Source organism: Amphichorda felina (genome assembly GCF_050947745.1).
Source record: "Amphichorda felina strain 45539 chromosome Unknown scaffold_6, whole genome shotgun sequence".
Lineage (NCBI taxonomy): Eukaryota > Fungi > Ascomycota > Sordariomycetes > Hypocreales > Bionectriaceae > Amphichorda > Amphichorda felina.
In genome coordinates, this window is record NW_028145044.1 from 1,735,015 (window position 1) to 2,812,202 (window position 1,077,188).

The window sequence follows — 1,077,188 nt, forward strand, 5'->3', positions numbered from 1 at the left end:
TCACCAGGAAGACCCCCAAGATACAAACAATGCATGTTTCGTATAACCTGTTAAAAACCAAACTCTGTCGTTTGACTCCCGGTATTATGAATGCCGTTGCAATTTTTGCAACTCGTGCTACTCTTACAAAGCATCAATTCCTGGCTGATTCTTTGCACATCTCTCATCGATGATAAAAACCTCCCAACCTCGCCAACACCCTCATTCTGGTGTCTCAAAAGTCCCGAAACACGCCTACCATGTCGTCCAACCGCATCACCTGGCCTAGCAGTTTCTCCACCACCTCCAAGTGCTGATTGTACTTGTTGTAGTGCTCCGCTGTCATGACCTCCTCCTCTTTTCCTTGTACGTCTTTTCGCTCCACAAAGGATAAGATATTCTTCTCCTTATGCCTCTGGACTTCAAGAGTCTGTAGGCATCGCACCATGGTCTTGTATAGGTCGTCTAGAAGCTGCGCCTCCGCCCGATCCCCATCAAAGTACCAGAAGAACATGGTGCGATTGGCTAGGCGGCTGCTGTCTTTGGGGACTTCCTGTATGTCCACCACCCCTGCCATCTGCATCGCGAGCATCTTCTCCTGCACCTCTGACTTCTTCATGAGTGCCGCCGTGTGGAGCATCTTCTCGTCAAGTTTCCCCTTCTCTCGTAGAATTCGCGTGAGTCGAAGGCCATGACGGTCAAACGCTTGCTCAATGAAGGCATCCAACTCGATATCTCTAAGTCTGTGCATGAGCTGCTTGAAATCCACTGTCCACTGGCCGCGACCTTGCGTGCCACAATGGCGAATGAACTGGTGTTTGCTCTCTTTGAGGAGTAGCAAGTGCTGCCGCATCTGGTCTAATCGACTGAGTGGGGGTGCTGCTTCTTCCTTAAATTTCACCTTTGTTTGCCGACCGCCGTTCGCCTTCAACGATGAGGCAGACCTTTGTTGGCCAATATCGTCTTCCTCGTCGCTGTCATCGTCATCCTCCTCCTCATCGGAGTCATCGTCGTCAATTGAGCCCATGGGCCTTGCTGGACGTGGGACTGGCTCATCTATGTCCGAATTATCTGACTCATCATCTGACTGCGGCGGAGCTGCGCGCAGTTTCTCGGCGCTGGAAACATTGAGCTTATCCTTAGAAACTTTGCCGATTCCGATGGAAACATTGACCGAGTCATCGAGATGATCCAGGATGTCCAATGTAGTCACAGTGAGTTGCGGGTCTGGAGTATCGTCTTCAACCAAGGAATCTGGTCGGCATTTCGCGAACTCCACTGTCAGGAGGCTTAGCAATGTGTGGTAAATCTCGCCGGTGACCTCTCCTAGAGCATCTGCGGCCACTTCTGCCAATTTTCGGTTTCGCAGCTCAACCAAGCACCTTTCGTGATTGACTCTGACAATAATGTTGGGCTAGACAATTGTTAGGGAATAATGCTGAAGAACACAAGAGCGAAGAGTCTTACGCTGAGTTGGGGAACGGACTCGTCTTCAAAATCCCCATTGGCGGCCCGCCCGTTATAAAGTTTTCGCCTCTTGGCTGAAGAGCCTCGGGTCTGGTCGAGTTGTCTCTTTAGACCTTTGCCCTGTTCCCGGTACGCACGCCATCTATTCAGAATCTGCTCGTGTTGTTCAGTTTTGGTTTTGGTGGATTTTTCTCCTGGAGCTGTCTTGGTAACGTCGTGTTTGATTTCATGAAAGACGTCGACTGGGTTCCGAAATGATTCTGGTCGGACAGTCTCGATGACGTCTGCCTGAATTAGGCGGCCGAGAGCAACTAGGAGGTCATTGGTAGATGATATCCGGGCGCCATTATGGGATCCATTTGTGTTTCCGTTGGCGTGATGGTTCCTTGAAGCAAAGGCCTGGCTGAGATCATGTATGCGAGCATGGCCTAGCTGTAGCAGAGTTTGGACAAGCTCGCGTTCGGAGGGGCCAAACTGTCTATCAATGGCCTCGAGTATTTTTCCCGATCTAACAAGGCTGTAGCAAGCATCGGGGTTCGCGTCGTACGTTGTGATTTTTGTGTCGGGATCGGTGCGGGTGTATAATAAGTTCTGCTGAAAAAGAACAGCCAATCCGTTGCGGAGTTGTCGAGGATTCAGAGATGTATGCTGGCCCAATTGCGGGACGGTCGATCGCCCTTTGGTGAGCAACGCAATAAGGATTCGCTACGAAGGGCTTAGCACTATTGACGAAGAGCACAGTGTAGCTGGCGGGCAACGCTTGAAAGGGAACGACATACCGACGGGAGTTCGCCATGAAGATCGTTGACTAGGAGAGCACAAAGCTCGGCGGCATGTTTGGTCTGGCACAGTGGTAGTCAGCACCTGGAGTCAAGTGGGATGATTGCTGGAACCGACTCACAACAAGCATTGCTCTGCTCCTAGAGATCCTCTCACTATCTCTAGAGCTGTCACAATTACTACCTAGGAGGCATTGATGTCTGTCGCGGCGCTTCCACACGTCTGAATGCGGGGGCCGAAATAAGCGAGTAGCGGGGTTGGGTGAGTGTCTGTCGTTGAAGTGCGCAGGTGGTGGTGTCGCAACAATTTTTCGTCGCAGTGGTGGTGTAAGTGAAGCTTCCTTAACAGGTGGGGTGGACGGAGCCACTGGCAGTGATCGGAATAAGCAGCTGTACCTTGTAGGTGCCTTTAATCGAGACGAACGGGCGGATAGGCTATGCGAGAGACCTCTGTGGTACTTCGGCATTGGAGCGAGTTATCACGTGATTCTCATGCCTGGATCTTCCCTCTCCGGGGGCCCGAAAATTAGACGGGAGCTTTTCGACGAGGCACTTCTTCTGGGACCAATTCTGCCATCACGACGGCCAAAGGACTGTCAATTCCCTTCGACATCACGCTCGACAATGATCTCGAGATCATCTCTCGCGAGGCACGCGCAGCAGGCCGCCCGTCGGTCGTGGGGCGCCCAGTCGCTGCAGCAGCGGTCGTTTGCCGCCGCCGCTTCGACTGGAGCTTTTGAGACCTCGGATATTTCTGGGCTCAAGGTCGCCTCGCGCGACGCCCACGGCCCGACCACTAAGCTCGCCATCGTTGCCAAGGCCGGTACGAGATACCAGCCGCTGCCTGGTCTGACCGTTGGTCTGGAGGAGTTCGCGTTCAAGGTGAGGATAGTCGATATGGCATGCGAACGCTTTGAGCTAATTTGCCCCGGAAGAACACCCAGCGACGCTCTGCTCTCCGAATCACCCGCGAGTCCGAGCTTCTCGGCGGTCAATTGGGTGCCTCGCACACTCGTGAAGCCCTCGTGCTCGAGGCTAGCTTCCTCCGCGATGACCTCCCCTACTTTGCCGAGCTCCTGGCCGAGGTCGTGTCGATGACCAAGTACACGAGTAAGACCACTTCAACTATGGCTGGCTGACTTGGTTTTATGTTGACCCAAACATAGCGCACGAGTTCCACGAGGAGGTTGAGCGCGTCCTCCGCCTTAAGCAGGCCGCTTTCTACGCCGATGTTCCCGCTGTCGCCCTCGACAACGCCCACTCCGTTGCGTTCCACACCGGCCTTGGCGCTTCCGTCTACCCTACGCCTTCCACCCCCTACAAGAAGTACCTGAACGAGGAGTACATTGCCAGCTTTTCCGATGCCGTCTACGCGAAGCCCAACCTGGCTGTCGTCGCCGATGGTGCTGCCCCCGAGAGCCTCTCCAAGTGGGTCGGCCAGTTCTTCAAGGATGTCCAAGCCGAGTCTCAGTCCGGCCAGAAGTTCGAGTCGCAGGCTTCCAAGTACCACGGTGGTGAGCAGCGCGCGAGCCACACCGGAGGCAACGCCATGGTCATTGCCTTCCCCGGCTCCTCCTACACCGCCCCCAAGCCTGAGATTGCCGTGCTGGCCGCGCTCCTCGGTGGCCAGTCTACCATCAAGTGGGCTCCCGGATACAGCCTGCTCTCCAAGGCCACTGCGGATATCACTGGCCTCTCCATCTCGACCTCGAACCTGGCTTACTCTGACGCTGGTCTCCTGACTATCCAGCTCTCCGGCCCTGCCGCTGCCGTCCGCCAGGGTGCTGAGGCGACCGTCAAGGCCCTGGAGAGCATTGCCAACGGCTCTGTTAGCAAGGAGGATGTGTCCAAGGCCATTGCCAACGCCAAGTTCAATGCTCTGGACGAGACCCAGCTGCGTGAGCCTACGCTGCACCTCGTCGGATCCGGTATCGTCAACGCTGGCAAGGCGTTCGAGCCGGCCAGCCTGGTGCAGGGCATCGAGTCTGTGACTGCTGAGAAGGTGAAGGCTGTAAGTGGAACCCGATCTGACCGACCTGAAGGACAAGTCGCTGATACACTTCACAGGCTGCCAAGACTCTGCTGGAGGGTAAGGCCTCGGTTTCGTCCGTGGGTGACCTCTTCCTGCTGCCTTACGCTGAGCAGATCGGTCTTCGGGTATAGATGGAGAGTCGATGGGCGCAATCGCTTGTACCAACAGTCAAAGTCTAGATGGGGAGCTTCTCTGGGTTCTTCATTTGTGAATATCTGTAGAAGAATTCCTTTGTTCACCATCTGTCTCTTTCGTTGTAGGGTTGTAACATGTTGACACTTGTATTGATGTGCTTGTTTATGCTGGTTATTGACATGTTGTCTAAGGTATTACTGAGTATCGAACTGCGATCCGGGCACGCCTGTGTTGATGCGGGTATGATGTGGTACGGGAACGAGTACCTACTTTGGTACGAGATGACAGCCTCAGCGCCACCGCAGCCACTGACTGGAGTTTTGAGTTCAGTAACTACTAGTGATGCACCGTGACATGCAGAGAGCAAGCACCAGTGCCGTCATTCCCCCGTCGTTTGCCGCAGGTGCAGACATTGGACTGCAAGATAAGGTACCTGAAACAAAGACGTACCTCGAGTGACGATTGCACCTGCAGAGAGCAGCTTTCCACGGTGATTTGGCTGTTGAGTTGGATGGTGTCTCGCCTCTGGACCCTCTTGGGCGCTGTGCTTCCCCAATCTTGCAGAGGTTGTTGCAGGGCTTCCAGGTTCCAGCCACCCACCCGTCGAGCTCGTCGCCTCTTTTTTTTTCCGGGTCCCGGGGACTAGCCCTGCGGCGGCTGCGGCACCACGGGTTCTACTGTTGGTTTGCTGTTGCTCTATCGTTGCTCTCTAGACTATAGTACCTCAGCACACCTCAGCACCCGCACCAGACCACTTTCTCGCTAGCTCCCCGCAGGCGCCCAACCTAGAGCAGGTCAACCGACAGGGTTCGCCGACATCGAGGTAGGGGGGAAAACAAAGCCTCACAACCACATCTCCCGTCCACACTTCACCACATGCGACACACATTTGGAGGCGTCCTCGTTGCTCTGTTCCTCTTCCCTTCGTCCCCCATCTCCCCTCTCCTAAGGACCTCACCCGTCTCCATGCACCCTCTGCCCATTGCGAGGCAATCGTGACGGAAACAAGCTGCGCTTGGTTCTTCTTTTGGGTTTATCGTCTCTCGCTTCTTCTCTCTATCCTCCCACAGGTACGTCCATCGACCTCAGCCCTCGACCATCCGTCCAGCATCCTTTGCCTACCCCGGGAGCTTTCGCGCCATCGAGCTAAGTAGATGCCGGGGACGACAAGCTCCTGCGCTCACTTCAATCGACTATACCTCTTGCCCGACGCTCCTGCTGATCCCCCGTTGTCTCGGGCAGGACGAGATCCTTTTTTCGAGCCTCCGCATCCCTCAGACCAGCCCGAATCGGTGTTCATTCTCAAGTGACACACTGACTCCATCGATTATTTCTAGGAGGTTCGTTCCAACTCATTCACTTCCCTTCCCACCTGTCCCGAGCGTGGTATCGCTTTGAATCACGGGCATGATGCACAAGCTCCTGCCACACCCCCCACAGATCTCCGGAATTCAGCAATTTTGCCAACGTTACACACAAAACCTTCTTTCCTCGCCCTGCCAACCTCGATTTTACTTTCGAAGTCGTTATTCCACTGTTGCTTATTTATTCTGGCCACCACTAACAAGTATAGACACAGCCGATCGTCTCCCGTTTCTCCTCGATAGGCATTCCCACAGCTTTCGAAAACGCTCCTCTCGTGCGACACAGCAGCGCAGAATTCTGACACCGCTTTTTCTCGTATGGTAGAATCCATAAGGACTTCCGGCATATCGTTCGAGAAACAGCACACAAATCAGCATCTCTCAGAATGCCTGCGGGAAAGAAGGACGGCGCAGCTGGCGCTGGAAGTGCAGCAAGGGGCCAAAACGGTGAGCACTTCTCGCCGACTGTTTCTGATCTCTTCGCTGACTTTTCACGTCTTCCAGGTAATCGATCTGCATTCCGAACCGATGCAGCGATATCAAGCAGCCGATTCGGAAACGAAAGAGTCCTCCAGCCTTGGGTGCCCGATACGAATAACGCATTCGACGCCAGCTTGGAGAAGTCAGCGAACAGTGCGCCATGGGACCAATTTGCTGAGAATGAAAGACTTTTTGGGTTGAAGACGGACTACGATGAAAACATGTACACTACGACTATTGACAAGAGCCACCCGCAACACCGGGAGAGGATCGTCGCAGCGGATAAGAAGGCACGCGAGATTGAGCGCAGCGCAGCGGCCACAAGCCACGTTGCCGAGGAACGTATGATGGACTACGTCGCTGGTGGCGAAAACGACGGCGATAATGAAGAAGACAAGTGAGTTCACACATCCCCAGCATCTTTCTTGCCCCGCACTAACAATAATCTACAGATACAGTGGCGTCCGTCGACAGGACTTTCCTCCTCTAGGTGGCCGGGACAACAAATACACTCCACCGGCAAAGAGACCCCCGACAGGCCATTCCACAGTGAAGGGCGCACCCGTTGATCCTGCCATCATCTCGTCCCAGATCAAGGTTCCCGGCAAGAAGCAACCGACACCGGCGCCTGAGGAAGGCAATGGCCAGCCCTCTGAGTCTATCAGGAACGGAGCACCCCCCAAGGCGGATGTTTCCAAACCTACACAAGGCCCCGGTGATGGCCAAGCTGGCGATACCACAGCAGCTCTGGCACCTGTAAGGGCCGATACTAAGTCCGCCGACAAGGCTACTACTTCCGGGCGCAGCTCAGCTTCAAATAGCCGAAATCTTTCGCCCCAGGTCAAAGATGGCACTCCCAGCGCTACCTCAACCGTGGAGCGTGATGTTTTGAATTCGTTCAAATCTTTTGCTAGCCAGCAGCGGGAGACGGCCCAGAAAGTCCGCACTAGTAAGGCGAAGGCAGACAAGGAGGTTAAGTTGACCGAGCTGAAGAAATTTGCCAATAGCTTTAAGCTGTCAACGCCTGTCCCCGGGGATTTGGTTTCCATCATCGCCAAAGATCCAGCCAAGCAAAAGGAGATTCAGGCCAAAGCCATCAAGAACGCCGAGGAAGTTGCAAAGTCCAAAGCGGCGGAAGCCGCCGTCAAAGATAAGTCCAACCCGGCCAAGGAGACAACACAGACAAAGTCGGGAGAGCAGAGCTCAGCCAAGAATACGGGAGACAACCGCGCACCTCGGGGACCCAATGCCCAGATGTCTTCTCAAGGTGCAGCCCAGAACCGGCATGCTGGCCACCGACAACAGTACCCCCCGCAGCCACATCGCCCCTACGGTAACAATCGTGGTGGGCCACAGCATATGCCTCCTCCCCAACCGGCTGCTGGCACTCTTGCTTACCGGATCCGTGCTGCCGAGCAGCAGAGGTGGTCCCAGCCCCCGGTCGCTCACCAGCACGGTCCTAACCCGGAAATTCGTGCTCCTCCAACTGGACCGGCGAACAATGTCGACCCCAACTTCAGTCGTCGTCCCAGTGGTGTACCTGCGCATATGGGTGCTAACAAGTTGAACCCGAACAGCCACGAGTTCCGGCCCAGTCCGTTCGCCGCGGCTTTCAACCCTAGTAGTCACCCAAGCGCTAATTCTAGCCCGCGCTCTGCAGTCAATCATGTCTCTGAGGCGGCTGGAGGGGGCCAGTTGATTCGCCGCAAGACAAAAGCTGTTGATATCAAGAAATGCAACATTCTCAGTAAAATAAAGGAAGCGACTCCTCCCCAAGGGCGTAACTGGGACGACAACGGTGGCCTGCGTCCATCATACGACACCCTGCCTACGTGGCGACAGCTGAAGGACGACGAGAAACCTGACTCGACCATGCACCTGACCTACAAGGAGTACTTTGAACGCCAGCCCTTCCCGAGCTCAACACTGGCAACGCCTAATCCTCCAAACGCGGCACCCCAGATGCCTCACCAACACCAACTTCCTTTCCATCTTCAGCATGGAGGCCCCAATATGGGACCGCGGCAGTCACCACACATGTCTCATATGCAGATGCACAACCCCCAGCACGGCCCAGGGCCGCACCAGCCGTATGGACACGACGATCATAGGATGGTACACTCGAACTCGGCACAGTCGTATGCCTCACCTCGACTTGGCCAGGCGGCCATGGCGTACCCAGGCATGAACTCTCCAGCGCAGGTCCCCTATAATCAACCCGTCTTCATGGGCCCAGGCAACCCGCAGATGGGCCAGTTCAGAGGCTATTCTGGTAACGCGCAGTATATGCCACCCCAACAAGGTCAGATGGGAAGTCCCATGATGATGCAGCCTCAGTTCATGCCCGGACCGCAAGGCATGGTCGGCGGCCCGCAAATGATGTATCCGGGGAGCCACCCCCAGTTCATGCCACCTGGAGGCCCCCCGCAGCCGGGTCCGGGAGCAAGTGGCTACCCCAGCCCCGGACGGCCAGTCGCGCCCATGATGGCTCATCAAGGTTCCCAGCAGGGACAGATGTACGCCATGAGCCCGGGCGTCCAGTACAGCCAGCCGACGTACGGTCATGGGCAGCAACAGCCCGGCGGACCAAGTCAGTAAAGCCTTGTCTGATGGTGGTCACCAACCAATGGCTGACTCGGTAGCAGTGTCACACCCGCGCGGGTATCACGGCAACCACCACGGGCCCCAGCAGTTGGGGACCAGCCCTCAGCAGGTGCACCAGCACGCGGCTCACCACCAACAGCGGGGTGGGAGCAACGCCTACGGCCGGAATCAGAGCGCTCAAGGCCTACAGCGACAGGCTTCGCAGAGTAGCCATGCAACTCAGCCAGCCACTGGCCAGAACCGACAACCCGAGGGTTCCGATGAAGCTAAGTGAGAGGCATGGCCTGTGAGTCCGGGATCAAATACTCTCACAGAACGCTGCATTTGTCTTGGCGGAGCCCACAGGCTGCGACACGATTTTAGTTTTGCTCCGCCGCTCCGGCATGGCCAAGGACCGACCGGCCGCGGAGCTGCGAGGTAGCATATAGTTGATATTTGGAGCATCAGTATGCATCACGATCATAGATGGGAGACATGTGCCCGCTCGACAGCTACACTGGCGAGGCCAGGTGATGCAGAAGCTCCATGCTGGGACTTATTGTTATCGCAGGTGGAACGTTATGCCAGAAGAAAAGGTGACATTTGTCTTCTTGGCCGAATGATTTACGCACAGAAGCGGAGGGGGATCATCGTACTGGGTGTTCGATCGAGATGTTTGTTGTGCAGAGGTCCTTGGCGCGGTCGAATTGGTGTAGCGCGATGGACGGCAAGCCCTGGGAATCTCCTGGAGCCGATGCCATGTGCCGAGCGGTGACCAGACTCGGGCAGCTTTAGGCCTGGTGACGGGAGAGAGCATGGGGTGGTGGTGGATGTGTATCCGTAGCTAATGATATCATTAGCGAATTGTTGACTAGTTGGCATGCGAACAGAAGAGATTAGCTCTCATGGTGGTGTCCTTGGCGTGATACTGTGAATGTGGGGTGAGGCGAATGATAACGAGGCCTCTGGGATGGTTGGATGGGAGGGGGAGAGCTTGCAACTTGGAGTTTCGAGGCTGGAGCTAGGACGGAGACTGGGGATGGGGGAGGTTACGTTACGTTAGTTCAAGTTTGGATGCGCGCGCGCTGCCATGTGGACTTGTGGAGGGAGGTTCTAACTCCTGAGGCATGGCATAGGTACTCCCTCTTATTACCGTCTTACGTACATGGTAGTACATACCTACACCCGTCCCTGCCTAATGCCCGTCTTTTGTTACCGTAGAATTATTGGCATTTACCGAACCGTCGAATGGACAAGGGGGTCCTGTATGGGGTTCTCATTGCCCGGCATCGGATACGGGTGAATATTGGCATATGCAGGTGCATCTGGGAACTTGGGGAAGAGCCGGTGCCGGGTGGAGCTGGGGTGCTGCCTTGGCCAAGCACGTATACGTAAAATGCGATATTGCTGGTAGGCACCGAGGATACTAGTGCCGAACGGATAGCGATCTAACCTCTTGGACCGAGTTTCAAGCTTCTCGAAGAGGAAGGCCTGTACGGTTTGGGGCGCCAAGCAGGGGACGTGACGGGAGGGGAATGCAACCTGAGAGACAACTTCACCTACATACTAAGTAGGCTAGTACTAGTACATAGTAGTAGTAATAGCCTAGGGAAGAGCAACTTAGCTCTGGACTGAGAGAAAATTGAGAATCCTCCCCTAGGCTGGGGACCAGTTTACCAGGGCTGGCGGACAAAAATTAATAGCAGACACCGAGAGAGAGGCTAAGACCGGGCAGCATGTGCCGTTTTACAATGGATGGGAGCTGGTGCCGGCGCTTGATGGATAGACGTGGCCAGTCGTAGTACATGGCGCAAGGTGCAGGTGTCAAGGGGGAATATGAGTGGCAGACGGGGCCCTCGTGCAGCTACTGGTAAGAGGACCGCTACTGTGAATAGAATACAGACAAACCACCTGAGGTCTGTGGCGGCAAAGGAGAGCATGTGCGGCGGTGAGGGTGGGTGGGATAGGTGGGATAGGGGAGGGCAAAGGTGTTTCGAAACTTGCTTTTGGGAGGGAGGAGTCGGAGGATGAATCACAGTGGTTGCTGGTGCAGGATCGGTATGGAATCAGGGGACCTGGGAAGGATTTAGGCAGTGCGGGCTAATCGAGACAGCCGAATAGTGATGTCCATACCTGTACGGAGTAAATGCAAGTATGTACCGGTAGGGAACTGTACCGGTAACTTGGAATGTACGTACCTTGATTAAGTGGTCAGGTATTCGTACTATGCTACTACCAGTGAGTTATCATGCGTACGCATTACGTATTGACGTTGGCGTCGAGTCGGTCATTGTTTCACCTTGTCGTGAGAATGTAGCGTTGTTGTCGGAGAATTGGAGTTTCGAGGATGCGTTACTAATGGGCAATAGTATCCGTACTGGCCTGGTACTTCGTAGTAGTATGAGGAGAAAACTGGGCATTTCAGCCTTGCAGCCTACGAGTAGTCGTACCTGACATTGACATTTGACAGCACTGAACTGGCAGGTGACGATCAACATGGGTGCGCAACGGAGGAATAGGATGCAGCGGATGTGACGCCGAGGGGCCACCAGCCAACCTACAGCCAAGGCGCAAAGCTGATGAAGACCCTCGAGCCGATAAAGACGATGATCCGACACATGGAGGCGACTCCTACCGGAGCACGGCATGAGATGACGAGCATGAGGCGCATGGCGAGTGCTAGTATAAACTAAAAATCTAGAATGCGATCGTGCGCATCCAACGTGATCCATGGGCAAGTCTATCAGACGATGGGTGACGACGGGCCGTGGGGATGGGTTTGTGCTGTCTCGGAACTGGAGGATGGAATAGGATGGATCTGGGTGCCCACCTTCCGCATGTGGCATTCTTCATCAGGACACAGGCAGGCGCGTGGCCATGAGGAGGAACGAGACGTGTAGAAGCCATGAGCGTGATGGAATGTTGTGGAAGGCGTGTCAGTGCCCGGTTACGCGGATGTGTTTCACCGAGACTTGGCTTGGAACAATCGAAGACAACGGTGGGATCATGGATGATGGTTCAATGATTGATACCAGTAACTGTTCCAATTTTGTCTTTGTAGCCTTCTTGTTGTTGGAGCAAGCGTTTCACGGCTCCAGGCGCCTGACGATATGATTGGTCCCCAGTGCACGGCTCTGCTCCTGCCAGTGCTACGTTTTAGGTACGTACCTACCGTCCTCGTCTCCATCCAGCATCAGAGAGATCCGCCGTATTCCAGCACAAGCGCCGATGCTCCGCTCTGGAGGCCCTGGCGACCCATGGGCGCCTGCTCCGGGATTTTGACTCGGGGGTGAGTCGGTGGCTGTAGATGGCCGTGGACGATCGCAGCCCTTTCCCGCTGCAGAGGTGCGGCCAGAAGCCGCGACACCCACCCCCGTTTGACGTCGTTTCGTCCCTCTAGCCATGTGGGGGGAGAGACCATCACCGGGGGACCATCACCGGGGGACCGGGGGACTAAGTCACCAGAGCATCGGCGTCTCCAACCAGGGTCCAACGGTCCAACCACCAGTCTACAAGGCTACAACGTAGCATGTGTCTGTGTGGCCCCGTCAACCCATGGTCTTCGACACCATCGGCCGACTGGGCCTCATGGCTCCTGCTCCTAGTCTGCCGTCCCATCAATCTTCAAGCATGGCAAGTCAACCGCCTCCTGCATGAATGGCTGCATCGATCGAGAAGCCAAGCGCGTGTATCATGCTACCCTCTACTATCATAGTTGCCTGATACGTACCCTTGGTCTCCATTGGCCTCCATTGGCCTCTGTTGGCCTCTGTTGGCCTCCGTTGACCATCCATCCACGATGAATATATAAGGAATGCCAGTGACCTCCTCTTCGTCTCCTGTCTCCTGTACTCCCTACCTCACTCTCCAGCCCGGTGCTAGAATTCCAACTACCAGCCTTCACTGCTATCTTTGTTCTGCGAACAAGATTTCACGTTCCCTCTGAACAACCCAGCCATTCACGGAGTAGAACTCTGGTACAACTGCCTGACAACTGTTGCCAGCTGGCAGCAGACGTCTCCCTTCCACTCGCACTGCTCGCACTGGCAAATCACTGACACAAAAACGCTCTTTTCTAGATAAAAAGGCCCCTTTCGATCCTTTCAAACTTGCAACCTGCAACCTTCTTCCTTCTTCTCAAACCAAACGTCCAACACCAAATCTCCAGGAAACCCCAACAACCTCAACTCAACATGAAGACCGTCGCCACTCTCTCCGCTGTCCTTGGCCTTGCCGGCCTCAGCGCTGCCCACATGGAGATCAGCCAGCCTCCTCCTCTGCGCTCCAAGTTCAACGACTTCACCACCGATGTCGACTACTCCATGACCAGCCCCCTCTCCCAGGATGGCAGCAACTTCCCTTGCAAGGGCTACCACTCTCTCCTGGGCACTGATCAGGGCAAGTCTGTCACCACCTATACCCCTGGCCAGTCCTACCAGATGACCATCACCGGCGGCACCATCCACGCTGGCGGCAGCTGCCAGATCTCCCTTTCCTTCGACCAGGGATCTAGCTGGACCGTCATCCACTCCTACATTGGCGACTGCCCTGCCGCTACTGGCGACACCAACTACGACTTCACCGTCCCCAACGACACCCCTGCCGGTGACGCTCTGTTCGCCTGGACCTGGTTCAACAACCTCGGTAACCGCGAGATGTACATGAACTGTGCTTCAGTCACCATTGGTAGCTCCGTCCAGCAGACCAAGCGTGCTCCCAGCGACCCCTTTTCCAGCCGCCCTGACATGTTCGTCGCCAACGTTGGCAACGGCTGCACCACCACGGAGACCAAGGACGTTGAGTTCCCCAACCCCGGCCCTGATGTCACCCGCAATGCCGGCGATGGCGAGACTGCTCCTCCCGTGGGCAGCTGCGCCGCGGGCAAGAAGCTGTCAGTACTTCCCGATCCTCTTTCTCCTTCGTCGTATTCCGTTTCTTCTTCTTCGTCATCTCAGTCTCCCGTTTCTTCTCCTTCTCCTTCGTCTCCCGAGTCTTCCGATTCTAAGACCACGCCAACAGTGTCCGCTCCAACGAGCCTCGCCTCGCCAACTCGCAGGCCCGGCGGCGTCTTCATAACCGTGACAACGACCGCCACTACACCGGCGCCAACTAACGGCGCCATGACCAAGGGCGAGGCCTGTGGCGCGGAAGGTGAGTGGAACTGCGTGGGCGGTTCTCAGTTCCAACGATGCGCCTCTGGCGTGTGGTCGGAGTTGATGGACGTCCACACAGGCACCACCTGCACCCCTGGCCGGAGCAGCAACCTGCTCATCGCCCGCGAGAAGTCCCCTGGCAAGAACTGGCGCGCCTAGGTCCTCCGCGGCTCGAATACCTGGATCGGAAAAAAAGGGAAACGAACTGGCAAACTTTTGGGACTTGGGAAGGTGTTTTGGTTCATTGCTTTCTTTTTTCAGGGGACTCTCTCACTGTTCGAGTACATACTTGATTTCTTGAGAGAGAAAACGCACATTGCCCCCTTTTGCTCACAGGTGGGGAAAGGGCTTAAACGCATGATCTGGAGTTGGGATTGACAATGGGCTACTCACTGATTTCAGTGGTAGCTAGTCTCAGACAGATGGGGATGGAAATCCAGATCGATGGGAGAAAAACTGTGCCTCTTCGAAAGTGAAGTGAAATGAATGTGTGATTCCAATAATGAAACGTGCCATGGAATGGATGGGATGAATATGAATGGCTGTAGGCCGAAACTTTTTTTTGTCTTAGATAGAAACTGCCAAGTAAAGTGCGAGAAAATAGCGGAAAAAGCGTGCCACCATTTCCAAACAATTCGACACAAAGCGACAATGTCCTTGTTGGAGTCACGCCTTTCATTCGGTTGAAAAGGAGGCACCGTTTCGGTCTTCCCGATTCGAGGCGCGGTGGTGTGGCTGATTGGTGACGAAAATACAGTGCGAGAACGTCATCTGAACTACAATCGCCATGAATTTTCCCATGTATGACAAGGCCGACACTGTACACCCAACGAGTGCGTGACGGCCACCCATCCACCCACATTGTTTTAGTAGCACCATCCAAGTTTCCGTGCCAATTCCATCCCGTCAGGTGCCAGATGGGAGCAGTAGCTGACTAAAGGGAATGATGGAACGTGGTCATAAAGCAGAAAAACAGGACCCTAACGCAGCTGACCGCTTGCGGCGAGCGAAGACACGAGTGCCCAACAGTGTGGGCCACTGGGTGGTCTGGGCATTCGAGTGTCTGCGCCAGCCAGCTGTGCCAGTGCCGGGCGCAGTGGTGGCTGACAGTCTGACCGCCCAACATTTTCGTACTGTACTCGTACTTACTTACTTGCCTATCAAGGCACAAACGGCACCATCAGTTTTGGTGGCCTCCGTATTGTAGTCCTCTCAGGTGCTCCGAGAAAGGTCCCGGCCGCTGGTGGGTGCTTATTATAGCCGGTCGGGCTATTCCCAAGTACGGTGCATCTGCCCCTATCTGCCGACTGGCAACAGGCCTGAGGTCGGCCCATTGAGTACCTGCACCAAGAGATAGGCCAGTGGCGCGGCCGACCACGACCCTCCCCCCCAATACCACCTCCAGCGCTCCGTAGTCCGTACATTCCACCCCTTCCTCTTCCTCTTTCCTCCCTCTCTTCTTTTGTCCCATCTCTAGGTCTCTCATCCTTCAATTCCAACCCCCGACAGACCAGAGACAGCCTCCCTCCCACCGCCATCCACCATGGCAGGTCCGACGTCTCCCAGCGCCAGCGGTCCCACGTTTGCCCCGCCAACCCTCCCCGCAGGCTGGATCGCGCAATGGGACGGCTCGAGCAAGAAGTACTACTACGTCCAGCTGTCCACGGGCGTTTCCCAGTGGGACACTCCCACCGAGGCCGTCCAGACGGGCAACACGCCCTTTCATGCGACCGAGCACCCGTACGGCACTCCGGGCCAGCCCCAGCCCGAGGTCATCACCCACGAGGACGGCTCCCAGACGATGCGCTTCCCCGACGGCACCATGGAGCCCATCCTGACGGATGGCATGAGGGGCGGCGACGGTCCCAATGGCGAGAGGGGCCTTGGTGTAAGCAGATTTCCCACTGATGTTTTGTGATGCTCGAACCCAATGGACTGACTCGTGTGTCGCATACAGAGCATGGCCATGAACGCGCTCCTAGGCGGTGGCAAGCAGAGCGGCGGCCATAATAGCAGCAGCGGCAGCCACGGGTCGAACCCGCTCGGAGATCTCGCTAGCCAGTTCCTGGGAGGAGGACACGGCGGCGGCAGCGGCGGCTCGCACGGCAGCGGAGGCAAGCCCTCGGGCGCAGGGAAGCTCGTCGGCCAGCTGGCGTCCAACCTCTTCTCGCCGTCCAGCAAGCCTTCACCTCCGCAGAACTACCACAGCGGAAACACATCCGGACAGTCATCGCAACACCAGGGCGGCCTTGCCGGCGCCGTCATGGGAGGCGTGGCTAACATGTTTGGCGGCAAGCCGGGACATGGCGACGTAAGTCCGAGCGCTCTCGTCGTGGCCCCTGATTACCATTACTAACCATGACATGATACTTCCAGGCTCAAAATTATGGCTACCACAATTCGGGTTCCAACGGAGGCTATTCCGGCCAGGCTCCCACCTACCAACCCCCAGGATCCGCGGGCAGTTCTGGCCCTCCTGTCGGAGCTGCGCCATCGTATCACTCCACGCCACCGAACCAGCACCAGCCGCAACACAACGCCCAATCATACCATCCTCCTCCCCCGAGCGGCGGCTCTCCGCATGGGCACTATCCTCCGACCCAGGCTCAACCGTCTCACGGCCAGTCCTACGGTAACTACTCCCACAGTCCTCAGCCGCCAGCACCCGGTGGCCACGGTGGCGCCTCATACTCGCAGCACCCGGGTTATGCGGAGCTCCCTAGTGCGCACAGCCCTCAATATGCGCCTCCCCCTGGCCCTCCCCCTGGCACCTACGGAGGCCCCGGCGGCCACGGTCACGGTCATGGTCACGGCGGTCACGGCGGTCACGGAGGTCCCGGCGGCGCCTATCCCGGTAGCTACCAGGGACAGCCAGCGTACGGTGGCCAGTCGCCCTACGGCCAGCAACAACAGCCGCATGGGTACGGTGCACCTTACTGAAATTCCTGCCCATCGTCGTTGAGAAGCGTTCTTTTGGTCATAAATCGGTACTCGGCCGCGCAGAGACAATGTTTTCCTCACTCAATCTCGCTAGACCTGCTTCGCATAACAGGGCTGTCGAGGATGGAAGTGGGAGAAGTTGGATGCACCTCTAGTGTAACCCCCAGCTTGTGGCACCTATACACCTTTTTCTCAAGACCCATGCGGGGTTTACGAAGATGCATGATTAATGATATTCCGAGTATAGCAGAATCTCATCCATTGTAAATAGTAGAGTTGTTTCTGCAGGAACATGGAAATGTCGTTTTTGTTTTTGTCAACCCATTCTGGTGGCGGGCTATTGGTGTTTCTTTCCCGAGTCCTGGGACCTTGCGATGGACCCGAGGTAGGACGCCGTCCAACGAGCCACGAACCAGGTACACATGGCGACAACCACGATGTATCCCACCGTCGGTACAAGGGATCGCGGTAGGACATTATAGATGAAAGGGTCAAGGATGAGATCAACCAAGACCGGCGGCGGGTCCACCATGAGTCCGGCATTGTCGGTGAAGTAGTCCGCTGCCGCCAGTACGCGGAGAAGCAGGGCCGAGGAAGACCTCTCACCCGTCTCATCGGACACGGCTTGATGGATCCGCGGTTCCTGGTCCTCGGAAGAGCTGGAGCTCGGCCGACGAGAAGAAGCATACTCTGCGAGGGACTGGATGAGGTCCGGGGTCTCCCAGACGGTAGCGAGCTCAAAGACGTCTAGATCGAAGCTAGTTGGCTCCTTGATTTGTGATTTAATATAAGTAGACTGCGAGACATTGGGGAGCAGTGAGAAACACATACAGTAGCTGCCCAGCAGACGCGAACCTCATATCGCTGGCTTTCGGTGAGGTTGTCCAGGAGAAGCCATGTTGCATGTCCAGAGGCGAGCTGATCCGGGGTGTCTGAGGGGAACACGCGATCTAGCTCGGTGCGGATGGAGTGGTTGCCTGGAGTGAGGGAAAGGAGGTTGAGGTCAGGAAGCGTGGGCTTGTGGGTGGGAATGTTGATGAGGGCTGGGCCGAGGAAGATGGCCTTTTCGACGTTGGCGGCGACGAGGTGGACAGTGGAGAGGAGGGCAGATAGGGCCCCGAGACGGATAGAGAATCTCATCATGACGGCTATTATTCTTCACAGGCTGGGCATGGAGTGAGGTTGGCTGTGGTGGATCACCAGACACGACGCTGATGCTTGTTGGACGTGCATGGGGCCGGGTGTGGCAGGCGGAGCTTTGGGCGCGTCGGCGGCATGGATGCCCTGGGAGGGACCCTTGGACCTTGTCGCCTTGGTGACGGCATCGTGTAGAGACATGTAGCAGTTCACCGCAAACTGAGTAATACGACTACGGATACAAACGGGCCGTGTCTCTCTGGTTTCATTCATGGCCTACGAGTACCTGCGTGTAGAATCACAGGCGGCATTTCTTCGCAGATGCATCTTCTGCCACAGCGGTTCGTGATGTGACGAATTGTCCAGCGCATCACGCGTCCAAGAGATACCGGTCCCCATAATACCTGCGGTGCAGCGGTGGCCATTTGGCAGTCATTTGGCACCAGATGCCAGCCAGGAAGCCTGACAGCCTACCAGCGGTGAAGGCAGCAGGAACCAGCAGACGCGCTTACCACTTCAAGCCACGCCCTCGAAATCAACAAATCCCAGGTCGGCAAGCCCCCCTGTCTCCCAAATTTCCCCCACCTATTTTCTTCCAACCCGCCCAACGACCTTGACGCTCTTCCTTTCTTTTGCTCTCCTCTTTCGACCTCATTTCACTAACCTCGCAAAAAGTCGCCGTCTCCATCGTCGACCTCTCCTCTACCGCTCTTGCTGCCACCCAGGGTTTCGCTCCTGTTGCCGCAGCCACTCGTCCTCTCGCGCCTCCGCACACCGTTCGAACCTAAAAGCTTGCACACACATCCACCATGCGTGAGGTTATCAGCATCAACGGTGAGTGTGGCTTGCTCGGGGCCTGTCGGCACACCGCCACCGAGCCTACCGAACTTTATATCTATCCGGATACTGATCTGAACGAATATAGTCGGCCAGGCTGGCTGCCAGATTGCCAACTCTTGCTGGGAGGTGAGCTTCGGAAATATTCTATCCGCCTCTGGACTATTTGTAGCTAACATCCCCACCTTAGCTCTACTGCCTCGAGCACGGTATCCAGGTAAACACCGACACGACTCGCCAACCACGACGCCCCGAATCGGTTAGCTAACACTTTGCCAAACAGCCCGATGGTTACCTCACTGAGGAGCGCAAGGCTCAGGACCCCGACCAGGGCTTCAGCACTTTCTTCTCCGAGACTGGTACGGCTATATCGTCCCCCCCCTGGATACCATGATAACATTTCCCCTCCTAACGCTTCTGCGATACAGGTCAGGGCAAGTACGTTCCCCGTGCCATCTACTGCGATCTCGAACCCAATGTCGTCGATGAGGTCCGCACCGGTACCTACCGCAACCTGTTCCACCCCGAGATGATGATCACCGGCAAGGAGGATGCCTCCAACAACTATGCTCGTGGTCACTACACCGTCGGCAAGGAGCTGATCGAGGGTGTCCTCGACAAGATTCGCCGCGTTGCCGACAACTGCATTGGCCTCCAGGGCTTCCTCGTTTTCCACTCTTTCGGTGGCGGTACTGGCTCTGGTTTCGGCGCCCTCCTGATGGAGCGTCTGTCCGTCGACTACGGCAAGAAGAGCAAGCTCGAATTCTGCGTCTACCCCGCCCCCCAGACTGCCACCTCCGTTGTCGAGCCCTACAACTCCATCCTCACCACCCACACCACCCTTGAGCACTCTGACTGCTCTTTCATGGTCGACAACGAGGCTATCTACGACATCTGCCGTCGCAACCTCGGCCTCGAGCGTCCCAACTACGAGAACCTGAACCGCCTCATTGCCCAGGGTAAGAAAGAAAGACATTATGGATAGACCCAAGGCCACGTATGCTGACCAAATATGCAGTCGTCTCGTCCATCACCGCCTCTCTGCGCTTCGATGGATCGCTCAACGTCGATCTCAACGAGTTCCAGACTAACCTGGTCCCTTACCCCCGTATCCACTTCCCTCTGGTTGCCTACTCGCCCGTCATCTCGGCCGCCAAGGCCGCCCACGAGGCCAACTCGGTCATGGAGATGACCATGTCCTGCTTCGAGCCCAACAACCAGATGGTCAAGTGCGACCCCCGCCACGGCAAGTACATGGCCACCTGCCTGCTGTACCGTGGTGACGTTGTCCCCCGCGACGCCCACAATGCCGTTGCCACCCTCAAGACCAAGCGCACCATCCAGTTCGTCGACTGGTGCCCTACGGGCTTTAAGCTTGGTATCTGCTACCAGGCTCCTGAGAACGTTCCTAACGGTGATCTTGCCAAGGTGGACCGTGCTGTGTAAGTTCCTAAATACTCCCATGATCATTTATAATATCTAACGCACGAAACAGCTGCATGCTTTCCAACACGACCGCCATTGCTGAGGCCTGGTCCTCTCTGTCGGCGAAGTTCGATCTCATGCACTCCAAGCGTGCTTTCGTTCACTGGTACGTTGGTGAGGGTATGGAGGAGGGCGAGTTCTCCGAGGCCCGCGAGGATCTCGCTGCCCTCGAGCGCGACTACGAGGAGGTTGCTGCCGACTCGCTGGGTGATGAGGAGCTTGAGGAGGAGTACTAGACGGAGAGTGCGAGGTGTTTATGGCGAGCCTTGGACTCTTGATGTCCAAGTGCGAATTCTACTGTAGCCTGCTCCCATACCCAAAATGAAGCGGGTGTACGTATCTTCTTTACAACGTCTTTAGCCAACGCGCTTTTAATGTCGGAAATAAAATTCCCATAGATGAGATGCCCAAAAGTTAGCAATTTCCATACGTACTCGAAGCCGAGGTTAGACATGCCTTCCAAGACTTTTGGGTGATGCCGACTCCGGATTTTGGTGGGTGTGGTCGGAACAAAGGCCGATGGTAGGCGATCGGCATTGGATCGTCACCACCCACGAACCATCCACATCCGTCAATACCTCCTCACCCCAGCTTCTAAACTTTCCCATTGCAACATCCGACCCATCGCGGACTCACCCGGAACACGGGAAATCAACAACCCACACCATGACGCTCCTTCGCACAGCGCTCTGCAGGGGTTGCAGACGGGCTCCGTTGCGCATGCAGCGAGGCTTTGCGACCGCCAGCAGCCAGCAGGTTTCGGACAACAGGGTCAAGCTGGTCGAGGTCGGACCTCGTGACGGCCTGCAGAACGAGAAGATGACGATCCCGCTCAAGACCAAGATTGAACTGATTGAGAGGTTGGCCAAGACGGGACTCTCGACCATTGAGGCTGGTTCGTTTGTCGCACCCAAGTGGGTTCCGCAGGTGAGCTTCCATCAAGATGGCCCGTCAAGATGCGGGCATGCGGGAGAGGCAGTAAGCTAATTTAGTTTCTACTACGCAGATGGCGAACTCGAGCGAGATTCTAGAGCACATCCTACAGCAAAAGATACAGTCGCCCGTTCCGGTATCCTACTCGTTCCTGGCCCCCAACACCAAGGGTCTGCAGGATGCAGCCTCGATCCTAAAGCAGAACCCCAACGCCTTCTCGACCCAGCTCGAGCCCGCGATAGGATCCGAGGCCATCACGAAGCCCGAGATTGAGGTGGCCGTCTTTGCGGCCGCGACGGAGAGCTTCTCGCAGAAGAACCTCAACTGCGACATCCAGACATCGCTCGAGCGCTTCAAAGCCGTCATCCAGGATGCCAAGGGCATGGGGCTGAAGGTGCGGGCCTACATCTCGGTGGTTCTGGGCTGCCCCTTTGAAGGGTTCAACGTCGACCCGCACAAGGTAGCCGAGATGGCGGCGGACCTGCTCGAGTCCGGGGCGGACGAGATCTCGCTGGGCGACACGACGGGCATGGGCACAGCGCCACGGACGAGCATGCTGCTCAAGAGCCTGGTGGCGGCGGGCATCCGGACCGAGGACATTGCCATGCACTTCCACGACACATACGGGCAGGCGCTGGTCAACACAGCCGTGTCACTCGAGCACGGGGTGCGGACGTTTGACAGCAGCGTGGGCGGGCTGGGCGGGTGCCCCTACAGCCCCGGAGCGACGGGCAACGTGGCGACGGAGAACATGGTCTACTTCATGGAGACGCTGGGAATGGACACGGGCGTGGACCTGGATGCCATGGCGGACATTGGGGCGTGGATCACGGCGGAGCTGGGGCGAGCTAACGATAGCACGGTGGGCAAGGCCGTGCTGGGTGCGAGGGCGAGGGAGAACGCCGAGGCGGCCAAGCAGACCTGATAGGGTGCATCTGTAGAAGCAAATCTAATTACTCACAACATTGCTACAGCTTGACACAGATACCGCCGTGCAGAAATTCCAGTTGTGCGTAACCTGAAGCTGTGCGGATTTCCTTGCTGCTGTGGCTCGGTCATGTGATGTGGACGTCACCAGGCCAGAGGTACGACTCCTGGTGAGCAGGCTCCACCGCTGTGGACAGCCAACCTGGAACCCAGCCAGCCCAGCCAGTCCAGTCACAGAAGGTGAGGCAAGCTCAACCTCCTCCCCCAATCCAACCTCATTCGGCCCCCCCAGATTCGAGGCCATTGTCGCTCTGCCTCTCCGTCCTCCCTCCGCCTCCCCTTCCACCCTCCCTCTAACCCAGAGCGGCCCCGACCCAAGGACCTGCTCTTCATTTCCCCGATATCCCTCCCGCTCCTCTTCCCGCACCGACGCACTACCTCTGCCCGCCATGGGGGACCCGCGCGAGTCGTCATACTCCATCGTGCCGAGGGTTCGGTACAACACCGTTGGCGGTATCAACGGTCCTCTAGTCATTCTTGAAAATGTATGTCGCTTGTCATCAATATGTCGCGCCGGGGTGATTCGAGGGGATGCTGACGCTAGATGCTCCCTTCCAGGTCAAACACCCCAAGTTCAATGAGATCGTGACGCTCACGCTGCCCGATGGCACGGAGCGCTCTGGCCAGGTCTTGGAAGCTCGAGGTACGAACGATATGGCACCGAATATGTTGCACTACTTCGTGGGACGTTTTTGCTGACCTGTGCTCACTCCGCAGGTGACCGCGCCGTTGTCCAGGTACTGTTCTGAGCGAATACGACGAGGCCCGACGATTTATTGACTCTTCGCTGCGCAGGTTTTCGAGGGAACCTCTGGTATCGATGTGAAGAAGGTAAGGCGCCTGGGCGGTCATACACGGCGGTGGCTCTGGGGAACGGTGCTGAGACAGGATACAGACCAAGGTCGAGTTCACAGGCGAGAGCTTGAAGATTGGTGTGTCTGAGGACATGCTTGGACGTATCTTCGATGGATCCGGCCGTGCCATCGACAAGGGCCCCAAGGTTCTGCCCGAGGACTACCTCGATATCAACGGATCGCCCATCAACCCCTATTCGCGTGTAAGTTTTAAGCTGGTCTACCACAGGCGCGCCGATAGCGGCTAACATGGGCCACAGGAATACCCCGAGGAGATGATCTCGACCGGTATCTCTGCCATTGACACGATGAACTCGATCGCCCGAGGCCAAAAGATTCCCATCTTCTCCGCTGCCGGTCTGCCGCACAATGAGATTGCCGCCCAGATTTGCCGACAGGCTAGTCTTGTCCAGAAGAACGGTATCACCAACAAGGGTACCCACGACGGCCACGAGGAGAACTTCTCCATTGTCTTTGGTGCCATGGGTGTCAACCTGGAGACTGCTCGCTTCTTCACCCGCGACTTCGAGGAGAACGGCAGCTTGGAGCGGACCACCCTGTTCCTCAACCTGGCCAATGACCCTACGTGAGTAGCCCCTGTCCGTCTCCAGTGACGTCTATAAGACTGACGTGGTACACAGCATCGAGCGTATCATTACTCCCCGTCTCGCCCTCACGACCGCCGAGTACTACGCCTACCAGCTGGAGAAGCACGTCCTGGTCATTCTTACTGACCTGTCTGCGTACTGTGACGCCCTGCGTGAGGTGTCGGCTGCGCGAGAAGAAGTGCCCGGTCGCCGTGGTTTCCCCGGTTACATGTACACGGATTTGTCGACCATCTACGAGCGAGCTGGTCGTGTGACGGGCCGCAATGGCTCCATCACTCAGATTCCCATCTTGACCATGCCCAACAACGATATCACCCACCCCATTCCCGATCTGACGGGTTACATTACCGAGGGCCAGATCTTTGTCGATCAGCCCATGCACAACCGTGGTATCTACCCTCCGATCAACGTGCTTCCCTCGCTGTCCCGTCTGATGAAGTCGGCCATTGGCGAGGGCATGACGCGCCGGGATCACGGCGATGTTTCGAACCAGCTGTACGCCAAGTACGCTATCGGCCGTGACGCGGCGGCCATGAAGGCGGTCGTCGGTGAGGAAGCTCTGTCGTCTGAGGACAAGCTGTCGCTGGAGTTCCTGGACAAGTTTGAGCGCCAGTTCATCTCACAGGGTGCCTACGAGTCTCGAACCATCTACGAGTCGCTGGACCTGGCGTGGAGCCTGCTCCGCATCTACCCCAAGGAGCTCCTCAACCGCATCCCCGCCAAGGTGCTCAACGAGTACTACCAGCGGGCCCAGAAGGATGCCAAGTCGAAGGGCAAGCAGAAGGCAGATGTGGATGCGACCAGCAAGCAGCAGACGGAGGAGAACCTCATCGATGCGTGAGGTGGTGCAAGAGGAGGAGTTCCGGAGCCAGCGTGGGTGGAGCGGTCGACAAGTGTCGGCTACAGTATAATAGACGAGCGCACAGGGCCTGGAGGGGTTTGGAAGCATGGCGGACTACAGAGTGCCAAATCAATCAGATCTGTCAAAGCATTATGTGTTGTTGTATAGGGGGGCGAGGGAAAGTTGCGCGTTGTCTATTAGCATGAGATGCCTTTATTGCTACTATCCGTTCCTCAATTAGCCACGGACCTGCACATACTGTACGTAAAATGCAATCCAAGTGTTTCTTCCCAACTGGAGGGTACGTATGGGGGTTGTGATGTCAGCCGAGCATGAGGGGTTGGGGTAAGGCAGTGGTGGTGTGCTCGGTGACATGCAGTGGTGCATGCCCCCCATGCCGTGATCACACGCCCGCAGCAGAGCCATTCCTTAAACATCGGTAGAGGACGGTATTTTTTTGCCGTGCTGTTTGATTGTTGGCCGTTAGGCATTGGGGCCTGGGCAGCTTTCGGCCCTTTTCCTTATACGTAGTATTATTCCTGCCCACGAGCAGAGGATGATGCTCAACGTCGAGGTTCAATGGCCTACCCTGGGTTTATCAAGGACGGCTCATTTCTCATCACAGACGGTTAAAGGAGTTACTATCGGCGAGGGACGATAACTGAGGCGGCCAACGGTCAGAAGGGACTGACTAATATTGGGTGAGACAAGTCTCCAACTCGATGTACGCCTTTTTGGGGGGGGGGGGGTTCTAATCGACAATACACCGAGCTGGTGGAGGAGAAGGGCCACGGATGCGAGGATGCGAATGGAGATGATGGGGGGGGGGGCCACGAGATGGGATGGGATGGGATGGGATGGACCCTAAAACCCCGCACTGGACAAGCCGAGCAGTATTGCACAATGTACCATTGCCGGTAAAAACCATCCAAGGCTCCAGGATATGTTCGATGGGTGCTGAGCGGGATGGCATGGGCTAATTGAGGTGGGATGCGCACCAATGCGGGCTCGAGTTGCGGGATGATAGGTAGATGATTGATGAATGGATGAATGGCCTGGTCTTTCCCACCTCATCGTTATTAGTAGATCTGCATGTCGCGAGAGCTCGGACTGGCCTGGGACAAGGAAGCTATTTATTTTGTTTATTCTTGCAGCCGTCCAGTCTGTGGGGTGTTAGCTGAGAAAGATTGGCATCTTGGGCGACGGGACTTCAGCGGCATTGATGCCAGTCATGCCGTGACGGAGGCTCGGAGCTTCAACCAACATGTTTCTCCACGCGGGGAAAAACGAGGCGCAAATCGAAATCGCCGCAATTGGGGCGGCTTGGGGCGGGTGCAGCGATCCGGCCTTAGCGCCCTCGCTGCTCTAGTACGAGTACTCCGTACGCTCTTGGGCTCTGCTCTACAGAGTACTGTGCATGCAATTGTAGACAGTAGGTCAGTCATCAGCAATCCTTCCACCATCCGTCATCAAGCGGCGCTTAAAGCGGCGCCTTGTCGAGCTTCGGGATCTTTTGTGCCATCATCTTTGCGGTATGACCACCGATGGCCGAGCGAAGTGGTGGATCACGGACCATGGGTGTCTCGTCAGACGCACCAGTCGCCATCATCGTGCCCTTGTTTCTTCCTGACCACTGACCACGGTGACCACCCCCCCCCCCCCCTTCTTGATTGATGGGATATGTGCCATGTAACCGTCCCGTGGACGAGGGGCTGGGTGACGCGATGGAGGATTCCATGACGGCTGACGGCTGGAAGCGATGCTAGGTATGGTACATATACTAGACGCTCTCCCCCGCGCCCTCTCCCACGGCCTCTCCCCTCTACGTGACTCGTCGTCCATTGCGCGCCTCTAGCACTCAATTGCTGTCTCACCACCACCAGAAGGGAACCCCCTCACCTCCAGCAATGCAGCTCAAGAACCAGTTCGTGGGCCTGCTGGTCGCCATGGCCCTCCCTGGGCTCGGCGCCGCAAGCAAGGACAGCCACAGAGAGTCCAAGCCGCACCCCGACAAGGACGGCAAGTACTGGATATCGAGCAAGGGCCTCAAGGCTGGCTTCGTGCCCTACGGCGCCTCCATCTCGGACCTGTACGTCAAGGACAAGTACGGCATCCGCCGCGACGTCGTCGCCGGCTGGGACAACGCCACCTACTACACCCTCGACAAGCAGCATCCCAACTACGGCGATGTCCCCGGGCGCTACGCCAACCGCATCAAGAACAGCACCTTTGAGATCGACGGCCACACATACCACATCACCCCCAACGAGCACCCCACCGAGGACCACCCGGACGGCATCAACACCCTGCACGGCGGCAAGGACGGCTGGGGCTGGCGCAACTTCACCGTCGAGGCCCACACCAAGTCCAGCATCACCTTCAAGCTCATCGACCCGGACGGCAAGGAGGGGTTCCCCGGCGAGGTCATCTCGTACATCACCTACACCCTCGACGGCATGGACTGGGACATCAGCATGGTCGCCATCCCCACCACCAAGAAGACGCCCATCATGCTCAGCAGCCACACCTACTGGAACCTCGACGGCTTCGCCAACAACGAGACCCAGTCCGCCCTCAACCACACCCTGCACATGCCCTACGGCGGCCAGCGCGTCGGCGTCGACAACATCCTCATCCCCACCGGCGAGATCCTCGCCAACAAGAAGGGCTCCGTCAACGACTTCTGGAGCAAGCCCAAGCAGCTGGGCGCCTCCTTCGGCGACGACGAGATCCACGACAACTGCGGGCTCAACTGCACCGGCTACGACAACTGCTGGACCGTCAACCGCCAGCAGCTGGGCACCTTTGACTGGCGCACCCACAGCCCCGTGGCGTCCCTGTCGTCGGACTGGTCCGGCATCAACGTCGACGTCTACACCGACCAGGACGCCTTCCAGGTCTACTCGTGCAACGGCCAGGACGGCACCCTGACGCTCAAGAGGTCGCAGGGCCTGCACGACAACGACGACTTCCCCCGCACCATCCCCCAGTACGGCTGCGTCGTCCTCGAGGTCCAGGACTACATTGACGGCATCAACAACCCGTCGTGGATGCGCGGGTCCAAGCAGATCTTTGGGCCTGGCGATGACCCGTACGTGCTGCGCGCGCGGTACCACTTCAGCGTGGACGAGGAGTAGGAGGGCGGTGATCGGTTGCTGGCGGTATTAATATTGGATTAGTTAGTGGGGGTTGGGCGACGTCGTTAATACAATGTCAAGTTTGCGTCCAGATCTCTCAGCATTGAAGGAAAGAAAATAATAGCAGTGATGAGTTGAAGTCGAAACGTTGGAAGTCGAAGAGGGTGGGGCCCCGCTAGAAAAAGGTGGATATTTTCTTTGCGGCATGAAGAATGAACCGACTCCAAGGCGTTGATCCCACTTCATCCCGCTTCATCCCACTCAACCGAACCTTCTTCACCTTTGGGCTTCAACCATAACGCGCATCTTCCACCACCGTAAGCCCAACTTCCTGAGAGCTTCTGGGCGCAAGAGGGCTCTTATAGAAAAAATTGCCATCCTTTCACCTTTAGTATCTCCCTGTAAGTCGGTTCAGTTTAGTCGTCGCATTCCACAACCAGTGATCGCCAACTCATACCCCACCATTCAACTTCTAACCCACTGCTTCTAGACGTTGGATATCACGCCCAGAGATTCCCAGTATGGAGGAGGACCGCGCCCAGACTGACCTGGGCATCGCGGCGGATATCGAGGAGGCTCAGAATTACGAGGCTGCGCAGCGTCAACCCGAGCCGGCGCAGGCTGAGCCCGCCCGGGAAAATGTCGTCAAACAGCCCAAGAAGAGATTTGTAGGCCGGAGAGCAGCCACAGAAGCCGCAGCATCCAAGAGCGCAAGCTTAGGAGGCGAATCTGGTGCCGTCCAAGGTGAGAATCTCCCTCACTCTAGTAGGTAACTGCCCACTTGCGCTGACTCTCATGCTAGCCGCGAAGCCTCGTCGGCCACCTCGCCTCCTGAACCAGGTCCCCAAGGAGATCACTGAGGATCCCAACCTCAAGGCGGCCATTTCTCTGCTGCCTGCCAACTACAGCTTTGAGATCCCCAAGACTATCCACCGCATTCGCACCTTGGGCGCCAAAAAGGTCGCCCTCCAGATGCCCGAGGGCCTGCTCCTCTTCGCCACCACCATCTCCGACATCCTCGTCCAGTTCTGCCCGGGCATCGAGACCTTGATCATGGGTGACGTTACGTACGGCGCCTGCTGCATTGACGATTACACCGCCCGCGCTCTCGGCTGCGACCTGCTCGTCCACTACGCCCACAGCTGCCTCATCCCCGTGGATGTCACCAAGATCAAGACCCTCTACGTCTTTGTCGACATCAGCATCGACACATCTCACCTCCTCGCGTCGCTGGAGCGCAACTTTGCCACCGGAAAGACCATTGCCGTCGTCGGCACCATCCAGTTCAACGCCACCATTCACGGCGTCCGGACCACCCTCGAGAAGGCCGGCTTCCGCGTCCTTGTTCCCCAGATCGCGCCCCTGAGCAAGGGCGAGATCCTCGGCTGCACATCCCCACGTCTCCGTGACGACGACGCCGTCGACCTGATCCTCTACCTCGGCGACGGCCGCTTCCACCTCGAGAGCATCATGATCCACAACCCCGCCATCCCTGCCTACCGCTACGACCCTTACTCCCGGAAGCTCACCCGCGAGACCTACGGCCACGACGAGATGCAGAACCTCCGCCGCACCGCCATCGCCACGGCCAAGGGCGCGCGCAAGTGGGGGCTCATCCTCGGCTCCCTGGGCCGCCAGGGCAACCCGCACACCATGGCCCTCATCGAGCGGCGCCTGCGCGAGCGCGGCATCCCCTTTGTCAACCTGCTCCTCAGCGAGATCTTCCCGGGGAAGCTGGCCCTGATGAGCGACGTCGAGTGCTGGGTCCAGGTCGCCTGCCCGCGCCTGAGCATCGACTGGGGCTATGCGTTCCCGCGGCCCCTGCTGACGCCGTACGAGGCCCTCGTTGCGCTGGAGGTCAAGGATGACTGGGGCAAGGACTCGTACCCCATGGACTACTACGGAAAGGAGGGGTTGGGACGGACGAGACCTATCGATGTCGGGAGTTCAGGGTGATGGCAGCATGGATTAAATAAATAAATAAACAATGCTTCCCGTCGCAATGGCATTCATCACGTGCCATATTATTCTTTGGACATTGAAGACAGCCAAGTGGCTGCAACTTGCATGGGGGAGGCGACGAACCTCTGTAATGACTCACATCTAGGTCCTGCCCAATCCCGTAGTACATAAGCCAAGACCGGGACCTCAAGATACATCTCGACATGGACTTGATTAGTACTACGAGTATACCAACACTGTGTTTATTGATCCGCAGAAAATCAAGCCAAACTCTAGCTAGAGTCTGCCAGGGCCACACCACGCCAACCCTAGAAACCAGCTTATCAGCAGACTGCTAGACAATGGATCTTGCCACGCCCTTCGTCGCCACTGCCTCGCTATCGGAGGCCAGGCTAGCAGGCCAGGGGCTCGAGTTCGCCGTGTTCAAAGCAACATCCCCCACCCACGGCCCCGTCGCCCTGAGGGTCCCCAAGAAGAAGGTGTACCACAATGTCAACGACCCCAGCACTGACGCCAGGGACCTTATCCGCCAGGAGCTGCGCATCTACGAGCTCCTCCGTGACAGCCCTGTCCCTGTCCCGAGGCCGTTTGGGTACCTTGAGGTCGATGGGTACCCGGCCATGCTGTGCGAGTTTGTCGGCGACGACGGAACAGAGGCGTCTCCCGCCGAGCTTGGGCGTGTGGCGGCGCTGATTCATAGTATACCCCTGCCTCCCGGGTGGGATACCGGGCTCGTGGCCCATGAGAGGGAGGCCGATGCTCTCACGGCCCTGGTGGAAAGGATGGAGCGGCGATTCCGGGAGTTGGCGAGGGAGGAGCCCAGCGCGGATAGCTGGATCCCCGGACGCGACGGCCTGGCACCCATTGCGGATGGGCTGAGAAGACTGCCTTCGGTGCTGTGTCACATGGACCTCCGCAATGTCAACCTCCGGCATGGGGGAGGGTGCATAGCGGCAGTCATCGACTGGTCTAATGCCATGGTCGGCCCTTCAGTGATTGACATATTTCGGATCCTGGAGTATGGGGAGCATGGCGATGTGTTCCTCCAGGCTTATACGCAGATTTTGAGACTCCCACCAGTTAGCCGCCGGGAAGAGACGTTTCTTAGGCTCGACGCCGCCCTGATGCTCGCGCTGGTCTTCATCTCCGAGGCACCAGATCCGGAGAGGAGGGTAGCGACCGTGAAGCGGGTGGAGGAGCTTTCTCGGGCCTTGCGTGGCTCCAGCTGACACCGGGGGTAGGCCGAGTAATGGGGATAGAATGGAAGGAGTATTCTCAAGCTGGTGCATGAGCGGTGCCCACAGGTTCCGGTCGGCCAGAAAACATCAACTTGTACTTGATGATCTCAACAACCTCCAGATCCCCACTCTCCTCGCTGTCTTCACCTTGCGCGACGCTCCCCTGTACCGTGCCCTTCCGACGGACCACAGCCATGGCCTTGGGGAGCTTCTTGACCTCGCCGTTTAGACGCTGGTGCTGCCCAATGTACATGTGGACACGCTTCATCCAAGCCGAGCCCACGGCGTCCGGGTTGTATTCGGGAAATTCGATCCTTCCGAAACTGAAATTGCTCAGCAGCTCGCCCTCGGAGTCGGTGGGCAGGTTGATGACGCCCTGGAGCTCGAGCAGGGCGAGTCCTGATGGCGTGTGGCAGAGCTGGGGGAGAGGGTTGGGAGCTGGCGCATCCGTTTTAGCGGGAGGGTACAATTTGACTGACGCCATCTTCGTTTAATGAATATTATAGGATCTTTTGGGATATATGAGATGGGAAGAGATGAATCATTCAGAGCGGTTGTTGATATCCGTGCTTTATGGTGTTAAGTGGACTGACTGCCTTGAGGAGTGACGCGACTTGGGGCTGCTGTGGCGGTGCGCGTTCACTGTGGCTGGTGATATCGATAAAAAAAAACTGGAAGTTAAACCAGAGGCGGGAAATTCTTCCACCGCTTCCTAACGGCTGCAGCTCCTGATTGGCCGCAGCACTCCCACCTGTCGCTGACCAGCCCTAGTGGCACACACTTTCTCCATTTCGCCCAAATTTTAGAACCTCCATCCCCATCTCCAATCCGTCTTCAACACGCGCCAGGTCAAGTCAACTTGCACCATCACAAACTGGCAAGATGAAGGTACGCTCGGCTCTACCGATCGATCTCGAAGGCTTCAATAGCTGGTGCGATGGGCAATGCTTTTTTTTGCTCGCATCGGCCTGTTATCGCTCCCGCCCTTCGAATCAGATCAGCCGCCTATCAAACATGTCGAAAACACAATGATGGCTGACAATTCTCACAGTTGAACATTTCCTACCCTGCCAATGGCAGCCAGAAGCTCTTCGACATTGAGGATGCGCACAAGCTCGCCATCTTCATGGAGAAGCGCGTACGTCAACCCCCCCGATCCACGCCGACCGCGAAAACTGCCAGCCAGGCGAACCGGAGGAGAATCATTGAAGGCTAACGTGTTTTTCGCATCTATAGATGGGCCAGGAGGTTGCTGGCGACTCCGTCGGCGATGAGTTCAAGGGCTACATCTTCCGCATCACCGGTGGCAACGACAAGCAGGGTTTCCCCATGAAGCAGGGTGTCCTGGCCCCCGGCCGTGTCCGCCTCCTGCTGTCCGACGGCCACTCCTGCTACCGCCCCCGCCGCACCGGCGAGCGCAAGCGCAAGTCCGTCCACGGCTGCATCGTCGATGGCGACATGTCCGTCCTGGCTCTGTCCATCGTCAAGAAGGGCGAGGAGGACATCCCCGGCCTGACCGACGTCGTTCACCCCAAGCGCCTCGGCCCCAAGCGTGCGACCAAGATCCGCAGGTTCTTCGGCCTCACCAAGGATGACGATGTATGTCTTACCCCGCTGCCATACTCGATCATCGCCTGCTCGGAGCTGCGGCTGTCCGGGTAGAGTGTGAGAGGGACCCTGTTCTCCCCCACCCCTCGAAACGCCATTTTGAGGGAGGGTGAGAGCGGGGAGGCGACCACCCTATAAAATGAACAACAGAGTTTCGGAAGACTAATCCACGGACGATGAAAATAGGTTCGCAAGTACGTCATCCGCCGCGAGATCCAGCCCAAGGGCGAGGGCAAGAAGCCTTACACCAAGGCCCCCAAGATCCAGCGCCTGGTCACCCCCCAGCGTCTCCAGCACAAGCGCCACCGTGCCGCCCTCAAGCGGCGCCAAGCCGAGAAGGTCAAGGACGAGGCCGTAAGTACTTCCCATATTCTCTCCCCTTAGTCGCCACGGCGGCGAGCTCAAAAGACATTTTGGCGACTAACGCTTGCCAACAGAACGAGTATGCCCAGATCCTGGCCAAGCGTGTCGCCGAGGCCAAGGCCTCCAAGGCCGATGCCCGCCAGCGTCGTGCCAGCTCCATGCGCAAGTAGAGTCCTGGCGTTATAATGAAAATGAAAATTGGGCAACTTGGGGCAAAATTCCATACCCACGTCTCTGTGGTTTGCATGCGTTGGGAGTGAGGGTCTCCCGGGCTCGGTTTGAGCTCTTCATGGCTGGCTGTATTAGAGGCACTTCGGGGAAATCAAATATGTTCTTCATGAGTCATTGCTACTGCCGAATTGAACTATACACCAACTGTGTGAACCCACCCATATCGATTCTCGCCCACTTGGCATCTGAGAAGTCACAAGGCTCGTTCGTAGAGAATTTTGGTGTAGTCTGTGTGTGTGACTCCGATCTTACAGTTGCTTACCTTGAATGGCGTTGGAATGCAGTTGATGCCTGATATACCCTGCTTCAAAGTCACACAAACGTGCTACAGTTCGATGAATCGCGTACAACCGCTAGTGTTCCCTTCTATGTGCGGCTATTACGACTATGCTACATGATGTTTTCCTGCGCCGAGAGATGCCCACCATCTGGACCTGTTGGCATGAGAGACCTGCACTTCTCTCATAGCCGGTCCATGAAAGGTTCATGGCAACGACTGCCCAGTACCAGATGACCTGGCTCATTAGAATCGTACACCCAAACCGATGCGCCCAAAACCAAATCCTCCCAACCCGTCGTCCATCACACGTTACCACCGAACTTAACAGTTTGCACAAGCAAAATCTACGCGAAACCGAAGTATTCGCTTCCCGCCGTAATGGCCTTAAAAAGCTGTGAACGCAGAGAATCGTAGCTCTCATACTCGGGGAGGTCAAGCTCTGTGAGGGTTGTGTTAGTCAAGAATGCCCTGGTACTACTATTGTGCCATGTAGGGGGTTCCACGTACGGTTGAAGCATGTGTGAGAAGTTGGCAGGCGGTCCTTGTTGCCATAGTCCCGGTGAATGTTAAATCGGTTCACGCCGTTCATGCCCTCCAGCTCCTTGAAACCATTGAGGGGCACCTTGCTTGTGCCCGTGACGAACTGGAGCAGCTTGGCGCGTTCCTCCTTGTCGAATGACCTGACGGCGCGCCAGAACCACTGGATTTGCGGAGATGATGGGTTGTAGTTGTGATACTCCGTGTTGCTCTTCCAGTCATCAATGTCAATTTCAGGGAGACCAGAGATGAGCAATTCGAGCTCCTGCTCGTTGAATATGGCGATTAGCTCGGCGGGAATGATATCGTGAAAGCCTGTGGAGGGGAGTTAGTCTACAGCTAAGAAGTTGAAGCATAAGGAAGACCTACCATTTAGGAAATGCTCCATCTGGTCTTTGACAGAGGACAGCAACTTGTGCTCCACAACGAGGCGGACATACTCGTGCTTGTTATCATCAGTCACGGGGACGTCTCGTCCGTTGGGAATAAGGTCGACAACGTTCGTGACGCCAAACTCGTCGTCCTCAACCGAGAATGTCTCCGTGATGATATCGGTGATGTCATTTTCCAGCATCCAGCAGAGAGACTTGTAGTAGTCTGGGTCGAAGGACTCCATGTCCTTGACCGACACAGACTTGCCCAGGATACGCTTGTAGACTGCGCGGCTGAAGAAGCAGTCCAACACCCTGCCTTCGTAGAGTGCCTTTCCAATGATGCGACCAATGAACTTGAAGAACATCAGATGCTCGTCATTGATACCGCTGAGCTTGTTGGGGTGGAACGTGGTCCGGTCAGACGAAACAGGGATGAAGAGTGCATAGTTTGCATCAAACATTTGCCGCGCGAGGACCTGGAACCACTCGCGCGTGACACCGCCAGCATCGACACCCTCTTCTCCGTGGAAGCGGATGTTGAGCTTGCCAAACTTCATTTCGTCGCCAGTCTTGAAGTAGAGCGACCTGAATGAATCGTGGAAGACTTGATCTCGGCGAACCGACAAGTGGAGGGCTGGGTACGAGGGCCTTCCGTGGTTGGGCTGACCGGTCCTCGAATGCACACTGCGGTTGAAGTAGTTCCGCTTGTTGTCGAACTCAAGCACCTTGGGGTTCTTGACCAGTAGAGAGAATGTTCCTGACATGAGCTTTGGGTTGTGCCTGACCAGCTCATTGAGGATACGGCGATGGTCCTCTGTGAATGCGAAGAAGAGGCTGGCCGTTCGCGACTCGGGGGGTGGGCTCGCCATAACCATATCTTTGCCACCCTGCGACTGGTTGTCTGTTGTAGTGTTTTTGCAAACCACCATGAGTGATTCAATGAGCGGGAGTAGAATCGTAGCCACGTTAAGCATATTCTCTCGCTCGTGGATCGCTGTCAGGCAGCTGCCCAGCTTCTCCCACATGGCCGAGAAGGTAGAGTTGTGGTACAGCGACGCCAGCAGGTCCTGCTTCTCATCCTCCGTCTTTCCGGCCTCTGGAGTCTTGCTCTGCTTCTTCTTACCATCGAACAGGTGGTCAAGAGCAGTGAGAACGCGAAGTAGCTTGTTCTGCTCAGAAGCGCCGGGAGAGAACTTAGCCAAGGCAAGGCCTTGGATCTCAGTGCCAGACGTAGCCTTTTCAATATGCGGCAACAGATCATCCAGATCGGCCACAATATTCTTGCTGAGAAGACGTGCCTGGTTAACAAGCTCTTGACCAAAGACTGCCTTCGCACCGGGGACTGTCGACAGATTCTTGATTGTCGAGATGGTGTTCTGGAACGTCTTTGAGCTGCACTCCCTTGCCACGAAGATTCGGACCACTAGGGTGAGGTTGTGCGGCGGGATAATCGGAGGCTGTAGTGGCCGAGCCTTCTTCTGAGACGCATCCGCATCGGCCTCATTCTTCTTCGAACTCTCATTGTCTGGCTGTGCGGCTTCGGAAGGGCCCGTCTCGGCCTGCTGGCCGGATGTCTCCTCCTCTGTGGGCTTTGGCTGCTCGACAGACTCCTCGTTTTCCTTGGAAGCTGCTTCCTTCTCTTGCTCAGCGTCTTTGCGACGGCGCTCTAGGGCTTGAAGTGGCAGCGTGACGCGATTCAATAGATCCGCGAGATGAGTCATGACCACGGAACTCTCCATGACCAACTCGCGATCGAAGAGGGTCAGGAGTGAGTTGATGGCGAACTTGTGAGCTCTCGAGTCTTTCTCCTTGCCTTTGCCCTTGCGGCTCAAAGCCCTCTTTAGAGTTGAACCGACGGTTTCGTGCTCTGTCAAGAAGAGCCACGGAATATGAGGATTCTTGACGCACAGGTCGACAAGAAGGTCGAGACACTGCTGAACAACCAGCAGAGGCGACGTCTCCGAGTTTGTCTGCGTCGTAGCGGTGGCATTCAGCGTTGTCCAAGTCCTCTTGAGACTCTGCGGCGTCCTTTGATCCACCTCCCGGTCCTTCTCCTTGTGCTTTCGGGCTTTGAGTGACAGTTGGCTAAAGCTGCGGTCCACGGCATTCATGTCCGTGCTGCCCTCCTGCAGAATTTGCAGGATGGTGCTTACGACTTCAAGCCTGTTTTGGCGGTTCTCGCAGATATCGGTAAACACGCTGAAGAGATAGTTGCGGATAGACCCTTGCTGCGAAATGAACATGAGCCGCACTAAGGTCGCAACTCCCGCCTTGTCCAACATTTGAACGACGGTCCGGCGCTGCATCTTATTCTCGCCTGACACTGGAGGAGGTGGGGGCGCCCCTGGTCTGCCGATTGTCACGCCAGGGCGTCTGGCTGTTGGGCGAGGGACGCTGTTGTCACGTCGGAGGCGTCGGGCCTGCTCCGCCATGTCCGGAGGAAGCTGGTCCATGATTTCGTCGCCCTGCTCCAAGAGCACCTGCTCGCGAAGTTCGGGAGGAAACGTAAGGAGAATACTAGCCGTGTCCATATCGCCTGCGATGCCATCCCTTGCCCCGGCAGAGACTGCGACTCTTGCATTAGTAGTGTCGCGCCGTCGCTGCTCCTGGGCCTCTTGCTGCTCTATTTCTCGGCGTAGCGACGGGGGCAGTGCCTCAAGGAATTCTTGGAAGGCCGCTGGGGACTCTCCAGTAGAGGCTTCCTCCCGGGCTTGTGATCGGCGCGCTGAGATGGTCTGAGCAATGACTTCCTCTCTGAATTCCTCGGGGAGGGCAGCAAGATACTCTGGGTCGATACCCAAGTCGGTGACGTCGTACTCCTGGCTTCCAATCATAGCCATGACTCTGGGCTGATTGGGATCGGGAGCACTGCCGGCCTCAGCGGAGGCCTCGGTAGAAGTCTGACCTGCCGCAGCTGGTTCAGTTGCCTCAACGCCTTCCATGGCTTCGTTGTCGGCGGCCTGCGTTGGTTGTCTCGAGTCTGCTTGGGCAGCGCTGGTAGCGGCAGCTTCCATGGCAGCTCGCTCGGCGGCTTCTCGCGCCTCCGCCTCCTGTTTCTCCCTGGCTTCCTTTTCTTGAAGCTCTTTTGCAATCTTCTCTTGGCGTTCTTTCTCTTCTCTTTCCTGGCGCTCCGCCTCAAGTTTCCTCATCCGCTCAGCCTCCTCTGCAACGATCTTTCTCTCCCGATCCATGGCAGCTGGCGTCAGCTTGGCGTGGATGATTTGTGTCAGCTTCAGAGACTCCGTGGGGACATTAATGCCAAATATCATTTTGGCCTCTTCGTCATAGCGCTCCATTGTGGCCTGGGAGGTGAAGGACACAGCCTGTTGTGGTTCCTGCGCCCCTGCGTCGCGCCGCGGATCGTGTCGCGCCCGAGATGCCAAGTAATCCCGAGCGTCTCTGGGACCTCCAGGTCCAGCAATGTGAAGTTGAAAAGCGTGACCCTCACGGCCCATAGCAGGCAAAATATCCATGAGCTCGCCAAGAAGCCCCATAGGGCCTTCCAGGCCGCGACGCCCACCTCCAGCCAGGAGGCCATCAGGGATCCTAAGTCCGACGGACGGAGGATGACCAGCTCGTGGCTGGTTGTCTTGTCTCTGATCGTGGCGACGCAAGAGAGGGTTGATTCCATCTTCAGCTGTCGGTTGATTTCCTGAGGGTCGCTGGTGACGAGAGAAGTAACTACGGAAATCGACTGGTAATAAGAGGTTAGACCACGGTTCACTCCTTTTATTTGATCATGACTTACTGGGAATCGGAACCGGCTCACCGCCTGCGGGAACGAAAAACCCTGGAGCTGTGTCAGGGTCGGGGCTACGATGATCCATTCTGGCCAGGGTACGTCGTCGTTGATGATGGTTATCAAGAAGAACCAGACGGTTCCTTTCCGCGTCGGTGTTAATTCCGTCCCAGCCAAGATTGCCCGGCATGGGGGGAGGCTGGTCGTCGACTTAGAGTGATGGTTAGCATGCAAAGCAACAAAGGAAGGACTCCGCGGGCACTAGGAGACTTACGGGGATAGTCGTCGTCGTAAAGATACTCTTGGTCTTCCATATCCTCTTCGTCCTCTTCTTCTTCTATGCCATGTCAGCTCTCGAGATAATAAGTCGGGGAATACATTAAGGTAAAACAGACCTTCATCGAGGTCATCGTCAGGATAGTGTTCGTCCATCATATCGGGATCATACTCGTCGCCCTCCATAAGAGCCCGAGCCATGTTACTCAGCAGACCCCCAGGTGGTGGCAACCCGTGCATATGTGCTTCCTCTGCATCTTGTGCTTCAGCTTCGTAGTCGAGAGCATCCGCCTCCAATTCTTCATCGTCCGCTTCATCGCTATCGCTCTCCCACTCTGGATTTCCATCGTCGTCGATCGGCTCACCGTCCTCATTCACGATCTCAACACGGTCCTCGACGTCTTCCATATCGTCGGAATCAAGGTCGTCCTCATCTTCTTCGTCCTCATCCTCGCTGTCGTCTTCATCATCGTCATCATCGTCGTCGTCCATGATGACCTCGACCATGCCGGGTTCACCGGGAAGGCCTTCAATCTCGCCCATTTCGCTGTCCTCACTGATGTTGTCTTGCTCGTCATCAGACATCTCTTCCTCGTCGTAGTCCATCTCGTCATCATACTCGTCACCGTAGATGTCTTCAGCGTCATCATCTTCCTCGTCGGACTCATCACCGTGGCTACCGCCGCCGGGCTCTAGCATCCCTAGTGACGAGTTGCGATAAAGATCTGGCGTTTCCTCCCTGTCATCTTCGAGTTCAGAGAGCGACGAGGTCGAACCAAGATCGTCATCTACCACATCCATCGGGGTGGAGGGCAACAGATTAGAGTGGCTGAGCTCCTTGGCCGTATCAGTCAAGATGCGAAGTACACGGAGGATGTACTTGATCGCACGCTTCACGCCAGGGTAATTCAGGTTGATCTCGGCGATAGATGTTGTGAGTTTCTCAATGACGCCTTTCTCGTACATCATGCGGCGCAGCTGGGCCTGGGAGCGAGCCTGGATGTTATCAGAGCTTCGAGTGTGAGTGCCATGATCTCTATCCCTCTCGCCTACCATGTGATTCATAAGTTCCGCTAGACTTTGCATCCGGGAGTATCGTGTCTCGAGAGGGTCGTCCGACGTCGGAGCCCTCTCGTATGCTTTGAGCACAGTGTCTAGGACAAACTTGCGAACGAATTGTAGATCAGAATCATCATCGTAGGCGAACTTGGGCATGGCGCGGTCGATGGGTTTCTCCTTTGTCTTGGACACGAGGGCAACGAGGACCTTCTGGGTGTGCGCAGACGTTGCGGCTCTCTTTTTGGCCGCAATGTTGTCAGTTGTTCCACTGAGGTTGCCCTGACAGAGAAGATCGTAAATGAGATAATTGAGCACGCTCGAGCGAGGCTTGACAGGCGTGTTCGACGACAAGGGAGGAGCACTGCGCTTGAAATTTATGAATTCCACCTTGGTTCGGGTGTAGCTCCGCAGCAGCTCCGTCAAGCAATTGAGTAGGAAGCATCGATAAACAAAGATAGGATGCTCCTCGGGCTTGAAGATAGGCTTCTGAGGTTTCTTATCTTTGCCCTCTGTATCTGCAGGCTCACTGGACGGCGACTCTTTACCCAGGTCTTTCGAGGCAGCATCAGCATTGGAGTCGCGGTTGGAGGGAACGGGCTCCTTGTCATCAACTTCGCGATAGTTCACGAGCTCTGAAAGCAAGAAATGAACGACTCCATCGGGATTCTCAACCAGGGGTCTCTTTGTATCTTGCTGAGGCTTGGAGGCGTCGGTCATATCCTTGTCAACAGGCTCTGTGGATTGTTTGACGTCTGGGGATTCAGAGGAGGTGGCCTCGATCTTTGCATCCTGGGCCGTCGCGTCTCTGTTGTCATTTCTGAGAGTAACAAATGGGGGCCTTGTGTGTTCTCCAGAGGTAGGGCTCCATCTTGGGATCTCAAGCACCTCATTAGTGGCCTCAACAAAGGGCCCGGGGGCACGGAGTACCAGCGGCGCCATGTGTCGCAGGTAGGTTGCAAGATCGGGGTGTGCACGGTTCGCACGTGTGATATTCATGAACTCAGACTTGATCTCGGCGCGCATCACTTGCCTCAGGACTTCTTCGTCTTCAACAATGTGACGCAGAATTGTGAGGATATGTGCCGTCATTTTGCTCTGTTTGAGTCGCTCGGAGCCAGAGCCTGCGAGCTGCTTTGCCATAAGGAACAAGCGTTGGAGGTTTTTCTTGTCCCCAACCCGCTTGGCCAGTGTTCGATTTCTGGTCAGAATCACAAGGATTCTGAGAACTGATGTCGCAAGCATTTCCTCCTTGCCGATACGAGTAAGCAGATCGAGGACGGAATCAAGAAGACGTCCCCGTTGGATATCATCGACCAAGGGCGTTGGTTTTTCGATAATGGGCTGTGCAACATCCTCATCCAACGACTTGGGCGCTTTCCACTGGGCAGCAACGGGCCGTTCATCCTGGCGCAGTAGAATTTCCAATACCAACAGGATGTACGGGACCCACGGAGGCAGGTCTTCTGCAGTGGTTGGCGATGGTACCTTCACGAATGAAATGTACTCTTCGACATGTTCCCGGAGTGTATCCAGATTCTGCTGGAAGAAGCCCTGGTCCTGGAGCAGGAGAGCAAGGAGATGAGAGTAGGTGGCAATGCACCGGCCGTTCTGCTTCTTGTCGTCCTCTTCGAAGGTGAGTGAGAAAAGTGCGGAGGTCAGGGTCTTGCAGACCTCTACTTGCATCTCTTTGTTCTGTTGGCGGATCACCATGGCATTGATGAAATCCGAAACTTCAATTGCGGTATCGGGGTGTGTGCGAATGACATCCAAGCATCGATCGATGAGGTCCTTCCTGAGATCCTCACGCTGCTTGTCAAGATCTGCTCTTGTGGCTACGAACTGGTGCACCTGTGGTGGTGGGGCTGCTGTAGCGTCTTCCCCGGCGTTGGCGGTTGTAGATGGTGCTCCGTTGTCATTCGCCGCACGGGCATGGCTGTTCTCGTCTGCAGGTTGAGAAAGATCAATAAGATCGCCCAGGTTCCCTCCGGATAGTGCTTCAGAGTCGTCCAACGACATTCGATCTTCATCAAACGATCCTGTACCGTTGGAGGGGGTTCGGCGAGTCTGAGCGACTGGGGGGGCGGAGCTGGCACTGGTATCTGCTTCCTCGGGAGGAACGGGGTTCCTGGCACCAGCGATACCTTGTTGGTGAGCCTGGCAGTAATCACGCGCAGCATTGGAGTTTCCATTGGCCCTAAAGACTGCCTCATGGACCAAGTCACTGTCAAACCTGTCAATGAGTTCGGTTATGGAGTTGCGAGCGGAAGACCAGTTGAACCGAACGTCATTGTATCTCAAAAGGCAAAATGGCTCCTGAGTCGAGTTAGCCCGGCCCCATATGATTGAAGACGAAGTGGGTAGCGGAGAGCTTACTTTGTCTTTTGGCGTCGACTGTGGTTCATGCTCAGCCAACGAGATCAACTTCATAATGTCGATAAGGCGCTTAGCTGTCTGGTCGGGTATCTTCTCTACAATGGAAGAAGTCCACAGCTTTGTAACAGCAGGCAAGACCAGAGCTCGAACTTCTACAACGAATTGAGTGTAGATACTGGGAACCGTAATAGATCTATCCGTGTTGCGCTGGAGGTTGACGACGCCGTTGGCCTCGGTGATGTACTTGCCGTTGACTAGGATGTGGTACAAGTCGAGGACTTTCTTGAGGCCGAAAGCGGCGACCTTGGGTCTCGAGGACTCTGCTGCAGTGTCATTCCCTTGCTCGACACACCGAGCAAAGATTCCGAGCATGGAGTTCAAAACATCCAAGCCCCCTTCCTCTTTGAACGCCATGAGAACAGGCATGATGAGTTGGACTGAAGAGCGGTCCGAATGTCTAGGATGAGCTATACAAAGTGAGTATGGAAAGCAACATGATTGGGGGTAAGAAGGTAGCCTACAGTTTTCAACCAGCATCTCGTGAATCGTGTGAAGCATGATGATCCAGTAGTGGAAATCCTTGGACGAGGGTTCGGGAGCTGCGACAGATGGCCGCAAATGATTGAGAACAGCATCAGCAAGGGCTTTGGCGAGCTCGATTTGGCGGGGTCTCGGGTATGAATCCCCTTGAGTGGATGGCTCCCTTTTAGGGAGCAGAGCTTTGCCCACAGCCTGGAACAAGGGGAAAGTTGTGGGTATCATGGGATGAAGGAGATTGCGGAAGACCTCATAGTTCCGGAAACGAGGGCTAGATTGCTCCTGGGCTGGAATAGAAGAGCCTTTGGCATCCTCGGTATTGGCAGGGTCATCCGCGCTCGATTCGCCCAAGACGTCGGGCAGTGGAGTTCTACTTGTTTCGGGATCGCCAACTGCCCCCTGTGGTGAGTCTTCGAGCGGAGAGTTGCGCCTCCCAGACCAGTTTTGTGGCACCATTGTCAGTTGACCCGCCTCTTCAGCTAGAACACCTCGCAGGAGTGGGCCGATGGACTTGATCAGTCGGAGGAAGAGGTCATATACGTTAATGGGGTAGAATGTTTGAGTGTTTGGTCGCGAGCTGAGGAAACATTCAGACAGGATTTTAATCAGGGTCTGCGAGTTGAGGAGTGCCTTCATCATGTTGGTCCCGCTGGCTATGACACGCGAAGCCTCCTCGTCATCGCGAGCAACAGACAGATCAGACGCCAAGAACGGAGCAAAGTAGGGCGGCAGCGGCTCCGACTTGGCAGCAATGGGCTGGAGGATATCGATAGCAGCCTGCGCACGGTTCAAAAGCGAGGGCAATCCACGAACGGGGGAAAATTCCACCAAAGTTGCGATGACCTGGCCCAGAACCCTAGAGGCCAGCGAGTCTCCAAAGTTGGCCGCAAGGCTGGGAGACTCGCATATATCGAGCAGAATCTCCATGCCGCCCTTTTTGACAAAGCTTTCCTTGAGGACATTGTTGGACATGTACGCCGAGAGGAAGGTCGACATTGTGAAAATGTAGGGAGTGAATGAGTTGTCGGGCGAATCCTTCTTCGCCCCGTCGAGCTTGAGGGGGTCAACATTCTGAGGTTGTGCTGCCCCGGTCATATCAACATCAGCGTCCTCTGTAGACGCTCCCGCGCCAGGGTTTTCAGATAACTCTATTGCTTCGCCAAAACTCCCATCAGGCAAGACGGGAACTGACTTCCCCTCTTTGTCTGTCACAAAGAGCTTCACTCCCCACCCAGCAGAGCGCGACTTCTCAATGCCGAGGTATCGAACACGGGCAACCATGTCAATGACGGAATTAGAAATTGCAGTCCTGAGAGCAGGATGGTGACGGGCTAGCTCATCAAAGCTGCCTCCCACATGGCCGGCAAGATCACTATCGAGCTCCATACACTTCACGTGTTCAGGACTTTCGAAGATCTCGAGGAACCGGTCAAAGGCGCGAGAAGAGACCACCAGTTTCATCCCGGTGTTGTTCAGCGAGATTGAATTAAGGACTTGAGGGACGACATTGATGGCTTCCGAGGATGACAAAATTCCAGTTGCCAGTGGTCCGCGGTTAGACTGTTGAAGGTCCTCCTCGGGTGGAGGGTGAGGTCGGTCATCGTCATCAATATCCGCCATGATGGCTGATGAACCTGGAGAATCGGCCTCTTCATCATCGTTCGCGTGTTCCCTGTGGCCCCCCATGGCCTCGGTATCTACGGGATGCCCGGTGATGGTCTCCAAATAAGTCTTGATCATGCCCGACTCCATAATGACGGTGAAGCTGGTAGGGTCGTTATTGATGAAATCGCTCAGAATTGTGACGCTGTTGGTCCAGTCTACCGAACCAAAGCTCTGCTTGTCGGCCATCACTTCTCGCAGACTGGCTAGCAGATCGGACTTATCAGCCAAATTGCGCAAAAGCCTGTCGGTGTTGGCACCGTAAGTATAGGCGTTAGCCATGATATGATGAATAAATTTCAGCAGCCATCGAAGAGTCTGTTGCTGGTAATAAGGAATCTTGTAGTCAACAGCGCTAGACCGGTAGTCTTCCGTCGTCCCGAGACCAGCGTTCATCAGGTCTTGGGCCCTTCGAACAGTGTCCACAACGAGATCTGCAATGGAGTCCAGCCCGTTGGCATTGAAGAAGGCTGTGAAAGCGTTATGGTAGGTCCAGATGAGCCCGTCCAGGAAGCCGACAACCATGGAGTGGCGGCGCTGGGCAGTCTTGGTGCGAATCTTGAGCATGTCCACCAAAACTTCCATGAGACCAGCTGATACCATCTCAGGCCCAGCCCGCGTGTGCATGGAGAGATACAGAGTCAGCGAGAACAGGCTGTCGCGCCACTCGTCCTCCATGGTAACCTTGTCCCCCTCTTCGGCATCACCCTCTCTCTTCATGCCCGCCACTGCCTTCCGAATGACATACAGAAGGACCCCGTGACTTACGTTAGCATTCAGCGCTGAGAGCACGTCTTGACACCTGGCGTGGAAATTTGCCACGGCTTCGAGAAGAGTCAGAGCTATGGTTTGCAACCAGATAGGCACCTCTGTCATGCCCTCAGTGGACGGGCGGATAAGCTCCGCGAGCTGGTACACAAGCTGGAACCGGCGCGTTTCATCAACATCCTGTCGAAGAACTTTTTCGACAAAGTTTATTTCGTTGTGGATGTAAGCCAGGTTGGTGATAGCTAGCAGGCGCACCGCCAAAGCGTTTTGGCGGGCCTCCTTGGGGCCCACCAGCGCTTTGGCAACCCTCACACGGTTGAACGCTTCGTACTTTGATGCGGAGGGCATGTCGGCCGGGCATCTTGAGACGAGATCCTGGATGGAAGCCGTGGCCACAACTGATTGTGGCAGCTCAAACAATCTATGCCCAGATGAAATATGCTCCTCTCCAAGCCCCGGGGTCTTAGGACCGAGTGGAGATGAGTCCTCGCCGATGTTGATATGGCGAGGCCTTGGCGTTGTTTGGCTCTGCGCGCTCACAGTGTGGCTACGACGCAAGGGGGTGGGCGTGGATGGTTGTGAAGGGCGTCCGGTGTCTGCCCGAGAAGTGTGATCGATCACATGTTCTTCTGGGTAGTACGTGACCTTAACATCTCCCCAGCCCGCCCAGCGAGAGTTATCGGACAAAGCAACGGAGACGAGGTCATTTGCATGAAGAACCGAGGCGCCCTTGGCACCGCCATGCTGTGCTTTGTCCTTGCCTTTCGACGAAGATGCCGGGTTCGTGGACGGAATAGGCTCACCAAGCCCAACAATGGGTGTCTTGGCGAATGGAGAGGCCAGCTGCTGGACACGCTCAAGGTCGATGTTGTAGTGGTTCGCAAGGAGGCTGGGGCTGAGCTGGCGGGATGCACTACCTAACCGTCTGACCGAGGCTTGGTATCTCTGCGCAAGCTCCGAGCTCACCTCCAAGGTGGCGATGAGTACGGTCCAGGAGGTGGAGTTGAGCAAATTGTTGAGGTGGCCACTGCTGGCATATATGCTTCTATTTCCACAATGCTCCAAGAGCATGTTGGTGAACCTCAGCACCGCCTCGATCAGAAGCTTATCACCCTCGGGATGGATCTGGAAATCCGCTGGCAACTTCTCACGCCAGCTGCTTTCTCCGCCGAGCTGGGAGTCCCCGCTGTGGTCCAAGAGAAGCTCGCGACCAAAGTCACGGCCTTGCGGTCCTTTGTCAAGCGCATACACTTCGCAGAATTTCTCCAGAATAGCGTCGAAGCGATTCAACAGAGGTATCCAGTGGTACAGATCTCCTCGGCCGAAAGGCCATCGCGACGGAAACTCGGCAAGGTGGTCGGGTAAGAGGGGCAGAGCGGTCGTGCAGGCGGACTCTACGTAGCCCTTGAGCCAAGGAGACTGTGCCAGCAAGGTTAGAAGGGATCCGGAAACATGATGGGGTGTTTACTCACCAAAGTCTCCTTATGCTTCGCCTGCATCGTCTTGGTGATCTTGCCCATATTGGCAGCCGGGGCGGCAACGCCGCAAGATCAGATGCAAGCTCCCCCTCCACTGCTATCGAGCTATCCGCCGGGGCGACAATGTTGCTCGCGAAAGGGTGGAGTGTCCAGGACTGGACAGCTCCGCGTTCCCAGAACGAGAGTTTATTGCAGAGGTGAGTTGTGACGGCGGGGCCTGGTGTTAGATGAGGTCGTAACCACAGTGGTTGCTGGAAAAAAGTGGCGATCCGATGGCGGCGAGGCGCTCCGTTCGTCAGCAGCCCTGTGGCTGCAGCTCGCTCGCGGGGGTGAGAGGCGAGTCTTGCAGCAGAGAATCGTCGAGAGACGGCCGCGCGGCTGGATGAATGGTTCTGCGGGGATGGGAAAGAGCTCCGAGCGAGCTTGGGTCAGCAGTCCGAAGGCGTGTGCAGGTCGCCCTTGGATCAACAGGCCCAGCGTAGGATGGAACAGGTCTTTCGGTCTTTGGATGTTTCGATGGGGACAATATTACGGCCAGGCTACCAGCCAGTCTCGAGTAGGAAGAGCGGTGTTGCAGTAGAAGAGAAATTCACAGACGTGGATAAAGTACGCAAAAAAGTTGTTGGGTCGAGGGTTTGAAAAGAAGACGGGACAAGCGCTTTGGCACTGCGGTGCATGTTGAAATCGTCAGGTTGACAAGCGGGTAGGTGGGCCTTTGCGTAATAGAGGTGTGTGCTTGTCCCACTAGCAGTAGCTGGTCCGTGCACCGCAGCCTCAAGTCTCTTCCAGGTGCCCGCCAGATGGCTGCTGGACTTCTGGAAGCCTGACCTGAGGCTTGGGCCTAGAGGTGACCAGTCCACTGACCTCACCTGCTCAAACCCCCGGCGCTGACTTCACCTCACTCCTCACATCTGTCGCTCCTGCTGGCATTCACTGCCAGCCTGACAGGAACCTGGAACCTTCCAGGTTCGGTTCCATTCGATCTGCGAGGATGCCCCCGCCTCGCCCCCGCCACCTGCCACCTGGTGCCTTCCACTGCCTACTACATACTAACTAGTTACTACTAGTAGGCGGTCGGAGCTTTTCATCAGCACCAGACAAGTTAACAGCCCCTCAACGACAAGGACGGGAGTCGTGACAGGCTCCTCAGGGCCCAGGCACTATACGTCCTAGTAGATGCCCACCGGCCGCAATTAAGACGGACCGGGCAAGCCCCCCCTTTTTTTATTCTTCCGTTCTCGACGGCAATCCTACTTGCGCCATGAGTGTCCTGGTTTTGCTCAAAAGGCGTAGCTCTAGTCAATCTTTTCGAGTTGTGACACGTACCTGGCAGAGCTTCACCATGTTTAGGTACGAAACACGACATGACTAGGGGCACTTGAGTCTATGCTTTAAGTGTTCTAACACGATCTACGAATACTACTACTATTAGCAGTAGTTGTCTCAGGCACTGCTACTGGGTAACTGCTGGGTACTAGTACTCTTTACAGATCTATTCGTATACGTACTCCAGGATGTCTTCATCAGCGGCTTGAATCTAAGTTTAAGCATCTGACGTCGAGTCACCCATGCGCATTGGTACGGCACCTCCAAGCTGGTTGATAGGTTTCGGGTCATCAAACATCGCACACCCAGCGCAGTCACACATTACGTCGTGCTTCCTCGGAGGGAAGCCGAGTCCGGGCTCAGAACGGCCTCTTGATCCCTTCTGCTCCACGTTATGCATGGGATCTCCATGGCGTGTGCATGTGCAAACATTACTCGATAAGCGGTATTCGTATAATCGTACACCTGTATTAATGTGTCTCCTACGGAGTGTGATTACGTGGTTGGAGGACAGCTCCAGGGCCCGATAAGCTCCAGCGCAGGATACAAAGAGAGTCATCAGAGTACTGTGATTAACCTAAAAATTACTAGGTATTTTATAGGCTAAGATGGCTGAGATCGCCGAAAGTACTACGTAGCACCAAAGAGCAAGGCTTGGGAGCTCTTGCAAATGAACCTCATCCATCCAACCCACCTCAGAGTCCCAGATGGTGGATCTTGTTGTTGCTACGTACTCGTACGGATAGAGGCAGGGTCACTGAGAGCCACCCCAATTCAGGGGCTGAGACAGGACCTGCCCCCTAGAGCCGGAAAATCTCACCGTGTACTTGCACCACCAGGATCAGGACGTCCGTTTTGAGTTATCAAGGGCAGTACGGATTAGTTGACAACCAGAGCGCCACTGCCCTCACCTCGGAGTCAAGCGCTGTTTTGGTTGAGTCAATCAGGTGCTGCCTCCGTTCTGAAACGGCCTTGTTTCTGGCTGTTGCGAACAACCAGTGAACCACGGCGGGACTCCCTTGACCAACCAACCACCTTGACATTCAACCTGCATTCGCATCCGCATCCGCTACGAACCTGACCCCCCTACCGACCCTGTCTCTCGTTATCCTGCCGGATTCCTTGATTTCTTGGACCCGACGACTACTACTCACCATCCCCAACTCACACTCCACCAACCCTGAACTCTTTTCCAACATTAGGTAGATGGCTGTCAATTGAGGAGCCAGTCTCCCTAAAGCCTCCTCAAGCCACTGCGCTTGACACGTGCAATCCACCAAGTCCAACATGTCCCAGCAGGACGAAGTGGCCTCCCCGAGCCCTCAGGGCAAAAGGAGGTCCCTGTCAGCCTCTGACTCTGGCCGGGACACGGTACGTCAAATCCACCTATTCGTTGCGCCCTACAGTGTGGTGCGCCGTCGCACGGCGTGCTGCACAAGGGATTGGATGGCGCAGGGTGCTAATTAAACAGCCTGCCGACAACGACACGTTCGAAGATGCCGTCGATAGTTCCGTCCGATCTCTCACCAAAAGATCCGTCTCCGCGTCGAAACCCGTTCCATCTGGAGAGGCTGCTAGCGACGACGGCAGTGTCCAGCAGAAGGTGGACGAAAATAAAGGGGCAACGTCGGTAGAGACCGACGAGGTCGATGACCTCAAGGACGCAAACGACGACGCAACCGAACACGAGGACAAGCCAAAGACTCTACGCAAATCTTCGTCTCATTCCAGGGGGATCTCGAGCACTTCCAATCTTGACAACGTTAATTTGGACGACGAAGCTCCGCCAGCCGAAGGTACCTTAGTCCCCCGCCAACCTGCATGAACGAGTTGAACGTGTTCCAATCAACTGACGCCCTTCAAGAACCTAAGAGTCCCGTGGAAAAGGAACCCCCGAGCAAGACAATATCTCTGAGCAGCATAACCAGCGCCCTGCCGTCGATGCCATGGTCACCTTCTGCTGAATCCCCGTCTCGAAGTCCATTCCCTCCCGTTACCACCGTCGCGCCACCACCACCACCTCCTCCTCCCACGACGTCATCAACGGCTACCCCCGCCCCAACTCGGAAACTTACAGGCCCCTTCTCGTGGCTTTCTCGAAACTCCTTTAGCAAAGAAAAGGAAGTGCCGACAACGCAACCGTCCCCGCGTAGGAATACGGCGAGCTCCATTGCAACATTGACAAGTAATCCGGAGATGATGTTGAGCAGACTCGAAGAAGAGACGGATGGAGACGGGCATGGATCAGGCGGAGCCATGAGGAATACTCTGAAAGACAGGTTCAAGCTATTACGCATGCGTGAAGAAGCTGGCATCACATCGCCCCCAGGCGAGGAGTCCCAAGGCGACGGGGATGGCGCAAAAGCCAGGGAAGAATCCTTGGGAGAAGTACCTCCCCCCTCAACTGTACCGCAACCGGACGAGAGTCTGGCTCCTGGAACGGTATCGGGAGTGAATGCTGGCCCATCAGCCATGCCGGAGACCGAGGTCGATTGGGACCTCTGGCAGTCTGTGGTGTACGAAGGCCCAGCAGCCGTGGCCCGCACGAGCCCTGAGGAGCTCAACAGAGCCATTGCTACTGGAATTCCAAGCGCCATCCGAGGAGTCATCTGGCAGGTCTTGGCGCAAAGCAAGAACGATGACCTGGAGCTAGCGTACAAGAGCTTGGCTGCACGAGGTACAGAGAAGGACAAGGCGAGAAATAGCAACAGTACAACTAGCTCTGCTAGCAACGGCAACCTCAGTGTTTACAGCGGCGATGCTGTAAACTCGTCATCGTCGTCAGTTCACTCCGAGCACTCCGCAGGCAATGGCCAGACATCCCCCCAAAACGAAAAGAGCGTGGAGGCTGCTATGAAGACGCAAGCCGCCTCCGCGGCCGAACGAAAGAAAAGGGAGAAGGAGGACGCTGCCGCACTGCAAAAGTTGGAGAAAACCATTCGACGGGATCTTGGTGCCCGAACGAGCTTCTCCAAGTACGCAGCTGCAGCGGGACTCCAAGAGGGTCTGTTCAACGTTTGCAAGGCCTACGCTCTCTACGATGAGGGTGTCGGGTATGCACAGGGCATGAATTTCCTTGTCATGCCATTTCTGTTCAATGTGAGTCCCACAGCACGGAGGTCTCGATGAGGATGCTGACCTCGTTTTCTAGATGCCGGAGCAGGAGGCGTTTTGCTTGCTCGCGCGCTTGATGAATCACTATGGCCTGCGTGACCTCTTTATTCAGGATATGCCAGGTTTGCACATGCACTTGTACCAATTTGAGCGTTTGTTAGAAGATTTCGAGCCTGCTCTGTACTGTCACCTTCATCGCCGAGGAATTTCTCCGCATCTCTACGCCACACAGTGGTTCCTCACGCTTTTTGCATACCGTTTTCCTCTTCAACTGGTGCTTCGCATATACGACCTCATCCTGTCTGAGGGTCTCCCCGCCATTCTCCGCTTTGGAATTGCGTTGATGCAGAAGAACGCCACCACTCTCCTGGGGCTCTCTGATATGCAGCAACTGTCGGTATATCTCAAGGACAAGCTCTTTGATGTCTATATCGACAAGGATCCCAGCCAAGGGAGCATTCTGGAGAGTGGCTTCTTTGGGTCCTCCAGCTCCAGCATGGAAAAAGAGGTATACAGGGCCGACCAGCTAATCCGGGATGCCTGCGAGGTGAAGATCTCCCCGGAGACGCTGAAAGCCTATGCTGCCGAATGGGAGGAGAAGACAAAGTCCGAAAAGCAACGTGAGACTGAACTCTTTGAACTGAGGGCAACTAATCAGCACCTAGCCATCAAGGTGCGGCGACTGGAGGAGAGGGTTGAGGTCTGCGATCGCGAGCAAGCCGCTCTTGCCACGGAGCTCGTCCATACCAAGGTCGAGAACCAGGAGGTCAAGGACGAGAACGAGAGTCTCAAGGGACAAGTTCGCGAGCTGAAGGTGGTGATCGAGAAGCAGCCCCAAGAAATTGAGGAGAAGTGGAATCTCGAGCGGGACGACTTGATGAAGCGCAACCAAAAGGTCCACGAAGAGAACCAGGAACTGGAGAAGACCCTGCAAGACTTGGAGGAGCAACTCGTGCAGACCAAGATGCGTTACGCCGAGGTGAGATTTCCCCGACGTAGCCCCCCATTCCATTTATCGCATTGCCTTCCCCGGCCGGTATTACAAAGACATAAGACTGACTCTGTTCCAGATCAATTCGCAACATGAGACTCTCAACCGCAAGTGGTCCGACCTAAAGCGACAGTTTGCTTAGCTCACCCGACTCCTCTTGGCTCCCTATGATCCTCGGAGAGAATCCTTAACCCTTTCATGTATATAGAAACATCAACCTTGAAACTTCCTGCTCTGTTCAAATCTTAACGAGGCACACAGCACGTTGTTTAGTGGTGGTGGAATAGGGATTTGGCATAGGAACGTGTGCAGAACACTTATGGCTGTACGATTTGAGATTACAGAGACGTCACGGAATGAGCACAGAAAGGAACTGTTCGATTAGGCACTGCTTCATATTCAAGCGAGCGGTGTTGGGTACATAGCTCTAGGTTCAAAATGGTGGTCTTGAGCACTGCACACCATAGTTAAAGGTAGTAGTAGTAGTGAACCAGCAAGGACCTGTTAGGGAATCTGAATCTTCACAGGCAGCCTTTGCTTATTACTTAAAACCGATCACTTACCTCGATGGGATAAGTCTACCTGTTAGAGTGCATTTTGGACACGGATATGTGGGATATGGCCCGTGTCCTATCAACTCTAGACAGCGCTACCATGACATTCAAACGGAGATACAGGTTTGTCATGGAACAAACTATGAGAAGCCTTCATTGCGAGTAAAATTTTGATTTCCCTATGGATCCGTTCCGATGCCTTCGTCAAGTTCTTCATGGCTCAAAATGCCAAACCAATCGAGAAATCCTTGAACACCAATACCGAAGGGACCAGCCGTTACCGCGCTCAAAAGCAGCCACTCTACTTGTGGAGCTTGCGCTGGTAGAAGGCGAGCTCCTCACCCTCCAGGATGTAACCGTCGCAGCGGCCGGACTGGCCGGGGCGGCTGGAGACGACGGCGAACAGGCGGCCGGCCTCGAACTGCTTCTCGACGGCGCTCTCGACCTTGCCCTGCTTGGCGAAGCGGGCAGCCTGCTTCTTCTCAACGGACTTGCTCTTCTGCTCCTCCTCAGCCTCCTTGCCCTCCTTGGCGGCCTGGGCGCGCTGGCGTCTGCGGCCGATGGCCTGGCCGTAGTGGGCCTCGTACCATTGGCGGAAGGGGGCGGCGTCGATCTGGATAACGGCGGACTTGGTCAGGGTGTTGGTACGGACGAGCTCGTTGTTGGACGGGTGGTAGGCGACGCCGATGATGCGCGTCTTGCGGGTGCAGCCCTCGGATCCCCAAGCGAAGTTACCGGAGTCGAGACGCAGGGCACGGTACTTGTGGTTGCCGCCGCGGGTGCGGACGGTGTGGATGCGCTTGGCGCCAATACGGGTGTTGGCACCCTGGCGACCGGCTTCGAAAGCGCGCTTCTTCCCTGTTGACAGAGGTCAGAACGCATGGTCACTCTCAAGATTTGGAGATCCCATACGGGCTTTCGAGGTATTACGCACGGTAGTAGGAGCGCTTGGCACCGGAAGCGGAGCGCTTGTGGCGGGAGTCACGAGAGATACCCATGATTGCGAGTTCTGTGTGTTGTCCGAACGCAAGAGGTTAGCACAGGATCTTTGAGATCTTGCTGAGGGCGGTGTTGATGGGAGGCGCCCTCACGGTGACCGCGTCTGGACAGGAGTGTGGGTTGCAGTTGTTTGGGAATTGGGGAATCCGATCAAAGCAATCGAATAGCAACGATGCTTCTCGCTTGGTAACTTACCTGATGAATGTGCTGCTCACCAGGGCAATCGAATTGTCGGATGTGGGAGGAGTGAACTTTTTGGCTGAACGAAGGTGGAGGTCGAATTGGTACGAAAATTGTGGTTGTGGGCTGCGGGTTTCGCTAGCCCGGAGTACGTACCTCCTCAGGGCTTCCGGTCATGCGGGTCAAGTTTTTCCGCTCTTGTCACGTGTTGCAGATCGCGACACTTGAGCTTGCTGACAGGGGTGGGTGGGGCATGGAACGCGAGCCCAACGACCCGAAATTGTATCCGTACATGTACAAAATAAGGATGATCAAAGCGGCAGAAACTCCAGTTTTCCACTACGGATACGGAGTACGGATACATATTAAGGTATCAAACAGATCGCCCCGTTCTCTCGAAGTCACGCTCTAGGAAGTCGATGGCTTGGTGTAAAAGAGCTGGGGCCGCCGCTTTATGCCATGCTTTTGCCTTAAAGTGTGTATTGCCGAAAGATTTAAATCATCGTAACCCTCGCTGTGGAGTTGACTGAGAATCGAGGAATTCGAGAAGCTATTGGTAAAGAAAAGCGCATGTACCCGTTTGACCAGGTCGTCTGAGAAATCACGCTGGCGGGAACGGGTATTGAAGCCCTAAGCAGTGAGATGTGACTGCAATGTACCCTTGCTGATCGGGGCTGGAAGGCGCGCATTGACTGCAGATAAGATACCAGATATCTGCGTGCCACTAGAGTACAGGTCGCTGATCATCTCGTACATCTCATAGTTGAGTTGTTGGTGTTGATGGCGTCTAAGGCCCCAGGTAAGAAGCTGCTTGCGAAGGGTACGGTCGCTTATGCGCCGTAGTCCTTGGGCCTCGCGGGACGTATTGAGGGATGTGAGAATTCCGGAATGAGATACTCCGGCCTCGAATTGATCAGAAATTCCCTCTTTGAAGGGCTCGAGATCAATTTTTGATCGCATTATAGCAATTGAACTTGGGAGGTCTATTTAAGGTAGTAATAAAGAAATGCCACAGACAGCCATTGGTGGTGCGACTCGGAGTTTGTGCCGTTTTGATCACGTGCTCTTATATGTACAGTGCTTACCTGTATGTACTCCGTACTACCGTACTCGCAACGATACAACAAATGGCTGGACACACATATATTAATGCCTTTTTCATAACTTCGACCGTGGCATAGAGTTTATTCCACGCCACTTGGATTTCTCTAGAAATGCCTACCGGGTCAGTGTGGTGAATTGTTCATTCAAGGTACTTCCTGGGTTCCAGGGAAACCTGCAGTGGCTCTCACGAAGCATCCATGATTGATTGACCTTTTGATTGGCCTTTGTTTGCCCCTAATAACCCGTCGTACTCTCACACGCTCTCTTCCTCTCCCTCCTCGTAGTCCACACTACCTATGCTCGTACCATCTCCACCTTAAACCGTTGTTCCTTCTCATACATCTCACTCTGAATCTGAATCCACCACGTCGATGTCGTTCAGCAAGTTCTGCAATGGCTCGTGAAGCTCCTGCATTTCGAGCTCTGGCTGCGTGCCGAGCTCTGGCTCGGGTTCCTCCGAGACGGGTCGTATGAAGCGACATACGTGCTTGACTGCTTTGCTCTCCCCACTGATAGATTCGTCAGCCTTGAGCTCCCTACGGTCGTCTCGCCGGATAACTCCGCTCTCCACTAACAACAACATATTCATACGGGGCAGGGGTAAGTACCGTCCAAATCGAGCTGCCCGCTTGTCTCCCTCCTCCTTCAGCTCCAACAGCGACGGCCATTCAGCCAGCAGCCCAGCCCTGCGAGCAGAGAGGATCTCGTTGAAGCAACTGTCGGCGGCAAACACGATGGAGAATCTATCCCGTGGCGTCTTCCCGCCAAACAGCTCCGGCTTGCGTCGCAGCCCGCCGCCGCCAGCGCTCCCCTGACCCTCCCCAGCCGCCGGCTCCTCCGTCTTGCGCCGCTTCAGCTGCTCGACCCTCCTGCGAAGATACCTGCTGAGCTTCCTAGAGCTGCGCTCAGCCTGCTGGACGCGAAACGCCGCCAGCTCGGCAGGCGTCTGCGGCACAAAGGGCGACTTGTCGGCGCCCATGTGGCGCAGCGAGTGCGTAAGCTTCTGAAACGCCGCGCGCTCCTTGGCCTCCTGGCTGACCCATCTCTTGGACTGGGACCACGACCCGGATGGAGGGTCGGGGGACTTGTGCCCGTGGGACGATGACGATGCCTGGGAGGGGGCCTGGGTGGCTGTGTTGGTCTGCCGCCGCTGCGACGCGGGTCCCTTGGGGGCGTTTGGCGGGGGCTCGTTGTCCGGCCCGTATGGTTTGCGCAGGCCGTTGGCGAATTCAGTCGATTGGGGCTCCAGTGCCGTGTCCTGATTGTCGTGTGGACGTTGCCGTTTCACGGACATGACATTCTGGCCATCCTCGCTGGTGTTTTCTGGGAACACGGATGTTAGAGCTGAGTTGTCGGACGTCGACCCAGCCTCATGGCTAGCATCGGGCGCACCTTCGGACTCGTCATTCTGGCTTCTTTGCCTGTTTCTAGTAGCAGTCGTGCCCACGATTTGATACCTCGACCTGCCCCGCTGGGGGATTCCGGATGGGGCGCGAAAGCGTTCGTCTACTGGTTCATCAGGTTCTGGCGGTTGATCAGGGCGGACGTCAAGGGCCGTACCATCTTCCCGGTGGCTCGTGCTGGCCACAGATCTATTCCGCGAGTGGGTCGCCAAATAGTGTGGTCTAGTGTTGCTGTTCTCCCTCGAGTGCCACCTGTCTGCTCTGGCTCCCCCTTCACGCCGGATCGTTCGTCGTGAACAAGGGCGCGAGTAGCCCAGTCGATCTGCCGCGGGCCCTGTTGGCACACCGGGGATTGGCAGGGCTGGCGATGGGTATGGCGATCCAAACGGCGGCCCAAATGGTGATCCATATGCCGCTTCAAATGGCATCCAGGCGGCTGGATGTTCGCCATAGGCATAGGGGCCCTGATATGGCAGTGGCTGCGGCGGCATGAAATCCGGCACGTTGAGTTGGTTCGGCACAGGTGGGGGAGTCGGCACAGTCATCATCTCGGGATACGGGACAATGGGACGAAACGGGCCAGACGTGCCGTGGGAACTTCCAGGTAGGCTTCCGTATTCGAACATCCTGGGATCTTGGTAGTGCATCCCGTGTGCCATCTGTGGAGGCCACTGGTAGGCGAGATGAAGAGGGTTCTGCATAAGTCCGTCGTTGGCCGCAAAGGGGATAAGATTGGGGTTTATGAAGGGATTCGGGAAAATCCGACACAGGTACTGCCACATGCCGTAGACGTCGTGTGCAAGATGGCCAATGTCACCTTGAGCACTAGGCAGTCTGGGTGAACAGTAAGTTACGAAGATCCAGAGAGAGTGCCCTGCTTGCTTCACTGTACCTGTGGTCTTCTCTCTCGTACAAATGCTCAGGATGCGGGCCGAGGGTCATCTCGTTCGAGGAACTATCATACCCGTTCGAAACTCGTGTGGTTGGGTTCTGCGGCCTTGCCGCAGGAGACCCTTCAGACCCTTCAGACCCTTCAGACCCTTCAGACCCTTCAGACCCTTCATCTGACCCCTCCCCCTCGTCTGAATCGCCCACCATTCTGGGGCGATGGTCTACGCTGTAGCCAGTTGTAGGTCTGGGGAGGCCATAAGGCCCCCTGGGAGGGCTTGGGACATGCTGGTCCACGTCGGGACGGGGCACTTCTGGGCTTTGTCTGTCGTTAGCAGCCGACTGGGGCAGCGACACCTTGAGTTTCTTGGCATAGGTCGGCTTGGGGGTGAAGGTGGCGGCACAAGGGTTCATCGTGGGTGATTTTACCTCCGTCATGGCGGCGTCGGGAGAGCACGAGCGGCTCGACGATGGCGACGGGCTCGGAGGGGACGAAGGACTTAGCAAATGGGTCATGAACTGGCCTAGTAGGGGGCTCGATGAGGTCGAGGCCGTAGTCTGGAGATGCTCCTGTGGTGGAACTTGGTGGCTCACCTGCGAAGGTGAAGTTGATGCTCCATTTGAAGGGTCGGTTAGCGAGGATGGAGGCCGTGAATCAGCGATCTTTTGTTCGGATGGCTCAGATTGTTCAGAGGCCATTCTTGCAAGTTATATTGTTCTCCGGGCTGAGTATAGCAAAATGCCCCCCCGTGGGTGGCCCAGGTCGAGCGGGAGAGTTGGTCAAACGGAAGGCTGGAGATGGGATGAGGAGGTCAGTCAGCATTTTGATCTTGGGCGCAGCGAGCAGGAATAAATTTGCAGAGGTCATTACACGCGGCAATTGTACGATTGATTCTTTTGTATCGGAAACGTCTGGCACGTGGCGACCAGGTGGCCGTGGCGGAGTTGCGGGCAGTGAGGGTATCGTGGACTCGTGGTATCATGAGGTGGGAAAGGCAACATTTTGGAGTCGCGACACGAGGTGAGAGAAAATTCTTTAAGCGATAATGGATCAGTGAATAGAAGGACTGTTTGCTCTGGCAACTGGTAGGCAGCTGTTGAAATAGTTAGAACGATAGAGGCGGAAGACTTGGGAGGCATACGAAGAGAACTTTACACAGAGCCGGTATAAGTGATATCCATGGCAGATCCGCCTCCGGAGCACCGGGGGGCCGACCACGTGGATCAACCCCGAGCGCCGGCCTATACAACAGCAGTTTCGGTACTCTCCCGGTCAAGGATGAAGTCCTCCTCCCAAGTAGTTAGGAGGCAGCGAGCCCATGGTTTCAACTAGAGGAGCTCTATCACGAGTATGTGCATATTTATACGATGTATATACTCCGTGCTCAGGTAGGTCGTGCGTGTACTTGGTATGCCGGCACTTGGAAGCACTATAGCTAGCCAATCACAGGGCTGCACGAGGGGTCACCTGGAGGGGCCTCGACCGCCTTCAAGGCAGCGGAGTGATATTAATTGCCGTGAAGGATATTGTTGATATTGATTGCCGTGGAGGATATTGCTGCTGTATGGTTGCTACGCAGTCAGTTCCGAGGCGCCACCAACACTCGTGCAGTCAGGTACCTGAGTGTAAGTACCTGAGCTGGTGGAGTCTTGTCCGGGAGTACGGAGTACGGAGTACAGTGAGTGAGACCTCGGATGCATGGAGGTTCCAACAGAACAGCAGAATACATACTACATATCCTTATTTTTTGGATTAAATACGCAATACAGTTGTATCGTGCAGTAGCATCTCTTGCAATTCGCCAATGCTGCCTTCTCGCAGTGGCCTCGTGGTCGTCCCTCGGTGGCCAACGTCGAGTGTCTTCAGTCCTACTGCTCCACTGCTCTACTGCCTGTCGACTTGTCAGTCAAGGACCTGGTGACCACCGCGCCAATTGGCCAGAGTCGCGCAGGGTCCTCGCTCTCGATTTTGGAGCTCCCTCAACACTTTGACTGCTTCAAACTCCCACTTCTCCCCGTCACCACCACCCTCACTCTCGCTGCCTCACCACCTCCCAGGTGCCGCACAATCGCCATGGCCGCCCTCAAAACCCTCAAGCTGGTCAACCGGTGTATGCACGCCCCTTGTTCCATCTTTCCCATCGCCAATGGAGCCCCACTGACCTGCCACAGCGCCCAAGAAACCCCTTAAGAACCTACCCGCCTCCATCGAGCTCGACCCCGATACCACCGTCGAGGGCGTCAAGATCCTCATCGCCAAGGCTGTTCGCATCAGCGACCACAACCGCATCGGCCTCTTTGACCCCTCCACCAAGAAAACCCTCAAGAACCGCAAGGCCCGCATCGCCGATGAGGAGTCTATAGTCTCTACCGGCGAGATCCTCGTCAAGGACCTCGGTATGTCTTTTCTACTACCACCGATGGTCAATATCACCAGACAAAAAGAAAACTGACACCATCGCAGGCGTCCAGATCGGCTGGAGGACCGTCTTCGTCATCGAGTACTTCGGCCCCATGCTCATCCACGCCGCCGTCGTCGCCGCCCGCCCCTACCTCTACAAGGGCAGCCCTTCTCCCTACGACCTGTCGCCGACCCAGTGGCTCACCTTCGGCATGATCCAGCTGCACTTCCTCAAGCGCGAGATCGAGACCCTCTTCGTCCACAAGTTCTCCGCCAACACCATGCCCTTCTTCAACGTCTTCAAGAACAGCTTCTTCTACTGGGCCATCTCGGGTCTGCTGTGCGCCTACTTCATCTACAGCCCCACCTCGCTCGCCGCCTCGGCCGACCAGCCCATCATTGACGCCGTGGGCGCCGCCATCTACCTGTTTGGCGAGACGGGCAACGCCCTCGTCCACCGCTACCTGTCCTCCCTGCGCTCCGCCGGCGGCACCGAGCGCAAGATCCCCGTCGGCTACGGCTTCGGCCTCGTCACCTGCCCCAACTACATGTTCGAGGTCCTGTCCTGGGTCGGGGTCATCGTCGCCAGCCGCGACTGGACCGTCGCCGCTTTCATCACCATGGGCATCGTCCAGATGTACGACTGGGCCAAGGGCAAGGAGCGCGCCTACCGCAAGGAGTTTGGCGACCGCTACAAGAAGAAGCGCTACACCATGCTCCCCGGTATCTTCTAAGCTACCTAGGGACATGGCATGGGCCAAAGCGCATCAGAATTCATAAAAAGAGGGAGGTGGGAAGGTCAGATAAAGAGAGAAAATCGGTGCAACGTTGGGAAGCAACACACAGCCCAATGCAACAAGGGACAGCGATGAGCGGGATAAGACTAATGAACTAGAAAGGTTAATAGTACCTAATACAAGAACCCGAATTATTATCATGATCCGATCTTCGTTTACTCGTTTGCTCGTTTGCTCGTTTAGACCCCTCATGACGAGGTCGATACAGAGGCCGTCTCTGACCCCTTGGCCATGCCTGTCCCTGTGCTCGACTCGGGCTCGTTCAAGCTGCGGCTCGTATCCGACCACGCCGTGTGGACGCCCCCATCCGCGTCCAGTGCCATCATGCCGACAGCATTTACCTTATCCTGTCCATCCGTATCGTCCCGTCCTCCTCTTTTACCGGCCATGTCATCACCATCATCATCCTCCTCCACCCCCTCCTCCCCCCTCCCACAATCACTACAGCTACAACTCCCACTACTCCCCCCATCATCATCATCATCATCATCGCTACCCCCATTCGCCAACCTCACCGTCTCCTCCAGCACCAAGAACTGCCTCTCCAGCACCTCAGCCCAGTTCTGCACGTTGCCCAGCTCCTTGAGCCGCCTGGCGGCGCCGTCGGCCTCGCGGCCCAGCCTCTCCCTCTCGCGCCGCAGCGCCCCCGTCGCCGCCACCACGTCGCGCTCCTGGCGGTCCAGCGCCCGCGCGTTGTCGTGCAGCACCGCCGCGCGCGACTGCAGCTCGCGGTCCACCATGTTGCCCATCGAGGCGACGATGGCAGCGCGCGCCTCGGCGACGTGGCGCTGCGTCTCGGCCGAGGGGAGCGTCGGGTGGATGTGGTAGTGGTGTTGGTGGCTACTATTGCTGTTGTTGTGGTGGTTGGATGTGGAGGAGGGGGGCGAGGGGTGGGCGTTGGTGGTGGTTGTGGTGGGCGAGCAGATAGATGGCGGTGGGGAGGAGGGTGGGCGTGCCGAGGTGGATGTGGAAGACATGGTTGGTTCTGGTAGTATATTTTCAAGTCAAGGGTTCAATTAAGATTCGTCTACCAGCAAAAGATGTGCAAGAAGAAAAGCGATAGTCGGGAAAACAAGTTGTTGTCTAGAGGCCAAGTTGCCTCCAGAGGCATGTTCGCCATCGCGAGATGTTGTGCAGATGATCAAGCCAAGGGTGGGTGGGGTGCATATGCTAACCCCGACTCGCAGAAAAAGGTTGGGTGAAACCGCATAACTCTAAGCAAGGGGTTCGATGCGACATGGTAGCACTATAGCATTAGAAGGCCGACCCGTGCGGCTCCCTTGTGCTGGTCATCGATCAGCTATAGGTAGGGAGACAGTATATAGGGTAGTCATGGGCGATAAACTCGGGAGGAGATGATGTCCACGGATGCTGCCTACGAGTCAATATTGTCCTGTACGACGTACATACTCGCACGGGTAGCTTGACGCGCGGGGTTGTAGTGCAAACCAATCATGCAGAAAAGTGGATCCAACGAAAGATATTGGGTGTTCGTGTGAAGTACACTTATAGTAATGACCTTTACTCCGTACCTTGTGGATAATCCTAACGAGCTACGCAGAGATCTCAAATACCCAAAAACCTGCTCTCACCGAGCCATCAACACATAGCAGATGATAACGTGGAAATATATTATGCTTCCAATAGCACCCGCCCTCACACCGTCTTCAGCTCATGAACGAATCCACTTTTATACCATGTATGAATACCTGATCCATTAACCAAAGTCCGTTCCCCATGCCTCGACCCCCACTACCAACTTATATCCGTTGACCAATACGATAATGACTCCAGAATTCCAACGCCCATGCTATGCGAGAAAAAGTAGTTACACATACCTTGACATAATCTTCCCATCTTGTTTTGTCCTTGTTCAAGAGTCATCGGCAGCGTTGGGGTACCAGCCGCGTGGTATTCTATACAACACGGGCGGTCGTCGTGTCCCGCGCCGCCGTGCTCAGATCCAAGTAGACAAGGGCGTCGCCTCCAGCTAGAAGGCGCTTCTCCCTCCGTTGTTTCGTGGTTTGCCGGGTCCCATGCCAGCATTGGGACTCGTGTTGGACGATGGTCCGTTTCCACCCTCTGACGATAGTGATGAGATGGACGAGAAGGAGCTGAGGTTGGAGTGGCCCTTGCGTGGCATGCCGGGCCTGGACATGGATATTCCCGGATTCGCCATCAGAGCATCGGCCCTGTCAAAGACGTTGCCCTGGAACGCCGCTGCAAATGACGTGTTCTGTGGAGTCTTTGGCACCGTGGCCTGCATGGCCGGTCCCAATGCTGCGCTTTGCGGAGTGATGGATACCTGAGTCGGCGACATGGGATAGGAGCCGTTGGGCCGGTGTCCGTTTGCCCCGGACTCGGGGGGGCAGAAAAGGTGGTTCCAAGGCGACTGCGTAATCGCTGCGCTTGTTTGCTTCATGCTCTGTTGGATGGGCTTCAAACGCATCCTCGTGTCCAGCGGTAGTGGGAGGTTGTTGATGGCTGACCTGATCTTCTGCGCCATCTCGGCCCACGATGCGATGAAGTTGCTGCACAGGTTCCAGAAACCCTGTGATCTGGCACCGGGCTCCTTGAGCTTGATCATTGACAATTTGGACCTTATCCTTTCCGTCTGGTTGATCGTGTTGCTGCACATGCCAATCAGATTCTTCCACTCCCGAAGCAGACCACTCGGTGCACCCTTCTGTATCGCGTTTCTCAGCCCTCCCGTCAATTGGACCTGGAAATTGGGCAACGTGCGCAGCACAATATCGACAGATCTTTGGAGAGACAGGTAGATCCGGTCGAAACATGCGTCGTCCTCCGAGGTATCGGATCGAACATCGCGACTGACGACCGACGCAAATGATTCGCCTGATCGTGGCGTCCCCGACGCCATCATACCTGACTGCCCGGCGCCATTCGTGAAAGAGTCGGAGACTGGCATGTGCGTCGCCACCCTGAGATTCGCTGGGTTGTGCGTGAGAGTCCCATTGCGACTTCTCGTTCGGCCTGTCCTTTGTATTGCGGGAGGAGTGGCTAAATGTTCTCTCATCAGAGGCCTGATGGTATACCCTCCAGCGAGTGACGACGCGTCAGACGGCCGCCTGTGATGAGCATCGTTAGCGGCCACAGATGACATTGTGACACGTAGCTCCATGATACTGTTGTAGATCAACATTAGGAGTGTGCGAATATATCGTGGGTCCCCGTTATCGACAAAGGTATCAATGTTATCGGCGAGAAGCGTGCAGACATGACCGTACGCGCTTACCAGAGTTTGGCAAGCTCGGTGAACATTTTCGTTGTCACGCGATGACTGCTCGTCGTCTTTGGCGAGAGCCATGTCGTGCTTCTGGAGTTCTCGCTCAAGCTCCTCAACATGAGAGTTTGTGTTGTAGAAAACGATCTCCAAGCTCGATCTCTTTGCAGATCCAGTCAGGCTCATGAGCATCTGAATCATAGGATGGATCTGAAAGACCGAATACAGTATTCCCTTGGCGGCCTCAATGATGGGGTCGTACACTTGGGACTCGCGACGGCGCTCGGGCAGAATAGACAGCCGTCGGACATAGACGGGCCGCGGAGGATACTGTTCTGTAGGCGTTCCCGGCTCTGGTGGACCCATGGGCGCACCTTGCATTGCAGAACCATGGCTCAAGCCCCGATAATGGCTGAGACGATTGCTTGCTTCAGCCTCATCCAATGTGCCCAAATCGGAACCCTTCTTCGAGACGACCCCCATACGCCGACTTCGACTTTCCGCACGTTCTGAGCGCACAATGGTCTCGGAATTGCTGCGATGTCGCTCGTTGGCATTGCCCAGCGTCAGTGGCATGACGCCTGGACGTCTGACGGTCGTGCTCTGTTGCGAGAGCCCCCTGTAGTGCGATCGCTGGGGAATTGGAGGTGCGCGGCCCAAGCTCGGGGTTCGAAAGTCTGGGAGTTCGGTCCCACTGACCTTGATGGGGAACCGCCCACTCACTCTTCGCTTGAGAGGAGGCCGGGGGGTTTCTGTTGTTTCGCTAGACTCATAACCGGCCTGGGCCTCTGCTTCGAATCGACCGGTGAGGCTGACCTGCTTCAGATATTTCTTTATTTGTGCGGTCACTGCCACTTCATTGACCTCGGTGTCTCTCGAGGAAGTTTCGTTCGGCGGGCTCGAAACCTGGGGTCGTATGATATCCTTCGATGGGAAGACAAGAGGGTTGCCCTCGAATTTAAGCACCTGCAACGATCCCATATCGGCCAGACATAGGGGAAGCTCTCGGATATTATTTTTCCGAACAGAAAGGACCTTTAGTGAGGTCAATCTTGCAATATCCGGAGGTAGAACCTGAAGTTGATTTCGACCAAGGTCCAGGATCTCGAGAGACTTCAGATCACAGAGCTTTTTCTCGGATATTAGACACACTATTCGAATATATGTTGGTTCGCCAACTCACCGGCATTGGAAACTCGGATATCTGGTTGGCTCGAATGTTGAGGTATCGCAGCGAAGTGCATTCCGAGAAGCGGGCGGGCAGCGAGGCTATTTGGTTGTGCGACAGGGCCAAGCTAGATACGTCGCATATCTGTCAGCACCAATATCTCGGTGTACATCGGAGTGAAGGTGGTCCGGGTCTTGCTCACCGCTCCAGCTCATTCTTGAGAATATCCACAACCTCATCCGGGATAACCTCGATATTTTTCCGACTCAGGTCGACCGTTACGCCAGGCTTTAGGCTCGCGCCCACGGCGCCTGCTTCGGCTACCTGATTCTCGCTTTCTAGCGCATTCCGCATGGCATCTCGCGCCAGAGAGATGACTTGAGAAGGCGGCAGCCCATTCGAGGTAGACAGATTGGAGCTCGAGGCAGCTTTGCGTAAAGTTGGGATAGAGGGGGTTGACGTCGGGCCGTTGGAAGTGGCGGCGGAGTTGGGGACGGGGCGCCGCCCCGACATGATATTTTCAGACTTGCTCCTTGTCGTCGGCGGCGCGGAGGCGGTTGGTAATCGGTCGGGTAGATCCATGGTCGGAAGCCGGGATGGCGGGTAGACCAAGGTCGACGTATGAACCATTTAGGCGGGAATGGAGAGCCTGGACGATGGCCTCTTCCCCGTGGTTGAGGTTGAAATTCAGGCGGGCACCCACGCGGTGTAGTGATGTGCGCCTGCTGCAGTCGTGATGCTGGTTCGGGCTAGGAGAACTGGTTGGACGGTCCGCGGGCGTACATGGTGATCGGAGAGCAGCGGTGCCGCGGAGAGGGTTGAAATCGAATCTTGTACGCGGCCGCGATGTGATGAGAACCAGTCGACAATACTATTGCGCGCTTGGTCGAGCCGTTCGGTCGAGTCGTTCGGTCGTACGGACTGGGCGGCAAGGTACGGGGCTGATGAAGCTTGTTTGGTGATAGCTCTGCCAAGCCAAGGCGCGTGGGCTTGTGCAGTGAAACTCCGTCCGTCCAAGACGGCACAAGCTTCGCCAAGTCGGAAGGGCAAAAGGAAACGGGTGAGATGTCGTGGACTCAATCGCTCGAGGCACGGCTGTTGGACATGAGTCGCGGAACCGAGATGGAGACCTGACAAAAGAGGATCCTCAAGATGTTCCTGCCGCTCTGCGGCCCAACCCCCCTCAAACGCTAGTGGCATGCGCCCGGGCCACCAAGAAAAGGGGATCTACAGTAAGTGTTCCAATAGTGGCACTGTACGGATCTCCACCGCCGGGTCTCTTCTCCCGCAGGAAAACGCGAAACGCACAGTGCTGGAAAGCCTATTACCGGAGGTCTGGGATGGCAGGGCGCGTCGTGCTGGGGTTCCAAAGAGGACGTTTACAGTGTACACGACTCCACCAATGGCCCCAAGTTCCTACTATGTAATAAGTCGGGAACGAGTCAACGACACACGACACCATCAATCTAAGACTTCAAGTGCATCTCTCAACGCGACGGTCTCAGGTGACCCTACAGCCCAATCACGACCCGGTTGTCCTTGGGAACGATGAGTTCGTGGCCAGCAGTGCTCGAAGCCGTCCGTTGTTGGCTATTTCGATGAAGAACTTGGAATCAAAATGCCACCAACTCTGCAGCGGAAAAGTTCCTGCACTGACATTGGCTTCACGCTTCGCAGACAGTTCCACAAGGAGAGCTTCAGGTGAGTGAGCCCTCATTCGGGCATTTCAAACTCCTGCTGATCCGAACAGACCGTTTCAGCGCGAAATCATTGAAGCAGCTCTTGAAGGCCACGATGTATATGTGCAGGCTGCCACGTCCTTTGGCAAAAGCCTGTGCTTCCAGCTACCGGCTGTCATCGATTCCGGCAGTGAGTATTCCAACGTGTGCCCGCTGAACCCGCTGACCGTGTACTATTCAGTCACTGTTGTTGTCTCGCCTTTGTTGAGTTTGATGGTAGGGTCCAGCATGCAGTTCTCACACTCATTTCCCACTGACCATGTGACAGATCAACCAAGTACACGCCCTGAGAGCCGCTGGTATCGATGCACGCTCCCTCAACAGCAACACCCCTCTTCCCGAAAGGGACCACATCCAGCGAGATCTGGAGACGGGGCATCCCCGGACTCGGCTCTTGTATGTCACCCCCGAGCTGTGCTCCGGTCAGCGTTTTCGGGATCGTCTCAAGCTTGTCCATCAGCAAAGGGAGCTGGCTAGGATTGCCATTGACGAGGCCCATTGTATATCAGAATGGGGCCATGACTTCCGCAAGGACTTTAAGCGCCTGTCATGGTTCCGAGAGACTTTCCCCGATACTCCCATCATGTGCCTGACGGCGACTGCCAACCTCAAGGTCCGGCAAGACATCCTGAGCATCCTTGGGCTGGATGCCGAGTCGGAGCGGACCAAGACGTTCCTCATGAGCCCACAACGACACAACCTTCACCTGGAAATCAGATACACCAAGGATGAGGATGACAACCGCCTATCCGACTTTTTGCGCTGGATCCGAAGCGTCTACAACCGTCGGCGGGTGGATGCACGAAAAGCCGAGCTCGACCAGGTCGGCGAGCGCCCCGAGAATGTGCCCGGCATCATTTACACCACCTCACGCGACGAGTGCGAGTCTCTCTCGGCCGCCCTGCGTGACGAGGGCGTCGGAGCCCGCCCGTTCCACGCAAAACTGCCCAAGGAGGTCAAGGAAGAGACGCTGTCCAAGTGGATAGACAACGAGCTGGGATATGACATCATTGTAGCCACGACTGCATTTGGCATGGGCATTGACAAGGACAATGTCCGCTTCGTGGTGCACTGGCGGCTGCCCAAGTCGTTTGAGGGATACTACCAGGAGGCGGGGCGTGCAGGGCGCGACGGGAACGCCAGCTACTGCTTTCTCTACTACAGCCGCGAAGACCTGGAGCGCAACACGCGGATGATCAGAAGCGACTCCAGGGACAGCGCCAACATGGAGGCGCGCCTACGCAGCCTCCAGGCGCTCGCACTGTACTGCGAGAACGTCGAGCAGTGCCGACACGCGGTCATCTGCAAATACTTTGGGGAGACGGCGACGCCGGACTGCGATTACGCGTGCGACTGGCACAAGGACGCGGATGAGCTTGAGGCAAGGTTCATGAGAGGGCTTGCAAGCACCGAGTTTGTGAGCACACAGGCGATGCAGGGGACCTACGATGTGTCGTATGATGTGTCGTATGATGATTGACGAGAAAACGGGAGTAACCCACTGCGTAGGCGTTTGTATTTTTATTGCACCAAGATTCTGTATGATTACTAGTTCCTGGTGGATGTAAGTGACCCGTCATCATCCTTGTTGGGCGACGGCTGCGATGGGATGCCAACCAGCATGATGCCCCATGAATGAATACTTACCGGGGAATTTTGTAAGAATGGAGCGAATACCAAGGCAGTAGTAATATTATGAATAACAAGTCTCGAATAAGTCTGGGGCAGCCACTGCCGAGGTCAGCCTACGATCTAGGTACGAATACGTGAGAGGTCCCCAGCTTTCGAGGCGCCAAAAGCAAATGTGGAGGAGCTTCCGAGCTGCATATCCAAACTCCTCGGCAATTGGCACATCTCTCTCTCTCTCGCCCCATCATCTCTCCACCACTCACAACAACCAAGGCAATACCAGGTATCATTTAAACCACCTCAATCGCAATTAAAAGCCTGGATTCTCGCCCTACCTCCAGCATTCTACCAACCTTCCCGTGGATCTCGCCTTCGTCCTCAATTCCATCTAGGCGACGACTCGTCTCCAGCAAATTCTCATCCGCAACCACCCATTCAGCCACAACCCACTCCCACCCTCTTCCTGCCGCCGTCTCCCCCCGTGAGACTCAGAACCAGCAACGGCCTCAATGGACGCCGCCACCGTCACCGAGTTCACCCCGCCCGAGGGCTTCGGGGCCGCCCTCTTCTCGTCTGTCCTCTTCTTCTTCCTCTGCCGCGCCAGCCTCCCCTGGGTCGTGCCCGGCAGCTGGGGGTGGGCGGCCGCCTCGGCGCTGTTCCCCGGCGGGGCCGAGTGGTACCGGTACGTCGTGGGGGCCATCTTCTGGCCCACGGTGCTCATCCATACGGCCGAGGCTGTCATCTTCGAGCGCGTGCGCCTGCGGAGGTACAGCGTGCCGCGCGGGTCCAGGGTCTGGTGGCTGTGGCTCGCGAGCTGCTGGGTCGAGGGCGTCACCAGCTTCAAGAGGATCGACCGCCTGGCTAAGCGCGGCCAGGCCAGCAAGAAGAAATGAAGAAGGGGGGGGAGGTGGGGTGAGGCGTCGCTGTGTGTTTCTGCGGTTCAGACAAGAGTTCCACCAAGCATTCATGTTTGCTGGTGGGAGCTGTCAGCAGTCATAGGTAGTAAACGGAGGTGTAATACCACTACGCAGTTTTGAACTGTGATTTAGAGCAAAGTTACTCGTGTCTTTCCGTGCCACTGGTGAAGAGGTTGTTGCATACTATAAGAGCCAGTGGTTGGGAAGGAAAGCGAGATATCAAACAACTACCAGTAGAGGTATAGTATAATAGCTACGTATATAGGGAGGATATAAAAATAGTGAGGGGTACAATAGTCACTTATTATATATCATAATATACACACGGATATATATACAAATATGCATAGAATATATGTATTATGATGATGGGGCCATGATCTTTCTGCTGACCAGCTTGAGGAGATGCTCGCATAATATGATGAGAATGTCAACATCAGCATACCAGACGTCGTAGATATTAATAGTGCGAGGAAGGCATTGGGTTTAGGACTTTATTTTGGTTTCTTAATAGACTCCCAATAAACAATCGATATCTCAATATCTGAGTGGTTTCACTCATCCCAGAACTCCGGGTATCATTGCAGAAAAGCAGGCCCATAACAAACAACCAGCTGAGCTCCCCCCCCTTTCTAAACCCCCCACGAATCCGTCAATTCCTCACAGAAATGACCCCAATGTCCATCCCCGCCTCCGCATCGTCCGGCCGGCGGCTCCCCCACTCCATCAACCCCTCCCAGTCCTGCGCACGAACCTTGGCCTCCAGGCTCAAGTAGTGCTTCCCGCAGCAGCCAAGGGCAAGGTGCGAGAGGGCTTTGCAGAGGCCCACAGTGTACCGCTCCCCCGCAGCCGCGTACTCCCTCCGGTATTCGCGGAGGCGCTGCAGAGACCTCGGTACGGGCCACCAGACGAGCTCCGGCGCCGGGGACGTGGTGGCGCCAGAAGTGCCGGGGCCACCAGTGAGGGCCACCTCGGGCCTCTCTGCCAGCTGCTCAAGCACTTTGTCCTTGCCCTCTCGCATCAACTTGCGGAGGTCCTCGACGACGAGCCGCGTGGCCTGCCTCGGGACGTGAACCCTGTCCTCCCTCACCTCGCGGCAGATGCTCAGGGCCACCGAGATGCAGAAGCGGCGGGACCTCTCGAAGCCCCTCCTCATCCCCTGGAGGACCTCCATCTGGTTGGCCGTGGTCCGCCCGTCCGCCTTGGACCTCTCGCACTCGGTGCCCCTGCGGAGGCAGCGCCGGCAAGGACCGCTTCCCTCGCGGTGGCACTTGACGTGGACCCTCTTGCAGGCGTCGCACGAGTCGAGGACGCAGATCCTCTTCTTGGCCTCCTGGGGTTCGCGGGTCGGAGACCGGCAAGGGGGCACAGCAAGGCCGCTAGAAGGCTTGGGGTCAGAACCGTGGGGGGCTCCAGGGGGCCAGGGGGGGGAAGGGTTGACAAACCTAGGGGCAAACCCGTCGGAGGCTTCTAGGCCGAAAAGGTGGGAAGGCACTGTAATGAACTGGGTGGAATCCTGAGCCCACCCCGCCATGGGACTGGCCCCGTCCCAGTTGACACCAGTCCCGAGGTCGAGAGGTGCGTTCTGGTCCCCCAAGGTCGAGAGATTGGGGTGGGGGATACCAGAGGGGACAGGGTCAGAGAAGAACCCAGAAGAGAACTCAATGGGTTCAGAGAGACCGAAGAGGAACTCAAAACTGGGTTCGGGAAACCCAAAGGCGGGGGGTTCAGAGGGGAGAAACCGGGGAATTTGGGCCGCAGACGCCGATGTCTGCTGGCCAGAGAGAGCTTGTGTAAACCCGGCCGAAGAAGAATAATTCGGCAGGATTTCTTCGTCACCCAAGGCCGGGGACGCGAAGTGATTCCCACTGCTCCATGTGAGGTTTCGGAGCAGAGATGGGGAGTCAAAGTCCCCCGAGTTGTTGTTGCTGTCGATGTCCTCCATTGTGCTCGGGGGTCCCATAGGCTCCATCAGGTCTGTGTTGCCAACGTATGAATGGCTCGAGGAAGTAAGCTAAGTGTGTGTGTCCTCTTTCAAAACAGACTGGTGGTGCTGACCTGGGGAAAAAAGACTGGGCAGGACCTGGAGAAAAGGACCCTTTATATAACAGGAATTGTCGGGACATAGACTTCTAGGGCTGAAAATCATCGATCCTATGTGCACTATTCATACCTTGATGTCCTCACTTACATGGAAATACAGATAACAAATCATTTTGGGAACTACAATATGTCAGGGTGGCTGCGATAGACTCGTAGTTCCCTAGCAACCGTATCTGCCACACGGGCTAGCTTGTGGAAGGCGCCCGCTCTGTAGCTCCAGAACCAAAGCTTTCTGGTAAGGCAAAAGGGTCATCAATATCAAAAGGCCAATTATGTTCGCGGCTACAGTGTAATATAATGGAATTTTCCAACGTGGCGTTGCGAAGTTCCGCTAAGAAGGCAGTCCATATGTCATATTAGGGGGGGCTGGGAGTACCATGACACTCCAATCTCACAGCCGCTATTTTGGAAAAAAATGAAAAGAATATTGGGCTCGGATGTTTATATAGATGTCTAGATATCCTCTGCCAAAAATGAGCCCCGAATTCACCTGTCTTGGTGTTTTCTAGGGTTGGCTTCTCATCCATCGCTGTGTTTCGTGCCACTACCAGAACCCATATTCAGGGGACGGCGGGACGACCCCCTCCCCCTTTTCCTGCACCGCCTTCTTTCCTCCAAACTCTACTCAAAAGTATATTTTGTGCCCCTTTTGAAAAACCGTTGAAACGAGCCAAACAATTATTCATTGTTTGTCTACGTACCCCTGGTTGCCCGGGCGATGCCAGGAAACTAGTCCATATTCACATATCATGATTACACGACCAGCCTATATGCCTGGACATGCTTCTGAGCGTCACATTTGTTGGGACACACCCTTCACGCCCCAGAAAAGTGACAGAAAGGAATCGAAGGAACCTGGCATACGGCACATTCGTCGCATCCTTGTTGGTCAAAAAAAAATTTAGAGTACTATGAAGCGGCCAGATGAGGAGCGTCTTGCCTCCCCTAGCTTCAAACAGGCAAAACTCAGCCGTTGACGTCGACGTGAGTCGTCGTCGTCGTTTTGATTCGGATGCCAGAATTATCCACCTCGTCAGAGTCCCGCTGCCCCGAGATCTGGGTCTGTACCTCCCCTTGTATCTTGTCCCCTAGCTGTAGGCCCAGCTCGATCTGACTCTCATTCTCGCCCCCGTCCTCGTCCCTGTCCTTGGACCCAAAGATGTTGACACTCCGCCGCTGCCGTGAGCCCCCCGTCATGCCCCTGGCCCCGCTGGACGACATTGCTGACCTCTCCATCACGTAACCGCCCCGTGTCGTCCGGGGCGCCCCACGCGTAAAGGTAGACATAATTCTCGGTACCTCGCTGACGAGAAGAACTCTGATGGCAGGAAGACACGCGACGATAATGGAAACGGTAACTTCGAGCGCCGACCAGATGAAGGCGTCGGTAAAGTCCCACGACGGGTTGGTCGTGTGACCAAAGTTGATGATGAACCGTAAGCGCACACACGACGTCGCGAGGATGAATATGCCCAGGCTGAACATGATGATGATGCCCGCCTTGGCCCTGGTATTGATGTTGAGCCCGAACAGCCACGGCAGGGGCAGCAGCAGGATGATCACGTCCTGCACGACGCTAAAGGACGCGGCCGTGTACGCCAGCATGTTGAGGTTGACGCAGTGGTAGTCGCCCCCCTGGCCCAGCCATGCCTCCCACGCGTAGCGGATGGGGATGCACTGGAACACCTGGACAAAGACGAAGATGATGCCCGGGATGACGACGAGGGCCATGGCGGCGTACGCGCACCAGCGGAAGCGCTGGTGGGGGAATATTCGAAGGTAGAAGGAGAGCACCGACACTTTGGTCAGGCAGAGGACTGTGAAGTACAAGGTCTCTGCTACGTAGAAGAGCTGATGCTTCTGTTAGCCTTGTCGGTACCAGACTAGGTAGGGTCGAGAAAGGTTAGCACTGCATGAGGACACTGACCTTGAGACCATAAGTAACCACATCCGGGTCGACTGTGAATGTATCGACACCAAACGAAGTCATCCCCGCTGTGACCACTTTAGCAGCTCCCCTCACGAACCCAGGCTAACAGAGGGGGGACCTACTGTACTGTCCCAGGACGATGAAGACGGTGAAGAGCAGGCCGCACACCACCATCATCCAGTCGTCGGGGGCGAGGCCCTCGGACGTCGTCGCTCGCGAATACGTACGGAGCCAGGGGAAGAAGAAGGCGGGGATCTCGATGCAGAGGGGGATCAGGAGGTCACGTCGTCGGGACCGGCGTGGTCGTTGGCAGGCATCGGCCTCGATCCGGGCAACCTCTGCTCTCCGCATTAGCCCTGGGAGCCAGAACAATCAGTCCCTCGACTGGACCAGAAGCACGAACCTAGCGCCTCCAACACGGGGCATTTGTCTATTATGCATGACTGGGCATTTTTGTACAATGCTTTGTCGGAGCAGATACACGCGGCATCGGCGCCGCAGGAGGAGTCTCCTATGGCAGACGAGATGCACGCGGTCTGGATGGAAGACGGTCAGCACGATCGACTCTCTCTCTCTCTCCTGTTCGAACTTGGATATGTGGGGAGGCAGAACCAGGAACGTACTCCGCAAGAGGGAAGCTCTGAAATAACGTCAAAGAGGTCGCCCCTGCTGCCAGCAGTGAGCGACAGAACCACAGCCAGCCACCACACCAGCTCCCCGCTTGGTCTCATGAGGCCGGCGCGCTTCTGTGGCACGAAACAAGTCGAGCGACGACGAGCATTGGGCGCTCTCGAGTCCAAAGCCGAAGATCAACTGGCAGAGGCGACCCAGCTCCCAAGCCGCTTGATGGGCCCGGCAAATAATATGTATGAAAGGGCCAAGGCATTGGAAGTGCTGGGGCCCAGGGGGATGGGAAAGCTGGGGGGAAGCACAAACCACACGAGGCTTAGCGGCCTGGCCCTGGCACTGGGGCATGCCCGTCGCTTAATGCAGAAGTTCACAACCCCCATATTATCGCCGAGTTTGAATCAACCCCTGCGCAATCACATTCACCCCTCGGTCTGCCTCTGGGTCTCACCACCCGCCAATTCCCGTTGCTTCTGATGGCTAGCTCTCCCCACAATGTCTCACCTAATTCGAGGCTAGTACTCCGTATCCATCGTGAAGCTTGACGAGCCGTATAAGCGCGCAATCTGGGAGAAATTGTCAACTGGCTATGAATACTCCGTACAGATTACTATACGAAGTATTACACAGTGATAGGACGCTCAGAACACCATGCCGCTCTGCTTGCCAGTCTGGCCAAGTGGCCCGGACAATGGAAAGTGTCAAACCCAAGGTTACCCACCAGCCCGATGAGTTCATCTTGTGAATGCTTGTGATAACGGCATCCAGCAATCATTGGCCCGCGCCCTGCAGGGCCTGCAGGAGAACGGCGTGCGCCGCCCAGGAACCCAGGACCATGCAGCCAACGGGCGCGCTGCTCAGCGCTCCAGGGCTTCCACGGGCAGCAGGCCCAATTCGTGTGCGATTGACGACGATCGTCGAGCCAAGTGAAGCTTATGGCGCCACGTCTTCTTCCATCCCAAGGTTCAGAGCGCCAAACACACCCGCCTGGGACTCCTGGTCATATAATATTGAATGGGCAGCCGAAAAGAAAGAACACAACTCCCCTTGCCCACGTGAGGTGACATCGGCTGGCATGGGAGCCCCGGTCGTGCCTCTGCTTCTGGGCGGATATTAATACATCTGCCGACACAATCATATCGGCCGTCATGGTCAGCATGCCGAACTGCAAGAGACTTCAGGCTGCCCAGGTCCCAGGCCCCAGGAGTCGAAGATTCGGGGAAAATACTGAGACACTAGTGCGCACCCACCAGCACCCAAGCCGGTATTACGAGGTACGCGGGATGCATAAGGATCGCCAACCACGTCGACTTATCCTCGGCTCCCTGCTCGCACTGGTGTGGTTGAATTGCGAGTTGCCACCAAGACCATTTAATGGTAGTGCACAAGGGCCCAAACTCCCGTCGAGCTTCATGACTCGCGAGTCGCTTTCCTCAGCGACGACTGCTCGATTCGCACGACACAGTCTCAGTAGTACATGTGGGCAGCTTGACCCGTTTTCGGAAACTTTCACATGTAGGATATGGCCGATTTTGAGAACCAACGGCTCCGTGGGGGTCCCGAGATTCCGGAGGCAACGCACCCGCTAGGCCGGTCCGGTGGTGAACCGAGGTGTAGAATCCGTAGGAGCGACTCCATATCCCGTAAAAATATCGTGCGAAGCATTATAAAGACGAGCCTCACCTCCCGAATTCGTCCTTCAAACAACGTTCAAGTCTTTGACTTTCCAATGTTCCAGGTCTTCGCGACGACCTGTAGAGCGTGCAAGCATAAATGAGCCGAGCTAACATGATCGAGGAAGTTTCCACGACCGCGTCAGATTGAGGCTCCCGTTTAAACGGTTGAACCCGTTCGAAGGCGTTTCGAGAAACCCTATTGCTATTACCTTGGCCAGCCAGTCCACTTTCAGAATCTTGTTCGACGCGGCCCGCAACGTCTGCCACCACGTTCGACTTCTTACTGCTCTCGACACAAGAGAGGCGCGAGATGACGACACACCTGCAGCCATACTCGCCGTGGAAGGTAATATGCAGAGTCATTCTCAGGCTGCCGGTCTGGTCAAAGATCGGCCCCTCATCCTCATCTGGATGTGTCACTGCGAGGTTTGTAAGCCGTCCCTCTACCCCATACTGGGGCTGCGACGTCGGAGCTCCGAGCTGCTTCCTGGAGTATTGCAACCATTCGTTTTCCCAGCAAATGCTGCGTGAATCGACTGTTCCTCGCAACCGATTGGCGAGGAAAACTCCTCGAGATGCAGGCCGCAAATGTGCCCGAGTCCTGATAGAGCGATCGTGGGCAGCGGGGAGGCTCGAAGAGGGCTGGAATTGACACTGGAGGAACCATACAAGTTGTTACCTTCCTACATAGTAACACGCTGCGAGTTGGTTGTGGTGTGCAAACGCCGGCTGGAGCGACATCGGGCACGCAAAAGGCTGATGACTCAGCAAGGTCGAGTTTCACGACCTCGTAACTCCGCTCGGTCTTTAGCCTCATTCAGGATTTGACTCAAACTCTTCACCTAGGGATTTTTATCTGATCTGATTGATAAAGGCGTTTCCATGAGCTGTCCTTATGAGCTCATGAGCCATTGCTGCATACTCGGCATCTACCGATCTTTTATGCCGCTCCCCCTATCCCCCTTTCTCATATCCCGTTACTCTTGCGCTGCCCGATGAGCAGCGCCAATCATTCGTAACTCCGAGGGTCCCATCACCGACCATCATGACCGATCGAAGTGAGACTCCGGAATCCGATGGCGGGAATGGCGCCCACAGCCACAACGGCGACGAGCCCAACCAGCCAGCCCGCAAGAGACAGCGCGTGCGCCTCAGTTGCCTCGAGTGCCGCCGGCGCAAGCTATCCTGTGACCGCGGCTTCCCCTGCGAGCGCTGCATCAAGAGCGGCACCCCCGACCGCTGCAGCTATGAGGCTCGGAACGGCGAGGTCGTCAACGCCTCATCCGGCGTCCCGCCCCCGTTCGCCCAGCTCGACGCCCGGAGGTTCGGCATTGGCGAGTCCCTCTCCCCCCGGGACTCGGACGTCATCCGCCAAGACCATGATCGCATCCGCAAGCTCGAGCTCGAGCTCTCCCAGCTCAAGACCCTGCTGCAGCGCTCCGGTGGCGTGTCCTCTCTGGATGGGAGCACCCTGGCGCCCACCAGTTCACCGGGCACCCAGAAGGATGAGGTCAACGACTCCGAGGCCCCGCCCCGCCCGGAGGTCCAGGAGTGCATCGAGGCCAGCAACAACATGTCTGGCGAGCACGGCGAGCTGCGCTTCTTCCGCGGAAAGAACTTTCGTACCCGCTACTTTGGCCCGCACAATGCCAGCATGGCCTTTGTCGAGCTGACGGGCCTCTGCCCCTTCATGCGCGAGACGGCGGATGAGTGGCTGCGACCCGTCATTGTCCACGACCGCAAGGACCGCAAGCGCCGGCGGGAGGAGCGTGACCACCTCTTCGAGCAGCCAGACGCCGAGCTCGAGGCCCTGCTGCCCCCGCGCGAGGAGGTTGACGCCCTGGTGTCTGTCTACCTCGACCAGTTCGAGCAGGTCCACCGCATCGTGCACATTCCCACATTCAAGAAGGAGTACGCTCACTTCTGGGACACCGGGGGCAACCATCGTCACGCGGCCTTCACCGCACTTGTCCTCGCCATGATGGCCGTTGCCAGCTGCGTCCATACCCACCAGGACCTCAAGTTCATCGGCATGATGTCTAATGCGCGCCACTGGGCCGAGAAGTGGATCTGGGCCATCGACAGCTGGCAGTCCAAGCAGAGCCAGAAGCATCGCAGACTCATCCACTACCAGGTGGCCTGTCTCCTCTACCTGGGAAAGAGGGTCAACACCATCAAGAAGAAGCGCTTCTGGACCAGCTCAGGAGCGCTGATCCAGGACGGCATCGCCGTCGGCCTCCACCGCGAGCCGAGCCACATGGGCGGTAAGATTGATGTGTACAATCAGGAGATGCGGCGGAGGATATGGGCGACGGTCCAAGAGTTCGACATGCAGGCGTCGTTCGATCACGGCCTGCCCACCCTCCTCAGCCAGCTCCACTACGACACCAACCCACCGCACAACCTAGACGACGAAGACTTTGACGACACCACGACTGTTCTGCCTCCCTCCAAGCCTGCCAGTGAATACACATTCTCCTCCTTCCAGCACCTCGCGCGGCAGAGCTTGCCGCTACGCCTCGAGCTCAGCAGGCTGCTGACGGGCCCAACTTCGGAGATTGACTATGACCAGGTCATCCGGTACACCAATGACCTTACCCAGGAGATTGACTCGCTACCTTCGTGGGATATGAATGTCGAGAATACCAAGGGCAAGAAGAACCCCCTCACTGCCTATACGCTGCTGCACGTCCAGCTCCGCCAGTACATCATCCCCCTGCACCAGCCGTACCTGAAGCTGCGCAAGCAGAACTCCAAGTACCAGTACTCGGAGATCATCTACTACAACGCGGCGAGGGACATTGTGCTGCTCCACGACAAGCTGTACGATCAGGGCATCAGGGCGCTCAACTTTCTCCGCGAGGACGCCTTGACCACTGCCATCAACTTGTGCAGTGTAACCATGCTGCAGCCCCGCGGCTCGACCAACATGATCATGATCAACTCGCACCACACGGTCAAGCTCATTGAGAAGTGCATCGCCATGAAGGAGGACCGGCTGCTGCGGTGCGGAAACAACGAGCCGTGGGGGTACTCCATCATGTGCGCCGCCCTGGGCCTATTGGAGGCGCACCTAGGCACCAAGACGACCGAGGCGGCCAAGTCGACGTCGGCGGAGAGGTTTGTCAACCTGCACTACAAGCTGCTTGCGAACCAGGAGCAGCCCTCGTCGTCCGAGCTGCCTGCGTCCACCCCAGTGGGCCCCATGGGGCCTCCCGCCCTGCAAATACCCGGGCAGACCCCTGGGCCGCCCGTAGACGTGCCCGACAGGGCAAAGGTATTGCGCCAGAGTGTCCCTCCTCGACCAAGCACCGCTAATACGGGCGTTCAGTCCATCACACCGTTTACCTTTACGCCGCAGATAGGCCCCGCGCCGTTAGACCCGTCGACGGCCCCGTGGCTGCTGCCAAGCGACCAGACGCAGCCCTTCAACCTCGACCCGAGCCTCGAGCTCCTGGGTCTCAATCTTAATGAGCTCTGGGGCGAGTCGTGGGAGCTGGGTTGAGGCTTCTAGGATGTGATTCTGACAATGTGGAACGACAAGATGGGTTGCCGAATTTACGGGGTCGGCCTGTACGAGTATGATTGATGATGATACCAAGCGATGCCAATTTAAAGACATAATTAGAATCAGTTTCTTTTTTCCCAACAGACACCACTCTGATGAATCAGGCTATTAGTAGCTTTGCCGTGCAAGAAGAAACTTGCTATGGAGCCGGCCGAGCTCACGGGCCACCCGGAGTCACGGCAACGCGACGTGCTCGAAACCCACCCACCTAGGGCAAACAGACGCAAACCCTCGGGGACGCCGCAGGGAAAAGATAATTAATAAACTATTTGCTTCCCTGTTTACCGAGTAAAAAACAGCATAAGCAACATAGCTCAGTGGTAGAGCGACGGGCTCATAACCCGTAGGTCCCTGGATCGAAACTAGGTGTTGCTATCAGGGCCGCTCCATTTCTCGGATTCTTTTTTTTTCCTTTAGGGGGTTCCTTCTATAGAGGAGTAGTACTTGAGCAAAGTCTACGAGGATTTTCTCCTGCGTCACCTTCTTCTTTTTTTTTTCTTCTTCGCGTGTACCATATAGAACAATGGAAAGTCGTTTAGTGGTACTAGAGTCTCCTTGATTCATCGTAGGCATGATATGCGAGGCTGAGGAGAATGAGATGCACCGCAAGCTGCCCACAAAATGCTAGATCTGTGGAATCAAGTCCAGTCTACCTGATAGCCTCAAGAGACATGTTCGTGGTTCGCGTCAGGTACGCAAGGTCCCCAGGACAACCATATACGCCGGGAAGGAAGCCGGCTAAGCACACCGAGGTATTATCTATAGAAGAGCTAGCCGCACCATCGCCAAAAGCGCCAGATATGCCGCCAAAAAAGCCATTTAAGCCCCATAGTACGCAACTAGTAACGCTTGGACAAATATGGAGTCGCAGAGGATGGACTGAGCGAGTACAGATGACGGCATCCTCTAGATGGCGTTCGGTTTGTCCATTATTTGCCGGTGTGTTATTTGAGTGCTTATTGATGTTTACGCCCGGGATATATTAGTAATAATCAATATGGCTTCAAATGGGTTAAGATGAGTTATAGTGCTGGTTTTATGCGGGGAGACGGACGGCGAAGTATATAAAGTCGATCACATCGTCGGGAGGAATAATCATCTCATGGGGCTCCAGGGTAGGTCACTCTACACAAGCTCATTTCCATTTTGGGAAGTGCCTGCCTGGTGTACCCGCTCGAAATTGTCAGTGCACCCTCACTGTCACAACTTTCCAGACTTGTCATTGGTGTCATGGTTCCACGAACTACATCAACGTCGACTTCAGTTGAACACCCTCGATGTGCCTGTTCCCGAACACCTCTCGCTTGGCCATCTCCCACTTATCGCACGCCAACGCATCGGCGTAATCCTGCGGCCATCAGTGCGCCGGTGACCAGTTCGGATGCCGCAGGCACGTCGTGCAGCGTCACCACCCAATGAGCAACGGCCCTCCCGGCGATGGCTTATCCCTTTTGCGTCCTTGGATGGGATATGACGATATTCCCCACGTTTGCCGTCTTGCGCAATTGCGCAGAACCTTCCCCATAGCTTGACCGGGCGTCCCGCGAATGCGTCTCCAGCATCTGCGAGTGCCCCCGGCGCAACCCAGCGGGGTCCTTGAGGTATCCATGGCCTCCATCTACGAACTTGCGGGGGGATACAATGGTTCGCGTTAATAGTTCGCATCGGCAGCGGGCGCCTCAAGCTTCTTGGATTGGACCATGTCTCTGATGCAAGGCATCTGGGTGTGGGAGGAGAGCTGTCGCGCATTCGCGCATTCGCCCGATCATCACCCCTCCCCTGACCCCGACTGTTTAACTTGACGTGTATAAATCCGACTCGTTCCCCTTCTCAGCCCTATCAGGCTTTCTGGGCCTCAATGCATCCCCCACTGACATCAAAGAGATGTCCATTTGTGGACCAGACAGCACTGTCTCCTTTCTAGCGTTCTGATACAAAGCCATTTCATGACAACACTCCGCTGAGAATGCAGTAGCGCCTGCTTCCGAGAATGCCATCTTTGGTAGACAGGGTTCATTGGCAATCATCGATACAGAAAAAAACTGCTCTCAAAAGAGGAATCGTGTATACGAAAACGAAACCCTGGATTCAGCGCTTGCTATCCTCCACTCACTATCCCACCACCCGTCTGGGCTACCAGGAAACGGAGATGCCTGGAGGAGCCCGAAAATCACGAGCAAAGCCACCTTATGAGCCCGAAAAAGTCAAGTCCCAGCCATCTCGTGGCTCATCTAAGGTGTGTGTGTGTATATCCGAGCGGCCTGGCGGGTCTTGCTAACCGAGCCTCTAGACACCTACTACCAGCAACCATAAGAACAGAACAGCTACTTCGACCATTGACGAACCAGGTGACCACCAAAGGGGCACCTCGTCATCCAGGTAGGCTGGAGTGTATTTTCGACACCTTCTGTTTCAATTTGACTAACACGCTTCATCTAGCTGTGCGAAGTCACCCACCACTAATCGCCAGCCCCAGGTTAAGAACCAGCGCGGTTCCGCCCTCACTTTGCCTTCTATAAGGGGGAGCCAAAAAGGCGAGACAGGTACCTCTAGCCAATCCAAGAGGACTCTAAGCAGTGGTTCGTCAAGATACTTGAACCAGCACGTGAGGGAACTTTTGCTAGAGCGCAAGAAGGAAATCGTCGACAGGTTGATGGCTCAGATCGAGGAGTACATTGACCAGAAGCTGGAAATCCTGGAAGAGCCATGTGATGGGGAGGGTTGTTCCTCTGAACAACCCTCCCCATCACATGGCTCTTCGAGTGGTAAGACGGGAAATTCTTCTAAGCGTCAGTCCATTGGGAAGAAGAGGCAGATTCAGAGGGACGACAATGATGGGAATAAGAGCGAAGACGACGATGATAGCCGGCGAAATAGGAACAACAAGCGCCCCAAGATGGCACCTGACGAAAACCCGGAACGGAAATATGCCTGCCCCTACTACAAGTTTAATCCCAAGAGGTTCGAAGATTCGAAGACTTGCTCTGGTCCGGGGTGGGGTGATATTCACCGACTCAAGTATGAGGTAATTTCCACGAGACTGTGAAGATCCAGGGGCTAATGGTTTTTTCTTCTTTTCTTTCAGGGAGCATCTTAAGCGGACTCATCTCTTGCCGGAGTTCCATTGCCACCGCTGTTTACAATCCTTCAAGAAGCAGACCGAATTAGTTCAGCACCTACGTGCGGCCAATCCTTGCGCTATCGAGGATGCTGTGTCTTCTTCGCGGGACTTTGCTGACGGGTTCAACAACGAGCAGAAGGAAAAGCTGGAGAAACGCACCAGGAATAAGCCAGGGCATGAAAGATGGGTTGAGTGGTATTGCATCCTATTTGACGTGGAGCCCAGCTCTACCTATATCCCCTCGCCATGTGAGTCTCCACGAACCTTTCGCCCGAGTACTAGCCAGCTCATATAATTTCGTGGTAGTCCGCCGTGATCCCGACTCGGGTAACTGGCGCGAGGGCCACACGGACCATTGCCTATATGCTGAATACATTGATCATCTGCGCCAGGTGGTACTTCCTCTGTACCGCCAGCAACTCGAGATCGAGGTGGAAAAATTTCTAAATGGATGCGAGAATCCAATCGGGTTGAATTTCCTCAACCAGTTGCCTGCCATCGCCACATCTGTCTTCCAAAATATCTCCCCCCCTCCACCTGGCTTTATTGGGGGGCACACAACCGGGGGAACTGGCAACACGAAAACGGCAATCCCTTACGCGTTTGACCCTGCGCAGCTTCTCGACGGCCTTGAATCTCAATTCCAACCAGCGGACGCGTTCGACTTCAACAGTCTGAACAACGGGCCTTGTTTCGAGGACTCATCCTATACATCTGGCTTGTCTGATGGATTTGATGCAACGGATGGATCTTCCAACACATCTGCTGACGAGTCTTCCGCCAAGGGACAAACTTTAACAGGGCAACAGCCCCTGAGGCTACCGGAGCAGTTCTCGCAGGTCCCTTTCGATCCGAATTATTATTCGTACGGACTTCTGGGCGCCGGCGGATACGATTATCAGCCATAGTAACCTGTACTCCTCTTTCTTTTCCCGCCTCTCTCGATAGTTTCACTCGTTTAATATGTATTTTTGGCCGTTTGTACTGAGATTTTGAAGGAGCTGTCGCTATCGTGGAGGCCAGTCTCGTGGAACCAGTTTCTCCTGTTATGTGATACGGAAACACGCGGGTATCATTTGAGAAACTGGTTTTTCTTTTGCGTCAATATACCGCTATTTGTGTTGACAATTGAGTCTGATTTATCCGCTCCATGTTACGTGGTCCAAGCAACTCCATCTTGATACTAACCCCAGATGTCCCGTGTTGGCACAATTTCCATCCCGCCCGAGATGGGGAATAAACTGGGGAATAAGCAAGCTGGTTGGTGAAAACACACCTCCTCCGTCATGGTGTCGCCAATGGGAAAGCATATTCATTCGTGGTGGTGTGGCGCGGTCTCACGACGATGGAGGGGTGACCGGCCTCCTGCATGTTCTAGCCTCGCGATGATTGCTTGCTCACTGTTGTTTGAGGGTGAAGTGAGGATTATATAGCCGGCTGATACCTTCATGTGCCTTCTCACTTCTTCCTCCCACTTCTTCCTTGCATCACCTCATCGGAAGTGACCTTCTCTCGCGTTGTCGTGATCCCCCGACGTTGGCCGCCCATCTGCATCACCAAGCGATTGAATTGCACCCTGAAGAGTTGACGCAATGTTTGGACCGGGCATCTTCTATCTTCTTGTGAGACACCATGTGCCTGTGGGCGCTACGAGTATCTAACTCCCCTCTTCACAGGTCAGCGTCGTGCTGTTCGCCGTCGCCGTGTGAGTTGGCATGACTATGAGCCTAGTAGACTTGGCAGAACCTGTGCTAAACCTTACGCAGAGTCGTCCACTTCAACAGCCTCTCGCTCTCCCTCCCCATCTCCCCAGCCATCTCCATCCTCGTCGCCATCCTCCCCATAGCTGGCTTTCTCAACGCCTACATCCACCCTAGCACCCTCTACACCTCCCACCACCAGCCTCCATCACCCTCCTCCTCCTCCTCCCCCTCCCCCAGCGCCCGCCTCCTCCAGCTGGCGCCCTTCGTCCTGCAGACCCTCCAGGCTCTCATCACCGCCATCCTCGCCACGCTCCTCCTGGAGCGCACCGTGCCCTCGCCCAGCCAGTCGTGCATCCTCGAGGGCCGCTGGGCCGAAAGCTACCGCACCCACGACGCCGACGCCATCCGCACCGTCCAGGACGCCCTCTCCTGCTGCGGGCTCAACTCGCTCCGCGACCGCGCCTACCCCTTCCAGCGCGACGGCGCCCCGAGCACGTGCGCTGAGACGTACGGGCGCGATGCCGCGTGCCGGGATCCGTGGGCGAGGGCGATGCGGACGAATGCCGGGGTGGATCTTGGTGTCGTCCTTGCCGTTGGGCTTCTCCAGGTATGCCCGGTCTTTTATACTATTATATTATAGTGCCCCCAACAGAGGGGTGGGGTTTGAACTAACTGGGAAATCTTCAGATCCTCGGTCTCTTGATGATGAGGGAGGGAAAGAATTGGTGGACGGCGTGGAGGGTGGGTAGGTGGGCGCAGGCCATGGGCGAGCGGGGAAGCCGCCGTCCGCTGTTGACGGGTCTGGAGGAGGTGGATGAAGAGCAGGCAGATGCCACGGCGAGATCGAATGACGAGAGGGGCCGGCAGGGATATGGAAGCACGGGTCACGAGGGGGATGGGCCAAGGGTCGAGCCATCCACTATCCATGAGCGGAATGCCTGGGACGAGCACTGACGCAAAGGTGGGTTGGGAAAATGAAAAAAGGTGAGAAAGAAGAATATCAGGGCCTTGATATTAGGGGACTGTCGCGGCCAGCCATGGTTTGTATTGTTGAGATAGGTATCACCTCTTCCTCGTATCCAGGGCTTCTTGCCCAAGCTTTTCCAGGGCCTCCTCATATCCCTGAAGCCTCTCCTCGCCAATCTCCTCGATCCTTGTCCTCCCGACCTTCTGCGCTCGCCGGATGCCCGCTCCCTTGGCAATCTTGCCCCAGAACCAGCCACTCTCGTCGTCGCCGACCAGCGTCCAGGCGCAGCCTGACCGTCCCGCACGGGCTGTACGTCCGACACGATGGACATAGCCCGCCACGCTCGGTGGAAGATCGTAGTTGATGACGTGGTCGAGGTTGGGGATGTCGATACCTCGTGCGACGAGATCGGAGGCGATGAGGAGGCGGACAGGGGATGATGGGGTCGCGAATGCGCGGAGGGTCTTGCGGCGAACATTGGTGGGCGTGGTCGAGGTGAGGGTGCTGATGTGCGGCGATAGTGACTTGTCCAGGAGGGTGAGAAGTCTGGACAGGCGGAGGGCAGACTCGTTGGACTTGGTGAAGATGAGGGAGATGGGTAGAGTTGACTTTGGTGGCGTCGTCTTGTCTGCTTTAGACTCAGACTCGGACTCTGAGCTTGTGTCCGAATCCGAGCTAGTATCAGAGCCAGAATCAGAGCTAGTATCAGAGCTGGTATCAGAGCTTGTGTCCGAGGTATCAGATTCCACCGTCTCGTCCTTGGTAGGCGCAGGGGGCTGGGGCGCGGCGCTTGAACTCTTCATGTGCCCGTCCTTGAGAAGATCCAGCAGATATAGGGGCTTGAGGTTGGTGTTGTGAACACGCACGGCAAACTCCTCCAGCAGACCAGGCAGGGAGTGCTCGGCCACCTGAGCGACGCCATCGCTCTCCAGGACGATCAGCTGTGGTCTCCGTAGGGCCAGCTGGCTCAGCAGGCTTAGGTCGCGAGTCAAGGTGGCACTCAGCACTACCTTGCGGACGCCTTCTAGGTCCATGTCGGGGAACTCTCTTGCGGTGAACTTGCGCGTCTGGAACTTTTGCAGGACTACATCGAGCCAGCCCTGGAAGCTCTGCGCGAGGAGCTTGTCGGCCTCATCGACGACAAGCCAGCGGACATAGTCCAGGTCGAAGCCTGGCGTCTGTTCGATGTGCTCTACTAGACGACCAGGGGTACAGATCAACACATCGACCTTGGAGGAGAAGTCGTTGACCTGGCCATCCCATTCCCCGAGTCTGGGATCAGAGTCCTGGGAGCTAGGGTCAAGTAACGAGTCAATATCGGAAGACCCGGTGGCCTTTTCTCGCTGGGCACGCCTTTGATCCCGGATTCGCTGGTATGCTTCAGGGTCATATCGGCTTTCCCGTTCAATGAGGCCTTCCTGCTCTGAACGTAGCGTTTGGCTACCGATGGCCACACCGACCCGGACCCTCTTCCTCTCTCCACCTTCATATGCCTTGGCGCAAAGCTCGAACACTTCTTGCGCTTGCCTGACAAGTTCTCGCGTAGGCAGCACGACCAGGGCTCTCAGCCTGGTGACGAGGCCCTGACTGATATCTCTTACAATCGGGAGTGCGTAGGCGAGTGTTTTACCGGAACCAGTAGCAGCAGAGATGAGCAGGTCCCCGGGGCGCTGTTTGCTGGTAGGCAGAAGCAGGGGAAGGGCAGCCGTTTGCACAGCAAAGGCATCCGGAAAGCCCTTCTCCTCGAGCACGCGCGCTGCCTTGGGAAGAAGGCCTAGATCTGAGAAAGGCGTCCGCGTATCCTGGGACACACGTATCGGCGCGGCGAGCCAGGGAGGCAGAGTCTCATATGTGGGATTGGGAATCTCGGCAGTCACTAATTCTGGCTGCGGAAGCGGCCCCAGGTCATGGACCTCCTGTGGCTCGGCTTCAGGCTCAGGCCCAGCTCCAGCGGCATCTGCTGCGACCTTACCCGCCAGCTTCAGTGACTTTGCCTTCCGGTCCAGGACCATCTTGTGTCGTTTCTCCTTTTCGTCTGCGGAACCCTCTTCATCTGCGGCATCGGCCTTTTTTGTCTTCTCCTTTTTCTTCTTCTTCTCCACCTTTGCCACAGGTTCTTGCACAGCTTCCTGCGTCGAAGCTTCTTGCGGCCCATCAGCATCTGTCATGGCAACATCGACATCGACATCGACATCGGCATCGGCATCGGCATCGCCTTCGGATTCGGGGTCCTCGACGTCTGGGGTGGCCTTCCGCTTCTTTTCCTTCTTCTCTTTGCGTTCCTTTTTCGACTTGGATTTACCTTCTTCTGGTTCGTCGTCTCGGCTTTTCTTGACCTTCTTTTCTTTCTTGTCCTTGCTCTTCTTCACCTCTGATCCCTCACCCTTTGCAAGGTCTGTCCCATCCACTGAGTCTGAGCGGTTCGACTTCTTGGACTTCTTGGACTTCCTGACCTCGGGCTCGGGCTCGGGCTCGGGCGACTGGTGCGGCTCGTCGTCGACATGGCGCTTTCGTTTGGAGCTGGGGGGGCTTGGCTCGTCGTCAAAGTACTGGACGGAATTGGTGCTAATCGGGTTCGCCGCTGGCTTGGAGCCGGGTATGTAGCGAGAGTAGCGGAAGCCGGTGCTGCCGACAGCTTGGGGAGTGGCTGTTGGTGCGGGCGCTGGCGGAGGCGACGACTCTGCCCGTGAAGGCGTAGAGGCGTCGGGCTCTGTGCCCGAGGGGATGTACCTCGAATACATGGGGGCCCCCATGTGCGTCAATTGATCAATTGACAGAATGGGGATCGAGGTATCGGGGCCGTTGGCGGGATGGAGGAGCTGGGACCTGGGACTCGATAGTCCGTCCAAAAAATTGGGCGGTGGAAGGTCTTGCTGGGATTCTGCCACATGCCACCGCTAAATTTATCGCAGCGCCTCCCCCCTCTAACCCCGAACTCCGTACCTGCACTACGCCATATCCGTACAGCACCTATCATTATTACCCATTACTCTCCCTACTGGTAATACTCGTAATACTGCATAGCAGTAGGTGTCACGTACCGAGGGGCAGTTGATGAGACGGCCAACATTCAACAACCTCCACCAAGGGCTGACGTCCCGACATAACCTCCTCACGAGGCACGCGGCAGGGGACGGATCGACCCAAGCCATGCCATCGCCATTCTGTCGCACACCACCGTCCAATTCGCTGTTCAGAGCTGCATCTCGCCATGGAGCCCACCAACGCCCCGATGCCACGCCAAACCTACAACATCGCCATGGTCAGCGACTTCTTCTTCCCACAGCCCGGCGGCGTCGAATCCCACATCTACCAGCTCTCCAGCAAGCTCATCGACCGCGGCCACAAGGTCATCATCATCACCCACGCCCACGATGACCGCAAGGGCGTCCGCTACCTCACCAACGGCCTCAAGGTCTACCACGTCCCCTTCTTCGTCGTCTACCGCCACACCACCTTCCCCACCATCTTCTCCTTCTTCCCCACCTTCAGGAACATCATCCTTCGCGAGCGCATCGAGATTGTCCACGGCCACGGGAGCTTGAGCAACTTGTGCCACGAGGCCATCCTCCATGCGCGATCCATGGGGCTGAGGACCGTCTTCACCGACCACTCTCTCTTTGGATTCGCCGACGCTGCCAGTATCCTCACCAACAAGCTCCTCAAGTTCATCCTGAGCGATGTTGATCATAGCATCTGCGTGAGCCATACCTGGTGAGTCTTGGCTCGTCCTCCCTTCCGACCCGGCGCAAGAAGTAGCTGACACACACCCCCAGCAAGGAGAACACTGTGCTGCGTGCTTCGCTCGACCCTCTGATGGTCTCCGTCATCCCCAATGCCATCGTCGCAGAGTCATTTCGCCCCCGCGGGTACCAACCGACCCCCAAATCCGGCCCCGGCGGCTTCGTTCCCGAACGTCCTCTCGCTCGCCTCGGCCCGCGCGACATGATCACCATTGTCGTCATCTCGCGCCTCTTCTACAACAAGGGCACCGACCTCCTCACGGCTGCCATCCCCCGAATCCTCGAGAACCACCCTCACACGCGCTTTATCATTGCTGGATCCGGCCCCAAGGCTATCGACCTAGAGCAGATGATCGAGACTAACGTCCTCCAGGACCGAGTCGAAATGCTGGGCCCCATCCGCCATGAAGAGGTCCGCGACGTCATGACCCGCGGCCACATCTACCTCCACCCCTCCCTCACCGAGGCCTTTGGCACCGTCATTGTCGAGGCTGCCAGCTGCGGCTTGTACGTCGTCTGCACCCAGGTGGGCGGCATCCCCGAGGTCCTCCCCTCGCACATGACCACTTTTGCCAAGCCCGAGGAGGACGACCTGGTCGCTGCTACTGGTAGGGCCATTACCACCATGCGTGCCGGCGGCCTCCGCACCGAGCGCTTCCACGACCAGGTCCGCCACATGTACTCGTGGGCAAACGTCGCGCTGCGCACCGAGCGCGTCTACGACGGCATCACGGGGTCCATCCCCGCCGAGGACTTCTACGGCTTCGACACGGGCGGGTACAACGGTAGCCGCCGTCGCGATTTTGCCCTCGTCGACCGCCTCAAGCGCTACTACGGCTGCGGCATATGGGCCGGCAAGCTCTTTTGCCTGTGCGTCGTCATCGACTACCTCTTCTTCCTCTTCCTCGAGTGGTGGTTCCCCCGCGACAGTATCGACATTTGCCCCGACTGGCCGAGAAAGGCACCCCCGAAGGTTGAGGCCCCCAGCGGGTCCAAGAGCAACCGTTCAAGCACATAACACGGTGAGGTAAAGGAGTGATGGGTAATAATGGATGGATGGATGGAGATGCGGCATACCTATAGCGTTGATAACATTATTTACGGGACACAGCGGCAAGGCGTTTTATGATTTATTTTTTTTCCTTTTTCGGGTGAACATTCCTATACATCTCCAGGGCTTGCACAGCGATGTCACACAAAAGATAGACCATGGGTACAATTAATGCATTACAATGCCGTAAGCAGAAAGCTTTCGTAAACGAGCCCCGCGTAATCTCAAGTGTCAACGCCGCCACACGCCTTGCCTCCGCTCCGAACGGGCCAAATCCTTGCGCCGTCCCGTGATGTTGCCCTCCTAGGTTCTCATGGTTGTCCGTCGTCGCTTGGCCGTCCCAGATGTGACCTCGCCGTCGGCCGCCAGCTCATCCTCCTCCTCGGCCGTGTCGTCGGCTGGAGTCGCCACGCTGGCGGGTCTGGGTGTCGAGAGCGGTGGCGGGCCTGTGCGCTCCTTCTCGGCGCTGCGCAGGTCGCTGAGGAGCTTCTCCACCTCGAGGTACATGCTCTGTGTGTTTCTCACTACCCCATTCTCGTCCATGCGGTACCCAAACACCTCTTCCTCATCCTCCTGCCCGCGCCTGAGGAAGCGCTGCCCGACGCCCCGGTCGGGGTCTGGGTTGTACATGATGGCGTTGCAGAACATGTGGACGAGCTCGCGCTCGAGCTGGGCGCTGTTGATGATGCCCTTGGGTGGCGTCAGGTCCTCTGATATGGGCAGCCAGAGGCTCGTGGTGCCGGGGTCTCCGCCTGGGAGGCTGTTGGCTGCTTGGACGGCAGCCTTGTTGCCTTGCTTGATGGCGGAGCGTATCGAGGTAATGTCCTGGGGCTGCAGCACAATTTGGCGGTAGTTGGGCGCATCCCTCTCGCGGACTGCCGTCGCGAACATGTTCCCATCCCGATGGGACGAGATCTGATCAAGGGCTGATGAAGAGACCTTGGTGAAACCTCTGGTCCACAAAACCTGGGTTGGTGGCCCAGGTGGCTCGGGTGGTGTCTCCTGACGCTTCCGCTTGAGAATCCTGGATACACCACCCGGCGTGGTTATACTCCCTCGACCATGAATGCTCTCATCAGCCGTCGTGTCACCAACTTCCTCATGATACCGAGGCGTACCGTCCTCATCCTTGATCTTGGTTATAGTATCGGGATGATCCAGCGACAGCTCGTCTGCCCCGGAGGCAACCGACTCGCTACGTCTCCGGTGCTCTCCCATGGGCGTGCCACTGGCATCTCGAAGCTTCTTCATTCGCTCTCGCTTCCTCCTCATGGGCCGCGGGGTAGCCTGATCCTGCAGCTTGAGGGGAGTGGGCAGGGTTGTAGGTCGCGGTAGGGTGGCCGGGCGCTGTGGGGGGCTAACCGGTTCATACGCCGGACTTGCAGGCTCGTCATTGAGCGGACCCGGCGTTGAGGGTGTAGATTGGGGTGCCCATTTCGTGCCAAACCCGCGAACCAGCGACACGGGGCTAAGCTGGATGGGGGTTGCCGGTGCCGTCGCCACTGTGCTGGTACGCCTGGCGGTTGGTGTTCCCGCAGCCGCATGCCGGATCATATGCTCGGGTATAGCTGGCCGGGGAGCTTGGGCACCGTAAGGCGACGTAAATGGTTTATCCTTCTGCGCAGCATGTGGTGCTGGCGAGGCGGACGGCGACATGCGCGATCCTTGCGCTTGTGGCACATGGCCATGGGGCCATCTCTGGGGCGGCGCTGCGAAGCCTCCGGTCCCTGTTGGAGGAGTGGGTGATGCTGAAGCAATAGGCCTCGGCTGCTGAGCTGCATGAGGCTGCTGGGGTTGGATAGGACGGTGAGGAGGAGGAACCGGGGTCTTCGACTGCGGCCGGGGTTGTGGTGATGGCGCTGTGCCTGTTGGCCGTGGAGGACCAGGCTGAATCTGAGGCACCGCATTCCCGGCATTCTGAGGAGGCACCAAGACGGGCTTCGCTTGGGAGGGTGGCGGTGGAGATGCTTGTTGCGAGGCTGTGACCTGCCCCTGTTGATAATATTGGTTTTGTTGATGCTGCTGCTGCTGCCACTGCTGCTGGTTCTGAGCGTATTGTTGTGGAGTGACAGCCTTCGGCGGTGCTGGCGATTGGGCCTGTCGAGCTGGGGGTTGCACCGTCCCAGGAGGTTGGTATGGCTTCTCCCACTTCAAGGTGCCTTGGGCCTGTGCCGCTGCGGTCTGAGGAGCAGCACCCTCCTTGGGTTTCGCAACTTCAGGACGTGGTGAGATAGGCACGTTGGGAGCTGGAGGGGGCGCTTGCAAGACCCGTGGAGGATGCTGGTTGACACCTTGGGGAGCCTGCAGAACGGAGCCTGTCCCATTCGCACCTTGATTAGGATGAGTTGGTCGGACAGCAGGAGTCCCCGCTGGAAGGTGACTGGGCGGCGCAATGGTCGAAGCCGGGGGTTTCGGGGGGACAACTGGTGTATTCGGTACCGGGCCCCGTTTGACGCCAGCAGGAGTCGCGCTTGTCGTGGCGGGAGACGTGCTCATCCCAGCTGTAGATGGCGGTGTCGCCTTGACTTCCCTCGGGGCAAGCGCAGGTTGCTGCTGCGGTTGTTGTTGTTGTTGTTGTCCATTCTGGTTCGCCGCCGCCAGCCTCTTCAACCTCTCCGACTCATTCTTCTCCAGAACTCGAAGGTCCATCTGGATCTTATCATACTGCTCCTCATCATCGCGGATCTGCTTGACCTTGTGGGCCTTGTAGCGCTCCCAAAGGCGACTGATAATCAAGGGAACCTTGTCTACATTCTCGGCCAGGTCCTTCAACGTCGGCAGCGGCACGCCGTCCAGCTTCCTCTTCCTAGAACCCGGCCCATCGCCCGGGCCATCACCCCACAGCTCCTGCTGAAGTATGCGAAAGAATAAGTTCTGCAGGGGGTCGGGCTTTAGTCGCGCCGCGTCGAAGGTCTCGTCGCCCTTGATGAATGCATTGTTGGTGAGACGCTCGGAGATGCGGGCCCAGGCGGCGTTGTCGACGCCCTCTTTGAGGACCGTTTCGAACAGTAGCAGCGACTCAAGGTGCGTATAGGCGGCCGGGTGATTCATACCCCTGCTTGTTGCACCTCGCCAACGATCGAGGTGCCCGCCACGTGTCGCAACAAGGTGAATCGGCGCCACGGTCTGCGAATGCGGAGGTTAGCTCGTCATCAAGGGACCCATCAAAAGCCGCGACCGTGGCATCGTCGTTCAGAGACGTAGCCAAAACACGTACAGGCAATTTGGCCCAGGCACCCCGACTCGCGAAAGGGTGACTTTGGCGCCTCTCATCGGTTCAGAGGACGTTTGCGGCCTTGACGGCAGTTGCGTTCGTTCGCCGACTGTGATGATGTTTTCGCATAAGTCACGTGATGTAGTTACATGGAGGTCGATGTCGCTCGGTGTGGTGTGCAAGAAATAAAAGTGGAATGAAAGAGGAAGGAAGGTTCCGCAACTCTCAAAAATCATCCCGCTTCGGTCGCAAGCCACAGCAATCAATGAGCCTTTCCATCACGTGATACCCCTGAGGACGACAATCGAACAATGGCGACACCTAACTACATAATTCATAGGAACATAGGCGTGATTAATACGGCAGATGCCGCCTAATGAAAAGCATACGATTACGAGCACGAGCACTCTGTGTATGGTAGCTCCAGATTGGTGATGCATTAGAGGCAATCAAAATATCCAAGATCCGGCTGAAAAGATGGCACCACCTGTGCCACACCCAAACTCCGGTCCTATTGGTATCATTCCCGGTGTCGCTTGTGCAGCATTCTTCTTTCCTAAGCCCCTGGCTTTATACCCTGAATGTTGCCGAAACCTGCAACCCAAATAACGTACCCTTGACGCCTTACTACCCCGGCCCAGGTAGCGTTTCCAATAGTGCAAGAACTGCAAAACTCAAGGCGACGAAGATTCAGAATCGCCGCCTACACTCCCATTTCTATCCTCAACTGGACTGCTCTGCCCATGCTCCTTGGGCTGATAGTTGAGCCTCATCTTCTCGTCCAGCAACGTGACGAGTCTCTCCGAGTACTGGTCTAGGAGCCCGCTCAGCACGGTCTCATTCATAGCTTTGCTCCTGATAGCCCTGTCTCCCAGGGCGGCTGCTGTCAGACGAAGCTCCTGATCTAACTCTGTCAGGACTTCTGGGCTCAGTGGTTCCGCAGAGACGAGCTTCTTCCTGTACGCCCGCAGTGTGCGACAAGTTTGTTCTGTGGACATATTCAATGTCCCAAATGCGCTCCGAAGGCTCGAAGAAGATGTCTTCTTGCGAGGGACAGGGCCGACGCCGGGGAGCGATGGCCGCCGTGTCACTTTCGACCTAGGGCTTGACGGAGGGCTGTACGGTCTGTCCGCAGACGGACGTCGCGAAGGCGTGTTCTCAGCAATGGCACTTGGACTTGAATGCATGTTGCCAGTCGGAGTCTTGATAGTCACGGCGCCGAGGTTCATGCGGGACGTTCGACGTCGTAGCGTGCGCGGCGGTGATGTCTGACGGCCCGCGGACGGGGACGGACGCTGAAACTCGGCTAGTTCAGCTTTGGAGAGGACCTTCCGCAGAGTTGGCCGGCCTGTCGTGGCATCCTTGACGGGCGACGGATCCCTACTCATCGACTTGGGTGACTGATCGTTCAAGTCAAGCGTCCATATCATGACCGTGGCGTCTGATCCAACACTGGCAACCTTCCTGGTGCCATCGTCGTCGTCAATCAAGCAAACACCGTTTATAGACTCCGTATGCCCCCACTCGCGATCTAAGAATGCGCCAGAGTTGGCGTCATAAATTCTGATTGACTTGTCTGTGTTCGAGGTTCCAAGTAAAAAGTCCATATCCTTAGGCGGCCATTGCCCATGTGATAAGGAGTCTAGCACTGCGGATTCAGTGCCTCCCTCATCCATGCACTTGAAGATGGATACTTGGCGACCTGTGGTAATGTCAAATTGGCAGACGGAACGGTCCAAGAAGGACACGAACACTGTCTGGCTGTCCTGTCCCATAGTCATTGACGTGGGGGAGGCTTTTAGGGTGATTACTCTCGAGGAGACAGCCGCGAGCACATCAGGCTCGTCCTCTTTGGTGAGAATGTCATGCACCTGTAACGTGCGGTCCATGGAACAGGTGAGAACCTTGTCGTTGGAGGGGATTAACACCTGAACGACCTTGGAGTTGAAGTCGATGGTCTGGAAATGCTCGATGTCCCCATACGAGTTTCGGTGGAATAGTTGTGCCGTGCGGTCCCGACCGCAGCAGGCCATGAGAAGCTTGGTGTCGTCCTCATATATGCTAATGCATAGGCAGTCGGCCGAGTGCGCCTTCGTGTCGAGCAAGCACTCGCTTGTGGCCATGTCAGTAACTCTGAGGACACCCTGACGATCTGCTGTCATCAGCAGCTTTCCGTATTTGGAAACACGAGCGCATGTCATCTGGTTCAGCAACCCCATCTCGGCATCCTGTTCCGATGTGTCCACGGGGATGTGAATAAGTGATTTGACGCAACCCTCCAAGTCCCAGAATGCAACAATGCCGGAGCCGGACCAAGTAACAAAGGCGGCGTCCATGCGGTTTGGCTTCTGAAGCGGCTGAATTCCAACAATGGCTTCGCCGTGGCCTGGAAGGGTTATGTGGGAACCGGCCTCTGCCTTGTCACCAGGCAGGCGTGCCAGGTTCCAGATGTCGATTGAGTGGTTCGAGTCGATTGTCACGAGCTTCTGCGTCAGGAAGCCCATTGCAATGACCCCTTGTGATGTCATGGTTGTGCTTAGAACGCTTGATTCCTTGCCGTCTATGATGCCGTCGACCTCCAAGGTCGCGAAGTGGCCCTCCTTGCCGCCCACATACGCAACCTTGCCCCAAATGACAATAGAAGTAATAGAAAATCCCAGGTTGAGGACCTTAACCAGTTTCATCTGCCTGTCATCATCGTCAAATATGCACACATCGCCGGCCTCGGTGCAAATCAAGAGTTTCTTGCCGTCGACGCCGGCGCAAGTAAATGTGGCTTCGAGCAGGTTGCCTAGCAACACGTTCCGTCCAGGCAATGTCTTCTGAGACGCGGGCGTCAAACTCACGGACTCGCTGAGGAACTTGGACTTTGTAGGAGATGTAGCGGCACCTTCTTCAACCTTCCACATCTTGACGTGCCGCACGCCTAAGGTGATGAGTGAGTTGCCCAGCCATACCATGTCCCTGACGTAAGATGTGCAGCGGTTCTGTTGGAAGAGCCTGGCGGCGCCGGTTCGGGGGTCAATCTTCCAGACATACAGAAAGCCATCATTTGCGGAGCCTAGAGAGGCTAGATATCTCGAGTCTGGTGACCAGGCGACGGACCTGACACCGAATGCGTGCTCGCTTATAGACACCAGAGGGGTGTCGGAGGAGGCGTCCTGTAGGTTGAAGATGAGGACGCGTGGGTTGTACCCGGTCTCACCCACGGCCAGGTATTTGCCGCTGCGGCTCAAAGACAAGCAGGTGGCTGCTTTGATGCGCTCGCGACTGCTCCAGGTTTTGGACCCTGGGGACTCGGACCATTCTGAGCCACTGGCATAGGGCGAGTCTCGTGGGGCGACACGGCCTCGGCTGTCGTTTGCCTTGGGTGTCCCAGTCGGTGTTGAGGGCGCATTCTGAGAAGTAGTGGCGGGGTAAATGGCGTGGGCGGTAGGCCGTGCTCGATAGAAGCGTTGCGAGTAGTTCTCTCCATCAACATCGACCACCACCACAGCGCCACCAGCAATATAGGCAAACGAATCGTTGACAGTATGAAATCCCGAAGGACAGGAGCACGTCGTTCCGATTACTCTCTTGAGAGACAGCCGCGACTCATGTACGGCTCGGTGGCGTGTATTTGACCTCGAGGGTCGGGATAGAAACGGGGAATTGGACGGCGTCAACCTCAGGCGGTTGTTTGAAGGAGTTGCCATCTCAGCGCCATTGGCTCATATAGAAAGCTTCGGAAGAGTTGAAATAAATAGAGAGAGAGAGTCGGATATCATAAAGACGAAGGAGAAATGAAAGGATTGTCGGTCGAGGACTCGAACGTGGTTGTGACGCGGAAAGTGGAAATATGTCTAATTAGGTATGTTGTATAAGCCGAGGGCGGAAGTTTATCAAGTGCTATACGTGTTAGAACAGGGTGACAGCTAGAGCAAAGACAACTCACAGTGACTGAAGAAGCAAAAGAAAAGGCATCGCTTCCACGAGAGGCGATTGGGCAGGCGCGGAAAGAGTGCGTGAGGTCTGCGGAGATGTGAATGACGAGGCAGAAATCAGACGAGCTATCGAAGTCAGCTGTGCAACGAGGTCAAGAGGTTGCAGGGGGTTCCTGCTTTGTTTTTGCGAATGGCGGCGGTGCTCCTGTTCGTTGTCCGGGGGGCCGGGTGTTGGGGGCGCCTGTGAATGGTCAGGTGCGGGGGCCATCACCTAGAGTGGGGCTTCCACTACGCGCTAAAGCAGGTGGGCAATCATGACCGGGGGGTTCTTTGCGTCTGCGTCGGCAGGCACTTGGATGATTTTGCCTCCCGTTACTCGTAGCTTCCTCAGCTTGACTATGAATGTGGAAGTCATAAGTAGGTACTTCGTACTCACAATCTAAAAATACTCCTATCAGTAACCAAAGAATAGCAATACTATTAGGTGAGTTAGTATGCAGGATGACCACTTGAGATTGAGCCATCAATATTCCGAGTTGCCTCAAGTATGATGTGCTCTGTATCGACTCCAGTGGTCTTGGAAACCCGCTGCCACGTCCAGCCACGCTACGAGTATTAGATCCCAGCTCACCGATGTAAGTCTAGGGCTGTTGCGACATTCGTCCTGACTCTCCAACTTGAGCTGAGTCGCATCACCTTCGGGCCAACGGAGACATGCAATACTGGAAATGTCTTTGGGAACGCAATGAGCATAGAGATGAATTTCCCAGCTTCTCCTCCCATACCAAACTCCCCCATCTCTCGGGCACGGTAATATTCCTACGGAGTACATAGTATTACTTTCTCCGTGCGAAGAGAAATCCCAACGTGTCTCACGCACGTCCCTCCACCTCAAATCCGGCCTTAGATATCCCATTCATGATTCGGCAAGTCGGCGGCCGGCCGGCCTCGCGGCCACCCCAGCTAGCGCCCTGACCACCTGCTGGGTAAATGAAGATGCGCCTCGCACCCCGGCCCCGTCACACATACCCCCCACCCGGAGCGGGCAGCTGAAGGCCATTGGGGGGTACCTCTTTCGGCGCAGTTGTCATGCCTGGCGACGGCTGTACCTCGCTATCAAAGACTAGGGCTTCCGTGGGTTCCAGTCCCTAAGTTCAACTTTCGCGGAGCAGGCCAGCCAACCGCGTTATCTTCAGGGGTGACTGTCACGATGACAAGCAAATGCACCTTCTCTGTCACGTCTCAGATGGGCTTGGATGAACTTGTTACATGGTGTTACTCTCTATCTTCTCCTTCTGGTCTCCTCTCAGTGGCTAACTGGGGTGATCCAAGAATACCCCGGTGAGGTCGCCCCTACCATGGAGGAGTGTCTCCTATCACGAATTTGTAATGGTATCGGCATATATTAATGTCTATCATCCTCTACCAAGTTCGTGATATTGGAAATGCCCGCCCCTATATATCCAGCCACCAAACAACTCACCATTCCCCTTTATGCCGCCAACCCCTCAACAGACGCCTCATCACGCTCAAGCCGCTCAAGACCTGATCCAACGGCCCCGTATACCCGCAGAGGTACCATCACATCAAAGCTCTCACACGCTAGGTTCTCCACGGCCGCGAGCACCAGCCCGCCCCTCTCGTCCTGAGAGATTTGCTCGAGAAGCGGATGCGCAACCGGCAGCGCATCTTCGTCTGCGTCCGGGTTGGTCCCGCGTGAGGGCACCACAAACTCGACCCGAATCTTCCACTCCAAGCTGACGCCGCTCGTGACAAACTCAGGGGTGGCAGTTATGGGGATGGTGGGCGTGAAGACCACTCGGCGCGAGAATAGCGTCGTATCCGACGACGTGGCATACACCTTCCGTGTTACTCGGTGGATGCTCGACTCGGAACGGACAGCAAGCGATGGGTCCACCTTCTCGGATGTTTCCAAAGTAGTATGCACAGCGTAGCAGGGAATGTCGGCGTCTGTCAAGTCAATAGCCATGGTGACAACCTCCCCCAGTCTGTATGAAGGTCGCGTGAGCATTACCACGCCGACTCGTAGCCCATTGCGAGCAATTTCGAAACGATTCGGACTCTGCTGGCCCTCGCTGGCCATATTACTCCTCATGATGGCAAAGTGAATCGCATCTTTCGATGTTGTATGCGCAGCCTCCTCCGCTATAGAGGGGCGGCGCGAGATTCCTTCTGCGGTCGGTGAGAGCAAACTGCCTTCTGTTCCGTCCCTAGGACGGGTGACAAGCTCATCCACATAACCGAGAAACTCGTTTAGGGTTGCTGGGGCTCTTGAAGGCGCCTTGCTCTTGTGAGTCCTGGCATTCTTGTTGTTGTTGTGACTTTTGACCTGAGCCTCATCCCTGAGCAGAATGTAGGGGTTCATCAAGTCGTGACCGAGAATCTCTCCAACACTGTTGACGCTTCCAAGGACCCTGAACGGGGTCTCTACCGATCGAACCTGTTGTTCCTTGGCGCCACCCGCCCTCTGCGTGCCGATGACCAGGCTGTAAGAGATCTTGACCGCTTTTCCCTTGTGAGTCGGTGGTAGGCCTTTGGGGAGCTTGAAGGTATACTCGAAAGTACGGCTCTGGCCTGGTGCCAGATGTAGGTCGACAAAGAGAATCGACTGGGGTGTGTTCAGCAGCGGGATTGATTTTGAGTTTGTCGCCCCTCGCATCTCCCTAATGGTGCTCAGCTCCCCCCCTCCTAGAAAGTCACCCAGGGAATTGCTAATACTCCCCCAGCCGAAGCCGCCAAGCAAGCCACTCTCTCGCCGCTTTGTATGATCTAAGCCAACGACTCCTCCTCCGCGACCACCCACAACAGCCTTCTTCTTAACCATTTCAAAGGGACCGAGACTGACAAGCGAGCCATCTAGAGTGAAGGAGCCTTGTATTTGAGCGTAACCCATCATTAGCGCCTCCGGAGATCGCGACTGTTGCGGTAGGCTCGAATTTCGACGAAGATGAGGGGGCCTTGTGTGACCTCGCGCCGGTTGAGTCACGTACTCGGATGCCAGCGTCTCCGAAGAGTGATTGCTCATTGAGTAAAACTCTGCGCTGCTTCTGGGAGTTCCACCAACCATGCTCGTGCTCGACAGGATCCTAGCCGCAGGCAGTGGTCGTTCCCCAGCCGATGAACCTCTGTTGAAATCCGCCGGCCCGGATTTGGGACTCAGAAAACCTTCCGCCGGCGCCTTATTCGAGCTGGAGGTCTCCGAGGAGGGGGGGGGAGCGGCTGGGAATCGAAAGTCGGGAATGGGATTCGAAGACGTTCGCGACGACCTGCGCGGCACGGCTGGGTTCGTAGGACCCCGGCTGTCGTTGCCATTGCGCGCTCTTCCAAACCTGTCAGGTGGGTATGAGGCATTGTAGAGCGGCGAACCTTGATGTCTGTTCGAAAAGCTGCCTAACAGATAGTTAGCTTGTGCAATAACCCCCGTAGGAGTTGAAAAAGTATGTGTGATTCGTACCGGATTGAGGACCTGCAGCTGGCGATGGCTGACCCCGAGGCAGTATCTGCAAACTCGTAGCGCGATTATGACCACGTGCTGGCCTTTGGGGTCTGGAGGGATTGGAGGAGTTCTCGTTCCGGAGAGCTTGGTCATCGATGGTGCTTGCGGAGCCGATGGACACAATAGAGAGTGAGCGTTTATGCGCGTGACCCGGACGGCTGTCCGACGCACTGCCACTTATAGGCCATTGTATGGATCCTGAGCGGCTGTGCGATCCTGAGGACGGTACACTCAGCGATAGAGCCGAGCGACGATGGCCCCTCCCCGTGGTCGTCAGAGGGGGGTGTGTGAGGCCACTGCTGGCCTTGGCGCGAGAATGCAAGGGCAAGGTCAGGCGATGGCGGTCGGACTGAGATTGCTGCTGAGGTTGCTGTTTCTGCCTCTGCTGATCGTGTGTCGAGGCGACATTCTTGAAGGTGATGGTGCACTTGACCTCCTCGCCTGCGAAGACGGTCTGCTCGTGCCAATGGACAAAGACGCGGATGTTGCTAGGGACCTCGGTCGGCGCCATGATCAAGGGAGCGGGCCCTCAGCGCGATTCAGCGGTGCGGAGGCGGCGCTGAGGGAGGTTGTTGTGCATCTCCAGAGGTGGGTGATGAAGGCGACGATGGGGAGGAGGCGCTGTGAGTGATGGGGATGGGGACGAGGATGGGGAGAGCTGGAGACGCACAGGTATGTAACGTCATTTAGCCCCCGAGGTCAGCGGAAAGGAGATGGCGCGGCGGTGCAGCGGGTGCAGGCGCAGCTGCTGGCCAGCCTGGCACCCGTCGACGAGTTACATCCAACTGGGGCTCAAGCTGCCTATCGCTGCAGGTACCGCAAGTGGTGGGCGCACCCGCCACAGCGAGGTGGACCGTGGCCACAGGCGGGAGCGACCCACGCTGTCGATCAGGGGACCTTGGGACCTTCCAGGCTGGACTCCACATTACATAGTACGTACCTAGGTAGTATACTATATAGTACGGATAATACTAGTACTACCAAGTCGTTAACTCAACCACCACCACAGCCAGCATGTTCATATTCAGGACCATCGCAACCAGCCTCATTAAAATGGCCAACAGCCCGGAACGAAACTTGGAAAGTATGTGTTCTGGGCCTGTAGCTTGTCGAGGCCTCCCGCTTCTCCACTATCAGAATTGCCATGGCGGCTATCCTAACCATCGAGGCGAGGACGAAGGACAAATCTCTGACGGCTGCTAGCGGGGGAATGTCTCTCTGGGCGCACCTAATTCCCACTTCTTTGCATATAATACATAAATTGGTAACAGGTAGCTTCTCCCGCTCATGTAAAAGTGTCCAAGACCCTAGCGACGCCTCGAAACAGAGGCAGTCAGCGTTGGTCAGGCGCTCGCGCCACGACAGGACGAATCCTTAGAAGTTCCTATGAACCGTGCTCAAAAATGGGTTATTCAGAACGGAATCATGGTACTCCTAGATGTGGTCACGTACCCTATCGATGTGCGACATGGCAAAAGACCAACACCCGCAGGGATGACGGTGCCAATCGCTGTCTTCCATATACCCAACTGGCCTCCTAGCCATGCCGCTCCGTCTATCACCCCAGAATTCAGAATTCTGTATCAACCTGGCGACGAGCTTTTTGCCCATCTTATCTAGGTAATTGAATAAGTGAAGGTAAACAAGGTGACCCAGCCTAACCCAACCCAACCGATGCCCACCACGAATGCCGCGCAATTCACAAGCTCAATGACTTCAAACAAGGCTTAGATACGCAAAGTTATTGGCGCTGGATGAAATTGTTTGTACCGGAACGGCAACAAGCCCTGGTCAATTTCTTTGAGAGATTCCCGGCCCTACTAAAGCTCGTCGCTGACCCCGAAGTGTTTTTTTGGCGAACACACGGAGGCTGCCTAGGCCCTCTCCAACGTCCCGGGCGGCAAGATGTTTCTCACTAGTGGACAAGAATCTGGAAAATTCAGGTACTGCTGCTAGATCGCTCGCGCCGTGGTTACCGTGCAGTTAACTGCCCAATATGAGGCATCCCCTAGTTCTAACTCAGCAACAACTGGACCACATCTCATCTCAGATCGTGCAGGTATGAATGACGGCTAAGTATCTAAGACGAATATCTAGCAGGTACTCCTTCGATAAGCTAACCTCAAGACGACCCGTAATAATAACATAGATAAATATTTTACTCTCTCTTACAATTATACTATTAGGCCCGGCAGCACTATCGATCCTAACGAACGCTGGTAGAACCTTTACCCGGAAAGTGCCTCGGCTGACTAGATTGTCAAGACCCCTAACCCCGCCTCGACCCTGGATTTCAACTAACACCGAGGACTTGACTATTACTGGGTAAGGTCAACCCGATCATCAGGAAGATCAGAATAAATAACAGCTATTTATAAGGTTAACCAGAACAGAGACCATCCATAAGATTCAATAGCATAACGGCTATCCATAAGGCTACTAGAATAAAGACCATCAATAATATATCTAATTATTACACTGACGAGAAGAAGAGAATATAATATCTGAATATACAGGGTCAAGTAATCTATACACACGTCTATACACGCGTCTATATATACCTCGTATAAATAACGATCTCCACAACGCTATGATAACTATTTCTATCAAAGATACAATGAGACTAGTTGTATTTATTGAACTAATAAGTCAGACTCCGGATGGAGGGCTAAAGATATCGCGAGCGTGGTTGAGTCTGGCCCATTGGAGAGGTCCTTGATGCTAGCTTGAGAAGTACGATCGAGTCAGCGGTACCACTAGTTGTCGCGAGATTCGTAACTTTTTCCCTGGCGCCCTGGCTTAATCGATGTTAGTTCATAGTTCATAGTAAGGTTTGGGGTATTTTATCATAGAGTTCGATATAATATAGTGAGGTTTGGAATACTATAAGGTCATCGCGGAGCACGACTTACTGGAGTAGATCGAGAAATACAGGTGCTGACAGAGAGTAGGAAGCCAAAAACCAGCTAAGAAATAGATATAAAAATTGATATTAATGAAAGATATAACCACCGGATTACTCCTCTATCTCTAGAAAGAATGTCTAGAAAGGCTTGCTGGTGTCGAGCGAGGTTGGGTGAGGTGGAGGAGAAAGAATGAATACTAGTAATCCATAAAATCCAGAGGGATAGTTTCGACATTCCCCTAGAGTTGTCGCATGAATTGTTAACACTCTGAGTCAATGGTAAAGAATGACTTGGCATGTTGTCTACCTCGCCTTCTTTCGGAAGACGTCCTCCAAGCTCAATCAACTCGGTGGCCTCGACCCCCTTCAGAGAGGTGCCGAGGTTCTGACCCTTGGAAACCTTGTCACGAATCATTTCATGACCTTTCGGGTCAGCCCGGGGCTCTTCGCTTGTTACGGCATTCCGGGCACGGCTTCCTGCAAGATGGGCATAGTAAATTGCCGGTGAAGAGACACCGGAGTTGTCGATCGCGTGTAGGAATAGCATTGGTGTGCCTCTGTGACGTCGGCCTTTGCCTTCTTATGATCCTTGCGCTTCGCTTCGCGGACGCATAGTCTGACGTCGGATAGGCCAGGTTTCTTCTTGCTTATATCTACCGCCGATCCGTACACGTCTCAGATGGCAGAAATAGAAGCCCCAGTGTACTGCATCTTGTCGAGCTTGTCTTTGCGCTCGACACCGTATTTATCATTTTATTCTATCTTTGAGCCCGCAATAAGATCGCAGAAGACCGCTGTAGGCAAAGTATCAGTAATATTTTTCGTAAACCATAGTCTGGAAAGACTTACTCTTGCACCAGCGTTGGCCTTTCTTATCCGTAGCCTATTTCTGGGCGAAGTCAATATGACCAGCCACGAACTTAGAATTCTCCTAAAGTTCATCTATCCTGAATTTGTCAGAGTTCTAAAGCTCGCATTAGCTTTTATCTTACTTCTTCCTGAGAACAGGATCCTTGTCCGCAAATTTGTTGATGAGTTTTTGTGGTAATCAGAAGCGTGTTTGATAGAAGATGGTATGGAGCTTACGGAGAGGTTTAACAGGGTGCGGGGCTTCTAGACATTCGCGTTGCTTATAAACCTCTGTTTGGCTATAGGCTGGCAGAATTTCTTGACGACGTCTGGCAAGCTAGATCCTGCGCCGAAGTGGTAATCCAGCGGGAGGTCCATCCGACTCTTGTTGAGACCCACCAAGTATAGTATGCGGTTTGACGGAAGAAACTCCACCAAATGCTGCTTAGTGTCATCAAGAGGTGCTTTATCTGGATTTATGGATCCCCATTTGTGTTTCTTAGGCCTTTGGGTCTCAGGCTGCGGCTGTGGATTATGAACACGTCAATTTGACGGAACCAGAAGATCTCAGGCATACTTACGACTACACTAAGCTGGTACGAGGCAGCAGCAAATCCTTTGGCTTTTGGCTGTTTGGAAGCGGTAGCTGCTGGTTCTTCAGCAGACGCGACAATGCTATTAGATCCATTGCTGTAACATGGGCCAGTATCCCTAGAGTTTCTATCATCTGGGTTCGGATACTGTAACCCAAGCGCTAGATCTATACGATATAAGTGGTTGATGAACTCTGCGGAATGTAGTAGGGATGAACGAGCTTGCCTGTGACCAGAGAGGCCGATATGGTGTTCACAAACCTGCACGCTTGAGGCTGTGGAAATTAGGGCAGCTGGCTTGTGAACGCCATAGAGAGAGGCAAGCTGAAATGATGCGTGCATATAACGAGCGGCAGCGCTAAACTGGAGGTAAGCTGGAAAAGATCGGGTGCGTGGCAGAGATGGAGATGAAAAAGAGAGGGGGGGGGGAGTCTGCTAAGAGATAGACTATCCTGGGAATGGTAATGGCTTGCGGCCATAGTGACTCTAACAGGAAGAGGTCAGAAGCCACTGCTGCTGGAGTATGAAGTTTGAAGGAAGAAAGGAGGTGTATCCGTACAGTCGCATAATATGCAAACGTTGAAAGATTGCTCAATTCCCCATTTCAACGGTGCACAGTATATAAATACAAGTCGCAAATAATTATACTTATGTAGTTTTTATATAAAATAACGCTACTATCTTACTAGGAGGCCTGCTATTCACAACAGCCATCTCTGATTACGAGGCCTACTCTTGACTGCAATAACTGGCTTTGACTACGAAGGCTATTTTTGATTCCTTTGACTATGGTCTCTGCTTTCGATCCCTTTAACTACAAGGCCTATACTAGCCTAGCTACAAGGATAAAAATTGAAGATATAATTATAAATAACCTAAAGGTATTATACTAAGTATATTGTTATTATATAAAAGTCATATTATAATTAAATATCGTTTATATATATAACGCCGTGTGAACTACGGAAGGTTGAAATGGGGAATTGAGCAATTTTAATAGTTGCCTAATGTGCGGCCGTACCCATCTACGACATGCATTCCGAATGGCCTCATCCAGTCATACATAGCTTACCGCTTAGCTCAATAACTTGTGTTTCGAACTCGGTATCGGTATGGTTTTCGCGTAATATTCAACAAGGCAGCTCCATTATCTTAAAAGATGGCACCTCCCAGACGAATTGCCACGGACTTGTTCTGTGTATAGTTGGCCAACGCAGCCTCGCCCAACTCGCGACCAATGCCAGACTCCTTGTAACCACCAAACCTGTCATAATGTTAGCGGATACGAGCTTCATCCTATATTTTAATCGTTACTCACGGCAGAGCGGCATCCAAGAGATTGTAACTGTTGACCCAGACTGTGCCAGCTTTGAGGTTGTTGCTGACGCGGATCGCGGTGTTGAGATCCGTGGTGTGGACGGCGGCGGCAAGACCGTAGGTGGTGTCGTGGGACATCTTGATGACCTCCTCCTCGTCCTTGAACTTGGAAATAGCGCAGACGGGGCCGAAAATCTCCTCCTTCATAATCTTCATGTCCGGGTGGACGTTGCTGAAGACGGTGGGCTGGATGAAGTAGCCCTTGTCGCCGTGGCGCTCGCCACCAACCTCGACAGTGGCACCCTCCTCCTTGCCGCTCTTGATGTAGCCCATAATGCGGTCGTACTGCAGCTGGCTGATCTGGGGGCCCTGGAAAGTCTCGGGGTGGAACGGGTCGCCGACCTTGTTGGCCAGGGAGCGCTTCTTGAAGGCCTCGAGGAACTTGTCGTAGATGCCCTCCTGGACATAGATGCGGGTACCGGCGCAGCAGCACTGGCCGTGGTTGTAGTAGATGCCAAAGTTGACCCAGGAGATGGCCTGCTCGATGTCGGCATCGTTGAAGACGATGTTAGGGGACTTGCCGCCCAGCTCGAGGGTGACCTTCTTGAGGTTGGAATCGGCGGCGGCCTTCATGATGGTGCGGCCGACGACGGTGGAGCCAGTGAAGGCGACCTTGTCAATGTCCATGTGAGAGGCAATGGCAGCGCCGGCAGTGCGGCCGAAGCCAGAGAGGACGTTGAAGACACCGGGGGGGAAGCCGGCCTCCTTGACGAACTGAGCAAAGACGAGGGCGGACAGCGGGGTCTGCTCGGCCGTCTTCATGACAATGGTGTTACCGGTGGCCAGAGCCGGGCCAATCTTCCAGGCGAGCATGAGCATGGGGAAGTTCCAGGGGATGATCTGGCCGCAGACACCGAGCTGAGGAGGATGGTCAGCAATGAGTTTTTCAGACTTGGGTTTTATGAAGTGGCCAACTTACGGGCTCGGGACGGGTGTAGTGGAACATGTCAGGGGCAATGTCGATGGTCTTGCCCTCGATCTTGTCGGCCCAGCCACCGTAGTAGCGGATGCACTTGACGACGGCGCCAAGGTCGCCCTTGGCCATGGAGATGGACTTGCCATTGTCGAGGGACTCGATGGCGGCGAGAAGGTCGAGATTCTTCTCGACAATGTCGCCGAGCTTGAAGAGAAGCTTGGCGCGGTCGTGAGGAGAGACCTTCTTGCTCCAGTCGCCTTCAAAGGCGGCGCGGGCGGCAGCGACGGCGACGTCTACATCCTTGTCGGTGGCCTCGCAGACGGAGGTGATGACATCCTCGGTGGTGGGGTTGATGGTGTCAAACTTCTTCTTCTCGACACCCTCGACAAACTCATTGTTAATGAAGCTGACGGGGGGAAAATATCAGTGAAAATTCCACTAGGTGGTTAAGGCCCCCGGTGAGAATCATATGAATGAGATTTGCCCGGCGACGGGCGCTAGGGAGGAGGGGTGGAAGCGGTGGTCTGAACTTAAAGACTTACAGGCCAATGGGCTGCTTGTAGGTGCCCGTGAGGGGCGTGTGGATGTCGACGGTCAGGCTCATGATGGCTGTCTTTATGGTATATGGTGAGATAGAGAGGATGGTGAGGAGGGGGGATGGGAGCAGAGAGAGGAGGAGGCGCGCACTGCGTTGCCGGGTGGAGGGCGGAAGCTTTTAAGAGCGGGACATGGCGATGAGCACCAGAGCAGTCATTGTCGAGCCGTTCTTCTCTGCCATGAGCGGGGTCCGATCGCCTCTGGTGGTGGTCTGCTGGTGGTGGTCTGCTGGAGCTGGTGGCCTACGGTATGGGTCGGAGCCGACGCCATCATGGATGATGCCCCGCTCGCGCAAGGTTGACAGCCCCAGCGGCCATGACACACGATCCGCGTCCCTGGACTAATACCTACGTATGGCAATAATAGTAATTATTATGAGTATGTAATACCAGTAATCGTAACAAGCCGTGTGGGCGGCCCCATTGTGGCTACATGCCCCCCTCGTGGGCCGCGAGTTGCGTGTCTCACCTACCTGTCGCAAGCCGTTGCCCTGGTATGCACGTAGTATAGGGGTACTCGTACCTACTTACTCGTACTACCTATAGGCTACAGAAGACAAGCGGGCCAGCAGCGGGTTTCAGCAAACCAACTCGGCACATGGCCATGAGTGATAGATGCTGTGTGCTGTCAGGGCCCATGGGATTCTACTTGCTCGTGTTCGTACCCCCAGGCAGCTCCAGAGAATCACCACTGTTGCGCAACGATTACATAGGTAGTACGCCAACGCAGCCATGACAGAGAGGGGTTGGGGGCTGTTGGAGGGGTCCGTTTGGAGGGGTCTCTTTGGAGCTGCTGGAGGGAGGGGTCTGTCGTCTAGTGCTCTAGTCGTCCCCTCAGCGGCTCCCGTGGCCCTCGACGGGTCGAGGCTAGTAGGTTAGCACTAAGCAGCCTGAAAAAGCTGCACTTTGTGCAGAGTGCGCTCTGCAGCCGCCACTGTTAGGGCGAGGAGGCTGCACCTCTGCCGCTTGGAGCTCCCCGCAATATGGTGGCCAATCACAGCGACGCTCCTCTCCGAGGCCCTAGGCTCGTTGGCTCGTTTTGGGTCGTTCTGGACGCTTTCTGCGACAGCCTGCGGCAGTCTGTAGCGACAACTGGTGCTAGCTGGTGCTGACTGGTGCCAGCTGGGAGGGCTGCTGGAACACGCTGGAACCCTGGAGCAAATGTCCATCCAACTCGCGGCAGGTGCCGGTCCACCGGGTGGGCACCGGCTTCCCGCTATCTTCTACATAGTAGGAATCTGCAACTTCTGCAACTCCGCAACTCCGAATTCGCCCATCCCTATCCCCCACCCGTTCTGCTCTCGCCTCAAACACACCGAGGCTTGTGGCCACTGCATCCCCACCCTCTCTGGCTGGCGTGTTTACGCTACCTCGCCAACGAGATGACGTTTGGCGCTGGCCGCCAGGACGGGACATCTGTCGCATCTGCCCACATCTGCCCACATCCGGATACTACTGATCCAGCCTCCAGCTCCAGCTCGCCGCGATCAGAGATCTCATCCGATACCGTTGGCTTGGCACACCGCCGGACGTTGCAACGAGATACGAATGCTACTCTCCATACCTAGTCCGTAAGGAGTGCATTCGTGTAGTACTATGTAAGAACCCCGTCACGGCCCGGCCGGATCATGCCCCGATGCTCCCGCTGCGGTTTGATCACCGACAATAAGCACTCAATCCAGCCAACAGCCCGACGGCTTTTCTCCGCTTCCTTCGGCGCAATCCATCGCGAGGGCTCCCCCACCCGCCAGTTACCCGGAAACCAATACTAGGAGGTCTCCTAAGGTGAGGCCGAACCTCTCATCGACAGCGACGGCGTTGAGCCTTGGGAAATATTATGCCCTGCAGCTGACCTGCTTGGTGCTGCTAGCGGTCGTCCTAGCTCAGCCTCCATGGGAGCTTCCGTTTGCCCATGGGGCGTGCCACGCGACTCGGACATGGGGAAGCTTGTTAATAATGTACGTAAGTCGGGGCGCCACTGGGACCAAGCTGTATGAGCTCCAATCCTCCGTCTTGCCGGCCCAAAGTCAAACTTCAAAACTCTACGGACTTTGTTCGGGAAATGCATGCAAGGGGCATCTCCCTGACGCAAAAGGATCTTCAGCCTCCATGGCGCGGTTCCATGAGTGGTCGAGAATCCTCGCTAAGGATGATGGAAGCCGAGATGGGCAAATATCCGCATGCCCGTGTGTCGTGATGGGCTCGTTTCAGCCGTCGGCTCCGATCCGACTGTGCCCTGGCCTGCTCATCAGCCGCACCCGGAGCTTCAATCCAACCTCATCCTGAGGGTTTGGACTCATATTTTTTACATGAAGCAATGTTCCTTCTTGCGCCATCGTGCCATCTCTCTCGCTGCCGTGATGCGGCCAATGACAGGTCCACACATCATGGCATGGGAAACAGCCCGCCTGCACACGGTGGGAGCAATGTGCAAGACTCTTTGTCATCCAGTTGCCTCACTTTTGACGAGGCTGATATACAAATATATCAGTTAGCACTCACAAACATAGGAATGGCCTGTCCTTGGCATCTCACTTGGAACATCTTCCAGGTACTCCAACATAGACCCTCTGTCAATCACCGCTAGCAACCTGACCGTTTTACATGGTGCGAGACGAACAATTAAAACGAGAAATGCCTTAAGACATGCACCAAGTGAGGTGTAGGCCTTTCTCAACGCCCTGGGCGATACCTAGACGGCCGTGCTTAACATTGACTCATTCCTCAAGGACACCGACACGGCCCAAGATCTCAGGTATCATCTTGACAGAGGCGGTTTAAGAGCTATATGTGAATTTTGGCATCGTTTTATGGCGAGTTCCATCTTGTTTCGGGCTCCGGGAGAAACGAGGCTGGTCCCCCTGCAGATCTAATTCGGACTTGAAGAGTGTAACACTCGGCGTGAACGGACTTCGGCACCCCGATTCGTTTTTCCTGGAACAGCTTCAGGGGCTCAAGAACGACATCTGTGATCTAAAAAGTCAACAGAGTCCTGCTTTTGTATTAGGATGCATCAAATGGGCCATAGAGCCGCTCTAGCGCTCTGCTTCCTCAAGATTTTCTTAATGGTGGGTTTGTAGGCGACGAGGTATCCAGAGCAGTTTTGACGCACGAGTCGTCCAACAGCAACAGGGATAACCTCATCCCGACACCCATCGCGATCAACTTATATCACAACTACGCTAAGCATCATTGATAGACCTGCGCCTGTGCCTGTCACACCGAATCCCGCGCAACTCTCCAGGGGCTGCTGGGGCTGCTTGTGAAATACAAAGGCCTGCCTGCCGCTCATGAACCGATGTTGTTCCAACCAATCCTACCAAAGACGGTCCAATGGGGGAGTAACCTTGACCTCCTATTTCGCTCATTGTGCAGAGGATGATATCTCTCTGTGTGCACACAAGCCCCATGTTTGAGCTCCAAGTCAACCTGAGGTTCCTGAATTTCGCGTCCCCCCTGGCATCCATCCACTACTTTGTCGACTTTGGCACTCCAGAGCAGCTCCGCTTCCTGTCAGACCATGGAATAGCATTGCCCTTCATATCCATGCGAATACGGGCGTCACACCTCCCCTTGCAAGTGTTTTCCAAGTCAGTGCTGAGTGTATGTGAGACTAAGACCTTCTCCAAGTTTTTCACAAGCCCAAAACAGCACAGCGGCATTTCAATAACCCCTTAACTAGGGAACTTGTCTAGCTTCGAAGGACCATTTGGATGGTATTCTCATACTCTATTTCTGTGGGAAAGTCTGTCTCGATGCTGAATTTTGCAGGTCAGCAAGTGCTCTCCTCTGGAACGGAATCTTGGCTGGGGGAATCACTGACAACGACCGATTGATAGCTTATGGCGTATACAAATACAGATGACCGTCTGATTAAATGGCGGCAGTTTGCTGACTTGCACAAGAGTGTGCTACAGATCCATCACGTAACCCCGAAGAAGATTCTAAACCTTAGATCCTCTCATAGTCATATCGACGACACCGACAGTTTGGGCCCACTTGAGCGAGAATCAGGGCCGCACGGCACTCGCACTCGCATGCACCAGCCAGTCCGACGCTGAGTCGGAGAATGTCGCCCTGCTGCTGAAACCATACCAGCCCTACCGCCCCAGATCGGACGGGGAAGACAGCCGTGATCCATGCTATTACCAATAGCAAGGCCTTTGCGATAAGAATGATTGCCGAGTGCCGGGTGGACTTCAACGCGCGGGATAAGGACGGCTGCACGGCCCTATCCTGGTCTATCACTACAGCCACCACAACGCAGCCGCGTTCCTGCTGAGGTGCAAGGCCAATCCCGCGATTCTAGATGTCCATTTCCGGGGCATCTTGCATATTGCGGCACGGCATCGGATGCACGGATGTGCTGTATTCTCATGGACACGGACCCGCGGAACATTGACGTGGATACGGCATGCCGTGGACAGCGACGGCCGGACAGCCAGGGATGTTTTTCTATCCGAAACCTTTCATGGCAGAGAGCGGACATGGGGGTAACCACACTATTCTTCTACTCGATGGGAAAAGAGAGCTAATGTTGATATGATACAACCTAGATGTAGGAAGTACACGACTGGCTCGACTCTTTTCGTTGTCGGGAAGAGGAAAGTGCGGGGGAATTGGAAGATACAGCATAATGTCTAGACATGGTATACGTAGAGTATCTAGATCAGCTACAGCCATCCATCAGACCCAAAACAAAGATCGGCTAGCTATAAGACCATGTATGACAAAGCTATCCATAAAGCACGAATGATATATTCACCAATGGAGCTATCGAGTAAAATAAATAAGGGAAAACAATAAGGGAAAATGCATATACCATAGGACACACATCCGGGGGGGTTCAGGCTGGGGGACAGTGCTATAAGGAGAATGCCTGGGACACCCACAGCCTTCCGCCCCAACACACTAGATAGCCTCTGTAGGCAGGATACAGATCCTGCCTTACATACTTACGAGGCCGACCCCTGTTTTTTGGAGATAACGGAAGGTGCCAGACAGGCTCTCGACAGAGCATAGATTCCTTCCTGAGTAGCCGAAATCTTTTAGGCAGGTGGAAAAGATCTCAATACCCTTTAGAGACCATGTCTATCCTTTTTAATCGTCTCCAAAAACGGGGTCGCCCGCTTAAGTACTTACACACAAACCTACACATATACATACATCTGTCCACATATATTCGTTCTACATTGATCATCCACCTTATTATAGAAAGGAATAGATGGAAAGTATTGACTGTCAATCAGTGACTTATTAATTTAATAGATGCAGAAACATACTGGTCTCATTGTATCTTTGATAGAAATAGTTATCATAGCGTTTGTGGAGATCATATACGAGACTTATATATAGACGGGTGTCTAGACGTGTGTATGATGTCAACGAACAGGTTGTCACATGACACAGATCAGTTCATCCTTACCTTGACTTCTCCCGTCAACGATAAGACATCGCATAACGCTTCACATTTGCTGCTAACATAGATGCACTGCCTCGCAGTTGGCCCCTGGATTTTGTCTCTTTTTCACATTTCCCGCTTCACAGTTGTTGTGTAATACCTATTATACGTGTATTCATCATGAGATTGTGACTCAGAAGAACCTCGATCCTATTATCCAGGCCCAGCGGCTCGTGGATCGCGGAGCCGCGTGCGTCACTCCCACGCCCCCTCTAGGCTGAATCGGCATCAGCCTGGAGGAACTCACCACTTCTATTCACCTCACTTTACGGCACCATTCCTAACGTAACCATAGAGACGCACACAAAACCAGACGCCCTTTGGCACACAGGTACAGAATCCATCACCATTTGGACATTGCTATGGCTATGGAACCTTGGATGACACACCTTCCCATGACTTCAGTAAGTTATTGCAGCTATCCAGGTAAAGATTCCAATCTAACCCTCCCCAGCCCGTTCCGGCACCGTCTCCAATCACCTGCTCATCCCCAGCGGAAGCCGGAGTTCAACATTTAGCGCATGGAACAACCTATAGTTAGAACCTCTAATTGCGTTCAACAGGAGCCGCTACAGGACCGAAACTAATCCTCGACACCTACCGGCATGGTAGGTAACGTCAGTTCCCGGTACACATTCCAGTCTCTCCAGAACCAGCCTGGAACCCGAGGACATCTTTCAACAAGACGTTCCTCATCATCTACGGCAGTTTTACCAACGCCGAAATAAACCCTCCCCAGGACTGATCTGATGCTTTTGCTTCGGGCCCCTGGACGAGGTTCAGACTGCTTCGCCAAGTGCGGGCCCCCGCGGTTTTATTCATCTCAACTTTATCATCACTAACCCCTACCAAGCGCACGCACAAAGTCCCCATGTTCCCACCATCTACGACATTTTCAAGAACGCCGGAACCACTCCCTAGGACCGCCCCGAAACTTTTGCCTAGATCTCTGGACTAGGAGGTGTCCGACTTGTGCGAATATCAAACCTTGATCCATTTCAATATCGTTGTCACTGTCTACTGCACGTACGCAAAAACAAAACAAAAAACTCCCTCGCACTGCTCGCAGCCGTCAGGCCCGTCAACAACCGTCGATGTACACCAACACGCGCCCAGACTGACAAGCTTCGCTCACTTGATCATTGATTTCTCACTTGGTTCTGACAACCGCGTTCCCCCTCTCTCTACACCTTTTGCTCGACTACAACACCTACCTTTTCCCACAACACAACAAGCACTGTTCGCGCTCTTAATACACTGTTCACAGCACCTGTCATATTTTCAAGCACTCCTCCATCCAAAATTAACCTCCCTCATGCCTAACTTTGCCGACCCCAAAGACTGGGCTCCCGTCCGTCTCAAGCTCACGCCCTTCCTCCACAGCCTTGGTCCATTCGGCGATGCCAACTATGAACCCTACAAAAGGGTTATCCTTGCCAATACTGGGATCTAACGGGTAACAGATCCGGATTTCGAGACAATCCAGGTGACTGATGATGCAAGACCACTCAGACCTTACCCAGCCACCTTTGGCTTCGTAGACAACATGCATCACACCATTTCTCTGATGGCCCCCTATTAATGAGTTCCTTTATGAGGAGCACAAGGCGAATTACCGTCAAGGGCCACATTCAACGTATTCCATCATCTCCGTGCCAGGTCACAGGTGGACCAAAGATGGAAATGACTACAGCATCGCCCCGGATGGACAGGCACTCTCCTACCTAGTCATCATTCCAATTAGTCTCCTCCGCCCGCAACCCGGCAAGCCAGCCCTCGTCAAGTTCCACGTTGAGATGAATCTTTACAATCCGCTGGAACACATCAGCCTCAGTCACGATCAAGTCGATGACCTGGCTCTGAGAATCTCTGATTGCCTGAACATGGCCGAATGTCTCGCCCAAAACGCCCTCGGTGCCCACCAGGTACATGTTCGCAAGATGAAAGCTAAGCACGGACATTACCAGGATGACACTAACGAAGGCAAGCCTATAACGAGTATCCCCATGGTTCTTATGGCAGCAAGCTCCACGATTTGTCAATCTCCCCCGAGAAAACGATGAATCCGACGATGCCGAGGAGTTTGAAGACATCAGTGACGATGAGCTTCCCGGAGAAGAGTCTAGTATGGGCGCTTCGTTCGAGATGCCGGACCTGACAGATGACGGCGGCACTAGCAACGCTGCCGACTGTCTATTTGGAGAGGGCCCGTCATCGCCTACCGACCTGGCACTCGGCGCATCATCACCAGGGGCGCAGGTTCGAGATGTCGCTGCCGGTGATGATACCCAGCCGACAGATCTAGCTCTCAGCTTCCTCGGTATCAACTTCGACCAAGAGTCACATATCAACGCCGCCGATAACCAGGATCCAGACATCCCCACACCCAACCCTTGTAGTGATAGTATCGTGAGACGAAGGAGGCATACGAGGAAGAGCGTGGGAATCAGGAAGTAGGAAGAAATCTAGTTACAGAAGTGGGCGGAAAGATGAGGTCTGTCAGATGGCTACCTCATGCATCCACCTCGCAACAGTTAATATCTAACGCATCAACCCCGATTGTCATAAGAGTCCAGCCTATCAATCCTGACTTATTATATCCTATCATATGTACTAGTACTTGGTGAGTGTGCTGCTGTTCTGAGTGAAGCTACTCGGGCGGTGATACGTAGGGCTAGCCAGTCCCAGACCTACATCACATAACGATCGCGATGGGGGAAGTGATGGAAGCCTTCAACAGCAATACGCTCTTTGTTCTCTATATATTACAAAAACGCATCAAGCGTACAACTGATAGGTTCCTGGATCACTATCCTTCATCATCAATCATGCGGGTTTGCCCCCATTTTGTTCCGCGCAGGTGGCAACTAACAAGGGTCTCGTGGACAAAGGCGACGAGGGCGCCCTCTGGTCGATGAGGATGCCGCCAAACTCAGTAGGTAGCAAACCATATTCCAGACTGCCGGGCAAAGCACGGCACATTCCAGTTTGGCGTTGAAACTAGATATGCGAGCCTGAGCGGTTACGTTGCGACCATCGCCCGACTAAGACGAGGAAACAGCGCGACGGCTATAGGGAGACACGCGAAGGCCCACTGCAAGTACCTAGGCGCAAGATGCTGCACCCAGAGCTGCGCGAGACCAGATATGAGAATTCATATTGTCTACCAGTCATAACAAAGATGGCACGGGTGAGCGCGACCAAAACGCGTGTGTGGCCCCGAGCGGCCATGGTATTGTTAGCAGTATTATACTGCGAGACGGCGAGTCCATAGTATCATCTCGGATGCAGGATCTTGAGCACTTTGGTGCACCATTCGACAAGTCATCACCTCGCCCCCCTCCCAGCAAGCGAAGCCGCCTGCGCCATCTGTGCGTTTCGCGCCTGATCTCGCTTCTGGTCCCATTGCCTCCCTGACTGCCCTGCTCGAGCATCCCGCTCCGCCCTCTTCTCCTCCTTGAGCGTCCGCGCCTTGGCCCGCGGGTCGATGACGACCAGCTCCTCCTCTGCCTTCTTTCGGTTCCTGAGATCCTTGCCCAGCTTGTCCGCCGCGAAGGATAGCGAGTGTGACATCCACCCCTCGTCGTCGCTCTCATCCTTCTCCTGCTTGTCCCACGTCGTGCAGCTCTGGCAGTCGGCAATAAAGTGTAGATCGCAGAGCTCGGCCTCCTCGCCGGCACCGCCCTTGGTCCCGTCTTCTCCGTCTTCTGGAATGGCCTCACCCTCGGCCGGCTTTTCTGGCGGGGCCTTCTCTAATCTTGATTGGAAAGCCTTTAGCATCCGGAGGGTCTTAGGATCCTCGCTCGCAGTAGTCCCAGGGCGTCGTTTGCGAGCTCCCTTGATAGACGTCTCCGGTATCATGGAGTCTAATACCGACTTCTTTTCCTCCTTGACGGGGCGCTCGTCGTGGACGCCGCGCCGCATGGACGCTTTCAGAGCGGCGATCTCTTCGTTTGCCTTTTCCAGGGCACTCTTCTGAGGAACAGGCTCTGGCGACGGTGATGGGGAGAATTCCGCAACCTTTTTCCGACTCGGGGGTATCTTTTCGGACGCAGGCTCGCGACGTGGTGTCTCCTCCGAGCTCTGTCTCTCCTCGTCTGGCGCAGGTCGTTTTGGCGATTCGCGTCGCTTCTTTGGCTTTGGCTTTGGCTTTGGCTCCTCCTCTTGTTCGTCCCTCGGTTCCTCCTCTGCGATGATGCGGGTGTCAAACTTGGCCTTCTTGAGCACCGGTACGTCCTCGTCGCCCTCTTCATCCCCAAAGCTCAGCAGCTGCTTCCCGCCTTTCCGCTTCTTCTTCTTGTCCTTCTCCGCGGGGGCTTTCTTCTGCACCTGCGGTGCGACCCTCGATCTCTTCTGCATGTCCTCAAACGGGTTGACTAGTACTTCAACCTTCTGGATCTTGACCGGGTACAGAGGGCGATCCGTGCCCTCGGCGACCTCCGACTCGCCTATCTTGGCCAGGTTGTAGATGGTGTCGCCCGCGACCCTCCCAAACATGGTGTTCTTGCCATTGAGTTCGTCGGCCTTGTCTAGCGTGAAGAAGAACTGGCTGCCGTTAGTGTCGGGGCGGCCGTCGTTGGCCATGCCCAGCAGGCCACGGCGGTTGAACTTGAGGCGCGAGTGGAACTCGTCCTTGAAATTAACGCCGTGGGGTCCCGCATTCTTGCCATGACGGAGATCCATGGGCCAAGGGTCGAGGTCACCGCTGAAGGCGCCACCGTCGTAGATGGACTCGCCGCCATTGCCCGTGCCTGTGGGGTCGCCGCCCTGAAGGATGAAGCCCGGGACGAGGCGGTGGAAGATGGTGTCGTCGTAGTAGCCATCGAGGGCCAGCTGCAGGAAGTTACGACAGGCCAGGGGCGTCTGTTTGGCGAAGAGCTCGACCGAGATCTCGCCCAGCGTTGTGTGGAGGATGGCCGACGCCGTGGGCTGCGGCTCGAGGTTGTAGATGGCCGACATGGCAGCGCCACAGGACCCCAGGGGGCTCTAGCTTTAGATTGTCGCAGTGCCTTGGAGATGCGACGTAACTTTTGGGAGAAGAGGGGACGTTTGCAGGGGTTTGGTTCGTTGATAGCTGGTGTAGTTGCAGAGGTGTGTCGACGCGAAGCTTGCTCTCCCAAAGTCCTCACACCTCTTATCGATAAGCATCGGTGCAACCACCACTTGGTGTCTCCTATTTCGTGCTCAGAACCCATTAACAGATCTTCGACAACATCGCACTTATGAAACGGATTGAACTACTGCCACACAAGAATTTCATTGAAAATTGATGGGCCTTAGTTACTGTATTTTTTTTTCAATTCTCAAAGATGCCTGTCTGTCCTATCGAGTGCGAGTGACACCACAGTGTTCCTACGTCGACCGTCCCCCAAAGCTCGTTACCCGATCCCCTTGCGACTCCTATCCGGACGAAATCACTACCTCTACTCAGTTTTTAAAGTTGCTCCATTTTTTCCCCTCTTCTTGTCTCGAGAACCCATCGATAGCATCGCCTCCCTAGCCGCTGGCAGAACATGGCCATCCCGACATACCTAGTCGCCGCGTATCTAACGCTACTCAGGTGGCACGTACGGATTTGGGTCGATCACAGGTTGGTATATGTACCGGTGCTCGTGGAAATGAATCTCGCGCGTGCGGTGAGGCTCATGGATGGTGTGGACGTGAGGCTTCGATTCCTCTTGAATAACGGGTGGGCGTGAGTGGATCGTGTAGTCCCAGTCCGCCCGGGACCAGCTATAGGGATTCGAGGGCCGCCTTGAACCCGAAGTGCTTGATGCTTGCTGACTCTGGTCATCTTCGATGGCCTCTTCGCTGACAACCTCGGGGTCATCCAGGTCGTCCTCCATGTCGTCCAGAGAGTCGCCTCGAAGCCATGCCGCGGGGGAAAGCCAAAGCGGAGGTGACGCCTCAGAATTGGATGGCCGCGGGCAGAGCTTTGCGCTCAATGGACGAACAGCTGGATGCTGCCCTGCAGAATCCTGGGAGGAGCCGCTGGAGGGACTCGGCGACCCTGTTGTGGACTGAGCAGCGGGCGTATCAACCGTCTGTGGCTCCAATGGGGGGCTCTCGACACGGCTTCTCCTCCTGGAGAGCCGATCCGACCACTTGGAGATGTCTTCTCTGAGCTTTTGGAACGACATGGTTGATTTTGAACTAGACTCGTGGTTGACTGGAGTTTTGGGGGACTGCACACTCATGCCCTGGGGATCATCACCACCTCCCAAGTCATCCTGATAACTGCCTCAACCTCGATGGACCTAGCTCACTTCAGAGAACATGGCCTGAATCACGCAAGACCTTTGATTCAATCGAATGGACGTCATCGTGCAATTAAGGTTGACCGGTGCGAGCTCGTCGATCTGGAGAAGAACCATGGTACCCACAGCGGCTTCAGGATCAACCGTGGAGAAAAGTTCCGGCAGGTCCTTCTGATTTCCCACAATGAAAAAGACTTGCGCCATGACGCATTACATGAAGAGACAGACTGAGCTGATTGCCCGGTGATCGGATTTTGTAAGGATTTTGCAAAGTCTGAGCATGATCATGGACACTGGGCTTGTATTTGCCACCAACCCAACTAGTCGAAGCGTATTCCTATACCGACTCTCCGCCTCGCTTGATGGATCATAGACAATTTTCTAAGCAGGTATAGCTTCACAGATACGGCCGGGAATATTAGTTGAGTTCGCTCCTTGTATCATTTCCATTCCAGCGCATACCCACCATGGAAGCTATCGACCGTTGCTGGCTCGACAGTTGAGCGTCGGATGCGACGGATGTGATGGGGATGACACTTGTGACAGTCAAATGATGTCTGAAAGACGGGAGGAAACGATTGCACCGTTTGGGGCTTGAGTCCCCTGGGTTATATATGGGTTACGGCGGGCTGCCATCGCGCGAGCGTCAGTCAAGCCTTGATGCCATACCGAGGACGTTCCAAAGCAACCTCCAGTACTATTAGCATCAAGATTCAAAACTGCCCATTATGCAGAAGGCCAAGAACGCAGCTGCCAACTTCCTTTCCAAGGATGGCAAGCACAACACCGTTGTCGACCAAGATGTCAGGCAGCCCGTGACCGAGGAGCACATCCGACCTCATCAGCATGAGATCCTCACCACGGCCGTTGACAGGGAGGTCCACCAGGATCACCACCAGACACGGGTCCAGCCCATCAACACCCACGAGACGCTGTGAGTTTCTATAAAATCATGACCCCATGAGTAGAGACTGACAACACCTGGTAGCCCCGAGAAGACGTCGCACGTCACCGGTCCCACCCAGCACACCGAGTACCATCACGGCAACGAGGCCGACACGCGCGCCAAGCTTAACCAGGATGCTGCCGCCTTCAAGAGCTCCTCGATCACCCATGAGACGACGCACTCGAGCGAGACAGCCCCCACTATCTCGGGCGAGCACTACCACCACCACGTCCATGAGCACATCCAGCCCGTTGTCCACAAGGAGACGGTCGACCCAACCGTCGTCCACAAGACCAACCCCATCCACGAGACGCACCACGCCGCGGCCATACACCACGAGACTACCATCCTGCCCGCCCAGTCCATGGGCGAGTTCACCGCCAACAATGGCGGCTCGCTCCACGGCAAGAGCACCACCACCCTGCGTGAGTTTGAGGGCTGCCCCGGCCCCTACGACAAGGATACCAACCTCCCCTCCACGGCTCTGCACCCGGACTCGACCAAGTTCAAGTCGGCGGCCACCTCGAGCCATGGCAGCAGCAGTGTTGGCGCGGGCAGGACTGGAAGCATGGGCCATGCAGAGAACGTCCACGGCGGTGGCCAAGCCGTGGGGGGCGGCAACTACACCTACGGTGGTAATGCCAGGATGACCGAGTCGGCCGCCACCGGAGCAGGTGGCGCCTCCTCGCTCAGAGCCGCCGATGCTGCTGACTCCGTGGTATGTTCCCAAATTCCCCCCTAAGCACCCCTTTGTACTTTGCTCCAAGCTAATGGACATGGCAGCCCCGTTCTGAGGCAGCAGGTCTCGAGCACACCGGCACTGAATCTCGCGCGCGCACCATGATGGACAAGTTGAATCCGCTCAAGGAGTCCGAGAAGACTGCTTCGCGCTAAGGGGGGTATCGGGTCTCATGGTATGTGATTGTACAGTAGTTTGTCAAAATATCACTTAGTTTATATACCACCCGTGCATCAAGACTTGTTGTAGGGGGGTAGTAGTTCTCATGCAACGAGAGTAAAAGGATGACATGAGCCGAATGAGACGTGGCACGTGGATGGATTTTAAGGTATTTTCTACTAATGCTTCTGAGATACCGCCAAAATAACTGCATCAATAATGTCATAATAATCATACTACTATTAGTATAATAAATAGTCTCGTCATATTCTGCTCTTGATGGAGGAGAGGTCCTTCTGTGATCGCCCGTGGGATCATGTGTCTGCGCCTGCAAGTTGTTCCAATCTAGTTGGGGTTCGCCAAGAGATTCCAAGTCCGCATGCCAGTCTCCCCCCGAGAGCTATTTGTTGATAAAGTCGCAGTTAATGTTCTAGTCCGCGATGACTTTGATACGTGTAGGTCTAATAAGAGTCTCGGAAGTTCAGATCGACTTCCCGTTGGATCCGAGTGGTGGCTAGCATAGGACCCTCTAGGGTTCCTAGTTACCATGGTCTGATGGACCAAGTCTATGGAGAGAGGACAGGAGGCTGAGACGGACGCGTTGGCTGCCATGAGCAGGAACAGCGGCAGCGGGGGCATAGTCCTTGAGATCGATGGAGCCAGGCATGACGGAGGTAATGAGACCGGGCGCCCACTAAGATGATAGGTGGTCACTGATGCTTGCGAAGCCATCTAGGTTAGTGGTCATATCTGTCGTAGAGGAGGTGGTGGCTGGGGCCAGGTTGTCCATGGTTCAGACGACTAATCTGAGCCCGAGTCTGGCATTACATACATCCCGATCTTCCACTCCCCCTTTTTGCTGCCTGTTAGCCCTAGGTATAATGCATAGATCTCTATTCACTTGTCCCACTCTATGCCTGCTAAGGATAAGAGCCTGTGAGGGGCTCCTGATGCTGCGACCGGACTTCATAGGCAACAATGTTGTACTGGTGCGTTGATGCGCTTGGGAACGAGGGGAAGGGACCAGTGGGGGGGGGGGTTCGGAAAGCGTGACTCAGAAGCAACTCAAGTTGCATCCATAGTGCCTAACAGAGCGGTCACTCAGTCCCTAAGAGTTTCTATCATCCAGCAGTGCTAGTAAGTACTATAAATACTACACATAAATGTGTGTGTAAGATACTTGTACTGGATGGCTAGGTGACGACGGTACGTACGTATATCTCACCTCATCGTACGAATATTAGCTATTGAGGAAGTAAGTCCGGCTGGACTTGTGAGTGAGGTCTTTTCTAGCCAATTGGCTACTTGGGCACGTGTTTTATTTTCCTTTTTTTTTCTACCTTTGTTACTAGCGTTGCGCTGATGTTGGCCGCCGAAATTTGTTCTTCAATGCCTGTGATTTGCTGTGCCGATGGCTCGTTTTCCATGTTTGGTCAGGCGGGTGAGGGGATGTCACGAGATTCATGCACAGCGTTGCCAACGGTGCAGGGTGTGTCGTGCCTAGCATATGAGAGAGACGCCGGTGCCGACATATATATATATGCTGCTTGTCTAGCAGCGGGTGGTGGACAGCTCAGAAGGAAAGAAAAAGTAATGAATTTCTAACCTTGGTTCATCGTGTCTTGCATAAATAAGATCTGAAGCACCTCATTCCAACCAACTTCTGCAGGACGGACTCCGCATCATCACGTGCTTTTCCATCTGGCTCTTATCGCGTTCCCTATTCGCAAGTAATATTGCTCTATGTGCTCCGCAAGGCATGTTCAGTCAGAAAGAGATTAGCGCACAGTGACATGAGTGACATGGCTCAGCCCAGTTGTTGGCAGGCTGGCAGCCACTCCACCAGCCCACCCAAGGTGACCTGCCTTCGGCTGCCATCGCGATGTCATGATGCTTTGCTGCTTTCTTCAGACTTGTCCGTTTGAACATAGAATACCTCTACTAGTATCTTTGTCGAACTGCTTGAATTGCGCTCGTTTTATTGCTACATCTTTGTTCTCACCGGCACGTTTGACCATTAGACGAGACGACAGGCAGGGTGCGCCACAAAGCCCAACATAGAAACACAGAAGCCCATCACCAATCCATCGCAAAGGAAAAAAAAAAAAGGCACTGCGACGCTCCCTTTTCGTTGAACGAGACACAACGCGCAGGGCGCGTGACGACGCAGGACGCTGCGCCTACTGCGTTTCTACATAGTAACAAAGCGCGCCTTTGGCCCATCATTTGCGGCCCAGCAGGCAGATTGATGACCGTGGCGTGGCTCGCAACTTGCATGAGCCGTTGCCTTTTTCTGGCCCGAAAGCTTAATATTTCTCCATCAACAGGCCAATCTATCCTCTTCCCTCCACGACCCTACCCTCTTCGATCCTCGACGAATTGGCTTGCGACGACCCTAGGTTTTTGACGCGACATAGACGACGCGATTGGCGACGGGCGACTACCACGGAAATCCGCTAATAGCCATTCGGGCTGTGCATTTTGCTGGTTGCTGGCTACCTGTTGGCTGACAGAAGGCTGGGAGGAAGTCCACGCCTGGACGAAAGTGCTCTTTGCCGGGCTCCCAAGCACCTCGACGTGCCCACGGCCTGCTCCCCATCGCGGCGCCCCAGTTGCGACGATTGTCTACTCCTCCTCCATCACCCCGAGGACGCGAGAACCCCCTCATGTCGACCCCCAATCCCAGGAAGCGGGCAGCGCCGGGCTCAGCACCCTTGGTTCCAATGCAGCAGCCGATCCCACAACCATACACAGCACCCAACCTCGGAGGGGATCAGATGGTGCGATGGAATGGCGGTGACGGCGTTGGAGGCTACGTCGACCCCTCTGCTAATCCCGGAAACCCGTTCGAGCTCATCCAGAGCCAGTCGCAATACCCTCAGAATCTCGCTACCTCGCCCAACTCGCTCACTCGGAGACCAATAAACCGCGCGCTAATACCGACCAACTCCAACTTTGACTCGTCATGGGGCTTCATGGGCGACGGGACGGCACTGGTCCCCCAGCACCCCGACGAGAACGGGCCCCAAGATGACAATATCGAAGAGCTGGAGGAGAGGGCGCAGAAGGCTAAGAGAGAAGCTCAGGGAAAGCGCAAACAGATACCCCCGTTTGTCCAGAAACTCAGCAGGTAAGCTGATCCGGCTCATCCTGCCAGCCCAGCCAGCCCAGCCAGGGCTCATTGTCGCATCAACTAACAACGCTAGTTTTCTTGAGGAGGGCAAGAACGAAGACTTGATTCGCTGGTCGGAGAAAGGAGACTCATTCATAGTGCTGGATGAAGACGAGTTCGCCAAGACCCTAATCCCGGAGCTCTTCAAGCACAACAACTACGCTTCTTTTGTGCGGCAACTCAACATGTACGGCTTCCACAAGCGCGTGGGCCTTTCCGACAATTCGATGAGGGCTAGCGAACGTAAAAACAAGAGCCCTAGCGAGTACTCGAACCCATACTTTCGAAGAGGCCACCCCAATCTACTATGGCTCATCAACAAACCAAGGAGCGGTGGTAGCAGCGGCAAAGGAAAGGAGCAGCAAAGCAAAAGCACGGAGGAAGCTGAGCACGACGAGGCTGGCCACGACGAGGCACATAGCCACGCACAGGGGACGCCTGGTGCGCATGCTCCAAAAAGCCTACCCGCAGCAGGGGAAGGCTCCATGCAAAGGAAAGACGTGGCGGTCATTCGAGACGAGCTCAAGCAGGTCCGGGAGCAGCAGCGGTTGATATCACGGACCATCGCTCAGCTACAACAGAACAACCGCGACCTCTACAACCAGGCCTTAATGTTCCAAAATCAGCACGACCGCCACCAAAACTCGATCAATGCGATCCTGCACTTTCTTGCGAATCTGTTCAGGAAATCTCTTGAGGAGCAGGGCAACAGCCAGAGCGTGGGGGATATCCTGTCTAGCATGCTGGCGAACCAGGGACAGCCGACTCACCAAGGAAACGTTGTAGATCTCGGAGACTTCTTCCAGAACAACAGCGACCCTACCTCGTCGCTAGGGGCTACCCCTCACCGTAAGACGCGTGGACTGCTTCCGCCAATCCCTGATCAGGGGAGCACCCCTAGTAGGTCTACGAGATCACCGTCTATGGGTCGGGGTCAGTATCACCCTGCTAGCCACCAGAACCGCGAGATGGGCCAAGTCACAGAACTCTTCGATGGGGGGTCGAACGCCGACACTCCGCCCAACCTTCGCCAAGAGCTGGAAAACAACCCGCAGGAGCAAATGATGCGTATCATCAACGACCACAACGCAACCAACTCGTCTGGGATGGATCTCCCCGAAGCTGCCGAGTTCGTCGCAAACGCGCCAAACAACCTGAACCAGGAACAGCGAAACCAACTCGCCAACTTCATGCGCCGGCAGTCGTCAACCCCCACGGCCCCAGGACGAACCTCCGCTACACCCAACCCGCCACCCACAAGCACCAGCCCCGCGTCAACATCACAAAGCAAACCCGCTATACCGCCATCCGCGGGGCCTGCGGGCGCTGTGGGCACTGCGGGCATTCCGGGGGCTGCTGGAGACAACAACGCTGCTCCATCTCTGTCGCCTATCATGCGCTCACCGGCTATGCCACCGTTGTCCATGAATCAGATCAGCACCAACGAGAGCGAACTCGCGCGGCTCCAGGAGCTACAGCAGCAACAAGACGCCAGGATCAACGAGCTCAGTGATATGCTTGGCCCGCTTAGCCCATCTGGCCGCATACCCGGCATCGACGAAACTGGAGGCGACGCCTACTTTGACCCCCAAAATGTTGATATCGACCAATACTTTGATCCCAACGCATTTCTCGACGATAGCACCTTTGGAGCAACAAACAACGATTTTAACGTCAATTTTGACGCTCCTGAAAATGTATTCGACACTGGCCAAGGGCCCGTCGGAAACAAGACGGTTAATGATAGCACGCCTAGTCCTGCGGGGACAGAGGAAATTCAGCGCGATGATTTTTTGACGGATGGGAGTCCCGGTCAGAGTAAAAGGCGTCGTATGGGTTGAGATATAAATCCTTGATCAAGGGATTCTAGGGGCAGGGAAAGAGAACAGCAGGCTTGTCGCGGAAATCTGGGGTTGATTACGGGCACGATCTGGCGCTTGGGGCTCTCGAATTCATTCGTCCATGTGAAACGCAAAATGGCGAAAAACGAATATACTCGTCTATTCCCTCGCAAAGTCTTCAAAACGTCAACTGTAAACTAGGCATGAGATGCTTTATGTGACTAGTGTGTATGTGGCCTGGCGCTGTGTCTCCTTCCAACATGTTCTGTTCCTGTCTTCTTATGCGGTACCAAACTTGTATATCAGGTGCCCTTGTTCATCGCCCGCGGCCAAAAAAGTGTGTTCAGCCGAAGAACCTTGTTAACCTCGTGAGAACACACAATGAATGCATCACTGACGAATAAGTTACCCACATAGTCATGAACAGCCTCTAGGTAGGAACACGACTGTTCAACAGAACACCTGCTGGGTCGCAGACGGGACTGTACCAGAGAACAGCTGATCATTCACGGTTTATTTATTTGAACATCCACTACCGCTGATCACAGGTCGCTGGATCAAATGCCTATTTCTATTCCATCACTGCTAAGCTTGGTCTTCCATATCTCGCCGCGCGGGCGGTAGACCTTGCCCTCACGATTTTTCTTCTGTCTAACCAGGCACCTCTAGCCCATCTTCTCTTGTAAAAACCATCACAATGGAGCTCCCACCTCGACACGGAGTGCTGCCCGATGTTGTCATGAGAATCAACATCCCCAAAGTAAAGAGATCAGCCAACCGCCAGGAGTACCGAATCATCTTCCGCGACGAGGCCATGCTCGGTCAGGCCACCGCATCTCTCGAATCTGCGACGGATGCAAGCTCCGATGACACTCCTCCCAGCGAGAGCCCCTCCAACGATCGTAGAAAATGTGGTGAGTCGGGTTGGCTCTGCCCTCCCCAGGACGCCGGGTCATATAACACCGTGGAGGCACAGGTCAGTCGGCACCGGCAGGAGACCCTCGACATACTCGAGGGCCTCCGACCGTACGCCAAATACTTTGACTGGCAGGGTGCCATCCACGAGCCCTACTTCAACCTCAGGGCTATCATGGACGCCAGCACAAGCAAGCCTAAGCCCAGGCCAACAAGGTTGGGGCTGGTATACCACGAGCAGCCCGAGGGCGGCTCGCCGGCCTTCTCGTGGGAGCACCTGCACCGCGTCATCGTGGAACAGCTATCGGAGGACGACCGGGCGCACTTCCCCGCGTGGCAGGAGGGCACGGTCGCGACACTATTGTTCATGGGCCCCGAGGACGACGCCGGGGTACAGCGGGTGATGAACTCGTTCGCGCTGGACGAGCACACTGTGTTCCAGTTCCGCATGCTGATGCTCGACGTGGCGGTGCGGGGGCGGCGGGACGTGCTCTGGCTGTCGCACCCGGGGGAGATGCTCCCGCTGGGGCTCAGGAACGGCGAGGCGATTGAGATGCGCTGGGGCGAGGGCATGATCTGACCGAGCTGGCAATTTGGCGAGGCCGAGTGTCCTGGAAAGGACAGAAGCGCGAATGTCGGCCTCACATGTAGTGGCGCTAGGGCCGGAATAAAACTGTCTGTGTCCCTTGATTCTTTGTTCGCCTTTTTCATGTCGTTTTAATAGTGAGGCTGTGCCGTTGTGAGACTGTTCATTCCGCGAGGGGATTCGCGTGTATCGTGACGCTCTCGATGCGGAAGGACTCCTTAGGGCGGTTCTTCTTGTCGACCTCGACAGCCTCCATCTTGGCCAGGGTAGCGAGGCCTTCGTCGCCAATGACCTTGCCGAAGACGGTGTTGAGCCCGTCGAGGTGCGGAGCTTTGTCAAAGGTGATGAAGAACTGGGAGCCGTTGGTGCCAGGCCCCTTGTTAGCCATGGAAACCATGCCCCGTGCAGCATGGCGGAGGGCCGGGCGGATCTCGTCGTCGAAGGTGCCTCCCCAGATGGAGTGGCCGCCCTTGGGGTTCTCGGGGGTCGGCTTGGCGGGCGCGCCAGTCTGGGCCATGAAGCCGGGGATGAGGCGGTGGAAGGGCGAGGCGTCATAGTAGCCCGAGGCGCAGAGGGCGAGGAAGTTCTGCGGTGGATTTGTTAGCATGGGGGGGAGCATTGGATGGCATGGGGGAGGTTGGACATGCCTCTGCGGCCTTGGGGACGCTCTCGCAAAAGACTTCGATCTTGATGTCGCCAAGCGAGGTGTGGAGAGTGACAGACATGGTGGCGGTAGTACCTGGGAGGTAGGTGGTGCTATTGCGGTTGCTCCAGGATTTTTTGGGAGGTCGACAAGGACAGAATTGGTCAGCTTAAGAGGCCTGGAGGTGGTGGAGCATGGAGGTGCACCGTTGTGGATTGCAGATCGGGGTCCAAGCTCCGACTCCAGTGCCAAGTGCCTCTAAAGACTGCAAGTCACTATTATTACCGACAGTGCTCCATAACTGTAGGTACGAGTACGAATATTATTATCATCGTCAAGCTCGGGAACAGGAGATCTGGTCTCCAGGGAGTAGACTTGTCTGTCCGATTTAGGACTTGGCATTTTAGAGATTTGGGGCTCAGTGACAAACGACGCTTTTCAGACATCGTATTTCTCGTATGGTATTCGTAATGTGGACTTATTCGTAGGAGTTGTCGCTAAGAACTGCGCGGATGCTATTACATGATGTTACTACGGAGTACAATGTCAGTAATTGACGGAAAGTCTTGACGGATCTAGGTGTGGAATCAATTCAGCTGAACGCTGCAACTAGACATTTGGGCAGTATGATGTTTCAGCCCGCCATTTCTCTCTCGGGCGCATGGGGAAATCAGCAAAAGCGCAGGTATAATTACTCACATATTCATATGAAAAGGGCATTTCAGCCACACAGTGATCGTCATTTTCCCATCCCCGTCGCCGGGGAGAATGATGCTGTTGATGCTAGTGTCTCCTTAACGTATCATCCGTCCAAAGACTGAGAATCCTCTTAGGTCGTGACGGTGTCGATACATAATACCTCTGAGTACACTTGTTTCGTTTCGTTTCGTGACAAGAACTTTGGGACATTCGCCTGCATCAGGCTTCGGCACCCTTCAGCTGGGAGGGGTCTGATGCGATGTGCGGTGTCTGACAGGGCTGAATCATCTCCTCACTGGGGTAGGGGGCCGTAGGGCACGTTTACATAGTAGTACCAAGTATAATCAGCCTCGTCGTGGGGTCGGGCGATTGTTCAAATGCTGACAAGACCTCTCCGCTCGCTGCCAATGCACCTCTGATCAACCCACCAGGCCGAGATCACTGTCGCCATCACCAGTTCCCACCAACGTCGCTATAGCCTATTACTGTTTGGCTCTGCAACTGCGCGAGACGCCACGAGACGCCAGGTGGTTAGGGCTTCCCCCGTGGCCAAAGTCCCATCCTCTTTAAGTGGGAGGACTTGCTGGGAGAGTCTCCTCGTTACGGGCGCTGGCTCAAGGGTAGCGCAATTGGACAGTCCTCAACTGCTCTGCACCAGAGCCCATCTCCAGTTTATCGGTAGCAGCCTACTCAAGCAACAATTGTCCTTCCAAGACCCGAATTGGCGACGTGGACGTTGAAGACATCTTGGTAGGACTAGACCGAGCCACCAAGAATCCGCCACGCGACGCCTTCAACCGCCTCCACTGCCGTTGCCTGTTGCCCGCTGCAGCCTACAGTGGCCGAGACAGCAAACAGCATCGGCGCCAACCAAACGCACCACCACCCACCCACACCACGCTAGGTGCTTGGTGGTCAGCATCGCATTGCCTACAGGGCTATCAGAGTACGGAGTACTTATGCCCAGCACCGTAAAGTCGGCGGCTCAGCCCTGAAGACGGGGACCTACGTCAAGCTGCCTCGCCGAGAATCCTCCCCCATTGGCCTCCACAGCTCCAGGCCTCGAACGGCTCCCAACCGTCCCCCGACCGACTCAGCCAACCTCCATCCCGGCTGCGGCTCTTCACTGTCTTCCGCCAGGCCTGTAATGCCGCCGCCGCCGCCGCGCTATCCCGAGCTCGACGACCATCGCGTGCTGCTCAACCAACACTGCTACCCCGCCTGCCACCGCCCAACAGCTCTCGCGACGCCCACGACGATTACGACGACCACGACGACTACGGCGACCACGGGCCCACGCCCACCGATACATGAACAGCTCTCCCTTCACGCCCTATACTGCGCAGCGCAACTCAGTGTCCCCGTGGCGGCGGTCCCGCTCCCTACCCGGCCAAGGCCAAGGCCTCACCAACACCCCCTAGCTGCCCGGACGGGCCGGCGACGACACCATAATGGCCTCCATGGCCGCAGCCAACGTGAGGGTCTCGGGCCCTCCGAATAGTAGCTTCCTCGTAGGCTATCCTGGCATATCTGCGACTCTGGTACGGCCCTCTGCCCGCGTCTAATTGCCCTGTTTGTGTTACCATGAACCTGGTTTGGAAATGTGCTGACCTATCGAACGTTCTATCTACAGCCGCGCATCGAAGGGAAAGTCGAGATTCGGCCCAGAGCCGGTTACTCCATGCCAGTCCCAGTGTCCCTCGTGAGGATATGTCTCCAGCGACGCGAAACCATACACCCCGACGCCGACAATCTCGCCAAGCGCCACCTAGGTACGCCGAGGAGGGAAACCGCCGATGTTGTGGGCAAGGAGGTGCTGTTATTCCGATGCGCTACGGGCAAGGAGGCGGAGAACGTGATTTCCATGGACCTCCCCTTCGTTCTCTTCATCCCGTTCGGCAGGGGAGGCGAGGAGATGAACAGGCGGATACCACCGGCCTCGCTCCAGCTGCCCAACCGGACGGCCGAGACCTACTATGAACTGGTCGTGACTGTGCAGCAGGGCCACAGCAACCAGTTCAAGTACAATTTCCCCATGCCCCTGCAGCGCTACGATACTCTCTCGACATTTGGCATGTACAACAAGCCCGAGGCCAGATTCGCGAGCAACGATAATTTTGTCCGCCTGGGCATCAACCTACCACGGTGGAGCTACGGGCCTAGTGATCCCATCACCGTCTACATCAAGATCTCCCCCAACCCCGACTGGCCGGGCAAATCCAAGCGGATCACCATTGATAAAATCACCCTCTTAATAGAGGAGGAGATCACGTACAATCCAGAAGGAGACGAACCGACCAAGAAGGTCAACAAGCTATCCAAGCAGGTCCAGCAGGTCAAGACCAGGCTGCCAGAGGCCGGCTACGCCACCAACATGGGGTTATGTTTTCCCTCCAAGGACCTCAGGGATCCAGATGGCATCGTCAAAAGGGGAAAGTCAGCTTTTCCCATGTACGAAGTTCAGTCCTTTACCACCACTTCTACTCTCTACAAGATTGAGTTCTACCTCAACATTAAGGCATGTCAATGAGCTCCTGTAAAATGATTCCCAAACACTAACATTCTTGCCCCAGGTCAATATCAGTGGCGCTCGTGATGTGAGTATACGACAGCCGATCGTCATATGCCCCTTGGACCAGCAGGCCTGCAAAGAGGAAATGGATGCCATTGAGCAATCTGCCAAGGATGCATCCCACGTCGACCCGAGCAACCCCATGCTCCCCGCACACTCCATCATATTAGCAAGCGACCGCGACTCATTACGGGCTTTGGGACTCTGCATGGTCGGTGGACAGAAGAAGCCACTCATCGAATGAAGTCGCGGGAGGCCAGCATTACTTGAATGGAGCCATCTGCATTAGACTCGGGTGATGAGTTCTGGCAACCAACACCAGCGGCGTCGTGGATGGCGCCACGTGGCCTATGTCCCCGTCGGTTGACTGACAACATTAGACATGTGGACAACGGGATAAGGCTCTCACGTCATGAAAGCCATGAGTGCGAATGCTGCACCCCCGGAATGCAGCGTCTCTTCCGGAGACTTCAGGTCTGCCTTGGCAGAAGCGTTCACGGTGATCAAGGTGATAGGCGGCTCGGGACACCTGTACGAGGTATGAATGAGGCAAGGCGTTTCCGGTGATACCTGTGTTGGAATGACCTTTGAGGAAGCATTGTTCAGATGGCAGGTGCAACGGATTCGGATATGATTTTGGCGTAGAAATCAGCGGCATGGCGTCTCGCGGTTTAACGAGTTGATTTTATGATATCAAGCCATCTGGATTCTGTTGTGGTATGTAGCACGGTAGCAAGCAACCAGCCATAAACTCCGCGGTCACTGAAGACCGGATGGACAAACGAATCATCATAACAGAACAAGAAAAGAAGAGTGAGTAGACCTACTCGTACAGTGATAAATAATCAGTATTCTTAGGTAAATTTGATTCAAAGAGGAAAAAACAAAACCAAAAAGAAAAGTGATTAAAAAAAAAGAACACTGGGAGCTGCAGGGATCGAACCTGCGCGTGCGATGCACATTGCGGATGACAGAAGTACCGATCGAAGCTGATCAGCGAGCCTAAACACAACGCCTTAACCACTCGGCCAAACTCCCTCGGGAAAGCGTCGGAAGTTTGCTTCGCTTATGCAACCTATACTACCATGCTACCTCTAACTATTCCAATTGGCTCACCAACAACACACTCGACAATAAGGCTGTGGAGCCTTACTGGTTCTTTTTTCGTACTCTTCATCTCCAAACACTCAACTACTAGCAATACCTAGAGCATCTAGCTCGGCTACTGCGCTACATTCGAGATAGCCAACAATTACAAGTCCGCCAACACTAGGCAAGGAATCTACAGTCATCGAAGCTTTACCTGCTTCGCGACCCCGCCATCATGGCCTTCGACGACGACGACAGTCCCCTCACCACCCACACCGTCGGCCCCTCGGGCGCGGCCGGCGTGGGTAACAACGACGACGCTCCGACTATGGAGGAGGCGCTCGAGGACGAGATGCCCGACTTCAAGCTGTTTGGCGCGCTGACGGGAGGGAAGAAGGCCCCGTCGGCCAAGACGATCCGGCGCGGCGAGAAGGACTTTGAGGAGCACGGGACGCGGGCCCAGGACAGCGCGCTCGAGTCGAGCAGGCAGGCTATGGAGGAGGTACTCAGCCACACGAGGGCGCACCGTAAGGATGTGTGGGTGCGGGCGTGGTATTTTCCCGATCACTGGGCTGGCGAAAAGGAGACGACGGCCGACAGCGGCGAGGATGATCTGAAGCTGCGGGAGCGGGTCGTGGTCGTGGAGCACGAGAAGGGCAGCTGGATGAAGGATATTGGAAGAGTAATCCCCCTGGCGAAGGATTCGGCCAGGGTGGCCAGACTGTGGCTGCTGCCGGAGGAGGCGCTGTATCTCGTCGAGAGGGGCACTCTTGATCTGTGGTGGCCAGACAGACCATTGGACGAGCTGCTGCCTCCGACCACCCCCCTGGAGCGCGGCGATGGGTTCGGGCCCGATGACTACGACGTCGGTATACCGCTGAGTCTGGAAGCGGCGTACGCAATGCTCATCGGGAATGAGGGGGAGAGAGGCAAGATCACGCTGCCCAAGTATCAGGTATACACACATCTCAAGAGGAGCGGACTCCGGATTCTACGAGCGCCAGCAGCCCCCTCCATCCCCAAGGCACCGGCTACGATGCTATGGCAATGGCTCTTCTCATTCATCCGGGCCCATCACGAGCCTAAGGTTGCCAACGCCTGGGGCCCCCTCGTCCAGCCAGGCCTCTACCGGGCATACCGACCCATCTACCAGCGTCTTGCCATCATTCCCCGCCACACCCCCACCGAGAACCCCCCCGCCACGACACCCGAACCCGAGGACCCCTACCGCGTCTTCTATCACGTGTGGAAGGCGAGCGGCGGGTCATTCTCCAAGAAGTCCCCGCCCCCGCCGGACTTCCGCATCGCCGTGGCTGACACGGAAGACACGTTCGTCCCGGACCTGCAGCAGCTCGACGCGCTGCTCCTGTCGTCGGCGCCGTACGACCCGCCGTCGCGGCGGCCCGAGTGGCAGGCGCCGGGCAGGATGTACCAGCGGCTCAAGCACGGGCACCGCAGCATCCTAGTTGCGGTGGTGGACCGCGGGCTGGTCAACTTTATGAGGTTCGGGGAGGGTGCATTCGGGGAGGAGAAGCTGTTCGAGAGGTTCGATGGCGGTATGAGGGGCGGGAAGAAAGGGGGCAGGGGAGGCGGCGGTGGACGGGGGAGAGGAGGTGGGAGGGGTCGAGGACGAGGCCGGGGGAGGAGGTGAGGATGCTACATACGACCCGATGCTGGACATCTCAGGTGTCTAGGTCGCTCTGGAGGCCGCTGTTTTGTGTCCAGACTATGGAATCCTTTCGGATTGGGGCAAAGCCTCCCGGAAACATGCACATGGGGAGTCGCGTGTCAGATGGGGCTCAGCGGGTAGCCACAGGACCGATCGGGAGCTACACTTAGGAGAGGATGTTTACTTCACAGGTTTGACCCCTTGACACCACCACACACAAACAATGGGTGCAAACATGCCCGCAAGCAGTAGATTATGACAGAGGGCTGCAGCCAGTTTCTGGTTCTGGGATTGGATTATTTTGTGAACACTGAACAAGGTCAGCGCGATGAGGAGGACGCTGTGATTTTGGCTGCTGTTAGACTAGCCTGAATGAGTACTACATCCACAAATACCAACATCTCTAGGAGCTCGATCGATACATAACCCCCAACCAACACCGATCATGCTATCGGGGCTGAGCAATTGAATATGGATCCCGTTTGCCACGCCATTCATAGACGTGTTGTTGACCCGCCTGCCGTGTGCAACAGCGCATCTCGCGGTGGCTGATGCGAAGATACTATTTGTATTCCGGTTGAAAAGAACTTAGAGTGTGCCAGGTGCTGTCATCATGATTCGCGACGAAACTGAATTCATGTCGGCCATTGACAGTTGTCCCCACGCAAATGGGCTCTTTCTTTCTTTTTCCGGGGGAGCTTGCCTGTCGGGAACTACTATGTTTCGAGTTGAATGATGCGACGCCGTCATGTACATAGTGCATAGTGCTTGAACCAGACCTGCCTTAGTTCTAGTTACGAAGGTGTTAATGGCGCTCGCTAAGGCAAAGAAGAGGGTCTTGTTGAAATGATTTCGATTTCCGTCAGTAAGTACTAATCGTTCTGGCAGGCTTAGCGATCAGGGTTTTATATTACTTCACCACGTGTTGTTGTGGCTCGCTAAACTTCCCGTCCAGGCCAAAAGATTTGAGAAAAAAAGAAAACTTAATTTTAGTCTACTGGCCACCGGCGTATCCTACGATAGCTACTGTTGGGAATTGGCACCTAATAACGGATGAGTGTGTGATCAGCCAGTGTGAGGGAACTAGTTGCAGACATGTCTCAGTAGGGTATGTACGGGTACAACCGCATCGCTCATGTGGGCGCACCAATGGATACCAATGAAGGATGGAACTCCTGAACTGCGATCCTGTACTACTGTAATATACGTAAGTGGACAATGAATTGCAGACTGGGCATACCAAAGTCTTTATCAGGTCATATTAATCTAGGTAATCAAATACCTGGGCTGGCGCCTTGGCATATCGGCGGCCCGAGGATACGGAACCACCAACAGAACTCGAAGAATCAACCCAGTTGTGGCTGATGGTTCGTTTCAAGGTTCCTAGCAATTGGGGAAGTCCGTAATTGCATGTAGTATAATACGAGTAAGTGCCTACGGATAGAAGGCGCAGTGTCCAAGTCCACAGGGGATTGTCCGTTGTACTCGGCGTATACTTGGAATTGCTGTGCGCGATAACACGATCAATAAATTCGGCAGAGTTCCGAGTTGTTGGCCAACATGAAAACTTTGTCTTGTTTTGCATTTTGGGGTGTGTGCCATGCTGGTTAATGATGAATTTAACCGAGGGAGCGAGCGACAACTCCTTCTTAATCGACGGAGCCCAAAGTTCCCATGCTTGAAGGGGGCCGATTGGATGCGATCTGCTGCCTATTGCGGTAGCTGGTCATAGCCGATCATAGTGCGCAGTGGTGTTGCCTGTACGGAGCAAAATACTCTACACCTCTCTGTCGGTGACTCAGTGGTGACAGCCTGGCGCTGGGAGACACGTCAAATGGGCCCTATCTCCGTCTTCCATTCACCTCGTCTTGCTGGCTTTGAAGCTGATGCGAACTCGACCCGCCGCTGGTTCCCAAGTCTTGCAACCAGGCAATGGGGACGAGTTGGGTACAGTCCTGAGTTACTGAGAAATGTGGAACTATGGAAGGGGTTGGTGACTGGGTGATGGACCATAAATGTGGATCCCAACTTGGCAACAACCGGCCATAATCAATCACGACCGCTAGATAATAAAATACCGTCCCCCGTGTTGTCATGCTGTTAAAATTTACGTATGCCGTTACTTGATCAGCACCCTTCGCTGGGCACGTTGGGTCATGGGCAGAGTTGCGCCACTTGCCAAGTCGCCCAAAACTCAACTAAGTCCACAATCCACATCCCGCCCACCCCAATCTCCTACCTATATTATTAGTCTCTCCTCTTTCTTCAACTCTTGACAAGCATTCCTTTTTCAACCCAACTCCCAGCGCGGCCCTGCCCTTGCGTCCATCAAACAGCAATCAATCCTCTTCCAACCGGCCTTGCCCCCCTCCTCCCCTGCTGCGCGGTAGCTTGTACTGGGTGCTGCACTATCGGCGCGAGTTAATAATACCACGCAACCCTAGTCGCGTCTGGCGTTTTTTCCTTGGGCGCTTTCCGGTTCCATCCTTCAAAGACACGAGCTTCTCAAGTAAAACAGGGGGTTCCTGCAATTCTGGAATTAAGCCGTCGCCCCCCAGAAATCTCATCCCTCCCTCTCTCTCTCGCGCGCGCTTTATTACTCTTCCTCAACCCCCGTCGCTTACATTGCTGCGAACGGGTGATCTCGCGCGCGTCCCTCGGTAAGCACCAATCTCATCTGTCCGTAACTACTTCAACTTCGCCACCAAGCCGTCTTGTCTCTTAGCCCCAGGTGCGCGTCTGTGATTCACGGTCCAGTTCACGGCCAGCGATTCATGTCGACTGGCAGTGACCGAGGTGCTAAGTGCTAAAAGACGCTACTGGACCTGCCTGGACCTACCTGGACCTAGACCCGTAGGCACCTTCCATACCTCACGGCGGCGCCTTCCAGTCGCTCAAGACACGCGCAACTCTGGGCCCCTCAATTTCAACACACGCCATTTGTCCCTTCCAACCTGCCAACCCTTCCAGGTTCTCAAACCTTTTGCAACCTTAACCGCGCTTTCATCTCTCTCCCCCTTCCAACCTCACATTCTCTCCCTTCCACGTTGCATTATTCTATCTATCTATCCATCCATCCGTCGCTTTCGCTTTCGCTTTCATCGCAACCAGATCGCGCACGGCTTTTGTTGCTTCTGTATCTTTTATGCTATCGTTTGCTTACTTTTCGAGTCTCTACCAATCAGTCCCAGGGATTTTCAGCTCTTTTAAATGATGCCACACTCAACTGACGAGCCTAATGAAGGCTCTGGCGGCAACCCCAAGCCAGCAACTGGCGACTCCGAGGGTTTAGTCAAGGACCACTCCAAGGGCGAGACTACCGAGGATGACCCCAATCCTACGCTTTACAAACCTAATGAGTTGTGCAGCCTTTTTTCATGTCTTATCTCGCGGGCATGAGCTAACCCCCAGTCTTAGAAAACAAGACGAGGCCTCTGACAAGGCCGATCAGAACGGATCCGGCAACAACGAAGTTGACGCGGAGAGCGAGCTCAGCGAGGCTAGCATGCCTAACTCGCCACTGAACCTTGGTGACGAGATTGTCGTAAGCGATCGTGTTGGCGCCGATCAACCGGGCTCTCCCCAGGACCAAGAGGCTACCGAGGACGAGGACGAAACCATGCCTGACACCTCCCCTGAGGAACCTGTGGCTTCACCCTATCCAAAGCGCAAGCGTGCCGCCACGGGGCCGCGGGCCGCCGAAGAGGACCGTGGTGACTCTATCGAGACCAAGGCCGAGACCAATGGTCAGGTTAACGGTAGACCCAAGTCACATTCCGGTCGGCCACCTCGCGCAAACATCACCGGCGGCAAAGGCGTCATTCTCGGCCACTGGAGAGATTCGCCCGTCCCCGAGGAGGACCGCAAACATGCTGTCATTGGCTTCATTGACGTCAGAGATCGCCTTCGCACCCGCATCCAAGGCACCAATCTCCTTGGTGAGAATGTCTCCAACATATGGCCACTACCTCCGAGGACTGGCGCGAGCTGGGTTACCTTTGAGGGTATCTACTTTCTCCCCCATCTCGTCGGGCTCGACCAACTTCAAGTCAAGGAGTATGTGAGGCTTCGCCTGGGCGCTATTGAGGAGACCGTGGAGGCTCGCGACGAGGCGGAGAGGAAGGCCGTGGAAGATGCCGTTAGGATAGTCAGGGAGTCTGCTCTGGCCGCTGACAACTATCCCGTCAACAACCCTCAGCCACACATCGCGTACGGCGCCGATGTCCCCGAGGTTGTCAAGCGTCGACGCACAAGTGGCGGATACGCGCCTGGTGGCGCTGGTTCCAACAGAGACTCCAGCCACGACCGAGCCACAATCGACCCTCTCCCAGGAACGAGGCCTACGAGGATTCTTCTGGGATGCTGGAATAAGTCTGATGCTCCTCGGCGCGAAGATCGCCATGCCGTGTACGGAATTCTTGGCGCAAATGACATGTTTAGGGTCAAGCTTGTTCGCGAAACCCGTACTGGTGCATACATGGACGGAAACTTTCCCCAAGGCGCCGGGGCGCTCTGGATAGCTTATGAAGAGGTTGAATTTGACAGCCATCTCAAGAACCTGACCAGGGGAGAAATCAAAGAATACTGTCGTGTTCGCCAATATCAGATGGACCAGGGAGAGAGACCTGAAGACCGCATTGCCAACGAGACAAAGGCTGTCTATGAGGCGCAGAGGCGTGCCACCGGGGCTGGTACGCCCGTGGCGAGGACGGCCAGCTTCAGCACTAGCTACATGCCCACACAGACTGAAGAGCCGCAAGGCCTCGAACAGCCGAGCCCCAGGACAGGCTATGGGGGCCAAGAGCTCCGTACTTCCCGACGTGTTGAGGCCATGGCCAGGCACCAGCAGCAGCAACAGCAGCAGCAGCAGCAACAACAGCAGTTGCAGCAGCATCAACAAGAACGTACAGAACAGCTGAACGGACGTCACGACGCCGCCGGCGCCGATCAGAACAGCCTCGGTGCTCTTCAAAGGACCAGTGCCCTCGCTCAACGAGAGATCGCACGCGTCGAAGCCGCACAAGGCCGTGCGGATCTACATGCCACGCACAGAGAGCGAGCTGCGGCTGCTGCTGTCCAGGCTACGAATAGAGCTGCTGCTACCGCTGCAGCGTCCACCCCGTCGGTGAGGGCCAACGGCGGGTCGCGATTCCATGCTTCAGATGATGTACGGCGCCTGAACGATGTTTGGGCACGTCAAGAGTCGATGCGAGCTAGGGCTGGTGGTGAGGACGCCAAAATCTACGACGGCATCAAGTACGAACGGAAGTCGAATGGCCCCTTTATGGGCAAGTTGGTGTCGCATGGCAACATCATTAACATTGATGGGGAGGACTATGTCGAATACCGCGTGCTTACCAGGCCTTCTTTCTTCTGATAAGCCTGCCGCCACTTGCCTTTCTGCTCACCATATGTTTGCCTGGCTATCATTATATGTCAGATACCGCCAGTCCATCCGAGGTCGAGCCAAGCACAGGTGTTGTTCCAGTGTATTTGTACGGCCACAGAGGAGCTCAAGGGTGCATTGACGATAATGCAGTCCCGTCTCATCCGTCTTTTGTTTCCGCCGCGCCTGTCCGGTTATGATTTTCAGAAACTTGGGCCAGATTTCAATGGCCGACTACGAAGTTCTACGATGTGTGGATAGATGGCCTTCAAGTGGTCCGACTTGAAGAAGGTTGGCCCGTCCACTGAAATGTTTCTCATTTTCCCTTCTTTCTTACTGTATCGGCAATCCGGAATAATGTTGCTCAAAGAGTCTCGGGGGAGAGACTAGCGGTAGCCCTTGGTTATGGTGGTCGGCTGCCAGAAGATACCGCTGCTCAGCCGCAGCGCTTGGGATGAAAGAAGGTACCAAGGCGAATATTGGCTCCAAAAGCAGACATGGAGGGTTTGGGAATTCGGTGTTTCGGGAATTAGGGTGGCTTATATACCCAGAGTCGATTAATTGTGACCTTTGATCGTAATATGTAACTCTTCCTTGTGCCTACAACGTGATTTCTATCATCGAGATGGGGCCTTTCCATGTAAAGCTTTTTTAAGTCCTATTCAACCAACCCGTATTTCAAATCATCTCATCATGTACCTTGTATGTGCGACGCTATAACTCCTTGGCTTTATCATCCTCCTTGGCCTGCTCGTCCTGCTCATACCCCTCCACCTTCATATCCTTCAGCCCGAGCTCCTCCTCCTCCTCATCTGTCCGCTCGTACATCTCCCGCTGGATCTTAGGGTCCGGCGCAGGCGGGTCAACGAGCGGCTGAACGTAGCTGCTGGCGAGCGGGTCGGTGAGGATGACGGTGAAGGGCCTCTCGCCGTTCACGGCAGCGTCCAGGCCAGTAAAGAAGGTGTCCCACTGGGAGCGCTGCTCGGGGGCAAGGGAGTCGCCGCCCTGACCAGTCTCGAAGATCTGGGAGCGGAGGTCGTCGCGGACCTGGGTGAGGAGGCCCTCGACGGTGGTGAAGCGCCCTCCCAGGGTACCGGGGTTGACCTCGAGGGCAAGCTCCGGGCAGCTGAGGGCGCAGGACTCGCTCTTGAGGATGTCGCGAGCAAGGTCGGTCTCGTCGTCGACGCGGAGGGTGATCTTCTCGCCCTTTTCGGGGATCTCACCGCCCGTCTTGACGTCGTTGGAGCGGTAGCCGCAGTCGTGGCAGACGGTGGACATGAGGACAACCTGCTTGAAGTGGGGGATGTCAACCATCTTCATGTGCGTGGTGCAGTGGTGCATGCAGCCGGGGCAGGTAGCCGGGAAGTCGTAGACCTCGTTGGGGACGATGTCGCCGTCGGCCGTCAGAGGCATGTTCATGGCAGCAGCCTCAGCACTAGCACCGCCAGCGCTGTCGCTAATGCCGAGGGCAGCGTTCTGCTCAGGGGTGCGCAGGTACTCGCGCTTCTCCCACTTGCCCACACCATCCTTGAGGTCGGGCGCAATGAACGAGTTGCCAGCCGGGTCATCGACGAATAGGCGGAAGGGGAACGCATCGCCCAGAAGCATGGAGCGCCCCTTGGCGATGATCTCGGCGACCTTGGGGAAGATTTCGGGGGCCTGCTCCTTACGAGCCTCCTGGCCTAGCTCCAGATCGTCGATGACGGTGGACAGAAGACCCTCAACATTTGTCAGCTGGCCACGGCCGGCCGGGATCTCGAGGTCGAGCTCGATGAACTTGACGGTGGCGGTGTCGGACTTGACAACTTGACGCTGGAAGTCGTCAAGAGTGGTGAGTCGTAATTCGTAGTGGGTGCCCTTGGGCTGGATGGTCCCAGCGGCCTGTATCTCGTTGTTCTGAGTGTTGCAGTGGTCGCAGTGGAAGGACATGATGACTATTTCGCGGAAGTAGGGGATCGAGGTGAGAAGCAGTCGGGTGACGCCCTGTCAACCAAATGAGAGTTAGGAGTCATATTTCTCACATAAACATCGAATCCAAATGGCGGTGATCACTCACATTCTTGCCACAGTTCATGCAGAGCGACTCGACCTCCTCGACGGGAGGTCGCTCGTCCTCGTCGTCTTTGGCAGCATCGTCATTTTGCGGGGATGAGAAGTTCTTGACCTTGTCGCCGATGGTCTGGAAGAACTCCTGGGGGTCCTGCTTCTGCGTGACTTGCGCCTTCTGGTCGTCGGTAGACATTTCGCGATTCTGGCAATTCCTCTGCAATTCTCGCTGCGGCCAACTTGAGAATAAATTGACTTTTGTTCAGTCGAATATGGCAATGCGACGTGTGGTGCTGGTGTGAGCGAGTTCGATGGAGGGGTCTGGGAAATTTTTGGAGGGGTACCCAAAGCTCCAGTTATTATGTCATTCCCGAACTCGGTTCTAGACCGTTGCAGCTAGGCGCTTCCAAATGGTGCTGGAAGCATCTCCAACGCCGCTCCTAGAGGCCAACACGAGGGAAGAAAAATGGCCTTCATTTCTTCATGAAGTCGGCGAGGCTCAGTGGGTTAGCTTTTTGCTGCTGTTGTCCCGCGAGCAGCGCCTGTAGCCCAGCCTTGCGATTCTTTGCACGCTTCTTGCTGCTTGCATTGGTCGAGGCCTTCGGCGCGGTCGTAACCTCAGCACCTTTGGCAGAGCTCGAGCTCCGAATCATACCCACAGCTTTTGCCTTGGCTGCGCCGGCCTTGCGACGGGAAGCTGGTGCCGGTGGAGTGAGGCCGACCCTAGTCGGTCGGTCACAGCGGCTGCATCGGATGACTTTTGTAAAGGTTTTGGCGGATTGAGCCTTTGGTCGCTGGGTCCGAGTCCGAGTCTGCTTCGTGCTGCGTCTGGCTCTCCGGGCTTCGAGGTTAAGCTCACTCTCAATTCCAGGAATCATGATGTGTCCGCAGGCGCCGCAGACATGCTGTCGCTGGGTATCGGACATTGCCATGTCGTGATGGAACATCAGATGGCTGCGCTGGGTCATGAGATGAGCCGCCGTCTCAGGGGCTGCTATCCTCATGAGATGCGCCGCGTCGGTGAGGTACTCCAGCGTCGTTGAAATGCTGTTTGATGCCATACTTTCGAAAGGTTCGTTGATTAAGACCCGAGATGTCAAGTTACGGGCTCTGCATGTTGTCTTGTTGGGAGTGAAGTTCGATGGGATGAGAGTCTTTCATGTGGGGCGCAAGAAGTCGATTGGCGGTCAACGTGTTTTTGCTCCTACTGGTACAATCGAGTACCTTGCTTACCCTGCACAAGCCCAACACTCCTTCTTGTCAAGAACTCATAGCTCATTCAATAAATAAGGACTACATCGACCACCTTTCTCACGCATCACTTTTCCTCACGCGCGCTTAATCTCCCAAGTCATTTCTTTAATGCTCACCTCCTCTCCAGCCTTCTCGTCATAGTCGTACCATTCGCCGTCTGTTAGGTCGATAGCAGTGAACTTGCTCCCAGACTCGATACCGTCCGCAAGCCAGTCGCCCTAATCCAGTGAGCATGTATAGTTGGGGTCCTCTTTTAGACTTCGTACCTCGGGCTTGAATTCGGTGAACTCGAGTCCACGGCAGTCAAACTCAATCAGCTTCTGTGCCTTAGGCGGCTCCCCCTGTTGGTAAGGCTTGGGTGCCTCCTTGATCGAAGCAGAAGATTCCCGCTGCAGCATTTCTTAGCCTGGGGCCTCCAAGACGGACACAAAGATCATCTGCTCACCTTGCAGTTCTTGCATTTCCATACAAAGTTGGCCTCTCCCCGGCTTCCGCTCATATCGTTCATCTCCTGGTTCGGATGGTGTTAGATAATCGATCATCCCATGCAAAAATGGGGGATCTCGCGCACAAAGCGGTTCACGCCAACATAGTTTGCGTGTGTCTCCCGGCACGAGGTGCACTGGACCTTGAACATGTACCAGAATGGGTTGGCCTCAGAGTCGTCAGGTCTCAGGTTGGTCACACTGTTGATTCTATCAGCATATTTGCCTGGCTCTGTGGTAGGAGGTTCATTACCCATCCAGCTCTGCCGTGAGTAGCAGAGTGAACATTTTGAATAGGCTTAAACGAGTGCTCCAAGACTTGATTATTCCACTCCCGCAGACGGTGGTTCTTCACACTAGTTTTCTCACAAAGACGAGATGTAAGAGTGAGGGAATGAATGGAGGGGGAGGGGCACCACGTGATCTCGGAAGTTTTTATCAACGGGCAACTAGAACCCTTCTTATCATAATACTTCCTCGACACTGCCTAATTAGCACCTTCAAATTGGCCATTATTACTGCAACCTGAATGGGGTTGCTGGAACGATTAGACTAGCTCGGTACCTATGTGTGGGCATATGACTGCAAAGAGAGCCCCCTCTTATTATTCGTAATATATTCTTTTTATCTCAGGGTCTACCGCTCCGTAGCTGCAGCTTCTATACAGATAGACCACGACGTCTTTTTAAAATGCCATAACCGCCCTTAAACAGCGGATGGTTTCAATTATTTAAGTTAACACTGGTGAAACTAGTAATTATATTTCAAATGGTCGTGAGGCCGACGTTGTCAGTGAAAGTCTATTCATGCTCACGTGACAGCTTGGCACGGAGGACCTCGGATGAATGCCAAAAGCCTCAGCTCAGACCACAATTTCCAAACGGCCTATCCATCGACCTCAATTGGCGCCTCCACCACGACCCCGACCAGAGACCATGTGCGACAAGCTCGCCGGGCCGCAGCTTCATGAAATCATTATGGTCTAAGGCCGGCCTGGCCCATCGTTGCGGCTGCAGGTCTTGCAGCACCGTCATGAATGGAGCTGGTCGGCGGGTGACAGCTCCTCGCCGGAAGCCGACCTTTGCCGAAATCTTCACTGCCGCCTATAGTTCCGTGTTTGCCTCCGCCGCCATTGTCGATGCCGTACGGAAAGATGAGCGAAGGAAGGACCTGGACCTCCAATTGGAGGATGCCCGGCGAGACTTGGCCAAGCTCCGCGAGCAGAATGGCTCGGACGACTTAAGCCCCGAGAGCCTTGAATCGGGCCTCTCGAACCTCAGTGAGACACAGATGGACGAATTATGGCGGAGTTTGAAAAATATCTACAAGGGCCGACCACATTTCAAGGAGATTCACAAACCAGCTACTCTTAAAGCATCGGAGCTACGAGAGAAACTACAATTAGAACACTATGGCTGCGCTGATGAAGCGTCGATGGCGCGGTTGCGACAGACGAACCTCGAACGACTGGAGAAAGCTATGATACTGGAGGAAACGGAGCTGTCGATATCCCGACGAGATCCGAAGGGGCAGGCGCAGATGCGGCGCCTCAGCGACAGCATCCTCGCCCTCGTGGAGCAGATGATGTCACGAGCCGAAACCTCACCGAACGAATCTCGACCGTGTCCTTCATTTGACGAAGCGGCTAAGCTGATGGACACGGGCTTTCCACGTTACACCTACAGGATAATCAACCCACGGAGGGCACGAGATAATACGAATATGCTCAACAGTGCTAATCGATGCGCGATTCACGACCCAGAGCTGGGGCTGAAGGAGAAGGTGGGCAGAGTATGCTACAATCTGCTTATATCGGCATATCCTCCCGACATGCACACACTCAACACCCTGATTGCGGCCTTTGACAAGCATCGGGGATACCGACATTTTTCGGAGGCGGTCGTATCTACATTCTTTTACAACAGCCGATTACTGCCAACTCCGTCTACATATGTCGCGATCTTACACCACTACAAGGTCACAGGAAATCACGGCAGGTTTCTGCGTGCCATTGCCTGCATTGCGGGGCTGGACCAGAAGACGGGCGCCAAGTATAGGCGTAGAGACATCGGGGAGTTTGAGGACAACGTGCGGCTTCAGGACTGGGCGACCGATACCAAGAGGCGAACGCTTGGCGGAGATTATGTGTGGGAGCACGCACCGTTGAATCGTCTCATTGTCGAGGAGATTCTCAGTGGGCTTCTCCGGTTCCACATGTTTGACCATGCGATGGCCTTCTTCTCGTCATGCATGCGAGCTGGCGTCCACATCACCTCGAGGGTCGTCAAGCAGGTTCTGGACGAATGCCTTGTTGCCCTGGATTGGAAAGCAGCGGTGCAACTGGTGCGGGATTTCAGCAAGGGTTGGGGGATGTGGTCGTTCATGCTGATGTCGCGTGATGACAACACTGTTGCCTACCTGATAGACCGTGTTTACTCATTACTGGACATGATTGGACTGGGAATATCAGGAGAATCCCTATCGGATCAAGGACTGTCGAGTTTGGGCATCTCACGCCAAGAACTGGCCACCTTTGTTGGAGAGGTCTCGATGACCAACTTGACATTGCCAGCTGCTCTCGTGGTGTCCCAAGAAAGGGGCGATGTCGGCGCGCCCGGAGCCTCAAAGAGCCGATTACTACAGATGGAGAGCCTTGATAAGGAGCTGACCCGGGTCCGGAAAACGGTCAAGTCTCAGGAAAGCAGGTTACTCAAACCAGACCTACCACTCGAGTTCCGGACATCAATGGCTATGCACATCTGCGGCACGGCAATCGAGGCTGCTCAGCGCTTGGGGGAAGAGGTCTCGTATGCCTTGAGGGTCAGCCGACGTGTTCTAGTTGAGGCGAAGGAGGAGGAGAAAAAGGCTGCTGGCACTGTTGATACCCAGACTCAAGACACCAAGAAGCAACGCCGTCCAATGCCAGCGCGGGCCGTTGCGGAGGCGCCTAAACAAGAGAGGCCTCTGCGGATACGACGGCAGTATGATGACTTTTGGGGAGACTTTGCGGCGAGACGGACGACAATGGCTGGGTTGCAGGAGCACCGAACCTGATAGAGAGGCTTCGGACGGTGCCGTGTACTCTTACTCACGTGTGCTCTCACTTACGTGTACCATGCACTCTATTTATCATGCGAATACCAAGATCTTTAAAGACCTACCCTATGGGGGGAGGAAAGAGGGAAGACGTGGGAGGCGATGTGTCATGCCAACCACAGGGAACATTTGAATGGGTTGCTGTCGGTGAGGCCTGCAGCTGCAGTGCATGGCTGGTGATGTGGTGTTGCCCACAAATTTTGTTCAGCGTGCTGTGGTTGGTTGGTAGGATGGGGGATGTTGGTGTTGAGCCTCCTTCCTGTACCATCCTGTTAGTGTCTGCTGAGCCTCCGGCACCGGCTGGACCGGCTGGTAGGTGCCTAGTAAGGTAGGAACATTACGTAGGCGGTACGAGTACGTGTATCGGGATGTATTCGTACATGTGAGGTTTCATCCAGGGCAACTACCGGTGGCCCCCACCACTGCGAGCCAGTAGTGGGCACGGTAAAGTACTGCTACTAGCAGGTACGGAGTACGGATACTAACCTGACGTATTACCACCGGGAATTATCTGAACCGGGCGCTGATGTCACACTTTCGCGATTGTTCTCACCATATGGTGGCTGCACTGCAGGCGCGACGGGGCATATCTCGAGGCACCAGAGTGCCATACATCTGCACATTGCACGGAAATGCCACTTTCTAGGTAGTATCCAGCTTCCCTCCAAGCCATTAATTTCCCCCATGTGATGCATGCCCATGAATCTGCGCTGTCTACGGACGGCAGCCAGCGAACCTCGAAACCTCAAAGGCCCACGTGGCGTGAGCACGCGAATCAGATGGGATTAGAGTTGGACGGGTGAGCTGTGAGCAGAAGTTGCGGGCGCATTCCTCCAGAATCTTCAGAACTCCCAGAGTCATCACGTCTCTTCGCACCGCAAATCGCAAATCCACACCCACGTTCCCCTGCCGCGAACACACCGTCTCCATAGGTCATCTGACTGGCTAGTGGGCCAACCGCATCCCCGACTGCCCATCATCAATGCCCCATTCTGGTTGACTGGCAGACTCCCGACTGGGCTGACGGGGTTTTGCGCAAGCTGCCTACGGCTCTACATACCTGCCACCGGCATCACCAGACTCGACGCTTCTTGGCTTCTTCATCCCTTTTCTGCCCTGGTCCCCTTCAATCGTTCAATCCCAGCTACACTTGATTCCTGATTTGTCTAGACACGCCGCCACGTCAGTTTTCGCAATGGACCAGCTCTCTGGCTGATCTGTTCTCGACGTGCAAAGCGAGCGTTCACCGGCTCCTCTTGGCGGCATCCCCCTATCACACCTCCTTCGCTACGCTAAGGACCTAATTTCTTGAGATAACACTGCCGATACACCGCCCTCCGATATTCGGTTGCTCTGCCGAGTGTCGACAACCTGGGAGCATCATGAAGTTTGGCCGCACGTAAGTTGGGTTTCCCCCTTTACGAACAGGCCCCCGTCATGCCTGGCCCTGTGTCTCTGGCTTTGCCGCTGATTATATCCCCAATCGCGTAGTCTCCCACGCAACCAGGTGCCCGAGTGGGCAGCCTCATACATCAATTACAAGGGCCTTAAGAAGCTCGTAAAGTCGGCTTCTCAAAAAGTCAAGACTGGCGAGCAGGTGGATCCAGCAGGTGGGCGGACCCTGTCTCTTCTCGTCGAGTGACACCTCGGAGAGGACCCGTCTCCCTAACATGTATCTTCCCTTTTCTTCCAGAGTTCTTCTTCGCCCTAGACCGCAACCTCGAGGTTGTCGACGCCTTTTACAACAAGAAGTTCGCCGACTCCTGCCGACGCCTCCATGTCCTTAAGAACCGCTACGGTCGCGTCCCCGACGTGATCGGGACCCTTGACCAGGATGAGATTGAGGAGCTCATGGGCGCCCTGCTCGATCTAAGGACGCAGCTGCGCAACCTGCAGTGGTTCGGTGAGATCAACCGTCGTGGTTTTGTCAAGATCACCAAGAAGCTCGACAAGAAAGTCCCCCAGATTACCACACAGCACCGATACATCTCTACCAAGGTTGATCCCAAACCTTTTGCCAAGGATGGGCACATCAGTAGACTGCTTGCAGACATCAACCGGTGGCTGTCGGTCCTGGGCGATGCGCAGAATGTTGATGACTCGAAATCTGACCGGTCCATCCGCTCGCTGGGACGAGTATCATCCACAGCCATGGTTATCCTGCCACAAGCTCAGCTTGATGCCCTGGACCAGGCCGTTCGCAACGACAATGTTGAGTCGCTCAAGGATGGTCTGGAAGAAGCCAACGTCAATGCCGAGGTAGGGATACAGGTTCTCCTGCTCAATCTGCTTCAGCGGTCTATATCGGCGCGCTCCAGAAACTGCATCGCGTACCTCTTGGATCATATCAAAGACCTCGAAGAGCCTGACGATATTAACGGCCGTAATTGTATCCATCGCCTTGTTATCCACATTGGTCGCACCAAGTCAGCACCCTCAGACCAAAACTCGAATACCTACCCCGTCCCGGCCGGGACTCAGTTCAACAGACACATCCAGCCGGCCGTGTCAATAGTGCCAACAAAGACACTGAATAGAGACGAGAGTAACATCCTCACCAAGGATGACGAGGCCGTCCAGATTCTCATCTATCTCCTGGACACTCTGAAACCGGAGCAACGTTCGGCGCTCAAGAGCCGTGACTCGTTTGGACGATTGCCCCTCCATTACGCTGCGCAATTTGGTTTTGTTGTCGTTTGCCAGATTGTCATGGCCAAGATGCAGGAGTGGGAACAGTTTGACGCCAAGGACGGGATCGACGCCCCTGAGTGGCAGGACAATGATGGTCAGGCGCCTCTGCATCTTGCTGTCATCGGCGGCCATCCTCTCACGACGCAGGCGCTCCTCCAGGGGGAGAACTGGAGACCCAGCAGCGAATCCAAGGCTGAGATTCGCAAGACAGTCCAGCAGTCGGGGGCAGTCCTGGCCCTCGCAACCAAGGCCAACTACACAATCATCGTAGAGATGCTTGTCAAGGCCGGTGTCGACATCAACTGGAGAGACGAGATGGGCGAAACTGCCCTGCACGTCGCTGCTAGATTCGGCCATGATGAGTGTGCTGGAGTGATCTTGAGAGGAAGCGAGATGGCAAAGGCAGATTTAAATCTTGTGGAGAATGCCTATGCTTGGACCCCTCTTCATGTTGCTTCGGTTGACGGTCATCTGTCCGTCGTTAAGCTGTTGATTGCTTCGGGCGCTGATGCCTCGCAGCCGGACTCATCTGGCTGGACCGCCAAGGAGCACGCCGCCCTTAGAGGACACATGGACATTGCGAAGTTTCTGGCGCCTCACACAAAGGAGGGGGAGATAGTCGCGAAGGCTGCTGTGTCGCCTCAACTAACTCCCCGTGAGAACAGCTCCCTTGACGAGCGCAAGTCCAATGGTAACGGAAACGTTCATCGGCAAGCTGAGCCAGTCAAGACGTTTGGTCATCGTTACCTCACCAACGAGAGCTTGGTTCACGTCAGTTTAGGGTCGATAGACGCGAGGAAACGCATAGAAGCCGTGAACTTGGATCGAGTTCCCCTCACAGAAGCACACAACACACAACTCGACACGGCACTGTCGGTGGTGGTGTCTGCCGGTGGAGCTGACGGCGAGCCCACGATTGTTGACCTCCCCGTTCACGATAATGTCTCTACAGAGCCGATTGTATTTACGACCAGGGACGCAACAAAAGTCAAGCTCTTCTTCGACATTGTTCCTACGTACTCTGGTAACGAGAAACATAAGATTGGCCGCGCCGTCGCCCTTCTTTCGTCCATTAAACCTAACCTGGGGAGTGGCCGAGTCAATCTCCAAGGCGACGTCTGCGTACCCATCATGTCGAGCCAGCTTGATGTCATTGGCACCGTCAACTTCAACTTCCTTGTCATCACCCCCTTCTATCATCCCAACATGGAGGTCACCTCGAGACAGACGTACTGGAAGAAGCTCTCGTCAACAATGCTCATCGGACACCGAGGTCTCGGCAAGAATATCACGTCTAATCGATCCCTACAACTCGGAGAGAATACCTTACCGTCCTTCATCGCAGCGGCCAATCTCGGAGCTCATTACGTGGAATTTGACGTGCAACTGACCAAGGATCACGTCCCCGTCGTGTACCATGACTTCCTGGTCAGCGAGACAGGCATCGATGCCCCTGTCCACACCCTGACGCTGGAGCAGTTCTTGCACATCAACCCCGACAGCACCCGTCACCACTCCCAGACGAACGGTTCAGGCAAAGCAACGCGAAAGGAAGGCGGGCGCCGGAATCGTAGTAGCAGCTTCGCCCCCGTCCGGTCGCAATCTATGGGAACTGCCGGTTCGGGAAGCTCGGATGAATTGGACGAGCGCATGAAGCACACGAGGGATTTCAAAGAGAAGGGCTTCAAGGCAAACTCGAGGGGCAAGTTCATCCAGGCGCCATTTGCAACACTGGAGGATCTGTTCCGAAAGCTTCCCGAGAAGATTGGTTTCAATATCGAGATGAAGTACCCTATGCTTCACGAGAGCGAGGAGCATGAGATGGACACGTACGCCGTGGAGGTCAATTCCTTCTGTGATACAGTCCTGTCTAAGGTCTATGATCTTGCAGGAGAACGGCACATCATCTTCAGCTCCTTCAACCCAGACATCTGCCTGTGTCTCAGCTATAAGCAGCCCTCTATTCCTATCCTGTTCCTGACCGATGCGGGGTGCGCCCCTGTGGGTGATATTCGGGCGTCGTCGTTGCAGGAGGCCATTCGCTTTGCAAGTCGATGGAATTTGCTAGGTATAGTCTCGGCGGCAGACGCGTTAATTAACAGCCCCCGGCTGGTCAGGGTTGTCAAGGAGAACGGGCTGGTATGCGTGAGCTATGGAACGTCCAACAACGATCCCCTCTTGGTCCAGGTAAGTGATCACACAGCTTCACCAAAAAATGACAGGGGAGGGGGGGCTAACAGGCGCACAGCGGCAAGTCAAAGAGGGGATCGACGCTGTCATCGTTGACAGTGTCCTTGCTATCAGAAAGGGATTAACGACAGGGGAGGAAGCAGGGGACACACCCAAACTGGGGGCCCAGCTCGGCTTGGGTGCGGACATGAAGCTAGACTCAGAAGTCAAGCTAGAAACCGGATCTGAGTAGCGGCTTATGGCTGCCGGCAGTGTGCTGCTAGACTCGGATCATCATAGACATCGGCATTACTAGATATTGGAGAGCTTGCGAAGATACCCTTGCTGGTCTCCTGTGCGACTCGGAGTGCTCAACCATCTCGCACGCACGTTCCTTCCATGGCCGGGGTGGTTATGATGTGCTGGGAACGTATACATAACTAGATAGCATCATTAATCAAATCCGAGGCTGGCATAACGAGACAGTCGGCGCAGACTGTAAGAGTCACGGGGAAACTGCAGTCGATGCCTTTCCATGCCTTGTGGTTCAGCTTCCCCCCCTCCTCCTCTCCCTCCTCCCCCCTCCTCTTGTCGTCAATGGGCCACCACTGGAGTTGCTGACCCCCAACCGTGTCCCGAAGCTCGTGGAATTGTCTCTCTATCTCGCGGAGCTACCCACCGGTTCTTCTGGCTCTCTGTCTGAGACAGACAGCCGTCACACGGGCGCCACGGGTGGCGAAGGAACCATTCATGTTTGGTTGAAGTCATTCGCCTGCCCTACCTCCCCCCTTTCCCCAGTGTGTCACTGTCCTCGGCGACCAAAGAGGACGGGTTGGTGTCACGTTTCTCAGCGGCCCTGCGGGTGAAGCCAGCCCTGGAAAGGTGGCGCGAGATGGCCACGCACCTCCAGCTGTGCTTCTGGCGCTCCCGAAAATGAATGCTTGAGAGGGGAGTCCGGGAGGGGTCTCCCTTGCTCTTGGGCCGTCAGCACTGCCTTAGCGACGGCGCCGGATGGTTTTGGCCGCTAGTATCCTCCTTGGGACCCGTCGATGGCAGAGAAAGACGTGGTCGCCAAGGAGAATTTCCCCGATTCAGGTAAGACAGACAACCCACCACCTAAGTACTACTCCGTACGTACGTACCTTGGAGGGTACTGGCTACTAGTACTCGTACGAGTAAAGAATTGTCCCGGGACGGACGGCTTGTTAGCGGGTTGTGTCTGAGCCGACCGGACCGGGAGCGTCCCGGAGCTGCGGTCGAGATTAGCGGCGAATTAGAAGCCGTTGGGCCGTTGGCGGTACATATGGAGATCGAAGGTCGAAGACATCTTGGATTGTTGGTCGCCGAACGCCCAACGGGTAGAACTTAGCTGCATAGTTGTTCGTAGTACTAGTATTATGCTGTGTCACCAACGCCAATTCCGGATCGGAGCCGATCGTAGCCCCTCTGTTGTCTGATAGACTGATGTCGTATCCTAGGCGAAGATCCATCGGAATGCTCCCCTCCCAATCTCGTTGGTGGCCGATTGGTCTCTGTATGATCCACCAAGCCGGGGCCTGGGGATGGGGAAGTTGGAACCACACTGTGTCACTGTCAAGATCTAGCGGGCCATCGGCTCCTGCGTGTGCACTCGTACGTCCGCGGGACCCCTGGTGCTGGCTGTTGCCTGCCCTGAAAGCTGGAGAATGGAGATTGGTGTGTTGCTGCGTGCATTGCCGCATGCATGGCGCTTGTGCGACGTGGCGCATATGCTGAATGCGAGATGTGAGATGTGACGCGAGGTTTCTCAAATCTGGGTGTTCAAGAAAAACTAATAGACCCTACGCCCGTAGGAGTGGTAGTACATGGCTCCATGGTCATGGAAGCACCTACGAGTACGGATACTCCTACTCGTATGTATCCATAGGATTAGTATTAATATCGTACTAGGAGGCTAGGAGAGGCACTAGCCTCTATCCGTAGGTATGGGGGGTGTTGGAGTGGGGCTGTATTTTCTCCCTCGTACTTCGTGCTTCGTACATAGTAAGTACTCGTAGGAGGGAGTCGTAATAGCCCCCAACCTCCTCGCCTCATCCAGGTTTACCTCGTGTCATACCTCCTAGCTTGAAGGTAAAGATAGGGAAAAGCAACGAGGATTCGGATTCCCATTTCCAAAACAGACCGTCCACATGTTGCTTTCCATTCCACCGGGAGCAGAACTTCGACGGCTGTGGGCCTGACGCTCGGTTCAATCGATTGTCCATCCATCTAACACTGACCCGATCAGGGACGCAGAGAAACTGTGCTACTCCGTCTTGGGAACACTATTTCAGGGCTGGGTTCCTCGACTGAACTGCCGAAGAGGGGTGCCTCGGAGCTTTGGCATCATGCTTCTGTCTGCCCTTGAGTTTACTGCCGCCATTCCCGCATCCGCCGCCATTGAAGGTTCTGGACCGCCCCTCTAGCTCCGGTGGCTGGCGCACATCAGATCAGATCTTGTCTGTCCCCGAACGGAGCTCTGTCCGGAGGCTGTTTGCGGAGCAGATTCGCGTTAAGTACGGCAGATCTACCATACTAGTAGTGCCAGTCGTGATACCGACTCAACTACCTCGTACTACTCGTAGTTCCCGTAGATCGTCGTTAGTGGAGCCTGTTCGCCGAGCACGGCTACCACGATGTTGCAGCGCGGGCCGTTCTAGCCGTTCTGACCGTTAAAAAGGGCGAGAGGCAAAGAGGCAATAATCGTCGAAAAAGCTCTTATCCCCCTCTATTCATCAGTGATCGGTGCTGTTGCTGTTGCATGGTGGCTATGACACGCGTCAAAACCAGATCGCTGTCAGACGGTCGCATGGTTTAGTATTCATCTATCGTACGGATACACAGTGACAAAACTGTTCTAGTGACCTGTCACATGTCGCCCGCAATATGGGATTACTGTCTTTCCTTCTTAGTCATCTCTCAGGTCGGCATATATATGAGGGTGTCCACTGCGAATCTCGCATGATCGGATCCGTACGGGAGACGCACGAGTACGAAGTACGTATGTTCCCAGTCACTTGGGGAGAAGCCCGGCCCGCCCGGATTCCCCAGCGTGCCATGCCATACCATGTCATTGCCGTGGAAGCTTGGCTTGAGTAAAGCCCGTAGCATCATGCACATTTAACAGTACGAAGTGCTCGTACGTAGTATGCCCAAGGCCCTTGCCCCCGACTGCAATACTTGTCTTCGGTTCTTGGGTTGACACACCGGCAGTCTCAGTATGCGCTGGGGTTCGCCTACTGAGATACGCTCGTGTCAGCAATTCGCGCCATGTACGAGTACGAGTACATCGTCAGCATCAGCCCCCGGTCCATTACGGACGGAGATACGGGGACATACGAAGGTTGCAGCCAAAAGTCTTATTGCATTTGGCACCTAACCAACTAACAGCCTTGCACATAAGAAACCAGTTTAAAATTGATAGTAGGTCAGGTACCACATGGAATAAGACTTTTGGGCGCAACCTTCGTACATAAGTAAGATCGAGTGTTGCTGTGCATGGCATGGCTGCACAGGCGATGCTCAGGTTGGCTGAAGTGGGCTCCTCGACTCCGTAGATCAGAGTCAATGTCCCCTGTCCACATTAGGCCGATCTGGTCGATCTGGTCGATCGAGTCCAAGTGCAGCATCTGGATAAACCAAATCGAGGTCATTTGTTCCAACCGTTGTAGTAGAGTTAATCTGCTGCGACTTGGCACTGGAAACCGCTCTTGTCACTGTGGTGAGCGTGCCGCTATCATTCTGCCCCACCCCACCTAAGACAGGCGTTGACAACGTGTGAAGGAAAAATTATTCTACTCCCTTGTTGTCTTGCAACCGCATTTCCCATCCTTGAAGTTACGCCATGTCCTCTGACCACTCTGAGGCTTGTCGAACGACGACTGCGGTAAGTGACGCCGGAAACGAGTCACTATTGGCTCCGATTCTGTCGTCCAGTACCGCCGAAAAGGATTTCCCCGCTGAAAGGCCCGTGTGACAGCACAGGCAAGCTGGCAAGCATCGGAAAGGGCCGAGATCTGATGGATACAGATCTCAGCACAAAAAAAAGACTGCCGGGGTCCATAATCTATCATGTGTGCCCTGGCAAGTATTGCCACCTTGTCTCAGACCACTCTCGGCAATCTTTGGCCAAACCAGGCCAGGAGAGGCACAGTAGAATGGTATTAGAGTGCTTTGCGCCGACCTCTTGCCTTGTCTAGAACGACAGAAAATAGTACGATGGCTGTGTAATGGATGCTCGCCGACTGCTTGATTGTCAGGCCCCGGGGAATCGCTGGCTGGTACGAGTACGAATATGGGTCCCACAATTCATACAGAAGGCAACCGATGGGCTGGGCACACCACTTCCACCTTGGTTGCCTGCCATATCTGCATGTCGACGTGTCCATGTCATGTGTTGAGCCTCAGCCGATGAGGTACATCAAAACTGACACAGGGCGAGCTCAATAATGCGTAATGACAGGCCGAAGTATCACGGAGAGCTCTTCTGAGGCCGTCTTCCACCGCGGTGAAAAACATGACCGGAGGGCAAACTCTGCTGTGTTCGGATAGTTCTCGGGGTTACGAAGATGGCATTACCCAACGGCTCCATGTAACTACTGCCAGCCTGGTTTCACAGACTCCGCGAAGTTTAGACCGTGTGTCAGGTGGGTGCCGATCAACGGTTGAGACCAGAGAAAGGGCATGAGAAGCGATGAGCTAGACCTTGAGCAGAAATCCTGCGAACTTTCATCACTGTTGTGACAGAAATACCCTTTGGAAGGGGTTTCGTGGGTCCATGTACGAATACAGGTAGCTAGCCATGTACCCATGGCAGTTCATAGTTGGCGATGCTGTCGGGCCGAGCCGTAGGATCCTTGCGCACGAGTTGCAAAGATCCAGTATTTGTACGTTGTGGTGCGTTTCGTACTCGTACGCTAAGATAATTACTAACGGAAATTGTAAAATTAGACGGCGCAAGAGTTTTAAACGGCTGTCGCAGGCTGGGCCACTTGGGAAAGGGTTTGATCAAAAGCTCGCCCCTGGATGCCGAGCCTATGCTGCCTCCGACTTCGACTGCGGGCCTGCGAAAGTTGAGGCCGATAACGACCGGCCTCTTACAAGGCAAAGCAATTATTGCGTGAGTACGGATAGAACGTATATTAATACGAACAGTCTCCTCGGTTGCTTTCCGTCCCCATCCTAGGGATGGGTGGTGGTGATAGATAGTGAGCTGGGAAGGGTGCTAGTGCGGGGAGTATTAGCAAAAGCAAAAGTGTTGCGCGGTACCCACGTGATACAAACCCACACGTATACACATGTTCGGATAGATTGTTTCTGATCAGTGTGTTCATCTCCATCTCGTATTAGAGAAGATCCTTTGGCAAATGCGGCAGCGAAAAGTGGTGACAAGTAGCTAATTAAGAAGCCCCGGGCCGTAGAGATGCTCGCAAATTCGTAATGAGATTGTCGGCTTGCTGAAGTCGAAAAATGCAAAAACTTTTCATTTACTTGCCCGTTCAAAGCTGCGAAGCCCTCGGCACTTGTTACTACTATGTAATGTAAGTATGTGCTTCGCACCTGGTGGGCAGTGGTTTGGTAATACCGTACCTAGTATGTAACCCACGTTGAGCTAATAGGTAGGCGCACAATACGCGGGGCAAGTGTCCCAGATAAATCGTCCTTCCCGAGGGTGCCGTGACATAATGCGTCTCAATGTTCACGAATTGGGTACAGCCGAATTGTCAGGGATGCCTGCTAGTTGAGTCTGTAGAGATGGCGGGGGCGGAAGGTAAAGAATGATTCACGTGGATGCTGTGAAGCATCCACGTGAATCGATAAATAAGATCAGGGTACCAAGGTAATGTGTACTCGTAGACTGGTTGGGTGGCACCCTAGAAAAGTGCCGATGGTGGAGAGGAATATTGGAGGTCTCTCCAGCCTGAGTTGATTGAGTTGAGGCTGACAGCGATCGGCGTGTTGAGGTGTTGTTCTCAGTTAGGTAACCGTAATCAGGCAAGTCGAATGCTTGGAGAAGGTGCAGCGGGGAGTTTAGGCAGCCGCCGACGATTACCACGTTGAGACAGGTGGCTGTGGCCAGCAATAATACAATGAGAGCTGGAAAGCACGTACTTACTGTCACCTGACTCGCCTCAATCTCAGACCCCTGTAAGTACAGTAATAGTTTGATCGCAACTTCTTCGTCTCACCCATGGCAACCATTGTCATTCGCCTATCGCCAATCGCCAACGTCACCTATAACTTTCAATCTGGATTTGCTGGCGTGCTCTTTTCCCTTATTGAGTCATTGCCTCTTTGGAGAATGCATGCCCACTTCTTTACCCCATTCCGTCCATTTCCTGCGTCAACCTTGCCAACCTTGACAACCATGCCAAACCTTGCCAACTTGTCTTGCTCGGCCCTCCCCCAACCATCCCGGCCTGCAGGAGCCTGCAGCAAGTCCTGCACGCGCCCAACCTTGTTCAAGCCCCCGTTGGCAGTGTCCCATCTCCCAGGCACTGTGTTACCTCTTGTGTGGATGGGCTCAGGTGAAGACATCCCCGTCGGAGAATACTCTGGCCAATGCCATGTTCTTGAGTTTCCCCCACAGGCGCCCCCTTTGGGCCTGGTGCAGCACAGCGTGTCGTTATCCTCCAGCTTCACACCTTGGGCCCCAGCACTACACCTCGAGCTCGAGAGATACGTACTCCGTACAGAGTATCCGCACGATCACTCGTAGTGCTTGCTTTCCAATCGTCTGGCTGATGCTATCCGTGCGCTTCTGCGGCTCTGTTGTGCCGTATGCCGGGATTCTCCCCGCTGCCGGGCCCAGTAGTTCCCCAGACTGGTTCCCGTCATCCCAGAATTGTTTAGCAATGGCCAGGGCAACCTAGCCTGTCAACGACTCTGGCGTTCGCCGAACTACGTCGGCTGGGGCGTGTCTTATTTATTCCAGCAGACATCTGGCTCATCTGGCATATGAGTTGGATACTTTCGTACAATGGCTCTTTCTCTACCTACTAAACGGGCAAGTGTCTCGTTGTTCGTCCTCCATCCCCACTCTCGCCCGTTCCTCTGTGTTTCTCCTTACCACAGCCGTCACATCCATGATCTACCATTGACCTCCCTGCATCAGATCGAGAACCGGTTCTACTAGTATATATCCCTCCCTCTTCTGTGGGACCCTGGGACCCTGGAACCTCTCAGATGTCTCCCTTGCCTGCATCATATGTGGGGAGTCAAGACTGGACCTTTGGCTTATCATACTCCCTTTGTCCTCGCCAATAACTAGCTGAAATCATCCGAGACGTGCTACTTGTCGTATTGGAGTCTTCTCTAGGGTCATGGTGTGAAAACAATCTTGGTCTGCACCCTCTTTTGATTTATATATTCCTTCGCCTCGTCTAGCTCGGTTGTTTTTCGAAGAGCTGGCTCCAGAGGACCGACAAGCCTACTTCCACCTTTCGGTTCCGGTTCCACACGTTACCATCTCGCACCTCTTAACAAAACATTATAACCATATAAGTGCCATGGAGTCCTTAGAGTCCGTCGACAATGAGTCACACCCTCGCCCTTTCCGATGCGACTGGACCTCTTGTACCAAGGTGAGATAGGACGCTCAGTATGACAGATGTGGGCTAATGGCGTTGTATAGAGCTTCAATCGAAAATCAGATTTGCAGAGGCACTACCGAATCCACACCAACGAGCGGCCGTATGAATGCCAATTTCCACAATGCGGCAAGAGTTTCATACAGCAGAGTGCTTTGACAGTGCACAATCGGACTCATACCGGCGAGAAGCCTCATGTCTGCAGGCAAGCGGGATGTGGAAGGTGTTTCTCAGATGTAGGAGGCTCGCATATTTCATCTCATCCCCATTCTAACAATCCCACAGTCTTCCAGCCTAGCCCGGCACCGTCGAATGCACACGGGAAAGCGGCCCTACAAATGCACCCAGAATGGCTGCCTGAAGAGGTTGGTTGTATTCCCAGTGAAGAGAGATAGCATCATTACTGACACTTATATTCAGCTTCTGCCGGAAGACGACCATGGTCAAACATCAAAGGCGGACTCATCGGCACGAGTTCTGCTCGGAGGACATTGTGGAAGCCTGCGACACGGAGTCGGATATTGTCGACTCCCCCCACACGCCTCGTGTCCAAGCTGGTGTTGCATGGCCCCTTCAAGGTGTCTCGCCCTGTGGAGGACTGGGAAGCATGCACTCAGCGGATATTGTGCAGAATCAAGACGAGTACTCCATCCCACACGGATACCAACGACGCCCATCCATGCCACCAGCGAACGTGGTTCCCCTTGATATGGCACCAGTGGGCCAGACCCCGGGAGTGCAAGGACCCCAGGACGTTCCCGGCATAACCCGGATACCAATGTATGTATCAGAGCAAGGAAACCCAGGTATCGTGGACATGGAACCTGATACGATCCCGCGAGGTTATTACACCAGCCGCCAACCAGAAGGCGGACTCCGAGTTGATGTTTCGTGCTCGGTACAGGAAATGCACATTGGCGACCAGCAGAGCCCGGGAAATCTGTCTGCAAAATCATATCAAAGCTCTTGCTTCAACGATGACGCGCTTTCTGCACAAACAACCAGCTCAGCGACGTCTTCATTTTGCGATGCTGCGTCTGCGGATGAGTACCAGCCTCTTGTGCAGTACACACAGCAAATTTCGCACCAGATCGATCCAACTCAAAGGTGGATGTGTTTTCCATCACAGGAACCTGCACATCCGGATGTCATATCCCATATCCATGAAGAATCACCAGACCTGAGGACGAGGGGCTGGGCCGATTATCAACCTCCCGTAGAGGTCTCTACTATTGGACACATGCCAATCTTCAATTCTGGCCTTTATGGACTCTACCTTGAACCGAAGCTCGACTACGAGGATATATCGATGCAGCTACCCAGCGCTAGGCTCGAAAGCCTCTAGAACGCTTTGCATCGCATACTGCTCTCACTAGCGAAACTCGCCTTGTTTCCGGATATCTACTCGAATGGTGACTCAACAACATATTTGAACGAAATGTAATTATCTCGAACGAAAAAAAGAGGGACGGCTTATTTGTTTATGAAAAAAAAGACCACTTTTGCCAGCGCTGGAAGATGGAGGGAGATACCCTCGCGGTCAACAGGGTGGGGCCACAACTGTTCCTGTCTGATCTGAGCTGGAGCAGCATCGACCCTGGTCACGCGGCCTCGATGATCCTATTGCAAATTTGGGCGGCATTTTGTGCTTTGCGTTGAAAAGATGCTGGAACCCCCCAGGGTGTTTTGGAGCTCATCTGGTGTCAAAGGGGCTTTGGTGGTGGTGATGGTTATGATGAGTTTTTATGTTTGACGAATACGAAATAATGAGCGTGATATATGATCTCAAAATTTTTATCATTCTCTAGAAAATTGACTGATTTGGAGCTGAAATTGAGCTGTGCTATGGGCGATGAAGTTATTGTGTGAAACAAGCAAGAATAAGGTATATTACGCGCCAACTCGGTGTTGAAGCTTCCATGTGTTTCTGGAACTGGCGGTTGTGTCGGCGATGTCGGCGCTTCGGCAGAACCCGGGAGCGGACTATTGTTGAGCCGTGATGACTAACGCCTGGACGGTCGAAAACATGAGAACCTGGAAGCCACCAGCCTCGTAGTGGGCGACGTCTGGGACTGGTTGCTGTCGAACGACTCGAGCAAGTGGCAACTTTACTCCGTACTCCGCGGTCGATTAGAACCACTGGCGTCTATGGGCTCTACGCTTTCCCGCACGATGACCTAGCCGCGGTTGTAGCCTTCTTTCACCCCGTCAGGAGAATCAACCAACATCAATTGCGCTCGGTTCCTTCACCGTGCGCGCGTTGTCACACTCTCGTGACATCAGTGTTTCGACCGCCCGCTTTTCTTCAGAAGTTAATCATTTTATTTACGCTCTTTTTCGGTTCCACTGTTTTGGGGGGAAGGTAGAGCTGTGGAGTCCAGGATGGCTTCGAAGGGGCTCAGGCTACCGGTGAGTATCCAAAGCCACGCAACCGTTGCAACCAGTTTACCATCTCTGGGACCTTTGGCTGACTTGAGCATCAGATCATGGCGGCGCCGCAAATGAGCCGCCTCGGCCTAATGGCAGCAAGGCCGATCCTTGCACGGCCTTTTCTTCAGTCGACCTCTTCTACGACGACCCAATTGCTACGACCCATCGCGCACTCGATGCCTACACCCATGGGCTATCTACGGTTGATGTCGAGCGCATCGCAGTACACTGGTACCCAGCCTGCGACGCCCGGTCAGAGGGCGTACGGCACGGTCAACGGCGTTGCGCGCAACCAGCTCGCCAACAGTGAAGCCCACGCCAACCGGGACCCGGGAAACGCCAACTTGCAGAACGCCTTTTACAACCTTTTGCTGCGCGCCAATATGCCTGGCATCGTCGTCTCCCGGCACCAGTCCGGCCGCTTCGGCTCCAACGCAACCACTGAGGATATCTACAACAGAGCTCTTCATGCTGTCAATGGAGGCGGGGGCGTGACGAGCACTTTTGCGCCTGGCAACCACCACTCTGTACTTGACTCTGCTATTGGCAACGCGGTTGGCCATAACATGGGCTCTGCAGATGCCTCCAGGGGCATCAAGGGCAAGCCCATGTACGTGGTGCTCGAGGAGTCGACCGCCTCTCTTGTCTTCCGCTGGTTCAAGTTCGTGGCCTCGTTTATCGTCTTCACCTGGCTGTGTTTCTCGGCTGTCACCATTCTTATCGAGGTCATGTCCTCTTTCCGTCGACCCCAGACCGCCAAGAACGACTCCGAAGTTACCTCTGAGAAGCAGACTGCTCGTTTCAGCGATGTGCACGGCTGCAGTGAGGCCAAGGACGAGCTCGAGGAGGTTGTCGAGTTCCTGCGCCACCCGGAGAAGTTCTCTGACCTCGGCGCCAAGCTCCCCAAGGGTGTTCTCCTCGTGGGACCGCCGGGTACCGGAAAGACACTCCTAGCTCGCGCTGTTGCAGGCGAGGCTGGTGTTCCCTTCTTCTACATGTCCGGCAGTGAGTTCGACGAGATCTTTGTCGGTGTCGGAGCCAAGCGTGTCCGAGACCTCTTCAGCAACGCCAAGGCCAAATCACCAGCTATTATATTCATCGACGAGCTTGATGCTATTGGTGGAAAACGTAACCCTAGGGACCAGGCACATGCCAAGCAGACGCTCAACCAGCTCCTGACCGAGCTTGATGGGTTCGATCAGGATGCCAGGATTGTTGTGATTGCGGCCACCAATACACCCAATATGCTCGACAAGGCCCTGACCCGACCCGGACGATTCGACCGACATGTTAACGTAGACCTTCCCGATGTGCGTGGCCGCATCGACATCCTGAAGCACCACGCCAAGAAGATCAAGCTGGCCCCCGATGTTAACCTCGAAGCTATCGCCGCTCGGTCTCCGGGACGCTCCGGTGCGGAGCTCGAGAACATGCTGAACGTCGCGGCCCTGAAAGCTAGTAGAGCTAGGGCTGCTATGGTCTCCAGGCAAGATATGGATTGGGCTTTCGACAGAGTCACGATGGGTTCCGAGAAGAAGTCGATGGTCATCACGGAGAAGGAGAAGGAGATGACTGCCTATCACGAGGCTGGCCACGCCCTGGTTCAGCTGTTCGACAAGGAGAGCCCCTCGAGCCTTTACAAGGTCACCATCCTCCCGAAGGGCCCCTCGCTGGGCCATACGGCGTTCGTGCCCCAAATGGACAAGTACTCGCACACTGCGGCGGAGTACATGTCCAACATCAGGGTGGCACTGGGCGGCAAGATGGCCGAAGAGCTGCAATACGGCGACGACAAGGTGACGACCGGTGTCTCAGCGGTGAGTCATAGTCCAGATATTGAAACTTTTGATGACATGTGCTAATTCTACCTAGGACTTGGAGAATGCCACTGACCTTTGCTTCGCAATGGTGGCCAAGTTTGGCATGTCAGCCGCCCTGGGACCCGTTGAGTATGGTAAGCGGTACGAGCACCTTAGCTCAGACACGAGATCCAAGATCGAGACGGAAGTGCGGACGACGCTGAAGAAATCCTACCAAGACGTCAAGCAGCTGCTCACGGACAAGCGCAAAGAGCTGGATCGCCTAGCTCAAGCGCTTGTCAAGTACGAGACGCTGGACAAGTCGGAGGTGGAGAAGGTGATTCGCGGCGAGTCGCTTCCCGGTCGAACCGTCGTCCCGTCCGGGCCCATGTTGATGCCCATTCCCGCCGACGCCCCAGAGCCACCACTGGGCGGTGTTCCTCAACCTCAGCCTCCGGAGGAGGCCCCGGCGCCTCCGCCCGTCACTGCTGGTAGCGCTTCCGGTGGCCTGAGCAGCTAAGCTCGAGGAGTAGTACGTTTTTTATGTCCCGTCCAGCCTGGTGGCCACTCGGACAGGATGTGTTCCTTGCTTGGCTCCTTGTGAGTCACTTAAGTATTTTCAGGCATCTCGCTTTAGGGACTTGCGAGGTACGAGGTGACGAAAACAGCATAACTACACTGCTCAAGAAGTGGGGCAGCTATACAGACCAAGCGAGATTCCACGGTAGGGTGAAGTTGCCTACCGTTGAAGCCCAGACAGGGTATAGAGAGGGATGAACACGGGAACGGCGCGTTTGTCGGAGTAGCAGAGACGGACGGATTGCATTTTTGCATTACTGCAAAGGGAGGGGAGATGGGCAAGGGAAGCGTGTACATGAAAAAGAGAAACCCCTACGGTAGCATACTCACTCTTCTGTTAATTTTACCACATATCAACTACTCGGGGCCTGTCGGTATTGCGCTACCGATGTTGGTGAGGTCCAACCCAGAGGGGACCCCTGGCCTTTACAAAGCATACTCGATCCAACAGCCAAGGTGACCATTACAAACCCTGGACGGGCTGCGATTGCGCCATTAAGATCCGTCGTGAATGTGGGGACGATGAGCCTCCGCAATCGCAAGGAGGAGGAAGAGGGGAATCCAGCAGTGACCCTCAGCAGCAGCAGTTGACGTCAAATGCGGGACGATTAGGCGATTATTATCTATTGTTGTTCAAACAAGAGTCACTATTATCTTCCAGGACGTACTCAGCAGCCCACATCTAGAAATCTTCATCCCAAACAGATAATACCTAACTCGGTACTCACCATAATTCACAATGACTAAAGTACTCCTTACTGGTGAGCCCCTCGCTGCCCCTCAATTTGACACCCATTCTAACCGTGATCACAGGTGGCTCAGGCTTCATCGCCGGTGAGTGAGAATCAACCAACACGAACCCCTTTCCCCGCCTGAGCGCCAGCTGACCTGGACACCAGCTCACTGTCTTGAGCAGCTCCTTGAGCAAGGCCACTCTGTCGTCACCACAGTCCGGTCCGAGGACAAGGCGCAGAAGATCCGCGACACGTACAAGGACCAGGCCGACCGCCTCGAGGTGGTCGTCATCCCAGACATCGCCAAGGAGGACGCCTTTGACGAGGTGGTCAAGGCGTCTGGGCTCGAGACAGTCCTTCACACAGCCAGCCCCTTCCACTTCAAGTGGACTGAACCTGAGACGGAGCTTATCACGCCCGCCGTGGTGGGAACGACAGGCATCCTGCGCGCCATCAAGCGCTCTGCCCCCGCCGTCCGCCGTGTCGTCATCACCTCGTCCTTCGCCTCCATCCTCGACGAGTCCAAGCTGCTCGACCCGGCCCACACCTTCACCGAGGCCTCCTGGAACCCCAGCACCCGCGCCGACATCCACAACTCCCCCGCCACGGCCTACCGCGTTAGCAAGAAGCTCGCCGAGCGCTCCGCCTGGGACTTTGTGCGCGACGAGGCCCCCGGCTTCGACCTGGTCACCGTGTGCCCGCCTCTCGTGCTGGGCCCCGTGGCGCATCACCTCCCCTCGCTGGACGCCATCAACGAGTCCAACGCCCGCGTCGTCAGCCTCCTCCGCGGCGAGTGGAAGGCTGGCATCCCCAGCCAGGGCCCCGTGGCCATCTGGGTCGACGTGCGGGACGTGGCGCGGGCGCACGTGCGCGCCATGCAGGACCCCGGGCTGGGCGGCAGGAGGCTGTTCACGACCCCCGGGTACTTCTCCAACCGCGAGATCGCCGACGTGGTGCGCGCAAACTTCCCCGAGTACGCAGACAGGCTGCCGGGGCCGGAGGTCCAGGGAGGCGAGAGGCCCCAGCCGGACAAGACGTTCAGGTGGGACGTGAGTGCGACGGACAAGCTGCTGGGGCTGGACTGGATTCCGTTCGACAAGAGCATAACGGATCTGGTGACTTCGCTCAAGGCTCATGGCATCTGAGACCTTGGAATGGGCGTATATTTGTGATATGGGGGATCAATACCCTTATGGTATTATATGAGAGACCCTCAGTCAAGTCAATCGCATGTTTTGATTCTCCTCACGCTGTTTGATGGTATATAAACTTTATACGCCATAGTAATCCACTCGACACCAATCATGTGGTTGACTCTGGCCTGTGACCAGGAAGGCAGCATTGCCGTTCCTAAACCTCCCTTACTCTGGATGACCCCAAGACACCAAGATAGCCTGCTATTTCGGTTTTACGTTCCCAATCACCATCTCCATGCTGGCCATGCCATCAGTACCGCCCCCCTAGTCTCTCTAGATCCTCTTCCTGCATCACCGGACTCTGTAAACCCCGCTTATGTGCCGTCACCGGCGCGACTCCTCCTCCCCAGCTATCCCAACTGCTACGCGCCTCGAGGCCGTACCGCTTCGTCATCTCGCACAAGTCACGCGCTTCCTGTTCCAGAACAACGCCATCCGCCGGATTGTGCGTCACCACCCCGATGGCCACACCAATGTCGCCGTGGCGGATCGAGGACGCGGCCGTGGATGGCTGAGTCGTCGGTCCACTGGGAGGAGGTGTCCAAGGCAAAGCCCGTGTAGGCGGCGGGCCCGGGCTGGGAATGACTTGAGCGAGGTCGCGCAGTGATGGGTATTTCGGGGGTGTGGCTGCTATACGCTCAGTGCTACTCATAGCCGCGGCGGAGAAGGGGGACGCTGTCGTTATTATCGTTGTCATCGTTGGGTTGCTGGAGACGCTCCTTAGACTCCCCTCTGCGGTGGCCATCGATCCAAGCGGCGATACGGGCGGGAAGACTCCAGCACCGTAGGCTCTAGGATTCCTCTCGTGCCGAGGGACAAGCTTGCTTATCGTAGGTGCAAAGACAGGAGACGCTGGGAAGCCATGCCCTACCCGGGGCTGCGGCTGACCGGCGGATGATGGGCGACTGCTGACCCCGACATCAAGCATCTTGCGCTCCTTGAGCGGCGGCGGCGGTGTTAGAGGCGCGCCATCTGGCCCCGTGCGTGAGATTGTGGGAGAGACGAGAGGTGTAGGAGACTCGCTTCGAGGCGGTGGCGGAGCGTCGCGCTTGATCAGCTGGCGGAGATCTGACCGTCTACTTGGAGACTTGGATCTGTATCTGTAGATGCAGAAGACAGCTAGGGATAGGAGTAGGGCGCCCACCACGGAAGACAGTGCCACTGTCACTTTGACTCCGATGGAAAGCTCCCCTGAATAGCCTGACTGGTCATCGTTCGACTTGTTAGGGTTGAGGCTCTCTTCGAGGGATGGATCACGAAGAGAGGATTGCGCCAATGTCTCCATGGAAGTAGAATCTGAAGTGGTTGGAGTGGGACTGCTTTCTAGACTCTGGCTCTGTGACGTGGTCCGACTTGGTGCCTTCTTCTGACATCGCGATTCGTCACTTGACAATGTAGTAGAGCTGCAGCTGAATGTTCGCTTTGGAGGTCCCGGGTCACCAATGGAGTTGTATCCAATGCTGTGAAACTATGAGCGGATGCCTTGACTTAGTTGGATGGGACAATGACATACTTCTGACAAGCGTTGATGACCCAGTTGACATTGGCTACTGTCGTGTTAACCTTTTTATCCTCACACAAGACAAGGCCTGGGAAAGTAACGTACGATCCTGGCCTTCTCTTTCCAGGTTGTTGACGCCGCAAAGCTGAGAGTCGCAGCAGTAGAGGACCCAAAAGGCCTCCTCCTGATCGTCCGTGGCGCTGTTGTTTGAGAGGCGCTCACACACGCGCTGGAATGTCTCTTCCTGGGACATCAGTGTCTTCAAGAAGTTCTGACGACACTCGGAAACGCACGCGGGCACGTCCGACACATCTGTCGCGAGGAACCCCCATGACCGGTCGCTGCAAAGGTCATCCTCCATCGAGATGGGCTTGTTGGGGGATGATGGCGCTGATTTAGAACTCAAAAGTGGAGAGTAGGTGTAGGATGATGGCGCTATGAAGAGCTAATGAGAGGATAGGTAGGCGAAAGAGTAAATATGATTTGTCTAAGTATAGTGGGAGAAAGGCGAGTCTATCAGTGGTTAAGGCGGTAAACAGACAGCTGCCAGCTGTAGGTGGGAGGCTTCCCCTGTCTGCCAGCTGATGAGACTGCTTGACAGATCGGGGCCCTATACGATCTTCTTGGCCGCCTAACCCAGATGGACACGCAACCATTGGTGGTTGTCAGAGTATAGGTGCGGCCACGATGAAGAAGGCCAGGACTCGGGTCAATTCCCGTTACACGGCTCTGCAGGACCCCGTTTGTTACGAGAACGCCCGTGGTCGCCTGGTCGTCCCGTAACGTGTCCGCCGAGCAAACTCGGGAGAGAGGTTTGTCTTGACGTTGACTGAGTAGTCGTTTGCATGCGGGTGTTGCGGAAGCCTTGGCCCTCTTGTCCAGCACCCCATGTCGTCTAAGCCCAAGTACTCACTTCCCTCGTACCGCTTCCTACCGTTGGCAAGTCCATACCTGCTCATTGCTCATTGTTGGCTTCGATAGACGCCCCCAGGCACTGAACCCGCCATCCAATCGCTGAACCGTAGCACGGCATAAGAGGGAAAGATACACGTGTGTACACAGCCGGAGAGGGCTGAAAGATAGCCCAGCCTGTAGTTGTTGCGCAACATGGCACTATATCAGCGCACGCGTTGGGCGCATATTCATTTTCATACCGCTTGGTACAGAGTGTCATGGTTCCACCTTGATGGCCCACACCCAATGATCTCGGCGAGTTTGCGACGTTTGCGTGAATGGGGTGGGACGATTGTTGGACTCGAAATCTGGATGTACTTGAGATTCAGAGATATCCCGTTTGCCGTCTCCGCATAGCCGTCGGCACTGTTATGTATCATTTATGAGCTCTCAGACGGTGATCATCTTATCCGTTTGTTCGACGTCCTCTTTTGGGAAGCACACATTTTTCTCCTACCAAGTGCGGTGGGGGGTTTGCTTGGAGTTTGAGCAACTGGCAATCAACAACGGATGGTTGCACAAAATTGATTCCCACAACGCACTATTCGGAAGCCACTCGTCGTGACGCGGCGAGAGATCGACGCCCACTCTGCGCGCGAGAATCTCCATCTCGAGAGCTGGGCCATGGCCTATGGCTTCTCTAGCGGCTAGGATGCCGGCCAGCCCATCTCGAGTCCAGAGAGAGGCGGTAAGCCAAGTTGCCAAGGCAGTGCGCACTACCCTAACCCCGGACGCGGGTACCCGAAGCTCCCTCGCGAGGAAACTCCCCCGAGCCTAGAAAGTCATCATGGGTGCGTCATGGTAGATAGCTTCCAGTTCTTGGATGGGAGACCTGTACAGGAGACTTTATGGCTGACCACGGTGCCACCAGTAAAGCGGAGAGAAGACAGCCTCTTCGTATTCTCGATGCAGAGGAGGTCGGTTGAGTCCATGGTAAATCAACACCACGTGAGCTCTAAATATAGAAGCGGCTCTGTTGAAGAATCCAGGGGTTCACGTGGCGTGAATCCAGGGACAATTGAGTGGTGCGGCCATCGCTCACTCTGTCATTGCTGCCTTAGTGATGTGGTGATGCGAAGTTGTTGATGGCCCTCGGCCCATTTGGAGAACGAAATAATAGGGACGAGAGTTGTTAAGAGGGTACTTTATTCGGCGCACATTTAGTACGGGGAAGCGGGTACCTTGGCGGGTCTAGCTGCCTCGGCATCTCCAGTCCCCAGGAGCTCCCCACGTCCTTCCCCAAGTGAACCTAGTCGTCCCAACTTACCTCAATGCTTTCAACTGATGATTCTCATGATTGAATGACTGCAACTAGCCTATTTGATTCTTATTTGAGCTAGATTTTTGTTAGATTATCTCAGCATGTCGGACCAAGCGCAGCGCCGCATCTCGGCCATCGGCCAGCAACTCAAGTCGGATCTACCCCCCATCACGAGGGTGGCAGCGGGCTCTAGCTCTCTGCGGGCCAAGGGCAAGGTCGTCATCATCACAGGCAAGGCTCTCCTCATTCCATTGTCTTTGAAGCTCAAACGGCGCTAATTTGCCCCAGGCGCCAACTCGCCGCTGGGTATCGGGCGCGCCACGGCTCATCAGTACGCCGAATCTGGCGCCAAGGCCATCTACGTCTGCGACTTTGACAGCTCTCATCTAGAAACGCACAAGAAGGAAATCACCGCCGCATACCCCGGGGTTGATGTCCACGCATGGAAGTTTGACGCTGCCGACGAGGCCAAGGTCAAGGCCGTCGTCGATGATGCCCTCGAGCGCTACGGTCGCCTCGATGTCTTCTTTGCCAACGCGGGCATCACCGGCATGCCAACTCCCTTCACTGAAGTCACTGGCGAAGATTTCATGGAAACAATGAGAATCAACTCTCTCAGGTAGCCCTATGCCCTTCCACCATCGGAGCTGTTTGCTGTGCCGTGCTGTGCTGACCCGACCCAGCGTCTTCCTGGCGGCTAAGCACGCCGCCCCAGCCATGCAGAAGACATCCTCCTCCAAGCCCACGCCCAACGGCTCCATCATTGGCACCGCCTCCGTCGCCGGTCTGCGCTCCAACGCCGGCCCCAGCGCCTACTCGGCCTCCAAGGCCGCCGTCATCTCTCTCGCCCAGACCATCGCCTACCAGCTCGCGGGCACCGGCGTCCGTATCAATGCTATCTGTCCGGGCCTCATCGAGACGGGCATGACGGCACCAGTCTTTGAGATTGCTAGGGCCCGCGGCACCCAGAAGAAGATTGGCCAGCTCAATCCTCTGAAGCGCGGCGCCCACGCCGATGAGGTCGCCCGTGTGGCATTGTTCCTAGGTACCGACGAGGCCAGCTATGTGAATGGCCAGGCCTGGAGTGTGGATGGTGGTCTGAGCGCGGGACATCCCTTTGTTCCCGGCAAGCTCAGCTGAAGAACCTTGCTGCGATCTTGTACTCATCATACTTCTTGCATCTGTACTTAACATTGGGTATCTATTTCCATGGCACTTCCTCCTGCGCTTCTCTCGGCTATCCTGGCCAGTACTTCTGCCTTCCAGGCCTTGAAATCTGCCACCCGTGCCTCGCTTAGATAGTCGTACTTGTCCTGGAACATGGTGTCCGCCCGCCGAACCCGTATGGGCTCTACCTGGTCTGCATCATCGTCCCCCGGTACATCCGCCTTGTCCCAGTCAGCCGATTTCATGACATCGTCCACTCCCGTGTACCAGTCGCCTAGCCACGAGCGCTGCTCGATCGTAGCTACTGCATTATTGAAGTCCCTAGGTTTTATATCGGCCCAGGACTCCCATGAATGCTCATTGTCTGTGGCCGTGACCGTGATGGTCTTGCGTGCCTGCGTTAGTAGTGAGATGATCTCCCTCCGCTGCTGCAGCGAGGGCTCGCGCACAGCTATCTCTGGCCCTTTCGCGACGGCTCTGGCGCGGGCACATGTCCACCAGAAGATGGCTGCCAGCAGCGCTGTGTAGTTCTCGACGACCCACCGGTCATCCGTCTGTTTCCCCCCGGGCATGGTGATGGCATCCATGCCGGCGACTAGTGTAGAGGCGAGTTTCGGCTGGTCCGTCTCGGAGCAGAGATACCGAATGACAGGCTTGACCCACGGCCGCAGTCCTATCCCCAACACGGCGGCACGTCGTCTGCCTGTTGATCTCGCGGGTGTGCCTGCATCGCCCTTCGACGGCGTCCGGAAAAGGGAGAGGCTCTGTTCCTTGGTCGGGGTTCCTCGGGAGGGTAGGGGTCGTTGCTCGGATGGGGCATCGCCCAAGGCTTTGGAGTTGGGTGTCCGTACGCGGGCGGGCCTCGATCGCGCAGGTGTGGATGATTGGGGGAGGACGTGGTCAAGGTGCGTGTAGAGGCGCTTGTATATCCGCGGCGGTATGGGCGGCCGGGCCTGTATCGGCGGGAGATCGAGGGTGATTTTCAGCCTGCGGTTGCTTAACGTCAGCTATTGCCTCCCTAGACACTGCAGGTGAGAGGACCTACCTGTCGCACGCGAGGTTTGCGCAGGCATAGAGACGAGCAATCTCCTCTTCGGCCTTGAGGGTGCTCGCCTTCAGTCGAGACTGTGCGTGGAGCGAGCTGGCGAGCCCCACGAGAGACGGCGGTAGATCGGAGCCATAACTTGGCATCAGCGAGAGCAGAGCTTGCTCAATCTGTCGGTTCATCTTGTGGGTTGAGATCCGGCGATGGTGATGCACGTGGTGGACTGGTGGGCGAACTGGCGATTCCACTGAGAGACGCGACGGACGCGTTCAATGGGGGTTCAGAGGGTACTAGACAAATCCGACCATCTCCCCCAGGTTTAATCTGAGACACCTAACAAATTGAGCCGTTCGCAGTCTCGGCTTTCTTTTCCCTAGACGACTCTTTCTACATATGATGTTTTCGGCGTTATTGGGGGGAAAGGGTCTAGATGGAGGGATGTTGCTGGAACTCTCTGTCTCGTATCAGTAGGTTGCGTTGCAGGGCCCATACAGGCGCGAAGTAAGAATACCTTAGGCAGGGTCGGAGGTCGGCAGGGATCAGCTCCCAGAAGCTACCCCCAATTCGCCGCCTGGCCCCTGACGACATGTCGTCGATCCGTCGTCTGGCGCCTGCCACGTTCCCATCCTCCGATCCGCTCGTCTGAAGAAAAGACACAGTTACAAACAAGCCTGTACAACATCAATCGCTGTCGTTGCACTATAACTCTAATATTGTTCTAATTACTGTATTATGCGCCCCGAAACTCTAATCGGCGCCGCCATCGTCGGCCTCGCAGCCGCCCACGGCGATCACGGCCAAACCGACGGCGCCCCCGACGTAGGCGAGAATGCCGACTGGATGACGAAGCACATGGCCGGTAAGCCCTCGAATTCTCCCCCCAGCTTGGCGTCTATCTTGCCTAATCAGCCCCCAAGAGGAACACCATGCGGATACCTGGGACGCCGGTGGCTTCTTCGCGCTCCACGACTACAACAGCGACGGCAAGTGGCAGGGCGACGAGCTGCTCCGCACGTACGGCCTGATGGATGAGTCGAACAAGAACCTTCCCCGGCGGCGGCGCGATGAGATCCTCGAACAGCTTCTCAAGCTACTCGACACAGACGGCGACGGCGCCGTCAGCCGTCAAGAGTGGATGGACTTCATGGCCTCGGGCAAGAGGCTGCCCGACATGGGCACGGGGCCCGGCCACCACGGTGACGACGAGTACGAGTACGAGATCCACCACTGGGAGAAGTACCATGGCGAGGACACCAAGCTCGAGGACCTAACACACCCCGAGGACATTGAGCACTTCCGCAAGCACGAGGAGATGGAGAAGGCCCAGGAGCGTCTGGAGGAGATGGAGAAGCAGTCGGTCATCGAGGCCAACATACCGGCCAAGTTCCGGAGGCAACAATAATTAGAAATAGAGACAGTAACGACTTTAGGACATCGGATATAGAGACTTGGGACATGGAATGATGGGATCAGCGCTATGTGTTATTAGGCCGTGTACTATGAACGTCAAAGACGCAGTGCCAGACACCCGGGGCAAATGTTTTGACCTGCTCGATGTGCGTGGCCTTGGGTATCCGCGTATCGCGGTCGGCTGCTGCCCAGTCTTCGAGCCTGCTCTGCAGAGACTGCCGCCTGCTCTCCATATCGTCGACGCCTACATTCTCGTGCAGATGCAGCCAAGATTCGGCGCTCTCGCCCGTCATGTCCCACGCCATCCTCCACGTTGGCTCGCTCGTCGGGAGGAATCCGCAATTCACATGCTCGATATTCCTCGCCATCCCGAGCGACGTCTGTAGCTTCTCCACGCGGCCCAGAGCCCGCTGGTTGTCCTCGAGAAAGACGACAATCTGCTCTCCTCCAGCCATGATCTCCTCCACTGGCTGCGCAAGCTCGTCCCCCTTGACTACCTTGATACTCCATCGGTTCGCTCTCGCACCCCGCCGTAGGCCCTCGACGCTCCAGGGGTTGATCTCCCAGCAGAGGACCCTGAACCCCAGCGCAGCGTATGAGAAGACGAAGTACCCGATGCCGGCATACAGGTCCACAGCCCAGCGATCCCCATCATTGTCACTGCTGCTGCTGCCGCTCTGGAAGCCCAGCAGCCTCGCCTTCTCCTTGACATTGCCGCGGCTGAACATGGTCCAGCGCGGCGCCCAAGTCTGCATAATACCATTCTGCTTTGTCGACACCCACAAGGCTCGTTCAAAATCTTGTGATCCGGCCTCATCGCCTTCTGTCTGGGAAGGCCCGAAGTCACCGTACAGCATCCGCAGGCCACTGGGGCTCCTAAGGACGTTCTCCTTCTCCTCTCCCTCTCTATGGAGGGGAATACCCTCGGTGATGGCAAGGTGAGTCAACATAGATCCTGAATTCCTTGATAGCTGGTCTAAGATAAGGGACCAGAGAGACGAGCAGGCATCGTCGCCGAGGGTCGGTAGCAAGGTTGCCCACGGTGGTTGGGTGAAGCTGCCGGCGGGGAGGAGTGCCATGGGCTCGTAGATGGTGAAGCGCTTGGGCGCTTTGCTCAGGAGGTCATCGCGCCATGAGTCGCCCTCAGCCTCCTGTCCCGCTGGGGGAACGGAAGCGATCCAGGTGGTGATGGCGGAGAGGATGGGGTTTTGCTGCCGTTGCTTCGGCATGCTAGAATTGGCACGAGGCGTTGAATGACTGCAAGGGTACGGCAGGTCGATACACGTACGTCACATTCGCTGCTTGAGTCTCGATATGACCGGTCAGATAAAGCAGTATTAATCTAGTTTATACGTTCATGGTCTTTTTGTTGTTGATGGTCGAATGTTTGACCGTGGTCCCACATTCGCCCGTCACATTTCTCCCCCTCAGTCGCCAAAAACGCAAGTCAATTGTACTATCCGCATTACCCAAGCTACCCAAACCGTCATCCCATTGTACGTCTCAAGACATCACGGGGTATCTATACCCTATACTAGTCTACAATCAGAACCCATTCCAGAACCATGCATGACATATACGTCGTTCATCACAAGAAGTAGTCGCTAGGCCCTCTCCTGCTCGCCGGCAAGTGCCTCTGGTCGTCAGGCACGGCCGAGAAGATGCTGAACTTGGGGCTTAGGTCCTTGTCTACAGACATGATGGATGCGACGTTGCCGCATCGGTAACAGTAGTTAGGTGCGGACCAAACGGTCACGACCGAGTTTTCTGGGAAGTGATACTATGGATCGTCAGCATTGTGCTAGGCTACGCTTGTCGGCGGGGCAGGAGGACGGCTTACCTTATATCCCTCGTTGACCAGTTGATGCGCTCGTGCAATCAGTTTGAGGCCATTCACGTGGTTGAATTCCGTCGCCACCTTGTCACCAAAGAGCCATCCGGCGCCACGGGGGCTGATAGCCCACGTTTCGACATCCTCTGGGTCTGACCAGACCAGATCGCAGAAGGCGCCCTCGTGGGGGATCTCCTGCGCACGCGCCACCACGCGGATCTGGTCAATGGTCCTGATCTCGGGGCTCAGGCCCCCGTGGACGCACAGGACCTCGCCGTCGACTATCGCCGCCAGGACGAGGAAGTCAAAGACGTGGCAGCAGGCCTTCCACACCGACGCGTTGCCGTACTTTTGCTGGCATTCCTCGTAGAAGCCGTATACTTGCGTGATCTGCCGGGACTCGTGGTTGCCTCGCACGAGGACAATTCGATCGGGGTATCTACACAAGAGTCAGTCGCTGCCGTAGTAGAGGTGTTTCCAGGTGCGGGGTGTTGTCCTACTTGGCCTTGAGGCACATGAGGAGCGTAAACGTCTCCAAGCTAAAGTATCCTCGGTCGACAAAGTCGCCCAGGAAGACGAAGCGGGTGTCGGCGCTCTGGGAGGAGGTCACGACGGCTGAGTCGGCGGACGGAGGGCGGGGGGCGTCGGCGTCATCATCGACGACCTCGGCACGGGCACTGTCGGTCGAGGAGCGCAGCTTCTTGCGCAGCTTGGGGTTGGTGATCTCGGTCGGGGGCTCAATGTCTTCCGAGGTGATGACGGTGGTGGAAGTCTTGGGCGCCTGGACGTTGGTGTCACCGGGCATGCCACCCGAGACGCGGAACAGCTCGAGCAGGTCGTAGAACTGGCCGTGGATGTCGCCGCAGACTGTGACGGGAGTGCAGACGGGCTGGATGTTGGACTCTGGAGGCGCGTGGTCAGCCTGGGGTCTTTGGAGGCTCCTTGGGCAGCGGCGCGGGCGGGTGGGCGGCGCTCCTCACCTTCCATCAGGATCTCCTTGACCTTCTCGCACAACTCCTTCATGACCCGCTCGGGCAGGTATTTGCACTGCTTTGCCTCCTCGAGCCACTCATCGAGGCCGGAATTGGGCCCCAGGTTGGCAGGGCCCGGTCGAGGTACGGGTGTGGTCATGTTAAGGCATCCCTTGCCTGACCAAGGTGATGAGGCCGGAACTCGAAACAAAGGTATTGGTAAGTGGGATCAGGTCGACACCTACCTACGTCGGAGGCCGATTGCTGGGTCATCAGTGGTCAGTGGTCACTGGTCAGTCAGTGTGTTGTGACGCCCCCATGGCGGGGCTCCCAGTAGTGAGTGATAGTGGGCCATATATACTGGAAGCACCAAACAGATCCCCTGGCCGCCCGTTGTGCCCAGGCTGTACGAGTACAACGTACGTACTATATCAAATCAACCTATGCATCATCTTCAGCACCAACCTCTGGTTTGATGGGAACGACTATTGTCACAATACCAGTACGGCGAAACTGACTTTTATTGATCGCTATTCTTTTCTTCGTGTGCTTTGCGCGACGCAACGCCCAACCCCCAATGTTGGCCACGTGATCCCCTTTGTGGACAGTGTGGTCTCCCTGTGTACCTACTACCGTCGTCACAGTATCTTTTTGGTGGGGCATCATCGAGAACCACCAACGCATCTTGAACTTTCACCCATCCGTACCATCAACACTCGCGTCATCAATAGAGGCCCAGCTCCCACGATCCAGCGGCGCCTTCGAGGCCTTTTCAGATATGTCAGGCCCAACCCCTCAAGCGCCGCCTAGGAGGGGACACCATGGGCGACCTCGATCCGCCAACGAATCTGCCAGGGTGAGTGCTTGGCTGTCCAGGCCAACCTGACTTTTATGCTCTGCGCTCACATCAATAGGGCAAGGGATTGGAGAATGCCGCCAATAAAATTGCTAAGGACAAGGGAAGCGAAACGACCGGGAAGGTGACTTGAATCCAGTGCCCATTATTCTCATCTTTACCAGACTAACCAGAGATCAGAGTGAGACCACCAAGCCGGCCAGGACCAAACCTCAGAACGAGGGCGAGAAGCTGGTCGTGCGGAGGCTTCCGCCTGCAATGACTGAGGAAGAATTCATTTCTATCCTTGGGCCTGAGTGGGAGGTCTCCAAAGGCAAGGTCGACTGGTTCAGTTATGCCCCGGGGAAGGTCTCGAAAGAGTGCGTAGGACCCATGCAAACTCGGGAGTTTGATGACAACTAACGACGCTACCAAGCCTCTCCAAGCCTTCTCGGCCCAGCCGGGCATACATTCACGTCATGAGAAAGGATGACATCATGCCACTTAGCGAGGTTGTTCGTTCCAAAACTTGGGAGGACGCCAAGGGCACCTTCACCAGCCCGTCGCTGATTGGGCCCCCTGCCGTCGAGTTTTGTTGCTACAAGAAGGTCCCCAGCAACAAGCGACGGACTGACACCCGACAGGGTACCATTGATCAAGACCCAGAATTCATGGCCTTCCTGGAGAGTCTAGCCAACCCGACACAGCCCAAGGATATCGAGGCCGAAGACGAGGATGCAGACAAGGCAGAATCCAAGGTCACGACAACACCCCTAGTCGAGTTTCTTAAGGAGAAGAAGGCCAACAAGGGCAAGGATAGCTCATCTAAGAAATCTGCCAGGAACGCCCAATCAGATGGCAAGGGGAAGGGAGGCTCCAAGGAAGACGAGTCCACTAAGAAGAAAGGCAAGGCTTCCAAAGACGACAAGAGCGATAAGCCCAAAGAGACGGTCAAGATACTCACCAAGAAGGCCGCAACGGAGCAAGCCGCCGAAGCCGCCAAGAACGCCGCGAGCCAGATCAGCGCCGCCAACAATGCCGACGCTCCTAAGAGCCGCCGCGCGGGTATCGCAGCAGCAGCTCGCATTCTACAGCGTGATCTCGGCCTCAGCCCTGGGAGTGCTCACAGGAGAGCCCGCCAAGACGCTGCAAAGGCCGATTCCGAATCCAAGAGCGACGGAAAGGCCACGACTGGCAAAGATGCAACCCCTGCTGGGAACGGCGGGAGCTCCACCGGGGGTGGTGAACGACCAGCCTCGCCCGCTCCTTCAGATGCCGGATCACAAGCACCCAAAGCCAAAACACAGTCAGGTCGCCGGAATCGAGGCGGGAAAAACGCTGAAAAGGCAAAGGCCACTGAGGCAACATCGACTCAGCCCGCTGCTCCTCCCAATCCTCCAGTGATTCTCAAGAAGAAGCCCGAGGGCGAGAACGGTCAGTCTGCGGCGGTGCCAGAGCCTGCAAACAGTGAGCAGGCCAAGCCCGCACAAAACGGACCCAAAGCCTCTGGCAACAAGTCACAAGGGCAGAAGAAGACGGTACAAGCCAGTCCAGACGCCACCCGGGCTTTTGTCAAGCATGTCAATGCTTCCCAGGGGGCTAATGAAGCTACCCTGAAAGAGGCCTTGGAATCTTTCGGTGCTGTAACGACGGTGGAGATTGACAAGCGTAAGGGCTTCGCCTATGTTGATTTTGCAGAGCATGGCGGCCTCGTCAAGGCCATTGCCGCCAGTCCCGTGACTGTTGGCCAGAGCTCCGTCCAGATCTTGGAGCGCAAGGACAAGAAGCCTGCGGGTCAGGCGGCGGCAGCAGGTGGCTCTGGCGCGGCTAACACTTCGGAGAAGAGTGAGAAGAGCTCCGGCCGGGGTAGAAGAGGACGCGGTGGAGGAGGTGGTAAGAATACTGGCAATGACAAGTCCCAGCCTGCGGCGCCATCGACCAACAACAACGGCGCAGGTGGCGGTTGAGGTAGCGAGCTGAGAGGCAAATATGTCTTCAAGTTAACAACCAATGCGAAACAGCGATAAGAGCACCAGGGCATCAGTTTCTGCCCCCAGAGTTGTCCAAAGCTGAAGCTTGGTATACCCGCCCGCCACCAGCCACAAGGCAGCAGCGTCGCTTTCTAGATGGTCTCGGCAGCCCCGACGCAAGGAGAGATTGACCGCGTCGTGCCAGTCGAGTTTGGACGATACAGGCACGTTGTTTATTTTCTATAGTAATAACAGTATGGATCACGCTCATCTTAATCTCAACCTGTGGCTAACCGCCGGATGCCTGCAAGCATTTAGGTGTCGTCGCCGTCTTGGTGAGAATCATCAGGAGGCCCCCAGGATCGTGTCACTTCTACGAAGCGACCAGTTTGTCGCTTGAGTCATATGATTGCAAATCACAAACACTATGCCAGCAGGTGGGATCAACGTGAGAAATATCATCCTGGAATCATTGCTGAACCATGACGGTCGTGTAAAAGTCTATATAAATCCAAATATTCCGTCACCCATCAATCGTAAGATTCCATAAGCCATCCAAAATTCTACAAAACGCCAACTGAGGCCAGAATAGCATATAAAAAGACGGCCAATCCAAAACCAAGTGCTAGGGTATCCTTCTCAGCAGCCACTCTCCTCGCCCAAGCGCGAGTGTCCACGAGGAACATGCGCTGTCCAATATCGCGCCTCGCACTGCGTAGGCCCGGCAAGCCGTCCATGCTGTAGATGTTGTTCCGGCGTTGGTATTCGATCACCTTGTTCTCTTCGACCTTGCCGCTGGCCCACTTGTCAAGTGTCGGGCGCGTCTCAAAGACGGCCAGCTCGTTGAGCTTGTCGCCGTCGGCATCGTTGCCCATACGTAGGACATCCTCAACTGCAAGGGGCGCATCCTCGTCCGGTGCATATATGCCCTTCTTGACGCGAGGAACAGCAAAGCCACAGCTTGTCTGGACTTGCCAGATGTCACACAAAATAACAGCACGAGCACCGTCAAACGCCTCACGCTTGCCTTTGGCAATGCGACGGGTCAGATCCGGAAACTGGGGATGATCCCATTCAACGACGCTTGAGTTGCAAAAGAGTCGCATGATGCGGGGCGTATCGCCAAAACTCATAAACATGAGGCACAGGCGACCATTCTCATAGGCGTGGGCAATCGTCTCACAACCAGAACCGGTGCGGTCGATGTAGGCGCATTGGTTAGGTCCCAAGACGGCAAAGTGCGAATCTGCAAGGCCCTTGGGAGAGACATTGATGTGTCGGCCGTGGGTGGCTGCCGATCCGGTGAAGAAGACGGGTTGACGCTGAGCCCACTCAGCTAGATTGGCGGGAAGGGAGGGGTGAAGCTTCATGATAATGAACCGGGGGTGGTAACGGGACTGGGTCACAGCGTTGAGGCTGGATAATCCTTGCGCTGAGCAAATGCAAGAGCCCTAAAGGGAAAAAAAAAAAGAAATCTAATCGATTGCTGGCGGAGACGACACGATCGGTGGATGGTGGCGCCTTTTAAGCGGAGGGCGGTGGTGCGGAGTTAACAGTATTGGAAGGCCGATCTTGTATGCGGCGGATTACCCCGACATGAAGTCGAGGTTGCAGATACGGTCAAAAGGTGGTCGACCCCGCCGGCCTGCAGAGTGATATCGGGGGGCACACAAGACGACTCATACACCATCTGCCGCTGCCTGCAGCTAAGACGAACTCAAGCGTAGCAGGCAGTCAAGATGGTAATACACGGGTGTAAAACTAATGTGGCGGATCCGGTAGAGATCGTCTCGCAAGGTGTGTCTACCGCGGGATAGGGTACGGACGGTAGTTGCCATCTTCATGGTCTTCATCGTAGACGGCACTGCTCCCGCTGCTATAGACACCAGACGGACTGAGAGGATTTGGATTTGAACGTGGGACGTTGGGGGCGGCGTAACCTCCATACTGGGCCCCATGCGGTGGTGACAATGGTGCTGTGCGGCCGGAGGACCCGCTGGGGTACTGGGTCCGGTTATGTGGGTTCGCCGAAGCGGATCTCCCGCCGGGGCCCCATCCCTCAATGAAGCTGCTCCGGCGGTTCGAAGGGGGCGGCCGGCGGTCTTCAAAGCGCTTGGATAAACGTTCCTTCTCAGCCTTTTGCTCTCTCTTCTCACGCTTCTCACGCTCGCGATCCCCGTCACGGGTACGACCGCGGTCGTCCCTCTTGGCCGAGGAACGAGCTTCTTTAGAGCGGTCCGTCACCGACGTGTTGGGGCTGCTACCGGAGCTGGAGTTGATCTCATCGTAGGCTTCTAGGAGATCGTTGTACTTGGCCTCCAAAGCCTGGTAGCTCTGTATCCATTTTTCATTGAGGGCATTCTGCTGCTGGTATTTCTTCTTGTAGCTGTCCCTGTCTTCCGTGACGGACTGCAGCTGCGATCTAAGGGTAAGGACATTGTTGGCACTCTCAGCGGCACGCCTCTTGTGGTGCTCGCATGCCGTCTCGAGGCGGTCTTTTTCGCTGACGACCTTGTTGAGCTCCGTTTGGGCCGTGGTAATGGCATCACGGAGAGCCTGCTCAGGGTCCTGGGCTGCCGAGAGGCTGTCAGTTGCCGTCGTGGGGGCTACCAAGGGGCCACGAGGTGACAAACCAGGCTCGGCCCTCCGGCCAGAGTTCGGCAGAGGCTTCTGATGCGAGGGCATGAGTGGACAATGGCTTTGTGATCTGTGTATGAGGGGTTGGTGTTGATTCGGCAGCCAGCCGTAGGAACGGATGCGTTGGTGCCCAACGACGTAGTAGCAGCGTGCAAGAGGACAGATGTAGAAGGGGGGCTGCAGAGGACAACAGATGATTGAAAATGTATCCAATGAACCAAGACGAGGCTCGGATAGGAGATGCAAATGCAAGGCGGAAGAAGAAAATCGAACGTGAGGCGATGAGTGGGCAAGGAAAGTAGGGTCCCGGTGTATATATATGTGATCCAGTAGTCAGAATGTGTGGCAGCCGAGTTAGGCAGAGGTGGTGGTGGCAGTGGTGGTGACTCTCACACCCTCTTCACACCCTCGGTAGCCTAACCACCTATCAACTCGAGGAGCGAATTTCACCACTCCAGGGCTAAAATGAAGAAGAAAAAGTTTGCTCGAGCGAAACGATGAGCGCGGAATCGTGCTACGCATGAGTGAAATTCTAGTGGGCGAGGATTGGTGCCCAGCTGAGTGTGAAATTAATATGGATTTTTTATCTCTCCCAAACACAAAAAGGGAGCCCCAAGAGAGAAAAAAGACGAGGGCACAGACAGGCCACCCCGGACGGAGAAGCTCGAATGGACGGAACCGGGAGGACGGGACGGGAAAAGGCGAGAGTGGAGGAACTAGCAGGGGCCAGCGGGCAAAATGGAAACAGAGAAAGACTTCCAGGTACGGAGACATACGGGCATCGTTGTCGAAAGTGAGAACAAAACTCCGTGGTAGTGGTGGGATTGGTTCAGTGGGATTCAGAAGGGCTCACCCGTCGTGGCGGTAAGCGCTGGTACTTCGGAAGTCGAAAAGCCCACGCGTCCACGCGCCATGGAATGCGATGGAATGCTAAGAGGGCGTTAGGAAATGCGCATTGCGGCAATTCGTTGACGGTAGGAAGATCAATGACAGATGTCAACTTCCAGTCAAGAAGAATTTTGGAAATAGGCAGGGGTCGTGTGTTGGTGAGACTTAGTCGCCACGGGACGACAAGGAAGCCCTTGCCCCGTTGGGCGCCGAGGTGAAAGACGCAGTTGCGCAGAAATGAATCTGGCATCCATGGATCAATTTCAGGGCTCCGTGCACCCTGCGAGGGAGGAGCATGCCAGTTGCCAGACACGGAATGATGTCAAGTTTGGAGGTCGTGCGGTACGAGTACTCGCCCCGAGTCGTAGTACTTTCCCAAGACGCAACCGTGAACCGTGAGGTCCTTGGTACAAATGGTGCTTGCCAACTGGATGCATAACAACAACTCACTGGTACGCAGCGGCGCATTCTCATCATCAAGTGCTTCAACAAACCACATCTTAGAAGCACATGGAAGCAGGATGTCATGACTGTGAAAGGACAAAGTCGAAAAAGGCGGCTGCGACCCCGGTTTCTCCTCTTGTTGCTGGACGTCATTGGTTGGGCCGAGGCGGTGCAGATATGCCTTGCAGGAGCGACGGCAAGAGCAGCCTTCTAGGGCCGCGGCTGCCTGTTACAGTGCCTATCGCCGTCCGATCTGGGCTGTCTGTGCCTCTGTGGCGCCTTCCATGTGCCTTTGTCTTATTGTCTCGAGGGAGGAGCGAAGATGGGTCTTGAGCGTGAGTCATGGCCTCGTCTCATCCCAGCAACTCCCGCTCCTCCTCTCACCTCCTCAAGTCCTTCGTTGCCCAAGTTGTAACTTAGCTCCTGCGAACAGATGGGACGTGGTATTAGCTCAGGTCCTTCGTTTTTGCGCAATCCCCCTTGTGCGCATTACGTATTATTCCCCCAAGTCCTATGTTGCGCACCACCCCCTCCTATGCGCGTCCTATCCAACGCAGTCCGCAACACCCCCACTACCCAACTGGTGACCTGCACGCTGCAAGTTCCCGTGGCCCAGGTTGGGGCCGTCTGTAGGCTCGTTGTCAAACATCCAAGGTCCGCCAACCGTCTGCTTACTAGTAGTTTACACGTTTCTATAGGGCTGATGTGGGCAGGGGCGGCATCGGTCCAACGGCACCGAGTCGCCTTCGATCCCCATCTTGAAGCACGCAGGTGCGCAAGTGCGCAGGTAGCCAAGCCGGCTCGTCCAACTGTAACCCCAGTAAAAGATCCATTTTGTCCCACATTGTCGATTTAACCTCTTCGGCAGCGTCTGATGCCTAGGTAATCCAAAGGAATGGTTCGCCTGTGGCCGCCTTGTCTGCCTGGTGGTCCAGTCCATCTGGAGATCGCCACTCCCCCACGGGCTGATGACACCAAGTTCCCAGGTAAGCCTTTTCTCGTATCCTCACCGGTAGTCGAGGATACATCCCTCTGATTGTCTCTGAGGAGAAACGGCTGGTACCCCGGAATAACTTGGGCAGTGGGTGGCGGCGATTGGTTCTTAGGGATGTGAAGCTAGGTTGCATGTTGGTTGACGTGGATTCGAGACCGGAACTGGGGACTTGGTCACTTGTTCCAGCTTGCCAGTTATCGATGGCGAGAGAAACGGCTAGAACTCTGCTCGGCACAATTGTGCTTGGGGTTCTATTCGTGGTGACGGAGCTCGTCTCATTATCCAACCACAGCCATTCCTTCCACCGGTCTCCAGCCGCCGGCTGCCCAAGGTATTCGCCATCTCATGGCGGCCACCATCACATTCCGGAAAGGGAAGAAAGACCGTGTGTCTGCTTTGGCTACTTTTCTCCCCACTGCCTCCAGCGCAAGGCTGCGGCTGCTGCGCAGCTGAAATACTTTGCCACGACTTCGAAGTGGCTGAGTTAGGTATTCGTAGCCTTGTCAGATTCACCGTGGCTGTGCGATCCCGCCATGGAAACCCGATGATAGCAGTACACCTGGTGTTGCAATGCCGGTCAACTTCACGTAATACAACTAGTTTAGTCACGAGATTGCCCAATCTCTGATGCCACAAATGGAGATGGGAGGATTCGAATAGTCTATTCGCGAAGGAAGCTAAGCATATGGCCCACACAGACTGACGCTCTGGTAACTTAAAGAGGCTCGGCTCCCAGCTAACGTATCCTACTATCCGAAAGATATATAGTTATATAGTCTCCTCGCGGCCCTAGCTGCACGGACTATTGTGAATGAAGTCTATAAGCGTTAGCGTAGCCGTTCCTATTCCTCAAGACAACATGGGACTTACAGAAATTAAATGACAGGGGTATCAAAATGAAGTCGCCAGTGCACCATCGTCGCTAACATAATGCTGTTGTACAAAGAATCCATGAGACTCACAAGTCAACAGATGTTGCTTGTGCCAGCGGTCGAGAATAAGACCATCCGGGAGAGAACGTAATATAGGAGAGATCACCCCACCATAATCCCCCGCCTCTTCAAAATCTCCTCGTAGGCTCTCATCCTCTCAGTCCGGATGTCCAGCGTGTCCAGTGCCTCGCAGAGCCGGCATTTGACGTTCTCAAACCTAGCCTTCCAGTACTGCGCCTCCTCCTTGAAGTGCGCAAGCTCATGGGCGAGGTCCGCCACCCGCCGGTTGTAGCTCTGGTCGAGCTGCTTCGACAGGGCGCGGATCCGCTGCCGCAGGTCGCAGTTCTCGTCCTTGACCTCCTTGTTCTCCTTCTCCAGCTTGTCGGCCTTGCACTGGAGCTTGTCCATGTCGGCGTGGTGCTTGGCCGCCTGCTCCGCCGCGTTGTCGATGGAGCGGCGCAGGCTCTGGTTGTCGGCGTAGAGGATGTTGTTCTGGGCCTGGAGGTCGGGGATCACGCAGTGCTCGAGGCGGTGCACCTCGGCCTGGGCGGCCGAGAGGTTGTCCCTGAGAGACTTGTTCTCGTCGGCGAGGGCCCTGTTCTGCTCGTCCAGGATGCGCTCCCGCTCCTTGAGGATGTTCCACTCCTCGACGCTCACCTTGTAGTAATCCCGGCGAGGCTCCTCATCGTGACAGTGCCGGTGGTGGTGGTGGTGGTCGAAGAGGTGGTGGTGATGATCGTGCGAGTGTCCATGGGAGCGGGAGCGCTTGAGCTTGACAAACTTCTGCTTCCCGGACGAGGTCGTTTCGATGACATATTTTGGGGACATCTCTTTGACCTCGGTGGCCTCTGCCGAATGTCGAGAGTGAGAGCTGACTTGAGCACCCACCTTGGCGGTGGTGCTAGGTTTTGTTGTATTGTATTGTGGTTTCCACTGCTAGGTGAATGGACTCTGACGTCGAGCAAACGAGGTGACAAGCAAGGGATGAAACTAATAGAGAAGGGAAAGAGAAGCAAACTAGCTTGATCAAACCACGGGGGCAAGAGAGTTCATGTACCAAGTTACCAGGTAATTTTAGAAAGAGTGGCTTCTGGATGAGTGACAGTCACCTTACGCATGGAGTCTCGAGGACAGCAAGAGTCGCAGGTGACCAAAAGGGAATAACTCAGGCGGTATACCGGGTTCTTGACCTAAGCCATCGTTTCAATATGGGGACCAAACGTGGTTTTTAAGACACAGTCCCCAGGCACTCGCCGGGGGAGTGACCTCTCGAAAGAAGCCCACCAGCAACCACATGGAGGTTTAAGTCGATAGAGATTAGGCACGAGGGGTCTGCCATATGGCCGCAAAGTCCCGAAGGACGAGAAAAAATTGAGTATGAGACCGTGGCTGAGAGGCCTCAAGGCTTGCATATTCAAAGAGTAGGTGGTGGGAAGAACTAAAAGGGTGGTCATGGAGGCAGGGGGGGTCAGCAATCGCCATCATGTTTGCCTTTGACTCCTCTAAGAGCCTGAGCAGTAGTCAGTCGGTGGTGTATCTGGGTTCGGTCTATGGTGCACGAGGCTGAAGGGCATGTCCACATGTCTCAAAAGGTCACGCCCTCCCAGGGTCGACTCGAGGCAGAAGGCTGTTGTTGAATGACCGTCCACCTCAAGCGCCATCAGTAGCAACAGGTTCGAACCATGATGAAAAGATGACCGTGATCTTGACTGGTGGTTCGTGCGGCAAGCTTCCAGGAACGCAGCGGCTAGAGCGGCTGGAGACGGGCGGCTTGCATAGGAAGGGCAGTTGTTTGAGGCGGGTACTAGATGCGTTCGTCGGGCTGCAAGAGATGCTTGCTGATGCAGGGACGGGAACAAAGTGTATGGTTTGCATTGGTGTCAGTTGACGTCGAGGCAAGCGTGCTTTATGCACACTGTGCTATCCCGTACACCTTAGCAGATGATCGCGCTCATTCCGCCCACAGAAGATGCACCTAAGCGCTTTTCGGTACCCCTCACAGTGCTCTAGGAACAGTGTGGTCACCCCACCTGTCCGTGTGCTCTCCATCTTGAGCCCCAAGCTCAGCCACAGCGATACCATCACCGTTTCACCACCACCCACCACTTTCAACTTGCACTTTGGCAAGGCTGGCAAGGCTGGCAAGGCAGCGCAGCATCTCGCCACCAGTCTGCCCCATCATCAGGACATAGTACCCGTATTGCTCCGTCAAAGTGCAACCCCCAGGCCTCGACTGCCCAGACGCGGCGGCTATCTCCAGCCCATCTCCAGCCCTGCCTCGTTGCCGCCACGGAACCTAGAATCCAACCCTACAGCTCTTATCGTTGCCGCTCATTCCCAGAGTCGGCTTCAGACTTTGCTGCCCTCCCCCAAGTCAAGTTGAAGCCACGTTATCGACCCTGACCCAAGATGGTGGCTGCGGCCCGAGGCGTCTCTCTTTAACACAAACCGACACCAGGCGACAGCTTTTGTCCACTCACTCTGCCTTCATTCTCTCAGAGGGGACGACAAGGAAGGGCCCCTGAGGCGTAATAGTGTAACACAAAGCGAACCACTGCCCCCGTTTGACTCATGCCTCAATGATGTGAGCTGAACACCCACGGTCGGTGAACGAATTTCGCATCACAGCCACCCCCCATCTAGCTCCAGCATGTTTGAGGATCTTTTATTCAACTCTTTGCTATCAGCAAGTCTTGGTACCTAGCTACCATCATGCCGGTAGGCAATTATTAGCTAGTAGCTAGTACCTGTCGGCCGGGGCTCCATACCTAGTAGTAGTACGGATAGTCATCCCGATAATTGTGCCCATCTCGCGGAGGCGCACCAAGCCCCCCATGATTCCTCCCGCGATTCCCCCGGCGATTCCCCTGGTGATTCCCCCGATGATGCGCCCGACGATGCTCCCGGCGCTCTTCCCACCAAAACTCCCTCTCTCTGCCATGGTATTCCCTCTCCCTCTGGTGGCTGTCTCTCTCCCTCTGCTGGTTGTTTCTCTCCCTCTGCTGGTTGTTTCTCTCCGCCTGCAGGTTCCCTCTCTCTTTCAGGTTGTGTTCCCTCTCCTTCTCGAAATACTCCATCATCCATCTAGGTTCCCTCTCCCCCGCCTGGATCCATACTTCTCTCATCTGCGGCTCCCCGTCTCTCTGTTGACTCACCACCAGACCCCCCGCCTCCCTCTCCCTTGGTTGCTGATAAACCCTCTGCTGATTCTCCCTCCCCCCTAGAGGGTGCCTCAAACAGTACATCATATCCCTCTCGGACCTGTCCACCCGTCCTCCGCACCCTTCATACCGGCATATCGGATGCTCCGTGCAGAACCGTGAGCTCGGCGCCGTCCGGCCCCGGCAACCATCCCAGGCACAGGTGTGCCTCTCGCAGAACTGATGCTCATCGCCAGGCCCAGGGGGCAGGAGGCGACGACCCGCAGCTGCCGCCGCCGCCGCGTCGCCCCGGGGACGCGAGCAGTTGGGCTCGTGGCACTTGTGGCCGTAGCAGTACAGGAACTCCCGGAGCCGCTGCTCCACGCACGGCCTGTTCAAGCAGAGGTGGTCCACGCAGCACCTCGCTCCCGGCGCTATCCTTTTCCCGCAGGCGCCTTGCCCGTCGTTGACTGTGCAGACCCCAATGTAATCTGGGGGACAAAAAGTAGTTAGCGAAAATAAACCCCCTGAGATGTAAAGAAGTGGCAGCCAGCGTGAGTGACATACGATCCTCGCAAGTCAGATACGTCGCCCCATTCGACGTGAACCGCGTGTTGGGGCACCCGGGCTCCGAGCACCCCTGATGCGTCGGGCACAGCCGGTTCGCCTCCGCCTCGTTTGGACAGTCCCTGTAGATACACCTGTGGAGCGCGCAGTACTCGCTGCCGTCCATCCGCGGCAGGTGGCATCTGCCCTGCTTGCACTCGTGCTCCTTGCACAGGTGCTGGCCGGCGACCCTGCGGCGCGCGCACGCCCTCTCCTCGCACCTGTGCTCGAAGCAGAACCGGCAGCCTCCCTCCCGGGTCATCCTCTCACGCCCGCAGTCCTCGGCGTCGCAGCAGTGGTCGCTGCAGAAGGGCGCCACGGTGCCTCCCTCACGTATGTGGCAGGGGCGCGCGCAGGGCTGGACGCGGCACTGCTGGTGCCTTTCGCAGAGGCGCTGGCCGTCGCGGCCGGGGACGTGGGAGAAGCAGCCGTCGTGCTCGCAGGTGTGAGTGCGGCAGTAGGGGCCATCTCCCTTGACTTCGCCGCAGGGGTTGACTCGGCAGCGATGGTCCTGGCAGAAGGGGGAGGGATGGCCGTCGAGGTGTGAGCGCTGGTTGGGGCAGTCCCCGGCAGAACACGAATCTGATCCCCCGTCAGTTTTGTACCTTCAGAGAGAGTCCTTGTATCTTCATGTAAAGAGGAAACATACGAATCTCTGCGCAGAAGTTGTACCGGTTCGGGTTATTATTCTTGACTCGCTGCGTACATCTTGTGCCGCCTTCCACAGCAGCACATCTCAGATCTGCCAGCCATCATCCGTCTTGTCAGCATCACCTTTCCTCCGCCCCAGGCCAGTCTCAAGGACTCACGTTGATTGCAATACCTATCATTCCCAGGCGGCTTTGCGACCCGGCACATAGTCCCACTCTCCACCATGTGGCAGTGGTGGTACTCGCAGAACAGCGACTTGACCCTCACGCCGCCCACCACGTCGCTCGTGGGCCGGTTGGGGCAGTGAATGCCGTTGCCGCTGCATCTTTCGTGTCGTCTTGGGTTGCTGCTAGCAGATGCCTGGGGCGTTTTGATTCGGAAAGGGATCCTGCCAGTGACAGTTAGGTGCCCGTCCATGATGCCTCGGATCAGGCAAATGCCAGGCCCCCCACACAGTCTGCTCAAGTTAGTAGCGTTGGCGGGTTGAAGTGTCGTTCGAGGCAGCTCTCGAACCGTGTCAGCCTGGAAGACTATAGATAGGATTCGTTATATATGGCTGCTAAAAGAAGCCTCGCTCGTCCCGGTCCAGAGTTACCTCACGGGCCAGTCTGCCTCGCCCGCCAGCGCAGCGGCGGTGTACAAGACGACGCCACTCGCTCATAGCCAAAGATATAGGTGATATGAGCCTGGACGCGTACAACTTCATGTGAATGATCCGATGACCCACGGTGGATCCACGGGCACGGGAAGAAGCAGCTTCTTTGCATCTGTCTGCGTCTGACGAACCGAGAGTGGCGCCAATGGGCTTGTGAGACCAAATGTGTGGCCCAATCAGTCAGTCAAGTAAGGTAGATGAGTGTCATGAGAAATAGGTCGGGGGAAATAATCTTGTGCTCATTGCTTCTTTATCGTTAAAAACCCACGGTTGGTTTTTTTTTTACAGTCCCGCTTCACCAGACTCCTGAATTATTTTGATTGCCGTGAAACCCAACAAGTTCGCCTATAGCCGTGGTATCATGTCGTTCCAACTCCCAACCACCCACCCACCAGTTGTTTGCTCCCTCTGCCCGTTTCGTGCCGCGTGCGCTAGAATCCACAAAATTCTAAAGCCAAAAGAGGGATAGAAAAGGTTTTATGTGCTGGCCAAGCCGACAGGGTGTATCGAGGACCTCATAGGCCAACACTTTAGGCGAAGCACAGCTACTGTTACACGTAGGAATTACAGTGCCACCTAGGAGGATGTTGCCTGAGCGACGGCAGCCTGCAGATCCCGGATCAATGCCGCCTCGGTCTCGTTGTCGAGCTCTAGTGTTGGCTCCGGGGGGGTTATCCTATCTGGCTGGGGAGTCGTATCAGCAGCCGGGGGCGGCACTGGCGGTGGTGCAGGCGAGTGGGTGACTTGAGGCCCTGACGCTGGCGACTGGGACGTGTGTTGCACTTGTTGGTGCTGATAGTGGGTATGGACGGAGGAGGGGGCCCCGGTAGCGGGAGACTGATGGCCAGAGTTGGTCATAGATGTCGGTGTAGAGGAGCCTGGGGTCTGCTGGACCGGTGCCGCTTGGTGCTGCTGGTGCTGGTGCTGGTGCTGTTGTTGTTGATGCTGCTGCGGTTGATTCTGCTGCTGCTGCTGCTGCTGCTGCTGCTGCTGCTGCTGCTGCGGCTGTGGCGGTGGCGGAGGCGGCGGCGATGCTTGCGTCGGTGTCTGCTGGTGCGTCACAGATTGCGCCTGTTGGTTTACAGGTTGTTGGGGACTGTGTGTCAACGGATGCTGATGACCATTCTGGTGTATCGCCTGCTGGGCACCGTACTGCCCCGTTGTCTGTCCTGCTGGCTGCGCCGGCCGCTGCGGTTGCGGCTGCGGCTGTGGCCTCGGCATCTGAGGAGGGAACTGGTTCTGTGGTCTCGGCGGAGGATGGGGCATGGACTGGAGGTGTTGCTGGCCCGGCGCCTGCCCCTGCGGCCTGGCTTGCGATGTCGGGGTGGACGGCGTGGTGCTAGCCGTGGTCGTCGATACCGAAGCCTGTCCAGGGGCGCGGTGCTGCCCAGCGGCCGCTGCTTGCGCAGCCGCCTGGGCTGGTGTCACCACTCCCGGAGCGACAGCACCACCCTGGGCTCTATTCTGCTGCGTGTGCTGCAAGCCGCTGCCAGTCAACGCCATGATCCCCTGGAGTTTGGAATGGTCGTCCTCCGAGCTCAGCCTCGCTCGCTCCTCGGCCTCCTTCCTCGCAGCCTGCGTGGGGGCGCGGGTCTTCAGCTCTCCGGTCACTGAGTTGAGGTAGAAGGGCATCTCCGAGTTGGTCTTGAGGAAGAACAGCTTGAGGTTGCGAGCCTTGTCCTTGAGCTGCACCTGCGTCCGGTCCTTGAGCACATCGGATATCGTGCCGTTATGTCCAAACAGGCTGAGGATCTGACTCCAGTGGGGCCCCTTTACCATGTCCAGCCCAGTCATCAGGGCCTTCTCTTCCTCCTGAGACCAAGGGCGCCTTGTGGAATGCAAGCCTTCTCTCCTGGTGTGGGCAGTTTGCCTAGACAGAGCAGCTTGCCGGGCTTTCTCATATAGCATGGCACTGGAGCAGCTTTGGTTGGGCGGCAGCGTCTGGCCGGGCGCCGGCGGTGGCGGCAGGTGCTCCTGCTCTTGCGTGGCCTGCGGAAATGTGTAGTAGGAATTCTGTGGGGGGTGCTGGATGTTGTGGTGCGTGTAGTGAGGTTGGGCAGCCATGCTCTCCGCTGAGTCCTCGTTAGCTCGCCACGGGTTGATCCGGCGCACGAAGAGGCACTTACTGGTGCTGGTAGGGACCGTGGGCTGGTAAGGAGTGGGTGACAGTCCCTGCAAGGTTGTCTTGACGTAGTTGTTGGTGCTCTCGGCAACCAGGGCTTCCAGCTCCTTGTAATCCGTGATGAAGCCGTTCGTCTTGGTGACTTCTTCTGGTACTGTGGTCCCATTGACAGCCTCCGTGGCCGTATGCTCGCCGTTCTGGATGGGCGGTGGCTGCAGTTGCTCGTCTTCCAAGCCTGCGAGGGCGCTCTCAACAAGGCCAGACGCCGTCTTTTCGAAGAAGGACGAGAGGTCGTCCATATCCATAGCGTCCATGCCGTTGTCTGCTGACACGGACTCTACAGAATGAGAACTCGAATGATCTATTGTAGGCATGGTGAAGCCCAGCCTTTCTCCAAGCTCGGTTGCAGTGGAGAGTTGGTTCTTGGAGTACTGGCCCAGGCTTCTCAGCAGATCATCGGCCGGGTACTTTTCTGTTTGTGGATACTCTGGTCAGCACATGGATATCTCTTGCAAGATTGGCAATCCACCCACCTAGAAAGACCGTGTCTGGCCCCAGTCCTCGCAGTTCGTCCATTCGCGATTGTAGACAGTCAGTGACTGTCTGTTCGGAGCCAATAATTTGGTTCGCAATGTTGTTGTCGTGCAGCTTCTGCGCAACATCCGTCATGAATATGCCGTTGAGCTCCTCTTCGGGCAGTTTCTTATCCTCTCTCGCCTGCAGAGCCTGGATGGCTTTATGCGTCCGGAGCCCAACCCACAGATCGCAGATCCACCTAGGCAGGCCAAGGATCTCGTCCCGGAACACAGCCGGCAGGTGTAGCTCGGCGTCGCGTATCGATTCCGGCCCGCCTTCTAGCAGCCACGAGCCCAGCTGGGCCAGATTGGCGAATTGCACAATGGTGCCGGCTTTGTGCGGGTCGAACTCGTCGGCCAGGATGATGGGGCCGTCCGAGTAGAGGTCCCGGACGGCGTGGAACGACTTTTGCAGCTGCTGGAACCTGCGTCTCTGTTCAGAGTCGGGGTCCCGCATCTTTGCTATTAGATCGTCGAAGGGATGGTGAGCGAGGATCAAGAGCATGGATATGGCCTAGTCTGCGAGTCAGCAACATCTTGGTTCCCTTGTTTGAGAAGGCGGGGCACAACGGACAATGGTTGCCAGCGCATCGATGTTCGAGTTGCGCACGAACTTGGTAGGGTCGGTCATGAAGCCGACGGGGGCTGTTTGGACATCTTGGGCTGGGGCACCGTCGGTGGCTCCCGGTTCTGTTGTCGGGACTGTGTGCGCGCCCTCGGGCTCCTGGCTGAATTGGCCGATGATGTCGTTGATGTTGGAGAGGGCATTCTGGACGAGCAGGGACATTTCATCGTCATAGCCATCATCGGGGGGTGCACTCTCGGTCTTGAGGCGCTTCGCCTCGGGGGTCTCGATGGTCACCTCGGCGCTCTCGAGGGGCCTCTTGGAAGCCGTGTCGGTGATCATGGAGAAGTCGAAGCCATCGAGGGGATTCGGCTCCCTCTTGATGCCTTCCAAGGGAAGTCAGCGAGGATCCCTGTGTAGTTCTGCATGCTGCTGGGTTCATGGCGTTGTGTTGAGCCAGGGAGCGCCGCATTGTTGGACGGCGGGGAGAATGCGGACTCGGAGGCTGGGGGACTTTGGGGACGAACCTGTGGGAGAAATGGCAGCGCTTGCCTCAGCTGGCGCTGCCTCAGCCATGTTTGCAATCGCGCCGAGCGAGGGAGGAGGAGTGGCATCTGGGAGCGCGGTCTATGGCAGGGGGCGGGCTGTCGTGGGCGTCGTGGGAGTCGTTGTAACAGATGTAGTTGTGGCCGTTATCATCGCCAATCGATTGAATGCGGGACGATTGGCGACGCTCCCCGGCAGAAATTTTGCCGAGCCAGCCTCCGCCAACGCCGAATCGTGGTGAAAGACTCCGGGGATCGGCGGTCGGGGACTGTCCACGAACAAAGATCTGGCTGTCTCTGGATCGAGTACTGTTAGTTCTGGCTCGATCAGCAATGAGGGATTCAATTGATGGCAGGCGACGTCGTGGCCAGCGACCGGCAACTGCGATGTGGGCGCGGCGTCGAGAAAATTTTTGTGGGTTCCGGTATCGATACAGCTATCAGACGACACCCAAGTACCAACTTAGTATTACTAGTACTCCCAAGCCACTTACTACTACTACACTGGCATCAGATATCTGGTCTTATCTGATCATAGTATCCCCATCTCACCATTCCCGCCGTCAACAAAGTTCATGCCTAAGTAGGTAGGCGGCCCCAAACTTGCTCAAGGTGCTACTAGCGATTGAGTACCCGGCTTCCAGGCTCCAGCCCCCAGCAGCCACCCCTCAGAGCCAAACACCTTGAGCTACAACCTGAATCAGAACCGCAAAGCACAGGGCCAGCAGCATGATTCCATAGCGTTCCTGACCAGAGTAGTCATCTCCACCGTCTTTATTACCTGTATCATCACGATTATGACCTCCTGGAACTCCTCTAGTCGGCATCACCGTCTCAGCAACGTCGTCCTCAACCACTGTACTAGTAGTAGCAGCAGCAGCAAGCCGGGAGGGCGCTGTCATGGTCTCATCCAGGGCCGGCAGCCTCACATCGCCATCGACCTGCCACCAGCCTCCCTCCGTCGACGTCGGACAGGCACGCGTCGACACGTGGCCCTCCGGGTCGTATTCGCCCCTGCTGACGCCCGTCGGCCGCGCATCCGCCCACCTCGTCTTGAGGTTGCCAAAGTCCGGGCTGACGGGCGTCGGCGTGCCCCTGCGCGTCCAGTTGTCAAACACGGACTCGTCGCTGCGGCCCGGGTCCCCCACGGGCGGGCCGTACGACACGATGCCGTAGCCGTTCTGCTCCTGGATCCACTCGTACACGATGGCGCCGCTCCAGTCGCTCGCCATGTCCTCGCCAAAGACGGCCTCCTGGTCCCCCCACAGCCGCGGGCCGGGGACGTTGCACCCCGTTTCGGTAAGGAAGATGGGCACGGGGAAGTCCTTGGCGTGCTCCTGCAGCTGGCGGTATGATGACTGCTCGTAGGTGCTGGGGTCGCACCACGAGTACGAGTTGAGCCCGAAGAAGTCGACCGTCTCGGACGAGTTGCCCCCGCACGTCAGGTAGTCCTGGAGCATGGGCCGCAGCTCCTTGATGTCGGCGGCTGAGTAGCCGATGGGGATCTTGCGGTAGCCCTTGCTGTCGCGGTACGCCTTCATGTCGCGCACCGCGGCCTTGATGAAGGGTGCGCCCGTCGAGTCTTCCTTTTTGGCAATGTTTTCGTTTCCGACGAAGAAGGCGAGCACGTTGCCGTACTTTTCAAAGGCGTCCATGACCTGGGCAAATCTGTCGTGCTGTCGTGTGCTCCAACACTGGTTTGACTGCGGAATGTCAGTCGATGCCGAGAAAGGGGCAGTTATATTAGAGCGCTCACAGGGGTAATGTAGGTGTCAAACGTATCGAGGTCGATGAGGAGATAGATTCCAGCGTCCGCAAAAGTTTCCATGCAACCATCGTGGTCCGCATCGGCATCGACATGATAGACGCGCAGAGCATTAGCCCCGAGCTCCTTCATCAGCTTGACATCGCGCCGGCACTGCTCCGTATCGACGAGGGGATCATCGGGTCGGAGCTGGTAAGAAACACCTATTCGGACCATCAGTGAAGTCTTTTGTCCCGAAATTTTGATTCAGTTTACCTTTGATGAAGAATTGGGAGCCGTCCTTGTTGAAAAACTTGTTTCCCGCCACTTCGATAGGATCAACGGCTGCCCCTCGAGTAACGAGGGAGCATAGAAGCGCCCCGAGAGCAAGCCGAGTCATCCTTGGCAGTTTTGAGACGGTTTTTGACAAACGAGTGTCTGAGGGAAACAACGAAGGGTATCTTTTGATGACTTCAAAGTTCAATTTCATGTCCTAGGAGCGATGTCTCTCGCCCTGACAACGACGATGGACTACTAAGTGAGTGATTGGCAAGACAGAGACAACTGAACGGTGTCTGATGCACACTTGACGAAAACCAGATGGACAATCAAACTCAGAAACGAATGAACCAACAGTGACTCGGGGTCTGCGTCGGTCAAACAATATGGAGCGCGCAATGCTTGCCTCCGGTGATCAAACATGAGGCTGGTCGCACAGCATCACCATCTCACAGGATCGCCGCCAATGCCCAAATAATTGTCTGCTACTCCATCTCGTGCTACAGACGTTATGCCAGATTCCGGTTACACTTGCGGAAGCCAATGGCCTACCGCCCATCGTGGGATGGTAGTGTAAGTGCCGGCCTGGGGCCATCAAAGACGTAGGCGCAGCCAGCATACATAGCCAGCGTTAGCTTCAGCATTCAATACCTTCACGGAGTCCCTATAGCATGGCATTATACACTAGTACTAGTAGTATCTCCTAGTTAGCAACACCTATTTTCTCTACGAGTCCAAAATACCACCCGATCTGCCTCGTCCCGATCCCGCTACTGCAAGCCTCCCGCCGCCTCGGGAGCGAGTGACAAGTGACGTGTTGATCGAGGTCGTTCCGGAATGTAGGACGAGGCATGCCAGCAACAAATATACATCCCGAGTGAAGGGCTCATGTTTTGTTGATGCCACCCCCGCCGGTCGTTGTGGCTGCCCCTGTCCCAAGCTGCTCCATATAACCTCGTCCAAGTATATCACAGCCAGGGGAGCAGAACAACAGAAGCATACTCCGTAACTGACCAGAAATAATCATATAGTATGCACATACCCAATTGTGCACAAGTTGCCCCTCTCAAGTCAAGGCTTCCTCCTCGCACGCACAGACACTCCCTCCGGCACGCCATAACCCCGACCCATGACACAACAACAATCCTCCTTGTTTGGTCCAGCTCGACCCGAGCCAACCGGTCCACCTATCCCGTCAGACATCAGAGCAATATATTCATATGCAGAAGACTGGCGCAGGATTTCCATGTGTCATAAAAAAAAGTTTCCCTCAGGTCCATTCCCATTACGCAATTGTCCCCGACTCATTGGCGCCTCAGGTCATACAGGCAAACGATATAAGGAAGTGCCGGGGCGATATGCCCATACCTGGTATTCCACCCTTAGGCTTGGGTATATATATAGGTAGTCAGTTGCCGCCCTCCAATAACCCAAATGTCAGCATTTGAAAAGCTTTCGTTCCTCATTCCTCGTGTCACGCCCCCGTTGATGATTTGGATAATAATAAAAAAGTTCACAAAACCCCGGAACAGATCCAAGGTGGTATAGCATGCCAAAAACTTCGCCGGCTAAAGAATCCCACAGACAGACATGGCCGAAAAGTATCCAACAAAATCCCCGACGTGGCTAACAACCCCCCTTGCCCACGCCCCAACACACCATGCTCCCTCGTCAGCCGCCGTGGGCACTCGGTGTCTAAGAAGATAACAACAGGAAGTCCCCCCTTCGCTCGCACACGCCCACGCAAACGCACATCATGGCGCCCCAGCGTAGAGCGATGGTTGCGTGCTAGGCGGGCCCATGTAAGACGGATTACGCACCCACCCGTTGGGCGAGCGGATGGGCTGGGGCGCCGCCGCCGCCGACGACGACGACGACCCTCGCGTCGCCACGTACGCCGTGTCGGCGTCGCGCTCGCTGCTCCCCGTGGTGGTGCTGCCGCTGTTGCGGCTGTTCCGGCTGTTGCGGCTGTCCTGGGAGTAGCCGCTGCTGCTGGTGGTGCGGCGGTGCAGCAGGGGCGGCGTAGGGGGCATGTCGGGGTCGGCAAGGTTGTAGGACTGGGTCGTCGCGTACATGGCCGGGTGCTGCATGGCGTTGTTGTAGGGCTGTGGGGGGTGATAGTCGTGGATGCGCATCTGGGCGAGGTTCTGCGACAGGTGGTGATCGACGGCGGCGTAGCGGTTCACGCAGTGCGGTTCGAGGATGCCGCACTTGTCCCTGAGGATCTGGTACATGCGGCGCTGAACCTCGGCGGCCGGCGGGCGCTCGAACGGGCTGGCGGCCAGCATCTCAGTCACGACGTGGAGCATCGGGGTGAAGCCGCGGAAGACGTTGCCGCCGTCCACTCTGCCCCCGTCCGTCTCCGACACCTTCCTTGCGGCGTCCTTGGCCAGGCTGGACATCCACTCCTCGACCTGGCCCAGGTTCTTGTGAAACGACGTGTCCAGGACGGCGCCGCCCCTCCCGCCCTTCTTGAGCTTGGCGGAGCGGAAGCTTGCGAACTTGCTGGCCGAGCGCTTCAGCAGGAACGACAGCAGCTCCAGTATGATGCAGCCGAGGGAGAATATGTCGGCCAGCTGGGAGGGATTCGGGACGGGGGAGGCGGGGTTCTGGCCTCCTGGGCTGCCGTATGCCTGGGCTGCGGCGAAGCCATTGTTCTCGGGGGATGCCGACAGCGAGGCGAGCACGGCTTTCCGGGTGGGCGGGCTGCCCGGGCCAGTCGGGCGAAACCACTGCTCAGGGGCGGCATAGTCGTACCACTCGCGGTCGAATGACGACTTGTCGGCGCGGGCGGACGCCGCGTTGGGGCTCAGCCTGGTGGGGTCGACGAAAAAGATGCTGTTCTGGCTGGTGAAGAGGATGGCAGAAGGTTTGATGTAGCAGTGGGATCGGTTCTTGCTGTGCAGGAAGCACATGGTGTCGACGAGGCAGAGTATCCAGTCCATGACGAGTTCCCTGCGCTCCTTCTTAGGCAGAGACTTGAAGGACGACGGCGGCGTGGCCAGGAACGACTTGAGGTTGAAGTCGCTGACGGGGGTGAGGAGGATGAATCCGTGGCCCTGGTGAGTATACGACGCCCAGTACGAGACCATGTGGTCGTTCTGCACGTTCTTGATGGCGTTTACCATCTCCAAGAACTGTTGGGGAGGGAGAGAGCCGGATGAGTTGCCGAGGGGGTACCTCCGGCGGGTGAATGTCCTGTTGGGGATGTTGGGAAGGCGGATCTTGTCGACATGGTTGCTCTTGGAGGGCAGAGGAGGCCCACGGTCGACGACATCGAGGGGGACCTGGTCCGAATCGTTGTACGTACGGTGCTCCCCGCGGTCGATGGTCTTGACGAGGTACTGGAACTGGCGCCCGTGGAATTTGCGGTCGACACGGTCGTCCCTCGCAGCCGTCAACTGCAGGCGCTCCACATCGTCGAGGGATAGGGGCAGCTCGGCGTCGTCCCAGCCGGCGTCGATGATGGCGAATATCCGGTCCGGGAGGCCAATGTCGACGAGGATGAGGAATATGCGCTTGGCCCCTTCCTGGATGCTCTCCCAGTAGGTCCTCTCGGTCAGGTCCTCGGAGGTGAAGGCGACGGGGCGGTCCAGCCGCAGGGCCTCTTCAGGGGAGAGGTGCTTGACGACAAACTGGCGGGTGACAGTAGCGTCTATGCGATGCGAAACCCACCATGGTCCCATGACTACCGGCTCAAGTTGGACGCATCTCCCGCTCACGCGTTGCTGTGATATTCCGCCGGTGGGGGAGGCGAGTAGTGAAGGGTTTCCGAGGCAGAGGTCGTGAAAAATTCCTACGCAGTCTGGTCTCACTCACACGGCGTGAGGCGAGGTCATGCCAGAACTCTTATTAAAGTACCTTGAAGTGAAGGTTGGAGGGCACGGGTGAAGCTCAGTGGTCCGGGTGCGGCAGGGACAGACAGACTCGGGGAGGAAGATGAATCTCAGAGGGATTCCGATGATGGAGAAGAGAAGAGGAGCAACAGGCTCTTCATGACGCAGAAGACGTATACGTACAAGGAGAGTAGACGGCAAGAGGATGATGGGAGCAATCGAGGATTGGACGCCTAGCCATGATCTTATCTGGGAAATTTCGAGCTCGGCGGCGGGCTCGAACGGCGTGGAGGGGTCATTGATTGGCAGGGGGGCAGCACAACGGGCGCTGACGAGGTGCTAAGCCGGCTACCGGCCAGCGGACGTCGCAGCCACAAGCCTCTAAGGGTGCGCTGACTGTGCTGGACTGCACTGGAACTGCACTGAAAGTCACACTAAGAACCACCCGTGGACACTGAGAGCCACACTGGGAGTCACAGTCACACTGGAGACGCCAACCCCTCAGTGCCCACCCCTCAGTGCCCACCTGTAGGCTGACCGTCTGCAGCCGTACTATCCCACCGTCACATCCCCAGACCGTCGGGTCCGAGCCGGGCCCTGGCCTTGATCGGTGGGATGCGCCCGCAGGGGAAGACGGCCTGGCAGGTCTGCCTGCCCGTACTCTGGGGATCCCTGCACTTGGAACAGGAGCCTCCAGGTGCTGATACTGGTAAGTAGGCACGACGTAGGCCATCGCAATTGGCACTGCAACGCATACATACATGCACATGCTGTAGGTGCCATGCAGTGGACGTGGGATGCTCGGCCGCCATCGAACACGGACGGTGTCGTCGGGGCTGCGTCGCCTGCGGGCGCCAGAGGTGGGGTTTCGTCATGGCTTGCCAGCTTGGTGAAGCCACCATGAGAAGTTCCACACACGCATTGCCTGGCCTGGAGAGGCAGCAAGCGGCTTGGGCCGGCTAGACGGATATAAGTGATATGCTGCTAGTAGTAGTGGTGGTGGTGCCTCTCTCTCCCTACGCCAGAACGGCCGCTGGGACATCAGGCCCAAAAGTTCCGACGTCTGAGTTCTGACTGCTGACCGCCGGGCGCCCGCATACCGAACGCTTCGATGAATCGGCGACCCAGGGACCTGCACCCCAAATGCCTAGCTTGTGCTGCTACTAGTACTATATGTATTACTGTTGCTGCAGCATGGCTGGTCCTGCAGCACCTCCACTGCCACCTGGCGGCTACAGCAGCTTACATGGATACTATGGCCGGGTAGCAGCCGCTAGCCCAACCACTGGATATACATCCCCCTTTGGTCGTCGCCCAATCCTGATGCTGCCTGCCATCAGCACGCATTAGGCGCGTCCAATGTACGTATCCAGAGACATCGCTGAGCTTAAAACGACAACTTGCCAGGGCCGTCACCCAGCATCCTCACGATGGGAGCTGCCAGTCCGAGCATCCCATTTCCCCCCGCGCCCACGGCACGAATTTTACTATGCAGGGAATTCTAGCACCCCACCCATAGACGCGGTGCGAGACGCCGCGAGAAGTGGCAGGGGGACCACGAGATGCTTCTCGGGACGGTGCAGAACGGCCGTTGACGGTCATCGAGCGCCCGCACAGCTGCACGGCGCCCACGGTCCAGCGCCCAGGGCGCGACATTAGATCCAACGGCCTGTCATATTGACTCGGCCGACAGCCGCCAACAACCTCGTTTTTCCTGCCTTCGCTTGCAAGCAAAACGATACCAATACGGCTCATGATTGATTCGGTTACACGGCCCAGGCTTACTGGTCTTCCACGGTGAGCATGTCAACTTCCAGCTTGTCAATTTGCAAGAAAGGGTCCGGGTTGAAGGCCCCCCCCCCCCCCCAAAAACCCCCCGCGTGCCAGCCCCTACAGGGAGCAGATACACCCCTGGAGATGCTTCCGAGCCCCGCTTCCAAGGTTCTTCCCGGATCCCCACCATCGGCCGTTTCCACGGCTTGCTCTCCTACCTCTATGAGTTGACATACATTTGCTTGCTAAGCTGCAATTCTAGGCCTTGCGAGTTCCCGCCTTGCCACTTTGCCGGTCTCTCGGGTTCTCGGACTCTGGCATACGAGCCGTACCTCAACTAGTTTCGCACCAATAATAGTACTACTGTCGGTTCATACGTAGGTAGGTAGGTAGTAGGAAGATCCTCCCACGTTAATACCTACCCTAGGCATGCTTCAGATTGAGACGACAGAAACTAGGAGTTGATCTGGCATCCATGAGTTTGCTTTATTTTACAATGCTGACTTCCAGGGGAACTTTTGGTCACAGACTGTGATTAAATCAGTGTGTTCGAACTTCTATCTAGAGAAGTCGTGTGCCGTCAACTTGTACGGGTCTTGCTTGTGGATTGTTAACATCCACCTGCATGATTGTAAACCTGTTTCATACCAATTTGTTATGTCGAGGCTATCAAGACAGATATCGTGGGTAACTCATCAGATTCATCTCTAGTTTCGAGCGCTTGAATTATTATCGGCGGTATACTCACGCCTGGCCTTGGTGACCTCTACCACCCCCGTTGATATCTTGTCTAGTCACTCCAACAACGCATCTCCAGAGCCCAGTTGGCAATACCGGCACCTCAGGGTCCAGCGTAGCTGCTCCGCTCTATCTATTAGGTATACCACAGAGAGGCGCCAGCACCGTCTATGTCTCGACATGCTTCTCGTCCCTCCCCCCATCCCTCGTCCCGTCCCGCCCCCGAAACGTCCTCATCCCCCTATCCACACCGGCCAGCTTGCGCGCAACGACCTGCACACCAGCCGGCAGCACATTGTACCAGTCCACCCACCGCGCGTACAGCGGCATGCCCAGCATCCCGCCGCCGCCGCCGTCAATGGCCGCCACCACCTCCTTGACCACGTCCACCGGCTCCACCAGCGGCGCCACGAAGCTGCTGGGCGTGCGCACCCCCCGGAACAGCGGCGTCGTCAGCTGGCCCGGCGTCACCAGCACCGTCCGGATGGCCCCCCCGGCGTCGCCCGCGCCCCGCAGCTCCGCCGCCAGCGACTTGTGCAGTGCCGTGATGCCCGCCTTGGCTGCCGCGTAGTCGCTGAGCTGTGCTGCCCCGAGGTGCCCGATGACGGACGAGACGTTGACGATGGTGCCGCCGCGGCCGCCCCGGATCATGGCTGGGAGAAAGGTCTTGATGCAGTAGAAGGGCGCCATCAGGTTGGTCCGCAGGCTCTTGTCCAGTTCATCCATGGACATGTCCAGTAGGGACTTGCCAGTGACAATGGCGGCATTGTTGACAAGTATGGTGGGTGTGCCGAGCTGTAGTCCATATTAGCATTGGTGAATTGCCCTCCACAGGCCCTCGTGGGGACGCTGGGACAAACTCACGTCTCTCTCAATCTCCTTGGCGACCCTGGCAAGCTGCTCCTTGTCGCCAACATCGCACCTGTAGTAGGTCACGCCCCTCGCCTCGCCATCCTCCATCTCGGCCACATCCAGCACCGCCACCGACGCTCCCCTCATGCCATACACCTCGGCCAGCAGCAGGCCCACGCCCCCGGCACCGCCCGTCACGACAATGACCTCCTCGCCCAGATCGACCTCGCGCGGCAGGCCGTAGGCGACGCGGCGGTTGACGGCGGCGGCGACCCAGGCCAGCGACACGAGACCCGCCCAGGCGAAGGCGGCCACCATGGGCGGGGCCTCCCACTTGACCGTCCGGGCGCGCAGGCATAGTGGGATCAGCCAGCTAATGAAGGGGTGCAGGAGCGTCACGTTGAGGACCTTGAGGATGAGGTCGACCGAGAGAGGCGCGAACCACGGGTCGTCCCTGTCTCTTGGACTGGGCATGATGGCGTGAGGTGAGCTGAGATGAGGTGGCTCACAGTCAGGGCAGGTATGTTTCTGGACACTACTATTATGGACATGTGGAGTTTTTGAGAATCAAATATTGTAGGACTAGGAGAGGAGAGCGGAGAAAGTATTCAGCTTCAGATGGATTTCAGACTTGGCATGTGTTGTGAGTCGTGGCTGCTGATGCTCGGCGGCTAGAAGCTCCAAACAAATCCTTGACGTTATAGACCCCTGTCAACTGTAACGGCGCCCCGAGACTGTGGGCCTCCTGTTACAACGCTCCCCCCAAGTCTCAAGCCATTGCTGGGTCTCAGATGTGTGCCAGCCGTCTCATTAATACTAGTCTATTATCCGTACATAGTATGGATAGCGATTCGCGAAAGCAACGGACGTCTTGCTCTCTTCGATTTCGACTTGTCACCGGCATCACTAATAGACATCGGCACCCGTCTTAGCCCTCTGTCAATATCCCGAATGATGTATAAATTAAGTAGTATGCTAGAGTTGTGTTGTATGCCGTATGTGATCCCATGCAATGCCCTGTGTACAGTAGTATGTACATCGATAGTACAGTGTGTAGTTCTACAAGACCTTGGTGCCGCCGCCCCGGCCCCCCAGGGTCGCCCGGTACTTCTCGCGCTCCTCCTCCTCCCACTCGCGCTGCTTCTCGATGGCGTACTTCCTGCGCACGTGGTACTCGGGCTCGCGGTTGATGCCCTCCTCGCGCCACTTCTTGGGCGGCTTGACGCCTAGCGCGGCCTTGCGCTCCCACACGCTGCGCCCGCGACGGTGCCAGCGCTCCTGCCGGTCCTCTTCCTCCTCGGTGGACGGCTGCCACTTGCTCTTGAGGATGCGCCGGATGTGCTCTGGCGACACCTCAAACTTCTGCGACAGCGTCGCGCTGTTGTACACGTCCGGGAACTGCGCGTTGAGCGCCCGGATCCCCACCAGCGCGTCCGGCGACAGGCGCTTCCGCGGCATCCACCGGTGCGGGAACTTCTTCTGCAGAATCTCCTTGTAAGCCCGCCAGTCTTCCTTCTTCTTAGGCAGTTCGCCGTCGTCGTGGGTTCTGTGGGCATCGTCTCTGGCTGGCTTGTCTTGTCCGCTCTTCCAATTTTTCTTCTCGAAGGGCCTCGAGTCGGTTCGGTCTCGCGACGATTTCCAACTCGGAGACCCGGACTGTCCTCGAGTGTGGTCGGATTTGTTACCATACCCACGGAAGTGTGACCCATCTCCTTTGCTCCATGACTTTGACTTGTTGAAGCTTCCTCTCCGTGGTCCGGCTGGGAACGTTCCGTCGCCTCCGTCACTTGGGCTGGGTGCCGCATCGCTTGGGGCACTTGTCGAATCTATAGACAATCCCTCGGGGGCATCGCCCCGGGGAGAAGCGGGCGGTGCTACTGCATCTTGCTGATTCAACTGCCTCGACCGGTGGAGTGGTCTGGCTTGTCGTGCCGCGACCAGGTGCTGTGAGGCTGCCCAGAAGGTCGGGGACGGTGCTTCGAGGCGGTGGACCTGGGCGAGGCCTCTGATAAAGGCCCTCACGGGAGCCAGGCGACAGGAGCAACTCATTTGTCTAGGGCCAGACCGGCCAAGAAGTGATGGTCGGGGAATCGGGATGTCAACGGCGGTTTGCTTGGGGAAAAATCGGCGCCCCTACCAGAATCCTCCAGGGCACTTGGCGTCCTCGCGCCACAAGGGGGAGCCACAGTGGCGGGGCGTATCCGTATCCGTCTTCGTGCCCGTGCTCGTTTTTTTCGTTCACGGCAGTGGAGAAACGTAGATCCGCTGCCAGTGTCCCACTCTTATCCTCCTGACTCCTGACACTTGACTGCCGACCCCCTGACAATTCCCCACACAACTCACCCCAGATTTCGCCAAAAACAGACCCAACGACATCACCAGACATACCTATTACCTTACCCTCGGCTGCGTTGTGGGAGGGCGACTCCTCTTTCGAATCCCCCTCATTGTGGTGTCATCGACCAGTCTGCCCGGCGCGGACCCCCTCAGTATCGATCCCTTCTTTTTTTAACATGTGCGCCATCCGCCATTCCCGTCCCCCCCCCGGCAGCTGAAATCACGGAGACTCGGAGAGACTTGTGCTTGTTATGTCCGTCCCCGACGTCCCGTTCAGTTGTACCACGCAACATCAACGACGACAAGAGAGTCGATGACACGTCCAGCTTCGCAGTTACATAGCCATCCCCAGATGGGTCATGGGCATGTCTCATTCGCGTCTGCTCGGTGCTCGACGGAGAGGCTTCCTTTGGGTAAACATGTCTCGATGTTGCCAAGATGGAACCAGCTCATGAAAGAGCAAGAGAACGTCATTGATTTTTTTGCTAAGACTTTGTGATATTCTTGCTGGCACTGCCTCGTACAATTTTGAGGCCGTCACATCCGGATGCTGGGGAGTATGATCCTCCAGAAGCGCGAGTGCGCTTAGGAGTTGCAATTATTCTGGTAGAACCTGGTTCTAGCTCCTTGGATACCATGGCGAACTGGTTGATCGATTTGCCCTGGATTGCCTACGTCGTGGACTGGGGGTGACTGGTTCGGAGCGCCAAGTCGACCGAGGACCCTCGGCTTCGCTGCCTGACGCCGTTGCACTCTAACTTAGATTAGTGAACTACCAGGCTACACCTCATTTTTCGCATCGCTCGAGCCGCCCGACTAGCAGACAGATGCATTGCCTATCAAACTATGAGGTCCGTCTAGTTATGTGGTCCTCCGTGGCGAGTTGGTGGTGGGTTGGTGGGATCCTGACGAGGTGGTTTCCGCCTGCAGTAGCCTTTGGGCGATACAATCCTGAAAGGGAAACCAGATCGCCGGGCTTATGCCTCGCCCTCGCAGCACCACTGCGAACCGTGGCCCTCAAACTCGGGTTCAGGCGTCATCTCTAGTCAGTCTTTCATGATCCGAGGCCGGTCTTTCGTCCCGTTGTATACTACATTAATATGTTTCAAGTTGCCAACTGGTCTCTGGGCTTGTCAGACTCATCTTTATATATATGACAAGTACTCTTGTACTGCTTTTCTGTCTTATTCCCAAGTGAAGCGACCGCGAGTTCTCTAGTTCACTTGCAGTTTGTTATTATTTGATTACACGCTTTTCAACATGGTGAAATACAACCAAGAGCCGGGCACGCCGGGCCATGTCTGGGGGTACGACTTCATGTGGACGAACATGCATCCCAAGGTCGAGGATGTCCAGACGCTGCTCTACACATACGACGACCTCGCCGTCGACGCCCTGAACCGTATCGACTCCATCTCGCCCCCGGGCCCCAAGGACGGGAGAAGGTGCCCCATGAGCCAGCGAGACCTGTACGCCCTCCTGAAGGAACACGCTTCATCGGACGAGGTGCTGGGGAAGCTTTGGAAACAGGTCACCGATATCCCCGACTGGGTGGACTGGGAGCAGATCGAGAGGGGTCAGAAGGTTGTCTACCAGTACCATGGCCAGATGCTGCTCGGGGTGAGTTCCCCCTCCGAACAAATACACAAGCCGACACCGATACACCTAGTCTAACAACTCATGACAGCTCATGTTCAACTCCCTCCTAGGCGGCATGGCAGCATGGAGGGTATGCGAGACCCTCGCCCGCACGGGCGGCTTCGGCGTCCAGGTCACGCGCCGCCGCCTGCTCGAGACGCTGCAGCACTTCCTCGAGGTGATGGAGGACGTCGACTCGCTCAAGCCCGGAGGCAAGGGCTTCGTCTCGTCGGTGCGCGTGCGCCTCCTCCACGCGACGGTCCGGCGGCGCATCATGGACCTGGCCAAGCAGCGCCCGGACTACTACAACACCAAGGAGTGGGGGGTGCCCATCAACGACCTGCACCAGATCGGCACCATCGACGCCTACTCGACGGCCCTCGTCTACATATCGCTACCACGCCAGGGCATCTATCTGACGGAGCAGCAGGCGACCGACTACCTGGCGCTGTGGCGCTGGGTCGGGTACATCATGGGCACGCCCGTGGACTGGATGGCGTCGCCCGCCCAGGCCAAGGTTATGATGGAGTCGGTCGTCATGTCCGAGATGGAGCCCTCGCGCTGCTCCCAGATCATCGCCAACAACATCCTCACCGCCGAGACCAGCTCCCCGCCCATGTACGCCTCGCGGCCCATGCTGGCCGCCTGGGCCTACCGCCTCAACGGCGACGAGCTGGCCGCTGGGCTCGCTATCGACAAGCCTAACGCCTTCTACCGCGCCCTGGCCTGGCTGCAGGGCCTGCTCCTCATCTTCATCAGCACCGCCTACCCCTGGATGCCCACAGCCCTGCAGAAGAGGAATAACAGGGTATGTCTTTGCATCTCCTCGTCCCCTTTCCCCTTATGGCGTGAAATGTGTTCAGTACCAGCTAACAACAACGTGTCCCCCCTCTCCCAGAAATTCATGGAGTACGGTTACGAGATGGTCACGAGCCAGAAGCTGGGCGGCCTCGGCCACTCGGCCAAGTTCGAGTTCCAGTACACGCCAGGCTTCGGCAAGACGACTGAGATGGGTGCCTTCAGCTCGGGCTCGTGGCAGCGCGTCGTCCTGGCTGGTGTGGGCATCGTCCTCAGCGCGCTGGCCATCGCCTTTGTCTCCGACATGTTCTACCCATGGCGGGAGCTGGTGGTGCAGCGCATGGCCATGGTGATCCCTGCGGAGCAGTTGTTGGGCAAGTTGCTGTGATGGTGATTATGTCCTTTGATACTTTCTCCCCCTTTCTCCTCCATTTTTTTTTTCATGTTTTGGATGTTAAGATTGCAATCTGAGGATACCATGACCAAGCACAGATATTAGAAGATGTCAGATGTTCATGACCTTTATGATCCTTTCGTTGAGCAGCTCAGATACAGAGCTGCAAAATAAACAAGACTATTGTACAAAGAGAGACGTCGCCCAGGGCGTCAATCATCTACTTTTTTTTAAGGGTCCTATACAAATGGCAGTAGGACGTATGCACCTGTAGTAAACCCCCAACTCGTTTCCCAACTCCTTTGATGCTAGTATGGAAATGCAAATAAAACCAGCACCTGTCTCCTAGAAGCAAGCAAAATGCGCTATCGAATTAACCTTTCCAAGACACGTCTAACGGAGACGTGTTGTCTCAATTCCCCGTTTGCCAACGCCAGCAACGCAGAGAGAAGAAAAACACCGGAGCCAGAAAGAATGGCTAGAACTTAACAGCCGCGCATCACGCATCGTTCATCAGCTCGACGGGCGGCCGGGAGGTATGCGCCAGGATGGGCTTCGAGGTGTCGATGGGGCTCATCTCTTCGGGCTCGTCGGTCATGTCCTCGACGACGACGGCGGGCATGTTGGGGCTCTTGTCGTCGGGCTGGTAGATGAGGGTGGAGCTGCGGCTGCGTGTGCGGCCACGGGCCCCCTCGCCACCGGGCGCGGCGGCCGTGGGGGACACGGGGGAGTCGAGGATGGCCGGGTCGGGCTTGTGGTTGAGCTTGGCGAGGGCGGCGGCGAGGTCGTCGGCGTGGACGAGCTTGTTGGGGGCGTCCTCGAGGCGCATCTCCCAGCCGTGGGGCGGGCTCGGGGGCGGGGAGATGAAGAAGAGCTTGCCGGCGTCGGGGAGGGCGAGATGCTCGTCGCGGGGGCGGACGGGTGTATGCTGGCCAAAGTAGATCTTGACTTGCTCGCCGAGGATGGCCTCGCCGTCCCAGATCTTGCGGACGAGGATGGCGCTGTCCTCGTCGAAGAAGGAGACGACGATGCGACGGAAGGACTTGAGGGGCGCAAATGCGTGGATGAAGGCGGATGCGGAGATGAGGTTGCGGATGGTGGCGAGATTATCCGGGGTGAAGATTTGTGTGTTGTTTAGGTTTGTGAAGAGGAGGGTGTTGGAGGGCGGCGTCGGCTGGGAGAGAGGAGGGAGGTTGGAGAGGTCGAGGGTGAGGTTGGATTTGCGCGAGGCCGAGGAGGAGGAGCGAGACGGTCTCGGTGACGGTTCCATTGTGGCGGCTGTGACTGGGGGGATATGGGATATGGGGATTGTGTGTCTTAGGACGATCGGCGGCGGCGTGGGGGACGTCGACGATGGTGATATGCGACCGTAGGTTGAGGTTCAGAGAGTCGCGTCCGATAGATGTAGAATGAAGATGTAGTTGCCCTGGATCTTTGAGGGTAGCACAGAGTTTTGACAGTATGTGGGTTTGTTGGAGGTCAAGTGAGGACGGTTGCAGAAGGTCAGAGGGTGGTAGAGGTGATGTCCTTTATCATCCATCCGGAGGGGGGGGGGAACAGTCTCCATCACAGGTGGAGCACGGAGCCATGGCTGGCGGCCCAGTGGGGGCCTGGGTGAGGTGGCTGGTGCGTGCAGCGGTGCACTGGGCCAGCTAGTGGACAGAAGGTCTCCAGGGGGGTGAGTAAAGGGGTCTTCTGGCGGCTCTAGCCGCTTCAAGCAGGGGCTGTGCAGTGCAGCCTCTGTGCCAGTGGTGCTTCGTACAACTGTTAGTCGGCGTTCTGTTGCGGGCTCTCCAGCACCCAGCTCCCTGCGCCCAGTTTTACCAGCCCTGGAGCCCTCCAGCTAGAAGTGGCCGGACATCGCCACCCACCACCTAACTAGGTATTACGAGTATTACGCACAGGGCCAGCTGTCGGCATTGGCGAACCTGGTGGAAGAGACCAGACGCAGCCGGCCAGGCCGTCCATTCGACCAAGCGCTGTTTCTAGTTGGCATGCGCAGGGCCTATCGTGGCATACTAGCTACATACCTAGGTATGTAAAAATCTCTTCCGTGGCTATGCATACCAAGTATTTTGTTGAGGCCAGCTTATTGTTAATACCATCTCGGACTAAAGCACCGTAGACGGCACGGTATACGACAGAGCTGGGGGCCCATCGACGCAGGGCATGATCATCGCCATCAAACGCTGCTGGCCAAGCCTCTTGACGCACAATGCCCGTGAGGTTTGTCTCGGGCTACGCTCGATCGATTCCTGCCTTCAGAATCTGCCATTCCACCACCCAAGCCTCATGGATTGTGTGTCCCATGCTACGCCAGCGGCTTGGTCCCGGGCGCAGCAGGCGGATGATTGCTCGTGGGGCCAACTATTTACTGTAGGTACTACCTGGTAATACTAGTAGTAGGTACAGCTGTATAGGTGTCCATCATCTTCCAGCCCATCGTCAAGGTTTGAACCGTTGCGCGTCTCCAGAGTCATGTGCCAATCCCATCCGAGTCATCAAACTATTGTCTACGTCGTACGTACTCATACGTAGTAGGCTGAGCCACTGGCCAGACCAGAACAAGCCGCAATCTACGGTATCGTAACTAGGTGCCAGCAACAAAGCCGCCCTGACAGAGCCCTGGCAGAGCCTCCCGAGGACCCCTGGCGGCGATTGCGTCAATTCAGTGAGGGCTGCCCTGTTTCCGCACATCGAGCATCATCGAGCCATTCATCTCCCTGGAATCCTTCGGCCCATCGCTCACCCGCGCGACAACAAGCCCGCGACACCTAGCCAGTCGTATTATTCGCTCCTTCTGCTCGTCTTCAGACTGTTGGTCCCTGGGGACCTGACCACCTGATCTGCAACACGCACATGCAGCCGCCGCCGTCATTGTCCCGCTCCTAGCGACGACTCTATTCGCTGTTGCAGCGACTCCGTGACTTGAAAGGATTCCACTCTATCGATAGCCTGTATGTACTTTATCTTCGGACCCATTGCAGTATGGCGGGTGACAGCGTCAAATGGTCACCGCCTAGACGCTATGACAGGACCACGAGTGTCTTTGACGATCCCTTTGTTGTAGATATTACTTGTGTGGGATTGCAGTTTCTGGGATCTGTAGCTCGCCTATTTCCCTCCCACTAGCCACGAAGCCATACGAGTTACTCTCATCTTATGCTCCTGGTAGCTGTTAATTGTCTTATCCATTCTGGCACTACTTTGCTTCCCCAGTCCCCCACTCTCGGGCTTGGCATTGGTGTGTGGAGGCGAACCCTCAGTGGCTGTGTAAATATCACGTTGAACCTTCTCCAAGCAACAGTGGCATCATCGGTTGCCTCCTTCTCCTCCTCGTCCTTCCCAGGGGTGCGTGCTTGATTCATGTCCCTGGTTTGGCAACATGGCCTCGCTTGTCGAACAAGGAACCACTGCAACCATGGTGCGATTTGCCATGGGCCAAGTTTTGCGGACTCAAACCTGTCTTCACGTCCAACAAGTGCCACGATACATGTAGGTTAGCCTTAACACTGATAGCCTTGAATATGTTGACACCAAGGCGAGACACATCGCCACAAAATATATGCATTAGATATCACTCTAAACTCCGTGCTCCCGTCTCCCCAAGCCTCTTCATTGGTACAGGTGATGGTACATGTTATATAGGTATGTGGGTGGGTGTGGAAAGGTGCCGCACCGGAAGCTTCCAAAACAGCTCGGTCCGCATGGAGCAGCCCATTCAACGTGATCATCGCTGCGAGTGCCCAACTACATCTATGATGGTCCGTCCGGACATCTCGGACTCCGTGAGGCAGTGCTGGAAGCTCAACCCCTCCTTCAGAGCTGCCGAAACCCTTCACCCCAACGGGTCACTCACCGCAGCTCGACCCCGAGCTCCTTGGTCACCGACGACCTCACATCCTCGTGGAGCTGATTGGCCTCGGCGCTCGTCATGGTGCGGTCCCAGCTGCGGTACACGATGCGGTAGGCCCTGCTCTCGCGGCCCGTCTTGGGGTGCGTGAAGGAGTCGAACATCTTGACCTCCTCCACCGTGTCGCCGCCGATGCCACGCACAATCTCCATGAAGTCGTTCTCATGGAAGGTCCGGTCCTTGGGCAGCCAGAACGACAGGTCGCGTGGCGAGGGCGGGTACTTGGAGAAAGGCACGAAGCGGCTCAGCGTGTCCAGGTTGTCTGAGACGCCCGTGAACTGGGACAGGAACCGCTCGTCCTGGGACCAGAAGAGCCGGATATCGGGGATCTTGAAGAGCAGCATGGCAATACGGTCGATGCCGATGCCGAAAGCCCACCCCAGCTTGTTGGGCACCCCCGCGTTGATGTACAGATCCTGCTTGACCACGCCACATCCGAGGACCTCGAGCCAGTCTCCAGCGTAGTACACCTCGAGCTCCCAGGAGGGGCTGGTGAAGGGGAAGTAGGCCTCCACCCAGCGCATCTGCAGCGGCTCGTCCACAAAGTCAGGGTCGGCCTTGAGAGCGGCCGCCTTAGCCCTCGAGAAGATGTCCACCACCATGGCCTCCAGCGACCTCTTCAGATGCAGACCAATGGCCTCGGACTCGGCCGCAGAGTGGTGAGTCTCCTGCAGGGGGTTCCTCTCGGGGTGGAAGGAAGGGTTGGGGTCGTCGACCTTGACCCCGTGCTTAGGAAGGCTCTCGATGTCTCTCAGTACTGCCGCTGCCACGTCTCCGTTGGGGACCTTGGTGCGGTCCCATGATCGCGCGCCCTCCATCTGATGGAAGACAGGGTAGTGGCTGCTGTCAATGGCATCTCTGCGGTAGACATCGGCCGCGACGGTGTACCCCTCGCTCGCGTCTGCTCGGAAGGTGTCGGCCTGGTGGGCACTCGTGTGCGTCCGCAGAAGCGTGGTCTCATTGATGTAGTAGGTGTCGGAGCGAGCTCGGCCGGGGTGGTCTAGAGGGAAGCCTAGGGAGTCGAAGTTTTGGCTAGTCGTGACGACAGGGCTGAAGTCGTTATGAGACTTGTACGTCGGGCCGGGAAAGCTGGCCTCGATGATCTGGCGGGTGATGGAGACGGGGTGGTCTTTCTGGAGGTGTAACCGCCTCGAGGCCGCATTGAGGACGTTGGAGGGAACGTTGAACCACTTGCTGTCGGTACTGTAGGTTGATCCTTGTACTGTCACCGAGGACGGGGTCCCAGCCGGGTCTTTGGGGGCTGTTTGGGGAGCTGCTTGGGGAGCTGCTTGGGCTGCTGTGTGACATTGAAGTTAGGAACCGACTCCCACCAGCCGTCCTGGAAGTTCAGATGCAACCAACCTGATGAAAATGCCCGTACTGCGTACAGCAGCCGCAGCCGCAGGCAGCTCTGGGACATGCGGGGAGCTCCCCTCATCCCCCCAATCCCCCTCGTCAAGCCCAGCAGACTCCTCATGGCCCCAGATTGGACCCTCATGATGAACCAGGCGAATATGCGGGGCAATGGCGGTTCATATCATCGGATTGCCGAAGGAAAGAGGTGTGCCAATGGCCTGCGCAGCCCCTTCGGCGGCGGGAGAGGTCGCTTGTTCGGTGATTCTCGGTAGGGCCGTGATGGAGGTTGCAAGAAAAAAAGGGCGAGGCTCCATTCTGGAGTCCGCGGACGGAGACGCGAATCGGCGACTGGGGTGTGAGGCCGAAAGTACTGGGGCAGCTGCGGGTGACACCCCATGACGCCCCCACCCCCTGCCGAACAATGGGCGACAAAATTCCTTGAATTCCCTTCGCTCCGATTGCTCCTCCGAGATTCTTCGTCTTCACCACGGCTCTTATTAAGTACGAGTATCCAACAACCCCCAGCAAGCTTGGCCGTCCAGGACCCCAAGCCTTGCATGGAGCGTCAGTGTTTTCAACTCGACTCCAGGTAGCCCGGCAAGATGAGTGCGCCGGACGCCTCGCCCAAGGCCGCTGTCAACGCCGCCTCCAACGCCGCCGTCATGGCCGACAAGAAGGATGACAGGCATAAGAAGAGCCACATCCGCTATCCCTTCTGGTTTGGCGGCAGCGCGAGCAGCATGGCCGCCTGCGTCACCCACCCTCTCGATCTTGGTATGTTTGTCATGTCTCGGGTCCATTGGCCCTTGCTTCACTGGTACCTTATGCTAACGCGGCTCTAGTCAAGGTATGATGCCCATGAGAACCGAGCGAGAAGCTACCATACCGAGCGAGCCCCCATATCTGACACGGAAACTCCATCTAGGTCCGATTACAAACGCGCACCGGCGATGCACCCAAGAACATGAGCGGCACCTTTGTGCGCATCCTCAAGTCCGACGGCGTCCTGGGCCTGTACAGCGGCCTGTCGGCGTCGCTGCTGCGCCAGCTGACCTACTCGACCGTGCGCTTCGGCATCTACGAGGAGATGAAGTCGCGCTCCAGCAGCGAGGACCCGTCGCTTCCCAAACTCATCGCTATGGCTACAAGCTCGGGCTTCATCGGCGGCATCGCGGGCAACTTTGCCGACGTCCTCAACGTGCGCATGCAGCACGACGCCTCGCTGCCCCCCGACCAGCGCCGCAACTACCGCCACGCTGTCGACGGCATGGTTCGCATGGCCCGTGAGGAGGGCCTCACGAGCTGGTTCCGAGGCTGGCTGCCCAACAGCAGCCGCGCCGCCGTCATGACGGCCAGTCAGCTGGCCAGCTACGACGTCTTCAAGCGCGCTCTGCTCGACTACACGCCCCTCGAGGACAACCTGACGACGCACTTCTCCGCCTCCTTCCTGGCCGGCCTGGTCGCTGCCACGGTCACCAGCCCCATCGACGTCATCAAGACCCGCGTCATGTCGTCGAGCCACAACCACGGCGTGATGCACACCATTGGCGACATCTACCGCGCCGAGGGCATCGGCTGGATGTTCAAGGGCTGGGTCCCTAGCTTCCTGCGCCTTGGACCGTGAGTAATCCCTCTGTCCCTCTGCTGGGCCCCTCTCCCTTTTATGCAAACCCCCGGCTGACTTCCCTTAGACACACGATATGCACCTTTGTCTTCTTGGAGATGCACCGCAACACATATAGAAAGATCAAGGACCTATAGAGCGATCACGGCATGCAGCGTGGGCATGTATCTGAATAATTGCATCCGGCGTTTGGGATTTTTATACCGCTATAGATTGGATTCTGCGCAGATAGGACGGACGCCCAGGGCATATGACAGTGAACTTAGAAGCTAACAGCTGGATTGTGAAGGGGGGGAAAATAGACGCGTATTACACGATTATTTATAGTCTTTGCGCCAGATCCCATTGGATCCATCTCCGTGCTATGCTTTTCTTGTTAATATACACAGTAGATTGTGAAAGACCAGAGAGTCATGAAAGAGCACGGGATCTGGATTGCGCCACCAAACCAACAACGCCAACTTTCTCATTGCCACGATGACTGCCCGTAAGACGTCCCATATGGCGGCACACCTCCACCGTACGCCGTCTGCCCGCCCTGTCCGTACGCTGTCATACCGCCACCGTAGGCTGTGTTATTACCACCATAGGGCGTCGTGTAGCCCTGGTCCTGCCAGGGTGTGGTCCCACCGTCGATATTCATGTCTGGGCTGCGGGGGCCGTCAAACTCGGCCTCGTCGCCGCCGTACTTTCGGGGATCGAGCCCCTTGAGAAGCGCACCAATCTTCTCCTGCAGGGTGCGGATGCCCTGCTGGACGATCTGGTCCGGCTCCATGCTCCCCGAGGTCTCAACCTCGAAGTAGAATCGGCTGGGCTTGGCATCGTAATCGAACGGCTCTCCTTCCTGCGGGGGGTCCTCCCACTCGGCGTACTTGCTCTTCGGCCTAGATAACCCGTCAGCAACACACACACACGCGGATGGAATACTCGCCCCGCCAGCTACAACTCACCATTCCTTGTCCGGGTCTGTGTCGTTCTCGTACCACATGTCGGTGTGGTGCAGCTTGTTGTGCGGGTCGTACTCAAAGCCCACGGCCGACGTGGGCATCCACTTGGCATGCTCCTTCGCGATGCCCTTCTTGGCGATACACGTGAGTCGCAGCTCCTGGTCCCTCCTCAGCTTGGCAATCAGGCAGCCCAGGCCGTCCGGGTCGGTGATGACGGGTTTGCCCACGGAGCTAGAGTGGCGGCCGTCCGTCACCAGGTCGCTCGCGTACACCTTCATGATCTCGTCGGACTGGCACTTGGCGTTGAGGGTCAGGGTGACGCTGCACTGCTCGCAGTACTGCTCGCAGTCGCAGTCGCGCGAGTAGTTGAGGTCGGCGACGTTCTTGGAGTCGAGGGGGATGAGGCCCAGGCGATGGGCGATGAACTCGTCGGCCAGCACCGACGTGTTGACCTCGATCTCGACCAGATCGATGGCGATGGTGGGCACCTCGGCTTGGATGACGCGGCGTATCGAGTTGGCGAAGGAGAGGTTCGTCCTCGAGAGCTCGAAGTCGACGTGTGTCTGGTCGGCCGCGGAGATCTTGACCTGGGGCTGCTCCGAGTCCCCGTCCATGGCCATCGGGTCATAGTCCATGCCGTCCATGCTGGCGACGCGCAAACGTTGCGCCGCTCACAAGGGTGTAGCTGTCGACGGGCACTATGCGCGGGTAGTATTGCCGTTTACTCTCGGTTTTCGGGCTGGGGGCGCAGTTTGTGGAATGGGAAGTGGTCACGGGAGGTTGGTGGGGGAGGCGGTTGATGTTGAGCAAGAAGAATGCAGCTCTCCAAACTTCAGAAATCGCCCTTGCGCTACGGTGCTGCGCGTGCCATTGTCGTTGCATTGCATTGGTGCACTTGGCGGATCATTACTAACCCCGGAAGCGGAAGGCTTATCGGCACAGACCCTCAACCGCCGATAAGCAAAAAAATTCCCCGCCATCAAGGTCCCAACACCAAAAGCTTCGCTCCCAGAACGAAGTCTAATTCTCACAAACTTGCCAAGGGTTTTCCGGCTGCATTTCTTGCCTCGGGAGTCTCGAACTATTGGCGCAAACATGAAGATCAAGGCGCTCACCCGCTCGGTGTCTGAGCACCAACCTCCGGGCTCGAATGCTTCGAAGCAGCCCCGGAACCTCGACTCAGCACTGCACCCTTTCGAAAGAGCACGAGAATACCAGAGAGCCCTCACTGCGGTCAAGCTGGAGCGCATGCACGCAGCCCCCTTTGTTGGACAGCTGGGACGTGGTCATGTCGACGGTGTCTACTCGCTAGCCAAGGACCCCAACTCCCTGGAGCGCGTCGCGAGCGGCAGCGGTGACGGTGTGGTCAAGGTCTGGGACGTCGCCCAGAAGGACGAGATCTGGCATACCACAGCGCACGAGAACATTGTCAAGGGGATGGAGTGGACGAGGGACCAGAAACTCCTGACGTGCGCGGCCGACAGGACCATCAAGCTGTTCGACCCCTACAACACACGCAGCGAGGCGAGGCCCATCTCGTCGTGGCTGGGATCCAACGCCTTTACCAGCCTGTCGCACCACCGCTCCAAGAACGCATTCGCCGCCGCCTCCAACGTCGTCGCCATCTACGACCTCGAGAGGCACTCGGCGGCTCCTGAGGTGCTCAAGTGGCCCACGGCCGTCGATGCCATCACCAACGTGGCCTTCAACTACGTCGAGACATCGGTTCTGGCGTCGTGCTCCAGCGACCGCTCCCTCGTCATGTACGACCTCCGCACGTCCACGCCCGTCACCAAGACGGTCCTCACCTTTGCCAGCAACCGCATCGCCTGGTCGCCCATGGAAGCCTTCAATTTTGCCTGCGCGTCCGAGGACCACAACATCTACCTCTTTGACATGCGCAAGATGGACCGCGCCCTCAACGTGCTCAAGGACCACGTCGCCGCCGTCATGGATGTCGAGTACTCGCCCACGGGCGAGGAGCTCGTGTCGGCCTCGTGGGACCGCACCGTGCGCCTGTGGGACCGCAACTACGGCCACTCGCGCGACATCTACCACACCAAGCGCATGCAGCGCGTCATGGCCGCCCGCTGGACCCCGGACGCCAAGTACATACTGTCGGGCTCCGACGACGGCAACATCCGCATCTGGCGCGCCAACGCCAACGCCCGCGAGGGCATCAAGTCGGCCCGCCAGCGCCAGGCCCTCGAGTACAACGAGACGCTCACCCAGCGCTACGCCCACATGCCCGAGATTCGCCGCATCAAGCGCCACAGGCACATCCCCAAGGTCCTCAAGAAGGCCGCCGAGATCAAGGGCCAGGAGATCAAGTCCATCAAGCGCCGCGAGGAGAACGAGCGGAGACACTCCAAGAAGCAGTTCGAGCGCCGGAAGCCCGAGCGCGAGAAGATGGTGCTGGCCAGGGAGAAGTAGATGGTCTGACTGGAGGGATAATCTTGGGGCCCCGTGTGTTTTCGCATGGCGTGGCGTTTGGTACATTGTCTGGGCTTTTAAAAGGTCTTGGGAGATATATGGGAGTCAGTATTTTTCTGACCTATTCACTGTATAAAGAACTTCTTGCGTTTGATGAACCTAAAACGAATCAATTGCGGAGTGACACTACGTAGTAACACGTTTCAATACGCGGGACTTGACAGGCTGCATCAGATGCTGGATCAACCTGTGTTCCAGTACCAATTAAGCAACCTTTCTATCGACTACTAGACATTATTATTGTAATCGAGCACCCTAACGCCATTGAGACCCTCTGACTGAGCCTAGAAGGGTCCTTGTGTCTTTCGGTAGACATAACATAAAACGCCGTCATGCCCACCTTTTAATACCCCTTTTTTCCAGCAAAAGCAAAAAAAAAAAAATCACACATTGATTCGAGTCCTGTTCCCATGGTATCAAGCCGAACTCTAACTTAAACTCCATAAACACCCATCGTGCTACATCATAAAGTCGTCGTAGTCGCAAAAATCAAGGAAGAAAGCAAGCGCCGAGTTGAGTGAGTGGCGTGATTCTGGTGGCCGTAACATCGCCCATCGTTTAGATGCTGCCACGGGTAGCCTTCTGTGGCTTGTAATGGGGCAGCTCATCAAACCAACCCGCCGCCTCGTTGTATCGGTAAGCATGGAACTCGATACCGTACGGTTTTGGTTCGATGGCGTAGAGCATTCCCAGAGGGACGTCCATATCTGTGATGTCCTCACGGGTAAGGTCCATGAAGTAGGCCATAAGGACACGGCACACAGAGCGATGTCCAATGATGAGGACGTGGTCAGTGATGCGCTCAATCTCTCGCACCATATCTCGGAGCCGGCTGATAACCTGGAGGTAACCCTCACCACCAACGCCCGGGTAGATATAGTTGAGTTTGTCCTGAGCTCTCTTCTTGTACTCCTCTGGGTAGTTCTTGGCAATTTCTTCGTAGGTCATGCCCTCAAATTGCCCGGCATTGAGCTCGTTGAGCATCTCCCAGTTCTTGACGTCGTAGTCATCGTCGGCGTCAAAGTACTCGGCTGTCTCGACGCTTCGCTGGAGCATCGAGGTCCACACACAAAAATTCTTCTCATCCAGTTCTCGGTTGGACTCGGGGTATGGCGGCGTATTATCACCTGGGAGAGGCGGGAAAGAGGCCTTGGACGCCTTGTCCTTCTGCTCAATAAGCCATTCCTGGCGTTTTTGAGTGATGAACTTGTAGAGCGCTAGGCCATAGCAGTGACCTCGCTCAGTCAGGGGAGAATCGCCACCAAGCTTTCCCAGTTCGTTGTCAACGCTCTGGCCATGCCTCGTAATCCAAATTTGTCGGGGCGAGAGATTGAAGCTAGCAAGATAAGTGCTAATGCCACCGCTGAGGAAGCCTTTGAGCCGGTTCTGAACCAACTTTCGGCCCACATCAATCATCTTGCAACTGTTAGCGGGAACCGGAAAGGGCAGGGGTGGAGAGAAAAACCTACCTGGATGTACTGCAGGTCGTGTTCCTCTTCGTACTCGCCCAGGGGCTGGTAAGCGCTCGCATACGCAGCGACACGTGCCTTAAAATCTTCCAGAGACTTCTTAGGGTCTTTGTTCCGATAATCTGGGCCAGACAACTTTAGGCGCATGTTCGCCTCGAGAAGGTCGGGGTCTCGGCAAATGCTCTCGATGAAAAGGATGCCTAGCTTGGGCTCCCTCTGCTTGATATGATCGACAATACGCTGACGCCGCTTGATGGTGCTGTTGGTGGCATCGAGGATGCCGACAGCACCACCACCGTCTAAGAGGTAATCCAGGAGTTCATCCAGGGTTTCCATGGCCACCTGCTCCCGCACGGCAGACGCCTTCTCGTTATTAGGGTCGAAGAACTTGGCTGACTGGTCATTCTCATCATCGACTCCCTTGACCTCGTCATCCTTTTTCTTAGCTTCATCAAGGTCCAAGGACGGGGGGTCGAGATAGCTGGTGGAGCCGTTCGGGTGCGGGACGCCATTCAGGAGAATGGCAGCCGCTTCGACGGGCGGATCAAGATGAGCAGGCTCAGGGGCCAGCCTAGGATGCACTGTGGCTTTATTTCCAGTAGCAATTCGTCTCCGATTTCCCACATTGAAAATTCGAGATTGGTGTTGCTGCCATGACAGGTATCGCTGGAGCTTCTTGGTGATGTAAGACTTGCCCCTAGCAGGCAGGCCAACCATGACAATGACTAGCTTGGCGGCGACATCTCGTTCGGGTATCCTTCCGTCCGGTGAGGCCTTCGATCTGGTCATGCCAGGAATGTTGAGAGTGGTCGCATGTGGTCGCACCCGAGGGGTCTGGGAGCCAGAGTTCTGCCGCACAGGGGGACTGGCCTGGCGTGTCAGTGGCCGCAAACATTAAACAAAACAAACAACAAAGCTGCGGATGCTCACATTCGAGGAGAACTTGGCGCAGTCGAGTTAACACTCCGCGGAGGCGGCGTGTCAGTCAGGTCTTTCATGGCGCGCATCGCGGGGGCAATAGGCGATGGGCCCGCCTGGTGCTGGGGGTGGGATGTGTTCAAGACATCTCGCGCCGGCGGAGGGAGAACGGCCAAGTGGTCATGGTCGGACTCGACGGAGGGATGTCGTAGAGAGGCAGGTGGGGACTGCGACGGATCTTGACCGAGATGGCCGCTCATGACAAGCTTGGCGAGGGCGGACTGCTTGGTTTGTCGTCGGCTGAGGGCTGGTTGAGAAAAGTGTCAGACAGGGTCAGCCTGGGTGGGCAGGGAGAATATGCGGAATCGGCGGCACAGACGGTGTTGAATCTGTGAAAAGGAAGAAGAGAACAGGGGGCCGAAGCAGACAAATAAATAATAGAAGAAAGTTTTCAATTGTGAATGAACAACAGAAAACAAAGTAAGAAGAGAGTTGGAGTATGTTTGGATCTTCGGAGGGCGTAAACTCACCTTGTGGAAGGTCGATGGGGACCGCAGAAGGCATCTTATTTCGTACCTCCGTACTGGGCGCCAGGTGGATGGGCCAGGTGGGATGGGCCAAGTGGATGGGCCAAGGCAGGTACGTACAAGGTGTATGATGAGGTCAAGCGCACTGCGCAGCGCCCCCTTGCCGGTTGGGGTATCCGTGGTACTTGGGGCAGTACTCCGTAGGTAAGGTAGTACCTGCGCTCCCTGGGGGTACCTGGCGGTTGGGTGGGATGCAGTGGCTGGGCCAAGTACCGGGACGGGGCCACGGGCTGCCGTGCCGTGGGTCGTTGCAGGGGACCTGGACCCTCGCCCTCAACAACTTGAACTCAAATCAGAGCCAGCCAAGCCAGAGTCACGTTGTCGCTCAGGGTATGTGCATGCGCTGATGAGGCGCTGATGGCGCTGAGGCGGCTGATGGCGCTGGTAGGGCGCTCGCTTGCTGCCGGGGGCCAAGACCCTGGACCCAAATCCAATGCGACCCAATGCACAATGCGGCGATTCGCAAGGGTCCAAAGCCTCCAACAGGGCACCAAGGGCGGTGCACCCACTGTCGCGTCACCTTTTGAAGAGCTGTCTCCAATTCGAGCCTCGAGAGGCCACAACGTTGGCCACGGATTGGAGACTTGTTGGAGTCGTCCAAGCCTCACCAAGGTCGTCGTCTCACGCTTGTTTGCCGAAACGTGGCGCCACTCCGAAGCTTGGTTCCGGCAGCCTCACTCGATTCACTCGCGCCTGGTTGAGTGTCTTAAACTCTTTGGGCGCCTTGCGTGCCTGTGAGTGCCTTGATGCTATGTCATTGTTAGAGAGCCAACACGTAATTGTCATCAACGGCAACCTTCCTACCTGTGCGACCACCAATACTGTTAACTCTCGAAGATGGATGTGTTCTGGGGAGAGTTTCCTGCCCTCAGACAAAAGCAGAATAATAAGCCAGGTAAGTCGTCGGTGGTGGAGGTGACAACGTCGAACTTCGGGGTGCGACCGAGGTGCGTCTGAAGCGGTGGTGATTGCCCGAAGAACCCGAGTTTGGTGTAAGTGCTAGTCTGACTGGTAAACGGGTTTCCGATGGGATGGAGACCTTGAGACTCAATATTGGGAATCTCAAGAGGACGTAGTAAAGTACAGAGTACAGAGTACAGAGTAGTGATGGAGAAACAGCTTATTAGATCTAGGGTTCTCGGAGGAGCGCCAATATATCCATAAGCAAGCCTCCGTACCCCCCAAACTGGATACATAGCCTGGGGGCTTGGGGCCGTGATTCATGGTGCTGGCTCCCAAGCTGTCTACCATTCCATTTCCAGGTGTGATGGGCACTCCGGGTGGGTAGCCAGCCGTCCAAGCTCCCACCCAGTCTCACTAGAAAAACCGCAGTGCGTGAGGAGAGATGCACATGGGGGAGCCGCCACAGGCGCGGGATGCACATGGGGGTGTCCGTTCTCTCAAGATGTCATTTCCAGCCCGGGGCGCCCAGGTCTTTTTGTTCAACAAAGCATTTGCTATCCAGCTTGCCCATGGGGATCCCTTCTGCAATATTAGCACAGCATCGTTGCCACAGCATCTTCCCAAACTGTCGCCACGGCGGGTCCACGCCTCCATGTTTCTGACGGGGGGACTCATAAAGGCGCCGGCAACGGCGGTTGAACTTTGGCCACCAGGCTCCAGCCCACCCACGAGTGCTCCACTACTCAATGCGCGAGAGCGATGCGCCGTAAATCCTCCGTCCGTCCCCTCATTTGCGGGGGCTTGGACGCCGTGTGGTCACTGTGGTGGCCAGTGAGAGAGTTCGATTGACAACTCCAGTTGAGTAAACTTTTTTGTACGAGTATGTATTATGTGCGCACTTCGTACTTCGTACTGTCTCTTGTCATGGCAGCCTCCGTACTCCGTAGTCCGGAGCGGAACTCACCATCCAGCAGCCTTTTGAGGGTGTCGCCCAGAAATGTGACAAAGAGCTCTGACAGGAGCTTACTACTAGTACCTAGTGTCCGTACTTACCTACCTACTGGTAGGTATGCACCAAACTTACTTTCTTGCCACTTCCCAACGACCAGGCCTACTATGTAATTCACTTGTCCAAGATGACGCACCATCAGCTGCTGCAAATCCCCCTCCACCATATCGTATAGTGGGGCCCCTTGGATATTCTCTGTTGTATTCTGATTCCACAGCCTCTCCGCCATATATCTCCCCGTCGCCGGCGTCGTCCCTGTCGTTCTTCCCATACCACACAACTTGACCCCCCGGAAATGCCGCCTCCTCTAGTTTGAATCGCCAAGGGCGCCAATGGAACTCCATCCCCTTATCCCCTTGGCCTGCGCGCACGCACCTTGCATCCAAAGCTGCCGGAAGACAGCCACGACCATCTTTAGAACCTGTTCCTGTAGCGCCGCCTCGCGATCCCTTCCCGTGAATGCCGCCTCAAAGTCGCTGCGCGTGCGATCCGTCAGCCCCGTCAAATCCTCCTGCTGCGCGAGCGGAACATATCCTGATCGAATTATCCCCTGAACTCAGCTGGATAATTCCGCCACGCCTCTAGCGCCTTCCGCTGCAGCTCGCTCATGCTCTGGAAGTCGCATTCGTAGGGACCAATCTCCGCCCAGATGCCGACGCCTTTCAACCGAGATCGCGGGAGATCCTTGGCGCACGCCAATGTGCACCCCGTGCAGCCGCTCGTACCGATGATGTAGTAGCCTGGCAGTTGCAGGTGCTCGGCGAGCGCCTGGATGTCACCCGGGTAGTCGAAGCGTCCTAGGAGTCTTACAGTATAGAGAGGCTCACGCCGGCGCGGTTGGGGCCGATCCATCGGACGTGGAGCTCTGACGCGGCGCAGGTCTCCGGGATGGCCGTGAATGTCTATGACTAGAGTGCTAGTAGCAGGACCAGAGGTGTGATAACTTAGTGTTTGACCAGAGGGTAGAGTAATGGTCTACCCGATCGCCTACGACGATGATGCAGGTGTGCTTAGCCTTCTTGTGTGCTTTGGCAGTCTCAGGAAGCTCTTGTGACTGAGGAATATAGCCTTGGCCCCAGGTACGCCATGGCAAGCGCAAGGCAGAGCGGCGCATCTTCAATTGTAGACTTCGCACAATCATTTCCGATTCGGTGTAAATAATAATATCCATACGTGCGTACATGCTCGTAAGTTTGCCTCCCTTCTGGGGGGCCGCTCATCCTCTTATCTCGGATATCTGCCGGGATTTAGATGCTTACAACATAATTCCCTTTAACTACTAGGTGCGAGTACTGGCATAGTAGTCATATTGATTGCCATTGCGATTGGTCTCGAAGTTTCAGCTGTCCTACGGAGTACATACCTGTAGGTGCCTTCATGCTGGTTACATGCTATAAATAGAGGGTTCGGACGAGACTACGAGCCTCTAGCAGGAAACCAGCCTATGACCCAACCGCCACTATAGTCTTTCATTGCATCCCGAATGTTCGACTTCCTCGCTTCGCAAAATAGGGGCGAAATTCACCCGAGCATTGTTTGTCTCTTTGACGTTTATCTGCCAGTCATTGAGACTGCAACAAGATGCAACAAATTATACTAACGTATTTTCGAAGAGGGTGGGAGTTACTTAAGTATATATTTAGTACGAGTACTAGTACTCCTAGAGGTACTTTATTACCCTGTGTACGCCAAGAAACAGGATCTTAGAGAGGGAAGAATGGGGAATAACAAAGAACACCTTTTTTTTTGGCTTTGGGGAGTTGTTTTAGAACACTATGATAATAATAATACTAATAACAAATATTGGAATAGAATAAAACCCCCGCTGGTAACTACCACTCGTACGTCGCTTCCCGCGGGAAGCCAGTTTCAACTCGGATGTCGTGCTCCCGTCTGGGAGTAGAATTGGAGGAGAGGGGCCCGTAACCCTTGAAAATCGGCGACGTAACCGCCGATATCGCCCTCTAGTTCCAGTCATCCACGACCCCCAGAATGGAATCCAATTCTCTACGCATGGTATTAGCGAGGTACGTAGTATTGAGTACCTGGGTTGCCATGAATCTCATGATGGTGCTTCTTGGCCACCCCAAATCCGGATGGACCGGGCTAGCGGCCTGGCATTAGCTAGCTGCTGGCCTCCTTCCCACCGAGACATCGTCATCGTCCAGATCTACCAACGTGCATCTCCCCAGCTTGAGGTAGTTTAATACTGCATAGGCTGTCTACGGAATAGCCTCTCCGCCACGACTCGCCTTAGTCCGTCTCCCCACGTCATACGTGATGTATTCGTCCACACGCCTCATTCCATTCAGCCCACCCGCTTTGATTGGCAACGACCCCGAGGCCTGTTTCAGTTCCACCTTGGTAAGCGCACCTTTTCTTTTCCACAAGACGGAAGCACGAATGAGACGATGCTCCACCCCCATACGACAGTCCAACACGGGAGCATTTGTTGGGCTGCAGTGAGCCGCAACCCTTCAGCCAATGTTTTGACAATGCATCTACGAACGGATACGGAGTACGAAGTACGTACGCGTACTCCGTACTATACACGGAATCTTGTCATTATGCCTGCCCATGGGTTGTTCACCAGGCACCTATACTAGTAGATTTCTTACCTTGGGACTCCCCAAATACTCTGTTCAATACAACATTGAATATGCTACACAACATGGGATATTACCATACCGTAAGCACGTGGGTGATATTACCACCGCTATTCGTGCTCGTACAACTAGGCAACCCCCACGGCTCAAGAAGTGGTAGGGTTACAGTGCATCCTCAACATTGAAGCTTGCCTGCGCGGGCTTCGAGAATGTCTCAAGGTGTACGAAAGAAATGTGCTCTAATCCCCCTTGTCTCAACTCTGTTTTATCAATCAGTGTTCCGCGTCTATGTACACGTCATGGCGCAGATGCCCCTCCAGAGCGCGTGTACCGAAGCTCGGGAGTCAAAGGCCGGACGGAGTGCGATCTGGCATGATGGAGGGTCTTCTCCAGCTTCCACTGTCTAGGTTAGGTTGTCATTAAGGTACGTCTGCACGTACTACGTACATGTACAGGAAAGAAAGGTCTAAGCGTCGTGGCGCCACAGGGCTGCGCCACACCTGGATCGCTCACAATTTCAGCCTCGCCCCTGCGCGACTCATCAACCACGAATAAAATTGTATCTTCCATGAGAGGCTGCCAAACACTGTTGTGGTCAAACACCGCTTGTAGGCTTGAAGCCAAAATACATTGAAATCCGAGGGCAGAAAAAAGGCTTACTTTTCAAGACTGGTTACTTTTCCCGCCAACTCTTAGCGATAACGAAAGTCAACACAAGTTTGTATCTTGTGCGGCTTGCGATCTTTCAAGTAGGAGACGACAAATCAGCATTGCCCTCATCGACGACAGTGTATGGTTTGACAAGCCGAGCAACTTCGACACCCTATTAGAACCCGGACTTTGAGTCGCCGGCAAGAAGTCTGCGCCCACTTCTTCACCTTCACTCATCTCCCCACAATTGGGCTTCCATCTCCATATCGCTAGTTGGCAAACTTGGAAGGACGGATCGGGCCACGGGTTCAAGATTAGGAGGAGCATCGTCGCTTCCGTCCCAGTCAAAGCGAGGTATAGGGTACCCTGAGTACGTGTCGGTGCGACTTCTACCGTCCTAAGAGCCCGGGCCTTCGACCTTCCGTGTGCTACGCGGAACTTGGAAGTGAAAGGTTGCTGAGCAGGACCCGGGTGAATCTTCCTTCCCTCTCCCTTCAAAGACAAGAGGGATAGGAAAGACCAAGTAGGAAGCCACGACTTCCAGGAATGGGCCTTGGCCACCTAGTTGGCCGTCCTTCCTCATCCTGTCCCATCTTCACCTGCCTCCTCGACCTAACGATACCTTCTCCGTGCTTGTCGACCTGGAACGCCGGCTAAAACCTTGCGTCACCTTCACCCCTCTTCTTCTTCCTTTTCCATCCTCTCGACGCCGCCAACATTTTGGAGCTCGACCCATCAATCATCAGAAACTCCCCGCAGTCCCGCCTTGACATATCTACGACCCCTCCGGTTCCGTCGAGACCAAGCGAAGCGGTCGTATTCCATCGGCATCCAAAGGCAGATTGAGCTTCGTTGACACAGACTACCGACCTAAGAAACGAAACCTGTTGTTTCATCAAAAGTCACTTTAGGTGCTTATTCTTTGGGACTGAGTTTTCCCACCATGTCTGCCGATAAGGAGAACCAGGATCCCATCCTCCATGCCCAGGTCAATGCAGAGACTAAACCAGAGCTCAAGACTGCGGAGGAAGTTTCTTCACCCCTCGGTGAGATCGATGAAGCACCTCGTGAACCCCCAAAGGACCCACGATTGCGACGTCGTGTTCTGTCTAATCCGCTGATCGACGATCTCAATCCTGATCACCTCAAGAAGGGTGTTTTGATCCCTCTGAAGACGACGCAGGAGGTTCGGCAAGACCATACCATTGTGCAGGCTCTCATTACGAGGGCGCCGACTCGGTGCGCTAATGAAGTACTCACGTAAGTCTTTTCCCATTTACTTCATGGCTAGTGGGCTCCCATAAATCTAACCATCGTCATTAGGGCACTGCGCAATCTGCATGGCGAGAGTAATGCTAACAATCTTACTCATCTACGACGATGCGCAAAGCCGACGGATATTCCCGCTCATCTAAAGACACAGTTCATGAACGACAGCGCCTCTGGACGCCAGATCCATACTGCAAAGTCGAGCTGGATCTATATCATCATTGGAGAGGTCAAAGAGTTTACTAGAGAGGAACTTGTTGAGGCCCTATCCCCCATCGAGGGACTGGAGCCAGAGCTCTTTTTTGCTACGATACCAATCCCCTTGCTTGCCCCGACATCGCAAATCCAGGCAGCCATGTGGACGTCCCAATTTTGGCCAACTGTCTATCGAAAGAACAACCCCTTAGGCCCCCATCCTAGCGTCGTGGCGCGCGGCAACGACGAGATCAAGGATTCCGCGTCCTTGTGGATGGCACTTGCCTACCGTGTCGCTCAACAGGGCAGAGAAGCTGGAATTGGCGAGGCAATCGGGTGCGTCATCGTTCAGAGAGACGATAACGGATCATCGCTGGTGGCTCTGGCTGCCGACGCTCGCTGGCACCAGGAGCCCAACGGCATTGGTGGCCCGACCCTCCCCCTGACGCATTGCGTGCTGCGTGCTATGAGCATGGTAGCCCAGAAGCTCGTGCGGCATGAGCGGAGGTCAAATGGGCTGCCTATTAATACGCCAAATCTGGAGTACGACGCGTTCCAGGACCAGCCACTGATTGATCTGGAGAGGGAATGCTTTAAGCAGGACCACCCGAATAAGGACGGATATCTTTGTCATGCTCTGGAAATGTACGTGACACATGAGCCGTGCGTGGAGTGCTCGATGGGATTGCTTCATTCCAGGATGGGCAAGGTGGTATATGCAAAACACATGCCATGTACCGGGGGCTTGAGCTCAGATGATCGTCCAGATGGAGGTGGACGAGGGTTGGGGCTCTTCTGGAGGCGGGAGCTCAACTGGAGCTTGCTGGCTTGGGAATGGGAAAGCGATAGCTTGCCCGACTTGCCTCCACTTGGACCAACTACTCATGTTTAGGATTACCACCTCCTAGGTCCGTATAAGTCTCGATGGCTCGACACGCTGATGTCCCACACAATTCCATCAACGGCCGCCCTCTCCACAGCATGGCGATTAAACGGGGATCCGTTGCTCGCCAAAGAGTCCATGCCCTCGAGTTTCCGGGCACGGCGGATAGTGTTTAGTTGTACCCTACTCGATTATTCGTATCACCAATTGGGCATTGATACGCTGGCGAGTAGAGGGGCCAGGTACATGGTGTCTCGAAGGTTGACCCCTTCAAGCAGTTTTCGACTGCTACTGTATGATTAGCCGCAGGTAGCACGCCAAGTAGACATCTACTTTCGCAATGAAAAGAAAAATGTGCAAGTTTCCAAAAATTTGGCCATAAAAATGACGCTACTACGTAGGTCACTGCCGAAATGTCCGTGATGGTGGGGGTGAGGGACCTGGTGGAGTTGACGTTCGTGAGAACACCCACCCTGGAAAGCTTCATATCGAGTTTGATGAAGGTGGAGCCATAACTCAAACTCGGGATGGTCTAGTTGGTCATGGCGTCGGGCTGTAAGTGTCCTTGCAAAAGGAGCGGAATACCTGAAAGTCACCGGTTCGACTCCGGTTCCTGAGAACGTCCTTCTGAGGACTTCACTTTTTGCCTTCCTGGCCTCCGTATCGGTAGTTTTGACACTCGACGAGGCATCGAGGGCAGGCATGCATAGTCACCGGGCTAACACCGGTCCTGTTTTGCCAGCTGGACAGGCGGCTCCAACCTGCATAAAACTAACTAGGTACTCCATCTGTGCTCTCGCCATGATTTAACGCAGAGCTCAGGCGAATTTGGAATTGCATATTAATATATCGCTCTCCAGACTGCTAAGTAACCGTAAGTAGGGATACGTAGGTTGTGGCCAAAAATCATGTTCCATTCGATACCTGGCGCACTGACAGCCACATACACACAAGCCACAACAATGAAACTGTTAGTGAACCAGGTACCAAATAGACCAGGACTTTTGGCCGCAACCTTGGTAGAGAATATTGTACATAATAGTAGCCCCCAACGGCTGTCTTGTAGGGAAGAATGGAGCATGCCAAGCAACTTGAAGGGGACTTGAATCAAAGCTAGTCGGTTCTAAAGTTACATACAGGCTGAGTGCTACTACTAATAGAAATAGGAGAGTAAGGGTAAGGGTTCTTGACTTCTTGGGAACAAAGCTTAGACCAGCTCGCGCAATTGAAACAAGGGGAGCTGAATGGGAAAATGGAGTTGTCTCGGGGAAATTCAACGGGGATGGTAACAAGGCCTGTCGGCGGGGAGTGGCATGTCCCCGCTTGAGCACCCCAAAGGCTCGTAGCACCGCGCTCAACTACCCGCCCACTAAACAATGGACAAAATATCACCAACGCTGCTCTGCGCTTTTCACTGAACGGAGAAAGACACCGGGTCCCCTTTGAGAATCGTTCGTGGCCCGCCAACCCGCCATGAGAAACCTCTGACTACTTCACCTTCGCCGCATCTCGCATCTAGCGCCAGCGCCTGGCCCCTACCACGTACGCGAACAAAGCTCTCTGACGCAGGCCCAGCTCACAAAGGCGAAGAAGTCCCTGGCTGCCGCGCCCATCCAGGCGCGTAAATATGTACCGGCCGCTGCCGACAATCTGACGACGCTCTTCGGCTTCCTTACTGCCGCGGATACCACACTACCCGACACGATGACCAACGACAGGAAGCGCTCGGCTGCGGCCATGCAGAGCGCCTCCACTGGCGGCTCCGCTGGCACCCCCTCGTCCTCGACAACCTCCAAGAAGCGCAAAATAGACGGCGTACAGAAGTTCTACGCTGTCAAAGCGGGCAGGGTCCCTGGCGTGTACCTGACGTATGCCGAGTGCCAGGCCCAGACTGCCGGCTTCAAAGGTGCCATTTGTAGGTGACCCACCGTGTGCGATGGGAAGGGGTGGGGGAGGAAGGGAGATACGTGAGCTAACGAGAGAAATAATCGCAGTCAAGAGCTTTACGTCAAAGGAGGATGCCGCTGCCTTCGCGGCGGGCAAGGCTGTCCAGGCCGCAGCTGACGAGCCGGCCAAGTTCTACGCAGTGGCCGTGGGCAATCCGACGGGTATCTACAACGACTGGTCCGATGCGAGCGAGGCCATAAAGGGCGTCAAGGGCCCCAAATACAAGCGGTTTGGCTCGCGCGCCGAAGCGGTCGCGTACATCAAGGAGTTTGGCAACAGGGAGGCCATAGAGGCGCTGGGCGAGAAGGCAGACGACGGCGACGCGAAGAAGAAGAAGGACAGTAAGAAGGAAAGGGATAAAGATAAGGCAGCTGCTCTCGACGCCGAAGACGGCGGCATCCTTAAGATCTACACGGACGGAAGCAGCCGCGCCAACGGGCAGCTCGGGGCCAGGGCCGGCTTCGGCGTCTTCTTCGGACAGGGCGACCCGCGCAACGTATCGGAGCCACTACGGGGAGAGCCGCAGACGAACCAGCGCGCGGAGCTGACGGCGATACAACGCGCGCTCGAGGTCGCGCCGGCGGAGCAGGATGTGCAGATCATCACCGACAGCCAGTACTCGATCAACTGCGTGACCAAGTGGGCGGTTGGCTGGCGTCGCAACGGGTGGACGACGGCGGGGGGCGAGCCGGTCAAGAACCGCGACCTGGTGCAGGCGGTTCTAGACCGCATGGAGGAGAAGCGCAAGGCGGGAGGCAAGACGGTGTTCAAGTGGGTGAAGGGCCATGCGGCCGATGCCGGGAACGTAGCAGCGGACCTGCTAGCTGTCAAGGGTGCAAGCATGGGTTAACATATCTCTTGCTGCCATCCCCATTTCCTGGATTGGAGTTTCATTGATCATAATATGTAGGTAGTGTTTTCTCTCACAGCCTGTACGTGAGCAACGGTGTTTAGGTAGCATGGTCTAGCGTCTCGATGATGATGTGTGGTATAGGAATCTGGAAAGGTACGGAATCACAGTGGCCTCTGGCTTTTCTCTTGGGATGCGCTTGATCAACCTTGCCTCTCCTGGTAAATGCGAGCTGGGGCATACATTATTCTTATCGACGGGAACTAAACCCCCTATGAAATTACAATGGCATCTGACCTTCCCCTCGGGACCCGTTTGATCACCCATGGTCTCTCTGAGCGAATACGAGCTGGGATATGACGTCGCTTCCATCGAAGGAACCTCAAAGGGTTAAGACTCCAAGGCTACCGCTGCGATGGTCATGGGGCATTATATAAGATAAGTAAACACTCAAGATCATCGGAGTGTCCCGCAAATCAAGGGGCCATTGATCTCCATTCGTCCAAAACACAAACCTCGAGGGTCATGATCAGGCAGACCCGAGCCAGTCGCGAGAGCATGCGTAGGAGGTGTTTTTCCTAACCGTGTTCCCCCTACCTATGGATTACAGCAGCGGCGTAGCAGCCTCCAGGAGTCGGGAACCCTGATGTCTCTCTGCCTTGAATGCCTCGTTTTCCCCAATTTTTAGCTTTAGAGGTGGTATTAGATCTTCGCTCATGTGGCTTATTGGTGGCTCTCGAGGTTAGGCCAGACTTGCTGGAATATCCCGCGTGAACAAAATAAGCAAAATAAGCAAGATACTACTACTACGAGTATTAGCCAAAAACTCTTTATCAACGACGAAGCTCCGTGTGGCCTGCGCCCATAGATCTTGTTCCTAATGGGCGGTAACTGATTGGCCGAGGCTGACAATCAAAACACCCTTAAAAGGTGATACAGAGATGAGTGGGAGGCGCATTTATTACAACACTAATTGACTTTCTACGTTTGGGCTATTGTGCCATGATGCACACCATCAGGGACACTTAAGTCGGGGTGGTTGTACGCATCGATCATGCTGTGGGACTTGGGGGAGGGAGTGGGTAAGGAGAGTGCCACCTAAAGCTGACGAGTTGGCAAATGTCGCCAGGGTGTCCCAACTTGCAAGTGAAGGGTAATCGACAATTGACCAAGGCGATGGAGTGCGGGTGGTATATTCGTAGATGATGAAGTCATGCCCAAGACATTGACTTGTGGTGGGTGGACAGGATGGGTTCAATCGGGGATTTTCAATCTGTCGCGCAGTATTCGGTGTTCTCGCCCGCCGAGTTGATGGAGCAATGGAGGCTTGATCTAGGGCCCGCCGAGAACGGCCGTCGGAGATTTTAGGATTGAAGGAGAGTGAGTGGAATCTGGGATGAGTGGAAGCTGGACGAGATGGCCTGGGATTGATCCAGGATAAAACGTCGCAGATTTGCGAGCGTACGAATATGGCGCAAATATGATGGCGTCGGTGGCATAGACAGTGAGGGGGCTGGACCGCAAGCATTCGGCTTGGACGGATAACGGAGGCCTGGCGGGTTGATTGGACAGGCTAGATGTTAATGTTGGTGGTATGGTGGCATGGCTCTTTCTGTTTCCTGATGGTGATGGACAGACAAGGTGAACAGATCGTCGTCTGCCAGACTCCCACGCTGTCAGGGACCTCGGCGGTGTGGATCACACAGCATGAAGGGTCCAGGGGCCTGTACTCGGCGCTCCGTGCTCTGCACTGTCTGGACTCTGCAGTACGCAGATTTGGATACCATAAGTGGTTTAGCACAGTGTGAGGCGGCTGTCGTGGGTTAGGTATAGTGAAGGTAGGCACGGAGCGACTCCCCTCGGGACCTCCGCCGGGTCAGCCCTGACTCCCTGAGCCGCCTCTTGGCCGCTGGCTGGTTGGGCCAGTTGGCTGAGAGCCTGAGGCCCTGAGAGCCAGCTTAAGAGTGGCTCTAAAAAGCCCAACCCCCCGCCGGGGGCCCGCCCCTTCCCAGGTTCATCCGCCCGCATACATTGGAAGCGAAAAGAAGGAGGCCGCGCCAGCGCTGCACCACTTGCAGCCCCAGTGACTGCACCAGTGTATTAGTACTACTACCAGTTTCTGAGGTGCAGAACTACAAACCGCAGAACCGCAGACCTGCAGATGCACCAATCGTCCAATGGTGGGCCCTGGTTGTTCAAATCTCTGCCACCCCCCTGCCACTAAGCAAAGTTCGACTCAGGCTTCGTCGACGGTGCAAGCCACAGCCCCGGCCAATGATCTGCCATTTATCTTGTCTTGGCTTGACCGACAGATAAATCAACCCAGTGGAGGCCCTCCGGACACCTCCACTCCGTTCTCCATGCCCAGTTGTCCACGCACGCTCGCCAACAGCCTCAATTGCACTTGCGTCCTCCAGTGTCGCTGCCTGCCCTCATCGGCCAGAGTGCGCGTACTACGACCAGAGCGCCAGATTGCCCTTCCCCGAGTTTCCAGGCCAACCTAGGACCTATCGGCACCTAGACACAGAGTTGCTCCTGTCGCTGCGACCCCGACCCGACCTTGGCCTCATCGCGTGCTTTGGTTTTCGCTTCTTCGACGCAGCCTGACGACTTGGCTTCCACCACGCCGACAAAACCCCACCCAACACAATAGAGCATGATCTTCGAGTCATCGGGCTTAGCAGTACTGCATTTTGTTTAAGCTTTCTGACGCAGCGCGACGACCGTCTACAGCCTCATCACGCTTATCTTTCTCCGACCGCCACGCGAAGCATATCTCCGGAGGCTACGACGACCATTACCCTACGGGCCCCTGGCCCCTCAAGTGCCAGAGTCGATTCCGAGGACCAAATTTCTTGCTCGCCCACCGTAATATGTCGCCGGCTGCAGATAGTGGCTCCCCAGGCCCCTTCATCGCCGGAGCGGAGGACCCAGTGGCAACTAGTGAGCTCCAGGACTCGCCCGACGACCCCTTTGGCTCTGAAAGGCTCTATGATTTCTCGACGAGCAGTCCCGACACCCTGCAACGGTTAGACGCAAAGCGCAAAGCCGACACCCAGAAGCTATTCTCCGATACACATCTAGAGCTCTCTACCTCGCCTAACGGCTCCTACCACGAGTATTCGGACGACTCCGCGGAATCCTTAAAGCTATCATCGAACCGTGACATGCAAACTCCCAACGAAACCTCGCCTAGCGATATCGCGATGGACTCTGTCTTCGAATCCAGCATAACCTATGAAGATATCTTCGATGCGGAAGCGCCATTCTCCGTCATGGACGAAGAAAACGAACCGAGCCGGCCTCAACCCAACGGGCTGTTTGACGACGACGGCTTCATGGACCCCGCATCGACTTTCGACCAGCAATTCATGCCTCCTCAACCCCCTTCGTCCGCCATGGCAATTGCATCCCCTGAAATGCCCACCATAACTCCCAGCGAAAACCTGGCCCCTGGCCCATCGCATCATCGGCAGAATTCGGTACGACACGACACCCTTCCTCTCCAACAATGGGCCCTTGCTAACTCTAGTAAAACAGCAAGCATCGATGGACTCGTCGAATGGATGGCACGCCGCATCGCGGGAGGTTTCTCCCATGACCAACCTAGTGCTGAGCCAGGGGTCGACGCCGGCCATGTTCCAAACCCCATCACCACCATCTCACGCCAACATATTTACTAATGGCAACACAATACGTCCGGGCAGGCTAGGAATGCCTCAACAGCCCCCCAATACCGCGGCCATCTCTCATCATCCATTTGGAGTGCCGACGACGAGTGCTGGCACATTCCCCCAGCAGCTTCGCTTCCCCGGCCGACCGCAACAACTACAACAACAACAACAACCGCCACCGCCTCCTCATCCACAGCCAAGCTTCTCTTCACCCTTCTGTTATGATCTAATAATACCCGACACGCCGGTCAAGTCACGAGTTGAGACGCAAATCACACTGAAGCTAATACTCAATCCTCCGCCTCCCGGCATAACCAAGCTTCACCTTCCAACCCAAACCATTTCGAAGCCCAAGCTACAAGCGAAGCCCACCCCGCAGCGCTCCGCCAACATGCTGGAACTGTCTGTATCTGTTTTGTGCACGAGCGCGATGCAGCAACCAGAATTGAGAGAGCGGGCACTACAGAGGGCAATGAACAACCCACCCCGCCATCTTCCACCGGAGAACGACGAAGATGAGAACTCCCCCCAGAATGGTGCGGAGGTCCGGATCTGCGGTGGATGCATGACTCGAGAACGTAAACGTGCTGCCAGGAAGCGTGTCAAGAATCAAGAAGACGAGAACGCCTGGCTCAAGGATGAGGAGCACAGAGTAATCGTTTTCAATACGCAGGAAGTGAAGGATTGGGAGTGTTGCGGCGAGATGGATACTATTCCTGGCGCTCTCAAGGTTGAGCTGCCATTGAGAATTGCCTGTTATTGCCGCCATCACGGCGAGAAGATGGGGTTTAACATCATCTTTACCCTCAAGGATCATCAGCAGCGACCGATCGCTCAAGTCCTATCTCGACCGATTATGATTACCGATGATCACAAAACCCATCCCATCGCATCGATGGCGGCCCAGCCCGAACATCCCATGGAGATGAACGGTTACGTTCCTCCACCCCTCGCTGGGCCTTCTCAGCTGCCACCCCATTCAGGGCAGGATCTGACGAACGGTAACACGTCCAAGACCTCAACACCTGGCCGCACACCGCCATCAGGAAATGGGACTACGCGCCCATCCCGGACACTCTCCCGGCCAGCGTCTCCGTCCTTGGGGGGGCCCGCTAAGAAGAGGAAATCGAGCTCAACCTCTTCTAGGGTTCCCAACTCTTTAACTATGACCAAGATGGAGACATTGTCCCCATCTCCCCACCCTAACCACACGCCTGGTGCTGCGTCTCCTTTCAGCGCAAACTCGGCCAGCTTCGTCACTCCAGATGCCATGTTCGCACAGCCTAACGGCACCAGCCAGTTTGCGACCAATCCCCCAACACCCGGTGTTAGTGAACCGCCCCCATTCTTCGTTAGCAATCGCTCTGCCAGCATAGAAAACTTCACTATGCCTTCGCAGCTTTACTCGGCCCCTACGTCAAACCACCCGAGTCGTGCCCCTAGTCCTAACAGCATTATGAACAGCATGCACACCACTCAAAATAACCTATCCCAGACAATCACGGGCCACGGTGTAGTGACCCTGCCGGTGGGTGGAAATCAGAGTGCTCCAAACCCCGTCATCAATAAGATCATTCCAGCCGAAGGCCCCATGGTTGGGGGTGTGGAGGTGACCCTTCTAGGTAGGGAATTCTGGAACGGCATGGTGGTCTACTTTGGTCCCTATAGGGCCCAGACTACAACTTTCTGGAGTGATTGTTCGGTCGTGTGTCTGCTGCCACCGTCCCAGGCGGCGGGACTCGTACCGGTGACTTGCGATCGCCCGACCAACCTGGACTGGAGCAACACGCGGGCTGTCTTCAAGTACTACGACGATTCCGAAGCCCAACTCATGCGCCTAGCAATATCCTGCATCGGCAGCAAAATGAATGGCAAGGACCTCGACATTTCACAAGTCGCGCGCCAGATTCTGGAGAAACACATGGGCAGCAGCGGCCAGGCTGGGGAACAGTCGTCATCGGGAGGGCCCATGTTCAACCACGCCGCCACAAGCGAGAAATTGGAGATGCAACTTCTCAAGTGCCTCGACTTTATCGACCTCGACGACAGCCCGTACCAGGCAGACCTGGACCTCAAGAGCGCGACAGGACACACTATGCTTCACCTGTCTTCCTCGTTGGGCTACCGCCGACTCGTGGCGGCTTTGCTCGCACGAGGGGCGAACCCTAACGAGCTGGACAATGGCCACTGCACGCCTCTGCATCTGGCTTCTATCCACGACCAACCCGAGATTGCCAGGCGCCTCATGCTTGCCGGGGCGAATCCCAATATTCGCTCCTTGTCTGGCTTAACCCCGCTTGAAGTATCCCAGTCGGGCCCAGTGAATCGGGCGATACGCTTCTCTGAGCCACGCGCGAGATCCCAGACCCGCGAGCTATCACATAGTAGAACCAGCAGTGCCAGCTCGCTTCGGTCTCTTCCCTCTTTTCAGCCGATGAGCAGGGTCAGCACCAATGACGAGCAGGCTGCTGTCGATGATGGTGAAGAAAGCCTCGAGTACACGTCTGGGGACTTTGAGGATGAAGACCCTGACGAGGATACCTACCTGCATGTGCGACGCCCAAGCATGTTGAGGGGCGATCAGGAAAATCACGGCTCTGTCATTCGGCCCCGACGAGAACTCGACCCTAACTCGTCAACCCCAAACGCGCTTGCTGCGGCTCTTAAGGACCAGATCCAGCAGCAGTTGAACCAGTTCCAGCAGTCTATGGCACTGCACCTGCAGAATCTTCCACACCTCCCACAGATGCCTCAGATTCCAACACTGCCTGGCATGCCGTTTGCCGACTACCAGGGATACCTCCAACAGGCACCGTTTATGCGTCGCATGACACAGTACATGCCCGGCATGTCTGGCAACCGGCCCGAGTCTCAACACAGCCCCGACACCAAGATCGACCATCGGTGGTGGGACCTGTCTTCATTCATGAGCAACAACTCTGTGCCACCCCCTTCCTACGAGGAGATCTTCCCCGGCAAGGACACGGATGCAAAGCAAGCGTCGGCCGCTCAGGCGGCAGCGGAGGCGGAGGCAGATGCGAAGTGCGCAACCCTCTATGACCAAGAATCAACCATGAGCGAGACGGAGAGCAATACGGAGGTGCCCAGTGTGCTCAAGATTGGGCGCAAGAACGCGATCACAAGAGAGCAGCAGGAGCAGTTCCTCCGAGCGCGCGAGCAGAAGCTGAAGATGCTGGGCAACGACCGGAATCTTTTCTTCATCTGGATCCCACTGCTCCTACTCATGGTCTGTGCCATGCTTTATAGCTACTTTCCTTCGCTGTTTATCTTAATTGGGAGCTTCGCATGGGCACTGATGCGTTCGGCCTGGAGAGCCGCTACGAATGCCTTTTCGCGTGCCGAGAACAGGGCCTCGGAACGTGTCGTTGAGCTCTAATGGGGTCTCAGCACATTTTGGATTCGATTGAAATGTCATGGGATCAACTCACACGCCATACAAGGTGGCCAAAGGGTCATTTTCCCGAGTATGTATCCAGCTTGGTGGAAAGTAACTACTTCGGCGTTTGGAGTCGGTCTCGTTGGGATATCATCAATTTCCCATTCATCTTCAACTAGCCGTACGTGATGGGGGATACTGAACTAGTATACTCTCGGCCGCCAAGCTTGGTTGATGTGGACGGGAGATGCTTTTGCTGTTATACAACTGCCGTATTTCAGAGTGTACCACACTTGGGTGTGAAGGGATTTATAACGAGGTCTTGAGAGCGTCTATGAATTACGACGCCTTCGGAGTAATGCGTGTTTTTGGTCTTTTATCTTTACTAATGGTGAGAAGAAGGGTGGGTACTATATGATAGTATTTGACACCGAGGCGCTTGAAAGCGACAGGGATGGATTCATCCATTGGGAATTATGCGAGAACATAACCTTGCCCTTAATAGAAATTATGACTTCCCTTCCATCCACCACCACCAATCATAGTAATGACCCTGTCGGGCAAACCTTTCGAGACAGTGAGAGAAGAAGCATTCAACGCCATGTTCATTATCGTGAAAGGTAACTACATAAAGGTCCATATGATAGTTCCCAGAAATCTTCCCCCCCTTCCTCTCCCGCCAATATCCAAATATAAGCCCCTCCCTAAACACCCAGATGCCTTACAGCAGTATTCACTACCTAGTCAACATCAACGCCGAGCGACTCGCATCGAGAACGCTCCCTGAGGAGAGAGTTAAAACACAAAGGGAACCGTCATTTCATCCATCATAAAAGGGTCAATATAACCAATGTTCGTCAAAGTCGTAAAAGGCGTGGCTTCATTTCTGCCCACCCTCCCTGCGTCACTTCCTCCCACCAACACCCACCCCCCTTGGCTAAAAAGGATAGCCTCCCTGTTGCCTCTTCAGGGGCGGTAGAAGGACATGTTTGCGTCGCGCCGGAGGCCCCGCCACGGGCCGTCATTCTCGCGGTCCTCGCCGTACGTGAACTTGACGGGAATGTCGGGGACGCTGGGGATCCCACGGTTGGCGTCCGGGCGCACACGCAGCGGCTCGGCGGCGCTCCTCCTAGGACGCACGATTCTATCCGCCGCCGATGCTGCCGGTACGCCACCGGCGCCACCGTGACAGGCAGCGGGCTGCGGCTTGCCGAAACCGAGCGTCTCGCTGACGTTGCGACGGGCCGAGGATCCGCGGTCGGGGACGTGCAGGGGCAGCCGGCCGAGGACGCGCTTGGCGAGCCTGTTGGGTTCTCGCAGGACGGCGGCAGGGCCTTGTCCCTGGGTAGCCGAGACGTTGCGGCTGGCGTTGGAGAAGCTGCGGCTGACGCCGAGACGCGAGGACGAGCGGAACTTGGGGATGGGCGTGTCGTGGGTGGCCGAGGCCGCCTTGCGGAGCTTCTTGTGGGCCTTGGGCTGGTCCTCCTGGTCGTGGTCACGCTCGTCATGCTCTACTGCGCGCTTGGTTCCACGCGAGGAGGCGCTGGCGGGGGATCGGATCGGGGACTTAGGACGGGTGCGGCTTGGGGTCACGGGCGCCTGCTGGAGCGGCCACTGGGGGCCAGTCGGGGCGGAGGAGTGGAACCCGTGTGGGTGGGCGGGCGATGACAGGCCGGCAGAGGTAGATGGGCGCCGGGGCCCTGGCTGGCGGGTGGACTGAATGGCGTGTGACGAGAAGAAGCCCGACGCCAGGAGTTGCTGGTAGTTGGCGTACACCTCGTCCCGCGACGGCCTGTCATCGTGCTGCGGCACCGTGGCCGGCTGATGCTGATGCTGGTGCTGGTTCTGGTACTGCTGCTGGTGTTTTTTCTCCGGCGACGAGTCCCTCTTGATTCTCAGCTTCTCCCGCACGCCATCCCACACCTGTTCGAGGAACTGCTTGCTCCCCCTCTTGCTAAAGGTTGGGGTCGGTGGCTCCTGTTGCTGGTGGTAGGGCGTCGGAGTCGGTTCGCAGCTCACGATGGGGCGGATGGTGGCCACGGCGTCCGGCCTGTCAAACGAGGCGTAGTCCTGGAAGCCGATGAAGTGCACGGGGGGCGCCGCCGATGCGCGGTCATTCATGGAGCCCTCCTGGAAGCGGCTTCGACTCGGCGGCCGGAGCGATCTTGGCCGACACTGCGCCATGGGTCGCGTTCACTGTTTCGCTGGTATCCAAGTGGTGCTGTTTATGGGTGGTCAGATGAGTTCTGCGTGGATGGTGCGCGTGTGTTTTCGCTTGACGCTGGGAATGGAGTAGGATGTTGGCAGCACTCGCACGAGCACTGCGTGGTGATGACGGTGCAACTGGGGAAGGACAAACTGCTTCCCTTCGCTGCAACTCGTACGAGGTGTATTGTTGACTCTGATTCACACGCAGGGGTCCACGTGATTTCCCGCTCACCACGGCAACGGCCCGTGCCCCCACCCATTCTATTACAACCCCCTGCCCTCTCTACACCCCCTGCACCCCGTGCTCAGGTTGCACTCACCTTGGAACTCATTAATCTCACTAAACCGAGTTTCAAGGGACGTTTCAACTTCCGCCTGCCGCATTCCAGTCGGCTTGAATTATAATAACTTGGAACAACTTGAAACGATTCACAGCGCCAGAACAATCAAGGCCCGCAAGTCTTAGGCTTATATCTTTTTTGACTTCTGCTTATTCGCCTACCGACCGCATGACTGAAACATGGACATCATATTCTTCCACATCACACCCCCCGTCTGGCCTCATAACCATTCGTTGCATCGCCTACCATACAAGTCTCTCCTCTTCCCCCTTAAAATAACAGCCCTAGGCTAAACGCGCAGGTTGAGAGACCAGCACACACGATTCGTCAACATATCTGTAGATCCGTGTCTTCGTCATCGAACAGCGCTGACGTTTCAGCAAACTTACAAAACCGTTCCTTCCAGAATATCAAAGGTGTGGCTATAGGGGGAAAAGGAGAACAGAATGAAAGGTAAAAAAAAAAAATATATAAGGAAAATTGAAAACAAATCTGATCCCAAAGATAGCCGCTGATGCTGCTAAACTTCAAAGAGCTCGTGGGACTGGAAATGAGGTTTATGAAGAAGCAAAAATAAACCCGGTCTTGAGGAGTAAAGAAAACCAAACAGTGTGTATATGATCAGGGAGTGAATGCTGCGGCCCGGGGCCGGTTCGATGATTTCGAAATGTGAAAACAGATGAGGTGAGGCTTCACCGTGACGCGAGGCATTGTATGTACAGCAAAACCGCTCAACACGCTCGGCAATAATGAACCGGTCAAAAACGCCAATTCGTTGCAATCAATCAATCAAAGTGATGCCGTTAAGATCAAGGAGATGCGCCCAAACACCGTCCTCAGTCCCGAACATTATGTGTGCGCCCGATTCCCCCGGGCAAAAGAAGAAAAACAACGGCCGGCATAAGAGTACATCGTCGCGGCGGTGAACCAGTGCCCCAGAGGCCCGGCCCAGCGTCCCATGTTCGGGGCTACAAGAACTTGTTGAAACGCACCGCTTCAACACTTCCGTCTGCTCTCTTGACGAGGCCGGTATCGGGTTCGGGACTCCGCATGCGATGTCCGCCGCCGTGGTGGGGATCAACCTGGCGTTCACGATTATGCAGTGCCTGTGAGCTCTGGGCGAAGACGATATCGTGCTTCCGCTTGCCGCCTGTCGGCACGGGCGCGGGCTCAACTATGGGCTCCGTCTGGGGCTCCAGCGGGGGGAGAAGCAGGTTCTCTATCTTGAGACCCGGCCGTTGGGACTGGATGGGTCCCGGCCCACGAACAGACGGGTGAGCCGAGGTCGGGGTCGGTGGGTACGACGGGTGCGAGTCGCGTCTGACGTGGCCGTCGCTCGAGTAGACAGACGGCGACGGGCACGGCGGAGGTACGCTGCGGGTTGCCTGGTAGGAATATGATTGCGGCTCGGGCTTGATGTATTGAGACTGGGCAGTGTAGCGTCTGGCGGGAGACATGGGGGCCAGAGGCTGATGAGACTGATGAGGCTGATGCGGCGGATGCGGCTGGTGAGACGGGTGAGACGGGTGAGACGGATGAGACGGATGAGATGGATGAGATGGATGTGACTGGTGATTGTACTGGCGAGGCGCAGCGTAGTGAGACACATTTGGGTCACCAAAGGCGAGGTGTCCACGGCTCGCGTGCTCATATGATGGTTGCGGAGGTGGTGGCGGGTAGGCATCCACGCCAGAAGGACGTCGAGGCTCTCCGGCGTAAGGCATACACTGCTCGCTCGAGTTGCTCATGGAACGAGCACGAGCGGCGGCGGCAGCAGCAGCAGCAGCAGCAGCGTGTGGATCTTCGGAAGAAGCAGGCGTGACAGTACGGCGGCGGGAAAAGTCCTCTTCACGGCGCTCGTGGCGGTTAGACTTGCCCTCGCGCTTCCTCATGCGGACCTCGCGACGAATGCGAACACGGCATCCCTGGTCGGCCACCTCCTTGCTCAACGGTGTGCTCTCCATGAGCCCAGGGAACTTCTTGGCGCTGAAGACGTCGAAGGGGGCCGTCTTGATCTCCATCCGCCAGTCGACGCCGGCAGGGAGGCTGTTGTCGGCAGCAGCAGAGGGCTCCATGTCAAAGTCCTTCTCCTCCTTGGTCGTCTCGAACAGGCTGAAAGATAGGCGGTACTGGCCCTCGTGGCGGACGGACAGATCGGGGAAGATGAAGTAACCGGCGGCTGTCGGGCGATCGAGGTATGCCATGCCCGAGGCAGGGACACCCGTCAGGATAGGCGGGTTCGGCTGGCCCTGCATCCGACCAGGGGCAATCTTGCGGTTCTGCTCGAGACTGGCATAGAGGAAGAAGCTCGCATTGTAGTCAAAGGTGATTTCCTTGCCCTCCTCAAACGTGCTGCCGCCCTCCTTGATCCTCAGTTCCACCACAGGTGGAGGATCAACGGGGCGTCGGTCGCTGTTGGCTGCAGTCAGGGGTTAGCCGTCAACATCCCATTGCATGTCTGATCAGTGACCACGCCTCTTACCCTTGGTTCCCGCACCGCAAGCACGAGCGCGCTCAGGCTGTTGGAGAACAGTCAACTGGTACCATAGGTGGCGGTTCTCTCTCGTAACACGGTGAAGGCGAACACAGTTGTCCCGATTAGCATCGGTAGGGATCAGCGCAGGTGTCGCCATTGTGTTGATGGGCTCGACGTCGAGTCGAGATGCTATCCAGAAGAATAGCTCGATGAAAGGTCAAGATCAGACAGAAGGCGCCGCGACGCACGAAGCTCGGTGTTGGCGATCCGGTTTGTGCTGTCTTGTCTTCGCCAGGCCTAGATATGAAATCGTCAGCAATGTTAACAAAGTAGCAAGGCAGACCGCCAGTATGTCTCGATAATGTCGGTGTGGGCGGGATCAAAGTAAAGTAGATAGCCGTGGGCGCGCGAGAACACATTCATTCATCTTTTCCTAGGAACTCACCTAGAAGCAGGGTCGGTAAGTTAACGCGAGGAGGTTATCGTCGAGTCGTCCGTCTACTCCCAGAGCGGCGGATGGAGGCGATAGGAAATCAGGCAACGAAGGGAACAGGGCAGAAGCCAAGGAAACACGCCGTCGCGACTCGACGTGACGATGTGTCGTGAAGGATAGGGAGGGCGCGGGTGGGTAGGAGAGATTTGCAAGTCGGGGGAGGTGGTCCCAAGATGGGCTTGGGACGCTGGGGGGCTAGTGAGGCAGAGAGCAGAAGCGAAGGGGGGGACAGCCAACTTGGAAGGACGGGGTTCCTGGGGATGCACATTGTGGAAGGGGTGGGTCCGAAAGGACGGATGGCTGGCCCTGGAGCCTGGGTCCTGGCCTTGGCTTGGCCTGCTGGGGCCTTTTGGCTGATGCTGGTGGTGGTACAGGTGCCCCGGGAGTCTGGGAGCGTGGGTGTGTGGCCCAGATGCACTGTGCACCAATACATTGTAATACGAGGACATAAGATCCTCTTATGTATGTACGGATACGGAGTGCAACTGTTATTATTCGTACATAAGGCACGGAGCATCGAGGCGAGTTTGTGAATTGAGTTGGGTACTGCATACTATTACAGCGCCGAGCTGTTCGCTGAACGGCCAACAGTGGTCCGTTAAACCTGGTACATATTGGCTGGTACGTTAACGATACATATAGTACGCGGTGCTCGCCCAGTGCTCTGGGACTCGGCTGAACTTTGTTCGGCTGCCACGTTGGGGCTGACTGATTGGGAGAGTTATTTCAGTTCCGTGCTCTTGAAAGTTGACGGATCACTGTGAGATCCAATCGACAAGCAGGTTGGGCGCACCATGTTCTACTTTTATGCAGCAGATGCTAGACATGCCCCGACACCTCGGGTGGGAATGCTCGCACAGTACGAGAGGGAGGAGGGACAGAAGTGCGCCTGGACGGAAGACAACCCCATTTGTACGTAGCCAGAGTGGCGCCCTCCCACAGGGGAAGTGTGGGGGCATGCCCGCCCACAAGGAAAGATTCAGCCAACCAACTTCTTCCGACGGCCCCCAAGTGTCAGGCTAGCTGCCTCGAGGCAGCGCTACCGGCGCACTAGACCCTCGGGAGACGCACTAAAAATTACAGCCCAAGACCTCCAGTCGGTGTTAACTGCTAGCTGGCTCCTTTATTCCGCTGCCGTTCCAGCTTCCGCGCCCCCAAGAGTCCAGCCACCAGCCCACGCCTCCATCCCAGCAAATCAGCCTGCAGCGTTTGCACCCGGCTGCCTTCGCCCACAAAGTTCAACGTTGGTCGAACTTGGCGCTGACGGGCTCCCGCCCCGGACCCCCCAGGTTCCCTGGACACCGGTGGGTGGCTTAGTGCAAAGGGTGCCACCGTTGTTGTTGGCGCATATTATTGGCACTGTCGCCAAGGCGGTTTTGGGCTTGAGCCGGACCGCCGAAACGGAAATTGGAATTATTATTTGGCATTTCCAGCTGTTGATGAGACAGCCAAGTCCCCTGGTCTCATTTTTTGAGCGATGCTCTACGGATAACGCCCTCTCGGATAACCAGGTCCTGGAGAGATCCGAGTGGGAATGGCACGGCCCCTCTTCCTTCGGCAAATCCGAGGGAGCAGTCCTCGACAAATAGAGGACTCGGATTCCAACAATGACCACAACTGGTGAGGGCCTCGACTCTACGAGTACATGGTAGCCTTTTGTTTTTAGCTCTGCAGTCTCCGAATGCAGCTCAACACAGCCAACACGGAAAGCGAGGAGGCTGACCTTGCGACGTAGCATTTGTCCTCAGGAGGGCGGCAAATGAAAGACATTGACTGCACTGGTGACGAAAGTCCCCACGAGAGTACAGTGTGGAGCTATGGCAAGGGGAAGCAGACGGGCACTGTGCGGCAGATCACTGGGGCCGTGTCCCGATAGTGCCACAGTGGACACTCGAGACAATCGCTAGTATTTGGCACTCACACTGGACGGGCTTCTTCTGGTGGCGGAGGCGATGAACCAGATCTTGGTTGCTGGATCGAAGGGGAAAAGAAAGAATCAGCGAGGATATACCAATATCAATACCACATAATATGCAACGATTAATAACTTGGGGAGGAGTTCGACTCGGTGGCGTCTGTCATGTACCACTGGGAATCCAGGAATGGGGGTCACAGTCTCGCAGTTTGTGCGCCCGCATAATCGCATTGGGCAAGTCTCACCCGTGCCACCTCCACTTGTTGGATTCCGACGATTGCCACCCACCCAGCAGGCCCCAGCACCAACCATCGCCATTCACTGGGCACCAACAACCAACAACCAACAACCAACACAGCACATACCTCACCGGTCCAACCGCCCATCAACTTCTTCAGCCTTATTCTCTACGGTTCCCGACTCTACGGTGCGCCCGTCGATGCCAGGCATCCGTAACCAAGGCATCGGGCTGGCAATCTGGCAACCTTGCAATACAATGACATTTCGCAATGGAAGCCCTGGTATCCCCAATCCCGCAACAACGGGATGATGGGTGACTGTCTCGGCATTCCGCCCAACGTCTACTCTGTGTTCTGCCCGCCCACCTACAAAGTATTATTAGCAGCTACTAATTACGTACCAAGCACGGTACGGATACAAAGCACGAATACGGACACTGCGAGTACGAATACTCCGGATGCTTTCCTCCCTCGCCACCAGATGCCCAGGACCCCAGGACTGACCACCATCAAACTCCCTTGCGTATTAACCGTCCCGGCGCCACGGACTCGCCAATAACACTCGCAGCTGTCTGGCATTTGGACGTGCACTGGAACTCTCCCAATATCCGGTTTCCATCCGGGGGCGAACCTGCGTCCAATGGTCCATCCTCTCTCCCTTCTCTCACCGTCTGGTCCCGGGAATCTGGTTCCCTGATGGCCGAGCTCTCCCTGCCGGAATGATGACAGTTCATGCCCGCCCGCCCGCCCCGTCCGCATCTCTGGGTCAACATGTCTCACAGCGCTGGGTCACACGAGCCGCCTGGCTTTGCCCTCGGGTGCTACACGTCGCTACTCGTAGAACCAGCTATGGGTACACACTAGTGTTTCCCTCTTAGCGGCGCGGCAAACGTCGATGCTACTACTTCGTGCGGTACGCATACCACGCGTACACACGGACGTAGTTCGCCGTGCCGTCCTGTCATGAGATCCGTACGACTGAGCACAGACGCGCCCATAGATAGCATGGGCTCCCCCGTCCGTGGCATACTACCAATGCCAGCCGTAGGGATCATTCTCACGGCAAAAGAAGCAATATCCACGAGGCGCGCCAGGCAGGGAAAGCGAAAAGCACTAATGACGAATGATACCATGCAACTGCACGTTCAGCACACCGCTGCCACGCCGGAAGCCCACGCATGGTGATACATCGTATTTGTTATTGTCTAACATGAAATGAGGAGATAGACGTAATAGCGCTACTCCTTATTCGTTTTTGAATTACCCTCTCACAGGTGTCATTTCGCACCTGTTCAGACAGCATGTCTGCGCCGGTACTAATATCCCCAGGGTAAGTCCCAACAATAGTAGTAGTACACGCGAATCAGTATGGGAAAGCAGACGCCTCGTCCATCTGGAAGAGGGCCAACTTGGCTCTCTCACGCACGTCGAGATCCCTATCATCCTGCTTGAGCGCATCCAATTTGTTTCGGAAACCAAGCTTCTTAAGTTCCAATGCCCGTTGCCGGCATCCCTCCAACTCGCCCCCCTCGTCGTGGATCGTCAGGTTTGTCACTAGGTGGCAGAGCGCCACCCTGACCTCTCTATCCTTTCCTGCATGCTGCACAATAAGCTTCAGTAGTTCCGTCTGCGCAATGACAAGCTGCCGGTGCCGCGGGTCGCTGGCAGCCATGTGGACGAGGATGTAGATAACTGGTACAATGATCTGTGCCTGCGGATGAATGATGCGGGCCTCGCGCCCGGCAACTGGCACTCGTCTTGAAAAAGGGTGCAGATACTTGGGGCGCAGCTTGGAGGCCAGAGTATCAAATAGCTGATCCTGCCCCAGCTCGCTGAACAGGTAGTCGATCATCTCGGTCGTCTCGTTCGCCATGTCCGACATACCAGATCCTGGACGACCGATCAAGTTCCTGATGAAATCCAGACCCTGCTCTTGTATGGCGACCTCGTCATTTCGAGCCTTCCGTATCGGATTAAGCTCCATCTCCCTTATCGCCAACAGCTTGTCCTCTGCCTGCCGCATCCTCGTCGAGCATGAGGCGTCGAGCTCCCTGATGTCGCCATTGATCCCATATCGCCACCGGTGTTTCTCGTCCGGGGATGGCAAGTCTACGTCTTCGTCCATGTCCTCGGCTGGTGTCTCTCTTGCACGATCGCTAAAGAGTGCCGCATCCTGTGCATCATCTCGAATCAATTGAACAAGCCATCCTGGTTCAAGCTCTTCCAGACACGCCTTCTTCAGCTCAGGCCCAACTGCATCCACAAAATGCTTCAAAGCCCACAGTGCATTGAATCGAAGCGAGGGATTGTCCGAGTGTGCGTGCTCGCAAAGAATTCCCATGACACCCCTTTCCGTCAGAAGCTTGATAAACTTGTTAGTACTTCTCAAGTCCGGCCTGGTTAAGTGTGGAAACTCACCTCGCGGACAGGACTGACCTCCAAGACCAGGTTAGCCATGGTTGCGGTCGCGGCGATCTGTACATTGACGTCTGGATGTCTGAGGAATTGAAATATGGGAATGGCAACCCCATGGTCGACCAGAGTTGTTCTCAGGACGCTTATAGAACGGGCCAACACTCTCACAACATGGCATCCAGCAATGATGACGGACAAGGGATTCCGCCCATACTCCGGGGCGACCGTCGTGGGTGCACTCTCGTTAGAGAGCCGATCCTTAGGTCGATCTCTGGGAGCGCGAGGTTTCCTTGGAAACTCAGAAAGGGACTCTACCACGTAAGGGACAAAATCCTCAGCGACTAGCGCTTTCCGATAGTCTTCCTTTCCTGCCGCTAGGGCACTAATGGCTTTGAGTGCTGACTCACGTAGCCTGATCTGATGCGCCAAGGCCTCATCCTGCCCACGCTCACCGAGTTGAGAGACGGGCGATGTTCTCTCAACGTCCATGTCGGTGTCGGCATGCGGTGACCACATGGCGGGTTGGCCAGGATTGTCGAGCGGGGTGTAAGCCCGTCGCAAGAGCTTCGTGAGTGCCTTTACAGCATGGCAATCTGAAGCTGCCTTTTGGAGGAACTCGCAGTCAATAATTAGCCGCGCCAATATCAACGGTGCTTGTTCTAGGATGGTGCGTTGCACAGCTTGGGCTTTGATCTTTGAACCGGAGACTTCCTTGTTGTTTTTCGCCACCATATCAACAAGAAGTGGCACAACTAGTAGTCCGATGCTTGTCTCCCGGATACTTTTGCTCCCCAACCCCGCCTTATAAAGACAAGTGAGAACTGAGGCAGCCATCAATCTTTCATCGTCCGCTCGAGACCGGACCAGATGAACCAGCCAGGGTATTAGCGGACATTCCACCTCTTCAGCCTCCACATCTCCAACCGTGTTGAATCGAGATGATTCCGTGTCCCACTGGGACCGGGGAAATATCTTGCTGTGAGAGTTGCGACTTGACGCCCGAGATTCCGACCGGTCTGGTGTTCCAAACGGGGAGCGCGAGGTTGGCGTGCTCCGAGATGACGGAATGGGAATGGCTGGAAGCACATACTCCATGGCAGACAGGTCCATATTCCTCAAGTCACTGAGACCTACGTGTCCCAGTTCGGTCCTTCCATCCTGAAATGGCCTGGGGCCGTCAAACCTGATGGATGGGAATACCGCAAGAGTAGCAGGGGCGCAAAGGAGCCTATTTGCCCGGTATTTAGACTCTCCCAAAACAGCTGTGATAGCCCTAAGAACAGGTCCCAGCTTTGCGTTGTCGGGAGCTGGGTCAGGAAACGCTTCATAGAGCCCATCTTTCTGTGCTGCTGCTACTGCGCCAGGCACCACGTATCCCTGGGCAACTGCGAAGCTTGCCAAGCGCGCAGCAAGAGAGTCCAGAACACCGCCCATAGCCAAAGCATGCTGATGCTTTTCCTCGCCACACAGCTTATAGATCAAACCACATGCCAAGGAGACCTGTGTCTGTAATATATGCTTCGAGGAAGAGATGGACAGGATGGCATTGAGCGAGTCCATGTGCTGGGTTAAAAAAAAGGATTCGGCAAGGGACTGGGGAGTAATGGGAGACGAGGGACCGCCCAAGGCGACGGAATCGGCTATGTCTGTCAAGGCTCGAAGTGCAGCAACGACGATCTCCGGCGGATTAGCATATGGAGAGATATGTACCAGGATGGCGGGTAGAGCTCGAGAGGCATGTATCGGTGCTAAAAAAGCCGGCCCCCCTATTGTAGCTGTCAGTGACATGCATGTATTCAGAGTTCACAGGGCAACAGACCGTGAGCGAAGCTAGCCACCAGCTGCAAAGCTTGTAGCTTGGCGCCATCTTCATCGGACAGATGGCGGGAGCAGAACTGTGCATGCGAGCCCCTGCCATTCAGTCTTTCCTGGGGTGTTCCAGATGATATGGTTCGAACGATAGGCTCCAGGACGCCCAGTGCAATCCATTGCTCCTTCTTCTGGACATGACCGACGATATCGTTCTTGAGAGCTCGAAGGGCCGCTGCTTGCTCGGGAACCGTTCTCGCGCTGCGAAGCTGGGACAAAATGGGAGGGCTCTGAGGTCTCGCCATTGGAGGAGCCCTGGATGAGGAAGAGTTCTAGGCCGGCAGGTCGATAAGGAGCAACGCTTTGCGTCTGGAGTCTGGGCGCAGCTCTTCGGGGTTCAAACAGGCGACATGGATCGAGGTCGCCTGTGACGATGGGTTGGCCGAGAAAATCCCCAATGCGATGAGACAGAGTTAGCTTGGTTAGAAGTGCAATGATAAGGGCAACGGCTTGTGAAATGTGCCGACAAGTTGTGCTCGAGTGGCGGAGTTGACAAAATGTGAAAAGTGTTGATGAATGACCGGATCTGGATTCAGCAACAAGGCGGGAGCACCACACGTCACCTTAGGATCTGGGCAAGCTGAGAACCTGGGGTGTTGTGTCTTGGCACGTGCACGAATTTTATCTTATCGATTGCGACTTCCATCCAGGTCGCAGGCTATTAAAATGTGAACAAGCAGGCCCAGTGCTCGACAGTACCAACTAGGTACGGTACTACCAAGTATTAAGGAAGGTACGAGTGCTTACCTGGTAGTGTATACTGGAGTAACCGAGAGGCACTGTTTCCCTGCAACAGTGGCTTTGTATAGACGCACATATATTCGTACTCGCAGTACACAGGAGAGACTTTCTTTTTACACACACGTGTATAACACCCGTTTTATCACACCGTTTCAGCCTTGAAGTATCGAGAGGATGTCACTTCACTCATCCGGAATAGCGATGGGAGCACGACATCACGAACCCGAATCTTGCATTCAGATCTAGTTCGTGACCACGTGTTTAACAAACTGGTGCCTGTCGCTCGCGGTTCTCGAGAATGATGTCGTACAGCGCAAATCAGCCAGGCAGTGAGGCTGGCGAGAAATGGCTCTACCCGTACCTAAGGTGATGGGTTCGTGGGGCGGGTCTATAGCGCTGTTGGCCAGAAGCGGCAGAAGCGGCAGGCAGCCCCTCGCTGCCCAGTGCCCGATGTGGTTGGATTGGAAGGAATTTGGCTACGCGGGAGGCATCCATTCGTAATAATAAACCTCTGTGGCGCCGACGTCCCGACGATAATTCTTCCCGAAACATCTGCGCCGTCAGTCTGAACGCCTCATGTTCCCGCCTTCCGTCGCCTCGACCATGCGCCGCAGACCATGTTGACGACTTCCCCCATCTTGGCCAGCTCCGCCACCACCTCTGTCCATGGCCGTCATCCCCACCTCCTCGCGCACGCTCATGCCCCTCTTGGCAGTTCCACGACGGCTGCAACTGCAGCAGGTGCTGCTGCTCCGATCCCGCGCCGGCCGTCCTCACGGTCTATTACTTCCTCTACCAGCGCCTCGATGAAGTCGCCAGTGGCCCCACGCTCCTGGCGCGACGACGCCCAGGGCCATGTTCTCGCCGTCGAGGCCACGCCCGATGGCACCACCACCACCGATCACCAAACTACCCAGAGCACTCCCCTCGACCCCCCACCCAGTCCTCGCCCGCACCCCATGATCAAGACGGCCTCTGCAATAGAAACTCCACCTACGCAAACACCGACTTCTCTATCCGCCCCAGACGCACAGCCCCAGGCTGCCCTATCTCCAAACAAGCGGCGAGTTTCGCCTGAGCCATCTGCAGGGGAGGATACCTCGGCCGATGATACGAACGCCTCTAAGCAGCCATCACCCAAGGCGACCAAGCGCGCCAAGGCCGAGGAAAGCCCCCCAAAGATATTGCCTCAGCTCTACGAGTTCTGTGCGCCCGTGGACATGGTGGAGCTGATATCACACATGTTGTCAGAGCTAATCACAACGAATGACGCTATACAAATGTCGAGTGGTAGCCTGACACGCTTCCACTCAAGGTCAGACACCCCAAGTCCATGGCCCGATTGATCATCCTCGTCTGACCTCTGTGATAGAACCGCTCCGGGGATATCCGTGCGCGATTACCTGCACCGGCTCGCCAGGCATGCCACACTAACGCCACCACTTCTTCTCGCCATGGTCTACTATATCGACCGACTCTGCCTAATGTACCAAGACTTCACGATCAACACACTCACGGTTCATCGATTCCTCATCACCGCCGCAACCGTCGCCGCCAAGGGTCTGTCAGATTCGTTCTGGAACAATGCGACATACGCAAGGGTGGGGGGAGTGCGAGTGGCTGAGCTGAAGCTCCTGGAGCTCGAATTCCTCCACCGAGTAGACTGGAAAATTGTACCCAACCCAGAAGTCCTCGTGGCATACTATCGTGGGCTGGTGGAGCGTACCCCAGGGTACACTCTTGAATCCGATGGCTCCTCGGAGAATGATTTTATAGATGAGGACAGCGATGACCGGGAAGAAGGCGAAGAAGAAGAGTCGGACTAGGATGATGATACCCTAATTTGTCTTTGCTGTTGTGGGCCATGTGGTTATCGGGAGACCCTTCCCCCCTGCCAAGATGACCTCTTATTGAGTTACGGAGAGTGTATGAGAAACGGCCGACCACGGATATCAAGAGCAGGCGAGCGGTTGGAGGTAAAAAAAGAAAAAAGGAAAGAAAGAAAGAAAAGAAAAAACCTTTTACATTTGGCACATATAACGGCGTTCGGGTAGGTAGGTTTGATTTGGGATGGTGCATTGGACAATAGAAGTTAGGGGGCAACTGGGCATAGCATTCTTGGGATATACACGAATGTACAATGATTGAGTCAAGATTCAATATTTGAAATTGAAGGATAATTATGTCATATCTCGCTTTTCTATCGAACAACTGGTAATATCTGTACGCCCCATCGTAGGTGCCTACGGATACCTGTTGATGGATTGGGCAATGATTAGCCGATATATCCCCGCCATCGCCCTCGCCCGTCTTTGGGATCTGTCCATCAACGTGTCCCACATCTACCACCTTCTCCCAGCTTACGGTCCCAAATTCAGCAAGACAAGAGTCCCAGCCGGTCATGCGCGTCGCAACTTTCATCGCGGCGCTCTGCGCTGCCACATTGGCCTCAGCCAACCCGCGTACCGCCCAAATCTACATCCAGCCTCTAACCGTGACCACCACCAACCCCGAACCACTCGCTGAAGTATCATACGACCCGCTCTCCCTCGATACCACCTCCATCGTTGCCTACGAGGCGCCCGAGATCCCTGAGACAGCCGATCTCGTCCGCATCGGTCTGTACGACCCCAAGTCCTCGCAGTGGATCTCTGGCACGACGGTCGCCTCGGTGGACAACTTCAGCAAGGGTTTCTCACCCAACCTAATTCTCACGGTGGACGCACGGGGCGGCGAGGTGCTCAGCGCGGCATGCAAGGGCGTGCGGATCGACGCGGGGCAGACGCGCGACTTTGGGCCTAAGGCGGTGGTGCTTGTGGAGGGCAAGGGGAAGCAACCGGAGCTGAACAAGCCTGTGGTGCTATCACCCGAGGGGAGGAAGGTCGAGGAGCAGGAGAAGACATTCCTGCAAAAGTATGCTGTGCTCCTGCCACCAATAGTTTGGGATGTGGCTAACTCGCAACAGATACTGGTGGATGATTGCCATCGCAGGTTTCCTCGTGCTGAGCGGCGGCGGCGGCGGCCAATAGACGAGAACGAGACAAATCTAAACGACATTATAATACCATGGACCCAACCTGCCACCTTCTCTCTCAGACTTTGTGAAATTTCAGAGCCTCGGGCTGTCAGCAGTGCCAGAACGATACATGAATCCCTTACCCAACCTGTTGTGTTCTATCCAGACGCGGCTGTACGTAGATATTGGCGATGGCCTGCAATCATTGCTTCCCTCTGCCCTAGTCTTCTAGTATTTTAGCCACAAAGGCTTCCAAGCTGGAGATACCAGTCCGACATGGTAGTCGAGGGGCAGAGTTGCCAGAGTGCAGTCCACTCCCCGTCTAGAGTTCACCAGAGTCACATCCGAACTTCACCGAACGGATAATAATGAAACATCCTCTCTCCTCGTTCTCAACCTGCACATATCTTGGTGGAGTTTTGCTGTGGCGCACACGTGACTGTACGAATCTCAGGCGATCACAATGGGCTAAGACAATTCGGGACTAGCCCCGTTGCTACGCGCAATGGCGCTTTTCCGTAAAGTCGAGTCGCAAGCACCTGCTTTTTAAGGTGGTGCCCCAATGCGCCAAACAAGGCCATTCACAGTTCCTCACCTTGAAGCTCACTTCCATTTCGACCTTTCAACTTTCTCTATCTCACCAACCTTCCACCGGCTTGCGCCCAGACTTTCATAATCTACGTCCAACTCACGACTCTTCGCAACTCACACCCATCATCATCGTAACCATGTCTGGCACCCAGGCTACTATCCCCCAGGACCCCGCTAACGCGGAGGGTGTCTCCGAGAACAAGGGCAAGGGCAAGGCTCCTGCTGAGGATGTCCCCCAGGACACTGCCATGAATGACGATGACGATGACGATGACTCGAGTTCTGACGAGGAGGAGGAGGAAGTATGTAAACCCCCTAATATCCCCTTGTTGTGAACAGCTATGCTAACGTCCTTCTCAGCAGGCCGCTCAAGGAGGTACGATCTACCCAACTCCACGGGAACCACTATCCGCATGAACTAACCCGCATCCTAGATGATGGCGAAGACGGTCTGGAGGAGATTGATCTCAACAACATCGTCGAGGGTGGGCGCCGCACCCGTGGCCAGATCATCGACTTCGCCAAGGCTGCTGAGCAGAACCCTGTCGACGATGATGATGAAGACGACGACGATGACGACTTCACGCCCCCTGATGAGGACACCAAGATGTCCGGCTAAAGGGCTTGCTGACGATGCGCTGTGGCGAATTGGGGACAACGCTTTGGCCGCGTGATGCACAGCGTGGTGAAAGCGTGGTGAAAGCGTGGTGAAAGCTTAGTGATGGGTTGTGTGCAGGCTTGCCTCGCAGATGCTGCACGGTCGGCATGAGGAAGGGACATACGCAACAAAAAAAAAATTGCCCAATTCAGCAGTATGGGGCCTGGAGTTTTACTACTACGAACACAAAAGGCGGTAGATAAAATGCATGCGATGATGATGATTATGACAATCATACACGGAAAAGCTCTGCTGTTGGTTTGCATAGGCTTTGCGCGTCTGTAAACAAACAACCCTTTTTACACCCACTAATCCATAAGTAGTAGGGAAGTGAAGCGACCCCCTCACTCACCAATAAATAAGGTTCCAGAATCATTGGAAACATTTCGACTCTTCAATGTTCCTGTCTCCCGTCGCGGCATCGAAGCCATTAGTAACTAGTGGGTCTAGGGTAACAGTTTGTCTGAGACGCATCTCAGCACAGTTCAGAAATTCAACTGACACGATAACGTTGACCGGATCTCCAATTCAAGTTAAGCGGGTAGGGAACCAGGCGCTAACTGGGTTGACAAGTACGCATCTCGCATCATTTGATTTGAGAGACCTGATCCAGGCGTCGTCAATATGGTGAGCCAGCCATATGCAAGCCAGTCTGGGCCTCAAACACTACTAGTACTACTTCGCACCTCAAGGGCCTACAAATGCGTTGCCTCGCTCTCTATAAGTCTTCGGTAAGGGAATATGAAAGTTCGTCCCAACTAATTAATCAATCAATTGGAGTACACCGAAACGCGGTTGAGCACTCTCAGAAACGATGCCCGCTCTATTTCCTGCAGTGGCGCCTAAAGGGTTTCACAACGGTAAAGTCAATCGAGCTTCGCGCGCGACTACCTGTCAGCGCATGCATCGCTCGCACTTGATGACGAAGATAGAACTTCGAAATTAGCGGGATCGCAGCCTACGCTACTATCGCCAGCGCACAAGTAGCCAATCGCCCCGTTCGAACAGGCTGGTCGTGTTGAGGCACCAGCCAGTAGTTGGGTAGTTGATGGAAGACATGTCTGGGTGTACGAATACAGAGTAATGTTGGGCATTGAACCTTGTTGGTGACGCCACGTGCCATTGGCCACAGCCGACGCATGGCGCCCGACCGACGAATCTCGAATCCCGGAAAAGACCACCTCGCATCGCTCAAAAAATTCCCAAAAGGGGCACATTCCATCTTGCAACCATCAAATGAATATTTCTTTCTTCTCTATGCTCAAAACATTCACACCTGTATAGCGTTAGGCCACATTACCATGGCGCAAAGGTTGGCTGATCCTCTCTGCACCCTCGGCCCTCCTCACCACGCGGGCTCCCCCGTCGCAGGACCTAGAGACGTCACGGGCCATATGCTAACGCAGCGCAGGTTCGGCGCCTCGTCCCTCCACCAGCGCGACTCGCGCAGCCAGCTCTTTGCCGGGTACACGGGCGACCAGACGCGGCGGCCCAGCCCCGGTAGCGTGGGTGGCGGATACGGCTACAGTAGTCCTGGCGGACAGAGGCACCTGGGTGTCGAGAGCCATGGCTACCGCCCCGCGACGCCCAACAAGAAGGGCCAGTACAGCGACGCAGTGCTCAACGAGCTAGAGAGCCAGAATGACGAGCAGGTGGCGGGTATACTGGGCAAGGTGCGGGTGCTCAAGGATGTGAGTCTCTCCCCCCTCCGGGCCCCCCTCTTCCCTTGGTGAACCCCGGAGCGATGCTGACGGTGGTGGTGCGTGTAGATGACCTCGGCGATTGGCGAAGAGATCCGCGAGTCCTCGGCATTGGCGGAGAAGATGAACGACACATTTGACCGGACGAGAGTACGCCTGAAGGGGACGATGAATCGCATGCTGTTGATGGCCCAGAGGACTGGTATACCGTGGAAGGTGTGGCTGTTGTTCTTTGGGCTTGTCATCTTGCTGTTTGTCTACGTCTGGCTCTTCTGAGCGGAACACCCTCGAGGGGCGGGCGCCATCTACTGGGAGCTCGCACGTTTTCCAGGAGTCTTGATGACTGGACGGTGGTGCCTTGCGAAGGGGTTGTTACATATGCATTGTATGGCCGGCGTTGGGGCGGAGTTCATGATCTGTTTTACTGAGGTTCAATGGCTTTCTGGGAACGGTTAATGATGGTGAGACCAGAGCATACCTTACACAGTACTCGTACAGTATTGTAACAACGTGCATAATTCATAAAATTTACATTGACCGTAACTCATGCTTATGGAGAAAGTTCTCGCTTGGTCAATCCTTGACCGGACCGAGGGTATATCATCTATGCCACCAAAAACGCCTTAAAACCCATGTTCTCGCAGGTGCTCTTAACCATGTCTTGCCCGCCGTGCCTGCGCGGGGCTACTGGCCATGTAACTACTCTCATCGTGAGACAGAATGCCGCTGAGGTCCATGCTAAGGCGCGGAGCGGACAGGCTGCTTCGGCCATGCAGAGTCGGCGACTGCGGCGGGCCCAACGGGGCTGCTCGCGGCGCAAAGCCAATCTCACCGCCGCCATAGTATTGTTCTCCTTCGTCTTCGTCTTCCTCCTCATCATCGTGCCCCGACATGTCGCTGTTGTCGCTACTGGTGAGGTCGGCTTCAGAGTCGGTGTGCTCGTAGCCGCCGCTCTCAGCCTCAGGTATGTCGTCATCGAGGTTGGCATCCATATCAATACCCATGCCATCATCGCTGCCGTCCATCATTCCGTCGTGGGCGAAGTCGTCCTCATCGAGCATGTGGCCCTCACCTTGCTCCTGTAGCTCCTCATCGCTGCCATACATGTCGTCACCGTCTGGGTCGCCCCGGATGAGTGCCTCACGGAAGGCGTCGTCCGTCATACGCATACGTGCGGCGACGAGGTCGTTGTGTCTCTCCTCTCGTAGGGCGGCTTCCTCGTCTGCGGCGTCTAGGTCCCCATCGGCCTCATCTTCATCTTCATCATCACCGTCCTCCTCCTCCTCGTCATCGTCATCATCATCATCACCACCCATGAGGAAGTCGTCGCCCGCTTCGGGGATATCATCGTCCAGGTCCTCCGCCCCGTCCCGCTGCACGTCATCCATCATGCCATCCATAGACAGGGCCTCGCCGCCGGCCTCAGCCAGCTCCTGTGCCAGCTGCTCGCGCCGGACGGCTTCAGCGTGTTCCTCCTGCTCGCGCTTCTCCTCGCGCATCTGGTGCAGCGTCTTGGGGACGCCAGGGGGCTTGAGCCAGTGGCTGCCAAAGTTGGCGACGTTGACTTTGCGGCGGGCCATGTAGACCTCGTCCAGGGCTAGCCGATGGAGGGGCGTCCGCTCAATGAGCTGGGGACGCTGGCGATGTGGCCCCGGGCCATTGTTGTTGTTGTTGCTGTGACCGCCGCTGGGGTCGGGGGACGACGCGTCGAAGGGGGAGAATGCTTGGACGGGACTCCTGGACGAGGAGTACCAAAGCGAATGCGACTGCGAGCGGGTTTAGTTGGAGGATGCAACAAAATCATTCTTATGGGGCTGAATCTCACATCTCGCGGTGTTAGGTCTGGCAGCGTTCCGAACATCTGGGCTGATCCGACGGTTGCGTCACGTCGAGTCTGGTCTGGACTCTGATATCGAGTGTTGCTGTTGCATGATTGAAGATTGGCGTTGCAACAGTGGAGCAAGAGCGCGGTAGTTAGGCGCTGGGGCGCTTAGCAGCCGCGAGCCAAGAGATTCTAATCCACACCATCCAACGTCGAGATCCAACAAGAGGGGCCAAAGAGCCCGAGAAAAGGAATGGTGCCAATTGTCGGACATGCTTAATTCCGCATAGCAGGGTGCTGACCTCGGACACATGCGGGGCGACACACTCCTGCTACTGTTGCTGACTTGCTGTTGCTGACTTGCTGCTGCTGTTGCTACTGCTGACATTACCACCAATACGAGTACTACTGCTGCCATACGAGCCACGATACCTCAAAGGTCCCTCAGACGTAACGTCACGCACATACACATGCTGGGCCATGGCCCCCTTTTACGGAGGTAGCAAGCCGAGGAGCAATTCAGGCTGCTGCGGGTGCTTTTGTTCACAGGCTTTCAGCTCGGAAGACACACCGCTAATCGCGGCTCCTGGGAAAAAAGAGGACTGAAGGGTAAATGTCATGTTTCTTGGCTTGGGGGTCAGCAGAGCCACGTTTCCGTGAGGTAATTGAAAACGTGTCCTGTGTTGCTGTGTTGTTGACCAAGGTTGGTGTGACACTTTCATTCACCCGCACGAAACTCCCGGGTGAGTCGCTTGGGGGGAGCGTCGGGATAATTCGGGTTCTGGAAGTGCCCTAGTGGCGAGCTTCTGCATGTCTCGCTACGTGGGTTGCTAGGGCCCTCGGTGCTGGAACGACGAGATCTCATCTGCGAGCCCCATAATAACAACCCCCTAAACTAGTCTTGCTGGCTTCATCAATGCTCTCTGCTCTTTCTCGCCCGTGTCGGTGTCATTCGGTGGCTACATTCGGCGACGGTGTTCGGCGGCGAGGGTTCAGCGCCGACGCCGACTTCGGACTAGGGTCTGATTCGGGAGACTCCGTCTGCCTGTTCTAACCTCGAAGGACTCGTCCGAGGCAGTCCATTTACAAATGCGTAAAGATGATTTGCGATAGAAAGTCCCTGGCCAAGGAGAGAAGAGCCATTGTCATCAAAGGTGTGGCTTTGGCGCGCCCATCTGTGGTGGTGCGCACCACTTTTGAACTCCCCCCTTTCGAGTTCCATGGACATGCAACATCACATTATGATGGCAAGTAATAGTAGTAGGGTAGTAGTACTAGTCATAGATAATATTACTACATAAAAAACTGGAAGCTGGGCATGTGATATTTCGATGCTCCTGTATCTTTGATTCTCACCATCGTGACGTCGGCATGGCGCCGTACCTACATACATATGGGCCATAGTCATGGCTGTGATTCGGCTGCCTTGCCATGGCCCGACATCCTCTCTCGCTTCGTCGGCATGCCCTCGAGACTGGGCTCTCTTCAGAGATGCAGCCTCGCCGACAGTGGGGGTCAGTCCCACGATTTTAGCCTCTCTCACACTTCCCCCCAGTTGTCCGCTAGTGCCAAATGCAAGATGCGGTCCGCCGTGGTGGTTGGTCTCAGATAAGGATCTGGAGGGGATGCAGGAACCGTTGTGATTGGTCCTTGTGGTTCATTTTCTGATGTCGATTTTTTGACATGCCCCCAAAGGACCCTGCCCAGCGAGCCCTGTTCGTACTGGGCCCCGTTGGGGCAACGCCCCAAAGCCACTTTCCCTCCGGCTGTGAGTTAATGGCCCATGGCTGTCGCGCTTCGGCAGAATTGCGATGCCACTCAATCCAGACATGCATGTGCCGCTGCTACTGCACCATTGGCCCGACTCATCCTCACCACCATGTCTCTGGGTGAGCGTTTTTCATAAGCTCGACCTCTGGAACACGTCCTCAGGCACGCACCAGAATGATGGCAGAGGGGCGAGCTTCCGAACTGTGCCGCGGCAGGCTCAGCGTTGCCCACTCCTCCCAACCTTCTCCCCGCACCGAGTAGATGATGCAGACAACCTGCCCTCGTCAAGCGATCACTTAGCTACTACTACCTCTGTCGGGTCGCATTGAGCCATCAATACATCCTCAGCCCTGGATAATACCCTGCGGCTTCAGAGTAACAATTGGCTAGCAGCCGTTGAACCTCGCTTTGCGGAGTGCCTGTGCTGGAGCATGCTCCCGTGAAGTCCCCCTCCCCCTCTAGGCTCGAGCGCCAGCGCCCCATCACCTACGTCAGGGCGACAAGGGGGAGCTCTCATCTCCGAGAGCCAAAGGCGACATCGGCGAAGCCGGCTTGGAAAACACGCCGTGCTGATTGGCGCAGCGACGAACGGCTCAGATGCACCCGATGCGCCCGATGCACAAACAGCCACCGGTCCATGCTCTCCATGTGCTGTTGACGTTCTTAAAGCCATCTAAGCCGTGGAGCATGGGGTGCCCTTGCAAGAGGCTGCAGTTTCATGTGGGGAGCCAGCAAGGGGCAGGCCTGTAGGCCCTTGAGACTAGAGCCCCCATCCTCCACCCAGATTTCTCTTACACAAGCATTTTTGGCAATATAAGAAAAGTCGTCTCCGGGTCGCGGCCGATAGGTGGACGAGGTCCCGAGCCACGGTCTCAAGGGGTCTCAAGGGTCCAAGAAGGGGGTAAGCGACTGCACCCGAGATGATCAACAAATACGACCAGAGAAGGAAGCCACGGAAGAAGATGGAGCGAATACGGAATGCCTACCGAGCTCGAGTTCCCCTCTCTCGAAGCATTGGGCTGGCACCATGGCCTCACTGGTGCAGAATTAACGGATTTACGGGACGATAGCAACGCATAGTTAGTTTCCACGGCGCAGGCGGCTTGCAGCCTTCCTACCAGGCTGGCTGAAGTCAAATCTCGGCCACTCGAACACGTCCCGGAGCGTTGCGGAGGACAAAGAAGACTGGCCAGCGACCACAGTGCAAAAGTTAGTATTTTGTACTACTGCGGCTTTGTACTACTATTTGCGCAGATCGTGGGGAAATTGGTTGTGCATGTCGGTTGCCTCGGATTGCCCTGTTCCCTGTATTTTGGCGAAAGCGATGCGTCGATCAGTCGCATGCTTTTTCGCCCATCAGCGTGAAGGCAAGGCAAATTGGCTGACGTGTGGCGTGACGAACGAGTAAGAGGCCGGTCGGTCAGCAGTGGGTTGACATCAGCGACGCGAGTTGGGCTCCGTTCATCGGCGGCGCATCTCGTACGCGGAGGGCGGGCCTGGGTAAGAGGAATTGGACAGCGACCGATTGGCAAGGCCAGAATGCACTAAGCACTTCGCCTCCTGTGGAGGCCAAGGGACAGAGGCGGAATATCCGCCTCCCGCTTCAAACTTGCGGTGTTTTCTGGCGTCGATCCAGTGTGCCGTGGGTTTTGGCGAGCAAAGCGCTAATAATCAAGGCGGTCGAAAAAAAGAAGGACAACCTGCAGTGCCTGAAGGCGGGAGAGTGTTTCATGGTGTTGACCTGAGTCTGCACCGGTGCAGGCAGGCTGTGCAGCCGCCAGTGGAGGTCCAATGCAGTGAGAGAAAGCCCCCACTCTTCGCACTGGACTCTCCCACGATCTCCCGACCTCCGTCTGGGTCGCGTTGCACATGGGAGATGACCAGCAGCAGGTAGGCAGAGTGCGAGGCTAGACAAACCACCCGCAACTTAATTTCGACTGCTATGTATCTGCTATCTGAAGAGTCGCATGCAAAGTACTAGTAGGTATTATGTACGGTGCCAACCAGTACTGTAGCCACAGCGAACGCCTCCTAGGCTGCGGCAAAGGATGGGCAGAGCATGTTCCGGAAAGCGGACTGGTCCCCTGTTGTGGTGCTGTGGTGCCGTGGTGTTGTGGTACCGCTGTGCTGCTCTCCCCACCCAGGCCAGCTAGGAGGCTAGGAGTCTAGGACCCGGCTGGACTCCTCCATCGATTCTATTGCCGGGCTTGGCATCCGTCGATGGTGGTTTGACTCGACGACGCTTGCGGGTTATTATTCGTACGCAGCAGTTTCGCCCACTCCCACCACGCCTACGCCGACACCTGGAGGTCCCTCCATTCCAAAATAAAAGCATAGCCGTGCCCTCCCTCCCCCCTCCTCTGGAGCTTTCTTCGATTTACTCTTCTTGTTCTCTTGCTCTTCTCTACTATTCCTGACGATTCGAAGCCACTGCCACGATACCCCCGATAGAAAGGCACTGACCCCGAGGACTAAGTCAGCCGGTAAGTTGTTTTTGTTTGCTGCCAACAGGTTTCCTTTCCCAAGAGCACACTATCCTATTATTTCACCAATTGGCCCCGCTTGGCCTCAAGAGGCGGGGAACGGGCGACGACCACCTTCGAGGCATACTAGCTGTTATGCCATGGCTTGGGTCTGAGCAATGGCGGTAGTTGGCGGGACGGGTGACCGGACTCGGAGGGAATCTTCATCGACCAGGATGTTCCATCGCGAGCGAGGCAAGAAGAAAAAAAACATCAGAAATGTCGGAAGAGCCGAGACAAGCGAACCGCCTCCTTGACTCTGCTCCTGATGTCGGCCAGTCCCGATGGCAAGGCTGGCTCGGTCACTTTGGCGCGTGCGGCAGAGAAGGCAACGAGGCCTTAGCCGCATGGCCATGGCCGGGGCTGCATGGGGTCATAATTGGCTGTTGTCAGTATGCATCCCACGCTGCATGACGTCCAGCGGTCCGGAGCGCCATTGCCTGATCCAGAGAGCTGCTAGCGCCTGAGGGGCAGGCCCTGGTGGAACGAACCCATCACGTCTGCACGACCTGCATTTGGCACTACATTGCTGCATTGCTCACCTGCTGGGCTACTTGTGGTACTACGGCGCCACTGCGCTCCCAGTGACAGATAGCTACATGGGAACGGTGTTTGCGTTGTTGCGATGCGAACATTGATGCAGCGCAGGGCGTGATGGTTCGGGCTCTCTTGACATGGTGGTGGTGGTGTCTTTCGTCCGCGACCGTCCCAGTTGTCAGTGGCAATGCCAGCGTCTCCAGTGGTTGCCCACAATTCAGTTCTTTTTTTTTCCGGCCTTTTGTGAAGAGGGGTATCGTGGGGGACCGCCAAAAAAAGTTGGCCCCACCCCCACTTGCCCGAATGGCACCAAACAATGGTGCCAATCGCCCAGAAGCTTGTTTCTGCCGCTTTATCCTCGCAAAGAGGAAACAATCACGTCCCCTCAACACGCATCGCAAACCTCCCAAAGACTCGAAGCTGACCTCGTCTTTTTTTTGTGATCATTAGATTAGCGTTGGAGCGGCCTTTGCTGCTCTCGCCGACATTCGTCAAACTCTTCGCTCCGCCCCGACGTGGTTTCGCGCCACTACCTCATTATCCCACACCCGCCCCATCTCTAGCTAGGCTGCAGCATAGCCTCGCCTAGCATGGGCCTGCCCGCGGATTTCGACGACCGACAAATTCACCTCGATTCCGAGAAAGAAACATACCATCCCTATGAGTACCAGACCGAGAACAATGAGTCGTGGGCTGGTGCCCTGCCCGTGAAGCAGGGTCTGTATGACCCTTCCTTCGAGAAGGATGCCTGTGGTGTCGGCTTTGCATGGTGAGTAGCTTGCCCCCCTCGTGATGCAATTTCATTCGGCATTCTGACAGAAGCCAGCCACATCAAGGGCAAGCCTAGCCACAAGATCGTGAGCGATGCGCGCAACCTCCTGTGCAACATGACCCACCGTGGTGCCGTGGGATCTGATGCACGAGATGGTGATGGCGCTGGTGTCATGACCTCCATCCCCCACCGGTTCTTTGTCAAGAACTTTGAGAAGGAGGAGGACATCAAGCTCCCGCCCCCCGGCCAGTACGCCGTGGGCAACCTGTTCTTCAAGCCCGACGAAGAGACGTTTGAGGAGTCCAAGAGGCAGCTGGAAGATGTTGCCGAATCGTTGGGCCTGCGAGTCCTGGGATGGCGACGGCCTCCCGTCGACTCGACTCTGCTCGGCCCCGCGGCTAAATCCCGCGAGCCCATCATTGCTCAGCCCTTCGTCGTCCTCGCCTCGGCCTACGGCTCTGGGGTCGCCCCTGAGATGACGGATGCCGAGAAGTTTGACGAGAAGTACTTCGAGCGCCAGCTGTACGTGCTCCGGAAACGGGCTACGCACACTATTGGCCTTGGAAACTGGTTCTACGTCTGCTCCCTCTCCAACAAGAACATTATCTACAAGGGTCAGCTTGCCCCCATCCAGGTGTACTCGTACTACCACGACCTGGTCAACGCCGACTACGAAGCTCACTTTGCCCTCGTCCACTCGCGTTTCTCCACCAACACGTTCCCCTCCTGGGACCGCGCCCAGCCCCTGCGCTGGGCCGCTCACAACGGTGAGATCAACACTCTGCGCGGCAACAAGAACTGGATGCGCGCCCGTGAGGGTGTCATGAACTCGGACATCTTCAAGGATGAGCTCGAGTCTCTCTACCCTATTGTCGAGGACGGTGGCTCCGATTCGGCTGCGTTCGACAACGTCCTCGAGCTGCTGACCATCAACGGTGTCCTTTCTCTCCCCGAGGCTGTCATGCTCATGGTCCCTGAGGCCTGGCAGGGCAATGACAGCATGGACCCCAAGAAGGCTGCTTTCTACGAGTGGGCCGCTTGCCAGATGGAGCCTTGGGATGGCCCGGCTCTTTTTACCTTTGCCGACGGCCGCTTCTGCGGTGCCAACCTGGACCGCAACGGTCTCCGCCCCTGCCGATTCTATGTCATGGACGATGACCGCATCATCTGTGCCTCCGAGGTTGGCACAATCCCCGTTGAGCCCGAGAGCGTCGTTCAGAAGGGTCGCCTGCAGCCCGGTCGTATGCTTCTGGTCGATACCCAGGCCGGTCGCATCATCGACGACAAGGAGCTCAAGGAGGCCGTCTCCAGCCGCCAGGACTTCCGAGCCTGGCTCGACCGTGAGCTTATCACCATGCCCAAGGTGGTTGAGGCGCTCGAGACCAAGTTTGACATCCAGGCCAAGCCTGATGAGACTCTCCTCCAGCAGGATCCTCTCCTGCTGTCCTTTGGCTACACCCATGAGCAGGTCAGCCTGCTCCTCGCCCCCATGGCTGCCGATGAGAAGGAAGCCCTGGGTTCCATGGGTAACGATGGACCTTTGGCTTGCTTGACCGAGGCTCCTCGTCTTCTCTACGACTACTTCCGTGAGCTCTTCGCCCAGGTCACCAACCCTCCCATCGACCCTATCCGGGAGTCGATTGTCATGTCCCTGGAGTGCTACGTCGGTCCCCAGGGCAACCTTCTCGAGATGGATGCTTCTCAGTGTGGCCGCCTCCTGCTGCCCAGCCCCATCCTGTCTATGCCCGAGTTTAACAGCTTGAACAACATGTCTACTATCTACCCCGAGTGGACCGTCAAGACCATTGACCTGACTTTCCCCAAGAGCGAGGGCGTCCAGGGATACATCAAGCATCTCGACGAGATCTGCAAGGAAGCCGACGCTGCCATCGAGGCTCGGGACCGCATCATTGTCCTGTCCGACCGCAAGACCTCCGCCGACCGCGTCCCTGTCTCGGCCGTCCTGGCCTCTGCTATGGTCCATCACCACCTTGTCGCCAACAAGTGGCGTTCCATGGCTGCTCTGGTCGTCGAGACCGCCGAGGCTCGTGAGGTTCACCACATGTGTGTCCTCCTCGGCTACGGTGCCGACGCTGTTAACCCCTACCTGGCTATGGAGTGCATCCTCAAGCTGAACCGCGAGGGCCTGATCAAGAAGGACATCACCGATGACGCGCTCATCCGCAACTACAAGCACTCTTGCGACGGCGGCATCCTCAAGGTCATGAGCAAGATGGGCATTTCCACTCTAGCCTCGTACAAGGGTGCTCAGATCTTCGAGGCTCTTGGTCTCGACGACACTGTTGTCGAGCGCTGCTTCAGGGGCACTGCCTCGCGCATCAAGGGTATGACCTTCGAGCTCATCGCCGAGGATGCCTTCCGCTTCCATGAGCGTGGCTTCCCCTCCCGCTACACCGTCGGCATCCAGGGCCTCCCCGAGTCTGGCGAGTACCATTGGCGCGACGGTGGCGAGCCCCACGTCAACGATCCTACCTCCATTGCCAACATCCAGGATGCCGTCCGCACCAAGAACGACAAGTCCTACGAGGCGTACTCCCGCTCCGAGTATGAGCAGATCAAGTCTTGCACGCTCCGTGGTATGCTTGACTTCAAGTTTGACGACTGCGAGCCCATCCCCATTGACCAGGTTGAGCCTTGGACTGAGATTGTCCGTCGCTTCTGCACGGGTGCCATGTCTTACGGTTCCATCTCCATGGAGTCTCACTCGACTCTGGCCGTCGCCATGAACCGCCTTGGTGGCAAGTCCAACACTGGCGAGGGTGGTGAGGACCCCGAGCGCTCGGAGCGCATGCCCAACGGCGATACCATGCGGTCCGCCATCAAGCAGGTTGCCTCTGGTCGCTTCGGTGTCACTTCTGCCTACCTGGCCGACTCCGATGAGCTGCAGATCAAGATGGCCCAGGGTGCCAAGCCTGGTGAGGGTGGTGAGCTTCCCGGCCACAAGGTGTCCAAGTCCATCGCTCGCACCCGCCATTCCACCCCTGGAGTGGGTCTCATCTCCCCGCCCCCGCATCACGACATCTACTCTATCGAGGATCTCAAGCAGCTCATCTACGATCTCAAGTGCTCGAGCCCGCGTTCCCGCGTCTCGGTCAAGCTCGTCTCCGAGGTCGGTGTCGGTATCGTCGCCTCGGGTGTCGCCAAGGCCAAGGCCGACCATATCCTCATCTCGGGCCACGATGGTGGTACCGGTGCCTCCCGCTGGACCGGTATCAAGTATGCCGGTCTTCCCTGGGAGCTGGGTCTCGCTGAGACGCATCAGACGCTTGTTCTTAACGACCTGCGTGGCCGTGTTGTCGTTCAGACTGATGGTCAGCTGAGGACTGGCAGGGATGTCGCCATCGCCTGTCTGCTCGGTGCCGAGGAATGGGGTTTCGCCACCGCTCCTCTTATCGCCATGGGCTGCATCATGATGCGCAAGTGCCACCTGAATACCTGCCCGGTCGGTATTGCTACCCAGGATCCTGACCTGAGGAAGAAGTTTGAGGGTACGCCTGAGCATGTCATCAACTTCTTCTACTATGTGGCCAACGAGCTCCGCGCCATCATGGCCCAGCTCGGTTTCCGCACAATCAATGAGATGGTTGGCCATGTTGAGGTCCTGAAGGTCCGGGATGACCTGCGCACCAAGAAGACGCAGAACATTGACCTGTCTCTCCTGCTCACCCCCGCCCACAAGCTGCGCCCTGGCGTTGCTACCTTCAACGTGCGGAAGCAGGACCACAAGCTTTACGTCCGCCTGGATAACAAGCTGATCTCCGAGGCCGAGTTGACCCTTGACAAGGGTCTTCCTTCTCGGATCGAGTGTGACATTGTCAACACCGATCGGGCCATGGGTACCTCCCTGTCCTACCAGATCTCCAAGCGCTACGGCGAGAAGGGACTGCCCCTGGACACTGTCCATGTTAACATCAAGGGCTCTGCCGGTCAGTCGTTTGGTGCCTTCCTGGCTCCTGGTGTGACTCTGGAGCTTGAGGGTGACGCCAACGACTACGTCGGCAAGGGTCTCTCGGGTGGCCGACTCATCGTCTACCCGCCCCGCTCTGCCGTCTTCAAGGCGGAGGAGAACATCATCATCGGTAACGTGTGCTTGTACGGTGCTACCACTGGTACTTGCTTCTTCCGTGGTGTGGCTGCTGAGCGTTTCGCCGTCCGCAACTCCGGTGCCACGGCTGTCGTCGAGGGTGTTGGTGACCACGGCTGCGAGTACATGACTGGTGGTCGCGTTGTCATTTTGGGCAACACTGGCCGCAACTTTGCTGCCGGTATGTCCGGTGGTATCGCCTATATCCTTGATGTCAACGGTGACTTTGAGTCCAAGCTCAACACGGAGATGGTTGAGGCTGGCCCTCTCGATGACCCCGCCGAGGTTGCCTTTGTCCGTGGCCTCGTTGAGGACCACCACCACTACACCGGCTCCGAGCTGGCTGCCCGCATCCTGGTCGACTTCAACCGTGCCCTGCCCCGGTTCATCAAGGTCCTTCCCGTCGACTACAAGCGCGTCCTCGAGGAGGAAGCCAAGGCGGCTGAGGAGGCCAAGCGTGCCGAGTACAACCTGCCCATTGTGTCTGGTGTCAGCCATAAGAAGGAGGAGAAGGCCGCCAAGCTCCTGGATCTCGAGGAGGCCGTCGGCGACAACGCTGCCGATAAGAAGCGTGCTCTTGTTCTTGACAAGACCAAGGGCTTCAAGAAGTACGCTCGTCGTTCTGAGAAGTACCGGTCCGTCGCCACCCGAACCAAGGATTGGGCTGAGCTGAGCTCGCGCCTTAACGAGGACGAGCTCAAGTACCAGTCCGCTCGCTGCATGGACTGCGGTGTTCCTTTCTGCCAGTCGGAGACGGGCTGCCCCATCTCCAACATCATTCCTAAGTGGAACGAGCTGGTCTTCCAGAACCAGTGGCAGGATGCTCTCAACCGCCTTCTCATGACCAACAACTTCCCCGAGTTCACCGGCCGTGTGTGCCCCGCTCCTTGCGAGGGTGCTTGCGTCCTGGGCATCAACGAAGATCCCGTTGGTATCAAGTCTATCGAGTGTGCTATCATTGATCGTGGCTTCGAGATGGGCTGGATGGTTCCTAAGCCTCCCAAGGTCCGAACCGGCAAGAACATTGCTATCATTGGCTCCGGCCCTGCTGGCCTGGCCTGTGCTGATCAGCTCAACCGGGCTGGTCACACTGTCACCGTCTACGAACGTGCCGACCGCCTGGGTGGTCTCCTGATGTACGGTATCCCCAACATGAAGCTTGACAAGCGCATTGTCAAGCGCCGTACCGACCTCATGGCCGCTGAGGGTGTCAACTTTGTCACTGGAGTTGCCATTGGCGAGGAAGGGCAGCCCACGCTCGCGGACCTCAAGGCCGGCAACGACGCCGTCGTCATCGCCACTGGTGCCACTGTCGCCCGTGACCTCCCCATCAAGGGTCGTGAGCTGGAGGGCATCCACTTCGCTATGGAGTTCCTCCACAAGAACACCAAGTCGCTGCTTGACTCCGAGCTCGCCGACAACGCCTACATCTCCGCCAAGGACAAGCACGTTGTCGTCATTGGCGGTGGTGATACCGGTAACGACTGCATCGGTACCTCGGTCCGCCACGGAGCCAAGTCGGTCACCAACTTCGAACTGCTGCCACAGCCGCCGCCGGAGCGTGCCCGTGACAACCCCTGGCCCCAGTGGCCTCGCATCTACCGCGTCGACTACGGTCACACCGAGGTGCGCCAACACACCGGCAAGGACCCCCGTGAGTACTGCATCATGTCCGAGGAGTTCGTCGATGACGGCACCGGCAAGGTCAAGGGCATCAACACCATCCGTGTTGAGTGGACTCGCTCGCCCAGCGGTGGCTGGGACATGAAGAAGGTCGAGGGCTCGCAGGAGTTCTTCCCCGCCGACCTCGTCTTCCTGTCTATGGGTTTCCTCGGCCCCGAGGGTCGTGTCCTGGGCGATGAGATTGAGAAGGATGCTCGCAAGAACGTCAAGACGCCTCCCGGCAAGTACAGCACCAACATTGATGGCGTGTTTGCTGCCGGTGACGCTCGTCGTGGCCAGTCCCTGATTGTTTGGTAAGTTTTTCTATCTTCCTGTGGAAGACCCATGGCGCTAACCAGTGTATTCAGGGGCATCAATGAGGGTCGCATGGCTGCTCGCGAGGTCGATCTGTACTTGGAGAACAGCACCAACCTCCCCGTCACTGGCGGTATCGTCAAGCGCACGGCGGAGGAGATCTTTAATACGATCGAGCCTCAAGCTCAGGCCGCTTAAAGAGGGCGGGCTTCCTTTGCTCACCTACATCCAGATTGTCGATCGAGCGCGGAGTTATTTGCTTTGGATTTCAGCTTGCAAAATCAAGAAGGGGGGACGGGTCTGTTGCGATACCATAGACTGGAGACACGGTTCTGTTTTGATGAAATGCTTCATGTTGGTCATGATTGAGTATATACGCATTATGAATACATATATAGTTGCACCATTTGGATTGTGTACACATCCTGTGTGAAGCTGTAGTATTCGTCTGGATAGTCTACATCCTAGTACGCACGGATACTCCGTGCTGTATTGGAACAGATCAAGAGGAGCTCAGATCTGGAGTACAGACATTTGATGTTCGTCCGATCTATTCGTAGGCACTACCTAACTAGTATATTATCTAGACATGCCATATCGGGGTATAAGCGGATGGGTCTCTCCGCACATGGCCATGGGGATGCTGTGGGGGACCGCGGGGTAAATTCCAACAAGGGCATTCTCCTCGCCGGTTGATGTTTGTCGCCGTTGTCGGTCTCGACCTGGCGACAGAGTCTTTCTCTTGGTTAGGAGAGAAGAGACCAGCCGGTTCAAAGCACACCGAGAGAGAAAATCATGTCATGGTACTAGTAGTAACTGGAAGTCAGGTTCATCGGCTTGCGACATGCGACTTGCGAGTGGCGTCTCGAGAACCCGCCCCCCCCGGCATTGAGGGATGGGGGAAATTCCTCCAATCAGTCACCCTGGTGTGCTTCGCCCCCCCTAGCTCCCTTCATGACACCTGGGGCGGGAGCAGTCGGTCTAGCGAGCATCAGGCGAGGAAAGCAGTACCCAGTTGCACCTTCTCTGGCTTCTCTGATGCTGAAGGGTGCAAGATGTGGCCCTCCTGACCTTGAGGTCCTCAAGATCCAGCCTTGTCCATGACGTCCTACATGGGGATCCTCAAGACGCAATGATGCGGTTAATACTCACCCGCCCAGCCAGCTAGCTAAATCGACAGTGCATGGTAGTACATGGGGGCTGTGGGGCGACACCGGGAATATATCATCTCGGTCTATCGATGCCCGGCATCCATTAGACTCCTGGACTACTACCCTCTCCCCAGACGATTCGTTTGTCGGCTCCCGGGGTGGATGGGACCCGGGGAACACTACCTGACCGCCATCCATCCAATCCTGGCCCGGCGCTACAAGCAACAGACCAGGATCAGAGACCGGTCTTTGGGGGCTCGGGTCAATGCACTACAATATCGACCACCGCACTGCGCATAGATGCAAGCCATGTATCCTGGAAGATGTCGGGGTTTGGGGTACCGGGTGAAGATGAGTCGGTGACCGACATTCGACCCCGTGTTAAAAGAGCCGATCTACCCAGACTCGTATTATGTGTGTGAGTGGCATCTTTGCAGGCCTCATTTTCTCCATCGGCTGCCGCCCTCTTCCTCGACATCTGTCCCAGTACTGGCTGAGGCGCCCTTTCACCATTACGCAGCAGTTCCGATCTTCCAGGATTGTCCCGACAAACATGTGGCGCCGCGGTGAGCCCAAGGCGGCCCCGGCCAACCTGCCCGAGGACTCCAAGTTGCCCGTCAAGGGGGCCGAGGCTGGTATTGTCGATCCCGATGGCAAAGGAGACAACCAGCGTTACGACAAGATTGATAAGGAGCTTGCCCAGTATATCGCCGAGGACCGCGTTCCCATCAGCAAGGAGCGCAGCGATGAGCTCAGGAAGAAGATCGACCGACGCGTCTTGGTCGTCATGATATCGACTTACTTCCTTCAAGCCATTGATAAGGGAACGCTCTCTTTTTCCTCCATCATGGGTCTTCCCAAGGACACTGGCATGGTTGATGAGAACGATGTGGTCACTCAAGATGTATGTTTGATCAAAGACCCCTATCCCCCCTGCTAGCAGAGGAAGGACTGGCTGACCACGGATAAAATACAGTACAATTGGCTCATCACATGTATCTACATCGCTGTCCTGATCGTCGAGTACCCGCAGAACTGGCTTTTAACTCGAATCCCCATCGCCAAGTATCTCAGCTTCTGCATTGTAGCCTGGGGCATCACCTTGGCCTGCCACGCCGCTTGCTCCGATTTTACCGGGCTGCTCGTCGTTCGTACTCTGCTCGGAATATTCGAGTCCGTCTGCCAGCCCGGCTTTGTTGTCCTTTCTTCCATGTGGTATCGCCGTGAGGAACAAGCAGCAAGAGTCACTTACTGGTATGCCAATGCGCCCCTGAATTTAGATGACTGCCGTTATTGAATAAGGTGGACCTCAGGTACATGATGAACGGTATGCAGCAGATTGTCGGCGGACTTCTGGCCTACTGCTTCTCTCTCATCGAGACAGGGCCGCTCAAGAGCTGGCAGTGGCTCTTCCTGTCCTACGGCATCATCTCCGTCTTCTTTGGCGTTTGGGTCGGGTTTTGGATGCCCGACAGCCCAATGCGTGCGAAATGGTTCATTGCCCCCATGTTTCCTGTCCCGTCCGGCGCTATGCGATTTGCTGACTCGAAGCCAGCTTCACTGAACAGGAGAAGCACGAGATGGTCGAGCGAGTTCGAGATAACCAAACCGGCCTCCAGAACCGCCAGTTCAAGAAGCATCAGTTCATCGAGGGTCTCAAGGACCCCCAGGTGTGGGCGTATGGCATGGTCTCCTTGACCACCACACTGCCTACTTCGGGCCTCGGCGGCTTCTCCAACATTGTCATCAAGAGCTTCGGCTTTACCACACTGGAGACGCAGCTCTTGGCCATGGTCCTCGGCTTTTATATCATCATCGTCCTCCTTGGATCGAACTGGATCGTCAAGAAGACCGACCAGAGTCTATACACCATGCTCGGTTTCATGGCTTTCTCCTTCCTGGGTACGGGAATCATCATGGGCTACAAGCCTAATGTTAGTCGTGCCCAGAACATCGGCCTTCTCATCTCATACTACATCACCCTGTCTTTCTGGGCCGCGCAGACCCTCGCGCTTTCGCTCCTGTCCCGAAACATTGCTGGGCAGACCAAGAAGACGGTTGCCGTGGCTTTCAACTTTATTTTCTGGGCTGCAGGTAACGCTATTGGTACGTTTCATGGCCCCGAAGATGTACGGTGCGGTCTGGCCGAGCTAACTGGCCCTGTTTGTCTGTGCTAGGCCCCCAGGTGTTCCTCTCGTGGGATGCACCTCGCTACTTCATCGCCTTCTCGACGCACATTGGCTGCTATGTCCTTCTCGTCATCATCATCATTGCTCTCCGGTGGTATCTTGTGCGCGAGAACAAGAAGCGGGACGAGCTTGCTGCGCAGGGAGTCGTCGAGGCTCGCCGCGACAATACTACGCACGCCTGGGAGGACTTGACTGACAAGGAGAACCTGGCTTTCCGATACGTACTCTAAATGCACGCCGCAGGTAGTGTTTTGATGGATATTTCAGAGGTCGAAGGGGCTAGTTCGATGGTGCCGGGGGCATATTTTCAGTTTCCACATATCCAGGTGGTTCTAGCGACCGCTGAGAGGGTAGAATGGCAAGCAACTCGTTTTCTTCACGCCCATGACGACCCCCTAAAGCCGAATCGATTGAAGGCGAGGAGGAGGAGAAGTGGGAGAAGTCTTGATCTGATTTGCCAATGGAAATTCGCACGTAGACGCTGTCAGGTGTTTGTTAGCGTGGACAAGGACTGCTGTAGATCAGCCACCGCTGCGTCATTTTGCCGGGCCTTGGGCACCTGGTGGGGCCTGGGCATGTGAAAAAGCTTCCTTGCACGTGCAAAAGCTTGGGTCATGATAGGGCAATCGGGCATCCACGACGCCAAGCCCGACGGAATTGGCACCTACTATGCTTCCTGATATGTGGGGGTGACCTCACCCTCTTTCCTGCACCTCCCAGCATCCAGCCTCCAAGCGTCCACATCGAGGCGTGGAAGAGGGAAGGCCATAATTTCCTGATTCGACTGGGCATCCCCCAGACGACCGAATTGACCGACCGTCATCATGCGCTTCGGCAGGACCCTGAGGGCGGCCGTCTACCCTCCCTGGAAAGACAAGTACATCGACTACAACAAGCTCAAGAGCATCCTGCGCGAGGACCAGCCCGACGATGATGCCGACAAGTGGACCGAGGAGGACGAGAACCGTTTTTGCGACGAGATCTTCAATGTACAGCTTGAGAAGGTTGCCCAATTCCAGCAGGAGCAGTTCGACGCTCTCCGCCAACGCGTCGATGCCGCCTTTGCCAAGCTCAAGGAGCTGGCCCCCCCCGCCGCGGAAGCCGATACTGAAGCACCCGCACCTAAACCTGATATCCCGACCGCGCGGCTCAAGGAGCTTGAGGAGGAGCTCGACAGCATCACCACCGAGGTCAAGGAGCTCAAGAAGTTCAGCAACACCAACTACACCGGCTTCCTCAAGATCGTGAAGAAGCATGACCGCAAGCGGGGAGATCGCTACAGGGTGCGGCCCATGATGCAGCTGAGCCTCGCCCAGAGACCCTTCAACTCGGAGCAGGGATACTCGCCTCTGCTGAACAAGCTCTCCATCATGTACTTTGCCATCCGCCAGCAGCTAGAAGGTGGCGACCAGCCGCCTTTGGATCTCGAGAGCCAAGGGGAGACGCACAACGGAGAGAGATATACTGCTCACAAATGTATGAGAGCCCTCCATTTCTCGGAACCTGCAGAGCTATTGCTAACGTGCCGTTACAGTCTGGGTACACCCCGATAACCTCCTCGAGGTCAAGACTTTGATTCTGAGACATCTTCCTTCCCTGGTCTACAGCGAACAAACCGCCAAGGAAGCTGACGGAAACGACTCGCCGGCCGTGACATCCCTCTACTTTGACAACAAAACCTTTGAGCTCTACTCCGAAAAGGTCAACCGCGAAACCGAGGCATCTTCCCTCCGTCTCCGCTGGTATAGCCAGCTCAACTCTCGGCCCGATATATACCTAGAGCAGAAGGTGATCGATGCCAACGGTAACAGCCATGAGGCCAAGTTCCCCATCAAGGACAAGTGGGTCAAGCCTTTCCTCGACGGCGACTATCACATGGAGAGGTCTGTCCAGAAGATGGAGAGGCAGGGTCGCCCTGAGGAGCAGATCGAGTCTTTTAAGAAGACGGTCCACAAGATCCAAGACTTTGTGCAGAAGAAGAAGATCTCGCCCGTGTTGCGTGCCAACTACGTCCGGACCGCTTTCCAGAAGCCCACGGACAACCGGGTTCGTATCCTCATCGATACGGACCTAGCCTTTATTCGGGAAGACACTCTTGACAAGCGTCGGCCCTGCCGGGACCCCAATGATTGGCACCGTGCCGATATCGACAACAGCAACATGACCTATCCCTTCCCCAACATCAACCAGAGCGAGGTGTCCAAGTTTCCATATGCCGTGCTGGAACTGAAGCTGAAGGAAGATGGATCCCGCAAGCGCCCTATCTGGGTCCAGGATCTCATGTCATCTTACCTTGTCCATCCCGTTCCCCGATTCTCCAAGTTCGTTCATGGCGTTGCCTCACTGTTTGAGGACTACGTCAACAGCCTGCCCTTCTGGCTCAGCGACCTGGAAACAGATATCCGAAAGGATCCCCTGAAGGCGTTTGAAGAGGAAGAGCAACGCCGGGCCCAGCGGGCCGACGACGCAATGGCCGTCGGCAGCCTTATCGGGGCGAAGTCTGGGTCGTATAAGATGGCGAAGAGCTCGCCGGTGGGCCAGTCCTACTTGTCGGATCGGATGGCGGCGGAGGCCAGGGTCCAGTCGTCTACGCAGAAGAGAAGACAACCGGCGGTCGAAGAAGAGGGAGAATCTAGCGGGTCGGGGTCAAGACAGCCCGGGGGCTACGGAACGCTCTCGTCGGTCATCCCCAGTTTCTCGCTGTCCAAGTACTCGACCGCCAAGCGGGAGCGCAAGATGCAGCTGCCCGAGGGCGTGGTCGAGCCGACAGAGTGGATCAAGAACGCGGGCGAGCTCAAGATTGAGCCCAAGGTCTGGCTGGCGAACGAGCGAACGTTCCTCAAGTGGCAGCATATCTGCATTCTGCAGGGCAGCTTGGCCTTGGCCCTGTACACGGCGGCGGGCGAGAACTTCCTGGCGGAGGCAATGGGCGTCGTCTACATCCTGATTGCAGCGTTTGCCGGGTTCTGGGGCTACGCGATGCTGCGGACGCGGCGCAGCATGATTCTGGAGAGGAGCGGCAAGGACTTTGACAACATGGTCGGCCCCATTGTGATGAGTGTGGCGCTTATAATTGCGCTCATCCTCAACTTTGTCTTTCAGGTAAGCATTGGGATCCGGATGTCCATCGGGGACTATTTTGCGCCATGGGACCAAATGCTAACGGATTGCACAGTATCAATCTGCATTGAAGCGATGGGGGGAGAAGCCGGCTGAAGGCGTCATGGACGAGCTGAAGCTGAAGTGAGGGAGCTCGCGAGGATGGGGTTTTGGAAAGCACTGTATTGTTGAATGATAGGTCGGCATGGCATGGAGGATCATCTTGGCAAGGGAGGCTTGGGCAAGTTTGACATGTATACGCACATAAATCATACCCAAGATACCGGGAGTACTAGTTGTAATAAGTGCTATTACTACCTAGTTAGGTAGGTACCTACTTATACCTACCTAGTACCCAAGTAGGTAGGCAGTGATGGCTGATGAGCATACGGTGAGAGGGCGACTGGCCTCAAACGAGATGCGCCCCAGCTTGGGCACCGAATCACTGCAGCGAATCCCAATGGGATCCCCTTTTTAGATCCAAGGCGAGACGTGGCCATGAGACTTGCTGCTGCGAGATGCAGGGCAGGGCGCGTGTTGCATGCAATCCGTCCAATCCCATCACGAGCCTCTTATAACTAGACAGGCCTCTGCGGTGCCAGTGGTGTTTTTGTGCAGCTCACTTTTGCGGCACCCAATCGCCCAATCCAAAACGAGGTTCGGATAAACCGAGTACGGATACACAAAGCTCACGCGAAGGCGCAGCCTTTTTTTTTTTGGGGGGGTTTTTTTTTTGTGCTCCTTCTCTTGCTCATCATCCATCGCCCGTCCTTGCCTACGAGTCTGACCTCACTTCGTGACCTCGTGTGTGTGACGCGCGCTGCAGCTTGGTTTGCCTCGGCCGGCAAGACCCGCCGTTTCTCTACGAAGGCACGCACTACTGCTCCACTACCAAGGTGCCCAAAGTGCGAGGTCTGATTGCAGCCTGCTGCAAGGGGGGTCCTGATACATAGCAGCAGCAGTACCTCGAGGGAGCGCAGCCCTGTGGCAGTACTGTGGCAGAGCCTGCTGTACTGCTGACGGCAACCTGCGGCGGGAAAGCTTAAATACGCGTCGACGCCTCGACGGCTTGATGGGCGGGACCCCGCGAGGAGATGCTGGCAGTGTGGCACGCTTGACGAGGGCTGACGGGAGGGGAGTCTGACCGGCTTCGCTCTGCGCCTGCGACGACAGCGACGACGACGACAGCGACAGCGACTGGACATTGAGTTCCCAGTCCAACCGACATGGAGCAGCAGAAAGAGAAGAAGGGCTTCTGGGGTGGATTGCTGCGCAGGGCCAGCCTGGCTGGGAAGAAGCCGGCGAGAAAGGTGACGCGCGACCACCTGGGGGGGCGGGGAGGGGAAGAACATGAGATGTGGACGCAAACATGTAACTGACTTGCTCATCACAGGGTCCTCGCGAGCCATACAAGGTCGGCGACCCCGATGCCGCCATCCACCGGGACAAGAGGCGAACCGTCCCCAACGAGGACGATGGCAGAGATGCTCGAGACGCCAGAGACAGCCGGCGGGCAAGACGCCCAGAGACGGAGCCACCACCAGATACAGAGTGGGAGACGGAGCCCGAGCAGCCCCGGTCCAGGAAGAGCAGAGGCAAGCTGCCCGCTGAGGCCAACGGACACCGCACCCCCTCGCCAGCTCCCCTGACCCGCTGGCCGCCCAACGGCGTCGCTTCCTACGAGGACCTGTCGCCACAGCAGGCCTCGGTCTGGGTATGCCGCGGTGTGCCCATCCACAGGGGCCTCAAGAGGGGCATTCCTCACATGCCCGGCAGGTTCTACATGCTCTACTCGGCGACGACCATGACGGGGAACCGACGTGCTGGGACAGACATGGCCGGCCTGCACGAGTCCATGACGCAGCTCATGACCATGAGGATGCAGTCCAAAGACTACGCTACTCATCCCTGGGAGACCCTGGAGCAGCCGAGCTACTCCTTCCACTACGGAAAGCTACCAGGCACCATTACGCTCAACCAGTGGACGTCCACTGCCAGCGCCATCCCCCCGACCATCGCCCTGAGGGACTCGGGCGTCATGCCCAGGCCCATGCCCCTGGAGCGCATCCTGGAGCGTCTCCACGAGCTCCGCGCCGGGCTCGAGGACGACGATCCGGACCTGCTGTACCGCATCCTGTACAAGCGCATCCTGCGCGACCCGGAGAGGATCCTCAACCCGCACAAAACTCTCGACAAGCAGATCACTGACCTGATCCTGGTGCTGTCGCGCCCGGACTGGGTCGACCTGACCCACCCGCGCAACCAGGTGGTCACGCGCTTCATCTTCTCCACCTCCGGCGGCGGCGAGGGCCACGAAAAGTCCCAGGGCCACGAGGAGCGGTACCGAAAGTTCTTCCACCAGCTGCTGCTGAGCCTGGAGCTGGAGCTGCGGATCCAGTCGCGCCAGCATGGCGACTGGGCCAAGGAGAAGCTGCTCATGCAGATACCGCCCTCGATCCAGTGGAATCTTGCCCTGGCGCGGCGGTGGCGGCAGAATGTGCGCGTGGAGGAGTTTGGCAAGACCTCGGACCAGAGTACGCTTCTTTTTTTCTTGTGGCCCGTTTATATTACTGGCTATGACCAACCAAGGGAACGGAACGCAGCTAACAGCTGGCAGCTAGGCTGAGGTACAAGCTCAAGAGGCGGCAGGTCAAGATGCTGAGGCGGTTCGCGCAGATGATGAAGTGGCCGAACCTGGACGAGACGCTGGAGAACCTCAAGCAGCGAGACGAGGAGTTCAGCCTCGATACCATCAGCTCGGATGCCTTTGCCTTCTTCAGCGGGCTCGTCGTCCCCGGGGTGAGTACTACTACCACTACTACCTAGCCTAGCGGGCACCATCATTCCTCAACACACCCAGCCCCTTTTTCTTTTGAGACACACCCATGCCTGACCAAGACAGGCAACGTTCCCGTTCCTCATCATGAACACCCTCATCGACCTGGACCCGGATCCGGCGACCGACGATCTGGCGCTGCTGTCGCACATGCACCCACACTGCGGCTTCCAGTACCGCAGCAGCTACACGTACTGGTCGGCCAGCTGCATCGTGGGCAAGGTCCTGGCGCCCACGTGCCACACGGTGGCCGGGTGGGTGGGGCCCGGGCGCCCGACGCCGGACCTGGGCCGGTCGCAGATTGCGCGGATCCGCACGCGGCGGCCGCGGCAGAAGCTGCGCCTCGAGGACGTCGAGTCCATGGAGGAGCGCTCCGAGCCGCTGGGCCCGGCCGCCGACAGCTACCCGGTCGCCGAGTACGTGCTCGAGGCGCCGGACGCGGCCCTCGACGCCGTCGACACGGTGCGCCTCGAGACGCTGGGCCTGCGCGCGGCGGCGACGGCCGTGGGCGAGGGCGAGCGCCTCAACGGCCCGCGCGTGTTCGACGCCACGGTCCAGTTCGCCATCGACGGCGTGTCCTGGCCGCTGCGTCTCATGTACGACGTCTCCTTTGTCGGCGCCTGGCCGTGCTCCGAGGGCCCGCACCCTCTCTTCTTCGACTACGTCTACCGGCGGATACAGGTTGATGAGATAATGGAGGTGCGCGACTGGGGCGGCCTGTACGGCCACCAGCAGGAGGGGGCGGGGGAGGGCCAAGACCGGCGGCAGGAGGAGGGGGAGGGGGAGGAGGAGGATCACGACGACGAGGAGATGGTGCTGGTGGTGCAGGCGTTTGGGGTGCGAGACAATGAGGTGCTGGCGCGGGCGTGGTGCGCGCACTGGGGGCTGAGCGCCGTGGTGGCGGACATCCACAAGACATGGTGAGTTCCCGTGCTACCGTTTTCTCCCCGGCCCACGATCCGTTTTCTATTTACATCCCCCCTCCTCCCAACGACGATGCTGACTGGCGCGGCTGGAATGTAGCATGGCGTGCGCGGTGCGGGAGGCCTATGCGGCGACTCTGACGGTGGTGATTCTTGTTGAGGGCCAACAATACGACGACGACGAGTAATGATTTATACGGCTACTACACTACGTATTATGAAGTCACGAGACGAGACGGGACGAGACAGGTTGGGGAAGGTGCTAAGGACTAATACTCGTACTGCACTACTAGAGCAGGTGGGTGGTCCCGCCGAGTTCACGATGGCGTCGTTACTAATACTGCCACTCAGTGGTTAGTACTCCGTACAGAGTAGTGTAGCTACTATTAGCACGGACGGCGTGGGGCGCGGGGAGCTCGGCGTGGGATGGCCGGGTGCTGGAGACGGCGAGCCGGGTCCACTGCTGCCTGATTTCAGGAATCCACGTTATTACCAAAGTTGACACTTGACTCTGTGGACCAGCTACTAGCACCGGGGAAGAAGGTTGGCTGACCGAGGGAGGAGGAGGAGATGAAGCGAAGCGAACAATTGTGTGTCGGCAACTCATTGGCCCGGTGGGCCCCATCCCAAGGGGATCAAAGATACGATAGTAATAATAAACAAGGAAACACAATGAGACACGATCGTAGCCAAAACGGTGCGCTGCACCTGCTGGCTGCAGACAGCTCAACAAGAAAAGAAAAGGGTCCCTGCGTGTAGCCGTGCCGTTGAGCCTTTGGCGAGGAGGATCGTGACGGGAATGCATGTTGGGTGCGTCAGGGGTGGCGACCAAGGGGGGTCATCTGAACGACAGAAATCTCTTTTTTTTGTTTTGTTTCTGGTAACTTTTCTTCCTCTTCCCAGTCAAGGAACTCCATTTCCCTTCACCGCAATCGGAGAGTGGAAATGATTTTCGCCCCCCCACGCAGGCCCTGGGCGACTGGTTTGCTCTCCGAGTCCCACAGCGGCGCCCAGGGGGGCCCCTCTGTGAGAAGACGGTGTGAAGGGGGGCGGTGGCGAGACGGTGAGGAATGGCAGAGGATCGTGAGATGCTGTGGTTTGGTGGTTTTGGCCCTGACCGATTTCAGCCCTTTTTTGGCCCTTCTGGAACGGTGGTGGGTGGAGAGCAGGTGATGGGAATTCGTGGCATGGACTCCACTGTGATGCTTTGGTGCCCCCATGCGGACTCCACCTGGACCTTGGAACTGGATGTCGCCTCTGGATCTGCGGGTTTGGAGGTGCCACTCGCCTGGCCGCTTGCCGAGCTTTGGAGCTGGTTATGCGCGGTGTGAGGTGCTTGGGGGAGAGCTTCAGCGTGGATGGCCCACGACTACGGAGTAGTTGAGGACGGACGAGCAGATCGTGGGATTGTGGTTCACGAGAACAACCCAGGCAGATCGGCTGTGGCCGACATTGTCAGTGGAGAGTATGAGGGGTATCAGTGATTAAAGACGGTCCTTGATTCCTAGGGCGCACCCGACATGGGTAATGCTGTAGAAGAATAAGAATCGAGGTCGTCCTGAAGCCATTGGGCACCACCACGACCACGATCCCGTTCGATGCAGCACGAATACGGAGTTCTCGTACCACAATGGCTGGCAGACCAACTACCCGCCTCGCACGGCGCGAAGGCAAGAATGTCGCACAGGATCCAGACGCAAGATAAGCCGGGCAGCTGACACGCCATATTATGCAGACGTGGCCACCCTCCTCTCCTTTGTCAAGATGACAGCCCAGGAGCAGAACCCCTCGGCCACCATCCGAGCCACCGAGGCCAGCCTCGCGGCCACCCTCCACCTAGACGGTGAGCCTGCTGGTGCTCCGGCCCCGACGACGGCGCCGCGCCGCTTCGCCTGGGCCATGGTCATCGAGTCGCCGGCGGGTTCGCTGGCCGGCCACGCCATCTACTACTACGACTACTCGACGTGGCGCGCCGAGGGTGGCGTCTTCCTCGAGGACCTGTTCGTGCTGCCGCAGTTCCGGCGGGCGGGCTACGGGCGGCGCCTGATCGAGGCGCTGGCCGCCGAGGCGCGCCGCGCGGGCTGCACCAAGCTCGAGTGGCACTGCTACCGCGACAACGACCGCGCGCTGCGCTTCTACGGGGGGCTCGGGGCGGAGCGGAGGGACAATTGGGTCGTGCTCCAGGTGCTGGACGACGGGGTCGGGCGGCTGACGGGGGACGCGGCGTCTGGAACGTAGAGTGGTGGAGGAGGGTGCTCGTACCCTCCTACACGAGAGTAGAACTGGCAATGAAAAATCCCACGATGCATCTGATATCTTGTCCGCTGCACCAGAGGGCTGCAGAGTTGCACTGGAGGGCTCCGGGGAGTCCGGCAATGGAGGCTGAGCAAGGGTCGAGGGCATCGAGGACCCCGAACGCAGCGATCGACCCCTGAAACCCGACAGCTGCTGGCACTGCTGGCAGCCTCTAGTTTGCCCCCGTTTGCCCCCATCTGCCCCTCCAGGGCCCCTCCAAGGGCCCCCCAACACCGCCCCTGGTCCCCTGGAACGCCCCCCCCTGGGAGCGCCCACTTGGGCCTGGAGGCCCACCAGGGCCCACGGGAGCAAAAGGTGGGGTGCATGATGCAAAAGTGGAGAGGGTCTCGACAGACGGAAACTTAAGCTCGCCCACGGACGGTGCACAATGCTGCGAGCGGCATTCCTCCCACTTCTTTGTCACGTCCATCTCCCCTTGGAATCCCTTCTTCCAACCAGAATCCTGAGACTCCGAGCTCTTAGCAAGCCGAGCAAGCCACACGCCTCCTCCCACACCGCACGCGCCCGTCCACGCACCCGTCCACGCACCCGTCCACGCACCCGTCCACGCACCCGCACCCGAACAATCCTCCCCTGCTGTGTCTCTGATCTCCCCCAACAACGCCATCAACGGTGGCCTCGACGAGACCTCGTACCTTCTTAGACGGTAGCACCTGGCAAGCTTCGCGAAGCGTCTTTTGTCAGCACCACCGCTATCTCTCCCCCATACCTACCGCCGATCCGGCCCAGCCGCCCAGGATGTACGAGTATAACAAGCCCATCCGGGCCATGGAGTAAGTTGCCCTCCCCCTCCTCTGCTTCTTCCTCTTCGTCTCCTCGTGGCTCGACGTTTCCGGTTGCTCTGCGTGCTCTATGATCCCTGGCCTGCCTCTGCACTCTGCGCACCAGCTTTGATCTAGCATTCCAGCACACATCCAGTACTCCTACTAGTAGTGCCTGGCTCCGGCTGCTCCTAGCTTTGCCTCGTTGACCGCCTTCGTTGCCATTGCATCATCTCCTCTTCACCTGCGTCCCCAGACTCTCCCTACCGTGCCTTCCAACCGAGTGTCTGTATATCTGTGCTTACCATTTGCCTGCAATGGAAAACAGGCCTCCTCACGTTCTGGTATGAAATTTCCCTTGTGCGCCAGCCGGCGCGCCCCCACGAGGTCACATAAAAAAAAGGTTACCTAGTGGGAGGTGTGGCGTGCGTCCCGTGTCTTAACCTGGCTCGTGCTGACTTTTGGGGGTGTGCTACCCCTCCTTCAGGACCACTACATTGGGGTCGACGTTGGCACAGGATCAGCTCGCGCGTGCATCATCGACGAGACTGGAGATATCAAGGCCCTCGCTGCCAAGGACATCAAGCTATGGCAGCCCGAGAATGGCTACTATGTACGTACCATTCATTGGCCACCCTCCTCAACTCTCTTACTCGAATTGGTCGATGACTGACTGCCCGGCTCAGGAACAATCCACCACCAACATCTGGCACTGCATCTGCGACTGCGTCCGGCGCGTGGTGACCGAGGCCGCCGTCGATCCCAGCAAGATCAAGGGCATTGGCTTCGATGCAACCTGCTCGCTCGCCGTCTTCTCCACCGACACGGACGAGCCCGTGACCGTCACGGGTCCCGACTTTGACAACACCGATGGCGAGGACCGCAATGTCATCCTGTGGCTCGACCACCGGCCCGTTGATGAGACGACCAAGATCAACAACACCAAGCACAAGCTGCTCAAGTACGTCGGCGGCCGCATGAGCATCGAGATGGAGATCCCCAAGGCCCTGTGGCTCAAGAACAACATGCCCAAGGAGCTGTTCGACCGCTGCAAGTTCTACGATCTGACGGACGCCCTCACCCACCTGGCCACCGGCAACGAGACCCGGAGCTTCTGCAGCACTGTGTGCAAGCAGGGCTTCGTCCCTGTTGGTGTCGATGGCAGCGAGAAGGGTTGGCAGGAGGACTTTTTCGAGGAAATCGGCCTCGGAGACCTTGCCAAGAACAACTTTGAGCGAATGGGTGGTGTTAATGGAGTGGTAAGAAACCCCCCCCCCTTTCTCCCCTTCCCCCCCAATGGCTTCAATTCCCCCGGTCCATCACACGCCCCTCCTCCACCAGCCTCCCCGCACAAACCAGGAGCAAGGGGCCCAAACAGGCAAAAGCCACACATCTGGTTGGACAGGGATGCTAATAGAATTGATTCACAGAATGGCACATATGCAAGCGCTGGCGACTACATTGGTCCCCTTAGCCGGACTGCTGCCCTGCAGCTCGGTCTGCCCCAGGGCATTCCCGTGGGAAGTGGTGTGATCGATGCCTACGCCGGGTGGATTGGCACTGTGGGTGCCAAGGTCGAGCTCACCGAGGGCGAGCTCAACCCCGACCTCCCCAACAACGATGTGACCCAGGCCTTCTCCCGTCTGGCTGCCGTCGCTGGTACTTCGACGTGCCACCTGGCCATGTCCAAGGGACCCGTATTCGTCCCCGGCGTGTGGGGTCCTTACCGAGATGTCATCCTGCCCGACTTCTGGCTCGCCGAGGGTGGCCAGTCTGCGACGGGTGAGCTGCTGAGGCATGTTCTTGACATCCATCCTGCCTACAACGAGACGGTTTCGCTGGCGAAGGCCGAGGATAAGCACCTCTACGACTTCCTCAACGCACACCTCGAGTACCTCAGGGAGAAGACCGGGGCACCCACCATCTCCTACATGGGCCGCCACTACTTCTTCTACGGCGACTTCTGGGGCAACCGGTCGCCCGTTGCCGACGCCAACATGCGTGGCTGCATGATTGGTATTGACAGCGACAAGAGCACCGACAACATGGCCATGTGGTACTACGCCACCATGGAATTCATCGCCATGCAGACTCGCCAGATCATCCAGGAGATGAACAAGGCCGGGCACCAGATCTCGTCCATCTTCATGTCGGGCTCGCAGTGCCAGAACCCCGTGCTCATGGACCTCATGGCGACCATCTGCCAGATGCCCGTGCTCATCCCGCGGTACGTCAACGCGGCCGTCGTGCACGGCGCAGCCATGCTCGGCGCCAAGGCGGCCAGCCACGCCAGCACCGCCGAGGGCGAGGAGCCCGAGACGCTGTGGAGCATCATGGACCGCATGAGCAAGACGGGCCGCCTCGTCGAGCCCGGCAGGGACGAGACCGAGAAGGCCCTCTTCGACGCCAAGTACGACGTCTTCCTCGACATGTGCAACTCGCAGCAGAAGTACCGCAGCAAGGTCGACAAGGCCGTCAGCAGCTGGGTGGACACCCGCAGCAACGGCAAGGCCGAGTAGGATGGTAGCTACTTACTACTTTGGCGTAAGCGAGCGGGCGAGCGAGCGTATCCGTACGTATGGCACACACAGATCTTGGACTTGGGTTTCAGCGGGCCAGCAATTGGTTACTCGGGATTAAAACAAAAAGAGGAACAGCATGGGGCTGGAAAACGTGGAATGGAATATATAGTATATAATGTAATGACTTGACGCATGAGCTCCAGAATACGAAGGCTCAATACCTACCTTGCCAACTCTGTATCATCTATCACGCAGAGAATATACCCGTACAATTGCATCTTTAGAAGGAGTGAGCTTCCGTTCCATTCTTTATGGTGCAACTGGTATACAACCCGTATATACTACACCATCAGTGTCGTGTGTCATATTACTACTGCATTAATCATTCAATCCACACATGATACGAGTACGCACCCGCTGAAGACTTGTCTTCCTGGCAGGATATTCCTAGCAAAGGCGACTGTGAAAGGGCCAAAAGATTCAGCCCTCTGCAGACTCCTCGATCGTGACTCCCACAAAGACCATGAGCACGGCGGCATACGCCAACGTCGCCGTAAAGACATCCCCCGGACTGTTAACTAGAAAGGTAGTCAGGGCCCCGAATAGAAACACACACACAGTCGTCCCCCCGAGAAGGAACACCAGGTTCCGATGGAGAATGAATAGCCACATGGGGCCAACCAGAAAAGCGCCCCCCAGGACGGCCCCAGCCATTCTGCGCCAGAATGCCTTGTACAGCGCCTCCTCCTCGGCGTCAGGTCTCGTGCCTCCGATGGGCACTTGTCCCTTTGGGCTGTATTTCTCCCATGGGCCTGTGGGAATGGCCTCTTCCTTTTTCCTCACAGTGGTAAAGAGATCCAACCCGTTGATGTCCAATGCTTCCCCAAGAAGCTCCCGTTCGTGGTACCGCTCGCTTGACACGATGAAAGGATCATAAGTCTGGCCTGAGAACTTCTTCATGTACTCGTAATCCCTGACAGCCTGGACTGCACCCGTTGAGTTAGTCCCCATGCATCCACAAACGTGAGGGTTGGCACACTATATTCTGGGAGGAGTTTGGCCAACTCGGGATGTTCGCCAGTGAGCTCGTCCTTGGATTCCAGCGACGTCGTGATATTGATCAGTTTCCACTGCAACTGCCTCAGCAGAACTCGCTGCATGACGGAGAAGCTGATGCGGTAGCCAAAGTCCTTGCTCTGGAGTGTCCTTGGCCTAGGCCAGCCGCAGAGTCGGTTGGCCCGCTCCGCCAACCATGTTCGGTTTGTCACCAAACCCACAAAGCTGTTGCCGTGCATTGCGGTGATCAACTCCCCGAATATCGAGTCCAGGTCCACGCTATCATCTGTCGATGGCTGAGCTCCCCCGTCTTCTCTCGAATTATTCTTGTCCTCATTCTCGGCATCTCGCGCGCTGTCCTCCCCGTCCCTCATGGCGGAGCTCCAGGTGGGATATCCTTGATTGCAAACTGGAACACGGTGAGTTGCTGGGCAGACTGAGAGGGTTGAACAGGTCAAGAGAATACCAGAGGAACAGCTCGAACGTCAAATCACATGGGCATATACATGTGCTCAGTCGAATCTGAGAGAGACACGTTCGTTGCGCCCATAGTACTTAGAACTGATCCATGAGAGAGGCTGACAGCTGCATGAATACTTGCATTTCAGCCCGACCACCGCCAGAGCTTCCTCAACACGCTGTCTAACTGGACGAACCGAGATTAGTCCGACAACTGCTATCACATACGAAAGCGGGGTTGCAAATGCCCATTGATGGTGCAAGTATTGATGCCTACGATGTCTCAGCCCAGTATAATAACCCGTGCAGCCGGCAGTCAGATATGACTGACGGCTCGCATTGCAGAAGCTTATCTCTCACACTTTAATCCTACCAGGAGTATGGAGTATATCACCTGCTAAGGTATGTGCGTGTGGATGACCAAGCGCGCATGAATGCCGTTACTCACAACACATACCTTGATGAACAGCACAAGATGGGGAGGACCGCCAACAAGGTCAAGATTTCATCTCAAACAGATTCAGTCACACCCGGGCGGCAAAATAAGGCCAAACTCTACATCCAGATCGAGCACCAAAATGAGCACCGAGCAGGGAGACATGCCCAATCGATGGAAAGACGCAACAGCAACCGGGCTTACCAGGTGTGTCAGGAGGGCGCTGTACTCATAATCAAAGGCCTTCCGGCTACAAGCGTTCGGGTGATTGGTGACGGTGATGAAGGCGAGCCTTCGGTCTACTCCATTGGAGTGGAAACGGAGGAACATGGCCGAATCATGGAGGAATTCATTCGGCTTCCTGGCATGCATATCGTCAGAGCGCCTCCGCTTCAGCCAAATCCAGAAGCTGCTGGAGAATCAGGGGTGCAGCCACTTGGATTTCTTGTTCCTCGAGACCAGGATACAAAGTTCGAGGTCCAGGGTCCGTCAAGCTTTGCATATTCAGCATGGAGCAAGTCGGTTTTAGGGGGTAGTTTGAGCGCGGCTACGACGAGTAACAAAAAAAGAGCCTACAGGTAGCACATGTATATACCTAGGTACTGGTAGCTACCAGTTCCCATCAGAGTTGCCCTTGTTGCCCAGGGCCTTCTGGATCAGCTTCCACCGAGCGATGCCGTCTTGCTTTTCTTCTTCGGAGCTCTATAGCCACTCCTCGTACCCTTGAGCTTCCCTGGGCGCGATGATATAGCTCTACACATCGCTGCCAAACAACTTCTGCGCCTCTTTGCTGACCCTCTGCAGCGTATGACCGAGGATGCCAAAAAAAGGCTGCGCCTTTCTTCGCTATGAACCCCCCGGCCCCTTTGCCAACCCCCTTGACAAAGCCGCTGGCACCTTCTTTCTGGGCCGCTTTCCAGGGCTGAGTGACCAGGCCAGTGATGCCATCGTACCAGCCATAGCCAAACTCTCTCCCTACTGCCTTGACGCCCGACTTCAAATCGCTAACCCTCTCTTGAGGGCGTATAGTGTCATCTCACTTTGTCTAGATGGAATCGACGGATTCAATCTTTCCGCCACATGCGAGACCTCCTCACTCTTACTCGTGGCCGTCGGTGTCGATGCTTAGGAGTGCTGCCCAGAAGGAATCTGTAGAGCTCTCCACGTCTCCGAAGAAACACCAGCCAGTCCCACCGCCATGCCGCCGACTGCCCCTCTGCTGGCCGACATCTCCACTCATGACACTACGAAAGCCGGGATTCTTGACCATGAATGCCATTAGCCGGGGAGGGTCGCCGTCAATGCTGAAGAATTCTAGTCCATGCTGGTGAACAAAGTCCTCGAAGATGGGATGAGTCGCCAGACGTACGCGGTGGCCGTAGGTATCTTTCAAGACCTTTCCTAAGACAACAAAGGGCTGTACATCTCCGCGAGAGCCCGCGACCTGGATGACAATATTCAAGGGCGGAGGTGAAGGAACTGCAGCCTCGCCTCCTGGGGAGAGAGGAATATAACCGCCCTGGAAATCCTGGACGTGTTGATGTTGATGCAGAGAAGGGGTAAGGATCTGGGACAGTCGGCGATTAAAGTTAGTGATGCGGATAGCGGCACGGCCATCGTCGGTGAGGTGAGCACTGATGCCCGTGTCGTTCTTCTCATCATGGATCTCGCCATAATAATCGCCGTAAGTAGGAGGGGGTACGTCGTCCCCGGCCAGCTCTTGATCGCTGAGGACGGTCTGTTGCAGGAGGGCATTGTATAATAGGGGTGTGGATTGTTGCACCGGCGCCTCCAGGACAGGCTGGCCGTTTTCTGAGCTTCAGCTGGGCGACCATGGTGTGATGTGAATGAGAGAAGACAGGCTGGATTCACCTCTCCATCTGTTTCGGTCACGGCATCAGCTTTGTCCCAAGATGAATGAATGGCCTTGTGAATAGTACGTAAGAAGTACTTGAATGCGGGAGCCAGTCAGAGGCGCGCGTCAGCTCGGAAATTGCATTGCTCTCTCTGTGCATAGTTAGCTTGCATTGCATAGTATCTGTGCAGCTTCTTCGCTTTTCCTTTCTTCGAATCTTATACGCGCGACTCTTGCAACTGAATCTCATCATCACCATGATGGCCACTAGTTACCACCCGCGCCCTCATCGCCCACGCTCGCGTGCTGCGTATAAAATCGTAGTAAGAATCGGTTAGACCCGTACAGATAGTTGTAAGAAAATTCTGCTCACAAAAGTGCTCTCGGTCCTCGGTTGTGTGGGCTTACGTGAGCCCTGGTGTAAATAGCGGTACGCCTCATCTCGGAATAGCGTCTCCCTTTTTATGACCGAAGACTGTCGTCCGTGGTGGGTTGCATCTGACCGTGTCGACCTGCAGCGTGAGGGAGTCTGTTGTCGCAAGCTTCCTCTGCAACAGCTACTGATGTAGGTACATGAAGGGTTGAAGGGTTGGGTTCATGTTAGTAGTAGTAGTCAGTTGACTCAACTGGCAACTTCCCCGCTTCCACACAGGCCACTCCTGTATATCTTCGCACTTCAATCTTCTAATCATGGGAATTTCCTAGCCCATCTATCTAGCCATCTTAATGGGGATTGTGAAGCAATCAACAGGCCAGCCCTTCCAATCATGTCGCCACCATCGCCAAACATCATCGAGTCATTCGGCTTAAAGGGGGATCCTGAGCCTATTGCCGGTGGAAGAGGTCTCTGTTACTTGGTAGGACATGCCGTGCTCAGACCTTCGGACGACGAGATACAAGACCAGTGGATATCGAGTCTGCTGGGTTGTCTCCTCCAGCGCCCTCTCACGCAGTATCGCCTTGCCACACCTATCCCGCTTTCGACCCAGCCCGGCATATTTGTATCCAAAGGCTGGACGGCCTCGTCTTTTGTATCCGGCATCGCCTCACCAACAGGCCGCTTTATCGACAGGATCAAGGCCAGCCGTGCATTCCATGCGGATCTCGCCCAGCTAGTACGTGAGAAGCCGGAGATGATTGGGACGCGCCCAAACCGATGGACCAAGGCGGATAAAGTAACCTGGGGTGAATCACGACTTCATGAGGTTGAAGGGGTAAACGAGGCCGTATTCGCTCACGTAAAACCCTTGCTGGACCGGCTGGAGCAAGTTTGGAGGCCCCTTCCGGACGGCCAACAGTGGCAGTTGATCCACGGTGACCTGACGGGAAACATCCTGTTTACGGATGACGCAGAGACGCCTCCAGCTATTATCGACTATACATTCTACTGGAGACCTGCGGAATACGCCAACGCCATCATCGTCGCAGATGGTCTTGCGTGGGCTGGCGAGGGCAGGGAGCTTGTTGAGTGGTTCGCCACGGATGGCATCCGGACACAATTGCTGGTTAGAGCCATCTATTGGAGGTATCTCACATTTGCCATCAACTCGGATCTTGACTGGATCCAACGAAATCTCCCCAATGCAGATTATCCGGGGGCCGTGGAGACGGTGTGTAAGGTGGCGGCCGATCAAAGCCCATGATGAGACTCCATCTTGGAAACGACGCGCTGTCAAGTAGCGCAGCTACCTACCCTGCATTTGCAGATTCCGTTACACCCAGTTCATTCTTTGGTCGTACAGTAAACTTGAGTCATGGTCTATTGTTTGTAGTAATGAGAAGGCGCGTGTTTATCCAATTCGTCGCAACTCGGCAATAGTTACGCCCTTTTCTCCTGCTAAGAGGGGGGGGGGGACTTCGATGGACCAGGTGTCACTGCTACACTCTTCTTAAAAGCAGGTTGCGCTTGGTGTCCGGGGCAATAAGCGGCCCAATCTCAATGTCCTTGTATCGCTCTGCGCTCCCATCCTCATTCTTGAAATCAAATTCCAGGATGATCCTTGCCAGTAGCATCTTGATCTCATTGGCAGCGAAGAACCTCCCCGGACAAGCGTGTTTCCCGTAGCCAAACACCAAGTTCTGCTCGTTGGATGTAACGAACTGATTCCGCGCATGGTCCCTGGCCGTACCGGTCTGCCGGGCCCGGTAGTGCCGGAACCCGTCGAAGACTTGAGAGTCGGGATAGTTGGCCGCGTCCCGACCGACGGCACGAGAAGGCAGTTCGATGGTAGCGCCTGCTGGGATCTTTTGCCCGTTGGAGAAAGAGAAGGGCTGGATGACCTCGCGATGGGAGGTTGTGGTAAGCGGTGGATGGAGACGGAGAGACTCGCGCATGAAACTGTCGAGCTTCATCATCTGCTGGAGAGCCCTGGTCGTAATGGTGCCGTTGTGCTCGGCCATGACGGAGCGAATCTCGTCACGGAGCGGACCAATGCATTCGGGAGACACGGCAAGATCGTACATGCTGTCGACGGCTTAGCGAGGAACTAACTACGCTTGGGAGCGGCGCAGCTACTTACATATGGGTCATGGACTCGCTGGTCGTATGGACGGCCGCGAAGATGATGCCCAGCTGCGTCTTGGCCAGCTCGGCGGCTGAGATAATACCTCGACCTCGGCCGCTACTCATGAGAGACGATAGCATCCCATCGGGCTGCTGGTAGTTCGGATCATTGGCCTCTGAGTTCAACCGGGCCTGCACAATGGGTTCGAAGAACTCGGCGGCCTTCTTCTCCCTCACTCGCAGCCGCTGCACGGAGGGGAGGCGGGGGGCGATGAATGGGCGTAGAAGGGGATGGATAAACTTGATCTCCTTCTGGGCCCTCAGGACATCGACAGCGTAGTTCACGGCGCTGTCAAGATAGTCTGGGTTACGGCAGAGATCTGCGCCGACAAAAACCCGACCCGTGATCTTGGCCACCATGCTGACGATGGTCATATACGCCGGGATGGATGTCCAATCTCTGCACTCGGGTAAATCCTCTCTCATGACCTGATTCACTTCTTCGTAGATGATGGGGTTGATGCTGGCTTGTAAAGGGGTCAGTTGCGAATGTGTTCCCAGAAACGGGTACGATTCTTGCTTCATATTCGACGGTGACAAGGGACGTACCAAGTGCAGGCGTGAGGTCCGACCTCACCGTGTGAGCAACCGCTGCCAGGTCGGTCAATACATTGGTATACTTGGCCTCTAGAATCTGTGAAGCAGTACGGCGTCAGCTTGACGTCCAGTAATGATCAAGGTATCTCAAGGATAAGTACGATAAGTACCTTTTCTGCAGCTGGATAGAAGCCCACCACTGTATCGGGGAGTTTCCTGAACTCGGGCATGAGATGTGGAGGAATCACGATATTCTGCGTGCCTACAGAGACCTTCCGCGTCAGAGCCTAACCAGCACTTACCTTGCGGATCTTGCGTAAGAAGGACAAACGTACCATCAGATGTTGGGATGCGATAAACATCCGTCGTATGCTACTATCCGTTCAGATCTATGATGGCAACCAGCATCCGGGTTTACGGATGAGCTAACCTTGGAGTATCCATCTAGATATAAAGAATGTGCCGACTCCAAGAACGTCTTACGCTGCTGCGCAGCACTCTGAGAGCCATTGAGAAGCGGGAGCTGGGAGAGCCGCGCCTGGTAGAGAAAGCGAGGCACAAGTAGGCGCAGCGTACAGATGGCGGCGAGGACGGCGGCGAGGACGGCGGCGACAGCGTACCCGCCTGTCAGGTAGGGGATGACCAACGAAAACATCTTGGGCATGGATGAAATGTTGAGAGAACAGGCCGAGGTCGACCGGAAGCTGCCAGAGACCGTTTTTATCGACGTTGATCAAGCCCATCATTTCTCTTCATGTACGCTGTTGTGGGCGCTGCAGCGAGGGGGCGTGGCATGCGGGCCCGCGGCTGATAGACCCCATTCCTATCTTCTAAGGGCACCCCTTCATCGTGCCTAGTACTATAGTAGGCACCTCGGCCGAGCCATGTCATGCTTGCATGTCCGTACATGTCGTGATGTAACGCCATTGCCCAGTGCTGGTGCTACCTAGTATGTACTACTGGGGTCTGTGGACCGTAGCAAGTACCTTGGTTCGCCAAGACAGTCGTGATGCAACCTACCTATTGTATGCTGAGCCCTTATCCTCGTGTCATTACGCCGTCCTCGTACTTGACCGCTGTCTGCCGGGTTTTGTTGCGCCCACGATTCCGAAGTGATTACCGCTGCTCGCACACCAGACTACCTTCGGTGCGCCCGTGTCTTCGATTGCGGGACTCTCATCGCTACGCTCGAGAAGCAGGCAGAAATGATGCCCAGAACAGAAGACTGGGCAATCCCCAAGGGATCGACGGTGCTGGTCACAGGCGCCAATGGGTTTATCGGCAGCCACATCGCCGACCAGTTCTTGCAGTATGGATTTCGAGTACGAGGGACTGTGCGGGACGCCGACAAGAACAAGTGGCTCGACGACGTCTTCCGCGAGAGATACGGCCATGGCCGCTTCGAGCTGCGGACAGTGCCAAACATGGCCGACCAGGGGGCCTTCGACATGGCTGCCGAGAGTAAGAGGCCCTCCGCGTTTGCCCCTTCGCTTCACGAAATCACGAAATCAATGGGCGCAGTGAGGCTGACCACCTTTAGATGCCTCTGCCATTGTTCACACAGCTTCCATCATGACCTTGGACCATGATCCGAACAATGTCATACCTGGCGCGGTGTCGTTCGCCCTGAACGCCCTAAAGGCTGCGTTCGCACAGCAGACCGTGAGGCGCTTCGTCTTCTGCTCGTCTTCTACGGCCGCCGTGCTTTCTGTCTTGGGCGAGCCAGGCACTGTCGTCACCGAGGACACGTGGAACGAGGCTGCCGTCAAAACGGCATGGGCTGATCCGCCTTACACGCCCGAACGCTCTCATGCGGTCTACTCGGCAAGCAAGACGCTGGCTGAGCAGGCAATCTTCCGCTATCATCAGGAACATCGACATGAGCGACCAGACTTGACGGTCAACACAGGTGAGTCGCAGGGCACCGGGATGGCTCGGCCGCACGGGATGACTGACCCGATGACGCGCAGTGCTGCCCAATATGACCCTGGGGAGATCGCTCGATCCCGTTCGACAAGGATTTACGAGCACCGCTGCCATGGTGGCTTTGCTGTACCAAGGGCAGGTGGTTGACTATCACCGCGGAGTCCCCCGACGTAGGTTCACGCCGGACGGCAACATGGCCCAGCGACGCGAGAGCTGACATGGAGATTTCAAGAATACTTTGTCGATGTGCAGGACGTTGGTAGACTTCATGTCGCCGCCGCAGTTTTCAAGAAGGTGCAGCGTCAGCGCATATTCGGGTTTGCTGCGCGCTACAACTGGGATGAGATCTTGCGTATCCTCCGTAATCTCGAGCCGGGCAAGACCTTCCCCGAGGACTTTTCGGGCGGCGAGGATCCCAATGAGATTGTGGCTCGCCCCAAGGCAGAGCAGCTATTGAGAGACCTTGGGCGCGAGGGATGGACAACGCTGGAGGAATCAGTCGCGAACATGGTCCAGCAACTAAGCGAGTCTAGCTCTCCACGTCTGTAGTTGACAGGAATACGAAGCGTTTAAGTTCTGATCGCACAAGTTTTTTTTTTTCAATGAACGACATGACCGGTGGGCTGCCAAGTAACTAGTATATAAACGTGGCTGCGAGATGCTGGCTGCGGGACTTTGACCCTTGATAACCCACGGCGTGTGCAAAGAGCTCCGACACCACGGCGGGTTATGAGGGTTTCTAAAACTAATCGAGGATCTTTGTAATCTTGGCCCGCACTGAGAAATCGCCCTCCATCGGCTGACCGATGCCCATTTCGCGATCGATGCGGAGCCTTTCAACCCGGGGCTCGTAAAGCTCAATGTCAAACCGGCGGATCAGCGAAGCCAGGGTCATGAACAGCTCTGCGTAGGCCAGGCTTTGGTGAAGGGTAAGCATCCATCTGCTGGTAGTCAAGGCACCGAAATGTTAAACTTACTTCATTCCTAGACATATCCTGCTCCCTTTGCCGAAAGCCACGAGGAACTTGGTCAGGTGTTGTCCTTTTTCCGAGGCTTCAATCCAGCGCTCGGGTCTGAAGACGTCTGGCTCCGGAAAGATTTCTGGGTCCATGTGCACTAGGTAAGTTGACATGCTGACTGGGGTCTATGGTCACGTCGTTTGGTAAGCATCAAACCTGGCCCGGAAACAGAAAGAAAGAAAAAAAAAAGAGGGAAGAGGCGAGTTTACGTACGCCAGGAGGGATGACCGTATCTTTGTATTGCAAAGCCTCGGTGGGGGCCACGCGAGTAGATCGGAATATGGGCCCATGAGACAGCCTGATGGACTCGCTGACAACGGCGCTCTATTCCGGTTAATACTTTGTGCTCAGACGGAAATGTCAAGTTGCATGAAGAGCTGCGGCAAACTTACCAGGAGGGAAAGCCTCTCCAAGTCCTCCCAGGAAGCCCGCGACGTGGGCTCAGGCATAACGGTCCTGATCTCGTCCCGAAGCCTTTTCAGCAGAGAAGCATTGCTGAAAATGTGGTAGGATGCAACTGTGAGCGTTCTGGCAGTGGTCTCGGTGCCAGCGACGACCAAGATCAGACCCTCGTCCTCGAGACGACGGGTGGACCGCTCGGAGGGAGGCAGCTTCTCGTCCGAGAGTGCTGGGAAGATGGTCTTTTGCTTGGCCTCCCTAGAATCGCTCTCTTGGGTGCTCGAGCGTGTCACCACATCTTGCATGTCCAGCACAGCCGTCGCCGCTGGTCGAATTGAAGCGAGCACCCAGCGCGGCAGCGAGCGCATTATGGCTCCGAGGACAGGGAAGAAGCGGTTGAAGTGCACAAAAGCCGAGATCTCGTTAAGCGCCTCGCGGATGTCGTTCTTGAAGTTATCATCGTCAAGAAATCCAGAGCTAACCCCCCATGAATACTGGGATATAACGTCGGCCGTCAACGCAGCGAACGCATCATCGAGGCTGACCACGGCATCGTCGCGGTGCGCCTGCTCGAGTCGCTGCGAAAGCTTGTCCTCCTTCTCATGCATAATGGAGGAGAGCTCAATGACCGACTTCTTCGAGAAGAAGTTGTTGAGCAAGCTGCGTCGCAGGCGGTGGTGCTCATGGCCGACTGTTGCAATCATGGAGGTCGGGAAGCCGAAGATGCCGACAAAGTTGGGGTCCTTCTCACGCTTCCGAGAGGCGGGAGCATAGACCTCATCATAAAAGTAGGGATCTTTGATGTGAACCTCGCGTGGGTTGATCCTCACCACGGGACCTGTCGAGTTTCAGCACCAAGGCCGACGTGGCCAGCGTGGGAGGTACCGACCGTATCTGGCGTGCATTTTTTCGATCTGCCACAGGTACATTCCACCGCGTACGGCGTCATGGTAGAACTCGTAGGCATGGCTGATGGCAGCGAGCTTCGAGCCGGGGATGTGGGAAAGAGGGTGGAAGTAAACGCGGTAGACAGCCCTCGACGCAACAAAAGCGATGACCAGCAAGGCTGCAAGAGGCCACAAGGCGATGATCTCACGCAGAGCGAAATGGCTCTTGTCGAACCCCATCTTGGTCAGTAGTAAGGATCACCGAGAGGCTCGCGGAACAGTGTCTCTCTGTCAATCAAGGCCGACCAGCCTACGTCGTTGACTTTTCCTAAATACGAGTATGTAAAAGACCCCCAGCGAGTCAACGCGGGACTCTTGCTCAGATGACCCCCATCGGACCTGAAATGTGCCGACTGGACCATATCCGCCAGACCCTGAAACTGCCAAGTTCTCGATGCAACCCCTACCTTCTTGATGCGACCCATGCTCCACAGTAAGACCAGGGGAAAGTTGGCCCGACTAAGCCTATATCATATATGCCGCTCATGCATCCGGATCTATCCGCCGTGGCGTTTGATCCCTGACGGACACGGCGAGCCGCCATGCACAGACTCAGCCTCAATCTTCAACGCCCAAAGATTAACTTTGACGTGCGCTGGCGTGATCATGCATGCAGGATCCTCTATGCATACGCACGGTCACGGTGCGTAGCATCGCTAGTGCATAGATGTAGCCGCTCACCAGTGCATACTATGTAGATGTAGCCGCTCCTTACGGATAGTGCATACATGGGTAGGTAGATGTAGCCGCTCACCAGCACACCCCATCCTGTCAGTTTTACGGAATAGTGACCCCCACATTGCGCTGATCATACGCTCACACCCACTGGCGGAGACCCCAGGTGTTACGCATGGGAACATGAGCACGTTCGCAGCTCAAGGCCTACCCGTACACCTGGATTCGCCCTCTGGCAGCAACTCCTCATGTCTTCTCGTGCTCCGTGAGCGTCGTCGAAACTTGACGACTCAGGAATCATGGCCATGTCTTACTACGTCCTTCTCGCCGGGGCCTTTGGCCTTTATCGGCTGGCAAAGGTCTTCTACAACCTATACCTTCACCCTTTGGCCGGATTCCCCGGGCCAAAGTTCGGCGCCGCCACTCATCTCTACGAGTTCTACTGGTCTGTCGTTCGGGATGGAGAATTCATCTGGGAGATCGAGCGTATGCACCAGAAATACGGTAGGCACAAGCAGATGCCATTCGATGCGCGATTCCGCTCGCCATGGAATCTTGTTTGTTGCATCCATTGCTGATACAGGTCTAGGCCCCATCATCCGCATCACGCCTCGCGAGATCCATATAAGTGATCCGTCCTTCTACAACGAAATCTACGCCGGGAACAACAAAAGGGTCGACGGAGACTATCGCTTCACGCGATCCACGGGTGTCACACAATCCATGTTTTCTGCTATCGAGCATGACCTGCACACAGCTCGCCGCAGTCCCTTGACAAAGTTCTTCTCCAAGAGGTCCATTAACAACATCCAGCCCATCATTCAAGACAAGGTCGAGCGCTACATCAAGAAGCTAGGCGATGCTCGCAAAGACGGAGGTGCTGTGAACCTAAACGTGCTCTCGGCTGCCTTCACAGCCGACACAATCTCTCATTACGCCTACGGCGTGTCCATGGGCTGCCTTGACGGCGAAAGGGAGAACATCCTGACAGATGCAACCCAGGCCGTGCTTGCTCTGAGCCATTGGCTGAAGTTCATGCCTATCCGGTTCACCAATGCTAAAAGGCTGCCCCCGGAGCTCGTCGAACGGTTCTCCGCGAAAGCAGCGACTGTCCTCAGGACGCATCGTACCATCAGCGAGCTGGCCATGAGTGTGCTCCATGCTGCGGAGCCCAAGGCACCCCACGAGAACATGTTTGCGGCGCTCGCTGATCCGAGGTTACCTGCGGAAGAGCGCAATCTTGGTCGTCTCGAGGATGAGGGATTCGTCGTTCTGGCGGCCGGGACCGAGACGACGGCGTACAGCCTGAGCGTCACCATGTTCTACCTGCTCCACAACCCCGACATACATGCCAACCTACTGGAGGAGCTCACGGCCATTTGGCCGAACCCACATGAGTGCCCGGACCTGTCGGCGCTGGAGAATCTGCCCCTGCTGGTGAGGACCCCCGGCGTGCCTTATAATTGCCGAACAAGGCTGACAACAGTTTCGCGACCAGAAAGGCGTCGTAAACGAGGGCCTCCGGCTCTCAATGGGTACCTTGACCCGCCATCCTCGTATTGCACCCGACAGAGTCCTGCAATACAAGGATTGGGCAATTCCTGCAGGCGTGCGTATCCATTCGCTCACCCGAAGAGAAGAACACTTTTCTAACACACTCTCACAGACACCCTGCAGCACGGCAACCTACTTTGTTCATACCGATGCTGAGCTGTTCCCTGACCCGTGGAGGTTTGATCCTGACCGCTGGATCCGTGCCGCAGAGCGAGGGGAGCATCTCGAAAGTCATCTTGCGCTGTTCCTGAAGGGTAACAGAGCCTGCCTAGGAATCAAGTACGTCAAAGATATCGCCTCCCCCTTCCACACGATGTGAAACGTTGACCAACATTGACTTCCAGCATGGCAAGGGCAGAAATGTTTATGCTGACCGCCAACCTCGTCCGACGTGTTAAGATGGAACTACTCAAAGAAACGACCATTGACTGTGTTTTGCCCGCCAAAGACCACACCATCGTGATCCCCAAGGATACATCTGGGATAAGGGTCACAGTTTTGGATATTATGTAAAAGCTGCGCCTAGCGCGCCGGACCATGAAGTATCACCAGGCACATATACTTAAGGTTACGATAAGAGCGGAACACATAATATACAGAGTCAAGTATATATCGACCGACTGAGCTTCGTGAGATTCAAAATATAGTATCCAGGTCCTACAGGAGGAAAATTGACCAGATTGCGTGCAAAATTAGCTTCAACACTGTAAGGCAGAGAGATACGCTATACGACCTTCTGCAAGCCTGTCACGAAGGGGATACTGTTTCCGAAGTTGCTTGTATCTAGTCCGAAGTATTGACCAAGGACAATTCGCACACCCCCCTCCTTTTTAAACTTACACCACATACGTACATGTGACAGGACCCCTGTTTCTGTGCCTCACACGAACCGATGATATAGGTTCCAGCCTCACAAGCCAGAGTCGATGGCTGCAACGACGTAGCATCACATACAAGGTAAGATAACACACCTTTCGGCTTCTGAAGGCCGATCCAGGCGCCAGCCCGGCGAGGATGAGGAACAGGCTTCGCAACCCTGCATCCAATCTCGGGCCGCATCATAGCGCCTGACACCAGGAGATCAGACTCAAAGTTGACCCGTATAGAGACAAGCTGACAAACGCGGAGGGCACCGTAAGGGGGACACTGACGGATAGTTTGGCGTCGCCGAGGCTGAATTGACTGCATACTTCCACACCAACATGCCCCCACGCTTATCCTGTACATGGCTTGGTCATTGTCACGAAGGTTGATGGCAGGTAATGCAATGTTACGGACCACCGACATGAATAGCCAGTGTTTCGTGAGACCCCTCTTTCATATAAAGAGCTCCTGAGTGATTAAACGGATGAGGCCGATATTCGCCATCTTCACAATCTTAGCATCATCATATTTTACACAGTTCTCATTGAACACCGCCATCATGTCTCCCAGCACTATTGACCTGAAACAGCGTGTCACGGTCTCCTTGCCTGACTTGTACAAAAGTTTTCTTGTGGCAAGACCTGAACTGGACTCCAACTATGAATCAGTCAAGGACGAGTCGGAGAAATGGATCCAAAGGTAGAGGACTCTCTGCTCGTTCACGTCCATGCTTATTGGCGAGGGATCTAACGCAAGGGTTAGTTACATGGGACTGTCCCCGAAGCAGAGCCAAAGAGTCAACTATTGTGACTTCACATACATGGTTGCCGTCCTCGTCCCCAACGTGCCACGCGAGAAACTCAGGATCGCTGCTGACTGGGGAAACTGGGTGAGCCTACCAGTCCCGTGGCGATATTCCTAAACTGACGCTTGCCGTTCTCGCATCAAGGTTTTCCTCTTCGATGACAGTAAGCACACTACACTACACCTTCCTGAGCCGGCTTGGGGCTAACACCGGCCGCCACCAGTGTTTGACGAGGGTGAGCTGACTGACGACCCTGTCACCTCGCGCCGTATCATCAACAATCTGCTGTCCGTGATGGTACCCGGAATCGAGCGAACTTCGGAAGAACCAGTCGTGGCTGCACATGACAGTATCTTCAAACGATTTGCCGCAGTAAGTGCAGCCCTCTCGATACCCCAGAACAACAATCGTGGTCTAATATGATCTGTGTGCAGGCATCCCCCCCTAGTGAGCCACCCCTGACAGAACCTACGACAAGATGCACAGGCTGACTTGGGCTGGCTGAAAGGCGTCGTGCAGCGATATGTTGAGGCTATGATCCTTTACTGCCAAGGCGCTCAGCAGCACGTGAACGACTATTCCGCGGGCCATGTGCCCGAGATATCGGAAATGCTCGACACACGGCGACACTCGATTGGAGCGCTCCCCATGTTCCCCTTTGTCGAGTTCGCCTACGGTCTGCAACTACCAGATGAGGTGTTCCAGCACCCTACCATACGGACATTGCAAAATCTCGCCGTCGAGTTCGTCGTTCTGTGAGTGAAGCTGCTGGGAAACGATTACGTGAGGAAACAGCTAACGCAGGATGTCAATCAAGCATGAACGACATTCTTTCTTACCGGAAGGAGGAGGTAAGTTTTGGCCCTGCGCTCAAATCCCCCCTACCGCCTCATATGGCACGGAGCTGATGGTTCCTGGAACAGAGCGAGAATCTTCCCTTCAACATGGTCGCCGTTGCTCGGATAAGCGGGGCGTCAGCCCAGGAGGCATTCGACCAAATTGCCTCCATGGTCGACGCACGCTTCGATGAATGGGAGCGATCGATACACTCTCTTCCCCAGTGGGGCCAGCACGTCGACAACCAGGTCCTGCAATATATCCAGGGCGTGCAGAACATTATCCAAGCCAATCTCAGCTGGAGGTAGGCGACGTCATGTACTTTTCCAATGGCCCGTTCCCGCTAATCCTCGACGCAGCTTCCGCACTGGTAGGTACTTTGGGCCGCAGGCTGATCATGTTCGGGAGTCAAGGGAGCTTGACGTGTTGGAGGAGCCGTCTTTCCTCTCAGTGCAGCAGCAAATCCCCGTCTAGGCCTGCTTGAAATCCTCTCGTTACAACAAGTATAGTCATCACAAGGCAGCCATGAACATTGTCAGGTGCGCGGAGAAGCCACAACACGATCTTTTGCAAGGGTAGAAGGGAACGAATACTTAGCTTTTCGAAGAAATTGAATATTTTTTTTTTATTACATCAAAGTGGCGGCACAGTTGGAGAATGGGGACGAGTTTTGAGATCCGTCACAGTTGTTAAAGCTGGTTTCCTCTGAAGTATTGCGAAAGCTGGGAAATTGTTGTAGCTCCTCAGTCGTGTAGATGTCACATGGCATGCAATCCGCATTCGAAGAGCTCACGTTTGGAGCTCTGCCATACCCTACCACTTTTGGCTTTTACGCTCCCAAGACAGTAGCGCTGGTATTAAGTTGTCCTGCCCTGCTTGATGCAATGTAACCTGAACAGACTGTATTATCGACACAGTATCTCCATAGTCTATTGACCAGACGAACCCCGTTCCCGGATAATGGGATTGTAATACCGAAATTTGTTCTCGGGATCATACCTGGCTTTAAGCCCGACTAGCTTCCTGAGACGCCACTCTTCATGCCCATAGATCGACGGAAGTGACTCTAGACCGGTTGCATAGTTGACATAGTTCGATTCTTGAACCCCTGGCTGGCCTTCATTCCACAAATCACGGATATCTTGGGACCACTTTTCCGCCACAGACGTCAGGTTGGACCCTGGGGGAACGACGACTCCGAAAGACCTATCCTTCATGTCAATTTGTGTTTTTTCCCATGCGCGCTGCTGGATAGACGTACGTGAGGTGAATGTAATGCCTGAACGGAAATGCAGAGCCCTTGGAGGGGAACTCGCGAATCCCAATGTTCGAGTAGCTGTCATGGCCAACGTACGCACTTTGCAGCTCCGGGTATCTTCTCAGATACTGGTTGTGAAGCTCGTAGATGTTACGTGTTGCGGTAATGTTGAAGCTCAGCAGGCCGGCTGTGGTCGAGATCCAAGTCTTGTTCCCTGCGCACGTTCCGCTGTCAAGATCAGTGATTTGTGCAACGGAGATCTCCGGATAGGAGACATCCCCAGACTCCTCCCAGGCAGGTTCAATGGCGTTGAAAGGTGCTAAAATAGCCTCAGCCTCGTCGGCGGGGCCACGGTAAGCAAAGGACCAGAAGATGCTAGCCTGGGTGCGGGTTAGAGAGAGAATGTTCGGTCTCTTGGAGATGGTCGACTCGCCTTGTTTTCATCAATGTCCTTGTTCAGGGAAATCGAATTGTAGCTCAATGCCAAGTTGACTGGTGTGTTCCCATCCTTGTGAAGCTTGTTGGCCTCGGTGAACAGTGCTTCCAGCTTGTCCTCGGTCCAGATGTAGTTGTGGTAGTGCCAGAGGTCAACCTCGCGGGGCCAGATCTTGAGCTCAAAGCTGGTGACAATGCCAAAGTTGTGGCCTGCCCCTTTCATAGCCCAAAGTAGATCTGGATGGCTCGTTTCGTTGACCCGCACAGCAGTGCCATCTGCCAGCACAACGTTCAGGTTGATCAGGTTGTCGCTAATGAGGCCGTACAAGCCCTCATGACGACCGTGGCCTCCGCCGAGACCGGGTCCCATCATCCCCACACAATCGCAGCTCCCAGTTGCTTGCAAGGTTTAGCAATAATTCGTCGACCCAAAGATTAGGAGAAGGGTCACTTACTAGCAACAAACCCTCTTTCCCAGAGGTAGTCCACGACTTGGCCATCGTACGTCCCACCTCCGAACCATGCTGACTTGCGACTGGGCTGAATGTCAATATCTAGCAGTCCCCCAAGATCTATCATGAGGCCTTGAAAAGCGCCAGGGCTGTATGACCGGGAGTGGGCGCGGTTGATAGCGAGGAACTCGATACTGTTGTCGTTGCAGTACGTGACCTACAAAAACAGTCAGCATCAACTACCTCAGGCACACCATCGTAATATCGCTCCATAGAAGTAAGACTCACAATGAGGGGCACGTCATCTTCAGTGGCAGGCACTACAACGACCTCTACACGAGGAACAACATGCGTGCTATGTCGCTCGGTGGCGTTGACGAATCGTGGGTCCTCGGGCCCAAAGATGACTGATTCTGGCGATATGATGGCAGCCAACTCCTCCTGTACGACACGGACTGATACATCACGACGTGTCCAGGGTGTCGTTTGGAAGTATCGAGGTACGGCTGCACTTGTTGCAAAGGGCAGCCACAACGCGGCTCCGACGATCAAGCGGTGTATCAGATCTCTCATCATTGCTTCTTGTACCAATGCAAATACAGGTGCTCTAGCTCTAGGCTCAGGGAGAACGAGTTCCAGTCCTCATCTTCCATTTATACTTTGCTCACTGACAGCTGGGGGGCTGACGGGCCACGGTCTGCCACAGCTGAAATCCAAGCTGGCTCACAACCCTGGTCAGCACCTGTCCGTGCACGAGGTAAGATGATGCAGGATGCAGAACTATCCGTACATGCGCGCTATTTGTAGTCCGCGCTATTTTGTAGTCCTAGAGGGTGTCCAAGATAGCTCAGCTTGCTCCGCAAACCACACGCTGCCACTCTACTACCCAAACACACCTTCCGTGTCCGGGTTCTGCGCCCAGATCTTCCTCAGTTTGAGAGTCGCAATCTTCCAGCCCGATCCCGTGCGTGCAAACGTGAGCTCATAGGGGCCGCCGAACCCGTGGTACTCGTGCGGCTTCGCCGTGTCTAGGGCGGCAGCGAACCACAAGTAGCAACTACCAGACGCCTTGTCGCCGTCGACGCTCAGCTCGATATTGCTCAGAGAGTGCTGCTGGCCGCCGAAACGGTCTTCGGCGCTGCTTATGAGGGCAGCAATCTTGTCGCGGCCCACGACGTCGGGCCAATCGTTGAACTTGACGGTGCCATCCTCAAGATAGCAGGATGCGTACTCGTCCCACTGGTGCGTGTCGGCAAGCTTGCAATAGCGGTGGAGGAGACTCGTGATGGCTTCCTTGTCTTCGAGCCTCTGTAGGCGACGCTGCAGGTCCGCAATCATCTGTTCTGCCATTTTTTTTTTAATTTTTGTGAACAGGTTAAGGGCGAAATTGATCAAGAATCGTTTGGTTCATCAGTGCGTTGATATTTCGAACAACACTATCAGATATTTGATACTACCGACCTGACGCAGACGCCACCTTTATCATCAACCGTCGTTACTTGACTTCGAGGAACTCCCTCCTACTCCATCTTGATAATCACGTTCGGAGGAACTACACCGGTGGAACATCCACACCCCCCCCCCCCCTCCCCCCCACTCCCCCCACAGGAAACCCGTCTACCCGCCGCCGGAGCATGCATGGCGCGGCCCGCGGACGCCGTCGGCCGATTTAAGCAATGTGGATATGCCGTGCCGACCCTTGACAGCTTGTAGAAGACGGCGAACGAGCCTTCGGAGCCCCACCAGTGTCAACACCACCAGAAGGGAAAGCACGTGAAGAGCAGGTTGCGCCATGTGGCTAGTAGCGCATCCGGACCGAAGACGGATTGCTCTGAGGGGTGTGGTGATATCGCGCGGTATTGCAGATTCAGCTAGCTGCAATGCTGCATCCAGGAAGGGAAACGGCCGTGGGCAGTCCAATTAATAATACCTACCAGCAGTACTCCGTACCGACGGCTACCTAGGTGGATTATATACCCGCATCTTGACCGACGTCCGGGGATCGACATGGGACCCTGAAGAAGGGCGCGTAGATAGGGCATGTTTTCATCCGATTCTTACCAAGGCGACTTTAGCTGCCCCTGTCGCGTTATCAGCGTACCTTATGAGATGCAGGATGCGGCTGTAAGCTTATGATTGTCAACCTTATGCATGATCACGCTACGGATGAGGCGACGATGCAGGGTGTGGATGCAGGCTTATGATTGTCGACCCCATGCATGATCACGCTATGGATAAGGCAACGACAAGAAGAAGGGTCCCGGGTCTACCTGGAGCGACGCAGCATCCGCGAGTGTACGAGTAGACATTCGCTGACCAAGAAGTCCCCCCCGCCGCGGTCTTTTGATAGCAGTTACGTTGGATTGAGTTCGTTCGAGAGGAGATTTTGCTCGGCCGCCAGTCCTTCCTACAACCAGCATCATGGAGTCTATACTATACGGTTGGGCCTTGATACTCACCATACTCACGTTATGGCTAGCTACCAGTTTGAGGACTTGGTGGCGGCTTCGTCACGTACCTGGCCCTCGACTGGCCGCCTTTCATTGGATCTGGTCAGCGCATAAGATGTTCTATGGCAAGGCTGGTGTTTACGAGCACTTGGGCGACAAGTACGGGCCTGTTGTACGTGTCGGTCCAAATCAAGTCGTGATAGATGACCCGGATGCCTTTCGGCAGATAAACGGAGCCCGGAGCCAGGCTCCACGGGATTCCTGGTAGCCACCATCTGCCGATGCCCGTGTAGTTATTGTTTCTAATTTGAAACAGGTACTTGTCCGTCAAGTTTGACTACAGACAAGACACTACCTTCTCGTCGTTGGAGATCGGACCTCACGACAAGCTCAAAGCCAAGGCATCATTCGCCTATTCCGGCCGCGATGGAGTCAATCTTGAGGATTCCGTGGACAGGACCACAAACTATCTCGTCGACACAATTCGCCATCGCTATCTGTCCACTGGTGACAAGGTCCACGAGGTCGACTTTGCACAGTTCATCCGCTATTTCACTATGGATCTCATCACCGACGTCGGATACGGAGAGCGGTTCGGCTTTCTTGATGGCAAGGACGAGGAATACCGATACACGGAGTCCGTGGAGAAGTTGACGCCCTTGATGGCACTGGTGGGGGATGTCCCGGCGTTGAGACGATTCTTCATCTCTCCGCTCACCGCGCCTTTCTTCGCTCCTTCGGGACAGGACAAGTACGGTTTCGGAAGGATACTAGGGTAAGTGGTCGTCACTGTTGAGCGCGTCGATATTCCCAGTCACTAATCGAGGCTCGGCGGCTATTTCTCCGTAACAGCATTGCTCAGAACATCATCGAGAAGCGTTTTGAGACGGACTCAAAGAACCACTCTGACATGGTGGGAGCGTGGATGCGACATGGCATGAACAAATCGGAGACAATAGCGGAGTCGCTCATCCAGATCATCGCCGGTTCGGACACCACCGCCACGGCCATCCGCTCTACGATGCTCTACATTATCACAACTCCAATTGTCTACCAGCGCCTGAAGAGTGAGATTCACACATCACTAGCATCAGGGGCGGTATCAACTCCGATAACCAACGCCGAGTCCAAATCACTGCCCTATCTTCAGGTGTGTAACTTCACCCACTACCGACACACGGCATTTTCATGAGATTGAGGCTGAATAATGAAAGGCTGTTGTCTGGGAGGGCTTGCGCATGCGTCCTCCTGTTGCCTTAGGTATCTACAAGGTACTCCCACCTGCGGCCGACGGCAGTGACACCACCGACGTGTGCGGTGTGCCCCTTCCCAGTGGTACTGCGGTGGGAATCAACGCCTACGCGATGATGCGGCGCAGAGACGTTTTTGGCGAAGACTCCCACGTCTTCCGCCCGGAGCGATTCCTCGAGTGCGACTCGAAGACGAAGTCGGAGATGATTCGCACCGTAGAGCTTGCATTTGGCTACGGGCGGTGGATGTGCGCCGGCAAGACTTTGGCTCTCATCGAGCTGAACAAGATCTTCTTCGAGGTAGGTGAACTAGGCTGTGAGAGGATAATGCTTGATGTGAAGAATTACTGACTCGCGGATCTCCAGCTCCTCAAGGCATTCGATATACAAATCGTGTATCCCGGGAAAGCCTGGCACGAGAGTATCACCACGGCGTTCCAACATTATAACATGTGGGTTAGGATCACGGAGGTCGCAAAAGAGGCCTAGTGTAAGGTACGGAGAAAGTCTCTAGTTTTTCTCTGTCGTGAGATCCTGTCTGGATTTACTCCGGACTATCCTGAATAGAGTCGTGTCGGCCCGGTAGTCTTCGGCCTGGATCATGTGAATAGTTTTCAGATGACAGTGATGTGAATCCCTGAATAACAGTTGATCGCAGTTGATGAGCAGGTAGATATAAGAGCCCACGAGCTACATGGAAGTTCATTTCTCGTGACTGACTTGGCAGATATAGTGCCCTTAAACCTCAGGCAAGGCGTCGTATCGAGGGCAGTAACGTGGCTCTATTCGATGGGTTCTGAGTATTAGGTATAACGATGGCCCCATATCTTGTTCTCTGCCTCAGGGTCAGGACTGAGATTTCTCCGCAGCGAGGATCTGCTCGTAAGCCTCCTTCAGCGCCACATCAATCGGGGTGTATTCAACCCCGAGCACACTCGTCAACCTCGACCCATCCATATCGTAAGTCGAGTCCTTCTCCCTTTCAGCAAGACCAGGCTCCCCTTCATCAATCCGGTCTTTCAACTCCGGAACAACCCTTCTTGCGACGTCACGAATTAACTGCCAGTGGCATCTCTCCGTGGCCAAGATGCGAAGTCCACTGGCCTCGGGGGTTGTTACAGCACGGGCCAAGGACTCGGCAAGGTCGCCCACGTAGACCCACCCTCCCATGTGGAAATTGGTCTCGGCTCCGGGGAAGGCGATGGACCATATCGTAGCGAGCGACAAAGGCAGGCCCTTGAGGTCAACCGTCTCCTTGCCCTCCAGTGCACCCAAGAACTGCGGACCAAAGACGGCAGCTGGTGCCACCGAGACGAGGTCGAAGCTTGTGGAAGGGTGGTCGTCGAGCCACTTCCAAAAGGCCTTCTCGGACAGGCCCTTACTTGTGATGTACGCCAGCTGCGCACCGCCTGCCACGGCTTGCTCAAACGTGACGGGGTTCCAGTCATCCCAGGTGTAATTTTTTCCCGGCGCGGGGCCGAGAGTTGGGTCCATCACCGCGCCGCCCGAGGAAACGTGTACCACCCTCTTTAGCGTAGAACCCCCATACGCAGCCGAGGCCTCGAGGATGGCCGTTGCACTGTCAATGGCGGGGTGAAGAATATCGGCCGCCACGTCGTCGACGTCGTAGACGATGGGTGAGGCAGTGTTGATGACCGCCGTCACGGGGGCGGCTTCAAAGGCCGGCTTGAAGTATTCGGACTTGACGATGCCCTGGATCTTGACGATCTTGATCTGTGAAGAAGCAGATTCAGCCGGGAAGATTGAGGTGATGCGGTTGACGGCCCTGTCGGAACGCACGGGCGCGACAACATTCCATCCTCGCTTCAGAGCGTGATTGAGAACGTGAAGGCCGATGAAGCCATTAGGGCCAGTAACAAGAACCGTCTCTGGAAACATGGTGTCAGTTTGGCTGCGTGCTGGGGGGTTGTCTTGGTTGCTGCGAGGTCTTGGTCCTTTGCGCTGGTTTAACTACTTCGCAGGCGGCCGCGTATATACTCGCGCTGACTCTCTGTCCTGGGCCAATGCCGTCATGGGCAGCACTCATGGTCGCGTTGTTGGTGATGAGGCTCGGCATGAAGCGCACACACAAATAGTGCTGTTGACGTGATAGGAAGGCGACAACGACTTTGCAGGGGCCCCAGGTACCTTCCCGATCCGAGTCGGACAAAAGGTGGGCCAGCCTCACGCCATGATTATGAACGCTGGCGCCAGCTAGACCCGCAAACCATCTGTTCTCTTCTTCTCCTACCATCTTCCCGGGGTGATCAGTGATCAGTGATGTCAGCGGCTTCATTCTAAGTATCCTCCCATTGTCGTCTCGGCGTACCACCGTGATACAATGCCTCTCTCGGGAGGAGATCCAATAGCAGGTGATATTTCGCGCGCGGGGTTGGAGTCGAGGCCAACGTCCACGAGCGAGGCACGAAGGGAGCAGAATCGAGTCTCCTCGCAGACCTATCGTACGTGACCTTCACCAATGGGATGGCTGACGAGTGCCATGAAACTCTCGCGACTGATGCTGTCAATGTAATCCAGGCAGGCGGAGGCGACAACGGTTGGCTTTGCTGAACCAGCTGCTGGAGGGTGATGCACCCGAAGCCACGGGGCATCCCATGCCTGGGCAACCAGCACCACTCGCCGGCGTTGAACATGGCCGAGTTGGTGGAGCTTCGTCACATTCTCCCCTCGCCACGCCATGGGCGAGCGAAACCACCATCGCTCCCGCAGGGACGCCCTCTGATTCGCTCAATGATCCATTCAACCAGCTCAACCAACCGCCGCTCTATCAGCAGGTTCCCGGCATACCGTCAAATTCCTCCCTTATTGATATGGGATGGATGACACCAGATCTGGACCAGGAGTGGCTAAACCCCTCCGCCATGCCCCGAGAGGGGACCCAGCTTGCACGAACAACAAACTCCCTTTCTAACCTTTCCAGGGTTCTCGGCAGCCTGTCATCCCTGAGTCTCTCGGAAAAGCGCCAGGTTCTTAACCTTCTCGAGTCAGATGTCGCTTCCCACACCGTATCTACTACACCATCACCACCGTCGCTCCATCAGCCTCCCGGTCACCTGGCCATGACGCATACAAGTCCTGCTCTTTACGACTCGGAGTCAATTCGCTTCCAGGTTTGGCTCGCAAATAGGGCCCCTGCTTCCCTAGCGTCTCCTGCGCGACGATTAACAACAGATCTTCATCTCTCCCAATATAATTTCTGGGACGCTCTCATCGCCAACGCCTCCGTCATTCGTCTGGCTCATATACAGATTGTCAGACAAGACGGGGTGTCTCCCTTCTCTCGCCCACAGACATCCTTGTCCAGTGCCGACTGCAACTCTTCCGTCGTTGACGATAACCAAGCCCTCGTTCCCCGTGACCTCCGCCCGACGGCGGCCCAGCTAAAACACCCCCATCATCCTTACCTCGACCTCATACCTTTCGCATCCTTCCGCCAACGCGCAATCGATGCCATATCTTCCAACCCGCCCCTCGTCGACTGGAAGCAGCTGTGTGCCGACATCAACGCCGCAGGCATAGTTTGCTGGGGCAGTGAGGCCGGCGGACAAGATGGAGAGACGGTTCACATGGCATTCCAGATGCCATGGGATGCAAGAAGCTGGGAACCCAGAGTCTGGTTCCTGAGAAAGTATTGGTTTCTCGTGGGCGGCTGGGATGACGAAATGTGGTCGAGTGCGCGGTGGTGGGCGACCATGAGGAATGAGACCATCCCTCTCGGCTAGCTGTGGCCCAGGATATCTCTCTCTACCTCGTCAGCTGGCTTTGGCACTTGAAGTACCGAGGAGTATCCGCACCGCGGGGCTGCAAGTCGTCCTATGATGACGACGTGTCGGTGGCTTGGCATGCTGTGCCAAACTGTTCCTCTGACCTATTACTAGTTGCCTCCTCATTAGTGATGTGTGGAGATGGCAGATGCCGGCTAAACTTCGTTGCCAAGGTCCTCCGACGTAGCACGTCACCACGCTCACGGCTTCCATGGTCTCGGTGGGGTCCCCTATAGCCCAACGGAAACGTTGTTCAACCATATTGCTCTCGCTCCTGCTCGTGCACACGCACGGTAGCGGGACCAGAGGCAGCAGCGCTCGCTCAAGTGCCGAATTCCGACGTTCCCGTCGGCCAGTTATATGGAGAGCTTTTTTCTTTAGATTTGAGAGAGCCTCCACTTTCCACTAATCACTCTGGTACGGCAGCGCGACATCATGGGCTCCGAGCTGAAGCTAAACCTCGGAGAGCCCTCGGCAACCTAGCCTCTGGCAAATCAGGACCGTGCCGCTAATAGAGGACAACCGTTGGGGACTTCTTGGGGTGCGGCCATAGACAATGATAGCTTGGAGGACTTGTTGGTGCACCGTCTTTTGGGGGCTGATACCCAAGACCAACCTGGAGACACAAAATCCAAATACCACTACACGCGAATCATTTGGCCGGCGGTAGAGCGGTTATCAGAGCCGTCCGACATGGCTCCTAGATCCAATATCTCTATCACGAAGAACTTGAGTTCTAGGCTATGGCCCTGCAAATCACCACGAGACCTAGCCTTGCTATTTCCCCTGCAATGCGTCCTACATATATTAAAAGAGCCTGATGCGAATGTTAGTAGGACTTAGAACCCACATCCTAACAGACGCTATTTTTTTTGTTCTTAGGCAGAGGCATGCTCAGTCGCCACTAAAGTTTCTTACATCCTGTCGCGAATTGCCTCTAGCTTGAGAGCCAGGATGTCAAATAGCCTGAGCGCACGTGTATATATTTATCATGCTGTCCACGGCTCTCCACGGCCCTTATTGAAGCGAAGTCCAATTTATCTCCAGAAATCTATAGACTGAAACGAAGGTCGGTACCGAGATAACCGCGAGCGGATTAAAAGCCCTCGCACGCAGGCGAAAGGTTCGTCCGGGTTAAGAAGGCGTAGTCTGGTGGTTACTAAGTGCGGCTTTGTATCTCAGTCGATGATCCTAAACATTTTTCAGCAGATCAAAAGAGATGATAGCAAATTCGACTAATCTGGGCTCAACAAGCCACGCAATACATGTACTCGGGCCCTACGTTGAGGTATGTACATCCCTTGAGCCACGATCGCTTTCAGAAGGACTGCACTGGAAAGTTCTCGCTGGTCTCCACGGGACCTTAGTGTTGAAACCCCTTATAAGGGGCACATTACCCAGCTAAGTCTATCACGGCTGGGGTTAAGGCAAGTAAATACTAGTAAATCACTAGTGTCAAGTTTTGTTCATACCCTGCACTTCAACCCTTTTCATACCTTTCCCTTTAGGTCTTTTGGATTCTTCCCTGCGAGTCTGCTGTTTGGGATACTGTGGGGGGTGCTGAGGCAGGACATACAGGGGGCTTTTGGGGTGGTGAGTTGGTGGATGACCGGATCGACGATTGTTGTTGGGATAGTCGGGACAAGTGCATGGGCCATGTGAAGAATCCAAGTTGTGAACTTATTGTATTGGGCCTCGCGGGAGACAAATAGTACCTAGTCTAGCGCCCCCCTTTTCCTAACAAACCCCTTTCCGGCAAGACAACGCAATCCACTCGGCGCACCCACAGTAATGAACAAAACAGAGTATCATGTCATCGCCGATCATTCACCCCGAAACTGGTAATGTTGGAGTCCAGTCAATAATGTCTTTTTTTCTCGAAAAAGACTACGACGTCAAACAAGGCGGACACTCTACAGACGGTATCGCAATAGGTTTTACGAACCTGTGCGGATAATGTCGACTGGGGGCCAACATGCTCGGCTCCCGAGCTGCCAGGACAGGACAGTCAGTTTTCTACATATCTTTTCGATGGATTTCATACCATTTATATTAATTTCGAGAGAATTTTTCAAGCCTTCGCAAGAAATAAAGCTGATTTAGGAGAAGCATCAAGGCTATGACTACTCCAGAAGCTCCAACGATACAGATAGTAACAATTGCAGTGGATAACCATCTCCCGCCCTACGCAGCATGTATATTAATCAAGCTCATAAGAAGGGCTGTTATCGCGTTTAGTATTCCCGGACTTAATAATATTAGTAGAAAGCTGATGGTAACATAGTATAAACTCACAAGAATATGTGGTTAATAAGCTAGATATAGTTCTGTCCTAAGGTTTACTAGACCCATCTTATCCCAGCTGCACCTAAACAACAGCAGAAACCACCCACGTATAGTAGTGAGCTATTTCGAGCGGCATACTACACAATATGCCCGGCTCGCGATTCACTCATCGCCTCGGCACGACTGAGTGACTCGAACGTACCTAGCAACATAACGAAACCAGCCAGAAAATTCTAATTGATATTAGCCGTGAAAATATTATACTTAGTGGATATATCATGCGACTGCACTACCATCTATGTATATGGGATGAGATTAAAATAATCAACCAACGTACTCCACAAGCGAGTGAAACACTCCATTGCAATTCCCCAACCACCCGTCTTGTATGGCCTTTCCCTCCACCAATAAAGATAGAGACACCTTGTAGAGAAGCTCAATTGATTCTTGCTTTTCAAGCTATCAAAGAAGACCCCAAGCTAAGCATTCAGAACACTGCAAAGATCTACAGCGTGAGCCATGTGACTCCAGGCCGACGGCCAAAGGGAACTACCTCTCGATGCGACAGTCCTCCGAATTCGAGGACATTGACTTTTTTAGAGGAGCAGACAATTTTTAAGAGTATTCTGGACCTAGATCCGCGATCATTTCCTCCTCGGCTTCGTGACGTGGAAGATATGGCCAATAGGCTGCTCGCCGACCGAGGAGCGCCACACGTCGGGGTCAACTGGGCTTCAGACTTCGTTAAGCCACAACCACAGCTAAGGACGCGGTTCTTTAGCAGATATGGCCACAAGAAGGCCCAATGCAAAGATCCAGATGCGATAAACGCGTGGTTTTGCTTGTACGGAATGTGGAAGCGGAGTACGGCATTGCGGACGCTGATATCTATAATTTCGATGAGATTAGCTTTATGATGGGCGTTATCTCAACAGGCATGGTCGTCACGAGCTCAGAAAGACTGTCAGATACGAGACTAATACAGCCTGGAAATTGACAATGGGTTCCAGTGATCCAGGGGGTTAATTCCCAAGGCTGGTGCGTCCCGCCGTTTATCGAGGTCGCTGGCAAATATCACCTCTCGAGCTGGTATGAAGAAACATTTCTACCAAGGGATTGGATCATCGCCACGACTGAAAACAGATGGACTACCAATTGAACCGGCCTGGGATGAATTCGGCACCTCAATAAGTACACTAGTTCTCGCACAACAGGCACATATCGACCCCTCGTTCTAGATGGGCATGAAAGTCACCACTCGATCGAATTCGACGCCTACTGCAAGGAAAACAACACTATCGCGCTTTGTATGCCGCCTCCCTCATCTCATTTACTCCAGCCTCTTAATGTTGGCCGTTTGGCCCGCTCAAGCAGGCGTACGGTCGGCAAATTAAGAAGAAGATGCGGGCAGGTATAAGCCACATCGCCAAGGAGGACTTCTTCCCTGCATTTTTTGCAGCATCCCGAGAGGTAATGACGGAGAGAAACATACAAGGGGCTTTTAGGGGATCTGGTCTCATTCCTTATAATCCGGAAGCAGTCCTTTCGAAGCTAGATGTGAAGTTACGGACCCCAACGACTCCAGGGAGCAGGCTCCAGGGAGCAGGGGGGGGATACCCGATCCTTGGGTCTCGAGGACACCCAACAATCCGATTAAGACGATTTCGCAGTCTGAGTACATCAAAAATCGGATTTACCATCATCAAGGTAGCTCGCCAGCGTCTATTCTCGGCGCCGTGACCACCTCGCAAAGGGAACACGGAGTATCATCCACAAACACCCTCATACAGTCCAAGGTCCAGACCATGCGAGGGGAGCTGGAGAGCCTAAGCAAGCGTCGCAGAGCGAAGAAAAAATGTCTCAGACAAGGGGAACGCATGCATATAGCTGAAGAAGAGGACGTTCAAGCCCAGAATGAGATAAACGCCCAGATGAAGCAGGAAATGCAGCTGAGTAGGGGTCGTAACCAGGGCACCGAAATGGCCCGTCGACGCTGTGGAACATGCGGCAAGCCGGGACATAACTCAAGTACCTGTCAAACAACTATAACTATATCAGATAATGATAACTTCAATTGATTTAGTTAATTCATGTCGTTGTGGTTGAGAGATATCTGTGCGGTCGTGGCTGAGTGTTTCACTCGCTCGTGTCACTTTGACAAGCAGACCTTGGGTGTGTTGCTGGGCCACCTTTCTGCAACGTTGATTGGTCCGAGCTCCCCCCTGCCAAACAACTTTCTCCCAGGCCTAAATTTCCAACAAACGGGCATCACCTGCGGCAACTCCAGACGCGCTCCCCCAAGCAACGCCATTCTTTTTGTTTTACCACAACGCCAACTACCTAGGCGTTTTCTTGACTTTCCATTTCTTGTCACCCCACCGTCGCGCCTCGATCCTTCGATACTCACCGCGAGCGTAACATCCCGGCGCGTCGCCCAGCATGTCTCTGTTTGGCGGATCGACGTTTGGGCAGAGCTCGGCGACGGGCACAGGGACGGGCACTGGAACTGGCACGGGGCTTTTTGGGCAGGCCGCGCAGGCGAACAAACCGGCGGGCACGGGTCTCTTTGGACAGCCCGCGCAGCAGACCACGCAGCAGACCACGCAGCAGAGCGGCGGGACTGGCGGTGGCCTGTTCGGACAAGGCACCCAGCAGAATCAGCAAACGGGAGGCGGTGGCTTATTTGGCCAGGCCCAGCAGAATAAACCGACCACGGCAACCGGCACTGGGCTCTTCGGCCAGGCGAACCAGAACCCACAGCAGGGCGCGACCACGAGCGCTGGTGGCGGTCTTTTTGGCCAGGCGACACAGAACCAGCAGCAACAAGGTACAACGGGTGGCGGGCTTTTTGGAGGCGGTGCCGGAGGGCTCCTCGGTCAATCTCAGCAGCCGAAGCCATTCGGCGGGCTGTCGACCCAGCCGGCCAACACTGGTGCCTCTGGCGGCACGTCCCTATTTGGCAGCACCCTCATGGGTCAGCCGTCCCAGCAGACTACCCAGACGATGCCTACTGGCAGTCTCTTCGATGCCCGACCGCAGGGTGCAACATCGGAGGCGCAGCCTGCGGGCGCCTACTTCGACAGTCTGCTCGCGAAGAGCCAAAAGGCTGGCGAGTCCAAGTCTAACATGGAGGACCTACCGAGCTTGGAGCTAGGACTGGGTGATTTGCGCCACCGCCTGAGAAAGCTGCAGTCCAAACCCAGCGAGAGGCCCCTGGATGGCAAGGCCCACTACCTACTCGCGGCGTCGGGTGTCGACCCGAGGGCGGCGGCCACGGACCTGGGCATGCTGGACGCACAGGGCGGGCGAGCAGATCGCACGACACACGGCGGATACGCCCCGAGCGAGGTCGATGTCGAGACGTACCTGTCGAACCTGCAGACCAAGACGACCCTGAGCATGATTGCCGACGGCCTCGAGCGGTCGGTGCGCGACTTTGACAATTTCCTCGAGGACAATGTGACGATGGAGTGGGAGGCGCAGCGCAAGCGCATCTACCAGCATTTCGGGATCACGCCCCGCGAGGATTCCGCCACACATGGAAACCGAGAGTCCCAGGGCGCCTTTGGTCGTTCGCGACGGAGCAAGACACAGGGCGGCATGTCGAGGGCTGGCCGCAGCAGTATGCTAGGCAAGTCCATGGCCCGCTCCGTTATTGGAACATCGAGCCGGATTGGTTTGCATCAAACCGAATTTTCGGATGTGGAACGCTCGTCTGGTGACGGCGTGGGGGGTAGTCGGAGTGGGCGCGGATCCGACGATAGGGTCCTTCGTGATAGGCAATCGAAGCTCGCAGAGAAGATCCGCAATCTCAACGCTACCCGGTTGTCTTCGCGACCGTATCCCATCTTTTCAGAGTTGGCCGAGGTGGAGAAGAAGTCGAACGAGCCACATGCTGTCCATGTTCACGAGGCCTACCTGGCCATGATGGATATCGTGGGCGAGGACCCTGACGCCGAGACGACGCTCAACAACGCGACGGCCAAGGAGCGCGAGTATGCAGAAATGTACCTGGACGAAAACCCCAACTCGCAGCAGGCCGTCGAGATGAAGAAGCGGATCCTGTTCGGCGCCAATCGCTTCCTAGAAACGCAGTTCCTGCGTGAGGTCGAGTCGCTCATCGCCAAACACCCCCACGAGGCCAAGCTAGGCGGCCTTCCCGATGTCACCAGCAAAATCAAGGCGTATATTCGCCTACGGGCCGCCCGGAAAGATCTGGTGCCTGACGGCATCGAGGTGACGACCATGTCAGATGGTGAGGTGATCTGGGCTACAACATTCTACTTGATACGATCCGGCCACGTGAGCGAAGCGGCTCAGTACGTCAACGACAACTTGTCCCACTTTAAGAGCGTCGATCGAAGCTTTCCGACGTACCTTAACAACTACGCGTCCAGCGAAGACCGACGTCTTACGAACAGAAAGTTGCTGGACCGCTGCACGAGCGAGTACGTGTCGCGTTTCCGGAACTCGTCCAGCGGCCAAGTCGACCCCTACCGAATGGCCTGCTACAAGGTCATTGGGCGCGTGGAGCTGAGCAACCGAAATCTGGAAGGTCTCAACACGGACATAAACGACTGGATCTGGCTCCAGTTCAACCTTGCCCGGGAGGGGGACAAGACTATTGAGATGGCCGGCGAGTCGTACGGCCTAGCCGAGTTGCAGGCGAGCATCCGAGAGATTGGTCAGAAGCATTTCCCCAAGACAATATCGGAGGATAGCAATGGCAGCTTCGGCATGTTCTTCTACCTCCAGGTTCTGGCAGGTATGTTTGAGGACGCCATTGCCTACCTCTACCCCTTCTCCTACGTGGATGCGGTCCACTTTGCTACAGCGCTCGAGTACTACGGCCTGCTGCGTGTCAGCGACGCCATGTCGGAGTCGAATGACCTGCGCTGCTACAGCACCAAGAACCTGCCGCAGATCAACTTTGGCCGCATGATTGGCTACTACACGCGCGACTTCAGGGCCGCCGACGTGGTATCGGCGGTGGACTACCTCACACTGATCTGCCTGAACCAGGATCTGCCCGGGGAGGCCGGCCGACGCCAAAGCGCACTCTGTCACGAGGCTCTGCGGGAGCTGGTTCTCGAGACGCGGGAGTTTAGCAAGTTGATCGGGGACATTCGGCCAGATGGGCGACGCATCAGGGGTGTCATCGAGGAGCGTGGCCCCTTGATCGGACTGCATGACGAGGACGACTTTATCAACACGGTAACACTCCAGGCCGCTAGCTTTGCCGACGAGAACGGCCGGACGACGGACTCGGTGCTCCTGTACCACCTGGCAGGGGAGTACGACACGGTAGTGTCCATTGTGAGCCGAGCACTCAGCGAGGCTATCTCTCTGGAGATTGGGGAAGACCCGATGCGGCTGATACCGGTGAAGCCGAGAGGTGGTGCGCAGGGAGCAGATGTTCCCCAGGGCAGCAGTTTGAGCCTGGCGGCCATTGATGACCCCGTAGAGCTTGCCAAGACGATGATGGCCATGTACGAGAGAGATGCCATGTTCTACCGCAGGATCCAGGACCAGACCAAGGTAGCCTGCCGAGTGCTGCTGGAGATGAGCAGCATCAAGAGCCTTCTGGAGACCAGCCAATGGGCCCAATGCCTTGACGTAAGTTTCCCAGGACACATTTTATGACATACACGAGTTATACGAGTTCAAGAGCTAACGATCGCCGAACAGAAAATTCGCAACCTAGAGATCCTGCCACTAGACGCGGGCGGCGACGCCAGCATAATCCGCGCATACGCGTCCAAGTTTTCTGGTCTGTCGCAGCCGGTGTCGATCAACGTGCCGAACCTGCTGATGTGGACCATCATCTGCTGCGTGCGGCAGCGGGAGCAGCTGGGCAATGGGCAGTTCAGCGGCAACGAGGGAACGCGCAGGATGATGGTGGAGCAGCTGAAGCAGATGATACTGGACTTGACGACGTACACGAGCCAGCTACGGTACCGTTTCCCGCCGCATCTGCTCGAGGCGCTGGCGAGGGCGTCGGCGGAGTGATGGGTTTAGCATGGGTTGCATTGGATGTAGGGATACGCCTGGGCACCTAGGCATGGATAGGTACTGGCCAAGTAGACAATGAAAATAAGGGCATGTTTGACCATGCCGATGACCGCCATCTGATATTCTCGACGGGTGAATGGACTACATCTATTACTACGACTCTATACGTAGTAAAACGGAGAAATGAATGACAAGAGAAGACACTGCGTTGTGCACCGCAATGGAGGTCACCTGACCATGTTGACTCCTTCCGCGGCACCCCGGCAATTGCGGCAAGTTATGCACGGGCCACCAACCAATGGATCCTTCCTTCCATGCATTTTAGGGGGGCATGACTCGCACAAGGACTTCTAAGGAGGCTTGGGTTGTGATGCCTGATTCATCCCTCATTTTCTTCAACCAACCATTGAGCCATCCATCCACCAGTCTCCTCCTTGTCTTGCTGCCCGTTTTGGTGCCTATTGCCCGCGTGACGTGCCACACACAGGCTCACACTCCGGCCCTACTGAGCCGATCTCCCTCCAGCGCGTCCGCTGGCGAGCTTGGCGTTGGCAGTCTGCCTGGCTGGACCACACCACTGCGCTCATCTTGGCCCACAGGCCACTCGCGAAAGGAGTCAGGAGGCCCCCGGCTGACGCCCACCGACCTGACGCACGTCTGGCCCGGGGCCTGGAAGCAGACCAGACGCCATCCACCACGCACGGGCACCTTGCATGCTTGACAGCGCACCCTCCGTACGGAGTACCGGCGTGCGCACACCGATCGCTTTCTGCATTACAGGCGCCGCGGGTGGTGGCCGGCCCGCAGGCTTACCGTGAACGACCCACGGTGGGCGCGCCCCACGAATGATCGGACGAGTGGAGCACCACCGCGCCGAGAGATAACGACCCCATGGCGACCACCTCCGAAGATATGGCCCCGAGCCCCGGGGTTGAGTCGACGGTCAGTAGCAAAAGGGGCATGTCCCCGGAATCGGGTGCCGTGGGAGCAGACGACGACGCTGCGAGGAAGAAAAAGAAGACGGGTCCAGGGAGTAGGGGAGTTGCCAACCTCACCCCTGAGCAGCTGGCCAAAAAGCGTGAGAACGGTACGTAACATGATGCCATGTTGGACATTCTTTAATACGGGCCCCCCTGCCTGTTTTGCCCTCGTGCTGCTGCTTGTCTCCCTGCATCACCCTGGCCCCCCCGAGTCCCTTACTATGCGCTGACCTTAGCTTGTGACCAACCAGATCGCGAGGCCCAGCGCAACATCCGCAGACGAACCAAGGAGCAGATCGAGAGTCTCGAGCGCCAGATACAAGAACTCACTAGCCAGCAGCCCTACCAGGAGTTCCTGGCCATGAAGAGGGCCAAGGAGGCGGTGGAGAGGGAAAACGCCGAGATTAAGCAACGCCTGGCCGCCATTATCGGCGAAGTCCAGTCACTGGTAGGGCCTGGTGAGCCTCGTCCGCCACCCAAGAGGGAGGTCACGTACTCAAATCATGAGACAGACGCTGGGCGTCCCTACATATCACCGGCGCAGTCGCATCTCTCTGCCCCCATTTCGGTACCACCCGCCGCACCGTCGAGTGTTCACAACGTCTCCACCCCGGGCAGCGCTGGGTCTCCTGGAAGTACGGATCTTTCCCAGTCACAAAGTTGGCAAAGTGGTAATAGCCCCGGTCCTGTGATTGCCCCTGCCCAACAGAAAGAGCAGGCTAAGGCGCAGTTGAACCAGCAGCGGCATGAAATGCGGCATGGCCTCGATATGGGCCCCGAACGCCTAGGGCTTGGGTTTTTGCTCGACTCTAACCAGCGGGTCGCGAGGATGCAGAACGGCGCCAACGGTGCGCAGGATACGGCGCGGTTCCAACATACCCCCATGAAGCACGATTGGACGGACATTCGGAACAACCAGGCACTGAAAGCCCGACCCACCAGCAACAGTACAAGCATTCATTGGGAAGCATCCTTCAGGGCCTCGGACTACAGGCCACATCATCACGGTGATCGTCAGCAACAGCAGCAGCAGGTCAATGATCAGGGGGCTACCTATGCAACAAGGACGGCAGGATCGCCCCAAATTCGCCGCAGTGCTGCTGGCGAGATTCCACGATACGCGATGCCAATCAAGAAATGCGAGGCAACATGCCCTCTAGACTCGCTTCTATTGGACTTTCTGAGTGAACGGCAACAGCGAGTTGCCGAAGGACTATCAACTCAAGAGGTGGTTGGACCGCGTTATCCCTCGGTCTCATCGCTCCTCAACCCGGCCCACAGCGTTCAAAGCCACCCCCTCTCCAAAGTATTCACAGACATTCTCTCCACTTTCCCCGATATATCCACCCTTCCAGAGCGCGTAGCTGTCCTTTACATCATGTTCCTCGTCATGCGTTGGCAAATTTCCCCTACCGAGGAGAACTACGAGCGCCTGCCAGAGTGGGTGCGGCCACAGGACTCGCAGCTATACGTCGCTCACCCGGCCTGGATGGACAACGTTCCTTTCCCGCAAATGCGTGATAAGCTAGTCCGCGAACATCATCGCAACGAGTACATCTTTGAAAACTTCTTTGTCCCTTTCACAACAACCGTACGGCTTAACTGGCCGTACGAGGAAACAGACACGCTCCTGCAAAGTCCGGACGGGGACGAACTCATGATCAACCCCGTCTTCGAGCGCCATCTGCGCAACCTAGATAACTGGACCCTCGGCGAGCCGTTTGCCAAGGAGTTCCCCGATCTAGTTGAGTTTTGTAATATTGACTATAACATCAAGGGGCCCAAGCAACGCTGATGGCGCTTCGGGCCTTGTCTCCTATCCAGACGGGAAGTTTCCTATACAGGGTCATCTTATATCATTGTTCTTTGGTGTAAATAATGGGTATTTTTGGACAGGCGGGTTGGATTGCATAGGACCTGGGTGGGAATATAGGTTTTTTTTTTGGGAGGGATCTCCGCGCTCTAGAAAAGTTTCTTACTACCTTACGTACTTCAACACCTAATTTTGTATACGAATCACTCGTTATTTACTACAGGAGAATATAACATGAGTATGTACAAAAAACAACCTCACAATATCTCCGGGGAAATGGGTCAAGCGTGCCGCCAAATTCAGCCCCTGGGTTTGTTTAATGGTATCAATCGTATGCATACAACCAACCTGATTCAAAATCAGGCATCCGCCCTTTGAGCTCCGCGCTTCGGAATGACTCCACCAACACCATCCTCATAGCCTTAATAACGCCATAGAACCCATTATAGACGAACGTCGAAACAACGACCGCATCTGCTCACCATTCATGAGCCAAATCTGCCTCCCCAAACGAGTACTTGGCGATGCCCAATCCCTCTCCAACCCATAAGCTCGGCGTCTTATCACCAGGCATCCCCTCCCCAAACATCAGCGCCCTCACCGGCCGCCCCCCGCCAGCCCCCCTCCCAGCCAGCGCAGGGCACCGCACCCTCCTCCCAGACGACAGCGAGAAGACGCCCACCGTCCCGTCCTCCTGCGCGGCCGCCACGACCCCGAGCCCCGGGCACGCGTCGAACCCGACGTGCATGTGCGCCTCGTTCCTGTATCCCGGGAACGTCACCAAGGGCCCAGCACCGTTGGGCCGCTGCGCCAGGAACCGCACGTCGTACAGGGCCATGCTGCTCTGCAGGCCGCACACGACGACCTGGTGCTCGTTCACGGAGCGCAGGCGAGCGATGGAGCTGGCGTGCCGCACCGATGACCACTGGTTGGTGCCCGGCGGGGCGCGCAGGTCGCCCATCCACAGCTTGGGCGAGCGCCCGCCCGCGAAGATGACGTTGTGGTTGCCGTGCTGGAAGTCAACGTCGAAGACCTCTTTAGGGACGGAGTGATTGTTGCCCCTCCTGTGCACGGAGGAGGCGGCGGAGGAGGCGAGCTGGGGAGGCGGTGGGGCGACGAGGGACATGGTCTCGTTGGAGGAGACGCGGACGACACCGGCGTTAGTAGCCAGGACGCAGAGGAGGTCAGAGGATGGAGGGGCGGGCGTGGAGTTATGGACGAGCCATTCGCTACGGTGGCGATGGTTGACGGAGAGTCGTTGGAAGAAGTTGGCTAGAAGAAAAAGGGAGTCAATGACATGGCCTCCCAGAGTGAGGCAGAATAACTGGATAGAAAGGACATACCTTCTCCTAGCAGCCAGTGCGGCTTCCCATCACCCGGCTCGGATAAGGGCGGCGAGAAGAGATACAGGCCACAGGTGTGGTCGGGCTCTCTCGATGTGAGTAGCACCTTGTGTGACGGGGCGTGGTACCGAATCGATGACATCTGGGGGCACCGCACCGGCTCCGTATGAAGTGTCCGCCTCCTCCCCGAGTCCAACGGCGCGTCAGGGTCGAAGCGTATCCTCCCATCTTGATCTGTGGGGATATATGATCCCAATAACGAGACTTCGTCCAGTGCTACGACGAGACATTAGCAGTGCCCAGCCCACAAGGGACCCCAACAGGGCCATCCCCTCATCATCCACTCACTCGTATACGCAACTCCAAGATCATCGTCCCCGCCACTGCCTCCAACCCAGAGGCACGGCAGATTCGTCCCGTCGCCTCTAGCCACGGCACCAAACGGTACGTTCCCCTTCCGCACCATCCCCTCCGCCCACCCCGCCGCCGCAACATCACCGCCATCGCCAAGCCCAGCCCCCATCCCGGCACCAATCTCCCTTCCCAGGAGGCCCGACAACACCAAATCCTCCCTCAGCCCATGCCTCGCGACATGCCGCCTCAGTTCCCTCTTCCTCCTCTGCGCTGCCCTCTCGACTGCCGCCTCCGTCTTTCTCCTCTTGACGGCATCGGAGGACCACGCCGCAGCGGATGGCGCCGTCTGCGACTTCTCAACCTTGAAATACTTGCCCTTATCGGGGTCTATTCCACAGACACACATATAAGCCTTCAGACGTTATTAAAATAAGGGGTGGGATCTAAAAAGAGATAAAAGCGCACCGTAATAATACCCCGGAATCTGAAGAGGCATCTTGCATTATCGTCTGGCGACGGAGGGCGAGCAGGAACGGCGACGAAGCAAATACTGGTAGCCTAAAGGATCAAAATGAGTTCCTTGGAGGGGAAACTCAGAACCAGATAATAAGACCTCAAAAGGCCATGACATTGAATCCAAGACGTAGTACGAGTAGTAAGTGAAGTTTAAAGAGCAGGAGGTCCCCACGAACCATGAAGTCACCCGTGATAAAATCACGTGACTCTGAGTAGGACCTAACTAAATCCCGAATGCTCAGAGTATCTAGAGAGCTCTACCAAGGCGAGATGAATTCTTGATCAACTATGTGATAACGAATAGTATCCACGGAGACATTCACATTACGGAGGGGAGCCCGTGTTTATTATTTATTTTTTTGTATTGTGCATTAGTTGTCTAAAAGACGTGTTCTAAGATGACAAGCGTCCAACACTCAAACCACTCCCGACGCTTCCCAACTCAAAAGTTGTACGAGTCTTTACGGTGCAAATTTGAACATAATGAAAGAGAAACGACCGGAATTCAGTCACGAGTGGTATGAAGTTGTCTATTGCGACTTCTCGTGCTGGGTGGAAACACGCTGGAGAGAGACAACTGTATTGTGCGTTAGCAAACATGTTCAAGGTCGGCAATGGACATGATTGAGACTTACCAAAGTCCTCAAGAGAACGCTGCTTCTGGCTACGCTTAGGCGACTTGCCGTGCATGAGGTTGTCGAAGCCGGAGCTGCCCTGCATGAAGTAGTAGAGACCACCCATGACAGCGAAGACACCGAAGGAGAAGATCCAAATACGGACAACACCGACAATGTTGACGCGGTGGTGGGATCCACGGAACCAACCGAAGATGGCGAAGATGGTGGCAATGATGTCGACGATCAGGACGGCACCAGCCAGCTGCCACGAGGGAATGGAAGACCAGAAGGGACCGTTGGCACGGGTGATGAAGATCAGCCAGTTCTCAGTCAGGGAAACCTGGAGGAAGACAATTTCGTCGATGTCACCAGTGTTCTGGGAGATACCACGGTCCTCACCACCAACGTACAGGGTGGTCAAGCAGATCCAGGTACCGACAGCGAGAACGACACCAAGCAGGACGGACATACCCCAGAGCTTAGGCAGGTTCCACTTGACGGGGGTCTGCGAGTAGGGGGCGTTGTCGTAGGCGATGGCGAGAGTGGCAACATCGGCGAAAATGGCGATGAAGACAATCAGGTTCAGGTTGAGAGAGCGGTTGAGAATGGCAATCCAGAGGCCGAGGAAGATCTCCATGTGCAGAGACAGGGCGATACGGTAGACAACGTAGGAGTACATGCGGTGGAAGATCTGGCGGGAAGTCTTGAGGGCATCAATGATGGCACCGAGACCAGGGGCGAGGAAGACGATATCAGAGGCGGAGCGGGCAGCGTCAGAGGCACCCTCAACGGCGATACCAGTATCGGCCTTCTTCAGGGAGGGGGCATCGTTGACACCGTCACCAGTCATGGCAACGAGGTAACCACGCTGCTGGAGAATCTCAACGACGGAGTACTTGTGCTGGGGGAAGACCTCGGCGAAACCATCGGCGGCCTCGACGAAATCGTAGACCTCAGAACCGGGCATGTCACCACCGCCACCAAGGCCGAGACGCTCAGCGTTGTAGACGTTGGTGCCGAGACCGAGCTGGCGAGAAGTCTCGCGGGCGATACCGACGGCATCACCAGTAAGCATCTTGATGGACAGACCGAGCTTCTTGGCCTCGTTGATAGTGCGGGCAGTGTCGTGACGGGGAGGGTCAGAGCAGGGCATGATACCAAGAATCTCCCAGGCACCCTCACCACGCTTGCGGGCAACACCAAGAGAACGGAAACCACGGGTAGCGAACTCAGCGACACAGTTCTTGTAGGCCTTGTCAACATCCTCGGGGATGGGGTGGTCCTCCTCGACGGTCTTGAGAACGAACAGAGGGGCACCCTTGACGCAGACAATGCGCTCGCCCTGGGGGGACTCAACGACGGCCTGGACCTTCTTGGAGACGGGATCGAAGGGGTGGAAGTCGAGGACCTTGTACTTGGACAGGACGCCCTTGGCACGGGGGTAGTACTTGAGGGCCTTGAGGAAAGCCTTGTCAATGGCATCGATACCCTTCTTCTTGCGGGAAGCAGCCAGGCAGGCAGTGAGCATGAGGTCATCGGGGTCAACACCCTCGACGGTGAAGGGCTCGGAGAGAGAGAGCTTGTTCTTGGTCAGGGTACCGGTCTTGTCGGAGCAGAGAATCTCGACACCAGCCAGGGACTCAATGGCAGACAGCTTCTGGACGATGGCCTGCTTCTTAGCGAGGTAGGCGGCACCGACAGCCATGGTGGTGGTGACGACGGCAGGGAGACCGACGGGGACACCGACAATGGTGATACCCAGAGTGAACTCGAGGATCTTGACGATGTGGTTGGAGCGGTAGAAAGAGGCGACCCAGACGACGAGGAGGGTGACCACGACCAGGATCAGGAGAATGGTACCAATGCCGTTAAGCACCTCAGTGAAGTGACCGGTGCCACCAGCAGACTGGGAGACCAGGGCGGCGGCGCGACCAACGAAGGTGTTGTCACCGGTGGAGGTGATGACGATGAAGCACTCACCACGCTTGACAGCGGACGAGGCGAAGCAGTTGTCGCCACGGTGCTTGTCGACAGCGAGCGACTCACCAGTGATGGCGGACTGATCAACCTGGAGGAAGGCGTCCTCGGTAACGATGCGACCATCGGCGGGGATGATGGTACCCTCCTCGACCTGGAGGATATCACCGGGAACGACCTCGGGGGCCTCAACCTCCTTGAGGGTGCCATCACGGAGGACGACAGCCTTAAGGGCAAGAGTCTTCTTGAGTTCCTCGACGATGGAACCGGCCTGGTATTCCTGGAAGAAACCGACGCAGGCGTTGAGCATGAGCAGAGCGCAGATGACACCGAAATCGACCCAATCCTCGAGACCGGCAGCAAGAACAGCGGCAGCCTATGGAAATCAATTGTCAGCCATTAATCCCGCTAAAACGATGACGATGAGGCCAATTGCGTGAAACAACGGGTTAGCCGACACTGGCGCTGGACGGCCCGAGCCCAAAAGCGGCCGAGCCCAGCGAGGGACGGCGTAAAGTCAGATGACAATGTGCCTTGGCGACCAGCGCGATCCCAATTTGCGAGTTCCCGATCGACAACGTGAGCTTCGCAGCGACGGTGGGGCTTGGTCGCACCTGGCATGACCTTTGGTGGATGCATCCAGAAGCCTCTGCGACGTATGCGGCCAGTGGCATGGGCCAATTGCTCCACACGCTAAGCTCCTGTGGAGACTGCAATCTTGCGCCAAAAACGCGCAGAGGCTGCCCTGAACACCAGCGACAGGCGGAAAAAACACGCCGTTTCGAGAGTCGCCAAAACCAAAGGCCAATTGGGGCTCAAAAGGCTTTGTTTAAAACAATTGGGGAAAAGGGGGCCAGATAAAGAAATGTTGAAACTCACCTCCATGACGAACTGAATGGGGCCGATGAAGAAACCAAGGAACTTGAGAACAAGGTTCTCCTTCTCCTCCTTCATCTGGTTGAGACCGTACTTGCGGCGGCGAGCAATGACCTCAGCCTCAGTCAGACCGACACGGGAGTCGGTCTGGAGCATGTCCTCGGGGACGACGCGGCCACCACCGGGAGCGACCTCCTCGTCGTCGTCGAAAACATCGTGGCCGTCCTCGGACTCGAGGTCCTCGATCAGGGCGTCCATATCCTCATCCTCCTCCTCGTCGACAGGCTTGGGAGGGGCCGCAGCGGCGGGGACGTGCTGGGCGCGCTTCTCGTCGAAGCCGCCAGACTCGATGTTGGTGTCCAGCGCAGGAGCGCCGGCAGCCTTGTTGTCAGCCATGGCGGGCGGTTTGTTGGCAGCTCAGGGAGCCAGTGGGCAAGATTAATCGCGGTGGGCTTAGACCAGATGTATGCTGGTTGGAAAATAAAGGAAAAGATTGGTCTTAAGGATTGTATAGAAATGCCGCGTCTCGCATCCGTATCAACGAGATGTTGAGCGAGTAGAGTGGAGAGGGGAAGGGGGGAGGAAGTGTCGAGCACCACACGAAAAGGTAGGGGTCGCTTATATGCACAGCATCCGTGGGTGAAGGGGAAAAGGAAAGAAGAAAGGCCTCGTGGGAGATGGGTGGGAGCAACTATTTCAATGGACGCACTACAATTGGGGTGTCTGGCATTCTGGGCCGGACTTGCTGGGACCTGGCACAAACAAGCAGCGCACCCGGGAATCAGCGAGCCTAGCAACGCCGTGCGAAACCTTCCATCGGCCCTGCTCCATCCACAGGTCCCCAGTACCTGGCTAAGAGGTGCCGATTGACCACTACTCTGGGGCACAGGAACCCCCCAATCGCCTGGAGGGGACCACCAGTGTGTCAACTCCCACAGGTACAGGTACTCGTCATCCACGAGGACCAGCCGTACGAATTGAGTCATGGCACGCACTGTAGGTGGCGCCTGACCCGACTCGACAACAAAGCTATCATCCAACAGACTTTTTCCTCTCAGGATAAGCTCAGGTCCGGACAGATCAGGAACAGGACAATGATGGACATATCCGTACATGGTAGCAAAGAAGGCATTGTACTCTGATGCCAGAATTTCAGGTGCGCCTACGCCCCCCTCCGCTCTGAGTTCTGTCTCATGGCATCATCACCATCAGCAAGCCTCAGTGGCAAGCACGTAGCACACATGGCGATCTCGCCTGGCCTAGATGCGGCGAATAAATGCGCTCACCAAAGAAGACCACAACGGCAATGCCGGATGGCCCGCGCACTCTGGACGACAAGTCGACCAGCAATAATAGGCTGCAGGGCACACTGATGGGAGGTGGTGGACAGGTGGAGGACAGGTGGTGGACACTGGCCGAGCGATTCACGGTACAGTGCGCCGGCTGGGGAATGGATACCAGACGGTAATCTCTCGTGGCGCTCCTAACTGGCTCATGGGCTCCATCAAGTACCGATACGCCCCCACAATACACGAGGGCGGTACATTCGTACGTACCGATTCTGCTGAGTTTAGGATCCGATGTCAACACTGATCGCATCATAGCACTTGGCGACCCGCCGCCGCGCAAGAGATGCGCCGCGGAGAGAGAAGGGCGGCACGACGGGATCTCTTCCTTGCCCAGCAAGCTCGAAGCGAGACAAAGCGAGGCAGTCGTTGCTGTACAAAGTACTCTGTAGATTTGATGAGAGGAAGCTGTAGCCTGTATAATGGGAAGGGCCGCAACGGTGGATACGTAGGTACAGGTCAAGTGCACTGGACTGTGGGGGCCACTACGTTAGGTCCCAGGCTCGTCCAGAGCCCGCGCTGCACGTCGCCCGTGGTCGCCCGTTCCTAGTGCACCTGGGCGACCTTCCTCTTGGCAGGCATATGCCTCCATCGGTCGGTCGACACCCTGCCGGCGCCCTTCCTCTCCAATTCCAAATGCGGGCGCACTGTGTGCCGCCGCGGCGCCGCCGCCGGGCGCGGCGGGAGGCCACGCTTCTTACATACAGTGCGGTCAGGTCGCTGAGGCATTTTCGGTGCGGCTTTTGGGCCGACGCCAGAGCGACGAAAAAAAAAAAGCTGTCGAGGAAGCCACCCAGAGAGGACGCAGTGGCCAATGACGCCACTCCTGGTAGCATGACTCCCTCGTGAAGTCGCCTACCATCCATGGCACATTTCCGCGGGGCGCCATTGGTTTGGGGCTCGTGCCCCTGAACACATCGTGAATCGTCCTGTGTGAATCCCGATCACCATCCCTGCCGGGTGATGAGGCCGGTGACGATACGGCGCTGGGCGACCCCCCGTGATGCTTCCCCAGCTAGTACCGTCCACCGCCTCCGGGCGCATTACATCCTATCCTATCCTGGGAAACCATCCTGGGATCTGTGCCGGCGATGGGTGAGACCTGGCCTACTATGTACGAATCCCGTGGCTGAATGCAGCGATTGACGTAGCCACGAAGCTTGGCTCTTGTGCCGTGTACAAGTACTACATACGTAGCAGACACCTTATGATGTTCCCGGCTGTTATTAGGCAATTGGACTCTGTATATTCTCAAAATCTTGAAATTGCTAGCTTATCGCTGGAGATGGTGTTGCGCCATCTCTCCCTTATAGGTGGGCGCTTTCTTAAAATCTTGCTTGATACCTGCTACTACTGGTAGATCTTGCTCCTGTGAGCCTCCTCTCTCTTGGATTTGGGACGAAGTCTTTGCCATCGAGAAGCCTCCTAGCAGTAATAATTCGTAACCCGTCCCAAATTCTCTTGTCCATGATACAACCCCAATCAGCGACGGTAGTTAACTCGCGAAGATGCGGTCCGAGGCTACCTGCAGGATGCAGTTCCAAAATCGCGGGATTGGAGAAGATCGCCCCGTGTTCTGCCACCTATCATCGTACTAGTTAGTACTCATGCATGTGCCACCGGCAACATCTACTACCTACATCTGCAGGCTGCGGAGGGGCGGTATTTAAAAATTCGATCTTTCTTAGCCTTTTTTGACATTACTTATTCCCATATGACTACGTATCGCGAACTTCATTGTTAGAAGCCGAACCTCGACCGAGAGGTCTCCCTGAGCCATCCAAATGTGGCAAGTTAAGAGAGACTGAAAATTCATGGTTCACCAAAGTGCTGCGTGCGTGCCAATCGCCTGGCAATCTCATGAGACATGTGGACGCGGGAGCGGCGTCAAAGTAACGGGGACGGCCCTGCCCATGCTCGCCACACCTACTTGAAAGATCAGGGACTGTGGCACGTAGTGTGTAGTTTGGTCGATAGTAAAGACGTCGGACGCTCTCCGATAATATTGAAGGCCAGGGGCCATCATCCATGATGGAAATCGTTAAACGAGAACCCCACGGAGGCCAATCCAATCAGCACTTTGGCAGTGCCAGCGACGTACCCGACTGGGAAGCACCCTATTAGGTATACGGAGTACTTGGTGTGCACGAACCAGAGAGGCACCTCGCGACGAATATCATGTATCCGTGTTATTCCCAAGGCATACGCCGAAGGGCGGCCCGTGGTGCTTACCAGGCTTCTAGGCCTCAGAGGCAATATCAACCTACGTAGGGCAGTGTCCGATACGCGCAACAATCACCATCTTGTCGCGCTACCGCGCAACCATCATGACATGAATCAATTGTGAACCGTGCGCTTTGAGCGCCAAGGTTGCCCCGTCCGAGAAGTGGGTGGCCAGGGTGGTGGTGGAGCCGTAGAAGCCTTCTGGAAGCAGAACTACAGTTTCGGCCGCGCCACCACTTTGGGAAGAGGGAAGTGGGAAGTGGGAAGTGGGAAAGCCCGGCCGCGACGGCAAAGGGCAAAAATAGGGGGAGTGGAGAAAAAGAGAAAGAACAATTAAAGAAGGGGAGAAAGGTCGAGCCAACTCTGGGAACGCCACGGGAATACGGTGGTCAAAAGGCGAGCCAGCACTACCCGCCTGTTCGCGGAAACTCGGAATCCCCTCACCAGAAGAGACACCACGCAGGACGTGGAAATTTGTGCCCGCCTCGGATACGATGGCGTCGATGGAGGAAAGGAGATTTAGGACAAATAAAGGGATCAACGACGCCCAGAAACCAAATTGGAGCGGGTCCCGGATTCCCGCCGCCCGAGTTTGCGTGGGGAAAGCCGATTAGCCAGGAGAGCCCTGCAGGGTCGACGTCATTTCCTGCATCTCCCCCAGACGGTGAGAGGAAGAGGCGGAAGCAGAGGAAGTGTGATGAGAAATGGGCGGTCACTTGTCAGTCAGCCAGCTGTTGGTCTCGGTCAAGTCGATTGGGGCATTACGAATGGCCCATTGGCCATTGGGGTTAGAGGGCTTGGGGAGAGGAATTGGGGCACCAGACTGGGGCAACTACGAATAGGCGCCGTGATAGGCTGCATCTGCTGGAATCGGTCGGTCTCGCCGTGGGGGTGGAGTCGCTTCTGCTGTTCCCCGATTTCCTCCAGGCGCCGCATGCACGACGGGCAACTATTTGCCTCAGCAGCAAGCCAATAGCGCAAGGTTGCAGGAGACAGCAGAGGCTGAGAAAATAAAAACGGGCATGCATAACGCAGGCAGCATAAAGCAGCCATGATGACCAGGTCCAGATCTGCCGACGGGGGATCCGAGACCCTGATTTACGTGAGTGAGGCCTTTTTCACCTCGCCTGGATAAAGACGGCTTTCGCCCACGCACCACGCAACTGCCTGAATCGCTCGGCCCTGGCTGTGGCGGTCTGGCGGAAGGCCCAACTCCGGTTTTTCCAGCTGGCTCGACGGTGCCAGGGCTGGTAGCGACCGGAGATGAGAGGGCAACACCGGCAAAAGCGGGCGAGCTGGCCAGAAAACCGCGCTCCCGTTCATATTATTAGGTCTCCATTGAATCCCCATCTCCACGGATGGCTCCGGCGTTCGGTCGGAGTCGGCACAGCGAAATCCACGTTTGGGCTACCCACCACTCTCTCTGGCCCACCATCCAAGGGACCAAGAGATGGGTACTCCGTACTCCGTACGGGCACAGAGATTCAATGATTCTATGGGCCAATTCCGATGTTGCCGGCGGTGAAAGTCTGGTCTTTTGGTTTCTGCTCCTCCCCGAGTTCCCCCCAACCCACCGAACCCCCGGGAACGCGGCCTTTCTACGGGATACATGACACAGGCTACGGTGGTCTCCTTTTAATAGGTAATTGTTGCCGGCTTGCCGTTTCACCATGCCCCGTTACAGGGCCATCCATGGCCACAGCAGCGTCGTTGCCAGGATACCATGATGCCATCAACAACAAGAGGCGCCACGGGCGCTTTTCACTTGCAAGATCTGGGGGTCAGAGGCGTCGGAGTGATGAGCGAGTCAGACTTGGGCGTACGTAAGCACAGGCAGTCGGTACTCGGCAGCATTCCGGGTGGCTGCAGCGATGTCACGCCCTTACGAAATGGGTCGCTCAGTCCTTATCGCAGGCAAGTTGCAACTGGAGCCGCTCCAGAAGTTGAAATGATGGTCCCAGTCTCCCAGAGGGCCAATTGCGAATCACTCCAGATCAGCCTTGCCATGCCATCCATGGGCCATCCTTGAGCCATCGGATTGCCCAATCGAGTCGGCGACCAATTGGGACTTTGGGCGATGCCAATCCCGTCCGGTCGGCACTTGTCTTGCCGCCACGTCTTGTTGAAGTTGCGGTAGCTGGTCACCCATGATCAACCACCGTTGTCGCCGGCGCCGCGGATTCCGATTCCCATCCCACTTGCTAATACTAATACTAGATCCGTACTACGAGTATTGAAGTACACGTAGTCTTACGTACATGGCCAATTTGCCTAATTCTTGTTTACGCTTATTACTTCAGAGCCTCGTGATCACTGATAAGGCGTCACGTCGCTGAACTGAGACAGCTGCCCCCATCCCCCCAATCCTGATTCTTGTGGACACTGCTGTGGACAGTGCGGACATGTGCCCCTCCTATTATTACGAGTAATACTATCCGTATTAGAGAGTAATATCAATACTTAGATTATTACAGACTCCATCCTCTAGACATCCGAGGCCTAGAGTGGACACTGGACACCGAGGCCCCTTGATTCCCTGCCTTATCGCATCGTGGAATCGCGAATGCCCCTGACGACAGTTCCGCGTCATTCCCGGCCCCAGAGTCGCGTCTCCAGCGCGTCATTTCATCTTTAATTTTCTCCTAGACCATCACGAACAAAAAGACCAAGAAAAAAAAATTGAATTGTGGCACCGCTGCACTGTACTAATCTACAGTAGCGCATCGTCGATTCCACGCCATGGTCCAACATTTTCTGCATCCTTTTCTGTTGGCCTCGAACTCCCTCGAATCGGTACGTAATTGGAGCGATTCCAGAATCCACAGGGGCCCATCCAACGGAACAACGGATGGCTGCCCTCGTCGCGCCAAGGCTGCCCCCCAGCTCTGGCGGTTAGGAAATTAAGGAATCGTGCCGCTCTACCCTTCCAGAGAGTCTTGGGATGCTGAAGGAGAAGAGTTGACTTTGACACATGTTGACAGCTCGAGGTCCGTCGACAATCATATGGCCAGCGGCCAGCTGCCAGCAACCCTCGGGAAACGCCAGGATCACGAGGAAACCGCCATGTCGAATCGCAACAACGGCTTGTTTCACGGCTTCTAGGTACTCCCACCCCGCCGTTGACCAGCCCAGACCTCCCACGACACCTGATTACTATCAGACTGGAACGACCCTCCTCCAACGGAGCTCCCCCGAGACACATCGCGTGTCGCGTGCCGAAGGATCCAAACTTGGAGACTCCCGCGGCCCAACAACTGATAGCTGTGCAGCGCGGGCGCGGCACGGACAGCCTGTGCAGGGGGATGCTAGGTGAAGGCGCAGCCCTCCAGCGAGTCGACCGAGCAGACAAGCTCTTTGTGCATGCATGAAGCATGACGCCGTTTCGCCTCTTTCGCCCCCCAGCTGTCACATTTTCGTACCCGATCGACGGATCACCCGGCGCCTGCAAGAAAACATGCCGCGAGTTCGATACACCACCCCATATTCGTGCCATTCTCCCCAAGTCCCAACGGCCATTGTGCCTAAATGCAGTGTTGCTAAGGGCGGATTAGCACCTGGCGGTGACAACGAATAGTCTTCGAACTGAGACAACTTGGACTTTCCAAATACCCAGAGTCTCAAGGCACCTACCTACCTATATGTGCTCTCGCGTAGGTCTAGACCCATGGTCTCCACACAGCGACTTATCACGTAGACTCCAGGTCAAATCTAGTTGCCGCCTGTGCCTTGCACAAAGTAGGCGCTTGTAATAGTAAATGAAAAAGGGACAGCCAGCGTGACATGAGAATCAACCAGAGGGGAACTTGATACTAGTATAGCTTCCCTGCCAAGAACATACATAGTATTAGCATCTACAACAATTCCCAAGCCAAACTTCAAGCACAACACCTCGCCACCAGAGCAAACTACGAGCATATGGGTGAATCATTTTGAGCCCAAAAGCCTCCCGTCTGTCTCATTTGATAACTCTATGCACCTGTACTAGTAGCAGTCAAAGTTCCCCACGCTGCATGAGCATGCCCCTACAAGCTAGTTGTCTTATACATTCAATTTCAACGAGTTGCTACAAAACAGCAATAACCCAGTCATCCATCCAGATAAATGCCAATAAACAGAGATTTTGGACTTCAGAGTCTCGAGACTACCTGGAGACCTTTCACCTCCCTAGGTTGTTAAAAGAGGTTTCTCATCTCATCCCAGGGTTGTTCACCCTAGGTAGAATCCAGAATCAGAGACCTAGTATAACACACATTGCAACAGGAATCATCGATAGAAGTTCCGTGTCATCAAAATCTAGCTATGACACCCGAGTCCAATTTCTTCTACAAACCCTAAGATAATCCTCACAGTTCGGTTCACGGGCTTTCACATACGGTACTTTCCACGCAGTCCATAAATATCTATCGAAAGCCGAATTCGTATTCCCAGGCAGAGAAAAAAAAACACTCTGGCCTTGCAACTCCAGAATAATACTTCCCGGATACCCTTGCGGCAGACTACAAAAATAACCTGAATCGACTCAACCTCCCAATACCACTGCCGTCGAGACGACGGGGGCCAAGAACGCTCACTCTATAGGTGGGTATCCACAAGACAAAGCCCTGCCCTTCAAGACCACAAGCCCCCTTCCAAAGCGCCACCAACGCCGTTCAGATAATGGATGTCCAACGTCTCTATTTTCAATTCTCAATGTCCTCCTCAAGCCCACTTGCCTCCTTGGTCAGGGGCGGGAAACGAGAAGCCGGCTGGGAAGTTAGGCATTCCATTTGGCAATGTGCCTATCCCGAAAGGGAAGCCCGCCACGGAATGCGCATCCCCGGTTGGTTCCTCAGCTCCTTGATGTTCGCCTCCGCTATCATGGCCGCCTCGACGGTTCCAGCCGCTATCCTCGCGGTGGCGCGTAGACTTGGGGCCGTTAGCTCCGCCTTTGTCGGTCTGCATCCTGCGACTAATCGCCTTGGATGACACCCCGGCGCCTATTTCGATATCAGGCTCTTCGACAACCAAGCCCGTAGCGATGGGCCGACCTCCACTCCCACCATAGGGAGCCGTGAGCATCCACTTCCGGTCGGCCTCGGTCAGTCTGTGAATGGGGATCACGCTGATGCCTGTGGCATAATCACTGCAATCCCTTGGGCCGAACCCAACTCCCCATCTTGTCTGCACGTCTTGTTAGCAAATCCGAGGGCCAACAACCTAAACACTAATACTCACTCGCAGAGGTACCTCCAAGCCCCTATTATCCTCCGTGCCTTCCTTAGCACTGACGGCATCTTTGCGGGTAAGCATTTTTACAAATGCGTGGCGCTTATCCTTGTTGACGATGCAAGTCTGAACGGTGCCAAAGCGGCTGAAAATGCTACGCAGCTCGTGCTCTGAGCATCTGTATTGTTCAGTCAGTTAAATGTCACATCCGGTGATGGCAAGGGCGGAAACTAACGTTACGCCCCCTACAAAGAGAGTTCGGCTAAGGACCTTGATAGTTCCAGATGGGAGGTTCGGATCAAGATCGGTCCATTTCTCTGCTGGTGGAGGAGGGCTCTGGCCACGGCGACGGGCCGGGCTACGATCTCGATAGTCGGCTCCGCGTCGACCGCCGCGGTCGCGGTCACCATCACGGCCTCGCGGGGGAGAATTACGACCATAGTCTCTCCTACCACGCCCATCATGGGGTGATCCTCTGTTGCCCCAACCCCGATCAGGCGATCTTGAACGCGACCTTTGGTGGTATCCAGGAGAATTCACTCCATCATTGTGGCCTCTCCGGTCACGCAATTCTTCGGGCTTTGGGGCTGGCGCGCCCCAGGAAGGCTGCCCCGATGCATACGAGTTCTGCGGAGCGGGAACGGGCGCATGCTGGCCCTGAGCACCCGCGCCACCAGGCCCAGACAGACCTTGGAGCAAAGCGGGAATCTTGTCAAAGGGGACACCTTGATCAGCGAGAGCCTTAATCAGCAGAATCTGCTGTTGCTGCTGTGCGTCTAGCCCGGCATTACCTGGAGCACCCGGGGCGCCAGTGAAAGGAAGAGCTGGCTGGGTGCTCGGATTTGGCGGAGGACCTGGGAGATTCCCTGGCATCTGAGGGATGGGGAAGGGTAGAGAACCGGGGAGATTCACAGGAGGCTGCGCGCTCGGCGGGTACGATGCCAGAGGCTGCGGCTGCGACTGCGTGTGCGGTTGAGATACAGATGATACTGGGTAAGGCAATCCAGAAGCGCCAGGAGGCACGTTATACGACGCCGCCGGGGCTGGGACACTAGATGTGCTCGGAGCAATGGAGGTATTCTGACGCGCCAAATTGGCCAGCGCATCTAAGATGGACTGGCTATTCTGGCCTGGCGGAGCAGCCGGCACTGGTGCTGGTCCATTCCCCTGAAGAGAGGCCATCAGATTGGGCGGGGGGCTACCTGGGGGTGTCGTTGAAACTTCTATGAAAGCAACTATAGTCAGAAATCCAACCGAAGCGAACAAGCCGGGGAGGCGGATGGAGTTGAGCAGACGTACTTGGGGGTGAAGCCCGTAGCTTTTCTCTGAATGATTCTACCATAGCGGCGGGAAAAGTCTGTCCTTTCTCCCAAATGTCTAGAAGCTTTTTGATTTTTTCCTACAAAACCAAGTGTGAGTGTGTTTTCCTCGGGCTGGTGCGAAACAGCGGCAGTGGCGGTGAGAAGCAAGGGTTTATCATGACCGGGCCAGAAAGCTGCCGTCCAACAACCGCGATAGATATCCGTAAGATAAGACTAGCGAGCACCACAGGTTCTATGATTCCGAGGGGCATATTGTGGTTCAGAAATGCTTGCGTACCTTTTGCTCTTCGGGGCAGGACTGAAGAATATCATTCATCAGTACGGGCATTAGTTCGGTCACTCTGTGGACGCCCGCGGCATAGGTGCCGTCTGGGGCAGCGCTGTTTATTGCTTGCCCTTGCGCCTTTGCCTGCTCAAGCCACTTGCGGGTTACAGAGTCTACGACGTATAGAACCCCCAGTTTGTGCGTTCCGGGCGCCTTCTTAAAGTGAGTGTAGATCTTTTGGATGAGAACCGACTCGGACTAGAAAAAAATTGAGGTCTGTTAGCGGGGGCCGAGACACGCATATCGAATAGACGGGTGAACCGTCGTATGGAGAGACATGCCTCGATGTTTGTGACGCATAGCGTCGTCAAGCTGGTGATGCGAGAACCCGATACTCCGGGAGGTTTCAAGTTGAGCATGGCCTGGAGGCCAGCCTCGAGGTCGGCTACTGGGGACGCCATGGTGCTAGGCTAAGCAATCCCGCCGACGAGATCCTTAAGAGAATACGTGAGCGGCACCAACGATGCGACACAGAGGATACAAAGTACGGTTTAAGTACGTTTGGTTTGTTTGTTGTCGTTGAAGGTGTGCCAAAAACTGCCCCAACACGTCACTGGCGAGAGCGTTGATCGCTTTCCACGATGTGTGGTGCTTTACAACACGTCCCGGCGAAGGAGAAAGGGTTCTGTTTACAGAGTCGCGCGAGACTGTACGAAAAGAGCGCTGCTCGGTGTGGGCTCGAAGCGATGTGACAGTTCTCAGGTCCCAGGCCACCCAAGGTGCTGCTGACGAAACCTCGAGTCTACTGCTGCTGTGCCACGGTACAACCACGTCACAGGCGCGAAATCTTCTTAAGTGCTGTCGGCTGCGATGGTCGTGCTTATCGCACGATGTACGAGGGCGAATTTGTCGGATCCCACGTGAGGGAAGGATGAAGAACGTGACGCGATAGAGATGGGATGCGGTGTTGTGATGATGGAGGGAGGTTGGAGGAAATGAAGGAGGCGGAGGGGAGAAGAGATGAAAAGCTGGACCTTCCTCGCTGGTGTGCAATGGCCACTTCCTAGGCGGCCAGTGATTGTCCCACCCTGAGCCTGAGATTTGCCGGCGGTTTGTGTTTCCGCCGAATATTTGCCGCTGTACCCAATAAGGTACCTAGCTAAACTCGAGACCTAGTGACAGATGTGCAGCATGACATTGGCACGTGTATTGTCGTTGCACACACAGTTCCCCGTAGCAGTAGTAATAATACTCGTCGTACCTCCCCATTATCACCAAGGTTCGCCAACGTGGTGCTCGGCCTATGGTTATGCTACAAGATACCGCACAATGCGATTCCCTCTGTCGCATGTGACTAGCCGTGGGACAGTGTCAGGAAGAAGGCGAATAACCTGACCCCAGACGATTTGGGGTCATTGACAAGCCGACCTGATAATGGTACATAGCGCCTGCAGGTTTTATCCTGCCTGGACAGGAAGGCTTCTTGTTTTTTTAATCATGTGGACGTCGTGATACCGGACTTGCCGGGATCCAGTAAAAGTCCCGGGGCATAGCTCGGTGCTTTTCCATCCGTCCGGACTGAACGCCATGTATCCGTACGAGTAATAGTAGATGCAGATGCACAGTACCTATTATTCAAGCTCGGTGGGGCCATGGCGCCAGGTTTTCTGGTGCCTGCGGATATGTACTTACCCTACGGTACCAATTCTCTCAACTTCGTGAGCAATTTTTGCGCCTTCCTCCACGCGCGTGCTAATTCTTCGGATGGGATGCACCAGATGTACCTATACACTATTGCTTTTTTGTACAGATGTTGCTTCGGGGGCAGTAAGGTTTATCTGTAAATTCTTGTGCTGGAAAACACGCACTGCGAAGTTCACAGCGCTGTAGGCTATACTTGGCTTGCTCATGCACTTTGAAGTTCCTGTACCGCATATACTGGGGTAACATGTTAATCGAATGCTAATACCTACGAAGTACTACTATAGGGAAGATACTAATATCCTCTATGTATATATCCGTACCTAGATATATTCTGCGGATATCCGTACAGACATTAAATATACTCGTAGCCGCTCATCGGACCAACTCCGCAAGGCAGACCTATAGAGCCCGAGGTCAATGTTGACCAACGATACTACGTGGCAGTCGGGAGATCCGGACAGACGGAGTGAAGCAATAATACTACGTCGACTGTGGTGAACGGTTGGTTGGGGTTTCCGGCGCTAAGCAGTCACTCAAATTGGCCGGGCAATGGACGTCATGTATGAGTACAGCCCGATGGCAGGTAAGTGAGTGGGTACCCAGGTACCTCGCCTTAGCTCCTGCTCTGACGCCAGGGTCACGTCTCACCGGCATTTTTTCTGCGCCTGCGTCTTTTTGTTCTCCCATCCACTCCCATCCCATCCATCCGAACCTTCACCATCCCATATCACTGCTCTCTCCCCTCCACAGAGAAGCTTTCTCCAGACTGCATCCAGCGACAATGGCTTCCGTCTCCCGTGTCAGCAACTCTGCCCTCCGGGCTTCCCTCAAGAACCCTGCCTTCGCTGGCCGGGCCACTGGCTTCAACGCGGTGCGATGCTACTCCGCGAAGACCCAGGTACGGATCGACAACAGACCCCAATTGGGCGCCCCAGTACTCGAACATCAGACTTACGCTGTAGGAAACAGACCCTGAAGGAGCGATTCGCCGAGATCCTCCCCGAGAAGATTGAGCAGATCAAGGATCTGCGCAAGTCAGTAGCCCGCACGCTATGGCATTCCCTCGCCAGCATGCATGCTAACATCTCTCTATAGGGAGCATGGCTCCAAGGTCGTTGATAAGGTGACCCTGGACCAGGTCTACGGTGGTGCCCGTGGCATCAAGTGCCTTGTCTGGGAGGGCTCCGTCCTCGACTCTGAGGAGGGTATTCGCTTCCGTGGCAAGACCATCCCCGAGTGCCAGGAGCTTCTGCCCAAGGCCCCCGGTGGCAAGGAGCCCCTTCCCGAGGGTAAGCATCTCAAATAAGTCCCAATTGACCCGTCAATGCTGACTTCTAACTAGGTCTCTTCTGGCTTCTCCTGACTGGCGAGGTCCCTACTGAGCAGCAGGTCCGCGACTTGTCCGCCGAGTGGGCCGCCCGATCCGACATCCCCAAGTTCGTCGAGGAGCTCATCGACCACTGCCCGACCGACCTGCACCCCATGGCCCAGTTCTCCCTCGCCGTCAACGCCCTCGAGCATACCTCTTCCTTCGCCAAGGCCTACGCCAAGGGCATCAATAAGAAGGAGTACTGGAGCTACACCTTTGAGGACTCCATGGACCTCATTGCCAAGCTGCCCAACATTGCCTCGCGCATCTACCAGAACGTCTTCAAGGGCGGAAAGGTCGCTCCCATCCAGAAGGACAAGGATTACTCCTTCAACTTCGCCAACCAGCTGGGCTTTGGCGACAACAAGGACTTTGTTGAGCTCCTGCGTCTCTACCTGACCATTCACACCGACCACGAGGGTGGCAACGTCAGCGCCCACACCACTCACCTGGTCGGCAGTGCCCTTAGCTCCCCCTTCCTCTCCCTGGCTGCCGGTCTCAACGGTCTGGCCGGTCCTCTCCACGGCCTGGCTAACCAGGAGGTGCTCAACTGGCTCTCTGAGATGAAGAAGACCGTTGGTGACGACCTCAGCGACAAGTCCATTACTGACTACCTGTGGTCCACTCTCAACGCTGGCCGCGTCGTTCCCGGCTACGGCCACGCTGTGCTCCGCAAGACTGACCCCCGTTACATGGCTCAGCGCAAGTTTGCTCAGGGTAAGTCATGAACAAGCAAATTTTTAGATCACGTTCAGATTGCTAACCCCCCGAACAGAGAAGATGCCCAATGACCCTATGTTCCAGCTCGTCAGCCAGGTCTACAAGATCGCCCCTGGCGTCCTGACTGAGCACGGCAAGACCAAGAACCCCTTCCCCAACGTCGACGCCCACTCCGGTGTTCTCCTCCAGCACTACGGTCTTACCGAGGCCAACTACTACACGGTCCTGTTCGGTGTTTCTCGCGCCATTGGTGTTCTGCCTCAGCTGATTCTCGACCGCGCTTTCGGAGCTCCTATCGAGCGCCCTAAGTCCTTCTCCACCGACAAGTGGGCTGAGATTGTCAAGAAGCTGTAAGCAGCTCCCTTGGGGGCTTGATGTGAGCGAAATGTGTGAAAGGAGGAGCAGCGCTTTTCGGTGCCCGAATGGCATAGCAGAGACACTGTAACAGGCGAGGATAGACAGTCTCTGGGCACTAGAGCAGATACCAACTCTCGGGTTGGCTTTGTACAGTAAATATGTATCCGTACATGGGATATTTTTGATTTCCTGAATAATGAGAACGGCCGGATAGCGGCCACAATTCCTTTGTCAAGCCAATTGCTAAATAGTATTGCCTGGAAATTTGCCTCTAACACATGCCATGGCGAAGGCAGTCGGGAGTTGGTGTTACACCAAACAACTTGGAAGGCCGATACCGGCGTGTTGAGCAAGGCAGAGAGAGACGCACCGCGTAACAGTTACTAGGCTGCCCATATTATTACTATGTTCTGGGTAATTCGACTTGTTGGCCGCTCCGTTGAATTGACGAATGAAAGACAGTCGCAAGACGCTGCTAATTTGGCGCCAATAACAAGTCGGTGTGAAGATCAGTGGGATAAAATTTTGGGACTCAATAATAGGGGTGTCTCTGAGCACTCACTAGGTAGGTAGAGCTTGTACGAACAGACGGGACGTTGTTGTCAGGTACCTCTTAGCGGTTTGGCGTTGGGTTACGAGTTAGCTCAACAATCAGGCCAGGTGTTGAGGGCCCCAATGGAATGGCGCGAGGCTGGGTGCCTGCGCCCTTGGGGTTGCTGGTGTGGTGCACCGGTGTGGGCGGTTACAGCGCTGGAGAGCCACCGCACTGTCCCCCAGGCTTGAGATACCTTCAGTAAACTGTGTACGTAGTACATTTCCGCTAAGCATTGCGTACCGAGACTGTGCTGTGGTGCGAATTTATAAATTAACACCGTGCCCTTAACACCTATTCATGCACCTTTTCACCAACTATAGGAGAGGCAGCGCCCAAAGAGGCATCATAAAGGGAGCGCTTATAATTAGAGGCAGCGTAATCAGAAGCAGCGTAATCAGAGGGAGCGTAATCAAAGGCAGCCTAATCCGAGGCAGCGTAATCAGAGGACTGCACTCATAGTAGGTAGAATCAGAGGTAATAGATAAGTCGGGGCTACGTTAATGCTTGCGTGAGAATATCAATCACATTGATTAGGAATGTCGCCAATTTCCGTCCGTATTAGGTTAGATACAGTCTACGCAGCTAGCAAAAAGGTACAAAGTTTACTGAAGGTACCTTATCTCCCCAGGCTTCTGGTGAGCCATTCACGGGGCCCCAGTAAACTCGGGCCGGCGCTGCTCACCCGGTCACGCTGTGTTCGTAGTGAGTGAGGTATGGTGGGCTGATGGCTGGGAGGTTTCTCAACGGGTTTATTGTACTATTACAAGTGCTAATCTTATTGTATTCTTTCCCCCTTTTTATCATTCCATCACACCTCATCCCACCTGCGTCTCCTACCTTTTTTTCTTCTTGCTTTGGTGCTGAACCCAGCAGAACGTACATTGTGCGAAGTAGCTTTGTCGTTGAGCGTGTTACCCCAGCCAGCCGAGAGCAACGCGTCAATTTGCGACCCGACCCCAGCACCCCCAGCCGAAAAAAAAAGGACAGCTCTGCAGCGCCCACCACTCAGAAGCACGTGCAAGAGCGAGAAGACCAACTAGGACCCTCCCCCAAGCCGCCTCACATCCTCGGCCATTCCATCACATCAAGCTCCCAAGCTCCTCGAAAGTCCTTTCGGTTACCGAGAACCAGCCCACCATCTGACTCAGCAGTGGATTCATCCCCTCTGATCGCTACAGCCGCCTAAAGCACATATCCCGCTCGGATTCCTCCTGCGACGAAGCAACCTCTTCCCTTGGTCAGGGCCCCCTTTTGTAGCCGAATCCAATTGCCATGGCCCAAACCGCCCCCGTTACCGGCCCCGTTGGGGAGAAGAAGCTGGAGAAGAAGCCCGTCAAGTTCTCCAACTTGCTGCTCGGCGCCGGCCTCAACATGTTCGAGGTGACCACTCTGGGTCAGCCCCTCGAGGTCACCAAGACCACCATGGCTGCCCACCGTGGTGATGGCTTCGGCTCGGCTTTGGGACGCATCTGGTCTCGAGGTGGTGTGCTTGGCTGTACGTCACTACCAACCCCCCCTCCTTCTCATCTTCCCCTCTCGTCGCCTACGATCATTTTGCTAACTTCCCGCAGTCTACCAAGGCCTCATCCCCTGGGCCTGGATCGAAGCCTCCACCAAGGGTGCCGTCCTCCTCTTCGTGGCCTCCGAGGCCGAGTTCTACGCACGCAACGCTGGCGCTTCTGAGTTTGGTGGTGGTATCATTGGTGGCATCACCGGTGGCGTCGCCCAGGCTTATGCCACTATGGGTTTCTGCACCTGCATGAAGACGGTCGAGATCACCAAGCACAAGATGGCCGCGGCCGGCGTCAAGCCCCAGTCCACCTTTGCTACCTTCATGGACATTTACCGCAAGGATGGTATCCGCGGCATCAACAAGGGTGTCAATGCCGTCGCCATCCGCCAGATGACCAACTGGGGCAGCCGCTTCGGTCTCAGCCGTCTCGCCGAGGGCTGGATCCGCACTGCCACCGGCAAGAAGGAAGGCGACAAGCTGTCGGCCGGCGAGAAGGTGATTGCCTCCGGTCTCGGTGGTGGCCTCAGCGCCTGGAATCAGCCCATCGAGGTCATCCGCGTCGAGATGCAGAGCAAGAAGGAGGACCCCAACCGGCCCAAGAAGATGACTGTCGGCAACACCTTCAGGTACATCTACGACAACAACGGTGTCAGGGGTCTCTATCGCGGTGTTGCCCCGCGCATTGGCCTGGGTATCTGGCAGACCATCTGCATGGTTGCCTTTGGTGACCTGTAAGTCTACTCAAAACCTGCTTCACTCTCTGCGCAGTATATACTGACTATCGGAAACAGTGCCAAGACCTATGTCGAGAAGCTGACCGGCGATGCGCCCGTTGCTAAGCACTAAGCGGCGTTTATTCGTGCCCCACGCGAAAGAAGACAGAAGAAGTGGAAGAGGAAGAAGAACAGACTTTCGGTTGATTTCCAGAGCGCAGGTCATCTTAACACGACCTCTCGGGGGATCTTGTCTACGCGCCTTACTTGTTTCATAAATCTTTGTTATCATGTTTTTGAGAAAATATTTGCCCTTGCAGTAGACAGCCCTTCAACGGACAATATAGACGGATATGATGGGCCTTGTTTGATCATCTATTAGTGAATCTTGTTTCGGCTTACCCTGTGACAGAACCTCGGCTCTGGCGACGCCTTGAACCCGAAAGTGGGCCTGGGTCTTGTCCGCTACTAATCATGTGGCTAAGGTAATATGACGACTTGCGCTGCGCTAATGTACCTAAGTAGGTAAAGATGCGCTCTGATTCATACATATGCCTAGATTGTTGATTGACGAGTGTCTAAGATTGGCCTGTGGCTCAGCTTTTATATACTATGCCTAAAGCCTAGCGAAGATAGAGAGACTGACGCTAGTCGCCTAGGACGCCTATAAGGGCAATAGGAGGCATACTCTATTAAGAGAAATGTTCTCATATTATAATATAAATATAGTTATTATAAAGTTTTTCTTAATAGCTACATATATTGATAATCACTTATAATTCAAGAGTTAAACTTCGGTATTATTTTTAACAAGTATAATGACTGCTAAGCGCTACATAGGGGTATATCTTTAAACCTCCTCTTTATCAGACTCTTCTTCCTTCTCTATTATCTCCTCATAGGTAAACTCCCACCCTTCCTCCCCCTCGAGGCTTAACAGGGCGCCGGCCCTAGTTAACTCAGCAATATCGTCTACCAGCATGCTATTAACGTCTAGATCCTTGGCCCTGTTGGCCTCGTGGGTTGCCTTTAGCCTTGAGTCGGTTAAGACTGCAGCTTGTTCGCGGAGCCTTAGGAGGGACCTGCGTCTCCTCCCGCGGTCTGCCTCGGCGCTATGCTTCTGCTGCCGCTGGTATGCCATAAGTAGTGGCCGGGCAGGGTTTTGGTCCTCGTGAGCTTCGCGGTAGAAGAAGCCGCTAGAGATATAGTTAGGGCCTTGGACGACGCCGATAACGGGGTTGCCCGTTGATATAAGCTGGCTTGTCTCAAAGTAGGTGCGTCTTGTATAGTCTACTATTTCATTCCCAGAGAGGTCCATGGAATCCGGATCGCTATGATCCCGTTCCGGGGGTGGAGGCTCCGGGTGAGGCAAAAATGGCATAGGCCGCCGTACACGTCGGTTAGCCAGGTTCATATAGTGCGTCTCGGGCTCGTCGCGCTTGTCTATCGAGAATAGGAAGATGCGGCCCGTGGCATCACCAATAGCCAGCTTAGATAGGTCGGGGGAAAATGCACCGGCCGAGATAGCCGCGGGGGCCTCTAGCAATTTTCGCACCAATGGCCTGCGACGATTCCGCACATTCCAAACCTTAACCACACCGTCGCTCGAGCCCGTATAGAACCTGTCTACGGACGAACCCCACGCGGTAAACTTAACGCCTGTGTCTAGCTTCTCGCGGTCTTCTCCCACAAGACCCTCAAGGGATTCGCCATGTTTGAGGATATGGATAGGATCATCAGGCTGCGCTGTATCCCATACGTATATCTTGCCGTCCGTACAGGCGGCCGTAACGTAGGCGTGGCACAAGGAGTTGGGCATAAGGGTCAGCTCGTTGATGTCTAAGGCGACGCAATCGAGGGACTGGTACTCGCAGTACGCCGACTCGATACGGTCACGGTCCCGCTCGAATAGATGTATCTGGGTACGGGTGCCGTGCTTCATGTTCGGTCCGCAGGGGGATGTGGCGCATATAAAACGCTGGAGGGTCGGGTGCCAAGTGATTTCAAACACATTGGCGGTTGAGGCTGTCATGATCGGCACACGGTAGCCTGCATCCGCGTCCCACAAGGTGATCTCTCCAGAGTCCCGCTTGTCCTCTGGAATCTCGGAATCGTCCCCTCTCACACTGCGAGGCGAGTACCCCACGGCCAGGAGATGTTGGGTTAGCGGTGCCTTTCCCCACTGCATCGTTGCAGGGTAGTACGCCCACTTGTCCGTCTCGCTAGCATCCGTTCGCGAGCACGAGAATGCTTCGTAACGACTCCCTTGGATGTCGTCGGGATTCACTGTGTATATGCGCACTGCCTGCGTCGGTACATCGGTTGCAGAAGCAACCCGTCCCGAGCCATCCTTTGCGGCAGCGATAAAGTTGACATTGCCCTCGTGCTGCCACGTCGCCAGGAGCTCCAAAAAGTTCCCCTCGTCGTCCACCTTCCACACTTTGACTGTCCTATCAAAGCTAGAAGTGTAGGCCCGTCTGTGCGCAGGGTCGTAGTCAGACGACACAACCGATGAGTACAGCCAGGGGTCTTGGCTCCGGCGCATGGCCTCGGTTGAGTTCTCGCCCTTTTCGACCACTGGACGTGGTATGCGATGATGCGGGAACGCCCGTAGCGTGCCCTGGATTGTCGAGCACAGCAGCAAATTCCCGGGTTTGTTATACTGCTGGTTGTGGCTGTCCGAGTGGGCCGTCGTACCACAGACGAGGTTGTCGTCCGAGACCCACGACAGCGTCTCGATGTCGCCCGCGCAGTTGGTGAACTCGGCAATCAGATCGAGCCCATCCTCGCGAGTTTTCCTAAACTCGTTCTGGAAGTTGACGTACTGCCTGGTCCGTCCAAATCCGACATTGCCCTCCATCTCCCGCGCGAGCAGCAGCGACGCCATCCGCGCCGCGCTCTTGTCCTGCGGGTGCTCTGGCTCCTTGTCCTGCCTGAGCGACAGGACTCGCCCGCTGCCGGGAGCGGCGGCCTTGCCCGCCAATAAATCTGAGCAGAACTTGCGAACATCCTCGGTGGTCCTTCCCTGGACATTGTCTTCAACAATCGCGGCAATGGGGAGGTCTCTCCTGACGAGCCTCACCAGGCCGTCTAGGACCAGCGGGGCCTTGTCCTTGTCCGGCAGCAGCTGGTTGACCCGCTCGACCACCCTGGCCACCTCGTCGGGGGTGAAGTCGACATGGTACACGACGGGCTGCCGCAGTTCATCCGCATGTATGTGCTGGAGCTTTGCTGCACCTCTCCGTATTTGCTCCCTCTCCCTCGCGGCGCGGTAGGGGCGGTGCTTAAGTTGGAACCATGGGTTCTCGTACTTGGACGACGTGCTTCTCCGACTCGGATTGCGGACTAGCGGCCTGGGAGCCGGGTTTTGTTGTTCTTGACGCGGATGCGGTATTGGGGTACTTGCAACTGGAGTATCGGCGATTGGAATTGGGGTATTGACGGCTGGTGTTGGTAGCTGGGTGGTGGTGGTGGTTGTTCGTTTGACTGGCTGGACCACACGGGAACGTTCGTCTTCGGTCGACTCGTCAGGGCTCGGCTTGGGTTGTGTGCGGACGTATTCCTAGTTGCGTTAGGTTATAGGTGCTCGGCGTGGTTGCATCGCGTACCTTGAGAGCGCGAGCTGCCTGTATCAGCCCTGCGATTTGTTCGCTGAACTCGGCCTCATCATCAGAAGTCAAGTACCCTCCCGTGACGTCGAAGCGTGTTCGAAATAGCGGGCTCTTAGCAAGCGAGACAAGGGCCTAGCGCGGCTTAGCTTCTCTTGACCTAGTTATCACCATGCTCTCAGGTTGCCTTACGTTCTCTGCGATCAGGTTGACCTTGTATTTTGTGGGGGATAACTTCGAAATCTCCTTGGTAATGGCGGGAAGCACGTGGTAGCTAATGCAAGCCTTTATATCGCGTCTAGGTTTGTCGTCGACGCGTCGTCGCTTTGTGGGCGGCTCCTCGCTTCGTACTGCTGATGACGGCGGTGGTGGCAGCTGGTGGGAGAGTGTGAACCGCCCAGACGTAGGTGAGTCGCCGGTGAGGTCGATGACCGTCCTAGGCAGCGTGGTAAGCGTGAGGCTCATCGGGGAGCGTGTTTCTGGGGATCATGGGAGCCCATGTGGAAGAATAAGACAATATATAGTGAGGGCTGTGAGGGTGGGTGCGCAAACGCGGGTGCTTAACTTACCCCATGGCTATTTACGCGTTCATGGTTGGGGTGTATGTTGCACTCGAGTTAACCGGAACAAAGAGAGGCTAAAAGAAGTGCCGGAAAAATAAAATTCCGCTCCAGGTTAGCGTAGGGTATAGGTGGGGCCTATAGTTATACATTGCTATATATATATAGTAGCATAGATAGGGGAAGGCTCTAGATAGAAGTTTAAAATAATATCGAAGTTTATATACTCTATACTATATAAAAATACTATATAATATTCCGGTTTATAAGTATAGAGTATATAGAATACTATATTATCATATCCGTATCATTATGCCCTCTAGAATGCTAGAGCCTTTAAGACTATGACATAGGTAATTAAAACAATTGACTGCTTGATTCTAAACTTTGAAGAGAGTATGAATACATACATAGTACCGACTGCAAATAGTATCACAGACATTATGCCATTCTTATGGTATATGTAATGACATTAATTGTCGCCGACTTTATACGATATATGAAGCCCCCCACCTCTCTCATAATCAGATACAACATATCATTATAGGCCAATAAGAAAAGCACATTTATGACACAATGGATTCTTTATCATTGTATTTTTTATTTATTTATACACTGTCTCGCTATGATATAGGTTATTTCGAATACAGACGGGATTTACAAAATACGACGGTCTTCGAGTCGCCCGGTATACGCAACCATGCTGATGGCCGTCTAGATGCTCTACAACTTGCCCTTTACGGGCTCCTGGGCGGCAGTCTCCTCATACAGCTGCGCAATAATGTCGGCGTAGGCCTTAGCAATGAGGGGGCGCTTGAGCTTGAGGCTGTGTGAAGAACTATTGTTAGCCTCCCTGGAATTGCTGTGCGTCTGATTGGTTGAGAGGAAGGGAGGAGAGGGGGGGGGGGGGGGGGGGGGGGGGCCGGTGTAACTTACGTAGGGGTGATCAAGCCATTGTCAATGGTGAACGGCTCAATGTCCAGGTGCACATTGCGGACCCGCTCGAAGCTATTGAACTTGTGCTTGCGGGCAATGGTATCAAGGATCTGGAGGAAGGCCTTGCGGACCTTGAGATCCTTGCCTGCCGCCCTGAGGGCCGCCTCATCGGTCTGGGCAATGGTCTGTCCTAAGATCTTGCTGGCAAAGGGAGCAAAGTTCTCGGGGTCGATGCCGAAAATGGCAACCAGGCTCGACTGCTGGGGGTCACCGTGCACGTAAGCGCTGGCGACCACGGGCGTGTTGCCTAGGAAGACATTCTCGATGCGCTCAGGCGAGATGTACTCGCCCTGCGCCAGCTTGAGCACGTTCTTCTTGCGATCAATGATCTTGACGCGGCCCATGCTGTCAATCTCACCAATATCGCCACTGTGGAACCAGCCATCCGACTCGAGGGTCTTCTTAGTCTCCTCCTCATTCTTGTAGTACTCGCTGAACAGGGCCGGGCCACGCAGCAAGATCTCTCCGCGGGGGTTGGGCTTGTCATCTGTCGAGTAGTTGAACTCGGGCACGGACTCGAGGCACACCTCCATGCAGGGCATGGGGGCACCAATGTTGCCAGTGCTGAAGTCATTATTGGCCTGGATCGTACCAACGGCATACGTCTCGGTCATGCCGAAGCCCTGGCTGAAGTTGTTGCCGAAGGCGGCGCGCAGGAACTCCTGGACATCGGGGTCGAGCTGAGCACTGCCGCTGATCATAGCATGGGCCTTGGTCAGCCCGACAGCAGCCTTGACCTTGGGGGTCCAGATTCGGTCGTAGAGGAAGTGTGTGTTCGAGGCCTTGCCAACCGGCAGCTTCATCTGGGCCTTCTTGGTGGCAATGACGCGCCTCGACAGAGCGCCCCTGATGCCGTCAGCCTCCACCGTGGCGACACGGATAGCCGAGTTGAAGCGGTTGAAGAGGCGAGGGACGGAGATGAAGCCTGTAGGCTGCAGGATCTTCATGTCGTCGACCAGGCCGAGGATGTCGCCGCGGAAGAAGCCAATGGAAGCACCCTCGGCCATGGCGATTCCGTCAATCATGCGGCCGTAGATGTGTGCCAAAGGCAGGTACGACATGTGGACGTCCTTTGAGGTAACGCTACCACCGCAGCGCCCGGAGGTGTTGGCGGCGACGGCACTTCTGTGAGTCAACACGACGCCCTTGGGCATGCCGGTTGTGCCAGAGGTGTAGTTGATGGTGCAGAGATCTTCGCTGGCGGGTGCACGAATGGGCCTACCAGACCTCGCGCCGATCTCCTCGACCTCGGCCATGGAGTAGATCTTGATGCCATGCTCGGCGGCCAGCTGGTTCAGGACTGCAGCCTTGGTGTGGCCCTCGGGCTCGCCGGCATCGAGAGGGTCGAGGGAAATGATGAGCTTGAGCGTCGGCAGGCGAGGAGCGAGCTTCAGGAGGACGGGAATGTGAGGGAGAGAGCAGGCAACGCAGGCAAGCTCGGCATGGTTGATGATGTACTCGGTCGTATCGGGGCCGAGAGTCTCATAGAGGGAAACGCTGAAGAGGGCCTGGGAGCTAAGGCCGAGATCTGCGTCTGGTCAGCTGCCGTCTTCACTCCGGGACCACTTATATGTCTCGCTTACCGGTGATCTGCCACTCGGCGCGGTTCTGCGACCACAGACCAACGCCGTACTTGTCCTTGGGATGGTTGATGGACTTGTGAATCTCGACGACTCCGGCGCCGAAGTTCTTCCTCCGCTCGGCAACCTGGGAGTAGGAAAGCCACTCAAACTTGTCGCTCCAGGTGCGAGTGGCTTGGTTCCAGTGGCGGGTGCCGAAGCAGCGGTTGTTAGGGAACTTGCGGGCAGACCTCTCGAACAGGTCGTGCAGGGTCTGGACCTCGGGATCAAAGGTGGCTAGGAGAGGCTGGTCGCGGAAGCGCCAATGGCGGTAGACAGGACTGCGTCCGGGGCGCTCGGAGCCGGGGACAGGGACACCGTAGGGAGATCCGGGGGGAGGGGGCTGCTTGAGCTCATTGATGATGGCGGTAGTGTCCGTGGGCGCCATGGTGGAGGTAGGATAGTAGGGGATCGAGAGGGGGGAGGCGTTGGAGGGAGGAAGATGGGGGTCACTTGACGGCTTAGCGACGCTCAGAAGCAGTCTGATGAGAATAAAGGGGAGAGGAGGATTGAGGAGGAGAGGGAATCGAGGGATCGGACACTGGCGACTGGGTCGCGGAGCTCCAGCGGATGGTGCGCCGTATTATGGGCAAGTCGACCCCCGGACCGTGACTTGCGACTGGGTGGTCAGTGGCTGGCCACTGACTGGCCATCCACTGGCCGAGGCCCCCCAGGAGCGCCCCGGTTTCGTCGAGCCGAGGCTGCCCCAGATTTTTGCCAACGGTGGATGCAGGTGCAGCCGGCGCTATTAAACCAGGTTCCCCCGGCTAGGTGGTAGGTATTCCAGGTAGGTTAGGTGCCACGGCGCTGCTCCTGCTGTAAACACGCGCTATCCGCCTGTAGGCGGCCTGTGGGCAGTCGCAACAGGCGCTATCTACAGGCAACCTTCCGACGCTTCAACGTCACCAATCTCGCCATCTCCACCATGCCCCAGACTGGCCTCCTCATCTTCTCCGTCCCATTTTCCTCGACTCCCGAAGCCTCCGTCGGCGTCTGCAGTGGTACGAGTAGTACTGACAGGTGATGGCTGCTTCCTCTTTGGTCCACGACTCCATTAGCCTCAAAAAAGGATGGGAGCGCAGAGACAAGACATCCCCAGACCTAAACGGTGCCAAGAGCTCTCCCACATGCACGTCTGCGACAGTGGAGGAACTGGGCTACGGCGATTTGAAGCTTTAACGGCTCTGAACCTCCCACTGGCGCCAGGCACGTGAAGCCAATTCGGAGCTCATGGAGTCGTGGAGGGTCGCCCCTTCGCAGGCTCGTGGACACACTGAATGCACCTTCAGCTGCTGGCGTCCATCCTTCGCAAACAACCCCCATTCGCTGTAGCCAAGGCCATCTCGTGCAGCTATTCACACCGTCGTCATCCAGTCGACCCCATCATTTTGCCGCAGGATGGCTGAAATGCGTCGTGGGGAAGCCCTCCAAGCCAGTGATGGCCGCACACTCTTACAAGGCACTGCGTGGACTGCGCTATGGTGCGAATTTCTAAATTAATACTATATCCGTAATATTCCACGCATATTATACCTTTTCACCAGCCTAACTATAACAGAGGCAACGCTTATAATCAAAGACAGTATTTATAATTAAGGGCAGCGCTCACAGAGGCAGCGCTCACTGAGGCAGCGCCCACAGCGCTCACGATCAGAGGCAGTGCTCGGAGGTAGTACGTGGAATTAGAGGTATCTATAGCCGTATTATCAGCTAGTAGTAGTCAGATAGAGGCTATATTAGTGCCCGCGTAAGAATTTAATCGCGTTAGTTAGAATCAGCGCCCCCCTATTCCGTATTAGGTTAGACACAGTCCACGCAGTGGTTTAGCAGAAGGGTGCATACTACTATGTATGTAGTATTCTACTGGAGGTATCTCTGAACAGTGGCGGACTTGGCTTCCTTGTGGGGAGTGGTGCCCGGCAGCCCGGAATTCGCAAATGGATGGTGTTCCACGAGTCAGGCAATCAAGCACTTTGTTGGGCCTCTTAGCCGGCTTGGTGCCATGGCCCGCTCCACCAAAACCTGGATCCGTCGATCCGTCGGGGGCATGTGAAGATGGCTGTGTCGGCGACATGCCAAATGGGTAAGTCCAACCCGACCCCGTGGGCAATCAGCGAATCACCCCAGGAAAGCAGACCATCTGTCCGTGCCGACTTTGGGATTGTGTTAGAAACCCGACTGGTGAGCTTTGGGGGATGGAAATCCATTCACCATGTTATCGGAGCAGTATTAATGGGGATTGATCTTCACGTGTCCACACTCCACAGCACCATGGCCCCCTGTGGGCTTGAAAAACACATGCTTTACGGATACTATTCTGTAATTGACAACCTTGGGATAATAATACACTGCCCTGGGCCATGGCCCTGACGCCCTTCAAATAGGCACAGACAGTCCCTAATACCTCACACGCCGCGAAGCGCGACAACTCCCAGCGCTGCCAGCAAGATGCAGCCGCCGCCCAGCATCCCAAACGTGCCATTCCCGATGGCCCCCGAAACCAGGGCCGCCGTGCAGCTGAGTGTGTCCACGGAATCCGCAATAATGTTGGCGACGACGAAGGCTCGGAGCAGCTCCTTTCCTGCAGCGCCGTAATCCTGATTCTGCTGCCTCTGCTGCTGCTGCTGCCTATGCTTCCCGAGGATGTGATCGGCGGCAAGCAGGGAGCCCCCGACGGCGGCGGCGCTGGAGCCAAATAGCCTTGTCACGATGTAGGCATCGGGGGCGATGTCGAGGAGGAAAACCTGGCCGAGGAATTTGGGCGCGACGATGCCGACGACGCCGAGGAGGACCTTGCCAGCACCGAGGGCAGTAATGGCGGCGGCACCGGAGCGGGAACGGGAAGACGCCGCGCTGCCCGGGATGCCCGGGATGCCCGGAGTGCCCGGAGTGCCCGAAGTGCTCGGCTTGGGGGCGAGCAGGGGTGTGCTGGGTTCGGAACCGGTCATGTCGGACCAATTGCAACAGGTGGATTACAGACGTGGTCTATAACTACCCTGGACCGAGTACGGCGCGAATAGTTGGTCGTCTCGAGTCGCGGGTGTGGACTGGCAGGACTGGTAAGTCGCGGTAAGTGTGTCGAATGTCGATGCTTGCCAGGGCGATTGTATCATTGTATCACCGGCATTTATAGAGGGGGCCATAACGGTGAAGCATAACGAGCTTCAGCCCACATAACGCCTTGGGGGTAACAACCTGGGGCCCAGCTTTACGTCGATAGAGTCTAGGACCCTAGGCGCAACCTCTTCCCTCTGCCATCTTCAGTTTTTGGACCAATGTCGACCTCGGCCGGCTCCGTGTCCGAAATGCCCTTCAGCCGGACGTGTTGGGTCGTCGGCCGTCTCTCTACAGCTCTCCTCCGACCATCCACCATCCACCTCGACGGCCGCTGTCGATACATCAGTCTCAGTTGACGAGCCCTTGCGACCGTGCCAGTGTGCAAGTTTGCAACCCAACCGGCCTTACCTTCGGCACTGATGACGGGGTGGTGGATCTGTACCCACCGCGTTGGGTCTACGAGTACGGATACTATTAGTAGTCGAATGCTTCACAGTTCTCGCAGTTCTCACAGTTCTCAGTCCGCCAGTACCGCCGTGTCACCGCGTCCCGGGCTTCTCTGTCCGTCGAGATGCCCCTTTGCAACCTCCCACCCCGCCCCAATGCCCCCGTATGCTCGTGCCATTTTCAAGACCTCAAAGCAAGCGACTCCCCTGCCTCCCGCCCGGCCCGTCGCGTTGCCTCATTGCGCTAGCAGTCTGGCTACGTATGGGCCCTGGAACACGACGTTCCACCTTGCCCTAAAGTCTCGGACGGGGTTGAGGCCCGTGTGACTCCTGCCGCCAGAAGCCCAGAACTCCTCAAGATCAACGTTCCTTAGGGCTGTCTCGCGGCAGATCTTGGAGTCTTCCATTCTCCCTCGACCGACCCGACCGCCCTGGCCGCACTGGCCGCACTGGCCGCCCTCAACTCGCGGTCTCTTGTCTCAGATCCTGACACAGAGGCGCTGTCTCCCTTCTCAACTGCCGCGTCCATGTTCTGAGACCACTTCATTTCGCCCCGTCGTTTTATAGGGATTCCACGCCCTCCTCATTGGGGCCAAGTTCCTCTGATAGTTCTTGGGTCCCCGCCGCCGAGACTAGCCTCCTAGGGGCCACTTTATACATGTCACGACTGCTGCTGCTGCTGCTTAGCATTTCTGCTTTTGGTTCTTCCCGGGTGGAGAGTTGACGAGCTTGTCTGTTCCATTGTGGCATTGTGCTTTGTTCCTTGTCCCCCGGGCTTGGCATCGCCATCGGTGTTGGCATTGTTCTGTGGCTTGGCGTCTGTTTTCGAGGTTCATCGCCATCGCCACCGCCATCGCCATCGCCATCGCCATCGCCATCGCCATCGTCGTCACCATGGGGAAGACTACCATTGTGTTCCTGCGCGTTCTACAGTTCCTGGCTGCCGTGGCCAGTATTACCTTGTCAGCAATGAGTAGGTCGTCTGCAAGAAGCCATCAATACCGGAGTGAGACGGCCCCTAGATGCTGACCAAAGACGAACAGTCATAGAGTGGCACGAACACGGCCGCTCCGTCCGTTTATCCCCGCCCCCGATATTCAGCTACCTCATCTTCGCGCCCGTCCTGTCGCTCTTCTCCATCGCCTACCTGGAGCTGGCACCGCGGCTGGCCCCCCGCGCGTCGCACCCCCTGGCCTCGCTGGCCGTCGAGACGACCAACACCGTCTTCTACTTTGTGGGCTTCATCGTCCTGGCCGTCTACCTCACCCGGCTGGTCTACTGCTACGGGAGCGTCTGCGCCGCGGGACGCGCCATGTCGGTCGTCGCCGCCGTCCAGTTCACGTCGTGGATCGCCACCACCATCCTGCTGGCCAAGACCCTCTTCAAGGGCGGGCTGCCGGCCGACTTTGACGTTGCGCCTCGCGGGTCCCGGGCGCCACGGCCGCAGCAACGACAATCAGACTCGGAGGCGCCGGTGTATCGGTGCGAGGAGGACGAGGAGGAGCAGGCGCACTCGCCGCAAATGCGGCAGGTGTAAGGAGACACTGGTTGATGATGGGGCCTGTAGCTCTGCAGAGTTTTCGATATCCATTCGGGTTTCAGTACAGAGACCTAGAGATCACACGGATTGGGCTTGGCGCATGGGTTTGTTCTCGGATTACACTGTGGCGGGCGTAATGGCGGGTTTAGGTTTGATACCAGTCATGAACACAATTTTTTTTTCTGGGAACAGGTTAATAATGGGAGGAGTTTGTTTGTTGTTCGGAAAAGGCTGTGAGAGATTGGACATGCTGATCATAGCCAACGATGGAATATTAATCTAGACTCGGGTGACCGGTCTATCAGACATGATCGATACTACTAGGTAACGTTGCGGTGACCGGCCCAAGGAAGTCTGCCGGTCGCGGAGCTGGATATTCCTCCGCCGGCGGGTATTATTTTAGAGAATATGTGTAATAGTGTCTCTTCGGCGAAAATCAATGGATGGGAGTGTTGGCAGATACGAAGAAGACGATGTTAGCCCACATGGTCCCCACCTATTCGAGGTGGTGGCATCCGCGTGAAGCCCGACCACGTCCTAGTTGGGGGGGCTGCCGGGGAATTCACATTATGTATCCGGAACTCTAGATTCGTCGCCCTCGTAGGCAGCCCGTGGGGGAAGAGCTCCCGCGTGCGTGGCCATGAACAAGGAGGAACTAGAGAGAGCGTCTTGTGTTTTCAGCTTCATGTGAACCCCTCCCTCCCCCACCTGTGTCCCACGTCACAACAGCTGCCCTGCGGTGTCGGATGGCGGGGGAAGACATGTCCCCACATGATCCCGAGTCCCTGTTTCCGAAGGGCCTGCCCTGCCAGACCAAGCACACCATTCACCGGCATTAACGCATCCCAGGCACGTAGCGTGTTCCTAGGAGGAATAGCCCTGCATGAATAATAGATCGTGGGCAGGTACCTAGTGGGTGAATATGACGCGAAGTGCGCTTCCCGATGGGTGCGCCCAGGTGGACGATAGTTGGACGACGGACGACAGCCGCAAGAGGACGGCGATGGCGTGCTTCGCTGTTGGCCCTGGATCACCCCACTGCCTTTCCCCGATGGAGACGGCTGGTAGCCCGTCCTGGCCCCAGATTGGGTTGGCGTTCACACCAAACGGGTTGGCAAAGGCGAAAGCTTGGCCTCGGGCGGGAGGGAATGGAAGGGGGGAGGGACGGCCGGAAGAGAAACCATATAACGCCATTGAGAGGAGGGGTTTGTTGCCGTTTTCTTGTTCAAAAGTCTCTCTTCTCCTCCTCGGCTTCTTCTTCTCCATCACCTTCTTCATCCCCTTCTTCCTCTAGTTGAGTTGTAAGCTCTCGGATCGATCTCCCGTGTCACTGGAAGCTTAAGCTTTGACGGTGTCCACTACCACCACCACTACCACCATCACTACCACTACCACCACCACCACCACCACCATGTCGGACCTCAGCAAGAACTTTGAGACACTGCAGCTGCACGCGGGGTGAGTTGTCACGACCAGATTCGGTCGGGTGGGGACGGCCGCATGTAATGAGGTTCTTTCGAGGATGAATGATGCTAACCTTGTTTGAACAGTGCAGAGCCCGATCCTACGACCAAGTCGCGCGCCGTCCCCATCTACGCGACCACGGTATGTGCCGGAGCAGTCGCACAAAAGCTACGATGTTGGGGCCGAAAGCTAACGGTTGACTGACAGAGCTTCACCTTCGATGACTCGGCCCACGGCGCGAGGCTGTTTGGCCTCAAGGAGTTTGGCAACATCTACAGCCGCATCATGAACCCGACCGTCGATGTCTTCGAGAAGCGCATGGCGGCCCTCGAGGGTGGTGTGGCGGCTCTCGCCTCGTCGTCGGGCCAGGGCGCCCAGTTCATCGCTATTGCGACGCTCGCCCAGGCCGGCGACAACATCGTGTCCACGTCCAACCTATACGGCGGCACCTACAACCAGTTCAAGGTCTTCCTGCCGCGCCTGGGCATCAAGACCAAGTTTGTCAACGGCGACAGCACCGAGGACATTGCCGCTGCCATCGACGACAAGACCAAGGCCGTGTACATTGAGAGCATTGGCAACCCGCGGTACAACGTGCCCGACATTGAGGCCATTGCCAAGGTGGCGCACGACAAGGGCGTGCCCCTGGTTGTGAGTAGCATTCCATTTGAAGTCACTAGAGTTGGTAGTTAACCTGACACGGCCAGGTCGACAACACGTTCGGTGCCGGCGGCTACTTCATCCGCCCCATCGACCACGGCGCCGATATTGTCGTCCACTCGGCCACCAAGTGGATCGGCGGTCACGGCACCACCATCGGCGGCGTCATCATCGACTCGGGCAAGTTCGACTGGGGTAAGAACGGCGCGCGCTTCCCGCAGTTTGTCGAGCCGTCCGAGGGCTACCACGGGCTCAAGTTCTGGGACACGTTTGGCCCCATCTCCTTCATCATCCGGGCGCGCGTCGAGACGCTGCGCGACCTGGGTGCCACGCTCAACCCCTTTGCCGCGCAGCAGCTGCTGCTTGGTATCGAGACGCTCAGCCTGCGCGCCGAGCGCCACGCCCAGAACGCCCTTGCGCTCGCCAAGTACCTCGAGAAGAGCCCCTACGTCAGCTGGGTGTCGTACCCCGGACTGGAGAGCCACTCCTCGCACGAGGCGGCCAAGAAGTACCTGAGGAACGGCTTTGGCGGCGTGCTCAGCTTCGGCGTCAAGGGCGGCGGTGCCGCGGGCAGCCAGATTGTGGACGGCTTCAAGCTCATCTCCAACCTGGCCAACGTAGGCGACGCCAAGACCTTGGCTATTCAGTGAGTGGCCCAAGATCTCAACGGAAGAAGATCTTTGCTAACGGCGTGAAGCCCCTGGACCACGACGCACGAGCAGCTCTCGGACGAGGAGAAGATCAGCTCTGGTGTCAGCGAGGTAAGCTGGCCTCTTCCTACCTCTCGACGATTGTAGTACTAGTAGCCGTGACTAAACTTTGTTTTTCTGCAGGACCTGATCCGCATCTCTGTCGGAATCGAGCACCTCGACGACATCATTGCCGACTTTGAGCAGTCGTTCAAGGCTGCGTCTGCTGCCAGCACGTCGGACGGCGCTGCTGCTCCGGAAGTGCAGGCCAAGGAGGCGGAGGCGCCTGTTGCGCCGTAAACGCTGTTGGAGACTATAATACCCTGTAGTAGATATGAATGATGATGCGTTGTTTTGAGACAGCCTAGAACGAGATGCCAATGCGATTGTTCCGTGGGTGAATTGGTACTCGGTGGTAGCAAGGTACTCTGTAAATCTGTAAATTTGTCAAGGTGAAGCTGGAAGGAGCTGTTGAGGTGAGGTCAATCCGTGTGTGGACCCTAGGCATGTTCTGATTGGCGGATTCCATCACCACCAGCCAAGCTGGAAACCACCACCTCTGTCAACTCGATTACCTCCCGCCCAGCTCTCGACATCTCCATCCTCCCAAGGCTCCAACGCCAGCGTCCACATCGACCCTCGCCCAACCATGCGATTCGAAATCACGGCCCTCCTGGGCCTGGCCGCCTCCGCCCTCGCCGCCGACCTCACCCTCTACCTCCCCACCAAGCCCAACCCCTTCGCCCTGCCGCCCACCACGCACGCCACCCTAACCACCCTGGGGGACTCCTACTCAGCTCCGCTGTCCGCCGTCAACACCTTTGTCTTCCGCAATGTCTCCGCCCCGGGCTCGTACCTCGCCGACGTGCACTGCACGACCGACGCCTTCCACCCGTTGCGCATCGACGTCGACGCCGACGGCGCCGTCCACGCTTGGGAGACGTTCCGCGGCAACGAGTGGGACAACAAGGGCGAGGCGCTGGCGGTGCGCGAGGGGAGCGCGGGGAGGGGCGTGGAGCTGCGCGCGCTGGGGGCCAAGAACTACTTCTTCGAGAGGCCCAAGTGTAAGTTTCCCCCTCGCCCGATGAAGGGGCTGGGGAGGCGGGCGGATTGTTGTTGTGGACGGACGGGAACTAACATTGCCTATGACAGTCTCGGTGCTTACTATCCTCAAGAACCCCATGATCCTCATGGGTGGATTCAGCATGCTCCTCTTTATTGGCATGCCGTACATCATGGAAAACAGTGCGTAACCTCGGGGAAACGAGACGACGGCAGGACTTCTTCTTTTTGCTAACGCCTCTGTGTTACAGTGGACCCCGAGATGAAGGCCGAGTTCGAGCAGCGGCAGAAGGAGGGCGGCCTCAGCGCCATGATGGGCGGCGGCGGCGGCGGCGGTGCCCAGCAGCAGAACCCCCTCGGAAACTTCGACATGGCGGCGTACCTCGCCGGGTCGGGCAAGAAGGAGGGCGGTGGTGCGAGCGGTGGCTCCAAGAGTCAAGGTGTGAAGAGGTAATAGACTGGATATTTAGAAGAGTCGATCGCGCGGACTTCCAAGCGAGCATCGATCGGTATCTTGCCCGATAGAATATTATTACATCATCCTGCCCCCCCCCCCCCTTTTTTCATGTCAATCCGTTGTATACCACTGAATTTGGTCCGACATTGTCTATTCGCTAAGAGTACTAATAGTGCTGGGAACGCTCGCTCAGCTCGCTCAGAGCTGGAAAATCAAAGATGAAAGCTGCCAATCCATGACCGCAAGGGGTATATATATGCCATTTTAAAAGCCCAACAACGCACCGAGGACCTCACCAACACCCTCCCCGCCATCACCGCCATCCCCGAGATCAACACCGCTACAATCACCACCGCTCGAGTCCCCCCAGCTTCCCCAGTCACCACCTTCACCACTGCCATCCTCGCCGCCCCAAATGTCCTCCCCGCCGCCGCCGCCGCTGCTGCTGTGGCTCTTCTTGTGGAATAGCTTCTGCTTGAGCTTGTCCTTGCCCTCGTGTAGGCCGTACCCCGCCAGCGCGCCCCCGCCCAGCAGCGCGGCGCTGCCGGCCGCGGCCGCTGCGGGGAGGCCCCAGCTCGAGCGCTTCTTCTTGCCGCCGCCGCCGCTGGCGTCGTCTTGCGGCGGGGCGAGGTGGCCGCTGGGGGAGATTGTGGTTGTGGTTGTGTATGCTGGGCTGGGTTGTTGGCTGTGCTGGTGTTGGTGGTAGTAGTAGTACCCGGGGCTGTGGGGGCCGGAGGCCGCGGAGTTGGGACGTGGTGACGGCGTGGGATGGGCTCTCCCGGCGGTGGCAGTGGCTCGGGCGTCTTCCTCGGCCTGGAGTCTTCGTGCCAGCTCCTCGTCGGCGTTGTGGTAGGTGGAGGGTTGGTATGCAGAGCGGGCGAAGGCGGGCGCGGCCGGGGGCTCCCACTGAGACTGGCTGGTATGTGTGTTGACGTAGAACCAGGTCTGGTACTGGTCGTTGAAGCGGGCGGTCCAGCCGGCGGGGACGTCGGGGGCGCCGGGGCCGAAGTGGGCCATGTTAGGTCTTGTTGCGACGTCCATCATATATATATATATATATGTACTATATGGTGTGTGGTTGATGGCAGGGTCTTATGCCTTTGTTTGAGGATGTGTTGGAGTCTCGACTTCCTGTGATGGTGAATATTCGAGGGGCCTTGGGGGCCGGACTCTGGCCTCTTCTTATAACCTGACTGATGCCACACGATATATCCCAATGGGCATATCTGTAGATGGCTCAGCAAGATGCTCCCGGGACCCTGCGTCATGCCACATGCCGCAGAGCCTCCCATCGCCAGTGCTCTCACACTCTGTACGAGCAGTACTATCATCTTGGGCTGTGCCTCGCAGATCTGCTCCAGCAATTGCTGCTTTGGGCAGCATGCTGCGCGTGTCCTGGCCGTGTCATTGGCCGTGCTTCCTTCGGCCCCGTCCGGCGCCGCCACTTCCCGCAGCAGGCATCCCATGGCATCATCTTCGTACACGGATTCTCACCATTGGCTCTGTTGGTCGTCGGTGGTCCGTGATTGTCGAGTGGTTGTTGCTGGTGGCGGTTCCCTGGGCAGTGCCGTACGACCGCCACCTCGACCCGGGTGCCTAGGTGCCTATGCAAACGGCCAAGTGTTGCCAAATTTACCAGGTATGAAGCCAACAAGGGATACAGTAGTATGTACGTACTGCTTGTATATATGAAGGATGCGTAGTGTATAGTATTATGCCTTGTCAACCGGAACAGGAACAAGAACCACAAAGTATAGCACAGAAACTACCACAACAGTCCCTGTCATCACCGTCGCAGCACCAGCAGCCATTACCACTGCTATTACCACTGCTATCACCACTGCCATTACCACCCACATCCATATCCGTAGGATTTACTCCAGCTGCTGGATTCATTGCAGCCCCTGAGGGGCCCGCTGAGGCGACCATGCGCTGTGCACGCTGGTCATACTCCTCAAACGTAACGCCCTGGTCTTGGCTCTTAATCACGCTCGCTCGTCAGTCTCGTCATTCTCGTCGGGGTCTGTTGGGGCGATACAGCGATATGTGTACTTACTGGTAAATTCATGGGGGGAACACGTATCTTATCTGAGTAGTATTACTCCGTGAAGGGCATGTGTTGGTGTCTTGTGTGCCGAGAGTATAACAGGTACTGTCGCGATGCTGGATATATTATTATCGAATGGATTCGACCAGCAACGTCGGACTCGGGGTTTATTATATCACCATCTCTTCTTCTCTTCCACGACTACTATTCATATATGGCAGGGCTATGCATCCTTTGTCTCTTTGTTGGCCGGTCTTCCCATCTGGGATAACAAGTACTAACGCTGGCTGGGCCTCATTTAAGCCCGATCCAGCAGTGGCCGCAACTCCGCCACACGTCGGAGCCCACCTGCGCCAGCTCTGTTGGCGATCCCGAGGCTGACTGGGCGATTGAAGCGGTAAGCAGAGTGCGGACTAAATGTCGGTGAATTGGGCGTAGGATCTGGGACTTTACCACTACTATATAATGCTAGTACTACCTACCTATGCAGTTACGAAGTTGGCTTTGGCTGGACGAGCGATACGCACGCGGCTTCCAACTACATCAGCTTTCCCGAAAAGACTCAAGCGTCACCCGCCCTGTCACCAGCGCCCACGCCCACAGCGCATCCACCACCACCACGTCCACGAAGCTAAATACCAGGCTGCCCCCAAACACGAGGCTGTGGTACGTCCACGCGTTGCCCTCGTCCAGCGCGCTGACCTGGCACACGACTGCCCACGGCAGCACGTACAGCAGGTTGCTCGCCAGGCTCTGGTACAAGTACCACCCCGGCCTCGTCGCCAGCAGCACCGCCGCCAGCTGCGTCGACGCCGCGTAGAAGATGTAGCACCAGTCAATCGTCCGCCACATGTATGCCGTCACCGAGGCCACCTCCGCCGACCGGCTGAGGTACCACGCAAACGACCGCGCGCGCCAGAGCGACAGGAATATCGCCAGCGGCACCTCCACCGCCAGCGCGATGACGAGGGAGACGAGCGCCGGGCGCGCGATCCGGAAGATCGTCCTGGAGGACACGCGCCCGGGACGTCGCGTGTCCTTGCCAATCTCGCGCCGCCAGGATCCCCAGAGGTGTCCGACAAACGCGAGGGTCGTCGCCTCGAGCGCCTGCACCGGGACCATGACGAGCCCCCAGCGGATCGTGTTGAAGATGCCCCATGCCGTGGCATAGGTCGATCCCAGGGCGACAATGGTGCTGACCAGCCACAGGTACAGCGCATTGCGAACAGCTAGCTCGACCAGCGTGATGATCCCCGGCCGCAGCAGGACGAGGAGAGCACCGACGTTGGGGCGAGTGCTGATGTCCTCCTCATCGTGGTCGTCGGCCAGTATCCGGGACGCGTCCTCGTGGATGCTCCGTTGCCGTACATGCCGCCAGCTGGTCGTACACAAAAAGTAGCCCAGGCCGACGAGCGCGGCCGTCGTGTTGCAGGCCAGCTGGATGCCCGCCTGCATGTTGACGGTCGGCTTGTGGCTGCCGACGCGGAACCGCGAGATGAGGAGCATGTCTAGCAGGATGTTGACGACGAACTTGGCGGAGCTCACGACAAGGGGCACATCAGGCTTGTCGAGGGCCCTGGTGGCCGCCGCGATGGCCGTCTCGACGGCGGAGCTGAGGGCCGAGAAGGCGCTGATGCGGACGTGGGTAAGGCTGGCGTCGCGGACCTCGCCGGGGACGAAGCCGCGGGCGAACGTGGCGGCTCCAGCGACGAGGGCGACGCTCATGACGGGGCCCAGGAGAGACTGGCACAGGATGAGTGTGTGGGTGAGGGCGAGGCGCTCGGCCGGCGAGCGCGACGACTTGTCGCCAATGATAACCCAGGCAGCGCGGGGAAGGCCCTCGTTGAGCACCTCGGCCACGACACCAATGTACGTATACACATCGGTGGTGACGACGAGCGACGAGTCAATGTTGGCGACCCAGAGCTTGGACAGGGTGGCGTATACGGCGGGGAGGATGAAGGCACCCATTGAGCAGCAGGGCTCCCGCGTAGCGGTCACGTTGCCACCGCCACCGCCACCGCCATCGCCGTGGCATTGGCGTCTCTGTCGCCTCTGGCAACTCTATGGGAGTATCTGTCGTGTCTTCTGGCCCTTCATCTGCGTTGATGTCCGTGGGCAGCGCGTCCCGTGAGTGCGATTTTGGGGGCATGCTGGCCAGGTCACAAGCTCAGACCTTATCCATTGGGGAGGCTGGCCAACAACTTACTAAGTACCTATCAGTAGTGCCTGTAGCCAAGCCAAACATGAAGCTTGTGAAGAGGGGTAGGTCACGAGATCGCACGTGTATGCTCCCCATGACCCCGACGCTTGGAGCTGCTCGAATGTTGGCTGTTGGTGTTACCCCAGGGTGGCCGATGTATACCTCTGGGTAAGCGAGTACAGAGTGTATATAGATTAGTAACTGCTGACTAGCCATGAGTACTCTTCCACAGGGTATGAAAGTCCTCGACAGTTAAAGCTACCAAACTGCCTGGATCGCTAAACGGCGTGGTTGTCCGCACGCTATATCCTATATCCCACACCGGAAATCCCAATCGCTCTAATCAATCTATCCATAGAACGCCCAAGTCCTTCGCCCAGGACCATGGTTCAAAACGCCAGCAGCTAAGAATAGTCCCCAACACCACCCCCTCTGCGCTCCCCAAACAGATATGCGGCCTCGAGGCAGAATCGCCCGTGACCCCTGTCCATCCTCCTCTCACTACCGTAGCAGATGAGTACCGCATCCACGATGCCGCTGAGAATGCCTTCCATGGCGCCCATAACTGAGTAGCCGATGAAACTGGCCATCAGACCCACTACATATGCATACGCTGATCCACGTATCCCCATTCCATCAGGAAGTTGGATCTGTAGCTGCTTGGCCGTTATCACCCACCCCGCGAAACCGAGTGCCGTAGCCATGATAAGGCGTGTAGCCACAAGGAGAAGCTTTGCAAGTCGGTAGGGGAGAAGCCCGTTAGCCTGACCCCGCGTGCGCAACGAGCGCGGTGTGAGCGTTGTGGTCGGTATAGCCGGCGAGATGACATCCATCTGCTCCAAACCTCTTGCCGACTTAGACAAGTTGTGCGAGTGGATAGCCGCGTATGTGATGGTCAGTGGATTCGTAAGCGCAATGATCGGTGTCGGTATCCAAAAGGCCGCCACATTCGAGATAGTTGCCCCGATACGCCTCGGAAGGAAGATCAACGGGGCTCGGATCATAAGAGAGAGCAGTGTCGATTCGCAGATGCTACCAAAAATGGTTGTCACGCCATGATGCAGAGCCGCGACGACGATCTCTCTCGATGGTGTGGCCGGCCCGGCATTGCGGTGAAAGTACCACTGAGAGACAGTCGCTGCGGTGGTCGCTCTGTGGACGGCGTTGATGACCGACAGCGTCCACATGTACATGAAAATGAAGGCTGCTCCGAGCCACCAGCTTGAGAAGCGGATTACGAATCGCGCCAGGCTCTTGGAGAAGTACCCGCCCATGAAGACACGAGCGAACATGCCCAGCCAGGCCCAGGTCCACACCACAATCAAGGCGAGACAGCCGAATCCTACCAAGAACAATCCTGCGTTCTGGGCAAGAATCTTGCTGGAAAATTGCAAAATTTCAATGGCCTGCTGGATAGCTCTCCGTCCCTTGACCACAAGCCAGAGCCATAGGATGCAGGAAACGGCTGGGATTAGCGATAGCCAGCGCATCACCTTATCCTGGAAACTCTTTCCATGTGTCTGGCCTTTGAAGGACGACACAAATGAGTAGAGCGAAAATGATAGCATGATGACAGGCACGGCGATGAGAATGATGTTGACCAAAGGTCGGACGAAGGACCTCAGTGCCGCTAGCCAGATAAAAGAGACAAAAATGGCCACTACTGTGTCGACAGCTAGCATGTTGAACGACTTCTGCAGAGTCGTGTAAATTGTATCTCCGACAGGGCTCTTCCTAGGGCCAGTGTTGAGCCAAACGAGGACAAACGTCGACATCATCCCTGCAAAGCTGATTAAAAAGATCCAGGCAAAGAAAGGATCGTGGTGGAAAACCTCCCCCTCAGGCATAGCCATGGCTGTCTGAATCGGTTCCTCTTCCGCTGGAGGCTCGTGAATACTGCTCTGGGCCTCGGATTGAGTAGAAAGAAAGGGCGTCTGCTCAGATTGTGATGTGAACCGCTGGAACGGCGGAGGACTTGAATCCGTTGCGGCTCCAAAAAGGGACTCTGGGGGATCCTCGTCGAGGTCGGCTTGGGACTCGAGGCCGATATCAACCATCTTGCCCTTGCCGTCCTGGCTCTGGTCGCTGGCCGCGTCGCCCTTTGGCCGGGTAACTTCCTCGCCCTCCTCCTCGAGAGCGGCATCCTTCCCAAACCGAGGCTTATATGTGCTCCGCGTACCAGTCCAGCTGCTCTTGATGCCACGTCCCCGGTTCTGATAGGGGTGGTCGTGGGCTGTGCTGTCTTCGAGGGAACCCCGGCTGTGTGCCTCGGAGTCGGTGCTCTCAGCAAGCTTGCTGGCAGCCGCTACTCTGCGCGATCGTTGCAGGGCAAACAGGTCTGCCGCCTCCCGATCCCGCTCCTGCTCATCGTCTTCCTCGCGGAACTCATCAAGCGTGCTGTGGAAGAGCGGAGCATCCTGGGCTGCTGATATACGTGACGCAAAGGCGAGGTTGCCGAAGCGGGAGCCGGTGCCATTCTGCTGATATGGGTTGCCGCGGGCGAGAAACGATCGGTGCGGCGGATGGCCTCGGCGGGTGGTGTTATTACTCGTCCAGTCGTTGTGGCGCTGCGGCGGGTTGTTGTTGTGGTGATTATTGTTATTGTCGTCGGTATCGGCGGTCTGCCCGCCAAAGTTGGAGAACCTCGACTGGGACTGAGCCAGGAAACGAGACGCATCTGGTTGATCGTCAGTGGACCACTCGTGAAATCTAGGGCGGGGGAATACCTACACTCGGAAAACATGGCGCCCCTTCACCTACCGCCTCCCCAGCGTCATCAACGTCGTTGATTTCTCGATGACTCTGGGATGATTCCGTCAGGCCAGTGTGAAGGGAAACTCTGATGACGCAGGCACGGCAGGCTGCCACAGGATGACGTTGCAAGAGAAGAGAACAGAGTCCAGATATTCTACTGGTGGCCGAGAAGGACAATTTTGACTTGGTATTGACTCGATATGGAGAAAATAATAACAAGGCTGCAAGGTCATGGGACAGAAGATGCAGAAGATGGAAGAGATGGATGCGGTGACCTGACCAACGTCAGGCAGACGACGGGCTGGAACCTTGGCGAGCGAGTGACTCGCAAGGGTTGGGGATGACGGCTGCGGCGGGGCAGGCACCTCCCAACCTTGAACCTGCCTCGGAGGAGCATGGGCGGATCACCCTCGCAGCAGCCAGGCAGCGTGACCACCTCACTGGCAGCTCGCTGACAGCTCGCTGGTAGCACCCCGGATTAGGCCTGGCTACACGCGCTACAGGCGCCCAACCCACTGAAAAGCGGATCCCGCGATTGTAGCTCCCGGCCCCGATAAGATTCCAGGCTCCTCGCGTTCGTCAAAAATGAATGCTAGCGAAAACAAACTTGAGATGGACTGAATACAAAGGTCTAGGTCTTGGCAGAGTAAGCTGGCCCGTTGTATTTCTTCCCCCGAGCTGGGGTTCTACCTATGTTGACGGTAGATGGACGTACGGAGAGTTCAGGTCTGCGACAGTTCAGGCTTCATTATCAGTCATGTGAACCTATCAACCAGGGACCTTGCACAACTCTTCGCACCTGCAGCGTCCTCGGGTCCTGAGCTTTAGGCAGCCTGGCTGTTTCCCAGCCTCAGAGGCCAAGTACTGGAGCTGTTTGGGAAAGATGCAGACCCTAACGTACTAGGCATATTCTTCCTCCTCTCCCCTTGCCCACCGTAACCCGGCGACTGAGACCATTTGTCAACGGAAAGAATAGGCTGCCATGATTTGTTCTGCGATACGACCATACGATTTATCTCCCGAGCTCTTGTTGGACCCTTATCGGGAGTGGAGTTGCGTCACTGATAAAGCGGGCAGACCTTCCCCAGAGAGCTCCTCACATGTACCGCCAAGCGGATCCCTTTGGGCCTTGACCGGTCATGACCTTCGACCCCCAGAAGAACCACTCCGCTAGACTCGTGACGCCGAGACGTCCACCCGTCACCATCTTCTCGTTAGACGGCAGCATTCTCAATGTTCATTTCGTATTATAGCATGATTTTTGCCTAATTGTTTTTGACCACTACATATCGATTCTCTTGTACATCGAAAGACTCGAGTCAATCCGCCCCCCCAACCGAAGCCTTCGTTCCGCCTTTCCCAACAAACCAGCTTCCAGCTACCCTTTCCGCGAACGCCCCGAGCAGACGGCACCCGAGTTGAGACTCCCACCAGAGAAGCACGTGAGCGCCATCGCGGCTCCACCACAAACACCCTCGACTCTCCCTCCCTTCCCCGGACTCGGCACCCTCCGGGCCCTCCCGAGCCGTCCCCATGTCCTCATCGCCGTGGGACTACATCGCCAAGCTTGTCTGCATCGGCGACTCGGGATGCGGCAAGTCGAGCCTGACCATCCGCCTCTGCGAGGGCCGCTTCTCCCCGCACCACGACGTCACCATCGGCGTTGAGTTCGGGTCCCGCATCGTCCCCGTGGGACCGCCGCACACACAGCCCTCGTCCGGACTGGCTGGCGGCGAAGATGCCCCCGAGGGCCTCCCCGAGCCCCGGCGCGACACGCCCCAGAAGCACATGAAGCTCAGCCTATGGGACACGGCCGGCCAGGAGACGTACAAGTCGGTCACGAGGTCGTACTTCCGCGGCGCCAGCGGTGCCCTGCTCGTCTTCGACCTGTCGCGGCGGCAGACTTTTCAGCATGTCACCGACTGGCTCAACGACCTGCGCCAGATTGCCGAACCTGACATTGTCGTCATCCTGGTCGGTAACAAGGCTGACCTGACACAGCTCGAGCAGAACAAGCGCGAGGTTACGCGCGAGGAGGCCGAGGACTGGGCACGCCGAAACGGTGTCCTTGAATACGTCGAGACGAGTGCAAAGAGCGGCGAGAACGTCGAGAAGGCCTTCATGCGAGTCGCCGAAAGGATATACCAGAACATCCAGGCTGGCAAATACGACCTCAACGATCGGAGGTCAGGCGTCAAGGGACCCGGCGCAGGCGGCAAGGGTCAGGTCAAGCTGGCAACAAACGCTAGCAGATCTGCTACTGGAGGTTGCTGCTAACTCGCAACCAGCAAACCTGGGAACAATACCATGGGTTGATCATTACACAAGGCGCTTGTTGGGCGAGCGCAAGCCACAGTTTGTATAGTTAATGCATAATACATATTGGCCGGCTGGAGTGGCTGCCGGGCTATCTGATTAAACGACGAGGAAACATATCAGGTCGCGTTAGAACATTAAGATCCCAGTGATTTAGCCTCATCTGCTTTTCTTGGCGCCTGACAATGCCAACGGTACTACTACCATCATGGGGAAAAAAAGGCAACTCTATAGAGCCAGCATTTGCCGACACGATGGATATAGAAAATAGAGGTGCTATCAACTCCGAGCTCCTCTAGGATCCCAATATTGCTGGAACTTCAACTTTACATGGCGTAACTCCCCTGAACGACAGCCCTGGGCAATTCCAGTATTCCAACCCCGAAGATTGCGCTCATACGTCTTCTATGCAGCTCATGTCTGACCATTTATGATTCTGGGGACTCAACATCTCATGAGCTCTTCTTCTTTTTCTCCGCGAGATCATGTTCCAATTTCTGGAGGTGCTCATTGATTTTGTTGAACTGCCATGGCCAGTTGACGACGTACAGGAATGGCCGCAGATCATGCCTGTTGTCATCAGGGTTGCTGCTAGATTTAGCATTTCGCCAGGACGCCAGAACAGCAGGGAGGGAACTTACTATGCCGACAGATGAGGTGAAGGTGTCAGTACAACGGCCTTGTGACGTGTGATCTGCGCTACGTCAGCATATACTTATGGGAATAGATCTTTTTCGAGACGATTGGGCAGTAGACAGCCTCTCCAAAGGGTACAGTGATCTTTCCTAGTGGCTGTATAGCTCAGGAAAGAATCTCTTCCCCTTCAGGAGCCTGCCCAGCACTTTTCTTCGTCTCTCAAAACGGGGGCTCGTCACTCACTGAATAGTGGAAAAAGAATTTCCGTGTCTTTTCCGCAATCTTCCGGGGGTCGAATCCTGGCCGTTCCTTCCAGTCATTAAGAAGTCGAAGGTACATAGACCACGGGCCAAGCTTGTGCGTCTTGCGGAGAACTGTCATAAAGCGTTAGCACATAGGGTTTACATACACCATTCGAGAGGTGAAGCGGAAACGTACTACCGAGCTCAGACAGCTCACTGTAGGTAAATCCCACTGTACTTCAATTAGCTTCACTTGGGAACAAACAAAAAAATCGTCGGTGCAGGGCTTACTCTCTGCATCAGACTCATCGTCCTGGACGCCGGCTGAAAGGGGGAGAAGCTCGGCCGTAGGGGTGGCGTTGAGAAACTCATCCATTATAGGTAGATCCATATTGGTAATGGCCCAGGCCTGGAAGGCTTTGGCGTCTGTCTTGGATATGCTACCGAGGGGAGCAATGTCGGCCGACGATGCGTCGTATTTGGTGCTACAGACTTCGGTTAGTATAGAAAGAGCCAGGGAATCTTGAGAGAACCACTGACTAGTATCCACGGAGATTCTCATCGACGTTTCCACTGCCAAGAACCAGGAGTGACGAGCCAGCCCTGGGAGTCTGGCGAGCAGTTGTGGAAAGCTGAGCCAGCTCATACGACACAACCATGCGGTTGCGGGCTTGGATGTTCTGAAGCGCCAAGTTTTCTGCCGCGGTTCCACCTTCAACCGCATACTTGGGGTCAAACCCGAGGGTGCTCCTGATGATGTTATGGTGGGCCTGTACGGCCTCATCAATCTTAATATCGGAGTGGTAAGCTCCGATTCTCTCAGCTATCATAAATTAATATTGCTTGGGGGAATGGTGAAATGGGCCAGACATCATACCAAGTCGCTTCGCCCGGGATCGGGTCTCTTCCGCTGAATTGACAGTCCCTTGGTAGCACTAAATGAATGCAAGTCAGCAAAGCATACATGTCGATCAGGTAGCAAGACTCACGGTGTGGAGGATACGAGAGACAATCTCCTCAGGGCTCTTGGGCACGAAGTCTTTCTCTCCCGTGATCCGCTGCAAATCAGCCAGCGTAGTGTGCTCGCCAGCCTCAATGGACCGCAACACGAGACGAGCCATGCTGTAAACAAAAATGGCTACGGTCGACGAGTCAAGACCACCACTGAGGGCCAAGAAATATCCAGGAGAGTTAGTCCTGGCAAGGTACTGCCACAGGAAGACAGCCTCGGCGTAAGCAATCTCTTCCTAATATGGTGTGAGTTCGTCATGTTCGTGCTACGGCTAGTCTAGTGCGGTATACTTACCATAGGATCTAAAATTTTGAGCTGCATAGGCCTGCTTATCCTTAACGCATCTGAGAGATACACTTCCTCGGCCGTTCGGCCCAGCCTCAGGTGGCACTCGACACGAGGAAAGTCCGGCTGAGCAGCGCCTTGGATATTTCTAGAGGCAGAAGAGCGATAGCTCCTCACGTCTTCCAGATCCACGGTAGCTGTAATCACATCTACCGGCTTAAGAGTGAACTGCGCAGCCTGGGCCATGCTAGTGGAAAGCGTCAGTGAGGTTCTCTGCTGCACGTCTTAGGGTGAGAACTTACACCTCCCCGTTCTTCAGAACCATGGACGACCCATCAAACTGAAGCATGTGTTAGAACTAGATCAAACAAGAGGCAAGACGCCGAGATGAGAAACTTACAAGCTGGCGAGCTTCTCCACAGACACCGTTGCAGTTGGCGTAGACGTAAACACCACCGAGCTTCCTCGTAGAGTTGGAGATGAGATCCAGCCGAGTCTTGAGCTTACGCAGCTCGGCATGGCTAGCACTGCTGTTGAGAATGATCTCAGCTCCGTTAAGTCCCAGGAGAGTGGATGGATTCAGAGGCGTGAAAAGCTCCTCGCACGTCTCGACGCCTATAGCCGTCTCCGGAGTGCTGAGGATGCCGTCACCAATGGGCACCGTAGTCTGTCCGGTGATCTTGGCCACGGCTTCCTCGAGATAGTAGGTCTCGAACTCTCGGGGCTTACTCCAGGCAGTGAAGTGACGCATCTCCCGGTACAGACCGTCGTTGGCCAGGCACATCTTGGGGCGGATGAAATAGATGTGCTTGTACGTGCAGAGGATCTGGGAGTTGTAGCGAACATTGCGATGCCGGACAGGCACACCCAGGGAAATAATCATGCCCCTGCAAGCCTCATCTGAAATGATGTCGGCTACTACCTCGAAGCTATGGGAGAAGGTGTCACCTTCCAGGTGATGATCCAGGCACCCATAGCCTTTTCACGTGTTGTGTCAGTAGCACTCTCCGGTGACGGTGGCGAAAGGGAGGCATTTACTCACCCGGAACTTCCAGCTCAGGACCTACTCGGAGAGTTGCGCCCTGCGACTTGGCGATTCGGATCGACTCGAGGATTCTGTCCCTGTTTCCAAGGAAGTCGAGCGGGACGCTGGGGAGCGTCGCCGCTGCCACCGTGATGAACATCGTGGGTGGGTGAAAGACAGATCCAAGATGCGATATGTGCCGGGCACGAATAGGCCAGACCCAATGCCGGAATATTTATGGTAAATCTCTAAAGGTTGCGTGTTGGCTCGTTATATGGCTCGTTATTTGGCTCGTTATATAACGTTTATAGTAGTCGATAATGACGATTGAGGGTGGTGCGGTCATTTGCCGTCCCGACGAAGAGATCTTATACCGTAAGCATTCGTCTCTTTCATACACGTTAGCGCGTCTAAATGATTGGATTGGGTGTCCTCCACGAAAACGGGCGGGGATTGGCCTATTAATGATGTTGCTATCGATATAGAGTGTCTACTAACCTACATGGGTAAGTTCTTTTGGGGAGAAAATGCGCTAAGGTGTATGAAAGAGATGAGTGCATATGGTACGGAGTATACCGCCGTATACCATATAGACTCAACAAATTGGAACAAGGCGGCGCTGAATTTTTCTCCACTCCTTTTCCACTTTCAGAGAGATTTTAAGCTACTGGCGTTATAGACATAGTGTGGCTAGACAAGTGGCGCAGAAGGCGCAGGTGGCGCGGGCGGCCAGACTTGACTACGAGTAGACTGATTGATGTCATGGAACGGGAGGCTGGACGGATAGACCGTGTTATTAGCGATGGTGCGTTGCTAAAGAGATAGATAGGTAAAGCTGCGTGATTATTAGCTTAGACCATTAAATGTAGTAGGCGTAGATAACTATATATCCGTAAGAGGCCTGCCTCTGATGCCTCTGACTCGAATGGTTGCCTCTGACTGTGAGGCCTATCTATGATGCCTCTGACTATGAGGGCTGCTTCTAACTGCGAGGGCTGCCTCTGACTGCGAAATAATATAAATATCATAGTAAATACTCTCTCCAGAGATAAAACCCTAGGATTTAAGAGATATTAACGACTTTTTAAGTCTCAAAATAATTATAGATAAAGAGAGAAAAAAAATATAATATTTTCTTTTTACCACGTGACGCTGGGCCTCTGGCTGCGTCACGTGCGGGGACGGCACCAGAAGGGCTCCTACACGAAGCCCTGACCGTTATCACCTCCTTTCCCTCCTTAGATATATTAATAACTTTACAGATGTCTATTCGCAGCCGCCATAGGGGCAGTCCGTCACAATAACTCTAGATCCGAGGTTATCTACCTAATCTCTTTTATAATATGAATTCTCTTCTATTAAAATATCAATACTAAATTTACTATTCTTCGCTACTAAAAATAACCTCCTTCCGTTATATATATTTTTAGATTATATATATATTTATAACTAACTAAGGGGTATACTCCTTAGTTAGCTACGGCACGTACCCTATCCTCCCTTTTACTAACGGGTAGTCTCTTCTATCTAAATCTTTTATCGTGTAAGTTTAGTAACAAGCTCGATAGTTAAGCACATCAAGAAGCGTAAGGACACGCCAGCATTCTTTCCTATTCATCCTTCCAGACACGCCAATCTAGTTTCGTGAATCCACATAAAATTTCCTTACTCAAACAACACACGCGAGACGAGCAGTTACTGTCGTCATCGTTGCTATAGCCCCCCGCCTCCCCGGGTACTGGGAAGTCGTTGAAATATCGGTGTGAGCGTTCAGCTGTCGCTCACCCTCCAGGTGTCAAACCATTTGAGGTAGCTATACTGCTTGTTGTTGCCAGTCATACCCCAGCAGATAGGAATAAAAAGGATGTAGAGGCCAACGATGACAGTGTATAGAATGCCGTAGATAACGGCCTGAACCGCACCCTTCCGGTTTCTGAGGAACCAGTCGATAAGGAAGCCAAAGGTGAGAATGGCAAAGTACAGCGCGGGGTAATAGTGATGGACGTATGTGACACGCGCCATGATCACAAAGGGGAGATAGTGGAGGAACCACCCAACCGCAGGGTACAACCCAGCGTAGTGAATACGATCGACCTCTGCGGGCTGCAGTTCTTTGTAGCCTCGTTGCCAGCGCACCAGATACCAGGCCACTACCAGCAGGATCAGTCCCAGACCCACAGTGGTTCCCCAGTAAACGAACGGGTTGCCAAGCAAGAAATATTTGACAACGCTGTCGTCCCAGCTGCACATCCGGAGGCCGACGTGGAGGATCGGCCACTGCCACCACTGAGAGGCTAGGTCATCCTGCTTGTCTGGATCGGGGACCAGAGCATTATTGGAGGTCATCATGGCCACGTTCAGGTGGACAAAGTCGTGGAAGAAAGGCGACTTATACACGCCAGGATCACTGGGGGGTACTGAACGATGTTAGCGTCTAGGGCAGTGAGTCTTGCTACCATCACACTTACGCTTGTCATTCCAGTGGGATTCAACGTTCCAGTGGGTGTAGGCGTCCTTAGGATTGTTCTCCTTGGTGCAGGTGACCTCAATTTGCTTGAAGCCCCACTGAGGGAGGTTGGTATTGCCGGCGCGAAGGTAGCAGCCGAGAGTGGCATGCTTCAGTCGGAATGCCGTCGTCAAGGTGCGAAGCTTGCTGTAGTCTCGAGAGGCAGCATCACGGATGACCTCAATCTTCCAGTGATCCTTAGCGTCTCCAACCGTCAAGTTGCCGTATGCGGATACTTCCCAGGCGCTCTTAGTGATAGGGGCTGCAATCTGGTGGGAGTGGAGGTTGCGGCCGGTCTGGGAGTGAATAAGACGAATCGTGGATCCATCGCCGATGTATCGAAGCTCCTCAGACTCGGGGTCGTAGTCGGGCTCATCGCGGTTGGGGTAGAAGAACCAGTCGTTGTTGGTATCCTTGTGGTGGTAGCAGGTAACCTGTTGCTGCTGGGAGCCCTCGGGGTAGGTCTGGACGTGAGAATGAAGGAGGCCACCACCATACCCCATATTCTTGATGGTAGCCCTCGAGCCTAACACAATTTCCAGGGGGCTGTTCTTGCCAACGTTGGTGCCCCTGAGGTTGGCTTGGAATAGAGAGCTCATCTGAGCATCACCGGGACCACTACGGTCGAGGATAGCAAAGTGGAGGGCGAAAGAGAGCATATAGATGAGGAAGGGGAGGATAATAAGACCGACCACCCGACAGATGAAGTGAGCTGACAGAGTAGACTACAAGTATTGTAAGTGCACATCCCGTTGAGATCGCAGGCAACATGGTACTTACCACAGGCATCTTCGAATCGCCAAACTTGTTCCAGAGATCCTCAATCGTGTACAGGCCGACCAGAGCAGTGACAAAGAGACCGACTAGCTTGACACTGCAGACACACCCAATGCTCAGGCCCGTCATGAAGAGCCAGAAGAACCACTCGGGCTCAAAGCTGTTGTGTCGCTGATTGTGGAACTTGGCCCAACAGAACACAGTAGCCACAGTGCCAAAGAGAAGCATCGAGTCGAGAAGGATAAAACGGCTGATGGTCGTGTACGAATTCTCGCAGAGGACCATGAGAGTTACTAGCCAGACAGCAGGACGTCGGAGCTTGAGCTCTCGGGCGGTGAAGTAGGCCAAGGGGATACAGAGAATGCCGAAGAGGGCGTTGAAGGCGCGCATGAAGGCAAAATTGACTTCTTCCGGGTATTTCTCTCCAGACTTGAATTCGAACGATCCGTTGTAGCCAGCGAGGACTCCCGAGAGACCAACAAGCATCTTTCCGAGGGGAGGGTGGACGTCGAAGTAGTATTCGTGCTTGATGTAGTAGCTTCCAAACTTGCCAAAGCTGTATAACAAGTCAGCTAGTGTATATCTCAGAGGTCCAGGCATTTTAAGGCTTACTGGGCCTCATCCCACGTCACAATGTCGCTGAGGCCGATGTTCCACAGCCGAGTAAAGAAGGCAGCGATGGTGAAAAGAATTGGGGCAAAGATGGGCTCCCAGTCCTGGAAGGACTGGATGAAGCTCTTCCCCTACAAGCATTCATGTCAGAACTCATTAACTTCGCGGCATGATCTTTGAAATGTATACCTTTCGAGCTAACTTCTTGTTGTCTTCGGGTTGGGCGGGGGACGCAGAGGCGGTCTGGGACGACGGAACGGGACGCTTTCGAAGACCATCGCCATGGTCAGCGCCCGAGGCGGCGGCCCTTTCGGCAGCCATGGCTGTAGTCCAGGAGGATTACAAGCTAGGATGAAAAGGCGTTGTGATAGATGTGTGAATGGAAGATGATATAGTCCGCAGTGCGGCTGATCAGTGATAAATCAAAGGGGGAAAAGGGGACCTAGCAAGCTCCAACCGAGCCAGTGGGGGAATTGTAAGGATCGGACGAGCTGTCAGGGACTCAAAGGCGCTCCAGCATTAGTGACGGTGTCGTTGTCGACAACGTCAATGGAGACGCAAGGGGCAGAAGAGAAGAAATGGTTCGAAGCCGAACACACAGAAGGATGGAGGAAACACGTCTGGATACGAAGCCCCTGCATCCCCAGGGTCGAAGAGATGCCACCTAAGACACGTTCCAGCCCTGCACGGTGCACCGCGTCCCACCCGGGCCTTCCACGCTTCCCAGTTCCCACCAGTGCCAGTTTCCACCTGAGGCTGGGGAGTTACACCAGCCATAATGCCTCAGTGTCCCCGACAATTGTCAAGCCACACCCAGAACATACCACAACCTAAGCCACCTTCACATGCCTCCACTCGAGACTCCCGTTTCCGGCACGCTTCGTTATGCCATCCCACTGCCTCCTGCGCCGACGCCCATCACACACAATCGTAATACCAAGTACATATTTTCAGACAGTAATAAATCACTACTAGTACCTATTCAGCCAGTATATTCCCACTTATCTGTACTGCTCATGTACTCATACCCTCACCCAAGTACAGTACTTACGCAGGCGACCCCTGTTTTTAGAGATAGCAGAAAGTCCGAGACACGCTCTCAGCAGTAATATAGATTCCTTCCAGAGTAGCCAAAATCCTTCAGCAGGTCAGGAAAGATCCCAATACCCTTTATCTACCTTCTTACGCTTTTTAATCGTCTCTAAACAACGAAGGCTGCCCGCGTAAGTACTAGTACGCAACGCCACAGCATCGTAAAGCCACAGCGTATACTTGATACCTTTGCATCAACGAAGGCCCCTCGTACGTATTAGTTAAACCTATGAATTAATTGAATTAAATGCCTTATCTCCCGGGTGACGTTTATGATGCTGCTGTGGCCATGCGACGCTACTATGGCCTTGGGGTGCTGCTATGGCCTTGGGGTGCTGCTATGGCCTTGAGATGCTGTTATAGCTATGCGATGCTACTATAGCTATGCGATGCTATTATAGCCTTGCGATGCTGCTGTGGCATTGCAATGCTGTTGTGACATTGCGATGCTGTGCGAAGCGCAGTCGTACCGAAGGTGCTGTGTTTTAGTCCGAGGTACATCAAGGTACGCGCGAAGTGGGGATTCACTGGCTGAATAGTGATTTATTATTGTCTGGATAACTACTCATCGTACCACCCCCAAGAGCGTTGGCTAAACGACTTGCACACCCACCATCACGGAGGTTTATACAGTCTGAACCCTTCGGGTTTTACTTCCCACCTCATACAAACCTTGAGTTCCGCCTCCACCACCTAAGTGACAGACACGACACCTCCTCCCTCCCCCGCCCTTGATCCTGCCCGCGGTCCTGAACGACCTTCCCGCCCAGGCCGAGGAAAGGCTCCACCCTCGATTCACCCCCGTCTGTACATATTGTATATCATCCAGGGGTCTCCGCCGCCGCTTCCCAATGTCCTCGATCGTCAACGAGTTCTTCATTAACCCCGTCCTTCGCCAAGCACGCCGATTCTCCGAGGCCTCTCGCACAACGCTGAGTGGTGGGGATGAGCCCTCCAGGCCCCAGCCCGAGACTGCAAGGGATAACGACAACTCCGATCATGCTCCACCCGTCGTGCGATCCATAACGTGCCCTGAGCCGCTTGAACCGAGGCCTTTGAGCTCCTCGACGCAAGAGACGATAGTCGAGGAAGCCATGGCGAGCCCGATGACCCCGACAGTCGATGACGGCACCCCTCGCGATCACCTCGGTTTCCCGTTGAGCCCCAAGAGAGGCAACCAGATCCCCGAAGATGACGGCATGAAGGTGCTGAGGGCGCGGATCCAAACGATCCACGCCCGCAGTCTCCCACAGGAGGAAACAGCCAGGCTCATGCACCAGCTCTTACTCGAGGGATACCGTGCTTCTAAAGGCTTGGGGAGCCATGGCCAGGAAGAGTTGCCATCGCCGGCAAGCCAGACGCGTGAGGGGCCGACACCGCACGGCGGTCCGTTGGAGTCCCTGCGGTTCTGGCCGAGCCACCTGGGCGAGTCGACCGAAACGGAGAAATTTGTTCTAAGCGATGACGACCTTAACCCGACGTATGCCCCGATCCGACCTAATAAGAGCCAGTCTGGGTTGAACACGCCGAGTGTATATACAGACTCTTTGCCGCCCGATTTTATGCAACCGCCGCTAGGATGCCAGCACTACGAACGAAATGTCAAGATGCAATGTGCTAGCTGTAATAAATGGTACTCGTGTCGTCTGTGTCATGACGCGAAAGAGGACCACAAACTCCCTCGATTCGAGACGCGCCACATGCTTTGCATGCTATGCGGAACCCCACAGAAGGTTTCGGACGTGTGTATTGCCTGCGGCGAGTTGGCTGCTCAATACTATTGCGATATCTGTAAGCTCTGGGAGAATCGCCAGTCGAAACCCATATATCACTGTCACGATTGCGGAATTTGCCGGCGGGGCTTGGGGTTAGGCAAAGACTATGTCCATTGCAAGGTGAGATGGCATGGATCCAAGCGGCGACGTGAGCTAATCATTATCCAGACGTGCTGCGCATGTATCCCGACCTCGATCGAGGAATCACACAAGTGCATTGAGCGATCCACAGACTGCAACTGTCCCATTTGTGGAGACTACATGTTCACGTCTCCCAAGCCTGTTGTTTTCATGAATTGCGGTCATAGCATACACAAGAAGTGCTATGACCAGCACATGAAGGTATCGTACAAATGTCCCATTTGCAACAAAAGTCTGGCAAACATGGAGACGCAATTCAGAAACTTGGATGTGGCCATCCAGGGTCAACCAATGCCCTCCGAGTTTCGGGACACGAAAGCCATGGTCCTGTGCAATGACTGCTCAGGGAGAAGCACCGTGCCGTACCACTGGCTGGGGCTAAAGTGCGGCATATGCCTCTCATACAACACAGTGGAACTTCGAATCCTCGGCGGCGGTAGCCGGGAGCTCCAGGCCGTCTTGGCTGAACGGGCCAACGACGCTCCAGAAGGTCCATCACAGCAGGCTGGAGCTGCAGAACAATTAGCTGGTGCGCGGGACAACACAACCATGGCTGGTCGACGGAGGCATTCATCTCGTGGCATCGACATCCAACGTCGTGCCTCGGAAATCATCGCTGGATCTTACCCGCCCATTACCACCCGGCTAGGGCCAAACTTCGGACAGGTAGAGTCCGACAGCGAATCCGAGGACGGCATTCTAGGGTTCTGGGGAGGGAGCGCCGACGATGACGATGAGTTAGACTTCGATGAAGAAAGCGATGACTTGTCAGATGCGGATGACGACGACGACGACGACGACGACGACGATGACGAGGAAAACGAGCTCCTCTTAATTGGGCACAGGTGATGGTAATGGCGTTCTGGCAGGTGGTTTCTACGCATCTTATTGTTGGCATTGATACGAACTGCGATGAATTTGTAAATTCTGGATATGGCGTTGGGTTTTGGAAAGCGCGCATATGATCTACCTACCCTGCTAGTAATAATTAAGTGAAACTGGTAAATAGGTTCCTTAGGGACACCCGTCATGATCGACGCTGGCGATCAAGTCCTTTATTGCTCATAACTTCTCAAACATTCACAGAGCGTGTTGCTCAATCATAACTAGACATATTATTCAATCATCCATGAGTATGTTGGCTAATCATCACCAGGCGTGTTGCTCAAGTCATCACTACCTAGGTGTATCAGTAGCACCTATGATTGAGATGCTTTGATGGCTATAGGCGTGTTCGTACATTCCTTTATTTCTTGTGCATCACGGTCACCTGGCAGCGCCGGATCAACTTCCACTACGATACGTGAGTTTGACGGTTATCTTGTCGGCGTGGCATCATAGAGGCTAGTTCCATTAAAGGGGTGGACCGCGTACTACAAAAGCCTGTCATGGGTTTTCGAAAGGATGAGTGGCAAGGGCAGTAACTGGTACAGATAGGTGCTATGCATACGGCAAGGGTTTGGAAAAGCAACGAGATGTGTTGTTTCATAAGAGAAAATATGACTACACCGTTCGCCGGTCCGTGATTCCACCTAGCCTGTTTACCACGATATGTGAATGAAAGGAACGCCAAGAAGACAAAACGCGTCGCTAGGGACTCATGTCATGAGGGTAGTCATTGCTACTACGCGGCATGCTGCTGTACGCCCTGCGCCTCGTGCCTCAGCTCCTTGACAACTTGCTGGGAAATAAATTCTGTCAGCTCCATGACCCAGAGTCCACGATCCCCAGGCTATAACGTACCGCGAGCGCTTCTGGGTTAACACCACGCTCTACCATAGAGATGCAGATGGAGAGGGTGCGGCGGTCGAGATGGCAGTTCTGGGAGCCGGTGGTCAGCCTCAATTTGGCGTGCGCAGGCAGATGTGACGGGTCGAGCAAACCAGAATCGTAGAGATCTCGTGGAGGATATCCACGGCCTGCTGCGCGGCAGCGTGCTTGTCTTGGTCGGGCATTGTGGTGGTGATGGTGATTGAGAAAGAAGTCCGCCACCTCTCAAAATACGCGGTGGGTTTACGCCCCCCGCGTTGGGAACTTCAACAAGTTCGGAAGGGGCAGCTACCTAGGCAACATATGTTTCTTGCCATCACCCAAAAATCCTTAAAATCAGGCACAAACGAAGAACTTGGAATATTGAGAATGGGTGCTGGTACTTCTATGTGCTAGCTTCCTTAATTTCAAAGCGCTTACCTGATACGAACCGGAGGTTGTTATTTATCCCTAATGTCATAACACATGGTTGCTTTCCAAGCTCTTCAAGAGCAGTAACGTCGTCGTCAACAAAGATAACAATCATGAGCGTCTCGAATAAAAAGACCGCCTTCAGCTCGAACGACTACCAATCGCAACCCCAACGCCACGCCATGCATATATTCATTCCGACTCTTGAACCCTCATCATTGCCTCGTAGCCTCGACAAACAGCTCCCGCATCCCCTTGAGCAGAACAACTAGCTCCCGTGATTCGTTCACCCTCTCCAGCACTCGCTCCACCTTCTCCCTCTCCAGCTTCGGCCGGCAGTGCTTCACGTCGTAGTCTCGCGAGCTTGTCACAAGCTCGAACCACGCCTCGCGCTCCCAGTTGCGCTCGTCAATGTGCGTAAAGACAAACTTGAGCCTGTCGTCGTGGCCCGCACCCTCTATCCGCATGCACAGGTTCGAGATCCAAAAGTCCAGCTCCGGCACGTTGAAGCGCGACTGCGCCTCCTGCCGTTGGGCGTACGCGCGCTGCGCAGCCAGCCGCGCGTCAATCTCGGCCTGCGTCTGTGCAATCTGCGCCTTGAGGGCCTCGCGGGTGGCATTGTGGTTGTCGCGCTGCGAGGCTAGCGACGCAATGGCCGCCTCCATCTCGCGCGTCTCAGCCTCCTCCTTCTCGACTGTCTGCTGGTGCGTCGATGTCTTGATATGGATGATTTCTATATCCCGCTTCTTCATGCGCTGGTCCTCTGCAAAACGAAAACACATCAGGTTAGCCACGGTAGTTCTCTTGCGCCGGATTTATCTCGCGCGTACCTTGAAGTTCAGCCATGTTCATGCGAAACTGGTTGCGCTCCTCGTATACGCGCTTCTTCCCCTGCTCGATAAAGGCGTCGAATCTCGCGGTGAACTTGGCCATGCGATCGCGCAGGTCGTCGAAGCCAAACTCGATGCTGGGTAGTGTGTCGGCAACCGAGGGGCCGGTTGGAAGCGCGCTCTGGCGGCGCTGGCTGCTCGACAGCGAGGACTCGAATGCCGTAGACATTTTGACTGTGACCCTGGAATAGTATTTGGGGTTCCCTTCGATTTCCGGTCTTCGTGGGATATCTGGCCGCGCGGAAAGTGTTGGTCTAACAACGGTTTGCACCAGGATTGGGAGAATTGGTGTTTACAGGCCGGTTCACAGCAGGCGCGTTGCTGCGCCAACTCCATGTGAAGATGTGGCGCATGGACCCACCTGCAGATGCACCAGCCACGTGGGGCATGCTGCAGATCAAGAAGCTCCAAACGTGCAAGTGACTTCTTGGTGAACTTGAACTTGTTCCAGTCTCTTGCAAACGTCCTATTCTAATTTATTCGCCCGCAGTTTCTTAAAGATTTCACCTGGCGCCGTGGGAAATAATGCAGACTTAGACACTTTCCCAGCCTTCATCGCTCGAATCTACGACGTTCTCAGCAAATCGAGATGAAGATTTTCACAGCTCTGCTTTCACGTCGGAAATCTCTACTTCGGCCAGATGGCTGACGCCCGGCGCTTTGCGGACCTGAGATACGGTCAAGTCGGGCAGCTTGCATATATCCCTCGAGATGACAGGATTTCTGGGGAGCCTGGAACCCTTCTCACAAGCCGCCTCACATCCCATCGTATGTTGAACATCCATCCAGCACACCGACATCAACACTGACTTGCTTCCAACAGTCCCCCACTTTCAGCAAATTGGATCATCTGCAGTTCTGTACCCTGCATCAAAGAAGAAGCTTCCACAATTAACCTATTCTCATATCTGGGCAGAGCGAAACCTCCAAAAGCGATGGCTGCTCAAGTCTCATCCCGAAGCCCTTATGGGCAACTCGGAGCTCTCTGGACTCCTCACGGAAGATATTGACCGATTCAAAAATTTAGATGAGGCGGCAAACACGCAGCCTCTTCTTTCTATCGGCGAGATGATGGACTTGAGTCTTCCCTCAAGATCATCTGTCACGTCTGTGCTCGCGGCTGCAACAGGAGAGTCGGGGGAGCTCCTGCGCCTTGCACGGATCGAGAATTCTCGGTGGGTATGGGATGATGACAAAGACTGCATCTTGCATCTGTCCGTCATCGACCCCATGGATCAGGACGACGAGTTGATATGGAGAAGCGATGGGCTCCCAATATCCCAGATCAAGTTCGCAAAAAGTGTCTCACGCTCCGAGTCCATCCGATGGCTTCTCGTGCAGAAGCAGACGTCAACCTCGATACTTCATCCTGAGTACCACAAGATCCCCCAAACCGAAAGTTGGTCGTATGAGAAGACACAGCAGAAATTATCAAGAATCAGCCCCAACGCCACTGTGACGCTGGGCCATCGCGAAACTGGTGGAAATGCCCACTCGGATGTGGCCTTCAACGCTCCAGCAGACGACTGGGCACCTCAGATATGCGTTGTCGATGAGTGCGGTTACTGGACGCTTTGGAACGTCCTAGCCTCTAGCAGGACTGATAAGAAGAGAATGCGTCTGTCTCTCTACCGATGTGGCCACATATGGGAAGGAGCCCTTAATTCGATCCCAACAACCCCTATGTATCCTGCCGAGAAGCATGGCGTACTTTTCGTGGGAGGCCAAAGGACCGGGGATTTCTGGGATGACGCCTATCCAGGGGGGCTTGGAAGGCCGGGAGGGATGGCTTTACGGTCATCGCACATATTACTATGGAACAGTGAGCGCTTCGAGATCGTCGATTTTGAGACGAACTCCTTCCTTCCGAGGATACTAGAGTTCTCATCTACGAAGGCCAAATTCGGTCGCATCCTCGATATCCAACTCAGCCCCGTCAACCAGAACCATATTTTTGTTCTCACGGCGCGGTTCATTGTCTGGGTCGACATATTCCATCCCTCCAAGGATCCGAAAACTGAATCAAAATCACGCATCTTGCTGACTTGTCCACATGGGCCGGCTAGTCGTGATGGTCTGAGAATGACCACGAACCGGTCTATAGAGACCGAGGGCGCTTGCGCCATGGTTTCAGTGTACTCATCAAACGACAGTCAAGTTAGCATTCACTGGTTCGGCCTCAGCCCTGACAGCGAAATACCCCAATGGCATTCCCAGATGGCGTCCTTATCTCGGGACCAAAAAACCAAAGGGGAGCCATTTACTATTCAGGAGCTTGTCATCCAACCCTTAAAGCTCACATGCCCCTCGCGATCATCAGGTGTCGGTTCCAGATACCGGCGGGAAGGTGTGCAGTTCTACCAGGGGATGATGCTGGGCCAAGGCCTCGGTATCCGATACTGCATGTTTTTTGCCTCCGAAGACCCTAGACTTGAGGTGACGCTCCCCGTCAACCGGGTTGCCTGGACAAAGACGAACCAGAATCGCCGCTGGAGGAAAAAGAGACTTCAAATCTTGCGTCACATGGGAGAGACTGTCGTGGTACCAGACTCCATGACGGACGAAGCGATGAAGTTTCTCTCCAGTAGGCGGCGAGACAAGGACACTGAGGCTCTCGAACTTACAGTGAACCCTGCACCTCAAAACCCCCCAAGGCCCATCCACTTGAATGTTGATGTCCTTGCGAGAGCCATCGGAGAGCTGGTGAGGGGCACTACGGGTCAGTTGAGGATAGGGCTGCCGACAGAGCTGTTTGGTGCTATACAAAAAGCACTCCAACACGGACAATCTACAGGGCGGCTTCCCCTAATGACTTGGTATGACCCCAAACCTGACATTGTGGCCCGCCATTACTGACCCTGAAACAGGCACGAAATAGCCAGCGAGACCTGGCTAAATGACGAGTCTAAGTTCATCCCCGCCGAAGATATCGAAGAATTAATGCAAGACCTTGGTGGAGACGATGGCCAAACTGTGGTCACCCAACTTGCCAGGCGCCGCAGTGAAGAACCAGAGAGGCCCCTCGGAAGCCTTCTGCAGCTACACAGCCAGCTGAGTTCGATATGGCTCAGTCCTTTAAAGGGCCGTTTATCAGAAAGCGATCTACAGCTGAGAGAAACGTGGGTGTCGGAGCTGGCCAGAGACTTGTTCCTGTCTCTGCATGGCATAGCTGTGCAAGACACTCCCCTGTTTGGGCCAGGGGCGCCGGAACCAGCCCTGGACAGCCAGCTGAGCATGCTGAGCCCTTTCCCCATACCCTCCTCCCAGCCTACCTTTTCGACGCTGCCATCTTCGCCTTCAAACACCAGCTCTGCTGCTGGGCCAGATGAGGCCTTTCAGCGCTTGCAGCTACTTGCTCCCACCATTCAGCCGGGAACACTCGGGGATATGAAGCAAGCAAAAATTCTCTCACACTGGCCCACTGAACGCGGCGTCGACACCAAAGACTACATATCCAGCGTCGCCATCGTCAGCGACAAGAAGTTCGACCTGGCCAGGCAGCGTCTGCAGAGGATAGAGGCGAAGCGGAAGGCGATGGCGGAAAAATACAAGCGGCCACCCTTTATGAGGCAGGGTCTCGCCGAGAGCCAGGGGGAGGAGGATACAATGACGGGCACTCGGATTGGATACCCGGCGGCAACTCAGATCATGTCCAGCCAGCTGGTGCCAGCGTCGTCTCAGAGCCAAGGACCCCCTGGGATGACTATGAGCCAGCCAGTAGCGGGACCCTTTGGTGGGGATAGGAAGAAGAAGAAGGGGAAGAGAAAGAGTGGTTTCCGTTAGATCTAGGTCTAGAGCGTAAGGGCATAGGCAATCTGGCGTTCAGGGCGTTGAAAGCGGTGCATTTGTTAGAGGTCATCTTGCATATATACCCCATTTGGAGAGTCCATTGGAATAGGAAATGGAGATGCTCACTTTTATCATGTTGTCCCTTGTCTCGTCAAATAAGTGAATGAGGAACCTACCGTTTCCCCCATATCTACTAATAGTTGTTTTGTCGTGAGGTATTAAGGAGGTGCCTTGGAGAGCCCAAGCGGCGAGAGGATACGGTCGCGCATTAGGCAAGGTCCGAAAATATACTTCCACAGATCAGAGATATCATCAATTATACATATACACCATCTCTTATTATGAGCGCTGCTATGAGAGCTGCTACTATCTATATGTCAAATAGCAGATTATATCTACCTCTAGCTATTTTTATGTGGGTTATTGCTACCTTTTACGAGGGCTACCTTTGACTGCAACGCCTACCTTTGACTATAACGGTTGCTATTAACTACTAGTACAATAACTACTATTATCTACGAGGCCTATCTTTGACTATAAGGGCTACCTTTATTTATATTAAAGCTTTGCTACTAATTATGAGGCGTTATAAGCGTTATAACGATTAAAATATACGCATACATATAGACTATAATATGCGTATAAATATTAATATGCGCATAAATATAGATTATAATATACGTATAAATATCAATATATCTGCTGTGTAGCGTTTTCCTTGAGTTGGAGTTTTCTGTTATTGCAGCTTTTGCGGACCTTGACTAGGTATTAATGTGCGACCGTAAGAGGATGCCAAACGTGATGCGGGTAACCGCGGGGCAACTTGGACTTTCATGCTGAATCGTGGAACCCCATGAGTGACCAATACAGATCCATCTCAACCTCAACATCGCCACGACAAAATCAAGTATTTCTCACCCAGGAAAATCATCATACTGAGGTAGACACACGCACAGCGACCTTGGCATGTCTCATTGCCACGACGAGCATGCGGGCCACGGCGGCCACGACCACGACCACGACCATGAGCACGACCACTCAGATGACATCACGCCGGCAATCCAGTTCTCGCTCTACGAGCAGGTGAATTTCGATGAGATTACCACGCTGAATGAGGCTACACGAGACGCCGGCAAGGCTATTGTCAAGAAGACGTGGGCTGAGAGGCTGGAGGTCGAGCCGGAGCTGGAGAGCGATGCGGACGAGCAGCTGCTCATGACAGTGCCGTAAGTGTGGACTGATATTTTTACCAATGCTAAAATAATATGCAAATACGGCCATGTAAAGTAGATGGTGCAAATACTGAATTCATCACAGGTTCACGGCGCAGGTCAAGCTCCACTCCATCCTGATACGCACATCGCCGGCAGACTGCGCGCCGCGGACGCTGCACCTGTACATCAACCGCGACGACCTCGACTTCTCGGCGGCCGAGGAGACGCGGCCCGTGCAGGTGCTAGAGCTGTCGCAGACGTCAGACGTGCAGGAGATCCCCGTCAAGCGCGCGCTGTTCGGCAAGGTGCACCGGCTGGTGCTCTTCTTTGTGGACAACTTTGGCGACGACGTGTCGCGCATCAGCTACGTTGGCTTCAAGGGGGAGTGGACGGCCCTGGGCAAGGCGCCCACCAACATCCTGTACGAGGCGGCCGCCCAGCCGGGGGATCACAAGATCAAGGGGACGAGCGTGAACGAGATGGGAAGCGGTATTGGGGGGAGAGGGCCGGGGGTGTAGGTCGATTTTGCAATGATCACGCAAGGTGCAGATGCAGACGCGGATTCACCCGTATAGATATTAACGAGGCACGCATCGTAATGAAATCAATCCCCCCAATTTTTATTATTGGCAGGACTGGTTCCTGGTTCCTGGTTCTCGGTGTTGTGCTAGCTGGTTGCCGCCGCTGGTGGTCGTCGCCAGTGTCTGCCGTAGATGATCCGAACCGACGAACCCCCCAGCTCTCAACCTCCCAAAATTTCGCTGGGCCCATCGCCAACCCCATCACCACCGCCATCAACCACCCCCCTCAACCATCGCCTCCCTGGCCAATCGCCCACTATGCCACCCCGTCTACCTCTGCGGGTGGCCCTCCCCCGTCTCCGCCCCGGCCTCGACACCGCTCGTCCCTGCCTCCTCCTCCCCAAGACGCCCTCCCGCGCCGCCCACTCCTCCAAGGGCTGGGTCACCACACCACCGCGCTCCAAGCACGCCCGCTTCAACCAGCCCTCCGCCGGCCTGCCCTCCCTGACCACCGGCCCCGCCGCTGCCCTCAAGCGCCGCGAGCCCACGACCCCTCTGCGCACGGGCGTGCTCGCCACCAAGAAGGGCATGACGGCCGTCTACGTCGGCAAGGACCGCATCGCGTGCACCGTGCTACAGCTCGACCAGGTGCAGGTTGTCTCCAACAAGACGCGCGAGAAGAACGGCTACTGGGCCGTCCAGATCGGCCGCGGGTCCAAGGAGGCGCGCAATGTCACTGCCCCGCAGCTGGGCTACTACGAGGCCAAGGGCATCGCGCCCAAGGCTGAGCTGGCCGAGTTCCTAGTCCGCGACGAGCAGGGCCTGCTGCCCGTGGGCCTGCAGCTGCAGCCCGACTGGTTCCAGGTCGGGCAGTATGTCGACGTCAAGGGCAACACGCGCGGCATGGGCTTCGCCGGTGGCATGAAGCGCCACGGCTTCAAGGGCCAGGAGGCGTCGCACGGAAACTCCAAGAACCACCGCACCATCGGTTCCGTGGGCCCCTCGCAGGGCAGTGGTAGCCGTGTCTTCCCCGGCAAGAAGATGCCCGGCCGCATGGGCAACGAGTCGGCCACGGTCCAGAACCTCAAGGTCATGGCCATTGACAACGAGCTCGGCACCGTGCTTGTCAGCGGGCCCGTCCCGGGGCCCAAGGGCAGGACGCTGAAGCTGCAAGACTCGAAGAAGAGGAAGGCGCCCACGCAGCCGCACCGCGAGAAGGCGGTTAAGCAGCTGCTCGAGAGGCAGCCCGACCATGAGGAGCAACTCCTGGCGGCGCGGTTGGCTCATATGGAGATGAAGGCGCAGCGCCAACCTGAGCTGGGACTGTAGTTATGACGGAGAGGAAGGTGTATAAAAATTGGGATTTCGGAGTCAAATTGGGGCCTGTTGTATAATAACACAAAGATCTACTACTGTACAAGACATTTCATGCCGTCATTCACCACAAGACTTAATTCCCCCCCTAGCCACGGGAATCTGCGCCGTCCTCTGTGAGAAGGGAAAATCGACTACCGACCGAGGGGCTTCTGCTGACGGAAGCCCCTCTTTGTCCGATCATCCTCCTCCGCCTCCAGCTCCGGCGCCGCTATCGCCGGCATCGGGATAGCATCATCATCCCCCAGCAAGACCTTGAACGGGTCTCCTCCCTCGAGGAGATCAATCCACTCGCCATCCTCAGTCTTGAGACTCCACTCGGTGGTCTCGAACATGCCCCGCGGCGTGGGCCTGTTGCTGGCGAAGCGCATCGTGGCGACGCCGCGCGTGCCTCGCACGGTGAACCAGATGTCGATACGGCCCTGCAGCTGGTTCATCTGGCCATGGATCCAGGGGATCTGGTGGTTGAAGTAGATATCATCGCCGAGGATGGCGCGAGCGCGGGGCGAGGTGCGCAGGGCGTAGAGAGTCGAGGCGATGACGGGCGACGACATCTTCTGGTAGTTGAAGATGGCGACGGAGCAGGCGGCCACGATGGCCATGAAGATGGGGAGGGTGCGGCGCCAGCGGAAGCTGACCTGCTCGACGTCTGCAGGTTTCTCCTTGTCAGTATCTCGACTCCGGTCCGGGATTGGGTCTTCTGCGTGTGTATTCAATCAATTGGAGGACGGGGGTTCGTACTGGGGAGCTCGCGGTCTGCCCGCCTGGACATGAGAGGCCCGTCTCCCGGCCTGGGCGCCGGCGTGATCCATCTCCTCTGCAGATTGCCACGGGGGGTCTGCTTGGCTCTCAGAGAGGCCACGAGCCTCCGTCGAAGCACTCGGGACAGCATGTCTGCGTTGCGCTGCTTTCCAGCTTAGTTTCCGAGTAGCAACGAAAAGTGGGATGATGAGAGCAGGTTCCAGTCCAGGTCGGTCGGGGAAATTTTGCGGCGCTGCCGAAACGACCGAGCCACACCTCAGGACCCTTGTGGCAGTTCCCAGTTCCCACGCGCCCCGCTATGTCCAGGTACATCCACGCCCAGAGGCGCGTCATTGTACGTTTACGTTACACTCCCAGCGAGAGAGCCTGAGAGGACACTTCCCACCTGCAAGCAACCAAGATACCATCAATATCCGCAGCACATCTCTCCGCTATGGATAATTTCAAAGACCAGACAGCTCGCCTCCGGCAGACATTTCGCTACTCTGCCGACGAGGACGCCGACTCGACGGGCTCGCAGCCCGAAGCCATGGACGAGGAGGGTAAGTCCCCCCCACCGCCTACTTCAGAGAGCTCCGAATATCCATACTAACACGCCCGCCTCCCCAGAGCAAGAAGACCTCATCAACCGCCTCGTCGCCCAAAACACCTCCGGCAACGCCTTCTTTGCCCGTCTCCTCCTCGCCCTGCCCGTCGCCGCCACGCTGCCCTACTTCCCCTCGCTGGTCCACCCATCCACGGCCCTGCTTGCGCTCCTGAGCATCACCTCGCTCCTCTCCACGGCGTTCCTTCTGCATCGCCTCCCCCACACCGATACGGGTATTGAGATCCTCGACCGGAGCAGGCGTGGCAAGATTCAGAAGCAGCAGCGGCAACAGCTGGGTCTGGATCCTGGCTCCCCGTTAGACAAGTACCTCCCGTACCTAAACCTAGGTCTCGTCGTGCTCTTGGTGCTCATGGGCTTGGTGACCAAGTCGGACGCGGCGAGCTTCGGCCTGATCGGCATGGGTGATCTCCCCGCGGTGGTCTACGGGGCTGTCATTGTCTCCAAGATGGTCATGGCCAGCGTCGACCCCGAATCCGAGCTCTCGCGCCTCAAATACCAATACAAGGGAGCTTGAGAGAAGATATCCACATGTATGCAAGTCGCTTTAACTGCTATCCATGAGATTTTTGGCCTGATTGCGGCCTAAAGATTCTGTTACAAGCAAGTCTACATGTCTATCGAGTCATTAAATCGCAGAATACCATGGCGTTTCAACACGCCGTCCACCCCCTGAGGCAGCCGTTGGAACGGGTCTACCTGTGGACTCGCTTCAGGCGAGTTTACCGATTTGTCCATCACGAGCGCCAGGCCTTGGGACTTGATGGCATCGACGAGGGCGGGGACCATGTCCTATTGAAGGTCAGCTTTCTATCCTTGCCACGCCTTGGGTGGAGGGTTGCTTACCAAGAGCCCAGAGAAACATATCAGCCCCATGAAGTTGTTGCTCTGCGCGATCCTCACCGCCTCCTTAATCGACCCGCTCCGCCTGCCGCTGCTCTGGATCATGTTAGAAGACACTATTGTGTCTTCCCTGCCCAAGTCGTTGCAGAGGAAGACGGGGAAGTTGGGTTGCTTCCAGTTGAGGGCTGTGCATAGTTGCGGGTTGTAGCTACTAAACACAATTGACCGAACCACGTCGGGTAAGTGGGCTCGCTGCGCCCGAGCGTGGTCAAAGACTATCGTCAAGATGGCGTCGACAAAGACGTTTACATCGAGGGCCGGTCCTAGAGCCAAACTCTTTTCCTCCTCCGGGGTAGGATACAGGATTTGGAGGTTGACGTGGATGCCCGCGGGTAGCATAGACAGCGCCTCTGCAAGTGTGACGCCTGCCGTGGCCATAATATGATAAATGTCTGCAACATTGTCTACCATCTTTGACGGCAAGGCCCGTAGCTCCTCGCGACTGCTGCTCTGTGAGGTCGTAGCCATGAACTGCTCCAGAGACAGTCGGCAGACAGGAATTTCGACGCCTCCGCAAGGGATCGTCCAGCGCGGCCACAGTACCGGCACCCCGTCGCTGGTATACTGGACAAACAACCTCACGTAGTCTCCCGATAAGCTCGATCCGGTGACGATAGCATTGGTCGGTTGGTTGAACTGGCTGGTGGCTTTCCAGTACGTCTCGAAGTCCGTAATCTCGAGCGGTTTCCCCTGGAATGGCTTGATAACCTGTGTATGGAAGCTGATTTGCCCAATGGCCCGCAACCGGGGGTCAAAGAGGGGGAGGCAGCATCTTGAGTTGCCTTGAAGTGTTTTGAAAGTGCTCGGCAAAACCACCGTTTTGGCGATCACCTTGGCTCCATAAGCGGGGAAAACGTCAAAGTCGAGGGAAAAGGAGTCGAGGTTGTCGACCTGGAATGAAACGATGCGGGTATCTTCTTGGAAAGGGAGAATAATGTTTTTCGGGATGAGGTCTGACACTTTGGAGGAGATGGTGAGGCGGGCGGCAGGATACTTGCCGTCCTGGAAGAAGACTAACGGCTGCTCTTCAACGTCCTCGAAACTTATCTGAACAACCGTCTTGGTATCAAGGAAGCTGTGGCCGTATCTGCGCAAAGGTATAATGGGTGGCGGGAGTTCCAGTGCAGGTATAGCATCGGGGTCCAGGGACATCGGGACAGGAGCGCTGCTGCTGTCAAGGGGCCCGAGTAACGGCTGAGTCACCAGTGGACTTGCACGCGCTCGCGTGTTGATGGGTGTGAGAAGCTTCATGCACTCGAGGTGGCCCTCCCAAGCAGCATAGTACATGGCAGGAAGGTCCTTTTCGTCGAGGATGTTTGGGTCCACGCCAGCCCTAAGTAGGGCTTGAAGGCAGTCGACATTACCTTCACTAGCAGCATGCACAAGTGGTGTCCACCCATAGAGCTTGTCAACCTGGTCGAGATCCGCCCCATACTTCTTCAGTAGAAGGAGGAGCCCCGATGTCTGGCCTGATCTCGCCACCAGATGCTGCGGGTATAGACCTTCAGCATCAGGAAGGATTTTCGCCCCATGTTGGAGCAGGAGCTCAACCACCGGGACTGAACCATGCTCGCAGGCTAAATTCAAGGGAATGTGGTCCGAATCTGACACTGGGTCGATGCGAGCTGACTTGGCCAACAAACGTTCCACACAGTCAAGGTGCCCGTGGATGATGGCGTGGATGAGGGGAGTGAAATTGTCGTGGTCGATAAGGTCAATGGTGGCAGGGTTTGCTAAAGGAAGTCAGTGTATGCCTATATCTCCTTGGTTCCAACACTCACCATCTAGGAGAGCCTCAAGCATGGTGATCCTTCCATGCAAGCTTGCATAGTGCAGCGGAACACGTCCGTAGACATCAGTCCGGTCCACTGCAACGCCATCAGCCAGTCCCCACTCCAGGACATGTTGTTTTCCGTAGATGGCAGCCTGGTGCAGGCAATTTCGCTCGTTGATATCGTCGTAGGAATGAAGATCAACCAGATTGGTCTCCAGGAGCACCTGAAGGGTCTCGATGGGTGCGTCGTAAATCGCCGCCAAAAAAGTCCGAGTGATACGCTCCATCAGCGGGCTATCACCATCTTCAGAGTCGCTTGAAGACCGCATCTTTGAAAGCAGGTCACGCAGTGTAGCTATATTTCCTGTAACAACCGTATCAAGCAGCAGCGTGTCGGCGTCACCTTCATCCGTGCCAATGAAATGCTGACTTGTCACAACATGCCCAGATGACCTAAAGTCGACCTGAATTCCATCTGACCAGGCGCCCAGCTCCTGCAGGCTCGTTGTCGCCTGGTCCGAGAGTTCGCTAATGACGGGAGCATTGAAGAAGGGCTGGACCTCGACAGCTCGCGAAAGGTAAAGTTCCTTTGTCTTGGACTTGGATGTCTTGTCCCATTTCTTGAGGATCTTTGAGAATGCAGTGCCGTTGATTTCGATGAATTGCTGGAGCTTGTTGAGATCAGTGGCAAACTGCTGAAAACCTTCTTCTAGAGTGGTGAATTTGGCTGAGCGCCTTGAGATGCCTTGCCGGGACTGGAGAACCTTCTTCTTATCCAAAAGTGTCTTGAGACGTATCTTGAGCTGCATTGGAACAATTCTCAGCCACAATTCTCAACAAGACAGTCCGATTAAGGAACAGGAAGACTAACCTCAGCTTCTTTCTGGAGGTAAAAGGCATTGACCTTATCCAGCTCTCGTTCCTGTATCTGGGTCAGCGAGCGGTCATTATACAGACATTCCCTAGCCTTACCAGTTGGAAGAAGAACGTTGCCTTGTTGGCTTGCAGAGCAGCCTGGGAGTCTGCAGGCGTAGCCTTGCGGTTGATACCATTTTGAGCAGCAAGAGTCGGGGTTGCCGAGAGTTTCTTGATTAGCTACATGGCAGAGTGTCAGTGGTAAGAGCATCGATGGTGGGTGACCATGGCACATGCGTGTGATGCGACTTGAGGGGTACTCTATCCTAGACAGGTGGGATCAAGAGGGTGCAGGATACTCAAAAGACTATTGGCTAGGGAGAAAAGTTGGAGGCCTCACCTTCTTCAACGCTTTGTAGTTGACAAAACTAGCAGCATATTCAGGGACCTCGAGCTGGCGCTTCTGGATCTGCTTTCCGAACTTCCTACATGTGAAGAGGGAGGGTTAGGCATGGGTTATACCTCACGCGCCAGGAAGGGGAATGGAGATTGACCACTTACATAACGAGAGCTTGCCCGCGGGCTCGCGCCGGTAAGATAGCAGGAAAATGGTAACTCGAGAGGCGGATTGTGCCTCCTAGGGCGTGTAGATAGGAGCGACACGATGGACACTAACGGCTCGGAAGCAGTCGGCCGTCAGCGCTGAGGCGAGTGTGGACGGTCTTGGCTGTCGTCTGCGTGGCTGTCGTCGCAATTCCTCTTCTCACAGAGACGTAGGAGAAAATGTCTCGAGGCCAGATGTCATGTCAAGAAATGGACAGGCCTCGCTGGTCTTGGATGAGAGCAAGGATGCAGATCAGTGGCAGGCGAGGTGGTACGTGGGGTTGGCTCAAGAGCAGCGTTGCAACAACAGCTCAGATGTGAGTTGCACCGTTGCCGTGGACTGAGCAGTCGGACTAAGCAATGAGCACACCCTGCAGTGCGACCGCAGTTGGATTGCGGCACGACAGCGGTTGCTCGGCCCAGAGCAATTGGGTGAGTGACTCAGTGTGTGTCGCCTGTATGGAAGGTGGTGGTGGCAGAGCGAGAGTGAGGCGGTTATCTGGTCGTCAGGCCCAACAACAAGAAGTTCCCAACCGCCGATGACCGGAAAACACAGTCTCTCGCCGCGGATATACCCACGTGTCACCCGAGACAGGTGCCTCAGCAGCAGAATGGCGTGGCTTTCGGCAATCGAGGATTCGAGAGAGCGAGAGGCAGTGACCCCTTCAACAGAGGGCGTGCGATGCTGCAGAGTTTTGGCCCAGGCCCGGCGACGGCAGGAATGGAAACGGCCTGGAAGCAGCTTGAGGGAGCTGCTGCACCGGGAAGCGGGGTGGACGGACTCGAGCAAGAGTCATGAAAAAGGGCCCGATATTCAAGCGCGCATCTTTGCTCTTTGCTACTACGACTACTACCTACGGATAAGGTCGGTACGTAATCCCTTCGCGGGAATCAGCAGCCAAAGGGCCCGTCCGTGTTGCTTGCTCGCCAACAATCCTCCCTCGTTTACCACCACCATGTAATCCATCTGTTCCTGTCGCACGTGCGGGCATGCTGCTTTCTGATTCCTCCAGATCCGGTCACGTGTCCCCGCGCCTAGTGGTGACAAGGCCCCACCCAGCCCAGAAGGTGGACGCGATCAACAAGGGTCTTGCAACTCCTCGCCAAGTACGGAGTATTTGATGTCAACCATCCATTCTCAGTCCACGTTCTTGTTTATTGCGCTACTGCCGAACCAATGCTACTAAGACCAAAAGACCGCATCGACAGCCCCATTCGCGCGGCTTTACCTCGTACAAGAACCCCAGCCAGGCTTGGATCAAGAGCCTCTCCGGTCCTCGGACTGCGTAAGCTTCAACTACCCTAGCTAATCTTTAAAAACGTTGCGTATTATGCGCAACCCGAGGAATGGGGCAACACGATCGATAGTGGGCCGAGTCTACGATTGCGATAGACACATATGCTGCTGCGACCCACGTCCTAAGCTAGATCGATATTCCGGAACTCGGAGCGAGTGCCAGTTAAACAAGCCGCTCGGGCCTGTTATCAAGCGTAAAAGAGGCATTGCACACCCTTCACAGAATGTCTGAAGCATCTATGCGTACTGAGGGAGGGGACAGGATCCAGTCCTAGGCATTTGAAGGATTAACCAGGGGTGTTGCTGCTTCACAGACGGGTAATGAGAACCATGTGAGGAACCAAGATGATAAATTGCAAGCCTTAATTATACGATCTCACTCGATATTTTAGGTAGCTGAGTGGATTCTAGCCTAGAAGTTGACCAGAGTTGCTGCACGTGAAGGAAATATTCTCCTCTTCCAAGGCCACGAAACACCACGCCACCACGGATCACGGCACATTAGCAAACAGCATTGCAGAGACCGTTCTGGACCAATGGCCCAAGGATAGAAGGGTAATACGGGCCAACACCACAGAGCCACGTTCTCTCCCAAATTCCTGACCATCCCAAATTTAATATAGTCAAGCTGTGCTTCCCACCCCCTTGGTTATGGGACACAGCTAACGTACGTAACTGTGAATGAATTTGTGCAGTTTGGAGTGCAGTGGGTATATATGCTTGGTATGCCACCCTCTCCACAACAATTGGTCGGTTAGCTCAGTTGGTTAGAGCGTCGTACTAATAATGCGAAGGTCATGAGTTCGACCCTCATACTGACCATTCTTTTTTGCCTTTTTTTGCATCTCGCGACGCCTCATCCGCCGCAGATAATGCCTCCAAGCGGGCCATCAATCAATTGGTCGATTAGCTCAGTTGGTTAGAGCGTCGTACTAATAATGCGAAGGCCATGAGTTCGACCCTCATATTGACCATGTCGTCTGAAGCTCATCGAGTGGCAAGACGGTTTCCTTTTTGCTTTTTGCATGTAAGAGGAGAAAAGGGGTGAATCCAGATATTACTCTCAAATACGGAGCTGTCTGCGGCGAGTTGATGCTATTCTAGCGCTGGGTACTACTATTTCTCCCTCCTCTCTCCACTCTCATCCGCCTCTTAGTGCCGCCGTATTCCCCTGATTGATTATCTTGGGGCATGCTGAAATACATGTACGGATATCGATATCTCGTCTCAGGCTATCCTTGGCTGACATCTCCTGACCAGTCATTAAACAAACCCCTTTCTTTGTCGAATGCGGCGACCGCACTGGCTGACGGACAAGTGTCTCCGGGCAGTATCTGCCAAGGAGGCGAGATCTCTCAGTTTCCGCCTCCCTAGCCCGACATTGCTGATCACACCGGCCCTCTCATTTCTAGAGGCGCTCATATATCGCCCTTTAATAGGTCCCGGTATTTGGTTGGGATCTTGACAATTATCTGCCTTTCCCTTGCTGGCTCGATCCATATTTAAGAGATCGAAGGCAACTCTTTAGGGTACTCGGCACCGTTTACACAAGATGATGAAAAACACTGGTATTCAAGACTTTTACCCTCAGGTGAATTGAATTACGATCCCCGAGTGCCGGCAGGGTGTCACTTATTACTATGTGACTGGGTATCTTTCTTAAATTTCTGAGAATAACGGCATGAACTAGATGGCGGCAGACTGACTTCCCTCTGTAAAGATGTCGAAAGTATACCTCTGCGTTTCGAGTCCCGCTAGCAGCTTTATGATGACACTTGTGTCCACATGTTGAATTTCTTGATTTGGGTTTCAAACCCCCTTGCTGTCACTTCCTTAGTCACATCTACGAGCACGGGTTAGGAAATCAAATCCAAATCGGCCGTGGCAGTCCTTCTGGGGAAGCGACATGTCCAAATCCTCGTCCTGAATAGCGTCCATGACGCCGCCGGAGACAAGTCCCTGTTGATAGATAGCCAACTAGTCATGCCGAGATCGTGACTTCCTAGCCGCGGGGTATTGACCGGGACTTGAAAAGACTGTGCAGAAGAATTCGGGATGAAGAGCCCAACGGCAACGCCATATACGGACCTCCGGGAACTACAGCCGACATCACCCCGAATCAAGCTTTCTCAGCACTGTCTAGTTCGTAGGGATGAAAAAAATGCCGAGTTCTTATGGCTGATACTATTTCTTGATACTTAAATTTTTCTAACGCAATATAGGTGGCGCTGTGCAGACAGGTGGGTGGGTGAGTCTAAGAAACGTCGACTGGAGGTTGCGGATGGCAGCCGACACAAAACCCAGCGACAAGAAGCATCAACCCCATGCATATATCGTTGGGCAAAAAGGAATGGTCAGTATGAGGGTCGAACTCATGGCCTTCGCATTATTAGTACGACGCTCTAACCAACTGAGCTAACCGACCAGTTCTTGTTGAAAAAATCGCGCTTCTGAAAAGTCATATCCTGTGGCAAGATATCCATAGTTGCAAAAAAGAAGATCAATAGTGGAAAAGGCAAAAAGTAAATGGTCAGTATGAGGGTCGAACTCATGACCTTCGCATTATTAGTACGACGCTCTAACCAACTGAGCTAACCGACCAGTTGTTATTAGCTTTGCAATACATTTTAATATCAAGCATAGCCAAATTATTGGCCGATGTGGTATCTATTTATACCCGCACGGAGCAGAAATAGACAGGTAGGTATTATGGCTAGTATGAATGGGATAGCTGATTTTATTTGCGTGGCCTATTAGCAGGCGCCATAGTGATGTCACTGATACTGTTGACTTACCTAGTAGTACTCGTACGAGTAATATGTGGTAGAAGGGGCTTCAGCCTTGGGCTTGAGGTTCTTACTAGGTAATATAGTAGGTAGGGCAGGAACTTGTGTCGCACATTTCCTCATATTAAACGAATGACCGTACTCGTACGAGTACTCGTACGAGTAGTCCGAAAGCTTATTCACTTATCTTATTATTCGTGCTGCACTGGCATCAATAGCTCAACACCTACGAGGTACATAATATTCGCAGTCTTACTTCGATGGCTGGAACACCCAAAATAGCCCATCATGGGGCCCCACATTCCGCCCAATGCTCTCATCCCGACCATGGCTTCTACCTAGTGTTAGGTAGCCTTGGAACTACTGTCTTTGCCTGAGTCGACCAAGTTATCAGCCATGGCTTCCGCTGCCGCCTTCTTCAGTCTCTCGCCCTCGTCTGATGTCGAATCCTTTGGCTTGTCCTTGGCTGTGTCCTTGGCATCCTTGTTGTCCTTCTCATCCTCACTATCGCCCAGGCTAAAAGGGTCATTATCGCCAATAGGGCTGGGCTCAACCGTAGAGAGCGGCTGCCACTTGCTCGACTTCGCAGGCGGCGCATCCTTGGGCGGCACTGGAGGTGACCTGTCGTACATGTCGATCTCCTCCGTCTCTTCCTTGAAACCGACTCTGCGCCCGTCGTGTGGGCGAGGTGAAGACGAAGGTGGCCGGTGGATGCCTGTCTGCGAGCGATTTACCGGCACTATGTAGAATTAGCATGTCACTCAAAGCAGGGGGGCAAACAAAATACTCACTTCCGTCAGCGGAGAATCGCATGCCCGCGAAATCATCGCTTAAGACTTGGGGATCGGCATCATAATCGCCACTCCTCCGGCTAGGCTCGCCTCGGCGCTGCCCCTGGTGATGGCGAGGTTCCTCTGACTCGTCAAAGGAGTCCTCGAGGCGCTTCTTGAAATTATTGATCCATCCATTGACCTTAGTCTGCGTTTCGAGGAAACCCTGGCGCAGGTTCTCGCGAATAGCAGGCAGGTCGTCATCAATGAAGCTGTATTCCTTGTCATCGTCGCCATACCCCTGCTGGTGCTGCCTCGTGCGATCGTCGCGGTGGCGGTTCGAGGTACGAGCCTCGTAGGCGCCCACATTATCGTAATGTTCCGCAAGCTGGCGAGCATAGAGCTCGTCGGCTTCGAGCTGCGACATCTCTGGTCGTCCTTGCGGCCGAGGGGGCTGAGGGGGAGGAGCTTCTTGGGGCTCGTTCCTAGCGGCATCTGGGTCGGTCATTTCTAGATATACGTGAGCTAAAAATTCTGGCACTCGAAAGTTTGGCCTTCGAGTCGTACCAAGGAGAGCATTGAAAGCAGGTTCCACGCGCCCACCGCTGGCGGAGAGCACAGCCTTGATGACACTAGCGTCGACGCCAGGGAAGGCTTCCTTCAGGGTCATCTCATTCTTCTGGGCCTCGGTCAGTGGTCGAGGAGGCTTCGCGGGAGCCGCCTCCTCCCCTCCTGTCGCGGGAGTCTCGGGAGCGGGGGATGTCTCAGTCGTCGAAGTCGTCGTCGGTGCGTTGGCAGCATTACCCTGGCCGGTCGTAGACGTGGTATTGCCGTCCCCACCCATCACACCAGTCTCCTGAACATCGTCGTCGTCCATCTCGAGTGGTCGGGCGGTGGTGGGCGATTCGGCGCCGCTGTCCCCTGTGCCCTTTGTAGGCTGGGAAACAAGAGTGACGTTAGCAGTAGCTCCGGCGCACAGGGTCGAGGTCCGTGTAATCTCACCGTATCAGTTGCGGCGGCCATGCTGCGAGCTCGGTGAGAAGTACGTAGCTATGCGGCCGTGTGTGTCCAAGGAATATGCGCGTGGCCAAGATAGTTGGTTTTGGTGGGAAAAGGGAGCAAGGCGAAAGGTGAACGTGGAAGCTGAGGCGGAAGCTTGTTTCGTCTTCAAGACGAGGGGCTAGCTGCTCATCAATGCTCCTACTAGGAACCTTGTAGCCGAGCCACGCAGGCTGATGACGTCCCCACATCCCATCCTCGAACGGTCTCAGCCACAGGCCAATAGCTTAGGCAGACGTCAGACCCGCCACATTGTTACGCCACCCATATGTCCCAAAATCCAATGCCTCCTCGTCCTGGGGTTTAGGGTAGGAATTCGAGGAAGCTTGGGAAATAAACAGACGGTGAGAGGAACAACCAAACTCGTCAGGCAATATCTCTTACGCTGTACGATGGATAAGATAAGATCATGATCACAAGATCTGCTATCCAGGATCGGCTTCCGAGCCTCATATCTCTAATGGGCGAGCTTTGTTGACTATCTCTCCGCTTAACCCTTCGCGATTAAAATCACCATCATGGCCGACTTTGACCTCAACTCAACTTTCATACCAGCGCTCCACAAACCAGCTGCCCTACTACCCATAGCAAAACATCGAGAGAGTCTCCTCTATGTTATCGAAAAGTACCCCGTCACCATCGTCATTGGTCAGACAGGTTCGGGCAAAACCACACAGATCCCCCAGTTTCTTGAAAATGCAGGCTGGTGCTCCGACGGGAAGCTCATTGGCATTACTCAGGTATGGCATTCCGAAATGTCTACCAGTGCGTGATGGTTAACATTTTGTAGCCTCGCCGAGTCGCGGCCACCACAGTCGCGGTCCGCGTTGCGGAAGAAGTTGGATGCGAGGTAGGCAAGGAGGTTGGATACTCGATCCGTTTCGAAGATGCCACATCGTCGTCGACGCGTATCAAGTTCCTCACGGATGGCCTTCTGATAAGAGAAGCCCTGGTTGATCCCCTATTGACTCGGTACTCCATCCTTATGGTCGACGAGGCCCATGAGCGATCCATCAGCACCGATGTCTTACTGGGTCTGCTCAAGAAAATAAGGAAGAGGCGGCCGGAGCTTCGCATCATCATCAGCAGCGCCACTCTACAGGCAGAGAAGTTCCTCAATTTCTTTTCCCAAAGTGGTGAAGAGAAGACAAGTGACGCCAAGGATGGGGCACAAATTGAGACGGCTACGATTGTGAGCCTGGAAGGCAGAACGTATCCCATCGATATCCTGTACCTGGAATCGCCGGCCGAGGACTACGTCGAGAAGGCGATTGATGTCGTTTTCAATATTCACAAGCAGGAGGCGCCTGGGGACATACTGGTCTTCCTGACGGGCCGCGAGGAGATTGACTCTGCCGTCCAGGCAGTATCGGAGCGAGCCGCTGAGCTCGACAGTCGGGGGGACTCACTCCAACCTCTCCCGCTATACGCCGGTCTCTCGACAGAGCAGCAACTATACGTCTTCGACAAGGCCGCCGAGAAAACACGCAAAGTGATATTCTCCACCAACATCGCCGAGGCCTCCGTCACTATTGACGGCATCGTCTATGTGATTGACTGCGGGTTCGTCAAACAGAGAGCCTACAATCCCAAAACGGGCATCGAGACCCTGACGGCGACGCCCGTATCGAAAGCATCCGCCTCGCAGCGCGCAGGGAGAGCTGGTCGAACAAGGCCAGGAAAGTGCTTCAGGCTCTATACCGAGGGCAGCTTCCAGGCATTGCCCGAAGCTAACGTGCCTGAGATCCAGCGGTCCAACTTAGCTCCTGTTGTACTACAGCTGAAAGCCTTGGGGATCGATAATGTTGCCCGTTTCGACTTCTTCTCTCCACCTCCCGCAGAGCTCATGTCCAAAGCCCTAGAGCTCTTGTACTCCTTAGGGGCCTTGGATGAGTACGCCAAGCTCACAAGGCCTCTGGGATTCAGGATGGCGGAACTGGCGGTCGAGCCTATGATGGCCAAGACTCTGCTGTCCGCCCCTAGTTTTGGATGCACGAGCGAGATACTAACAATCGCGGCCATGACGAGCCTGAATGGCAGCGTGTGGTTCCACCACGAAGGCGAACGGAAGAAGATGGAGACGTCAAGGCGCAAGTTTGCCGTCGAAGAGGGGGATCACTTGACGCTGCTCAATGCTTACCAGGCTTTTGTGACCAAGGGCAAGAAGGAAGCCAAGTTCTGCCATGATAACAATCTCAACTACAAGTCTATGACCCGAGCGGTCAGCATCCGCGCGCAGCTCAAGCGGTACCTTGAGAGGTTCAACATCAACGTCGACGAGTCTCTTGGAGTGAACCACCAACAGCAGCAGGACACGACTCGGAGGGCTGAGCAAATCCGACGTTGTCTCACAGCAGGTTATTTCGCGCACGCAGCGCGGATGCAGCCTGATGGCACGTTCCGCAATGTAGAGGGGGGGACAGTGCTGCACGCGCACCCAACTTCGCTCATGTTTAACCGTAAGGCGGACTGGGTCATCTTCCACGACGTCATGGAGACGGCGGGCAAGACCTTTATTCGGGACATTACTAAGATCGAGAAGGGCTGGCTACTGGAATATGCGCCGGAGTTTTACAAGGTGTCGAGCGGAAGAGATTGATGCGGATGGTGGATGTTCTATCCGTACTCGTACGATACTTACGAGTCCTTATTACGCAGGCGACCTCCGTTTTTGGAGACGGCGGAAGGTGCTAGACAGGCTCTCGACAGAGCCTAGATTCCTTCCTAAGCAGCCGAAATCTTTCAGGCGATCGGGAAAGATCTTTAGAGACCCTGTCTACGCTTCTTAGTCGCCTCCAAAAACGGAGTCGCCCGCGTAAGTACATAGTGGTATACATAGACGTGCCTAGGCACTATTATTAATATGTAGTATTGCCACTGGTATCCTAGTAGTAATACTAATGTTAATATGTGTTTGTGTCCTCCGGGGACGAGAGTCTCAATCGGCCCTTGTAAGGACCTGCAGTTGGAGGCCTACTGTCATGATGTCTATGCCTTGCATAATGCAAGTCATCATTTAAACACGCGGAAAGACAATGCAACGTCTTGTGGCTCGTGTTTGTACGCGAGGGGCGCAGCAAACTCCGCCAAGCAAAGCGACAAAGCGACAGTGCCAGATAATACGAAGTACTCCGTAGATATTGACCAGTTAGCCGCCAAAACAGCTGCCTCAGATAATGCTATGAGTATTATTACGAGTAATACTACTCGTACTCGTAGAGAAGGAAGATGGAGCAACTGCATTTTTAGAATCTCCTTCCGACCCGTTCTCATCTCGGACATGCCCTAGCGACAGCCGCAAGGGCTGAGGCTTGGTTTTCAGTTGAGAGAGCTGAGGGCCCTTAATATTACTCAGCGGGGGAAGGGGGCCCAGCTTCAGGCCAATTGCAAGAATCGCTCTCGTGGAGTCGTGCTAGGCCGTTGACCTTGGTTCTAGATTCTTATCAGCCTGGAACCTGGGAGGAACCTTGGTTCGCTGCAGTCGCTTTTGTTCATCCGCGGACAGGGCAGGCGGTTGGATCGTGCTGCTAGTGAGGTTTTGGTTTAGCGTCAGGGGCAAGAACAGTGCGGATATTTGCCTGGCGACGCGCATAGACGGGCATGATGTGCTTGTGTTTTGTACAGTAAACTCTAGCATCTATGCACTGTAAAACCGCCAGTTCCCCACCGTCTCAAACCGCGTTCCTGCGTTAAGTCCCCCTCCAGAATGATCCAGCTGCAGCTTGCAGCAACCGCTCACGATATCGAAGATCCCGGCGCTTCATCTCAGCGCCGTTGACAGAGCAGCTTTGGCGATATTGAGATTCCGTTTATCGCCGGTGTCTGTGCTTTATTCCGTCACTTCGAGAGCTGTACGTACGAGTAATGATTCAAGAAGCTTGGCAGTTTGGACATATTGGGCGGCCAAGACCCTGCCGTGCAGGGACATGACGGGAACGAGCGCCTCAAACCGCCCCTAGCAAATTAAACCATCCTGTGCGGCGGTGCCGCGTTGGACCACTGGACCATGGCAAGCATCGTGGCCCCTGGCAAGGGTACTGTCTCATTCGCCCGACGCCGAGAGCCACTGTGAAAGCGACGTGGACCTGCCCTAGACAGCACCACCCGCCGAATCAGGGCGGCCGTGCATGTACCACCGCCGTACTCATACAGCTGTCTCTGCGGGCCTCCTCCTTTCTGGTAAACCAGTCTGACCGGCCTGTCCCACAGCTCATCAATCGCTTGGGCCAGGAGCGACGCCCACTGGCTGACAACGCCTTCGGAGCCCACACCCGTGGTTCCCTCCACCCTCGCTCTGGCTCTCTCTTCCTCCTCCTCGCTCCTCCATCGTCAGTTCGATAATCACCTTCGACTGTCGACCGGTAGTTGAAGCTTCGTTGGGTTGTTGTTTTGTGAAGAGGACCTGCCAGCAGGCCTGCCGCTCTTTTTGTGTGTTCAACTCAGTCACTCTTTCCTCATCTCGCATCCAAGGTCCCTGGCAGCAAGCCACTCCTTCAATTGCCCTACCTTGACCTTGGTTCTGCTTTACACGGACTTTTACATCGACTTCACCGACGGCTACGACGCGTTTTGGCTCTGTTGTCTGGTTTTTGCTTCCGACGCATTCGCATCTCCCCATCGATTCGACCGGTTCGCGATCACGTCCACGATTCTGTTTACCTTGTCCCTACGACTAGATCATCCCTTGATCTTTCTCCCCCGAGCAACCTTTTAACTCTTCGCTTATTCCTTTAATGTTCACGACAATTCGATTGTTTTGGGACTCGATTCGATTTTTAGCGACATCTTGAAACGACATAATCTCAGTTGTCACTTGCTTGGAAATTGGACCACGACTTTTTATCCGTTTGGTGCTGCAAAACATCTTCAACCAGTGACCTCGACAACTTATTCTCTTGAGAATGGCTGACCCTGGGCCATTCGGTACCAATGGGTACCGGATGCAGCCCCGAATTAACCTGCGGCGGGCTGAAACTTTGGTCAGGCTCGCCGTGAGGGAGGAAGAGAAGCCGCATAGTATGAGTTCCATGACTCTTCCCATTGTGCTTGGCGTTACGTACGTTCGCCCTCTCATTTTCTGGCCTAACTCTTCTGACGGAAATATACAATAGGATTCCTGTGGTAGGTGCCTTGTGCGTTTTACTCTACCTGCACCGCCGCGGCATAAAGCGACAGAGGATAGAGGATGCCAAAGACCCTCACCGTGACCTCGATTTTGGCCTTGACGACGGACCCATGCCGGGGAGAAAGAAGAAAGGTCGTATGAGTGCCCTCATGGGTGGAGAGAAGTCTTCGCACAAGACGAACCAGCTGTCCATGGACATGAATCTGGAGTCTCCTTACCTTCTCCCACCTAAGGTGCAAGGATCCCAGGACTCGGTACATACTTTGACCCGAGGATATCCCAACGAGTACGACCCTTATCGTATGGTCCCCAGCGAGTGTGGTTCCATCCGTTCGTTCAGTAAAGAGCCATCTGTGTTCGGCGGTTCCAGCAAGCGTGCATCCGTCGCCACGGGCAGATCCTTGAGGATGCCTCCTCCCCGACAGGGTTCCTTTCCGAAGTCCCCGTTAGACCACACGACCTCAAGCGAAAAGGATCCCTTTGCCACACCCCCAACAGCTCCGGAGCCGACTTATCAGGGACGCGACACAGCTGAACTCCAGGAACCTATTATTCCTATCAAGCCCGTTGTGCCAGAGATCGGCATGGTTCCCTATCCGGATGACGACAAAGACTTGCCCAGGGGCCTAGAGATCCAGGAGCCGCTTCCTACTGTCGCCAGAAGCCCAGAGGATAGAATTACCAGCCCCCCTCGTGACTCCCGTCATTTCGATTTCTCAGGTGTTGCTCAATCCGATAATACGGCCAACATTGGTGTAGCACACGCTGGCAATGACTCGCCTCCCAAGCACCTGCAACCCGCCGGATTAGGTCTGAACTTGGACCTACCGCAGCCGTTGTCGCCCATGAACGACGGAATGTTTTCGGGACACCAGGATGGCCAGGTTCAGCCTCTAGGCGGTCAGGCTGTCACAACTCCTGACAATCGCCAATCAAAGGAAAGCGACTATGGATACCAGGCCTACAATCCTCAGATCCAGACGTCTGAGTACTACGACGACTATGAGGACTATGGCCGTGGAAGAACAGAGCACCGGAATCCACCTGTAGCCTCTGTCGAGCAGTCGCCACCCTCCCAGGGGCTCGGCGTCCCGCAGCAAGACAACAAGAGACTCTCTGTCGGCTTCCGTCCCCTGCCTCCGGACGACGTCACCGAGTCGGAGGACCCCGAATACAGAGCCAACCGCATTCGATCTTTCTATAAGGAGTACTTTGAGGACACAAAGGAGCCCGCGCCACCGATGCCTGCAGTCCCCGCTGACTACTATGGTGGAGGCGAATATTATGAGGATTACGATGAGCGGTACCTTGGAGAGGCTGCTACCTATTTCGATCCTGAGACGAATGCCTTTGTCATGCCCGGCGCTCAGCCCGTCCACCGTCGTGCTATGACTCCCCCGCCCGCAGGTCGCCGCCCCATGGGTCCTGGACCTCGTGGACCTCCTGGTGGTGGCCGTGGCCCCCGTCCCCACGCACCCCATGGTTCGCTCGGTGGGATGAGCCTTCCTGGCGGGCCACGGTCAAGGTCACGGGCGAACTCGGCCTGGGGCTCTCGTGCTCCCTCATCTCTTGGACCCCGGCCAGACTCATCGGCCTCTGCTAGGGCTGGTCGCCAGACGCCGAGAAAAAATCTCCCTCCCCCGGCCGCCCTTAGCACCCTCCCCACGCCGTCCAAGCTCAAGGATGACTCGTTTGCCATCTTCAACGCAGCTGACTTTGCCCCGCCGGAGTCCTTTTCGGACAGAGCCAGGGGCCGCTCGCAGAGTCCTCTGGGCGAGAGGCGACCGTACTCGCCAAAAGTACCTAGCGCCTCACCTCTTGTGGCATCCTACGACGAGCTCAACGCTCTCCCTAGCCCGTAAGTGATTCGACCAGCTCTTTTGGTTCATCCTGAAGTGTATATGCTAACATGCTCAGACACACACTCCGCAAATCATCAACATTCACTGGCCTGGATTTCCTACCTCCTAAGAAGTTTAAGGATCAGGACAATATGAGTGATGCCGGCAGTATTAGGAGTAACCGAAGCGGCATGTCGTCGACGGCGCAAAGCGCCATTCGCATGGGAGCAGGTCGCGTCAGCAAGCTGCCGGGTGACACCGTGTTTACTCAGCATTCTATGGTATCCGAGCTGAAGCCTCATTGGGGTATGCGCCCGTAGAGGAAGCAGTTTGCTGAGGAGAGCGTCGTTGGGAGTTGCATTGTTTCATGGATTCCGGCATAGCATAGGGCTTACTGACCCCGACTAGGGACTGGTTTGTTTTCGATTCATGGGAGTAATTGCGGTCATGATTTGACACTTGATTTCCGGGGCGACCAGCAGCATATAGAAAGAAGGATTGGGACCACCCACCACGACAATCAAGCAGTTAACGGGCTATCTGTATCAGATGCTTTTGGGGCCAGAGAGATTTGTTGTATATGGTGAACTGTGAATTGGAAGCGATGTTGTCTAGATGACGGCATCTGGACTCATCTTTATTATAATGACTGGTCTCTCTACCTCTGACCGTCACTGGGAAATACAAAAAGGCCCCTAACACGTTGTGTACGTTTGGATGTAAAATGGGCGAGTGCGATTATGAGGCTATTGTATCCGTAGTTGGAAGGCGTTCTGGGGCCCATTTGATGCCTCATGGGAGACTGTCCGTATTACAGACTATGAATCGTCGTACTCATATACCTACGAGAACAGACACTGACGAGGGATCATCCATAATCCCTGTCAACCAACTGTACTGCTGCCACATGGTACAAACCTCTTTCGCTTTTCTGTCCTTCTTTTCGAGAGCTCTGTAATACGTGCGTAGTCGATAGCTTACAAATTTATGCCCCCCCACGGGCGGAGAAGGTTGAAGCCAATGGCCCGATGGCGTGTGTTCTATTCTTGTCCCTTGTGGTTGCACCAAAGCTGTGGCGATCTGTACAGCCATGACGAGAGCCCCAGAGGTCGGTGGCTGCCACTGGCTGGGCGGGCATTGACGAAGATCCAAACCCCCTCTGGCCAAAGTGATTGGACCTTGCCCCCTCGTGTCTGGATCTGCGCATTTCTTGGGTTCCAGGGAACGTGCCAAATTGGTTGCAGTGGAATGGTGGATTGCAGGGCTCCCACGGGTCGCGTCGCTCCATTCCGCAGCGGGTAGAGGCAGGACGGGATCGGCCACGATGAGAGTTCCAGCAGGCGCCCGCGTTCAAGGTAAACAAGGTCGACAGGTGGCCGAGCAGGTGTCAATGGCGCCCGCATGCGTGTGGAACTGCTGCGTAGTGTTCAAGTGGCAGAACTGTCAGCGCCGATTGTCCACTGGTCCAGTGGACAGTGGATGCTCTGAGACACTCCAGTTGGGGCAGTGCGGTGGATTTTCCTCAAGCGCCTAGCGTCCCAGTGCTCCATTGCCCCAGTGGTCGGTCTAGGCGAGTCCGATGGGCCAGTTGACGGCCTAGGGCTGCCCCAGTGTACAGCCTCCACAGGCCACCAGGTACTGGGAACGGACCTCAGCTTGATTCCATCGGCTGGTTTCGTTCGTCGGCTTCAGCTGTATTTGTGAAACCAAGCCTTCTGCAGCTTCCTGTGTCATTATCCGCAACTATCAATTATTTTCGTCGTAGGCTCATGCCCTGCGCGACATTCAACATTTGACATTCGACATTCAACTTCCCCAAGGTTCCAACTTTCAAGGTCGTGGATCTGACTTGTAATCCGACCCACCCCCAGCAGCAGATCTCTCCGGAGCTGACCGTCCGTTGCCTGGGCTTGCTCAGTGGCTCAGTGGCTGTCACTGGCACCTCCATTTTTCTGGGTCCCAGCGCTCCCAGCACTCTCTCACCACCAGTCTCAAACAGTCCAACGCCAACAAACCACTGCGCTGGGCTCGAATTGGCTCCTCACCCTCGTGCTCGGGGCTTCAGGACAATCCAAGGTACGTTTTGTCCCTCAAAGTTGCGGCTCATCATCGACGGCTCCTCGCGGTCTGGTCTTACCCGCCGCCGTCCCGAGTCAATCTCGTTGGGTTGCTGGCGCCCCTTTCCCCCCCCCATCAGCCCATCGTCTCCCACGCACCCGTCGCCCAAACCCAAGGCCGTTGACTGCGACAGGGGATTGAACCTGCGACTGCCTTGTGATTACCAGCTCTCATTCGCTTGCCCCCTCCTTCTTTGCGCTTTTCCTTCGTTTATCGCGCCAATCGTTCTCGCCCTCAGGGTTGCTGACGTGCCGACTCCGCTCGTAGGCCCGTTAATCGCGTGAGCACCCATCTCGACCATGTCTACCAGCTCGGCGGGCGATGTGCCGCCCAACGAGGCCACCGACCCTCCTGCCCCGTCCACGACAGACAACGGCGAGCAGCCGCCTGAGTCTACAGCTGCTCCCCCTCCGGCTACGACTGAGGAGCCGCCGCCACCTCCTCCCCCGGCAGATACCCCGACTTCTAATCCCGCTCCGGAACCTCCTACATCGCCAACGACCGAGCCCCCGCCTCCTCCTCCCAAGACTACGGCGGAAGAGAGCAGCAAACCCCCTAGTACTACTGAGGAGCCCTCGTCTACAACAGCCGAGCCGACCAGCACGACCGCCGAGGAGACGAAGACGACTGAGGTCGTCACCTCGACTCAGGCCGACAGCACCGCGACTAGCCTTGTTATCATTACCACCACCAAAGAGCGCACACAAGCAGAGCCTTCGTCAACTACTGCCTCTGCCGTCGACCCAACTCCGATCAACCCTGGTGGTGGAAGCGGGGGAGGCGGCCTGAGCTCGGGTGCCAAGATTGCCATTGGCGTTGCCGTTCCCATTGGTGCTATTGCCATCCTCGCCCTGTTCGCCCTGTTCTTCTGGAAGAAGCGCCGTGCCAGGCGCGAGGCCGAGGAGGAGCGCAGGAAGGAGGTGGAGGACTACTCGTACAACCCCAACGCCGACCCTACCATTCCCAACGTGGGCGCGGGAGTCTCCGAGGGTGGCTATGAGATGAGAGAGGACTCTTCCGGGTACCGAGGATGGGGTACTACTACCATCGCTGGCTCCGCTGTCCACAAGGCGTCCACCACCATGTCCGGCAGCGGCATGTCTCCCCCCCAAGCCAATGTGTCCGTCGCGCGGTCCGACGACCCCGACTCGCCTGCTGAGGGCGAGATCTTGGGTGCTATGGGCCCTTCTGCAGCCAGCAACCGTGGCACCGGCGTTAACCGCGGGCCTTCCAACGCGTCGTCGTCGTACAGCGCCGCCAACCGATCCGACAACTCGGACGGTGCCACGTCCTACGGCAACAGCACCACCTACTACGACCAGCAGGGACAGAACCCGTATGGTGATGGATACGGCGCCCCGCAGGAGCTGTCGGCGCCGCCTGTCATCCGCGACAATCCCGCCCGGCGCAACACGCGCATCGAGAACCCCTCGCACTACCCTCAGCAGAGCGCTGGCATCTCCCAGAACTTCTGAGGGCTGCCCGAGCTCCCGATAGACGCTGCATAGATACCCGTCGTTTCTATTCCCCGCCTCTCTGAGATCAGCGGAGAGTTTCCCATCTTTTCACATCTGGCGTTCAGGATACTGCATATCTTTCTTCGTTTCACTGCTTCATTTTGGCTCAGCAGTATACCTATTTTTTTTGGCTTACGACGCACGCACTATCCTTCTTTGCCTTATCAGATAATACCACACACTCCCTCGCACGCGATTCCAAAGCGCTGCGCCCGCGCAACGCACCACTTTGCTACCTATATTCATAGAAAAGTAGAGAGAGAGAAATAGGGGGGGGGGAGAGGAAGAGGAGGAGAGTTGTTGGTGGGGTTCGCATCTGGTTGACTTGTCGCACGCACGTCTTGCGGGGATATATCCTTCAGCGGTCCATTGCACCGATCAGTATCATGGTTACTTAGTTATTGTATATACACGATGAAAGGCGTAGCGAGAATCTTTGATCTATCATGTGTGATCGATATCGTAGTTGGTTTCTCCCGACACGAATACCGCCTCTTGCCATCAAGCTCAGAGCTCTCTACCAGAGGTCCCACCATCACCACGGCTTATCCACAACCCCCTTCTCCCCCATCCCCTGACTCAACTCCATCCTGTCCCACCAGAACCGGCAAACCGCCATCTCCCGCTCCGTCAACCTCCTCGTCCGCACCGGAATGCCCCTCTCCTTCCCCCCACACGCCTCATCATTCCCCTCAGCGAAAATCAGCAACTCCCCCTTGCCCCCACCACCCCCAAACGGCGTCTCGAACGCAGGCCACAGCGCCCCCAGGTCCCCCTCCGGCGCCGCCGCGAACGCCGCCCACCGCCCGTGCATCTCCCTGCTGGCCTCCACAAGGCCCGGGTGCTCGCCGATCTCCGAGACGTCGGGCCGCACGAGCGGTGACTGCGCGCAGTGGCCCGACGTAAGGGGCCCGCCCCCGCCGTCCTCGCCGCCGCCGTTGAGGCCCGCGTACTCGTACAGGTAGACGCGGAGCCCCGCGCGCGAGGCCCTGTGTGCCGTGTGCAGAATGGGGCAGATGTACGCGTAGTGCCCGTAGGCGTCGGCCAGGCGCGTGAGCTGGGCGTTTTTGGAGCCGGCGTAGGGCGAGGTGGGGTCTCTGTCCGGGTCCGGGTACACGGCCTCGAGGGCGTCGAGGTCGAGGGTGGGGATGAGGGTGGCGAAGAAGTCTCGGAAGGGGGGCGGGTTGCGCGGCATGAAGTTTGCGCCCTCGTCGGAGCAGAAGCCCGTGAGGATGGCGCGGGGGTTGGCGGGGAGGTGCGGCTGGTTCCAGAGCTTGAGGGGCAGGTCCGGGACGATGGAGTCGTTGTCGTTGGCGTCGACGACGGGCTGGAAGGGCCAGGCAAGGGAATCCATGTTCTCGGCCCAGACCATGAGGCTAGCGTGGAGGATGTCGTCGGCGGAGCGGGTCTGCTTCTGGCTGGGTAGGTGATGGCGGAACGACTTGAACTGAGACTGGGTGCGAGGGTGGGAGACCGAGAGCACAGAGCGAGCAGTGGGCGAGCCGGACTCGAGGACAGCTTTGCGGAAGGGGAGAGGCGATGGGTTGAGCATGTGGTGGCCGACCTGCATCTCTCAGTATGAGGTTCTCACAAGTTGATCACCATGTTCATCCGGGTGGACTTACCGAGTGAGCCCCAGCGCTCACACCCATGAGGGTGATGTCCTCGCCATTCCCTCCAAACCAACCGATCCACTCCCTCAACCAGTTCACTGCGACCCTCTGATCCCTCAACCCCAGATTGCTCCTAGCACCGTCCCCCTCCTCGCCAGGTCCAAAGCCTAGAGCCCCCAGTCTGTACCCGACGCTGACAGACATGATGTCCTTCTCACTCCTCGCCACAAACGCCGCCATATCTGCATCCAACGGATTTCCAAAGTTGAACCCTCCACCGTGGAGGTACACCACAACGGGCATGGGGCCATTTCCGTTCTTGCTCGGTCGCACAATATTCAACCGCAGACAGTCTTCTGACGTCTCCTGCGGGGCCATGGGGATGGGGCACGGCGGCTTCGGTTTGGTCGCATCTATCCCCCCAGAAGCGGACTTGAGAGGCTCAGAGACCGGAGCCTTGGAACGCTCAGCTTGGCCGTAGCGCAGGCCGTAGAATAGATCCAGAGGCTTGGGGTAGGCCTCGGATGCAGGTTGGGCTTTGCCCACGATGATGCAGTCATTGACCTTGATCGTTACCGTCGACGGTAACTCTGCTGGAGGCATCTTGTGTTTCCTCGTCTGAATCAGTCGCTTGAGAATAGATGTTCAGATGAAAATCTGGCGTCTTGATGAGATGTCGAATGCACTGGATGTGACGCGGATGGGCATACCTACATCATGGAGGTGTAAGGCTGAGGTCCCACTTGGAATGTCATGGTGGGGCGACCAGTCAACATGTTGATTCTCACTTTATTACGAAGTTTCACTTCAGCCCGTCGCGAGTCCAAAGTGACATAATGGTGCTTATCGAATTTGCTCCGTATCTCCCGTCGATTTCGGCTTCATCAGATTCCAAATCTAATGGCTTTGCCGAGGGTGCTGTCGACTAGTGCCCTGTAATCACTCATACTTGGATATAACTAATGATTTAGGTCTGGCTAGAGGAACAGAATGACATATGATTCAATTTCACCAACTCCAGTGTAATACAGGGCTGCCATGTCCGATAAACTCTCTAGTCCTATAATGAGCAAACTCCATCAACAGGCGCGCCCAACCGCAGGAAATTAATGCCATAGTAAAAACCCATATCCTCAATGTTGTCAGGGACGCCACGCTCAGAGCCATGGCCCAGACAAAGGAAAAGTGAAAGAGCCCTAGACGGGCATGTTGCTAAACCCCCCCATCCACCCGCTGATCTCATCTCTCTCTAACTAATTCTACCCATGAAAGCTTCACAGCACTCTGCTATGTCGTTTCAAGCGCATTGACTCTGCGTGTTCTTGCTGTTTCTGTCGCTGTCTCTCAGCCCATTCCCGACTTGCTGCCCTAGAGCGTTCAGCAGCCTGCTCTCGTGCTACCCTGGCCGCCGCCTCTCTTCCCCTTCTCTCCTTCTCGCGATCCTGGCTGTAGCTGTTGTCGCGGGCAAAAATTGCCTTGCCTCGTGCCCTCTGCTGTGCCGCCTCCTCTAGCGATACCGAGCTACGCATTTCGCTTACGGTCGTCGAGACCGATGTAGCTCGGCTCCCATCGTCTGAGGCGAACACGACAGAGTGTCTGCCTCGGCCCTGGGTTGAATTGCTTACCGCCGACGTGGCCAGGCGTCTCGCGCGATTTGCATCTTGATTCCTAGGTGTTTCCTCTAGGCCAATCTTACCTTGGCGAGCACGACTAGCAATTGTCTCCCGGGGAAGTGTACCGGGTGTCATGCTATGCCTGATAGGCCTGGCTTTGAACTCACGTCTCTTCCGTTCCTCTTCTTCCTGGGCTTTCAGCCTGGCTTCCCGTTCCTCCCGTTTACGGCGAGAGATGACTTCACCTGGTAGCTCGAACGTGGGCCTCGCGAGGGGTTTGCTAGACTTTGGTTTCGGAGGAGCAGCGTGTGCTTTCTGAGCCTCGGCCTGTTGAGCCTTGCGTGCCTCGCGCTGCTCCTTCAATCTCTGGGAGACAGCCTCTCCGGGGAGCTGAAATTTGGGTATTGTGAGCGGCTTTGTCGACTTGACTGGTGTCCGGGAATCTGCCGCACGGATGCTTGTGGATTTTGATCGCGCTAGGGAGACATTTGCCGCCTTCTGCTCCGAAATAAACTGCTCGTCCTTCTCCGTCTTCTTCTCACGCAACGTTAAGGAGTTCGAGCGTCGTAGCGCTGGTCTTGCCTTCTGACCGGTAGGCTTTAGACGAACCGTGGCAGACTGGCCAGGAGCAATGCCCACTCTTTTGGTTGTAGTAGGCTTGCTGGAGCCTGTTGGAGCACCGATATCTCGTTCAGGTTTTGTGCGTTCTACACGGCGCGAGTCCGCGACGGCACTAATTGCTTCAATTTCGTCCTCGAGCCTGTCTAGCTCCGCCAAGGAATCTTCAATGCGTGGTGCGGAAAATGAGCCGTCGCGAGACGATCGGTCCATGAAGCTGTCGCCCCTCTCGCTCACCTGTGTGAGGGATGGTGAGACCGCCTGCTCAATGACCTCGACCATTTCCGGAGCCTTGAGCGGTGCCTTTCCGACCCCCATGTGCTGCTCAAGAGCCATGTTCACCCGGAGCTCACGATCCTGGGGCATTTCTAACGTTGACATCAAGGCCGCATCTTTTGTTGTGAGTGGGGTCACTACAAAGGTATAGCTATTAGCATCTTCGCCCACTTTGGACTTCCGGGGTGGCGTGTAACGATAGTTTCGCGCCAGCAAGTTACAGCCGAATGTCACCACTCCTACGGGTCCCCCAATTTTGCCATATTTTGAAATCTTCGGGCGATGACTTTCAGGTGAACAAGCCGGCGCTGGGTATGTAATAACCCAATCGTACTGACCTGCCAGTTGCTTTTTGATCACTTGTTTAACCGAGTATTCGACTCGGGCGTTGATAAGCGGGTTATTATCAAGGTTGTGACCTGTTCAGTCCGAAATTAGTCAAATCTTGAGTCTAAGGAGGCAAATGTAACGCACCTGAAGGGGATCCAGGGTTTGACGCCCGCGAAAAGGAATGGCCAGCAGCTGGATAGGGTACGCTCTTCTCTTGAGGGCAGGTCAGTAAGTTTTCCTGGGCATCCTCCAACGGCTCGAAGGTTCCGGTGCTGATAGGAGGGCGTCGTCGCGCACCACGAGAGCGAACCTGGGTGAGAGCGTTTGTCTCTCCTTGGCAGCTCGCGTCTTGCGACTTGTTCAAATAGTTCGAGGATTGCGCCTGGTAGTCCAAAGGCAGGTCCTCCAAAACCCCCGGCTTGTGGTCACTCGAAGGCTGTGTGGAAGTTGGAGGGCACCTCTTTGTAGGGAGGTATTCGTCCGGCGGAATGTTAAAGAAGGCGGGCAGATTTCGCGCGCCGCGAACCGTCGCTCCCACCATTGCTCCTTTAGACCCTGGGAACTAACAGCGAAGCCAAGCAAAGCAACAATTTCGTTGATCAACAGGGGGCAACCAATGTCACTAAACGGCGCGGAAGCGGGGCCGCGGCCGAGTAATAGAGGCCAAGCGCTTTGGTTTCAAGTCAATGACCAGGGTCTGACTTGGCAGTTCAAGCAATCAGGGCCAAGGGATCTTGCTTGAAATGACGATGCTGTTAGACAAGATGTTGGTCGATGGGGAGCTCGAAGAGAGGAGGAGAGAGACGAGATGGGGCAGTCATCTATTTGTTTGTTCCTTCATCCCCTCAAGTTTTACCTAGGTAGTCTTTCCCACACCTCCCGTTCCTGCCTACCAGTAATAACATCCTCCTGTCGGGGAAGCTGGTATGTCAACATGCACAATGTTGTGCAGGCACGTCCAACGCGTCCAACGCGTCGCCCAATGGTTGCGATGAAGATGATGACTAAGATGCGCGTCTCGTGTCTCGCCCCTTCGTCCGAAGATGGAACGGGAGGGAGCCGCCATGGAACTTGCCGTCGAGGGCAGGCAGTGATCTCGCTGTTGTTCTTGAGTTTCCAGGAGGTTTCTGGGCTAACAGATCCCTGGAAACCATCAGCGTAGTGCTGGGAACTAGAGATTGCCCGGCTAAGTAATCCTCAGACTTGAGGCCCTGTCAAAACTCTCTCCAAGGTAATGTATCTCGAAATTGCCGTAGAGAATTGCCAGGATCAAGGGAGAATAAGCTGTTGGTTCGTGGAAGAGCTCACTTGGCGCGATTCCATAACGATCGAAGGGGCGACTCGATCATCTTGCTGGCCTCCAACCGCACCCTGCAACTTCCCCTAGGGATGCGGCGCAGTGCGGTGTAAAAAGTCCTTGTCTGTTCCTCCTCTATGTACTCATAACGGATTCGTTTGCGGCAGCTTCAGCTTCCGCCGCCTCGGCTGCTTCAGCCTGTGCTTGCACTACCGGAGCATGTTCGGTCGGTATTCGAACCAAGGTCTGTGGGAGGGGGTCGGAACCTTCTGCCGACTCTTCTGCAGAACCTCCGGGAGGCTTTGTAAGTTTCGCTACAAATCACGACCGACGTTAGCCAAACTCAAACGTGTAATCTCGAAGGTGTACTTACAAGAAGCCATGTTGATCGCTCGTAGCACATTATGCCAGTTCCCAAGGACAGCCGCGATAGCTGTAAATAGAGTGTTAGTCCGCATCATCCCGGCACATCGCAGCGAAGCAAAGTACCTTCTGTTCCGTCCGATAGTGTAGAAAGCTTCTGCTCCAGTGCCTCCATCTGCGTCGCGACAGCAGCGCTTAGTTGCTGGAGCTCCTTGAGGTGCTCTAGTTCTGCTTTCTTCTCTTCGATCCGTGCCAACAACGCAGGCGACTGAGCAGCGGGCACCCCGGCACCGCTCGGGGCGCGCATATGCGACGACAGTGACCGCGTAGAGTACGACATTCTGGGCGTTCGGATTCGGAAGTCTGGCGTGCAGCCGCTCAACCACTTGTCGGAGTTGTGGTGCCTGTCCACTAAACGTACTCCGAACAATGGAGGGGTCGACACCACGTGCAGCGAGGGGCGGCGCCCCAGCAACCGTTGTCTGTTGGCATGGAGCCGCTAGGCCCAACTAGGCCAATTGTAAATACAGTCCGACAACACCCAAACCCAATTATTCCCAGGTTCCCACTTGACTTCACCAGACCGCCTGTGCCCCATCACAATCACCCGGAGCCGCCAATCTTTTTTGCCATAGCGACCACCATCTACACGACGCACAAACTCAAGGACATTTTCTCCCCGGGCCTCTCAATTCAGTTACATTATGAGCTATGGCTCGGCTCAATGAGCCCCCAGTGTCCACGGACAGCGCCGAAACGCGTGCGTCGCTCCAAACGAACGCCGTGAACCGTTTACCCAGCAGCTGACAAACTTTTATAACAGTCCGGAGAAAGCTTCTTCGCCAGAACAGAGACCTCGCCAAGCTGAACAATATTCGTGCCCTTCGAGTAAGGGAGCTGGAAAATGATTGTGCTTACATGCTCTCGGAGAATGTCGAGCTACGAGGGCGGATAATCGAGCTCGAGAAACAAGTCCAAAACAGCGAAACACGGCGAATAGCCGAACATGCATTGGCTATCAAGGCAAAGCTGGAATCGCAGCTGACGGAATGGGGCTCCCTTATCGCTGGGCTGGGCTTGGAACCGCCCCCGAAACGACACTCTCCTCGAATCAGCAGGACATCACGGCGATGGTCAAATACCAATTTCAACAGAACCAGCCCCTCTCAGCGGAGGCTTCGCGACGTGGCTAAGGATATTGAGGACCTCGGCCACATCTCAGAGCACAAGTCTTATCCGCGCATGTCCATGAAGTGAGTCTTGGTAATGGGATATTCCGTTCACGGTCTTTCTTACTAACAAGAAACAGCCCTGAACAGATCCGTGCTCTACGTTCCGAGGCCGACGAGGCTGATTCAACCGACTCAGTCGACTCTCCTGAGCTGGGACCACCACCCATGTCGCAGTTCATCCAAGATGACCCACTCAAGATGGATTCATTCTATGCCTCTCCGTCGAAACAACCCGAGCCTCGCCTCGAGGAAAATATGGGGTCCCCAGTGCCGCTGCTATCACCAAGATCTGACAGTCAATATGATCGATCGCCATCGCCACAAAGGAAGAGCGATGCGCTGTCTCGTCCGACCAATAACGAACTGGGGTCGCGCGAGTGCAGACCAGAAGAGCCGAAACCAAACACCCCCTCTATGCCGCAGGCCCCTGCTGCGACTCCCACTAAGGCCGGGATTAAACGAAAGTTCACCTTGAGTGACGAGACTTCCACCACCAAGCCGATAAAAGCATCAAATGAAAACCAGCCTCCCCGTCTAATGGCTAGCAAATCATCTATACGCGACAGGACTGGAGGAAAGACGCTCAAGGAACTCACAACTATAAGGAAAGAAGAACGACCGACACCTAAACTAAACCGGAAACCGCTCTCGGCAAAGAGCACCAACGACGATATTGGTTCCCCCAAGAAGAAGCCCAAGCAATCGAAAGCCGACGAGGTCACTACGGTCAAGACGGAACTGAAAAGATCCAAAGCCACCCATGATCGACTAAAGGCCAAGACCAAGGCCTTGGCACCCGTCCAGGTTGAGGTAGTGCCGGAACCAGAGACTGCCACGGGAGTACCGACGGTGACCTCGGACTTAGGCACTCCACTCGCAGAGCCCGACCTTCTCGCCCCGAATTCCCCGATATCAGCGGCCCCGGCCGACGGCTCGCGAGGAGACACCCCACCCCCTGCACATATCAGCTCCAATGGGGAGACATCTCGGACAAGTAGACGAAGTAGGGGAGTTGTCAGCTACGCAGAGCCAAACCTGAGGGACAAGATGCGGAGGCCGACTAAAGATATGGTGGATGCCGTCACAGGCGCACGGCGCTCAAGTCACTACGAACTGATAAGCCACGATTCGGCAAATATCAAACGCGAGTCGAGTTTGGGAGCGCTCTCTGACCAGGCAGCTGCCCAAGAACCGGGGAGCATACCAGCCAGTCCCTTGGCCAGGAAGAGTTCATCTTCTCATGAGATGCCCAGCCAGGCCGCGACCGATAAAAAGAAGCGGGGATCATCGGCCGCCATCAGGGAAAACATGGCTCAAGATGCAGACACGTCCAAGGATGAGAGCAAGGATAGCGTCCCCATCTCAGACTCAGATCTCTATGAATTCACTCCTTCATCGCCACGGGCGGAGAAGCAGGGCAGGAGAAGTACCAGCCGCCAAGGGAAATCTTCACGGCGATATTCCACGGCATTGGAGAACGATGACAACTATATACCCAACGAGCGAGTGTCGTCCCGGCGCAGGAGCATGATGGTATAACGACTGTTGAAGATTGGCGCAGGCAATTTGTATAGCACAAGGCGTTTCAGGGTTCCTTACTTGTCAAGATGGGTGCATTCTTGCGCGGCGTCGTCGATTGGGCCGAACATAAAACAGAGATACCAAAGCGGCGGAGTATTTCCATATTGAATATTTACATCCTTTTTCTTGATGTTGTGTGTGCATGCCTGGTTGCTCCTGTTGGAAAAGCAGTCGTCATGTCTAACCGAAAGAAACATTGCTTGGATTAAAAAAAAAAAAAAGGTGTGGTCCCTGAACAAGGACTCGCAAATCGATCAATATGGGCATCGATTTCAGTGCTGCTGCTCGTCTTGTGCCATCCGTCACCTCCCTTCGTGGTCCACCCCCATAGAACGTCATGAGGAGCCGCCGGACGGCTCGACGGGCTTTGTATATGTAACCTTCTCCACCGCGACGTTCTCATTCCCATTTTCGTCCTTCCTCAGCTGGTACACGTAGAGCGTAAGCGAGATACCTTGCACCTACATCGCCAAAAGGTCAGCGTCTCCGGCCTGGCCGCTTCTACGTCAAAAAGAGGAGGAAGAGGATCCGCTCACATCCATCAGGCAGAAGCTGGGCGTGGGCTCAGGCGTCTCCAGACCCCAGCTCGTGTGGAAGGCGCCTGTGGCGGTGCCCGGGTTGACAAAGAACTTGTCCATGTACTCGAAGGCATCGAAGCGGTGGGTGCCGCCCCAGCAGAGGACGTCGACGTCGAGGCGGTTAGCCTCGGCGAGGAGAAGGTCCGGCTCCGGGGAGACGAGGGTGAAGCCCTCGAGGAAGCCGATGCGGATACCGCCGTGAACGACGACCTGGGTGATGGGCAGGGAGGTGGCCTCGACGTCGTGGCGGCCTTTGACGATCTTGAGGTCCGGCGAGATGGAGCGCAGGTACTCGTACGTGTGCTTGTCGGTGAGGTTGCCGAGGCAGAGCGTCTGGGAGATCTTTCCGGGAGCGAGGAGCTTCTTAAACTGTGGAGCGAGCGCGCGGGCGCGCGGAAGGCGTTAGATGCGCTTCGCGACGGCGTGGACACGGGGGGGGTGATGGAGAGAGGCTTGCTTACCTTGGCGGGTATGTCCAGCGCTCGGTCGGGGATGTGCATGTCCCCGATAACGAGGATGAGGAACGCCATGGTGCCTCACCGCAGACAGGAGCGGGCGAGGAGAGGGCGGGCTGGAGGAATTGGCGGGTGGATGATGTGAGGTCTGGGGTTAAGCTGGGGAGCTCGGTGCTCGGTGAGGCTGGAGGGGCAGGCGGTCGTCACCTACAAGAAGGTACCTACTACCTTTGTTAGGGATATCGTCATACCGGGTCAGGTTCGAGCAATAGCAACGGCAACAACGCGTAGGTAAGTGAAATGGGTACCATTCTTTTCAGCCGACACTATTTGCTCCGTATTCTCAGTCTAATTCCAGCGTAGCGACTTTTTTTTAGCCGCATCAGAATATCCCCAATGAGGGACGCCTGTGCTCTGTTCCTAGGCCGTCGCAGACAGTGCTCGAAGCCTACCCTAAACACACTACTTGCAACATGAGAGATTGGCGAGCAGTACTGTTATTTTCTCAGTGTGTTGGGCTTCCAATTGATATATCTAAGAGACCAGAATCTAGCCGTAGGATAACTTATCTAACAATGAGTGTTCAATACATAGATGTTTATACCATGACAATGTCAAATAGCCTTGTGGATGGTAACCCGGGGTCACCTCCTAAAGCAATAGTGTACAGCAAACCACCTTAGTCTCTAAACCAAAATCAATGTCGAAATCCGTAGATAATACTCATATTGATCAATATCAAAGGCTACATATCGATACGTGCCGGACTAACGGCTGACGCATTTTCGTAGCTGCCTTAAGGGTCGACAGCTGACATCATGGGAGGCACCCCACATTTCCAACACAACTCCTAAACATTAACTTGACCAGAACACAGACCTGACAAACAGGACTGGAGTTGATCCTCAAATCTTCAACCATAGACTGATTCTATTCTCGGGCGAGCTACCTCCAGGTAACCATATACTGTTGAGAACCTCCGTATATCCGGCTCGAAATACTCCACCATGCCGACAGAAGGTGTCTGGACGTCCCCCGAAGGACGCAAGGTCTTTATCCCCCTTGAGAACAACCCTGAGGTTTTTACCTCGCTCGTGCACGATCTTGGCGTCTCCCCGGAGCTCGGATTCTACGACGTGTACAGCCTCGATGAGCCGAGCCTCCTCGCAATGGTCCCTCGCCCGGCCCACTCCCTCATCTTCATCACCCCGGCGCCCATGTACTTCGCGGTCCGAGGCGAAGACGGTATACCCCAGGCAAAGGACAGACTTACCTATGACAAGTCAGGTGACCAGGAGCCCATCGTCTGGTTCCTGCAGACCATGGGCAACGCCTGCGGGCTGATAGCCCTGCTGCACTCGGTCGCCAACGGGGACGCCCGGCGCTTCGTCAAGGAGGGCTCACTCCTGGACCGCCTCCTCAAGGACGCCGCGCCGCTGAAACCCCTCCCCAGGGCGGACCTGCTCTACAACAGCCAGGAGCTGGAGGAGGCCCACATGCGGGCGGCGAGGCGCGGCGACACGGGGGCGCCCAGGGCGGACGAGGCCTGCGGGTACCACTTCATCGCCTTCACCAAGGGCAAGGACGGCCACTTGTGGGAGCTCGAGGGCGGCTGCGACGGGCCCGTAGATCGTGGACAGCTGCCAGAGGACGCGGACATGTTGAGCGAGGAGGCTCTGCAGAAGGGTGTGCGGAAATTCTTGAAGCATGCGGATGGCAATTTCGAGTTCAGCATCGTCGCTCTGGCGAACCGGGAGGAGTCTGCATGAGGGGGCATATGGGAAAGGGACTTATGGTAGGTTGGGACAGGACAGGGAGTCCGTCCTGTAACTGGCAAGTACCCATCTAGCAATGGGTAGACTTTTTTTGAACACACCACTGCCGTTCCTGCTACTAGGTATTGAGTGCATCCATATGCACTCAAAAAGCAAGAATTACATTTTGGCTGGGTCTTTTGGCTTTGATGAGGTATAAATAAATTCCCATCATGATAGTTCTAATAAAGAACTACACTAGTAAGCACTTTTTGGGGAAGCTTTGTTACTTACTTGATACATGGTATATTTCAATGCATAGGTTCTTGGTACATACCAAACCGCAGTGCCACTAGCTGCAAAGGGGATGAACCGTACACTGTGTAACCGTTGATTGTTGGCCATAGTTATAGCTTCACGATGCAATAGATGCGAAAGACTTAGTTAGGTAGGGGCTCCCCAAAAGGCAGGGGCTTGTTTATGCAAAAACTGAGGATTGCAAGTCTCGTTGGCGAGACCATAGGTCAATGCAAAATATTGACATGTAATTCCCTGGTGGTCTATTAATTCCATGTCTTCTTGTGTACACCGTCCTACCCCTATTTGTCCTCAAGATCATAATCCTCCAAACTCAGGCCCCCATCTAGGCCATCTAGATAGTTCTCAAGCTTCTTCTTCTTCTCCCTTTGAAGCCTCCTGACTTGAGCTTCTTCCGAACATCTTATTAGTTTCATACTCTCCACTAAGTCCTTCTTTCCCACAATAAGTATTACTGGCGTATCATGGGCCAGAGTAACTGACCAAACCACCCGCAGCTTTTCTGATGCCTGGCCATCAACCTCTGAAATAAATCTTCCCAAGCTCTCAAGAGTAGGAAAACAGAGATAATAGCAAGCATCTTCTCTAGATATACCTGAAGCAATAGGTTTGTACTCGGCAAAGTATTTAAATAGCGAATTAACCCCAAATCGTGGGCATATAGGCATGCCTTTAGGCCTAATTCTCGCCATATAGGGGAAAAGCTCTGCGGGTTCTGGTTTGGATATCCAGTACTTCTTCAGGAGCAGCCCAGATCCATTATCAACCTTTTCGTGTCCTACAGTGGATTCAAGCCTATTCTTACTCCGAGGTGCAAAAACGGCTTTATGTTGTAGGAATAGAACTTCATTGCCGCGAATACACTTATTCAAGACCCAGAAACTTCAGGGCGCAATTAAAAAGACCCTAGGGCGCGAGTTTTAGCCTTTTCAATGGACGTAGAGATGATTCTTATCAAGTTAAGCTGGTCTAGGCTGGCGTTCATTCCAAAACGCTTTTTTAACAGAGGAAAGCAATTTTGCACCTCGGAAAAATTGATATATATCTATAAATAACAGTACAGTAAAGGGCGTAACGGCCATAGTGTCTAGCGCGAAGGAGCTTGACGTGGCGGAAGTTCGTGTTCGCGATTGGGCTGCATGAAATCCCCAGCTTCCTCAGGCTGCTCCAGACTGGGAGGTTGAGGGGACACCAGGCTGTCTGGAGATATCGGTGCACCTTCGGGGCTGTAGCTAGGAGTGAGGATCATCCAGGATGGATGATCAGAGCAAGAAGACCAGTTGTACCAAGAGGCCCGGGGTATAATGCATTGCCGAGATCATCCTGGTAGCGTTTTGCAACTCTTCCTGGTCTCTTCTGCTACCAAAATACCTAGATAACGTCTAATTCAAACCAATAATATATGGAATTGTTTCGGATCTTACAGGGTTGAACCAGTCACTGCTTGTACACCACCCAAAAGCGGACGGGAGGTCATAGGTCAAGAGAACCAGGGGGTTTATTTCAAGAACTCAGCTCCTAAGTGCCGGCACAGTTTACTTTCCCGAGTATAACTGATTGGAACATACAGAAGAAGTCCAAGCTAATTTTCCGTCGGCTACAATATTCTTGGCATGGTTTTTTTTTAGGCCATAAGCGCCCGATGCTATCATGCTGCGTCGTGCACACGTATAATCTAAGCACTAGGGTACAGTAAAGTCTGGACAAATCGCTGCTGATAGCATTCAACATGGCTAAACCATATCTCAGGAAGGGACTCTCTCGCCGGTTGGGCAGAAACAAGTGTCAACTCCCAAATGGAGCAGACCAAGAAGTGGCAACTTCGGGCAGACTACATAGCCACCATCGGTCTCCTGACGAAGGGAAGTTCAGCGGCCGGATGCAACATCGCGCAACTTTGTCGTAAGGCATGACTTAAGAATTTGAGGGGGTGGCGCGTAGACCTTGTGCACTACCAAGGAATGGCACATGAGATGCTCGTACACCCTCGTGAATGGCTTGTAACATCGTGGCCTTCCCCCATGTCATAGTTGCCCCGGTGGTTCCGGTGGTGTTCTGTAAGCTTCAGAGCTGGGCAACCAACCCATCAATGGAGGAGGGCCTCTGATAAGTTTAAGAGACCAACAACGGCCGGGAAACTTGAATCAACTCGGTTCCAAAAATACATCACGTTTATCTACTCTATCCTATTTTCCCAATCACTATGGCAGAAGAGGCCCATGAAACTCCCGCACAGGCAGCCGCGGCGCTCCAAGGCGAAATCGGGCAACGGTTCAAGGGAATGACCTGAACCTTCCCGATCGACTCGAAGATCATCGCGGTGTTATTGTCGATACAATTATGCCAAACATTGATGCTGCTGTTTTTCATGACCAAATTCCGGATGGAATTGTCGAAGTCCAACTGACGTTCAGTGTCTTCGAGGACCAGCAACATGCGCATCGTATCTGGCGCATGGCCGTTAGATGGGGTAAGTTGCTTTCCTAACATTTCTATTAAAAGGAAAATGCACCTAGCTCTCCCCACTATGTGCGAAGTATGCTGATATAATGCACTGTATAGTTGCCGATGAGCCCGATGAGCCTAATAACCGGGCAGCCCGCTTCGAGTGGGTCTTAAATGATACCCATGAAAATCATCAGGGCGAAATATTCCTCCAGGATGGTGTCCATTTAGCGCATCATCGGAACGGTCGGGCGTTGGTGGAACACGGTGGTCTTACACAATACCAGGATGGGCTGCTAGGGGAGACGCCGTTCCACTACACTAGCGAGAGACATTACTTTGGTGTGTAGAACAAAAAGGTATTACGGGTTGAAATAGGAGTTGTTATTGTTATTGTGTTTTCCGTCTACCAGCATAAGGATGTTTTAGTCCCATTTGGGGCACAAGACGTGTTGAGCAGTTGGCTATCCGTTTGTATATTTCAATTCTAGTTCAAGGTAGTGAAACGATGATGTGTCGATTGTGCGTCCGGGTTTAGTCGTGACCGACGTGAAATCATCCACCACGTGAATGTCCCTGATTCCTGTTGCGTGGAGGAATCGGATATAGACCTCTCTCTTCTTCTCAAGCGCCGGGCTGTGACCTCACCTACTCCTCCCCGTACGCTGCCTCCTCGCAGCAACCTGACCGGTCATAACTTCCGGGACTCCCGTATAAAACCATTATGGTGATGCTATCTGATTATGTTTGCTCCCCTATTTCTCATGTAAGGTCATCAGGTCCGAGATCACGAGAGGACGGCGATCAAAATAACTACAAGGACTGCAACCTTTGGCATCTTTGTCCCCATCTTCATCGTCGTCATCTCTCTAGGTGGCGCCTTGACTTGTTCTATTTGCAAGATGGGAATTCTTCATCGGCCGAGGAACACAACTCGAACGGATCAGAGCACTCATATTGTCTAAAGGCTTTGAGTAAGCCTACCGAGAGATAGGGGCGCTTTTACGTATACCAGGACGGACCAAAGCTCTCAGGAGGAAGAGTAGTGGCCAACCAAGAGTTCTTCAAAGTCCTTTGACGTCCATTCGTTGGTGTACCTGGAAACCAGGGGGTGGTTCAGAGCGGAGTGGAATTTCTGGGCGGGCAAGACTCTGGAACGACTAGTGGAGGTCGGTCCTTTGGGAGACCCTAAGACGAGCGGGGTTTGGACGGTATATCTGCCTTATGCTATCTATATTGCAGATTGACCTGAAATTTACGAGGCGGATGCTAGAATGTCATTGCTAGACCGGATAGGACGCTGTGAGCAGATGCTAGGACGTTATGAACCTGCCGAGTGAAAGGGGTAGACGAGGCAAGGGCCCCACCGGTCGAGGCCTTAAAATACTTCTTCGCGGCATCCTAAAGAGTATCTAAAATCTAGCGATGTAGAGTTATATAGTGAAGAGCGAAGTCTCAACTTGGACTGGTGCTTGGGTCAAGAGAAGCCCAAAATCACTTGTATATATAAACGTTTCAAAGTCTCGGTGTCTGGGAAGAGTTTTCGGGCTGTTGCGTAACCTCATCAAAAGCAAAGCCACTAGCTCGAATTTGATGCAAAAGTCGAGAGAGATAAGGTACCTGTCTGGTGGCTTACAACAGTCAATGATCTGGTATTCGTCGTTCATTGGTGCATTGCTCAATTGAAGACATGTTCCTACCATTTTATGTGAGTATATGAGTAATATGAGACAGTGTCTCCGGCTGGTATATTGCATGGTGACAGATGGTATACGTAGTACTAGTAGACGATAACAGATACTAGCAGTAGTAGTGTGTAGGTGCTGTGATATTAGTACATGTAGGTGGTGCCAGGCAATGTGTGTGTAAGGTATTAATTAGTACGGATATTAGTATTGGTATTACTACTGGCCGTGGTACTATTGATGAGGGGCACGGCGGAGGAATATCACCAGGCTTTTCAGCGTAGCAGTCGATGCATAGAAATAAGCCAATGAATCAACGAGTTTTGAGGGACATGGGTCATGAGACCTCCGGATTATACATAGTAAGGTATACTACTAATGGTGGTACTTTGCTATTGGGGGCGGCTCAGTCCGTACCTGGAGATTATGATAGAGTTGTAGATAGAATTGAGTTGGGCTTGTATACTACTAGTAATTATCTTAGTAGTAGGAACGTTTGCTGTCTTCAAATTACTTCAAGTTAAGGTAAAATATGTGCATAAGTATGCACACGCAGCCAAGAACCCCGATGGTTGTCGGCCTCACCCAACATGGCATCGTATTGGGCAGGAGAGCTTGAAGAGCCATGTGGGGCAACTCAAGCAGTACAGACCATGTGTACGAAGTACGAATACGCCATAGTCATAATGGCTATGATTGCAACATGTACTAGTAGGTAGCACCAGCATACCTGCTAGTAGTTCATTGTCTTGTTTCTTTCACCATATAGAATTCTGTACGAGTGACTGATCGGCAGGTGGGGCAGAAGGCTACCTAGCCCCTACATAGGTATTCGTACTGACTATGACGAGTACTATTTGCGACTTGGGAGAACCAGTGCTACTTTATTCTCCCCCTCGACTGGGCCGTCGTTCCGATCTGGGCCCCCGGTCTTACATTACTTATGGCACATGGTCAAGCGTGGCGGCTGGAGACCTCGGATGGCACTCCCGAGGTAGTTTGGAAACCTCCGAAGTTCGGACAGCTTTGGGCTCTGGACCTGGGGGATGCGAACGTGGATGACATGCAGTACTAGTATTTTAGGATCTACCTGTTTCTGTACTCTTCTTACTGCCCAGCCGCATGTGCAATCTCGTTGAATGGTTGATCACGAAAGCATGCATGGATCCAGCTCTCAACAATTTACGTCGCTAACAGCTACCCAACAAATACCGGTCAAGTGCAGTTCAATTTTGCCTTGGCCTCTTGATGATAAATATGTCTTTGACTTTGGTGGAGGGCGTTCGACCTTTTATTCACATATACATGTATTCAACGCTGAAGACGTAGTCTACTGTGACCCAGCTAGCATACAGTTATACCCGCCAGCCACCATCATGGCCGCACCTGAGCCTCTAATTGCTTACAGACGAAAGTCTAAGGCCGTCTCCGGCGAGAAAATGCGTCACATTACCGAGATGCCCGTCACTTGGCAGAATTGGTACCGGCACGTCAACTGGCTTAGCTCCTCTTTCATCATCATCATCCCACTCATGGGCCTCGTGGGGGCCTACTTCCACCCACTTCATCGTGCCACGGCCATTTTTTCCGTGGTATATCTCTTCAATACCGGGCTGGGCATTACTGCAGGTGCGCACACTTAGTCCCATGTCTCAGGGAAGATGCAGCCAGAACAGGTACTGACATTGGACCAGGATACCATCGCCTGTGGTCCCATTGCTCATATAAAGCCTCGACTCCCCTGAAGCTGTACCTCGCCGCCGTTGGGGTTGGGGCGGTCCAGGGTTCTATCCGGTGGTGGTCGAGGGCTCACCGCGCCCACCACCGATATACGGACACGCGAAAAGACCCCTATTCGGTGCGAAAGGGGCTCCTGTACGCTCATATAGGCTGGATGGTGATGAAGCAAAATCCCAGAGACATCGGCCGGGCAGACATCGCCGACCTGAACGAGGACCCTATTGTGGTGTGGCAGCACCGGCACTACATCAAGTCCGTTCTCGTCATGGGCCTCATCCTCCCTATGCTGGTGTGTGGTCTCGGATGGGGCGACTGGGCGGGCGGCTTCATCTACGCGGGTATCTTGCGGGCGGCCGCTATGCAGCAGTCTACTTTTTGCGTCAACTCTCTGGCCCACTGGCTAGGGGACCAACCCTTTGACGATCGCCACTCCCCCCGTGACCACGTTATCACGGCCCTGTTGACTCTGGGGGAAGGCTATCACAACTTCCACCACGAGTTTCCGTCAGACTATCGCAACGCCATCGAATGGTGGCAGTACGACCCGACAAAGTGGGCCATCTGGACGTGGAGCAGGCTCGGGCTGGCGCAAAACCTCAAGCAGTTCAGGCAGAATGAAATCGAAAAGGGCCGCGTGCAGCAGCTACAGAAGAAGCTCGACGTCAAGAGGTCCAAGCTCAACTGGGGCACGCCCATCCCCCAGCTGCCGGTCATGACGTGGGATGAATTCCAGACGGAGTCGGCCAAGGCAGACGGGAGAGCTCTGGTGGCTATTTCTGGCGTTGTCCACGATGTGGCCGAGTTTGTCGAGGAGCACCCTGGTGGCAGGGCACTCATCTCGTCGGCCGTCGGTAAGGACGCAACAGCTAATTTCAACGGCGGCGTCTACCAGCATTCCAACGCTGCGCACAATCTCATCTCCACCATGCGCGTGGCGGTAATATACGGCGGTGGTGAGGTGGAGATCTGGAAGCGAGCACACTCCGAGAAGGTAGACGGCATGTAGCCATGCAGAAGCTGCCAAGGCCAACGGATTGGGTTGTAGACAGCACCGTTGTATGGACGGCTGACACCACAGTCATCCTGTTGGGAATGGGCCCCATGTGTGCCTCAACAACACTCCAACGTGCCCTCGGGGCGACAGCGCAGACATGCTCGCAGATGTACCCAAGAGGGGCGATATGGGGCATGACTTTGTCCATTTTGAGTACGGATATAAGCCCAGGGGTCATGTTAACAAAAGAACCAATATATTATGCTCCATTTTTTCTCTACACGTTGTTGGGCAAACGTTGAAGCCGAAGGGCTTGCAGGCTTACATGCTTGCTTACAGGTACGTATTGCATCATTGCATCAGCAAGTTGAGACAAGACCACTGGCACTTGTACCACCAGCCTCGTGTGGCACTGTATCCGTACCCATCAGGTTGATGCCTTCCGTCAATGGTGGAAGCACCCCTGCAGACCCGCTGAATAAAGACGTAGACCTTCCACACGCTAAACCGTACTGGGAAGCCAAGCCTCACATGCCACCTCGGAGGTTCTAAAATGGCAGGCACTAGTACGGACAGTACCTAGCAGTATAAAATCGCCTGGAGGGCTTCCCTTGACGTTGCTACAGCTCCGCCTCGCTTGGGCTCTTTCGTCCATTATTCGCAAGATTTAGAATCCTTATGCCGGTCGAGTCGCTGACATATCGAAAATACGTTGAAAGGTGATTTGTAAACATGAAGCGTAGGCTTCAGATTTTGTTTCGACAGGCATGTTCTGTGACAGAGTGACTTGCGGTCACATTGTATAATTACATGTAACATTTCCCCCTCGGGAAGACATCTATTGAGTATTGTAGTCGTCGCTTTGCGATTCCTTTCAATTCCTAAGTTTTGTGCCATCTTTGGAAGCTTTATCCGAGCACAGAAAGGTCTTCACAATCTTCATGACCCCTTGAATTCTACCCGATCTTTAAGGGCCAAGACAGTCATCGGTCACCCCAATGGCCGCTGAACCGGTCAAGGACACTCACCCCTTAGAAGAGGGAATTGCCACGGTCGTCGATGCCAAAATCAAGAAGAATGACCCCGAGACCCTCGACGACGCTGAGATCGAGCGCCTCGGTCGCCAGCGCCCCGATGTCTTCAAGACTTGGGTCGCCGAGCTCGGCTTCGTGCTGACCATCCTCTGCTCCCTCACCATGAGCGAGTACTTCGTTTCGGGCTTCAACATCATCCTCCCCTCCATCTCCGTCTCACTCGACATCCCCGAGCAGGAACGCACCTGGCCTGCCGCCGTCATCAACCTCACCACCTCGTGCCTCCTCATGCCCTTCACCCGCGTCGCTGATAGGTACGGCGGAAAGTGGGTGTTCTTTGCTGGACATAGCTGGATGGCTGCATGGAGCCTCATCGGTGGCTTCAGCCAGAACCCGACTATGCTCACCGTGTGTCGTGCCCTGCAAGGTCTGGGCCCCTCGGCTTTTATGCCCACGGGCTTCGCTCTGCTCGCCTCGGCGTACCGTCCTGGGCCACGCAAGAACCTCATGTTCAGCCTATACGGCGCTTTTGGCTGCCTCGGTTTCTATAGTGGCATCCTCCTTGGCGCCATTTCGGTAGAGCTGCTCTTCTGGCGCTGGTACTTCTGGTTCGGTGCCATCATGTGCGCTGCCGTGGCCCTTGGTGCCGTCTTCTTTATCCCTGGCGACTTAGGGTACATCGACCGGAATGCCAAGATGGATTGGTGGGGAGTCGTTACAATTGTCCCTAGCGTGACTCTTATTGTGTTTGCTTTCACCCAGGGTAGCAATGCTCCAGATGGATGGCGCACCCCCTACGTCTATGTCACCCTTATCGTCGGCCTGATCCTCGCAGGGGCTGCAGTCTATGTGCAGGGCTGGGTATCAGAGAAGCCTCTGGTCCCGCCCGCAATATTCCGCCTACAATACGTCAAGCGAATCCTCGGCGCTCTCTTCTGTGGCTTCGGTGTCTATGGGCTGTACCTGTTCTACGCAAGCTTCTAGTGAGTACATGCACCACCAGCTCACACCAGCATAGGTATCTGCGAGCAAGCTGCTAACCCATATGACATGTAGTATCGAAACTGTGTTACATGTTCAACCACTTCTGACGGCTGCTTGGTTCACGCCATTGGCCGTGGGTGGCATCATCCTCGGCGTTGCTGGCGGTGTCCTCCTCCACATCTTCCCCAACCGGGTCCTCCTCATCTTTTCCCAGGTGGGATTCCTTCTATGCGTCCTCCTGTTTGCCATCATCCCCGAGCGCGAGGATGGCAAGTCACCGTCCATCACGTTCCTCTACTGGGCCTACATCTTCCCCGCCATGGTCTGCGGCACCATCGGCGTGGACATCACCTTCAACATTGTCAACATCTTCGTCACGACTGCCATGCCGCTCCACCTGCAGTCCGCCGCCAGTGGCATCATCAACAGCATCCTGTACCTGGGCATGGCGTTTTGGCTGGGCATCGCCCAGATGGCCGTCAGCACGACCATCCAGTACCAGGGCGACGTGAGCCAGAGCCAGCAGTACAGGATCGGGTTCTGGACGGGTGTGGCCATGGCGGGCACATCGCTCCTGCTGGTGCTGACGGTGCGCATAGGCACGGCTTCTGCCGCGCTCACGGCCGATGAGAAGGCAGGGGCTTTTGGCGACGCAACTGAGTCGAATGAAGAAGTGGTCAAGTCGTCCTCGGACTAAAGACTGCTGGAAATTAAGAAAGGACTGGAGACGCGGTATCTAATCTCTTGCGGGTTGATGACCAATGCTGCGATGTTGATATCCACGAGTAGTGTTGAATATTAAAGAATGAAGTTGCTCTCGCCTACCACCATATCTCCCAACAGCAGCCCATGAATCCGCCACAGGACCCACTCGTGCATCTAGCCAAGGTCCGGAGCGAAAAGTCACAGCAGCCGATGGTTGAAATGTAGTTGGAGATTGGAGTTCTCGCCCAAGAATTCCCGCCATTTTCGTCCTCATCGCCAGTACAGGTAGTACTACTGGGATTTATTAGCAGGTATTAGTATTCCTGGGGGCTGCCTAAGTAGCAGCGTTTGCCTGCTACGTAATAGTCTTTGGTGTTCCATTTGCAGTTGCATCAAGGTGGTACACGTAGCTGATTTCCACGATATCGAACGGGGATCCGCCTTGTCCCAACCGGCATTTGTAACCTCGACCTCAGGCAGTTCGTCGACTTTTAATTCGAGTGGACTCTCGCGAATGGCCGCCACTCGCTGCCAGCATCGAACCGTAGCTGCACTGATATTGCAGGCTATTCTCCTGGGTGTAAGAGCGACATGCTACATGTCTTCTTGCACCAGATAAAGAAATCTCCGGATGATTTCTGACAGTCCCCTGAATATAGAGAAATGCCGGGGAAACTGGAGCCGAATATCAAGGCCATTAACCACCTTCGCTTGTGGTAGCCTCTTCTGCTTCGCTAAACCGGCGCTTCCCGAGTCAATACCAAGCCCCTTGGGGTTGCCGAAGATCCTCAAATTGGCCCCTACGTCCAATGAACGGCGCCTACCATCTCTCCATCCGTGTGCCTCGTCATTGAGACGAACCAACGGGGAATCTTTTCTCGATACACACCACACAGTATCATTCATCGTATTTCTAAACTCCAGCCAGTAGTGTTCGGGGTCGCTTGGCGAGTGGACGCTGAGCTCCAATGTGATACCACGGTGGCCATCGTCGTTATTGAGCATAGAGAGATGGCCGAGAAGTTTCGCGACGGCGATGGTGAATGTAACTTCGTGTGATATCCACTTGTGCACCGACTCCTGCTCGGAGCACTTATCGCAGCCGTATTCAGGGAGCTCAATCCGGAACCAGATCCATCGTACGAGGCCTCCTCTATGGGACCGAATGACGGTCTTTCCGAATTCAGGGACGTCACCATGGCCAAGGATGAGGCGGTCAAAGTTCTTGGCCTAGATGCATGTTCGTAAATAGAGTAGCGCGTATTTTATGATATATTTATGTATATTCCTCTATATACGGGTCTTTACGATAGTCAAGTATCTTCTGATGTTCATATTCCATCTGCACATGTAGGTATTATACCACTACGTATGCCTATGTGAGCAGTAGCAATGTTCCAAATCAACCATGACTGTGCTCATTCCGCAGCATGCCAACTGCCGACCCTCCGATACCGAGCGGCCCCAGCTCACGAAAGGCAAGATTTTCTTGCTGATCTCGCGATGAAGGAACAATTTACGAAAGCTGAATTCCTTCACAGCCGTGCTGAAGTGCCTATGACGCACGGGGCGTTTGCAGCCAATCCAGAAAGAGACGTATTCCTCGATTTGGCTATGCTTACGTCCTCGCCTGACTCCGGTTTAGGAGATCCCCCCTAAGATGATTATATTATGCATTGCTGATCCTTATATAATATGTTCATGATGGGAGGATTCGTTGTTACGCCACTCCGATGATCCGGGGTACGGATAGTTTGCAATCAAGCGGCGATATAGGCGAAGTATGAATAGACAACCTGGAAGTTTGGGTATAAAAGACGTGGACTTTTCGTATCAATCCCTCTAGTTTCCTACTCAATTCCATCCTCATTCACCCTCTTCTTCTTCTCCCCATAAGCTAATAGCCCAGAGATTTCTCCCCGGCAGAACTTCTTAAAGACCGTCTCCTAAACCACCATAAACACAAGACGTTACAATGCATTTCACGCTCCCCATAGGCATTCTTTCCCTGGCCGGCGTATCCGTAGCCGCATCCACGGGCCCCAACGGTAACGCTGCCGGCCTCGAGAGGCGCCAGGACTCAGCCTGGGGGAAATTCTCCTTCTGCAACAGCTGCTTCGGCAACAGCTGCACCCAGACCATCTACGGGCACTGGGGGGACGGCACCTCTGACTGCGACGACCCGGCCACGGCCTTCACCAACAGCGGCTACTGCGAGACGGAGAGCGGGACCACCATCGAGACGCCGGACGGTGATGGCACTTGGACTGTGGACGATGGCTGCAAGGAGGGCGGGGACAACGACATCAAGCTGGGCACGATCGACGTGGGGGGCACGGTGCATGAGTGCTTTTCCAACGATGAGCAGTACAGCACCTGGTGTGGAAACCAGTTCGCCTGCCAGTTCACCATGTACTGCAACTGAGTTGTGGGTTGGGAGAAAGGAACCCATCAGGTTCGTGTTGATAGAGAAGTCTTAGCCCGAGGGGGGATCAATATGTCCAATGGCTCCTGACAATATTACATGTATACAATCCGCACCTGAATGTAATCACTAATAGAGCAAGTCCATTACTAAAGTTCTACTTGACCGGTTAACACTAGTTACTGATGAGACAAGCGTGCCCCTGAGTAGTGTCAATTAGGTCATGTCTATAATTACGGCGATCATATTGAAACCCCGCAGCGGTGCCATGATGACTGGTGACTGTGGGGGACAAAGCCAACGTGTAGTTTTCGAGTTGGCCTTGTAGGCTCTATAGTAGATCATTGTGGCTATGGACTTGACATGGATGCCACACGCCAACTTGGAGCCCTCCAACGACATGCAGGTTGCCCCCCAACAGCATTTTGGGTCACCCACTAATTGGCCAGGGGCAATTCCTTGGCCTTCCGCCGGGGGGGAGGAAGTGGGCGTCAACAAAGTACCTATGATCATTGGGCATTTGCTAGGCGATCGGACATGCTGACAGCTCCACGTTGGCCATCTCCAACACAAAACCTCTCGTGTTCCCCGCTCTCTTGCTCGCAATTCAACTAGGCTTGGTATTAGCCATTGAAAGAAGAAAAAAAAACATGCAACATGATCTGCAAGAGATGCGCCCGCCTACCCTTCGGGCGTCAATTCCAAGCACCGCCTCTTCCCCGGAGCCCATATTCATCTCGGCTCGTCCTCTGGACAGCCCGTCATCATAGAACATTTTCACACTTGGAAAAGTCTATTGCTGACGGATGTCGAATCTGTGCCTTTCTCTGGACCGTGCTTATGGACCATTCCACCAGATTTTATGACTGGACTGCCGACGGGGTGATCTCATTTTATCGACGAATGGACTCTGAAGCCGGGAGGGGAACCCGACATAAACGGGGAGGGTTCTTTGTGAAGGCATGCATATCCAATACCGACGGCGCCTTTTCCCCGGTCACATACGGCAATTATGGGTTGACATTCGTTCGAAAGCTTAGTAGAGACGATGGCAACCCTCTGGGGATTTGGAGCGCATATGTCGATGTATGCTCCTTGCCTGGTGCGAAAATTTGCTCCGTTGTGAATTTTGGAATAATCTGTTAACACTCGTATTATAGCAAGTATTGCTCAGCTTAGATGGAATATTATTGGCCGGCCCATTACGCTCTACCCAGATCTGTCATTGGCAAAGGCCTGGCTCGCCAGTTGTGATGAGCACCATCCTGTGTGCTCATGCACCTCAAAGCCTGAAATGGACTTTCGAATCCTAGATCTCCAGCCACTGGACAAGAGCCCAGACATTAGACTAGTGGAAGGGTTCCGCAGTGAAGCTCAGTACGCAACGCTGACCCATTGCTGGGGCACATCACAGCCGTTAAAGCTCACTTTAGGCACAAGAGAAGTATTCAAAGAACGGATATACTATTTCCAACTCCCGAGAACATTCCAAGATGCGGTGGTAACCACACGTGCCCTAGGGCTGAGGTACCTCTGGATAGACTCCCTCTGCATTATCCAGGACTCCAAACAAGACTGGGAAAAGCAGTGTATAGCTATGGTGCAGATCTACAGAGATTCTTATATTACTCTAGGAGGACCAGGTACACCCTCGTGCACTTCAGGGTTTCTCCATCCACGAGTCACTCTCACAGAATCCATCCGAGTATCAGACGGCACACACTCTCAAACAATCATCTTAGCCCACCGTGGCACGGACCCGTTAATGGAAACTCAGGAAGTCCAGAGAGATTCCACGCTCGATACCAGGGCATGGATACTTCAAGAGAGAATACTCTCTCGTCGTGTTCTATATATTGGGACATACGGCACGCACCTGGAGTGTTTTACTCATGTTCGGAATGAAGCATGCCACTACCCTATTATCCCCCCTCAGCGATCTTGGAGGGTTCTAAAAAAGAAGCTCGACGCCATCAAGACGACTCGGGGCCTGAGTGATTACTGGCAAGACATCCTGCACACCTACTCTAGACTGGATCTAACCCATCCATCTGATAAGCTACCTGCGCTCTCAGGCCTAGCTGCCAATTTTCAGGAGTTGATGGGGTTCACGTACCTGGCCGGCCTCTGGAAGGAGGAGCTGCCACGCGGGCTGGCATGGTACAAACCCGCCAATCTTGTGAGGAGACATACCCTGCGGGTCCCAGGCCACCCTTATGTGGCGCCATCTTGGTCATGGGCAAGCGTTGCGCCGGGGATTTCAGTTCGAACTATCGCGGTGCCCAATTCTTCTTTTGTCAGTGGCTTGGAAATTCTCAACACAGGGGTGACCCAAGCTGGGCTGGATCCTTTTGGAGAAGTCAGCGATGCCTGGATCGAAGCGCGTGGAAGAAGACGAAACGTTTTGATAAAGCGCAAGGGGTCTGATCTTGTACTGGTATCTGATGACGGACGAGTGCTGGCAGGTTATAATCCAGATGATTCCAAGGATGCTAATGCATATAGGCTGGATGTCTCACTGCTTTACTTGGGAAGGTTTATTGAAGAAGGGGAAGGAAGAAGCGGCATTGATGACTATGAGGTTGCTTTGGGTGTTGAACCAGTTAGTAGCTGCAAAAATACATATAGGCGTGTCGGGCTAGCAGAATCCCCCATTAACAAGGGGTCTACGGACTTGGAAGATATATTCCGTGGCCAGAGTCTGGAACGGGTAGTTCTAATATAAGACTCACGCCTGATTGCGCCTTATGATATCTGTGGTGAGGATCATTAGCTGTCTTTCATATAGTGAACTGACATGTGAAGTTCATGACTTGTCTTGAATTGATCTATTAGATCCTCGATGTGACGCACAGAGTGATCCATCTTTATTGTTATACCCGAGTCTCGCGGTCCTAGCCAGGCGATTGTGGGAAGGCAAACCTCCCTCTGTTAGGAGCACACACCGTCAGGACGGTAGTGATTTCCCCCATATCATTCATTAGACGGCAATTTCTGCGCGAGAACTGACTGTCATATATTTTTCCGAGAGTTTGTTGAGCATGACAAGACACAAACCCAGCTGAAGCCACTCAACAATCCAACCAAAGGAAAGTATAAAAAACCTTTCTCTCTTCAGAAACCTTATGACTCATGACTCAACGCAATCAGTCTCTTGTGCGTTCAATGTGGTTTTGCATAGAGCTTGAGGAGTATGACTGCACTAAGTGCGTTGATACTAGAACCAGCTCTATAGACTAGTTGCACGGATAATGAGCTTATCCTGGAGGCATCCCGGTTACTGTTTTCAGCCCTAAGCACATGGGGGCCAAATAAGGGGAACTTGACTCTTGATATCATTCTGTACTCAAATAGAGATACAGAGCATGCGTACAGGTATCTGACATTTGAGCCTGACGTCCCAGGCCGGGCTACCCAGCACGGGTCTGACCAAACATCGGCTGTTGAACACCAGGATAAGCACCGATGGGAGGTGATCAATTCAGGGCTGCTGGTACCACCATATGGAACTCTTCAGCGTCTCTTTGCTGATGTTTGGCTCCCCTTTGATGAGGAAGGGGATTGTTGGAAGCAGGCACTAAAAGTTCAAGCTGTCACGCGTCTTGTAATGCGGCTACAGACTCGTCGCCGTTTACAACCAAAGACAGTTATTCAAATTCTTTCTCACCTTACCGGACTACATGAACTTCACTATGAGTTTAGGAGACATCACTTTAATGAGATGCAGGAGTGGTTAGATGAAGGTAAGCATCCGTCCTACTCTCATTATATATAAACTGATATTTACGTTTTTGTTCTTCTCTTAGACTACTTTACCCTTCTATCCGTCACAGAAGGGATTGACAAGGTGATACTCTTTGAGCATACCAACCAACGATTTCTCGCTCGCTATCTGGAGGGCACCTCGCCAGGTCGCATCCGAAACGTTAGTCTCGGCCAACAGCTTGCACGCGTCAAATCTCGGCGTTCGATCTCTCTCGGCTTCCTTTATGATAGACGCCAGGGATTTCTTCTCTATACCGCCTTTAACATGGTGCAACCTCGCCCATATTGCCCTCACCTCGCAATGTTTACCACCTGAAATGAGCCCCGCTATAATAATGAACTTACTTCAAGCGGCAGCATTTGCAGCTCATCAAATGACTAAGCTCGAGACCATGGGGCTATGGAAAGGCTTAGAGGGAGTCGCAGCGTTGTTCAAGTACGAATTTATGCCTGGTCGGTGGTCTTCAGTTCTCACTTGGCGAGCTACATGGAGTCTAACTCTGGAGGATGAGGTTGTGAATGCTTGGGAAGAGGTTGTTGGGGATAGGATCAACGTGGTGTATGAATCTGTCGTCCCCGGGGAGGTCATGTCTCACACAGATGCGGTGGTTAGCCTGAAGCTGTCAGAGATGATAATTCGACCTGTTTCTTTGCGGCAGATACTGAGAGAGGAGATGTTTATCGAGTTGATAGCAGCTCAAGTGTCAGAGCCGGATCCGCGAGGGGATGGTTCATTATAAGACTTTCTTAGCTCCAACGGGCCCAGCAACTCGGATGTTATTAGTGCAGCCCTCTAAGATGTCCTTTAGTAGCAGCTTTAGCTGATGGGACACCCACGTCGACGAGTGTTTCATATTCACGAGGCACGGGTGTAAGATGTACCAATATAACTAGTTGACGGATATGAGGCAAATTGCAAAGCATTGCTGATAAATTTACATTCATGAAAGTACAATAATCAGCGTGGCAGCCGAGTGAGTTTCCAAATTCCCCCCTCCCTGGCAACCCGCCCTCATCCACTCCCGATACTAGCGGATACTAATTTCATGCTCATAAAAAAAAAAGGTATATCCTCCTCTTGAAAGCCTGAAGAAAAAATTAAAAACGCTCTGCTCTCCTAACGGGGTTTCTGAACGTTTCATCCCACGCGCGAAAACGGTTATGTGACTGTCCGGCCCGGCTTAGACGGAGACGGCGCCGACGACGATGGAAAGGAGCGGGGCCAGAACGGGGGCCAGGAGGCCGCCGCTGAAGCCAGTCAGGAGGGGCCCCAGAGTGGCGGCAACGCCGGGGACGATGCCGGCCTGGAACCCGCCGAGGACGGTGACGAGCTTAGAGGACTTGCTGAAGACGGCGTGGAGAGGGGTGATGAGCTTGGCGCGGAGGCCGACGCGGCTGGCGACGGACTGGGAGACGGCCAGGACCTCGGCGAGGAGGTCGTTGAGGTGGGCGACGACGACGTCGGTCTCGCCGGCAGTGATGGCGATGGTGGAGTGGCCGCTGGACAGCTGGGATAGGAAGTCCTCGATCTTGACCTCGATGAGCTTGACCTCGCTGATGACGGCGGCCTGGGCCTCAGCCTTGTGGATCTTGCCGGCCTCGACCTTGGCGACGGTGGCGTTGATGAGCTTGGTGTGCTCCTTGACGCCGATGACGATGGTATCGAGGCGGCCGACGATGGCGGCCTCAGCGCGCTTGGTGGGCAGGGTGTTGGTGACGTCGGCGGGCAGGGCAGCGATGATATCCTTGACGGGCAGACGGGCGACAATGTCTTGGATGGAGAGGCGGCTGATGATGCCGTCGACGGTCAGGAGGCCGACAACGCCGTCGAGGAGGTCGGTGGTGGGGACCCTGTCGAGGAGGGCACCGACAATAGGGAGGGTGCCGAGATCACGCTTGTTGGAGGGAGTGGTCTGGGTAACGTCGCCAGCAATGGGGAGCTGGGCTACGACGTCCTTGACGGGGAGTCGGTCAATAATGTCCTGCGGAGGGAGGGCGGCGACGATCTTCTGGGCGGGGAGGAGGTCTAGGAGAGCATCGGGGGACAGCTGGGCCAGGGTACTGAAGATCTCGCCGAGGAGCTCGCTGACGGGGAGGCTGTCGAGCAGCTCGCCGAGCAGGGGGATGCCGCCAATAGAGTCGGTGATGTCGCGCTTCTCGTTTTCATCGCTGACAGCATCGCCAACAATGGGGAGGCCCTCAGCGATCTTGGCATAAGGGAGCTGGGCGATGATGTCCTGGACGGGCAGGCCATTAACAATCTCCTTGATAGGGAGGCGGTTAATGAGCTCATCGGTGGGCAGACGGGTGACGACACCGTCGAGCAGGTTCTCAGCGGGAACAACCTGGAGGAGGTCGGAAACGACGGGGACGTTGCCAACGACGCCCTCGAGGGTATCCACGGCGTCGTCGAGGAGAGGGGCGGCAGATGCCGCGGTAGCCAGAGTGGCTATGGAGTAGAAGCTGGTGGCCTTCATAATGAACGGGAAACTAGAAAATAAAAAGGAGTGACTGGTGTGAGTTGGTTCAAAAAGGAAAAAGAACGACTGAGGCTGGAACTGGATCTGACCGAGAGTGACAGAGGAGCGAGAAGGAATCGGCATGCAGGAACTCTGGCAGTTAAATCTACTTTTGGTACAGGACTCACTGGAGTCTGGGATCTGGTCCTCCTGTGAGTCTGTCAACAGTTTCAGGGGTAAATGACCCATGAGGTCACACTCTAACCCGTCCAATCTGCAGTCTGTAACTGGGGTAATGGAGGGCTTCTACATCACCATCCATGCTGCCATTGTCGCCATGGTGTTGAGGCCTGTTAGCACTGGGTGCCGGCTGATCGTAATCACAGAACGTTCCGACGTGGGGTCCAGAGGGAGAGCAGGGGCCGTTTGATGTTTGATTTTGCCGGAGAGGTATTCGTAAGTGTTAGGATAGATAGCCACAACCATCTCATTCCATCGGTGATGGTTACGATATACATGCTGAACCATAATGTTTGTCAGGTTCTGCCCTTCTCCTTCTTCACCATCCATCTCATTACACCGCCATGCCGTGGCCATGACGACCTTTCACCAGTCATCGGCTGTTGGACGAGCCTGCCAGCCATACTATCCACAGGGCGTTATACAACGCCGGGACTTGAAGGGGGATTCGGCATCGCCAAGACTGTCAGCCGGGGTTCTCCACCGGGACCCGGGGGTCAATGCAGGCCGCTATGACAGGTCAATATCCCAGCCAGCTCGCCATTGTCGGCGGGAAACATGAGCTAGTGCTGGGCTACTGGCAGTCTGACACGAGCTTGGGCCCCGAATGTTGATGTCGCATGTTGTGATAGTCATTGATCACCATCTTAACCTGTGGGATGATGGGATCTTCCGCTCTCCCAACGGATCGGTGACGGAAAGCGGGAGCCGACGGCAAACGCAAGGGGTAAACCCACAGTCGCACACTGCCAGGGGAGACTGGTAATGACACCCCAAGGGCGCTGCAGGCAGCCGTAGCCTCTCCAATCGCTGTTGGTGGTGATGCCCGGGGCTATTGTTGTTGGTTTTCCGTGTGCCCCCCTTGGCTTACTGGCCCTGGCCCTGACGATCTTTGCTTCAAGTGAGACAAGCCAGATCAACGCCATCGGCGCACCGTCTGATGTCACTGTCTAGACTGAACTCTTGAGGACAAAAGGAAAGGCGCTGAATACTTGCGCACATTCCCCTCGAGGTCCTTGGTGATTGCGATTTTCATTGGGTTAGAGGCAAACAAATTTCCAGCGTCTTCATGACCGAATAATGGCTGGAGAAGGTGTCATTATTCCTCTCAGTGTCCCAAAGCGACCCTGCAATTCGCAGGCATGGGGTTTGATAAAGCCCCTTGTCTGGATCATACCCACCCGCGGCCACAAGTCTACCGGCTGCTAAAGGTCGCTGACCGAACAGCAGGCTCAGTCAGCAGCATCGTTCCCCTGCAATCGTTGTGTGTACGGGGTACTCCGTGTATCTGTACGGAGTAATCTGTACAGATAATGTGGTTGTTACCATCCTGGCACGGCTGTTTCCTCCCTTGACCCTCCCGCCCTTCCGCCTTGCGCCGCACAGAGTATGGCACTTGGCCCTTGGCTATATTAACTAGTTAAGGTTTCGGGTTGGAACTTGTCTAAGCACCCGGACTCCGTGATGTTCTCCATTCCCAGGAAGACCGTAATGCGTGGCTAGAATAATGCAAGGTACATAGTACGTGAGAAGTACTACATAGTATTACATGGCCATGTGTCGCCAGTGGTGTGGCGTCCAGACATATCAAAGACCCTGCGGATGGGCACGTGTTGATCAAGGAGGTCTACGATGCCATTCCTCATCCACCTAAAGAATTGTAGATCGACCTGTTATGGTATGTACGATGAAGACGAGCCAGCTAATATTTACCTCATTACCTATTCATTATGTAAAGTACACCATTGAAGGAATCTTCCAGCAGCGACTTCCGAATTGCTGGGGTCCCCAAGCTGATCAAGGCCCAAGGAGGGGAGCTGATATTGATGAACACAAGGAACGTCACTGCCTGCAGTCACCCTGAGTCAGGAGCTATTGCTGCTCGTTTCCCCTTGAAATGTGTGGACTGTGTGGTGCGAAGTACCTACGTATTCCGTATGTCTCCTGTCGTCATACGTTGCCAACGGCACGCCACGGACTAAGACAACGGTTGCTCCGGTGAGACACAGCGACCCTGCGGCTCTAGTTGTCTAGCGGTATTCGTAGGTTTTTGCGATTCAAAATCTCCAACGGTTGGGCAAGATGGACAGAGGAGAACCGACGATGTAATTTGCCCAAAGGGTCTGTACATATCAATGCTCTAATAAGGGTAGGTATTGAGGAGTCCAGTCTGCCAGATCTAATCTAGCAAGGCTCTGCACTCAAAGCAATACGGACGACCAGGTGACTTCTCGCGTCGGTGTTATCGCCGGACCACTGGGTTCGTTTGGGCGGTGAATGTTGGCGAAACTTGATTACGTTTCGCTGCCCGTGAGGTCCTCGCCACCGCAAAGGAGGTGCTGGACTTGTTGATCATGTCCCCGAGGTCACTTCACTTGGAGTCCCGGTGCCAGTAACGCCATTGGTACGGCCCTCCTGCCCAAAGGGGGCCGGAGGACGGTTGAATCTGTATCATGAGAGAACATTGATGGGGATAGCGGAATTCCTTCAAGCGATATGCCGTCACGAGTTCAAGGATACCATGGGGGGGTAAGGATAGTCCTGTGCGGTTGAGAGATGGTTTTACGGGTGACGAGAAAGATCATCGCCGCACAAGTGACCTACGATGGTGAATGTCAGCGCTACAATCCTCCGTATCTGTTTTGCAATCGTCAATCGTTTAACCGCGTCCTCCATTACGTGTGGGTACACATAGGCCAAGAAATGATTCGTTTGTTGTAGAATAATGATGCCGTACGCATACAATCGCTTTCATGGATGGAAGCAGCCACCCACAGGGCTCCCGTCTTTGCGAGATTGATATGTCGTTCTCCCAAGCTGTGAATGCTAGGGATAAATCAGACCTTGAATATAAGATCTGGTATGGGATAAGATGTGTGAAGTAGCCCGATCACTGGTTAGCTCTGCGAATCGATTTGTGAAGACAGGCAGAGCTCTGGAGACACAATGGTCTGGGTTAAGGTTGTTGAATCGAGGTGGACATGGGAATGTCAAATCGAGTCTTGGTTGGGATAAGAAGTGTGGGAGGGGCGACAAAACTAGGCAGAAATGTTGCTGCGTATTTCTATGCCTTAGGTCCAAAGTATTCTGTCGCCCCTAACAGCGGTGGGTTTAGTGGGTTGGGGTTCCTTATCGGGACCCCGCCGCCCGATAAGGATTTTTCGCTGGAAATTTTTGGCTTTTTGCGCCGGCAGAACGCAGAACCGGCACACCGACGATTTACTGATCAACCACACCCTTGATTGCCATCTCCTCAAGCCGACACCATGGCGACGCCTTCGTTGGCGGAGAAGCTGGACAAGATCAAGTCCCCTGGCCTCCAGAGCCAGCAGAGGGTAGGCCTGTGTCCCCCAGAGTCCACCCCCAACCTGCTAACCCACCGCCTTAGAGTGCTGTCGTCCTTCAGTCCATCGAGTCGACCCTCAAGGACCAGAACACTGCGCCCACCCCGACCGGCTACTTTGCTGCGCTCCTCGCCCTCCTCCAGCAGGCCAATAGCAATGATCAGGTCAACACCGAGCTCGCGACCCCCGTCGTCTACCTCCTCGATGTTGTCACTCCTTTCGCTCCGCAGCCGCTGCTGCGTTCCAAGTTCACCCAGATCCTCGCCCTCCTGGCTCCTGTCCTCCTGATGCAGGACACCGAACCCATCCTTCTCAGGTCTTCTATCGGATGTCTCGAGTCGCTCCTGATTGCCCAGGACTCCGCCTCGTGGGAGCTCTCTGTCTCCCAGATCAGTCCGCGACGGGCTGTTGCTGGACTGCTGAACCTCGCCCTGGACCACCGCCCCAAGGTCCGCAGACGTGCCCAAGATGCCATCAAGAAAGTCCTCCGCAACCCCCCGCCGAGCCCCTCGCTTGATCACCCAGCCGCAGACATGAGTGCTCAGACAGCCGCCAAGAACCTCGAGGATCTGGCTGCCAAATCGGCCCAGGCACGGAAGGGGAAGAAGTCGGATACTCCCCATGAACCCGCGCTGATACATGCGCTCCAGCTGGTCAAGACTGTGGCTGTTGCTAGCGGCGGATGGCCCAGCAAGAAGATCGAGTCCCTGTGCGAGATGCTTCTGGGCATTGCCAAGACCGGCAACGAATACATGACCATGGCCGTGTTTGAGATCTTTGAGGTCATCTTCGAGGGCATGACGGACGATGTCTCCTCGGCCAAGCTCCCGCGCCTCATGGAGATTATCTCAGAGCTGCGGCCCGCCGCTAACGATACCCAGCTCGTCCCCCCGTGGTTGGCAATCCTGTCACGTGGATACGACGTCTCTGCCCAGATCGAGCCGGAAGACACATTCCAGAATCTGCCCGACCTCTTTACCATGGTTTCTCAGTTCCTAGCATCACCCTCTGAGAACATTCGGATATCCGCCTCGGAGTGCCTCGTTTCCTTCATGGCCAACTGTATCCCCGAGCAGGTTATCCTCGAGCCTTCGATATACGACGAGAAGACCCTAGAGAAGATCGCCAAGGCGGCTGAGGCGCTGCTGACTGTCCAGTACCAGGCCGCCTGGCTACAGACATTCAACGTGCTCGGTGCCATGTTCGATGCGCTGAGGTGGCGAGCTAACCCCATTCTTCTCAATGTGACCAAGACAATTGGAGAGATCCGGGAGAATGGCTCGTTTAGAAACAAGAAGGAGGCCGATGAGGTTATTGGAAAGGCCATCCGCGCCATGGGACCCGATGTCGTGCTGTCCGTGCTCCCTCTCAACATTGCCAAGCCTGTCAAGGGGCAATCAGGAAAGGCCTGGATGTTCCCCATTCTGCGAGACTATGTCAGCAACACCAGGCTCGAACACTTTAAGACCGAGATGGTGCCTCTCAGCGAGCTCCTGTTCCAGAAGGTCCTTGACCATGGACAAGCCGAGAAGACCATGGAGGTCAAGATCTACGAGACGCTGGTGCACCAGGTCTGGTCGACTCTGCCCGGCTACTGTGATCTGCCTCTGGATCTGTCCGAGGCATTCGACCAGGGCTTTGCGGAGATGCTGGCGAGCCTGCTCTACAAGCAGCCTGATCTGCGTCTGGATGTGTGCCGGGCTCTCAAGACCCTGATTGAGTCCAACCAGGCCATTGCAGAAATCCCAGACGAGGAGGAGGAGAACCTTATCTTGCAAAGCCGAATCACCCGAGCTGCCGCCCGGGAGAACCTCAAGCTACTGGGTGGATTCTCTGGCAACATGCTGGCCGTGTTGTTCAACGTCTACACCCAGACCCTGCCGCAGAGCCGCGGACCTATCCTGCAGACCATCAACGCCTTCTTGAGCATCACACCGGACCAAGAGGTTGTGGACACGTTTAACCGCGTGAGCAAGATGCTCGCCGATGAGCTGCAGAAGACCCCAGCCCAGGACGGAAAGGAGAAGGCGCAAAAGTCCAAGGACCACATGCCCTCTACCGCCCAGACCCTTATGGATCTCGTCATCACAATGTCGCTGTACCTGCCGCGGGAAAGCTTCAGCGCCCTATTCGAGATTGCCTCGGTGGTCATGTACAAGCAGGAGGAGCCGCAGCTGCAAAAGAAGGCATACAAGCTCATTCCTCGGTTGGTCGAGTCGGAATCTGGCAAGACTGCTCTGAAGGAGCGCAGTGTTGAGCTGCAGAACCTCATCATCTCGAGTACCGAGAAGGTGTCATCGCCGGCACGACGAGACAGGCTCGCTGCCATTACAGCGCTGCTCCAGTTCGTCCCCGACGACTCGCTCCACTTCATCCCCTCAGTTCTCAGCGAGGTGGTCATCTGCTGCAAGGAGAACAATGAGCGCGCAAGGGAGACAGCGTACGAGCTTCTAGTGCAGATGGGCCACCGGATGATTTCAGCCGATGGTGCCACTATTAACAACAGCAAGGTCCCTCACATGCCTGCAGGTGCCCCGGCCGGTAAGGCCAACATCGAAGAATACTTCACTATGGTCAGCGCCGGTCTTGCCGGTAGCACGCCGCACATGATCTCGGCCTCCATCACGGCCATCAGCCGTCTCCTCTACGAATTCCGCTCGTCGCTGAGCGAGCAGACCCTGTCGGACCTGGTGCAGACCATGGATCTCTTCCTGACCTCGAACAACCGCGAGATTGTCAAGAGCTGCCTAGGCTTTGTCAAGATCTGCATGATTAGCTTGCCCATCGAGCTCATGATGCCCCGCCTGTCTACGCTCGTCCCCAACCTCATCGTCTGGAGCCACGAGCACAAGGGCCACTTCAAGGCCAAGGTCAAGCACATCCTCGAGCGCATGGTCCGCCGCTTCGGCTACGACCACATCCACCGCCACTGCCCCGACGAGGACAAGAAGCTGCTTGTCAACATCCGCAAAACCAAGGAGCGCGCCAAGAAGAAGAAGGACGCGGCCAAGGCCGGAAACGACGAGGATGCCGACAGCGGCGACGAGGAAGAGGGCAAGGGAGGGCGCCGGTTCGAGAACGAGTACGACCAGGCGCTCTACAGCAGCGACTCGGACGACGATGAGGGCTCCGACGACGACATGGACTCTCGCCCCGCTCCCCGACAAGGCAAGAAGGCCCAGAAGGGCGGCAAGACGTACATCCTTGAGGACGACGACGAGCCGCTCGACCTGCTCGACAAGACGGCTCTGGCCAACATCTCGTCGACGCGCCCCGTCAAGATGCGCAAGCCAACCAAGACAAAGGCCAAGGTCGACCTCGACGGCAAGCTCATCCTCGGCGGCGACGACAAGGACGGCGATGCCATGGAGGTGGACGGTGCCAACCCCGAGAACTCGGGCGTGGGTGCCTACGTCGCGGCCCTCAAGGGCAAGGACGTGGCCAAGCGCGGTCGCGGAGGGCGCATCAAGTTCTCGAACCGCCGCAGCAACGACGACGACGACATGGATGAGATGGACGAGGGAGACGCGGCGGCCGTCAAGAACAAGATCAGCCCCCGCGGCGGCAGCAAGTTCCGCGGCCGCGGAGGACCGGGAGGACCGGGAGGGCGTGGAGGACCGGGAGGACGTGGAGGACCGGGAGGACGTGGAGGACGTGGAGGACGCGGCGGCGGTGGCGGCGGTGGTGGCATGGGCGCGAGGAGCGGCAAGGGAGGCATCTCGGCCGGGAGGAGAGGACTGGGAGTCGAGAAGGGTAGAGGCCAGTCGATGGGCGGAGTCGGCAAGAGCAGCAAGAAGAGGTGAAAAGGGCGTTTGTCGTTGTGATATTTTTGAATCCTTGTGGTTGTTGTCGAATATGTCCTTCATTTATCAGCATGTCGGAGGATGGTGAACTGGTCAGCATCCCCGGCAAAGATACCACCCCAGCCTATATAGTTGGGCTGTAGAGATGTCAGGTGAAGCGAGTAGCCGTATCAGCACACAATCACATAAACTTTTCTATATACCCGCGACTATGTTTTATGTTTTGTGCCACGTCGATGAAAGCCTTCGGGGCTGGGATGATTCAAGCTGGTCCCAGGTGTTTCGACCTTGTCCCTGAAGAGATGCTGGCTAATCTTGATAGTAGTGAGTATAAGTAGCTATCTACTACCATGACCGGCTTTCAAAATTCGCGCCTTGAAACAGAGACAAGTTTGGGTATAGAGTGATGGGCCGACAGCGAGTGATACTATAGGGCCCCATTCGTTACATCGCCTGGCCTTTGACTATCCAGGCTATACCTAAATTCGATTGTTGAATCATCTAACATCCGCTATAACCATTAGTACTACTGGCTCTTCGATTCCCCGAGCTGAATAAACCCATTCTCCTCCTTAACTTGACAGCAGGACCACGTTGTAGGGTAATCAGCGGGTCTACGAGTACGGGCCGGTCCTCGGAGAGGCAGTGGATGTCGAGAGAGCACGCTAGGAATTCAAGCTCGGACCCTCTGCGAACTACCTTTCAAGGACAAGATGGGCTCGAAGCCTTGAAGATCGCAAGGGAAATCCGTCAATGAGCTTCATTTCGATCATCTTGACCGTGGGCGGCTAGCAGCTGTCGGGTCCCGAGTTCCGCGCTGCAATCGGGCTTTAACGGTCGTCGGACGCACTCATGAGGCGTGCTCCTGAATGAGGACAGGTATAGTAGATGAACCCTGATAATATGCTCCATATTCGCTTCCGTGTTTTCGATGGGGTTGAATTATTGCCGGGTCGAGGGCGTTGGACAAAGGGGAGGGTCTATCTATTACTACGAGTATCAAACAGAGCTTCTAATATTTGGCGAAGCGCTTGGGTCAATAACACGAATCCGCTAGCATTGATGTTTATCATCAACTTCACTATCTCACTATACTCTTCTTTAATAGGGAAGAGGCAGGCAGTTTGCCCCAGGAGCGTCGTCATTTTTTTTTTGGCACCTAGTGGGGAGACAATGATGCCGGCAGTGAAGTAGAAATGCCGAAGAAGCCGCAAAAGTCTCCCCAACTTTCTCATACGTACGAACTTTAGCCAAAGTCCCAAAGGGCCCAACGTGTCAAAATGTCTCACTGGTGGAGAAGGAGGATGTCGATCATCGGTGTACGTACATATTGATATTAAATAGACCGTCCCAGAGTGGCAGGCCAAATATTATGGCGGGTTTCAGTCTTCCGGCAGTGCCTCCTTGTTGGTCTCCGTCGCAGAAGTGGTGGTGTCGCTGGTGCCAGAGAATAGGGGGTCGATTCCCGTCAAGTATTACATACTGTTAGTACGTACGTACAGGATCAACCCGCGATGGGAAACTGGACAGATTGCGCGTCATCCCAAAACCAACCAGCCACTGGTCATCAGTTCAGGAGCTGCGAAATATGGCGAGGCGCAGGCTGACGGATGGCGCTGGAATAATAGTATCGGCCGAGGAGGAAATTGGATGAGCGCGGGCGAGCCACAATGCAGGGGAAGACTTGGCGGCGAGCGACAGGCCGACCCCCTGCAATTGGCGACAAGCCGAAGATGATGCCGTGTCGACGGTGTGGTCAGTGTGGTGTGGTGCCATGCATGTGCACTGGGCCACTGGGCGCCTGTGAATCTGCGATCGCTGGTGCTTGCAGCCTGCTGGTGAAACCGCGAAACCCACGTTACCCATCCAGATGATCCAGTGGGTGGGAGTGGCAGCTTGGCAGCCGAGGGCCCAATATGAATCCCCGACCGACCGCCCGACATCCCCAGGCTTTGCCACTCATTCCCAGAATCCCAGGCTTCCCAAACCATGCTAGTGTCAGGGCCGCCTGGATCCAGCTGGATCCAACCCCACTTGGAGCCAGCCAAGTTGCTTGATCTTCAATCTGTCCCTGGCTTGCATTCCCATGGTTTGCCCCGTGGCTTGCAGAACTTGGCATGACTTGGACAATGGCTGGTCTCTCCTCCCCGTCGTCGCCTTCGTTGGTGGTGGGCCAAGGGGCAGACATTCAAAGACATAAAAACCATCGTGGTCTCTAGAACGAGCGATGGCCCGGGTTTCCTGGGGGTTTCGGGTCCTCGTGGAAGGTAACGGACTAGCCAACAGTCGAGTGCAACATGGTATCCATCTCTTACATAGCACTTTTTTGGAAGGTAAGGTAGATGTGTTCTGTAGGACTTCGGTCCTTCGCTGCCAATCCTCTCCCATCATGTCAGGTCAATCGTCAATCTTTATCGCTCTGGGACCCCGGGTGCCCGAGTTCCGTCACTGAGCCGAATTCCTCCCCCCAGAGTGCCCAAACGCCCCCCTGCGGGCCGCCGTTAACGTCCATCCATATTTCTGCACCAGAGTAGTAATACTAATGCCAGTGGGCTAGTCCTCGCCTCGTCCCGCTGACTTCTCCGTCAACTCTTGACTTCTTGTTTGGCGTGACACTCTTCTTCTGCGCTTCGATGAGTCGTACATAGTCCTACCTTTTCTTCGCAGCTCGGTCTGCTGTCACTCGTTTACTTCACCGTCGTCTTTACCTGCAAGCCGCTGCTTTTCTTCTATACCCTTCCCTCCTTGACCCCCCCGACGCGTAAGCCATGGCCACTCCGCCGTGGCTCTCAGGCCTGAACGAGAAGGCTGGACGACGCCGAGCCCCCTTCACTCGTCCCTGTTTGACCACTGTCGCCAGTCTCATCGCCGCCATCTTCCTCTTCTACACACTGACCTTGATCTTCTTCGGCGACCTTAATGCCCCGTTCTCGAATTCTGGCGACGGCCCTGAGGGCACCCCAGTGCCCACGCCCGAGGTCACAAAGGTCATGGGCGTCCGCCAGCCCGAGTCGAGCAACCGCCTCCACTGGGACGCCGCCTCTTACAATGTCGAGGACACGTTTGGCAAGCGCCCTCGCCAGGAATTCCACTCGACCAATCTCAAGACGCCGCTCTTCCAGGTCAACACTTTTACGCCCCGTGGCACCGAGGGCAGCCCTTACTTCTTCATGAGCCCTGGCGTCAACGAACAGAAGGGCAACGTCCAGATCTTCTCCCGCAAGGATCTATCGCTCGTCTACGGCGCCCATGGCTACAGGGCCACCAACAACTTCCGCATGCAAGAGTACAATGGCAAGCAGTATCTGACCTTCTGGGAGGGTATCCCTGCTCCTGGTCACGGCCTCGGGACAGGCATCTTGCTGGACGAGAACTACAACATAGCCTACAACGTATCCATCAATTCCTTCAACTCCAGGGCCGACTCCCACGAGTTCGAGCTCACCCACGACGGCGGCGCCATGTTCTCCGTCTACGAGACTCTGCGAGGCTACGATCTAACCCCCGTTGGTGGGCCCGTGGATGGCGTACTGCAGGACTCATGCTTTGAGGAGGTCGACATTGCGACGGGAGAGACGAGGTTTTCCTGGCGCGCCTCGGACTGGTTCTCTATCACCGAGACCACAGTTGGCTACAACGACGACGAGGACTACGGCCACCCCACTCACGCCGATGGCTGGGACTTCTTCCACATCAACAGTCTGGAGAAGACCAAGGAGGGCAACTACCTGGTTGTGGGCCGCCGCCTGAACCTCATCACCCTCATCAATGGCACCTCTGGGGAGCCCATCTGGCAGATCGGAGGAAAGAACAACCAATACAAGGATCTATCAGGCGGTATGGCCACCAACTTTGCCTATCAGCACCACGCCCGCTTCGACAACGACGCCCAGACCGAGATCGTCATGTTCGACAACGCCCAGCTGGCCGCCACCCAGCCCGTCCCCGGCTGCAAGGAGCAGTGCTCGCGTGGCCTGCACATTCGCATGAACCATCAAGAGAAGACGGCCGAGGTGGTCAACTCGTTCTGGCACCCGCAGAGCATCCAAGCCAGAGCTGAGGGGTCTGCTCAGAGGCAGCCCAACGGAAATTTGCTCGTCGGATGGGGTAAGGCCCCGGCCTTTACCGAGTACTCACAGGATGGCCAGGTGCTTCTGGACGTTCAGACTGGCCCTTGGAGCACAGCTGATCATGGCGAGGCCCACGTCTACCGCATCTTCAGCGGCGACTGGAAGGGTTACCCTTCCTGGGATCCCGAGATTGCCCTATTTGAGGGAGACATCTACGTCAGCTGGAACGGCGCGACTGAGCAGAAGTACTGGGTACTGGTAAGCATCGCCTGACAGCTAATTCCCCTGGACTAGTTGTGCTGACATGTGATGATGTTGTAGTATACGGGCGATTCTAGGGACATTCTAGAGGCCCAGTACGTTGTGTACCGCGGCGGATTCGAGACAAGACTCGTCCTCCCTCGAGATTCGCCACCCTTTGCCCGGGTTGCAGCACTCGACAAGGACGGAAAGCTGCTGGGCAGTACCGACCTTATCGATATACAGAGCGGCCAACGCCTCAAGATGGGCGAAGACACGCCGCTCAAGATCAACTTCTCCTTGGATCCGGAAACGCTTCGATGATTGGAAGTTCGCTATCATTAACATTTCTTTGTATATACTGGGACGGCCTTGTTGATTGAGAGGCGTGTAAAATTAGGGCAAGGCGTACAGGGAAGCCATTCAATAGGCAGGGAGTGCATATATGGGATACCTGCGAGGCCGACGCAGGTTGAGGCGGCCACCCTGCTACATACCCAGATCCGAATACCCAGCATTCTATTCAGATACTCTGGTCCCATACCTCTGATCAACCTTTGATCTGAGGTAGACTTACAGTTAATCCTACGGCAGACTACCCCTCTGCAACCCTAGGTAGGACGAAGGACGTCTGGTGACGCGGGACGTAGTTTGACCTTTCCGGGTAAGGTAGATACCAGTCGCGAACTTTTGTGCTGAGAGTTCGTGTCATCTTCCCTTTGGAAGCCATCAGGTCACATGGTCAGCATTCTAAGTCTTGGAGATTTTGGGCCGCAGGGACCACAGGTGAGTGGGTGTAGGTAGACTGGCGAGGAGGAGTTGGGAGTTGGGACGTTGGGTGGAGTTGCCGTTGACGACGTCTGTGGAGCATGGATCCTGCTTACGTAAATGATCCAATTGGGCAGCCGATTTTGTCAACGGTACGGATAAGGCAGCCATCGCCCCAGCTTCTGTCCATCCTCACCTCAAAAGGTACGGATACACCAACTGGGCGAGGCCTGCATCCCTTGTCCGCCCGAGGTGCTGTGTCGAGCTGCTCCCCTCGAGCCTCTTTGCTACTCTGCTCTCTGATCTCTGTTCTTCCCCCCGGTACTCGAGTGTGATCCTACCGCGGTCTGAATGTCTCTTGGGCAGCAGGATCCTGATGCCTCATGTCCTGGATCCCGGAATACAGCTAACCCCATAATGAGAATAACTGCCTGAGCGTTGACTTCGTCATGGCAAGAGAGAAGAAGAAAAAGAAGCACCTGCCTCATGCAGTGGCTGTTGGGCCGAAGGAGAGGCATCGGCGCATTCCCAAGTCGCAGTTCGACCCCAAGGCGCCCATGCCCACGGGCTTCGTGGCCAAGCCGACGGTGCCCAGGTCCAAGTCCAAGCACCACACGTACTTTGAGTTTGTCGAGAACACCAACAAGAAGAAGAAGCTAGAGCACCAGGTAGCTGCGGCGTCTTTCCCCTCCCCCCCCCGGTTCCCCGACGTGTCTTGCGCGCTTCGGGCCCTCCTGGGAACGCTCAACTCACTCTTGTCTCCCAGTTCACCACCAAGTCGACGCCGCCTCCCGGATTCGAGTTCGTCCCGACGGGCAACCCCGCTCTGACGACAAAGTGCAAGGAGTTGTCGCGTGAGAAGGATGCTATGATCTTCATAGTCTCGGCACGTCACGTTGCCCTCCTCTGTTTCCATCCCCGCCGCTAACCTCTCAGCGCGTGGTCCAGAATACGAAAGAGGTCGATCCAAATCACCTGTCTCACCATGTCCACCGAACCGGCCATCACATCCGCGAAGCAATCGTCGAGGAGGCCAGGGCGAGTTTGGGGCATCTACCAGATGCCGCTGTGTCCAACGGCCAGGCCGAAGCTCTCCCCACGTCGCAGAGCAAGTATACGACCTTAGCCAACGCAGCTATCGTCGATCTGTTCCCGCGCATCCCGAATACGGACCGTCAGTCCATCATTACACATGCATTCAATTTGGTATGGATGCTCTGGCTCCAATTGTTGCGCCGTCGCATGCTGACTTGAGCATAGGCGTCGATGAATCAACGTCCCAAACCGGTAGGCCTGTGTTTTGAAATGCCGCTGTCCCGGCGGGTTCAGCTTGCTGTTGTCGCACATATTCGACATACCCACACAAGGTATGATGAGCTTCTCAAGGAGACCTCCTGGCAGAATGCCCGGAAAGTAGTCGAGGCTCTGTGCCTGGACATTCTCGTCAAGTGGCGAGGTGATGAAGAGACTGGACGGGACCAGCTGGATGAGATCCTGCGTGAGGTCGTCGTCATATCTGATTCGGACTCGGAGGAGTCTGATGAAGAAGACGGTGGAGTCCGAATCAGAGATGACGACGAGACCCCAGTTTCCTCGAATGATGAAATGGATGAGGACCGGCGTGTGGAACATGATCACACTGGAGACCAAGTGTTGCCAGGCATGTCGCGAGACCAACGCCTTCCGGATCCAATTCAACCTCAAGCAAATGAGGGTCCTAGTCTGGTGAGGCCTGTGAGAGGACCTGGTCACGTCCCTCAGCATCGCCCCGCGCCTAGGAAGGAGCAACGGGGCTTCAAAAGGTATCGTGCCTGGGAAGAAGCCATACAGCGCAATCGTGAGGATGAACCACAGCCCATCGATCAAGGGATGGTTGGATCTGTGGGTCACGGACCTCAACAGTACTTTGGCTCTACAGTACTTTCGCCTGGCCCGATGGTTGTGGATGGAGGCGCTGGATCCGTGCCAGATCCCAATGGGTTTGTACCACGCCATCCTCACGCTAAATCCCCTATTGTTCCCTTCCCCAACTCTCCAGCCCGGCCTTTGCACCAGGCTTCGTCCAGTATTCATGACCAGGCCCGGACAACCCCTGGCCGCTCACGGCAGGTAACTCCCGTGGCAGATCGACTTCAGGACATGTTAGTCCGGTCCATCGAACCAGCATCTCCCCAGGGCCCCATGCAGCCCTCGTTTGTTCGTGCTTTACCACCCCGACCCCCCATTTCGCCAGGCCGGCATTCCGCGCCATTTCGTCCCGGATCTTCCTCTCCATTCCGAGACACACCATCAAGGGAGTGGCCTGCCTATGTTGATCGTCGTGTTGTTAGCGACCGGCACATGCCGGAGCCGCTACCCCCGCCACTGCCGCTGGGCCATCCCGGCGATTCCTATGGGCACCAACCTGCCCCACGGCGCTATGAGCCAAGGCCCGGGTTTCATTCTCCTTTGTCTGCTCCTGACCCTCGTCCGCAACCGCCCGGTGTTGCACCAGCTCCTGCTCGAAGGATTGCTGTGGGACTTGGTCGACCAGGCGATCGTACCAACCCCATTCTTATGGAGGATCGTGGTGGGTTCTTTGAGAGAGTGCATGAGCCCCTCGAGGCCAACTATCCCCGTGGTTTTAATCCCGACATGAGCTCGGCGCGCTGGCCGCCCCCGGCTGCCGGCAGGGTGCCAGAATCACCACACAGAGTAGTATCGTGGGAGGAAGGGTCCAGGATACTGCAAGAGAGCCGGAATGACAGAGATGTCCAAGTCATCCCCATGTCAGGGCCTCGCACCCTTCCTCCGGAAGCGCAGCCCCTCCCTGCACGTGTGGATACGTATCCTCCTCCGCATTTCTACGACCCACGAGCTCAGAGGGAACCGCATGAGCTGGGCTACCATCGTGGTCAGGCTGTTGAGCCGTTGCCGCTAAGGCGAGACTACATGGTCGGCCCGCCAGACCCTCGTCAAGAAGTGTGAGTGATATAACCTGTCCATAAAACTTAAATCAGCGGACAGTAGCCCCCCTGACATTGCCCTGTATAGACCACACGATCGTCAGCCACCCGGAGGTGTTCCTTATTATCAGCAGCCGGTTCCTCCTCAGTATCTCGACCAGGCTCGACATCCTGGTCCTCATGCACGGCCGGAATTCGGTCACCGGCCGCGTAGCGGAGGCGACGTTATCGTTCTTGACTAGAACAACACTTTTTTATCACACGACTTGCACGCATTTCACGAGTACCACACGGCACCTCATATGCTGTTACAATGACGACCTGAGCGCATGGTGTAGAGGATATCCTGGAAGGGAGCGTACATGTGGAATGATTGTTATAGAAGGGAGGCAAGGGAAGGGAGGACATTGTGTTTTTGTGGCTGCAAGATATCCGGTTTGGCCGCCTGGACGAGTGAAATGATACCCATTTTTAAGTCACTGTTGAGAGCGGGAGGTGATGTTTTTCTATCGTCTTACTTCGATATGAAGCTTTATCAATCCCATCGTTGCTAAGCTTGAGATTAGCCAGAGCCAAGAGCGATGTTGGTGATGCCTTGAAATAACCGTGGCCGTGCTCCAGGACTTTTATGACTGGTAACTAAGCAGGGGAGGCGTGACAGTGAGCTTCCGTGGGTATACTAAGTAGTAATACGGTGATAGACGAAAGCCAACCGCCCTGCTTCGACATACTACTATCAGCGACGTTCAGATTACGGCCTGAATGAGACGCTAAAGCGGTATAAAGTGCTTGGGCTGTTTAATGTCACCAGAGAGCTGTCGGCCCTAGGGTAGTAGTCTTATGGTGGCATGTCTTGGATACCTAGGTGTGTCTCAGGGTGTCTGTATGCCTATGGGTTTCCAACGTACGTGGCATTGTGACGATGGCTGAGATTCCGAGCCTCAGCGGCAATGCTCCTGCTAGAAAGGCAGTGAATCAGCAAGGCATATTGCGAAGCCTCAGACGTCTGAATTCGCTCACTGATACGTAGGAGGCAGGGTCCTGAAAGCGAGACGCCCATGTTGTAGGTATTATTGCCAGTTTTGATTTGGCAGCTGTGAGTTCTGGAGCCTCTGACCAGTGCTCACTAACACAAGTCACTGTCTCACTTGCGAGAGAGTTAATGGCCCACCTCTATTTTTGGCACAACCCAGATCAGGGACACGTCCAAGCCCGACCGACTGATGATCTGATCCGATGTTGGCTAGTGGCCCAATCATGAACTGGGCAGCAACTCTAGCTCCAAAGCACTGCCACCATGATTTGAGTTTGAAGAATGCGATGAACTCAAGGCTTCACGTGATTCCATGGGTTTCGGTTACGGAGTTACAGATCTGTGGGCAGTGATCACCGCACAGCCACAGTCCACAGGCGACAAACCTGAGAAGCACACAGTAGACGCGACGGTGCGTGCACTATCACCGGCAAGGGGGGGGGTTGGCATGCCCCACCGATGCTGAGCTGGTTTTCGGCCAGAGCGATGGCGCCTTGGGCACTGCGCGTTAGTGCTGGCACAGTGGAGGACAGTCTTGGATTCGCCACTCGCGCGAGGATCTTCGGCACCCGCGGAATGGGCTTGGCTCGACCGAGGCCTCGGATTCAGTGCGATCGCTATTATCGATTGATTGCCAGAGACAAAGACGCGAGGCTGATGGCAGCGGCGCGGTCGCGCGAAAGAATCGGAGGAATTATCCAACCGCTGGGGATGGAGATAGCGATCCCGGCTACGGGTGCCTTGAGCTTGTCCGGTTGCGGGAGAGGCCTCGCGTCCGCTACGTCGTCGAATTCGTAAGCCTGGAGAGAATGCTGCATGTCAAGAATCCGCCAAGGAGCAATAACAGGCCCAAAGGGGCGGTTGAAGCAGATTTGAAGCATGGGAGCCTGCGGTGAGTGGGTGGAAGGGGCAGTCGTCGTCGTCATCCTCTAGCCAGCATTGCAGTACCACAGCACTGGCCAATCAGAGGGGGATGCCCCGAAACTAGAACCACCGGCGCCCAGCGCAGTTCAGGTAGCTCGCAGCGCCAAACCACGGCGCTATCAGAGAGCGGTGGTGAGCAGTGCCCCCTAAAGTCCCACCGGGAAGGTGTCCCGGGCCTGAGGCTTCCTCGGATGGTGAGCTCAGGCCGTACATGGAGGCTGCTGATTGGTCCACAGCGGCCATCAGCGTCTGCGGGAAGCAGCAACAGCACCAGAAGGCTTACGCGTCCTCTCCCACCTTCCCCCCGCTCACCCCTGCTCCGCCCGGCCAAGGGGTACCCGGGTCGCCAAGGCATCCGCCATTCGCTACTCACTCTCACGCCGAGCCGCTGACACCAGGCCGTTTGGCCCCATACTCATACACAGCCCAGTCAGAACCTCCCCCCATCAGCTGTCTCAGGCGAGCCCTCGTTTGACACTTCTCCTCTCTCATCATCTCTTTTTCGCTTCTCCATCCATCATCAACATCTCCATCAGATTGTCTCATCACGACTCGACTGAACTAGCGGACTGGTGCAACGGCGACCAACACTCTACTGTTCACACCAACGGTAACAACAACGGCGGTGACCTAATTCAATCCCGTCGCGAAGCCCTCAACTTCCGCCACTTTCGATCGCTGCTGGAAAGGCGCCTCGACCCAGTCGCTCTGCGCGAGATACCGCAACACAAACCAAAATGTCGGCTTCGAGCCAAAACAACGTCGACATTGACGCCCTGCTCGATCTCACCGAGTACGACGGCCTCCCTAACCAGTCTCTCTCCCCCTCGCCTTCAGCATCCAAGGCCACTTTCGCCAGCCCGGTCTCTGCCGCTGTCACCACTCCGAGCGTGCCGACCACGAGTACACAAACTCTGAGCGGACCTAGCCACAACTATGACATGTACCGCCAACAAACGGGCTTCGTGCCCGGCGCTCTCGCCAACACCATGGCCGTCAACCAGAGCAACAACACTGGCTACCAGGACTTCGGAAGCCTCGACTACATGTCTAGCTTAAGTCCTGAGAACGACATCTTCGATTTCAACACGACTCCTTCACAGGCGACCATGGGCGCGTCGGAAATCGACATGGACTTTGACTCCCCCGCCGACTCGCAATTTTTCGTCAACCCCAGCAGCATCGAGCAGGACTCCAGCATGTCTCAGCCCGCCCCCGGCCCGCAGTCCGGCAACATTGGCCGTCTCTGGCCGGGTGCTCACTCGCAAGCTGCGCTCGCCAAGGCTCAGGCTCAGCAGCGCCAGCAGCATCAGATTATGCAGGTCCAGCGCCAGGGACCTCAGCAGACCAAGTCCCGCTCCAAGGGACCCCAGCCCACTGACCCTCTCGTCGAGCAGAAGATTACTCAGCTGCTCAACTCGATGAGGGCTAAGGCTTCGTCCCCCGACTCCCAGACCAACTCGACTTCCGCCCATCTTCCCAGGGCCAAGAAGGAGGAGGAAGAGATGGATGAGGATGAGCGTCTGCTCGCTAGTGAGGAGGGCAAGAAGCTTAGCAGCAAGGAGCGCCGGCAGCTGCGTAACAAGGTGTCGGCGCGTGCTTTCCGCTCCCGCAGAAAGGGTAAGTTAAGCAAAGGGCTCTTTTATGAAACATGTCACTGACCAGTCATCTTCAGAGTACATTACTCAGCTTGAGTCTGAGATTTCCAGCAAGGTCAACGAGAATGGCGATCTGCGCGCCCAGAACCGCGCTCTTCTCGACGAGAACAAGCGCCTTTCGGACCTGACCCGCATGCTGCTCTCTTCGCCGTCCTTTTCCAACTTCCTCGACCACCTGAGTGCCAACTCGTCTCAGGTTCCAAATGGCCTAGTGAAGTCTGAGCCGCAGCAGCAGCAGCAGCAGCAGGCTCAACAGCCGGACCAGCGCCAGCAGCCCAAGGATGTCAACCCGTACGGTTCACAGCAGTCCCAGCAGCAGATTGGCATGGCCATGATCCCTGAGCAGAACATGGACTTTTCCATGCTGACTCTCGACAACTCATACAACTTTCAGCCTCAGGTGTTTGTCGTTGACAGCATTGAGATCCCCACTCCCATCGACACGTCGAGCCTTTCAGGCAAGTCGTCCAACTTTGCTGAGCCCCTGCCCGAGTCCGACGACGAGAAGATCGAAGTTCCTGCCATAGAACGCCCAGTTGAACGGACCGAACCAACTGAGGTGAACTCGGCGCCTCTTGACGAGGACTTCGAGTCAGATCCCGAATTCGCCTTGTACCATTCTGAGCCTGCTGCCTCCAACGACGAGCCTAGAAAGGAACTCGATACCGACGGCCTCTCCCACGTTGACGTATTCGGCGGTATCGAGCCTGAGAAGATTCTGGCCCGGTACGAGCTCGTTGACGCTACGGAGGAGGAAGCATCTGCTGTTCTTTCCATGGCTCGGGTCCAGCGCATCAGTGACAACATTGAGAGCGTTGTCTCGAGATTAGAACTGTTGACCATGGACCTGTAGATGCGAATGGAGACTCCTGGAGCCTCGTGAAGGGAAAAGACGTCAGGCTGAACGCATTTTCTTTGTTAAATCTCCTGTGCATATTGAGTTCCACTCGTTGGCGGCAACTGGCGTTTAGGAAGATGTGTGGCGATCATCAAGGGCATGAATCCCACCGGATATTTCTTTTGGTATTTTTTTTTCCGACAGCGACGAATATGAGCGAAGCATGATATTGGGGTTGTATAGATAGAGCGGGCTGGCCTTTAGCCACCCAACACAGACACCAAATCTCTAAATGAAAGAACTATAAATGACTATTGTTACGTCCCCACTGAGATATGAAGGGTTATTTTACTTATATCTTTGGACGGAGTCCCTGAGCGGGAGGATGCCAGCCTTCCAATATCCGACCTTTACCTTGGGCACTAATATACCTCTTACCCTAGCCTTTCCTGCTTCTCTTGGATCCGCTCCAGGTCCACATTCGCTTTGACCAACTCTCCTCGAAAGATGAAAAGGTACTCTCCCACCAACTCAGTTTCGTGGACAAGGGGGGATAGAGTCTCTATATCACCGTTTTACCATGATCGTTTCTGGGTCATCACGCATCACGATGACCCTGACTAAAATGCATAGATAATAGCTCTGTTACTAGGCAGTTTAAGCTCGTGGAACTTGCCCACTGGAGTTAAGAAGGTACATATAATAGGAATATACTTAGACACTCAGCATACGCATAGAGACACAGGATATGAGTAGGAGGGTTTTATTCTTGTCATCCTCATAACAGGGGTAGCGGACCGTCGTCTTTATAGACGGTAGGGTCGTCACATGCTATTTATGTGTTCGGTCCAGCTGGTGGCATGACAGCTCCCTTCTCGATGAGTAAATTTACCACTGCGTGATGGCCGCCCTTTGAGGCGAATAAAAGTGGTACCAATCCGAAATGATCACCAGCATTGATGTCCGCTCCTTTCGCAATGACAAGCCTCGCGATTTCCTCGCACCCGTTCCTTGCGGCGTATAGCAGTGGTGTGAACCCATCCAACGGGCTGCTGGCGTGGACATCTGCACCATTTTCAATAAGAAATCTTGCCAATTCAACACTGCTATTGTTTGAGGCCCAAAGGATTGGCGTGAATCCATTCATCTTAGCTCTGACGTTGATATCCGCTCCTCTCTGGATGAGGAGCCGCGCTACTGCCCAACAGTCGTTCCTTGAAGCCCATAGCAGTGCCGTATGTCCCTGAAGAGGCTCCTCAAAGTTGATATCGGCCCCCTTTTCAATAAGAAGCCGCACTATCTCCTCATGGCTGTTCCTTGATGCCCATAGGAGTGGTGTCGATCCATCGTGACCGGCGGCGTTGACATCGGCATGCTCCTCAATAAGAAGCCGCACTATCTCCTCATGGCTGTTCCTTGATGCCCATAGGAGTGGTGTCGATCCATCGTGACTGGCGGCGTTGACATCGGCATGCTCCTCAATAAGAAGCCGCACTATCTCCTCATAGCCGTTCCTTGATGCCCATGAGAGTGGCGTCGATCCATCGCGATTGGTAGCGTTGACATCGGCATTCTCCTTAATGAGAAATCGTATGGCCCTCACATTACCGGTCTCTAAGGCATATGAAAGATATGTTCGGCCCCCCTCAGTGCTAGCGTTGATATCTGCACCTTGTTCGATCAGAAGCCTCGCAATCCCCTCATGGCCGTGCTTTAAGGCTATGGAAAAGGGTGCTTGGCCCTCCTTATCACTAGCGTTGATATCTGCACCTTGCTCAATTAGAAGCCTCGCGGCCGCCTCATGGCCTTTCTGTAAGGCCCGTGAAAGAGATTCCGGGCCTTCGACGGCTGGTTCTTTTTGGAGAAGGAGAAGCCTGACTATGCTTTTTCGATCATTCTCCGCAGCCCAAGACAGTGGTGTTAGATTTTTGTATGCTGTAAAGTCTTTCCTATACTTCAACTTCAGACCATCCATGATGTCAACTCCGTTATAGATGTTTGAAGACAAGTGCAGAAGAGCAGCAGCAGCATCTGTATTGCCGTTGACTAAAGCGGCAAACAGGGGGTACTTGTATCTCTCGCCGAAAATATAGGTGCAAGGGTCCTTTTTGATCATCGTGCGGATGAGTTCCGGAAACCCTCTTTCCGCGAAAATGTAGAAGAGGCTTGCAGTTGGACTATATTCACGAGCCTTCGCTTCGAAAAAGTTGATAGTCTTAATCCAGCCGAGAACGAGAAATCCGGATAAAAACTCATCTTGAGGGACCGCGTCCGCTGCAGCATTGGCATGGTGGAGGATATACCGCGCGGCATACTCCAAAAACGGGTATTCTTTCGAGAGTTCCGTCTGCTCCTTGGATTTGGCACCTGGTGGCAGCTTGCTGATAGACCCGTGGACTAAAGGATGATTCATGTATGAGTTGCAACATTCTTTGAGCCTTTCGTGGCTCGGGCTGCACCAGTCAAATGCAAGATCAGGCCATAACTCGTGGAGACCATTGTCCTTGATAAGGAAATCTTTCACTGATTCGTGCATAAATTGCACGGTTGGCTGCTTAGCCTTCGTGATCTCTGCAAGCCCTTTCGAGGAGCTAATAACATAACTGAAAATGCGGTCACCAGCGTCGGGATCAGTGACATCTGGGACTTTAGAATCTACCCGGCCCCCCAGATATAAACCAGACCAGAGAGCATGGTAATACTCCGTCGGGCTCAGCGGCCGTTTTGCGTAAAGAATCCAGAGAATGCAGAGTAATAAGGCGTCCATATCCTGAGAGTCCCGCCTAAGAATATCCCTAAAGAGTTCACTCAAGCCACTCGGTACCTCGGCGAGCCTTTTTCTAAGAGCTAGTCGACCCCGTCGGTTCTCCTTGTTCAGGATGTCGACAACCAGGACAACCCATAAGAAAACCCCGGCCGCTTTCTCCAGAATTTGGGGTCGCAGCTCGTCGATGAGCGCAGGGTCCTTGATTCGCAGACGGCTTTGGACGTAGTTTGACAGGTCTGCGGCGTGAGCTGCCTGGTCCTCTAGCGTAAGTCGGACGCCCCGTCGTATATCAATGTAGGGATAGTGCCGACTGGAAAAACAAATTCGAAGGAGTATACCTTTCTCGACGGTATCTTCCACTAGCTCTTCAAAGTACTCGACCATATCCATAACTTGCTGTTCATCACACTCATCCAGGGCATCAACAAAGCAAGTGAATGAGCGTTGACCGAGGGCGGAAACTGCGCTGTGGAAAATATCTTTTAGAACGTTCAAAGAGCATTCGTTCTGATTCTGAGAAAGAAGTTCTGGGTCGTCAAGGACGGCCTGCAGATCAGGGAATCCTTCGAGGAGTTGCAACAGCAAAGATTGGTACATCCCGAGGACGGACTTTTCCAAGTGGTCGCCTCGAGCATTGAAGAAGAACGAGGCTGTGATAGCAAGCGTGTCGGATGTATTACGCATAGCTGAACGCATATTCAAATATGCAAATTTCATCATTGTCGACTTTCCAGCGCCTGGTTTGCCACTGATCCATAATAAGCCGTGGTGCTTGGTTAACCTGGTAGGATCAAGCCAGGCCTTGTAATCTGGATGACAGAGGAACCACCGGCATGTCTTAGCATGAGCGCTTTTGATTGTTGATTTACGCGCATCCATTTGCAGGAACCTGAGGGAATCCAAAAAGCGCTGTCGGTGATTTGGAGACACGTTCTGCTCTTCTGCATACCGGGTGAGTAGGCGTGGCCCGGAGTAGTTTCCAATACTAGTACTAGGTGAACTTACGAGGATTGGGGATATATAGAATTTTTGGCTGTGCTTCTGTTGCAGGTAGCGTTTCTATGAACTCTTTTGTGTATGCTGCCGCGGTCGCTGCGGCGTATCTCTGCCATTGCTTATCCTTGTGGGTGTCCGAGTAGTCGCAGATACCTCGAATGGTGAGACAAGGGAGTTCGCCCATCACGCCGGCGGCCTCCATCTCGAAACATAGAACATCAAGTCGTTGAGCCAAATCGTCCCGGGTAGTGCCATGTCTCACCACTTGGTTTCCTGAGGCGATCGCGCCATAGTGTATTATCGGATCGTCAGACTTTCTCCTGCTTCGTGACACTAACTTCGACTGGTCACATCCGTCACAACTAGGGGTTTCGGGGTCATGATTATACGTTGCTTGGAAAAGGCGATCTTGTGAGTTCGGGCGATTATATTCAGGGTATCGTGCCAGCTTCTGCTGCAGGATGGATGGTACTTGGGAGGGCTCCAACTCATGCTTCGATCGCAAGGTAGACACGACTTTGCGGAGAGATGGGTTCGGAGTCTTTGGGATTGCTGTTGTTTGGATCTGGCCATCTCCGACGAGCTTTCCCAGATCGTGTTGCATTACCCTGTTTCCAACGACTATGTCACCCAAGCGTATGTCGGCCTTGCTCGGTGCCCCGCCTCCAATGCCTACCATGAAACTGAAGCGGATTGATGTGAAGGTTCGGATCAGGTGGACTAATACGTTCGCCGCGTTGTTCGTTCCGTATTCTGGTAAGCACGCAATGACAACGTTGTGCTGGCTGATGCTGCCCAGCGTGTAGGTGTTGCTGTCGTTCGCCTGCGTAGGCAAGGGAGCGTGGATATCGTCCAGCATGGCACGAGCTACTGCTCCCTCTATTGGCAGCGCGCAGATCCAGGCGATGGTGTAATCATCGTGCTGGAGGGTGGGCAAACCGTATCCCGGCTCGTAAACTGCATTGCCTGGGTCATGGTGGAAAGTCTTTTGTCGTTTGGGGGCTTGAGATGGGCCTGCGCCAGCGAGTTCTTCGTGCCACAGGCGTCCCCCGTCCATGTCGACGAGTTGATCGCCTGCTGTCGGATCGCAAACCCGACTTTGCTCAACGTCCCGGCGGTTGGGGCTTATGGACAAGTGTTTTGTGAAAGGCGCCTATTTCTAGACTCAGGCAGGGCTGGTCTAGGCAAATATAGGTCAGGTAAGCAACTAGCATTGAAACCTGGCAAGCTTTGTGGAAGAGATCCTTGCGGGGAGCCTTGCGGGCGGCCTCGAGTGCAGCACAGGTTAAGGAGACTCGTGTTAGAGGTAAGTACGGATAATCCCATATATTATTATTCTGCATGTTGAGTGAGTACCTAGGTACTGACGGCCAACGTGCATTGTAAGTATATGCACCTAGGCCCCATTGTGCCCGGTACAGCCTCGTGAAAATCTGTGTCAGGAAAACAAGATGTTTACTCTGCGGCAGGCTGGCTTGCTCAGGCCTCAAGTAAGCTACTCGAGTTAGTTACTAGGTATTCCGTATCTACTGACTATTACGTCTATTAATAATACCTGAAGTATGCCCTATTGCTGACAGAATTCTACATCTGTTCAACGGTGGCAATTCAAGCCTTGAACCCCAATGCGGAAACCCGCGAAAATAACATCGCCATCCGCTTCAATGAGACCAGGTGCGGCAAAAAAGCAGTCGAGAGCAGCAAAAGACAAAAGAATAGGTCCCAGAGGGAGTCGAACCCTCGCTGGCCGGATCAGAACCGGCAGTCATAACCGTTAGACCATGGAACCGATGATTCGGAGCCGAAGCAGTCCTGAATGGATGAGATCCAGAACGACCTGAAGCTGTATATATGCCTCGCAGCTCCACTTGGCCCTAGGTCCACATGCGAATGGATACCCATTACCCTATATTAAGCGTCTTGAAGGGACAAAAGATGCCTCTGGTCCATTACCACGTTTCAATGTGGAAATATTTTTACAATGGAAGTTGAAGTTCAATCATTGTCAACAGGGTAGGTGAACCTGGTCGGATGCCAGGAGTTGGAGATTTCTCCAAAGATCTCCCAGCCCCTCGCTTACACTCAGCTGGACTTTTCACCTCTCCCACAACGTGGCAGTCAGCTAATACTAGGTACTAGTTTGACGCCGCCAACAAACCCTTGCCTGTAATGATGCAAGTTGCACCCGTCGTCACACCGAGTAATTACCTTGATTGGCCATGTCTAGTGGGCATGTGCTGTCGGTCTGGGACCCGTGGCCATGGCTGTAGTCCGTTGGAGGCCATGGCGATGGATGTCTCAGCGACGTATTGCTTTTTGCGGCATGCAGTGCAGCTTGGCTTGTCGTCTCCCCACTTCTCATGTTCAGGTGTTGACTTAATTCATTCTACTGCTATGTATGAACTCTCCTTCTGAAATTTTGCCCTGGAGAGCCGTGTCGCTCAATCCTCGACATGGTGCGCCTCCGCCCGTTCCTCCTCGCCTCGGCCTTGCTGGGTGTCGCGAGTGTGTCCGCCCAGACAGGCGAAGGTAATGACGGTGATAAAGTGAGAGTCTGGGCCGCCGTCGCATATATCAACCATGGCGAGAAGACTCCCAGCCTCGGACATCTTCGGGAAGTGCTCACCCCAGAAGGCGCCCAGCAGATGTGGAGGCAGGGAAGGGCATTCAGAGCCCGCTATATCAACGCGACTGAGCATCTGGACGTCACCGAGCGCGAGGTTACTGGGACGGCACCAATTCATGGAATTGATGCGAATGTCATCGACAATACGCACGTCGACGTGGTTACAACAGAGGACGAGTGGGTTGTCGGAAGCGCCTTGGCCTTCTTCCAAGGCCTCTACCCCCCCGTCACCAACAATTATAACAAACTGGGTGGCGGGGAGGACCTGGCGCACAGCTTGTACGGCAACGACTCTGAGACGGTTGAGTTCCCTCTCAGCGGCTACCAGTACCCTAAGCTTCAAACGCTGCCTTCGCGCGATAGCCAGTCAGCCAGGTATGTCTGACGAATTGGTCCTCGCGAACTGGCACTTACACAGAAAAACAGTATACAGGGGACCGTCGGCTGTACCGCTTGGAGCCGCGAGATGGATGGGCCTCTCAAGAAGAGGGAAGACATGAGGACGCTCGAGAAGAATACCCAGAAATTTTATCAGGATCTATTCTCCTCCACGCCCCTGGAAGGTGCCATTGATTCGAACACCGCCAACATATGGAATGCATACGAGCTCTACGAGTACGTCAAGTACATGCACACCCACAACAAGACAGTCCACAATGGGCTTAAAGATGCCGACGGGATTCTCTCTAAGCTGGAGGAGAACGCCCTCGCTCTCCAGCAGGCAAGGAATATAAAATCTGACACCGACCACAACGAAACCGTCGCGGAACTCTACACCACTGCAGGAAGAACCTTGGCCGCCAGGATTGCCGACCAGCTTGAGAGGAACTTGAAATGGGAGGGCGCGCGGGGCAAAATGGGCGTTATGTTTGGCTCCTTTGAACCGCTGCTCGCCTTCCTCTCCGTCGGCGACCTTCTCACGAGGGAGAATCTCCTTTCAGGTTCATTCACACGCTTCCCAGAGCCCGGAGCAGCCTTGATCTATGAGCTCATCGGAGACATCCCCGAGGATGTTGATGCAGTGCCGGATCCAGATGACCTCCGAATTCGTTTTCAATATCGCGCCAGTGCCGACGAGGACGAGTCATTTGAGAGCTTCTCCCTCTTTGGGTCTGAGGAAAGCGGGAAGAGCATGCCGTACAGATCATTCAATAAGGAGATGAGGAAAGCAGGTTTGAGCTCGGAGGAGTGGTGCGATATATGCGGGCCCACTAACGTTTCGTGGTGTCCGAGCTCTGATTCATCGGACGATAGCGGTGACGAGGGTGGAAGCGGCATTCTGAGGTCGAAATCTCGACTTCACCCCGCTTTCGCCGGGCTTATCGGTGCGCTGATCATGGGCACCGTCCTGACCTTCGTTGCCATCACACTGTGCGCTGTCTGCGGGTTCCGCATCCGCCGCGTCTCGCCGGCGGAGCGCGGCGTGAGCACGCACGGAGGTAGTAGCGGAGGCGGATTCAAGGGCCGGGAGAAGAGGGCTCAGGATGCGGATGTCGCTGTGTCAGGAGCCGGGACCCATCAGGAGAGGGTGGGAAGCTGGGAGATGCGAGGCGATGATGATGGTGGTGGTGGTGGGGGGATTGTGAGTACTATGGGACTTGGCTTGAGGAATGAGTATGATACAGACGGGAGTGGCGTGACGGCGACAGCACCAGTGAGGCCGCGAGAGAGTGTCTAATTGAGATGAAGGTACGAAGTTATGAGAAAGAGTAGGATGGGGATGTCATTGGTTAGTGTATCTTATACCCAGGTCATGCGTACCTTAGGATTACTGTAGTCGGCGGGCGTTATGTAGATGGGGACCATGGGGCTACGAAGAAATGACTACACGTGGTAATGCCAAACTTGCTTGCGAGAGGACGTTCTACGTGCTTTAGTAATACTAGTAGTAGTATCTCTGGATGAACAAAGGAATGCGATGACTATATCGGAAGTTCCGCTTCCCTGTAGGTACGGATAGTAATCATCCTACTACTACGGAATACTAGTACTGTCGATGTTGATAACACATGCATGCCACACTAAACACAGTAGAAGGCACGTCATCATATCTGTATCCGCACTGCGTAAAAGCCCCGACCATGCCGGAATTGTTATCGCATCTTATCAATCAGTGGCAGTGGGTTCCTGCAGGGGAGCTAGGGAGCGGGATGGCAGCCTCAGGCAGGACTCTATTGGAAGGGAAGCGACGAATATCCAATCCATTGCGGGCTGGCGTCAAACCTTGAGACAGCGGCCGGCAGCGCTGATGGGACGGATGATGGGCTCGTTGACAACTGGCTGGTTGCTGGAATGGAGTGTGTTGCCAACAAGGCTGGTAGCGTGTCTGTCGCCCTGCGATGCACAATCGCCGATAGTGCCCGTCATCACGCAGGTCCGACGTTGTGGCCCCGTTTGCTGCCGATCTTGTGGTCACTAACCAAGCCCGCAGACAATGGACAAAGGATGAATGGGCCAATTACAGATGCAACTGAATACAAACGACATGGTTTCTGGGATTCATAGAAAGGTAATCTGTAGACGATAATGCAGAATTGCGAATTTCGGATTGCAATGAGTGCCCGCAGCAAAAGCTGGTTCATCGCCCCTGGTCATGCCACTTTCCCCACTCATCGGCCTGTCTGACGAACCACAGAGCCAACAGCAGCCACACTTCCAAGGTTTCCACTCCCCAGCCAGTCTCCCACTGTCAGTGGCACACCAGGGCAGCCCAGCACTCGCACCTCACCTCACCTACCCAGTGGTCACCGTTCCTCACCTGTGTGGGCTGATCCGACTTCAACCATCGGTCTCCTCCATCAACCTCGGGTCACGACTCCCTCCACCTGCAGTTTTATCCGCCGCTGCTTGGCTCATGCCTCCGAATTTGGCTCATCCATAATCCCCGACGAACCATTTTTCGCCACCAGCCTCCCTCGAGCGCCCATCCTCGCAGCTGCGCTGTTTGGCCGTCTCCCCTTGGGCCGGTCGCATGTAGCGACGTACATCACCCGCCATGTCGACCGAAGCCCTCAGCGTCGGCACGGCCCCAGCCCAAGATTCCTCTGGGGCCGCCATCGCTGCTGCGCAAGACTCTCCTTCGGACCATAACATCCACGCCAAACCATCAGACGCCAACTCACCGGCCTTCCTGCACTCGCCGCCCGATAGCAACGATGCGGTCAAATCCGACGCCAGCGACTCCGAGTTGAGCGACCTCGACGAAGAGCCCCCACTTCCCGATGCGCCTACGCCGTCCAAAGATGATGAGCCGCAGAAGACTGATGCGCCGCCCGAATCGAACCCGCAGCCGGAACCTGAGCCGGAAGAAGATATCGGCGAGATTCTCCCGGATCACTGGTCCGGTGCAGTTGCCGTCTTTAAACCTACCATGCACCAGTTCAAGGATTTCAATCGCTTCGTACGTTGCAGCCTACCAGTCGCCAATGGAAACCCCCTTTCCCGACTAACAGTACACCCAGATGAACAAGGTCAACAGTTATGGCATGAAGTCCGGTATCATCAAGATCATCCCGCCCCAGGAATGGAAGGACAAGCAGCCGCCTCTGGATGACCTCATCAAGCATGTCCGCGTCCGCGAGCCGATCAAGCAGGACATCATGGGCACGAATGGCACCTATCGACAGGTCAACATTCTCCACGGCCGATCTTACAACGTGCCCCAGTGGCGCCAGCTCTGCGAACAGAGCGAGCACCAGCCACCCGCCCGCCGCGGTGAACGGCGAGCAAACGCCGACAAGCCGAAGCCACGGCGTCAGCCCGCCCCGAAATCCGCAGATTCCTCTGCGCCTAAGACGCGTGGTAGGGGAAGGTCAGGGAGGGGGAGAGGACGACCGGCCAGGAGGGGCGAGGAAGAGCGGCCTATGACGCCAGTCTCTCCGAAGCCTGAATCTTTAGAAGATAAGGATGAAATTGTCGATTCGGTTGAGCAGGATCCGAGCGTGGATGTCGACGCCGATGAGCCACCAGCTGCTCCTGGTCGCATGGGCGCGTCCCGGCCCTCCAAGTCCAACACCCAGTCGGTGTCGGCTCGTCGAAAATACAGCCGCCGAGAGGGGTCCGCCATGATCGATGAAGCTGCGTTCAAAGACTTTGACTACAAGATGGATATCTCAGACTATACCCCGGAACGCTGCGAGGAGCTGGAACGTGCGTACTGGAAGACCCTTACTTACGCTGCGCCTTTGTATGGCGCCGACATGATGGGGTCACTGTTCGACGACCGGACCGAGACGTGGAACCTGAATAAGCTCCCCAACCTGCTGGACGTGCTCGGGACCAAGATTCCTGGTGTCAACACCGCTTATCTCTACTTTGGCATGTGGAAGGCAACCTTTGCCTGGCATCTCGAAGATGTCGATCTCTATAGCATCAACTACGTCCACTTTGGCGCCCCCAAGCAGTGGTACAGCATTTCGCAGGCTGATGCCCGTCGATTCGAGGCTGCGATGAAGAATATTTGGCCGCAAGATGCCAAGGCTTGTAGCCAGTTTCTGCGCCACAAGGGATTCCTCATCTCGCCACAGCACCTGCTCTCGCATTACGGTATCAAGGTCAACAAGGTTGTCTCGTATCCTGGCGAATTCGTCGTCACCTTCCCATACGGCTACCACTCCGGATATAACCTTGGCTACAACTGCGCCGAGGCGGTCAACTTTGCTCTCGAGCCCTGGCTTGAGATGGGCAAGATTGCAAAGAGATGCGAGTGTGCGCAGGCTCAGGACAGCGTCTGGATCAATGTCTACGAGATCGAGCGCAAGCTGCGTGGCGAAGAAACCGAGTACGAAGAGACTGAAGAGGAAGAAGACGAGGAGGACGAAGATGAAGAAGGCGCTTCCGGACTGCCATCGCCACCGTCTAGTCATGGGGTGAAAATCAAGGCCGGTAGCAAGAAACGGAAGCGGGGGCCTGGCGATAAGGGCGAGAAGGTCAAGGTCAAGAAGATCAAGCTGCGTCTGAAGACCAAGGCGGAACCACCCTGCTGCCTCTGCCCCAACGATATACCCTCCATGGAGCTTCTGCCAACAGACGATGGCCGGAAAGCCCATCGTATGTGTGCGCTCTACCTACCAGAGACATACATCGACTCGGTGGACGGCAACGAAATCATCTCCAACGTTTCTGGCATTCACAAGGATCGCGCCGATCTCAAGTGCCTCTTCTGCCGATCGAAACGTGGGGCCTGCTTTCAGTGCTCTCAGAAGAAGTGTGCGAGGGCCTACCACGCAACATGCGCTGCCGCGGCGGGCGTGTTCGTGGAGGAAGCAGATGTGCCCGTTTTTGGCGAGGATCAGACCGAATACAAGGAGCAGGCGTTCGAGTTTAGCTGTCGCTTCCATCGATCTAAACGAGATAAGAAACTGGACGGTGCTGCCCTAGAAGATGATGAACACATACGGAAGAGCGCCGAGGCTCTCAAACCGGGAGACATCTGCCAGCTGCAGTATTACAAGGGGGAAATCTTTGCTGGCGTCGTTGTGGAGAATCGCTCTGATGAGCAGACATTGCTGATTGACATTTTGCCTAATGGGTATGTTGGAAAGTACCGGTTCCTAGGACATATGCTAACCTCGTGCAGTGGGCGTCTTGAAGTTGAATGGAAGTGGCTGCTCCTCGCAGATCCGGCCGACTATCATCTGCCAAAGGCGTCGGCAAATGCCGTTCCTTTACCTGCGTCGCGCAAGGCTAAGGATAAGCTTAACGCGAAGCGGTCTGAAGATGAAAAGCCCAGGAAAGATGACCCCTTCACCGACGGGTGCACATGGGCCGAGTTCAATCTGCACGAAGTGGACCGCAACAAAGACCAGGTCAAGATTGATCTGGCCAAGGATGAGCAGATGTGGTACTACCTGGGTAAGACATCAACCGACGCAAGGGCTCAGTATACCGAAGACCCGTCGAAACCTCGCCACAACCCCAAGGGCAACTATCTCGACACGCTTCCCAAGCCGGCAAAACCCGCCCCTGCCCCCACCGCAAAAAGGAAGTCCTATCCACCTCAGGGGTCTTATGTCTACTCGTATCCTACGGCCAATGGTGCAGCCACGCAGACCGGGCGTGTGGAGAAGCCATATGTGTACAAGCCCCGGCAATCGGGACAGCACAGCTTCGATTCATCGGCAACTTTCACCACGCAGAGATTCGTCCCCACCGGGCCTGCCTCTTCAGCTCCGCAGCAAGCCTCGCACCAGTACAACTATTATTATCACCAAGGTCACCAGCCTACCCAAGGCACTAGCGGCTCCGGGTACCAGGGAACCCCTATGTACACTACTCAGCGCTTCGAGGCTAGGCCGCCCCAGCACCACACGGGTTACCCAGCGTCAACACCCTCACCTCACCAGGGAACTCAGCCTGTTAAAGGAAATTGGAATACCCCTATGCAGCCACAGCCACAACGCCAGGCACAACACCAGCCGCAGCAACAAGGCTATCCACAGAGTGGGTATTCTGCACAGAGTCCTGCTCCGGCTCAGGCATCACCGGCCACAGCTCCAGCACAGCCTCGTCATCCGTCCAAGTTTACGTGGCAAGTTCACCAGTCGATATATCAGAAGTATCCTTTTTTCCAAGTGCACCATAACAGGTATGTATCATAACTAGGTTCACATTTACGCGTACTCACCTAGGCCCAGGGATTCGTCGAAATACCGCACTCCTTACTCCCCATGGGGCGGGTTCACAAATGGCTATGAGGGCGATCTGCGTGCTCATCTCCTGGAAAATCCGCAGGACCTCATGCGACGCACAAGCATGGCTTCAGGATCGCCTCTCAACGTATCCAACGCAGTTAGGCCGTCGAGCGCCCAGCATCCGTCACATGACAAAAGCACGGCGATGCCCTCGGCGTCACCTCCACCACCACAAGTGTCGTTTTCTGGCACACCGGGTCTTCATCAGCAGCCGTCAATGTCGCCACCAATCTCAGCTGGCCCAGTAGGTCAGCAACTTCATCACGATCCTAAACCTGACCAGAGTTCGGGGGCGCACCAGACACCTCAAAATCCACCTCAAAATCAAGCTGCGAGCAAACCGAAGCCTCCAACAGCCTCGAAATCCTACAAGATCCCACCTAAGGAATCTCCTGTACCACTCCCAGCCAATTTTTTGGCCGCAATGAGCTCGTCGCCTGGTGCTTCACCATCGGCCTCAAAAGGCCCCCCGGTACAGGCCACAGCCCAGCCTGCTGCGACAACAGGTGCCCAGGTTGGGCAACATACCGCATCGTCCCCTCAACCCTCTGTGGGTGTGAGTACTCCCGTCTCGGCCGGCAGCCCAGGGCGGAGCATTGCGGCGAAAATCTCAACAACGCCGATTCCAGTTCCAAGATTCCCTGCCATGACGCCTCATCAGGCGGCCGCCCGGGCTTCTGCTTCTCAGAAGATGACGCCAGCCGGGCTGAACACCCAGCAGGTTCAAGAGGCGGCGCAGGACCCTGTTTCTGCCACTCTCAAGGATGAACAGCCTATCACTCCCGCCGCGGGAGATGTGCCAATGACTGATTCACCAGCCAGCCAAGTCCAGGCAGCTGGCAGGACTCTAGAGTTCGCCGATGTTCCTGGAAGTGAATCGATGGAGTTTATGGAGAGAATGATGGCAAACCTGCGGCGCGTCGTGCAGGGAAGTTCAGGGATTTGAGGCTGCTAGAGTCTTTTTCAATGATGGATGCGCTGCTCCTCAGCGATACCTGTATATACAGCGGTGCCTTGCTTCTACTTGTTTTTTCTTTCGTTGAAGGCGTTGGACGGATGGGCGGGTGCATGATACATCCTCATACGACGCGATGCGGCTGGGTGATTATGTTTTCTGGGGTTTGGAGGCGTTTAGGGACTAATAAGTCGTGTATGATAGCTAAGTGACGGAGAGACAAGTGACTTCAAGGGAACGTGGGATACATATCTACCCAGATAAGTACCTGAAGTCGAATAAGAGCCAATAATAGGCAAGGTACGACGAAACTTGATGGCACGGGACTGTGCATCTCAGGTTCGGCGGTGCGCACCGGGTTGGTGAAACTCGGACTCAAGTGTGTGAGTAGGTACTGAGTACTACGTATGGACCTATGTAAACAGAGCAATTCACTTGTGTTCTTTCCTCACTCTTGAGACAATTTTATCACCCACCCTCTCGGAGAGATCAACAACCATCGTCATACTCTCTCTTATAACTGCTCTTCTAGACAAACATTTGACCAACTACCTCAACACTGCCACTCTCGTCACTTCATTCCAATACTCGAATTATGGGTTCTCAGGCAGAGTGGCCCTCTTGGGATGAGCCGAAGCGCTCCATTGACCCCTCTCAGCCTTTCCAGAGCGAGTTTCCAGGCCTGCTATGCTGGAACGACGACGACCAGTCCGTCTCACATATCATCGACTGCCAGAACGGCCAGGTCCCGTACCTGAGAGGAACCGAGCTCGGTTCCGGCGGCTTTGCGAGGGTCTACAAAGTAATTCGGGAGACGGACAGCAGGCTCTTTGCCGGGAAGGCATCCAAGTTCGGCCACAAGCTGAGAGATGAGGCGCGAGTCCTGCGGCGCCTCAGGCACGTGCGTACTACAGCGTTTCTCACCTTGACGGCTTTGTTTTTTGAGTCGAGGCTGACGCGCGGCTAGGACCACATCCTCAAGTATGAGGACTTCTACGAAGATAAGACTAACCCGGCGGCTACGATGCTCCTCACGGAGATTTGTGCTGGAGGTGACCTGAACACCCATATCAACTACGTGACGCGTGGCATGTCGCCTGTCCATATCCTACGCGTTATCAAGCAGATGGCCGACGCGCTCACGTACCTTCACGGTCAGTCCATGTTCCACTCGGACCTCAAGCCAAGAAACATCCTCATCCGGTCCCTGAAGCCGATGAACGTGGTCCTGGGCGACTGCGCCGACATCAAGAAGGTGGGCACCCGCGTGAGGCCAATGGGCACGGCGCCCTACTACTCACCCGAGCTGGTGGAGAACCATCGGCACATGGGCACCGCGGACGACGTGTGGGCGCTCGGGGTGAGCGTTCTGGGGATGATGGCGCAGTGGCCGCGGTTCAGGATGGTGAGCAACGGCAGCCGGTGGGAGCGCAAGCTTGACGAGTATCCGCTGCAGTGCTGGGAGCATGCGGGCCAGCTGGCGGAGCTGAACCCGGGCCATGGGATTGTGATACTGATGGAGAAGATGCTGGCCTGGAGAGTCGAGGAGAGGATCACGGCGGGGGAGCTGCGGGAGATGGCAGAAGAGGCGCTGCAGAGGTGGGAGAGGGTGCATGGGGATGGCGAGGGCGAGTTGGAGGTCAAGACGCCCGAGGGGTTCAGCCCCATTGAGTTCTGGTGATGGTGGTGATGCTTGGCAGTTACTATTACCGATGTACGAAATACTACTGTTGATATCCGTACAGAGAAATGTATGAGTAGCCGGCGTTTTGTCCGTGGGCCGCTACTATTCCCAGACCCACGCAGCCGGCGCAGAGCAGGCCAATTAGTCATCGGGTGAAGCTCCGTTGCACGGCGATGTCGCAATGTCTTTGGTGCGAGAATAAGCGTCTCTGGCCCTCACACGAGCTCCGCTCTTTGCTCCTCAAGTTGGACTGAGACTGCTATCCACGGTGGATGGTATATTTATGTCGCTCGCCGCGCCGTCTACTCTCCTCCGCTCCACGGTGTTGAAAACCGCCGCCACCAGCACCCTGACAAGATCCCTTACAAGGGCACAGCACAACTGCACCATGGCGACGCTCAGCGACAAGATTAAGCCCGCGGCCCGCGTGTCCGGCCAGCGGAAGGATGTCTGGTCCTTCATCAACGAGGCGGCTGAGAGCTCACCCAACCAGCCCATCGTCAACATGGGCCAGGGCTTCTTTGGGTACAACCCGCCGCCCTTCATCCTCGACGCGGCCAAGAAGGCCCTGGACCGCGTTGAGTGCAACCAGTACTCGCCCACCAAGGGCCGCCCGCGGTTGAAGAAGGCCATTGCTGATGCCTACTCGCCCTTCTGGGGCCGCAAGCTGGACCCTGAGACCGAGGTTACCATCACTACGGGCGCCAACGAGGGTAGGGATTTTCACTATTCATGACTAGGTGAACTTGTTGGCTGAGAGTTATAGGCATGCTGAGTGCTTTTATGGCGTTCATTGAGCCCGGTGATGAGGTCATTGTCTTTGAGCCCTTCTTTGATCAGTATGTCTACTCACAACGTTGCCCCTTTTTCACGACTGGTGAAATCTGACCCTTCACCCAGGTACATTAGCAACATTGAGATGCCCGGCGGCAAGATTGTCTACGTCCCAATGCACCCTCCCAAGACGGGCGCCACCAAGACGTCGTCTGCCGGCGACTGGACCATTGACTTTGCCGAGCTGGAGCAGGCCATCACGCCCAAGACCAAGATGATTGTTCTCAACACACCGCGTACGTATTCTATTACGGGGGCACGCACTACTTGGACTATCTGTGGCTAACAAGTATGTGTCAGACAACCCCGTCGGCAAGGTCTACTCCAAGGAGGAGCTGCAGAAGATTGGCGACCTGTGCGTCAAGAATGAGATCATCATCCTGTCGGACGAGGTCTACGACCGCCTCTTCTACGTACCATTTACGAGGATGGCGACGATATCGCCCGAGGTGGAGCGGCTGACCCTGACGGTTGGGTCTGCGGGCAAGAACTTTTACGCCACCGGCTGGCGCGTGGGTATGTAGCATTCGCGTTGATTATGTCCCTTTTTTCTTTCTAGTTTTCAGAACTGACTCTCCTCTTCCCACTAGGATGGCTCATTGGGCAGCCACATCTCCTTCAGCACGTGTCGGCGGCGCACACGCGCATCTGCTTCTCGTCCGTGTCGCCGCTGCAGGAGGCGTGCGCGGTGGGGTTCGAGGAGGCGGACAAGCAGGGCTTCTGGGATGAGACCATCGCGGAGATGAAGGGCAAGATGGATCGGTTCAACGAGGTGTGGGACGAGCTGGGCATGGCGTACTCGGAGCCCGAGGGCGGCTATTTCGTGCTGGTCAACATGAGCAAGGTGCAGCTGCCCGCCGACTACCCGTTCCCGCCGCACGTGGCGAGCCGGCCGCGCGACTTCCAGCTGGCGTGGTTCCTGATCCAGGAGGTGGGCGTGGCGGCGATCCCCCCGACTGAGTTCTACACGGACAAGAACGCGCACATGGCCGAGGACTATATCCGGTTCGCGGTGTGCAAGACGGACGATGTGCTGGAGGAGGCCAAGGAGCGGCTGCGGGGACTGAAGAAGTACATCAAGCAGTAGAGGTAGAATGGTAGAGAGCGGTAGACGGTGGGTGGTGGTATTGGTAGGTAGATGAATAGACTGGCCCTTTGTGTTGGATCGTGCTGGAATATCAAGTGTGGAAGGTTGCAATTGCACCCCGCCTGAGTGGGTAGATCCTGGAGATTCGCTATGAGACTCGCTAGGACTCACTAGGAAGCCCCGAATTAGGAGCCTAGGAGGCGGCCGACAGTGGAGATGGTCCCCTGACGCGGAGCCGGCCGAAGCCTCGACTCCCTGGAAGCGGGGATTTCTGATGGTGGGGTTCAGATGCCGCCCCTGATAGCACCCTGCGCCACAAGGAACCCCGCTGTCGAAATTGGCACAGGCTTGAGCTGCCAATCTCGATGCTGCTGATGCGAATCTGACGCAATCCGCACGCATCTGGTCTCACTTAGGCACGCCTTGTTACCTTATCTGCTTACACACATAGAACGGTATCACGATCGCGTCGGGCAGTTCGCCACGAGACCTTAAGATGGCTCCCCTCCGGCAGCTGGCAATCTCGCTGCTGCTGAGCCCAATATTTGCTTTCCTCTCCGGTAATCATACCCTTTTGCTGTCCTAACCTGAGCGAAACATTGGGGATCTCCTCCAGCAACTGTGGCGATCCCCGTTAAGCATCTCATCACCGATCCTCCCTAGGCTTCAGCTGCCCTGGGAACATTTCGGTGGCAATACGAACAGCTGGGCGCCATGGCCCCGATAGCCATCTCCCCCGAGCGGGAGAGCCAGCCGGAGTCGCTGGCGTCTTTGACGGCCAAGTTTGACGACACGATCCGTTTCTACCTCAACGGCACCAGGGTCGTCCTTGACGAGATCGACCCTGAGGTCACTGTGCTGGAATACCTCCGCGGTATTGGTCTGACCGGAACAAAGCTGTAAGATCTCATTACTCACCACTAACTCACCACTCCTCATCCTGGGAGACCCGGGCTGACCAGCTCCCTCGCAGCGGTTGCGGCGAAGGTGGATGCGGTGCCTGCACCATTGTCGTCAGCCAGTACAACCCAACCACCAAGCAGATCTACCACGCCAGCGTCAACGCCTGTCTGGCTCCGCTGGCCAGCCTCGACGGCAAGCATGTCATCACCATCGAGGGTATCGGCAACACCAAGCGGCCCCACCCCACCCAGGAGCGCGTCGCCCGCGGCCACGGCAGCCAGTGCGGCTTCTGCACCCCGGGCATCGTCATGAGCCTCTACGCCCTGCTGCGCAACAATGCCTCCCCCTCGCGCGACGACGTCGAGGAGGCCTTTGACGGCAACCTGTGCAGGTGTACCGGGTACAGGCCCATCCTCGATGCCGCCCAGACCTTCAGCGCCGATGCTGTCTGTGGCAAGGCCAAGGCCAACGGCGGTGGGGGTTGCTGCATGGACAAGGACGGCGAGGGGGCGGGCCCCAATGGCGGAGGGTGCTGCATGATGAAGAAGAATGCCGGAGACGACCAGCCCATCAAGCGGTTTACGCCGCCGGGCTTTATCGAGTACAACCCGGACACGGAGCTCATCTTCCCGCCGGCGCTTAAGAAGCACGAGATGCGCCCGCTGGCCTTTGGCAACAAGCGCAAGAGGTGGTACCGTCCCGTAACGCTGGACCAGCTCCTACAGATCAAGAGCGTGCACCCGCAGGCCAAGATCATCGGCGGCAGCACCGAGACCCAGATCGAGATCAAGTTCAAGGCCCTGCAGTACCCCGTGTCCGTCTACGTGGGGGATATCCCCGAGCTGCGCCAGTACGCCTTCAAGGACGACCACCTCGAGATTGGCGGCAATGTGATCCTGACAGATCTGGAGAACATTTGCGAGGCGGCCATCAAGCATTACGGGCACGCCCGCGCTCAGGTCTTCGAGGCCATGCTCAAGCAGCTCAAGTTCTTTGCAGGGAGGCAGATCCGCAACGTCGGCACGCCGGCAGGTAATCTCGTCACAGCGTCCCCCATCTCGGATCTGAATCCCGTCTTCTGGGGCGCGAACAGCGTCCTGGTCGCCAAGTCGGCGACGCAGGAGACGGAGATCCCCATGTCCCAGTTCTTCACTGGGTACCGCAAGACGGCCCTGCCACAGGATGCCATCATCGCGTCGATCCGCATACCGGCGACGGCCGAGAAGGGCGAATTCTTCCGCGCGTACAAGCAGGCCAAGAGGAAGGACGATGACATTGCCATTGTCACGGGCGCGCTGCGCGTGAAGATGGATGACGAGGGTATCGTCCGTGAGTGCAACCTAATCTACGGTGGCATGGCGGCCACGACGGTGCCCGCTAAGAATGCCATGGAGTATCTTGTCGGGAGGAAATTCGCCGAGCTCGAGACTCTGGAGGGTGCTATGAGTGCGCTGGAGAAGGACTTCAATATGCCCTTCAGCGTACCGGGCGGTATGGCCTCGTACCGCAAGGCACTGGCGTTTGGGTTCTTCTACCGCTTCTATCATGATGTATTAGCGACCCTGGACGGCGAGAGCAAGCATGCCGACAAGCAGGTCATCGACGAGGTGGAGCGGGAGCTTTCAAGAGGAGCTGTTGATGAGAACACGGCCGAAGCGTATGAAAAGGAGGTCACGGGCAAGTCGAACCCTCACCTGGCTGCTCTGAAGCAGACGACCGGTGAGGCTCAGTATACCGATGATATCCCCGCCATGAAGAATGAGCTCCACGCCTGCTACGTCCTCTCGTCAAAGGCGCACGCCAAGATCTTGTCCATAGACTATTCGGCCGCACTGGATATCCCTGGGGTGGTCGATTACATCGATAAGAGCGACATGCCGTCCGAGGACGCCAACATGTTCGGACCGCCTCATTTCGACGAGCCCTTCTTCGCAGACGGAATGGTCTACACGGCTGGCCAGCCCATTGCCATGATTCTGGCCACGTCGGCACTAAAAGCGCAGGAGGCGGCGAGGGCCGTCAAGGTCGAGTACGAGGAGCTGCCCGCGATCCTGACTATGGAGGAGGCCATCGAGAAGGAGAGCTTCTTCAAGCACTACAGGGATATCAAGAAGGGCAACACAGAGGAGGCGTTCAAGAACTGCGACTATGTCTTTACGGGCACGGCGAGGATGGGCGGCCAGGAGCACTTCTACCTGGAGACCAATGCCTGTCTGGTCGTTCCGAAGCCCGAGGACGGCGAGATGGAGATCTTTTCCAGCACGCAGAACGCCAACGAGACGTAAGTTGACCTATGTTCATCCTGGCCGATCTAGCAACGCTAATGGCTCCCATAGACAAGCATTCGCCGCGCGGGTGTGTGGCGTGCAGGCTAACAAGATCAACGTCCGCGTGAAGAGACTCGGCGGCGGTTTCGGCGGCAAGGAGAGCCGATCAGTCCTGCTCAGCTCGGCGCTGGCGCTGGCGGCAAAGAAGACGGGAAAGCCCGTGAGGTGTATGCTGACACGAGAGGAGGACATGGTCCTCATGGGCCAGAGGCACCCGTTCCTGGGCCGCTACAAGGTTGGCGTGAACAAAGACGGCAAGATCCAGGCGCTGGATTGCGACATCTTCAACAATGCCGGGTGGACGTACGATCTCAGCCCGGCGGTTGTGGAGAGATCATTGTCACACGTGGACGGGTGCTACAAGATCCCCAACGTGTTTGTGCGCGGCCGCCTCTGCAAGACCAACACCATGTCGAACACGGCGTTCCGAGGATTCGGTGGCCCGCAGGGCATCTTCATTGCCGAGACGTATATGGAGGAGATTGCAGACAGACTCGGGATGCCCGTGGAGACGCTCCGTGAGATTAACTTTTACAAGTACAAGGACGAGACGCACTTCAACCAGGAGATCAGGGACTGGCATGTGCCGCTCATGTATAAGCAGGTCCAGGAGGAGAGCGACTACAACAGTCGCAAGGCGGCCGTGGCCAAGTTCAACGAGGGCAACAAGTGGCGACGGAGGGGAATGGCCCTCATCCCCACCAAGTTTGGCATCTCGTTCACGGCCTTGTTCCTCAACCAGGCGGGGGCGCTGGTCCACATCTACCATGACGGGAGCATCCTGGTGGCCCACGGCGGCACCGAGATGGGACAGGGACTTCACACCAAGATGACGCAGATTGCCGCGCAGGCGCTGGGAGTGCCGCTGGACAATGTCTTCATATCAGAGACGGCCACCAACACAGTCGCCAACGCGTCCCCCACAGCCGCATCGGCGTCGTCGGACCTCAACGGCTACGCCATCTTCAACGCCTGCGAGCAGCTCAACGAGCGCCTGGCGCCGTACCGGGAGAAGCTGGGCCCCGGGGCGACGATGAAGGAGATAGCGCACGCGGCGTACTTTGACCGCGTCAACCTGTCAGCGCAGGGCTTCTACAAGACACCGGAGATTGGGTACGTGTGGGGGGAGAACCGCGGCAAGATGTTCTTCTACTTCACGCAGGGCGTGGCGGCGGCGGAGGTGGAGGTGGACCTGCTGACGGGATCGTGGACGTGTCTGAGGGCAGACGTCAAGATGGACGTGGGGCGGTCGATCAACCCGTCCATCGACTACGGGCAGATCCAGGGGGCGTTCGTGCAGGGCATGGGCCTCTTCACGATGGAGGAGTCGCTGTGGATGCGCAACGGGCCGATGGGAGGCAACCTGTTCACGCGGGGCCCCGGCGCGTACAAGATCCCCGGGTTCCGCGACATCCCGCAGGTGTTCAACCTGTCGCTGCTCAAGGGCGTCGAGTGGGAGGAGCTGCGGACGATCCAGCGCAGCAGAGGCGTGGGCGAGCCGCCACTGTTCATGGGCAGCGCCGTCTTCTTCGCGATCCGCGACGCGTTGCGGTCGGCGCGCAGGGACGCTGGCGTGGAGGCGCGAGTTGGGGATAGCAAGGACGCAGGGGGGTTACTGCGGCTGGAGAGTCCTGCGACGGCGGAGAGGATCCGGCTGGCGTGTGAGGACGACATCATGAAGAGGGCACGGGTCGTGCCTAAAGAGGGCGAGAAGAGCTTCTTTGTAGCGATCTAGTGCTGTAGCGATCTACGGATAGTGTATTTTTCCTGCCTGCTTGGTTCCTGGGGGAAAACGTGGTTGACTGGCCAATTGGGGCTAGTTGATGAATTAGGTACGGATAGGGTGTCATCAGTGACCACTGGTCACAGGGATTGGCGCCGCCGATAGCCGAGGCAGCTCGGTATCGATTCCAGCAGCGACGCAACTTGCATGATGGAATAAGATGGCTGCAGAATACAGTACATATGAGTGGCATCTTCTGGTGCGGTATTATGAGTCGAGCAACATCCGGTGCAAGTTTCAGAACAGCAGCTGAATCCAATGGGTTGCTGGAGGCTTGCTGCACGTCCCGGATCCGGTCTTCGGCGCGCAGGACCACTTCTTGTTGGGCCAAGCTGACGGCTTGACGCTTCTCAGACGCTGGGCTGGGCTGTCTGCACCTCTGTGGCTCCAGCCTGAGCAGCCTCTGCATTTGTGCCGGGGGCGCCCCGCCATTTCTGGCAGACTTGCAGACGCAGCTGGCGCTTCACCCATTGCCAGTGCCACTACGAGTGCCACCGCCCACATGCAGAGTAATGCCAACCTGCAAATCCATCGCCTAATCGCCTAATCGCCCCCACCGACCTCGAAGAAAGCTGAGCTTTTGCCCGTCTCTGAACCTGAACAATCTTCCGCCTCTTCTCACGGCAGACCGCCCTGTCACGACCCGGCCGACGCAATCAGCCCATCGCGCCCCGTTGACTGTCGACCATCAGACCACCCGAGGCCTAGTCACGAAGCCTAGCCACGAAGCCCATCACCAAGCGACGCGCGAGAAACCCTGCCGGCCACTACTCGACACGAGCTGCCATAATCCCACCCACACGGCCAGGCACTCAAGTCACTGGCCCTCGAACCACCCCGAGCGCGCTGCACTTCTGCAAGCAGCCGCCCGCGAATGACGCGCGCCGCCACTGCGTAACATCGACGGGGTCCAATGGGCAGCAGCCATGGCTGACCGGAAGGCGGCCGCTGCGAGCGACACCAAGAGCGCAAAGGGCGCCAGCGGAGGAGGAGCACCACCACCATCAGCAGCAGCAGCAGCAGCAGGGAACGGCGGGGTCGTCAAGACAAAGCTCGAGGACGTGAAGCGCGACGCCAAGGACGACACGCCCAGCAAGAGCCCCAAGAAGCGGCGCAAAGTGAATCATGGTATGTCCCTCCCCTTCTGCCGATGCCTCGTCTGAGTCGCTATGCCATTGATGCGGCCACGTGTGGTGGGGTTGGTGATCGTCTGGTTAATCTGTGCCATTCAGCGTGCGTATACTGCCGCAGATCTGTGAGTAGACTCCCCAAGGGCCCCAGCACCTAAGGATCCATCCAGTCGAGACCAGCCGGCCTCGACAAACTGACAATAACCTTTGGATCGTATGGCATTTCCCTCGAAACAATGGCTGACAATTTTCTTTTCCGCGCGGCTAGCATATGACCTGTGATCTCGTACGTTGAACCCGTTGAGAAAATCGGACCTTCTCTAGCCCAGTCGCCCAGGCTGCTGGGCAGGAGGGTGGCGCTTGGCAGCCTACTGACGTTGTGGACAGGAGAGACCTTGCACGAGATGCATCAAACGCAACATTGGTCACCTTTGCCACGACGAGCCCCGAGACGGCGACTCCAAAAAGTCCAAGACTAGCCAACAGGGGCAGCAGGGGCAACAGCAACAGCAACAGCAACAGCAGCAGCAGCAGCAACAACAGCAGGCCGGCGCCGACGAGACTGCCGAGACACCATCCGAAATGGGCCGCAGTTCTATATCCAGCAATATGGGCCCGCCGCCCAGTTTTGACGGCACTAGGCCTAGGGCGTCGTCAGGCTTCGGTGCCGGGATGCTGGGCCAGAGGAACACGATGCCTCTGGTGCAACCAGGCGGGGCCCCTGGGATGCAGGGGAATACGATGAACCAGGGCGGTGGCAGCAGTAACTCAAACCAATGTAGGTCTCGACACCCCCTTGACCTTTTACACACACTTTTTGTTCGCCTGTTCTTTCCTGAACGTTACTCAACACTGGGTGGCGGGCTCTTCTATCTGAGCGACATTCATGTCTCACTCTGTGGGCGATGAGGTTGTGCTGACCGTCTGAACAGTTGCCGGCTTCTCGGATGCGTGGATGACAGCGCAGAATTTCGAGGGCCTGAACAGCTACAATCCCAACTACATGATCACGCCCGAGGTCTCACACGAGTTCAACCTGCTCAACGACTTCCTACACACCAGCCTTCTCGATGACAACGGCGTGCCGTCCGAGGAGACGCAGCAGAACCCGGCGTTTGCGAGGGCCTTGAAGCACGACATGCTGCCGTCCGGGTTCGGTGCCGGCGGCGCCTCGGGCTCCGCGGCGGGCGGACACCCCTCGGGCAGCAGCGGGCTTGGGTCTATGGCTCCCCCGCCCAACCTCGAGGGTAAGGCCATCTCCCGCCCCGGCAGCGCCCTGCCGGGCGACAAGGACAAGACGCGCGAGTACTACCTGCAGGCGGCGGACCCATCGGGCAACGACAACCCGGAAGAGCGCATGGGCCGCGTGCTGCGGGCCAAGTACGATGCCGGCCTGCTCAAGCCCTTCAACTACATCAACGGCTACGCGCGCCTGGGCAAGTACCTGGACGGCCATATCGCGGCCTCGTCCAAGCAGAAGATCCTGCGCACCATCAACCAGTTCCGCCCCAAGTTCCGCGAGAAGGCCCAGGGCCTGACCGACATGCAGCTGGTGTACGTCGAGATGTGGTTCGAGCGCCAGCTCATGGACTACGACCGTGTCTTTGCGAGCATGGCGGTCCCCGCGTGCTGCTGGCGCCGGACGGGCGAGATCTTCAGGGGCAACAAGGAGATGGCGGAGCTGATAAATGTGCCGGTCGACCGACTACGTGATGTACGACTTCCTATTTTCCCCCTCCTGTCTCCTGAGTTGTTTATGATTGGGGGCACTGCTGACCGCTAGTAGGGCAAGATTGCACTGCATGAGATCCTGACGGAAGAGTCCATGGTGCGGTATTGGGAAGAGTTTGGGACGATAGCATTCGACCCGGCGCACGAGACGCTCCTGACGGCGTGCTCGCTCAAGAACCCGAGTGACACGTCGGACCACCCCGTGGTCAAGTGCTGCTTTTCGTTTACAATACGCAGAGACGAGCACAAGCTGTAAGTTCTTCCGCTCTTTCCTCCCCCCGCCGAGGTAATCGACCCAGCTCATACGATATGACCAGACCGGCCTTGATTGTGGGCAACTTCCTCCCGCATGATCCGCCTCCGCAGGGGTGAAAATAGCATTGATTTGGGATATCTTTGTATGCTGGAGCAAGGCTCCTTGAGAAGCGAGAGAAAAAAAGGGTATACAACTAGCGAGGAAGAGGAGGAGGAGGAGAAGGGGTTTCCATTATTGCGGCGTTCATACCAAGTCATGCCAGTTCCGGATTCCTTTCAGGGCGACATTCCCAAGCAATCGGGATTATTTTTCCAACCATCCCTTCTTCCTTGAGTCTCTTTTCTATAGAAGCGTTTGTAGCCGATCGTATATCCCAACAGCACCAGCCCCATTGTTGGGGGATGCACCGTCCTCGCAGCACCAGCCAGCTTTTTATGCCGTGACATAACCTCTATTTACCACTGTCCCGATGCGATTGAAAAGGCCCTAGGCTAAGATCCGTAATATGCATCTGAGCCAAGCGTCCGTGTAATTGTTGCTTATATGGGCCCATGACGGCAGATGGTGTTGTAGCATTTATGCAGTATGGAGACAGAAGGAGCTCCCAAGACCACGAGCAACTCCAAATTAAGGAAACCACAACCCTTGAACGTCGCCGACCTCGTTTAGCTGCTTAACCCCAGAAATGCTCTTCCTCTGGACTTCTACAATCACCCAAAGACGCTCTGTGCGAACGCAAACATGCCTCGATTGGATCCCGTAGCAGCTGGTCGCGAGAAGAAGGCTAGATCTATCATCGGTAAGCATCTTCGACGACAACTATGGTATCGGAGCTGCGAGACTCATGCCTTTTGTTTGCCGCCTAGAATTTGCAGCAGACCTCCGCTCCAGGCTCCGTGATCCCCGATCCCCCGATCTGCTCCTCGCCGAGCTTGGCCACCAGATTAGCACCGTTACCGTCCTCTCCCAGAAGGTGCCCCTCCATCTCCCCTCCGGCACCGCAAAAGATCTCGAGAGGAACGGGCGAGACCTATGGAACTTATGTATCCGCCTCAAGCGCGACGGCGCCGCTACGACTGTCTGTGACCCGCGGCTTCTATCCAGGACGAGGCTCTTTGCGTTTTACATACTGGAGCTTGGTCGCCGCGCGGGGAGAGCGAAGCGCGATGCCACGTCTGAGATGGTATACATGATGGGTCTGGCAATGACCCTGGGTAGGATATGCTTTGAAGGGGAGGATCTAGACTCTACCAGGGCGGCCCTGCAGAAAGCGGCCGAGTATGTCGAGGGCCTAAAAGGCATGGATGGGAAGGATGTGGAAAGCCCCTCGCGGGCCGCGAGAATCAGACTGGAGGCTGACTATCTCTCCATGAGAATGGCCCTGGTAAGATATAAATGCCCCTTTGCTCATGATTTACCAGCTAATTGTCTTTGAGTCGTGGAGAGAGAACTGCCTCGATGTTGCGGAGCACATGTTTACTAAGGTTGAGACCCTAAAGGGGGAGCTCGACGCTATTTCAGCAGAGAACATGGCGGATACCTTACGGCATATTGGGGCTGATTGTTCCGCCAGGGGTGATTGCACGATGGCTGTCAAATGGTTGAAGAGGGGGCACGAAATCATCAACTTGCAAGCCCTAGATCGGCTCTCCGTCGAAGGGCTGGACACTCGGTTAGCTATATGCCAGAACTTGGTTCAGAGTCTTCTGGGCCTTGGATCTCCAGAAGGAGTTACTGAGGCAAACGACCTTGTGTCATATGTCGAGTCTGAGATTGGGGACAAGCCCATTGTCTTGCATTGGAGATTGGAAATCCTCCAAAGCTCACCTGACGAAGTCTTCGATGCCGAGACCTACGCCAGCATCCTCCGACGCATGGTGCGCGTGTTCGACTTTACAAACCAGACCTTTCACTTCTTATTACACCACATCAAAGAGCTTCGAAACAAGAGCTCTCGATTATCCTGCGCACTTTTGGATGAGCTGCTGATGCAGCGGGTCTTGAGGTCGGAAAACAGAGGGTGGCTAAACAAGATCATTGTGAGGCGGGTGTGGATGAGCACAACGGACTCCGACTTACCCGGTTCCGACACCATAACTAACCTGATCAACACACTAGAAACCATTCGTGCAACGATAAGTCAACCTTTGAGTCCAGATGTGGCGGGTGCGGTACAGTCGGTAAGTCCTATGTTTAGTTGTATCAACTCCCTACTGACACCTGTAGCTCGTTTGGAAGAAGATAGAGTCTACCATTGCAGAACATCAATTTGAAATTGCAGACGAGTGGTGTTCCATGGCTCTTCATGACCTCTTCTCCAACTGTGGTGACACCAACAGCGCCAAGTTTAGACGGAAGCGAATTGTCTGTGCCATAGGGCTCAACAATGCGGAGGGGGCTCGTGCTGCTTTTGCCGCTATGTCGGAGCCAGCCCAGAATGAGCCTTTGACGAGATATCTCATGTTCAAAACGTCGCTTTTGGATTGGGACAGTGAGCTTGGATGCCAGAGTATTGAGCATCTGGCAAAGTCCGTTGATATAAACCAGTGCCAGGAGATGCTATATGCTTGCATCCGAGAAGCCCAACAGGCCGGGGATAGGCTGTGTACGCTAGCAGCACTCAAGGCTGTGGCTTTGAGTTGGGATCCCGCCGGATCCTCCGTAGCTTGCCTGCCCTCGATTCTCCGAGGGAGTATACGATTGATCAACTTGATGGAGAAAGAGGGACGAGGCGACAAAAATTCTGACTCACTCGACCTCTTTACTGAGGATACGTGCAAGCTCTTCGAACTAGGTAGGTTATAAAAAGGGGTTGAGACCACTGTAGAGGCTGACAGCCCAAAGCGGCAGGACGAGCAAAGCAGAATCAGAGAGACAAAGACGGCAATACGATGTTTACCGTTGCCGAGCTGGATTGGTTTCGAAAGAACGCATATAATATCGCGGTTGGCAAGTGTGCATCACCATCATGGGATCTTGGAAACTTGGTCCGTATGTTCAGCGCTTGCCTCGATTTTATCGGCTGTTACCCTCCAGATATACCGCATCGCTACTCTAAAGACTTGGAACTCATGGCCATGCGCTGTCACTTTGTCATTGCAGCAGCTCTCGTGTCACTCGCCCGCACAGAAGACAGAGCTGATGAGAAACTGCAGAGGTACCTTGAAATGAGGCAGCACATTGCTATCTTCGACATGATGTTACAGGGAGTATCGGACGAGCAGCCAGAAGAAGTTATTTCAGATCTTAAACGGAAGATGTCGACATTATCTGTCTTCGATTTTGAAGGAGCAGCCGCACTAAAGAACTGGGACGATCTATCGATTATTGTGAGAAAGTCGGACACGTGTAAAGACGAAGCTTCGTTAAAAGCCATGGGAGATTGCCTTCTGAGAAGTCACGCAACTGGTAGAGGTAGGCCAAACATGAATTGCCCTTCAGAGACACCTGATTAGACTGACCTGGATAGTCACGTTTACGACCTTGCGGCTCATCATCAACCGGATTTTCGAAGTTGACAACTTTGACTGCCAAAAACTAGCCAAGTATATACGCTGCCTGTTCCAAGCAACGGTAACCGTGGACGACGGTCTGGCATTCCAACTTCTCAAGGAGGCTCTAGACATGGCCCGCCAGACCGCTGAAGGGTCTCGATCATTCCCAGCAGCAGAGCTCGAGTGGCTTGCTGCCAGCTCCTTCAACCATGCTGTCGACTTTTACGCCCACGGTGAGGAGCATGCATGCCACAAGTGGGCGCTCGTAGCCATGGATCTGGCGGCGTATATAGATGACGGGGGAGGGCTACGGGATCTGTTACAGGACAAGTTTGCCAAGTTGCGCTTCACAGCCAGGAAGCAGTAGTCTGAGGGATTACGATGTCAACCAAGCACAAGGAGAGGTCCCAATGTATTATAGAAAATCAACATTCCATGGCCATCATCGTCATCATCAAAAACATACGAAGTAAAATATCAGCATTCTCCGCTTTGACCAAACCAAGTGCTTGGTGCATGTAGTACAACGCAACGTAACCTCCCATGCTATGCAATGCTATCGTGTATGAGCAGCACAACGCCTCCCACGGGCCTTCCCATGCCCCTGTCAGTTTCACTACAACATCGTGAATGCCCGGATCCCCGAAACTCCATGCTGATATGCAACTTGGAAAGACGGTTGCCCTCCTCCTATAATCCCGGTATCTTTGTGGTATATCCGCCTCTTCGTCCCACCGACTGCGTTGATAACAAATGAACAAGGACGAAATAACTGAAAATGAAATAGCGCGAAATGGTGAAAGTTGTACAACCGCGATGAAACTCGTCCTCGGCTCTTGTTTTGCCTGGCTGGAAATCGTGGTACCGGTTTTGTACCTTGTCAATTGCCCTCTTAAAATCTGCTATCCGCGGCGTCGGATAGAGCTTTGTCAAGATGCACTGTACACGAGATATCTCCCCCTTTACCGTCTTTGCTACTTGTGGGTAACATGAGAGGGTTTCCCGGTTCAGATAATGTTGGCGATACTCAGACGGTCCGTGCCTCTTTTCGCACTATCGCCTGCCGCAGGACTGCTCGTCCCACTGCCTTCTCTTGTCGCTCTTGCACTCTCAGATGCGTACCGCGGGGCGTCGGAGAGCCGAGGTATGTCAACTCCGGTAGTAGGCGGCTCGCTCTTGACTTGCGGTGGTGGTAGCGTTGCCCATGTCCCACTCGAAGTTGTCGAGGCTGCGTTCGAGCTGACGGCGGGTGTGGTTGGCGTGGCCAAGGCCCTAGCTGCCGTCTCCAGCTGGGTCCAACCACCCCATTCCTTGGATTCCTCCATCGTCAAACCTGTCCTTGCCTCAGAACTATACATGCTGTTGCTCGTGGACGAGGACAGCGCCCCTACCGCTGTTACTGCCGGTCGCTCGAGGCTCGTCTCGCGTTCTAGGCCAGCCCACAACCAGTTGCTATTTGGAGAGCCTTGTAGATCGGCAGTAGTATACACAATGAGCTCTTCATCAGCTGCAATGGACTGCAAAAGCGCTGTGTGGTGATCGTGCGGTGAGCGAATGGATGGCGGTGGCCGTGTACGCTGCACGTACTCGGCGTGTTCGGCACGCTTAGGTCCAAGGACCGAAACGAAGAAGGAGAGGTAACGACCACAAGGAATCGCTACATCTCGGCGGGGGCTGATGGAGGCGAGCGCCCGTATACAGCTTGCACCTTGGTCGAAGTATCCGGTAAGGAGCAGAAATAGAGTGCAACGAAAGAGGTGGGTAGCCAGCAGCGCAGTTGCCCCGTCATCGAGAGATGCGCTTGTTCGCTGAATCAAGGCAGCTGTGTCCAGAGCGACGAGTGTACAGCCTTCCACAGCGACTAGACGAGTATTCGGAGAGCATCGCGGAGAGAGGTTGTGACGATGAAGAAGCATGCGAGCGTGGAATAAATAGGCCAGCGGACCCAGGAAATGAGGCGCCAGGGGCAGGTTGCTTGGCGGATGGCATTGCGGCGGGAATGAAGACTCAAGGCATTGCCTGAAGTGGCTTTCGAACGCAGAAACACGTTGCTGGGAAACAACCGGAGACGACAGAGCCTGAAGTAGAGCCGGGTAGCAGCGAACCACGTGGATGACAGCTAGCAGGGAATGGGTTAGAGGCTGAGCCCCGTTGGGCACGAGCATCCCGTCGGCTCGAATGTACTGATCGTCCACCCCGGCCGGCAATGATACATCGCAGTCCGAGTCGTTGATCAAAGAAGGGCGGGAGAGTTCCGAAGCCAACATGCGGTCAAGAATATAGGTGGCCCACCATGTGCGGCGTCTCATTTCACCCTCGATTACCGGCCATGGCCCAGTTTCGACGTGGAGGCCCAAGTCCTGACCTATACGGACTGCATTACCCAAGATACTCCAGGCAGTCGACTTGAGGTTCATCTCGTTCAAACAGAGCGTCATGAGAACCATACCACGTGCGTTGTCGAGATCAAAGTCATTGGTCCACGGGTCCGTCATTTTTCGAGCCGTCTCGAGAAGTTCTGCTGGTCGATAGAACGAATTGTGTGTTGGGGTCTCAGTCGTGAAGAGACTGCCCGTTGCCAACACGGTGAAGAATAGAAACAAGGAACTCGGGGGCATTTTGGAGAGTTGACCGCTGTAGAGCTCGTCGACAGATGCTTGGAAGGTTGGCCAATGGAGAATGGGGAACATGGTGTGTGCTAATCTGTAGTAAGAATGCATCAGGTGGTCGGCTGCTTGGCGTGGAGGTAGCTCTGGCCGTGGAGGATCGAAGCGTGCAAGGCTTGCGGGCCTGTACTGCGCAGGGAGTTTGTACACTCCCCTGGAGGCGTTGCGCATGCCAGCTCTTGCCCGAGAAAGTTCAGGTATGGGCCCTGAACGTTCTATCTGCCTTGGTTCTGAGCCTATGGGCGGCAGCTGTAGGGGGGCCTCCTCTGCAGGTTCCATCTCGATATCCATCGACCCATCCCGTCCTTCAAGTTTCCGGCGTAAATGACTGTTCTCTTGCTTCACTTGATTCATCTGCTTCTCCAAGTCTTGGACCTGCTTGATCGAAGACATTCGTCGATTCGTCTCTTTGGTGAACTGGCACTTGACGTTTCGACTCGAGCACTCGGAACAACTCGTGGTCTCGGTCGCGTCACACTTGACTTTGCGTTCACGACAGGCATCACAGCTAGGGTCCTTCCTCCGTTGGCGGTATGCTCGCTTCTGCGATCCCACTCCAGGCGGTCCTCCGAGGTGGGCATGTGACGGCCCTGGCGTGCTAGCCACCGAATCCGCTGACGGCAGAGATTCACGCCCAAAGACAGAACCTGCCGATATTGGTGTGTATGGGGGATATCCAGGACTGGAGTTGACGGGAGGCAGAGGCGGAACGCCCAACGACTGAGGGGGCAGGCCGCCTCCAGGGCGTGAACTCGGACCCATGATCCCTCCCAGGTATTGTGACGGCGGCTTCGGGGATGTTGCGGATGAAACCGAGGAAGAATCGAAGGACCGGGTGGAAAGGTTAGGAGATCGTGGGAATGGGTTGTGGGATGGTGCTGCCATGGCGGAGAAGTCCCCCGGATCACTGGGAGTGCGCTCTCGAGGATACTGAAAAATGGAGTTGCACCGTCCCAGCTATCTCTCAGAGCTCATTCAGATGCTAATTCCTGGCCCCCAAGTTGGGGAGACCTTGATGTAACAAGGCTAATTCTGTTCAGTGTCCTTGCCACAATCCTACCTATCCAGAGAGGCAAGGCGCCAGGGAAACTCGTCTCCTTTACCAACCGAGCTCGGTAGACGAGACAGGCAGAAACTAGCGCCGAGACTTCTCCTGGCTCAAGAGACAGTGCAGGAAATGATCCAGTCGGTATCCGTCGTCTGTTGTTGTGCTGCAGTCTGTGTAACTCGGACACTGACCCCCCGGGTCTGTGATAGTATATCCGTCGTCCACCAGCGCCCACGCTTGTCCGACGTTTGCGCACTCCCTCAAGAGCCGACCGAGAGCAATAGTACGGGAAAGCAGCGTCAATCCGCGCTGTGCTATGGCTCATGCAACCGACATTCCCCTTTCGTGCGAGCTGTTGTATCAGCGAAACGGGCGCGCGGACCGCACAGCGCAACAAGCCGCAGGAGCTTCAGCGCCTGGCAGGTGAGCTTTGGGCAGGGCCGGAGCCTCTCGACGGCGGCGTGCAATAGCAGTCTTGTTTAATAATGAGACGCAGCGGTCACCTGCGCGTTCCACGCAGAATGAAATAAATGTAAATGGTGAGGGCGTGTGTTTGGAGAGAGGTTGAGGTATAGTCGACCGACCTTCACCCTTCAGGATAATGAAACGGGAACCACGATAGTGGCGCCTGGTTTCCCGTGATCCGGGGCTCTCCGCGCCTTAAAGCAGAATCGGAAATAATATCTGGACCACCTGCACGGATGGGAATGGAGCATGGCACGGGGCAGAGACAACCCTGCACGAGGTGCCCGGGCGGGCGAGCACGCCGAGCAGGGCTGTCGAGATCAGAGCGACAGCGTGAGCCACAAGTGAGCCACTAATGTGTTTCGAGCGGAGTCTGGCTCCTGAGAAAATGGCACCAGGGGCAAATCCCTGCCACTCTTATTATTAGCTGGATACTGCAGCGACGTAATGCTCTGGTGTGGTGGCTTGCCCTGTGTTGATCCAAAGTCGTGCATTTCGTAGACGGACCCATCAACTGCAACGCATAGCTTTGACCGTGTCGACTCGACACTACAAAGTAGGCGTCAGGTTCCCGATGCGAGGGGGGCCAAGGCGCTCACACTCGTTTGACATCAAAGCCGTTTGGGAAAGTCCAGGGCCCGGTGGCCAGGGTGAGCTGTTGACATTCGTCAATCCATCCCAAATCCGCATTAGCCTTGAGCGAGACTGATAGCCAAGGAGCAAGGCACCACGCCAAGCGATTGCGCCGGGCAGCAATCCCATGGTAGGCCCTCGTCAAGCTTTGTTCGGCAGATGGTTACTGCCGGGGTCCCGGAGCACCATAAGCCAGTCGCCGCGCAAATTCCCTGCTGCCTCCCCGTACTGTGCCCGCATTCCTGGGCACTGGGCCGCGTGGTGCCCGCTGGGGGAGGTACGGATACTCGTACGGAGTAATATTACTACTACCATCTACTAGTTGGACTCGTAGCTACCGTAGCTACTCGTAGCAGCTTGTCTGTTAGAGGCATCCTCATCATCCCAACTAGCACCCTCCCACGAAAGACTTTGATGATGGCCACATCACTCCATCGTTAGACAGGTTAGTATTCGCTCGATACGCTCGTGGTTTAAGGTATCCGACGTTAGTTACCACCACTTAACAGCCCCATCGCGACGATGCGAAAGGACGGGCCCGCAGATCAGGCTCCTCAGCCTGGCGGTATTGCCCTCGCTACACTCAACGGTATATGTTATCGTTAGGGGGTTTTGCCAACGCGCCTGACGTCTTTTAGCTTTTTATCTCAAGGAGGTCGGTTGATCCCTTGACGTTTTAAAAGAAAGGACTCCAACACGGAAACCAATATTCGGGGCCTTGGTTGTGGTCACTCGGTTCCCCCGTATAGCTAACGGTACTATCATGTACGCAGTCGCTTTGAATGCACATGGTACGCCATTGTGCATGGCGTTGGTGTTGGCGACTGGCCAGAAGATAGTGGTGCGTCCGTAGTTTTTAGTGCAGAGAAGTAAGTCAGCAAGTCCCTTTGAGGCTTCAACTGTTCGACGCAAACGAAGAGCTACGCCAATAATGGGCCCTAGCGGCCAAGGTCGTCCATCCTAAACCAGGTTGGCTGGGTTTGGGTGGCTGCCCGAGCACTTGGTTGGTGAGCCCGGGCGAAGCCCCCGAAGCCTCGCAGGCAAGGCCTTCCAAAGGATGATCGGTTGGCTGGCAGTGGCCTATTGGTGGTGTCTGGGACGTATGGAGCACTGGAGCAGGCTCTATCCGAAGGGAGCCACACCGGGGCGCCTGATGGAAGGATGCTGCAGGTTCGCCAATGGGGCCGTGGCGTGCCGGCATCGTGGCTGGGCGGGGAGGGGAATCGAGGTGGTGGAGATTCGGCCGGGAGCCGAGTGAGCCGCTGGGATATAAAATAGCGGAAAGCTGTCGTCGTGCTTGTGCCCGTGCCGGCGGGGTGAGCACAGTGCGTTGAATCGGCCCCTGGGCATCGTCGATTGGGTTGGTCGTTACAGTGTGGGCAGTGTGGATGGTGTGGATAGCGTTTGCATCTCAGCAGCAATAATCCAAATGATTCTGAGATCGGGGTCCCTGATGCTTCGAGAATATAGCTACGACGAGTGTGTAGGCACGCTTGGGAGACGTAGTTTTTAGAGAGAAAGGTTATATAGTACAGAGGAAGGAGATGACAAAATCCCAAAGACGATCTGGACGTACTCGTCGTATTATTACTCCGTGGCGGTGTGTGTCAGCCTGAGATGGGCAGGCAGAAGGACGCAGTTGGTTTCAGTGTGGGGAAAGAGAGGGTTGCGAAGTGCGTCTTTCCTCACAGCCTCGCTCTTGACGAATGCCCGGCAACGAACGAAGTAATAATTCCATCGTACATACCTACCTACTTAACTACCTATGGGGGAAAGGCGTTACAGCGTTGGCACTTGCCTTGGAGCCGAATTCGCCCGCAGGACACAAACGGCAAGAGACCCAAAGGAAAGAGAAGGTGCCATGCTGACTTCGCCGCACCACAATTCCGATAGTCCCTCTTGCTTCTTCCTTTTTTCAATTGTTCAACTGCTTGGTGAAAAGGCCTCACCTCCGCTCGTTCATTTGCAACGTCCCTCAACATCCGCCTCTCAACGGAGGCCGCCAACGTCTTGGAGCTTTGGATATTACTATAGACACGCTGGCATACTCCAACGCAGACATGCTAACTAGTTAGTAGTATCATTTGCTCCCCCTAGCAGCATTGCCCGCCTGCCACGCAAACGGATTCGACGACCTGGTCCCCAAACGAACCCTGCAGGGCTCGACCGACCCCACGGACGCCATGAGACACCAACGCACTGTGTGCTGGTCAGAACCGTCGCTGCGGCTGAGGTGGGGCCTTCCGCCCAGTCACTTTTTTCCGTGGCACGGTCACCTGGAATGTGTAGGCTTATTACCATGCGGGAGACGGCGCATTGTTGCGCCATGGCTTCCAGAATCCGTGGCCTCGAGGGCCTTGGCATGATGTACGAAGACCAGGCATTGTTACCGAAGGACAGGAACGGCTGACACATCATAATAGCATCCTTCATCCGGCCCGTAATACCACGCTGTCCGACGCTCCTGGGGTCGACAAGGCCATAGACAGCCCACATTTGGGAACTTGCGCATAGGTTGTTGAGCTTGTTGGCCCTGCGAGTCGACCCAGTGCGACGGAAATCAGCTGAAAGATGTCGTCTTTATTTCTTTGTACGAGTGTACAAAGCATTGCGGATTATTACAAGTATCCACACTACGATCTTCATGCACTTTGCCAGTTCCAGCTTCATCCACATCCCATGTCAGATTGGCAAGCCATCATCCCCTCCCAGCAGTGCTGCCACCATCCGCAATCGGCTTCCTCCGCCCGTGGCCCGGCCGGGACACTTGGCTCAATATCTTACATTATTAGGTCACATGCCGAGTCCTTGTGGGGTGGCCCGCAAAAGAAGAATCACTACTCCATTTGGATGCACAGCCCCAAGTTCAATGGACCAGCTTCCTGTTTTTCATGCCAAATCGTCATCGGACCGGCGCCGAAATGGTGGGACCCCGAGACGGGCCCAGGACCGTATGGCTGCTTCTCACTACGAGTACAAAGGGACTTCGGCGCCATCACAGAAGTTGCTCTCCCCGAGAGATGAGCACCCACCAGCTGAGCGATTATGGGGCGGCCTGCGGAATTCATTTGCACCGAATACGTCACTCGAGATTGGACCTTATGTACTCCGTACTCGACAATAGATGGCTCAGCGCAGTATTGGCGAATCCTTATGGGCAGGGAACCTTCCGCCAACCTCGGACCGACATTAATACCCGTCGCATTTATTTTCTTGCCCACCATGCGGGATCGGGCGGATAATATTTGCGCAGCTGTAAATTTCCGCAATAATACTTGTCGCGTCCATCCTATGTGGGTTCCTGTAATTCTGGCATCCAAAGGAGCATCAACCCCAGCACAAACGGTTTATTAGAGCCACCACCCAGTTTAGTCCCGCATTTTTGCTGTGGACCATGGCCCCTACCAAAGGACCAGCTCGGAGACCAGACCGACTATCGAAAGAAACAGGGCTTCTTAGTGTTTGAAAGCTTTGACCCAATGCTCGGGGGTCTCGGCTTTGAGTCCAACAGCCGGTAGCATTAGCCCCGGAACTCACATTGGATTACTTCTTCCAAGAAAGAATGACCTGCATAGTCAGAAGGATGACGTGCAGAGCGATCTGGTCTTAATCTCAGCCTCCGAAAAGCCGTGAGAATGGCCAGGCGATTGTTTCTTTCTTCGGATCAACAGGCCAGGGGTATCTCTGATTTGAGGTCTCGTGCGTCGGAAGGCTGGTTCCATCTGCTAAAACAAGCATCCTCCTAGCATTCGCAATTTCAAACTGGGCCATCCATTGTTTCCTGCAGCTAGGGGCTACATAACCACAGACATGACAGATCTATGGAAGTCTTTGACCGAATTGGAGATCTTTCTGCTCTGGCTTGTTATTATGTGCCAGCTGGTGCAATCCTTCATCAAAATGTGGATGTACAAAACCCACGATTCCAACCCTTCATTTCACATTTCCGCGCCTGTTGATATCACGATATCACGTTGGACTTCTCGAATTGGAATACTATCTTTCACCAAATGCTCCTTTTCCGACGCCTTTGGCCTTTGACCTAGTACGGAAGAGCGATAGATGGCCTAGGAGACACTGAGTTCCCATCCTATTCATGAAGCTACGCTACTATGCATGGCAGTTTGCTCATTTCCGGAGTCATTCCGATTCGTGTTCAACCCATATTATGCCCTGCCGGTTAAGTAACCGAGAGCTCAGGTTCGGCGGATAGAGCCGATCCTTGACAGAATCATGCAGCTGGACTTTATCGAACACGCGTTGGGGGACTGAAATGGTCGAGTGCACAGTGCGGGTGGTCCCCAATATGGGCAACCCAAGCAAGCTTTGTGATCCTTTGCGGGGAGATCCATGGACAAGCCCGCCCAGCATGTTGGTCCAAGTTCAGGATTGTACGAGACTAGACATGGAGCAACAGCTATCTGGCAACGGGATTCCTAAAGTGGAATCAGTTGCCGACCCTTCCGCCCTTCATTGAGCGGCTGAGACAGAGACAGGACACAAGGCACGACAAGAGAGCGTGGAAATAACAGGGGATGAGCGTTGCTCTGGCGAACTAAGATGCGCTGCTAGCTTCCAGGGAGCCACCAGCTCGCCCAGGTCTCGTCATCTCTGCGCGGAAGCTGCAAGATGAGGGGCGGGGCATGTGCAATGCCCACAAGTCAAGCAACTAGCGCCCATCCAGTAGAGGGCCGGAGAGCATGGTCGGCATCTGGAGTCCTGGACGAAGGAGAAAGGATTTTGTTCGTCAGCTCGCATTCTGCAAGCACATTGACACCAAAAACGAAGACGTGTTGGTCCGAACCGAAACCAGAGTCGGAAACGGGGTTGCCACAATAATTCCCCTCTCCGCCTTTTAAGCTGCAGTCTTGGGTAATAATGACCGAGAACAACTTCGGAGCGCTACCGAGATGGCGATGATCCGTTGCGGTCCCTGGTCACGATAACTCCTCACTGGTTTACGCTTGATGGACAGGCTGACAGGGCAATCGGCTGTGAGCACGAATGCATAGTACTTGTTGTCTTTTGCCCAGGGGTCTAAAAGTATACGTAACGAGATTGAGCCATGCTCGTGATGACGAATGATAGTATCCTCAATTTCTCAATGAGTAGAGATGGGAATCAGGACTCGTGGCCCCGTGAGAGTACACGGTACTGCGGAACGTACTAGTACATAGTATGTATCGACCACGCACGCAGCCGCCGTGTGTTTCAGTTTCCAACAAGTGTCATCAACGGCGTTACGGCTCTTCGTCTCGTGCCGAGGGGCGGATTGCTTGATTCCTTTGGGCGGGTCCGTGGGAGCGGGGTTCCATCAGGGTGGTGCATTCAGCGCTCAGCGGCGACTGGGAAGTAGTCCGGTGATGGCTGCTGGCCAGCACAGCCGCTCTCGTCCCCCGTCATGGCCAGTGACCATCAACGGTGCCAAGCACATACACATGTCTTGAAGATTTGCCGCAGGACGACATGGCGGTCAGACCCATGAGACGACGGGCAACGCAGACGGCTACGTAACGAAGCAATGGGGCCTCGCATGGCGCCATGGTGGCAGGGTGGCCTCTGTCAGATGGCCGGGACCGTGGTTCAGGGAGCGCCGGGGGGCGAGTCCCATGTCTTTGGCTTCCAAGGGTATGAATCCGCATGGTGGCAGGCGTTTATGGGGTCGTGTCGTGGACGATGATGGCTGATCCAAATTCCCAACGACCCCTCGCTTAATTGTACGAACTCGGCATCCCGAGATTTCCGATGGAGCCTCCATTGTCCCGACAAGGAGACCAAGGTGGTTCAAGGGTTGTGAACCACCGACCCCCAATGTCAGACAGAAACGACTGTTGAATTGTTAATGATCTCATATTATGGGATGTAAGTACGTGCATTATAACAGCCACATGCTGACATCGACATATGCACCAGGCATCAAGGAGGTTGAACAAGTTATTCCACAGATACCTATCCTCGTCCGCGGACGAGAGCTCTACGAATAAGAGGCATCTGAAATCCTCCCGACGAGGCTATAATACTATACAATGTATCCATTCGTACGTATTCGGACATATTAGTACGGATACTGATTATGGATTTGTACCACGTACGGGATATTCCGTATCCTGCAGGCAATGAGCAGGGGCTTGTTGCAGTGCTCAACGGAGGCTGAAGCTGCCCAAGCATCCCAGCTAGGTGCCGCACTGACTCCTGCTGTGAACCTACGAGTCAGACGGAACTGCCAAGAGAGCATGGGAAAGTGAGCAGGCAGTGCTTGGGACTCAGCCATCCCTATGATATTGCCTCCTTCGAGGGACGCCCTAGGACATCCCCGGCAGACTGTGCCGCCAACAAGTCTCGCTAACTACGACATGCCATAGAGGAGGTACAAGGCCACAGGGACGGCGGTAATATGCGTAATCATCCGTTGGTGTTAATTTGGACCCCAAATTTCTCGAGTAGTGATACTGCAAGGCCTGCCAATCCGGAGCCCAAAATGCCCAGAGTGGCACGGATATTAGCGCCCTAAGCATTCTGACCCTTCGTCCTGGGGAGGAACCAACAGTCTCGGGGTCACAGGAGACAGATCTATTTTTGGTGATTGCATGGACGCAAGTCCGCAGCCTCAGAGACTGGGTTAATACTAGTATGTCCCAGAATTACATACGAGTAGTAGTATTGACCTCTAACGAGGTGGGTTAGGACGTAGCCGGCACCTAATAATAGGATCAAACGAAGGAGCAATGATGCCATAATTGGAAAATGAATCATTAAGGCCTAGGAACCCAACCAATCTCCCAAGTCTATCTGCGGTGCATGTACTCCCATGTATCTTCATTTCATGCAGTCGTTCGGTCTGTCGTCCAGGCGTGATAACCACATACTCGTGGCACTACACAGCCCAGGGCATCCTCCGCCAAATCCAGTAGATGCACGCGGCCACAGTGACAAGAAGCCCTGTATGCACCTAGAGTATGCCTCTCACTCAACCCTCAGTAGTATCCATCGCGTTCTCGATCACCTTCTGCTTAGCCGCGTTCACCCTCTCCGCCTTCCACTGCTGAATCTTCTCCTTGAGCTCCGTCTGCGGGATCGCGTCGTCTATCGTCATGGGCTGCCGCGTGAACGGGTCCTTGGGGTCGCTGAGCAGATGCTGCGCAATGGTCGAGCGGTCCACAATGTGCTGACTGGGGAGCAGCACGGGGTCCGTCATGAGGTCGCCCATGATGGGGTCCTCGAACTCGGCGGGGACTTCGCCGAGGTCGAGCTCCGCCTGGTCGAGCTGCTGCTTCGACTCGAGGAACTTGCCCTTGAGCTTTTCCCACCGCGCAATGTCGGCGGGGTCCATCTGGTGCTTCGACACGAGGATGCGGGTGACGCGGTCCAGGACTTCAGGCTTGTATGAACGGCCGTCAGCGGCCACCGCGTCGATGAAAATATTTGAAGATCCCAGATTGAGGTAGATCCCGACAAAGTCCGAGATGAGTTGGATGGGGCGGAAGTGGTACTTGTCCCTGTTGGAGACACTGAGTTCGGCAGCAGCCTTTTTGCCAGCGAGGGTCTCCAGATTGTAGTTCAGCATGCTCGCCAACCGGGTGACAATCTCGGGCATGGTAAACGCCTCGCCCAGAGCCTCCGTGAATAGCTTCATCATCTCCAGCGTTTCGTTCGCCAGCTGCATATACGACGTTGCCTGATTGCCCAGAGTCTGTAGCTCCTCTTCTTTCTTCTGTCGCGTCTCGGCAGATAGTGATGGGTCCTCCAGCTCCCTTTCGATGCTTCTAATCTTGGGGAACTTTGTGAAAGCCTCGTCCAGTACGTACGTCGCATCGTTCAACAGCATGTTGACAAATTGAACGAAAAAGCTCCTGTTGACCCTAAAAGGCTTGTTAGCTCAGTCTGGTTAGGTGATAGTAAGGCACAACTCACTTGCTCTCGCGCGTCAACTGCTGGCGATAAATGTCGTTGACCCAGACGCACTTTATCACCTGGAAGATCTCGTAGCGAATGTTGAACTTGTCGTAGAATTGAGTGTTGGCGCCGGTTGACTCGCACTCAATGTAGAATTTCATAAGGGCCCGCAAAAGGTACTCGTTGGCGAACTTCATGGAAACTAGTTGATCACCCAGGACGCCCTTCTTCAGGTGCATGAATGGCCATGTCCCAGAGAAGAGTAGCGTGACCAGTGATGACTTGACGTAGGGGTTCTTGATATACTCCGATGATCGTAAGAATGTGATGCAGAGAGCAACGAGCTCCTCTCCGACGGCACTAGGAAGGATTTTGGGAAGCCACCTTTGCATGTGTCAGCCGTGGGAATTCACTTCGCCCAAGGGGCATCGTAGCTTACCTGAACACGAATTTGAAGTTGTCGACAATATTCTGTAGCGTGTATTCAGGGAGGCAGGCAAAGGCACCGTTGCGATCGACCGACAGAGGAAGCCTAGAGGAATTAATATAACGCTTTCGGACCGAGGGGGACTGGACATACTTGATCTGCTCGCTCTCATTGCCGGGCTTGTAATTAGAGCCAGTAGCCAGGCGTAGCAGCCAAACAGCCACATAGCGCATGAATCTCAGAGATGTGCTTTGCATTCGTTCGTCGAGGAGGACGCCCTCGATGGCATATTTGAGTGCAATTGTCTTCTCCAACACATTGGTGTGGCGTTTCAACGTTTCCTCAAATAGCCTCAGCTGATGCGGTGAGTTGGCCACCTTAGGACGCTCTGCCTCCATCGCCTTAATGTGCTTCTCCAGATACTTGATTTCTCGATCCAGGTTTTTAAGTTGAGAATTTGCTGCCTCACTGCCATAGTGATGTGCCGCGAGTGTAAGGAAGAATGCTTCCGATATGAAGTTTGATTCCCCTGGCTCTTTATGAGAGTAAAACTCGTCCGCGGCCGCTTGATCAGCATTGATTTTGGTCTCGTCCTTGATATCGACACGCGGTTGGCGCTTGAAGTATCGAACGTCAATCTTTTCGATCTTGCTAAAATCATTGTCCATGAACGGCTCGCAGAACCGATCCAATATCGTGGTAATATTCATCATGAAGCCATCGGAAGCCACTTCACGAGGGTCCACCTGGATAGCACGCCTCTTATGATTTGTGTTCATAATGTAAGCAAACCAGTCCAGCGTGTGACTCCTAGTTTCGGGCCCTGCGCGAATGAACGCATTCGCTATCTGGAAGAGGTCGTCCTGGTGCGTGCTCAGAACCATCCGGAGAGCATCTTGCGCGTTTGCGATCCTAGCCTTGTCGAGCGTTCGCGGCCCCGGGAAGTAGCTGCGGATGACCTCGGGTTGTAAAGGTGATAACCGAAAGAAGGGACCTAGCAATGTGTGCTTCTCAATGCCGGGAGCTGACTGCGCCATATTGAAAGTGGGATGCTTTGCTAAGTTGGTAATGAGAGTGGGAAACCTGGCGTATGTTTGGAGGGCCTGCCATGATCAATCACCGATGTCGCTGCAATCAAGGTCAAAGGGCCTTACCTGAACATAGGGCTTATAGTCGTCTTCCATGGACATGGTAGACAGCTTGGTGCTAATCTTAACCATTGTATCGTTGAATAGTGCGGGCAAGGCCTCGTCATCATCAAACCTCTTGATCGCCTCCTTGTAGAACTCCAGGTCAAGACCGTTCTCGTCAAAGACCCCCCGGAGGATATACGGGACAAGCGAATCCAGCTCGGGGTTCGGCGCGCGTCTAAGGCAGTCAGAAAAATGATGGCACCACAGCTTCTCTGAGACTCCTACCCGTATAAGTCCGGCAAAGTAAGCGAGAAAAGACAGTTGCTCATGCATAATCTCTTAGCCTCTTCGTGGACCTCGAATTTCGGACCGGTCACGTTTTTGGAGGTTGCAGCGGCCTTGGTGGCCCGCTTCCAGCATGGGAGGAGGTAGTCCATGAGCGGCTTGTCGTGCGGCCACGCCCCGGCAGCTTCCAATATCGCCTGGTCCAGATTCGCCGTTGTGAGCTTCAGCGCGTCGCCCGATTCGTTCAGCTCCTCGTTCAGGTTCGGCAGGAAGGTCAACCGGTGGCCCCCTGTGGTCGACATGCTGTGGGGGTCGACGGTAACGCGAAAGATCTGGGAGAGTATGCGGTTGGCATAGTCCTCATCGGTCTCGACGGGCGGAGGGTTCGATTTGCGCGGCGGCGGAGTCGCGGCTTTCGGAGCTGGCGAGCCATCATCGTCAACATCGGTCGCAGGTCGCTTGCGGGAGGGGCGGACGGTACCTGGGGATCTCGAAGTCTCCTGCGAACTTCCATCCTTCTTGACGCCGAGCTGCGCGAAGGGGTTAGGTGTTGATGATGTCGAGCCGGCGGTCATGGTTTTGGGCTGCTCAGGTTCGGTGGCCTGCGGTTTCGGCGTCGATGGGGAGGACGGGGGTTTCGAGGCGTCGGTGCCAGACGGCTTATTGTCATCGGACTTGGGTGTTGACGTCCCCAGCTTGGCCAGGCGCCTAGCCCGAATCTGGGCTATTTATCAGCATCACAGGGTACCAAAGTCCGCCAGGTGGTATAGCTCCATACCTGCTCCATCTTCTCCTTGTCAGGACCGTCGTCGCCGGTCCATGACGGCTGCTGGTTGGGATCCATGATGACGACTTCTCCGACGGACGTTGCACGTCAGGGTGGGAGAAGGGCTTCACGGAAGTTGATGGAAGAGTGTCGCGCGGCTGGACGGTTGGGGTGAAGTCACGGTGTTGAGGTCAGGCACCTGAGGCGGTCCCTGTAGTGTCTGCTGGTGGGGTGAATGATGCACTAAATGCGGGGCGGTGAGGCGCTGGGGGCTGATGGCTGAGGGACAGCTTGATTAAAACCAACGTCGAAGTGTTTGAGAAGAGACAGACAACAGGCTTGAATAGGTAGGCAGTTTGTTAAGGTGAATACTTTTGGTTATAAAATTTTTTTAAAAAAAATTGATGATTGCCTCATGGATGTAGTTGAAATAGTCAAGTATCTATCTCGCGAGTCTGTAGACAAGATATAGAAGGGCCAAACTCCGCCGTCCCCATGTTCCTATGTACAGATATGTATGTTAAACTCCGCCGCAAGCTTGGGCGGTTTTATCGTCCACGACCAGTCAGCCACGGGGGAACTTAATCGTTGGACTCTAGGTATGTGTCGTGGCCAGTCAGTACATAATGTACGATTTTATCACGCTATTTGAAGCCGCAACAGCGCTATGGAAAGTTAGACTATGGGAAGGAGCTGATTCTTTCATATTGTAGCTAAACTCATAATCACACATATGCTCTAGGGTATCCCGTATTCCCAACACCAGCGCCGTTATGAACTGCAAATAAGCCGTGATAGAATACATCACCGGTGAGATTTCCTGAAACCTCCTGATTACAAACGAGGTAGATCCATATCCGCCCCCGAAGATCGCCTACGTTCTGGCAATGCCGGGACGGTGGTTGACTCTGTCGAGTTCTCGCGGCGGATGGTTGCCGACGTGCCAGAATTGTTGGCTGCCCTCATACGGCCCTCCTCGCGACTGCGGTTCAGAAGCCAGTTGACGTGCATGCGGATCATGTTGATGTTGTTGCGGAGCTCTGTGACCTCCTCGCGGATGGGCATGACCTGGTTCAGTGTCCACATGCTTTGCCTCGCCTCCAGGTGTGTCAGATTTTGGTGGACCTCCTCAAATCCGGCGTCAAGATCCTGCATAGTGCGGTTGTCACTGATAACTGGTGTATCTCCGCTGCCGCTGTGCCGGCCCACAGACCCCGACATCTCATCGAGTCGTCGGGAAGTCTCTTCTTGGCGGGCCCGGTATTCTTGGAGCTGAGATCCAAGATCACGGTGGGACTGGATAAGTTCGCGCTGAGATCTTATCACAACACCAGATGCTGTGTCCGGATGGAATGGACACTCGGACAAGTGGTCGGCTAGCTCCCCTCTCTCTACCCGCACTGGACAGCCTAGATCTTGATACATGCAGCCGACCTCGATACCATCGCAGTCGAGCTCATGATGAGTAGACATGGACGATCTATGGACCAGTTGCCAGCAGGCTTCACATCGGGTCTTGGCTTTGGCGCACGACACCAGGTGCCACTCACGATCGGCCTCCTGAATGGTATCTTCGCAGTAGCGGCACTGTATATCAACGTGCTGGCAGCTGTTCACCGTGGGCTTCTGGCGGAGTTTCTTGTCGCACTCGGGGTCCGGGCAGTGGTATTCCCGGAACCGACATTCGGATGTGGCGTGTGTCTCAATTGATTCTCGTCGCATCTCCCGCGTGCAGCCTCTATTGTGGTGCGGGCATTTGACCATCAGACTGTTGAGCTGGGTCCGTACCAACCTCCCCGTACTAAGGCAGTCTGACCATGAGAGTGGTTCTCTGTCAACGGGACATGCTGTACCAGAGGGACTAGATGTAATGCTTCTTCTGAGACACCGATAGCAGAAGGTATGATCGCAAGGGGTCGTGACAGGGTCAACCAAGGGGTCGTGGCATATTGGACACAAGAGGGCCGAGTCAGGCTCAGTAACGTAGTTGAGGGAGTACATGTCGAATATGCAGTCGCCGCCGTACTTCTTGGGGATGTCAAGGGACGAGGGATGCGGAGGCTTAACCGACCCTGCTCTCCTTCCAGACGGGCCCGCAGAAACACGCCCACCAGGAGTCTGAGAGCGATGCCGTCCTAATGAGCCCCCTTGCCTGTTGTTTCCTGTCCGATTTTGGCGCATCTGGCCTACACCGTAGAACGTGTCGGGCGACGGAGGTCGGACAAGGCTCGTGACGAGGTCGGGCGTCGGGGATGTGCGTCGCATATTACGGCGAGCGAAGCGCCGGGCAGCGGCCGGGCTCATTCTGTATCCATCATCGCTGGAGGATTCGGATGTTCGCGATTCGCGGCGGGGCTGGAGAAGCGTCACGCGATTGCTCTGGGCTGGTGGTGCCGAGGTTGAGGGTTGGCTTGACGCCATGGTTGCTGCTGGTGACTGCTTCGGAGCGTCTCAGAATCGGGGCCTCGCAGGAGTCCTGGGCATGGGCGCGGTTGAGAACATGCGTTGGGACGCTTCAGATATTCAGCAGGAGAATGGGATGGCTGTGTGTTGCAGAAGAGGCCTTGGTGGCATGGCATGGCAGAGGTCGGGGCAACGGAGGACATGTGGAGTGACGATCGCCAGTGGCCGGGAGACTATTCCAGAGGACCCTGGCGGGGTTAATCTATGACGGTCACAGCAGGTGCCAGATTGGCAGCCCCGGGTATGTTCCAGATTGTCACACGCCATTGAGGTCATCTGATTCCAAATTATTAAGGTACGGAGTACGCTTGGTTACAAGATCTCCTACACTCTGCGCTTCAAGATGGAGGCCTTGCCAACTCAGGACATCCGTCATGTCTTCCTGTAACGGAGGGCCAAGTTCGGCTCCTGGGTGCAATGTCTCCTCATTCCACATCGGCGGAAAGGAAAGGCTCCACTGCCACCTCCGTCGTCCCCCGTCGTTCGCCTAGTTTGTGGCTAGGTAGCCAACGGATGGACAAAGGGCGAAGGTCTTCATGTGTTGTAACCTGCAGCTTACGCGACCCCACCGACGGACACGCCGACATTATTATTACATGCAGCAGCAGATAGTCTTCCATTCTTTCTGAAAGCTGAAGGTGCAGCCCGAAATAAGCTTCACTTTCTACAGGTATTAAGTTACCTAGGTGCCTAGGTAAGGGTCAATTTCCCGAGAATGGCGGCAAGGTCGTATATGACGTGACGTCGGGTGATTCCAGTCGCTAGAAGCTATTACCAAGTATCTTGCCAACTTGGAATCTTAGAGGTCACCTTCGGCCTCTCATACCATATCCTTCGCGAACCATTCACCCTCACCGACTACCTTGAAAGGAATTTATACATTGCTGACGGTTACTAGCCATATACCTTTGGTCCACCCGGGGGCCCCATGCAGTTTACTATTGCATGCGCCGTGTTGCTGCTTTAACGCCCTGCACGACTGACCCCTAGTAGTTTCTGCTTGCGTGGCCCCCCTTCGAGCTACCTGCACGAACAGCCGCCTGCGTGACTGCGTCGTACGAATACGGTATGATATTTCGAAGCTAGTTTCAACGGCTGGTCCCGCCAGTAATGTACTCGAAGGGGGGGGGGGGGGGGGGGGTGTTTGTCTTACGGCGGCAGCCGGCACTTGGCTCAGTCTCCTGTCTATTTCTTGTCCCTGGAGCTTCTGCGTGGTCGTGGGTCGTGTGCCATCAAGCGAATGGCGGCTGCCAGCCCCCCGATGGGCCTCAGCCCTCTAGTATATGATGCCGTGCAAGTGTGATACTACCTACACTAGCACACGGTTCCATATGCTGTAAGACTAGGGCGAACTTGTTCACTGCCCGACTATCTGCATACCCTGGACGCCTTAAAAGCGGCAGCTCACGATGCAACAGCTGCAGCCTTGTTAAAGAGGGGCTGGGGGTTTGGGGCTCCTGGTCTCGCATCCGCTGGGCATCATGATAGCATAAATACCTTGCTTGCCTAGCTTCCTAGTTCACGTTGTAATACCTATCGCTCTTCATCATCTCAATCTGTCCAAGCTTAGTTCACAGACACACGCAGGCCAACATGGATCCATCACCCGAGTCAACCCCCGAACCCCCACCGCCTGCCCCCAGGGGTAAATCGAGCGAGCTTCATCCTCAGCTTATGGTGTCCAAATTCTGGCAAAACTACCACAGCAAGACTCAAGGCAAGGTCACTCGCATCTTTCCACGACGACTCTACAAGGACCTAGCTACTCCTCTTGGCCCTCCCCGCCACGATGTGCGTAATGCCACCCAAAGCTATGAGGCAGCACGGTCCGAATGCATGGCTATGATTCACAAGGCTGTCGCCCACTGTGAACGTACCAATTCCAAGTTCACCGACCCCGAGTTTGACATTGAGGCCGATTTCATGTGGGGGCAAAACAACTGCCTTTCCGGACTGGAACGTGACGAATCCTGGCCGGAGGAGTACAGTCCGGGCTCTGTCCATCGTTTGCCATGGATCTTTGAAAACCCCCGGTTCACTGTTGACGGGTTCTCGAGCTCGGATATAAAGCAAGGGGCGATTGGTGACTGTTGGTGGGTTGCGGCCGTGGGCAACATTGCGCATCGCACGGACCTCATGGATAAGATTTGTGTTGGCAGAGATGAGGAGTGTGGCATATATGGGTTTGTGTTTTACAGAGATGGCGAGTGGTTTCCGACCATCATCGACGACAATCTCTACCTCAGAGAAGTGGACTTTGGTTCCTACGTAGACATCTACGACTCCAGAGGGAAGAAGGCCAAACTATACAAAAAACAGAAGCAGACAGGCTCCGAGGCTCTTTACTTCTCCCAATGCGGGGAGGAAAACGAGACTTGGCTGCCACTTCTTGAAAAGGCCGTATGTTTTACGCCTGGCATCTGCAAAGAACGGCCCTGCTGACTTGCTGTAGTACGCAAAGGTCCACGGCGACTATGATGCCATCAACGGTGGCTGGCTTGGCTCTGCCGTCGACTCCCTCACCGGAGGCGTCACCACCATTATCATTGCGAGTAGCGTCCTTCGCAAGGACCGACTATGGCGCGAGATGCTCACTGTGGATAAAAAAGATGGCGAATTCGTCTTTGGTGTCTCAGCCAACTCGACGTTCATGTCCGAGAATAAGAACGGGATTCCCTTGGGTCATGCCTACTCCGTCCTGAAGGCGGTCCAGTTTGACGACGAGGATGGCAAGAAGATAAGACTGGTCAAAATTCGGTACGTGGGTGCCCTCTTGGGCCCGGCACCCCTCTCACCCCTCCGTTTGCTAATAAAAGACCAGAAATCCCTGGGGCGAGCGATCGTTTGACGGGCTCGGTGAGTGGCATGGGCCCTGGTCGGACGGATCAAAGGAATGGACGCCAGCCATGATCGAGAAGTTGGGACATGAATTCGCCGACGACGGGGTGTTTTGGATGTCTTTTGATGATGTCCTAAGCAACTTTGAGGTTCTTGACCGCACTCGCTTGTTTGACGAGAAATGGACGGTTGCACAACAGTGGACCAGTAGCCCAATCAGCTGGGTGCCGGGCTATCTGAAAAACAAGTTCGTCATTGAGGTCACGAAGGCAGGGGAGACGGTGATTGTCTTGTCAACAGTAAGTTGTGTTCGGCTATTTTTTTCTGGAACCAAGCATCCGTGACTGACTTGTTCTCGCAGCTTAACCCGCGGTTCTTCAAAGGGCTCGAGGGCCAGTATGATTTTGACATCGAGTTCCTCCTCCGAAAGTCTGATTCGACTGAAACGCTGGCCGAAGTGCGGGGGACTTCATACTCAGACACCAAAACCGCCAATTGCGAGATCTGGCTGGAACCGGGCACGTACGAGGTTCTGCCCAAGATCACGGCCGAGCGCTCTAGCCGCAAAGCTGCCGAGAAGGTGATCCAGATCCATGCAGACAAGAACCCCAAGAAGTTGAGGCAGATTGGCATGAAGTATGATCTGGCTCACGCTAAAGTCGGCGTGCTAGATGAGGATGCCGAGCTGGAGCGGAAGAGGGAGAAGGAGAAGAACAAGAAAAAGAGAGAGCAGGAGAAGGAACAAGAAAAGACAGCCGAAAATGTTGAAAGTGACACTATGGCAAGAATAGAGTCAGCGATCAACGAAATAAAGGAGCAACTTAACAAAGAGGGAAAGAAGAAAGAGCAGGAGAAGGAGGGTGATGAGAAGGGAGAGAAGAAGACTGATGAGAAGGAAGAGAAGAAGACCGATGAGAAGGAAGAGAAGAAGACCGACGAGGGAGGAGAGAAAAAGAGTGGCGAGGAAGGAGAAAAGAAGACTGATGAGAAGACCGATGAGGGAGGAGAGAAGAATATTGCTGAGGAAGGAGAAAAGAAGATTGACAAGGAAGGAGAACAGCCAGCTGACGGCAACGAGTCTGATTCCGATTCGGAGTCCGAATCTGACTCGGATGAAGAATCGTCAGGTTCCGAGTTGGATTTCACATCAATTGGCGACGACCCCAACCCTCCCCCATGGAACCCAGTGTGTGTCCTGGGCCTGAGGGTTTATGCTCAGGACAAGGGTATTTCGACGAAATTGGTTCAAGAGGAAGCCAAAGATGGGGAGAAGAAGACTAAGAAGTCAAAGAAGAAGAAGGCAGAGACGCCAGAGGGTGAGCCCACGACTTTGGCGATGAGACAAAAGCCATAGTGGCTTGGAGGCGGAATGGATCCTCGTTTGCGCACTAGCACAGCTATATCTCCTCTCAATTTATGTATTAGCAGCGGATGATGTATTTAATGACAGCTTCACATTGCAATGCTAAGTAGTATTCGTTTTGTGCGGCACTTGAATTTGTGTTTTCTTGACTCATTTGTGCTGAGCAAAACAACCATCATCTCCCAGAGAGTCGCAACCTCCATCGGCTTGGTGTTTTCTAATCAGCGTTAACTAGCGAAGGATCCGTCGGCCCCCCTCCAAACGTTCCATCTCCTTCTCCAGCTGGACCCTTTTTCTTTTCACCCCTATTTCCTCTCCTGCAACGTCCTCAAGCTGCTCGGTTGTCATTACGGCAACGAACTTGGGACAGAACAATTTGAGAGGGGTGTCTTTGCCGGTGACGAGGAAATGGTCTACAACTTGCATCCGCACGTTGTCTACAAACCGCTCCCGAGCTAGCTTGTAGTATGACCGGGGGATGTCATGGAGCTCAAGGATGACGTGGTTCTCATTGCTCATGGGATTGTTCTTCATGAGATCCTCCATGCGAATCACATGTCCATGATTGTAGTCTGGCAAGCTCGACGGCTCCAGCTAGCTCCGAAGCCGTTCCTGGCGACTTTGATTATGAGCCAAACGAGAAGTACTAGGATCTGAGATGACTGGACTCACCTCTTGTCCAACGTGTCCTTGAAGTAATGGTTATGAGTTGCGGGGGTGCCCTCCAACTCGACAGACACGAGGAACTCTGTGTGTTTTAGAGCAGCTGCGTAGCTGCTTCGAAGCTGATCAGAGAGAAGAGAGGATAGTCTATCCCTGACATGTCTGTTACCGGGGATTATGTGTTGGAGGACTTCCATTACAAAGCTGTGGACCAGTGTGATGATATCGCTGACGTACCCCAGTGCAAGGTGTCTCCATTTGCGGGCCTGCCTGTTCATCATGGTCACCACTAGGGATGAGTCAAACGTACCAATTTCAAAGCCACGCGATCGTCGATAGACGACCTTCAGCCAGCCCAAAATACTCTGAGTAAGGGGGACAGGTATATCAGGGCAGTCTGGCATAACGTCGCCAATTTCAGGGTGGTCCTTATGTTCCCGGGTGGGCAATGTTTGCTCTTCCTCTAGGGAAAGATGGTCCAGGTCGACCTCACTGATACTGTCACCGCCTGCCGTTACTTCAAAGTCGATCTCATGACCAACAGTAGCCATTTGCTGGGCAAAGCTATCCCCACGGTTGATTGTTGCTGTGGCAAGACGAAGGGAGTCATCTTCGTTGAAAAACCTAGATCTACCGTAGTCGGCACGTATGGCCAATGCCACCATGTTTTGGAACCTGGCTGCAATGTCCACGAGGAATAGCCGCTGGTCAGTCTGGGTCTGCCGCTTTGGTCCCAGCGACTCGTAGCGCTCATTGACAGTTCTGAGCCTCGCGATGATTTCAGACTTGACCTGAAGAGACAGTCAGAACGTATGTTTCAATACTTCAGGGACTGGGGAGCCGGGAGGCCTTACCTTGGGAAACTCCTGACGAAGGTGGCCTGCCAGGATGTCCTGGAGACGAACCCGCAGGGATTGAATCCCCACGGCATCCTTAGAGAGCCTGTTCCAAGGAGCCACAGTGTCAAAAAATGACTGTTCAAGAGCATAGCGAGTTGCTGAAGATTCATTAATATTAGCCTGGCCAGGGTTGCGCAGCATATGCCAACCGAGCTTCAGCTTCTGGTGTCTGCCCTCCATTACCTCGACAACCGCCATTTCGGCTCCTCGGTCAACTAGGTCAGGCTTTGTAAGAATACCAAAGGTTCTGTCACCGTGAGGGTCTAGCTCCTCTGCCTTTTCAATAATCTCCTGGTTCGCAATATCGACGTTGCACGGCACAACGACGAGCATGACGGAGCGCGGATTAGCCATGTACCCGTGGACCATGTTCTCCACGAGCTGGATGTCGGCCTTGGTAGTCACCCCGGACGTAGTCCTCTTGAAAATACCGGAGACGTCGATGATGCTGAAATGCTCTTGCTCGGGCCCAGCTATTTCAATGGCGAGGACGTCCTTGGAAAAGGGGGACATGATGCCGTCCCCCGAACCAAAGTTCATGTGCGCGGTGGCCTGGTTGTCTCAGCTTTATTCCTATAGGTACTGGTTGTTCTTTACTTATCTCTGCCATTATCTCAGCGAGTGAGTCCGCATTGAATTTCTCGAGGCTCTCGTGGCCCCATTCACTGGCCTGCTGCTAGTAGTTACTTGGGCTGTCCTTGGCCGGAATGATGGAGATTGTGATTCCAGCGCTTTGAGAGCGGCGGAAAGTAATCTGGGTTGCAAATCGCGTGCAGAGGCCGCTGTCTCTTGGGAAAGGAAGCCCAGTCAACCCTTCGAGGACGGAGCTTTTGCCGCTGGACTGGTGTCCAACGACGACGAGCTGGGGCAGAGCGATGTAGTCCCCGACGCCACAGGCGAAGAGCCCGTCGATCTTCTCCAAGAGGGAGGAATCGACGAGTCCGTGAGAGGAGCTCCCCATTGTTTCTGGCTGAGCGTGACCTGTCTTCCTTTGTATTTTGGTTGATATGATCAGGGCATGCGGGTATGGAAATGTGCGACGAGGGAAGATGGCTCGGTGGAAGACGGAGAAGAAAATTTGAGAGATGGAAAAGTGAAGAAAAAGAAAGGTAGGAGGTGAAAGACTCGTGGAAGACAAACGAAAATACTGACGCGACGTGCCCAGGGAGGTAGCCGTCACCAGCCGGCGGCCAGCTGGCGAAGCCATCATTCACCTGTCGTTCCGCTTCACACGGGAGGCCATCCGTCGAGGCAATCTTTCGAGGCAGCCTGTGGACTACCTTTGGTTAGAGGCCACTGAAGGCCAACCATTTCCGGTTTGCCTTCTCTCTTCCCCCCCAGATCTGTTTTTGTGCCTTTTACTTTACAATTTCCGTCTTTGGAAAAAAAATCACAGTGAGATGATTTACGGACAGCTGTTGTTAAACGTGTGGGACCCGTCGTTTGGGAGTCGGTTCTGACATGCATACGAAAACACAAATGATATACTACTTGTAATCAGAAAGAGAGACAAGCAGACAGATCCATTCCTGTTATCAGTAATAGATGCGCTACTATGTATTTAGTATAGATGTCCAAGTATTACTTGCCACATGAACCTATGAACCCATGAACCCCCAGAATCTAGAGATTACGGCAGCACCCCCGACCTCGGGAGCCTGATCCGAACCATGACCAATCTCCCCTCAAATTAAGCATAAGCGGTATCAAGCCTGTGGAGACAATCCAACCAGCATGCTGGGCTGATAAACACTTTCTCGCGAGGGGAGTTCCCAAAAGTGGAAGGTCGTGATAGTAGCATCCCTCCCTGTGTGGAGGAGGAACGAGCGGGGAAGCGGTGGGGGTCACGGCATACGGTACGGTACATACGATATAAGACATGCAGATCTCGCCATGGAAACACCTTTTCCCCCAGTTTATTCAACATTGGTCTCCTGGGCATATCTGGTCATTGACGAGGAATATCTATTGAATCTTGGTTCACAATGCCGTCCCGTCTGTCGGTGCTCGCCCTCGGGGCAGCAGCCCTCCTGTCCCCTGCGCTGGCTCAGTTCCCTCCCGACCCCGAGGGCGTCACGGTGATAAAGTCCAAGTTTGACGAGCGCATCACCATCAGCTACAAGGAGCCCGGCATCTGCGAGACCACGCCGGGCGTCAAGTCCTACGCTGGGTACGTCCACCTGCCCAAGGGCACCCTCGAGGGCGTCGGCCAGGAGCAGGACTATGACATCAACACCTTCTTCTGGTTCTTCGAGGCCAAGGAGGACCCCGAGAATGCGCCACTCTCCATCTGGATGAATGGGGGGCCGGGCAGCTCGTCCATGCCGGGCCTCCTGAATGAGCATGGGCCCTGCACCACCAACCCGGACTCCAAGACGACCACCCTCCGGGACTGGTCCTGGAACGACAAGGTCAACATGCTCTACATCGACCAGCCCGTCCAGGTCGGCTTCTCGTACGACGCGCTGCGTAACATCACCGTCGAGCTCATGGGCGAGGTGACGACCCTGGAGCCCGGCAGCCCCGTGCCCGAGCAGAACGTCACCTTCAGCACGGGCACGCTGCCTAGCGACGACCGCAACGCGACGAGCTGGGGCAGCCGCAACGCTGCCATCGCCATGTGGCACTTTGCCCAGGTCTGGTTCCAGGAGTTCCCCGGCTACCACCCCAACGACGACCGCATCAGCATCGCCACGCAGTCGTACGGTGGGCGCTACGGCCCGGCCTTTGCCGCCTACTTCCAGGAGCAGAACGAGAAGATCCGCAACGGCACCTGGGAGGGGACCGAGGGCGAGCAGTACATCCTCAACCTCGACACCCTCCTCATTGTTAATGGCTGCATCGACCGCCGGGTCCAGTGGCCGTCGTACCCCAAGATGGCCTTCAAGAACACCTACGGGCTTGAGACCGTCAATAAGACGGTGTACCGGGACATGGTCGATGCATACGACCGCCCGGGTGGGTGCCGGGACAAGATCGATGACTGCCGAAAGGTTGCTGCCGTCTTCGACCCGGACAACACCGGCGTCAACGCCACCGTCAACGCCATCTGCGAGGACGCCGAGACCTTCTGCACCAACAATATCCGCAACCCGTACCTGGAGCATTCCGGCCGCAACTATTACGACGTCACCCAGGTTGACCCGACCATGTTCCCACCGCCCTTTGCTCCCGGCTACCTCAACCAGCCAGAGGTGCTGTCCGCCCTCGGCGTGCCCCTCAACTGGACCGGAGGATCCGGCGCCTCCTCGTCGGCGTTCCGCGGCATCGGCGACTACCCGCGGCCCGGATGGCTGGAGGACATTGCGTACCTGCTGGACAATGGCATCAAGGTGACGCTCATGTACGGCGACCGCGACTACGCGTGCAACTGGATCGGCGGCGAGGACGTGTCCCTGGCGATCCCCTGGGCGCACCAGGACAAGTTCGCGCGGGCGGGCTACGCGCCGCTGTGGGCCAACCACACGTACGAGGGCGGGCGCGTGAGGCAGTACGGTAACCTGTCGTACGTGCGGGTCTACCAGGCCGGGCACGCGGTGCCGTCGTACCAGCCCGAGACGGCGTACCGCATCTTCAACCGCGCGCTGTTCAACCGCGACATCGCCACGGGGAGGGTCGACACGGCGGCGCACCCGCACTACCGGACGAGGGGTCCGCATTCGACGTGGCATATCCGGTCCGAGGTGCCGGAGCAGTATGAGGATTTCTGCTACATCCTTGACCCGAGCTCGTGCACCGAGGAGCAGATCGATGCTGTGTATGCGGGGACTGCCGTCATTGAGGATTATGTGGTGGTGGAGCCGGCGTATAACCCGGAGGCTGCTCCTGCGCTTGTCTCCAGGGGATTGTAAGTAGATGCCGTTTCCGAGAGAGATATGTGACCGTGCTAACGACATGTGTAGCCCGGAATAGATATGGGACTCTGTCTAAATGATTAGTTTGAAGGAGATGTTAGAAGTGACTGCAAGTTAGCCTAGACACGCTAGATTGCAGAATGAACAGCCCCCTTCATGACGTAAGATTAGATGGCATAAATCGTAACTGGTATAGTATATGTGAGTCTGGTCTCCAATGTAATTCCTCAAATGGCATCCATCTCAGAACACCCATAACCCCTCTCCCATCACGGTTTCGCCGTTGGCGTCGGCCCAGGGGACGCCGTAGGTGTCGTGCACACGCACCCCTGGCCCTCGATGCTCTCAATCGGGGGCGAATCGCAGGTCGAGTAGGGCTCGTGGGCTACAAATGTCGGTTTGGGCTGTAGATCAACGACATCGGCGCGGACAAGCACGGGGATGATCTGCCCCGTGCCGAGGCGGAACGGGCGGTGGTTCAGCGCGCGCAGGAGGCGCGAGATGATGCCCTCGTGGGCAGTGATGCTGACCCAGGTGGCGTGGTCGGCGCGGAAGACGTCGTCGAGGGCGACCTTGGCGCGGACGAGCTCGGCGGCGTCGGTCTCGCTGTCGTCGGAGCTCCAGAGGACGTCCTCCTCGGTGAAGCCGAGCTCGAAGCGGTACCAGGGGAACAGCTCGTGGATGCGGGAGCGGTCAGAGCGGCGGTTACAGGTGTGGACCGTCATGCCCTCGCGGAAGCCCTCCTTGACGGTGGGGATGAAGGGGTGCTCGACGGGCAGGTCCAGGTCGCCAAAGGTGAGGTTGGCGGTCGTGGTGCAGCGGGTCAGGGGGCTGGAGTAGTAGGACTCAAAGTGTGGCATGTTCTGCGTCGCGTGGCGGTCTCTGTAGTAGGCATTGGCCTTGCGGGCTTCTGCGCGTCCGTCGGGGGTTAGGAGGGGATCGGACCAGGTGGCGGTGCCATTGCCGGTCTGCTCAGCCCAGTAGCACTGTAGGTAGATGTCAGACAAGGACACGCGATGACAGAGATGACGCAGTGAAGGCAGAAGAGGACACTCACATTCCAGGCGGGAGTGCCATAGTAGGACTCGGCCGCGTTGTGCCAGCCATTGCCATGGCGGCCCATGAACAGCACCTTGTACTGGGACGAGCCACCCTCAAGGCGGGCGCGGGCGTTGAGATGGCGCACCCAGCGATTAAAGTGCTCCCATTGCGACTTGGTGCCCCTGGGATCAAAATCCTCGTCTGTCAGGTAATCTCTGTCTATGAGTCCGAAATTATTCGACGCCTGCTCGCACGTGTTAATTCAGGATCTCGGTGAGACGGGTAACGAAGCGGGAGGGTGCTGGGCACTGACGTAGTCGAAGCCGCTGGGGTCGGTCGCGTTGTCGTCCTGCAAGAAATAGCCAGGCTCCGATGTGTACTCTATCGACTTGCCCCTGGCCTGGTGCCAGTTGCCTAGGGCCGTCGGTATCAGCCCGAGGGCAGTGCATAGGACAAGGCGCTTCATATTGTCGATCGGGATGAAGAGAAGAAACAGAGGACGGTTGGTGGATTGCGCTCAAGGATCGAGACATGTGGGCCCTGCCGAGTTCTCCGCCGATCCACCGCCCATTCCAGTCTGGGGAAGTTGGAACTAACAGGCATCTCAACTGTTGCCAAAAACAGATTCTCAAGTGAAGATTTCATTCCAGCTCGAGATGGATATAAGAGTTGTGAGTTGTTGACAGGCGAATGGTGTTTCCAAAGGTTACGTCGAGGCAAACGGAGTGGGTGTTATCTGTTGGGACCTACTACTACTGTAGTACTAAGTACTGGGCAGAAGGTAGTAGTAGGGCTGCCCCAAGACATCTTGTTACACCGTCTGACCTCGCAGGTCAGGTGCAGGAATAATCAGTTGGAGTATTACGGATAGACATTCAAAGCCTCCAGTCCCCAGGCATGGAAGCAATTCGCCCATTCCCTGCTCGAAATCTCACGTCATCGGGAATCACGTGGGCGCCCCAATCTAGGGGTTCACGTGCTAATCCTTTGGCGGTTTGTCACCATTTCCAGAAGCTTGCACAACTGGGCAGCTTGCCATCAGCTTTCACATGTCAAATCCAAATTCTCGCAATCATTGGAGGCCATGAACCAAGACTGGAGCGTCACGAGTCGCGTGGGCCAGCGATCGGCTCGGGGACCGGATTGCCCAGTGCAGTTCCTCTCGTCTTCCTGAGTCTTGACCCTTGAGTGCTCTCCCAAGTCTCCTTTCTGCCTTCATGGTCTGTGTTCCATCCGCAACTGCAGACGCCCGTCTCTCACCGCTCCTTGTGACTTCGTGGCCCGTGGCTACGGCAGGGCGCAGTGTACGGGTGTTCAGAAGCGGCGTTGGCCGTTGTACCGGTCCAAGTAGCAAGGTACTAAGCCAACACACGCCACCATGATAGACCACGTCCTGGGCCGCCCGTCGTCCAAGTCGCGGCGCCTCCAGGTCCTGGCTGTCATATCCTTCTGGTCCGTCTATCTCTACAGGTATGGCCTCTACAAAATGTATACCTCTAGTACCATGTGCTAACCGTCACAGAGGACACAAGCATGGCCCCCCTGGCGCCCAGACGCTCTCGCGCATCTTCTCCAGGCGCCTGACACCGTGGCAGACGGCCGTCCTCACCATGCTCTATCTGTATGCTAGCCGCAACTTCAGCGCCCTCGTCGGCCTCGCCAGTCCTGAGCCCATGGCCAACATGTACGACACGACCTACTTCCGCGCCACCTGGGTCCTGACGGCCCTCGACGCCGGCTTCTGGACCGCCATGCGCATCCGCACCAAATGGCTCCGTGATATTGCGAGCATCCTCTTCTCCCTCTTCTACCTCGTCGCCGCCGAGCGCGCCGACGAAAAGGTCCGCAAGGTCCGCGGCATGCTCACCGTCGACCACCTCCGAGTCTCCTGGAACAAGGGCACCACCCCCTATCTCAGCTTCTTCCAGGGTCTCCTGCGCCCTCGCTTCACCCGCTGGCCACCCAGACAGGTGCGCATCCCGAGGCCGTCGCTCAGTGACTATAAGGAGCCCGTATCGGCATGGCTCTATTACGACGGGCCGCTGGCGGATCTCGAGCATCACTGCAAGCTCGTCATTGACATACCCGGTGGCGGGTTCGTGGCCATGGATCCCCGGTGCAACGACGACAAGCTGTTTGCCTGGGCGGCCAAGTCAGGGCTTCCCATCCTCAGCCTCGACTACAAGAAGGCGCCAGAGTTCCCGTACCCGCACGCGCTCAACGAATGCTTTGACGTCTACTCTACCCTCATCCAGTCGAAGGGTCGCTGCATCGGCATGTCCGGAAAGGAGGTGCCCCGGATCATCCTGACGGGCGACAGCGCTGGAGGTAACCTGGCCGTGGCCACGACACTGATGATCCTGGAGACGGCCACGCCCCATTTCCGCCGCTTCACCGGCAGGACCGAGCTCCCGGCGCCTGATGGTTTGGTCTGCTTCTACCCGGCTCTCGACATGAACATTGGGAACTGGATGTCGGACGAGCAAATGTCTCTGATACGAGACCGCAAGATGAGGAAGACCAACAGGTCCATCGTGCGGCGAAAGAGCCGGCAGTATAACGACCTTGTCGGGACGCCGCACCACTCTGACGACGAAGACGAGACTCCGTCCAAGCTTTCCTCGGAGACGGCAGTCGTCGAGGACGGAGCGACCGCAGAGGATAGCACGGCGATGGAGAAGCCCCATCCGGAATTCTCGCACGCCGCCCCCCAGTCACTCAGCAGCCACCGTGTATCGGAAGAGAAGACCAGCTCGCACCACGCGGCGCACATGAAGACGCGCCTGGCGACCTCTTCCATGATCTCCTACTTCAACGACAGGGTGCTCACACCCGAGATGATGCGTGCCATGATCATCCTCTACATCGGGCCGCACAACCGTCCCGACTTCTCCTCGGATTACCTGCTCAGCCCCGTGCTCGCGCCCGAGGCACTGCTGGCCAAGTTCCCCAAGACGTACTTCATGACGGGCGAGAGAGACCCGCTCGTCGACGACACCGTCATCTTTGCCGGGCGCCTGAGACGGGCCAAGGAGGCAGCTGCGCGGCACCACCGCGTGCCCCCCGCCGCCAGCCCCGGGGACAATCTCGCAGAGGAGCTCGACGACCTGGGGACGGCGGAGGTGATGCTCATCCCGGGAACGTCGCACGGCTTCATGCAGTTCCCCGCCGTGTACCCGCCCGCGTGGAGGCACTTCAACCGCTGCGCCGAGTGGTTCCAGCAGCTGTACGCGCACGCCGACAGCGTGCAGGCGCACCACCGCAACAGCAGGCTTGAGCCACCACCGGCCCATGCCGGGTCCACGGGGGAGGAGGCCACCGGCCGGGCGCCGCCGCCGCCGCCGAGCTGGACCGAGTCGAGTGGCGAGGAGGACAAACCCCTGGAGATGACCAAGATCACGCGAGGCAGGGGCTCGACCGTGACGACACAACAGGAGAAGCGTGCCAGCATGGAGGGCCCCCCACCACGCAAGTCGGGCTCGTCGCCATCGCCGTCGCCGTCTAGGCCCAGGGCGAACGGCAACGCCAGGGGCGGTGCAAGGAGGGGGGCCAGGAAGCTGAACAAGAACAAGAGCCTGGTCAAGCTGGATAGCGAGGAGGACCTACTACAGAGGAGGATGCACGGGCTGGCCAGTGGCCTCACGGGCGCTGGGGACGATGACTAGAGACGCGCATTGCAGTTAGGTATTACCCAGGAACATTGCCATTGGGTAGCTTCGCCTCGTAAACGCATCATGTATCGTGATTTTTTCGTCCAACCAATTTCCGTCGTGCTCATGCACGCCGGCGAATCGGCACGGATACACGGGAGAGACCGCATGGGACCGGCCGGGGCGCCTTGGCACGGGAGGGAGCCATGGCTGATCCGCGAGTGGCAGAGTGCCATCATCACCAGTTTCCCATGGGTGGGGTGGTGGGGTGATAGTGACGGAGGGGCCGGATCCGGTGCATGAGGGCAAAGTCTGGTGGTTTAGGCCTTATTAGTCGGCACGTCAATACTTGATCAATCTTGATTCATCGCCCGTGGAATGCACATGTACACATGTACGGAGCCAACATGAACTCATTGTCGCTGGCTGGCCGTCGGGCTGCGCTGGCAGCTCCGCCCCCCTCCCTCCCAGAGCTACGTGAACTTAATAAAAAGCTGCCAGGACACCCGCCCAGCAGCGACATATTGAACTTTTACACGCCAGAGATCTGAATCTTCTTTTTCTTATAATCTTTTCCTCCTTGATAATAATAGACCCATCCACATATCCGTCCCGTCACCAGCAAAGATGGTTCACCTGTCCGGCGTCCCCGACAAGCCGGCGGCCAAGCGGCCCGCTGACAGCCCCCTCGACTCGGGCAAGGCCAAGGCGGCCAAGCCGACCAAGGCCCAGCTCGAGCTGGTAGAGTATGCCGAGGAGTTCAAGGCCAGTGTCTACGGGTCCAAGTACGCGGGCGAGGACCTGCCTGCGGACCATATGAGCGAGGAGTCGATGCCCCGCGACGTGGCGTACCGCCTGATCAAGGACAACCTGAGCCTGGATAACAATCCCAAGCTAAAGTACGTATAACGGGGAGAGATCGAGTTTGTTTGGTCTGCTGCTGCTGTTGAGGTGCTGATGCGTTCCAGCCTGGCATCGTTTGTCACGACTTACATGGTACATATATATATATGCCCCCACCCCCATCCCCCTGTTACACAAGTGATCTTGCTGGCTCACACCACGAGCAGGAGGACGAGGCCGAGAAGCTCATGGCCGACTGTATGCCCAAGAACTTCATCGACTACGAGGAGTACCCGCAGTGCGCCGAGATCCAGAACCGCTGCGTCAACATGATCGCCGACCTCCTCCACGCTCCCGCGGGCTCCGCCGTGGGCACCTCCAGCGTGGGCTCGTCCGAGGCCATCATGCTGGCGGTGCTGGCCATGAAGAAGCGCTGGCGCCTGCGCCGCGAGGCCGAGGGCAAGCCCGCCGACAAACCCAACCTGGTCATGTCGGCCGCGGTGCAGGTGTGCTGGGAGAAGGCGGTGCGCTACTTCGAGGTCGAGCCGCGGCTGGTCTACTGCACGCCCGAGAGGTTCGTCATCGACCCGGAGGAGACGGTGGACCTGTGCGACGAGAACACCATCGGCATCTGCGCCATCATGGGCACGACGTACACGGGCGAATACGAGGACGTCAAGGCCGTCAACGACCTGCTCGTGGAGCGTGATGTGGACGTGCCGATCCACGTCGACGCCGCCAGCGGGGGGTTCGTCGCGCCCTTCGTGGTGCCCGACCTAGAGTGGGATTTCCGCTGCGAAAAGGTCGTGTCCATCAACACGTCCGGCCACAAGTACGGCCTGGTGTACCCGGGCGTGGGCTGGGTCGTCTGGCGCGCGCCCGAATTCCTCCCGCGCGAGCTCGTCTTCAACATCAACTACCTGGGCGCCAACCAGGCCTCCTTCACCCTCAACTTCTCCAAGGGCGCGTCGCAGGTCGTCGGGCAGTACTACCAGCTGATCCGCCTGGGCCGGCGCGGGTACCGCTCCATCATGAGCAACCTGACGCGCACGGCCGACTACCTCAGCGCGTCGCTGAAGGAGCAGGGGTTCGTCATCATGTCCAAGCCCTCGGGCGAGGGCCTCCCCCTGGTGGCGTTCCGGTTTGGGGATGACGACGGCGACGACGACGAGAGGCAGTACGACGAGTTCTCGCTGGCGCGCAAGCTGCGCAGCCGCGGCTGGGTGGTGCCGGCGTACACGATGGCGCCCAAGACGGACCAGCTCAAGATGCTGCGCGTGGTGGTGCGCGAGGACTTCTCGCGCAGCATGTGCGACAGGCTCATCGCCGATATCAAGCTGTCCATTGCCCTGCTCAAGGAGACGGACCAGGAGACGCTGCAGAGGCAGGAGGAGCTGATGAGGAAGCACTTTGCCGCCCAGGGCCGGAGAAGCTCGCAAGCAGTGTACAAGGTGAGTCATATACCGACGCGCAGTATATGATTTCTTGTTTTCCTTTCCTGTCTTTTTTCCTCCCTCATTTGATTCTTTTTAGCCAGCGATGCCAGCGATGCATGACGGTACTGGCTGACGCGGAGGCGCAGGATGAGAACCACTCTCTCCAGGGCAGGACGGGGAAGACGCATGCAGTGTGCTGAAGGGGCAGGGGGAGCACAGCACTGGGCGGTCAGGATGTGAATCGAGTCATACCTGCGTACGAATAGTGAAAGTGTAATTCATAGTAATATAAGCTGACTCGTCGGCTGCTTTTCCTTCTTGTGGTCTGGTGTGCCTCTCCCACAAGTCTTAGTCTGTGTCTGTCTATACAGCACGGGGGTATCAAAACGCCGTTCATTTCTTCGTGTCCAACAGAAAAGAAAGAAGAAAATAGAAGGAAAGGAGAAATAGATCAAGGCATCAACGAGGAATCCTTCTTCTCAAAAAAGCTCGTGCGAGGCCTGGTGATGCTAGTCGCCTCCCGCACGAGGCACCGAGTGATGAGCAGCATGGAGCAGCCGCCCAGCAACGCACAGCCAGCAGCTATTGGGGCATCAAGGTTAGTTTGCATGCTTAAAGGAGACGTCCAAAAAATCAACAAATGGAGAAACATACTGAGTGTAAACATCCACCCAACGCCGATGGCATCGATCAGGGGTACCGTGCCGCCCACGCCCGCCGCACCAAACGAGTACTGCACAATGTACTTGCCACTGATGGCAGCGGCCTTGAATCGGGGATGCACCTCGGCCGCGTACGTGTTGAGCCCGTTGAACGCCGCCATCAGCCCGAACCCCTCGATGAAGGCGCTCGAGATGGGCAGGCCCATGCCGCCCACGCGGTGGTCCACGCTCCACCCGTATAGCAGCGTGCCCAGCGGGAGAACGAGGAACACCCAGACCAGGCTACCGTTGAGGCGGTCCTCGGCCAGGCGCACGCCGCCGCGCCTCTCCTTGTACCGCCGCACGGTGCGGTCCGACACGTGCCCACCCACCACGCTGCCTGCCAGGAAGCCCACGCCGGGGGCCAGGTAGAAGAGGCCCGAGTACAGCGGCTCTGTCAGGCCGAAGAGCGGGTTGATGATGTGTCGGACCGAGCTGAGGAGGCCGTACTGGTTCATGGACAGCAGGCCACACGTCACGTTCTGCGAGGTAAGTCTTAGCAACTAGGTAGACTAAAAAAGAAAAGAAGAAAAAAGGGAGGGGGGTGCTCTCAGTAGGAAACTCACGGTGAGCAGGATGCTGGGATACTTCCATAGACGAAAGACATGGATCGGGTTAAAGGTCTGGATGATTTCTTGTCTCGTGAGCTTCTTGGGCTTCTCCTGCTCCTGGATGTTGGACAGCTCGCTTGTACGAGGCACGAAGAAGAAGGCCAGGGCCATGCCCAGACACGCCATACCGCCCTGGACGCCAAAGATGACTCGCCAGGACGTAAAGGTGGCGATGATGCTACCCACCATGGGTGCTAGATCCAAACATGTCAGACAGGAGTTCATTCAGATGGAAAGATCACGGTCAGCGTACTTATCGACTGGGCACTGACGGTACTTCCGAGGAAAAACCCAACGGCGGTCCCGCGGACGGTCTAAACCCAGAGTCAGCAGCAGACCTCATCCGGTATTCTCTAAGCTATCACATACAGGCTCGAAGATGTCCGAGAGTATGGTCTGGCCGGCGACGAGGAAGAAGGGCCCCGTCGTGCCGCTCATAACCCACATGGCCGTAAACGTCGCCATGTTGTTGGCCAGGGCGCAGCCCAGCGAGCAGAGGGTGAGCATCGCCGTGGCGACAAGGTAGGTGGATCGGCGGCCGATGACGGTGGTGACGGGCAGCCAGATGAGCGCGGACAGCGCCATGGCGACAAAGACGCCCGCGTTGGCCGTGCTGATGGCCGTCGTCTGCGTGCCAAACGTGGCGGCGATTTCTGGGTTGACCGTCATGATGGACGTGCTCATAAAGGTGACGGGCAGCGCCATCCAGCACACAACGAAGAGGATGATCCAGCGGCGCCACGTCGAGAGCTTGGCGACCACGTCGTCCGAGTACGACGGAACTGGGGCCAGGGCCGGCTCCGGATGGAGCTCCGGGTCGGGGCCGAGAGGGCCATGACTCTCCCCCGGTGTCTTGGCCATGATGCTGGCAAACTGCACGTCAGGGGGTGTCGTGGGAGGAACTTCCATCTTGCTAGATGAGGCCACCCAGGATACGGACTATGAAGATGTTCGAGAGGACTATACAGAACCAACTGTGTACAACAATAGCACGGGAAAAAATTATCCTGACGGGGGCCGAACACCCATATAACACCAACTGAGCTCGTTGCCCCAGTCGGTGAGTGACGCCGAGAGGTGGATCCGCTGGTGGAGTTGTACCGAAGTCGGCCAGGCGCATCGGCGCCGATGGGTTGATGCCGTTTCGTCGTGTTTCCGTGTATGCATTCCAGTCTGTGCGAGTTGGTCTGGTAGTATTGTCTGGTATTGGCCTGAGCACACTCGTGACCGTGTTGAAAAGTTGCTCGGTGGCGGCTGTCCTGGTCCGAGGCTGCTTGACTCACTTACAACTCCAGCTCTCCCTTAGGCTACTCGGTAATATTAGCTGTTCCAATAACAAGCAGAGTACCCAGGATGGGCAGCTCGGCTGGATTGCACACATATCCTAGCATATATGCATGTAGTTCAGCGCCTTGCGCTCCGGCCTTAAGACGGACATGGTCGTGATATTGGCCGAATACCGGCCTTCACAATTCAACACCCCCCGGGTTCGGTCAAGGCGAACGAGTGGCGGCCTTGATATCGGAGCTGACTGTTATTCTTCATGTCCTCGAGTCTCGTTGATCAGATGTCGTCGTCCCAGGCCGTAGCCGTCAGACCAAAAATTGTCTATTAGCTACCAAAAATCGCTTTTCCCATCCGGGCTCGTTGCAACCCCCCATCACGACCGCGTCGAGGCAATCGCATCGTCCAAAATATCCACTCCCTGATTGATCTCCGCCTCGGTCAGCGTCAAGCTCGGCACGAAACGCAGCGTGTTGGTCCCCGCCGTGATGACCAGCAGGCCCCTCTCACGCGCCGCCTTGATGATGGGCGACGGGTCCGAGGTCAGCTGCAGGCCCAGAATCAGGCCCTTGCCTCGTACCTCCTTGACCAGGTCTGGGTACTTGGCCTGCAGCTGCTGGAACCGCTGCTGGAAGATATCTCCCTTAACCAAAACGTCCTTCTGCAGCTGCGGGTCCGACAGCCGCGACACCATGTAGTGCGCGATGCGGCACGCCACAGGGTTGCCGCCAAACGTTGTACCATGGTCGCCCACCTTGATCTTCTCGCTCACGTTCTTGTTGACGAGGACAGCACCGACGGGGAAGCCGTTGCCGAGGGCCTTGGCCGTCGTGAGGATATCCGGGTGGGCCTCCTGGGGCAGGCCGCCGTGGGCCCACAGGGTGCCCGTCCGAGACATGCCGCACTGGATCTCATCGTAGATGAGCACAGCGCCGACCTCACGGCACCGCTTGGCCAGGGCGATGAGGAACTCGTCCGAGGCGACCTGGACGCCGCCCTCGCCCTGGATGGGCTCCACAATGACACCACACGTCTTCTCCGTCACCGTCTCGTTAATGGCGGCAATATCGTTGTACTTGCCCTGCACAAACCCGGGCACCATGGGCGCGAACGGCTCCTGGTACTTGGGGTTGTGCGTGGCCGACAGAGCGCCCATGGTGCGGCCGTGGAACGCGCCGTTAAACGAGACGACCTCGGTCTTGTCGCCCGAGGGGTCCACGACCTTGCCGACCTTGCGGGCGAACTTGATGGCGCCCTCGTTGGCCTCGGAGCCCGAGTTGCAGACAAACACGGCAGTGGCGTCGTGCATGCACCCCGCCTCGCGCGTCTTGTCGACCAGCAGCTTCGACAGGGCGCCGGTCCAGGGGTTGTAGTACAGGTTTGATGCGTGGACGAGTGTCTTGGACTGTACGATAGTGGCCGTTAGCATGAGTCACGGCTATTTCTCTTGGGCCATAGTCGCTCCGGCATCAGAAAGACATACCTGGTCGGCAACGATCCTGGCAAACTCGGGATCGCAGTGGCCCAGGGCATTGACGGCAATGCCGGCCGTGAAGTCGAGGTACTTGCGGTTCTCGATATCCCAGACCCACGATCCTTCGCCCCGGACAAAGACGGGGGGCGGGCGGGCGTATGTGGCCACCATGTACGGGGCATGCTCGGCGACGAGGGCGGCGCTGGGGGAGTCGGACGAGGGATCGGGGTTCGGCAGGGAGGCATCTCTCTACAGGGGAAGCAATTAGCCAAACGAGCCAGGCGAGATTTCCAATCGACTTGCTACCACTTACATTGATGGCCTGCTTGACGCTGTCCGACAGGTTGGACGAAGCGGTGCTGGCCGAGGCAAAGGACCTCTGCGCAACCCGGCGGCCAGCGCCAGCGGTGGCCAGGGTCGCCAATTGGCGTCGCACCGAGTGCCTCATAGCCATGGTGGTCGCTTTATGGGCTCTGCCTTTCCAGATTCAGCAACAGAGTTTGGTGACGGATGGTGGAGGGGTTGAGGTTGGCTAAGGACGTCGACTTCCAACTTTCTAATGGCGGTAATATTTCTCGGCTGAGAGTCTTATCGATAGTCGGAGCTCCGGTGTCGGTCGGCGTCATCGCCTCGGGTTTGGGATTGAACGGCAGGGCGCAAGCTAGTACTATTACTATGATGCCATTTCCCAACGTTTGATATTAATCTAACCTCTTCTTTCTTCTTTTTACCTTTGGAAGGAGAGTCATACTAAACAGGGTATGAGTCAGTCAACCATGCGGTGTGGCACTACTCGTACGTACAGCTTCGCATCATCAAGAAGCGCACTCCGATGCTCAACCCCTCCATTCCAACCTTCCAGCTAGCCAATGACTCCTTTCTCGCCCAAGCAATAGTAATTGCTCGAGCATTGTGGATATCGTGGATCTTTAATTTAACCAGGATCGGCGTAGGGGCATGTTGCATGGCGTGAGAAACTTCTTTGGTCCTGAAAGGCCAAACTTCCTAATTCCAACCCCTGCCAGGTACTGTTATTGCCGCCATGTACACGACATATTAAAGCAAAGGTTTCAGAAAGTAAAGGCTTGTGCTCTAGGTAAAGTGAGTCTATGCCCATAAGCTAGGAAACAATGATACAAATTATGCGCAACAGACGCTTCGCGTCTTTGTATACAAATCCCAAAAACGCCGCCCGGGATGATCAACTAGTTTGGCGCGAGAAACGCGCACCGCTCAGTTTCCCCATGTCTCCAAAATTGTAGCTTAACAGGCAATGGCAAACTGTCAGCTCTAGACAGCACTGTACCCTCCACGGCTGCCAGTCCCCTGTACAGTGTTAAGTACCCGGCGCGTCCAGTCCTTGAGAAGGTAGGGAATGTCGCGGATGGTATCACCATGAGGGACAAGGTCCCAGCCGCGTGCGCCGTAGCGGTTGTAGTTGAGCCACGAGCCAAAGATGAGGTAGGCGGCGATACCCAAGAACGCACTACAACATTTGTTAGCGTTGTTCCCCATCAAAGCTCTGCCCGAGCCAGAGGCTGTGTGGAAGAGAGAACAATGAAAAGTGACTTACATGATGACCAACCACGTGAAGAAACCCCAGTGGCTACTGCCATCGGAGCCGTCGTCGCCGCTGTCCTCGCGAGACTCGCAGGCATGCTTGGTGTACCACGTCAACCGCAGCACATCCGCATCCTTTTTCTCGTTCAGTCCGTAGCTCTCCCAGATAAGGGCAGTGTCGTTCTTCATCAGCTGGTGCTCAAGCGCAGATTCAACACCGTCGCCATCGCCCTTGTCCCCATCCTTGCCCTCCTCGCCGTCCTTGTCGTCCTCGCCGTCCTTGTCGTCCTTTCCTTTATCGCCATCCTTGCCCTCCTCGCCGTCCTTGCCCTTCTCATCGTCATCCCGCTTTCGCAGCTTGGCGTCGTACTTGTCCTCAGCCTCCCACTCGCCCTCCAATCCCGTCTTTTCCGGGTCACACAGGAACTCAATGACGGCGCGCTGGTCAAGGCGTTCCTTAACGGGCCCGACGCGCGGGTGCCTACCGCCCTTCAGCACCAGGCGCAGGCCTTCCTTTTGTGCGTCCGAGTGCGAGTCGCTGGTCTTGAGCCTTGTTACTTCGTATTCGAACTCCTTTCCGCCGTAGTTCTCCAGGTTTCCCGCAATAGCAATCGCCTTTTGGAAAGACTCTTCCTCGCCCTTAATGGCCCGTTCGATGGCGCATACTAGACAAATGTCAGCATTCCCGTCCCACAATCTCGAGAGTGAACAGGGCGCGGCAGACCTCGTGTTCCGGTCGGGCACTGCTCCTCGCTCTTCTGGTCTCCGCTCTTGCTCAGGGCCTTGCAAATATCGAGCGAGTAGGTTGTGTTGAAGTGCGTCGAGGAGCTATCCTCCCATCTCGACGTCACGACAGAATGCGGACCCCCTAGCTCCTTGAGGTTGAAACTGTGACCTTCTATGAGGATGTTTTCACAGTGTAGCATTGCCGAGGCCGGCAGCGGCGCCAGCAGCAGAGGGACGAAAAACGCCGATACCTGCGCCAGATACATCAGGAGGGTTGTTGCAAGGTCGTGCGAGCGGCAGCAAACGGATACGTCGGGTATCAAAAGAGCAAAAAAGAATCCAAAGGCTGGCAGGGAGAAAGTGCAATGCTCTTGAACGTTAGCAGCTCCAGAGAAAGACGCAAAGAAGGGCAACCGTCGGGGTGGTCGATGCCGTCGCTGGTCAGTTGTTGAGCTAGGTCGATCGAGGATGGAGTATTACGGATACGAGTACGGATAGAGATATCGAAACATGTGCCTCTCCCTGATGGGCCCGCGACGTGACCAGCTTCCCGTCTTGGCGATTGTGTCATTGCACCTCCCGACCCACACTGCGAGATTTGTGGGTATCACGTGATTATCACGTGTATCCATTCTTCCCAACCCCAAGCTCACTTCCATTTGTATAGTACTAATACCTACTACTAGTACAAGTGACAGAAAGAGCTCGTCCTCTGGATTTGATTCCACATTTCTGATATAGCAGTACTATTAGGAGAGTCTTTGCTCCAAACTTTGCACTTTCCATTTAACCCATTGAACGCCCTCATCCTATTCATGACCTTGTCCATGAGTCTAATAGACACAAAACCGCATCTCAATCGTTGATATGCATTCCCACCGAACTCCAACTTTGTAAATCAACGCTTCCCGTGGGTATTTAAATAAAAGAAACCCTTCCCAAAACCCAGTTGAATGAAACAGTCATCAAACCGGGAACTCCAAAGCGTCCTCCCTCACACATAGAAACGCCGCAGTAAAATGCCAAGATGACCTGCCTCGTCCTCACCACACAACACTTTGAGCCAAGTCTCACATACCACCTATTGTTGTGGGTTCAACCACGACGACATTTCCTCCGCAGAGAAGGTGGGTGAAGTCCTACATCCCTTGATGTCCCATCATACCCCCCATCCCCTGCATGGCAGCCGCCTGCTGTTGTTGCTGCTGCTGTTGCTGTTGCTGCAGTAGCATCTGCTGCTGTGCCGCTTGCCTTTGACGCTGAAGAGACTGCTGCACATACTGGCTGCCCCGGTTGAGGGAGGTCGTCTTGAGGCTCTCCAGGACCTCGGGAGGGATGTTATCCCGGCTGCCGTATTTGTTGGCAACCTCGGTGATCATCTGATTGTACAGTTGCCGCGCAACCTGCTGCACCTGCATTTGCATCGTATTCTGCGCGTTCACACGTGGTTGTTGAGGTTGCTGTTGTGGATGCGGTTGCTGCTGTGGCTGCTGTCCATGGTGTTGGTGCTGCTGCATTTGTTGCATGGCAAGGGCTTGCTGTATGTTCGGGTTGCTCCCATTCATCATCTGGCCACTGACTTGGCGCTGCATGTTATTACCGCCCATCTGGCCCATCCGGGCCATCTGCTGTTGCATCTGAGCCATTTGTGGGGACATCTGGCGCGCCATAGGATTCGCCTGCATGTTCTGCAGCTGCTGGGCATATTGCTGCGCAATTTGTTGGTTGGATATCATACCACCTTGTTGCGGCTGTTGCTGATGCTGCTGCTGCTGCTGCTGCTGCTGCTGTTGCTGTTGCTGCATCATCATTTGTCTTTGCATCAGCTGCATCATCTGCTGCTGTTGTTGATGCTGCTGAGGAGACATCTGGCCATGCATTTGACCGTTCATGTTGGCTCCCTGCATGCTATGGTGCTGGGCAGCCAAAGCACGCTGTTGAGCGGCCATGTGTGCCAGAAGTTGGGGGTTTTGTGGCATGTTGCTCATCATCATATTCTGGCCCATTTGCGAGTTCTGGGCCATCATATTAGGAGGTGGGCTAGCCTGGGTCATGCGGGGGGTTGCGGCCATTGCCTGCCGCATGATGGGCGTGCCATGTGGCATATTCGGCGTCGAATGGGGTATGCGAGGTGTCCCCGAGGGATGGCTTTGCTGGCTACCCCTGGCAGACATGTTGTGAGCCATCGGAACCGACATCGGCGGGTTCTGGACCACGGATGATGGTCGAGGGGGACTGGCTGCCATGGCAGAGCTAGTCGGCTGCATGGGTACGCTGTTATTAACCATGGGCGATGAATGGTTTTGAGGCGTCCCCTGTCGGACAACCGGCGATGACGCTTGAGCCTGCGCCATTTGTGCCTGGAATCGAGCATGAGCCTGAGTACCCATGCCGTTGGGAGTCGTATTAGCCTGGCCGGCCGCTGGCACATTGTTGCCCATGCCATTGGATACCGATGGGTTCGGAGCTGGGGGGGCATGCTGGCTCTGGCCAGCGTTGGCTTGGTTATTGTTCTGGGCCGACGGGGTCGAAGCGGCTGCCCGGGCGGCCGCGGCTTGCCGTTGCGACTCGGCACGTCGCATTTGGTTCTCCCGCAACATGGCTTCACGTCTAGCCTTGTCCGCTTCGCTTTGCTGCTTCTGCGCCAGCTGCTCTTGCTGCTGTTTGTGGGCCTGCAGTCGGCGGTCGTTCTCTTGCTGTTTAAGCTTCTCCTGTTCTTTCTTCTCCGCGTGCTCCTGCTTAATGTCCGCAATGACCTTGAAGCGCTCAAATCTCGGTTCAAATGTCGCTCCACCAGATTGTCTATCAGCGTCGCCCCCGCCAGCGGCCTGGGAGCTGTTGGCCCCACCTCTTTCATCGAGCACAAGCATATAACGCTCTTCCTCGGCCGCGGCTGCCTCCTCGGCGGCCATTTCGGCCACAGTTCTTTTGCGAGTCATAGGCTGCGGTGGAGGTTCTGAGTTCTCAGGGGGAGCCAGAGTTTCAAGTACCACAATTTGTTCTTCAAGCCTCAATTTCGGCCCAAGAATCAAGGGCGCCTGCGTGGCTACCAGGATCTTGCCCTCTGCTGCAGCGATGTTGCTTGGGTCTAATTCTGGCTTTTCCGTCTTTTGACGCTTAGCTGGAGGCGGCATGCTTGTCGTCGGAGTCGGCGGGACCAATGATCCCGGAGTTGACGGGTGAGCAACGCCTGGGGTTTCGACATTTGACCGTCCCTCCCCCTGTGACGGCGGTGTCGTAGCCTTGATAAGGAGGTCCCTTCGCAGGCTCTCTGCGGTCGGGTGCAAAACGACAGTGAAGACCTTGGGCTTTGTTGCAGTCTTGGACTTCTGGTTATTAAGCTGTTGGCCAGGAGCAGGCACATTCTCCTTATCCTTGTCGCCCTGTTGGTCTCCCTTGGTTTCCCCTTCAGCAGCCTTTCCATCGTTTGAAACTTGTTCGTCTTTAGGAAAAGGGGCGAATGGTGATGGCGTAAGGTACGGGGTGTACTTGTGAATAGAGGAGCCCATAGTGGAACTAGATTTCGGTACGCGGGCATCCTTCGTCTGAACAATGGACTTATGGTCGTGGACCTGGACTATTAGGCAGCCGTCGTAGAATGGCACGCCCGCCTGGATAAGATATTCTAGAATGTCATGAGGAATCGTGCGCGCTCTGAGATGCTCGATGAAGATGGCCATAGGCGATCTGTACGAGAAGACGCCATCCTGGCCGTCAAACCTGAAGTGGCCCGTGTGTAAATGAACCACCAAGGATGGGGGACGCCCCGCATTCTTTTTCAAAACATACTGAGTGGTGATGACTGTGACGATATCAGTATCTCTCCTAGATGGCGCCGATACCTTTACAGCACATACCCTGCGGTCGTTCGCCATCTGCAGCCCCTAGATCTCCGTTTAGGGAGGTCGAACGCAGCCCCGCACTGTTTCTAGAATTCCTTCCAGCTTGTAATGTCGGCTCGCGCCGTACTCTGTTGATCGGACGTACGGTCGAGGCCGTTATAGCGCGCTCGGAGGCCGAGTTCGGCTGCGCTTTCGAAGGCCAAAGAGGCTTCGAAGCGATAGACGGAGATTGCGATGGGGTCGTAGACGTCACACCGTTGTTCGGAATGCCAGAGGGGACAGAGCGCTTGACTTTGTTTACCCCATTCGGCTGGGCCACGACGGGCGCCATAGTGATGGTCGAGATTCAGACCGCGCCTGGTAGGCGTTGTTCGCCTTGTGCCCTGAATCGCGAAGAAGTGACTGTTGTTCGAAAGCGCGCATCAAACAGAGTATTAGAGCAAATAAATTCGTAACAATGGATGTAGAGCGGTCGGACAGTCGATGATGTCGCGCAGATATCGGCGTCGCGGCTTATCGAGTGGAGGATGGAGTGGACTGATGACGATGTTCAACGTAGCGCAAGCCCCTGGATCAAAAGTGCTCACGAAAATCCATGAACGAGCGAAAAGAGAATTGATGAATATGCACGGAAGCCGGGTCTGAGTGTTTGTTATGAGGTGAGAAATGTGGCCTAAGTTTGTTGCAAGCCTCCAGCAACCTTGAATGCGGTGCCTGAGGAGGGTTCACGTGCGGTAGTGACGAAGTGCGATGCGATCTAGAGTCACGTGATTCCCGACGGACCATTATAGTTCTTTAGCTTACCCTATATACCTCCCCAGCCAAGCCATCTACTTAAATTATTAAATGCTAGCATAAATGATTTGATTCAATGATAACCTTGGTTATGGGTTCATTGGATACCTAATTGATCGCCATTAGTGATCATAATCCAAAACTAGACTGGTCCTGAATTGTTCCATCGGTAACCAATCCAAAACCAGATTCATAAGGATGGGTGGATGGGTGCTCTTAAGTTAGATAACATAACGGCTTCTGAATATTTGTCAAATGCTAGTATACTACTTAAACCCAAGCGAAAAGAACAGGTATACGCTGATACATACAGCTCATCGTTTTGCTCGCTCGCTAATCATTCAACCCCCTGAACACGCCGTGTCCAGTCATCATGCACACGCATGCCGTCAACCACTACAATACCACGTCCGCGTCCCACCCTGTCTGCTCGTTGCCACCATTTCTCCGTCGGTGAAGGCTTCTCCGCCTCTGACTCACTATCTGCTAGGCCACCTGAGCCACCCTCCGCTCCAACCACCAGAATGACATCATGACGAAGCCATGTCTGAAGGTTGGTGATGATACTACCATTGTCCCCAGCCATGGACTCCTGGAGATAAACGACCTCGGGTTGCAGGTGGCGAAGAATGTGAACATGACCAGCTGGCGTGGTGAACGGAAGAATCATTGTCTCTTTATCGACAATGGCCAGGGCCTGTGAATATACAGCATTGAAGGCAGAATTGGTCGTTGAAGACCCGGTACTTGAAAACGATCAGCAGAGTTCTCGATGGCAAGTTAAGAAGGGAAACTTACAGTGGGGCCTTGGTCTCCTCTCCGGGAGTTTGAGCTTGATCATGGCCAATGTTAGAGAAAGAAGAGCTCAGCGAAGGAGGCGGAAGGTTACTGGTAGTAGTATCCAACGTCGAATCCTTCAAATCGGGGGCATATATCAAGACAAAAAGCTTGATCTTGGAGAAGTCGTTATGGCGAGGAATGTGAGACAGGACAGACTGCATAGAGAAGGTCAGCGGCTAGGGCCCGACGGCCAGCAGCAATGATAACCTACGGCATGTTCCAGGTAACCGTTTGCATCAGTCTCGGCCAGTGCAGAGTCAGCAGAGACGATGATGGCAACCGTCTTCCGGTTCTTCGTGGAGGGCAGCGGTCCACGGTGGTCCTTGGCATCCGCCTCCTCAGACCAGGGATTGTTGTCGCCATACTTGTCCTCTTCACGGATTGACGCCAATGCCTTTCCCATAGCAGCTCCCGCAGCAGCGAACCCTGCTGCTACTGACTTTCCGGTCGAGTCGATAAACTGTTGCGGGCTGGGGGTGCGCCGGAGGGCGCCAGACATTCGGGCGCCCCAACCGGCGGCTGAGACATCGCTCGGCGCGGCTGTGGCTACGCCGAAACTCTCGTGGTCGTCCGGAGGTGCGTGCGGTCGAGGCGGTTGTTGCGGCGGCCGGTCATTTCGGGATGCGCCATACGCAGGGTTGTTGTCGTAGTCCGCATTGGCGTAGTCCAAACCGTCGTGCTCGTCTTCTTCCGTCTCCTTTCGCTGGCTCCATGCCCACGCAGCCACGCCTGCAGTCGCAACCGTGAGGGTAACCGCGAGCGGTACCCAATGGCTCCAAACGCCGCGCCGGCGGGAGTCGTATCGATCGGGGGACATCTATGCGAATGGCTGTCGCATCGCGTTGTAGGGAGAGATGGCAGCAAGCTACCGCACGCTATGCGACCGGGCTGTGGCACAGCAATGGTTGGTTTCGAGCAGCGAGGACAGTGGGTGTCGAAGGAGCAGCGTGAGTTCCAGAACACTCTTGACTTAGACCGGTGGCTGGGGAACGTTGTAGCGAGCACCCGTTGCGTCTGGGGTCGGTGGCTGGGCGTCAGATCTTATCGCGACCCGACATCAACAAGCTGGGGTGGAGCGGTGGCGCCCAGCAACCAGCAACCCGAGGCTCGGGCGGTGCCACCGCAGTTGGGTACGTACAAGCGGGGCAGTGAATGTCCGAACTCCGAACCGACACGTGAATGAGGCTTGTGGCGGTGCATTTTGTCACTAGCCACAATTGACCCCACGTCCCGCCCGCCGCGTCGCAACAATCTTTCCGATGACTCTTTCAAGATGGCCTTTCAGCAAACATTTGAAGCAGCATCTTCTCGGCGTACTACTCACGCCCGTGGTCAGAACTCGGGTCTCTAGCTTCTATATCTTTGTTTCTAAAAGTTTCCCAGCTCAGAATTGGCACCTTACCTTTCCCAGGGCGGCAATCCGCCTTCTAACGTCATCACGATGCCCCACGCTGTGTCCATGCCCTCACCTGGGGTGCAGGCTCTCATCCTCTGCGGGCCTGGATCGTCATTCCCAACGTTCACATCGAACCCTGATGAAAATCCAAAAGCCCTTCTGCCTATCGCTAATCGGCCGATGGTTTGGTATCCGATAGACTTCTGCTACCGCGCTGGAATCACCAGTGAGTCACCAAACCATCCGTCGAAGACACCATCTGCGGATGCACATCCAACAACTACATTCCATGGCTAATCATACGTAGACATTACCCTTATCTGCCCACCATCAGCAGAAGAGGCCATTACGACAGGCCTCAACACAAATGTGTTCCTCACTAGCCTACCCCTGCCCCGCCCAGATCTCCTGGCACCCAAGGATCTGGATCTCAACATGGGAACTGCCGAAATCCTGAGGCTCCCCGAAGTCAGAGAGCTCATCACCTCGGATTTTCTCGTTCTTCCCTGCGATCTTGTCTGCGAGCTTGGCGGCGAACTGCTGCTCCAAGCATGGCAGGTCAAGTCAGCTAGCCTGGTAGACACTCTTGGCCCCAACACGTTTTCCAACGGCCATCAGCCTCGGTATAGTGGAGGCCTCGGAGTCTGGTATGATACCAAGGCAAACACTCCCATTAAAAAGGAAGAAACCGATTTCATCGCGACAGCCCCGCTCCCATCGTCGCCAGAAGCGCCTCCGAAAGAGTCGCTCTTCTCCAGTGTCTCGAAACTCGTCTACTCGATGCCCACTGACTCGTTAAAGGACATCACCGAGGAGCGCGGCGGCGTTCCACTGCGACATGGTCTTCTCAAGCAGAACCCCGAGACCCGAATGCTCACTACACACCGGGATGCCCACATTTACATCTTTCCTCGGTGGATTTTGGACTTTGTGTCACAAAACGACCGTATGGAGAGCATTAGCGAAGATGTTGTTGGGTGGTGGGCCAAGGCTGGCTGGCAGGTAGGCCTGGCTGAGAAGCTGCATATAAAGGAGATTTGTGCCCCTAGCCAGAGCGATGAAGGTAGCCAGGCATCGCCGACTAGCGATACTTATCCCGGAATCCCAAGCCCCGATAAGCTCCCCCCTGGAATGAGAAAGCCATCTCTTACCTTGGCGTTGGGCCTTGAGCATGGGAAGCCCCATGAAGCTGAAGTACCCTCTATACTTGCCTACGTCCATTCGGGTGCGAAGCAAACAACGGGGTCTTTGATAAGGAGAGTGGACACGGCGCAATTGCTCCTGGCTATATCTCTGCAACTAGCCAAGTTGCCCTCACTGGAAGAGTCTGGTCCGGAATCTGTATCTCCTTACGCGCACAGCAAAAAGGTTGCCTATCCCGAGGGCGTCAAGTCTCGCACCACTATCACCAAGCAGGACTGCCTTATCGGCGACAACGTTACCGTTGAAGAGAAGGTCGCTATTAAGGAATCCGTTGTGGGTACCGGCTGCCAGATTAGCGAAGGCGCAAAGCTTTCTCAATGCCTACTTATGGAAGGCGTCAAGGTTGGGAAGAACTGCAAGCTCACCAAATGCATTCTCGGTAAACGGTGTGTAATTGGTGATGGCTCCGTGTTGACGGACTGCGAGGTTCAGGAGAATCTTCTTGTTGAGAATCGAAGTAAGCCCTTCGCGGACCTGGCCGCTCCGATGACACATATAGCTAACAATGAATTTCATAGCCGAGGAAAAGGACACCAAGTTGATGAGTTCCGAAGGACTAGAGGCTACCGAGGCAGAAATGGAGGAAGTCCTACAGGAGCAAGAAGACCAAGAAGCAGCAAGCAGCGAGGCCATGGCCATGTAACTGGCCCACCATCAATAAACCGACTCCGAATGTCTAAGTTCACGTTCCCGGTCATCGTGTGGCGTGATTTTGTCAATTTCTTTCGGCCGCAGATCCAAATCGGGTGGCAAGATGTGCCGACACCACCTACGTCTCTTCCACCATGTATTTGCTGTGGTGGGCTGAGAACTAATATCGCACCTCTCTTATGAGTCAACCAATGGGCATTAACGTATTACGTTCTAGTGGAAGGTGCTAACCATGGCGCAACAGATGCAACCAAGCCCGTTCGCAATTAAGCTGCAGTCTCGCGCGGGGGTTGGCTAAAATGAACGTCGCAAGGCATAGGAGTGTGAATTTATGGAATATGGAGGGTCCAAGCGGCAAAGAGAGCCGATCAAAACGCGCAACGCTGCTATCCGAGGCCGAGTCGCTAGATCCTCCCGCATACACCTATGCACGATGTGCCGCCCCCGCAAAACCAGATATGCCGCTGCCAGACACCGAACTTATGGCAGGCAATGACTGCTCTACTTTGTCTGAGGGGCGATCTCGAGGGATAGCGTCGTGCTCGGACAGCTAGCTATAGCTTGCAGTAGCTGCGAAGGCTAAGGGGCTGCATTCGGGTCGTCATGCTGCTTGCGAGGGACGAGCTACAGAACCTAATGGGAGCTGCTGCTCCGGGACGGCGCGAAGAAACTCCAGTCCCTCGAGGGAGGAATACAATGCGAGGTCTTCTAACATGATGTGCCATCTTAGAAGTTAGGAACCAATAGCATAGGGATGAGGGTTCACCCTCAAAATGGATCCTAAAGTGCGACACGGAAATTACGGCGTTCGTGGCCCTCGTGGGAAGAACTGGCGGGGTTCTGCGCGACACCTCCTGGCCTGGTCGTTGCCCGTTAACTTAACTGTTTATTAGACATTCAAGGGTAAAAAGCAACATCGAGGGCAGACGTGGGGCCTGACCACCTGCTTGATTGCTGCTCGTACGTATCCGTACTTGAGGGGCCTTTGTACTGACATTAATGGCCGATTGCGCCGTGGTCAAATTTGACTGATCATACGCATTCGCCGTGGAGTCGAAGGAGCTGGGAGCTGGGATGTGCCTGTCGCTGAGAGATGAAAGGCTCATGCTGGGGGCCCGAGGTTTCGATGCCAGCGTCACGGCTCTGGGTCCTATGTCCAGTCGTAAGGCTGGGTGCACGGTGCGCATCGATCTCGGTGCGCCTCGTGCTTGATCTTGTGGGACAGCGGGACATGAATGGGGATCAAAATAGCATGCCCATTCACGGCTATTGAGGCTTCGCCGCGTGAAACTCGGCAGACTGGCATTGACCAGCCGAGGCCCCGAGAACGACGCTGATTATAGACGAAACGAACGCAACCACCATGCCGGGGCAGACTCTGAGATGCTTGACCATGATCGCCACCATTACCACTTGGCAACAAGCCCATCCGGCGAGGTCTGTGTTGGACATGGACCCGTCTTGAGAGGACGAGACTACGGATACTCCGTGGCAAACTGGTGATGCACTCTCTATCCTCACAGACGGGGACAATAGTGTCTAAATCCCGCGTCTAACACGGCGCCTGATGGGTCATCGTTCTGGCAAGCACCAAATCACGAGTTGAGCCCCCACCCCAAGACCTCCAGCACTGTCAAAACTTCTGGACGACACTGTCCCGACTGATCACCATCATCATGCAGTATCAGGGCGCCATGGTCTCTTGCCATCCGCATGTCAAGCATTGGCCCTTGGCTCACTTGGGGGATACCCCCTCCCGCCCAAGTCCAATCGGGTCCGGGTATTTGAGGGTATTCCATCATCTCGCCCAGGGCCGCCTGATGCTGTCTAATTGGATCTGGGGAAGACCTCGTGCTAGCCCTTCACGTTGGGCAAAACCAATGCCGCCCTCTGGACCTGTGAGCACATCCAAGGGGAAACCCGATCTGACACGCCCTCCCCACAATCGTACATGCGCACTTGCATTGCATCCCGGGCCGGGAGGAGTCGACTCAGTCAAGCACCAAGCACCCGCAGCATACACCCGCAGATGCTAGATGGTATCAATGGATCCGGGAGCAACTCACAACTGCGCCGAGTGATGAGCCCAACTAACCGGTTCCCCCGAAGCATTTCTATCATCTACTCGGTATATCCGAAATTGCTATAGGGCGTTGGCCGCTGCAAGAGCAGAAGCTCGGGCCAGACCTGTGGTATTTTTCGGAGGGGGCGACGGCCCAGGCTGCGCTCGTCTATTGAGCTTCGATGAATAGCGTATTGTTCTCCAGGTTTCGGTCGCGACGTTAATTTTAGGGCGAGGCACCAAGCCGTCTTGTCCATTAGAACCCCGGCCCGAAGACACCAAGTATTGCCTGCCGTGTCTTCCCCCCCAGGTTCGAACTTCCAAGATCGATAGCTTGAACCTTGACTCCCTGAGTGCGAACTACTCGTACGGATAAAATGTTCTCATGCTCTGATAGGGCCTGAGGCAGACGCTGTAGCACGATAAAGTCCCCGCAGTACTGTGTGAGACTTGCACAAGCCCAGGGCCGGTGTTTCTTTTCCCTTGGCACGAGTGGTTCCTGTACCTGAGTGTCTGGCCTTTCCAAGTCCCCAGGCCAGCTTTGCCCACTTCATATCTTCATGGTTGCGAGGGCAATGGGTCAGAGTCTTGGGCCTGTGCCCAGCAGTCCAGCTGGTGGTCAGGTACGCGGGCAAGGTGGGTAAGTAGTGGCCCGCCCTCGGTACTACTCGGCGAGATATAGATGGGAGATGTCTCACCCAGAGCTATGTTTTGGCTGGGGAGTATGGCGGCAGTCCATTCTCATCGCGCATCCCCATTCCACGCAGAGCAGCGCGGAGGAGCACTGTGACAGCAATTTGTGGTACTCAACGGGACTCTCCGTGGCGACAGGCAATATCTGTGGTGTTTGGAGTATGCGATACTAGCTAGTGACTTGGTCCAAGAGTGAGCGCATCTATAGGGGTGGCATGTACCATGCGAATAAGTCCATTGACTGTTTCGCACGCACAGATACCAGATAGTACCGCCGGGCCTAGCGGGGGCCATCAAGGCGACCGTTTGACGCAGGGACCCGGTCTCCTAGTTCTTGTCCTGGCCGTTTGGCTGCCAGACCGGTTAGCCCACACACACACCCCTCGACCGCTCGAGCCTCGTGGTGGAGAGCTCCTCCCACACGCCCAACAGTGCCGGATGCGGACTCAATGCAAGCCTGCCATTATCTTTGTTCATTTTGGGATGCACCTTGCTCTAGGAATCGCTCGCCTGCTGCTTGCGCCCAGAATAATGTTTGGCGGAGCTTTGCGTTGATGGTGTGCGCCATGGATCTGTCTGGATGCTGAGCCTGCTCTATAACTACCTTGGGTCGGATCATCACGCCCTTCGGCCTCGCTTCGTGGGCTGCCTTCAGCTGTATCGAGGGGACTGCGAAACAGGACGACCAATATCTAAAACACCAAATCTATATCGGCAATATTTTATCTCAGAAGGTGTGCTAGGCAGCCAGATAACAGCCCTTCTTTGATCGTCATAGTCGCAACCCATCGAGATTCTCCCGCGTCTCTTGGCTGGACTCATTCATTCCATACACCAACTGGGACTGGAGCCCTTGTCTCTCGGCCTCTTCACCATTGTACCGCCCCTCTCACGATTCTGGGGGTCTGATCTGCGCCCTGGGTGTCTCGGTCTCATCGGCTCCTTGAACCCACATGCCCATTCCATCTCGTTGATATATCTTCGAGGGGTGTCCGTCCCATCCTTCTCAGAGAAAAACATTCCCGACAAGAGAGTCAGTTAAACGCACGTCAAATCCCGGAGTCCTCCCACATCTGGTTGATTCGACTCTCATCCGACAAGACTACTCTCCCAGCAGACTTACAAGGCATCCCAACCAAGATGCAGTTCGAGCCAGACTTTCGGCTGAGCATGGATGACGGCTTCGACATGTACAGCCACTCCATGTCCTGCCCTTCTACAACAACTAGCTTCTCCTCTGCCTCTTCCGCCTACGACCCTTTCACACCTAGTTCCCGCCGCTCAACACCAAACGAACTCAGCCTCGATATCGATGGTTCCTGCTCCTACACAGCCAGCCAGCCCGTGAACCTGACACCTCCCTCAACATCCATGTCCAAGTACTTCATGGGTCATATCAAGCAGGAGCCTGAGCAGATTTCCTTCTCCGAGTCGTTACCAACAACACCCATGAAGAAGATGGATAACTTTCCCACCGAGTATGACTTGTTGGACATGAACATTGCCTCTCATCACTCCATGGGAACAATCACACCGTCCAACTCGTTTGGCATCAACACAATCTCACCAGAGGCCACCATGGGGCCAACCTCATACATGATGACTCCAACACATAGCCTCTCTGGTTCCGAGGTGGCTGAGTCGTCATCCTCATGGTCTGTCACAAACGACAGCCCCATCCACTTCTTCCAACAGCCCAAGGACCTGTCGTTCAACGACATGGAAGGTCTGGACCTCGACCGCCACTCCCAGTCCCCCATGAGCCACTACCAACTGCAAAGCGCGGGTTCGCCAAATAGCCTACGGATGCACCGCAAGATGATGCTTCACGAAGCTCAGCGCAAGACTGCCGAGCTGCAGCGTGCCCAGATTCGGGCGTCGCGAAAGCGTGCTGGCAAGCCTGACTCTGGCGCCGTTGACGTGGTCCGCCGGGCTATGTGCAAGTGTGACTACGCTGGCTGCAACAAGGCCTTTCGCCGGAACGAGCATCTAAAGCGACACAAACAAACGTGAGTTTTTTTTTTTCGGGGGGCAGCTTTCCCTGCCAAGTCGAATGAAGAAATCATGGCCTAACATGTGGACCTTAGATTCCATGGCGAAGGACCCAACCGCTTTTCCTGCGAGTTCTGCGGCAAAGACCAGTTCAACCGCCAAGATAACCTGAACAACCACCGCAAACTCCACGCCCGGCCCAACAGCCGTAACCGGGGTGTCGAGTTCATCCCCGCGGCGGTGCCCGTCATTGAGCAAGAGGAGCGCAGTCGCAAGCGCCGTGCCCCGCCCAAGTCCAAGGCTGAGAAGCGTGAATACGACTTCTAACCAGGTTTCTTGGAAAGCGTCCCTTGCCGCTCGGAGAGAAGAGGCCAAAGCACAACCAGGAAAGAATGGTTGGTTGCTAGCATCACCGGAAGAGGCAAAGAACGACCATATCCAACACCCGAACACCCAACAGCACCCTTTCCTGACAACCTACATTCTTATTATGGATCGGCCAGACTTGTTTTGTTCACCAAAAAAAAGGCGTACAGGGATCTTGTGATCTACATCTTTACCACGCATACGGATAGTCTGTTTTTTTTTTTTTTTTTTTTTTTTTTTTTTTTTTTTTTTTTTTTTTTTTTTTTTTTTTTTTTGCATTTTACCAAACTTTCTTCCTCCTTTGGGAGGAAGCGGGAAAGTTATCTTCGGAGGGGGCGAACGCATCTCGCCACCATACTCACATATTTGAGCACTCAAACATTTACCTCTCAGGGAGAGGGAAAACGGCACAGGGCATAGAAAGGTGATTCCACCCACAACCTTTTTCGGCTCTTGCGGGGTGGGACAATGGATGTTACTGTAATACCAAAACTTGTAATCTAGCATACTGGGGTGGGAATGGTTATGGATGGGCATGGGCAATGGGGAACGGGGACGCGGCGTCCAGATGGCGAAGGCGGCGGATCAATACGAAACAATTCTGCAAACCAAAGACGGACCAGTTAATCGCTCGGTGAATTTCCAGTAGATACGAATACGTAGGGCATATTTGCGCATTGAAGCAAAGGACTAAAAGAGCCGAGAGGCCTGTCCCAGGCACGGGAGGCCGCTTGTACGGGGACCCGGGTCTCAGATCTCAGGCACGGAGCACCGGCATGCACAAAGGAGGCCCGAGCAACGGGCCGGCGTGTTCTGTGATAGGAGGAAGCAAACGCACGAGTGGCAGACTGGGTACTCTGGGCCTCGCAGTATGCGTGTACGTACGTACATCTTTCTCATCCCCTGTACGCAGTACGTATTACTGCGGGGCTCTCAAGCAGGTACGAAGCAAGATTTTATCATCGAGAGACAGCAGAGGATCGCGACCTGTGCGCGGGTATGCGAGTGATGTCTGTGGGGGGTTCTGGTGGAGATTTCCATCTCCTTGGGAAAGGGTGGTTGGGCCACTGGGTGTTGGTGGTGAGAGCTACTGCTGCTAAGGTGGTAGTAACAGTAGCCCGTAGTACTATTTAGAACTTACAGTGCATGGTGGGATCTAACTTAGTACTAGATGGTGCAATTCTCGTAACATAGCACGGCTAAGATGCGTCCTGCATGCAAAGTAGATTTTCAAACCGACTAGGACACTAGTAGGGAGTAAGGGCGGGATGAGTAGTACGAGTACGAGCACGTATGTGATATGGGGTTGGGTTGCCAATGGTGACTATGACGGAGGTGCCATGTCGCTGGAGCTCGCAGAGACGACCGGGCCGATCTGGTTAAGCCGCAGCCGATGTGTAAGATCTACTATGCATCGTAGATGGCCGCACTGGCCTGTCTGGCATGTGCTGCAGCCTGCACGGCATGGCTTTCCCGTTGTCAATTCGTGAAAAGCAAGCATCGAGCTGGTCGCATTGAGCCGCTGACGAAGGCATGTTGATGAGGAGAGGTTCTCCAGCTCCCGACGATTATCGGGCCTGGGACCTCTGGGTGCCCGTGCGCTGTGTAGTGTGCTAGTGTTAGTAGTACTAGTATTAGCGGCCAGCGGCTCAGTGGGGGCTGGGACCCTGGGGCCCTGGGGAAGGCGGGACGGGCTGCAACGCTCGCTGAACGCAGCGACGCAGCGCCCAGAGCGTTGGCAACTGCCACGCCGCCCACGCGGGTAGTACCTTCCGCGTGCTGGGAGAGTCAGCACCTAGGTATCTAGGTATCATACCAGAACTAGCAGTCACATCGGCCGAACCTGCCTCGCTCCACCAAACGCCTCGCAAACTCCTCCACAGACACTTGCGTCACGCCTCAGCCTCTCAGCTAACAAGGTAATCTGTCACAAATCAACCCGATCCCGCAACCGGCCGCAGACATGCAAAGGCCCCTCCCCAAAAGATGCAGTCAGCAACCAACAAGCCATACCTTGTCGACAGAAGAAATGTGTTAGATTGCTCGCCTCCTCATGGACGTCATCGCGCGATGCTCACCTGAGCACATCCCGACTGAGTGACTGACTGAGTGACTGACTGGCTAACTGACTGACTGCCTTGCCGCAAGCAGCGAAGGCTTGCCCCTCAACTCTATCCATGGCCTCCCTCCCCTCGTATCACGAGGCTACGGCCCGCCCGGACTGGATCCGCCTGGTGACCCCGTACATCCCCTTCCCAGACTACTACTCCCTTTGTCTCGTTAGCCGCCGTTTCTGGCGACAATTTGCCCCGCGCCTGTGGGGGAACCTGCTCAGATCAGCGAGGCTTGCTGGGCTCGACCCTGGTGATGGTAAGTTTGGCGCTGTCCTCTATTGTCCGGCTTGAGAAGGCTGACGCAATCCCATCGCTGGAACTATCGGCAGACTTGGCATGGTGGTTTGACTTTGTATTCACCAAGCTGGGCACCATCCGCCCGTCTACTCGGGTGCTTGTCCGCGTGCTCGACGCACGCGACTTTGCCAAGGACGCCTGCGACTTTGCATCTGACGAGAGCGAGCGGACGCTCCAACAGAGCTTTAAGCAGGCGCTCACATGGCTCCCCAAGGTTGACTCGGTGCTGCTTGATGGGCATTCCGATCTGGACCCCAGCTTCCTCGTTGTGCGGTCATCAACGGACAACACTGTCACCACCACTACGTGCCCGCTGCTCCTAAGCATGGCAAGTTGCCCCTATCAGTTGCCAGGTACCTTTTTCAACTCGCCGTCTATACATGGCCTCGTATATCTTGACATCTCTGGCGTTCCGGGGTCCATCACGCCATTGATTCAACCAGGACTACTACCCGGTCTCCGTATCTTGAAGATCCGAGATAGAGAGCTGGACGATGCTACCTTCACGGCTCTAGTGAGCGTGTACAAGCTCCGCCTCTGGAGCTTGGACATCACTAACAACAAGGCCTCTGATAAGGTGATCGATATCCTAAAGGGCAGATGTTTCCCAGTCACTGCACTGCGCTCCCCTGCTCATTTTCAGGTTGAGGGCAAGTTGGCCGTTGAAGACAAGGGTACTCAGCAATACGGGCCATTCATCACCATACAAGAGTCAGAGTTGAGTGCAAGTTTCGACCACCCAGAGCGGTTCTTTGTGGATGCACCGATCTACCTGGCTCGACCGGATCAGGGACCACAGGAATATCATGCATTCCGATCCGATGGCCTTCAACCCATTCGACGAGACTCGGCTGATGCTGCCAGTGCGGTGATCTCAGAAGGGGACATGGCTGTCGACGACTTTCGTGCATCTCGTGGCTTGACTCACTTACACCTGTCAAACAACAGCATATCGGCTACCGGACTCGAGAAATTGGTTCGAAACTCAAATGGCCAGATAGAGCACCTATCGTGTGACTCGATGCCGCTTCTCCCGCCATCTGGTGACTACTCGCATGCGTGGCCGCCCGGCGCGAGGCTCTACGGTATCTTGGGCGCCGCCTATGTTTTCCGTCCTGTCTTCTCGTCCAACCTCCGTGTCCTCAGAATGCACCACTCTCTCGTCACTCACATCCCCACTCTGGAACTGGACGACCTGTCCACTCTTGCACGTATTCACATCGCAGAGAATGCCATCACAAAACGCGTCGATGATGCCTTCCCGCAAGCCTTTGTTCCAGACATGAATCCGCGCCTGACATCCTTGACCCTAACGTGTATACCGCGGCGCTCCTCGGGGCCGATAGTGCAGCGACTCATCGCATTTCTCAGGCTCCTTTCGGTTCAGGAGCGCGCGATTCAGGACGTGAGTCTTGCCGCGTCATCGTGGCGGGCTCCCGGCATGTTGAAGGGTCTGAGACATCTCCGGCTGGAGTTCGAACCAGACCCCATACAGGACGGGTTTTCCGCATCAGAGGACTTGGATGCAGAGGAATTGATGAACAGCGGGGACCCTGGTTTTAGTTTCTTTGGAAACGAGTGGGCGGGGAGGGTGGCGGCAGAGATGAAACCAAAGTCTGAGATGAGAGACGCGGCGAATTCCAGTGCCCATGACGATACGTCTTTCCATTCGGCCCGAGATGATGAGGACTATATGACATATTGTGGCGAGTGGAATGAGGAAGCCTTCTCGCTGCCAGTATGGATTGGAAAAACGCCCGCTTCGACTTCCGTCATGGATGACTATCGCAAGATGGTGGTAAGGCACGATGTCAGAGACGGTGTCGGATCTGTTACACCAGCTCAGATCCTTGCCGGAGTACCGCGCGACTCATACGTCTTCCACACTGCGTGGTGTATGGCCGTCCTTCCCAAGCACCTACCCACACCTCCAACGAGAGACCTGGTTGGAATGAAGGATGTTCTGGAAGAACTTAAGGAGTACCGCCTTAGGGGAAGAGCCAAATACGCTGAGTTGCGGCGCCGAAACGGCTACCAGCCTACCCCTCTTGGTGAGCCGCATTTCTTCTGGACAGGGAAACTTGAGGTGTCCATGGAAGAGCCAGCGGCGCATGGCCGCCCGTCGCATTATTGGCGATAGAATTGGTCACATGCAAAACGGATGGTTTCCTCAAACTCGGTATATACAACTCTGCCTCGATCAAGTATCTACTCAAGAAGCCTGGATATCCCTCCCTCAAACTCGGCACGTCTGTAAACCGGCTTAAGCGACGGTAACGGCGTAGCTCGACGTGGTGAGGACAACGTTGGTACCGATAAACGGCTCGGTGCCAGCACCGACGCTCTGGAGAATTTGGGTATCGGCAACGCCCTGGTCCGAAATGAGGTACTTGGTGAACTCGGTCAGGTCGGCGTTGAAGTTCTCCACGTTGCCACTAGACGCGACGAAGCTGAAGACGGTCATCTGGCCATTGGGGCCCTTGTACAGCTGCCACTCGGTGCCGGCGAGGGTGACAGAGCCGATGGGGGAGCCCGTCTCGGAGATGGGGCCGGCGCCGCCAAAGGCTCCAAGCCAGATCATAAACTCGTACACGGCGTCGCCGTCTGCCGAATCGCCAGTGAAGAGGTCAAAAGCGACGTTGGCGGTGAAGTCGCCGTCGCCAGTGTAGCTGACACCATGTGTTAGTGATCTTCCTTGGGCGTGGCTAAATTCTATGTGGGAACCTACCTCCAGGCCCACTGCGACTCGATGCTCGAGACTTCGGCCAGCGTTCGGGGCTCCGAATCGACCACGACGTTGGCGTACGACTTGACACTGGACGGGGCGCCAGCCCAGGTCCACTCGGTAGACCATGACAGCGTACCATCGTCAGAGAGACCGTTGTTTGTGGTGCACTGCTCCCCCGAGTCGGCGCTGTCCTGGCCCCAGAGGTTGTTGTAGATGGTGTACGAGCCAGCGACTTCCGAGTCCCACTGGCCGCAGAAGACGTCGCGACGGACAAGGCTCGGGGCGGAGGAGGCGAGGCCAGCGAGGCCGGCGGCAACGGCAAGAGACTTCATTATGGACGAAAATGGATGCGTTTTTTATAGTTCTCTTGATTGTGTTCTAGCGAGCTAGTGTTAGGTTGCGGGATGGGGAGGAGCCCATTTATGTTCGAACATCATCACCGTGATCCTGAGACCGGACACGCCTTCTTCTTCGAGAGCGGGGGCATGCGCTTCAATGGCCCCCTAACAGCATGGTGCTGGGAGATTTGCTCCTTCTCGCGCTTCTCGCAAGTGCATCGTCGTTTCACGAAGATCGGCATCGAGACGGGGTTCCCCGGGTTTGATGCCGGAGAAGGATGTGGGGAACCCGGAGGACGGCGGACCGATTGGCGGAAATGGGGGCCGGTAGTTGGGATTTAGCCGGCCATTGGGATTCAGCCTGTCAATGGATCGGCGCCCGCAATGCTCAGTGGTTCTTCGTTTCGGAACTGGTTAGTGGCGATGCTTCGGTGGTTTACTAGAGGCTGAAAGCGCGTGGAACCCGTGTCGGTGGTTCCAATTGGCAGTGCTTCCATATCACCGCAGATTGATTGTGGAAGAAGCCCATGGTGTCTATTAACGGGCGGGCCGTTGTGACGCCGGCGTTAACAGTGCCCGTGGACTTCGGAACTCGGCAGTCATCAGCACTAGCTAATCGGCCAGAAAAGTAACAGATAAATTACGACCACGTCACATAGAGAGCTGACAGCATTGCATATACTCGATTCCCATCACGGTGCCTGTCCCTCCGTAGGAGTCTCGCCCCTCTTACCTTGACCTGGTACAGGGTAACCGCCGAGCCCACTAGGTGGACCGTTTAGGAACATCCCCAGGAAATCCCTACCGTTGAGCCTGGGGGGTAAGCCAGACGTTGTCAGATCGATCTGCCCATAACGGTAGGGTAATGCTACCCAGCCAATGCGGCCGATGCGAGACATGAGGGGCGATCTGGGGACCTAGTGAGGTGGCCTGGCACGGAATGATAATCTGAGACCAACCCCCCACCTCGCCGAGGAAGAAAGGGAGGGGCGTGTATGGATAGTTTGTACACTTTGAACCATACTATACTAGTTGGATCAGCGGACTGAAACGTCTTGAATCACGAACTGGTGGGCTAATATCAGTTTGGCCATGTTGGGAAGAGGTGTTGGGACTAGCATGGTAGACGGACTAGGAGTTTGATAGGCGCTGTGTTGAACTCGTACGATAATTTTCGAGAATGGTGGTGGTGGCGGTGGCATGAGGAATGTGTGATGTGATGTACCAAGGATATCATAGAAGTTTAAGAGATATATCATATATAGTATCCGTATTGGTTTAGAGGGTATTCAACGGTGCCCACGAAGTACAAAGTAGCTCGTCAACCTGTCTACCCCTGGTGGTACCAATTAGACATTGCCGTTGGAGTCCCACAGTGACCACCACTGGTATAATGCACCTGCCCGTCGTGTCCTACGTCAGCCAGAGGCACGAGCAATAAAGGGCATAGGAACTTGGAGGCGGGAACAGGAGAGATAGTGTATTGGCCCACCCCCAACAGTCAAGGCCCCCTCTCGTGCTAAAACTAGGCATACTTGAGTCTATCCTTGTCCCACCCAGGCCTCAGCTCCGAACTCTCAAACCCCATGTCAAAGCTCGTCGAGTGCACGTAGTTGAGCCTCCAGTCCACCTTCATCTCCACACCCTCCTCCGCCTGGCTCCAGATCGTCACCGCGACGGTGTTGTCCCCGTGATAGTCCAGCACGCCCGGCGGCACGGGGAAGTCGATCTGGTGGCCGATGTAAGGGCTGAAGCGCCCGTACTGGTATCCGTTGACGAAGAGCATCGCGCGGAGGCGGTTCGTGTATGCCGGATCGGACGCCATGAAGCCGTCGTCGGAAGTCGATGTGAGCCGGAATGAGATGGATACGTCTAGGCCGTCGGGGACGTCTAAAGGTGCGATGGTACGGAAAGCCCGGGCGCCTGCCGAGGGCACGATGAGGGTGTCAACGTTGCCGTCGAGATCGGTCCAGTCATGGTCGGGGTAGCCCGGGAGGTGCATTCCCACGCGCTCGGCGTACAGGCTGCCCTCATTCATGGGTCCGCGCATCGGATCAATGTTGTCCTCCAGACCCGCGTTGCCTGCGATCCTCCATTCGGTGAAGGCGTACTCGTCGCCGGGTCCTACGAGGGTGGCGTTGCTGATGCCGCGAGGCTCAATGGCGGCTTCGCGCAGCTCGTGACCGGACTGATCCATCAACACCACGAGGACGTTCTCGCCGCTGTTTTGGAGGGTCGCATTGTCAAATGAAAAGGTTCCCGCATGGGACTTCTCGTACGAAAGTCCGTAGTATGACCCGATGTAATCCGAGTTTAGCCAGACGGAGTAGCCAAACGCGAAACCGCCAGTGAGGTTGAGGAAGACACCGGCTGGTGCCTCTTTGGTGGTGGGAAACGTTGCGCGGTAGATGTGATTGCCGTAGTGAATCTTGTAGTCGTCGACGTATAGAACCGGGTTGTTGTCCGCAGGCTTTGTTGGGTTGGGAGTTTCCGTCTTGTCGGCCACTAAGCGTATACTCGGTCAGCGAGCTCTTGTGAAAACACTTGAATATGGCTATACTTACCAACCCAGACGTCCTTGCTCAGAGTATAGTTCTTGGTTATCTCGGGGAGACTGTCTGCCCACTTCCAACCACCAAGCGGCGACAGCTCAAAGCTGGCGGGGCCATCGATGGAAAACTCGTACATTCCGCCGTGGCTTGATTTTATCGCAACCTTCTCGCCGTTCCAGGAAATGGAACGGAGCTTCTTGGAGGCAAAGACAGTGACGGATGTAGCTTCTTCGTCATCTCCCGTGAGATGTAGTGTCTTCTTCTTCTCGTCGTAAACAGCAGAACGGACGAGGTAAGGCCCTTGAACAAACACTGCCCATTTAGTTAGAAGATGTTACTTTGACGTAATAGAACACGACTTACCAGTATTGTCTGCCGGGGCCATGGGGTCATTGTCCAGGGTTGGGGCCCAGAATCGGTAAGCGGCCTTGCGGTCGAGCATTAAGACCCGTGCCCCGTCGCCGAGCTCTATGATATTCATGCCGGCGTCCTGGACGTACGACACCGTGATGCCACCGTGCTTCTCATGAATCTCTACCGAGACCTCTCCAGCAGCACTAACTACCTTAGGCCTTGACCCGCCTTTGATCTTGAACTCTCCAGCCTCGCCTTCAGGCAGCCAGAGCGCCAGAACCTCCTTCCCATCAATGATGGAGTAGCTGAGCACCTCAGCGGTCGAGTACACGAGCTTCTTCCGGCCGAATCTGAAGTCGGTGACGAGGATCTTGGACTGGTGGCCATTGAGTGTGATGGCATTTCTGAACTGCGGCACGGTGAGCTGGCCCTCGGACGTGTCGATCTTGAGCTTAAAGATCTCCCGCGTGCCCGAGGAGGAGTCGTTGTGCATGGCGATGTAGAAGGCGCTGTTAGTCTCCGGGTTCCGGAGCTCCGCCGCCGTGACATCCCCGTTGGTGGTGTAGTTGGTCCCAGTCCCCACACGGTCCGTCTGCGCGAGGTCGTGCGCAACTCTGGTGAAGAGGACGAGAAGCTTGGTCTCGTAGTACTTGTCCCAGAGGGCTCGGTTCTCTGAGACGGGTGAAGAGTAATCGTAGCTAGTGGCCACGACTGGGCAGGCCGAGTGGCCCCAATTTGTCCCCCCAAACACCATATAGAGTGAAATGGCCGAGACTCGCTGGTAGATGAGATTGCGATAGAACAGATTGGCAAAATCAACGCCAATGTCGGTGGGACACCCGCCCTGTGGACCACCCCAGGGGTTGTAGGAGCCTCCCTGGAACTCGGGCATAAAGTTGGGCTGCGACGGCGACTGGACGGTGAAGTAGTCGTAATAGTTGATGGTCTTGTAGGGCACGTACTCGCCGTTGGTCCCCGTGCATTCACTGAGGTTGCAGCTCCAGCAGGACGGGTAGCTATCGAGGCCCACGACGTCGACATTGCCCGTGGCGTCGGAAAAGTCCTTGGACCACGAGTAGCCATTCATATTGGGAGCGTTGTGGGCCAAGGGGACGTCGATTCCGCTGTCGCGGGCGCTATCTTGGAGGAGCTGCATATAATTGGCGATTGGGGGGTTGAGGACGCGGTCGTCAATGTCCTTCCACTGGCCGTTGAGCTCGTTTTCAATCTGGAACATAATGACATTTCCACCGTTCGTGATGAGATGCGGCTCGACAATGCTGGAAATCTCCTCCCAGTATGGAGTCCATGCCTCGGTATATCTCTTGTCGTCGTCGCGGAGGGGTCCATACTCGCCAGTGGTCAGCCACAAGGGAAACCCTCCGGCGTTAGTCTCGGCATTGACATAGGGACCGGGACGGATGATGATGTACATTCCAAGCTCCTTGGCTAGAGTCATGATGGAAGTAAAATTGTGTCCGCCATTGGTAAAGTCGAGAGAGTCGGGAGAGGCACTGTGGTAGCCCCACGAGTTGTAGATAGAGAAGGTGTTGAAGCTGGGATGCGACGAGTTAATCTCAAGGCGTTTTGAAGTTGAGAAGCTAACTCACCCAGCAGCTTTGATCTTCTGAAGAAGGTCTCTCCATAGCGCTGGTCTGAGATGGTGTTAGAAGCTTCACGTCAGAGTTTTATCGGCTTCGTCTTGTCTTACACTGGGTACCTCCAAGGGTGGAACTGCGAAAATTAGCATTCTGCATCGTTCAGGTGTGGGATCAAGTGTGCTAACCTCGCCAGAAAAGATGAACAGCCTTTGGCCGTTTACAAAGTAGCTATAGTGATCCCTTCACAAGCCAGTTTAGCCAAGTTTTCAACTTCAATAGCACAGGTATACACTACCATTGGACAAGGTCGGTCAAGCCATTGTCGTGGACTGGCCATTCGGCATCTTGGGTCAGAGCAGAGCCAGCAAGGGACGCCAGCACACCGAGCTTCAGGAGGCCGTCGAGGAGTCTCATCTCGTCCACCGTTCCTGGTTTCTCTGTTGTTGATGAAGCCTACGGGTGTCTCGCTCCCCGCTCGAGTCTGGGCTGCAGCCATTTTTATTGTGTGAGATGACATATGTGACTGAGCATTGCCCTGCTGCAAAGCAGCGTTGCAGTTTATAACCCCTCCAATGAGGCTTGCCAATTGCCTTTCAACCTTGGGTGAGTTGGAGAAGACATGGAGATTGGGGTGTTGGTTCGCGTTAGTTCGGGGGTTTGAAGCACCGAGGGGCAAATTCCCCCGCCAGAAACAAGGTGCCGGGGTGGAGATGGACCGATCTTAAACTTCGAACTGCATTGTACGCAATGGGAGAGGCCTCATGCATTGTTACTTAGTAAGATAAGAGGGGCAGAATAAGAAGAATCTCCAATAATCGAATCCAAAGTCGCTGAAATACACACTTCAAAGTTGTCAAGTGATGACCGTGGCGATGAAATATCCCACATTTCAAGACTAGACCCCTCCATGGCACTTGCCCTCCACACCTGAACCAGTACTAACTATCCTTATCAAGCTCATGATGTCCTTCTTACATCACCATTCGTCCATTGATAAAGGGGAACATGTTTGCAGAAGGCGCAGCCCAGCATGTGAAAATGGGCGAAAAGGAACTTGCGACCGCACAAAATTTTGCTTCATCTCCTCAACGGCCTTGATCGAGTTTCCTGATGCTCAGGATTCGCCAAATTCCACAGACCGGCTCGTTTTCTCCAGTGTTGCCCGTCCCTACGGTCGTTGTTGTTGACCACGCCTAAATGTCGTTGGCTCAGCATGTGACACAGTCCCAGGGCTTCGACTACCAGAGTCCGACCGGTGTCAGGGATTTCCAGGAACCTCGCCGCAGGAGCCATGGTACTCGAGGGCCCCAAAGCCCTCTCTCGCCACGGTCCTTGTCTGCACAGCCTGTAGATGTAGAGCGCAGGCCATCTGCGTGGCGACGATTGAGCTACGCTCCGGTCGACTTCGCCCAGGACCAGCGTGGTCCTCATCGCGCTGCCTATAAGGTTTCGAACCTCAAACGGGCTGGTGAGTGAGTTTCTGATAGCAATTGAAGGCTATGGCTGACCCCGTGACCCTGTGACAGCCCAAGTTGCGGTCGGAGTGGTAGCCTGCTGGTTATGTTCCGGCATCGTCTTCGGCTTTGCGGCTCTGAAGCCCATTCTCATAGCTGAAGGCGTTTATAGACATCTCTGCCCCAACGACGGCAATTCCGAATTTTTCACCAATAATCATGGAGACTTGTCCTCACAAATTCCCTGCAAAGAGCAGGACATGCGACTCAATCTCTTCTTTGTCCTGGCTTCCACCAGCGGAAACACGACTTGTTTAGTGGCTGGCGCCAGCCTCGATCGCTTTGGGAGACGGTTCTGCTGGATCCTCGGGAGTATGCTCATTTCAACGGGCCTCTTGCTCATGGGAACATCATTTGCGATACCCGGGTTTGATGGATACATTGCGGCCAACATCATCCTCGCTTTTGGAGGCACGTACCTGTTCGTTTCCACCTTCGAGCTGGCCAATGCATTCCCTAAATATTCAGGCCTGGTGGTGGCTCTTGTGACTGGAGCATTTGATGCCTCTGCCGCCGTCTTCTTCTTCTACCGCCTCGCCTACGAAGCAACGGATGGCCGGTTCTCCCCCGAGAAATTCTTCTACGGTTATCTCATCGTCCCATTCCTCATCCTGGTTGCAGAAATCTGGCTCATGCCAGCTAACAGCTATCACACGATGCCAGAGCTGGATGAGAAGATCGAGAAGGCGAAAGACTACACACGAGATGTGCATGATTCAGATGATGACATTGTCGACGGGGGAGAACTGATACGTGTCCGTAGCCGCCGCGCCTCCATCCGCCAGGCCAAGCTGGATAAGATTGAGGGAGTTACAGGGGATGAAGAGTGCAGGCTGAAGAGAGTCAAGACGGAGGAGGATCGACAAGAGGCCAGCGGGGCGTGGGGCGTGCTCCACGGAGTGCCCCTCGACCAGCAAATGCGGTCACCGTGGTACCTCCTCATGCTTTTGCTGACTTCGATCCAAATGTTCCGAATGAACTACTTCATCGCCACGCTGAGAAATCAATACATTTTCATGCTAGGTTCGGAGGCCTCTGCAAAGAAGATCAACGATTTCTTTGACGTCGCGCTGCCAGTTGGAGGTGTTGCGGCGACCCCTGTCATTGGTGTTCTTCTCAACGATTTCAGCCTGGCGACTATTTCCGCTTCACTGACCGTCTTCATTTTAGCGATTGGGCTTTTCAACTGCCTGCCATATGCCTGGGCAGGATACGTGACGGTGGTGGCCTTTGTGCTGTTCCGTCCTCTCTACTACTCGGCCATGTCGTGAGTTTTGCCACCCACCACTGACGAATCCATATCTCACGCAATCTGCAGGGACTACGCCGCCAAAGTGTTTGGGTTCGAGACGTTTGGTCGTATTTACGGAACCATCATATGCATCGCGGGTTTGACCAACTTTGCACAGTCTGGCCTCGACGCGCTTACGTACGGCCCCCTGGACGGCAACCCGGTGCCCATCAACATTGCACTGGGCGTCTCGGGAGGGATTGTCGGCATCTCTCTGACAGCATATATATATGTCAACGGTAGGGTGTTTGTTAAGCGTCAAAAAGCAGAGATTGAGGCGGACGACGAGAGACGGCGGTTGCTTGACGGGGGTGGACAGGGGTATGGGACGAGCACGCAGGGTGTCTGAAGAGCGTAGATCTAGGCAAGAAGATAGTTAGAATGTCAAATCGGTATTTTCTATATTCACTCTTTGCCCGGTATCATTCTTTTTGTGGAACATGCTGTCGACTTGTGACAGCCTCATCATGGGAAGCTTCTGCTGTCCCCTCTCTTAATAGCCACTCGGGCATCAATGGCAGCATCAAAACTAGACCAGGGATATGAGACCCCCTAGTTGGGTAGTGGAAATCCTCTACGCAGATGCTCCGTCAGTGATGCCGCCTCCCAGTCTAAGGTCTCCGGCGTCGCCAATGTCCCCACAAAGACTTACACCGCCATCGAAGCTTCACCTGGCGTTGAAACATGCTGAATTAGATGGTAGCAGGCGGCGCGGCAATTTACCCCCGGCAAGTAACAGAATCCCCGATTGGCCTGGCCCTCGATCACTGAGGTGCATCGCGTGTCCCGGAGTTGATGTCATCATGGCCCCTTGGATCTTTGAAGTCATGGTCTGTGTTATTACTTTTGTGGGGGGAAAGAAGCTGTGATTCAAAGTTTTTGATTACCATGTACGTACAACCATCAATACAGCTGCTCTATCAATAATATTCACGTATCCTTGACACATTATCCTTGCCCGTCCGGGATATAGCCTAGCTTCAGAATCCGCGGGTCAACCCAGCATATGAGAAACAGGAGCAGTACGCGGAGCGGCTTGCTCCAGGCAGGCATTCCAGGTCCGCCGTACCTCCAGGGTTTGTACTTGAAGACTATGGAGAGGATTCCCAGAAGATCTAGGAACCGGATACATCTAATGCACGAGTGTTAGCATGCGGAAGGGGTGGGGGGGTTTTCTCTGAAGGGAGCATACATATTGGCCAGCGCCACTGCCACCATAATCACCGGAGGCCACCGGAATCTGTTCCGGAGAATCATTTCGAGCAGGGCGAACCAGTTGAAGACCATTGCCATGCGGCAGAAGACGATGCTGCGCGAGGGCCCGCTCGTGGGAGTGAGGACCGCGGCCCCGACGTCAATGGTGAACCACAGGAAGAAGACCATCTAGTGAGCGAAGAGAAGAGGCGGTTCAGTCAGTTCCTTTTTTTTTTTGTTTATTTTGAGTAGAAGAAACATGAGTAAGTAAAAAAGGGGAGGGGGGTCACTGACAAGCGGATAGACGACGCCGGCCCAGGACGGGATACGCGGATGCGTGTAGAACTGCGCACCGATGAAGAGGGACCCCCCCAGGGCCAGGATTGTCGACACTGTCCACTTGGCCTTGAAGGCCCTCCAGCAGCGCTCATAGGCACCCTCACAGGTCCCCGGGTGGAAGGGCCCCAGGGTGGGCACGCCGCCGAAGATGGGCACGCCGCACCAGCGGCACACGGCGGCCGGGCCCTCGAGCTCGTCGCGCGCGGGGAGGTACTGGTTGTGGACGCTGATGCGGCGGCTCCGGCGGGCGCAGGCGATGCACACCGAGGACAGTGGGACGTTGCGGATCCAGGGGATGTAGTCGTTGATGACGGCGTCGGAGAGCTCCGGGAAGGTCTGGAGGCAGACGTGGCAGGTGAGCTTCATGTCGAGGAACGCGGCGTCGTGGTCGCGGTACGAGGCGCGCAGGGCCGAGAAGGTGCAGATGTTGTACAGGGCGCTGCAGGTGGTGCGCAGGCGGAGGGCGTCACCCCAGGGGAGGAAGCGCAGGATGTAGGTGATGATCTCGGGAGGGAGGAGGGTGATGAGGAGGCATTCTTTGTCTTGTCTGCGGCGAGAGTGGAGGACCAGGTCGAGTCTGGACGGTCCGTGGCGTGTAAGTCGGGGGGAGGAGGGGGAGGAGGAGGAGACGGGAGTCGAGATCGGGGACACGTGTCTGCTAGGCCAGGTCCAGGGGCTGCCGTCCTCAAGTTGGGCTCGGTTGATGCATCGCCGTGGTCCTATCCTGCAGCGCCGGGGATACTTGATGGCGTCGAGGTTACGGACCATTGTGTCAACAACGTCAAGGAGTCTAAATCAAGGAACATGAATTCCAGGAGGCTCGGAGGGGGGAAGGGGGACGGCTGGCGGAAGACGCATTCTGTGGTTTTATTCGGCTCGGGCCATTAATAGCATTATTCTATATAAAGTGTACACAAAGTCTAGGCCGGGTCTTACCAGAGCCTCTTACCTTATTTATGAGCAGTATTATTATGTCGTGGACGTTGCCCAACAAGCCTCTCCAATCATATGTCAGCCACCAACTTACAGCTTGGACAGCTTGGACAGCAGCATCAAACACAAGCAATGGCTCTCCTCTCCCCCATTTATCTACTACATCATCGATGCCTTTATGCTACAGAAATCCAGACCTCGACTTCCTATTATCACCTCATCACCTCATCGCCTCATCGCCTCATCGCCTCATCGCCTCATCGCCAGCGTCATCTGCCTCTACTGGCCCCCGCTCGCACCTACAAACCCCCCTCCCTCCCCATACACATCCATCCCTTTTGACAGACCATTCAGTTCACGCATCGGAAACGACGCAGCCAGCACCCTGAAGCTCTGCAGCTCGCCCGTCCCATGATACGACAGCACGTCCTTTGGCGGCTTCTTGACGCACCCAGCATGAACACATGCTAGGCACACCTCAATCAACTTGTTCGGGTCGTTGCCCCCACTTCCATGGATCACATCGATGATCCAGGCCGTGACGCGGTCAGTCTCATCGCGCAGCTTGATGTTGGCGTCCCGCTGGCGGCGCGCGCGTCTGGCTGCCTCGCTTGTTGAGTGCAAAACCCGCGCCGTCCTGCACGGGCCTGAGCCCGAGAGCAAGAACCGCATCCTGCGCAACTTCCCGCGCTTCACCGACTTCTTCCTACGGTGCCTGTTCTGCGACGACAACGGACAGGACCTGGCCTTCAACCCCAACGTGGCCAACGACGCCGTCTACGAGCGCTACCGCCGGGTGCTGCGTGAGGGCATGCAGGTCGCAGGGCGTCGCTTCAGCTTCCTGGGCTTCTCGCACTCGTCGCTGCGCTCATGAGGGTATGACCCCCTGCGCTCCCACTTGGACGTTTGCGCACTGCCCTGCTGGCACCGTACGGTCTCCGGGATGGGCCCTGCAGGAAGCCGGACGGGCGCTAGCAAAGTAGATTAGCAGTCGGGTCGATGCAGCAGCATGTATACTTTGTATGCACATGTAAGTGGTCATGCACAGCTATGCGAGTATGTAGGCGTGGTGGCGGACAAAGGCGGCTGTATCTGTGGGGTAAGAGGCCGAGCCGAATTCAGTCAATTGACAATGACCGGGGCCAGCCTTGCGATTCCAGGGGTCCTCCACCTTCGGTCAGGGTCGATCGGCCCCGGTCGAGCGGCCAATGGAGCGGAGCCGGAGGCATCCGGAGGACGGAGGGGCTACCCTGTATGACATCCGGGGACCTTCCGGGGTTCTTTCGAGGGGCCACTGGGTCATGAAATGGCTGTGATGCGCCACTAAATAAACCCTTGGGATGCTTGGGATCGTATCCGATAATTATATCTTTGCTGATGCTGGGGTTTAGACGTAGCTTCTAGTGGTGACACAGCCTAGAACTGACTACCGGGACCAGGAGGATGGGGCGATCCATGGAGCATCGGTAGGTGGAAAGAAGAATGGCAGCAGAATGGTGTTTCCAAGGTTACCATGAAGACGTTGGGATGAATGACTAAACAATATTTTGCTCCTACATGCCTAGTACCTACTACACCCTCATTGACCACGGATACCAATACTACTATAACTTGTGCTACCCTGGAGGCTCGGTGGGTGGCTTAACGTGGGGTAGCATAAGATACTACGGATAGTGGGTAAATGTTTATCAGGCCGAGCCATTCGGAGAGCCATTTGCCGAGCTTCGCTCCGTTTCCTTCTCCCACTGTCCCTCAGACTCCACTCTCCTCCACCCCCACCATCCACCACCAGCACCACCACAAACAATGTGAAGCCTCATCATTCATCCGGTGGCCGGACCACTGGCATCGACCATCCAGCATTTCTTGCATTTCTTGACCTTCTTGACCTTCTTGTCCCTCTCTGCAAGAGTCTCCTGAGCACTCCAACAGACAGCCCCCTCACCCTCTGCCCACCGACACCATGGCGCCCCCCGGCATCCTCCTCGTCACCATGCAGCCAAAGCCTGCGCTGCCCCTGGACCAGTTCCACGAGTGGTACAACAACGAGCACGGCCCGACCCGCCTGCGCATGCCCGACATCTTCTCCAACGGCCTGCGCTACCGTGCCACCGACGCCGAGACCCCCGAGTACATGGCCGTCTACGACGTCACCTCGATGCACCACCTCGAGACCGACCGCTACACCACCCTGCGTGCCAACCGCTCCCAGCGCGAGGCCGCCACCATCGCCCAGGTCGACGTCGTGCGCTACTTCTACGACCTGCTGCACACCAAGCAGGCCCAGGACTTTGCCGGGCCCGAGCACCTGACCGACGCCGAGGCCCTCGGCCGTGTTGCAGTTGCTGTGCAAATCACCCCGACCGACGCCCCCGGAGCCGCCGACGCATACACCAAGTGGTACACCGAGGAGCACGCCGAGATGCTGTCCAGGGTCCCCGGGTGGCTGCGCTCGCGCCTCTTCAAGACGTCGTCGCTCGAGGCCAACGGGCCCAAGGACGCCTTCTTCGCCCTGCACGATTACGCCGCCATCAACGGCCTGGGCGGGCCCGAGCACAGGGCCTCCATGGACACGCCCTGGCGCACCGACGTCTTCGGCAAGTACGTCGCCTCCAAGGGCCGCCGCACCTACTCCCTCTTCTACGTGTTCGGCCCCGCGCCCCGCGAGCTGTCCTCGCTGTCCAGGCTCCCTGCCTCGGCGGGCTTCACCTCAGCCGACGGCAAGACGACCACGACGCCCGGCCCCGGAGCCGCCGTCGTCAGCTCCAACATCACGACGCCGGACTCCCTGTCGATCCCCTACCGCCTCGAGGGCAACCCGGACCCGGGAGCGCCCACCGTCGCCTTCTGCAACTCCCTCCTGACCTCGCTGCACATGTGGGACCCCCTCGTCGCCATCCTCAAGAAGCACCGCCCGGACCTGCGCATCCTGCGGTACGACACGCGCGGGCGCCACGCCGTGCCTGCCCCCCCTCGCGCGGCCACGCTCGACACCGTCACGGCGGACCTGGCGGCCGTGCTGGACGCGCTGCGCATCCCTAGGCTGGACGTGCTGGTGGGCGTGTCCATGGGCGGGGCCACGACCCTCAGCTTCGCGCTGCGGCACCCGGGCCGGGTGGGCAGGTTCGTGGCGTGCGATTTCAATGTGACGAGCAGCGCGGCCAATACGCAGGCGTGGAGGGAGCGCATCGCGATGGCGCGCGGGGACAACGGCGAGGGCATCAAGACGCTGGCGGGGCAGACGGTGGCGCGGTGGTTCCACCCGTCGACGATGGAGAAGGATGGGGGCGCGGTGGCGCGGTGGATGACGGACATGGTGGCGGGCAACGACGTCGAGGGCTTCGCGCACAGCTGCACGGCGCTGTGGGACTACGACCTGAAGGCGGGGATGGGGGCGTGCGAGGTGCCCGGGCTGTTCGTCGTGGGCGAGGGGGATGGCAAGGGGGCGCTGGTCAGGGCCATGGATGGGTTCCGGGGCCTGCTGGGGGGTGGTGATGGGGCCGCGGAGCTGAGGGTCGTGCCGAATGCGGGCCATCTGCCCATGTGCGAGGAGCCGGAGAAGTTCTGGGAGGCCATCGAGAGCTTTCTATAGACCGTTGGGGGGTCATGCAGATGTAGATGGGGAAAGTAACAGAGTAGACAGAGGAGTAGACGGCAGCAGCATTGACTGAAACCTCGCCTCCCAAGCAATCAGCCAACAGAACTTGAACTCCCCATCCCTACGCAAGGCCATACTCGGCAGTCATCTTCTCCGCACACGTCATGCCCGTCACGTACGCCGCCGCCTGCACATGCCCACTCGGCAGCACCGGCACGACGCTCATATCCGCCACGCGCAGGCCCTCGACCCCGACAAGCCGGAACTCGCTGTCCACCGCCGCATCCTGATCCCCAGCCTTGCCCATCTTGACCGTCCCCATCATGTGCCAGCTCGACGCCACCGTCTGCCGCCAGTACGCCAGCAGATCCTCGTCCGTGTCGCCCTTGGGCCCCGCCAGCGTCGCGACATTGTCCCGCGCGAAGCCCTCGTGGCGCGCCATGCGCAGCGCCGCGCGCAGCGCGTCGACGGCCACGCGCCGGTCGAACGGGTGGGACAGGAAGCGCGGGTCGAAGCGCAGGGGCACGCGCGGGTCGGCGGACTGCAGGGTGACGGCGCCGCGGGCCTGGTTGTTGTAGGGGAAGACGAGGAGGCAGGCGTAGTTGAGGCTGTCGCGGGGGAAGTCGGGGATGAACCAGTGCATGGGGCAGTGGGTGAGGAGCTCGTAGTGGGGGACGGTCGGGGCGGAGAGGTAGGCCCGCTCGCTGGGGGTCAGGTCGTTGAACTCGGCCGTGGAGGGCAGGTGGTCGAGCTTGAAGAAGCCGATGCCCAGCTCGCAGGCGAACTTGGCCCAGGGCCCCGTGCCGTCGCGCTTCCACTGGTCGAGGGCGGCGTCCATGGCGGCCTGGTCGCCGTAGAAGGGGCCGCGGTCGGTGGCCCCCGGAGAGCGGGCGTAGACGAGGGGGCAGAAGCTGTGGTCGCGCAGGTTCTGGCCGATGGATGGCTGGTCCAGGACGAGGGGGATGGCGAACTGCTCGAGCTGGGCGCGGGGGCCGATGCCGGAGTGCATGAGGATCCGCGGGTTGTTGAGGGAGCCGGCGCAGAGGATGACTTCTTTGGAGGCGAGGACTGGGGGTTGTTAGCAGGTCACGATGGGTGAAGTGGTGTGGTGATGCTCACACTGCTTGCCGTTGGACTCGACGCCAATGGCCTTGGTGCCCTCCAGGACGAGGCGCTGCACAGGAGACCCCGTCATGATGGTCAGGTTGTCAGGGACGGGCGTCAGCAGGTCGTTGGCCGTGGACCGCCGCCCGCCGGTGCTCGAGTTGATGAGGACCGACATGCCCAGAGGGTTACCCGAGTTGTGATCAGGATTCAGGGGGAAGCCGGCCTCCTCGAAGAGGTCGAGCGTGGACGGGAGGTCCCTCTCCCACTCCGCAGCGAAACCAACATGGAGGGGACCCTCGGTTCCATGATCATCGGGGTTCGGGGCTGCGTATTTCTTGTCGATTCCTTCTGGGAGCTCCCCGTGGAACGTCTCGAGGCTGTTGAAGCGCGCCTTGATCTTCTCCCAGCGAAAATCATCGTCGCCCACGACACGAGCCCACTCCTCGTAGTCGTCACGGGCACCGCGGGTGTAGACGCCAAAGTTGATGGCGCTGGACCCGCCGAGGCCCTTGCCCCTCGAGTAGTCCAGCTCGCGGTTGTCGCAGTGCTCCTGGGGCGCCGTCTTGTACCCCCAGTTCAGGTCCTGGTTCATAAACGTGAGCCAGCGCTGGCCGTCGACGCGCAGGCTGTGGTCGTCGTTGGGGCCGCCCGCCTCGAGGAGCAGGATGCTGGGCTTCTTGGGCGACTTGGCGAGGCCGGCTGCGAGGGCGCTGCCCGAGGGGCCGGCTGTGGGGGTCTCATAGTTAGGGCTGAGGGGGGTTAGGAGGTTTCTAGCTATACTTACCTCCGACAATGATAAAGTCGAATGCTGGTGGAGCCATTTCAGGGGGTGGGGTGCAGTGTATATCGAACGGGGGATGGTGTTCTCAGAGAGGGAGGCTGGCAGACCCCTCTCGAGTTTATATTCGTCCCGACCTCAGAGGTTCTGCTATGACGATTTGATAAATGTCTCAAGGTTAAGCCCCCGCAACCAACCTTGGCACTAGAGAGGGGGGGGGAGCTTCTCGAACGACTCAAGTGGTTCACCGCCTCTGACACGACTGCACGAGACCCGTCCCGAACTACCGATACTTGTGGCCCTCATGCAGTGCCTGGCAGCTTGGTTCCTGTGTTACCGGCCTCAGGGCGACCCTATAGGCTATGAATACCGTGACACAGACTAGCCTATCCACATATATTTGGCCTATCCACATACATTCTGTATTAGGAAATCATTTGCAACCGCTAGTTAACCCTGGCGTGTGGGTTGGTGGATCCAGCCGGCCGACATAATTACCTTGGCGTGGCTTGCTCATCACCAATGGCAGTACATTGTTAGAGCAAATATTTAACAAGCTTCACTTGTCAAGGCTCGTTCTGCTTGGTATACTGATCGTTTAATCACCTCGTCATTTGCGTCCCTAATCTACGTCCCAAGTTCGGCGTTGCCGGATATAGAGTCCAAAGAATCCAAGCATAGATCCAATAATGGCCCATGTGCAAAAAAACAAAAAAAATAAGATTAAAACTCCAAAAGACTCTTCCTAGACAAAAGTCCAAAGATTCCGAATCCAAATCCAGCAATACCTCGTGCCCTGGCAACGGACAGCCAAAGGAGCAAAAGCCCTCCCGTCATCTCCGTACGTGTCTATTTGCAAAGCCACGCATCCCAAGTCCCATAACCCAACCCCATGTTCCAGCTAGCCCCAACTCATCCGCCGGAGTCGCGCAAACGAACAGCTAAATTGAACTGATATCCATCCAACTTGCCCGACCCAAAGTCGAGCCCAGATGATCCGTTCATGCTGCCCGTGTCAGACTGCCCCCTCGCGTGTGCCTTCGCATGTTGCATCCTCCGCGTGAGACGGCGTCGCTTATGACGTCCATGACCGAGCCTTTCCTCCGCCCCCCGCTTGCTGAGGTTGCTGACCACCTCGTCTATGGCCATGACCGTCATCTTTCCCTGGTTCGCCGTCTTCTCCTTCTCCGGCTGAGGGTCCGACACGTCCCAATGGCAGCCCAGAAGACCGAACTTTACTCTCTGTGGACAGCCATTGTGGCAGAACTCGCTGGCTCTGGCGTAACTGACGTAGCTGTGTTGAATCCAGTTCACCATGTCCTGAACCCCGGGATTGATGTTCCACGCTGTGTCATCCGCCGAGTAGAATGTTCGGTCCCGGGCACGAAAGGAGCGGGTGCATGCTAAGAGAATCAATCATTGTGAGTTTTTCTGATCCTTTTCTTTTTTACTCCTGGAGGGCTGTACGTACCCATGTTCAGCGACTCTTTCCGAACCTCGGAGTCCTCAGCCTTCTTCGGGAGCATCATGTAGTCGATGAACCACACCTCGTCGAGATCCGGGAAGCTGCGCGCAAGAAACTGGTACACATGGCGCGGGAGCACTGGCGGCCGCATCACAAGCCGTTGAGAATCAATGGAGCCTGGCCGGCGACCGCGCCTCCGGCCCAGCGTCCACTGGTGGCTGTAGCGCAGGGCCACCCGCCTGATATCCGCGAGCTCGGTGCTGTCGAAGGAGACGGGGAGGCCGCAGTTGGTCATGTAGAGCTCGTTGGGGAGGTAGCTGAGGCAGACGGCATCGCAGGTGCCGGCGAGCATGGTGGGTCCCCCGTAGGGCGTCAGACTGACAGTGTCGGGGTGGCCGGCGAGGAAGCACACAAATTCGAGCGTCATCTTGTCGACGCCGAGGAGTCGGTAAAGCTGCTCGCATACAACCACATGCTGCGAGATGTCCGCCTCGGGGTTGTTCTCCTCGCACCCCAGCCCGACCTTGAGGTGCTGCAGAAAAAAGTCTTCTGCGGCGTCCTCGGCGGCATTATACATTGGAGCATGGAGAGTGTTTGGCCACCACACGTTCGCGGCGTTCAGAAGGGCAAGGCCATTAACCTTGTAGAAGTGAATTCCTGGGTCATTAACGGTGGCATGCCATATCATTTGCTAGAGCTCCACAGGGAGCTCGAGGAAGCGGTGGAAGATTCCCGCATCGTGGGGGATCTTGAATTTGAGGGGACTCGCCATGCTGCCTGTGCTAGACCTGGAAAAGTCTAAGAGTATGTAAAAGGGAGAATAACAAGGGGTGTCCCTAGAGTAACAATGGATTAGTAGGGCCGGAACTATGAAACAGGAAAGAGGTGGCGGGTACTAGGTATGATAGGCCTAATGTGTGGGAAACCACTGGGTATAAAGGGAAGGGACCAGAAATAGAGAAGAAATTAATTGCTCAATGATTCATAATGCGAGGTTCAGTTGGATCCTCAATGTGGGCATGGGAAGTTGAAGGAAGTTGGAATTGATGTGGGCGAGAGTGGGAGAGAGCGAAGCGACCTTGAAATTTATAACAAGCCAACGCCACCAGCCAGCTTAATTCACTGGCGCCAGGGGTAACACCAGAATCTTGTGCGAATGGCTTAGAGTTAAATGTGAAAATATCTTAGACCTGTAACGGCTTGACTCAGCTCAGAGACGTGACTATAAAGGCATGTCCCCCCTAGAGGTGCATATGTTCACACGTTTCGTCTACCCATGGCCAGATCTTATCATGGGGAAGTGGGAGGCTTCTATTCTCAAATATAAAAACACACTCCCCTTTGAATATTCTGGGGCTGTCTTCCTCTACCTACGTGGCCTCCATGATTGTGCTTGCACGGCAATACTGAGACAAGGCTGCACCTATTCACTCGCCCCTTTATCCTCCACAGTCACGAATCGACTACCTGAAGAGCAAACATTCTGTGCTGTGACATTCCTTTGTGTTCTAAAACGACTGTAGACGTGAATCAATCTATCTGGGCTTTTGTAAAACTGCGCTTTGTGAAACCGTTAGGGACAGGGCTCCAGCCATTGGGACTTGCATGCGTCATGGACAGCTGACTGCCCGCCCTGCTACCCGAGGCAAGAGTGACAGATTAACTATGGCCATGAAGATAAAGTGTCCCCATCTATATAAACTTATACTCCCACAATATTTTGTGGGGGTGGGGCTGTTTTTTTTCGCCGCGCTCTTGAGTCGCTCTACGGAGTCTAAAAATGTGTCAGCCCCCTGGTTTTCCCCAACAGCTATTGATCACGTCGAACGTCTACTTTAAACCTGGTAACAGCGTTCTCAGAGCCCTGTTGGCTGATTTCAATCTCGAATCAGGGCTATGAACGAGTGTAGGCAGGAACCAGGTTGTTTGTGGTGAGACGGCGAGTCATACAGGGAAGAGCGTGGGAATCAGATCTCTTCGAGAAAGAGTAATGGAACTAAGTACCTACCTACCCAGCCAACCTGCAGAGAAAAACAACGCGCAGGCTGTCAGTTATCACCTCAAGCATCCGCGTTAAATAAGTGTTGATATGGTACCAAGGCAAGAGCAGCAGTTCTATCTATACCTTATCGAAAATCACTTCTTGGCTTCTTAGCTACGAACTGCACGCAACTCAAAAGAATCAACATCGCTAGCTGCACACCGATAACCAAAATTTACAAGCCCTAGAGCCCCTAGATTAACTTTTTTCCTACGATATGCAACAAGCTGCCACGATTTCCATTTCTTGCGAAACCCGGAGTTAGTCAGACGCCTCTGTTTCCGGTCGCATCTCGGCCCTCCTACCCGCCCCCGAATCGCACGGGCATGGGGGATCAATGGGCAAATGAATCGACATGTTTCGGGCATTCGACTTCAGCACCATCGGGACGGCCTTATACAATTCTTTCTGCATCGCCATCGTCGTGGGCATCACGGGTGGCCTGTTCGGCTTTTGGCTCTACGGAAGTGGATCGTGCCGCGAAGGGACGACCGAATGCTACCCATGGTGCCGATGTCCAGGGCTCCTGTGCAAGCTTATCTACAGCTTTTGCATGCGTCTCGTTCGTCGTCGTGGCAAGAAATCCCGTTGTGATGTTCCGGATCCAGACGCGGACGGCAATGCTTCCCAACCGGGACCACCTCAACCCGATCCCTCCTCGACCCAACCAGCCGATGGTGAAGATCCGACGTCACAACCGCGAGTTCCAAGTCCACATGATGGTGATGAACCCAATAACCCCACCAACCCTGCGGGTCCAAGCTCGATATTAGCGGATGATGAAGAGCCTGGCATAGCAATCCCTTTGGTAGAGCTCCGTCGCGCACCCAGGCCCCGTCGACGTCCTGGATCAGTTGTCACGAGCCAGCCTGGCTCGTTGGGCATGAATGTAGTCTGTAGAGGATGTGAAGAGTCTCACCAGCGGAAGGAAGAATGTCCCGATAGCTTGAACTCGGGAGAAGAGACATCCTGGAGTCCGAGATCAAGCCAAGAGAACCAGCGGGAGCTGGGGGAAAGGAATCGGCGGGACTTAGAGCGACAAGATCAGCAAGAGCCGGAGGAAGAGGTCCATCAGAAGTCGGAGGAGGAGAGAAGTGGAGATCTAGACAAAGAAAATTGTGATGCTGAGGAAGTAGAGCATGGCAATTCAGGCAAAGGCGAAGACGGGGCAGGGAAAGGGTAGCGCGGTGAGCTGAGCCTTGAGGCTGCCCCAGACTCATTGGGGGCGTCCTATGAGGCAAAGCCGGTCCCTACCAGCGACTGAACCGAAGCGATACCAAGAAATGCAACTAGCGGCTCGTAAATATTTACTGTGGCTGTTTTATAGAGATTCCCTAGCTAGTTGGCGATCGGGTTTCTTCAACGGCGTGCGTCGAGGCCAGATGGTGGGGGGATGCTTGCGTCGTGCCTGAGAGAATGCATCAATACAACCAAGGCCCAAGGCTGGAAAATAATCTAACCAAAGTAGGAGACAGGGTGCCAAGACCCAAACTCTGGCCAAATGCTCGTTTTGGCGCCATACAGGTCTTTGATTGGTGGAGGGGGGGCCACCACACACCCCCAGGAGTGGCCGTATAGTGCACCATTCTGCCTCACCGCTCACGGGAAGACGCTATGGTAATCGGCTCAGATGGGTCCTAAGGGTTATGTCCTGCTTTTTTTCGGCCTCAAATTCTCGGAGGACGCAACCATGGGACAACAACGCCGCCACTTTCATTCAGGGAAAACAAAGTAGAAAACATTCAATTTATCATTATCTAAAGTGCAACGCATGATCCCATACTCCCCCTCTTGAGTTTTTCGTAGGCTGATACAAGGTCCAAGGAGATACACTGTAAGTCAACCGTCATTTATGCCAAGGCAGCTTGAATATACTGCCCGCGAGCACCCACCAAGGACGACCACATGAGCTAGCCATATGGACGTTGTCTCCCTTGCTCTGAATACTCCAGAACTTAACCCCATCATGATAACCCACAGCTACCGCGCGCTCTGGGCAGAGTGATTGATTAGAGTATCGATGACGAGTCCTCCGGTTGCTCGCCTTCGAATATGTCAGCATCCTTATGCACACTTCAATGTTTCTTGACCCGTACCTTGTTTTAATCCGTCAATGTTCTCACTCGGTTGGAGGCAGCTTTGGCTCGATAGACGTTATAATGGCGCTCATACGGCGCTGCGCCTCCGCCTTGGATCGGGGAGCGTGACCAGGAGGGCTACCAAGGTCTCTCATATAGCATTCGAGATTGTACGGAAGATCCTCAAATACCGGATGGAGCGAGGAATGGTTGTTGTCGGTTCCCGCGGGGAGCTCCTGGGCCACCTGCGAAGCTCTGATGCGGTACGCGATTAGCCCGGATGAGGTCTCAGTCAAAGAAGACAGTATTCCATTCAATTTCTAGGGCTGTTGTTGAATAGAGTAATATGGAAAGGATATCTTACTGAGGTGATGCAGCAACGTGCCGCGTGCTGCTTTGCGGAGAGTCCTTCGTCATAGCGAAATGGAACGACGGCGTCGGGTGCTGAGATACTAGTATGAGTAGATGCAGCTAGACCAATGCTGTGTTGTTGACCTACAACCAACGCAAGGAGAGTCCGGACTAGAAAAGAGAGGTGGTATAACCTTGGATGTGTATGAAGAAGAATGATACTAAAGGCTAAGGATGAGGAGAAAACTGCTTTTATAGTTATGTGCGAGGCAAGAGAGCGATGGGTCGTCAGGTACCGAATAGAACAAGACTATACCTCTCACTACAACGCCCCCCTCCCGCCCCCCCTTTCACCCAATATGGCAAAGTAGTGGGTCTGGCAACTCCCCCAATATGGCAAAGTAGTGGGTCTGGCAACTCCCCCGATATGGCAAAGTAGTGGGTCTGGCAACTCCCCCGATATGGTAAAGTAGTGGGTCTGGCAACTCCCCCGATATGGTAAAATACTGGGCCTGGCCACTCCCCTCTGGAACTCGACACTTCACTCCGTCAACATCCACCTCCGGGATGAAAAGGAATCGCTCGATTTCAGCCAACAAAGGCTTCCTTCGTCTAGACTTTTTGGCCCCCATAGGGCCTCCAGCGATAGCAAATCACACTCCACCTAATTATAGTACCTTTTCGCTCAAGTTCGCACCAGGTTCAGCCCATCTAGTCACTTTGATAACATGAAGCAATTCCTGGACTCGATCCTGCCGGTCGCCCGCCAACCTGGAACTTCAGAATACAGCTTAAGTCTGAGTCTCAGCTATCCAGGTCTCTTGACACTGTCAAATAAGCCTTGCACCCACGCCTCAACACACCAGTGCCCGTTCGACTGCCACACGTATATTGTAATCTTTACCTCTTTTAGGCCGGATTCCAACCCTCCATCATAAGAGAATAGCGCAGCCAAGGTAGTTTACGGAGTAGTCGTGCCTGAGTTTGTAGGAACCAACCCCACCCCCCTTTCAACGCCACATACGCATACAAATAGAAGCCTTCATAGTCATAACAGTTGACCACGAGAAACCTTTTGCCCTTTCTTGTCTCACCACTCCAAGCCTTCATTATGGTATCCCCTTCAAGCCAGACACCTAGATAATATATGTTCCTAGTGCGCCAACTGCCAGTGTGCCAACTGCCAGCCCCCCTCTTCAGGCCTCTTCTTAAACGATTTCCGTTAACCAACACTTGAGACTACCATATAATGCCAGAGACCACCATTCGGATCAGTACCTATCGTACGAGAAAATAATACGTAAAAAGCCGATATTAAAATTGCCTATAATAAGGACGCCAACTCTGAACCTGTAGAATAGATATCTAGCCCAGCATATGCGGTCGTTCTATTATACTAGCCTATTCTGCTGATGAGTAGGTTAGAGATCCTTTCGAAGGCCTTTCTCCTACCTAGTTTGCTTCTTATGCCCTATTATGGGACGGGTTCCTGCGGAATATATATAGTACTACTCCGTAGTTAGGTACACAGATAACTGCAAAGCCACGATGGGATGTAGTACCAGTAGTATATGTATGTAGCAGTAAGGTGGGGCAGATCACTGCATGATCCCCTGGCTACCAGCTGATCCCAAGATTTCATTCGTCCCCGTCTATCACGGCCGTCTTAGCAGTCAACGAACTCCCATTGTGGTATACAGGCATTTCAGCCTCTACTCTAGGCACCAGTCTTCCCATTAGCTCTATATACTATAATACACCATATTACTCCTGCATCCCCATGTCGTGTACGCCAGATGGACCCCTTGTCACGGCTTGTCGTGGCTGCTGGGGTAAGGTTTCATGCCTGGTCCATGTTGCCGCTTTGCTGTCGTCAAAAGTTCTCCCACAAAGTGTCAGGAGGTGACGTGGCCCTGTCAATGCAACGCAAAAGAAAAGTGTTGGATTTGCATCCGTCTCTTTGATGTCTATTTCCCCGTGATATTCTATCCACACCCCCACCCATTGTATCCAAACATTTCAATCAAAGGCAGTGCGAACTCCGGGTATCATGACTGCCTCCTCAAAATCATCGCCATCTATAACGCCCCTGTTCTATCAATAAAAGATCCCAAGATGTCTAGTCCTGAACGCCTTGCCCACGTCATCACCCATCCCTTCCCACCTCGTCCCTGCCACACCCTCTAGACCCCCCACTCGTCCAGAATGGTCGGCTCCTGCACCGCGTGACCCTTGCCGCTGAGGTGAGCCCGGCAGGCCTCGTAGTGGCAGTACTCGACCGGCACGTCGTCCCTGCACGTGGCCATCTTGACGTCCGTCAGCGCAAGGAGGCTCCTCCCCGCGGCGTCGCGGGCGTGGACGTTGGCGCCCCGGTCGAGGAGGGTCTTGACCGCGAGCTTGCGGCCGCACCGCACGGCGATGTGCAGGGCCGTCTCGCCGGCGCGGTTGCGGGCGTGGATGTTGGCGCCGCTGTTCAGGAGGAGATCCAGGATCTCGGGCCCGGTCTTGTAGTCGTCGTCTTCGGGGAGCTCTGCGCAGAACGCCATGAGCGGGGTGTTGCCGTAGGAGTCGTAGTGGTTGGTGTCAACGCCGGCTACCAAGAGTCCCTCAAGAAGGGAGAGGCGGAGCCGAAGCTTATCCACGGAAGAGTCGAGAAGCTCTTCAGCAGTCTTGCCCTTCTTCTTCTTCTGCCGCCCTTGCAGATGGGGGGACGATGGGTTGCTCTTGTCGATGACACTTTTCTGGCTGAGCGAGGCCATTGCCAGACAATGCAGTCCGTTGCGCCCGTCTTCATCTTCGAGGCTAGGGTTGTTGGCCGACGCCTCGCGGATGAGTTTGAGGAGGCCGCTGATCTTCAGGAATGAAAGCGAACTCTCAGAGTCTCCGGTCGCGCTCGCTTCGCCGTTAAACGTGGGCGAGTCAACATCCATCGAGCCCGTCGGCGCGCTCAGCTCAGTAGGCACTGGGTTAATGCCGAACGCATCCCTCGAAAAGCGAGCGATGCCCCCGTAGCGCTGCAGGATGAACTGTAGCAAGGAGTCCGAGATCTTGGCGGACAGGAGCATGTGGAAAAAGGTGCGACCGTAGTGATCACAGGCAGTAATGTCGAACCTTTGTGCTCGAGCATAAATGACCAGGAGATCCAGAAGCTGGCAGAGAGTATTCGCATTCGAGTCCTGGAACCATGAGTCGCCGAGGACGTGAAGGAATGTCTGCCCGGCGCTGTTCCTGGCATTGAGGATGAACGCGCAACGCTGGGATTGGACGGCGTGGATCACCATGGCCCCAGACCCTCGGGCGGCCAGAAAATGAAGCAGGGTGTTGCCAAAGGCGTCGCGAACCTCCGTGCCAGCAGGGATGACGCTGTTGGCGATGAGATCCATCCCGAGAGGACTGGGCCCTCTAGGCGTTGCCCACAGGCAATCGGGGGCCTCGTCCTGTGCGTGGCACATGCACCACCGCTTCTGGTGCTCGTCAGACTCTGGGAAGCAGGGATACTGGTGCTCGAGGTGTAGGTCCATGCTGAGAAGGTCACCGGGGAGCGGAAAAGGACGGGTGTGGAAGACAGCAGGGGCATCGGGGTCGATGACCCAGGTGGGCTCGACCATCATGGTCTCTGACATGGGAGACATGCCCATCTGGTGCTGGCTAGTCGGGGCGGTGTAGCGCTTGACGAGCTTCTTGACAGACTGGATATAAACATCGGAGTAGCCGTCCAGCATGCGGTGGAAGGAACCGGTTGTCTGGTCGGTCGATGTAGACAGGCCTGTTGGTGCACGCAGCAAGCTTGAGCCGAGGCTCGCGCCGCCAATGCCATCTGAGACGGAGCGGAAATGGGTACCCGTGTAGTTCCCTGGCGTCTGGGGAGCAGATGTACCGTGGTACGGGCTTGATGGATACTGCCCGACAGGGGAATTTGACCAAGGGGGCACCTCGAGCGTGGCGGATTGAGAGTCTAGCTCTTGCTTGATGGGTGTCGCGCCACCCGGGGAGAAGGGCGGAGGAGCGGAATACGAATGAGTGCGGGAGTGTGGAGAGGCCCAGGGCCGGGCGGAGGTTCTCGTTGGAGATCGAGCGAGCTGCTCGCAGCGTCGGAGCATGTCGCTCTCGCTGCGGGGCTTGAGCCATCGGGGTTCTTTGTCGAGGAGCGCGTTGAGCTTCTTGTTGGCTGAGTCCTTGCTATACCAGATGTCAGAACAGGCAGAGACAGTGCTGGGGCAGGCGCTCTACTCACCCGGGCATGGAGTCGTTGGGCCTAGGATGATGAACCACTTCGAGGATCTTGTCGATGCTGAGGGTGGTGTAGAGGTAGAGGCGGCACATCTTGCGCTGGCTCGAATTGGTCCATAGCGGCGGGCGGCCGGTCTGGATCCCGGTAGTCGAAGCCGGCGAGGGCGACGAGTTCGGGATCAACAGCCTCGATGGAGAACGCTGGTCCATCATTGTCGCGGTCGTCTAGGTGTTATTGGTATGGAGCGATGGTCTGTGTCATGGAGGATTGGCTTGATGAGAACCGATGATGTCGCTCCCCGCATCAATCAATGATATCGGACACAATCCGACCAGGGCTTCCATGGCTGCGACGGGGCCTCAAATGGTTTTTAAGGGACGTATGATGTTTGTGGGATGGAGGAACCCGCTGGCGGAGAGGGCCGGTGCTGGGCCATGATGCCACACGAATGGTGTTGGTCTGTCGGCCTCTTCTCTGCTAGGGAGGCGGTGCGCCTGGGTTGCAGGGGTCCAAGGCACCCTCTGTGGCAGGGCCAATGGCGATGCGATACCACAGACGCAAACCATTGTTGCGGATGCCCGTTGTCAGCATTACCAGCTGCGCCTCATCCCACACTTGCGATCGTGAGTGGCACACACTGGAAGGCATGAGCGTCTGTTGAGCCGCATCGGTTAGCAACATTCCCCGGGAGGAAGCGATGGGCTAAACAAGCGCGACTCCATCTCTCGAGCTAGACATTATCGCGAGTTTCCCTGCGGCGCTCGAGTTGGCCAAGCTCTCGAACATGTTTCTTCCGGACTCCAGCCCCTCACCTCATCAGTAGCTCTTGACCGACCCCTGCATAGAAAATGGACAAATCACTGAGCTATGGTCACGCTCTGCGAAATCTCTGATGAAGACCGGGCCTCCGGCCAGCGGCCGCGTTGGCGATTTCCGAGCTTTCGGGTCAGGCTGTATTGCGTCGTCATACCGCAGAGCAGGCTTTGGGCAGGAGTTGTGGCTCGTGTCCATGTGTGGTGGTGAAGGTGTGGTATGGTGAGTGCTGGCCGGAGGACCAAAAGAGCTTAGAGGAGTGGCTGTCCCGTCTCTTGCAACGGGAGGTTGTGGCGTGAACCCCACAGCCACACCAGGCTCTCACCAAGGATATTTCCTGCTCCCCACCTCCAAGGCCTCGACTCTACTCTTCTCTCCTTGTTATCCGAGCCCAATAAATCTGAATACTATGGTTGGTTAAGAAGGATTGGAGAAACAGCACGCCCTTGTGGCACAGGCCCCGAGGCCGTCCGTAGACCGACTGCCTGACGGAATGCCTTTTTGTTTCTCGGCTGCCATAGGCCAGAAGCGAGGCAGCCTTATCCCGTCTATCGGGTCTGGTGAGACGATTCAGGGAGCGAGCATACTTACATAGTAGTCCAAACCCAAGCGAGAAAATCTCTCCAATGGAACGTGCAGAACCACCGCGCCAGATCGTGATTCGGGGTCAAGACTCAACAGCTCAAGCAGCCAGATCCTGCCAATGCAATGTTGACGTCGTGAACAGGGGCGGGCATCTCGGAAAAGAAAGGCCCCTGGCCCTTGGCACTCACTGCTTCAGCCCCAGCCACAGGCACCGCCTCAACTCCCCTCTCTAAACTGAACCATTTTGAGCTTTATGGAGGCAGCCAATGTCCTGATCCCTCACTATGGGGGAATACTGTTTTCCTCTTTCATGATGACGGCAACAGAGAAAAGCTTGCCCCCGCCTAGCTAGTAACCTTCTAAGCTTAAGCTTGCAGACAAAATCCCGACTCCATTCCCCGATTTGGGAAGCACAGTAAACACACACTGCGAATGTGGCGGCTGGTGATCACTGTGCCCGGTGGACCAACATGGTTCGTTCGTCCCAACATCTCTCCATCCCCTTTCCCACTGCCCGGCACGACCCCCGACCGCATCACCCGCCACCGGGCAAGCATTTCGCAGTCCTACCGTCGCCGCTGCCACAAAGTGCGAGTACCTCGTACAGTTCTCCAAGAACCCCCCTTCCCCCCCCGGGGGGCCCAATGTCTCGGGGCGATCTGCCGCTCTTTGCCGCGCGCAGGCTTAGCCGCCAGGATCCACGTCAGCACCAAACCATATGGGCGTTGCTAGATTCCTTGTCGCTTACCAAGCGCGCTGAAATAGCTCCTCCAGAGCTGACCGTCGCCGTTGCATTCAAAGAGGGGGGACGTTGTGGCCAAGCGGCCATTCATTTAGCCAAACGCGGCATGAACCGTTTACTCAAGCGGTTCATCCTTCCTTCAGGGTCCTCTCCCAAGCAAGCCGCGGCGGGAAGATTGACGCGCTCGATAATCGTCAGCTTTGGTGCTGTGTCAGATCCTCTCTCGAATGGGGTGGGCGAAGTCGCCTTCCATCTATTTCTGCGAGTCACCATGTGAATAGGTAGCTCTCAGCTTCCTCACGTCATTATCACCAGCATGATCCACGCGGCACTTCTAAGGATCCAACAATAAGTTTGAACATTGATGTTATGAGATACACTATGAAGAGTTGCATTACCAATACCGCTGTATCCCCAATTTAGTATTTCCGCCGCCTATGCTAAATCCAGATTATCCTCCATAGTAGGTCGTGACATCTATCGAGGTCTGTTCCCAATACTCTTTAATGTCTTTTTTTTTTTATCTTCAGCTTTTTCTATGCGTTGAGCGTTCCTCAAATCATTATTCTCGTCACCTCTTAGATCAGGAGAGCGGCGAAACCAGCAGCGGCGAAGGCCATCTCGAGACCACCGCCGACACGGCCAGCGGCGCCCGTGGGGATGGTCGGGGGGGTGGTAGGGGTAGGGACGACGGTGGGGATGGGGATGGAGGTGGTAAAGGTGGAGGGGTTGCCAGGGGTAGGGCACCCGGGCTCGCCAGGCACACAGGCGGTCTCCTCAGGAGGAGGAGGCGCCTCGGAGGTAGGCTCGGGGGTGGGGGGGCAGTTGGGCCCTCCGGGCACACAGGCGGTCTCCTCAGGAGGAGGAGGCGCCTCGGAGGTGGGCTCGGGGGTGGGGGGGCAGCCGGGCTCTCCGGGCACGCAAGCAGTCTCCTCGGGAGGAGGAGGCGCCTCGGAGGTGGGCTCGGGAGCAGGAGGGCATCCGGGCTCGCCGGGCACGCAAGGAGTCTCCTCAGGAGGGGGCACCTCGGTAGTGGGCTCCGGAGCAGGAGGCTCGCCGGGCTCAGTGACAGTCTCCTCGGGAGGAGGGGGTGCCTCAGAGCTGGGCTCAGGAGTAGGGGGGCAGCCAGGCTCACCAGGCACGCAAGGGGTCTCCTCAGGAGGGGGCACCTCGGTGGTAGGGGCAGGGGCCTCAGTCGTGGGCTCCGGGGCGGGCTCAGTGACAGTCTCCTCAGGAGGCGGCGGCTCGCTGGTGACAGGGCAGACGGTGGTGGTCAGGGGGATGGTCTCAGTGATGGTGGTAGGGGTACCAGGGCAGTCAGGCACATCAGGGGGGCACGAGGTCTTAGTGATGCAGGTCGTTGTCCAGATGGTGGAGGTGGTCCACTCGGTGGTCGTAGGCTCGGGAGGAGGAGTGGTGACAGTGGGTAAGGCCGAGGACTCGTCTTCGGTCTTGGTGACGGTCGTCGTGGGCTCGGGCTCCTCGGGGGTAGTGGTGATGGGCGCAGGCTCCTCGGGGGTGGTGGTGATGGGCGCAGGCTCCTCGGGGGTGGTGGTGGGCGCGGGCTCCTCGGGGGTGGTGGTAGGCTCCGGCTCCGGCTCGGTGATGGGGCAGACCGTGGTGGTGACGGGGATGGTCTGCGTGATGGTGGTGACAGTGCCGCCGCCAGGGCAGTCGGGGACATCAGGCGGGCACGAGGTCTGGGTGATGCAGGTCGTGGTCCAGATGGTGGAGGTCGTCCACTCCGTGGTGGTGCCGGGCTCCGGAGTGGTAGGCTCGGGGGTGGTGCTGGGCACCTCCGATTCGGAATACTGAGACGTGGTGGTCTCGGGCACGGGAGGAGTGGTAGTGGGGGTTGGGCTGCAGTGGTGGTCGCTGCAGTCGGTGGTGGTGATGGTGGTATAGTCGGTCTCAATCTCAGTGCAGGTGGTGCATCCAGGCTCAGTCGGAGCAGGAGTGGTCTGCTGCTCCTCCGTGGTGGTGCAAGGAGTCGAGGGCTCTCCAGTCTCCTCCTCAGATGTGGTCACAGGAGCGGGTTCCGTGGTGGCACAAGGAGTGGTAGAGGGCTCATGGGTCGCCGTGTAGGTGATGCATGAGCAGGCAGAGGAGACTGCACCAACATCTTTGTCGCAGTTCGCGAACTCTGTGGGGATAGCCTCGGGGGCAGTGGTGGTTCCGGAGAGGAACTCGAAGCAGAACTCCTCGCCGAGCTCGGCGAACCGGTCGTCAATGAGGTTGCGGTAGCAGCCACTAACAGGCAACAGTCAGTTACAGGTGCCCTGAGGATAGGGTCATGATGGAGGGACCATACTCTGACTCGCATTCTGGCCATTCCCAGGCCGTGGTTAGTCCAGCCGCCGCGGCGAGGACCAGGAAAGACTTCATGGTGAGAGGATGGGCGTCTAGAGAAACGAATGACCAGACAGCAGACAACTAGAAAAGAAAAGAGGGAAAGGGGAAGACGGGGAGTATTAAAGGCAGAGAGACGCTTCCTTTTCGAGCGAGTGCAGAAGAGCCAAGCACGAGAGTTGTGAAACACAGCGAAGGCCGCGGGGGGGGCCTTTGATGACGACTTTATAACCAGTCAACTCTAGGCGCGACGACCAAGGACAGCCAGGCCCACCGGGTGGTCCATTGACTCCATTGACTGGATGATCGAGATGGCCCGACCAGCGGCGGCTGCAGCTGTGGTCGGATCATGGTCCATGGATGGAGGCTCTTTGGCCGTGTGTCAAGAGTCAACTGTCAACAGTGGAGTCGTGGACAGTAAGGTACAGTGGACGGTACTTGATACGAGCAGGTCTTGTGGGCGGTCTGAAAATAGGCCCGGCGTTTGGAACGGGCGGCAGCCAAGGCCCGTGATTGGTTGCCAGTGCTGCCCATTGGCTGCAGGCGCGCGCTGGCAGCCGCCACCCACTAGTGCCCGTCGCCCTTTTGGGGCTCTCGAGAGCGCTCCAAGCCCTCTAGATCATCTGGGCCTACATTCTGAGCTGGAGCTCTGGTTGCCGCTGGACTGCCGCCAGCCACCGGTGGAAGGAACACTGAAACATCGAGGCCTTCTGCCCCCTCTGCCCCTCTGCCCTCTGCAGACCGCGTCGTATCATCGCTGCCCGACCCCTCCCCTCCTGAGTCGCCATAGCGACCCCGACGGGAATATGGATGCTGGGCGGCTGGCTGCCGTCAACTGTGGTTGCACCACAGCCAATTGTTGACTGTCGATCTTCAGGAACGAGCCGCATCTGGCCACCTGTTACACGCCCTGTCGCTTTTGTCCATCAAACCCATCCTCTTTTGACAGTGTTCCCATTTCCAGCTCGGGCTCCCAGGCCATCCCGAAGGCCCAGATGAGCGCTCATCCCATTCCTGTGCTACGAAGGCTGAGCAGCGGGCAGCCGCCCTGCATGCGCAGCGTTTTGTTGCGGGAACAAAACCACAAAACGGACGAGATGGGGAATATTACGGCGCACATCGGGTTGGCCATGCACGGGCTCGTGTTGCGCTCCCACTGCAGCACTGCCCAGGTCGCATTCCCGCTGTTGCGGCCTGGGCTGAGCATGCACGATCAGGGAACATTGAAGACATTGCACACGTCTGCCAGTGCCTGCCCTGTGCGGTTGTGGCACGTTGCAACCCCCAAGTCCCCTAACGTGGGCCCCTCTGGGCTTCTCTAGCCTCTGCCATGCCTTGGTTGCTTGGCCTCCAAAGTTCCATGGGCTCGGATCTGGCGGACCAATGCCACGGAAGCGTAATGGTGACGTCGAGTTCGTATTCTTGCGGTGGGCTTGTGGACGAGATCGTGAGATCCAGTGCTGTTTGTTGGCAGAACGTTGGCAGGACGAACAACAAACAGGTTTGTTGCGGGAAACGGTGCAGGGTCCTGGTGGGGGTTGACGGTTGCTGACGGAGCACAGACGGTCATCGAAGTGACCAGTCTGAATGCCGATGATCCGGCCCCTCTCGCCGAGATTCCTTTCGGGCCCGTGGAGCCTCGGGTCGGGAAAATTCCTCCATCCCGTAATACTATGTACGATTGTGCTCGTATGTATTACGCAGTATATTACTCCCAGTTTCCTATCCAACACCCGTCCGTGGCTCAATAGATCCACGCATCTGTCCGTCCGTGTTGTTTGATTCCCATGGGAAATTCCCCGATATCCGATATCCGACAAGAAAAGAAGAAATGAGACAAGACAAATTCGCCTATCAGTGGCGGTCAAGAGTGATACGAGATTAACGGAGCTTGTCGACTCATGCCAAGGTCGATATTACGAGTACTGACCTGACCGAAAATAGCATGGGAATTAAACTCTGTGTTACCGCACAACATTTTACCACAAATTCCAATGTTGGCTGAAGTTTCTGCACCGTCGTGTTCTACAGCAGACAGTGGCATGATCTGACATCTTTCTGCACGGAACCGAGTTTCGTCCTGTGTTGCGTGTGGCTGGACCGTACTTGCACACACGTCCCCAGGGTAGCCGATGCAGGTTAGCTGCATACTGCACATCGGCTAGTCCATGTCTTATGCTGGAATACGAGAACCAAGGCTCATGCGCTGGATGCACGGTATTGGCCGGCCAAGTTTGCAGATCTTCCTGTAACGCTGGAATCGTCAGCAATTGGTCCAGCTGGATAGTTGGGCATAAATGTCCAGCTCCAATGCCATGGCACTAAGGGCAAGGCGAGGGAGAATTCGACAGAGCGGAGGTGAACAGCGATGGGGACATTTGTCATGATAAAACCGAAAATGTTTTCCGTTGCAGTTGATGTTTATTTTCTTTTAAACGTTGAGCCGTTGTTTCTGAGACAACCCCGTCCTACAACAGCCTTGTCTCCATGTGCTAGGGCTCGTATCCTAGGCCGCAAAGATGATAAGTCATCCTGTGGACGCCACCGAATTATGCACGTAGAGCCTTCGGGTCTCCCGCTTTACTTTACCGAACAAAAAGCCCTCGGGTATAAGGACCTGGGCTTGGCTGTGGGATTCTTCCCATTCGAATCTCGACGCTGATCGACGTCCTTGCCGGTCACACGAGGCAACGAAAATACGGGTGGCGGGCTGTGGGTTCGTACTCCCGGAGTTCCCACGGCATTCTGAGCTACTTGAGCCATCTGGTGAAGTAGTAGATTTTACTTCTCATGCTTGGAGAGACGGAGACGAGGCAGAGATGTAACCGTCTGAAAGAAAGGTCGACGGGCTCGAGCCGCGAATGGCCGCTTTGATAAACCGCGTGCACGCCACTATCGTTGCGCGACGACTAATAGAGAGCGGAGACGCCCTATTATTCAGCGCATTTCTGGGTAAAGCCTAGCCTGTGCGAAGCTGCGAAAGGAGAATGACGCACTCCATCAGAAGACAACAGTGCTGAAAGATCCCTGGGCGCAAACCTCAGCATCTATCTGGGTGCTTGAAGACAGATGAGGAGGGCCGGTAGACCTACTCGGAGCCCCCGAATATCTGGAAATCTCTTCCTAATTCTGGAAGTTGAACATTTCTCCGTCTATACGGACTTTGGTGGGGTAGGGTTGTCCAGATCGGGCAGTTCAAGAGCGGGACGTTGTACAGTTGCGCCTTGCTTATAACGGATGAACTCTGCAACCACCTATTGACAGAGAGCCAGTAAATTATTCTTTTCATACGAACAGACGGATGTCCCACACAGCTCCCAAAACAGAGGCTCGCAAGTATTATCCATCCACTCGATGCAATTCTGTGGCGAAACCAAGCCTCCACGAGCCATGTCCCCCCCTCCCCGAATTCAAAGAGGTACCAACACAAGATAAGGACGCCAGGTCCCTCCGCGTCTTCCTGGGCCGCACGCTTCGCAAATATATAAACACAAACCACACACGAAGAGCTAAAATTTATTACTAACTCAGTAGAAGCATATTGTTTCCGGAAACCAGTTGTCTCATTGAGTGCTAATGAGTGCGAAATAGCTAAGGGTTGAACGTGTCAACTAATGCTGAATGCATCAAAGTGAAACCACCAGCACTGAGATAACTTTAGGCCCCACCTATCTCAATGTCTCCTCTCTAGAAATCACCTCCAACTCTCCATAACTAGATCTCCCAATGTGGAGGCTGGGCATTGTCCAATCTGGTGATTCCCGCCATGATACGCTTGTTGAGGGCACTCTTTTCATCACGCGCCTTCACTCTGGAATCCTCAACGAGTGCCCCCATGGCCCGCAACTCGTAAACCCACGTGCGCCTCGTTTGCCCATATCGATGGATGCGACCAACTGCTAGTTCCTCCCAGGATGAATTCTCGCAGGGACCACAGCGAATCAAAACGTTGGCGCTCTGGATGTTCAATCCCCGTACCACAGCGGCCCGACTAGCCAGCAAAATGCGACAACCACGAGCGTTGGTAAACTGCTCCAGGCTCTGAGCTCTCTCCGCCGAATCAAGACGCCCATCGTACCGGAAGGTTGGGATAGGGATGAGGCGGCTCTCGTCAGTCAAACCAATGGCCAGAATGTCCAGGAAATAGACGTTTTCATCGACGATAAGAAAGACTGAATCTTGCTCGATATCTCGTTGACGCTCCACCACGTCAATGGCAATATCGACACGCGGAGAACTCCAGGTTTCCTCCACCTCTATCCCACATGTCTTTTCTCTCTCGTCTACATCTCACTCGGCCCGCCGCCCCTCCACGTTTCTCATATCAGTTCTTTCAAATTCTTTTGATTATACTCTATCAACATCCTCTTCATTAGCGGAAAACTCTCTGCTATTGCCTACATATAGCTCTCCTCGCCCTGCCGCTAACCGCGTTTTCAATTTCTGGTACTCACCCCGTAGCAAATGAAATTATTCTCCTGCTAACATTTTTACTTAAGTCTCGATCCATTATTCCCACCGACAGGTGCGACTCAGATGGCGTCGAGCTCATCGACTGCACCAACCGCCGATGATGCGATACCTTGGACAATGACCAAGGGCGCCAACGCCGAAATCGCCAGGAGGTCCAATGGCGAGCAGATGGGGATCGAGGCAATGGGAAGAAATCACTTTCAGCACGTTCATCTTTGGGCACTGCCCGATTCTGAGCTCAGGAAGAACAGCCGTGTCAACTCATACGACGCCAATTTCGACCTCCCAAACGACCTGGGGTCCTGTCCCAAAATCGCGTCAGGCAACGAACTCATCTCCAATTTGGAGACTAAAGAGTACCTGGAGGTTGGACTGATCATTGGCACAAACCCCAAGGAGTTCATGGTAACGGGGAAATCTCGCAACAAAGAGGTGGAGACAGAGCGAAAAGAAAGAGGCATCATGCCCCGCCATGCGAGCGCCCTGAGAGTCTTCATCCCGGTCACAGAATACAATACTCGCCAGGCCAAGTTATATGTGGGGTGTCATCTTACCAATGGCCGGATGTTTCCTCGCACGGCTACGTTTGCACAGGTCTTCTTCTACCCGGAATTCTAGCAGGACATCGGTTCGAACAAGACAAAGAAAACCATGGATGCAGAGATATCCAAAGCATGCCGTTTCCACGCTGCCATGAACAAAGAAGACGAAGAAATCCCCCCTGTTTCCAGCACATCAAATTCACCTGCCCAGTCAAGTGATGACTATCCACTTCAAGTCATCCTTGAACCACCAGAGATGCTGATCCACCAGCTCGAGACGCGATGCCGTCTGTTGATCAAGAACCAGGAAGTGGAAATGGCCGATAATGTGATCAATGCAATTGAGAACACCCTGCTTCGCCTCAAGCTTGCCTCCCATCCCTCAACGAAGGTCACAGCAGATTTCATGCTCTATGAGAAGCTTGTAAGCGAGCAGGATGCAGATGAACTGATCAAGGAGCTCAAGGTATGTAAGACCTTTACTTTTGGGCACCGCCTTACATTTTCTTCCTGAATACTAACCCGATTTCTCAGGTTTCCTTTCCAAACAGCATATTTCCAGACAGAAAGACTGTCAAAGCAATTCACAGTATCCTCTGTTCCGACCAGGGAGGTGTGAAGCTGGGCCACTATCTGCCCAAAACTTCTCTGGGGTATTTCCTCGCCCATTGTGCACGATCTAATATTACATCTTCCAACTTTTCGCCCATGGCCTTACGTTATGAGGTGAAGACACGCATCGAGGAAGCCAGGTTTTACGTTGAGCATATGAAACCACACTTGTAGTTGGAACAGTCGGTTTCTGGGGGTCCGGGTGGTCTGGCTCGGTATACTCGCCAGGAGATGCTACTTCTGGGTCGTTGGTAGGTAGGGGATTCTTTCTCATTCTCGCACTTTTTCTTTCAAGGAGTACTATAAATTGAGGACTTTCCTTCCATTTGGGAAAGTATGGGAAGTCAGCAAAGTGTGCCTGTTACCGTTGAAATGGTAAACTGCAAATCACAGGATGCTTACCTAGGGGACCTATGGGAGAGCCCCTCATGAATGACGACAATCGCTGCAAACGAGGTAACCGTAATGTGATTGACATCTGATGTGTTCAGTAGAATTTGTTTGAAACTGACTAATGCGAAGTCGTCTTGCTCGTTGTCCGTTCACCCAACCAATTCTGAAATCGCCACACTGGTGGAGCCACGCTCGTAGCCCTACTAACTAGTTGAGCCCGTTGCTCATATAATAGACGGGTAGAAGCACCCTTATGGTCAGAACAGAAACGGCCGATCACTGATAAGCTTCTCGCAGTGTAAATGTCTCAATCGCCCTAGTTATGCAAAAACGAGTTAAAGAAAACTCTCGCTCTTATTGTCCGGGCAGGATTGCCTCGTGGGCCGCGGATTAACGTGCGTCACTTTCCACGCCGTTCAAATCAGCATCAGCCCAGAGGAATTCGTCTCACTAGCCACCTTTCACGGCGCCCTTCTCGACGAACCCAATCGTCCACCTAGCCCGAATACTATAACACCACTATGGGAAAGTCCGTGCGATCTAAACGCCCACAAGACGCGAACTACCGGTTCCATCGACGTTTTCTGAGACAATAACATCCGTCGAGCCGTCAGACTCCAGAGCTCCTTCGTCGGACGTACAACACAGGCGGCTACTGTTAGCACTGGTAACAATACATCAATATCTGCCGCAGACAATCCCATCTAAGCCCCGCAGAAATGCCGTCTCCCCTGTCTCGTTATAGCAGTCATTCAAGACAGCTTATCCCTTGCATTGCTATGATCATTCGTGCGTACTACTATCAATTTTCCGTCCAATTTCAATAATTCATGAGCTATCCCAAGACCTGGTTTGAGTGGTATGAAACAAGCTTGCGGGAGGCCGGCTACAAGCTGCGGGAGGCCGGCTACAAGCTGCGGGAGGCCGACTACAAGCTGCGGGAGGCCGACTACAAGCTGCGGGGGGCCGACTTATATCTTGCCGTGCCGTGCCGTGTCTGCAAGGAGCTGGAAACTATTATTGACTGAGGCACTAAATCCTAGGCATCGCTTTTAGTTCATTGGAAAGAAGGAAAAGGGTGGCCTTTCAGCAAGTCAACTGGCATATTTATACCCTCCTACGATATTTTATCGTTTCCTAGGAAGACCTAGAAGTATCGTCAACGTAACCTAAGACACCTCGATGCTACGCCCTTTCTTCTTTGGGTTTTAGCCAACCATGAAAAATGACAATCCTGGATTCGAACCCTGTGACGAGCTTGCAGCCCATTTAGAGCTCCTAGACGGCGAGCTTAGAGATGAGAACGATGCTGATCTCAGTTCGGCCCCTATCTTCACTGAGAATGCGCGCCAGAGTGGTCTCAGGGCGGTTGATTGCTGGAACAGAGGGGAAACCACCAAGAAGGCGGCGCCGTTCAGTCAATTCGGCCTCATTGCTGGAGAGGTCGGTAGAAGTACGCCAGGAACAGGAGACCGTCGCGTATTCCAAAACATTGCAGCGCCGTCTAGCATTTTCATCTGCGGAAGCCAGGGATCTGGCAAGAGCCATACGCTGAGCTGTTTGCTTGAGAATTGCTTAGTGCCTTGTGTGGCCAACGTACTTCCAAGACCCCTCACTGGCATCGTTTTTCATTACGATAGGTTCATTTCCGACACAGGTGGCTCTCCCTGCGAGGCCGCTTATCTATCATCCCACTCTGGAGTTTCTGTGAGGGTCCTATGTGCGCCAACAAACACTGTTCAGATCAAGGTACGTGGACATTGCGGTATCGGGGCACAAGCTAAGCTAACACACTGATGGTAGCGTATCTATGAAAAGGTCCCCAATGTGCATATCGAAGAACTCATGATCGAAGAAACCGACCTCAATACGCAACGGATGCTAGACCTGATGGCAGTGAGCTCCATAAAAAGCGATGGCATGCCGCTTTATCTTCACGTTATCACTCGGATACTGAGAGAAATGCGAATCGAGCAACAGCGGTCCCAAACGCCTTTCAATTATAGAAAGTTCAAAGAAATGATCCAACAAGAGCAGACATTGAAGGAAGGGCAACTTGCCCCTCTCCAACAACGGTTGGAGACTCTAGAGAGCTTCATGGTCAAGACGCAGGCAGCGACCTGTGACATTCTGAAAGGCAAGCCGAAATCAGGCACCGCATCGAAGAAACCAAAAAGGAATAAGAAGGGAACCCAGTGGGGGCCTACGGTACGTCTCATGGTACCTACAAGTCCGACGGTCTACTAAAGTTTGAGTCATAGGCAGGTCAGCTTACGGTCGTGGATCTTTCATGTCCTTGTGTAACCGCGGAAACCGCATGCTCACTCTTCAACATATGCCTCAATCTGTTCCTTGAACAGAGTACGGATGTGGGGCGTGTTGTAGCCCTTGACGAAGCGCACAAATACATGACGGACAATGCAGAGTCCCAGACATTGACGGAGTCCCTTCTCTCAGCCATTCGCCTGCAGAGGCATTTAGGCGCTCGCGTCTTCATCTCAACTCAAGAGCCTACTATATCGCCCCGCCTACTCGATCTGTGTTCGGTCACTATTGCGCATCGCTTCACTTCTCCAGAGTGGATGAAGGTGCTGAGAAAACATCTTGCGGGCGTGTCGCACCAAGCTGCGGCGCGACGAAAAAGATTTCCAAGTGCCTCCAATGAGCTAGAACCAGGTCCGGAAGAGCTAGGAGCACCAATCTTTCCCGAGTCTAAAAGTCTTGACACCGAAACGGAAACATTTTCAAGAATTGTCACTTTAAAGACAGGCGAAGCTCTTCTTTTCGCACCGAGCGCCATAATAAATGTGGAAGAACATTGCGACGTCTCCGAGCAGGTCACTCCTGAGAGCCGGGGCAGCGCTAAAGGGGGCATCTCGGACACAATAGGGATCACCAAGCTTGGCCATGGTATCCTCAAAGTCCGTGTTCGAAGGCGGATAACTGAGGATGGTGGTCAGAGTGTCATGGCACGCTGAAGGGAACCCAGATAATTAGCTAGCCTTCACGTAGTCAACTTTTGTCTTCTCTGAACTGAATTATCAACAAGCTTATCATATCTTCAAGAGGATTAAATTGTGACATCTACCTGTCAAAATCCAAGCCTAGACCTTTCCTCCTGGTGTCCTTTGCTACACAGCAAATAGCATCCAAAGTATTTGAATAAACAGTATAAATATGGTATTAGGCACGAGAACAGGGAAGGTTAATCTGATAGGCGAGGTTTGGACGACTTCTGTTAACTGTTAGTTGAGTCCCCTATGTAAAAACGCAGATGCTGGGAAGGATTACGCGTACGTATATTATACAGGCGAGTCTCTGGAACGCGATGGGATAGTCACCGGTTATGACCAGCTTCATAGAGGGTTACACTCGACCAAATGACCATAACAAGAAGCGAGTGGACTCAGTCGATGGGACGGATAGTAGAAAAAGAAGGTGAGGCGTACGTAGACGCGAGGAGGTAATAGGAGGAAACGCGTGGTGGCAACGAGAGGCGACGCGTAGAGGATATGAGGAGAGGCGCGTATGAGACTCAGACGGGGTACTCATAGGTCATGAGGGGAGATTCACAAAGGCAATGACAAGATACATGAGGGAGACAGTAGATGACGAGAGAAGGCACGGAGGAATGGAAAAGAGGGAGAGAAGGGTGAGACAAAGGGGAGAGGAGGTGAATTTATAGTCTGGGGGCCGGACGTAGACGGTGGAGACAATTGGAGAAAGAGCAAGAGCGACATAGACCTTGCAGTAGGCGAAAGAAGGTGACGTAGCACGTAAATAGTATACGGCGCATGACCATCGACTGCGGGGATAATAATAAGTAAAAAAACATACATAACCACTCATAGTCTAGTAAATATATTACTGGTGACTCTGAATAACGCAGTTGCGTAGAGGCGGAGTAAGACGTGGAGAGTCCTTACCGCGACTCATTGCAAAGAGCAGGAAAAAACAAACACCAGAAGGCATAATATTCACATAATGTTTTCAATACATGGGTAATAGCCAACTGCTGAACTCTATTATCCACCGCTTATCTCACCGTATCAAGCTCTCGTCATAAACTACTCACCGCCCTAGCTAGGTACCATATATTTTGCATCATTTCCATTGGCTCTTCTCTCAGCACACACTCTTTCCCCACGATCTACCATTCACAAGTCCCAAAAAACCGTCACGACAATCAGCCAGACCGCTGAGGCCAAAGTTTCATCGTGATGTCAAACATTCAGCTCATTAACCTTGGCTACTACGGCAAAAGAATTGAAGACGGCATTGCAAACAACAAGGGGAAGAGGGACAGCGCGTCGGGGGGTTCGAATAGCAGAAGGCCCATCAGCTATCGCATTGAAAAACACCATAAAGGTAGATCAAGACGCTATTCAAAACACCCTGTTTGCTTACAACAGCGGCGGGCAACAGTTTGCGATGGACACTGAGGCACAGCTCAGTAGCATTCGCAACCACATTTCAAAAACAAGAGCTGGCCCGCTATCCGATGGTCAAATTCGAAAGCTGGTAGGGACCATCTCGCCCGGCCTTGCTAAGTTCCGCCGCCTTACTCGGGTAGACTCCTTTGCTAGCGACGTGGACAGTAAGTTTTCATTTGACCCGGCCGCCTCGTTTGACTTCACTAACTTAGAGCGCTTAGACTTAGTATCCGGAAAAAATTCTGTCCGTAAGAGTTCTCGAATCGCCGCGCTTGGTGAGCCGATCGATTATAATGTCGACAATATGTTCGACAATAAGTTTGGACAGGACCAGGAGAAAAGCCAAGGGACAGAGGGCATGGGTGAGACGGGGGAGACCGCAACAAGGGGCCAAGGGGATGGCGTACCAACCTTTGAGAATGGGTCAATCTTTGGCCCGGGACAACCAGCTTCAGCAACATGAACACTAGCAGCGTCTTCGCTCAGGGGGAAGTCGTTCGAATAGAAATTGCAGCAGCTATTGCTTATATTCTAAATATTTAAGCATACTTTATGTTCATGATAGCAGTATAGTATTCTAAAGCTAGATAACATATTCAGAGATTATATATTCAGAGTATATTATATTATATATTCAGAGTATATGATGTAGCATATCAAGAGTATATTATACAGTATATTAAGGGTATATTATATAGCATATTAAGGGTATATTATGTAGCATATTAAGGGTATATTATACAGCATATTAAGGGTATATTATATAGCATATTAACGGAATATTATATAGCATATGATACGAGTGATCTAGTCGGATCCTCGATCCAGCAAGTGAAGCTGGTCTGGATAGACCGTCTAAACAGATGGTCTGATTCTAATGTGTTAATTGATTGACTAGCACGCCTCCCATCTGCCTGAGCTATGATATCATCTGATCTGTCTGCGCCGCCTGCGCCACGTGGCCTAGCCACCTTCGGTCCATCTATCGCAACACATATTCAATGTGTGGCCTCTAAGAAGACAATCGATCTAAGCTCCGGTGATCCGCATCGTGCCATAATAATACTCGTAGCTAGATGAGAAATACTAGCGTGCTTTCTCGACTATACCAGGGAACGGGGATCATTTTCAGTTCAAATGTTATCAGAGCTATTATTGAATCGAGGTAAAACGTAATCCTATACTTGTGAGATTTATGCAAGATCTCCTCGATGAAGGGATGTTTCTCCCAGTTGAGACCAAAGAAGAAGCTGTATCCGCTTTTTGACACCTAAAATAGCCTAAAACAAGGGACATGAGTTGTTACAGGACCCATGTTTTTATCGAGACGTAGTTCGCTGGGGAAGACTGTGTGGCCTTGTGGCTTGCCACAAACATCTCGGAGAAGCTGGCGCCAGACCATCAGTCTAATTTCCGCTGGCAATCTGTTCTTTGGCCTGGTGGTTATTTGGGGGTCATCGGCATCATGAGTTTTCTTTTGTCTCTTAGGATCTGGGGGCTATACAAATATGTGAGCATGCTTACACGAGAGTTCTCCGGGCGTGTCAGATTATACTTACCCCTATAGGGTCTTTCATTGCGATAGATGGAAGTTTTGCTGGATAGAGCGCAAAGTTCGATAACCTGGACGTAGCCTTTGGGGATGAGCTGTCCGGAGAATGAGAGAGGAGAGGAGAGCCAGGTGATGGGGCGCGCGAGGAAATGTGAAGATTGGGAGAGAGAAATGAGAAAGTAGAATTGGCAATTTCATATCTCACCTCTCACCATACTTCCTGAAGCTTCCATAACCCTCACCGCCTCTTCATTGGGTGCTCTGGGGTGTACGACACGTATGAAATCACAGGTGGGTGCGAAATGGCAGCCAGTTGCAGTGCGACAGGCCGTTGCAGTGCGACAAGCCCGGCACCCACTCAAGGTAATCCCTTGACTTCAAATAATAAGAAACATTTTCTTGCTGCTCAGAATTCACTTCCTTATTTCTCCTCTACTCTCTGTGCTATCTCAGACCTGACTCGCCGTCCACTCATTCGGCCCCCCCTGCTCTGCCCATTTGGCCCTCCTATTTGCCCAGGCGTACGGCACCATGACTACAGACAATATCGACGGTCTCCGGCAGCTCCCAGACCAGCACACGGCTGGGGTATTTGACATTTTTCCCCCAACCGGAATATATGCTGAAGAATAGAGATGGGATGTGCAGCAGGCTTTGGACAAGAAGCCGGAATGCCAGCTTGCTTCCCGACCCCAGAACTTGGTAAGCTAGCCCTTGAGTATGAACGGAGCAAAATGCTTACCTGCAATTTAGGAGAGAAGAGTAAAACATGAGTGGAGGAAAGGAACAGTTGCTGGGTGGTCCAGGGTGACTGGATCCCTGGAAGCTGCAGTCTTGCTTCGAGTGTTGACCCATTGACTTTAGATATTGTGGTCAGCCAGTCCAGCTCCACATCTGTTCTGCCACTGGCGTGAATTTGAGCCTTTTGGTTCTGTCGTCGGCTCTGGTGACCCTGGGCTGGTCCTGTCGCTAGACACCGATGGAAAAGGTTGCCGGACCTTTGAAACCCGTCTCGCCTAGCAACTGCCTGGATGTTTTGTCTTTCCCAAAAGCATTTAAGGTACTTGCTCCAGCCGGTCCAGCTGACTGTCCCTCTTCCCCGTGTTGTTTGCAATTCCGTCTTCAGCTCTTTGGCCCCAGTCGCGAGGTTGATGAGCTGAATATTTGCGAACTCCTCTGCCACTGGGGATGTCGAAACGGTGAGCCGGTGTGCATCGCTTGGGTTGCTGGTGGTGGCATAAATGGCTGAGGGTTCCGGGGCGTCTTGTGGTCTTGTCGGGGTCCAGAGATGCTGGGATTACCATGAGCCGCCGAGGGGATTTGAGGCGTGAATAGTATTGCATTTGTTGCATGGAAGATGGCTAGACAGGAAGTTGAATGCTTCACCGTGGCCAAAACAGGGCCGAGATGTAGCAGGGTTGATGCCTCCCTGTTGACTGCTCGAGTACGCGGTGAGGCTAGACCCCAGAAACTCGTGGCCTTTTTATGGTAATTCAAGGCTCGAATGTCGTTGCTACTCGCCAAGACACCCATGACACAGACAGAGTCAGGGCGACGTCGGCGATGTGGTCCAGGGGTAAGATTTGGAGTCTTCTGTGGGATGGGTTCACGGTTTTTGTTTCAGTCAAAAGAACAAGACCCGAGAGCAGAGAGATGCCAGGGGTCAGGTGGAGGACTCGTGTAATGAGAAGATTGGGATTGATCCTACATGAACATTGGAGAAGACGTGGTCCTTATACCTACCTGCAAAGTTTCTCGGAATCTCCACACATGGCTGATCATTTGCTTTAATGACTAGCATTCGAGTTGCTTCTGCAGGTGTGCTTCGGTGAAGATGTTGTTTGCGCGGATGTGGCAGGCAGCTTGTCAAACAAACAACCGTGTAGGTGCATTAGGCCGCCTGAGGCGGGAAGCTCGTGAAATTGACCGCGTTTGCATAATTTAAAAATCATACGTGTTAAACGAGGGGCTTCTTACTGTACTCGACTCATTGTCTTATTGGGTCTATATCATCTTCAATTGTCTTCGTAGTATACTCGTTGTGTTCAATTGCTGTGAAGGGTCCTTGTTGTATCCTGCGCTTCTTTCCGTGTTTGCGCCGTGTGGTTTGCCATACAGCATGGGTTGCGTCTTGACACCGAATTTGTATTGGTTGATGTCGTTTTGCATCCCAATCCGCGTTTATGTTTCGATGTTTGCCAAAATCTCCAACAACCTAGGCCAACCAGGTAGCAGTAGCAAAAAGTCAAGCCCGAGACCCCACCAATGAATGTAGCTGTTTGTAAACAAATCGGGTAATCGCATTCTAGCTTGTGATTGAAACCCATCGATTGATGGGAGGGGGGCGTCCAGTAAGGATGACCAATACAAGCACTTGGAGTCGTCCACCACCGCGTTTTCAAAATGCAAGATGGCGCAGCAATGACAAATTGATTACCATGTTTTCCATCAGTCAAAGATGAAACATGTCTACTATATACTAGTCTAAGCCAGATAATTTACATGCAGGCACAAACACCCGCTTAGTTGACGCGGCTGACCTTCCACCCGCCAGGGACACGGTACTGGAAGAAGCCCTTGGGGTCGTACTTGGCGGCGGTGCGGCGGAGGAAGTCGACGTTGTCCTTGCCGTAGGACTTGATGACGTCCTGCTCGGCGTTGGCGTAGTTCATGTAGACGTAGGTCGAGTGTCCCGGCTGGGAGGCCGAGAAGGCGCGGATCTCCTCGACGGCGGCGCCGAGCTTCTGCTGGACGATGCCGTCGAAGCCGGCGTCCTGGGGCAGCAGCGTGCCGCGGACCTCGAAGAGGATCGAGTCGGCGGGCAGGTTCTTGTCGTGGCCGAGGATGTTGGTGCCCGCGGTGACGCCCTGGGGCTTCTTGGGCATGGGCTGGAAGACGAAGTTGACCGACACGGGGACGCCGTCGGCCAGCAGGCCCTGCGACGTGGCGAGGAAGACGTCGGCGACCTTGTTCATGACGGCCTTGCTGACCTGCAGGGTCAGGGTGAAGGAGACGTAGTGCGAGCCGCCAACGTCGGCGATGGAGCCGGCGATCTTGCTGAGGGGCTGCTTGGCGCGCGAGTCGCGGATCAGGGGCATCTCGTTCCAGGGCGCCATGGCGGGCGACGCCTCGTTGCCGTCGGTACTGACGACCATGGCCATGATGGCGAGGCTGCCGGCGTCGTTGCGCAGGACGACAAACTCGTGGTCGGGGCTGCCGGAGCTCTTGGTGCCGTAGGCGACAAACTGGTCGATGACGGTGTCGAGGCTGTCCCAGGGGGTGAAGACGAGACCGCCGTAGGCGCCCTCGGGGTTGATGGTGAAGGTGCGCAGGTCGAAGCGGGTGACGACGCCCAGGTTGCTGCCGCCGCCCTTGAGGGCCTTGAACAGGTCCTTGTTCTTCTTGGCGGTGGCCTCGACGATGGATCCGTCGGCCAGGACCACCTCGTAGCCCACGACGTTGTCGCACGACAGACCCCATTGCTGGGCGTGGTAAGAAGCGCCGCCGGAGACGAGCAGTCCACCGACACCGACGTGGCCAGAGCGGCCGCCGGTGACGGAGAGGTTGTAGGGCTCGAGGAAGCTAATGACATCGCCCCAGCGGGCAGCAGGACGGATGCGAGCGACGGTCTGCTACTGTTTAGAGGGGCCAAGATTCGAGGGCCGGGGGGGGGGGCTTAGACTCACCTTGGTCAGCTTGCTCTTGCCCTCCCACTTGGCCTTGGCCGTGCTGGACACCTCGACCTTGTTGAAGTTGCTCAGGTCAATGGTGACGCCGCGGTGGACGGCATTGTTGTCAAAGTCGCTGTGGCCACCGGAGCGGATGGCAACGTCCCAGTCGCCAGAGCCGGTGACGCCGCCCAGGGCCTTGACGACGACCGACACATCCTTGGTGGACTCGGGCTGGACAATGCAGTAGGGGCGCAGGCGGCGGTTCTCAGACGAGTAGTAGGTCGAGACGCTCTCGTTGTACGCCTGGTCAGCGGGGAAGGTGACGATGTCGTCCAGGCCAGCGCTGAGGAGGGCATCACACTGGGGTCGCAATTGTCAGCTGGGGATCAGAGGAGGGGGATCAGAGGAGGGGGGTCGGAGGAGATCCCAATCGCCGGCCGCTAGGAAGAAGCAGAGTGAGACAGAGCAACGTACACCCTTGAACCCAGACTGGGCGGCCACCAGGGCAGGGAGCCCGATGGAGGCCACAGCACCAATGATACGCGCAGAGACCATGATTTCTGACAAAACGATGGAACAGCAGGTGAACAAGTGACTTGGTGAGAGACAGTTGAGAAAGCCAATTGGGAAAAGAGCGTGGGCATCAGTTCATAAAGAAGCGCGCCGGGTGGAGGAGATAGTAATACGGCGACTTCGGCCTCTGCCACGACCCCGTCGTCGTCGATAATGCGGCCATTTACCTGCATCGGGAGTCAGGGCATGCATGTTGGCTGACTTGGCTCCATGCCGGCTCCAGATTGCTGGCTCGGTCTCGCTCTCTGCCTCCAACGTTCCAATGTTCCATCGTTCCAACGTTCCAATGTCCCACGTCCCCCAATTTCGCCCCCGCTTCCAAGAACCCTAAGGACCCAAGGACCAAGAACCCAGAACCCAAGGCTTGCCAAGATCCTCGGGTGGCTCACTGGGGCTCCGGAACCGACGGCCTCACAACCCGAATCCCTGTCAGGGGCCCAGTGGACGGTGGGCGCCGGGCGGCGAAACGGGGCTCGGATAGTCTCGATTAGCCTGTATGATCAGTCGTAGGGATGTTTCTCGGATCGTCTGGGGGTGGATACGACCAGTCGTCGTGCTACTATTTGGCTCATATTTCTGCGAGCCGAGATCTGAGACTCCCACCGTCCCTATTGCTCCTTTCGAGCTCATGCACAGCTGCAGTGCTGCACACACATGGCCGCTGCCGTGAAACACGAACCAGGAACAAGGCTCACCCACAGCCCCAGACTCGTGGAATTTGCCATGCCACGCCTCCTTGGCAAATCCCCTGCGGCGGGACTTTTTTACAGCCTCGGTGCACGCTTCAGCGCTTTCGGGCAAAGCGAGCAGCGTCAGCAGCGTCGAGCAGCACCCTTGCACCCAGGACCTGCATGCTGCGTCTAGCCCAGCTGGGCAACTGTGCCAGCGCCCAGCCTATTGAGGCCTGTCCCTCCGCCGGCCTCCGCTCTCCTCCGCTGAGACATGCAGCAGACCATCGTCTCCAGCGACACTTGCTAGCATGATGGTGCTGACGGGTGGCGTATGTAAGAAGTTAATTGCTGCAGAGTCTGCAGCGTGCAGAGGCCTGCGCTGGAGCCGACGGGACTGTGCGGTGGAGGGCCAGAACGGGCCATTACCAGCTATTACCATGCTCTGGCCCCCAGACCCCAGAAAGGAAGTCCTCCTTGTCCTTCCGCGCCCTCGGTCTAGTGTTTGAAGGGGATTTCTCTTATTTCTCCCCCCTGCCCTCGAACGTGGCCGAGACTCACGCCGGGAAAATCTTTTGTTGTCTTGTCCGTATAACTCGATGCTCCCTCCTCCTCACCCCCACCGACCAGCCTTCGCAAGGGTTTGCGCGCCTGACCCAACGACTGGCTCCTCAGTCGTTCGATTTCTAAGACTTGATAGAAGAGTGGGCTCTCCCGCCCGAGGATCTAGGGGTCGCTGCGTGCCGCGACTCCCGTGAGTTCCGTTCTCCACCAATCTCTGGCGCCATGGCCTGGTCGCCAGAAGACGTGTCAGTTCTCGTCCACGCATCGATATGGGCGGTAAGTAGCACCCGGATTCCCGTTCACCTAGGGGGGCAAAGTAGGAGGGCGGGAGGTGAGGGGGAAGAGAGGGATCATTCCGTGGCAACTGTACTGATCGTCGCCGTGTCTGAGCAGCTCTTCGCCGTCGCAACCGTCTTCATCAGCCTCCGCTTCTACAGCCGCCTGCGCCAGTCCGGCGTCGGGCTCAAGGCCGACGACTGGGTCCTCCTGGCGGGATGGATCTTCGTCCTGCTGGCCTCGGGCAACATGTCGTGGCTCGTCGTCACCTTCATGGCCCCCAAGGGCACGCTCAAGATCACCCTCGCCCGCGTCCACCATAACCTGCAGACCATCGCCCTGGGCGTCACCAAGACGTCCTTCGGCATCACCCTTCTGCGCCTCATGCCGGGGGGCTGGGAGGCCAAGCTCATCTGGGGGCTCATCATCACGATGAACCTGCAGTTCGCGGTGCACATCATCGCCTCGTGGCAGGCCATCTGCGGCGCCGACGACCCGGGGCACATTGGCTCCAAGTGCTGGAATCTGGACCAGTCGGTGACCTTTACCGTCTTCAGTGCTGGTGAGTCTCGAGTCTTGTCGACCATCTGCAGGTCGAAACCAAGGAGCTTTTGGAACTGACAGGGGGGGAAACAGTCTACTCGGCAGTCTGCGACTTTGTCCTCGCCCTCCTCCCGTGGAAGATGATCTTCAACCTGCAGATGAAGCAGTCCGAGCGGTTGAGCATCGCCCTGGCCCTGAGCATGGGTGTCGTCGCCGGCATCACGGGCATCATGAAGGCCTACTACGGGTACAAGCTGCTCGACGTCAGATCCACGCACTGTATGCATATCAACCCCAACTGCCCCCGATCCCGGGATCCCCCTCCCCCCTGCCGTCAATGCTAGTATTAACTCACATGTGCCCGCAGACCTGTATAACCAGGCCGTGTACTGGATCTGGTCCATGGCCGAGCCCAACGTGACCATCATCTCGGCGTCCATCCCCGTCCTGCGCGGCTTCGTCCGCAACGTACGCAACCGCTCCAACCCGTCCTACCCGGGCGCCGCGAGCGGGCCCTACGCCCGAACGGGAGACAGCAGCTCCAAGTTCTACAACCGCAGCACCGTCACCGCCCAGCGCGGCGAGCCCAAGGACGACCTCGACGGCGGCAGCGACAGCAGCATCCTGGGGCGTGACGCCCAGCGCGGGGACGGGATGGTCAGCGGAGGAGGAGGGGGGGGAGGGGGGGGGATCACGTGGACGACCGAGGTCAGCGTCGAGTACGAGCCCAGACCGGTGACGGCGAGGAGGGACGCAAAGGATGCGGTGCACGTAGATGAGTTTGAGATGGGGCGCATACGCCGTGGGAGCGACAGCGCTGGCGGGTCACGATGACCCGGGGGAGGGGAATACTACTACCAAGGACAAAAGGCCGGGGCGGAGGCAAAGGATAGAGATAGGTAATGGCAGGAGTAACGGCAAAAATGATACCAACTTTTTCTTTTCGCGAATGCGAGAATTGCGCATGTGACTGGGCACGAGGATGTGTGCTGATATAATAAGGCCGTGTTGGGGAAGATGGTTCGCAAATTTGTCCCCACAGCGTCCGCGCCTAGCTCATCGAACGCCCAAGACAATTTTGCCCTGTAGTATAGCGACGATAAGTCTAGAACCCTCGCGGAAATACCAGGTCACGTTCTCGGGAGTATGCAACGGACAGTGACGAGTTTGTGCCATGACACCAAATTCTTAGCATGTCCGGGCGGTTCGCGCGCACTTCGAGACGCCTTAAAAGAATGCGAGCCGCCTATTAATTATCCGATCCGCCAGGGCCCCTCCCACCAAGTACTCAAATAAGACGGGAAATCAACACGCGCTTGCGCAGCGCCCACCTGGCAATACGTACAGGTAGTGCACCGTATTACTAGACATACTTGGACCTTCTTCATTCGAAGTGCCTACTAATTCTAACACACAAATTCCAAGACGGCGGGGCGCAGTGCCCAGGGGTGGAGTCTGCCTTTTGGACTTAGCTGTTCTATTGGCGAAATCCGGCCTCCGAAATCCGTGTCAAAGGATCTCTTTGGGTAGTACTCCGTAGTTTAGGCGCACCTAATGGTGCCCACATGGTAGATACAGTACGGAGTACCGCGACTTGTATCTTAGGTGCTTCTAATACCACCGCGCTACAAGGAAAATCATTCTGATTGGCTCGCTGGTCGAGTAAAACATACAGGACTAATAGATGAGGCGGGCGTCTTGAAAATTTACTCCGCACTCACCGACGGTTTCCGCAGTCTTCATATTCCCAAGGATAACGGCTACATAAGAACGCCTCTATCCTACGTCCAGTGTTTAAAAATAATCTCATCGTCTTCATACAAAACTTTCTACTCTATACAAACAGTGGCATCGAAAGCACAAAGATATCTTCTGCATCATGGAGTCGGCCAGCAATTAGTGGGTAGCTGCGACGTACCCCAAGGCCCGGCCCGTTGTTGGCTAACCACACCCCTCTCACCTTAAGCTCCGCCGCCATCTCCACCACCTCCTCCGGCTCCGGTTCCGGGGCCCCTCAGCCAAGCCCCGCCATCGCCCAGTGGGCATCAACGACGGATAACATGGAAAGATTTTGGGTGGCTGGCCAGTCTACGGCAGAGCAGCGCTCACAGGATGTCCAGAATGCTATAGCCCAGGCTGCTAGCATTCTAAATGGTCCGGGAACGCAATGGCATCTGAATTCTTCCGGGTGCTATGGAGTACGAACCTGGCATGGGATACTATCTGCAATTAGCTGGGGGTTCTGGTTTGGACTGACGGACGGCCCCGAAAGGATTGAAAAGGCTGGGAAACGGCCATGCTCCGGTACCTACAGTAGGTGGGCACAGGATGCGACGCGCAAAGCAACGCTCCACCATGAGAGCGAATGAGATCAATGTCATACTATTTAATGATGGACATGTGCGTGCAACGCCTAGTAGTACGAATTTGCGCGTCCGGTTTCCAGCCCCAGCTGGTTGCAAGCCAAATTTGGGTTGGAGAGACGTGATTTGGCTATTGCAAAAGGGCGCAGCAGTAATACCCATCGATTCTTGGTAGAGGATCATTGCACGGGAGGTGTCTCGCAGCGGAACTGTAGTTCGCGAACCACCACCACAGGCCGACAATGACGGTCCGCCAAGGCGTCTTCTGAGGATAAGCACTTGGCCTCCAACCAGCCGGCCGGGGGCCCCCGAGTCAGCCATTGATACGCCATATTCGTGCAGGTCATCTCAACTTTAGATACGGAATGAACACTTCACTCCTCCGTATCATTAGGTAGGATTAGGTCCTTAAGTGGGCATCCTAGCGTTCCAAGATGTCGGGTACAGAACAATATAATCATTCACACCCAGTTCGTCAATTAAAACACCTGGCAAGCCATCGAAAGGTAATATTTATTTGAAAATTTCACTGACTTGGACGCGGGCTGTCGAGCCTTTCTATCAAGGCCTCTTGTAATCTGCAGCTCTTCTGATCGTGAAGGCAGATTTGTATGCAGCCTTGCTGTACGCCATTGAAGTTGCAATGTTTTGTTTTTATAAATCAACCTTGAGGCTGGGCGGATCCTGATGTATCCTTTCGTATAATGCTAGTTTGCTGTCCTTGAGCTAGTAGCAAGTGTCGATATGGTTTTGCATTCATAGGTTTGAGGCTGGGTATCAAACATCGTACGACGTGACTTTTTTTCTCCCCATCCCGTGCCGCAGTAACGTGGTTGCCTTACGGAACTAAAATTTTGCGCATTTGTGAGCCGCATATCCGCACAGAACTCGCTCTCACTGGCAACTACGTGATGGGTGCATGAAGATTGATATGATGATGAGTGACGTGGTGAGTGGCTGCCAAACCAGGGCGTCAATCAGCCGGGTAGTCCACAAATGCCGGGATACTCCATCGAGACGCATCTGCACATGTGTCTCCTACTAAGTACTTGCTTCATAGGCATGTAGGCAGCAAATACATCTGCGCACTTGCGGCAACTTGGCTAATAATCAACTCTAATGCTACCGCCATTGCCAAATTTCGTCTTGCGCATTGGATTGATCTAAATGAGCCGGTTGCTGTCCGACATGGCAGATTTGGAGATATATAAGGGCCAGCATCCACGGCAACGAGTGAAGCGGTCCAAGCCTTAACCTCACACCTTTGCGAATACTATTATACGCCTGCTATAAATCCCAAACACAAACATATCTCAATGATGGATCAAACCAGAACTCCGTAAGTTGGCTGCTTCCCTGCGGCGCGACCTCATTACCGTTGGCGCAAATACTAACTAATACGGATACTAGGTCGGTAGAATCCACCTCCACCGCCGGCCCCACAGCCGCCACAAGCCAGCCCAGTCCCGCCATCGTCCGTTGGGCATCGGCCCCGGATAACATGGGCGCATTTCTGGCGACCGGCCAGACCACGCTTGAGCAGCGCTCTCACGCCATTGAAAATACCATGGAACAGGCTACCGGTGTTCTCCAAGGCGGGGAAGCTCAATGACCCGTGGATTCTCCAGGTGTTGATGATGGATGTACTGAGCTCGGAGGGAGAAGACAGCAATAGCAACGATGCTCTGCTACTAGAAGAGCTATCCGAGGTGGCGTGGAAAACAAATATTGCCCTACGAGAGGGAATGCGATCAGTCTCATGCTAGAGTTACATCCTCAGCTCATATTGCCACAAATTGAGTGTTGTGCCATTACAAAATCGGTCTCGATCAATTTGTCAGTGAGCAAACAAGTTCCATACCTACGGAGTACCACATACAAAGTAGGAGGCTTCCCTGCATCGCCAGCATCAGTTGGCGAAGCTGCGCAAATCCTATAATTCAGTGCTCTCTGGCATCACGTCTCACGATTCGACCACACTAATGCAGGGCGCAGGGCTTAAAGTCAGCTCTACTCTGCCCGAAGACCATTGTGCACTGCCATGAGTTCTAAGGCTGCCGGCCAATGATACTTGGCGCACCTATGATATTACACGGTATTATGCGCATTTGGCGTGATGCGCATCTGCTGAGTGAAGGAGCCGTCGCGTGGCCCACGATGACGTTGGATGGCACGGCGGCTCGTCCTCTCAGGTACGTAGTATGTACGGATTACCTGCAAATGCCAATAGGCGACCACAGTGGAGTCGTAGCCTTTCCGACTTTCGTAAGTCGTACCTAGCACCAATTATTCCAGAGACAATGGCAATCTGAATCCCCGCCAGCGCCACTTAAACATGGCGGCCGAAAGAATGCCGGGGCAGACCCGGGTCGACCGGACAATCAAAGACTGGGATTACGATATTGTCCATTCTCCCTTATCACCAGCATCGCCGCCCCCTCCTCTGTATGAATCCAAGGCGTTGAATACCAGGCATTGAATCGCGCTGCGCATCGCGCATCTGCTGACTCACCACCCCTCGCAGTCGGGCGCGCGGCATCCGCTAGTGCGGCCAGGCGACGACAGTTCGCTGTTTCCATCTGTCACAGAACGTCACAGCGGCGATGGCGTTGATAAAACCTGGGCAGGCCAACAGTGGGGCCCAGACAGTGCCAACCGGCCTGCGACGGACTCCGTAATCATTTCGCGGACGCCGTGGGATCCGTGCATACGCAATTGCGCCAACTTGCTGGCCCCGTTGTGGACAGCCGACTCATTCACAACGGCGCGTCGAATCATTCGCCGTCATTCTAGTCAGGAACAAAGTTTGGCAGTTTAGACGGTTGAACAATTAAGGCCAATTGGGGTCCAAGAGTGCACCGTTTAGTGACGTTGTGGAGGGGGTACGTACCAAATTCGTGCTGTTGTCTCTGTTCCCGACTCTTTCCCGACAGTTTCCGAGGCGATTTTTTGTCAGGGCTGTGCTCTGATTGGCTGTCGGGCGCCAATCCAGGACGCCCCAGTGGCCAGTGCAGGTCCACTGCCCCCGGTCCCCCGGCAGAAGAACGCAAAGGCTGGAAGGCTGGAAAAAGACCTCACCTCCCGTGCTCCCGTCCTCCGGACACATTTTTCCCTCCTTCGTCCTCCTCATCCCTACAAAGGCACCAACTCCCGAACCGCCTCCTCGTCCCCCGTCTTCGCTCCCTCGAAGTCGGCTCACCTGGTCTCGTTCGTCTAGAGTATCCTCTCCGCTCAATCCCTTTAATTCCAGTCACAATGGCCACCAAGGAGGCCGCCCCTGCCACCCCCCAGGGCTTCGCCCTGTACTCTCGCTTCGCCCTCGCCGGTGCTGTCTGCTGCTCCATCACCCACGGTGCCCTGACTCCCGTCGATGTGTACGTTTGTCCCTTCTCCCAACGACGGCCGTATAAGAGAACACCCATGCTAACGCGACCCCAACAGCGTCAAGACCCGCATCCAGCTCGACCCCAAGACCTACAACCGCGGTCTCATCGGCGGCTTCCGCCAGGTCATCCAGAATGAGGGTGCTGGCGCTCTCCTCACCGGTGCCGGCCCTACCTTTGCCGGTTACTTCCTCCAGGGCTCCCTGAAGTTCGGCGGATACGAGTTCTTCAAGAAGCAGTGGATCAACACCCTTGGTCTCGAGACTGCCTCCAACAACCGCACCGCCGTCTACCTCGCCTCTTCCGCCGCCGCCGAGTTCTTCGCCGACATTGCCCTGTGCCCCCTTGAGGCCACCCGTATCCGTCTCGTCTCCGAACCCACCTACGCCAGCGGTCTCATCAGCGGTTTCAGCAAGATGCTCAAGAACGAGGGTATTGCCTCTTTCTACGCTGGTTTCGGTCCCATCCTCTTCAAGCAGTAAGTCTAATTCACACGAAAATCCCGTCCCGCAAGCCCACGCTCACACCAAACAGGATCCCCTACACCATGGCCAAGTTCGTCGTCTTCGAGAAGGTTTCCGAGGCCGTCTTCAAGCAGTTCCCCAAGGAGAAGCTCTCCGACAGCATGCAGACCGTCGCCAACCTCGGATCCGGTCTCATCGCCGGTTTCGCCGCCGCCATCGTCTCCCAGCCCGCCGACACCATGCTCTCCAAGATCAACAAGACCAAGGGTGAGCCTGGTGAGGGTACCATGTCTCGTCTCTTCAAGATTGGCAAGGAGCTCGGTCTCCGCGGCTCCTTCGGTGGTATCGGTGCCCGTCTCTTCATGGTCGGCACCCTGACCGCCGGTCAGTTCGCCATCTACGTAAGTCAAATCTCAACTCCCAGATCACTCGAAACAACATGCTAATAGAAAACAGGGCGATCTTAAGCGCCTCTTGAATGCTACCGGGGGTGTGGAAATTGCCAAGTAAACGAGTTCTTGATGATTGAATTCGTCCGGTGGTGATCTGTTGAAGTTGTGGTGGTGATGTTGGAGTAGGGGGGTTGACGCACGATGGTGTGGGCGGGTACCCAAGCGCTGGGCCCTCGCCCAAAAAAAAAACTACTGTGCGAATACTCGGGAGAGCGCCTAAGATGGCTTTCTCGATTAAAAAAACAAACTGGTGGAATCTCGGGGTCGACAATTTCCGCGCAAGCACCAGCGCGGGCATTTTGCTTTGTGTATTTGCCTAGAGTGTAGAGCATAGAGTGGGCGGACTTGGTTGCATCCCAGCCGTTCTCGTTGGGTTGTATAATAGTCAATTTTCTGCGCTTTTCAATGATAGACAAAGAGTTTCTTTTCTACTGATGCCTCTGTCTACACATGTTGACAATGCTGCTGACAATATCCGTACGGCCCCATGCAATGCGCGCGCATCATGGATAACGAGGGCCCCCAATTCGGCGTCAGCCTCTCCACAATCCTCACCACGCACCCACACACCTAGCGCCATATTCCAGCTTCAAATGTGATTGTCCAGCGTTGTCGCTTCGGGGGTTGCCGAACTCGGCAATTGACACGGCGCCGGCCATTTGGTACTACCCCAGACTCGAGACGTTGCACATGGCCGATTGTCGTGAGGAGGAATGTGCGAAGCTGGTAGCACAACAAGGCGTGGTCGGTGGAAGGTGCGCTTGACTGTTATTGGTGGCTTGAGGGTATGGCGTAAAATGGTGAATGACTTGAGGAGATTTAACTTTCACCGATAGACCGAGCGGGAGGGCCAGCCAGCCGGATTCAATCAACACCATCGTATTGGGCCACCACTTGGATCGGGGCATCGTGTCGGACTTCATCTACCAGTATGACCCTACCCGGGAGAATCGGTGTATGTATGATGTATTCTGTCTGAAATCGTGGGTATGTTCCCACGTCTATTGTTGTGCGTGTAGCTCAGTGCATTTCGCCTGTTCCCGTGGTGATTATAAAGCATACATTCATATTGAATTCATATGTGCTCGTGTATTAATATTTATTCTGGCTATGGCAGTGTGTACTTGTGATGATGTATGTTCGCTCGTAACATCTCCTCTAAATGTGTCTTGGATCAGCGCAACAAGAGAATCAATTGCAGGGGTGGCGGCTTATCTTATCAGCACCACCAGAATTGCTAGAGGTTGCTATTCCTATCTCTAGCGGCACTAACGCAGGCATCGCCAAATAAGCCGATTGTATTCGTACGACATCCAGTTATGAGGCATGCTGTGTGATGGAAATCAGTGATGAAATGATAACAGTGGTTGTCTTTTTTATGGTTTCAGACAGTAGAATGGGGAACGGACTGGCAACCCACTTTGGGGAGGTCCACCCCGCTTATCTTATCAGCTAGGTCCACCAAAATTTCTGTGAAGACTGCGATTCTCCCCACCACCCAACCTCGCCTCCGACAAGATAAATCCCATTTAGGCGGCCATTGCATTGACAGCTCAAGCTCAAAATGCCGAAACGAAAGGTTGCGGCGCTCGAGAAGATCGATGCGGATTTGTACGCGCCCCCGACACCGTCCCCGTGGACTCCCCAGCTAACCTAATTCGCAGCGCGAGTCTCCAGTACAAGATCCGCCGTGACCCCCAGTCCTACATTGACGACTTCCGCCGGCAATGGGACCAGTACGAGTCTCAGCGCGAGATTTTCCTCGTCGCTCCCACGACGGCCTCGGCCGAGGCGACCGAGTCCTTCCGTAACCTCGTCGACCTCGTCGCCCACGTTGCCGACTGCTACCCCGAGGAGACGCGGACGTTCCCTGATGACCTGAAGGCGATCCTGGAGCAGCACCATGCCCAGCTGGGCCCGGAGCTGAGGGAGAAGATTGTGGGCAGTCTGATGCTCCTGAGACGCAAGGAGATCATTGACTCGGCCAGCGCGCTGACCTGCCTCTTCCCCATCCTTGTGTCGTCGCCGAGCAAGACCCTCCGAGGCGAGCTCTTTGGCAAGATCCTGGGGGACCTGCGCAACGCCAACGCCAAGTCCATCAACCACCCTCTTAACCGCACAATCCAGACTGTCCTCTATAACCTCATAACCGCGGACCGGGCATCGCCCCGCGCCATCTGGGCCATCAAGCTGACCCGCGAACTGTGGAAGCGCCAGATCTGGACCGACGCGAAACCCGTCGATGTGATGCGCGAGGCCTGTCTTGCCGACAACGAAAAGGTGGTCATCGGCGCCGTGCGCTTCTTCCTCGGCGGCGACAAGGAGCGCGAAGAGCTCGAGGACGAGAGCAGCGACGAGGAGGTGGACCTGTCCAAGATCCGCCACCAGATCGGCATCAACAAGAAGTCCAAGAAGCAGAAGAAGGCCTACGACAAGGCCGTCAGCAAGGTCCACCGCGCTGAGCGCAAGAAGAACAAGCCGCACCCGCTCAACTTCTCGGCGCTGCACCTGCTGCACGACCCGCAGAACTTTGCCGAGCAGCTCTTCTCCAAGCACCTGCAGAACACCAAGGCCAAGCTGTCGCTCGACTCACGCCTCCTGGTGCTGCAGCTGGTGACGCGCCTGGTCGGCCTGCACCGGCTGACGGTCGTGGCGCTGTACTCGTGGTTCATCAAGTTCCTGACGCCCCGCCAGCAGTCGGTCACGTCGTTCCTGGCGTCGCTGGCGCAGGGCACGCACAACCTCGTCCCGCCCGATGTGCTGGAGCCGCTTCTTCAGAAGATTGCCAACGAGTTCGTGTCGGAGGCGTCGGCGGCCGAGGTGGCGGCCGCGGGCCTCAACTCGATCCGCGAGATTTGCGCGCGCCAGCCGCTGGCCATGACGGATACGCTGCTGCAGGATCTCGTGCAGTACAAGAAGAGCAAAGATAAGGGCGTCATGATGGCGGCCAAGGGTCTGCTGTCTCTGTACCGGGAGGTTGACCCCGAGCTGCTGAAGAAGAAGGATCGTGGCAAGGATGCTACGATTGGGCTCAAGGTTGGCACCCTTACGTCCCGCAAATACGGCGAGGAGGAAGCTGGTGGTATCGAGGGCCTGGATCTGCTGGAGAAGTGGAAGGAAGAGGAGAAGAAGAGGAAACGCCTCGAGAAGGGTCTGCCCGAGACGGCCGGCAGCGACGAGGAGGACAAGGAAGAGGATGATGGTTTCAACTCGGACGAGTGGGAGGTTGACTCGGATGACAGCAGCGATTCGGGTGGCTGGATAAACGTCAGCGACGCGGAGGACGATGCGCCTGCGCCAAAGAAGCGCAAGGCCGGCGATGACGAGGAAGACGATGCAGAGGACAAGGAGGCCAGCGAAGCCCGAAAGGAGAACGAAGCCGAGATCCAGCGCATCTCCAAGCTTGCCACGACCACCATCCTCACACCCGCCGATCTGGCCAAGCTCCAGGAGCTCCGCGCGGCGGCGTCGATCGACAAGGCCCTCGGGCCCAAGCGTGGCAAGGGCAGGGACCCCTCCGGGGGACGCCACGCGGACGACGGCCTGACGGCGGAGAACATCGAGGCGCCAGCCAGGCTGCGCAAGCTGACCAAGGAAGAGAAGCTGGCGCTGGCCAAGGAGGGCAAGCCGGAGCGCGAGGAGCACAAGAGCACGCGGGCCATCAAGAAGTCCCAGAAGGAGGCGGCGGGCAAGAGCACGAGCAACCGGGAGAAGGCGCGCAAGAAGAATTTCCTGATGACGCTGGGCAAGGCCAAGAGCAAGCAGAAGAGGAGTCTGGTGGAGACGAGGAAGGTCCTGAGAGCGCACGTCGACAGAAGCACGAGAGGTGGCAGGACGAGGAACTTTGCGTAGACGGGGCCTCGAGGGCGGCTTAGTGTTGGGGCAATTTCATGACCATTATTGGCGTTTGACCATTTGTACATGTCTGGCATATGGAGAATTGAGATCATGTCAACTTGCTTCCCAGCGGATTGAACATCTTGCTAAGACCAAGTGTCTACCGGTAGCTAGCTAGCCATCGGCTTAAACGTGACTGTCGTCGGCTGGTCCGTGATACCCCTCTTGGCGGCTTCTTCCATTATGCTCACCGTAGCCGTGGCGCCAATGCGAGTGACACCCAGCGACATGACATGAAGCAGGTCGTCAAGGGTCCGGACGCCCCCGGCCGCCTTGATCTGCACCCCGGGCTTGGAGTGCTCCCTCATGAGCTTGAGCCGAGGCACCGTGGCGCCCTTGTACGAGTACATGCCGTTCTGCTGCTTGACGAAGCCGTACCCCGTCGACGTCTTGACGAAGGCGACACCAATGTCGGAGCACATCTGGCACAGGCGGATGACGTGCTCGTCCTGCAGGTAGTCGTTCTCGAAGATGACCTTGAGGATGGCGCCCTGCGCGACGACGGCGTCGTTGATGGCGCGGATCTCATCCCCGACGTAGCCCCAGTCGCCGCCCAGGGCCTTGCCGATGTTGATGACCATGTCGATCTCCTTGCCGCCGGCCTTGGCAGCGGCGGTGGCCTCGAAGACCTTGACGTCGGTGGTGCTGTTGCCGTGGGGGAAGCCGATGACGGGGCAGACGAGGACGTCGGAGCCCTGCAGCGCCTCCTTGGCCTGGGCGATGGAGTAGGGCTTCACGCAGGCGGTGGCCACGCCGTACTGCTTGCTGATGCGCAGGCCGTCGAGGATCTCGGCGTCAGTCATGGTGGGGTGCAACAGAGAGTGGTCGATCATCTTGGCAATCTGCTGCCGAGTGACGGTGATGGAGTTGGTCTCCTGGGCGGCCATGTTGGTTCAGAATGTGTCTTGGGGTCTGTGGGAAGAAGAGTCCTGCGAGGGAATATATTGGGTATAATTGGTTTGCTTTGAGTGATGATGGATGGCCTTTATTGAATTTGTGCGGTTGATGGCAGATGCTATCCAGTGGTCGTCCCAAGGCCCAAATTGGCTAGTCCGCGCAATGCCGCCCAAACCCCGCCACGGGTGTATAAAATGCCGATCTTGTCCAACGTGGGAGCGATCAGCCGTGTGACAAGTATCAGCAAACCTTTATAAAATACTGAAAAGACGCCTTCCTCGACATAGCGACTATATCATCGTAGTCGCCTGTTTTTATTATACTACGCCACGAAGGGTAGAAGAGGGGCTCAGATTTATGGTGCGGAGTACCTATATAGGCTTAGTGACCTTAAGTGCCGAGGGTTTCCTTGAACCGCTGGAGCCAATACTACCAAATCGGCCACTTTGTATCTGATACTAGTAGTACAAAGTGGCTAGATCGAGATCGGCTTGAGCACCTCTGACCTAGCGATACATAGTGGTGCCTCGAAAACCACAAAATCTTTTACAACTCTGGAAGTATCCCCTTGGTAGCGAAGGCCGCTCTGGCGATCTCACCGATCAGGGCCCAAGGTAACCACCTGTTTCGCACCTTTATTGAACCGTCAAAATGCTGTTGGAGGGAAGGAGCATGTCCACTGGAGATGACTTAAAGCACAATGGAACATCTCCGCACACAGGTTCAGCAGAGGTACTGTGGGTGCATAGTAGTACGAAGGTTGCGGCCAAAAGTAATGATCTGTTTTATATCTACCCTGCTGATAGAAATACGTGGGAAAGGTATATCATTTACGGAGGTATCCGTACTTTTGGCCACAACCTTCGCACACGAGTCCCCTGTGAGAACCTCTATCCCAGCCATCCCAAATTGTCGGGCTGTCAGCAGAGGAGGAAGTGGTCCACATCAAATGAGCTCCCAACTCTGGGGCCCTACCACGGAAGCACGGCTGCATAAGCTGGGTTTACAGGGGCTGGTCGGGGGCTGGGTGCACATTGACAGTGTTGTTGGCGGGTATAAAGCACAGATGGTATCCGTAGGCAGGACTGGAATATCCCACCTGCATCTTCCTCCACCAGTTTCCAACGTCATGGGCCTGCAAGGTCCATCCCGCAGAATGCCCAGATTCCTGGACAATCTGTTAGCTGCGCCAATAGAACAAGACTCATCCGCGCTGACCAGCGACACGTTCACGAGATTCCCCCATCTGCCACCGGAAATATCCACCAAAATATGGAAGCATGCTCTCTGTGACGCGACGGCCAGCCGGAAAATCAAAGTGGCCGTCTACTACCAGTACCAAGTCACCATGCTCTGCTCTCATCCCCGGACGGAGCGCTTTTGCGGCCACCACAGTGGATGCCAGACATGTGTACATGGTAGGCCATTGTGGAATGTGTCATGCATGAAAGATGACTACTTCGCGTCAACAAGGGACTTCCCAGAGCCAGAGGATGAGACACCGCGCCAAGTACTATCCAGCCTCTGCCTTGCCTGCCGTGAGTCCCGTTCCGTCGTTCTCTCGCGATACCCCCAACCAATGCGAGTCTACCGTGGCGAGTGGCACTCAGGCGCCGACTTCCGAATCGTGCGCTGCAATCCAGCCCTGGATACGCTCATCATCACCGCAATCACAGATGTGGGCAGCCTTGACCGCCCTCAGCCGGGGTTTGAGGCCCTCCCTGGATATCAATCGACGTGCGGGCAATGGAGGCCGATACTTGTACGATTTCCACAAGATGTTCAATTATTCTCTGCCTTCCGACGAATTGTTTCGTCCTTTCTCCATGTCGGCTTCCGCCATATCGGAAGTCGTCTCCTGTTACGGACCTCTGACCCCTTCTTTGACGAACCCCCCAGGCCCAATGATAATCTCGACTTTATGAAATCCAAGGTTCAAGTGTTCATGCTATTTCTGGAGTCGGTGAAGGCGCTATACCTGTGGCCAGATCCCCTAATATGGCCCGAAATCCGAGATGGAGCTATCAGGTTCGATGACGTTAAACATCTTCAGAGACACAAAGATCCGTCACTAAGGAGCATGTTCCGCTCATCCTACGCTCTGACCGACTATAACGAACTCGCCGACAGGCACATCACTCACTATGCTAGCAGCAGCCAGAACAGGGCGCCTAAACCCCAAAAGCTGGAGCGGATTGGATATTATGTGGCGCCACCTTGGCTGGATATTAACTTTCAGTTAAGCAACGATTCACTTAAAGTGGACTATGCAACAGTTTTCCTTGCTCCTAGGTCTCGATTATCAGAAAGTAGCTACTTTTAGGAATGACTGCCTCGTATCATAGAAACTGCTATCTAAAGTACATCACACTCTGATTCTAGTCGAGATCAGACCTTGCGGAACTACCATCTCCCTGTAGTATCCCTCTGGCTACGCCGTGACTCGGCATCTAGACTACGGTGGTCGAGGAGCAATTACCAAGAACACTGCTCAAGGCCCGTATCCTCATGTGAAGATCAACATCAAGTCCAAAATACAATTTGCTATCGTCGAAAAGTCGCATACCTGATGTTGTATTGAAATAGAGATATTCTACTGAATGGCAGATCCCCTGCTAAACATCCCGGAGCCTGCCAGGCGTGCACGGTTTTTGGCTTCTTGGAGTCTCGGGGTCGAGGACCCACTCGGAGCCGAATGTGGGTCCCGGGCCGAGCCGGGGCCGTCAAAGTGATAAGCCATCAATTATTACGACCAAGGCGCTCTTAATTTAATGATACTTTCGCTCATAAGTTTCTACTGAAAAGGTTAAAATGTCAGTAGCTCATGAGAGCGCACACAAAAGGAAGTTCGAAAAATGAAGGTGTGTGGTCTGTATTGTTCTGCCTTGTTGTCAGCTACCGTTCCACCGAGACTACAGTTACATAACTCGCAAAAGATAGATAACTCATAAAAGAAAAAACTAGCAAAGGAAAACTCGGAAACTCACGCCCAGCGCAAGTGTCCTCAGGGCCTGGAGGATCCCGTCAGAAAGGACCCCACCCTCTTGATCCCGCGAAGAGCACGCGCACGGCGCCCTTCGCCCTGTCCGTCAGTCTCGTCGTCGACGTCGTCCTCATCCCACCCAGACTCGAACTCAAGCTCACCCTCAGACTCGGGGTCTTCCCCGGCACTGATAAGATCGGCCCAGACCCTGCAGCTGCCGCACTCCAGCTGCCCACGGCCAGTCCACTTGAGGCGGGCAGCAGCGCAGGTCGGGTGCCTGCACAGGGAGGGCGATGTCATGATGAAGCCCTTGTCGGATGGGTCCCGCTGCTTGAAATCCCAGAAGGCGTGCACCTTGTTCGTGCAGCCCCGGCACCATCCCGGCTTTTCTGGGGTCAGGGGCGTCCCGTTGCAGCCGGGGAATCTGCAGACCCCCACCCGATTGCCAGCCGCCAGCAGGATTTGGTGTCGGTTCTGTCTTTCTCTCACGCGGAGGGCGCCCTGTAGGAAGCCGATGGTGTTTTGGCGCTCTCGCTCGCGGACCATCGGATCTGTCACGGTTGACCTGCCAAACATGGACACGGGCGCCGCAGTAATCTGGGCAATCAGGCGGGTGAGCTGCCTTTGATCTTCGAGGGCTTCCAATGGGAATCTTGCCGGCAGGGGATTGCTCCCACGCACTGAGTGAGCCATGGCTTGTAATGTCGAAAGCTTTGTTTGGTTAAAGGGCTTTAGGTGATGCTGTAAAGCTTGTGCTGTAAGGAGTTGGTAAAGGTTTAGTTGTGAAGTTTTGGTTGTGGGTTTGAAAAAGAGGAGAGAAGGTCAAGATATGATGGGGTTTAAATACTTGGGGAGTTGACGAAAGGAGAGAACCATTAACTTGTGTCTGGGATAATTACAGCTATTCAGTGAGAGTTCGCACATTATTTGGGGTGTTCGGGGAGTGAACAAAAGTTGAAGAGTTTCTTGTGTACTGTTTACTACTAGTTCCGGCTCTACTCCTTACACCGTCTCTGTTTCGAATCACGGACCGTACTCCATAGTTGTGCTTTGCCAGTGGAATGGGCGCACACTCCCAAAAGAGATCTATTTCAAACCAATAGCTATGCCTAGACAGTGGCACGGTGCCTTCTTACAGGCACTTGGACGACAATTATCGTCGCTGAGAAGAGTTCTGACTTATATGACCCTTGACTGGATCAGAGTCACCATTGCCACAAAGCCCAATTTCTTTACAAGTGTTTATAAAATATATATATTCAATTATCTGCTTGTATACCCCTAGGAGGTTCTTACAATGAACACTCAAAGCTCATGCAACCCCTTTAGTCAATCACTGCTTGACCAGTCAGTGCAGGTACACTATTCAGACTGTATGTGCATGATGTTTTCCTGCGGGTTGTACAGTGCTAGAGCCGTGTGATTAGTCAAGAACGAGGTATTTCAAGCACCTCATAGAAGTCTCTAGCAAAAGCATCTGTAGGAACACCAGAAGAGCGACATGATAAAATGTAAAAGTAGGTAGCACTGCAATAAAAAGAAAGATAGGTTTATAGACGTAGTGTCTATTTCCTATAGCTAGGATGGAGCAAAACAATTTCAAAAAAGAAACCGCTGAGCGGCTGGCGGACTCTCCCGCCGGGAATTGAACCCGGGTCTCGAGCGTGACAAGCTCGCATACTGACCACTATACTACGGAAGACGTTGACTGTTGACAGCCAATGTAGTGGAGGCGCTTGGGGATTGACAACGCCAATTATACTAAATACTTACAGCCACAGGAACATTTTGCTTTGCATGAGATTTCAAGACAGCACTTCGAATTCCAACCGCTCTCAAGCACCGCTATACTTACCCAATTGCCGCTGAAGATCTACTCTAGTCATCCATACTTACCAAAGGCTAATCGCTGTCCGAATAGTACGTAGACATGCCCATCGCCCGGTGCTCCTCATCCTTCTCCCTGAACTGCACATCCGGCTCCAGATGCATGACCCTCGCAAACGCCACGCAGCGCGGACACCAAGCGCCCCCGCGCCACCACGAGACCCTACTATACGCCCGGTGACTGGGGACGGGCCTGTCGCACACAGCTATCAGCTCCTCGTTGCGGGCCCCCTGCACGAGGCAGTCCCAGATGTCCCACGCGCGCCGGCTGCACCGCCAGCACCACGTCGATCGCCCGTCCAGGAGCCTGCCGCACCCGGGCGCGTGGCAGACGTCGACGCCGAGGTTGTTACGGTTGACATAGTCGATTACCTCTTCGCGGGGTAGCTCGTACCCGGGGGAGTCGAGCGTCGGATTCTGGGGGTCATCCCAGAATATCTTGGCTGCTTTGCGTGCCGTGCTTACGGCAACGTCAAATACTCCCCTTGATTCTTCCGTCTTTGGTGTACCTTTCATCTTGTTAGGGATGGCTTTTCCTTCAATGTAGGCTTTGATTCCGGTGGCTGACAACTTTGAAGTGACAATTCATTATACCAGGCCTAATCACACGTACAAACCCAGTAAAACACTTCTTATATATCAAAGCGGCTTCTATCACAGGGACAGAAATTGACGGAGAACAAGATCCATCAAATGTGAATCATCATTTGCTCCCCATGACTGTTCTCTTTGTGCGGCTGCGTCCCTTTGTTCTAGCGTCGTTCTTTCATTGTTCTCCAACCCAACTCTAGTGGGCGGAGAAACACCTGAACAAGTGGCACGCCCCAAACGAACAATCACACAGCCTTGTACCTGCGAACTAGTATCATTCTCCTAGTTGCATGGTAGGAGGAAGGGTTCACGCCAACTCCCCGTTTAAGTCATCTCCCATGCATCATCCCGAATGAGGGCTGAGCGGGATACACGCCCAGCACAAGAGCGGTGCTCTGACGCCAATCTCTAGCAATTCTACATTCTATTGACGTCTACAAGTTGAGGCGGTCGGAATTTACAAAGTCAAGAGTGTGTAGGCTTCATCAACAAATACTATTGGTATTATTTTCGCTGGGTAACTAAAACACTGGAGCGTTCCAGCTATCTGATACGCTATATTTCATAAACTCATCAGATCTTCTCCGGAATATGTGCAGCGGCTGCCTGCTCCTCAATTGACTTCCTGGGTAGGTTGGCCTCGGCAGTCTTGGCCTCGGGGTCAGCATCGCGCAGACCGACGTCCGTCTCGCCAAACGAGTCGACGACAGTGACATAGTTAGGGACAAAGTTGACAGCGTAGGCGTAGGTCCAGGCGGCCAGGAAAAAGCACAGAGGTACCACCATGCCAATGCCATTGCCGTGACGGTCATTGGCTACGCCAGTCAGAGGAGGGACACAGGCGCCACCCGAGACACCGGCTACGATCCAGCCGCTTCCACGCTTGGTGTGGCGTCCTAGACCACGCATACCCAGACCGACAATTGTAGGGAAGCAGATAGATTCGAAGAATAGGACGAGGAACAGCATGACGACGGGTGCGTTACCCATGGGCATCGATTCGGGGATAGCGATGGCGGGGATCATGAAGATGATGGCGCAAGTGATGAAGGCAATGAAGACTAATCTGGGTCGGATGTGTCTCATGATGAAGACGCCGAGGAAGCGACCGACAGCAAATGCGGCCTGCGCGCCGGCAAACAACTGGGCGCCAGCCGAGTCGTCGGTGTTGGGGCGTGTCGAAGTGGCGTAGTTGATGAAGAAGCTGGCAATGGCGACCTGAGCGCCGGTGTAGCAGAACTGGGCAAAGGCGGCGTGGAAGAGTTTGTACTGCTGGTGGAAGGGCTTCTCGTCTGCGTTGGAGTGCGTCTCCTGGGCTTGATAGGCCATGTCTGTCATCATTAGCTATAATTAATACACGTAAAAGTGAGAGTGACATCCATACCCGCATCGGTAATTTCAGGGATCTTGCTCATGAAGAACAGGAAAGCAAGGAGCAGGACAAAGATGGCAATGGCAGTGTAGACCCATTGCACGTTGTCGAGCGCCTTCTCATCACCAAAGTTGAAGAAGACGTAGGAACCGAGAACCGGGGCGATGACGGTTCCAATGCCGTTGAAGGCCTGCGACAGGTTGATTCGGATCTCGGCATATCTGGGCGGACCGCAGACTGAGGGAAGATGTCAGCAACATACACAAGAATTTTTGAGAGGTGATGATTCAACTTACCGGTGATGAAGGGGTTCGCGGCAGTCTCGAGGGATCCCAGACCGTTGCCAATGATGAAAATAGAGATACAGAAGCCCGCAAAGCTCTTGGCCTTGATGCAGGGAATCGCGATCAGGGCGCCGACGGCATAGAGGCAGAGGCCCCAGATAAAGACAGCGCGGTAGCCATAGTGTCGCAGGATCCAGGCAGCGTGTCCGATGGACGCTAGAGGATAGGCTCTGTGAGTATCTGTCAGTATTTCGAGGGCGTATGGGGGACATTTATGGTGGAGTCAAACCCGAAGTAGGCAGCCTGGAGACCGGCGGAACGGGCCTGGCCAATGTGGAGGATGTTCTGGAAGTGCTTATTGAGGGTGTCGAGAAGGCCGTAACTGAAACCCCAGAGGAAGAACAGGGTGGTGACGAGGGCAATTGGCCAAATGGACTCGCGGACGGTCAGTTCGGCGGCCCTGGTGACGCTGGTATCGGGGACCTTGAGCGACCGGTCCTTGAAGAACTTCTTGACGCCCATGGTGAAGGCTGGCGGCGGGCAAAGGGGGAAGGGGAAACGGGGATTGAGTTGGGGAAATGCCAGAGGCGAGAGGCGAGCTGACTTGTCGTGCCGGCGCGGTATTATCCTGTCAAAAGAGCAACGTCCCTCTCGATCGCGTAGCCAAAAAGGCGGGCGACGATCAGTTTATGAGCGCAAGCTGCGAGCCGAAGACGCTCACATCCATGGATTGAAGCAACACTGCAGGTGGATCCTAGGATTGAAGGGGGGGCAACGGGCAAGGCTGTGAGTGGTCGATGGGCGACTTGGATTGTTCAACCCAGAGCTTGGCGACGCGGAGGTGGAGGAGATGGGGGAAGAAGGGCCGGTCCAAGGAAAGGCGTGTGCGGGGAGAAGGCGCGACCAAACCCCATGGGGGCATGATGGGGCTTTCTGTGCGAGTCCCTGGCTTCCATGGCTTCCCTGGACTCACCTGCCGGGTCGCGCCTGCCCATCCCGGTTGCACAGTTGCCTGCTGAGAACACCCCTCATTGGTCCCTTGGCCAGGGATGGTCCTCCCCCTCGTCGTGCTCGAGACAATGATGAGCCGAGCTTTACACCTTGCCAATAACATCCTAAGTTGCCGACGGCTTCTTTTCACCCGTTGTCTCGGCGTGCCGTCGTGCAGTGCCGGAGCCGACGGGCCAGAGACGGCAGACATGTGCAATACTGTGCTAGCACTGGTGGAGGCCTATGCCCCCGTCGTCGGCCACGAGTATGATGGCGGACGTGGGTAGCTAGCTGCTGATGTTGCCCAAACGTGCTTCAACGTGGTCGCACTGCGTTGAGTCAATACTTCGTCAGTGCTAGAAACACAATCTCAGTTTCGCAACTTTCATCTAGTTTTGTGGTCAATTCGTCCCAGACAGCGATATGCCCACGCAACTGAGACGACGACATGCTCGGGACATTCTTATCGTACCTAAAAACGGGTTCCGAGCCAGTACGGGTACGAAGCACCAGAAGTAGAAAATGAGTGGAACAATCCGGGATAATTCGAGCAACGTTAACTCTTACGTAGTCTTTCTCATAGCGCAGGTGCATGATAGCCCTTACCCCAGGTTATCGCGCTTCTTAGCGTTCAGCCTCAGCGGGTCAATTCGCGAATTCATTCATAAAAGCCACCTGCCTTTCAACCGAAGGCCTGGTGCACCGTCTGGCTCCGGTGATGGCGACGGCTCTAATCCCATCAAGCCCAACACCGGGAGAATTTATGGCATGATTTCAAAATGCTGCGAATATTAGCCTGTCGTATTCACTCGGGGCTGCCATCGCTTACGAACAGAAATGGACCTGGGCAACTTCAACCTCCCGATGGGCCAATATGGACCAAGGTGTCTTGGCCACCTCTAGATCCCCGTTACGAGCAGCTTTCCTACCTCTATGATTGTGTTGGTTCAGTACTCGCATTGATATTGAGAAGTGGCTTTTGAGATAATGGTTGGTTGGTTGGGTACATATCATTTGACTTGCGTCAGGCCACCACGCGACGTGCTAATCTTGTGAACAAGCTTTCTTCCATGATCCATCACAATTCTTACGGCGACATGCAGGTGCAAACTCGACCAAAGTTGACCAAACTCCGTTGACGAACCATCACGATTGCCTATCTCGACCACGTTTTCCTCAGTGTTCTTCCCTTCAAGGTTAGTCCCTTCTCCATCTCAGCGCCCCGCCGCTAGGCCCTGCGTCTCGATCAATAATCTCGTGCCTTTTGTCTCACTCCGGCTACCGCTACGGTGGAGACACGCATTTTCTGTCTACCTTAACTCGTACGAGTACGTACCCTAAGTAGCCAACGAGTGGAACATCGCGCGCTCGCTTTTTCGCCCGCGTCAATCCACAACCACGAGACCGTGAAGCGCGATCTACCACATGTGCAATTGTTCCAAACTGCCATAGTGTTGGGTTGGTGGGCATCAGTGTGCCGCTGTGCACATATCTAGAACCTGTGGCCTACGTAAACTTGACCAGAATTAACCTAACCCTCCTCATCCTACCAAACGCCAAACCCCAAGCTTCGCCCGTAGGGCTCTCCTCGTTGATCCCACCTCGCCATACAACCTGCTCATGTCGTACCACCGGTCCGTATCAAACTGAGTAATTGAGGAGTGCTCAACCCCAGGCCCAAGGTACACAGACTTATTGCCCGCATGCCCCTTCTCCAGCCCATATACATATCCTGCATGCGCTCCCACCCGTCCTTGTTGTCTTTGATGTACCTTCGCACCTCGATCGGGTTGCCTTCTTCATGCTCTCAAGTCCAAACTGCGCGCAAATGGAAGGCCACTTGCTGAGCCAGCAGTGCAGCGCCTGCTCAAGAGATTTCGGCGCCCAGGCGGCCGAGCTTGGAACCGTCCTCGTGGAAGGGAGGGAACGAGGTAGTCCGGGGTAATCGTGTAGAAGGTGGTAGTGGTACGTTTTAGCGCTGGTCTAGTTGATGACAAATTCAAGGACCAGACATACGGCGTCGGCGATCACGGTGGCGCGCTTGAACATGTCGGTGTCTCGCGGACCTCGACAGCCTTGTCAGTGTTGGCCTTAAAGGTTGTAATTGGCCAATTCCAAATCTATGGTAAGCTCTGTATGATTTCTGGCCGCATTCTTAGGTAGATGACATGTGTGAATTTTTGAATTCCCAGAGTGTCTACCAGCTTGGTCTCAACTTCATGCTGGCTGTCCCTGAGGAGGTCGATCCCGGCTGTCACCACCAACCAGTCATCTCGCGACCATGACGTCTTTCTAGACTCAATGATCTGTTTGTCAACGCGTAAATGCCTTTCTCAAGTCTTTTCGCCGTATGGTCATTCAGCATCTTACTCACAAAGCCCAGCTAATCACATCGCTGGCGACGACTTTGCCACCGCCCATGGTGGCAATTAAGGGCTGGTGATTCCAGCTTGTTTGTTCTAAGTCAAAAACTTACAAAGCCTCCTCGACTCTCCCCACTGGATTATTTTGATCCCTAGGAACTTTAAACAATCTGGCAGCTCTCCACTTCCCTACACATCGGTATGGTGATGTCGGCCCTGCCAAGGGTGAGGTTTCCTGGGGAACCAACCCCCCTTGACCGGCGGCGTTCACTACAATGTCCAATTTCACATCAGGCACTGAACTAGTTAAATGTAGAGGTGTTGAAAGGGAGGATGCCTCGCATAGATCTCAGTTTCATGATAACTGATAAACACACAGTACGTGATTGTGTATTGGCAATAATGAGCTCCGGCCGATGTTTGGTAATGTAACATCCCAATGAAACGGACCATCGGCTGTGAAAGAGGCAGATTGCAGCATCAGTCTCAATACCATTCTGAGGCCTTCTAGAACTGGCAGTAATAGTATTAATACAGTACTCACTGCATTAGTAAGGTGGTATATGGTGCAAGGCACGAATACTTCGTACCTGAGATTTCTACGAGCACATAGAGAGCTAAAGTATGTGATAATTGCCCAACTCTTAATATCATGCCCCCAGTAGAAGAAATATTAAGACTTTCAACTCAATGGATCGGGAGAGTTTTCACTGATATACATGTACAGCAATTCGAATCTGTCGGTAACTACCATTCATATTGTCAAGCCAAACCAAGACACACACACTTCAAAAACGTAGAACTAAGGATTTGAAGAATAGACACTTATAGATATGGCATTGATATACTTTATTATACTACTTTTAACCTTAGAATTGCTAAATACGTCGTGGCGTTCTTGGTCTGATTTTACTGTCGTAGGACGTTTATGGTCTAGGGTGGCACGCTTTGAAGTGGTCACGACTAAAATAATTTGCATTGGAAAATTGCTAGCATATGATATAGGCTTTAATTTTCTTCGGGGGTTAAGAAAAAAAGAGTTACTTGAAGAGCAAAAAAAATGATGGTAAATTGAATTCGTGCTATTTGCAGTCAAACCGACATCATGTGGTCACCCGTAACCCTTTTTTTACCCCCTGGGCTGACACTATGTAGAGATGTCGACTTGGCTGGGGAGAAGCTGTGCTGCGGTGATGCATCCTGTACTTTAATAAAAGTTTCTCTTTTTAATTGTAACTGGATCTGGCTGGCCCGCCATTTATGCTGTTGATACTTCGCCATGTCTGGGGACGCACGCACAATATCGGAAGAAATGAATTAACTTGAGGGCTATATTTTTCAACGAAGAAGCGATGATATATATACGTGTATTTCTCATAAGGGTGTATAGAGGGGGAGATGGAACCTTGATCTTGGTCGCATTGGCCTCCTCCCTGAGATAGTGATTCTGTTAATGCTGGAAAGGGACAGAACGGAGAGACGATTCTATTTTTTTCTTCAGCAGAATTCAAGTGCATAAAACTTTATTAGAGTATCAAACCTCCAATGCTCTGGTCGCTGGTTGCGTTTGAATCTAGCAAAATAATATGTCGTCAGTGTTTTGATGCCCGTTTGTCACTCCTCTTCCCAGGAAGGCACTTTTATCTAGAGCTTTGTCAAACGTACCTCGCGGGTAGATCAAAGGGCCTAAAATTTTGTAAAGAAAGAGAGAAACTCACTGAGATGGGAAACGGGACACAGAGACCTCATCCCGGATGGGAGTCTTTCGAGATTCACGATGGGCTGGTATATCGTGTGACTTTTTGAAGCCCTCTGGAAGCGCCTCACAAATTTGGAATATGAAAACAAGGACCGCTTCAGAATACTGTACCTGATAAGGCAGCGGGGTGAGTCATACGATGAAGAGTTGCCCTGACCAACGAAGATCTTGGTTGCGCCAACTTCACTCGGGCCCAGCCTCTCCTGTGGACTCCCGCTGAAGCCAAAAAATTTGCGACAAGTTCTCGCCAAAATACTTTTAGTCAAAAAACTGGACTAAATTGGCTGACTACAAACGGAGATCCCCGAATTCAACAACAAAGCAGGTCATTCGAGGCGCAGAAGTCGTATCACCTCACCAATACGAGCCAATCCAGGCCTGGCCAAGAAATACACATCCTGCTAGTATGTCGGAAGCAATATCCGTACATCGCTAATAATTGCTGTGCCTCATAATATTGGAATACTAGCAAATCGCGCCCAGCAATGCAACGGCCAGATCCGTCTCTGGGGGGGCTTCCCAAGGATGCGCCAAGTCTGGTAAACTGAGACGGTTTTGCGGCGGCACGTGTAAATCTGCACCGCGACGCACGTGCAGAACTGAGACCCCCTTCTCTTAGTCCTTAGTAGTCCTTCCTTTTTTTTGCTGTCGTGCCCGAGACATTCTAGAAGGATAGGATGCAGGGTGGGGGAAGATGGGGGTTCGTGAGCTGAGGACGAGTAGAAGCGCCCACGTGTACCCCAGGAACCCTGGGAAGGCAAAATTGCAGCGTGGTAATAAACCGGGTTTCCGACGCGTGTAAGCTTAGAAAGAACCTTAGGTGGCATGATGCATGCAGGATATACTCACGAGAGGCGTAGGGTGATGGTCTTTGGGACCCTGCATCGTCTGGATACGGGCTAAGGTAGGAGAACTTCGAGAAGCTGAACGCCTGTTTGGGTCTTGGATCTGTGTATTGGTTCCTGCCAGCTCGCAATCCTTACCAACTGGGTAAGTTGATACTAGAAGGGAAGACGGCTGGGGCTTCTTCCATGTGAGGTGATGGCAAGGCACTATGGTCCTTCTCGTTTCTCTCTAAAGCTGAAGCACGGCAGTATACAGTTTACAATCTAAGACCTTTCTAGGAACACGTGTATCACTGGGGGATCCAGGCTCGATGCGACTGTTAGGTGAGGCGCTGACTAGTGTCTCTTACTTTAACTTAAAATCGATGGTGCGAGAATCTAATGCGAGCTTGAGCGCGGCAAGATCTTGTAACCGCGATGGCTCAGTGACTACGAGCAATTTCCGCACAGACGGGATATGTCCTCGAAGCGGCCCTGGATGCCTATTCCCGGAGGAGCGTTGAGAATCATACTGCCGACTCAGACGCCCTGCGGAGCCCACGTGGGCGGGATATTATTCAGAGAATCCAACATGCGGCCCATGGAGCCCCGGTGTCCCGTTCCGCCCCCTGGTCGATGGCTTGCGCCAGAGACGAGAGGCTGACAACGGCCGCGCCCGGATACGTACCCGTGCTTCTGGAGCTCCACCACTAGGGGACGATGCGGCTGTGATGACATGATTAGACGCTGGCGCGGTTACGCGGTAGTCCGGGACTCGGTTGGTCGATCGGTGATGACAGACGGAGAGTTCCTTGGAGCACTAGGGTCGCCATAGTTCCCACGAATTCCATTGGATATCAGATCATCGTTCGAGCTTGGCATCACTAAGACTAAAACTGAGCCAAGCCCTAGCCCGCCGAAGTTCCATCTTGAATTCTTGATACCATCATGGAACGTGGAGTTCTTCCAGCAGGAGCTCGGTCACTTGAACGCAGGGTCCACCGGGAGGATGAGAAACGGTCGTTGCCGCACGTGCAGTAGTAATACACCTCAAAGATGGCCCGATCACACCAATATGGACATCTTGGCAATAAGTGATGAAGAGGGCCAGCGCACTTGCGGCAGCGCTTTTGCTTACCCTCGTCCTTGACGGCGGGTTCCGGAACATCGCTGTGGGCCGTTGTGAAAGTCGTGGACTCGTGGCAGCCCAAAAATCGTTCGGTTACTGTTTAAGATTCCACGCCACAATCTGATACCAGACCAATCTCCACGTTGCCACGACGCTACGCAGACACCCCCCAGATCTGTCGTTCCTGTCTCTGACGATCTCTTGTCACGCCACCGGACAGAGCGACAGAGCGTGTCATTGAGGCGACGATCAGGACAGTCCTCCTGGTCGAGCTTCGTCATAATCTGTAGGGGGCATGTAGCATATTCGCCAGGAGGCAGTTGGCATTGCCTGCTGGACCGGCCGCTCGTTTCCTCCATCATTGCGTCGCTTACCCGAGGTGGTCGGGGACGGCGGGCGACGTCTCTGGCTGTGCCATGGCGTTGGCTTTGCACCCAGAACTTTTTTGCTTGTCCTTGTGGTCGCACCAGAGCGAGTCGCGAGAGAGAGCACCTCATGTGCCGACAGCTAAGGATGCGATTGGCTTGTGGCTGACATTTGGGCGATTTGGTGGTGAGGGGAGGCACCAGACTCAGGGTCGACAGGAAAACGTGGCCAAGGGAAGACATCTGTTTGGTCGGATGGGATGTGGGGACTCATACGGCGTTAGCACTCTGTGGTGCATGCTGGCAGTGGGAGTGTTAAGGCTTGATCAGCCCTGTAAGGGTGGGCGACAGCCCTTAGGAAAAAGAAAGCTGGCGTTTGGCAGCTCGCACTTGCATCCCCCCTGCTGCACCAACCGCTCCTACACGTGTATGGAGAGTTGCTTGTCATTGGCTGCGCCAACTTGAGATCTGCCGCGCCCAGACTCTGACTTCGGGGCCAAAGATCCACTGATCCCACTCCCCCCTGAATAAGGTCTTTTGGCTTTTGGTCGTGGCTTGTGGTTGGGTGGCGCGAGGGAGAAAAAAAAAAGCTTGGGTTTAGAGTTGTTTTTTTTGAGGGGTGCCCCAGCATGCTCAACCTGCGATGGGGTGTGACGGCGCCCATCTAGTTAAGTGGCGTACAGATTATTTGCCCGCAAACCGTACCGGAACAAACGAGCTTTGGTGTGCCAAGTGACCTTTACTGGACCCTCATGGAGTCCACATGAAAGTATCCGTGTGCTGTGCTTTCATGTTTACGTATTTTCGATTCCATTGTGGGGTGGCGACACTCTGGGCCCCCGAGTCAACTAGGCTAGGAATTTTCGCAAAAACCTAGTGATGCAACAACGGGCAAAGGAACCGCTGCTGATACGGCGAAAGCCGCGAATGTAGCTTCTCCAAGTCGGCATATACTAGCAAAGAACGGCGACAGTGCCATTCCGAGGCCAATTGGATCGATCGGACTGAGCCACCGAAGGATGCTCGCTGGGCTGGCGGTAACAAGTAGCTACTATTAGTAGTGATTGTGTGACAGAGTGGTCTTTACCCCCCCTATCGTAACATCAAGTGCACGGGGTGCCTTCCTGATTATTGGCTGTTGCAGCCTTGGTTTGAACTTGGGAGTTGGATCAGCGCCTTTCGCGTCGTCATTAGGAGTCCACTGTGGGCGATCTAGAGACTCGCCGCGTTGCGGGCATCGTCATCTGTTTGATCTGCCTCCTCTGTGGATTCTGGGTATTCTGTCTGATGGAGTAAGCCTGCAGTTGGTGAGAGGTATCTACTCCGTAGAGATCGACTCATCTACGGAGTACTTCGTACCTAGTAGTCTCAGCTCAAAGGCTCTTGACAACCTCGGGCATCCCACGGTGATGGATGCACTCCTCCACTACTGGTACGCGCACACCCCCCTTGCAGAGCTTAAAATCCCCCCACACACCATCGGCCAGACGCAGACAAATTCAACGACGGAGACTTGCCCAGGCTAAGTGGGCGAGAGGGTCGTTTTCGCCCGTCCACAGTGGTCCCAGACCCCTAATTGTCAAGATCGCCAGCGTGAGTCGCAGGAGATCGCATTGGCCTGGCGGGAGGAAGTGATATTCAGGACCCGAAGCACAGCCTCAGAATGAATCGCAGTCTGACGGGCCACGAGCCAAGACGGTGCGACGAGATGACCACTTACTTGTAAGAAGAAGTAGTCGTATGTTGATGGTTTCGCACGGATGAATTTGCGGTGGCCGCGTCCATGGGCTCGTGTCGCAAGAATCCCACTCCAGTATCTGTGGTACACGGGGGTTTCCCGGCTCGTTAGCACTGACAGTAGTGCCATGGTTGGACCTGCCTCGCCGTGACAATCGGAAACTCGTCTTGCCCTTAGCTTTACCCACGCTCCCCGCTACCGACTGGAGATACACCTCTATGATCCACCCCGAACCCTGGCGGTCTTGGCACCCGCCCACTGCCTGCACCGGCCTGCGCGACCTGCACCTTCCTGGCAAGCTTGCCCTCCCATCCCACTTGCGGTTGCGGTTTCCAGTATCTCCCACCGTCGTGTTTTGTATATATTCCTCATTGTTCTTCTGTCCCCCTTCCTCCCTTCTTTCCTCTGCAGATCGCAACACGCACTCAACCGCCGACTCTCCTCCTAGGCTTAGGCTTCTGTCCTGCCTTCCCACCCCACCTCGGGATCAGGGCTGTCTTTCCTCCCTCCTCCTCATCTAACCCGCACGACGTTGAAACTCTACCAACGCCTCTCCTACTCTTACTCCTAGTGAGGCTTAACGTTATCTACCCGCCCTTGTTTTCCCCACGTCAACGACTCTCTCCGCAACACTCGATATAACAACTATCGTCAACGAGAGATCCTATCTTTAGAGGCAGCAACCCCACAAACACCGCCACTATGGTTCTTCACCAGTACGATTACCTATTCGCCATCGGCACCATTTTCGCGTTCCTTGACGCGTGGAACATTGGTGCCAACGATGTGGCCAACTCGTGGGCCTCATCCGTCTCGTCCCGCTCCCTCACCTACATCCAGGCCATGTGCGGTGCCGTCGTCCTGGAATTTGTAGGCGCTGTGGGTGTTGGTGGCCGTGTCGCCGACACCATCCGGACTAAGGTTGTCGATGTCGCCGCCTTCGAAGAAGCCCCTGCGCTGCTCATGCTCGGAATGACCTGCGCCGTCATTGCCTCCTCCCTGTACCTGACTATGGCCACCAGGCTTGGTATGCCCGTCTCCACCACTCACTCCATCCTCGGTGGTGTCCTGGGTATGGGTGTTGGTGCCCTCGGTGGTAACGGTGTCATCTGGGTCGGCTACAAGGACGATGGGTCTGTTAACATCACGAAGGGTGTTGTCCAGGTTCGTAAACACTCTGGCCACACTTTTGGAAATGAGAATTCTAACAGAGAAACAGGTCTTCCTCGCCTGGATCATCGCCCCTCTTCTGTCTGGTGTCGCCGGCGCCATCGTCTTTCTTATCACCAAGTACGGCGTCATGTTGCGCCAGAACCCGACCATGAAGGGCCTCTGCGTCATTCCCTTCTACTTCTGGCTGACTTCTTCCCTCATTGTCATGCTGCTCTTGTGGAAGGGTGGAAACTATGAGGTGAACCTTACCGAAGCTCAGATCCCTGGTGTTATTGTAGCTACCGGTGCCGGCTTCGCCCTCCTTGTCACCATCTTCCTCGTCCCATGGATCTACCGCGTGGTCATCAAGGAGGACTGGCAGCTCAAGGCCTACCACATTGTCCAGGGTCCCCTCCTGCTCCGCCGCGGCGAAGTGCCCCCTCCCCCGGAGGACTTCCAGGGCGTTGTCCGTAACTTTTACGATGGCCACCTGACCAGGGAAGAACTCGATGCTCGCCGCGCCCAGCAGGCCGCCGAGCACTCTGTCGATGGGGACGTCGAGGCCCAGCACGAGAAGAAGGCGGCCGACGCTGCTGGATCTGAGACCTCTGTCAACGCTGAAGGGGCGGAGGCCGAGCGCAAGGCCGGCACCTACCTGAGGGAGGATGGAATTATTGGCCCCAAGCCCGAAGGTCCCTGGTACACCTCTAGCGTTCTGTTCTGGCGCCTGAAGTGGCTCTTATTCCGTGGCGTCGACATTGACATTGTCTCCCGCCAAAAGACCGAGTCCGTCCTTAGTGGTGACATTGAGGAGATCCACGCCCGCAGCAGACATTATGACAACCGCACCGAGTTCCTTTACACTTTCCTCCAGGTTCTGACCGCCTCGGCCGCTTCTTTCGTCCACGGCGCCAACGATGTGGCCAACGCTGTTGGCCCTTACGCGACCATCTACCAAGTGTGGCAGCAGAATATCGTTCCGGAAAAGTCTGAGGTTCCTGTCTGGATTCTGGCCTTTGGTGGTGCTGGCATTGCTATTGGTGTCTGGACCTACGGTTACAACATCATGTCTAACCTGGGTAACCGCATCACACTCATGTCGCCTTCGCGTGGTTTCTCGATGGAGCTTGGCTCTGTTATCGCTGTTGTCGTTGCAACTCGTCTGGGTATGTTCGCCCCGTGGCTGCTTGTTTCAGAGAAGTTTAACTAACAATCCTCGCAGAACTTCCTGTTTCCACTACTCAGTGCATCACTGGTGCCATTGTCGGTGTCGGTCTCTGCAACGGCGACTGGAGGGCCATCAACTGGCGCATGGTTGCTTGGATCTACCTTGGATGGTTCATCACAGTGCCCACTGCTGGCCTCATTTCCGGGTGCCTCATGGGCGCCATCACTTACGCTCCCAATTGGTCATCGTAAGACGCGCTTGGTCTTGGTTTCTGGTTTATGTTGGGAGAGTTGTGCTTTTTATATTAGATGATACGGATATTCTATGTTCTCCCCTCGGTTGGATCGAGGGGGAGAAATTTGACATTGGTTGATCACTTGCGGAGTGACAGATATGCTAATGGGGAAGCCGGGGGAGTTGAAGGTGTTGCAATAGATAAATATACCCCAAATGGAATTCCAAAGATATTCTCCTAGCCTACTTTGCCCTATGTGACTGCAAGGTTGATTATTTTACATCGGCTAACCGGTCCAGCAGCCTTTCTAGCCATATGGAGCTGTAGGCAGTGTGGTGTTGGTTTGGGTTGGGTGAATTTCAGCGACGGACGAGGTTGTGGATTGAGTTTGTATTAAGGGCCCTCGTGTGCCATGGTGCCAATGACTAACTAGTTGATACACGTATCCAAGTACAAGACTGCGGCTTTGAAAACCCAAGCCGACGCCGTTTAGTACTGGAACCTGAAGGCGGGGTCCTTTGTGCTGAAGACACGGGCGGTGGCCTCGTCGACGGGGCCGGTCCTCCTGTCGCGGCGGCGGTTCTCCCACCTCATCCAGAGGCCGTAGGCGAAACTGACGAAGGAGCCGAGGGCGGCCATGGCGAGGTTGACGCGCAAGCTGGTCAGGTAGCGGGGCGCCTCGCGGGACAGGTAGATGTTGCTGGAGAGGAGGCCGGCGCAGTTGCCGACGGAGTTGTAGACGCCGACGCTGAGGGCGCGGGCGTTGAGGTTGGGGATGTTGGCCATGGTCCATGTTGCGCCGAGGGGGGTGCTGGGGTAGGCCTGAGGGGGGGGGGGGGATGTGGTTAGCCAAGGGACGGTGTGCCTTTGAATACGGCCCTGTCGGACCGCACCGAGTCAACAAAGCTAGGGGAGTACTCACACCCATGGTGCAGAGGAACATGGCAAAGTAGCGGACGCCCCAGTGGACGTTGCTGGTGGTGCAGAACAGGATGATGTAGCCGGCGAAACTGAGGATCAGGGAGCCGCCGATGTGGTAGCCGCGTTCGCGGAAGTGGTCCGAGGAACGGCAGAAGCTGATGAGGGTGATGGCGCCGACGAGGGCGGGGGCGATGGTGAGCTGGGGGGAGGATGGGGTTAGTTGCGATAATAAGTCATGGGGGGCCTCCTCCTCAGGGGGTGCGGTGGGCCACTTACAAGGTTGGTCCTGACGGTGCTGAATCCCAGGCCCTTGACAATCATGGCCAGGAAGTTGGCGTTGGACGTCAGCGTGACGCCCTGGATAAAGGTCGAGATCAGCCGGATGTAGATGTGGGGGGACCTGAACTCGATGAGGAACTCGGAGACGGAGTTCTTGGCCTCCTCGGACTGGGACGACTCCATCTCGATGCGCCGGCGGGCGGTGGCCTTCTCGTCGTCGCTGAGGAACCAGGCCGACTCGGTGTCGGAGGGCAGGTAGAAGTAGACGACGACGCCCCAGATCATGGTCAGGCCGCCCTCGAGGAAGAAGAGGTACGACCAGCGGAAGTAGCCCGACGTGGGCTTGACCTGGAACATGCCGAAGGACAGGAGGCCGCCAAAGGCAGACGACGCGACCAGGGCGCCGTAGAAGATGCCGACGCGGGTGGAGAGCTCCTGGCGGCTGTACCACACGGAGAGGTAGTAGAAGACGCTGTTTTACCCCTTGTGTTAGTACATATACATGCAGATGTGTGATGGCCAGCAAAAGGGGGGGGGAAGGCTCATGGATGGGAGCGTCAGGGGCAGACTTACGAGGCGAGAAAGCCAGACTCAGCCACTCCGACAATGACACGGCAGGCAATCAGAGATCCGTAGTCCTTGACAAAGCCGGTGGCCAGGGAAGCAGCCCCAAAGGTCAACAGCATGGCAGACAGGGAATAGCGGGCGCCGATGATCTTGGTGACGACTGTGAAGAGGGGGCCGAGGACGATGAAGGGGATCTGATAGTAGGTGAGGATCCTGCGGTGGAGAGGATTAGCTGCTGTTTCCGGTCATGCTGGAACTTGAACATGTTCCTCGGTTGGTGAATACGGGCTGCTTACTGGTTGAACTGGTTTCCCACCAGGTTGAGGTCGCCCTCCAGGCCAGCCGTGTTGGCATTGGCAAGGTTACTGCGGTCGAGCGAACTAACAGCCAAACACACACAAGTCAGCACTCCGAAGTCGGAACCCAGCCCGTCTTGGACGACTGGTTTTTTTTTTTTGTGTTTCTAAGGCATTGCATACTTGAGCAGATAGGCGAATGAGAGAACAGGCAGGAGGATGAAATCAGCCTTGCGCCTCAGGGAGCGGACGACAGCCGGGTTGAGGGAGACATTGTCGTCTGTGGTATTGATGTCGGCAGCCTCAACCTCCAAGTCCTTCTCACGAGAAGAGTGGTCCATGGTGGAGCTGGTGGGGATTGCCTATACTCGTATCCGTACCTAGTCCAGGAAGGAAAAAAAAAAGGACGAGCTTGCTAAGACGAATTGCAAAATGGGCTGGTCGTCCAAAGATGATTGTGCACCACGTGGAACCCCTTTTATATATGTAAGACGGATCGGGGAGCGTGTTGGTTGATGGCAATACCACCGGCCCTGACAAGTTGCGAATGCGGGGGAGAAGAGCTTCTGCTCCAGGATGCAGCACCATAGTGTCAGCATATCAGAGGGCCAGAGACTCCAGACCCATGCTATCTCGCGTACTTATTATGGGGCGCCCTCGAGGTCTCCGCAACCTTTATCGCTGTATCAGCGCAGGGCCTGCAAGATTGCTGGTGGCCGTGAGCCGCGAAGCCGGGAATCTCGGGATATCCTATCCTCAGGACCCCCCTGGGCATCGGCTTCGCCCTCGGATCTGAAATACCTCTCCACCTACCCCAGGATCTGGCGACACGTTCCATGGTCCATGCAGCCCACTCTGTCCATCCACGTTGCCGCCCATGCGGTCTTGCACACCACGCGCATGAGTGATCCGACCAGTACTCGGCAGGGCCGACGAACACCGCAGGCCTGCGAAGCTTGGTGAGTCTGCAGAGTGGCCGAGGAACCGACTTGGCTCCCCCCCTTCCTGTCGAGTCGAGTCGAGTCCCCCGACACACCGCCTCCTCTGGAGGAGTTGCTGAGAGCTGCTGCTGACATGGGCATCACGCTGGCAGCCGTCGGCGGAAGACAAAGTGCGATGGCAGGCGACCGAGCTGTCGGTACTGCACACGCCGGAAAATAGCCTGCATATGGCCCCCGTCCATGCTGACGACCCAAGGCGCTGGTCCTGGTGCCTCCGATGCCGCCTCTGCGACATCAGATGCCATCGAACCGGAGACATCGACCCCAGAGGGAGGAGGAGCAGCAGCAGGAGCAGCAGCGGCGGCGGCGGCGGCGGCGGCGGCAGTACCGCCATGGTCCAGCTCCTCCCCGTCCAGCCGTAGCCAGAGGGCCATCCCCCTACCGAGCCTGGCGTCTCTGTCCCGGACCTTCGACCTGTTCTACGAGCGCCACTTCGCCGTCGACTTTTGCTCCTTCGACTACCGGCGGCACTTCGACGCCCAGTACGAGGAGAAGCCCTTCCTGGTCGTGTCCATCATCTCCCTGTGCGCCCAGTATCTCACCCCCGAGGAGGCCTGGAGGGACTACGGGCTCAGCACGGGACGCCATGTATGGCGCCGTTACCTATCTCTGGCACGCTCCCTGGCCAAGGAGCTGTCGGATACGCCGACCGGTACGTTTCCAGGGGCCGGTACTCCGTATCAGTCGTCTCTGCCACCACCTGTTGTGCATCAGCAGGGCCTGCAGGGCAGCCTGGGCAGACATGGAGCTAACGCACGCGTGCAGTACCCAACATCCAGGGCTACCTCGTCCTGGCCCTGTCGGAGCTGATATCCAGCACCGGCTGCAGCCACTGGCTGTATGCGGGCACCGCGATCCGCATGGCGCAGATGATGCGGCTCAACAAGGAGTACCAGCAGCGGCACAGCCTGCACGAGCAGGAGATGCGCCGGCGCACCTTCTGGGCCTGCTTCCTCATGGACCGGATCCTGGCCTACTTCCTCAGCAAGCCGCGCACGCTGTCCCTGGGCAACATAGGCGTCGCCCTGCCCAGCACCGACGTGTCGGTCGTGTACAAGGAGCCCACCAAGGGCCTCTCGCTGGGGAACCTGGTGACGACCAGGCACAGCCCCTCGGATGTCGGCCTGTCGCCGTACTTTCTCAAGTCGGCGTGCCTGTGGAGCGACATGGCCGACATGAACGTGTGCCACCAGCGCTTCATCGACCCGCTGGCGCCCCTGGACCCCAAGAGCCTCTTCTTCCGGCGCAGCAAGGCCGTCCACGACTGGTCGGCGTCCCTCCCCGCGGGCCTGCGGTGGTCCGTCGACAACTACACGTCGCAGTGCGGCCTGGGCCAGGGACGGCTCTTCGTGGCCATGCACCTGCTCCTGCGCAGCGCGCTGTGCATCGCCCACCAGAGCTATCTGCCTCACCTGGACGGCTGCTCCGTGCTGCTGGACCACCTCGACGCCGCGGGCTGGTCCCTGCTGCGCCGCGAGCCGGCCCTGATATCCACGTGCGTGTACAGCGCCATGGAGATGGGCGAGATTGCGCAGCAGGTGCTGGGACTGGACCTGGAAGACGGCCAGGAGCCGGCCCGCGAGCCGCACGACCACCTGGGCATCCAGTCGACGTGGCTGGTGTGCTCGCTCCTCCCCGCGGCCAACGTCTTCCTGTGGCTGTACTACGCCAAGGACGGCGACTTTGCCGGCGAGGCCACGCGCGCCGCGGCCAAGACGTACCTGGACACGATCCAGTCGCTGCTGTCGCGCTGGCGCGGCCGCTGGGGCATCGCCCAGGAGTGGCTGGCCGGCCTGCGCACCATGGAGGTGACGTACCGGGCGGCGTACCTGGGCGAGGTGCCCCCGCACGCCGAGATCGAGGAGCTGTCGCCCGCGTCGCACCGTGACCGCGACGAGGGAGACCCTTCTTCCTCTGCCGGAGGCGACTACAGGCCCAGGCCGGGCGACGGGTGCCCGCCCGTGTCCGGGGCGTCGAACCTGTACCACAGCCTGCGCATCATCACGACCGAGTCGGCGCCGATCGAGGACATGCAGTCGGTCTGGCTGTACCTGGCCGGGGGGTGGTCCAACGAGATGGGCGATCTGCTGATCCCGGGCGTAGGCGTAGACCCTGCGTACTGCTAGTTTCCCATGGGTGGTGGATGTACATGTGCCCGCATGGTCTATCTAACTACATGGTGATATATATATATATTACTGGTGTTTTAATATAAGAAAATATTTGGACATATTCATGCTTGTGACATGTTTGTTCTTCTCCCAGGTTTTGCTGGTATAAGTCGTAATTGAAATACATCTCCGGTATGGCTCCAGCGCATCCTCCTCGGCTTAGCCGCACCCCAGACTCCGGATCGGTTAAGCCGCACCTCTCGCACCCCTCACAAACCCTCGCACTGCCTATTCGGTTGAGCCGGAGCTCGGCATTGTCATGTCTTGCACCATTAGCCGTTGTTACACGGCCTTCTCTGTACTTAAACTCGCCGATTTGTTAATACTATCATTCACTCAATAACTCCCCCGTCGCACCCAGAAGCAGCCAGCATTCGGCCCTGTTGTTTGATCTCACCGAGTCACCACTCCAAAAGGGTTCAAGACCAGATCAACCCATATCATCACATCGCCATGGCACCAACCGCCATCGACAGCGGCAATGACGCCGTTCGCCCCGTCGAGCAGCAGCCTCTCGATGAGGTCCCCAACCCCCTGAACCCGGACTTCCTGGACCTCCTGGACCAGGACTTCATCAACTACTACAACAAGCACCTGGCGCCGATACCCAAGACGCACCTCATCAGCATCGAGGAGATGAGGGCCAACGGCCACAAGTATGCCTCGCCGTGGTGCCAGGACTTCTCGGGGGAGGACTTTGTCAAGGACATCAAGATGACGGCCGAGGACGGCCACGTCTTCACCGTGCGGTGCTACTACCCCGACGAGAAGACCTCGCCCTTTGGGGCCGGCCCGTACCCTGTGTACATCAACTTTCATGGTGAGAGCCCCTCCTTCTGCTATGTGAAAGACGTTTTGAAAAAAAAAAAAAAGAAAACTGATGAATTTGTGCGATTATAGGCGGTGGCTGGACCTTTGGTGGTCTCACCGGTGATGCAGAGATCGCCATGGCCATCCGGAATCGCGTTGGGATTCTGGTCCTGGACGTGGACTACAGGCTGTCCCCAGGTCAGCAAAGCAGCTCTCCACTTGCTTGCCGGATTGCCCCTCTGACCTTTTCTTCTTTTTTACTGTAGAACATGCATACGGAACAGGTGCCGATGATGGCTGGGCGGCCATCCAATGGGTAAGTTCAGTGACAGACGCACGGTAGCATCGGCTAGTGGGACACACAGGCTGATGACTCGAGCAGGTACACAAGAACGGCGCAGAGATCAATGCCCGCGGCGATTCCATCTCGATCGGCGGCATCTCTGCCGGAGGGCAGATCTGTGCCACACTGCAGCAGGTTGCTCGTGACGAGGGCCTGCCCCTGAAGCTAGGTCCGTTGTGAACCCGGGACCCCCCCCCCCGAGCCCCTTTCTTTTGACATGATCAACCAAGACAAGCAAGAAGAAGAAGGACTGACCAAGAAATCCAACAACAGCCATCCTCGCCGTCCCCGCGGTCATCTACGAGGGCGACCTCAAGAAGCCCTCGGACGCCGGGTTCCCCTCGTGGGTGGAGAACCAGTTCGCGCCCTGCCTCAACTGGGAGCGCTCCAAGTACTTCCAGCAGCACTACACGCCCAAGACGGAGGCCGACAGGGCCGACTTTGAGCGCCGTCCTCTCTTCCACAAGAGCCCCATCCGCGGCGACCTCGGCGGCGTTTGCGACACGTTTGTGTGCACGGCCGAGAGGGACCCCCTCCGGGACGAGGGCGAGGCGTACGCGGCCAAGCTGGCCCAGGTGGGCGTGCGCGTGTCGATGAGGCGGTACACCAACGTGCCGCACCCGTTTATGCACATGGGGCCCATCAAGAAGGCCCAGATGTACCTGGATGATATCACGTCGGAGCTGCGGAGGGTCGTTGGCGTGTAGCAATGTATTAGTGCGGCGGTGTCGAATTGAAACTGTTCAAGTAACATCATACCACCACATAATTGCTGTGATAATACGGAGTAATATTGCCCATCCCAGGATGGACCCAACCCAAGAACGATGCGCGAGTGCCGGGCGGAAAATGGGCTGCCCTGAGGCCCTGAAGCCTCAGCACGCCCGATTGCCAGACTGGGAAGCTGGGAAACTATGATCCCAGCAGCAAGGTAATGCCAAGCACCGCCCCGTCGCTATCGGGTGGTTTTTCGCACTCGTGACCGCTTCGTCCTCTAGGCTGCTCTGACCTCAGAGGCAGACGTAAAAAGAATGATTGTTCAGCAGCAAACTCGGCATTGTCAATCCGGGCGAGCCCCCTCCCCCGGGAGGCCACTGGGACGGCCGGAATAGACGGCATGGAAGAGGGAGGTAACACTGATAAGACTCGTAAGAGGCTCCCAACGAGGCCATCGGCTTTTCCGATGCCGCGGATGACGGACCCACCAGACCGACATGTCGGTGTTTCCCCCGCTCGACGAGGTCGAGAATCGCCATGATCCACATCCCACATGGGGTCATTGGGTCTTGTTATCAGCAAACATGGGCCAGCGCTGACATATGCAGCATCGCACCCATGCACGAGTACGTAGCAGCAGCAGTAGCAGTGGCAGTAGTTCCATGTAATACACCACTCGCGAAACAGGTATATATGCAGGGACGGGATCGTCCATCCCCTCACCCACCTCGCAGCAACCCCCATTGTCTCACAACCTGCCTATTGTCCCGAGACATTACTGAGACATAGACATACATACACCCACCATGGCAGTCCGTAGCCTGCTGACGGCGTTCATCGCCTTCACCTCCCTCCAAGCCGCCAGCGGCCTCCCGTCCCGCGCCCCCCGCGGCGACGACGAGTACCAGGTCGGCTACATCAACGTGTCCGTCTCCACGCTCTGGACCAACTCGGGCAAGCCCCGCCCCGTCGATGCCCCCGCCATCAGCAGCCCCGTGGACATCCAGGGCTGGCTCGACTCCATGACGGTCGACGAGTTCCGCGACCTCACCGACCACTCGCGCACCCAGACCCAGGCCCTGTACGGCGCCCGCGTCTACATCCTCGAGACGGGAGACGACGGCTGGTACAAGGTCGCCGTCCCCGGCCAGGCCAACCCGGACGTCGAGCTGGGCTACCCGGGCTGGGTGCCCTCGTCCCAGGTCCAGACCGACAAGATCGCCTCCTTCGCCCACCAGGTCGAGCATAGGCCCATCGTCCAGGTCACGGGCGGCAACACCGTGCCCCTGTACAGCAACCGCGGCCTGACCAAGCCCATCATGGACGTCGCCTTCAACACCCGCCTGCCCCTCTCCGGCCACCCGGGCAAGGGCAAGAAGGCCGTCGAGGTCGCCGTCCCCGGGGGCGTCGCCTACCTGGCCGCCTCCGACGTGTCCATCTACGGCACCGTCGACGACATCCCCCGCCCCCAGGGCAAGGACCTCGTCGAGACGGGCAAGCTCTTCATCGGCCGCCCCTACCTCTGGGGCGGCACCTCGGGCTTCGCCTACGACTGCTCCGGCTTCACCCACAGCATGCACCTGTCGCACGGGCTCACCATCCCCCGCGACGCCGGCCCGCAGGCCTTCATGGAGGGCTACGGAAACGTCCCCGTGGAGCAGGCCGACCTGGTGCCCGGCGACCTCATGTTCTACGCCAACAACGTCACCAACGCCGAGTCCATCTACCACGTGGCCATGTACGCCGGCGACGGCGAGATGCTCGAGGCCTACTCGGCGGGAGTGGCCATCCGGCTGACCGAGGCGCGCTTCGGGGAGAACTACTGGGGCGCTGTTCGGTTCATCCATGAGTAAGGGGATGGGGTCGGTACTGAGTTGGAAATAGTAGTCAGAACTTGCCCAGTTGAATCGAAGACTTGTACATTTGCTGTTTGTTTGTCCTGTGTGTATTGGTGAGCAGTGTGGAAAGGGGGCGTCGAGGGTCGTCGTCCTTGGGCGCTCCAATACTCATGGCACGCGCCAGCCAGCCCACCCCCAGACAACCATCCCTTTCTCCGGCATCGCAATTTTGGAGCCAATTCCATATCCCGTGGATTTCCCCAGATTTTCTACTGACAAAGTCCTGTGCATAGTGTGAGAGGACCAGGCACCGAGAGACATCCCAAGGCAAGAGCCGGCAATTTGGGTAAGGAATGACTTTTATTTTCTTTTTGTCCAGTGCAGAATAAACGATCGTGAGGCGTGGTCTATCTTTACCGACTATGGTCCCCCCTCCCCCCAAAAAAAAAACACGGCTGTCTGTCCCTGCCGTATAACACGGGCATACATCTACCTGTGCAGAGCACTATTCACCCCGAAGCGAGGAGGAAAAGCGAGAGCCCGTCGGCAGGGGCGAGGCGCTTACCAACCATGGTGGCCATGGCGGTGGTGGCCGTGATGGTGGCCGTGATGATGGCCGTGATGGTGACCATGGCGGTGATGGCCATGATGGTGGTGAGGGCGGTGGTGGTGCCTCTCCCAGTGGCAGTGGTCGTGGCCGTCCCTGACGCAGACGAGGACCCAGACGGCGATGAAGTAGTCGCCGCGGCAGTGCTCCCTCTTGACCACCTCGAGCTCAAAGTCGTCGCGGTGGTGGCGGTTGTGGAAGCGGTGCGGGTACGAGTCGGTCCGGCAGATGCTGGGGTGCTCGATGGTGGCCGTGTCAAAGTCACGGTGACCGCCATCGCACTCGACGAAAGCAGCAGCCTCGGCAACGACAAAGCGAGTGTCATGGACCTTGATCCTGATGACGATGACGATGCGGTGGCCGCGCTTATCGATCCTGATCTGGAAGAAGCCGAACTCGCGGTGGCGGTGGGTGATGGGGCCCTTGACCGAGACCTCGAGGTCGCTGCGGGGGAAGCGGTGGAAGATACCCTCGTCACGGCCGCATCCGCGGAAGCCGTGGCGGGAGAGCTCGCTGAGGTGGTGGCCCCTGTGGCCGTGGCCGAAGGCCTTGACGAAGGCGCCGGAGCACTCAAAGTCGTGGTGGTGACGGAAGCTGCGGGGGTAGTGGGGGTGGTGAGGCTTCCGGAAGCACTTCTTGCTGGGGCAGTGGCCGCAGTGGTGGTGCTGCTCGGGCTCGCGGTGCTCGACCTCGTGGTGCTGCTGCTGCTGCTCGTACTTGCCGGGCCACCAGAGACCATCATCGTGACCATGCTTGTGGCACTTGTGGCAGGGGTGCTCGGGCTTGTGGCACTCGTGATGGGGCTTGTGGCACTGGTGATGGCAGTGCTTGTGGCAGTGGTCGTGGTGGTGACCGTGGTGGTGGTCATGGCCGTGGTGGTGCTTGTGAGCGTGGTCATGGTCATGCTTGTGCTTATGGCAGTGCTCGTGGTTGTGCTTGTGGCAGTGCTCGTGGTTATGCTTGTGGCAGTGCTCGTGGTCGTGGCAGTGGGCGTGCTCATGCTGATGACCATGGTGGTGGCCGTGGTCGTGATGGTGCCTGTGGCAGCAGTGGTGGTGAGGCTTCGCATGGCAATCATGGTGGAAGCAGTGCTCCTTGTGCTGGTGGTCCTTGTGGAACTGGCAGTCCTTCTGGAACTCCTGGTGCTTGCACCTGGTGGGGGGTGTCAGACCATGGGGATTACTTCATCATTTTTTGCTTCACGGGTTGACTTACTCGGTGCAGGAGAAGCCGAGGGAGAAGGCATCCTCCTCGTGGTGACCGAAGTTGTTGGTCCAGTCCTGGTCGAGGCTGCGAAGGTGGTGGCCGTGGTGCTTGTGGCCGTGATGACCGTGGTGGTGACCATGGTGATGACCATGGTGATGACCGTGATGGTGACCATGGTGGCCGTGATGGCCGATCCTCCTGTGGTGGGCACGGTTGAAGAGCTCGCAACGCTCCTCGCGGATCTTGATGACAGTCCTGATCTTGATGTGGAAAATGAGAGACTCGTGATGCTTGTTGGGGCAGATGCCGTGGCGTCCACCATGGATGATATCGCGGAAGGGAATGTGGCAGCGGGTGTGGCCGTGGTGGCCGTGGTGGCAGTGGCCACGGTGCGAACCGAAGCGGTGGTTGTCGTCGAAGCGGTTCTGGCCGTGGGAAAGGAAGATCTCGACCTCCTCGAAGATGAACTCCTCACGCTTCTCATGGCGAGAGAAGTCGAAGACGAAATCCTCCTCCGCAAAGTCGAAGTCTACGCGACCCCAAGAATCATGGGGTTTGCAGTGGTGGCTGCCCCTGCAAAGGTCCCAATGACGGCCGCCGTGGTGACCCGAGCCGGGGAAATGAATGGAGCTGTGGTCAGGGAAGAACTCGCCGCGGTGGTGCCTGTTGCAGCCACGGAGCTGTCCACAGCGGTGGCTCTCGTGGAGGCGGTGGTGGCTATGGTGGCCATGGCGGTGGTGACCGTGGTGGTGACCATGGTGGATGCCGTGATGGTGGCCGTGGTGGTGGCCGTGGTGGTGTCCATGATGTCCGTGGTGTCCATGATGGTGTCCGTGGTGTCCATCATGATGTCCGTGATGGTGTCCATCATGATGTCCGTGGTGTCCAAGAGACTCAACGGCAGTCGTGTCCAACGACGCCAGGGCTCCGGCCACAAAGGCGGAGATGAGGCCGAAGCGCATGGCTGCTGGCTTTGGTCTTCAAGAAAGGGTACAACGATAGAAGTCTCTGAACGAGAGGCAAGTCAAAGAGCGGGTAAAGGTCCTGGACAAGCGTGGTGATCTCTTCCCCCATCCGGCACAGAGCGAGTGAGCGATTCTTATATAGACACCGGATCAAATACACATTTTGCAGTTGAGGCCCAGTCAAATATGGCTGAAACTACCCAAGGTTACTTGAGGCGTGTGGATTAGGTGGATCGAGAATCTCAACAAGGTCCTCGTCAGGAAGAACAATGGACATGGGAAGTCATGATGCCCTTCCTCCTCGCCTTTGCGGTACTTGAGGGTTTCCACACACCTGGTAGACATACTTCCTCTGTATCATCTGGGCACGAGACAGCGAACCGGAACGCTGACAACGGAAGTTGTTGGGTTTAGAGAGGTGGTGTGGGGCCAGACAAACTCAATTGCAACAGGAAGCTACCTAGCTTAGCTTGTAGCTTTCACTTAGCCATAAGCAAGGTCAACTATACCCTGATGGTAGTTCCAGGGGTGGTTATTCGTCATGGTGATGCTGGTGGTGCTTCCAGTGGTGTTTGTCGTAGTGTTCATGATAGTGTTCCTGATAGTGGTTCCCATAGTGGTTCTGATAGTCTTGTCAGTCCTGAGCTCGAGTCGTAGCAGTAGAGCTTCCGAAGCTATCCTATTCGAGAAGCTTCAAATAAGCTGATATAAGGCGTAGGTTAGAGTTCAACATTAAACGTCTCAAAGTGGGACGGGCAACCAACCGCATGCCCCGCGGCATCTTTTCTTACACGAGGCCTGATCAAAACTCCAAGCTTGGTCTCGTATATTGCCTTGTCCGACATGGCATGGATGCCATCTTGGTGGGTCGTCCAGAACTTCGAACGGGCGTATGCATCTACTATCGATTCGTCCCACATGATGTCACTTAGTTGCAAGCAACTAGAGGTGTCACTGGCGTCAACGACTGTCGGAGCAAGGTTTGCCCCGCTCTGGCTCTGGGCCTCCCCCCAAAAAATATAGTCAGGTCATGTCTCGGCGCCGGTGAGGAAGAACATGGATGGGGCGCTTGAGGGGTCCCAAGCTCTCGTTGCGCCTACCAGCCAAGCCGTTTCTGTAAAAGCCAAACTCATTTGATGTCAGCGGACGTGGCCGCAGCCTGCCTAGACTGCCAGCCCGTGGCGTTCGGGGCTCGATTCAGCCACGGCCAGCCGGGTCCAAGAGGCACGTTTGACTATAGCCACTCAGCGCCAAAGACATACAACGAGGAGAGGAAACCCGTTCTAATTGAAGCTCCAACCGAAATGGGCATCTCAATTGGCGATATCGTTGAGTGTTACGCGTACCATGGCTATCGTCGGATGGCTGAGCCGCATCAAAAGCGGCCTTCCCACCACGAGTCCACGACTCGCAAGTATTTGGTTATCCTGGCGCGCCTTGGGTTAGGTTGTGGCGGGTTGTTTGCTCAACTGTCTAAGCTTTGTTCTCGAACAATGAGACGGGCTAGACCAGACGCGCTATACTGAGCCCGCAGGTCGTAGCTAACGATTCGTTGCCTGGCACCGTCTCGTAGAACGTGACCGTGGATCAGGAACACAAGCCTAGGGAAGCTTCGCCGACGGCCCAAGGCCAACAAGAAAATGAATCCCCACGTGTCCGACGCGGAATCGAGCCAGGGTCTATCCACCAAGGCCGTGTAAGGCATTGAGGCATTGAGAGTCGCGATGGCCAACCAGGTTCCAAGTTCGGCGTAGGGTACGAAGTGGGGGGAGTGCGGCCCGGCCCGTCGAGACTAGGGAGAATGGACAAACAGGGCATCGCTGCCGCCGTGCGAGAGAGTGAGGCCTTGGTATCCAGCCGAATATTTTATTTCGATGCGATGGAGGCCAGGTTGTGGGAGCCCAAGGTAATCCGTGAGCCCTAAGCCCTGAACTCCGTGTGAAAACTCTGTCGACTTTGAGATTCTAGGGAAGCCAGCACCTTCATGCCAAAGACGGGAGTTGCGAGCAACCATTCGTACCTACCCCCTAATACCCCACCCCCACTTGCCTCATTCCCATTCCGCCTCCCATACGAAAATATAGTGGCACAAAAGTGACAAAACTACAAATGATTAATTGTTTTTACTGATTTTCCCTGCATGAGTCTCTAAGTAGCAGAAGTGGTTCATGCTGTGGTCGGTCCAGCTGCGAGAGTCGCAGCATGTAGCCACTAGCGAGGCAAGTATGTCCAACCTGCCGTCGGGACGCGAAAGACACTTCAGCCTTATATTGCCAGGGAGTATAAGAAGAGTATATATATGAAGAGCCTCCTCTCCACTGGTTTGATACTTCCCGCTGCCGCCATAACGTTCCCTTGGCTGGCAGCCTCGGCAGAGTCCGCACTCGATGCTCAGGGCGTGAAATTACTGCTATTTGGCCTGATGACCAGACTCTCTCTACAAGTGAATTCACTTGTTGACCTGAGCTTTTACTTTAACGTTCTAGTTGTATATTTTGTATTCCAGAATGCGATGTTGCACTCTGGGCCACTGAGTTTGGTGGCATCCCAAACCCATGCATACCTTCCTATTGCTGATATTGAGTTGGGAGAGGGCAGAGACACATACAACCAACAACCCACAACACAACAGAGGGTACAGACGCTTACACGCAAGAATCAAAAGAAGCTGTTCAGAATACTCAGTAAGACAGAATGTTGATTAAATTGGCGATATCGATCATGATGAATGATTCTAATGACTACGCTAGCTATGAGAGGTGTTAAATCCTTCTAATGGCCCCTAGCTATGTCAGAGGCGTATACCGCGTACACCGGTTCTCCGCCTAGCACCCACAGCACGCACCACAGAAGATCCAACTTTGCCATAAGTTATTAGCTATAAAGAACGAGAAGAACCTGATATTCTGTGGAAACTAGCTACCTCTTTATACTACACAGATGGCCAGTTTTTATCGTTCGACCACCAGACCCCCCTACACTTCAATAGCCACGATAAGCGCCATAGGAAAAGAGAGGCCGAAGACCCTGCCACACTCGTAGGCTATTATATGTAGACCTAACCTTCTCAAAGGGTCAAACCATACAAGCTACCCATATAACCCCAGCAGCATGATGTAGAGATATGTCCCATTTGTAGAGATGATAATCCCTTCATATTCAACAAATTTTGGGCGATCCAACGCTATGTTAAGCCTGTTCCTCTACGAGGATGTAACTAGCTACGCTGCTACTCAGTCATCGACGCAAACGATAGTCTAGATTTCCAGAATTTTAGGCTACAAAATGGCTAGAATTTTGTCACGGGTCAGCACCCCAAGGCTAGAAGACCTCCGAGTGTTAACCCACGACAGCCAGTGTGTCCGGTCAGGGCAGCTCAGCATGTGACAGAGCGAGGATCATGTTGAAGATGACGAGCCGGGATATCAGGTTATAACCACATAGTGCCTTGGCTCACATAGTGCCTTGGCTCACATAGTGCCTTGGCTCACATAGTATCTTGGCTTACATCGGAAGCACAGCAGGTTGCAGGGATAGGCTGCCAAGAAGGCGATTTGAGGCCATTTTAATCGAGCTCCCTGGATGCTTGTTAATTTACGCTGCCGCGAACAACCATATCCCTACTCCATATAACCCAATAGTAGAGAGGCGTCTATAAGTCCCTCTTCGCGCAAGGAGGAGGGAGGACAGAGGAGGGAGGGGATTATCAAAAGCTGTTCATCGGCGTATATTTAACTTTGGCGCGCCTTTTACCATCCTCACTCCTCTCCCGTACTACATAAACTAGGGCCTAGTAGTACATCCCATGTACGGATACCTGCAGCGCTTAGTACTAGTAGTAGTAGTAGTCCTTCCCGTCCCCCAGATACTCCTACCCCACTTCCCGTGCATCCCATGTAACGGCAGAAATGCTCCGTAAACGGAATGCACAACTAGCTCGACAGACTCGTTGCACCCATTCAATCCTGCACACAACGGCCTCATATCTCTAGACGGACTACAGCCCCCACGAGTCGTTTACATAACAGATTTCCAATCTTCTCGATAATGGTGGCATCTGGTGGTGTTGATGCCATACGCTGGGCATGAGTGTGTTGGTCAAGGTGCTTGGGTCCCTGAGGCTACATACTAGGAGAGAGAGTGTGTGTTGGCTCACATGTTGCATAACCTGAAATGCTTTTATCATATGAGTACAAGGGCGGATAGACACCTCAGCAACCTCTGAAATTTCCCAGCGTGGCATGCTCGTACTGTATTTTCTCGGGTGACCGAGGTGCTGGGCGCTTGAGATTCGCTGGCTCCCGTCTTCGAGCCAACAAGACAGCGAACGCTGTATGAGTGCGGATAGACAGCCAACAAGGCGAAAAAGCCAAGCTGACCAACACGGATTGATTGTAAGTTACCCCAGTGCGAGGACCCGTGCGTACCCCTGTGCTTGTGAAGCTGCGGTTGAGGGCCTAGAGCCCATGCCACATATATGTAGCACCAGCCCTATGCTTGCGTCAAGTGTGAGTGGGATCAGGGATTACCCCAGCATGCGGAACCACATAGATAGCTCACACGTAGCTTGAATACATTTTAGTTGAAGCATTCCGCGATAGTTGACGACGTCGCAACTGATGATGCCCAAGTGGGTAAATCTTGAGACCCCGTCGAGCTCCACTGCTCCCGACAAGCCAACAAAGATGATCATGGTGAGGGGTTCAGCACAGACAATGCATGTTGGCCCCGGAGGTCGGCTGTGTTCTCGAGTCAATAAGTGCACAGTGTTCTTGGTGTTCCGAAGTCCGCAGGGCAAACAAACAGCTGCGCGCAGCTGGGCCCAACACTCGCAGCTGTCGGATCAGTTCCACCATCGCCTCAGTCACTGGGCAGGAAGAGAACAGCAGGATGATGTCCGAGTGCCCACCCCATCCAACAGTGAATAGAGCGGTCAACAGGTTGTCTAGTCTTAGTCGCCAGCATGCTCCTCTTGCCTCTTCTCTCCGACTTTGTAGTCTGCAACCCCGGCATTGCTGTCTTCCCCCTCAACATTACAGTCTACAGCCTCTCATATCATTGACCTTCTTGACTCTCCTTTTTCCACAACACGCCTCCAAAGCCTTGCCTTGCGCACGTCCCCGAGAACAATGAAGGTCGCCGTCATCGGTGGAGGGGCTTCCGGCCTTGTAACCCTCAAGTTCCTTCTCCATGCCCACGAATACTTCCCGATCCCCCCCGTCGAGGCTCGTCTCTTCGAAGCCGATGGTGACATAGGTGGCACCTTTGTCCAACGCATCTATGAAGACGCCGAACTGGTCTCGTCCAAGTACCTGACTGCCTTTTCCGACTTTCGACTTCCGCGGGATGCCCCCGACTTTATCACTCCGGGGGCATATGTCCAGTATCTCAGGGATTATGCCACCAAATTCAACCTCTGGGATGCTATCAACCTCAACGCGACCGTTCAAAAAGTGAATCGAGACTCGACGACTGGCGGGCACATTGTCGAATTTCTCAAGACCGAGAGCGAGGTGGAGAGATGGGCCTGCGACGCCATCGCTGTCTGTTCCGGCCTCAACGTCACCCCACGAATTCCACAGATCAGAGGGTTAGACAGAATCCCTACAGTCTTTCATTCGTCGCAGGTCAAAACGCGCGAGCAGTTCGGACAAGATACCAACGTCGTGGTTCTCGGCGCGGGTGAGACGTCCATGGACATGGCCCATCTGGCAGTGACATCACCTACCAAGTCCGTCACCATCTGCCACCGAGGCGGATTTTTCTGCGGCCCCAAGATCGTCCCCATTCCCCGAGGGACGGAACAAGAAGCACGATCCAATAAGCCCGTCGATACGTGCATTGCCAGCTTGTTTGACACGGCCTATGTCCACCCTGCGCTACAGCGAGGTCCTTTGCTTTGGCTTGCCTATGACCAGTGGATCAAGAACTCGCAAACTCTCATCTCTGGCACCGAGGAGGGCCCTGATCAGTGGGTTGGGCACATGGGAAAGGAGCGCAAGCACGCCGATGCCATCTTCTTCTGCAAGTCCGACCGAGCTCTCCCATACATCTCGGCTGGCCATCGGTCCAAGTCCTGGTGGAACAGAATGCGCGCCTCCATGTTCAACGTCTACATCAAGGAAACTAACGGCCGCAAAATCGATGTCATGTCCTGGCCGCAGGAGGTCGACGATGAAGGCTGCATGACGCTGAAAGACGAGACAGGAAGCCCCCCGAGACGTATCAAGCCTGACGTTGTCGTTCTAGCGACCGGTTATGAAACCAAGTTCCCCTTCCTTGGGGATGGCTACCCAGCCCTGGCCGACACAGATGTCCGATGTGTCTACCAGAGCGGAAGTGTCGATGTCAGCTTCATCGGTTTCGTCCGACCTAGCCTCGGTGGCATTCCTCCTCTCGCGGAGCTCCAAGCTCAGTTCTGGGTCCTTCGCCTGCTGCAGAGCCAGTTCCCATCCCAGGTCCCTCTAACTCCTAACAAGAATTCTCTCGAGCCATATGAGATGGACTGGAAGCTCCACGCCCGTGCGGGCTACGACCTCTTTTCCGCAAAGCGCGGCGTCGACCACGAGAGCTACGCCTACCAGCTGGCGCTCGACATGGGCTCTGCTCCGACCATCTCGTTCGTCGCCTCCAAAGGCTTGAAGGTGCTGTACACGTGGGCCATGGGGTCCAACTTCAACCCCAAGTTCCGCCTCGTGGGGCCGTGGAAGTGGGAGGATGGGGCTGCCGAAATCATGGCTACCGAGCTGTTTGACGTGGTGAAGAGGCCTGGCGGATGCTTCTACATCGTCACCTACACCATCGTGCCGTTCTTCGTGTTTGGGGCCATGAGCTTGACCCTTTACGCGTTCTCGGGTCTTGCAAGAGCGTTCAAAGGCTTGTCAAAGGCTCTTTTGGAGCCACTGCGAGCGGCCAAGATCAACGGCAAGCGGCAGACGAAGCTAGATGAGACTGATTCGGTCGAATGTTAAATAGTGTGGAAGGGGGCCTTTTACGTCCAAGTCGCAAGAGCATGAACGTTCGGCAGTGTTGGGTGTAGAGTCGACAGGCGCACGGTGGGGCTTCACTGCACACACTTAAGTAACTTCCACTACGAATGTACTCCGTAGATAGGTACATAATCCCTGTGATGAGGCGGACGATCAATGTGGAACGAATGTGTGTGGATAGATATAGATGTGTGTGTATGTGTGTGATCTGCATCCTACCCACAGAGGCTATCTAGCGTGGTGGGGCGAAAAGCTGTGGGTGTCCCAAGCACCTCCTTACAACCCCAAACCAGGTTCATGCACAGAGCACACTGACAACTCAATTTCTATGTACTATTACCACCAAAAACCCTACTTGGGGCCCTGTTCCCTATTTACAGACCTAGCAAATGGTCATTGACTCTCAGGAAGTAGTGACTGTGCAAATGGATTGTCACATGCACTTATCGATAGGACCCCTACCATTACCTAGCCAATGAGATCTCACGTCAAAGACCCTCCCGTATACGTTACTTATGTGATTATGTAAGCCCCACTTCGATGAAATAGTACTAGTACTCAACAGTATGAGTTTGCGAGACCGGAAAGATTTTCCCTACCACATCCATCCTTCACACAACCCGACCTTCAGCAAGGCAGTGAACTCGTCCCAGAGCGAGCCTCTCAACATCACAATGTCGTCCGCAGACTCCGCAGGTATATTTCCATTCTGCAGCCCTGTTTCTAAGGTCAAACTAACCTTCTCTTTAGCCTGGCCTTTGGCCGATGCAGCCTTGACCCAGGAGCTGCTCGATCTGATGCAGAACGCAAAGCACCTCGGTCAAGCCAAGAAGGGTGCCAATGAAGGTTTGTCTAGCTCCTCAACAGATCTAACTACGGCGACGATGCTAACGTGTCGTTCTCAATTCAGTCACCAAGGCCCTGAACCGCGGCGTTTGCGAAATTGCGGTGCTCGCCGCCGACACCACTCCCCTCGCCATCCTTCTGCATCTGCCTCTTTTGTGCGAGGATAAGAACACGCCGTACGTGTTTGTGCCGAGCAAGATGCATCTTGGAAGAGCTTGCGGCGTCACTCGCCCAGTGATCGCTGCTTGCATCACTGCCAATGAAGGCAGTGAGTTGGCTGGGTCCATCAGGGCTATGCGCGACAAGGTGGAACGGCTGGCCATTTAATTATGGGATCGAGTCCGTACATGTGTGAGTTGCTAGGATAAATGAAAGATTTTGTCCCATAGACCCCAGACTAGTAATATCACAGGCTGCTTCCAGGCTAGACTCTATTTTCATCCGTGTTTATATTATAATGCTTTCCAGCCGCGCTCCTTTCACCCGTGTTTACGTCACATTACACCCCACTAGATATCACAATCGACTCCAAAGTAGCATCACCACAGGTTGGTTCGAGACTCAACCCTCCTTCCGTCCTTATTCAAATCACAATGCACCCTGGATATCATACTCTTAATAGTATAGATACAAGAAAACTCTAGTTAACAAGAGTTATCTATTTCACTATTGCCACATTTTGGCCCATTTTACACATTTTGCCCATTTTACACATTTTGCCCATTTTACACATTTTGCCCATTTTTCTTGACCTGTTCTTCTGACGAACGAATTTACATGAATTTACCTGCATAATTATGAGCGGCCTTCGTTTATATTTCCAACAAAAAAAAACTCACGCATATGCAGTGTATATATATAGTTCAACGCGTAATACGCGATCTAACCTACAAGACCACGTGGAAAGGTTAATAGTACCCCCACAGAAAACAAGGTTGTCCAAAATGCCCCAAGAGATTCAATCGACAAACTTTTGCGACTCTTGTGATTGCGCTGAGAGCTTCAACATGCAGGGATATACGACATTCTACTACCTCTCAGCGACACTAAGGGCGAGTCGAGTATGGAGCGCGTTCTTCGGAGATCATGACATCAGAAGTCATGCCAACGTTGCTGAACTAAGCTACATGCTCTTTCCAAAGAAAGGTAAATGGGAAGATGCACAGAAGCAGAACCTGGTGTTTCTATGTTGATAGATCTATTTGGGGTTCTAATGACGGACGGCTCATATATTGCAGCCTGTGACCTCCGACTATTTTGAGACAACGTAACTCCCAGGCATTACATTTAACTCAAAGTTTACCTACTTTATGCTTGTCGTATAGTATTGGTAATTTATTCCAGCGCCATGTACGGAGTAGTGCAAGCCTTTTTAGAGTTAAGGTCCTTATATGAGTACTCCTACTGGAACTTGTATACTCTCATATTAATACACCTGATATGGTACTTACGTGCTACGTACTACTTTAGGTAAGGTACGTACTACTAAGCTATGCACCCGATACTTGTTTCGGAAGTTGATTCTTCTCCGAATAGGGCTTAGCTCTGCGAGCAACGTTCCTCGGTGGGTAGGCGCGGTGGCGGAACTAGACTGCGGGGCTCACCGAGGTGAGGATAATTTTTGGGCTCGGTGTCCCAGTGTACGAGGAAATCTGGATGGAAAAGTCAAGCGACACAAAACAACAACTATGCGCATCTGCCCCCGTCATTGAAATGCCCAGGGACAAGGTCAGGCCCAATGGCTGGGTAGCTCTCAAACTCCCCAATGACAATCTCAAAATCCTCCAAATCACTCCCAACACGTGGGTATCTCCCTCGTCGCCCCCGCCAATATCCCACTGACACGCCTCAAGCACCATCTCGCTCGGGAAATACGGCTCCTTTCCCAGTAACCTCATCATAGAACGCCCCTACCACTTGACGTACGAAGTTCAAGACAAGTGCAACGGCGAGGACTTTTCCCGCCTGCGCGTTGTCCCGGCCACCGAGCTCAATGAAGACGCCCTGGCAGACACGAGCGCCGACACAACGGCTGCCGACGATGCCGAGAACGACGATGTCATAGTCCCCGCGGACGGTGACGAGCTAACACTCGTCGACGAGACTAGCGGTCGAGTCATCGCGCGCTCACATCGGGAGATCCTCGACGACTCTGCCCGCCAGACCCTCACCCCGGCCGAGATCGAGGAGCTCAAGAAGAAGGGTTCCTCGGCTGGCAAGGAGCTCATTGCAAAACTCCTTCTCTCTCACACCGCTATCGACGAGAAGACAACATTCTCGCTGGCGAAGTACAAGCTCCTCAAGACCAAGAAATACATTCGACGATTCACGGTGCTGCCCCTCGACGTGCCTCTTTTGGGGTACTGGATGCTGGAGGATAAAGATGCCGCCAAGATACTAGAGATGCGGCAGGAGGCTCTGGCCCTAGTAGGATGCTGGGCGGATGTGCATTTCGCAGCACCGCCGCTGGAGGGCGCCGAGGGGCCTCCCGGAGGACGATGGCTAGTTGTTGATGATACCGGAGGGCTACTGACGGCCGCCCTTGCCGAACGAATGGGGATTCTGTACGACGAACCCGAAGAGACGACAGAAGATCAGCTCGCTGATACCGAAATGGGACAAGCAAACACCAGCGAGCAACATGCCCCTGGAGACGACAAAGGAGATCCAAATGGCGACAGCACCGCCGTGGCTCAAGCCAAGCCAAAGAAGCGACGGCGGGACGATATGGAAATCCCCTACTCCTCAAATAACACCATCACAGTCGTACATCACAACAACCAACCAAATCTCTTCATCCTACGTTACTTTGATTTTGATAGCGCTGAGGTCAACCCCACTCCGCCTTATCATACTCTCTACAAGAATCTTATGACCCTCTCTTGGCTTCAACTTGTGAGCCCGGAGGATGACCCGGCCTACACAGACGTGCCTCCTGAGGTAGATGCCGAAACTCTGGCCTCGTGGAAGACTAACCAGCGTGGCAACTACCACCGGAAACGTCGGCGCTGGGCTCGGACGCGCCACATTGTCGACACCACCCGCGCGGGCAACATGTCCGGACTCGCCGTGGCGAGCACCATGGACCCGATCTCCATCCTCCGACACGCCCTCCCGCTGCTAGCCGGCGGCGCCCCGATCGCCATCTACTCGCAGAACATCGAACCCCTGGCGCAGCTGGCCGACTGCTTCAGCGTGGCCCGCCGCTCCGCGTGGGTTACGACCCCGCCGGCGGAAGTGGTCGGCAAGACGGCAGCCGAGCTGGAGCACTGGGAGGGCAACGACGAGTTTCCCATCAACCCGACGCTAGTCCTTGGCGCGAGCATCCAGACGAGTCGGGCGAGGCGGTGGCAGGTGCTGCCGAAACGGACGCATCCGCTCATGACGGAGAGGGGCGGCGCCGAGGGCTACGTATTCACGGGCTGGAAGGCTGTTCCGGTAGAAGGTAGAATTGAGGCGCGAGGTAAATTCAGGAGAAAGAAGGCACCATAGGCTTTGGCGAAGCTAATCTTACTGTATAAACCGGCTTATCTGGGGTGTAGCGCTCGAGTATATCTTTAACCTGTGGGTAGAGCGCCCTCCACGTGGTATAGTTTAAATACCGTATCCCAGGTGATACTGTCCTGGATTTAACCTCATATCCTTGATGGGGTTGATAGGGGGGGTAAGGTACCAGGGGTTTTCTATTAGAGCTCCACGAGGCTTTCTCCAAGCCGAGTCCCTTAACCTAGGCTAGACTCATGATTCCCCAGAGCAATACAAAGTATACCCTTTTGGAACGAATTTTAGATAATTTCTCCTCAAACGCAATCGCCAAATATCGTTGCTCTGATCACAGCGGCTGTCTATGCATGTCGGTGGATATCTACAGGGACTTGCCCATGAACTTTCTCTTGACGAAGCTCAGCCACCACTTGCTGGGCGTGGTCTCATCATCTTGGTACACGCGCGCCAGTAACCGTACCGCCAGCTCCTGCCGTACCTGCGACATGTACTGCCTCAGCTGCTCCGCATCTTGCCGGTCCCTAGGCGGCTCGTACATCTAAGACAAGGAAGTCAGTCGTACTGCTAGGGCGGTGCCACGACCCAACATCTGCTGGTACGCATGGGGAGATCCTACCTGGTTCAAAGGCCATGCCGGGTCTCCGGGGATCGCAAAGTTGCTGTCGAGGGCGAGGTTCATGACATCCTTCTGGGCTTCGCGGGCGCTGGCCTTGGGCTTGATCTTGGTGAGGCAGTCGCTGACGAACCAGATACCGTAGACGAGCAGGCGGTCGGCCGGGCCCTGGATCTCAAAGTTGCGGAAGAAGGTGTTTGCGCGGAACAGAGCGAGGACCTCGTCGAGGATGTCGTAGCTCTCGTCGTCCGGGTCGGGGGCCTCGTAGGCGGGCAGCGAGACGAGCGGGAGGGTGTAGGCGGGACCGCGGGTCTTAGTGCGCAGGGGGAGGAGCGGAAAGTTGCCAATGAGGCGCGGGGTGTTCGGGTCGTTGTTGAAGATGGAGTTATAGGCCTGAACATTGGTGGTCGGAGCGGTTAGCTCTGGTGTACTGTACGATGACGCTGGCAGTCTGGGCTGGGAGAGGGCCGGCAGAGCTGCACTATGGCCCAGGGGTTCCAGCTCGCCAACCTCATAGAATGTTAGAGTTCCAAACGTACCGGCATCTTGAACAGCAGCTGGTTGGCAGCTCAACGAAGTTGGTCCGAGCAATGGATGGCGCACGACCAGGATGCAGTCGTTGGCGGGGCTCTACTTGCTGATGCTCGAAGCTGTCGTCAATGGTGTGGGGCATGCGAGGCTGGCTTGTGGGCTGGCTTTCTTCTGCCTAATATCTTAGGCCTGAATGTCAGGCAGAAACTGGGTGACAAAACTTGTTGGGAGAAAGCCACGATCGAAGCATAAAAGTGGGCGCACCGCCACAGCCAACGTGGCTGCTGCCTAGCCTGTCATCTTGCACGTGACATCGCTCATCGATCGCGCCGAGGGCAGGCCAGCAGAGGCAGTGGCAACCGGAGAAAGACGCGCCCTTTTGTTGGTGTGGTAGCATCCTATTCCAGGGCTTATTAAGGTCGGCTTGCCGCCCTGCCCGCCTTGTCTGCACCTTCGATGCGACACCTTCTGCCTCAGCTGCAACCCACATCACAATTTCTCCCCATCAATTCTGTAGTTCCGCTGATACTTGCTGCTGAAGTCAGGTGAGTTTGCGCCCTTGTCTTTTGTTCGTTGTGGCCTTGTTGATTGTCCCTTGTCACTGACAGGTGTTAAGATCCGTGAGGTGACTCTTTGCGACAAACAGGGATCAATCGTCGCGTTTGTCCTCCGCCGAGGGGCACGAACGGCACGCGAGGAGTCAAGCTCCCGTCAGCCCACCTCATGCCCACCTGGGGGTCAGTCATCCCCTCCACCGCTGCTGCCTTCCAGCGCCACTCCATCAACTATAACAAGCTCTGTTAACTCTCATCTTCCAGCTCACACTTCTTCTCAGGGTTCAGCATATTGACCAACCTGCGCGCCTTGATTAACATGGACGCGTCGCCACAACCCCTCTTGGGTGGATTGCCCATCGATCCGGACCTGCTCCCTCCGGCGCAGGCATCCGAGCCCTCTGCCACACCGCCAAAGCGGCGGAGAAGACGTGCTGTGCACTGCCCTTCCAGAAACTCAATATACGACCTCATGCACCAGCACGCTGGCTCTTCGCTTTTTGTGCGCCCACTCTTCTGGACCGAACAGCACTGCGACCTCCTTGGGGTGCGCTTCCGGGAGCTGCCCCGATGCGATAGTCCTTTACCGTCAGAGGCAGCCGGGACCCTGCCATCCAGGGGACACATGCGACCGTCGCAGGCCATTATAACTCTCAGCGAAGCTCTCACCGAAATTCTCATGCCGTCCTCGCAATCTCATACTCTAAGCTCCAACGCCGTCAAGATTGTCCTCGAGACACTATGGCCCAAACCATTCTCCAAGGTTCGATTTCTACCGGACCTTCACCTCTTTTTCGGCCGCCGCGTTTATCGTGATGCTGTGCGGGTTCAGGTCATGTGGAACTTTTCCACAGATGTCTGGGATTCGTACGAGTCTTTCCGCTCAGTCTCAACCCGACCTGCAGAATCATTCGGCCTCACATCGGCATCGAGCTCGCCGGGCCACAATCCGATCGGCCTTCCCATGATGTGCTATCTCGGAAAGAATCAGCTTGCCACTATGCGGAGGAGTGTATTCCGAGTGGCGCCGGGCCCGAAAAACACTTTGAACGAGCCGGTCTGGCGGCTGCAGCAGCTCCGGGCCAAAATGCTCACACCGTCTAACGATGATCAAGATCCCCATTTGGTGGGGGTCTTCTTGGCAATGGCCCAGAGGCATTTCTACGGGCTGCCCGGTCCCTCTCTCCGCAGGGAACACGCCTGGGAGCCTCGGGGCATCCCCTTAAACCCTACCTTCTACGATCTCACTTTACGAATCCTGACGCAAGATAACGATACTGCGGAGTTCATGATATACACAGCCACTGTCACGGCAAAATTCCTTCAGCGATTCCACGACCCGTTCAATACACCAGAGGACGAGTCGGGCAAAGTTCCAGGCTTAGACATCCAACTCACAAGAGTCCCGATCTGGCCTATCCTAGGCTTGCGCGAGAGGATGGGCAAGGCTTTAGGGGAGGATGTTGTCGGACCTTTTGATCCCAACGATATAGAGACATGGGAGGACAGCGACGACGACAGCGACGTCACTACCAAGAGTGGCAAACGAAAGCGAAGAGCTCTGAGCGAAGTTCTGAACGGAAGTTTCGAGGACGACACGAGCGACGAAGGGGCCGACGAGCCGGCCCTGGCTGCCAAGAAGCGCTGTCTTAGAGAAGGGTCCGCGGTGGGTGTCGTGATTTGATTTAGAGATCTGCTGGAGCCACCACAAGTGGAAGAAGCGCAGATGAGTTGGCAAGAGCTAGACTTGAAGTTCCTTAGATCAGCACGGCGTGGCGTTGGGGAATTGGCAAAAACACATGGGTCTTGGGACGAATCACATTCACATGCCTTTTTTGCGGGAAGCTGGTTTCTTTGGGTTGCATTATAATGGGACATTGCAGTGGGAGTATTTCGACAGCGCAACGATACCTTGTCTACAGGGAATAGACTCTAACGGGCTTATGAGATATGATTACAAGCGATAATATACATGAAGCTGCTTCAAGTGCCCCTATCCCCAAGTCACAAGGGGCACCACCTGCCCTTTTGGCCAAATAGCACTATTCTCCATTAAGGTTTGTCGACTCCCAAGCCCCTTTTAGCTCTACTTTTCGTCGCGGGATGGTCCCAAGACATGCCGTGTTTTCCGTTCTGATAACATCTATAATTTAATTTAGACATTCATGCAAATGAAAGTTCAGCCTCGGGTATAGATGTTTGAAATGGCACCTGTGATGTGGTTTTCCTATTCTCCCTGTGATGCAGGCGATCGGGCATGTAGACAACGCAAGAAAAGGAGGTTTAACGCCGAGAATTGATTCGGAATACAGTTTGAGTCCTACGAACACGTCAATCATGGCAGGAATAAATATCTCAAGACATGTCTACGGACCTTTGACATATGCAAGGCGGAATTGCGGATGTCCCAGGTGAGTTTGCCCAATGCTGGTAGATTTTCTGAGCGACATGACTTGGGCAGTTTGAACATCGTTACCAAAAAGCACAACTCTACATCCTCAGAGTTTTAACGCCCATACATTGCCACTAAATTGAGTCTCAGGCACCATCTGATCTTACGCGGGTGTGCCGAGCGTAGTGAATAGTGATCCGGTTAAGCGGATGCTTGGCACCTATTCCATTCAGCCGGATACTATAGTAAATTCGTCTCCACATAGTAAACTTGAAACCTGGGGGCACTGAAGATACTTTTCAAGTATCCCATGTGACGAGTATGGAGAATAAGCGGCATACCTACCGGCTAAGACATGGGATCCCTGTGCCGATCCGGGCGGCTCCGCAATTAGGACGAACTGCACGAGTACTACCAGCTCTTCCTGCAGGCTCGACATGTCTTGCCGTTCTCGGGAGCTAGACAGGACCGTCGGGATGGTTTAACGGAGCGAACCCGATTGACGTGGCGTAGACGGCAGTGCACTGAGGTGGCCAAGATAGGTGTGGATTTGTAGGTTCATTGCTACGTACAGTAAGGTAGGATTTGATTCATGTTCTCCCTTAATTACCTAGTTCACATCTGCTAGTCAGCTGTCAGCGACTGGGCTGATAGTGTAAGCCTGGCCACCAGATGATCAGGGACGGCAAGAGCGGTGGCAGCAGGCACGACCTGACAGCAGGCACGACCTGGACGCCTGGTAGGAACGGCAGGTGAGGGGGTTGAGAAACCCTCTCGGCCTCCCCGTCCCAACCCCCAAACCCACAAGCTATAACTTCACAATTTCGAAACCGCCCCAACAGGAACAGCTTTGAATATCACCATCCGCCTGACTACTCGACGCAACCCTCCCTTTGCCCATCCCCCCAGTCCGGTTCCTCACACGGACAAGGGACCGATGGCCGCTGATCAGACGCAGGCACACACCGCCTCGCCCTCGAGGCTCCCATGAGAACGAGTACCCTCCTTGAAATCCTTGCCCTCCTTTCCCCATGGCCTTTTGTATTCTGGCACATCGACAAATCGACATGTGGCCCGCGGGGATGCGCGGCCCAAGTGCCATCTCAGCCCCCGTGTGCGAGCTGCGTGCCGAAGTTAGTGCCCGCCATGTCTTATATAAAATTGGGTCGGTCGAGGCGGCTCTCTCCTATGCTGTGAAGTCCGCCGTGAGAGCCCCTGTGCCAGAATTATAAGTTATAAAGACGACGATGCCCTCTCGATATTGATTCTGGGATCTTAATCACCCAAGTGACTTTGGCAGCTAGTCACGGGCTCCCACAGACCATTTGGGCGCCGTGTATAGTGTCTCAAGTCTCTAGGTACAATGAAGCTGTTGTCGACTCTTCAAGCCCTCGGCGCCCTGGCCGTGGGCACCGGAGCTGTTCCGACTCCGGATTCTGATGTCGAGATAGAGTCCATCCCCGTCACCGTCAACGCTCCCGCAGGCTCAATCATCGGCGAATCAGTCCTCAAGGTCGAATCCTTCAATGGCATCCCGTTCGCCAAACCCCCCGTAGGGCCGCTGCGCCTCAAGCCCCCGGTGCGCTTCGAGGGCATCCTCGAGTCTTTTGACGCCACGGACACAGCACCCGCATGTCCGCAGATGATCGTCTCCAACGAAGCTCCAGACCTCCCGTCCAAGGCAGTCGACGCCCTCCTTTCCCTCCCCTTCTTCGAGAAAATAACGGGACAGGAGGACTGTCTAACCATCACCGTCCAACGTCCCGCCGGTGTCAAGGAAGGAGACAACCTCCCCGTCCTCTTCTGGATCTTTGGTGGGGGCTTCGAAATTGGAGCTACCAGCACATACAACGGGGGCGATATGCTACGCTTTGCCAACCGCCAGGACCAGCCCTTTATCTTCGTTGCTGTCAACTACCGCGTTGCCGGCTTCGGCTTCATGCCCGGTGCCGAGATCCTCGCCGATGGGAGCTCCAACATTGGTCTGCTAGACCAGCGCATGGGGCTCGAGTGGGTGGCTGATAATATTGCTGCCTTTGGCGGTGACCCTGATAAGGTTACCATCTGGGGTGAGTCGGCCGGCGCAATCTCCGTCTTTGACCAGATGGCCCTATACGGTGGCGACGCCTCCTATAAAGGCAAGCCCCTCTTCCGCGGAGGTATTATGAATTCTGGCAGCGCCGTCCCTGCCGACCCCGTCGACTGCCCTAAGGGCCAGGCCATCTACGATCAGGTCGTCGACCACGCGGGTTGCGCTAGCAGCGCGGACACCCTGGCCTGCCTACGCGAAGTCGACTACGATACCTTCTTCGACGCGGTTAACTCGGTGCCCGGCATTTTCTCTTATAATTCGGTCGCCTTGTCCTATCTCCCGCGACCCGACGGTGTGGTATTGCGGGCTAGCCCGGACGACATCGTTGCCTCTGGGGAGTACCATGCCGTCCCCATGATAGTCGGTGACCAGGAGGACGAGGGCACCTTCTTCTCCCTCTTCCAGGGCAACCTCTCCACGACGGCCGACTTTGCCAACTACCTCCATGATCTCTTCTTCCACGGCGCCACCGTCGAGGAGCTCACGGAGCTACTCGAAACATATGACACAAATCCGTCTGAGGGAAGCCCGTTCCGCACGGGTAGGCGCAACCAGTTGTATTCCGGCTTCAAGCGTCTGTCAGCCATCCTCGGCGACCTCGTCTTCACACTCACGCGCCGCGTCTTCCTGGACACCGCCGTGGTCGCCCACCCGGATGTTCCCGCCTGGTCGTATCTGTCGTCGTACGACTACGGCACGCCCGTCTTGGGGACGTTCCATGGGTCGGATATAGTGCAGGTCTTCTACGGGTTCTTCCCCAACCATGCGGCGCGGAGCTGCCGGACGTACTACTTGAACTTCCTGTACAACCTGGATCCCAATGTCGGGGTGGGCGACTACGCCGAGTGGCCCGAGTGGAAGGAGGACCGCCGGTTGATGTGGTTCGAGACAGCGAAGAAGAATAGTTTTCTTCCGGATGACTTTAGGGAGGACAGCTACCAGTGGATTTTGGAGAATACGAAGAAGCTCCATATCTAAACTGCTGAACGGGCGCTGGGTACGGAGCGAAGGAGGTGGTGGGTGGGATTACCCCTAAATATCGGGTGTATCAACGTTGTCTACTACCGTCTGTTTGCTGTAAGGGCTGGCTGGACCAGAGTTGCCCGAGGTTGATACTATTAAACAACTAGCACTACCCCAAGCTTTCCTTCATGGTCTAGTTCTATCTACTTTACTCTAGCCATTGGCCAATCCTAGAGCACATTTTCCCCATTATCGCTCGCCAAGTCACTAGTCCTCTGTACGCCCGCAAATATAGAGTAGGCCCTGCCACCATCGGCAAACTGAATAAATGCTCTGTTCATGTCGGTGCTGTAGACTGTCTCGGGGATTCCGGTGCAGCTACGGGGCCCCTTGCCAGTCTGCCACTCGTCGGATCGACCAAATGAGTACGCTATCCCGTCTTCGTCAACGGCAATGCTGTGGTGCTTGCCGGCAGCGACGGCAACGATATTTTCAACACCTGTAAACCTGTTAGACGGATCATTGTGCCCTTTCTGCGGGGTGAAGGTGTTTATAATCACCGGGAATTTGGATCGGATAGGTCACGATGTACGAGCTCGTCACTTCATCCAACAAGAGGCCTTCTTGTTCCTCAAGAACACTTTCGCTCAAACCCACAGCGCCATCGGCACTGAGTCCCCAGGTAAATAGCTCCCCCTCTTCCGTACACGCAAGAGAGTGGTATCTCCCACCTGCGACGTCGATCACGCGACGGCCTATGAGGTCCTCGACAAGTTGCGGCGTGCTGACAGCATCAGGCAGATTCCCCTTAATCCTTTCGCCGTCAACCACCTGTACACCCAGTTGAGAAAGATTATTTCTTCCCCACGAGTACAACTTGCCGTTCTGGTCCAACGCAAAGCTCGATCACGCACCGCACGCGACGTGCTGGGCCTTGGCACCGCGGACGGGAAGCCCCGTCACAGGCCCAGGACGGAGGCTGCTGGTGCCCACGGGGATGAGCCGCCCCAACTGGCCTTCATTTCCATAACCCCACGAATACATGTTGCACTTATAGTCGATAGCCAGGACGTGCTGTGCCCCCGCGGCAAGGTTGGTTATGCCCTTAAGACCCCCAATCTCTTTAGGCCGTAGTTGAATGGGGACGCCTGGGCTGAAGCCGATTTTCTGCGACCAGGTCAGTATCGTATCCTTGTGGAAGCTAGGGAGTTTAGAGCTTTGCAGTTTCACATACTATGAATGTGCCCCAGCCAAATACACGCCTGTCATCTGTGAGGGCAAAGGAGGCGCTGTCGGTTGCCACGACCTGCGTCCAGATAATACCATGGCCCAGGTGCGATGTATCGACCTCTTCAGGCTCCCACCCCGGGCCATCAGGCTCGTGCAAATTATAGTACGCAGAGCATTCCGCATCAGGCTCTGTATCCCGACCAAGAGCGCCGCCTTCGTTGCAGCCCCATGTCAGGATCCTCCCGTCCCTAGTCAGCGCAATGCTGTGCTTGGCTCCGCAGGCAATGTCCACCACCCTCCTGCCATGACCGCACAGCATGCGGTTCAGTCGCGGCCTCTTGGCCACCTTGATGGGATGGTCTTTGGTTTCGCCATTGAACACGAGTCCCAGCTCGCCGTGCCAGCCCTTGCCGCATACCAGGATGTGGAGGTCCGTATCGGCGCGCTGCGTCAGGGGCTTTGCTTTGGTTCGACGTTTGCTTCATCCGTTTGGCCATTTCGGCTTCGGTCGGTGGCTTCATCTCATCACAGACCTGGGGCTCGTGCCAGCGTGAGTTGACCTTGGCTATCCGGGTCTCCTCATTGTCGTCATTGGGAGGGGAGTACGACGGCGTGCGCTTCCAACCATTCGAAGGGGGAGGTTTTTCTCTGGTGCCGGTATTACTGCTGTCAGAATCATGTGACTGATCGTCGTTTACTTCTTTGGTCTTGGTGGCAGCCTTTGCTTTGGCAGTGTATTTCCCCTTTCCAGAAGCCTTGGAGGATTTGGAAGCCTGCTGCTTCCGTCCTTGCTGCTTTGAAGGGGTCACTTTGACGGTGATGCTCTTAGCATTGTCGTTGCTCTTAGCAGTAGGCTTTGGTTTAAATCCCGCTCCTCCCTTGGACGTAGATTTATTCTTCGAGGAGCGTTTACTCGTATTTGATGTACTATTCTTCGAAGCACCTTTTGTCTGGGAGGAGGAGGAGCCTGAGGGCTTCATCTTCATGGCCAGCATGCTTCTTGCAGGGGCCTTCGTTATGGGGATCGCCTTCTTCTTTGCTGCCGCGGTCTGCTTGGTGGTTGAGGCTGAAGTAGCCCTACGAGGAGTCTTGACCTTGCCAGGAGAAATGTTTTCCTCGGTATTTCTCTTGGGAGGCGACTTCCCAGTCTTGTTGTGACCACTGGGAGTACCTGCCTGTGTGGGGGCCGTCGTTCGAGGAACCTTGGTCCTGGGTCCAAAATCTTCATCGTCAGCTTTTCTCTTTGGAGGTAGCTTGCCAGTTTTGCTACGTGTAGTTATAGTCATGACGAATGGAATGGTAGTTGCTCTGGGTGCTGAGGGAATCGGAGGAGGTCTAGATACTGGGTCGGCGGGTCTTGTAGCACGTCATGGGAGGCAGGCATAATATGTGAATCACGATATCTATTTTCCCTCCTGCGATAACGAGAAATACAACGTAACGGGAGGCTATGGTGGCTTGTTGTTTTTGCGACATTGTACCATTGTCAGTTTGGCTACTCAAACTGAAAGAGAGCTCATTGTCATCGAGCTCGAGCTCCAGGATTGGCAAGGAGGCAGACATGGTGGCTCTATTCAACTACCTGCAACAATGGTCCTTTGAATTCTCGACCCAGAGTGGAGCACAAAGCCAGCAAACGATAGCTATTCGTACCAAACGTCGACGTCAAGAAAAGGCGTGTAAGTGGGTGACAAAAGCCTTAGGGGTATATTTGTGGTGTGTGATTTGATCTTTCTCGGCAATGCAATAAGTTAAGACTTGACTTGTTGCATTTTTAGTACATTTTATAGCATAAATCACCTCCAACCGCATCCGCACATGCTCTTAATTGATAATTTGTTTGCCTTTGTTGCGTAAACGTTACCAACTATTTTTGGCGGGTTATTTTGTCAGTCTGTGACAAAGCACAGTGTGCGTATAGAATAAAGACAGTGCGAGTACTGTGTACGTGGTCCCCTGAATTGAGCTTGAGCAGCGCTCAGAGGTGCAACCTGAAGCTGCAATTTTTCGCGCCAGCACCCAGCATCGCCGGGTAACACGGCGCGACAGCAACTCGGGCAACGCGACCAAGAAGAGAGCCAAGAGGGCAGACGGCGCTACAAAAGTGCCGCGCTCCATCTCCGTCCCAGGCTCGCCCTGCGTTGGGTGGTTGTTGTGCCAGTGAATCGCAGGGTCACGCCGTGATCCGCTGCTCCCACTGCGCGCTCCCTCACTCGCCATGTCGAGGTGCCTGATTCGGCAATTGGGGCCTCAGCGCCTCAGGCCCAGCGGCTCGCAGCTGTGGGCCCACCCGGCCACTGTGGCTGTGGCTGCGCAACAGCAGCCATCGCCAGCGTCCCCCCTATCACTGACCCGAAGCAAGGCGAGCTCTTCCGTCTCGCCTGTGCGGTGGGCTCAGACCAATGGGTTCGCTACCGATTCTCGCCAGTCTGCATGGGCCAGAGACAGCAAACCGGCTTCTGCACGCTCCATGAGGCCGGCGATCCCAGCCATGCCAAGGCAAGTACCATGTACACCCCAGTGCCAGCTGCCGCAAGCAGGGTGCCAAGTACCAGGTACTTTGGTATTGGTGGCGGCAGCTGCTGCAGAACGGCAGGAGCTCTGCCCCGCGTCTCCCGCTGCCGAAATCATAACCCCGCCAGCTCTCCCTCACACCACCCCTCCATCTCTGGTTCTTGTCCTTCAAACTCTCTTCCTCTGCACAACATAGCTTCCGCCACTTGAGCCGGTAGCTTCTTCTGCAGCTTGATTCTTTGTAATCCTTCGTCTCCACTCATCTGCGCAGCTCGACTGACCTCGACTCTTCGCAGCCTTCTCCCACAGACTCCCAACCGAAGCTGCTCGGCCCACGCCAGAGCTCGCAATCCTCAAAAGATGACGGACCGCGAGGTGCTCCCCGACAATGTGAAGCCTTCTCACTACGTCGTCTCCCTTAAAGACCTTGAGTTCAAGGACTGGACCTACAAGGGCACCGTCACGTAAGTCTGCCCTTCTTCCTCTCCAACCCCCGGCAGTCTCTGACGTCTTTGCTAGCATCGATGCCGAAATCACCAAGCCCACCAAGGACATCGTCCTCAACACTCTCGATATCAAGCTCCTCGGCGCCAAGGCCACAGCCGACCCCACAAAGCCCGAGCAATCCATCCAGACCTCCAACTTCTCCTACAATGAGAAGGCCCAGCGTGCTACCATCTCCTTTGACCAGGAGCTGCCAGTCTCCAAGAAGGCCTCCATCGTCATCGACTTCGAGGGTATCATGAACAACGAAATGGCCGGCTTCTACCGCAGCAAGTACAAGCCTATCGTTGAGCCCTCCAAATCCGTTCCCCGCGACGATGAGTGGCACTACATGCTCAGCACCCAGTTCGAGTCCTGCGATGCCCGCCGCGCCTTCCCCTGCTTCGACGAGCCCAACCTCAAGGCCACCTTTGACTTTGAGATCGAGATCCCCAGCGACCAGGTCGCCCTGAGCAACATGCCCGTCAAGGAGACCAAGCCCACCAAGGATGGCTGGAACATGGTGTCGTTCGAGACGTCGCCTGTCATGAGCACCTACCTTCTGGCCTGGGCTGTTGGCGACTTTGAGTACGTCGAGAAGTACACCGACCGCAAGTACAATGGCAAGCCGATTCCCGTCCGCGTGTACACCACCCGCGGCCTCAAGGAGCAGGGCCGCTGGGCTCTGGAGCATGCCCCCAAGATCATCGACTTTTTCTCTGAGATCTTCGACATCGACTACCCTCTCCCCAAGTCTGACCTGCTTGCCGTCCACGAGTTCACCCACGGTGCCATGGAGAACTGGGGTCTCGTTACTTACCGCACCACACAGGTCCTCTACGACGAGAAGACGTCGGATGCCAGGTTCAAGAACGCCGTCGCCTATGTCGTTGCTCACGAGCTTGCCCACCAGTGGTTCGGAAACCTTGTCACCATGGACTGGTGGGATGAGCTTTGGCTCAACGAAGGCTTCGCCACCTGGGTCGGTTGGTACGCTGTGGACCACCTACACCCCGACTGGGAGGTCTGGGCCCAGTTTGTCAATGAGGGTATGGAAGCTGCTTTCCGCCTCGACGGCATCCGCGCCAGTCACCCCATCCACGTGCCCGTCCGCGATGCTCTCGACGTCAACCAGATCTTTGACTCTATCAGCTACCTCAAGGGTTGCTCTGCCATCCGCATGCTTGCTAACCATCTTGGTGTCGAGACTTTCCTCAAGGGTGTCTCCAACTACCTCAAGGCCCATGCCTACGGAAACGCCAAGACCAAGGCTCTCTGGGATGCGCTGAGCGAGGCCTCTGGCAAGGACGTCAACCAGATCATGCACCCTTGGATATCCAAGGTTGGCCACCCTGTCCTGACTGTCGCTGAGGAGCCCGGTCAGATCTCCCTCAAGCAGTCCCGATTTCTCTCCACTGGCGATGTTAAGCCCGAGGATGATACCACCACCTGGTGGGTGCCTCTTGGCCTCGAGGGAAAGAAGGGCGAGGCTGGCATCGCTTCCATCTCTCTGGAGAAGAGGGAGGAAGTCATCCGCGACATTGACGACGACTTCTACAAGCTCAACAGCGGCGCCACCGGCTTTTACCGTGTCAACTACCCGCCTCCGAGACTGGCCAAGCTGAGCAAGCAGCTTGACAGGCTCAGCACCGAGGATAAGATCTCCATCATTGGCTCCACGGCTGACCTCGCCTTCTCGGGCAACGGTACCACTGCGGCCCTGCTCACCTTCCTCGAAGGCTTCAGCAATGAGACCCACTCTCTCGTCTGGAGCCAGATTCTCGATACCGTCGCCCTCGTCAAGTCCGTCTTTGGCGAGGATGAAGAGATCAAGAAGGGCCTCGACAAGTTCGTCATCAAGCTCATCGACCACAAGGTCAAGGAGATTGGCTGGGAGTTCCCTGAGGGCGAGAACTACCTCACCGGTATCCTCCGCAAGGCCTTGATTGGCTCTGCTGTCGCCAGCGACCACCCCGAGTAAGTTTCGACTGTTTACCCGATGACCATTCAATGACTAACATAAGTAGGGTCACCGCGGAGGCTTTCAAGCGCTTCAATGCCTGGGCTGAGAACCCCGAGGCCAACCCTATCCACCCCTCTCTTCGTGCCTCCGTCTGGCGCTCCGGTATCCAGAAGGATACCGCTCGCGCCGTCCAGATCCTCAAGAAGGAGTGGTTCGAGACCAAGTCCATCGACGGCAAGCTCTTCAGCCTCAGCGTCCTGGGTCTCGTCAAGGACCCCGAGGTGCTCAAGTCGACCATCATCCCCTTCAACTTCAACACCTCCCCGCCTTCCGACGCTGTCCCCAGCGCCGATATGCACGTTCTGGCCGGCTCCCTGTCCAACAACGTCGTCGGTCGCCCGCTGCAGTGGGAGTACGTCAAGAACAATTGGGACGCCATCGTCGCCAAGATTGGCAATCCCATTGTTGTCGACCGCTTCGTCAACGTCAGCCTGAGCCGCTTCACCGACGAGGCCGTCATTACCGACATCGACGCCTTCTTCGAGGGCAAGGACACGAGCAGCTTTGACCGCACCCTGCGTACCGTCCAAGACAAAATTAGGGGCCGCGCGGCCTACAAGAAGCGTGACGCCGCCGTGCTCAAGGAATGGCTCGGGGCCAACGGTTACATGTGACTAAGAGGCGGACCTAGGTTGTAGCATAGTAAGGAGACAGGGCTGCGGGTTCTGTATGTATTAGTAGAGGCATAGTGCCCCCTCCATAACAAAAAAAAAAAGTATCATTCTTTTGATTTACCATTGGAAGTGCGCGGGGACTTTGCTCGTCACTGTCTAACCATCGTTCTAAAAATGAGTTTGTTATCATGATATCCATGACGAGGCTAGGAGGGAACCACATTCATGTGCAATAATATCTAAGAAGCCATAATGAAAGGATACGTTTCGCTCATGTTATTTGTGTCGATACGAAGAACCCTGAACCCAATACCAACCACAATAGTTACAAAACCAAGCCGTCCGTCACATAAACGCCACGCCTGTCCCAAAAGCACCCCAGACCGTTCCAACAAATCGCTTTCCAAGTCCCATTGAAACACCTGGTTTCCCAATGCACACGTTTCAAATGTCCCATGATGCGTCGTATACATTCCTGCGTCTCCATACGTGACCCACGGCAGGATGGATAATCTATCATGTTGTCGTGTCCTCCTGCTCGACCTTGGTGGCAATAGCATCCCACCAGGGGCTATGCGCCGCACGATCGACGGAGCCAATCTTGTCCAGAAGGTCCGAGATCTGCCGCACCTTATCCACAAACTCGGACAAGCCGAGGCTCGCCAGCTTTTCGCCTGCCATGTTGGCTGCCTTGACCTTTTCGGTCGCAGATCCGGGCGCCAGACGGGTGAGAATGTTGCCACGAAGTCGCGTCAACAGCAGTCGCAGTACGGGCTCTCGCGGCTCGGTTCCCTCGGTTGACATATCCCGGCTGGCGGTCAGGACCTTGGTGACAAGGGCGCGAAGGTGCGTTTTGGTAGCCGCAGGCATCGACCGACCAGCCTCGAGCGCCGCCATGGTTCCCTCGACAGTAGTGGACAGGGACTCGTAATTCTCTTCGAGGACCATCATAACGCGGGAGGCTTCAAGTCTCCAGGGCGACCGAACATCCCGCTTCAGGAGATTCTTGCATTGCAGTAGCACGGCGCCAACCGTAATAATCCGCTGTACCATGGTCGATACTTCTACTATACGCTTCCGGTCAAGCCGTAGCATCTCAGGTACCTGGTCATCGCTGATGGGCATCGGCTGCGTGAACACATCGACGAGCATCTGCGCGTAAAATCGCGTCGCTGTAGGGCGTGATTTGGGGTGGTTGATGCCCTCGGGATCCCGTCTCTGGACCTCAACCATGACCTTTGACCGCGCCGATCCCCAAGCGGCTTCTGCTGCGCCCAACCCAACACTGCCACCCTCAATATCTTCAGCAAAACGCTTGGCCTCGTACTGGGCTGCCGACTCAATCAGTCCAGGAGCCGCCACCCTCAGTAGGTAGTTGATATAGTCGCACAGCATCACATCAATGAAACCATTCAGGGCCTCCACTCTTTTAATCAAACTCCCATCGCTGAGCTTGTTGTCAACCAAGTCTTTGACCTCGTCATCGCGAAACGGAGCGCACAGCTTAGGGAGCAGAGATGCCATGGCCGTGAAGAATTTCTCGTAGGAGAAGTTCCCTAGCGTAAACTGCCGCTCAGCCATCTCCGGATCCAAGATCTCGCCGATAAGATTATACATGGAATTTCCGGGTTTCAGGAGCCTTTGCAGCTTGTCCTTGATATCGCTAGCCATGATCATGAAGAAGCGAAAGTTGGCATGGCTGTCGGCTCCATCCATGCTGGTCTTCATCCGCTCAAACAAGGGTCGCGACAGTGCCGCCTGCTGTTCTTGGTACTCTTCTGACGGGATCTGATACTCCTTGTTGATAGCCAACTCATGGACCACAACACGGTTATCCGGCAGTAGACCGTTCAAGCCAGTCTTGACGACCATCGGCTTAGACTGGCGTTTGCCAGCCGGAGTGGATGGCGGGGTAAGTGTCTGGGAATCAGGAGAGACCAAGCTGCTCGCTGTTGCCGAAGCCTCGCTGGGAGAGCTTTCAGCAACACGTGGCTTCGTGTCCCCAGTCTTCTTCTTGGCCTTGCGGGCCTTCCTGGCCTCGCTCACAGCGTCAAAAATCATTTTTTTGCCCTTATCCTGTCCCGCCAGTTTCTTGATTCTCACAATGAGCATCAGCTGGCTGTCCTGAATGCTCTGGCGATAGAGCTGCGACGCGGAATCGTCCGTGGTGTCCTTAACAGTCTGGAAAATGGCGTCAAGCTCCACAAACTGCATCAGCATGACTTCGATTAATGCATTGGAGTCCCTTGACTTCCATGCGATGAAAGCGTTGTGGAATACGGCATATGCCTCGGGGAGTGTCTTCTTCAGTGTCGGCGGCACCGTGTATCGGTTCGCAGACGTCAGGCGCACAAGAATATTCTCGAATGTAATGAGCAGATCCTTTGCCTTGCCGACCAGGTCCTGTAGCTGCGGGTTCTCAAGGTCCGCTGGAGGAAGCCGATGGGCCGCCATAGGGCCTTCGGCTGTCTCTGCCTCACTCTCGGTCTTGTTGGCCAGGACTTGGTTGGGGTGTCCCAGGATGACGAACGCACTCAAGAAGGACCGCACGGCGGCCATCTCGCCCACTGACCCAGGTTCTGCTTCTTTCAGTCCGCAAATCCTCAAGAGCCGAGCAGTAACCACAAGGACTCTTTCCTGTGCCAGGAGTTCCGCAACTGTGTCAAACGATGTGTCGCGAATACCATCCACTGACAGGCCCAGATTGTTAAACTCTTGCATGACCTTCCTCCTCGAGCGGCCCCGCCACCAACCAGCGATTCTAGAAGCAGCAATCTCGGGGCTCAGCTTTGGTCTCTCCTGTTCCTGTTCCTTGACATGGCTCGCAGCGTCCGCCGGCTTCTTGGTCACGACGCTCTGACCACGGATGCGCCCCTTGGAACTCTGCTTACGCAGCTCCTCTCGGCGCCTCTCGGCCTCGGCCTGGCGTTCCTCCATCTGCATCTTCATCTTAGCGAGCTCCTGCTCACGCTTCTCTTTCATGAACTCGGCGACCTGCTTTGCCTTCTTGACCTCCTCGGCGCAGTTGGCCACAATCTCGGCCAGCTTGCGCTCCCGAGCCTGGTGGGCTGCCAGGGCGCGCTCTTCAGACAAGGATGTATCGCGTGTGGCGGCCTTGGCCACGGCAGCCCTCAGCCTAACCTTCTCAGCATGGGCGGCCCTATCAGCCAGACGGGCGCGACGATCCTCGAGAAAACTGGCGCGGCGCAGGTGTTGAGCTACTTGTTTGCTCTGGTCGCCGCCAGATGAGCTCTGGAAGGAGGAGGAACACCGCGAATGTGCAGAGGATATGGAGTTGCGGCGCGAGGAGGCGGCCGAGTCTCTGCGGCGGGCTTGTGACGGGCGATAGAAACGAGCGGCGATGCGGGGTGGGGGGGTATAGATGTGACTATCTTGTTCGCGAACGTCGTCTTCTGTCGGTGGCATAGTGAGGTCGAATTCGGTGTCCATGGAAATGTCATGCTCATTGTCTTGGCCATCTGAGGGGGGGGCGCGAGATTCCTCAAGGTTGCGCAGGGGTTCGGCGAGGTCGAGGGAGGGGCGACGCATCTTGGGCGGATCGTGTGCGCGATGCGCTGGACGACGACGGATATTCCTACGATTCAAACGGCGCCAGATCCGGAGGCGGGAGGGCGATGATGAAATAATGAGGGAAGAAAAGCCGAAAGCGATGGGGTAGATGCGATGGGTCGCCGGTTATCGTCTGGAGGGCTGGCTAGTCTGTTTCGTGTTGAACCAGGACCACGCTTGCGGGCGACCAGGACCTGCTAGCAGATGATAGATCAAACTCAAAGCAGCGCCAGGGCGGCGCAGGTGGTAGACGGTTATTTTAATTCCCAGACAAACGAGTGACTATGGAGAGCGACGAATAAACAAAATGATGAAACGACGGCCACAAGAAACCAGTGATGAAGAGGAAGAATATTACCAGGTGGGAAGAAATATGAACAAGGGTGGGAGGTTGTCACTTGCATACACTGTAAAAAGGCGGGAGGCGCCCACTCACAATGGGGGAAGGCGTGTGTGGGGAACGTGGAAGGCACCACCTGCCAGGCTGCCTGCCACCAACAACCGTGGAAGCTTCGAGTCGCCTTGGTCACCAACGCGCCTTCGCCCAGTCGCGTGCTCACATAATACGGCAATAAGCATCCCCAAAATCTAGAAACGGGATTTCCATCCATCTCTCGTCCGTACCGAATCCGTCCAACGAGCGAATGTTCATTCTTCACCTGTTTCATAAATGCTTTCGGAGATGGACGGCCACAAGGTTCTTGAGTCACGCGCCCCGGCACCTGCCTGTCTGGCGTCATCCTGGATCAGGCTTACGCGAGGGCTCCTAAGCTCTGACCTTTATCCCCATGTCTCGCCATCATAATCGCTCAAGTTATTGATTGAGCGGATATTTCTATTCCGGCCTTGGGCATTCGAGCGTTCTCGTCGCTGACAGCCTGTCCAATTAATTATACAAACAGCCCGCATGTGATGGTGGTGATGAGACAAGTCAAGGAGCGACCTCGAAAGTCAACATGCCCGATTCAACACTGCCCAGGCTATGAGGGCACCTATTCGTAATCCCGTGCCTCAGTTTGCCCTCCCTATCTAAACCCGTGACAAGGCCCAATCCCGGCCAGTTAAGGCCAATACAATACCGTAAACGCCAATCCCCAGTGCCCCTATTACCGTCCGAACCCCATGCTTATGCTTCCGTTGCTTTGTTAGGCTATACCTGAAGTCGTGACTCCAATTCCGAAATCATTCAGAATGCCGGTTCTCGCCCTTGTTCACCAGCTTCCCGCCACTAGTCTCGTCGAGTTCCTACGAGGCTGCTGCCCCTGGCCCGACCACGCAGAGGATTTGCTCTCCGAGCATTCATCCTGTGTGCCCACTCTAGTACCGTCTCATAGCAGAGCACAAACTGCCGCAGAGTCTGCACCATGCTAAGCCGTTGTTGCCGAAATTCTTCAACAGTCTTCTGGATGAGGTCCACCGTATCGTCCGCGAGCCACCGAGTGTCGATTGATGACGATCCAGGCGACTTGATCTCAGCTTTGAAGGCCTCATCAAAGTCCATTCGTGTGTTAGTCTTGGGTGATATGTCATCGTCGGAACCGCCCATAGTCACGTCGCCTTCAGGGTCGCGTCCCTGTGTGAGCGAACCCTTGTCCCGAAGTTGCCTTTTGAGCATGTCAACTACGCTGTCTACCGCACAAAATGTACCGGTACGGCCGCATCCTGCAGAGCAATGCACCAGCAGCGGGCGGGCTCTAGCGTCCGACTCGGGTTGGTCGTATAAGCTGATCGAGGGCTGATCAGTCGACTTTCCGCTACCCACGATGGATGCCGTTTCAAGTGGCATAGACGCTCGCTGCATGACGTTGGCGAGTTCCACTAGTGCCAGGAGGTGCGAGGGTTGCGCAGGAGTACCAAAGTCGGGCCAGGATGAGAAGTGTAGGTGTGTGATCTCTCGCATGGGCGCGAAGGGGTGCGCCGCATGGGTAAGAGCAAACTTCCGGATGGTGACATATGGCGTCTCGCTCTGGCCTGAAGGTGGCTGCGGCGTTGGCGTCGATGTCTCGGTCGTCGTCGTGGTATTAGCCCGTCGCCGCCCCGTATCCCCCATTAGTCCAGATAAAGATGTAGATGAGTGCGATCGATGTTTGTCGAGATCCAGAGACGCATTCTTCTCCGACAGCGGTTTGAGCCTGATCGGTCCATAATCTCTCTCCTTCCAGTACGGGTGACACTTGAGCTGGCCACCCTCAGATTCCGCAGTGAGCATAACAATGACACGCACATCCTGTTCCCAGATGACAGACCAGAAATCCTGTGAGGCGTCAGAACCTGATGTGATGGAATCAATGGACCAAACCCAGACTTACCTCGAATGTCGCCGGCAGTGGACCTTGCGTGGCAATATATCGCTTGTTGCTCCTTGACGATCGCAGGTGACTTGCGTTGACGTAATCGCACGACCCCTCTGGCTTGTTCTGGAGCCGCACGCGAGCGTGTTCAAAAGGTAAGATATCCTTGTATCGATTCTTCCCTCCCTTTTCCACACCACATAACTGCACGCAGCGATTCTTCTGTGCCGTGTGGGGATCAAAGGCAGCGTATGCGCTTTGCATGCGAGCCTTTTCATCTTTCTCGATCTGTAGAAACTTGTCTGACACTCTCTTTCCTTGGTCCAGCTCCGACGCCGCCTTGCGCAGCCAGGTTGGTAACAAAGGTGACTCTAGGCCTTCGGGGCGCGCAACCTTGAACTGGCCAACCCCACCAGCCAGGTCCATGTTCTGTCGGATATTAGAAAAGAACGGGTTTGCCCCGTTTGCTGTCGTCGGCAGCGTTACACCGCCGATCACGGGAGCCACGCTGGCATCCCGGGCATCACACGACTTGTCCGTGTTGGTGACAGGAGATACGCTGTCCACCAGTTCAGGGTGCGTTTCCTTAAAAACCGAGAACCCTCCTTTCAGAATACACGTCTTGCCCGTGAATCCCTCACTAGTGAATTTTTTGATCATATTCTTCGGGGTCACAGCATCCCGTTGATCCGAGGTGTGTGTATCGTACACCACGATGACGCTTGCGTCCCGCCATTGCGAGAACTTCTCTGAACCCTTCCCCCCTTGGAACGTTTGATAAAGTTTATGCGTATTGAAAGTGGCTCGCTTTAACAATGTTGTCGGTATACAAAGATTCAGGGCTCCCTTGATACGTGAGGCCACAAAGTTTTGGGCTGAGCGGATGTCCAGAAGGAGAAGGTCGTTCTCCCCAAGTTGCTTCATCATATCCTTGAGTTCATCTCCAGAGATCATAGGGGGTGCACTGCTGTCGAATTTGATGGGCATCGTTGACGCCCGCGATACATCGCCAGGACTAGGCGACGGCGGATCGGGCCTATGCTCCATAATCGACAGTCGGGGATCACGATCCTCGGTTCTTGTCAAGCTTGCGCGTTGCTGGGAAGCATCCATGGGGCGTGGAGACTCGAATCTAGTCAGTTGACCACCCAGTTGCAACGGAAATAAAGATGATTCCGAGTTGCGCTTCGACTCGGCTGAGACATAGGCAGAGTCGTGCAGACTATCTTGGTCCACGTCCATCTTATTGGTCGAGTGTTGAGTAGAGCTCACGGAGCGTGCAAAGGAAACATCGGATCCAGTATCGCTCGCATGGGTGTGCCATCTAGGTGCCCGCGGCCGGGCAATGCTAGGGTGCAACGTCGGCTGGACATGGTTCGGAGAAAGGGAGAATGATTTGTTCCTGTTAAAGTCCACCTGTCTCTTGAACGCCTCAAACTCAGGGTTCGCATCGAGAGGAACCTGAGTTGGTATGGCGGCGCCGAACGACTTGATCGAAGAAGACGGCGGGCTCCAATGATTCCCCCCGAAACCCGGCGATTGGCGTGAATCGTTGGAAGACTCAACGACAAGACCGAAATAGTTAGGACTCGAAGATCGGAACTCGGGGTTGCGGCCTGGAGAGAGCTGTGGCACGTGATTCTGCCCCACGGAATAAGGGAAGCAGGGCGATGCGATAGGTGTGGTTGAGCTACCCGTTTTGGGCGGGCGTTGAGAGTGTGAGGAACGCGAGAGAGAATGGGAGTGCGTGTGAGTTTGGCATGAAGATTGGTAGGGGTGGGAGTATGTGTGCGAGCTTCCCGTCGCTGCAGCCTTGGTCGCCGTCTTCATTGCGAAGTGTAGCGTGGGCGCGGCGTCATGCATGGCCCTTCAAAGTCGATATCGACAACAAAATCTCAACAGTTCGGGTCGACGTTATCGGAGATTTCATAAGGCCATGGTTGCGGTCCGGCAGGTCGATAGAATATTCGTAGGTGGTTTATGGAATTGTAAGTGGTGATGGTTTCGAAGGGGGAATAACGGATCGAGGGGCGTGATAATGACGGCCACTGAAGGTGTGGAATCAAAGAATTAATGCGGCCCGGTCACTAGAGGCAAACAGAAAAGGGGGGTCGAGTCGGTCGACAATAACGTCAGGAGAGGAGGGTGGGAAGCATTAAAGGGTCCCTGACGTGACCAGACGTGTGGTGGCGAAGATTGGCGCAGGATGGAATTCGACTCGCCGATAGACGGGAGGAGGGGAGCAGCAGTGCACTGCGGGCCTGGGGTCCCATGGATTGACAGTCTGTGGCGTTACTGTGCGCTGACGTCTTGCCGGGAATGACGATACCAATGTCCGTCTGTTTGGCCGAAAAGGTTCTCAAACACACCGTGGTATAGTATAGCCCGACGAGGTGAGCCCAGGGTCATGTCAGGATCAAGGTTGAAGGGAGAAGACGGGGAAAAGACGAGCGCCCAGCGACTGTTTTGTCGACGAACCCTGCATCGAAAAGGCGACCCAAAGCCGCAAATGAATCAAAGGGAGAAAACGAGGCACGGAGTAAAGATGAAAAAAGAGAGGCCGGCCGTTATCACCTCGGGGTGTTCCTGCTCTGTGCAAAAAGGCAGGACCAGAAGAACTGGGGGCTCGAGATATGATATGCGGGAGGCTCGAGGGAAGGGCGCAGTGGTCAAGCCCAGAAGGCGTCCAGCAGAAGGCAGGGCGCGGTGGAGACGAAATGACAGCCAAAGAACATATGAAGAAGCACAATAGAAGGCGGTTGGGCGGCTGAGGGGGAATGGACCGATGGAGGGTTGGATCATTGGGTGTAGTAAAATGGGTGACGCGGTACTGAGTGCTGGGGCTCGCCGGGATTTAGGGGTCCAGCCAGTGGTGTAGCGCCGCCGTGTGTGAGACCTTCAGGGCTGTCAGTGAGGTGTCCAGTGGTGCTGTCTTCCAGGCGATCAGCACACAACATGCCCGCTGGCGGTCCAAGATGCGCCTGTGGGTGCCCGGGCAAGGTGAGATGGGAGTGGATGGCCCCCGTGCTTTAGTCGGGTGGTGAGAACGGTGGACGAATAGGCGTCGAGTTGGGGAGCGATCCCAACGACCAGGGTCCGCATCACAAGTCCCAGGAGTCCACCAGAGTGCAGACGCCAAGTAGCGAGGCTATCGCCAGGGTTCGGCCGAGTTCTGGACCTCCGCTAGGGACTTGGAAGTGTGGTGACCTGCAGCTACTTGCGGCGCTAGAAAAACTCCCTGTGTTCCTGGTATGAAAGTCGTCAACGACTGGCGATGCTGTCCTTTCCTCTCCCCTCCACGTCGGCAGGTTCAAGTGGTTGGGAGAACAGCAAAGAAGATGCTAGGGCGAACGAGCGATCAGAGTTCCTGATGACGAGAGTGGCAACGATCGTCACACATTGGGACATCTTATCCGTATATAATAATACCTAGTTACGGATAGTAAAGTCGCAGAATTATTAATACCTAGTATAATCGGTACTTGTACTATTTCTGAGGGCTGTTTAAAAGCTTGAAATTCCTCCCAACACCATACACAGCACACACTATGTATTCGTAGTAATAGTGAGATGATGGCCATAATCCCCAAATCCCACATTGACATCGATAGGTTAGACCTCTAAGCTGTTCCAACGAGGATACGGCTGGAACGCAGACATTGCGGGTCCACTCTTTGAGTGCCAGTGGTCGGCCATCTTGGCACCTTGGGTGGAAACCAAGGTCTCCGTGGAAAGAACCAACGACAGGGGAACACTGCTGGTTGGCAGATGGTGAGCACAGGGCACCAGCATCGTCATTGAGGCGTCCCGCCAGAGGGGCTTACCTGCAGCCAGCCAACCAGAGTGTTGGTGGCGTTAGCACCAACGTCACTGCACCCGCCTGCAACCCGGGAAGGCGTAAGGGTGCGGGCATGACGCCGTTGACGCCCCGGGTCGAGAACCTCCAAGACCATTTGATCATCCCCCCTTCATTAATCATGTCCCAAGGATTGTCGGGTCAAATTGAGCGAGATTATCACGAGCGACGAGAGAGCAGCGCGCATTCGGGTCGCCTTGAATTCCATAATTCTGTTTCGGGTCATCCTCGAGGCTAGCTTAGCTGGTTCAAGCATCTTCGCATGTTCCAAAGGCAAGGGGAACTGGGTTATGACGTATGTGTGAAGCGAGATCTGGTGGCGCCTGCCGCTGGCGCACGCGATGGTACGTACCCCTGCGTGTGTTCAAAGTCGGTGATTCACCGCTCGTGGCACATCGTAAGTCGCCGCTGAAGTTCCAACGATATCGAAAATGATTTTGGCCTATCTTCCGGAACCACGGTTGCACAAAGGTGTTCAGCCTCGTCAATCGAGACATTTCTGGTAGGCCTAGCGTTTTCCTCTCCCCACGCTAGTTCTAAGGTCGCGGCCATCTTCCGGGGCTCTTCCTCCGAACTTCCATGCGGCCACCCTAGAGCCACCACCAACAACAACAATCGACATTCCAACAAATCACGCCAGATCCCAAAATCAAGAACATGTTTCTTGGCCCTTTGCTACTGCTAGTAGCCAGCCAATATTATCCCGCGAGGCCAAGCTTCCTTCCGCTGATCCCCTAGGTACCTTCCGGACCAAAATCCCATGTGCCATGGACAAGTGTCACGTTGGCAGAATTCGAGACCGTCCGTAAGAGCATGTGCCCCTCACCAGGCACTCACCGGTTTGAAGACCCCGCGCACCAAGAACCCGCAAGGGCCGCATGCACTCTGCGATTCTCGACTTCTTTGCCTGTCTGCTTGTATCTAATGATAAGGCTGCCTGGGGCTTTTGGAATCCTCGTCTCGCCCGTATCAGCAGTCTCCAATCCGACCTTCCAACAACAAAAAAAGACATTCGGGCGAAAAACCAATCATTTCACTGTACACAACTTCTTTTTCGACTGGTTAATGGTCAGTACTGAGCAACCAAGGATCGCGTGCCGTTTAGTTGGCCAAGCCAACAACCCCGCCTCTAGGGGGTCTGGCACAAATTTTGCGGCAAGACTGGATTCTGATATGGACTTTTTACATTTACTACCAGGACCCTGATACGCTGTGCCTCCTTTGCCTCACTTCCGTCTTGCCACCCACCCACTTTGAGACTTAGGTTGCTTAGGTCACTTACACAGCGCTGTCTCACGTGTTCCAGTTTTATCGATCATAACCTCCCTCTGCTTGCACCAGTCCCTCGTCTAGATTACCGCCGAGGTGCTTTGGGTCTGCGGAGGCGTTACACTTGATGCATGTTCTTCTTTCCCTGTCTCTTCCCGCGAAGGGCTTTTAACGGCGGTGCCTCCCACCGTCTACGGGTACTTTATAGAAAGAAGAGAAAGGTCGCACTTTAACCAACACCGTGCCGCCGAAAGTCATGCCGGGGCCGGACAACCACTGAGCTCCTTCGTTCCACCCGAGGGCACGTATTACATGGTACACCTGTCTCGTATTATCTGGCCCAGGGTAGCTGGCCTGGTACAATGGTTAGAAATTTCGGCCGTCTGAAGTTCCCTTTGGTTATTAACCTAGCGGAGCACTTACAGCCTAGAGTCTAACTACTATGTCCCATGTTTACTGTCCTGACATACCGGACGGATATCGATAGCGAGAACCCACAATAGCAGTGCTCTTACCCTCCCACGTGCTTCCCTTTGTTCTGTCAAGGTCGTTCATAGGTAGGCATCTAGCTATTATATGCGTTCAGTTTCCCAGGAGGGTAGACACACGCACAGGCGCCCAACGACAACATCTTAGACCCCCAACCTAAGCGCTACCTGTGAACACTAGTGCGGATGTCTCTAATGTTTGGCATTTATCGCGGTAAATTAACTTGGTGACCGAGGCATTCAAATCCTCCCATGACTACTACTCAACACAGGGCTTACCCCGCTTTGCCATAAGACGGACTCAAAATGAAGCCGTCCCAATATGGCACGTTTCAGCTATGACCCCATTATGACCCTATTCTGCATATATATTCCCAGCAACCTTATAAATCAACTCAGCGAAGACGATAGTTTCTACAGAGGATTTGTAAACCATAGCTCAATTCCTGTAGCTATGGCACCAATCTGCTCGAAAACGGGCAAATTCGACAAGGACTCGTATCACGGAGAGAACGCCGGACCTCAGATATGTCGCAATCCCCGCAGTTGAAAGGATTGAACGGCGCTATATCGAAAGGCATTACAAATGGCGGTTGATGGGGCTCTTTTGAGATTCGGACCAAACGACAGATATAAATTACTATCTGGCTAAATCTCGCAATAGAGGAAAATTGGCCGGATCGTCTCTCCACTCAAGCCACTTTCGGAGCATCAAGTTCGGGTATCATCCGCTAGACTCATACACACCACTCAACTCTTGAAACGTGCTTTCAAGTTCAATTTATTCGAAACCTTTCTTGTTTTTAACAAAAGAGGAAAAAGAAACTAAGAAAGAGCTATCAAGATGTCTGCCGAGTCTGCCACCCAAGTCCTCGCTGGCGAGCGTTTCAAGAACCGCAAGCCCATCCCAAAGCCGATACCGGCCTACACGCCTACAGCCGGATCGCCCCTGACCGTCGACAAGGCGCTGTACGACACAGTCCAAAAGTCTCCTCGTGTTCTTATCAATGACTTCACCATCCCTATCCGCTCTGGCAGAGCATGGGAGGTCCCAGCCGGAGCCATTGTGAGAATCAGCACTCCCGAGGGACCCCAAGTCGGTAAGTAGGACAGAACCCATACCTCATAGGAGGTACCAAGCAGACAGACCTCTGACGGGTTATATTAGGCGACTTCAACATCTGGAACAGACACAACCCACGCGAGCGCTTCTGGGCCTCCCGCACGCGGCAGCTGTACCAGTCGCACGTCAGCACGGGCGACCGCCTCTGGTCCGTCCTGCCGTACATGCGGCCCCTGGCCACCATTCTGCACGACAGCCTCGCTGGCTACGGGCAGGACGAGCACGGCGGGCGCGTGCACGACCTGCTGGGCACGCGCTGCGACCCGTACATCAACGCTGTGCTGTCGTCGGGCGCCCAGTACGACTTCCACTGCCACTCAAACCTTGTGCGTGCGGTGCTGCCGTGGGGCCTGACCGAGAGTGACGTCCACGATGTGATCAACCTGTTCCAGGTGACGGGGCTGGATGAGAAGGGTAGATATTTCATGAATCCGTGCCCCGCGGAGAAGGGGGACAGTATCGAGTTTCTTGCCGAGCAGGACCTCCTCATGGCACTTAGTGAGTTTTATTCAGATCCATGTTAGACGTATTAGGAGAGGCTAATGACATGTTAGGCACCTGCCCTGGAGGCGATCTCTCGCTCTGGGGCTTTGGCGCTGACAGCGAGACGGAGATGATCAAGTGCTGTCGGCCGCTTCGCGTCGAGGTGTTCCAGCTCGAGGACAAGGAGTTTCTCGACAAGAACGGGTGGAAGTCTTCTGAGCCGGCCAACTATAAGGGCAGGCATGGAATCAAAGTGCCTGAGGGCGAGGGCCGCGACACGCCTGCTTTTTCCTAGGCCACTATAGGAAAGTGGGAAGACAGCATAGGAATCTAGAGCAAACATGATCAAAGCCCGCACAATGGTATCTTGCCATGGCATTTGAGGGTTCCAAGCAGACGCCAGTGCCCGCAATAAATTTACAATTTATTTAACCTTACAACTCCGCCCCTTGCCCGGCCATTACCATCTATCGTGCCTTGCGTCCCCCGCTTACTTCCACAGCTTGCCGAGGGACACCTCCTTGTCGTCGTGCTTGTTGAGGATCTTGGCTGTGGCCAGCTCAAAGTCTTCCTGCGTGACGTGCACTCTGCGCTCACGCAGCGCGTACATGCCCGCTTCCGTGCATACACCCTTGAGCTCGGCACCGGAGCACCCGTTCATCTTCTCGGCAATCTTGGTGAGGTTGATGCCTCGCGTCAGGTTCATCTTGCGGCTGTGAATGCGGAGAATGTCGGCACGGGCCTCGACGCTGGGGGGTGGGAACTCGATCTTGCGGTCGATTCGCCCGGGACGTAGAAGCGCCGGGTCGAGAATGTCGAGGCGATTCGTTGCCATGATGACCTTGATGTTCTTGGTGGGCTCGAAACCGTCTAGCTGGTTTAGCAGCTCGAGCATGGTCCGCTGGACTTCAGAATCGCCTCCTGATGAGCCCTCGACACGCGATGAACCAATACTGTCGATTTCGTCCATGAAGATGATGGATGGCGCATGCTCACGGGCCATGATGAACAGCTCTCGCACCATACGGCTACCCTCACCAATGTACTTTTGCACCAGCTCGGATCCCGACACCCTGATGAACTTGCATGCTGTGTGATGCGCAACGGCTCTTGCCAGCAGCGTCTTTCCGGTACCGGGGGGGCCGTACAGCAGGACACCCTTGGGTTGTGCGATACCTAGCGACTCGAACAGCTCCGGGTGCTTGAGGCCGAGCTCGATGACCTCCTTGATCTCCTTGATTTGCTGATCCAGTCCACCAATCATGTCGTATGTGCTGTCGGGAACCTTTTCGACCATCATGAGGGAGACGAGGGGGTCGACCGAGGATGGGAGAAGCTTCTCAAGCTTGTAGCTGTCAGACAGGAGCGTGACCCGCTTTCCGGGGGTCAGCTTGCCAACGTCGACGTTATCAGAAACATCAACAACTGTTGCAGCATGTTAGACAGATTTCCGCGATCAAGGCGGCGTGGGGTGGTGGAACATACCGTATTTGCCCTCGGGATGCACCTTGACGAGAATCTTCTTAGTGCTCATCACCTTGACCACCTCGCCAACGTAGGACCCTGGCTGTTGCAGAAGGCCAAGCTCTTCTCTCAATAGGCGCACACGAGAGTTGTAGTCGTTACGCTGAGCTTCGAGACGGCGCAGAGCAGCTTGACCCTTCAGGATCTCGAGCTTCATGGCCTCGATCTTGTTGTGGTAGTACTCGTCGAGCGCCATCGTGGCGGTTCTGCCAGAGGCAGGGTGTGAAAATATGGGTGTCGGAGAGTCGGGTTTCGGGGTGGCAGGGGTGGTTTCCGTCGAGCGGTCGGATGTAGGAGGTTGTGGTGATGCTTCCTTGGTGGTGATTATTGAGGTTGACGTCGCGGAGGGACCTGGAGGCTGCAGCTGTCTCGTAAGCCGCAGGCAAACGCTGGGCCAACGCAAGCACAGGATCGGAGAACACATTCTTCCGGCTCCGGTTGGTTGGTGCCAAGTTCAGCCTCAACGGTGTTCCAAAATATTAACGGTTTTGATTCTCATTTTTGATTTTTTTTTTGTACTGGTAGCATATCATCTAGAGATGTTTTGTGTCTAATCTCTTCATCATCCCCTACCTGGGAAATCGAGCAGAGCCGGCTCGCCGGCATTTGCATCGATACGGCATCACCAGACCATGGACAATGCGGCCAGCTTATTTTGTCAAGCATGCGGAGGCGGCTCATGACGTGAGGTCCAATGCTTCGGCGCTACCTGGCTGCGTTAGTGTGGGGGAACGGGTGCGCCATGCCGGGATGGTCGAGATCACAAGCCCACGCTGCCCACATCGTTCTGTGATTTGTTTGGAGGACGCTGTATTGATGCCCTGTTGATGGTGGTGATGGTGCATGGCGTGAGACGGCTCAGCGCAGGACGGCAGCTCTGGTTGCTGGCCACCAGAGCTTCACCACCGTCAGTTCGCCCTTGGCGATAAGGGAGACGGATCGCCCCTCTTGTGTGCTCAAGGCAAGGCAGAGTAAACAACGCAATCTCTTGCCTCGTCTACCTTTTAAGGCGAGTCCTGTGCTCGAATTCCGGGCCGTTGTTGCATTTACGAGGCATGAGGCGTCATAAGGCTGCCACTCGTAATCTCCACTATCGTACCCCAGCCTCCAGCTTCTCGACGAGTCGAGGCACATTGTTGTGGCTTCCATCGCACCACCTTCCCGGCCGATTCGGAGACCCCAAAACTCCTCCCTCTGTATTGTCCCCGTTGAGCGCCCGCCTCGTGTGTCTCGCCAAGAAGTCCTTCAGCTGTCTGCTTGGGCCGTGTTTCTCATTCCCAGCAACATAGGTCTTCCGCGTCAGCTGTTTTGGTTGTCCTGGGTTGTTATCTACCCATATAGTATCTCTTCTACCCGTCATCCCACGATCTCCCCTCGACGGATCCATTCGACCACGTTGCTCTTCCACTCGCATCTTTCTGATATGCAGCTCGACAGTACTTAGCTGAGTTCATTCATACAACTGTCGGTCGCCATGGATCCCTCCGGGCGCGACGACCAGTCGGCGTCGCACCAGCGGCCAGACGACTCGGACGTCCCCAGTCCTTCTTCCCCTACCGACAGCCACAATCCGGCCAGCAGAGCCCAAGGTGCAGCTGGTCGTGAGACCCCAGGTCCCTCCGAGGGCTTCCATTTCACAGACAGCGCCCGCCTGAGGCCCGAGGGCTATGGTTAGCAATCCCAACTCTCATTCGTTGTTGGACTGTATGCTGACCTAGGCATCTGAGCTCTAGGAGCCATTCAGACTCCCACCCCGTCTAGTAGTCGCAGCCCAATCCCTGAAACCTCACAACGCCCCAGGCCTCCGCAGCCAGCCCAATCGCCACAGCCGCAGCCGCAGCCGCACCGAACCAAGTCGTACACTCGCCTTCGAAAACCCCCGATGACGCGCAAGCTGTCATCCCACACCCCCCATCGGGGTGGTATCTTTTCGGCCGACGACGACAAGGACGAGGTCGAAGCCGACGCTGCTGCGGAGAGGCAGCGAGAGCGAGAGCGAGAGATGGCTGGCTATTCAACGCGTCGCCGGTCACAGGCCCCCACCAACCTATCTCGAGTCGAGTCCTATCAAGAAGAGGACGACGCCGAGGCCGAACCGCGGCAGTCAGAGATTGAAACAGCCGACGATGAGGAGGAGCCGGAAGAGGATCATGAAGATCTTCATCTGGAGGAGCACTTGGACTGCGACTCGCACAGCGATATCAGCGACGCCGAGAGTTTCACCCTCAAAGACCGGCAGCAGGCCATCAACGAGACTCACCCGTTCGGTATCCGAGTCTGGAAGCCTGCTCTGTACAAGAAAGACCGATCCATTCAGAAGACCGCGCAGGCGGATATCCACTCTACTCCCGGAGGTCGTGTGAGCAATTGGCTACTCCTCTTTAACCTGGTCTGGACTGTAGTCTTTGGCTGGTGGATGGCTCTGCTGGCTGCCTTTGGTGCCATTACATGCCTCCTGTTTGCCGCCGCTCCTAGTGGGAGAGAGTACGGGAGAGTCCTTTGGGGGCTGGCCGGGTATCTATTGTACCCGTTTGGCAAGTTTGTGCGCCTGGAGAAGGACGAAGCTTACCTAGACGAAGATCAGGACGAAGGAAGGAGTATTTCTGAGTACGAGCAGTGGCAGCAAGGGGATCTCGAGTATGGCCGTCTGTTCTTTGGCCCGGACAGGAACCGCTCTATCGTGGGACGTTCCAGGAGAAGTATCGACTCAGAGGCCAGCGAGACGGAAAGCCTCCTCGGCCGCCGACGACGTGGTGAGGGAGGCGACATGCCTCCGCGGATGAAGAGGCGTCTTTTTGGCCGCGGAGAGTGGAACATCGGCCGCGTCATCTTCTTCATCTTCTTCTACTGCCTCATCTCACCTTCGCTCCTTATCGTATCGGGTATCTGCTGGCTGTTGGTCTTCTGGATCCCCATGGGCAAGGTCACGATCCTCCTGTTCGACCACCTGCGACGACATCCCCTGGCCTTGTCATTTGAGCCTGACATTAGTTATTCGCGCCCGAATGATGCACCGGACTCATCCATCCTCCTGTGCACCTACCGCGCTGTGGGATCTAAATACTGGAAGTACACCATCGATGGCACCAACATCTTCCTCATCAACCTGATGGTGGTCGTTGTGTTCGTCATCTTTGACTGGCTGGTCCTGGAGGGTGTGCTAGAAGTCGGGGGCTGGATCACCTCCCCGGCTTTCCTCTTTAGTGCGGGCTTGCTCTCCATCATACCCCTCGCTTATTTCATTGGGCAAGCTGTGGCATCCATCTCGGCGCAGTCGTCCATGGGTCTCGGTGCCGCTATCAACGCCTTCTTTGCCACTGTCGTTGAGGTCTACCTCTACTGTGTGGCCCTGAACCAGGGCAAGGGGCCGCTGGTCGAAGGAAGCATTGTGGGAAGTATCTTTGCCGGCATTCTCTTCCTTCCCGGCATCTCCATGTGCTTTGGTGCGCTGAAGCGCAAGACGCAGCGATTCAACGCCAAATCAGCGGGTGTCACATCAACCATGCTGCTTTTTGCCGCGGTGGGTGCTTTTAGTCCGACGCTGTTTTACCAGATCTACGGCACTCACGAGCTGAACTGTCTGGACTGCGAGGACTACTCTCCGGATGAACCTTTTGGGTCGGGTATGAGTAGAGACTGTCGACGTTGCTACTTTTCCCAGGCACCCGCTCTGAATGACAGGTTTTACCTCGAGGCTGTTCGGCCTTACTGCTACCTTGCGGCAGCAATGCTGTTCCTGTCGTACCTGGTCGGTCTTTGGTTTACCCTCCGGACTCACGCTGCCGTCATTTGGAATGCCGAACTAGACGAGAAACGACATGAGGATCAGCTTCATGCGTCCACCACGATCAGAGCATCCCAGCCTACGACCCTGGGCGAGAGCACCGGCAGTGATGTTCGGGATTCGCATTTGTACAAGCGCATTTTGGGCCATTCCCTGAAGAAGGCGGGCTTGCAGCCGCGCTCGGAGGATGTATCGCGCCAGACTTCCAACCTCACACTAGAGAATCAGAACCCCAACGGCGGGCCCCCGACCCCTCATGTGGTTCCCCCGAAGAGTAGCGGTGGTGAGCAAGTCCGGTCCAAGCTGCGGATGCCTGGTCTCAGCGAGGCTGACAACCACATGCTTGTTCGCGAGGTGGCCGAGATTGCAGCGACAGCCGCTACCATCGCCTCAAGAGAACGATTCCCGCGCAGAACATCGGGTGTCCCGCAGCAGGCTAAACCCACGGCCGTCCAGCCGCAGGCCTCTCGTTCTGCCGCCGCCTTCCCCGACGAGGACGGTATTGCACTGGCTGAGGCTGGAACTGGCCATGCAGGCGGCGGAGGCGGCGGCCACGATGCGCCCAACTGGAGCCGGGTCAAAAGTACTGTCATCCTCCTCGGAGCTACAGTGCTCTATGCCATTATTGCAGAGATTCTAGTAGACACTGTGGATGTCGTCCTCGAGAATTTTGCTATCGACCAGAAGTTCCTAGGAATCACGCTCTTTGCTCTAGTTCCCAACACGACCGAGTTCCTGGTGAGTTTTCTTTTTCGTGACTTGACCCCAACTAGACATTATGCTAACTGCCGGTAGAACGCTATCTCGTTTGCTATGAACGGCAATATTGCTCTGTCGATGGAGATCGGTTCCGCATATGCCCTCCAGGTCTGCCTTCTGCAGATCCCCTGCCTTGTCCTCTTCTCGGCCGTCTACCCCAACATCCCCAGCGGTGCTGACGCCGCCATGTACACCTTCTCGCTGCTGTTCCCGCAGTGGGACATGGTGACGGTCATCCTGTGCGTCTTCCTCCTCAGTTATGTCTATGGCGAGGGGAAGAGCAACTACTTCAAGGGCACCATCCTAGTTTTAACGTACCTGGTGGTGCTCATTGGATACTACTTCAGCGGGTACACATCAGACGCTATGGGAGTGCAGCGGTTTGACGTGATGGGCACGGATGGTCAGTACAAAAGTTTCAAGACCATCGGGAGGTCGACGCAGGGACATGCATTCTCGAATTGATTGTTGGATATGATGACAGAAGACACGCCCTCTCCGTTTTGGACGACTAGGGAGAGGGGGTGGGATAACGGTAACTAGATTGCAGCTTGGCTTTCCTCATTGTACTGTCGGCATTGCGTTTTGGTACTTGTTGGAGCATAGCGTGTTGGGATCCGAGAATGAATGAGTTTTGAGCCATCATCCATAATATGAAGTACATTAGTATTACATAATCCTTTCCGCACCTCTCCTTCTCCTCCACCCCATGCCCTTTCGTCTCAGCATAAACACGGCACCAGCACCAAACATGCCACTCCACAGACCGAGCACGGTAAAGTACCACGCCCGACCCGCAGCGTCCAGCAGCGGCTGCAGGATGGCCACAGCGGCGGCCGCCATGGCGCACCGGGCCACGCTCGTCGCCGCCGCGGCCGTGCTGGGGCTCTCAGGGAACACGTCCACCATGAGCGCGCTGTACGTCGTGTAGAAGTACGTGCCCCAGAAGCCCCCGACGAACTGCAGCGCCAGCGGCACGGCCGGGTGCGCCGCCCGCGACACGGCCCAGCCGTAGCCCGCCATGCTCGCCGTGGAGACGGCGAGGAGCCAGTAGGTGCTGCGTGACCGGGCGCGCTCGATGGGGAACGCGGCCATGTCCGGCCCGGATGCCGTCTTGGAGTCGGGCCAGCCGAGCTCGGCGATGGTGGCGCGGTAGTTGTGGTCCATGAGCCGGCCGGTGCAGTAGCTCCCCAGGATGATGCCAACGCCACGAGGCAGGTAGGCCAGGCCGACGTACAGCTTGTTGTAGCCGTAGACCTGCTCGAAGATGTCGGGGAGGGCGGCGACGAAGGAGTAGTCCACTGCGTAGAAGGACCCGTGCATCCACACGGTCAGGAAGGTGTCCTTGTAGAAGATGATGCGGAAGCAGTTGAGCAGGTTCTTCAGGGCGTCTAGAATAGCAGCCGTGCCAGACTTTTGCGTGCTTGTTCCTTGTGAGCGGCGTGGATGGTCTGCTTCTTCGACCAAGTTCATGGTACTATTACTGCCTCGTCTGATGAGCCCCAACCAGCTTAGTTGCCACCACTTGAACAGTCTGCCATCGCCCCCGTCGCCGACTAGACCCCTGGACGTCTCGGGAAGCAGGAATCCCACAGCGCCTACGAGGACAGCAGCAACAATTACGAGTGCCCAAAACACCCAGACGTGGCTCCCGTTCAAGTAGGCGACCGTACCACCGACGACGGGCCCGACACAGGCACCCAGGTTGAGCGCCATACTGATGGGACCCAGCATTCTCCCACGTTCGCTCTGGATGCAGACGTCAGCCACGACTCCAAAGGCAATGGCGTAGGCTGCGCTGGCGCCCAGGCTCTGGAACGCCCTGAGCACCAGTAGGAGCGCATAGTTGTGCTCGTTGGCGGCGAGGCCGATGTTGCTGATCAGATAGATAGCCAGGGTGAAGAGGAACATGGGGCGTCGGCCGTATGTATCGGACAAAGGACCAAATAGAACAGGCGAGATGGCTTGGAAAATAATGTATATTGTCAGCGTGAGGTTGATCCCCTGCGCTGAGGTGTGGAACTGGGTTCGGAGAAGGGGCAGGAGGGGGAAGTAGATGGTGGCCGTGAGGGGAGAGGTGATGGCAGAGAATCCGAGGAGAAGACGCAGGCCTCTGAGCTGGTTTTTCGTAAAAGACGTATACTGTTTTACTTGCTCGGCGATGGGGCTTTGTCCTTTCTCTTCGCCTGTGATGGTGCTCTGCTGGGAATCTGAGGGCATCACGCCGACATCAGGGGACGCCTCAACGCCGAGTTTCGCGGCCATAATTGAGAGGGACCTGTAATCTGTGGTCTTGACGGGATAAAAGCGTATTATATGAGGCCATGGGCATGGATTTTATACAACCGTTTCATTCCCAGGGACGGGAGGTTTTAAACAAGGGAGACATACGTGCGGGGAGTTTGAGCGGTGTACATGCAGATAACCAACGTCTACCTGTGTCAACACACGCAAAGTGGGCCAGTAGAAGCAGCATATAAACAAGTCCCGGAGATGTGTATACCATATCTTAAATTTTATATACATGCATTTATATATAATCAATCTCTTAAATCCCAGATCCCCAGAAGGTCACGCAAAGACATCTTTATTCCTCTACAAGAAAGCTCCCCGACTTTACCCTCCCGGTAGAACCAGGTGTCTTTAATACAATAATACTAGTCGCTTTACTCTAACTAGTTCCCGATAAGGGTCCAATAAGGAAAATTTAGATATTCACATTTTCAAGAAATCTCCATGAAATCCAACACTTATTTCTGTATCCAACGATCCCTATGCCTATCCTTCCCCATCCCCTCAAACCAAGAGCCCATTACCGGGCCATCAGGTGACGGTATGATCTCTCTCAGCGGACAGCAAAACCATCTCCGACTGCTCAAGTCTTGGAGGTCCAGTATTTCCCGGGAATGGAGCAAACTTATCAATCAAATAGTACATGTCGCAGTAGGCCCTGCTCGCTGTTAGTGACGAGGCCTTGGCTTGCATGATTATATAACCTACAGCTGCCGAATGGCAGTGCCCTGGCTCATATGATTGACCGAGTAGATAACGTTGTAGTAGATGCTGTAGAGGCGGTTTCTGTCTTCCCAGTCTTGCTTTGGCTCGCTGGGGGGGTTGTGGCGCAGATAGGTCGTTGTATAAACGTGGTTGGCAATCTTGTTGTAGTAACAGCGCCAGTCGCCAATTTCCATCTCGTAGTGCGCGTAAAACGCAGCCGAGTCGAAAATATAAATTTTCCCATTCTCGAACGAGGTACCGGTGTTGCCCTCCCACAGATCAGAATGGATTAGACTCGGTTTGATGAATCGCCCATCGGTCTGCAGGGGGTCCAAGAGTTGGGGGATGACATGCGAGACTAGACGCTTCTCAAGCTGATCAAGATGTTCCCAATGCCCATTGGTCTGGAAGTCCAGGTCAACAACATGCTGTAGTAGCTTGGTGAAGAAGGTAGTCCAGTTCTTCTCCCAGCCGACCGCTTGCGCAATGCGTCCCTGGCACGTTGTCGTGTGAAAGCCAAACTCGCCCGTGGGGGACTGGCTTTCACGGTGCAGTCTTGCTAGTTTCTGGCATAGCTGGTTTGGATCGGGCATTTTGTCAGACATGGGGATGTACTCGGACAGGAAGAAGTAGGTCTGAGGGTTCCCCCTAGAGTATTTGCCAAAGGAATGCGGCTTGGGGACTAGATCTGGCGCCCACTTGTACAGCTCTGACATGGCATTGAATTCTCCTTCCATCATGGTCCGGCCATGATCGTGCGGGGCTGACTTGAGGAAGTACGATGATTGCGTTCCGTCCGCGTGCTCGACATGGAGGCGCGCCGTCACGGTCCATGCCGACGTTCCAAAGGGGCTTGCTGAGACCAACTTTGTGCCAGCGGGAAACTTGGCGAGGACATTTCCATCGATAGGGAAGTCGCCAGAGCTGTCGATAGATCCGAGCGTGTTCAATGCCACACCGGCGACGACGTGTGGGATGGACTCGACAGACATGGTCTTGTTGTTAGTACACGCTTTCTAGCCAAGGAGCAGATTGGGTGGCCGCAGGGTATAATGTGCGGCCACATACCAAAATGTAACCAAAGGAATCTTGGACTTAAATATCAGCGACGACAAGGTTGGAATTGGCGCCGGTTGGCCACCCCCATCTTCTAACCTGCAGGCTGTAGCCACCCGAGACATCACCAGACCTATTATAGAATTACCTTCTTATCGAAAAGGGAAGAGCAGATGCGGGGTAGCCAGCTACACTCCTCAGCTCACATATGAAGTTCACCAACAGGTATGGACGCAGTTGTTGGAACTTGCAGTTGGTGGCTGTGCCCCTTCTTGGTCCATGGTGGAATCTGTTCGTAGGGCCACTCACTGGTCGCCGGGCCGTTGATCGCACCTTCTCTCTAGCAAGTCATGCAGCAAAGATCACAGAATCTGTACGAGTAACCAACACATTTTAATACGAAGCCACCAGTTTCCGTCTTCAAGCAGCGGGGTTCGGCTGAGGCGGCAACCATGGGCTCCAACAAGGCTCCAGGCGGCTCCCAAGGGCCACGGCCACGGCCAGGCCTGCTTGATTGTCGCATCGTTCAAGTCGGTAGGACGACTACATAGGGGAAAACGCCATGGTAAAGTGTTTCTTCCATGATTCTTTGGACACTCAACTCACTTATCCAGTTCAAAAGATTTCGCTCCGGCAAGAAGTCCTCAGTAAGCGGCGAACCACGACGGGCATCAGCTTCAGCCGATACCATTTCCACCCCAGGTGATGGAGCCACCTTAAGTCTCCCGACCCGGACGGCATCATCGGGATCCAGCCTCCGCAGCCCTAGTCCAACACCAGCGCCTTCATCCCAAGGTCTCCATGTCCTTCACTCGCCAGACCTGTTTGCCATCGACATCATCTTTGTTCACGGATTGGGAGGACACTGCCACCGCACCTGGACGAAGAACCATGATCCAGCTCTATTCTGGCCCGAGAGCTGGCTCCCCTTCGAGCGGGACATGGGTGCCGCGAGGATTTTGACTTTTGGATACAGTGCCGGCTGGCGTGGTGCCTCCAAGAGTGTGGCCACCATCGGTGACTTTGCCAAGGAGCTTCTGTACGAGATGCGTTTTGCCAGCGACGAAGCTGGCGACCCTCTCGATATTGGGGCGAGACCCATCATCTTCGTCGTCCACAGCATGGGAGGCTTGGTAGTCAAGAAGGCCTACCTGATGGGCCTGCACGACGAGGACTTCAAAAATATTGTCGCTTCCGTCTCCGCCATCATATTCTTATCAACACCACATCGTGGGACCAACTTAGCAGAAACACTCAACCGAGTTGTAGCCGCGACTCTTCAAGCGTCCAAAAGCTTCATCGCGGATCTGAACAAGAGCTCACAAGCGCTCGAAGAATTGAATGAGCAGTTCCGTCATCTGGCCCCAAACCTTTCCATCTGGTCCTTCTACGAGACCATCGCAACTAATATAGGCCCTAGGAAGATCATGGTCCTGGAAAAAGACTCGTCCATCCTAGGTTACCCGTCCGAAATATCCAATCCTTTACAGGCTGACCGCCAAAATATCTGCAAATACGGCAGCCCCAGCGACTCCAACTACCTCAGCGTCAGAAACGCGATTAAATCTCCCGCTTCCACGTTCCGGTCTCAGCCCCAGCTGTCCTCGCAAGACAGTGTATCAGTGGAAGATACACTGAATCTGACGGAGCTTTTCCGTAATTGCACTACCTCCGAGGATGAGTATAATTCCTTGCGCCGCTGTTGGATACCAGACACTTGCAGCTAGTTTCTCGAAATGCCCGAGTTCGTCTCGTGGATTAGCGGGACTCAAGAGCCATCTGTCCTTTGGTACAATGCTCCTCCAGCAAGCGGTAAATCGGTGTTGTCAGCCTTTCTCATTAATCATCTCCGAGAATCCAGCATGCGGTGCCAGTACTTTTTCTTCAAACATTCGGACCAGCGTAAATCCTCACCAGCTGCTAGCCTCAAAGCCATAGCATTACAAATGGCCAGGAATATACCTGAGTTCCGCAAGAAGCTGAGCACGCTGCCAGCGGGAAGCCTAGGCCTTGAGTCGGATGATCCAGCCACAGTCTGGCGAAACGCCTTCGATAAGACCTTGTCTAGCTCCAATGCCAGGCAGACATGGAGTATCACGAGCGCTGGAAAGACTCTTGCCGTCCTGACATCAATGGGGGTCGTGCACCTCTGGCATTCTTCGAGCTTCATGGAAGTCGGCTCTATTGACCACTCGGGCCCAGTGACAGCGATGGCTCTCAACGGTTCTGGATCTAAGCTTGTCACCTACGGGCTTACAGGGACCAAGGTTTGGACAATTCCTTCCAGAAAGATGGTCGTCTCCATCGAAAATCCTCCATATACGCGCGCCCTGGACATTATCTTTGACGAGGATTATCGGAAACTCATAGTTGGGGGTGACGACAAAATTATCAGATACGCCATTTGCCCAGAACCTAACAGAGGCTGGCGTGTACTTCACCAAGATTTGCTCAACGAGACAGCCATGGATGGCGCGCTTGCCAACTCACCCATGTGCCTGGCGTTTAGCGAAGACCGCGCATATGTCGCCGTATCGTATAGAGGTGGCCCCCTCTCAGTCTGGAGACTCTCTGACGGGCGGTGCATAAATAAGTGCAAGAGGGCCAGAGATTTCCGAAACGGCGACCGTCGGCCGTCGTCGAATTGGTTCGCCGTGGATCGTTTCACGTGGAATCCAGTCACGGGCCATGTTCTCGGGATTTATAAAGATGGCTGCGTATTCAAGTGGCACCCTTTAACCGACGAAGCTGTCGAAGCGGCGAAGAGAGCTGATGAGATCTAGCCCCAACGGTAAGCTCTTCGCGACGAGCAGCAGTGACGGTTCCGTCCGGGTATGGAACTTCGCCCACTTCAGTGTCATCTACCAGCTTTCCTCGGATGACCTAGTCATGGGTCTTGCCTTTAGTCCCAACAGTGGGCAATTCTTCGATCTGCGCGACGGAGTCGTGAATGTGTGGGAGCCACACAGTATGACTCGTTTCGACGTGATCGAGGCGCAGTTGAGTGATTCCAATAGTGATGCACGCTCCTCTACAGCAGTATCCAAACTCTCCGAGAAGCGTATCACGGCGTTTGAAGCTATTACTGCGATTGCCGTGTCTCCAGATGGGTCATCATACTGCGCTGGATATGCGGACGGTGGCGTGCTCATCTTCCCCGACAATGGCGACCGGAATTTCGAGCTGGCTCGTTTCTACAACTTTCTTAACGTCACCCATATTTCGTGGAGTCCGGATGGACAGTCTGTAGCAGTGGCTGATCTAGCGGGCGACATCCAGATCAAGTCCGTCATTGTTGCTGGAGACCGAAGCGTTGAGATTACGCCACTCCCTGATCCGCAAATCGACTTGAAGAGCAGCAACATCAAACAGATGTTATTCAGCCCTGATAACAGTATGCTTCTGATTAGCACAGCGAAGGACGTGTTCGTTTACTCTGTCCAGGAAACGAGATTACTGGCAACCACATATCTAGAACCCTTAGCAGGCGACCGCAAGTGGTTCCGTCACCCCACGGATCCATGTGTAGTTGTAGCTTGTGCCTCGCGAGATGCACAAGTATACGACTGGGCAACCATGGAGCCCCAGGGAAGCATCAAATTTGAGGAACCTACCAACAAACCGACTAATGTCAGTGGCCTTGGTGCATCAACCCCCGATGCCATGGTTCACTCTAGTAGCTCTTTGCTCGTCAGAGCACAGCTATGCCAAGATTCCGTACATCTACTCCTGGCAACATCAAATGTATCCTCAAACGGGCATCAGATGCCCATCTCCTGATCTCTCGATTAGACGATTGGCAACCAAGATCTAGCACCACCATTAACTTCAATAGAATACCCCCGAATGTTTCTCGCCACGTACATTTGCTTCTGGGAGTTCTTCCTGGCTCCAAACTCGTCTTTCTCGACCAGGACCTATGGCTGTGTGTCTACCGCCTTGCGGAACTCACGCCCCCGACGGCAGAGCCGTATCAACGCTATTACTTTGTACCTCGCGATTGGGTTGGAAGCCACAGCTTGGATACATGTGTGCTCACAGAGGATGGGACCCTTTTCTGGGCCAGGGACGGTCGCGTCGTTCAAATAAGGTGCAATCTCGATTTTGCACGACCTGTGACTGTTTTATGAGTCTTACGAAGTGTTGCTATAACATACCATAGACATGTATTGAACGTTATTTCCTCTTAAGCAAGGTTACATGATTGTCGCAGTCATCATCGCCAGAGTCGCCGACCGGGGCGCCAGCCTAGCATCATGCGGCAGGCCATCACCACAACCCAAGCGCTTCCGACTGGCAGTCTCGATGCGAGCATGATGTATCTAATACACCATCAAATAATACTGGCCACGGAGGAGGCGCGGGCATGGAACTCCAATGCTGCGTGGGGTCCACTGACCAAGAAAGACATGATGGAAGGACCGACCGTCCGCCTGCCTTGGGTGGGTCAGTCATTTGTGGGTTTTTTTGTGAGCCTTCACAGCGGCAGATGGGAGGGACCATCAGTCATGAAAGATTCCATCTCGAATCGACAATCACAAAAATTGATGGCCAATGACGAGATATGCAGAAACTTAGATGTTCGACAAAAAGGTATTCACAGCAGAATAGAATCACAGGTGCAGCTTCTTCTTCACGCCCAAGGCAAGCCAAGGACCGCAATGAAAAAGTAAAAAAGAACACGCCTGTCAGACGTCCATCGGCACCCACCCTGCTCGCACGCCCGAAGGCTGACTGCAAACAGGGTCGAGATCATCAAGTGAGACCACAGGAGTGGCCATAAACCATCTCTATACAGCAACCGTTCCCCGAAAGGACGCAGCTACCGCCATCCTTGCGGACAGATCGAGAGGACCGGGAATCTTCACTCTAGGGTGCCGAGGATATACAATCATCAACCAGGGTGGATTCTGTGGCTCTTTTAGGGAACCAAGAGAGAGTCGAATACTATAGAAATGATTCTCCTGCAAAGGCTGTTAGCGATCGTGGAATTCGAGTGGTGGAGGGCTGCTGTTGTGAGAGCAGGTAGGGGGAGGCATACTGAAGTATTGTCGACGTGAAGAAGAAAGAAAAAAGAAGAGGAAAGTTGGAGGGCGAGCCGACATTTTATAGATGATGTGTGGGGCGCCAGATCAGCTGTCTCACCGCCTAAAAGTTTTGGGCGGCAGAAACCCCGAGGAAAACTTCACCAAAGTCTTGGGGCTCTGCGGGCTTGTGCGGGCTGAGCCCCACTTGGCCGCAGGGGGACCACAGGCTCACAGTAGGGCCTCAGGCACTTGCGCTGCAGTGGCACGCACGGGCCAGTGGCAGGCGTCCACTTACAAGGCTTGGTTGCAGGCGCAGAGACGTCTGGTGGGGTCCTCGAACCGTGAAGCCCACTTTGATGGACATGGCTTTGGTGAGCTGTCGGTTCATGGCGCGAGGCTGGGAGTCTCGAGCTGGAAAACTCTGCAAAACCCATCCTTGTTTTTCACGATGTTCGGCGGTATTCTGAGCCTACTCTGCGTGCACGGTTCGCTACGGAGCAGCAGTGGGACGATTACGAGATTTTCATCTCCTATGAGACGGCGATAGAGCCTGACCGCTTGAACAAGACTGTTCGCATTGGATGTGTGCTGGGCGGGCATGTCGGTCTAGAAGCCGTGAAGTTCATTTTTTCACGTTTTAGTGGATAGAGTGTCGAGTCTAGCGTCGGCAGTACGAATACTATTCGGGTCTTGGAAAACTTCACGGAGAAGCTTCATGGAATTCCTCCGTTGTGTGGATCCTCTTGGACTGCCTTGGGTGATACGGTGGCGGGCTGACCGGTGCAATGGGCGAGTATGTTACGCATAGCTTTGGATTTAGTGTTAAATACCATATTGAATACTTTGTGATGTAGTACTATTGCGAAGATAAAGTAATGAGTTTCGAGGCTTCTAAAAGTTATTGTTTAACAAATATCTGAGAACGCAATAGAAGTGATGATCATCCCAGATTCTAACCCTTAGTATGCGTGACTTTGCTCTGACCTTGATGATACTGAACAATGTCTGCCTCGAGATGGCTTCAGGGTAGCTTTGCCGGGTACTCGTGGGGGTTTCCCCTGGGGAAACGGGCCGTACGTTAATTACGGCGCCTCCACGGTGACGCCCTTGGCTCAGACCGTCAAGACATGCTTGTACGAAGTACGAAGTACTCTTACCCAAGCCTGGCCAGCCGTTGCTTCAGTTTGTTAAGCATCACGCTCATCACTCCCTGTACAGCCCTTCCCTCTCTATCCACGCCTTCACCTCCCCCCCAACCAGCCCATCCAGTTCCTGATACCCTCCCGTCCTCACCACCCCCCTCACCCTCGAACTGCTCACGTCCCCTCCAAATCCGTCCACCAGATCAACCTTCCTCATCCACTCCCTCCTCCCGCCGACCTCGTCCAACTTGCCCCCTTCCTCCGCCAGCTCCCGCACAAACTCCTCCTGCTCCTCCCTCCCTCCCCACTCCCCGTCCGTCCTCATCGTCACCCTCAGCCTCGCCCTCGCAAAGAACGGATCCAGCGCCGCCCTCATCCCCTCCTCCCCGCCATAGTACCGCGGCTGGAAGATGCGCACCAGCGTGTCATACCCGGCCAGGAACGTCATCTCCCCCACGCCACCGCCACCACCTCCTCCTGCTCCTCCTCCTCCTCCTCCTCCGGGGCTACCGTCGTAGTCACCGTAGCACCCGGACTCGGCAATCGCGCGCGCCTTGTCGTGGAAGAAGGGCATGCGCGTCACGCCCAGATCCACGCTCACGCCCCCGTCTCCGCCGCCGAGCAGCAGCTCCCGCCCCAGGGCCTCCATCATGCCCAGGCACAGGGGGAAGCTCGCGGGGCGGGGGGGCTTATCGGCGTTCTCGACGGCGAGGAGGAGGAGGATCCGGGTGCCGGAGGGGGAGGAGGAGGCGGCGGCGGCGGCGGCACGGACCATGGCGGCGTGGGCGGTGGTGGGCGGGTTGAAGCTGGAGTCCAGGACGATGAGGTTGCGGATGGGATGTTGGGGTGGTCGGGGTTGAGGAGGGGTGGAAGGGCTGTGGGGATGAGGTAGGGTGCAGAGGATGCGGAAGGCTTCGCCCGAGGTGGTGAAGGAGGTTAGGGAGCGGGCGAAGAATTCGACGAGGGCTCTTGGGTTGGGCGGCATGGTGGAGGGGCTGTCTGTTGCCATGATGATGAAAGTAAGGACGATTTGTGATGTGTGATGAGGTTGAGAGTGAGGCATTCGGACATCATGTCCGTCCATGGTACTTCGTACGGCGTTGTGAGATGTGGGGCCAACATGGCTGAACATTCCATGTTACCGCAGAGTATCAGATTCCCGGTACATTCTGGAGCATGCCACTGAAATATCCCCGACAAATGGTATATAAGCTAAGTATGAGTATTTCTGACCTAGATGAGCGCCCCGAACTCCCAGGATAATCATGTTCTCTGCATCGCTTCAATCCCCGCCCTGGCCAACATCCATGACGCCCCTCGAGAACCACTCCGACACTGTCGCGAACCGGTCCTCACTGTTATCCAGGTCTCCCTTGAATAGCTCATGCCTCTCCGCCCGCGCCTTCAGTTCTTGCCTCATCTTACGAATTAAGTCGTTCTCTCCTGCGCACTTGGGACACTCGGCCCCCTCGTCACCCTCCGCCCCGCCGCCACGAAGGCATCGCTGGTGGAAGCTGTGCTTGCAAAGGAAGTGTACAGCTGGCAGATCAAGACCCTGTCCACAGTCGGAGCAGCGCGTCGCTTGGAACACGGCGGGCTTGGAGCCTAGGTCTGCGAGCTCGGCGCGTCGCTTCTCCGTATCAGTCCGCAGGCTGGAGATGCGGCTCTTGTTCGTGGCAATTTCTTTGCGCTCCCGTGTAATCGTCTCGTTGAGATAGGGTTTGATCATGCCCATCGTGGCAACGCCTCCGCCCGAGGACTGGCCAACAAGTGTCTGGATCACCTGCAGAGGCGCCATGAGCCCGTCCTTGTCGATCTTGGACAGGACAGCAGCGAGCTCGTCTCGGCCAGCCTCTTCCAGTACGCGAGGATCCGATGTAAGGTACGCCAGCGCCGCCGGATACAGCTGTGGCTCTTCCGGGCCATACTTCTTAAGCGCCTTAAGCGCTCCTCTTGTGTCCTTAGCCGATGTGTATGATCTGAAAATGTCGAACAGTAGACCGGCCTGTTCCTTCACTAGCACGGTCCCATCCCTGAAATCTGACAGATGCGACAGCAGAAGAACGTTGGAGCTCTCCATCGGGACATGGTCTCCCTCGATGAGCTTTTTGGCCTTTGCTTCCCATTCTTCCTTGTTACTCTGCACCTTCTTCTGGCCAGCCTTGTATAGATACATCTCGAACAAGGTGGTATACAGGTCGGTGCGGTCAGATGTTTTCAGTTCCTTCTCTTCCAAGCACGCCTCGAGAAAGACGATAAACTCGTCGGGGTGGTCGATGAATGAGGAGAAAGCGGTTCTCGGTGGAGGAGGCGTATATTTCGGCGCTGGGAAGTTATCTTCGTCGAGAATAATAGCTCCATCCCCTAGTGCTGGCTGGTTTCCTGGAGCGACCACAGCCGGGTTCATATACGGTAGAGGAAGTAAGTTAGAGAGGTTCTGGACGGCATTTGCTGCCCCAGCAGCGAAACCGCCTCCGCCAGCGATCTCGGCGTTGGCACTGGGAAGGGCCGTTCTTTTTGGCTTGTACTTGTTCGTGTAATAGTCAACAAACAGCTTCGTCGCCTCTGACGGGCAGTTTTCGATTAGAACCCTGGCGTATTTCTGCATCGATGGGTAGGCCTGAATGTGGTTAGCTGCGTCTTGCCCATGACATCGCGACACTTACCACTTCTGGGTCCTGATGCCAGATAAAATCAAGTGCATCCGCATACTTCTTAGAGTCTTCCACCAAGATGTCCACGACGAGGTCTATCTCGCCGTGCTTCCTGGCCAGGTAAGCCGCCTGATCATAGTATCCTCCCTGGCGGCACATTGCTATGGCTGTGTCCAGGTCGAACTTAAGGTCACCAGGAGACGTGATGAATTTCTCGAGCTTATCAATATCTTTGAGCTTAGCATAGCAATTCAGCAAAAGTGTTGTATGGTCGGCCGTAGCTTTTCTATGCTCGTGGAGCTGCTCCAGGTACTGGATCAGGTTGTGTATCCGCTGGCTATCAAGGAACTGCGGCAGTGTTAGCATGGGTTATGAAGGTTGCCTCTAAAATTTACCTTTCTAATAACTTGCGACGGCTCGGTGGTATCGATGGCTCGGATATACTGCACCATGGCTCCATCGAAGTCGGCCTTCTGGTAGAGATGATCACCGAATCTCCGGTAAATCAAGCTCTGCTGCTCTGCCCCAAGACCAGATTTCTGAGCCAGCTCAATAGCCAAGGGGAACATGTTCCTCTGGTAGAGCATTTCAAGCCTCTGCTGCAAAGACTTTTCGTGGTATCGGTGAATCTGGATAAGTGAGTATAACGATCTCCATCATTAGAGAGTATTCTCACCTTCCCATCCTCGGCCATCGTATACAGGTCGCCCCAGATCTCAAACACGTATCTCACAGGGGAGATGACCGTCTCCGTATGAGCAACAATGCGCAAGTCCATCTCCAGCACCGCAAACGTGGAGGCGTTAAAAAGTGCGTCGCTTGCTCCCCCAAAACGTCGCCTGACTGAGTCGGGATCACGCCCATTGGCGGACGGGGGGCACGACAGTGCAACATACTCTTGGAAAGTCGTTATTGACTTCTTCGGCGACTCGTACGCTTTTGGCGGGCCACGACCGTCGAGATTGTATGTGTATATGGCATCCTCCCTGGCAACAACAATGTCACCTGTCCGCTTGTCGAGAGTCATGCACCCCCAGTCACACCCAACATCCTCAACGGTCTTTGGAGGTTGCCCCTGGCCTTTCCGTGACAGACCGACTTTCAAGATCCTCGAGGTTGTAGACACGAATAGTGTCGTCATTAGCTTCTCATCCACGGCGAGTTGCACGCCCGTAACAGGATCTTCCGACTCGAATACGATGCGTTGCTTTGTGCCGAGGTCGTGGATGAAGTCGCCTCGTACCACAACGACGGAGCCGTTGGAGAACCCGACTGCAATCTGCTTGAGGTCGTCGAGTGCTGCCAGCGCTGAGATCTACTCCTTTGTAAGCGTCTCGGAAGATATCCCACAACGGTGTATCCCAAGCCTACCGGAAACTGCCTCCTCGCATTGCTGATGCTCACGGTGCTAAGACACGTGGGCATGTTGGTTTTCTTGACCAGTTTGTCGAGCGCCCAGACCTTGAGAACTGGATCGTTACTCATATCCTCCTGCGCATCCCGTCAGATCATATATTTCTCCACAGCAGGAGGCGGACAGACTCACCGCGACCGTGACCAGCAAGCTCGTCCCCTCGACCTGGCGCATGTGCGTGATCCCGCCGCTCTCGTGCGCCTGGAAGCTCCGCACCACCTTCCAGCTCTTCCCCACAATGTTGACGACCCCATCGCGCGATCCAAGGAACAGGCTGTCGGAACCCGCGCACACGCTCGATATGTCGTTGCTCTCGAAGAGCTGCCGAGCGTCATCGTCGGAGGGGGAGATCTGGGCGACTTCGAAGAAGTCAAACGACTTCCACTGCGTAAAAAGGTTAGCAAATAGTGGGAGCCGGACATTCAAGCGCCGCCATGCAGGCCGTACGTACCGAGATGGCCATGCTGTCGCATTGGTGAGGGGTGGTGGTTGGAAGAAGAGCGGTTGGGGAGAGAGGCGATGACGACGGTGGGTCCAAGAGCTGGGGAAGCTCCAGATCCGTCACGACTCTGCCTAGCACTGCCTGGACCAACGCCACACTTAAGCAGGTACCATCCAAACTTCCCGACCACCACGCCGTATTTACCATGGGTTACAAGATAATTTATTTTCGCCCAGAAAGAGCCATTGTGGGAAGACTGACAAAGTTGCGATATATTAAGATACCTCGCTTACTATACCTACTGAGGACGCACTGCGTAGGGGGGGTATCATCAGTCCTATCAGAGAAGCTCCGACTCCAAATTCAAGCTGCCTGGGGCGGCATCCGTTCCCGCAATAAACCAAACAAAAAATAAGTCCTACCGTCTTCGTCCTATTACCCCAATGAACGCCAAACCAAAAACATCATTCATCATGTAGCATCTCTCATCTTCCATCATCTTTTGCCCGAGCCACCGGCAGCTCATCTTTCTCTGCCTTCTCATTCTCATCGCTACAGGGCAACTCTGCAAGGGGGCTGTTTAGCCCAGTATTGGCACCCGGATTGGTTCCGCCCACGCTCTCAGTCCTAACGTGTCCGGGCCTTCCGCTTCTAACACTCGCGCCGTCGTTCTGCTTCGCGTAGTAGCTATTTCGATCACCGGGCATAGCTGGCGGCACTCCCGTGGAAGAATATATACTGTTACGCTCAGCTCCGAGACGCGAACTGCTGCCATGTAACCCAGGTGTAGTCGGTATCGTCGAAGAATCTATGTTGGAGCTAAGGACGCTAAGAGGAAGACTCTCCCGGCTGCCGCCCCATACTGAAGAGGGGGCAAGGGCTCTCACCGAGGCATCTGTGTCCATCGAACGGCGACGTCTCCGCTTGCTTGAGGACGCGAGGGTCAAAATTGAGGCGTTATCGGTCAGGAGCCCGTTTGCAGTGGCTGCCGTATAAGTATTTGGGACGCCTGTGGGGGCAAGGTGTGAGGGAATTGCGGACGCAGGGGACGTAGTCGGAAACGGTTGGCTGAACTGAATTGACTGGGTATTGCTCTGTGCGGGAACAGTGGTAGTGTTGCTATTGCCATTTGGGGCCATCGACTGAATAGTCGTTAGAGTTGTCGTCAACGATCGAACCGACGGCGCCGGGCTCGAGAAGGTGCTGTCACCTCCTCTCCTGGAAACAGCCCCTCCCACAGTACGGTTTGTTCCTGCTAAAGAGCTGGCGCCGTGGCTGGGTGTAGTGCTAGAACGAGACGCCTCGTGATCGGTCGAGGCTGTCCCAGTTGGAGTCGGTTGTTCGTTGTTATCGAGAGAACAGCGACTCGGTCGGTCGAGAGATGGGTTGCTTTCCGTGAGAGCCGTCGTTATCGAGGCAGCGCTCTCGCCGTTGGTATTGACATTGTCAAAATAGCCAGATTCAGGGTAAGGGTGGTTGTTCTTGGTGCCGCGCTTTTTCTTCATGTGGCGCCGCGGCCGATCGGGATCGGCTTTGAAGTGGGTGAGCTTCTTCACCCATGTTGAGAAGGGCCTTCGGCGATGAGCCTGGCGGTCTAAAACCGGTCAGTCGACGTCCAAGACAGGAGTATTGGGTCTTGTGGGACAGCAGAGGGTGCCAAAGCACAGATTCACGGCATCGTGATTTGGGCCAGACCAGGGTGTCTTACCGTGAGAGTCGGGAGAAACATCTGTCGTTGCCATGGAGGCTTGAGATGTATGCGGCGGTGACAATCTATCTTTTGGAGGAGAGAGAGCGCGCCCAAGAGACGAAGTTGGGCAGTAAAGGGGGTCGGAGTCGGTGGTCAGGCAGGAGGAGGGGTTGGTACGGATCGACAGAGCAGCGCGTTCTCTATGACTGCGGAGTCTAGAGCAACGATTCCCACAGTCAGCGATTTATTGACGCGATAAAGCAAGCCAGAGATATAATCATAGGCAAGGATGGGAATCGAATGACGCCAGTCTGGTGGTGGAGATGCATGCGATCATGGAGATGGAGGGCTCCAGAAACACCCGTGGCGGGTCCCTTGCAGTCCAGTCACGGCCAGTGGGTGAACCCTGCAATATTACATCACGTGATTTTCCCAGAGAGTTCTGGCGAGAGCATCTCAACAAGGAGGGCCTACATGCCTTAGGTAGGGGTGGAATGAAGGACAGATCCAAAAATTGGCCATCTGAGAGCAGGCACTTCCCAAGATTACCCCAGAATCCCCTTGTGGTTCTGAAGTCCGTCATCTTACCCACAGATCTGCGTGCCGACGCCGGCGTCTCTCCCACGTGAAGTGGTCGCTGCCAAGACTTTTGGGACCCTGCGTTTTGGACGTCATTGCAATTTGCGGCTTCTGGAATTCGGCATTTGCCATTCCATCGGCGCTTGAACGACGCGAGTCGATCGGAAAGGACCCGCCTTCCATCATGACCTGCATCTGGCCATGTCCATCAGACAGCTCCCGGAGGATGTTGTCGACAGGCTCAAATCGTCTGTCGTCATCACTTCCTTGAACGGCGTCGTATGTGGCCTTCTCAAGAACTCACTTGACGCTGGTGCAGCCAAGATCAACATCACTGTCGACTACAGCCGTGGCAACTGCACTCTTGAGGATAATGGAATAGGAATTCCGCCCGAAGAGTTCAAGGAAGGGGGCGGCCTTGGGAAACTACACCGTAAGTCCATATTAGCCTGTTCAAATCTGAGCAGACTGACCATCAGTGTTTCAGATACCTCCAGGTTTCCGCCCAACGACAATGTCTACGGGAGGCAGGGCGATTTTCTAGCCTCACTAGCTACACTGTCACTTCTCTCGGTTTCCTCCCGACATTACGGCCATGTCTCCCACAACTCTATCCGCTTCCACAACTCCAAGGTACTTGAGAGACACCTCCCAGCCCCCCCAGAACAGTGCTTGAAAGCCTTTGACCGCGGTACCTGTGTTATGGTGCGAGATTTATTTGGTTCTATGCCGGTCCGAGTCAAGCAGCGAGCTACCATATCTTCTGGGCGCCTCAGTGTGGATAAGGAGTGGGAGCAGCTCATCGTCATAACGCTGGCCATCCTCCTCTCATGGAATGCACCCACTTCAGTGTCAATACGAGAGAGTGCCTCGCAGCATGAAATCCGCCTTAAACTACCGGAAAGCACTGACTGTGTCTTGAGAATATCTCGGCTACTCACACAGGCGTCCCTGGCCGATGCTATCTATGCAGAATCTTGGGTTCCCCTATCAGCCTCAGCACAGCACATTGGGATTAAGGGCTGTATCTCAAATCAGCCCGTGGCAACGCGTCGAGCCCAGTTTATAAGCATCGGCATTCATCCAATCACCAACGAATTTGGCACCAATGTTCTCTACGAAGAGGTCAACAAGATGTTTACAAACTCTAGCTTCGGTGTCCTGGAAGAACGGCCTGCCAGGCAGCGGGCTAATCAGTCACAAGATGATGAGGTTGTTGGAAAAGACGTGAAAAGTCGTAAAGGTGTGGAGCGATGGCCGATGTTCTACTTTCGGGTTCGACTTGGCGATTCCAGCTCATTGACTAACATCGATGACATCTTGGACAACCGCACAAATGATTTGGACACTATCCTAGATCTGCTGAAAGCCACCTGCTATGGGTTTCTCAAGAAGCAGCATCTCTGTCCCCGAAAAGTCCGAATGTCGACGGAGGAATCAGTGTTCTCGACGTCGAAATCGCTCGGTCGCTCAAAATCCTCTCCCCAGAAGCGCTCACGTTCCTCAACAGGGGATAATTCAAGCAGATCATCCTCCCTCGGCTTGGCGGGGCCACAGGCTCCCAGAAGCGACAGTCCCTTTGATGGATGGCAACGCGTCAAGGTCGGCTATGCTACAAGATCGGGCAACAGCCAAAAGAATAAAATAGTCGAGGACGCGAGGTCAAACAAGGTCACAAAAACGCGCCTTATCGGTGAGGATGGCCGATTACTTCAAAGTCCGTTTGCGGAAGTTGCCGAGAATAATACAGTGAGGATTCAAGAAGGCAGTGAGTATTTTCCAATAACCATGTTGGGCAACGCCGAAGGACAAGCCGCTGCTAGGTCTAAAGCTTCTCCTTCGGCACAAGTTCCTGCCCGTACATTGGGAAAACACAACATCACAAGGAGATCAAAGGGTGAGCCTAGCGAATGGCTCAGGGGCGTGCTTGACTCCTGGACCAACCCGGTTTTTGAGAATGTGTCCCTCCCTATCCCGCGAGCGTACGATGAGTCACCTATGCCTCACGGAGGCACTGGCGGCGCGGTACGGTCCAGGCATTTCAGCAAACCGGTCCATGACTCCCGAGTGATGTTTGAGTCTGGGACCGTGAATCTCCGCGGTCGAATATCGAAAGCTGCATTGGCTGATGCAGAAATTGTTGCCCAGGTCGACCGTAAATTTATCCTGGTTAAGTTACCGTTGGATACATTCAAAAATATGTCCAAGGGCGGGACGTCTGCGCTAGTCATGCTGGATCAGCACGCGGTGGATGAACGATGCCAGTTAGAGGACCTCATGGACAGATACTTCATTCAGGATGAGTCAAGAGGTGTTCTAGCTGCTAAAGTAGAACACTTGGAGCACCCCGTCCAGTTTGAGCTCGAGACTCAAGAAGGGGAGCTTCTCCAGAGTTTCCAGAGCCACTTCAGAGCTTGGGGCATCCGGTATCAACTAGACAGGGGAAGTTCACGGAGAGGAGCGCTTTGTTCAGTAACGGTCGATGGTCTCCCGCCGAGTATACTAGAACGCTGCAAGACAGAGCCTCGACTGCTCATTGACCTGCTGCGGGGGGAGGCGTGGAGGCTTGCAGAAGGAAGCTGTCCTCCGAGCACACCCTCCGTCCAAACTGACACTGGTGGGCATGCATGGGTTTCCCGCTTTCATGGTTGTCCGCGCGGCATAGTTGAACTCCTACACTCCCGTTCCTGCCGCAGTGCCGTCATGTTCAACGACGTTCTCACAAGAGCCGAGTGCGAGCGTATGGTTCGTCGGGTTGCGAGATGCGCGTTTCCGTTCCAATGCGCCCACGGACGGCCCAGCATGGCACCGCTGGTGGACCTGAGCACGGGAAATAGAATCGGCGGATGGGCCGGCGACGAGCAGGCTACAGACTGGAAGAGATGGATGAACGGGTGATGGGGGAAGCTAGCTGATGTTAGGGTTTGAGGGGCGCACAACATGAACCCGACGTCTGCCCATATACTTGAATAAACTATTTAGTGTTTGACTGTGTACTGAACCGATTCCCAATTCTGAATGTACCGTTCCGTATGTATCATTAAGAGTTGTTTTCCAGCTATGTTCCCATAAAACCCATCGAGCTCATATCGCTGATTGTTCAAAGACCAGTGCATCGCCAGACGAGAATTGTAATTTTGAGAAAGAACGCGCAACGCCATGATCCACCGCTCAACGCCCGGGTATAGTGTCCAAAACCGGACGTGTATATCTATATACACAAAAGAAGAGAAACCGGTGTATAGACAAGTGGTTTGGTGACTTGGTCTTGGTCTATGCGTTTTAGTTTTGCGCATCAAGAGCATCCTGCTTGGCTTTTTCGGCATCCATCTTGCGCTGTACCACCTCTTCCTCAGACATCTTGACCCACTCCTTGATGCTGGCCTCCCATCGGTGACTGCCAAAGGTTAGTTTTTCCTTCTCGAAATTGCATATGGGAGAGATTGGGGAAAATGGGACTCACCCTTCCCACTCCTCGGCGACAAGACTCTTCTCGCCGTACTCGTCCGAGAGAATGCGCTGGAAGCTGTAGGGAATGCGAGCCCGGACGCCCTCAAACGTGGACATGCGCATGGGCCAGAGATCCTGGGAATCGTAACGATGCTTGTTCTTGCAGCTCCAGACGCCAGGCCTGTCGGCCTCACGCTCACGGACACCGGTGATGTCGATGAACATGCCGTTCTGCATGTCGATCCAGCGAGCATCGATGATGTTCTGCGCGTCGCCGCGGTCAATGTCGACGTGGTGGGGGTTAATGTCGAGGAGGTAGGTCTTGGCGATGACGGTGTCGCCAGTGGGGTCATCGGGGGATGTGGCATTGTAAGTGTGCTCTGTGCGGTTGAGATTCTCGCCGAGCCACTGCAGGGTATGGTTGGTGACCTGCACGTCAAGGTCGAAGTCCCAGGGCATGATCTGACCGTTCCACCACCAGCCGAGGAGGGTGCCGTGTGCGAGCCAGGTCTCGACGCCGCGCTCATGAAGGGCGGTCAGGTAGGAGCGGATGAGATCGCGGAGGACATATCGGTGCTCGGCATAGGGAACCTCGTCGCTGAAAAAGCGGATGTCGTAATGGCTTCTTGCGAGGCTGCCGCCGGGCTCACGGAAGTACTTTGGAGTCTTGGGCTTTTCCGGTTCCTTCTTTTCTTCACGAATTTCGAGAGTCTGCGCTTGTTCGGCACTGCTGCTCCGTACGAGGAGGTCATGGTCGGCTATGGGTTTGGGAGAGGCGAGCGCGAGAGGGGCAAGGGCCAAGAGGCCGAGGAGTGCGTTTCTTAGGCGAGCCATGGTTGCGACGGCGACGAGGGGACGCTGCCAAGGGGGGTACGACGAATTGTCAGCAGATCAGGTCGCGGCGGATAACACTGCACTAGCAAGGCGGGCTTTCGAGGACGTTCGAGGCCGGAGAGTTGGACCCTGAAAGGAGAGGCAGCTGACGTATCGCTGGGTCGAACCCTGATCGGCGAGAAGAGAGCGTAATAAAAGATGAGAGTGAATGCAGTGGCAACGGGCAACGAGACAATGCTCGCGCTTCTGTATTGCTGCGGTGACACAAGGTGGAAAAAATATAAAGGCCCGTGAAGTGAAGAAATGCAAAGCAAGGGCAATTGTTGAAGAATGGGGAAGAGGGCTGAAAGGGGCAACGGGGTGAGAAGAGGAATCCCCGAAGAATTAGGAGATGGGTTTGATTGGCGTCGACTCGGTGCAGCTTGGGCAACTGCCAGCAAAGCCACTCCTGCCGTTGTGACCGTTCCGGCCAACGTCAGCCAGCAGGATTCACAAGTAATACGAAGCAACCTGTTCCACCCACTTCCACCGCTTGGAGAGGAAGAAATCCATGGAATCCATGTGACGAAACCTCCGTTCGATTCCTGCTTTTACATTCGGACTACTTACATTCCTGCGTCTCTGTCTGTCGTCGATTTAATACAACGCCACAGTCCTCGTACGGCCATCCTGTCGCGTGCCTTGGCGCCCAAGCTCCGCGCCAAGGCAACTCACCCCGACGACGCTAATCCGTTCATGGAAATTTGTCGTGTGCTTCCCCCCTGCGCCACCACCAAGTAGCGGGTGTACTCCGGGTAACCACCTTCCCAACTTCAACGGGGCGCCAGGTGACTCAAGCCATCAGCGGGTTGTTAGTATTGTTCCTTCTTGGATCTTCATTTCGGTGCCCAGAGCAGCCTCAAGTCCAATGCTTGTTGGCTTCATTTCATGCACGGATCGGTCGACGACCACTGGCCACCGCATTGCTTCTTGATATGGACGGCAGACAAAGTCTAAAGCGACCCCGTTTCTCTTCTCCTACCAAGACATGTTCTCACATTTACCCCAGCGCTGACGACAAGGCTTGTTCTTGTCTCACACTCTTGCAAGACAACTCACTGCTCACCACTTTCAAGAATTTGCATATGCAACGTACTACTACCTATCCATGAGGTACCACCTGATATATCCCATGCGTGGTGGACGGCATTGATATCAACCCAAAGAAGCTGCAACGGAGTTTTTGTTGTGCCCGCCTTCCACCTTCAAGTCCCTCGACCTCATCATGATGTCGTCAAGCCTCATATTGCCCGAGGACATGCCTGCCTGGTCCAAACGGCAACCACGTAAAGACTAAAGAGACCAGAAATCCTCTTGGCTCCTAACACTTCGCAATACCATCTAAACCGACGTTATCCATCTCCAAGCAAGCTGGGGACCATAGGAAGGACGGCATCAACTATTGCTGGTAAGATTGAGTGAGGGCACAAGACCATACTGGCCGTGAGATTACCTCTGCTTCTTCGGTCAACCACAGAAGAACAGCAGCCATGGATGTAGACATCATACCTCCGACCGTCCTCTCGCCGTTACAAACAGCAGATGAGAAGGTTGCGCCTCTACTGAGATGACCCCAAACCCATGCCGCTGACTAGAGATTGACTGCAGAGAAACTTGGACATCTGCAAGGACTACATGACCATAGCCTACTCGCCGTCCCAGAACAAGGGCGCATCATCCGTTGCACACCTCTGTCACCCGGACAGCTGGTTCTGGGCGCCTGCCACGTTCCCCGGATGCGAGACTCCGATGGACTACGCCGAGTCCCATGCCGCCGTCATGGCCAGTGTCGCCAACCTACGCATCGTCCGCTTCGACCAGGCCTGGGCCAAGGACGGCCACGTCCTGCTGCGGTACACGGCGCAGGGGAGTCACTGCGGCAAGCCGTACAGGGGCATCAAAGCCACGGGTCGTCGCGCCCAGTGGTCCGCGGCGGCCATCTTCGAGGTGGAGGACGGCAAGATTCGCAGCTTCACCAAGGATTGGGACCAGAAGACTATGCAGGTCAGGGGGCTCGCTTCTCCCGATTCAAGAGTCTGCATTGAATCTAATGTTCTCGATAGGTTCAACTCGGATGGGCACCTGTCACGGACACAGACGACCCATGTTGGAACTCTGAGGCGCTTGCCGATCCCGACGAGTCTCGGAAGCACAAACATTGAGCTCATCAGGTTCGCGCCGCCTAGTGCAGTCGCTTTTCAGCAATCGATAAAAAGGCTTCTCGACTAGCCCCGGTCTCCAACCTACGGCTGGAAACATAGTATCCAGCGAGAAAGCCATAGCCGATCAATATGAACACTTACCAACTCGGAGAACCACGCCCATGTATGGTGTTACTCAAACGGGAGAATAGACGGAGAGACATATGTGCTCTAGCCAGGGTCGGTAAAAATCATTCCTCTTGTCGCATCCGTAGCATTCCAAGGAGGATAAAGCCATGGGCTCACGATCTCGCTTCATGTGATATATTAGTGGACAAGCGGATGAACACTCGCCCCCCTGCAAAAATAGGCCAGTTGGAAAAATCATTGACATTTGTGACTCTGGGCAAAAAAGTGATGACACTGGAAAGTGCAAAAAAAGGAACCGCTTAGCGGTTGGCGGACTCTCCCGCCGGGAATTGAACCCGGGTCTCGAGCGTGACAAGCTCGCATACTGACCACTATACTACGGAAGATGGTGACTGTTTACAGCCAATGTAGCGGAGGCGCTGGATGGGAAACTGGCGACGGCATGCGCTATTTGAATGTCCCATCATCTCAAGATGGGGAAAAAAGATGGGGCACCATGAAAAAGGGCAAAAAAAGAACCGCTAAGCGGCTGGCGGACTCTCCCGCCGGGAATTGAACCCGGGTCTCGAGCGTGACAAGCTCGCATACTGACCACTATACTACGGAAGACGTTGGCTGTTAACAGCCAATGTAGTGAGAGGTGCTCGTTGTGGCGTTGGGAGAAACTTTTACTTATAACCCTAACTTTCAAGCCACCTGCAGCCACAGCCAACGCGCCCCGCTACCCTACACGCGACGAAGTACACAGTACCATCATGATCTCGAGATTCGGTTTGTAGGCATTAGATATAAGGAAACCATATAAAATTAGCCTCAATGTATATCTTCAAGCTCTCGATAATCAAGGACAAAGGAGCAGGATCCGAAGAACAGTTTGTGTGGAATTATATTTGGCAGCTTGCAATGTTAAACTCCAATCTTCGTATTGAAACTTGCTATTGAACTTGCCTGCATATCCTGATACCAACAACAGCATATCAGCCATATTAGAACAAATGTCCGAAAAACACCGGGTATCGACGGAATCCTATAAATCTCCCCGACAATACATATAACACAAGCCGCTAGCTCTATCGCAGACCTTAAACATCCACAACATTGTCCAGCGGGTGAAGAATGCTCGCCACGCTCCATACTCCTCCACCTAATCTCATCATACATGGCAACGCAAGATAATGAACGCCCCCACCTCTGAGCTACTACCGCGCAAACACCTTGACCACGCCGTCCCCTCCACCGCTGACCACCCACTTGCCGTCCTGGCTCCAAACCACCGAGCACACGCCCTCGCCACGCATCACGCGGTGCGCCGTCATCTCCTGCGTACATGATCGCTTCTCCAGGCTCCAGAACCGCAGCGACGCGTCGTGCCCGGCACTGACGAGCTCCAGGCCGTCGGGACTGAGAGACAGGCTGGATATAGCGTCGGGGTGCGCCAGCATGTTGTATGTACATTGACCTAGTTAGGATTATCTTAGTTAAGCTCAAGCCAAGAGGGCCGGGGGCTAAAACTTACCGCTGTTGGCGTCAAAGAAGCGGACAAAACGGTCCTCGTGGCCAGAAATAATGGTTCCCTCAACACCGGAACTTGACATTGACCGACCACCACCGGTAGGACCGCCGGCGCTGTTCTCCTCCTCTCCCATGCCTCCGCCAGGGTGCTGATGGGCCTGATCCAACCCGACCGTCGTGGCAGCGACCGCATTGACACTCGTGTTGATGGATCCATCATATGTCTCCATGCTATCCATGTATCCAACCTGCTCACCTGTCCTGGTGTCGTAAACAATGATGGCCGAGTCGGAGTAGGAGACGACAAAGGACTCCCCAGAGGTACCCAGGGGCGAAATTGACGTGGGGCTCGCCGTGGAACCGTCAGAACGAGAGATGTTGTGCACCAGAGTGTGGTTGAATGGTGAGTTGGATGCGACTGTGGGTTGGGGAGTGTTGGCGAAGCCGCTGCCCGAGCTCATCGAGTTGCCTCGCACCCGACCACCACGTCCGGACATGCTCCGATTTGTGCCAGGCTGAGGGGAGCTCAGTTGCGGAGGCGCACTCACTGCCCATAGCCGTACAGATCCGTCGGCAGCACCTGAGACCAGCAGTATACGGTCTGTGCTGCCGTAGGGGCTTGAGCTACCGAACACGGACCCCAGAGTGGCGGGTAGGACGCAGAGCGCCCAGACGGCATCTGTGTGTCCTTCAAGCGTCGCCTTGGGGTCGACTCTGCCCCGTTCCCATACGCGGATCGTCGAGTCCTGGCCACCGGAGAATATCCAGCCGTCACCCTGGGCGCGACCACCGGTGGAGAAGTTGGGCGAAGGCGACCAGGAGGTCAGGCTGAGCACAGCCCCGGAGTGGCCTCGGTGGGTAAAATTGGCAGTAACATCGAGATCGGAGGGAGCATTAGCTAATGAGGCGGGGTGCCCGTCCAGCCTGGGAATATGGAAGCGTTTAACCATGCCATCGTCGCCGGCCGTGCAAATCTCAGGCTCACCAGGGCTGCCGCCACCAGAGAAGATGACGGTGCGGACGGCGTTTAGGTGGCCCCGGAGACCAAATCTGAGCTTGAAGTTGCCCGCCTCTGTCTTGAGAGCTGCGGCTGCTAGCTCATGATCTGCACTTCGCCTCCTCGACATGGAACCTTTCCTTCTGTGTGATCCCGGGATGCGGTTGGGAGATTTGGGGAGATTATCAGCCGTGGGGAAGACGTCGGTGTCGGGTCGATTAGATGCAGACTGGGATGGAGTCTGAGCTGACCCAGGTTCGGGGAATGTTCCTTCTGGGAACTCCCAGCCTTCGGTTTCAGGAGCGGCGGGGGTCTTCTGCTTCTGCTCGGGCGGTTCGTCCATGCCACCAAGTGCCTTGGCCGCCTGGCTTGCTTCCTGTACGTTCTCTTCAACTGGGCGCGTCGTTACGGACACGGGCGCCCAATCATTTCCGGCGTGGTACATGGGAGGCTGATGCTCGTTCGTGGAGCGCACCATGGGCTGGGGCTGCAGGTCAGATTTCTGCATAAAGTTGGGCTGGTTCTGCTGCGATGGAGGCGCATGGTTCGGGGGCTGGTGTTGTCTCGAGTCGACGTCGGGCATGTGGTTTTGCGGCGGACGTTGGTGCATGGGGAACTGGCGCTCCATGGGCTGGGCGCCGGGAATACCAAAGGCGTCGACTTCGCGCAGGTCTTCCATCATCGGCAGCGGGGGCGATTCGCGAGGCGGTAGGGGATTGGCGGGGGATACCATCAGATACATGAACTCGGATTGGCACTGGTCGAGGAAGGTCTTGAGGTCGTGCCTCTGAGCTTCGTCGTCGGCGGGCTTCTCCAACTCGATACCATCAACGCCAGGGACCGTGTGCGTCCCGGACGCGGCTATAAAGGTGGCTTGTCAGCTTGGGCTTGGGTCATCAGATAGCTAGAAAATAGAGCTCACATTCCAGCTTCTCCTGGATCTTGGCTGCACGATCGTTTTTTCCCTTCTCGGTGGCGTCTGCGGCTTCGGAGCCCTTGAGCTGGGCGGCCTGCTCCTTAACCTTCCGCTCCAAGATCGAGACATATTTGCGTAGAGCCTTTTGCGTAGCATCGGCCCTACGCGCCTGGCCCTCGAGGTTGGCTATCCTCCCCCTCATCTCCTGCTTCTCAATCTCCCAGGCATTCCGGTCGCGTTCGTGTCGGTGCCATTCCGTCTGCAGGAAGCGCATAACGCCCTGGAGTGTGTATTCGGTGGCGGGTGGCTGGTTGGGGCCGTGGCCCTGCATCTGTGCGCCCATGCTGTCCATGGCTCCCATGCCGTTGCCAGCATTCGGGCCCATTGCGGCGCGCCTCGCGAGGTAGTCAATTGGGCGAGCTCATCGAGAGGTGGCGGGCAAAGGGGGGGATGGGGCTGTGATGGCCACACCGACGAGCAGGTGACCGCGACGAAGAGTGGGTGGTGCAGAAGTCGCCGTTGATGCGTCGAGACGTCAAGGCGTCGTGCGTTGCGTGTTGGGAATGCTCCGTGTGGTGGTGGAACACGGGGGGTTCTGGAGATACGCCTGGCTAGCTATGGCGATGATGGACCAAACCTTCTCCTGTCTTGCTCTTAGTGCGTCTGAGTGCTGCTGGCCTCTCTGCACTGCAAATCTGGACAGCTCCACGTCCAGGGCCAGCACCAGGAGGTGGTGACTTGGCCTGCGTTGGCGCCCGTCCTGGCTGCTCGACCAATCAGCACGCGCGATACCCGGTGAGGCTCCAAGGCACCAACGGCTGGGGCGCTGCACTGGTGAAAACTGGAAGGAAGTGTAGGCAAGAGAGATCTAGCTGGTTTGCATCAACTATTTTAGGCTCTGAGGACAGCAAGAACCAAATTTCCATATAAAATTCCTCAAGAAATCCATCCGTGACGCGTTTTCCCTCGCCCTGCCCATTGCACCGCGCGACCCTTCAGACTTGCATTATCTAGCCGTTTTGTGGCTCAACGTTTTTATGAGTACCTACTGTCCCATTTAAATGATGCGCCAGTTATGCTGTTGAACACAAATGCCTGCCGGCTCCTGGTTCCGAGCTAGGCCTGCTTGGTCCTCTGGCCGGGGTTAAGTCCGATCTCGCCAACCGTCCATGCCCCCTCTTGCCTCCTCCTCAATGTCTCGACCGCGAGATTCGTTACTATTGTTCATAACTCGTCCATGTCTGTAGGAGCCATCTCTACGTGCGAACTGGCGCCATAATTCCCGCTACGGACCTTTAGACAATCGCTGTCCCGCAAGGTGGAACGAGACGCCTGGTTGAGAATGTGTTGCATCCGGCCTGTGTTGAAGTCATCATTGTCTTGGTAAGCTGAAGCGCGCAATTGGGAAAAGGTTGTTATGTAAGAGCCCTGCCGAATTGGTATCGAAAGATTGAGAAATGACTTCGTCGATGCCCCCAGTTGTGGACATCGTGGTCTCACAAAGTCGCCGAAACTCTGTCAACCAAGATGCCAACATGGTGCAGCCTTGTTCAATCCCCAATGGTGACGAGCCTGAGGATGGTGGGCTTCTTGGTTGGCTCCAAGTTGCCGGGTCTTTTGCTCTTTACTTCAATCATCTGTGAGGCCCATAATACCTAGCCAAAGACCTTTAGTCCTCCATGCTGACTTCCCATCTAGAGGAATTCTGAATAGCTATGGCACGTTCCAGACCTACTACGTGACAGAGCTCCTCCAAGGCTCGTCCCCCTCTGCCATATCTTGGATTGGTTCTATTCAAACGTTCTGTTTTATGACAGTCGCCGTCGTCATGGGACCGCTCTTTGACATGGGGTACAGCCGCCCACTTATAGTGGCGGGCGCAGGTTTTGAGATAGTTGGCTTCATGTTAACCAGCATCAGTACCAAGTATTGGCAGATTCTTCTAGCCCAGGGTGTCTGTGTTGGTCTGGGGACATGCTGCCTGTCTATTCCATCCATGGCTATCGTCCCACTGTACTTCTACAAACGAAGAGCACTGGCCATGGCTACAGCCACCGTCGGTAGTGGCCTCGGATCTACGCTCTATCCTCTCATATTCCAGCGCCTGCAGGTACAGGTGGGATTTGGGTGGGCCATGAGAACCATGGGCTTCATGTCATTTGCCATGTGTCTCTTCGCCCTTGCTGTCTTGAAGCCTCGCAGGAGCCCGGAGAGGCCTGCGTGGCAGACGGGGGGATTATCCTGGCGCTGGTTCATCGACCTTTCAGCTTTCAAGGAGCCGTCCTACATCATTTACAGCGTTGCTATTTTCTTCAACAACCTCGCCTTCTTCATACCGAGCTACTACCTGCAGAGCTATGCGCTCGCCAACGGTATGCGCGGAGTCCAGCTCGCTAGCTACCTCCTATCCATCATGAACTCGGCCTCTATCCCTGGCCGCATCATCCCGTCATACATTGCTGACAAGGTCGGCTCGCTCGACACATATGTCGTTGTCTGCACCTTGAGCAGTGCTACCATCTTTTATTGGCTTAGTGTCGTCAACATAGCCGGCAATGTTGCCTTTGCTGTCATGTGGGGTCTCTTCTCCGGAGGGGCCGTAGCTCTCGCCAATGTAGTCTTGACGGGCATCACCCCTGACCTGACGCGGCTGGGCACGAGACTGGGGATGGTGTCTATTATCAAGGGACTGGGATCCCTCATTGGGCCACCCATTTCTGGAGCCATATTGGACAGGAGTGGGAGCTACATGGGCGTGCAGCTCTTCTCGGCCTTTGGCATGATGCTGACCGCAGTCTTGATGCTTGGTTTGCGACTCGATCTGGCTAGGAGAACATGGAAAGGAGGCGCAAGGCGAGATCCAGCTACAGATCCAAAGGGTGGAAAGGGTTTAGGGGGCTGATTCTTGACGATGCTGGCATTGTGCTGCTATCCGCCTGAGTACACTTGTGCAGCTACACTGGTGTCTGGGATTGCATTTGAAGACTTGGAGTGTTTCTGACGTTCTAGCCCTCACCTCGGATGACCCCACATGCCGTTGACCACCCGACAACTCGGCGCTGGTGGCGTTGACGCACGCGGGACATGGATGGGGAGAGGGGTTATCAATACTAGGCAGTGTTGCACGCTGGTGATGCTGATGAGTTGTGGCGGTTGCTAGTACTGCCATGTGGGGGAAGCAACAAATGACAAGTTATGGTATGCCAGCCCTGTCGCATCCGTCCCGTGCCATGCACGACCCTCAATCGAGTAGGGGAGGGTCACGAGAGCCGCGTGGCCGACTTGGCCTGCATGTTCAACACGGCATGTTATTTCTATGATTCGAGCTGGCCGTTGCCCGTTGGGGGTCATCATGCTAGACGGCAAGATTCAGGTTGACACACTCCCTGGACGCGTCTTCCTGCGGGTTCGGGACCTGCCGTGTTTCGAAGAGGCTCGGGATTGCGTATGCCCAGCGGACTAGTAGCACGAGTAGTAATAGAGGTAGGATGCCACAGCCTGCGATGTTCCGAAGAGTTGGGGGTTGGCCTTTGTATGCCTCATGGAATGCTATACATAGTAGTAGACTGCAGCAGCCTGCGACAACTTGTTAGAGATCTGGTAGCCACAGAGATTTGAGTTTCGCTCTGTTGATCGCACTTGTCACCAACATCTGGCGACTGGGAATGACAACAAATTGGCTTCGACCGCTGGGTCCATGTCGCAACAGAGTTTCTACTTATCAGCTGTGCGTCAAGGCCTCGCTCGCCTCGCGGGGCAACCCCCCTCTTTGGAAATGGCCAGAGCCTCTCGTGCTTTAGGTTGTGTTCGCCGACTCGCTCTGGTGGCAGCGTCATACCCAGGAGACAGGATCCCTGGCGCCCGTGCGTTGTATTTGTTACTCCCGTTTATCTGCCGTTGGATGTGTTGCAGTTGAGGTTCAAGGCTCGAAGGGGGGGAGGGTGGCAGGCAAATCAGACGGGATGACGAAATGGTCTTTGTAAAGTCGCCAGGCATTGGTGAACCCTTGATCCTGAGGCCGTGTCTGGTGACAGGTCGTAGAACCTCGGACTGTACGAAAAGAGGGCACGATGCGAGAGCAGAAGGGGGGAGCAGAAATACGGTCAATTGTTACAGTGCCCACTTTGTCGCGTGCTCTGGGGTCCATACTCTCCACACGTTTGTTTGGCTCTCAACATGCCAGCAGAGCATTCAAGAGAAGCGGAGACGCAGACATCGCAGACCACCAAGTCACTCCAGCCAGGGGCACACCGACGACGGACTGATGATCAAAACGCCATGACGGAAGCGAGACGGAAGCGAGATGAAGGATCGGGATTGGTTGGATGGATGCCTATTCCTCTGCGGCCAGAGATAGGAGAGCCTTAGTACTTTCTGCGTAGTACATAGTACGTACACCGTATGCTGCGACGTGGTCGATGCCGATCTGCATCAAGTATAATGGTGCTTGTTAAGAATTGGGGTTGGTGGGAGAAAGCCATGCACGACTTGAGACGAGAGAGAGGGAAGGAAAGGCGCTGCCTGTTTGGGGCGTCAATAGTGTTTAGGTTCGCGCCTGCGAAATCACTTTTTCTCCAAATGGTCAATTTCCCATGTGCGTGTTGGGTGGGATGACGAGGGTTACCTATTAACCCTAAGTACGTAGTATACTTGGAGTGATGCTACGGGACAATGTACTACGGATACGACGTAGATAGTCGCCCCCTGAGCTTCCTTCACAAGCATGAGCTCCAATAGTATCTCGGGGCTGGCGTCATGTCCCTGCTGCAGATGGTCCTGGCGATCTGTGTATTATTAGGATTGGTCGGTTGCCGTAACAGTAGCACTGCTAACGGTTGTCTTGGCCGCCAGCCAGGGCATTTCGCGGCCCGGGCTTTTGATCCTGCCACAATGCCAGCCTCAGAGTGCGGATAATAATAGGCACAGAAGATTGAGGCTCAGGTCTCCAGGTCTCCAGGACGGAGTAACGGACTCACAACGGGCCAACGTCCGATTGAGTGGAAGCTGGGGCTCGGAGTTAAACATTTTGGTGGGGGCCCCCACCGAATCTTAGACACTTCTGCCAGGTTCCCCACTGCCACCGACGCACCCTTGGCACCGCGCCTGCACTGCTGCACCATAACTGCTGCACTGCATGCAGCTTCCCACATCATCCGGCACATTTTAGAGGAGGCCAGTGGCTCAGGGTCCCTCCACTTGCTTACCTACCTGCCCACTCTAAATTCTGCCCTCGTCTTCCGTCTCGCCCGTCCTGTCCGCCTCATCCTAATCTTCCTCCCTTCTTCCCCAACCACACATAACTCCAACATATTCTGCCGCACAGCGCCACGCTGCCGCCAATGCTTTGACAAGATGGCCGCCACTGCCCAACTTGTTTCTACCAAGGCTCGCCCCGGCCTCTCGTAGGTCGTCAGCCCCCGTCCCGCGACACTCACGCGAATCTGCCGCCGCGCCCCCAAACGTGGCTTTCTCCGTTGCCTCCTCGACCACACCAGATATACCTTCTCGACAATTATTCCACAACTCAAAGACCGACCCCGAACTATCTACCACTTCTCCTCCCGCTCCAATCCCCCGTCTTCCTCCTAGTATCCTACGCGTCTCCCCGCAGTCGCGTTCCTCCAGAGCCTCCGTTTCTTCTTCGTACCATACAACAACCATGACTTCGAAACGGAGCTCTCGCGTTTTTGTCGACGACGAGTCTCACTCCCAGGACGATACACAAAACAAATCAGCTGCTTCGTCCTATTGCTCAAGACGCAACTCCCGCAGCTCCGGAAGGGAGGAGTTCATGCAGGCTGCCCAGGAGGCCGAGGAGGGCCAGCGCCCACAGAACGATCTTGCTGTAGTCAAGGATACAGCCAAAACTGGGCTATGCAAAGCTGCCGAGGCGGAAGGTTAGTGGCCTTTTTACCCGCTTTCTTATTCTTAATGCACTAGGTACTCACGACCCTTCTAGTCAACGGGCTTTCCATGGCTTCCACGATGATGCAAGGGCGAGATTTCCCGCCAGCTCCCCTCCATGGCCGGCCTAGCAACTTTGGTGTCGTGCTCCCAGGAGTCTATCGCAGCAGCTATCCAAAGCCGGAGGATTTCGCCTTTCTAGCGGGCCTGAAGCTCAAGACCGTTGTGTAAGTGGGCCATTTCATGTCCATGCATGTCTCACATGGCTGACAAAAACCCAGCACCCTAGTCAAAAAGGATGAGATGGACTATGACCTGGCCCGCTTTGTCGTCCACAATGGCATTAACCACATCATCTTCAACATGAAGGGCACAAAGAAGGAAGCTATTCCCGACGCCACCATGAAGGGCATCCTCGACGTGGTACTAGACTCTCATAACTACCCTCTCATGCTTCACTGCAACCACGGCAAGCACCGCACCGGCTGCGTGGTAGGCGTCATGCGCAAGTTGGCTGGCTGGGACGGCCAACGCGTCCTCGATGAATACCGCGCATACGCCGAGCCCAAGATTCGCGAGTGCGACGTCGAGTACATCAAAAACTTTCAGGCCTCCTCGCTCCGACGAAACCCGGTGACCAGTGGCGTCATTGTGCGCTGCTCACGTTTCTCTCCTGGCCAAGTGCGCACTTTCTCGCGGGCACTAATGGTCTCGGGGTTCATTTTGTTTGTCTGGGTGCTGTCTGGGCGACGGATCATGACGAGCGAGATGACGGTCCCCCGAACCTGATGAGGATGGTTCGCCTTGGCAACACGGCAACTGCTACACATGCTTAGCAAGATGACGTGGCCTATGAATTGAGGATTCGAGCCTTCCACCACTTTCTGACCAAATGGATGCACGGGGTCACTTGCGGAACACGCACCCTTAACCGGCTTAAGGGGCCATGCTTTACACACCAGGTTTCTTTTTGTTTTTGGAAGAATCTTGACGTTACGGAGACACATCAAGTGCTGACTGCCTCCGGACGGGCGTTATGGGAAGATGTAGGGAAATACTGCTTCATCAGGGCAGCACCTTTTCGGCGCCCGGGATCTGCCCCCTTCCCCCCCTCGTCACTGGCGTTTGATACATCGGACAAGAAAGAAAAATGTATACTCGACTGCGCCCGTATCGCTGCCACCACCATTCTACGGATAGACTGGTCACATATCGGATGAGCTCGGCGTTGAACGGTAGAGAGAATGAGGGTATTTTTTTATTATTATATGTGGTCTCTCGTATGGCTTAGGTAGACAACACACACTCGTCTCATTTCTCCTTCATCTGATGGCTATGTGACTCCGCGGCGATAACAGCGTAGTAGTTGTTTGAATTTGACAGTGATGATACAATTCCAGCCCATAATGATACATCTCCCCAACCAAATCGTACATAGCGCTACCTGTCCTCATCACGCCCACCCCTCACCCGAGGACCTGGGTGCTCCTCACTCTGCGCCCCATCGATTCCTCCTCACCCTTTCCTCCTCATCCTTCTTCCAATCCCCCGTGAAGTAAACCCACCCGCCGGCCACACAGTTGACGGCGCCGAGCCCAACGGCCGCGCCCCTCACGATGCCCCGCGCGCTCATCTTGGCCCCGAGCCCCTGCCTCCTCCGCAGCGCCATCAGCGCGTACAGGCCGCCCCACGCGGCCGACAGCCCGCCTGCCGACGTGGGGAAGCCCGCCAGGTTGAGGTACGTGCTCAGGAAGAGCGGCGGCGTGAAGAGCAGCAGCGCCAGGGGCTGCCGGGGCCGCGAGTGCAGGGCGATGACGAGCGTGCCGAGTAGGGAGGGCGGGATGGCGGATGCTAGAGGGGTGGAAAAAAAAACCCTTGATGTTAGTTCTCCTGGTGGCCTTGTTCTTTCTCTTTTTGGTTTGATGATCTCTGTGACGGTAGAGGTTTCATATAGGGCAGTGGATCTTATGCAACCATGTGTGTGATATGGGATGAGATGACGGGTAGTAGGGAAACGTACACCCCCAGTCGTGAAGACGGCCCATGACGGACTTGGCTTCCGGCGAGGTAGGCCCGGCAGGACTGTCGGAGTCGGACATGGTTACAGGTCCGTCTTAGGCCGATTGGCTGTCGGAGAATATAAAGTAACAACTGAGGAGGGATCAGAGGACCGTCTCCAGCAATGCCTCGTCAATGAGGTGAAAAAGTGCCCGAACGGTGACGTGACGGGATCGGAGCAAGTCGCGAGCCGTAAGCTGCCTGCCTGTCCCGTTGACGTCTTTCTTCCCCGTCGGAAACAAAACGCGGAAAAGATTGGCGCCGTCCCGCTGGGCGCTGTTCTCCATAAAAGGAAACCCCACATCCTAGTGCCGTCTGACTAAGCCCCGCGACACAGCCGCCGCCTTAACGCAGATTATTGCATGGATCTAGCCGCTCGTCAAAGGGAGAGGACCCTACGCACAGTCCTACACATCAACGACGTCGTGGCACAAGGCTGCATCCAAGGCGTTCTGCCGCTGCGGATGTCGCGCCTCTTGGGGTCCAGGGGATCCTTTCGAGGATATCCGTACCCTAGTATTATTGGTTTCAACCTGGTGTCGGGTGATCCGGCCCGGACTGCTGCTACTACTAATAAATGGGCATTGATTGGGGTTGCGCAACGCGTGCTGCTGACATATCTGTGCTCGGTTGCGTAAACACTGCCACAATCGGCCGCGTAGCTCTCTAGACGGCTTGCCCAGAGAGGCAAGTGTTTCTCTCCGCGATATATCCGTTCGACGACGACTTGTTTCAAAAAAACCGGAATCCAAGAGTTTCTAGAGGAAATGTCTCGTTGCTGCGTGTGCGGCTATGGGCCATCATAGACTGGCCCCACACCATTGTGATGGGCTGCCTTGATGACTTTCGATTGAGCCAATCTGAGAGTCTACCTCAGTACTAAGTTACTATGTATGTATATCCCTGCCAAAACACCCCTCTATTATTAATAATGCTTGCCGATGAAGTTATGACGACTTCCGAATGCTTAGATGCAAAATTCAAGAAACAGGAAATGTGTGATGCTGGAGAGAACACAGAGTGTCAATTCGCTTGGGGATCGACCAAGATTGGTTCGCCCATGTCATATTGTCGTCAATAAAAATAGGCGATTGATTCGTGTATGCGTGAGGCGCAGTCCTTGCGTGCCTGTATTCCCTCAACGGCCTCCTCCTCCTCCTCCTCCTCCTCCTCCTCCTCCTCCTCCTCCTCCTCCTCATTTTCCTTCTCTTCCTTCTCCTCCTCAACAACCCTAGTACGGGGAGTCACTGAAGTCTCCCGAGTGGTGCTGTTGATCGTAGAAGCTCTGGGAGTGGTGCTGCTGAAAAAAATGATAGTCCTGATCGTGGGACCCCGGCGGCCCTTGCTCGGCGGCTTCCAATATTGGATACGCCCCGGGAGGCGATGAGGTTTCGGGAGTAAAACTTGGCGCGTAGTGGGGCGTCGATGACCACGGGTCGTGGAAGCCGCTTGGGTGTTGTTGATGTTGGGGGAAGTGGTCTTGTTGGAACGTTGGGGACATGCTCGTGGGCGAGAGCGTCATAGGCACTGAATATCCGCAGGTAGCAGCTATCGAGGAGCTTGTGTGGGCCATTTGGTCAGATTGGGGGATGTGGTCGAGGTCCAATGCGTCAAAGGGCGTCAGGAGCGAGAAGTCGAGCTGGTCCATCATCCCCGCTGGCACCTGGCTTGTCGACCCTGCTGTAGATGTGGGAAGAGGAGATTCTCCTCCACGTGGGGTCAGATGTCCACTCTGGCTTCCACGGGCCCGGGACCTTGTTCTAGGGTTACTGGCAGGGCTGATATCGCGGCCACTGCCCTCTCCAGAACGCCGACGGTTCTTCCTATCTCTGCGAGAACTCGAACTGGAACGCGTATATACGCATTGGAGCTGGTTGGCTATGCAGCGCTCGCAGCCCTCCTTGTCCCCACTGCACTTGAGCTGATGGAGAGCATTAGCGGGTGTTTCTTCCGGGAATACGTGTATCGGGTGTTGTGTCGGCCTTAAAGGCGCCGTATGATGAGGCCTGGCGAAACAGGGTGGTGTGCATCCTACCTTTTTCTCGTGGCAGCGATCACATGCTTGATGCTGGGATGAGCGCGCAGTGATGGGGTCAAAGGCTTGACGGAGGTTCTGAACCTCATCCGTCTCGGGGTCATATTTCCAAGTCCCGAACATTATGTGATTGGATTTGCAAGAGGGCGAACAGACAAGTAGATCTGGCCGGCTTCGTGTAGCAGGCCGGCAGAAATCCCGAGAATAAGTCGATGGAGTACACGGAGACACGTCGTTCTTTATACATAGTTCCCAGGATGAGGACTGTTGCCAATGATAGGCAACAATGGCCTCCACTCTCAGAGCCAAGATGTGAGGCACGAGGAACTCTGCCTATACTCCCCCCCTTGGCATCTTCCGCACCACACCGCATGTGGAGATCCTCCGCACAGCCAGCCCAGGGATAGGAGGGCTCTTTGCTTCGCGGATCCGCGGTCGAAGGTTGTTGAGTCACTGCCAGACTGCCGGGCATGGGCTAGGCAGGGTCGAGAACCCCACATGAGGGTGCAGCACTATGGGAGAGTGGACACAATAAGGGGACAGTGATCCACAGCAATGGTCAGCATTGACGCCCGTGATCTTAGGCAGGGCCCCTCGGGGAAAAATTAGAGTACCCTACCTATGGTACCCTACCTATGGTTGGTTTGGTGCTTTAATCTGATCTAAAGAAACATCAATGATGTGTGGTGCCTGGGCCGGCTGGGCGCACACGGCGCAGATCGACAAGGGCCTCCGCCTCTGGGGCCTGGTAGACGCGCAACCATACACGAGTGCGGCCCAGCACAATGGACGCCTACGCATGTCATAATGTCATAAATTGTCGGAAATAGTACATGCTTGGGGGCTGCTCCCCGCCCCCGTGGGAAGCGATGATGCGATTCCTGAGGGCTTCCCCAGGGAACGGGTATAACGGGCTAGGCAGAACTGTGGCAAAGGCGATGCCGGGCGGTGGACCGGCGTCGGACCCGGGCGCACGCGGAGGGGAGCCAAGCAAGGGGGCACGAGCGCGGTGGCTTGCAAAATATCGACATTAGGATGAGGGGAGACATATGGGGATTTGCCTTGCCTCCAAATGGGATCCGCAGGAACTGGGTGCTGGCTTAGATGTCCGGACTCTGGACAGAAAGTCGGGGTTTTAGAGATGGCGGAGAAGCGAAGACATTCGGCAAGCGGGGGCTACGGGGCTCACGGGTTGCTGGAGTCCTGGACCCGGCGTTCCTGCCCCACGACCACCGCCGTGGCAGCGGACGCGGTTGATTGACCAATGGGGGGGGGGCCTTTTCGGACTATTCAAGGCAGCAGGCGCACCCAAATTTGGCAAGCTTGGGCTCGACCCGAGATATACGGTAGCCGAGCGGTTGTGTGGCTGTGGGATGGTTGACCTCTGGTTTCCCGACGGTGACAATTGCCCTGCACCGCCTCATCTAGCACTAAGGATCCCAGCCCACGTTTGGATCCTGACGTTGCACTGGGATGCAGGATATGCTCACGCCCACCGTTGATCGTGCTGTGCCGTTCATCGACATATCCAAGCCCTATATCCGTACGGATAGGACTATTAATATTTCAAGGCTAGAAAATTCCAGGATGGCCATCTATTGATCATTTGAGAATCCCACAAGGCAGAAACAATATGGTCTTATGGCACAGCGTCGCAGGTTTTATGAATACTAGGCCCCGGATTTGCTGGCCATTTCAAGTCGACCCACCTTGCGACCGTTGATGAAGCCAGCATGAAGCTGCGAAGCATCTGTCAAAAGTCGGAGAAAAAAAAAGTCGGGGGAACGTTCTCGGAGGATTTTTGCGCTAAGCCCTATTTCTCAGTCGCTGCCACGCCTGGAGTGAGCCTCCCGCATCACCGTCCGCGAAATAATAGTCGACAAAGTGTCTTGCGGGGACTCGCCTAGCATCACGATCGTCTAGTCTTGATGTTTGCGTCATCTCCTTCTTTAGACTAGTAGCTCGGGACCATTCCGGCATGAACTGTACTATCGATGCCTCGGTTCTCCTGTTCACGAATTTCCTCGGCTGGCAATACAAAATGTCGCCCCAGAGTAGGGCCCAACAGAGCGTAAATATATGCAGCTACAAGTACCGTTGGAATCATGGAGATCGGAGGCTGTCCAGTAGGTCCATTTATTATTACATGTCCTGCGCCCTTCTCGCTTAGAACGGGCTTTTCTAGTGTACGGAGTATGTATCTCGGTGTCAGCACCGAAGGTTGCAAATACCCGCTGCCAGTGGGTCATGCGTAATGCAGTGTAACGGTGTTTCTGTACCCCCTGACCCTAGCGCTCCTCCAGTGACGATTCGACGACGTCGCCTGATATTCAAGGTAACCGAAATTTCGGTTGGCTTCCTATAGTATGTAGGGATACAAAGTATCATCACAAGACCATCCCTAAGAATTAATTACCAATAAGCATAGGCTTCATTGAGCCATGCCGGCGGAAGCCTAGCCCTAGGCCAATGAGCTGCGAATACGTATCGCTAATAGGAACAGTTCTCATAGTATCTATTCAAAAGTATGCGCTGTGTATAGTATCAAAGTAGGACTTCTTTGGGCCAACGTCACTTGACGTCCTGCAACTGCCTTCTACACAAAAGGAACACCATAGTAGCCACCGAGTTACCCATCGCCCGCTTCACTTTCGGCTGCCAGCCAGATTTAACCAGTGTTAAAAAAAAAGACCTGTTGCATGCAAGCTAGGCAGCAAAGCGGACCTGCTTCTTCTTCTTGACTTCGAGATGGCTTGCGTACCGCCGCAGCTCTGATGTCGATATCCAGTCCTCCAGCGTCTCCTGGGTGCCATCATCCCAGTGCACCACCACCTTGCAGCGGTGCCTGTCCGGGGCCAGGAAGGAGAGGATACTCCTTGTCGTCATGTCGCGCGTGATCCTAAGCGGGAACCACGAGCCATGCTGCCGACGAAGCGACCCATCAGTCTTGTTCTCCACCAGGATGTGAGTCGGGGACTGGGGCTTCTTCTCGCCCCGGGTCTTGGGCCTGCTCGACTCAGGATCATAAGAGTAGTAGGTAGAGGATTGCGGATAGACCTCATACGAGGAGTTTCGCCGCGATGCCCCGGCTCGTCGGGCACCTGTGTATGAGTGCGGGCAGCACGAACAAGAGCAATCTGATGGGTCTTTCTTGCTGCTTCGAGTCTCCCAGACATACGTTCCATAGGTGGGCGCGTAATCGTACTGATACCGAGGCGCTGGTACGCAACAGTCAAAGGAGCTGCCGTTGCGGCTGCTCCGCGAACTGCGGAAGTGGTCCTTCACCGGACCGTACTCGCTCGAGTATCGGTCTGTGCCTCTGAATTGGAAAGACATGTTTGGAATTGTTGGCGATATGGTTGATCAAAATGACTGTGATCGATGAGCTTGGAGGGCCTCGAATACCCTCGAGTCTTGAGCTGCTGGTCATCATATTAGTAGTTGTGTGCCGAGAACACTCGCTTGACAAGCAACAGGGGAGGCATCATTGTTTGCGAAGGCCATATGATCGGGATAAAGGTGCTTTGTCTGGTGGCCCATGGGGATAAGCTGCAAGGGATGATAGAGCTGTTCTAAAGAGCTTGGACCAGATGGGAGCTTTATGCATTGGCCAGAAGCATCCTGCTGAAGAACAAGTGGAACTCTGAGACGTGTTCTCTGGGGGATATCACATAGGCCTCTCTAGTGATGGATATTGGCCCTGTGCCGGCAAGCTAGTGTTGCCGTTGATTGACCAGAAATTCGAGCGCCACAGCACGAGGCTCGCAAGCCACTCATCATCAACTCGATGAAACATTATCGGGGCGCGGGGCCTCGTGAGCTTGTCTAGTCATGCTGCGTTCGGAAACAGGGGCTCGCAATCAGTCTTTGTCAATTTGCTGGCGCTCGATGAAAGATAGGTGACAAAGGACATTCGAGTCATTATCGGAGACAGAAGTCATGAGAAGGTCAAAGAAACAAAGGGGCATGATTCTGGAAGCCAATGGGCATCGTTGATAGGCGGCGGCTGGGTCCGAGGTGGGCCCCTGGGGTCGGAAAAAGGTTGTGACGAGGAACACAATTGGGGGAGGGAGCTGACAGGGGGCAGGGGCGATTCGCAAGCAACTTCCACAAGTGAATCGTACGTCGCTGAGGCCAGATATTTTCCCCGTCTCCAAACCCTGTCAACAGTCAACGGTTCAACGCTCTTTGCCTTGTGCACCACGAACATTCCCTCGCATCCTCACCTCTGCCCTTGTTTGCTGCCTTATCCTTTGTTGCTGCGCTTCCGTCCAGCCTGAACAGTCAAGATGGCCGGTCTCAGCCCCCAGATGTATGTCCCCGCAGGCGCAATCGCCAAACAGCCACACACGCGACCCTTGATTGCCGCCGAACAGGAACACCCCTCGTGCTAACCTTCTGACAGTACCAACCTCGTCATCATGCTGGGCATGATGCAGGTCTCCAAGCGCATTCCTTTCGACGATCCCTTTACCCTCAACATCGTCCGCGTCTGTTACATTGCCAGCAATGTCATCATTGGCCTCATCTACCTCTACGTCCAGGCTCAGATCAACAAGAAGAAGGGTGCGGCTTCCCTACAAACTTGCGCTGCATACTATGTTTGCCATTTGAGACATTCTCGCTGACTGTTGAAATCTAGACATGACCACTCTCAAGTACGTTGAGCCCGCGCCCGTCGGCTCCAGCGAGGAGGGCAAGCTCGTCACCACCACGATCCAGGCCTACGACAGCGCGCAGATCAAGACCGCCTTCCGCGGCCAGCTCATGGGCATGGCCATGATGGGCTTCATGCACCTGTACCTCAAGTACACCAACCCCCTCCTCATCCAGAGCATCATTCCTCTCAAGAGCGCTCTCGAGAACAACCTTGTCAAGATCCACGTCTACGGCCAGCCTGCCTCGGGCGACCTCAAGCGTCCTTTCAAGGCCGCGGCCGGCTTCATGAGCGCCATGCAGGGTGGCGAGACCCAGAGCGACAAGAAGGCTATCGAGGCTGCCGAGCGGGCCGGCCGTGGCGGTGCCAAGGAGGAGTAAGCGTTGTTGGAAACCTATAGTGGCTTCTCATACTTGAAATATCGGACCGGCCAGTGGTGTGCGATTAATGCGGATGTTTGGGATGTACCGGGTGTGCATTCTGGAGCAATAGACTGGATTATATTGCCAATCTCACGGCACTCGCCGATTTCACGTACAAATTGTGAGGCTCACTGGCAGATGCAACCACGTTATCGTAGCACCCGGGAAGATTTACAGCAAAAATATATCAGCAGGTAATAATTCAGCCCCAGGCATCAAGTTATCAGCAGGCGGACTTATGGTTTGATAATTTGATCTGAGACTCGGAATCTGGGGTCCTAACATGTGACATCAGCTGCGCAGCGATCTGCCCCTCCACATCCCGAATCGTGAACTTTTGGACTTGGACCCTTCCATACTAGAACTACGCCAACCACTCTTTGCCTCCTGCGCTTTGCTGCAGGACACATGATATATGCACCCCGTCCATCTCCATCTCCTCCTCTGATCTCACATCTCGCCTCTTTCATCGGGATCCCCGGATGCCCCCAGACATGGAGCAGCGCTCCACGCCGCCGCCAAGACAGCGCACGGCGAACTCGCCTCCGCGAGGTGCATCGCCACCAACGCCCGAGGTGACAAGACGCATTGTAAGACCCTTCTACCCCCGACAACGGCCACCATTGCGAGGGGCTTGCATAAGGCTGAATCCGACTGACCCGCCGCTACAGGAAGAGAACCGCCTACGCGCAAAGGCCATCCGCGACCAGCGCGAGTCCGAGCAGCGGGCATCGGGCACGGCGCCGACCATTGCCAAGACAGCCTCCGGCTTCGTACCCACCGCCGACGTATACATCAGCAAGCCCGTAAACGGCAAGCGGCCCTACCAGGCGATATCGACCGCAGCAGCAGCATCATCATCGTCGACGCCCGCCACCGCAGACGACGGCGGCACCAATCGAGATGGCCGGAACAAGGGCGACGAGAGCGCCCTGCGCCCGGCGCGCAAGTTCACCAAGTTTGTCGACTACAATATGAGCTCTATGACCGATACCAAGGGCGGCTTCCTGTCCACCGAGGACGACCCGCATAACTACGCACCCGGCGCGCGGAAACCCGACGGTGCCGAGGAGCAGCGGCCCAAGCACATGACGGTGCAAGAGTGGGAGCGGCTGCAGTTGATCCGCAACCTCAAACGCAACAAGACGGGGCCCTACGAGCCCGGACTGAGCGTGCTGGACGACCCGGAGACGAGGAAGCGGTGTCGCGAGTGCAGCAGCCTCGAGATTGACTTTGTCTGGGACGAGGTGTTCCACATCTCCGTGTGCAACAAGTGCAAGGACAAGTTCCCGGAGAAGTACTCGCTGCTGACCAAGACGGAGTGTAAGGAGGATTACCTGTTGACAGACCGTGAGCCCCCCATGTGTATTCTGTGACGTGGAGAGAGAGAGAGGGAATCTTTGCTAACATGCACACAGCGGAACTTCGCGACCCAGAACTCCTACCGCACCTCTCGAAACCTAACCCCCACAAGTCCCACTGGCACGACATGATGCTGTTCCTGCGCTTCCAAGTGGAAGAGTACGCCGTCAAGACGAAATGGGGCTCCGCTGAGGCGCTCGATGCCGAGTACGAGCGCCGCGAGACGCAGAAGAAAGCGCGCAAGGAGACCAAATTCAAGGAGAAGCTCATGGACCTGAAGCGCAAGACGCGCACGGACGCCTTCCGGCGGCAGGCGGGCAACATGGCGCGCACGGGGGCGAGCCGCTTTGGCGACGCGGTGGGCGGCGCGGGTAGGCATGTGCACGACTGGGGACGGGCGGTGGTGAATGCGGAGGGAATGTCGGTCAAGACGTGCGTGGATTGCGGGATGGAGGTGGAGGAGTTGGAGTTGTGAGGATGAGATGAGATACCCCTTTTTTGCGATTTTGCGCATGATATCGGAATGGACCAAAGCTCGAAGCTGTTCCACGATGACTATACAACTACATATAAACTAATAGACGTAGATGAAATCTTCTTTGTCGAGGATCATTACATCCTCCAACCATTCTTCGCACTAATAGTCCATATCCCCTTCTGCGTCACCACCGTCCGGGGGCCCGCCATACTCGGGTTCTATACACTTATACACCAGGACCTTCCCCTGATGTCCAACAAATTGACTCTCATACTTTCGACCCGTGGGATAATGCTCTATCGTATTTCGCCCCAATGTGCCATCACCGCGGCTATCCAGCAGATAGGCTAGCAGTACCCATGCGGCGTGGCCTAGGCTGGGGGATGTGAGCATTTGCTGAGCTTACGGGACGCCTGCGATAGTGGATGACCTCGGTTGAGCAGCCGTCTCGTAACGGTGATGGTGTGGCTTGCTACACTCGGTGCCGCTGTGGGACGTTCCACGTCTGGTTGGGTAAAAAGACGGCGTCTAAGAATCTTTCAAGGTGGCATTTCGAGCTGCTAGCCACGGACAACTTCGGATACGACATCTCAGGACAGATGTCTAGTACGAGAACAACCTTCTGTTCATCAATGCTATTTCTAACAGTCGTGTGATTATGTTCTCTACAACTCACCCCGGGTGCACCTACGGTATGTTATTACATGTGTCGAAAGAAAATCTCAGGGGTATCGTCACCACCTTTGCCGACCTGGCTGGTGACTCTCTCAGATATGCCATGATCTCGTACATCGAAAGCAGTCCTCGGGCCAGTGGTACGAGGAGAACGACGTTGCAGTAGCGGATAAGATCAAATTCCCCAGTGCAAGCTCAGCTACTCTGCGACAGGCACTGACATCCAGCCCAAAGTCCAAGGGGGGTCACCAGCAGGCGAGGGCTGGAAAGGGCCTGAATTGGAAAATGATGTAACAGGCAGCAAAAATTTGAACGCTCATCGTAGCAGCCCAAGAATTTCCCCTGTGCTGGAATATGAGGGTCAATAAATGTGCTTAGAAGTATCTTGAAAGTGTAATACCTGATCTCTCTGCCGCGCGGCGTAGCTTCTACTAGGAACATGATCCTCGGCCGTCGATTTTAATACGGACGCGTCATCAAAGGCAGCTTCTTTGTGGCATTGTGAAAAGACTCACATGGCTTCCGAGAGACGCCAGGCTCATAATCTACCTAGAGAGAAGATCAGCCCTGTTGGAAACCCACCGTGACGCGTTCTTGCACGTCTTGGCGAGTGGCGCTTCAGCTGACCGCCTATCCATTGCAATGTCTTCATCTCGACGTCGACTCACATCGAGAGAATGGATACTACCCTGCGTAAGGGCCCGTGGTAATTTCCTCTCTTCAAAGTATGCACTCGGTTGATAAAATTCACGGTTGGCCGCCCGCGGTTTCCGGGGAGAGGCGAGGTAGTTGAAGAAGAGGAATTTTGGTTTGGGACCAGGGATTAGAAGCAACCGCTGGAAGTTGGAATTCTCTAGCCTTAGTTCGTACCACGTACCAAGGTGCCCATCGCGTATTGCCAGCTTCAAATTGAGGAAAAGACATAAGAGGACCACCTTCCGACCCATTAGAAGGATGGCTGGGCAAGAGCTCAGCTCATCCATCAACCGATTCTCTTCACATGAAACCGGCCCTCATCCGCGCCTCACGGTGGACCCATGGTGCATACCTGTTTCGCGGGCATGAGATTCGATCCTGCATGCTGCAAGGTTCTCATGCCACGACATCGAGGGGTGGCCGATGACCTGCCTGGTTATCCCGTTTGCCAGGCTGGGCAGTGGCGACTCGAGAACCCGCGACCACCTAGACGAGCTATTCCCGGAAGAAATTCCTGCAGCTGTTCTCGCCGCTTGGGGGCAGGCCGCTGGAACAAAGCTCCTGCTTTATTATTAGCTGTTGAGCTTTAGTGGAGCAAATGTGCAGAGGGATTGGACTCACTGGAGGGGCCTTGGGGAGTTTGAAGGAAACTGGAAAGGTTCCGTAAAGTGGGGAGGGAGCATAGCGGGACTTGAGAGCCAAGGACGGGACGGCCGATGAACGAGATTGAGCTTTGAAGAGGGTCTCTTAGACGATGATGAATTTTACAGTGTCTTACAGTTTGCCTTGGTCATGCTGGCCCAGGTGTCTTGGCTTTCCAGGTCCCTCTATTCGTACTTCGTGGTTTGACGGCTTTCCTTGCTACTGCTATTGCATCTTTTGGATCTCTCTGGACTAATTATAAGTTACTGTGCGGGGAGACGAACGTCATGCGGCCGAAGGGCTACTGAGATCTGATTAAGGTTGACGTTGCTGTGTTACATCCAGCACATGGGCCATGTGCTGATGGTGTCAACGATTGCTGGTGCAGCCTCTATCCATCCCATTGACTACCGGAATGATCCCCCGGGCCTGCGAGCGCCTATGCTGGGGAACAACCAGGTGCTAGTAGGTTACGGTGCTCCATACCATAGGTACTCGTAGGTAATGCATAAGGCGTTGTTGGTTTGATGACCCGCCACCCAAACACCCGCTCTTGGCCGAGCGAAAAAATCATTACGAGACCAGGTACGGTGGAGGCAGTCAGTGAGGTAATTACAGGATTGGGGAGAGGGAAAAAAAACTTCCAAAAGGTCGAACAAGTGCCGGCATCTGGTCTGCTGGGGATTTTTATTCTGGACCACTGTCGATGAACGTGGAGCCTACGAAGCACCAATTGCAAGTGTGGCGTGCCCGGACCCGATGACAGCTGCATTCGTATACACTGATAAACCCAGGAAGGGGGCCGCTCAGCGCGTGCTCCCCGGTGGCCGCGGGCTCAAGGTATTAGTGCCCTGTAGGGCCAAGCCGCCAGGGCCACGAGCTACCTATAGGTACCTTGCTGGTGCTACACCTGGCTGGGTGTTGGGATGTATTCGTACTTTGGAGTGGCGTCGCCGTGCATGGGCAGGAGCGGCACCGGTACTCACGCAGGTAGCGGGCACTGGACTTTGGCAGGCTGCCTCCCACCATGTCATTGCTAATGGATCGGTTGTTCAACTGCACCTGCAGTTGTCTTGAAGGTGGTAAGAACACTGGTATATAACACGGACAGTCTCTCGCGGCCTCCCGCACCCTGCCTACCCTCCCTCCATCCGCATCCGTCTCTTACCTCCTCCCTCTGACTTACACGCGCCCTGTCCCTCTACAACACCTTTCACCCACCACCAACAGCAACCTCATTACCACCTCGTCGCATCTGCTCTAAATACACCACCACCCTGACCAAGCTTTGCGCCGCACCATGAAGCCCCGTCCCGCAACGCTAGAGGACCTGCCCGCCGTGGTCAAGGTCATCCTCGCTGGTATCAATAAGGAGCGTTTGTGGACCAACTTTGTGCCCTCCAAGAGCGGCCAGGATGAGGCCTACCTCAAAGAGATCGAGGCGCTGCTCAAGGAGCATCTCGACCCCTCCAACAAGGACTGGGTCATTGAGGTGATTGACCTCGGAGGCAAGAAGGGACCCCCTCAGATTGTCTCGGTTGCCGTCTGGGATATGTCGGCTGCCGAGGACGACGGCAGGAAAAGTGAGTTTCTGCTCTCGGAGACTGGAGACTGGCATGGGCCTGCGAGCTGACTGACTGATCTTTTCTCCCGACGCAGAGCGAGAGGTCAAGACGAATATCAACGACTCCCGCCTGAACGCCTTCACTGAGATGGTGGACAAGGCGCGCAGCCTGTTCTTCAACCGCTACCCGCAGCACATCTACCTGGAACTGCTGGCGACGCACCCAGATTACCAGAACCGTGGCTACGCCAAAGATCTGGTGCACTCGTACATTGTCAAGGCGAAGCACAAGGGCGCGGTGCTGACGACCATAGGAGGGCCGTTTGGGTACATCTTCTTCTCGGGCCTTGGCTTCCATGATCTGGGCCCGGTCACGCTGCCGCCTAGCGCCGCCAGCGACGCGCAACTTATCAAGGCCATGTCGCTCGTGGTCAACAAGGAGGAGCGGAGGCAGTCGATTGTGGACTCGGTCCTCCATTACATTTCTAGCTAGGGGATCATTTGAATCTCTATCTGTTTTCTGTCATGCGCGCAGTCATTACGAGCACTTGTTTTTACGGCCTTAGTTCTTGAACGGGCCATGATCAGCTGCTGCTCATTTTTATTTCCTATGTTGGCGAGGGGGGCTTGGGCTTGACATTGGAGTAAGGAGACCGTGTTTCACATTGATACTCAACGATCACACTTATCACGGATACATGATAGTAAATAATTACGCTTCGCTAGCCTCGGCTTCGGGCGACGCGACACGAATGATGGCTCGAGCAGAGACGGTCCCATGCACACTGTTGAAAGTGCTATGCACGATGGTCGCTGTGTGACGTAGGGAGGGGGGTTGAGGGGGAGGGGGGAGGGGGAGGGGCGAATCCTTGTGCCTCGCTCATCTCTTACTCTCTCGTACATAGGTAGATGTAGGCCCTGTATTACGTATCTGTACTCCTTCTCCCATGATTCAATTTGCCAAGCGGCCAAGCGGCCAAGCTGCTGATCCCGACCTTGAAGGGATTGATGCTCGGCGCCAAGCGCCAGTGCGGCGTGTCGGTGCCGAATACCCAGCTGGTGAGAGCTGTGGTAGTATTAGTAGAAATGAGATGCGATGCTTGACGATGTCCAAGTGTTCAAGTGGCGATAAGCCCGACTTCCGACGACTGGACCCCTGTCGATTTATGGGTGGGATTAATTGGGTTTAGAATTATAATCAAGGTTATTTCCCCAGATGCAACGAGGGGCAGACCCATGCATGCACCTACTCGTACGGAGTACATTTACGTTCGTATCCGTCCTTTGTACGAGTACGTGCTCAAGGTACCTGAAGCATGGTTCGCTCAGGTGATGGTATAAGTCGGTGGAGGCCTCCCCCAGCGCCTATTAAATACGAATCTCCCAAAACTCTCACGGCCACTCACTGGGATTTGTGTCCTGAGCATTCTGGAGATTTTGTGAGGTGCTGCTAGTCTGAGAGCAAACCGCCGGGGAGTTGGAAGGTACCTGTCCAACTGTCCTATCCCGATCTCTGTTGGAAAGACTGACTCCAAATTGGATTTCATCGAGGATGGCTGCCTTACGAGGTTTGGATTTCCTGCTTTCATTAGCCAACATGCCATTGTATTTGTTTCTTGCGTTGTGCCTGCGCAACAGTGATGGCGAGATGCAGCTGGGAAGGTTGAGTCGTGACTTCCATGTGTCCAACGCTCGAGGCTTGGTGTTGTCAAACGTCGTGTGCAGAGCGAAATCTACAGGTCGTTCTTACTCATGTGAACACGACGTTCTTGCCTGACAGGAGAGCTTGTTCCTTCCATTCCGCCTATGGACCTCATTCTCCCGGTCACCTAACACCCTGCCAGCACACCCATCATCTACCCACAACGTACTACATGGTATACAACAACACAACTATCCTACTACTCTACCGCCACTCGGACACTCTTTGTGATCTATCTATACCTTCTTTACCATCCTATGTTTTTGCATTATTAAATCGTCCACCAATATTGTCCGACATATTTGAACCAGAGCGCAACTGCCAAGATGCACATATCACCCCCGTTCTCCAAGCAGTCTTCCTCGGCTCCCTACAAACCTTGATTGATGAATCGCTCGTCAGAAAACACGAAATCACGGCCATGGTGTGCGTCGGCGATGACAGAGGTGCCGTGGAAATGAAGTGGCCAGACTGCACCCAGATCCCCATGTCGAAGCGTCTGTGCATACCATGTTACGACGACCCCTCTCAAGACCTCCTCCCATACTTCCACTCCGTCATCGACTTTATTGACCGCCAAGTCACCGCTGGAGGGAAAGTCCTCGTCCACGGTAGGCGATGTTTGTGCCAGGCACCGGCGTTCATGGTGGCGTATCTCGTATGGAGAAAAGACTGCTCCGTCCAGGAGGCCGTGGAAACCCTCAAGAGTCTGCGCGCCAACATCAGAATCAGGGGGGAGCTCCTGAACCAGATATGGCTCTGGCGCTGCATGTCGTTCTGGATCTGGAAAGACACCAGAGTGCCCAAGGCCCAGTACGAGGCGTTTCTCCTGAGGCGCTGGAAGCTGAAGCAGCGGGCCGCCTAGGATGCGTTCAAGACGGAGCGGTTGGAAAGGGAGCAGAAGACTGCCAGCCCCAAGGCAGAGCCGACCAACAGCCCCAAGGCAGAGCCGACCAACAGCCCCAAGACAGAACCGACCAGCAGCTGCCTGGAGGAGATGTCGTGCAAGTGGATCCAGGGGGACTGGAAAGCAGAGGATGCAAGTGGGAAGCCTAGGCCTAGGACCGTTGACGATATGACCCGGTTGCTATTCCAAGAGGGAGTGTTGAGGGAAGATCCCCCCCGCCAAAGTCAGCAGCCCATGGAGGGAGTTGAATGGGGTTTGCCGCGGCGGATCAAGGAGGAGAACACGCCCGATCGATGGTGGAGGCTACATCGTCAACATCGTTGATCTTGGACATGGGGTTTGGGACGTGTGTTCTGGTGCAGCGATGCTAATGCCTTTGTGTGTTGTTTCCTATGGGACCTACTCACTGCTATTCAATCGTTTAAGTGGTTATCACCGGTAGCAGGTGTAGCGATGAAGCAATGGATGTGCTATTCCAGGGTTATTTCAATAGCCAAACATGATTAACATGGTTCATGTAATAATGTCGAGGGTTTTGGATGACGTGGGATGTACCCTGTCAGACGTAGGGCGCACGATGGGCATATAACGGCGATCCCGACATGGAGGAACCCCATCTTTCTCTTGAACTAAAACCACTTCTAGCACCGTCATCAACTTTCACAAGTCGACCATGAGTCCCAAAAAAAAGATCGCCGAAGCCTACCGCAGCTGGTTGGATGCCGTGAATCGCCAGGACACTGAAGGCATACACAAGCTCCTCTCGGACAGCATCGTCTATAATGGCGACACCACATTCTCCAAGGCCGACTACATTGGCCACATGACTGAGACTCTCCCTGAGTTCTCTATTGACCACCGCATCGACCTCGACATGCTCACTGTGAACAACGACGCCAGCGCCCTCGCTGCGCGCCTCATCCACCAAGCCACCCTCTCCGACCAGCGTGTCGAGTGGCCTGAGCACATCTTCATCTGGTTCAATGCCGACGGCAAAATCTCCCGCATCCAGACCCTCATTGACCTCGATGCCCTCCACTCTGACACCCCATCCGTCCCCCTCCCGCGTACATCGCACACCAACCCATCCACCCTCCCACCCGGATCCGACCTGCCGGCCATGTACCGCGCCTACATCCACGCCATCAACACGCACACCATGACCGAGCACTTCCCCCTGTACTGCCACCCGTCCGTGACGCACAACGCGCGCGCCCTGTCGCTGGGCGAGTACGGCGGGTTCATCGAGGACAGCTTCGGCGAGATACGCGGGCTGAGCTTCACGGTCAGGGAGATTGTGGCAGATGACGACGCGCAGTACGTGGCGGCGCGGCTCGAGTTCACGGGGACGCCTGTGAGCGAGTTTAGGGGCATCAGGCCGAATGGTAGGGCGGTGCGGTTCTGGGAGCATGTGTTGTATGGGCTGGATGGGGGGAGGATCTCGTGGGTGTGGTCGTTGTTGGACTTGGAGGCGTTTAGGAGGTGTCTTGAGGGATGAGCGGGGGATTTTTGGGTTTGTAGGCACGGGGAGAGACGGGGAGGTCAATGCCGGTGTGGACGGACGTCCGGGGGAGAGTACCGGTTTTAAGCCCCGACAAAGCGGGGCATCGGCTCCGACGATGGGAGGCGAACGGGGAAGCCGGGAATGGTTAGTATTGGCCGATTGATGCCCGTTTCCATGGAGTGATTTGTATGTAAACCTTCTCAGACATGGTCATCGGAACATAAGCTCTTAATCTCGTGTAACAGATGCTTTGTAGACAAGAGTAGCCATCTCATTTTTCTGCCCAGAGCTGCTAGAGCTGCCAGACCCCCGCTCATTCTACCGAATCCACCAGCGCTGCTTCATGTGATCATCAATCGTTAAATCCAAACACCGTGCTATGCCATCTCTGCGCCCAAAAGCAGTCCCCTTCCGTATATAGATACTCCTACCTCCTACCTCCTACCTCCTACCTCCTACCCCTAATTGCTTAAGCCATCCCTGCTTGCCGGGTGGGGTCGGCTTCTTATCATCGAGGCTCAACGACGTCTGCCCGAAACTCTGAATTAGCGACTCGTCCTCGGGGCCCTCCTTCCTGGTCGTAAAGAACGTCTGACTCTTAAACTCCACCCCTGATCTCGCCGTGGGTCCGCCGTTCTGTTTCTGTTTCTGGTTCTGGTTCTGCCTCGTCTGCTGAGCACCGATTCCCTTGAAGGGTCCGCTGTTCTCCTTCTCCGTCGAGCTCCACAGTGCGGGCTGGTTCGGTGGGTTGCGCAGCTTTCGCGCCGGGTTTATCGGCGCGGGGGGTGTCTTGTAGAAGAACGGACCAGCGTCCTCGCGAGTCGGCGCCTGACCAAAGGGCCTGTCCTTGGAAGACGGCGAATCTTTCAGAGCGCGGGGAAGGGACGAGGGCGCGGTGGGTGTCCACTCCATTTCATCGATAGTGTTATGCCGTGGCGTCGCCTGCGCCTTCGGGATGAATTGATACTCGTAGACCGAATCGACGCTCGTTATGGCCCGGGCTGGACTCTCGCCGGGCTGTGGTAGGACATCATCCAGGGTCTCGGCCAGGGTCTTGATCTCGTCTCTTTTCTTGTGCACGGGCTTATTCTGCTTGGGCGATATAGTTCCGTTGTGCGGGGCAAAGAGGGGTGTGGTGTCCGTCTTGATGCACCCTGATGAGATCGCATGTACCTGGGATATGTTAGACTAGCTAGCAAATATTCTTGATGCGTGGTGCTCACAAAAACCGTCATCACAACCATGGCAAGGTGCGCACTCAATTGCGCGCTCCTAGGCTGAGCACTCAAGTCTAGCCCACGGAGGAAGTAGCGGGAGACGCATATCAGGACTTGGAAGAGGTACCACTGCCTGAATCCCGAGAGCTGCTTGGTAAACCCCCGGCTGACTTGGACAAACTTTGGGTTCCACCACACCGAGGCGAAGCTGGTCGTGATGCTGGCCCGTATCAGACGGTCGTCCTCCGCCAGGAACGTCACTGCCCACCTCAACCACTCCACCGCCGAGCTCCATATGCTTGCGTCGTCGGGATCTGACATGCCGCTATCGCTCTGGCCCAGCAACCCTGCCACAAGCTTCAAATGCCAGATCATCTGCAGGGCCAGCCCTGCCCACCACACCGCCCGGACTACCACGTGCAACCAGTCCAGCGGCGTCCTCCTCCTGTACACTCTGCGCACGTGCCGCCGGCTCATCTCCATCATCTTGCGCAGGTGGTCCGTCTTGGCCGTGTACTCGGCGCGCTGGATGGCGTCGGCGGCCGCGGCCTCGCACGTGGCGCAGACCTGCGGGTAGCGCTTCTCTAGCCCGCGGCGGAAGCGGTAGTAGTCGCGGTCTAGCTTGACGTCGTCGTCGCCGTCGCCCGGCAGGTACTGTGCCAGCGAGGCGACGAACAGGCGCTGGTTCTTGAGGCATGTGGCGCAGAAGATGGACGGGTGGGCGGCATCGGGGCCGGGTTGTGGCTGTGAGGAGAAGGAGGCGGCGATCGGGGTCGCAGCTACGTGCTCGGTCGCGACGGGAGGGTCCGTAATCTCTCCTTTCTGTAGATATGTCAGAAGGTCTGGGATCCTCTATCAATAGCACAACTCCCCTTCGTACCTCGTCCAAGTGGTTTGCCGCATCGCAGTACTTGCAGGTGAACTGTCGCGTGACGCCATCAAAGCGGGTATCCGACCGCTTCCCGCAGTAGAAGCAGGTCAGGTACCTCGACCGCAGGCGCGCCATGCCTCTTTGGCTTGCTCAATCAATGGCTAAAGGCACAAGAGACGGAATTCTATGAGATGGTAATTGATGCGGGGATTGGTGGGCGGAGGGGAAGGCAGTGGGATAAATATTATGTAGGACGAGGCTCGAGACGATTCTGCCAGGCGGTCGGGAAGAAATTCACTGGACCAGGTGTGTCACGGGCGCCACATCCCACTGTGCCTGGTAGGGACAACGGGTTGCTGCAGTGGGTCCACGCCATGCGACAGGGGCAGAGCTCCTGGACAGTGGACAAGGCGTCACCAACGTCACCCAATCTGCAACACTACTGTATCACCAACATCGCGATACTACCTACCACTGGACCGCGCTCCCAACCCAGATTTTGCAACGCGCACGCTCCCCTCAGCCTTCGGCGCTTTTATTCAACAGACAAAGATGCCGTCGTCATGACCCCCTCCCCCCTCCATCTCACCATCCGCTTCTCCACATCTCTCCCAGACCTCGACCTGGACGTCCCCTCGCCTCAGTCCACCACCGTCCTCTCCCTCAAGCACCTCCTCCGCAACCGTATCGACTCGCGCTGCCGCCTGCGCCTAATCCACCAGGGCCGCCTTCTTCCCGACACCGCAGCCCTCAGCTCCGTCCTCAAAGCCCCCCCGCCACCACCGCCGCCCTCCGACCATGACCAGCGTCTGCGCGATCCTACGGGCAAGGGCAAGGCCGTTGCCGGTGACCCACCCCTGAGGATCTACGTCAACTGCTCCATCGCCGACGAGCTTTCCCCCGAGGAGCTTGCCGCAGAGACCGCCGCCGCCGAGAAGCCCCCAGATGGAGACAACAGAACAGGCGCGGGAACCAACGACCACCACACCATCGGCGGCGCCCCTCCACCCTCGACACGCCCACGCCCCCGCGGCTTCGACCGCCTCCTCACCTCAGGCTTCACCTCATCCGAGATCTCCACGCTGCGCACGCAGTTTGCCTCCATCCACGCGGACCGCTACCCGCCGGACGCGCCGCCCTCACCGGACACAATGCGACGGCTCGAGGACTCGTGGATCGACACCAACGCCGGGCAGCAGCTCCCCGGGCCGGGCGGCGCCGATGCCGACGACCCGTCTGGGCTGGCGCACGGCCTGGACGTGCTGGTCAGTGCCATGATGATAGGCTTCTTCTTCCCGCTGGGGAGCCTTATGTGGGCGCTGCGCCAGGACAACATCTGGGGGGACCGGTGGCAGATCTTTGTGGCGGCGGGCGTGGTGCTGAGCCTGACGACCGGCCTTGTCATCAATATGTCGGGCGGCCTGGATTGAGCGGGCTTTAATCATCTTGTACATTATTATTATGCGTGATGATGTGATTTTTGTTCTGGGAATGGGCGGGGTTCTACACATATGCATGCGGGCGACGATGGCGTTACGGTTCACACAGCAATGAGAGGGACAGGCAGAGATTATGGCACGCAACAGCATATTACAGGGTTTGATAGACTCAATTTCACAAAGCCCTTGTGAAAGGGACAATGGTAGAGATTCTTTGGCAACCAAAACTTCGGTATACGCAACCCCCTCCCACCGAACTCCTATGCTCCGAAACACCCCAGCCTGCGTTGATAATGCCAAGGACGGGCTATGGAAAAAGAAAATTAAGAATGTCAAGGGTGCCATGCGAGAAATAACAAGGTCCTTTTGGGACCCGCGAAGGTGGACTCTGTACAAGATATACCGTTGTGTGGACGGCCAAGTCGCCTACAGGTACAAGCTCTGGGCCGCCACAATATCTCTCCTGATCTTCTGCAAGCTCTCGTCAAACTTCTTTGTTAGGTCGTCGTTGCCCATAACCTTGGCGCCCTGGGCCATCTGCCGCAGCAGCTCTTCCAGACGACGGAAGAGACGGATCAGCGAGCCCTCGTACGTGTTTGTCATTTTGCTGCCATCCCATGTTAGTAGTTGTCTTTAATGTAGAAAGGGGACCTTTGGGGGTTGTGGACTTACCAGATCTCTACAAATGGCTTTCCCTGAGCCCACGCCTGAACCGTCTCCATAAGCTGCCACTTCAGGCTCGCCACGTACTGCTCCTCGTTGACGTCCAGCTTGCACTCCTGGCTGACCTTAGCAATGATTCGGGCCTTAGCCTGAATCTCACGGTACGGCTTCTGTAGGTCTTCTTTGAGGGCCTGGGTCTCCACCTTCTCATCGAAGATGAAGCAACTGAGGACTGAGGCGCACGTCTCAGGAGACAGCTCGTTGAAGAAGCGGTCAAAGAGCAATTCAGAGAGCAGCAGCTCGTGGCCCTCGGTTGACGAGATCTCGCATGCCACGCGGGCCTTGAGCTGCACTACCTCTGCGTCGTTGATGAATCCCAGGCGTCGGAGTACGCGCTTCCGCGACTTGAGCTCGTCCATCTGCGCGATGCTGTGCGCCTTGGCAATCTCCTTCTTCTTCTCCTTGACCTTGTCGGCCAAGGCCACCTTTTGGCTGTACTGGTCCCAAAGAGACGGCAGGAGAGGAGACAGGTGCAGCGGGTTCGCCAGAAGCCTCGATTCGAGGACCTCAATCCTGCGAAGAAGCTTCTTGAACGAGTCGTCCGTGATGTCCATGTTCTCAAGGGGATCCAGGATGGGCAGGCCATCGGGGAAGCGACGGCAGACCTCCTGCAGCGACTTGCGCGCCTGTTCGCGGTCTTGGTCCGTCTTCAGGCCATTCTTTGGCATGAATACACGGATCTGGCTGATGGCCTTGATGCAAGTAAACAGGCACGGCACGACCACATAGATCGTGTCGTCCGGGTTAGTGGCAGGCATCAGACCAGGTGGCATCTCTGCCGCCGGCTGGCCTGGGGCAAACTCGGCGCTGTCGGAAGAAATGGGGAGTAGGACGTCGAGAATATAGCTCTCCTGCGGAATGTGCTCCGGCTCTCCCATCTTTGGCGCCCTACGGTTGTTGTGGTTAACCACTACACCCCAGCCAAAGTCGACGCCACCAGCTACACCACCCTGCGATTCGCTCGGGTTGAAAATCTGGACCAATCGCCCCGGCTGCAGGAACTCCAGGCAGTGGCTCGGGTGCTGGATGACGAACTGCATGTCCTTGGTGTACGTGTTGAGCTGGTTCCGGATCTGGTAGTAATCCTTCACTGTCGTCTCATCGGGTATTGTCATCGCATCTCGCTCCTGCTGGAGAGACATCAACTCCTTCTCTAGAGCTGGGACACTGGCAGCATTCTGGAACTGGTGGAAACACCTCTCGAGCATGAATTCGGGGGAGATGGCCTCGATTCTCAGCAGATTGAGAATCATGTTATAGCCCAGGTAGAAAGCTGAGTTAAGCTTGTCCTGGTGGCCAGTCACAATCTCCTTGGCAACCTCGGGCTCCAGCTTGTCGTCGATCATCATGATGACAAGACCTCGAGCATCAAGACCACGACGACCGGCTCGTCCGGCCATCTGGATGTACTCTGAGCAGGTGATGGGTCGGCGCTTGACACCGTCCCATTTTGTGACCTGCGTAAATACGACCGTCTTGGCCGGCATGTTCAGGCCGATAGAGAAGGTCTCTGTCGCGAACAGGACCTTGATGAGAGACTCCTGGAAGAGAATCTCGATCGTCTCCTTGAGGATTGGCAATAGTCCGGAATGATGGACACCAATACCCCTCTCCAATAAGGGCAGCAGATTCGAGATCTGAGGAAGATCCCTGTCCTGCTCCGACAGGCTGTCGATGGCGCTGCTGAACACCTTGCGGACCATGGCCTTCTCCGAGTCCTCGTTGAAGCACAGCCCAGATATCGCAATGGCCATGTTCTCGCACTCTCGCTTGCTGAAGTTGAAAACAATGACCGGGTTTAACCTCTTCCTGATGGTCATCCGGATGAGCTTGGTCATGTCGTTACCTTCGTCAGGGCCACCCTTGTTGATCTTCTTGTTCTTGCCCTTGCCCTTCATCTTGGCATTGGCATCAGCAGAGTCGGCACCCTTTCTATCTTCAACCTCCTTCATGACCTGGGTGAAGTTGGCTTCGTTGAAGTTGCCCTTCTCGTCAACCACGATCCGCGCACCCTTTCCGCCGGCCGGGAAGAAGTAGTTTTGCAGCGGCGTAGGTCGGAAGTCTGTGTAGACAACGTGGCACGCCTGGTGATGGATCTTGGCAATCCACTCGGCGAACTGGAAGGCGTTCGGGATCGTAGCAGACAGGAAGACATAACGGACCTTATCGGGAAGCATAATGATGGTTTCCTCCCACACGACACCTCGGATCTTGTCACGCATGTAGTGAATCTCGTCAAAGACGACCCATGCAACTTCTCGCATGATCTCTGAGCCACGATAAAGCATAGAGCGCAGAATCTCCGTAGTCATGACCAAGCAGCTGGCCGTCGGGTTGATGGTGACATCGCCCGTCATGAGGCCGACGTCGCCAAAGATGGCCTCGAAGTCGCGGTACTTTTGGTTACTAAGCGCCTTAATGGGGCTGGTATAGATAACTCGCTGGTTGCGCTTCAAGCACTGCGCCACGGCGTACTCGGCGACAACAGTCTTTCCGGCACTGGTGTGCGCCGACACTAGCACACTCTCGTCCCGCTCAATAGAGGCCACAGACAAGCTCTGGAAGGGATCCAGCTTGAAGGGCCACGTCCGCGCTGGCTCTTCGGGGGACTTGTGCTCTGACAGGGGAATGTATTCGTAGTCCAGGTCCGGGGGGAGGGCGACCTGGTGCTGGATGTTGTGCGATAGGACGAGCGAGGAGTCCTGGGGGACAAACGTGGCAGCGCCAGCCACCTCACGCGACTCGGCCGTCTGGAAGGTATCCGTCATGACAGGCGCAGCACCGCTCTCTTTCTTGCGACGCTTCTTGTCCTGCTGGCTCGGCGTATCCGATTCATTGTCCGAGGACTCGTCTTCGGCAGACGTCTCGTTCCTGTCTTCCATATCCACATCGGTGCTCTCTTTGGTGGTGCTCGTGGCCTTCTTGCCATTCATAGCCTCATCCACCTTTCTCTTCTTGCTCTTGTCTTTGGTCCGGCTCTGCTTGGGCGCACTCTCGGTATCGCTGGCGCTCTGGGGTTCGGCCTTCCCCTCGAAGACATCAAACAGCTCATCCATCTTGGCAGGATTCTGCCTGACCTCGACCGGGGTCGGCGACTACAGCCCTCGCGGCGAGGCGGGCACGAGGATTCGGGATGATTTTTCCCAGTGCAAGAGCACGATGCTCAAAGAGAGATTCGAAGAGAAGAAATAGTAAAAAGTTTCCACCAGATTGAATTCCTAAATTCAGAGCAGATCGCCGTAAGGAACGAAGTGTCCCCAGGTTATCTTCTTCCTGGCGGGTATAGAAGATTGATGCTCGAGGGGAGGATGGGTGGCTTTCGATCGATCACAGCGGCCCAGCAGGCGCGAAGAAAGTGGCCGGCCAGAAGTGGGCTGGTGTGCGGCAGAAAAAAAATCCAGACCAATTGTCCAGGGCGGTGACAGCGGCATCGAGATCCACCAGGAGCTACCGACGTCACCCGAAGGGGACGTTCATGTATGTCACATGATCATGCACGTGATTGCATTACGCCAAGGCGCTGCTTTCGACCTCATCCCGAGAAATCGGCTGAGGTTATCACCATTACCGCAACCACCCATCAGCTCCCATTCCTCCTCGAAACCCCGTCACACGGTCCCAATCAAGGTCAGTCGAGCTCTTCCAAGCTCCAGCTCTGTGCCCCAGAGCTAATTGGACTCGTCGACAGATGTTCTCCCGCGCCGCTACCCGCACCACGACCTCGCTGGTCACCCGCCGAGGCTTCCACGCCACCCGCGCCCGCCTGTCGTCGCCCTACCACTACCCCGAGGGCCCCTACACCAACATCCCCTTCAACCCCCGCAGCAAGTACTTTGCTTTCGGCTACTGGGGCTTCATGGCCACCGGCTTCTTCGCTCCCTTCGGCATTGCCGGTGCGTTCTTTACTATCCTCGGCACGTTACGAATGAGGTTTTCGCTAACTCCATCTACAGTCTACCAGAGCTACAAGACCCAGTAAGCTCGCTATGGTGGCACTAGATAAATAGTATTTGGGATCGACGATGTGGAATGGCGAATTGGTGGTGGACTGCTGTGTACAATACGTAAATAGACGTCACCCCGGACACCCCGAAATTTCATTTGTTCATCAACAAACTTGAACATATATATATGTTTGCCTGTTGTGAATAGTAGAATATGCTTCCATGCTAGTGAATTGATTCCCAACCCGTCTATCCAATATCTGGGTATTGTTTCTACTGATGCTAGTTAATGTACAATTATGCAATGCTTTTGTTACATGAGCCCGGCGACGGCACGGCTTTTCCCGTCTGGTAACTCCTATGCAATGAACCACTGAGCTCTGAGCCGTTCGCCTTGAGGTCCTTATCCTGGACAATGTTCTCCAGCAGAGAATTCATAAAGGGGACCCGATCCTCGGCAATATCCCATCGCAACGCCATTTCGTCATACGTGTGGATGACAGCGTCCGTAGATGAGCACTTCCTGACTGCTCGGAGAGCCCATATCACCAGCCAGCGGTCAATCTTGAACCCCCGGGCGTGGTCATCCCGAGCATCATACAGGGCGGAAAGAACGCCCTCGAGCCGCGTCTGGCTCCACTGCGAGCCCGGGAAGCCGCCATGGACGTAAAAGCCCTTGAGGAGCGCCAGAAAGATGGTCGGATGGATCGGGATCTTGAGGAACTTCATCTCGTCCAGGTACTGCGCCACTTTGCCGAGGTCGCCCAACTTGATGGCGTAATGCTCGACAAGCAGGCGGTACGTCCGGAGGTCGGGGGCGAGCTGGACATTCGTCTGCAGCGATTTCTTGAGCTCCGGGTGGTCCTTACCGATCTTGGAGAACATCATCAGGACCTTGGTGACGACCTTGCCCATCATGTAGTCCCGCTCGGGCATTTCCATGGCTGGCGTGTTACCGTTCTTCATCCGCTGGTACGTCTCCTCCGCCGCGGCCTCCTCGCCGCACCGCAGGAACCCGGAGATGACACAGTTCAGAGCAACCGTATCAATCATCTCGCCCGACTCCACCATCTCCTTGTACGCGGCCCGGATGCCCCCGGAGTCGAGCTTGAGCCCGAAAAAATAGATGAGGCTAACGTGGTGGAAGCGGTTGAACTCGATGCCACGGTTCTCCATCTCGTTGTAAATCATCTCGGCGAGCGTGAAGTTCCCGGCCTTGGCGGCCACGTCAAAGAGCACGTTGAAGGTGACATCGTTTCCCTGGATCTTAGCCTCACGCTCCATCTCCCTCCACAGGCGCAAGGCGGAGTCCATCTCCTGCGCACCGGCACGGGCGGCGTATTTTGTCGCAAAGGCCAAGGCGTAGTTCCACTGCGCGCGCCGCAGGGTGAGACCGGCGTTCTTGACATCGGCGACGAGCGCAAAGTACCGGAGCATGGATGCCATGTCGCGCTTGCGCGGCGCGCCCATGACCCTGAGTAACCTGCTGCGCCATTGCCCCGTCAGATTTAGCATCCGCGGCTGGGGTAATTGGCAGTAGAGCTTGTGTATCGATTCGAGAGTCGCGCGGTGGGGGTGCCGGATCTTAAGGCTGACGAGGCTGCACAGCTTTGTGATGAGCCGTTTCAGTGTGTCGTCACCAGAATACACCTCGTCCCTCGGGGGGTACTCGACATCGTGTTTAATCTCGGAGACCTGAATTTTGGGTCCGTCCGCCGGAGCGTACCCTCTTCGGAAAGGGTCCCGGTAGTAGTCAAAATGCTCCTCCACGGTGGTATTGTCCTCCGGTGGGACGTATGAAAGTAGCACCCGCTTATCTCGCACCTGGAATTGCGGGAATGGCTGGCTTGGGGGTTTTGTGGCGGCCGCGGCAGCCGTGCTGTATGTGTGTGAGGCATGTCGGTGGTGTCGAGACGACGTTATCGTCGGCCTGGAATCGGCGGCGGGGAGGAAAGTCGAAGAGATCCAGAGCGATGTGCGGGAGCAAAAGGACGAACTTCCCAGTGGCTGCTTCCGGGGCTCTCTAGATGTTTCTCTGGTGGTGCAGAATGGCCTCCGACTTGTCGTGGCCCTCCTGAAGGTTGCTGGAGGGCCGTTAGACAGCACTGCGCCGTAGACGGAGCCGTCCACTCGACCGGAGATTTTCATGAGCTCTTTCTCATGGTTCTGCCCCGGCCGCAGCGCCCTGACAGTCCGGAACAGCGGAAGCGTTGGTTCAAAAGGTCGTGGTCCGGGAATTGGGCGTTGGCGGTGGAGGACATTGCCTGTGGGACTTGATTGCGATGGATTTTCGTCGGCCAAAAAATGTCCCTGGGACCCTGTCGCGTCGCACAGCACCCCGTAGATTGGTCTGACCACTGGACCTTTGTGGCTGGTGAATGGGTACCTGAGAGGCTGAGCAGCGCTGCTTTTAGCACGAGCCTTGACCAACAACCCACACTGACTCAACTGAGGCTTTGGGATGTGGCTGAAAATGGGTCCGGAAGAGCGTAGCTTTTTAATTATTAGTAGTATTCATATCCGTATCCGTACTCTCATAAGCATAATTAAGTAGGTGGTAGTACTGGTCGTGTACGTTTTCCGTAACTCGCCCCGACCATGAGTCTACTTCCCCATGTACTATAAACAACTTCCTAAGTAGGACATCTAAACCTTTGGGCGTTATGACTGTATTATCCTGCGTGGCTTGCGAAAGACAGCACAATTGAAAGATAGCCTGCTCCCTTAACCCTCATATATTCGACGCTAGCTGTTGAAATCATGACTACAATATTAGGTATACTGTATGGCATCGGGGGAGGTGTTAGTAGTACAACATATAGTCATATTGTCAACAGTGATAATTAAACCGTGTACGTATCCACAGCAATTCGAAATATGGAGCAGCAGGGATGAAAGTATAATAAGGCATCCGCTACTACGTACATACTCCATACGCAATTCTGGAATACAGATACATTGGCCTTGGTTGTATTTCAGAATGCACGTACAGCATGAACTTGAGAATAACTACAGCTCAACCTGATGGCATTCATAAAGAGCGTGTTGCTGTATTGGCAGTGACTTGTAAGCACCATAATGTGGGACCTGCGTATAGATGCTATGTAACTCTGTGACAGCCGTGTTAATCTTGTCACTAATCTGAACCTTTTGTTGGCAGTGTTGCTCCAATTGGATAGGTGGAGAAGAAGACTGGTTTTACGGCATCAGAGAAGAGCTGGACCAACAGTTCAACCGTATTAGCACGGCGGCGACAGATGTTTATTCCATGGATGAAGCCGGCTACTAGGTCAAGGCGGCTACTTACATAACTAGGTACTCTTGCGACAAGAAATAGTACGTATGACTTTTACGCAGAGGAGGCAGCAGAGTCCGCCACATTCCTCTTCTCCAACTCTGCATCTTCTTCGCCCGCACTCCGCGACTCAGTTCGCTCTTCCCCCGCTCCCCGGCTGTCAGATTTAGGAACAAATGGTTCTACATCTCCGAACTTGCCCCAAAAGAAGCCCGCGCTGCCGGGATTCTTAAAGCCGCGCGCAAGCTGTCTCTCATACGACACTTGACGAAGCCTCTGCGCCTCGCGAGTTGTTGCTGCTAGATAGATCTCGACAGCGATCGCATGGATGGCGAACGCAAGCCATGCGCTCATGCCAAAGGCCGCACCTCCCGCGGCGGTTTTCTCGTATGGATCCTCTGAGAACCAGTTGGCACGAGCGGTGAAATAGCCCGGGGTAGTACTATTTGGATATCCAGGTCCGCATTCGGGGTGGAGGGTGTAGAGAAGTTCCGTGCCTGCGACATCGACCATCTCGACACAGGCACGCGTCTCGTAGAGTGGGTGGGGGAACTTGCTGAGGATCTCAACCGCGGCCATCTGGATGAAACGCATGGTGATGACATGCGCCATCCAGGCAAATGTGCGCATCATCCAGGCACGGTGTTGGTCTAGCTGCTGGCGTTTGATGTTATAGTATGCGTTCAAGATGCCAAAGGTAGAGAGGAGGACGGCGGTGCCGGTAACACTCTGGGTTGGGACCGAGCCTCCAAAGACACGGCTCGCAATGATTATAGCGCCTGCATTACTGGCCAACACCAAGAGGACGATGAGGGATCCGCTTAGGCGGTGGAAAATCAAGAAGTGGTGTCGAATCGATGGGACAAATTGGAAGACGGCGAGAACGCAGGCTGGTAGGATGCAGGCGAGATGCATTACGATGCCAGCTTTGTATAGACTCTTCCGGTACCAGTAGCACTCGCCTGGGGGGGCCTTTGGGTCGCCAGATCTGCAGAAGACGCCATCGAAGGAAATATAGTGCAGCCGGGCTAATGAAAAACCAAGCAGCGCCCCTCCGAAGATGATGACTGTAGGAGGGTTAGTCGGCGTGTCTGTAGGACGTGGAGGATCTAGGGGCTTACACAGAACGGTATAGAGACCTCTTCGAAACCCCAGGAAGCTTGTAATCTTCTGCGGAGTTGTAGAGAGGGCATTCATGTTGAATCGGCTTCAATGGTGAGGCGGCAAGGCTGTGGTAAGTGCACTTTGCGAACGGTGAGAATGGGCTCTTTACCCCCTTCGAGTATGCAAAGGTGACGAAATTTACTGACGCAGCTCGTGTCCAATTATATATGTATATGATATTCCTTATTGGAAATGATTAATGATGTCTGGGTAATTTTTGTGTGGCGGCTTCGCTTGCCTAGGAGTGAAACCCGACCTGCCCCGTTACGGATTAGTAGATGATGGTGAGCATGATATTGCTGTGCGCTTTTATTCTCGCAAATTAATTTGTAGTAATGGCTAGAGGCTAGGATTGCAGAAAAGCTCCGACTCTACAGCCGATCCGTATACCCCGTATAGGCGACGTTCATTATGCGGAGAAACTATCCGATGGCCATGGATGATGGAGAACTCAGCTACTGCCGACAATATTGTACGCCACGTAGCATGCCCCCCAAGGCCCCGAACTCATCGAACATCATCCCGCTCTCGGCGATACGGAAGCTCCAATGAGCTACGAGATTGACAAGATTTTAGCTGCCTTCCCGTTTCCGCGGGCCGCCACAGGATCGCAGACCCCTGTAGAATGCAGCCTTAGCAAGGGCTAGAGCCAGGGTCGAGAACTACTCGAACATGCTTAAAAGCATAGTCACTTCGCCCACGGAGGTCCACGATCTCAGCCGCGCTTGGCAACTTGCCACAAAAAGGCATATATTGTTTGTCTGCAGCTGCGGCACTTTTGTACCCGATCCTTCTACTGCGCTTTCATCTAGTTCGTGTGGATAGACTGTAAGTCCCTCAAGATCTAGATGCCTCAGTCGTGATCATAGACTCGGATTCGGGGATTCGGGGATTCTAGATGACCGTCATCAGGACTCGGGATTTGGCTTTGAAATTAGCCCTGGCATACCCACAAAATGTACCGCTTCAGCATCCATTCTAGAATCATCTCTAGAACAACTTTAGGGGGGGTTGCCCCCAGTGAGCTGAAAGAAAAATTAAATTGATATGCAGTCTGCCAGCTGAATGACCGTAAACATGGTGCCTAAACAGGATTTTCTATAAGCTGAAGCATGAAGCAGTACGAAGTAAGTATGTTTAATCAACCAAGGATACTTACTCACAGGGCAGAAGGATCATTGATCAGAGGTACCTGATTTTGTCATCTAAGAGGTAGCTATTTCTGCGATAGATATTAGTTGAAGGCTATGACCGCCACATGTTACATAATATACGTGTATTCAAACACGGGATTAAGGTTACTCTAGGATGGTCATTCATATGCCATCAAAGTAAAATATTTGGAGTCTCTCGTTTTAAATAAAATAAGTAGAATAATAATGATAATTAATAATAATCTTCCGACCACTAGATCGAGGTTAGTAATAGCCCGAAATACAGAGAGACCAACTTGCTCATAGAGTATCTCCGGAATACTTATTAGGCGGACGCCGCTATGGAGTAGGTGCTTTCCGAATTAGATATACCTCAGACTGGCAGTTTCGCCATAGACTTTTACAAGGGCAACTGCTACTTCCTGGGAGAAAGGGGAAGGGGGTTCAAAGTCAACACCACTGGCCCAACCCCCCACCTCCTGGATAACAACAAGAAATAATTGATAATATCTTCGCCACTATTTTAGTAGGTTACAAGTAAATATGATCTAGGCCGCAGCCTCCGCCAAGTCTGCTCCAGTTAATATGCCGCAAAATTCACCGGATGCAAGGATCAGAGAAAGAAAAAAGAGTCTTTGCAGCCTTGTGCTTTGTCGAACCTCCATTTTAGTAAACTAGAAGCGAAATATTGGCAAACCCTTGTCAGGCAAGGCGCCCCAGTTGACCAAACAAGCACGCAATAAACGCCTCACAAGTTGTAGAGATGTTATGTATAGCTACTAAGTCCCAAGAAAGATAATCTTATTTTTCTAGTTGTTTGTTTGGATCAGCCACTCTATAGTTATTCACGCTTATCTCCTGTTTATATTCGGAATCTTTAGTCCTTTTTTGCGAGAGTCTATTCAACATGGAACTTTCATTTATTGCGCTATCTTTGATAGCTGTATCCTTTGCGTACCTATGGGATGTGGTGAAACGGACGATTGTGACAAAGTCATTCTCCAAACACGACGACCAACAAAGAGTTGAACCAGATGACGACATAAAGGACAACGAACCATCTACCCTCGACTCACTCAAGAGTTTAAGAGGGAGCCATGAGGCCGCCAATGTTCTTTTGAATCTCATAGAACAAGACGGTGCTGGAGAGTGGCCACCACGCGTCGTCTACGACTCCTGGCCCTCCGCTGTCCAACCGTATAAGGACATCTATCTAGAACTGGTACCGATGCTCCCGTGTGCAGATCCCTTGCTAGATGACAGCACCCTCCTGGCTCGACGTGCCAAGTTTCGCTCGTCCATGCAAGAGCGCCTGAGTGCGCGCATCAACATCGTGGAAGTTGAAGATTTGCTAAACGGAGCTGAGGCTGGCAACTGGTCCCGCATTCGTCGGGACCAGCTCAACGGTGTATATTGCGCCGTTGCCGTTCTAAGACACGCATACAGGTATGTTGTCATTGAATATACTAGCTACATGTTGAATGTAAACAAACTAAAATATGGTTTTTTCCCTTTCCTTTCGAAAGGTGGGCAACTATTCCTGTTGTCAAACTCGCACAGGAAGAAAAGGTCATCGACTTCCCCACCGAACTCGACGCTCCATGGTGGCCCCTACAGCGATACTTTGGATGCGCCGCAGAGAGTGGTAATAATACCGCAAATGTCTTGCACAACTTTGACATTACGGGGGAGAGAATTTTCAAGATCAATATTGGCATGTCGGAAGAAATTGTGTCTTCGGAAGAAGCCTTCTTCCGCATGTTTTACGACGTCGAATATGCCGTAAGCAGTTACAGGCCCCTGTCTATTCTTTGCTAGGTTTTATCTAACAATATGTCCCAAGGCTGTTGAGATATACACTGGCATGGTGAAGGCCATTATTGAATTTGAACAAGGCAACAAAGCAACCTGCCTCAGCCACCTCCGTCAGCTGAAGCCCAATCTGCACAAACTCTTCCAGATCTTCTATGATGGGCTCGTGGACGCCAAGGTCTCGCGAAGAGTCTGGCTCAGCTACTGCCAGGGCTTCCAGGGATGGGGAGTCGGACGCATGATAGATGGGCGCTACGTCAAGTACGACGGCCTGTCCGGAAACCATGTGCTGGCATTCCAAGCTATTGACGCCTTCTTCGGCATGGATCGCTACCTGGTTGACGAGAATATGAGTCGCTACATCCCCGCAGCCCAGCGAGAGTTTACCAGTGTTTTGCGGAGGCATGCCATTCGGCGTCAGATTAGCGACGGGGAGGATTTGGAGATTGCTGCTGAAATAGGCCATCTCGTGCAGGAAACCAGGGTATGTCTTGACATCCTCTCTGAAATGCCCACCGCGAGGCATTCTTTTTTGATGATCCTGCTGACCGTTTTCCTCTTCGCCATGTTTTAGCTGTTCCGAGCCTCACACAGAACCAGAGTCATTCCGTATCTGGAGCAACCAGCACCGGAGCGTCTCATCATGACGGCAGGCAAGTCTGTTTTGGAAAATTCAGGCACCAGTGGGCTTAGTGAAGCGCTGGAGCCGTTGAAAGAAATGATGACAACTCGGCTACGGCAAACTGTTTAGGGATGAGGGGCTGGGTGAGGGTGGTGGTTCTCCACCGTGCCCTCGAAGCTTGCCAGTGACGACTGTCCTCCGTTGCATTTGGATAGTACGGCCAAAGAAAAGAAGCGGGTGGGAGAATCAGAAATGGCCATTTCCTCATGTGCCTTTGTTTTTTTGTGTGTTTTTGGGGGGGTTTACGTTGGAAAGTGAAAATCTGTGTTAGCAATCAACGTACATATGTAAAAAGACATCGACATACGCGGAAGGACAACGCTGCGACTCGTCCCTATTGTGGTTCCATTCTCTTGAAGGAAAACGTGCCAATAAAATAAAATATTTCCGCCAGCAGTTTTTGGAGAATGGTGGGTGCTTTTTCTATTGCTTTCCTTATCATTACAATACATCGCGACTCGTCGATATCCTCAACTGAGCTAACCATTGTCCGCTACTCAAAGGCCTTGTCTCAAGTACATGAAGATCCCATCTTCGCGCCGCTGTAGTTCGCGCTGTCCCAACTCGACCAGCTTGGCAACAGGGCTCCAACTATCATCCCCATCTTCTACATCCAGTGCGACATATTGAACCGCAGCCATGCGCTTGACACATTGTCTCAACGAAGCCTGAAGGTTGTGTGCCGTTTGGTGTATAAGCCGTTTGTGGATCTCTACCATGAGCTCGTTCGATACGGGAACACGAACGGATCCGATGCTGATGTCTGGTATCATGCTTGCGGGTAACGTTACCTGCGGCGACTGCGACTGCGTCCAGGACGGGGCTGCTCCTGTAGCGGATGTTGTCATATCCGCATCTGAGCTAGGCTGCATCCATAGGTGAATTTTCTCCGCCAAAAATTCAAACGCTTCCGTCAGATAGCTGTAGCAGCCCAGCATCAAAAGCGCCGTCATACCGTGGCACTTGCCAATCGGAATGACTGCGCAGTCTGTGCCATCCGTTTGGTAGCTGTCCAGGACGGACTTGAAGTCTCTGCTCGCCCTGTAAATTTCCTCTACATCCTCGGCCATATTGAAGGAGATTGTGATCGACTCCGAGAGCCTCGCAAGTTGGTAGTGGATTGATACCAAACGGCTATGGAGACTTTCGCCGGCATTGTTTGTCGCACTTTCTGGGGATGGAATAGATTCTCGTGCGCCTCTTGTGCTTAGCTGCGGCAGCTGCTGTGGGGAAGAGGATGAGGAAGCATAGAAGTTGTTGGAGTGATGCGGCAGGGTGGACGACCCTGACGCAAATTCCGATATTGGCGGCGATATGTTGCAACCCGCGTCTGGCCCAAATTTTTCATCAAAGAGAGGGAGGGCTGGGCCATCTGGTAACGTGCCGTGATCTTGGGCAAACCGGACAAGGTCGCCCAAGGAAACCGTCGAAGCGTCAATGTCGGTGCTGGGCGCGAGGCTGTGGAGAGCACTGCCTACGCTGGAGCTATCCAACGGTGGCATAGATATAAAGTCGTCGTCTGATATCGCGATGACATCCAGGCTATCGACGTAATCCTGCTCTGTCTTGTTGCTCGCTCGGGGTGTAGGCGGAACAGCCACGCAATCGTTAATCTTGGTCGGTGCATGGTTGGACGATGTGCTGCCTAGTGGTCGGCCAGCCTGGCCACGGGGACTGTAGTTGCAGGCCACGCCTGATCGGATGCACTTGTGGCACTTTCGAGACGATTCATTTTTGGTGCACCGTGTTTTGGCGGCGTAGCATCGGTCGCAAGTGCTTCGAAGGAGGCTCATGGTTGATGAAAATAAACCCAAGAGGGTTGCTTGTTGGGGGCGGGTTGTCGCCTGCTACGTACCTACCTATTTGTAGAGTGTGGTGCAACCTGGCAAGACCTCTCAGCCTGCCTGGGCATTGCGGGAAGGGGGGCGCAGCGGCCAGCGTTGGGCCCGCAGATTCGAGATCAGCGCTGCTTGCCTCTTGTTTGTCGGCTTTTCAAGGCCAGAATGCGCCTGCCACCGTTAACCAGGCGCCGGCAAAGGAGCTGCTGAAACGAAAAGCGATAACAACCCCCACATTATTAGTGACAGCTGGTAGAATGTTGAGGATGACGTGAAATCGGAAAATCAAATATACTGGCCGCTGACCGTGGAATTCACAGAGGGCCCAACAAGCATAATAGAGTGCCGATACTAATGCCGAGGACGAATAGCGACAGACCCGATATGGTGATCATCCAGCTGTGAAGCTTGGCTTAGATTTACGGGTATCTACGGATAAGGCACGAAGGATCATTTTTCTTTCATTTTTGCGGGCGCTGTTACTCCATGTTCCAGTGGCAATAGTTTGGCCTACCTTGCATGCGTTACGATCAAAGCGTGCTTTGATTGGATGAGGGGTCAAATGATGCCATGGACATGCTGATGAGCATACAATAGGTAGGTTAAATATAAGATAGAGTTGATAGCTTTGATATAACAGCAGTATGAATAGTAATGAATGCCCATTTATGCCGTTAGTCTTTGCGTCTGCTTGAATGCGTTTTTCCTCTGGTAGTATTAGTACTCGTAGTCGCTATAGCTACGATCATTAGTAGCACTCAGCGAATTGGAGTAGCCCAGCGCGTTTTTTTTCTCCTCTAGGACCCTATTACCTACTAAAGTTGGCGAATGGTCCGCCTTGGCAGCTTCGCATCGTAACAATATTATGTACTATATTCCGTACGCCCCACGCGCTGAGGTAGCCTTGTTTGAAATTCGGCGAATCTTGTCGTGATTAGATGCACACATCCCACCCACGACATAATAAGTAATAGTGTGACATAGTACACGCCCCAAATTCCTCCCTGGTGGTGTTATTGTACTCGTAGCTGCGCGGGCAGAGAGGCCAGGGTCGCCCACATCCAAGGAAGGCCGTCGCAATCTACCTCATCACAGGCAGTGACGCTATCACAGAGCAGAATATTCGGGCCAACCGGTGGGCCGTGAATGGATATATAATCATTGAGAATAACCACGAATGCTCTAGTTGGACGATTTGAGATACTGAGGCTTTGTGGAAGCCGGTGTGTACTAGTAGATGCCGAACGGGCTGATACGAGTATACGAGGAGGCACCTTCCTTGCTAGGTACTGGTGGTATTTAGTCATGAAGCAGAGTATGGTTACTCATCTCATTGATTCCTTTCGTATCACTCAAAGAAGTAAGTATCAGTGGGGTAATGCGTATAGTGCCTCAAAGAACGTAATGGGGGCGGGGCGAAATGCTTGTTTTACGGAGTACAGTATCCGCACCCCATTTCTAGCATAGTGCTTCTTGCCTTACCTACTTAGGACTCGCGAGTAGTTGCGGCCGCTGGTGGCGCCTATCAATTACTACTAAGGTAGGGACGCTTTCATTGCACAAATTAGTAGTTAGTAAGTAGTGCCATATATAGGACTGTTATCAAATATTCCGACTTGTAAGCATTAACTGATGTCATGTAAAGAAAGAATTCGTAGGCGACGATTATTGAGTTAAAGTATAATGGGCGCCGCTTTTCTATTATTACCTGGATAGTTTATATCATATAATATGGGTAACCACCTATTATTACCCACGGACCTTGCACGGATACATGTACCCATATCTGCCGTCGAATGTTCCCGCTATCCTGCCAGCCATGTGTCGTTACCCTCCGAGTTCGGATAGCATAGCAACAGGCACACAAGCAAATTCTCCATGATGTAACCATTGCGTCAGCTTCAATCTTTAGCACCTTGTGTGTTAGCGTCCCCATCGTCACCCCAACCTTCCTTAGTCTCTTTCGGGATGCGAATGAAGATGGCGCTCGCGATGAATGCAGCTCCCGCGAGGCCAACGCTAAAGTATGAAGCCATATGGTAGCCGTGCAGAAGCTCCTCCTTTGACTGACCGGTTCCAAAAGTGTTGACTTCGACAGTTCCTGCAAAGCCTAGGCCTGTGCTCGTTCCATAACTGAGCAGCGTGCCCACCAATGACCCAGCAACCCCTTGGTATTTTTTAGGCACACTGTTGTTGGTGATGATTTGAGCACTCGTCACAATCAAGTCGATTGTAAAAGCTGACAAGAACAAAGCGGGGAAGCACATGGCCCAATAGGTCAGTTCCATGGGGATGGTCGCGACCAAGAGGTTGCAACCGAGTGTGGCAAGACAACCAGCACAGATAATCACCTGGGCTGGCAGTTTTGTTACAAGCCAGGCTGCGACAAAAGCCATGGAACCACCGCCAATTGTCAGTGGCAGGTACTGAACGCCCACTTGGATCAAGCTGTCTTCTCGGATGGTGAGCATGTAAATGTTCATATACCAGAAAAAGATGGAGATGCTCATGAACGCGAAAAAGATGGCAATGAGTAGGATGCCAAATGAAGGCGTGTGCCAGATGTCGAAAGGGAGAATTGGTTCCTTCGCAACCTTCATTTCCCAATAGGAGAAGGCAGCAAAACAGAGTAGGGAGGTAATGAGCAAAGCAATGTTATAGGGGGCATCCCATCCAGTCAAAGGAGCTTGGCTGCAGACCCGTTAGTTCTATTTGAGTAAGGCATATATGAACCACTTACTTCCATGTGAAATTGAACAGAATCAACCCGGATAAACCGAGAGCGGCTCCAACCCAATCCACCTTGCCCTTTGGATCAATGGGCTCATCCGCAGGACAGATGGCAAGAGCAGAGGGATATATAACGAAGCCAAAAACACCACTGTAACAACTGTCAGTAACCCTGCGTACCAGACATGTGCACACTGGGCTGTGAGCCTTACAGGAAGAAGAATAGCCACTTCCAGTCGGTAAGTTGAACCAGGATGGCCGATATAAGGGAGCCGCCAGCCGAACCAACAGGCGCCATACAGCCAAACAAGGCCAGTCCCAGGTTGCGCTTCTTACCCGGTGGGAAAGTGATGCCAATCATGGCGACAATGTTGGGGATCATCAATCCACCTCCGATACCGCAAAGGCCTCTCATGACGCACAGGGCTACCAGGTTATGCGCATATCCACAAGCAAAGGCCCAGACAGTCCAGATGATGCAACCAACAGTCAGCGTGTACTTGTGGCCCCATACAGTACCGAGACGGCCGCCTGATGATTGTTAGCGCATGCATAGTCGTAGGCACAGTCAACGTGCAATATGAGCATACGCACCAACAAGGACGAAGGAGCCTTGGGTCAGAGGATACGATGCAACAATCCAGACTGATTCAATGTGGCTAGCACCCAGAGATTCACCGATACTCAGACCAGAATTGATACCAGATCCCAGTGGGATCATCTGGACCAACTGCGTCAGTGTGATGAAGAACATGAATATGTTCTCCTGGAGATTTGACAATGCAGGGGCTGCCTTTTCCTGTTGCTGCAACGGATCTGGCTCGGCAACAGAAACGAGGACTCCGCCGTTGTGCCCATTTTGGCTACTACTGGAGCCCGATAAGTCGTTGTCGCAACCCTTCTCGATGTCAGAATGGTGCAGGGACTGCAGCATCTTGGGCACAAAATTAGGCCACTCTCTCGAGTCGCCGAGACCTGAAGTGACCTAGGTGGCGAGTGGGTAACAACAGGAAGTCAGAGGCTGGTCTTTTCTCCTGCGAGGATACTGTAAAAACATCAAAGGTTCAAAGCAGGCAGCGTAGTGAAGCCGTACGAGATGAAAACTAGGCCAGATATGGACGAGAGGCTTGGGGTAGGGAGGAAGCGTGCAGAAGGTACGCGCTGCTATTCGAATGTCAAGCGATCCCGGGGAGAAGAGCAGATCACCTTTTGCAGCCTCTGGTTTTGGCCACAGGAGAAGCGGGCATTGAGTATAACCCACACCGGTTAGGTATGACTGATCATGCGCTTACTAAAGAAGTGGTGCTGTTTGCGTTCAAATTGCCGTTATACTGGTACCTAGACCGTGCTATGGACTCCGTACAATCCACCGCATCGAATTCTCCCAACGGTTGCGATCATGAGATGCCGTTGGTGCTTGCCGGCAATCCAAATTCCAACCGTGGCAACAAAGTTATTAACAACCACTCAGGCTGCATGGGTCTGGACCCCCAGAGTCTAGGCAAGTCGGCTAGGGACTCTGGCCCACTTCGGGTAGATCCAGGCCCTGCCACGGCCCCACCAAACCAACCGATCCCAGCTGAGGCCAGGGGCCCAGAAGCTCCACCACCCGAGATCCACAAAAACGTCCGCAGGCGAGGCCCAGAGGAACGAGGGCCGTGTCTGACCTGGAACTTCCAAGTTGGTGGCGAAGATCATGCCTATTATTAAGTATGGCATGGAATTCTTGCCGCCGTTGGGAGAGAAGGTACTCGTACAGTGAAGGAACTAAAAAAAAAACTACCGTCCAAAACTTTGTTACCAAGCACCCAGGTCCCCTGATCTAAACATCCGAACCTGAGACGGCACAGATTTGCACCAACAACATGTCGTCAGCAGTTGCCCAACGTCGCTACCACGATACCTCATCAGCATATGTCCTGCCCAATGAGTTGCGTTTCCCTTGTTGTACATAATCTCCAGTAAAGAAAAAAAGAAGAACAAGGAGAAAGCAGAAAATACCATCTCTCACACATTGCTAACTATATGTCCCTTTTCCTGCAGTGCAATCGAACATGCGCGGCTCGACATACAAGCCGCCGCCATTGTCGAAATGATTGGCGGCGCGCCATTCCTGGCATACAACCGTCACTTGAACCAGGTCGACAAAGCAGCAGACATAGGTTGCGGGACCGGCGTCGCAACCATCCAGCTCGCCCATCTGCTGCCCGCGGCAAAGGTCTTTGGCATTGACCTTACCCCCGTGCCCGAGCCCGCCAGGCTCATCGCCCCCCCCAACGCGCACTGGGTGGCCGGCAACATCCTCGACGTGGACATGCAGAATCACAACGACCATATGAGCAGCGAGTCGCTGGCCCCTGGCACCGTTGACTACCTCTTCGGCCGCATGCTCTTCCTCGGCATCAACAACTGGCCCGGCTACTGCCAGGTTGCCGCCGAGTCTCTCCGCGAGGGGGGCGTGCTGGAGCACCAGGATCTAGACTGGAGATTCTACCGCACTGGCACAGACGAGTGCCTCAGCGACGCATGGCCATGGCACGCCCGGCTCATGGAAGCTGTTAACGCGGCCGGGCTGTCCCAGATCTCCGGGTCTAATGTGGCCCCACTGCTGGAGGCGGCTGGTCTCACCGTCCTGGAGAAGCAGAGGTTCGAATTCTCGTTTGTTCCCTCACCCAAGGCCCCCCGCAGCCAGACCATGGGGCGCTATGTGCAGCAGAAGCTGATGCCCAACTACCCGGAGCTTCTGCGCAAGATGATGACGCCGATGGGCGTGTCTCAGCGAGAGCTTGAGGAGATGACTCGCGACGCGCTGAGGGACCTGGCCTCCGAGGAAGGGATTCACCAAAAGTATACCGTCACGATTGCCAAGAAATAGACGCTTTGTTTGTCTCACAAGTATATAAGTCGATTCTTCAGTCATATCAATGTAAAAAAGTATCTATGAATACTATGGCGGGGGCCCAGCACCGCGCCACCACCAGATGTCACAAACTCAAAGTGGATGCCTTCCCTATTCCGTAATCCTCCAGGGGAGCGCCCCCATAAGTCCGGCTGGTGGAGTGGGGGTGTCGGTGACAGGAGTGACGCACAGTAACTGCTGAGTTAAATAGGCATCTTGACACTGTACATAACTCTCCCTCGTTAACATCCTTACCCCATCAATTCACAATCCACGATGAGGCAGCCTGAATCCTGCCGCTGCCCCCGGATCAGCCAACCACACTGGCTGCGGGTCTGCTTTCAAGTTTGCATCCCTTTAGGCTACTTGGTTAGTATCCAGATAATCATGAATTTGATGCCACTGGTTCGCCCCGAGTTCCTGCTTCTCTTCCTTGCCCAGGAAACCGCCACCAGCCAACTGCAACTTCCGTATTTTCTTGATTCGACTACCTGCGGGTTTCGTTAATGACTGATCCATGCTCTGCCTCTTCCCGCACAAGGTCCCTTGGATGTGTCCACTCACCTCCTCAATGGTCTTCTCGACATCATAGCGAATGATGGCAACCTTGCGCTCCTGGGGTAGGCGTAGAACTCGTTCGATTTCCTGGTTTTAGACCGCAGGGCTCCATTGAGGTTCAAGTAAGTGAATACTGTTTGCGACCGTGAGGCCGTTGAGACTTGGAAAGTCAGATTTTGAGCCTCCATAACCTATGAGGCAACTTGAAGAACATACCCAGCGCCGCTGGTGGAGAGAGTCATCAGAAGTACTCTTCATCTTCACTTGCTCTTTTCTTAGAATTCCAACAGAGTGGAGTTGCGCTTCTTCGGGGGTATGTCGCCATCCACGCGGAGATATTTGATTTCGTAAATACTTGTCTTCACGCCATTTCTACAAGATGAGCGTCTGTTACCGGCACCCGGGATACCGTGTATCCAGAGCATTGGTGTGGAACAGCTCCTTCCAGACTACACCTTGTCAGCGGCCAACTTTAGGGACACGGATGGAAGTGTGACTGACTCTTTTGACGGAAGTACTTGAGAGCCATCGAGTGAAAGGCAACTGTTTGCCTGAGCAGTTCAAAGCCTTGAACAGTATTCAGTCCTCCATTTGCTGGTGCCTGACTGGCACACCAATCCAAAACTCCCTGGAGGACCTGGGATCTTTGATTCGCTTCTTGGGTGTGCTATTATTCAACGAGCCGGCAGGCTTTAGAAAGTACGTGGCAATGGTTCGACTTCGTAAAGCCTCTAATACTGCTGAACCCGAGAACCTTCGCCCGATTCTGTCATCCATTTGCCTGCACCGGAGCAGGTCAATTCTGCCCAGCAAGGGCTACACCACAAGAGGTTCGCCGACCGACGCTTACAGAAGAAGGTAGGTACGTAATAAGGCGAGTGAGTGTACGAAGGTTGTGGCTAAAACTACCAATTTAGCCACAATCTTCAAGTAGCGCCCGCGCAAGAGCGGCAGGTGCGCTATTCTGGATTTGTCGACGCCACACCTCATGGTCGCTGCGATCACCGACAGCACCGCGTCTCTGCCGGCCTTACGATTCGCCGACCCACCCCAAATTTTAGCAACACCATCACCAAACCGCCGAACCGACCTACCAGCTTCCCCCAGACCTATCGCCAATCAACAGGCCAATTGATCCAGCAGAATCGGTACGCGCGAATCCCGGGACGATCAGAGGCGAACGACGACGCTAATAGCCAGCGGGCAAGCAGAACGGCCATGGGCGGCAGACAGATTCGGCCGGCGACGGTCTGGAAGACCAAGAGCGAGGAGATCAACGCCGCCATCCTCGGGGGCAAGAGGGCCCAGAGGCCGCCGTGGCTGGAGGTCCTGTACAAGTGCCCGCCCTCGGAGACGGTCGTCCGCACGGTGTCCCACGGCCACCGGGCCCCCAAGAAGAAGGCCGCCAAGCCTCGCAACCTCTACCGCCCCCAGCCGATATCGTACCCGGAGGACAAGCTGCGCCAGATCTTCTTCAAGGACCACCCGTGGGAGCTGGCGCGGCCGCGAGTTCTCATCGAGTCGGACGGAAAGGACTACCAGTTCGTGGACTGGAGCAAGGGGCTGCGACAGCCCGGCGTACCATTGACTGGTGAATGGTGAGTTTGGGAGAGAATGGGCCGCCGTTGGGTCGGCTTTCAAGGTTGGAGGGCGAAAGGTTGTGCTTTGCTGACCAGCTTCCAGCGTCGTCCAGCGCCAGCTCTGGCGGATGGAGAACGAGGGCATGGACCGCCAGACCGCCTACGACATGACGCGCCGCGAGTTCTACCGCATGCGCCAGGAGGAGGAGATTGAGCGGAGGGTCGCGCAGGAGGAGGCGCGGTACGTGGGCGCGTACTTTGGCAAGACGAGGCTGGACGTGGGCACGATGCTCGAAGACAGCGAGTACGAGAACTGGAAGATCTGGGCCGGCAAGGAGGCGCAGAAGCGCGAGATGCGCAAGACTGGGGAGGCCGACGTGGCCGAGGCAGAGGTCGAGGATCTGGAATCCGAGGCGACGCCCGCTTCAGCCCTATGAGCATTGTTGCCGTGCGGGGATATGATGTTGTATAATACAATATGTAACACTATGTACAAGAAGGAACTTGTCACCCACGGGGCTTGGGGCCATTTGTCTCGGTGTCATCCGAGCGGCGCGAGTTAAAGACCATGGGGCCAGCATTATGGACGCCGTACGTAGAGGCGACCTGCTCGTGCTGGACAGCAAACGCATCCGCTATGCCGGTGTAGTAGATGAGCTTCCCCGTCAGGCTCAGCGATGAAATGCGCGCCCATGACTCGATGTAAACGAAGAAGCATCGGTCTTCCGGTATCACGTAGAAGACCTTGAGATAGTTGACCGCCAGCCCAACAAAAAAGCCCGTCGCAGGCCCGTTGGAGAAGATCATGCGGGGGTACCGCAGCTTCTGTCCCACGCGGTTCGATGGCGGTGAGAGCAGGACGTTGAAGACGATGTCGTAGAGGCTTGCCAGAGCTGTCAGGGGCGTCGTCAGGAGAGACTGGTGAACACGCCTAGCGCGGGTCACAAATCGTACGTCGTATGACCCTGGGTCGCAGCCATTGCTGTCGCAGAGCTGCCTGAGGTCGGCCTCGTAGTCCTCGACGTGATTCAGAGACATGGTGTCCCCGCTGGAGATGAGGTAGCGCCGGTGAAGGCCCCCAAAGTCGCAGAAGCCATCGTCCATCATCATGAGCATTTCTTTGGTGTGGCCCCCCGAGCCGAGGACCATCAGATAATAGTCCTCGGGTGGTTGGCGAGAATCCTGTCTTGCACCACGTGGCGCCTTCCAACGCACCGGGTAGCGGTGACGGCGGCTGGTGAGCTGCACATCACGCACCTAAAGCTGCATTAGTGGGTGTATTTTCCATGAGACCAGATTAACTGACGATGATGAAGACGAGGGCCCCGTTTGCGGCGAGGAAGATGAGGAGAGCCCACAGCGGAAGCAAGTTCCCCCACGGCAGCCACGGTGCAACGACGCCAAACACGAACCCGGTCGATCCCAGGCCAATGATGACGGCTCGCACCGGCCCAGCTTTCTTTGAGCTCATATCGCTGTGAATGGGGCGCTAGACGCAATGCCGCCAGGGGGTTGTTGCGAGGTTGACAGTCTTGAGTGAGGTTGTTAGCGTTCAGGAGCAAAGTGAGCTCTGAAGTTGTGCAACAGATAGTCCCCACATCCAACCGGGCGACAAGCTCAGATGATGCTCAATTCACGATGCGGGGATGAGGCAAAAATGTAGGAGCGCGAATGGTAGATTTTGACCCAAAGGGCAGAGAATTAGATGGTTTGAGAAGAGGTAAAGAGGTCCAGGTTAGGTATTCGTGATTTGGGAGACGGCTTAGACCACAGACCCCTCAACTTTAGTTCTCGAGTGGGATTGATTTCGTTCCTGCATCCGCCCCTCTTCACTCACTTAACCGAGCAATGGAGGGATTGCGATGATAACCTTTCGAAGCAACATTTGAAATAGGAAGAGGATAGCACATTTACCACCGGCAAAGATGTCACTGCTGTCCGAAACCAATGGGCGCTTTCTCGCAGATGGGGACCGCGGCGATGGATTGAAGCTGCAGTTGACGAGGCTGACGGAATACTCTCAGGGTTTGCTTGAGGCTTCATGATAGGTAGCATTGGGACTTTTCGAGTTCAGATCCGCCGCTTCTTGACTGGCCGAAGCTCCCTGGCCGCCACGGCCGTCTCCCTCTCCCTCTCCACAGCCCTCCTCGTCGCCTCGCGTCCCACATCGTCAATCACGGCGCTCGTCCCCTCGCCCGTCAACGCCGAGCACTCGAGATACCGATGCGCTCCGATGCGCTTTGCCTGCCAGGCAGCCTAGCCACCATCCTTAGCCTTCGCGACACTATGGTTGTGGAACAAGACCTGACTCACCTCAGATGGCCCAACGCTACATGTCGGGTACGCAGCCAGCGACGCCGTCGTCCTTGGCCTTCCTAGCCTACCCTCCTCCTCCTCCAGTTGCTGCTGCTGCTCCTCCATGAAGTCGGCCGCCCTCAGGTCCTTCTTCATCCCAACTAGGTACACCAGCGGCACAAACGCCTGCCGGGCAACAAACCCGTCACTCATCGCATGGTGCTACTGCTCAACACAGTCAGCTCCGCCCGAGTTGAACCCCGGAAGATGACAGAGGCCGCACGTACCCAGGACAGGATGGTGTACATGGAGACCTTGTTCGTTACGTCAAAGCACAGGAACACGGCGTCCCACGCCATGTACGACAGGCGCCACACGTTGTTGAGGTCCGCCGCGCCCGAGGTGTCCTACATCTCCACGCTGGCCGGGCCCGAGTCGTACGTGCGGTCCGCGATGTACACTTCGTAGCACGTCCGCGCGATGGCGCGGGCCTGTCTACTTGTTAGCACCTCTCTTTCTGACCGGCCTCCGGCCTGGGGGTGAGCAGTTGAGAACGTACATCTGGGAAGTACCCGTACCGGCTGCGGCTGCTCTAATTTCAGTGCTGTTCGTCGGTAGGTAGGATGGTAAACGGGGCTCACAAGAGCAGTGACGTCTGGCCCGAGGACTGGGCGCCCACAAACAGAAAGTTCAGGCGAACTGGCTCAGCAGGTATAGATTCCTGCTCGGGGCTCCTCTCCCTCTTGCGGTGGAGTAGGTTCCAAAGACCTGCCCTCTTCGTCCTCTTTTTCTTCTCCTCACCAACCGTGCCCAGCACCGTACCCGGTCTCTTGCTGCTGCTGGTGGAAGCCCTGCCAAAGAACGGCGTTGCGGGGCGGAGGAAGCTGAGTCGGGAAGAGGAACGATCTTTCGGGAGCTCGGGTTCTCGGAATGTCTATCCAGCAAAGTCAGTGCGAGGCTCGGCTCACCAGCAAGGCCAGGTTAGACAGGACTAACAACCCGTGTGGATGGCCGAGTTTCGAAGCTGTCATCCCCAAAGGGCTCATCGCGCTCGAGACGGCTGGGGACAAAGTGTCGCCATGAGTCGATGGAAACGGCTCGCTCGTGGCTAGCCGACTCCATTGTTGGGGCTTCGACCTGGTTTTGAGGATTGGCTGTGGCGAGCTATGGGATGGAATAGATATATGAATGCTAGTGGGAGAAACTGTTTGCTGGGACAAACTCGTGCGTCTCTCCTCACATATGCTTCAAACTCGTGTGGGATCCCGAGCTCCTCAGACACTGCTCAGTTTCCACTCACTATGAGTAGATGGAAGTCTACGCATCGCTATGATCGGGGAAAAACAGTCTCATTATTGCTATCCATGCTAGGTATGCCCAACTCTTGGCTTCCTCCATCGATATCCTCCGTGGGACCCAGGCCGAGATGGATGTGGCCGCCACAGTCACCGTGCTGTTCACCCTCTTCACCCCGTTCGGGATCAACAGCCCGTCCTCGGCCATAGTAGATGCAGTTGCAGCCGCTCTGACTGGGCCTGAAGCAGGCCATCTCGGGGAGGTGACCGGGATAAAGTGGCGGGACGATGAACTGCGCGGCGTTCTGGCGCTGACGGTGGAATAGGGCTCTCAACTCTGACGCCTCGAAACCCCTAGGCCCGTAGGAAGGAAATGCAGCATATCCCGAGTGCGCAGCCTACGCCATCTCAACGCGGTAATCACCATATCTGGTGTAGAAAAGTTCCGCTGTGACCCTAGCATTGCATCTAGGCTGGCCACATGTCGAGTGGTGATTCGGTTGCGAACATTCGGCAATGAGGAGCTGCAGGTCTTGTTTTCCTGCCTCCTTGTCGTACTCGTCCAATTCACCCACGTCACTTTTCAGTCGTTTCGCCCGGCGTTCCTTGAGTCCGGCAAGGCACGACTCGACATCGGGCCATTTGATGGTCTTGTGCTCGCAGAGCCGGACGAATCCCTCCCTCCCAATGCAAGTCCTCTGGGGCTCTTCCAGGACCAACTGCGCAGGGGAGAACATTGTGCTACGATGGTAGCCTTGGCCCTCGAACTCTTCCAAGCCCTTGATGCAGCGCTTGCAGAACTTGTCCCTGTTCATGAGGGACACCATGCGAATGAGAAGCTTCCTGTTCTCCGGTGAGCAATTCAGTGCGAGGAGCGGCCAAAGGGCTCTTCCAAGCCCGTTCAGACCAGCGTCCTCCACCGGGTGATAGGAAGGGCGGTCCTTCATCAGGCTTTTAAACTCCTGCACAGCAGCAAAGGGGCAGCTGGGGTTGCTACCATTGCAGAGTTTGCAGCCTGCATGGTAGGAAGAGAATCGGTGGTGGCGGAGGGAGTGGCCGCTGACGAGGGAGCGGAAAGCCCGTCGACACCTGGCGCAGCATGAAGACGGAGGCATCATCCACCTGGGCATGCTCCATAACCATGAGAAGAATTTTGTCGGGCAGTTGATAGACACTGTTGGATTGGTAGTTGTAAAACGAGCGGGCGAGGAGCGGATCCGTCGTCTCTTCTAGCTGGGTAAGCGTCGTCTGAGCTTGATTTGCCCAGCTCTCTATCTGAATAGCCTCCTCCATAGAGACAGCATTTTCAGATTCTGTTATTGGGGCCATTTTTGAAGAAGCCAGGTATATAAGTGTTCTGTTAGGATACGTTCATCCCGTCCTAGAACCGTTAGGACAACAACAGCCCTTTCTCCTCTTCTCCTAAACTGCCTTTGCTATGATGTAAATGTAACCCGAGTGTCAGGTCTAGGGTATTTCACAGCGAGCCAGCGAGATTTTATACACCATGATGCCTTCTTGATTAGGTAGGGTTTGGTTTGTTTGTTTTGACGCTATAGGCATTTGTTGGGAAGGTGAAGTCGGACTTTTCCCTGGCAACAACTTAGGGGATTGGGGTGCAACTCCAGATATATCTACAGTGTGGAGTATATTCCGAAAGTATATATTCCATGGGGAAGATTCATTAGCCACGCAGAGCAGAGGGCGACTGCTACGTTGACGATGATAGCCCATCTAATATGATTTTATCTAACACTCTAATCCTATGTCCGGTACCCCTTCCCCATCCTAATGCGCAGACCTTGCTAGCAACCAACGTAGCCTATGGGACCCAAGTACCAATCTCGTCCGATCCCCTCCGTAAGCCACTGCCACGTTTGCCTCTGGTAGAAACAGAAATGCAAATTAATAATAGAAAGAATAAAAGGAGAAAACGAACCGTGCCTGGGTTTGCTCCATGCGAAATGGCTTCGGTGGTTCAAAAAATCCTGCTGACAAGAGAACCGATTATGTCGAAAGCAGCAAGCAAAGACGCCCAGTAAACTCCAGACCCGCCGTTTCCTGGGACCGAAATGTCGCCCAATTCTGTGCGCCGAGTCCTTGATGGGGTATGTGTGTAAAGACAGCAAAAAGTCGTCACGTCCGTCCCTGAAATTCCTCCACACCAATAATCATAAGCTGATCATGCCCTCGTCAATCTCGTCCTCCATCATGCCAATGCCCCCCGGTAGCAGGTCATAAGGCTTGGCTCGGAGGCCTAGCTCCAGCTCGTCTCTGACGTCCCTCTGTATCTGTAGAAAGTATCTTTGGAGGCTCCTCAGGCCCTTTAAGAAGCCGACATCAGGTGCTTCTGGGTGCCGCGGCGGGCACTTTTGATCCTTGATCCTGTCGAGAGGCGTCAGACTATTGGCAAAGTCCGCTATCTTGAAGTCAATCTCCCGCCGGTTCTTCTTCTTGTACCGCGACACCTCCTCTGTGTCGGTGGCTACATCTGTTAAAGAGTCGTACGCCGTGTCGTAGTCGGTGGACTCGTCAGAAGCCTCGCCGTCGTAGAACATGAGTAGGCTGGCGGCGTAGAAGCGGTATCCGCGGAGTTTTTTAACAATTTGCTCCAGCCGGGCTAGTTTTCTCAGCACCACCGGAATGTGGCGCAGGACGCTCTGCAGCTCGACGCCGTTGTACAGGAACTTCTGCAGTGCCGCCTGGAACTCGGCGCCGGCCTTCACCCTGCGGCCAAAGTACTTGTCCTGGAAATCGTAGGACAGCGTCTTGGCATTCCAGACTTGCAGGCCGCAAATGCGCACCCCCAGCTCAGCTGATGTCGTTGTTCTGCACTTCTCCTGCTGAGACTTCTGCTTCTTAGGCGTCGCATCCGCACCGTACTGTCGAGTACCCATTTTGAGATCCATCATGCAAGGTCGCTTCATCCCTGCCGTCAAGTCTTCTAGGAGGAGAAAGTATTCGACTCTGTCACGTTGGGTCATGGCCTCCTTTGGATTGATCGGTCGCATTATCTTGGTAAAGTCGACATCGGGTGGAAGATCAGAGGGTGCTGTCGATGTCTCTGCAGAAGGATTCGCACCAGCCATCGCGGAATTGTCCGCATCGCCGTTAGTCGTCGCAACCACGTCGTCAGTTTTCTCATTTGGCTGCTTCAGGTCGTCCCATGAGACGCCGTCATGTTCCCCCTTGTACGCTGCGTCATCCGCCTCTTCAAAGTACTTCAAATCTCCCCTAGGCTCCTGGACATCTGTCGGTTTCCGTCGAAGTCCCCCAGCAGAGTAACGACGCTTCTTCTTTGTGGCTACCAGGCTGGTCTTCAGTATTTCAGGTTCCGGTGCGCTGGTCCCAGTAAGGTCCTTGGTTTCGCCACCGGTGCTTGACCTCCGAGCCGATCGGATGAACTCGACGTCAGGCCCGAGATCACTCTGGGTATGTCCATGTAGTGCCGCTGGAGGTGGTCGATTAGATACGCCATTGCTGCCCTGAGACTCCTGCATGTTATCCAGGCCATTTTTAAGATTTGACTCCGAATTAGTCGAGCGCAACAAGCGCTGCAGTGTTGGACGGGGAATGGAGCGTTGGTGTGGTGGGCGGTGCTTGTGAACCGCGACAGGCTCCTTCAGAAAGGCGTCGTTGAAAACTTCGTTCCGCAGTCGCTTATTAACGGTTGTTGCTCCCCAGCTGTTTGGCCGATCATCCATTAGGGGACGCGGTTGCTGCATCGCGGCCGAAGTAGTCGACGGTCTCGCCGCGGAGGCACTGCGGCGCCGAAACGGCTGTGGCGGAGGCGCTGGCTGCAAAAGATTGCGAGGCAGGATGTGCCTGTTGTCGTCGAAGGTAACCGTCGGGATCTGGAGGTGGGCGGCGTTGTTGGCGAGGGAATGGCTGATGACACGCTGGCGGACCCCTGGTCGACCGTTCACATCAGAGGCCTCGCGTTCTCGCTTGTTAGCCTCGTCGCCAATGATTTCCTTAATCTTCTGCCTCTCAGCCGCAGCAGCATCGTCTTTCTTGGAGGTGCTTTTCCGACGCGATTGCTTCTGGAAAGTCACGTTGAGAACACCTATGTATCTGCAACGAACGTTAGACCGGTGATCCTTAACATGGTGACCCCATGGATTTACACGACACGATGGGCCAGCGAGGAATACATCAAAAACATACCGAGGGAGGAACGAGAGCAAGTCAGGGTGATATCTCTCAATAGTTTCGTAAAACTCATTCTCCCTATTGTTGAGTTGTTTGCAGACAGCTCTACGAGAGAAACGCCACAGCGTCGTGTGGCCACCGACCTGATGCTTGTACGGGATAAGTTCAATAGCCTCCAGAGGCTGACGGACATGGTGCTGGTGGTCATGGACATGATCCTCGATGTGCTGTACACTGGTACGCGACAACGCCTGGGCCAGCTGACCGTTGACCTCGTGGTCACCTTCGGCAGCGAGATCCTCTGGGATCTCTGAGGCGAGATCACCACGATTTGATACTAGACTCTCGCGTGAACGATATCGATGCAATGGGACAGCATGTTCCTCCTTCTCATCAATCTCAGGTTCGGGCTCATCTGCCTTGACTAGCCAGGGGTGAGTCTCATCCTGCGACAGCGACCTTGGGCGCTGCCCTGGCACACCCCCAATATCGGTGGCCTCCCTCGCACGTGCGCGGGATTCGCCAAGCTCCTGATGGGGCACAAATACCGCGGACGAGATTTTTTCTTCGCCAGACTCGTCCGCATCAATGTCGTCGTGGTCCCCGACTTCGGTGCTGTCACCTGACCCTCGGCGCCCCTCACTCTTGGCTTCGGCATCCGGGGCCCGATTCGGTCCCACGTGACGCGGAGGGGAGTGGCACACCGGTTCCTTGCTGATCTCATGACCTGCGGGCTGCCATGAGGGTGTCCTCGAAGACGGCCTCTTCTGATTGGTGGCGTCATTGTTGGCTAAACTGAAGTAATCAGTCTCGGGCTCCGCGACCACAGTTGCTGCCACAGGCGAGATACGCGCAGTGGATTGCATTTCTTCCGGTATCACCTGGGATGCTTGGCTAGCATCGGCCGGTGTCCGCGGCCGCCGCTCATCTTTGGTAGGTGATCTGGGAGGTAGCTGCCCTTCCTCAGCCGTTGCCGGCAGTTTCTCTCTCGTCACACTCTTAGTATCGCGCCGGCGTTGTTTATCCTCGGGAGGGAGACCCTCTTTGAAGAAACGTAAACTGTAGCTGGCCTTTCGGCTCCGCGCATTGTGTTCCACTCCGGCCATTGCCTCTGCAACGGACTTCTCGACCAAGCCACCCTCCTCGGAGCCTTCACCAGATCCAATGGACCATATCTTCTCCGTCTTCTCTGGGCCGGATGCGAATCGGTGATCGGGAGGCGGTGGCCGGTATCGCGGTCGTGAATCGTTGGCAGCATCGGCCGTCACTTGCGGGGTGGCCAACGGGGTATTGTCAATCAGATAGTTTGTGTTTGTGGGCGTCGTCGCCGTCTCAGGGCTGGCGCAGTATGAAGCTGCTCGTGTCTTATCAGACACGGAGAACGTCGCCCGTTCGATATCAAGGGAGGTAGACGATCGGCGCAGCACGCGATCTGAAGCCCCCGGGTAATCCAACAGCATGTGTTTGGGGTCGGTAAACGTAGGATGATTGAAAGACGATGGAACGCTCGACGCGTCGCGTGCGGGGAGCGAGGCGGTCGTGGGAGCAGCCATCCGGGTGGCCATTTTCGACGGTGACGACGGGCGAGGGTGGGGTTCTAGGGAGACCTTATCGCCATGTTGGGCCGAAGCAGGCCTTGCCTTATCACCGGCGGAAGAGGGCAACGTTGTAGTGCCACGCTCTAGCGGTGTAGCACCGGGCGTGTCCAGCTGTTTTCTCGCCGATCGGCCAGTGTCCTGGTTTGAGTTCGAGGACTGGTGGGTTGACGACGTCTGGTGGCTGGGAATACCACGGGCGGTGGCCAGGGCCTGGGTCAGTAGCGAAGGGCCGGGCGAGCGTTGGGAAGAAGAGAAGGTGCGTGTCTTTTTATCGTCGGGCGATATAGAAGAGGCATGGCTCTCGCCAGGGACGGGACGCAGTGTCGCATCGTGCAGGGATGGCTCTTGGTGAGAGGCCTCATGTGGTGGCAGTTTTGAGGATTGTGACGCGGCGGTTGGGCTAGGAGGAACACCACCACCCGCGCAACCAGAATCGGCAGCAGACGCAGAACGTGGGCGGCTCAATGGTACAGCGGGTGCGGCATTTTCAGGCTCAGGGCGCGGGCTGGACATGAGGTGAACATTGGGCGTGGCAGGACTGTGTGCGTGGGAGGCTTGATTCGCAGCGAGATGCAGGTGGGAGTTTTTGGTGGCGCTGGAGAATTGGAAGGATGGTTGAAGGTCGGTGCTCGGGCCCCGTGCAGTGATGTTATGGCCGCTCCACTGGCTCGATGGGGACGCCTGCTACTTTAGTGGATCCAGTCCATGGATGCTGGCTGCACCCGTGCACTGCTGCACTGCTGCACTGCTGCACCAGCACCACCCACTGGGTCTCTGGGACCAGTGGACCTGCCTGCCAGCCCATTGAGGCCAGGGCGTGCGCCCACTCCCAGCGGGGTTGCCCAGTGCCCTCCAGGCCCGGCAGCAATCGCCCAGCCCTGCGCTGGTGCCCTCCATGATGCTCCATCCCATTGGCGCCATGCATCAGTGGGAAGCCAGCGCTCGACCACACGGCTGGTTTGCGGGGTCTTAGTGGCTGCCCTGGCTGCCTCCAGGGCTGGCTGGAGCGTAGCCGCCAATGGCCGAGGTGTGGAGCTAATAGGACTCCAACCATTCACCGTCAGCCTTCGTGGAATCATCATTCCCGTCGTGCCATTGTGCCACTGTGCCGTCGTAAAGGAGTGATCCAGTCGCCCTCCAGTGAGCCTCTCTTCATCATCCTTTCGCCCCACGTGCATCATCGACTTCAATCGCCTTCTCTACATACCCTGATATAATATGGCCTTGCAAGCCGTCAACATCGACCTCCAGTCTAGCCTTGCCGAACCGACACCCTATCAAAGCGTCACCCCGACCGCCTCCTCAGGCAACGAGAACCCTTGGAGCTCTGCGCATCGCATCCGATGGAAACCATCGAACCATCTGCCAACTGTCCTACGAGTGCGAGTTACCCCGCGGTCCCTAGTCTCCCCGATGTCTCCATTTCAACGGTCAACCCAGCAGGATATACCTGCCGTGCTTTGAGACAACGAGAACTGAGAACCGCTCGCCGCCACGACCGTCTGTCATGCCAAGGCTGCACGTCACATCCACCTACGTACTCCCAACCACCCACGCGGGAACTACGAGGATTCCCTATTTACAGAGTACAACCCACATGAGAGGGAGTCCGTTTAACCTTGTTATTTTTGTTTGAGACACAACCTGTCTCTGGGTGGTGCCAGCACCGAGCAAACCGCCTGGTTCGATCCCCCTCCAGTTTGGATGAGGAATTTGACAGTCACCCGTCACGGCTTTGAGGGCCCAGACCTCTACTTGAGGAATTCCCGTGTTTGGGATTAAGAGGCAGAATCAACCCACGTAGCTGTCACCACGGGCACGTTGCGCCGCCCTTGTTCTCTATTGGAGAGTTCGGCCGTTCGGGACGTGCGTCCTGGATCCTCCCTCAGACCCCAGCCGGCAGCATGTAAAGCATCGCCGAGGGATCCTTGACCAGTCTGGCCGTGATGCATGTCAATCGCTATGTACAGAATACGTCGTAGAACTTGGCTGATCAACCCCTGAATTTGTCCCGCCACCAACAGATAATTGACCGTCTTCGCGGAGCTACATAGCTCCCATATATACCCGTAGATGGACATCCGATGTTAAGTTTAGACACTCCTTGCTAGAGATGGAAAGGTTTACACTCTCCATCCTCTCTAGGCAGTTACGGTCTTGAAGTCACTCTAGGACGTCGTCCCCAATTCTACCCGACAGATCACCAAAGCAGGTTTTAGGGCCACTGCGCAGTCTTTCTGCACATCCTCCGCCGCCTAGCCATGCAGTTTCTACTCTGGATTTGTGCCCAATCTGCCTGTAAATTCCGTCACTTTTGAGCGCATGAGGCCTCCTACCTACCTATTCAATGACGTCTCCCTTTTCTCCCGGCATAATCACTCCCGAGTATAACTCCCATCAAATGCGTGCACCTGATGGCCATAGGGTAAGACATCGCCGTGCGTGCATACTGCGCGTCGTTGCCGCTGTATATCGTTTGTCATGGTTTAACTCCGTTATTGGATAGCCACGCTCGGTGGCGTTCCCATTCGAGCCCTTCCTGGCCGGATCACAAGGGGCCTTGGCCTCTAGGGTTGGAGTAATTGTGTCACAACCCACCATGGCTGGACTGGCACCGCATGCTCCTCCACTGGTATTATCCCAAGCGCAGAAGCAGACAATTCGATAAAGGCCTCAAGCTTGCATAGTCATCAAGGCGTCTTCGTGGCGAATGTGTTCGGGACGGACTCCCAAGTCTCTTGCTGACGGCTCTCATCAGCATGGTCGGTCCCCGCGGCAGAGTACCACTTAGTGGTGTAAGTCATGGCCAAGGGCAAAAGTGTCTGCATTAAGATCAATAAATGCGCTACAACAAAAGATTCGCTACTCGTAAAAGTCCAAGGGTATCAGGTATCATCGACACTACCGACGTCCAGCCCGTTGAAAGTACATGCCATGTCCAAACGCCCCTTAACAGTATTGAAATTCAGACAAAACTTGCAGGTCCCATGACAGAAAAAGGCCATGTGGCACAATAATAAGCAATCATAGTAGTGAACCAATGCTGCAGGGTATGTCCTGTTTTTGCACAATGAATGTCGAATGGCACGGATTCGTTTTATAATCACGCGCTGATCTCGGCAAGGCCAAATTCTGGCGCATCCTGGGCCTGATCAAGTTCTGCGTCCAGGTCCCAGGGCCGGAGGAGGTCCTCAAGGTCCTGGAATACTTGATCTGTGAGGTCCGTGTCGTCTTCCGCCATGGGCTCTCCCTCTCCACCACTGTTTCCCATTGCTGATGGTGCCATGTCCGAGGAAGCGTATCCCATCGTGTTCGTTGTAAGAAAGTCATGCACCATAGCGCACGGATTAGAACTATTTTCAGTTTCTTGAGATTCTGTCGGAAGGATAGTCCTCGGTGCTTCGTTCGCACGCTTGGCCACGGCGTTGAAGTGCCCCTGAAAGTCGTCATCCTTGGACATCGGGAGATGTTTGACGTCGGTCATAGGTGGGGGCGATGCCGCACGTTCTCTTGTTTCCATGCCAATTCCTGTATCGTCCCCATCACCAGACCCCCTGGATGGCGAGTCTTGCTCCGTGTGGCCTGGGAGGGGAGCCCAAGAGACGCGCCGGCTAGGTTTGGCGCTGTTCCAAGGATCTTTCATAGCGGATGCGAGGATTCGCTGTGTGCTAGGCAGAACAGTTCCCGATGTTATCCATCTGGTGTGCTGCATCTTTCGAACGCGGCGCTCAGGAGATGGCGTCATGAAAGCAGAAAATGGTTGAAGAGTAAACTGAGATTCCGGGGTGGAAAGTCGAGGTGGTGTAGTCGGTTGTGAGTCGTTGGCCGCAGGGTGCACCAAACTTTTGTCATCATAACTGGGCGTGTGATCCAACTCGCTTCTGTTAATCACGGAGGGAGTGTTCCCTTCAATGCTCGGGGTAACAACTCTCTGCTCATCAACTAGCTCTGATGTACTAGTTGAATTTAATACTTGCCTGAGCCATTGGGTATCCTGTGATTTTGACCATGGGCTTTGTTGAGATAACGCGATGGGCCCATCTTTAGCTTCTCCCTTCTCTTTGCTGTCTTCAGGATGACGAGTGTATGATGCGGTTTGTTCCACTGTTTGCGAGATCTCCTTATCAGCTCGAGGTGGCGGTGAAGAACCCTTGTGATCACGTTCTCCCACAGTTTCAGGTGCAACCTGAAAGCCGGGAATCATAAGCGTGCTGGAAGCAGCAGACTGCGAAACGGGAACCTCCAAAGTTTCTTCACACCCAGTCATATGAAATTGTTGGATCTTTGGGGCCTCGATGTGGGCTTCAACAGGCTGGGCCAACTTCGAGGGTTGCGCAAGTTCCTTATACTCTCCACCCATGTCTGTTATTGTTTGTTCCGGGTATTCAATATCATTTGATAGAGATTTGCGCCAAGACTTGACGGGGACGAGTCGTTGTAGCGCATTCTTCAGAGAGAATCCTGTGGATATGGTTTCTGGCGCGGGAGCCGGGGGTTCTGCGGAAGTATTCCGTAAACTAGCCAATGGCAAGGCTCGTGCGCTTGCGGTAGGGTGAGACTCATCGAGAACAGGCCCAGCAACTTCGGGATCAGCCATTGAGAGGTCAGTGATGGTCGTAACATAGTCGCCTGGTTGGAGGGTGAGGTCTTGGGAGACATCCCGGAGGGCCAGAGTGCAGGCATTGATGTCTTCCATGGGCACGTCAGATGAATATTCTCGAGACTCGCAGGAATCGGAGCTGAACGAGTTACTGCCGCCTGTTTCTGAGACTTGATCCTGAGAGACCTGAGCTTCAGAAGTGGAGCTAGCTCTTTCCACGACAGCTTCAGGAGTGGGTTCATTCCCTGGTTTCTTTTGTGTAACGTGAAATTGGGCCTTAATGGTGCTCTCCACCGAGCCTGGACCCGAGAGCTCAGACGACGTGTCTGAGGATGTGTCATCGTCCGACATCATTGGCTGATCCTCGTCGACATCTCCAATAGTTTGCCAGTCGTGCGCCCTGGTTGGTGTATTCGCGACATGTGCGATGATAGAGCCGTTCTGGGGTTGGTCGTTTCCAGGCTCTTCGGATGTGTCGCCAATCTCACTTGTGTCGCTGGTATGAGAAGGCTGGGTCGAAATGTCCCCGCCATTGGGGAGCGTCTCTTCCTTTGCAGGCGAAGACAGGCCAGACCAAGTCTCAGAGTCGAATGACGACAAAACACTGCTAAGTGGAGAGGATTTTCGTTGCCTAACAGAGGGCGAGATATTTTCGCTGTTCTGGGCCTCCGTTTCCGGTTGTATTCGGACACTGCGGCTATCATCTCGCCGGATTCCAAGCTCTGTAGGGGTTGCCCCCGTTTCTTGGCTAATTTTTGAGTCTATCATGTTTATACTGCTGTCCTCCATGCCTGCAAGATCGGATGGGAGGACAGTCTTCTGAGCCTTGTTGTATTCGGCATTAATGGTGGCAATTTCCCGCGGCTGATGGGGCAAATTCTTGTCGTGAGACGCGCGGAGAGAGTTATTCGCTCCTCTGAGCCCATTCTTGATGGAAGTGGGGGAGGATAAGGTTGCAGCCGCTCTGAGATTGGCAACCTTGTCCTGAGCCAGCTCGTCCTCCGAATCCGTGGCGTCTGAACAGTTGGTCTTCCAGACAGCCCTTTTTGGTGAAACACGCTTGGGTGGGGAGCTAAACCTTCTGGAACTGCTGGCGAAGGAGGAGCTGGGTGCTTCCATGAGCTCATTCTCGGCTCCAAGCTCATCGTCGTCTTGCCGCGAGTAGCTAGCCTGCCGTCTGAGAGAAGTCTTTCCAATAGATTGAGGCAGTCGCCCGGGGGCACCTCGAAACGTCGAGGTGAAGGAGGACTTTCCGATAGTGTTGTTTAATGCATGGATGGACGAGACTGGGCCCCTTTGAGATCGACGGTTTGGGGGCGTCTGAATGAGCTCTGTACTCATGCAGTCCGTCTTACGCTTTTTGCTGGGTGTCACCTGCCGCTGCCCTGAGCTTGTAGCTCGTTTCTTCCTGGTAGAAGCTCGTCGGGAGGGGGAGTCAGTCTCGGCCCAGCCATCTTTCGTCGCTTCCATCGGCTGAACGGTGCTTCTCCAATCTTGAACTCGGGCTACATCGTCATCTTCGAGAAAAGGATGGGGCTCAAAAGTTTCCTGCTTAAGGCTCTCTGGGCTGGGAAGGTGACATTCGAGACTGGATTGTGTGTCCGAAAGATGTTTCTGGGGATGGTGGTTTTTCTTTCCAGGTCTAGTGACCTTCGGTGCTCGAGAAGCAGAAGTAGGGATGCGGCCAGAGCCTTCCCGCCTTGATCGCCAGGGGTTAACCCAACCTGAGCTTCGTTCGAAAGGTCCTTCTAATGCCGCCGAGAGAATGAGAGGAACCTCTCCATCTAGAAACCGTCGACCGGCCGCTGCATACCGAAGCTTGCGTGCTGTAGGGCTCTCATAGTCGTCGTCTTCGGATCCTTCATAAAAGACTTCTTCGGGTGGGCAAGTGGCTTCAGAATAGATTGTGTCATGGCCCCAGTGTGGCCCCGAATCGCTGGGGGTTGGCCAGGTCGGATGCATCATTATTTACTCTGATTGTCGCATGTCTCGGCAGGAATAGCTGGTGTACAATCGTCAAGCACAATGCCTTTGAGGAAATGAGGTCAAATGTGTGGTTATGGCGGGCTGGGATTGTCGTGGTTCGGTTGTCAATGGTTGGTGATTGAAAAATGGTACTCTAGTAGCTCACAATGCAAGAACAATGAAGTTCACGTCGCGATGTTCAGACGCGTCTCACGGTGTCACGTGACAGCGCGTAAAGCAGTTTTGGCATGGGTTGGTTCCGATGGGTAAATCACTGACGCAGGGCTTGAATTCCCACATTACAAAGACATTTTGAATGGCGCGATGAATTTTCCAACCGGAATGTGTTTTCTTATCTTTGCCGTGCTTAGCAAACTTGGAGCAAACGGTTGTCTGATCTCGAAGTCACAAATGGCGAGACCCCATCACGTGATCCCAAGTGTGGAGTCTTGCTGTTGGCAGGGCAACGCTCTTAGCCCAATCGTCATCCCTGCACTGTTTATCTTATTCCCGTAGATGACACCCCGGCCACAAACGCGCACCGTCTCGCGTCACAAGTAACAGAGTTTCCGCAGTGTTCACATATTGAACTTCAACAACATTCTTGAATTTTCTTTCTCGCCTATAATCACTGATATAGCAGTGTTTGCCTATTTTATCTCTACTTTTTCTTTCGACTAGCTTGACTGCTCCACAGCCAGCCGGTCTCGAGCTCAACAATCGCGACACCCCCCACAATTCCACCCCGCGACACCGACATCTCTATCACATGGCGCCAATCTAGACGCGAATTTGAACCGTTCTGCCTTTTTTTGAGGCGCTCTCAGCATGGCGCACGCGTGGCTGGACTCATTGTCTGAGGATTGGGTCTCCCAGCCAGGCTCCGACAACTCAGATGTCCAGCTACCACCTCCGAAGTCAGAAGACACCACGTCTAGAGCGCGGCAGTCTCCGAGTCGCATACCACGTAGATCGATGGGCCCAAGGTCATCCATGCCCGCAGCCAATGACAATAGTGTTCTGAGCGAGCGCAGTGCCAACGAGATCAACATAACAAGCCAACGAATGTCCTCCAAGCAATCGAGGCATGCCAAAGTCCCAACCGACAGCTCAAGAGGCCGACGCGCTTCCGGATCGAGCGAGGGTTCTGTCGTCCATAACACGGTCCAGCACCAATTGCCTTTGGAGAAAGTCAGCGAGCAAACACCCGAGTGGAAACGGCGTCTTGTGCTGGGAGATATGCATTATGGGGAGCAACGCGATCTCTTTTGCTCAGCCGCCAATGGGCTTCAAGGCATGTTCAACCCTCCCCCGGACGACCTACCGGGGGGTTACGAAGAGGAGGAAGACCAGCCGCAGCACGAATCGACCATGCCTTCAAGCCCTCCATTGTACTCCCGTCGAAGAGCCAGTACTGAGCTTGAGGAAGAAGTGAATACTCTTGAAGAAGAAGATGAAGAACTTGAGCACCCGAACGACGTGACACCTAGTCCTAGTCCGAGAAGGGTGCAACGGAATATTCCGTACCAACTCAATGTGGAGGATGCCTCAGCTGTAGATACCCCATCCAATCGTTTGGGCACCACTCACCCCAACAATGTCGAGATCTATCGCGATGAGAGCTGCCTCAGCACTACTCCTGCGGTTGTCGACAACACTAGGAAGGCCAGTGGCCAAAGCGACACGAGGAACGAGGATTTTAGCCCTATTTTGATAGGAAAACACAGCGACGAAGAAGGCAAGGTGGATTTTGCGCCACTCGAACTCCCCGCAGATCAACTGAAGCACAAACTCGAGCTACTTCGCCTCAATCAACTTCTCTGGGACCCCGAGGAAGAAGCTCTTGATGCGGTCGAAGAGGAAGAGGAAGAGTTCAAAGCCATGGACTCTACCGAGGAGTTCGTTCGGCAAGGAGGGTTTATTAACTTCCGACGGGGAGGGAGATCTGATGAGAGCTCATTTCGGCATCATCCGCTCAGCCCCAGCTTTGGTGTGGACACGTCTGAAATGCTCCCAGAGGAATCTCTACAGGCCAGCACGCCAAAGCAGTTCCCAACTGTGAGGACAGAAGCCACGAACCCCTACGACGACGGCGAAAGTCCACCTAGCCCTTCATTCCCACGAGCTCCCTTTCCGAGCCCTGAGAAGCGACAAATACGGGTAGAGGGTCAAGCAGCTGGGTCTGGATCAAGCCCCCTCAAACTTTTCGGGCCCTACGACACATTTACAAACCAGACACTACTTCGTCGTATAAGCCAGTTTGAGGAGGGAATTTCTGGGACAATCTCAGGGCAGTCTATGGGATCTATGGGATCTATGGGATCCAATGCAACGAAACTCCCGCATCCAATGGGCTCTAAGTCAACGACTTACTCCGGGAGGCTCGGCGAATTTGGAGCCGGTGACTTGGAGGGCTATGAGTTTAGTAGCGATCTGTCATATGCGGCAGACGACGAATCTAGGGCATCGGATCACAACAAAGAGAACCTAATCCCCCAGACTCATCCGTTGCGACTCCCTTCGACGAGTTTTCCCCAGCATCAGCTATTGCCCGATGACGATGTAGAGATTGTTGTCCGCAGAAGGCGGAACAAATCCACGCCATCGCCTGCGAAGAGGCACATGCGTGTCCAGTCTGTCTCCAACCAGCTACGCCTGTCCGTCGCCCTTGCTCGGGGAGCGCCAGACGGCAGCGGTACGCCGAAGCGCGATACTGGATCTGAGGGCAAGCGGCTGAGAATGTCCCCTTCCGTGGATCCCACGCCGAAACGGAGACGAACACTTCATCGATCCGATATTGCTTATGGACGGGAAAATCCATCGATAATTGAAGTTGCTCGCCAAAGAATGCAATCATTCATGGGAGAGAAGAGGCAAGACAGTGGTGGGTTCGGATATGCAGAGCCACAGGTCCTGAGTGGGTTCGGATTTGCAGAGCCACAAGTTCTGGCATCGCGTTCTATTCTTCGCCCCCGTACCCCGAGTGGGAAGCTGCGGCAAGCAAGTAGGCGCACAGAGGATGGCCAGTCTGGTAGTGCTGAACAGTATAGGAGGTCACCGCTTCGCAATGCAGATGAAACCACTGTATTTCCAGGTGAAACTCCTGCGAACGGGGATAGGAAACCGTCTATCCGTACCCAGGATTTTGTCGACCAAGCTGCCCAAATCATGGCTATGATTCGCAGTCAGGTTCGACCTCCTGGGCTGGCCAGCGTCGAGGAGTCTGCAGCCGAGAACGATCAACTTAGTCCAGGTCAGTCGGACGACTTGGGCTCTGAGTCTACTAGGGAGCCATTTTCGCGTCCCCCAAGCCGCGAAGGCAAGGCATCAGTGTCACGGCCCCCACAACGACAAGATGACCCGGAACTCGTTGACCGATTACGGAAGTACCAGGAGGCCAGTGACATTGGAGACATTATTTCATCTTCTATGCGCTCAGTGGGGTTGGCAAACGACACAGCACGCTCTGCAAAGGAAGTCGAGAGCCAGACTCAGGAAACTAAACGGAGTCAGTCCAGTGGACCGTTGTCCGCAGATGAAGGAGAAATGATCAGCGATATCCCAAACGTCCGCATCACAACAAATCCAGTCCACAACGAGTCACAAACGAGTCCTTCGCGCGATTATTCCCTGAATGGATCCGGACAGCTCTCCAGCCGATCCTATCCTACCACCTCGTCGAGAGGCTCGGATTCTAGAAAGATGATAATGCCTGAGAGCGTGTCTCATCTTATTCCCGAGAGGGTTGGTAGCATGCGTCTAGACAAGAACAACAAGGTTTGGATCAAGAGCAAGGAAATGCGATCGGTGCAAGGCGCCGATGCGTTGCCTTCAGACAGCGAGGATGATCCATTTGCTAGCATTCCCGATCTATCTGTCGACCTGGCTAAAGAAATGCAAAACCTGCGGCTCACAACAACTCGGAAGGAAGATACCCAGGTGGCACCAGAGCAACGCGATGACCCACTGAGTCCGACGCCAGGTGCTCAAAGACGGGCGACGAGGGGTTTTGTGACTCTTTCCCCCGATGGACAGTTGAGTCCCAATATGGACTCGCCAGCCCAAGATGAACTCCAAAAGCTCCAAGAAAAGAGTGCATCTGGGACCGATGTTGAGAAAACGGAAGATGTCGATTCCGAGACGACTATGAATGATGATCAAGGACTGCTCGACCCACTGGCAAAGGCAAAACGTCGCAACGTTACCATATCTTTTTCATCACCAGTGGCATCGTTTATCCAGGACATACAGCCTGACGACCTTGATAGTTTTGACGATGACGGTGCTGAAACATCTGAGCTATCACCCTGCCAGACTGAACGACAAGCAGGGACTGGAAAGCCAGCGCTGAAGAATGGAAGTGGCCACAGCGGTGCGCCGTCGCGTCATGGCGAGGCCGGGTTTATTCCTAGGCCAGTGTCACGTATCGATGAGCAGGATGAGGATAGCACCGTCGAGCTCCCCCACCACGGAAATAACCAACTCAGTATCATCGGGGAGACCAGTCTAGTCAGTCACAAGACGCCAGATGCCCAGCATGGTAGCCTCAGCTTCATCCTGAACCGCAATGCCGGTCAGCGGCCACTGTCTGCCCGCGGTGACGACAGTGCTGTGATTGGGCAGAATGTCGGCAAGTTATCGCTGAGCCCGCTGTCCGAGTTCACACTTAACAATCCAGACCCGTCGTTTGGATTCGAGGTCAGCTATGTAATGGGACACCGGCATTTGGAAACTGGAGATGGCGACAAAAAGGTCATGTCGATGACGATCCGAAACCTTGTGGACAAGCTTGCAGAGGTTGAGCCCTTCGAGCCCTACTGGGAAGATCTGATCGAGTTGGACTTGCACGAAAAGCGGCTTACAAGCTTGCACATGCTGGACGAGTTTTGCTGTAGGATCGTGACGCTCGACGCGTCAAGGAATTCCCTTCGTCACCTGGAGGGTGTTCCTGCCACCGTCCGACAACTTAAGGTCTCGCAGAACATGCTGACGGAGCTGACCTCGTGGGATCACCTGCAAAACCTCCAGTACGTGGATGTGTCATGCAACGAGCTCACTAGCCTCTCTGCATTGAAGAATCTCGTGCACTTGAGGAGTATCAGGGCCGATGACAACCAGCTGACGAGTCTGGATGGACTGGACTGCCACGAAGGGCTCCTGTCGCTCCGAGCACGTGGCAATCAAATTGAAGACGTCGATTTTTCTAGTGTTCACCTCAGGCGCCTGACGGAGCTCGACCTTTCGGGGAACCAGATCTCATCTGTGCAAAATCTAGAGCTGCTCTCGGAGCTGACACGCCTCAAACTCTCCTGCAATCGCCTCGAGGGGTTGGTGGTCAAGGGAACTATGAAGACCCTGCGGCAGCTCGACGTTAGCGACAACGATCTGGCTCTGCTCGATCTGGGCAACTTTCCCAACCTACATTCGCTCTATGCGGACAGGAACCGCATCAAACAGTTGCGAGGTTTCTACCGCGCCCGCAGGCTGGATAGCCTCTCTTTGAGGGAGCAGCAAGGAGATGAGCTCCTTGATACCAGCTTCTTGTCATCAGCTTGCGAGATACGCAAGCTATTCTTGTCTGGCAACTACCTGGGCGTCTTGGAGCTAACAGTGGACTTTCTCAACCTGCAGCTCCTCGAGGTGGCCAACTGCGGGTTGCAGTCGTTGCCACAGAAGCTGGGGCAGCTAATGCCGAATCTGCGGACATTGAATCTCAACTTCAACGCCATATCCGACTTATCGTCTCTGCGGTTCATCCCTCGACTGAAGAAGCTGCTCGTTGCAGGAAACCGTCTCGCGGACTCGACAGATGTGACAGAATTGTTGACCGATTTCCCACACCTGACCCGACTTGATCTGAGAGACAACCCCGTGACACTAGGGTTCTATGCGCCACTGCAGGTGCTTGTCAGTGCACAAGAAGACGGTGTAGTGGATCCGTTTGTGCTGCCCGAAGCTGACGCTGAGAAGGACGAGGCGTTTGCCCGACGACTAGACGAGGGCACCAGGCAGCGCCGGCGGCTACACGAGATTGTCTTTGTGGCTAGCTGCAAGAGGCTGCGAGTGCTGGATGGCCTGCGCATCAATCGTGATCAAGTGCTCGCACGTGATGAGGTCTTTAAGACATTGGTCGCGGAAGATTTGCTGCCGCCCCTGGATGGCGACGTGGCCGGGGACCAAGCGGAAGCAGATGAGACAAAGGCGGCTCGAGACCCTGTCAAGACGGCTCCCGACTATAACGGTGGAGAAGGGGGGAGCGAATCCGTGGAGAACGGTCCCTTGGATCAAGACGAGGGCATCAGGGACCAAAAGGAGGGGCATGAATGTCGGACATGAATGACTTGTTGGACGTTAATGACGCATTGATGATTACAAGCAAGGCACTGGAAGGAGTTTAATGGGGGTCTATTTGATAATTAGAATGGTTTCAGGAGCCGGGACTATGGCTGGGTCTTGGCCAAATGGTCGACGGTTGAGGGTTGGGCATATGGACTGTAAAAGCGCCATGATTTTAGGATTTTAGGGGAGGCATTGCATCGGACTGAATTGACTTGCGTATGATACGGGTTTCCGTTGCGGCACTAAACCGAGTAGTATTTACTGGAGAGCTGAGAGATGTTGGGGGATGGTTATTAATAATGGTTGATCGCATCACCTCACCAACAAGTTCTGGTGGTACCATTTACTCGTACGGATACCCGTAGTCTCGTTCTCTGTTCCATGGTGGGGTATCTGGACTGGAGGGACAGTGGGATAGTGGGATCCGTGGTGGGATCCGTGGATAATAGTGGGAGGAAGCTAGGGTTGGGCCAGCGCATCAGGCATGGGGTCTGGATGCACCCGAGATGCACAACTGGCATAACTGAACCCTGCAAGCTGTCTTGGCTGTGAACCACCCAGTGGCACCCACTGAAAGCCCGACCCGACGCCCTGGAGGTGCATAATCAACCTGGAACCTGCGTGGGGCCATGGATCCATGGATGACAGCACACAGTGCACTGCAGCAATGCAGCAACTGCAGTGCATAGGTACCCTGCACGCTGCCCTGCACGCTGCCCTCCACGCTGCCTCCACGCTGCACACTATGTTGCCTGTGCGTGTGGAATGTGGATGTTTGCATTTGATCCCAGCCAACCAGCCCAGCCAACACCAGGCATCTTGACACTCTAACCGACTCTCGTCGCCACAGCATCAACCTCGCTCGTTTCACTATCCTCCTCTAGCTGTTGCAAGGGCCCGGCCTCTCAACTCTCATCTTCACCCTCTTCCATCTTTACACGCGTCGCAACCGGCACGACCAAAACAACTACCACGCCTGCCCGCCACTTCTCGGCCATCCCACGTCCACGCCACATATCGTCATCGACTTCGACGCACGCGAGTCGACCCCATCCGGCTGCCTTGAGCTATGCCCTTACTCTAACCTCAACCCCCGTCTTGGACACGTCTCCTCTCTCATCTTCTCCCCCGCTCTGCGCCAGCAACTACGACGCTGCGGAGAACAAGGGGAATCTAGCCATGGAGACGGGCGCGGACCTCGAGCGGTCCTTTTCCCAGCACAGCGCCACGTCCATCCGCTCCCGCCGCAGCGCCACCGTCCGCGCACAAAAGGGCCGCAAGCTCGTCAGCCAGCCCAGCAGCTCTGCCAGCAGCATCGCCCCCAGCGACAAGTCCCTCACCAGCTTCCCCAGCTTCTCTCCCGAGTCCCCCGTCGCCGAGCGTCTCGACCTCAAGAACAACACCCATCAGCCAGCCGCCGCCGACGACGACCAGCTGAGGGCAGCAGCTCAGCAGCAGAAAAACCGCGGGCTGAGGAGCGAGTCCATCGTGGACACCCTGACGGGCAGCGCCGGCACCACAGCGGCGAGAAATTCGCTGTTTGAGGATGCACCGGTGACCAAGGTGCCCGGGGCGCTGCACCAGGCCGACGACACGCACATCGAGAGGCTGATTGCGCGGCATGGCGCCGTGGGACTGGTGCGACAGATCGCCGAGGATCTGGCGCAGCGTGACTCACAAATAGCCACCCTGCGGCGGCGGGCAGACGAGCGCGAGCGGGCGTTGCGGCGCATCATCCGCGAGTGCGGGCTGTCCAACATGGAGCTGGAGACGCGGCTGCGGACGGTCGAGGGCGAGCTGCGCGAGGGTGGCCGGGCGAGGCACCGCCTGGATAGTGGCCTGAGCGATATGATGAGCGATGCCATGCAGGAGACCATGACGGCGAGTGCGTATGGTGAGACGGGTTTAAACGGGTCTTCGACACTACGCGCCAGCGGGGCGGCCAAGGGTAAAGCTAACGAGAATGGAAAGGGCACATCGAGAGGATGGAAGGACTACTTCTGGGGGACTGGCACGGCTAAAAAGAGTCAGGCAAGCAGCGTAAACGGCGATGGAGGTGCCAATACCGCCGCCGTCATTCGGTCACATTCGAGCTTGGACAGGCGGCCAGGATTACACGACGACCTTTTCGATCCTCCGGATGGGCCAAATAGTACGAACCAGGGCGGGAGTCGACCATCCAGCATACACTCGGCCAATATTCCCGAGCGCAGGACATCGGGTTCATTAGCTAGTTTGGCTCTACGGCTTGTGGCCGGAGGTGCCATCAGTGGCCGGGAGTCCGAAACGAGAGGTCGGGCGACTAGCAACAGCTCAGGGCGTGATGTTTCGGTACGAGCCCCGTCTGCCGCGAACAACAGATCATCGCAGTCGACACGATCAGCCTCGGTGGCCGGTGGCCCGAGAGCCCTGATGGCTATGCGCAGGTCTACGCCAGTACCCTCAGCACAGGCGGCTGCTGCATCGAGGTATCAGGCCCAGGAGTTGTGGGATACCATGGGCGGCGGTCCACCCTCAGCGTTGCGCCAGGAAAGCTATGGGCCCGTCGAGATGGACGCTATCCTCCCGCCCGATACGCAACCACCCACGCTGACGCACATATACAACAACTATGACGGTAGCGAGTTCCTGACGGATCGGTTCGGATTCATATACGACCAGCGGCGGAAGAAACGGCAGCGAGAGGCGGCGCAGATGGCTCGGCATATTCGCAAAGGGAGCCGTACTGAGATGCTCATGAATGGACGGACAGGCATCTCGCCCAACCTTCTAGAGGATATGCCGAGTCCCAAGTGGAGTATGTCGAGTGATGGGCGACCTGAGAGTCCGAATAGTAGCTTGGAGGACAAGGACAAGGACAAGGGCACAGAGGAGGGCAAAACTAAGAGGTGGCAAGACTATCTCAAGATTGCTACCTTCCCTACCGAGTTGCTAAGTCACACACCGAGCATGGGCGCGCCGTCTTTGGAGGTTCTCGAGGCATCGGAGGCGACCAACTCCGAGGGCCAGGCAGCCGACGCGACCAAGTCTCTGGGCATCACACCCACGGAGTCTGGCCTCATGCCCTCTGCGAACACAACCACCGCCGTGGACAGCCAGGTCACGCAGCCGTCGGAGCCGGAGCTGACGCCCGAGTCGCTGGTCAAGGAGGACAGGGAACCGGTGAAGCTCCTGCTCCAGCAGCTGAGCGACCTGCACGACTCGCTGCAGGCCAAGAAGACGCCCCAGTGGAACGATTTCCTCCGCAAGGTGCGAGCGGAGCGTAAGCGCGAGGGCGAGGCTGCGATCGCTGCTGCCAATGCCGCGGCTGAGGCTCGGTACGAGAGACCAGCCGTGATCCTCCCCGAGACGCGCGTGGCCGACGGCGAGATAATTGGCATCTCGGATCTGGGAAACAAGGGCAAGGTTGGCAGGGCAAAGTGGAACGAGTTCAGGAACCTGGTGCTGGGCGGTATTCCCGTGGCGTACCGAGCCAAGATCTGGTCAGAGTGCTCACGGGCCACGGCGCTGCGCATTCCAGGCTACTACGAGGACCTGGTAGCCCAGAGCAGCGACAGCGACGATCCCATCGTCATCAGCCAGATTGGTATGGACATCCACCGGACGCTGACGGACAACATCTTCTTCCGCAAGGGCCCCGGTGTGCAGAAGCTCAAGGAGGTGCTGGTAGCGTACTCGAGACGCAACAAGGACGTCGGATACTGCCAGGGGATGAATCTCATCGTAGCCAACCTGCTGCTCATCATGCCATCGGCCGAGGATGCATTCTGGGTTCTGACGTCGATTGTCGAGCATATCCTCCCACCGGGTTACTACGACCATTCACTCATGTCGTCGCGGGCAGACCAGCAGGTCCTGCGGCAGTATGTTTCGACGGTGCTGCCTAAACTGTCGGTGCATCTCGACTCACTGTCGATCGAACTCGAGACGATGACCTTCCAGTGGTTCCTGTCCGTCTTTACCGACTGCCTGTGCGCCGAAGCCCTGTTCCGGGTATGGGATGTAGTGCTGTGCACCAATGACGGCAGCACGTTCCTCTTCCAGGTTGCCCTGGCACTCCTCAAACTCAATGAGGGCAACCTGCTGCAGTGCTCGACGCCGGCGGCTGTGTACACGTACATTGGCCACCACATGACAGAGCATGCCATCAGCATCGACGGACTCATGCAGGCGAGCGAGGGCCTGCGCAAGGTGGTGCGTCGGGAGGATGTGGAGCAGCGACGGGAGAAGGTCCTCCAAGCGGAGAGGGAGTTGCTGGCGGCGCGGGACGAGCACAAGAACCAGGCAACAGACATAGTGTCCGCCCAGCCTCAGCCGACGGAGGCTTAAACATTTTCTCTATTTCCTTAAAGCGGTTCACCTGATGTTGGGATAGAAAGAGTGGGATTGGCGGTGCGGCATGATACCCCCCCCTTTTTGATTAAGGTACAATTATAACAGACACACCCCGAGCCTGGAACAGCACTGCGCAGCACATACGGCGTGGCGAATTTCCTTTGTACTCTAGCGGTCTTGGATTCGGCAGAAGAGATACCAGTAGGGCATATCAAAATACATACATCATTACATACAAAACTCGCTCGCACATGCCTCTATACTTGCTTCTCTGGAAATAACTTGTGGATCCTTTTTACAGTTTCGCCTTGTTCTCCTTGCTCCACTGCTCAAACCACACCTTGCCAAACTCCTTGCGCTCGCCCTCAGCCTGCTGCGTTGCGTCGAACCGCGCCTCCTCGGCGTCCAGTCCGGCCCCTCCCAACACGGCAAGCAGGTCCTTGTACATCTCCGCCTTGAGCGTCCCGTACACGCCCGTCTTGGCCTTGTCGACCAGCCCACGCTCGTCGATGAACTTCAGCGCGTCGTCCAGGGACCCCGCGGCGCCGTCGGCGATGCCCTGCTCGACGGCCTCGGCGGCCGTGAAGCGCCGGGCCTCGAGCACGACGGTGCGGTACGCCAGCGGGGTCAGCTTGGTGCGGAAGATGGCGGCCATGGCGGGCTTGAGCGGCGCGCCGAACAGGAGCTCGTTGAGGCACAGGAGACCCCGCGGCGTGGGCGCCAGGCGGTAGTCGTGCGCCGTGGCGAGCATGAGGCCGCCGGCGAAGGCGTGGCCGTTGATGAGGGAGACGGTGGGCATGGGGAACCTGCTTCCGTCAGTATATCTTCTCTATTGCAGGGCACATGTGAGGGGGAAACAGTTAGGGGGGCCTACGTCAGGAAGCGGCTCCAGACGCTGTAGAGCAGGGCCCAGAAGCCCTCGGTCTCGATGGCGTGGGCGAGGTCGAGGCCGTTGGAGTAGAACTTCTGGATGGCCGAGGTGGTGATGAGGACGCCGGGGGCGTAGCCTCCAAACTCGAGGACATCGAGGGCGGAGAGCAGGGCGCGGCAGAAGGGCGTGGTGATGCGGTTGTCTGGGGGCGACGAGAAGGTGAGCAGGTAGACCTTGGGCTTGGGGGAGGTGCAGACGATCTCGCCGCCGGGGTGTTCGCCAAGGGGCGCAATGGGGATTGTGAAGAGGGCGGCCATGGTGATGGTGTTTTCTGTGAGATCGTGTGAGAAATGATGATGGGTGACGATGGCGGTGATGATAATGGCGATATAAGTCAGTCGGCCTGTAAGAGCGAGATGGATGAGGTGAGCATCCGAGACCTCGGCTAAAAAGTGGAACCCGTTCACAGGCGATTCAATCGAAACAAGCCCCTTCCTCTTGATGGAAGCATCTATATAGTCTTTACTTACGATTCTCTTTCAGGAATACCTCGAACCTTTCACCAAACTCCCCTGAGCGTCAAGAGTATTTGGTCGCCTTATGTTGATCCCTTGAGGGTATTTGCATGTGAATCCGGAGGCCAAACAAGGTAATCAAACAGCCAATCATATAGTCCCATATAGACCCACTTCAGGTATCCAGATACCTACCTAAGTATACCTACCGACAGCTATCAATAAATATTATAAGAGAAATATCACATGGAACAGACATTTGGAAGCCAAGTAAAAGGATGCGAGTCCGTGCCAAAACGCCAGAGAAAACAAAGGGGCCCCATGGCGCCTAGAAAAGACTGATCCTCTCCAACTGTCCCACCTGTTGTAGTATATCCCATCCTCTCCTCGTCTCTGCGTCTTTCAGGTCCCGCATCTTCCACACCCCAACAATGATACGCTTGGCCTTCTTGATGTATCGCATCTGCCTCGCGCGTTCCAGCAAGTCGAGCTTCTCCAAAACAAAGACTCGGTCTTCTTCGCATTCCGGTGCGATACCTAGCGTGGCCACCATGAAGAGCGGCCAGAGAATCGTGTTGGATCGGGCGGGTATCCGTCTGATGAGCCCTAGAATCTGCGAAGACAGCTTTGATATGCACGGATCGCACGGCCCGAGATGGTCAACTCTGGAATACAAGTGTAGAAGACCAGTAAGCCTCTTTGTCTCTGTCACGAGGATGGTCTCCGGCACGTCAACCCCTGGTTCGTCGATGGGGCATGCCGGCGTGTATCCGTGTAGCTGCCTCTCTAGGTGATGCCGCCGGTACTCCAAGCTTGAGAGCATATCAGGATCGGCGAAATCGAGACCGGAGCAACGGGAATAGTCCGAGGCAAGCGTGTTGATGTCGGCCAGGATTTGGAAGAACTCGGTGGAACACCCGGTGAGCGTCTGAAGATTCGAATCGTCGCACATGGTTGTCACTGGCCCTCCACGCACGTCGTCAATGGTTGCGTTCCAGGCCGTGTGCGCGTACACCTCGTGGACGACAATGTAGCCACCCACAAAGTTGAGGAGCGCTTCAATGTCTTGGCCCAGGGGCATGTGGTAGTTGCGGAGTTTGTAGATGAGGGAGCGCGCAAAGTTGGCGTGGACTACCCATGACGCGGAGCAGTCGCTGAGGATCTGAGGGTCTGTCAGTAAGCGCACAGCTAGTGTTGGTATTTATGTCGACTCACATCCAGAAAGACCAAGGTCATGACGGTGGCAAGGATCTGAGCCTCCGAACTCTGGTCCAGCATTTCCTGCTCCAGCTTGGCAGTCTCGAGCCTCAGGGAACGCAAAGCCTGGTAGCGATAGGCCCATGAGGAAGAGTGATAGTCGCGATGGCCTAGGATATAAAGCTGACTGGCCGATATGGCCATAATGGTATGGAACAAGGGTGAGGAGTTGCCCGTCGAGGCAGCAATCTTGAGGATGACATCTTGATAGGGATTGAGAGAAGGGTCGAGGACACAGGCGGGTGCAATGGTCCGATGGAAGTAGGTCCAGAGATGGGACTCGACAGGAGTCAAGCGGAGCGGCGACAGCGAGGGAGGGAGGGTGATGATGTAGCCATTATCAGTCGACAGTGCTCCAGGATCGGGCATCATGCCCGCCCAAACCGCTGGTTCGACATCTTCATCAGAGTCCGAGGACTGGGAGTCGTCTAAGCCGGCCTCGGGGAGCAGCTGCAGCGACGGGCTCGCATCGAAGTCGGAGTAGGAGGCATGCAGGAACATCCACTTTTCAATGTGCTGGAGAGGCGAGAAGTCGGAGTCGCATGACTTGACGCGCTGCCACTTCAGGGTCTTCTCATAGCTGCATGCGAAGCCAAAGTTCTGACATGGCTGGCAGGCGGGTTTCTGCTCTGTTTGTGCACCATGGGTATCAGCTCAAGCTCGACAGCGGTGGCACTGGTGGGCCACAACGCGCGGGCCTCCGCAATCATGCACAGAATGATTCACCAACAAGGGAACAAGGGTGAACTGATTAATGTACTGACCTGGGCATTTGACCCGTCGCTGACGGCACCTGTTGCACCCTGTCCGGGTCCGCAGCTCGAGACCTTTACCTTTGGCCCGTCTCGTGCCCATTGCGGAAAATCATCTCGTCAGCCAGGGCAGGTGCTTTTCTTTGTATGTATCTGATGAGTCGATGATGTGAGAGAGCTGGGGTTGAGGGTTGGGGGGTTGCAGGACAAGGCAGCTCGAAACGAATCGCCAGAGGGGGCGAGGGGAGAGGAGAGAGGTTGAGATGGGGCTGGGTGCGGTTCTGCCTCTCGAGTCACGACCAACGAGCCATGGCCCACCAGTCTGGGCGGTCTGGCCCGTTCAGGGCATGAGAATGAGATTGAGCCATGGGGTCGATTGCTAGTGCTATTATCGGGTCTGATAAGAGGAGAAGTCCACTTGTGGAGAACCTGGAAGCTGCAAGCTGGGGGTGTCACGATACGACGACTCGCCCATCCACGGTGCAACCTGCCTTGGCTTGTGCCATCCGGTGCCGATTCCGGGCATGTCCCCATCGAATCAGATAATGCCTACTTGCCTTTGAGGAAGCCATCCGCGCCTTTCTTATTGCATGATGGCTTCCGTTTGACTACCAGTAGCTGATACGAATAGCTTCCCCGTGATTCCAAGCTGCAACCATGCCAATTAAGCGTGCACTAAGCTGACTCGTTCGCCCGACCTCGGACGCCCCGACGTCCGCCATCCACATCTCGAATCCCCAATTTCTACTCCGTATTACTCCATATGGGATAGGGGTCTGGATACCCCGCAGAGAGATCTCATCATCTCACATGGCACTGACACTCAACCTTGTCACCTTGGCAAGCCATGATTAGCCATGCTGCATGCCGGCACCTGCACGTCGCTTCGCACTGCCGTTGAATGCGCCCTTGGTCCAGACTTCAGACGCCCCCCGCTTGTCGCCTATCCTTACCTCGATATGCTCCATTACTGATGTTGACCTCGAACGACCACAGCAGTGGCATGATGCGTCTGACCGCGATGATCTTGACAAGGTCGCGGATAGCTCCTGATAAAAGAGTCGCACTGCAGCTTTGCGTTGATAGCTACGATACATGAGCCATAGGGCGAACAGTCCACGAACAAACTCATCGGTCAATCAGCCATGGCCAGCTCCAAGCGCATCCTTATCATCGGTGGCGGCACCTTTGGCCTGTCCACCGCCTACCACCTCGCCAAGTCTGGATACTCCGACATCACCGTGCTCGACAAGAGCGAGTTCCTCCCCTCCGAGGACTCGGCGGGCAACGATGTCAACAAGATCATCCGCGCAGAATATGAAGATCCATTCTACGCCGACCTAGCTCTGGTAAGAACAGCATCCGCGCATACTCTCACCGCATCCTCCAGCCAGCTGTGCTAGAGCAACACTGACCCCGGAGCAAACAGGACGCGATCCGGCAATGGCAGCAGAACCCCCTCTTCGCCCCTTACTACCACCAAGTCGGCTACCTCCTCGGAAACTCCCCCGCCGCCCCCGAGAAGGCCAAGAAGACGCTCGCCAAGTCCCTGGCCTCCATCTCGCAGCACCCGGCATGGGCAGGCCAGATCACACCCCTTAACACGCGAGACGACATCCGCGCTGTGGCACCCGAATTTGACGGGCCCATGCAGTGGCGCGGATACTTCAACAAGCTCGCCGGCTACGCGCACTCCGGCGACGCCCAGCATGCCACCTACGCGGCATGTTGCGAGCTGGGCGTCAAGTTCGGGCTCGGCGACGCCGTGAGCCGCCTGGCCTGGGACGCCGACCGCTGCGTTGGCGCTCACACAGCCTCGGGCAGGCTGTACGGCGCCGACATGGTCGTCGTGACCCTCGGCGCGTCGGTGGCCCGGCTCGTCCCCAGCATCGCCCCGCAGGTGACGGCCAAGGCGTGGAGCGTCGGCCACGTGCAGCTCACCCCCGGCGAGGCGGCCAAGCTGCGCGGCATCCCCGTCACGTACGCGCGCGACCTGGGCTTCTTCTTCGAGCCGGACCGGCGCACGCACCTGCTCAAGATGTGCCCCTCGGGCGCGGGCATCACTAACTACGCGGGGGGTCAAGTCTCGCTGCCGCCCGGCGACTCGTCGTACATCCCGCCGCACGACGAGGAGGCCATGCGCAGGATGCTCCGCGAGACGCTGCCCGCGCTGGCGGACCGGCCGTTTGTGCACAAGAAGATGTGCTGGGTGGCCGACACGCGCGACTCGGACTACGTGATTGACTTTGTGCCGGGCAAGAAGGGCGTCATCGTGGTGACGGGCGACTCGGGCCACGGCTTCAAGATGCTCCCCGTGGCGGGCAAGTGGGTCAAGACCGTCATTGAGGACGGGAAGCAGACGGAGGCCCGGTGGAGGTGGAAGGAGGTGTCTGGGGGTGGTGAGGAGGACATTAGCTGGCGCGTGGGAAACTTGTACGATCTCGGCCAGGGGGCTGCGATTTCATCGAAGCTATAAGGCGACTGACTCTAGAATACTTTATAATTTTCCCACATACTAATAAAATCTCGGACCAGGGTCGAGCACTTCATGGGCACACATGATGGAGCAGTGCAAAGGTTTTCATCATCCACGATATCTGCATCGAGATGCCACTTATGATTCAAACTAGCTATGTTTGGAGAAAAAAAGACCATTACATGGTCCGTGTTTATTGTACAGTTGAAAATAAATCAGGGCAGCCTGACATACAGGGCGACATTTAGATAGCCAAGACGACCCGTCCAGCACGACGACTTCTAGTACACGTACCGGAAGGACTCCTTCTGCTCCTTGTCGGTGCGGTCGCCCACGAGGCCCTCGCCGGTGCCCTCGCGGACGTCCTCGGGCCTCCCGTACAGCCTGTCGCGGCGGCGGTTCTGGACGAGGGTGACGCCCAGGTAGGCGAGGGCCAAGAGAATGGAGGCGCAGTAGCAGCACAGCATGGCGACGACGCCGCCCGTGTACTGGGGCGCCTGCTCGGCGCGGAAGGTCTGCGGGCCGATGAGGTTGCCGGCTGCGTAGCCGATGTTGACGATGGCGAAGGTGACGGCCTTCTTGGTCTGGCCGGCCGTGTTGGCCTGCGGGAGCGAGATGAAGACGACGTAGGGGGCTGTACGGAGTTAATAATGGTTTGCATGGGGGTGTTGGGAAAGGGGGAACCTACGCCAGTACAGGTACATCAGGTAGAGGCCGAACATTTGCACAGCGATGAGAGACCTCGAGAGGCTGTAGACGAGCGAAGTGCCGACGAGGGGAATCAGCAGTGCGATGGCAGCGACGACGGTGCGCCTGTTTTGCCACTTGGCGGCGATGTAGCTAAAGACCCAGGCGCCAAAGGTGGCAAAGACGCCAAAGGGCATGGTGAGCAGACTGGCCTCGAGCGAGTCGAAGCCCAAGTTCTTGATGATGATGGAGCCAAAGGTGAGGAGGCCGCCGTTGGGGATGTTGATGGCGATGTTGAAGAAGAAGATCAGCCAGACCTTGATGTCGAGGACGGCCTCGAGGGCCTGGGACCACTTCCAGGAGCGGTCCTTGTCGGCGATGCCGGTGCGGTTCCCGGCGAGGCGCTGGGTGGCGTAGTACTTCTCCTCCTCGGTCAGGAAGCGCGCGTTGAGGGGGCTGTCGGGGAGGGTGAAGTAGAGGAAGATGGCCCAGGAGATGTTGATAGAGCCCGTCAGGAGGTAGAGGTACTGCCAGCGGGCGAGGGGCGCGCTCTCGGGGATGAGGCCAACAAGCCAGGAGAAGAGGCCATTGAAGACGGACGAGAAGTAGGCAAAGATGACTGGTACATCCGTGTCAGTGGCGAAACCCTTTTGAACCACTGAATCTCAGGGTAGCGGTTGGTGGCTCGACTCACTTGCGTTCCGGGGAGGCTGCTCATCTCGAGTATAGAAGCCTTGTACGATGAGCGTCAGGCAGGGGAATATGACGGCCTCGACAAAGCCCAGGAGGAAGCGCAGGGCCATGAAGCCGCCCCAGTTGGAGCATGCGGCATACATCAGGGTCAAAGACGACCAGGCGATGCTCCCGTAGCAGAGAAGCCTGCCCGGGGGGATACGCTGCACCACATAGGGGGTGGCAAACAGGCCGATGAGTTGCTAAAGGGTTTCCGTCAGTGTCGTCCTGAAGGAGTTTGGGGTTTTGAGCCTTACCCCGACGGACAAGATACTCCCGAGCCAGCTGTACTCGGAACCCGTCAGGTTATTGTCCTCAAGGAAGTCGTACAGGGCAGCGGTGCCCAGCTGGACCTTATCGACGGCAGCCATAGTGGCCGTGAAGAGACCCTGCATAAGGTGTAAGCGGGCCAAAGGGGCCACCGAGTCCGCGGGGTAGCTCGTACTAAGGGGATAATCCAGGCATCAATCTTTTTCTTGATCCTCTTCTCCATCTCGGGCGTCATGGGGGGATAGTCCTGGTGGGCAGCGACAAACTGGGCCACCTTGTCGTCGGATGCATCCTTGCCGGTTGCGCCATCTTGGACGGAGCCCTCGCTGGTCTCGCTCACGTCGCGAGGTTGGGACTCGACATGGCCGGTGTCCTTGGGCTCTTCGGCAGCCATTGTTGGATGTCGAGTTTGTAAGACTGAGCTTGCAGTTTGCTGAAGTGAAGATTGATCAAAGTATGTTCGTGGCCTAAGTGAACAAGAAAGCCGTACACGAAAGCCTGGGGAGATGGTGTGTGTCACAATACCATCCAGGCGTTCTTATAAACAAGTCGACAACACCCAAAGCTGGGGAATTCCGGAGATGGGTGGTATATCTCGGCAGGTCACCAACAGCGTGGGAGAGGCGCCAAGGGGCCACGCGCTTGTTAACCCCAGATATGGGGTTTGATAGTCTAGGACGCCGCCATGGGGCTAGACCTACGGGGTGCCAGGGAACCGGGGGGAGGGCAGCAACGTGGAGTTACGTATTGTGCAGATAAAGGAGCGGCTAGCGATACGCATTCCAGCGCGAGGCAGGCCGAAACGACGATCAGGCGAGCGCAGGGGCAATCCTTCGAGTCAAACTCTGCTCGACGTCCGAAGACGGGCTGCAACGGGCTAGCGAGAGGCCCCACCGGGGTTCCGGTCGGGGCCCCGGGCCCGTATCTTTAACGCAGTACCGGGGAGCTAGTAATGGTAATAGCATCGCGTGGCTGGCTGGCTTGGCTGGCTCTGTGGGGATGCAGACGGGGCGTCGACGGGGCTCTGCTTCCAAGGGCAACCCGAATCGACGGGCTCTCAGCTGCCATCGCTAGACACACTCGACACATCGCGGTGGGACGTGGTCAGCAGTCCGATTCTCCGTGTCGCAAACACACTGCGCATGGCCTCCGATCCACCATGTCCGGGTCCCGGTGGTCGCTCATGGCTCGTCCAGACGGTCGCACGCGACGAGCTTTAAAGGACATGATCCGGCTCTCCGGTGCTCGAGTCTGAAGGCCATCTGTCAAGCGTGTCTTTGTCTTTCTCTTCACCGGCTGTCCATAATGAAGCCTTCCACCTCCGGAATTACCATTGCCATCGGTATGCGCCTCCATCAAGACCGACCAGCAGTAACCATGGTGCTAATATGCTGACCATCGCAGACCGAGGCGGTACATTTACCGATGTCTTAGCCTTCACCCCGGGCAAGCCAGACTTCTACTTCAAGCTGCTCTCGGTCGATCCCGCCAATTACCAGGATGCCACCATCGAGGGCATCCGTCGCGTCCTCTCCCACTTCCGGGGCTACGACATCCCCCGTGGGGAGCCCCTCGACACGACTGGTGTAGCTGTCATCCGCATGGGCACCACCGTCGCCACCAATGCCCTGCTCGAGCGCAAGGGTAGCAAGTGCGCCCTCCTCATCACCAAGGGCTTCGGTGACCTGATGATCATTGGCGACCAGTCCCGCCCGCATCTGTTTGACCTGAATGTGCGCAAGCCGGGCGAGCTGCACCAGAGGGTCGTCGAGATCGACGAGCGCGTAACACAGGAGTCCTTCGCCGAGGACCCGTTGGAGCGCAACTTCACAGAACGTGTCAATGGCTCTGATGTAAAGCAGGGCGTGACCGGCGAGGTCTTTCGCGTTCTGAGGCCGCTAGGTATGATTGATCCAGTTGAGGCAGTCTTCGGAGACGAGCTGACACATCTCTAGATGAGACTGCCGTCAACAAGCAGCTCCAGGACCTGTATGCAGATGGCTTCCGCAGCATCGCCGTCTGCCTGATCCACGGCTATAACTTCCAGGGTTTGTCACCCTCTCCCTTAGAAAATCATGTCCCTGGCTTGATCTGACCGTGAGCCACAGAGCACGAACAGCGCATAGGAGAACTGGCCGCGTCCATCGGCTTCGAGAGTGTCTCCCTCTCGCACGCCCTCCTGCCCGTCATCAAGCTTGTCCACCGCGCACACTCCACAACAGCCGACGCCTACCTGACCCCTGAGACGAGAAACTACATCAACGGCTTCCTCCAGGGCTTCAAGGCCTCTTCCTCCAGTGACGAGCCCCGGATCGAATTCATGCAGTCTGACGGCGGTCTCGTCAGCCACAACAAGTTCAGTGGCTTGCGTGCCATCCTGTCCGGCCCGGCCGGCGGTGTTGTCGGGTACGCCCGTACGTGTCACGAGAAGGCCGACGGGAAGCCCGTGATCGGCTTTGACATGGTAGGCCATCCATCTTAGTGGTATTTTATCTTCCGTCTCGCTAACCTCGACAAGGGCGGAACCTCAACCGACGTCTCGCGATACGGTGGCTCGTACGAGCACATCACCAACTCGGTCACAGCCGGCGTGCACATCAACTGCCCGCAGCTCGACATCAACACGGTCGCCGCCGGCGGTGGCTCCATGCTCTTCTTCCGCAACGGCCTCTTCGTCGTTGGCCCCGAGTCGGCCAGCGCCCACCCGGGCCCGGCCTGCTACCTCAAGGGTGGCCCCCTGACCGTCACCGACGCCAACCTTGTCCTAGGCAGACTCCTTCCGGACACTTTCCCCAAGATCTTCGGTCCCAATGAGGATCAGCCCCTGGGTGTGGAGGTGGCCCGCAAGAAGTTTGTCGAGCTGACAGCCACGATCAACGACGAGATTCGCGGCACCCGGCCGGAGATGACGGTCGAGGAGGTTGCCCTGGGCTTCCTGCAGGTGGCCAACCTCAACATGGCCAAGCCCATCCGTGCTCTGACCGACACGCGCGGATTCCACACTGCTGCCCATAACCTTGCTAGTTTTGGTGGTGCTGGTGGCCGTAAGTTACACTCGTCTTCCTTCCTCCCCTGATCAATTTGACTGACAGACGTTAGAACACGCCTGTGATATTGCCCATTCCCTTGGTATCTCGCGCGTCATCGTTCACAAGTACTCTTCCATCCTCTCAGCCTATGGTATTGCTCTGGCGGATGTGGTCGAGGAGAGGCAGGAGCCTGCCTCCAAGGTCTACGAGTCTTCTACCCAGTCCTACTTCACGGAGCGCCTGGACGCGCTCGCCAAGCAGGCCAGCGAGGCTCTTGCTGTCCAGGGCATTGCGGAGGAGTCGACCCAGATCGAGAAGTTCCTCAACATGCGGTACCAGGGCTCTGACAGCCAGCTCATGATTGCAGCATCGATGGACGATGGCGACTTCTTGGCCAATTTCCAGCGCATCCACATGCGCGAGTTCAGCTTTACCGATGACGCCAGGAGGGTCATTGTCGACGATGTTCGCGTGCGCGCGAGTGGCTCCAGCCACCGCCTGCAGGAGAGGTCCTACTATGCCGATCTTAAGACGGTCGACATGGTGCCAGCACAGATTGGTAGTGACACTCTTACCCGGGATGTTTACTTCGAAGGTGGTTGGAAGACCACTCCCTTCCTGCCCCTGGATACCCTCAGCCCTGGCACCGTCGTCCAGGGACCTGCCATCATCATCGACAACACGCAGACCATCCTCGTCACCCCCTCGTCGCAGGCAACCGTGCTCGAGAGGCACGTTGTCATTGACCTCGTCATCGACAACAAGAAGATTGTCAGCGCCGATGAGGTCGACCCGATTCAGCTGGCCATCTTTGGCAACCGCTTCATGAGCATCGCTGAGGACATGGGCCGCACCCTGCAGAAGATCTCCATCAGCACCAACGTCAAGGAGCGTCTCGACTTTTCCTGCGCCATCTTCGACGGCGAGGGCGCTCTGACAGCCAATGCGCCTCACGTGCCAGTCCATCTGGGCAGCATGTCCCGTGCTGTCAAGATCGCCATGCAGCGGTGGAAGGGCAACCTCCACCCCGGCGATGTCGTGGCCACGAACCACCCCGTTGCTGGTGGCACCCATCTCCCCGACATCACACTTATCTCACCCGTCTTTGACGAGTCAGGGAAGTACATCGACTTCTTTGTCGCGGCGCGTGCTCACCACGCCGAGATTGGTGGCATCGCCCCGGGATCCATGCCCTCGGACTCGGTCGAGCTGTACCAGGAGGGTGCTGCCTTCGAGCAGTGGAAGATCATCTCGCAGGGCAAGTTCGATGACGAGGGTGTGCAGCATCACTTCATCGACGTCCCCGGGTCGTACCCCGGATGCAGCCCTTCGCGCCGTATCCACGATAACATTGCCGATCTCAAGGCCCAGGTGGCCGCCAACCAAAAGGGTATCAACCTGATCCACGGCCTGTTTGAGGAGTATCAGCGGGAGACGGTCCTCTTCTACATGCGGGCTGTCAAGAAGACGGCTGAGGTTGCTGTCCGTGACCTGCTAAGGAAGACGGCCGACAAGCACAAGGGCGAGCTGCCCCTGACAGCCGTCGACTACATGGACGACGGAAGCCGGATCGAGCTGTCCATCTCCATTGACGCTGAGAGTGGCACTGCGGTCTTTGACTTTACGGGCACCGGTCCCGAATCGTTCAACTGCCTCAACGCCCCCATCGCCATCACACACTCTGCCATCCTCTACTGCCTCCGGTGCTTGATCGGGAGCGACATTCCTCTCAACGAAGGTACGTTTCCGCCTGCATTTCTGTCCCCCAGCACTCTAACTGACAAAATTTCCAGGCTGCATGGAGCCCATCACCGTCATCGTCCCGGAGGGCACCATCCTCAACCCGTCGGGCAACGCCGCCGTCTGCGCCGGCAACGCCTGCACGTCGCAGCGCATCACCGACGTCGTCCTCAAGGCGTTCCGCGCATGCGCCGCCAGCCACGGCTGCATGAACATCCTGTCCTTTGGTGCCGGTGGATACGACAAGGAGACGGGCACATTCGTCCCCGGGTACGGCTACGGCGAGACGATTGCGGGCGGCTGCGGTGCCGGGCCCGGCTGGCACGGGTACAGCGGGTCGCAGGTCCACATGACCAACACCAAGATTACCGATCCGGAGATTATGGAGAAGAGGGTAAGCTGCCATATTCCGTGAAGCATGTCATGGTAGGGCTTCAGGCTAATATTGAGGGTGATAGTATCCGGTCGTCCTGCGACAGTTCAGCCTTCGTGCAGGGTCAGGAGGTAAGGGCCAGTGGAACGGCGGCAACGGCGTCGTTCGCGAGGTCGAGTTCACAGAGGCTAGCCACGCGTCAGTCCTGACGCAGCGTCGCGTGTACAGCCCATACGGAATGGCTGGTGGCGGTGATGGCGAGCGCGGTATCAACTATCTCGGCCGCAAGATGAAGGACGGGAGCCTACGGTGGATCAACGTGGGAGGCAGCAAGGAGGTGGATCTGAAGGCGGGCGATCGCATCAAGCTGTGCACGCCTGGTGGCGGCGGTTATGGCAAGGTGGGCGAGGTGAATGGCGTTTACGTGAACGGCAACGGTGCCGAGACCAATGGATACACTGCGCATATCCCAAGGGCAAACGGCAGCCTGAGAGAGTATGAGAGCAACCAGCAGGCTTCGAATTAGATGGCCAATGGTAGACGCGAGCTGGGAGGAGAGCGAAGACTGGGCCGATGAAGCCACAATGCATTTTTAGCTAAATTGAAATTATTATACCACCTTCATCTTGGAAGACAGGAACACTATCAGTGAAGTCGCGGTCTTACCTGCCTACCCATGAAAGCTCCAAGTTGGGATCCATTGGCCAATCACCCCGATATCAATGCCCCACTTTCGCCTCTATCGCGACTTTTGGAGAAGGTACGAATAATATGGGGTACGAATAGGAGGAGCTCAGGAGCTCGCTCCTCCAAGTTCCACCTTCACCTCCTCCCCAGTGTCACCAGCTCATCTTCGACTACCACCGCCATGGCTCGCAAGGCTGCCCTAACCAAGGGCAAGGGAAAGGAACGGCTCAAAGACAAGCCCAAGGAGGAAGACCAGCAGACCAAGGGCACTATCGTCTTCTTCCACCCCGACTTGGGCATTGGTGGTGCAGAGCGCCTGGTCGTTGATGCAGCTGTTGGGCTCCAGGAGCGCGGCCACCGCGTGGTCATCTTCACCAACCACTGCGACCCGAACCACTGCTTTGACGAGTGCCGCGATGGTCTGTCTCACCTCCGCATCCTCCTGACCCCCTGACTGCCCCGCTAACCGCCCCAGGAACCCTCGACGTCCGCGTCCGCGCCTCCGTGCCGATCCCTATGTCCATCTTCAACCGCCTCACCATCCTCTGCGCTATCCTCCGCCACATCCAACTGCTCATAATCATCGCTCTCACCGGCGAGCTCGCCAACCTGCACCCCGAAGCTATAATTGCCGACCAGCTCTCCGCTGGGCTACCCCTCCTCACCTACCTCTGCCCCACCTCCCCTATCCTCTTCTACTGCCACTTCCCCGACCTGCTCCTTGCCCGCGGCCGCGATGCCTCCTTCTTCAAGCGCCTCTACCGCGTTCCCTTTGATGCTATTGAGGAGTGGAGCATGGGCTTTGCCCAGGCCATTGCCGTCAACTCTGAGTTCACGCGTGGCATCGTCGGCCAGACGTGGCCCAAGCTGAAGCAGCGCACCGCCATGCGCGTCGTCTACCCCTGCGTTGACACGAGCGCCAAGGAGAAGGATCTGCGAAAGGGCATCGACAAGGTCCTCGAGGGCGATAAGGTCATCCTCAGCATCAACCGCTTCGAGCGCAAGAAGGACATTGGCCTCGCTATTAAGGCCTTTGCCGCCGTCCCGGAGACCCAGCGCAAGGGCGTCCGTCTCGTCATCGCAGGTATGTTCTTGCCACATTATTCTGGCCGCCACACACAGCTAACCACCATAAAAATAGGAGGTTACGACCACCGCATCGACGAAAATGTCCAGCACCTCTCCGAGCTCCAGTCTCTCGCCGACTCCCTCTCTCTTCCCCACACCACCATCCCCTCCACCGAATCCATCTCGACCGCACCACCCGTCTCCGCCGCCCCCGTCCTCTTCCTTCCCTCCGTCCCCACCCCCACCAAGACGGCCCTCCTCCGCGCCGCCCGCCTACTCGTCTACACACCCGCCGCCGAGCACTTTGGCATCGTGCCCCTTGAGGCTATGCGCGCCCGCGTCCCCGTCCTCGCCGCCACCACCGGTGGGCCCGTCGAGTCCGTCCAGGACGGCAAGACGGGCTGGCTACGCGACACCAACGACGTGTCCGCCTGGAGCGATGTTATAGCGCAGGCCCTGAGCCTGACGGACAACCAGGTGCGCGCCATGGGCGAGGCGGGCACGCACCGCGTGCGCGAGCTGTTTGGCCGGGACAAGATGGCTGAGCGGTTCGACGATATTATCGACGAGATGGGCCGCGGGACGCCAACGCGATCGATTCTACTCAACGGCTTTTTCAACATCCTTATCATTGTCGTGGCGTTTGCAGTTGGCTTGGTGTGCGCAAAGGGGTACTACTCGGTCAGGGAAACCGTGGTCAACGCGTGGGTGGACATTATGCGCCGATAGTGTGATTGTTGTTGCAGCGACCAAAGTCCATGATTTTTTATCGAATTTCATGAATGTATGGACATGTAGATACAAAAAGGAAAATGAAGAAGATACCTAGTCATCACTTTGCAGCTTTCACATGCGGGGATACCATAGTAAATTACGCTTCTCGCCATCTAGGCGGTTTCATCTTGTTCATTTAACCCCGACATCATAGTATCTCTGTCTAACTCCCCCAACCCCATGGCCACACGAGACAAACTTGGCTCGCCTTTCTCCGCATGAACGAACCTATTACACCCCCTAACCCACCCATCGCCTGCAAAAAAAAACTATAATGAAAACAACCGGGAAGACACAACTGCCTCTCCCAATGCAAGAGCGCCGGCAAATCCCTGCCGACCATCCGCTTCCACCAACGACCATGCTATGCTATATGCAAGAAAAAGATTTCACAAACTTGGCCAATCCCTCTGCGGTTGACTCCTCCCATAATAGATACAAGTGAAGAAAGGGCTCAACCCACAATGTGTGGCAATGAGCTTTGGGAAATATTGTTGTCTGGGGCTCTGAATTCTGGTCTCCTTGACAGGGGGAGTATATATGTTGCGTGTGTCAATGTGTTTCTGTATGTGTATGTGTGTGCGCCGGTGAGCGAGGGACCAATGTTTGATGCTGGTCATGGCGTAAATGGTCTTTCTCCCTGGTTCCGTCGCTGAAAGCAGGCCGCACGCTTTGACGCTCGTATTTCCCAAAATGCGAGAGAGTGGTGAGTGGATAAAGGTGGATGTCGCGTCGCGACATCCCCCCGCCGAGCAAAAATCCAAGTCTATTTGTAGGTCGAAATAACGTTCTAGTAATGCCAAGCATGGGGAGGCGACTCCATCCAGAAGCGCTCAGTGGGGGAACCCATGAAAACGTATGTGTCAAGATTAACTCGACAAATGTAAATGATGCAAGATGCAAAATACCCAGGGGCATCACAACGCTTCGGTGTTCGGGTCCTGGCCGTCCATAGCAGGCGGCTGGCTACCCTCTGTATGCGGTGGTCTGGCCGTCTCCGTGCTGGTGGTGCTGATGTTGGTGTCGCGCCTCCTCGCCTCAAAAGGAACTCGTCGAACTGAGTTCGGGGCTGCCATAGACTGCCTCTTGGACTTGGCCATCAGCAGGACGCCGTCATCGTCACTACTACCATCGCCATCGTCATCACCATCATTGCTGCCAGCCCGGCACTGTGAGTAGCTAGATTCTGACGCATTGGACGGCGGTGGGTCGAGATGCAGCGTCAACGGTCCGCTCACCATGGCAGGCGCGTTTGTGAAAACGTGGTCCAAGGGAAATCCGTCCGAAGGCTCTTTACCATCGGCCGGGGGCGTCAGCGAGTCCGTCGTCTCGAGAAGAGATGGCCTGGTGCTGACGATGCCTGGTCGCCCGAGCAGCTCTGCCTCCATGTCCGCGGAGACGGAGCTAGCCCCACTCAGCAGGGCAGGCAGAGATGGATCGGACTGGAAGGCCATCATGCGCTCTGATGCAGATTTAGTCGGACCATGCGTCGAAATAGGGCTGGTGACCTCACTTGGACTGGTCAGCGGCGTACCCATACAATCCATAGAGTCTGTGCTCGACGACTTGGCTGTCGTCATAGTATTGCCCCGCGAGGGCGCTCCGGGATGTGCCCAGCGCTCATTGTCTGGGGACGGAGAGCGGGTGATGTTGGCAGGTTCAATGCGCCGGATAGTACCCGTCGATTGCTGCAAGTCCTGCACCTGGTATCGAGAAGCAGCTTCTTGAGCATTTATAAACGACTCAGGGTTGGAGTTGGTGTGCTTCCGCGGCGATTTGGGGGGAGAAGGAGACTCTTGAAATCCCGTGCCATGCCTCCTCTCAGTGGCATGAGCTGACTGCGGCCGCCCATCCCGAGATAGGGCTACGGAGAGGGGAGAGCCAACACTGTGGCGGTTCTTGGTCTTGGTAAGATCAACAGAGCGTATCCCACGGGAATGTCTTGGTGTGGTGGGTCGTTGGATATCTCCAGGTGCCACAGCAGGCGACAACTCGACGCTGGCGGCGGCGCGCTTGTCCGGGGAGGTAAACAGGCTACGATCGGCGGAGCGCGACCGGGAGCTGTCTTCATTTCCAACCTCGACGTTGCGCGATGTCCGGGCCCAATCCCCCACATAGTCATCGCGACCAGTGTGGTGCTTGCTGGGAATAGGTGTAGAAGGGGTAGTTTGAGGCTCAAACGTGCGTGACCTCTTCTTTGCTATCAGGTCGCTGGGCTTACTCATGGAGCGCGCATGGCGGAGCGTATTTCGAAGCAATCCGTGCGAGACATGGCTAGGCTGGCTCGTCTCTGCTGCGATAATTTCCCGCGCCACCTCCGGGGGAGGCAGTACGGTAGCCATGGGGTCATAGCCCACCAGGTCGGCTTGCGAAGGCTTGTTGTCGCCATTCACCGTCGAGTCCTTGGACCCTGCGGCGTAATTGGGGAAGTAGTCGTCTGGCATTAGACTCGGCCGACGATCATTCCTAGTGTACGTCGTCGGAGGCCCGTTGGCCATACTGTCCCCGGCGGAGCTGGCAACGCTGCTAGTGGCCCGGCGGCGAGTTTTGATATCGCTGCGCTCGACCAAAGGGTACATGACCTTGCCCACAGCCTTCTTCATGGCTGACCGTGCTCGCTCCAGGAACGTGAGCGGGACAACGGCATCGGAGACGTCTTCCTCGTTGACCTGGATCTTGCGACCGGACGATGGCCTGGCCGGGTCGGTGTCGTCGAGCCATCCTATGGGGTTCTTGACACCCTGGATGACCCATGGATGGCGCTTGATATCTCTCAACTTGATCCGCTGCTCGGGGTTTTTGGTGAGCATCTGGCGGAGGAGGTCATACAAGAGGCCATCGACATCTTCGTACTCGAGGTCGTTGTCGTTGCGGTATGGGTGATTGTTGTGGCGTCTATAGAGAGATGTGCCGATAGGAGACGTCGATGGATCGACGGGCTTCAACCGCCGCCGAGGAATATACACTTCCTCGGTTGCAATCTTCCTGAACATCTGGAACTCGTCCTCGGCGAGGAACGGGATGCGAGCGAAGATGAGGCAGTAGAGCGTGACGCCGAGAGACCACACATCAATTTGCTCGGACACCCTGGGCTGCTCCTTGCCCACATCCGTGTAGCACAGCTCAGGGGCAAAGAAGGCGGGAGTCCCGACTGTCTTGGACAGCTCCACGTCATCATCAAAGTCCTTAGCCTCTGACTCTGACACGGGCTCATCCGGCTCCCCATCGCGGATGGGTCGCCCAAAGTACGACACTCCGAAATCGGAAATCTTGACACGGTGGTCCTTGCTCCAGAGCAAGTTGGCTGGCTTGATGTCGCGGTGGACAACACCTTGGTAGTGTAGATACTCTAGGCCAAGCAACGTATCGCGGAATGTGGACCGGGCTTGGTCGATGGTGAAGCAAGGTACGTAGGAGAAATCATCGGAGAAGGGGTCATGAGACTGGGGGAAGTAGTCGATGGAGGACATGTGGGAGATGATTGAGTCTGCCATGCTGGGCGACCGGCCGCGGAATCCCCCTTCCTCCAAGTACGGCCCGAACATGGTTCCATCCAGAGCCGTAGCCGAGTTGGGGTTGGATCGGAGGGGGCCGGGAGTCTCCAGGTCATCGTCCCAATAGACCTCCTCGTCCAGCTCTGAAGGCGCCTGGGCCACGGAGGCAAGGGAATGGGAGCGGGAGGGTCCTCTTGACGGCTGTCGAGACCCGGGCTGTGACGATAGGGCGTCGCCGATGGCAAAGTCCTCCTTGGACGCAATCCGAGATTGCTGGCCATAGCTGCTGCTAGGCTCGTCGGCGGCGCCGTGCTCGACACTCCAGTAGTCCGAGGGACCGGCAAAATTCTGGGCCATCCGAGCACGCTTCCACTCCCGGAGCATCTGACGCTGCTCGATGAGCTGGTCGTACTTTTCCTCCTCGGCTGTCCGGGGCTCGCCGCGCATCTCTCTTTCGACACGACGGCGCTCGTACTGGCAGATGTGAGGTAGTCCCTTCTTGCGCCAGATGATCTCCCCATACTCGGCGTGCTCCAGAACCATGTAGATCTTCTTAAGCTCGGGGTCATCGATGACCTCGAGGAGGGCGACGACGTTGGGGTGGCGGATCTTCTTGAGGATGGCAATCTCCTTCTTGGTCTTGTCCTGGGGCGACATGGCCGTCACCTTACCGAGACGCCGCTTCTTGGAGAAGCGCGGGATGATCTTGATGGCCACGTTATCGCCCGTCTCGATGTTACGGGCGAGCTTGACCTTGCCGTGCATGCCGCGGCCAATTTCCTCGATGACTTCATACTGATTGATAAGTTTGCGGCCGGTAAGGGTATCTGAGTCGATGAGCGCCTTGTGCGTCCTGTGAGGCGACTGTCAGCATCGTTCCATATGTAAAAATATGCCCCCGCCAGCTAGCGGGGAATCGCAACAGGTCACTTACTCCCGGACTTTGTACGTCTGCAATGGATGCAGATACGGCGCGGGAGGGCTGGGCACGGGCGAGTTGGCCTCGGATAGCGACGTCGGAGCGGCGGTGCTGTGTCGCAGAGCACTCGGGGTGAATAGTCCTGGCGAGGACGCAGGTGTGCTTTGGTTGGTCCTCAGCGGGAAGGACGCCGAGGAAGGGATGTGTGTGTAGAGCTGGTGAGGCTGCGGGGCGGGTTGTTGCTGTTGCTGCTGCTGTTGCTGCTGCTGTTGTGGTGGTTGGGGTTGTGGTTGAGGGTGAGGTTGGTAATGAGGTTGGTGGTGAGGCTGCTCCGCCGGCGCCGGCGGCGACGAAGGCCGGCGGCGGTGCTGTACAGACTCCATGGAGAGAGAATTCGGGAGTTTGTGGGCGTCGAGATGCGATTCGACATTCTGTGATGGCACAGGGCGGGCTCGCGTGGCGGGCCTTGCAGACTCTCGAGTCAGATCGAGGGGTAATTTCAGAGGGCCATTGCGAAAAGAATCTCGTCGTCAGGGTGCAAGGGCAGGTTGGTCGTCGGTGGGAAGGAAGGAATTAAAAGGGGTGCAAAAAGTGCAACGGTGCAAAGGCGCAATGGATGGTGAGGTTGAAGAGGAACTTGAGGCGGGCGGCGGAGTTGTTTTTGGGCGATCAGTGCTGGCTTGGGCTTGGGTGGTGGTGTTGGTAGTGGTGTGTAGTGGTGGTGTAGTGGCGGACAGACGAGAAGGAACCTGGGAAGTCAAGTGCGACCTGAGGAGACATGGGACACTGGAGCAGTTCGTCCACTGAGAGCGGCCGGTGGCGGTGGCATCGACATCCCAGCAGTTTGGTGGGGCAGCGAAGAACGTCCATCGGAACCTAGAGCTCAAGTCTCGCTGGCGTCTTCCTAGCGCTAAGTTTGCGCTGCGACGGGACGGACAGGTACTTGATGTTTCAGTATCGGAGATACTGCAGAGCCTGGTACTCCGTACGGACCCGGTCGATGAGCCAAGCCGCGGATCGCACGGTGGAGTGGCAGGTGTACCGGTGAGGATAGTCCGTGCTGTTGATTACCGGCACTGTCAGGCCCGCCGTTGCCAGTGCAAGTCAGCCAACCAGGAGGCGGCGAGCCAGCCAAACTCCCTGACGTCGTCTGCAGTGGTGTGGGCCGCCAAGGAGCCAAGACACAGTGGGTCCTGGTGCCACCCACCCGCAGGTACGTACCCAACCCACACCAGAGCTGCACGGCGCTGCAGCCAGCGGCAGGGGAAGCTTATCGTGGCGCGGCGCTGATTGGCGTGGCTCGCCTAGGGAGGGGCGCTTCCGGAGCCCAGAGCAAGCCCACATGAAACGGAAACAGGCTCAGGGCCTTTCGAGGAAGATGCAGGCGACGTTGGCGACGCAGGTTGCGGTCTTGCAGCGTCTCGATCTTGAGCCAAGAAACGCATCTGGTATATTCCACGGTGATCAAAGACATGGCGACGCCAATCCTCGTGCATGGTGGCACCTAAATAGTACGTACGAGTACAATTCTAGCATATCTTATTGAGGAGAAACACTTTTTGTTTTCTCCCGCGAGGAAACGCGCGACCCAGCAGAACGGATTCGATGCTCAACGGCTGCTCAGACTAGCGGAACTTCAGCTGTGCTCACCAGTCACCACTGACCAGGGCAGTCAGATCAATCCTTTCTTGCGAGAGAGTGACCCGCCGATGTCGGGACCAAAAAAAAAAACGTTGTGGCGAGTGTTGTTTTTGTGTCTGCATTCTGCGCTGCAGTAACAACTGCACTCTACTGCAACTCTTCTGCAGCTCGCTTGAGGTTGCCCGTCCTGCGTCGCTCAGACGAGCGAAGGGCCATTCATCCATTCCTTTGCTGCACGGCGCTGCATCTGCAGTCATGTCTGATCCCAGCAACCCAGCAACCCAGCACCAGTGGCAGCAAGCCAGCACCTCATTGATGAGGGCCACATTGGGCCGTGTTTGGGCTAGTAGCAGGGGCGTGTCAGTGAGCGAACGATGACGACGGCAAGCTGATCGCCGTGAACTGATTTGATTTAATTTTGATTTGATTTGATTGATGTCAGTCGCTATCAGGCTACTTATCCGTATTATCAGTCTATCATGCTCAGTTAGCTCAGGAGTTGCCTAGCGCTGGCTCGGTTTTATTCCGCCCCTATTCTTGTCTCCCATAGTGCCTGGTGGATGTTTTACGTATTTTCCCAGCGATTAGCCTTACCTTAGTGTTTTGACTGAGGCCCCGCAGCAAATGCACAACAGGTGCATCGGGTCTCGTCCCGTTTTGAGGCCACGCCACCTCGCGGACCTACTCGTACTGCTGGCTAATGATGGCTTTCTGAGGACCCTGACTTGGCCTGATTTTGAGGGCCTGACGGACGAAGCGCAGCCTAGCTGCCATAGGCCACATAGTAGGCATTACTCGTACGAGTCGTTGCGGTAAGAATAGCTTGCGGGCGCTGACGTTGACGCCCGCTAGCAGATCCAAACGCCCCCTGACAGTGCAGGACCAAGAGGCACACTCGTTGGACCGTTGACCGTTTATGATACGGAAGATAGGGCCAGACTGCCGCCCATTCAGGGTCCAGTCTGGCATAGAGGCTAGCATACATTCGTATCCCTATCTTGCTGCGGATGCCGTGCGCTCAGTCCTCGGCAATGTCTCTGGCCCTCCAGATTCTCTCGATCTTGGCCCATTGCGATAACGAGAATCGTATTCCCGCCGTCGGCGATAACGAGACAATCAGGCGAGGTATGTACTATGGGCCTTAGTCGGTGCGATGAGACGCCGACAGACGTCTCGGAGCACCGAAACCCTGCTGAGGCGGTGCATTCCTGGCGAGAAGGGGAGCGAGGCACTGGCTTGAGCTTGAGTCGGCCGGCTTTTGCTCTGAAGCGTCCGTCGCCCAACAAGCTCTGATAAGGAGCGGACCGCTGCCAATCGTGTCTTGGCATGGACCCGAGCGCCATTTTTAACTCGGGACATGTCGTCAATGATCGGATCATCAGGGCTCGTACGGAGGAATACTAATGCTGCCATCTATGTAATCGTACGTCCGGGTATCTCCTTTTCTCCCCATCACCACATTACCTCGTGCGAGGATTCGAGGAGACACCCGCCGTGTAAGTGAGACACGGAGCAGCACCCATACCCAAGTTGCCCAACCAGCATCTTCAGTCGATCAACCCAACCCAGGGCCCGCCCAACAACCCCGGATTTTCCCAGCCGCACGTAGCCGCACGACACGCCAGATGCCATCTTGCCAGATGCACTCCCTCGCATCTCTGTCACACCCATCACATGTCAAGAGGGCCCTCCCTCCAGTCACTTAATGAATTGCATCCGTATTATTGGAATCCCATTCTGGTCCCCTCACCAGCCATCAGCCTTGGCGCCAGGCGCGCAATACCTCACATATTGAGCCCCCGAGCGGCAACGCATGCCAAGCAAGCTCACCATGTCCGTTTACGCACTCGGTTGCTGTTGGATAAGGGCTAGAGAGGGAGCGAGCGCCGTTTAACACGCCGTTTATCCGTACATGCACCAGCGTTGTATTCGGCCCAAATCGCGGGCACCAGCCAGGAGCCGGCCAGCCCGCTGCCCACATCACGGCAAAGTCCGTTGTTCCATGATGCTTTGCCAACGGCGTGATGATGCCCGCCCCAGACTCCCCCAGATTCCCTCACTCCATGCCTTCCCCCCCCCCCCCCCCAAATAGTATTTGTCCTCCCCTCAAGTCGGCTGTGCCGTTGCAAACTTCGTAACGAAGTCTCGTGGAGCTTTCCGCGCGGTGCACAGCCCCGGGCCCCCCAGCTCCTTCGTCCGGTCGTGCCGTGAGGACGTGGACTGACAGGCTGCTGATCGCCATAGCGTGGACTGACCAGGCAGGGTTGGTACTCGGCACAAGGGCCGCTTTGTGGTGTTGGAGAAACGAGCAGTCATTTTGAAACGTTGAAAATGGCATGGCAAATGTGATGAGCAGCCCGGCAGAGTAGCATCGGTGCGGCGCATGGGACAACCTGGCGACTCTGCACGGCCCAATGGGCATTTGTACTGCGAGCACTGCGTGCTACGTACTGAGCAGCATCCAGTCGCGAGGCATCCAACGAGGCTTCATCGAGCAAGCCCAAGCTCCATGGGCCCAAAGCTGAGATGATGCAGGATTCTTTAGCACGCCGTGTGCTGGGTTCAGGATCCTCCTTGCCGTTACGGCCCGCCAACGACCAAGCCCTCGGGACTCGAAGACCCTCGAACGAGCCCCAATCGCACTGTGGACAAAGGACGCGATACTTTGAGCCCATGTATAGCCTCGCGCAGGCGCTAGTGGAAGCTTGACAAGCTGGGAAAACCCTCCGTCTCCAAACGCCCATCACCATGACGGGCGCCGCGCGGAGGTCTTGCTCCCGCCGCCCTGCCCTACTACTACTACCTACGCCTTGGTTTGAGACGCCGCCAGCACCCAACCCTATCGCGCTCAGCTATGTGCTTCATCCCGGTCCAGGGAGGGGGGCACAATCTGGCTGAGGCAATAATACGGGGACGAGGCCTGAACGGCCTGACCACCCTCACCTGCCGTATGTAGGTGCGGCTATGATATAATCCATGGTATTTCCAATATTGGTCCGATATTGGGCGGAACGCCAGGAGTCGTAGTGCGTAATACTGCGTTAGAGTACTTACTCCTCGTACGTACCGGGTTAGTACTGGCAGGGTGGTGGCTGGCGTAGAAGAAGCAAGCAGGCAAGTGTGCATGAGGAGACTCTGGGGATCATCTGTGATCCTGGGAAATCCATGGGACCCAGCCAGCTCCTCGGAGAATGGGCGCATTGATGACTCGGCAGGCGCACCGATTTGGCCCCCTTCCCAAGTCTTTCCAACCGCGCAGGATGAGTCTATCAGAGAACCTCCATGCCATGCCGAAACCCACCTCTTCTCTCCTTTTCTCCAACTCTGCCGTCTTCTTCTTCGTCGTCGTCCTCCCTTTCTTGTCCCCTTTGTTCCCTTTGTCCCCTCTTTACCCCAAGGACCGCGTGGCTGCGCTAGTAAATCGAGATCTCTTCCCTCCTCCCCTCCCCCGGGAGCCAAGTTCCGTTGGCGGTTCGGAGTCGGTTTCAGCTTCGAATGCGACCGAGTCCCGAGTTCCTCCTCGCCCGTCGCATCGCCGCCAAGAGAAAAACAGGGAAACCATATCCCATACTACTTGCTGGACAGAGAACGTGACTCGTCGAGTAGGGGTGTTCTTCTACCCAGCAACCGATCACCTTGGCAACAAGACTAACAGTCCGTCGCTCTCGGCATGTCACCAACCCTCGCGGGAGGTTCGCAGCCCGCTCGCATGGCTAAAATCCTCCAATGCCACAGCAGCTGCTCACTGCTTGAGTTACCCTACGCCCGCCCACCCCCATCGCCTGGAATTTCGCCCTCCTCTGGTCTCCTTCTTTTTTTTGTCCCTTTCTCCAAAAGCCCAACGGGATGGATGGTCGTATTTTGCCCCACGAGTGCAACCGTCGTGCCCGTCGCGCACCCCATCATGTCTCGGTAGTCACCCCCCAAACGGCCAAGGCCTCCAGAGCTGCACCCGAGGCAACCACTCACTGAGCGTTAACCCCCCAATACCACAGCAGTAGAGACCGCACACGCAAAATGCCTACGTGCCCATACGGTTTCTCTCCCTGCTCGTGGTGGATGGCCCGTCCATGTGATGCCCGCGTGTTTCACCCAACCCACAAGAGCCGCTACTACACACTACGACATAGTAGCACGTAGTACGGAGTAATAGTAGTAGTACTATCCATCGGCCTTCCATCCCGACAAGACGACCCTGATCTGCTCAACTGCCGTGCAATTTGCCCCGTCGTGTTGTGGGTGTCGATCCCCCCCTCCCCGTGCACATCGTTGCGTCGCGTCCGGCGCCTCGAGCGACGCGTCATGGGCGATCCTCCCGGAATCATCACCGCCACCCTCGGAGGCGAGACACGGACGTCACCTGGCGGGTTGCCCATGACCAGAGCATGCTTCCTGCTCTTGTACTGGAGGGGTATCCTAGAATGTATGTGTATGTATCCGTATATCGTACATGTAATATCGTACAGTGTGTGCTGCTATTGTACAGCTGGGTGCAGAGTGCGCCCACCCCTGAGAGGGTGGCAAAGCAAGGCAGCCTTGCCCATCCTCGTCAGCGGCCTCCCGGTGTCGTAAACTGCGTGCCCAGCACGCCCTCCATCCAGGCTCCCAGCTTGCCCGCCTCGTCGCCCGCCAGGCCTGCCCGCACGAACCGGGCCCCCCAGTCGCCGATGTCGTGGACGCTGGCCCCGATCAGAGCCGGCGAGTCCGTCTCGACGCCGTTGATGCTGCACTTCTCCATGACTCCCCTCTTGGCTTCAAAGTAGACCTGTGACTGTGCGGGTTTCCCCTCTGGTTTAGTGACGGTGACTCAACGTGCGTGTCTGGGTGGTGGTGGTAGTGACTCACGTCAAATGGCAGCGCTGGGCGCTCCCGCGGATCCTCGTCCGTCGGGCGCGTCGAAAACGTAAACCGCGGCGTCTGGCCGTACACCCAAGCCCGCGACGCCAGCTCCTCGTACCCGCGGCGCACCCCATCGTTTCCCAGCAGCAGGGCCTCCCCCTCGCTGCCACCGCCGCCCACCTCCTCGCAGACGTCCAGCGCGCCGCCGCCGGGGACGTACATGGCCTTGAACTCGTCCACGACGGCCGCGCGGAACGCCTCCGGATCGACGTCGACGTTGGCGACGGGGCTGCGCACGCTGTCGACGCCGCGGGCCTGGACGAAGGGCTCGGCGGGCGAGCGAAGCAGGGCGGAGATGCGGCCGAGGTTGGGGCTGCGCAGGAGGCAGGTCCCGTGGTGCAGGGAGCGCAGGCGCGTCAGCTTGTACGCCGAGCCGGAGACCTTGAAGGTGCGAGTCGTCGGTGCTGCTGCGCTGCCGTCGCGGACCTGGACGTCCATGACAATGTCGTGGCGTTCGTTGACGCGCGTGGTCGGCCTGCCCAGCTTCTGCAGCGCACGGACGACCATCTCGGCGTGGCGGTCGCGGTCGAAGACGGCGGGCGGGCAGATGACGCTGAAGTTGACGTTGCCCTCGTCATGGAAGACGGTGCCTCCGCCGGAACGGCGGCGGACAAGCTGGATGCCGCGAGCACCGAGGGCGTCGAGGTCGGCCTCGATCCAGGGGTTCTGGTTGCGGCCGAAGACGACGCAGGGCCGGTTGGCGTAGAGGAGGAGGATGGTGGAGTCGGCGTGGGAGGTCTGGAGGAGGCGGTGCTCCAGGGAGAGGTTTATGAGGGGATCACGAGAGTGGGAGATGTAGAGCTGCGTCTTGCTCGAGGGATGAGCGGCGGCGGATTCACTAAAGGGGCGGGAGGGAGTGAGGCTCCGTCTGGGGACTGGGCTGGGGGTTGGCCGGCCCAGGCGGCGGAGGAGGGACATTGGGAGAGTCGTCATGAAGACATTTCATGCATTGGCTGCCGGTGGCCCAGGCTGTAAGCTGTGAGCTGTGAGCTGTAAACGAGTGACGGGGTGGGATGTGGAGAGGCTGTGCGAGATCGGGAGAGGACGGTGACGTTGAGAACTTGAGATGGACGAAATTCTCAGTTTGGCATGTCGTTGTACCACTCCAGGAGTCCAGGACCCTGAGCTGAGTGCAGGGATCCTGGTCAACAGGCGGGACACAGACGGGACCCCCACCAAAGACTTTGGGACGAGCTGCAACAACCTGCAAGAACCCGAAGAGGTCAGACCCTGAAGGTCCGAGACTACAGCAGCCACACCCGAAAAGAGTCAATTGCCTCAATTGCGTCCGGCAGCGGCCTTGTCTAATTGACGCTCCTACGCCTATTAATTGACGTCGTCGTCCTGTTTCCCCCACATCGTGTCACATCGTGGTTCCTCTCCAGGGTAAGATAACGTAGCTAGCTCTTCGTCTGCGTCACCGAGTGCAGCCAATCCGACTTGCCCCTCCCCCGCCGTCAAAAACTTCCACCGCGACATCGGACGACCTTGTCACCTCATCAACTTGATCCTCCCATCGTCATCCCCAGTTCTCCCTCCAAATCACCGCCGCCATGTCTACCTTTGGCAACTACTTCCGCGTGATGACGTACGCTATACCCTCTCCCAGGTTGCCCATGGGGCCCATGATGGAAGCACCATACTGACAGACAGCTGTAGCGCCGGCGAATCGCACGGCAAGTCGGTCTCGTGCATCATCGAAAACTGCCCCCCCAACCTCGCCCTCGTCGAGGACGACATCCAGCCCCAGCTCAACCGCCGACGTCCCGGCCAGTCTGCTATTACCACCCCTCGCGACGAGAAGGACCGTGTCACCATCCACTCGGGCACCGAGTTCGGCCGCACCCTGGGCACCCCGATCCTGCTCACCGTCCCCAACGAGGACCAGCGCCCCAAGGACTACGGCGACAAGACCATCGACCTGTACCCTCGCCCCTCCCACGCCGACTGGACCTACCTCGAGAAGTTTGGAATCAAGGCCTCGTCTGGCGGCGGCCGCAGCAGCGCCCGTGAGACCATCGCCCGCGTCGCCGCCGGCGCCGTCGCCGAGAAGTGGCTGCGCGAGACGTACGGCGTCGAGATTGTCGCCTTCGTGTCGTCGGTCGGCAACATTAAGCTTTTCAACGACGGGCCCGACGCCGACGCCGCCTCCCTCAGTGCCGACCCGGCCTTCCTCGCCCTCGCCGACTCCCTGACCCGAGCCCGCGTCGACGAGTTCCTCCCCGTCCGCTGCCCGCACCCTGACGCCGCCGCCCGCATGGAGGCCCGCATCGCCGAACTGCGCGACGCCCACGACTCGACTGGTGGCACTGTCACGTGCATCATCCGCAACGCGCCCTCCGGGCTCGGCGAGCCGTGCTTCGACAAGCTCGAGGCGACGCTCGCGCACGCCATGCTCAGCATCCCCGCGGTCAAGGGCTTCGAGATCGGCTCGGGCTTCCAGGGCGCCGAGATGGAGGGGTCGCGCCACAACGACCCCTTCTTCGTCCCGGACCCGCTGACGCCCGAGCAGGCCGACCGGTGGGGCATCCCGCCGTCCAGGCTCCAGACCCGGACGAACCACTCGGGCGGCATCCAGGGCGGCATCTCCAACGGCATGCCCATCTTCTTCCGCGTGGCCTTCAAGCCCCCCGCCACCATCAGCCAGGACCAGACCACGGCGCGGTACGACGCCCAGGGCGAGGGTGTGCTGGCCGCCAAGGGCCGCCACGACCCCTGCGTCGTGCCCCGGGCGGTGCCCATTGTCGAGGCTATGGCTGCGCTGACGATTGCCGACGCCGTCATGGCGCAGCACGCGAGGCAGATGGGCATGCGGATGGCTAAGAGCGGTTAATAGTTGTGGATGGTGTGATTTCATGGGATGGGATAGGTCAAACCAAGAAGACACAATAGAATGGATGTTGGATATCTATTGATACTGCGATACCTGTGTATGTGCATGTGTCATACCAGGTACCTATTCCGTCACCCAACGACGCTACAAGTGATACAAGGCCATATTCAGAATTGACATGCCGACGCAAGCTAGTTATATCCCAGAATACATGTACAACATCGGTTACATATCCCGTTCGCCAACCATCGCTTGCTGAGTTCCATTTTTTTGAACACTGGTGTGCTGACGGGGGCAGCCGCGATATGCTCCGGGGAGGCGCTAACAGGAAACGGCTGATAATTACTAGAACAAAAATCAGGCCGATCCGTATAGCGATGCACATATAGGTTATGCGGATTAGCGTGAACATCGTTATAGCAATCCTCCGCAAATTCTTGTAGAACCCTTCGCCAGACCATATCGCGGCCACCCGAATAGTCGGTCACCAAAGCTATGCTGCCCAGAACCACGAAGCGCCATTCCGGTCCCGCAATCCCCCCAATGAATGAAAACGCCTGATGCCCTCGCTTTGTACTCATGGGCTGATTATGCTATGATTATGCTATGCTGTACACAGGTAGGTAGGTTCTCGCCCGTCATGTACTGGACGAATAACATATATATGTCGGTGGGAATGAAAGGGCGGTCCAGGATTACGGCCCACCCTGCCCTCCTTGATTCATCTCGTGCTGGTCAAACAGTCCCAGCACGTCGCCTGGTATGTAGTCCAGCCACTGGCCCATCAGCTCCGGCTGCTGCAGGCCCAGAGCGCCAATATCAATGTCCTGGCTGTCAAAGGTGATGGCATCCATGTTGCCTGTGCCAGGACCCCAGGGTGCCTGGTAGGGCATGTTGTGTGGGTAGTACACATTGCTGTTCGCGCCATTCATGCCACGATTGCCGTCGGCCATAGTGCTACTCGGCGATGCGCTGTAGCCGTCAAATCCGCCGCCTGAGTGCTGACTGGTTGGTGTGAAGTTGGTAGTGTTGGCCGGGATGAACATGCCACCTTCTGTCTCCTCTGGAATGCCGTCCACCTTCATCATGGACTGGGTCCTCACACCGCTCTGCTGGAGGGTCGACACCTGGTGCCGTGGAGAGGCCCTCACAGCGGACGTGACGGGTTGCGGAAACGGGGGCGGGTACATCCCCCCGGGTTCACGAACGCCGTGCCTCGCCGGCTCCTCCATCAGGGTCCCAGGTGGCGTGCTGCCAGACCTCGGCATGCTGCTCGAAGCCAGTGGTGCTCCGATGTGGCCCACGGGGGCATTGGGGTTCTGGTACATCAGCGTCAGGCTCGAGCTCGGCGAGTTGGCCGTGCCTGCCAGAGTCCAGCCGATAGGCGGGCCCGTCATCTTGGGTGACGTTGTCTGGTTGTCAAATTGGAACTGGCTGCCAATGCTATCCTGGCGCAGCTTGGTGCTCTCGTACTCCTCCGTGGTGAAAGTCTCGCAGTCCCAGATGCCCTTGGCCTTTTGGTCTAGCGCTGTCAGGATGTATTTGACACCGCCCCAGTACGTGTGCAGGTTCTCGAGAGAAGAGTAGCAACGCTGGTAATTCTGGTTCGCCGCCGAAGCGAGCAGCGAGTGCCTCGATTTCTTCCCGCTTGACTCCTTGGCGCTCCTGCCAGAAGCACCTGGCTTCGTCGCAGGCGGGGATGACTCGCGGGACGGAGCCTGGGATGCTGTAGCGCTCTGCTCCATCAGGAATGCACACGCAGCAATGTACATGGGCTGGCTGGTAAACGGGTTACCGATGAAGCTCTTGGGGTCAATCAGGTCCGCAAACGCCAGGATGTCGCAGATGGTCTTGGCGCTGCTCATGCTCAGCTCGCGGCTGTCGGGGAGGAGCTGTAGCTCGGTACGTAGCTCACCGAAGGGGCTTAGCAGCGTCGGCTGGTGCAGGATGATGAAGAGGGCGTGGAACCAGAAGTGAAGGAGGATAAAGTTCGTGCCCTGGCCGATGCTCAGATAGGCCTTGAAGTTGACAACGTTGAACTGCATTCGCGAGTCCCAATTCTTGTACACCTTGGTGAGTTGATTTTCCATGGCCATGAGCTTCTGCCACTTCTCCTGAGTGAGGTCTGAGATGTCATGGATGTTGTTCAGGACATCAGACACGCGGCCAGATAGATGAACGATCTCGATGAGCACAGGGAACGGGCTAGGCCACTGGGCATCTGGGTGGAGCGCTGGTTTGGGAAAAGCCAGCTCAAAGTCCTCGTCACGCAGAGTCACGGGGCGGCCAGTGCCCGAGGAGATGACGCGGTCAAGGAAGAAGACAGCCCAGAATGTATCTAGGCGCTCCTGCTCCAGCTCCTTTTGCTCCGCGTGAGAGGGGGTGTCAGGTAGAGGCTTGGTGTCCTCGGGGCTTGCCGACTCTGCGGTCGTGCGGGAGCGTTGCTGGGTGTTCCATGGGTCATTCTCGCCTTGGTATTGAATTCCGATGCACTTCTGCAGACCTAGGTCGACGGCCATTCGGATAGCTAGGCCGAGATACATCCAGAGAGCACTGTCCTGGTTGGCACCGAAGCCCTCGTATGCCATGAGAAGGCATGCCTGGACGGCAGCTACGGTTGGGCAGGCAAAGGTATCGACGGTAGCCTGCTTCGCTCTCTGAGCAAAGACGTGACCCCTCTCGGTCCTGGGCATCTTGTCGTTCCCACCTGTCAGAATAGGTGAGTCGGAGAAGCGGGCAGCCAGGGCACACACAGCATCGACAAGAATGGGCTCGGCGCGCTTCTCCTTGGTCATGGCGATAAACTTGCGCTGCTTCAGGAAGGGGTAGTTGCAGCCGAGGTGCACAAAGAAGGTTTTGGCGAGGCTGATGATGAGAGGATGGACCGGGGCCGGGTCGTTGGGATCATAGACGGGGGCATCCTCGATGACCACATCGCTCTCGGCAGCCGTGCTGCCAACGACACCGCTGGGGTTACTCAACGGCGAAGGACACGAGTGGGAGCCGTTGGTGGAGCGGCGGCGGTCCTTGACGGACACCACCATCTGCTTGAAGCCAGGGACGATGGCCGTAGGACCAAAGTACCGGAAATAGGGAACCCTATGGCTGCTATTCTGGACGTGGCGGCGTAGCATACTCGGGGATCCGATTTCTTCTGGGTGTGACGTGTGCGACCCGGTCGTGTGGGCGTATCCAACCTGGGGCGATGCTGTGGCTCGCGCGGCCGGAGCGGGCGGTGACGATGCCTCCACTTTTGGCAGACTGGTCGCTATAGGTTTGGCATTATGCTGGGCTACCGGAGGTATCGGTTTGGAGGGCTTCCGAGATGAAGGTATGGGCTGGGACTCGAGGGCGGTGTTTGGGTTGGAGAGAGTCGAGGTGGCTGTAGCGGCGACACGGGGTCTCTTTGCTGGTCGGTCCTCATCGATTCCTTGCTTATCATTACTGGTGGTGGTGTTGGGGTCGTATTCTTGCCGGTCGTCTTCGTCAATATCAAGCTTGGCGTCGCCCGCGTCGTTGCTGTCTTTCTTGTCCTCTGGGTAGCCGAGGCATCGATGGCCGTTCTTGGTGCATGTCGAGCACTGGGGTCGCTCGCCTGCACATCTTGTCTTGCGGCGTCGGCACGTCAGACATCTGCAGAGACGAGGATGTCAGTATTTCATGGTTCATATCTTGAGACCTGGGGCGCTTTGTTTTGTTTCTTCCGGTTCCGGCGTCCGGCGGGGGGGGATTATGTATCATAGGGACGTTTCAGGGAGCTCTAGAGACGTACGCTGCGTTGATGCGGCGGCGCTTGGAAGGCGGGTGGCCTTGGTTATTAACAAAGCGGATTTGGCGAGGTGGTTGAGCAGGAGGAGGGACAGCGTCGGCGGGTTCGTGCGGGTTTAGAAGGGTTGTGGCCATGATTTAACACATGGCGGGTGATGTTAGAACTTGGGACGGGCGCAGACTCGGCGAGGTGGGGTTGGTGTCGCAATCGTCGACTCCGGAGACCGGGAAGCCCATGCGGGAGAGATGCGATGGATGCAAGGGCAGTGCAAGGCCTGCGGCTGCACAGCAAGAGAATTCTGAAAGAGGTGATCAGAGGATAACGTCTCCCGACATGGCGGCGGAGAGGCAGCGTTGTCGGAAACAGGGGTGGACGGGGGGAGAGATGTTGGAGGATGAAGGAAGTTGCTGGGAGCAGAAGCAAGAAAAAGGGAGCGAGCGGATGGAGGCGACAGGTCGCGACGGACGGCCCACGGAGCTTTCTTTGGGCTGTGGGCTGTGTGGGCTGTCGGGTGGGCAGCGACCTGCTCCAGCAGCCTCCAGGGCTCCCAGTGGGCAGGTGGAGGACTAGAGGCAATAGCGGCGGTCGACGGGTCCGGAGCCCGGGAGATTGGCACTGGGTCAGTAGGTGTCTTCTGCAGTCTTCATCTGTCTTCAGCTGTCTTCGATTCGGGTGTCGTTAAACCAGCGAGTTCCCCAGAGTTGAGGCCCGCCTGCGCGATGCTGGTGCTGGGGTATGGAGGTACTTGGCACCCTACCTGCGGGGTGGTGGGCTGTTGGTGGGTTGTTGGTGGGCTGTTGTGTGCTTCAACCTTCTCGGGCGATGTCCGCGACCTGCCACCGAGCCCAGGGCGTCTGGGTCCTCTGGGAACCCCGCCAGCGAAGCCTACTAGCTTCCAGGCCTGGAGCCTCCCGGACTCCTGGAGAAAGCCACCTGGGCAACTCGTACGCGCCCACTAGCTATAGGTGGGGATGACCTGGGCATAACTGCCCTCCATTGGTGGCACGCTGGAAGCTCGTTCTTCTCCCCCAGAGAGCCAGCTCCAGGGGAAAGATTTGCGAATCATGCGACCGCTAAATTAGGTGCCTAGCCTGCAAGTCTTGGATCTTCAAAGCTCACCGCCAACAGGCGTCACAACTGAACCTCTGATCTTCCAAAAGTTTTTCTGGAATGCTTACGAATACTCGCATGTCGAGCCATCTTCGACGAACGCGCAAACATGAACTCACTGTTTCTCTGTTCCCGACTCCCCAAACCTGTTTTTGCCTCCTTTGATCAGTCATCTACGGCTGACCATGGTTTAAAAAAATGCCCGTCTGCGCCAACCCTTGACGTCTCCGTACCGTCATCTAACTCGCCGAAAGCGGCAGTTCACACGTCGCCCCTTCACTAAAACCCCCCCCCCCCCCCCTCGAAAACACCATCACATCGTCCTCTTGTTACTTTTGCGAGGCCACAGACAACTGTCAGCAGCCGCGCGTCTCTGCTATCCATCTATCCTAATACCCCAGACGCTCACATGGGATGAATGCGGGGATGGACTGATCAGGTCAGGCGCATCATCCTGCATGCATGTCAGCGTCAACCCCATTCGCAGTCTTCCAGAACAAAGGCAACCATATGGATACAGTCTACATGTATCACTTCCCTGATGCACTCTAACTTACCACCGATCATGCGATCCATGCTTCTTTGGCCTCTGGGGTTGCTGGGTTGGTCCGGCTGCGTCCCGGGCAAATGTGACTCGAATACCGACGAGTACCGGGGGACATGGCTTGCGACTCTGGTCTGACATGACGGCACTCGCTCCTGTCTTCGAAGGTTGGCAAAGCATCCGTGGCCAGTTCGAAGGATTGCTGGTCTCAGTATGTAGTAGGGGTTGAGTCGTCCGCCCCGGTGATGGTGACGGTGAGTCGTGACATTATCCCGTATTGTCCAAGCTTCTTATTAGCCAGCCATTCTATCCCATAAGGGCCCGACCCCCCTTGGACGTGTCCTATTGTGACACTTCCCCACACACAGGAACTTGGAGCCCGAAAATGATTACTATGTTGATGAGCGGCTACTCCGTACGGAGTCTGGAGAAGGCGGCACAGTATGCAGGAAACAGGCCTTATTAGCCATCACCCTGGCCAAGGTGCCACACACCCTCTAAAGTCCAACTCGTCGAATCCATTGATGATCTGGGGGGGCAGTGGAGACGAGATCGCCAACCGGCTCTGCTGACGGATATCCGTTGCGGATTCTCAACCCGCAGTGCCCGCTCTTTCGCCATGTGGTTGTGTTACGTCGTTCTGGTATCTGCTGGTCTCCTCCACCCTTTAGACTCTCCGGCCTCTCCGACTCTCTGTCACCAAGAGTGGGACTTACAATGTCCTGCCATAGGGCGGAATGGGGATCCTGTCTGCTGCCACTGCTTTGGATGCTCGAGTGGGCACACCAGGGAAGTGCCGAATAAAATAAAGCCAAGGCTTGACATATTGTTGCCCCTGGTATAAGATACCAGGGAATGCCCTGTGAGATGTGCGACAAATAGCTAAATAAACACAGAGGGAAATTCCCGAGAAATAACCTGCTGCATACGAGGGATAGATGAGGAATAAATTACGGAGTGCCACCTCTGGGGTTTCGGGTACTACGGGGTGCTCTCCGGGGTATCCATCCATCCCATGATCCATCTGGTTTCTGACCCACCCAGATGCCAGCCCAACTATTGAATCAGGAGTTGCTACACGGTATTGCCGTGTATTAATACATAGTACAAATCACCAGCCTGTATAGGACAGGTTACTGTGTGCCAGCAGTACGAGTATGCACAAGTCATCAACGATGCAATGCGTCTACCAAAAGAGCACGTCCCACGATGGGTCTCTGCATGTCTGTCTGTCTGGTGGACCTATAGATACGAGTACACAGTAGAGTCCCAATCTCCGAGCTTGCTGGTGTTGCCTGTCAAGATAATGTAGCCACTTCACTTGTTCTCTACTATATAATAACCCTGTTGCAATACTGATGATGCTTTCGAGAACAGGCGCCCTGCACGGGAAAAATAGTATCTCAAGTCTCAAATAAGTCTTATCTGCCTGAGCTTTACCAGTACGGCCTAGGCCAGTATCACGCTCCTCAACCTGTCCATCTCGAAGCCGACCCCGAGGACATATTGCTCCACAAACCGGCGAGAATCACTGTGTTTTCCTTATGCTTGTGCTTCTGCCAAGCCCAACGACCATCCCGTCGTCCTCAAAACTAGCGCCATCCTCCAGCTTTGGAAGTCAAGGCCCATCAACTAGAGTACCGCCTTCTCCCGTTGATCCTAACAGTGATTCTAGATCGGCGTGGGGCCGCGGCTCGGTCCCTTGGATGGATGAGGGCCACCGTATACCACGGACCGGTCAGGATGGTGTGCCGACAAGGCCTCTGGCGCGAGCACGAGAGCCCCAGTAAGAGCCCGTTGCTGTTGATGTGCGTTCTGGTCTACCTTTGCGCTTAGGCCGACATGCTGAAAAGAGGATCGTCCTCATCTGGCCGGACTGGTCCTTTGCGACCTATGTCTTTTCACATAAGGCTCGTTGCGCCATACCTATTGAGCACGCCGCCATGGCCCGCAATTCTCTTCTCGATCCGTTGGGTTTTGTGTTTCATCACCCAAATACGATTGTCACCCCCATCTCCCTACTCACTCTCCTCCACAAATCTCCTCCGCCTTTGACTCGTGCTCTTGCACTCTCTCGTATCTCGCGCTCCTTTGCCTCGCGAAGAAGTCGTTCCCCTTTCTCCTCGCCGACCTCGTCCGCGCGACGCCACACTTCCTGGACAATGCACCACGCGCGCTCAATGTTGGCCATACCCTGAACGCGGTCAATGGCCACAAACGTCTGCTTTGCCAGGTCCCTATCCTCCAAACTCGTTGCCTCACACGCCGCAACAAAGAGCGGCCACAAGAGTGCGCTCATGGGACCCTCGCCTGTGGCAGTCCCGATGCAGTGCGTCAAGCTTAGATGCGTGTGGTGCTGGACAAGACTGTTAGAGCGAGTGTGCCCGTATATAGTACGGTAGAGGTAGACGAATGCTGAATGGCGGTAGGCGAGGGCATTGTTGAGGATGCTCTGTAGCCGACCCTCCTCGGCGGGCGTCATGGACCCATCGGCGGGGAGTATAGGCTGCCAGTGATTCAACGCAACCTGGATCGCAGAGGCCGTCGTCTCGAGTTCGGTGCGCAGGACGGCCGACTTGGAGATTTGACCTTGAGCCATGGCCATGTCGAGTTCCTCCTTGACGCCGACGAGGTTGGAGAGGCGGTGGATGATGGGCCAGAGAGTCGTCGCCATGCCTAGCAGCGTGTCGACGCTGCCCACCGGCGAGGTGGCTCCTCGTGAGTCGAGGGGAGGGAGTGGCGAGAGGGAACCACGCCCAGGTGCTGCTGACAGAGGTGCTGTTCCAAAGGAAAGTGCTGCGATGACGTCGTAAAACCTGTAAGCCTAGTAAAGGTTAGATTAAGCAAGTTTCGGCTAGTTTGAAAACCTACTCGTTCCAGGAAAACGCCTGTCGGATCGGTGCTAGGCGCTTGGTTGCTCATGATGGTCATGGCGCCTTTGAGGTGTCCATCTACAATATTGGACCGCCCTTTTTGAACCAGCTTTGGCATGTTAGTTTCGTGTGTATAGCATACAGGACTCATCTGACTTACTACTTCGTAGTATACGAGCAGCATGATGGCCGCGAGAAGCTCATTACGGTTCTCATTTCCCCCCTTCTCAATGAGACGTGCCAGCTCCTGAATAGCTTTGCCATGAAAGTGCTCGCTTTTCTCGACATTTTCGACCCCGCGAAACTCAAGGTGTGCGCTGGCGAGGGCATAGATGGCGTCCATGACAGCAGGACTGCCATGAGAAAGGGGCAAGACAAGCTGCTGGAAGGGATTGCCGTTCTCCTCTCGGAAGACTATGAGGTGGGAGAGCACATTGCAAAAGTGGTCCACCAGGTGGCGGCGGTTCTTGCGCTCGGTAAACTCAGCAAAGGCGGGAGCGCAGAACTCGAGGCAAGGAGACGGCGGCTGTTTCTGCTGATCGAACTGTCGGCGGCGGGTGAGGGCAAAGGATCCATTAACAGAGCTAGGTACCGAGGTGAGATAGTCTTGGCGGATGATCTCTTCAACGTCATCCTGTCCATCCTGATCGCAGGAATCGTCGTAGGCGGTCGAAAGACCGTCGATGCTATGCATGTCAAAAGTAGCCGAGGACATGGGGGTCATGGGAGTGAAGACGGTGACATCTGCTGGCGTCCACGGGAGCATGGAATCAAGATCGCTGGCGATGGTCGCCGCTGACAGGGGGATATGCCCCGAGGCTTCGTCGCCAAGCACAGAAGACACTCCATCTTCCACATGCTTATTCTCAGCCCAATCCTGATGTAGCTGTTGCTGCCATTCGTTGATGGAGAGGCCTGCATCCGAAGGGGAGCATGCTGTGTCAATAGAAAGGTGCTCGCGCTTGCGGCGCTGACGGGGTTTGATGGCCTCATAAACGCAGTCCTGGTCGCGCTCGCGGCAGCGGGAACACTGGGGGCGGCTCTCGTCACATTTCTTCTTCTGTTGCAGTGTGAGGTTGAAGGTCTGACGCTGGCTCGTATGGGTCTAGTGCGTACCTTTTCTTTGCTAGAGAGGGAGTCAGCGGGTCCAAGTCAATTGCAACTGGGGGATGGACGCAGTGAATTGACTCACCAGTAGTTGCATCCTGTGACCGGTAGAAAAGCTCAAGGTTAGCAACCTGAATTATCGCGGAACGGCATCGAGTCGTGGTGCAGAAGGGGTCTGGGAGGCGCCAGTGCAATGCAGCCGAGGTCGGCGCAACGCAGCGGAGCACCGAGGGACGAGACAAGGGATCACGAGCCTAGCCGTCAACTCACCTGCTCGGGAACGTTTCTTGGGGACTTTTGGCGGTGCCAGCCGCGTGTAGAGAAGCATTGTGCCTGTCTGTACCACTCTGTGATTGTTGGCGTCGACTTTCGTATCTTGCAATGAACCGTCTTACCGGCCCATCGCTCGGTGTAGTGAGGGCGGTCTGCGGTAGTTCGGCCTTATTAACAGTTTGGGAGGGTTGTTGGTCAGGTCGAGTCGAGGCCTTGCAACGGCCGATGTAATAGCAAATGGATGCGTCAGGAGGCTGGCAAGGTGAAACTGCTAAAGGACTGGGGAATCGAATACGATGACAGGCGGGGAGGGAGATGGGGAATATGAAGAATCGTGGGCCACCACCACTAACCTGGCAATAGCAGCCTGGAAGACCGCAGTACCGCCTTCCTGCATCCCGCTACGCTCGTAATAACGCCGCCCTTGCCAATGGCCGTCGCAACCTTGGAATCTTGGAACCTAGAATTTCTTCGCCTCGACCATCGTGACCCTGAAGATCCACCATCCACCATCCAAGGTCCACCACCACGCCATCCATCCATCGCCTCCCAACTCCCGTCCGCTATGGAACCCCCCAGCTTAATCCGACAGTTCGTCCGATTCGTACGCCGCCCAATCGGTATTATACCCCATCCAACCGCAACCTTCGACTGTCCTGGCTTGACCGGCCTTCCAATCACCGCCCCCCAATCGTATACCCCATGGGACCATTCAAGGATTCAAGGTCCATGCCCGACCCCGCATACGCATTAAGCCGCCGCCCGAGAGTGTTCTCCGGACGTCCTGCCGCCGTTGCTCCACATGGTCCCCAGTTCTTCTTACAGTGCTAGCTCTCTGCACCATCTGGTCTCTCCAACCGCACCAATCATAGTGCGTCCTGCCACCCTGGCATGGCGTCAGACGTTGTGCAACTGAGAAGTGCGCTGATGACTCAGTGATGAGCAAGTCAGCAAGTCCCTACCGCGACTTTGAAAGAGTTTGGTCCCAGATCCATGAGTATCGAATCCTCAGTACAGTACGAAAAAGGAGCCGGCCAGCTCAAAAGGCGGTGGATGAAGATCATGGATCAAGAAACAGGGAGAACTCCCAAGATCATCATCCAGAAAATGGACTGGGGCGCTCCAAGGACCATTTGACGGCTGCCTGGACATTTGCCAATCTAGGATTTGCTTTACGACGCTGGTCGCTTGGGGGGGGGGCAAGATCGAACACTCGTCGCAGACTCGACTTCGATTTACCCCACACTTTCGACTGAAAGATAGTAGGGAAATATAACCGGGCAGTGGCTCGCTCCTGCGCCTCCAGGCACATGTCTTTGATGTCTAGGCGATGCCATGCTAGAGAACGTGCAGATGTGGAGGCAGACACTGGCCTCACTAGTGGTGTGATCAATCTGGACCGGGCTGCAACGATGTGGGGTCCGGGGCAAGTGTGTCCTTTTCATCATTTGGAAGGCATATCGGGATCTTATACTTCCTCTCATCACGGTGCTCTGGAGTTGAAGCCAGCACAAGCAGACATTTTACTTCCTTAAGAAAAAAAAATTGACTATGCGAAGTAGAGAACGCTAGGTAAGAGTGAAGGAAACTCCTAAATCATGGAGAAAGCTGCCGGGACACACCATCCGTGTTACTCAACAGGGCATCGTTCCACAATGTTCATCATTCTTTCAGGTCTGGGCCAGCATCATGATTTATCAGAGACAGTGGCTTGCCCGGTTATAACTGCCGTGACTTCATCTTGGTCTGTGTCGAAGCGCCCGCCGGGACCCTTTTGGGATGGCCTATTCCCTGTCGTTCACAAAGTTTCGTGTTGGAGTTGGTCCTTGCGCAGTGATCACACTCATAGGGTTGCATTCGCCCACCGAGCTAGCAAGCTTATATTAAACCAGGCGTGATACAGGGTCCGCTCCCCTCCCTCGAATACCCGGTGCCGTTTTCCAGAAGACTTCGAGAAGTCTTCTGTCCGACTATCACAAAGCTGCTCACAATTGCCAGAACATGTCAACTACCACTAGCCGTGTCATTATAGCAAACCATGTTGTTTTTAGCTGCTACACAATCATAGTAACAACCCTCGGGAGGGCTTTGCACTTACATGTGTAGACCCAACCATCTTTACTCTTTGCAATTCTAGGCCAATAAGACAAAAATCTGTGACATGGCACAGCTTTGCGTGATCCGGGAGCATATATGGCATGCCCGCCCGGAAGCGTATGGTAGTTGAGCAGAACTCCACGACGAAGTTCAGTTGACCACCTTGACACATACCGCATCTTTCCGCGCCGCTGTGGTTTTTTTCGATGGGATCTCAGAGGTGGCACGCCCTGTGTCTTCGTTTCGACAAGGGGCGGATCCCCTGCTCACTACCAACCTCTGCACCCTTTGAAGCAACGGTGTGAAAGATCGGCATCGGTCTTTACCAGCAGGGCCAAGCGTGTATGTCGTTGTAAAATTTTCAGGCCCCCTACTTTCCTCACGTCTCCTGTCTCTATTTCAGTTACGGATAGTGCCTGAAGTGTCAAGACTGCGTGAGGTACGTATCCCACGTATCACGCAGGTTGGACTGCCATCGAACAACGTTGGTGCGGCTGGAGGCGATTCCCCATGGGCGGATGCACGTGGGCAGCCGTGCATGCCTTACATTTCTCTTTTAATAGACTCACCTGGATCACCGTAACACTACTTGAACTAGTACCCACCCGGCCATGGGAGCCTTAGATCTGCTCCCCAAGTTAGATACTCGTCGCATCCATCGGGTCAGCCGGCTGAGGCCCTCCCCAGATGAGGCCTTGGGAAGCTTTGGCGAGCTATTCACAACTATCCAGAAGCTTACACAGCATTGAAGGCCTTAACGCCATAGTCTCGAGAGAATACATACGTACTCTCGTCAAAGATGCCAAAGTATCCTCCCGACAGGCAGTATGGGACCATGTCATACATGTCTCGCCACTTGAAGAATGCGAACCTGTCTAATTCAACTTCCACATCTTTTTTCATCTTCTTCATAGACCACCAGATGGTAGAGAAGGAGTCGTTTACAGCCTTCATCTGCAATTGCACTTCGTGCTTCTGATTCCTCAGAGCGAAAAAGTGTCTTCCGAAAGGCAAGAATGGCGTCGTCCTCGGATGTGTATAGGGAATGTAGTGATAGCTGGTGGGATATCATGGTCTCCTAAATAGCCAGTAGCTCCATCATTGCCCTCTTATAGTCTTCTAGTTTTCTTAGAGAGCTGTTTGCGTCGTAGGATGGTAGCGATCCAAGGACGACTATGTTGCCTATGGCCGAGCCCTTTACATATAGGGTGTTGTGGTCATCGCTAAATCGATAGTCCGCCGTCACAGAGTTCCGTGGCTCTGCATTCTCTCCCTCAGCTAAAATATGTAGTAGCGGATAGAGCCTGCGTGAATAGATTGTATAGGAGTTTTATGTTGGCACCCACGAAGGCTTCCCGGGGTATTCTGGAGTGTCAAAGCTCACACGGTCGCCCACCATGATATCCAAGGCTTCCAGATTCTATGAAAAACATGGCGAGATCTCGAAACACAATGGCGGGGATCTTCTCATAGTCAAACTATAGATATCGCTGGTGGATTGGAAGCTCCGGGTCACCTACCATGCCGAGAATCCCGTAGAGAAGCGCTCGCCCATCCGGGCATAGAAACCTCCCCCTAAGGGCAAGAAGCAAGCGGAGGATACGCCGCAAAAGTTCTTCTGCGGACAAGGGTTTGTTGTCTTTCCAGCCCTGATGCATTGTCCAGCAATTCATGAAGACATCATGGTTCATAAATGCTGTTCTCATGGTCACGGCGCTATTGGCCGTTATTCCCAAAGTTTCTCCCAGAAGAATATAAGCCTCATAGATGGAAATCAATGGGCATCGACAATTCGCCATAGATCGGAACTGGTTCGACTACAGTCGCCCGAACCGCTGGCTCTTCAAGGGATCGCCCAGAGACATCCAGCCATCTCACGGATTGCCGCCCACAAAACTTTTGAAAGACCTCCAATATGGGCATAGGCCGTCCTTACGGATGAGGGGGTTAAGCCCCCCCCCCCCAAGCCAGAATAAGACTTTGTGGATCGTCTATATGTAGTAACCATAGCTTGTAACTAAAACTACTTCACGCAGTCATCTTTCTAGCTAATTCAGATGGCGCTGATCTAGGGAGACTACTTGACGTAGGGTCGTTGGAGGTAGCGTTGAGCTCACCCCAGACTGGCGTTTATGTTCAGTCTGCGTCCGTTGACAGATAGGTGAGTACTCTTATTTGCATCTCCCCAGACGTATGATAATACTTCGTAAAATTCCCACGATTCTAACTCCGAGTTCATCGAGCCTATAGGAAGGGGAATAGGATTTGTGCTCTGGTACGCTCCGCACAGTAGTCTAAACATGGATTCTCTTCGGAATGGAATCTCGCCGGTCAATTATCACTAGAGGCACTCCTTGTATGGCCGACAAGTCAACAACAGGGGCTGCAGTGGCTGTTTGTCTGATGCCACTATGATTATTAAGTTATATGAAACCCCCGGCTCAACAATAACGGATATAATAATAAATATGACAGGTTGATAAAATGATGATCGTTGATAGATTCAATTCCAGACATCGGATATCATAATACACCCAAGGACACCCCTAGCCAGACTCCGGCTTCGCTAGCCATGCTACCGGATTGATGCATGCTATAGATGTTTCCGTATATGTGCAAGTAATAGTAGAAAAGAACACAACCAGAGAGAGAGAGAGAGAAAAGAAATGTAATAGTAATCACCATATCCTCGAACTATGGGCCCCCTGGTGACGGCTGGTGAGCTCCTGTCTGACCCGCCATCCGATCCTGGGGCCCATGGAACCCGTGGATCTCCTCGTCCACAATGCCCAGCTCATTCCCCCGTGCAGTTCCACTCCTCATACGCTGGTGCGTCCCGGGCGGTGGGCCCACCATGACGCTCGAAATGGATACTGAACTATTCGAGCGCCGACGCTGGTCCTCGGTCGGGGAGCCCATGGCGGTGGTGCCGGGCGAGCCGGGCAGCTCCGGAACGACGGATGTGGCCTCGAGCTCCGTGAGGAGCGTGTTCGGGATGGGATTTGTGCCCTCGGTGGATTCGTCTGATGCGTTGCTCCAGTGGCGCACATGCGTATATGCGCCTCCTTGGGGGTCGGGGCTGGAGCGGTTCGGCGGGGTTGAGCCCGCACCGCTGGATTGCACGCTGAATCGTGCGTTCCGGGCAGGAATACCATCAAAATAGCTCCCAATATTGCCAGCTCCGTCCCAGCTCGTATGCCTACTGTTGGCTGTGCTGACGGGATGGTATCCACCGGCGAAGCTGGAGGGCGTCTCATCAGTCGAGCTGGCAACGTCTGCCGCGGAACCCTGTCGTCGATGCGCAGATCGTGGGTTCAACATGAGCGGGTCCACGCTGAGAGCATCAACTTCGGAATCGGTGTGTTTATACTGCTTCATGCCGGGCCGGGCGCGAGACGAGGCGGACTTGTTGGGTGTGCCTACGGCGGCGACGACCTTGTTGAGGTGACGAATGATGATGAAGGCAACGACAATGACCAGAATGAGGAAGGCAACAGCTCCGGTGACAATACCAGCCAGCTGCCCCTTCGAGAGGCCGCCGCCCCCGCCCCCGCCTTCGTCGTCATCGTCGTCGTCGCTGTCGCTTGAGGCCATGTCTGTCTCTTTGGGAACAGAGGAGGGGAAGTACTTGAGAACCTGCTGCTCGCCTTCGGCGCCAACGTCTACATCGGGGAGCTTTGTTGGCATGTCAGGCTCTTTCACAGTTGTTGTCTTCGTGGTATAAGTCCTGGTATCACCATCCTCCGTTGCTGTGACTGCCATCTCGGTGGTTATTGTTGTCGCCTCCGTGGAATAACACTGGTTCCGGGCGCAGCCCATGTTAGTAGGACAGCACCCGTAGCCCATAGATGATGGGCAAAGACGATGGCTTGCGGGGCAGGTATATGTATACGACACCCCAGACGGCGGAATGCAGTTACCCGCCGTCTCGCACAAGAGGCCATCAGGGCAGCAACCACCTAACAAATGTCAATGCTGAATGAGGGCTAGATGAACTATGCGTCTCACCTCCGTATACTGGTTGGCAAGCATACCATCCGACCTTGGTTCCGCAGGTGGACGGCCCTTTTGTTGTCGCATAGCAGCTCTCCTTGGCGCAGTCGTAATTGTCTGGGCAGCAACCGCCATCTAGGCTTGATGGGCAGAGTTGCATGCCCGTGCCACAGGCACCCGATTCCTTATCCCGCGCGAGTAGCATTGCGCGCTGCGTAAACACGACTTTCTTCTCAATCCTGTGGACGCCGTCCAACCGCCTAAACTCGGCCGCCCCAGCGCCCGAAATGGCCCACAGGGCGACGGCAAGCGAGACGGCGCCTGGTGAGTAGCGGAAGAGCTTCATCTTAGCGCGATCCGGTAGAAGAGCTTCCCAGTCGCGAGGAGAGGGTCTGGCCGGGCGTTCGACCTCGCGTTCGGCCTAGGAGAAATGTCGGGAATCGTTATCGGCCGCAAAGAGGGGACGTCGTATCCGAGACAGACCCTTGAGCCAGGGTTCTAAGTAGCTAGGTGGTCGCTTAGCCTGACGCTGGGAGGGGAGGAACCGAAGCTGAGGCAAGCAACGAAGATTGACCTGGCCCAGTTCCCGTCACAAAACACGTTGTAGAGGATGAAAACGAGGAAAAGAGAGAGAACAGAAAGCTGCCTGTAGGCAAAGGGCCCAGGGGATGCACACGCAACATGCAACTGCACCTAAACTCGGGTGCATGTGGTGGTGCTCGGCCGTTGTTGGTCCCCCATGCGCATCAAGGCGGGGCGGTGCAACTGTGACACCAGTTACTGCTCACAGATGAGTTTGTACGACGAGGCACCTGGGAGGCCCCTGGAAGGCACCTGGGCGGGTATGTGTGTCAGAAGTACCATGGTATCCCTACTTTCCCAAGTACTCTGTAAGGTACTCTGTAGAGTCGGACAATACAGCCCAGCCACGAAGAATAGGGCTGATCGGGGAAGCGGGGAGGTTCAGCCCCAGGCCATTCACCTCCAATGGGAATAATTAGAACCAGTAAAAGGTAGAAGAAATAACGGCCACCTCACTCGAGGGCGCTCGCTCTTGTCGGGACTGCCGAAAGAGCTGAGCCGGAGCCAAATGGCGAACAGGCGATGCATCTGCCAGACCAACAGCTCGTTGGGAGGCTGACGGACTGGGGGTGCCGATGCCGATCCCATGCCGACGTCGTGGCCCGTCCCTCCCATGCCTCCATACATAACAGCAGCCTCGGGAGATGGGCATTTGCGGAAGGCCATATTCGATGCCAAAGGACCCAGGGCGGAGGGGACCCTCCTTGCCTCCATTCGCTGCAAGGGCCCGAGGGTCCCCCATGATTGGGCATGCGAGTACGCGAGGGTGTGGGTGGAAGTACCTGCAAGCGGGAGAGCTCTGGATGCCCGAGGAGTACGAGACGCCTTGGGCCATGGCCGTGGATGTGTGGGAGCTGCATCGAGTGGGCTTATTTGGGGACAAGCTTCATGCATAAGCAGACAGCGTCGAATTCCGTCGAATCGAAGCCCCGCACACGGCAGACACAGGGTCGAGCTGACCGATTCCTCGACCAATACCAGATGCTGTCAGCCTAGAAGTCATCATATTATGGATATGATGGCTGAGTGTCTGACCACCTCAGCAGAGCCTCAATGTGAAGCCAGGTGAGAGATTTCTTGGGGGGTTGGGGGAGGGAGGGGGGTTCTAGAGATGGGGAGAAGCAAGAGGAGGAGGGGCAGGAGGATGAGGTTGACGTGCGTGTTGAAAGACATGCACCTGCCTGAGACACCCCACAACCCCAGCTCAAGCCTCCATGAGATCTAGAAGGCACCGCGACAACGGGTCAATCCAACAGCATCCCCCATCTTCCATAGCCCGACCAATTTGAAACATTTTCACTGTTCCATTCCACTAGAAATCGGTTCATCGTCCAATGATTTCTGGTCCGTGATCAGGCACGACGTAGGTGCGTGTGCGTGGCGCTGTGCTGCCGGTTGAACATTTGGTGAATCCACAGCCTTTTTTGTCCTCTGGAACTCGTTTCTTGCCGGGCAAAAGCTCATGGCTCCAGGCTGGGCGGTTTATTGTCGTCTACGATGGGATATGTGCGAAGTACTATGTATAGCATCAAATATGAGGCCGGGGAGTGGATGCCATCGGCGCTCTCACCTTGAGGTATTCTTCGGCACGGATACCTGAAAGGGTGTAAAGCTTTCTGCGTCCAGTTCTGCACATAATACGAGCATCTGTGTGTCTCACTGGTGTCAACCGGGCAGTTGGGTAGGCGGGGCCAGAAGGCCGGAGTAAGTTTCCGCGCTGGTCGACGCAAGGTGTCCCGGCCTTTTCCCCCGCAAATATTCCAAGTGTTCCAACCACGATCTATCGAGTGTTTCTGTACGACACCACTTGAGCTGATTGCAAAATCGATCCTAGAGTGGAACGGGAGTGGAGCGGGAGTGGCCGTCCTCCGCCTCCGTAGTACGTACTAGAGTACACTATACAGTGGAGATGCCGATCTGGGCGACCCTGACGGTAACAGGCGGGACCTACTATGCAGTTAGATCCAGCTTGATGAAGAAGCCCCGACTATCTACGGATACCCGGCAGGCATTCTCCGGTTTCAAGGGCTCTACTACGTCACGTAGTTCTTAGATGCTATGTACGAGTAGAAGTGGCTAACCAGCAGACATGGGTTAGCTGTGGCGCTTGGTCGCAAGTGCCAATTGGTACTGTCCTGAACTCGGTGAGCCGGACGCTGAGCACCGCAACAACTAGGTCGGGCAGAGGGGTCTTTTCTATACCTATCAAAGGAAGAATTTCAGAGGCACTACGATGGCGAGTGAAGCTATATAGCCGCGCCCAGGTCCTCGAGTTTTTGCGGGCATGAAAGCGCTTGACGCGTTTATCAAAAAGGCGGTCAACGTTCGGAGGACAATAGAGGGGGTTGGTTTGGTCAAGAACACGTAGTATTTTACCTATGTGGAGATACTCTGTAGTTGGCATAACAACCTTGTTTGCAATAGGATGGCGGTCTAGACAGAGACACTTGACTCAGTTCAAAGTATTCCGTAGCGTTCTTTGACCAATTCCAAGGTGTGGCCTGTCGCCTTGCGGTACAACCTACATGAACGTGGAGCTCTCAGTTCGTATAGGGTAGGTGGACAGTTTGAGTTTGATGTGCACCACAAACAGCTCAACGTTTAAGTTTGGTGATGATGGACTCATTTGAGATAGCACACAGCGCATCCAATCCTGCAGTATTACGAGTAATGAATGTGAATTGTCGCAAACAGGCTTGAAAAGGAAAACGGGCCACCGACGTGGTGTGATTCGAGCCGCCTAAGCATCCACGTCGATCACGCCGTTGCCCTAGCAACATAGGTAAACAATGGCTCCCATCCTCACCGATGCATCTCAACCAACCATCGACGTGGACAAGCCGCTGCCCAAAGACTAGATTCGCTGGCTCTGCCGTGTATTTCTGAGCGATTCTGTTCCATTGTTTTCTTTGATTTTAAGCCGTTTGTTGTTATACATTTCCCACCGACTGTTTCGATGCCGCGCCACGACAAGAAAGGCGACGACTTCGATTTTGCTATCCACGAGGATCCTCCTGCACCCATGGACGAAAGCGACGTTAGAGACTTTGCCGATAAGCTCTCTAGCATTGGGGACGACGACTCAAGACTCAGCAAGGGGGATGAGACCCTGCTGGATCACGAAATGGACGACCGCATTCCAGTTGAGGCCACCGACTCCAACATGACCAAGGCTAGCACTCTGGTTGATGGGCAGACGGACGAGCCCGAGCCTACCAAGGCCAAGACAGAGAGTGTAGACGATGTCGAGTCAAAAATCGACTCGATGCTGGAGGAGCTCCAGGACAAGGACGTCCTCGAAGAGAAGGCCGACTCCGAAGTCTCGCTCTCTCGTCGAGAGTCTGTCGCCACGACTGGAACGCACGATGACGAGACGGAGAGCTCATGCTCCCGCCGTGACTCAGGGGCCCTGACGGCCGAGACACACGACCTTGGAACCGAGGGCTCGTCTTCCCGCAGACACTCAGCCATATCGACGGGGACATACGAGTCGAGCCGCCGCGGGTCTGGGTCTGGTTGGAGTGATAATGACTCCCTCCGAGACCACGAAGCCGAAGACGAGACCAGGACGGTGGACGGAGACGATGACGAAGACTACACACAAGCTTCCGGCTCTCGCCGGGAATCGATGCTTTCCTCAGCTACAGGAGAGTTCCATCGCCGGGCTTCGGGGCGGACAGAAGCCCTGATTCACGCTGCGGCCCGGGACATTGTGGAACAACTCAGCAATGATCGGAGTCGGCAGTCCTCTAAAGCCGGGTCGAGGGCGGGGCATCGGAGTGTCATGTCCGATTCTAACTCTAGAGACGCGAGCGCTCGGTCATCGGACGCTCACGAGTTACTGGCTGGCGAAGACGAGCATATTAGTGCTAGGCCGTCATCAGACGCCCATGAGTCTTTGGTGGACGAAGACATCGAGCATACGAGTGCTAGATCATCAGGCACCCACGAGACAGTCCTAGATGAGAGTATTGAGCACACGAGTGCTCGATCTTCTGATGCCCACAAATCTCTTGCAGACCACGAAGACGTCGAGCATATGAGCCCTCGAACATCAGACGCCCATGAGCCTCTGGCAGGCAAAGATGTTGAGCAAGACGAAGATATCGAGAATACTAGTGCTAAGCTATCAGAAGCTCATGAGCTACTGGCAGACGAAGACGTCGAGCATGCTAGTGCTAGGCCGTCAGACGCCCACGAATCTCTGGCAGATGAGAATATCGAGCATAGCAGCGCCCGACCCTCAGATGCATACGAGTCTCTTGCAGACCAAGATGTTGAGCATACGACTGCTCGACCATCAGACGCCCACGAGTCTCTTGCAGACGGCCACAAGTCTCTTGCAGACGGCGATGATGAGCATATGAGTGCTCGGCTCTCGGATGCTCACGAGTCACTGCCGGATGAGAGTGTCGAGCATATGAGTCCCCGACACTCGGATGCCCACGAGTCACTACCGGATGAGACCATCGAGCATACGAGTGCCCGATCCTCAGATGCCCACGAGTCTCTTATGGATAGTGACGACAACCATACAAGAGGTCGACTCTCTGATTCCCGCGACTCACTAGCCGATGAGAGCATCAGGGAGTCGATTGAGCAAGAAGACGAGAACCTTGCACGCACAGAGGAAGCAGCCGACAACAGCTCTCACAATGAGAACGAAGACGACGTCTTCAGTGACCACAGCCCCCGAAGCTCTCTTGGGTCCTACTCCGAGGCGGAGCAGCGGAAACTAAACAACGTGACGCAGCGACGGTCACCTCGTGTCTCGGATTTCTCACACTACGACACTGATGACCAGGACGACGTCTTTGTGCCGACTGTCAGGGGGACGCCTCGGCCGCCATTTAGATCCCCTTCATCGGTCAAGGCAATTCAAATGTCCTCGCCCCCACCGAGCGTCCTGGGCTCGTCCAGGTCTAGCCGCAGGACACCGCTCCCAACCGTTTCGAGGCTGGGATCTCCCAGTGCACAGTACTCCCCCAAGAAGACTCCTCCCAGATTTAAGAGAAACACTCCTCCCCTGGTCCTGCTCCACGCTACGTTGCTGCCTCTACGATGGCCCTGGGGCGACGTGCTCGACCACTGTCGGGCAGGGGAGCTGAGTGAAGGAGGAAAGGGGGTACTCGACGCATGGAGACAGCTGCAGGACCAGCTGGGAGACACAGTTTGCGAGCGAGGTATCCTCCTGCCCCACCCGCAAAACGACTTTGAGGTCCTCGAAGAGCGCTTACTTGAGGCCTTGGAGCTACCCTTGAAAAGAAGGGCTCGCATCCTCGAATGCGGACACTATCTCGGCCCGTCCAACGACATGACGGCTGAGGAGACGGATAGCGAGGATGACTTCCATTACGAAGACCAGAGGTCCCCGCGGGGCAGTTTGGATAAGAAGACGCACTGGTGCAGCACATGCCGATCCGAGATCAGGTACGACTCTCTCGGTGCCGGCAGGGTCTTCCGCGTCAAGGTCTACGCTAGCAACGGACTTGTCAAGGCTGGTGCCTGGGAGGCCTGCTGGAAGGAGATGGAGCGTGTCGATGTCGAGGTGGAGCCTATCGTTGAGCCGGAGGTGCACGACGAGCTTGTGCGTCTGGATGCTGAGCAGCAGAGAGCAGCGGAGTTGTCGCACCACGATGTTGATGACGACGTGATGGAGGAGGAGGAAATTGAGGAAGAGCACATTGAGGACGAGCCGGAAGACCCGGAGGAGTCATACTTGGAACATGAGACGTCCGAGATCCATCACATGGCCTCCTCGCCGCCTCCTGAGATTCGCGTCACCTCAAGCCCATCGCCGCCTCCGGTTGATGAGCACCGTCGTAGGAGGGACGAAGAGCGACTACGTGAAATCTACGGCCACACGCCGCCCACTCATCCTGAGTCCTCGACGGAAGAACCACCATCTGCCGAGTACGTCGACCATCAGACACCACCGCCGCCTCCAGCCGAGGCCTTTGCCAGGGCCGAGGAGCGGAGGCAGACTTCTAGGAATGAGTCGCTGCCCGAACTCCTCCTCGAGGCCCTGAAGGTGATGATGCAGGACCGCAAGAATGTCATGATTGCCGTTATGAGCGTGCTGGTGCTGGTGCTGGCGATCCGGGGCGGTGCCCCTTCGTCTTCTGGGGAGCACAACCCGGCGACGTGGCAGACTGTCGTCAAGGGGTATGAGGCGCCCGCGACGGTGACAGTGACAGAGAAGGCTGAGCCGGCCCGAGAGACTCTCCAGAGTCTGGCTTCTACGGTCGAGGCTGTCATGTTATCTGCCGCTCCGTCTCTGGAGGCTTCCCCTTCGGAGGCTTCTGCTTCTGAGGATCCCCTTTCCGAGACCATCCCATCTGAGGCTACGCCTTCTAAGGCTGCCCCTTCTGAGGATCCTTCTGAGGAGGCCACCTCTCCTGAGGATTCCTCTTTGGAGATTGCCTCTTCGGAAGCTGCCCTATCCGGAGCTCCCCATTATGAGGCTATCCCGTCTGAGGCTGTCCCGTCTGAGGCTGTCCCGTCTGAGGCCATCCCTTCTGAGGCCCCCTTTTCAGAGGCCGCCCCTTCGGAAGCCCCCTCTTCTGCCTCTTCTGAGGCTGCATCGTCGAAGGACACGGAGACATCGCGGGCCATTGACCCATGCGCTACCGGCTCGGCTGTTGAGAATGATGGTTATCACCCTATCGCAAATGAGCCTAAGACAGTTGTATCGGAAGAAACAATTCTGGTCGTCCAGACAGTCACCCAGACGTCTGTGGAGACTGCTATCGTCGTGGAGACAGTCACTGAGACTCGGACTGAAGCGGCACAGCAGACGGGGGTTGAGGAAGAGGAAGAGGAGGTGGATGTGGTGGTGGAGGAGTCAGAGTCAGAGCCAGCTGAGTCGACCATGGAGGATCTTCACGCTGCTGAGGAGCAGAATATTGGGGGTGAGCTGTGATTATTTCCTTTATTCTTGGGCCGGGTTACGACGGACAACATGATGGGCGCACACATGATGGATATTTAACTGAATGCCTGAATGAGTCTGTAATTAAGAATGACATGAGCACAATTGAACATGATTGAACGGAACTGTGTGCCTATAATGAGCATGATATTCATATCTTGTATTGATTTTGTATTCCACGCTTGTATGTGTCATAATCCCAGCCTGTCATCAAATCACAGCTGGATCTTGAGATCCATACAGTCAATCGTCCACTCCCGTTTCCCCAGCAAACTCCTTAACCACTCCATCCCCAGCCCCGTCCACTCGCCCCCCATTGCGCGTCGCAGCGCCAGCCCAGACTCCACCACGGCCGGCGACTTGTCCCTTAGCATCTGCTCCCACACGGGCGCCCCCTCGAGGGCCATGGTCTCGGCGGCGGCGGCGGCGGCCGTGGTCGATGCATCTTCGAGGAGCACGCGGGGCGCGAACCAGTCGCTGCTGGTGAAGTCGAAGAAGCAGCGGTCGGACCAGTTGCACGAGGTGAAGAAGAGGACGAGGAGGAGAAGCGAGCAGTACACGCACGGACGGTTGAGGAAGTAGGTGCAGACGAAGAAGAGGAAGATGAAGGCGGGAGAGGCGTTGGTAGGGATGAAGAGGAGGGGGAGCCAACTGGAGTGAAGTGTTAGCAAGAGTTGATACCGCCGACACAAGGAAGGAGGGTCTATATACCTCCTGAGGCAGAACATCTTGACGGTGCTGGTGGTTGTAGGATTTGGGGTTGTTCCGCTACAGCGAGGGGTAGGTAGTTAGATACTGCTCAGGTGGGTAGGGGTCGTAGGGGTCCGTGGTCCCGTCGTTAAACCATGGAGGGTATTCGGAGATCTGGCAAACTCGGCGGGGCGCAATAGAGGACAAAGATCCAGTCTGCCGCCGAGTTTGTATTTGGTGGTTGCGCGGAACCGAAGCGATACTTGGGTGTAGGTAGGTTTGGTGGTTTGCTTATGAGCGTCGACCAAGGGAAAAGTGGCGGATTGCCGACTTGAACTTGCGGCAATGCAGATGGCGTCGCGGGTCCAACGGATGGTGGCAGATCAGATGTCACAGGCTCAGAGTCTCACACCGCCTGCCGATCAGAGAGCTTGCAGTACGTTGAGGCGGTGGAAGAAGCCGATAAGAGGGCGATAAGTGACGGATAATTGATTCAACCGCCGTGCTGCAGCACTGTGCGATTTTGACTCCACACGTCACGACTGGCTGGTAATGCGCCACCTCACTCGCCCAGCCCCATATTTAGTTTGGCTTTGGGTTTTGTGACGGGGTGACTGAGGTCTGGCGTCGTTGGGCTGCCACGCTATTTTTTTCTGCTTTGCACTGCTTCTGCTCTTGACTCCGATCTGAGCCTTTCCCAAGGTTGTCATCATCAGATTGAGAGGAACGGCATCATCATCCCCGTTTTCCCCTCTCCTTCGCCACCGCCTTCCCTCCTTCCTACTTGCTCACTTCAATTTTTTACTGCAAGCACCCATCGCATTGCCCTTGGCTCTGTTCCCCTTATCCCCTTCACCTCTTGCCAAGGCTGAGCAGCTGGCCGCCATGGACCATCTGCCGCCAGCGCCCACGCCGCCAGTCAACAACGGCAACACAAGCAACATGGCCTCCTCGGGGTCGGATCGCACCGCCAATCTGCTCAATCTGCTCAAGTTCAGCAGTGCCAACGCTCATCAGCAGAGGCAGCAGGCTGCTCCTCAGCAGAAGCCGCAGCCGCAGCAGCAGCAGTCACCCCAGGAGCAGTCGCCCCAGCCTCCGCATCACCATGCTGCTTCACCGCCGCAACACCACGACCAGCCCTACCAGCCGCACCAGCCGCACCAACATCAGACACACCAGCCCAAACATCACCAGCAGCAGCCTAGTGCCACCCAGGCACAGTTTTCTCCTCGTATCCACCAGCCTGCCCCTACTGCTGCTGATCCAACAGGTCTGCTGGCAGCTCTGATGCGTGGTGCCCACGACTCAGAGTCGCCTGCTCCTAGGCCTCACGAGCAGGGCCCTCAGCCTCCGCAGCACCAGCAGCAGCCTCCCCAGCCCGTCCAGCAGTCCAACCCCTTTGGCAATGGCACCCCGCCGCCCGATACAAGGTCTTACCTGCTTAACCTCCTCAACCGGCCCAAGCCGAGCCAGAACGAGCAGCCGATGATGACTGAGGCCTCGCGCTCCAACAACGACACGCCCCAGTCACCTGATGCCGGCGACCACACGAGAGAATACCTCAGCCAGTACCAGCAGCCGGTCGATGCCTACACCGCTGCCAAGCAGTACCAGGCTAAGATGTATGGTGACGGACAGCACTTGTCTAGCAACACCGAGTCATACTCGTACCAGCAGCAAGAGTCTCCGGCAGATGTCAATGCGCTCTACCAGCAGCTTATGGGCAGCTTGGCTCAGCAGTCGTCCCCCCAGGGCAGCCATTCCCACCACTCCAACGGTGGCCAGTCGTTCCACATCCTTAAGAAGGACCATTCCTCCCCGGCTGGCTCCCAGCACCAGGGCTCCCAGCATGGTGGCAGCGCCCATAGCCCCGTCACCAGCCCTCGGGACCTTCACAGGCACAGTATCCACCGCACGTCGTCCCTGCATTCGCACCAGTCTGTCTCGCACCCCTCCGTCTCCAAGCCAACTCCAACATCAACCGAGTTTGACCGCTACACGGCTTCCGAGCACAAGGAGACTGTCTCTGACGCCATTTCCGACATGGCTGAGAAGGCTGACAGGAACGCCCGGGAGGCTCTGGACAGGGCAGAGCATGAGCAGACTCAGGCTGAGATTGCCGAGGAGCTCGACCAGATGCTCGACGCGGACTCGGATAGGGAGTTCCACCGGAGCGCCCGTGCTGCTGCTCAAGACCTGAGAAAGGAGCTTGAGCGCAGCGATAATGAGGGTGCCCTCGAGGACACTCTCCCCGCCGTGGTCGCTGAGACTGTCCGTGAGATTGTCGATGAGGCCGCCGACCAGAACATTGCCGACAGCTGGGAGAGCGCTGATCAGGATGAGATTGTCGTCATCGAGGAGAAGGAAGGTCCTCCTGTCAAGGTCTTCAACTTTCCTATGAAGCCCTGGATCTCCATCCATCTCCACGAGGGCGCCACTGAACCGCGCCCCGAGTTCCGTGATGAGGCCATCATGGACATTGCGCGCCTCAAGAAGGACTTTGACCAGATCGACCGCAACCTGTACACGGCCTCGCCAAACTACATGACCTATGGTATGTCCAAGCAAGGCGGCCTGCGTGTGATCCGTCAGGACGATGGCAAGGACGCCAAGGTCTTTACTGACACCAAGGATCGCATCTTCAATGTGGCCATGTCGGTTACGCCCTCGGACCACGACGGTCCTTACAAGGAGGCCATCATCGGTACCGGCATTAGCGGCACCGTCTACTGGGTGCAGATCAAGGATGGGGAGAAGGATCACATCGAGGATGCGCACTTGGAGCAGTACGGCTTTGCCCTCCCGCCCATGAGCTCATCCGAGGGTGACACTCCCGGTGGCGTGCTCAAGACCCGCGCGCGTGCTTCGACCAGCCACCCCGAGTTTTTCGCGGTCGGCCGTGGCAAGACCATCAACTTTGTCTGGCCGTCCTACATCATGCAGAATAACCTGTTCAAGCCTGGTCATGACCGTGTGGTCGATACCGAGAAGCTCGCACAGCAGTGCTCGCTGAGGATTAATACTGGCAAGGCCGGGAAGGACTTTACTTTCAGCCAGGACGACACTGTCATGGCATCTCTTGACAAGTCGGGTAGGGTCAAGTTCTGGGATGTTCGTGACCTTACTGCCGCCAAGGAAGGATGCGACCCTCGCAACCCTGTGCCTGCACACTCGTCATTCGAGGTTAAGGAGCCTCTGATGACCTTGTCCAGCACTCCTGAAGGCGAGAAGGCCTGGCCGACGTCCGTCCTACTCCTCGACAAGCAGCGGCCCTATCAGAAGCGATGCGCCCTCCGGTACATGATTGTTGGCATGAAACAGAACCACACTCTCCAGCTGTGGGATCTTGCCCTGGGCAAGCCCGTGCAGGAGTTCAACCTCCCTCACAGCAAGGAATCCGACGCCGTGTGCAGCGTCATGTATCACCCGGCTTCTGGCATGATTGTCATTGGCCACCCGACCCGCAACTCGGTCTACTTTGCGCATCTGTCGGCCCCCAAGTATAACCTTAAGAGTGTTAGCCAGGCCGAGTACATCCAGCGCCTCGTTGCTCAGGACACGTCGATCCCACAGCCTGATAGTACCGCTGTGATCAGCGGAGTCCGCGAGTATTCCTTCGAGAATAGGGGCATCCTCCGCAGTCTCGACATTCTCTCCCATCCTGCCATGGTGCAAGACACCGATGAACCGACCCTCTTCGAGCTGTACGCCATGCACTCCAAGGGTGTCGCGTGCCTTTTGATCAAGCAGCGGGAACTTGGATGGTCCAAGGACAACAAGGTGCTCGCGCCTGTGGATGCCGTTAGCGAAGGGGTCGTTTCGGTATCCAAGCTTAAGTCGCCACAGCCATCGGAGACCAGTGTAGCCGAAAGCTCCCAGGCTCGCAATGGCGGTCGCGGAGCGGCTAAGGACTCGGCAACACCCGCCACCGGTGCCTTCACGGAGACCACCCCGCGCGCAGCTGAACCGCCCACGCCTGCCAAGTCTAAGCATGAGGCCAAAGACACGGAGGCCCCAGCGCAGCCGTCCAAGGAGAACCAGCCTGAGAAGCCAGAGCGCAAGCCACGTAAGAAGAAGGGAGCGGCTGGCAATCAGCAGGATGCAAACACCAACGGAACGGCGCACGCCACGCCCGCTCACAAATCGGACAAGTCCGCCCACCACGCGGGTGGTATCTCTTCCGAGTCTCTGGATGCTGCTGTTTCTAGCATGGAGACACGCCTGACGTCAAGCTTGGGCGATACTCTCAAGTCGTCGCTTAAGAATCTGCACGGCAAGATTGAGGAGGGAGCCCGCGTGCGCGACGAGAACTTTACCCAACACCAGCTTAAGTTGCTGGATATGGTTTCTGAGGTGCTTAACGAGAACACGCAAAAGGTGCTGGAGGCCTTGGTGCACCAACAATTCACCGACCTAGTGATCCCCGCCATCGGCGACAAGGCGGGCAAGGCCGTCTCCGACCTTCTCAACCACAAGCTCCAGCCCCACGTTGCTTCGGTGGTCCAGAAGGAGATCCAGAGCTCCCTCCCGCATGCCATTACGCGCTCCCTCCGGTCGGGTGACTTTGTTCACGCCATCTCGGACCGTGTGGGCGCCTCGGTTGCTTCTACTGTCCAGCAGGAGGTTGTGGGGTCACTGACTCAGCGACTCACCCCGGCGATCACCAACATGGTGTCACAGTCTGCCCAGCAGATGTCCAGCGACCTTCGCCAGCAGTCCCACGAACAGTACGAGCACATGAAGGCCCAGCGTGCTGCTGACTCGCATAAGATCGACCAGCTCCAGAACTGCGTGCAGCAGTTGACGGAAATGATGTCGACCATGGCCGCCTCGCAGACGGCTCTGCAAGCCGAGATCATGAAGCTCAAACAGAGCCCCGTGCACGAGCTTCCAGGAGCCCCGGGAGTCCCTGGCCACCATTCCGGAGCAGTCCCCCCGATGGGCCACCAGGGCTACGGCGGCGGACATGGCGCTGCCCCCAAGGCGCCCAGCCACCAGGGAAGCTACCCTGGCAGCCAGGCGCCGAGCCAAACTCAGCCCTACATGGGTAGCCCGCAGTACATGCGCGGCTCCCATGGCGTCTCGAGCCCCCAGGGTTCGGCGCCGCAGTCTGAGCAAGTAGGCCCGGCCAACAACGTCGGGGCTCTGGCTGGGGCTTATGCCGCGCAGATGAATAAGAGCGAGATCGAGGCCGACCACGATCTCGTCCAGAGGATTCGCCTTATAGAGCAGGCGATCCAGGAGGGACGTCTCCAGGAGGCGATGATCCAGTGGATCCAGAGCGGACGCGAGGATGACATCTTCAAGCGCTGCCTCTCCCGGTACCCCCCGGAGAAGTTCGAGGCGCTCCCGCCGCTGATGCTCCTTGTCGTGATTGCGACCATCTCCAAGAACATCAAACCCAACCCGCGCCTCAAAGAAGAGGTGGATTGGATTGGGATGGCTGTGGGCGCTTTCCGCAAGGAGCTGCCAAACTATGTAAGCTGTTTCCGACCATGTCAACGTAAACCGGATTGCTAACGAGTCGCTCAGGAATGGGAGAACCAGGGCCAGCGTGAGGTGGCCAGGAGCACGTCCCAGACGATGCAGCTGCTCATCAGCCGAGTGCGTCCTCTGATTGAGGGCATCCGCGACGGATACCCGACGGACCCTTTCCTGGCCAACATTGACCGAGGCAAGCTGGAGTGGATTGTGCGGACTTCGGAGAAGATCCTGGAGTCGTTTGGAAGCTACGGGCACTACGAGTAATGGATCCGGCCGAGGCACGTTTTTTCTTTCTTTTCGAGCTCGGAGTTTGGCGATGTTTCTTAATGCTCATTCCCGGGGCATACGGTCTTTGGGTTCAGGTGGACCTGAGGAACGAGTCATCGTTGGACGACACTGGGACAAGGAAACACACGACACAAAAAAGGAAGGGGGATTTTCTTACGGCGCCTCCCCCCGACTGATGACTGAATGATGTACATCACACACAAACGGACATTTGCAGGGCGTGTTTTTGGTTCATGCGTTGGTTCTTGTTTTGCCCGGGGTGCGAGGGAGAGGTATCCGTACATACGGGGGCGATCTTGGTTGATGTACGAGATGCCCGCCTGGAGCGTGGAGGCAGTCTCGCGAGGGCCGTGTTAGTGTTGTGTGCTAGTGTAGAGTCATGTCAGGATTTCCGGAGTTGAGGGTTGAATACGCGTTTCTTGGTTCAGTATCTCCTGCGTGTGATCTGAATCTGATGGTACGAATACTCGTATCCGTACGCACTTGATGTGATGTCTTGTGATTGTGGGGCGCTGCCAGGGATACCAGGACACGAGTGATATGGATGATGGCACCATAGTCAACACATTGGCGTCACGGCAGATGCCGGGCAAGGCTAGCCTATTAGTATTACGATGGGGTCAATCGGGTCGATTGGAGTCCGAAGTCGAGAACGTAGCGCTGTCTCATGTTTGGCGGTGGGCATCCCTCGGCTCGGATGGGCCGGAAATTGAGGGTCCGGACTTGAGCAGCTTGGTCCTTTCAGATGGAGACACATTACTCGTACGTACGGATAATCCATAGTATGGATCCTTTATCCGTAGGGATAGAGTAGTACGATGGACCCTAGGTGCCGTTGGGGAGAGGCCTAGAGAGGACCCCTGGGGGGTATTTTTGGGGGCATTTTTCGGTGGCGGCCCGTTAGATGCCCTGAAACATGGGCGTTCCATGGAAGTATCACCAAGTCGCCTTGGCCAAAGACAACTTTGGTCCCGTCGCTGGAATTGGGATCGACTTGGCCAATTCCTGTCTCAATGACACCCCAGCCTCTTTTTATACGTTCATCTGCTAGTACGAGTAGTTGGCAGGAGATTTTTTTTTTTTTTGATTTTTTGAGTTGCGGTAGCGCTACCCCGTTCTCTCTTCTCTTGATTCCCCTAGTACCCCTTGGCTGCAACTAACGACCAAAGTTGCAGTTTTTTTCTCTTCTTATTCTGCGGGTAGGTCAGACGAATCTCCCAAAGTCGCCTGGTTTACGTATCCTTTGCGTACTTTGTCTCGGCTGACTCCGTCTAAGCCCAGCTTTAGAGAGGACGAACGGGATCCTGCTGTCATCATGACTGGATACAGGGAACTCGTAGAGCCAACGGGTACGTTCCTCGCACTCTATTTTCTTACACACACATTTGAGACTACCCATGTAGCCACATGGCGCAGCGCTCGCTGCAAGAAGGACTTGGCTCGGGACTAACTTGACCAACCCCCCGGGGCGCACCAGTCATTGTGAGCATCTTCACTGCCGCGTCTCTTATCAACCGTCGCAGAAGCAACAGCAGCAGCAGCAGCGGCAGCAGCAACAGCCTGGGCCATGATGTCGAGGGCGGAGCGACTCCTTCTGGCATCACCGCAGCCGACGACAGCGGCTACTCGACATCGGCGTCGTCCTCGCCATCGCTGAAGCCCGTCGGCTATGCCAGCGCTGGGCGCCCGCGACGTCCGCGCTCGCTCTTCTTCCGTCTCCTATCGCGCTTCTGGAACAAGTACCCGTTTCTGCCGGAGATCTGGTACTGGAACCTCACATACTGGTGGGTTTTCTCGTCCATAGAACACACACGCACGCACCCATCCCACATGGACATTACCAGATACTAACACACAAGGGGGGCAACAGGATCTACCAGCTCATGCGCGCCATCTCCGCGCGCCTCATCGCCGGCAACATCCCCGTGTTCGACCGCGCGCGCGCCCACGCGCTGCAGATCCTCGCGCTGGAGCGCCGGCTGGGGATGGACATGGAGCTGGCGCTGCAGCGCGTGGTGCTGACCCGGCACGCATGGCTGGTGCCGGCGCTGGCGCGCGTCTACTACTCGCACATCAGCGTGGGCGTGGCGTTCCTGGCCTACGCGTACACGTGCACGCCGCGCGGGGCGTTCCGCCGCGTGAGGTGCGCGCTGGCCATGGACAATGCGCTGGCGTTTGTGGTGGTGACGCTGTGGAGGTGTAGCCCGCCGAGGCTGCTGCCGCCTGGGTATGGGTATGTTGATGTGCTGCATGGGGGGCTGGAGTCGGCAGCGGGAGGAGCAGGAGGGGGAGCAGGGTCAGGGGCAGGGGGAGGAGGATCGGGGGCCAGCGCGTGGACGAATAACCGGTTCCAGCTGACGATTGCGGCCATGCCGAGCCTGCACTTTGGCACGGCGCTGCTGCTGGCCGTGTACCTGTGGCGGTTCGCGCCGCACGGGGTGGTCAAGGTGCTGGCGCCGCTGTGGCCCGTGGCGATGCTGGTGACGATCCTGGCGACGGCGAACCACTTCCTCCTGGACGCCATGGTGGGCGCCGTGATCCCCTGGTTCGGCTGGCGGTACGGCGGTGTCATGGCGAGGCTGAGCGTGGTGCAGGACTGGATGCTGGGGCCGGTGAGGCGGAGGATGGATATCCAGGGGGAGGAGACGACGGAGGGGGCCAAGATGATGGTGGACTGATGGATGATCTAGGTATGTAATGTTCCCTTTTTTTTTTTTTTTTTTTTTTTTTTTGGCTGTATTACTCGTCTTGTATTATTACGTCGTCATGGTATTCGTCTACAACATCCCATCTCCCGTCGGTCACATCATCTCATACCGCGCATCGCGAACCCCATTCAGCTCGTACCGCACATCCCGCTGCTGGCCCTGCAGCTCATACCGTGGATCGCGATGGCCCATCTCATGCGGACGGTCGGTCGCTGCGAGCATCTCGTGCTGCCCCGGAAGGGTGAGTGGGGGACTCGGGTCGTTGGACGGGAACGGGTGGATCTCGCGGCCGGACAGCTCCCGGGAGGCGCTCTGCCCAGACAACTCCGTCTTGGCGTCGGTGGATACAGCGGACACGGCGGATACAGCAACGGGCTTGCGGTCGATGCGGCTAGTGGGAGGACCTGTTGGGGGTGTGATGCCACCCTGCTTCTCGTCTATGCTGCCGTCCTGCTGCTGCTGCTGCTGCTGCTGCTGGTTCTTGCGCCGACGCAGGATGATCCAGACAATCACCCCAACAATGGCCAGGACAAGGGGAATGCCCACACCCAGAATGGCCCCGAGGGCCGCCTTGCTTATCCCTATCCCACCGTCGTCGCCAGGACCCGAGGAGGAGGAGTCAGAGGCCTTCGGGTTGACGTACACGATGGACGTCACTTCAATAACGGCTACGCACACAAAAACACGGATCAGCCAATGTCCCAGCGAACCAGTATTCTTCGATTACTAAATCCCCAAATCCCCAAATCCCCAATCCCCGAGTCCTAGAGCAGCTGCTGCAGAACCACGGCCGCCGCGGGCATCGCCAGCGCCCCCAGGAGGAACAACTCACCCCGTGACGCGACGTCCTCCTCGTCGTCCTCGTCGGGCTCGCCCGTCGACGTCACGAGCGTCACCTTGGTCGTCGCGTCTCCGGGGCCAGCGCCCAGCGTGGGGGTGAGATCCTCCTCCTCAGTCTCGGTCTCGGTCTCGGTCTTGTCCTGCTTACCGTCGTCTGGTGATGAGGTCTCCTTGGCAGCCGCGGGGGCCGACGTCGAGGGCGCAGGCTTGTCATCCTCCTCAAGCGAGGACGAGGAGCCCCCCGTGGCCGAGGCCGAGTCGTCGGGCCCCTCGCCGGCAGTGTACCAGGCCGAGACGATGGGCTGGGTGAAGCCGGCGCCGATGCAGTAGGAGGCGTAGATGCCTCGCATGGACGAGATGTCGCGCGTGAGGTCTCCCGGGGCGCAGTGGGACGAGGCGCACTCGTTGATGTGGCGGCTGGCGGCGCTGGCGCTGGCGGTGATGGTCGCGCAGTAGCACTCGTCCTCGTAGGGGTCGCCGCACTGCAGGGCCTCGCCGAGGTCCGGGTCCGAGTGGTAGGGCCGGATGAGGCAGTCGTCGATGCACGAGTGGGCGTTGGAGGGGATGTCGTCGTCGATGGAGACGGTGCGCTGGGCGAGGGCGAGGGGGGACGCCAGGAAGAGGACGAGGAGGCAGTGGTAGTAGGGGGCCATGGTGATGCTGGAGAGAGCAGGTGTACTATTACTATGCAAAGAACATGGAGTTGAGAGGAGGGGAAAGGGGGCACGAAGGGGTCTCAGGAGGAGGGCGAGGGTAAGGGCAGCCTTATGAGCCCAACCGCTCGTCCTCACCTCCTATCCGGACCATCGTCTCCTATCCCACATTCTCCCTTCGCGGTCTGTAAACGCCGTGACAAACTGGCAATCGACGAAACTGCCTCGCCAGGGGCTCCTAGTGCCCTCCATGCCGTCCCGGCGCCTGGGGGTTGTTCCGCCTCCAATCGCCCCCATGGCCGTTGTCGCTGGTTCAGCCTCCCGATGCCCATGTCCAGCCACCAGCGGGACGTTGACGCTACTAGTACGTGGTAGTATATCCAGTAACGCACATGGAGATGGCACAGGACTATGGCCTTGGCAGCAGACGAGGCGTCCGGCTGCCGTGCTCCCCAGGGGACGTGGGATGCAATATTAAGCTCGTCCCGTTCAGCCGCAGACTGCAGGGTGGCCAGAGCCAGCAAAGCCAGCAAAGCCAGCAAGCCACGAGCGACTAATACCACCATGCTTCACCAGTTTGGGCCTGTCGTGCCTGCAACCCTCCCACCTGGCGTCCCATCCGCGGGTGCCGCTATGCCTAAACCAACCACGGCAGTCGTCTGGCAGCCAGCTGGGCAATCCTAGGTTTTGGTGAAGGAAGGATGAAAGGTTGTCGTCTTAGGGGGGGGTCCTGGCCTGTCGGCTCTACGTTTCGTCTCATTCGCCCATAAACGACAAGCAATTCCGCACCTCTGGCTGCCATTCCGCGAATTCGCCCACGCGCTTATCTGCTCCAGTTTATACCGGCTGTGACACTTCTGGCATTTGCCTGGTGCCGTCTCCAGCCAGGCTCTATTTATAGATTGGTGGAAAAGCTTGTCCAGCACCCAAGATTCTACGCCCGATGGGCCCCCGATCGTGCTCCACTACCATACTCCGTCTGGGGTAGGTATACCGACTCGGCCCCCGACTCACCGTCAGATACAAGACCAAACAGCGATCACATACTCTCTGTTCATGGCTGCATGCAATCTAACCGCCTGTCTATCCGTACATCTGCCCACCACCTGCTACTGTTACTCGTCCGCCACCTTGACCACCACCTTGCCAAAGTGCTTCCCCTCGTACAGGTACCGCAGCGCCTCCTTGGCCTCCCCAAACCCAAACACCCTCCCCACCACCGGCCGGATCCCCTTGCTCTCGTAGAACCCCAGCATCTCCTCGAACCTGTCCCGCGGGCCGTTGAGGATCCCCTTGAGCGTCACGTTGCGCCGCAGCGCCAGCACATTGACGTTCAGCTGCCCCAGCCCGGGCTGGACCTCACCCTCCCCGTCCTCCTTGCCCGACAGGTACCCGATGCAGGCAATCGTGCCCCCAAAGGCCACGCACTCGAAGCTCTTGCGCAGCGTCCTCGTCCCGCCCACCTCGAAGATGACGTCGGCGCCCCTCCCGCCCGTCGCCTTCATCACCTCGCCCGGCCACTCCCAGTGCGTGCGGTAGTTGATGGTCGTCCCCGCCCCGAGCTCCCGGCTCGCCCGCTCCAGCTTGTCGTCCGACGAGGACGTCACCACGGTGCGCAGCCCCGCCGCGTGCGCGATCTGCAGCCCCGCGACCGACACGCCGCCTGTGCCCTGGAGGAGCACCGTGGGGGCCACATCGCCTTCTTCCCGTCTCTTCTCCGAGGCAGAGGCAGAGTAGTCGATGGGCTCCCCCAGCGGCCGGAACCCATTGATGCTCATCCACGCCGTCACCGCCGCGATGGGCAGACACGCCGCCTCCTCGTCGGACAGGTACCCGGGCGCCGCGACGAGGCCCTCGCCGCTGAAGACGCGGTACTCGGCCAGCACGCCCGGGAGGGGCAGGCCCAGCCCGGAAGCGAGGTCCGACTCGCGCACCTGGCCCGTCAGGTGCGTCTGGTTGAAGATGGACAGCACGCGGGCGCCCGTGGCGAAGCGCGGCGAGCGCGACTCGACGACGACGCCGCACATGTCGGAGCAGGGCACGAGGATGCTGCCGGGGGCGATGGATACGTGGTGGCCGTACTCGCCCATACAGACTGGTATCACTTGGTCAGCACTTGGACATGTGTGTGTGTGTGTGTGTGTGTGTGTGTGTGTGTGTAATATAATGTAATGTAATGTGATGCAGGGCACACACACCCTCCGTGTCGCGGTAATTGAGGCTCACGGCGTGGATCTTGACCAGCACCTCGCCGTCCTTGGGCGAGGGGAGCCTAGCGTCGCCGAGCGTGAGCTTGTCGAGGCCGTCCTGGGCCGTGGTCCACTGCTTGAAGGATGGGCTCGAGCCCCTTGTGAAGAACCCCATTGTAGCGTCTGGCAGTGATGGGTCTTGATGATCAATAGTAGTCGTGGTTGTTCTTGTGTTCTTGTGGTGACGTGGTGAGGTATGATGTAATTCTAGAGTGAGTGATGGGAGTGCGTGACGATGGGTAAGCTCCACCCCGCTCCTCATCCCCTCCGGCCCGATACCGACACCGTTGCACCGCCGGCCCTCCGATCCGCTCCGCACCGCCCCCGATTTGGAATCTTGCTAGTTTTCATCTCGCTGTCTCATCACTCATCATGCATGTACGACATAAAGACTCAGAGCAACTCGATTATCGTACTTATCCATGCTAATTCAAACCTATCCCACCCCTCCCGCCAGTATAAGGCACACCATCAATCATCCCCCGTCACCATCACCAACACTCTCCTCCCCCCTCTTCAGCTACCTCCCATATGCAGGCACAGGAACAATAAACTCGAAGCGACTTGACCCATCCAACAAATGCTGCCTTCAAACGCCGCCCAGTTCCCAGCTGGGGATAACATGTCGATCCTGACACCCCAGGCCGTTGCCATCTCTCCCTCTCCCGTCCAGCTGTTCCAGCCCTTCAACCCGGCAGGCCCTGGTAGGCGAGCCAAGAGAGGAGAAGCTGAGCCCGCCCGAATAAACAGACAAATGTAGTTCCGACCAGAATATTTCTCAAGCGCGCCATTTTTGGATATTTTTGTGTTCCTCCCCACCCATCTTCCTCCTCTGCACACGCTCCTCCTCCTTCCCCTAGACACTTCTCCTCCACACTCCCCCTCACATCTCTCCTCCCTCGCTCATCCCGCATTTTCGCTCGCCACATCACAGCATCAACCGCGTTGCCGCTATTATCAACAAATGGGGACTCTTATATCGTCGTCACGGTCATATCCGCACGCCAGCAAGGTAACACTATCGTGCGCTCCGCCCCGGAGGCTGCGCGTTGTCGTCGCCGAAGCAGCCCACGAGATCTGTCCAAATGTCCGTCCCGACGTGTATCCGCGGCCATGTCGAGGTACATGAAAAAGCCGGTGTAGCTGCTGTCTAGACGTAAAGTCGTGAAAGCGTCATCATCGTCAAGTAGTGGTGGTGTAAATCTTGTCAGGGGTACATCTCCAAGGTAAGGGTATTTCAAGGCACGTTCCACGTCATCTGCCCCAAAAGGCCGGGTTTCCCATGTGTCCAAGTCCCTGTATCCAGATACTGGTCCCTTTGGTCTCGTCCAGTTGGCGTCATCATCATCGTCAAAATGAAAAACAAATAAAAAGGAAACGAAAACACAACGACGGCGGCGGCACAATCTGTGTCCACCACATCTCCGGTGGGTGTCCCACAGGTCGTGCCGTTGGCTCAACCGTCCAAAATCACTATACAGAGGCATGATGTGAGGGTGCAGCGCCTAGCGTTGCCCCGACACATCCTAGGCCAAGCCAGGCCTTTCAGTCGCCAGCAAGTACGAGCTCGCTGGAAGATTTTTTTTAATGGTATCTGGACGCGGCAGCCGAGCCTGCCGTGACGCGAGCCCCATTGTCCGAGGAGTCTGAAATACCAGAGTTAGTATAGGCAGGAATAGAAGAGGGGTAGGACTGCCAAGTAACTTACCACTGCCGCGGGGCATGTGTCCGTTGGTTCGCCCACGTCCGCCGAAACCAGTAGTGTTCTCCCATTCAGGGCCACGAGGCTGCCTGTCGGGGGCACCCTTGGGGTTGTTGTTCCCGCCGGCACCAGGTCGTTGGCTACCAATGGCTCCAGGAGTGCTGCGTGCCTGTGCCTGCATCGCATTTGCGTCGAACGCACCCAGGTTCAGGTTGCTCAGGCCGCTAATCAGACCGTTGTTATCGCGCGGGCCAGGGGTGCCGACGGTGCCAGGGTGCCCGCCCGCCGCCATGTAGTCGCCAAACCGAGCCGTGGACGTGCCGCCCATGCTGGGTCCCGGGGCCAGATAGCTCGAGGAAGCCTGCGATGGGCTCGGGGTGAAGGACCTCAGGTCGGCAAAGCTCTTGGCCGCACGGAGGTTGTTGGGGATGTTACCGCCCTCGGGGCTACCGGGAATCTCTAACGTCGGGTTCTGTCTCCCCATCATATGTGCGTAGTTGTTGCTCGCACCCCTGGATTCCCTATCGGCGGCAAAGTCAAAAGTGGCCGCCCTGCTCAGCCCCCGTTTGTGCACGTCAAGAGCGCTCGCAGGAGGCGGGGCGTTGATAGTCGGCGAGGGCTGGCGCTTGAGAACAGTCAGCTGCCGGGCATCGGCTTCACCCATCGACTGGTGCTCAAGGCCCATGTGGTGGGCCAGGATGTGGATGGATCGGCGATGCTCAGGGGCGATGCCAGGAGGAAAGACGAGAATTTCGCGGCTGTCGTCCCTCTTAAACATAGCAAGTTCAGTATAGAACTCCAGAGTCTGCGGATCATTCAGGTCAAGATCACCTGCATGATGGTTAGTACAAGGGGTCTCGGTCGAGATGCTGGCGACTTACCAAGGTGCGATCCACCACCACGCGCCTGGCTCTGGGACAGGGCTCCTAGGGACTGGACTGAGCTCTGTTGGTGTAGCATGGGTGCTCTGTGCTGCTCCTCTAGCTGGCCCCGTCTCTCCCTCTTCTCGCGCTCGATACGTTCCCGTTCAGCCTCGGGCAGCATCTTCTTATATTCCACGCGAAGCTTCCTGCCATGAACCTCCAGACCATTCATGGCCTCGATGACGAGCCTCGTGTCTTCAGCCGACTGGAAGTTGGCAAACGCCAGTCCGCGGAAGACGCCGTTGTCGAAGTGGTAGTTGAAAGCATATGGCTGGGGGAGCTGCATATCCAGCATGATAGAAGCCAACGTCTCCTTGCGCACGGCAAAGGGGATATTCTTGATGACAATGGCGGTAGGGATCAGCTGGTCGGCGTCGGAGGGGGACGGTCGGAGGTCAGACGGGGAGGCGTGCCTGCCAGGGTGATCGACCCGAAGTCCGCCGTTGCCCATAGGGTTTCCGTTAAGGCCACCAGGGAAGCCCTGGAGGTTGCCGGGAAGCCCCATGTTCTGGTCGGTCCAGTTCTGCGAAACAACATTAGCCATGACCAATTCTATCATTCGCCCCCCATGTTCCTAACGCACCTGGGGCAGAGCAGCGCGACGGTTAACACTCCGCTGCCGGTTAGGTCCATTGACCGCACCATTCACGGTCGCCACACCGCTGGAATTAAAGTTCCATGGCTGCTGACCGTTGTCGAGGAGGTAGCTGGGCATTCCCCCGGCCGTGCCCATGTTGTCCATGCCTCGACCGAAGCCCGCGCCGGAGCGGTCTCCGCCGTAGAGGGCCGAGGACCCTAGCGGGGCGTCAAAGGGGCGCTGAGATTGCCTGGGCAACGACAGTCCCGAGTTGAAGCCACCATAATTTTGCCTCGCGCCAGGTGAGCGGTTCGCCGGCGTGCCGTAGTCGAGGTAGCCGAGGTCTTGTTGTTGTTGTTGTGTCATATTTGCAAGAGTCAGGGCAAGCGGGCTGCTGTGGTCACGCAGCAGGCCACTTGAACGTATAAATAAGTTTGGGTGACCAAGGTTGAGCCGTTAACTGTTGGCTCAGGTCCTCTCGCCGCACGAGGGGACTCGGTGGAGGTTAAGGATGGTTTAAAGATTTAAATGTGCGAGTCAGAGCGCCACATCAAACCGCCGGCGAGTCGTGAAAGCGGTGAGAGGGTGCAAAAAGCGACACGGGAGCAGCCGTCAATCAAGATGCTGCTCTAATTAAGTCAGGGGGTAATTAGCTGACTGAAGCGGCCACAGAGGGCAGCGAAAGGGTCTTTTTGCTTTCTGGCTCAACTGCCACGAGCTTCCAGCTCAACAGCCGACGAGGTTGAGGATTGAGGGTCCCACAAAAGGTGGTGGCCCGGGGTCGTCACGGCGGGCAGATCCACCGAGAAAACGAGAAAACTCGACCAACAGAAGAGCGCGACCGAGGACCGACGAATTTTATTCGTCTCTCGTGTCGTGGCTGGCGACGAAGAGAGAGAGGAAGAAGCAAGGCTCGGAGCTCGCAGGTCGTGTCCTGGTGGCGCTAGAGCGTCGGGGGCAGCGCGTGGTTGATGCCTTGCGCTGGCCTATCCGATGGAGGGGATGGGCGGACGCTTGTGGCGGTGCCGGCAAACCAGAGCGCGATCGGAGGGTCTTCGCTGCTCGTCGGTTGAGGGGATGTTCGTCGTCACGTCAGTCGTCTGGGTCGTATCCGACTCGGCGTCGCAAGAGTCGGAGTCGGGAGGAGCAAAAGGGGCGACGGAGAGCAAGAAGGAAAAGAGGATGGGAAAAATGGGAGCCGGGCAAGGTTGGCTGGGCTGGAAGGAAAGAGAGGAGGAAAGGATGGGATTGGACGGGACGGTGGAGTGAAAAGGAGGCGGACTGGCAGGAACCGGCAGGACTGGCAGGACTGGTTGACTGGCCTGATGAGCCTGGCGAGCCCTGACTGCCACAGAGGTGGGTTCCAGCAACGGGGATCCAGCGTGAGGTCTCCGCTGCAATCCAAATATTATTGCAGTGGGACACTGGGACACTGGTTTGGAGGGCAAAAGATTAGGCGAGGGCTCAAAGTAGCGTCAAAATTCAGCGGGTGGCCGGAAGTACCCAAGCGAGTGGTTGGGGGGGGTTCTTGGGGGGCCAGGGCTTGGGGTCTCGGGAGACCGTCTAGGTTCTTTTGGGGGGGACAATGTACAAGCCTACTGACTTGTGAGCACAGCTAAGCCCAGCCAAGAGCTCCTAGTAAATACTATTGCGAAGAGGCATACAATGACAACATCCACCGCTGGTGAATGTCGAATGTCGGTGATGCAAACGAGAGAAGAACAAAAAAGAAAAGCTTCGAGACGTGTCTGATACGGGAAGCCTCACCAGAGCAACCCGGGCCGACGCATGGGGGTCACAGAGGTGCTATACGACCAGTGTCAGGTACCAGATGGTTGATGAAGTGGTTGGTGACTGTTCCCCCCATTGCTTTTTGCTCTGTACTCTCGTACGGTGGCCAGTGACAGTGCGGGGCCTGGGGTATGCACCGTATTTCCCTCCCTCCACCCGTTGCCTCCCCGCCAACCGGTGCAACCGTCCCTCTATTTTGCTTCTCAAAGGCCCTGTAATATCCGTACGACGGCATCTCATCTTGTGAGACACGACACCCGGCCGCATCAAGGCCGCATAGTTCGCAGCTAAAGCCAGAAATTGCACCTTCCAGGAGATGGCATATCGTATTATTATCGGTTGCATCCCACGTCTGGGTATCACACCCCCCACATTCCCATACTCTTCAATTCAAGCCTCTCAGCTGCCAGCTCATGAGGCTCCCACCCTTTTTTCCAGGGTCGAGGGGTAATGGTGGGGCCATCGTACAGTGCCCAAATGGGGCTTGTTTACTGTGTTCTGTCGATCTAGAAGGAGCCATCTACGCCGACAGGACCAAAAAGCTACGCTCGCCTGAGGAACCAGAATCGGCTACGAGTACGTATCAGTACCTAAGTACTCGTAAATGTTCATCAATGCCAAAACATAGTACGACTCCCTGTGCTTTTCTGATGTGCATCCACCATGTCCCACGATGGAACGACCAAGACATCGGGAAATGGAATAATGGAACACGGAGCAAGCAGCAAAGAATGAGACCGCGTGTGCGACGTCTCACCTAACCGTCAAGCTTGGCCCGGGAGGAGTCAACGGTCAAGAAACGAGCATCATTTCGTGCTTCGCCATTGCTGACGCCTGGGTACAATCGTTGGAGGCCCCCGTTGCCCAGAACACAATGCTGCCTACCAGCTGCGAACGACGCCAGCGAGGAAATGGATTTTCAGCAGTGGTTGCAGAGCCGCCGTGTGGGGTCGTCCAGTGATGATCACCGGTTACGTTCCCCGGGACGGTGCCAAAGTTTGTGGAAATATCGTCATGCACAAGTTCACAGCCAACACGATTGTGCAGCACAAAGATGGCGGCGCTAGCGCCACCTAGTGGCCCTCAACATGGTATTGCCTCGTGGCAGCGCGTCCTTCAGGAATTGCCGTCGCCTCTAGCGCCTTAGGCCTCGACCCTGGCCTCCGGTGGGAGCGTCGAGCACTCGAGCCCTGAAGCGTCGAATTCCGCCAGACCCCTTGCGCCTCTGGGCCTCTGGAAATTGACACGATAGATGATATTAGCGGACGATCACCAGCCCCAGCCTGGTCGCCTGACCTCATTTCACTTGTTCGATTGGGCGAGTCAAATCAAGGAAGCTGGGAGTGGTGCTGCAACCTCGACGTCAAGCGATGGGGAAGTGGTATGGGCATCAGACTCGTTCGGCTCAGAATCCGAACCAGTTCGCATCGACGTCTCTTGGCCACCGGTCCCAGAGTGTTGGTTCCGGTGCGGTACTTCTGTTCGAAAATCTCCGAATCCTTCACTAATACTATGTATTCACTCGTCACTATTCGTACTCCGTACAAGCACCCTTGACTCTTCCGCCTTCATAAAAAGATGAGCAACAGTCTCCTAACTGTACGACGCCTCTCTGTTGCGTCATGGCCATAATATTTGTCATGAATAGGCACCTCAAACGCCGCGTCATATTAACCAAATTATTCGCCCCAGAGCTCAGATCATTCCATTCTCTTGGCATTTGGCTCTGGCGGGACCCAATATCCAGGGCTCCAGGCTCATCCTCTCTCCCGAAGCTCCAACGCAACGGGCCGGCCACGGGCTTGCGGGCACCAAGATCGACATGGTTGAGCTCATAATGGGTCACGTGCTGGGGTCCTGGATCGTCGGGCCCTTGTTGATTGCTTGGCCAGCCTAGCCTCCTCAACTCCTACTTCGAAACGTAATGCTTAGAAACGCTACTCAGCCGTCAGCATGGTTCCTCCCCCTTTTCCACAAAGCAATACGAATATCGAAACCCCACCCCCCTGGGGCTTGGCTTGGTGACGTTAGGGGGCGAACCGGCTGGCAGTGAGCAGACCTCCCATCTGCTAGGGTCTCGACAGCCAGCCAATCGGCTTCGCAGGACGACATGGGACGACATGCACTGCGCGTGGCTGGCCTGCAGGGATCACCAGCTGCTCCAGGTTGTCACGAGGACGAGCCTCAACACCATCTCCAATTGCTCATCGCCAGACGTCCATGCAGCCGTCTCAGCTGCAGACTATCTGGCGTGTCAGGCGCCGCGACGCGGCGTCCAACCAGATCAGGAAGTCGTCGTTTGATGTCGGTTGCTGGCGACGTAGCTTGATTTTGGGGACGGCACGATGACCCATCCAGCTCTGCTACCCTAAGCTATCGATCACCATGACTCGTATTGATGCTCGCCTCGATTCCCTTGGGTCTGGGCTTAATTTCAGTGTGTGCTCGTACCTTGGAGTTCGACTGTAAACCTGTTGGTTCTGGCGGCCCAAACATCGGGCAACCTGGTATTGCTCATTTCACAAACCCGAGGACATGGGAGCCACCAACCGTAGTGACATGGCTACGCTGAACACACAACCCACACTACCCACACTAAGGATAGTTTGGCGTTGTACGAGTACAGACACTCTCTAGTTATCCTACGGCGATGCTCTTTGATTTTTTTTTTGATTTTTTTTTTGCATGCCATCCCGTTGTGCTCTTCTCAGCGGTCTTCTGTCCGGAAGTTGCTCGGCTGGAACGTGGGGCGACAAACGCAGCATGCAAGATGCTACTCGCTTGTTTGTTCCAATGTTTTCCGGGTTGAACCCGTTGACCTCTACTGAGACAAACTAGTACTCGTACCATGGCCATCTTGGCGATGTGAGAGCTAGTGCGTGAAGCAGCTTAATTTCAACGTTCCAGGACGCACGGGAACACGAGACATTGAAGCAGCCTGATTCCTTCCAACGTCCATTGCTCCCAGGAACGTCCCCTGGATGCCCGATCAGGGAATCCCATGGATCAGGGTCTGTCGGGGAGATGTACGATTTCCCCGATCCAGCCCGGTTGTGTTACCGTCTCAACTGGCGAGATTCGTCTCGTTTGTTTGTCAAGGTCCCTTACGTACTTGACCGAGGCAATTGTCTGATTGGTCTTTGGAGTACCTTCGCGTTGTCGTTTGATGCTCCGCACACGGGCGGGAGCACCTCTTGAGAGCATTCTACGACGGTTTGCATGCCGCTGTAATGCGAATACGAAGATTGCTGGGGACAAACATGATCAAACTGCGTGACTCCCCAACGAATGACGCTGTTCTCCAGACAAACCGCAGAAAGACGATAATGCTTACCACGAGCTTCAGGGAGAGCACATGTAGCCGCGAAGGTGCCCACGTGACGATGTCTGCATGTATAAAGACGGCGAATTAAGTACAGCCAAATAGTCATATCACTGTCTTGTGCCCCCTCAGTATCCTCATGTGTCTGGTTCACGACACTCTTCATGTCCGGCTCGTCACGGAGATCTTCCCTACCTCCCGATCTTCCCTCCCAGGCTCACCGGCTCCCGTAATGAAAGGTTGGTGAAATAATCTAGTCCCTCTTTATACAGACATGTATGCCAAGACGTTCTTGTTGAGACCCGGGTCGAGTCCTTTCCCCTACACCACTTCTCATACTCAGAAGGGCATGGCTGTGACGCTGGGATGCTTAGAGAAGTACATTCTCTGTCGACACGCCGCTGAAAATCCAGCGTTTCAACACCGAGATGGATACGTACCCATCCCTGGGGTCTCTTCTACTCATCCCGTCTTGCTTCGCTTGCACGCGACATCTTCAAGGCGTTCATCTCCCTCGAAGCGGTGCATTGCAAACGAGCACAACAATGCGAACGCCAGGAAGGCTACCCCGGGATTCAACGGCTTGCTCCTGGATAGCAGCAAAAGCTTGCGAGGAAGGGACTTAGTGCCCCTGCTACCTTGACCGATTCCCACGCACTCATGTAGTAGCTACGGCTCCAGCGAGTGCAGGGACCACTACCTATACTGTATGGACCCTCCGGAGCAGTTTTGACCTCTTGATATCCACTAACACCTACCAGAAATTACTGATGTCAATCAGAGGAGCGTTGTGGTAGGAGCGGAAGAGCAACATCGCCTCCACTATTGCAGGGTGCCCGATATCATGGGGGGTATCGACAAGGATCATCACCCCTTGGCCATGGCGCACCGATAAGCTCCTCTGCGGCCAGGCCAAAAAGTTGGAAAGCTAAGTGATTCGGGTTCGCCATCGAAGCTGACCCTCCATGCCGAGGCCTGGTACTCACCAACTCCATTCCCCCTGTGGCCAGACTCCGGGGCGTCGGAGGTCGTAAATGGCATCAGCAGGGGTTCTATATACCGCCAGATCGCAGGAAAGGTCTGGCTGAGCTGACCAAGCCTACAATGCGATGCATCAGACAAGAACTGGGGGAGACCCGGCAACGATAGTGATGGCAAGATCGCAAAGTACGCCGGGGAGCTCGCACGCGAACAAGAAGACCTGTCCACCGGGGACTACCTCCAAGCCCTCTACACAGGAGTCTACGTCGCCTGAGCCACTGTACTTAGAGAAGCCGCGACGCTCGAACCATACCGCACGTTTCGAGACAACATTCACCGACATCATCAGGACATTCAAGATATGGCCAACGCCGTGTACTCGGTCCTGGAACAGATGCTTGGCACACAGATGCACCAGAGAAGATTGACGTGGAGACTGCCACAGTTGGAGTCCCTGTAGGCCGACTAGATGAAACAACACGCAGGTCGACCAACCATGCCGGGACTTATATTTCAGTACCCGACACCCCACGAAGAACAGTATGATGCAAGGTTCGAAAGAAATCAATGCTTCAATCAATGGACGGCGAGGGGGGCTCTATTATACACCGCCAATCGCCGGGAACCGGCCCTAATCATTTCCCGCCTTTCGACATCTGGGAACCTACCTCCGTGTCCTCCAGCGAGTGGTTGGAAAAGCTTGGCACTGTCTTCATCATGTTGAGCTCTCCTCTGCGCATGTCCTTGAACAGCAAGGAGAGTTTTCAGGTTTATGGCTTAACATCACCAAGTCTTCCACCAATCCAGCCCAACGAGGCCCCCCTACTATATATCATCGGACTGGTGGCCATCTGTGCCCCAGGAGTCATTCGGGCTTTATGGGGATGAGGAACGTGCATACTGGTCTCCGGACCATAGGGGCCGGCTTCAAGCAAGTGAGCTTTTCATGCGGACTTGATTATTTTCGAAAATAAAGGGGAGTAGTTCTTTCATGGGGTCTGACCTCTTTCCCCTGGTTCCCAGAGGTACAGCACCCATCAGCCACCTGGTACGTCTAACCCCCACAGTTCCAGATTAAACATGAATGCATTGAAATCCAGTGCATTCAATCTGGAAGACGTCCCCCCCCTTTTCCTCTCTCTTCTCTTCCAAAGCATTTAATCTGGAATCGTCTCTCCCAACACTGCTGACTCGACCAATGCACAGGTCCCCATCGACTTATCCAGGATCGCGAGCTCGGTACGAGTATTACAATCCTGGGAAATGATATGGGAACCGGGAAGACGGCAATCAACGGCGCCTCTACGATTGCGTGGCTCCGTCTATTGGAAACGCAGGCAGCACTCATCTACACCGCATGGGTCAAAGAACACGCACAGGAGTGGCAGCAGGAGGTTGTGAAGGGACCAGACTCGTGGGTCCTCCCACAGTCAGACGAGTGCGACTTGATCGGCATGCCCAGGTACAAGCCTAGCTTGTACCTGGTACCCGTAAACATCGTACAATAGGTGTACGAAGATATGGTGCGTTTTTACCCTGGCATGCGCATACTGGTATACTTTGGATCCAAGTCTAATCTGACTATCCAAGGTAGTCAGGTTATCGGGTCAGGTAAGCTCGGTGCGGAGATGGGATCGCTGTAGGAACGGCGATTTCGTCCCCGCACCGGGCGAACACTGATCATCTCCAGCTACCAGACCTTTTATAGCCGGGAGTTTAACAGGAGTATCAAACGGGTGCGGTTCAATGACAGTTCCCCCCATGCCAAGGTAAAAGAGATGATTCTCGGGTCCGTCGCTGCTAGTGGCTGAAGCTCCGGTTGTCAAGACCAGTTTGAAATCAGGACTTCAAGGGTGGCTCCATTGGGTTTAAATTTAAAATGGCCAAGACCATGAAGAGATTTTGGAGGGCATGGCACGATGGAACTGAAGAGAACCCTCGAGAATCTCGTGAACGAGTACAATGTGGGCTGGAGGAACGCCCTAGGCGAGATGGGCTATGCATCGGACTACGTGACCAAGAGGAGACTGATCGTGGAAGGCATCGATAGATGGCCTTTTTGGGGAGATGTATACATTTGGTGTCATGGGCTTTAGGTCCAACATCCTCCCGATTGGCAGGTATCTATTTGGAGGATTTGGTGGCCTGGGAGTAGGTATGGAGGGAGTATCTCTTCGAATGATTTTGTGGCGGTTGATTTGCGCAACGAGAAGGCAGCTGGGGAACTCCACACAAGACAAAATCGTCGTCGATGTGCGCAGTGAGCAGCGAGGGGCGTTAGAAGTATGGGGGTTACCTACCTATAAATCCTCCAGCTCTACGGCAACGAGAGCGAGCTCTTCCAAAAACGCCCCAAAAATTGCGGCAGCTCTTGGCCTTTGGGGAAAGAGATTGTCCCGATCGGTCTTACACTTATACCCATGCCCCTTCTCAACAAGCACATCGTTGGCAGAGATGGACTATGATGATATAGATAGCTTTCATGTAGGATCGTGTTCCGGGATATCTCTCTCCCACACTGGCACATGGACCAGTGGCGTCCCTGTTACTCTGGGAGATAGATAAGGTTAGCTTACGGCTGGTAACATATAATCTGGAAACAAAGAAGCGCTTGCTCTTCTGGTTCAACTGTAAAAAGCGAAAACAAATATCTAGTATAACGAGCTTGAACTTCTTGATGTAGGAAAACATAAAACAAACGCACAATTGAAAAAGAACAATGATATCATCGACCGTAAAAGCATTCACTCGAATACTTTTCTGAGTTCCCCTTAGGCACTGGTCCAAGCGGTGCGATGCGTGACGAGATCATCTCTGAGATGCCCGGAAGAAACCCACTTGGGTGCTCGTCGGCAGTAAGACACGGTCACTAGACACGATGAACTCTACCGCTTCCCGCGAGGCTGACGCCCCCGTCGTCCCCTGGCACCACCGCGTCCCCTGGCATCACCGCGTCCCCGGGCACCACCTCGGCCCCCCCGGGTCTGCGGTTGGGAAGCCCCAGACGCCCCTATGTTCTGTTGACCAGTGCCGGTGGCCCTTGTCCTGGTGGAGGGTCGAGTCCTGGTCTTGGTAGGTGGCGGCTGCTGGTCATCGTCTTCCTCACCGTCGTCGCTTCCATTGCTATCGTCATTCTCATCGCTGCCGTCCTCTTCCTCCTCCTGCGTGGACAGCTTCCTCTTCTGGCCAGTGGCGAGGGCTCTGCGCGTCTCGTCTCGGATGCGAATGCGAGCGCTGCGCCGGGGAGGTGGCAGAGACTGCGGAGGTGGCAGAGACTGCGGAGGTGGCGGCTGCGGAGGTGACGGAGACTGCGGAGGTGATGGAGACTGGGAAAGTAATGGAGACAGGGAAGCAGATGAAGCTTGTGAAGGTGGTAGAGGCTGCTGAGGTGGTAGAGGCTGACGAGGAAACTGGTTCTGACGAGGTGCTGTCTCTGTGGAACGATTCGGGGATCTGGTTGTGTTGTCAGAAGAGTTCTCAGGGTTCAGGATGTAATCAAGGCTGCCCCGTCTTGGCGCCCCGTCAGGGCCTCGGAACCCGAGGAGAGGCCTAAACACGGGAGCTTGAACCACTGAGGGTATGGTGCTCGATGGCTGCGCAGCACTCACTGACAGGCGAGGCGACTGGGAGCCCGAGCCTGAGGAGTCGGGGTCTGAGGGGCCGGTGCTCTGAGGGTCGTCATCGGCAGGGATTCGATGCCGATTTCCGCATCGTGGGCATTCGCAGTAGTCACCCGTAGAGCCATCAGATGTTTCTTCTGTGGTGCTACCAGTCTGGGATGAGCTAGAGTTCTCGTGCAAGGGGGCCAGGACGCTAGGGCGAGGACGTCTAGGAGGATTTCCAGCGGTACCTCTGGGATTGGGATTGGGATTGGGAAGTTGAAGGGTTGTGGGATCCCTAGTACCAGTGACCGAGCCTATCCCTCCAGGTTGATATTGACGGGGTAGTTCAAAGGTGAATTGTACAGGAGCTTGACTAGTCTCCCAATCTGGGAACTCAGCGGCTAGCTCGAAAGTGATTACGAGTGGCCGATCGGCTGTCCCGTCTCCTTGCTGATTTTGTCCTGTTCCATTCGGTAGATGACCTGGCCCTGTACCGTTGGGTAGATCATCAAATCTTGCCCCGTTCTGCTGTTGATCGAGGGGTGCCCGGTCTGGTTGTCCTTCAGGGGCACACCTCAGCACCGAGAGTTCCAGGCGAAGCCCTGGAAAGACAGGCGTCATGTCCATATATCCAGGTCCGCCGAGGATTCCCACGTTGAATGTCCAGTCGCCGTTGACACTGTTATTTGGGTCCAGTCTAATGTTTTCGACGGCTTGACCCTGCGGATTCGGCAGGCCTAGCTCATTGTGTAGCATGTGCCGGATGATGTGAAAGACATCCCTGCAGGCGGCGCGTGCTGAACGATAATTGCTTGGAACCCAGTCGGCGAGACCAAGAGCCGACGTAGCCAGGTCGTAGGCCTGTCTTCCGCTTAAGTCTAGGTTTGCACCGTCGTAGCGCAGAGTTGGACCTTCATGGCGATCTGCAGGAGTCATGGGCCGACCGGCTCGTAGGCGGAGGGTGTGGATAACCCACATGATGCCGAGATACCCGCACTCGTAGTTTCCAGCCTGGGGGGTTGTCTCCGGTACAAAGTATTGGAAGCGGTGGGAGAAGCCGAGCAGGTACCAGAACTCTGCCCACAGCTCGCATATCGACTGGATCCGCAAGTCTCGGGTGCTGTGTCCGATGGTGCCCGCCGTGTCGAAAATGTACAGATGGCCCTCCTCTCGGTCGAAGATGGTCATGCTCCAATGGCGGTGTTGGACATTAACTGGCACCACGAGCCATCGCCTTCCCCGAAGCCGGGCACGCACTGGGGGGATGAGTGCTCTGGTGACATTGATGTTGCCCGAGGAACGAGGTGGTTGGTTCGGTTGTGAAGATATACGCGGAAATCCCGTTGAGATAAACGGGTCCTCTAACCAACTCATGGTATTGCCCATTCCGTACGATACAATTCCCAGCAAAAGATTCATTTGCTCTTGATCGAGCCCGGAGTGGTTTGGAATGCCTTGGAAGAGCAAGTTGTGCAGATATGCAATATGTTGCGGGAATCCATAGATGTAATGATTCCGCCTGTGGTCATTCCGCCAGTAGGGCATCGGCTGAAGATGAGTTTGATGATGATATTCGTCAGCGGCTCTCTGATCGATGATGTCGGCTTGTTGTTGAGTTGTAAATGCGCCATTATGGTCGAATGCCAGTCCTCGGTTGGGTTCAGGGGTAACGGCTGGGAAATTCGGTCGTAGTGTGAACAGAGGGAGGGCGCCGTCGTCCCGAAATGCCTCATTTGGCAATCGAAACTGACTCCCGCCTCGGGCCATATAGACCCGGCCCCTGCGAGCGGGAAAACGGCCATTGTCTTGGTTATTTTGCGACATGACGAGTGGATGTCTGCTATGAGGGGATTCTAATGAGACTTGGTGTTCCGGCGATAATGTGTCAGAAAGCCACAGAAACAGGAGATGGATAATGTCCCACTTGGAATCGAACAGAACGACTACTTGTTTAAGTAGTACAAGGCCCCATCTACTTCGGAATGGTATGGCGTTGAACAAAGGCGTTGTTAGACCCGTTCTCGGACTCGACAAAAGCTGGGTATAATTAAAGGGAATGAATGGGGCGCAACTCGCAACAAACAAAGAGTGATTTGAGAGACTATCTACACAAGAGACAAGGAAGAACAGATGAACAATGAAGCGTACATGGTGAAGGTCTTAGTAGATGAAAGCCGGGGAAAGACAAGGATGAACAAAGGCGAGAAGGACTCGGACATTAGACAAAGCCAATAGTTGCGAGAGAAGAACCACCAATCAGCCTAATACGACAGATAGCGCGACAGTCCCAGCGTTGTTGAGAAAAACACCAGGTGGGTGATAGAAACCATGTCAATCGAGCTGACGAAGCGCACACGAACTATGGCATATGAAACGACTGCCAAGCATGCTCACTAGAAAAGGAAAACGATAATTATAGGCTACCCAAAATTTGAAATTGAAAAAGGTCAATTGGACTAGGTAGACCCGTGGCGATCCTATCACTCACTTGGGTGTCAAGCTGGTCGACCAGTGTTATTATTGCCCAATGTGACAACTAAGATGGAATGCCCGGGTTCACAATCGTATCCACGAATAAGAGGCGACAACGATGTTGCGGTCATGAGATATTGCGCGGTAAATAAAATGAGAGAGAAAAACAAACACCCGAAATGACTTCAGGCCAGGTTTATCGCTAATAGTGATGATCATATCACTCACTCACTTGAGTATTGTGATCAGATGAATTTGAAAATAGCAAAACAAGAAGAACCAATTAAACTAGACCCAAAATCTAAACATGCTGAGAAACAAAAACGAAATATATACTCCTGACTGTATCCACAGTCTACAGTCTATAAAAAACTCCAACAATATATCAGTAGACACTTGTCTTCCGAGGGAGTCGTCAAGCACTTGCTTGGAACAAGGTAACCTTACAACTTGTGGCGACTGATTAACTAGAGGATTCCCCTTTGACCTCAACACGGGCACGCTTGTGGGGCCGAGGGCTTGGGTCGGTATCAGACGGGCCTTGCTTATCGCCATCATCGTCATCATCGCCATCATCGGTGTCATCGGTATCCCTCTCCCGCTTGATACCCCGGGGACCTTCCCCAGAGTTGTCACCACCCTGATTCGCACTATCGCCAGTTTCATCGTTGGCAGGAGCATCGGCCATGGCGATGTCAGGGTCCGACTCCGCTTCGGTCTCCCCCGAAGAGCTTTCCTGATCGGACTCCGAAGATGTGGGACTGGTTGGAGTTTGGTTAATGGCGGGCTGAAGCTCATTTGTCACCGGGAGGGTCACCAGGGTAGAGGGACGACCTGCCTCTGACTGACTCGGAAAGGAACTCCGCAGGGAGAACTCAAAGAAAATAATGTTGTTCCGTCCGGCCCTGTGATTTGAATTATCTAAGGTGATGGTCAATGGTGGTAGAATTTTGTTGGGATCGCTCCTGTCACCCAGTTCAAGCAGAACCGGATATCTGTCCACGTCGGCTTCTTCGTCGTCTGGCTGGATGTTCTTCACCCACAACCCGTGGTCCTCAGTGACCACAGTGTCCGGGAATATAATGCTTTTGAGATTCTGGGGAGGCACGGATGCGAGTTTACGTGGTCGGAGCTCAATAAAACCTTCGGTGCCCCGTACCGGATGGTGTTCACGCTGCGCCTGTCGATCGTAAGGACGGGGCTTCGACTTCAGAGAGTGGCTAAACTGCAGTCCTCCGTGACCCGTGAAGAACTCTTTCACGGGTTCTTTGTTGTTCTTTCCATTGAAAACGTCGAAGATGCGTTGAAAAGGCGATCGCTCCTTCACTCCGTCCGCTTTTTTGAAAACTTCCTCATTCTTCAGGCCCAGCTCGTTGCAGATCAGGACCTGGGTATGTCGAAGGACAGCGTCGAGGCCAGACCCCACAGTCCCGCAGTTAATGGGCATCCAGTCAGGGATATACAGAGACGAATCCGTAAGCGGCAGATCGTTAGGAAAGCTCCGATGGAACATCGCGAAGTCGTCGACCGGAATTGAGACGTCCGAGGCTAGCATCCTGACCCCAACTCGGTTGCGAAGGGTCATCGCGACCCAGTGAACGCAAAGCATGCCACATTCCCAGCCAGAGGCTTGTTCGGTCACCTCGGGCACGAAGTACTCGAAATGAAACGGCATGTCGAGGGCATTCCAAAATCGTGCCCAAAGCTGAACGGCGGCCTCGATCCGCTTATCTCGGGAGAAGCCTGCCGTGTCGAAAATGTACAGCTGCCCCCTTTGGCGATCAAAAATGGTAACGATCCAGTGTGCCTCAAACTGGCTGATTGGCGCAACAAGCCAACGTCGGCCAAGCATGTCAAGACGCATTTTGTTCTTGAAAGGATCGTCATCTAGTGGGATGCCGTGCTGGTAACTCCCATCTATCATTTCCATGCCGAATTGGTCAATCCACGACCGCTGAAACGGCATATTGGGGACAGCTCCGCCATTAGTCCTGGGAGGACCAAGGATCATCCATGGGTGTAGATAAAGCGTGGACTGGTTCATGCCGTATGACACGCAATTTAGAAGCTCTATCATGTCATCGTCGTCGAGCCAACTTCGGGTTTTCAAAGTGGACCTGAGAACCCCATGGAGGATAGCCACATGATCCTGCCATATGGACCCTTCGTAGATAGGCAGCTGGGAGTGAGGTGAGTTCGCAAAGAGGTATGGTGGCATTGGGTTCAACTGGGGATATCCTTGCGCGACACTCGTTCGAGCGTTTTGTTGCGGTTGTAAGAGGTTTCTATCGTCTCGTGACCAGTTCTGGTTAGGGTACTTGCCGCGAGGCCGATGTTGGGCACCTGAATTCGGGTCATTAGGCCAGTCCGTCCTGGGAAGAAACTGGGGAAGTTGAGCAGGGTCCGGGTTAAATGTCTCGCCCTGGCCATAGAAGTTGCCTCGTTGGCGGAGGAAAACCCGACCTCGCCGAGCAGGAAATTTTTTGGTCTCTGACACAGAGGAGATCATCTTTGTCTTAAAGGGGGCCATGATAGAGAAGTGGACCAGTGGGGAAGTTCGACGATGTTATTAGTACTAGCGGTAAGTCTTGAACTGTTGTGATAATTTTGCTGATGAATAGAAGTCGTAGATGTCATAGATCGAGAAGATTCAGGGCAATACCAACTATGGATCATTTAAATAAGAATGCCGAGTAATCACTTACCCATGAAGGCTCTTGTGATGAACAAAGCCCGGTTACCAAAGAAGGAGCACATTGTACGGTCTCTGAATGGGTCACCATTTTGGACGAACGAGAAAGGACAAAAGACATCAAAATGGCACAAAGACAACTTGAAAAAGAATCAAAGAATGACCACCCGTGCGTTCGTCGTTGTAAGAAACAATGCCCAATAGGTACCCAGAGGGGCCACAGCGCCAGAGACGAAGGAACAAAGAGTAATAGTTTCATGTTTCATGGTCGTTGAAGCAAACGTGCCTGACTCGCAAAAGAGTACCGGGGGAGTTTAAGTGACTCAAAGCCTTTCTGGTGAGTGGATGGCCGGTCGGATTGGCAACAACCATATTCGCCCATACTTGGTGTTGGTGGGGGTGAAGAGGGAATGTGGTTGATTCGACGCGGGTTGGGAAGTTGGAATGCCACGCGAACTGCCCCTGGCTAACAGATGTGGCTTGGCACACCCCGCAAAGCCACAATGACCAGCCTCATCACATGACCTGCTCACTGGATGGACAAACCTGGAACCACACTAGCGCAGCTTCCAAGAGAACCAGCAACAACGCAGCAGCTCAAATCGTTGACAGCTCTGACTACCATTGCTTGGGACATTGAGCTGACAGTCCCACGCTGTGCATGCCCTACTCACGCCGAGTACCTGCGCAGAAAGACGGCTCCGGGATGCCGGAACCAGTTTAGTTGTGCAGGACTCCGCCTTTGACAGGTAGACCAAGGTACGTATGTCCCCTCCAGGCAGCATTCCCAAGAAGCCTTGGGTGGAAAGACCGGCATACTTGGACTCCTTACCATGACAGCCGGCTTTCAAGCTCCCCAGAAGTCTGCGGAGACGAGCGCCAGCGCTGCTCCCGGCTGCCTGGCGGGCTCTGATATGGCGATGATGCTTCGTCATTTGGGCTGTTGGGAATCTTACCTAAGCAGGCGCGGAATTTCCTCGGGCGGGGGCCCCCAATTTTCGTTTCCGGTAGCACCAGCACTGGACAGTGGCACGCCCACCCGGAAAAGAGCGATGGATAACAACAGATGACCCAGATCAGTGCAGCTCCAGATGGCCTGCTAAATTTCTCCCACTCCGCCGCCGCCATCTCCAACGTCCATCCCGTCAACATCAACATCAACACCAACCCACCCGACTACAGCATCAACACGGTCGCCGCGCTCCAAAATCACCGCCTCGAATCCGCGATTTTCACAGCGGGTTTCGATACTACATTCGTGAATCTTACCAACAACCCTTTCGTCTTTTCGAACACCTCAACAATGCCTGGCGGTAAGGGCAAGTCGTCTGGTGGGAAGAGCTCGGGCGGCAAGACGAGCGCCGAGGGGTCCAAGAAGCAGATGAGCCACTCTGAGCGCGCCGGCCTGCAGGTGAGTCTGATGCATTGATTTTTTGTCCCGTTTGGCGGTCGCATCGTCCCCCCGCTACCTTGCGCGCGTTGTCATCGCCTTCCACCCGACCGGTCTCGACGATACCTCGAACATGGCGGGCAACTCGACGCGTTCGCTCCCTCGATACGACACACGACGGCACACACGACCTCGATATCCTGTCCGTTCGCGTGTTTCTTCGCGTCTGGTGTTCCGCGACGTGATAGCCAATTTCGTTTCCCCGCTATGATGGGTCTCGCACGGCAGGCGATGGGTCAAATGCGCGCATGACAAATTGGCCGCAACACCAGTGGTGGCGATGCGCCGCCGCGGGACTGCATCGCGTATTCGCAGCTCAACTAACAAGTTCCTTGCAGTTCCCTTGCGGTCGTGTCAAGCGATTCCTCAAGCAAAACACCCAGAACAAGATGCGAGTCGGCGCCAAGGCGGCCGTGTACGTTACCGCTGTGCTCGAGTATCTGACTGCTGAAGTGCTGGAGCTGGCAGGCGTAAGTCTAACCTCTTCTCGCATTGCCCTGACTCAGCAATGTTTTGCCCTCGTGCTGACTGGAATTCTCCACAGAATGCTGCCAAGGACCTGAAGGTGAAGCGCATCACCCCCCGCCACCTGCAACTCGCCATTCGCGGTGACGAGGAGCTGGATACCCTGATTCGCGCCACTATCGCCTTTGGTGGTGTGCTGCCACACATCAACCGCGCGCTGCTTCTCAAGGTCGAGCAGAAGAAGAAGGCCAAGGCCCTGGAGGGCTGAGCCCACCTCGCTTTTGCTCGGATAGTCTTGTTTTTGCTCGTTGCTGTTCTGTTTGGGTCGGATGTTGCAACTTATGGGATGGGAATGCGTTGGAATGATTTGTTACTTGTCCATTACAAGGGGACCTGCTCATCGAATACCGGCCGACCTGGCCAAGGGTGGTGGACTTGGATAGTGCAAGTGCTCGAAGGCTCGGTCAACTTGCACGGGAGGGACGACTGTCCCCTACTCGCCTCTGCCTCCGCATCGGAGGGGCCCTGTATGACTAAACGGTATTGCTTTTGAGTTGGCTGATGGAGGCTGCCGACTGCTGTGTCGGCTAGATGAATAATACGCACGCTGTTAAGATGTATGCCTGCTCGCAAGTGTACCAGAAGGCTAGCGATATCTTGTTAGCATTATGCGATAAACTGATGATGTAAATCCCAAGGTCCTTGAATATGCTCGCTAGACTGCTAATGTTATGTAGATCCGTCCGTCTCCCCTTAGCCCCCCAGGAACTTGTTGTGCACACGCACCAGTTCATCTATATCTACTTCATCCTCCTCCGTTAACCAGTGATCTTCCTCGGGATTATGGTTCTCTGTTGAAACCTCGGCGGCATCATCGGGTTGGGCGGTCTTGTCCACATCTTGCGATATGTTAGTCTCTGCTCGACGACTCACCCCGGGTGGAATGTTCACCGTTCTTCTCCCTCCTGCCCCCCCTCCTTGTTCCCACCCTCCTCCCTAAGCGAGCCCCATTCCTCGCGCTCAAAGAAACACTGACTGGGATAGTCGCAGTCCTCCAAACACCGCGCCCTCCCGCCCCGCAGCCTCTCCCAGCGCTCCGCCTCCCTCTCCGCGCGCAGCTTCTGCACGTTCCTGGCCCTCCTCCGCCGCGCGCGGCCCGGGTCGATGTACCGCATCACGACGTCCGGCATCCCCCACACCTGCGCGCGGCTACCCTCTATCAGCAGCGGTGAGGCGTCTCGGTCAGCGGCGGCGCGCCGGCGCCACTGCTGCCAGGCGGACCAGCCTTCGTAGTCGTAGGAGGATCGGCAGGGGCCCTTTCTGCGGCTGCGGCGGCTGAGGGGATGCTGGTGGCTACAGCTTCGGCGGAGAGGTGTGGATGTAGATGTGGAGGATGAGGTAGAAGTAGAAGAAGAGGAGGAGTAGGAGTGGGAGTAGGGGTCTCGAGTGGAGCAGATGCGGTGGCCACAGTTGAGGCAGCGGGTGGTGACAGTGATGGGGTAAATTCTCTTGCACTCGTGACATTTCCAGTCCCAACAATCGGGGACGGGAGGAGGACTGGGGGTAGGGGAGGAGGGGAGAGGTGTTCGGGAGCAGAGCGCGTGGGGCATGCTGGAGGCAGTTGTCTTGGTGATGTCTTGGTGGTGGTGGCGATGAGGGTAGAGTGGCTGATGTGGGGGTTTCTAAATATCTAAGCAGTAGCAGTTATTCACGATCAATGAGAGTATGAATGTACTATTCGGAGCAAAATCTTGTCTGGATTGAAGCAATCGAGGTGGACTGACTATCTATTTAGAGATTTGGGCAAGGACTCAAAACGCAGGCATGAACAATGAGTTTTTCCTGTATGAATAGAGACTGTTAAAAATGAACTTCATTGTTCATTAGACAATTTCACAGTGTTCTGATTCCCAATGCCACAAGGGATTGAATTTGAACTACAAGAACAGAGTTGAACAAAAAGTGACACGCAGGCAGTGCCGACACTCAGAGTGTGGCCACCAAGCTCGAAATTGCAAAAGACAAGGGAAGTTCATTTTTGCTCCAGACCTAGATCAACATGGTAATAGATTTTCCCAAAAAAAACAACATGTAAAAGTCAACGGAAGTGCAGCTTCGCGGTGCTTCGTGAGAAGTGAGTGACTATAGTCGCTCCGCAGCTGCTCGAACCTGAAAACAAGTTAATTCGGTCTGAGCTCGACCCAGAGCTGTAGTTTCGCCTAAAGAAGATATGGCTTCAGACAATGATCTGGCATTGGGTGTCTGTTATTGGCCTGCGTGATATGTTCTGCGCAATCCGTCTCATCAGTCTGGCTATGACGATGTGACTCTCCCCTAAGTGGCCAGCTTTTCCAGTGAAGTCGTCTTGCTTGGGTAGTTTGGACGATTCTGATTGGTGACCGAAAGTATACGAGAAGATATCGAGTCTTATTTGAGACAGCTGCATATATAGTACTAGCATTCATGAATCATTGCCAAGACCGTCCCGTTTGCTGCGCCAGCTGTTGGGAGGGTTCGCAGTGTTCGCGGTGTTTGTCAGGTGTTGACAGCTGGCAGACGTGACTTGGCATTCACTGGGGCCTCGAGTCCCCGGTGCTTTTCTCTTATAAAGTGTTTTTTTTTTGCAGCTTAAAACTTTTCTGTTTCTGTTCCTTATGTGGACTGTTCAAGACCGGATCAACAACTGTTGCCTATGAGAGCAGCCCCGTGACAATGTCGGCTCTTGTCGAGAAGATCTCTGCAACCCAATGGGACCTCAAGGATACCATTGGTCTCCTGCTACTTGGATCTACATTTCTCTACTTCCTTCGTTTCTTTCTCCTCCCGAAGCCGCTTCTCGGCATCCCCTACAACCCTGAAGCTGTCCAGTCTCTCCTGGGCGATGTGCCAGCTATGATCCGCGCCGGGGGCGGAATTGCGGACTGGCTTCTCAGCCAAGCGCGCCTCAGCAATGGACCTCTGCATCAGGTCTTCATCAAGCCATTTGCTCGTCCCTATGTCCTCATATCCGACTTCAACCTGGCAAGGGAGGTCATGATGCACCGAAAGGAATGGGATCGCGCCGACTTCACCATCGACCTGCTCAGCACCCACGCTCCCTATCACCAAATCAACCTCAAGGCAAACCAAGCCTGGAAGACTCAGCGCCGGCAGTTCCAGAGCCTCATGACGCAGGATTTCCTGCACGGCGTGGTCGCGCCCAACGTCTACGCTGGCACCCTCGATCTCGTCGAGCTGTGGGCCACCAAGGAGCATGTCGTGGGCGGACGGCCCTTCTCGGCCGAGCTGGACATCTTCCACTCCTCTCTCGACGCCGTCCTCGAGTTCAGCTTTGGGTCCAGCTTCCCCCACCGTGCCATCCCTCCACAGGCCAGCTACGTCCAGGGCCTCACGCCAGACAGGGTCAAGACGTCCACCGCGGGCGCCGCCGAGTTCGACCACCAGCCCGTCCACGAGACCATTGAGGCGACGCTGCATGCAACGTACGTCGTGGGTGACCTGATAGAGATACCTTACGGGCATCTGCTCTGGTGGTTCCAGAGCAAGTTGCCGAGCGAGTCGAGGAGGATCCGCTTGCGCCACGCGTATATTAAGGAGCAGGTGTTTGAGGCGGTGCGGAGGATGAACACCGAGACGGACTGGCATGACGAGAGCACGTGGGTCGGGTCGGCGGTGGACATGATGATGCAGAGGGAGAGACTGACGGCCGAGAGGGAGGGGCGCAAGCCGGTGTACTGGTCGCCCGCGATCCGCGACGAGGTGTTTGGCTTCGTCATTGGCGGCCACGACACGTCGAGCACCACGGCCCTCTGGGGCCTCAAGTTCCTGTCGGACTCGCAGGAGGTGCAGGATAAGCTGCGACACGCCCTGCGGGATACCCATGCGGTGGCTGTGGATGAAGGGCGCATGCCAACGGCTCAGGAGATCACGAGCACTCAGGTGCCATACCTCGAGGCCGTTATTGAGGAGATGTCCCGACTCGGGCATACCATCCCCATGCTCGAACGGCAGGCCACGTGCGACACGGAGCTGCTGGGGCATCGCATCCCCAAGGGCACCACCGCCATCATGATGACTCTCGGGCCGTCCATAACAGAGCCTGGAATCACCGCGGAGTATGAGACTGGCAGCGCGTCTGCGCCCGGTGGGCAGAAACGCGGAGCCCGGCCGCCGTGGGACCACACCGGCATGGCAGAGTTCCGACCGGAGCGGTGGCTCACCGCGGACGAGCAGGGCCAGCAAGTGTTCAACGCGACCGCCGGGCCGACCATGCCGTTTGGGATGGGGGTTAGGGGGTGTGCCGGGAAGAAGCTGGCGCGCCTCCAGCTGCGCATCACCTTCACGCTGTTGGTCTGGCGGTTCCGGCTGGCCAGGTGCGCGCCCGAGCTGTCTGGGTACGGGGCTGTGCAGACGCTGACGCACAAGCCGGCGCAGTGCTATGTGAAACTAGAGCGGCTGGATGGTTGAGTGGAGTTGAAAAGGGGGGGGGGTAGATGCGAGGGTGGTGTGTTTTATGGGGCGAGATGAATGCATGTTGATTTGATGTAACTGAAATGATTCGATGTGATGGTAGACAAAGGAGGGTCTGTTTTTAGTGTCGTGTCTCTTTCTTGCGATGAATAATGTTGTTTTAGTCTTCTGCACCTGGTGCCTCTTCCGTGGAACTGGATGGGTTTCCATATTAACTGGTGACACCTCGAGCAGGCGTTGCATCCGGCTCCGGCCCCACCCCGAGTCCCGGATTATCCGGCATGCCCGGGGCCCACCGAAGGATCAAGTCATGAACGGAGCCGCAGCGGGAGCTCCATAAAATAACCTTGATCTCCCCGGAGCCGCTGGCTATCACTTGATATAGATGTCTCAACTATCTCTGAGGCCGAATCGATATGATGGTGCGCTCAACTTGTATTGCAGCCTCCTACAGCGCCGCATATTTACATTGCTCCTCCACTGCGTCCACTGCGTCCTCGAGGATACGGGCATAGAACTAAGTGTCTACTTCTATCAATCGCTTAGAAGAAACTGTGGCGCTCACTATGCAACGAAAGAGCGACGATGGAAGAAAGACAATCAGTGATGGATTTTACCAGCAAGGCCCGTGGGCGTCCGTGGTGCGTATAGTTAAGGTCGTCAACTCATGCCAGGACAAGAAGCAAGAACATCGGGTGTAGGCCCGAGGTCTCTGGGTGCTTCCTGGAATTCACCGGGTAATGATTGGATGTGGTATAGCCATCCTCGTTAATGTAGTTGACCGAATGTAGGGGTTGTTGGAAGTAGGAGGAAGGATGGGCGCATCGTTGCGGTATCCCGGCTCGATATCAAGGGGGCCACCCGCGCACGCCATCGCCCCGTCTCCTCCAAGGCTTCTAACTCCAGAGCACCGTTCCATCCCATCGTGGTGGCTCGAGGTGTTATTAGAGGCGTGAGGTCTGATAAGAGGCAAGTTATGAGGTCAGCCGGGGTCCGGGCGTCATGGACTCGAACTTATCAGTCGCTCGCGCTTATCTCGAGTAGAATGTCAAGTTCGATCTAGGTTGTATAGTATACCCCCACGGGTAGCTCCAAGTGACGGTGGAGGATTCGCCACTTGACCAAGAAATTGTAATATCTGTTATCAACTCCTGGAGGGTATTGGACTTCCAAAGCCCCCCCCAAGTAGGGCTGGTGGACGAGCAGCTGCGCTTTCATCTCGCTGATGGGGCTGGACTCTGACTCGCCAATCTTGGACGTGTCGAAGCTGGTAGAGTAGGACCGTAGCGCGTGCGCCTCGGTGACATTGAGCCGGGTGTGCTGCGGTGCCTCCTCCATTCTACAGCCCAATTAGACCCTACCTGGGATCTATCGATTCATGGGTTTCCGGACCGTCTGGCGGCTTGGGAACGCCGTGTCTAACCTAGGGGACGAGGCGAGTACTGCGATCCCTGTGTAGGACCCAGAGATGAGCAGACGCGGGTGAGCTACCCTGACTGTGGGAACAGGGGGAAAGTCTTGGATTGGCTGGCGTACATCAAGTGGATGATGAAAGTTCCCCAAACTTGGGAGACACCCGACCTGTAGGCCGGAAAGATGTCTCTCTTAGGCATCGCCCCGGCCCAGGATGACTATGTCCAGCATGGTGAAGCATGGATGCCACGTCCATTGCATTGTTCCAAACTGTCGGAATTGTTTTCGCTTGTTGAGAATGAGGCGTCTTGACACCCAGGTATATACTGACGGGGATAGAGGGAAAAGGATGACTGCGGATGCTGATAGGTGAAACGGAACTTGAAGCCTTCGGTTCTCGGTTGCAGTGGTGAGGCATGGTGTGAAGTCGGAGCCGGGTTCAGACTTTAACTTCGAGTAGGTATTTGCTTCGATGTTTGCCTAGGTTCTTCGGTACCCCTTTGGGGCATTTGTCTGTTAGGACATCTCCGACGTTTGGTTGGATGTTGCCTACGGGTACGTGCGTGCATGCTCCCGAGCCTCACTAAAACTTGATGCACTCAACGACGAAAGGGAAACACGTATCCCCGCTTCAAAAGTGAGCATCATGCTCTATGTTTCTGAGCTTTTGGAGCCGGACTCCATCTGATGGCAACTCCGCGCCAAGTCTCGACGAGGTATGGAGGCACTTGAACTGGGCACATGGAAAGCTGAATGTTAAAAAGAGCGGGCCTATATTAAAATAACAAAAGTTTTCACTACGTGACTCACATTTGGAGATACGCAGATCTGATGGAAGGGCCATGCAAACGGCCGACGGGGGGAGACAGTTAGGAATAGGCTCGGCAATAATGCCTTGTTTCCAATCTCGTTTAACCGGCCAAGTATGAGTGTATGAAACAGTGAAGCCATAATAATGGTAATAATTCCAACAAGCTCTGGTGCTTTTTAGTGGCGAACGTTTATGATGACACCGTAGTCTTCGAGAAATAGTGTGTATGGCTAATTTCGATACAATCGTAGACCTTATATCATAAGGTGGAATAATATGAGGATGGGCATAATGGTCGAGAAGGAGTTGTCGTAGATGGTTAACATGATGCGCTGATTCTATGTAGTATAAGCGGTCTCCATACATATGCATGAGCATAATTATCTGTCAGCAAAGTTCGCAACAAGGCCGTTTTCCATGTACAAATCACACTATTATAAAAGAGTGAGGCTACTCGGATTACAATACATCTATTCTAACACTCTTATAATATCGCTATAATAAACAGACCAATATTCGAGGTGTAATGTGCGTTGAGCAATTCTTTGTGGCCGGCCTGATGTGCGGTCGTCCTGTAAGGATCTGGAAAGTGCAGGCCACAGCAGGCAACAATGAAGCGGGGGTTGGATTCTGCCATTGCCCAATCCCAACTTGCCGGACTTCCCAAGCCCACAAGACACCTGTTCTACTCCGTAAACCTCGATTGCCCTTTCCCGCAACAAAGCCCTGGGGGGCCAAGTCCTCAGGACCTCAGGACCGATCGCGCCTGCCACGGAGGACGCAGACTCGACAAATGTCGGACCCTCTTTCCATCGCTGGGAGCGTGGCTGGCCTCATTTCACTAGGCATCCAAGCCACGCAAACTCTCGTCAATTTCTATTCGGCGTACAAGGCCCAGAAGGCCGACGTCGCTCTTGCCATCAAGAAGCTGGGAAATCTCCTCGGCCTGCTTGAGAATTTGTACACTCAGCTTGGGAACCGCCAATTCCACGGCGCCGACCAAGGCCTGCTCAGGAATATCGAGGTTTCGGCCCAAGCCTGCGAAGGGTGCATCCAAGAGCTGCAAGCCGAGGCTGAGAAGCTCAAGGGCGATTCTACAGATGGCATCCGAGCCAATGCCCGGACAGCCGCTTACCGGGTAGCGTACCCTTTTCGGCAGAGCACGCTGCAAAAGCTCAGTGAAGATATCGACGAGATCGTCTCGCATCTGTCCTTGGCACTGCAGGTGCTGGGGCAGAAGGATATTTCCCGTGTTCATGATGACATCAAGGATACTAAAGACTTGCTAGACCTGGTCAGAGCTGGCCAGATCTCATTGGAAATCCGCAAGTGGCTGAAGGCCCCTGATTCAACTGTGAATTACAACAATGCTTGCGAGAAGAGGCAACGCGATACCGGGCTCTGGTTCGTTGAAGGGCGCCCCTTTTCCTCTTGGCTCACAAACCCCAATTCCTTCTTGTGGCTCAAGGGCTTCGCCGGGTGTGGCAAGTCAGTGTTGTGTTCAACCGCCATACGATACGCCTATCGGCATAGGAGGTCTAACCCACGCGTTGGGGTTGCATTCTTCTTTTTCACCTTCAACGATGAGTCCAAACAAGATACCTCAGCGTTGCTCCGCGCACTGGTTTTGCAGCTGTCAAGTCAGCTCAATGACAACCACGAGCACCTCTCACGCTTATATGAGAGCCACCCCAACGCGATGCCGCCTAATCAAGCCCTCTTGGACTGCTTACATCAACTCGTACGGGGATTTGACGATGTGTATATCCTCTTGGATGCATTGGATGAAAGCCCACGCGATAAGCACCGCAGCAACATGCTTCAGGCTCTATCCGACATCCGGGCTTGGCTGGAGCCCGGCCTTCATATCCTTGTCACAAGTCGTGAGGAGGCTGACATTCGCGATGAGCTTCAATTGTCACAACACGAGACCGTCTCCTTAAAAAATGATGCGATTGACCACGACATTGGTGCCTTTATCTCCAAACATCTTAGAGAGAATCGACAGCTTCAAAAGTGGGAGGAACACTATGACGAGATAGAGACACAACTTACGGAGCGTGCCAAAGGCGTGTGAGTTCTCTCATTTCAATTGAGTAGATCTGTCTGGGCAGTAGGAAGTCTCTAATCGGCTTGTAATGCTTATTACAGCGGTGTTATTCTGCTGGGATTCACAAGCCGGTTAGGGATCCATGGCTGTCCGAACGAAACTACTCTTCTTATTAAACTTCCGGGGCTAAGTTTAACTAGGTTTCGCTGGGTTGAATGTCAATTCAAAGCACTAGAGTCCTGTCCCAAAACCAAACGTCGACTTGATAGGTTGCTAGTGTCTCTACCTCGATCTCTAGACGAAACCTATGAACGGATGCTACTCAACATTGACAAAGAGTCCGAGGACGATGCAAGACGGATTCTGACTTTGCTCTGTTGCGCCAAGCGACCCTTGACGGTACCGGAACTTATTGAAGCGGTCGCAGTGGAACTAGGAGATGACCCTAGATTTGATCTGGACGGTAGGCTGCCTGATGGAGACGAAATTCGTCGCATTTGTCCTGGGTTTATCGAACTTGACGAGAACCGATTTATTGATGCCACTGTACGCATCGCACACTATTCAGTCCAGGAGTACCTAGAATCTGAACGGATACACGGCAGGGTTGCAAAATTCAGCGTGAAAAGATCAGAAGCTCACGCCGAAATAGCCTCTGTCTGTCTGACGTATTTGCTGCAACCCGCCCTGTCAGTGCCAGGGACTTCAACACGTGCACTCTATCCGCTCGCACTCTACGCCGCACAAAGCTGGCACAAGCACTATCGTAATGGAGCCAAACATCTGTATCAGGTCGAAACCCAAGCAGTCCGACTGTTTGGAAATATGGGGGGTGCATTTGAGACTTGGGTTAGCATCTGGGACGTCGACCATCGCGATCACCACCACAGATGTAAAGGATCGTCCGTTTATTATGCGTCATTCCTTGGACTGGATTCTGTTTTGTCTGAGCTTCTTCGTACGTTCCCGCGGCAAAGTTCGACAGATTTCTATGCCGATGTCAATTCACAAGGCGGATACTACGGAAATGCCCTACAAGCTGCATCAGTGGAAGGGCATGAGGCAGTAGTCCGGTTGCTCCTCGAGAACGGCGCCGATGTTCACGCAACGGGCGGACGCTTCGGAAATGCCTTGAATGCGGCATTGTTAAAAAGGCACGAGATGGTGGCCCAGTTGCTCCTCGACAACGGTGCCGACATCGACGCACAAAGCAAATACCACGGAAACACCCTGCGTGTGGCATCAGGGGAAGGGCACGTGGCGATAGTCCGGCTGCTTCTCGAGAACGGTGCCGACATCAACGCACAAGGTGGATACTACGGAAATGCACTGCAGGCGGCATCAGTGAAAGGGCATGAGGCGGTAGTCCGGCTGCTCCTCGAGAATGGTGCCGATGTTCATGCACAAGGTGGACACTACGGAAATGCCTTGAATGCGGCATTAGTTGAAAGGCACGAGGTGGTGGCCCGGCTGCTCCTCGAGAAGGACGCCCACAATGCACAAGACGGCGGCTTCTATATAGGGGCTCTAGAGGTGGCAACAGGAAAAGGGCTAGACTCAATGGCCCAGCTTCTTGTTAAGAAGTGTGCCAGCGCCAACGTATCAGGCAGCGAGTTTGGAATTGCCCTGTATTACGCATCAACGGAAGGACTCGAGGCGACAGTCGCTATGCTTCTCGAGAGATATATTGACATTAACGAACGAGTCGTAATATACCGTTCCCTGAAGGCAGCATCACGGCATGGCCACAAGGGAGTGGTCCGGCTGCTCCTTGAGAAGGGTGCCGACATTATTGGAAAAGCCGGCTATGGAGATGCCCTGAAGGTAGCATCGCTACATGATCATAAGGCAGTGGTCTGGCTGCTCCTTGAGAAGGGTGCCCATATCATTGGACAAGCCAGCTATAGAGATGCCCTACAGGCGGCATCAGTTAGGGGTTGCGAGGCAGTGGTCCGGCTTCTCCTCGATAAGATCACCGACGTTGGCACACCGGGCGGAGACTTCTATAGGGATGCTCTAGAGGTGGCATCAGGTAGCGGTTCCGAGGTAGTGGTCCAGCTACTTCTCGATAAGATTACCGCTATTGATACACCGGGCGGAGACTTTTATAAAGATGCTCTACATGCGGCATCAGGCTGGGGTTTCGAGGCTATAGTCCAGCTGCTCCTCGATAAGATTACCGATATTGATGCACCGGGCGAAGATTTCTATAAAGGTGCTCTAGAGGCGGCATCATGCTGGGGGTCTGAGGCTGTGGTCCGACTGATCCTCGATAAGATTACTGCCGTCGATACACCGGGCGAAGACTTCTATACAGATGCCCTAGAGGCGGCATCAGGCAGGACTTCCAAGACAGTGATCCGGCTACTCCTCAATAGGATTACCGACGTTAGCATACGTGGAGGAGACTTCTATTAAGATAAAGTTACGCCGTATGAAGGTGCCCTTGCCGCTGCCCCTGACGTTTGAAGATGCTGGTTGGATTCCTCCCTTCTGGTTACTCGTCTTCCTCTCTTATTCTCTGTCGGCATAGTCTTGCACCCGATGACTGCTCAACAAGCCCCTGCCAATCCGTCACCAAGAATCGGCACCCCACGCTAGGTAACTACACCAGATCGATTCTACCTGATTACACACCTTGATACTAGTCTGGACACTCGTAGCTATTATTTGCTGCGTTACCCGGCTAGATTTAATTCGAATCAAAATGTTGTGCCCGCAACCGTGAATATGGAATGCCCTAACCAATGCTCCCCCTAGATTTTTTAAAAGTATCTAGAGAGGGGATTGGGACTTGAAGACTAAGTTTCTTAATCCCCAGCGGCCATCTCACGAACGGTTGAATACAAGTTTCACTTACCCATTGCACATGGACGGGGTTGACTTTTAAGGAAAGGCCGAAACGAAAGAGTTGGGGCGAAGTTATGGTCAGCCTGGGATGCACCGCCACGTGGCTGGGTGCTGACGCTTCAGCCATCACTGAGCTGGCTTCGAGCTCAGGAACGCGTATGCGCAATCCCCACCTCGACCACCAACAACTGCTCATGCCAGCACATAATCGAGGCCGCTTTGCCATTTGCCACTCTGAGTCCTACAATTAGAGCATCGGTCACATATTCTCTCCGACGTTCCCCATCTTTACCCTTGGGGCTGGTGGCATCATTGGCTTCGAGATTGGTGTGGCTCCTGTGCAACTTGCGACGTCATCCATAGATGTCCCACCGTCAACCTTGCCTCAACTTTTGCCTTACTCATCCCCTAGGTAGCTAGGGCACCATCGTAACTTTCCGACTCCAATGTCGAAGGCATTCTTTGACCTTTGACCGTCCATTCCCCCGGCGCATGCTCAGACGCACCGAACTCATCTGATCTCGCGACCCCGCTAGCATGACGATTACGAGGAAGCCTATCTCGGGCCCGTCACCCCGCGCTGGAGAAACCGATAACGACCGTCCCAATACGCTTAGAAGGCAGGACTCATGGGAAGTCTACTCGGACGATGACGAAGCCGGATACTCCGATGGCCCTTCGAACCAGCGCCCCCAGCCTGGCACCTACGCGAGTCCGACCTACACCCCGTATCGACCTGCTGGGGCTCACGAACCACAACAACAGCACGTGGATAGCGTGCCGAATAATGAGGCATTGGGACAGGACACAGAGTCGAACAAACTGGACCAGACCCCAGACTTCCTCCGACCTGGCGGCGGGCGAGCTCAGACCAACCCTTTTTTGCGGAAGAAGGTGCCGAAGAACCCAAACACAGCCCCCACCGAGCAGCTCTCCAAGCTGAACGTCGGTGAGGCGACTGCTAGTCCATGGCATCAGCCGGTCAAGTCTGAAACGACATCCTCTTCCAACTACGACACCCCACCCGCCACCGTCACGTCGGAGACGAATCCGTGGACAGGTGACCCTGCAAGCCAAGCCTATTCTCCAGCATCCGAGACTGCTGTCTTTCCCATCAATCCCCGAGAGGTTGTGCCGGAGCGGCAATACCCGCAGTCGCCTGTCCAGATGGGAAGAGACCCATGGGCCTCTGCTCCGAATAATCTTCCCCAGGTGCCCGCTCAACCGCCACCACCTCCTCCGCAACCCCAGCACAACCCTTGGGTACCCGGGGCTTCCAGCCGCCCACAGCAAGCCTCGCCCGCGCCCGCGCCACCTCCACCTCCGGCGTTCCCAGAGCCTCCGGAGCCTCCAGCACCCCCAGCACCGCCTGTATACCAGGCTCCGGGATTCTCTCCTCCACAAGCCCCCCAAGCTCCCCAAGCTCCGCCAGCTCCGCCAGCTCTGCAACCCCCCCAAGCTCCTACACCACCTTCAGAACCTCCAGAACTCTACGATTCTCCGGCACCTCCAGCATACGCGGCCTCACCTACAGCATCTCCGCCGCCACAACCCCCGACTCCTGGTTACGCAGAAACCAATCCTTTCAATCGCCAGGATGGAACGTCCCCCAAGCCGCCCACCTCCCAGTCTCACTCCCCGGCGTTGATGTCGGTTCCGTCTGATAATAATTCCACATGGGCTGATGCTTCACAAGAAGTAGGCGACAAGGCTCCCCAGCTCCCCCCCGTGGCGGGAACATCCAGTGGAACGACCCCTGATCACAGTGTTTGGGAAGGGCTGGGTGCCTTTGACCATCCAGACATGCCAGACAAGCCAGATAAGGGCAAGGACAAGGCCGCCGCTGACTCCCAGATTGACGAATGGAAGTTGGTTGATGTCGGAGAACCTTCTTCAAACACGAGCGGCCAAGGTGGCGAGGAAGCTGACGAGGAACCTCAGCCCGCCTTGCCCCCTCGACCTGCATCTGGGGAAAACTCGCAATGGGTCTCTCCCCGGCCTCCTGTCGACGCTAAGTCGGAGACATACCAGGTCAAGAAGATCAAATGGCACGATGCAAATTCAATTCAGAACCCACGCGTCTCACCCATTTTGGTCCAGAATGCGAACGGACCTTGCCCTCTGGTCGCCCTTGTCAATGCCCTCTCGCTGACTACACCGGCCGACGTCAGCGACAACTCCCTTGTGGCAGTCTTGCGCTCTAGGGAGCAGATTAGTTTGAACCTCCTACTGGATGCTGTTTTTGAGGAACTCATGTCGCCGAGACGCACCAATGCGGATGCCGCTCTCCCCGATGTTGGAGAGCTGTACGCATTCTTGGTCAGTCTACACACGGGCATGAATGTCAATCCTCGATTTATGCCCACCAGTGCTATGAGGGCCGCATATGAGCGCACTAATCTGACGAACTTGAATTCAAATGAGCGTGCAAGCCTTATCCCCGGCACTTTTGAAAACACGCACGAGATGGGCCTCTACGCCACTTTCAAGATCCCCCTCATCCATGGATGGCTGCCGCCCACCAGCGACCCCGCGTATGGTGCTCTAGAGCGCCAGGCTCAGACCTACGAAGACGCACAGAATCTCCTTTTCCGCGAGGAGGAACTGGAGTACAAGCTCTCCTCCTCCGAGGGCCTTACGGGCACCGAGCAGCAGCTTTACCAGGACATCGTCACCATTAAGAATTTCCTCGAATCGTCCGCCACACAACTCACGGCCTGGGGCATCCAGGTCATATCCAGGGCCATTCGACCCGGGACATTTGCCATTCTCTTCCGTAACGACCACTTTAGCACGCTGTATTGCCATCCGCAGACCAAGGAGCTGGTGACACTCGTGACTGACGACGGGTATCGGTCTCATGATGAGGTGGTGTGGGAGAGTCTGGTCGACATTAACGGTGAGCGCACGCAGTACCTCTCTGGGGATTTCAAGGTGGTTGGTTCTGGGTCCTCCAACTCTTTTGGAGGATATTCAGAAGACCAAGGAGAGTGGACGACGGTGGAAAACCGACGCGGAAAGTCACGCCAGGAACCCGAAGAGAGCGGTGCTCTTTCTGCCCGTGAGCAGGAAGACCGTGACCTGGCCCTGGCTTTGCAACTGCAAGAGGAAGAGGACCAGCGGCACCGGGAGAACGAAGCCCGTCGACGGCGCGAGCAGAACCTATCCAGCCAGTACATTGAGCAGCAAGGCCGCCACCCCTACGGCAACGTCGGGAGCGGATCGCGGGCACCGGGCCCAAACAGCATCGCGCCTGCGCGCCGCAGCTCTAACGGCGTCAGCATCCCCATATCGACCGCGTTACGGGTACCGCCGCAGTCGACGCGGTCGCCGCGGTTACCGGCGCAGCAGGTCCGCCCGCTTGTGCCCCCGCGAACACGCAACGTCCCCGCGACAAATCGGCCGGATCACAGTGGCGACGCGCCACCCCCCTATGAGCAGGCTGCGCACGACGAACCATTTGTGCCCCCGGTGGGACACCCGAGCCATGCTGGCAGCGTTACGGACGGATCTTCGCTGGCGCCCAGCGCGAGCACGACCAGTCTGCCTCCGAACCGGGGACAGCGACCGGCGGGCCAGTCGATGGCGACTCGGGCGGCGTCGGTGGCTCAGACAGCGGGAGCTAGGCCGGGAGGAGGGTCTGTTGGCGGGACCAAGGATCGCGATTGTGTTGTGATGTGAGGGAATTGGAAGGTTCGCAAGATCTGGGAGATAGGGTACATTTGCTGTAATCATTGCGCGGTGTGGCATATTGCTGATTTTGCTCCTGAGAGATACCATAGCTGACGTTCGTGGCCGAGATATACCTCTCTGGTGGAGGTGACTCGAGGCATTGGCGCTGAAGAATAGGGACGCTCGAATACTCGAATGATAGCGTTGGCGAAACGCCACGATGGACGAGGTTATGAGGCACGAGGCACGAAAGACATAGCCGGAGTCAGTTTATTTAGTATCTAGTTAATGACGTGAATGAAGCCATTTGAAATGTAGCTACTGGGATATCTGTTGACTACTAATTATCGTGAATGGTGGTGACTCGGGTGCCCCATGTCGATCGATGATGTCGCTCTGATTCGCCCCCTACGCGTTTTGGGAAACATCAAATCTCCCCGAGTCGTCGACATCACCATTTTTCGACACCTTGTCACCAGCCACACCACCTCACCTCACCTACCACCTTCGCTCATCCTCTGCACCACAGACGAGGTATCTCAGATTTGTCCTCACCATGTTTGATATTTCTGCCGCGGAGCCCGCCTCCACGGGCGCGGGACGTCTGTCGGCGGTGCTGGAGGGCTGGATGCCACCGTCATGCGAGAACTGGGAGCTCATTCTCACCATCTGGCAGTGGGCGTTTCCCATCGTGAGCATCTCCATCAGCAGTAACCCACCCCCGAAGGACATACTGACCTCACTTCTAGCTCGCCTCCCTGCAGTGGATCGTCAAGTGGTACGGCATGGGCAAGACCTCGGTCAACAGCCGCCTCAACCTCCCTGGCCGCATCGCCTGGCTGACCATGGAAGCCCCCGGTTTCCTGACGCTCTCCTACATCATGCGCGTCCTCCCCGCGCGCCAAGGCATCGACGACCTCCCCTGGCAGAATAAGGTCCTCGGGGGGCTCTTCGTCATCCACTACCTCTACCGCGCCGTGGCCTTCCCGCTCATCGCGCCCAGCATGTCGCCCATGCACGTCCTCATCTGGGCGTCGGCGCTGGGCTTCCAGCTCGTCAATGCCACGTGCCTGGGCGCGTGGCTGGCGGCGTACGGCCCCGTCACGGAGGCTGCGTGGGAGGGGAGCGTGCCGCTCGCGCAGTTCGTCGCGGGCATTGCGCTGTTCTACGTGGGGCTGGCGGCCAACTTCTTCCACGACGAGGAGCTGCGCGAGATCCGCCGGCGGGAGCGGCGCAGGCAGGACAAGCTGGTGCGCCAGCAGCAAGGCGGGGGCCAGGGCGCAGCATCGGTGGACAAGCACTACCGCATCCCGCAGGCTGGGCTGTTCCGGTACGTGCTGTACCCGCACTACCTGTGCGAGTGGATCGAGTGGACGGGCTTCTGGATGGCGGCGGGCTGGGGGAGCGCGCCGGCAAGGGCGTTCCTGGTCAATGAGGTATTTGCGATGCTGCCGCGCGCGGTCAATGGGAGGAAGTGGTATGTGCAGACGTTTGGGGAGGACAAGATCCGCAGCAAGTGGGTGGTCATCCCGGGCTTGATCTGAGGGAGGGCGATGACATCAAAGTGCTGCGGGGTCTGCTGGCACATGAATCTGCTGGCACATGATAATAATGCCATGTTGCAACGCATCTCGGGTGCGACAGCCGAGGAGGGAGCCTATAAGTGGTCAAGGGCTGCGGCTCTTGTTGTCGCTGTTGTCGTACGCCATTCAGCTCTATCAACATCAATGAAAATGATGGACGATGCAACTCATCTCCCGCCCTGGGATCTCCCTCCTAGTGTGACTTCACGCTTCGTCGACACATCGCCCGTGGGGTTGAAGGTGCACATCCTCGAGGCTTTGCCGCGTCAGACCCATCACAAGCACCGCCGCCCGCCGCTGATACTCCTGCTCCATGGATTCCCAAATCTCTCCTACGACTGGCGCTTCATCATGGACATGCTCGCCAACGCCTGCTATCACGTCGTCGCCCCCGACATGCGCGGCTTTGGACGCTCGCACAATGCTGACCTGAGCCCCGTCCATCAAGACACCATTCGGCCTCTGACGGCCGTGCGTGATATTGTTGGTTTGGTGCACGCGCTGGGCTACGAGTCCATCCACACGCTTGTGGGCCATGACCTGGGGTCCTTTGTGGCGGCTATTACCGCCCTGTCTCGACCGGACATGGTTAAGTCGTTGGTATTAATGGCGCACCCCTGGAAGGGTATTTCGAGACGATCCTTTGGAAAGGATGGCCCTCCTGCTGCTTTAGCGTCTGTGACTCTGACACCTGAGATCCCAACCTGGGAGAGAACCCGAGACCCCGAGATACACTCGTCGCTCGCCAAGCTGGATCCTCCGCGGAAGCACTACAAGTGGTACAACACATCGGAGGGATCCAACAGCGACTGGACGTTCCCAACGGGCCAGCCACTGCGCGACTTCCTGAGGGGCTACTTCCATGTTAAGTCCGGAGCGTATACACGGAACAATCCCCGTAAGCTCCAGTCTTGGACGGCTGAGGAGATGGCCGTCATGCCGCACTACTACATCATGAGGGCCGACTTGGCCGTGCGCGAGAATATCCAGCTAGACATGGCCGGCGAGCCGCAGGACGTCGTCGACCGTCTTCCAGAAACCCTCTGGATGACCGACGCAGCCTTGGGTGTCTACGAGCAGGAGTTCACGCGCAACACCTTCCGTGACGCCCTCCTGTGGTACCGTGTGCTCACGGACCCCGTCCACCAGGCGGACCTGTACCACCTGGCGGGGCTGAAGCTGTCGATGCCGACAAAGTACGTGTCTGGCACGCGTGACTGGGGCACGTACCAGAACCCCGGCGCGCTGGAGGCATGTGAGCAGGGCGTGAGCGTCGAGCCTGCGTGCTGGAGGGGGACGGTGCTCATTGAAGGGGCTGGGCACTGGGTGAACATGGAGAAGCCCGTGGAGTGTACCACTGAGATCCTGAGGATAGCTGGGTCGGTGGCGAGGTCTCGCTGATAGTTTGGCTGGCTGCAAGTCTCTGGTATTTATTCCTGTAAACTAAAGTTTTGAACGGGTCCATCTGTCTATACTTTTAGGCGCATCAGACTGCAGGTGATGCGTTATGTCCAAGATTGGACGCCCCTGGAGAACCACCCGTCGATCCTTGACGTTGAGATTTGCCTCGCGTCCCCAGCGCCACTTGTGCCTCATCTGCTTGACTTGGTCTGACGTCTTGGGGGCGAGGGCAGACGGTGTTCCTGGTTCGGCAATGTCCAGCGCCTCGCAGATGTACTGTCCTACGACGGGTAGAAACTTGAAGCCATGGCCTGATCCGCCCGTGGCGACACTCAGGCCCTTGATTTCAGGATGATGGTCGATCAGCCACCCGCCGTCTGGTGTCATGGCGTCCCAGCACATCTTCATGTCGAAAAACTTCTTTTGCGCGAGACTCGGTGCCCAAAGGCTCAGAACATGGCGGATACCATCTTCGGCCAGGGCCGGGATGCGTGCTGCGTTGGGAGTACCGACTAGGGATGAATTGGGGAGGGCAATACCGACGTTCCCTCGGTCCTCCTCGGCTTCAGGGTCGTGAGTGAAGCCCACAATGCCGAGGCCTAGTTTCATGAGGCCGGTAGAAGGGTCGGGAGGGAAAAAGTACCCGTGGTGGTACATGTCAACGACAGGGTACTGGAGCCAAGTCTTCAGCTCCTCAGGGTCATCGAGTTTCCAGTGTGCAATGGCAAAGCCCGTGGGGTGAATCTGCGTATCCAAACCGGGGAGGAGCTTCTCGTTGGTTGTTGAAAATGCGCCGGGGGTGTAAATCACTTGGTCGGCGTAGTGGGAGTTGCCACTCGCCGTCTTGACGCCAATCACCTGTGATGCGCCGCCTTGAGCCTCGAGGATGTTTTCGATTACCAGACCACGCTGTGAGTCGCCGATGAATTTCCCACCGAGTGACTGGAACTCCTTCATGGCTGAAATCACGGCCTCGCGAGGATTGCCCCACCCGGCATTCTGTCATTCTCAGTCAGTAAGAAAACATGCGGGAGATCCTCTTCTTCTTCGTACTGACCGGATTAAGGTAAAAATCCCACCCGTCAAGCTTCTTGTCATTTCCCAACAGGGGGAACCTTTTGTGAAGATTCGAGACCTTCCCTTCGCCGCCAAACTCCTCCACCTCGACCCCTATCTCCTTCAGCACATTTCGGCACTTCTGGGCAAACGGGCTCCCCGGAGGCGCGGCGGTGACTCTACCACTCTCTCTGTAGTGGCCTGAGAAGACTGGGTCTGTGCGCCATGCCTGGATTGCCTCCTGTGCGAGAGCCGCGTAGAAGGGATCCGCGTAGTCTGGGCGGATCGCGCGGGAAGTGTCGTTTCCTGAGGCCGAATCCACTGATGGGAATGGCTGCGAGTCAAGAAGTAGGACGTCCACGTTGTGTTGATGGTATCGCTGGAGGTATAGTGCAGTGGAGAGACCGAAGGCGCCCGCCCCGACGACCACGACGCGTTTCTTTGCGGGAGCTGCCATGACTCTAGCTGTGAATTGGGATATAGATATAGACCATATGAGTAAGAGAAGTCGCCGAGTAGTGCAACTAGTTTGTGTAAGCCGAATCAGATGGGCGGCAGTTTGCTTGCAGTTGCGAGGAAAACACGCCGTTGAACTATTTATTCAATGGAGATCTCCTGTATCACTGGAGTAAACGAAACAGTTGGGCTTATGGGTTTACGGCAAAGGCAAAACGGCATTTCCGGGAGCAAGTCATGCCTAAAGCAGTAGAAATGAAGCGAGTGATAGGTACGTGGGCCTGCTCCTGTTACTGCAGGACACTAACTCGATCGAGTATATCCCAAGCGATATTCCCCCCTGCGAGCCACGTGTAACATCGGATCCGGTTTCCGGCAGATTTAGACCCAGGTGTATTAATTGCCTAGTTCCTCGGGGAATTAACTGGTTGTGGTTAATAGAGGCGAGATAAGATCTACGCACTTGGTGACGAGTCTCAGTTGCTAATATCTCCCATGCTAAGGGGAGCGAGATTGGTAGAAAAAGTGTTCTAGGCAAAGGCCAATAGCGCCCTTGATATGAGATTAGCGAGATAAGATATATTCGTACACCGAAGCTCCATTTACTTGTATTGAATAAATGTATTCATATTGGAGTATGCATGCAGGCACATTGTGCTCAACATACTTAATGACAACGACGGAATTACAAATACAGATCAGTGGATGCGACACAAATTCCTCTTACAGAATATTTCAAGGAGCGAAATATATATATATATATGCGAAAAAAAACTTCCAAATCCCCATATCCTCCACACCGCAAAAAGTACTTGTTGCTTTCAAACAATCATGGCTCACCAAGTTCCTCCGGTAAGCGCAATGCAGGCCCCTCTGAACGCATCATAAATAATTAACGATGGAGAAGTTGAAAGATCCGTCTCTTTTCATTGACAAGTGTTACGTTGATGGGAGATGGATAGGCGCTGCATCGGGGGAGGTATTCGAGGTCTACGGTAAGCTTCCATGTCCATACAGCCAGTTCACCCCGAAAAGCTGCTAAGGCAAAGAAACCGGCAGACCCTTCTAATGGAAAGCTGATCGGGACATGCCCCGAAATCGACACAGCTGATGCAGAAAAGGCTATTGCGGCGGCAGCAGCGGCATTCCCTCGCTTCCGCTCCACTCTGGCCCGTGAGCGAGCCCGAATGCTGCGACGCTGGTACCAGCTCATGGTCGACAATTCCGAGGACATTGCCACGCTCATCACATGGGAGAACGGGAAGCCTATTGCTGACGCTAGGGGAGAGGCCACATTTGCGGCTAACTTCCTGGAATGGTTTAGCGAGGAAGCACCGAGGGTGTACGGAGACACAATTCCCTCGTCCGTGTCCGGGAATCGTGTTATAACCATCAAGCAGCCCGTGGGAGTCTGCAGCTTTATCACGCCATGGAACTTCCCAGCAGCTATGATTACCAGGAAACTCGGGCCTGCCCTGGCTGCTGGATGTACCGTTGTCGCCAAGCTGCCCCCCGAAACTCCATTTACGGCTAATGCCATCGCCGAACTCTCCCGGCGAGCAGGTATTCCAAAGGGCGTTGTCAATTTTATAACCACCGACAAGAACGTCATCAAGATCGGCGAGCTCCTAACAACCCACCCGACGATCCGCAAGGTGTCGTTCACTGGCTCCACGGCAGTCGGGAAGCTTCTCATGAGACAGGCCTCATCGACCGTTAAGAAGGTCTCGTGGGAGCTAGGTGGCAACGCCCCGTTCATCGTGTTCGAGGATGCAGATATCGATGCTGCTGTTGCGGGGGCCGTTGTGTCCAAGTTCCGCAGCTCAGGCCAGACTTGTGTTTGCGCCAACCGCATCTATGTGCAGCGAGGCGTTTACGATGAATTTGCCAGCAAGTTTACCAATAAGGTGAAGCAGTTCAAACTCGGCCCTGGGTTCCAACCGGGTGTCACCCATGGGCCCTTGATCCACCCACGGGCTGTTGACAAGGTTCATCAACATGTCCAGGATGCACTGTCCAAGGGAGCAACACTTGTTGTCGGGGGAAGAAAGGCGGAAGAGCTTGGTGAATGCTTCTACTGTCCGACCGTTCTCACTCATATGACCAGCGACATGAGACTTGCGCGCGAGGAGACGTTTGGTCCGGTTGCCGGTCTCTTCCCTTTTGATACGGAAGAGGAGGTGATTGGGCTTGCGAACTGCTCTGAGGTTGGTCTCGCAGCATATTTTTATGCAAGCGACGTGAAGCGAGTGATGCGGGTGGCGGAAGCTCTCGAGGTTGGAATGGTAGGCATCAATACTGGCCTTATGGCTGATGCGTCCTCGCCGTGAGTTTTCCTGTATTCCCTCACACATTGTGGTACTGATCTGTCAATAGTTTTGGTGGGATTAAAGAGAGCGGGTTCGGCCGCGAGGGTAGCAAGTATGGCATTGATGAGTTTATTCACGTCAAGACTCTGACACACGGGGGAATCGAGTCCCGCTTGTAGACAGACGAAAAACAAAAAATAGCGTTTTGAATCTCAAATTTTTATTACGGTGCCATAGAACATTGACTATATCCACTCAAAGACGTATCTGCTGGAGAGCATACAACTCTCCCAGACAAAGGTCCTCATCCCATTCTCCTCCACCAAGGCCGTCATCGTCCCATCCGAGCGACTCGTGATCAACCACACATGGATCAAGATGTGTTGGATCTGCTCCGCCATTGCATTCCTCGGCCAAGAATCTGCACCGTTCCCCGCTATCAACCTCCTCATGTGGTTGAGCATGGCCGCCTGCTGCTGGGGACATCTCATTTGGCAGCCGGCAATGAAGTACGGCCACAGGTAGCTGGAGGAGCCCAGTTTACCGCAGGGAGGGATGGAAACACCCGATTCAAGAAGGTGAAATATTTGGTCGACGTAATCGACTGTCTGAGTGTCATCTGCTGTGTCGTCCAAGTCACGACGGATGTTCTCTAGCAGGATGAGTGCCGCAAGCCGGAACGCTTCTGCGGTGTTCTCGACTGAATCTTCCGACGCCATCTCTGTTACAGAATCTCCTCTTGGGCTGTTGAAAAAATCGTGAGAAGGCTTCAAGGGCGGAAATTGATCAATGTTTTGGAGCTGTCTTTCCATTTCGTCGACCCATTCCCACTGGGCACCTAGGCCGGAGATTGGGGATAGCTGCTGTCGGCGCAGCTGACTTGTAATGGCCACTATAAGATCCAGAAGCTCATTTGAGCATCCAGCAAAGGGGTTGATCTCCGTACGTGGTCTGTCCACCAGGGCGAGCCAGTAGGTAGCGTCGTGGAGTATGCCCTGTTGATCCTCGTGATGCGACATGGTAGTGTACGTGAGGACGCTCCTCGAGGCGAAATACTGGCACAGAAAAGAGAGTATCGCCTTTTCGTAGTGGGGGTCGTGCGATTTAGCAAGTAGCTCCTGTTCAAACAGGTTACGGACTCCCTGGGAGTGCGCTCTCCAGGGGCGAACGGGCACCCCATCCGCATTGGTGACGCTCGTCCCGGGGCTGTAGATTTCAAAGAAGCACAGCATAAGGATGAGGCTCAGACTCTCAAGCCTAGAGAAGGAAGATGTCGTCTTTGTCGTGATGGATTGCTGCAGGCCACGCAGAGCGGCTGTTTGGTGCCGTAGCGCCGCTGTGTGAAACCGGGTATCGTGTAGCTTCATACTACTCGCCGCAACAGCCAGTACACCTTGCAGAAGAAGGGGGGATTGGTGGACGAGTGGTAGCACGACTTCACGATAGGTGTTATTGTCGCCATTCCTCACCATGCATTTAGGACACATCTTGCATGTGTCTGGATGCTGGGTCAGCCAATCATTCAAGGGAGAAGAAAGGCCGTGACTTACAGAAATTAAAGAGCATTTTCTCCTCGCTTTTCATGTCAGGAAGCGGGTATATGTAGTTTATAGATGTTGCAGGAAACAGCATGAGCGACATATTTGGTAGGCCCAGGTCGAGACTAGCAGAGCCGTCTGAGGTATCGAAACCTCTGTAATGGGAACTACGATTGGGAGTGCCAGTTTGAAACGCAGTTTTAGCCAAGGCTGTAATGTGGTCATTCTGCAGCACACTGGAGTCGAGGTCGGAAGGGTTCCATAGTAGGACTGCATCAGGGGATGGCTGTGGGTGCGGATCATGCGGTGGTGGAGTGGCCACGCGATAAGCCAGCTGTAATACATCCTCCGGGTCGGTTTCGCAAGGGTATGAAACGGGACAAGGCTCCTTTCTGGACTTGGACTTCCTGGTACGGTTGTTTCCAGGCTTCGCTCCTTGCCTGGGCCATCGGATCTGGACGCCGTAGGTGCACTCTAGTTGGCCGCGGGTGCATCTTTCGCAAGATGGTTTGGTTTCTGTCAGACGCAACAGTGAGACATGAGATCTACAGGGCAGACTGAAAGATTTACATCTACATACCGTCACATTTCAGCCGTCTCTGGCGGCAAGTCAGACACCCAGTGGTGGTTCGGCTCGTGGGTCTCCGGCCATAGAATGGAACTTTGGGGCATGGTGATGCCGACATGGCTTGGTTCTTGGTGACGCAACAAGCCACAGCAGCCAATTGGGCGTGTTAAGAAATAAGAAGGATTGAAACTCCTGTCCGGGGATCTTTGCAGCAGGAGAGATATGAATCATGGTGGTGGCTGGTGACTCGTGAGGGCACTGAGGGGTGTTTTGCGGGCCAAAGCCAGGGGACCCAGTAACTTGCAGATAAGACGGAGAACCCTGGTTCTGCAAGGGTCCAGACTTGCGGGGTAAAAGATAGCCGAGTGACAGGAATCTAGAATTCTGGATTATGGATGACGATTGACGGCCTTTACTGGTAAGCCCGCCGAGTCCGGCTGCGTAGTCGATCTGGGCACTGCGTTCAATCCCAAGTGCTAGATGATGTACGTTTTATCTCCATCTGGCCCTCAATTCGTTTAAAATAATTTGATTGATAGTTTGGTGAGTGTTGATGAAATTTCATGCTTGACATTTACCTGCTCAATTATCGTGTCCTCTGGCTGTTCACTGCTAACGTCCCAACCTCACAAGCTTACAGCGAATACCTAAACAGGGGACTCTCATCGCCCATTTCCGTCAGCTCCTCCGGCGTGTACTTGTCCATGACCTCCTCCACAGACATGGAAGCCCTCTTCCTGTTAATCTTGTTCAAAATGAGATAGTAAATCCCCGTCCAGACGACGCCGAATACTGTCAGCATGGCAAGGCATAGTCCAAAGCCCGTGGGATACGTGGGCGCCTCGTCTGCGAGAAATATGTTTGAGCCCAGGATCTATTTAGAATGGAGTAAGTTAGCAAACGGGACCAGCAACCCAAGAATAAGATCAAGGGCGAACAAGAGGATACATACACCACCAAGCTGAGCGATGGACATCATGAGTCCAATGCCGGCAGCGCGCTTCATCGAGCCCGCCATGTTGAGAGCCACCCAGGCCATGACACCCGGGGAAACCGGGTACAAACCACCAGCCATGAGGAAGATGCCGAAGTAGGTGACACCGGGAATATCAGTGGACCGAATGCTGGCGATGATGATGACGAACCCGATAACCGCCATGGTGTTTGGCAAAGCTATAGCCAGCGCCCTCTGCCGGTAGCGGTCGGCAGCCACGCCCGAGAGAATGGTGACGATGCACGCAAAAACATAAGGAGGCGCTGTCATGGCCTGCGCCTTGATGTTCGAGTAACCGAGACTGTTGACGATGCCCGGAAGCACGAAGCTGATGCCGTAGACGACTGTGGCGACGGTGAATTCGATCAGCGCCACCGAATAAGTGTGGATGGAGCGAAATGCCTTCTTGACGTCGCCTAGGGAGAAATCTTCCTTCTCCTTAATTCCTGTCTCTCCGCCGGCTGCATACTTGTTCCTCAGCATGAGATACTCCTTTTCTTCGTCGCTCAGCCACCCCTCGACTCGTGCCGGTGTAGGGCAGATCCAAAAGAAGGAGACGGCGCCAACGACAACGGCCAGGAGGCCCTCGAGGACGTAAATCCAGCGCCAACCACGATACCCCCAGGTGTAGTCAAGATGGCCAATGCCGTAGGCGAGAAGCCCTGAAAAGGCACCCGCGATGGAGGCGGCGGAGTAAAAGACGGTCATCCTCGTATGCAGCTCCTTGGGCGAGTACCATGCTGTCAGAATGAAGGTGCATCCGGGGTATATTCCAGCCTCGACGAAGCCCAGAATCAGCCGGAAAGCGATCCAGCCTCCATAGGTGCTCTGGCAACCAGCGCAGATGACGCTTACGCCGCAGGCTATCAGGAGAGTTGGCAGCCAGAAGCGTGGGCCCACGCGCTTGAGCATGATGTTGGATGGACTGCACCGTGGTCAGTTATTGTGATTCAGAGGCTCATAGAGGGGTTTGGAGAGCATACACTCCTCCAAGGGCGTAGGTTATGAAGAAGACGGAGAGCGAAGTGTTCCATTGCTGGCCGTTGATGTTCAGATCTTTGAGCGTGCCAAACAACTTTGCATTTCCTATTGTATTTCTTTGTCAGTATTAAATTGGCAAACAAATGACTCCCATTGTGGACTCGCACCCGCATTAGACCGGTCGATGTACGCCAGTAGGTAGACAAGGACCAACTGGGGTAAGACGTGGAGACTACATCTCGTCAGTATAATAGTTCGCCCAGCGAATTTTCGTAGCTGGCGTACTCAATCTTGCGAACAAGTGCGTTCAATCGCTCGCCTGAGAAGCTCTCGCTCATCCGACAGTAGTGCTCGTACTCGGTTTCCATGACACCGTCACCGGAGTCGACAGTTTTGGTGCCATGATCCGAGTCGGAGATACCCTTGGTATCCATTGCGATACAACGGCAAGATCACAGTCGATTTAGACGGTGGAATTTTGGGGTCGAGGATATGGCTGTGACTTTCACTCCTCGGGTTGGGAGATGGTGGAAGTTATTATGTTTGACGTCCCACCGAGGCAGGCCAAAGCAGGGGGTACGACGGGGAGTCAGCGCCACTTCCCCAGGAATCAAAGGCTTACCCAGATAAAGCGATGTAGCCAAGGTTGGGATTGTGGTGATTGCCGATATGCCACGTCTACCCCAGTCTCGGACTCCCAGCAGCAGATGCGCCACGAGCCATATCCACGGGCCAAGAGCACTTCTAGATCCGAGTCCGGCGAGATGTCAAAGGAGATGAGGCACCCCCCCCACCGATCCTTACCGTAAAGCCGGGACAATGTGCGGGCCAAAACAAGCGAGATACCCTCACTCTAACCGCTTTCGGTACAAAGCAGACGAGACGAGGGCCGGGGGCAACCAGGATCAAATGTGGGCCAAACTGAAAGGCATGGCCCCGCTCTACTAAACGCATCGGGAGAATTCTAGACGAGATAAGCGCTGATTATGCCGTACTGTTGGGATGGATGGTAAGCGAGATAACGATCCAGTATCTAGAGTAGCCTAACCGCTTGGGGTGTCTCTTAGACGAGAAGCATGCAGCCCACCGTTAGCCACGAGGACGGACGACAGAGGGGAGATGGCATGTCCCCAAGTATAATATTTAAACAAATTTCAGCTTGTTAAATGCCATAATATCACCAGCAGTCAAAATCCCAGGTGTATTATCCAAACCAGAAAAGAATCCATTGGCTTACAGGTGGCATCTTTCCACTCAGCTGCATCATGGCAAAAGTCACGATTCTTGGTGCCGGGTAAGCTGGCAGTCCGACGCACACTTTCATACCGCCTTCATGACTTACTTACAAGGAAATTCACAGAATCACCGGTCTGGCCATTGCCAGTTCCCTGCCCACACACTATGATATTACCGTGGTCGCCCGCAACCTCCCCGGCGACCCGGAGTCCACCGAGTGGGCGAGCCCCTGGGCCGGCGCCGTCTTCATGGGCATGGCAGGCTCCAACGAGAAGGAGCAGAGACGCCAGCTCGAATCTTTCTGGGTCTGGTGGAGGCAAGCCCTGCGGTATCCCGAGTCGAGCGTGAGGCAGGTGGAGATGGAGGACCTCATCGACGACGCCACCGTCGACAAGGTGTGGTATGCCAACAAACTCCCCGACTTCAGGGTCATGTCCAAGGAGGAGCTTCCAGAGGGCGCACCGTTCGGCATGGCGTACAAGTCCGTCATCATCACACCTTCGGTGTATCTTGTCTGGCTGAGGAAGCGGCTCGAGGCATCAGGCGTCAAGTTTAAGCGACTGACCGTCAACTCGCTCGCCGATCTGCGAGGGATGGGCCACGATATCTTGATCAACGCCAGTGGTGTCGGGGCTCGGCACCTCAAGGACGTGGCGGATCAACGCATGCAAGAGGTCCGTGGACAGACGGTGCTGATAGAATCCAAATTCAACAAGATCTGGATCCGCCGTGGAAAGGACTATACCTACGCACTAGGCCGCCCGGACGGGACGACTATTCTCGGCGGCATCAAGCAGTACAACAGCACGGTTACCAAAGTTGATGACGATCTTCGCGCCGATGTAAGTATTCATGCCCCTGAAAGAGATGTAGAGTGACCATATCCCTTTGAAACGTTGAAACTTACACATACATCCAGATCTTCCGAAGGATACACGAGAACATCCCCAAGGACTTCCCTTCCCCTGCACCCGCCGACTTCAAAGTTGTTCGTGACATTGTGGGAATTCGACCCCAGAGAGAAGGAGGTGCTCGGGTTGAAAAAGAAATCGTTAGTGGGCAAAGGGTTGTACATGCCTACGGCCCCCAGGGCGGCGGTTACATCTTTAGCTGGGGTTTGGCGCGTGAGGTTTGTAATATCGTGAACGATTATTACTCGAGCCCGATCGAATCGGCTACACCGTTACGAGCTAGTTTGTAATTCGTTAGGAATAAACAATGAATTAGCCAAGTTCTATATCTCTCTGTCCTGAAACAGGCAACCATGTAGTTACCCTGTGATACCAAACCTCAGTATGAATAGTGTAGGCGTTTTTTCAGTAGCGTCCTAATGGTTTTTCACATGTCTATCGAATACACTTGGAGTGCCCACAAGCGCAACACAACATACTTCTTCATTTGGCTCCCTCATAATTTTTTAAGAGTATCATCTTTCACGTGAATAGCTTGGTCCTCATAGTTACAGATGTCCGGAACAATTTTAACTCTTCCCAGAGCCGTCTCGTACTGTAGTATTGATTCTGTTGCTGCACCCAACCACTCTTTTGTACAGTCATCGTGGCAGTTGCAGATTTCGTCGTGTTCCCGAATCTTAGGCATATTTCTTGCCTGTCTATCCTCTCAAGCCATTCGCAATAGAAACATGATATAACACAGGTCTGGTAGATCTGTACGAATACTTACCTTCTAAAACGTGTCCTGTGTTTCTTGGGAATGCTTTCCAAAGTTCCGTATCCACCCTGTAAGAAGCCTTTCACCAGCGCGACGATGTACCCCATGTATACGCCCCCCATCACCAAAAACACGCCCAGGAATTAGCAGACAGTGGGTACTAGGAGTGACAATCATGAGGCCGTCCTCTCCATGTTGAGACTACGTGTAGTTGTTGGGGATGTTACATTGTGCACGTATCCGGATGGCGTTGAGGCTACAAGTTACATGTACCTTCTAGTAGTGCATTGCCTAAGTAAGTACCTAGGTACTCACGTAGTTAATTATGTCCTGTTATTTCTGCTAAATCCTTCGGGTGGGAGGCGTCGCCGCTTCAGGTGGTGTCGACACTAAGGGGCGGTCGGCGCAAGGCAGGTATATGGCAGGTAGGGGGTATGACAAGTAACAGCATCAGAAAGATGTCCATCTCAACTTATCATGTGTCCGCCGATTGACTTCCCCGTTATCACTTCCAGATTTACTTCGTGACTAGAAACTGCATACGTTGACATACTTAAGCCGAGACAATATCACTCCCCGAGTTGTCAACGCCTTGGTTCCAAATGTCATCCACTAGGTCCTCAGCAATATGGTACATTCTTGCCCATATCACACGTCCTAGTGTCGGGTCCATAACCACAGCGTAGTGTGTCTCGTCGTTGCAGATCTCTGGGTCCCGAAGAAACCTAATAACATCTTTTTGTGTCACCACCGTCCCATGTTGGCCGTGATGCCGGCGACAACTGCGGACTCGCTTCGCCCAAAGATCGTCTAGATGGGCTTTTCTATCGAGTGACAGGCTTACCACGTCAGCCATCCCTGTCGTGTTCCCGGTTGAGGCGAGTTCCTGGACTGCGCTCTCCAACTCCGCTGGATCTTCCTCATCGGCGACGTCGTGGTTATATGAGGTGAGATAGGTATCCGAGTCTCGGATGAGAGCTTTGCGGTGATCTTTTTCGACGACATAAGCTCGCTCGGGGGTGCAGAAGATGAGATACGCAGCTGTGGACGGCGAGCTCGATAACGTCGATAAAATGGTATGCATCTCGATATTCGTGGCGGCTTTACCCTTGGGGACTTTTAGCCTTGTTCTTGTACAATCAAATGGGGGCGATGACCTGGTGTTCCTACGTTTTTAGCGCGAGTATCCAAGAGAAAGCCGCGCAGCACACTCGATATTGACTGGCGGAATCCCAAGACGACTAGAGCCTGGTGACAGCGAAAAGCCAGCCTCTCTCTCAGCGAGTTCCGAGAGTGATGCGGCCGAAAGTTCAAGCTCATGCTGAGACCGTTCCTCACTCCCGTCAGCACGCCAACGTAGCCGAGATAGGTGACAGAGGTAGCAACAACAGGGCCGCCGGCAAAGTGGACAAAATCTAGCTGGACGGTGAGCTTGCGCAGTGTATCCATGCCCCAGTCGAGTGTGCGGAAATGCAGCATCCGTGGTGTCCTGGACGAGGCTGGCTGCTGCTCTGAGTCGACTGCCCGCACGCCACCACTGGTGCAGCCCAGAAGCAGGTCTAGGAGGACATTGAAGGCGACCAGAAGATGAATCGGAATGCCAAAGGCCCTTGATATCCCTGCCAGTTCAGCAGTCTCCTCGGACCTGTACACGCGGCGCAATGCTATGCGCGCCACGAAGCCTAGACCTTTTGCAATAACAGGACCGCCGAATTGGCGGAGGAGGTCGTCAAAGATGCTGGACAGGTCACAGCTGTCGACCTGGGTCTGGAGGTGAGGGACAATGTGATCGTAGCGATGCTCGGGCGGCTGCGATAGATCCACGACAAATCTCGGAATGATCTCCTCTGATTCCATGGCGCAGACAGGACAACGTGCAATGAGCGCTGGTGAAAGGTGGAAGTTGGGAACTCACCAAAACCATCGTGAATCGTGAACCGTGAACCGTGAATCAATTGATGCCTAATTCGGGGACCTAGTGCCGTCATCCGACAGCGGGGCGGGCGCCCTGGAAGACACGAATAGGGCCTAACAAGTTACAACAGGCTACCCAAAACATCTGTTGAGGCGCTGGCGACTCTACCGGTAGAGCAAGAGATGTCAATCATGTTGTAAATTAGCCACGGCGAGGTAGAGGCTCTGGTCGGCATTGCATGGCGCGTGGCTTTGCTGATTAGTACCGTTGCAGTTGCAAATTAGCCCGTAGGGAAATTCCACGTTTCCCGTTTTGCACCTAAACACCAATGCAATTTATAAGTTCTAAAGATTGTGCCGTTGACCCTTGGAGAAAGTCCATGTTTTTTTTCGTGGTATAGTCTCAATGTATCCAACCAGCTTGCCGTAAAATATGCAACGCCGTATCTCTAACATTTTCCTCATCCGTTGCTACACGATCTGCCCAGTCCCCGACCAGTTCCTCCAGAATACCAGCCATCTTATTGCTGCTTGCCAGACACAGTTCGAATTCACTGCCAACCTCCCTCGCTCTCAACCTGCTTGCTGCCACACCATGGCCTGCTGTTAAAATCACCGCTTTTCCTTCAACACCATGATCCCTTGAACCTCCTATCTTTGCCATAATTTGCTTTATTGCTTCAAAGTCGAGTACAATCGCTGTGCCCGAGACGATGAGTCGGCTCATACTGGATATCGTGCAGGTGTAAGTCGTCCACATAGCCTCGAGGTTGGCGAGCAGCACATCACTGCCTTCAGGCTCTGGGTAAAGGGCGTCAAGATTATCGCCGTCGATATTGGCGTGCGGGATGCCGCGGAGGCGGAGTTGTTGGGACATCTCGTTCGCGACGGACGACTTGCCGGAGCCCGAGCGGCCGGACACGATGATGAGGTGAGCTGTCATGTTGATGGTAGGTCTTTGATGAGCTGGATCCAAGAGAGCAGATCCTCTGTTGTCTAGTAGCATCTCAAAAGCCTCTCATGCAGCTTTTGGTTGCGTATTTTACGAAGGGTCTCGAATGGATTCCTCCAGCGACCCCTCCGACCCCACATTCTCATGTAGGCACGTCTCTATATCCGTATCCCGTACGGAGTGCAGTGTCCCAGGTCTTAGACCCGAGCGGGGAAATAATAGGGATTGTTACGGTAGTGTGCCAATGTGGCTGACCGCTTAAGAGAATCGGGCAGTTCAAATGAGACCCAGAGACCCCGGATGGAGATTGAACTTAGCACTATGTCGTCAGCATGACTTATAAGATCTGGAGCGGCTGTCCGTCTCTTTGAGATTCTAACCCAACGACTTGTTAATTCATCCCCAGACTTCCAACATGTCCAGCTCGCTGGAGGGGGTCTATGAGCCTGGGGTTGTTGATCCCGGGATCCCTGTCCACAATCCCACAACTCCCTTCTGGTACTCAACTCCTCACCCGTTGGCAAACCACCGCTCACCATGGCCGACTGGAATCTCTGACGTGGTCATCATCGGCTCTGGCATTTCTGGCACCAGCCTCGCCCGAACTCTTCTTTCCAAGCGCCCTGATCTGCAGGTCACTCTTATTGACGCCCGGTCCCTGTGCTCGGGTGCCACGGCACGCAATGGAGGCCACATCAAGACCATGGCCTATGCCGTCTGGGAGGACCGAAAGCGTGCATTTGGCGCCGACGAGGCTGTCCGTATCTCGAACTTTGAGCACTCCCACCTCAAGGCCATGGCCGATGCAATTCTCGAGGAGTCGTTGGATTGCGACCTGGTACACACGCAGGGAGTTGACGCCTACTACGACCAAGACGTCTTTGTGAAGGCTGTTCTGGCGCTCAAGGACATGCACACCCACGCCCCCCACCTGGCCTCCAAGTACAAAGTCTTCCGGGACCGTACCATCCTTGAGAAGGATATGACTCTGTCGCCAAGGTGTGTCGGCGCCATCGTCGTCCCCGCTGCGTCTGTATGGCCGTACAAGATGGTCACTGGCATGCTGGCACCCATGATCCGCTCCGGGAAGCTCAACGTTCAGACCAACACTCCTGTCCATGCCATCAGCGACCATGACGGGGAAGATTATGCCACTCTGCGCACGAGTCGCGGCGATGTCCGGGCAAGAAAGATTGTACACGCCACAAACGGATGGATGGGCCACCTCCTCCCAGAGCTGCGCCCATTCATCTCCCCCGTCAGGGGCAATGTGTTGCGCTACGACAAGGCCAAGCCTAGAAACAAGGGTGGAAGATTAGGCAAGCAGTCCAAGAAAGGCTCGGCTCTCGGTCTAGATAGCAAGTACTCATATTGGCTGCGCTACGCCAGCAAGGACTACGACTACCTCATCCAACGGACCCCTGGTGATATTGTCGTCGGTCGGGCCAATACCGGGAGGCCGGCCACAGGAGATGACAGCCAGACCGATCTGCTGCCTCTAGCTCATCTGCGAGGGTTTCCAGAGGAGACCATGGCCTCTCCAACCCCGGGACCGTCAGCCAGCATCAGCCACGCTTGGTCTGGAATCTTGGGGTTTACGCAGGATGCTATGCCCTTTGTTGGTCCGCTCAATTTGTTCCCCGGCCGGAGCCACCAGCATGTCTGTGGCGGCTATCACGGTATTGGAATGGTGAAGGCCTTTCTTTCGGCGCAGATTGCTGCCCAACTGGTTCTTGGGGAACGCCCTGGCGAAGACTTTCCTAAGTCGATGCTGGTCACCGATGAGCGCTTGGTACAACTAAAGGAGTCTGTTGAGAGCTCCCGGCCACTGTCCAAGCTGTGATAAGATTTGTGCATTATTTTTCTGGCTAGCTGCCGAGTTGTGGTGGAAGGCCAGGTTTGACCATGGCTATTGATGTAGCCTTGCCATTACTGAACCAGTGTATCTATATAAAATATAAACAAAACTAATGCGAAATTTTAGTTTTACCAGGAATCATTACCTTCACAGTATGTAACTAAGTTGTTAGTGTTAAAGCAACCACCTTTGCCAAGTGATACGGTTAGTTTGCCTTGTCGCTAACTCCTAGAGCTGGCACTCCACAATACGATTAACAATCAGAATCAAACTTCGGTGATGGACATATTCGTATATCATTTTATTCTGAGACGGTTCTTGGTCATAAAAACACATGTTTGGCCCCCCTCCCCTTTGGTGAGGGCAAAGTCGATCATGGAGGCATCAAGCTATCATGTGATGGTACTCAGATAAGGGGAATATGTTGGCTGAGCAATCGTGATACAAACATGAAATCCTGGGGCACCATGGCTGGGATAGCGTTAGAGCCTCAGGTTACATAATCGCAATTTGCTACCAATGGCCCATGCGTCCAACGGGCCAACTGCTCATTTATTTCCCCCCAACTTCCATGTGTTTCCCAGGACTGCTTACCTAGATAAGGTAGTTTCCAACGCGCCCATCGGCCGAAACCCCGATCAATTCATTTGCTCGGCTCCCATCACCATGGATTGGGACGACCTGGCCGAGGCAAACTCCCAAAAGCTTTTCGCTGGCTGGCTTCACCTCCTGATGCGAGAGTCCCCGGGTCTACCATTGAATGTCGCCAGTCGCCACCGTCCTGGCAAGCAACCCGTCGAGGCCTCCGACTACATCACCGGCTCCTGTAATATCGCATGCACTGTCACCTTTGATGATGGCTCCAAAGTCTTTGTCCGCTTCCCCATTCTTGGCCGAAGCCGGTTCCGCAGAGAGAAGAACAACGATGAGCTGATGGTCATGCAATGGGTTTCCCGGCGCACATCCATTCCTGTGCCCAAACCTCTGGGCACTGGCCTGTGGTCTTTGGGTCCTTACATTGTCGAGTCTTTTATCGAGGGAACGTTGCTTTCCACGTACCTGAGAGACCCGTCCGTGCGATCCCCCAACTTGCGTCCCGACGTGACGACTGAGGAGCTGGAAAAGGCCTATCGACCAATGGCCAAGGTTGTCTTAGAGCTCTCCAAATCCGAGTTCCCCCTTATCGGTGCCCTTGGGTATGAAGCGGGGGCATGGAAAGTCATCAAACGTCCACTGACCCTGAATATGAACGAGCTGGTCCGGGTGGGCAACCTACCGCCGGCCCTCTTTACCCAGAAGTATTTCCCCAACTCCTCGGAATACTTTCAGGAGCTGGCATCGCAGCACATTCTCCATCTCAAACACCAGCGGAACAATGCTATCGAGGATGAGCAGGACTGCAGGAAAAAGTACATTGCGCGTTGTCTCTTCCGGAGGATTACTCAAGAAATTCCGACAAAGCCAGGCCCTTTCCGCCTCTGGTGCGATGACCTACGCCCGTCCAATGTTCTTGTAAACGACACAGGGTCTGAGTTCGAGGTCACGGGAGTCATTGACTGGGAGTTCACTTACGCCGCGCCCGTCGAATTCACACATGCCGCGCCCTGGTGGCTTCTCTTTGAGAGCCCGGAGGCCTGGGAGCCAGATCTCAAGCAGTTTCTCGCCACCCGCTTCGAACCACGCCTGCAGCTATTCCTAAAGTGCCTGAGGGCCATCGAGGATGCCCAGCTACAGCAGGGGACCCTCAAGGAATCCCAGCGTCTATCCGGGCATATGGAACGGTCCATGGATGATGGGTCCTTCTGGCTCTGCATTGCCGCACGCAAGGCTTTCATGTTCGACGACGTTTACTGGCAGATGATTGATGAACGTTACTTTGGCAAGTTTACGACGCTTGACGATAGAGTTGCTCTTTTAACCCAGGAAGAGCGCGACGAGTTGGACGGGTTTATTAGAGAAAAGGTGAAGCAGGCGGCAGAGAAGACACTGGATGAGCATCTGACATTTGACGAAGTCCTAGAACTTTGATGGATATTTTATAGGTCTACATCTGATATCTTGGGACCAAAAGTGACGAAATATTGGCTCGTGTTGACATGCTATGTCTCTAGGTTCCTGTTTCCCATTCAGCGTGGTAGCTTGCTACCACTACCTAAGCAGGCATATTGTTGACCACACTTCTTCATAGGGTTCAGAGAAAATAGCCATGCGATATAGTAATGCACCAGCTATCTGTGGCTATAAACCATTTTATCCTATCCTATATAATATAGCGGAGGCTTCTACGGCTTAGGCTTCTAACTCTATTACCCCCATACTTCTACTAGCTGCCGCATTTAGCGGCTCTAACAGTGCTATCTCGACTTGATGTGTAATCGAGAACACGCTGTTGCGCCCACCGGGTTTGGCGGCACCCCAATCAGGTAAGGCGCCGCCGCCGCCATTGGCCCTGAGACCCCTGTCGGAACACTGGCTGCTCGCTGGCAGTATAAGTACGCCAGCCTCCTCCCTCCGTTCTCGACTTGTGCTCTTGGCTTTGCTACCTCCTAATTCCCCCTGGTCTCCTCCTTTCAGCTGCCTTAGCGATGTCGGCGTTCCATGTGCCAAAGAGTCGGCCACAGAGAGGCGTGAGCTGATCAGTGGCCTTGGGGTTGGTCTAGGCCGGCACCAGCTTGTTGATCGAGTCTTTGGGGTTGAACGTGGAAGTAGCCGCCGGGAGCCTGGGGTTGCGAATAAAGCGACCGTTGTAGACGCGTCGAGAGAAGTGAAGCGTGGTATAGGCCTAGACACAGGTACCAATCAAGATGATCGAAAGCTGCAAAGAGCGTTAAAACGGGATTCCGAGCGTGTTGCGCGCAGCACCAGCATCCAAATGGTACTTAGGACCAACATATAGTAGGGCAGGACCCCCTTGCCAGGCGGGAGAAGCTGCTTGATTGTATCTATGGTGGATGGATTAATCGATATTGTTGAAGAAGATATCGCAAGAAGAGGGAAAGAGATAGCTTCGTTACGAATAGTGGGACTAAATATTATTAGTACCTTTGAAGCGACGTGTCAAGTTGTGTTCGTCATCACAGCGGCCAGGGCGATGTAACAAAGAAACTTCAAAAGTGGGCCGCCTCATTAGAAATAAAATGCTCCGAAAGTGATTGTTCTCGTCTGAACTACCGCTTTACTTCTGACACCCTCGTCCTCCTAAAAAGCTGCTCCCACTACGGATACTCCGTAGTCCCTGTCGACTTGGAGGAAATGGCGGGTCCGTGCTGACTACCATCTATTGGGCGCCGAATGTATGGATGCCTGGCGGAGTACGGAGCCCTCCCCCAAAAAGTTGCGCGACCTACAAGAATGCGATCCAACAACCAGTCATCACATTTCTCGAAGCACGAACGCGAAAAACATGAGCCTTAAGCGGGATGGTGCTGGAGGACGAGCAAGGGGATGGAGGTTTAGGATGGACATTTAACCCAGGCCTCGTCCTGAGCATTGCTCTTCGCGGTTTGTTCTGATGCTGGGGCCAAGGAGCGATGGCTTGGCAATGGCTCACCAAGCTGCATTTGCACATGCACCCCGTACCTATGGCGTGGAGGCAAAATCTATATATTGATACATGTAATTAGCCATTGCCCAGCACACAACGTGGTCTTCTTACCAAATTCCCTCACTCACCTTCATTTACCTACGGACATTCAGACTTTATCGCCTACAAACCATGTCAGGCAGGCGGATGCCCGCTCCACCATCAGCGGCGGAATGCGTTGAACCTTTTACGCCAATTCCGCCAGAGCTTTTTATGATGGATCGCATCGACAGGGACAGATACAAGACAGAAGCCAACAGATGGGTCCGGTTCAGGCTGGAACAGATCAGCTTGACATCTCACTCTCACGACCGCCCTTATTCTTGGGGACTCACCATATTTCGCACAGTCTATACGCCAGAGTCTGACGAATCGTTCCCCCGGGCAGTCGAGAACTTTTTCTCGTTAGCCAAAGAATTCGCCCTTGGCGAGTTGTCTGTAGAGAGGGGCCGTCTTGAGCCTGCACTAGACCCTTCTCCCAACGAGGCCTTGGCGAAAAGATTCTACTGCGACATTGTCGAGGATGCTGGGTCTCTCGATGGTGTGGGGCCGGATCAGGTAGGCGAGCAGTTTGACGCTTGGATCGAGAAGCACCATCATTCGAAAGAGTGGAGGGAATTCACAACTTTTGGTTCGACAATGGGGAGGTACGAATTTTGCATCATGCTAGACCAACAAGGGATAGACCATCTATTGCAGATGATGGTTGACCCAGCAGATCAAATGCTGGATCCAGGCGACCTCCACGTCAAAGTTGTCACCGCAGTCAAACGAGAGGACCTCGATGAAGATGAGCAGGTGGATGATCACGAAACGGGAAGACTGTGGCTTCGAGTCGGACTTTCGAGCAATATCATGGGTCTTTGTATTGGATTGATAAATGTTGACATGAGCCTCGATGAAATGGCACAGAGTGACGCCGAGGATGGAATTCTGAATTACTATGGATACAATTAAGCTAATAAGACTTCAATGTTCTTTGATGTTCTTTCAAATCCACGTATAATCATCTACGTCACTGCTCCCCGGCCATAGCCTAACATGACTTCCTGGCTTGTGCTCTTCTTGGAACCGCCACCCATCACCTCACCATGTTCTCCCACGTAGATTGTTCCCTCTAGGAACTGGGCCTAAGGGTCTCCACTATCAAGGGTCTCAACAAGGCTTTCTCCCGTGATATCGCGCGGGAATCCTTCGTTGGTAACATAAAGGAGTATATTGGAGACCTGCCGGTCCCAAAGGGGAACACCATGGGAAGGACTTCGCCTCCCTATCGCTCATAACGCCGCTCTGCCAGAGCTCTGCCGGACTTCGCTATTCAATGACCCTTGAAAACCTGGGGACTTTAGCCAGGGGCTCGCCAGTAGACGGTAAGTAATTCCACCCTATCCTTAGAATCTCGACCCATCTAACCTGGTAATGTCACTCTGGCGTTTCTCGAAATGGTCCCCTACTACGCACTCACAAAAGAAATGACCGACGACGAGTTCACCCAGTTTTTCGATCCCCCCAACAGCGTGGCGCAGGTCCTCATTGCGCACTTTCTGGTGCTCAACCACGCCCTCGAGCTGCAGTTTGCGGGCCCAAAGCAGAGCGGAGAGTATGCCTTCTCCAAAGAGATCACAAGAGCGTGGATACAGGGCATATCAAAAAGCCTGCCGGGTGAATTCGGAAGATATGTCATATAGCCCCTAGCAATAATGAGCTTGTACTAGCGGCCGTCTACGGCTGGGTTCTGTTCTCGTTGTTAAATGTAATAGACTCTGTATATTCTATGCTGTAAATATCCCCTGATCGTTGACTACAATCACTGATTCACTACGGAGCACACCTCACCCTTTGAGATTCGGCGATTCGTTCCATCTGTGACACACCCTCCTTGCTTGCACCAGATATCAAGATATCATCAACTCCCCAATCTCTGCCCACAAACATGTACGGCAACACACTAGCTCTCCATAGGCCGGGCCCTCGGTGCTTACTCATGACGGCCGTAAAAACCAGTATTATAATTGCTGAGACCGCCAGAACGGCTGGCAGGGTAAACCATGCCCACTCAACGTGGATATACGTCTCGTTGTGCCAGGCCTGGCCAGAAACCTGGCTGGTGTTGCCCCCAGAGCGAAGTCGGGTCGTCATGCTCAGGGCCATGTGATCGAAGAGGCTTGTAATATTCGGCGTTTTGTAAAGTAATTTCGCAATACTAAAATTCTCATCCTGAGAGACTTGTGTCAACTCCGACCCTAGAGATGTGGTGAAGAGCTTCTCCAGCATGTTGCCCGCGCCTGCTGCATCGGCCAAGTTGATGGGATACGAAGTTGTGTTTTTCTCGTCAATGAGCGTGGCATAATGTCGATCAAACATTTGATCATAATACAGGGGTTCTGTCGAGGTGTTGACGAAGCGTGAGCCATTTGCAAACGTCGAGGTCGGCGTGTAAGTGGACTTGCACCAGAACAGGTAGCATTCGTCGACGCGACCCGAATCAGGGAACGCAGTGGCAGTGTCATCGGGGCTTCCGATGCGGAGGATGCCGAAGCGGGCGAGAAAGCCAAATTGGGGCCCGATATCAGCTCCGAAGATTAATGGACTTGGTATGCCAGTTGCGTTGAGCATGGTGTAAAATCTAGACGCGCTTGGTGCAGGGCCCGTCGTAGCCCGGAGGGATATACCGCTCGGGGTCGTGTAATCGCAACTCCAGTTCTCGACGTTGACTCCTTTGTCATTCTCGTCGCACTTGGGGCCAGACTCAGCGGTTACGTTCTGACAAGAGGAGCAGATGCCAAGAGAAGTGGTAGCAGGCCAGGTGCAGTTTGACGACGAGCATGTTTCATATGCCCGTGGGTCGATGGGCTGAGAAAAGATGCCTGCCAGCAGGGCACCTTGCATCAAATCATCGATAGTATCTGCATTGTTTTAGCATGGAAGCACGATGCAGCTGCGCTAGGTATAGCGACCCGTACCTGGTGTTGATGTGCCGCTCAGTGTGTCGGTCCCAGTGTCGTACCCAGTTGCTACTACCAGCGTGGCCTCTCCAGCGCCCTTCTGCAGCTCGACCATTCTTTCTCTGTAGCTGATGATTTGCTGCGTGAACGGCTCAAGCGCGAGGACAATAATTGTAATTGCGCATCCCGCAGATGCCAAGGCCGACGCGCCGGACCTTGCTGTCCCCAGGATGAGATCGTAGAGGAAGACAAGTGCGCCAAAGGACCCGCGACTGGCCAGGTCGAACCTATCCATGTCTATGAGAGGCCTAGGAGAGCCGGCAAAGTGTACCCATTTGAGCTGCGATATGCAGGCGGGGATCGCCGTCATGAGCGCTGCCTTGGTGAGGGTCGAAAAGATGGCCACGAAGGCGTTGGGGCTGATGGGCAGGTGCCATGTCGACACGGCTTTTCCGGACACGGACGCGAGGATGATGATGATAGCGGCGAGGCAAAGGAGGGCCCAGAGGATGGATAGAGACTCCCATATCCAGGTGTCTCGTGCTCTTTCTAGGGGGGACCGTTTCTTCTCTCCTTCATGGCGGTCAGCGCCAGCCTCGTGTTCCTGTGATTGACGTAGATGTTCTCCGGCCCGGGCTGTTCCACCGGTCAGTTCATAAGAGGAACAGGAAGACGGCATTATTTGGAACTAGTCGTTTTGCGCGGTCGCCCAGTGAGGGAGACAGGTTTATGTTGTGGTGAGAGCTTTGGGGTTTAAGACTTGAAAGTTTAGGACTTAGGAGTTTAGGACTTGGCGAATTGCCAAGGACCAACCCGACCAAAGAGAATCCGGGGCACAGAGCAGCGATTTCCTCCAGGTTTTGTAGCCTGTATGAGTGTCAACCACCCGTCTGTTTAATTGGTTCCTATAATTACATGGATGGTACGGACAGGGAGCACGGAGGCTGCTGACATGCATTCACATGCATGCTGCAAGCGCCAGACCCCTTCTCATTTGAACGATAAAATCATGAGACATTCCCCCGGCATGCAACGCAGACCAATGACACCATTTGACGGTGGGATATGAGGCAGATGACTGCAGAACAATGCCAACCCCAAAATCACAAGTGACCTCAGCAAAAAACGGCCTCAAAGGCTAAGGAGAATAGCTATAATATAACTTATTCATATAATAAATTAAACGAATTTCTATTATTATGTAATGATAAGTTTAAAAGAGGTATGGTAATTAGTTAAAGTATCTAACATATATATAGTATTAGGAGCCCTAACCCTATAAGTAAGATATAGCGTTTTTATAAGGGTATTAAGTTAAAGATATTATTGAGGTCCTATAAGGTTACTTGTGTTTTTGGGATTGGCAGTGTTCTGCAGTCATCTGCCTAATATCCTACCGTACATTTCGGCGGTTACAGAGTGGGATTTTCATATGGATTATAGCAATGCTATGCGTATCAAATTTTATCAAGTGTAGGTATAGGTATATTACTAACAACCTAGTTAGTATTTAGGACTCTGTAACTCCGTAGTTCAACTCATCAAAAAGTTCTTTCAGCAAAAAATCCATTTACCATCATGTAAAACCAGTACTCCTATAGGACAGCAAACTCATTCATTCCCGCCACGAAGTTACCATCTTCAGTCTCATATCGCAGGATTTAGTTGCACTGGATGGGCACCAGATTGATCAAAATGGCCGGTCGGATGGTCAGTCTCTCCTGTCGAAAAGCTGGGTCAGGACCGAGCTCGTCACCCGCAAGGAGGTTCCACAGTTCACGGGAGATGGGCTGAAAAGTCTTCTCCCACTGCATCCACAGAGCTCATGAGCCGGAAAAGGCGTATGGTGGCCAAACATCTGCACTGCCTGGGATAGAGACGGGAGTTCCGGCAGTTTCCAGCTGTCATACAAGTCGACATTTACTTGTATCGGGCGCTCAAAGCTGTACCTGGGGCTGGGGAGTCCTTCAAAATTTGTCTTCATGGGCACACTGATATTGAAGAGAACGCCAAGGGTCCTGATACTCTTCGTAGTGGCGAAGAAGTACCACTCCCCGATGACATATGTATCCACGTGGCGGGGGCGGTTATCAGTTCCGACTCTTCTGTTCAGCTATGGGCGCCAGTCGACGGCGACATTTTGTACTTCGTACCCGTTGGACAACTCCTCACCGATGTGGCCTAAGGTTAGTCGTATCTACGGCCCCCAACGGCAAGAATGCCGGCCTCGAGACTTTCCAGGACTCGGTCTGGGAAAATTCTCCTTCTGTAGCAGCTGCGTTGGAAACAGCTACGTTAGAAACAGCTGCACCCAGACAGTCTACGAAATTGAGGCGACGACAATGCCAACTGCGACGACCCGACGACGGCTTTTACCAAACAGCGGTTGCCGCGGGACTGGCAGTGGGACTTCCATCGAGACTCCAGACGGCGATGGCACTTGGAACGTTGTTGATACTTGCCACGAGGGCGGGGGTAATGGCATGAATCTGGGTGAGATTACCGTTGAGGACATAGTATATGAGTGTTTCTCACACAATGAACAGCACACCATCTGGCGTGGCAACTAATGTTTTTGTGAGTTCACCATGTACTGCAACTGAGCTAGATATCGAGTCTCTGAGATGGGGACTCGGCTGGGTTTATGAAACATATTAATAGATAATCTTAAGTTAGATACAAGGCACATGTAGACAACTCATATCATCCTCCGATACCTTTAGAAGGTACTATTTTTGGCGCACGTGCTCGTGGCCGCTGCAACCCATGGCCGCGTTCAGCTTCTGTATGTCCCAGTAATACGACCTAATCTCCTTGATCTGACCTCGCTCGCAGTCAATCACAAACGTCTGCGAGAGCGGGAAGTCGATCTTTTCGCCCGTCTTGTGGCAAGTGTAGTAAACCCTGGACAGCACGACAATCTTGTCCGAGTTGGGGTTCTCGAAAATTTCGGGGTTCTGGACATCAATGACGGTCCATTCCGAGACCCTCTCCAGCCATTCCTTTAGTTGCTGGGGACCGCGGTATTCTCCTGCCCAAGGGAGCGCAGACGACTGCTCCATGTAGAATTCATCGGAGAGGACCACTGCGACAGTGTCGAAATTGCGTTGGCCAGCCGGTGCCGATGTGAAGACCCGCTCGGCTTCATAGAATTTTTCAAGGACTTGGCGAGGGGTATGTTTCCGTTCTGTAGATGGTGCCATTGTGCCGAGAAAACTGGTGAGGCCCGACTTGAATCGTATTGTTTTGCTTGTGGGCACGTCCGGCTGTGTTGTAGCTTACAACCAAGCTGCGGCGTGAGCTTACAGGAGCACAGTGGACTACTTAAGCCTGCGCCGCCGCCGCCAAGTTTCGATCGATCCGTGACAAATCCGTATCCGTTGCCCGCATCGACCGGCTTAGTAACCATCGGCTTTAGGGGACACGCCCGCGGAAACGTATCGCCGCTGGAATAGTTCTCAGACATGATCGGGAGGTTATCCGCGGGGCGCCACTGGTACTGATCCGATTGGGATCGATGCTTCCCTAACATCAATGATGTAAAGACCAGCTAGAAGCCCAATGCGTGGTTTGAGTGAGGGGTCCTTCATGGATAGGCTTTCCTATTTCCTAGACCTTACAGATCCCCATCATTCTTACGCAGAGGCTCGCCTAACTGCATCATTAAGACAGTGCTGGTGATAGAAGATGTCGTCAGCTAAGCGCTACGAAGAGGCACTAGCCAGCTTCAAGACCTCGACAGTCTTGCAGGATCTCTGCTTGACAGGCAGAGTCATCGTGGTCACAGGTTTGTTGCCACCCTCCCAGAAGGGTCAAAATTTATTCTGACACAGCGACTGAAGGAGGGGCCAGTGGAATCGGTCTAGCACTCTCACAAGCCGTCGTGGAAGTCGGCGGATCCGTCGCTGCGATTGGGACCGCCACACAGCCTGACGACGAGTTTCTCGATGTATTCGGGCCAAGAGTAGGATCTGAGGTGAAATATTATACGTGAGCAGACTGGCCCCTTCTGCTCGCATATGATCCTTATCCGCCCCATCAACAGTGCCGACATAGCAGACGAGCGCGCACTCGACGCTGGTTTTGAATCCATCAAGAGGGACTTTGGTCGAATTGACGGAATGTGAGTTTTGAGGAGTTGCCTGCCTCAGATGAGGTCTTCTCTTGAATCCGAGAATTGACTGTGCTTTAGCATCGCATGCGCTGGTGTCTGCATTGAGAAGCCGTTCCTGGACAGCACATGGGACGATGTTCGATTCCTGCACCAGGTCAACGTAAGTCGCGCGCACCTTGAGCATATCTGCAGCGGATTTCCCGGCTACCTCAGCTGCACTTGTTCTGCAAAATTACGACTAACTAACATCCGGAATGATGTAGAGCCTAGGTACATTCTTCAGCATTCAGCATGCAGTACGAGCTATGCTCGAAAATCCAGCCACGGCAAACGACGCTTGTAGGGGTAGCGTTGTCATCGTTGGGAGTATCGCTACGGCGAGGAAGTGCGAGGCCCAGGCACTGGGGGCATATTCGGCGTCCAAAGGTTCTTCCAAGGGCTTGCTTGCGGGTCTCGCTGTTGAGCTAGCTCCCCTTGGAGTACGGGTCAATATGATCTCACCGGGCCACACGGTAACAAACATGTCCATCAGCCAGTTTGACACCCGGCCGGACCTGGAGCGGGAGATGCTGGAAGCAGTTCCCATGGGACGGCTCGGTCATCGCCGGGATATGAAGGGGGCGGCCGTATACCTTCTTTCCGATGCAGCTTTGTACACAACAGGCACCGAGATAGTCATAAGTGGCGGGCTACATGCCGGCCGAATGTAGCCTCAGTATTCCCAAGCCATATCTACTGGGAACACATCAGATCTGCTCTACACACGCTGAACTTTGCTGCTCCACAATGTGACATGGAATCTTTGCCGCGATTCACGCGCCTCTTGCCTTGGTTTTGGTCTGTTGCTCGGCGATTGGATATCGGCCACTGTGGGTACTACGAGCATGGAAGGTCTAGCTTCTGGAGGATGGCGAGTGTGCGTGCTGTGTCCTGCACGGAGTATCCGAGGGACTGGATTGCATTACCAAGCCTGGGAGCTAGGGCCCAAGATCCGAGGAGTGGTATCCGACCTGCCGATATGCACCCCGCTCTACCCCAGATTGTCTACCAGATCCTTGGGTTTGGGGCTTGGCTCCTCATTGGGGTTTGGGCTTGGCTCCCCCTGGGGTGATTAGTCCCTAATCAGGTGCGCAGCAGAAAAGACTTATAAACAGCGGTGTCGACCAGCTAGTCCATGTGCTTTTCTACTTCCAAACCCAGATCGTCGCCCGTCACTACTCAGATTTGCTCTCTAGTAACAGAGGTCATACACGATGAAGGCTGCGCGCGCCGTCACCGAACACGAGGAAAGCATCGTCGCCATGGAAACCCTAGACCACCCTGGCGGAGTGACCACTGACCGGCGAGCGGAGGCCATGGGGAGAGACTTGGAACAACTTCCGCCTGGGTATTTCTACAGCGCTCGTTTTATTGGAAGCTATTGTGTAGGTGACATCCCTCGTTCCCAGGAAACCAAGGGAATCGCAGGACTGAAGCTCTACAGGCGATCGGCCTCGCCTTTGCCTGTGGCACCGGCGGGTTTTCTCTGGTTGCACCGATCGTGAGCCAGATCAACAACAGCTTTGGTGAGATGACTTCCCTCGCACCACAGGTTCAGATTGTGGAGATGACAAGCTAACATGTGACCCTTTAGCTGAGCCTTCGCCGGACATTGTGTGGGTTGGCATCGTTTACACAATGACGCAAGCCGTCCTGCTATTGCTGGTAGGCCGCCTCAGCGACGTATTCGGCCGTCGCTGGTTCTTCATCATCGGCTCCGCCATCGGCATGGTAGGCAGCATCGTCGCCGCGACCGCCCATGGGGTCCCTCAGGTCATCGCTGGTGAGACCCTTATCGGGATCGCCGCTGGCTTCCAGCTCTCCTTTTTCTGGGCCGTCTCCGAGATTGTCCCCATGAACCGGCGCTTCCTTGCTACCTCGGGCGTCTTTCTCTGGTCTGTTCCGACGGTCCGTATATCTCTCCCCCGAGACCTGTCACGCACCCGTACTCAACTCGTGACCTAGAATGCTCTTGGCCCCAAGATCGCTCTGACCATCGTGTCCAACACAGCCTCTGGGTGGCGCGCCTGCTTTTATCTCCTCATCGCGCTGAACGCGGCCTCCACACTGTGCTGGTACTTGTTTTACTACCCTCCCAGCTTCCACCAGCTGCACGAAACCAAGACGGCTAGATACCTCTTGCGACATTTCGACTATGTCGGTGTCGTGCTCTTCTCTGCGGCAATGATCTTGCTACTGGCCGGTCTGAGCTGGGGTGGTGCATGTCTACCCCTTACCTAGACCTTGTGCTGTCACGCTGACCCGATTAAATAGGTCCTTTACCCATGGAACAGCGCCCACGTTCTCGGTACCATAATCAGCGGCGCAGTCTGCTTGGTGGCCTTTGCGCTATACGAAACTTTGATGCCGCTCAGCGAACCCTATCTGCCAGTCGAGCTGCTCAAGAATATCCAATTCACCTCATGCGCCATCTGGTGTGCCATTGCCGCCATGACGTTCTACGCCTTTGGGTAGGCAGCTTCCCCAAGTCTGTCTTTTTGATGAATCGACGCCAAGCTGACTTGTGCCTTAGGCTCATCTGGCCACGAGCTGTGCCCATCTTGTACCCCGAACTCGGGGCCGACGTCCAAGAAACATATGCCGGTCTGGTCACCACGTGTTTTGTATTTGGCCAGATGACCGGACCCTTCTGCACCAATTGGATACCGGCCAAGCCGTTCGTCATCGTGGGTACCATCATCTCGCTGCCCCTCCTGGTCGCCTTGGCTGCAGACCCCATCAACATTGACATGACTCTGGCCTTCCTGATTACCGGCAACTTTATCCTCGGGGCGGCAGATGGCGTGGCGCTGACCATGACTACATTCCCCCTCCGGACCCAGGAGGAGATCGGAACCGCCGGCGGCCTCAGCGGTTCGATCAGGCTGACGGGTACCTCGATCGCGGTCGCCATGTACAACACCATCCTCAACAACAGGCTCAAGATCACGGTGCCGAGGAGCGTTGGCGGTGCCATCCAGGAGGCAAACTTACCCGAGTCTGTCGTACCTACCATCGTTGCCGTGCTGGACCGTGGAGAGCGTCTGCTCAACACTACAGCTCAGGGACTGACGGCCGACAAGATCCCCTTGATTGAGCATGCATTTCGCCTCGGCAACTCAGAAGCTTACAAAACTGTATTTCTTTCCACCCTTGGATTTGGACTATTGTCTGTCGTCTTGGTCTGGTTCATTGGTGGTGTAGATGAGAGTGATCCGCATTATGTGGCAAGCCAAATTGCCACACCCGCCGTGCCAGCTGACGAGAAATCAAAGGCGGAAGCATTGGTTTAGCGACGGCCGTGCTTGGTTATACGGAACACGGGGGGACCATTGCCAGACTAGTTCAGATAGACCAGGCACAGTGGGAAAGGGCATTCGTAAAGCTATTAGGATCAACATCCAATTTAACAGGTTCAGAATGCCATTTTTACTGACATATGTTCCCTTCTCGGGCGGAGTCACCTTAGGAGCACACAAGCAGCGTCTATAATCAAGTCAACAGTACTGCTTTCACCAAGCTTAGATTCTGGTCCAGACTCGCACCCCAAGGATGATACTGGGCACCATCACGAGAACTAACTTCTGCCCTTCACGCCTGTATTCTGATCCAGACACTAAATAGCTCATATACACCACTCATGCTACACACAGGCGTGTCACTTCATCCTTCACATGCTGGAGTAGACCTGACAAGTCATGCTTCGGCTTCCATCCTAGCGAACGCGATCGCTCGGCCCATCCGCGCTCTGTACTTGCCCAATAACGCAGCTTCGGCACACCAACACTGTTATTACACACAGACAATGACTTCAGGGTGGCTACTGGACAAATATAGCACTGTGGTACTTACTGGTCCGGCTTCGAGATCTGACTGTGGTGAAGGCACTGCTTGCGTGTCCTTGAAGATACCGGCAGCGTGGAAGGCTTCGACCAGTGCGGTCGTGATGCGGCCAGCCTCGAGCTCACCATTCAAACAGAAGAATATCCCGGAAAAACCATGGTCTGCTGGCTCGCGCAGAAGGATCATGTCGAAGAGGCTCGCCACTAGGTTCATACCCATTATCAGCCGTCACTTGTGGCACAGGCGCCAGACAGATTGAAAAAAAAGCCGACTTGGATCTACTGTTGGGAAGCTAGGACTTACCGTCCTCGACGTGGACCCAGCTTTTCTGATTCTGACCGTCGCCAAGCTGCGGGACAGACTTTTGGCGCATCGAGATGTCGATTAAGCCAGGAATCGGCATCGAAGATGGATTGGCGATGCCGGCCTCGTGCATGATGCCCTTGGCAGTGCCGAAGACGGCGAAGGGGACGACAATGTACGAGCGCAGGTAGCCTTCCCTGTCGGCGGTGATGATAGCGTCATCCACATTGCGATCTGATCATCTGTTTTAGCGAGCTGCATGCAGCTAAGCGTGATACAGAACATGAAGAGAGGCAGTCAGCGTACGAGGAAGTGATAGTGGGATTTGAGAAATCAATCCAGCGTCGAGGTCTGAAAGGATCTCGTCGTCCGAACCTGGTCTCCCCCCGGTATATTTGTCGAGAAACGCTCAACGCAGATCCATGTCAGTGCGTGTGTTGTTATTCAGTTGGACAATCCGCAAATTACCTGCACCTGACGCATGATACAGACGCGGTCGAGTAGATGTCGATTCGTAGCGAGCCTTCATACCACGGAGAATGGCATGCGTGGCCTGAAATGCATCGCAGTCAGCCAATTGCACAACAATGTCGTACTTTTGGACCTCTTCTTCTAATCCAGCTATGTTGTCAAAAGGTATTGTGACAGTAGATATGCCCAATAGTTTTGCAATCTGTTCGAGTCGCTCTTTCGAACGCCCGGCAGCGGTGACTTTGAAAGGCAGGTTCTCGAATCCAACCACATGCCATCGAGACAGTAGGACTCCGGCGATGTAGCCGGTAGCACCGAACAAAAGTAGTTGTGGTTTCACGTTGCTCATAGTGTAAGCCTAATGTGCACAGAGAAGGAAGTTTTGGTGGCATTCTTAACATGCTTTTAGGGGGTACTCCTTTCAGTTTATATCAAGAATTCTTCCTCCCCGCGTATCGGGTAAATCCTTCCGCGGGGAAGCAGGATCCAAAAGCCGCACGGTTAACATGTACTCGCGCCGCTGTATGCTTCTTATCACGCAAGATGGCGTGCGCGCACTAGGTCTTTACGTAAGACAGATGTAGCTCATGGGATTTCAAAGCAGCCCCCCTTGCAACTTTAAGGGGAAGGTCAGCGGGGAAGGGAGGCTACAGCATTGGTTACTCATCTGAGAACCCCGAGCAGACATAACACAGCTATGATATAATCTCAAGAAATGTCATTGAGTTGCATTTACAGTAATATCAGAGAATCCCAGAGTTTTAGACATCGGGATACAACCTAGTCTGACACCAACGTCTCGACGTCCACGCCCTCAACGCGGTAAAACCCAAGCGCCGTAAGCATGGGCTTATCATGGAACCGGTAAAGATACACATCCTCGCTCTCATCCGCAACGTGCTGGTATTGGTGCCACGCCGGAACACAGAAAGTGTCACCGGCCTCCCATTGAATCGTCTCGTCCCCAACCTTGGAGTGACCCTTGCCTGACACAATGTGATAGACGGATGAAGCTGTCTCGCGGATTCCTGGAGACGAGCACCCAGAGGCCACGCGTTCAGCTGAACCTCCGAGGACCCTGGAAACGGGCCGTCCATCCGCTTTGAGATAGTCCTTGGTAGCCCAATCTTTGCCATCATCAAGACGTGCCTTCATTTTCGCCCAGGGGAACACAATCGGCGAATTGCTCGTGTCATCATTCTCAGCTGGGTATCGCTTCTCCTGGTAATGCTCGACAAAGTGGACTGGGAAGTGGCGGAAGTTAGGTAGGTCGAGACCATCGAGCCAGATCATGGGACCAGAGCCGTCCTTGCCGTGGTCATGCCAGTTCCAGGTGGGGGTGAGGATCACGTCGCCTCGCTGCATGTTGATGCGCCGGCCGTGTACCGCGGTGAAGCCACCTTGACCTTCGATGATGAAGCGCATAGCGAAAGCTGTGTGACGGTGCGCTCGGGCGACTTCGTTAGGCATGACGAGCTGTAGGCCAGCATAGAGGGTGTCTGTTGTGTATGGGGCATCTAAGGGGAGAGCAGTCAGGGTCAGCAGAGACTCTTTTAATTTTTGGCTGCTGGATTCTCGTTAAGAATGGAATAGTTGGCTAGTGACGGCTTACCTCTAGCAGGGTTGATGAGCATCAAAACACGCCGCTCAGCCTGGTCTTCTGTCACGAGCTCGCCAGCCAGCCCGAGGCTGGGACGAATGTCCTTGTACCGCCAGATGTGAGGAACAGCAGTGGGATTCGGTGCTGGGGGGTTCAGCTTGGCCATTTGCTCCCATAGGGGCATCGCATGCAGCTTCCGCGCCGTATTGACAAGTTGCTTCACGGCGGACTGATTTTCCGCATCATGTACGACGGACTCTATCTTGCTAGGTGCCATAGTGATAGTGATTCGCGTACGTGCTCGACAGTTTGTTAATGGGATCTTGTAAGTGAATGTGATGAGATCGGTAGATACTGTTCAAGAGATTGCATCAATGAAGCAGGCCAATTATAGACAAATTAACCATCCGTACGATTGAATAGGTTAGATATTATTGAATGTCTTTACCTCGGACTTAGCAGCACCAAGTGCCTGCAGTTCCCAGCTCCCCGACATCTCCGGGATCAGTGCCGCGGGATGATCCCGGAGCAGGGCCGATACCCCCGGGTTGACGGAAACACGGGTATGCAGCGCCGGTGCTCGAGTGGAATGAAAGACATAAATGCCTTCTTTAAAACCTGCTAAAATAGCACCTGGTCAAAAAAGAACACCCTGCCCTTCATCATTTCATCATGTCTGTAGCTTGGGAACGACTTATTAGGTTCGTGGCGACGGACAGCCGGATCTTGCATGGAGAGCCAATCCTTCCCCACGAGGACTACGACCTCGGCCGCCTTACTAGCGAGGACAAGATCCAAGCCAAAATTATTGTCGGTGACGACATATTCGATACCACTGGATCTACATTCGTCTCAGACGAGATTGCAACAGTCGATCGAATCCTTGGTCCGCTGACGGCGGCTGAGGTGCCAGTATTACGCTGCGTTGGTCTCAACTATGCAAAACACAGTAGGTAATCTCATCAACGCTCTCAGGCATACAATGCCTTCATATGCGACTTCTGGTTGATCATATCTATGTAGTCCAACAAGCAAAGAGGACACCACCTCCGAACCCATTCATCTTCTTCAAGCCAACCACAACCATCATCGGTCATCATGACAATGTTGTCATACCCAAGATTGCACAGGATGACCAGGCAGATTACGAGGGCGAGCTGGTAAGCAATTGATTCTTTACGCCACCGAAAATATCATGGAATAGGATAAGGCTAACGTAACGGCAATGGAGGTCCTTGTGATAGGTAAAGACGCCAAGGATGTTTCAAGAGAGGAGGCACTGGAGTACGTCGCCGCTTACACCGTTGGCAACGACATCTCCTCGCGCAAACTGCAAAGGAACCCCGAACTCGCCGGGCGCATCCCGCAATGGGGCTTTTCCAAGGGTTTCGACACCTATGCCCCCATGGGTCCTTGTCTCGTTGCTAAGCGCCTCGTGGACAACCCCCGGAATCTGCACCTTCGAACAATCATTGACGGCGAGGTTCGTCAGGACGAGTCAATCTCGGATATGCTTTTCGACAGCGAGGCTATTATCTCGTACTTGTCGCAGGGAACGACGCTACAGAAAGGGAGTGTCATTATGACCGGTACACCGGGAGGTGAGGAGAGACTATGAAATGTATTCTCTTGTGATCAGGATTATGGCTAACATGTGCTGAAAACAGGCGTCGGGGGCGATATGCAGCCACCCCGTTGGTTGAAGCCGGGAACTGACATGGAGGTGAATATTACCAAGATCGGAACGCTGAGGAACGGCGTGGAGTTTGCCACGTGATACAATGCTGACAATGGGACACTCAATTTTCCTAATACCCATTTCCTCGTCTCCCCGGGTCCCTGGTGAGTGAGAACCTATTCACAGGCTAGGAAGCGTACATCACACTTAAGTTGATAAACTCTGGGACAACGACAGGCTACATGTATGTGACTGTACCACGGACGATGGTATGTTTTCTCATCGTGAGCGCATCACAGCTACAGCGATAGTACAAGAAAACGTGTGGGTTGTCCCCCGTACTAAACAATTCCCTTTAATTTCCAACCAAAAGATTAGAGCCAATGGATACTTTGCATTGTTTACAATTCCGGTGGGTTTTCTCCGTAGTAGTCTCCTATAAAGTCGAGTCGCCCATTACCCATAAAGTCGAAATCTAGAAACGACAACCCTTGATCTTTGAAGGCTTCCTGGAAAAAGATTGGAACTTGGTCAATGTCTGTAGATATGCTACCCGGCATTGGTAACGAGTTGAGCTCCCCTTGGTGTGTATCTGCGAATAGGCGTCCAAGGTTAGCCGCCCAGATTCCTTGGAGGGCTCGGGGGAGAATATGGGAGGATGTTCCCTTACCAGAGACGCCTAGAACTATACGGAGCTTCTTAAGACACCAGAAGCACCGTTCAACGGTGATGTTACCCTGATCCAGGCGACTTAGTGTGTCGATCGCGCGGAAGAATGTCTCTGATATTGCTTCCTGCGACACCGATGGCGGCAAAGCGATACTTTGGCTGCGCCTCAAAAGAAGCAGAATTGTGAAAAGAACCATGCCAGCATCGAAAACTTTTCCATCAAATAGGGAAGACACGTCAATTTTTGACCTTTTAAAACGCAACTTGGCAATGAATTTGAAGCATGCTCACCATAGTATAGAGTAAACCACCAAGCCCCCAAGAGCTGGCGTGCCAGCCCAGCATCATCACGAACAGCATAGCCAACAAGATTGACAATTTCGGCCGACGACGAAAAGCATGCCTCCACCGCACTGCCTGAAACGTCCCGCAACTCCATCAAGTCGATGGTCTGCGCCGCATCGACATCTGCTACTAGCTCGCACACCCTGACCAGCACGATGCGGTGCGCTAGGATACGGACATTGTTGAAGCGCAAGGTCAGGATCATACGGAATCGCGCGAGCGTAAAATTCGCTGCTATGTCCCCTGTGAGTTTGGAGGCATGAATGAGGCCCATGTGTGGTGGTAGTTCCCGAGCCCATCCTTCCAGCATGCGGCGGACTTTCATGATGGAGATTGTGAGTTCGTAGTTGGGTAGCTTTTCTCCACAGCCGAGGTTTCCGCCGTACAGAAGATCGATTACATTTCCCAACACACCGTAGAGGTTTCTACAACGGATGTCAGCGAACTCTTGCCCGGTATGCGTCTCCATTCGCAAGGTCTTAGGCGGAAAGGGAGAACTTACATAGTCGCTCGGAAGAAGTCTGTGCTTCCCTGGCTGACTCCAATTTCCTTAGGTTGGTAAACCCGCGTATCAATAGGATCGATATAGATGGGGAGATCTAGACGGCAGTATGTCTGGGGAATGGATGCGGGCCGCCCAAAGGTCATGCTCAGACTCCTAAAATAACGAATTTGGTGAGTCACGCCGCTCGTAAATCCGGGATAATTCTTTTGAGAATGTGAGGGGTCTTTAGCTTACCTGTCGAGCACGATACAGCCAAACCACACCCTTTTGCGAATCTCTCGCTCTACGGGTGGAAATTTCTTGGATGCTTCTGTGGAATGCAGACCGAGCTGCATAGCAACCTTGACGGCCAGTCCATGCGTAGCAGAAGTCTGGACGGACGACTTGTTACCCTGCATATATTGAGTAACCAGCAGTAAATATTGGACTAAATAGTTTAGCCAGTCAGTGCCTGTCCTTTGAAATTTCAGGACGGGAGGGACTACCGATCTCCAGGCTCGCAGTCTTCATGACGTGGCTCTCACACAGCCGAGTCGCACGCCGATAGAATGCTTCCGAGCTCGATTGGCGATCTTTGGCGTCACCTTTGGGTGAAACGGTCGTGTACGTTGCCATGGCTAAGACCATGTTCAACAAGCCTAGCCAGGTTCGTCTCATTGCCATGAATTTCCCTTGAGGCAGTCCGGCATACATATCTCTGAACGTCCCCTCGTGTATATAAGGGAATAGCAATGCCGTATCACTGAAGAACCTGTCTATAAGAACCGAAGTCTCTGCTTTAGGAGGCAGGTAGAATATGGAAGATGACGAGACTCCTCCATTTCTTTCACTGCCAGTACATCGCAGGTTTGATGGATTTGTGGAGTCTAGTGGCGTGTCAACAGACTTTGACCGTGGAATCCGTGCGATCCTGTAGTCGGGCAGGATTGTCTTGTCATGGAAGTGATTGGGGCCTGAAAATGAATTGCGCTCCTCTGGTGAGAGTGATAGTCTTGCCAACGCGACAGAGACTTCGGAAGTAAAAGCGATGCTTGACGAGGGGCCTATGTGGATGACTATGATTAGTATCACCAGGGCGTCCCGACTCAAATTCATGAGGTTCTGCACAAACCGAAAAAGGCGCGATCCTCCTCGTCTTCGAACACAAAATGTCCCATGCCATCGGTAGGGTCTTCAGGGTGCATCTGGCTGCCGACATCATCGTTATCGTCATCCTCCTCAACATTACCCTCATCGTGGAGGCTAGATCCAAGATTGGTATGAGAGGTAGTTGATGCAGGAATTTGATCATAGCCATTCATGTAACCAAGATCAAAGTGGTTGATGGCATTGCTGTTACTTGGACCACGACATGACTCGGGCAGGTTTGATAAATGAGTGCCCACTACCTGTTCGAGACTGCGAAGACGGGCTTCAATGCGCTGTATGTGCCTACAATGACAGAGCCTCGAATTAGTTGCTGTTGCATCAATAACCAAACACAAGTCATCTCCACAAGCTGGCTTACTCCTTTGCCGGGCTCTGTCCCCGTGGGTTGGTGGATATGTACTCGCACTGGAGCTCAAGCTCGGTGCATGTGCCGCACCTTGGGCGCTGACCACCGCACTGCGCATACGACAAGTCAGCCAGCTGTAGAACCGAGTATGAGGTAGCAATTTTTCATGCAGGGACGTCACGTATGCTACTCCCCGGCTGGCTGGACATGACATGGATGTGTTGCTGCAAGGGGCCAAAACGAGGTCAGTCCACGTACCCTCGACTTCCTCTTCCTGCACGACACGCATGCGACTGCAATCCGACGCCGCTTCCGGTTTGGAGGCACAGCATCAAGCTGCGACTCAACGCTGCCGTGACGAGTCCCGGGGGACATGATGCCGACCCTGGGGGTGGTCAGAGAATCAGGAGAGGGCCACGCCTTGATGTTGATACTCGCAGCGAATCGCTCCCTGTTAGACGACGGTATCATCGATCCAAGGGGTGTGGGAAGCGGACCGAGGGAGATGGGGCCGATATGGAAGAGAAACGAGTGCAGGCAGCTCGTGGGTGTGTTGTTGAGGGGATCCCAGCCGGACATCCGGGCAGCCCCGTAAGCAGACTGGGTGAAAGATGGGGAACGTTATCATCAGCATCCCGTACTTGGCTGGAAACGTATTAGAGCGACGTAGGCCGGCGGAGCGCTCCGGCATCGTCGGGCTTAGCAACCGCGGCATCATGGCCCGGTGTCCCGGGGCCGGCCGGCGATCTGTTCCCGTGGGCACGCATCTCTTCTTTGCTATATCGATCCGATGCCACGCGTCTGACTCGCATGATTCAAAGAATTGCTAGAGTCCACCGGCAATTTCTTTTTCTTGAAATCGCGTCAATCCAGCAATACCATACGAAACCTATTGACCTCGGCGCGCATGCTCACACCGCTCGCTTACCCTGCCCTGCCAATACCAGTACTATTGTAATTTTTTGGTCATTTTTTTGAGTATGACTTCAGTGGACAGGCAGATTGGAGCGTGGGTCGAGACCCCAGGCAAGGATGCCAGGATTGAGCTTCGCCAGATTGAGATTCCCAAGCCGGGGGTAGGTGAAGTGCTCGTCAAGATGGAGGTCTCGGGAGTTTGGTATGTTGAAATCGAATGTGACTAACATTTCCATGTTTGTTCTATACATGTACTGACGGATGGGTCTTTCCAGCCATTCCGACCACCATTCCATATACGGCACCACTCCAATGAGTGCGCACGTTGCGGGACACGAAGGCGTAGGAAAGGTCGTTGCAGGTTCGGCATACTGAACCTGATATTCTCGACATACATTACTGACAGTCCATGGGAGCTAGTCGGTCCAGGAGTTGCAGATGTGATGCTGAACAGTCGCGTTGGTGTCTCGTAAGTGACCCCCAATCTCACGAATCAACCCACACCAAGAACAAAACATTGACCCCATTGTTGTTGCAAAGCTGGCTTCATAGAGCCTGCCAAAACTGCGAAATATGCGAGAGGGATTACACACATTGCCCGCGCCAAGACAATTCCGGCAGAGTGAGTCAATACCGATATGAGAAGAGAAGAGTATTCTATTGCAGATGCTAATACTTGGATCAGAACGTACCTGGAACATTTCAACGTAGGAAAACCTCGGAGATGGCATACATACTTTGGAGGTATATCCATTTCTGACTCACGTTATCCTTAGAATACTGCGTAGCAGACGCCGCCTTCGTGACCAGGATCCCTGACCAGGTGAAATCCGAGCTCGCCGCACCGGTCCTCTGCGGCGGCATCGCCGTCTACTCGGCGCTGCGCAAAGCCAATCTCAAGTCCGGCGACTACGTCGTCCTCCCTGGCGCAGGCGGCGGCCTAGGCCATCTCGGTGTTCAGATTGCCGCGTCCCTTGGCTACTGCGTGATTGCCATCGATGCCGCCGACAAGGAGGAAGTCTGCAACACATCCGGGGCTGCCCATTTCCTCGACTTCCGCAAGAGCAACGACTTGGTCGCGGATGTGCGTGCCTTGACGGGCGGCCTCGGTGCTCACGCTGTTCTGTGTATCACAGGGGCGCCGTCTGCATACGAAAGCGCGATTCCGATGCTGCGTAACTGCGGGAGGCTTCTATGCGTCGGCATCCCGCCCCCCGACTACCGCCTGCAGGTCAGTCCGTTCGAGATGCTGGTAAAGGGCCTTCAGGTTATCGGTGCGACGGTTGGGAATCGCAACCAGATGGAAGAACTGATGGAGTTGATGGTGCAGGGAAAGTTGAAGCCAAGAGTGCAGATGTATCCTTTCGAGAAGCTGGAAGAGGTGATGGGGAAGCTGGAGAGGGCCGAGATTGCGGGCAGAGCGGTGTTGCAGATACAGTAAATGTAGATGTTTAATCGAATCCCCACGGTCCACAGGCATTGACGGCAGCAACCGCACCCTATCGGAGCATCCGAGTCCAAACCACATTGTATATAGGGTATCTTATGCAAGTGGAATGACAAAGTTGTGGTCGCTTATTAGGCCAATGGAACGGCCTGGTGTCGGTGAACCCCTATCACATCTTCCCACAAGCGGCATGTTCTCATCAGAGCATACGATGAGAATTACCAGTGGTACGAGAACACTCTTTCAACGCTTATACATTTCAACACTACCTAGGTATCATCAGGCGTATCCAGTTCCTAATCCCTCCAAGTGACCGACTTCACTTTGAGCCACTCGCGCAGCCCATCGACCCCGTTGAAGCGTCCGTAGCCGCTGTCCTTGGACCCACCGTGAGGCAACGCAGACTCATCGTGGATAGTCATATTGTTGATATGCACAGCCCCGGCGTCGATGCGCTTCGCCAGCCTCATGCCTCGTCGAAGCTCATTCGTAAAGACAGCGGATGTAAGACCGTATCGTGTGTCGTTGGCAAGCGCCAGCGCCTCCTCATCGTTGTCAACGATATAGATAGATACGATTGGGCCAAACGACTCTTCGTAGAAGATTCTCATACTCTTATCAACATTCTCGAGCACCGTGGGGCTGATACGGTTGGTGGACGTATCAGCTCCAGATTCAACAGTCCCATATAGAATCTTGGCTCCCTTGTCGAGAGCATCCTTCACCAGAGCGCGGCTCTTGTCGGCGCTCTTCCCATTGATCAAGATGGGCAAAGGGGCCTCGCCGCCAAAGATCTTTCCGATCACCTCTTTCAATGCAGTCTTGAACGGCTCCATCACCTCCCGCCTCACGATAATTCGCTCGGTGCTCATGCACACTTGACCGGCATGGCTGAATGATGCCAGTGCACACTGTTCGGCTGCGAGCCCTAGATCGGCATCTTCGCAGACAATCGCCGGCGCCTTCCCGCCGAGTTCGAGAACGCAGGGCTTGATGTTCTGCCCGCACAGACTCGCGATGGTCGCCCCCACGGCAGTGCTGCCTGTGAAGTTGACTTTTCGAATGGCAGGGTGCTGTATGAGGTGCTTCGTAATCTGAAACGCGTCCTCTGGTCGGTGGTAGACAGTGTTTAGACATCCCGCGGGCAGACCAGCCTCGTGCAGAATATCCACAAGATGCCACATGGTCGCCGGCGCGAGCTCCGGCCCCTTCAGCACGACAGTATTACCCGCGGCAAGAGGAAACAGACAAGCCCTGAGCGCCAGTGCGTGAGGAGCGTTCCAGGGTGGAATCCCAAGGATGACACCGTACGGCTCCCTCAACACCATGGCGCTCGTGTCACTTGCCTCCGGGTCGACGACAAAGCCCTTTTCTGTACCGGCGATCGACGCGAGTTGGTAGCAAGTATCTATCGCACCATTGTACTCAAAGCCAAACATGATCTCAGGCACGCCTGTCTCCGTAGTACTGTGCTTCATACTCTGCTCGCGACGTTCTTTGAGCAGGTGGTATGCGCGAAGAAAGATCTCCCTCCGCTCGTAGGGCTTCGTGAGGCGCCATGTTTGGAAGGCTTTTTGGGCAGACACTGCGGCAGCGTCTGCATCTTCAATGCTGGCGGAGGAGGCTTTCCAGAGCGGTTGATGGGTTTGGGGGGAGACGACAGTGAATGTGTTGGTGGTTTGTTTCTGTTGGCCGTCCAGCCAGAGCGGTACGACGGAGTCGGGGGTGAACATGGCTGGTGTGTGTGTCCTGGAACCCATCTTTACAAGAGAAAGACCTTATTTCAATGCTTACTGAACATGGATCCAGAAATCCTGTAGACATGACACGTCTCTAGCCTTTTCTTTCCAGTGTTTAATAGCTAGCGATTGTGTTGTGATGATACTTGCATTGGTTACTAATCGCTTAGCTCGGGGGCACTTCCCGCGGCATTGCCGGGTACAGCTCCGGTCAGATAAGCCCTCTCGTTCCCGTTAGCCACCAAAAGCTTACAGCGCTTGATGAGGTAACTCTTTCTGACCAAGGGAAGAGTTCCTAGCTTCTTGGGTTGTTTAGCAAAGCGTTGCACGCGGCTTCACTCGGTCGTTGCGTAGCCAAAGTCATCAGATTGCATTCCATAGAATGCAAATACTGATCAAAAACCTTCTCCTCCCCGATCCCGCTTCATGTCACGCCGGAATGTCTGCCTCGGTTCTCCGGGAGTCACTTACTTGTGTCAGACCGTATTAGATGCAGCCTCCCAGATGGCCCATCGCCGACAAGAGGTGGCCTCCCAGATGGACATAGATGGTGGCGATCAAAGAAAAAGGGGACATTTCCATCATCCGCGACGAACTGTCCATGGGTGGCAGGGAAACCACAATCCCGTGGTTGGCATCATCGAGCTTACAGTTGCACAAACCATTGGAGGATATTCGGCCGAAATTTCTCTCTGCACAAGCTCATCCTCCACCTACTCTCTGTCCAAGTCTGTTGACGCTGGTGTGAACCTGCAAGCGCACGCTCCTGTCAAAGACGTTACCGAGACGCCCGACATAGAGGGCTATCTGGCACTGGAGCTGTTCGCGCTAGGAAGATAGCCCATGCAATGAACGTCTACACATCATCAATACTTCCCAAGTTGGTAGGCAAGATTGTCCCTATGCGCAGTATCTAGTGGCACATCGGGCCTGGAGGAACCTCCGCTCTGTTGCCGCCCGACTCATTTGTCCTTCGACTTGGCAGACACTGAATGCGATCACTTGGTCCCTGGAGTTGATGGTGGCATCGTTGGAGGCGCGCGGTCCAAAGACCACCATGACTTGCCAGCTTGTTACAACAATGTGAACGACGATAAGCTGATTGACTCCGCAAAAGATGCAGCGTGTGTTCCGAGAGTGGGAAGACAGAGGCACGTATATGTCCAAGGTGTGGACTGAAATGAGTCACAACATCCGATCCAACAATTTGGGTTGTGGCTAATGTCCAAGTAATGATGGGCTATCCATCCGACTGGATATCCCATGTTTGTATGGCAGCAAGTTGATGCTGCGTTTATCCGCGTACATTAGATCCTCTTTTCTAGAACGCATAGTAGTCACGTTGGGTTGCCCATGTAAAAGTACTTTGCGCACGCGATTCATCTATCGCGTGTGTGCAGGGGGTGAGTAGCTCAAACACGGTGTGTCGTCGCTAGTTATTATAACATGTAAATTACTAACGAATAAACTCGGCATCGACAGCGCTATTTCGCTGGTATGCGGTGTCTTCTGGTACGGTGCCAATGACTTTACATTAAGTCGAGAAATCACTGTTGGAGCCGCCAAAGAAATGGGCAGACGTAGGTACATATGACATGACTGCAGTATCATAATAATAAATGATGAACGGTAGATAGGCCTCCATAGGTAGGTAGGTACCTCGGTGCTTTTGCTTCTCTTATACCTTGAGATGTTAGCGGCCTCGGCTTCATTTGTGTATAAATGCCGGGTAGACAGCAATGCCGCGACACCGCGCACCCGCAAATACGAGGATCAAAGCTATATCAATTAGCACACACTAAATACAGGCGGGTAGTACCTTTTATCAAAAGCCCGGAAGATCTTCTCCATCTCAATAGAAAATGCAGCCAAACGGGCGTGCTTGCTGGCTGTAGCGTAGACTGTTCGTGGCTGTCATTTGCTAGGTGCCCATGTACTCAATCAGCCCTGGTGTCAGCCCTTTTGTGGCGTGGGCATCGAGTCTTAATGCATGCTAACCCCCCTCTTAGGCAGACTGGGGATTCTAACTTGGCCTCTTCCCATCCGCCGCCATGGAATCTGAACCCTTCACCGACATCTGCCATGCCATCTACCAGCAAATCTGGAGCAAGCTGGAGAGGGCCCGGGATGAGAGATCCCGCTTCGCCACCCGCGGTACCGCCGCCAAGGTCCTCAATGATGACAACCTGAGGCGCGTTTTCCGCAGCCTTGTTTCGCCCCAAGCTAGCGCGGAGGAGCAGTTGGGTATCGGCGAGAATGAGTTCGTCGCAAGGGTAAGAGAAAGGAAGGTTCACGACTTCCTGGCCATCCTGATCTTTGCGACATGTGGTATCAGTGCCGCCAAGATGTTCGTGAGGAAGTTGGTCGCCGTTGACGATCCGTGGGCACCGGGCCCGGACCGGAAACTCAGAGGCTCTCTTCCGGCGGATCATTACGAGATTGAAGAGCTATTCGAGAATGTTGTCGATACGGACAAGTTCTTGGCCACGCAAGCCTGTTTCTGCACTGTGGTCCTGCGGAAAGGGGAGGAGGTCAGGGTCGAGAGCCTGGATCGCCAGCGCACCCCATACCTAGATGAGGCCCCTCTCGCTGAAGGGTCTTTCGGCAAGGTATACAAGGTGAAGATTGCCAAGGGACATTTCTATGATCGCAGCGTCCCGGGCTTCAAGTACAACAGCGAGGAGATGTGGGTGGCTCGGAAGGACTATATCATATCTGGCGAGTTTCATGCCACGAGGGAACGCGAGATCATGGAGAAGATCAACACTTCGGCTGGGACCTGTAAGAACATTGTCGAGAATCTGGGCAGCCTCGCCATTGGCACTACGACATACAGCCTCTTCATGCCGTGCGCCATCTGCGATCTCAGCGAATACATGCTCCGATACAACCAGGTTAAACCCGAGACTCTCCATGCAAAAGCGGACATAATTCGTTGCGCCAAGGGACTGGCCAATGGACTCAACTTCCTCCATAGCGGAATAGAGACTGAGGACACAGAGGAGCTAGTATGCTACCACATGGACCTGAAACCAAGCAATGTTCTAGTCTTCAGTGAATGGGCCGACGAACCCATGGCAGAAGAACGGGCCGAGGGGCTCACGGTCCCAGAACCAAGGACTAGGGAGCGCAAGATCCGTCTCATTTGGAAGTTGAGCGACTTTGGCATGGCTTGTGTTAAGATCCGCCGCCATGGTGAGGGTGCTGATAGCGAGAGGGACTTTAATCGATTGTTCAAGATGCGGAAGACGACAGCCGAAAGCAATCCCGCCCCCTCGCTGACACTACCTCGGCGCGGCGAGGGGACATACCTGGCGCCCGAATCACTTTCATCAGAGAGAACTATGGGGACTGAAAGTGATGTATGGTCTCTTGGCTGTGTTCTCAGCATTGTGTTCGCGTACCTGGAGGAGGGGGCGGATGGAGTGGTCAACTACGAGGATGCCCGCGCGAACTACCGCACTGCCGATGACTACGACCGATTCTTCGTCCGAAATAGATTTCGGAAAATTCAAGTCAATCCTGTAATCAAGGAGTGGCATGATGGCCTCGTCGACAAGGCCATGCGGCGAAGCCATCAAGAGTCCGAGATTGTGAAAGACGCCTTGGAATACCTTGAGAACTGGGTTTTCAAGGTCGAGGCATCGCGCCGCTGCAGTGCAGGAAGCATCATGAAGGTTCTCAATAAAGCTTTGGATAGATATCTCAAGATGGCAAAGGAGGAGGGTGATGCAGCACCTAGGCGAGGGAGTCATGCCACTTTACCTGCACTCACAATGAACAAATCCTTGTGGCAGCTTTGGACGGATCGGAAGACAAAGTTTGTTAACCCCTTTGAATTTGATAGACCGGGTTGTTAAGCGACCGCTTTACTGACGCCGTTGCCGCTAGAAAACAGACAGCCGGGCAGAAAGTCTCTGTCGAGCAGTGGCATCTACATTCTGAAGATTCTTTCAAGGGCTGCGTCATCTCACCTGATACGAAGCTCGTGGCATATTGGAGCGATACCAAGATCGTGCTCTATTCGACGCCCAAAGAAAAACACAACACCATCCCGGCAGACGAACGCGAGCTCAAAAGAACGGACTGCGTTTGGAAGAGTGTTGATGTGGCTGGGAAATACCTCGTTGCTTGTACAGCTGGGAGAAATTATGTGTGTCCAAGCACTTCAATATTTCATCCTGTCGATGCCCTATAAAGGCGCGAGATGGCTAACATGGTTCATCTTAGTGCTACATATTCAATCTCGAGAAGGGCCGGTCTGTTGATGTTGTCCTGGGACACTTTTGCATTGTCGTCTTGCCCGTCTCAGGGATACACAAAGTGGCCATCTCTCCAGGAGGCAAGAAGTTGGTTTGTGTGGTTTGGGAGGGGGACCCAAAGGCGCCGTCCTCCTTGGTATATGGTGAGATCTCAGATCTGGAAAAGTGGGCGAAAGAACGGTACTACGCACATCTCTTTTAATAGAAGAGAACAAAACCCGTTAACCAGCTTGCAGATACAGCGGTCCTCAGGTTTCCTCTGCAAATCCCGGCCGGAATAGCCCAGACCCGAGCGAGAATGGCAACGCCCAGAGTCCATGGTCCGACAAGGTGGCATTACAATGGTCAGCTGGAGAAATCACATGTCTCTCTGTTACCGACACAGGAGTCGTTCATCTCGTTGTCCGTCCCGAGCTCACTGCCCGAAGCCTGGAGCACAAGATTCCAATAGTCAGGATCTCGATTGGCGATGAGACGATAGACACTCTGAACATCGAATCAAGAGTAAGGATTTAGGCTTTGCAAAAATTATCTTCCTGTTTACTGACAGAATTGTAGGGCTTTGACAGCAGTGGTCCAGTTGGCTTTTTCACAACCTTCTGCCCTTTTCCTAATGAAGGCAGGGCGGCGTGTGCCACCGTGACACGCGAGAAACGCGTACAAATTTTGACATTCCCTGGAGTGCAAACGCCTCTCCATATCGACAGAGAAATTGCCAACTACCGCATTCTCAAACTGATGATGGGCCGACGGGATGAAAGTTTGTTCGCCCTAGGGTGCACCTCGGCCAAGCACAAGATACTGCTCTTGGAGCTGAAGGTGCCCCAGTCGGGGGATGTTTCGGTCACGGAGCTGGCCCAACTTCCTGGCCTGTCATACGGCGATGATCTTGTAGGCATGATGTCGGATGATAATGACGAGAAATACTTTCTCATTGCGACGCCGCTGGGGAAAAACCAACGCCTCGTGTACGGGGTGAGCTTGGGGGTGGAAGGTTAGGGAGACCAGCCTCCCTCTCTGTCGCCCTGTCTTTTGTTTTCCCCTAGCAACATCCGTGTCTGTATACAGTCGAATATTTTTATGAATAACGGATCTCCCTAGCATACTACGAGAGCTCTAGATGACTATAATATTATTGCTACTGCCTATAAAACTATTATGTCTCGGCCCAAAAGCATCATAGCTGTTAGGTACCCAGATTGGCATACTGCAGCAATACCTTCGATAGCACTGTGCACTTTTTGGAGATGGATGGCATTAGTGCAGGAGGGGTTACCATGACGCCTTCTTTTACAATCATTATAAGTAGTGTTTAAAACCAGATGTACACTAGAGTAGTAGTATTAATTTAAACATGGAGGCCATGGCTAGGTGGCCCCTACCCGGATGTCATGTAAGTTTCGTATCTTGTTGATGACCTTCTCGGCATTGTCAAGGTCGACCAAGGACCACTTTGCGCCCCGAACGATCTTAAGAATAACCCAGCTGCCTAAAAAAGTAAAGATCTGATAGAAATTAGAAACAGATTATATCTCTGTTGGAAAGAAGGTCCTCTTACCACGAGGTAACCGCTGAGAAACGGCTTGAAATGAAACCCGTTCCAGAGGCTTGCACCGGTCGACACGAGTATGATGAGCAGACAGCCGATCAGGGCCACAAAAGCCAGAAACGGCTGTCCGTGACTGCGGTATGGATAGTCGTCATTAGCATCCTGGTTCCAGCGACGGACCTGGGCAACCTGTTCCATATCGAGGGCTTCGCGGTGTCGGTAGATGCTGCAGGGTATCATGTTGTTAGCTTGGGCCATTAGCAGAGCAAGATATCAGTGTACCCACCAACGGTAATATCGGATAAATGCCCAGCATTGCGAGCCCCATACAATGATGATGCTGACGGATCCCATGGTTGTCAGAATCTCGATAAACTGTTCGTGTGAGCTCATGCCGTCAATAGCACATGTAATAGTAATAGTTGATACTCACCATGCCAACCCCATTTCCGCCTTTCAACTCCAGAAACGGAACCCACCAAAATGCCGCAGCCGAGAATATCATAGCCCGCAGTGGGACCTTATTACGGTTCGTCCTACCGAAGAACGCAAGGAGTCGCAGCAGCCCCGGTTGCCCGGGACCCCCATCTAGCCGAGTGGTGACACCAAATAGGCTGCGCGACGAAACAAAGAGATTGGTGCAGGCGCACGTAATAGCCGTGAATATTAGAAACACGTTGAAAGCGTTGGCCAGGTGCGGGATTCCCGACTCCTTCGCAATGGCGACAAAGACCGACTTGGTAAAGCCCTTGGACTCCCTCAGGTGCTCGGGGCATTCAGAGCTGGTGAGCCAGCTGAGACGCGGGAGGCTGCAGTCGGAGCGGTGCATGTTGGACGAGGCTAGAGTTCCTGCGACGGTGTAGGCTATGGTGGCGAGGAACGAGATGTAGACGGACGAAAATTTGACCGTCTTGCCGACCAGGAGGCTCTGCTCGGAGCGCTGGGAGAAGTCGGTCGCGACCCGGTCGTCCTTTTTGTCCTTATGGGGCCATTTGACCTCAAGAGCCGAGGCTGCGACAATCTCGACGCCCGTGTAGGCAAAGGCGGCAATATGCAGGGACATGCTGGTGTTGTTAGAATATACATGTACTTGTTGCTCCAATCCGCACACATACCAGAAGCTAACAAACCAGTTTTGGGCGGCGTCTCGGTCGAATTCGATTGGGTTCTCCCAGACTGTGCGTGTTAGCTTGAAAACTATTTCTGCGAGATCAAATACTTGCATTGAACTACTCTTTCTCTATGTTGCTCGCCGTCGGCTGTATTGGCGTTAGTGATGGTTATGAATATCGAGGGAATTGCAACACTCACGATGGGTGAAAGTGATTATAAACATGACGATTATGACTACTAAAAGGAACACCAATTTTATAACGCCAAAAGCCACCTCTATTCGGCCGTAAAGCTAAGAAAGCACATGTAAGCAGAACTTGCCGTGAGTAAATGTAGTGTGGTTTCGTTAAAAGGCATACCTGAACTCCAACTGCATTCATCGCAATCATGCTGACTGGTATGAGGAAGTACACGACACCTCCGTAAAACCCATTTTGACCTTCGCCAGCCACCCAGAAGTGCAGGTAGGCGGATGTGGTAGTGATGAGCGCGGCATAGGAGATGGAGTAGGTGTACCTGCAGCACGCAGTAATAAGTGAGACATTGGTCTATATGCCATCAAGTTCATCAAGTGGTAACTCACCAGTATGCAACACCAACTGCAATTCCCAGCTCGGGGTCAACAAATTCGCTGACATAGACGGAGAAGGAACCCGGGATGGGCCAGATGCATAACATTTCGGTGATGCACTGCATGACGGCCCACGCAAGGAAGCCCACGATGAGGAATGCCAGCAGCACCGCCAGGGGACCACCCAGCTCGAGGATCTGGCCTCCACGCCAATAGAGACCCTGGTAATGCAGTTAGAAAGCTTGACATTGGTTGCATAATGGAATTGCACTTACTGTGCCCAGTGTGGCATTGATAGTGATCATCTGTATTGGCAAGCCCGTCAGCCATGTTCTTGATCTACCATATCGGGGCAGAAATAAATGCCTAGCCACTCACAAACAGATGTATACCACGGAGCTTGCGATTGACAGTCCTATCCCTGGTCGGAGTCACCGAAACAAGCTTCTCCTTGTGGGTGAACCTTTCGGCGGTTGAGGTGCCTTGGGTCGCGGGCAGAGTGACCGAAGGAGGCGGCGCTGGCTCAGGCTCCAGCTCAGGCTCCGGCTCGGGCATACTAGGCCCAGGTGATGATGGTAGCACTGGCCCATACTTGAGCCACTGTTCGGGACTCGGATCCCAGTATGGAAACGGCGATGGGTGGTCCGAGTCAGACTCTGAGTTTGAGTGACGAGACATGTCTCAACTAGGGCATGGTGAAGGACTGCAAGACACGTGGAGCAGGTATGATGATGCGACACGCTGACACGTACGGAGTAGATGAAGGGTTTATTCAGCCTTATGATGAGATCCCACTCACCCGCTGCTACCCTGCGAACCGTCTCTGGCGGTGGCCCGGGGCTGTGCAGCCTGTGAAGTCTACGCGTGGCGGACCTACTTATCGTGCGACAGCTGGCGCTGTGCTGAAGAAAATACGCGGACAAAGCAGATAAGGACAGGGGGGTCACTCAACGTAAGTAAAGAACACCAAAGCGTGCCAATGTGATTGATATAACGGCGTATAATTATTTGGGGGAGACATTACCAAATACGCGTGTAGGTGGGGTTGGCGCTGCTATACAAAGGAGTCCACTCCGTATATCCGTATGCCCGTCTGTGGATTTTAACAGTATCTACGGCGTCTGACTCGCGTCTCACTTCGTGTAGTATATCGTTTGGGTCGGTCACGATGAGGCTCACCCCTCCTTGCCACTCCTTTATGTCACCCACCCCTGCCGGGCTGCCAGCTGGGGTTGTCAGTGGCGTGGCTTGCTTGTTTGTGCAGCTTGGGTTCAGCTCCCCCCATCATTGCCTCGGCCACCAGGCGCCCGCCCCCATGAGTCCAGTCCCTGCTCCAACGTGTACAAATCCAATAATCTGCGAGGTGTCTGGTGACAAGGCCCCAGACTCGCCGCCGGATGCCTGGTCGCCTCACTCGCATCTCTCCCCGCTCCAGAATCGACATGAAAAAGACTCGAGCAGAGCCTGACGGTGCATCTCGACGTAAAACCAACTCAGCATTGCGTTTTCTTAGCTGCATTTACATGAGGCGATTCGAGAGCGACAAACACCTCCCTTGGCTAGCCGCGGATCATACCTCCGACGCGGATAGTACCTCCGTGGTTATAGATAATACCTCCATGACCACGAATAATACCTCGATGGGCAAGTATGATAAGCCCCCGGTGCATCAAGCAGGCCCGGGCACCACAGAACAAGTAACCCAGCACGTTGCTACCCACTACCTCAAGAAGAGCGCCCTCGAGGACCTCCTCAAGAGCCTGTTCCCAAACCACGAGAACTTCGACATCAAAGTATAGCTGTTCCCCGTGGCAACTACCTCGCTGGGGTGAGCATTACTGATTTATGCCTCGCCGCAGATGAGAGGCGATCTCTGGATCTTTACGGCGCCCAAGAAAGTGAATGAGGTAAGTTATGATGGACGACTGACTCGGTCGCGACGGATTCGGCCACTCTTTACTGACACCGAATGCGCCACAGGATGAGATTGAGTAAGGACACCTGCTGAATGCGAGAGAGCCCCGTGTTCAGACAGGCGCACAGACTGACAACTATTGGTGACTTCTAGCGCTATCCTTGACAAATGATCACCTCATGGTGGCACAGGGCATCTTTCTATTGTTTTACGGCGGCCCGACTGGTACCATAGGGCTGTGCCATTTGTGATGGGTGTGGTAATATCCTGTTAGGCAGATTTGCACTTTCTGGGGCGGGAGAGCGCCTCGCGTCACGCGTATGTTTTATTATTACATACCTCTATGACCATATTAGTACCTTACGTATATACATATACCAATGCACACCATTCTGAGCTGCCGCACCCATTCATTTGAGTGTGAAGATAAGGATAGCGGCGCAACAGCCCCCCGATTCCACAGCTATGGATCCGCTGGCCAATTGCTTCGTGGACGAAGTTCGCAACCCCATCACGGTCCTCGATCTCCTCCCAGACGGGCCTCAGGATCCCCTTCAGACTCCGACTCCGCGCCAGCTCTCAACTCTGCAGGAGCTAAGATCCCATCTAGATCGCCCCTCGAGTCAAGATTTTTCCTGTCGCTTCATGTATGTCTACCAGGCCATTCCTAACACATGCCTCCCCGTGACTGAACCGTAATACTGTGCGAATTAGTTCAATATGTCAGCGCACGTCTTGGGGAAAGCTTCAGGTCACACGACCTATGCTGGATCTCATCGCTTCCAGACATAACATCGGGTCTTCCTTCTGGGACCTACCCTCGTGTTTCTACTCTTGCAATAAGGATGTAGAGCAGGCTTTCTGTGTGCCATTCACCCACACAGCAAACGGGCCATGGACCGGTGAGGGCTGGAAATGCCAGAGGGCATTGATGTATGTGATAGGTTTGCTCACTGTTCTCAGAGATCTCATACTCCATACGTTACGCCGAATTCCGGCCAGGCGACGAGAACTACGATGATAGATGGGCGCTTAGGCATACGGCTATCTACCACAGCTTCAATGCCGACACGCGTCAGAATGTCTTCATTCTGTTCAGCCCGATGCCTAACTCGAAAGGGCACAGGCTGACAGAGGAGTATCTTCAGAGGCTCCCCCCTGGGCCTGCGGGGAACCCATACCATCTCCACGAGGTCCTCTTCTCGGCGTACATGCCCTCATGGAGACAGTACATGGCCTCCCATGAGCGCGCGGCGCTACAGATTGTGAGGAGACCAACTCATTTATGTGTTGCTAGTCTGCAGGGGTATATACTGACAGCGCCGGGTAGATTGACACAACATTCGCGAGTTATATCGACAAGCCCCTGAATTACGGCTATGACAATCTTAATGCGCTTGTCGTCTTGGAGAACAAGTTCCTCAAGGCCGTCACGCTCGTGACATCCACGCAAGACCTCCTCAGCGAGCTCGTCGTCTTCCTAGACACCGAGAAACCCCAAGCCGACACGTCCAATCTCATCCGCCAGCTGCAGAACCACCGTCGCCGCTGTACTGCCTACTCCACCGCGGCGCGGCATCTCAAGGACCGCGCGCAGACAACGGCGCAGCTGCTGGCCGACACGCTGTCGTTCCGCGACCAGGTCATCTCCAAGGAGCAGAACAGCAACATGCTCCAGCTCAACAGGTCAGCCGTCTTTATCACGATCCTGACGCTCATCTACGTACCTGCCTCGTTCTCGGCCGTAAGTGGGAGGGCTCAGTATTAGCATACTCTACACAATTGGCTAATTCGTCGGCAGACCTTTTTTGGCATGAACTTTTTCGCCATGGACACGGAGAGGAGTCGTATTGTCGGCACACCCATGGTCTGGATCTTCATCCTCAGCACGCTGGGCTTGACTTGTCTGACGATTGTCTTCTACTACTGGCTGATGCAGCATGACGGTGTGCCCTTCCCGCGCCTGGCACCCAAGGTGTCGCTCAGACCCGATATCAAGGGGTTGACGCGCAGATGGACAAGGCAGAATACGGGGTTAGAGAATGATCTACCGATATGATGCCTAAAAGGCCGATGTGATTTTATATGATAGTGACACGACGGCTTTTAGACCTCAAAATCGTATGTATGAATATCATATGGAGCAGTAGGAACCTACGTAGCTTTGAACTTGGCGCTGGCGGGGTTGGGCTAGCTAGTTGGGGGGGGGGGGGGGGGGGTGGATTAGCACACAGAGGCTGGACGCTATAGAGCTACTATGGCAACCTATACCTCAATTTGATGAACACAGTTTTCAGCACACCACGACGCCTGACAATTGCTGCTCTGCCGAGACTTGAACATAGCCAATTGGCGATGGCATGGAATAACGATGCAATTTGTCATCATTGCCTTGAATGACCACTCGTCAAAGCGTCTGGTTGGTCGGCGATATGCACTGCACTCTTAGACTACACGAGGCTGGCGGTTAAGTGCTGTGCTACCCCTCCTCGGTTTTTGATGCTGAGGGCTGATGGCAAGCATTCTTCCATACACCTAGTCTCCTTGTCGCTTTCTGATTGACAGAGGCAGCACTTCGCCCACCTCTACTCCGGTAACAAACCCCGTGCGACCGAAGATGCCACCAAAAAAGTTAGGCCGCGGCGACTATAGCGTGGGGTGGATCTGTCCGTTGGAAATAGAACAGATCGCCGCGATGGAGATGCTGGATGACGAGCACGAGAGCCTGCCACAACCGCGCAGCGATACCAATATTTATAACCTTGGCAATATCAACAACCACAATATCGTCATCGCCGGCCTTCCCAAGGCGGGGAACTGCCCCGCAGCCACTGTTATCACCCAGATGAAGATGACATTCCCAAACTTGAAATACTGCCTCCTGGTAGGTATTGCCGGCGGCGTGCCGGTAGAAACAGATCATGGGATGATCCGCCTAGGGCATGTGGTGGTTAGTGAACCAATAGGTATCCACTCTGGAGCGGTACAATACGATCATGGAAAAGCAAAAGCGGGAGAGTTTAAACGCACAGGGTCGCTTACTCCTCCACCAACAGCCCTCCTAAACGCTGCAAGAGAGGTGGCAGTACAACGTCAACGGATAGATCATGATCCTATTTGGGAGAACACGCAGAGGATCCAAACCAGCCGTCGAGCTCTCCGTCGGTTCAAATTTCCCGGCTCTACCAATGATCACCTTTACCAACCTGATTATGAACATCTGCAGGTTGGAGTATCCTGCGAGCAGGGCGGGTGTGACCCGAGGAAGCGTATCGAGCGACCGATAGACGATGACAACGACCCCTTTGTTGTCGTCCATAGGGGGACAGTAGCTTCTGGGGAGCTCGTGATTAAGGATGCTATGAAGAGGGATGCCTTAGCGCGGGAGCACGGGGTACTTTGCTTCGAGATGGAGGCAGCAGGGGTCCTTTCTGATTTCCCATGTATGGTTATCCGAGGTATCTCGGACTATTGCGACTCCCACAAAAACAACGCGTGGCATGGCTACGCAGCAGCAGCGGCAGCAGCTTATGCAAGGCAGCTGTTCTTTCACATGCCTATCGAAGAGGCGCAGCGGTAAGCCTTGGGTGGTGGGACAGTATACTCAGTCATATCCATCGCTCACTAACATTGCTTAGGAGTTACAATACATTCAAGCCCCCGTTCGAAATATCTGAGGTCTCCGGAATAGATCGGTTTGTTGGAAGAGAAGGCGAGCTTAGGCGAATGCAAGAGGTCCTCGAAGGGACAGTTGGGCGCCGCACTGCTGTCCTACACGGGCTGGGTGGTATTGGGAAGACGCAGCTTGCAATCGCATATGCCCGCCGGCGTCGTGACAACTATTCGACTGCTATTTGGCTCAACGCAAAGGATGAAACAACATTAAAGCAAAGCTTTGCTCGAACAGCAGAGAGTATACTGCGCCAGGATCCATCCTTAACTTACCTTTCGACTGCAGTAGGGAATCAAGACCTGGAAAGCATCGTGGAAGCCGTCAAACGATGGCTGGAAGAGCCGATGAATGATCAATGGCTACTCCTCTACGATAACTACGATAACCCTCCGTTGACTAGTGATACTGCGGGTAAAGGAATCGTGCGCCCTCTTGAGGGTAATGATCCCAAGGGGGAAGCCCGGAGCCATAAGGAAGATGCCAAGTCGAAGGCTTTCAGCATTCGTCCATATCTTCCTGGGGCTGATCATGGTGCCATTATTGTGACCACACGGTCGTCGGCGGTAAAGCTGGGGCAGTCTATCAAGCTAGGCAAGTTGGAAGATATCAGCGACAGTCTGGAGATTCTAACACTCACCTCTGGTCGTGAGAGCTTCATGCAAGGTGAGGCTTTAAGTAACTCTAGATATGAATAATCATAAGTCACTAATACAGACTTGATAGACCCAGCCGCCATAAGTCTTGCGCAGCGGCTCGATGGACTTCCTCTTGCCCTGGCGACTGCTGGATCATACTTGGACCAAGTATCAGTAACCTGTACCGAGTACCTCCAATTGTACCAGGAATCGTGGCTACGATTGCATCAAGAGACTCCGGAGCTACCGTCATACGACCAGACCCTGTACTCAACATGGGCTATCTCGTATAGGCACATCGAGCAGCAAAGCCCGATCGCAGCTATACTTCTCCGACAATGGGCCTACTTCGATAACGAGGACTTGTGGTATGAGTTATTGAAAGACAGCGGACCAAACAACGTGGAGTGGCTTCATGAATTAACAAGCGATAAGCTAAAGTTCCATGGAATCATGAGGATATTATGCGGCCATGGGCTTGTGGAGGCTGATCCGTTCACTGAGAAGCTAGAGTCGGGCGGGTACAGCGTACATGGATGCGTCCATTCCTGGATGACATATGTGCTGAATCAGAAGCTCGACGACGAAATGGCCGTGGTGGCGATGCGATGCGTGGCATCCCACGTACCTGCAAAAGAACAAAATCAGTTCTGGGTCACACAGCAGCGACTAATGGGACACGCAGACAGATGCATGGAGATTATGAGAGATATGGATGTCGACGGTGAGGATGTGTGGGCGTTCCATTCTCTAGGCCTCCTCTACTCCAACCAAGGCCGGCTTCAGGAGGCCGAGGCCGTCTACCAGCGAGCTCTGGAAGGCAAGGAGAAATTATTAGGCCCTGAACACATATCAACGCTGAACACAGTCAATAACCTAGGCCTTCTCTACTCCAACCAAGGCCGGCTTCAGGAGGCCGAGACGGTATACCAGCGAGCTCTCAAAGGCAAAGAGAAGGCATTAGGCCCCGAACACGTATCGACACTCAATACAGTCAACAACCTAGGCCTACTCTACTTTAGCCAGGGGCGGTTTCCTGAGGCTAGGGCTACATACCAGCAAGCACTACAAGGTTACGAGAAGGAGTTGGGCCCTGCACACATATCGACGCTTGATATAGTCAACAATATAGGCCTCCTATACAAAGCCCAAGGTCAGCACCAAGATGCTGAGGTTATGTACCAGCGGGCACTCAAAGGCTACGAGAAGGCATTGGGCCTCGAACATACATCAACGCTCGACATAGTCACCAACCTAGGCACCCTCTATAGGCGCCAAGGCCGGCTTCAGGACGCCGAGAATATGTTCCAGCGAGCACTGGAAGGCAAGGAGAAGGCATTAGGCCCTGAGCACATATCAACGCTTAGTACAGTTAATAACCTAGGCCTCCTCTACTCCAATCAGCGTCGTCTTCAGGAGGCCGAGGCTATGTATCAGCGTGCACTAGAAGGCAAAGAGAAGGCATTAGGGTCTGGGCATACAACAACGCTCAATACGGTTAATAACCTAGGCATCTTATATAAGACTCAAGGGCGGCACCAAGAGGCCGAGGCTATGTACAAGCGAGCACTGGAAGGCAGAGAGAAAGCACTGGGCCCTGACCACCCCTCGACACTTGAGATGGTCAATAACCTAGGCAAGCTCTACAGGGACCAAGGCCGGCTTCAGGACGCCGAGAATATGTTCCAGCGAGCACTAGAAGGCTACGGGAAGTCTCTAGGTCCAGTATCAGTGACTACGCATATCCCCGCCTTGAACACGCTTGAGAATCTTGGTTCCCTGTGCCTGGAGCTTGGCCAGGTGGCTAATGCTCTATCGTATTACCAGCGGGCTCGGAGTGGCATCGAGGCAGTTTTTGGTTCCGGGAGTGAAAGATATGCACAGCTATCCCAGAGAATGATATCGGCGCGGTCTCCAGGACGACAGGGTAAAGTCAAGCGTGTGTGGAATAAAATAAGGAACAGACATCGATAAGGATATGGGAATTGGGAATTGGGAAAGGGGGTGGCTGCGTGCCAATATGCGAATGATATTAGACAGATCTAATATTCGCGCTAATGTAATGTTTTGCTTCCATGGTGATGTCTTGTTTTCAAATCTTTTGTTAAAGATTGCGCGGCTATTGCCGGTACTGGGGAATAACCCCGATCCGTCGTACTAAACCGACAACTTATATACTATACTTTGGGAATTCCAACCCACAGATCTAACTAATAATTATTCAGGTGCCTCTTTTTTCATCTTCCCTCTTTGAGATGGATACGTCTAGTTTGCCTCACAAAGATGCCAAGTATTAGCCATGGTGGATTCTTCTTATCATTTATGGGTGCTTTACTTGGAACGCTCCAAGACGTCTTACTATATGTTGTCGGCAGTTAGCATGATGGCTACTATTTCTATTCCCACCACAGTATTCGCCAAGAATATCAAATTAGAAACCGTCGGGAACGAGAATGCTACTATGGGTGAACAAAGAATTAGTAGGGTCTTAGGGAAGTACTAATGTCTACGGTTGAGTAGGCATGGAAGGACGGAAGTTATGCCATGATGGGTATACGAAACCCGGTTAGATATCTAAGAAATGTGGGACTAGTTCTTGCTACTTCTGCGAGGTACCCTTTCTTACCGTGGGGAACGAGTCTATGTTCTTAGGTGGCTATCGTATTTGATATTAAGAATGGAGATCTGGGATAGACGTGGGGCCGACTCGTTCTTATAGTGAATTGTTGGTAGCGGCTAGGCTGCATATCACCAAGGACCATTCAAAGGTTGTGCACAAATCGAATGGGTATTTCCGCGTCTTCATGATCAAGACACCTCAATCACCCCCTTGCGGTACGCATAGTAGCAGTCGTGCAGGTTGATGGTCGGATTGATCAAGGTACCAATACATTGTCTCATAGTGGATAGGTACCAGAGGCAGCCCGATCTCACAGCCGGATGCAGATCTCGCAGTTAGAAGCGGGCTCCCAGTCAGCGGCATGTTTCGTTGTCAAGGACATCAGAGACAAGTCTCGTAGTCGGACGCAGGCGCCGTTACTACATGTAACTAATAATCAGCCACGTGTATCTTACCTGTAGGCTCTCAGCTGGCTGACCGCCTAGGTAATAACCACCAATGAGATTAAAAAAAACGTCTATTGAGCGTAACATTAATCCCCTGCAGCTTTAGCGCTCGGATGCGGCTTACTTATTATATCTGAGCCGCCCCCCCACCCGAGTATCGAAACGCGTACCTTGGCTTTTTAAATTCTTCCAGCAGCTGAACTTTGAGAGGGATAAGACAAGCAGCAGCCCGATCCGATTCTTCTTTCTCCGCACCGTTGCTCCCGCTCCCTATACGTATCGCCAAGATAAGTTTCTGCCTCTCGTCCAAAACCAACTCCAAATCGTTATGGAGACCTCCGATGCGCTAGACTCTGCTAGTCAGCCAGAGAATTCGCTTGAAGATGATGGTTTAGATGCTACATCACATGAGGAGCCCTTTTTGGACCTTCTTGAAACCACAGTCGTCCACGAAAGGCAGCATGGCAACCTTACGGAAGCAATCGAGAATGATGATTGTGAGGGACTGGAGGAGATCTTGCAACTCGATGAGGATGCCTTGGAAGTCCTTCTTGACTACAAACACAAGTTCTTTGATGCGAACGACAAAGACACCATTGTTCAGGTCACTCCATTGACTCTAGCAGCAGCACTACAGAGGGTTTCGATTGTCGAAGTTCTGTTGAAGCATGCAGCACCCGTTCACACAGAGATTCCCATGATTGGGGTAACTGCACTGCATGTAGCTGCCCGGTCTGGTAACAAGGCGATAGTGGAGTTGCTTGTTGCCAACGGTGCAGACATTAATCAACCAAACAGTCGAGGCACGGCAGCCCTCCATTTGGCCTGCCGATACGGCCATGTCGACGTCGTCGCTTCTCTTTTGGGCCGAGATACGACCATGCGCTTGGGGGATGGCCAACAGAACACCCCATTTCATATCGCCTCCATCTATGGTCGATTGGAAACCCTTCAGCTACTATGGGAAAAAGGTCCAGAATCTCAGATGCATGATCGGAATATGTACTCAAATCAACCATTACATCTAGCGGCGCTAAACGATAGAAGCGGAATAATACCGTGGCTGCTGGAGAATGGAGCGTCCATATCCGAGCCAGGTAGCCAGAACAAACAGGCATTGCATCACGCTTGTGCAGAAGGGGCGGCCAATGCAGCCATAACACTGATCGAAAATGACGCTCCAATCCATGAGCGTACTCCCGAGGGACACAATCCCTTGCTCCTAGCTTGTCGCACACCGCGGTTGAAGGTCGTTCGCAAGCTGCTGGGTTGCGGCGCATCGGTTTCAAGCACCGGCCAAAATGGCAACGGCTGTTTTCAGTATGTCATAATGAGTAGCGATGACTTCTCGCCGGCGCATGAAGAGGTACTCGACATATTGGTTGGCAATGGGGCCGACATTGACAAATTCAACGATCTGGGATTTTCACCTCTCATCTCCGCTTGTATGAGAGACAACGCCTATATCGAGCCTCTCCTCAAGCTAGGCGCCAACATCAACCTAAAAATGTGGACCAGCTGTCTCCTAGAAGCTTCCTGCAATGCTACCAGCGAAGCGGTCGATATTCTTCTTACTAGAGACCCTGACATGTCCCTCACCAACCAACATGGACTCACCGCCCTGGCACTAGCCTGTCGTTTCGGCCGTGTCCAGAATGTTAGGTCGCTTATTAGGAAGGGGGCCGAGGTTGCGGTGATGGACAACGAAAGCTCCACGCCTCTATCAACCGCAGCCACGTATGACCACATCGACGTCATGCTCGAGCTTCTACAGACACCAGCTTACTATCCGACAAACCATTTGCAGAAGAATAGCTTTCTTGAAAACCCGTCTTACACTGCCGCAATCGAGACTGCACTCCTGAACGGATTCGAGAACGAGGCATATGCAACACTGGATCAGCTGTATCTCGTCATGAATTGGGCTATTTGCACAAATCGCTTGGAACTGACTGCAAAGTGCATCGCCCACGACCCAGAGATCCTGAGATGGAGCGCGCAGAATGCGACCTGGCTTCACATAGCAGCCCTGTATGGACACCATGAGCTTATCCGGAAACACCTTGCGGAAATTGATGTCTCCGAGGCAGCTACGGGTCAAATCACTGCCCTTCACCTAGCTTCGGTCGTTGGCACGCTCGAAACCACACAATGCCTCCTTGAGATGGTAGCTAAGCAGTCCAATGAGGCTCCTATCCAAAGAAAGGTCGAGGCAATTCTGGAACGGAATAACCTAGGCGAATCACCACTGACCTTGTCCATCAGAAGAGACTCGGGCGCACACAAAGACCTAGCCGGTCTTTTCTGGTCCGAGATTCGAGCCCTCGGGGACACCGACAGGAACTTCCAGCGAGCACGGCCAGATAAGGCGCGGGAGATCTTGGAGACGTTGGCACAGTATGAAAGACCAGGACACGAACATGTCCTGAGACACTTGTTGCATGAATGGAGCGAGCCTAGACGTGATCCGCGGCTGTCAGCGCTTGATATGGCAGTTTATGACTACCAGGCCGTTGTGATCTGGTGGCTTCTGTCCAAGGGAGGCTACTCAGCCGGAAGCGCAATGAAGCACGCTCAGAGTTCTGCAGCCCAGCTGAAGGGCCCAGTTGGGAAGCTCATTCAGAAAATGTTGGAATATCCGCCACCGATTCTCGACCACATCGCAAATCCAAACGATGACCAGTCTCCTGACTTGCCGGAACTAAGGGAAGACGGAAGAACTACGGCACAGGCATCAAAAGCGACTATCGTCGATATATACGCCGATGGGAGAACGGCCCGAGCCCCCTATATGGATGCAACTATTTGGGACATGATCTATGAACGGGGGCCGGCTTCTGTCATGGAGAACCCAAAGAACCTCGATCATCTCGACTTGGATAAGCTCGAGGAACAACTGAGGACTCTGCAAATTGATGGGACGGTGCCCGGATTCCAGCAAAGCGACGGGCCGGAGCCTGCCCGCGCCGGTCATCAGCGAGACAGGCTAAGGAACTCTAGCCACCCTGGGAAACTAAAGCTGCGCTGGATCCATCTTTCCGTTAACAATGTACGTTTTTCTAACTGCAGTTATAGATATCTATTCTATGCTGACCTATGAATGACGCATAGCTGCATTTCATGAGAGTAAGTTAAGCGTTATTACCCGCGCACTCACCTATTTTTAACGGGTTTATCACAGGACCTCGTCACTCGCCTATCATATGACTTAAGGCGATCAGAGATGGACCATGATATTATGATGAGACATTTCAACCGGACCTGGACCGAACTAGCAGCTGGCGCGGGACATCATTATATGAAGCCGCAGTGCATGGTATGTATATAACGCTAACATTAGCGAGTCTGATGATATCTGGAACTGACTGTATTTTCTTTGGCAGCGATCACGAGCGAGCCTTACGGGTCGGGATAAAGATCATCTCCATGGTTCTTACATGCCTCGAAACCATATTACTCCAGCTGCCCTTTATGTAGGCATCAGCCCAGCTTGATTTACAGCACATCACGCTAACTTGAATCAAAACAAGATGCCATATCTCACCCTGGGGACCCCCAATCCCAACCCGGGTCAACAAAGACCGGGCGACAGTGAACAAGGTGCCAAGCGGTCGCAGGCACTTGGCGAGTCCATCAGAAGTCGTAACTCGAGGAATATCACACACAACCCGATGACACTGGATCAGTATTACTATCCGGTCCTCGATGACACCTCTGACAGGGACAAAGACCAGGTACTGACGAAGTTCCTGGGACGCAACAGCAATGATAGCAATACTGGGCACGCGGATGATGCCGCAACCAGCAAGGGGGATGCATCCGAGACACGGATTTTGATGATTGACCAATTATGGATGTGGATCATTGATGAGAGTATGAGCGCCGGTCACAAAATCCAACTCACCTGCCATGACCAGAAACTAATGTTGGCCTAGCGACAATCATCACTGCAACAACTGAGACGACAAGGACCACGCAGTCTGACGGGGACCAATCTGATGAGGAGATCCCAAATAGCCTTCTTCAGAATGTACTAAACAACATGGTTTACGGCGAGAGCAAGAGCCGATTTGAACTACCTACCTCTGTTCATTCCATGATGGAGTTGATTCTTGGAGTAGCAACCAGCTTCTTCATCAAGGAGTCTCTGTTACAAAAGGCCACTACCAAGGTTAAAAAGGGACCAATCGACGTATTCCGAGAATCGATAAGAGACGTGGTTTGTGGCACATCAGAAACATGATGGAGTTTTAACTGAGCTAATTGACTTGAGCAGGCTCACGAGGAAACAAAGCTATTCAAGGACTTTCTCAAGGAGCTAAACCGGGAAGAGAAAGAGCAAGACCAAACAAAACAGCGGGAGAAAGAAAAAGAGCGAGACGGGCATAAAAAGCTGGCGGGAAACCCAATGTCCGTCCCTCAGATTCCACGTAACCCCTATCATGTCATCTCTCGTGAGACCGAGCTTCTGCACCAGATAAGGGATATTAGGGATGAGCTCCGGATGCTCAGGTCCCTTGCAGAGCAGCAAGAAGTGGTGTGGAAACAGGCCTTCGAGACCGAGGAGTTGAAGGATTGTTTTTACTACCATCACCCCTGCACGCCAACCGACATCAAGGGAGACCTGGATAAAATGATCATTGAGGCTGAGGTGGCGAACGAATCTGTGAGTTCCTACTAGGACGGCAATATATAGAGCGCTCAGGCTGACCTCGGACTTAGATCAACACTCTTCTTGATTTGAGGCAAAAACAAGCCAGCATCAAAGAAGCAGAGTTCGGACGAATACAGGCGAATGACTCCGCTAGACAGTCAAACAGCGTGTTCATATTCACCGTCGTCACAATCGTGTTTGTAAGCGCTGGTGGATGATTACAGGACATATACTACGGCATATCTAACTTATAATCATCTAGCTTCCTCTTTCCTTCCTATCCTCTCTCTTTGCGCTAGATATATCCAGCTTCCCTCACAAATCTGGAGATGTCAAGTACGAGTCATGGTGGATATTTCCTATCATTTGTAAGTACCCTACCCTAGAAGCAACAGGCTTAGCTTATGCAGTCAACAGTTGGCGTGACGGCTACTGTTTCCATTCCGACAATACTCTTGGCCTGGAATGCCAGCACCATCTCTGAACTTTTTCGTCATGAAAAGACGGACATGTCAGCAGAGAAACCGTCAGGGAATGAGAATGCTACTGTAGGTGAGCAGAGAATCAGGAGGGCCTTGGGGGAGTACTTGCGTCGTAGGCTAAATAGCCATGAAAGAGCTGGAAACGAGGAAGGAAACATGGCATGACGGGAGATGTGGGATAGACATGGAACCGACTTCTAATTGGGGTTAATTGTTTCTGGCGACTAGGTTAAATATTTGCCTACAACGGGGCATTCAGTACTTGTTCATGGAAATAAGATTTTGGCATCGTTGTATCTTTAATTCTTCATAGTCGAAGCAACTTTTATTCATTATTCATCCGCACCGCCTACTGGACCTTGCCCCTAGAATCCACCGGCCAGATCTCCTCAATCACCCCCTTGCGGTACGCATAGTAGCAGTCGTGCAGGTTGATAGTCGGGTCGATATGACTCGGCACCATCTCCACGCGATCACCGACATCCAGGTCCGGCGTGCCCTCCTCCCATGTCAGCGCGCCGTGCTCATCGCCCAGATTGGCGTGCGCGTAGCGCCCATCCTTGCACTCGGCCAGCCCACTGTCCGTGGTCAGCGACTTGAGCCCCGTGTCGATGGTGACCTGCCGGGCGCCCTGCCTGCTGACGACGGTGCTCAGCAGCGTCAGGCTGTTCCCGTAGAAGGTCCCCACGGCGTTACGGTAGTCCGTGTCCATGAAGATGAAGGACCCGGGCTGCAGCTCCGTGACGCCCGGGACGGACGCGCAGAACTCGGCCGTGCCGGTGCCGCCCGTCGTGACGACCTGGATGTCGAATCCGGCGCCCTTCAGGGCCGACGCCGTGTCCGTCAGGATCTTCATCGACGCCAGACACTGCGCCTTGCGGTCGTCGAAGTCGTGCAGGTGCTGCAGGTGGCCCTCGTAGCCCTGGACGCCGATCAGGCGCAGGTGCTTGAGGGTGGCGATGTGGCGGGCCAGGGGAAGGGCCTTTTCGGGCTGGACGCCTGTGCGGTGCAGGCCGACGTCGAGGTCGATGAGGACGGTGATGGGGTCGGCAATGTCCGAGGCGGCGGCGAGGGCGTCATTGATGGCCGTAGCGGCGACCTCACTGTCGATGACGATGCGGATACCGCGGTGTTTGCGGAACAGCTCGACCAGGCGGCGGACTTTGTGGGGGCCGACAATCTCGCAGGTGATGAGCAGGTCGGTGAAGCCGGCAGCGGTGATGGCCTCGGCCTCGCTGAGCTTGGCGACGCAGCCTCCCGTGGCGCCGGCGGCGTTGAGCTTGCGGGCGAGGATGGCGCTCTTGGTGGTCTTGAGGTGAGGGCGGATCTTGAGACCGGTGGGGAGGAGCCTGTCCATCAGCTTCTTGATGTTGGCCTCCATGAGGTCGAGGTCGACAATCATGGAGGGGGTGTCGAGGGCGTCGAGCCCGTCGCCGACCTTGGGGGAGTACATTGTGGTTTCTTGGGCTGGGGGTAGTTTGGTAGGGTGAGCTGACGGGGGGAGATGTCAAGAATCAAGATAAGAAGTCGAATGTGAGGCTGGTGTATAAGTGAGTTGAAGTGAGGCAGCCGTGGTGGCGGACCGGCAACGGACCATGTACCCCATCTACCCCATTCAAGATCCACAGTCGCGATAGTCGCTGCCCCGGCACTTCGGCCGTGAACCGAGTACACCGGGTCAGAACCGTTGGGGAGGACGGCGACCTGACCGGAGGTAACGTAGTAGCTTGTATATTATCCGCACAGTGCTGCCTGCATGCACGTCGCACCTTTACCCCGAACGTGATACCCAATACTCGTATTATTACGAACGACTAATAACACTATGTCCTACCGTGGTGGTATGAAACAGCATGAATGGGGTCGGTGCTTGGTATCCCGATTGTGCCACGTCTGGTTGGCCTATTTGGGTATTCCGGATAGTACTATTGCTATGTGCATGTACATAGTACGGCTCCGTAGGTATCGTGGTCATTGAATCGCTACATGTAATTCGCTATCATCGCAAAGCAGACTAATAGCTCGACTAATCTCGTCATGGACCCATGGCCCCCGACTCCACGAGCTATCAAAACAGTCCCACTTGCAGCCTCGCGCACCAGCCAGCTCGTAATCTATAGACTACTACACCCCTACAGGAACCACCGAAACTCGGGCACGGACGGGCCCTCGCGCAGCCGCTGGGTGGGGATGTCGGCCGCCGTTGTCTTCTTCCCGGCCTTGCGGTTCCTCCTGAAGTTGTCCCAGGTCATGTAGCCGCCCAGCAGACCCGCGATGAGGCAGCCGCAGGCGCCGAAGCAGGCCGTGGTGATGAGGGCCGTCTCGTACTTGGGCTTCTCGTTCTCGCGGAAGATGTTGCTCGACACGAGGCCCATGACGTTGGCCAGGGGCACGCCCACCGACGTGAGCACCACGCGCCGGCCCTCGTGGGCAATGTTGTTGTTGTACCACGTCGACAGCAGCACCGACGGCGCCGACGTGCCCCAGACCATCATGAAGCACGCGTAGTACGCCAGCTGCAGCTGCGCCTGCACGTCGTCGATGGCCGCGTAGATGATGAAGCCGATAAAGGTCAGCGCGAAGCCCAGCATGATGAACGGGAAGCGGATGCGCAGCAGATCCGAGCTGAAGGCCAGGATGAGCAGCATGACGGCGCCGCCGACATTGGGGGCGACTTTACTGATGTCAGCACGCAAACACTGTGCCAATGCGGTATGGATAGAGGACTCACCCGTGTAGAGATTGGTCTTGACCGACCCGTAGCCCAGACGCTGGATAATCTGGGGCATGAACAGCGCCACCGACTGGATGGGAACACCGATGCAGACCTCGATCATGAGGAAGCAGTAGGTGCTCGGGTACTTGAAGATCTTGAGCGAGTCACGCAGGTTGAACTTCTCCTGCACGACCGACGACGAGTCGACCTGCATGCGGTGGAAGGCGAGCGTCTTCTCCTCCTCGCCGAGGAACTTGGCCTCGCCGGCGCTGCGAGGCAGATACCAGAAGGCAAAGATGGAGAAGAGGACCGAGGCGGCGCCCTCGACGATGAAGAGGTAGCGCCAAGCGAGGAGGTTGGACTTGATCTGGAACACGCCAAAGGACAGGAGGCCGCTCTATTCGATTGTATCAGTCCGCTATTCAAGCTGCATCGGGGAGGAAGGGAAAGGCCACATACAAACGCGTTGGCAATGTTGGAAGCGGCGTAGAAGATGGCCAAGCGGCGAGCCAGCTCGCCACGGCGGTAGAAGGTGGTCAGGTAGTAGATGACCAGGGGGAAGAAACCCGACTCGGCCATACCGAGCAGGAAGCGCAGCGCAAACATGCCTCCAAAGTTCTGGGCGGCGGCCGAGAGCAGCGTCATGGAGCCAAAGGTGAACATGAGGATGGGCAGGACGCGGGCGGCGCCAAACTTCTTGCCGATGATAGCGGTCGGGGGCGCGAAGACGACATAGGGCACGAAGAAGATGGACACGAGGAGGTTGTACTGGTTGGGCTTGAAGTTGAGGTCTTTGCAGGTGTCAGCCTGCGGCTACTATTGCACGTAGTATCATTTGGGGGAGAGTCTTACCATCGCTGAGGCCGACAGTCTGGGCATTGCCCAGGTTGCCCTTGTCGAGGGCATTGAAGAGGTCTGCAATGGTCCACGGTCAGCACCAGTCTCACGAGTCATCCCCATGGAGGGCATGTATGATTTGCCTACACATAATGGCCAGCACTGGCATCAGGCGCACGTCAAACTTGCGGCACAGCCTGCGCTCAGCAGCTCGGTCGACGACACGCGCCGTCTCCTCCTCACGGACATCCTCGGCCGTGTCGACATTGTCGTCGACAAAGGAATTGTCCTTGCGGTCTTGGGGATCTTGGGGGTCTTTGGTGTCCATGATGGCAAAACAATCAGCTTTGGCGCGTCCGTCAACTCAGTCGTGCCACTGTATCGGGGTATCGGTCGCCAGATGGGTCTGTCTGGTGGTTTGTCTGGAGACGTGGTCAGCGTGAGGGGACAATGTCCCTTTATCGGCTCGTGACCACTGACCGGCCTGCTCCCCTTGTTCACCATGCCAATGGCCGTCATGGCCTTGGACGGAGGTGGCCCGATGCCATCCAGGGCGATCCCTCCCCCTTCTGGGTGCATCCCAGGTGCAACGATAAGGGTGGCACTGAGCCACCGACTGCACGGACTGAGGACTGGGGCCTGGGGCCTGGGGCCTGGGGACAGAGAGTTGCAGTTGCAATGGCACGTTGTACTTTGCCGGTGCGGAGACGCCCCGTCTGTCATGGGTGTAATGGGCTGAACGGCCCAATGGGTCGGTGAAATGAGGGGAAGATTGCAACTCCAAATGCTACCCCATCACTGCCTTGATGCTCCATCTTGGTCCCCAACATACGGGATACAACCGGCCGGATGAGCGAATTCGGCTTCCCGGGCTCGTGTGAGGCCAACCGTCAAGCCCCCAACCGACATCCACGACGTCCCATAAAGCCATCCCAGGCTTCCCAGCCATCGTCGACCGCCACTTGACCAGGCCTTGCTGGTTGTCACTTGTCGCAGGTTACACGAAGTATACGAGTGCCCAGACACACCAACACCAAGCAACAGCATCACTCACTCCCATCACTCCTCGCATCGCCCACCATGAGCCCCCAGCCCCCCTACCCCCTCCACGAGTCGGTCGTCGACCGCATCAACCCCCAGTACGCCGCCTTCTACAACAAGCACATCTTCGACAAGCAGCAGGTCCATCTGCAGCCCGTCGAAGCCTCCCGCACCAGCGGAACCCTCATCCCCGGCAGCGGGCCCCTGCAGCCTGTCGCCAGCACCGTCGACTACTCGTTTCCCCGGAGGGAGTCCGACGGCCCGGATGTGAGGGTCCGGTGCTTCACCCCCGAGGGGCCCAGGCCGGCTGCCGGATGGCCCGTGTGCATCTACTTTCACGGAGGAGGATGGGTGCTGGGCACCATTGACACGGAGAATGTCGTCGCGTCGCATCTGTGTGCACGGGGGAAGTGTGTTGTCGTGTCGGTAGATTACAGGTATTTGGCCAACAACGTACATGTCCTTGCCTTGGCTATTCTGACATCGTTTTACTAGATTGGCCCCTGAGGACCCGTTCCCTGCCGCGGTTCATGACTCCTCAGAGGCCGTGAGCTGGGTCCTTGATCAGGGCAAGGAGCTTCTCGGCCTAGACACGACCAAGATGGCCACAGGTACGTCGACGCATCCCATCCAGACATGCTGAACCCCCAAACCACTGACCTGACAACCTCAAAGGCGGCTCCTCCGCCGGCGGCAATCTCGCAGCCATCATGTGCCAGCGCGCCGTGGACCGCGGCACGCACGCCTTCTCCCTGCAGCTCCTCTCCGTGCCCGTCATGGACAACACGGCCGACGTCTCCAACAGCGCCACCTGGAGCGAGAACCAGCACGCGCCCGCCCTGCCCGCGCCCAAGATGCTCTGGTACCGCAACCACTACCTGCCCAACCGCCAGGACTGGGACCACCCGGAGGCTAGCCCGCTCTTCTGGAAGGGCGACTGGTCCAGGCTGCCGCCCGCGTGCTTCGTCCTGGGCGAGCTGGACATCCTGCGCGGCGAGGGGGAGCAGTTTGCCCAGAAGCTCGAGGAGGCGGGCGTCAAGGCCGACGTGAACATCATGAAGGGCCAGCCGCATCCCTTCATCGCCATGGATGCGGCCCTCGATGATGGGGCCAGGGCCGTCACGCTATTCAGCGAGGCCCTGTATAGGACAATGTATGGGGAGAAGTAGATAGTGTGTGTGTACTCCTCGTATGATATTTAAAAAGGAAAGAAAAAAACAGTGTAATCCTCACACCATATCGATGCGGACCTCCGCGTCGTTGACCTGACTGCACGGTCTGCGCATGATACTGCGCTGGAGCTCGCCCTGCATCATCTCGAGCACGTAGCACTCGCCAACGACATGGTACGTCCCATCGTGACGGGGTCGCAGTATAAAGGGGACCATGGCACCGTGCAGACTGCACAACCGATCACCCTCCACCATGGCGTCTGGTCCGATACCCCAGTGGCCCTGACGTGTCTGGAAGTACGCACGTCCATGGCCTACGGAGGCAACGCAGTCGAGGAACCGGTCCGCGTGGCCTCCTGAGGATATCGTCTCCAGATCGGTGGCAGTCAGGATCGGTCCATGGCCATGTGCATTCTGATGGGGACCTACACGACGCTGCCCCTTGATAGACCTCATCCAGGCCATAGACCACCAGAGACCATCCTTCATCAAACAACGTGCATAGTCGGCTACGTGCCTGTCGATATCGGAAACAGGACACCCGTCCCAGCCCTTGCCGCACGTCAACGTCAACGCCAAATCTCTCAGGTCCCCTGCAGTGATACCTGCTTCGTGCAGTTGGCTCTCGAGGGATTTAGAGCGCGTATCCATGTCTCCCCCCCTCCAGAAGTGAAACTCGGTAAAACAATTCTCGCTAGCGACCTCATCGACAAAGACGCCCACACTCGTCAGCCGTCGCCCGTCCGGTGTGATCTGCAATCTGGTGTAGGATGGCTCTGACGCGTGGTACTCCTTACACGGCCACGGGGGGAGTATGACCTCGGTCGGAGGACTGTCCCACTGCGGACACCAGGATGGGCCTGTCAAGACGAGATTCTTGGGATATCGGCCGCCGGGAATCAACAGACGAGAATCATGGTCCTGACGGACATTGGCCAGCAGATTCGGAGAACAGTCTCCCCGCATGGCGAGCAGCGCAGTTTCGAGATTTACCTGCGCCGACGGTTTTCTGTAGTCGACCACAATCCTCGAGGATACCGCGTCTGCATCCACCGTTGGGACTCCTATCAGAGCGTAGATCCTGTCCTGGCGGAATTGGCAAGTCATGTGGCGAGAAAACCGCAGCAGCTGGTGAAAGGTGACCTTGAGCGGCTCAAAGTGCGACTGCGATACCGACATGCGATACATGAAATACGCAGTCAGGATCCCCGTGTCAACGGAGGGTCTCCTACCGCCGGTCCAAGCTAAGTCCCCAGTCCAGCGAGGTTTCGCATAGTTCTCCCGCAAGACAGCGGCGGCGAGGCCGATCCAGTCCCAGGAGATGACCTTGTTGCCTCGCATCAGGACCACGGACCTTGCGGTTGATACCTCGGCTATGGACCAGACACTACAGAACCAGGGATGTGAGAAGAGCGAAATGGCAGAAGTCCAAGCTTCTGTTAACTTTGGCTCCGACGCCTCTTGCGATGTGTTTGAAGAGATTCCCGCTGTATCAGGTAGAGAAGAAAAAGTCGCTTTGGGAATCCGATTCTCGAGTCCGCTCCGCTTCCGCCAGACATTGACAACCTTGCAGATACTCGAAAAGACCACCCCTGAATCATTCATAGTCTCCGGTCCCAACCATACAATGACCTGGCGGGCATTCTGGAAGATGGTAACCCCCAGCTTCACGTGGCGAGCGCGCTCGTGAACATCGTCCATGTTGATGCACAGATGAGCCACCCACACGAGTCTGGATCTGTCCGGGAGGCGGAGTCTCACAAGCATTCGGATGAGGTTCTGCCCGATGCCGACTGCCAAGTCATTGCATATCAGATGTTCCTGGGGTCCACTGCCATCGTTCTTGTAGGAAAGAGCATCGTACTGGGCCCTGCAATCCAGGATGTGCGCTGCACGGAGTCGACACTGGAGAGTAGGATCCGATCCGGGTAAGATCTCGAGGAACCTGACGAAGCCCCCGGTGAGTGGCTCGTGGGCCACGGTGTTGCTTAGCTTTTCAAAAGTACCCGGCGGAATTCCCGGGCAATCTTGCGGCTGCGGCGCAGGGCTCTGCTTTGCGGGATATAGAAAGGACAGTCGTTCCTGGTCCAGTTTCGCAAAGGCGGAGAGATGTCTATGCTGAATGGCCCGGCCGCTGCTTTTGTAGTGATAATTTCGCGCTACGATTGTGTCAGTTTGAATCCCATTAGAGACTCAAGGGAACCTCACCAGATCCGACATATGTTTTGAGCGGTTCGTCGTCCATCTCACACCAGGTGCGGTCGTTATCATCCCAGAGACTTACATACTCGTCGCTTTCCGAATCTCTGTTCTGAGACTCCATCATCAATGGATCCAACACGAGGCCATTTGAAACTAGTAGCTTTTATACCAACTTTTGGAGACACAGCTTCGCCGCTGCAGTTCACACTCATCGATGATAGCGAGGGAGAGGGGAAGAAGGCCGTTGCGATTTCAGCTTTCAGCCAGGGCGTCGACTCTATATAAGGTCCCTGGGGTCAACCTGGAACCTCACCGGGGGTAGTGGGGCTGTTCTGACTGTGCCTTGTCCATCAACACTACTTAACCTGACGGGGGGGACACGCAGAGATATCTGAAATCCGATTTTTAATCGTGGCTGGCCGCTTCATCATCGAACTATTACCTCGGACTTGCTCGCTGTCTATCCTTTCCATGCCACCCAGCACCTCGTCACCGCTGTGTCCCCCCTCGAATAAAATGTGCTTTCGAACGCCTAGTCCCGAACCCCCGGTGCAAGAAAACGAGCAACTTTAACACGTAGTTATATCGACATTTGCGCGCTACTACACATTGCAATAATCATCCCTCGTCACTCCTCCCTCCCACGTCACCCCCTGATGCCCATCTCGCCGAGCCTCTCACACGACGGCATCTTGTACGCGTTTGCCGTGGCCATCTTTTCGACATCCTGGGTGAACCAGCCCTGCGCGTTCTCGCGCAGCCGCCGCTTGTACATGATCTCGTTGTCGCACTCCGCCCGCAGGTGCCGCACCAGCTTGACCTCGGCGGTGTAGTCGAGGCGGTTCAGCTGCGACTCGCTGTACTTGGATATGTCGGCCGGGTTGACGTAGTACTTGACGTTGTGGTTGGGGGTGACGCGTGGTTGGGTGAAGGGGTGGAGCGGGTGGTCAAAGACCATCTGGGGCGTCGCAGGCGTCGAGTCGCCAAAGGAAAAGAGCGAGGTGATCATAGGGAGGACGAAGAAGAGCAGGATGGGCAGCAGGCCGATCAGGTTCTGCAGGGGGTTCGCTTCCTGCTGCTGGGCCTGGCCCTCGCGGGGCCGTCTCCGTGGGCGCGCGCCGCCGAACTGATGGACTCGGATGCCAGGACCCCCGCCAAAGTTAAAGACAAACTCGGGGCCTGTGTCAAACGCTGCACCGTTAGATTCGGAACTGGTAACGAGGGGCGTCTATATGTGTGTACTCACCGCCAAATCCTCCCCCTCCACCGCCAAAGAACCGCGCAAACATCTCCTCCGGGCTCAGCTCCTCCTCCCACATGCCTCCTCCGCGCCCAGGGAATCCGCCGGCCCTAGCACCGGATGCCTGCCGTGACGCGAACCCGGAGAAGGGGTTCTGGGCCTGAGCTTGTTGGAAACGGCTGTCAGGGTCTCCGCCGAAACGGTCGAACTTATCGCGCTTCTCCTTGTCCCCGAGCACGCCAAAAGCGCGGCTAACCATCTTGAAGGCCTCGTCGGCGTGCTCGTGGCCATTCTTATCAGGGTGGGTGAGGAGAGACTGCTTGCGGTAGGCCTTCTTGATGTCCCCGTCGGAACACGTCGTCTTGACCGACTCGAGGTTGAGGATGTCGTAGAAGGCGGTGGGGTTGCATTTGCGGATGCGTGTGACGGCGGCCTCTTGGTCAACAGTGAAGGTCCGGCCCTGGTTGCCCTGCTTGTGCTCGCGCGAGCGAGCGGACGAGCCGCCGCCGGCGTCCGCGCCGGAGGCTGTTGCACTGGGCATCGAGTGGGCTAACGATGGGCGAGACGAGAGGCGATCAGGATGGCAGCGGTGTCATAAAACAGCGTATCGGCAGGAGGAGCGAAGGCAGGCAGTCTGGTCGCGGTGCGTCGCGCTTCGAGTTATCGCTAGGTCCACCCGAGTCCAATGTCGCTCGACTCGTTCGATAATGGGGTGATAACGGGGGTTCGAGCTCGCCGGTGGCAAATGGAACGAGAGTCCGTTGTACAGAGTTGGAGCAAAGTACAATGTACAAATACAACGATGGATAATGACCCTCGGGCAGCGAGCGGCGCGATGTGGATGGATGGCGTCAAGGGGGTGGATGGATTTGGATGCTCAAGCAAATTGACGGAATGAGTTTCCGACGAGCAGTCGAGGACAGATGTCGATTGGGGCAACGAGGGTCCTGGTCGCGTGGAGAAGGCCAGCAGACGATCCAGAATGGCGGACTTTTAGCGGACGAGCCACTGTTGGTCACTGACCACACAGCTGGTGTGGCTGTTGGTGTCACTGCAGGTGCGCCGTTCCATAATACAAAGTTGGTGGGAAACTGTCTTGGCGCCACGTGATGGGGGATTCCAAGCATTGTCGCTGTCATTGTTGTTCGTTGTCCAGCATACAAACACCCACCATCTTCCGAGCTTATACATCACTGCAAACGATAACACGACGGTTCTTCGAGACCAATGGATGGTCTTCTTCTGTGAGCTTCTATATACAAAGTCGGCCTCGAGCCTTGCGATCGACGACGAGCGACAACGATATCCCACTATATACCTTCTCCAACACCACCACTGCGAAATACGATCGCCCATCCACCAATCTATGCCCCGATGAACGGCTGGATCGAGTCGAGCATCTCAGCATACGCAACACCCTCCGGCGGCTCGATGCTGAACATGTAGTCCGCCCACCACGGCCCGGCCGCCCACCACAGCCACCCAGTCCACACATCCGAGTTGTCCAGCAGGTACTGCAGCTCGCCCGTGACGGCCTGGATGCACACATCGTTGTTGGCGCCCGCCGTCTCGCCCAGGATGCCCAGCTTGCCATTGTCGCGCAGCCACTGTGTCGCGGCCTTGACGCGCTCCTCGCCAATCGTGCCGGAAACGCACGCCTCGTTGGTTCCCGAGCAGTCCTCGTCGAGATACTGGTGCATCTCATAGATGATCTTGTCCTGCGGGTCCGTCAGGCCGACGAGCGCCTCGCCGTTGCCGCTGTCGATCCACGACCACGCGCCGCTCCACGCGTTGCCCTCGACAAAGATGTACTGCGACGTGGCGCCGGCCGCGCGGATCGCGTCAATGGCCGCCTGGTTGAGGTCTGCCACAACGGAGTTCTCCATGTCGTGGTACTCGTTGTTGGTGTCGAATATGACGAGCTCGTTGTCGGCGAAGCGCGAGGCAATCGTGCTCCACCACGCGCCGAAGCCCTCAACGTCAGTGATGATGTTGCCGTAGTACCGCCCAAAGTTGTGCGGGTCAATGATGGCATAGTAGCCCCTGCTGGTGTTAGTGCATCTTGTCTTGTCTGGCCTCGTACTCTGCCGTCACTCACTTCCCGGTGATGTAGTCGACCGTGGTCTGGAGGCCCTCAAAGTAGGTCTCGTTGACGGTGCCCGTGAGCTCGTCGGGTACAAGGCGCTCCATCATGGTGGCCACGCGGAACGTGTTCATCCCCGTCTCTCCAAGTGCCTAACGCATGTCAGCTATCTCTTCCCACCCAGGCTACAACCTCAAGCATACGTCGATGGAGGCAGCCTCAGGCCAGATGTAGTCTGTGCCCAGCGCTCCCGGCAGGTTGCCTTCGCCAAACTCAGCTCCAGCCTGGTTAGCACCAGTAAAGAGGAACTTCTGGCCTGAAACGCCGGTCGCGGCCGCGGCCGCGATGAAAGACTCAGTGAATCGCATCGTGATGGCTATCAAGCTGCTGCGCGTCTTAACCAGACTCCAGACCACACATGTCGAAGCAGACACTGAGTCTTATATGCTCCCCCCCCAGCGTCCTCGGCGGAGCACCATGCTCCGTCCTCCTCGACATCATCATGTTCCGCCACAGATTAACGGGCAGCCAGTTGGTGTCATGGGCGTTCGGATCAGATGCCGATGCCAAGAGGCCGCGACATCTCATTGCCGGGACATTTGGTGCAAGAAATGCGGAGACGACCCCAGAGTGGCGCCAGAGCCTCCGGCTTATGATTCTCGCATCGTTTGGCCGTCAATGCTACAGGGGGAGTGATGTTTCAGGGCTCGGTGTGCTTCCCTCCGCTGTCCCGGCGGAGGTATTCCGTACACGTACAAGTACGGTGCATAACCCCAGAGTAGCTCTGACCAAAACGGTAATTGATATGGTAGACTAGATATCATATGCAAAGGAACTTTGGAGTTTCTTGTCTGGGACTATACTTCCCGTCGTCCGTGGTGTCAGTGCTACTGGTGATTAGTCGACAACAGTTCGTCACAGACTACGTGTGGGGGGTTGGGGGCAAGGCGATGGGTGTTCTTTGAAAGCAAGGGTTTTATTTCTTCATCCGTGCTCCAAGAGCCCCAAATTAGCGCTAAGTGAAGTAACAATGAAGCCAGTATCGCTTGGACAATCGGATCGTATCCCGCCCTAGCAGGGCTCTTGTGAAGGCGCCCTGACGACATCGGTGATATTTACCTTCGGCAGCGGTGTATCTCCTTTTTGAATTTTCACAAGGAGATAAAGAAGCCCCCCAAAAACCAGTGGTAAAATCCAATACAAAAAGTTGCTTAGCATGTCCATCACTTTGCCTCCCCATTCGCTGGGGGTCAAGTCGAAAAACGTGTCTCCCTCCTCCCGGCGTCGTTCGTCGCTCAGCACGTCGTTCATGGTCCGATAAATGGTATGCGCTATCCAAGCATTGTCGTCAGGGTCGGTATCAGGATCGGCTATGAATAGCCCTGGGGGCAGCTTCTCCATATCATCTGGAGGAGGGAGCAAACTTTTGGAGGGATGCAAGTCGGGGCTTGCGTTGGCAATTATTGACTGCCTCCTCTCCCTGCCGGTGTTGGGGTCGATACCGGTCTCGTCATCGACTTCCGAGTCATAGTACTCGGGACCCTTTCGGAAAGCTTCCACAGTGCGGCTCGCCCAGTTGTTGACAGTTCTGCGGGCTCGCTTGATCTTGCGTTGCGTAGGAGTCCTGCGGACAGAACTCATCTCGTTGGACTCTGGTGACCCAGGCTGCAAGGGCCCATCGTCAGCTGCGCGTGGCCGGAAGTGGCTGAAGAAATTAAAGATAGAGGCGAATCTACCTTGCGATGGAGCCAGGGACTGAGCTGGCTCTTGATTGTCCCCAGCACCCATCACAAACTGTGGCTCAATAGCAGTGGCCTCTCCTTGATCGGCGACGCGGGCAGGTCGATAACGAAGCTGGGGGAGAGCAAGGTCACCAGACTCAGGGTCATTCAACAGGTCGGGGGCGGGTTTATTTCTGGGACCGCTAGGCGTCTCGTGGTCCGCTGTGTCGTCAGATTGGTCATGAAGTTCGGGGAGAGCAAGATCTCCAGACTCGAAATCCTGCAAGGGAATGTCGTCAACTCCCTCGCCCAGAGGGAGGCAATCCATGTTTGCAAATATGTAGTTTATGACTAGTCTTAACGAACGTGATTGTTGCTAAGTGATGGTTCTGGAGACTGGGATAATGAGAATGTTCAAGTCGCGGATGCTCTGGAGGTAGATGCGTGTGTGATGATCGCAACTACTAGAACAACACTCTGAGAACCAAAAGCGGCTAGAGCTACCGACAAGGTGTAGGTAATACTAGGCAGTCGGAGGGCAAGCCTGAGAAACACATGGTGCAATAGCGACCATCTTGGGAGGTGGTTGGGATAGGACTTTCCCACTCTCCTTGGGGGAAGTTGCGCGGGTTCTTAGTTTAGCCAAGGGAAAGTAATATCTAGTCTCACACACATGGAAAGAAAGATACGAGGCACATCTCAAATCCAGGAACCACATGTTGGGATCACCGAGATAGCCAATGCCAACATGTAGATACAACCTATCGAACGGAGTTACAGGACACGCTGCAGAGGGGCTAATGGTGAGAGATCGTGGAACATGAAAGAATGAAGGTTGTGAATTTTGAGAAACTACGGATAGATATAAGCGGTAGTTATGTACTTGCCCAAGATAGGTACCCGGCACTTCATACCTACCTTAAGTACCCTCCCTCCAAGAGAAGAGCCAGTTGTTTTACAGTTGAGTGTTGCCCCTGAACTCGGGAAACTCAGTTCGCCCCCCTCCAGAAATCTCCCCAGCCCTTCTTGCACAGGTCTCCCTTGATATAGTTCAGCAATTCCTCCGTAGTAGTCTCTGTCTCCCCGACCTTGACCGTGCCTTTGGTGATTCCCTTCCACCCTTGAATAGGCGACTTCACATAGTCATGATTCTGTATGCAGTCTCGCCGCTTCTTGAGAGTCTTCTCAAAGATGTTGTCTGCCATCCGAGCGTTGTAGCATGGCTCGCACAGCGTAGTGTCGCACGTAACGCACTCGTACATGATGCGGCCATGCCAATAGTAAAAGATGGTTCTTGGTTCGCAGGAGCCGTTGCAACGCCAGTAAAGGCGGTCTGGCTCGAGTACGTCCCCTTCATCAGTTGGGGGGACCTGGTCGTTGAACCCGGGTAGTGGTTTAGGAGTCTCGCTGCTCTCATCTTGGCCATCGTCTGTTGCGTTAGCACTCTCATCCCCCTCGTCACTATCATCTCCCTCGTCACTATCGGGCCCCCTATCTCCCTCCCCAGCCTCAACTCCCTCAGTGCCTGCATCTCCCTCAGTTCCCTGAGTAGCCCCGGTGCCCTTTGGTTCTGGTGGAGCGTCCAAATGACTGAACCGTGCTGATGACAGGATATCCGAAACCCTCTTCAATTCCCTTCCATCAGGTACCGCTTTGCTCAGCAGATACAACGCCCTGGACAACGTCACCACGTTGCTCTGGTCATTCCACCCAACCTTGTCCGTCAAGCCCTCGATGCAGATATCAATCAACCACTGCAGCTTCTTCTGGAACTCGTCACCCGGCCCCATCTTGGACTGCATCATAGCCACGTTAAGGTGATAGTGAAGGATCCAAGTATCAGATACAGGAGGAACTGCAGAGGCCAGAGGCCTCTTCATGAGTCCCTTGACGGACTCGAGAAGCTCCCTCTTCTCCTCGGGGTCGGTGGAATCCCTGAAGAGGGCGACCAAGACATCCGACTGTTGCTCGAGAGCATACTCCAGCGTATAGGCGGGGAACTGGCCCGTGACAGCGTAAGGGTATCCGGTCGATGTACTGTCAAAAACCTCGTCTAGGACCTTTCTGGCACTTTTCGCGTCCTCGTAAAGTTCCATGTGCAGATCCGCGAGCCGCAGTCGCAGAGGAGCGCCGGCGTTGACATTGTCGAGATACCCGATGGCCTCCTCATAGACTTTTGTTATGTAGTCGACCTCGTCTGTAGCCACAGCAACCTTTAACAGCTGCTCGTAAAGGTTGTCGGTACTTTCTTCGTCATAATTGCCCGTCATACACACCAGCCTATCGATAGCTGTCCACGATCTCAGGGTCTCGATGAAGGACTTATAATCCTCGTTGGTGTAGTACAGCTCAAGCTCCTCCCTCAACACATCGCTCTTAGTCGAATCAGACGGATCAGCGGCCCTGGCGGCCTTGAAAGCATTAGCTGCCGCCTCCTTGTTACCACCCTTGGCCTCAGTGCGCGCCTTGATAATGTAGGCTTTGCGTTTAACTGCGGGGGGGAAATCGCCGGATCCCTCACTGCCTAGCGTTGCAGAGAACAGGTCGACGAGTTCTTGAGCATCTTCAGCGCTGCCCTTCTTGCACAAGATCTCGCCCATGAGAACACGAGTTTTGAATTGCTCTAGAGCTTGCTCATCGGTCAGAGACTCAAGTGCCTTGCGGCACATTTCCTCTGCCTCGGCGGTGCAATCAATGTCGAGGAGCAGCTCGGCCACAACGCGGCATGCCTGGCCATCCATTTCTATACCAAAAAGACCCGCAAGCGCCAAGTCCAAGACATTTGATATCTCGGTTTTGTCGTTGATGCTCTTCGAGGCTGTGGCCTCTGGGAAGTTCTTGACGGCTTGGTCGCAGACAAGGCTTGTGAGCTCGCTCTGTGACGGAAGTTAGCTGGTGTTTCAATTCTAGGTCGGCGTTGAGGAAGACACACTGTCTCAAGGGCAAACAGAAGACCGTTATAAGGACTAATTGAGTCCCCAAGCGATTCGGCCTGATACATCCTCTTGAGATGGGCCTTGGCAAGCACAACCAATGCCTGCTTAGGGTCGTTGGCGATGTCTTTCCACCATTGAGCAGCGTCCTCGCTGAGAACAGGACGACTCCCATCCGACTCGGCAAGCTTGGCCCATTTGGCAATCTTTTCAAACCCTTCCTTCCCAAAAATTTCTCCATAGCGGGATCCATGCTCATATCCATCAAACCCGTTCAACTCCACCATGCGAGCAAAGCCGTGCTGGTCCGTCAGGATACCCCAGAGAGTCTCCATGACTTCGGCCTGTTCCTCTGGAGAATGCTGCTCGGGGTCAATTTCGCGCCAATGCTGAAGCGTGTAGGTCGTCGCATATTTCCCAAAAGTCCCAGTGAGTTTCTTGAGGCTCGCGTTTGGTGCAAACTTGGCCAACTCGGCCGTCTTGAGGAAAATGCGCCGGTGGGCATCCGACGGCGACCAGTGGAGCTGGCTGTCTCCCTTACCGGAATAGAAGAATGAGCGCATGGAGCGCTCGTGGAATTTTATGGGCAGCACACCGTCGTCGTATATGCGGTTGCGGTTGTCGGACGTCTTCTCGAGGTCCTGGACGGCAGTGCTGTAACCACCCATGGATTGAATCTGTTCTCGAGTCTCTGCGTCCGAACCGGGATCACCCACCCGGAGGAAATGGATAAAGGCCTCGGGAATCTCATCAACGCTAAACTCGGGGTCTTTGGTATCGTGCTGCAATAGCGTATTCACCTCGTCCAGAAGTGGCGGGCGGAACGAGTGAGCGACAAGGTATAGAAGGAACTTGACGAGCTCTTCGTGCTCAGAGTCCCTACGGCGACAGCAGGTGTTGAAGCGCCTCTCATAGAGATCATAAAGCGTTGAGGGCAGTTTCTTTTCCAGGTTGCGCAGCACCGCACCCTCACGACCCAGACCGTTCCACTGAGCAAGGAGGTGATGGGCGTACAGCAAGTCTAAATTCGTTAGCTGGGTTGATACCTCTCCTCGCAAAGAGAGAGACACCTACTTGGTGATTCCTTCTCGGCCTTGTCCGCAACAGACTGCTTCACGTATCCACTAAATGTCTTGAGGGGACTCAGGTTGTTGACGCGGCTCCAGATGAACGACTTCATGTCTTCCTTCTGCTTCTCCTTGGTGACCTCGAGATGAACCACGGGAATGATCCCCGAGACGGATTCCAAGGTGGAGGTGCGCATGGTAAGGGCGACCGAGATGTTCAGTCGCTGCTCCTTGACAATCTCCAGGAACTGGCGCAAGAACTTGGACTCGTCTTCTTCCAGCTCGTCCACGCCATCTAGAAGAAGCTGCAGGCGGTACTTGCTCTTCTGTATGAAGCATGGAGCGAGGAGCTTTTCAAAAACTTCTTTCCAATCGTAGAAATTATTAATAATGACATCGTCCTTCTGGTATTCCGCATTGATCTTCTCGCATAGAGCTGCGTTCTTTTCCGCCACCTGGTTGATGACCGTGACGATGGCATTGAGGAACGTCGACAGGCTCGTGCTCTGCTCGCGGAAGTAAAAGTGGGCAGCACATGTGTGCTTAGACTCATCATTCATAGCCATCTCATGCAGCTTGTCGGAGACGGTGGCAGCAATGTGGCTCTTCCCCATGCCCTGCTCACCTGTGATAACCAGGATCGGGCGATTGTCTTCACTTTCGTCGCCGTGATTGAGCCACTCAGCCCACTCGGGCTCAGAGAAGACCCAGCTACAGGTGTCATGGACCAGCGTCTCCTTGAGGATGTCGTACTCGTGGGTTTCACCCTCGACCTGGGGCAGCAGGCTGCGGATGCGCGCGGCCGATGGGTGCTTCCCCTGGTCCGCGGGTGCGTTCCTCTTGCGGTCTCCCCCCGATTCCTTCTTCTGCGTGCTGACGATGGCAAGCACCTGGTCCATGACGGTGCGGATGTGGCCCGTGTCCTCCTGGATGCTCCCCAGCGTCTGCTTCTGCTCCAGGAAGAACGCTGTGTGCTCCTTCTGGACCTCCTGCATCTCGCTGTTCATCATCTGGATCTCCTCCGTGTTGCCCAGGATGGCGGACTGGGTGGCCTCTGTCAGGCGCTTGAGCTTGACGTCCATGTCTCCTCGGGCACCGTCAAGCTCGCTGTCCTGACCAAATACGAGGCTCTGAATCCATTTCTCTGGTGACAGGGGGTAAGTCTATCATCCGGCGCATTGAATTGGCACACAGAGCTTACTGAATCTTCCCAGTCTAATGTACTTGTGGGCAAAGCCGCACATGGTCAGAAATGCCGTGAAGACATCCATCAGGCAGTTCTGGTAGGCCTTGTACTTGGGCATGCGCTTCTCCAGAATGGTGATTTGCCTTAGGAACGCATTCATGTCCTGAAAGAAGACAATGACAATATCATAGTCAGCCGACACATGGCGACAGGCCGAGAGCATGAATGTGACAGCAGTCCCGATGGCCGCCGCGGGGGGGAAGGCCGGTGTGGCAGCGCTGATGAGCTGCTGGGCGCCAGCCTGGATGAAGTCCATATTGTCCTTGAAGAGGCTGCGCAGCTTGTCCACCTTCTTATCGTCATGTCGGAATTTGTGGAAGTGGTTCATCTCCTCAACACCGGCGCTAATCATGGCATCGACATTGTCGTACTTGCGCTCGAGGGAAACACCCACGATACCATGGTACTTCTTGAGCGCCTCGCGCCAGAGATCCGACACATCGCGTCTATCGTCCTTGAGGCTCCCCGGTACCTTGGGCTGGCTCCCCATGGTGCACTTGGTGTTCCGTGTTTGGGCTGATTAGCCTGTTTGGGTGCAAACTTGTGTACGGAGGATAAACCCCAGAATTTACCATCCAAGCAGGGATGGCAAAGAATTCGACGGCTAGGAAAGATGGGCCGGAAATGAGCAGCCCTGTCGCTTTATCATGTTGGCAATGGAGTGGGGTCGAGGTCTCTCAGCCCACGTCGAAAGTGGTGATGTTCTTGTCCTATTTCTCACTTGCATACAAATAGATTACAATGATAGGCTAGGCTCCAAAAACCGAAGGGCTGAGTCTGACATGCTGCCATGGCATGCACAGGGCTGCAGAAGCGTTTTCGGCACATACACGTATTCATGCATTATTTGTCTGTCAAATGCATGGTCCCGAGCACCCCCATGATACGTAGGTGTAGGTAGGTACTGGTGGTAGCAGTAGGAGTAACATGAGTGATTATCCATCACCCGAGGCTCTATTAACACCGAGAATCAAGATCCAGGCGTCCTACACAGTACGAAGTGTCTGTCGATTCTGACCAGCCATTTAGACCGAATTTACAGGGATATGCCAGGGGTTAGATTTATCTAGCGCACCAGACCAAATGTGTGCCTTTCAATAAACTAATTAGCTAGAGCTAAAGCCGGCAGTGCTCGTGAGTCTATGATGGAGTGTATTATGGAACCCCCGTGCAATACTGGAGGATAAAACGGAGTAGAGGCTTGCCTGATGGAGGGTAGAGTCTGGGGTATTAATAGGGGGACACGCAGTCATACAGCCCGCGTAATGGAGGGTTCGGCCACTCCGTGTCCCTTGCAAACATCCTGGTGCAACCCGCAGATTCCCGCATGGCTGGTTCTTGAGGGCCACGGCTGGGCCCGTTTTTAGGCTCCCATAGGCTAGGTATACTCCGTATAGGAGCCATAATGGATACTTCTGCCCGCTCCTCCGACCCGACGTGGCTCCGGCTCCACATGCTGGAGTCTCGACTCGCAACTTATTCCCCTCACGAGATGCCCAATTCAGGATAGGATGATGGTCTTTTGGCTAGCTGTCCAGTTGCACATGATTACCTTTTTGTTTAAATAATTGAAGCATAGCTACGGATATTCTCTTTGTGTACTCAAGTCAATTGGCAGGGGGTGGAAGTTTGGGGTTTGGGCTCAAGTTGTGCACGAGTACGTACTAGTTATTAATCATGTTACGTATGCATATTTGATTCCGAGTCCTGTCATACCCTGAACCACACCCCGGAGACACAGCCTACCTTAAATGTAGGTGACCGCACTAATCGAGTCGCCCAATCACATTCCAAATGCATTGCCAGCGATATAGGATTTACTGTATTGTTTGAAACATATAGGGAATAAGGCTGGACTTGATCTGGAGAGGGGACATTCCTTTTGTGATCCCCATATACGCTGCTGTCCCCAATCCCGACATCACCTACCCTAGATGGCAAGGATGCGATTACTTGTCAACTACTTCAACTACCACCGCCTAATGCTGTATACTATGTTATTTTAAATTCATTTTAATTTCATGAGCCGTAGGTATGGTCCATAGTTACCTTTACATCATCTCAGTACTAGGGATATCAACTACGTAGTCGTAGACTACATAGTCTTGTCTCCCCACGTACCACAAATTTATAGAAGAGAACATACGTGGATGAGCAATATATGCTTTTGTTGTAACATCCGGCGGGAGGTGTAAATATGTCAGAACGTAAATGTTTTCTTCTATTAGCACTTGCGACTTCTGTCTCTTTATAGTGAGCAATAATAAATGCATCCTTATCTAGGTACGTGTATATCTTGACCATAACCTGGAAGGCGGAGGCACCTAGATCAAATACAAAGGCCCGCTTCCATTGCCGCTACGCTTCACGAGTGCTTTCGTACTACTAGCCGCATAATTCTCGCATGTATATGCAAGTAAAACTCTGTCCGCTATCGCCGACTTGTGCTCTCGACTTCTCACCACCGAATTCTCCCTTTAGCATCATCAGCCTTCCCCATCTCCGCGCCCTGTCGTTATATATTTCACCGGCGTCAGGTATACCCCACACACTTTATTTTGAGCCGCAGACGATGTATTCTATGGGCTACAACACCCTACGTTGTGCTATGCTCCGCGCCACATTCTCTGTTTTCGGCAACCATCTGTGGATCTCGCATAGCCCCTGGCAAAGTGGACCAAACGTAGGACATATACAACCCCGTTCCCCGCCAAAGCTTTAAAGGGGCTGAATGAAGCTACAAGTCCTGTCAGGCTGTCACTACGCGTTACCACGAGCCCTTCCTCTGGTTACTATATCTGCCTCTGGTTATTGATGCGAGCCTCGTCTAGATTTAACGAAGTTGCTGCGATCCATGACGTTACCACTTCGAACTTGAAAGAAACTTATTTAGGCCCCTATTGTAGTCAACTTCTGCCCTCGGAGGCTCAGACTCCGGAGAGATTGCATTATATCGCCTGTTATGTCCTATTATGTCCAGCACCGTGGATAAATTGAACGTTGGTCCTAGTCTGGAGCCCAATTATGGCTTCTCAGCCCTATGTGGTGCTTTGAGCAGGACCCTTGCATGTTGAAACAAACTATTTACGTGCTCCGCATCGTAGACGCCAGGGGACAAGCCACATGCAGTCAGCACCTAAGCTTAGGATAATACCTGCAAATAGGCGATATGCTCGATACGTCATCCCATAAACCGGAGATTTGGCCCGAAACAAGACCATGACCGACATCATAACGCAGTCGTGCGTTTGGACACGGCGAGGAGTGCCTAGGTTCCTCCATATGTATATCGACAAATACGTAGCACTCGACTTCCTCTGGCCGCCCCTGAGCCTGCTTAGGATTGTGTCACCGGTAAATATAGTATCCTGCATTAAGAAGAGCATATTTACCTGTTCCACTGGGCTGGGGTCTCCGCCTTGTACATATAATATGGTACCTAAACTGGCTGAGATATAGTCAGTTGGTTATCAGATGGTGCTGTGTCCGTAGTTGAGCTTACCCTTGGCAGCCATAGTCCACTTATAATCCACTATCCACATGTTTGCAAGGTGGGAACTTTTCAGTAGTACTGTTCTACGAACTAATAATACTAGAAGCCTTAGGTATGTTATTAATAAAACAAGGGTCCTTGTACTAAGTAAGCTATGCCACACTAAAAATAGGGTACCAACATAGTGCGCAGTAGAGTTGTCGCTGGTCCCTTACACAGGCCTTGGGACTGCAATGACGATTAATACATCCATAATTAGACGATGAATATGATGCCAAGAGGATTGGCATGGTATGGAGGCATTTGTAACGAGAAGAAAGACTGGGTATGCTGAAACTTTGTATGGGAAGACGCCTATATAAAGATGCTTGCTATGCTCAAGTCCGAAATGTAAATCTACAGCATCACTCCACTCGATAAGTACAGGGCATAAAACCAAAAGCCTCAACGTACATCTGTTATATTTTTTTTCCTGAGTCAACAAAGATCCCATCGCCATTATGTATTGCCTCGTTGCCATGTCCCCCGCCCTAGCTGGCATCGCCAACGCAAGGCCTAACCCCCAGACCTTCAACAACTTTGCAGATATCTGCCCGTCCAACTGTGAACCAGAAATTATCACGGAGATCGACAACCCCAATTCCCATTAACATTACTACTTTGAGCAGATGACGGTTCGTGGAAACCCTCCTCCTTCCCCCTCCCCTCCCCTCGCCTCAGCCATTCCACAACATTCCGTCGCACCCGTACAATACGTCTGACAGTTCTCAATGTTAGAACAACCATCATTGCGGTGACAGCGAAGGCTGCGAGATCGCCAGAAGTGAGACTGAGGGTCAGTCAGTCAGCGTGTCTGCCAGCATCAGCGGCAACGGCTGGATCTCGGCCGGCTTTGAAGTCTCCGAATACGAAGAATCTGGCGAGACCCAGGCATGCTCGGGCAATCGCGGCGAAACCATCTGTGTTTTCTGGAGGGCGGCCTACACGGCGTATACGGTCCAGAGACAGCCCAAGGTCTGCTGCGAAATCGAGGGGGATCCCGTGCACAAGGTTATCACCTCGCCCAACAAGAACGGCCTGGGATCTGCTGCCATCTGCGGACGCAACAGGCAGTGCCACAGCAAGGGCCACAGCTACTGGAACAACAGTATGTCTTTAACATTCCATTTCCCTTCTCGTGCTCTCCTAGGTTGTCCTACACCTACTAACACGGGAGCCATCTAGTGGAACGACAAAACAAGGGAGCCACCTTGGAGGGTGGTCCCCAGGAATGGCACTGGGGCAACAAGTACCTTGGCATCGTGCCGGACATTGATGAGGTTTGATCTCTCCTTGTGCGACCTGGGATTGGTCGGGCTGCGATCTGGTCCAGCGCCCTTCCCGGTGTCGAGGGGATAAGTTTCTATATCATCGGCTTCCCAGCCAGTCTCCTGTGGATGACTTTTGGAGGAAGCTACTCTGATGGGCAGAAGGCCTGTTATGCCATCCACTGGACTCACTGGAGACCAAGAGCTCGTTGCTGTTGGAATTCAACGCGCAAGACGCGATGATACTGGCTACCCAGTAGTAAACAGACGACGGGGGAAAGGTTGGGGTTAAATGAGGCAAGGGGCAGAGAGAGATGCGGTAGAGAAAAGTAATAGGCTCGGGCTGGTTTTCACTGCCGATCTTGAGGCCCATGAGGGGACGGCTGACGTGCATTTATCAATCATTCTGGAGGTGTGGCTCCAACAGCGCTTCTAGATTTAGTCTCGCGACGGCTTTAAAGTTCATTCAGAGTATAATATCTCACTCACCCTCTATCCCACCACGTGCCAAAAGATTGATCAACAAGGATGGTTCCGTATGTAGACTGGTTCGTCTCGGTTGGCATTCATTCCGCTCGAAACGTCACCAGGTGACCGAAGCGCCACGCCCAACCCCTCACTACAAAGTCAATGCCATCAACAATCGGCCAGTCGGCCAGTGATTTTTAATCTTCTCCCATGTTTAAATATGCAAGAAATGTCTGGAGTATCAGATTTTGAGGAGTTCCTCACTGCCGACGAAATCGAGACGCTTCGACTGAACTCGCCATCTCCGACGTCCCTCTCCCCACAGGCTGGTCTGACTAGGTTGTCTGGGCCAAACCACCCATCATGGAAGCGTCATGGAGATAGACTGGTGGGGATCGTGGATATGGGGAGGTGAGCGCTGCCATTTGGTCTGATCGACCAAACTTGCACTGGTTTGTTGACGGGACTCTCCAGCAACGGCATCCGCTTCTCCATCTCGGACCTCTCGCCCCCACTTACACGCATCATCCCCACCGTTATGGTCTACCGGTCGTCCATCTCACTCTACGATGCCCAATTTGACGACAAGACGGGCCTGCAGGTGCCTATTCCCGACAAGGTCATCGACGCCGTCTGCAATGCCCTGCGCCGCTTCCAGGTCATCTGCGCCGACTTCAATGTCGCCAAGGACCAGGTGCACATCCTGGCCACCGAGGCGGCCCGCGTCGCCAAGAACTCAGATGATTTCATCGGCGCCATCAAGGACACCACCGGCATCGACGTGGAGCTCCTCGATAAGGAGGAGGAGGGCCAGATCGGAGCACTGGGCATCGCGAGTGGCTTTATGCAAATCAGTGGCTTGGTCATGGACCTCGGAGGCGGATCCACTCAGATCAGCTGGATTGTCAGCCAGAATGGATTCATTCGCACGACCCCCCGGGGGAGCTTCAGCTTTCCCTACGGAGCGGCCGCCCTAACCCAGAGGCTTGAGGAAATCAAAGATGGCAAGGACAAGGATGAGGCTAAAAAAGCTGTCAACGAGTTCCGCGAGGAAATGATTGCCAACTTCAAAGACGCCTATTCGAAGCTCGACATCCCCGACGTACTCATTGAGGAGGCCAAGAGGGAGGGGGGTTTCAGGATTTACCTGTCTGGTGGCGGCTTCCGCGGCTGGGGCTATCTACTCCTCTACCTCAATCAGTCAGGGAAGCATCACTATCCTATCTCCATCATAAATGGGTACACAGTAGGCCGAGAGCAGTTCCAAGACACGGAGTCGGTCAAGGAGATTGCCAAGGCCGCCCATGACGTCTTCCGCGTATCCGACCGACGCAGGGCCCAGGTCCCTGCAGTCGCATTCCTCGTCAGCGTCCTCGCCGAAGCTATCCCCCACGGCATCAAGGAGGCGCACTTTTGCCAGGGTGGCGTCCGTGAGGGCTACCTCTTCCGGCAGCTGCCCGTGTCCGTCCGCAGACAGGCGCCTCTCGAGGTGGCGACAGGCATCTATGTACCCGGGGATAGAAAGCAGATCCAGCGACTCCTGGATGGCTGCATCCCGAAGCCGTCGCAGGATGACAGCATCAGGCGGTTTCCTCCAGACTTCGGATCTCATGTGATTGGTGCCTTTTGTAACGTCATGTACATGCACATGTTCATGTCCAAGGAGACGGCGTCCTCGGCGGCCCTGTACAGCACCTCCACCGGGATCATATCGTCCACTCACGGTGTATCTCACCAGGACCGCGCGCGACTGGCATTGATGCTCCAGGCTCGGTACCGTGGCGAGCTGCCCCCCCGCGAAGTAGATTTCCGCAAGTCCCTCCGCCGCGTCATCACCCCAGAGGACGTCTGGTGGGCGCAGTACATCGGTCGCGTCGGGTACCTGATCACATGCCTGTATCCGACGGGGAGGGTCCTCTCCTCGAAACCGAGGGTGCTCTTCTCAGCCGACTGGACCTGGACCGCGGGCAAGAAGAAGAATAAGCTGGGCCTCATTCTCACCGTCTCGCTGGAAAAGGTCCACAACGACCCTTCGAGGTTCAAGAAGACGATCGAGGATAATGTCAAAAAGATTAAGAAGGCTGGTAAGAAGAAGCACTGGATTGGGAATCCGCCATGGGGGATGAAGGTCGAGGTCAAGATATCTGAGGAGGGGATTCTCGGTCATGTTTGATGTGCATCCGGATACCTATCTGTGAGAGATCGATATCGGATCGCTGTTTCTAGAGAGTGTAAGTCAAAATTGTGCGATATTTCTTTCACCTGCTGAGTATATCTCCTTGGTGGCTTAGGGGTATGTGCTTAAGCTGACCAAAGTTGACGTCTGGATTTGGCATGCAGATTCAATGGTGACGCCTCCATACTTTGTACAGAGCTCTGGAGACAGAAAGGCCACTCATTAGAACACTACCGAGAAACGAGTTGATCGAGCTGGCAATTTCGATATCTCCCGAGCGAGGGTTTGTCATCGAGCCGGATTCTAACACCCGGCCATGCCCGCGCGGTGTGGCTCGCGAGTCACGGCCAGGCCTGTACTTGACGGATCAAAGTTTAGAGCCAGCGACCGGCGTTGGTTGGCGTCCCTGGAGAAATTGGGGGTGGGGGTTTGTGGCGCTATTTCAGCATCCGGGGAATAACCGCCCGCCTAGTGGCGGGGCCAGATCTCAATCACGTGCCCCGATGTCGGGGCGGCGTTGTCATGGAGGTCTTTGGCTTAGAAATGCTTTCCACGCCACAGGCTTGCCCCGACTTGACACGATCATAAATCAAAAATCTCCTCACAACGTTCACCCTTCGTTCTTATTAAAACTAAGCAATTGATCTTCGAAGTCTATCTCACGGCACCTTTTGTTCAACTTGCAAAGGGGGAAAAAATCGCCGGCGCAAACTTGTTGACATCACCACATCACCCCGCCATCAAAATGAGGGGCAGCGACCGCACCCTGCTGCTTGCGCCGGCATCAGTTGCCGGCCAGGAGGCAGCACTACGCGACATTTTCACCACATTTGATCGCTCGACGTCAGACCTGCAGATGCTTGATCGTCTAGCTGCTGGTGCAGCGAAACTCCCCGATGCGACCTACGATCTTGTAGTGGTCCTCACAGATCCCAGTGGTTCTCGGCGCACCGAGGCCTACCAGTGGCTGACCCGTCAACTGTACGACTCGCTGGCGGCGTCGATGAAGGATGGCGCGATTCTAGAGGCACAAGATGGACCCCTGCCTGCGACAGAGCCTACACTGGCGGGACTGGTGAAGAGGGAAGATGGGCGATTCGAGAAGGCGGAGGAGAGCGCCGTACAGATCCGTATAGGCTTCGGCAAGAAGAAGAAGAAGCCTGTGCCTGTCACTGTTGATTTGAATGATTATGAGGATGGGGAGGAGCTCGTTGACGAGGATGGTCTTCTATCTGCAGAGGATCTATCACGGCCATACCCACAACCTCGTAAGTTGACATCTTGCCGCCCCTATTGCGCATTCAGACGACGCTAACATTCGTTGTTTTGAAGCCCCCGAATGCCAGCCCAAGGCTGGAAAGCGCCGGCGGGCGTGCAAGGACTGCACCTGCGGCCTGGCAGAACGACTAAATGCCGAGGACGAGTCACGACGAACACAAGCAGACAAGGATCTTCAGGCCATGAAGTTGACGACAAATGACTTGAACGATCTAGAGTTGGACTTTACAGTGAAGGGCAAGGTGGGCTCGTGCGGAAACTGCAGTCTCGGCGACGCTTTCCGGTGCGCGGGCTGCCCATACATCGGACTTCCGCCGTTCAAGCCCGGCGAGGAGGTACAGATTTTGGACGACTCTCCACAGTTTTAAGATGGGAGGATTATGAGATACTTTAAGCGTAACCAAGCAGAAGGCTTGATTATACACGACGAATGACTACTTTTCCTTTTGGACCCCTCATTTTGGCGCTTTTTTTTTCTTCTTTCTACAATTGCCATCCTTGGCTTATCAATCCACGCGACTGATTGGAATGCCAAGACTCCATTAATGTTCCACTTACGGAGTACAACTTGTCAATTCATAATCAATCAACGAATAATATTAACACTCTGTAATATCAAGACTACCCGTGCTGTAACAATGCTCGAAGGGGAGGAGTAAGCGATTATTGTGACGTTGGATACTGTTCGTACTTTGCCTCAAATCATGACGGCCCCAAACTCAGGCACCATGATCGGAATCGCGATTGTTGTCGTCCACGTCGTCTTGTAAATTTGCCACTGGGACTTTAACGAAAAGAAGGTTTCTATCTCCAACGGTCAAACGGTTCGGGGTCGGATTTCGGGTTGTGGCAGTAGAATTTCATATTTTATATCCGTTGGGCGAAAGATCTCCGCGCAGCCAACTATGAAGACTCGCAGCTCTCAGAGGGAACTTGTGGGGGGCTACCATTTGCAGACGATTCAGATCGAAAGTCCACGCAAGACTACATCGAAAAGATATTTGGTGACTCTGTAGTCTACAAGGCAGGAAATCAAGACATGGTGACGACCGCGTACAGGGTCAGGCTAGACTGATGACAGAGTTCCCAGAGTGTCATGACCTCCTTGGGAGTCAACAACACCGTCCTCGTGGACAAAGTTGTCACAGTGTCATTCATGGTGTGCTGCTTTGTAGACCAGAGGGTCACTAAAGAGCTTCATGATGCAGCCCTGGATGGACTTTAATCTGATTGACCGTTTGCAAATGGTAACGCCCTTGCGCACACCCTCAGAGAGTGTTGGCCCTTACTTGTGTTCGTAGAGAACTTCAACAAACCAGTCATAGAGGTAATGAGTTGTGGGATGAGAGGTTCACAGAACAAGAGGAGGACCTGGTGAAGTTGGTATTCCAATTGGGGTCGGGTCGGAAAAACCATTCCCCACCATCACCAAATGCTGCATTTGCCCGTCACGTCGCGATCCACCAACTTTCCAAGGCAGCATGCGCCAGCGACAATGCAGCCAACGCGACTCTTGTTGAAGCGCTCAACCTGGAAGGGTAAGCTCCATATCCCTACTTGTTCCATTGCCACCCACTGACTCCATCTCTCAGGGCCCAACCTCCTGCCGTAAGACCAGACCAGATTCTCCCCGACGATGACGAACTAACCTCACAACCCGACAGCCTTCCAATCACTTGGCCCAAGGGTCCCAGCGACAAGGTGCCTCCCGTGCGGACAAATGCCCGCTCCGCGACCATCCTACCTAGCTTCGTCGGTCTTCGCTTCGAGGTGCACAATGGCAAGATCTACCACCGCGTAACCATCACCGAGGACATGGTCGGGCACAAGCTGGGAGAGTTTTCGCCGTATGGCACCCCGAACTCCGGCCCCCAGAGCCAGAGAATGCGTACTGACAATTGGATTAGGACACGGCAGGGCGTTCAGCGGATGAAGTGGAAATAAAGAGAAGCAGGTTCTACTGTGCACTACTGTAATATTACTGGGACTTGTCAAAATATATACACGGAATCTGAGCATAGCACGAGCATCTTTTGTCTCATTTCTGGTTATCGTTTCCCTTAAAACACAAAGTGATCCCTGGAGTTGTCGAATGCTACCGAACGCCGTCTAATCAAGTCCTTTAAACGCCTTGCACAGAGTCGGCTTTGCACTCTGACCAAATATCCCGAAACCCTTCTCCTAGCCATAGATAATCAAGGCACACTCCCAACTCAGCGGTAGAACTCGCTCCTCTTGACATTGACGCCATACTCGCCCACCGCCATGCCCAGATCCTCCATCGTCAGCACCGTCCGGTTCTGGCTCCCGCCCTGGCCACCGCCGCCGTACCCAGGCCTCTGGATACCCAGCGGCGCGTTACCGGCCGCGCCGCCCTTGCCCTGGTCCTTACTGCTGCCGCCGCTGGCACCGCCCGGCTGCCCGCCACCAGGCTGCCCCGGGATGGGGAACCCGGCCGCGGCGCCCAGGTTGCCCATCGGGTTGTTGGTGTTGGTGTTGGAGGCGCGGATGCGGCTATATTGGTACGCGTCGGCGGCAACGTCGGCGATGAACTTCTGCGTCGCGAGGGCGAGGAGGCGCGCGAGGCGCGGGTCGGTTTGCGGTGGGGGTGGGAGACCGGCCTTGGTCATGTAGTAGTGTGTGACGGCATCGGGAATCTAAAACAGTCAGCGGGATGGTTCGCTGGGGTAGACAGAGGGAGGAGGTTCCTTACGACGGGTGCGTAGTCGTCAATCTTATTCAGCAGTTCACGCAGGGAGACGTCCTTGCGAGTCGGCAGTCTCTCGGGGCCTGGCGCGACGGGGTCTTGCTCGGCATCAGGTCCGCCTTGGCTCGTCTGGGTGGCGGGCACGCCTGAGGCAGCTGGAGGCGCTTGCTCGTTACTGTCTGGCATATCACTAGACATTTTTGCTGCTGAATCCGAGGGTTGGTTGGTGATGATGTTGATGGGTGAGGTGCGTCATTCGCGATCGCGATATCAACGACTTGAGTCACGTGATGTGACACAACAGCGTGTTGAGCGCTCTCCAGGCGACTAAAAGTTCTTGCATTAAGTTGCTGCACAGAATAAACTTTAAGTGTATAATCACATTTAGAATTTCATATAGTCCGAACTAGGAATATTGTGACTATAGTCTTGGGTTTGTTCAGGATCCCATACCGACTTCTCAATTCCTTATCGTCGCCCCTGCATACACGCCCAGTAAACAGACTCATCAAGCGCAAACCTATGACCATAATTCCAATTGCCGTCTATTTTACTACAATGTCGACCGGTGCTGCCTTTGATTTTCAACTCTGGCAACGGTCTCGAAGCGCCAACTGAATACTCCTGCTGGTCCCAGCTTCCCCCAAACGCCGTCCGAAATGCATCAACCGGAAGCTAGAATTCGACTTGGCTTGGTCCGGGCGGGTAGAAGCTGGCCCAGGTCATTTCGCCTTGCCACCCCTTGGGGTGGTCTTGATTGCTCCGCGTGGCGGAACTTCCCACATGGCCCCTTGTTGGCCCGTGCTGTATGTGATTGTCCAGGTCATGATTTATACGGGAAGCTTGAACTTCTTGCCTTTCATGACACGAGTGTAGTAAACGTAGAAGAAGTCGCTGTACAGGACAGTCTGGATAAGACCGGCAACAATGGCGATCCAGTCCACCTTGTGGGAAGGCTCGGTGAGATAGCGGTAGATCCAGTTGGGGATATACAGAGCGCGGTAGCTTCCGAGCGCGAACAGGTAGTGCGTGGTGATGGTCTCGGCCTCTCCGGTGCGCTGAAGCATAAACAGCTGCGGCAGAATGGCGACGGATTCCAGCCATATCGAGAAGGCCCACAGAATCTCGGAGGCGGTGTACTTGTAGGGAAAGATAATAGCGAGAACGGCGGCGGCACCGAGTAGGTACTGGACTTTGAAGGTGTCGACGTTAGGGTCGTTGGTGGGCTTGTATGCGTTGGTCATGAGGTAGATGATGTAGCCCTGGGATCCAATGAAGAGGATCTTGAAAAGAAGATTGTAAATGCTAGCAGTCGAGAAGAGATCTAGAGAGTCAGCATTTCCGGACAGCCTAAACAATACAGAGCGCATACCGAGATATCGTGTTATATAGACAAAGAAATACAGAGCTTGTGACTTAAAGGAGATACCGGAACAGCTCTGCAGCATATTAGCATCGGTAATACGTAAAAATAGCTTGCGATACGCACGTTAAGCTGCGTCATCTTGTGCAGCAAGATGAGGATACTCCCCAGATGGGAGAAATCCGCTGTGTAAGGTAAGCTTGGGCCCCCAGGCGAGTTTACACGACGACCTACCTGCGACACGAAAGATGTTGGGCATCGTGGCGGTTTGTCGTTTTCGATTTCGGTTCGGTCAACGGCCGGGGTTTAGAGGAGCGCGAGGCGAGGCGTTAGGACAATGGGTCCGGGCGAGTGCTCACAATGTTGAAGAGCGCAATTGACAGCGATGGGAGGCGACTCGTCGTTGTTGGAGTTGTCGTGGATGACTACCTGGCGATCGTCAGGGAGCTTAGCGACCTCAAAAAGGACACGACGCGATTGTAAGCTCATTGGCGGCGGGCCGTGGCGCTGCACCCGTCGCCAGTGCCAGGACGGCAAAGCAAGGGGGAGAAGCTGAGCTGCAGCTCACGTGATATGACGTTACAACCACCCGAGCCCGGGCAACCTGCCAAGTAATACGGATACGAGTAATACTTTTTGAGGTGTTACAATTCAAATGCAATATCTCCATCTAAAGTGTTCTTGGAGAACTGTGTTCGTATTAGGGAAAAAAAGGGAAAGACTTCGAGACAAGAATATTGGCAAAAATAAAATAAGGCAAAAAATGTGGTTATTGCGATAGCAGCAGGGTTCGAACCTGCGCGGCCGAAGCCATGGGATATGGTATGACAGAATTCAAATCCCACCCATTAACCACTCTGGCATGCTACCTATTTCGACTTAGTGTGCTTGGAATGATTTTGATGAGCCTTATATGGATGACAATGGCCTTTCCAACCCAGAGTTCTCCTTCTCTGTTTTACTAAATAGTCTTTGGCTATCCTGGAAACAACTACCAACGTTACCAAATATGATACGTTTCAAATAGTCGAAGACCCATTCGGGTCTGCCGAATTTCGCCGTCACCCTCTCGATATGTCAGCAACGGACTTGCCGTTTCTTGTGGCGCAGGCACCACTTGGGGGTCCTACCTGAGGCTGGTGGCTCCATTACAAAGCATGGCCGAATCTACCCGAATCTTCAACACCCTGTCATATGTTATCCCCACTGATGCCTCGCCAAGGCGCTGCGATTCTATTTAAGAGCTGCCCCCACCAGGCTGGAAGAAGCTGGTCTAGAGCTCGAAAGATCGATAACGTCCATCCGTATCTTTAATCTTTTGGCGTCGCCCACTACTACTTCACCACACAGCCAGCGCTACGCCACCGAGCCAGCATCCTTTGCATCGTGGCACAACAAACAATCACGGCACCGCTTAGATATATCCGCTCCCCTCTATCCGTATCCGTAGCGCATACCAAAATGTCAGACGATCACCGGCCAGGCGATGCGGGGGACGCGCCCGACGCTGGCATGATTACCCTCTCCATCAGCTACTGCAAGACCAACTACGATTTGAAGTTCAACGAAGGCGCCGTTCTTCTGGACCTGTTCAACGAGATCTGGTTGACGCTGAGTGTTCCATTAGAGAGTCAGAAGATCATCGTGCCGAGAATGCCCGTGATCAGATGGCCACTCCAAGACCCACACATGTCGGTTCGATCGCTGGAGGGGAAGAAGTTGATGCTGATGGGGTCCGGGGTGGAAACGTTGGCGGCGGTCCAGGAAATGTCCGCAAAAGTCGCGAGGAGGAACGCCTCTCTGGCAGCGGAGAGGTCGAGGAGGATACGAAATAGCCAGCAGCCCAAAAACCCGACGACCACCGAGACCAAATACACGTTCCTGCAGGTTCGCCCACTGAACAACCTGCCGCGTCCCGAGCGGAGCCAGATGCTGCTGATGCGCCTCAAGTCGGACCCGGGGATCGTGGCGGCGATGCGCAAGCACGAGTTCACCGTGGCCCTGCTCACCGAGATGGAGCCCCTGTCGAACACGCAGTCGAGCCACGAGGGCACGTCGCGTATCCTGGGGCTAAACAGGAACAAGGGCGAGGTGATCGAGCTACGTCTCCGCACCGACGCCTACGACGGGTACCGCGACTATAAGACGATCCGCAAGACGCTATGCCACGAGCTCGCGCACAACGTGCACAGCGACCACGACCGCAACTTTTGGGACCTGTGTCACCAGATTGAGCGAGAAGTGCAGGCAGCGGATTGGAAGTCTGGTGGACAAACGATTGCCGAGACATCACGGTACCATGTCTCGGGCCAGGACGAGGAAGAGGATGAGCACGAGGACGAGGGCGGCTGGACCGGAGGCGAGTTCGTGCTCGGCGGTGTTAAGGAAAACCCTGCCGGCATGAGTCGTAGGGAGATTCTGGCCCAGGCCGCCATGGAGAGGCAGAAGAAGGATGATCAAGCTGAGCAGAAGGCTGATAACGGCTGGCGGCCACGCCAACGCCGTGATGAGTCCCAGTGAGGGCTTCTGTCGAGTTGAGTTGACTATACTGCACAGCGTACTGGCGTTTTCAGGGATTGCAAGCATTAGGAAGTGTGACATAGCATAGCGTACATGATTACTATAGGTTCTCGAGTACCTTTACCATTAGAGGCGATACCTTTTCCAATTTCAATATGGCAGCGGGTCCATGTCCAAACCATCGACTGAAAACCTGAATGAGTCGTTCCTCGAATAGCTCCCCGCGGCATCGAGATCAAGCCGGCCCTTGATGCAATCGCGGAAGTCCACGTCGGTAAAGATGATGCCATGGTCGTCCTCCCATTGCGGTCCAGCCAGTACATCTCCAAATGGACCCACGATGCAGGAGCCTCCACGGCAGGAGAAGGATTCCTTTGTCTTTGCCTTGACGGGGGTTTCCACCATCGGGCTGACGGCGCCGCTCTTGCTGACAGTGCCGTTCTCATCGTCCGCAGGGCAGCTCAGCACAATCTCGTTGCCGTCCTCGTCAAAGATGGACTTGCGGCGCTTGTGCTGCGTAGCAGGCGACCTGGGCATGGCAATCTCAATGCCATCCGTCGACCCGGCGACCTCGGCCTCCGCCGACGGGTGTGAGTCCCTCACGCACATGTTGCTGCTCAGCACGAAGCACCGCCCCTCGACGCCGACGGTGCGCATGAGGCTCAGCCAGGAGTCGCGCCCGTCGGCCGTGGGCGCCAGGTACAGGTTGATGTTCTGCGCGTACAGCGACTGCCGCAGCAGCGGCATGTACGACTCCCAGCAGATGGCGGCGGCGAGGTTGATGCGCACGCCGCGGATGGTGGTGCTGACGGCGCGGAGGGTGCTGGGGCTGCCCTGGGCCCAGATGAGGCGCTCGGTGCCGGTCTGTCTGTGGTCAGTATATTTTGTACTAAAGAGAAAATGGGAATATAGGAGAGGGTGTGTAATGGGGAATAATTACCGGCATGACTTTACGGCGCTTGCCGATGATGCCCTGGTTGGGGCAGACGTAGACGACGGCGCAGTACAGGCTGCCACCTGCTCTCTCGACGACACCCGTCACGATGAAGACGCCCGTGTCCTTGGCGATCTTTTCCAGCTCCTCCCTCGTGCCATCTCCACGGTACTCCTCCCCGCCCGTGGGGGTGAGCTCCCTCCGAAGCCATTTGTCACCAGCCCCCGCGCCGTTGCCCACAGTGTCACCCAGGTCGATGGCGTGCTCGAAGTAGTCGGCGAATTCATCCCTACCGTCGCTAGAGCGGCTGCCAACGAGCGATCCAAACCCACTGCCGCGAGGGTAGCCGCCCAGGAAGGCCTCGGGCAGCAGGAGGAGGTCGATGGAGTGGGCGGCAGCGCGGCGGGCGATGCTGGCGACGAGGGAGAGGGTCTTGTCCCGGGTAGGTTGGGTTGTGGGGGAGGCGGTGCCAAGACGGATGGGGGGCATTTTGGAGCGTGTAAGTGGACGGCGTGGAACTAAAGTCTGGGAATACTAATGCTGGAGGAGATGGGGATTTGCGGCAAGGTGAGGGATCGAGTTGGAATGCTGGCAGAGGGGGTGGCTGCTTTATTAATGCTTCATGATGGGGGGATATTTAAGGTTGGAGACGCGTTCGCAACGAGATTCTACCCCAATTGCTTACCCCGCAAGGTACATCTAGGTGGAATTGACGCCCGGTTGCCCCGTCCGGCTTGTGATTGTACCGCTGCGAGAGACTGGAGTCTCGGAGTTTGGATGGAGTCTTCTTGTCCAGTCTCCATGGAGTCTGGAGTACGGCGTCAAGGCCGCGATGGCTCCACAGGGCTGCTGCACTCGGAAGGTCGCACGCGGAAGGATCAGCAATCATGTCTCACAATGTTCAACTGCATGTACGTTGCGTATACGAATATTCTCGAATCATCTTCATACATAAATCATTATATTATTACCGCATATGTGTGCCCGTAAATCTACTGCTACAACGCTCGCTTTTTGAAATGCAATGGCCCAAAAACAAAACTGCCCTGGAATATGTGCTCAAAGACTGTTGGCAATATCCACCAGGATCTTGACGTGGTTGTCCTTGTCTTCCACGAGGGTCTTGAAGCCCTCGTCGACAATCTTGTTCATGGTAATCTTTTTCGTAATCATGCCCTCGGGCGACATCTTGCCTGTGATGATGAGGTTAGTGTCGGTGCCTCTTTAAATGCCGTACATTCCAATCAACTTACCACTGGAAATGGCCTCGAGCACCTCCTCAAAGTCTCCTAGGCTGTAGGTTGCCCTGTAAAGTATTAGTCCTAGCACATATATTCAAGATTGGGTTTCTCAAGACTTACACTCCGAGGTACGACCGCTCGCGGAAGACAATCTCGTTCATGTTGAGCTGCGCCCTCTTCTCCCAGACGGCAATGTTGACAAGCGTGCCCCGAGCGCGGAGGGACTGGAAGGCCGTGTCGATGGCGTACTGCGACCCGGCAGCGTCGAAGCCCACGTCGGCGCCAACCCCCCCTGTCAGCTTCTTGACCTCGGCCACAACGTCCTGCTTGATCGGGTCGAGGACGTGGTGCGCGCCAAACTGCTTGGCAAACTCGCGGCGCTTGACGCTCACCTCGCTGACAATGATGTTGGTGCAGCCGCGCCCGATGAGGGCCTGCACGACGGCCAGGCCGATGGGCCCGCCGCCCACGACGAGGCACGAGTCGCCGTCCTTGTACGGCGAGATGTTGATGGCGTGCCAGCCGACGGCCAGGGGCTCGATCAGCGCGCCGACCTCGAGCGAGACGTTGTCGGGCAGCTTCTTGACGCAGCTCTCGGGCAGGACGGTGCTCTCACACAGGCCGCCGCCCCAGCCGCTGAGCCCGACGAAGCCGTTGCGGTCGCAGCAGTTGACGAGCCCGCGCTTGCACGAGTGGCAGTCGTTGTCGTAGATGATGGGCTGGACGCAGACGCGGTCGCCGCGCTGGAGGCTCGTGACGCCCTCGCCGACGTCCTCGACGATGCCTGAGAACTCGTGGCCCAGGGTCAGGGGGCACGTCTCGCCGGTGATGGCGTGGGGGTGGCCGGGGGCAGGGATCAGGTTGTTGCCGCCCAGGTACTCGTGGACGTCGGTGCCGCAGATGCCGCAGAACTTGGGGGCAATCTTGACCTGGCCGGGCTTGAGGGCCGGGATGGGGATTTGCTCGATGCGGATGTCCTTCTGGCCGTGGAAGCGCACGGCCTGCATGGAGGTGGGAGCCGAGCCCATTGTGTCTGGTGGGAGGGACTTGGAAGTAGGGGGAGGAGGATGGTGGGTGATAGTATGTGAGTATGAGAAGAGAGTATAACTCGGAGTGTACACAGAGTATCAAGTACAAAGTATAGAACACAGAGGACTGAGTATGGAAGGAAGCTTCAGGAACACACAGGGGCGAGAGAGCCGTTGATATACGAGTAGGAACGGCGAACGGGGAACGTTGGGCAAGGCGCGGCGATGCATGCGGAGATGGTACCTTCACGGACAAGATCGGCTTCCCCTCCCAGTGCGATCCGTGACATGGCAGCAGTTGCAAGCTTTGCAACCATTCCACGAAGTCGCAGGGTGGTGCAAAGCATGGTGGACGGTCGGCAAGGTCGCGGATTGCCTCGTGTGGACTAGCGGCTGAGGCCGTGGGATACCTCAATGGGAAGAGCGCGGGGGCGACGAGACCGGGAGCGTGATCACGAGATGGCCAAGATGGGGGACAATGCGGGGGGAGAATGTTCGAGGCGCGGATGGGGACTTCGTGTTGGATCGCTGGTGGACTGGTCACCCTTGGAGGTTGGTCGGCAGCGCCGGTAAGGGCTAGATCGCGGGAGCGTCGCCTTCAGCCTGTCCTACTGCAGCAGTGCAGCAGCACTGCTCTCACAGTCCTCACAGTCTTTGCTCCGGTGCTCCGTAGCGTGTGAGACATGTTCAGATTCGTACAGTAGGGGTCCTGGGGTCTCAGATGCCTGCCAGCCTGCGCCCCGTTTATCCACCAACTCAAATTCGCAAATGGCAAATGGGTCCCCCCCAAAGCCCCCAAAAATAAGACCCAGGGTTGTATCCAGAGCGCCAGAACCCCTGTGCCCCTTACCCACGGCCCATCAACGCCCCCCGCCTAGGCCCTTTTCCTGCATTCCTGACTGTCCTGCACCGCCGATCGCAAAATCTTTTGGGCATCACTTGACTCTCCTCGGCTCACCGACACCGGTCCATTGGGCAAACCCGCTGCGGCTCACCGACGCTCACTTTGCTTTTCGCAATCACCCCGTCCCTCCGAGACGGCTCCGAGCTTGGTCACGCGGAAGCTAAGATCTTGGTCTGAATCATCCCTGCTCCTCCCGAGCAGCAACTACTACGAGTAGTTCAGTTCAGTAACACGATATTCCTGGTATCACCATATCGACATCTCCACTGAAAGAGCATCTTTACCCATATTTGTTGAATTTCGATGTGCTAGTCTTTCTTTTTCGCACTCTACCCCTTAGTCACCTGTATTCCTGAACAACAGTCGCCGAGCCAAACTCAATTTCGGAAACCCGAATTCGAAAAACCGAGCAGCTCCCATTATCGTGGAATCGGCAAGGAAGCATCTCCCCAACGATCAGCTGCCCAAAAATCATCCCCCCAAATCGATCGGGTCACTCCCCAGTGCGTGATATCACGATTACAGTCTCCGGGCAGAAGCATCCGAGAGCAACGAGAGTGAAATCGATTTATCTGACATCACACGGGAGTCTGTGTCACCCCAGGATATGCCATAGCTTCGATTGTCCGTGGCAACAAAGATCGCCAGTTGCACAGTCGATGGAGTGGCAAAGAACACTCAGCCAATTGACCACAACAGGTAATCACCGGGTCTCATGACGCTTCTGTCATCATTATGAGCTATGAGCGGATACAGCTTCAATCGGCGTTCCCGAAATTCGAGACGTCTTTAAAAATGTGCCATTTATCGATGGGGTATGTAATAATGCATCCCCTACTCCGCTGGTTATATTGATTGGTAGTCTGCCCGCTCTCTACTGATATTACATCTTCCCCCGTATCGCCATCTTCCCGTGGCAGCCGGTTTCCCGCTCATAACTACTCGTCGCTACCGCAGATTCGTAAACGGCATCTTCAATCCGGAACCTCTAGGGTCGACCATCCGGCAACTCGGAGGGTCTCTGTTGGGAATTTGCATCCACCTCGTGAATCTGCGATTGTTCGGGGGCCTCATACAGCGGCACATTGTTATAGTCGTGTTGGCAGTGCTCTCCGAGTTTCGCAGCAGGGTATTGCGACAGGTTCGGGTCTTGACCCGAGTAATCATTTCCGACTGCCTGCTCTTGGGATTTCTGGGATCGTCTCCGTCGTCGGAAGAACCAGACGACCCCCCCAACACCGATCAAAGCTGCGCAGACACCGATCCCGATGCCCACTCCTACCCCAATTTGTCATCGCCGCCCGAGTCGGACGAAGAGGAGCCACCCTCGTCTGCCGCATCCGTTCCTTTGGCTGAAGCCGCTGAAGTCGCTGTTGTCGCTAGGTATTCGGTCGGGATCGTGGTCACAGTATTCATTACTGCACGTGTCAGCAACCCATGCCGTCAATCCCCAGATCCCCGAGAAGAGCCTGTCATATTACCTCGTATATGATAGATGACATCATTGTCATCTACACCCCCCTTGGTACCGCAGCTCTCTCCCTTCTCGTACTTCCCGTTCTCCATGCAATAATATAAACCCCCATCATTAGTACACTCTTCGACGGCTACGTGGTCATTGCCGTCGTCCCAGGAGCAATCGCTGAAGCATCTCCCGCCGGGGAAGGTTTTATCGGTGCAGCTCCCACCGATCAGACGGTCAAGAACGTCCTCCTGAAGGCCCACGCATAATCCATGGTCCAAACATGCCCAACCAGGGGGGCAGCATGCGGAGTGCGTGCCGTAATTGGTGCAGGGCACGTCTTTCTCTGCCACCTTGCCGTTGAGGAGGTAGCACACTGTAGGTGTCTGATGAGCGAGGACGGGGAAAATGGTCAGGACGACCCAAACTGTGAGTGCGTGAGACATGAAGGGATAACAGGCTCGCATATGCCCAGAAAGCCAGGCTTGCCAGTCGGTGTGAGGGGGCCCATCATGCTTTTTGCTCAACCAGCTTCGCCAGAGCGGGGACGATTATGCCTAGATTGGAGTTCCATAACGGTTATCAGTCGTGGATTGTTATTCGGCCCTGAATAATGACAGCCAGTAACAATACACCAAGAGGCGATGTTTCTGCACGTTGGTCACTGTTGGCGAAGTTCGTGGCATTGTTGGTTGACCCATGAGGCCAACAAAGCATTGCCTATTTGCTGGGCCCTCCCGTCTACATGCACGTACGTACCAACACTCAAACCACCAACATAAATAATAGCAACGAAACGGAGTCCGGATAGCTTGCTCGTCCAATGCCCGCAGAGAACTGGCGCACTTGAACCTCTGCGTTAAACAAATAATTCAAAACATGGACTGACTGCGTATACTGCACAGGGCTAGAGCCCGACACGATGTTTGGGGTTGACGAGAGTCTGATGGAGTCTATTCCCTGCCAAAAAAAATCCACGTCCATCCTTGCTCCAACTATAACAGAATGCACATAACTCTCCCCGACGAGTAGTCCCCTAGTTGCACGCAAAGAGATAGTCGGACTTGTAGTCAATGTACAAGTTGCTCGATGTCGACCCCATCTTGGCCGTCACCGCGGCACAGACGGTATGTGGAGGGATGTACACCGGCCCCGCGTACTGGCTAAAGGTACCAGAATCCTTGCCGCACTTCTTGTCCAGGTTGCACAGCTTCAGGTACATGTACTCGGGGTCGCCGGCGTTGTTGTCGAGGATGGCACAACCCTTGCCGGCACTGTTCTCGTACCCAAACAGCGTGGCCAGGCGCATGTCCGGGTCCGTGCCCTTGGGCAGCGGGACGGCGTGCTGCAGCTTGTAGCCGGAGCCGCAGACCGTGGCGGCGGCTTCGGCGCGGGATGCAAGGGCTGGGGTCATGGTCTCGGCGAGGTCCCGGGGGAGGGAGTCGGTGGCCCGCTCGACCAGGCCCTCGGGGAGGGCCAGAGCAGCCACGGGGAGAAGGGTAATGATGCTGAAGAATTTCATGCTGTTTTTGTTTCAAGGGAATGATATAAATATTGGTTTAGCGCGGTGACTAACAAGAGATGTTGTTTTGAGGGGGCCTGGTAAATCTGATAAATCTCCGGATCCCGCGATTTAAATAGGCTTCTAGCAAAGACACACAAAGAGGCTGAGCAGAGTCAGGCACCGACAGTCGTGGAACACGATAAGCTCATTGGATTAACAGTTTTCAACTTTCTTAACACGTGGGCCTCGCGTATTTCGTCTAGATCGGTCCCTTTCCCGTTCAAGAATATGATCGGCGGCGATTCAGCCTTACGAGGATGGATTTACCAAATAGCAATAACCAGGCATGGCCCACAGGGCTGCAATGGCTTGGCAGTTGATACGAATCTTCAGTCCATCTGCCAGTTCTCAGACTCTGTTGGCCGAGAGGCCTTTTGATCTGGCTGTGAACACATGCCTGCGTTGTCAGGTGTTGGTAGTGATTGTGTTAACCACCCTACACTACGAAGTAGTCATGGAGAGCCTCCTGCAGGCTCGGATCGAGCAAACTATTTAAGAAAAACATACAGTAAGTAAAAGAAAGAAAAAAATAAGACTCAGGAAATTAGCTAGATTACAGTTAATTGTATGAGCCTCAGTAGAGATGGATGAAGGATCCGCCAACGACAGACACACTCTATACCATGCTTACCTTATATTTAAACTCGTACGCGGAACACAAACTAGTATTCTATAACGGCAGGTAGGTATTGCATGCCCGGAATACCAGATTTGGCTAGATTTACCACATCCATCCGTAGAGGATAAAGTTCGAACCAGGGTATTGCTAGGACGAGTGACAGAGGCCGTTTCACCCCTGCGCCAAGCTCAACAGCCTTCCCCACGGGGCACGTTGCATCGTGATCGGCCATCCGCCGGACCGGCGATGCACAGTAGGATCGTATTCCATGCCACGCATTGCAGTGGGAACGCTGTGGGGGACCAAGCCGGGCTGCTGGAGTTGCACTAGAATGCAACAGTGCAGTGACAGCCTGGCAAGGTGACAAGGTGACAATGACAGCGGCCGAACCGCTGCGGATAAAGGCCGAAAGATGGACGGATCATAGACCAGAGGCTGTCCCCGCAAATGCCCCCGCAGAGCTTGGAGACTGTTGATGGGTTTCTATGCTGATGGCGAACCCCGCTGGGTGAGACAGAATCCCTGGAGGATAATAATAAGCTGACTGGTCGCTGTGTCATCCCCGATTCCCCCGCTTCGGTCGTCGACGAGGCGAGGTTGTGGGTGCTGGGGGCCGATGTGCGTAATCCGCCCCCATCATCTGCAGGCTGCAAGCTGTGCGACTCGATGAATCCATCATCATCGAGCCCATTAAACCTTGCCAGCCGCTAACCAGGGAAAAGGGCTAGCGAACTAAGCAGATGGAAACTCCATCTCCGCATCCTTTCAATTCGGGCGCATCTATCCACGATGCCATCGCCGTCGGGCCTGACGCCCAGTCCATCGCGGCATGGCGCGCGAAGAACAACATCGATGTGGCCAGGCAGGTCCGCACCGTCAAGCTCGCCCACATGCGCTATCAGCACCCGGACCTCGACCGCATCACCCAGTTTCTCCACGACTTTGGCATGGACCTGGTGAAGCGGACCGACACCGAGGTCTGGTTCCGTGGCAGCGGGCCGGACCCGTACGTCTACTACGCCCGGACGGGGGAGAGGAAGTTCCTCGGTGGGACATTCCTGGTCGAGTCTTGGGATGATCTTGTGAAAGCTTCCAAGATGGAGACAGCGGGTGAGATTGTGCCCTTGAGCGATGCGCCCGGTGGCGGCTCCATGGTCACCGTCTTGGACCCCGAGGGGCATCCGATCAACTTCATCCATGGCCAAGAGCCAGCCGAGACAGTGCCCGCGCAGGAGAAACTCATCGTAAACTACCCGGAGGAGAAGCCTCGCCAGAAGAAATTTAATCGCTTCGCCGAGGGTCCTGCAGCGGTGTACAAGGTGAATATCCACCCCGTTCTATACCCACCGTCTCCCGTATAAGTCGTCTAACAGAGTGCCAAGCTCGGCCACTACGGCCTCTGCGTCAACGACTTTCCGCGGCAGATGCAATGGTACACTCAAAACTTCAACTTTGTCCCCAGCGACCTACTCTACGTCGACGACGCCACCGACAGCAGCAGCCGGCGCGACGTGGCCATCTTCGCACACATCGACCGGGGCGCGACGCTCGTGGACCACCACACCATCTTCCTCAGCCAGAGCACCTCGTCGCACGTCCACCACGCATCGTTCGAGGTGCACGACGTCGACTCGCAGCAGCTGGGCCACCGGTGGCTGGCGGCGCGCGGCTACGAGTCCGTCTGGGGCGTCGGGCGGCACGTGCTGGGCAGCCAGATCTTCGACTACTGGTGGGACCCGACGGGCAACATGATTGAGCACTACGCGGATGGGGACCTGGTGGATGGGGATACGGCCGTGGGGCATGGCCCGGCTGGGGACGAGTCGTTGGCGGTTTGGGGCCCGGAGGTGCCCAAGTGGTTTCTGGACTGACGAGAGTCCGCATTTGTGAGAAAGAAGTCTTGCTCGAGGGTACGTAGCTGGAATTCCGCAAGTGTTTGGATGCGTGGATTGTGCCGGTTGAGCGGTTTGTGCCATTGGCGGGAGACCCGGTCGCCCCGGACGCCCGGTGGGGGCTCCTCCGGGGAGTCAACTATTATAAGCTCCCGTGGTCCATCGCCATCCTGAGCCAACTCATCTTCCATCAGAAACTCTTGTTTGGCCATGGAGTGAAGTGTCTTCAGCCATTCGTGCCCATAAATTCTCCCTGCCATGGCTACCGTCACCGCATCGGCCTCGATGCTCCTCTCCAGGAGGCTGGCGAGTCCCGCGGCTCTCGCCCTTGTCCCAGCCGCCAAACCACCCACCATCGCGACGTTCGCGACACGTCGTCTCCAATTCCGATCGGCGTGCAGCAAAAACGGACCGCAGCAGCAGCATCAACCGGCGTCTTCTCCATCCCTTCTGTCCACCCAGTTCTGGTCATCAAGACCCCTGTGGCGGCGAGCTGGCGTCAACACGCTGCGATGTCTCGTGGGCTGCACCCTTGGCGACTTCTCGTCCATGTGGTATCTCCAATCGTTCCACCCCGATATGGGCACCGGTACCGTGATGGCTATATCAAGTACGTCAACGAAAGAATCTTGCATCTTGGGTTTATTGATACTGACACGTTCCCCCAGTGGCCGGTGGCGTGACAACGTCCCTCCTGCTAGAGACGGTCCTCCTGCGCTACGGCCGTGACGGACTCGCCTGGATGGCAGCCGCACGGACAGCAGCAGGCATGAGTCTGATCTCGATGCTGGCGATGGAGCTGGCCGAGAACGTCGTCGACTATCATCTCACGGGCGGCGTGGTGCAGCTGGACTCGCCGCAGTTCTGGGGGGCCGCGTTGGTGTCCATCGCCGCGGGGTTCCTGACGCCCTTGCCTTATAATTATCTGAGGCTGAGGAAGTATGGGAAGGCCTGCCATTGAGCGGAGGTGTGGGCGAAGGCTTGTTGTATATGTAATATTAGAACCTCACTTGAGCTGGATGCCTTGTCATCGTGTAGAATAAATTTGCAGCGTGCCATCGAACAGCGTTATGGATGGAAGATTGTGGGAAAAGACATTCTAAATGATCTGGGATGAAACTGAAATACTCCCCAAACACCTATTCTACATGTATAATCTATCAGACCTCTAGTCCTGCGGCTGAATCTCAATAATGTTGCCGTCCGGGTCCTCCACATAGATGAACCTCTCGTTGATGGCGCTCAGAACCTGCTCAATGACCTTGCGCTCCTCGGCGCCAATCTGCTCCCACGCGCTGGGAGGAAACCCATTGGCATTGGCAATGGGGCCCTCGCTCGGCGTCGCCTCCCCGTGTCGCTTGTGGATGCTGACGCTGGGAATGGACTCGAGACGGGCCTGGGTGGCCTCAATGTCCGGGACGACCATGCCGATGTGGCCAAAGGTGTTTGTCCTGTCGCTGGAAGCGGGAATGTCCTCCCGTCCGGGGATGTCCAGGTAGATCATCTCGACTAGGCCGGCATTGTTGTTCTTCTCCCGGTTGATCTCCTCGGTGGTCTGGTATCCGGTGCCGTTGCGCCCGCCCTGGGCGTGGCCCATGTAGGCGATGGACAGGTGCTCGGATGCCTGGACGGTGAAGATGTGGCGGAGGCCAAACACACCCGAGTAGAAGTCGAGGCTTGCGGTCAGGTTCTTGACGTTGAGGGAGAAGTGGTTGATGAAGTAGCCGGTCGTGGCTGGGTCTGACGGCTCATCGGTTCCGAACTCGATGGGAGGCATGCCCGGAGTCTCATTGAGTGAGCGCGGGTCGCAGGAGAGAACGGGGTTGAGGAGCTGAGCCAGCGCCAGAGACGCAGCTAGGGAGAGCGACTTGGGGAGCATGGTTGAAGAGTGTGGAGTTTGGTGTTGTGTATGAGACTGGTGTGAATCTGCTGATTGACGTCTATTTGATCTGGTTGAATTACACGGTAGCTCGTCTTTATTTATAACTAGGCCTTCTCAATCAGATTATTTCACAGCCTCATTGATGACGGTGAGAATATCTTGAACTCGGATATTATTCTATGTCTATGTTTGTTTGAGGTGTCAGGCTCTCATGTCAGCCTGCATGTACGTCGCTTCGGCCTCGCGTTTCGCAATTCGCATCCCAACACCGAGGCCGAACGGCGACGCGCAACTGACAATCAATAACGCGGCCACGAAAAGAATCCCACGATACGTGTCGAGTTCCCCTGCATGGTAATTATATGTAGCCGCGTGTAATATCTAGTATCTATCAATCTATTTTTGGGGGCATTGCCATCGGTCAGCCATACCTTTTCATACCTTTGCTCTCCATGAGGTGCCGACCCTGCTACACCGGCTCAGCGTCAGGAGAATGGCCCCCAAAATCATGGACGTCCCCGAGAATATCTGGGCGCCGAGGTACGACCCCCCGTTGGCCTTGATGATGGCGCCGTCGATGGGCCCCAGCGTCAGGCCCGCGAAGCTGACCATGGTCAGCGTCATGCCCGTCCACGTGCCGACCTTGTCGGGCTCCGGGGCCTGCTGCGTGGCCAGCGCCGGGAACAGCGCCTGGATGCCCCCCGCGAAGATGCCGTACGCGACGGCCCAGACGTACAGCCCCGTGACGCTGCGGATGGCCGCCCAGCAGTAGATGAGCAGCGCGCAGACGAGCGACACGAGGATGGTCATGTTGAGGATGCCCGTGTAGCGCTCGCCCAGCACGTTGGGCACGATGCGCCCGATGGCGCTCACGCCGTTGAGCACGATGAGCAGGTTCGCCGAGCTCTCCAGGTGGAACGTCTCGCGCGTGTAGATGCCCAGGTAGAAGAAGGCCAGGTACAGGCCCCAGAAGTTGAGGAACATGCCCACGGCGAAGAAGACCCACGACTTCTGCCGGAACGCGCTCCAGTCGACAAAGGGGCCGGCCGCCCTCTTGGGCAGGTAGGGCCGGTAGGCGATCAGCGAGGGCACCTGCGTGGCCAGCATGATGAAGGCGAAGATGCGCATGGTCCAGCCGTATCCCACGGAGGAGTGCCGCAGGAGGCTGTTGACCATGGCCGGGTACACCATGCCTCCCGTGGAGGACCCGGCAGCGGCGATGCCGACGGCCAGGGAGCGCTTCGTCTTGAAGTAGGAGCTCATGACGGACAGGGCCGGGGTGAAGACGAAGCCGCTGCCCAGGCCGACGCAGATGCCCTGGCTGAGCAGGATCTGGTAGTACTCCTTGGCCAGGGAGGCCATGAGCATGCCAAAGACCTGCATGGCGACGCCGAAGCAGAAGCAGTGGCGGAAGTAGCCGGCGTCGGTGGCGCGGCCGGAGACGACGCCGCCGAAGAAGAGCAGGAACATCTGGGTGCCGCCGATCCAGCCGATGCTGCTGGGGCTGACGCCGGTGAGGGTCTCGGTGTAGTACTGCTGGAAGACGCCGAAGCTGTTGGCGATGCCCCAGGTGTTGAAGAAGACCATGTGGGCGAGGCCGACGTGGAGCCAGGCTGTGAAGCCACCGTCTGGGGGCGCGGGGATATGGGGGATGGGGGAGATCTCATCTTCCCGCGGGGATTCCGGGGATGAGGAGTCGGCCTCGGTCTTGGGCTGGGCCTCCTCCATGTTGGCGTCTGTGGAGCCGTTGGGCAGCTTCATGTCGGGGGCTGGCGGGCGGTTAGAGGGATTGCTATCTGGGGCACGGAGCGAGGCTCGGTGCGTGTGTTGGAGGAGAAAGTCATGGCTGTTTGGGGGGGGGGAGGCCTGCTTGATGGGAAGACGGAGTGGGATCTTTATTAAAAATCAGATTGACACCCAAAGGCGTACGTACTCGTACAGGGGCCATGTCGGGAACGAGCCGGACTGGTGTGAGTGGATGGACTGGGGGTAATCCGCAATACCCGCAATAGCCGTGTTTGTGCTGGGCCTTGTGTGACTTGTAAGTGAGCAATCCTGAGCCGTTCTCGATGTGGATTCAATCATGATTGGCACTTTTGGGGAGTTGGAGGAGTCATAACGGGCCTGGATAATTCCTCCAGCGAACCACGATGCAGGGATGCCGTCTTCTTTCATGCATTCCCGTGCAGTGGACAGCCAGTAGACAGCCAGTGGACAGTCAGTAGACGGCCCGAGACATCGGGAGTCCGTCTTCGGTCTTCGGTGCCACGTGCCGAATCGTCTTCGGCCTTCCGGCGTCGGAAGCAGATCCCTGCCTCTGCCGGGGGATTCTTTAACACGCAATTACGCCCCGTTAATATTTGATACTAATAGAGACTTGCTTCATAACCAGAGGGGATTGGCGATTTTAGCATCATATTGCACACAGGCAGTCTTTTGTGGCCATGATGAACTGGTCGGAAGTATCGCGCAAGACGGTGATCTGTTGTCAGCACTGCTCTATACTGGCCAAGTCGATCGAATTGGACCCTGCCACAAGCTTTGAATGGAGGAAAGCAAATAAAAAGAGTCATCGGCCACGTAATTGGGTAGTACTAGTCCTGCTCTGAAACAAAGGCCGGTAATATTAATAATACCTAGTATGACAACGGCGCCGGGCTACTCCGGCCCCCGGACATGAACCCCAGATGGTCATTCCCCAGATCCGCAATTCCCGCATGTCGCATGTCGCACCGCAACATCCGTCCATGCTACGTACATGCCATCTCAAGCTCACGGCTCACTCTGCACTGAATCCACCTCACTGTCGGGAACAGCGGAATGGACACCCTCGTCGGTGACACCCCCAGGAAGCGTCGCCGGGCCAAAGTCGCCTGCCGTCCATGCCGCGACCGGAAGCGCAAATGCGACGGCCACCAGCCCTGCGGCACTTGCACCCAGTTCGAGTACCAGTGCTACTACTCCGTCTCTCCGCGGAAACATGGCCGTAATACCCCGGACTCTTCCTACGTCGACAGGTCTACCGATGATGAGGACACAACCACGGCCACTCCCGCTGGCCCCAGCACAGCCAGACCCGTCGCCCCTCCTCCCTCCGTGACTCCCGACAAGGCCCAGCACGCCCATATGCAGTCCCTCGAGGCCAACTCGGGAGCGGCCTTTGTCAGGAGACTCGGCCTCAAGATTGACCCCAACAATGCCCCACGCCTGCGCCTGTTTGGGTGGAACACCGGTGAGCGACTCGCTGGGTGTCCTCCTGGAACACCGCGGCCCATCACCAGCATCCTCTCCTATGCTGGCATGAAGAGCCTGGCCCAGAGGTACTTTGAAAAGGTCGGTATTGTATATGGCTTCATCGACCAGCCAACATTCTACGAACGCCTCAGCCAGCGATGGGCTCGTGATGCCGCCCCCGACGACTACGACCAGGTTCTGTGTGGCGTGGCAGCCCTTGGCTTCCATCTCTCACAGCCGTCACCGCCGACCATGGAGCTCGACCTCGTAGAGTCGGCCAAGGTCCTCCTGGAGAAGAACATGCTCCTGTCACCGCCGCCCATCGACACAGTCGCCGGCTGGATCCTGCGGGTGGTCTACCTCCGGACGACCTCGACGCCCCACGTCACCTGGCTGGCGAGCTGCTCCCTGATGCACGTTGTCGAGGCCGCGGGCATTCACCAGGAGGCACCGTCCCAGTCCGTGTTTGACGAGGCAGCCCAGGCCGTCGCCGTCGACGCCCGTCGACGACTATGGGGCATGGCACAGCATCTCAACATATGGGCATCCTTTGACCTCGGCCGCACAAAGATCACCCTCCCCAACGTGACCACCAAGCCCCTCACCCCCAAGCCCGGCGACCACACCTCTGAGCTCCTGGGCCTCATGCCGCTCACCGAGGTCCTGGACCCCAACCAGCCCAGGTCGGCCGAGGACCTCGAGTCAGACCTGTCAACGCTCCTGGACCAGACCTTCGAGGCACCCCCCGTCATCATGGGCCAGATCAACCTCGCGCTGTGCCTCTACCGGCGCCTGCGGTCGCAGAAGTCCGGCGTCATCCACCGCCACATGGACAAGATCCTCTCCCTGTCGCGCAAGGGCCTGCACGCCGCGCGCACCATGGTGGTCGAGTACATCCCCTGGCACCACGCCGTCAACATCCCCTTCCAGGTGGTGTGCCTGCTGCTGGCCGTCGACAGCCGCGCGTCGCTGCCCATGGTGGGCGAGGCGCTGTCGGTCCTGCGCGAGGTGCGCGACCTGTGGAGCAGCGCCGCCATGCACGAGGCCTACGACACGGCGTACCTGCTCGTGCTGCTGCACCAGCGCCGCAAGGACGAGGACGCGCGGCAGCTGAGGGCCGCACTGGACCTGCAGACGTCGACGGCGGCGGCTGCTGGAGCGGTGGTGGGAGGAGGAGGGGGCAAGGTGGGTGCGGCGGCTGCTGCTGGTGCTGCTGCTGGGAGTCTGCAGGCCATGGGGACCGAGTCGGTCGAGACGCTGTGGCTGGACGACCTGTTTACGAATGTGCCCGGGTTGAGGCAGCTGGATCTGGAGCAGTTCTTGGTAGAGGAGACGTTGAACCCGCAGGACTTGGGCACGTTTGGGACGCACTTTGGGGCTTGATGGGGCGAGAGTGGTGTTGGAATAGCCAGTCAGCTATTAATTATTGCATGACGCTGGCATGTTGCACGTTAAATACCATCTTGATGTCTGGTACTAGTAGTGAAGGGGCCATAAACTCCCTGAATCCCTCACGTCCAAACGCCGCGCCAGGATTTACCCTCCTATATACATGGCTCACATGCCGTTGGAAAAGTCAAAGAAGTCGAGATTCTGGTCCCACGACATGAGGGCCGTGTTCATCATATCCATGTCCATGAAGCCAAACATGTCTGCGCCAGCCATGCCGTCCACGGGGGTGGGCACGGAGACGGTGGGCATCACGCTGTCAGCCTTGGGACACAGCTCGTTGCCAGCCGGTTGTGTTTCTGCCGCTGTCAGCTTGTGTTAAAAAATGAAAATGAAATACTGGTATTTTATAGAGAGTGCGTACCCGATGTCTGCGCGTGCGACGACTCGTAGATGGCCTGCAGCAGCTGCAGCGACTTTTCGCACGAGACGCTGACGCTCGAGAGCTCTGTCAGGATCTCCTGGCAGTGGCCCCAGGCTCTCTGGATCTGGCTGTGGTCGAGACACATCCAGACCGACGGGCATGACCGGGCAACGATGAGAACAAGACCCGCCGTGGAGGCATCTTCCTCTGTTAGTATTATCCATTACGATGTCACTCGACACGGGAGAAGCATCAACATACACAGCCCACTCCACCACCACGCCCCGGACTCGGGGGCAAGATACGTCGCGTGCGTCAGGTTGATGAGATCCACCGCTGCCTGGGCGCACGACTTGCCGCACTCGACGCCAAACGACGAGGACAGTATGCTCCTGTTGGTGGACGACGGCGGTGGCGGCTCTGCGCCTTTGCCCCTGTCCCTATCCGCGGCCAGCTGCGAGAGGACCGGCCGGAACAGCATGAGTCGCAGATACAGGAACCTAGGGCCGTTTGTCAGCTTCTTCCTATATACAGAGATCCCCAGCGAGTGGGTTTGAGCAGCATACCGCGACTGCAGGACAATCCGCTGCATGACAAGGCACAGCGCCATATCCTGCGGCAGCGCACGGGGCGACACGCCGTCGTTGACACCCGGCAGCCAGCTCAGCGGCCAGGGAACCGACCTCTCAACCTGCGACAGCTGCGCGTCCAGCTCAATCACCGTGTCCAGGCTGAAGTGGTGGTGGTGGTGGTGGTGCTGCTGCTGCTGTTTCTGGTGGTCACCGCCCCCCTTGCTCTTCCACGGCTGGTACACGCGCACGAGGATCTGCTCCAGCACCTTGGCCAGGCGGATGCTCTCGACGTAGAACTGTATCCTGGTGGGCAGGTCGACGCTCCCCGGCAGCACGAGGATCCCTCCTCCCCCTCCTCCCCCTCCTCCTCCTCCAGCTCCCTCAGGCTCCACCGTGGCCGCGTCGTCGGCGATGGACGGCAGCGGCAGGTTCGGCACAAACGTCGTCATGGTCGGCCGCCCAAAGGTCATGCTGACCAGCATGTCGAGGACGACGCACCCGTACCACGTCCTCAGGCGCATCTCGCGCTCCAGCGTGGTCCTGCCCCCTCCCACTCCCATTGCCCCTCCCCCCTGCTGCTGCTGGCCCTGAGCATGCAACCCCAACCCCTGCGCCATGCGACACGCGATCCCCACCGAGTTCCAGCACCGCCCTGGGTACGGCGTGCTCTGTAGGTACAGCGCCGTGACGAGCAGCGCCTGTATGGCGCCCATGCTGTTGTGCTCCAGCAGGGCGAGGCTGAGGTGCGCCTTGGAGCGCTCGAAGAAGGTGTCGGCGCCCGTCATGCGCTCCTGCGGGGGTAGGTCGGACGAGTAGCACGCCAGTGCGAAGATGCCGTTGAGGGCGCAGTGGAAGACGATGGAGCTGGGCCCCTCGTCCGGGGAGCCGCCGAGGCCGACACCCGGGTATTCGAGGGGGTCGTGGTCGGTGTCCGTGGGGTCCCAGAGGGCGCGGTAGGCTTTGGTGAAGGCTGGGCGGTAGAAGAAGGGGTAGAGGTAGTAGATGCGGCGGAAGTAGACCTCGAGGAGGTGGTCTGCCAGCCGGCGCGGTGGGAGCGCAAAGTTGGTGGTGTAGGAGAGGCCGCAGAGGCCGGATGGCGTGCGGGTGCCTGTGGGCTCTGAGACATAGGGTCGGATCGGGGCCGTGGGGGCACCGGGGGTGTTGCGGTGGATGGTGCCAAAGGTCTCGCGGATAAACGAGGCGGCTGACGAGCCACCGTAGTAGTCGCGGCCACTGGTGCGGGTGGTCGGGGTGTCCCCGGCGACGCCGTCCTCGGACGAGATGACGCCCATGGCGTTGACGGCGCTGTCATCGGGAGCCTGCTGGTCGAAGCGTGGGGATGGGCGAGAGAGAAGATCTGAGCTGTGGTGGGAGGGGGAGAGGCCGCGTGTGGGAGGAGGCGGAGGCGGGGCGAGAGGGAGCTTCCACACGCTGAGGTCGGCTGAGTGGTGGTGCTGGGAGGATGAGGATGCTGGCGAGGGCTTCGCTGGCGCTGGTGTTGCTGTGGGCCGCAGTCGAGGAGGCTGTATGGACATCGGGGGAGGAGGATTGGTGGCAGATGGTTCGCCGTCCTGTTCGTCCAGGCCCATGGTCAAGCCGTCACCTCCGTCTGGCACAGCGCTGGACGTCCCAGAGGGCATACCGAGACCTCCCTCAGAGCACCGCCTCTCGAGCTGGCGGATGCGATCATGCAGGGTCCGGATGTACTCATCGTTGCTGGCGGACCGCGCATTGTCGAGCGAGTAGACACAGTCCTCAAGGCGCAGCGATCGTCGCTGACACCCAGAGCAGATGGGCTTCCCCCCGTCACAGCGAGACTTGCGCTCTCGACAGGGTTCGCAGGCCAGGGGAATCTTGCGCCTGCGCTTGCGACGGACGGCCTCGGGTGGCGCGTTCTTGGGCGTGTCGGCGGATGTCACCATGGCCGTGACGGTTGACTCGCCTCAGTGGTGTCGTGGGAGAGATCAAGCAAGATTCAATGAATGTGGACTTGGACGTGGACTTGGACTGTGGAGTGTGGAGAGAGACCGGGGGCGGAGCATCGGCATTTACAACCAACCGACGCCGGTCACCGTTGCCTCTATACATGTACGGATTACCCTATACATATTGAGCATATGTCAGCATGGCCTGTGGCCCTGTGCATTACAGAGCTGCCACTGAGTAATATCGAAGCCGGTCGCCAAGTGGGAGGATAGATATGCATCCGCGTGTAAAGCTTACATGTACACAAAGACCTCATCTACTGCCGAACAGACACCAACCTACAAGGGGGTAATGACATTTGACAAATGGTGCTATTCCTAGAATGGTGACATCTGAGCTTGGCTAAACTGTAATTCAAATACAGTCAAATAAAATATGGAATAAATGTTCAATTGGAGAGTGTTCTTTAATCACAACCCATCACAAACCATGCGAGAGTCTCCCTATCTTACATTGCAGGCAGCACTATCGGTATCAGGCCAGCTCCATGCCACGATTGCTGACGAAAAAGGCAACATCTTTCGAATCCCCTATATATCACTTGCTCACCGCGCTGATGTGCGAGAGCACCAACGACCGCAGCGACTGTAGACTGCCGGTCAGTGTGCTCACCATCTGCTCCGGGGTGGCTCCGCTCTTCAGATTCCATGCCACGCCGCCCGCCACGATGGCACCAGCGAGTAGGATCGTCCTGAGAATCTTCGAAGGCTTGTTCTTGCGAGTAACACGGCCCTATCGATGTTGACGTTAGCAGGCCATCTCCATCCCCATCCCCGGAAACATGGGCTTCCTTCACTTACACTGTACTCCCAGTCGGCCCACTTGGGGAACAGACACCGGTACCAGAAGTGCGCCTGCGAGTACGGATAACTCATGGCATTCCACCTCTTTCCCCCAGCGGCCGCATCCTGGACATACCAGCTCTGGCACCCGGAGAACCACACCGTCTTCTGCAGATCCCGCTGCAGGCCCTCGACGTACTCCTCCTCGGCCTTGAGCTTCACGTCCGCGACGCTGGCCCGCCCCTCGATGCACGGCCTCAGCACGCGCAGGCCGTAGTTGATGGCGTTCTCGATGGCCATGATGCCCGACGTGTGGCCCGTCGCCGAGTTGGGGCCCTGCATGCAGAAGAAGTTGGGGAACCCGCTCATCGACGTGCAGTTGTACGCCTCGGCCCCTCCAAACGACGCCCAGTGCTCCTGCATGGTCACGCCGCCTCGGCCGACAATGTCGATGCCGCCAAAGTAGTTGTTGGTCACGAAGCCGTTGGCCAGGACGATGACATCGGCCTCGATGAGCCCGCTGGCCGTGCGGATGCCCTCGGGCACCACGTCGAGCGCCCTCTCGTCCGTCAGGGTGATGTTGTCCCGGTTCAGGCACTCGAGGTACCCGGAGTCGAAGATGCGGCGCTTGCAGCCGACCTCAAAGTCCGGGATCAGCTTGTCGTGCCACTTGGCCGGCGCGTGGGAGCGCATGTAGCGCTCGGCGACGGCTCGCTGGCGGTTGCGGAACAGCTGCGCGTACGCCGTCATGGGGAACCCCTGCAGCGACAGCTCGGCCATGAAGAAGACGATGAAGCGCTGGAGGGTCATGGCGCCGGGGGCCTTGAAGAGGGTGCGCAGCCACGGAGGGACCGAGGCGTCGATGGGGTGCATGACCCAGTGCTTGGAGCGCACCAGGTGCGTCGTGTGCTTGGTCTTGTCGACAATGTTGGGGACGATCTGGTTGCCCGTGCAGCCGTTGCCGATGACGATGACCCTCTTGTCCGTGAGGTCGACGTCGTGGTTCCAGCGCGCCGAGTGGAAGATGGGCCCGCGGAACGTCTCTGCCCCCGGGACGTCGAGCTCTCGAGGCGTGACCAGCTGGCCTGTCCCCGAGAAGAGGAACTGCGTCTCGTGCACAAAGGTGGTGTCGGTGGCATCGTCGTGGACCGTCAGGCGCCAGCGCGCAGACTCCTCGATCCACTCGGCGCGCTGGACGCTGCACCGGAAGCGCATACGCTTGAGGAGGTCGTACTTGCGCGCCACCCTCGTCACGTATTTGAGCAGCTCCTCCTGCGTGGGCAAGACGCGGGTCCAGTTAGGGTTGGTCTCGAAGGAGAAGCTGTACAGAGCACTGGGGACGTCGCAGGCCACGCCGGGGTACCTGTTGGCGAACCAGGTCCCGCCGCAGCCCTCATGGCGCTCGAAGATCTGGATGTCGGTGATGCCGTACCAGCGCTGCAGCGTGGCGCCCAGGCCGATGCCTGAGACACCGGCACCGATGCAGGTGAACTGGGAATAACTCGGTGTTGCTGTGCTGGGAGCCATCGTGGTCTGCAGATGATTGGCACTAGAAGTTGAATGCAGGGACTCAAAGCTAGTAATATTCACTGGCTATAGTGATTCATTACCAATGGAGGTTATGAGACATGACTTGATATGCCACTCCGGAACGATCCCGAGGAATCAAGCATGGCCGGCACTTCCGCAGTATCGCCTTATCCGTTGGAGATTTGGAGGCTGGACCCATTGGAGACACGGTGCAACTAAACTCCCCGACTCTCTCTACGCCCGTCGCTGGCCGGGTTGATGCCGTGGCCATTTCAGGGGCGATACAATGCATTGTGCTCGTAGGATGCATAACGTACCCGCAACCCCACGTTTCTCCCCCACACCTTCACAATTGTCCCGAGGGCCAGCCAAGAGTACATGTAGTGACGCGCAGATGCACGTGTTTGCATAAGTTATAATGCAAAGTTGGTCTGGCCATCGCCCAAGCCTACACTGCTGCCATGTTGAACAAGGCTAATCATACCATCTTCCGGTCTTTGGTTGGGTTCAAATGGTCTTTAAGTTTCCTACAGCTTCAGGCGTGAGTTCTAAATTCAGTTGTCCCTTTTCTCATAATCCTCGCCTCTTTGTTAATTCATAGTTTTGGATATCATAGTTATTATAAGCTAAACATGATAGGCTATCCGGCTAAGGAAAATAACTGCTATCTCGAGACTGAGGACTATCCGTCTCAAGCTTGGAAGTCATCTAATACCACGGCCAAGCAACTGACTACTCCTCCTTCTGCAAGTACCCAGTCTTGGAGTCAATCTTCTGGTTCGGCTGGTCGAAGATGACACCGACACTCTCCGTCTGGGCCTGGAACCCCCTGAGGAGCCACTCAGGGCCACCACGCTACTCGAGTTATTAGCACACTGCACAGAACGCAAGTCGAAGAAGCATCAATAATTGGCCACTTACCACCATAGACATATACCGGGCCACGCCAGGAAGATACAGCGTCTGGCCATACCCGCTCTCGATGATGCTGGCCAGCGACTCGCCCACACTATCCGGGTGCACAAGCGGCATCATAAAGTTGGACGTCCGCGTCTCCCCCTTGAACAGCGGCGTCCTGATGAACCCAAACACGCACACCGAGGTGCGCACCCTGGGCGCATCGTGCCGGCAGCGCAGCTCCAGCTGCAGCGCCTCCGTCATGGAGAGCAGCCCGGCCTTGGTGGCCGAGTAGTCGGCCACGCCCGCGGGGGCCAGCACGGAGCTGAGGGAGCTGATGTTGACGATGTGACCGTGGTTGTTCCTGACCATGGCGGGGAGAAACTCCTTGAGGAGGAGGAACGGGGCGATGAGGTTGGTCCGGATAGTGAGCTCAACATCCTGGTAGCTGCCCTCCATGATGGTCCGGCCGCGGCAGAGGCCGGCGTTGTTGACGAGGACGGTCGGGTCACCGACTTGGCGCTTGATGCGGCCGGCCATGTCCTTGAGCTTGGCAGAGTTGCTCAAATCGCATTGGTAGTAGTGGATATTGGATCCAGGCGGCGGCGTCCACGTCAGAGCGATATAGTCCACTGCGACAATGGTGGTCTTGGGGTTCTTCTTGAGGAGGTGTTTGATAACATGCTGGCCGATACCCCCGGCCGCACCCGTCACAAGCACGATCTCCTTGTTGAGATCCCACGTCGGGTCGCGGGTCCAGTTGTTCAGTGTCCATTTGTTAAGAGCTTTGTTCGCCCATATGGCGAGACTGGCTCCGGTTGCGAGATACGCCCCGAGGCGATATGTGCCAGAGTTGGCGGCGACATGGTCGATGACCTGCTGGGTCTGTGGAAGGAGCGTGACGACCTCCTCCAGCGCGTTTCGCAAGGCAGGATGCTCAGTGGCGAATAGGGCGGCGATGGCGGGCGCAATGATTGGGTTGAGGACCGTCTTGGTGATGAAGCGAGCGATGAGGTCAATGGTGACGCCTTCGCGAGAAAAGGAAATCATCTTGGCGTTGAGAATCTTGTCATTTGAGTTAAGACTATAGTCGACTCGTCATTGACTGATACTGGTAACAACGATTCCAAGTTGATTTAGGTTTCACTTTGATCTTTCTTGTGTTAATGCAACCATGCTGATCACCAGTTCATCCCGGTGGCTCTGCACCGACCACCGACCGGAGCCAAAATTTGTCGGGATGATTCCGATAGCATCACCGTTACCCCACAGCCATGTTCGTTTCTCAAGGTTGTAAAGCTGGGGAAGACCGGGGATAAATAATCGCCGACCCCGCATTTTGAACAGTTTCAATAGCCGAGATCTGGAGACGGAGATGGCTATCTGCCCGTTGCTCCGACTAACACGGGACCGTTCCGCATATTCTTTCCCTCGGGTTGTGGACCACCATGGGGTAGGTAAAGGGTAATCGTAGGTTCATATTGTATAATAGAACTAGAGTATCTTTTCTTCAGCAGTAAATATTATAAGCAAAGGTAATTTTAGCGTCCCTTTTACGAATTGTGTACGATGAACATTAACGTGCTACTCTAGCTTAGGGAATACGTTATCGGGTTGTATTAATGTGTTAGTTATAGGATTGAAGGTATTAAATAAAAATGATGACTTCAAAGTTGGGCTGTCTTGTCCAACAACCCATGAATGCCTCTGTCTTTGCCTTGAACCTGGCCAATTCGATCCAACATGTTCTTAGCTCGGTCTAGTAGTTCGCTAGAAGTATCCCTTGTATAGCTCAACCTTCCTGTGCTCTCCATTTGCATGGTAGCGTATCTCTTAACATCATCTGACGTAGCCTTGTGTTATAGAATATGGAGAAGTTGGAAATGTGTGGGCTCAGTCGTAGTACTATGGATAACGGGAAAGGAGCAAATCCTCCCCAATACCCTTCTTCTGGCCATATTACAGGCTGCAGAGATTCTTATATTCATCGCTGATCGGGAATATGAGACTGAGCAGCTCGATGAGCGGTAAAAGTCAACTGATGCAGTCGATCCGGCCTCCATCAACCTATAAGCCATTCTGATCAGCCCGCCCGTCTTATGAGAGATAATCCTCTTCGGTGGGACATGTGAGCGTGCCCCTCCAGAACAGGTCCATGGCTTGGCCACGATGGAAGCAGAGAATTTCTGTACTGAAATGGCGTAGATACATGTACCGTAGATTTTTAGCCCATATATAAATTGTTGTAAGGGCACCCACAAACCCCAACCCACCACACATGTAGGCAGGATGGAGGTCTTTCCTCACACACACACGCCTACACACACAGAGGTCTATCCACACATTCGTTCCACATTGACCGTGCCGACCTCATCACATAAATCATCTGCCTTGGGACGCTATTAACCGGCCCATGGGTTCAATCTGGCATGGCTATGGGTGCTTCCTCCCGTATAACATTATAATTGAGCGCCATCGTGGCGGTGCGGCTTGTCTTGGTGTTGCTAGGCGTCGTAACGAACTGTTTGTTGCTGACTCTAATGTCATCATTTGGCTGGTTTCATCAGATACCTTTTTCACGTGAATGCCATGGGGATGATCACCAACTATATAATGTCCCTTGAAGTATCCTGTACTAAAATTTGGCACATGTTGGCTGCCCCGTGACCTGTTAGGAGTTTCACAAGGTGGAGGGAGGAGTGCCGGAGGGTGGTATATCCTGAAAGCTATTGGTCCTTGCATGTATCGGCCGATGCGATATCGGACGATCTTTTAACTGTGTTGCCGTAGGTGGTTGGGCAGTGGGCATCGCAGACTGAGACTATCAAACCAACGTACTGGACATGGCAGCCAGCCAACTTGTACTCTGTACTGATCTGTACATGGGACGAATAAACTAGCATTGGGGCTGGCCCGTCCGTGCATACAAATCCACTGCCGCCGGCTCCCACCCGCTCCTGTCAGCCAATATGATAGGTACGTGGTATGTGGATGGAGGCCAACCTGCATACTACGCCGCGGCAGAAATGCAAATACTAACCGTGTTCGGAACGGTTCATGGTATAACATGCGGTGTTGAATGGGCCTCGCCATGATTAATAGCTCCATGTGGTATTTTAATAAATCTGGTGGCGCATTAAGATCCTTTGGGCTGCCACGCCCTCAGGGATGAGGTTGCTGCAGATTACCACTGTCCTGTCAACTCGAGCGCAAGAACGGTGTGGGTTACTTGTCTCATCTCAGGCGGCGATTCCAGAGGTATCCAACTCCGGCGCCGATGCCGCAAGCTCTTCAACCCCCTTTTTTTTTTTGGAAACACCGTCTGTCCCACGCTGATGAAGAGTGATCCGCCGAAGGTTTGGGTAGACTAAATAATGGCCGTCGTAGTTGGGATATCTTCCATGCGAAAGACTGTTTGCACAGCAACTATAGGCTGCTACCATCCTACGCCGATACCCACGCCGACAAGAGCCTGGTAGCCAATCCACTGTGCGGTCGTGGTGTTCGTGTTGAAGAGCATCAGTAAATCACCACCCACCGAAGCTAATATGGTACCGAGAATCATGAATGGCAAATGGCCTATGGCAGTCACGAGCCCACCAGCAATCGTCGCACCACAATATTCCCGATTAGCATAGGTAAATTGCGCTTCCCTGATTCGAATGCACTGATGTCCTGTACCGCCTGGAACCATATGGGAACGCAGTAGACGGAAACGAAAAAAAAAAAACCAGCGCCGAGGCAAGACTGGTAAATGGCGTAGGACTAGATGGTGCGGTTCTGGATGATGCATGGCGGGACAGTGGCATTATCTTGAGCGCGCCACCGGATTATAACAAGAACAAGAAGTAATAGGCCAAATAGAACAAAAAGTGCGATGATGGTGCCGCTCTTCCACTCATATTGAACACCGCCTAATTTCGACGAAAGCTGTATACAGACCACGGCAGGTATAAAGACAATAGTGCCAAGTGGATTGCAATGTTTGATCTTGCTAAAGATGGTCTAGAAGGCCGCGGAATAAAAATGCAGCGACGAAAAAAGGTCACTGCGCCAATGGGGAAGTTGATATCCAAACACTATCTCCACGTCTTTTAAGGGAGTTAGAAGCGCGGTTGAGCTGGTAGAAAACGGGGTTCAAGTCACTACTCGCCAGCTTGTCCATGAAACGCCGCCGAGGGGAGGTCCAGCTAAGGCTGTAACACCATACGTGCGACCAGTAATGACGCTAAATACGGTTTAGATAGGTATTCCAGTAAAGGATGAAGCGTAACCGGGCTAGAAGCTCATGTAAATAACGGGCGGTTTTCGAGTGGTACGCTATGGGTCATTATGAGATGGGATGCCGGATAGAAGACCAGCATTGTCACAGCCGGCAATGGCCCGTCCTCATATCAGGGCGATTGAATTAGGTACCGCACCGCAAATAGCGCTCCCAACCTCGAAAACGAGGAGAGCTATCAAAAAGGCCCATTTGATGCTGAAAACTGTGTGGAATTTGCCGAGGAGGTTGCGAGGCAGCCCTCGTGAGAAGATAAGCTGGGGAATCTTGTCGCCAGTTCAAAGTTATAGCAGAGTCGGCGGGAGGTTCTATCGCCAAACATTCAGCTCCCGTACCACCTGACATCCTGTAAGCTGTAAAATTCGGAATTAATCGAGGGAATGGCCGTGGCAATGATGGAAAAGCTATTATCAGGAGAGGAGGGATTTGGTCAGCCAGCCCAACTTATATATGAGGTAGTGAATGGGACTCCAAGACTGAAGGCTACTCATTCGAGGGATATGAAGAAAATAGTCAAACATATGGCAGCAGTTAGTAGGGCTAGCTTCCGCCCATTTGGATATTCATTGGCATCATGGTCATCGTGGGAGGAGTGGGCAGTTGAACCCATGACGGTGGATAGCGAGGGGGCTGATGGGTTGTGAATGCTGGACAAGGTGTGATGGAGGATGAGATGAGAGATCTACGTGGGACCGTCAGATGGCTAGTATTTGCTGAGAATTGAGAAATCAACTAGCCTCTTCGTAGACTCACTTTTGAGGACAGTAGGAGTTGAAATTTGGATTTCTCAGTGGTTGCAGAGTTTTCGAGCCTCCGTGCGCGACGCGTCGACATTCACGCTTTCACAGGCTCCTGAGAGGCTCAAGGGCTAAGTCTTAGGAGTCTGAGACAAGGGTCGTGGTTCATGAGACAGAGGGCAAGAACCACCAACCGGCAAACAAACGTGCCCCTAATACGGAAAGAGCGATGTCATGGCGACTTTCGAAGTTCAGAGGGAAGGATCGTGGGAGTGTCGACTGCTAATTGGTTCGCTTGCATCTCAGCAATCTGTACTCCGCACAAATGTATAAGTACTCGGTCAGTACTTCGTATGCGGTGGCTATTTACGGGCCCCCAATATGGCTTGAAACAATGATGCAGCACCGGAGGTGATGCCGGTAGTAGAATGATGTATTATGACCAGGAGCTGGTATTTCTACCTGGAGTCTGCCACCCCCAATGCGTCTTGAAGCTAAACGCTTCCAACTTCCACTGGGATTGAAAAAACGATGATCGAAGCAGTATTGAGCGACATCCTGACTCGGGCAAAAGCCTTCCACGGCTCGGGCATCGGCCATATCAGCAATGGCCAACCCATCATTCTTCTGGTCGCCGGCCTCCTTGCTACCGCCATATACATCTTTAGATGCGCGCAGGCCTGGTTTTCTCCCCCCAACGGGCCGGTGATTGGGTATCGGTATTTCATGGAACCCAGCTGGCTCCTTGGCCTGCGCTTCACGCGTGGAAGCAGGGAGATAATCCAGCAAGGGTATCAACAGGCATGTCACCCGCACGAGGATAGGAGACCATGGTGGGACACCTGCTCACAACCGCCCAGTACAAATCCACAAACGGAATATACAGAGTGCGCTGCCACAATATCGAGATCACCGTCCTCCCTCACAAGTATGTAGACGAGATCCGAAGCTTGCCAGAGGACAAGGTCAGCTCCCCTCAGGCCCTGTCCGACAAGACGCTCGGCACTTACTCGGGCGTGGACATCATCCTCGAGAGTCGTCTGCACGTTCATGCTTTGCAGCAGCATTTGACGCCCACCTTGGCAGCGGTAGTTGGTGTAGTCAGGGAAGAGCTCGACTTCGCAGCCAGCGTGGATCTTCCCGCGTGCCAGGACCAATGGGTCTCGGTCGACATGCACGCAACGCTCGCACGGCTCGTCAGCCGTCTATCTTCTCGTATCTTTGGGGGTACCGAGCTTTCTCGTAACGAGGAATGGCTCACCACCAGCATCCAGTATCCCCAGGTCGCATTTGTTACCGCCTTCGGTCTGCGAATAGTCCCTGCAATCCTCCGTCCGGTTTTTGCCCTCCTCCTGCCCCATTACTGGCGCACACAATATCACATTGCCTCTGCAAAGCGCATCGTCGGCGACATAGTCAGGAGGCGCCGAGCCGCCGAGGCAGAGCAAAGAGAAGCGTACGACAAGCCCAACGACCTTATTCAGTGGATGATGGATGCAGCGGACGAAAAGGACGCCACGCCACACAAGCTGGGCCACCTGTTATTGTTTGTCAGTAATGCGTCAGTTTTCACAACGAGTATGTTGATCTCCCACTGCATATACGACCTCTGCGCAAACCCTCAATACATCGAGCCGTTAAGGGAAGAGATCATCGCCGTCCTAAGTGAAGGTGGGAACTTCCATAAAACTATGCTTCACAAGATGCGCAAATTGGACAGCTGCTTGAAGGAATCGCAGCGCCTAAGCCCTCCATTCTTGAGTAAGTTTCGCGGCCCAGGAGAGAATAGCCGTAGCTTGTGGTGAAATCTGACCTGCCTTCAGTGACATTGGACCGCGTCCTCCGGGAACAGCTTACGCTATCAGACGGAACGACACTTCCAGCTGGCTCTTACATTGCCATGGCGACAGACGCGATAATGCACGACCCAGAGTTCCTCCCTCCTGGTGGTGCCGACCCTGATTCCTTTGATCCTTTTCGATACTCTAGGGTGCGTGAGGACCCCACGAAGCCCGAGAACGCCCTGCGATACCAGCTGGCTACGACCGAGGCTACCAGCATGCCATTTGGTCATGGAAAGTTCGCCTGCCCTGGCCGTTTCTTCGCCAGCAGCGAGGCAAAGCTGATTCTCTGCCACCTGCTCCTGCGCTACGACTTCCGCCTACCCGAAGGCAAGACTCGACCACAGAATGTGCTAATTGCGGAGAATGTTGCGCCAGACCCCAACGCGAGAGTGTTGATGCGTAAGCGGAAGACTGCGGATAGGGATCTGGCGACCTTGGAGGTGGCTCTGTGAGACTGTGAGATGGTTGGCGTGGACCAGGGTAGCATTACGATTCATGTTGCTCTCTGGTATCCGTACTGGTTGTTATAACCCTAACCCTATCCCTATCCCATCAGAGTCTATCGGGCTAGGGAATCATGCTTCAAGGATATAGTATATTGTTCCAAACCACGCCCAGATGCGGATGTCGAGTAGTTTACCCGGATAAGCTTTTCATGGAGAGACAAGAGGCGTCCTGTTACATTCGAGCCTACTTATGAAGCCTCTCCTTCCTGCCATGTAAACTAGTAATAGGTGTTAGGTACACATGCAAACCTGGCGGATCCCAGACCAGGCAAACCTTGTCTACGCGAGTCTAGTTCTTGCTTGATTCGCATAGATGAATGTCGAAATTGTATATAAAGTCGAGCGGGGATCAACCGTGTTTCGGGATATGATACATTGCCACGTTTATCAACACTTTAAGCGATCAATAACGAGAATAGTTAGGTTCGATGCTAGGAACTATGCTCGCAGGTCAGTGATCTCGAATTTCTTTGGTCGCAAGCCGACAGATATTAAGCTCACCTGGACCAATGACGCCGTTGCCATTATGAAAGCCACTGGCAAAAGTTACGACATTGTAGTCAACTCAGAGGACTCTAATTCGTCGGCTGAGAAGCTGGGTTGAAGTGATGTTAATAGAACCTGGGTGTGTATTTAGAATTAGTATAAGTCTCATCGAAAAGATTGGTTGAGAGCCTTTAAAATGCGTTGTAGGAAGTACACCCAGGAGCCACCGGTTCCTTAACCGACTCATCTCTTAATGGCATGCTGGAGGTAAGCCTCGGCCTCGGCATCCCATGTTGTTTGTCCCTGAGAAATCCCACGCCGCCAGGCGTTCACGCAGTGAGAATACTGCACGGCTAATATGTGTAGATGCCTTAGGAGTTGAGTTTAGTCGGAGAGGCTGTCCCCAGTGTTTCAAAAGTTTAAGCAGGGCGACTGCCGTATTCAAAATTCCGTCAATCTAGGTTCCAGTATGGCCTGCCAAGGTGCCGTTATCGGACTGCATGCTAAGACTATACTGGAAAATCTCGGGGAACAGCCAGCTCTTTTCTCCGTTAGGGGATGGTTTGGTGTCGTATACGCTGCAGCTGAAGTTAGTGAACCCATATTTATGATCGGTGTGGCGTATAACCTTCCTAATCAGCGATTTTGCGTCCCTGACCAAGTAGGCGGTGTCTTGGAGGCTGGGACCTATCGTACCCATTCTGACTACTAGGGACTCGAAGTACATCTTTATTGCTTTTTCTGCTCCCAAGGGCAACAAGGGGCCCAGGCTCAGACTCAGTGCTACATTCATTATTTCTGTATTTGCAGCGCCGACTTGATACTGGTTCATTTAGCTCAATTGTTGCTGCTCGTGGCTGAGGAACCAGTGTCACTTCTGTCGGGCGTCCAAATTAGCAAATTTCCGATTTCCATCTCAATATCCATAGGGTATTCTTATTGATGACATGGGAAAGCGTCCTTGTTACCATAAAGTCGCAGAGAAGCTTCTTCCAACTCGGCATCTATATATAGGGCACTTGGGGGCGGGGTTCTGACGGATCTGAGTCCCCCAAAGTAAGGTAGGCTTAGTTAGATGGTTATCATAGGAGCTAGCTACGCCTTTCTATTCGGGTCTGTGTGGGAGTCTGTCGTTTGATAACAGCTACGTATAGTTGACTTGTCATTGACTCCTAGTAGTAACGCTAGTTTCATATGTATGCAGGATCTAGCCTGATATTCCCTAGGTGTTGCCATACCGCCACCACTCGAATAGCCACCTCACCGATGTATCGCACCAACTACACCGCATCGCTTGCAGCCGCATCGCAGCCAAAGGCAGGCTTTGTAATTAGAGTTTTTGGCAGTAGGAGGCAGCATTCAGAGTTGGACGTATAGTAGTCTTTGAAGCTAGAGGTAGGCCCTGCACCTAACCCATTAATCCCGAGATGTACTGCCACAGACGAACGCTATCTCCGATGACTATATGGAGTAGGATATGCCTGATAGGCGGAGTAGTTGGTGTACTAGGCAGATGCTTCGATTGAAGATGCTTTAATACGACGACGCTCATTACTACTGCACCAATTGATTCCGGCGCCTCTGCACCGACCACCGATATTTGTCGGGATGATTCCGATCACCCTTGTGAGCAGGTACGATTACCCCACGGCTACGAGATATGCCTCTGGTCAATTTCTCGAAGTCGTAAAAATGATGGGAAGGGTAGGGGATAAGTCCTTGCCAACCCCGCATTTTAGACCCGGTGATCTGGGGGACGGAGAGGCCTGTTTGCCCGTTGCTCCGACTGAGACGGGACTATTCCGCCTATGAGTGCCATGTTTCTTTCCCTCGGCTTATGATCCGTGGATCATCTCCATCGAACAAGAACTCGCTGATCCTGGCTTCATAACGCCTGCTCATGATCTGAGCTCTGCGAGAACAGCCACGGCGAGAAACCAGCAGCGCAATGGCGCCGTACAACCCCCGGCTGTCCCTATGGGAGAAGCTCGACCTCTCGTTCCGCATGCTGACCGTTGGTGAGTCTCATTTAGTAGTAGCATACCTCGGCTTCCGCATCTAACCACATTCAGTGCCCCTGACGGTCATCTTCAACCTGGTGCGCGGTCTCCCCAGCGGCAGAGCCCGTGGCATGAACCTCAAGTTCGTCGCCATAAGCCTCTTCTTCCGCGTCTCGCTCGGTTCTCTCCGCCCGCGGTACCTCCAGAGCGTCAGCCCGGGCACCATTGCGCAGTACAAGCTATGGGTGGCCGCAAAGAGGAAGGAGCTGGCCGCTCAGAATCCAGTGATGGCGAAACGCCTCCGGGAGGATATTGAGCCCATCCCAGGGGCTGATGGGGCGTCCATTCTGTGGATGGGCAATCGGGAAAGGGCGTCCAAGTTTGTCGTCTTCTTCCATGGGGGCGGCTACATTGCGGGGGCCACAAGAGGCCATTTTGAGTGGTGCTGGAGATGCTACGTCGCAGGCGGGCCGGGAGAGAAGGGAGACGTCGCTGTCGCGGTGGTACAGTACACTCTCTGTCCTCAGGAAATCTACCCAGGGCAGTTGCGTCAAGTGTGTGCCGGTCTCTCAATGGTCCTTGACAGAGGAATTTCACCCTCCAATATCATCTTTGGGGGTGATTCGGCAGGGGGCAACCTCACGAGTCAGGTCATCCGACATATCGTCGAGCCGCATCCTGGGATCCAGCCCATCACTCTCGAGGAGCCCATCGCCGGTGCTTTTATGGTGTCACCACTCGTTGATGGAAGGGTGGACTCGCGGTCATATCAGGAGAATGCCACAGTCGACATGATTTCTGCGGCCCTGTGCCTGAATACATCCGTCGAAATGCTGCAGCCCAAGAACCTAGGCATGACGATGAAGGAGATGCGTGGCCTCGCATTCCCCATGGAGGGCGACTATACGTGGATGACGCGTATCAATTCAGTCGTGAAATCTCTGTACATTACGGCGGGTAAGCAGGAGGTGTTCGCAGATCACATTGTCCAATTTGCAGAGCTTGTCCGGCGACAGTGCCCAGAGCTGCAGATCCGGTTCGAGATGGCTCAGAGGGAGGCACATGATTTTATCATCCTCGAGGGTATCCTTGGGGAGGGCTTTGATGCTACGAAGAGGATGCAGGTATGGGCGAGCGAGGTTCTGTGATCGGCTGGGACAATTGAGTACCGTCACACTTTGTGTAACCTTGTGTTCAGCTTGAGATTTATACGTTATATCTATGCAGCTGCCATGAATCACAGATTAATCATCATTTACTCCTCCGCGTCGAATATGACCTTATGGGCCTTCATGTTGTCGAACAGCTCGTAGCCCTCGACGGCCTTGCTGAGGGGCATAATGGTCTCGGTCATGAAGCTTCGGTTTGTTAGCACGTCGCAATTGTCGCTCAGAATGGACAATTGACTTACTCAAACAGATGCTGTTTCTTTTGGAGCAGCGCCAGTGCTTCGGGGAAGATACCTATTTCAACATGGTCAGCAAGCCCTCAAGGCACTGCAACAGAGACATCGAACTCACTGCGAACTGGGCAACGCCCCATCCTGATGCTGAGGTTCTTCCCGTACGCCTGGTTCCCAGTCCACGGAATTTCCGCATTGTGCACCCCCACACTGGAGATGATCCCCCACGGCCGCAGCAGCTGGAATCCCAGATCCAGAGCCGAGCTCTGCCCAACGACCTCAATCACCACGTCCGCCCCTCGTCCCTCGGTCAGCTCCTTGACGCGCTGGAACAGCTCCTCCCGCTGTGTCTGGTAGTTCCAGGGCTCGGCGCCCAGCTTCCTGGCCGTCTCCAGCCGGTCAGGCACGCTGTCGACGGCCAGCAGCGCCTTGGGCTTGTACTCCAGCGCGGCCACCAGGGCGCACAGCCCGACGGGCCCGCAGCCAAACAGCACGGCGACGCTCTCCCTCGCCTGCTCAGGCTCCATCTTGCCCAGGGCGTTGCCCGCGGCGAAAAACCCCGTGGGGAAGATGTCGGCCATGAGGCACAGCTTCTTGCTGTCGATGTCCTGGGGCGCCTTGACCACGGTGGAGTCGGCGAGGGGGATGCGCACGTACTGGGCCTGTCCGCCGTCGAGCAGGGGGCAGCCGAAGAGCTGGCAGTTGGCGCAGCGCGAGGAGAAGCCGCGCTTGCAGTAGAAGCAGTCACCGCAGCTGACGGTGAAGGGAGAGACTACGGCATCGCCGGGCTGGAAGGTCTGGACGGCGGATCCGACCTCGGCGACGGTGCCCGAGAATTCGTGGCCCATGATGAAGCCCGTGGGAGAGGGCTGGTGGCCGCGGAAGACGTGGAGCTCACTGGAGAAAGGGGCGTCAGTGATGAATTGGCAGATATACTGGTGTCTGGGGCGACAAACCTCCCGCATAGTGCCGTGTACTTGACCTTGACGATGATGTCGCGAGGGTCCTGGATGGTGGGGATGGGGCGATCTTCGATGGCGACGCTCTTGACGCCCTTGAAGACGACGGCGCGCATGGTCTTGTCCGACATGATGATGATGTATGTAGTAATGAAGGCTAAATGGCTCGTTGTTGGATGCCAAGGTATTGCAATGTCAGGAGATGTTGTCGTGAGATGCTGTCGATGGCGGGGTCGGTGCTGGTTATGGTACGACTCGTGGAGGGGTAATGGCAGTCTGGCAGAAATAAACGCCGATGATGTACTCTGTATCCGTAGGTGTGTACAGATTACTACCCAGACATGTATGCAGTAAATAGTACATGTACTACTACATCACCTGCAGTTCGAGCCCGAGGTTGGTGGCCAGCAAATCACCTAGCTTAATCTGGAGAGTCTTGCGTGGCACTCGGAGAATCAACCGAGGTCCAGACACTGGTGGACAAACCAGTACCCGCTTGCGAAGGGTTAGCCAACGGTATAGGGTCGACATCAATGAAGACGTAGCGCTGAAACATGCCGTGCGCCTTTGCCATGGAGACCGGGAGTGGATCGGAGAATATCATTAATCAACTAACCGTACCCAGTATCTTGCTGCAGTCGGATCCGTACATACAGGTGTACATACAGTTCAATCCCAGCTGCGGATCCGGGTCGGTCCATCTCCAACTTACATGCGGAGTACTTGTAGTACAAAGCCCCAGTCAAGGCCAAGACTCGCCGACTCCGATGGTGCTCCGGTGTTGCGGAGTTGCGCCGCCGGCCCCATTATCTGGGGATTCTGGGGATCTGGGGAAGCTCAGTGAGCTGGACTGACTCGGTGATCGCTCCGCGGATCGAATCCCGATCGTTAGCCTCGGTGCTCTCGGGATGGATGCATCCTCCCGCGTCCCCGCATGTCTGTCTCATGCATGTCGCACTTCTCCTCACCGAAGACCTTGAATACACAAGTCCCGAGTCCCTGTCGAACGAAAACAAGATTGGGCTCCCCATTCGAATCTGGAACTGGAACCATCCCGAGTACCTTAGCAATAATCCAACATGCCTACCCGCATTTTCAAGTCGCAGCAGCCCGACATCAATTGCAAGTGTTGATATCCCTCTGCCAGCCAGGCTCCACCTGCTAATTCCCTGCAGTACCAAAGGATGTCTCCCTCTGGTCCTGGCTCTTTGAGTCTCCTCATTCCAAGCTGGCGAGAACTGGCAACGACCAGGTCCAGGGATTCACCGATGTCACGACCGGTCAGCACATTGGCCATGGCCAACTGAAGCAGCTCACCACTTATCTCTCCACCACCTTCTCCCGAGACTATGGCTTCGGCCAAGGCGACTCCCTCCTCATCTACTCTCGCAACTCCATCTGGTATCCAGTGGCCATGCTGTCAGCCGTCCGCATCGGTGCCGTGGGCTGCGGTGTCTCTTCAGAATACACCGTCGATGAACTCGCGTATACCCTCAAAGCAAGCAAGGCCAAGCTCATCCTAGCCATGCCCGAGAACCTCGACCGCGCGTACCAAGCGGCAGCCAAGGTCGGCATCCCCCAACAAAACGTTATCCTTCTCGACAACGCACCGCCTGGTAAACTAAGTCTCCAAGAACTGGCCCAGAGAGCCCAGCAGCGCGGCGAGTCCGACCAGGTCGAGCCCTACCGGATTCCCAGTGGCAAAGTAAACCACGACGTCTGCGCCTATCTAGGCTTCAGCAGCGGCACAACCGGCCTCCCCAAGGGCGTCATGATCTCCCACGCCAACATCATGGCCCAGTGCCTCCAGGTCCAGCAGATCACCCCGGACGACCACGACCGCATCCTCGCCGCGCTGCCCTTCTACCACATCACGGGCCTCGTGCACCAGCTGCACCTGCCCCTCGTACTCAACGCCCACGTCTACGTCATGCCCACCTTCACCCTCGACGCGCTGCTGCAAACCGTCGCGCGCAACAGGATCAAGGAGCTGCTCCTCGTGCCGCCCATCCTGATCCGCCTGGTCCGGGAGCCGCAGCTGGCGGCGCGCTACGACCTGTCCCACGTGAGGCGCTTCTCGTCGGGCGCGGCGCCCCTGTCGCAGGAGATCCTCACGATGCTGGAGAGGCAGTTCCCGGGGACGGGGTTCAAGCAGGGTTACGGCATGACCGAGTCGTGCTCGTGCATCACGGCGCATCCGCCTGCCATGTACGGCTTCAAGTACGCGGCGCGTGTCGGGACCCTTGTCGCGTCCACCGAGGTGAGGATCGTGGACCCGGACACGGGTAGGGACTGCGATGTTGGCCAGGCGGGTGAGATTTGGGCGCGCGGACCGCAGGTTGCCATGGGGTATCTCGATAATCCTACGGCCACGGCCGAGACATTTGACAGGGACGGGTTTCTGCACACGGGCGATATTGGCAAGCTGGACGAGGAGGGTCTGCTGTCCATCACCGACCGCATGAAGGAGATGGTCAAGGTCAAGGGCATAGGTGTCGCGCCGGCTGAGCTGGAGAATCTGCTCCTGGGGCATCCTAACGTCAAGGACTGCGCCGTGTGCGGGATTCCCGACGACAGGGCGGGTGAGAGACCCAAGGCCTTTGTGGTGCTGAGCGACGATTCGATCAAGGCTGGCGCCGAGGTGGCTGCGCGAGAGCTATTCGGGTACGTCAAGGCCAACAAGGCAAGGCACAAGTGGGTGGTCGAGGTGGAGGTGATGGAGGAGATCCCCAAGAGCCCGGCTGGTAAGATATTGAGGAAGAAGCTACGAGAGCCGGCGCGCAGGTCTGGGAAGGTCGTGGTGCGGGATGAGATGATCAAGTCTAACCTGTGAGAGCGTGACAGGGAATTATCCTCTGTATTGAAAGAATCATACGAGTGTCAGGGTTTGGTGTTTGTACCCACGCGGTCATCGACAGGGGGAGGGAATTCCAGCAATCGCCTCAGACATTGTTCCTCCATTAGAACCAGCAGCATGTACTTGAGATCACGGCCTAGCTATGCCTGTTGTTTAGCCAGCGTATCTATATCAGTTGCGTGCAAACTAGCTATAGGCCAATACGTGCAGAATCTCTCAAGTCAATCACATTGATATTTGATGAGCGACGGGTTTCGGTAGCCACATTGATTCACGTGTATGTACGGACACTCCTACATACATACGTGCATAAAAACATTAAATCCAAGACCCGGAAGATGAGGCCTAAAGGTCCCCAAACCTCCAAGGTAGACTGCAGAACCCCAGTGCCGTCCTAGTCCGGCGCGGCCCGGCACATGGTTTCCGTGTTCCCTAGGGAAGCCATGGTAAATGGCGATGGTTCATTGAAGACGAATTGATGATCTTGGATCTCTTGCTTCGAGGAAGGAGGCGAAATCTTTTCCTTTTTAAACCCGACCTATTGGAATCCGGGTCGCAACCCCTGGTTGCCCAGGTAAAGTAGGGATATGTCAGACTGGTAAAGCCAGGCACAGGGGGGATCTGTCAAGGGCGCATGCGCTGACGACCATGATCGTCTGGCTGTTCTCCCGCCGTCGGCGACTTTCTATTCTTCAATGAGCATCTCCTGGCACTATGTATGAGTGCTCACTTGACTATCAGGGCAAGCACCGAAGTCTGCTTGCATTCGTTCATAATGGAGCTGACGGGTAGTATCCGCCCCAAGTACCGAGCATGCGCCAAGTGGTCTCCACAGTCCGGATTGAAGCCAAGCTCTGGGGGCATGATGCATCCAGGATTAGTCGGGAAGCCTAAAAAAGCCCCCAGACCGGGGACAGTAGACAAGACCTGGGGGACCTGGGAGGTCGGGTGAAGGCGGGCGGGGATCACGGTCGGAGAACAGTGTGCTTACACCGCCACCTGCACATGGGAGGTTTCGCAATCAGCACACCAGACACTTTCGACGTCGCAGTCTGACAGAGACTGACAGAGATGTAGGTTTCATGGCGCAATAGAGAGAGTATCGAAGGGTCCACGGGTATGCGTGGGAATTTTAGAGAGGACAAATGGCAGAGAAGATTTACCTTCTGGATCTTATATACAGGGTGTAAACCATCATAAGCGGCACTGCTCGTACTCCGACCCCCTACCATGCCTCCTCGACATGTCCTCAGAAGCGCATATTTCATCCATTCAATAGTCCAAAGAAGAATCAAGCTTGCACCATCCATCACTAAGCCGGCTGAGGGCAAGGATCGTCACCTCCCACCACCTCCAACTGGTTCCGACCCTGGAGCCTGGAGCTCCCTGGTACGCCATGCTATTCGCGCTATGTGTGCTGGCAACTGAATCCTTCACAAGGTGCAAGGGTCACTCCAAGTTCCCCTCGGGTGCTTGTGAGAGAGCGAGGTGCCATCACTGTCCTGGTTTCGCATATCAATACGCTGCTATAGTACACCTACCCCTGCCTCCCTCAATTCATGTCTACGGATACATGCCACGGAAAACCCCGTCATCTTTGACGACCCATCACGGTCAACTCGACGACGCCCACGTGTGACGGGGCCGCTGCCATGACAGCAGACCCAGCGAAAGAAGCCTACCTGGCCGAGTCGCAGGAGGGACTATTATACGCCATGTTTATAATTCCTATCCCCCTCGAGATCCTCAGCACCTTGTTCCGGCTGTGGGTCAAGGCACGCAAAACGGCCAGCCGTCGCATCGCTTCCGACGACTACCTCATGATCTTTGCCGTGGTCATGTCCATCATGGTTTGCGTAATAGGCGTCTCGTTCGGTTTGTTAATTCTATGAACATCCAAGGACCATAGGACATCAACTAAAAATTGATACAAAGGCCCGTCGAACAAGCTCGGACGCCACATGGACATTGTCTCGGACGAGGAATTGGCAGCATTTCGCAGGGTACTTCCTTAAACTGCCATCTGTCATGTTGATACCAACTCTGACTCGCCCAGGGCGACTACATCTTCAGCCACTTCTACAACTTTGCCATCGCGACCACCAAGCTCGCCGTTCTCGCCCTATACCACCGCATCTTCGAGACGCCCCTGTTCCGGAAGCTCATCATCGGCACGTCTGCCTTCATCGTCGCCTGGATCCTCGTCATGGAGGTGGTCATGTTTGCCGGCTGCAGGCCCCTCCACGGCTGGTGGGCGGCAGACGAGGAGGACACGTGCATCAACAAGATTGCCTTTACCTTCTTCACCAACATCACAAACATTGCCACCGATGTGTGGATCTTCTCCATGCCGATTCCCACAATCCTGCGCCTGCAGGCCCTCAGGGACAGGAGGGTCAGCCTGTGCTTCCTGTTCTCGGTCGGGTTGGGGACGTGCCTCATCAGCGCGGCCAGGCTAGGGTTTATCTTTGCCGTGGGGGAGACAGGAGATGTTACATGTGAGTTGGCACCATGTTTCCCCCTTTCCGGGCTACCCGTACGTACTGACTAAATCAAAGGGTGGGGAGGCCCATTGGGTATCCTGTCGTGCTGGGAGCCCTGCGGTGGTGTCCTTTGCGCCAACCTCCCCATTGTCTACAAGTCGTTTGTCAGGCTCCTGAGGCAGGTCAGCAGCTCCATCGGAGGCGGCTCAGTGACGCCCACGAGAGGCGTGCATTCCAAGGCGCAGTCGCAATCAGGCATATACAGCGAGGGCTTTCACCGCGACTGGCAGCGCCTCAACGACAGCGGCAACATCAACATCAACGGCAGCAAGCCAGCCGTGTCGGCCACCGCGTCGTCAAACGGGATGATTGGGTCGGAGAGGGATGATCTCGAATTGACTGAAATTGTGGTGCAGAGGGGCTTCACGACCGAACAAAGGAGACGCAGTCCGATGGGGAGGGGATCTGACACAGACGTGTCGACAAACATAAGATAGCAAGCGAATGTAATTGGATTCTTGTTTCTAATGGAACATCTCTAGGATGTTCTTCAGTCTTTTTCGAAAGCAGTAGAACCCTAGCCAGGCGTGGACTATATTAATTATTTATTTAGCGGGTATACGAGCCAGATATCCTTTCCCTCATCACACGCATCAATCATCCCACCCCTCACGCTATCATCATGGTGATCAAATCCTCAGCCAGTGAGCCAACGAAACGGCCCAAGGGCTGTGGCATCTCTAGCCTTCACCCCGAGGCGGACGTAGTACTCCTCATCGACGACGAGGAGGGGTCCGGTGAACGACGGCGGCTTCGAGTTTCGACCGCCGTACTCAAAACAGCCTCCTCTTACTTCCGGAAGCTTTTCGGTCCCAACTTCCAAGAAGGAAAATCCATCAAAGACGGTGCTAACGCGGAAATCGTGTTGAAAGATGACCATCCAGAGGCCATGGAGCTCATGCTTTCCGCCCTCCACAGCCGTCACACCAGACGCCTCAAAACCTTGAAACCATTGGTGCTCGCCCATGTTGCTCTTCTAGCTGACAAGTATCTATGCTTGGAGGCTCTGGGGGACCGGACCGCCGTCTGGCTCCATAATTCCAAGGTCCAGGGGCATGACCAAGTTGGGTACGGTCACCTCATCACGGCAGCTTACTACTTCCAGTCCTCAAAGTACTTTGAGAAGGCCACCGCTGCCGTCATTCCCCATTTTACATCCGACTGGGTCCAGGATGGGCCTAGCGACATGGACGTAACAAATTGGTCCACTGACAGAGCCATCAAACATCTGCCACGGCGTGTTATCGGTATGTCTAATATGATCTGTTTGAGCACCTCCACATAAATAGGTTGCACCGGCTTACCATGCGGCAGACGCTATACAGTCAGAGGCTAGGGAGTCCAAGATTGACCTTTGGACCGAAGTTGAAGCAGTCAAAGAAATGATCCTCGATGAGGAGAAGTCCTATTTCACCGGCCGGCGGCAGTGCTCAAGATGTTACCGGTGTGTGCCTGAAGGGGCCAGCAGATGTGGCCGATGCGACGTCTCAGCCCTGATCCGACAGTGCTGCACCAACTACGGGCGAGCAGTAGATTACTTGGGTATTCTCGGCGTAGCTGGGTTAACCCCCCCTATTGTGTCTATCGATGATCGTATTCCCGCGATAAGCTTTGTGGACTTGGCCCAGAGATGCCAAACGATTTCTTACCCTCATAGCTGCAACTGGCCCAGGACCACACTATGGAACGAAACCCATTGCCCGCTCCGGAAATGGCTGGTCCGCATTGAGAGTAGGCTCCGCAAGAGAGTCGCCAAGATTGGAGGGCTGAGTCTTGCAGATGTGGGCGGGAAGACGCAGCAGAAGAGGCAGTAGGGTGAGCAGGGAGCATGCCGGGTACAGTACATGTATGGCATACAATGATGGATTTTCAAGGGGCAAATTTGCCGAGGACCTTATTAGACTTGATAATGAGCGTAGTCACAAGATCTCAGACCACGAGAACAGGGCAGACATAAAATCATCCCAACTGCCTCGCGTATACCGTACTAAGACAAGTATATCTCATAACTCAAGCCGCGTCACTTATTCAATCACAGCTCGTCTCTCAAGAGCTTAGCATCCTCAAGCACACCAGCATTATCAGCCTCTCGGATGATGAGGTCGCGGTACTCCTTGCTGCGGATCGTGGCCTTGACGGGGAAAGGCTCGTCCACGGCCTCGAAATTTAGGACATACGGGTCGTAGTCGCCATTCTGCTCAATGTCAGTCTCGATCTCTCCCATCTGTATACACCGGCCACAACTTACAGCCTCGTAATCGACACACTGCACTAGACGGGCAATGTTGAGGAACAGACTTCGCTGGGCCAGGCGGTAGCCAACGCAGATGCGACGACCGCCGCCAAACTGCCACAGACCATGGGAAATGTCGGTCTCGTTGCCATCGAGCCAGCGCTCAGGCATAAACTTCTTTGGGTCCTCGCACTCGTCGGCCACAACGGGCCCATTGATTGTGAACCCTGTACCAGCAGGGAAGAGGTAGCCCTCGAACTCAATGTCCTTGGTGGACGTGTGGTCGGGAACAAGGGGGAAGATGGGACGCCACCGCAGCACCTCCTTGGCCATGGCGCAGATATACCGCAGGCTGTCCATGTCCTCCATGGTCGGGAACCGTGCTGCTTTTCCTTTACCGCAGACCTCGTCGACCTGCTCCCGCGCCCGTCGGAACGTCTCCGGGTACTCGAGGGCGGCCATAATCATGATGTTAAGGGACACGCGCGTCGTGTCACTGCCGGCCTCAATGAGCTGCATGGCCACGTACATGGCATCGTCATCGTCGCCCTTGTACCTGGTGTCTGGGTGCAGCAGCGTGTCGCGGACAAAGGACGGCGGCGCGGTGCCGTCCTCGACCTTTTGGCGCGCGGGGTCGTACCAGGCCTTGTACAGGTTGTAGTTCCACTCGCCCAGCTTCTCCCACGGCCCACGCCAGAACTGGAGAGGCTTGGGGAGTCGGGCGAGATCGGGGAACCAGTCAACGACACTCTGGCCAATGTTCCCTACGAAGATAGTGACGGAGTTCTGCATCTCCTGGAGCTCCTTGGTCGACTTGATGAGTCGCTCGCCCAGGGCAATACGGTGGATGACCGAGTTGGCGTAGCGGTAGTGGTGGCGGTACCAGCCCTTGGGCTGGAAGAGATACTCGGCCATCATCTGAGAGCTTTCCTGCTCTTGCCACTCCCCATACTGCTTCAGGCTTGTACCATTGAGGAGACTGTGCATGACGCGCCGGCGCTCGGTCCAGGTCTCCTGGGGCAGCATGAGAGACCGTCGGTCCTTGCTCATGATGCCACTAGAGATGGGCTTCTCGTCACGCGTGTTGGTCAAGCTGCCGCGCTTGGAAATGATCTCGGAGACGACGCGGTGGCTGTTGAGGAGAACCCACGTCTTGGAGCCAAGATGGAGCGTGGTCATCTCGCCGTACTTGGCGAGATTTCGGAGCTAGTCACAGACTCAGGTTAGATAAATGCATCGCAAAGCATGGGCATAGGGCAGGTTGACAGTTAACGTACCTTTGTGAGGCGGTGAGTATGCATCCTGTTCGAATCGCGTAGTGTCGTGAGGCTGCCCAGCAGTGGGAGGCCCTTGGGGCCGGGCGGTAGATGCGGCTTGCGGCCATCTTTGGTTCTTCTCTTTCCAGCAGGTTTGAAGTACTGGAGCAGGAAGACCCAGAAAGCCGCGAGGCTCCCGGCTACTGCCAAGATGATGGACTGCACTGGGTGTTCATGGTAGAAAGCGGCCAGCGCTGGGAGGATCACAGAAGACATGGCGTGCGATTATGAAAAGAAAAGCATCACCGTGTACTATTCAGGAATTGACGGTTGCACTAAGACGCATCTTTAATGAGATGAAACCAACAGGGCCTGCGATTCTAGCAAGCGAATCATGTTGAGGATGATGAAGCTGGTCCGGGATCATTCCGAGTTTCCGACTCCGGACAGTCGGGATTGCTCCGAGTCCCCGATCTATCCGGCCGCACGATGCATTATTAATTCATCCTACGCAACACATCTCACGATCTCACACTCTATCTTCGATCTCCATGGGTTTTTATTCGTGTTCCCCCGGAGCTGGTTGAGAACTCCGGACTAGGAAAACACTGGGGGGCTGTGGGTCTAAGATGATGGCATCACGGGATCCCCCTGAGGCTGTTCTGCTCACCCAACATCATTAACCTTGCCCTAAAGCCAACACGTGAACTTCTTCCCAAAAAAAAAAAAAGAAAAGAAATAGATTTTGGTTGCCTCGTAAGACACAGGCGGCTTATCAAAGTTTGAGTTGCCCCAGCCACCGTTGTAATGTGTTTTACCTGTCCTGAAGGCCCGGTCCATGGATGTAGATTTCGAAAGGTGTCAATTTGATCAACTGTGTAAGAATATGTTTCTTCTAGGCTGCTTCTCATACCAGCCTTAACCTGCTATAGAAACATTTGCACCTATTTCTGACCCAACCCAGGCTGACTGCTGTCATCTGTGAATACCAGTAGCTGTGCCTTGCTGGACCCAAGGGCGGCGGTACGTTCAGGCACATGGAACCTAGTAGGTACGCCACTGCTCTCAACTGTTGTCTTTTACCTTCAGCCAGAGTCAGGTGCCTGTAGAATATACCAACACGTTATAAAATTCAGCACAGCCGTGTGAATTTTTATCACTCGTGATATTGGGTCCTCAAGATCCTTCAGATAAAGACACTTTCCAGAGATCTAATCTCTTCCCTCACCCCTAGACACGATACCCCTGACCCCTTTCCATCGCTAGGCAGCCATCATGCCAGGCCACAGAATGATACTCCGCAGCTCAAATATGCCCTCACCATGGTCATGGCTATTTCTGCCCACAGAAATTCGGCTCATGATCCTAGAGATTGTCGCTTACGACAAATATCCCCGCTGGGCTTCCCTCGCATCTGTCTCCAGAGAATGGCAGAGCGTCTTGGAAACTTCAAATTTCTACAAGCTCAAGATACAAGTACCTTGTCTCGAAGACCTCGAAACGATATCCCCGCAGAGAAAACGACTTGTTCACCACATCTGGCTCGACATTGAATTGCCGGAATATGCGTCGACATGTTGCCCAAGTCAAAGTTTGCCGGCTGCCGGCAACAGCGCCTTTGCCAGCGACGCAATATGGAAGATATTTTCTGTTCTCAGCAACTGGGAGCAAGGGGCTAACTTGACATTGGAACTCAACATACATTCCCCCAGCGACTCCCAACATTGGTTCAAGAACATGTATTTCTCCTCGGATCACGTCGAGGATACATATAATGAGGACACTACTCAGGAGATTGATAGCATTACATTTCACGACCCGCGGCATGGCTGGTTCCAAGGCCAGCAAATCAAGCCTCCTCCACAGCCAGATATGCTACGACTCTTCCGGCCGATCGTGTTAACATTTCCCGAAACGCTCCCTCGAGTCAAAGTAGTGACCTGCCTCATCATCCGTCGACAACTCCGTCGTTGCATTTACCCATGGGGAATAGGCCTTTTGGCCTCCAGTTTGGATCGCCTCGACCACATGGTCTACGAGCCATGGGCGTCATATGAGGGCGGAGAATTCGATGAAATATGTAAGCATCCACTCCTGTAGTAGCGGTCCTAACTTCTGTTTCTTCTCATTACCATATATCATCAATCCATCGCTGACATCTCATGTCAGGTCTCGGTTTTGCTCTGCGCAATCAGATTCCCAGTACTGTGAGAACACTATGTGTGTTCGAGGACTCGCAGAGATTCTACGATGCCTTACCCCCGCGCCTATTCCAGCCACATCACTTACATCTATATGGGCAAGGAGGTTGGCTTGATCCCGGGCATTCGATCGAAGCGACTTTTGCCTACAAAAGTCGAGAGCTACAGCATCTTGCCGTCTCCTTCATAGTCAATGCCGAGGAAGTCTTTCGAAATTGTCGAAAGATATGGACCTGGCCACAGTTGGAGTCTCTGGCACTCACATCGCAGCTCATGCAGGACGAGTATGAATATTTCCCAATGATCGACAGTTTGATATGCCAAGCCGCGGTTATTGTACGGCGGATGCCCAAGATACACACATTTGTGCTCTGGAATGGAGGAAGGCAGAATGCTTGCGCGTTCATATTCCGTATGGTCAGAGACGACGCTTCCATCACTTGGCGCGGGTCGTGGAGATGGGAGATGACTCCTCGTGCTCTCGAGCGGTGGCAACTTACCGCCTCGACACTGTCTTCTTCTGACCGGAGGGAGGGAAGAAACTGGGCGAAGTAGTGCACTTATACAACCTCACAGTCGAACTGCACAATTAACTAACTAAATTGCACATTCAACCCCTCTCATAATTGGCCCAGACCTTCAAGGAGTACTTGAGTTCTAACGCCCTTTCCAAAGTAGATTTACAATGACCTCCAAAAACAGGAGTGTGCACCTCCAGGCTCCCACTCAATTGAGCTGTTTTCTATTATTAGCCAGTGCATATTCAACAATCAGTACTGCCACAAGCAGTAAAACGCAGCACACAGCCACCACACATGCACAACTAAGGTAAACCTATGATGATGCATGTCAGCCTGCAGGTAGACGCACGTTGCTGAGCAGCCCCTCCCGAGTCAGGATTGGACACTATGAATATACGCGGCAGCAGTTGCATACTTAAACAGCATAGCGTGTTCTGCGGACTGGCTGCATGGTTTAAAAAAAGAAGATGCTTCGAACTCCAAGGCCTACTCAGCGACTAGACAACTATCGTGGCGTTCTTCATGTTCTACAACCGGCTTTGTCTATTATAGCTGAATGTGCACTTCTCCAGCCTGATGTACACTTATCAACACCACCAAAGTATTATTAGCCCAGTGTGTCTACGGAGAGTCCGATTGGTTTTGATGAGGCTTAGGCATCGCTAGTTTTAAAATACTATAAAGACCAAGAGGAACATCGCCACATATGCTATCTATCAAGCATTCTCGTCCTCATCTTCAGCATCTTGACTCATACTCTTACTCTCACACCTATTTTCACACTTCTCCTCCACCAACCCTCCCCATCATTCATCATGCACGTCACCGCCATTGCCCTGCTGGGCGTCTGCATGGGCATCGCCCAAGCCAACCCAATCACCGACGCGGGGCTCTTTAGACGACAGGATACCGTGAAATCATGCGACGACGAGAGCGTCGACTACACCGGCCCATACAAAGACGGCGAGGGCACATACGCAACATCGGACGGCGTCTCACACCCTTACAAGTTCCCCAGAGTCCGCAAGTGCTGGTGGGACTACTTCGTCGTCACTGCGGAGCCCCAGATGCTCCCCTGGCAGCGAGCCTCCGGCAACAAGTACTGCACCGGCACCGACACCTGCACCGTCGCCCAGATGACCGGCGCTTCCGTCTGCCAGGGCAGGTCCACAACCATCAGCGCTGAGGTCGGGTTCTCCATCGAAGGGTTCACCCTGGGCGCGGGCGTGCAGACCACCGAGTCGGAGGATAAGTGTGTCCAGGCCACGGACACGACGTCGTGCGTGTGGAACGACCAAGGCTGCCATGTGATTTGGACCCAGCAGGAGGTCCTCAAGCAGACTGGGTACCGCCGCCATCGGTGCAACTGGGGCAACGGTGATGAGACGGAGTGCATGGGTGACTGGGAGATGACCACGCCTACGGATCGGACTGACTATGGCTGCGGGTCGTCGTGCGATGACACGAATGTGTGTGGTAACACTGACGGAACACCTTGTGCGTGATTTGAGCCTTGTGACTTTAAATGCTGGCCCGGGAGCATGATTAGGAGGATGTTGGGATATAGCTTGGTGGAAAGGATATAGAAAAGTAAATTAATATTGAAACGCAGAAATTAGCCTTTGCGACTACCGAACCTCTTTATACCTTGAGCTTTTCTACGAAGCAAAGATATTCGGGCTGCAAGAAATCTCTACCTGTACTTCTTCCCAGAGGGCTTTGGGAACCTCGTGCTCCGAGCGAGCAGGACTCTAACCAGAGCTTCTCTTGGACATTAAGCTCTACGTGCGAAGTTGCCCTTGCCTGCCATCATAGGCGCCGCTGTGATGTGCGCAGCATCCTACAGCGGCACGACCACGTAGTGATATACTGAGGAGTATGGTTTCTAGACCCTTCTTATACATGTTGAAAAGCTGCTGTCTCGGGCAGCCTGGGCGGACCTCACTTTTGTAGCTAGCTTCCTTTCTCATTCCTTAAGACACCGGATTCCCACGCTGGTGAGACCCGATAATCAGAAACACCCTCAAGTCCAACTTGATCCTAGGGATGCCAACGCAGCGCGGCAAAGCTTTTTACTCTACGCCTAACCACGGAAATCTTAGCACGGTCTTTCCGGACTTCCCAACAATACCTACAGTTCGCAAAGTATAGAAACCCCACCAAGAGAATTGTTATGTCGCCTCTCATGACGACCATCACTCGTGCTAGTGTGAGGTCGAGTACCCATTTATTAAATTGACCGCAACCCCTCATACAACGCCCCTGTCAAAAAGACGGAGAAATTTATAGGTCTATACTATATATCAACATTTAGATAGTAGACAATTTAGGAAGCGTATGAAAACCAGCTCATCACGTAGAGTCCCAGAAGAGGTTGGGAGAGGCGAAACGCAGGTACAGGGTAATCTTACACTAATACAGCATCTTTGAACACTCCCAACTCTGGGCTCATCTCACCAAACAATTAAGAAACCCCGCGGCTGTGCTGCCCAGGGACTACATGAGCGACTAATCTGTCTGAGACGTCGCTTAGCCAGCGCCAAGTCGATCGCCGTATTTACTCATTCCTCAAGGGTACGGCAGGTCAGGAAGCTTTGGCATGCCGACCTTGGTGGGGCTCGCGTTGTGATGCAACAGGTCACCTGTGGCTCAGCTCTGGGTGTGCCCATGGTGTAGCGACCCGCTGAACACAGTTTAGTTCGCCAGCACGTGATGAGTCGCGTTGTCGTGTTTTCCCCATCTCCACCCTGAGCCTCGAGTCCCAGCGGCACATGCCTACCTTGATCTATCTGTACCCTCACCCTTCTGAGCTGAACTCCCCAGATCACTGATCGGGCACTCGATCATGGCCTTTACACACCAGTCCCCAGGATGACACTGTCTGAGGAGGACCTTCAGATCATCTCGGAGCGCCCGCTCAACGATACCCTCGATCCTTTTCGAGACAAGCTGTGCGATACCAACGCAACCGATGACCCACGACAGGAAGATGTCGCTATCCTCCTAGGTGCCCTGGTTGCCTCGCCGGCAGCATTTATTCTTCGCTCTCCCGACGGAAGTGGCAATGTTGCGGTCAAACTGTTCGGCATACAACAACATGTCAGAGGTGGCTTGATAGAGCTTGGCAGGTTCCGGCCTCTCACCCGACACGTCATCAACAAATCTCCCGACATCGAAATTTGGGAAGCAGTCTTCACCATCATCGAAAATCTCAGTGATATTGCCCCCCCGCCTTCGAGCATCGCCGCAACCTTCAATGGTACACCGGTCAAGAGCAGCTCTAGTCGACTTGCCGATAGCGAAACACGCCACGTAGTGGAGAGAGAACTCTTCTTCGAAGTAAAGGACTGCACCTTCCGCAATGTTGGCGGGTTCATGGACAGATTCTTCAACCCTAAGGGCTGGCGTAAGGGACAGGAAACGATGCTGAAGGGGGTCATGACAGCGCACAACGGGAAGAGGTGGACAGACTTCCCAGTCACGCTTGACGAGAAGCCAATCTGGGACTGGTTTCGCTCTCTGGAGGACCGTTTCCTATCCGACGCACCACACAAGCTTCATACCACCAAAACCGCCAACCAGTTCAAAGAACGTAAAGGTCAGATGGATCTCTTCTTTCAGATACCAGCCAAGAAGCCGGGCAGTACGCCGACATACAAGGATATCCTCGTCATCGGAGAGCACAAGAAGTCATACGACAAGAGCCGGTTCAAGGAGGATTTCCTCCAGCTCACACGATACGTCCGAAGCGTCTTCACGGACCAGCCGACCCGCCGGTACGTCCATGCATTCTTGCTCTGCGCTTCGATGATGGAGCTGTGGATCTTCGATCGTTCTGGGCCGTATAGCTCGGGTGCATTCGATATCCATGAAGAGCCGGAGAAGTTTGCTCGGGCCCTTGTCGGGTACGCTACGATGGATGATGCTACAATGGGTCTCGATGCATTTGTTGAGCGAGAGCACGGGCACCACAGTGTAACATTGAATGATGCCAGCGGCCGAGAAAAAAGTATCAGGCTGGGAAGGCCGATCGTCCGGCAGAAGGCTGTGGTGTGTCGCGGCACCACATGTTTCGAGACGCGAGGCGGTAACGTCGCGAAGTTCTCTTGGGTATCAGATAAGCGGAAGCTGGAGGTGGAGCAGCTGAAGCTAGCTGAAGAGAGAGGCGTTCAAGGGGTGGCGAGAGTTGTAGCACACCGCCAGATCACCACAATCGCAGAGCTTCGAAAGGGCTTGGAATTTCGGGAACGCCACCGATTTCGGAATGACACAGTTCACTTTGACGATTTAACGTCGACTAGCAGCGGTGGGAAGCGCAAATCTTCATCCGATCACACCTCCGATAGCGCGTCGGGATCGAAAAGACTGCGGCCCAACAGTCAGAGGCGGAACCTGCCCGAAAAGATGACCCATTCACTGTCGAAGCACACGAGGCCAAGCCTGTACACCTCCGGCGAGGACCTGTGGGAGAATAGGATATACTCCTGTCTCGTCATCTCACCAGCTGGCCGGGTGATCAGCGATTTCCGGACGATCGAGGAGCTACTTGCAGCGATGCGCGACGCTATTAAGGCGCATCAGTCTCTTTATACGGCGGGCAACATCCTACATCGCGACATCTCGTCAAATAATATCATCATCACGAAACCTGAAGTAGCAAACGGGTTTCAAGGCATGCTGATCGATCTTGATCTGGCGAAGGAGCGGGACAGCGGTCCCAGCGGTGCGCGACACCAGACTGGCACGATGCAGTTCATGGCAGTGGAGGTGTTGCGGAGAGTAGATCACACTTATCGCCACGACCTCGAATCCTTCTTTTATGTCCTACTTTGGATGTGTGCGCGTCAGTCGTGGCGCAATGGGTTTGCGAATCAAGAGAAGCCATCACAAGAGAGCCGTCTTCGGAAGTGGGAGATTGGAAGATTCCAAGACATTGCAGATGTGAAAAGAGGACACATGACTGTAGATGGGCTAGAAGACATTATGGACGAGTTCCCGAAGTCTTTGAGCGGTTTAAAGCCACTTTGCTTGAAGATCAGGAAGATCCTTTTTCCCCTGGACAAAGACGAGAGGACAAATTTCGGGACACCAGCTGGAGATCCCAACCAGCTATACAGGCCTGTGCTAGCTGCGTATGATGAGGCCATTGATAATCTTAAGCACTAAGGCATCTCCTAACCATATTCCATATTTGAACCGCTCTTTGTGGGGTTATGTAGCTTGACTACACGGCTTAAGCCCCCGACTTAAAGCAAATGAATTTATGAGCGATCCCATTTGTAGACCCAGCTTCCCTAGGCCACTAGGAGATAGATACCTTCAGTAAACTACATACCCTTCTGTTGAACTATTACGCGGATTATACGCTCCTAGCCCGGCGCTAATATTGCAACGATTTAAGGGCCTTTATCTTGTTCCCTTCCGGCCTCGAGTTTGTTAAGTTTATTGCTGGATGCTGTCACGGTACAACCTCACGGGGTCGAAATGTATTACAAATGCCTTATTCTATCATCTCTCATGGCGTGGCAACACAACTCAAGGTAGTCAAGCTGCATTGACTAAGCAAAGCAAATGGAGGTCAGGCGGCCAACCAATGAATGCAGAATCTATTTGTTTAAGATTTGGTTGGCTGTGGTCTGGTGTTAGTTCAAGTTTGCTGTGGTGTTGGTTGGTCTGATTGCGACGCTGATTGCGGTGCTTGTCGTGCCGTACCTATGCCGTGGGCAGGCCAAGCTAGTCGAGTACTACCAATCGTAATGATTCGTGATATTGTACAGTATTCATTTAATATAATATACCTCCTAAGATACTGTAAATACCTATAGACTAGATCATAACTAGAATGGGAAGGGTGGAAGTGGTATCAATTACATGCATGAGGCTGCAAATCCCAGCCCCCCCCCCTCCTTCGCTCCTACACCGCACACATCAACGACAGTCCGCCTATTTCCAGTCACCTTCTTCACCTTCTCCTTTAAGTGCTCCCGTTAATCCACAGCGCAATGGAGGCCCTTATGGCGGACTTACGCCGCCTGCAAATATCAAATTTCTTTGAAAATAGCGCTCCTACGACGCAGCAACAATGCGACCAAGAAGCTGAACGAATTACAGGCGGGGCTGTTTGCCCAACGCCCGTGCAAGGCGGTGCCAGCTACACCGTCTTGGCCAACGATGGCGCACTTGTCGTCCAGTTTCGCCTTGGCCGTTCTCCTTTAGACCTCGATTTTCTTGGTTACATAAAGAAAACCTACGGAAACTTTGTACCACGCCCCGAGTTGACTGGGAGGCTGGGGGAGCTCTACGTCTATTCAATGGACAATGTAGGCGGGGTTTCTATGTACCTTGCCCGAGAGAAGCTACACCAGGATAACTGCAGGCTCCTACATCGAACCGTGAAGGATTTTGCCCTGTCTGTCGATCCCATCTATTTTAACTCGAAGGAAGCCGTACCGCTGACTTTGGGAACCTAGGTTCTTCGCCTCTGCTTGGCACAACACGCCGAACGAGATGCCATGTCCAACCCGAGATTCGCTCTTTAGCGAGTATTCGTCACGGCTCTCGCAGCTAGCCGAAGGGTTGCCCGAGCGCTTTCACCCAAGTCTGAAGTATCTCATCGCCAACCTCCCGAGGCTATTTGCTAAAGATTGGCCGATGGTACCCAACCACGATGATCTTCTAGAAAACAACATTCATGTGGATCAGGAGACGGGCCAAATTTTGGGCATCTGCGACTGGAAAGACACCCTTATTAGCCCGTTTGGTATGTCGCTCGGGGGCCTCGAGAGCGCGCTTGGCATTCGGACGAAACGGGGCTGGCGCTACCATGCTAACCAGCAGGAACTCCGGGACATATTCTGGGAGGCCTTTTACGACGCTATAGGTCAGGTCTCTGAAGAGCAGAAGAAACTTTTTGAAGTTGCAAGGTTGGTTGGGATCTTCCTAGAGAATGGTTTCGATTGGGATAGCGACGGGAATACATTTCCTGCGGGCGAGGGACATGAGACCTTGGATTATCTGGATGCGGTCGCCCTGGGACTCTTGTCTCCAGCTGAGCAATGATGTTAGGGTTGGCTTGTGAGAAGTGGGTTTTGGAATTCAATTATTATACTCCAGCTATTGCTCGCATGTTTAGGGACATTACATATAGGCTGGATTTCAACACAACTATCGACATTGTCAGGGACCTCGCGGATACAGCCAACATGAATAGAAGGGCCACATGTGACTGCTTCAGGACTTCAGGCATACAAATGCGGGATCACACCCTAAAGGGCTGATATCTTGATCTTGGAGCCAAATCGTCGTGGACCGATCGCCGATCACCCAAAAAAGCTACGGTCGCAGAGCGCCTGTCTCGGGGAGGCGAGTAGGGCGGAACTGATTCGAATGCATCTAAACTAAGCGTCGAGTAGCCCCATTTCTCACTCCATTAGCTGACTTGTTCGTATGACTAGACGAGCCTGAGGGCCAGCTTCCGACGAAAAGATCATGCAGTGGTTCGTCGTCTCCGACGCCAAAGTGTCGGCCAATGCCCATTCCTGTGATAGTAGACGAAGGTGGTCTTGAACTATTAGATTGGCTCTGCCGCTGTATTTTTCTAGGACGTAATTGCTAAATTCGTCATCGTCCGTTGCTTGCTGAGCTAGACGGAGCGTCAGGCTAGAACATAACGACAGCCTTGGTCGCGAGAGGAAGGGTATCGCACCCACGGCCCGTCGTTGTAGAGACCTAAGCCAGGGGTATAACGGGAGCAGTTAGCAGGTCCTGAATGCACCAACAAGAAGTGATAACCAATCAGAGCCTACAAGAATCTATGCCCGTGTAAGAGTCATGCCGGTGTAGCAATTGCCCAAAGTTTATACATCTTTCGACTCGACTAAGTTGAATTTAATAGCAGCGTTGCCATGGGTGGCGGTGTAGTCTAGACTATTGCGAGCGCTACCCCAAGGAGCAGGAGGATGATAGGGTAAATCTTACTTGAGACCAATATAAGGACGGGAACCCTTGCCGAAGATGACTAGGTAGTGATCCAATTTTTCGTTAGCTATATATAACCCTGGAGATGGATATAACCGTCGAGTCTCCTGAATGGATAGGTACCTGAGCAGTGCCGCTTTTAGACTAAGCTCCGGCTGGGTCCCGACTAAGCTAGTAGGTTAGTAGGCATTATACTTTAAAATTAAAACCCTACTATAGCTGCTTATATAACTCTATAAAGTTTATATAAAGCTTACTATTTATAATAGTCGACCTAGTATAGACCACTATTTATCTTATATGATTTCTATATTCGAGGTATCTATTTTCTATACTAGCAATTTTCTAAGAAGTCGCTAAAGCCTACTAGCTAATATCTCTAAGTTAATTTATCGACCTAGAATTTATTAAGTTATAAATATAAAATTAATAGCTAAGGAGTAAAAGAATTATTTAGGAGAAATTAGGGGGTTTTATATAATAGTAAATATTTGCTTATTTACTCGTAAATCTTATCCTAAAGGTCGATCCTTAGATCGCCTTTAGATCGTATATATCTCCTTATGCTACGTCCTTCCTTAGTTATCTATGCTTCTTTATTACGTATCCGTAGGTTAGGTACTAGTTAGGGTTCCTGGTTCGTCAGGTTCGTAATAAGCATACGCTAAATAATATCAATCTACTATAATATCTTAGCTATTTATAGCGTATTAAGGCGTGGATATGAGGAGGGAGGGGTTTGTCCCGGTTGTGGAAGGTATGCCAAATGGTGGATAGCAGGTTCACCACTTTAGTCGAAGCAGTCACATGCTGACACCCCAAGTACGATTGTCGATAGCCGAATGGTTTGGACATACGCCGCTCTCAACGGGCGAGGACGGTAGCCCAGCCTCAAGAGCAGCTCATGGCCAGAGTACCTAACGATCTCCTTTTGCCTAGTGCTATCGTGACGCTGATCGTGGTGATTGTCAGCGTCTTCACCATCACTTAGTCTACGGGCCGATGATTCTGCTGTGTGGAGAGGATCAAATCGTGGGGCTGGAAATTGTAATAGCGGTCTAGCGCATGGGAGAGCAAGGGGCTCGCTATTATAAATTTGTATACTTTAATCCCAGAGAAACTCTTCTAGTTGATTTATCCAAGACACAGAAAATTCTCTGACTTGGAAGTGCCATCATCATCATCTGATAAGTTTGTAACGCGACCCTAGGGTATCGCATCCCCAGATTCACAGCTCGGAATGACCAGCATCCTCCGAGGGCATATCATACTGTGACAGGCACTCTCCCGGGTTCGCAGCGCACCACTCGTCACAGTACGACCTGTCAAGCCTCATCCACATCCAGTACGCCGCGCCCTGCGCGGCGGCAAAAGTGGGATCCTCTGGAACGACGAGCTCTACCTCGGGCTGTGGTTGTTTCTCTTTTACTGTAGCAGCTTCTCTGCTCCGGGCGTCGGGGATGCCCTCCACGACCTGTTTCAGAACATGCTTAAACTCTGGCGCATCGGCTGCCTCACCGGCAACGAGAACGACAAAGTCGAGGTGGGAGTGTTCGGGATGGGTCTTTACGTGCTCAGTCACGCGGTCTAGAAGACGTTTGCGGAGAGAGCCCTGGAAGTCCTTGGGTTGCTCCGACCCTTTCAGCTTGTCGAGGCCATATTCGGGGTCAATGGTGCTGATATGGTTGTCCCAGGAGTCGAAGTAGAAGCACCTTGCGACTTGGAACGAAGTGTGCAGAGATTGGTTCGTGTAGCTGTTGTTTTGGGAATCATCAGCATTTAATACCTCTAGAACATGTTCATTTTCTTTTTTTTGTGTTCGGTGGATGGTACCTGATGAGAAAGGCAATGGACCCCTGCCCACTTGGTCCGTCATCAACACCACAGTATCTGTCGAGACACAGTCTTCGCTTGCTCGCGGCTAGAAGGGCGTTGGTCTCGCCCAGATAGGGAGGATGGCTGCCTTCGTCGGACACTGGTTCTATGCCCACCAGCCTTAAAACATGGTCAATGGTGCTGCTGCCAGCCACTTGGCCGTCCCAAGCTGCCATCCACGGCACCGTGACGGCGGCGGAGTCAATTGCCTGGCCCAGGGCAGCCTCAGAGTCGGCCTTCAGGATCCAAGCCATGTCGACCAAGAGGGAAGCATCCTTACTTGACGGCAGGCGGAGGATCCGCAACAGCGAACCCCACAGGCCCTGAAGAAGGCTCGGGGGCTGATCCGGGGCGGGCTCCTGAACCATTCGTCGCATAAGCGCCGTGTAGTCATGGCTGCCATGGACTTTTGCAAGATTGGTGACAGTCCCATTATAGAAGCGGCCAACGGATGTTCTGCAAAACAAGGAGACACTCGAGTCTCCCCCCCTTCTATTAGCAATCTTAAAAAATCTCTTGGTGTGTGTAGCGTAATGTAGGAGCCCGGTTGCTCGTGTGGGCAAAGATGGACCGACTCACGCATATGACTGGCCAAAGTGGAATGCTACTGCAACGGGGACGACGTCCAGAGCCGCCGGTGGTTCTGGAGACGCATGGTGGTGATTTGCGGCGTGGACGCGACACAGCAGGAGGGGTAGAGTGAGGCTGACAATGCTGACGAGGAAGACACGGCTGGGGAGTCTCGAGAGGGGCGACATTTTGGATGGGTGGAGGGCGGCGTGCGGGACGTTGTCGATCCCAGGGTTATGTCTGTCTGACGGTCGAAGAAGCGAGAGGAGGAGGCGACTTGTGGTAAACGAGAGCCAACGCCAACTGTGGCGTGCCTGAGAGAGACTTGAAGTAAATGTATCACGAGATCAGCGGCAATATTTCGAATGTAATAGGAATTTGTTGACGGCGAAGAAGTTGTTGAAGCCATGGTGTTCCTTGCTTGCTCTTTATGCACGTGGTGAGAGAGGGTTGTATTCAACACGTGCTGTGGAGCTCAGGCCGCAACAGTAGCAGCAGCGCTGTGATTAGGCAGGTTTCTGTGCCCTTCACTCTGTTGGCGGCACTAGAGACTGGAGACTCGGAGAGATTCGAGACCCATTGTCCTCCGGGTTTCTCGATATCGCGATACATTTTCTTTGCAAAACTTTTGAGCTTCCATTTATGAAATGTATGTGTAGTACTTGCTATGCATTCTCGGGTTGACGGCTGATAGATACAACCATAGGGGCGCTCGCTGGCACACGCTAGTGATGCCACTACTATCGTCTACTTATAGAATGACAAGAGTAACGAGGGGGTCTAGGGGAGACTTCAACAAACACCAATGATCCAAAGGGGCCCTTGGTATATATGAACTCTAAGCGCCCGGGCTAAGGGGTGATGTATGCTGGTTCTAAACCTGAAGAGCACGGCCCCCATTTACATACTTGCATGGGTCATGGATACATCCAGGTAGCTACCTCATATATCGCATATCCTTATAGTCCATATCATTGATATATAGTAGGTTGATTAAGAAAAATAATAACCGGGGAATCTTAAGAAAAAGAGCCGTCTTAGATGATATATCACTAGGCTACTTTAAGCTAAAGGTCGCAGAGACTCAAAGCCCTAAGCCCCTAGCCGCTTAGGTCAAACCAAGAGATGCTTAATGTGTTAGTCCGACGTGCATCGTTAACTCCTATCATAACTTTACAAGGCAGACTTCAGAAGCCGTAAGACTACTGTAACCCGAAGAGGCTTGGCAGCCCCAATATGGTATTCCGTCGATGACTATCAGGTACATGTTAATAATATTGAGGGATATGTCTATCTGTACATGGTCTAGGCGGAAACTCCATCTACTTTTCCGGTGAAGCCCCTTACCCGGACCTCTGCGATGACGTCGGCCCGGATCCCACCAACTGGACCGTCTATCACTCCGTCAACCATCTGGGCTAATGTGACGTGCCTCTTGTGCTCTCCTTTGCAGTCTTTAACCCCCTCGACAACCCGGAGACCGGAAAGACAATCGGAGCATACACTATGACCACTTCTCCCGCCGATAACGACAAGAACAAGCGTAGCGCTCCGCCAATCTTTCGAGAGACCAGATCCAAGCCGCAAAACGTTCGCCGCAAGTCTAACGACAACGGCAATAACAGCAACGACAATAAAGACGCAGATTCTCAATCCAAGCATACTCCCCAAGCTGCCTAGAAAAACTCCAGCATAGGATCCACCGGCGACATAGACTTTGTCTCTCTCAGGCTAAACAGCTCAAGTCGTTCCTCAACTCGCCTAACGTCAAATCTGCCGACCAGGGGCCGCCAACCATGTACTTCCTCTACCGTCCCGATGTCCCCACTGCACTTGGTATCTACGCCGGCTCTGGTGTCTCGACCTCTCCCCTGTTGGACACATTCAATGATGTCGTCGAGTCCAATGGGCATCCGGGCCACGTGCTGATTCAAGCCTGTCAATCACCATCTGACGACACTGCCGCTGCCGTCGGAGTGGTCGCCTCCTCCAGATCAGACAGTCTCGTCGCCGCCCAGCTCGCCGTCAGCCGGTGGGCAAACTCGACGTGCGTCTCGACGGAAGGCTTCGAGTCCGAGACTGACTGAGCGGTACCTGAGCTTTTGCTGAGCAGCGCCTGAGCAACAGCGGCGAGAGCGCTATTCCCAATTCGGCGATACACCAAGTCGCCGTCATTGCTATAACCACCGGTTAGGGATGAAGTGGGTCGAGGTTGGGGAAGAATATGGGGTTATCATGAACAGAAGAATATTCAATAACCCCGACTTTAAGCCCCTTTGTAACCAAGCAACAGGATCAATCTAGTGAATAAAACTGATCCATTTTCCCAAGTTGATCGTCCCTTTAAAGCTTCTTATCGGGCCAATGCTGTGCCCTACCACTGGCCGGCATGCCGGCTTTTTATTAGAAAGTCTTCTTTAGGAATTCGCCACTCTTGTTGATTAAGCCATCGTCAACCGAGAAACTCAGGTCCTTGACCTCAATCAGCGCCTTTTCCACCTCTTCACACTCGGCCTTGATCACGGTCCAAGCTGGTGCGCCAGTGGGGAATCGGAGGGGAATGGGTTGCTTCCGAGCAACAACCTCATACATGGCAGCAGCGACCTGCTCACTCGGTGCCCAGGTCGCCTGCATGTCTGGGCTCTTGACGTAGCCTTCTAGCAGCCTGGTGGGAGTGTCTGGCGCTGTGTAGGCGGAGTGAGCAGAGAGCCACGCCATACTGTCGCCAGCAAAATTGGTCTTTGTGCCACCGGGCTCGATGATGCAGAAGTGGACTGTTGGGACCCCTGATCAGCTTCAGACGTGATGAAGGGATTTGCGCTCGCTGTGAATCAGTGAAAGAATATTGGGGAAACTTACTGTTCCAGTCGGTCCGCACTTCCTTGCTCAGAGACTCAGTGTAGCCTTCCACGGCAAACTTCGAAGCGTGGTAGAAAGCACTTCCGGGGAACCCAGCGAAACCACCGATGGATGTGATGTTTAGTACCACGCCGCCAATCTGGCCGCTCTTGGGATTCTCGTCACGGAAGACACGCACAGCGTGTGCAGACACCTGCGCGGTGCCCCAAAAGTTCGTCTCGACGATGCTGCGAGCCTTATCCATATCCTTGGTGTTCATCACAAATGACTCCGTATCACCCATCAGGCCATACCCTGCGTTATTAACGACCACATCGATGCGGCCGAATTCGGCGACCGCGGAGTCGAACGCAGCGTTAATGGAATCGGCGCTGTTAACATCCAGAGCCACCAACAAGACGCGGCGGTTTTCTGTCGACAAACTGCCGCTCAGCTTGGTTATATTGCGCGCTGTGGCAACTAAACGCTGGGTTTGGTGTGAAGCAATGAGCTGTGCCAGAGCTAGGCCCATACCAGAGGAGCAGCCGGTAACTGGGTCGTATATGTTAGATACGACTCAAGCGTATCCAATACCAATGAGTCGCAGAACTGAGTAGATCAGCTTAGTATGAGCTTGGCGACACTTACTGAACCAGACTGCATCATCGGGCAGGTTATAAGTAGGCTTGGGTGATGCCATAATGTGGTACCGTGCAATAACTTGAAAGATATTACTGCACCGGAGAAATAGATCGTTTTCACAATGTTGAATAGGTGGAGGTATCGACATGTGTTTTGTTATATGCTTCCCTGGTCATCTATATGTGCGTGTCAGCTACAGAGTATCTGAAAGATCTCGGATTTAGTGAGGGTTATCAGGGGTATCGGGGATATCGGGGATATCGCGGGTGGGATCCGTGCCGGACTCTATATCTCGCCCTGGCTAGATCTGAAAACCACCGAGCATCTTGAATATGCATTCAAGCGGCCAAGGGGTTCCTGTTTTGTGCTGAGTGGCGGTGAGGTAGCAGAGCGGTGCGGAATCTGACCTGAACTAGGATGTACGGGATAATTATATCAGAATTTCTACACTGACTGTCTAGGTACATGATATCTCCCGGAATCTAGTTAATTTACGAAAGATATAGAATCGTGAATCTAACATTTCCATATAATCCTATACCATGTTCAATCCCCGAACTTCCCAATAAGAGATAGCTCCATGTTTCTCTCCTATTCCTCTCATCATTCTTACCAAACATTTCCAGCGGGAGGGGAGGTACACGGTGCCTGTTTCGTGGACATCATAGCCCTGTTAGCTTAGCTTCCATTCGACTTCGCTCCCTTATGACAGGATCCATGACATGACGGAGTTGACTCGCCTCCAGTAGAGGTTACCCTGGGCCACTGCCCTGCAAGCTTGAATGCTCGTAGACATGCTGTGTCAACTTGATATCTGAACCAGACTCAGCCAGGTTGATGGCCGGGTGCACACCTATCGTGCCTCTTCACAGGTCTATGTACCCATCAGCATCGTGTGTGAAGTTTTGGCCGGCGACTTGTTGGTTGACCTGCACGAGAAGCTGTGCAGAGTAGCGCCGGTACTGGTTAATCTAGCGCTGTTGCATTTCTGGGGTCAAGAGTTAGCTTCTTATAGACTTGTTAGTCAAGCCGTAATGTTGGTTTGGATGAAAAAGCCGCCTATCCTAACAAAAAGGGGGGAAAGAGGGAGAAAAGAATATATCGCTGAGCTCATGTGCAACTAACCTAGACTGGAGACAGCGCTCATAGTGTCCCAACACGTCTGTGAAGTGTATCGAATGGGGTTCGACTCGGGAGTATACTGCGGTGTATCCCCACCCATGATGGCCATGGTCTGCTTCACCTCCTTTGCTGCAAAGTAGTTGGGGTTGACGACATATTTTATGACCATGGTGGAACTAAAGAGGTCCGGTATATGAACGAACGGCAGCCGTTTCGCAACATTTGTTTGCTCTAATTCTTAGGTGTTGAGTTCCCCTGGCGGTGTTGTGCAGTTGTTATCATAACCGGAATAACCGCTGTCGCTGTTAACATCATTGGAGACCGCGTCTTTGTCGGCATACATATCGTGTAGCTGGATTACAGGTGCTAATGCCATCTTTGGTGTTTTAGAATCTAACTAGATCTGATCTAATGGAGCTCACAGTCACAGACAGCGGATAAATGTGCCCTTTTTCAATGCACTAAGCACTACATAAGGACTTTAGAAGATCAGGCCCTCGACGGGAGCAACTTTGTTATCTATACGGAGTGTAAGGCAGCAAAATCTATGAGATGTCTCCATGTTTATTGCCTAAAAGAGTCAATGCTGACGGGGAGCATGGAAAGGGTCTTCTTGTGATTTGTGAGTCTGTTTGCGTGTATCAAGGTACTTGAAGCGACGCCCTGCACTAGTCCTACCTTTGAAATATACTATAGATGCGCCTAATGAAGACCATTTTGGTCACAGCTATCCGTGGGGGCCGAATCTGTGCATTTCCTTAGTGTGGTTTACCCAGGGTATCGGGGAGCATCGAGGAAGCTGGCGAGTCTGCAGAAAAGAGGTACTAGAGGTGCCTTGTACTACCACTTGTAGTTAGTTGCCCCCATGCTAGTCGTATAGGGTGTGGCATACCTTAGTAGGTCCGGTTGAGGGGGTTTTGCCATTGAATGACATGACCACGCGAGAGCCCAAGCGGTAATGAGGCCGCCGCAGCTGACGGACAGGACCATGTCACGGTTCAGCTTCTTTAGCTCCTACTCGACGCCCTGACGTTGATGTGTTATATACTTAGCAGAGAAGTAGATGTGCCGCGTCTGAATGTATCGACGAGTCGTGACATCCCATATCAAGCGAGCAATGAAGGATAGCAAGGAGAAAGCCCGGATCTGTTGGCGTTCTATAACGAATTACCCCTACGAAGCTTTCTTATCAAGGGTTGTCCCAACATGGTCAAGCACGTCGTTGTGAGTTTCTTGGAGGGGCTTCACAAGGGAACTCTTGGGAGCCACGACATTGGACTATGCCGTGAGGATCGCCTCATCCAAGAAGGACTTGTCGGGTGTCTCAGTCTTCCACGGCCTTGTTTTTCTCCAATACCCCCGAGTCCTAGGAGTCTACCGACCGCCTGTGTGCTGAGTCCATGGCCCTGCTGCTCGCTGGAACGCTCACAGGCGCGCACACCCTGACATTTGTTGTGTTTTACATTCTTCAAAACCCCGAGATCTAGAAGCGGCTGAGAGCAGAGCTACAGCCTGTTTCCAACAACTACCCCAACAAGATGCCCCGTTGGACGGATCTGGGGAAGCTGCCTTACCTCAGAGGCTGTCTCAAGGAGGCGCTCCCTTTGAACGACCTCGTCGGAAACCTTGCCCGTTGCTCGCCGGGCGAAGACATCCAGTTCCACCAATGGGTCACCCCCAAGAAGGTTTGTAGCATAATTCCCGTGACTATATTATGGGCTTCCCGAGTGAAAAGCTCCGATGCTAAGATACAAGACTCTATTTTGCAAGGATCTTCTTTAGGTCGTAAATTGTTTGACTCTCGAGGCATACATCAAGCAATAGGCACGGCCAGTTCGCGTAGTGAGGAGCCAGCTTCGACACAAAGACGGATAACTCTCGGGGTAGTTACCGCCAGCTCCCCCAGATCTCCGAGGGAAGAAGAAAGAGAAACATTTGACATGACTAATGAGGCTAGATTTCAGTTGAAGGTAAATTAGGGACGAAGAAAATTTGTGAAAAGAGCGATGGACCTCCTTTAAGCACGACGGTGGCTTTGTCGGCCTGCATCTAAAGTCCGACTTGCTTAAATTACCAACATGGTCCCTTCAAGACACCTAGTCTCAGCCACAGCCCAAGTATCGCCATGAAATCTTACCCCTACTCAAAGATATTCTGTGCTTGTAGAATCAACGAGGTGCTCGACTTTCCCACGCCGTGCTCGCTTGTCTAGCAACCGCACTCCCAAGTGTTTTCTTTCATAAATAGATTCAAATCTCCGAATGCGCTCTACTCTATTATCCTGTTTCTTCTCCCACGTGTTTTTCTCAAAAGGGAAGCCCTTCCACTTGGCAAGATACCGTGTCGTCCGGCCACAGCACCATTTTGCAAGCAACTCCTCACCGTCCCGGATTTCTCGGTACGGTTCTACTGCAACTGGCTGATTTTCTTTCTGATTGGGTAGGGGCTTAGCTTCGATCTGCTGCGGTAGAGCTTCCCAGGTCGGGTCATTATCGATATCGACTACACATTTGAACAGGAATTCATCCCCACTGACTTAGAGTCTGTCTTGCGCAACGAGAAATGTCGACGGACCGCATGCTTCCTTTGATTCTTCAAGTCTACGCTCTTGAGCGGCAGGATCATTTCGTGCCTGGGCAAAAAGGGGGGAGCAATTTCAGGATTCCCGTCTTCGTCGACCTTCGGGCCACCCGCTAGCTGAAGATAAACCTCGTATGCATAGTGCCTATTGCGAAGATACTAGTATAGCTAGGCACTACTGAATTGCAAATACTTATTATAGAAATATTAAGAATATATCAGTAAAGACTAGGTATAGCCTAAATATAAAGGTAGGTTCTTATGGCTTTAGGTTTACTGGGGTTGTTACCGCTTAGATGATCTAGCCTTTATAAGCAATAATGCTGCTCCGATTTCCATCAACGACTCACTACATTGGCTGTTAACAGTCAACATCTTCCGTAGTATAGTGGTCAGTATGCGAGCTTGTCACGCTCGAGACCCGGGTTCAATTCCCGGCGGGAGAGTCCGCCAGCCGCTTAGCGGTTCTTTTTTTGTTTTTTTTTTCTTTTTGGCCCGGCTTCCATACAAGTAGATTATTTTACATTTTGTCATATTCGTATCCCCTATCATCCTTCCCAGATTTTGCTTTGCGTGATTACAAGTTACAAGCGAAAAGTATACTACGTACCTATAAATACGAACATGTCAATAATAGGGTGAGAGGCAATTGTAATTCGGCTACACATTCGACACCCAAACCACAACACTAACTTATAAGATCTAAGGACAATTCGGGCATACACAAGCAGATGAACAATAAAGTAAAGTTTTTTTTTTTTTTTTTTTTTTTTTGAATAAATATGGCTTTGTCATCAATCGTCATTATTTTAGTCTTAAGTTGGAGCCAAACGCCTAAACCATGCACATGTGAATCAACTGTGGTCTAGGGTATGCCACGCAGTACAATGCACCATGACATTTACCTCCGTCTCGTCCTGGTCGCCCGACTCGCCACGGCCGCCGGCTCGAACGCATCGTCCTCATCAGAAATTTCGTCGTCGCTGACTTCAACAGCATTCTTCTGTGAAGTGCCCCTGCGTGTCTGTGTGGGCGCCTGCGACTGCGAAAAATCCAGTTTGGTCTGGCGCGTACTTCTGGCGGCCCTTGCTGGTGCTGCCTGTCTTCGCGCAGGTTGTCTCGTCTTGGGTGCAGGCGCAGGCTCTTCGTCGGAATCCATCACGACATCCTCCTCCTCTTCGTCCTCGCTTGGTTCGGCGGCTTTGCGACCGCGGCCGCGTGCCGGGGCTTTCTTCGCAGGAGCCTTCTTGGCTGGAGCTGCCTTTGTTGCGCGGGTCGTTGATCGTTTCGTAGCCTTAGCTGGAGGTGCATCATCCTCCATCATATCGTCTTCTTCCCGCTCTTGGGTCTTGCTCTTGCCCCGCGACTGTCGGCTCGGTTGCGTTGTGACCGGGGTGATGCTAGGGTTGACATCCTCGTACGTCCACGCGTCCGGCTCATCCTCCCAGTTGCCGTCAAAATCGCTGTCCCATGTCGTCGGTTTAGGCTTGAGCACTCTCTTGCGCTCGGGCATGTGTGATTGTCTCGTGCTGCTCGCTAGCTGCTGCTCTATCCGTGTTCTGTAGATATCCATGGCGCTGTTCAGGTCCTCGTCGTCGGATTCAAGCCCGAGTAGCTGCTGCACCTGGCCTGTAAGGTGCTCTGAAACAAAAAGCTCCATCGCGTGCTTGTCGTCCTTGGAAACAAACTGGTTGACGGCATCTCCAAAGGGGCCCTGGGGGAGAACTCGGAGAGACTGTGCTGATAGGAACTCTGATACGATCGACTCGACCTTGACCATGTCGCCTGCGTCCTCGAGGGCCGCTAGAGCCTCGGTGGGATTGGAGGCGTTGGTTTTACCTGAGATGTTGGTTAGACAACCCTGCGAACCACTTGGGGGATTAATCTACTTACGTTGTGCCGACTTCTTCCGGTAGAAGTAGACGACGTCGTTTGTGTTGGCCACCTTGCCCACGAAGCGATTCGAGAATCGTTGAGGGTTCTCGCACTCGAATTGCCCACCCTCTGGTGCCGAATACTCCACCTTGAGGCGAATGAGCGGGAGCGGCCGGTCCTCGAGTGCCTCATCATCTGTCTGTATCGCCTCCCAATCGGCATTGGCCTCATCAATCATCTCCTCGACGACCTCCATCAGCCTCCTCGTCACTTCCTGTCGATTGTCCTTCTTCTTGTCCAGCCCCTTGAAGCGCTTATCCTGTGACATGACCAACTCCCTCGTCACGAATGGCCGGACAGACTTGAGCGGGATCTTGTCGACCTTGAAATCCTTGCCTGTGACACTGACGACCGCAACGTGTTTCTGGACAGCCTCGCCGGGGACAAGCGACGTAGCTACCGAGGACCCTGGCTGCATGACGTGAAATCCCGTCTCTGGGTTCCGCGTGGGATCTATGAGACACTCGTGCTCGTGGCCCCAGACGACCAGGTCCATCCAGTCGGGCAGGACATTCTCGGGGAGGTATGACGTTGCCGTATGTGCATGGTGATTCTGGTGCACCGTCAAGAGGTTGAACCAATCACCCATCTGCACACCTGGCCGGAACCACTTGACCTTGTGGTCCCGGAACGTGCGAAACATGCGCTCGTCGCGGACGTTACTCAAGCCAAACAAGGCCAGCTTAGTCGCACCCTTCTGCAGCAAGATGGGCTTCGCCTCGATATTATCCGCCTCGGCGACGCGTCCAAAGTAGTTGAGTAGCCCGCTGGCCTGAAGGAGATCGAGGGAGCAAAAGTTGCCGTCGCCGGAGGGGTCGTCGTGGTTGCCGTGGATAGAGAAGACGGGGATGGAGACGTTGATGTCGGGGTCTTCGTAATTGACGTGCGTGAAGGCGCCTTCGAAGACGGAGGCGGCGTCGGAGAGGAACTCAAGCGGGCAGGGTTTCATGCCGAGGCAATTCTTTCGTAGCGTGCGCATGACTTGGTAGAGGGACTTGCGGGAGGGCTTGTTGTCGTGGAAGAGGTCGCCGCCGAGGAGGACCATGTCGACCTGGGACGTTAGCGATGTTCGGTGGTACTGGGGGGTGACTATAAAGTACATCTTCGGTGCGGGCAATATTCATGACCTCATCAAAGGTCCGCCAGCTATCGTCCTTTCGTATAGCATCCCGCTCCTCGAAGCCGACATGGTTGTCGGTGGCCACCAGGATGCGGATCGTGTCCGCCTCTTGTTCTCGTCAGCGGGAATCGTGGAGAATTGGGAGGTGGCGCTTACCCGTGAAATCCGTCATGGTGACAACTCTATGGCTTTCCCCTGCCGTGCCTGGGCGCTGCAGTCATAGATGAGTAGTGCACGAGCTGCTGCAGGATTTCGTCACAGCAGTGTGGAGTTCACGATTTCAATCAACGCGCGGGGTGCGCCCTGGACGCGGCGGCCTGACGCGACCAGTTGCGTGATCACGTGGGGTTCCTCAGCGTCTTCACCTTGCATTCAAGCTCTCCAACACGGCAACTTACTTCCCGTTCTTGATTCATCAATCTCTGTACGGTATCATGCTCGCAATCGACGTCCGATCACATGTCGGATGCAAAAGAAAATGACATCGCCGCCGACGTGAGACTAGCACCTGGCTACGACCTATTCACGCTCGTGCCGCTCATTGAGGACATTCTGCGCACACGCTACTGCATCCCAGGCTCAATATTCCTTGTCGAAGGCATAGATTCCGCATCTGTGTCCAAGTCTGGCCGATGGCAGGCTATCCAACTGGTCCTCGGTGACGGGGAGCTGTGCATCCAGGCGCTGCTGAGCGGCCCACTGCAGCGTTTCGTGGAGATGGGCGACGTAGCCGTGGGATGCTACGTTCGTTTGGACAAGTTCGACCTTAGGAGAACTACTGTCGGGGGCGATGAGGCGACAGTGCGGGACATGGTCTACTTGGCGGTGGAGGACTTGGTCACGGTAGGCTGGAATGATGCGTACCGATCCATGTGGGAGGAACAGACAGACCTCGACCTGGAGCAACTTGCTGCAGAGAATGACTTGAATTTGGAAGAGGCGAATCCAGAGCACGCGAGAGAGGAAGCTATTGAAGCACAGGCTGCAGAAGCGCCCGAGCTGCCAAAAGAAGGCGATAGAGTGGAGGAGGAGGTGGATGAAGCCGCCTTCGAGGACGCATTTGACGCCTTCGAGGCTTTGACCTTTCCTCTCAAGCCTTCAAAGCGTGCCCTCGGAAAACAAACGGATACAAAGTCTGATACATCAAAACCCATCGCCCTGCCCCGGGATTGGCACGACCACCAGACGCCCCTCAAACTGACCACACTCCGCTCCATCCCCCACCTCCCCTACGCTCAGAATTGGTCCTGCAACGTCCTCGCTATTGTGACCTCCCTTTCGCCCGTCGAGTCGTCCTACCTCCCTCCATATCACCAGCGCACAGCCCGCATTGCCGACCCTTCCACGTCCAAACAAGTCCATTTGACCGTCTTCCTCGAGCCGGAAAAGTTTGAGCCCAAAATTGGCAGCGCCGTACTGCTTGTGGGCGTCAAGAACCACCGCTTCGACGGCGGGAGTCTCAAGAAGTACGCAAGCGATGCGGTCAAGAATGGTGGCCCGAATTGGTGGTTTGAAGATCCATGGGAAATGGGCTGGTGTGATGTCGACGGCATCAAGACTTGGTGGGCTGAAGTGCGGAGGAGTCTCGCGCTAAAGTAAATAAACAGGCCTTTCTAGATGATTAATGGAAGTGAAATATTCGGTAGTTGGACACTTGGGTATTAACGGCCAGTTGCTGCTCCAGACAACCCAAATAATTGCTTCTGGGGCCATTTGGGATCAACCTCCAGATCCGTGATCAATTGTTCGGTCATTTTCTCAAGTGGCGTTTTGTTTTGTTTCACCATACTCTCCTTTAGCTATTGGACCTCGTACCCTCCTCGTACAAGCTTATGAGGTCGGTCCGGTCAAGGACCATTAATCCCGGAGGCCGTGACATAGAGCTGGTATGGCTTCCCTCGATGTACTTGGGTGGATTGCCATCCGCCTTGCTTAACCAATCACTGGTACAGCTGGGATGAAACGAGCGGACAAAATAACCCTGAGGGGTACTGATAATGATGAACTCGTCGTCAACAGAGAGCTCGTAGGGACCTGCGAGAAATGACATCGGTTCTTTGCCGCAGTCAAAGATCTCGTGGTGGCCTACTGTGGAACAGTTCCACACGACACCCAGGGCATCTATTCGATCGCATTCGGCCTTTAGATGACAGCTGTGGTCAAACGGCCGGAACCCCAGGTCATCCGTGAGATTACCACCCGTTAGGCCATGTATCTGGAAGACCTTCCTGTTCCAGAGACGGACGCAAAGGGATCCCCTGTCGCACTGCACTCCTATCATTGACGCATATCCGACGTCGGGATAGGAAATTTGGAAAAAGGTCTCAGTTAGCACATTGAAGCACTGGGCGATGGCGTTTAGCCAACACGGCCCAGGATACTCTGAAACCCATGACATGCGAACCGGACGGCATGTGACGATATTGTATGAGCCATGATTGTCAGCCTTTTCACAGCTTAGCGTGAGAGACGCGCGAGGTGAGATAGATGCGGATTGTGCAGCATGGGAAAACTCCGAGTTGATCTCTGGATAGTGTACCGTGTGCTCAAAGCGTGCAGAGGCGGCCCATCCCCGGTTCACTTTGCGCTCGTACCGAACAACGACAGTGGTGTATAGAGGTGGCGATGTTTCAGCGGCGCTAGGAAGGGATGTGCGTAAATCCACTCCGACAGAAAGGAATCCGCTGTCCTTGGGAGATGAATGTAGACTTGATTCCGGGTCGATTTTGGGGCGATTCGAGAAGACCCAGGATAGATAAACGACCTGGGATTTGTGAGGATGAAAAAGCGCCCCAGGCTTCCCGTCAAATAGTCGTCCGGACTGGGATGGCAGGGCGTTGTAGACCTTGTGGTCGGTGGGTAGCACTTCCAAGGTGGCATCCCAACTCCAGATGAGTGTCTGGCCGTTATAACAAGTTGCGATAACGGTCTCCCCATTGGCATAACATGAAGCTGGTTCAGCAGGGAGACTTATGTGTTTCCAAGTTTTATGCTCTAGGTGGTAAATGTGCCTAGGGGTTGAATCAGCATGAGCTCCGGCCCTCATATCGTATGTTTTAAACTCACAGAGCTCTAGGAGCGCTAAAGGCATAAAAAGTTTGAGTCAGGTTGGGAGCCGTGGATAGGACAACCAGTGTTTCGGTCAAGGCAACTGGGTCCCCATAGTCGTTTCGCCTTCGAGGATCCGGAAACGTTGGACACCGTGTGCGAGTGCCAGAGCGCAGATCATCGATAACAATTTCACCGGAAGCGGGTTTCCATACCACTTTCCCGCTCGAGTAAATCCTTCTTGGCTCTGGATTGCTGCGATATCTGCCGACAAGGCTTGTAGACAGTGTGAAGCTCGACGGCAAATTGCCAAGGATGTCCCAAAAAACAGTAGCGGAACCGAGTTTCCCCTGGGGTTTGCAGCGATATCTGTTCATGATGTTAAGGAATAGGTGCTCTAGATCCTGTTCTCCCGGGTGAAGCTGGAGCAAGCCAGGGAAGTGATTCCAGAGGACTGTGCGGAGGACGTCTCCCTGCATCCACAGGCGGTTCCAAGCCCTCGAGACGCGGCGAAGTACGAGAAGGTCATGCCGGCCTAGGTGGTCCAAAATGAGGACCAGAATATCCATAGGCAGGTCTAGGCAGGTAGCAAAGCCGTTGGAGGAGATGGCATCGACATGGATGTCCCGAGTCCTGCCCCGGAGGTAGATCAGTTCCCAGGGAGAGAGCAGGGGAATCAGAGCATCTATGGCATCTCTGCCACGCCGCGGACCTTGCAGGGCCGCCTGCAGTTCCGCGGCTACAGCGTCGTCATTGTTCTTAGAGTCGCCCATGGCCCAAGCGGGGATGGGACTCACGCACTCCCGAGGTTAGAGGAACATGGGACTATTGAAGTGTGTACTTCTTCGCGTAATAATGGGGGGAACTGCTGCCCATGTTTGTTTCCAGTTGCAGCACAGCACAGGGAAGCGTCAACAAATGTTGGCCAGACACGCAATGCGCGGGAAAAAGCATTCATTTTCTGAAAACCATATCTGCAACGTGAGAATAGTGACAATGGATTGGCAAGGACTTCAATTGGCCTCTGGTGTTGGGCTGGGCGGCTGATGCGTCCACGTGATCGCTGTCCCGTCGCTGACGCCATTCAAATCCTCACCGATATCGCGAGTCAGCGCTTGCTGCAGCCTGCGCGTCGCTCACTGGGCGCTGGGAGTCACGGCGTCAGCTGCTGCATATGCAGGTCTTAACCATCTTCCCGCATTTCCCATTCCCTGATCCCCATGACAAACCGCATCATGTGCCATTGTTGCACATAAGACATTTATTCCTTTGTTTGTCAACGCTATTGCTGCCTTTATCTGCTCCTAGAGCGCCACTGTCACACCGCGGCGGCCATCAATCCACATAACATCGTTGGGTTGCTCATCGCCCGGACCGGTCGGAGCCATCCTCATTACCCCCACCAGCGCACTTCCACGACGACTTCGCTCACCTCTTCAGCGCGGTAGTAGGGCTACCATGCCCGACACCGCCGCAGCGTCCGAGGACCAGCGGACGCCCGTTAACGCTTCCGATGTTGTCTCCGATGCCAGCTCGACCTTGACCGCCGATTACGACGATGGCGACGATGACTCGAATGCGCCGCACTATCAGAACCGCCGCCGCGAGCGGAGGAAGAAGCAGGCCGTGAGGCTGGTCGCCTTTGTTGTGGCCAACCTCTTCTCCACGTGCGCTGGCTCCAACATGGTCTTCTCCATGTACGCTCCGCTCTTCCAGTCGAGGCTGCACTATACCCAGCTGCAGGTCAATGGCGCCGCCATCGCCTGCTCCATCGCCCTGTACATCCCCATCTCGATCCTGGGCTACACCGTCGACCGCTACGGCGCCCCGCCGCTCTCCCTCGCGTCCGGCGTGCTGTTTGGCACGGGCTATGGCATCGCTGCAGGCATCTATAGGAAGCTTGACCTGGAGTACAGGGCGGTTGACAAGCCGCATGACGCCACAGACAGCACGTTCCCGCTGATGCTGTTTGCGTTTGTCTGCATCGGAGCGGGGACTAGTGCCGGGTACATCTCGTGCGTGTCTACGGTGGCCAAGAACTTTGGCAAGGGCAAATACCGTGGCCTGGCGCTTGCCATGCCCATCACCTTCTTCGGGCTCAGCGGCATGTGGCTAAGCCAGGTGGGGAGCAACGTCTTTTACGAGCGGATGCCCGACGGATCCCGCGGCGACGTCGATGTCTTCCACTTCTTTGTCTTCCTTGCCTGTCTTCTGTTTGGCATGGGAGTCCTCGGCACATTCACACTGCGTGTGGTTGATGAGCAGGACCTTATCGACGAGGCGATTGAGGAGCTCGAACACAGCGGGCTGCTGGACGGTAGCGCTCTACTTGGCCGGGCCGAGCGGAGCTACGGTAGCGTCGGTGCGAGTGCGCCGACAGGTGAAGAGGATGCCTTTGACCCGGCCAAGGATGACGACGCTAAGTGGAAGAAGAACTGGGTTCTCAATGCTGAGACCCGCCGCTTCCTATCTGACCACACTATGTGGCCATTTGCCCTGGCCTTTCTGCTCATGGTTGGGCCAGGCGAGGCGTTTATCAACAACCTAGGGACCGTACTGGGAACGCTCACTCCGCCAAAAGAGCCGAGCATCCTCAGCGGTACCTCTGCCGCCACACACGTCTCCATCTTTGGCATCACTAGCACCGTCGCTCGCCTTCTCATCGGCACCCTTACCGATCTTCTCGCTCCGTCTCCCCATACCCAGCACATTCAAATCGGCCCCATCCGGCCTTCCTCTCCGCTGCGGCGAATCGCTATATCTCGTGTTGTCTTCATGCTCTTCTTTGCCACACTCATGGCCGTCGGGTTAATATTCCTCGCGTCTGGAGCCGCTCAGAACCATGCCGAGCGATTCTGGGTGGTCTCGGGGCTAGTTGGGGCCGGCTACGGGGCCCTCTTCAGCCTCACGCCGCTCATTGTCACCATCATCTGGGGGGTCGAGAACTTTGCCACCAACTTTGGCATCATTGCCACTGTGCCTGCCCTGGGCGCCATCTTCTGGGGATCCATCTTTTCGGGCGTCTACCAAGAGGGCGCTCGCTCCATGCAAAGCTCTCCTGGTCGGGAGGGCGATGATAGCGTTTTCTGCTACGGCAAGCAGTGCTACGCGCCGACTTTCTGGGCCGAGGGGATCACCGTCATGGTCGCCTGTGGACTGCTCTACTGGGCTTGGAAGGGTAAAGGCGGCTGGCATCAGAGAGGTATAGTCATCTAAGCATCATATATTTACACATTTCCTAGGCTTGCATGTATTAAGGAGTTGGGTGGTCATTTTTACTGCTGATTATACATTTCCTTTGGTATTGGGGAGGGACTCGGTTCATTTATAGTTTTGGTTGAGCAGTACACGGGCATCGATACAGGTATGCACCATATATGTATGGGTGGTTATGATTGTTGAGAATGGTTACTGCAGAGGTAGAGGTGTACCCACTATTATACAGCTTCGAGTTTCGCGTCGCATAGCTTATTGTTCTAGCGTCTGGCTTTGGAATTGACTTTCATAAAGTCTTGACAATATGAGGAGTCTTATGGGAGCATTCGTAAGAACTGTACGGTGACATTCCCACGCCCACTCTATCACGAGAAACACATCTTCCACGAACCGCCGTGACTTGTGATACACTGTATCCCGAACCCCCCCCCTTTAGCAACCAAGAAGCCACTATCAAGTCTGTTAGCGTCTCGACTCTGCAACAGGCGTGATGGATGCATCTATCGAGTCACGCCCCCTAATCGAGGCCGGCTGCTCCCGCCAGGGTCCATGGTGGGACAAAGACCCAATCACCATCCACCATCCACCTCCGCCATCTCAATTCTCACCCTCCTTCACCTTGGGTACCTACGTTCAGAACAAAAGCACCGTTCTGTCCAAACGTAGACCCCCAAGGCAACGGTCTCCCAACGACCGCCCACTCTCGCTCAGCCTTCCAGGGCAACCATGGACAGCAACGGGCGGCCGGAACGGCTCGAGCACCCATACCAGGAAGAGCTCGCCGTCGCCACCAGCGCCATCCGCCTCGCCGCCACCCTCAGCCAGCACATGATCCACAACAAGAAGAAGGGCGTCATCCACAAGGACGACCTCACCCCCGTCACCATCGCCGACTTCGCCATCCAGGCTCTACTCTGCGCCACCGTCAAGGCCAACTTCCCCCACGACCGCGTCGTCGGCGAGGAGAACGCCTCCCAGCTGCGCGCCGACCTGCTCCTGCTCGAGCATGTCTACGAGCTTCTGCAGTGGGTCGTCGGCCACGGCGACGGGCCCCAGGCAGAGGCTGCGAGGGCCGCATTCCCCAAGAACTGCCGTGTGCCCACTAGCCGGGAGCACATGTGCGATCTCATCGACGAGTGCGGGACGAGCAGCCCCGCGGCCGAGGGGAGGACGTGGATCTTTGACCCCATTGACGGCACCAAGACGTACATCCGCGGCGAGCAGTACGCCATCAACGTCGCCCTGCTCGTCGACGGGCAGCAGGCCATGGGCGCCGTGGGCTGCCCCAACATGTCCATGAAGCCCGCCGTTCCCTTCCTGGACTGCCACGTCGACGGGGCGGGGACCATTGCTTTCGCCATCAAGGGCCACGGGGCCTTTGTGCAGGGCATAGACGGCCTCTCCGCACCCGTCAAGCTACCGTCTCTGAGCCCGGATCTCACCCTGCGGGACGTCCGCTTCGTGACGTGCACGACGGTGGACTCGGCGCTGGCAGGCGTCAACGAGGCCGTCGCGCGGGACATCAACCCAGCCGGCATGGACGCTTACCCCGCATGCAACCTCCTCCCCTGGGTGCTGCGGTGGGTCTCCCTGGCGCGGGGGCTGTGCAACACGGCGACGTGGGTGTACAAGAGCAGGGACCGCGTGGGCAAGGTGTGGGACCACGCCGGGGCGATGCTGCTCTTCGAGGAGACGGGCGGGCGCATCACCGATGTGCTGGGCAGGCCTGTGGACCTGGTGACTGGGCGGAAGATGACGCGCAACTTTGGCTTTGTGGCCGCGCCGGTGCATCTGCACGGCGAGGTGCTAGAGGCGTTGCAGTCGGTGCTGAGGGCCAAGGGCCATGGGGCTCTGCTGGGAGATGGGAGATAATGTTGGTTGCAGAAGAGACTACGACGGATGAGTTACGAGTCACGAAGAGGGAGAAAAGGCACACACGGGGGCTTGTTGGGGGAACTGTATTTATTACTACTATCGGGAGCAGAGCGCTTGATCTGTGGTGCTGGACCTTTCTGAAAGCTAGCCATATCGTAAGGGAAGCATCATTCATCATCCCTCTTCGTGTACACCCCTGTCGAGAAAGCGTGATAGCCCTTCTTGCCCACCCGGACAGCCAGCTGACTTCGCCAGTCCTCGCCTCTCCCGACTTTCTCCACAGTTCCGGCGAATGTATATTTGGGTGCCCAGCCCAGCTCGCGTACCGCCTTACTGGAGTCGTAGACTCTGTCGACACTGGCAAGGAACTTCCACCCTTTCTTCTCAAAGACAGCCTCGGCCTCGGGGGCCACCATGGTATACGCCTTCTGCGGGTCGTCGCTCAGCATGCGCAGCATCTCTGCATCAGGGGGAAACGGTGGTGGCGCGCTGATAATGTACTTGCCCCAGCCAATGTCGCGGGCTCTTTTCATGGCGCAGTGGCACGCGTCGACAATGTCGGCCAGGTCGCAGCGGCGATAGGCCAGCTCAAGCACTTTGAGGTTGTCGTCGGTCATGGCGGTACGGCGTTCCTCGTTGTCATCCTCCTCAGGGAAGAAGCGCGCGACACGAAGCACCAGCACGGGGATGCCACGCTGTCGGTGGGTAAGCAGGCAGAGGTCCTCGGCGGCACACTTGGTGACACCGTAGATGTTCTTTGGCTGCGGAGTGACAGACTCGTCGATCCAAGCGGCAGGGGAGCCTGGGGTGGGACTGAGGGCAGCGCCAAATGTTGTGGTGGAGGATATAAAGATGAAGCTACGGAGGTTGGGGAGGGAGTCAGCAGCGGCGTGGAGAAGTGTGAGGGTGCCGGTGATGTTGGTGTCGACAAAGGCCTGCTGGGAGTGGGTGCCGACGTGTGGCTTGTGCAGGGTGGCCGTGTGGAGGACATGCTGGATGGAGGGGTTGGCGGCTATGATGGAGTTGACAAAGGATACATCAGAGATGGAGCCGGTGTGGTGTGTGGTAGGCGAGGCGAGGATGTCGATGCCGAGGGGTTTGAAACCGAGGATGGGCAGCTGAAGCATGAGGGCTGTCCCGAGATGACCAGACGAGCCGGTGACGAGGACGTCGAAAGGGGTGGGTACACCCATGGTGTCTAACGTTTGACTGACAACCCTGATGGTGCCAACCTGAAGAGGACTTGAGGTGATGGGGATGGGGATGATATAAAATGCTCAACGGTCAAGAGGACTGGTGTTGGAATTAATGCGCCCAGACGAGTCACATGAGTCACCCGGGAGTCGGGTGGTTTAAATAACCCCACCTCGTACCAGATACGGGTAGCTTTCATCTGTGGGGCAAGATTGCTGGTGATTGTCGAAGCGGCGAGGATGGCTCTCTGGCGTTGAGGCCCTAGGTAGTGGCTACGGGGAGTAGAAGGCCTGATGGGAGAGGAGAAGGTGGTGATCATCGATTTTTTGGGTAGGGGGGCTCTCATTGTAGCAACACCCTCACGACAATGGCCCACCCCGTCTTGGTCTCCCAGATGCCCATCTCGTTCTCCCCACGGAATGTGATTTCTTCTGCACCCAATGTCATCCTGCCCGGATTGGCCTCTCTCGTAGCGGGCTCTAGGCGTCGCGCGAGACGATGGGCGAGTTCCTCATCGGAGAACCACAGCGAGGTTTCGGGATCCGGTTCGTCGAAGCTGACCTCGTCATCGTAGCGTCCCCAGTCGGTGAAGCCCTTGTCACTGGCTGACGTCTGATTCTCAGAGGGCCTTTCCTTCCTTCCCTTGCCATCGCCGTACCCCTTGGTGTTCCGTCCAACTCTCACGACTCGCGCCACCTCGCCTTTGTGCCTGTCGCCGCCGTCACTGTGCATCCAGCCGGGGCCCATGGCGTCTTCTGGGACAAATGCTGCTTCGACCTGCTTGGGCACCGGTCGGATACGAGCGATGGAAGCGAGGAATGAGTCGATGGGGTCAACCAGGGAGGCCAGGATTAGGCCGTCGCTCGTCTCTGCCGTCTGGGCAGGCGAGTACAGGGCGCGCAGATGCGAGGTAAAGAGGCCATTTCCAGGCGCGTCTGCTGCCGTGTAAGGTGGGGGGAGGTCGTCTTCGACGAAGCGGGTAGGTAGCTGTTTGGGGTTGGACATGGTGAATGACGTTGATGGCGATGATGAGAGCCCTTGTTGGCGACTGGCAAATGTGAAGACGATGTGCAGTTATGTCTGAGTCGTGCTTGTCGATCTGGAACATGAAGCATGGAGACGCCGTGGCATGAGCCAAGAAGGCCCGGGAAGGAGCCTAGAAGGGGGCTAAGAGGGCGTTCTTAAAGTGGCGTGCGCAGCCTCAGTGCATACCTTAAGGTACATACATGTATTCCATGTCAGTGGTCCATCAGCCGTCATGTGGGAAGTCGCGAAGGACTATGAACCTGGCGCACCGCCAAATTGGGAGTAGCGTTCACGCCGCTATTGTCCACCTAACCCAAACAGTCGGACAGCAAAGCCCCCCTTGTTGATCCATTCTGCATCTCACGTCTGTAGGTATCCGTACTCTTGGCCCAGACCAGTACCTTACTGAGAGTACTGTTGTTACACGTCCCCCCCTCCAAAAAAAAATGGCTTGCGAAATCTTCAAATATGCCTACTTCAACGTCGATGCCCTCCTCTCCCTGGCATACTCCCTCCATGGTCGCGCCGCCTGGTGCGATCTGGCTACGCCACCCCAGGCAGGGAGCCTGAACTGGACAATCCTTGTCTATTTCGAAGACGGGGTAAAATGGATATTTCGCGCTCCAAGACTCAAGATAAAACATTTTATGCCAGACTGCAAGTCTATTCTCAATATGCTCTCTAGCGAGGCCGCTACACTAAAGTATCTGAAAGCTCACACCACTATTCCAGTCCCCGAAGTCTATTCTTACAAGTATATGCCCTCCTTTACTCACTTATATGGCCTGCCAAAGCCGTGCTGACCTTTTCTAGAGCTACCTGGAACAACCAGATAGGGATACCCTATATCCTCATGAGCAAGGCCCCAGGTTATCCATTGTCGGATTATGACTGGTCCAACAATGTATCTGAGACTGGAGCTGGTCCATCATGGTCCCGTTTCAACGAGGGCAAAGAAAAGTTAATGACACAACTGGGCGGTCTCGTATCGCAGCTTCTTAACACACGCCTAGAAAAGATCGGCTCTCTTTTTGAAAATCCCGACGGGACATTTCGAGTTGGCCAATGTCTTTCACCATCGCTTGTTTGGCAGTCGCGAAACACCTTGGAGGCAATCAACCGAGGGCCCTTTTGCAGCGATACGGAGTATTTTGAATCCCTCGTCTCGGCATTTACATTACACGCGAAAGGACTCCCGCTCGCGCAAGAGGCCTTTTTTGCCCCAATCCCCAAACAGAGCGAATATCCTACACGGGACAGCTACAAATCGGCAGTAGACCGATGGGAACATTTTGTGGCTATCGGACAGAAAATAGACAGTAGCAAGAACAGGCTCTCCTACTGTATTGCTGGGCAGCTGCTTGGTGGCATGATCCCAAGTCTGTCCGTTGAGGCCCCAGGTGGATTTCCTCTCCTCCATCCCGACCTGCACTGGGGAAATATTTTTGTCGACAAGGACCTCAATATTACATGTCTCATTGATTAGGGTTCTGCGTCATCAGCTCCTATTGCGGAGGTGCTGGCGACACCAGGCACCGGCTGCTGTGCATTTCCTTACTCCCAATCGATGGTCAACGCATTCAGAGCCGGGTTAGACAACGGATCTAATAAAGTCGAAAACAGCTGGTGGGAAAAGGCTGACAGGATGTGGTGGTTTCAACGTCTAGTGCGGACGGTGTCTGGCCAAGACTATATTCTTTTCCGGAAGTTGTACGTGTCCGTGCATGGGTCAGATGGAGGAGAGACGCTTGACATCCCCCGTTTATTTCACCGGTATGCCGCGCAAGAAGATAACCAGAAGCTTCTAAAGGAGCTGGCTGAAAATGACATGCCTGAAAATGAAGTCGAACGTGAGGAGAGAATGGCTTTCAGCTCCAGGGACACGGGGGCTGGCGGCATGAAGGTTAACAACACGAAGGCAATTGCTGTGGCAAGGAAGTTGACTCTCATGTCTGAGATGAATGAAGACTTCATCGCTGACAGGAGGCTATGGCTCTGGATCGAAGAAGCTCTCAAGGAAGAGTCATTGGCATAGCTTACTACGTAGCTACCTAGGTATTGATACACTGGAAGCTTTAAACCTTGTTATACTTGCGGGCCTCGGCCCTCGATGCCGGGTTGGGTTCGCCCTAAAAGCGGCGGTGCTCAGATACCATCTTGGTCACGAGGATCACCAAGACGCTGTGGATTCTACACAGCGTGACATCATGCCAAGATGGCCGAGGGAAAGGGCTGAATTATGGATTGCCTGGGCTTTGATATTGATGTTGATTTCAATTAGACTCCGTAGTCGGGAGCACAATCGTGCCCTGTGCGGCTGAGCATGGGGCGCAGCATGGGGTTGGGCGCAAAGGCCCAAGGGCCAAGAAGAGTTACCAACAAGCGCCTGTAAACTGGCAATTGATAGAGGGCTGGATCGATCCCCAGTTCCACTTGTTGTCAATACCGCAGGGGTTCGTTTCTCCGTTATTTCCGGAAACAAATAGGCACCGAGACATAAGCCAGCAGCCCCACAGAACCCGGGCGGCGGCACAATCAAGCCTCCATCATATGCCAAGAAGCCCGGATGCCCCGGGCTGAGACTCTCTATCAATACAGACCCAAAAGGGAAGTGACCGGTTACATGTGAGTCATGTGATGGCGATGAACGCCAAGGCAGGTATGTAAACGAACAATTGAGTGACACAATAAGGTCGTCGTCTCCACTCTTTCTAGAACAAATCGACTTCAACCTCTCCGCATAACCTTGCAAGGTGACACTGCCACACCGCACGGCCGTAGCCATCCTTACACCACTACGCCCAACAACGCCCGACTCCCTTCATACCTGACCAGTGAGGCTTATTCTAGGACCTCGCCAAGGTTCACCGCAATGGCTCCCCCGGATCACCTGACAAACGCCTCGTTCGACGTGGCGCCACACAGCGTCGACGAAGTAATACATAAAGACTGTGCCGCGCCCGCTTCTCGGAGCCATGGCCGCATCAAGAGAAACAGTAATAACGAGCACCATTCTCAACCACACTCGCTGAGTTGAGAAACACATATATTACAATCATTCGGACCTACAAACTCGATAACATCATAGTCCCTCCTTAACCCATCTCACCTCCACCCATCTCATCCCATCCTAACACAACACAACACACAACACCGCCATCATGTCCTACAGAGTCTCCGGCCCGGACGAGTACCTTGCCGTCACCGGCATGGGCGTTCGCTCCGTCAAGATCACAAAAGCAGCATGGGTGTGGCCTCTCCAGCGCTGCGTCCGCTTCAGGTGGGTATCCCCCGTCCCCCGTCGTCCCGCCCCACCCCGAACCCGGTCCCGATTTCGGCCCCCCGAGCATTCAACCCCCCAAGTACGAGTACTAACACGCACCGCAGCGTCCAGCCCCATGACTACGCCATGGACCTCCAGGCCATGACGCGCGAGAAGCTCAACTTCAAGCTGCCCACCGTCTTCACCATCGGCCCGGACATCAACCAGCGCGGAGCCAACGTCACCGCCGCGGCGCCCGCCTCGGGCGACGACCGCTCGCGCGAGGACCGCGGTGATGCCCTCATGAAGTACGCCATGCTGCTGGCCGACTCGCAGGGCGAGGGCAAGAAGGACCAGCAGGTGCACGTCGAGTCCATCGTCAAGGGCATCATCGAGGGCGAGACGCGCGTGCTCGTGTCCAGCATGACCATGGAGGAGATCTTCACGGAGCGCGAGGTGTTCAAGCGCCGCATCTTCCGCAACATCCAGAGCGAGCTGGACCAGTTCGGCCTCAAGATCTACAACGCCAACGTCAAGGAGCTGCGCGACGCCCCCGGGTCCGTCTACTTCGAGAGCCTGTCGCGCAAGGCCCACGAGGGCGCCACCAACCAGGCCCGCATCGACGTCGCAGAGGCCCAGCTGCGCGGTACCGTCGGTGAGGCCAAGCGCCGCGGAGAGCAGGACCGCGAGCTGGCCAAGATCAACGCCGACACGGCCGTGCAGAAGACGGAGCGCGACGTCGAGCGCGCCAAGGCTGAGGCCCAGCTCAAGACGCGCCAGGTCGGCTTCAACCGCGACGTGGAGCTCGCGCGCGCCGAGGCCGACCGCGCCCTCGAGGCCAAGGATGAGGAGCTGCGCAAGGAGGTCGAGAAGCGCCGTGCTGCGGCCGAGACGGAGCGCCTCCGTGGTCAGGTCGTCGTCAAGGCCACCATTGAGCGCGAGTCGGCCCAGCAGGCCGCCGATGCCGCTGCGTACGAGACCGAGGCTGCCGCGCGGGCCACCGCCGAGAGCAGGCAGCGCCAGGCTGACGGTGAGGCCTACGCCACGCGAACGGATGCCGATGCCCAGGCGTACGCGGCGCGCCAGGCGGCTGAGTCGGACGCCGTCAGGCGCATCAAGGAGGCCGAGGGTATCGCTGCGCTGGCTGATGCGTACGGCAAGATGTCGCATGCCTTTGGCGGGCCTGACGGCCTCATCAAGTGGCTCATGATTGAGCGTGGCACCTACGTCGAGCTGGCCAAGGCCAACGCCACGGCCGTCCAGGGCATGGCGCCCAAGATCAGCGTGTGGAACACGGGTGCTGAGGGCCAGGGCCAGGGCGGCCAGCAGGACCCTGCGTCGAGCATGCGCAACGTCTACCAGATGCTGCCCCCGCTCATGAGCACCATCCACGACCAGACAGGCATCACGCTGCCTGAGTGGCAGTTTGGCCGCATGGCTGCTGGCACCCACGCCGCTGGCAAGGAGGCCAACCTCAATGGGGAGTAAGGAGAGAGAGAGAGCTGTGTGGTTTGAACAGAGATACCCCTCATGGTACTAATGAGCTTTCCTTTGTATACCTAATACCCATCTTTGCCTTTGGAGCATGTACAATAGTTGGGGGTTAGATTGACACGTGGGGAAGGGCATTCATAGACTGATTTATCAATAATTAACAATCCGATTTCTTCGGGCGTATACTGACTCTATCGTAGCATCATGTACCATCATGTACCATCTACCCAAATCTAATCCCCGAGTTGGGGTTCCATGTCTTTTGCTGCTGACCTTGTTGGCGACCTTGCTGCCCCTGGCCTGGCGCCCCTGCTGGGGGGATTCCTCCTCCTCCTCCTCCGAACCGGAGGCCCATGTTAGGGTTCCACGTTTGCGGCGGAATCGGCCTTGGTTGTTGCACGTTCTCGCCAGTCGTGGCAGGAGGCGCTGCCCAAGACTGAATGCTGAGTTCCGGGGGGGGCTCCTGCGATGGGGGAGGGGCTGCCTGGCTGGCATAGAACTGCTGTTCTGGCGCAGGCGGGCTCGCCACCGGCTGGTTGATGGCTAGGTTCGACAGCGGTGGCATGTTAATCTCCCTAAGCCAGCCCGTCAGTGTTATCCGTGCCAGGCTTTGTTCGGGGGGCACTTACTCTTCCAGCGACCTAGCTTCCATGTGACGGTCTGCCACCCACTTCTTCACTCGATCCCGGAACCCCTGCCCGACAATCTTGTTCAGGTCGTTGTAGAATTTGCGTGCGACCTCGAGATTGTTGACTACCTCCTTGTACTTGAAGTACGCATTGTCGAGCTTCTGAAGCGCCGCCTCGCGCTCCCTGGTCCCCTGGCTGTGCCGTTGGCGCTTCTGTGCTTCAAACTCGCGGTTGGCCCGCTCAACGGCCGCCAGAACCTTGTCCTGCTCCTGCTCCTCCTTCTTGAGGCTCTGAATCTCCGGTTCGTAAAGCTTGTCCAGCCGCTTGTCGAAAAAGTCTTCAAAATGGGCGGGAACGAGCGCCGTCGTCGGGTACGTACGCTCCAATCGGGCAGCCTCTTTGAGGATGTCGGGCTTAATGTCGTCACGCCGGGCATTGTCCCTCAAAGTCTCCACCTTCTTCCGCCGACGACTCTCCAGGCGGAGGACGTCGCTGTAAGCGCTCCTCAGCTTTCCAACCGCAGCTTTAATATCCTCCGATGTCTCTGGGCGGCGAGACGATGGCACAAAATCCATCAGACCGCGATCCGATCCACCCAATACCATTAGCAGCTCCTCAATCGCCGCAAACTTGTCCCTGACGATCCCATCGCTGCTGATGCTACTGCTCAAGTAGCCCTCGATCTCGCCGGCCACATTTCTCAGCTCGGCCCCCTTAGGGTCGCTCTGTGAGTCGGGTCGGGCCCAGCGATCCGTCCCGTACTTTCGCCGCAGCTGCTGGTCCTCCTCCTCCTCTGAAGCGAGGGAAGATTTTCCCTCTTCAAATATGACAAGATCAGCTGACCTGAGTTTCTCAATGTCGGCAAAGCTTCGTCGGACCCGCTCCACCGCGTCCGCTTGGCGGATATCCTCAGCATGCTGCACCAGAGATTGAGGAAGTCCTATTGGCTTCTCCATCGCTTGTAATGATCCGGGAAGACCTAGAGATTCGAATAGAGTGTGTATGCTCTCTGTCAGCGTCTCGAGCTGATGGATAATCTGCTGATTGACCATGCGATCTCTGCGCTCCTCGTAGATGGAGATGGCGACATGAACCGAGAAGGGTACAAGCCTCGAGAACAGTGCTGGTCCAAACTCGGCCTGCTCGCCTAGGTACTTGTACGGATCAGCCACCTGTGGTGGTATCCGGGCCATGGCCATCCTAGCGCGCTCGAGGATCGCCAACTCAGATTTGGGCGGCACAGCATCTGAAAAGTTAGCTGTCATTCAATCCGGAAAGTTCAAGTGCCGCTTACGAAGGTAGATAATATCATTGTCCTTCTCCGCTCGCTTTAGGTCTTCCTCGACCTTTCTCTTGAGGCCATTCAGGTCATCCACAACGGTCTTGCTCAGATACCCACCTCTGGCCTCTTTAAGACCCTCGGTGACGCACGCCACAGCATCTCGCAAGCGTGCAACCTCTTCTCCAAATTTGCTCCTCTCGAGGCAGTCACACGCTGCGCGATACTGGGCAGCCGCGGCAAAGTGATGGTGCTTAGCCGTCGTATGGTGGATCCAAGCACTACTGACGGCATCACTCTTGATGGCAGCCTCCCCCGCGAAGTTGTACAGATCGGAGACGTATGAGGCAAGCTTGGCAATCGAGGCATCCTTGTATCCATCCATGACGGCCTTTTGCCAGAAACACTCCTGGCTCTGTGCGAGCATGAGCTGCACGAGGGACTCAAGGGTGTATGCGTCCATATCCTCGGGCGGGTCGGACATGCGCAGCTCTGGAAGGATGGTCGTCTTAATGTGCGAGAGGACACCGGCGGCGAGGGAGAAGTAATTCGCGGCCGTCTTCAGACCGTCCGTGTTACCGCGGGGCGTGTTGAGGGCGAGCTGGGAGTAGAGCGAGGCGAGATTATAGAGGATATTCATGAGCTCGAACTTGAGGTTATTTCGGACGAGCGGTCGCTCCGTGTTGTAGCCCAGGGCGGGATACCATGAGAACTCGGCACCGACCTGTGTCTTTGAATCAGCTGCGGGCTGTATGGTGGGGCGCGGGTCGGGTGCCTACATCGATGGGAAACTTTCCGCCGATCCAGACGAGTTGGGCTGCGTATTTGGTCAGCTTGGCGATACCGCTGGGATGCGGTTCGCGCACGTTGACAGCATCGCGGCGCAGGTCGTCGATAATCTCGAGGTCACGCTTGAACATGTCCGGGTGCTGATCATACTTGGTGTTGATATATTGGCGGATCGTCGAAGCGAGCGAGAGGTGCACCGACCGCCGAAACGGCAGGGAGAGAATGTTCCTAGTCGTGTCAGAGAGAAGTGCTTGATAGAAAGGGCAGACTACATACGTCGACATGGTGGCTAGGGGCGCCGGGCGCCCGCAGAGTATGATGTCGCGGACAAAGATCGTGAGCTGAGCTTCTTGTGTTGCGAGATGACCTCATACCAAAACATGCAGCATGGCGGCGGGGCATTTAACTGCTGACTAAGCGACAGATTCGACAAAAGGCGCCCCTCCAATTCTACCCGCGTAGCCGGCGTCCCATAGGCACACGTGGCTGTACAGCCACGGTTCTATATGTTAGTCAGCCTAACGGATAAAGTAGTAGTATAACCGTATATTATATCGCTATTTACGTATACCTCGCCGAACTATTGGGACTTCTATCACTACTAATAGTCCTATAGAAGTAGAAGTACCGCTAGCTTAGATCGATTTTAATTGGCAGATGACCCCTGTTAGCACGACGGTGGGACGATAGTCTAGGAGATAATTATATATAAGTCGTGACCCCCTCCTAGAGTAAGGCTTACCGTGATTCGTGATTCTTTTCTCCGGGCCGGGTTATCTTTACTTCCGTGAGACAGTCCCGTGACCTGCGACCGGCTAAGCGTGTTAGTTCGTACAGATAGTATTGAGTTGGGGATAGACTGCTATGC

General features: G+C 55.3%; 330 protein-coding genes and 12 non-coding genes across 342 annotated transcripts; 174 read left to right on the forward strand and 168 right to left on the reverse strand.

Annotated features, from left to right (window-relative positions):
• Window positions 1–214: 214 nt before the first annotated feature.
• On the reverse strand, window positions 215–2,356 carry RPC82 (DNA-directed RNA polymerase III subunit C82; the record flags this gene model as incomplete). Its single annotated transcript, XM_083195791.1, has 4 exons — window positions 215–1,393; window positions 1,447–2,151; window positions 2,226–2,288; window positions 2,348–2,356. The coding sequence occupies 4 exons, from the start codon at window positions 2,354–2,356 to the stop codon at window positions 215–217; spliced, it is 1,956 nt and encodes a 651-aa protein (XP_083048807.1).
• A 493-nt stretch (window positions 2,357–2,849) lies between these two features.
• QCR2 (ubiquinol--cytochrome-c reductase subunit 2) lies at window positions 2,850–4,388 on the forward strand (the record flags this gene model as incomplete). The annotated part of the gene is made up of 4 exons (XM_083195792.1): window positions 2,850–3,107; window positions 3,161–3,335; window positions 3,392–4,236; window positions 4,293–4,388. The coding sequence occupies 4 exons, from the start codon at window positions 2,850–2,852 to the stop codon at window positions 4,386–4,388; spliced, it is 1,374 nt and encodes a 457-aa protein (XP_083048808.1).
• Window positions 4,389–6,142: 1,754 nt separating this feature from the next.
• PBP1 (uncharacterized protein) lies at window positions 6,143–8,834 on the forward strand (the record flags this gene model as incomplete). The annotated part of the gene is made up of 3 exons (XM_083195793.1): window positions 6,143–6,203; window positions 6,261–6,633; window positions 6,689–8,834. The coding sequence occupies 3 exons, from the start codon at window positions 6,143–6,145 to the stop codon at window positions 8,832–8,834; spliced, it is 2,580 nt and encodes an 859-aa protein (XP_083048809.1).
• A 4,178-nt stretch (window positions 8,835–13,012) lies between these two features.
• Window positions 13,013–14,131, forward strand: ACO1O0_006401 (uncharacterized protein; the record flags this gene model as incomplete). The annotated part of the gene is made up of 1 exon (XM_083195794.1): window positions 13,013–14,131. The coding sequence occupies one exon, from the start codon at window positions 13,013–13,015 to the stop codon at window positions 14,129–14,131; it is 1,119 nt and encodes a 372-aa protein (XP_083048810.1).
• A 1,384-nt stretch (window positions 14,132–15,515) lies between these two features.
• Window positions 15,516–16,912, forward strand: ACO1O0_006402 (WW domain-containing protein; the record flags this gene model as incomplete). Its single annotated transcript, XM_083195795.1, has 3 exons — window positions 15,516–15,860; window positions 15,930–16,283; window positions 16,349–16,912. 3 exons carry the CDS (start codon window positions 15,516–15,518, stop codon window positions 16,910–16,912), a joined length of 1,263 nt encoding a protein of 420 aa, XP_083048811.1.
• Window positions 16,913–17,249: 337 nt separating this feature from the next.
• Window positions 17,250–18,250, reverse strand: ACO1O0_006403 (uncharacterized protein; the record flags this gene model as incomplete). The annotated part of the gene is made up of 3 exons (XM_083195796.1): window positions 17,250–17,681; window positions 17,744–18,060; window positions 18,118–18,250. The coding sequence occupies 3 exons, from the start codon at window positions 18,248–18,250 to the stop codon at window positions 17,250–17,252; spliced, it is 882 nt and encodes a 293-aa protein (XP_083048812.1).
• Window positions 18,251–18,858: 608 nt separating this feature from the next.
• On the forward strand, window positions 18,859–20,607 carry TUB1_2 (tubulin alpha chain; the record flags this gene model as incomplete). Its single annotated transcript, XM_083195797.1, has 7 exons — window positions 18,859–18,883; window positions 18,975–19,015; window positions 19,077–19,103; window positions 19,170–19,245; window positions 19,315–19,845; window positions 19,905–20,328; window positions 20,382–20,607. The coding sequence occupies 7 exons, from the start codon at window positions 18,859–18,861 to the stop codon at window positions 20,605–20,607; spliced, it is 1,350 nt and encodes a 449-aa protein (XP_083048813.1).
• A 430-nt stretch (window positions 20,608–21,037) lies between these two features.
• Window positions 21,038–22,229, forward strand: ACO1O0_006405 (hydroxymethylglutaryl-CoA lyase; the record flags this gene model as incomplete). Its single annotated transcript, XM_083195798.1, has 2 exons — window positions 21,038–21,298; window positions 21,378–22,229. 2 exons carry the CDS (start codon window positions 21,038–21,040, stop codon window positions 22,227–22,229), a joined length of 1,113 nt encoding a protein of 370 aa, XP_083048814.1.
• Window positions 22,230–22,680: 451 nt separating this feature from the next.
• Window positions 22,681–24,594, forward strand: VMA2 (H(+)-transporting V1 sector ATPase subunit B; the record flags this gene model as incomplete). Its single annotated transcript, XM_083195799.1, has 7 exons — window positions 22,681–22,776; window positions 22,850–22,934; window positions 23,009–23,028; window positions 23,087–23,122; window positions 23,187–23,348; window positions 23,406–23,731; window positions 23,787–24,594. 7 exons carry the CDS (start codon window positions 22,681–22,683, stop codon window positions 24,592–24,594), a joined length of 1,533 nt encoding a protein of 510 aa, XP_083048815.1.
• Window positions 24,595–26,501: 1,907 nt separating this feature from the next.
• Window positions 26,502–27,731, forward strand: ACO1O0_006407 (galactose mutarotase-like domain-containing protein; the record flags this gene model as incomplete). The annotated part of the gene is made up of 1 exon (XM_083195800.1): window positions 26,502–27,731. The coding sequence occupies one exon, from the start codon at window positions 26,502–26,504 to the stop codon at window positions 27,729–27,731; it is 1,230 nt and encodes a 409-aa protein (XP_083048816.1).
• Window positions 27,732–28,252: 521 nt separating this feature from the next.
• Window positions 28,253–29,687, forward strand: DPH1 (2-(3-amino-3-carboxypropyl)histidine synthase; the record flags this gene model as incomplete). Its single annotated transcript, XM_083195801.1, has 2 exons — window positions 28,253–28,475; window positions 28,534–29,687. 2 exons carry the CDS (start codon window positions 28,253–28,255, stop codon window positions 29,685–29,687), a joined length of 1,377 nt encoding a protein of 458 aa, XP_083048817.1.
• Window positions 29,688–30,034: 347 nt separating this feature from the next.
• Window positions 30,035–30,922, forward strand: ACO1O0_006409 (kinase-like domain-containing protein; the record flags this gene model as incomplete). Its single annotated transcript, XM_083195802.1, has 1 exon — window positions 30,035–30,922. The coding sequence occupies one exon, from the start codon at window positions 30,035–30,037 to the stop codon at window positions 30,920–30,922; it is 888 nt and encodes a 295-aa protein (XP_083048818.1).
• A 46-nt stretch (window positions 30,923–30,968) lies between these two features.
• ACO1O0_006410 (chromosome transmission fidelity protein 8) lies at window positions 30,969–31,415 on the reverse strand (the record flags this gene model as incomplete). The annotated part of the gene is made up of 1 exon (XM_083195803.1): window positions 30,969–31,415. The coding sequence occupies one exon, from the start codon at window positions 31,413–31,415 to the stop codon at window positions 30,969–30,971; it is 447 nt and encodes a 148-aa protein (XP_083048819.1).
• A 398-nt stretch (window positions 31,416–31,813) lies between these two features.
• RPS6 (40S ribosomal protein eS6) lies at window positions 31,814–33,072 on the forward strand (the record flags this gene model as incomplete). The annotated part of the gene is made up of 5 exons (XM_083195804.1): window positions 31,814–31,819; window positions 31,983–32,069; window positions 32,168–32,530; window positions 32,726–32,893; window positions 32,977–33,072. The coding sequence occupies 5 exons, from the start codon at window positions 31,814–31,816 to the stop codon at window positions 33,070–33,072; spliced, it is 720 nt and encodes a 239-aa protein (XP_083048820.1).
• A 685-nt stretch (window positions 33,073–33,757) lies between these two features.
• On the reverse strand, window positions 33,758–46,258 carry TOM1 (E3 ubiquitin-protein ligase TOM1; the record flags this gene model as incomplete). Its single annotated transcript, XM_083195805.1, has 8 exons — window positions 33,758–33,852; window positions 33,921–34,265; window positions 34,320–37,961; window positions 38,338–38,400; window positions 38,459–41,711; window positions 41,772–42,238; window positions 42,293–46,157; window positions 46,211–46,258. 8 exons carry the CDS (start codon window positions 46,256–46,258, stop codon window positions 33,758–33,760), a joined length of 11,778 nt encoding a protein of 3,925 aa, XP_083048821.1.
• A 2,571-nt stretch (window positions 46,259–48,829) lies between these two features.
• On the forward strand, window positions 48,830–51,789 carry ACO1O0_006413 (rab-GTPase-TBC domain-containing protein; the record flags this gene model as incomplete). Its single annotated transcript, XM_083195806.1, has 5 exons — window positions 48,830–48,913; window positions 49,014–49,338; window positions 49,407–50,641; window positions 50,694–51,635; window positions 51,727–51,789. The coding sequence occupies 5 exons, from the start codon at window positions 48,830–48,832 to the stop codon at window positions 51,787–51,789; spliced, it is 2,649 nt and encodes an 882-aa protein (XP_083048822.1).
• A 713-nt stretch (window positions 51,790–52,502) lies between these two features.
• Window positions 52,503–53,199, reverse strand: RPS8A (40S ribosomal eS8 domain-containing protein; the record flags this gene model as incomplete). The annotated part of the gene is made up of 2 exons (XM_083195807.1): window positions 52,503–53,059; window positions 53,136–53,199. 2 exons carry the CDS (start codon window positions 53,197–53,199, stop codon window positions 52,503–52,505), a joined length of 621 nt encoding a protein of 206 aa, XP_083048823.1.
• Window positions 53,200–54,827: 1,628 nt separating this feature from the next.
• Window positions 54,828–56,047, reverse strand: ACO1O0_006415 (uncharacterized protein; the record flags this gene model as incomplete). The annotated part of the gene is made up of 3 exons (XM_083195808.1): window positions 54,828–55,807; window positions 55,877–55,905; window positions 55,995–56,047. The coding sequence occupies 3 exons, from the start codon at window positions 56,045–56,047 to the stop codon at window positions 54,828–54,830; spliced, it is 1,062 nt and encodes a 353-aa protein (XP_083048824.1).
• Window positions 56,048–58,849: 2,802 nt separating this feature from the next.
• Window positions 58,850–59,910, forward strand: TSC13 (trans-2-enoyl-CoA reductase (NADPH) TSC13; the record flags this gene model as incomplete). The annotated part of the gene is made up of 3 exons (XM_083195809.1): window positions 58,850–58,886; window positions 58,948–59,172; window positions 59,240–59,910. The coding sequence occupies 3 exons, from the start codon at window positions 58,850–58,852 to the stop codon at window positions 59,908–59,910; spliced, it is 933 nt and encodes a 310-aa protein (XP_083048825.1).
• A 251-nt stretch (window positions 59,911–60,161) lies between these two features.
• On the reverse strand, window positions 60,162–60,713 carry ACO1O0_006417 (uncharacterized protein; the record flags this gene model as incomplete). The annotated part of the gene is made up of 2 exons (XM_083195810.1): window positions 60,162–60,320; window positions 60,489–60,713. 2 exons carry the CDS (start codon window positions 60,711–60,713, stop codon window positions 60,162–60,164), a joined length of 384 nt encoding a protein of 127 aa, XP_083048826.1.
• Window positions 60,714–61,963: 1,250 nt separating this feature from the next.
• SOG2 (RAM signaling pathway protein-domain-containing protein) lies at window positions 61,964–64,967 on the reverse strand (the record flags this gene model as incomplete). The annotated part of the gene is made up of 4 exons (XM_083195811.1): window positions 61,964–62,925; window positions 63,121–64,345; window positions 64,401–64,512; window positions 64,588–64,967. The coding sequence occupies 4 exons, from the start codon at window positions 64,965–64,967 to the stop codon at window positions 61,964–61,966; spliced, it is 2,679 nt and encodes an 892-aa protein (XP_083048827.1).
• Window positions 64,968–68,262: 3,295 nt separating this feature from the next.
• ACO1O0_006419 (uncharacterized protein) lies at window positions 68,263–68,646 on the forward strand (the record flags this gene model as incomplete). Its single annotated transcript, XM_083195812.1, has 1 exon — window positions 68,263–68,646. The coding sequence occupies one exon, from the start codon at window positions 68,263–68,265 to the stop codon at window positions 68,644–68,646; it is 384 nt and encodes a 127-aa protein (XP_083048828.1).
• A 676-nt stretch (window positions 68,647–69,322) lies between these two features.
• ACO1O0_006420 (Zn(II)2Cys6 transcription factor domain-containing protein) lies at window positions 69,323–70,615 on the reverse strand (the record flags this gene model as incomplete). Its single annotated transcript, XM_083195813.1, has 1 exon — window positions 69,323–70,615. The coding sequence occupies one exon, from the start codon at window positions 70,613–70,615 to the stop codon at window positions 69,323–69,325; it is 1,293 nt and encodes a 430-aa protein (XP_083048829.1).
• Window positions 70,616–71,739: 1,124 nt separating this feature from the next.
• ACO1O0_006421 (uncharacterized protein) lies at window positions 71,740–73,054 on the reverse strand (the record flags this gene model as incomplete). Its single annotated transcript, XM_083195814.1, has 3 exons — window positions 71,740–72,633; window positions 72,701–72,768; window positions 72,826–73,054. The coding sequence occupies 3 exons, from the start codon at window positions 73,052–73,054 to the stop codon at window positions 71,740–71,742; spliced, it is 1,191 nt and encodes a 396-aa protein (XP_083048830.1).
• A 2,997-nt stretch (window positions 73,055–76,051) lies between these two features.
• ACO1O0_006422 (uncharacterized protein) lies at window positions 76,052–78,511 on the forward strand (the record flags this gene model as incomplete). The annotated part of the gene is made up of 1 exon (XM_083195815.1): window positions 76,052–78,511. One exon carries the CDS (start codon window positions 76,052–76,054, stop codon window positions 78,509–78,511), a length of 2,460 nt encoding a protein of 819 aa, XP_083048831.1.
• A 366-nt stretch (window positions 78,512–78,877) lies between these two features.
• ACO1O0_006423 lies at window positions 78,878–78,949 on the forward strand. The gene has a single exon. It is a non-coding gene; the product is annotated as a tRNA-Met (tRNA).
• A 4,338-nt stretch (window positions 78,950–83,287) lies between these two features.
• ACO1O0_006424 (uncharacterized protein) lies at window positions 83,288–84,352 on the forward strand (the record flags this gene model as incomplete). Its single annotated transcript, XM_083195816.1, has 4 exons — window positions 83,288–83,317; window positions 83,372–83,400; window positions 83,462–84,005; window positions 84,086–84,352. The coding sequence occupies 4 exons, from the start codon at window positions 83,288–83,290 to the stop codon at window positions 84,350–84,352; spliced, it is 870 nt and encodes a 289-aa protein (XP_083048832.1).
• A 108-nt stretch (window positions 84,353–84,460) lies between these two features.
• On the reverse strand, window positions 84,461–87,118 carry DBP6 (P-loop containing nucleoside triphosphate hydrolase protein; the record flags this gene model as incomplete). The annotated part of the gene is made up of 1 exon (XM_083195817.1): window positions 84,461–87,118. The coding sequence occupies one exon, from the start codon at window positions 87,116–87,118 to the stop codon at window positions 84,461–84,463; it is 2,658 nt and encodes an 885-aa protein (XP_083048833.1).
• A 458-nt stretch (window positions 87,119–87,576) lies between these two features.
• SPT14 (phosphatidylinositol N-acetylglucosaminyltransferase SPT14) lies at window positions 87,577–89,126 on the forward strand (the record flags this gene model as incomplete). Its single annotated transcript, XM_083195818.1, has 2 exons — window positions 87,577–88,079; window positions 88,142–89,126. The coding sequence occupies 2 exons, from the start codon at window positions 87,577–87,579 to the stop codon at window positions 89,124–89,126; spliced, it is 1,488 nt and encodes a 495-aa protein (XP_083048834.1).
• Window positions 89,127–89,462: 336 nt separating this feature from the next.
• On the reverse strand, window positions 89,463–92,345 carry ACO1O0_006427 (uncharacterized protein; the record flags this gene model as incomplete). Its single annotated transcript, XM_083195819.1, has 2 exons — window positions 89,463–92,214; window positions 92,338–92,345. 2 exons carry the CDS (start codon window positions 92,343–92,345, stop codon window positions 89,463–89,465), a joined length of 2,760 nt encoding a protein of 919 aa, XP_083048835.1.
• A 702-nt stretch (window positions 92,346–93,047) lies between these two features.
• Window positions 93,048–96,068, reverse strand: ACO1O0_006428 (WD40-repeat-containing domain protein; the record flags this gene model as incomplete). Its single annotated transcript, XM_083195820.1, has 1 exon — window positions 93,048–96,068. One exon carries the CDS (start codon window positions 96,066–96,068, stop codon window positions 93,048–93,050), a length of 3,021 nt encoding a protein of 1,006 aa, XP_083048836.1.
• Window positions 96,069–97,788: 1,720 nt separating this feature from the next.
• On the reverse strand, window positions 97,789–100,324 carry RGP1 (Rgp1-domain-containing protein; the record flags this gene model as incomplete). The annotated part of the gene is made up of 2 exons (XM_083195821.1): window positions 97,789–99,646; window positions 100,164–100,324. The coding sequence occupies 2 exons, from the start codon at window positions 100,322–100,324 to the stop codon at window positions 97,789–97,791; spliced, it is 2,019 nt and encodes a 672-aa protein (XP_083048837.1).
• Window positions 100,325–105,312: 4,988 nt separating this feature from the next.
• ALD5 (aldehyde dehydrogenase domain-containing protein) lies at window positions 105,313–107,057 on the reverse strand (the record flags this gene model as incomplete). Its single annotated transcript, XM_083195822.1, has 4 exons — window positions 105,313–105,424; window positions 105,479–106,395; window positions 106,457–106,859; window positions 106,996–107,057. 4 exons carry the CDS (start codon window positions 107,055–107,057, stop codon window positions 105,313–105,315), a joined length of 1,494 nt encoding a protein of 497 aa, XP_083048838.1.
• A 6,768-nt stretch (window positions 107,058–113,825) lies between these two features.
• Window positions 113,826–114,967, forward strand: ACO1O0_006431 (uncharacterized protein; the record flags this gene model as incomplete). Its single annotated transcript, XM_083195823.1, has 3 exons — window positions 113,826–113,936; window positions 114,097–114,435; window positions 114,533–114,967. 3 exons carry the CDS (start codon window positions 113,826–113,828, stop codon window positions 114,965–114,967), a joined length of 885 nt encoding a protein of 294 aa, XP_083048839.1.
• Window positions 114,968–115,837: 870 nt separating this feature from the next.
• CWC27 (cyclophilin-like domain-containing protein) lies at window positions 115,838–117,469 on the reverse strand (the record flags this gene model as incomplete). Its single annotated transcript, XM_083195824.1, has 1 exon — window positions 115,838–117,469. The coding sequence occupies one exon, from the start codon at window positions 117,467–117,469 to the stop codon at window positions 115,838–115,840; it is 1,632 nt and encodes a 543-aa protein (XP_083048840.1).
• A 593-nt stretch (window positions 117,470–118,062) lies between these two features.
• On the reverse strand, window positions 118,063–118,650 carry ACO1O0_006433 (uncharacterized protein; the record flags this gene model as incomplete). The annotated part of the gene is made up of 1 exon (XM_083195825.1): window positions 118,063–118,650. One exon carries the CDS (start codon window positions 118,648–118,650, stop codon window positions 118,063–118,065), a length of 588 nt encoding a protein of 195 aa, XP_083048841.1.
• Window positions 118,651–119,495: 845 nt separating this feature from the next.
• ACO1O0_006434 (uncharacterized protein) lies at window positions 119,496–120,607 on the forward strand (the record flags this gene model as incomplete). Its single annotated transcript, XM_083195826.1, has 3 exons — window positions 119,496–119,701; window positions 119,756–120,431; window positions 120,497–120,607. 3 exons carry the CDS (start codon window positions 119,496–119,498, stop codon window positions 120,605–120,607), a joined length of 993 nt encoding a protein of 330 aa, XP_083048842.1.
• A 2,727-nt stretch (window positions 120,608–123,334) lies between these two features.
• Window positions 123,335–125,624, forward strand: CTA8 (heat shock factor family protein; the record flags this gene model as incomplete). Its single annotated transcript, XM_083195827.1, has 2 exons — window positions 123,335–123,741; window positions 123,818–125,624. 2 exons carry the CDS (start codon window positions 123,335–123,337, stop codon window positions 125,622–125,624), a joined length of 2,214 nt encoding a protein of 737 aa, XP_083048843.1.
• Window positions 125,625–126,321: 697 nt separating this feature from the next.
• ACO1O0_006436 (uncharacterized protein) lies at window positions 126,322–127,119 on the forward strand (the record flags this gene model as incomplete). Its single annotated transcript, XM_083195828.1, has 1 exon — window positions 126,322–127,119. One exon carries the CDS (start codon window positions 126,322–126,324, stop codon window positions 127,117–127,119), a length of 798 nt encoding a protein of 265 aa, XP_083048844.1.
• Window positions 127,120–127,288: 169 nt separating this feature from the next.
• Window positions 127,289–127,850, reverse strand: CYP10 (cyclophilin-like domain-containing protein; the record flags this gene model as incomplete). The annotated part of the gene is made up of 2 exons (XM_083195829.1): window positions 127,289–127,711; window positions 127,773–127,850. The coding sequence occupies 2 exons, from the start codon at window positions 127,848–127,850 to the stop codon at window positions 127,289–127,291; spliced, it is 501 nt and encodes a 166-aa protein (XP_083048845.1).
• Window positions 127,851–130,051: 2,201 nt separating this feature from the next.
• On the forward strand, window positions 130,052–130,997 carry ACO1O0_006438 (or S-antigen, C-terminal domain-containing protein; the record flags this gene model as incomplete). Its single annotated transcript, XM_083195830.1, has 2 exons — window positions 130,052–130,060; window positions 130,101–130,997. 2 exons carry the CDS (start codon window positions 130,052–130,054, stop codon window positions 130,995–130,997), a joined length of 906 nt encoding a protein of 301 aa, XP_083048846.1.
• Window positions 130,998–131,961: 964 nt separating this feature from the next.
• On the reverse strand, window positions 131,962–132,077 carry ACO1O0_006439. The gene has a single exon. It is a non-coding gene; the product is annotated as a tRNA-Leu (tRNA).
• A 286-nt stretch (window positions 132,078–132,363) lies between these two features.
• Window positions 132,364–133,822, forward strand: SEN54 (tRNA splicing endonuclease subunit SEN54; the record flags this gene model as incomplete). Its single annotated transcript, XM_083195831.1, has 2 exons — window positions 132,364–133,684; window positions 133,713–133,822. 2 exons carry the CDS (start codon window positions 132,364–132,366, stop codon window positions 133,820–133,822), a joined length of 1,431 nt encoding a protein of 476 aa, XP_083048847.1.
• A 3,188-nt stretch (window positions 133,823–137,010) lies between these two features.
• ACO1O0_006441 (uncharacterized protein) lies at window positions 137,011–139,174 on the forward strand (the record flags this gene model as incomplete). Its single annotated transcript, XM_083195832.1, has 2 exons — window positions 137,011–137,159; window positions 137,215–139,174. The coding sequence occupies 2 exons, from the start codon at window positions 137,011–137,013 to the stop codon at window positions 139,172–139,174; spliced, it is 2,109 nt and encodes a 702-aa protein (XP_083048848.1).
• A 723-nt stretch (window positions 139,175–139,897) lies between these two features.
• Window positions 139,898–141,425, reverse strand: ZPR1 (zinc finger-containing protein ZPR1; the record flags this gene model as incomplete). Its single annotated transcript, XM_083195833.1, has 2 exons — window positions 139,898–141,166; window positions 141,240–141,425. The coding sequence occupies 2 exons, from the start codon at window positions 141,423–141,425 to the stop codon at window positions 139,898–139,900; spliced, it is 1,455 nt and encodes a 484-aa protein (XP_083048849.1).
• A 277-nt stretch (window positions 141,426–141,702) lies between these two features.
• ACO1O0_006443 (ribonuclease P Rpr2/Rpp21/SNM1 subunit) lies at window positions 141,703–142,290 on the reverse strand (the record flags this gene model as incomplete). Its single annotated transcript, XM_083195834.1, has 1 exon — window positions 141,703–142,290. One exon carries the CDS (start codon window positions 142,288–142,290, stop codon window positions 141,703–141,705), a length of 588 nt encoding a protein of 195 aa, XP_083048850.1.
• A 267-nt stretch (window positions 142,291–142,557) lies between these two features.
• On the reverse strand, window positions 142,558–143,256 carry ACO1O0_006444 (CXXC motif containing zinc binding protein; the record flags this gene model as incomplete). Its single annotated transcript, XM_083195835.1, has 5 exons — window positions 142,558–142,701; window positions 142,750–142,872; window positions 142,929–142,994; window positions 143,055–143,169; window positions 143,222–143,256. 5 exons carry the CDS (start codon window positions 143,254–143,256, stop codon window positions 142,558–142,560), a joined length of 483 nt encoding a protein of 160 aa, XP_083048851.1.
• A 744-nt stretch (window positions 143,257–144,000) lies between these two features.
• On the forward strand, window positions 144,001–146,022 carry ACO1O0_006445 (uncharacterized protein; the record flags this gene model as incomplete). The annotated part of the gene is made up of 1 exon (XM_083195836.1): window positions 144,001–146,022. One exon carries the CDS (start codon window positions 144,001–144,003, stop codon window positions 146,020–146,022), a length of 2,022 nt encoding a protein of 673 aa, XP_083048852.1.
• A 1,424-nt stretch (window positions 146,023–147,446) lies between these two features.
• GDE1_1 (glycerophosphocholine phosphodiesterase) lies at window positions 147,447–151,177 on the forward strand (the record flags this gene model as incomplete). Its single annotated transcript, XM_083195837.1, has 4 exons — window positions 147,447–147,463; window positions 147,556–147,674; window positions 147,758–150,942; window positions 151,004–151,177. 4 exons carry the CDS (start codon window positions 147,447–147,449, stop codon window positions 151,175–151,177), a joined length of 3,495 nt encoding a protein of 1,164 aa, XP_083048853.1.
• A 9,972-nt stretch (window positions 151,178–161,149) lies between these two features.
• YME1 (P-loop containing nucleoside triphosphate hydrolase protein) lies at window positions 161,150–163,280 on the forward strand (the record flags this gene model as incomplete). The annotated part of the gene is made up of 2 exons (XM_083195838.1): window positions 161,150–162,778; window positions 162,834–163,280. The coding sequence occupies 2 exons, from the start codon at window positions 161,150–161,152 to the stop codon at window positions 163,278–163,280; spliced, it is 2,076 nt and encodes a 691-aa protein (XP_083048854.1).
• A 798-nt stretch (window positions 163,281–164,078) lies between these two features.
• GRE2 (SDR family oxidoreductase) lies at window positions 164,079–165,218 on the forward strand (the record flags this gene model as incomplete). The annotated part of the gene is made up of 3 exons (XM_083195839.1): window positions 164,079–164,100; window positions 164,153–164,173; window positions 164,239–165,218. The coding sequence occupies 3 exons, from the start codon at window positions 164,079–164,081 to the stop codon at window positions 165,216–165,218; spliced, it is 1,023 nt and encodes a 340-aa protein (XP_083048855.1).
• A 695-nt stretch (window positions 165,219–165,913) lies between these two features.
• On the reverse strand, window positions 165,914–167,131 carry ACO1O0_006449 (uncharacterized protein; the record flags this gene model as incomplete). The annotated part of the gene is made up of 3 exons (XM_083195840.1): window positions 165,914–166,060; window positions 166,141–166,565; window positions 166,876–167,131. The coding sequence occupies 3 exons, from the start codon at window positions 167,129–167,131 to the stop codon at window positions 165,914–165,916; spliced, it is 828 nt and encodes a 275-aa protein (XP_083048856.1).
• A 1,955-nt stretch (window positions 167,132–169,086) lies between these two features.
• On the forward strand, window positions 169,087–170,125 carry ACO1O0_006450 (uncharacterized protein; the record flags this gene model as incomplete). Its single annotated transcript, XM_083195841.1, has 3 exons — window positions 169,087–169,203; window positions 169,318–169,604; window positions 169,669–170,125. The coding sequence occupies 3 exons, from the start codon at window positions 169,087–169,089 to the stop codon at window positions 170,123–170,125; spliced, it is 861 nt and encodes a 286-aa protein (XP_083048857.1).
• A 47-nt stretch (window positions 170,126–170,172) lies between these two features.
• ACO1O0_006451 (origin recognition complex, subunit 6) lies at window positions 170,173–171,379 on the reverse strand (the record flags this gene model as incomplete). The annotated part of the gene is made up of 2 exons (XM_083195842.1): window positions 170,173–171,139; window positions 171,198–171,379. 2 exons carry the CDS (start codon window positions 171,377–171,379, stop codon window positions 170,173–170,175), a joined length of 1,149 nt encoding a protein of 382 aa, XP_083048858.1.
• Window positions 171,380–171,929: 550 nt separating this feature from the next.
• On the forward strand, window positions 171,930–172,599 carry ACO1O0_006452 (nucleobindin SSP120; the record flags this gene model as incomplete). Its single annotated transcript, XM_083195843.1, has 2 exons — window positions 171,930–172,056; window positions 172,115–172,599. The coding sequence occupies 2 exons, from the start codon at window positions 171,930–171,932 to the stop codon at window positions 172,597–172,599; spliced, it is 612 nt and encodes a 203-aa protein (XP_083048859.1).
• A 73-nt stretch (window positions 172,600–172,672) lies between these two features.
• Window positions 172,673–173,836, reverse strand: TRM12 (tRNA(Phe) (4-demethylwyosine(37)-C(7)) aminocarboxypropyltransferase; the record flags this gene model as incomplete). The annotated part of the gene is made up of 1 exon (XM_083195844.1): window positions 172,673–173,836. One exon carries the CDS (start codon window positions 173,834–173,836, stop codon window positions 172,673–172,675), a length of 1,164 nt encoding a protein of 387 aa, XP_083048860.1.
• A 359-nt stretch (window positions 173,837–174,195) lies between these two features.
• Window positions 174,196–175,569, reverse strand: SIT4_1 (type 2A-related serine/threonine-protein phosphatase SIT4; the record flags this gene model as incomplete). Its single annotated transcript, XM_083195845.1, has 4 exons — window positions 174,196–174,387; window positions 174,448–174,877; window positions 174,939–175,341; window positions 175,419–175,569. The coding sequence occupies 4 exons, from the start codon at window positions 175,567–175,569 to the stop codon at window positions 174,196–174,198; spliced, it is 1,176 nt and encodes a 391-aa protein (XP_083048861.1).
• A 661-nt stretch (window positions 175,570–176,230) lies between these two features.
• ACO1O0_006455 (Smg-4/UPF3 family-domain-containing protein) lies at window positions 176,231–178,211 on the forward strand (the record flags this gene model as incomplete). The annotated part of the gene is made up of 3 exons (XM_083195846.1): window positions 176,231–176,265; window positions 176,439–176,624; window positions 176,681–178,211. 3 exons carry the CDS (start codon window positions 176,231–176,233, stop codon window positions 178,209–178,211), a joined length of 1,752 nt encoding a protein of 583 aa, XP_083048862.1.
• A 566-nt stretch (window positions 178,212–178,777) lies between these two features.
• ACO1O0_006456 (uncharacterized protein) lies at window positions 178,778–179,812 on the reverse strand (the record flags this gene model as incomplete). Its single annotated transcript, XM_083195847.1, has 2 exons — window positions 178,778–179,630; window positions 179,805–179,812. 2 exons carry the CDS (start codon window positions 179,810–179,812, stop codon window positions 178,778–178,780), a joined length of 861 nt encoding a protein of 286 aa, XP_083048863.1.
• A 205-nt stretch (window positions 179,813–180,017) lies between these two features.
• ACO1O0_006457 (uncharacterized protein) lies at window positions 180,018–180,899 on the reverse strand (the record flags this gene model as incomplete). The annotated part of the gene is made up of 2 exons (XM_083195848.1): window positions 180,018–180,787; window positions 180,848–180,899. 2 exons carry the CDS (start codon window positions 180,897–180,899, stop codon window positions 180,018–180,020), a joined length of 822 nt encoding a protein of 273 aa, XP_083048864.1.
• Window positions 180,900–184,211: 3,312 nt separating this feature from the next.
• ACO1O0_006458 (uncharacterized protein) lies at window positions 184,212–185,227 on the reverse strand (the record flags this gene model as incomplete). The annotated part of the gene is made up of 2 exons (XM_083195849.1): window positions 184,212–185,045; window positions 185,219–185,227. The coding sequence occupies 2 exons, from the start codon at window positions 185,225–185,227 to the stop codon at window positions 184,212–184,214; spliced, it is 843 nt and encodes a 280-aa protein (XP_083048865.1).
• A 4,510-nt stretch (window positions 185,228–189,737) lies between these two features.
• On the reverse strand, window positions 189,738–192,999 carry TBF1 (telomere repeat binding factor-domain-containing protein; the record flags this gene model as incomplete). The annotated part of the gene is made up of 4 exons (XM_083195850.1): window positions 189,738–191,755; window positions 191,817–192,372; window positions 192,433–192,809; window positions 192,951–192,999. 4 exons carry the CDS (start codon window positions 192,997–192,999, stop codon window positions 189,738–189,740), a joined length of 3,000 nt encoding a protein of 999 aa, XP_083048866.1.
• A 637-nt stretch (window positions 193,000–193,636) lies between these two features.
• Window positions 193,637–195,112, reverse strand: ACO1O0_006460 (uncharacterized protein; the record flags this gene model as incomplete). Its single annotated transcript, XM_083195851.1, has 3 exons — window positions 193,637–194,644; window positions 194,725–194,936; window positions 194,989–195,112. 3 exons carry the CDS (start codon window positions 195,110–195,112, stop codon window positions 193,637–193,639), a joined length of 1,344 nt encoding a protein of 447 aa, XP_083048867.1.
• A 1,633-nt stretch (window positions 195,113–196,745) lies between these two features.
• On the reverse strand, window positions 196,746–198,677 carry ACO1O0_006461 (uncharacterized protein; the record flags this gene model as incomplete). Its single annotated transcript, XM_083195852.1, has 1 exon — window positions 196,746–198,677. The coding sequence occupies one exon, from the start codon at window positions 198,675–198,677 to the stop codon at window positions 196,746–196,748; it is 1,932 nt and encodes a 643-aa protein (XP_083048868.1).
• Window positions 198,678–201,506: 2,829 nt separating this feature from the next.
• ACO1O0_006462 (uncharacterized protein) lies at window positions 201,507–202,664 on the reverse strand (the record flags this gene model as incomplete). Its single annotated transcript, XM_083195853.1, has 2 exons — window positions 201,507–202,133; window positions 202,203–202,664. 2 exons carry the CDS (start codon window positions 202,662–202,664, stop codon window positions 201,507–201,509), a joined length of 1,089 nt encoding a protein of 362 aa, XP_083048869.1.
• Window positions 202,665–203,249: 585 nt separating this feature from the next.
• On the reverse strand, window positions 203,250–204,239 carry RRG9 (mitochondrial ribosome assembly protein RRG9; the record flags this gene model as incomplete). The annotated part of the gene is made up of 1 exon (XM_083195854.1): window positions 203,250–204,239. The coding sequence occupies one exon, from the start codon at window positions 204,237–204,239 to the stop codon at window positions 203,250–203,252; it is 990 nt and encodes a 329-aa protein (XP_083048870.1).
• Window positions 204,240–205,787: 1,548 nt separating this feature from the next.
• ACO1O0_006464 (oxygenase MpaB family protein) lies at window positions 205,788–207,351 on the forward strand (the record flags this gene model as incomplete). Its single annotated transcript, XM_083195855.1, has 3 exons — window positions 205,788–206,147; window positions 206,215–206,973; window positions 207,064–207,351. 3 exons carry the CDS (start codon window positions 205,788–205,790, stop codon window positions 207,349–207,351), a joined length of 1,407 nt encoding a protein of 468 aa, XP_083048871.1.
• Window positions 207,352–207,856: 505 nt separating this feature from the next.
• Window positions 207,857–208,627, reverse strand: ACO1O0_006465 (Calcipressin-domain-containing protein; the record flags this gene model as incomplete). The annotated part of the gene is made up of 1 exon (XM_083195856.1): window positions 207,857–208,627. The coding sequence occupies one exon, from the start codon at window positions 208,625–208,627 to the stop codon at window positions 207,857–207,859; it is 771 nt and encodes a 256-aa protein (XP_083048872.1).
• A 2,585-nt stretch (window positions 208,628–211,212) lies between these two features.
• On the reverse strand, window positions 211,213–212,747 carry MSF1 (phenylalanine--tRNA ligase; the record flags this gene model as incomplete). The annotated part of the gene is made up of 2 exons (XM_083195857.1): window positions 211,213–212,473; window positions 212,500–212,747. The coding sequence occupies 2 exons, from the start codon at window positions 212,745–212,747 to the stop codon at window positions 211,213–211,215; spliced, it is 1,509 nt and encodes a 502-aa protein (XP_083048873.1).
• A 481-nt stretch (window positions 212,748–213,228) lies between these two features.
• DIC1_1 (mitochondrial carrier domain-containing protein) lies at window positions 213,229–214,387 on the forward strand (the record flags this gene model as incomplete). Its single annotated transcript, XM_083195858.1, has 3 exons — window positions 213,229–213,420; window positions 213,552–214,246; window positions 214,318–214,387. 3 exons carry the CDS (start codon window positions 213,229–213,231, stop codon window positions 214,385–214,387), a joined length of 957 nt encoding a protein of 318 aa, XP_083048874.1.
• Window positions 214,388–214,716: 329 nt separating this feature from the next.
• Window positions 214,717–215,841, reverse strand: rpb3 (DNA-directed RNA polymerase II core subunit RPB3; the record flags this gene model as incomplete). The annotated part of the gene is made up of 2 exons (XM_083195859.1): window positions 214,717–215,134; window positions 215,201–215,841. The coding sequence occupies 2 exons, from the start codon at window positions 215,839–215,841 to the stop codon at window positions 214,717–214,719; spliced, it is 1,059 nt and encodes a 352-aa protein (XP_083048875.1).
• Window positions 215,842–216,292: 451 nt separating this feature from the next.
• Window positions 216,293–217,630, forward strand: sof1 (rRNA-processing protein SOF1; the record flags this gene model as incomplete). Its single annotated transcript, XM_083195860.1, has 1 exon — window positions 216,293–217,630. The coding sequence occupies one exon, from the start codon at window positions 216,293–216,295 to the stop codon at window positions 217,628–217,630; it is 1,338 nt and encodes a 445-aa protein (XP_083048876.1).
• Window positions 217,631–218,248: 618 nt separating this feature from the next.
• Window positions 218,249–220,641, reverse strand: PFK26 (6-phosphofructo-2-kinase-domain-containing protein; the record flags this gene model as incomplete). The annotated part of the gene is made up of 4 exons (XM_083195861.1): window positions 218,249–219,106; window positions 219,160–220,024; window positions 220,090–220,384; window positions 220,608–220,641. The coding sequence occupies 4 exons, from the start codon at window positions 220,639–220,641 to the stop codon at window positions 218,249–218,251; spliced, it is 2,052 nt and encodes a 683-aa protein (XP_083048877.1).
• Window positions 220,642–226,776: 6,135 nt separating this feature from the next.
• Window positions 226,777–230,977, forward strand: ACO1O0_006471 (ribonuclease H family protein; the record flags this gene model as incomplete). The annotated part of the gene is made up of 4 exons (XM_083195862.1): window positions 226,777–227,093; window positions 227,157–227,942; window positions 229,737–230,095; window positions 230,175–230,977. 4 exons carry the CDS (start codon window positions 226,777–226,779, stop codon window positions 230,975–230,977), a joined length of 2,265 nt encoding a protein of 754 aa, XP_083048878.1.
• A 2,873-nt stretch (window positions 230,978–233,850) lies between these two features.
• SPT23 (uncharacterized protein) lies at window positions 233,851–238,048 on the forward strand (the record flags this gene model as incomplete). Its single annotated transcript, XM_083195863.1, has 2 exons — window positions 233,851–234,459; window positions 234,905–238,048. The coding sequence occupies 2 exons, from the start codon at window positions 233,851–233,853 to the stop codon at window positions 238,046–238,048; spliced, it is 3,753 nt and encodes a 1,250-aa protein (XP_083048879.1).
• Window positions 238,049–239,014: 966 nt separating this feature from the next.
• Window positions 239,015–240,232, reverse strand: ACO1O0_006473 (uncharacterized protein; the record flags this gene model as incomplete). The annotated part of the gene is made up of 1 exon (XM_083195864.1): window positions 239,015–240,232. One exon carries the CDS (start codon window positions 240,230–240,232, stop codon window positions 239,015–239,017), a length of 1,218 nt encoding a protein of 405 aa, XP_083048880.1.
• Window positions 240,233–241,565: 1,333 nt separating this feature from the next.
• Window positions 241,566–243,230, reverse strand: VEL1 (velvet factor-domain-containing protein; the record flags this gene model as incomplete). Its single annotated transcript, XM_083195865.1, has 2 exons — window positions 241,566–243,016; window positions 243,080–243,230. 2 exons carry the CDS (start codon window positions 243,228–243,230, stop codon window positions 241,566–241,568), a joined length of 1,602 nt encoding a protein of 533 aa, XP_083048881.1.
• Window positions 243,231–247,083: 3,853 nt separating this feature from the next.
• On the reverse strand, window positions 247,084–248,651 carry ACO1O0_006475 (armadillo-type protein; the record flags this gene model as incomplete). Its single annotated transcript, XM_083195866.1, has 3 exons — window positions 247,084–248,091; window positions 248,139–248,209; window positions 248,543–248,651. 3 exons carry the CDS (start codon window positions 248,649–248,651, stop codon window positions 247,084–247,086), a joined length of 1,188 nt encoding a protein of 395 aa, XP_083048882.1.
• Window positions 248,652–251,551: 2,900 nt separating this feature from the next.
• PHO80 (cyclin-domain-containing protein) lies at window positions 251,552–252,571 on the forward strand (the record flags this gene model as incomplete). The annotated part of the gene is made up of 2 exons (XM_083195867.1): window positions 251,552–252,060; window positions 252,118–252,571. The coding sequence occupies 2 exons, from the start codon at window positions 251,552–251,554 to the stop codon at window positions 252,569–252,571; spliced, it is 963 nt and encodes a 320-aa protein (XP_083048883.1).
• Window positions 252,572–253,146: 575 nt separating this feature from the next.
• ACO1O0_006477 (uncharacterized protein) lies at window positions 253,147–253,774 on the forward strand (the record flags this gene model as incomplete). Its single annotated transcript, XM_083195868.1, has 2 exons — window positions 253,147–253,658; window positions 253,711–253,774. 2 exons carry the CDS (start codon window positions 253,147–253,149, stop codon window positions 253,772–253,774), a joined length of 576 nt encoding a protein of 191 aa, XP_083048884.1.
• Window positions 253,775–254,489: 715 nt separating this feature from the next.
• Window positions 254,490–254,971, forward strand: chz1 (histone chaperone domain CHZ-domain-containing protein; the record flags this gene model as incomplete). The annotated part of the gene is made up of 3 exons (XM_083195869.1): window positions 254,490–254,654; window positions 254,713–254,728; window positions 254,787–254,971. The coding sequence occupies 3 exons, from the start codon at window positions 254,490–254,492 to the stop codon at window positions 254,969–254,971; spliced, it is 366 nt and encodes a 121-aa protein (XP_083048885.1).
• A 1,340-nt stretch (window positions 254,972–256,311) lies between these two features.
• Window positions 256,312–256,986, forward strand: BET1 (SNARE domain- containing protein; the record flags this gene model as incomplete). The annotated part of the gene is made up of 3 exons (XM_083195870.1): window positions 256,312–256,322; window positions 256,422–256,701; window positions 256,780–256,986. 3 exons carry the CDS (start codon window positions 256,312–256,314, stop codon window positions 256,984–256,986), a joined length of 498 nt encoding a protein of 165 aa, XP_083048886.1.
• A 374-nt stretch (window positions 256,987–257,360) lies between these two features.
• ACO1O0_006480 (Apc15p protein-domain-containing protein) lies at window positions 257,361–258,571 on the reverse strand (the record flags this gene model as incomplete). The annotated part of the gene is made up of 2 exons (XM_083195871.1): window positions 257,361–258,476; window positions 258,536–258,571. 2 exons carry the CDS (start codon window positions 258,569–258,571, stop codon window positions 257,361–257,363), a joined length of 1,152 nt encoding a protein of 383 aa, XP_083048887.1.
• Window positions 258,572–263,951: 5,380 nt separating this feature from the next.
• Window positions 263,952–270,413, forward strand: GLT1 (glutamate synthase (NADH); the record flags this gene model as incomplete). The annotated part of the gene is made up of 3 exons (XM_083195872.1): window positions 263,952–264,130; window positions 264,188–270,214; window positions 270,269–270,413. 3 exons carry the CDS (start codon window positions 263,952–263,954, stop codon window positions 270,411–270,413), a joined length of 6,351 nt encoding a protein of 2,116 aa, XP_083048888.1.
• A 1,365-nt stretch (window positions 270,414–271,778) lies between these two features.
• On the forward strand, window positions 271,779–273,785 carry ACO1O0_006482 (major facilitator superfamily domain-containing protein; the record flags this gene model as incomplete). Its single annotated transcript, XM_083195873.1, has 6 exons — window positions 271,779–271,784; window positions 271,854–272,270; window positions 272,343–272,620; window positions 272,680–272,849; window positions 272,918–273,472; window positions 273,544–273,785. 6 exons carry the CDS (start codon window positions 271,779–271,781, stop codon window positions 273,783–273,785), a joined length of 1,668 nt encoding a protein of 555 aa, XP_083048889.1.
• A 594-nt stretch (window positions 273,786–274,379) lies between these two features.
• VTC2 (VTC domain-containing protein) lies at window positions 274,380–276,802 on the forward strand (the record flags this gene model as incomplete). Its single annotated transcript, XM_083195874.1, has 3 exons — window positions 274,380–275,031; window positions 275,090–276,657; window positions 276,731–276,802. The coding sequence occupies 3 exons, from the start codon at window positions 274,380–274,382 to the stop codon at window positions 276,800–276,802; spliced, it is 2,292 nt and encodes a 763-aa protein (XP_083048890.1).
• Window positions 276,803–277,880: 1,078 nt separating this feature from the next.
• ACO1O0_006484 (uncharacterized protein) lies at window positions 277,881–280,601 on the forward strand (the record flags this gene model as incomplete). The annotated part of the gene is made up of 5 exons (XM_083195875.1): window positions 277,881–277,964; window positions 278,048–279,188; window positions 279,272–279,453; window positions 279,557–280,410; window positions 280,514–280,601. The coding sequence occupies 5 exons, from the start codon at window positions 277,881–277,883 to the stop codon at window positions 280,599–280,601; spliced, it is 2,349 nt and encodes a 782-aa protein (XP_083048891.1).
• A 1,332-nt stretch (window positions 280,602–281,933) lies between these two features.
• Window positions 281,934–282,651, forward strand: ats1_2 (Peroxygenase 1; the record flags this gene model as incomplete). The annotated part of the gene is made up of 2 exons (XM_083195876.1): window positions 281,934–281,937; window positions 282,149–282,651. The coding sequence occupies 2 exons, from the start codon at window positions 281,934–281,936 to the stop codon at window positions 282,649–282,651; spliced, it is 507 nt and encodes a 168-aa protein (XP_083048892.1).
• An 846-nt stretch (window positions 282,652–283,497) lies between these two features.
• ACO1O0_006486 (uncharacterized protein) lies at window positions 283,498–286,009 on the forward strand (the record flags this gene model as incomplete). Its single annotated transcript, XM_083195877.1, has 5 exons — window positions 283,498–283,502; window positions 283,819–283,834; window positions 283,978–284,103; window positions 284,177–284,749; window positions 284,921–286,009. 5 exons carry the CDS (start codon window positions 283,498–283,500, stop codon window positions 286,007–286,009), a joined length of 1,809 nt encoding a protein of 602 aa, XP_083048893.1.
• A 483-nt stretch (window positions 286,010–286,492) lies between these two features.
• ACO1O0_006487 (uncharacterized protein) lies at window positions 286,493–287,442 on the reverse strand (the record flags this gene model as incomplete). Its single annotated transcript, XM_083195878.1, has 2 exons — window positions 286,493–286,998; window positions 287,052–287,442. 2 exons carry the CDS (start codon window positions 287,440–287,442, stop codon window positions 286,493–286,495), a joined length of 897 nt encoding a protein of 298 aa, XP_083048894.1.
• Window positions 287,443–289,062: 1,620 nt separating this feature from the next.
• On the reverse strand, window positions 289,063–289,843 carry ACO1O0_006488 (uncharacterized protein; the record flags this gene model as incomplete). Its single annotated transcript, XM_083195879.1, has 2 exons — window positions 289,063–289,780; window positions 289,836–289,843. The coding sequence occupies 2 exons, from the start codon at window positions 289,841–289,843 to the stop codon at window positions 289,063–289,065; spliced, it is 726 nt and encodes a 241-aa protein (XP_083048895.1).
• Window positions 289,844–290,585: 742 nt separating this feature from the next.
• Window positions 290,586–291,461, forward strand: ACO1O0_006489 (uncharacterized protein; the record flags this gene model as incomplete). Its single annotated transcript, XM_083195880.1, has 1 exon — window positions 290,586–291,461. One exon carries the CDS (start codon window positions 290,586–290,588, stop codon window positions 291,459–291,461), a length of 876 nt encoding a protein of 291 aa, XP_083048896.1.
• A 235-nt stretch (window positions 291,462–291,696) lies between these two features.
• On the reverse strand, window positions 291,697–293,573 carry ACO1O0_006490 (cytochrome P450; the record flags this gene model as incomplete). Its single annotated transcript, XM_083195881.1, has 4 exons — window positions 291,697–292,282; window positions 292,338–292,848; window positions 292,931–293,015; window positions 293,349–293,573. 4 exons carry the CDS (start codon window positions 293,571–293,573, stop codon window positions 291,697–291,699), a joined length of 1,407 nt encoding a protein of 468 aa, XP_083048897.1.
• Window positions 293,574–294,123: 550 nt separating this feature from the next.
• Window positions 294,124–295,393, forward strand: ACO1O0_006491 (uncharacterized protein; the record flags this gene model as incomplete). Its single annotated transcript, XM_083195882.1, has 4 exons — window positions 294,124–294,379; window positions 294,459–294,827; window positions 294,889–295,014; window positions 295,077–295,393. The coding sequence occupies 4 exons, from the start codon at window positions 294,124–294,126 to the stop codon at window positions 295,391–295,393; spliced, it is 1,068 nt and encodes a 355-aa protein (XP_083048898.1).
• A 196-nt stretch (window positions 295,394–295,589) lies between these two features.
• Window positions 295,590–297,389, reverse strand: ACO1O0_006492 (cytochrome P450; the record flags this gene model as incomplete). Its single annotated transcript, XM_083195883.1, has 5 exons — window positions 295,590–295,761; window positions 295,822–295,988; window positions 296,077–296,187; window positions 296,256–297,100; window positions 297,152–297,389. The coding sequence occupies 5 exons, from the start codon at window positions 297,387–297,389 to the stop codon at window positions 295,590–295,592; spliced, it is 1,533 nt and encodes a 510-aa protein (XP_083048899.1).
• A 794-nt stretch (window positions 297,390–298,183) lies between these two features.
• ACO1O0_006493 (cytochrome P450) lies at window positions 298,184–299,757 on the forward strand (the record flags this gene model as incomplete). Its single annotated transcript, XM_083195884.1, has 3 exons — window positions 298,184–298,388; window positions 298,474–299,321; window positions 299,551–299,757. 3 exons carry the CDS (start codon window positions 298,184–298,186, stop codon window positions 299,755–299,757), a joined length of 1,260 nt encoding a protein of 419 aa, XP_083048900.1.
• Window positions 299,758–300,861: 1,104 nt separating this feature from the next.
• On the forward strand, window positions 300,862–302,252 carry ACO1O0_006494 (terpene synthase family protein; the record flags this gene model as incomplete). Its single annotated transcript, XM_083195885.1, has 7 exons — window positions 300,862–301,001; window positions 301,065–301,191; window positions 301,252–301,270; window positions 301,331–301,479; window positions 301,594–301,862; window positions 301,925–301,958; window positions 302,031–302,252. The coding sequence occupies 7 exons, from the start codon at window positions 300,862–300,864 to the stop codon at window positions 302,250–302,252; spliced, it is 960 nt and encodes a 319-aa protein (XP_083048901.1).
• A 910-nt stretch (window positions 302,253–303,162) lies between these two features.
• ACO1O0_006495 (uncharacterized protein) lies at window positions 303,163–305,439 on the reverse strand (the record flags this gene model as incomplete). The annotated part of the gene is made up of 5 exons (XM_083195886.1): window positions 303,163–303,582; window positions 303,696–304,036; window positions 304,093–304,306; window positions 304,378–304,544; window positions 304,986–305,439. 5 exons carry the CDS (start codon window positions 305,437–305,439, stop codon window positions 303,163–303,165), a joined length of 1,596 nt encoding a protein of 531 aa, XP_083048902.1.
• A 1,381-nt stretch (window positions 305,440–306,820) lies between these two features.
• On the forward strand, window positions 306,821–308,278 carry ACO1O0_006496 (cytochrome P450; the record flags this gene model as incomplete). The annotated part of the gene is made up of 5 exons (XM_083195887.1): window positions 306,821–306,828; window positions 306,856–307,314; window positions 307,392–307,689; window positions 307,754–308,089; window positions 308,156–308,278. The coding sequence occupies 5 exons, from the start codon at window positions 306,821–306,823 to the stop codon at window positions 308,276–308,278; spliced, it is 1,224 nt and encodes a 407-aa protein (XP_083048903.1).
• Window positions 308,279–308,635: 357 nt separating this feature from the next.
• ACO1O0_006497 (putative secondary metabolism biosynthetic enzyme) lies at window positions 308,636–309,688 on the reverse strand (the record flags this gene model as incomplete). The annotated part of the gene is made up of 1 exon (XM_083195888.1): window positions 308,636–309,688. The coding sequence occupies one exon, from the start codon at window positions 309,686–309,688 to the stop codon at window positions 308,636–308,638; it is 1,053 nt and encodes a 350-aa protein (XP_083048904.1).
• Window positions 309,689–316,299: 6,611 nt separating this feature from the next.
• NIC96 (linker nucleoporin NIC96) lies at window positions 316,300–319,869 on the forward strand (the record flags this gene model as incomplete). Its single annotated transcript, XM_083195889.1, has 2 exons — window positions 316,300–319,476; window positions 319,549–319,869. 2 exons carry the CDS (start codon window positions 316,300–316,302, stop codon window positions 319,867–319,869), a joined length of 3,498 nt encoding a protein of 1,165 aa, XP_083048905.1.
• Window positions 319,870–320,763: 894 nt separating this feature from the next.
• ACO1O0_006499 (bZIP transcription factor) lies at window positions 320,764–322,647 on the forward strand (the record flags this gene model as incomplete). Its single annotated transcript, XM_083195890.1, has 2 exons — window positions 320,764–320,959; window positions 321,104–322,647. 2 exons carry the CDS (start codon window positions 320,764–320,766, stop codon window positions 322,645–322,647), a joined length of 1,740 nt encoding a protein of 579 aa, XP_083048906.1.
• A 496-nt stretch (window positions 322,648–323,143) lies between these two features.
• On the reverse strand, window positions 323,144–324,150 carry ACO1O0_006500 (uncharacterized protein; the record flags this gene model as incomplete). Its single annotated transcript, XM_083195891.1, has 2 exons — window positions 323,144–323,937; window positions 324,009–324,150. 2 exons carry the CDS (start codon window positions 324,148–324,150, stop codon window positions 323,144–323,146), a joined length of 936 nt encoding a protein of 311 aa, XP_083048907.1.
• A 1,258-nt stretch (window positions 324,151–325,408) lies between these two features.
• PMA1 (plasma-membrane proton-efflux P-type ATPase) lies at window positions 325,409–328,744 on the reverse strand (the record flags this gene model as incomplete). The annotated part of the gene is made up of 3 exons (XM_083195892.1): window positions 325,409–325,455; window positions 325,514–327,848; window positions 328,352–328,744. 3 exons carry the CDS (start codon window positions 328,742–328,744, stop codon window positions 325,409–325,411), a joined length of 2,775 nt encoding a protein of 924 aa, XP_083048908.1.
• Window positions 328,745–336,615: 7,871 nt separating this feature from the next.
• Window positions 336,616–339,170, reverse strand: ACO1O0_006502 (Nrd1 complex RNA-binding subunit; the record flags this gene model as incomplete). The annotated part of the gene is made up of 6 exons (XM_083195893.1): window positions 336,616–337,077; window positions 337,132–337,300; window positions 337,745–337,913; window positions 338,422–338,521; window positions 338,722–338,967; window positions 339,105–339,170. The coding sequence occupies 6 exons, from the start codon at window positions 339,168–339,170 to the stop codon at window positions 336,616–336,618; spliced, it is 1,212 nt and encodes a 403-aa protein (XP_083048909.1).
• A 2,024-nt stretch (window positions 339,171–341,194) lies between these two features.
• On the forward strand, window positions 341,195–342,856 carry CIT1 (citrate (Si)-synthase CIT1; the record flags this gene model as incomplete). Its single annotated transcript, XM_083195894.1, has 5 exons — window positions 341,195–341,311; window positions 341,383–341,447; window positions 341,509–341,702; window positions 341,756–342,499; window positions 342,558–342,856. 5 exons carry the CDS (start codon window positions 341,195–341,197, stop codon window positions 342,854–342,856), a joined length of 1,419 nt encoding a protein of 472 aa, XP_083048910.1.
• A 1,870-nt stretch (window positions 342,857–344,726) lies between these two features.
• On the forward strand, window positions 344,727–345,813 carry YHM2 (mitochondrial FOW-1 like protein; the record flags this gene model as incomplete). The annotated part of the gene is made up of 3 exons (XM_083195895.1): window positions 344,727–344,949; window positions 345,026–345,698; window positions 345,759–345,813. The coding sequence occupies 3 exons, from the start codon at window positions 344,727–344,729 to the stop codon at window positions 345,811–345,813; spliced, it is 951 nt and encodes a 316-aa protein (XP_083048911.1).
• A 717-nt stretch (window positions 345,814–346,530) lies between these two features.
• Window positions 346,531–349,753, reverse strand: ACO1O0_006505 (WD40 repeat domain-containing protein; the record flags this gene model as incomplete). Its single annotated transcript, XM_083195896.1, has 3 exons — window positions 346,531–349,242; window positions 349,289–349,423; window positions 349,481–349,753. 3 exons carry the CDS (start codon window positions 349,751–349,753, stop codon window positions 346,531–346,533), a joined length of 3,120 nt encoding a protein of 1,039 aa, XP_083048912.1.
• An 818-nt stretch (window positions 349,754–350,571) lies between these two features.
• On the reverse strand, window positions 350,572–352,851 carry FAA2 (medium-chain fatty acid-CoA ligase FAA2; the record flags this gene model as incomplete). The annotated part of the gene is made up of 3 exons (XM_083195897.1): window positions 350,572–350,674; window positions 350,785–352,372; window positions 352,428–352,851. The coding sequence occupies 3 exons, from the start codon at window positions 352,849–352,851 to the stop codon at window positions 350,572–350,574; spliced, it is 2,115 nt and encodes a 704-aa protein (XP_083048913.1).
• Window positions 352,852–354,868: 2,017 nt separating this feature from the next.
• Window positions 354,869–355,411, reverse strand: ACO1O0_006507 (uncharacterized protein; the record flags this gene model as incomplete). The annotated part of the gene is made up of 1 exon (XM_083195898.1): window positions 354,869–355,411. One exon carries the CDS (start codon window positions 355,409–355,411, stop codon window positions 354,869–354,871), a length of 543 nt encoding a protein of 180 aa, XP_083048914.1.
• A 1,449-nt stretch (window positions 355,412–356,860) lies between these two features.
• ACO1O0_006508 (MARVEL domain-containing protein) lies at window positions 356,861–357,503 on the forward strand (the record flags this gene model as incomplete). Its single annotated transcript, XM_083195899.1, has 2 exons — window positions 356,861–356,939; window positions 357,016–357,503. The coding sequence occupies 2 exons, from the start codon at window positions 356,861–356,863 to the stop codon at window positions 357,501–357,503; spliced, it is 567 nt and encodes a 188-aa protein (XP_083048915.1).
• A 1,414-nt stretch (window positions 357,504–358,917) lies between these two features.
• Window positions 358,918–360,619, forward strand: MET15 (bifunctional cysteine synthase/O-acetylhomoserine aminocarboxypropyltransferase MET17; the record flags this gene model as incomplete). The annotated part of the gene is made up of 6 exons (XM_083195900.1): window positions 358,918–358,964; window positions 359,057–359,111; window positions 359,178–359,621; window positions 359,678–360,276; window positions 360,328–360,391; window positions 360,464–360,619. 6 exons carry the CDS (start codon window positions 358,918–358,920, stop codon window positions 360,617–360,619), a joined length of 1,365 nt encoding a protein of 454 aa, XP_083048916.1.
• A 349-nt stretch (window positions 360,620–360,968) lies between these two features.
• Window positions 360,969–361,835, forward strand: ACO1O0_006510 (uncharacterized protein; the record flags this gene model as incomplete). The annotated part of the gene is made up of 3 exons (XM_083195901.1): window positions 360,969–361,383; window positions 361,472–361,564; window positions 361,633–361,835. The coding sequence occupies 3 exons, from the start codon at window positions 360,969–360,971 to the stop codon at window positions 361,833–361,835; spliced, it is 711 nt and encodes a 236-aa protein (XP_083048917.1).
• A 2,593-nt stretch (window positions 361,836–364,428) lies between these two features.
• On the reverse strand, window positions 364,429–365,856 carry ACO1O0_006511 (uncharacterized protein; the record flags this gene model as incomplete). Its single annotated transcript, XM_083195902.1, has 1 exon — window positions 364,429–365,856. One exon carries the CDS (start codon window positions 365,854–365,856, stop codon window positions 364,429–364,431), a length of 1,428 nt encoding a protein of 475 aa, XP_083048918.1.
• Window positions 365,857–366,492: 636 nt separating this feature from the next.
• On the reverse strand, window positions 366,493–368,831 carry ACO1O0_006512 (choline transporter-like family protein; the record flags this gene model as incomplete). Its single annotated transcript, XM_083195903.1, is given in 2 exon segments — window positions 366,493–368,797; window positions 368,815–368,831. The coding sequence occupies 2 exon segments, from the start codon at window positions 368,829–368,831 to the stop codon at window positions 366,493–366,495; spliced, it is 2,322 nt and encodes a 773-aa protein (XP_083048919.1).
• A 1,544-nt stretch (window positions 368,832–370,375) lies between these two features.
• Window positions 370,376–371,119, forward strand: ACO1O0_006513 (P-loop containing nucleoside triphosphate hydrolase protein; the record flags this gene model as incomplete). Its single annotated transcript, XM_083195904.1, has 1 exon — window positions 370,376–371,119. One exon carries the CDS (start codon window positions 370,376–370,378, stop codon window positions 371,117–371,119), a length of 744 nt encoding a protein of 247 aa, XP_083048920.1.
• An 894-nt stretch (window positions 371,120–372,013) lies between these two features.
• Window positions 372,014–374,517, reverse strand: QNS1 (glutamine-dependent NAD(+) synthetase; the record flags this gene model as incomplete). Its single annotated transcript, XM_083195905.1, has 9 exons — window positions 372,014–372,168; window positions 372,328–372,521; window positions 372,577–372,859; window positions 372,914–372,971; window positions 373,026–373,283; window positions 373,343–373,580; window positions 373,636–373,673; window positions 373,734–374,311; window positions 374,376–374,517. 9 exons carry the CDS (start codon window positions 374,515–374,517, stop codon window positions 372,014–372,016), a joined length of 1,944 nt encoding a protein of 647 aa, XP_083048921.1.
• A 1,610-nt stretch (window positions 374,518–376,127) lies between these two features.
• Window positions 376,128–378,573, reverse strand: PMT2 (dolichyl-phosphate-mannose-protein mannosyltransferase PMT2; the record flags this gene model as incomplete). The annotated part of the gene is made up of 5 exons (XM_083195906.1): window positions 376,128–376,774; window positions 376,826–377,588; window positions 377,644–378,196; window positions 378,253–378,383; window positions 378,442–378,573. 5 exons carry the CDS (start codon window positions 378,571–378,573, stop codon window positions 376,128–376,130), a joined length of 2,226 nt encoding a protein of 741 aa, XP_083048922.1.
• A 1,622-nt stretch (window positions 378,574–380,195) lies between these two features.
• On the forward strand, window positions 380,196–382,109 carry ACO1O0_006516 (zinc ribbon domain-containing protein; the record flags this gene model as incomplete). Its single annotated transcript, XM_083195907.1, has 2 exons — window positions 380,196–380,860; window positions 381,428–382,109. 2 exons carry the CDS (start codon window positions 380,196–380,198, stop codon window positions 382,107–382,109), a joined length of 1,347 nt encoding a protein of 448 aa, XP_083048923.1.
• Window positions 382,110–382,884: 775 nt separating this feature from the next.
• On the reverse strand, window positions 382,885–383,215 carry ACO1O0_006517 (mitotic-spindle organizing protein 1; the record flags this gene model as incomplete). The annotated part of the gene is made up of 3 exons (XM_083195908.1): window positions 382,885–382,941; window positions 383,004–383,081; window positions 383,144–383,215. 3 exons carry the CDS (start codon window positions 383,213–383,215, stop codon window positions 382,885–382,887), a joined length of 207 nt encoding a protein of 68 aa, XP_083048924.1.
• Window positions 383,216–383,656: 441 nt separating this feature from the next.
• SPC25 (chromosome segregation protein Spc25-domain-containing protein) lies at window positions 383,657–384,500 on the reverse strand (the record flags this gene model as incomplete). The annotated part of the gene is made up of 2 exons (XM_083195909.1): window positions 383,657–384,204; window positions 384,272–384,500. 2 exons carry the CDS (start codon window positions 384,498–384,500, stop codon window positions 383,657–383,659), a joined length of 777 nt encoding a protein of 258 aa, XP_083048925.1.
• Window positions 384,501–385,042: 542 nt separating this feature from the next.
• Window positions 385,043–388,114, forward strand: ACO1O0_006519 (RNA polymerase I-specific transcription initiation factor RRN6-like protein; the record flags this gene model as incomplete). Its single annotated transcript, XM_083195910.1, has 3 exons — window positions 385,043–385,099; window positions 385,169–387,050; window positions 387,210–388,114. The coding sequence occupies 3 exons, from the start codon at window positions 385,043–385,045 to the stop codon at window positions 388,112–388,114; spliced, it is 2,844 nt and encodes a 947-aa protein (XP_083048926.1).
• Window positions 388,115–389,086: 972 nt separating this feature from the next.
• Window positions 389,087–389,852, forward strand: ACO1O0_006520 (PITH domain-containing protein; the record flags this gene model as incomplete). Its single annotated transcript, XM_083195911.1, has 2 exons — window positions 389,087–389,346; window positions 389,438–389,852. 2 exons carry the CDS (start codon window positions 389,087–389,089, stop codon window positions 389,850–389,852), a joined length of 675 nt encoding a protein of 224 aa, XP_083048927.1.
• A 321-nt stretch (window positions 389,853–390,173) lies between these two features.
• Window positions 390,174–391,184, forward strand: ACO1O0_006521 (mitochondrial 54S ribosomal uL3m domain-containing protein; the record flags this gene model as incomplete). Its single annotated transcript, XM_083195912.1, has 1 exon — window positions 390,174–391,184. The coding sequence occupies one exon, from the start codon at window positions 390,174–390,176 to the stop codon at window positions 391,182–391,184; it is 1,011 nt and encodes a 336-aa protein (XP_083048928.1).
• Window positions 391,185–391,363: 179 nt separating this feature from the next.
• COA1 (cytochrome oxidase complex assembly protein 1-domain-containing protein) lies at window positions 391,364–392,121 on the reverse strand (the record flags this gene model as incomplete). Its single annotated transcript, XM_083195913.1, has 2 exons — window positions 391,364–391,878; window positions 391,971–392,121. The coding sequence occupies 2 exons, from the start codon at window positions 392,119–392,121 to the stop codon at window positions 391,364–391,366; spliced, it is 666 nt and encodes a 221-aa protein (XP_083048929.1).
• A 303-nt stretch (window positions 392,122–392,424) lies between these two features.
• On the forward strand, window positions 392,425–393,112 carry ACO1O0_006523 (uncharacterized protein; the record flags this gene model as incomplete). Its single annotated transcript, XM_083195914.1, has 2 exons — window positions 392,425–392,533; window positions 392,601–393,112. The coding sequence occupies 2 exons, from the start codon at window positions 392,425–392,427 to the stop codon at window positions 393,110–393,112; spliced, it is 621 nt and encodes a 206-aa protein (XP_083048930.1).
• A 92-nt stretch (window positions 393,113–393,204) lies between these two features.
• Window positions 393,205–396,932, reverse strand: PHO81 (uncharacterized protein; the record flags this gene model as incomplete). The annotated part of the gene is made up of 7 exons (XM_083195915.1): window positions 393,205–393,387; window positions 393,442–395,231; window positions 395,280–396,075; window positions 396,144–396,194; window positions 396,245–396,367; window positions 396,528–396,612; window positions 396,895–396,932. 7 exons carry the CDS (start codon window positions 396,930–396,932, stop codon window positions 393,205–393,207), a joined length of 3,066 nt encoding a protein of 1,021 aa, XP_083048931.1.
• Window positions 396,933–398,775: 1,843 nt separating this feature from the next.
• Window positions 398,776–398,849, forward strand: ACO1O0_006525. The gene has a single exon. It is a non-coding gene; the product is annotated as a tRNA-Ile (tRNA).
• Window positions 398,850–398,927: 78 nt separating this feature from the next.
• On the forward strand, window positions 398,928–399,001 carry ACO1O0_006526. Its single transcript has one exon. It is a non-coding gene; the product is annotated as a tRNA-Ile (tRNA).
• A 1,377-nt stretch (window positions 399,002–400,378) lies between these two features.
• On the reverse strand, window positions 400,379–400,452 carry ACO1O0_006527. The gene has a single exon. It is a non-coding gene; the product is annotated as a tRNA-Ile (tRNA).
• Window positions 400,453–400,554: 102 nt separating this feature from the next.
• ACO1O0_006528 lies at window positions 400,555–400,628 on the reverse strand. The gene has a single exon. It is a non-coding gene; the product is annotated as a tRNA-Ile (tRNA).
• A 529-nt stretch (window positions 400,629–401,157) lies between these two features.
• Window positions 401,158–402,606, reverse strand: CUE5 (ubiquitin-binding protein CUE5; the record flags this gene model as incomplete). Its single annotated transcript, XM_083195916.1, has 4 exons — window positions 401,158–401,552; window positions 401,605–402,093; window positions 402,151–402,520; window positions 402,586–402,606. The coding sequence occupies 4 exons, from the start codon at window positions 402,604–402,606 to the stop codon at window positions 401,158–401,160; spliced, it is 1,275 nt and encodes a 424-aa protein (XP_083048932.1).
• Window positions 402,607–403,160: 554 nt separating this feature from the next.
• Window positions 403,161–405,241, forward strand: ACO1O0_006530 (P-loop containing nucleoside triphosphate hydrolase protein; the record flags this gene model as incomplete). Its single annotated transcript, XM_083195917.1, has 2 exons — window positions 403,161–403,382; window positions 403,433–405,241. The coding sequence occupies 2 exons, from the start codon at window positions 403,161–403,163 to the stop codon at window positions 405,239–405,241; spliced, it is 2,031 nt and encodes a 676-aa protein (XP_083048933.1).
• A 2,302-nt stretch (window positions 405,242–407,543) lies between these two features.
• Window positions 407,544–409,928, forward strand: ACO1O0_006531 (uncharacterized protein; the record flags this gene model as incomplete). Its single annotated transcript, XM_083195918.1, has 3 exons — window positions 407,544–407,658; window positions 407,768–409,625; window positions 409,685–409,928. 3 exons carry the CDS (start codon window positions 407,544–407,546, stop codon window positions 409,926–409,928), a joined length of 2,217 nt encoding a protein of 738 aa, XP_083048934.1.
• A 2,097-nt stretch (window positions 409,929–412,025) lies between these two features.
• ACO1O0_006532 (uncharacterized protein) lies at window positions 412,026–413,201 on the forward strand (the record flags this gene model as incomplete). The annotated part of the gene is made up of 1 exon (XM_083195919.1): window positions 412,026–413,201. The coding sequence occupies one exon, from the start codon at window positions 412,026–412,028 to the stop codon at window positions 413,199–413,201; it is 1,176 nt and encodes a 391-aa protein (XP_083048935.1).
• Window positions 413,202–413,778: 577 nt separating this feature from the next.
• On the reverse strand, window positions 413,779–415,575 carry ACO1O0_006533 (uncharacterized protein; the record flags this gene model as incomplete). The annotated part of the gene is made up of 3 exons (XM_083195920.1): window positions 413,779–414,807; window positions 414,869–415,469; window positions 415,571–415,575. The coding sequence occupies 3 exons, from the start codon at window positions 415,573–415,575 to the stop codon at window positions 413,779–413,781; spliced, it is 1,635 nt and encodes a 544-aa protein (XP_083048936.1).
• A 555-nt stretch (window positions 415,576–416,130) lies between these two features.
• On the reverse strand, window positions 416,131–417,453 carry ACO1O0_006534 (uncharacterized protein; the record flags this gene model as incomplete). Its single annotated transcript, XM_083195921.1, has 1 exon — window positions 416,131–417,453. One exon carries the CDS (start codon window positions 417,451–417,453, stop codon window positions 416,131–416,133), a length of 1,323 nt encoding a protein of 440 aa, XP_083048937.1.
• Window positions 417,454–419,125: 1,672 nt separating this feature from the next.
• DAD2 (DASH complex subunit Dad2-domain-containing protein) lies at window positions 419,126–419,693 on the reverse strand (the record flags this gene model as incomplete). The annotated part of the gene is made up of 2 exons (XM_083195922.1): window positions 419,126–419,199; window positions 419,480–419,693. 2 exons carry the CDS (start codon window positions 419,691–419,693, stop codon window positions 419,126–419,128), a joined length of 288 nt encoding a protein of 95 aa, XP_083048938.1.
• Window positions 419,694–420,064: 371 nt separating this feature from the next.
• Window positions 420,065–422,124, forward strand: ACO1O0_006536 (uncharacterized protein; the record flags this gene model as incomplete). Its single annotated transcript, XM_083195923.1, has 3 exons — window positions 420,065–420,113; window positions 420,177–420,606; window positions 420,663–422,124. 3 exons carry the CDS (start codon window positions 420,065–420,067, stop codon window positions 422,122–422,124), a joined length of 1,941 nt encoding a protein of 646 aa, XP_083048939.1.
• Window positions 422,125–422,501: 377 nt separating this feature from the next.
• vps29 (retromer subunit VPS29) lies at window positions 422,502–423,274 on the reverse strand (the record flags this gene model as incomplete). The annotated part of the gene is made up of 3 exons (XM_083195924.1): window positions 422,502–422,627; window positions 422,703–423,113; window positions 423,206–423,274. The coding sequence occupies 3 exons, from the start codon at window positions 423,272–423,274 to the stop codon at window positions 422,502–422,504; spliced, it is 606 nt and encodes a 201-aa protein (XP_083048940.1).
• A 932-nt stretch (window positions 423,275–424,206) lies between these two features.
• On the forward strand, window positions 424,207–424,968 carry ACO1O0_006538 (ubiquitin carboxyl-terminal hydrolase; the record flags this gene model as incomplete). The annotated part of the gene is made up of 1 exon (XM_083195925.1): window positions 424,207–424,968. The coding sequence occupies one exon, from the start codon at window positions 424,207–424,209 to the stop codon at window positions 424,966–424,968; it is 762 nt and encodes a 253-aa protein (XP_083048941.1).
• Window positions 424,969–430,777: 5,809 nt separating this feature from the next.
• On the forward strand, window positions 430,778–432,147 carry OLE1_2 (acyl-CoA desaturase; the record flags this gene model as incomplete). The annotated part of the gene is made up of 2 exons (XM_083195926.1): window positions 430,778–431,030; window positions 431,096–432,147. 2 exons carry the CDS (start codon window positions 430,778–430,780, stop codon window positions 432,145–432,147), a joined length of 1,305 nt encoding a protein of 434 aa, XP_083048942.1.
• Window positions 432,148–433,133: 986 nt separating this feature from the next.
• ACO1O0_006540 (uncharacterized protein) lies at window positions 433,134–434,850 on the forward strand (the record flags this gene model as incomplete). Its single annotated transcript, XM_083195927.1, has 2 exons — window positions 433,134–434,152; window positions 434,226–434,850. 2 exons carry the CDS (start codon window positions 433,134–433,136, stop codon window positions 434,848–434,850), a joined length of 1,644 nt encoding a protein of 547 aa, XP_083048943.1.
• Window positions 434,851–436,055: 1,205 nt separating this feature from the next.
• On the forward strand, window positions 436,056–437,283 carry ACO1O0_006541 (uncharacterized protein; the record flags this gene model as incomplete). Its single annotated transcript, XM_083195928.1, has 2 exons — window positions 436,056–436,098; window positions 436,856–437,283. The coding sequence occupies 2 exons, from the start codon at window positions 436,056–436,058 to the stop codon at window positions 437,281–437,283; spliced, it is 471 nt and encodes a 156-aa protein (XP_083048944.1).
• Window positions 437,284–442,229: 4,946 nt separating this feature from the next.
• On the reverse strand, window positions 442,230–443,525 carry ACO1O0_006542 (uncharacterized protein; the record flags this gene model as incomplete). The annotated part of the gene is made up of 1 exon (XM_083195929.1): window positions 442,230–443,525. The coding sequence occupies one exon, from the start codon at window positions 443,523–443,525 to the stop codon at window positions 442,230–442,232; it is 1,296 nt and encodes a 431-aa protein (XP_083048945.1).
• A 3,488-nt stretch (window positions 443,526–447,013) lies between these two features.
• On the forward strand, window positions 447,014–450,894 carry RRP12 (mRNA-binding protein RRP12; the record flags this gene model as incomplete). The annotated part of the gene is made up of 2 exons (XM_083195930.1): window positions 447,014–447,082; window positions 447,136–450,894. The coding sequence occupies 2 exons, from the start codon at window positions 447,014–447,016 to the stop codon at window positions 450,892–450,894; spliced, it is 3,828 nt and encodes a 1,275-aa protein (XP_083048946.1).
• A 2,768-nt stretch (window positions 450,895–453,662) lies between these two features.
• Window positions 453,663–455,528, forward strand: ACO1O0_006544 (arylsulfotransferase family protein; the record flags this gene model as incomplete). Its single annotated transcript, XM_083195931.1, has 2 exons — window positions 453,663–455,222; window positions 455,286–455,528. The coding sequence occupies 2 exons, from the start codon at window positions 453,663–453,665 to the stop codon at window positions 455,526–455,528; spliced, it is 1,803 nt and encodes a 600-aa protein (XP_083048947.1).
• An 893-nt stretch (window positions 455,529–456,421) lies between these two features.
• Window positions 456,422–457,701, forward strand: ACO1O0_006545 (DUF2293 domain-containing protein; the record flags this gene model as incomplete). The annotated part of the gene is made up of 5 exons (XM_083195932.1): window positions 456,422–456,640; window positions 456,739–456,852; window positions 456,909–457,178; window positions 457,233–457,559; window positions 457,633–457,701. 5 exons carry the CDS (start codon window positions 456,422–456,424, stop codon window positions 457,699–457,701), a joined length of 999 nt encoding a protein of 332 aa, XP_083048948.1.
• Window positions 457,702–461,611: 3,910 nt separating this feature from the next.
• On the forward strand, window positions 461,612–463,385 carry MBZ1 (bZIP transcription factor; the record flags this gene model as incomplete). Its single annotated transcript, XM_083195933.1, has 2 exons — window positions 461,612–462,494; window positions 462,550–463,385. The coding sequence occupies 2 exons, from the start codon at window positions 461,612–461,614 to the stop codon at window positions 463,383–463,385; spliced, it is 1,719 nt and encodes a 572-aa protein (XP_083048949.1).
• A 5,465-nt stretch (window positions 463,386–468,850) lies between these two features.
• Window positions 468,851–468,922, reverse strand: ACO1O0_006547. Its single transcript has one exon. It is a non-coding gene; the product is annotated as a tRNA-Gln (tRNA).
• A 664-nt stretch (window positions 468,923–469,586) lies between these two features.
• Window positions 469,587–471,399, forward strand: ACO1O0_006548 (histidine phosphatase superfamily; the record flags this gene model as incomplete). Its single annotated transcript, XM_083195934.1, has 3 exons — window positions 469,587–470,134; window positions 470,186–471,341; window positions 471,385–471,399. The coding sequence occupies 3 exons, from the start codon at window positions 469,587–469,589 to the stop codon at window positions 471,397–471,399; spliced, it is 1,719 nt and encodes a 572-aa protein (XP_083048950.1).
• A 1,355-nt stretch (window positions 471,400–472,754) lies between these two features.
• On the forward strand, window positions 472,755–477,397 carry ACO1O0_006549 (uncharacterized protein; the record flags this gene model as incomplete). Its single annotated transcript, XM_083195935.1, has 3 exons — window positions 472,755–473,159; window positions 473,212–476,024; window positions 476,389–477,397. 3 exons carry the CDS (start codon window positions 472,755–472,757, stop codon window positions 477,395–477,397), a joined length of 4,227 nt encoding a protein of 1,408 aa, XP_083048951.1.
• A 604-nt stretch (window positions 477,398–478,001) lies between these two features.
• Window positions 478,002–479,087, forward strand: ACO1O0_006550 (kinase-like domain-containing protein; the record flags this gene model as incomplete). The annotated part of the gene is given in 3 exon segments (XM_083195936.1): window positions 478,002–478,005; window positions 478,018–478,307; window positions 478,374–479,087. 3 exon segments carry the CDS (start codon window positions 478,002–478,004, stop codon window positions 479,085–479,087), a joined length of 1,008 nt encoding a protein of 335 aa, XP_083048952.1.
• Window positions 479,088–479,478: 391 nt separating this feature from the next.
• Window positions 479,479–481,011, forward strand: BNA3 (kynurenine--oxoglutarate transaminase; the record flags this gene model as incomplete). Its single annotated transcript, XM_083195937.1, has 5 exons — window positions 479,479–479,803; window positions 479,857–479,929; window positions 479,991–480,160; window positions 480,225–480,440; window positions 480,515–481,011. The coding sequence occupies 5 exons, from the start codon at window positions 479,479–479,481 to the stop codon at window positions 481,009–481,011; spliced, it is 1,281 nt and encodes a 426-aa protein (XP_083048953.1).
• Window positions 481,012–481,725: 714 nt separating this feature from the next.
• ACO1O0_006552 (molybdopterin binding aldehyde oxidase/xanthine dehydrogenase) lies at window positions 481,726–485,976 on the forward strand (the record flags this gene model as incomplete). Its single annotated transcript, XM_083195938.1, has 3 exons — window positions 481,726–481,910; window positions 481,985–484,195; window positions 484,251–485,976. The coding sequence occupies 3 exons, from the start codon at window positions 481,726–481,728 to the stop codon at window positions 485,974–485,976; spliced, it is 4,122 nt and encodes a 1,373-aa protein (XP_083048954.1).
• Window positions 485,977–486,950: 974 nt separating this feature from the next.
• RDS2 (Transcription factor) lies at window positions 486,951–489,141 on the forward strand (the record flags this gene model as incomplete). The annotated part of the gene is made up of 4 exons (XM_083195939.1): window positions 486,951–487,152; window positions 487,606–487,917; window positions 488,087–488,868; window positions 488,941–489,141. 4 exons carry the CDS (start codon window positions 486,951–486,953, stop codon window positions 489,139–489,141), a joined length of 1,497 nt encoding a protein of 498 aa, XP_083048955.1.
• A 741-nt stretch (window positions 489,142–489,882) lies between these two features.
• On the forward strand, window positions 489,883–493,002 carry SPO22 (SPO22/ZIP4 family meiosis protein; the record flags this gene model as incomplete). Its single annotated transcript, XM_083195940.1, has 6 exons — window positions 489,883–489,940; window positions 490,017–490,525; window positions 490,563–491,321; window positions 491,368–491,935; window positions 491,992–492,470; window positions 492,583–493,002. The coding sequence occupies 6 exons, from the start codon at window positions 489,883–489,885 to the stop codon at window positions 493,000–493,002; spliced, it is 2,793 nt and encodes a 930-aa protein (XP_083048956.1).
• An 11,412-nt stretch (window positions 493,003–504,414) lies between these two features.
• Window positions 504,415–508,029, reverse strand: UFD2 (ubiquitin conjugation factor E4 family protein; the record flags this gene model as incomplete). The annotated part of the gene is made up of 6 exons (XM_083195941.1): window positions 504,415–505,306; window positions 505,359–505,724; window positions 505,780–506,795; window positions 506,922–507,135; window positions 507,186–507,904; window positions 507,964–508,029. 6 exons carry the CDS (start codon window positions 508,027–508,029, stop codon window positions 504,415–504,417), a joined length of 3,273 nt encoding a protein of 1,090 aa, XP_083048957.1.
• A 756-nt stretch (window positions 508,030–508,785) lies between these two features.
• ACO1O0_006556 (uncharacterized protein) lies at window positions 508,786–510,372 on the reverse strand (the record flags this gene model as incomplete). Its single annotated transcript, XM_083195942.1, has 3 exons — window positions 508,786–509,727; window positions 509,935–510,069; window positions 510,142–510,372. The coding sequence occupies 3 exons, from the start codon at window positions 510,370–510,372 to the stop codon at window positions 508,786–508,788; spliced, it is 1,308 nt and encodes a 435-aa protein (XP_083048958.1).
• Window positions 510,373–512,007: 1,635 nt separating this feature from the next.
• ACO1O0_006557 (uncharacterized protein) lies at window positions 512,008–514,606 on the forward strand (the record flags this gene model as incomplete). The annotated part of the gene is made up of 4 exons (XM_083195943.1): window positions 512,008–512,814; window positions 512,867–513,171; window positions 513,236–513,551; window positions 513,614–514,606. 4 exons carry the CDS (start codon window positions 512,008–512,010, stop codon window positions 514,604–514,606), a joined length of 2,421 nt encoding a protein of 806 aa, XP_083048959.1.
• Window positions 514,607–515,283: 677 nt separating this feature from the next.
• On the reverse strand, window positions 515,284–516,717 carry ACO1O0_006558 (dynamin family protein; the record flags this gene model as incomplete). Its single annotated transcript, XM_083195944.1, has 2 exons — window positions 515,284–516,069; window positions 516,133–516,717. 2 exons carry the CDS (start codon window positions 516,715–516,717, stop codon window positions 515,284–515,286), a joined length of 1,371 nt encoding a protein of 456 aa, XP_083048960.1.
• Window positions 516,718–518,162: 1,445 nt separating this feature from the next.
• On the forward strand, window positions 518,163–520,028 carry ACO1O0_006559 (uncharacterized protein; the record flags this gene model as incomplete). Its single annotated transcript, XM_083195945.1, has 1 exon — window positions 518,163–520,028. One exon carries the CDS (start codon window positions 518,163–518,165, stop codon window positions 520,026–520,028), a length of 1,866 nt encoding a protein of 621 aa, XP_083048961.1.
• Window positions 520,029–520,300: 272 nt separating this feature from the next.
• PMU1 (histidine phosphatase superfamily) lies at window positions 520,301–521,538 on the reverse strand (the record flags this gene model as incomplete). Its single annotated transcript, XM_083195946.1, has 3 exons — window positions 520,301–521,017; window positions 521,089–521,316; window positions 521,386–521,538. 3 exons carry the CDS (start codon window positions 521,536–521,538, stop codon window positions 520,301–520,303), a joined length of 1,098 nt encoding a protein of 365 aa, XP_083048962.1.
• A 912-nt stretch (window positions 521,539–522,450) lies between these two features.
• ACO1O0_006561 (Alpha/Beta hydrolase protein) lies at window positions 522,451–524,737 on the forward strand (the record flags this gene model as incomplete). Its single annotated transcript, XM_083195947.1, has 2 exons — window positions 522,451–522,542; window positions 522,595–524,737. The coding sequence occupies 2 exons, from the start codon at window positions 522,451–522,453 to the stop codon at window positions 524,735–524,737; spliced, it is 2,235 nt and encodes a 744-aa protein (XP_083048963.1).
• Window positions 524,738–525,349: 612 nt separating this feature from the next.
• Window positions 525,350–527,201, forward strand: ACO1O0_006562 (glutamate decarboxylase; the record flags this gene model as incomplete). The annotated part of the gene is made up of 3 exons (XM_083195948.1): window positions 525,350–525,621; window positions 525,765–527,016; window positions 527,112–527,201. 3 exons carry the CDS (start codon window positions 525,350–525,352, stop codon window positions 527,199–527,201), a joined length of 1,614 nt encoding a protein of 537 aa, XP_083048964.1.
• A 251-nt stretch (window positions 527,202–527,452) lies between these two features.
• Window positions 527,453–529,222, reverse strand: ACO1O0_006563 (uncharacterized protein; the record flags this gene model as incomplete). The annotated part of the gene is made up of 5 exons (XM_083195949.1): window positions 527,453–527,583; window positions 527,656–528,184; window positions 528,269–528,507; window positions 528,567–528,627; window positions 528,683–529,222. 5 exons carry the CDS (start codon window positions 529,220–529,222, stop codon window positions 527,453–527,455), a joined length of 1,500 nt encoding a protein of 499 aa, XP_083048965.1.
• Window positions 529,223–529,973: 751 nt separating this feature from the next.
• On the reverse strand, window positions 529,974–531,525 carry ARG8 (acetylornithine transaminase; the record flags this gene model as incomplete). The annotated part of the gene is made up of 3 exons (XM_083195950.1): window positions 529,974–531,002; window positions 531,081–531,320; window positions 531,385–531,525. 3 exons carry the CDS (start codon window positions 531,523–531,525, stop codon window positions 529,974–529,976), a joined length of 1,410 nt encoding a protein of 469 aa, XP_083048966.1.
• An 836-nt stretch (window positions 531,526–532,361) lies between these two features.
• Window positions 532,362–533,557, reverse strand: ATG27 (autophagy-related protein 27; the record flags this gene model as incomplete). Its single annotated transcript, XM_083195951.1, has 3 exons — window positions 532,362–532,557; window positions 532,645–533,296; window positions 533,356–533,557. 3 exons carry the CDS (start codon window positions 533,555–533,557, stop codon window positions 532,362–532,364), a joined length of 1,050 nt encoding a protein of 349 aa, XP_083048967.1.
• A 939-nt stretch (window positions 533,558–534,496) lies between these two features.
• On the reverse strand, window positions 534,497–537,530 carry ACO1O0_006566 (Spt20 family-domain-containing protein; the record flags this gene model as incomplete). The annotated part of the gene is made up of 2 exons (XM_083195952.1): window positions 534,497–537,159; window positions 537,215–537,530. The coding sequence occupies 2 exons, from the start codon at window positions 537,528–537,530 to the stop codon at window positions 534,497–534,499; spliced, it is 2,979 nt and encodes a 992-aa protein (XP_083048968.1).
• Window positions 537,531–538,788: 1,258 nt separating this feature from the next.
• On the reverse strand, window positions 538,789–539,651 carry ACO1O0_006567 (uncharacterized protein; the record flags this gene model as incomplete). The annotated part of the gene is made up of 2 exons (XM_083195953.1): window positions 538,789–538,989; window positions 539,046–539,651. 2 exons carry the CDS (start codon window positions 539,649–539,651, stop codon window positions 538,789–538,791), a joined length of 807 nt encoding a protein of 268 aa, XP_083048969.1.
• Window positions 539,652–540,410: 759 nt separating this feature from the next.
• On the forward strand, window positions 540,411–542,076 carry GCD1 (translation initiation factor eIF2B subunit gamma; the record flags this gene model as incomplete). The annotated part of the gene is made up of 3 exons (XM_083195954.1): window positions 540,411–540,456; window positions 540,538–541,890; window positions 541,952–542,076. 3 exons carry the CDS (start codon window positions 540,411–540,413, stop codon window positions 542,074–542,076), a joined length of 1,524 nt encoding a protein of 507 aa, XP_083048970.1.
• Window positions 542,077–545,979: 3,903 nt separating this feature from the next.
• Window positions 545,980–547,158, forward strand: ACO1O0_006569 (uncharacterized protein; the record flags this gene model as incomplete). The annotated part of the gene is made up of 2 exons (XM_083195955.1): window positions 545,980–546,848; window positions 546,927–547,158. 2 exons carry the CDS (start codon window positions 545,980–545,982, stop codon window positions 547,156–547,158), a joined length of 1,101 nt encoding a protein of 366 aa, XP_083048971.1.
• Window positions 547,159–549,374: 2,216 nt separating this feature from the next.
• Window positions 549,375–551,748, forward strand: ACO1O0_006570 (uncharacterized protein; the record flags this gene model as incomplete). The annotated part of the gene is made up of 2 exons (XM_083195956.1): window positions 549,375–549,567; window positions 549,641–551,748. 2 exons carry the CDS (start codon window positions 549,375–549,377, stop codon window positions 551,746–551,748), a joined length of 2,301 nt encoding a protein of 766 aa, XP_083048972.1.
• Window positions 551,749–551,871: 123 nt separating this feature from the next.
• ACO1O0_006571 (concanavalin A-like lectin/glucanase domain-containing protein) lies at window positions 551,872–552,668 on the reverse strand (the record flags this gene model as incomplete). Its single annotated transcript, XM_083195957.1, has 2 exons — window positions 551,872–552,277; window positions 552,337–552,668. The coding sequence occupies 2 exons, from the start codon at window positions 552,666–552,668 to the stop codon at window positions 551,872–551,874; spliced, it is 738 nt and encodes a 245-aa protein (XP_083048973.1).
• Window positions 552,669–554,199: 1,531 nt separating this feature from the next.
• On the reverse strand, window positions 554,200–557,226 carry ACO1O0_006572 (glycoside hydrolase superfamily; the record flags this gene model as incomplete). Its single annotated transcript, XM_083195958.1, has 4 exons — window positions 554,200–555,179; window positions 555,239–555,538; window positions 555,590–557,156; window positions 557,191–557,226. The coding sequence occupies 4 exons, from the start codon at window positions 557,224–557,226 to the stop codon at window positions 554,200–554,202; spliced, it is 2,883 nt and encodes a 960-aa protein (XP_083048974.1).
• A 1,152-nt stretch (window positions 557,227–558,378) lies between these two features.
• On the forward strand, window positions 558,379–560,335 carry ACO1O0_006573 (major facilitator superfamily domain-containing protein; the record flags this gene model as incomplete). Its single annotated transcript, XM_083195959.1, has 4 exons — window positions 558,379–558,475; window positions 558,533–558,649; window positions 558,708–559,962; window positions 560,014–560,335. The coding sequence occupies 4 exons, from the start codon at window positions 558,379–558,381 to the stop codon at window positions 560,333–560,335; spliced, it is 1,791 nt and encodes a 596-aa protein (XP_083048975.1).
• A 599-nt stretch (window positions 560,336–560,934) lies between these two features.
• On the reverse strand, window positions 560,935–562,287 carry ACO1O0_006574 (F-box protein; the record flags this gene model as incomplete). The annotated part of the gene is made up of 3 exons (XM_083195960.1): window positions 560,935–561,118; window positions 561,179–561,369; window positions 561,475–562,287. 3 exons carry the CDS (start codon window positions 562,285–562,287, stop codon window positions 560,935–560,937), a joined length of 1,188 nt encoding a protein of 395 aa, XP_083048976.1.
• A 691-nt stretch (window positions 562,288–562,978) lies between these two features.
• Window positions 562,979–563,326, forward strand: ACO1O0_006575 (RNA dependent RNA polymerase-domain-containing protein; the record flags this gene model as incomplete). The annotated part of the gene is made up of 1 exon (XM_083195961.1): window positions 562,979–563,326. One exon carries the CDS (start codon window positions 562,979–562,981, stop codon window positions 563,324–563,326), a length of 348 nt encoding a protein of 115 aa, XP_083048977.1.
• A 1,089-nt stretch (window positions 563,327–564,415) lies between these two features.
• ACO1O0_006576 (Alpha/Beta hydrolase protein) lies at window positions 564,416–566,044 on the forward strand (the record flags this gene model as incomplete). Its single annotated transcript, XM_083195962.1, has 1 exon — window positions 564,416–566,044. The coding sequence occupies one exon, from the start codon at window positions 564,416–564,418 to the stop codon at window positions 566,042–566,044; it is 1,629 nt and encodes a 542-aa protein (XP_083048978.1).
• Window positions 566,045–566,171: 127 nt separating this feature from the next.
• Window positions 566,172–567,978, reverse strand: ACO1O0_006577 (GMC family oxidoreductase; the record flags this gene model as incomplete). The annotated part of the gene is made up of 3 exons (XM_083195963.1): window positions 566,172–567,118; window positions 567,170–567,883; window positions 567,942–567,978. 3 exons carry the CDS (start codon window positions 567,976–567,978, stop codon window positions 566,172–566,174), a joined length of 1,698 nt encoding a protein of 565 aa, XP_083048979.1.
• An 869-nt stretch (window positions 567,979–568,847) lies between these two features.
• On the reverse strand, window positions 568,848–570,088 carry ACO1O0_006578 (uncharacterized protein; the record flags this gene model as incomplete). The annotated part of the gene is made up of 2 exons (XM_083195964.1): window positions 568,848–569,338; window positions 569,407–570,088. The coding sequence occupies 2 exons, from the start codon at window positions 570,086–570,088 to the stop codon at window positions 568,848–568,850; spliced, it is 1,173 nt and encodes a 390-aa protein (XP_083048980.1).
• A 5,965-nt stretch (window positions 570,089–576,053) lies between these two features.
• Window positions 576,054–578,313, reverse strand: ACO1O0_006579 (ankyrin repeat domain-containing protein; the record flags this gene model as incomplete). Its single annotated transcript, XM_083195965.1, has 2 exons — window positions 576,054–578,049; window positions 578,105–578,313. 2 exons carry the CDS (start codon window positions 578,311–578,313, stop codon window positions 576,054–576,056), a joined length of 2,205 nt encoding a protein of 734 aa, XP_083048981.1.
• A 2,506-nt stretch (window positions 578,314–580,819) lies between these two features.
• Window positions 580,820–582,626, reverse strand: ACO1O0_006580 (uncharacterized protein; the record flags this gene model as incomplete). Its single annotated transcript, XM_083195966.1, has 2 exons — window positions 580,820–582,491; window positions 582,553–582,626. The coding sequence occupies 2 exons, from the start codon at window positions 582,624–582,626 to the stop codon at window positions 580,820–580,822; spliced, it is 1,746 nt and encodes a 581-aa protein (XP_083048982.1).
• Window positions 582,627–587,126: 4,500 nt separating this feature from the next.
• ACO1O0_006581 (uncharacterized protein) lies at window positions 587,127–588,224 on the forward strand (the record flags this gene model as incomplete). Its single annotated transcript, XM_083195967.1, has 3 exons — window positions 587,127–587,600; window positions 587,685–588,071; window positions 588,168–588,224. 3 exons carry the CDS (start codon window positions 587,127–587,129, stop codon window positions 588,222–588,224), a joined length of 918 nt encoding a protein of 305 aa, XP_083048983.1.
• A 1,105-nt stretch (window positions 588,225–589,329) lies between these two features.
• Window positions 589,330–589,638, forward strand: ACO1O0_006582 (uncharacterized protein; the record flags this gene model as incomplete). The annotated part of the gene is made up of 2 exons (XM_083195968.1): window positions 589,330–589,334; window positions 589,446–589,638. The coding sequence occupies 2 exons, from the start codon at window positions 589,330–589,332 to the stop codon at window positions 589,636–589,638; spliced, it is 198 nt and encodes a 65-aa protein (XP_083048984.1).
• A 7,479-nt stretch (window positions 589,639–597,117) lies between these two features.
• ACO1O0_006583 (FAD-binding oxidoreductase) lies at window positions 597,118–598,821 on the reverse strand (the record flags this gene model as incomplete). Its single annotated transcript, XM_083195969.1, has 3 exons — window positions 597,118–598,224; window positions 598,282–598,626; window positions 598,741–598,821. 3 exons carry the CDS (start codon window positions 598,819–598,821, stop codon window positions 597,118–597,120), a joined length of 1,533 nt encoding a protein of 510 aa, XP_083048985.1.
• A 1,472-nt stretch (window positions 598,822–600,293) lies between these two features.
• Window positions 600,294–601,724, forward strand: ACO1O0_006584 (uncharacterized protein; the record flags this gene model as incomplete). The annotated part of the gene is made up of 3 exons (XM_083195970.1): window positions 600,294–600,909; window positions 600,984–601,169; window positions 601,258–601,724. The coding sequence occupies 3 exons, from the start codon at window positions 600,294–600,296 to the stop codon at window positions 601,722–601,724; spliced, it is 1,269 nt and encodes a 422-aa protein (XP_083048986.1).
• A 4,784-nt stretch (window positions 601,725–606,508) lies between these two features.
• On the forward strand, window positions 606,509–607,610 carry MIR1_2 (mitochondrial carrier domain-containing protein; the record flags this gene model as incomplete). Its single annotated transcript, XM_083195971.1, has 4 exons — window positions 606,509–606,627; window positions 606,695–607,114; window positions 607,171–607,501; window positions 607,557–607,610. The coding sequence occupies 4 exons, from the start codon at window positions 606,509–606,511 to the stop codon at window positions 607,608–607,610; spliced, it is 924 nt and encodes a 307-aa protein (XP_083048987.1).
• Window positions 607,611–609,116: 1,506 nt separating this feature from the next.
• SDA1 (SDA1-domain-containing protein) lies at window positions 609,117–611,404 on the forward strand (the record flags this gene model as incomplete). Its single annotated transcript, XM_083195972.1, has 2 exons — window positions 609,117–609,163; window positions 609,217–611,404. 2 exons carry the CDS (start codon window positions 609,117–609,119, stop codon window positions 611,402–611,404), a joined length of 2,235 nt encoding a protein of 744 aa, XP_083048988.1.
• Window positions 611,405–611,559: 155 nt separating this feature from the next.
• ACO1O0_006587 (2-deoxyribose-5-phosphate aldolase) lies at window positions 611,560–612,336 on the reverse strand (the record flags this gene model as incomplete). The annotated part of the gene is made up of 1 exon (XM_083195973.1): window positions 611,560–612,336. The coding sequence occupies one exon, from the start codon at window positions 612,334–612,336 to the stop codon at window positions 611,560–611,562; it is 777 nt and encodes a 258-aa protein (XP_083048989.1).
• Window positions 612,337–615,350: 3,014 nt separating this feature from the next.
• Window positions 615,351–616,022, reverse strand: ACO1O0_006588 (uncharacterized protein; the record flags this gene model as incomplete). Its single annotated transcript, XM_083195974.1, has 1 exon — window positions 615,351–616,022. The coding sequence occupies one exon, from the start codon at window positions 616,020–616,022 to the stop codon at window positions 615,351–615,353; it is 672 nt and encodes a 223-aa protein (XP_083048990.1).
• Window positions 616,023–616,959: 937 nt separating this feature from the next.
• Window positions 616,960–617,031, reverse strand: ACO1O0_006589. The gene has a single exon. It is a non-coding gene; the product is annotated as a tRNA-Asp (tRNA).
• A 200-nt stretch (window positions 617,032–617,231) lies between these two features.
• On the reverse strand, window positions 617,232–617,732 carry ACO1O0_006590 (uncharacterized protein; the record flags this gene model as incomplete). The annotated part of the gene is made up of 1 exon (XM_083195975.1): window positions 617,232–617,732. One exon carries the CDS (start codon window positions 617,730–617,732, stop codon window positions 617,232–617,234), a length of 501 nt encoding a protein of 166 aa, XP_083048991.1.
• A 648-nt stretch (window positions 617,733–618,380) lies between these two features.
• ACO1O0_006591 (major facilitator superfamily domain-containing protein) lies at window positions 618,381–619,985 on the reverse strand (the record flags this gene model as incomplete). The annotated part of the gene is made up of 4 exons (XM_083195976.1): window positions 618,381–619,138; window positions 619,192–619,416; window positions 619,476–619,693; window positions 619,753–619,985. The coding sequence occupies 4 exons, from the start codon at window positions 619,983–619,985 to the stop codon at window positions 618,381–618,383; spliced, it is 1,434 nt and encodes a 477-aa protein (XP_083048992.1).
• A 9,348-nt stretch (window positions 619,986–629,333) lies between these two features.
• PHO89 (phosphate transporter) lies at window positions 629,334–631,202 on the forward strand (the record flags this gene model as incomplete). Its single annotated transcript, XM_083195977.1, has 3 exons — window positions 629,334–629,795; window positions 629,851–630,949; window positions 631,006–631,202. 3 exons carry the CDS (start codon window positions 629,334–629,336, stop codon window positions 631,200–631,202), a joined length of 1,758 nt encoding a protein of 585 aa, XP_083048993.1.
• Window positions 631,203–631,675: 473 nt separating this feature from the next.
• On the reverse strand, window positions 631,676–633,590 carry ACO1O0_006593 (uncharacterized protein; the record flags this gene model as incomplete). The annotated part of the gene is made up of 6 exons (XM_083195978.1): window positions 631,676–632,008; window positions 632,109–632,306; window positions 632,384–632,858; window positions 632,960–633,166; window positions 633,250–633,333; window positions 633,433–633,590. The coding sequence occupies 6 exons, from the start codon at window positions 633,588–633,590 to the stop codon at window positions 631,676–631,678; spliced, it is 1,455 nt and encodes a 484-aa protein (XP_083048994.1).
• Window positions 633,591–634,430: 840 nt separating this feature from the next.
• Window positions 634,431–636,376, forward strand: ACO1O0_006594 (fungal specific transcription factor domain-containing protein; the record flags this gene model as incomplete). The annotated part of the gene is made up of 2 exons (XM_083195979.1): window positions 634,431–634,902; window positions 635,016–636,376. 2 exons carry the CDS (start codon window positions 634,431–634,433, stop codon window positions 636,374–636,376), a joined length of 1,833 nt encoding a protein of 610 aa, XP_083048995.1.
• A 498-nt stretch (window positions 636,377–636,874) lies between these two features.
• Window positions 636,875–638,281, forward strand: ACO1O0_006595 (alpha/beta hydrolase; the record flags this gene model as incomplete). Its single annotated transcript, XM_083195980.1, has 5 exons — window positions 636,875–637,241; window positions 637,322–637,429; window positions 637,516–637,547; window positions 637,614–637,743; window positions 637,848–638,281. The coding sequence occupies 5 exons, from the start codon at window positions 636,875–636,877 to the stop codon at window positions 638,279–638,281; spliced, it is 1,071 nt and encodes a 356-aa protein (XP_083048996.1).
• Window positions 638,282–639,097: 816 nt separating this feature from the next.
• On the forward strand, window positions 639,098–640,144 carry ACO1O0_006596 (C40 family peptidase; the record flags this gene model as incomplete). The annotated part of the gene is made up of 1 exon (XM_083195981.1): window positions 639,098–640,144. The coding sequence occupies one exon, from the start codon at window positions 639,098–639,100 to the stop codon at window positions 640,142–640,144; it is 1,047 nt and encodes a 348-aa protein (XP_083048997.1).
• Window positions 640,145–640,690: 546 nt separating this feature from the next.
• ACO1O0_006597 (uncharacterized protein) lies at window positions 640,691–642,813 on the reverse strand (the record flags this gene model as incomplete). The annotated part of the gene is made up of 3 exons (XM_083195982.1): window positions 640,691–641,888; window positions 641,952–642,471; window positions 642,591–642,813. The coding sequence occupies 3 exons, from the start codon at window positions 642,811–642,813 to the stop codon at window positions 640,691–640,693; spliced, it is 1,941 nt and encodes a 646-aa protein (XP_083048998.1).
• A 5,223-nt stretch (window positions 642,814–648,036) lies between these two features.
• Window positions 648,037–649,878, forward strand: ACO1O0_006598 (uncharacterized protein; the record flags this gene model as incomplete). The annotated part of the gene is made up of 1 exon (XM_083195983.1): window positions 648,037–649,878. One exon carries the CDS (start codon window positions 648,037–648,039, stop codon window positions 649,876–649,878), a length of 1,842 nt encoding a protein of 613 aa, XP_083048999.1.
• A 692-nt stretch (window positions 649,879–650,570) lies between these two features.
• Window positions 650,571–651,069, forward strand: SNU13 (RNA binding protein SNU13; the record flags this gene model as incomplete). The annotated part of the gene is made up of 3 exons (XM_083195984.1): window positions 650,571–650,592; window positions 650,647–650,742; window positions 650,807–651,069. 3 exons carry the CDS (start codon window positions 650,571–650,573, stop codon window positions 651,067–651,069), a joined length of 381 nt encoding a protein of 126 aa, XP_083049000.1.
• Window positions 651,070–652,455: 1,386 nt separating this feature from the next.
• On the forward strand, window positions 652,456–654,234 carry TRM6 (tRNA (adenine(58)-N(1))-methyltransferase non-catalytic subunit TRM6; the record flags this gene model as incomplete). The annotated part of the gene is made up of 2 exons (XM_083195985.1): window positions 652,456–652,544; window positions 652,596–654,234. 2 exons carry the CDS (start codon window positions 652,456–652,458, stop codon window positions 654,232–654,234), a joined length of 1,728 nt encoding a protein of 575 aa, XP_083049001.1.
• Window positions 654,235–654,607: 373 nt separating this feature from the next.
• On the reverse strand, window positions 654,608–655,404 carry ARC18 (actin-related protein 2/3 complex subunit 3; the record flags this gene model as incomplete). The annotated part of the gene is made up of 3 exons (XM_083195986.1): window positions 654,608–654,784; window positions 654,863–655,252; window positions 655,399–655,404. The coding sequence occupies 3 exons, from the start codon at window positions 655,402–655,404 to the stop codon at window positions 654,608–654,610; spliced, it is 573 nt and encodes a 190-aa protein (XP_083049002.1).
• An 859-nt stretch (window positions 655,405–656,263) lies between these two features.
• Window positions 656,264–657,628, forward strand: ACO1O0_006602 (uncharacterized protein; the record flags this gene model as incomplete). The annotated part of the gene is made up of 1 exon (XM_083195987.1): window positions 656,264–657,628. One exon carries the CDS (start codon window positions 656,264–656,266, stop codon window positions 657,626–657,628), a length of 1,365 nt encoding a protein of 454 aa, XP_083049003.1.
• Window positions 657,629–659,699: 2,071 nt separating this feature from the next.
• On the forward strand, window positions 659,700–661,406 carry ACO1O0_006603 (Alpha/Beta hydrolase protein; the record flags this gene model as incomplete). The annotated part of the gene is made up of 1 exon (XM_083195988.1): window positions 659,700–661,406. One exon carries the CDS (start codon window positions 659,700–659,702, stop codon window positions 661,404–661,406), a length of 1,707 nt encoding a protein of 568 aa, XP_083049004.1.
• A 215-nt stretch (window positions 661,407–661,621) lies between these two features.
• On the reverse strand, window positions 661,622–664,184 carry ACO1O0_006604 (uncharacterized protein; the record flags this gene model as incomplete). The annotated part of the gene is made up of 5 exons (XM_083195989.1): window positions 661,622–661,890; window positions 662,306–662,558; window positions 662,626–663,083; window positions 663,151–663,855; window positions 664,127–664,184. The coding sequence occupies 5 exons, from the start codon at window positions 664,182–664,184 to the stop codon at window positions 661,622–661,624; spliced, it is 1,743 nt and encodes a 580-aa protein (XP_083049005.1).
• Window positions 664,185–665,495: 1,311 nt separating this feature from the next.
• On the forward strand, window positions 665,496–668,255 carry ACO1O0_006605 (peptidase family M1-domain-containing protein; the record flags this gene model as incomplete). Its single annotated transcript, XM_083195990.1, has 3 exons — window positions 665,496–665,599; window positions 665,655–667,595; window positions 667,646–668,255. 3 exons carry the CDS (start codon window positions 665,496–665,498, stop codon window positions 668,253–668,255), a joined length of 2,655 nt encoding a protein of 884 aa, XP_083049006.1.
• Window positions 668,256–668,771: 516 nt separating this feature from the next.
• Window positions 668,772–671,804, reverse strand: ACO1O0_006606 (T-complex protein 11-domain-containing protein; the record flags this gene model as incomplete). Its single annotated transcript, XM_083195991.1, has 1 exon — window positions 668,772–671,804. One exon carries the CDS (start codon window positions 671,802–671,804, stop codon window positions 668,772–668,774), a length of 3,033 nt encoding a protein of 1,010 aa, XP_083049007.1.
• A 1,249-nt stretch (window positions 671,805–673,053) lies between these two features.
• On the reverse strand, window positions 673,054–675,358 carry Ptp2 (uncharacterized protein; the record flags this gene model as incomplete). The annotated part of the gene is made up of 2 exons (XM_083195992.1): window positions 673,054–674,079; window positions 674,135–675,358. 2 exons carry the CDS (start codon window positions 675,356–675,358, stop codon window positions 673,054–673,056), a joined length of 2,250 nt encoding a protein of 749 aa, XP_083049008.1.
• A 5,215-nt stretch (window positions 675,359–680,573) lies between these two features.
• On the forward strand, window positions 680,574–681,630 carry ACO1O0_006608 (urea carboxylase-associated family protein; the record flags this gene model as incomplete). Its single annotated transcript, XM_083195993.1, has 3 exons — window positions 680,574–680,829; window positions 680,898–681,350; window positions 681,407–681,630. 3 exons carry the CDS (start codon window positions 680,574–680,576, stop codon window positions 681,628–681,630), a joined length of 933 nt encoding a protein of 310 aa, XP_083049009.1.
• Window positions 681,631–681,825: 195 nt separating this feature from the next.
• LET1 (proteasome regulatory particle base subunit RPT6) lies at window positions 681,826–683,055 on the reverse strand (the record flags this gene model as incomplete). The annotated part of the gene is made up of 2 exons (XM_083195994.1): window positions 681,826–682,760; window positions 682,821–683,055. 2 exons carry the CDS (start codon window positions 683,053–683,055, stop codon window positions 681,826–681,828), a joined length of 1,170 nt encoding a protein of 389 aa, XP_083049010.1.
• Window positions 683,056–684,333: 1,278 nt separating this feature from the next.
• Window positions 684,334–687,867, forward strand: ACO1O0_006610 (calcium:hydrogen antiporter; the record flags this gene model as incomplete). Its single annotated transcript, XM_083195995.1, has 3 exons — window positions 684,334–684,529; window positions 684,593–687,381; window positions 687,439–687,867. The coding sequence occupies 3 exons, from the start codon at window positions 684,334–684,336 to the stop codon at window positions 687,865–687,867; spliced, it is 3,414 nt and encodes a 1,137-aa protein (XP_083049011.1).
• A 204-nt stretch (window positions 687,868–688,071) lies between these two features.
• ACO1O0_006611 (uncharacterized protein) lies at window positions 688,072–689,667 on the reverse strand (the record flags this gene model as incomplete). Its single annotated transcript, XM_083195996.1, has 1 exon — window positions 688,072–689,667. One exon carries the CDS (start codon window positions 689,665–689,667, stop codon window positions 688,072–688,074), a length of 1,596 nt encoding a protein of 531 aa, XP_083049012.1.
• A 731-nt stretch (window positions 689,668–690,398) lies between these two features.
• Window positions 690,399–691,391, reverse strand: ACO1O0_006612 (uncharacterized protein; the record flags this gene model as incomplete). Its single annotated transcript, XM_083195997.1, has 1 exon — window positions 690,399–691,391. The coding sequence occupies one exon, from the start codon at window positions 691,389–691,391 to the stop codon at window positions 690,399–690,401; it is 993 nt and encodes a 330-aa protein (XP_083049013.1).
• A 626-nt stretch (window positions 691,392–692,017) lies between these two features.
• On the forward strand, window positions 692,018–694,930 carry ACO1O0_006613 (uncharacterized protein; the record flags this gene model as incomplete). The annotated part of the gene is given in 5 exon segments (XM_083195998.1): window positions 692,018–692,025; window positions 692,225–693,111; window positions 693,373–694,145; window positions 694,204–694,880; window positions 694,900–694,930. 5 exon segments carry the CDS (start codon window positions 692,018–692,020, stop codon window positions 694,928–694,930), a joined length of 2,376 nt encoding a protein of 791 aa, XP_083049014.1.
• A 2,755-nt stretch (window positions 694,931–697,685) lies between these two features.
• Window positions 697,686–698,609, reverse strand: ACO1O0_006614 (nicotinamide-nucleotide adenylyltransferase; the record flags this gene model as incomplete). Its single annotated transcript, XM_083195999.1, has 1 exon — window positions 697,686–698,609. One exon carries the CDS (start codon window positions 698,607–698,609, stop codon window positions 697,686–697,688), a length of 924 nt encoding a protein of 307 aa, XP_083049015.1.
• A 297-nt stretch (window positions 698,610–698,906) lies between these two features.
• On the reverse strand, window positions 698,907–702,155 carry VPS11 (tethering complex subunit PEP5; the record flags this gene model as incomplete). Its single annotated transcript, XM_083196000.1, has 7 exons — window positions 698,907–700,244; window positions 700,291–700,626; window positions 700,674–700,907; window positions 700,955–701,593; window positions 701,650–701,769; window positions 701,825–702,076; window positions 702,144–702,155. The coding sequence occupies 7 exons, from the start codon at window positions 702,153–702,155 to the stop codon at window positions 698,907–698,909; spliced, it is 2,931 nt and encodes a 976-aa protein (XP_083049016.1).
• A 2,449-nt stretch (window positions 702,156–704,604) lies between these two features.
• On the forward strand, window positions 704,605–705,079 carry MLH3 (uncharacterized protein; the record flags this gene model as incomplete). The annotated part of the gene is made up of 3 exons (XM_083196001.1): window positions 704,605–704,836; window positions 704,891–705,036; window positions 705,068–705,079. 3 exons carry the CDS (start codon window positions 704,605–704,607, stop codon window positions 705,077–705,079), a joined length of 390 nt encoding a protein of 129 aa, XP_083049017.1.
• A 2,606-nt stretch (window positions 705,080–707,685) lies between these two features.
• Window positions 707,686–708,687, reverse strand: MNN4_2 (LicD family-domain-containing protein; the record flags this gene model as incomplete). Its single annotated transcript, XM_083196002.1, has 2 exons — window positions 707,686–707,800; window positions 707,867–708,687. The coding sequence occupies 2 exons, from the start codon at window positions 708,685–708,687 to the stop codon at window positions 707,686–707,688; spliced, it is 936 nt and encodes a 311-aa protein (XP_083049018.1).
• A 1,529-nt stretch (window positions 708,688–710,216) lies between these two features.
• ACO1O0_006618 (uncharacterized protein) lies at window positions 710,217–710,955 on the forward strand (the record flags this gene model as incomplete). The annotated part of the gene is made up of 2 exons (XM_083196003.1): window positions 710,217–710,222; window positions 710,335–710,955. 2 exons carry the CDS (start codon window positions 710,217–710,219, stop codon window positions 710,953–710,955), a joined length of 627 nt encoding a protein of 208 aa, XP_083049019.1.
• Window positions 710,956–711,331: 376 nt separating this feature from the next.
• On the reverse strand, window positions 711,332–711,403 carry ACO1O0_006619. Its single transcript has one exon. It is a non-coding gene; the product is annotated as a tRNA-Asp (tRNA).
• Window positions 711,404–711,554: 151 nt separating this feature from the next.
• ACO1O0_006620 lies at window positions 711,555–711,626 on the reverse strand. Its single transcript has one exon. It is a non-coding gene; the product is annotated as a tRNA-Asp (tRNA).
• A 590-nt stretch (window positions 711,627–712,216) lies between these two features.
• On the reverse strand, window positions 712,217–714,827 carry ADI1_1 (WD40-repeat-containing domain protein; the record flags this gene model as incomplete). Its single annotated transcript, XM_083196004.1, has 3 exons — window positions 712,217–712,476; window positions 712,534–714,387; window positions 714,449–714,827. 3 exons carry the CDS (start codon window positions 714,825–714,827, stop codon window positions 712,217–712,219), a joined length of 2,493 nt encoding a protein of 830 aa, XP_083049020.1.
• A 1,461-nt stretch (window positions 714,828–716,288) lies between these two features.
• ACO1O0_006622 (uncharacterized protein) lies at window positions 716,289–717,344 on the forward strand (the record flags this gene model as incomplete). Its single annotated transcript, XM_083196005.1, has 2 exons — window positions 716,289–716,293; window positions 716,363–717,344. 2 exons carry the CDS (start codon window positions 716,289–716,291, stop codon window positions 717,342–717,344), a joined length of 987 nt encoding a protein of 328 aa, XP_083049021.1.
• A 2,757-nt stretch (window positions 717,345–720,101) lies between these two features.
• SIW14 (tyrosine phosphatase family-domain-containing protein) lies at window positions 720,102–721,135 on the forward strand (the record flags this gene model as incomplete). Its single annotated transcript, XM_083196006.1, has 3 exons — window positions 720,102–720,339; window positions 720,402–720,573; window positions 720,628–721,135. The coding sequence occupies 3 exons, from the start codon at window positions 720,102–720,104 to the stop codon at window positions 721,133–721,135; spliced, it is 918 nt and encodes a 305-aa protein (XP_083049022.1).
• Window positions 721,136–721,835: 700 nt separating this feature from the next.
• On the reverse strand, window positions 721,836–722,445 carry ACO1O0_006624 (uncharacterized protein; the record flags this gene model as incomplete). The annotated part of the gene is made up of 2 exons (XM_083196007.1): window positions 721,836–722,197; window positions 722,367–722,445. The coding sequence occupies 2 exons, from the start codon at window positions 722,443–722,445 to the stop codon at window positions 721,836–721,838; spliced, it is 441 nt and encodes a 146-aa protein (XP_083049023.1).
• A 4,700-nt stretch (window positions 722,446–727,145) lies between these two features.
• Window positions 727,146–727,775, reverse strand: ACO1O0_006625 (uncharacterized protein; the record flags this gene model as incomplete). The annotated part of the gene is made up of 1 exon (XM_083196008.1): window positions 727,146–727,775. The coding sequence occupies one exon, from the start codon at window positions 727,773–727,775 to the stop codon at window positions 727,146–727,148; it is 630 nt and encodes a 209-aa protein (XP_083049024.1).
• A 953-nt stretch (window positions 727,776–728,728) lies between these two features.
• PHO88 (inorganic phosphate transporter Pho88) lies at window positions 728,729–729,476 on the forward strand (the record flags this gene model as incomplete). Its single annotated transcript, XM_083196009.1, has 3 exons — window positions 728,729–728,751; window positions 728,845–729,005; window positions 729,082–729,476. 3 exons carry the CDS (start codon window positions 728,729–728,731, stop codon window positions 729,474–729,476), a joined length of 579 nt encoding a protein of 192 aa, XP_083049025.1.
• Window positions 729,477–730,012: 536 nt separating this feature from the next.
• RAD14 (DNA repair protein RAD14) lies at window positions 730,013–731,355 on the forward strand (the record flags this gene model as incomplete). Its single annotated transcript, XM_083196010.1, has 3 exons — window positions 730,013–730,108; window positions 730,190–730,868; window positions 730,937–731,355. 3 exons carry the CDS (start codon window positions 730,013–730,015, stop codon window positions 731,353–731,355), a joined length of 1,194 nt encoding a protein of 397 aa, XP_083049026.1.
• Window positions 731,356–734,671: 3,316 nt separating this feature from the next.
• Window positions 734,672–735,428, forward strand: ACO1O0_006628 (uncharacterized protein; the record flags this gene model as incomplete). The annotated part of the gene is made up of 2 exons (XM_083196011.1): window positions 734,672–734,954; window positions 735,031–735,428. The coding sequence occupies 2 exons, from the start codon at window positions 734,672–734,674 to the stop codon at window positions 735,426–735,428; spliced, it is 681 nt and encodes a 226-aa protein (XP_083049027.1).
• Window positions 735,429–737,058: 1,630 nt separating this feature from the next.
• On the forward strand, window positions 737,059–737,502 carry DUSP3 (dual specificity protein phosphatase family protein; the record flags this gene model as incomplete). Its single annotated transcript, XM_083196012.1, has 1 exon — window positions 737,059–737,502. The coding sequence occupies one exon, from the start codon at window positions 737,059–737,061 to the stop codon at window positions 737,500–737,502; it is 444 nt and encodes a 147-aa protein (XP_083049028.1).
• Window positions 737,503–738,217: 715 nt separating this feature from the next.
• ACO1O0_006630 (uncharacterized protein) lies at window positions 738,218–739,042 on the forward strand (the record flags this gene model as incomplete). The annotated part of the gene is made up of 1 exon (XM_083196013.1): window positions 738,218–739,042. One exon carries the CDS (start codon window positions 738,218–738,220, stop codon window positions 739,040–739,042), a length of 825 nt encoding a protein of 274 aa, XP_083049029.1.
• A 447-nt stretch (window positions 739,043–739,489) lies between these two features.
• On the reverse strand, window positions 739,490–741,271 carry ACO1O0_006631 (Ima1 N-terminal domain-containing protein; the record flags this gene model as incomplete). The annotated part of the gene is made up of 3 exons (XM_083196014.1): window positions 739,490–740,221; window positions 740,272–741,087; window positions 741,146–741,271. The coding sequence occupies 3 exons, from the start codon at window positions 741,269–741,271 to the stop codon at window positions 739,490–739,492; spliced, it is 1,674 nt and encodes a 557-aa protein (XP_083049030.1).
• Window positions 741,272–741,699: 428 nt separating this feature from the next.
• On the forward strand, window positions 741,700–742,566 carry ACO1O0_006632 (DUF2407 C-terminal domain-containing protein; the record flags this gene model as incomplete). Its single annotated transcript, XM_083196015.1, has 1 exon — window positions 741,700–742,566. The coding sequence occupies one exon, from the start codon at window positions 741,700–741,702 to the stop codon at window positions 742,564–742,566; it is 867 nt and encodes a 288-aa protein (XP_083049031.1).
• A 435-nt stretch (window positions 742,567–743,001) lies between these two features.
• MTR4 (ATP-dependent RNA helicase MTR4) lies at window positions 743,002–746,354 on the reverse strand (the record flags this gene model as incomplete). The annotated part of the gene is made up of 2 exons (XM_083196016.1): window positions 743,002–743,182; window positions 743,248–746,354. The coding sequence occupies 2 exons, from the start codon at window positions 746,352–746,354 to the stop codon at window positions 743,002–743,004; spliced, it is 3,288 nt and encodes a 1,095-aa protein (XP_083049032.1).
• A 632-nt stretch (window positions 746,355–746,986) lies between these two features.
• ACO1O0_006634 (cytochrome c oxidase subunit VIII) lies at window positions 746,987–747,277 on the forward strand (the record flags this gene model as incomplete). Its single annotated transcript, XM_083196017.1, has 2 exons — window positions 746,987–747,191; window positions 747,252–747,277. 2 exons carry the CDS (start codon window positions 746,987–746,989, stop codon window positions 747,275–747,277), a joined length of 231 nt encoding a protein of 76 aa, XP_083049033.1.
• A 262-nt stretch (window positions 747,278–747,539) lies between these two features.
• On the reverse strand, window positions 747,540–749,390 carry ACO1O0_006635 (uncharacterized protein; the record flags this gene model as incomplete). Its single annotated transcript, XM_083196018.1, has 1 exon — window positions 747,540–749,390. One exon carries the CDS (start codon window positions 749,388–749,390, stop codon window positions 747,540–747,542), a length of 1,851 nt encoding a protein of 616 aa, XP_083049034.1.
• Window positions 749,391–750,591: 1,201 nt separating this feature from the next.
• Window positions 750,592–751,734, reverse strand: ACO1O0_006636 (uncharacterized protein; the record flags this gene model as incomplete). Its single annotated transcript, XM_083196019.1, has 2 exons — window positions 750,592–751,604; window positions 751,659–751,734. 2 exons carry the CDS (start codon window positions 751,732–751,734, stop codon window positions 750,592–750,594), a joined length of 1,089 nt encoding a protein of 362 aa, XP_083049035.1.
• A 2,349-nt stretch (window positions 751,735–754,083) lies between these two features.
• Window positions 754,084–755,241, forward strand: ACO1O0_006637 (uncharacterized protein; the record flags this gene model as incomplete). The annotated part of the gene is made up of 3 exons (XM_083196020.1): window positions 754,084–754,301; window positions 754,382–754,637; window positions 754,699–755,241. The coding sequence occupies 3 exons, from the start codon at window positions 754,084–754,086 to the stop codon at window positions 755,239–755,241; spliced, it is 1,017 nt and encodes a 338-aa protein (XP_083049036.1).
• A 3,847-nt stretch (window positions 755,242–759,088) lies between these two features.
• ACO1O0_006638 (uncharacterized protein) lies at window positions 759,089–760,851 on the reverse strand (the record flags this gene model as incomplete). Its single annotated transcript, XM_083196021.1, has 4 exons — window positions 759,089–759,878; window positions 759,928–760,068; window positions 760,130–760,448; window positions 760,512–760,851. 4 exons carry the CDS (start codon window positions 760,849–760,851, stop codon window positions 759,089–759,091), a joined length of 1,590 nt encoding a protein of 529 aa, XP_083049037.1.
• Window positions 760,852–762,009: 1,158 nt separating this feature from the next.
• Window positions 762,010–762,792, forward strand: ACO1O0_006639 (class I SAM-dependent methyltransferase; the record flags this gene model as incomplete). The annotated part of the gene is made up of 1 exon (XM_083196022.1): window positions 762,010–762,792. The coding sequence occupies one exon, from the start codon at window positions 762,010–762,012 to the stop codon at window positions 762,790–762,792; it is 783 nt and encodes a 260-aa protein (XP_083049038.1).
• Window positions 762,793–764,592: 1,800 nt separating this feature from the next.
• On the forward strand, window positions 764,593–765,391 carry RSM25 (mitochondrial 37S ribosomal protein mS23; the record flags this gene model as incomplete). The annotated part of the gene is made up of 2 exons (XM_083196023.1): window positions 764,593–764,972; window positions 765,058–765,391. 2 exons carry the CDS (start codon window positions 764,593–764,595, stop codon window positions 765,389–765,391), a joined length of 714 nt encoding a protein of 237 aa, XP_083049039.1.
• Window positions 765,392–765,461: 70 nt separating this feature from the next.
• Window positions 765,462–766,425, reverse strand: ALG14 (N-acetylglucosaminyldiphosphodolichol N-acetylglucosaminyltransferase anchoring subunit ALG14; the record flags this gene model as incomplete). The annotated part of the gene is made up of 2 exons (XM_083196024.1): window positions 765,462–766,211; window positions 766,261–766,425. The coding sequence occupies 2 exons, from the start codon at window positions 766,423–766,425 to the stop codon at window positions 765,462–765,464; spliced, it is 915 nt and encodes a 304-aa protein (XP_083049040.1).
• Window positions 766,426–767,024: 599 nt separating this feature from the next.
• On the reverse strand, window positions 767,025–768,371 carry ACO1O0_006642 (P-loop containing nucleoside triphosphate hydrolase protein; the record flags this gene model as incomplete). Its single annotated transcript, XM_083196025.1, has 7 exons — window positions 767,025–767,210; window positions 767,268–767,435; window positions 767,537–767,656; window positions 767,711–767,740; window positions 767,809–767,836; window positions 767,891–768,183; window positions 768,246–768,371. 7 exons carry the CDS (start codon window positions 768,369–768,371, stop codon window positions 767,025–767,027), a joined length of 951 nt encoding a protein of 316 aa, XP_083049041.1.
• A 571-nt stretch (window positions 768,372–768,942) lies between these two features.
• On the reverse strand, window positions 768,943–769,873 carry ACO1O0_006643 (uncharacterized protein; the record flags this gene model as incomplete). The annotated part of the gene is made up of 2 exons (XM_083196026.1): window positions 768,943–769,559; window positions 769,609–769,873. The coding sequence occupies 2 exons, from the start codon at window positions 769,871–769,873 to the stop codon at window positions 768,943–768,945; spliced, it is 882 nt and encodes a 293-aa protein (XP_083049042.1).
• Window positions 769,874–770,715: 842 nt separating this feature from the next.
• KCS1 (inositol polyphosphate kinase KCS1) lies at window positions 770,716–774,156 on the reverse strand (the record flags this gene model as incomplete). The annotated part of the gene is made up of 2 exons (XM_083196027.1): window positions 770,716–772,618; window positions 772,712–774,156. The coding sequence occupies 2 exons, from the start codon at window positions 774,154–774,156 to the stop codon at window positions 770,716–770,718; spliced, it is 3,348 nt and encodes a 1,115-aa protein (XP_083049043.1).
• Window positions 774,157–777,397: 3,241 nt separating this feature from the next.
• On the reverse strand, window positions 777,398–780,235 carry ACO1O0_006645 (uncharacterized protein; the record flags this gene model as incomplete). Its single annotated transcript, XM_083196028.1, has 2 exons — window positions 777,398–777,955; window positions 778,400–780,235. The coding sequence occupies 2 exons, from the start codon at window positions 780,233–780,235 to the stop codon at window positions 777,398–777,400; spliced, it is 2,394 nt and encodes a 797-aa protein (XP_083049044.1).
• Window positions 780,236–781,687: 1,452 nt separating this feature from the next.
• NUD1 (leucine-rich repeat domain-containing protein) lies at window positions 781,688–787,195 on the forward strand (the record flags this gene model as incomplete). Its single annotated transcript, XM_083196029.1, has 2 exons — window positions 781,688–781,776; window positions 781,831–787,195. 2 exons carry the CDS (start codon window positions 781,688–781,690, stop codon window positions 787,193–787,195), a joined length of 5,454 nt encoding a protein of 1,817 aa, XP_083049045.1.
• Window positions 787,196–787,943: 748 nt separating this feature from the next.
• ACO1O0_006647 (rab-GTPase-TBC domain-containing protein) lies at window positions 787,944–791,527 on the forward strand (the record flags this gene model as incomplete). Its single annotated transcript, XM_083196030.1, has 3 exons — window positions 787,944–787,952; window positions 788,083–788,240; window positions 788,341–791,527. The coding sequence occupies 3 exons, from the start codon at window positions 787,944–787,946 to the stop codon at window positions 791,525–791,527; spliced, it is 3,354 nt and encodes a 1,117-aa protein (XP_083049046.1).
• A 301-nt stretch (window positions 791,528–791,828) lies between these two features.
• ACO1O0_006648 (ClpP/crotonase-like domain-containing protein) lies at window positions 791,829–792,721 on the reverse strand (the record flags this gene model as incomplete). Its single annotated transcript, XM_083196031.1, has 2 exons — window positions 791,829–792,339; window positions 792,408–792,721. 2 exons carry the CDS (start codon window positions 792,719–792,721, stop codon window positions 791,829–791,831), a joined length of 825 nt encoding a protein of 274 aa, XP_083049047.1.
• A 526-nt stretch (window positions 792,722–793,247) lies between these two features.
• On the reverse strand, window positions 793,248–795,031 carry ACO1O0_006649 (fungal specific transcription factor domain-containing protein; the record flags this gene model as incomplete). Its single annotated transcript, XM_083196032.1, has 3 exons — window positions 793,248–794,081; window positions 794,135–794,756; window positions 794,970–795,031. The coding sequence occupies 3 exons, from the start codon at window positions 795,029–795,031 to the stop codon at window positions 793,248–793,250; spliced, it is 1,518 nt and encodes a 505-aa protein (XP_083049048.1).
• Window positions 795,032–796,073: 1,042 nt separating this feature from the next.
• MDN1_2 (FAD dependent oxidoreductase) lies at window positions 796,074–797,404 on the forward strand (the record flags this gene model as incomplete). The annotated part of the gene is made up of 2 exons (XM_083196033.1): window positions 796,074–796,277; window positions 796,358–797,404. 2 exons carry the CDS (start codon window positions 796,074–796,076, stop codon window positions 797,402–797,404), a joined length of 1,251 nt encoding a protein of 416 aa, XP_083049049.1.
• Window positions 797,405–797,685: 281 nt separating this feature from the next.
• ACO1O0_006651 (uncharacterized protein) lies at window positions 797,686–799,487 on the reverse strand (the record flags this gene model as incomplete). The annotated part of the gene is made up of 5 exons (XM_083196034.1): window positions 797,686–798,038; window positions 798,093–798,710; window positions 798,786–799,026; window positions 799,081–799,212; window positions 799,269–799,487. 5 exons carry the CDS (start codon window positions 799,485–799,487, stop codon window positions 797,686–797,688), a joined length of 1,563 nt encoding a protein of 520 aa, XP_083049050.1.
• A 911-nt stretch (window positions 799,488–800,398) lies between these two features.
• On the forward strand, window positions 800,399–804,761 carry ACO1O0_006652 (uncharacterized protein; the record flags this gene model as incomplete). The annotated part of the gene is given in 8 exon segments (XM_083196035.1): window positions 800,399–800,435; window positions 800,498–800,995; window positions 801,049–801,141; window positions 801,202–801,557; window positions 801,576–802,137; window positions 802,268–803,860; window positions 803,916–804,256; window positions 804,321–804,761. The coding sequence occupies 8 exon segments, from the start codon at window positions 800,399–800,401 to the stop codon at window positions 804,759–804,761; spliced, it is 3,921 nt and encodes a 1,306-aa protein (XP_083049051.1).
• Window positions 804,762–805,103: 342 nt separating this feature from the next.
• Window positions 805,104–806,719, forward strand: ALG2 (GDP-Man:Man(1)GlcNAc(2)-PP-dolichol alpha-1,3-mannosyltransferase; the record flags this gene model as incomplete). Its single annotated transcript, XM_083196036.1, has 3 exons — window positions 805,104–805,341; window positions 805,398–806,006; window positions 806,064–806,719. 3 exons carry the CDS (start codon window positions 805,104–805,106, stop codon window positions 806,717–806,719), a joined length of 1,503 nt encoding a protein of 500 aa, XP_083049052.1.
• Window positions 806,720–807,681: 962 nt separating this feature from the next.
• On the reverse strand, window positions 807,682–811,560 carry ACO1O0_006654 (serine/threonine-protein kinase; the record flags this gene model as incomplete). The annotated part of the gene is made up of 2 exons (XM_083196037.1): window positions 807,682–811,111; window positions 811,193–811,560. The coding sequence occupies 2 exons, from the start codon at window positions 811,558–811,560 to the stop codon at window positions 807,682–807,684; spliced, it is 3,798 nt and encodes a 1,265-aa protein (XP_083049053.1).
• A 5,807-nt stretch (window positions 811,561–817,367) lies between these two features.
• Window positions 817,368–818,635, reverse strand: ACO1O0_006655 (putative lipoate--protein ligase; the record flags this gene model as incomplete). Its single annotated transcript, XM_083196038.1, has 2 exons — window positions 817,368–817,604; window positions 817,664–818,635. The coding sequence occupies 2 exons, from the start codon at window positions 818,633–818,635 to the stop codon at window positions 817,368–817,370; spliced, it is 1,209 nt and encodes a 402-aa protein (XP_083049054.1).
• A 635-nt stretch (window positions 818,636–819,270) lies between these two features.
• ARO2 (bifunctional chorismate synthase/riboflavin reductase [NAD(P)H] ARO2) lies at window positions 819,271–820,550 on the forward strand (the record flags this gene model as incomplete). The annotated part of the gene is made up of 2 exons (XM_083196039.1): window positions 819,271–819,305; window positions 819,377–820,550. 2 exons carry the CDS (start codon window positions 819,271–819,273, stop codon window positions 820,548–820,550), a joined length of 1,209 nt encoding a protein of 402 aa, XP_083049055.1.
• Window positions 820,551–821,245: 695 nt separating this feature from the next.
• Window positions 821,246–824,453, reverse strand: ACO1O0_006657 (transcription factor domain-containing protein; the record flags this gene model as incomplete). Its single annotated transcript, XM_083196040.1, has 2 exons — window positions 821,246–824,183; window positions 824,323–824,453. 2 exons carry the CDS (start codon window positions 824,451–824,453, stop codon window positions 821,246–821,248), a joined length of 3,069 nt encoding a protein of 1,022 aa, XP_083049056.1.
• Window positions 824,454–827,960: 3,507 nt separating this feature from the next.
• Window positions 827,961–830,356, reverse strand: ACO1O0_006658 (transcription factor domain-containing protein; the record flags this gene model as incomplete). The annotated part of the gene is made up of 5 exons (XM_083196041.1): window positions 827,961–828,797; window positions 828,845–828,955; window positions 829,007–829,936; window positions 830,224–830,290; window positions 830,349–830,356. 5 exons carry the CDS (start codon window positions 830,354–830,356, stop codon window positions 827,961–827,963), a joined length of 1,953 nt encoding a protein of 650 aa, XP_083049057.1.
• Window positions 830,357–835,017: 4,661 nt separating this feature from the next.
• ACO1O0_006659 (uncharacterized protein) lies at window positions 835,018–837,564 on the reverse strand (the record flags this gene model as incomplete). The annotated part of the gene is made up of 3 exons (XM_083196042.1): window positions 835,018–835,985; window positions 836,332–836,737; window positions 837,355–837,564. 3 exons carry the CDS (start codon window positions 837,562–837,564, stop codon window positions 835,018–835,020), a joined length of 1,584 nt encoding a protein of 527 aa, XP_083049058.1.
• A 2,290-nt stretch (window positions 837,565–839,854) lies between these two features.
• ACO1O0_006660 (uncharacterized protein) lies at window positions 839,855–843,820 on the forward strand (the record flags this gene model as incomplete). The annotated part of the gene is made up of 1 exon (XM_083196043.1): window positions 839,855–843,820. One exon carries the CDS (start codon window positions 839,855–839,857, stop codon window positions 843,818–843,820), a length of 3,966 nt encoding a protein of 1,321 aa, XP_083049059.1.
• A 224-nt stretch (window positions 843,821–844,044) lies between these two features.
• ACO1O0_006661 (bladder cancer-related protein BC10-domain-containing protein) lies at window positions 844,045–844,557 on the reverse strand (the record flags this gene model as incomplete). Its single annotated transcript, XM_083196044.1, has 2 exons — window positions 844,045–844,480; window positions 844,541–844,557. 2 exons carry the CDS (start codon window positions 844,555–844,557, stop codon window positions 844,045–844,047), a joined length of 453 nt encoding a protein of 150 aa, XP_083049060.1.
• An 847-nt stretch (window positions 844,558–845,404) lies between these two features.
• Window positions 845,405–850,267, forward strand: ACO1O0_006662 (uncharacterized protein; the record flags this gene model as incomplete). Its single annotated transcript, XM_083196045.1, has 2 exons — window positions 845,405–849,997; window positions 850,052–850,267. The coding sequence occupies 2 exons, from the start codon at window positions 845,405–845,407 to the stop codon at window positions 850,265–850,267; spliced, it is 4,809 nt and encodes a 1,602-aa protein (XP_083049061.1).
• A 1,339-nt stretch (window positions 850,268–851,606) lies between these two features.
• ACO1O0_006663 (PAP2 superfamily-domain-containing protein) lies at window positions 851,607–852,969 on the forward strand (the record flags this gene model as incomplete). The annotated part of the gene is made up of 3 exons (XM_083196046.1): window positions 851,607–851,640; window positions 851,769–852,075; window positions 852,162–852,969. 3 exons carry the CDS (start codon window positions 851,607–851,609, stop codon window positions 852,967–852,969), a joined length of 1,149 nt encoding a protein of 382 aa, XP_083049062.1.
• A 123-nt stretch (window positions 852,970–853,092) lies between these two features.
• ACO1O0_006664 (uncharacterized protein) lies at window positions 853,093–854,492 on the reverse strand (the record flags this gene model as incomplete). Its single annotated transcript, XM_083196047.1, has 2 exons — window positions 853,093–853,667; window positions 853,832–854,492. 2 exons carry the CDS (start codon window positions 854,490–854,492, stop codon window positions 853,093–853,095), a joined length of 1,236 nt encoding a protein of 411 aa, XP_083049063.1.
• A 1,115-nt stretch (window positions 854,493–855,607) lies between these two features.
• On the reverse strand, window positions 855,608–856,856 carry ACO1O0_006665 (zinc-dependent alcohol dehydrogenase family protein; the record flags this gene model as incomplete). Its single annotated transcript, XM_083196048.1, has 2 exons — window positions 855,608–856,587; window positions 856,691–856,856. The coding sequence occupies 2 exons, from the start codon at window positions 856,854–856,856 to the stop codon at window positions 855,608–855,610; spliced, it is 1,146 nt and encodes a 381-aa protein (XP_083049064.1).
• Window positions 856,857–858,325: 1,469 nt separating this feature from the next.
• PIN4_2 (uncharacterized protein) lies at window positions 858,326–860,099 on the reverse strand (the record flags this gene model as incomplete). The annotated part of the gene is made up of 4 exons (XM_083196049.1): window positions 858,326–858,387; window positions 858,450–859,274; window positions 859,325–859,889; window positions 859,950–860,099. 4 exons carry the CDS (start codon window positions 860,097–860,099, stop codon window positions 858,326–858,328), a joined length of 1,602 nt encoding a protein of 533 aa, XP_083049065.1.
• A 9,956-nt stretch (window positions 860,100–870,055) lies between these two features.
• Window positions 870,056–871,013, reverse strand: ACO1O0_006667 (uncharacterized protein; the record flags this gene model as incomplete). The annotated part of the gene is made up of 3 exons (XM_083196050.1): window positions 870,056–870,164; window positions 870,214–870,895; window positions 871,010–871,013. 3 exons carry the CDS (start codon window positions 871,011–871,013, stop codon window positions 870,056–870,058), a joined length of 795 nt encoding a protein of 264 aa, XP_083049066.1.
• Window positions 871,014–872,574: 1,561 nt separating this feature from the next.
• ACO1O0_006668 (uncharacterized protein) lies at window positions 872,575–874,641 on the reverse strand (the record flags this gene model as incomplete). The annotated part of the gene is made up of 1 exon (XM_083196051.1): window positions 872,575–874,641. One exon carries the CDS (start codon window positions 874,639–874,641, stop codon window positions 872,575–872,577), a length of 2,067 nt encoding a protein of 688 aa, XP_083049067.1.
• Window positions 874,642–876,106: 1,465 nt separating this feature from the next.
• On the forward strand, window positions 876,107–876,986 carry HTZ1 (histone H2AZ; the record flags this gene model as incomplete). The annotated part of the gene is made up of 3 exons (XM_083196052.1): window positions 876,107–876,214; window positions 876,592–876,723; window positions 876,798–876,986. The coding sequence occupies 3 exons, from the start codon at window positions 876,107–876,109 to the stop codon at window positions 876,984–876,986; spliced, it is 429 nt and encodes a 142-aa protein (XP_083049068.1).
• Window positions 876,987–879,430: 2,444 nt separating this feature from the next.
• ACO1O0_006670 (uncharacterized protein) lies at window positions 879,431–881,185 on the forward strand (the record flags this gene model as incomplete). Its single annotated transcript, XM_083196053.1, has 1 exon — window positions 879,431–881,185. One exon carries the CDS (start codon window positions 879,431–879,433, stop codon window positions 881,183–881,185), a length of 1,755 nt encoding a protein of 584 aa, XP_083049069.1.
• A 2,838-nt stretch (window positions 881,186–884,023) lies between these two features.
• On the forward strand, window positions 884,024–885,489 carry ACO1O0_006671 (uncharacterized protein; the record flags this gene model as incomplete). Its single annotated transcript, XM_083196054.1, has 2 exons — window positions 884,024–884,104; window positions 884,137–885,489. 2 exons carry the CDS (start codon window positions 884,024–884,026, stop codon window positions 885,487–885,489), a joined length of 1,434 nt encoding a protein of 477 aa, XP_083049070.1.
• An 886-nt stretch (window positions 885,490–886,375) lies between these two features.
• Window positions 886,376–887,880, forward strand: ACO1O0_006672 (ankyrin repeat domain-containing protein; the record flags this gene model as incomplete). The annotated part of the gene is made up of 2 exons (XM_083196055.1): window positions 886,376–886,379; window positions 886,448–887,880. The coding sequence occupies 2 exons, from the start codon at window positions 886,376–886,378 to the stop codon at window positions 887,878–887,880; spliced, it is 1,437 nt and encodes a 478-aa protein (XP_083049071.1).
• Window positions 887,881–888,849: 969 nt separating this feature from the next.
• ACO1O0_006673 (MINDY family deubiquitinase) lies at window positions 888,850–891,993 on the forward strand (the record flags this gene model as incomplete). The annotated part of the gene is made up of 2 exons (XM_083196056.1): window positions 888,850–888,913; window positions 888,950–891,993. The coding sequence occupies 2 exons, from the start codon at window positions 888,850–888,852 to the stop codon at window positions 891,991–891,993; spliced, it is 3,108 nt and encodes a 1,035-aa protein (XP_083049072.1).
• A 547-nt stretch (window positions 891,994–892,540) lies between these two features.
• On the forward strand, window positions 892,541–893,528 carry ACO1O0_006674 (uncharacterized protein; the record flags this gene model as incomplete). The annotated part of the gene is made up of 2 exons (XM_083196057.1): window positions 892,541–892,675; window positions 892,734–893,528. The coding sequence occupies 2 exons, from the start codon at window positions 892,541–892,543 to the stop codon at window positions 893,526–893,528; spliced, it is 930 nt and encodes a 309-aa protein (XP_083049073.1).
• A 1,482-nt stretch (window positions 893,529–895,010) lies between these two features.
• On the reverse strand, window positions 895,011–896,481 carry ACO1O0_006675 (NAD(P)/FAD-dependent oxidoreductase; the record flags this gene model as incomplete). Its single annotated transcript, XM_083196058.1, has 2 exons — window positions 895,011–895,967; window positions 896,026–896,481. The coding sequence occupies 2 exons, from the start codon at window positions 896,479–896,481 to the stop codon at window positions 895,011–895,013; spliced, it is 1,413 nt and encodes a 470-aa protein (XP_083049074.1).
• Window positions 896,482–897,378: 897 nt separating this feature from the next.
• Window positions 897,379–898,968, forward strand: UGA2_4 (NAD-dependent succinate-semialdehyde dehydrogenase; the record flags this gene model as incomplete). Its single annotated transcript, XM_083196059.1, has 3 exons — window positions 897,379–897,475; window positions 897,498–898,806; window positions 898,857–898,968. The coding sequence occupies 3 exons, from the start codon at window positions 897,379–897,381 to the stop codon at window positions 898,966–898,968; spliced, it is 1,518 nt and encodes a 505-aa protein (XP_083049075.1).
• A 2,561-nt stretch (window positions 898,969–901,529) lies between these two features.
• Window positions 901,530–903,304, reverse strand: ACO1O0_006677 (uncharacterized protein; the record flags this gene model as incomplete). The annotated part of the gene is made up of 5 exons (XM_083196060.1): window positions 901,530–901,769; window positions 901,848–902,814; window positions 902,873–902,975; window positions 903,038–903,102; window positions 903,156–903,304. The coding sequence occupies 5 exons, from the start codon at window positions 903,302–903,304 to the stop codon at window positions 901,530–901,532; spliced, it is 1,524 nt and encodes a 507-aa protein (XP_083049076.1).
• Window positions 903,305–904,135: 831 nt separating this feature from the next.
• Window positions 904,136–904,984, forward strand: ACO1O0_006678 (FAD-dependent oxidoreductase; the record flags this gene model as incomplete). The annotated part of the gene is made up of 2 exons (XM_083196061.1): window positions 904,136–904,164; window positions 904,231–904,984. 2 exons carry the CDS (start codon window positions 904,136–904,138, stop codon window positions 904,982–904,984), a joined length of 783 nt encoding a protein of 260 aa, XP_083049077.1.
• A 1,537-nt stretch (window positions 904,985–906,521) lies between these two features.
• On the reverse strand, window positions 906,522–907,701 carry ACO1O0_006679 (beta subunit of N-acylethanolamine-hydrolyzing acid amidase-domain-containing protein; the record flags this gene model as incomplete). Its single annotated transcript, XM_083196062.1, has 4 exons — window positions 906,522–906,587; window positions 906,622–906,885; window positions 906,948–907,586; window positions 907,693–907,701. 4 exons carry the CDS (start codon window positions 907,699–907,701, stop codon window positions 906,522–906,524), a joined length of 978 nt encoding a protein of 325 aa, XP_083049078.1.
• A 1,357-nt stretch (window positions 907,702–909,058) lies between these two features.
• ACO1O0_006680 (FAD dependent oxidoreductase) lies at window positions 909,059–910,486 on the forward strand (the record flags this gene model as incomplete). Its single annotated transcript, XM_083196063.1, has 1 exon — window positions 909,059–910,486. One exon carries the CDS (start codon window positions 909,059–909,061, stop codon window positions 910,484–910,486), a length of 1,428 nt encoding a protein of 475 aa, XP_083049079.1.
• Window positions 910,487–911,167: 681 nt separating this feature from the next.
• ACO1O0_006681 (phosphotransferase family protein) lies at window positions 911,168–912,529 on the forward strand (the record flags this gene model as incomplete). The annotated part of the gene is made up of 1 exon (XM_083196064.1): window positions 911,168–912,529. One exon carries the CDS (start codon window positions 911,168–911,170, stop codon window positions 912,527–912,529), a length of 1,362 nt encoding a protein of 453 aa, XP_083049080.1.
• A 2,997-nt stretch (window positions 912,530–915,526) lies between these two features.
• Window positions 915,527–915,750, forward strand: ACO1O0_006682 (uncharacterized protein; the record flags this gene model as incomplete). The annotated part of the gene is given in 2 exon segments (XM_083196065.1): window positions 915,527–915,684; window positions 915,702–915,750. The coding sequence occupies 2 exon segments, from the start codon at window positions 915,527–915,529 to the stop codon at window positions 915,748–915,750; spliced, it is 207 nt and encodes a 68-aa protein (XP_083049081.1).
• Window positions 915,751–915,902: 152 nt separating this feature from the next.
• Window positions 915,903–917,708, reverse strand: ACO1O0_006683 (DUF3176 domain-containing protein; the record flags this gene model as incomplete). Its single annotated transcript, XM_083196066.1, has 2 exons — window positions 915,903–916,847; window positions 917,106–917,708. The coding sequence occupies 2 exons, from the start codon at window positions 917,706–917,708 to the stop codon at window positions 915,903–915,905; spliced, it is 1,548 nt and encodes a 515-aa protein (XP_083049082.1).
• Window positions 917,709–919,758: 2,050 nt separating this feature from the next.
• ACO1O0_006684 (nuclear transport factor 2 family protein) lies at window positions 919,759–920,495 on the reverse strand (the record flags this gene model as incomplete). Its single annotated transcript, XM_083196067.1, has 2 exons — window positions 919,759–920,216; window positions 920,354–920,495. 2 exons carry the CDS (start codon window positions 920,493–920,495, stop codon window positions 919,759–919,761), a joined length of 600 nt encoding a protein of 199 aa, XP_083049083.1.
• Window positions 920,496–922,820: 2,325 nt separating this feature from the next.
• ACO1O0_006685 (uncharacterized protein) lies at window positions 922,821–924,475 on the forward strand (the record flags this gene model as incomplete). The annotated part of the gene is made up of 4 exons (XM_083196068.1): window positions 922,821–923,090; window positions 923,148–923,400; window positions 923,512–923,653; window positions 923,716–924,475. 4 exons carry the CDS (start codon window positions 922,821–922,823, stop codon window positions 924,473–924,475), a joined length of 1,425 nt encoding a protein of 474 aa, XP_083049084.1.
• A 518-nt stretch (window positions 924,476–924,993) lies between these two features.
• On the reverse strand, window positions 924,994–925,811 carry ACO1O0_006686 (uncharacterized protein; the record flags this gene model as incomplete). The annotated part of the gene is made up of 4 exons (XM_083196069.1): window positions 924,994–925,002; window positions 925,035–925,228; window positions 925,329–925,562; window positions 925,808–925,811. 4 exons carry the CDS (start codon window positions 925,809–925,811, stop codon window positions 924,994–924,996), a joined length of 441 nt encoding a protein of 146 aa, XP_083049085.1.
• Window positions 925,812–926,579: 768 nt separating this feature from the next.
• On the reverse strand, window positions 926,580–927,583 carry ACO1O0_006687 (cupin domain-containing protein; the record flags this gene model as incomplete). Its single annotated transcript, XM_083196070.1, has 2 exons — window positions 926,580–927,298; window positions 927,412–927,583. 2 exons carry the CDS (start codon window positions 927,581–927,583, stop codon window positions 926,580–926,582), a joined length of 891 nt encoding a protein of 296 aa, XP_083049086.1.
• A 488-nt stretch (window positions 927,584–928,071) lies between these two features.
• Window positions 928,072–929,017, forward strand: ACO1O0_006688 (fumarylacetoacetate hydrolase family protein; the record flags this gene model as incomplete). The annotated part of the gene is made up of 4 exons (XM_083196071.1): window positions 928,072–928,077; window positions 928,156–928,348; window positions 928,423–928,559; window positions 928,604–929,017. 4 exons carry the CDS (start codon window positions 928,072–928,074, stop codon window positions 929,015–929,017), a joined length of 750 nt encoding a protein of 249 aa, XP_083049087.1.
• A 4,054-nt stretch (window positions 929,018–933,071) lies between these two features.
• On the forward strand, window positions 933,072–934,447 carry ACO1O0_006689 (uncharacterized protein; the record flags this gene model as incomplete). The annotated part of the gene is made up of 3 exons (XM_083196072.1): window positions 933,072–933,208; window positions 933,324–933,367; window positions 933,783–934,447. The coding sequence occupies 3 exons, from the start codon at window positions 933,072–933,074 to the stop codon at window positions 934,445–934,447; spliced, it is 846 nt and encodes a 281-aa protein (XP_083049088.1).
• Window positions 934,448–934,749: 302 nt separating this feature from the next.
• ACO1O0_006690 (aldehyde dehydrogenase) lies at window positions 934,750–936,186 on the reverse strand (the record flags this gene model as incomplete). The annotated part of the gene is made up of 1 exon (XM_083196073.1): window positions 934,750–936,186. One exon carries the CDS (start codon window positions 936,184–936,186, stop codon window positions 934,750–934,752), a length of 1,437 nt encoding a protein of 478 aa, XP_083049089.1.
• A 2,057-nt stretch (window positions 936,187–938,243) lies between these two features.
• Window positions 938,244–940,052, forward strand: ACO1O0_006691 (protein kinase family protein; the record flags this gene model as incomplete). Its single annotated transcript, XM_083196074.1, is given in 2 exon segments — window positions 938,244–938,465; window positions 938,481–940,052. 2 exon segments carry the CDS (start codon window positions 938,244–938,246, stop codon window positions 940,050–940,052), a joined length of 1,794 nt encoding a protein of 597 aa, XP_083049090.1.
• A 1,769-nt stretch (window positions 940,053–941,821) lies between these two features.
• ACO1O0_006692 (amino acid permease-domain-containing protein) lies at window positions 941,822–944,242 on the reverse strand (the record flags this gene model as incomplete). Its single annotated transcript, XM_083196075.1, has 8 exons — window positions 941,822–941,959; window positions 942,013–942,229; window positions 942,290–942,378; window positions 942,437–943,067; window positions 943,237–943,262; window positions 943,476–943,632; window positions 943,700–943,908; window positions 944,066–944,242. 8 exons carry the CDS (start codon window positions 944,240–944,242, stop codon window positions 941,822–941,824), a joined length of 1,644 nt encoding a protein of 547 aa, XP_083049091.1.
• A 1,085-nt stretch (window positions 944,243–945,327) lies between these two features.
• On the forward strand, window positions 945,328–945,767 carry ACO1O0_006693 (uncharacterized protein; the record flags this gene model as incomplete). Its single annotated transcript, XM_083196076.1, has 3 exons — window positions 945,328–945,480; window positions 945,547–945,594; window positions 945,756–945,767. 3 exons carry the CDS (start codon window positions 945,328–945,330, stop codon window positions 945,765–945,767), a joined length of 213 nt encoding a protein of 70 aa, XP_083049092.1.
• Window positions 945,768–946,496: 729 nt separating this feature from the next.
• ACO1O0_006694 (uncharacterized protein) lies at window positions 946,497–947,661 on the forward strand (the record flags this gene model as incomplete). The annotated part of the gene is made up of 4 exons (XM_083196077.1): window positions 946,497–946,504; window positions 946,639–946,867; window positions 946,933–947,346; window positions 947,404–947,661. 4 exons carry the CDS (start codon window positions 946,497–946,499, stop codon window positions 947,659–947,661), a joined length of 909 nt encoding a protein of 302 aa, XP_083049093.1.
• Window positions 947,662–949,155: 1,494 nt separating this feature from the next.
• ACO1O0_006695 (uncharacterized protein) lies at window positions 949,156–951,884 on the forward strand (the record flags this gene model as incomplete). The annotated part of the gene is made up of 3 exons (XM_083196078.1): window positions 949,156–949,178; window positions 949,241–949,938; window positions 949,999–951,884. 3 exons carry the CDS (start codon window positions 949,156–949,158, stop codon window positions 951,882–951,884), a joined length of 2,607 nt encoding a protein of 868 aa, XP_083049094.1.
• A 6,577-nt stretch (window positions 951,885–958,461) lies between these two features.
• ACO1O0_006696 (DSD1 family PLP-dependent enzyme) lies at window positions 958,462–959,565 on the reverse strand (the record flags this gene model as incomplete). Its single annotated transcript, XM_083196079.1, has 1 exon — window positions 958,462–959,565. The coding sequence occupies one exon, from the start codon at window positions 959,563–959,565 to the stop codon at window positions 958,462–958,464; it is 1,104 nt and encodes a 367-aa protein (XP_083049095.1).
• Window positions 959,566–960,244: 679 nt separating this feature from the next.
• Window positions 960,245–961,993, reverse strand: ACO1O0_006697 (major facilitator superfamily domain-containing protein; the record flags this gene model as incomplete). Its single annotated transcript, XM_083196080.1, has 5 exons — window positions 960,245–960,786; window positions 960,844–961,225; window positions 961,288–961,619; window positions 961,681–961,743; window positions 961,813–961,993. 5 exons carry the CDS (start codon window positions 961,991–961,993, stop codon window positions 960,245–960,247), a joined length of 1,500 nt encoding a protein of 499 aa, XP_083049096.1.
• A 752-nt stretch (window positions 961,994–962,745) lies between these two features.
• Window positions 962,746–963,875, forward strand: ACO1O0_006698 (alpha/beta hydrolase fold-domain-containing protein; the record flags this gene model as incomplete). Its single annotated transcript, XM_083196081.1, has 4 exons — window positions 962,746–962,984; window positions 963,009–963,101; window positions 963,202–963,317; window positions 963,382–963,875. 4 exons carry the CDS (start codon window positions 962,746–962,748, stop codon window positions 963,873–963,875), a joined length of 942 nt encoding a protein of 313 aa, XP_083049097.1.
• Window positions 963,876–966,726: 2,851 nt separating this feature from the next.
• Window positions 966,727–967,861, reverse strand: HLJ1 (J domain-containing protein; the record flags this gene model as incomplete). The annotated part of the gene is made up of 2 exons (XM_083196082.1): window positions 966,727–967,271; window positions 967,327–967,861. The coding sequence occupies 2 exons, from the start codon at window positions 967,859–967,861 to the stop codon at window positions 966,727–966,729; spliced, it is 1,080 nt and encodes a 359-aa protein (XP_083049098.1).
• An 823-nt stretch (window positions 967,862–968,684) lies between these two features.
• Window positions 968,685–969,771, reverse strand: ACO1O0_006700 (glycoside hydrolase superfamily; the record flags this gene model as incomplete). Its single annotated transcript, XM_083196083.1, has 3 exons — window positions 968,685–969,363; window positions 969,419–969,555; window positions 969,607–969,771. The coding sequence occupies 3 exons, from the start codon at window positions 969,769–969,771 to the stop codon at window positions 968,685–968,687; spliced, it is 981 nt and encodes a 326-aa protein (XP_083049099.1).
• Window positions 969,772–970,474: 703 nt separating this feature from the next.
• ACO1O0_006701 (uncharacterized protein) lies at window positions 970,475–971,799 on the reverse strand (the record flags this gene model as incomplete). The annotated part of the gene is made up of 2 exons (XM_083196084.1): window positions 970,475–971,404; window positions 971,794–971,799. 2 exons carry the CDS (start codon window positions 971,797–971,799, stop codon window positions 970,475–970,477), a joined length of 936 nt encoding a protein of 311 aa, XP_083049100.1.
• A 314-nt stretch (window positions 971,800–972,113) lies between these two features.
• On the reverse strand, window positions 972,114–976,860 carry ACO1O0_006702 (ATP-binding protein; the record flags this gene model as incomplete). Its single annotated transcript, XM_083196085.1, has 4 exons — window positions 972,114–974,000; window positions 974,057–975,078; window positions 975,132–976,268; window positions 976,326–976,860. 4 exons carry the CDS (start codon window positions 976,858–976,860, stop codon window positions 972,114–972,116), a joined length of 4,581 nt encoding a protein of 1,526 aa, XP_083049101.1.
• Window positions 976,861–980,663: 3,803 nt separating this feature from the next.
• On the forward strand, window positions 980,664–981,188 carry ACO1O0_006703 (uncharacterized protein; the record flags this gene model as incomplete). The annotated part of the gene is made up of 2 exons (XM_083196086.1): window positions 980,664–981,010; window positions 981,088–981,188. Coding segments are annotated over 2 exons (448 nt in total), but the record flags the coding sequence as incomplete, so codon positions are not given.
• Window positions 981,189–982,041: 853 nt separating this feature from the next.
• RTG2_2 (Ppx/GppA phosphatase family-domain-containing protein) lies at window positions 982,042–983,811 on the forward strand (the record flags this gene model as incomplete). The annotated part of the gene is made up of 2 exons (XM_083196087.1): window positions 982,042–982,049; window positions 982,113–983,811. The coding sequence occupies 2 exons, from the start codon at window positions 982,042–982,044 to the stop codon at window positions 983,809–983,811; spliced, it is 1,707 nt and encodes a 568-aa protein (XP_083049103.1).
• A 748-nt stretch (window positions 983,812–984,559) lies between these two features.
• Window positions 984,560–985,460, forward strand: DRE2 (electron carrier DRE2; the record flags this gene model as incomplete). Its single annotated transcript, XM_083196088.1, has 2 exons — window positions 984,560–985,082; window positions 985,147–985,460. 2 exons carry the CDS (start codon window positions 984,560–984,562, stop codon window positions 985,458–985,460), a joined length of 837 nt encoding a protein of 278 aa, XP_083049104.1.
• A 1,127-nt stretch (window positions 985,461–986,587) lies between these two features.
• Window positions 986,588–987,036, forward strand: RSM19 (mitochondrial 37S ribosomal protein uS19m; the record flags this gene model as incomplete). Its single annotated transcript, XM_083196089.1, has 2 exons — window positions 986,588–986,630; window positions 986,711–987,036. 2 exons carry the CDS (start codon window positions 986,588–986,590, stop codon window positions 987,034–987,036), a joined length of 369 nt encoding a protein of 122 aa, XP_083049105.1.
• Window positions 987,037–987,305: 269 nt separating this feature from the next.
• On the reverse strand, window positions 987,306–987,997 carry ACO1O0_006707 (transcription initiation factor TFIID 23-30kDa subunit-domain-containing protein; the record flags this gene model as incomplete). The annotated part of the gene is made up of 2 exons (XM_083196090.1): window positions 987,306–987,749; window positions 987,806–987,997. 2 exons carry the CDS (start codon window positions 987,995–987,997, stop codon window positions 987,306–987,308), a joined length of 636 nt encoding a protein of 211 aa, XP_083049106.1.
• Window positions 987,998–988,629: 632 nt separating this feature from the next.
• On the reverse strand, window positions 988,630–989,421 carry ERD2 (ER lumen protein retaining receptor-domain-containing protein; the record flags this gene model as incomplete). Its single annotated transcript, XM_083196091.1, has 3 exons — window positions 988,630–989,082; window positions 989,289–989,347; window positions 989,397–989,421. The coding sequence occupies 3 exons, from the start codon at window positions 989,419–989,421 to the stop codon at window positions 988,630–988,632; spliced, it is 537 nt and encodes a 178-aa protein (XP_083049107.1).
• A 516-nt stretch (window positions 989,422–989,937) lies between these two features.
• Window positions 989,938–990,032, reverse strand: ACO1O0_006709. The gene has a single exon. It is a non-coding gene; the product is annotated as a tRNA-Ser (tRNA).
• A 1,800-nt stretch (window positions 990,033–991,832) lies between these two features.
• Window positions 991,833–993,105, reverse strand: ACO1O0_006710 (carbon-nitrogen hydrolase; the record flags this gene model as incomplete). The annotated part of the gene is made up of 3 exons (XM_083196092.1): window positions 991,833–992,546; window positions 992,623–992,923; window positions 992,945–993,105. The coding sequence occupies 3 exons, from the start codon at window positions 993,103–993,105 to the stop codon at window positions 991,833–991,835; spliced, it is 1,176 nt and encodes a 391-aa protein (XP_083049108.1).
• A 570-nt stretch (window positions 993,106–993,675) lies between these two features.
• On the reverse strand, window positions 993,676–994,885 carry ACO1O0_006711 (chaperonin 10-like protein; the record flags this gene model as incomplete). The annotated part of the gene is made up of 3 exons (XM_083196093.1): window positions 993,676–993,809; window positions 993,870–993,922; window positions 993,978–994,885. The coding sequence occupies 3 exons, from the start codon at window positions 994,883–994,885 to the stop codon at window positions 993,676–993,678; spliced, it is 1,095 nt and encodes a 364-aa protein (XP_083049109.1).
• Window positions 994,886–998,287: 3,402 nt separating this feature from the next.
• ACO1O0_006712 (uncharacterized protein) lies at window positions 998,288–998,773 on the reverse strand (the record flags this gene model as incomplete). The annotated part of the gene is given in 2 exon segments (XM_083196094.1): window positions 998,288–998,525; window positions 998,538–998,773. The coding sequence occupies 2 exon segments, from the start codon at window positions 998,771–998,773 to the stop codon at window positions 998,288–998,290; spliced, it is 474 nt and encodes a 157-aa protein (XP_083049110.1).
• Window positions 998,774–1,000,324: 1,551 nt separating this feature from the next.
• Window positions 1,000,325–1,001,305, forward strand: ACO1O0_006713 (Glyoxalase/Bleomycin resistance protein/Dihydroxybiphenyl dioxygenase; the record flags this gene model as incomplete). Its single annotated transcript, XM_083196095.1, has 2 exons — window positions 1,000,325–1,000,753; window positions 1,000,808–1,001,305. The coding sequence occupies 2 exons, from the start codon at window positions 1,000,325–1,000,327 to the stop codon at window positions 1,001,303–1,001,305; spliced, it is 927 nt and encodes a 308-aa protein (XP_083049111.1).
• A 533-nt stretch (window positions 1,001,306–1,001,838) lies between these two features.
• Window positions 1,001,839–1,002,287, forward strand: ACO1O0_006714 (DUF4396 domain-containing protein; the record flags this gene model as incomplete). The annotated part of the gene is made up of 2 exons (XM_083196096.1): window positions 1,001,839–1,001,845; window positions 1,001,995–1,002,287. The coding sequence occupies 2 exons, from the start codon at window positions 1,001,839–1,001,841 to the stop codon at window positions 1,002,285–1,002,287; spliced, it is 300 nt and encodes a 99-aa protein (XP_083049112.1).
• Window positions 1,002,288–1,002,494: 207 nt separating this feature from the next.
• ACO1O0_006715 (uncharacterized protein) lies at window positions 1,002,495–1,003,205 on the reverse strand (the record flags this gene model as incomplete). Its single annotated transcript, XM_083196097.1, has 1 exon — window positions 1,002,495–1,003,205. One exon carries the CDS (start codon window positions 1,003,203–1,003,205, stop codon window positions 1,002,495–1,002,497), a length of 711 nt encoding a protein of 236 aa, XP_083049113.1.
• A 438-nt stretch (window positions 1,003,206–1,003,643) lies between these two features.
• On the reverse strand, window positions 1,003,644–1,004,969 carry ACO1O0_006716 (major facilitator superfamily domain-containing protein; the record flags this gene model as incomplete). The annotated part of the gene is made up of 1 exon (XM_083196098.1): window positions 1,003,644–1,004,969. One exon carries the CDS (start codon window positions 1,004,967–1,004,969, stop codon window positions 1,003,644–1,003,646), a length of 1,326 nt encoding a protein of 441 aa, XP_083049114.1.
• Window positions 1,004,970–1,006,028: 1,059 nt separating this feature from the next.
• ACO1O0_006717 (Zn(II)2Cys6 transcription factor) lies at window positions 1,006,029–1,007,825 on the forward strand (the record flags this gene model as incomplete). The annotated part of the gene is made up of 2 exons (XM_083196099.1): window positions 1,006,029–1,006,159; window positions 1,006,226–1,007,825. The coding sequence occupies 2 exons, from the start codon at window positions 1,006,029–1,006,031 to the stop codon at window positions 1,007,823–1,007,825; spliced, it is 1,731 nt and encodes a 576-aa protein (XP_083049115.1).
• Window positions 1,007,826–1,007,999: 174 nt separating this feature from the next.
• ACO1O0_006718 (transcription factor domain-containing protein) lies at window positions 1,008,000–1,010,749 on the reverse strand (the record flags this gene model as incomplete). Its single annotated transcript, XM_083196100.1, has 3 exons — window positions 1,008,000–1,008,196; window positions 1,008,256–1,008,462; window positions 1,008,526–1,010,749. The coding sequence occupies 3 exons, from the start codon at window positions 1,010,747–1,010,749 to the stop codon at window positions 1,008,000–1,008,002; spliced, it is 2,628 nt and encodes an 875-aa protein (XP_083049116.1).
• Window positions 1,010,750–1,011,350: 601 nt separating this feature from the next.
• ACO1O0_006719 (flavin-containing monooxygenase) lies at window positions 1,011,351–1,013,122 on the reverse strand (the record flags this gene model as incomplete). Its single annotated transcript, XM_083196101.1, has 2 exons — window positions 1,011,351–1,011,545; window positions 1,011,614–1,013,122. 2 exons carry the CDS (start codon window positions 1,013,120–1,013,122, stop codon window positions 1,011,351–1,011,353), a joined length of 1,704 nt encoding a protein of 567 aa, XP_083049117.1.
• Window positions 1,013,123–1,013,857: 735 nt separating this feature from the next.
• ACO1O0_006720 (uncharacterized protein) lies at window positions 1,013,858–1,015,298 on the reverse strand (the record flags this gene model as incomplete). Its single annotated transcript, XM_083196102.1, has 3 exons — window positions 1,013,858–1,013,980; window positions 1,014,047–1,015,087; window positions 1,015,293–1,015,298. 3 exons carry the CDS (start codon window positions 1,015,296–1,015,298, stop codon window positions 1,013,858–1,013,860), a joined length of 1,170 nt encoding a protein of 389 aa, XP_083049118.1.
• Window positions 1,015,299–1,019,871: 4,573 nt separating this feature from the next.
• On the forward strand, window positions 1,019,872–1,021,337 carry ACO1O0_006721 (cytochrome P450; the record flags this gene model as incomplete). The annotated part of the gene is given in 3 exon segments (XM_083196103.1): window positions 1,019,872–1,020,006; window positions 1,020,022–1,020,802; window positions 1,020,865–1,021,337. The coding sequence occupies 3 exon segments, from the start codon at window positions 1,019,872–1,019,874 to the stop codon at window positions 1,021,335–1,021,337; spliced, it is 1,389 nt and encodes a 462-aa protein (XP_083049119.1).
• A 2,488-nt stretch (window positions 1,021,338–1,023,825) lies between these two features.
• ACO1O0_006722 (alpha/beta hydrolase) lies at window positions 1,023,826–1,025,025 on the forward strand (the record flags this gene model as incomplete). The annotated part of the gene is made up of 2 exons (XM_083196104.1): window positions 1,023,826–1,023,895; window positions 1,023,950–1,025,025. The coding sequence occupies 2 exons, from the start codon at window positions 1,023,826–1,023,828 to the stop codon at window positions 1,025,023–1,025,025; spliced, it is 1,146 nt and encodes a 381-aa protein (XP_083049120.1).
• A 107-nt stretch (window positions 1,025,026–1,025,132) lies between these two features.
• Window positions 1,025,133–1,026,369, reverse strand: ACO1O0_006723 (chaperonin 10-like protein; the record flags this gene model as incomplete). Its single annotated transcript, XM_083196105.1, has 4 exons — window positions 1,025,133–1,025,235; window positions 1,025,289–1,025,340; window positions 1,025,398–1,026,176; window positions 1,026,236–1,026,369. The coding sequence occupies 4 exons, from the start codon at window positions 1,026,367–1,026,369 to the stop codon at window positions 1,025,133–1,025,135; spliced, it is 1,068 nt and encodes a 355-aa protein (XP_083049121.1).
• Window positions 1,026,370–1,027,317: 948 nt separating this feature from the next.
• ACO1O0_006724 (acyl--CoA ligase) lies at window positions 1,027,318–1,029,071 on the forward strand (the record flags this gene model as incomplete). Its single annotated transcript, XM_083196106.1, has 2 exons — window positions 1,027,318–1,027,366; window positions 1,027,414–1,029,071. 2 exons carry the CDS (start codon window positions 1,027,318–1,027,320, stop codon window positions 1,029,069–1,029,071), a joined length of 1,707 nt encoding a protein of 568 aa, XP_083049122.1.
• Window positions 1,029,072–1,030,747: 1,676 nt separating this feature from the next.
• On the forward strand, window positions 1,030,748–1,032,075 carry ACO1O0_006725 (uncharacterized protein; the record flags this gene model as incomplete). The annotated part of the gene is made up of 4 exons (XM_083196107.1): window positions 1,030,748–1,030,970; window positions 1,031,031–1,031,098; window positions 1,031,152–1,031,593; window positions 1,031,654–1,032,075. 4 exons carry the CDS (start codon window positions 1,030,748–1,030,750, stop codon window positions 1,032,073–1,032,075), a joined length of 1,155 nt encoding a protein of 384 aa, XP_083049123.1.
• Window positions 1,032,076–1,033,670: 1,595 nt separating this feature from the next.
• ACO1O0_006726 (cytochrome P450) lies at window positions 1,033,671–1,035,403 on the reverse strand (the record flags this gene model as incomplete). Its single annotated transcript, XM_083196108.1, has 2 exons — window positions 1,033,671–1,035,077; window positions 1,035,149–1,035,403. 2 exons carry the CDS (start codon window positions 1,035,401–1,035,403, stop codon window positions 1,033,671–1,033,673), a joined length of 1,662 nt encoding a protein of 553 aa, XP_083049124.1.
• Window positions 1,035,404–1,038,664: 3,261 nt separating this feature from the next.
• On the forward strand, window positions 1,038,665–1,039,443 carry ACO1O0_006727 (uncharacterized protein; the record flags this gene model as incomplete). Its single annotated transcript, XM_083196109.1, has 2 exons — window positions 1,038,665–1,039,318; window positions 1,039,417–1,039,443. 2 exons carry the CDS (start codon window positions 1,038,665–1,038,667, stop codon window positions 1,039,441–1,039,443), a joined length of 681 nt encoding a protein of 226 aa, XP_083049125.1.
• Window positions 1,039,444–1,040,720: 1,277 nt separating this feature from the next.
• Window positions 1,040,721–1,043,015, forward strand: ACO1O0_006728 (protein kinase family protein; the record flags this gene model as incomplete). Its single annotated transcript, XM_083196110.1, has 1 exon — window positions 1,040,721–1,043,015. One exon carries the CDS (start codon window positions 1,040,721–1,040,723, stop codon window positions 1,043,013–1,043,015), a length of 2,295 nt encoding a protein of 764 aa, XP_083049126.1.
• A 4,039-nt stretch (window positions 1,043,016–1,047,054) lies between these two features.
• ACO1O0_006729 (uncharacterized protein) lies at window positions 1,047,055–1,048,069 on the reverse strand (the record flags this gene model as incomplete). Its single annotated transcript, XM_083196111.1, has 2 exons — window positions 1,047,055–1,047,580; window positions 1,047,660–1,048,069. 2 exons carry the CDS (start codon window positions 1,048,067–1,048,069, stop codon window positions 1,047,055–1,047,057), a joined length of 936 nt encoding a protein of 311 aa, XP_083049127.1.
• A 2,605-nt stretch (window positions 1,048,070–1,050,674) lies between these two features.
• Window positions 1,050,675–1,051,809, reverse strand: ACO1O0_006730 (uncharacterized protein; the record flags this gene model as incomplete). The annotated part of the gene is made up of 3 exons (XM_083196112.1): window positions 1,050,675–1,051,057; window positions 1,051,131–1,051,541; window positions 1,051,758–1,051,809. The coding sequence occupies 3 exons, from the start codon at window positions 1,051,807–1,051,809 to the stop codon at window positions 1,050,675–1,050,677; spliced, it is 846 nt and encodes a 281-aa protein (XP_083049128.1).
• A 4,018-nt stretch (window positions 1,051,810–1,055,827) lies between these two features.
• On the forward strand, window positions 1,055,828–1,055,899 carry ACO1O0_006731. The gene has a single exon. It is a non-coding gene; the product is annotated as a tRNA-Asp (tRNA).
• Window positions 1,055,900–1,056,354: 455 nt separating this feature from the next.
• Window positions 1,056,355–1,058,680, reverse strand: MRE11 (MRX complex nuclease subunit; the record flags this gene model as incomplete). The annotated part of the gene is made up of 4 exons (XM_083196113.1): window positions 1,056,355–1,057,292; window positions 1,057,347–1,058,439; window positions 1,058,489–1,058,622; window positions 1,058,665–1,058,680. The coding sequence occupies 4 exons, from the start codon at window positions 1,058,678–1,058,680 to the stop codon at window positions 1,056,355–1,056,357; spliced, it is 2,181 nt and encodes a 726-aa protein (XP_083049129.1).
• Window positions 1,058,681–1,058,967: 287 nt separating this feature from the next.
• On the forward strand, window positions 1,058,968–1,060,107 carry ACO1O0_006733 (uncharacterized protein; the record flags this gene model as incomplete). The annotated part of the gene is made up of 1 exon (XM_083196114.1): window positions 1,058,968–1,060,107. The coding sequence occupies one exon, from the start codon at window positions 1,058,968–1,058,970 to the stop codon at window positions 1,060,105–1,060,107; it is 1,140 nt and encodes a 379-aa protein (XP_083049130.1).
• A 2,907-nt stretch (window positions 1,060,108–1,063,014) lies between these two features.
• On the forward strand, window positions 1,063,015–1,064,772 carry MCH1 (major facilitator superfamily domain-containing protein; the record flags this gene model as incomplete). Its single annotated transcript, XM_083196115.1, has 1 exon — window positions 1,063,015–1,064,772. The coding sequence occupies one exon, from the start codon at window positions 1,063,015–1,063,017 to the stop codon at window positions 1,064,770–1,064,772; it is 1,758 nt and encodes a 585-aa protein (XP_083049131.1).
• A 726-nt stretch (window positions 1,064,773–1,065,498) lies between these two features.
• Window positions 1,065,499–1,066,644, forward strand: ACO1O0_006735 (inositol monophosphatase family protein; the record flags this gene model as incomplete). Its single annotated transcript, XM_083196116.1, has 1 exon — window positions 1,065,499–1,066,644. The coding sequence occupies one exon, from the start codon at window positions 1,065,499–1,065,501 to the stop codon at window positions 1,066,642–1,066,644; it is 1,146 nt and encodes a 381-aa protein (XP_083049132.1).
• Window positions 1,066,645–1,066,814: 170 nt separating this feature from the next.
• On the reverse strand, window positions 1,066,815–1,067,840 carry ACO1O0_006736 (NAD-dependent epimerase/dehydratase family protein; the record flags this gene model as incomplete). Its single annotated transcript, XM_083196117.1, has 1 exon — window positions 1,066,815–1,067,840. The coding sequence occupies one exon, from the start codon at window positions 1,067,838–1,067,840 to the stop codon at window positions 1,066,815–1,066,817; it is 1,026 nt and encodes a 341-aa protein (XP_083049133.1).
• Window positions 1,067,841–1,068,183: 343 nt separating this feature from the next.
• Window positions 1,068,184–1,068,846, reverse strand: ACO1O0_006737 (uncharacterized protein; the record flags this gene model as incomplete). Its single annotated transcript, XM_083196118.1, has 1 exon — window positions 1,068,184–1,068,846. The coding sequence occupies one exon, from the start codon at window positions 1,068,844–1,068,846 to the stop codon at window positions 1,068,184–1,068,186; it is 663 nt and encodes a 220-aa protein (XP_083049134.1).
• Window positions 1,068,847–1,072,028: 3,182 nt separating this feature from the next.
• ACO1O0_006738 (uncharacterized protein) lies at window positions 1,072,029–1,073,617 on the forward strand (the record flags this gene model as incomplete). Its single annotated transcript, XM_083196119.1, has 2 exons — window positions 1,072,029–1,072,147; window positions 1,072,255–1,073,617. 2 exons carry the CDS (start codon window positions 1,072,029–1,072,031, stop codon window positions 1,073,615–1,073,617), a joined length of 1,482 nt encoding a protein of 493 aa, XP_083049135.1.
• A 229-nt stretch (window positions 1,073,618–1,073,846) lies between these two features.
• Window positions 1,073,847–1,076,604, reverse strand: RIM20 (BRO1-like domain-containing protein; the record flags this gene model as incomplete). Its single annotated transcript, XM_083196120.1, has 4 exons — window positions 1,073,847–1,074,231; window positions 1,074,253–1,075,498; window positions 1,075,547–1,076,255; window positions 1,076,311–1,076,604. 4 exons carry the CDS (start codon window positions 1,076,602–1,076,604, stop codon window positions 1,073,847–1,073,849), a joined length of 2,634 nt encoding a protein of 877 aa, XP_083049136.1.
• Window positions 1,076,605–1,077,188: the final 584 nt, after the last annotated feature.